The 1,028,585-nt window shown below is 46.0% G+C and overlaps 39 protein-coding genes, 7 long non-coding RNA genes, 2 other non-coding genes and 1 pseudogene across 104 annotated transcripts; 22 read left to right on the forward strand and 27 right to left on the reverse strand.

Annotated features, from left to right (window-relative positions):
- Window positions 1-2,329: 2,329 nt before the first annotated feature.
- plxna4 (plexin A4) lies at window positions 2,330-119,561 on the reverse strand. Of its 3 annotated transcripts, XM_061806458.1 has the most exons (34): window positions 119,427-119,561; window positions 115,670-115,780; window positions 115,451-115,534; window positions 104,156-105,508; window positions 94,533-94,715; window positions 42,402-42,530; window positions 37,914-38,014; window positions 30,279-30,402; window positions 28,057-28,210; window positions 27,341-27,440; window positions 27,134-27,248; window positions 22,702-22,902; window positions 22,170-22,266; window positions 21,141-21,331; window positions 19,063-19,214; window positions 18,862-18,985; window positions 18,532-18,668; window positions 17,584-17,751; window positions 17,370-17,463; window positions 16,501-16,740; window positions 16,273-16,419; window positions 15,550-15,784; window positions 15,326-15,468; window positions 14,158-14,426; window positions 11,576-11,642; window positions 11,010-11,156; window positions 10,738-10,897; window positions 9,701-9,804; window positions 9,010-9,109; window positions 7,838-8,028; window positions 6,090-6,259; window positions 4,476-4,688; window positions 3,023-3,173; window positions 2,330-2,468 (listed from the first exon to the last, which is right to left on the reverse strand). In XM_061806458.1, exons 4-34 carry the CDS (start codon window positions 105,398-105,400, stop codon window positions 2,373-2,375), a joined length of 5,748 nt encoding a protein of 1,915 aa, XP_061662442.1. In that variant the 5' UTR covers window positions 105,401-105,508; window positions 115,451-115,534; window positions 115,670-115,780; window positions 119,427-119,561; the 3' UTR covers window positions 2,330-2,372. The 3 variants fall into 3 exon arrangements, with proteins under 3 accessions (XP_061662442.1, XP_061662443.1, XP_061662444.1); XM_061806459.1 differs by lacking the exons at window positions 115,451-115,534; window positions 115,670-115,780; window positions 119,427-119,561 and adding an exon at window positions 105,626-105,728; XM_061806460.1 differs by lacking the exons at window positions 94,533-94,715; window positions 104,156-105,508; window positions 115,451-115,534; window positions 115,670-115,780; window positions 119,427-119,561 and adding an exon at window positions 90,964-90,987.
- A 9,833-nt stretch (window positions 119,562-129,394) lies between these two features.
- chchd3a (coiled-coil-helix-coiled-coil-helix domain containing 3a) lies at window positions 129,395-171,373 on the reverse strand. Of its 3 annotated transcripts, none has more exons than XM_061807803.1 (9): window positions 171,147-171,373; window positions 170,364-170,630; window positions 170,033-170,123; window positions 164,317-164,410; window positions 157,176-157,356; window positions 147,927-148,010; window positions 143,259-143,329; window positions 133,753-133,888; window positions 129,395-129,898 (listed from the first exon to the last, which is right to left on the reverse strand). In XM_061807803.1, exons 1-9 carry the CDS (start codon window positions 171,363-171,365, stop codon window positions 129,875-129,877), a joined length of 1,167 nt encoding a protein of 388 aa, XP_061663787.1. In that variant the 5' UTR covers window positions 171,366-171,373; the 3' UTR covers window positions 129,395-129,874. The 3 variants fall into 3 exon arrangements, with proteins under 3 accessions (XP_061663787.1, XP_061663788.1, XP_061663786.1); XM_061807804.1 differs by lacking the exon at window positions 129,395-129,898 and adding an exon at window positions 133,534-133,587 and having other exon boundaries at window positions 170,466-170,630; XM_061807802.1 differs by lacking the exon at window positions 129,395-129,898 and adding an exon at window positions 133,534-133,587.
- A 4,422-nt stretch (window positions 171,374-175,795) lies between these two features.
- Window positions 175,796-236,415, forward strand: exoc4 (exocyst complex component 4). Its single transcript, XM_061807332.1, has 20 exons — window positions 175,796-175,927; window positions 176,348-176,537; window positions 176,604-176,798; window positions 178,753-178,946; window positions 179,785-179,894; window positions 181,335-181,435; window positions 181,522-181,676; window positions 184,360-184,540; window positions 187,815-187,960; window positions 188,067-188,155; window positions 196,434-196,530; window positions 213,656-213,758; window positions 213,827-213,943; window positions 222,015-222,151; window positions 222,250-222,405; window positions 222,649-222,827; window positions 227,938-228,082; window positions 230,483-230,661; window positions 231,288-231,447; window positions 235,534-236,415. Exons 1-20 carry the CDS (start codon window positions 175,848-175,850, stop codon window positions 235,769-235,771), a joined length of 2,952 nt encoding a protein of 983 aa, XP_061663316.1. The 5' UTR covers window positions 175,796-175,847; the 3' UTR covers window positions 235,772-236,415.
- On the reverse strand, window positions 178,256-178,374 carry LOC133494021 (5S ribosomal RNA; annotated as a pseudogene).
- A 1,033-nt stretch (window positions 236,416-237,448) lies between the features above and the next one.
- lrguk (leucine-rich repeats and guanylate kinase domain containing) lies at window positions 237,449-245,446 on the forward strand. 2 transcript variants are annotated; one of them, XM_061807334.1, is made up of 19 exons: window positions 237,449-237,502; window positions 238,349-238,447; window positions 238,537-238,618; window positions 238,701-238,801; window positions 238,996-239,077; window positions 239,149-239,273; window positions 239,902-240,045; window positions 240,130-240,210; window positions 240,887-240,973; window positions 241,085-241,191; window positions 241,591-241,710; window positions 241,967-242,063; window positions 242,210-242,323; window positions 242,660-242,861; window positions 243,110-243,184; window positions 243,328-243,470; window positions 243,573-243,661; window positions 244,415-244,455; window positions 244,536-245,446. In XM_061807334.1, exons 4-19 carry the CDS (start codon window positions 238,721-238,723, stop codon window positions 244,670-244,672), a joined length of 1,725 nt encoding a protein of 574 aa, XP_061663318.1. In that variant the 5' UTR covers window positions 237,449-237,502; window positions 238,349-238,447; window positions 238,537-238,618; window positions 238,701-238,720; the 3' UTR covers window positions 244,673-245,446. The 2 variants fall into 2 exon arrangements, with proteins under 2 accessions (XP_061663318.1, XP_061663317.1); XM_061807333.1 differs by lacking the exon at window positions 237,449-237,502 and adding an exon at window positions 237,533-237,937.
- Window positions 245,447-245,579: 133 nt separating this feature from the next.
- col7a1l (collagen type VII alpha 1-like) lies at window positions 245,580-279,438 on the forward strand. Of its 14 annotated transcripts, XM_061807320.1 has the most exons (103): window positions 245,580-246,802; window positions 247,934-247,974; window positions 251,275-251,343; window positions 253,415-253,627; window positions 255,152-255,332; window positions 255,402-255,561; window positions 256,645-256,738; window positions 257,397-257,570; window positions 257,687-257,853; window positions 257,930-258,059; window positions 258,128-258,244; window positions 258,321-258,476; window positions 258,802-258,918; window positions 259,007-259,153; window positions 259,224-259,343; window positions 259,403-259,561; window positions 259,646-259,978; window positions 260,058-260,195; window positions 261,057-261,203; window positions 261,288-261,407; window positions 261,741-261,887; window positions 261,964-262,176; window positions 262,257-262,396; window positions 262,478-262,601; window positions 262,678-262,821; window positions 262,896-263,095; window positions 263,160-263,234; window positions 263,306-263,323; window positions 263,401-263,424; window positions 263,488-263,553; window positions 263,674-263,754; window positions 263,840-263,866; window positions 263,934-263,978; window positions 264,064-264,138; window positions 264,210-264,278; window positions 264,355-264,381; window positions 264,443-264,496; window positions 264,587-264,640; window positions 264,753-264,812; window positions 264,878-264,958; window positions 265,092-265,127; window positions 265,237-265,281; window positions 265,744-265,815; window positions 265,925-265,957; window positions 266,435-266,506; window positions 266,584-266,643; window positions 266,716-266,751; window positions 266,827-266,907; window positions 266,981-267,073; window positions 267,150-267,194; window positions 267,281-267,343; window positions 267,444-267,479; window positions 267,659-267,685; window positions 267,850-267,885; window positions 267,974-268,027; window positions 268,114-268,152; window positions 268,231-268,284; window positions 268,384-268,437; window positions 268,552-268,617; window positions 268,697-268,741; window positions 268,815-268,850; window positions 268,928-268,954; window positions 269,025-269,096; window positions 269,163-269,225; window positions 269,304-269,321; window positions 269,401-269,436; window positions 269,514-269,552; window positions 269,618-269,653; window positions 269,731-269,880; window positions 269,955-270,035; window positions 270,107-270,298; window positions 270,362-270,460; window positions 270,539-270,583; window positions 270,873-270,941; window positions 271,932-271,973; window positions 272,064-272,273; window positions 272,349-272,384; window positions 273,598-273,624; window positions 273,704-273,763; window positions 274,005-274,130; window positions 274,217-274,288; window positions 274,468-274,503; window positions 274,567-274,626; window positions 274,712-274,756; window positions 274,860-274,895; window positions 274,978-275,013; window positions 275,094-275,150; window positions 275,221-275,292; window positions 275,356-275,427; window positions 275,499-275,534; window positions 275,622-275,702; window positions 275,781-275,888; window positions 276,620-276,682; window positions 276,802-276,864; window positions 276,981-277,097; window positions 277,371-277,448; window positions 277,519-277,572; window positions 277,673-277,721; window positions 278,076-278,216; window positions 278,619-278,675; window positions 278,921-279,112; window positions 279,184-279,222; window positions 279,302-279,438. In XM_061807320.1, exons 4-102 carry the CDS (start codon window positions 253,549-253,551, stop codon window positions 279,204-279,206), a joined length of 8,322 nt encoding a protein of 2,773 aa, XP_061663304.1. In that variant the 5' UTR covers window positions 245,580-246,802; window positions 247,934-247,974; window positions 251,275-251,343; window positions 253,415-253,548; the 3' UTR covers window positions 279,207-279,222; window positions 279,302-279,438. The 14 variants fall into 14 exon arrangements, with proteins under 14 accessions (XP_061663304.1, XP_061663303.1, XP_061663306.1 ...); XM_061807319.1 differs by having other exon boundaries at window positions 279,184-279,322; XM_061807322.1 differs by lacking the exons at window positions 279,184-279,222; window positions 279,302-279,438 and having other exon boundaries at window positions 270,362-270,373; window positions 270,404-270,460; window positions 278,921-279,141.
- A 1,375-nt stretch (window positions 279,439-280,813) lies between these two features.
- On the forward strand, window positions 280,814-282,516 carry ucn3l (urocortin 3, like). The gene has a single exon (XM_061807335.1). It carries the CDS (start codon window positions 280,814-280,816, stop codon window positions 281,300-281,302), a length of 489 nt encoding a protein of 162 aa, XP_061663319.1. The 3' UTR covers window positions 281,303-282,516.
- A 2,248-nt stretch (window positions 282,517-284,764) lies between these two features.
- Window positions 284,765-295,055, reverse strand: LOC133493956 (adiponectin receptor protein 2-like). The gene is made up of 10 exons (XM_061807960.1): window positions 295,009-295,055; window positions 294,797-294,923; window positions 294,234-294,374; window positions 291,245-291,526; window positions 288,337-288,504; window positions 288,087-288,258; window positions 287,806-287,992; window positions 286,419-286,606; window positions 286,146-286,339; window positions 284,765-286,055 (listed from the first exon to the last, which is right to left on the reverse strand). The coding sequence occupies exons 1-10, from the start codon at window positions 295,053-295,055 to the stop codon at window positions 285,927-285,929; spliced, it is 1,635 nt and encodes a 544-aa protein (XP_061663944.1). The 3' UTR covers window positions 284,765-285,926.
- Window positions 295,056-299,502: 4,447 nt separating this feature from the next.
- On the reverse strand, window positions 299,503-344,961 carry wnt5b (wingless-type MMTV integration site family, member 5b). Its single transcript, XM_061806966.1, has 7 exons — window positions 344,471-344,961; window positions 308,235-308,390; window positions 307,562-307,649; window positions 307,300-307,459; window positions 304,483-304,775; window positions 299,920-300,078; window positions 299,503-299,840 (listed from the first exon to the last, which is right to left on the reverse strand). Exons 2-7 carry the CDS (start codon window positions 308,354-308,356, stop codon window positions 299,541-299,543), a joined length of 1,122 nt encoding a protein of 373 aa, XP_061662950.1. The 5' UTR covers window positions 308,357-308,390; window positions 344,471-344,961; the 3' UTR covers window positions 299,503-299,540.
- On the forward strand, window positions 321,341-323,725 carry fbxl14b (F-box and leucine-rich repeat protein 14b). The gene is made up of 2 exons (XM_061807581.1): window positions 321,341-322,127; window positions 322,243-323,725. Exon 2 carries the CDS (start codon window positions 322,295-322,297, stop codon window positions 323,489-323,491), a length of 1,197 nt encoding a protein of 398 aa, XP_061663565.1. The 5' UTR covers window positions 321,341-322,127; window positions 322,243-322,294; the 3' UTR covers window positions 323,492-323,725.
- Window positions 344,962-345,049: 88 nt separating the features above from the next.
- trnal-caa (transfer RNA leucine (anticodon CAA)) lies at window positions 345,050-345,165 on the reverse strand. Its single transcript has 2 exons — window positions 345,128-345,165; window positions 345,050-345,095 (listed from the first exon to the last, which is right to left on the reverse strand). It is a non-coding gene; the product is annotated as a tRNA-Leu (tRNA).
- A 975-nt stretch (window positions 345,166-346,140) lies between these two features.
- On the reverse strand, window positions 346,141-346,248 carry trnal-caa (transfer RNA leucine (anticodon CAA)). The gene is made up of 2 exons: window positions 346,211-346,248; window positions 346,141-346,186 (listed from the first exon to the last, which is right to left on the reverse strand). It is a non-coding gene; the product is annotated as a tRNA-Leu (tRNA).
- A 1,392-nt stretch (window positions 346,249-347,640) lies between these two features.
- Window positions 347,641-416,449, reverse strand: LOC133493432 (ELKS/Rab6-interacting/CAST family member 1-like). 3 transcript variants are annotated; one of them, XM_061806783.1, is made up of 22 exons: window positions 416,276-416,449; window positions 409,494-410,296; window positions 408,494-408,571; window positions 408,152-408,307; window positions 400,122-400,378; window positions 399,853-400,024; window positions 398,524-398,598; window positions 398,295-398,450; window positions 398,077-398,169; window positions 396,751-396,918; window positions 396,499-396,666; window positions 393,898-394,035; window positions 393,066-393,206; window positions 390,565-390,705; window positions 389,253-389,446; window positions 381,914-382,049; window positions 380,561-380,692; window positions 376,559-376,719; window positions 365,412-365,559; window positions 361,762-361,869; window positions 357,176-357,364; window positions 347,641-348,278 (listed from the first exon to the last, which is right to left on the reverse strand). In XM_061806783.1, exons 2-22 carry the CDS (start codon window positions 410,001-410,003, stop codon window positions 348,141-348,143), a joined length of 3,459 nt encoding a protein of 1,152 aa, XP_061662767.1. In that variant the 5' UTR covers window positions 410,004-410,296; window positions 416,276-416,449; the 3' UTR covers window positions 347,641-348,140. The 3 variants fall into 3 exon arrangements, with proteins under 3 accessions (XP_061662767.1, XP_061662768.1, XP_061662769.1); XM_061806784.1 differs by lacking the exon at window positions 398,077-398,169 and having other exon boundaries at window positions 416,276-416,448; XM_061806785.1 differs by lacking the exons at window positions 398,077-398,169; window positions 398,295-398,450; window positions 398,524-398,598 and having other exon boundaries at window positions 416,276-416,448.
- Window positions 416,450-418,281: 1,832 nt separating this feature from the next.
- Window positions 418,282-434,181, reverse strand: LOC133493445 (ninjurin-2-like). The gene is made up of 4 exons (XM_061806805.1): window positions 432,354-434,181; window positions 420,022-420,158; window positions 419,792-419,871; window positions 418,282-418,451 (listed from the first exon to the last, which is right to left on the reverse strand). The coding sequence occupies exons 1-4, from the start codon at window positions 432,651-432,653 to the stop codon at window positions 418,282-418,284; spliced, it is 687 nt and encodes a 228-aa protein (XP_061662789.1). The 5' UTR covers window positions 432,654-434,181.
- On the forward strand, window positions 419,905-490,690 carry wnk1b (WNK lysine deficient protein kinase 1b). 3 transcript variants are annotated; one of them, XM_061806774.1, is made up of 36 exons: window positions 419,905-419,916; window positions 420,014-420,140; window positions 442,196-443,575; window positions 463,669-463,841; window positions 466,689-466,909; window positions 466,988-467,145; window positions 469,107-469,195; window positions 469,481-469,620; window positions 470,500-470,579; window positions 470,659-470,826; window positions 471,003-471,069; window positions 471,139-471,329; window positions 473,529-474,914; window positions 476,964-477,047; window positions 477,952-478,022; window positions 478,440-478,587; window positions 478,662-478,778; window positions 478,864-478,974; window positions 479,042-479,093; window positions 479,199-479,318; window positions 479,663-480,239; window positions 480,307-480,608; window positions 480,678-480,739; window positions 481,732-481,785; window positions 482,654-482,737; window positions 482,804-482,840; window positions 482,915-482,988; window positions 483,063-483,359; window positions 483,430-483,704; window positions 483,791-483,866; window positions 483,947-484,076; window positions 484,588-484,791; window positions 486,239-486,280; window positions 486,650-486,807; window positions 487,684-487,740; window positions 487,861-490,690. In XM_061806774.1, exons 3-36 carry the CDS (start codon window positions 442,727-442,729, stop codon window positions 488,263-488,265), a joined length of 7,059 nt encoding a protein of 2,352 aa, XP_061662758.1. In that variant the 5' UTR covers window positions 419,905-419,916; window positions 420,014-420,140; window positions 442,196-442,726; the 3' UTR covers window positions 488,266-490,690. The 3 variants fall into 3 exon arrangements, with proteins under 3 accessions (XP_061662758.1, XP_061662759.1, XP_061662760.1); XM_061806775.1 differs by lacking the exon at window positions 486,239-486,280 and having other exon boundaries at window positions 479,178-479,318; XM_061806776.1 differs by lacking the exons at window positions 484,588-484,791; window positions 486,239-486,280; window positions 486,650-486,807; window positions 487,684-487,740; window positions 487,861-490,690 and adding an exon at window positions 484,428-484,578 and having other exon boundaries at window positions 479,178-479,318.
- An 867-nt stretch (window positions 490,691-491,557) lies between these two features.
- On the forward strand, window positions 491,558-548,586 carry cacna2d4a (calcium channel, voltage-dependent, alpha 2/delta subunit 4a). Its single transcript, XM_061806782.1, has 48 exons — window positions 491,558-491,744; window positions 492,246-492,319; window positions 493,305-493,491; window positions 493,799-493,879; window positions 494,080-494,186; window positions 494,499-494,590; window positions 495,862-496,002; window positions 496,513-496,621; window positions 497,097-497,327; window positions 497,994-498,168; window positions 504,278-504,427; window positions 505,053-505,134; window positions 505,535-505,651; window positions 505,732-505,791; window positions 506,036-506,198; window positions 506,265-506,396; window positions 507,734-507,794; window positions 508,465-508,615; window positions 508,707-508,781; window positions 510,235-510,324; window positions 510,419-510,532; window positions 510,614-510,692; window positions 511,389-511,522; window positions 511,953-512,030; window positions 512,115-512,195; window positions 512,289-512,363; window positions 512,460-512,546; window positions 512,621-512,692; window positions 512,815-512,876; window positions 512,985-513,052; window positions 513,127-513,172; window positions 513,247-513,344; window positions 513,421-513,514; window positions 513,607-513,699; window positions 514,196-514,323; window positions 515,059-515,127; window positions 542,491-542,552; window positions 543,827-543,841; window positions 544,126-544,170; window positions 544,378-544,440; window positions 544,526-544,596; window positions 545,216-545,291; window positions 545,390-545,442; window positions 545,705-545,760; window positions 546,050-546,170; window positions 546,641-546,756; window positions 547,002-547,084; window positions 547,143-548,586. Exons 2-48 carry the CDS (start codon window positions 492,295-492,297, stop codon window positions 547,233-547,235), a joined length of 4,461 nt encoding a protein of 1,486 aa, XP_061662766.1. The 5' UTR covers window positions 491,558-491,744; window positions 492,246-492,294; the 3' UTR covers window positions 547,236-548,586.
- napepld (N-acyl phosphatidylethanolamine phospholipase D) lies at window positions 498,524-502,126 on the reverse strand. Of its 7 annotated transcripts, none has more exons than XM_061806796.1 (10): window positions 502,024-502,126; window positions 501,045-501,120; window positions 500,826-500,945; window positions 500,622-500,762; window positions 500,321-500,545; window positions 500,075-500,178; window positions 499,595-499,760; window positions 499,376-499,524; window positions 499,195-499,309; window positions 498,524-498,993 (listed from the first exon to the last, which is right to left on the reverse strand). In XM_061806796.1, exons 2-10 carry the CDS (start codon window positions 501,102-501,104, stop codon window positions 498,862-498,864), a joined length of 1,212 nt encoding a protein of 403 aa, XP_061662780.1. In that variant the 5' UTR covers window positions 501,105-501,120; window positions 502,024-502,126; the 3' UTR covers window positions 498,524-498,861. The 7 variants fall into 7 exon arrangements, with proteins under 7 accessions (XP_061662780.1, XP_061662781.1, XP_061662784.1 ...); XM_061806797.1 differs by having other exon boundaries at window positions 501,045-501,618; window positions 502,024-502,080; XM_061806800.1 differs by lacking the exon at window positions 502,024-502,126 and adding an exon at window positions 501,874-502,017.
- Window positions 507,846-509,257, reverse strand: LOC133493446 (uncharacterized). The gene is made up of 2 exons (XR_009792979.1): window positions 508,824-509,257; window positions 507,846-508,582 (listed from the first exon to the last, which is right to left on the reverse strand). It is a non-coding gene; the product is annotated as an uncharacterized LOC133493446 (long non-coding RNA).
- LOC133493449 (uncharacterized) lies at window positions 513,464-514,213 on the reverse strand. Its single transcript, XR_009792983.1, has 3 exons — window positions 514,080-514,213; window positions 513,956-513,994; window positions 513,464-513,554 (listed from the first exon to the last, which is right to left on the reverse strand). It is a non-coding gene; the product is annotated as an uncharacterized LOC133493449 (long non-coding RNA).
- Window positions 518,193-531,787, reverse strand: lrtm2a (leucine-rich repeats and transmembrane domains 2a). Its single transcript, XM_061806802.1, has 7 exons — window positions 531,660-531,787; window positions 526,394-526,544; window positions 520,607-520,827; window positions 520,092-520,217; window positions 519,816-519,904; window positions 519,590-519,747; window positions 518,193-518,689 (listed from the first exon to the last, which is right to left on the reverse strand). The coding sequence occupies exons 2-7, from the start codon at window positions 526,446-526,448 to the stop codon at window positions 518,193-518,195; spliced, it is 1,146 nt and encodes a 381-aa protein (XP_061662786.1). The 5' UTR covers window positions 526,449-526,544; window positions 531,660-531,787.
- Window positions 548,587-548,617: 31 nt separating the features above from the next.
- On the forward strand, window positions 548,618-558,090 carry cpsf6 (cleavage and polyadenylation specific factor 6). Of its 4 annotated transcripts, none has more exons than XM_061806790.1 (11): window positions 548,618-548,770; window positions 549,675-549,884; window positions 549,958-550,061; window positions 550,170-550,324; window positions 550,405-550,584; window positions 550,997-551,080; window positions 551,353-551,836; window positions 551,909-552,024; window positions 552,104-552,254; window positions 552,324-552,522; window positions 556,246-558,090. In XM_061806790.1, the coding sequence occupies exons 1-10, from the start codon at window positions 548,711-548,713 to the stop codon at window positions 552,508-552,510; spliced, it is 1,731 nt and encodes a 576-aa protein (XP_061662774.1). In that variant the 5' UTR covers window positions 548,618-548,710; the 3' UTR covers window positions 552,511-552,522; window positions 556,246-558,090. The 4 variants fall into 4 exon arrangements, with proteins under 4 accessions (XP_061662774.1, XP_061662775.1, XP_061662776.1 ...); XM_061806791.1 differs by having other exon boundaries at window positions 550,170-550,315; XM_061806792.1 differs by lacking the exon at window positions 550,997-551,080.
- A 424-nt stretch (window positions 558,091-558,514) lies between these two features.
- On the forward strand, window positions 558,515-560,615 carry yeats4 (YEATS domain containing 4). Its single transcript, XM_061806804.1, has 7 exons — window positions 558,515-558,766; window positions 558,854-558,973; window positions 559,053-559,119; window positions 559,207-559,301; window positions 559,380-559,469; window positions 560,014-560,101; window positions 560,206-560,615. The coding sequence occupies exons 1-7, from the start codon at window positions 558,716-558,718 to the stop codon at window positions 560,373-560,375; spliced, it is 681 nt and encodes a 226-aa protein (XP_061662788.1). The 5' UTR covers window positions 558,515-558,715; the 3' UTR covers window positions 560,376-560,615.
- Window positions 560,616-560,870: 255 nt separating this feature from the next.
- Window positions 560,871-568,830, reverse strand: dcp1b (decapping mRNA 1B). Its single transcript, XM_061806794.1, has 10 exons — window positions 568,104-568,830; window positions 567,732-567,772; window positions 567,512-567,639; window positions 565,130-565,196; window positions 564,881-565,016; window positions 564,505-564,603; window positions 564,022-564,427; window positions 563,229-563,374; window positions 562,138-562,287; window positions 560,871-562,060 (listed from the first exon to the last, which is right to left on the reverse strand). Exons 1-10 carry the CDS (start codon window positions 568,263-568,265, stop codon window positions 562,004-562,006), a joined length of 1,392 nt encoding a protein of 463 aa, XP_061662778.1. The 5' UTR covers window positions 568,266-568,830; the 3' UTR covers window positions 560,871-562,003.
- Window positions 564,878-672,028, forward strand: cacna1c (calcium channel, voltage-dependent, L type, alpha 1C subunit). 5 transcript variants are annotated; one of them, XM_061806781.1, is made up of 51 exons: window positions 564,878-565,010; window positions 600,549-600,975; window positions 604,634-604,739; window positions 635,509-635,648; window positions 639,039-639,178; window positions 639,849-640,001; window positions 640,935-641,134; window positions 641,835-641,938; window positions 645,299-645,386; window positions 645,637-645,721; window positions 647,416-647,506; window positions 649,025-649,051; window positions 649,855-650,015; window positions 650,463-650,536; window positions 650,644-650,795; window positions 650,881-651,082; window positions 651,180-651,300; window positions 652,000-652,114; window positions 652,211-652,328; window positions 652,409-652,478; window positions 652,560-652,692; window positions 652,796-652,925; window positions 653,456-653,515; window positions 653,585-653,691; window positions 656,983-657,070; window positions 657,147-657,254; window positions 657,322-657,374; window positions 657,445-657,591; window positions 657,711-657,912; window positions 658,899-659,057; window positions 659,177-659,287; window positions 659,780-659,863; window positions 663,458-663,535; window positions 665,739-665,876; window positions 665,990-666,055; window positions 666,163-666,254; window positions 666,503-666,665; window positions 666,742-666,869; window positions 666,934-667,030; window positions 667,105-667,207; window positions 667,284-667,385; window positions 667,533-667,660; window positions 667,755-667,889; window positions 668,317-668,681; window positions 669,639-669,767; window positions 670,055-670,182; window positions 670,276-670,373; window positions 670,457-670,553; window positions 670,645-670,753; window positions 671,250-671,418; window positions 671,505-672,028. In XM_061806781.1, the coding sequence occupies exons 2-51, from the start codon at window positions 600,758-600,760 to the stop codon at window positions 671,952-671,954; spliced, it is 6,522 nt and encodes a 2,173-aa protein (XP_061662765.1). In that variant the 5' UTR covers window positions 564,878-565,010; window positions 600,549-600,757; the 3' UTR covers window positions 671,955-672,028. The 5 variants fall into 5 exon arrangements, with proteins under 5 accessions (XP_061662765.1, XP_061662764.1, XP_061662761.1 ...); XM_061806780.1 differs by having other exon boundaries at window positions 670,055-670,373; XM_061806777.1 differs by lacking the exon at window positions 564,878-565,010 and adding an exon at window positions 654,131-654,145 and having other exon boundaries at window positions 600,623-600,975; window positions 652,211-652,334; window positions 670,055-670,373.
- LOC133493447 (uncharacterized) lies at window positions 670,640-671,344 on the reverse strand. The gene is made up of 3 exons (XR_009792980.1): window positions 671,206-671,344; window positions 670,984-671,117; window positions 670,640-670,776 (listed from the first exon to the last, which is right to left on the reverse strand). It is a non-coding gene; the product is annotated as an uncharacterized LOC133493447 (long non-coding RNA).
- A 10,525-nt stretch (window positions 672,029-682,553) lies between the features above and the next one.
- LOC133493448 (uncharacterized) lies at window positions 682,554-696,969 on the reverse strand. 2 transcript variants are annotated; one of them, XR_009792981.1, is made up of 5 exons: window positions 696,887-696,969; window positions 692,713-692,894; window positions 683,960-684,005; window positions 682,739-682,962; window positions 682,554-682,629 (listed from the first exon to the last, which is right to left on the reverse strand). It is a non-coding gene; the product is annotated as an uncharacterized LOC133493448 (long non-coding RNA). The 2 variants fall into 2 exon arrangements; XR_009792982.1 differs by lacking the exon at window positions 683,960-684,005.
- On the forward strand, window positions 682,780-687,594 carry tspan33a (tetraspanin 33a). The gene is made up of 8 exons (XM_061806803.1): window positions 682,780-682,920; window positions 684,528-684,585; window positions 684,675-684,802; window positions 684,877-684,951; window positions 685,493-685,588; window positions 685,681-685,809; window positions 685,881-686,039; window positions 686,111-687,594. Exons 1-8 carry the CDS (start codon window positions 682,813-682,815, stop codon window positions 686,210-686,212), a joined length of 855 nt encoding a protein of 284 aa, XP_061662787.1. The 5' UTR covers window positions 682,780-682,812; the 3' UTR covers window positions 686,213-687,594.
- Window positions 689,092-696,533, forward strand: smo (smoothened, frizzled class receptor). Its single transcript, XM_061806789.1, has 12 exons — window positions 689,092-689,902; window positions 690,549-690,748; window positions 690,823-691,032; window positions 691,308-691,480; window positions 691,548-691,767; window positions 692,656-692,779; window positions 692,851-692,943; window positions 693,024-693,132; window positions 693,346-693,531; window positions 693,609-693,757; window positions 693,879-694,013; window positions 694,596-696,533. The coding sequence occupies exons 1-12, from the start codon at window positions 689,644-689,646 to the stop codon at window positions 695,150-695,152; spliced, it is 2,415 nt and encodes an 804-aa protein (XP_061662773.1). The 5' UTR covers window positions 689,092-689,643; the 3' UTR covers window positions 695,153-696,533.
- A 54-nt stretch (window positions 696,970-697,023) lies between the features above and the next one.
- cax1 (cation/H+ exchanger protein 1) lies at window positions 697,024-703,437 on the forward strand. 3 transcript variants are annotated; one of them, XM_061806786.1, is made up of 21 exons: window positions 697,024-697,239; window positions 697,560-697,616; window positions 698,460-698,633; window positions 698,695-698,834; window positions 698,912-699,020; window positions 699,145-699,261; window positions 699,355-699,416; window positions 699,502-699,690; window positions 699,771-699,956; window positions 700,016-700,115; window positions 700,187-700,328; window positions 700,534-700,717; window positions 700,789-700,888; window positions 700,989-701,107; window positions 701,182-701,219; window positions 702,068-702,327; window positions 702,475-702,608; window positions 702,679-702,773; window positions 702,851-702,929; window positions 703,027-703,135; window positions 703,224-703,437. In XM_061806786.1, the coding sequence occupies exons 1-21, from the start codon at window positions 697,173-697,175 to the stop codon at window positions 703,295-703,297; spliced, it is 2,535 nt and encodes an 844-aa protein (XP_061662770.1). In that variant the 5' UTR covers window positions 697,024-697,172; the 3' UTR covers window positions 703,298-703,437. The 3 variants fall into 3 exon arrangements, with proteins under 3 accessions (XP_061662770.1, XP_061662772.1, XP_061662771.1); XM_061806788.1 differs by having other exon boundaries at window positions 702,068-702,195; XM_061806787.1 differs by lacking the exon at window positions 697,024-697,239 and having other exon boundaries at window positions 697,344-697,616.
- Window positions 703,438-703,883: 446 nt separating this feature from the next.
- klhdc10 (kelch domain containing 10) lies at window positions 703,884-707,138 on the reverse strand. The gene is made up of 9 exons (XM_061807419.1): window positions 706,929-707,138; window positions 706,243-706,464; window positions 705,895-706,049; window positions 705,672-705,820; window positions 705,507-705,591; window positions 705,367-705,433; window positions 705,248-705,295; window positions 705,018-705,157; window positions 703,884-704,785 (listed from the first exon to the last, which is right to left on the reverse strand). The coding sequence occupies exons 1-9, from the start codon at window positions 707,002-707,004 to the stop codon at window positions 704,576-704,578; spliced, it is 1,152 nt and encodes a 383-aa protein (XP_061663403.1). The 5' UTR covers window positions 707,005-707,138; the 3' UTR covers window positions 703,884-704,575.
- Window positions 707,139-707,357: 219 nt separating this feature from the next.
- Window positions 707,358-711,580, forward strand: zc3hc1 (zinc finger, C3HC-type containing 1). Its single transcript, XM_061807418.1, has 10 exons — window positions 707,358-707,684; window positions 707,973-708,075; window positions 708,163-708,313; window positions 708,390-708,473; window positions 708,560-708,687; window positions 708,769-708,905; window positions 710,208-710,463; window positions 710,535-710,699; window positions 710,776-710,985; window positions 711,074-711,580. Exons 1-10 carry the CDS (start codon window positions 707,488-707,490, stop codon window positions 711,143-711,145), a joined length of 1,503 nt encoding a protein of 500 aa, XP_061663402.1. The 5' UTR covers window positions 707,358-707,487; the 3' UTR covers window positions 711,146-711,580.
- Window positions 711,581-711,999: 419 nt separating this feature from the next.
- Window positions 712,000-725,908, forward strand: ube2h (ubiquitin-conjugating enzyme E2H (UBC8 homolog, yeast)). Its single transcript, XM_061807440.1, has 7 exons — window positions 712,000-712,307; window positions 721,221-721,297; window positions 721,560-721,634; window positions 721,715-721,754; window positions 722,309-722,361; window positions 723,411-723,539; window positions 723,637-725,908. Exons 1-7 carry the CDS (start codon window positions 712,255-712,257, stop codon window positions 723,759-723,761), a joined length of 552 nt encoding a protein of 183 aa, XP_061663424.1. The 5' UTR covers window positions 712,000-712,254; the 3' UTR covers window positions 723,762-725,908.
- A 12,769-nt stretch (window positions 725,909-738,677) lies between these two features.
- Window positions 738,678-747,544, reverse strand: nrf1 (nuclear respiratory factor 1). The gene is made up of 11 exons (XM_061807474.1): window positions 747,373-747,544; window positions 745,800-745,903; window positions 745,581-745,725; window positions 745,091-745,205; window positions 744,886-745,012; window positions 744,650-744,790; window positions 742,990-743,148; window positions 742,538-742,849; window positions 742,314-742,471; window positions 741,451-741,572; window positions 738,678-739,371 (listed from the first exon to the last, which is right to left on the reverse strand). The coding sequence occupies exons 2-11, from the start codon at window positions 745,866-745,868 to the stop codon at window positions 739,211-739,213; spliced, it is 1,509 nt and encodes a 502-aa protein (XP_061663458.1). The 5' UTR covers window positions 745,869-745,903; window positions 747,373-747,544; the 3' UTR covers window positions 738,678-739,210.
- Window positions 747,545-751,929: 4,385 nt separating this feature from the next.
- Window positions 751,930-762,705, forward strand: pnpla8 (patatin-like phospholipase domain containing 8). 4 transcript variants are annotated; one of them, XM_061807297.1, is made up of 11 exons: window positions 751,930-752,069; window positions 752,269-752,311; window positions 753,650-754,519; window positions 754,615-754,764; window positions 756,003-756,154; window positions 756,231-756,325; window positions 756,397-756,568; window positions 756,656-756,713; window positions 757,636-757,830; window positions 759,012-759,207; window positions 760,651-762,705. In XM_061807297.1, exons 3-11 carry the CDS (start codon window positions 753,665-753,667, stop codon window positions 760,923-760,925), a joined length of 2,148 nt encoding a protein of 715 aa, XP_061663281.1. In that variant the 5' UTR covers window positions 751,930-752,069; window positions 752,269-752,311; window positions 753,650-753,664; the 3' UTR covers window positions 760,926-762,705. The 4 variants fall into 4 exon arrangements, with proteins under 4 accessions (XP_061663281.1, XP_061663278.1, XP_061663280.1 ...); XM_061807294.1 differs by lacking the exons at window positions 751,930-752,069; window positions 752,269-752,311 and adding an exon at window positions 752,364-752,751 and having other exon boundaries at window positions 753,608-754,519; XM_061807296.1 differs by lacking the exons at window positions 751,930-752,069; window positions 752,269-752,311 and adding an exon at window positions 752,364-752,751 and having other exon boundaries at window positions 753,611-754,519.
- akap14 (A-kinase anchoring protein 14) lies at window positions 752,779-753,593 on the reverse strand. Its single transcript, XM_061807298.1, has one exon. The coding sequence runs from the start codon at window positions 753,441-753,443 to the stop codon at window positions 752,958-752,960; it is 486 nt and encodes a 161-aa protein (XP_061663282.1). The 5' UTR covers window positions 753,444-753,593; the 3' UTR covers window positions 752,779-752,957.
- LOC133493666 (uncharacterized) lies at window positions 756,208-757,422 on the reverse strand. Its single transcript, XR_009793096.1, has 3 exons — window positions 757,351-757,422; window positions 756,367-756,535; window positions 756,208-756,274 (listed from the first exon to the last, which is right to left on the reverse strand). It is a non-coding gene; the product is annotated as an uncharacterized LOC133493666 (long non-coding RNA).
- A 2,976-nt stretch (window positions 762,706-765,681) lies between the features above and the next one.
- Window positions 765,682-809,566, forward strand: nrcama (neuronal cell adhesion molecule a). Of its 4 annotated transcripts, XM_061806976.1 has the most exons (28): window positions 765,682-765,862; window positions 780,989-781,036; window positions 788,295-788,435; window positions 790,850-790,955; window positions 791,206-791,399; window positions 791,474-791,596; window positions 792,911-793,081; window positions 793,559-793,670; window positions 793,742-793,926; window positions 794,494-794,625; window positions 796,119-796,262; window positions 796,338-796,449; window positions 796,542-796,856; window positions 796,927-797,051; window positions 797,453-797,554; window positions 797,637-797,834; window positions 797,906-797,976; window positions 798,360-798,585; window positions 798,668-798,783; window positions 799,122-799,329; window positions 799,407-799,529; window positions 799,604-799,780; window positions 801,908-801,976; window positions 803,846-803,968; window positions 804,053-804,208; window positions 804,452-804,583; window positions 805,356-805,434; window positions 806,697-809,566. In XM_061806976.1, exons 3-28 carry the CDS (start codon window positions 788,312-788,314, stop codon window positions 806,929-806,931), a joined length of 3,858 nt encoding a protein of 1,285 aa, XP_061662960.1. In that variant the 5' UTR covers window positions 765,682-765,862; window positions 780,989-781,036; window positions 788,295-788,311; the 3' UTR covers window positions 806,932-809,566. The 4 variants fall into 4 exon arrangements, 3 of the variants coding, with proteins under 3 accessions (XP_061662960.1, XP_061662961.1, XP_061662962.1); XM_061806977.1 differs by lacking the exons at window positions 801,908-801,976; window positions 803,846-803,968; window positions 804,053-804,208; XM_061806978.1 differs by lacking the exons at window positions 801,908-801,976; window positions 803,846-803,968; window positions 804,053-804,208; window positions 806,697-809,566 and having other exon boundaries at window positions 805,356-805,438.
- Window positions 809,567-813,862: 4,296 nt separating this feature from the next.
- On the forward strand, window positions 813,863-824,136 carry cntn1b (contactin 1b). Its single transcript, XM_061807345.1, is given in 25 exon segments — window positions 813,863-813,923; window positions 815,812-815,873; window positions 816,509-816,544; window positions 816,625-816,751; window positions 816,893-817,074; window positions 817,149-817,244; window positions 817,312-817,524; window positions 818,906-819,005; window positions 819,076-819,260; window positions 819,332-819,456; window positions 819,669-819,786; window positions 819,851-820,001; window positions 820,085-820,212; window positions 820,376-820,548; window positions 821,305-821,428; window positions 821,506-821,673; window positions 821,914-822,063; window positions 822,165-822,235; window positions 822,331-822,583; window positions 822,706-822,827; window positions 822,895-822,955; window positions 822,958-823,083; window positions 823,205-823,326; window positions 823,741-823,897; window positions 823,957-824,136. Coding segments are annotated over 24 exon segments (3,120 nt in total). The 5' UTR covers window positions 813,863-813,923; window positions 815,812-815,818; the 3' UTR covers window positions 824,034-824,136.
- Window positions 824,137-841,921: 17,785 nt separating this feature from the next.
- Window positions 841,922-867,605, forward strand: pdzrn4 (PDZ domain containing ring finger 4). Its single transcript, XM_061807961.1, has 9 exons — window positions 841,922-841,990; window positions 856,798-857,027; window positions 857,110-857,212; window positions 862,968-863,066; window positions 863,245-863,307; window positions 864,844-864,945; window positions 865,016-865,123; window positions 865,191-866,228; window positions 866,637-867,605. The coding sequence occupies exons 1-9, from the start codon at window positions 841,922-841,924 to the stop codon at window positions 867,207-867,209; spliced, it is 2,385 nt and encodes a 794-aa protein (XP_061663945.1). The 3' UTR covers window positions 867,210-867,605.
- Window positions 867,606-869,768: 2,163 nt separating this feature from the next.
- Window positions 869,769-871,149, reverse strand: LOC133493469 (uncharacterized). Its single transcript, XR_009792992.1, has 3 exons — window positions 870,987-871,149; window positions 870,655-870,906; window positions 869,769-870,577 (listed from the first exon to the last, which is right to left on the reverse strand). It is a non-coding gene; the product is annotated as an uncharacterized LOC133493469 (long non-coding RNA).
- A 22,106-nt stretch (window positions 871,150-893,255) lies between these two features.
- On the reverse strand, window positions 893,256-900,520 carry gxylt1b (glucoside xylosyltransferase 1b). Its single transcript, XM_061807962.1, has 3 exons — window positions 900,313-900,520; window positions 899,428-899,507; window positions 893,256-893,775 (listed from the first exon to the last, which is right to left on the reverse strand). The coding sequence occupies exons 1-3, from the start codon at window positions 900,518-900,520 to the stop codon at window positions 893,560-893,562; spliced, it is 504 nt and encodes a 167-aa protein (XP_061663946.1). The 3' UTR covers window positions 893,256-893,559.
- Window positions 900,521-901,782: 1,262 nt separating this feature from the next.
- Window positions 901,783-924,022, reverse strand: yaf2 (YY1 associated factor 2). 2 transcript variants are annotated; one of them, XM_061806628.1, is made up of 5 exons: window positions 923,047-924,022; window positions 922,558-922,683; window positions 904,531-904,650; window positions 904,215-904,370; window positions 901,783-904,134 (listed from the first exon to the last, which is right to left on the reverse strand). In XM_061806628.1, exons 1-5 carry the CDS (start codon window positions 923,070-923,072, stop codon window positions 903,873-903,875), a joined length of 690 nt encoding a protein of 229 aa, XP_061662612.1. In that variant the 5' UTR covers window positions 923,073-924,022; the 3' UTR covers window positions 901,783-903,872. The 2 variants fall into 2 exon arrangements, with proteins under 2 accessions (XP_061662612.1, XP_061662613.1); XM_061806629.1 differs by lacking the exon at window positions 904,531-904,650.
- Window positions 924,023-924,134: 112 nt separating this feature from the next.
- zcrb1 (zinc finger CCHC-type and RNA binding motif 1) lies at window positions 924,135-926,010 on the reverse strand. The gene is made up of 8 exons (XM_061806630.1): window positions 925,859-926,010; window positions 925,641-925,741; window positions 925,531-925,559; window positions 925,319-925,430; window positions 925,132-925,239; window positions 924,943-925,052; window positions 924,788-924,869; window positions 924,135-924,704 (listed from the first exon to the last, which is right to left on the reverse strand). The coding sequence occupies exons 2-8, from the start codon at window positions 925,722-925,724 to the stop codon at window positions 924,555-924,557; spliced, it is 675 nt and encodes a 224-aa protein (XP_061662614.1). The 5' UTR covers window positions 925,725-925,741; window positions 925,859-926,010; the 3' UTR covers window positions 924,135-924,554.
- On the forward strand, window positions 925,989-941,180 carry pphln1 (periphilin 1). 3 transcript variants are annotated; one of them, XM_061806625.1, is made up of 10 exons: window positions 925,989-926,058; window positions 926,495-926,542; window positions 926,715-926,779; window positions 926,871-927,062; window positions 927,158-927,219; window positions 929,324-929,431; window positions 930,779-930,930; window positions 932,405-932,460; window positions 934,756-934,896; window positions 940,348-941,180. In XM_061806625.1, coding segments are annotated over exons 2-10 (1,053 nt in total). In that variant the 5' UTR covers window positions 925,989-926,058; window positions 926,495-926,541; the 3' UTR covers window positions 940,624-941,180. The 3 variants fall into 3 exon arrangements, with proteins under 3 accessions (XP_061662609.1, XP_061662611.1, XP_061662610.1); XM_061806627.1 differs by having other exon boundaries at window positions 925,990-926,058; window positions 930,779-930,924; XM_061806626.1 differs by having other exon boundaries at window positions 926,049-926,186.
- A 609-nt stretch (window positions 941,181-941,789) lies between these two features.
- Window positions 941,790-970,344, reverse strand: prickle1b (prickle homolog 1b). Of its 4 annotated transcripts, none has more exons than XM_061806099.1 (8): window positions 970,319-970,344; window positions 949,439-949,636; window positions 948,991-949,104; window positions 946,270-946,407; window positions 944,360-944,563; window positions 944,092-944,278; window positions 943,024-944,001; window positions 941,790-942,938 (listed from the first exon to the last, which is right to left on the reverse strand). In XM_061806099.1, exons 2-8 carry the CDS (start codon window positions 949,622-949,624, stop codon window positions 942,010-942,012), a joined length of 2,736 nt encoding a protein of 911 aa, XP_061662083.1. In that variant the 5' UTR covers window positions 949,625-949,636; window positions 970,319-970,344; the 3' UTR covers window positions 941,790-942,009. The 4 variants fall into 4 exon arrangements, with proteins under 4 accessions (XP_061662083.1, XP_061662082.1, XP_061662081.1 ...); XM_061806098.1 differs by lacking the exon at window positions 970,319-970,344 and adding an exon at window positions 965,586-965,724; XM_061806097.1 differs by lacking the exon at window positions 970,319-970,344 and adding an exon at window positions 951,755-952,020.
- Window positions 959,020-1,015,622, forward strand: LOC133493147 (uncharacterized). The gene is made up of 9 exons (XR_009792862.1): window positions 959,020-959,101; window positions 961,629-961,743; window positions 981,954-982,299; window positions 982,824-983,079; window positions 988,842-989,183; window positions 1,001,530-1,001,656; window positions 1,002,745-1,002,826; window positions 1,015,174-1,015,390; window positions 1,015,541-1,015,622. It is a non-coding gene; the product is annotated as an uncharacterized LOC133493147 (long non-coding RNA).
- pus7l (pseudouridine synthase 7 like) lies at window positions 1,000,408-1,009,901 on the reverse strand. Of its 2 annotated transcripts, XR_009792861.1 has the most exons (12): window positions 1,009,203-1,009,901; window positions 1,008,746-1,009,124; window positions 1,008,508-1,008,667; window positions 1,008,181-1,008,397; window positions 1,006,817-1,006,915; window positions 1,006,629-1,006,710; window positions 1,006,395-1,006,560; window positions 1,006,178-1,006,301; window positions 1,005,409-1,005,462; window positions 1,003,261-1,005,330; window positions 1,001,539-1,001,635; window positions 1,000,408-1,000,723 (listed from the first exon to the last, which is right to left on the reverse strand). XR_009792861.1 is itself a non-coding variant. In XM_061806101.1 (9 exons), exons 1-9 carry the CDS (start codon window positions 1,009,533-1,009,535, stop codon window positions 1,004,962-1,004,964), a joined length of 2,061 nt encoding a protein of 686 aa, XP_061662085.1. In that variant the 5' UTR covers window positions 1,009,536-1,009,537; the 3' UTR covers window positions 1,003,821-1,004,961. The 2 variants fall into 2 exon arrangements, 1 of the variants encoding a protein (XP_061662085.1); XM_061806101.1 differs by lacking the exons at window positions 1,000,408-1,000,723; window positions 1,001,539-1,001,635 and having other exon boundaries at window positions 1,003,821-1,005,330; window positions 1,008,746-1,009,537.
- LOC133493143 (probable RNA-binding protein 46) lies at window positions 1,011,507-1,019,730 on the reverse strand. 5 transcript variants are annotated; one of them, XM_061806106.1, is made up of 14 exons: window positions 1,019,674-1,019,730; window positions 1,019,305-1,019,584; window positions 1,017,724-1,017,906; window positions 1,017,425-1,017,605; window positions 1,017,196-1,017,352; window positions 1,016,996-1,017,119; window positions 1,016,109-1,016,203; window positions 1,015,453-1,015,798; window positions 1,015,167-1,015,366; window positions 1,014,500-1,014,593; window positions 1,014,039-1,014,149; window positions 1,013,756-1,013,952; window positions 1,012,904-1,013,006; window positions 1,011,510-1,011,842 (listed from the first exon to the last, which is right to left on the reverse strand). In XM_061806106.1, the coding sequence occupies exons 3-14, from the start codon at window positions 1,017,839-1,017,841 to the stop codon at window positions 1,011,793-1,011,795; spliced, it is 1,776 nt and encodes a 591-aa protein (XP_061662090.1). In that variant the 5' UTR covers window positions 1,017,842-1,017,906; window positions 1,019,305-1,019,584; window positions 1,019,674-1,019,730; the 3' UTR covers window positions 1,011,510-1,011,792. The 5 variants fall into 5 exon arrangements, with proteins under 5 accessions (XP_061662091.1, XP_061662089.1, XP_061662090.1 ...); XM_061806107.1 differs by lacking the exons at window positions 1,019,305-1,019,584; window positions 1,019,674-1,019,730 and adding an exon at window positions 1,018,832-1,018,854 and having other exon boundaries at window positions 1,011,507-1,011,842; XM_061806105.1 differs by lacking the exons at window positions 1,019,305-1,019,584; window positions 1,019,674-1,019,730 and adding an exon at window positions 1,018,713-1,018,850 and having other exon boundaries at window positions 1,011,508-1,011,842; window positions 1,017,014-1,017,119.
- A 706-nt stretch (window positions 1,019,731-1,020,436) lies between these two features.
- Window positions 1,020,437-1,026,769, forward strand: LOC133493144 (cyclin-dependent kinase 4-like). 2 transcript variants are annotated; one of them, XM_061806108.1, is made up of 8 exons: window positions 1,020,437-1,020,557; window positions 1,023,294-1,023,542; window positions 1,023,975-1,024,107; window positions 1,024,648-1,024,809; window positions 1,024,876-1,024,985; window positions 1,025,045-1,025,095; window positions 1,025,377-1,025,509; window positions 1,026,500-1,026,769. In XM_061806108.1, the coding sequence occupies exons 1-8, from the start codon at window positions 1,020,529-1,020,531 to the stop codon at window positions 1,026,575-1,026,577; spliced, it is 945 nt and encodes a 314-aa protein (XP_061662092.1). In that variant the 5' UTR covers window positions 1,020,437-1,020,528; the 3' UTR covers window positions 1,026,578-1,026,769. The 2 variants fall into 2 exon arrangements, with proteins under 2 accessions (XP_061662092.1, XP_061662093.1); XM_061806109.1 differs by having other exon boundaries at window positions 1,024,648-1,024,800.
- The last annotated feature ends 1,816 nt before the right edge of the window (window positions 1,026,770-1,028,585 follow it).

Below are 1,028,585 nucleotides of genomic sequence, written 5' to 3' on the forward strand. Positions count from 1 at the left end.
CCCCCCCTGGGCTGTTTTGATCTCTAGATAAGATACTCTTTATCTTTCAAATATGGTCTAGTAAAAGTCTTTTTGTTCTCCCCCCCACCCTGCATGTAACACCTGCTATAATACTGAACTAGGAGGACATCTGCACTTGACTTCCTAGAAAATGTTACAAGGTGGAAACTTTATCTTGGCTGTCACTCGGTGGTGCGTATGTACACATGGCTGGTAGGGCTTCGACACACAGTGTTTATTCAGCTTGGCTACATGAAGGACACGGCTAATTTAGAAGTCTACGCACTTACTCCCACCTGCTCCATCTCCATGTCTTTTGATATGTTTGACAGCCAGCGTGACCAGCGGACACCCTGCGAGCGGCTTCGGGCTGCGGAACGTGACGGCCGGACAGCGTTAACGGGTGCAACGGGACGGGTCCGAACCTGTTCAGAGGCAGCGCCGTTTTCATCGGGATGGGTCAACGTGCGGTAAGCGGCGGCGTCTTGAGATACAAGTGACCGAACGTGCGTGTTTTTTGTGGGATACGAAGAGTCGTTGGGCCGATTCTTTGCTTTGGCTTGCGGGCAAAAAAACCCCAAACGGACTAATTAATGGCATCTTTTTCAGTATATGTCTATTTGCAAAGCAATATAACCATACCCACAGGCATATATGCTTTATCCTCTACGTAGAATGACTACTATTCTTTCTGATGACTCTCGATGTATGTCTTTATTACACTGTCCTCTGGTGGCTGTGCACACCAGAATGAGCAGCACAATGTCCATTGAATTGAGGCAAATTCAGATTCCATTTAATTCTGGCATTATGTGCACATTTTTATACACGAGAGACTTTTTTTTTGTGGTCGCGGAACGAAAGAAACTCGCATCTCGAGGCGCCGCCGTATACTAATGGTCATCAAGGTCTGCAGCGTCAACCGGATAAAGGTTCCACCTTTAACTTCGATAATGCTATTGCGCTTTTTGCCCTCTCTCTCTCTCTCTCTCTCTCTCTCTCTCTCCAGTCTTTCAAGCAAAACAAAGTGAAACAAACACATCATCATCGCAAGGCTTACAGTTCTCTTTTTTTTTTCTCCTTAAATAAGTTTTTCTTAAATGGTTTTACATGCGCTTAAAAAGCCAATAAAGGTGGACCGAGGGCGGCCTTTGCACATTCACATCACCACATGGGGCACGTTGTCAAGGCAAAAAGAAAGGGCAAGAGCTTCACAGGATACAAGAGGCGGCCTCGCTCTCTTTCACTCGCTCACATCCAACAAGTCTTCAGTTCATTGGCGCGCTCCATCATTCTCTTTTGTTTTTTTTTTTTTGTTTGTTTTTACAGAGGCGCGAAGACGACGCCAGCGCCTCAGCAGCTACACTCCAGCCGGCGTCCACCTTGAAGGCTTGTGCAAAACAGGAAAGAAAGGTGTGGAAAAGCCAGGAGCCACACAGCATCTCCACAAACTGAGGTCAGAAAAGTAGCACACAGGTTCCAGTCACAAGTTTTTGTTGTTGTTTTTTTTTTTTTTTAAGTCTATTTAGTGTTTTTTGTTTTGTTTTTTGTCGCTGTTGCAGTTGTCCGTGTTCCTCTGTGGCACTTGACAAATACATCTTTTTGTGTTGAAAATGTCAAGCTCCTTTGGTTTTTAGGCTGACCAACTTTGTATGTCCACACGTCCCAGGATATTGTTGAATGGTGTGTGTGTGTGCGTGCGTGTGTGCGTGCGTGTGTGTGTGCTTTCATACCACATACACAAGTTGTCATCTTTGTGTGCTTCTTACAGAGGAGCCCGCTCGGGTCGCGCGGGGCTTCGTGGAGGAGAAGGTTTTTTGTTTTTTGTTTTTTTTTTTAGCCGGATGGAAGCTAATGCAAGTAAAGGTGTGCTAATGTCGGGGGTTGTGGGAATAGGGGGGGGGGGGGGCTCTGCGGCATCGTCAGCGCCCTCCTCAGCCCTTAACCTCTAAAATCTTATCCGCAAATCCAGCTACAAGGGAGAGAAAACCAAACACAACATTTGCATTGATCCACGTCAGGCGCAGTCTTTTTCACTGGAGAAGAGATCTCGAACCGCCGTCCATTTGTCGTTTCTTCTCCAAGTTTGAAAGAATTTTACCTGTCAGTAAATTCTCGAAGGCAACCTAAAAATGTAATTTTTCTTTTTTTTTCTGTGTCTGTATGCAGCAGTGGATGAGGGACAAAAACATTTTCAATCGAGGAAGCAGGAATGAAAGAAAAACCAAAAGAGGAACAGGTTTTCGCTCAGGCACGGCTCGGTGTCGGACAAGAGTGTGGACGGTGACGGGCGGTCGGTCGGGCCAAGGAAGGAAGGGGGGGGAGGTCGTTGGATGCGTCTTCTTCCCAGTGCACCCTGGGAAATGCGGTCCTCAGCTCTCCAACGTCATGAAGGCCACCACCTGCTCCAGCTTGAAGGCCAGCCTCTGCTTCCTGGCCGCGTCGTCCTGCTCCAGTGCGCAGACAATCTGACACACAAAAAGTGTGAAAAGTGACTCGACTGTTCCTCTGCCTGTCGCCGGTCGCGTCCACGCAACAGTTTGCATTTTTTTGAATCTTCAATTATTCAATATAATCAAGCAGACACACGAAAAACCTTTTTTTTTCGCAGAGGATTGAGAATACATGACTGAGTAAAAGCGGTGAGTGAGTTAGTAGCCCGTCTATGGTAATTCCCATTCTGTGTGAATGAGGGCTCAAACCCTGAAAAACATAATTTTGGCCTCTTATTTGGGGAACTTTACAAAGCGTTTTTTAATGCATGTAAAGCTTGTGGGAGGGAAAAAATCTATAAATGTTTTTTATTTTATTATGGTCATTCTGGGTCGTGAGTTCGTATCTCACTGGGGTCTCTACTCCCCAAGTGGTGTTCCGTCAGGAAGGGCATCCGGCGTAAAAACCGTGCCGAACAAATATGAGCGCTCATCTGAGATGTCACGCGGCGGCCACCACTAACGGGACAAGCCGAAAGAAACTTTCTTTCTCTGTGTCGCGGCGCGTCGGCACGCGAAAGCGCACAAACCTCCTCAGTGTATTTGCCCACGTAGGAGTAGATCTCACTCAGCGAGCTCATGCTGTTGAACTCGTTCATGTGCATGCGCGATTGTTCGGCCAAGTAGGCGTTCATGTCCTGGTCGCTGATGGCTGGCATCTTGCTGATGTCTGAGTAGTACCTGCAAACACACGCACGCAAAACAACATGGAGGCTTTCAACCTTGAACGCCGCAGCGCGCGTTCACACTTGGTTGGAGTCAGCAGCAGCTGTGGTGCATCCATCAGCAATGTTAATTATAACCGCCTATTTGCATATTGAAATCCCGCAGCCCCATCCAACTGGAGGACAAGCGCGGCCCTTTTTTGCAGAGGGGGGCGGGGGGGGGGGGGGGGGGGGGCGCTTCGGGGCTGCGGTGTGCGCCAGACGTCTTGACGGGATGGCGGGTGATGGTCGTTGTGGACATTTTGCACACAACACCCGTGTGTTGTCTGTGTGCACTGCGGCGTGCTTGTGGCGCTAAAATGCTCTTGACAGTGACAGTATTATATGACATATACTATGGCGTGATGAAAAATAAAAGAAGAAGAGGGCCTTCCTCTTCCTTTTCTCCACATTGTTTGTGTTGAAGTGACAATTACGACCCTGCACCCAACAGTACAACCCGTTTTACATACTGAACAACTAATATATTGCGGCAAAAAAACGTTCTATTAGACAACCGACAAGCATTTTTTGTTTTTGTTTTGAGGGTGGGGAGTGGATACGAAACGATTTTACAGCAACGATCCACTTGTAATTCAAACAAAGGGCTGTAAAAAGTACGCTTCGCCAAAGTGCTGACCCATACGCCGGCGCACTTGTAAACAAAAGACTTTAATGGCCGCCGCGGCGTTTACTTCTGGTGGAGGCCATCAAATCGGGCCATCAAATTTGCGGGAAGTGTCGTCGTGTCTGCAACCCACCTCGCGTAATTTCTCCAAATTAATGACGGCAACATCCCGGAGCTACTTGGAACCTTTGCAGCGTCCGACTAGTTCCTGTCTAACGTCTGACCCTCCTCAACTCGTGACCCTTTGGCATCGTGTCTGATGAATCAGCGCCCTCGCACCTGGACGCACGTATCAGTAAATCACTTTCCCGGCAGGCCCCGGGACCGCAACACACGTGACAAACGAGAGCGCCGCCGAACCGCGCACACACACACCCGCCGACGCTGCCGACGCATGAATAACTCACGCTGCGTCGCCATCTTTTATTCACGAGTCTTTCTGAGCGCCCTCAGACAAGTCAATGTAATAGAAGTCTCGTTTGGACAAATGACTGCGAGTATATTCTCTCTCACGCACGCACGCGCTGGAAAGGTTTCAGACCGCAAGGTTCTCACATCATGCCTACAACGTGTTCGGCGCCCCGTAGATTACAATCTCTCAAATTGTCGGATGGAGACGGAATCAAAACGCGGCGTCGGGCCTGAGCTCACCTCTCCACCCAGCTCTTGTAGCTGGGGATGTCCTTGGCATACAGCAGCTTGTTGGAGGGCGAGTCCTTCCCAAGGCGGTGCTCCGAGGTGGAGCAGGAGTCCATGAAGGTCTGGGCCACCACAGACAGGCAGGCGTCGGTGATGCTGCTCTTGTGGATGTCGAACACAAACTGAGGGTTCTTGATCACGTTCACCCAGAAACGCAGAGGTAGGCTGCCGGGGAAAAGGACCAAAAAAATGTTAAAAAATGATGACGCCCCTACATTAGTCCAGCAACTACAGCAGATCGAGGAGCTGCAAGAACACAAGACCGGCCGATGACAATTCATGTAACGGTGAGTTGGATTTGTAATCGCCGTCTCCTATTTTGTGCCTGTCCAGCAATAAGAAAGACATACAACGGCCGTTTGGGGCAAAATGAATCACGAGGGGCCGCGGGCGACTTGGATCACCACATCTTCACAATCGTCCGCACTTTCAGCTGACGTGGCAAAAACCCAAACAGAGCAGCTGATCCAGGAAATGCAATCACGGTGCGGGGGGGGGGGGGGGGGACGACGACACCCACCCCATCCACGCCCACAAAGCTATTAAGATGGACAATCTAGCACAAGAGGATTTGGACCACAGGAAGTAAAAGTCTGCATTATGACTTGAAAATTAATCGAAGCAAAGAATCTAGAGGGATTAGGTGCGGGGGATAAGAGGGATATTTAGGCTGCCGCTAAGCCGGCCCAGCTGCCCCCTTCTACGAGTTCTTTCGAACGATCCCGTTCGCTCAAAAGCAGCGACGTCATAGTGCCCATGCATCATCAATCACAATTTTGTCCGCGGTGATTTCATGCTGGGTAAATTCTCGAGATATTAGATGGCTGTCGTCTGCACACTCCGTTTAAATATCAGCTGCCAGGATCAGATTCCGAACGAGTGAACGAACGTCTCGTAATGTAGACGTCGGCTCAGTCGAATGAACGCAACGCGAGATTAGTATTTGCTTTCTTCCTGGCTGCGGCTTACAATATTATGTAATGTTTAGAGTCGAGAAAATAGCTGCGCAGCAAAAATCGACATAGCTGGAAATGACATTTGTAATACGGTATTGTGACGTACGACAATGTGCTGGAGAATTTGTGATAAGACGATGTACACTGTGTACTATTGTAAGACATCAATTGTAGCTTGATATGACTTTTGATGCGTCGGGAGACATGTCTATGGAAATCTTAATAATGGCGTTACAATAGTGGTTTTGTCATTCATATTCATGTGAGTGAAGCATGCTGGGATCTTTGGCAAAGGGTCAGGAGGCTAATAAGATATTAGTGTGTGTGTTGAACTCCCACTGAGTCCACTTGCCGCTTTTCATTATTTCCCCTCCTTCACAGCTCAGTTAACCCCTCGCCGCCCTCCAGTTCATCAGCGCATTTTACGATTAATCGTACATTTGCGACCGTGGAGATTTCCGCGGGGAGTTCCGGCCCGAAAATGTGTGCCAACGGAGATTGTTGGCAGCTCGCCTCTAAGATGGCCGATGGCTATTAAGCCTTGCGGTGACACCGGCCAAAATTCGGCGACCGCATCCCGGGCAAACCCTGGACGGCCTTTTACGCTCACCAGTTGCTTTTCCATGTGTGCCGCACGTGCGGGTCGTGGATGTTGTGTTTGTCGGCCTGCTCGTCCAGGAAGTCAAACATGTACTTGATGGCGAGCGGCAGGGCGCTTCCTCGGTGCGCCGTGCTGAAGATGGTCTCGAAGAGGTCGTCCACAAACTTCTGCAGCGTGCCCTGTACAGAAAGCGTGCGTGTTGGACAGCTTGCATGACGACGTGTCGATTGACATTTCACAACTTCTCGCGAACGGGCGGGGCACCTCCTAAACCTCCCGCGTGCGCACCACGGTTGACCCTCATTTGATTTAATGTCGGTGACTTGACAGGAAGAGGAAGAAGAGGCGCTGGAATCTAATCCTCTTGTGGAATGAGCGAGTGGGATGCAATGAAAAGACAGAGGTTCCTAATAGAAATGAACATCAAATCCAAATTGGGCTGGAGTGTCGCCGCCAATCGGAGGAAGGAGAGAATCCTGTTTGCCGGCCAAGCACAGAGGTGGGGAGAGACACGCGACTTTTACTCAAGTAACATTTTGGATAAATTGTACATGTCGGCGTACTTTGGATGCACCGCGCTTTTTACATTTGTTTGAGTATTTCTGTGAAGAAGAATCGATATTTCTACTCGGGTACAATGAACAGCAAACAGCTTCTTCATTTAATTTAATAAAAAAATAGTTTCTAAGAGGCCTTATGCTTGTGTTGTTATTTTTTTCCATTTGACATTCATGCTTTGATTTGTTTTACTTAAATCAGAAATGATTCACAAGTTACACTTTACTTACTGAAGTAAATATTTACTCTTTATTTTGACTTGAGTCATATAACGTACTCTAAAGTAACATTACAGTACCCTTACTTGGCTACTCTCCCCGCCTCTGGGCAATCCTAACTGTAATTGTAATCCTCAAGCTTTCTTTTTTTCCCCCGCCCATCATGCGGAGCGAACCGTATCTCGCTGGATCAAGCCCACGGGCCCTTTTTGCCAGACTATTATCTGACAAGCGGACGTGACGTATAGCGGGCGTGCGGCGCCGCGGCAATGACATTTCACGTCCTCCATCTCGAGAGCGCACGTCGGCAGACATCACCGCCGGCTGCTCTTGTTCCCCCGACGGCGGCGAAACGCGCGCTCACCGTTACAGCGGCGGCACCAGGTGCCGTACATGTCGAAAATGAGCCCCGATAAAATAAAAGCTGTCACTCGCTGTCTTCTTTGTTTTTTTTTTCGTGTATGTTTATAGCCTTTGACAAGTATATCACAAGTGTAGCAGGCGCACAAAATACTCCCATAAAAGATCCACTGAGAACTAAAAGTGGGCTCAGTCCATCTCGTCATTTTACAGCTGAGCGCAAACCTGCACTCACTGATGAATCTGGAAACGCGAAAGTTGGGTGTTCAAACATTTCGAGGTGGGCTAAACACCGTATGGTTTCTCGTGCTTAGGCCCGCTCGGAGAGACTCCCATTATTGTCTTTTCTAGTGCAAGAAAAACCTCAAACAGCCTCTAATCTTGAGCTCTTTTGATAGGATGCCTTGTCGACGCTCGAGTCGAGAGAGGAGAAAAACAAACAAAACTACTAAACTATCAACTTTCTCTCTCATCTCGCCTCCTCGAGGGAGGAGAGCAAGAATACATTTGAATAATCCTCTCCAAGGAGATGATTCCCGCAAATGAAGATGCAAATGAGGGCGAGGCTTTTCCGGAGTCACGGGAACGCCGGATGGGGGTCAGGCCGAGCGGAGGGCTCACCTTGGTGGCCAGAAGTCTGGTCAGGTAGATCTCGGAGACCATCTTGCTGCCGCGGTCGCCCTCCTTCTGGTCGCCGTGCTCGTGGTTCTTGACCAGGTGCCACACTTTGATGCCGCTCTCCAGGTCGGGCGTGATCATGGGCGTCCGCGAGCGCAGGCTGTCGGGGCTTCCCGTGTACTTGATCATGTTCTCTGGGAGAGGGCGAACCACCAAATGGAAAGCATTTCAATATTAAAGCATAAAAAGTGTGACCCCCCCCCCTTCCCCACCCACCCTCTAAAAGTGGTTAAATCTTCATCTTTGTGGTGGTGATGAGACAGCGGCTGACACAAAATCGAAGAGGTAAAATACGAGGCGCCCACCCGGCGGACGGAGCGGGCCATGACATTTCCAAAACACACGGCTCACTGAATGTTGACACAGTGTGAGTGGAAATTGATCACCGGCTTTTCGTGCGCAATCAATCGCTCTCGAGAGGCAAAGACGGAGGAGATACCTGCAGAAAGTCTGTGAGAGAAGTTTGGGATGGGAACTATTTGGATCCCGGTTTTATTCTTCTGGTGTTTTCATGCATCCTCATCAAATTTCTCCAGCAACATTTGGAGACAAATTGGATGGCACTCGCCTTTGAAGAACGACCATCACACTCTTCCTGGCTCGCGTTTTTTTGGGCTTTGGCGTCGAGGCCGCACGCGCCAATACTGCACCGCGTCTGATGTGCGCCGAGTTCCCGAGTACGAGCCGAGCAGAGTACACTGCGAAATGCCTGCAACGGTCAGCTAGGAACATCCCGACATAGCTTGAATTTTGCCCATTGAAATGATTTGGAAATTAATTTCACCCCACCTAATAAAGTTTGTTTAATGAGTCTTTCTCCCCTGCCGTGTACTTTGGCCTGTTTTACTGCCACTTCCCCTGTTTTATCGAGTTGTTCCTTGCTTGGATCAAGGGTTCTAGACCAGGGATATTGTTGATTTTCACGAACAGTGGGCCTCTAAAGCCTTTTGAGACTCCGTTGCGATTCTATCTAGATAAATATGACTTGCTTTTAATGAAGGAAAAATAGCACTGTATTGTACTGCTGCCGACTCAAACAACTCATTCGTCAAGGTACAACTGTAATGTGTGTGAGCGCCCCCTGTCGTTTTTGGCCCACGGATGCGGAAACTCACCATATTTGCTTGCAGACGTTCGGGACACAGTGGAGTTGTTCACCGAGTTATAGGCTGTCACTTGCTTGGGAACCAAGGCCATCACGGCATTGTCGGGCACCTACAGAACACAATCGGAAATTTACAGACGCAATTCATGTATAAACACCGTGAATTATTGTCGGAATATGTGATTAAACCTCCGTCCCGCATCCACACTGATGATTGACAGTTTAGCGCAGGCCCATGTGACGTTTCTATTTAATTGTGACGCGCTCCTCTCGGGGATGAGTAAAGTGTGAAGCGAGTATTGCGCGAATGCGCGTGCGTGTGTGTAAACGTGTGACGCCATGTCAGCTCCCAGCTCATCCGAACTGGATTCAATTAACACAACTGGGATCCTGCACAAACATACACACACGCAGCGTGAGAGCGTTGTGAATAATGCGAGTAGCCGCACTGCAGGGTTAATTGAAGTGATCTCTATCATTGTTTGGCTGGATGGGACAGGGAATAAGCACCCGGGGCCTTTTTGTGCGTGCCAGATTATTAAGATACTATCATTATTTCACTCAATCTGCAATGTTGATATCGAGTGAAAGCAGGGGAGGGGAAGCGAGGGAGGCAGATCTTTGTATTCCCGCGTCTCTTCAACCTTCAGACATGCTCCCATTATATAGACGCTCGACGGGGCCACAAAGGGAGGGGTTACCTGATAGTGGGCCAGCATGTTGAGTCTTTTCCAGTCGCCTTCGATCTTGGTGGTGACGTCCTCGTCCTGCAGGATCACACGCTGACCTCGGCCTTGACGCCACTCTGAAAACCCAAATGCGGGACGACGACAAATGAGAACGCGTCCGCTAAATCAACAGGTATGCAAGCTAAACGCCTCGTTCCCCAGTCCATGGCGAGGGAAAAAAATATATATATATACTGCCAATCACCGCGGTCCGTCTGTGGAGGATTGAGCGGATTCAGCAGAATGTCCCGTTGTTGTTGTTCATATTACATTTTGAATCGTCACAGAAGATCTTCCCATCAAGATGGAAATGAGTGCCTGTCAACTGCCAAATCCCAGTGAAGCAAACGTGGGAAGCAAGAAGAATAGATGAAAGAATAAACTCAAACGTGGAGAAAAGTTGGATTACGCCAATTCACGTACGCTGTGTGCAGTTTGTACAATTGAACAAGTAGACTTCTGGGAAAGTATCTTATTCTGCAGTTTGTGCAGCAACATATTCTCACAGTGACAAAAGCCACTGCCTTCTTTTGTTCTCGGCTCTGCAGGCAACTGCATCAAAGGGAGAACACCCCCCCCCCCCCCCGCCAACCCCCAAAAAATTCTTTACAGGCAGTCGGATAACAACATTCATGACCGATCTGTCTCAGGAGAGACTCCCCCACAATCCCATTATCCTTATCACCCCATACGATCGTTGTGTGTGCGCGCACATGTGTAACTCTGCTTCTGTTTGTTCTCGACTAACGTTAAACAACAACTTCATGCCGATTATTGTCGAGCACGCTGGGGCAGCATTTGGTGCGCCAGCGCAAGCTAGCTACAAATGTTCACATGCATGCACAGTTATGGAGCTAATTCTGGAACGATGCTGTGGACTTCCTCTGCAGATGTGCTCTTCAGATCAGACACAAATGTTTTTCGTTTATAACTCCAAGACCACGATTTTAACTAAAGTTTAACTAAGTGATTCTCATCTTCTCGACTAGTCGTCGAGACGCCAGTCGTACCTAGGTCCATGTCAGAGGCTTTGAGGCGGTGCGAGTGCGGCACGTTCTTGTAGATGGCGTCCAGGATCTTCTCCTTCACCTGGCTGATGGTGTCACAGTTGAGCGCCTTCACCTGAATCTCTGGGCTTTTCTCATTCTCCGGGTGAATGCAGTTCACCACCTGAGCCCCCCCCCCCCCCAATGACACGTAGATGGTCAGCTACCAGTCACCAAAATACATACGTAGACCTACAGTGTGTGTGACGTGGGCTTGCTGATCCCTTCCTCCTCACCAGCGTCTTGTAGTCGATCTGCTGTCTTATGAGCTTGTCCTCGCTAAGCGAGTAGCGTGCCTCTCCCGTGATGGAGTCGATCGGGCCTTTCTCCATCTGCTGCTTGATGGCGCAGAAGAGCGAGAAGAGTGGTTCCCCCGCGCACTCCTGCACAAAGTTTGGACTCATCACATCGCTGGAGACAAACTTCCAAACGCGTCGTTCCTCGCAGGCGCGCCGCGCACCTAGCAACGCGGTCGAACCCTCACGAATTCTCGCGCAGGGTGTCGAGGTCATATTTGGAAAAATACATCACGTTTGAGACTACGGGAGAACGGCACATGACCGGAGAGATATGATCACAAGCGCTGGCTTCAAAAGGAAAAATTGTATATGACACTCGATCGGTCTGCGGAGAGCATTTGACTATTTGCCACACATGACTTCAATTCACCAGCATTGATGAGATCAAATGAGGAATGTCTCATTCGAACAACCGACAAAAACTAAATCAAGCAGAAGAGGGGAAACGGTTTCACGTTACATTGACGTAATTCAAATGATGATTCTGAAGTACTTTCCATTACCTTGAGAAACTTGTAGAGGAGAAAGGTGAACCAGTTGGTCAGCATTTTTTCCGCCACAGACTCGGTCCTGCAGAGAGAGACAACGCGTCATAAACAGGACGTATGCCTTCATTAATGTTCAGCATCAACATCATTTATGCCTCTTGGTTACACAAACATAATTGTGGCGACGCAAAATGGAAAAAAAAAAAAAAAAAAAAACACCGGCCAATCCTCGTGTCGGGGATTTGAACGCGATGCAAAGCAATTAAAAGGCTTGATTCGATCCCGCTGGATTGATGCGCTCCCTGTAGGAACACTGGCCTCATTATCGAGCCCCTTTTTTTTTTTTTTCCTCCCTCACTGGACTGACACTCTATCCGCGCACAATGGAAAGCCCATGAATATGTGTTTCCTTCAGTGCCTGGCATCCGTTCTGCGACAGCGCGCCTCGACCCTTTGTGACTGATCCCGTCTGAATGAATGAGTGACGCATGCATAAAAACATCAGTGGCGCTGGCGAGGGCAAATGCGAGGATCGGATATCTTTCTTTTTTTTTTTTTTTAATGTGTGGCCAGCAGCAGGGGACTGCGGGTGCACACGCACATTCAAAGGCATTAATATTTCAGGATTAGCCTACATTGTCGCTATTGTCGTTGAGTTTGGACGGCCACCTGCAGACCACCCGCCCGCCCGCTCGACGCCCACTTGAAGGGGCTCCGTGTAGGAGGAGGGAGGGAGTCCGCCGTGCCACTGGGCCGGGCTGGCACAACACCTGGGGAGGATTAGCTTCCCCGCATCTCGCCGCTACGACCCCTCCGCCGACCCCCACCCTCCTCTCGTCCCGCCACAAGGTCACCGGGGCCACGTTTGATCCTTTCTTTCGTAGGTCCTTGCCGGCCTGTAATCACACACGGCTCCAAATCCTCTCCATTTCCTCACGTTGCCCGTCTATCAAAGGCCTGAAAGGAGTGTGGAGAAAGGAGCGGGGAGGAGTGTGAGGACGGACGCAAGGAAAATGACAATTTCTCTTCCGGGAGGTACGCACTCCCATTTCTGGGAGTGCTTAAAGGGCGGCGTGCAGCAAAACCACAAACGCACCCCGCTCCGTGTGTTTGTGTTGACTGTGTCACACCTCCCTGGCAGCGTTTGCACCGTCGCTTTGCTGATGCATGTTCTCCATCACAGCGTAGTCCGTAGGCTGCAAATGGCAGTGAGATGCTTCGTGTCTAAATGAGATGACCTTCACTGCTTCTCCAAAACACAAACGCAACCTTTGTCTGAAACTTTTCCGGCCCCGAAAACTTCCGGCCCACTTCAAGCTAGTGCCACGCTCTCAGTTTATCTCTTGCCTTTGGAACCATCTTCACTGGACTTGAACTGCACAAGACTAGAATGACAATCGTGGCGTAATTGTTGATCCTTTGGGTAGTTTGACCGAACCGTGGCATACATATTCTGAACACACAAAAGATCTTTGAGGATTTGTGGGGGAAAAAAACTGTAAAACTTGAAGTGTCCGTTAAGCGTGGCTGTCATGATCCTGCCGCTCCAGCCTGGGCTGGGCGGGTGTCCGCGGTTGCGCTGATTGGAAGGTGCACACCTGCGCCTCATGCAGCCTGATTATGCTATGGATTCATATGACCGCGATGACAACTGGCCGGGGCCAGTTCGTATGATCTTCATGTCCCATTCGTGTGCTCCGGTATCCCCGATTGAACCTGTGTGTACCGACCTTCGTCCGTTCTCCGACCATCCCCGTAAGCCTGACTCCTTCGATACTTCTGCCTGCGTTGATTGTTCTCCCGTGTACCGACTCCTGCCTGTCCGCTCATCTGCTCTCTTCGCCCGACGTCCCAACTACCGCTGCTGCACCGGGCTGCCTGCTCGATCCCCTACCTCTGCATATAATAAACGTGTCTCTTCTTGAACTACCTTGCGTCTTCCGAGTTCCTGCATTTGGGTCCTACTCTCGTTTCCGATGGGACGTGACAGTGGCTCGAAGTGAAAATGACGCTTTGGGCGGCAAAACAAGGCTGACGTTAGCATTCAGCAAACAATACACAAAACTAAATTGGCGCGTGTGTGTGCGTGTGTGCGTGTGTGTGTGTGTACATGCAGTGTGTCCAAATGGTGGGATGAAGAGTAGGAGGAGGAAGAGGAAGACGAGATTGCGGCAGAGACTGCGACAGATGGTTGTGGAAGGCTCTCGTTAGTTAGCTTGCCTGGTGCTTGTACTTCAGCACAGGTTGAGATGGGACAGATGGAATGATGTGTGTGTGAGGATCGCACGCACACACACTTCTTGGCCAAGGAATCAGTGGGTAGCCGTGCTCAGATGCTGTGCCAGAGATACGCTGTTCGCACACTTTAAAGCATTGATTTAGTAATCAAGCAAGCAGAAACGGGGAGGAAGGAGAGGGTGGCAGAAATAAAGATGGTGACAGAAGTGGCGCACGCAATCCATGCAGACGGGATGAGGGAAACAATTCAGGATAACAAGAAGAAGAGGCAGTTGGGGCTATTTTCAGCCGACATCGATGGAAGCAGGGGAGAAGGATCGAACCAGACGGACATTTGCGTCGCTTGTTTCTCCACTTACCTGCGGAGGAGGAGCTTAGGGTGGTTCTTGCTCTCCAGGTTGCGGTCAATGAGGTCGGACAGCAGGTGCTTGAGCACGTCGGTGGCGTACTCCAGCTTGCTCTGCAGCACCGTCATGATGAGCGAGGCCACGTTGCCGCGGTCGCGCATGGAGAAGCCGCGCTGCGCCTCCAGCGTGCGAATGAAGCACAGCAGGTAGACCTTGTTGTTGATCAGCTGGCTGAACAGCTTCAGGCCCTTCTCCACCTGCTCCTGTCGGTAGCCTGGCACCTGGATCGCAAAACAAAACGGGTCATGACGGAGTTCTGTTCCTGCGGCGGGATCAAACAGTGTCGGGGTGAACTGCAACTGTGTTGGCGAGCGATATCGCGGGCGGGTTCTTGAGCGGGATTCCAAGTTTTGATGTGTCAAAACGAGGAGCCTCTCGCGAGGGCGTTTAGAGGCTTTGATGACGCCGCGTTGCCATCACCATTTCAAAGCCGCGCCCCCCGCGCCATTTATACGAGCGCGGCGGCGCTCGCTGCACCTTCACATTTCTTTCCCAAACGATTACCTACACAGTTCTGTCTTCCACCGTCTGCCATGTGGTGACTGTCAGCTTGCGTATGACGGGTTTTGCCTCGCGTTTTCACGGGCAAACCCGCTCGCCAAACACAATATTTTCACAGGAGAGCTGGAATATTACTGTATCCTTTGCCTCACCTCGGCTATTTCTGTCACCCCTGTCGACACATCAATAACAATTAGCCGTGCGTCAAACACCTAAGAGCAGCCTTCTGCTTCTTCATTAGGCCGCCTGTGCACATAGCCTCTCCTCGCAGTTTGACATTTATACCAATTAAAGCCCAATTAATATTGCTTATTACTGGCAAATTCTCATCAAGGGACGAAGTGGCCAACCTTGAGGGCAGCGGAATGGGGGTCAATCATCGCCTTAATGGAACAAGACGACTCGCTCAATTACGGCTGTCAATCAACGTCACCGCTGGGGATAAATTACAAGATATCTTTCTTTTACTTTTCGGTGACTGACTGACTTTTAATTTGATTTTAAAAAGTTGTCCCATACTGTGAGAATAGACCAGCAAAGTGGAGGTTCTCAAAAACAACTGCAAATGCATCAGGGCCCTCAAACGTAGCAGATGAAGCTTGCCACAGCTTAAGCTTACCTCCAGGTCTCTGAGCACAGGATGCTCCTCGATTCCCGGGAACAGGACCCTCATGGTGTACATCCTGTAGTCCAGGAAGGGGATCCCCGCGCCATCCAAGTCGCTCGTCAACTCGTGGATGTCCGTCTGCAGCTCTGCAAAAGCTAACGGGGGACGAAGGCATGTCATGACACGATGCCTGTGGATGGCGAGACGTTAAAGCCTTCTGAGAACGAGTTCCATACCCTCCTTGCACTCCAGCGCCACCCGTGACTCGAGGTTGTCCATCTGCATCTGCAGCCGCTTGAGCGTCAGGTCGCTCTCGCGCGACTTGCGCTTGTAGGCAATGAGCACCATGACGATGGCGAGGAGCAGCAGGGCGCCGGCCGCCGCGATGCTGATGATGGCCGTGCTGCTGAGCGGGCTGTCCGAAGTGATGTGGACCACACCGGGCGAGAACTCAATTCCCCCCACGCGAGCCTGAGGTCAGAACACGGGCGACTTACGACTGGCAACAATACCCGGTAAAAATTCTTCATGCGGTTCCCCACTGCCACGAGATTTTGGCCTGTTCCACTGCCGCTTCTCCTCTCTAATGTAAGAAAGGATGCATCTGGGACTTGGGTCTGAAGTCTTGATAAACTATATCGATAAATTTTCTGCTTCATCAGATTTCTCTGATTCTGTCTGAGACAGACATATTGATTCAATTCTATTGTGTGCAAACTTCTGCTTGTCTTATTGCTTCATAGCAGCCTTGCCCAGGTGGAAACAGTCGGAAGCATATGGAGTAAAGTGGCCATAAATGGACTCCTTATTGAGTTTCCCGCGGTCCAAATCCGTACAGACGGCTCATTGGTTTGTCTTGTGGGCACCAATTGCAACCACACGGACAATCAGTCTGTCTGCAGACAAACAGAAGGCAACATTTGTCTGTCGCTGCATGGATTTGCGCTGGTGTCACTCACCAGAACCTTGTGGCGGCCCGTCAGGTTGGGCGACTCGCAGAGCAGCTGGCTGTCGGACACGGTCAGCATGCAGGGCTTCTCCCCGATGAGGACGGTGTAGTTCATCTTTCCATTCCCGCTGCTGGTGGGTGGCAGGAAGTTCCGCCCCTGCAGGGAAGCAAAAAGAAACAAAGAACCTCTCAAGCCCTGAAAGCGAAGCAGATGATGACAGCTTGAGCGTGAATGTACCTTCAGTATGATGGGCGATCCGGGTTTAAGCTCCAAAACGCCCGAGGTGCTGAGAGGCTCGAACTCGGGATTTGGATAGTAGATGAAGTTAGTGTTGTTGAGCGCCATGACCGCCTGCACGTCATCCAGCTTGAAGCCGAACTCATCGGGCGTCTCTGGCGCATCCTGCTGCTGGGCCGGACTGATGGGAAGCTCCGGGGCCTGACACTGCATGGATGTCGGGCTCAGGACCTGGCAAAACTGGAGGCCGCAAGATGGGAAGGACTCTTGACTTTCTCCTTCACTTTCAGCTATTTATAAAATACCGTTTTAAAAACAAGACTGCTTTGTGTGATGTGTCAGGATTGAACCATCAGTCTCACAACAGCAGCCAGCAAAGGCCTCGCACAAAGACGCTAACAATAACCTTCAGCGTGAGGCCGCTCTGACTGGCGCCTGTCGCTTTAATTGGGTCCTTGAACGTTACACTGGACACATGAGGAAAAGGACTGCCAGATGTCCCTGTCATGTGTCCTTGCTCAAAGTTGAATGGATTATTTGCGTGCGTTGGAAGTTTAGACCACAAAGGCACGCTCGTGTAAGTTTGGAGTGGAAGAACTTGACCTCGAACCTTTCAAAAACCCGTAAGGCAAAATCCATAAGCATCTGCTTTTGTTCACTTATCAGCAGTCAATTAAAGAGAGACCTTTGGATAGGGTGAATAAAGGCTACAAAGATTCTGATAAGGGAAAATCTCTGCGGATATCATTGCATCTGCATGGAGATACATTTCATCACCCTCTATGAATTTGAATTCACTGATTGAGCCCTTCTTTTGACCCCGTTTACATCATCACGGCACCAGAGACGAGCAGTTCAAGTTGACTTACGTTGAGTGTTTCATGGCTGTCGTATTTGGCTCTGATGAGCGGCGTCTGGATAATGTCCAGGTTGGTTCCCGTCACTGTCACGGGAGTGTGTCCGCTGCAAGAGGGAGAAAGAAAACACTCATGCATCCCAACGCAACAGCTGGGGCTTGTTGAACCAAATTATTTGCATTCCAGAGCGTCTGAAAAAAGAAGATGTGGTTTTCGCGGTCCGCACCTGTAAATGCTCCATTTGGGTTCTATCTTGGTGATGGTGGGATCCTCCACGTACTCGAAGCGCAGGTCCTTCTGGAGCTGGGCCTTGTCGATGCTCACGGACACAGACACGTTGCCGTAGCCCTCCGACGACGCGTGCGTGCGGCACGTCAGCCACAGGCCCTCGCGCCTGCGGCAAAAGAGCGACGGGTTAGAAACTGTGAAACCGGGCCCCATTTGAGGATTACGTCACAGTTGCTTCAATGATTGAACGGAATTCACGCTGCACTCCAGACAACTGGGACCTTCTACGCATCTCACTTGGAAAAATTGGAGTTGCGCTCCATAACTTGGTGTCATCATGGCAGCACTAAATGTTTATCCAAGAATAACATTCGGCACAACTTAATTCCCATGGAAATTTTTATGCGCATATGCTTTAGCCCCCATACATTCAGAAAAATGTCTAAATAGGCAAGCTTACCACAGTCGACAGCTTTGTTTTTGTCCCTGTAATCTCAAACACCGCATTACAGTCGACTAGACAGAGCCGGTGCGTCAGTTCCCCCGATAAGAGTACGAACGAGGGTCTAGCCATGTTCTTTTCCGACCATATTTAGGGATGAGGGTGGCTCTTAAGGGCACACATCTTGGTGTTGTCAATCACAGCGGAGACACGCCCTCAAGCACAGCCAGTCTTATCAGCTAAACGAGAGCATAACTTACAGAAGGAGCCTGGCGCTGTATTGAAGAAGACATGAAAGCGGTGATGGAGAACGGAAACTCATTAGGAGGATATTTATGGAGATCATAAAGCCGGGGCGGCTCGTTTTGCCAATGACTTGAATATAATCTGATTTCTTGCGGCCCTGGAATGTCTGCGCAGCTCTTTTATATGACGCAGTGTGTGCTTTTAATTGACTGCCTAAGTGGGCAAGGTCAGGAAAGGGGCGCACGGCAGACAACTAACTTGAGAAAGGTGCACGGCTGGTCCTTAAACATGACGGACACGTTGCTGCCGGCGTCCAGGTGGCTCCCTGTGATGCTGACCACCGTTCCCCCGGAGACGGGCCCCCTGCTCGGCTTGATGCTGTGGATCCTCGGAATCTGAAGATAGACCAGAGAGCGGGAGAGGGAGCAGGCAGTTAAAAATAACATCCGCACATCACACCTTTACAGTTTCACACATTAAGTAAAGAACCGTGGCCTGGCTCGCTGCCACGTAGGGTATTAAATCTGATACCGCCAGCACAAAACGAAGACGTCGTGGCAAAAAGCCAAACATTAATTGACCTCTTACCACAAAATAGTAGTATTTGGACGACTTGGCCGTGAATTCCGGCCGGCACTCGCCGACGCCGACGCACACCTTGACGTTGCCCGTGTACTGACTCTTCTCGGCACGGCCCATCTCGCACACGATCCTGCGGACGCAACGTAAGTGACATCTGCCGTTTAAAACGGTCCCGGGGGCGGTCTGTCATCAAAGCTCCCCACTCACTGCTCTGCCGGGATGTAGCCGTCTCGGATGGGCGTGCACTCCACCTCCGCCACCTTCACGTTCCCCTGGATCTCTCGGAACTCCAGGCCCAGGTTGTCGCCGCGAATGGTTACGAGGGTGCCGCCTTCCCTCGGACCCCGCAGGGGAGTAATCTGAACACAGAAAAGAGAGAGTCCCATTTTCCCATCTGAAACCCAGTCACAGGGACCTCCACGTCCATGTACTGCACTGACAGAAGTCTTATTTTCACCCCAAGACAAGGTCTTCAGTGATGAAGTTCTTAAAATCCTTGAAGAGGATAATTATCTAGAGAGTGAATCATCTAGACGCTTTTACTGTAATTGACACTGACAGCAGTGCTACTGCTACCGACAAGAACATCTGGGTCTTGCTGTTCTTGGCTACGCACATTTGTGTCTTGAAGAAAAAGGTTGAAACATTTGGTAGTTTTGAAGTCTTTGCTTTGCTCTCGCCTTCTGCACTCGCTTCAGCGGGGGTCACTCAGCTTCGTTTTCCTCCCAACGCCACCACGTAAAGAGCAGTTGCAACAATCATGATAGATGAAGCATGTTCATGTGTGTTTAAGCGAATGAATGAAGACTAAAACAATTTTTGGGGGCCCCTTGATATCTTGTTTGACAAATGGTAAGTGTGCCCAAGTTGCAATTTTCTGTTCTTGTGTTGTTAGAAGGTGGGATACTTGACAGCTTTGGTGGTCCACAACATCCCACGACTAGAGAAATGGCTGCCTCAGTTCATTAATCATCATATGATTTGGTTGAACGTCTTTAGAACGGACCTTGTTGACTTAGTTTCTAGCTTTGGGCTCATGTAACTCCTCGCACGCATCCTAATGAGCTCCGGCTTTACGGGAGAGAGATCGTCATTGGCACATGCCACGTCCCGGATTAACAGGACCCCCTGCTGATGGCTATTTTTGCGCCCGATGAACCACGGTGTCTTGGCAAACAAAGAACTGAGGCGGCGCAAGTGTCAAAAAGGGGAGTCAATGACGTGTCACTTAAAGCTGGGACGAGATAATTGAGGGTTACATTGTGAGGTCAAGGCTTGATGGCTTTTCTTCTCTCTGCTTGTCTTTCCTTGCCGTCTTTAGAGCGCAACTCTTGATTATGTCTTCTTGTTAGTGATCCGGCTCCTCCATCTTGTTCCGACCGCCGGCATTCATTCCGCCACTGATGTGTAGACACATTCTGATGCATGCCCCAATAAAGGTTTACGCTTCATCGCTTTCACCAAATCTCCACGGAGGTCGCGGGTCAACGCCTCAGTCTTGAATTACATTTCCATTTCAACATCCCCGCCTCCCCTTTCGCTGGACCCGACGTTGCGCACGGGTACGCTTGGAGGGGATTGCTTCCGGGCTTTTCCCCTTATTGCTTCATCAGAGGTTCCCCCTCTGGGATGCCGCCGCCGAGGACATTACCGGGCATTGACTATTCGATCTTCATCCCTTTCCTTCCATTCAGTTTCATCTGGACATCCTTCCATTTATCGTTACTCGTGTCCTCCCCCTCCCTGGTGCTCATGTCTTCTGTGGACCTGATAAGCTGGACGTTTGGTTGCATTAGAGGCAAACGGAGTGTGCTTAGGAGGTGCACCGGAATGATTTGTCGTTGTTTCCAACAGATTGCTTTCCCATTTTCAAACGTAAAATAAAACTAAGTATGACTTTGTAGTCACAAAAGGAGTGAGTCAATCAACTCGTGACTTCACCGAGCAACACACCAAAACCTTCAAATCCTTTACTTCATTCAGTACCGCAATAGATAAAATGAAAACTTTAAGGACTATGTGGCAAAACAAAAAATATCACGACAATAATGATGATGATTGTATTCCTTGGGTCTTGGTGTCCCGGCCTTCCTCTATGTTCTTTGAAGACCAAGTTGTCTAGGTGTGAATATGAATGTGAAATGTTTGTCGATATTGTTCCGTGCAACTGGCTCGCGACCAGTCCAGGCTGGACCCAACTTAAAATTTTCAGTGTTCGGATAGTGTCTAATGGTTTGGACCACATTCCAGACCTCTTGAACTGGGATAAACCAAACAGTTCTGACCTGGGTGATGCGCGGGTGCGTGCACTTGCTGTTGATGCCGTTGTGTTCCAGCCACAGGTGTTCGGGGTGCGGGCAGTGCTGCTTGAGCGTGCAGCGGTTCTCCCCTTTGCACCAGACGCAGCCAAACAGAGGATCCGCCTTCAGGCACAGGCCGCAGCTCCCGCGCTGGGCGTCGCACTTGTACAGATGGACTGCGTGGCGAGCACAGACAAAAAAGGTTAGACAAGGTGAAGAAGAAGAGGCTCATTAAAGTGGGAGAAAAGAACTGCAAACAGATTTTCATCCAAAGTCTGAATCCATGACAAATGAGCGCAAATAGGCAGAGGACAACAAACAGAACAGGTTCTTTGCCTCATTATGCTATTATCTGTACTGCTTAACACCTCCGCATGTTTAACATACTATTACCAAGGCAACGGGCCAGACGTTTTCCTCCTAATTGCGATTAGACGGAGGTGTGATCTGTCCAACTCGTGATGCCCTGGGAGATAATGATGCTTCTTCTTCGACTGCTGCTGCCTGGGAGCTATCACTCCAAACCTAAAAGACCCTAGCGCTAGATAATTCATTGCATGTTTGGTCCTAGAATGGCCATTTACTAGAACAGGCTGTTAAATGTAAGCAAATAATAACGTCTTCATCTTTGGACAAAATTAAGCGGCACGTGGATTTGAGCCCAGGTTATTTCACACCGACCTGTGTAAACAATTGAATTTGCGTCGGTGTGCTATGTAGAGTTTCTCCTCAATGGTAAGATTGCAAATTTGGGATGCATTAGTTTATTCACAGTGATGAAGGCGAGAAAAAGACACGTCGAAGTTAACCACTCCGCGAGGAAACATCAGGCCCGGCTCGCTGCACCTCGGCACACCGCCCGCCTGTTGCCATGGAGACTAACTCTGAGGGCAGGAGTGGCCCTACTGTGCGTGTGTGTTTATAAAAGACTATGCTGACATCACATATGTGTGTGTGTGTGTGTGTGTGTGTGTGAAATGAGCAAATTAACAGCAAGCGTGTTCCATTGCTCACCTTTGTTGTGGGCGGGATTATCGATGCTAAAGTCGCCGTTCCAGATGACGGTCAGCTCCACGGGAAGGCTGCTCATCTCCATCCCGTCGTAGAAGTACTGTCGCCATTGCAACCGGCGGGGAGGAGGGAAGAACACGGAGTCGTGAGGGAGAAAGTGGCCATCGTTATCACCATAGTGCAAAAAAACCGCCCCAAAAAAATACATTTTGCATGCAACAGGTGGCTGCTGTACACATGCTGAAGTAGTCTCTCTCTCTGTCTCACACACACACACACACACACACACACACACCTTTCAAAGACTATTCTTGTGTCAGAATCATCCTTTTCGGGGAGATTACTGTTTCCCTCCTTCAGCGCTCAATCAAAGTACAATATTTGGATTGTGTGATGATTATGCACACTAATCCCACAGACACACAAGTAGTCAGAGTGATGAGGACAGACATAAGGAGGAGATGCTTTTGTATAAACACAAGAGCGGCAAAAAGCCTTTTCCATGCTAATCTGCTGCGAGGGGACGGTTCCTCACCGACGTGTTCTGGCACTGCACAGAAGAGCTGTTGAAGCGCAGGGCAGGGACGCGGTGCTCATTGCCCTGGATGGTCAGCAGGCACTCGTAGCCCCGCTGGCCCGACTGGGGCTGGGGCAGGTTCTTGGCCCACAGCGTGATGGGCTTCACCACGTTCACCGGCACCAGGATGCGCTCGGCCGGCAGCAGCTGGGGACACTCCTGGGAGGGACGAACACCAAAGGTGGTGAGATTGCCGCGCGGTTCTGTGGCAATTCGTCCAAATCGGAGCCCACGCAGCTCAGAAGTGGTAGAAACCAACAAATGCGGTGCGTTCAACGTAAAGACATTTGTTAGAAAGCCGACTTTGACGGCAAAACTCTAAAAACTTAAGACTCTGGGTCTGCCCCTTGGTTTCCTAACATTTGTCAACTTGGTGAAAAAAACAAGAGGATGGGGAAGGTAAACAACTAAAGAAGAGTCCATAGGAATATATGCATTGAAAAAATGGAAGAAACAAGAAAAGAATTTCTGTAAGAAAAACAAACAGAGAATCAGTAAGGATGACGGGTGGCGACCCCATAAAAAAGGTAACTAAAAAGTTTACCGAATTTTTAAGGCGGTTGAACTGAAGAACACGATGAGAGAGAGGGAAGAAAATCCGTGAAGTGACAGGAAGAGCATGGGCATGTCAAAAACAGCGAAAAGGAAGAAGCAGAGCAGATAAGGCGAGCAAACGTGGTGCACGTTCAACCGTGCGATAACGCTCCTGCGGAGTTTATTAAAAGCCACTTGATTGAGTTTGCCTGAGTGACTGACTGGAAGGCTCCTCAGCGAGGGGGGTGGGGGTTGGGGTGACACTATTCACAAAGTCATTATAGATAAATGACACGCGCGCATAGTGTGTTTGCGTTTCATTTTCATACTTTTGGAGAATGAACATAAGTGGTGGGGTGTCGCGCGCACACGGCGAATACGCTTCGACAATGGCCGCCGTTAATGCTATCCACCTGACGTCGGCGAAGGTAGACGAGTGTGACTTAAATCCCGAGGACACAGATCTGGGCTGATAGCGCCGTATGCGGAAGACGAGGTGTCCGAAGGCAACACTTTCTCACAAAGAAAATAAATTGCAGGCAGATAGACGAGAACCTCCTTGAGAAAAACAACAAGGCAGCAGCGCACGCATCATCTGCTGCCATGGCAACATGGAGGAGCACTTCAAAAGGCACCTTTAGTTCAGTCAGGAGGAATATTTACCCAGCTATTACTAAATAAGTCTCACAAAAATATAACACATATTGGTCTTACAAGACTTAAGTATGACTTTGGAGAAAAAGGAAAACAGTAGAGGCTAGAATTTACTTTTCCTAATTTAATATACTTCATAAATGTTAATTTATTGGGTATCATTATTTTTTTATAAAAATAAAGAAAATTGTTTAAAAAATTATTGTATACAAATAGTAATGCATTATCAACAGTAAATATACTTAATCAAAATAATCAAAAATGAAAATTAGAAAACATTTATTTCAGTCGAATTTTGTCCTGAAATTACTTTAGTAGAAAAAGCTAAAACAAACCAAACAAAAATTCAACCAATATAAATAGTATTTTTCAAAATTATTTCTTCATATCGGATTTTGTATGAAAAATACTGGAGTACAAATAGCTCAAAAAAACACACAGAGACAAATCGATATTTTTCTTATTAATTAGTAATATAATGAAGTGTGTGATTAAAAAAAAAAAGTAAAAGTAACTCCAGACAAATTATCTCGAGCAAAAGCATTTTTTGCATTATTTTTTTCTTGGGAAGGTTTCCCCCCCCAACTTAATTCTTAAACTATTCTAATTCATAAATCAGTTGTATATTAAGTAACATTGTCAACAACAATCATGGCACATCATATGTATGTGTGTGTGTGTGTGTGTGTGGTGTGTGTGTGTGTGTGTGTGTGTGTGTGCACTACTGATGCTCGTGGTGATGCCGGCTGCCACCTTCTGCGATTTATGTGGACGTTACGTTGATGTAATGTCAGTTGTGTTTATCGCCAGCCTCACACCCCCTCCCGGACGCCTGGGATGTGATAAATAATATGGGCGGCGCAAGATATGCCCCGCCATACACACCGCAAACACACGCACACAAACGCACGCACACACATCCCCATAAATAAAAACACCATCGGCTTCCGAGCCGCCGAGAGATGAGAGCGGAGAATTGCGATAAAGCGAAATAGACAAACTTTTTGTGCTCCTGGCGTGTTGAGGCAAAATGCGCGCGCACTACGTGAACACGTGCATCCCAGTCAAGCCAATAAATGAAAATGGACCGTCCCGAAGCGCATCTGTTTTAAATCTTTACTGTTACAAAGAAACTAGTTGGACCTGAACTGTGTATCCCACTGGTTTGTGCTCCGAAGTATATGGTTGTGACTTTAGAAAGTTGTTCACGGACTGTTTAAGGCTATTGGTGAGCACATTATGAGCCCAGATGACGGCGGGTCGCAAGTCAGCGCCATCCTTGCGAGTCGACCCCGCGCGCTGACTCCGCGTTGGTGACAACTCCCTTGCTCAGTTCCTTTCTTGTCGGGGAACCTGATGAAATGCGCTAATTGGAGGCTAGTGGGAGGTGTGAAGGGCGGCGACGGCGACCGAAGAGGAAGCGGCGTGGGAGCCGCGAGGCCTCTTTCTCGGCGTACTTTCAAGTCCCGTAATTATAGCCGGCGCGAGGTGTGAAGATGAGGGACATCTCCAGCTTTCGCACCTTCTCTCGCAGGGATCTCGAGCAGAGACGCTGTCTCGTGAGGTCCACTCATCGCCTCGACATTTCCAATATCTCCTCGTTATTCACACCTAGCTTTTCTACTGGAATCGTGCTGCTTATAGAATTCGCTTGTTCCTCACTTTGAGGTCTTTTGCTTATGTCTGCAAACTCTTCCCCGATGGACTCGCTCACCTGCCTTCAGCTTCCCGTTACTGACATTGCCAACCGGCAGCTATTGAAGTTGGCATTTAGCTGTCTTAATAAAATCATCCTGATCAATACAGCTGTGGTAAATAAACTCCTCGGAATTGATCAGTGTGACTCGGAAGCACTTAAATGCTGCTTTCGCGCTGAGCAGTAGTAGCCATTGTTTTGATGAACACGTTAGGATAAACTAGAACAAAGAGGTTAATGAAGAAGTTGGATGGACCTAAAGAAGAGCTCAACACGCAGGTAAACATTGCAAATTGGGTAAACAGTCGCATCTTATTCCCACTGTAACGACGTGACCGGGAATATTTTTGTTGTCAGGCTAATCCCGGGAGCTAAATCCTTGAGACGTGCCAAGGACAAAGTTTGGCAACTGTCTGAGCCGCGTGCCCCGTGCCACCGCCGGCATGAATAAAACAGCGCCAGCTCCATGCCCGGCGCGGGTTTTAATAACGCACCGCCGTGCATACTAACGACAGGCTAAACCAGTGGGGAGGGAGGCGGCACGACTATCATTAGCATAGCGCGGAAGGATTATTCCCAAAGCCGCTCGGAATCTCTTCATTGTATCGGAGGCGGAAAGATCAACGTCGACTTGTTGCGGTTTTGGGAACGGCCTACGCGCATCCAGAAATCCGGAGGCAAGTGCCACGACCTTGGATTGGAGAGGTTAATAAAAAGCAAATTAAAAGTCTTTAAAGCTGCAAAACACCTGCTTTCCTCCAACACGGCTCATCAAAACGGACCGTGTCATTAATGTGCAAATGCGTAATCCCTCCTGCTTTATTTGTGGCTTTTCTTGAAAGTCAGCTACACAATGGGAAGAGGATTGGCACATTATTATCCTCGGTCAATATTGACCAGTAGCGTCTGAGTTAATTGGAAAAGTAAACCGGCAAAGACCGGGCTCTGACTCAGCAGAAGGTTCAAAAGGATAATGGAAGACGTCACGAAGGAGGGAAAATAATATCTTGCGCGCAGGTTGAATGGCTCGGGGGAAATATTGGTGGTATAACACAATGGCGACCAGACTGCTCATCAAAGCAGACGATCTGGCCCGCCGAATCCCTGCGCCCGTCGAGACGGACGCCAGCGCTACTGATCTTCATCATCGCACACCTCAGGCGAGGATTAGACGGCCACCAACTCCCGGCAAGGCCGCCTCCCCCTCGTGCTCCCAAACCTTAACCAAAGTGAGTCATCTCCTGCTTTTGGGGGTAATAGGAACATGCACCCAATCCAATGCGGTTCTCGCCGGCCAAGAGGGAAAGCGGAGGTGGGCGCCAATACAACGGATAATTCACGGCCATTAAAATGTCTCTGGGAATAGGGACGGCCACCCGGAAATAGCTTTTATTAGCTCCAGCCGATCAAGCCAAACCGCTGAAAGGTGTTTCACTCTCCAGAACGACCTCACGCACGCGCCAGCTGCTTCAACTGGCTGCAAAATTGGGCCCAAGGCAAACTCACCCCCGGCTTCTTGACTCGACCCTCCTGAAAGGAGCACGTGCGAGGGTCGTGCGTACAGTCGTGTCTGTATTTGCACCAGTGGCACTGGTATGGGCTGCTCACGCATGACAAGCACCTATAAAAAAAGAGGGTGAAAAAAAAAAAAAAAACGCGGGATGCTCACTTAGCCAGCAAAGTTGGAACCATGCAACACGGTGTAAGACTTACGACTTGTGGACGCTGCAGTTGTAAAATACAAAACTGGTGTTTGCGAATGCCAAGCCGGTCTCCTTGGACTTGAGATAGAGCTGCACGATCTGGTGGTCGCCTGGAGGAAACACAGCACGCGTTACGGTGTGGAATTTTATCACTTGTTCACACGCCAATAAAAGAGCCGCAAGTGTTGCGCTTGTTGCAACGGTATCTTCGGGAGGGGGTGGAGGGGGTTTGTTGAGAAAACCTTGCATGAGACGATAAGGTGGCAACACGTCTCCCTCGGGATGGAAAACGGTCTTTGAGGGAGTCTCAGACAAGCTAAAGTGGGAATGCGATGAAACGCTGTACCTCATCTGTGTCCTTTTGTCTGGCTCTAATGAAGGGCTTCATGTTTAATTCATTCTACACACTCACACACACACACTCACGCTGGCACACAGGTCACCTCGCCACCGTCAACGCGGCCCACTCATTCTCCAAGCCTGGCTAACAAAGAAGGAATCATTCATCAATCAAGGTAAAACACCCCCGACAGTGGATCCGTCCTAATTAGGCCCCCTAAAAGTTACCTTGAAGGCTGCTAAGGCTAACGTCACCTTCCTCCCAGGACCCGCTCTCTCTTTCTGTCAACTGAGAACTAGCTAATTAGTCCCAGGGAAAAAAAAAAATAAAGTAAAATGCCGGAAATAAAAGTTCCGAACGGGAGATCGGCTCGGACGCATCCTTACTTTTGTCGACGACCACGCGTGGCATCTCCTTCTCGGCGGGGGAGAAGCACTTGATGCGGTTGCCCTCCACCAGCCCGTTCATCTCTGCCAGATCCTCAAACGTGCAGTTCACCCCAGCGGAAAGTTCCGGCACGTTGTGGGCTTCCAGGATCAACTTCGGGAGAAACAAAAGAGGGACCAACGTTGTCATCAAAGAAAGTCTTGACCAATAAAAAGAAGCGATATTACACATAGCCGGACAATTCGATCATACTTTTGACACCTTTAGGGAAGCATCTCCAGATGGGGTCAGTTCAACAACACGAACACAATTCAAAATCAAGGTTGCCCCAAATCATTTCCCATAATCCTGTGTTTCGTTCGTTGTTCTTCAGTCTGTTCTGAGAAACGCTCATGAATGTGTTCTCGACCTTGGCGATTAATTTCTTTCTGACTTCAGCCTCTTTTGCCTAGTGGAGCTTGACTTCTTTTCCGCGGGAAGGGACTTAAGAATTGTATAGGTACGATGAAAAATTTTAAAAAAAACACATTGACACACACAAACACAACATAATAAAAACCTATTTTCACCTAACCTCTGGAGTTTGACGAGAGGTGCTGGACACCGACCTCGTCCCTGGCCCTGCCTGGGGTCCCTGCAGCCTGAACTCAGCGGTTTTGTCTACAGCAATCAGGCAGTTCTTTTTTTGTGCAACTTTTATAGCTGTGGTCGTGTTAGTCAGAAGAGCTTGCAGACTGCATTCTGTTCCTCTTACAAGGAAGAAGTCCTTGGTCCCAACACTCTGGATGTGCTTGAGAATTAAAAGGGATGCAGATTTACATTCTTCACTTGAAAATGCGGCATCAGCTCAGAAGACAACGGGGGAAAGCCGCCCTTGAATATAGAAGGCGGGAAGCAGGTGTAACAGGGGTCAAGACTGGAATATACATATTGATAGGATCAGCCCGTCTACGGCGGTCCTCGGTCAAGGCTTTGATTTGCAGCGAGGTCCGCTCGCACGTGGCTAACGCCGCCTCAGCGACAGCGGAAGGGCCGAGCTCAGCTGTTTTGAGTTTGCGCTTTAATGAGGTCGGACGGTGGGGGGTCCGGGCCAAGTCGCATTGCTTCTTTTCAAACGGCAATAATAACAATTCCCATTGTGTTATCTTCCTAATATGAAGTCAAAGAAAGGTGAAGGAGGACGCAGCGTGGCCCGCAGTCATCCACTTGCGAAACATATGGCGTCACCTTAGGGTAAAACTCCACACTGGGAAAAGGTTAAACACTCATGCGACGCCTCCGAATGAGAACACGCACACGCGCATTCTATGAATACCATTAAAGCGGCGCAGAGGTGGAAAGGCAACAATGGTGCTCATGACCCTCGGAGCAACACAGATGGGAAATGATCATTCAGGTCTGACCCCGGAAATCAAATAGTACGGTACGAGGGTGCACATTGGCTATTCGTGCGCGAGCCACATTTAAGGCTCAGAGGGGAAACGGAAATGTGAGCGTCACCGCTGTCTTTGAATTATGAAGTGGTTGCAATAAAAAGGCCACACTGAGTGTATAAAGGCCACATGAGCGTGCAGATGTGTTAAAATCTATACAGTGGTGTCTTGAGATTTGGGATGGATTGTTTATCCTCTGCAAAGAACGCCTAATATTTCAGCAATTTAATGAGGAGTTGAGACAGGTCGCTATGTCAGAAATATCTTGTGCCCAGGAGGCCAAGGTGCACACACCAAAAGGAACAGCACAATGTCCAGTGAACTCGGGCAAAAACTGCTAAATTCTATAAATTTGATTTAATTGACATTACTGTAAAAAGTGTTTGGGGCACTTGCATTCATTTCAATGGGTAAATATTCTCTGAGGGTTTGGAGTTATGGAGAACATCCAAACAAATGAAACTTGCATTTCAAGGCACCATTGTAGTAAAATACTTGTGGAGGGACGGTAATACACTATCCAGGGTGAATGTGTTGCATTTCCTGCCAAGCGTCCAATACAATGCCAAGCAAATACTATGGGATGTTAATGAGTGTTTCACTGGATAGGACAGCACATTTGCTCAGCCGGGATTTGAGTTGTGTTGCTGTTGGCAGGCGTCGCCATCTATGTAAAGAGTGGCCAGTAATCAGAAACGAGCGCGCCATAATCGCGTTGTCCGAGTGTCAATCCGTCTCCCGCGAGTTCTGCTCTCGTAATGAAGTTCGGGATCACGGCGCCGACTCACCGTCACGCTAAACTGGGAGACGGAAATGTTGCTGGGGTGCACGCTGAGGCGCACGCACTGCTTGATGTCGGACGCAAACCGACGAGGCTCCGACGAGCGCTCGCATTTCTCCTTTCTGGTGCACCTGCAAAAGGAAAAAAAATACAAGAGAAGTAGTGTTTATTCCTGAAATGCATACACGCACCTGTTGGCAATGTTGAGAATATTGCTTGTATTTCCTCTGCGGGGGATACTTATTACAGCGCCCTGTGAATTGACCGTCAGAAGACATAGGTGTGTGTTTAAAAACAATGGCGACTCTATACTTGTAAGTGGAGCGGGCCCTTTGGGATGGAGGCAAGTCTTAATGGCGCCCATTCATGGGCAATGCCAAGAGCAGGTGGAGCCTGTGGTTTATATTCCCTTTGAGAGCAGACCAGTTAGTTTGGTCCCATACTGTGCAGCATGCAGGGAAAAAACTGCTTTTATTTTTTTTTTTTTTTACACGTGCAAAGAAAGACTGACCCCCGTCATAACCAGCCAGTTTGAAAACTGCCGCCTTAAATAAAGCTCAAATGACCAAAACCGATATGGGGACATCTCGAGCCTATTGTTCATTCACGCTATAACGCTGTCGCCTTGTCAGCCAGGCTAAACAAACGCAGCACCTTTAAATGATTATCAACAATCCACATCCAAATAGCGGTGTGGATTCAGCAAAATGGCGAACGTCACTGGGGGGCTATTAGGAGAGAACAAACAAGAGAAGGCCACAGATGGCTCTGTTGCCTACGGCCACCGCAGATGATGATGATGATGATGATGCCTGGGTGATATATTTCATCACAAAGCCGTCCTTTGATGAGCTAATTGACTCTCGTGTTGCAGATGAGGTCAGCACGGGCCAGAGTGGTCTCCAATCAAGACGGACCGGGAATTAAAATGTGATTTGATTCGCTCGGCCGTGCAGGATCGATGGTAAATTTCTTCAAAATGTGTTTCCCTCATAATATACAATCAAGAATGTTTTATATCATTTAGACCTCATCCGAAAAAAAAAATGCTCTGTGCACTCCCGGATGGAAGCCAGTCTGCATTATCGCACACATTGTCCATGGGAAAAGCCGCACATACTGTACGGATAGCCAGAGGCTGCGTGTCGCATTCCAAATGACACACTTTTCCACGTGGAAACACACACGGAGCGGTGCTATCATTACGGGTGCTGGTCCACATTGCACAAAAAGGCATGAAGGGTCTGTGGGAGAGTCATCACCCGGTCCACTGGCTGTGACCCCACCGTGGCGTGGACTGTATCCCTCCTCCCATCAGTGAGTGGAAAATTAAACTTGAGCTCAGTGTGAATAATTAATCAGTCTTAGCATTTAAAAAAAATACGTGTAAGAAAGTAACCCCGCGCAACGTCTACACCTTGCCTCTTGGACATCAACTGTGATGCAGTTGTTGTCTGCGCGCTCGTAATGTTGTTATGATGAGGTTTGTGTGGCATAGCACACACGCGATGAATCTGGTGAGGGAGCGACCCAATGGGGGCTTTGGTTTGTGCGGCGCACTTATTAGGCCATTTGTCTGGCATACGTGACGCCACGCCGCCCCTGAAGATGCCATTAGGGCCACGTCCGCTCTATATTACGCACCTCTATCAGCCGGGAAAAGACACTTCAAGGGAAACAATGATACACGTTAAAAATGGGAGAAATAGAAAGGCTAATACAAAGTGTTAAATTATCACCAAAATATGAAATTTGAAAACAAAGGAGCACCATGAATGGACATCAAGAGGATAATTCAAGATGATGCACAGAAATAAACGGCCACTTGCACAAGCCAATGAGAACAATACAATACGGTATATATTTTTGTTCTCATGGGATGTGAATGTTGCACTTTTGTGTGTTTTGCGTGCACAGTACAACACTACACACAAGTATTGATCTCGGGTGGACTCACTGATTACTTCTATGAAAAACAATACGACCACTATACACACTGTATGCAAACACGGTGTGACCTCCGGTATTGATTTTTGCTGTGTAGTTTAGAATGTAATACCAACACACGTGATTAGATACCTACATGTCCGCGATTCGGCATTTAAAAATGGACAGATATTAACACCGTCAATAAAATGCTGTCCATCGGCGTGACGACTTTTATTTACTCCGACACGTTGAGGACTTCTCTGCACCGTCCCGTCCGTTAGTCTAGATGGATGAAACGCATCACATCACTTCGTTTTACTGTCATCCTCACCAAATCCACTGCCCCCCCCCCCCACACACACACACACCGCCACCACCACCTCAAATCTTTTGTGAATTGCTTTCTCATGCAGGTGTCTGGTTCACTGTGAGTGTGTGCGTTTGAGCGCTTCCTAGCAGACACTGAGCGATGGAGGACCTGACTTCAAAGTGTGTGTTAGATTAGGTGTGTGTGTGTGTGTGTGTGTGAGGCAGTGACAGCAGAGATCCAACTTGGAGGTGCACAGCGCCTCGTTCCATCCTGATGCCCCTGTCACTTCGTGCACTTGTTCCCTTCTCTCAACTCACCACTGCACTCGGCAAGAAGGGGAGGCTGAAGTGGGGTCGGGGGGTGAGAGATCGGATGACACCCCCCCCCCCCTCCCGATTTGCCCCCACCCACACCCTGGGGACAGACTTCCTCCCCTGGAGACACACATCACACTGTAAGCATCCTCTGGTCAGACAGACAGAACTTTGAGTCGATGCCTAATATTAGTGCTGAACTGATGATCTCCGGGGAGTCGAACTGGGATACACTGATTCACTCACATTTACACTTAAGGACAATTTGTAGCCTTCAATCACCTAATCCTGCACGTTTTTGGAACCTCCAACCTCAGAACTGTTGGGTGGATCTACTCACGATTAGTCCACCGTACTGCCTGAGCTACAACAAGCCAACCTAAACGATTCTTTGCACTTGTGTGTGTTTCGCTCATGGTTGAGAAATCCCCCTTCAGTGTTTAATTCCAGCCTGACCAAACACAATTAGTCCGTGGTGGTTTTAATTAGCATAAGTCGGTAATGAGCACTGGTAGTGGAGGTAAGAGGTGAGCTTGAGCGGTCAGACGTGGCGGCGATGCCAGCACGGATTTAAACTGAGATGGCGTGGAGAGTAAACATTCCACCAATTAGTTGTTTTGTTTTGTTTTGACTTTTTTCCTGCGGAAAAGGTTACTCATCTGACGGCAGACAAGACGTCCCGGGAATACGTTTTCGATTTGGGAGACAACGAGCACAGCGGCATGACTTGCAAGTTTGATTCTGCCATTTTGTGCGTTTATGGGTCGGTTGCAGCGAGTCTGCACATTTGATATTTGGACCTTTGCTATTTTTTCATTTTTATTTCAAGCACTGTCTGTGTTCCAACCATATTTGCATAAATTCCAGCAACAAAAAATGCCCTTTAAGGGGTCGTAGTGGAATCTTACAACAGCGAAAAATGTTGCATACTTATCTATCGCAACCCATGTAGTTGGCCTTGCAAAAACCAGAGCCAACTGCATGAACTTGAAGGATCTGATGTTGGTAATGACTTGTGCTTTACTTTGAGTGAAAACATTCCTATCTTTAAAATACATCCATCCATTTTCTTTACCGCTTATCCTCACGAGGGTCGCGGGGAGTGCTGGAACCTATCCCAGCTGTCAAAGTGCAGGAGGTGGGGTACACCCTGAACCGGTTGCCAGCCAATCGTAGGGCACATGGAAACAGACAAGAGTCACACTCACAATCACACCTAGGGGCAATCTAGAGTGTTCAGTTCATGTTGCATGTTTTTGGGATGTGGGAGAAAACCGGAGTGCCCAGAGAAAACCCACGCAGGCAGGGCCGGGATGGAAGCCGGGTCCTCAGAACTGTGAGGCCAATGCTTTACCAGCTGATCCACTGTGCCGCCTATCTTTAAAATACAGTAAATGATGTTTTATTTTTTAGCATGGTTGCCCTCTTTTTTGAATGTGGTCCCTGAGGACTGTGCCCCCCCCACTCCACAAGTTGTTTGACTGTCTCTGACACCGGCTAAAGCTTCAAAGCGATTTTAAAGCATTTTCTTATATGTTGCAGTAAAAGTGTACAGTGTATGAAATGGACTCATCTTGTGGTGTGCGAGAAGCACTTCAACAAACGAGGAACACATTAAGTGTCGACGGCCCAATGGTTATCAACATTTATCCTGAAGAAAGATCAGATTTGCTCTTAAAATGTGGGAAGTGGGATTTACATCTTAGCACTGAGGGCAGATAAGGAGAATGCATGGAAATGTATAGACGAGCGTTGGGGGAAGAGTTTTGCCATCCGGGCCAAAGGCAGAAGTCATGATCGCGATTACTAAATCCAAGTCATCGCAGCATTACCAATTTAGAGGACGGCAGACGCGACTCCACATCCATGCTAAATACGACGACAATGCAACTCGGGCGAATGCGGCGGCCAATCTGTTTGCCCGTCACGCTTAACTGCGGATTTGACGGCCTCGTTAGCCGCCGGCGTGACTGACAGCTGACAGACGGAAGTAGAACGGACATTGACGAAACATATGGGCACGGGAGTTGGGACTGCGGATGGACGTCAAGGGCTCGAACAGTATTGTGCTAAAATTAGCACCATAGCATTGATGGATATTTGTCTATAAAGTGGCAGCAATGACTCACAAGGCACCGTGAGAGTTTTATGAAATAAATTCACAAATACCGATCTAGCCAGATGTACAACATTGCTCATGAATGCATTCATAACAATATGGAACTAGTCGAGCCAACAATGAGGAACAAATACAAGTAAAGAGCAACGATAAGCTTGGTTTCTATAACTTGTACTAAAATATATTCCGAGAAACACCAGCAATGACCGAGATGCTCTGTGCTGCCTACAGTGCCGAGACCATCACTAGTACCTGATGGTTTAGCAGCAAGCGGCCCTTCCTTTGGATGTCTGCATGGGTTGACTTTGGTGTCACTCAAATGGAGGACACCCCCACCGACACAATTAACTGCACCTCTCTTTAGTATCAAATATAGTTGTTGAATTGCATATAAAGTATGAAAGGTTGTGCTATGTGGCGTTATGAAAGCGGAGCTGGGAGATGCTAAACAGGTGAAGCTCGAGGTTGAATAGGACCGGAAGGGTGCACTTCGATAGTTAGGGGGGGGGGGGGGGGGGCTATAGTTGCATGCATTCAAAGTCAAAGCAAGAAAGTCGTACTGAGGGCCGTAGCGTACTACATAAACGTCGAGTGCTTGTCAAGGACAATGACTTCACGCATGCACACACAAACACACAAACAGCCACTCCTGTTGATTTCCTTCCTATTGATTGCCTTTCTCTCCTCTTCCCCTCGGCTCTCGCAACTCCCATCGCCAATCTATAGAGTAAATAAAGCCTTTGCTGATCGAGAGTGAAGAAAAGGCTGTTTGCGCTCAAGACCGGAGGGGTGATTTTCAAGGTTGATTGTGAAAACGGCAGCACAGCTATCCGGGAGAACATTGGGAAGCAACTTGGCACTGCCCTTCATCCCCCTGCCCCTGCCCCTGCCCTTGCCCCTTCTTTAACTGATGATGACAACTGGCCAAAAGCCCTCAAAACTCAAGGCTCACACAGCCGACGTCTGAATTATGTACACGCAAACAAACTCTCCCAAACATAACCGATTCAATTTTGCACCCGTATCCTTCCGCGCATTAAGCGTGCACAATGTAGTGTTTTAAACGCTCACATATTTGGCGTGTGTGTGTATGTGTGTGTGTGTGTGAAGTGGCGGCTGAAGAGATGAGCAGATTCTATCAGGCTAAGTGTGACAGGCCAATCTGTGGACAGCCATTTGCTGTGTGGCCGGGAGCATGCCCAGACTGGTAATGGGCTTCTTGCACACACACACACACACACACACACACACACACACACACACACAAGTTCAAAAATTCCCATCACAGACCCAAAAAGCGTAACATGACCAACTTTGCGCCCAATGGCACTCCAAGCCAACAGATGCCAGCGTTGCTCCCACACTGCCCTTAAACCATTCACAACTGTAAACAATACAGCGCAGAAATGTGGAACCTCGCTTTTCGCGACAAATCCATTCAGTGTACATGACGCAAATTTGCGAATTTGTTCGAGACGGCCGAAAAATACTAAAAATATCTTTGAAAGGAAAATTCTGGTGGTTTGGAGTAACAATGTATCCAATTTGTCATGTAATGTGTACTCTATCATGATCATGTGATGTTAAATCCTCTCTCATCTATCGACTATCACGAATTTTCAGGTGCGCCGCCATTTTCACGAGTCACATGACCGACGTGCGCGGATGTGACGTGTTACGTGCCGTTCCAAACGCTTGATTACATGGGACACCATTAGCCCCAGCGCTGATTTCCCGAATTTATCCTCATCTGATGAAGAAATGGGACTATCGCTTGATCGGGAAGACGGGGGAATACTTCCATACAGATTTGAACCTCTCTGTTGAATATTCGGTTGATTCTTCGGGCGGAATGACACAGAGTATGACGAGCGAGAGCCTTCCCCTCGCTCCCTGGCCAGTTTGGAACGGCACGTAACACGTCACGTCCACGCACGTAGGTCATGTGACTCGCAAAAATGGCGGCGCACCTGAAAATTCGTAAATGTCGCTAAAAATCGTCTCAAAACACTATTAAATGAGAGGATTTAACATCACATTATCAAGATAGAGTACATTGAATACATTGTTAATACAAACCACCGGAATTTTCCTTTAACAGCTTCAAATGAATGTGTGGAATGATGTATGAAAACAGAGTGGATGGGCAAAATTTCAACAAAAACAGAACCATATAAAAAAAACTAGGGAATACAAAAAAACGAGGTTCTATTGTATTTGAAACCGGGTTCATTTGTATTACTATTCAAATTTCAGGAAATGCACATATCCTTTGAAATGATGGCATTTTCGGGCCAAACGTGCTGTTTTTTTGTTCCATTTGCTCCTTAATTCTGCTGGTGCTTCTCGCGCGCTTCACACCTCTCACTCCATCTTTCTATTTGTCTATTCTTTGCATCTCGCCCGCCCCGTCTTTCCTCGCACCTCCAGCGTTCGGTCAATATGCTCCTCTCGCCGCCGCGCCGCACATCCTCTGCCCTCGCCGTGTCCTCGCAGCGCCAGCAGGGATGGAGGTGCTAAATGCGGGCCACTGACGCACACGCTCACACACACAGGCAGCCTTCCTATACCCAAGGGCTAGCACTGACACGAGAAAGCCATTTTCAATTTACGGCGGAGTGGGAAATCAAGCACCCCCTCCGTCCCCAACCCCGGTAGACAGACGGGAGTTTGACAGCTGGCGGTGAAGAGTGCGATTGCGTGCGACAGATGGAAAGATGACGGCGGCGGACGGACCGCCTTCGAGCCGACTCGAGGACGGGCTGGAAAGTGAACAGCTTAGTGTACAAATTGGGACGATAACACGCCGCCGCCAGACTCCGGCTTGCAACGTTCCACGACCACGCTACAATCACCTTTTCCCGTAGAAATGAACGGAGACGAAAGTCCGTTATTAACAATAAGATTCCGACCTGCAAGTGAAGATACAAGCACACAAGGAAGTCAAGGCCGGACTGTCGCAGGACTTACATGCTGTGCAGGACGCACCAGCCGCAGTGAGGGTCTCCCGATCCGAGACATTCACGACAGGTGGAGTACTGACCGCAGGCCTCCACCGGCATCCTGGAAAGCTGCAGAGCGGTAAAACATATTAAAAAAAAAAAAAAAAAGTCTTTTTATATGTTGTCTCTCCCGTACACGGTGAATTTTCAACCTTGGCAGGTAGATCTGGCAACAATCAAGTCATCCAAAGAGCGGGATAAGACATGGCTGTGGCTGCGTGTTGGTATCTCCAAAGCACACAGCCTGACGCGGGAGGGTGTCGGGACGCACGCGCCAGCCGTACCTCTTCCTCTAACAGCGGACCGGATCAGTGCCACACATTCGCTCGCTCCGCATGCAAAATTTCAAGGTGTCTGTTGAACGCCTGACACGGCCCGTGTCAGACACCCGACTGTAGAAACAAAAGGATGCACGCCACCGCTTGGCTTTTTCCGTATACGTACGCACGCAGCCAGGTGGATTCTGGATTTGCAGGGGGTGTACCTCCTTGTCAACGTCAAGAGGAATTCTGCGTGTTTTTAGATGAAAAACAATGGGGGCACACCTTAGTATGTGTGCGCGTGTGAATCAACCGGTGTGTTGTCGCTGCTCCTGCTGTGCCGAGGTCTATTTGCATTAGACAGATAAAAGGAATGAGCTTGAGATGGAATCGCGGGGCGAACAAGTGACGCCGACGCTCACTGCACACGAGGGGTCCGACGCTAAGAGGCCATTGTGTCTCTTCGGTGTGTGTCGGCGGTCTTATCACGAGTGGCTACGAAACCCAAATCTCCCCGCACTCTTGTACCCGCTTCACCTCATCCCCGGGCTTTGTTATGCCGAGAGCAGCCAGACAGAACTGCGGCAAACAATAGCGCCGTATCTTTATAATTTAACACTTGGTCGCTGGCAGATGTGCCCACTTGAGGGCACGCGTTCTGATTGCCCCGAAAAGTCGACTGTCGGTTCCAGAGCTTGGCTCTTGATATTATTCGGTCGGCGCTAATGTTCCTATCGCGTGCCATTTCTGGCGTATCGAAAACAGCGGGCGTATTTGTGCCACCGCGTTATCAGATCATAGCGGGCAACACCAAATGGACGGCGGCGCGTGCCGCTCTTAATTCCCTCCTGTTTTTGAGATGAGCAAAATGGCAGCCATTATAGTCCGCACTCTGCCTGCCTCCTTTATGTACGGCAGTCGGAGATGGAATATAATCATGCTTTTAAAAGAAGGGAGGCCAAGATCGCACTTGAAGTGCACTTGATGCCTTAATGTGCCAGGGGAGAGACGTGGGGTAATGCAGAAAAAGTGAGGAACACGGAGACAATTCCACTTCATGTCGCGCGTCTGACACAATATCCCTGACCTGTAGCTCAACCCGCAGAGGGAGACGTGATCATCTATGAAATTGTCTTTATCTCCAACTCGGAATTAAACACATTGCACCTGCAGCAAAGCACCAAATGAACACGCTGAAAGTGATGCCACGCTGCAATTTCCCCTTTGAGCCGGCTTGTTACTGCAGTGCTTGGCGGCAATCGTGCAAAAAATAAGATATAAGGGATTTAAATGTACGCGATGTACCAACAGCCCCCCAGCTGTGCGCATAATGTATGTGTAGCGCTTGTCTCCAATTAAATGTCTCACAGTTATGCTCATTACTGCCGGCGGATCAGCTACAATCACAGCCAAATGATCATTTAGATCAGCGGCGATGGATGGGAATAATAGCGGGCCACTCACCGCTATCGCGACGGCGCGTCGGCACAGGTCGGAATTAATCACTAGCCGCGCTTTGAGCAGCACACGTTTATATTAAACAACTATTATTTTTCACACCACTTCCTCTCAAACTCCAGCATGTTTGCAAATCACTCTCTCGGTTTATTAGTGTATGCGTTCATTTCAGATGTTCTAGTATGCTTTTCCTGACATCTTTGCGTTTGCGGTCTGAGGAGGGCTGACGAGAGCTTTCACAAATGTGCTTCAAGTTCCGTTATTATTACATAACATCATGGCTAGCCCTTAGCCTAGCTTTTTGACTTTAATGTCCGCTCTTCTGCTTTTCTGTCGTTTATTTGTCATCTTGTTTGAAATCTCTCTCTACACATTTTCTCCTTGAATTAAGATTTGATTAGAAAATATATTGTACATTTTATTCCGCTCGTAAAACAAGAGAGACTTTGGACGCGTCACCACAGACAAAATGTTTGGACAATGACCTTCAGCTCAACCATATCAAGCACGGCAGACATTCCGCCGGCTTGGCCTGATAAAGCTCCCGCGTCTGCTGCTGCTTTCAAAGTGTGTTTGAAAGAAGTTTCAGCCAGCGTGTATCCGCAGAGTTGCGGGAGCGCACAATGAGAGGCCATTAAAGGGAGGACAAAAGGTAAAAACGTCCCGCTTTGAGTTAGCCGACTCGAACGTCGTCTCGCTTTGCCGGTTTGACACGCGTCGCCGCCTGTGTTCCGCTTCCTTGTTAGACCGAACTGGGACGCCACATCTAAACACCTTCGCGAGTGGAGTAGAAATTAAAGAATACTGATGCTAAACAGCTTTGGTGCTGCCTCAAATTAGTTGTCGGATTTCTCCGGGGAGGAGGAAGCGGTTGACTTTGAACGATCTCACCCCGGTATCGTACACATTCTCAATAATTCACGCTTACAGATCTGCATTTGTAACACGGAATATCAATAATTGAGCACAGGCAGCGCAGCGGCGAGCACCAGCTTCCACGGCGAATGTGAGGCAGCCCTACAGCTACAAGATAATTCTGCGATGAGGTGCACTCACTTTTGATTTGTGGCTTGCGGGACTCCAAATCTTTGAAGAAAGCTTGTGTGACATCTTCATCTATTCAGTAAGCAACATTTGGTAGAATTGGCTTTTTTTTTATTTGTCCATACACAACCTTTATATAGCTAAGGCAACTGAGATTAATTTGCGATGACATTTTGGTTTGACAAAGGAATTCTGCCAGTTTAGGGTCATCGTTGACATTTCCCAGATGCTCTTCAAAGAGGAACTAGTCCGTGAGCTTTTGCCCGACTGCTACTACATTTGAAGCACGTACACTAGACAGATGGGTGATTCTACATTAGCACAGTTTGATTTGATGTCATTGGATGTGGGCGGAGCATCGTGGCAAAGTTTGATCAATAAAACGGGACATTAATTACTCAGTTCCACAAGGTTAGAGCGTGGGCGAATGACCTTTGCGGTCCCATCCTGGACTTTTGCCACAAATGAACTCAACAGAAGCCAGAGGGGGCCTCGGGAGAACACATCGCCCCTCCCTACAGGCCTGGCATCGCTGAATCTGAAGAGGACGTTCCAAGGGTGCGCTAAGAACAGCGGGGGTGGAGCTCAATCGACCGGCTCTGTTCTCGGCCTCCTGTTGTGGGCTTCTTCTTCTTCTTTCCGTTTTGAGACGCTCTCGCAGCGCCGGGGTCCCAGGCCCTGACGTGGCACGGAGGCTCCTCTTATTGACGGCTTCGGCTGCTTCTGATTCTGTCCGCCACATCAGTGCTGCGAGTCATTGTTTGCATGTACTTTATCGTTGATCATGCTTCTACCTTTTGTGAGTTGGTTCCTCCACTGTTGTGTGAGTATTCCCAAAACACTTCGGAAGGTCTGCACTTTATCAAGGCTAATAGACTAATTACTTGGAAGCCACGCCCACTGCCAAACTGGACAGTCACAATCACTTTTGTGTTTATTTTTCCAATGTGCACTAACTAATTGAAGTGGCTAAATTTGCAACACCATACGGGACAACTGGGAATTGAACACAAAGGGAAGGGATGGAAATTAAGAAATGGTAATCATTTTAATGCGATACAGTGTCTTCTTGTCGGAGCCCAATTATGGATGCTAAATTCCAAGAGAGGAGAGAAGTAAGGAATCTAATTTTGCTGGTTAACAGATTTGCAGAACTGATAATTGGATTCCCTGACAAAACGGAATCTTAAATAGACCTATTCCACTCATTCCCAGTCTCTCCCTCGGCATTCGCTCTATCGTTCTGCCTTGAGGTCTTTATTTGGCTCTTTAACCCAACTCCACTTGTCTAGTTTTTAATGTTATCTTTACTCTGAGCACTTGAAATGCAATAAAGATACCACAGACACGAGCTCCCATGGCCACTCTGTTGTGGACTAATCAGGACCCCTGAGCATAAAATAAAGGGTGAACGGCGGAGTCACATGTTGTGCACACAGCTCGCGTGTCCACAAACTTTGCGTGGTGGTATCTTCGTTCCAATGGAGGTATCTCCAGCCTCTCGGCGCTGGCATCCATTAGGCAGAGTGCTGCCATTTTGCTCCATATTTAACCTTCCAACAGTGTGAACAACACAAACACCTTCCTCTCAGCCTACTATTCAATCTTTTCATTCACTTCACCTCGCATCAAACCCCGCCCACATCCCAAGATGGGTTACTCTGTCCTGCGATATATGACAATCAGTATCTTACCTGGGTCTCGGACATGACGTAGAGGTAGTAGTGATCCGAGGAGAAGGCCATGTCACGGAGGACCGGTCCGCTTTCCACCGTCTGCACCGTCTCGTACTGAAGGGCGCGTGAGGAGCTGTCCACTCGGATCTGCAAGGAAACACGGATGCACATAAGGAACGTATAATCCAGAAACAATGACATTTTACCTTGGATGCAGGCTAAAGTCGAGCAGGTACAGCGACCCTACGATAACAGAGGATCGCCCGAGGGATAATCCTAGGAGGGACTTTTGCAGTGGATTTGGGGATTGGGTCAACACAAACACTTGTTGACTCATGATACATCCAAGGAAAATAAGCCCTCGACACATGGAATGTATGCGATCAGTCAACAAAAAGGAATGCCTCAAAAGTTAATGCAACACAAACTTTCTCGTGTGTGTGTGTGCGGTTGCTTTCTGCTCGGTTTGTTTACCCATCAGAAAATGCTGCCAAGTATTCCAAGTTCAACCCGGTGGCCGTGAACGCGAGTCCCCGACGGACTACGCGGTAGTGGACAAGCGTGAAGCGGAGGCTTATTCAGGTTTTGATGACTGTGCGTCGTTTCTTCTCTGTGGTCTTCGCAGGTAAACAAAGATAACTGCACAGGACGCAGATGGTCGCACAGCCAGTTGAGCCCTTCATTGATTAATTACGTGATAGAAGTGTGAGAAGACTCTCCGACAGTCAGCATAGCCTCACGGCTGCAGTTTTGTGGGCGGCAGGCAATCAGATAATGCGTAGGGAAATCCGTGGTCGAACAGGAAGCTCCTGCATATTATCCCTCAATCTGACCGCCAGGATGCAAATGAGCCACAGGAGAGAGCAGCCTTTCCAGCGACGGCCACACTGGGACGACCGTAGGTAAAAAGATGGAATCAAATGCCAGTGAACTAATAAGTAGCAGGAGAATTTATTTGAAAGCAGTCATAATTTTATAGCAACAAAGCGAGCTGCAAGGTGGGTTCATTTGTCTCTCCTTTAATTCCTCCAAAGCTATCGATCGTGAGCTGCCATCAGTGTTTCAATGCGATAATTAATATATCCTAACAATGTTTCATCAGCCTGCAATCATTAAGGCAGCCACGGTGGTGGTAGCCAACATTATCTGATTCCCTTTCGACGGCAATGAAGGGGATTAGCTGCTCTATGCTAAATGGATTACAATGCTAATCTCTGCTATCACATTAGAACGACACAATAGGCCTCCGCTGCCAGACTGACTTTATTTTCCCTCCGAGTGGTTGGGGAAGGTGAGAGATCCGTTTGGCCCCTGATTGACACCCACTAATGAGCGTAAACATGGATGGAAAACACTGAGAAGTGCAAGTACTGTGCACGCAGACTCTGGCTGGACGATGATGATGCTCACCCAGAGGAGCGCACTCATCCATTGCTCTGTGACCAGACTGTGGGGGAGACACTCTGATCGTGGCCTGTATCCCCCTTGTGGCAGTTGGAATAACTACACAGGCGTCACTCGCACAAACTCAAGACGTTTCTTTCCGGGCCTTCGGAGACTAAAAGTGCAGAACGTGTGACATACTGACAACAGAACAAAAAAAAAAACAAATGACACCACTTGTCCAGATGGTCTTTTTTCAGACTTCAATGGGAATGATAATGTGGCCAGAGTGTTTCATCTCGCTCTCTGCAGGTCTAGTAGCTAGCAGAAGGAGTGATGCAGTCAGTGAAGCCATTCCGTTGCAAAAAGCCGCGGGATTACCCTCTCGCTGCGTCTACATTTTGGCAGTGAACCCCACAAAAGGCACATTGGAAACTTCCTCGGACTCTGCATGGAATCAATTTGCCACGGGCTCCGGCGCGACGCTGAGCCGACAACCAAACAATAACCGTAGAGAGGAATAGTGCGCTTGCTTGGCAATGGAATATGGATTCTGTGGGGCTATAGTCACAGAGTTAAGCAGTGTGCTAAGCGTGGCAGAATGGCGGATAACAGCTCCATGTTTGGACCACGCGCCGGAAAAAGCGCTGAGTAAAGTGTCGTTGTGCTCTGACCTGCTGTCGTGCAACTGCAGAGAGATGCGTGGGCTGGGTGGGAATGTCTTCCAAGGTCATGGCCGGGAATAGGGAGGAATGTGACCCAACGTCCGGAATACAGGTGCACACATGCATGCGTATGCCTTGTGGAAAAGTACACTAAACGTATCCCGGGAAAAGCAGAACCGAAAACTGCCTGATGACCATTCTGAGCATCTTTGTCAAGCAAACACAGCTTGTCAATCAGGTAGACGGTGGGGAGGAACACTGACTGCGAAGGAGAGGGGGAGAAAAAAAACAACACATCGCCGGCGCGACGTGTCTCTTCGCACGCTCCATTCATTCTGACAGCGATATAATAGTGGTGGTCTGATTGCCAGAATTTGTCCGGTTCTATAAAAACACGAGGGGGGGGGGGAACCTGGATCTATTTCACAACGTCAATCATCACTGGAACAAAAACTCTGCTACACTGCCAACGTGCGGCTTCAGGCAAGATGGACACGTGGCTGATTTGACGTTAATCCGAGGGTATTAGCGGCAATGTGTCACGCTATTGCTCGAGAGAAATAAAAACTGTATTTCGCGCTGAAGCCGGGAGCGAGTGCTCCAGGTAATATGTCAATTATTTTGATTTTGGTAATCAATTGTCAATTTTGTTTTCGGTTGTAATACTGGAGTTAGGACAGGACATGACAGGACAGCATGTTTCGATGTCATTGAATAAATTAATGACGCACTGCCAGTGTGGAAGCTTAGAGGTAACTATGACATTTATGGCTAATATTTATGAAAGGCAAAACATTTTAACAGGCCGCTATACTGCATGTGAACCTGTGTTTGCCCACTCGGGTTTCCATCGCTGCTCATGTGGGATCTGACACCACCCCAGCGAGAGCTGTGGGGGAACCCCTGGCTCGTTGACTGACCGCTGTGGCATTCAAGGTGCGCTAGTAGGTCCGCGAGGCCTGCTAATCTAACCTCATCCCCCTGCTGAGAACAGTGGAGAAGGAACCACGGAGTTACCGTGAGGGCTGACGGTGTTGGACGCGAAAGGGGACGAGTGTCTGGAGGCTTCCCAACTGGGTTCTCCTTCTGCCTCACCCTCCCTCAGCTCCAAAGAGGTGAGTGGCAGGTCCGCCTGTTATCGCTGCCTGGGGAGCAAGCGGTTCGTAGCTCTCCTTCTTGTGTCTCTATCTACTTCCAGCACGGGTGTCAGTTTGAGTGGACCACCTGCAGGTGCACAGATTCTTCGCCCTGAAAGAATGATCAACTTTCAAAGTGTTATTCTCCTTTCCATCTTGCTGGCGCATATTTCCCAAAGTCATGAAATGGATGTGTTCCATTGTGCCAAACTCGAAGTTTGGCTTGCTGTTCTTGGAGTTGGCCAAGACACGGGCATTCCGGACAAATTTTATGCTTCCAACTCTGTGGGAAGAGTTTACAGTCTGTTCCAGCTTGACTGTGCCGTGGTCCATAAGTGAGTCTGATGAGGAAAAACTCGAGAACGCTATCAAATACCTTTGAACCGGAACAGAGATAACAAGTCAGACAGATTTCTTACTTTTGGATGGTGAGATCCAAAATTTACAGAAACACTGCAAAACCTCACTCACCAATCTTTCAAAGTGTTTGATCCCCCAGAATTTTTCTGTATAATCTGCACAATTCCATCACTCAGGTATGTCTCATTCTATGCGCTCTCTCAATTTGTCTCCCCAATACCACCCTTTTATAGCCTCATTCGAGCCACCGCAGGATCTTGGAGGTGACAGGCAGCAGCCCTCATTTGATGCTGACAAACATCTGCCCTGGCAGGGAAAAACTCATAGGCATGTTTTCTTTCAACCCAGTTATTTCCTCCGCAGTTCCTCTTTCCTTGGGGCCGATAAGAAGCGCTGCTTGAGGCAGCAGCAGCTACCGGCTGGGCCTACAGGACCCCACGGAGAAAGCAAGGGCATAATTTGAGACGCATATTGCCACCTGTGTCTCGATTAGCGTAGGAACCTGGTGGCCGTTCTGTGAGAATGGCGGGCAGGCCATTATACTTTTGTGACCGCGGGCCACTGTGTGAAAGTTAAAAGGCTTTGGGAGCCATTAAACAAGTCAACACAGTTACCCCCCCTGGACTATCGCAGGGACCAAATCAACCCTTTGTGTAGTATCAGGAGTCTGCCTTTCAGGCCACACAGCAGTCACAGTTTATAGTCGTCATTCCTCCTGTGGCTTGCTTGAGAGGTACTACGGACCTGCTCACTGGAAGGCTGCTTGGGTGTCTTTTCACGTCTATCCATTGAGTTTATGTACTGTAACTTGTTCCAAATGTGATTTGGAATTTTGCACGCAACACAAGCAAGCCCATTGCCACGCACAGATGAACTTTCCACCGGTGGCCTCGGCCAAAATGTTTGAGTTCAGACCAAAAATGCAAATCAAAATACCGTTTTGCTTCCCATGTAAGCAACAATGGAAAGACCACCATTCTTTCACTCTGACTACATCCCGCCTTCTCTGTTGCCACTTTGATGGAACATAATGAGAAGCGGATCAAACTGTCTTTTGAACTCGATTCCATGACCCATGATGACCTGGGGATGCACACAGAGACGAGGAACAGGAATGTTGCATGAATTTGAGCTCTTCTGGTGACGGACTTTGATCTGAAAACACACCCGATGCCCATCTTCGTGTAATGACGTCTTTAAATTGGTTTATCTCCTTCAGAACGTCAATCAGTAGCTCACTCAGACAGGATGCTGAGTCTGTTGTCTCGGCCTGATAATGACCTATTGACATCCTTGCATCAGCTTTAGTCGGAAGGTGAGGGCATGACTTTAGACCCCCCCCCCCCCCCCCCAATTGCTGACAATCTCTGCCTTTAACTGCTTATCGGCCCGGCTTCTTGTCGCTGCTCGATACGAATTTTCGGTGTGTTCGCCAGGACGTCAGTGTGGTTCATTGAGTTCAAAGGTGTGATTGACTTCAGTGAAGATAAACAAACACGCAAAAAAACCCTCACAGAAAATGTTGAGGAAAATACACACTATTCAATGCATGCCGTTGAACAAATTTAGAAGAGAAAGTTTATTGAAGAGTGATCGAAAAGGGGGGAGTCTGTGTGTGTCTGTGTGTGAATAATAGATGGGAAGCCAAAAGCCCAGACGCTGTCTGAGAAACAGCCTGGATCCCGTTACCACACACACTACCATCGGGACAATGCACACACACACACAGACACACAAACATTAACAGTGCTCACACAGGGTCCCAGTGACCTTTGTGCACCAATTTCTAACATTGCCATCACTGAACTTTGTCCTAAATTTAGCATCATCAATAATTAACATTAGGTACTAACTCACGTTCATCATTCAGTAGACAGGACAAGTATTTTGAAAATAATGAGCAAAGTGTCTGCCTATTTCTCCTTTGGAGAGGTCAGATAGAATCATTATCATATCATATGCGTATGTCTCACAGCAAAGCAAAAAACGGTATCAGAAAGAGAGAGGAACAAGGTCTACTTTCTTATCCTCGTACTAAAGCAAAAAATATGACATGATGATCAACATGGAAAAAAAAAATCTCTCTCTACATATATATACATACAGTATATGTCTAAAGTCACATATTACTCATATTTGCTTTGTGGTACAAGTGTAGTTACTGCAGTGGCTTGTAGTCTATGTGCTTTGTCGAAGCTCACACGCAGTCAGTCATTAAGTGCCTCGCTTGTGCAAATTTGCGAGTAGTTTGCCGCCTCCCGCTCGCTGGCCCACGCCGGTGATTTATGGTTTTGCCTCCAAAGTTTCTAATTAAAAAGAGAAGCCCCTTGTAGGCAATTCCTCAGAGAGAAGCAGGTGTGAATTCCTGTGTTCTCTGTGCGTAAATCCCCCCGTCGCCTGCCCTGAGGCCGCTTGATTCTTCTTTGTATTCCTTCCTCAGTTCCTCTTTCTTCCTGTTTTGACTCCGTTATTAAATGGACTGGCACACCGCATCGACTGTTAGAGCCGTTTCCCCCACTGAGGTGCAAAATTGCCTCGCTGCCACAGCGGCGGGTCTGATTCAAAGCGAGGCAGAGAGTGAGGAAATGGAGAAACAACAAGGGGGGGGGGGTGACTGCGGTAAAACCTCCCAAAGGCATGTGTTGATTCACTGCGTGCAATAACAACAGAAAGGGAAGAAAAAAAATCCACAGTGAGGCAAAATAGTTGGGACGCATTCAAGCCTTCAAATATGAATGCCCTTTACTAAAATGAGAAAGTAGTTATCCATCATGCCGTCGCACATCAGAAAAGCACCGTGCACGGCAGCAGAGGCTCGACGGTGTGGCTCCAATGAGCAACCACCTTGTTTCAGCTTGGTTCCTGACCTGATCACAAAGATGAGCCAAAAAAATCAAGGAGCAACCGTGCAAGTGTGCTCCCGATGATACCTCCAACAGCTACATTTGAAGGGTGTTGTCACTTGCTCTACGTATCTAATGTGGTGTCAGCTATACCATTGTAAACGTACATTTCTGCCTTTCCAGCCTCCATATTGTATTCTCACCAAAGACACATGTCAACCAGGTAAACCAGAGGGTACTGTAAGCTTTGCTAACGCTCGAAGACAGATAAAAGTGAATTCTTTCTCCGGGAGAGACACACACACAGGCACAAAGAGGAGCGAAAGAACTCTAAGAGGATATTCCGTGAATGGGGACTGTCAGCTGGCGTTGTGCAGAAATCCTCTTATACCTCCAAATTTCAATTAGGTGGGGAAGCGCTCCACTGGGGTGCGCCGCGCTCATTGCGCTGCCGCGACTACAAGGTGAACGAGGAGGGATTTGTCACACCGGCGACAGGCCCGCTCCACCTACATTATGATTTTAAGAAGAAAAACAGCTCCCTCGACCGACTGCCAACCGCATTCTGAGTGACAACGGCGCCGCGCTGCACGCCACTCCAGTGTTCAGCCAGCGCTGTCGCAATCGGGTTTGTTCCGCTGCGTGGAGTTTGAACTTCACCTGGCGTCTGTGTGACAGCCGCAATTATGCCGTGCGTCAGCCTCTCCGAACCGACGCTGGCTTACTGTAATTACAACACCCCACGCAATCGCAAATTTTCACGCTTTCATTTCATTTGAACCGGGACTCTCACCACTGGCCTTGCAATAGTCGAGCGTGCGTGTGAAAACTTGGATCAAGTGCGAGCTGTCCAATTGCTTGTTGTTGCATGAAGCTGATGACATCCAGATGAAGGCTAAAAGAGACGGGTAAAATCCGGTGCTGAAATGCGACATGAAGCCAAAACTTTTAAAGTTGTGGGCTGAGGCTTTATTATTTGTATTGCATACATTCAAAACCTTCAGTTTTGAATGTGAATTTTACACAAAATGAGCGTGAGAAGAGGCTGCCTCGAGTGACTACTTTTAACTCAACAGTAAGTGAAATTGGCGAGCGCTTGATATTGAAGCCTCCTTTCTCAGTTCCTCCTACTAAAAGTCGGAACGAAAGGTACCACAGACTTTTCACCCTGAGGATCAAGAGCAATGCTGACTTTGCCACACATCTAATGGTGTGAATGCAAGAATGCAAGTCGCACTTTCTGCAACTTCTGTCCAAAAGGGACAGGCGATCAAATATTGACTCTACTATTGAGCCCATGAGCCACAGAAGCTGTACTCTTTCTTATTACATTGACTTTCCATCCTTCCTGTGCCACCACCGACACTCTTCGAAACAATCCCTTCCCTCTCAGACAATCCAGCCCCTCTTTCCCAAAACTTCACACCATTGTTTTCATCCTCTCACCTTACACCACTCGTATAACACCCCCCCCCTTAGCCCACCCCCTTTACTCTGGTCCCAGCTTCCCAGCCGGCTTTCATCCTCCCCAGGTTAGATTACTGCAAAGCACTGCCTGTCTGCCAGCATTCCTGAAAGCTTTTCATCTCTGCTCCGATTCATCTGGGGGGGAGATGGAGTGAGCCAGGGAAAGAGAGAGATTCCAGAACCCTTCAGTGGCGAACCTGCACGATGCACTGCGGTAAGGGGGCTGATGGGAAATATCCGCGGCTCAGAGGGACAAAACACGCACGTGATCCAAAAGGGATGCGCGTGCACAGGAGTCGGAATATAGTCCAAACGTGTGTTTAGTCAAGACACCGCGCTACGCACGGCGTGACACGAGTCAAACACTTTTCCCACAAAAAAAGATTAGGAACGTGGCTGTCTGCCATGTTTCCCACAGACGTGTTTGTCCAAAAAAGCTAAAGTCGGATCGACTCTGGCAGAATACAAACGAGGAAGATTGACGTGAGATCCCTGTGGCAAACTTCCCGAGAATGCAACTTGGAGAAAAGAAGAACTGGAGGCGCTTCGATACAAGGAATAACACCAATTGGCGATTAGTCACCCAGTCTGCAACGCAGATGATGGCACCTCCGAGAGATGCGGCAAGTTGAGCCGTGTGACTCTATTGACGATACAGCGCCCTCAAAATATTGAGGGCATGCGCCCCTAAGGGGATATTTATGGACCTGACAGTTTTTCCTGACCCGGATCACCCTCGCCCTTTCATCTTCGTGCTGTCACTGCTTTATGGATGTACAGCCTCAGCCTTGACGCAGCGTTTGGAAGTGCGATAACGCTCTAACACACGAAACGAACATCCCATTCATTGCCGAGCGCCGCATCTCTTTCATCATCCCGATGCAGAAAGTGTCGGGCATAATGACTAAATCATCTCTCGTGCTATGATGACGTTCACGTTCAGCACCAGTACGACGCCGGGCTGATTTATCTGCTTTCTTAAGCGGCCACTTCAGCCGAACGAGCGGGTTTACGACGTTGTGCAGATGCGCATTGTTGGCCGGTAAGACAAAGAGCGGCCTTCTCCGATAAGAGACCATCGCACAAAGACATTTGCAAAACCCGAGCGCCGTCGCTGCAACGAGGCCGAGGAAGTTATTTAAAAAAAATGAGCCATCAACTGTAAAATCTAGGAAGCGGCACGCAGACTGTCCTCAATTATGAAAACACAGGCTAGTACTATTACATTTGTGTGTGGTGGACTTCGAAGATAGGATGTTTGCATAGTGCGCCACCACAGAAAATTCATTTACACGCTTCGTCGTTGGGATGCTTGAACAATGAAAGAAGTGTGAAGCCAAGGTGCACGTTAACATGAACAATTGAAATGCACATTAGTCATCTTATTAAGTCTTCTCCAGCCAAGTAGGTTGTGTTTTGCATTCTCCTTTCATTCCCTTCACTCTGTTCAAAAATCAAATTTCCACTCGCTGCAATCTGAAAGCGTGTGTGTGTGTCCAGAGTGTCGACGTCCAAAGGAGGTGAGCGCTCCAGGACTGGAACAGGTGTGAGGATTAGCTTTCCTATCCTCCTTCAGCTCTTTAGCATTTTAATGAGGCAGGGGGGTTACAGGGGGTCTTTCATCCACCCCAGCCAAGTGCGTCTGAGTCTGGGGGACAGACTGTGGCCATGGGGGGTTCACGGATGATTCTAATAATAGGTTGCAGCCATTGAACTTTAGCGTAAGCTGAGACAGGTGTTTGCGTGAGAAATCGCTAGTTCCTAAATATCACAAGTGAGTGTGTGTCTCCCTCATCCCAGAATAAAAGAGCAATTTGGGCCTTTCTTACGGGCAATCCTCCAAAGCTGCACCGGTATGCCGCCTGATAACAGAGCGGGTGCATGTGGATTAACTTTCTATTGAAGGAACTGTAATTACCTGCTGATATGAATATTATTATTAGCACTAGTGGGCAAAAACCTCACCAGTTTTCTTTTTGAAAAAGTGGGAGAAGGGTGACCTCAGCACGAGCTCGGTGACCTCACCCTCGCTTCACAAAAGACGACTAATACTGCGGTAGGTAGTACTGGGATCGTATTGTTTCAGGATTAAACGTGGAGTAATTGGCGTAATTGTTAAAATCCTGGCCATTGATTGTTGTCTTGTAGCAGTTAAGGCTACTTGGCTGCAATCAAGTTTGTGGTCCAAAGAGCAACACGGCGTCTGATGCGCGCCATCCAAGTTACGACGGCTGCTTCGGGCAGTATGCCTTGATGTGGAAAACGATGCGTGAAGAGCACACACACACACACACACACACACACACACACACACACACACACAAAAAAAAACCAAAGCCACAGCCGGGTGCCGGAGCGACTCTTCTCCATTGGACAAAAAGCTCTGTCAGTTATCCCAGGGGGGTCAGGAGGGTGGTCAAAACTCAAATAAGGGTGGGGACAATGCTTCTCCGGCATGCATACACTCTGAAAGAATCCATGGCTAATCAACCTTTGGGGGAGAGAGCACATATAAACGTCGAAGCGACAGTCTGTGTGAGTCAGAACGCCACTGACACCTATTCAACGGTCTTAGAATGGAGGAGTCCATGAAGAGGAATCATTGACACACACTGACGTCCAACTTCACGGTGCTTTTTGGCATTGAGCGTGCCAGAACGAGCGCTTGAAAAAAAAACACTCGGGTGTCAGGCTACCAATGCATGTGGAGCGGCGCCGGGGGTTCAAGGCGCTGACCTCGGGGCGTGGAGGGGCAGCGAGCACAATTATGACTGTCACCGGAGCCGTACAATGGCGCCGGCAGCAGCCTCGCTGGTTCTCACGCAGACGTCCGACGACCGACCTGGGACGCAGCCGTCCGGCTGATAAAAATGTAGACATCAGTCGATTCTTACTTGACGGACGTCCCTTAGTCCGAATTATCACATGCGCTACATGCTTCACATATACATGATGCCACCGTGTGACTAATTATTATTCGTCTGGTCGGTCTTGTGTATCCAGAGTGCTTTGCATTGCTCGCTGCCGATGAAAGTGGAAATCGTGTGTGTATTTGTGTGTAATTAATTGGATGTATTAGTAATTAGAGTCGAAGAGCCGCACGCCCGGGCTGCTTTTGTTTTGCCTGTTGTGCCCGACCGACTACGGCACATGAAAAGTAAAAACTGATTAGGCGCGACACTAATTATGACGGTATTATCCAGGCTCTCTCATTTTGTGTTATTATGTGCACGCGTGTTGTCAGACGCCGCACATACTATCCGGCGCGACGCTGCAACACTGCAGCAACTGTTAGCCTGAATGCAGAGCTGCAAATAAAGTGTGTCAAGTGTGAAGAGACAATGGACAAATGACATTGAGCTTTGTTGATGGGGATTTTATTCCAAATAAAATCCTAAATCAATGATTTGAAAATGACCACCAAAGGCAATTACAATTATTTTGTTGAAAAAAAAAAAAAAAAATCCAACAACTCAATTCTCTACTGTGCACTCAAAGTAATGGTGTTTACAAACGAAGGACAAACACATCCTTTGGCGACAATGAGCAAGGGAGCAGCGAGTCAACCAGGCAGCCATTGAAAATTGTTCAATAAGCCACTTAGCTTGGTCTCCAGATTGGAGCGGTGCAAATGAATGAGAGGCAGCGCGGTGAGGGGTGCTTTCACTTATCTTTGCTTCTTGCCTGGCAGGGAGCGTCACTAATGAATCCTTTGTGTGCATGTGTGTGTTTGTGTTTTCTGAAATTTCAAATTCCCACAACCACATGCGTGCACTTCAAACTCTGCCTAAAATTCCATCTGATTAACACCCACCGCCACCCTTGTTGGTGTTAATAAGCTTTGCCTACAGCTGTTTTTATTCAAACAAACATGAGACCAAACATTGTTTTTTTTTTTTTGACAATGCATAGTTAAATACAAAACTTTTCATCCATGTCACGGATTATTTGCTGTCCCCTTTGTGCAATATGAGAAGTTAGGGGGCCGTGGTTGTTTTCCTTTTCAGTTTTTTTCTTCATGTGCTTAATTGGTTCAAAATGCTGCTGCTTGCCTCTTAACTGGAAGATGTAAGAGGGAGCAGATCACTCCTATCCAAATGTTTGTGTACAGCAGCTGAGGTTGTTTTTAAAGTGAGCTATCAATAAAATTGAGCAAATTTCTTCTGTCTGTCTTGAATTCTTTCATGGACGCATGCTCATCTAAATGCTGAGGCAATCAGGGGCAAGTAGGTGAAACATTGCAGATGTATTTTGCTGAAGGGTGACACCCTGGTCCCGCAGCGAAGGAGGAATGGCTCCCTCTGGACCCTTCCCTCTATTCCCGCGACCCTTCTATCGCACGGCTGGGATAACCCTGCGTTGCCATGGCAACAAGGACTTGCTGCCGCCGCGGCATCCGGAAGACGGACAGATGGAGAAGGTAGAGGGTAGAAAAGGAGGGAGGGAGGGAAAGAAGTGCGCGTTTGACGAAGGTGCAAGGAGAGCGGCATCGAGTGCGTACCCAAAATTCATTCGCACTTGAAAAATCAACATCTACTTGTCCTCGTTTTTGCCCCCTTCCCAAAAATTCCCTCACCTGCCTGTTTTTATTCCCTCCGTACTCAGTCCTATTCTCCCCCCCCCTCACTGTCTATCCTTCCTTCGCTCCCCGTGCACAATGAATTAGTAATGACACTCTTGCAAGTCCACAGTGGTGACGGAATGGTAATTATGAAAATGTCAATCCCGCTTACGCCGGGAGAATGAGAGCGCGGCCATTAATGTCGACGACTTCTGCTCTTTGTTGGCCTAATGGGAGGACGAGCGCTAATTCGGCTACTTTCACAAGTTTCACGTTTCAGTAGACTTCGGATCATTTCGGTATGGATTCTTTGGGTTCTCGTTGTACAATCTTGTCAAGTGTACCAGAATAACAGATACGTGCCATTCTAATTTGCATCCTGCTTTATATTAGCATGTAGCACTCAACTCTTTTGCATCTTGCAGTGGACACGTACAACATCAGAATTTACCGGCACAGAGTCGTACCGATCCCATTACATGAACGGAAATCTGTACAGATCAAGTCATTTTCATCTGATTTTTCCCAAATCGCTGAGTAAAAAGAGGCCCAGAGTGAAATGTGAAACAATTTGCTTACACTGTCGACAGTCGGGCCAATTCAAAAAGATAAGACAAACTGAACTAAGTCTGGAAATCCGCACCAAACCACTACAAACTTGGCTGGAAAGTGTGGTTCTTGATGGTCATTTACGTTTCTCCTTTGAGTTGTTGTTGTTTTTTTAATAAAGCTAAAAGCTAATGTGATCTCTCATAAACCCACAATGAAAGGCTAACACGGGAGGGATGCAATGAGGTTGATATTAACAGGATATCTGTGCCGAGATGTTCCCAAGTAAACGCCGGGCTGTCACAATGATGTACCAATCTGACCTGAGCAGGTCCAGCATGCTGAAACTCACATCAGCCTGATAAAGATGCTCATAAAGGGATTTATATTGGCTGTCACGGAGTGTATAGATTCCTATCTGGAACATACAGATGCCAGCGCAATCTGTACGTAAACATGTGCAGGTGCCTGCTCTCATTCGTCTTCACAATTTATGCTTCCAATCCCTGCAGACCCCCCCATCCCGTCCCCCCCACCATCCCGTCTCACTCACTCCCGTGATGTCGCCGGCTGATTCCGGTTGTGATCTTCGGGGTATTGGGTGACAAGAGGAAATCAGGCCGATAGCATCACATTCAGGAATCTTCCCTCACTAACAAACAAGCCCGTCGCCCGCCGAGCCGTCCATGAATGCAACATACACCCGCCACCAGAATCTTGGACGGCTATTATCCAAACAGAAAGACATTTTCTGACGTTGCCAAATGGCAGATTTAATTATGCCATCTATCATACAGTTTTGGTCAGAGTGAAGAGATTCAACACATTGCACAGATGGTTGAAATCTTGGACAGCCAACGTTAGCATGCACTGGATTGAAAGGGCTAACGTGCTCCGACGAAGAATTTCGCTAAAGTAGAAGCTCCTGCGCGTTCACCTTCGCCGCATTACATAACACACGCAGTAATAAAGCGGCTAATTAAAACAAATGCACAGCACTGGAGCAGCTTTTTACGAGAGCCCTTGCCTGAGTGTATATACAATAAACTTTGACACTAAGTGGAGGTGGGAATGAAGAGGCACAGGACCAATTCATTAACAAAATCCATTAGTGTAAAAAAAAAATATATATATGAATGGAAGATAAACAAAAAGGCAAAGGCTTGGCACTCACTTGAGTGTCAAAATGCTTGTGTGTGAGTTTCGGGAGGCTTAGGAAAGTTATCGGCGAGCATTATCGGCCGCCACTCAAGGTCGCCGTGCTCGACTTTAATTAACGCACGCTGCCAGAGGGAGGCTCCACTGATACGGCGAATTCCGAGAGCACTGTTGCAGGCTGGCTGCACGCAAGATGCGCCGGCAATAAATCACACTAACTCTTTGCATGTCGTGGGCTGCATAAATCAGCGAAAGCACAAATTCAGAACGTGCCAAAGTAACAACGACACTCGTATTTGACTCAACCTAGAGGCTATCAATTTTTTTCATTTATATCCGTCCGCCAGATGGAGCTACTTTTCCATTTTGAAAGGAACATTTCGCACCTTTTCCTGTTTTGTGCTAGTTTCTCACAACTCAAATGGCTGAAACGAGGAATCAGCTGCTAGCCTGAGTTGACAACAGGCAACGCTACGCTGTCGTTTGCTGCCTCCCAGGTCACTCACCAGGACAGGCTCCGCCTTTGAAAGCCACACAAATCAAAGTCATATAATATAGCGTGACCCCCCCCCCCCAAAAAAGGAATAACAAGATAACCTGCACCTCACATGCGCATTTTGTTGTAATGAAAAATCTGTTTTTATCCGATTGCTCCATTCATCAAAGGGATCCTCACTAGAATAATCAATCATAATAATAATAATAATAGTTTTTATCTTACCTCGCAAAAAATTATTAAAGTAGATTATTGTATTTCATTTTTTTATACAATAGTCAACATGAAATCTGGTAAGTACAACACCAATAGTCAGTTTGTCAGTACGATTTGTAGCGCGGGGCAAAGTGGGAATCGCGCAAAGGCAATCCAACACGATGTAAAGTAAATAATTCAGACACGAGCCTTTGTACACAGTTGTCAAACACAGTGACGGATCTTAGCATAATCTCCCCTTAACGCCCCTGACCTACACACTGCTGCCTCCTTTGCCTTCTCCTTCTCTCTGTTGTGCAAGTTAAAAGACTATGAAGAAATATAAAAACACAGCCAATTAGAAGTAAACTATGGTGGAAAACTTGCAGTTCAAGCCTCAAGTTAACAAAAAACTGAAGCGGGGGAAGGATTTAAACACGAGGATGGCAAAAATGCAAAACAAAAGGAGAATAAGAGAAGAGCCAAAAGGAACTTGCAGACTCAAAGTGGACGCGGTTTTATCACGCAACTGCACAGCACAAAACGGGACCAGAGGAAGCGGGGAAAAAAGCGACAGAGGGGCGAAGAGAGGTGAGCGTCCGTGACAACCCGCCGGATGATTTATGGCCAACATTGAGTCGTGGTGTAATTGGCCGCCGGCCCACTCGCTATTTCTTCTTCTTCTTGATGTTGGTTGCGCAGGTAGAGCAAAGCTAAAACTATTGAGCCGGCCTGTTATCATCTACCTGTGCCTCATATTCATCCAAATGGCTTTCCGGCCTTGTCGTACATAAAATCCCACCATATACAGAATGACTATAATTACACTAGATGATGATACTGTTATGCATGGAGGGAAATAATGGGACCCTTGCCATTACGCTGACTAAATGCACTTCCGGGGAAAGGGTCGTTATCACAATAAAGTGCCTTCGGTGTCCTCCTCAAAATCGTGAAAAAATATAGCAGAATAATGAAACCTTCAGATCTTATTATAAGTGGCCGAACGTCGGTCTCATCAAGACAATATAGAACAAAGGTGATGGCGATGACGCAGCACTGAGCAAACGTGAGGAACGACTCATCAACGTGCCGTCGGGGTCCGGTGATGTCTCAATTTACTCCCATGTGACATCGCCGCCAGGGTGACGTGAGGTCATCCGGACCTTGTTTGTGAGCATCATTGAAGGACTTTGAGATCACCCTTGACAGACTGAATTCCACCATGAACGGGGGCTTGATGAATGAATTTGGTGAGCGCCGCGGCGGAGGTCCCGAGTGAGATTTTCCTTTCGGGCTGCTAAGTGACACGGCTTTTTGTGAGCGAGAGATGCACTTCAAACGGACGCCTCGTGTCTTTTATCTTCCCATTCATGCAGCGCGCGCGCACACATAAACAGTACAGACAAACACGCACTAGAACGAGATGGAAGGGGAAGATGACAGCAAATTGGGCCATCATCGGCGCATTAAAATGGCAACAATTTGGATTCAAGGGGAGTGTGCCCACCGCTACCTGTTACAAGCGCCACACGCCCTCCAGTGGCCACGTTTGTAATGATCCTGCCTCGTGTACTTATGCTGTGCAAAGCAGGTGTTCCATTCAAAGACAGCGTAGTGTGACTAAACCGGCCCAGTGACTTCTGTTTGACTCATTCCCAAACAAACGGACACATTAAGGCCTCCGGGAAGGGGCCTTGGCTTGTGTCAATGCATGCTGGTTAAACAAAGAAAGAAAGAAAGCAGAGTGGCTCATAACTGAGTGACTGAGAACGAGGGAGACGTGCGCTCCTGCCTTCAGGTGTAGAAAAAAGACAGTTGGAATTCAGCATGTAAAGACTAAAATGAAAATTAGAGCGGCGAAAAGCACACACACAAAACCTCACAAAGAGCCGGGGGCTACAACTGCTCTCCCCGCAAACCGTAACGCCTTTAACCCTCTCCGCATCACAGGGATTTCCAATCATTGCATCAGCGCCCTTGTTGTTTGATGACAACACAGGTTTCGCCCGAGGTAGAGATTGACATCTACTCATCTTGAGAGGAAACCGCCTCAGTTGCGTAATAGATGTTCTATTAGCGCACGAAAACAAATTCTTAGCCGACAAAAGCATGATTCTGACGAGGCGAAGCATTTTATTTTAAAATGAGGTGCGAAATAACCACCAATTAGAGCGAAAACAACTTTCTATATCGTACAGGCAGAATATATTAGACAGTAACAGATGCCGAGGTCAATAAAGGGAAGGAAAACACACACAAAGACAGAAGCGCTCCCATCCAAACTTCTGTCGAAGCAACAATGAAAGCGGCGACAAACTTTGTGCCGGGAAACAGGTGTGGATGAATATTCATGGACGGCGCCTCGCAACCGCAATTGTGCGAGGGAGTGAGTGTTTTGTTGAGCATGTGTCTGGATATCTGTGTCCATGCGTGGGTGGCCCAAATTAAAAAATAAAAATGAAAAATACGGCCATTGGTTAGTGAACGAGGAAAACTGAGTGACTGCGGAAGTAAATATTCATGACTCACAAATAGGGTTAAGTCAATCAAGTGGGGTAGTAGGATAAGAATTGGTGCAGATTTGAGAAAGGAAAAGTCACAAGGCAGGGCCCGCAAAAAAAGGAGAAGAGCAAGGACAGGAAAATAAATGACGGCAAGACATTATTGATGTACTCCTGTTTCTCCCGCTAATCAGCTGTGAATGGCATCTTTCTCCATCAAGTAGGCAGATGGGGACACGTTGCCACGGAAAGGAAATCTGAGACGCCACGCGCTCGCCTGGCTATGATTGCCATTTCAATTCCATACATAAACACATGGGGAGAAAAATACCTGTGGCCATTTTCAGCTACACTGGCCAACTGGTGTGTTACTCCGTGTATGTTGCGCGACCTCGACATGTCACACGCTGTCGGCGGGCCTCGTATGACAGTCGTAAAGGGGAGGCCGAGCGAGAAACCGTGAGTCAGCGGGCACCCGCCTCGCATCGCGATCGCGTTTGCAGCAGCCGCTTCCTGGTCAAGTGAGCGTTTTAATATACACGCAAGTTTAAAGGTGTTAAAAGCGTATAGAAGTCGAGGCCGCGTGCCGTATGGTAGCAAAGCATAAGAATCTCATCAATGGTTGCAGTTTCCAGTTGGCAATCAAATACAAGCAGGAAGTACATTTAATATTGCGTGGATAGCTTTAATAGTACTATGAATTGAATCACAGTGCATGCTGTACATAATAGCATATTAGAGAAAAGTATTTTGCTCAATGTTTCACATACTGTAGTATAATGCAAGTGCAATACGATGTCGTTATGTCATAGTTATGAAATTGTATTGTGCACTGAAGTATAGTAAGACATGATTCATTACGATATAATTTATAGTATGGCATATTAAATATTTTGTAGTGGCACTCTATTGTACGCATAACTCTGTTGTGTTATTTGCTATGGTGTAATATAGTAGATTGTGGCATGTCGTAGTATTTTATGACATTATACTTCTTCGTTCAGCATAGTGCCATAAAGAACGGTACCCTCCCTAGCTAATCCATTGAAATATTGCCAAGGTTTTCCTATTTCCATCAGTGCGTTCAATAATTATTCATCTTCCTTTCACACGACGGCTCCCCATCCACTCATCCGGCCATCCTTCCTTCTTCCCCCAGCTGCCCGGCCCACCGCTCCGCCGCCTCTCCCTCAGGTGAGCGAGCGACGGCACCCGGCCGTGACGCCACGCTGGGCCGTGTGGCACTTGGCGCCGCCGCACATCTCATCTGCCTAAATTAGCATGCGTTAGGCGGCCACATTTACAGCTAAATCGTGTGTGAGGCGAGTGCGCCATAGGTGGCGCTCGGGGAGGGGGAGCGAGAAACCTCAAGAAGTTTCCTGTCTTTTTCCCGCAATTGTGCGCGGGGCTTTGCTCGGAGCCGTTGAAAAGCCACACAGATTTATCACGCGACCGCCGCTGCCTGGGACCGGCCGATTGCTAAGGTGTGTGTCTTGAGCAAGCAACGTGTTATCACTGAACAGCAGCCTCATTGCAATCGTCGCTGAGTAAACACACTTAATAAAACATTGTCTCCACACTGTTCGGAACAACTACCCTTAGTCACACTGTGAGAATGGATTTCATGCATGGTTAAGAAAATCTGATTAAATTATTTTGCCAGTGGAAGACAAAATAGTACGAAGTGAATGGATAACATACCTGATATCGAGGGAATCAATTCAATGGCGCCATCAAAGGGAACATAGAAAGAAAAAAAAAAGATAAGAATTAGATTTTAAAGAATAATTGCAGGGAAACAAAGAGCACGGAACACACTTTGGTGAACACGACAAAACAACCGTAAAATGTTCCAATTGACACCGCATAATAGAAACTCATTTGACTCCATTCTACGGGGGGTTGTTTGTGGAAGCCAAAAACTACGCCCGCAGGCTGAAATGATCAAATTTGTCAGACCACAAATCGAATTCCCTTCTCCTCGCCCGAATCCCCATCCCGTGTTAGCAGCGACGCCGCAACCGCCAGTGCCGCGTTTTGGCATCGTTTATGCTAGTTGAGCCCGAGGTCACAAAGATGTGATTCATTAAGCAACACGTCACGCTGGTGGGGATCGATGCCTCATGCTGGCACGGCCTCCGTTTCTGCCCCCGTGAGGATGCACTGGACGAGTCGCGGCGTGGCAGCTTCCATACATCAGGAAGAGCGCCTGGGTCGCACTTGTAATTAAACACACAAACAAGCGACATCAACATTCAAGCTAGTTTCTCCTCGTCTTTGTCTCACGGGGTTTGACGGGTTTTGGTTCAGGGACTGGGATTCTGATTTGAAAGCAAGGCTGATGTTTTTTCAGAAAGCGGCAGATTTCTACAGTCGCCCTCACTTCACTTTGGTCACTCGTTTAAATCCAAGTCCTGCTTTGGGTTGCGCTACATAATTGATGTAGTTGGAAATGGGTTTTCCGGATGGGTTAGTTTGAAACCAACATTTTTGCCGTTAGTCGTCAATAGTCGTCAAGATTGCTCATGTGGACTCATTTTCTGAGAATATATGCAATATTCCCCAATTCAAACCGGTTCCACTGCTCTTGGGAGATAAATCCTATATTAATTAAGCATTTATTAACAAACGGACAACGGTGTTACATTGCTTAGTGATGTCAAGCGAGGTGACAATCTAACGCTCGCACACATCACTGGAAGAATAAGACCAAGATGCTCATTGTTGCAAGGATTTCGAGGACTATAGAAAACCCCCATAAACACAGAGAAGTGGATGCAAATACCAGATTAGGGTTTTCCTAAATCAAACTACTTACATCAAATTTCACTTTGTACAGTCACTGTGTTGCTGCTTCGAAATGTCACTTCACAAGGAAGCAGTGCAAGCCAAAGATTTCGCAGACAAACATGCCAAGTGGAAAGCTTTGGAAGGATTAGCGATAAAAGGCCATAACAGAGCCACGATTTCGCTCTTTACTGTCAGGCTTGCAAATATTCATTATGGCTCGGCCTTAGCGAGACGTGCCGTGGCGGAATCAGTCACGGTCCGCGCGATCACGATGAGTCATCGCTGAGGTCCCAAAAGTTGTTTCAAAGTACCCTAATTGTCCACCGGGGTGATATCTAAACAAAGCTCCATCTCAGTGCAAACAATGCGTTTATCTCTATCTGACGGGATGCTGTAACGCTTTGTGGTTTTGTTCTCAGTGATGCCGATCACCCTGATTCAGCCAGATGGGTCTCTTTGATGCCACGGACTTGTACAGGAGTCGCAGTCACGGCGGTATTATCGACGTTTTGGTCGGCTGTGACTACCCAAAGGAGAAAAAATAATTTGAATGAGATATTCATTGGAAGTATAGGTTGCTCCGAAAGATGGCGACTGATCAGCAAGACCCGTCCACTTAAGTAAGATCATTGTAGATGGAAGTGAAAATCCATACGAATTCCCCAAAGGACCGGAGGCATCAACAACACACCCGTCTGGATGTGGGCTCCCGTACCACAGCAGGTTGAGACCTCGTGCGTCGGCGGGACCAAGACCGCCTCCCCCGGGAGCCACTTATCATATTTCATTTTTCCTTGCAACATATGTAGCCGCGCCGTGAAAATGCTCCCTCATTCAAATTAGCATTCCTACTCTGCAAAGCAGATCTGAGACAAAGGGAGCGTAGGAAAATAGCAGCGCGCGAAGAGAATTATGGAATTTCTGATTACAGTTTAACAGATGGGTGTCATTTAGATGAGACAACTGACATTTGGGCACGGAGGGGGAAATGGCCGCGTTCAAGTGGCGTCTTCGGAAAGTGAGCAAACACTCAAACGGGGGTACTCCGGTACTTCTGGGGCTTTCACTATATCGCACTTGAATGTTGCTCCAATCAATTACACTGCAGAACTCACGACATTGTTTCACGCCGGCTAATAAGCGTGAGTAATAGGAGTCTAATAACCTGCCAATGGGATCTAATTGGCAGTAATCAAAGCTGGTCAGAGCTCGAGGACAGGGGGTCACAACGTTGAGATTTTTGTATAACTTTGTCATATTTTTAGCAGCGTCATCCCCCCTGATCATTATCACAGTTGATCCCTCACAATATCCGTAGTATTGTAATCATTTTAAGTTCCCCTCAGGATCATTTCCCTCTAAAACAGACCTTATCTTTCTTTCTCGGAGTCATTGGCAGCTCCCAGTTGCCCTGAAACTGCTGCGAGCGTGGCCTCTCTTCTGCTGTAGGATGTGGACACGTCAAACCCCATTATTTATTGATTGGCATATGGGTTGGGAGGTGCAGAACGAAGGGCAGGGCATGGGGTCTGCTTGTGGGGGGCTGAGTGGAATTTCCATAAAAGCTATTTAAGACCAATGGGTCTGCGCATCTCATCCAGCACGGCTGAAAGACATACTGAAGTGTCAAAGGGCATGATGAAAGTACAACCTGGACCTCATGAAATATGGACATCATATAAGAGTGGAAATAAGGGAGGAGGGGTTAAGGGCTTTTGTGTGGGGTTTTAGTGGTAAGATTAGGTGAACATGTTATAAATCTAACATGCATCTGTGGATTTATTCAAGGGAGCCTCCAGTCAAAGGGCCACTCACATGTTCTCCAAATGGTAAAAGCCAAGTGACACCATAAGTCATTAAATTCTGTCCCTCAATATCTGCTGATTCAAAGGCAATGTCACGGAAATAATAGTGAGAGTGTTCTATAATAACAGAGTGAGAGGTCAGGTTTTTCTTGTCAGTATTTCTTTTTTTTTTTTTTTTTTTTTGGACTGCAGGAAAAAGACAACGCTGGTCATATATTTTCATTTGCGTTCCGAATACCGACATCCAAACCCGAGAGAGAGCTCGCACAGCTTTCTGCAAGGTCCTCCTCTGTAGTTACTCTATAAATGATCTATTGGTCATCATTTACCAGGGCTGCGTGTTAATCATTCATCACGGAGAAACCGTCCGAAAAGCAGGAGAGCGTTAGCCAACCGTCGTAAAGACAGAGAGCAGAGGGTTCCCGGTGGGACCTGCCGGAGGAAGAGAAGCGCCATGGATCATACCATGAACATTAATCATGCTAGCCTAGTTTCCCATGCAAAGTGCAAACATGCGGGCATGTCTCGGGAAATGGCGGTGGGGGTGGGGGGAGTGAGGGGGCTAAAGCAAGGCATACGGAACCTTGCGTGAAAATGTGATGAATGAAGGGAAACGCAAGCTTCAGGTGTAACTTAGTTGCTGTTCAGACACTTTCACTTCCCAAATATGCTCCTGGAGCTGAACAGCCGTAAATGGAAGGCGGTGACTTCTAATATGAAACAATGAGTACAGAGGACAGGGAGCATCAGTGCTGACCTCTGAATTTGGTAACTGAGCCATCAATCAAAACTTAATCGACCTCTAAATACCATAGCCATCATGTCGTAACCACAGACATCCACGGAGAAGAGATAACATATCTGAGCGACAGGAACAATGTCTACTTTCTTATGTAGTTAAGAAAAACAACAAACCCACAGCTGATATAGTTTTATTTATATGGGACCGTACGATTGCTTCTGAAGGTCCTTGGCAGATTAGATGGACATGACAGCACACAAAGGCGAAATCTAGGCCAACCCCAAACCCCATTCCCCGTTGAGAATAAATTAATACAATTTCATAGAGTGAATATGAGAATGTAATCTAAATGCAGACGAGCGCTATGTGTTTTGGGTAGCGGAGAAGGCCTTAGTCTGAATGAAATATGGTAAAGAGTGGGAACGTTGTTTTTACTATACATACAGTGGATACCCTGCCGTGCGCAGAGGTGACAGCTGTCTTTGCGCGCCACCACACCAGCAGGATTCCAACATACACACTGCCGACATTCCCCGGGGAAGCCAACTCAAACAAACAGTTGACCCTCACGTGCATCGGTCTCCTCGCGTTTGTCTTCGAAATGTCTGGGTCATAAACAGCAACAGCTGCAGTCGCTTCTAATTAAATACCTGTGCATCTGTCTCGGGTCCCGAGTGGGGCGTCGCGCCAGGTAAGTGCGGCGGGCCTTGTGCGTATTGTGCTTCGGGCGTGCCAAACGTCACGCAGACGTTCCTCGCCAATTCCTACTCTCGAATTGCTATATCAATGTGCAATTAGTTTCGACTCTGCCTGCACGTTTTTAATGCGGTGTCATAAAAGATATGGGCCACGGTGGGTAGGATGAAAGTGAACCCCGTACTGTCATTATTACACTCTATAAAACATGAGGAAATACGGCTGCCTGGACAACCAAAGAGGGGGCGGGGCAAAGGATGGATCACATTTGGAAGCGCATGAAAGAAAGTTTGAGCAGACGCTGTTGTGATGCTGGCAAAGATGGTGAAAGAGCACTTTGTGGTTCATCAATGGCGTCCAATGTCCAATTTTGTACCGCAGCAGTGCGGCGGGCTCCATTCAAGTCATCACCTAGCCTCGGGCAACTTCTGCCTCTAAATTGAGGTCAGATGTCAGCGCGTACGGGTGCCCCAAACGCTTGAGTCAATACATCATACACAGTCGTACGCGCAAAGCCACGCAGGGAGGGTGGCGATGGCGGACACACATCCTTAGCTCATCACGCCTCGAGGCGATTTGGCGGTACTTGACCCTCTTCCATATTTACTGGTTGCTGCTGGTGTCAACAACGAGTCGTCTATCCTCCAAACTTTTGCGCAGCAATATGCTTGGATCTCTTCTATGTCAAGGCGTCTATGTGGGAACACAAGCGGCATTGTCCACTGAGCCAGAAGTCACATTTGCAGTTTCAATGGCATATTAAATAGCCATGACTGTAGTATTCCCATGACTCACTCTTTTTTTTGACTGATTGAAACAGGAGTCCAGTTCCAGGACATCATCACTACTTTATCCAGTCTATTAAACCCCAGTTCAGGTTAGTACTAGGCTAATATAATAATTAGTTAAGGTTGCAAGTCTTTTCCTTGGTACCCATCCAAGGGTTAAGACAATCATTGTACCCCTGCATTGAGTTTAACCTGTGACATCCAGGACTGAGTCCTGAATAGGTCTAGACGACTCGTTGATTGTCGGGCTGTGAAGAACAGAGGCAGCCTCAGGACATTATTGACTAAGACACAAGAACGAAGGAAAAATAAAAGTGAAAGGAGCCCAGGTTTCTGCAATAAAACTGTCAATTTTGTATGTTTTTCCGAGTATATACATCTTATCCGAGCTCGTTTGAATGTGTGTGGCTTTCTGGGAAGTCAATATGAGCTTCGATTCATATTATGATTGCTCTTGGCAGGAATCTATCAATCCATACACTTGATTGGAGTTTTGCTTGTGAGGGTACTCGAAGAAACCAAACCAACGCTTTGGTATTTAAGGTTATTCCCATAGAGAGGTTAATGGGCACTTGTGAATGCTGTGAAAAGGTCCAAGACGATTTGTAACACACACCACATGCTACGTGGGATGAGTCCTCCGAGTTGGCCAGTTTGGTTTAGGGAAGATCTTTGCAGATCTTATTGCATCCTCGGCTCCACTGTGGGCTGTCGTGTATCCTAGACCAGTCGATATCTCCAATCTCTCTCCCAAGAGGTGAACGCTCCTAAAACATGCATGAGTTGAGGAGCTGGGACTGTGCCATCAGAAACCTTTTCAAAGCTGGAGGAATATCTGAAACCTAAGTGAGACCATCTTTCCAGGACTTGATCTGAATTTTTTTTATCCCTTCTAAAACTCCTTTTCTGTTCAGTCTTTTTTTTTTTTTTTGCTCCTTCTCAGACGGATATACAGCTTGTTTCCTTGCATAAATCAGCCCTAGAGCCTCCACCCAATGGGCAGGGTACCCTCACATCCTGCCTGTTCACGGTAATAAATAAAATCCCTGCGCAAAGCTGGACTCTATCACCAGGAATTACCCGGGGAAGAAGCTCTGATCTCATCCCTCTTAATCTTAAATTTTGCTCATTTCAGATTTTAATTTAAATTTTACGATAATCCTGGGATGCCATTTTGAAATTGGCAGGATGAAGGAAATAAGAAGGATTGGGAAATTTCGGGCCTATGAATGTTTGATGAGGCCAAATGGCCCATTGTGTGACCCGGCTGTCAGGAGCCAGGTGCACTTTCAAGGGAAGGAAACCGAACCGGAGTGACAAGGAGGCACCTGACACACGGGCAATATTCTGGGCTGTAGGAAATAGAAATTTGGTGCAAAAGATGAATTTGTTTACCTCCTCGAGTGCGGTCACTCCTTCCGCCTTCCTCTCAGTGAATAAAGTTGAGGATCAATGCACTGTCATGGCTAATGTGCACTGAGGGGCAACCCTTCCGAGTGGAAACTGGGTCTCGGTATCAGAGCATGGCTGACACAAATCACCGTTTGACAGTAAAAGCGGAACGACGAATGGGAAGAGCGAGTGGATGAAGAGTGGGAGGACAGACGGAGTTGATGGAGGAGAAGACCCCATGCTTACGTTCTTCATTAGCACGAGAGAATGCGGGAATTGGCCCAGACAGAACGACCGAGTGAAGGCAATGAAGACGTGGAGAGGATTTGGAGTCGTCCTCCAAACTACTTCTACTTTGTTTTTGTTTCCGCCGGCGTTCCTCTAATCACCTCTTCCTCCTCCTCCTTCCATTATGAACAATGACGCTTAGCGACAATTACAGCCATCCATCCTTCGTTTTAAGTGCCGCCTTTATGGATACCAGATGCACTCTTGGCGTTTTAGGCCCATTGATTTGACCGATCAATATGGCATCCTGGGGAAAGTTTGGAGATGCTACATTAGCGCTCCCAGATGCTCTGAAACCTCTGGGCGCTTGTTTGCGGAGATGGGTGCTAGTTCATTAGGTTAATGGGCGACACCAGTTGGGCTTAGGTGGGATGCTTCCGGATTTTCTTTTCCTCAGGCGTGGGGTTCCTCTCATGAAAGCCATTTATGTCCCCCAAAATCCTACCAATCAATTTCATGCATGACAAATAAAATGCAAACTTTACAATGAAATCCACCACATCCTATTTGTGTCAACACCACGTAGAACAAATAAGTGTTGATTGCTACCCATCTTCCTGCTGGCTGCCGACGAGCTAATCTGCAATGACGGACTCGCAATCGGGCCGGAGCAGGTGACGTGATTGAAAATGGACAATGGGATGCCGCTCGGCCCGCAGATAAGAGAATTAATATTGATTGTGCACAAGTATATCATCACATTGTGTCCTTGAGGAAAACACGTCACTGTGGTGTTTTCTTGATTCTCTGTCAAACTAGCGGTCCCCAACCAAAGTCTGGACCATTACCTCGGTGAGGGCTATTTGGTATTAGGTCGTTCAGAGAGACTGAGGAAAAAAAAACAAAACTTCTTTTTAGTGGCGTGTGAGATGGAGAACCTCCCACCCTTCTCCATTCCTTTCCCATTGGGACCCTCTCCCACACCCCAAACGCAACATCCCTCGCCACCCAGTTCATCAAAAAAAGATCTTCCGCCATCAGTTCATCACTGGCCTGTTTAAACATAGCAAATAATCCCGACACCATTCACAGATGAAAGCCCCATAAAAGCGCACACGGGGGTAAGCGTCACCCAAATATAGACAGCAGCGCGTGAGCACGTGTGTTGCTAACAGGCAGCGAGCGTACTCAAGAACCGTGGGAGTGTTTTACGAGCTCAAAGCAGCTCTGTAACAGCACACTTTTTGAGCGGATCAGCGATCCCGCCGCGACTTCCATCCGCACTCTTTAGGATATTTCCGGCGCACACACAAAAACGCACACTTACACACACATGCACACATTCAGCCACATATTATAAGACTGCAATCATCCTCATTTCTTCCTGCCCTCATGCCTGCTCCACTTCTGGTACATACATGCTCCCTGACAACCTCTGCCTATTTTTCTTTTCCATCCTGCCTGTTCTCTGAAGCCCTGAGCAATTACCTAGCAGGACTCTGGAGAGAGAATACGAGAGATAGGAATGGAGGGAGGGAGTAGCACGAGTGTAAAACTGCTTAAAGGATGGAAAGAATCATTAAAAAGACGACCTAAAAACATTTGTGCAACGGTGCTAAGAACTGGCATGTCATGGATGTTGTGATGCTCCAGAACTGCCCTCAACTCCGCCACCTTTGGCACATAAAGTCAATCTGAACTTAAAACACTAATAATGATCATCAGACATCTGCAGTGCGCTATCCAGTAAACGTGAATACATTCACCGAATGTGTGGAGAGTGCAGAGTCGGTCACCTTCACTAAGACCTCCGACCTCCAGGTTGATCCATTTACAAACACAACGGAGGATTACATTCTCATCTGCAAAAGAGTGCATCATTAATGCAAACTGGGCACATGCTAGCGGGTCTGCAAGTTGTAGCACAACGAAATTGTGCACAACTCGGGCCTGTCAGGTTGGGTGTTGGTGGGATGGGATGGGATGGAGGAGTTGGGGTGGTCTAAGACCCCTCTTCAGTGTGGAGTGCTTGTGAGTGCTTGTGGTTTTGGCTTGGGGCTAAATCTCCTCACAGACACTTTCTTTTCCCGTCTTTTTTCTTCTTCTTCTTCTTCCACTGCATCACATCCAATTCGCACATATCTCAGCCAACTCCTTTGGCCGCGTGGCAGGTGTGGACGTGTGTCTCCCTCGCCGCGGCCGCCGAGTTGGTTTCTAAAACAATGCCCGACCCTCCTCCGATTGACTAAGCCTGCACTCATTCTCCCTTCATTGTCAGACACTGACAGCAAAAATACCGACGTACCCGCCCACCAGCCTCACACAGACACTTGCAATGTGTCTCCCTACTGCATTCAGCCCCGAGATTAAACCTCTGCTTATTGGTAATTCAACACCGTGCTTTTGTGGCAGCATCCAGCTCGGCGCCGCGCTCACGATACGCCACGTCCACTGGCACAGCGCCGAACCTTCCCCCATCCCCCCATCCCGCTCTTTGCCTTTCAGCAGGCCGCAGGTGGTCCAATTGGCAGTAATATGTTCTAATTGTTGGCAACGCTGCCCGGGTGGCTACGTAGCAGGGAGCGGGAGCTTGGCAGCCGTACGAGCAGGAGGAGGAGGAGGAGGAGGAGGAGGAGATGGTGATAGAACTCAAGAAAGGAGGTGCACAAGGCAGCGCAGGATATGAATGGAGCTCTTGGCCGGAATGAACACGTCACCGCAGTATTCCGCAGGAGAGCTTGGCATGAAACAAACTATGGGAAGGAAGAGAGGCCCGCTCCCGTCACGTCCAAATGTTTCCCTCGCTGTTGTTGTTATTTTTTTTCCAGCACAGCCAGAGAGAGAGGCTCCCTAAGGTTGAGATTCTAGCAGAGAGAGAGAGAAAGAGAGAGAGAGAGAGAGAGAGAAAAGTCAAGAGTCCCACTTGAGGATTCCCTTTATTAGAGCAGTTGCTGTACTTCCATCTTCAACCTTCATTTTGAGCAATCCTTTGCTTTGGGGGAACTACCTGTCTACGATTTATTTCTACATTGTCGCATTGGGTGAACCACACTTATAACGCAACGACGCTCACCTCATGACATCTGGATTTTGGCCCGTTTTACGGACATTTCTCCTCTCCACGGCTATCAGTTTGTTTAAATGGGTTTTCTGAGTTTTTCCTTGGTAGGATGTGGGGGGGGGGGGTTTCAACCCGGGAATGTCATTTATTTTTTGTGAGCCTTTCGCGACGAGGAGCAATATAAACAAACTTGACTCGAAAAAGAACTTGACAAAGGTACTCCTGGATGAATCTGATGTTGGAGAACTTCTATCCTCTGCTCTAACTTCAAGGGTGAACCAAATCCTCACTGACGGAATACGCAGCACGACTCCTCACTGCATGTAACAGCTAACAATATGTCAGCCTGAATGTGCAACAATGCAAAGCAACCACACACACAATGACTTAAATTGCAACTCACATATATAGATCCGTGTGTGTGTGTGTGTTACTATCGCCCAAGTCACACAGAGACAGTAGAGAGACGTCGGTGCGTCACGTGGCCATATTGCAAGTCACACACCCAATCGCTGTTATCTATCAGGCTCCACACAGGCAGCCATGTTATGTGCACACGCACACGCACACAATGTTATCGCTTCCACTATTCACAAGATGCTGGGTCATCTCTGTGCAGGTGGGGGAAAAGTCCTCACCGTGAGGTCGCCACGGCAACAGCAAAGAGTGGGACGGAGGCGCCATCTCAAGGTTACTTAATCCGTTCAAGCAGCACCCCTCGTTGGTGTGATGAAAATAGTCCTATCTGATCGCCGAAAAGGTGCAAGGAAGGAAATGAATGACATAGTGTATGTTTGTTTCAGGAAAAAAGATGCCAAGTGGTGAGAGGACACACACGTGGGAATTGTTGTCAGGTGGCAAGGTTTGACTCATGGGAGTCAAACACTTTTGGATACGGAAAATGAGTTTGGAACTTTCCGAACGAGGCCTCCCGAAATGATATTTCCAGAGGTCACAAAGTTACGATTGCATTTATGTACCATCAGCACTTTATGATTGCCCAATCTTGTGACACTTTTATGTCAAAAGTTAAGTTTCCTGTCCACGTGCGTGTCAGCTGAAAGGCGACTCATGATTTCCAACAAAAGGACACTGAAGGATGAAAGGGGGGTGGGACGCTCGTAAAAGGAAGACTTTGGCCCTGTTATGAGAATTCTAATGTGAATACAAAGGCATCTAATGATACCTCTAAAGCCGGGAAAGTGCATTACCTAAGATATCTAATATAAAGAAGTCTATGAACATTGAAGGGGATTTTAAGAGTGTGCCTCCTCAATTATAATGATATCACTGGACTCATTAAAACTGGTGGTTGCGTTGGCTGGCAAGAGACAACTTTGTCCACTTTAAACTATTATTAAATGACTTTCAGGAAGTCTGTTTTAAGAGAGATTACAACGATTGCAACACAAATTGTTTGCAAATGTTTGTGTGCTCTCAATTCCTTTGCTAATTTGTCTAACTTGCATTTGAAATTCCACTCTTTCCCCTTATAAATGATAAATGAGTCCTGCGTGCTTATCATTAGTGTTATGTGTTACATTATTAATGGCGGTACACTACGCTAGCTTTTAAGCGCAACCGTGCCTCGAATGCATATCAGAGTACAAGCTGCATTTACGTCATACTTAAGATGTGTTTATTGGCATTAGGGTGGGGTTTTTCACAATTATCGGTCCGTGTATCCGCTCGGGTCACTTTAATAGACTTGATTTGATTTGCTCCCCGTCACTGCCGTGAATCAGGACGGTCAAAAGGAGGCAGCGAGAGGTAGCAATGTTGACGGAGTGCTGGATGAGGGGGATTCTGCGTTGGAAGAAGAGAATAAAGTGAGAGCTCACTCGGGAGAAGGAGGCGAGACGGAGGGAGGATAAAAGGCCAATATAACCTCCTACACCTGATGATGCGTCACGCCGTCGCTCTGCCGAGGGTTAGCCGGAGAGTATTAGCGCGGGCGGCTATGAGCGAGCCTCGCAATAACGAGGCATCCTCATCCGCGGCCTCCATCATCTATGAGTGGGTGTTGTCTTTACGGGAAGAAAAATCTGTCTCACGTGATCAGGCAGCTCTGTTATTCATCATGGGACCCAGAAATGTGATCTAAACAACGGAAAGAGATTCCCCCCTGGCTGGCAGTGGGGAATATGGCCTCATGTGCTCATGATGTGTTGCCCGTCATCATCCCAACAAGAAGCTGAATTATTCAAGGTGACAAAATAAGGGAACATCCCCGTGAATCCTGAAGACTAAAAAAAAGGCCTTATAAATAATGAACAATTGCATCGTGAGAGGAAGCATTTGTTTTGTTTGACTTCAAAGACATAAGCACAAAGATAGAATTGATGAAAGAAAGAAGAACAATCACAACGATCACTGTCATAACTTTAATCTGAACCTGCAGCGTTGTTAAACAAGGGGGAGGCTCGGTTAAGATCTGGGGCTGCTTTCCTACCACTGGCACTTAACGTCCTGAATTTGAACAGTGAAATCTCATGACAACGAAGCCGTTCATCTTTTGTCATTTATACCGCTTATCTTCATTAGTATAGCAAGGTGAGCTGGAACTTATCCCAGCCGACTTTGGGCTCGATGCTGGGGCGAGGTCAAAGAGTTTGGTCTGAATAGGACAAAGATCTCACAACACACTGAGATCTAGACCCAGATCTAAAACCCATTGAGCATCGATGAAAGGAGCTGAAAGCGAAGGGAACGCATCACAGTTCCCATTTTTTTTTCGGGAAGGGGTGGGGGTGAAATCCCATCCAAATCGTTGTGTTTTTGTAGCAGCAGTGTGGATATTTGGAGATCGTGTGCTCCTGACTGATGGGCAACACGAGTGTGAAATTGGAGGGACGGAAGCAGTGGGAGGAGAGTGGAAATGAAAAGACAAAAAGGCAATAAGGCCAATGCAAACACACACCGAGGCTTGCCGAGACAGCCAAGTTACACGCGCACGCACACAAACATAGACAACATATGTCTCCAGTCGTGCCAGTTGGGAGACATCTGGTGCCAAAACTCCACAGGTCAAAGTGAGTGACACGCTCCACGGAGCGTGGACGCGTCCGTGTGTGCATGTGTTTATTTCCGTGCCAAATAAAGTGAGATGGTTGCTATGGTGACCGTACCCTCCCTCCCATTAGACGGCTTTCTGTAAACACACATTATAAAGAACAAACAAAATGAATTCAAAACATATGTGTTATTATGGGAATGGTTTGCGGTGTGCAGAGTCTTCCAAGTGTTTTGTTTTTTTTCCCTTTCGAGGGGATTTTTTTTTTTTTTTTTTAGAACTGCAGAGTGACCCGAACACACTTGGACCCAAAATATCATGGAGCATTATTGCCCCAAATTCCATTTCATTACAGTTGATAAATAAGTTTGGGGAAAAAAAACAAAGGATGCTTTTGCGCTCGTTATTTTTCTTTGCAACGCGACAGCCAGACAGCAGAGATGAAACACGATATGAATGATTTACTGCAATACAGCCGCAATAATTGTTTGGCCATTAGCAACGGGCTCTGGTGAAACTCACTTAAAACACACACACAGCTGTAATCTGATCTGCACATTATGTGTATCACAGCAATAATGAAAAGATAAAAAGCTTATCTTGTGCAAGGGCTCCAGTTGAGTTTTTTTTGTGTGTTTTGTAAAATTTAGAACATGAGGTTTTTTTTCAGCCCATCGTGTTTCCTCTTTCATCTCACCTAAAAGGACGGGCGGGGAGGACATGAACGCCACATGTTTTGGAAAATTCATTTCGCATGCTCAACAAATGTCGGCAAGATGTGATTGGACTGATCAGTTGTGCAATGCACACAGAGCCTTTTTTTAAAAAAAAAAAAAGAAAAAAAAGAAAATGTCTTTCATCACTGCGAGGGGATATTTTCTTATTTAATGACCGCTGGTGACCTCGGTGCCTTTTCAAGTGCGCACATTTGTCTTGTCGTGATGCCGCTGAGAGTTTAGCGATTGTTTTTGCAAAAAAAAAAAAGATATGATTGTCATACTGAGAGCTTGCGCAGCGTTGCCTGCTCATTAGGCTGAAGAGAAAGCTATAGAGTACGCTGGCACGGCGCACCAATCAAACTGCGTGTGTGTCCGTAAGGGTGTGAGTGTGTGCAGAAGGCTCATTAGACGGCCTGCAGAGAGAACAAGAGCCAGTGGCTGCAATTACATACACAGACAGAGTAACAAGCTGCCTACACGCCGCTCGGAAAGTGACACTCTTAAACTATACTTAACATTTTCATCAACTAGACTCGAAGAAAATAAAAGCTTTCATTGTAAAGTATGTGATTTGACTACACACCGAGAGCCACAAAATCTATTGTTGACAATTAGGTATGCGCCAATACTGTATTTATCACAACTGATACGCCATATACGGAACTATTAACGTAGACAAAATAAAGGCAATTAAACATTGTATGTTTAAACCAAAACATAGATACCTCTTGCCACAGTCCACTAGCTAACTCCTAACATAATGCGAAACTATCGAATATTACCACTACTAATCTTCTTCTTTTCCTTTCGGCTTGTCCCGTTAGGGGTCGCCACAGCGTGTCATCTTTTTCCATCTAAGCCTATGTCGTGCATCTCCTCTAGCACCCACAGTCCTCATGTCCTCCCTCACAACATCCATCAAGCTTTTCTTTGGAAATATTACCACTATTAATAACAAAAAATAACAAGACATAAATAAATTGTTATATTTTTTGAAATTTAGTTCATGTTCAATATATGTCGGGACTGGAAAGCAATTTTATATTTGAGTGATGCTGATGCCATGTTCAATAAGTCTTTTAACAACAGTTCATTGAAATAAAATAGAAATCATATTTTCCACAAAACTGCGAGGCCTAATGACATTTTCAAGTGTCGGTACACGGACTGAAGTGCAAGTACTTGTACTTGGTCTGACAAAAGTGCTATCGCTGCACCCATATTGACGATTGGAAAAAAATCAAGCGCTCTCCAATGGAGACCTGATGAGCTTTGTGCACATAGACGCATGCAATGCAAGCACACACATAGACATATACACACAGATATTGTGACCCGTTCCTCACCACAACGTCCACTTGGGAGTTTTAGAGTATTATGGCTGTTTGCAAACAAAACAATATGCTTTCCTTTTTTGCATACCTCGCTCTTGCAAGCGGGCCAAGTCTGTTTCACTGCGAGACACAGAAAGCAGAGAATTGCAACACACTCCATCGAACAGAAAGCCCCTGAATAATGAGAACCAAAGCGGGACTGTTGCACAACGCCAGCTGCGGAGCAGAACCGACTCCTTTTGTGATAAACTGTAGCAAAAATTCCACGCAGAGAATGAGGATGTACTGGACATACTGCACTTTTTATTTTTATTAATCCTGACGCTACGTGGGAATTTTCACAACAGAGGTGGCTTGCTTCAGTGGCAGCTTCTGGCATATGTTATATGTGAAGCCACACAGGGCGCCAAAGAGGGATGTCGACGAGTAATGCAAAATATCAGATCCATTCCACTGTGTTTTTCATTAGTGCGTGTGTCTGTTGGGGTGGGGGCACCAAAACTACATTTAAAGCTGAACTACTTAGTATTCTGTCAGCGATCGGTTGCCAGTGATTCCACTTTTGCCTTAATTCCTCATTAATTACGACGCCAACTAAGAGTTAGGCTACGACACAGCGAACAGAAGGCAGTGTGTGTGTGTGCCACTTTTAAGGGGAGGAATGCGCCCGCAACCCAAGAGGGACCGAGCCAAAAGTCCCGTCAGCTCAAGGCGTCTCTAAATGCAGTCAGGGTCTAGACGCGGGAGACAAAGCCCATAGGCCTTTCCTCCACATGACACCCGAGGGGGCGTGGACGGGGGGCAGAGGCCTGGGGTGGGGGTGGGGGGTTCGAGGATGTTTGATAAAAGTACTGTATCTTTCTCAAAGAGGGAGTGAGGGGTGGGTGAGGGGGTGTCAGGGGTGTAATTACAGCGGGATACACACACGTCCCACACTGGGAGAATCCCTGGAGAAGGGATGGGTGAGTGGGAGTTCGGGGGGGGGGGGAGAAACAGCTCAATCAGTACGTAGGAAGCGGGTGAGTTTGTGTGCATAACGCAGGTGCTGGTGTACAGCTGCACTTTAACCTTTCACCTCCGACTCGATTCATCCTGACGCCACATTAAAGACGTCCGCCGCTTTGTGTGTTCAATAGCAGCTGCTGCGATGGTGTCGCTTACTAAACAAACGGGGTTCACCCAAAGTCATATTCGAGCACTTTTTACAGTATCTTTGAGTTGCACTAAATGCAATACACAACAACCTCCCCCAAAAAATTGACAAACAAAATGTCAAAGCTAAACCGAGAGGTAATTAAAAATGTATGCTTTTAACTATTTGTTGTGAGGGAAATTGTAAATATGAGCACTTTATACACCTTGAAAAGATTCAAACTAAATAATTCAGATTTGTGCACATGGAGGAATCATCTCGACTTTATCTTATGTCAACAACAAAGATTTAAAAAGCTGTTATTGTTGGGAAATTAACACTTTACCTTGTTATTTTTTCCATTAAAAATCAAGTTGAAAAGTATTTTGCTGAACTCAGGCATCCTCGTGATTAATTTATGCACCGTAGGGAATAGAGCAAACATTTTGGATTCAATCTAAACATTTTGTTGCATTAGCAGCTCATTCCCTCATTATGCTGATTACCCGAGCACGAGTCACACTTCCGACTTAACACGCGCTGCCGATGCAAATGAGTTTGCTGTGGAATACTGTATGGAGGAGATACGCCGGTCTGTAATAAGGAGTCTCTCGTGCATCCGGCTGGGCAGGAAGGGGGAGGGGCTTAGCAGAACAACAGCTGTCGGGATTACCGTTTCCATAAAAGCAGCGTGCCCTCCCCTCGCGGACCCCCTGTGGAGTACGACCGAAGGGCACTGCGGCGCCGAGCCCAGCAACCCTGACGTCCCCTTCCCCGGCGGTGCCGACGCCAGGCCCCGGATGTCCCCGTCAGGCCTGCTGTGCCTCCGGGCTACGTGTGGCAGTTCCGCTTACTACATCCTCACGCATATATTTACATCGCACAAGTCGCCGTCTTCAGAAACAATCTCATCTGATTTTATCTCCTGGCAATGTGATCAATTCTGTGTGTGTATTTGTGTGTAAGTGGGCCTGAGGTGTGTGCATGCACGCATGTGTCTGTCTAAAGAACCGAGGCGGGTAATTTATCAGATAAGCTTGCTCATTTGGGCTTCTTCAGGAGGAGTGAAAGAACCTGTAGGGAGGCTTTCATCTCTCAGACGGCGGTGGGGTGGCCAGGGAGTCAAGATGGAATAAGTGCAAAAAAGGCAACGATGAGGAGGCCGACTATACAAAAAAAAAAAAAAAAAAAAAGAAATGAGGACGAAGTAAAGAATGAAAGCGATAATCCGAGAGGATGTTTACCTTGCTCGTGCTGACACGGGACAAAAGAGGTCGCTAATGCATGCTGCCCCCTGCAGGGAAACGGGATATTGAGCGCTGGAAGTTGGGCGAGGGAAAGCCACGCAGAGGTAGCAGACAAACATGAAACATCAGCCCCTCTGTGTGTGCACGAGTGTGTGCGCATGTAGACCGGCTATTCATCTCATCTTCTTGGAAAGCTCAAGGAGGCCATTTGCAAGTCAAATGTGGCATATAATGACACTGGGAATCATCTGGATTGGAAGCCACCGCGGAGAGGAGAGAAGCTTGATTTGAAAAGAAAATGCATACATTTTTGTTCCAGCGACCAAATCAACATCGCAGGATGTCCTTACCGCTGTAAAAGGTCCTCTAAGAAAAGGTGCCAAAAAGTGGTTCAAACATGGCTAAAACAAATCAGCAAAATACTAATTTGATGGAAAAAAACAAGTCGGTGAAAAATCTCTGCTTCAAAGCTTGACGATGTTCAAGCAAGGTAGTGTTCCAAAGCGGGCTGCATGCATCATGCTAATTGGGAATAAACACGAGGTGCTGTTTGCAGGAAGTTAAATCAACCACTTATCAAGTCACCACAAAAAGGAGGCTGCCGGGCACATTTCCCACAGAAATATCTTTAATGACTTTAAACGAGGATTCCGCGGGGATAATTGTGAGCCGCCTCGGTGTCGAGTCGCCATTGCGCACATTGGAATCCGTTAGCTGCCGGCCTGTGGCGCTCGGTGCGGAGATGCCAATTAACAAAGCATAAATATAGCAACCAAAAAAAAAAAAACTAAACAAAACAGCAGCATCCTGATGAGGTGGAGGTTTGATACGTTTATACTCATCGGGTTATCTCCTGGTATAATTTGCTATCGTATAATTTATCGCCCAATCATTATCTGCACAACACTTTCTATTTATGGCTTGTCGCACGCGGCCAAGCATTAAAAGGGTGGGAAAAAACATCTGCTGGAAGAGAAAGACTGACGTGCAGAGAGGCAAGCGGCGAGATAGCGGCTGAAGGAAAGACGCGGGGCATTGTTGTTGATCTCATTAAGATTAATGCACTCCGACAGGAAAGTAAAGCAAAGGGAAAGAGACAAAACACGAGCACGGAGGTGTAGCTTTAATGGGATCAATAGTCGGGGCATTGGCGCGGGGGTCAGCGGCCGTGTCCATGGCGACTCGCCTGCCTCTCTGCTCCCTCGGTGATGGGATGACTCACATCCATTTTGCACTTTCGTTCCTCGTCGTACCCTCAGTAGAAATCAAGCAAAACGCCTTCGGTCCAGGGGCCAAACCTCGCACACCCACAAGATAAATGTCCAGCGGTTGTCCCATCTGGGTGCAATCCCAGAAGATGAATGGTCTCATTGGATGCCAAAATGTATCAACTGTGTAGAAGCGCATCAAACATTGTACTCCTGCTGCCTCATGATCATTAATGATACCGTGTGTCATCAATCTCTTCTCTCATAAAAGTGCACCGTCACCAGCATCGCACAAATTGGACCGAAGCCTCACTTCTCTTCAGGCACCCCAAGATTTCCGCCAACGACTGTCTGACCATCCAAAACAAAATATATCCAGGAGGCAAGATTGATGACCAAAGAGTCGCTGTGGAACCGGAGTAGCACCGCCAGGAATCAAATTGCACAGTCGCGAATTCCAAGTTCAGTAAAATGATCTGTTATAAACGGGCATCATCGTTGGAGAGTTTGTTGACCCTGACTAAAACTGGGCGGAAAAAAAAAAGCGGCGAGTAAAAGATGCAAGGCAACACACAAGTCCCTCCCTCTGCCTTCATCTTCCATAACAGTCCTTCACTTTCAGTGCCACCACTGCCAGTAACCCGTCCCCGTAACAAAGCCCCCGAAATATCACTGCCAACACATGGCACGTGCATTGACACAACAGTGCGCGTGTGTATGTGTATGCGATAGAGCGCACCATGAATAATTGAACACAGAGATGGGAGAGGGGAAGGAAAGAGTAGGGGGGGGGGGGACGCCAACTGTCAGCCTCCGCTCACTTTGGGAAGAAGGCAAGCCAAAAGGTATGAAAAAAAAGCAATAAAAGATGATGCTGAAAATGAATCAAATTAAACAAGTCATGGCAGCTGTGTGGACTTGCGCATCATGCACAATGATTGCCGGGATTGAAGGTCAAGAGTCGAAGTAGACAGCTGAGGTCAGAAGCATTTGAAAAGCGGCACAATGGACGGACAACAATGCCACCTGGGCTGCATAAACAGACGCTCACCATAATTGATCGTCACACAAAAGCACATGAATAATGTTATTACAGAACACAAGAGTCGCTGCGCTCGCTCGTGCCTTTTCAATATTTTCTATTCAGGATCAATTTGTTGCGGCTCAACTAACGGATGACTGCATTAGGCTGCGTCGCAGGGATACGTGCATGACAAAGGCAAAGAGGTTTCCAAAAACTTAAATCACACAAAAAGAAAACAACATTTGACGCACTTTGTCTTTTCGGGCTTGTTTGTTTGGATGGTCGACCTCGCTAAGAGGCTTGCGGGCCAAAAGCCTTCCCCCGCGGAGGCTTTTGCGGCGTCTAACAGCGATGTAATCGGGTCCGGCCGATACATTTGTAAGGAGTTTAGGGAGAAAGACAAACTGATTTGTGGATTCCAATTGGATTGAGGCCTGTTTGACCATATCTGATGGTTGTAATCTGAGCCGGCTGAGTCTTTACTGAGTTTTTAAGCAACATAATGCGATGCTGAGGATATACGGCGAGTGTTCGTGAAGCTCATTAGTTCCTTTTTTAGTTCCCATCCATGGGCACTTATCTCATACATTGGCTTTACTCTTTTTTTTTTTTTTTTTTTTCTACACGGTAATCCGCCATCCATCCACTCCAGACAAATGACACGTTCCAGATTACATCCCAATTAAAGGCGCTGTCGGTGTTGTGTTTGCGGACGTCTCATCGCGGACACTAGTCCCCCTCCGTTAAATCCCTATTAATGATCCTATTTACACTTGTTGCCAGATTGATCAAAGTTTAGCCGCCGTGTGATCCAGGTCTTTTCATCTCAGCTGGTTCGGCAAGGGAGGGTAAGGCGGGGGGGAGTGGCGCTGTTGGCGAGAGGATGCTCACTGGCACTGGCGCAAGCTGGAGTAAAAAAAATCGTGGATGGTGGTGTTGAAGGTTTTTGGTGAAACAAGACAATGCAATATAAGATGCAAAAGAAAAGTATTTCGAAACTTTTGAAGTCTGTTAACTGTAAAACTGGTTTTGCCGATCAGAAGCTTGAAGAAAGTCATTTCATTGCAACTAGCAAAACTGGATTCACACTGATCAGAGTCAAATATTCGTAAAACATTGTGGAACGTACACCCTTGGCCTTTCACAACCTAAAACTAGAAAAAAGGATCACGTACAAACGTATTTACTCCAATAATAAAGCATACTTGCTTCGTCTTGTCTCGGTTTTTGCCCGCTATTCCGCCTTTACCCTCTCCAACATGTCCATCCTCACTCTGTCCCCTCAGGGACTTTTTGCCTTACTTCAATTTGGGAAACAAACTTTGAAGTCACTGTCCTGTAAAATGATATTGCTCTCATTTGTTTGGAGGATTTTTTTTTTTTTTTTTTTTGTGTGTGTGTAGCCAGAAGCAGCAGAGAGAGTGAGAGAGAGGCGACAAGAGATGGATGACATGAGCGAGTACAGACAAAACACAAGGCAATGGAGGATTGCAAGTGATGAGAAACAGTAAAGATGAAAGGATGGAGAATAAGTGAGGAGGAGGGGAAGGACATTTGACGTGTTTTATGGACACTCTCCTCCACTCAGCCCATTGGACCATTCATCACCTGGACAGATACCATAATAACACACATATGCACTTACATACACGCTTCCATTGTCTTTATAGGAGCTCATTTTGTGTAAAACCTTTACTAGACATGAATCTCGTAAAACCCTGCGTGAAAACCAAAAAAACACGGCCGTGGTTGAATGATACATTCCACCCTTTGATTGATGGCTTACAGAAACTCATTTCCACTTTCAAATCCGTGCATAAAAAATGGTCTTAAGTCTTAATCTTGTGGAGGGAAGAATCTTTGACCTTCACTAAAATGATTGCATTTCCACAAAACGGTCTATTTTTAAAGTCGAAGGTTTTTGTTGGAAATTATCATTATAAAACCAACAGATGCCCATGAAACCCTCCAAGTCACGCAATTAATGTGATTCATAAATCAAGAAAATGGGCCCCCTCTTTCTCCGGCGAGGAAATGACCGACTTTTCAGACCACCGTCCCCATTCACACCCCAATTGGCACTCAAATTTGCCTGGTGATTGGCATCAATCGTCTGCCCGGCGTGTCCAAACGATGTGCAGCATGCTCACTCGAGTGACGTCCTCCTATACGAGATTCCCGTCGAGTGTGACACATTCAATTGGACTGCAATACTTTTAACAGAGGGGACCGGGGATGGTCGGTGAGTCACCTTTGAAGGGGCCGAGAATGAGGGAAGCGATCGATAGCAGGCGTAGAGGACGATTGTTTGTTTGTGCACGCATCCCATTGTGCGAACGTCGAGAGCTCCTGTACAGTGGACGGTGGGTCGTTGTCATATAAATAGCTCTCAACCCGGCACTTCACCTTGACCCTAAATAGCCTCTGTACGTGCCGGAATAAAAACATATTTGACTGTTTCCGACTCGCTGAATGCAGATCCTTTGATTGCGAATAATCTACTGCTGAGTGATAGTTCAGTAACATATCACATATATATATATATATATATATATATATATATATATATATATTTTTTTTTTTTTTCCCCATCATCTACTGAGATTGTGAGTTGAGTGTGAACTCTGTTAGACTCTGGACAAAACAATGACAGCTGCTTTATTTTGTTCTCTTTAGAAGTTACAGGATGTCCTTGTACATATGAGAATGAAAAGATCCACAGTTTTTGCCACGTCTCATCTTATCTAAGCCAGACTGACCTTGCTGCAAACTACTAGCAAACACTACGACTTGATTTCTTAATGTTGCAGCTGTTATTGACAGCCCTTTCGGTGCGACTGGAAATCGTGCACAACACGACTCCGCACATCGTAAAAACAGAAGGCCAGATTGTCAGCGCGAAACTTCCCCATTGAGCAAGCCCGAATCCCATAATAGTAGATATTAGTTGCCTAGCAATGCAGCCTAGCAACAGCAGAGGGTCGAGATATGCTATCGCCGAGGAAGAAACCAGAGAGGAGAAATGCCTCCACTCTCACCAACAGAGGCTTTTATTAAGTGAGGGAGGGGGAAAACAATTGCTGCGAAATGGATCTAATGTGTTGTACACAGAGTTTTTATTACTGTTTGCTAACAAAATAAGACACCAGTGTTCCGTTTGGGATCAGGTTTTTGGGATTAGTTTCTTGCCAAGCTTCTGTCAGTGATGTGGACTTTCATAGTAAACACTATCAAATGAGTGCTCATAACACAGTGTATGTAAATTGACACTATGTGGTGTGTACGGTGTGCTATAAAGCTTGCCAAGAATGCTTTTTTTTTGTACCTTTAAAGCGCCTCAGGGTCCAGACTCTGGGATCACAGTGACAACAATCTTCTTTAAATGTAGCATTTGTTTGCATTTTCTATCTGTAGTTGTAATGATGGCCTTGAGCACTGCTCCTCATTTAGCTCCCAAACACTTTGGCACACTCCAGCCTAGTGAAAAAATTTCAATTTTCTCCATGGAATTATAAGTAATTTCACTCCTCAGTCATAAATCAATTATGTGTAATCCGCCGATACAGAGAATTAGAGGCCATTTAACAGGAAGAAGCGTCGGTGGGCAACCATCAGGGCGCAGGCGTATTGATGGAAACGTTTCTCAATCTTCCTCTTCTAGAAAGGAAGAAGAAGATAATATATCTAAACTGCAGGATGATGCTCAAGCTTCAAACCAATCTCGCAGTGCGACAATAAAGATCGAGAGTTCTAGGGGGATCTGGCAAGTTTGTGGCACTCCTTTAAGACAAATGAAGCTGACACATAATCGCTTCTGAAAGGATGAGAGCAGAACCTCGCTTTCTCTTGCACATCACCCTGTCGAATTTCCCCCAAAACCAGAATCCCTCCACCCCCAAAAACTACAGCGCAACCCAACTGTCACCACAAGCTCATTATTCCAATACTGGTAGACATGTTGGCCCGATATACTAATCACAAACGAAAGGCTTATCCAGCAGCTGCATGCCGGCCCGCCGATCGCAGACAAGGTATTAAGAGCTTGAAGAAGAAGCCATATGAGGTTGCTGGGAGAGAGAGTTCCAATTAAAGAGCGTGACAAACAGATCAGTCAATGTGAGGAATTCTGGAAGAGGGGAAAAACAAGCTCGAGCCGGAGTCAAGCCGGGATAGAGGTGAAGCCCAAGCTTCCATTTCCGAGCGCTGTCTGCGCTCCCTTGTCTTTTGCCGCCAGGTCTTCAGCCCACATTGTGGTAGAAGCGGCGCCTGCCAACGCGTTTCAGCACGCGCAAATGCATCTGTAGTTTGTTCAGATGCCAGGGAATCCCAGTCGAAACTAAAGTGCAGGCTATTGTAGTACAACACCAGATACTTGTGAGACTGAATTGAATGGAGACAGCATCCTTGTAATGCACATGATACAGTACTTCGATTGGATCTCGTTACAAGTGGTGCTGTAATGCAGCAACAAGCTGTGGTTACGACCATGGGCAAAGGGCCAGGTCATAGTCAGGTTAACAGAAGGGGGAAGAGGACAGTGGTTTGGTCTGCCAGTTATCGCTGAGAATAAACCGTGTCGGTCCAACCAAGAGATGCCAAACCAGATGGAACGTCTGCAGTCACGTTCCCGCCTGGCTTCTGCCACAGCTTTGCTAGCCAAACACAAAGGAAACAATGAAAAAGTGATATTTTCCCCTGGTAGGTTTTAATAGCTTTCATATCGGAAGGCAAACTATTTTTTTTTCTAAATGGTGCCACAAAGCTAAACTTTAATGAAAGGGAGGAATTTGATTACATGCGGAAGCAAAAATGAGGCCTCCATCTCTAGAGACTGAGGGGGCGAGGGGGTGTGTGGAGGGAAGGCATGTGGGGGGGGGGGTTTACACATCAGAGTATCCTTGGAAGTCCAATTTCCCAGGGCGCCTGTGTGTCAAGAATCAAGGACGTGAAGAAGGGGGATTAAAAATGTCAACGTTGCTCACTTTTTAGTGGCTTGAGGCAGGGACGTGAGATGGAGAAAACACTCCAAGACACACATAAATACCTCTTTTCATTTTTGGGCTGCAGTGTTGCTGGAAAACCAAACTCAACTAAGGTGGAAAAAAAAACCATCTATGCATCACCTGTGTCTTTGTTATGGAGTCTCAGTGTACGACCGGCGGATGTTTACGCTTGCATTAGCTCAGTCAAGGAATCTGAATTGCACCGTTACCTCCCTCGCACCACGCAGCGTGTTTTTCTACGTGTTACTACGAGATTATGTGTAAGTGAAGCAGTGCAATAACAGAAGATAAATAAAGCAAAGCAAACACATAATGAGGTTCTGGGAGATGCTGCCGGTAAAAAAACGTTATTACTTTACGCCTTCCGCTTTTCTGCGCTCTTGACTTTTCTGGATAGCGACACTTTCACGCAATCTACGGTTAGTGAGTGCGGATTAATTGATCGTTAAAATGTTGACGATGACGGTGAATTTGAGCAATCTTGAGTTTCATGTTAATTGGATTTATAGCCTTAAACTGTAGCCCAAGCCTTCGTACCTGCCTTTGACTGCAGGGGGGAAAAAAGAATGACCCAGTTGCGAGGCTGCAAAGTGAGAGGAAGGAAGATGGGAGCAGTGGAGGATGGAAAAAAAGAAAGGTGAGTGAGGGCACCGGTCGCCCCAAGAGACCCGCCGCGAGCGCTGATTGGCCAGTGCGATGGAGGGAGATGAGGGCGGGGGGGCGCTCACCTGCAGTGGTGTGTCCTCTATATAGCTGCGCACACAGAGGCTGTGAGTGATGCACTGGCACCATTTTAAAAGGGAGAAAAAGGGATCGATCACAACGTCAATTGTTGCCTTCGCTTAGGAACTTCAGGTTATTTTTTATCAGAAGGTTTTTTTGTAAAATTAAAAAGATTAGCGCAAGGGCCGAATGGGAGTATTAAAGAAAATGAGGCTTGAGTGCTACTAATACGAAGAAAAGTAATGGCTCACCTGTTAGTACCCTATAAAAGAACGCTGGTCCCAATTTAGTCCTCCCACAAAGTTGGAAAATGCTTTTATTAACTTAATGCCTAAGCTCCACTACGGTTGGCACTGGCGGAAAATTACAGCACGGGCCCAGCAGGGTTACGGCCAGACAGCCATTCATTTCGGCGGGGAACGCAAAGAACCGGTGTGATTAGCTGCCAGACGTTCTATCGATTCTTTCCACTGGTGGAGCACAAACGAATGGTCCCTGTGCAATTATTCAACACTCCTACGCTGTAGTCATAATACAAAAAACATAAATTGTTAATTTTCTTGCGGTGCTGCTACCGTAAACATTTTATGTAGCATTTAATCAACAACAAAAAGGAAATGACCTTTGGGTATGTTTAATTAAATATGTCACACGAGGCTAGAGCATGCCTTTGCTGTAGCGGCTACAGAAGATGAGAGTCTGAATACAAATCCCCAAGTAAAATGTGTCGATCAATACTGAAAACCCTACAACTCAGAAACAGAATCTTTATGCTCCAAAATCATTTGTCAAATCAAAATATCATTCCTTTTGATACTTTATTCATTCACGCAGTCATGTAAACCATACCCCCATGCATTAAACCATATAACACACCCTACCGGCGTCATCCGTCAATATTATGGAATTGTTGCCGTGCAGAAAACACGCATACAAGTTCAGAGCGTCGACATACTCGGTGATCCGGCAGCTGACGTGTGAAGGCGAGAGAAAGTTGTGCATAATTATCTCTCCGTTTGCTGCCTTGACAATAACAGGCTATGGCTGAGGGCCGTTAATAGCGTGGCTAATTAACTGGCTGACGAGACGCAGGGCTTTTCAAGTGGGTTTAATAGGCGAGATGGAGGGTAAGAACTCAAACAAGCTCTTTGAGGGTGTCATAGACGAGGATTCGAGCATTGTGTGGCTCCTCGCTGTGTGATCAGATCACTTCTAGGATAGGGAGCGAGTAGACATCCTAGCATGTATTCAACGGGATGAATCTTCCACCACCGTGCACTTCGAAATCCGTGCAAAATATTAACAAACGAGTGACTTGGGTGCTTTGATAAACGGACCGAGACGCCGTTGCGTGCCAGCCCTTGAGTTGCTATTAGAGATGCTGTGATGTTCCTCTACAGAGAGTAGCAGCATGTATGTTGAAGCAATGACAGAAAAAGAAAACACAAGGATGTCAACTAGTTTGAGTACAACAGGCAGCCAATGGCAATATTGTAAGATGATACGTCAGATCAAAGAGTTGGTGACGTGTCAGACCTCGCCACGTCCTTTGCTTAACCCGGAGCCTTCAACGCTCAGCAAGTCAACTGCAGTTCAAACCGTCAGGAAACGAAAAAAAAAAAAAGGCCTCAGATGAAAAGTGAGTCATTTTCGCTCTTCACCGTCTCCCTGCCTGTTCTGGCCCTTCAGCCTCCACGCACGCACAGGAGGCGGGAATGGCCTCTCCAAATGTCTCGCCGCCGCTAGACGCGGGTACTTGCCTTAATAGCTGCGCAAAAATGAACATCAGAATCTTTTTTTCCCCCGGTGCACTCGGCCTGGGTCCCATCAGGCTGTCTCCATCCCTGGACCCATTATTCTGGCTCGCCAATTCCGGCCTCTCTGGGCTGCCTCCCGCTTCCCATTCGGGGAATAAAACACATTTCGCTCAGCTTCTGGTCAGAGTACGACTTTGGCTTTTTGGTTGAAGTTAAAGGCAGGCAAATGACGACACTGACCGTGATACATTGTGGCGGAATCACCATTGTATCAAGCTGACACGAGTGCGTGCGTGCGTGCCCTGGAAAGCTTATCAATTATGAAGCAAGACCAGAGAGGAGGGGAAACAGCCTGGCTATAAATAAGCACCTAAATGACACACGGAAGGTGACCGGCTATTCTTACAACACACTTTGCATCTGCTGAGTCAGTCATGCATACGCGCTAACCTGCTAATTGTTAGTGTAGGACGAAACGATATATCCTTCACACCCCGCAGGTCGGCGTAGGCAAATTTTCTGCGCCTGGCCTGCTAACATCTCACTCCATGTTTGCATGTGTCCTGCTGCTGGGCACAAATGGAAAACTGCAGGATGGGTGTGGAGATCCCGCCATCTACAAGATGTTTTTCCACCACTCCCCAGTAGTTCCTTGCTTCCTAAATGCACCCCACTTTGGTTTCCATGTCTCAGTGGATTCGGCAAACCGTCTTTCTCCCCCTCAACGTGAGTCTACAAGCTATATGCATTACTCCATTTGGTTTTCCTCCATTATGCATCTTTCTCCAAGAGAGGGCCTGTCAAACTTGTCCAAATATTCTGTTGAGGAGGCCACACAACCAATTGCTCTTCAACAACAACAAAAAAATAATCGGTGTAGTGATACATTTGGTTTAAATAAGTAGTGATTATTTTAATTGATTCATCTGTCTCCTACTTTTTGAATAATCTATGAATTGGAAAAATCCATTTCCAATTTCCATCCCTTTTATTCAAAATGGGCAACAATGTTGATCGTGTCGTCCAAAGTAAAAGCTGTCTGCTTTCATGGAGGACTACAGAAATAAAGAGAATATTTACTGGTGTACTGAAATGAAATTATGAAATTATCAAAGCTGTTTGTCTACAAATTAAATATTGATTAATCAATTAATTGTTGTGCTCCTACTTATGAAGGCCTCAATTTCTGAGTTTTTTGTTGGTTCAAAAATTCAAATAAATCAGCTGAGTTCCCGTAATGGCCACACTTGCCGATATAGTCACACACATGCACACGCACACACGTAAAATGAGAATATTTGCAAGGAGCTGCTGTAGGCAACAACTCACACCTTGATGCTCACACGCAGAATAGCCAACTTCACCTTCTGATGTTACTAACTTGACCGTGCCCCTTAAATGTGGCCCTTTTCAAAACAGTGATACAACTCATTTTAATTGGGAAAAACGGAGTAACTTGGATTACGACATCAATCGTAGCGCTCCCAAGTTAAGGTACGTCTGTAAAAGTGAGCATTAAAATGCAACATTCAGCTTTGTCATGTCGAACACTCAGCATAACTGTGTAGTGTGAAATGTGTGTTTGTCACCTCCGAGCTAATGCCGTGTATACATTCCAACGTATTCTCGTGGTGGCCGCCTGCTACCATGGCAACACGCTGCTGCAGTAGCTGGTAAGGGAGCAGCAACACACAAGCACACACACACATTGTGGCAAGTCAACTGGGAAGCACCGCTGAGGAATACTTAACAGCGCGGGAACATTAGCATTCTCGCAGTGCTAGCTGCATGCAGCAGCAGTTTGGACACGGGCCGGAATCACACACCGCTCGGTCGGGTTGAGGCGCCTCGCCGTCGACATGTTCTGATAGCGTAAAAAGCGTTGGGGGGGGGGGTTCGAAAGCACAATGCCAACACATCCTCCGGTATATTTCATCATTAGCTCTAAGCAGTTAATCCTCTGCTCCACTGACCGCGACTCAGCTTGGTCCGTTTCAAAATTCTGCACTTGGAGCTAACCGGCCGCATGCTGATGGGGAAGAGCCCAAAAAAACTACAAACACACAACAAGGACGCAATCAACCTATGCAACATATGGGAGCAGTCCAGAGTAATAAACATCTTAAAGAAGAGCTCTGGTGCTGCCACTCACCATCTACGAGCTTGCCAGACGTGGCGCCAGCGAGTGGAACTGAGCATCCATTAACTGTGCCTGTTTTTTTAATACGTTCACGAATGAGTAATTGCATGTTTTTAACTTCTTTTTTGGGACAATGAAGTTTTTTTTCATCACATAGATTCTTGTAAATGGCAACACTTTCCAATACGGTTGAAAAATTGAACTTTCAAGGCTCTCCTCATGCAAAATTTGTAGGATTTAGTACAAAAAGAATGTACTGCAATTAGTTTTGCTGTGGGAGGGATGAAATAGAATAGCAACTATGCAAATTATTGACAGACTCAAGATTCCGATAAATAAATTGAAAAAAACACCCACATAAAAGGTCAGTAGGTTGGGATCCATTATTTTTGTTTCCCAGCAGTATCAGGATAAAAGTAAAAAATGCCAGAGGTTACCTGGAATACAGTAGTTTAACTTACATTTGTCATCCGCAAGGTCACATCGTGCGATAGAGTCCATTCTAAAAATGCTGTTATTGGGGTGAGGATGCAAAGTGTTTCAAAGATTACAGGACTGACAGAAAATTGTGAATCCAGTCAGCGGAAAAAGGAAACGGCAGATAAATGGCATGTTTGCGATGAGGGGGGCAGCGCGAGAACAACAACAAAAAAATTAAAAAATGACTCGGGGCAGGAATGGGAACCGTTTTGCAGAGAGCCAAAGTGGGAAATTGACAAGAAGCTGAGGCAAGATGTTGCCCGTTCCCCCCGCAATAGCTAACATTAACAACCCAATGTCAGGACTAGTTTGGCGCTGTTGCCACGACCTGATATGACCGACATCAACACTGGGAAGATTTCAATTCCCAGCCTTTCTCTCTATGTCTGCGTTTTTACTTCCTCTTTCACATTCGTCATGCATCGTTGCCCGCTCTCCTTTGCTTCTCGTCAGTCTGATTGGTACAGAGTGGAGAACGGCAGCCGTGGTTATAGGTGACTGAACTGTCACAACCTGACACTCGACTCTCGGCCTTTGACCAAATGCTGACAAATGATCTGCATAGATGAGAAAGAGGAAGAAGAGTTGGCCTTTGCTTTTGCATGAACAGACTTTGACAGCTTTCAAATGCTTCATCCCGAGCTTGTTCGAACCGCCATCTTTACCGTGCTGTGCTGCGTTAAGTGTTTCAAGTTCAAGGTTAGCTGCTCATTGTGTCATGCGCGGACCGAGCAGGACGGGTGGGAAATTCATAAGTGGAGCAAGGGTTTGAGTATGTCGGATAGTTCACAGTTTCTATCGAGAGACGGCGGGAAAGATTCAGGTGAGACGATATTTGAGCGTCCTCTTTGTATGCGGGCATCGGAATGAGTTTAGCTCAAGTGTCTCCTTTTCGAGAGGGAACCAATTTAAAGTTGGTCGACCATGAAAGCAAAAAAAAAAAAAAAAAAAAAAAAAAAAAAAAACGAGGAAATGTTGCACTCACTTCTTCAAAGCACTACTCCAGCTCCCAAGACCCCCACTTTCAATTCAGAGACTGCGCTTTCCTGGAATTTTCTGCCACTTCTTCCTCTCTCCCAGTCAACTAAACGGCAAATCAGAAGTGAATCTCATTTCTAAGAAGTTACTTGGAAAAGTGAGTCATTCCCGCAATGACATATTTTTTTTTTTGCAGGCGATCATAAACTCAACAATGGAATGAACCCAGTAGTGCTTTTCGACAGTCGCCAGCCCGTATCGATCCAACCTTGGCAAAGCCTCGTGTTTATTTATTAGTGCTATTTGGCGATAAAGCATCCTTTGATTTACAGAGTGATTCATTACTTGATTGAAAACGCCATTAACGCCCGACATGGATGAGGCAACAGATGCATGTTGATTTTGGCAATCAAGCGAAGAGGTTTGGATCTGGTTGACGTAAGACAACATCAGCCCTTATCTGCAGGATGAGCTTTATGTTTGCCTCTGACTTGTAGCGCTCGTGTTTGTCCAAATCAAACGAGGATATGCCAGAAGCCCGTCTAGCCGTACCTCACATTTGCACATGATGTCTCCTTAATTAAGCCATCAATTACAATAATGCTCGAACGAAGTAGTAAAGTCTGCGGGCCAAACAAAATATCATTCTAACCTGTCAAATAGAAACATTTCACGAGCTCACAAAATTTCATTCGCTAAGGCTTCCCGCCCCACTTAAAATCATGATGTCATAAAAGCAAGCTGGCCCCAAACAGTGGTGCGTTTAGGCCCATCCACTTTTTTACCGTAAGGCTCGTTTTTATTCAGACAGATGTGTCGCTCACAGGACTATAAATAACAGTTAAAAGAAAAATTGAGTGAACGTGGAGTGGGAGGAGCCTTCTGGATAGAGCAAGTTGGGGTTGGCAAGTGTATATAAATCAACACCCATTAGTCAGGAGGGAGCTTATAAAGTCACTGATAGAAGAGGTGAACCCAGGCTCGGACATTTTGTTGTTGTGCTGTTGTCTTTTATTGCTCGTGATGTCATCTAATGGTATACACTTTAATGATCGGGGAGGAGCCCGGCGCGCATGGGAGGGGAGTATTGGCTTGTAATGGCACTACGCCTGCGTGCGTGTGCACTTGTGATGGCGGGATATTGATCACCTTCTGTCCAGCATGTCTCCCATATGGGCACAAGCTGAAAAGAACAACGACCAAATAACAACTATTGTCTTAGAAACAAAACCTACTGGCCAGTGAATTGCGGCCATTGAGTCTCATGGAAAAACATATTGGTAGGCATACTGTATATGATGGTGAGAATTCTCAAGTAAGGACAACATTCAAAACCGCAAGCGTTTCTATTATCCGCAGACACTAAATTTGCTGCTCATTATCATACATGAGCAGCAGGTATAAAATATGATTACATAGTTGCTCTGCAGCGTGATGGTTAGTGCGAGGCAGAACGCCGCCCCAGCCACTCGAGCCCCCGTGCGCAATAAGAGCAGCAAAACAAACACAGGAAGGGGCCGGTAATCAAGCATAACAAACAGTGTCAAAATCACTGCTGGCTTGTGTGTGTTGGCAGCACCTGGTCATATTTCTCTGGTTCATTTCTCGCCCCTGTAACTCTTCATCTTCAAGAAAGTGGCGTCTGTCCTCCAGCTCAACCTTGCCCTGCTTGTAAAGCGGTTTTCTCCAGACCTGTGAGGCTCCCTGGCCCAGAGTTAGTCACAGCCACGGCATTACAAAAAGAGCGAAAAAGAGGTGCACGAGATAGCGCCTGCCGATCACACCCAGCGGCATCGCGTCATCCCATTAGCCCGGAGAAGGGCCGAGGGGGCGCCCGGGGGACAGCGAAGGTACAAGCCACAACACGCTAAAACCTGGCTTAGCCTGGTGATGTTTCGCTTAACAAATCGTGTTTGCCTACAGGTTCTCCGACTGTCATACAGAATGCGATGAGAGGTCCTCAGATGCTATGTGGCGGAAAAGTTTGCTTCAAAGACAGCCAAAACCCTTGCTCACTTACGCAGGCAGCAAACTGTTATTGATACCATACAATGTAAAAAAAAACAAAAAAAAAAAAAACTGTATTTGAACTTGAATGTGCCTGAAGAAACAGATAAGAAGTCCAATCAGCTCTGCAACGTGCTGAGGTGTGCGGTCTAGCAACTTCTGCAACATGCTGACGCGGACTCCCATTTGTGCCCCCCCAGGGGGGGCTGGGATTTAAGTCCAAAGTGGAGAAAAAGCAGACTTGTGATGCAGAGGATGCACAGGAAGCATATGTGTGTGGGTGTGTGCGTAATGGACGTGGAGGATGTAGAGAGACACCAGATACGTTTGGCTGCAGGAATCAAATCCCCCCTTAGGGGCTTTCTTGATCACACCTCCACTTCCTCACAACACACTCAAATTCATCGCACGCATGCACACGCACGCACCTCTCGCTGCAGCAAATACAGTCGACTCAGCGAGTTTGCCTGAAAGTCAATCCGCCTTACTACAACTATCCTTCCTGCCGTACACAGCACACTCCCTTAGAATCTTACGCGGCATTTACGAGAGGTGACTCGCTTACCTTCTTCACACGCCCGCTCTTGGTGCCCACGAAGACCAGCGAGTGGTTCTTGTAGACGTAGGCCACGACGGAGGTCATCTTATCGCTGGCATCGGAGAAGAGAGCCCTGCCATGCACCATCTCCGACACGCCGAGCGGCGCGTTCATGTCCAGGCCGCAGAAGTCATCGTCAATGGTCAGGAGCTGCATGGGAGACACCAAGAACAATGAAAATTATTTATATCCTTTGAATATTTACCACATGGTCAGAAAATGTCTTGGTGAAGCACCATATGGAAACTCCCCCAAGGTGATTTGGCATTCCTTGTTCCATATAACTGCAGTAATTGTACGAGGTGTACTATAAAAGTTCCAGGACAGATGTGACAACAAGAAAAAATTCTCCTGGAGTCTGTCTTGACACACCTTCCCAACGTTTTCTTCATGCACTCATGTATAAGGATTCTTTTGGGATTCTCAGCAGTTCCATCATCACGGCCATTCTGATGTTGTCCACAACTTCAAAATGAGTTGCCTTGATCATCCCCTTGTAGTTCTTTTTAAAGATGAACTTCCAGATGCCTAGAAGTGTTGTCATGGTCCAGCAGCCACAAGTAGTCCTGCTGCAACTTCTGCTTCTTTCGGGCATTAAAGGGTTAGGATCTTCTTTGCAAATGTCCTGGTTGATTGTCTAGACCAAACTCAAACTCAAATTCACACTGGGCCAAAATTATAAATAGAACAAAGCCGCGGGCCAAGGTTGAACAAATGAACCTTTTAATATGGAACCAAACAAGTGTGTAATACTTGTAAAACCGGCGGGCCAGCTCTAATATTAATTTGAAATTGCCTCGCGGGCCAGAGTTTGACACCTATGGTCTAGACCAACTAGTAAAGGAAAACTTTTGCAGTTTGGGTATCCTTGTGATTACATGGTGAGACTACATCTGCCATGTTATCTGCCTGGTTATATTTTAATAACTCCACCTCAAAAGCAAACTTTCTTGTGTAGAGAAACCGTTATAATTTCAGACACTTTGAATTCTAAAAGTGCTCCAATGGGAACCCCGTGTGAATTTTTTTTGCTGTTGTGAAGAGCGAAAAGGAGTGTTGAGGAGATGAAGATGTTGGAGGACCCGCATCGGGCTGCAGTGCTCGAGGCTGAGCTGTCAGGCGTGATTCCCTGCTGACCAACCATTGCCAGCACGCCCAGATATTAAAAATGGGAAGTGATGCAAAGTGCCATGACGCTTTAAAGCAAATCGCAACTTTCAGCAGCCATCTTTGGAAAAGAAAAACTGTTGTGACGCCAATTTCTTGTTTGTGTGTGACATCCCAACCTGCTACCAGACAATATTTATATCAGTCGTGACACTGGGTGGGGTAGAATGACTTATGGGCTGTGATAAGAGAAAAATGGTGCTGGGGATTGGTTATTATTTCGCTTGTGTGTGTGTGGGGTTGGATTTGAAAATGCTTTTTTTCCGGAGGCGAGTGGGCACAGTGTGATGAATGGCTTTGCCGTGTGATTGAATGCCAGGGAATACTTGGCAGGTGCTGACACCTTTGCATTCATTCAAAAAAACGACAGTCCAGATAGAAGACTTGAGTGATGGTCCAGTGATCCCAGAAAGTCCATTATCCAGAGTATAATGGGATGTCTTAGCAAATGCATGACAAACATTAATTAATGCTCAACTAAAAACACACCGTTCATTTGCTTGAAACGCAAAGTGAGAAGTGGTCAGAGGTCAAATGCTCTCGGATTAAATGGATCTTTGGTCCTAGTTTCCATTTCTCACCCTCGAGTAGTGCTTTCCTCGCAACCTTTCACGAGGGGCCATCATGACAACAGAAGAAATATAGGCCCTGGTTTTCATTAGATAAATGGAACACGGCTTATCTCAGTCACAGCTAGCTTTGGGTTCCGAAAGGATTTTAAGAGGTATGAAGGATCGATGAAGATTAGCCGGATGTGAACCAGGATGCCGTCACAGGATGGGAAGGTAAAAGGAGCAAGGGCGAAGGGAGAGGGTAAACAAAGAAATACTGTATATATGTGGGTGCACTTATCAAAATGGGGTATTATCATGTTGTTAGGACGGTTCTGTACAAACCAGCGATTCCAGAAAGTTGCCTCTTCTTAGTATTCCCGCTGTTTGTGACATGCCTCGTCTTCCGAAGGATTAAAAGGCTAACACGAGGTAGCAGATAGAAAACTTTGTACTATTCACTGCCTTCATAATTAAAGGCTTCTTCAGAGAATAACAAAAACGCAAAGACATTCCTGTCAAGAGCAATTGCCTGTTCCGAGCCTGCAAAAGTCATTTTGATAATCCAAAATAAATCACTTGACATTATCTTTGTGTGCATATTTGTGTGTGTGTGTGTGTGTGTGTGTGCGCGCGCGTGCAAAAGGTGTTTTTATCACTTCCCGCAGCCTCGCACCGTGTGATTCGGCGTATTACTTCTGCCGCTTGCCAATCACATCTGCCATCTCGTTGAGTGTGTTTCGTGAGCTCGCCTGCTGCAATCTGGTGAAATATACTTTCTGTCTGTCAAGAAGTAGACACGTTTTCATTACGCCGCTGACGGAACATGACATTGGTACTAGTGGCCCTTCAGACGTCCTGGCTCAAAATGACGAATAATATCAAAGTAATGCTCGACCCTGTGTGCTAATAAGATGGTGATGGGACTGGCGACGTGAGGTTGGCATTGGAAAAACGATGAAATGACAAAGTAACATTTCTAGCCCACCATTGACCGATCACTGCTTGAGTACCTGCCTAAACGTACACCAGAAAATCAGAGCATGTATTGTGTTGAAAAAATACCTCAAAATCTAAAAACCGTTGAAAAATTGTACGGCCCATTTGTTTGATCATCTGTCTTAACAAACTTTTGTTTCCATAGCCCAGCCCTCTTTTTTTTTTTCTTTTTTGGTAGAATCCTGCATACACTCTTGTACCCTTCATTGTTGTGTTTGAGTCTCAGGCCTCTGCGTAAGGATGGATGGATGCAATATAAATGAATCTGACCAGAGATTGAACCCAAAACCGAACAACTAGGTTATTATCTTGATATACTTTATGGACAGATGGATGGTAAGATGAATGGCACAACAGTTACAGCCGACAAGGGATTGAAACTGAATTCTGATAACTAGGTTGTCGGGTTGAAATATTTTTACAGACGGCGAGCTGGACGCATGGAAGAAATGCTGACTTGGCAATGGAGATAAAACTGACCAAAGATTAAATCTGAATGCATACCAGGCTACCTGGGGAGATTATTGTTATCAATCTGATAATCTGAGGATATAAATTGTCATTGTTAACAGAAAAAGAAAATGTTAAGTACTGTATTTTGTTGGGTAAACTCCAGCACAGCCAAATAACAAACAAAGAAGAAGTCGAGTCAGTCCCGACACAGAGGTGACAACACGCGAGCATAGTTCCTATATTTGGACCGTGGCCAGAAGCTGAGGCAGAATCAGGTCACTCTCGGCCGTATCCATTTTTCGGCTTGTGTGCGGCTGCCAGCGCCATGCGCAAAGCGAGTGGGGTCCTGGACAGCATGTGCGGGATGGGGGAACAAATCATCCGATTTATACATACAGTATAAATGAAGAGTTCAGATGCAAAAGCAGATATATCCATTTTTGTTGTTTCTGTACATTCTTTGATTTTTAGATTATATATATATATATATATATTTGCAGAACGGCGAGAAAGAGAAGGGGCCATGCGAAAAAGCGATTAGCGGCAACTGAAAGAGATCCGCTCTTCAATGCTCTCTGATGTATGGCCTAATCTGGGATGGCGCGCCGACGAGGGCCTGTTCCGTTGGCTGCCGGTTCACAGAGTTAATGACACATATTCAACCGCAGAGGAAATTTCATTTTATGTCGCCGCTCTGCTCTTACAGGCTCCAAAGAGTCCATTTTCTTGCACTGGGCTCGTCCCTTTCCCCGACAATTATTGCACACAAATTTGGATGACTACCACGCTCTAATGTGATGATTCCACACTAATACCAAGCCGAGCTGGTTGCGCTTTTCATGCATTATTGGTGATTGAAGGGGAAGTTTTCCCCAGATAGAAAAAAAAGTAGCGCCTGTTAAAGTACATAATTATATAATATACCATTCGCCGAGGCCAAATTGCAGACCTGTCAGAATGATCGGCAAAACTGTCCTGACTAAAAGGATTAGTTGATCTTATTGTAATTATATGATACATTCATAAAACATTTTCAGACTGAATTTGGCTAATGCTTAGCAGTGCTTGTTTGGTTAGCTTGTAATTCCTGGTCGCTTGGTGTCATAATCTTTGGAGGCTAAAAAAAAAAAAGTCATATTGTGTGATATTCTTAGTATGCACTATGCATATAATTGTCTGAATGAATGTGTTTATGTTGCCTTATGATTCACAGCCACTTCTGATGCTCTGTGGAGGCCTTCCGAGACTTTCCTTTTCATTTCTTTAACCAACACAGACTAAGTAGAGCTCAAAATTCTGTTTGAGTCGAGAGCTGTCATGGCATACAGTAGATTTAACTTCTCCTTTGCGTGCCACTGCGGGGACCAGCCAGTGATTAGAACACAAGCGAACAAAGGAAAACATATACATACATGGGCTGCTTTGGTGCTTGCAAGTGATGATGGAGAATGCTAAAAGGCCAAAGAGAGGGTGCTAATTCATAATAAACAGAGCTGAGAATTGGGGCAGAAGTACAAGAGAATGAAAGCTGCACGCCAACGTGTGATATTTTCCCGTATTTTGCACATCCAAATCTTCAAATAAAGCTCATGCCAATGTTCCGAGGATGAGGCTAGCCAGTGGACAACGTTGCCTAATCACTGAATAATGATATTGTGATGAATACTGACCTTTAGCAAGCGACATCATGTATGGAGATTTAATTAGCAGGCCAGCGAGCCAGCCAGCGAGCTGGGTAGCGGATATGTGGATAGATAGACTGGGACGAAGTGGAGCGGGGTGGAGGATGGGGGGGGGGGCAGTCTGGATAGTCCTAATGAATGAACTAGCCTTTCACTTCCTGTGGATGTGGCCGAGACGGACTCTTAAGACAGACAGCCACTCATTAAGCTTCCCATTTCACCTCAGGACGCAAGAAATACGGGTGGAGATACAGTGGTGCCTTGTGATATGAATTTAAATTCTTCTCTGACCAAATCAACTGAAATCATCATTCCCCTGTCAATTGAATGGAAACGTCCTTAACCCCTTCCAACCTCTACAATCGCCGATAAAAAGAAAAAGAAAGAGTCCGCTCCACAACATAAAAAAGGATCGAGGCAGAAAGTTTCTTCCAAGCAAAGAGATGACAAGGGATGGTATGACTGGAAGGAGCAGCCAAGTTGAACAATCTAATTAATCCAAGTGAATCGTGAATGTGAAGCTTAGAGGCACATGACGAATGTGCGAGAAGGGCCCGTGGCATGTTGGTTAATGACATGTAATTAATGATCATTAGCCTCGGCGATGTGCGGACGGCCGCGGTCTGCTCGGGTCTCTTACACGACCTTGTCATTTTCTCACCAGAGTTAAGGGAGTGAGAAAGTCTCTGCAGAGCGGGAAAGAAAATCGCGATGGGAGCGCCTGATGAGGACAGAGAAATGAAGAAGAATGAGGGTAAATTTATTGTGACCCCACGGTTTTGTTGGGTTTTTTTTTTTTCTCCGTTTTTTTTTTTTTGCTGACGGAGTGAACATGTAAGTGCAGGTGGCTGCCTTTATAGGTCACATGCCACTTCCCAATGATCTATGGACGCGGGCCCTTTTGCAGACTTATACTGTTGAGCGGGCATTATGTGGCTCGGCCAAGCGTGGTGGCCATTTGTTGGGGGAAGCATCCACGGCGTCCTTTCCATCATATCCCGTTTTCTCTCTCGCTCTCTCTCTCTCTCTCTCTCTTTCTCTCTCTCTCTCTCTCTCTGACAGATTATGTAAAGCAAGCGAGGATGAACTGATTAAGTCCCGTGCGAAAAACTGTCGCAAAGTCACACAAAGCGTTTTTTTCCTCTTTCATGATCTGATATAAACCCTGGTATTGCTTTAAAAAAAAAAAAAAAAAGAATAATCACGGGACGAAGAATGGCTTCATTGTTAATCTGATTGAGGATTACTTCATGCTGTGAACTTTATCCAATCACTGGAATCCTCTATAATAATCTGGCAGTTTGCACCAGATGACATACTTTGCACTGTATTCATATCGGTCTATCGTCATATGATCGAATGCAAGCGTGAATGTGGTGTCTGATGAAGAACGCAGTGGAAATTTTCAAGTGTGTTTTCACCTTGAACAATGAATCGCAACAATTGTCTTAAAGCACTCAAGAATGACAGCGAGAGTAACTTTGTCTTCAAGTATTTTCTTCAGGTATTCTACATCGGAATGTTTTTTTTTTAATTCCATAACATGCATGAGCTTTTCCTTATGGAAAACAGCCACATGGATAGCAAGAGGCAAACAGTGGGTTGCAGCAGGGAGAAACATGAAAAGGCGGCTGATTCATGAGGATAAATAGCAGTTCCCATCTGTGTGTTGGGCATCTATTTAGTCAGTCTAACCCGTAACTGGGCTACTTTCATGAGGCTGGGGATTTTCACATCTAATTGGAAGAAATAGCACAGCGAGTTTGAAAAGCTTTTTAAAAAAAACACCATCCATCCATCCATTTTCTGAGCTGCTTATACTCACAAGGGGCGCAGGAGTGCTGCAGCCTATCCCAGCTATCAACGGGCAGGAGGCGGGGTACACCCTGAACTGGTTGCCAGCCAATCGCAGGGCACATAGAGACAAACAGTCGCTCTCACAATCACAACTAGGGGCAATATACAGTCTCCAATTAATCCAAATTTTTGGGATGTGGGAGGAAACCGGAGTGCCTGGAGAAAACCCACGCAGAACACGCAAACTCCACAGAGAGGAAGGCTGGGATTTGAACCCCGGTCCTCGGAACTGTGAGGCCAACACTCTAACCAGTTGCACCACCGTGGAAAAAAAACCCCCCCAAAAAACAGGATAACGTAATTAGATGCAGTATCGGACCTGACAAATGATGTGTTATGTATGTCAAAATTGAATTAGAGTAATTGGATTCTATCTTTTACAGCAAGACAGTGATACAAACAGGTTAGATATTAAATATAAGAGGAAGCCTCGAGGTCATGAGCTCACTTACTATATGTGAAGATCCTAAAACGACACACAACATTTCATTTCATATTGCTCTCATCTTCTGATCAATGTGATCTGGTCTCCAACCCTGATTTTATTTTTACGACAGGGCCATCAGCTCCCAGCGTCGCGATTTAATCAAGGTAAACACTACACATTGCCGGACGTAATAGCGCCGCAATCTGGTGGGCAACTTGCAAAATGTAATCGCGAGCCTACGGATTAATCAAAACAAACTCTGCTGCCGTTAGATGGCCAGGGGAGGATTTATTGAAGAGCCACCGGTGCTGCTTTTAAAGACTTGATTGGTATCGCTGCGTTAAAAACATTTTTATGTAGATTGCTTGTAATGTTCAGGGCGACGGTGGTTAGTACAAGTTTATTTGCATTCCCGAGCTCGTTTCAGACATTCGTGTACTGAGTGGGATTTTGATGTCATTGTGGCTTCGTCATTGAAAAGTCTTTGATGAAAGACGTCCTGATAGACATTTACCATCTCTACCAGTGCTCTCTGCCATCTACCAGTCCAGCTTCTAACTAGACTTTCCATCATAAACAAAAACCAGTCCTTGCTAAATAAACAGAGCACATTGGACTTGTTTGAATCAGGAATGAACGCGTCGGTATCGTATCGCTAATGCCTGAAATGCCTGAAATGTTGCAGGCAACATTTAAGTGAAATGGGTGGCAGGACTGCAAAATTGCAGTCAGGGTTAAAATGTCAGCAAGGACAAGTTAATATTAAAAGTGTGATATTTGAATGGAATGCCACATCCAAGAAAAGTATAAATCGATGTTTTTGAACAATATTTGATGAAAATAAAACACTTTCAGCACAATTCCAAGACTTAATTACCAAGTATTGATACTCACTATCGGGGAGTACTCAAATCTAAGTACTTTGATACTTCCAGTGAGTAATTCCTGCCAGCAATGAACAAATAACTCAACGGTCGATAGCGTTCCAGCAAAACCAAGAAAATAAATCAGATCACCTAAAACAAATCAAACAAACAAGTGAAATAATAAACAGCAAAAATGAAAAACATCGATTTTTATTCATGCCTGTGACTCAACTTTACCATTCTGACAGCCTATTATTACTGTACAGTGAGGGCTCGCATCAATAAACTTAAACATTGCATTTGTCTGATTTCAAACCCCAATGGTCCCAGCAAATCTGATCTCCATCTATTATATTATTTGATGAAATATTTCATGAAAATTTCATGAAAGTGTAATGTGTGTGTGTGTGTGTGTGGGTGTGGGTGATTTATCTCCCGCAGAGTCCACCACTTCCTCTTGTTCTAATTCATGCGGCGGCAGCGATGATAGCGTGGCGCGTGGTGAAATGGCATCATTCCACAGTGCTAACCCCAGCGTGGGCCCTCACTCACACACACACAAGTGCAACTTCCTCTTCCCGCTGACAACTCTGCTCTGCGGGCCTGATTTATCCTGCCCTCGAGCGGGCAGACGACAACGGACCAGCACGTGCGCCCCCGCCAAAGACGTTTCCACAGATTTACACCATGATTCCAGAAGCCGACACGGGAAAGGGTCAAATCCTGAGATAGTTGTCGGCTAGGGTCACGAGCGGAGTGAGTCTGAAATATGACCTTGAGCATAAAAGGTACATTTATTTACTGCTGCAGTTTTTGTGGGAATATTCTGTTGGTCGTCCCACTGAATAGAGCTGTGTAAAATAGCTATTTTTTCAGCAGTGCATGTTTTGTTATTCATCTTATAACAGTTACAGACAAATGCTTCATTTCTCTTTGTTTAAGAGTATGTCAACAAACTAGTATTTTGTCCTTTTCATAAAGCACAGACGTACACTTTCCCAGCAGTTACGTACTCTATTTAGTCAGAAGATTGTCTGAAATAATTTCGAGCATGTTCACTGTTGATACGTTTATCCAGTAGTGGTCCATTTAGCATTGCATGCTTGGAAAGCAAACAAATGGGAGATGACGGAAAGGTAATGTTCTCCTTCTTGACGTTGACTGCTTTTATGAGGCAAGAAGAACAAATAAAAAATAGTTTGGGCTTTTGAAAGGAGTCCAAACACTCAGCACTCAATTAAAGCCTGCTTTCTTTGCACGTGCGCGCCTGTGTGTGTGCGTGTGAGAGAGAGATGAACTGAATCACTGAATATGTAATTACAAGGGAATGAAATTATGGCCATTTGGCTGAGCATTGGGCTGCATTGTTTAAAAAGGTGCGTGGATAGTGAACATGACATCATAATGAGACGGAGCATGAACCCTCCCAAGGAAACGGTGCTCATCAAGTGCCCCCACTCCCCGCCAAACACAGAGTTTATCTCCGCTATAATGAGATGACACTGCATCAATGTCTTTGAGAAACACTTACCTGTGGCCGCCTCAAATAAACAATCAGTAAGCAACAATATGTCAAATTGGTACTCACCGCACTGCTGCAGGGGATATCTTTGACCTTGAGCCAGGCTAGGTCGAGCGTGCCCTCGCCCTTGTAGCACGACTGCAGCCTGTCCTTGATCCTCTCATTGATTTTGCGCAGGGAGAAGACACACAGTGCCGAGTCCAGGGACTCCTGCTGAGGACGTCTCTTCTGGCCCTTGGAGAAGACGGCAAACAGGACGTCGTCGTCCGGCGCGACGTCCAGTGAGCGTGCCAAGTTGGCGCCCGCTTTAGACAGGTAGGCCGCCTCCAGCAGTCGGTACTCCACATTGCCACTGACGCATCCGATAGGCACCTCCACGTACGAGTTGAAGGCGGTGTCTGCTTTACATAGGCGGACTATCTTCGAGGTGTAAACCTGTTCTCGCCCCGCGGAAGAGGACCCGGTGGTAGGGCCGCCCCCCATTTCTGGCTGCAACGTAAGGAAGTAGACAAAGCTTCCACTGGCAAAGCCATAAATGTAATAAATGTCAAAGTCTGGTATGACAGTGAAAGTGTCTGAGGGGATCTTAATCATTGAGGCCACAAACTCATCGTGGAAGACGTAGGCAAACATCCCATCCTCCTCAGAGTTCCTGGCCAACTTGCGACTGGAGATGGTGGGGAAGTACTCCGGCTTGCCGTCCACCGCAGTGGCGACAAACAGCATGTCCGGGGAGGCGTTGCCGTAGGAAACAATGACGCCAAACACGGACCCGCTCTCATTGACACCAGAGAGGTAGTGTTCCTTTTTATGGAAAGGCTCTCCAAGCTTGAAGAGGTCATCCAGGCGCAGGAGTTTGCAGATGCCCTGGTAGAGGCTGCCGCACGCCAGCAGGCGGTTTTCTCGGTAGTCCATCAGTAGCATCTTGTTGACATTGTTGGTGAGCGTGAGTGGCTCACTACAAGGCTGCACGATCCGCGGTGGGTAGCACTTGCGGTTGTCCTCGTCTGGGCCGGTTTCGTGAGAGACCTGCAACTCCAAGCCTGGTGACAGTTTATAGATGCGATTGACAGCTCCTAAGTAAATGTTGCCATTGCGATAGTCCACCGCCAAATGGTTGAATGTCCATTCAGGATTTTCTGCGCGAAACGACGCATACTCTTTCTCCTCGACAGATGCCGTGAGAACTTGGGAACCGGAGCCGTGAGACTGTGGCGCTCGTACGGCCATCTTTGACATTACGAGCGGCCCCAATGCTGAGAGGAAGTGGCATAGAAAAAAGCAGGTCCGTATCCTGGCATGGGACGTCATGGCTGTGGGGAAGCCGAGGGGGGCTGCAAGGAATGGGAAGGAGACAAAAGACCACTACTGACGGTCAATCAGGATCAAGGCTCTTCCGAGATGAAGGGCATTCTGCACCTAGAAGGGAACAAGAAAATGATGAGAAAAATTTTGCGAAAAGAATCAATGTATGGATCAAGCGAAAAACATAAGGAGTCGTCTCAAAGGAGGTTATCAACACGACTGTGCACGGACCTCTGTGTGCCACTTTCTCGCCTCCATGCACCTAATTGATTCTCCCCTCAGAGTAGCAATTTGCAACCTTTGGCGATTTCTCTGCTGTCTCCCAACAGGGCACATCACCTGCTGACTCTGCACACTGCGCAGCGTCTTCGCTTTGTCTTTTACAAACTAGCACAAAGGCAAACAATAATTAAGGAAGGAAAATGCTGGTGCTTGCAGAAATACGTTTTCCGATTTGTCATGTGGTCACTCCAAATGATGTTCTGCATGAAGCAACTCGGAATGAGATTAGAAGTTTAACCAAGGAAATGACAGCACATCCTGTAAACAAGGCTCTCCCTTGGTGGTGTCACTTGCTTGTTAGGTGTCCCTGGTGGGAAGTTGGCTATCGGTTTTGGGAAATCCTGGCAAGTATAATCAACCTGAGCAGCCTAGGTTTTGCGTTCTGGATAAAAAGCTGAGTAATTTTACCAAGCATTGCTTCGTAGAATTGGGTAGCAAGGTAATAGCATGGCTACTGGTGACTAGAGGGGACTTAGGCGCCACTCTACGTGTTAATCAGTTGCAGTTTCCGCACTTGAGCTTCAGTTACACACGCCACTCGTGTAACGTGCAATGAAGGTAATGTTGGCACTGTTGATGTTTTTTGCACGTCGACAAAGGACGTAAATGTCGAGTGACTTTCGCCAATCGAGGCCGCCGTGTTTCTCTCTAAATGAAGAGAAGCGCTGCACAATAATCCGAAGCAAGGAGCCGCACCGGTGCTGCCTCTCCTTTCCCAAGAGGCCACGGTCATAACAAAACGCTCCCTCCCTCCCAATCTCAAAGCATTTGCTATGAATAGAAGAGCAAACAAAGGGGGAGGAAGAAACGATTAAGGTGCGAGACGTCAGGAGAGGTGTCGTGGTTGCACTTTCACCTCATCGCAAGGTCAAGTGTAGATGTGATGTTTTTGTTTGGTTGTACACCCAACTCGAGCTAAGGAAATCGATTTCATACAAAAAGTGACATTTAGCACAAAACTGACTGATCTCGAAATTTAATTCTCGTCTGTGCCTCACAAAATAGATCGCTAGTAGTCATTTGCAGAAATCAAAGATCAACTCGCCCAAATTGGCCCCTTTCCAAGAGCATTTAAAAAATCTTTTATGGATCTGTCAGAAGCCCCTTTTAGCTTTAGCGATGATGATGTTGAATGGAGTATCGGGGCGAGATGTGACAATTTGGAAGCGACGGCGCTCAAATGCAAGAGCTTGACAATTTAATCTATTTCTGTTCAAAAACAAGCGCTTATGTGTCAAAAAATATGATGAAGACAGGCAAATGTAAAATCTTTCATAAACCGGTTTAAAACAACAACAACTGAAAGGGGTTAAGAGCACATGGGCGAGAAAGGAGAGTAATTACAAATGGAAACGGTTACGTGTAAAGAAAACCTGATTTTTGTATCATTGTCACAAGTAATCTGATGACAACCCTAATTAATATGACAAAACTCGACCAGTTTAAAGCAGCAGCAAAACGATAACTTGATCGTGTCGATGATACACGGCAACTCGTGATCACCTATTGCTGGAACAACCTGGACACAGCTTGTGTTGATTTGATGCTTGTTTTCCTTCTGAATGGATCTTGGAATGCCACCAAGGCCTGATTTCGTGACTAACTCCAACCTGGACTTCAAAATCAACTTCAGATGATGATTAATAGTCATCATGAACAATGAAATGAAGCTGCACCCTTGAAGTAATCCCACTAGCTACCCTTCCATCCACACGGAGAAATAAATAAAGATTGAGCGATCAGGCCTGACACATGGCTAAACTAATACACTGAACAGATGGCACACTTATTTCTCTCAGGAAGACAGTAGCAACAGAGGAGGAGAAGAGTAAGGGCGGCGAGGATGGAACCACAACGTCCTTGGGTGTTTCCATCGAGATGCGGATTAGCGGCGTGGATTACTGTCACCGGATACCCACGCTGGATCGGTGAGTGGGGAGGGTCTAATCCAACACAGATATCAACAAGATGAACAGAAATTCTAAAACGATGCTAGAATCTAAATGACAGCAAGGATGACCATTTGTTTACGTTTCCTTGACCAAGTGTGCCTATTTTTCCTTTGGCGAAGCCAGATATACATACGTGAACAGGTAGTTATCATCTGCCTCGTGCAATTGGCAAAAATCATCTTGGGTAAAGGGCAAATGGGACAGGAACAAAGTCTCCTTTCTTATCTATGCATTAAACTAAAGATTAGGATTCTAAACAACTTCGGCATCACACATTTCCTCGCCAACCATTTTCCAAACCCTCTGATTTCCATTCCTGGAATGTTTAAAGAAGGAAGTGCAGGCAGACAGGCAACGATCCAACGGCGGACCCCTCTGGATTTTAGACGACATCTGCCCATCTTCTCACCATCTGCGCAATATTTTGCCCCTCCTTCACTTATTAGCACCCATTCAGGAATGGACTACTTACACGAACTCCACCGTGATGACCGTTCAAGATATTGTTGAATCCTGAAAAAATAATGTTTTCCAAAAACCACTGTTTCATAATTCTCTGTATCTAATCATCTTTTCCATGTTAAGATAGCCTCTCCGTCATCCATCCAAGTGCCACACACTTGCTTCCAATCAGCAAGACACAACTAGTCTGCTGAAATTAAACCGACCAAAGCCAAGAATTACTCTCAAATGTTTAAAAGGCCACACTGCTTTTTTCCCCTCTATTCTTTCTATTCCAGGAGCTAATTCAAAGCCTTAAGCAGCCGTTCCTCCCTTTTTCACTTGTCTAATTCCCAGACGCCACATGCTAGCGGGCGGACGAGGGGGATGCGAGGGATGCGGACCTGAGCAGACAAATCAGCTCTGGACTCCATCAGCTGCAGACTGGCATCATCTCCAGTCCCGACACGTCTTCCCTGTGTTCCTCCATCTAGACACTCGTCCACAGTCGCGCTCTCTCTCTCTTGCTTCCAGCTCCCCACAAATGCACCCACACTGAAAATCTGTTTTGAATTTTGTCGCCAATAAAGACTTGGGGTTTACTTCCCACTCATCACACACTAGCCACAATAAAAGACACAGGCCTGAAGTAATAATATCCAAAAGTATGCAAATCCCTTTTGTACAAAAAACATACTGTTATATAAATACCTTCCTTCAAAAATGTGTAGCTGTTATCACAATTTCAATTGTAGAATGACAAGCAAAAAAAAAAAAAAAAAAGTCATTAGGAACAATGTATGACATTTCTACTATTAATACAACTAATAGAGTGTCCTGTGAGTGCATTACTAGTATAAATGAAGACCAAAATTACCGACACAATCAAAATGGGAGAGGATTTTATTTTTGGGCGGCGGGCTAAAAATGAGTCCCTGTGTAAATAATAAGAGTAATCACGGCTGGCTGCGAGCAGGGCCATGCCCAAGACCATGCGTGAGAAACCCCGAAACAGTTTAATGGAACGTGGCCAGACGATTATTGGCGTGGTGAATCACGGCTTTTGAAAGTGGCCTGCCACGACACGCCGCTGCGTCCAATAGGACAGCGCGCAGAAGTGCTGACACACACTTAGGAAGCCTGAGGAAAAGTGTGCGCGGAATCGGATCGCTGTGCTCCATGTTGAGGCATGTTTGGATAGAACGCAGAAGTGAGCTCCCATCCGAATTTGAAGGTAATTTCAGCAGCTACTTCTCTACACTTAACAATTACTTCTATGTGCTTGAATTTGATTAAATCACATGCAAGTCCTGACTTCAAGATTTTGGCCTGTTTTTCTGCCACTTCACCTCTATATCCCTCTCCCTCTCCCTACTCTTCTGCTCAGAGATAGGGCTCGGTGCCAATGAGCAAAGTCAGCACATTGCTGTACGGAACTACTGTATGTCATAAAACTTGATGTTCAACATTTCAATTGAGATGTGAACAATTCTAAATGTCCCTGAACTCACTTTAAGCAGAGGTGAACTGCAACAACAACAACAGCACTTTCTTCCTTTTTGTCAGTCTCCCTTTGCTAGTGACCTATCTGACTCCTAATCTATGCTCCCGAAGAGACTTGACCTCCAGGATTAACCGCTTAGCCACAAAACACTTGATAATTTACAAGGCTTTGTGCTGGTGATTAGACTGAAACATTTAATTCGTCCACCCGCCCACCACACCCAAATGTGACTTTAGCCAGAGAGTCTGCTGCCAACTATTGGACAAAAACATGATTCCAGTCAATCTTATTCACGCACATCTGGACGGCAGGCAGCGTCCGGATTAGGGCCTCCATTCTCATAATCCGGGGGCGATATAAGAAAGAGTCTTAAAGATGTACATCTGGATGCAAGGAAGAGTTGTTTTGTTGCTCACCCATATTTAACTGACCCAAATGTGGCCTACTATCACACTCAAATACATTTATTTCCGCTTCAGGATGTCCCAATGGAGGCGGCGTATCTACAGACCACCTGCACTGATTTGCAAACGTGGAAAAATATCAGTGCATCTGAGTCAAGACGTGTCAAAAGGATCTTCAAAGTCCTTCGGTATGTTAACCACGATCACGTTTTGTTTCACATAGCCCCGAATGTGTATCACATTTGGCAGACGAAGTCAGTGAAGGCAACATGAGATCTTAGTCCAGTGATTCTCGAAGTGTAGTACTAGTACGACAAAAAGAATCACTGAACTTTGCATAATGTTACAGTGGCTTATTTATGTTTTTCATCGAGGATTATATGTTTGCTCATTACAATTCAGTTATAAATTAGCCCGTCTGTGGTTTTTTTGCATTGTTTGTTAGCATTACACTAAACTGTACGAAGCAAGGCTACGTCCGTTTAACGTTTAGTTTGACTGTGAACTTAATAAATAAATGTCCGCCTTTTTATTGAAGAACTTCTGCAATAGCCTGCTTGTTGTCAAGTGAGTTGAGTTCATTGCATTATCTCAATTTTGCTCTCAAGTCAAAGCAAAACGTAAAAAAAAAAAAAAAAAAAAAAACATCCTGAACGACAGCTCTTGTCACAAGGCAACATTACAATTCATTTTGTCAACATTATTAATGCTATTATTTTAAAATATATATTTAGAGGGACATGTAGGAATTAACAGGTGGGTTTTCCCTAAGAATCATTTCGGTAGCATGAAGAGCAGAAGTTAAGTCTGACGCGTGGTTGTTTTTAATTCATACTGCATCTTGTCAGGACTGGATTATCCTCCACTCCAAAATATATGGAGCTATATTTCTGGTTGTGTTTACAAGCCTGTGGGTTTCAAATAAACAGTAGGGCAGGAAAGCGACAGTTAAGCGTGATTTGTAAAGGGCCCCATGTTAATTGCAAGGACTTATTAGTAAGAGTTTTGATTGATACATTTCCTCTAAAGTGGTTTCCCAGCGCTGGGAGGCGTTTCAAGTGAGTGGAAGCAGGTTTACACTCCATTACTGGGCCTTTTGCCTCGCCTTCCCGCTTGTTTGTCTCCCTTCAGATGTTCTCGCCGCGTGTGCAACCGCAGCCCTCAAAAGCCCGTGGCATAAACACATCAGACAAGCTTTCTCCGAGCCAGCCTGCCCGCCCGCCAGCCTGTCGTCCTTCGCAGCTCAGACCGAGAGGATGCAAATTGTTCTCCTTCGCCTTCGCCGCCCGCTACTCTCGTTGCTTCACACGCGGTCACGGCCCGTGTTTCTAGGCCCTGATTTTCCACTGAGCTCTACCCCCTCGTTGCTGCTTTTGCCCCGCAGAGACGAGGCGATGCTCTTACAAACATATAGTCAGCAAGCACGCCTGCCAGATTTGCCGTCGGGGCCCCCGGAACGACAAGAGCAAAGCTCCGCTGGATGAACTAGCGGCGTGACAATGCAAAACAGATGGACACAAAGGAAGGGGAGGAAAAGGCTGAAAAGCTCATTCAGGAGTTGAGAGTTACATATCTGCCAGTTGGGGGGGGGGGGGAGGAGGAGGAAAGTCATTTCAATGCGTGACGTAATACTAAAGGTCACGCATTACTGCATTACAGGGGCACTATACTGAAAAAAAAAACCATTTAACTTACAGTAACTTACAGTGGCTAAAAGTGACAATTTAGTGTCATTTTAGGATGAGATCACATGACTCATTTCACATTATTTTCACTTCCCTGTGAACTGAAAAGAAAAATGCTGCAAAAACATGTTTTGAATGAGTATAAGGGCCACTATGCAAAGAAAAAACAAGATACTACAAGACTGGTCAGAATGCTACGAGAATGAAATGTAATGAGTGGAAATAGCAAGAAAAAAGTGATATTAAAAGAATAAAACTATAATATTTTGAGGGGGAAAAAGATACATTTGGTAATAGTCAAAATATTAAAATTGCACTAAAAAATTTGTAACACTATGACTTTTTTTCTTGAAAATTTGGGAGCTTCTTGTCAAATTAAAACTTATTTTTATAAAATTTAATTTTATGCTAGTTTCCACTGGAAAAGTGGTTTAGGTACTTTCTCTCATAAGTGTACAAATTTTAACTACTTTTTTGTGTTTATTTACAACTATTTAATTTCTTCTAGTAATCTTACAGATTTGTTCTGGGTTTTTTTTTGTAAAATTCCAACATTTAAACGATGACGACTAATAAGTTATATGGAAAAGTTGCACTTTGTCGCACTCATCATTTATCATTTGTGCATTTCCATTGCTGCCATCCAACATTAACGCGTCCACTCATCATTTCTCTTTAGCCGGCCAAGGACAATTTCCGAGAAGTTTGGAGTTGGCAAAGCAGGTTGCCATGGGGACACGTAAAGAATGTTGTGTGTCACAAATCGAGGCTGAGTAAATTACCCTCTACATACACTAAAAATGTGACTCACACTCACCACTAATATATATAAATGTATGAGTCTGCCGCTGCTGCTGCTGTCACGTGTGAGTAAACAAGCGGCCTTAAGAGTAATTCAACATTTAAAATGTAGAAAAATACTTTAGGGCGCATCAGCACAGCAATCAAACCGAGGCAGTCTGGGCCAAGAGAGAACGAGCAATGAAAACATATCATTCCGGGAAAGCTACAAACTTCTCCCCGGCACTTGGCGGGGGAGTGCTGGGGCTGGCTTGGAGTCAATATATGCATTCACACACATTTCCAAATCCTGTCAACAAAAGCATGAGGAAAAAAATCAAGAAATTATCGAAAGAGAAGAAGGGATATGTCACCGTGAAAACATGCAAACCCCAGGGTAAACCTCGTTTAATATCTCATGTAACAACCCCAAAACATAATGCCGCTGTGCTGTCATACATTCTGGGCTGAGTGGGGAGCACAAATTATCAGCCCAAAGACAATAACTACATGTACAGTATATTAGCCCTTTTTGACCATGCTGTAATCTCAATTATAGTTTGATGAACATAACGACCTACTTGACCTCTGATCTTTATCAACCTCCTGATGAAAAAAATGGTTATAAACGCTCGCTGCCATCTGCCTGATTCACATCTGTCATATCTTTCCTGCCTCATTGGTCACGTAAAGTAATCTTTTTCTTTTTTCAAGAGTTTCTCTTTAGAGTGAGGTGCTATCACATGAGAAGGAAGACGTGTGTACAAAGCATTGATCTCCACAACTGTTCGGGGAGCCTCAGGGATCAATATGAAGTCCCGACACATTAGCATATGCTGAAGCTGAAAGTCTTACTTGTGAGCAATTGAGATGCTTGTTCTTGGAATGAAGTGGCAACTGCAAACATGATGCAGTGCACATGAAGGTAACAGACAAGAGAATAATGGTGCTTTAAAATGATTTGGCTGCAAGCCAAACCATTTAAAGCACAGCAAAGTTAATTAAAAAAAATAATTAATTAGATTTTTGTAAATAGTCAAATTAAATATTTCATTTTATTTTCCTTGTTTTATTTTTCATTTTTATTATTAATTTATCCCATTTTTGCTCATCATTAAAAAATTTTTTAGGATTTTCCTTTCCCGTTGCTGTCAAAATAAAATGCTCAATATTTATTTCTTCAGTGGTTTTTGAACAAAAAAAATAAAATCCTTATAGTGTTTATCCTCATGAAAACTTGTGCCAAAGCAACAGGTGGTACTCCAAACCTTAGGGCTGGCCAAGAAGAAACTGAAAAAAAGTCATGTCTGAAAAAGGCACAGCAAAGAAAAATTATTTTTTCAAACCTTAAATGTGTGAGTCAGAGCCACCGAAAAAAAAAACAGCCCTATTCATGTCCGCCGCACCGTCTCATCATTCACCACCGGCGTGTTCATCTCAGCCTCCTCGCGCGCGCACGCTTCATTCACGCACACGCTCGGGCGCGCTTCCACCGAGCCTTCCCAGCTCCACCAAACGTCATCCGGCAAGGTTGCCGGCCAAGATTAAGCATCGGTGAGGCTCAGTATTGACAAGGCCGCGCTCCCTTGTCACCGTACGACCGCGGATGACGGACGGGAGGAGGTCATATGTCAAAGTGACTTGCCTACAAAGGCTAGTGGGCGGCCCGGGACCAGATAGGATTATCAAACTCCTCCTCGGGGACTAAAATGTTTACCCTTCTTCCCTCACCGGGGACCATAAAGCGCACTAATGGGTCATCCCTGTGGACATAAAAAACACAAAAAACAACGCACGGCCAAATGAAAATAGCATCCTTATATTTTATGTGTGGATGAAAATCATTGTCAATCAAACCTGATTGGTGTACAGTATGTAATGATAACCATTAAGTGGTTATCTCCTTATATGGCTGTATAACATTTTTCTTGCACTGAATTAATGTCGCTTGTAACCTCTAGCGATTCTCCAAATGTGCTAATAGCACCCCTAGTGGTACATAAAAGAATCATTGCTCAAGTCTAGTTCTGTTGTATTTACCTTTTTAGTACAGTGTTCCTGTATTCAGGTTGGGTTTTACCGTTCAAATTTTGAAAAATATTGGTGCCTTGCAATAATACAAATTTTAAAAGTTGATCATGATGATGGTATTTAGAGCGCTCAGTATTTATATATTATTATTATCCTCCGTATAAAATTTTTTGCGGACAGCTGATCTACGGTAAACAATTCCATGTCGTGTTATGCACATGAATGTTTTACAGCTGCATTAGAGTCAGATCAATCCCTCTAGGGCTCCCCCCGAGATCTGCGGCAACCCCTCCGGCCATACTTTGAAAACACACAGACTTACACTAAACAACTGCTTAGACAACAGTAAAAAAAAAAAAAAAAAAAAAAAAAACCACACACACACATATATATATATATATATATATATATATATATAATTTTAAAATGTGCTTTTTACATGAGGACGGTGAGAAGAAACCCAATTAAATGACATTTTGGGATGCCCTATCACTTAATGACTTACAACAAACCTGAAAACTTAACTTAGACTTAAACTATGCCAAACAGAAATACAAAAAAAAAAAGTTTTGTAGTACTACACTTTGCGATTGGCTATCAGATGATGACGGGAATCACAGCATACATGAATGCTTGTTGAATTTAGCCTGCCAGGCAACGCTTTAGTTCAAATTCCCAGCACAATGTCTTTTGAATTGAGCATGTGTGAGCTTGACATTTCAAGTTGAGCGCCTCCCAGGCAACTTTGCATGATTAATCACCTTATTAAAAGCAGAAAGTGTGCGCAACCAGCTGCTTGACTGCCAACACAAGAGAGAATAATTCATATGAAAGCATAGGTTTGTTTAGGAAAGCTTCCTGAGACTATAAAATATGCATCACATGCTTTAAAAAAAAAAATCACTAGATCCAAAAAGTGTAGTGAAGCAGGTGCACCCCTCCATCCCATAATGCCCGAGACAGGTCTGCCAGCTTACCTGTACTCTCTGCAGATGTCAATTCGCAGCCGCACTGCGGATGCAAGAGAGGCACGTCCAAAAAAAAAAGCAATCTCCTTCTTCCTATCTCCCACAAGACACACAAAAAAAGAGAGAATCTTCTATTAAATCCTTAGAGGAGGCGAGTCCACTTAAAATCCACACAAACACCCGCACCTAGAAACACACGCACACAAAAAACACAAGCCTTCCACGGACCTCCAAGCAGGAGCAGCATCGCCCGGTCAGCCGGAGCTTAAGACGCCGCTCTGCGCGCACTCGCAGCCGGCCGCCGCACCTGCCATGCCCCGCTGAGGAAGCTCTTCTCGGCTGCAGGGGAGGAAGAGGAGGAGAAGGAGGAGGAGGAGGAGGTTAGTGTGCACGGAGAGTTTGGGATGCGACTCGGTGCGCCGCTCCTGCTCAAGTGACACTGAGGGGTTGCTTGCAGCAGAGTGGGAGAGTGAGGAAGAGGAGGAGTGAGGACGAGGAAGAAGGGAGGAGGAGGAGGAGGAAGAGGGATGCCTCGGAGTTGGCCGCTTTTGCCCTTCACACTTAAAGAGGACGACGACGCATGCACAAGTAACCCAAACAAAATAATAAATCGCCTTTGCACGCGTGAGTGTCGGCATCTTTTTTGGATATGAATTCATTTTAGTTTACTTTAGTTTAGACAATCGTTTCGACGTGGGGAGATGATGATCATACATTTACGTACAAAGACAGCATCGTCGTTTCAGGGGGCGATTAAAATCGGCATTATTTTGGTGTGTTGCTCTTTGATGAGATTTCAGTGCTTCAAGGGTGGGTAGAATTAGTGCAATTAGTATTCATGCAGGCTCATTATGTAATCTGCTTTCAAATATGCGGAGGTGGAGGGGTAAAAGCACCTTTAAATTGGTATAAATGTGATTATAATCTCTTTTTGGGGGTCTGCACCATCCTCCCTCCTTTGCAATTCCCTTCTGCCTGCAAAAACCTCTCGAGGACTCCTCGCTGTTGAAACTCTGCATGAGAGCGCCACCTAAAGGTCGAAGGCGCAGCGTCGGCAGCTCAGCAGCATTGCATGTGCTCACAATGAATGGCCCAACCATTTATTGTGTTGAAGTGCCTAGGTGCAGTATTATTTCTATATTTTTAAAATACTAGCCTCTGATTTATTTTGTCTGTTTTTTTTAGTTTTTGGGTGTTTATTTTGTTACTTTTTTTTAGTATTTGTTTATTTTTAGAAGATATTTTTGGTTGTTTATATTTGACGTATTTATTTTTAACATTGTATTTTGGAATGTTGCTGTGTACCAATTTATTGGTAATTTGTTTTATTTTACATATTTGTACGTTATGAATTATTTATATTGATTTGGTTCCAAATTCTGTAGGTTTTATTTGTATTTATTAATTAGATTTATTTATTTAAGTATTATTATTTATTTAATTATGTTTATATTCATGTTATTTGTATTTTCTTAATTTGAATATATTATTCTTCCATTTGTAATATTATTTAAAAATGCATTTTTTTAAAATTCACAACTTTTTTCATACCACTGTGGTATCAGATGTCTTTGGAATACACGGGACGATATTAGATAAACAATAACCGATATTTAATGGACGTTAAAGGTCAGTGTCACCTCTAAAGAAGACAGAACCTGAAATCAATGCATACAATAAATCACAATTGTTTTGAGGGTCGCTCCCATTTCTGCCCAAATCTTCTTGACAGCGCATTGATTTAAAGAGCCGCGTAATATTTGCGTGGTGGTCTCCTTTGAGGGCATCTCAGCACTCATTTGAAGGCCATAAATGCATCGATATGGACAAAGCCATTAGCTTGGAGCGGGCGAAATCAACAGTCTTGCAGATCTTCATATCAGATAGCTCAGCAAATCAATAACGTCGCCATCCTCTGTGACAGTGGAGGTGTCGGGATCACGTGACCCTACGAAATTAATGTTTGTGTGCGGCAAACAGCAAACCATAAAAGATAAACAACGAGGAGACCCGAGAGGTTTGTTCTCAGATCTGATTAAATTATCGTAGATCAAAGTACTGTACATATCAATTACATGAAAAAAAAGAGATCGCCGCACTTTCTACTAAATCAACGTGTTAACTTGAAAAACTATTGCGTGCTCATGAGAGCACCTAAATGAAAAGTAAATGGAAATTTGATGGAAATCCCACTATTTGCATTTATTTTCCCAATATGTCACAAGGACGCAAAAAGACAAAACCTACAAAATAATTCATATGTTGTACTAAATATTTGCATTTAGCATTGATGAAATCCTATAAAATTATAGTCATGTTGTCAGTGCAATTAAAAAAGAGCAAAAAGGAACAATTACGCTCAGTTTTCGACTACATATGTGCATAAACTTTTTAAAACAACCTACTTAAATATTATGAGGTTTTAGCGGTACAAAAAAAAAAATAACAAATAAGGAGAATATTTGCATGAACTTTGGACAAAATTGTGAGCATGTCAGTGCATAAAAAAAAAAAAAAAACTCAGCAAAAAGTCGCCAAGTGTCTTGCAAATGAGAATTCTGAATGACATCGATGAAGCCACTGCCTCTAATTGAGTCGAGTGGGTTTGGGGGTGGGGGTCCGGGGCGGGCGTTCTGTAGCCAGCTGGCATGGCGTTGTCTCAGCAGTTTGACCACCGTTGCCCCAAGTGCATGGGGGTCCCTATTTGAACGAAGCCACCGAAGCCCTTTAAGCACAGCTGTATGCCTCATCTAAACACTGAACACCCCCCCCGCACACACACGCACACACACACACAAACACCTCCCAATGGAGGTACACCCCTCCCAGGGGTCTTTATGAGAGCCCCTTTTGCAGCCGTCAAACACAAAGACAGATGTCCATCGCACATCTGTTACAGTAGCCCTCCTGTCCCCTCGACAATTGTGTACAAAATCCTACAAAAAAGATGAAGTGCTGTAAAATGTTTATCAAAACCCCATATCGACTTTGGGGGAATACCAATAGGGGAGGATTAAAAAGTATTTTAGATATAATCCAATTGAATTCTTGGGAGGACCTTGGAGCTAAGGGGATTTTTCATTAAAAAACAGAAATTAACACATTTCCAACATACACAAGTCACATTTTGCATTAACTATAGAGGATAAGTGGACCTAGTTTGGTTTTTTTTTTGTAAGAGGTTGTAAGATGATTTTTTTAATGTAATAGAAACACAAAATTCATAATTGATTTGAACCCAAAGTGCATGCCTGTGCCTATTTCAGTAAAATTATCCTCGGCAAAATCCTACTAAATTCTCTAGCCTGCTGCCAGAACTCTACACTGTAGAGTAAAAGGACCTGAATATGTAATTTAAGACTAAAATCTTTTGTAAAAATATCTAACTCAAGGGCATTTTTCACTGAAAATATGTAAATTATTAATGTATTAAATACATTTGTAAGAAATCTCAATAGATTCCCACTCAGTTCATGGAAATAGAAAGCTATTTTTGTTTTAAATTCACCTGAAAAAGTAATTGCTGAAATGAAGAGCCATTACTAGTCATGACAATCAATCACTTTTCGTATGAAATCCGACAAAATTGCTGCAAAAATATGCAGCCCGGTTGCCATCTATAAAGTGCGTGGGGACATTTACGAGCAGTCAATGGTGACGCGCGGTGCCCATTTTAATAGAAATTTTTTTCCACTGGTCTTCCCCACTTTGAAAAGCAACGACGACGGCGGCGACGACGACGACGACGAGGCGGTATGCGATAGCTCATTTCTCTCGCCGTGAGTGACACTCCCAAATTCCATTGATTTGGATAGCAAATAGCTTTTCAATGCGCAGTCAGATGGTAAACGGTATTGACGCTGACATTTGTGTTTATATATCAGCGAGGCTCCGATGGACGTTAATTAGTTAGTTTGCATATTGATGACTTGATTTCTTATTTTTTTTGGGGGGGGGGGCAGTGAGTGCGTGGGTGTTTGTTTACCCATCCATGGATCATCTCTGTCAGCTTCCCTATCAGGCCAGCAGCTCCCCGCCTGCCCGTCCATGTGTGCGTGTGCCAGGTGAGGTCCGCCCGCCGAGTCTCCGGAGATCCGTTCCAAGCCATGCCCCTAAAGAGTTTGAACCCCATGGGCGCCACAGATGGTCCGCGGGTCTGGGGACAGGGGGGCACAAATTAGAAACGCCAAGAGAGAGAAACAAACTGGAATGACAGAGCACAGACCTGTGCTAACGATGTGCCAAGCGCTACTGTACTTCGCCAGTCCTGGAGGTGGCGATGCCGCTCGGTACGAGGTGGGTTCAAACCAGGGCTCCAACTATGAATTGAAGAAAACTCATTTTTATTACATATAGGGCATGAGCAAAACTTTGCAGGGATCCTTCGCTGATACCCACGTCACTCACCGTACAGAACATTGACACTGTCACAGATACAACAGTAGAACGTAAGGATGGCGACTCCAAGTGGACAAAACTAATACATACACCTCACGTGCACACTACTGCATGTATGCAAAATCTAATTTTATCCAATGAATGGGTTAATCGATGATTTCATTGCCACTGTGAAAATATTGGTTAGGCGCAACCAGAGTTCAAAGACAGCACGGTAAGGTATCGTATTTTCCACACTATGAGGCGCACCTCCAATGAATGGCATATTTTAAAACTTTTTCCATATACAAGGCGCACTGCATTATAAGGTGCACCAGATTGGCTAAGGTTAAGTTATACATCCATCAGATGGAGCTGCACTAAAGGCTCAATATTGATCCATATATAAGGCGCACCGGATTATAAAGCGCACCGTCGGCTTTTGAGAAAATTAAAGGCTTTTAGGTGCGCCTTACAGTGCGGAAAATACGGTAAGTTTCTTTCGACCTGTCCGTCAGGGGTCACCGCAGTGTGACATCTCAGATGAACGCTCATATTTGTTTGGCATAGTTTTTACGCCAGATGCCCTTCCTGGCGCAGCGCCTCTCCATCTCTCACTTTGGTAGATTTGGATATCAAAGAACTTTTTGTGTACATACACCTTAACTAACCCAACAAATGGCAATCATAACATAAGGCTTCATGCTTAAGAGTTTCATAGACTGACAGACATTGGCCCATTACCCCAACAAACGTCAATCATAGAACGTTATGCCTCGTGCATCTCTCTGATACTGTACGAATATCAAACAAGGATCCAGCAAAAAAAAATCTTAATTTGCCAAACTTGCTGTGAATGACTGACATATCTTGTAATGTGCGCACTAACACGCAACAGGAAGTGTGTAAATTATTCACGATGGCTGCTGTTGATAGAGGTTCGCGCTTGCCAGGCTTGTAAACACGCGCTCGTTTCAGCGCAACACAAATTAAGACATCATAAAAAAACACAAATTCTAACTTTAATCTACACTAATCTACGCCTCGCAATCTTCCTTTATGTTCTTTTTTTATTCCACTTCTTTGATAAGAATAATTGAGAAATGTGAATGTTCATATTTGAGCATGTAATTTATGATCGATCCATTACTCTTGCCCTTAATGCGGACTTTTTACTTTTACTGAATATCAATATTGCTTTTGTATTGGGTCAATCAGCACCAATGTTTTCAAAAAATTTGTCAAGGCAGGAGACGTTTAAATCACATGTGCGACTTGGGAATTGGGATTTAGATGCAATCAACGGCCTATTTGGCTGCCTTCGTGGGCTCAATTTCATCAAGGCGGTCTCTGGTCTTGAATATCATCTTTTTTTTCTATTTTGAACTTTGCAAACTGATTGGAAATTGGGGTCCTTGTGCCTGAAAGGCAAAAGGGAAATGTACTAAAAAATTATAACAATCTATGGACATTAAACTTTTTTTTTTTTTTTTTTTTAATATTTTAAGCGACCAGTACGGTGACGGAGCTGTAGCGCGTTACCCTCACAGTTCTGAGGATCGGGGTTCAAATCCCAGCCTCCCACAGTGTGGAGCTTGCATCTCTACCCGTGCCTGTGTGGGTTTTCTCCGGGCAGACTGGAGACCCTAAATTGGCCCGTCGCTGTAATTGTGAGTGCGACTGTTGTCTGTCTTTGCGTACCATGCAATTGGCTAGCAACCAGTTCAGGGTGTGCCCCGGCTCCTCCCCGATGACACCCAGGATAGCCTCCAGTACTCCCGTGACCCTTGTAAGGATAAGCGGCTCAGAAAATAGAAGGATGGAGGGATTTTGAAGGTATTTTACCCCTTTTTCATTGTTTACATTTCGTTTCATTTTTCCTTTACTATCGGTATGTTTTGATCATGTCTTTAGGACTTGCAAATTCTACCAATATTTTTGGATTGATTGGACCGAACGGGAAGGACAACGTGCTGCAGTGCGCGCGCTCTGCATGCCAGTCACACAGTGCAAGCGCACGTCAGCAGTGTGCATTTGAAATCGTTGGTACACATCACGCGCAAAGGCTGACGTGGATTTATGCGGCTTCCCGCTGAAGGAGACAAGCTGAGGGAAAAGGGACAAATTCAAGCAAAGGCTGAGAATAGCCATTGTTCCAAACTAACTCGGGCGATGGGCTTATTGACTGTGCTGTGTTTAAAGCAAGGGTTGCTTTGTTTTGTTTGCTCTCCCCATCCCAGCATGCATCTGCACACTGTGTCCTTCATGGACTTTATTGACTTGCAAAACAAAAATAATAAAAACAAAAAATCGTAATAATTCTGATTTGCGCACTGATAAATGTTGATGACTGCAAACTACATTGGCTGTGATGGTCGATAAGAATCCCTTGGATTTTGTCTTATTTGGATGCAAATGAAGCAGAGGATTACGTCTCAGAGCTGAGATGTGTGCGTTTGGGCGAAATGGAATTCGCAAGATGACGGCGAGTACGACGGCGGCGGCGGCGAGGCTTTTAATGAGCACTTGTTTGATTTGGGGAATTGGAAACTGGAAGCTCTTTTCTTCACCACGCAGATTTGGGTCACTTTAGGGATAAAGCAAACACTGTTGATGCGGCGATGAGTTTGTTTTTCGTCTGACCTTTTTCCCCATCTCGCCTTCTGCCTTATTGATGCCAACGTTAATTCAATATTTCTAGCACATCGAGAGAAAGGGCGCGAAAGAGTGGGAGACAAAAAGTAAATTAAAAGGAGACGTAAGCAGAATAAACTCTTAACGTCTTTGTTACTTTATTCCACATACAAAAGGGAATTTCTTTGTTCAATTGCATTCTCAACAACACTGCAATGCTAGTATCGGTAGATATGGACAGAAAACGCCAAACTCTACTAAATTGTCACGAGAACGCAACGTGGCGCGGCTTCGCCATACGCTCCGACGTCGTCTCCGCGTTTTTCAAATTTCAAATGCAAAACGCCAGCACTCAAACATGAAATCTTTTATTCAACGGCGTGATTGCGCGCACGTCTGGGCGCTTCCAAAGCGCCGGCGGTCACTTCCTGACCTGCGTGCGGTGATTACAGCCCGCCCACACTTTTCCACACAAACACACACCTTAGTGACACATGACAAATGAGTACAGTTCCCACACAAACACTGGCGCCGTCCAAATACGACCGGTATTGTTGTTGTTGTGTAAGGTAAAATTTGCTGCTGCAGGTCAATTATCGTGTCATACGTGATGATGCTGTCAATCTGTATCATATTGAGATTGCATCAAGTTGCACAATGCAAAAAAAAAGGACGCGATAAGGTCTGACAAAACTGAAACAACTTTTGGTTTAATTTCAAAGAAAATGGTACAAAATAGGGATAGGCGATATCAACGAATTCACATCAACGTTTAAATGGAATCCTTTCACGGTAACAGGTATTGTACTGTGCTATGAACTTAACTGTAAAAATTAAAGTAAAAGAATGGCAGAATGGGGTTTATACTCAGTTAAGCAATGCTAAAATTATAAAATAAAAAATAACAGCAAAACAAAACTATATCGTGTAATTTTGAGAACATTTAAGCAAGTTAGTTTAGCGCCTAGCGTTCAAACGGTTTCTCTTGAGCAGTCGGGAGAGCACGGAAAACGGGTGACTGTACAACTCCAACAATAACCGCATAGACCGTGCAACGCTAGTAGGAAATGTGAAGCGCTCCTAGATATTTTTCTTGGACTTTCAAGTATCTTACATCTTAAAATGACATCTTCAAACATGAATGCCAAGTGGAAAATAATACATAAATAACATCTAATATATGCAATAAAATAAATGGAAAACGGATTTGTTTTCCTTGAAATGTTTCTGGGGGAAAAATACATCTCTATAATGGATATTGGACACATCTTAGTTACTTCAAATATAATAAATTCATAAGTCAATTGAAAAACAGCAATGTTATGACATAATTGTGCCTATCAAATATTTTCAAAATTTTTAAAAATGGTTGAAAAAAGGTCCAAACACTGCATACCAAACCATCCTGTAGTTTGTTTTCTGTCCAAATAATCCTTGACTGATAATTAGATTAAAGTGGTTTTTTTTTTTTTTTTTGGTACAAAATCCTACTAAATCCCATCAGGAGCATCATCAACTTCCAGAAAAAGGCTCACCTGAGAAAGTAACAAAAAGCCTACACACAAACTATTGAGAAAAACAAGTTTTAGGAAAAGGAGGGGGGGGGGTGAACAATAAATGATTAATGGTTTTCATTAAAGGGCCACACCAGGATCATTTTTGCATCAGTGCTGAGGAATGTGTATCACCCTGAAGCCAATGTCATTAGGCGGGAAGTTCTGGTATCTTTAACACGCAAATTAATTTTGTGGTGCGCAACACAATGGATAACAAGCTGGTATGTGTGGGTGCTGATGGTTCTGATAATGAACCGACGTGACTTATTGTCGAGAATTACCCTGCAAGTACTACACGTGCACAGGGAGTCACTGTATAATGTCTAAAGTAACAATTCTGATGTTTAGTCAAAACTGCTGAGCTGACATCCACCAACCAAAGAGACGCCGCTTGAACCTGCATCGCACACATCGCTGATATTGCCGTTGGACCCTCCGGCTTCTCCAACACACAATGTACACAAATACATAGACATGGCTGAGTGCTGATAAGCCAATGTGACTCACACAAAGCGCCGTGTCCGCTTTATCAAAATCAATAACGGCCCCCGGCAGGGCGAGCGCCGGCGCGGCGTTCAAGAGCAACGGCTGCAATAACAACAACAACATATTAATGAGCGCGGTGGGGAGAAAGGTCAAGGCTAAACAAAAGAATTCCTCCTGATAAATATTTAAGTGTGATTAACATGAGCAGGCCTAATTAAGTCATCAGTCTTTTGGCCCATTAAAAGGCAAGTTCTCAGGATGAGCACCGTGGAAGAGGACTACCAGTGTCGCAGGCCCTGGAGGAAAAAGCTACCAACCATAAGCAGTGGTGTCTCCAGATGCACGTTTCATTCACATCTCAAATCACAAGACTTTCACAACTGCTGACCGAGTGGGGGTTGTAAATATTACTCATTTATCGTGGAGGATAAAGGATATATGACTGTGATGCTATATTGTCAGTCTATAATGTGCTGCTAAACCGCTGGTGTTCAAATAGCAATTGCTGAAAGCGTTGTCACACTGGCACATGGCAACGTGAGTCGGAATTGCCACAAATAGTTAATTTCTGATAGAAACGATAGAAAATGGAAAAAAATTATAGAAATTGTACATTCTGAAAAAAACTAAATACTGATTCTTCTTCTGATTATTAAGAAAATGTATACAGATAACAATATAAACTATTTTATGATAAAGTCAATGGCAATTTCTGGGATTTAGTGAAATTCTAAAAAATAAAAAAATCAAAGTTTAAAATTTGAAAAATTAAACCAATCACAGCAGTATGTCGGTATGATTTACATCAAAAGGCACTTGTAATAACATATGACAAATATGAATCCAAATGTAAAAATTCAGCTAAATAACCTTTGCATTCGGGTGGGTTGGCCATGCTTATGGTTACAAGCCTTTATAGTGGGCTTATCTTAGTAAGTATAATAACAATTGACAGCAGACGTGCATTTGTGTGTGTACTGCAGATTGTACTGCAGCTACTGTAATATCGCTGCAGGACCCCTTCGCACCACATCATATGTGGAGACTCAGCGTGTACGGGAACATAAAGGCCCCCAGGCCTTGTGTCAAGACACCGGGGCCTCAAACACAGCGCGCTATTGTGTGTTTTCATCGTCCAATATCTTCTGTTTGGCCTCCAGCCTTCTGTCCACAACACGCACTAAAGCTTGTTGTAGTGTAAATAATAAATAACTCTTCTTCCCGTCTGTGTGCATCTGCAAAGGTATGAATGTATAGAAACGCAGCGAGCATGTGCAAGCCAAACAAGCGCTTCCACACAAGTTGCATGTGTACAAGTCATTTAAATCCCCTCGCAAAGGCCGAGAAAACATATTTTACAGTGCTGAGGGATTAGTCTAAACTGGCCTCTCAGAGTTCACGGCTGGATGGGCTTAGGCTCAGTCGTGTAACAGGTTTAGCATGGCGTGAAAATGCCATCAAATGCTTAAAGATGTTTGTTTTCTCCCTGGGAATTAACTTAAGAAGACACATCTCTGTTGGGCACACTGACTGCAACCTATCAGTCACTACATATGCTGTGCTAGCCACCTTGAGAATCCATGGAGTGTTGAAAATCAAAGCAATTGAACACCCAAAAAGAAAATGGTCGTAGAGTGAAACCTCGTTTTTTATGGGGGATACGTTCCAGACCAAGCTGTGAAAATCCGCACCGCGGGGGGACCACGTAGGCAACTTTTTATCGGAAAACTAAACTCACCGTGTATTCAAAAGCAACCACTTCGCTTTGCCTTGAGGTTGACAAATGGTTCAAAAAATGACAGACAGGTAAACAAACAAAAAGCGAAAAATAACTATTATTGGAGCTTATTGGGTCAGTTGTGAAATTCTTCTTTTTGTGTGTCCCTATGTCTTTAGTATTCTACCCCCTGGTGGCCATGCTGGACACCAGAAGGAGCACCACAGTGTCCATTGAATTTGATGCAAAAATGGATTAAAATGTTGGCAAAAACTACTAAGAGTGGTTTTATCTTTTTTAAAAAACAAGTTAGATGTTCTTTTTGGGGTGGTGGGGGTAGGCTGGATTAATGGTATTTCCGTTCATTTGAATGGGGAACGTTTATATATGTCACCTTATCGTGGTGGAGGAGTTTGTATCGATCTGTTGTGCTAAAGAGGGAGCTAAGTGTAAGGCGACGCTCTCAATTTACCAGTTGATCTACGTTCCTACCCTCACCTATGGGCATGAGCTGTGGGTCGTGACCGAAAGAACAAGATCCCGTATACAAGTGGCCCAAATGAGTTTCCACCGCAGGGTGTCTGGGCTCTCCCGTTGAGATAGGGTGAGAAGATCGTTCATCCAGGAGGGGCTAAGAGTCGAGCCGCTACTCCTCCGCATTGAGAGGAGCCAGATGAGGTGGCTGGAGGATCTGATTCGGATGCCTCCAGGATGCCTCCCTGGTGAGGTGTTCCGGGCACATCCCACTGGAAAGAGACCCCGAGGACAACCCAGGTACTATGTCTCTCGGCTAGCTTGGGAACGCCTCGGGATCCCTCCGGAAGAGCTGGAAGAAGTGGCTGGGGAAAGGGAAGTCTTGGTATCCCTGCTGAAGCTACTTACCCCACGACCTGACCCGGATGGATGGATGGACGTTTATATGGACAACGTGCAAGGTCAGGCTAATTTTTAAAATTGTATCACGTAACCACAGTACATATATGAAGAATCTGAAAAAATCCTGCAGTGCTACATAAACGTTCCTTGTGCAACATTTTCAAAAGTAAACAAAGAGGGCTAACTGGGAGTCATAAATAAAATCTGGGTAGACTCAAGAAGAAGAACAAATAAGCGTAAAGAGCGAATAGCAAGTGGGTATGAAGCCGTAAATTGTAACCTAGAGCAGAGCTTTCGGGGAGGCGTTGCATGCTGATGAATGTAGCCATCAGGCTGGGCACAGGCAACGGAGCAGCCTGCCATCTGCCTGCCCATTACTACAATGGAGTGTTTGACTCTTTTTCCCCGCGATACTGGCATCCGAGGAAACATTGCTGTTTTTCACCACCGTCCGAATTGAACAGAGTCTCCTTACCAAAATCAAATCCACGCTTTTCAATCTCAGCGGAACGTCGTCTTGATGGGTCGGAGATGCGCGGGAAGATGAAAAGCGAGTCGGGAACGGGCAGAGGCGATACTGGAGCTACACCAAAGAACAAAAACAGCATCAAAAATCAATGTAAAGACATTAAAATGGGAGAGACAGACGGGAAGGTGAATGGTGTTTCGTTCTTCTTTTTTTTTTTTTTTTTTTTTTTTTTTTCAGAAAAGGTCATTAATTCAAAATGAGTTGTCATGGCAATGGATAAGGCTGTAAAAATGAAAAGAATACAAACGTGTCACCGAAAAATCCATCACTTTGATATGCTTAAAAAGAAAAGTATCTTAATAGCTACACTTGCCTTCAGTCAATTTAAGTTATTTTGCAGAGTACAGCAATGTGGGCGGTTATCACGTTTCAAAGTTAATAATATAAAAGAAGATCAGGCAGCAGCAATGTTGTACACAGAAGTCGACAAAAAGGTTCCCCACACGCGATGCCAAAAGCGAAGTTATTTTTAATTTGGTATTGTCAATGAGTCAAGTACGCGTGCACAACTTAATGAGGTTGTAATTTTTTAAAAATTGAACTCCACCCGACAGTGACGACATCATTAGTGAATTGATATTCATTTGAGTTGGCATTGTTGCAGCCTGATCTTTTTGGATTATTCATACAATTCACTATCGGGACTCAATGAAAGTAATTTAGACTCACCTTCACCGCAGGTTTCCGTTCCTGTACTTGATCACGTCCATCACCGTGGAGCCAGCAGCCCCCGCGCCCCCACCCCAGCACACCCTCGTGTTGTCTGATTTGAATTTTAACTCTGCACTTCCACTTCAGCGGATACGACTCAAGGACATAAGGCCAACGCTTGTTTTAACTCCGTTGTACTGTTTGGTTATTGATGCCACCTACATAAAATAACTCTGCATATCATTCCAATTGGCCCGAACCGGCAGTGTGTCTGGCCCTATCATGTAAAAATATCAAACTCAAGAGGCTTGGCGCTGTAAAATCACTTTACGGAGGCATTGTTGAGACTTCCCAGAGAAGGGTTCTGAATTAATAACACAATTGAGATTGGACAGGCTTCCATAAATCCCAGTGCGTTTAGATGGCATGATGCACCCCCATCATTTCTAAATTTGATTCGGGGGCATCTAACCTCATTGCGGGCTTAGCTTGGCCTGAGAAGGCACCGGGTCACTGAGAGAGACGCAACAGAAATTGGCACCTGTCGTGAACCGCGAGAGTCATTATCCCCAACCTTTAGAAAGGCACTCCAACACACACAGTATAATATGAGTCAACCCCTAACCCCTGAGAGAGTCCAGAAGTCAGGCGAGCTGACTGACAGACAGAGGAGGATTAATCACAACAAATCTCATGCTTGCATGCACACAGCCTTCCTCTCGGACTCCTCCGTCCATCACCCACGCTCACTTTCTCCTCATGATTTGGAATTAAGATTGTATCCTCTCAGGCGTCACCTGCCTTTATGTCAAACTCCTCCCAAAAAGACTTGAGTCTAAGAGTGCAGAAAGCATGGAGAAGCTGTCTCCTCTGTCACAACATTAGCCTGGGAGCCTGAGCAGCGACTCCAGGAGAAAAAGGAACAGAAATAATAAAACAGATTATGGAAGTGAAGAACCAGGAAGGCACCGGTTTTCCGCCGCAGCCGCCTCCTGGGCTCATCTTGGCAAAACGTCACTGCGACAAACACGGCGCGGCCGCGCATCCATCAAAGACGCCCGGCTTTATTAGCATAAAACACACCAGATAGACGGCACTCGCTGAATATTAATAAAGGGGAAAATAAGTTCAACAACAGTTGCAGCATCTTTTATTTTCCTCTGATCACATTGTGGTTTGGAGAAATCCATTAATAAGACATAGCACAACACAGATGTGGAAATGTGTAAATGGGTACAAGGTAGTGCATAGAATTATGACATCAAGACAGGACTGTTTTGCAAAAATACTTTCCTATGGGTGATGTAGAACGTGAGGATGGGAGGAGCTCAGGTATGGCTTGTAGCTAGCTTCCATTGTGTGCTTGTGAAGTAGCATCTTTTTCCTACTAAGGCCTCAAATGGGGAAAGTGTAACTGCCTCCATGCTACTTCCACAGGGGAGACACAGGACAGGGCTTTGGATCTGAGTGTCTTTTACAGGTGTGCATCTCAGCGCTGACTCATTCTTCTCTTTCTTGGTCTTTTTGCAGCTTGTCGGTCGGTCAATAATCAATAATCCCACACAATGAACACTTGATTGTGCCGCCATTCGTATTCCCTTTCTTCCTTAACCCCCAGTCCTCAACTTGGTCTGGAGACAAACAAACAAAAAAAAGCTTAAAATGAAAATAGACAAAAACAAGAAGGGGATTATGTCATATGGGTAGACAAGACAAAGAGGAAAGGATGCAAGTGCTATAAAAGTGAACAGGGACGGCGGAGAAAGGAGTGCGGGGGATTGAGCCGTCGAGAGAGCACCCAAGGGCAGTGGATTCCGTGTTTGCGATAAGTGTGACCACAAATCCCGAGCAGTGGCTGTCAATAACCATTTGAACTCGGCTGCTGTAGCTAAAGACACCGGATGAGCACTGCCTTAGAGGAGGGATGAAGGTGGAAAAAAAATGAAGAAGGAGCCGGCCAAAGGAAGACGCTTCAGAGAAAGTGATGTGGTATGACTTGTGGATTTAAAATGTCCAGATCCTCTAAAAGACTCCCTATTATTATTGATCAAGCTATAAAAGTGATGCTTTGGCCAGTCCAGTCTGCACTTGAAAAGTGATTCCATTTTACTGCAAATTGGGCATTTCACGAGTAACGTTGTAGGCCAAACGACAAAGTGTTCAGGAGAACTGGAGTAGTCTGCTTGAAGAGCTATTACATGAATTGTTTTGTGTCTTTTCCACCTTAAAATATGCACTGGTAGAGTTAACGATATATTTTGTACAATTTCCAGAACCAAAAATTTGAGAATACCCAACTTTAACCTTTCCAATGCTATCCAATGTTTCAATGGCCATAGCTTCTTGGTTGGCAGGTCAGGTTTGTTGGTTAGCCTCACACCCTGGGTGCTTGTTTGATGTTTTTTATTGGTCTGGAAGAGGCTAAAAATCAACACCATTGACAAGACCTTGCTTAAAGGTGCCAATATTCTGTGACCAATCGGGACTCTGCAGTGTTTCATTCCACCAATTAGAATCAACTCTCGGCTGCTATGAACCTTGTTCAAGGTCAAACAGAACTTATACTTGTACTTATCAAAACTTCCGTTGCTACTGAAAATTGGAAAAAAAGAAACTGTCTGATTCATGGAGAGATGGAAAGGGTCTATCTGAAGCCCCAATTTATAAATTAATCAAACCAACTAAGCTGTTTGCATTGGCGTCGTTATTCGTCCGAGCTGCTTCTTCTTCATTGTCACACTTGCAAAGCTCTAAGTGCTCAAACGCAGCTCGAGGATGCGAGGCAGAGCAATGGAAGGGTCAGGGGAAGAAATGAAGTGGACAAGGGAAAGATAGAGAGCAGGGGCCACTCATGCGGAGGGAATACACAATGAGGGAGCGCGGCCATGCACACTGCGGAGATCGGGCCGGGTGATAAAACTCGCTGAAAAGGAATGAGAGAGAGAGGAGAAGTGAAGAGAGGGGCTTTATCCTGCTTGCCCTTCGGGTGCCTGCGACTCACTATTTGCTATCTGGACGTGTTAAGTGTTGAATGCATTAGAAATGCGGCGAAGGACGCTGGGAGAAGGGTTGGCGACAAGTGCATTAAAAGGCGGTGGAAGCAGGTCGAAATGTCATCAGTGACTGCAGCCATAAGGGTAATTATCAGTGACAAAAGCCTGCTGTTGTCCGGGTCGGGCTCTTGTTGAAAAGTCAATCATAAAAGTGAGATTTTAGGGTTCTGTTGGTGCAGTTTTTAATTGGGATGATAGAAGGTGAAGGGCGGGGGGGAAAGGGGGGCAAAGAGATCTGATGCATCTTTGGTTGAGTGCCCGCTTGGATTGTCCAGGGAGCCAAAATCCCACATTTTGACATTTGCATGCGTGCGCAGCTTCTGGCTTGGCTCTGATAAAGCAGTGTAAACATCCCAATCGCGGTCATCGCTATCAGCATCATTCTTCTTTCTTTTTTCGTCTTGGCTGTGTCGCTAAGCATATTATTGTTGTGGTGCCTTATCACAAAAGTGTCTTTTTGGCAGCTAATGACTTTAAAAATTCAGATAAAGCCCAGACGAGCTACAGCATATTGTGACTGTCGTGGAGCGATAATCACGGGGCGGGATTACCATATCGTCGGCAGGCTTACTTCAAAACAATTTACAAGATCATTTAACAGAACCCTGACAAGGCTACAGGTAGCTGCTACTAAAATGCAGCGCACCCACACCATGAATAAAACATCCTCGCAATTTACAAAATCGGCCCGCATGTGACTTTCATATCTAATACTAATGCCCGTGAGGGTCCGTGAGAGCAGTCTACCTCGTTTGCTGAAAAAAAAAAAAACAATGGAATTACAAAACGGGAAAAAAATCTAATAAAAAAAGCTCCTTGAATGTAAATAAGTCTTTTTGAGGTCTACTGGTGGTTCTAGATCACATAGTAAGTGCCTGGAAATCAAGTTAGCATCCACCCGAGTGGTTTTTGTGTGGCTGCATTTCAACTTGGTACAAGGGGAATAAACTTGTGTAGAGATGAATGGTGTCCAAGTGTCATGACATTAAAACACACGGAGAGGCGACCGCCAATGTCGGAAAGTATTAGGGAAATACGGTGGGACTTTAGGACTGGTGATCTGCGTTTTAGTCAGGCAGTAGAAGGCACTGGAGATTATATTCTACTGTCTAACAACATTATGTATGTTATATGTTTATTAGAGTGGTGACACATCTATGAAGCTAATAAGCAGATGGAACCTGTTGTGAGGATTAAGCAGCATTTTATACAGTTTAAATGTTATGTTTTTTTAAAGTAAAGCATTTTTAGGGGATATGTGTCAGCTGTATTTGTGGAAGAAGTGTCAATTTTCCGTAGCGTTATACAGTGAAACCTCGTTTTTCATGATCAATCCTTCACAGAATGTCTAAAACCAAACTGAATGAAATCCAAAGCAACATTTCCCATGAGAAATAGGAAATAAGGTAAATCCAATTAATTTCTTCTAGCCACAAAATAAATCTTATAAAAATACATACATTTTACAGAAACTAACAAAATCTTTGGATACAAAAGAGTGTAGAATCAATATAAATGACTAATAAAGTCAAAAAATTCATATTTAACATTACTTTTAATTTAATTGAAGACTCTTGATGGTGTAGACAGCAAAGAGGGGAAATGGGGAGCCAGGAGCCAAGAGTTTTTTTCTTGAACCGTACACTGTTTTGCACTTTCTTTATCATTCTTTTTGAGATTTCAGACAGCAAGGTGAATTCCACAATGCAACTTTTTACTAACAACTCAAGGCAAAGGCAGTCAGTTCTGTAATACTAGTTGGCATACCGTATAACAATGGTATAAGTTTCACCGCACTTTGTTGGTCCGTATGGCGGCTTATGTAGCAACTGTTAAATGAGACACCATCTGGCCCAAGAAAGTGTGGTGAGAGTCTATTATTGTACTGGCTGCTTTTATTTTGAAGCTATGAGTTTTAACACCACCTAGATGTTATTGCAGCAAGGGTTATTGGTTTCAGTTGTTAAAAAGCTTTCTTGCATTGTGGAATAAGCCTTGCCGTCTATTGAACTCCAATACGGAACTTATCGAAAGCTACAGATGAACGTGCATCCATTACAGGAAATGATTACAGGAATAAAAAATTTAGATTCCCCCTGCCCACTCCTTAAATGCAGAAAACTGAATCCTATAAAACTAGAGCATACAAAAAAAAAAGAGGTTCCATTGTAGTGACATTTTGAATGATTCCTTACGAAAGTCTCACATAGAATAAAATGAAAGACAACTTACACGTAGTCTGTCCGTGAGGCTACATGCTTGTTTTTCTTCACAAACAAACCAAGCGAGTTATTTTTAAGCAGCAACCAGCATTTTTTTTTTGACAGTACTAACACATGCAAAGCAGCACTATGAATTTCCACAAGCACGCCCAAAGCAAAATATCCAGTAAAGTAGTAAACATGATGTTAAACCACGTGAACGCTTCACACCTGTTTGGCATTGTTGACACACTGCAGGTACATGGCTGCTATGTTGGAGCAATGGAGGGTTTTGCCAGCATTTTCTCTATAGCACGCAAGGATCTGGCCCTGCAAGTCAGTGCACACCGGATACGTGTCATAGCGCCTGTGAAAGGGAAAAGAAGAAGGTGAAATGAGGCAACATAAGGTGAGAAATAAAATGTGCCAGAGCAGGGAAAAATAACAGCAAAAGTAATGAACATCTGTGGTCCTTATGAGAGACAATGTGGCTCATTGAGCAATACTGCAGTCTATGGTGAGGAGACCCTCTATCCTCCTCCCTTACCACTGTCATTCCGGTCCAAAACACCTGAAGCGAGAATCGGTATGAAAGGAATCGCTGAGGGATGGAAAAAAGCCAATTTAACCACTGTCCAACCTTTGAAAAAAAATGGACAATGCAACACGTCAAATAAACAGCTTCACCCCCAAGGAAAGGAGATCCATCGGTACCGTGGGACCATATGGAATAGGAGTGCAAGAGCAAATCAATGTACTGTAGTACACAATAGAGAGGATTAGTGATGAAGGCACGAAAATACAAGAGTGATAATGCTTTGGTAAAATTAGCCTTAAGCTTGGTTCATCTTCCATGTACTCCGTATAAAACACCTACAAAAAAAAAAGGGATTGCGGAGCAAAGTATTGATCCATCCTCTGGGTGTCTTTATTGATCAGTAATTGCTCCCTGACAGTGCCAGCCAATCATATATTGCATTTTAGCATCCCGAGAAAGGTGTTGTAAAGCTTGAGTGCTTAGCGTCTGTTTGAAGGCAAAGCCATCACTCGCTCGGTGCACTCAGTGTGTCCCCAAGGCCTATTGCAGCTTTAGCACCGCAGTACAACCGGTATTTTCCAGATGCTAGGGCTCTATGTTATGCTTGACTTCAGCGCGCCGGTACTGGAACGCATGCCGCCGTGTCTTGTCCACTCTTTAACTGCTTTTGTCTGACGCTTCCCACACCCCATAAAGATCCATAATGACGACATGTGCGCAAGTGAGGGCTATTATGCTAATGGCGTCGTCATCATTTTGTTCACGCCAGTGCCCGGAAAACTCTGCTGGTCGCACTAAAATGTGGATGAAAGGGTTTTTTCCTTGGCCCGTCAGCGACTTCAAGCCAGGTCCCCCGTCGTCACAATCAGATGTTTGAGTCGCACCCCCAGAGTGAGAAAATATCCTCCTGTTAGATGCAAAGCTGGGGATTGGGGAAACTATGGGTCATTACCCAGAGTGCAATACAGCAGGAAACCAATGCTATTCCCATGTACGTCACCGCATGGTTTTGGAATTCTGCTTGTCTGTGCAGGTCACCAAAAATCGCCGTGTTACATTCAAAGGGTCATGTAGGAATACGAAGGGAAGGCGTTAGAAGTCATTTGTAACATTTTAAAATGGATGCTTTTTGATGCTCTGCGATTAGCTGGCGAACAGTTCAAGGTGTACCCCGCCTCTCGCCCGAAGATAGCTGGGATAGGCTCCAGCTCGCCCGCAACCCTAGTAAGGATAAGCGGAACAGAAAATGGATGAATGAATTCGTGTGATCCTAGTAGACTTTAATCAGAACCTTCACTTCTTTACAACATAATGCACAGAAAGAATAGCCGTTCGAAAAAGAGCCTTCCCTGAAGCGAAGCTAATGAATGCCAAACAGCTGCTCACGTTCTCTTCAATTAATACAACCTAAAACCGCCATGCACGTAAACCTTCATGTTCTGCATTTTGTGTTAGCATTAAGCTAGTGGGTGAAAAAAGTTGTCTGGTTGTTTTAAATACATAACATGTCATTTCTCTTGAATGAGCGTGAGCATGAGGCACTTATACATCTTCAGTGTGGGAATTCTGTCTGTAAAATTCAGAAATGGAATACATCTAGCGTTACACCCTGAGGCTAACAGTGATCGTTCTGTGTTGTGGTACTGAACAAGCTATATCTTGGCCACCCTCCTCATATAGATCCTGGCACTCATTCATTACACCGCCCGTGGGCATCTACCGAGACTAGATGGGCCGCTAATTGGTTTTTTAGGCATCGGCGGTAATGCCAGGTGCATCCCGCTGATACAAAGCGCAGTGTTTATCACCGGTAATGGACTCTTGAGAGAGAGAGAAAAAGGGACAGAGGAAGAGGATTTTTTTTTTTTTTTTTTACTATTTTTGCACTGGCTCTGCAGTAAGGAGGTTGAGACGGTGCTTAAGTTAATCTCTTTGACAAGAGTGCCGCTACACACACAATCCATTATCATTTATCATGAAAATGAACGTAAAAGGTCCAGCAACCACCACAAAACCTCTTCTCATTCTTTAGTTCTACATTGGGTGCCCTCATTACAAAAGCAGGCTGATGATCAGCATTTCATAACACGGAAGCCTAACCATCCTTCATTGTTGCCATATGAATGGTCATTATAACTCGTGATCTCGTCACTGAGAAAATTACAACAATCCAGCAATGTTTCATGAAAAGTGAGAAGAAGTCCTGCTAAATAATAATCGACTCCCCCTATGTGAAATGTGGTGGCAATTTTATGGCTTGACAATCAAGTCACAATGTGGACGAGATGAAAATAAACATATGTTGTCTAATTTTTTAATTTAAACTTGTCAGTCTTCAGGACTCATAGTTTTTTTTCAGGATATTGCTAAAAAAGACACGAATGCCCCACAGATATGTTCCTCTCTTCCATTTTTTACCTTTCTGCCACCATCTCTCCTTCTATTCCATTTGTCCAGAGATTCATGGGACACTTAATAAAATTCCAGGAGCTGGGAGACACAAATGGAGACATCAAGGTAGATACAGTTTGGTTTTTATTGGAAGGCTGTCAATATGAGTGTTGAGATGTTGGTCACCCGGAGATAGTAAATTTAAAGCGGCGGTGGGGGGTTGGGGGGGGGGCTCACCTTGTGCAATCAGTAGCAGTAAAGGTAAAGGCCTTTACAGCCACACACACACACACACACACGCACACGCACACCCAGTCTTTCTTGCTGTGATACACTGATAGAGGGAGTCAAAGAGAGAGAGGAGGAGGAGGAGGCTGGTTTATTGTAGATATCCACATTACAGATTCTCAGAACCGTGTCATAAATCACAAAGCAGGGAGAGCACAGGGGCCAGTGCAAGATGCTGAAGTAGCCAAAAAAAGGGTGCGAGGACACAATGAAAGCTGGGAAAAAAGGAATCCCAAATGAAAAGAAGATCCACTGTGGTCTCCGTTGGAGAAGAAGAGGAAAGGAGGTCAAAAGGAGGAGCAGAGTGATACCGTGTCTCACTTAACATGTAATTAGCTACAGCAGATTACCTGCTCGGTTCCCTTCAAAATGTCTCCTTCCTCAAGGTGTCCTCGACATCATTAAACCAACGTCAGCACATTTACGTGGAGGGAAAATGTTCACGTGCGCTCGCACGGTTACGCGACTTATTGACTGCGAGCTGAGGACATACTACGATCAATATGCATGCGTTACAGCCTATACGGAGAACGACTTCTATAGCTTTGCAATAGCAAGTGGACATATGTGTAAATTGAGAGCAATTATGTTGCATGGGTTTCGATGGAGAGAAAAAAAGGCAAGCACAATATTTTATATACCAGCCTAATAAGTATTACATTTCTGTAAATATCCTAAAAAAGCGGAAACAAACGGTGATGGACATCTTGCATAGAAACCGATGGAACCTACCCATTCATTAATAGGAAAATAAAAGATGAACAAAAACTTAGCTTCCAATGTGTATCCATTTTCTACTTATTTTAATACAATTTATAGCCATGCTACCAAATGCAGAATGCAGCACGGAGCATTGCTGTAGCATTGGCGTGTTTTCTATTATTATTTTCTATTTATACAAATGTTTTGTACCAAATCCGACTAAATTCACTTTTCAATTTGTGATTAAAATAGAGACATTTGCATGATTTATGAAGCAAGTTGTAGAACAACTACATTTTTTATTATTATTATTCCAAAAGAGATTAGTATCATGCGGATATCAGTGCAACGGGATCTATTTTAATAACATGAACTTTATCCAAATGAAAAAAAAGGTGTTTTCTACTTATTATTACATTGCACAGCAAATTGTACGAAATCCAAAATGTTTTTATTATTCCCTTGCACGTACTAGTATTTTTAAGCCATTAATGCATATGGATTGTTTTTAAAAAGAGTGAACGCCGCATTTTATACCAAATCCTATAAAATTCAATATGTGCTACACTAATAAAGATGGACACAAATCAATCTGCCACAAAGACCTGGACAATATGGATCACTTTGATCCGCCTTCAGATTGAGTTCACAATCAGCACGTTGTCTATTCATCATCATTTGGTTCCATTTAGGGGGTTAACAGGGTTAAGGCAAGGGTGCCGGTCGCCCCTTAAATAGCTCTCATGTTCTCTACAGTTAAGGTAAGTGTCACGACTGAAGGGGCTGGATAAAAATAAATGATCCAGTTAGACAGAAAAATGACACGTGCTTAAAAAAAAAAAAGAAGAAAAAAAAAAACAAAGAAAGAAAGAAAAAAAAAGCAGACCCGAGTGACCCCTGCAGTGAATCCATCAGAGTGGATGGGGGCGGGGGGGGTGTTAAGAAAAGCATAAAAAAGGCAAAGGTGTGTAGAATCTATACAAATGAAATGTGTAAGCTTTGACAGCCCCGAGAAGAGCTTTTAAAGCTGTCATTGACTTCTGGCACTATAGGTGGCCACTATCTCCTCGGTTGCCTCGGCGACAAAATTAGGCTAAGCCCTCACCTGACAGCTCGGTCGCCACTGCGCGACACCGGCCAACGACTTCACGACTCCAAACGAACTGTCATCTTGACTAATTAATTTGCTGAGTGAAAGTTTTTGCTTCATTATCAACAACTAATTGCTTCGCTCATTTCGGAGGCATGGCTATTTGTCACCTAAATGACAAAGGAAGTAAAAGCCCTGGCTCAACACCTTATTTGCAATTTAAAGGCTATTTTTTTAATCATTTGGGCGCTTTTGGCTTTGGATTTCTTCTATCTACTTCAACAACGCACAAACAAACAAACTAAAAAGATTAATCGAAGGCCACATAGGAATCGAGATAAATGCTGAGTGGATATAATGCGATGGTGATTATATGTCAGCTTTCTACTAATTAGTGTTCCTTTTTGTAGAAAATCCAACTAAATTAAAGCAATGGATTAGTAAGGATCATGTTATTCTTCTTTTGCCTCGACTAATCAACAATCAGTTCCACCCAATTGACAGAGTTCTTAATGGTCAATTAGTTGATTATTTTGGACCTAGTGAGCACCAACTTTACCATGAGCGAGCTGAAAAAAAAAACCTTTTTTCTAAAATGAAGAATGTGGACGCCTCGGGAACATAACACAAACGCAACAAGCACTTTATATTCACCTTGAGATAACGCGAGGACTGTGGCTATTGTTATTGTCAACAAGATTAAATTAAAAAAGAAGGAAGGAAAGGGAAAAAATCTTTTCAAGGGAGGCATTAAATAAACAATAGACAAAATAACTTTTGTAGAAGGAGGAGACAAGCGACAGTGACGTGACAGACAAAAATGAGCTCCTATTCTTTGCGGCCAACCTGGAAATGTTGCGCACTTACATAATCAGTTGCAAACACAAAGGCCTAACAATGCGGTCTGATCTCCACAAAAATGCATACATCAAGGTAAGACATGGCGGAGGCGTGCGTCTGGCGGAGGCTGACAAAACGCTTCCGCTGCTATTCATTCCCCACCATTCGCGACATCAATTCAACAGGGAGTCGGGTTAAAGTGAGCGAAGAAGCGCCGCCAAAAGGTTAACATTGACAGGAAGCTTAGGACCCCGTTTTCTTTCAGGCGCTTTGCATAATCTCTCATCTTTCACTTTCCTACAAGGCCAGCAGTTGGACCCATTGGGACGCACGTGCCGTATACGCACACTTCCATACGTGCCACGCGGGAAAGGTCACGCATTGAGACGCCGGACAGTGCGATAAAGTATCAGCCGAAGAAAAAAAGCAACTAGCGGCGAACGTGGCGGCATATAAATCAGATGCAGGGGGTGAGACGGCCTCTCTTTCTCCAGGAAGCCAGTGGCGCTTATCTGCCGTCGACCAAACGTAGGAATGGTGTGAAGAACGTACCATCGTGTTACATTATCTCTCCTGTATTGTCTGTGTATATGTAAGATGTGTGCAACAAAGACCAATGAGCGCAAGATGATGCATTAAGGCTTGTTTCTCTAACATTTCAATCGGGTACTAAATCCATTAATAATGAGGTGTGTGTACAGCTTGTTCGCTGTCTACAACAGGTCGTGAACTCAGTAAATGTTTTCATGAAAAACCATTTTATGCCATAAATGTAAAATTATCAAATGCACCATCAAGTACAGTGGCAACTGAGTCTGGTTTCTTTAGCCACGCGTTTTTTGGAACCTGGAACGTTGTAAAACCGAGGACCCTCTGTACACAAATAAAATTAATCCATATCAGGATTGTTCAGCCTTGCGGGAGATGCTGTCTTACTCCGCTGTCGTAATATACAAGGTGATATTATTTTATAAAGCATAGAGGAGCCACATTATGGCAAAACAAAAGAGCTTTTATGGCTACACCAAAGGACGCAAATGTAACGGTACATTGCAACAGTACAGCCTTTCCGAGACTTTTGAGCACCTACAGGAACCCTATATTGCAATTGTGTGTGACTGTAAAAAGTTTTAAAATGACAAAACTTCTTCCCAACAGTCGTTTGAAAGCCAGAGGATGTAATGAGGTCAGAGTGACGCTCATCTCGTTTCAGTTGGGAGAGCGGCATCATACTCTGGCGGGAATAGAAAAATGGCAAGGAGCAGCTACAGCACACACCTAAACAAACAACTTGGTAAGGGCACACGCACATCTATACACACAGCCTTGCTTCCCAGGAGGCCGCACCTCTCACACTTTCATTTATTTTTCAACATCACAGTGGAAAATGACTGCACTGTGCCTCTGCAATGAAAGCTTCTCGTTGGACGCCGCGGGGCACAAACCCAGAACACCTTTGGTACAATGCATATGATGGGTTTTGTTATGGATTGCTGATTGACATGCTTAGATGCATATTCTAGAAGGCATTTTCATTTCTTCCTTCTTTGAGATTGACTTTATTCAATTCACTTTTCGAAAGGACTGGATAACTGTGTCACAATTGTACCTTTTTAGCACTCTAAAACGTGAACGTAGCCACCTTGACATCCATTAATTCACCCTATGACGTGGATTAATGTAGATTAGAGGTCATTACAATAGATAAGAGAGATGTTTCCATATGGAACAGAATAGGTAAGGGACAGGAAGTGGAACAACCTTGCATTCTAAAATTATGTACTGAACCTTGATTTCTGGTGTGCCCGTTACACCCTTATTGTTTCGAGTTGATGAACACCATCAAACCTTTGACACTATCATATTAACAAACACTAATCAATTCTTACAACTCTTGCCGCTGAGTCTCTCCACAGATAAATTCCAATCTCTCCATGGGAGACCCAACAGCCAACGTCGTATTGGGTGCGCACAACCGCAATGTTTGCAGATGATCAGACTGAGGCCAAAGACACCTCGTTATCTCCAATTAACCCTCCACTCTGATCCCCTTGTTGCATCCCATGTACCACCAGACCTTCTCGGTATTTCATTAGCACACAAATATGCACACAGAGGACTCTCCCCCCCCCCCCCCCCCCCCTCGACATTGTAATCCAGTCACAACCGTCCTAATGCAACGACTTTAATCCAATCAGCCAATCGAAAGTCTTTGTACACATGCCTGCATCACATGACTACCCACCCCGTTAGGGCCCACATTTGCTCGCAGTCAGCGCCGTCATTTGGCACTAATGTTATTGCAATGAGTGATCCCCCGCCCTCCACAGCCCCCGCCCCCCACCCCCTCTCGCTTTAATGCGATTTGGGAAGTCTCAGCTCCAGCCCGCGCAAGTCTAGCGCTACACCCCTGGTGGGCCACGCTAATCAGTTTCCAACATTTCTCAGGGAGACAATGATCCCAGTGTTAGCACTGGCTAATGACAAGCTAACACAATAAACTCGGCCTCCCGAGGGCCGGGGCCCAATTTGGCCCCACCACTCGTGGCCTCCTCATCCACTTTTCCTACATTACTATGGAGTCTAATGGCCTCTTATTAAGAAGACGGATGAAACGAGGGCGGGGAGAGATTCTTCAAGTACTTGGGTTACATGCATGTGTTGGATACACGTGACATCCACGATGGCTTGAATGATAGCTTGGTATTACCTCCTCAGCTAATGGCCTCAATACAGCTATCGATCTTTTCACTATCATGAATACTGTTATACTGAATGAAGTACATGTGTGTGGACCATACGGGCTGGGCTGTACAGCCAGTGCCAGAGTTTGGTCTGCATAGCTGGCAGTAAGTCAGATCCATTTCCAGTGAACGACTCTGCCAAGGGCACCCTTTGGCACCGATTCTGTTCACAAACTCTATGAAGGGGTCCACTCGGATTGCTTCAGTGTTGCATCTCTGCTTTTTGCAGATGATGTGGTTCTTTTGGCACCATCAAGCTGCAATCTTAAACTCTTACTGTATTGGAGTGGTATGCAGCCAAGCGTGAAGCAACTAAGATGAGAATCAGCATCTCAGAATATGGACCGATGGTCCTCAGTCAGAAAAGGGCGGCGGGCCATCTCCAGGTCATGAATGTGGAGGGATTCAAGTATATTGAGGTCCTGTTCTTGAATTACGAAAGATCGGGCAGATACTGCATCAGTCTGTCTTGGTGAAAAAGAAGCTGAAATGAAGTAGTTCGGTCATCTGGGAGGGGCTCAAAGTAAAGCCGCTTCTCAGCAATATGTGGAGGGTGTAGCATTTGTTAAACAGTCCTCCTAAATGCCTCCCGAGTGAGGTGTTCCTAGCGTAACCAACTGGGAGGACACAGAGGAAACCCAGGACACACTGAGAGACAATGTCTCTCGGCTGGCCTGGGAACATCTTGGGTTCCCCCTCGAAAATCTGAATGGGGATGGGAAATCGAGCTTCTCTGCCCAGCTTGCTGCCCCCGCACCCCGCAACCAGAACCAAAATAAGCGGAATAAAGAAGAAGGATGGATGCGTGGACCCAAGTGCTGTACTTTGTTAACTCAGTTTGAGGATAAGAAGTTTTGTCCTACCTACAATTAAAGACAGCCCATTAAGCCTTTGTGCACTGCCACTTTAAAATAGCACAAGAGAAGCCCCGTCAGCGATCATCAACAAGCTATCAGGCTTATCACTCAGCTGCATCATCAACATCAGCTAATGGCCCAGACCAATGGTGTCCCTGATTGAAAGCCATGGGTTACAATGTGGCTTGCATAATTCAATTTCAGGCCTGGAATTGTGATAAATGTGTCTTTTTTTTGGACAGCACGATAGCCTTGTGTTGGAGTCGGACTACGAGTAGGGGACTTACTTGAACTTAGCATTGACTTTGTCAGCGGCTTCATGGTAGTTCTCTGTGGTGACCTTGTAGGACTGAGCACTCTGTGAACAAAAACAAACAGATTTAAGAGTCCAAATTACTTTTCCTTAAAATGTGCAAGAAACTAAAAAAAAGTTAAGTCTACTTTTCAGGTAACTGCAACAAAAATAATCAGCAGGCAGGCAGGGTCAAGGGGTTGTAGTAAACAGTGTCCAGACGCCAGGTCAAGTCCCCCCCTACCCGCAGTGGGCCTGTCATAAATAAAGCCGTAGGGTGGCCACTCCATCTGAATTACTTCTTCAAACATGGTCATATAACCTTACTGCAACATTTATACTACTCAAGGAAAGTCTGCTTCCCGTGCCCTAGCTGGCTGTTGTGTATATTCATGACTGAGCAATAGGAAGGTTGTAAAATGCAAGGGATGATGCCTTGATGGAGTAGATGAATACAGAGATTTGAGAGGTTTTACACAAAATAATCCACATTGAGTCTTTTAAACTGCTGACGTACATGGCGACTACAGGGAACAGTACATAACGGATATAAAGCACACGTACGGATCTACAGACGGACAGATGGTTGCATGTAGCGGTACTGGCTCAACCTTCTCGTAAAGGAAGACATTCATCATCATTCAGAAAAGATCAATAGGAATGACCTGCACTGCTTGAAAAAAAAAAAAATCAATAGCCAATGTGAGACGGGACATGACAATTGTGAAAAACGGTCCAACACACGTGGGACACTTGTACCTGATAATTCAAAAAGATGAGGCCCATTTTGCGACATCGATATGTAAATTGAATTTCACATAACCTTTGTACGTGCTTGAGATGTAAGAGTTGTACTGGGTCATTTTTCCCCCTTTTTCTCCATTAAGTGAAATGGATGACTGCTTGTTCTTTAATTAGTCAAACTCAATTGATAACTGATTAATGACTGCATTTTATCACCTAGCCTTAATGCCTGTCATTCTGCTCCTCGTGTAGACCAATAAATGGCCCACAGCCAAGTGTTTAATATTAAAAAAAATATACTATTAGCTGCTGTTTCCGTGCTAAATGTAAATATAGTACAAGCCAAAGTAACAGTTCTCCAGTTTTGTATTTGACGGATGAAAACTAAAACTAAGGAAAGTTAGAAAGAGCTAACTTGTAAGCTCATGCTGTATCTGTGCCCTCTTGGCCTTGAACAGAGTGCTTCTCATTTTATACAAAGAAACTGTCAGGAGCGCGGGAAAAGGGATTTAGAGGGAAGCTTTTTTTTTTTTTTCCAGATAAAAAGCTGATTTTTGGAGTGCTCCCTTAAGTGGAAAGAAAAAAGTATTATCCGAGGTACTGCAGTTGAACCATTGGACAGGAAGAGCTCCGGAATACTAAGTTTAAAGTAGTAAAACCTGCTAAATGGCAGAATTGGCACTAATCAGTGCACTAATTCATCAGGGAAGACAAAAGGCCTCCAGTGACATTGATTGGCACTTTCAAGACACAAATAATGTATGCGCCATCACATACACACCAAGAGGCGGGCAACTGCCATACTCGGTGGCTGGAGAGTAACAGTAATGCACAACACTACTTTACCAGCCAAGAGGGACCCTGGTCATTTTGGATCACAAACAATAATTAATAAATAATAATGATTAAAATAAGCTGATGAAAATGTTTTAGAAAGTCAGGAAAAAACTTTTGAGACTCCTACAAACACTAGAATGTTCAACTTTTCCATGCATTTAGAGCAGGTGGTGTTTCATTCCGCAAGTTATTTGAATGACAATTCCTCGAAAAGTGAAGCTTTTTCAAGTGGTGGTCTGTTTCCGACAACATTAAGATTAAAACGGGCTCCTTTTGAGGGACCGCCGTGGAATTTCATCACCAGTTAAAGAAAATCCTGGGCTGTGTTTACCATGCAAACAAATCAATTGCCATCAACTCCGGAGAAAATAATATATTTGGTCTGGAGGCAGTGGACAGGGTGTTGTAAGACAAATGAAGTCATTACCACTAATGCACTGACGTGATATGGAAAGATAGAAGGTGGATTTAAAAAAAAAAGTATCCTTTAGCTTAATTGTGAGGGGAAGGGGCTATTTTTCAAGAATGGAGACCAAATAATTGCAGGGGCGAATGGCTTCTTCTCGACGCTTATCTCCAGCTAAGCAGGAACCATACCATGTACCACGGTGCACTCCTGCAAGGAGAACTTTTCGTAAGGCTTTCCAGATGTGAATCACAAGGATTATATCTCCTGAGAAATATGACAATAACATTGGTTTTTTTAAAAATACTTTTCTATTCAGTCGTGCACGATCATACCTATGATATGACTCATGCCACTGACGTCTTCCTCCATGGGGGAGCGAAAATAAATCCAATTCCATCAATCCACCAGGTGAAAAAGAAAGCTAAAAAAGATGAAAAATACCTTGTGGAAAAAGATAGAATTAGCATGCGGTGTGGAGAGAAAATGCTGATAAGAGAAAGCCCAGAGAGGCTTTCTGGCAGATGTGCCAGAAAAGAAAGAAAACACAGGCCGGTTGATTGTTAAATATGAGATTGTTTTACAGTGGGCAGGTATTGAGTGAAGATGTAATAAATATATAGATATTGTTTTCAGAAGCTATTTGCTCACTGTGAACCCAATGAGAGGCAGCAACGGAGGCAGCAGGCTGAGCTGTCTGCGAGGGCGCTGATGGCCTGTCACTGGAAGCCTCTCTGATGAATGGCCATGTTGGATTGGAACAGACGTGCAACATATATCAGACTTATATTCTCGCTCTCGGTTGCTCTGTGTTCCTCTGGTACTTTTCCGTGAGAGTGAAATATGTTGGGAGCAGCCTGAGGTAAAAAAAGACAGAGCCCAAAGAATCTTGAGGGGAGATACTGTCGAGAGTTTCAAAACGGCATCTGCTGTATTCTTGCTCGAAGAAAAACAACAAAAAAAAAACGCCACTTCCAAGCAAAACTGGAATTTTGAGAAGCGCAGTGGGCACCTCAGATACTAACTTTTGTCCGAGCCTATGACTGAATTCTCTCGGTTTTTTTTCCCCTTCAAGCCTTATTATTCCCCCTTTCTTGCCTAGCTCTGGCGTGTGAAGGTTATCTGTTGACACTTTGATCCGTGCATTATTGATCAAAGGCCAAGGTGGCTGATGAATGGTTGCTACCTGAACTCGATAAAGCCTCTCTGTTAGTTGAGACTCATCTTTTCAAACACTTTTAAACCAGTGCTTCTATACGGAGCTTTTAAATCGTGGTTTTTTTTTTGTTTGTTTTTTGTTTTTTACGGAACATAAGACGAATGCAGAGCTTCAGGGTCAATATCACTATTAAGTGCCTTTTGGTGCACTCATCAGAATCATTCATGATGAAAATCTAGCAGAAAAATTAAACTCTGAGGTGTGATCATGAGTGGGCAAAAATTTGCATGCATACCATTCTAAGCTAAGTCTCTTAAAATGAATGATTAAAAAAAAGAATGAATGACAACTTTTATTGCCATAATGTTATTCGATAAGACAGCTGATTTTCATTATTCATATTCTGTTTTTATAATCATATTGAAAATTTTGCATGTGTTCCTGAAACTGTTGTTATATTATAGATGAACTGCCCCTTTGAAAAAAAAAAACTATTTTCAGCGACAAGCATTTTGTCTTTATTCCATGGAAGACTGAAATGTATGTAGAGCGAGTTTTCTCATATGGGTGTAATTGGGTGTTGTCAAGCTTAACTTGTCCTCTCAAAGAGAAATCAGTTGATATTAAAAATGAAATGTGAAATGCATTAGTTAAACAGTACTCTGTCAGTTTACTTACAAAAAGTTGCAAAGTGAAGGTCGACCGCATGCCCATTAAATGCTAATACTAGCCAAAAATGTCTACCCTGTCACTGTCTACCCTGTTAGCAAGCTCGCGTTTTGGTGTTTGCATGTATTGCGTTCTTCCAGTCCATTTATAAAAAGAATTATGCGTATCTCTGGAAAATCTCACCTTTTTCAGTTGAAATGGGGAATGATTCTCCAATGATAAAACTGAAACTTGTTTCACATGCCCGTGTATCTGGCTGCGCAATGTTTTTCCACCTTCTACCATGAAGGTGACATTTGATCATATCAACAGGGCACTTTATTGTGGGATTTGAAAGCAGCACGAGTGTGTTCTCTTCTCATTGTTGACCGTGCACCTTGACTTGCAGGTACTGCATCTTTTAGCGGCGCGGTATGGAGCTGCCATTTGCACGTGATAGAGAAACTTGTACCCATCTGCACAGGATTTAGTTTGGAACACGGGGGCAGGGGTGGGAGGTGGAATAGTGTTACTTTCACCAGATAGGAGTGAAAAATTTAAGGGAGGAATAACATTTCACCCTTTGTCCTTGAGGGAGATGCAAAGCGAGGGGACGTTGAAAAAGAAAAGAAAGCTGTGTCGTACATTTAAAAAATGGCCACTAATACAATAAAACTGTTCCTTTTGCTTAACCTTATGTGCAAGCTGCACAATATGGTTAGCCTATAGATTTGTCTATGAAGCCACCTTTCCGACTCGGTAATACTAAAATGTCCTTTCAATCTTTGAGTGCCCCGTTGACTCAATGAAGGCCATTCCGGCTTCCCGGTGCAGTCATTTTCAGCTTAATGTTAATGTTGCAAACTCACCCTCTCTTCCATCCGAGCCACCTGCTCTCTGTAGAAAGCATCCTGCTTGTTTAGGTCGGCCTCTTTAGCCTCCAGCTGCTTAGCCTTCAGACAGACGGACACACACACACATACACGTTTAGTGAAATGTTGAAAAAACATACTAGTCAGCTTCAGATAGAAAAAAAAAAATGCACGTGTCATTACGAGAGAAAGGTGATGACAAAGCACCTATTTGACAGCATACACAAACTAAATTATGATAAACCTTGTCAGGTGATAATGCTTGCGAAAAAAGTCAAAGGGGGCAGAAAGGAAAACAGTATTTGGCACAATCTTTAGGTGTCCGTTCTACTTTTTGGTTGAATCCTCAAGCCAAAGCTTTATAATCCCAAAGGGATAACATCTGTCATCGGTATGAACATGCACTACAGCCGTATACATTTACTGAGCCTATCTTTTGTGACCTTCACTAGTAAACCTACGGCTGATAGTAGAGGACCAAAAAATATCTATAAATATGAATCTCACGCTGGAGAGGGGGAAAAAAAAAACCTGCCATCTAAGTGAAGGTTACTGACTTGAATCTGAACTGACATTTTGAACAATATTTATTATGAAAGGTAAGTGCTGACAGTTTCATATCAGTTTGGCACAGCAGTGACTTTGATTCATCGATTGCTTATTAAGAACACTCAGTTGACTTGCATTTTTGAAGGTACTCTGTCAAAAAATAGAAATTGTGAGTTTCGATTAATGTCCAAATCGTCTTAAAGGGAGAATGTGGTATTCTGAGATACACATTAGGTAGACACAAGCATCAAGTAGTGAGCCTCAAGGCCTCGGTTGAAATAGGCACGCCATTGATGTGCGATGGCCGGCAAAACTCAAATGGAAAAAGTAATGCTTGGCTCTACCATGGAAGAAAAAAAAAAAAAACCCACTCTGATTGGAATATGTCAAAGACTTACCCAAAGTCCAACCTCCTGATTAGCAAGCAAAGAAAATGGGGGAGCAAAGAAGAAAAAGAATATTGAAGTAACGCCTTCTTTTACCATAAACTTTTAGCAACATCGCTCTTGGATAGGTTTCCTATTCTCACTCGAGCCTTTAGAAAAATCTCCAACAAAGTCCTTTCTCTCTCACTCTACACATAATGTCCTTTATATAAGCTATACTCTTCTTCATGTGTATACATTGTCGTATACCTACACAGTGCGGAGGACTGTTCTAGAGGATAACAGCAATGCAAATGAGTCCTTCAAGCCAGCGCTTTTGTTTGAAGGAGACCGAGATAATGACAGAAGTACACCTAATGAAAAAAATGCATTAGCCCATCCAATTTCACTGTGCACTGATAAGCATCTGTGTTCAAATAGTCCATTCACCTGCGGTTGGAGCTGCATGCGTTATGACTCTGATGATGTCACCGAGACGGTGAACTGTCAGCAGACTGGAAAACCGCCACACAAACACATAAAATGGACCGCATTTCAGCACGTCTACCTTAACACATTCGTATAGTTCATTATTTCTTAAGAAAACCACGGTGATTCCATTTTCTGGAGGGTGGAGCGAGATATATGAGTTTCCATTGATTGGTCAACAGAACTGCCCAACTTCAATGTTAATGCAAACAGGCAAATTACGTCGCTTACTGGTATGGCATGATATGAATTGAGTCCCTTTCACACTGCTTTCCTTTCAAATTGGAGCATCAAAGGCACAAAACTGTTTACTCTACTTTGTCTTTCAGAGAGAAGACAGAAATTCTATAGCAGTGTCAACACAGATTCTGCGGCTTCATGATTTCAGATAATTTGATGCGTGGCATTCAAGGGTCAAATTTCAACTCCACATAAGAAATTGGTACCTTACACACATGAAATGGTTAAAAAGCGGCACGAAAACTAAGCAGTATAAAACAGGCCACCCTTTACACCAAATAAAATCAACCACGGACGTAGTTGACGGGGGGGGGGGGGGGGTTAGCAGTCACACGCGTGCTGAAGTTCAATGTTGGGCCTGAAGATGTAGGGCTTTGCAGACAAAAGATGCACTCAGACGGCAGGACACAAACAGAACCTCAGACACTGATCCGAAGCACACACATACAGATTCACACAGCAGCCAGAGCAGCTGTACCCACAGAGGGCGGGCGGGCAGGCGGAGATAAATGTGTGGTGAAGGCGAGACTTAAGGTGCCATTAAAGGAGGAGAGGTTGTGATAGAAAATGAGCACCCTGGGGTTTTTTCTTGTGCGCGTGCATTAAATCTGCTGCCGGGCATGTCGGCCAGCCTCCTTGACGACACATTCGGGCCCCGACGCGCACACTATGTCAGGATTACTTCCAAGTGATCGCCCCCTTTCAGCGGACTTTAAAAGATAATCTAATCACGCTAAAGGCCAAACAATGGCACGGAGCTCGCCCACTGCCCATACACCTTCTGTCCCTGTAATGAAGAGTAGGAAAGGAGTGGAGGTTTGAGGGAAGAAGTATGAGGAGGCAAAAGATGAGACGGGCGGAAGCCCTGGAAGCGAATTTAAGTAGGGGGAGCGACAGATTGGGGACAATAAAAGGTGATTTATCCGGAATGAAGAAGCGCTTGGCATGACCACTTGGCGCCTGGACAAAGCAGGTCTCTACCACAACAAACACAATTTGGATGATGGGGAGGAGCGGAAGGGAGAGATAACCTCTGGAAAGACAAAATTCATAACATGAGTCGCATTCAAGGAGATACAGGACTGCAGTACTTAAACTCAAAGACTGTCACTACCTAGAGAAAACTTTTATGTCTCCCGGAACGTGTGGCCATATTCTCCTGGGTTCTTATTAGGTATAGTTGCACAATGGCTCAGGGTGACAAGGCAATGGAACTGGGATCATGGTGGTCAGATTAAATAGATCATTCAGGCGAGGTGAACGTCTCTGTGAATATCAATTAGCCAGCCGGTGAATAATTAAGGACGATCGTGTTTTTTAATTAGCTGAGTGCCGCAATTTAAGTTGTGAGGCGTGTTGCTGGAGGATGGGAGAATGATGAACGCATTTGGATTGTGCCATGTCAGACAACTTTGGTTCCCCAATGGATTTGTTCTTCCATGACTGTTTAGGTTCTCTCTCACACACACACACACACACACACACACACACACAACACACACACACACACACACACACACACACACACACACACAAAGGTAAACAAAAGAAAAACAGTCTCGGACCTAAGGATCACCAATGACAAGAACCATAATTTGTATGTCAAATTCACCAGTGACTTCAAGGCAATTCTGCATACACTCTTCATTTCACACCTCAGCGATGAAGCCATCTGCACTTTGATATAATGACACGACTCAAAGTTACACTGAGTGGCCACTCGATGAAAACAATCTTACAGGGTGCCAAGATCGATAGGGCACAAATCAAATCTTGTCGGATTAACTAACAACACCTCATCCATAACCTCAGTATACTTTGATGCCCCTCCCCACCCAAGTCCGACTCAGCCCTGTCAGAAAACACATCCCAATCAATGCTCCCCCATGCCGTCCGTACGACTGCTGGAAAACAGCAAGGTCAGGACTGCTCCCATCTATCACAGGGCTTTGCGACAATATGGAAGCAAAGCCACGGGCCTGGGGGTGTCTAGTGTGCGCCAAGAAGCGGGAGAGGGGGATGGGTGGGGTCGGGGGGTCAGAAAGTGGTAAAATGTGAGTGTGCTTAGATATTAATTGGCATGGTTGAGGTGTAGGTGGCACAGGAAAAGTGGGAGAAGAATGAAAGGTTGGGAGAGGAATGCATCACTGTGTAACTAGAAAAAGAATGATCGATTGTGATGACAGATGCCAACAGGGCGAGGGGAGTATTAAAGCTGATTCTGATTTGGCCTTTATATTTAAACTGCAGCATACACGGGAAAAAATGTGATACAAAGTGTGGATGACACCCTTACGCCATCAATGAAAAGCATCAGTTCATTGGAATTTAACAATATTCCCATAAATATGGCCCAAGGGTTGCACAAATCAAGACAGAATAGTTCCTAAAAGCAGTAGCTCTATACATGCTGCTTTGACGTTGGTCATTGTCAATTACTGAGGCAATTATATACTCTCCTGCTTTTAAACGTTAGTGCAGTTTTTCCCTGAGAAGAAGCCCAAAGCCTGAATGAAGGGTTTCCATGTCGGTATTTGTAAACCCCTGAAACAAAAAAGGCCTCCAAGGTGTACTGTGACAAAGGAAGCCATCGCGACCTCAGGCTTTGGACAAAATGATTCTCCCTCGGGATCTCTTTGCACGGTGAATAATGATCCAAAGACCATGGATGGTGACCTGTCCAGGACAGGGACGAGTCCAGGTCAAAGGCCATGGAGCAAAATATGGAGGTGGAGCTCATTGGTGTGTCCATGAATGCGCGTAGATGTGTCAAAATCAAGTGTCCTTGCAGAGTTGTGACCTCACTATTTTTGACCTCAGGTCAAATCAAAGCTTAATGATCCTGAAACAGCTTGCTTATACTTTGTATCTTTTTTGTATTCTCCCCCCAAATTTGTTGAGGTTTCAAAATGTGCTAATTTATTTGGGGAAAGCATGAACAGTAGAGCTTATGGTCATGAATAATCGCATCAGAGATAACGCTGGCTGCTGCCTCTAAGGATATTTTCAGGAAAGGAGGGAGAGCATCTGGGGAAATGATCCTACAGTGAAAATAAATGGGTTGTGAGAGCACAAAGCTTAAAATCCTCATAGAAACATGAAAAATCAATTTCCTTTCTACTCCCTGACACTTCAAGTCCTCCGGCCTTTGTTGAAGACGCCGACTGTGCCACTGCACTGGTGTCTCCTTTTGCTGAGGGGTGGCCACAACATCTGCTGGACCCGCGGATTGATTAATTGGCTGATCAGAAGCTTGCAGTGTAAACTGATTGATTGATTGTCTTGAGGTTGGAGGCTTTGCTATTCTCTTGAGTCCACGGGAGCACAACCTCTGGAGGCCACTGCTCATCTGTCACATCCAACACGCAGGAATAAGATACGAAGCACTGACCCTTTATTACCAAGACATGGGGAGACATATGTAAGGACGTCTCAGCCAAGATGCAAGGTGCAGGGTTCAGATCGAAAGCACCACAGTCACATGGTGGGGAAAGGGCGGAACAGATAAATGTAAGGAGATTGTAGTGAGTTTGAATTGAAAAGGATACTACAGTTGAACTCTACCTAGGTTAAAAAAAAAAAAAAAATCTGAATTTGGATCAGTACCAAATTGTACATAATCAAATATTAGAAATGTACATCTTCGTGAACAGAAGTGGACCCATGACAAATTTTAAATAGACTATTACATGCTTGAAATTGCACCACTCATCAGAGTTCAGTGGAAATTACTTGGGTATGTTTTGCGTAACCACGCTCGCCAAAAAACAGGCAAGAAGGTATGAATCGAATAACTTTGTTTCCAGGACAAATTAAATTTTCTCTAACATGTGAAAGTCCAAATACAGACTAAAAGGATGCAAGTAGAACAAAGTGGCAGAAGTCCAGAAAAAGGTTGCCTGCATAGAGTCCCAGATGGAAAATTCCTCCACAGAACATCGGTAGAGGACGAAGTGAATGACCTGAAAGTGGAGGGGGGTCTACTTGGGTTTGGACAACAAAGCCCACCCTCGGGGGGAACAGAGTGAAAGCTGGAGAGAAGAGGCCAACCTTTGCGGGGTTGGAGCCAAGGCAAGACAGGGCTGTGGAAATGAACGGCAGAGAACAGACAGCGTCAGAATGTGTTGCTGGATAAATGTGCTTTGCCTGCCTTGCACATGTACACCTGCAGCATGGGAATCATCACCCACCTCCATATGTTTGTCTCCTTGCGTGATCATGACATGTTTGCAATGTTTTTTTTCATGCATATTCATCATACGCAGCAGCAGGTGGTCCTTGAGGTCTGAGGATGCTGGGGTGGGAGCTCACAGTCCGCCCCAGCATCTGTCTATCAAGTCCCCGTTAACGGTTCTAGGGTCACCTCTAACCTGTCTCCCATTATATTCACCCTGTTACTTCGCAGAATAAATGCTTGTGGACTCGGTTCTGTGCTTATATTAATCTTCTTTGACATTTGTTAAAAGTTTTGGATTGGTTTGTTTAGTAATTGTAGGTTGTTTTGGAAACAGCCTCTTAAATCAATATCTTTATATTGCTGCTGTTTCCAGGCTCCTCTGTTTATTTCCCATCTTCCCCTGCCACCTACTGCACATATATCACCCAGAAGGTTCAGCTCTTCACAGGCTCCTTGACGCCACTTTGTCTCTGTTCTCTCCATGTCAAAGTTTTCCACACCGTTCAATCAAAATCTGCGCCCCAAGCACCATTAGCTGCACCAAAGCATTCACTTCCCACTAACTGATACAGCTCTCCTGTCAGAACCGAGGGGGAACGCAGTGAACTATTCATAAATGAAAGAGCCAGGAGGTTCCAACGAAAGTCTGCGGCACAAATGTGCACGCAAAGTTCAACTCTTCATTCTTTCAGGTGTTCAGGATGCAAATATCAGACATAATTATGAGGTGAACTTACCATTTTCAGTTTCTATGTAAAATTAAGTGTTATGCACGATAGGGAAACGAGACCCAACATGACAACTCTTAAGGCTGACGGGAGCTCCTGGATTGATGGATTGACGGAATACTGTTTCACAGCCTTGCTGATGCCCACTCGCAGTGCCAATTAGCTGATAGAGTGAGGGCTTGGTCCTGGGGAAGTGCCAGCAATGAGCTTGCCAATTAGGGCTTCACCTCCTGTCTAACCCCAATACAGGCACGGCGTGCGGGCAGCACACCCTGGCCAGGGTGAACGCCAGCCCCGCCAATGGTTGAGTGGACTCCCTTCAAGATAGAGCGTGGGAGAGAAAAAGGAGGGTAAAATAAATGGACATACAAAAGATAACACAGAAGAAGCTTTTTTTCACGCTTAATGTTCCCATCATCTGTTATATGGAGAGAGAGAAAAAAAAAAACGATTCTAAAGGATTTTTTTTAATACCACCAAGGGGCACCAATTCAAAACCCAGCAAGTCTCCTTTAATACAGAGGAAATTAAATTGTCAGCACGTTATCAGCCCAGTCCAGTTCTCTGTATCTGAATCACGACAGCAAGAAAGATGGAGATGCAAAGTGGTGGGGGAGGAGGGAGCATCTGCTGAAGAACACAATTTGTCCGGTGGGGCAGAATTTTGCGTATCTACCAAGGGTAAAATGGAACACTTGAATCTAGGGAAACAAAGTTTGAATTGGTATATTTGAAGTTATGATGTGAATTATGGGGGTGGCAAAAAAAAAAAAATCTGGGAATTTACATTAGCAACTAGTGTGTAGTGAATGTACATCAATAATAAAATAAAGTGTTTCCAAGTGATTTACAATTCCTAAAATGTGATATACGACCCACATTGGAATCCAATGTCAAAAGTGTTTCTATGTCACATGAATATGTTAATCATGGTCATCTGCAACGTGGGATATGACGTAAAGCATGAAGTGAGGGCATTTCGTAACTAACACTGGCAGACCAGGCTATTGGTTGGACAGCAGAAAGATTCATGACTTTGGTTTTGATTGAAAATTCTCCCTTAAGGTTAGAGACGTGTGTGACCACTGATGGATTGTCCAGTATAGGCTCTGGGTGGGCTTAATTTGTTAAAAATCAAAAAGGTAGGGCATGATGGAGGGTCCGTGATTTAATTAATTCTGGTAGGTGAAGAACAGACTATGTCCATGGTAATGTAGAGGTATAACATTATTCGTGATTTCAAAGAAATATTTGTTAGTATTAACCTCCGTTGGCCTTTATTTCTGAATCTGCCAATTAACTTCCGTCCATGAGTGGCAGAATACATGAACCCTGACACTGAACTAGCCGTAACAACAGAACTGCGGGAAGCCGACAAGAGTGACTGACAAGCCGCAACCCTGCCTACGTTCCTGTGACGTTTCAATTACAAGTAGCTGGACCCGCTGGATGGAAAGCGTCGTCTTGTCAGGGAGGAAAGGGAATGACTGGTGGTGGCAGAAAGGCCTGGAGGACGTGTGCGACCACCGAGCCCCAGTTGGGCTAGAGCCACAGTAATGCTAGGTTATCACAGGACCTCCTGGTTTCATACATACGCGATCTTAGATTTGACAATGTGGACAAATAAATGCTTCCAGGTTTGTGAGAATTGTATGAAACAAGCCCATTTCTCTTGCAGCCAGTTCCAAAGGGCATGCAGATTCTAGTGTTCTGTTCTCAGTTCCTCTGAGTGGAATGTTCTCCATAATTGTCCGTTTATTGATTCATTTTTTTTAAGCTGCCTAACAGGCGTGGTACAAATCAGGTGCAATGAGATCCTGACTCAATGAGCTGAATTGAAACCCAACACGCCGCCATTTCAACGCTTGCCTGCGCGGCAACGCACCATCATGCCTACAGTTGTAATTGGCTCAGGCCGTAGCTGCAGAAGTTATGGCTTTTATAGGCGAGCATGGGGAGGCATCACTGTTCACATTGCGGCTCTTGTTGCGCATGAAGTAGAGGAGAGAATGCATGTGGCTGCAGAGCTCGTCATGACCTGTATTTTAATGAGTTTGGTGGTGGTGGTGAGGGGGGAGTAATCGATAGTACAGTCAACAGCAACTACCACCAATGACAAATGTTTTCTGCGACAATGAATGTGGAGAACAGGCTTCAGCTCAATTCACATTCAATTAAAAAAAAAACACAGAAATACAGTAAAAACACTTGATTAAATATTGAACCACCTTGAAAAAAAAGCTTGATTTACGTATTTCCTTAGTGACCCAGAAATGCTTTCTCAGACAAATACTGTAAAAATCCTTAAAACACCTACTGTGCGTCTGACAATGTTTACAGGGACAGCTGAAGAAAAATCAAATACAGACCACCCAAAATGAAAGTGTAACACTATTAGGCAGACAGATGAAGAGGTGCAGACAATGAATATTAGGTTAGACTGGAGAGAGATTTACTTACTCTGTGCTAAATTCTCCACTTTATGCTCTGCCTCTAAAGCTAATTTAAAATTTGTGAGAGTGGTGAGGATCAATGAACTCAGACCTCAGTGATGCTCACACGCCAACAAACCTGACATTTATCCATGAGTCAGGCGTGACCTGTCGATTTCCGCACACAAGATTCACCTCCGCGGCCTGGAACTGGCCCTAAGGTAAAATTTCCCAACGCTTCAAGTCTGTGGGTTGCTTGCACTCACATAGAGCTGAGCGCGGCGCTTTTCCTCTTCGGCAGCGATGCGCTCCCTCATGGCCGCCTGCTGGATGCTCTCCTGGGACACAGCGGATTCCGCTGACAGAATGCGGGAAACCTCGTCCTCCACGTGGCGCTTAGCATCGGCCTGGGCTTGGGCCGATGCGCGGGACTTCTCTGCCTCCAGCCTGTGAGGATAGAAATCCATTTTTACCTTTGCCAACACACTTTTTGAAAACAACTTCCTCAAGCCTCATGTTGCAACATGTCCTGTAATGATTTGGAAAAAGGTCACAAATGCAATTAGGGAGCTAATGAAGCACAGAGGAAGGCTGATACTCACTCATATCGATTTTCAAGATATGTCAGAAGAACCCACCGTACACATGCCCTTGCAACTAAATAGTCAGTGAGCATGTCTCTGAGAATTGAAATGAATTTGTATTGTTTCCAAATCATTTGCACTCGAGTGTGACTGTCAATTTTTAATGGCTGGAAAGCGTTGTTACTTCCACACAAGCATTAAGCTCCGTGCAGACACAAGACCACCATTTGAACCCCCGTCACTGAGCTCTCGTAGTTACCTAGCAACGCACTCCCTGTGCAGCGACAGTGCGCTTGATTAGAGAATAGGAGGAACGTCCCTGAAAACCCCAGAACAGCTTCCTCTGCTAGGAATCAAGTAGCGAGGTAAAATAAACACAGAACAGACAAAGCCAGAGTGCCAGGGTGAATTATGACAGACTGAAAGAAAAGTCGGCAAGGTTCCCAATCAACTTCAAGTCTTAAGAGAATGCAGAGACAGACAGGTAGAAGCAGGTGAATACTGACAGTCTGTGTGGAAAATAGTTTAGTGACAATTTCTTCAACACATTCCACAATCACTGAAGTCATTTTTTATTCATTGTAGAGTACCAACTTCAGATATGTGTTTCAGTTGAAAAATGTCAATAAACCTGGATCTTGATTTATCCTACGTTTATCCTAAAAGTTATTAAATTCAACATCAGATTGCAATCACATGGAATAAAAATCCTAAAAATGCATGGATGAAAAGATGAAAATAATGCTGAAATCAATAGAATAGATGGGTGTGTCTTGATTTCGAGCATCAATATGACCAACATGTACATGTATTGGAGATGCTCTTAAAGATGCTGAAAAGTAAATTCCAAGATTTGTTTCCAAATACATGGTACATGTTTGAAGATGATTGCCCAAAACGTGTGAAAAAGACTGGGTACTTTGCAGTCATGAATTGTGGAGATATCACGTTACAATGTTTTTCGCCATTTCTGTTACTGATTTTTTTGAGTGTGTCAAACTGGAGCGACATATTTGGACATAACTTGAGTGCCTTTGTTCGTATGAGGGGTTATCTGCCACAATGTCAAGTTATTTACGATTAATACCTCAATTTTCTACCACCACAACAAACAGTTAGCTAGGTTGCAATGCAAACACCTCAAAAATCGATGCCGCAATTTCCAGAAAATCTTGGCGTTGTTATTTCGATTCCAAGATGACGAAGTCACACCATGGACAAGCCCACCGCTGAGAGAAGCCTGTTAGCCAGTGAGCTAAATAGTTAGCTTTCCGGTGGGATATATTTCACCAACCATAGGCTTTAAGTGGATTGATTTTCACCGATCAAATACTATATCGAGGTATGTGCAGGCATAAGAAGCTTCATAGATTGTGTAGCTTTTTTTTTTTTTTTTTTCCAATGGAGATCAGACAGGACCACAATGTTTGACAGCAGAGAGAATTGCTTGACTTTTCATGAATTTGAAGCCTCAATTTACATACTTGCCAATTCAAATTTGGCAGGGTTGTTCACAACACTCTTCTCTGTGGTGTGTCGCATGTTCTAAATTTCAAAATGCAATGTATTCAGTCGGAATGTAATATTTTGTACATAATATTAGTTAGTATGCAGATGGACAGACAGGGCTCAGTGATGACCACAACAAGCCAGTTTTTTGCAAGAGGATGACCGCTAGGTCATCTCCGATGCCGTTGATGCACCGTGTGTCCCTCAACTCCACTAAATGTCAGAGCGCAGTGGCAAACAGAAGGTGTTTGGAGGCTCCAAAAACAACAACAGAGGGGACAGAAGGAAGTGAGTAGCGGCGACTTGACGTGTTTGGCCCTTGAGCAAGCAGAGCAGAGATGGAGTGAGGAGTTGGAGAAGGAGATGGAGATAGGCCAGCCATGTCCACTTCCTCAGTCCGCTGGGCCGCGAACGTCAGCACACTCTATCCATCATAGGGCTCAGACTCACTCACACACACACACACACACACACACACACCACACACACACACACACACACACAGGGTACATTTCCTAATATCATTTTACATTCACCACTTCCCCACAACCTGCACCTCGAAGCTGCCTTTACTCAAAAAGTTGATGTGCAAAAGAAAAAAAAAAAAAATTGGAACCAACTGGACCATAAGCGTCATGCACCCCTTCAATCATTGATAAATGTTCAGTATAAATTGACCGAACCTTGTTAGAAATAAATATAGAAAAAAGAAAGCCTGGCAAAAGAAAAGTGGATTTCAACTGAGTTCCTCACAAGTGCTAAGCCAAGCAAAGACCGCTATCACTTGCTGGATGCTATCTGTCTGCCTCGCCTCTATTGCTTTTCAGCCATTATTGCACTCTCCCGGGGATATTGGACACATTTTTCATTTGGCTGTACAGGATTGACACCAGGTGGGGAAGAGAGTGGTGAGAAAGCGGATGCTTCAGTCCAAAAAAAGGGGGCGAAAAAAAACATGCTCCGTGTAATGGAATGATTTTGGAGGACAGGGATGATGTTTGCCCTTGGACTGAAAGTGCGCAAAATAAAGTGATGGCACTTTATTTTCCGCGTGTATCCAGGAATTCAATCAGGAATGTAAGTTTCAAGTGAACAGCTTGGCTGGCTCGGTGTGTTCTGATGGGTTGAATTCATGCTGAGTTATGGATGTAAGCACTCGAGAGGGGGCAGCGCCTAACAGGAAGTCATGCAGTATGCTGATGGTTCCATGACTCCAGTGTTGAGGGAACTGTGTTCGGTGGCAGAGTTGGCACAGAGCGAGGATTCCGGTGGTTCAAAGCATTTGGTGTCCAAGCTCAGGTTGTCGAGCGTGGATGACTGATTACTTCAATGCCCATTGTTGTTCCAGACAAGGGACCAATGTCCAAGGTATGAGGTACACGGTTTTTGGGATTGGCTCCAGAGAAGTTGGACAAAAAACAAGGAAGCCGAGGACTGTTCAGAAGGAGCGCGACTTGTCTCTTCCTCCCTCGCTCCATCACTAGATTTCAACCTGTTTGACTGACGCTTCTCCTCCAGGGGTTTCGGATTATTTAGACCTTCGAGACTCTTTTGTGTTTAAGTGCGATATAAATAAACTTGACTTGATCTGACTTCTTGGGTCAGTGCTTGAAAGTAGAAAAAGTGAAAAGGAAAGGATTGACCAGATTAATTTTTCAAACTGCAGCATTCATTTTAGGACAAAACCCAGGGGTGACTTAAATCCATCATAAAATTCTCTCTCTCTCTTTCTCTCTCTCTCTCGCAACACGAATGTTTACAGTCATCTAACCTATGTTCCATACTAGATTTATCTCGACACACTGAGCCAGGAAGGATGGAGTCCGGCAAGGCATGTTGAAACAAAGGCATTTAGAGGCCCTATGCAATATTGATTTTGGGAATAATGTCGCTGAATGCTGGCCATGAATATTTGATGCACCCGATGCGCTCTTTCCAACACGTGTGCGCTGGCACATAAACACAGTAGACCTGACTGTGAAAGGGAGTTAAAAATTAAGCGAGAACAATGAATGTGGCAGATCAATTTAGAAATGCTGCAACATAAAAGCTGTTTTGTATTCTCACCGCTTTATGATTACGCCACAGCTATAAAAAAAAAAAAAAAAAAAAAAAAAAAACCTGTGATGGTCTGGGAAAGTCTGACTGGGGCTTATCGGACGCATATGGTCAACTCTCATCTGGCCTGCTTGAATATGCAAAGTGGTGTGTAAAACTCCGAAAAAGACAAAATGTATCAAACCAAAATGTAATATAGAGCTTGACTTAAACATTGGGTTTGATTAGTATGTTTCAAAAGTCGTTTTATAATCTATCCATAGAGAACGAAGCGTGTCCGAAAGAATTGTTGACGAAAGGACGGTTATGTGTAACAGTGACAGCAGTTCTGTCCGTCTCATCCTATTTCTTGGGAAGCGTTCTGCTCCGATGGATCCCGGGCAAATCTGCACCCTGCAGCTGCAGCTCCTTGGAAACAAATTATTTAAAGGCCGTGTCCAAATTGACTCCTCGCTGAGCCCTAAACTTCACCTCTTTGCTCGAGCGCGCCATGCGAAATGCAGATCTCGGGACTTCATTTACGGCTTGAAAGCTCCACAGAACAAATAAAGACTTAAAAGTTCTACCTTCAAATTTACTTGATACCAATAGGACTCAATGTGGTGCACAGGGAGTGGTGCTAACCCTTTTGCTCCTCTGCGTCAACCTTTTTTAAAACAATGGTAGAACTTATTTTACAACTCACCGTTGCGCCATCATTTCTTTGGATTGCATTTGATCTACTGTACACGAATGACAAAAAAACTAGCTTGAGTTGAGAGCTAAAAAAGACCATCTTAGTGAGACTCCGATTGACTGAAATGAAGTGATTATAGAGATCCATAGATGTGGAAGGGTAGAGCTCTCAATTCCTTCCTAAAATCTGGGCCAGGTTGTTGTTTTATCTTCAGTTCCTGCCAATGTCGTAAGCCAAGAAACTCCAGTTTATGGCATCTATCTTGCTTTCATGAACGTGTATAAGAGGAGTACAGTATTTGGCTTCTGATTACAAAGGCGTACAGAGCTCCCAAAGTAATTGAGGGTCCTGTTTACACCCGCCCCAAAAAAAAGTCTTCCCTCACAGAACCAAATTTGAACCGTAATGTGTCTTTAAAACAGTGTACATATGGAACTCTCGTTTTGGCCATACTGTTACACCCCTACTGTGTTTCAGTACTATTGAAGACAGTAGCAGACTTGTACAGTGTGTTATTTTCAAGAGCTGCAGTCTAATTTCAGATTGTGGCCTTAGTGCCTTCAAGTCAATTGACAGACCAAAAAGAAAAAGAAAAAAAAACAACACACCCAATACATACTAGTATTACAGGTGGTGATTGCTTGTTTATGGCTGCAATTTCATTTCACTCACACGAGAAACGAGGGCTTCAAAGCCACAATGATGTCCATTAATTGCAAGGAGGGAGCAATTGTGAGGCACTTATTCCTTTGAACGGACTTCGATAAATAACCTGCAGGAAGCAGTTACATTTAAAAAATTTAAAAGTACTGCAAAAAAAAAAAAAAAACATTTGTCTGGGCCACTTTTCTCTTGAGCGAGTGTAAAGATGGAGCTTAATCAATAATCTAACACTACCGCCTCCTGAATGGAGAGAGCTTGGTTTTGTTTAGACACTAATCACAGTCGTCCATTCACCAGGGTCCACTGGACAGTATCCAGGTCTATTAAAGAGGGGGGGAAGTAGTGGGGGGAACGCCATTACTAGGCAGCCCCACGGCAGCCTTGCACCTGCTCGGTCCCTTACCTATGTGCTGAATGTTCCGTGCATCTCCGTCTTTAGCGGGGCTAATGGATCGCCCGACTCTACATGCAGGAAATTACCTCAGGTTTAGTGCCTTCCATTCACAGGCATGATTAATTGATCCGGAGACGACGGCGAGAAGTAAAGTGCTGACGCGCTTCGGAAGGAAGGCCGATAGGAAACGCAGCGGGGATCGGAAGAGACGGATGCCGACTTTTATGACTATTAATAAAAGTGAGGAAATATCGGAAAATATTGGAGACTGGCGAGGCCACGCCAGAACCTTGGTAAGCTTTTTTTACGGAGCCATTCCTTGGTTTTCCTGGCTGTGTGCTTCGGGTCGTTGTCATGTTGAAAGACCCAGCCGCGACCAGTCTTTAATGCTCTGACTGAGGGAAAGAGGTTGTTCCCCAAAATCTCACAATACGTGGCCGTGATCATCCTCTCCTTAATACAGTGCAGTCTTCCTCTCCCATGTGCAGAAAAAACACCCCCAAAGCATGATGCTACCACCCCCATGCTTCACAGTAGGGACGGTGTTCTTGGGATGGAACTCAGCATTCGTCTTCCTCCAAACACAATTAGTGAATTATGACCAAAAAAATTCAATTTTTTTCTCTCATCTGACCACAAAACTTTCTCCAATGACTCCTCTATACCATGCAAATGGTTATTGGCAAACTTTAGACTGGTCTTGACGTGTGCTGGTTTAAGCAGGGGAACCTTCCGTGCCATGCATGATTTCAAACCATGACGTCTTAGTGTATTACCAACAGTCACCTTGGAAACGGTGGTCCCAGTTCTTTTCAGTTCATTGACCAAATCCTGTGGTGTAGTCCCGGGCTGATTCCTCACCTTTCTAAGGATCTGTGAGACCTCACGAGGTGAAATCTTGCATGGGGCTCCACTCCAATTGCGATTTGCAGTCACGTTTAGCTTCTTCCATTTTCTAATGATTACTCCAACAATGGACCTTTTTTCACAAAACTGCTTGGCAATTTCTCCGTAGCCCTTTCCACCCGTGTGGAGTTGTACAATTTTGTCTCTGATTTCTCTGGACAGCTCTTTGGTTTTGGCCATGTTACAAGTTTGAGTCTTACTGATTGTATGGGGTGGACAGGTGTCTTTATGCAGTTAACAACCTCACACGGGTGCATCTAATAAATGGAGTGGAGGTGGACTTTTAAAGGCGGACTAACAAGGTCTTTGGGGGTCCGAATTGTCGCTGATAGACAGATGTTCGAATACTTATTTGCAGCTGTATCAGACAAATAAATTGTACATACATACATTGTGATTTCTGCATTTTTCTTTTTACATGATCTCTCTCACAATGGACATGCAGCTACGATGAAAATGTCAGACCCCTCCATGATTGCAAAGTGGGAGAACTTGCAATATAGCAGGGTGTTCAAATACTTATTTTCTTCACTCTATTTAATAACCACAGACGCAAACGTACAGTGTTGTCACATGAATACATCTTTCTTAATGTTGTGTATAGTTATGCATCTCACCAAGCCTTCAAGTCTTGCTCTGCCTTGACCCTCTGCTTCTCCAAGCCTTCATACAGCTCTTCACTGATCCTTTTCTTCAGGGCTTCTTCATCAACTGAGCAAAAAAGAGATACAAAAAGTTAGAGTCATAGTTTGGAGCATCAGCGATAAGGCAGTGTCTATGTTCAGGACATGAGCAAAGACCTTGTATAGTTCAGTACGCCTCAAAAATGAAATGATTCCCAAGACACAGGTACGGACATCTTCGGCCGTCACATCCCTGCAATCTTATCTAGCCATATTCATGTCAGGGACATCACACGCGAATACCTCTTGTGTCCTCGCAGCTCTATCTTGGCAGGTAATTAAGCATGAAACTAAAGATGGCAGCCAGTGACCGGGCCAAAACGTGCTCAGGAGGCACAAGTGCCACGGCGGTGCCCTGCACAAAATGCATGTGTGTGTGAGTGGAGTCACACTGCATTAGTTAGATGGGATAATCCCTATTGTCAGAGGCTATTATTACCTGGTAAAATGTAATAACAGCAGCAGGACAGTCAAAAGACACACTCACACACAAGCACACAAAGACAATTTCCTTCACGATGGAAAATGTTAATATAGGCACGCTTTTCTCGCAATCAAATGAAGGTGTATTGAATAGCAATAATGGAAACACGGCAGGCGGGAATAGAAAATTTTTGTCCTTCAAATGGAATATCTAATCTTAACTTCAGGGCCCAGAATATCAATTAATGACGGAAAAAAAAATCCTGGATATCTTGATTGTCTCTTGCATGTCAACTCTGTGCGACCAAGTCAGGAACTGGAAAATGACATCTCCTCAACCAAACAACAAAAATATCTTGAATTCAATTTTTTTCCTACTCCTCCAATTTCAGCAGTTTTTTGTTGTTTGTTTGCTTGTTCACTACTTCTCTAGGAACTTAATAGTAATTCACATTTTGTGGAATACTTTAGAATGCTGCTAACCAAGTTTTTTTTTTTTTAATATACTGTAATTGTTGCCCCCAAAACGTAAAATCTAATCACATTAGCATTTATCTCTCCCGCCACCTTCATATAAAAATTTCACACACCTTCGCCAGCAAATTTAATACACCCCCGCGCTTAATAATTTAAAGCACCTGCTTAACCACGACGAAGAGTCGACGGTAAACTTTCTCCCACGCCATAAAGCTTCGGCTAACGAGAGCGGAAAATCTGATCCGCTTGATACAATAAAGAGGTGGCGTGGATCAGGTGGAAAAACCAGCGGAAGCATCCGTTATGCCTCAGCCGTCGTGTTTGACAGCGGCAAGAGGCATCATTGATCAATGGCGTTACTCTATCACTCACTCTATCAGGATCAGTCGTGGGCTATTTGTAGGCTAAAAGTTAGAAATATGAGTCTCCTAGCGATGGGAGGACCATAAATAAAATTAAAAATAAAATGTTTCATGAAATTTCACAGTCAAAGTAAAAACTATTACAATCAAATGAAAGAAACTGTAAATTAAAATTGTGCGACAGTTTAAAATAGTGGTTTCCACTAAAAACAGATTTTATGAAAATTACATTAAATTTAATCCCACTCAAGCAGTTTCATGTTAGTTTAGTACTAATAAATATCCAGAATGAGTGAGTTTTTCCCCCCATTCTAAACCTACTAAAACTTCCCCCATCAATTTGGTCCCCAAATGGCCTCTAGCAATCAATTAACAAGGATTGTTTTTTTTTATTATTGGTTAACTCATCCTCTATTACCAATAACGACCAAACACAATATTGTGACATCATTAAAATAATCATCGTGAGTCGACGAATACGCCCTCTAGGGTATTGCCACTTGTTTGGGTGTCTGCCACAACATTCTCTCAGGCCCGTCGCACACATAGCGACGCAGCCGAACCCGATTGAAGTGGACAGCGGCAAAATTATTACCATTGACAAGTCTCGGCCGAACACCAAGCGTCTGAGCACCGAACATCTACCGATGTGCTGGAAAAGAAAAACAGCAACCCTCTTTTGGGTTTTCAGGCTCCACATATAATCTCGTGTACTGTATTGTTTTTGATTGATCCACCAAAACATGGCGGGATTTTCAAGGAAGCATCAGATGGCTACAAAGAAGGGAAACGGGAGCTTCCGGCAACAGAAACTCTCCATGGTTTGCTTCAAGGCACGTTTACAAACGAAACTAGAAATGCATGCACGAATTTGCGATTTCACCGATTTTTGAGGGGAATCTCCCGCTTACTTGCATTTTTTTGTTTTGTTTCTTAACTCGATCCTCTGCTCATTTGCAATTTTGTTTTCAAGGAACCCATCAAGAGAGGTACAATTATTTGCAGAATTTCACCTCCATATTGAAAGAACTGGCATTTCCACTCGGTCTTTAAGTGATCCTATCTCTTTACACTAAAAATATATACCAATTGGCTGAAGAGAAACGTAACATTAAAAGGGCTCTGAGTTCAGGTGAGCTGGAAAATCTCCCCACTTATCATTGTGTATCCTTTCCTGGAGAACAACCTCCCAATAGCTCAAGGGGGTCAGCGAGCTCCAGATGTGATAAAAATAAAAAAATAAAAAATCTTCAGGGGGGGTGACACCGCTTCGGGCCAGACATAACCCTCGTTTCAATCGCAGAGCAACGCACGTTAATGTTGAAAAGATTAAAAACTTATAATCATCTTCGACGTGTCCCCTGTCCTTCATCGTTTCCTTGCCACCGATCACAGAACCCAGTCAAAAAGCTGACGCGGTGGTGTGGAAAAAAAAAAAAAAAGGGAAAAAAGAGTGGGCCATGTATTGCCAGCAGAGATAATAGATGAAGGCAAATTGCATTTCTCATCAGGGCTTTCATTAACCCCGGGACCTGCGTGGAAGGCCTAATCTGAAACATTAACATTTCTTCACGATTCCTCGGTGGAGTCGCCTCGCACCTTTCGACATGCTCAAATCAGAATGAGAGTAAAAATGCTGAAAAGTTTCAGGCCTGAGCATACAGGTGCCATTTAAATTTTGCGCAGCCATCTCTCACCTGACAGCTCAGGCCCTCACAAGCTAACAAGGAGCTACAAAAAGAAGAAAAAGATGATGAAAAAAAAAAAACGCCACACTTCACAAGTTTCGCACGCTCTTCACTTCATTGCAGTGCATTTGAGAATGGCAGAACAGTGCTGGAGCAGGCGAATACTCCAGTGCGGTTTATGTGGGCACATGAATATTTACAGGGCAACAGACGGAGAAGGTGTCGAGAGGTTCTTCACCTCGACGGAGGTGGAATCCGCACACATTCCGATTACATTTTAACTCGCTGAACTGTTTTCGCTGATGTGAAGGAGTTCTTTTTTTAGGCTGTTAAAACTGGGATTGGGTGTTTATCTTAATTCTTATTCTGATCTATGCTTAATTTTTATAATTTAATAAAGTATTATTTATGGCATTAATTCTCAAAGTGGGATTCAAGTACCAGTAGTGCTATGCACTGTATTAAATGTCTGAACTATGCAGAACTTTACAGTGACAAGCAATTTATTTTTACAATACATTTTGTTTAATACAGTTCAGTTGTATTTAACTTCTCGGTAAAATGCCGTTACATTTAATCTTGAAGAACAGTTTTTTTCAAACATTTATTTAGGTAATTAATAGGAAAAAAAATCTGGTAGTTTTTTTAAGCACATATTTAAGCACAGTGTTCACAGCAGGAGTGTCAACAGTCCATAAAGTTACAACAGCTTGGAATAATTTTACAATTATTTTGAAAGGATGAAGCCCTTGCCTTGTTTTTTTTTTTTTTTTTGTTTGTTTTTGGATGAACACTTAGACCTACTATGATTACACGACTGTTTCTTAATGTTGCTTGATGGTGGTACCTGGAGAGCAAAGAATATTTTCATGTTGGACTTAGTGTCAAATGTTTGAGAACTAATGATCTCCGGGGTCAAGGTGTGTGCCTCATTACAGATTATTTTATTTAATTTCTTTTTAAATAGACTGCTCTTCAATCCCTGATAATAAGTCCTTTTTTTTAAACTGTATTATCTATCTTGTGAAAGGGCGCGCTTTAATCCGCTGTAATTTTATTTTGAAAAAATATGTGCAACCCCTGCCCCTTTGAATCTAACCCAAAGATTGTAAACCTATTAAAATTCAATGTTGTGCGGTGAGATGAAAACAGCCTCCTCGCCTCACCAAAGCCGCTCGACGAGTTTCAACAACACAGCCAGCTATTGTCGTATTTATCTTGAAATCTGAAAAGCAATTAGCGCAAACAATGGAGCCATGCTTTAATTGGATAGTGGCCGGCGAAAACAGCAAATGATGCTTTTGTCGGCTACAAGTGACTGAATTGAATTGTCGGATTGTGATTAAAATGCGCTCAACAAACGGACGAGCGGCTCGGATGAAATTTGGTGTCAAAGAAGGGCAAATTTAAAATGGATTGCACGTACAGATTCGTGTTCACCACAGCCTGCTGGCTGATTGTACCAAACTGCAGAGGTGTTGTTTTAATCACTGGAGTCACTGTGGCGTGGCACAAGTTGGCCTTTTTTAATTGGCATGCTGATTGAGCACAGGGCAGGGCGGCGATGCCTGCCCGCCTGCCCACTGCCCGCTCTGCCCGGACGACCATCTGTCTCTGCTCACTGTGCACCCACAGGCCTGTCTGTGTTTTCAAATTTCCTCGTCCCAACTCGTCAGGAGAGCCAGGGGAAAATGGAGTGCGCGACTTTACTTTGAGAGGGAGAAGTTATTAAAGCATTCAGATGACGCCCTGTTCGGATCGTTATCAGTCATATTCTGTCAACGTATGCGGTTCGTGACAGCAAAAATGGCCGCCGTGCTCAGCAGTAATGAGCAACTAATTTATTAACAGAACTACAGATGAGAATTCATCTTTTTATTGGCAATCGGAGGCTGACAATAAATCACAAGAATGAAGACTAATTACGGAGTTGAAGACAAAAAGCGTGAGGTGGCTTAACGTAAACAGCCACACAATAAACATGATTAAAATTCAAAATGTAGCTGCACGTAAAATTAATCCCCGGACACTTCATCCTCGGAGAACCTCTAATTAACTTTGACGAGGAGCAACTCCATCCCCCATATAACTCATAATGAAATGAGTCATTACTGAGAATTATTCTACTTTTATAATGCATCTATTAACTTTTCATTCTGTGCATGACAACAGGGTGCCGCCCCACCTCCGGAAAAAAAACATACAAGGCTTTATCCACATAGTTATTTAAAACACGACACCGATGCAAAAGGGAGAACTATCACATCTACCGTCAGGATCATTTAGCCAAAAAAAAAAAGCCTGAAGAGAGCGCATGAATTCACAGAAAGGCACGATAATGGAAAACTGAAGAAAGTTAAAAAATTGCAGAAAGTGCAACATTAATAGCCTGTTTTCTTTGTAGTAAAATAAAAACAATGAGGTGTAACAATTTGAACAACAGTTTGAATGATTGTGTTTTAGTTGCTTTTTACGCACTTTCACTGATATTCACGTTTGTGTGACACCATTCCAGATGAGTTAAAAAGTTGTCATCATATTAATATTCTTGACAATCGTTCGATCGTGAGCCAGAGACTGAGCTGCACTGTGTTTGGTTACAGTGGAACATGCGGCTCGAGTTCTGGAGACTTTCTACTCAAGCATGAATACAAGTACCAATGTATCCCTCTGTTTTACCTGGACTGGAATGAAACTTACTTCCCGGTGCAGCAGCAGGAGGTGGCGGTGGTGGTGATGCTACTTGACAGGACTCTGTGACAGGAGCGGAAGATCCCGACTCGGCCACTGACTGGGGAGGAGGAGGAGGAGAGGGAGGAGGAGGAGAAGGAGAGGAGGTCATTTGAGCCTGTGGAGAAGGTGGCATGACGGCGGCAGGCTCAGAAACAGGAAGGGAGGAGGGGAGGTTTGAATCAGGAGGGAGGAAAGCTGGAGAGGAGAGGGGTTCACTTAGTGGAGTTACAGAATCCACCACAGCAGGTAAAGGAGCAAGGACAGGGGATTCAGAAGGAGGAGGGGAGGGTGTGGTTACCGGCTCAACAGCAGGAGCCGGTGCCGGCTCATCAGCAGGAGGCGCAACTGCGGGCAAAGAGGTGGAGGGGAGCACCATGTCAATGACGGTGGGCGCTTCTACCTGCTCGGCTTGAGGAGGAGAAGGAAGCGGTGCTACGGTCTCTGTGGCAAACGGAGCAGGTGGAGGAGCAAAGGCGGGGTCGGGGTGAATAGGAGGAGGAGGAACAGGCTTTGGACGAGAGGCCATAGAAGGTTCTCGCATTCGGTTGATGACGTTCTCCGAGAGCTGCAAAGGAATGTTCAAAATAATTATCGGTTTCTAACGAGGAAAAGTCATCAGTCATCCTTAGTACGGAAGCACAGCGCTGACATGAATGGGATTATGCCTTTGTGACCCATTCTTGCCAACACCTGAAGTCTTATCTGATGGGCTTAAAGCCGCGCTGTCTAAATTTAACTGCGCACATGCTCACATTTGAAGCCTGTTTTCAGTTAGCAACTCTGGTTAGGTGACTGTCGTAGTTGATGAAAAAGTACTCATTGCTGTGAAATGACCTCATATGAACAGATATTTCTCTATTAACAGGTGTCGACATTACGTAATGATGCTAAGATCCATTCATTTATTCATTCAAGTGGTGGTGACGAACATGAGGTCTGTGACGTCAACGTCAACGCTCCAATGACATTTACATGAGAATAACAGAACAGCTAACAATGACAATATCATTCATGCATCTTTTTGTCACCAATTGTTGATATAGTGCAACAGTTTGGGATGCTAATGTGCTGTGAAACTCACCCTGATGCCCTTCACCACTGTTACATTCTCATTCTCGTCAGACTCAAATGACACTCGGCGGGTACTGTTATTGGCCCCCATTGTCACACCGCAGTTCCGAAATGAATTTAAATATCTACATGTATTTATAAACGCGAATGTGGAGTCTGAGCAGTTGCACGAGCTTTCAGAGCTGTCAGCGGTCCACACAGTGCTGTTCCGGCTTCTACAGGGTGACATGGCCAAGAAACGCGGATGGGATTGGACTGTTGATTTCGGGTCTTAGCATTGTTAATTTCTATTGGTTAGTATTTTTTCAAGCGCTCGAACTACAGTACAGTCATATTATTACTATAGTATTATAGATATATATATGTAGAGAGAGAGAGAGAGATAGATAGATAGATAGATAGATAGATAGATAGATAGATAGATAGATAGATAGATAGATAGATAGATAGATAGATAGATAGATAGATAGATAGATAGATAGATAGATAGATAGATAGATAGATAGATAGATAGATAGATGAAATATTTAATTCAATTATCTTTTTCTTTCAGTTTGTCCTTTTAGGGGGTCACCACAGCGTGTCATCTTCTTCCATCTAAGCCTATCTCGTGCATCTTCCTCTCAAACCCTGACTGTCCTCATGTCCTCCCTCACAACATCCATCCACCTTTTCTTTGGTCTTCCTCTCGTTCTTTTGCCTGGCAGCTCCATCCTCAGCACCCTTCGACCAATATACTCACTCTCTCGCCTCCGGACATGTCCAAACCATCAAAGTCTGCTCTCTCGAACCTTGTCTCAAAAACATCCAATTTTGGCTGTCCCTCTAATGAGCTCATTTATATCCTCATCCTAGCGACCACCAGACACCTTCCGCCAACTGTTCCACCCCGCTTGGACCCATTTCTTCACTTCCTGACCACACGCTCCACTGCTCTATATTGTTGACCCCAAGTATTTGAAGTTGTCCACCCTTACTATCTCTTCTCCCAGCATCTTCACTCTTCCCCCTCCGCCACTATCATTCACACACATATATTCTGTTTTACTTCGGCTAATCTTTATTCCTCTCCTTTCCGGTGCGTACCTCCATCTTTCTAATTGTTCCTCCGCCTGCTCCCTGGTTTCACTGCAGATCACAATATCATCTGCCAGCCAAAACATCATGGTCCAAGGGGAATCCAGTCTAACCTCATCTGTCAGCCTATTCATTACTACCGCAAACAGGAAGGGGCTCAGCGCGGAACCCTGATGCAGTCCCACCTCTACCTTAAATTCTTCTGACACACCAACAGCACATGTCACTGCTGTTCCGGCACACCAGACTTGCGCATGCAGTACCACAGTTCCTCTCTTGGTACTCTGTCATCGGCTTTCTCTAGGTCTACAAAGATATAATGCAGTTCCCTCTGACCTTCTCTGTACTTTTCCACGAGCATCCTCAAGGCAAATATTGCAACTGTGGTACTCTTTCTAGGCATGAAACCATACTGTTGCTCGCAGATACTGACTTCTGTCCTGAGTCTAGCCTCCACTACTCTTTCCCATAACTTCATTGTGTTTCTGTAGTTTCCACAGTTCTGAACATCGCCTTTGTTCTTAAAAATGGGGACTAGCATACTTTTCCTCCATTCTTCTGGCACCGTCTCTCCCGCAAGTATTCTCTGGAATAAGTTGGTCAAAAACCACCAAATTGCTTACATACCTCCACTGGTATGTCACTGGGACCTAACCCTTACAAATCAAAGCCACTTCCCAGTCATTCACGCTTGCCTCTTCTACTCTACCTTCTCTCCCATTTTCTTCATTCATTAACTTCCCAAAGTACTCTTTCCATCTCCTTAGTACTCTACTGACACCAGTCAACATATTTCCATCACTATCCTTAATCACCTTTACTTACTGCACATCCTTCCCATCTCTGTCCCTCTGTCTGGGCAACCCGTAGAGCTCCTTTTCTCCTTCTTTCGTATCCAACCTGGAGTACATGTCGTCATACGCCTCTTGTTTAGCCTTCGCCACGTCTAACTTTGCCCTACGACCCATCTCAATGCATTCTCCACGCCTCTCCTCAGTTCTCTCCGTGTCCCACTTCTTCTTCGCTAATCTCGTACCTTGGATGACTTCTTGTATTTTGGGGTTCCACCACCAAGTCTCCTTCTCCCCTTTCCTACCAGAAGGCACCCCAAGTACTCTCCTGCCTGCCTCTCTGAAAACCTTGCCAGTCGTATTCCAGTCTTCTGGGAGCTCTTCCTGTCCATCTAGAGCCTGTCTCACCTTCTTTCTGGAAGGGCACACAACATTCTTCCTTTCTCAACTTCCACAACCTGATTCTCTGCTCTACCTTTGTCTTCTTAATCTTCCTACCCACTACCAGAGTCATCCTGCACACCACCATCCTACGCTGTCGGGCTACACTCTCCCCCACCACAACCTTACAGTGGGTAACCTCCTTCAGATTACACCGTCTCCACAAGATAATATTCAAATGATCTTAATCACTATATATTGGAGTATATTGCCAGTTTATTTTCAGAGGGTTGACTTACCATATAGTTCTTGGGGTGATACATTTTTTTGAGCTGATAACGAGAGATAATGAAAAATAGAAATACATATTGCTGACAAATGTGAGGTAGTTATGGAACAGTGCTGCAGACAGAAGGTGAGGAGGAGGAGGAAGCAGGCAAAGCCTTGCCACAGATGACCTCCTGTAATTCACATTCAACGCAACATATTGCTTGTGGCTTTGGAACCTTGCCCAGATTGTTGTCAGCCTCACTTTCCACAAAGGAGCAGATATTTGGGCACGTTTCACTGGTTTACTTCTTTGCCTTTGTCTTCCAGCACCAGGGGGAAAAAAAAAATCTATATTAGAAGATAGATAAAAGCTTGTACTCTTGCTTTTAAAACAATCAAATATATATATATATATATATATATATTATATATATATATATTAATGTAAGTATTGGAGGCATTTTTACAATTCAATCAAGTTAGATACAATAATTCCAGCTCCAAAATGAAAAATTACATCTTTTGTTTGTCCGAGAAAGTGAGGCTGCCTGGCAATATGTCAAAGTAAACCATAAAATCAGATTTTCCTTGAGTACAGAGGCTATCATTAGTGACGACAGCTCATAAGTCTTGTCCTCGAAACTTGATATATTATAAACAAAGAGTTGTTTCTTTACATTTTGATGCAACACACACCCACAAATTCGATCAACAAGACATTTTCAAGTATTAAGCCCGTTGGATACAGATTATTTTTACTTTTAATTCCACTATGTATGGAATATACTTTATTGGGATTTTATACTGAAGTGACTGCTTGTACTGCCAAAATGTACACTTTTAGATTTTTTTTTTAAACGGTCCGGGGCACGTTTGCATCATTAAATCAGTAAAAGGTGGCAGCACATGATACTTCATATGTCATCCTTTGCTCTTTTGACATTCCATCTAAAAAAGGGTTATTCACCCCCCCCCATGTTACTTCCCCCTGTATCATTCGTCTTTGCTGTACGAATACAAGTTCATCTGTATCGTACGTACCGATCTTCTGTTTGTCTGTTATTAGAGAGAAATTGGGTCTCGTGCATGGCAGTCGAAGCGCATTCCCTTGGGAGGGGGAAGACCCTCATCTCTGAATCTATTATGATCACAGATTACATAATGAATAACTGGCGTATCCACTGATGCCCCAGAGCACTCTTTGACAAGCCTGAAGCTGCATTGAATGTCTAACCCATATGGTAATAACATGACTGAAATACAAGCTAATAAATATTAGTGCCTATAAATTACAAAGGTTACCTGTCCATCTATTTGATATTTGCATCATAGAAACAAACATTGTTCCAGGCAACAATGCACATGATTTGTGTCCAAACCCGCGCGGAGCTCAACTGCATGACCTCGGCCCGCTGTTAATGGGGACGAGAAGGCCGGGAGATTAGTTGGACTGATGGACAGAAGGCTTCAGCGATAAGAACTTCAAAATTAAACCTCTACGAGAAGAACTTGACTCCCTTCTTTTTCAAAAGGAAAATCTTGGCGTCTTCTCTTTTTTTCTTCCTGAGGTAGGTGAGAACAGACATAAAGATGGGCGACAATGTTATCTCGTCATTCCACCGGCACATCAATCACAGTCTAGACTAGTAAGAATCGACCACCTCCACCTCCACAATCAATGTCCTCTACCATTGTCACCGGTACAGCAAAGATTGTCAGAGATAAAACCAAGCAAAGTGCTGCCAAATATACCACTATGGATGCTCTAAATGAAAGTGGCTATTAACTAACTGACAAACACTGCTGGCTTTCCTTCCTTTTTTTTTTTTTTTTTTTTAGTCTCAAGAGATATGGATCAATTGCTTCAATGAAGGTTTCTTACTGCGATCTTTAGATTCCAGTAAAAAAATCAATATTGCATTATAACATGTCTGGCTTTAACGAGGCTCAGCCAACCAAAACATTTTCTTATCAGTTACAAAATAAACTGAAATGTAATGTATGTTATTTGTACTTTTTTATGAAAAAGTATTTTTTAATTTGTTTTGTGTTTTTTTTGTTTTGTTTTGTTTTTGTAAAAAAAAATCCAGCGAAGGAAACTGAAAGTGGTATTTGAACTACATCTCCCAGAGTTCCGTGGTGTACGCAGACGGTTCCGGCTTCCGGTTTGGGTGCCGCTGCAGCTGGAAAAAATGGCTGCTGACACTGGACGTTACAGGGGAGCTATCAACAAAAACAAAGACCCCTCTGGTCTTCTCATCTCTGTAATAAGGTATTGTTTGACATATTTTTGTTTTATCAAGTGAAAATTCGAGGTATTTTGGGGTAATTCGCGTTGACGGAAGATCCTCTATCTTTAGGCTCAAGCTCTCTTTGCGTTGTCTTCCTGTCCTCATTATTTCTAGTTTTAATTCGCATGTAAAACGCTGATATTGACAACATGTATTTTCTGTGGAGTAGAGCATATCTCTGTGTTCCCTGCACAATGAATATATGCATATAATAATGTTTTTGGTCAAGTCACATGTTAAATCCCAGTTGAAGTGTTAAATCTCTCATTGTCACTCTGTTGTACTGCAAAGTTTGCGTTTGCCGCCCGTCACAATAAAGGAGTAAACTATTAACATGAGGATCATCAAGTCACATGGTGTAGAACAGAATGTTAAACCCGTCCAACCATCCGCCCATCTAGGACTCTGTCCCGCAGCGATGATGTCCAGGACAGGGAGACAGAAAAGGGACGTCTCGAGGATGCCTTCGAGACGTGCGATCGCGACGTGGACGAGCTCATAGTGCAGCACTTCGCCGAGCTCACCACCGCCATCCGGACGTACCAGAGCATCACCGAACGGATCACCACCTCCCGCAATAAAATCAAACAGGTAGGACATACATAGAATCTCATGTTGACCACCATGACGCTGCTGACTTTGGTCTTGCGCGTACAGGTGAAGGAGAACCTTCTGTCCTGCAAGATGCTGCTCCACTGCAAGCGTGACGAACTGAGGAAGCTGTGGATCGAGGGAATCGAGCACAAGCATGTCCTGCAGCTCCTGGATGAGATTGAGAGCATCAAGCAGGTGCCGCAACGCTTGGAGGTCTACATGGCCAGTAAGCACTACCTCCACGCCACGGACATGCTGGTGAGTCGGCATCTTTATGGAAAATTCCATGGGAATAGTCAATTTACATACCTCTGCGCCTGTGTTTAGTCACTAACAGTCACTCAAAAATCATAGAAGAAGAAGAAAAAAAGTCTGCATAGTTTTGTCACACACTGCTCTGCATAAATCCATGTTAATCACTTTCTTGAATCTGAAAAAAATAGCACATCTTAGAATGACATATTTATGTAACTACGCATTGGCTGCTCGTTCAGATGCAAACAAGTTTTTTTTTTTTAACCGACTAATGGTTTTTGGAGCTTTTTTTTTTTTTTAAATTTACACCTTGAGGATTTATTCCCTGCATCCTCTCATGCAACTAAAGGAACAATTTGTAGCCTTTAAGAAGATTGTGCTGGTCAGGTGTGCCCGCCTTTGTTTGATGCCCATTTCGACAGCAGGCTGTGGTGTCTCCCTCCCCTCTGTTGCGCTCTCACATCCTTCCCTCCGACTTTGGAAATAATTAGTCTGCCCGAATGGTGTTATCTACACGAGGGGGGATGAAAAAAAAAAAAGAAGTGGAATGGCGGCAGGCACAAAAGAAACGTGAAAATCCTCTTCAACGCAGGCGGAACGAAGCGGAACTTCCTTACAACCTACGCTCGCTCGGCCGTTTTGACGCGTTTTGAAAAGGAGTTCAAAGTCAGTCCGACTTTGATTCCATTGATCTGGGTTTTTTAAAAAGGCTCGGCTGAAAGGTAAAAAGCGTACTTTTTGAAGACCTCCAAACCCAAATATTCATGAGTCACAGATATAATTTTCTTCCTTGGTCTATCCTCGAAAGAGTTGGATTAGCTGCAAATAAAATTGTGTGTGTGTTCGAGTGCGGCTTATCTCCAGTGGTTGACAATTAGAATTCAGGCTGTGTTCTCTCTGCTACTGAACGGCAGTTCTAAGCCCCGTGGTGTCGGATGAAAAAGCTCTCCTCTTTGTCTTACTTTTTTTTTTTTTTTTTTAATCCTTGAATTTCACATGTGTAAACTTTTTTTTTTTAAAGTCAAAGCTCTCCTATTGCCACTGTATTGTACCATCTCCGATAATCATACTGAGATAAACGTGTTCAAAGAAAAGCATTGCAGGTGCTCCCACATGTATCCCACAATTGTATAGATCGTCGCTATTGGATGAAAGACATTTCTACTTTTTCCACAAAGTGATACTATTGGTCTGTCCCCACGTGGTCTCTCTCTCGCCCTCTCTCTTTTCTCAACTTTCTCACAGGTGCTGTAAAACTGCCGACTGCAGTTTATCATGTAAAAAAAAAAAAAATGGCCATTTTATTATGATCAGGATTAAACTAATCTTCTTTTCCTTTTGGCTTGTCCCGTTAGGGGTCACCACGGCGTGTCATCTTAGATGAACGCATATTTGTTTTGCACAGTTTTACGCCGGATGCCCCTCCTGACGCAACCCGTCTGCATTTAGCTGGGGAGAGAAACTTACAGCACCTGGTATTCCCAAGCGGTCTCCCATCCAAGTACTAACCAGGGCCAAACCCGCTGAGCTTCCGAGATCTGACGAGATCGGGCGTTCTCAGGGTAGCGTGGCCGAAAGCCAAGATTACACTAATAACAAACATTACATTGATGATGTTGTTTTGCAATTAGTTTATAACTAATTCCCTGACAACAAACAACAGGATTCTAGGAAACTTACACCTATGTCCAGTAGCCAAGTATTTATTTTAGAGTTACACCAGCTGGGATTTTTGTTCAAAAGTTATTGATTCAAATAGGACTGAATTGTTTTGGATCCCCTCGTTCTAAGTAAACAAAAATCATCTTTGAATCGTGTCGGCAACCAGGATCAACGATGCCAATCAATCTGTTGTTTAAAGAAATGGAGGCACCCCTAATTTTCATGTGTAGCTGCTCCGCGCAGTGGAGAAAGTCCTTTCCTGGAATTTTATTCTGTGTGTCCACGTCCCACTCAGGTGTCTGCCGTGGAGTCTCTGGAGGGCCCCCTGCTGCAGGTGGAGGGCTTGAGCGACCTGCGCCTGGAGCTCCACAGCAAGAAGCTCAACATCCACCTGGTGCTCATCGACGAGCTCCACCGTCACCTTTACATCAAGTCCACCAGTCGCCTGGGACACAAGAACAAGGACAAGAACGTGCCGCGCTTTCCAGGGTGATACAGTCGTCGAAAATGCATTTTTAGTCGTTCTGTTTTTTTCTTTAATCATTTTGTGCAGTTCAGACGGTTCACATATCCATGAGTATACCAGAAAATGTTTCTCCAATTATTATCTTATTTGTCTGATCTGAGGTGTTAAAACTCTTTTTGTGTGTGCGTGTGTGTGTGCCCATTGTGTCAAAAAGTAGCCTTCAAACTGCTGCCTTCATTATAAGTTCAAGCGAATGCCAGTTGCCAATTATTTGCTGTAAGACACCAGGCCAATTACAGAGTTTTTCTATATATTTTCCATGGAACGTCCTCTCACTCCAATGGCTCAATTTTCACAGAGAAACCGCACAGATGTGCAATCATTCCGAGCAACTAAACTAGCACTACAATTCCATACGCGGTGGGAAAACATCTTAGGGCTAATGCAGCGGTGCGACTTTGTTTTGTTTACGCTTTTGTGTTCAGGCAGCGCGCGTGTGGGTGCAGTAATTATGGTGGCGGTGGGTCAGCGAGGTACAGTGATTTATTACGCAGGGTCAGCTGGTGACAGGTGCCGGCCTCCCCTAACAACAAACCCACCCTTCGTACACCCCGCTCACTTAGCATGCCAACATTGTGTTTATGCCGGCTGGACTTTAAAGGGCCTAAATTGATCCCACCTCCAGCTTTTGGTCTGATAAATTGCTCATTGGGAGGCAGTCGCCGGTCCCCACGCAGATGCAAGGCGACGGGGTTAAACAGTAGATTGATACTGTTAGCAGAAGGCGGCCGGGTGGCTTTCTTTTTACCGCTAATGCGCCACTTCCTGTGTGAGACTGATTTGTGTTTTTGTGCTCTTCAGCTCTGCGGGCAAGGACGCGTGTCCCATGCCGGCGCTGGACGTCAGCGGTCTTTCCACCCCGCGTAAACTACTGGATTCGTCAAAATTCAGCACACCCGGATCGAGCAGCGGTAGAGAATATGCATTCAAGCAGACACCACACGCATTATAAAGTGTGATATGTTAAGTGCAGTTTGTGACGAGGCCCATGTTAATGATAATGGCCTCATTAGAAACACCATTTGCATGCCATTATGGGTTTGCGTTGCCAACTCGAGTTCTGTTATACACACATGCAAAGCATAGGAAGTTTGCCTCATTTCACACTCGGCATTTGTCACAACACCCTCAGCCGCCATCGTAGTGTAGGTTTCCCTCACCGACATTATAATCTTCTTGTCCGCCTTTATCTGCGTCGTTTGTCATCTGCCGTCGCTGTCGTCGCAGCAGGCGGTAGCTGCGGCGGCGGCCGTGGTGGCGGCATCGGCGTGAGGGGAGCATTTGTTACGCTCAAACTGGCAACGGGCGCTGTTAATGCACAGGAGCAAAAATGAGAATTTAATGAAAAAGAGAGAGAGAGCAATAAGTTTGTGTCATGTAGGCTTTGCTTTTTATGATTTTCATCATTCATTTTAGTAACAACATTTTGTGCACCTTGATTATAGTTCTGCTGAATCTCCTGCATGCTGATTTGCATAATGAATTTCTTGTTTAATTTGACACTTGACGGGTGGGCAGGCACTCCAGAGACCCAACTATTGTATCCAAGCCTTTCAAAATCTTTCTAGCTGTGCCAGGTTCACACTTTTTCATGTTTGTGCAGCGCATGAGCTCACGTGTGCACTATTGGCCGCTAATAGATAATACATTTTCATTTGGTGCAGCCGCCCCATAGGCCCGAGTGGTAAACACTAAACCGCAGATTTGTCCAAATTATTCAAAGAAGCGGGCAATTAGCAGGCCTGTAAAGTGCTTGTACTCTGGCGCGCTAGCAGCTGTGGTCCGCGACGCGGCAGCCCGCCTGTGTCAGTGGCTTAAGCGTGCCATTTTGCCTAATAGCATTAGAGCACCTCATTTGTAGCTAGAAATTGTCATAATTATTACACAAACTACGTCGGGAACAGGGAGAAGAGGCGAAGGCGACCCAAAGTCCATTAACTTGCCATAAACATTAACTCCCCTAACGTGCTCTGACGGGGAATTGGGACGCCTCTTCTCGTGAAAATTGGAGACTCGCTTGCTCGTAATTGAGCCACTAATTTGGTTAAGTCATATTATGTTTTTATGTATTGGCTTTGGTGCGTTGCTTTATTAAGAGGCTCCCCCTGTGTTTTGTCGAGTCTCTTATTGTAGCACGCCTTTATAAAAGTACCTCGAGATCACCTTTCTCGTGATTGAACATATTGAATATGAACGCTAATACATCTGGGAGGCTCGTATCTTTTATACATCAGTTATAGAGGTGCAAATAAAGAAAGATGAAAAGCAGCACAGGGAGCTTTTCTCTCTTCTTTTGTTTTTTCTGTGTAAAAATAATCATGTGTTAATCCACGCGCATGTTTCCGCTCTAGTGCGTGAGCTTCAACAAGACGTGCGAGAGTCAAACCTATTAGACCTCCCGGAGGTGGACCCGGAGGAGAACAGCGCAGAGTTCATGGGCATCCTCATAAAGGTACACGCAAGGAACATGACAGGAATGCCGTATTTAATTGCTGTTTGAAACACCCCCTGCCCCTGCCTTTTTTTTCCGCTCCTCAGGCTCTGGCCAAGTTGAAGAAGATCCCAGAGACCATCAAAGCCATCATGGAGCGGCTGGAGCCAGAACTCAAGCAGATAGTCAAGAGGTCTACCACGCAGATCGCGGACCATGCTTACCAGAGAGGAGAGAACCTGGCTCAGGAGAGTCAACCAAGGTACGACTGGCTTTCTTTGAAAAATCGTGAGGTACGCTCCCTCGCCAGTAGTTTTTCCGTTGCACTGCGTCGATATGCGCCGCACATTCGCTTGGTGTGAGAGTCGCCAACTGTAATTTTCAGTCGTGTTCAGCCATGTCACTCGGTGCACATCGACTTTAAAACTGAAGTGACACGTTAATCCTGACAAATGCTTTTGCTGTACCAAAAAGCTCAAGAGAAACATGATTTGGGAATGAATATTGCACTTCTTGCTTCCCAAACAGTGGATGGAAATGGTTGGATTGGTAAATGTTTATCATTAATGGCGTAGCGATGACATTTTTTACGATTATGATTTGCTGTTTCTTGTCATACTTTGGCCTCACTGCAGCACGATGAATTTTCTGTCCACTATTTCCGAACCTGTCAAATGGGCAAGCAAACTAAAATGTCCTACCCGGCATGAAGCTTGAAAACGGCTTGTTTAAACTTTGACAAGTCACAGTTCAACATGCCCCATCCAATTTCCCACCTGCAGCAACGGACAACATCTTAAAAGCGCTCACATCTCTCCTCCCTTTGTGCCACCGCGGGTCTCAGTTCAGTGATCCCGGACCGCTAAAGAGCAGCGTCTCCCCCTCCTGTCAGCGGTTGTCTCCGGCCGCCTCCCCTTGTTTTGTGTTCAATCTTATCTGACCTCGCTACTCTGCTTTCGGCCGCAATGTTGCTCCGCTCCCGTCGCGCAAGCGTGTGAGTTTTTAACATCGCATTTCCACGTCTGCCGCTATTTTGTCCGCATTGGGTGCAAACGCATCCAGTAACTCCACACTCTCACTTGCATTTAAAGTCAAGGCGGGTTGCCATGGAAACTCCCTCAAATGTACCTCTCGTTGTGGGGAATTGTGGTGTTGTTATTTCACACAGTATTTTATAGCTATTACTAAGATATGCCATTCAGATTCCAAGGTTTAAGCCAAAACAAACAATTGGGCCACTGAGTGTGTTTTTAATAATCACATGAAATCTTTAATTTGCTGATGCAATGAGGCATAACACTATAGCAGAAAAATTGTCCACTTCACACATAATAGTGTGATTTTCTTTTTTTTTGTTAATTCGGACCCAAGAGCAAAACTTCTTTTACAATCACTGCTTCTTCTTTTTTCACTGAGTGAATCAACAGTAGTTGCCAAAACGCAAGGTAAATAAAATATTAATTTTATGTCGTATACAAGGATACCAGGAGGAAGATTAATAGATGAATGAATCCTATTTTTAGGGCTTCTCAGCATGCTCCAAAACTCACCAGTTTTTGCGAGCATGCATGTTTTAGATGTAAACAGTTCCTCAAAACTCACTCGGTAGATTCCCCTCACCCCCTGGCCAATCCCCTGGAAAATGAGGGGAAAAAAATAGCCCCCAACACCAGTTTCTCCACAAACGTGGGTGGACATAACATGGCGCTTGTGTAAGTCTCAAGGAACCATTCCGGAAAAATCAAAAAGAAAAGTTATCCATGTTGGTTCCAAGCAACCAATTTGGGTGAATTCCAGGGCTTGTATGAGCCTAATTCAGCCAAATGACCTCCGGGTAAACCAGTTTGATGATCATTTTTCGGATTGGCTATAAAAAAAAGGGGGTGCAAAACCCTGCTTGTCAGTGCTTGCAGCTTTAATTCTCATTGGCATCCATATTGATGCCCGTAGTTTGAGCCGTTTCACTGCAAGAAGTATGATTGGTCTGCAAAAAGAAAACAACAAATCAAGTTGACCCATGAAACTTTTTCTTATTTTACATTCTATGGCTGGCCTGATGCCTCATTAGCATTAGCACTGTTTTGCTCAGTAAAATACGACTCTTATAAAGTTTGGTTGACGTCATCCATGTTCCCCTCGGCTTCCTCTTTAAAAGCCTTGACCTTGCACGCAAAGCGAGGATAGCAACATCTTTTTGAAGGCTGGAGCGCTCATGGCTACTTTCTGTTCACGAGTAGAAGGTCACGTTAACAACTAATAACAGCACTTTTAACCCTTACATATTGTTTGAGTCAAATTGGACCCGTTTTGACATTTGACTGCAATTAAAAAAACGGCTTAATGTCATTCTTTTGTCCATGAATTTCATGTTTTTTGCCATTGTTGCAGAATATCTAAATAAAGGGGAATATTTAAAAATGTGAATCTTGCCTTTCTGTGTTTCTTCTGCGAAAGTCGTAGCAGTGCTCAAACGCGAGCTTGAAGCATTCACGACAACTTTCTCGTTTTTTCCACCACATTTGCACAGGTTCCCCCAGAAACATGCGTCTGATGTTCTTGGAAAGGCCCCGGGGGAATCTCGTAAAATAGCATAAGAATGATTAGACCCACTAAAATTAAGGAACTGAAGTCATACGGAGGTCAGAAGATGCCTCGACGCAGGCACGATATCCATTCAATAATGCCAAGACAGGCTATTAACATCTTGAAAAGATCTGTAGTTCATAAATGGGTGTAGTCAGTTATTATAAGCATATACTTCTGACCCTGCGTGCATGGAAAATGAACAGTATGTAAGGGTTCAGCAGATAAATCCATACAGAATGGTAGATGTGTGTGTGAATGGGTCAAACCGGGGCTGGATAATGACTCCATACATCACATCGCTTGCCTTGTTTTAATGACTCATGGAGCTGCTTTCCTCTGCACTCTGCGCACCTCCGCAGGCTTCTGCTGGAGCTGCTGGAGCTCCTCTTTGACAAGTTTAAGGCGGTGGCGCAGGCGCACAGCGTCGTGCTGGCCCACCTGCAGCGCATCGCCGTGCAGTGCCCGGGCAGCGCCCACGAGGAGGGCATCAAGCTGTACGAGCAGGCCGACGTCTCTGCCAAGATCCAGACTGTGCTGCAGGTCAGACTCGACTCGAGAATATTAAAAAGTGTGCAGTGAGGATGCAATATTAAACATTAATGGCAGAGCACTACACCTTTATGAATGTGCCATTAGGTTCTTAAAGTCATTGCATTATACTAAAACTAAAATATTCAAGATGAAATTTTCTCGTTCTGGTTCATGGACGTCACTTTTATCTATGAGCTCTTATTGTGTCTTTTTTTCCCCCTTTTTATAATAATGCTCGACTTCTCTCACATTGCCTGAGGCTTAAATCTTTTTTGTCCACACTGCCGCTGAGATGCATTAATTCACCTTTTGATGAGCACAAGATGAATTGGTTGGAGGGGCAGAGCAGCGGGTGACACTGACACGATGGATGCCTTTCAAATTATGAGCAAGTGGAGCCAAAAAAAAGAATGATATATAATATATATCCATCCATCCAATTTATTTGCCGCTTATCCTCACAAGGTTTGCGGGTAGCGCTGCAACCTCTCCCAGCTGTCATCGGGCAGAAGGCAGGGTACACACAGAACTGCTTGCCAGCCAATCGCAGGGCACATCGAGGCAAGCAGCCACACTCACAATCACACCTAGGGGCAATTAAGAGTTTTGTTTTTGTTTTTTAAATTGGTGGGTATTTATGAGGTACGAGTGGGTTGATCTGTGCTAAGTCTCGAAGGGGAATCATAGCTTTTTAAAATCTTCAATGCGATACCTTTTGGATAGTTGTTGTTCACATATAGTGAAATCTTTCCCCACTGGGGACAATAAGAACACAGCATTGTTTTTCTGCATAAAATGTCACATGAGTGCAGTTCTCATTCGGAGATGCATAAGCCTTTGTCAATTTCTCTGCATTTCTTGTTTGCATTGTCGCAGGAGTATCTCAATTTCCCAACACCTCGCACGCACCTTTGTAATTTCCTCTTTAATCTCTTGACTGCCGAGGTTCACCTAACAGAGCAGAGAGAATTAAAATTCCTTCTGCTTTTTTAAATGCCTCTGTGGAATTTTATTGGACACCGAGACCAATCTTATCGCACAACATATTGGGGATTAGCTGTAAAGAATTTGCTCCGAGGTTCATCGTCTGTTCATCTCTGCTTGCAGTTTTAATTCAATTTACTTTCAGGCCTTTTCTACTCTTTTGCCGCTCCTCAAAGTTGTCTCCGTTTTTGGAGATCACGCCGCAGCATCAAGGCAGAGGTTCTTATGTGTGGACTCCACTTTGGTTAAGTCCTCTCTTTCTCGGCTGCTGTGATATCGTTTTGACACATTGCTCCCATTTATTCCGTCAGAACGTTACTTGCTAATCTCGCTTCCCGATCACGTTTGATTTGATTCCTATTCATATCTCTGTCTGCAAAATGATTCTTTAATTGGTGTGAATTAAATCAACAGTAGGTACTTTGTGCTTGTGTGTAGGGGAAAAACTCATATAAGTACGTCTTTGGGCTAAATATGCGCCGCCTTCGCTCGGCTCATCAGCTGAGTGAAAACGAGGCAAATTGAACTGCCAGCAAGTGAGTGCAGAAGATCACGATCGCTTTTGATTCGATATGAAGATCCATGTCACTACCTTGTTCTTGTCCAACATTTTAATCAATGTGTCACATTTATTCTCCCCGTATTTACATTTTGCCCGATCGTGGGCTACATCACAATCAAGCCCTCCACACCCGAACCCTCCTGCCCACCGACATCTGCTACTACAAACCCACCGAAGACTTCATCTGAAAACAATGTTTTTGTACACATATATATGTGTATATATATATAGAGGATAAACTTTCTCGTTGATGTGTGATGCAATACTGCGGTTAGCATGGATAGCATGAATTGATTATTCATTATCAGGTCTATAATAAATTTTATCTTTAGTCTAAGTCATTTTTAATTGAAATACCAAGGTACTTCCTAATTTTTTGTTTTTTTTAATCCATGTCTGTGTCGATGTAGCTGCCACACTTTGAGAACCAGTGATTATGCTTATTCAATAAAAGGCGAATAACGGGATGAATTGCGGCATTATTTTTAGATGAAAGTGATTTGCGACGTTATAAGTAATTGGTAATCAGCCATCTGTCTTCTTTTCTCTTGATCCCTCCTTGACTTTTCTTCACGTTCTCTCATCAGCAACCTGTTTGGCGCTCATTTCCTGCCCCATAATCACCTCCTGCTCCTCTTTTACACAACATTATCTCCGGCCGTTCTTTTTCTCGTCAGAGCCCTCCGCGTCGCTCTTTTTCGTTGCTGTCCGGTTAATTGCCTCCAAAGTTCATGGTGTCAGCGGGCTAATGCAATTTAAGTAGGGTCGCAGCCCCTCTTCTTCAGAGCGAACGTTGGCATTTCATTAGATTCTGTTGGTTGGGGAGGTGGAGGGGTGCGACACAAGCTCATCATTAGTAATTAATACAGTGATGGGATTAGACCCAGCGTGAGACTCGTAGCAAACAGTACCATGCAGCGACTGCCATGACTTATATGGAGGTTTACGTTTTGAACAAAATCACCATGTTTCCGTTGTGTGTACACTTGAACGGATGCTATCAATGTACCGCCTTCCCCACGCACGGCGGCAGGGTTGCTCCCTTGCAGCATTAATTACATCATTACGGCCGGGATGGATCTCCATCTGCCCGGCCATTAGTCCTGTGCCGTTCCTGGGATGACCCGCACCGCGCCGCTGAATTAGTCACACGCCAGGGTTAAATGGGCCACGCTAAATTATGGAGCCATTTGATACGTTGGTGGCGCTATTTCTGAGCATATGTAACGCACGCCAGGCCGACGAGAGGGACGAAAGAACCAGAAAATAGAACGATTTTGAAAAATGAGAGGTGACCAGAACGAGCGAGGATAGTGTGATGGAGTGGAAGAAGTTAACTTTTCTCTGTCAAGGCAGATTTGCAGTGGGCTCATCCTATTGTTAGAAGTTGATAAGATTTTTATGAAGCATGATAAGACATTGATGGATTTGGCCATGGATCATTGGCTTAATGGAGGACATGGTTCTTCTCCACAGTGGTCATCACCCACGCTCAGCCAGTAGTTTTATTGTGGAGAAAAGTTTGTTTGAGTGCCACTAATTGTGATACATTGCAGTGATATTGAAAGAGACATTGTATTCAATCAGTTATTTAATCCTTTTAGTTCCCTGCGAATCTCATTTTGGACAATTTTATGCCTCCAACTTTGTGAGACTTTTGTTGAACGCCTTGAGGATCAACTTGACGCGCCATTGGGAGCCAAGCGCTGCTGGATATTCATTGTGTCCGCCGTCCAGGTGCTGCTAATGGAGTATCTGGATGTGAAGAACAGCCGCAGCGCTACGGAGCCGTCGGCCCAGCTCGCTTACGCCAGCACGGGAAGCGAGTTTGCCGCCTTCTTTGCCAAGAAGAAACCGCAGCGCGCCAAGCAGTCGCTCTTCAAGTAAGAACTACACTCAGGCGTGTTTGATCCCACTTGACAACTAAACTCCGCAAAGTGCTTAATTTTTGCTTAGCTTTTTTGATGATTATTTCCACGCCTCCTTTAGGTTCGAATCGTCGTCCCATGCCATCAGCATGAGTGCCTACTTGAGAGAGCAAAGACGAGAACTCTACAGCAAGAGTGGAGAGCTACAAGGTGAGGAGGGGGAGGTCAGGAGGGGAAAAAGAATTGATAGAATGGAAAAATGGGAGGGATGGGACTCTCAAGAAAAAGGTTGACCTGAAAGGATGGACAAGCTTGGTGATGAGTTGATAGAGATAAAAGTGGGAAAATGTGACTTCAGTCTGTTTATCAGACAAAATCAGACTCCACTTACAAAAAGTGATGCCAACATTCTCTATAATGGTCCAGGTGGTGGGGCGGGAGTGCAGATACCACCGGGACAAAGCGTGACGACGCGTAACACTTTGGAAAAGACGTGGATAGCAGGGTGACTTTGCAGAAGGCACCCAGAGGGGCAGACCTTCAAAACCTCACACATACGCCCACATGTCCACACTTGCATACACTCAGCAGTGAGTGAGCGAGCTGTACAGTCAGACCCTGGAGAATCAAAGCTGCTCTATTGCTCCTGCCTCTCCTCTCCCGGACTCGCCTTCTCCTTAGCCGTAACCTTGAGGTTTCGCTCTGCGGTCCCGCGTTCGTGCAGTCACTCTTACCTTTACACCGAGACCCCTTGTGGACAATAAATGCAGCAAGAAGGCGAGAGCCAGGCAGGAAAGTGCTTTTCATCTGTTCACCAAATTAGGATGCTTTCTGCATAATAGTACATCAATTAGTTAGCAAGCGCTTGTAAAGTTTCATCAATTTCTGGTGAAATGGAAAAAAAAAAAAAAAAAAAAAGCAATTAATAAATGCACCTCACATTCTCAGTTTGTTTTCAATAAAGCAAAAATGTTATTTTATTTGCTTAATCAGTTTGATACTCACTAAAATGCTTGATTCTAAAAATATTCGATATCTGGAGACGTAGCAAAGTTTGTGCCTTAACAACCTAATTGACGTTGACATGAGTGTCTGGTGTGACTCAAATCTAAATAGCTTTGAAAATGGATTGGATTCAACTTTTATTCTAATTTTTTTACTCTGATTTTGGATAAGATGTTGTGAAAGGGATTTGGAGAAATTTCGAGTGTATTCCCACCTAAATTTAATACCACTTTCTTTAGCAGAAAACCAGATGGCATTTCCCCAGTGAAGAAAATATATGCAGAGATAATGATGTATTAATGTTGAGAGTGGGCCTACTTAGTAAAATTATTATGAAAATCCAGGTTGACAGGAAAATAAGATCTTCAAATAATCCAAATCCTGCCATATTGCATACCATGACAAGCATTTTAGTCATCAACAAGCATTCATTCAAAGCACAATACAAAGATGATGTTGCAGGACTCAGTAGAAGTCATTAATCCAGTTCCTATTCTACTGAGTGAATGCATTCTTTCCATCTCGGGAAGGAGCAAGACTGATCAACTGTGGATAAAGGAGAAACCCCCAAATAGGCTTGAAATAACAGCTCACTTTTTTTTCCCCCCATCTTCCATCTGTCTGCACCTCAGAAAAGAACAGGCGGGATTTGTCTCTCTTTTTTCGAGTGGCTGAATGCCTCGGAGCGTTCATAAGAAGATGAGATTTCTTTGGGCTTTCATTTCACCTGTCACAATGTGCCGCACCGTCCGCAAAGAGCCTGGGCCCCCAGCCTTTTCAACCGCCGAAGCAGTAAGAAATCATTTAGAAAGTGAAATAAGTCCAATGCGATGGTAAGACGGGGTGGAAAGACTAAGGAGGGAAGGTTAAAAGTCATTGTTTTCATCAGGGTCTGCCGATGAAGCCATTAAGACATTTCTGAGGAGGAGAAATTAAGGAAAAAAAAAAACACGCATTGAAGACTTCATCCTGCATCAAATGAAATTGGAATGAGAGGTGGAGTCGATGAGTTCTCGTGGCTGCGGGATTTACTTGCCGCTTCCAGCTCAGTCACGTGTATCCCTATGCTTATTTTAAGTCAGTCCCGGTACACTAACGTTTGAAAATGTGGGCCTGATTGCTCGGAATTCGGTTCGTGCAAGTTTGGCTGTTTAAATCAAAGTTAAAGCTACAATAGTAAGTACACCTAATCTAATTCAAGAGCAAGCTCTAAAAAAAAAAAAAGGCCTTTACAGTACTTAATAATGCTCTGTTTGTTTTTTATTTTGCGCTTCAACTCACATTTGGCTTCTTTTTTACTTTTGTAGCAGTGCAAAATATTATTGTCGTGCAGTTTAATGCTAACTACAACCACAATAATGAATGTTCAATGAATATCTATTTTGATACAGCATGAGTGTTCATTTTATAAGATCTTGTTTCAAGTCACCACTGCGGAATATATAACAGTACCGAGGTGACTTTGGTACTGTCTGCACTAATGATCAAGAATTACCGTCGACTGTTCACACTCCTTTTTTTTCCAGTTTTAAGGGCGCTGTCTTATTTCAGGTAAATGAGCCACTCACCCCCCCTAGAATGATAGCTAGCAACTACTTGTACTCAAGTCCACAGCCTGACGAGAAAAAAAAAATGCACTCAATTGATTGTGTTCTTGCCAAACACAAAGGACGGTCCCTGATTGGCTCAGCGCATGGTCAGCATCCACAAACATCTCATCAGGAGCAATTATGGGCTTCATTTTCTTGTTCAAGGAAAGGCAGTCCCGAGGGGGAGACTCGGTGGGTGGGGAGCGTCACGTCGAGCTTTTAATCAGCATGTGTGACTGTGCAGTAAACGGGAATCAGCAGAGGAGCTATGTTTGTTTTAATATTACTGTTCCTTTGAAAGGAATGTGTAATAAGTGTAATTTATCTGTTGCGCGCCGGCCGTATATCTATGCAACGCATGCAAACACTTGCACGGGAAGCCATAATTGCCTCTTGCACACTCTGCCACATCTCATACGTTTCAATTAACCCGCAAGTCTTTATTACCGCTCCACGTGTAGCCATATGCACTGCTTTTGTGTGTGAGACTGGCTGCCAAAGTGCCGGTGTTTACTTCACACCGCACCACCTCATCCACTTTCAATCACACTTCTGATGAATAAGTGATGAAAGTTGCAATTTTCCGCCCGTAGATATGTTACCGTGCCCCCACCCGTTGTCCGTCCGGGCGGCTGATGACACGGAATCGCCCGTCAGTCATTTTGGGGGTGAAGGAAGAATGTACATTTTATCTATAACTCCCAGTCGGTAATATATTTTAAAAATGCTATTTCGCATCGTTTCGCAGCCGCTCGTATTGTTTTGTGTAATATTGTCTTGCCCTGGGGCATGTTTGTAGAGACAATCATACCACAGCAGTGCCATAAACCCAAGCCCGGCCGCCATATGCATGCAAATAAACAGACGTGTTTGTGACCTTCTGCCTCTGAGATGTTCACGTATCGCACTCCGAATGTATTTCACACATTTCTCCTTTTGCAATTCAAAAATGTAGGGGCAAGCAATCTAATTACAAGCGGCTTTCCCCGCCCCAGCTCTCCGATATGAGAAAATAAGAAATGTTGTACGTTGTTTTTCTATGAAACCACAGCGAATCCTCAAGAGGCGGCAGAACTGGGGGGCAGCCAGAGTGGCGTTCAATGTCAAGCTGCTTTGTACACGGCGAGGGTGGGAGCGGAGGTGCAAATGGAAAAAAGGTCCGCAGGGTTTTGTGGTGATGTGCGATACACTACACACGCTGGGAGTGGCCAACGCTTTGCGTTCTGATGCTGAATAGAACTTTTTCTTGGTCACCTAATTTTCACAATTATTGTTTCATAGTGCACATTCAATTGATATCTGATTACGGTACTCTGAACTAATTAGTCAAATACTTTATTGTAAAAGTAATTTGATTGCAGCTTCCCGGGTATAATCCATTGCACAGTTGACATAATCCATAATATTTGCCCTATGTGTCAGCCGTTCTTCCCCTTGAGTACTTTTCCTCTCCTCCTCTCACAGGAATCAATACACGACTTCCCGTGACCTCGCCATTGTGACTTAACATATTCATAAAGAAAACATCAGATGAGAGTTGAACTTTGTCGGCAGAAAAGTCGATTTATTATTATTATTATTATTATTATGGGATTTTAATGCCGAGGGCGCTCGCCCTAGCCTTGCTCCTTTGAACCCATCTAACGTTCAGACTTTATAGTACTAGCCGATGCTTTCCTTGCATTCCCTGGTCTGGTGTCACAAGGATGACGGAGGAGGGCTTACATCAGCGGCCACAGCACATGTAGGCTTTCCCGTTTTGTCACATGGGACATGTGCGACATCCTGTTTTCGAACTGTATTTCTCGACTCGATGATGTCGCTTATTATACCCCCTGCCTCATGCAAATTACAGGTAATGCTACACAGTCTGTGAGAGACCTGCAGTGTCTGTTCAACATGTACATCGCACATCTTACTGGGATGCAACAGATACCCACAAGCCCCAATCAAGGACATTTGAAATAATAACATTAATCATAATATTTCTATCTATCACTCCAATCTAAATGGAGATTCTATCACTACCGTAGCAATTCATCAATTGTAATTGTGTTGAACACAACTGGACTAGCCAAGACGCCCTTTGTGTGAAGTTTGCACTTATGCCCCTGTTACGTATCTTTTATGACACAGAATAAGTTCAGATTTACAATATTTAGGGCCGTAAGCCTCCAGGTGGAAAAGTGCGACCAAAGTCTTTTCCAAGTTACCCGTTTGACAACAGACGGATTTTACAAGGTCGACTTTGTTTGCCCGGCAATGAAATGTAATCACAGAAAAAGAGCCCGGCGGATTTTCCTCCCCAACCTGAGGCTAATTTCAATTAGCGCGGGAGTTCCTGTCGTTATTGGCAGATTTGAGCTTCTCTGCGGTGTTTACATTTCATCTCGGAGCCGCAGATTCCAGGGAGGAAATGAAGTTGGAATCGTTGGCATCCGCACTCAACCATCTTAAGGTGTTGGCATCACAGTGTGCAGTTAAATAATGCAAGGAAATCAGATCTGACCCCACCACGCACAAAACATGCCTGTGGCAGCGTGCAACTGGTTGCTCAGGTGAAGATGTTTGAAGTTTCATTTTTCTCATTTTCATAACGTCAATTAGAAGTGCGATGCCAGGTGTCACGCAGATGCATTTATGTGGATTCGTATTGGGGTTTTTTTTTTAGCAGCTATTGACACTGTAAAGCCCATTAAGGCGCTACAACGTACTTTAGTGCTCAATGTATTGTGTGAAATTAACACTAAAGTGTGTAGCACATTTTAAAGAACACTTAATATTCAATGTGCAAAATACAAGCTGGTACAATGTTGTCACCGCATCACCGGCGGCCGCTCCCTCAGTCAAATCCACAGAGCCACGCGAAAACACACGTTTAATAATTAATCCTGTTCGTTTCACGCCTGGATATATTTATGCTATTATTTATTTATGCTATTAATTCTCATCAGAGAGTTGGGTTCCTTCGGCTGGCGGAGCAAGGGCTTCAAATTAATTTTAATAATGGAAAGTGCTCATTAAGATCCAATCAGACATGAAGGCAGTCGGATTGTAATAGGATGCCCCTGCACTTGACCAAAAGATTCATGCATTATTTAGGCGCCGGTGTCAACTCTGTGGATTTGCGATTAAATTTTTCGGAACAGGGAGGCGTACCTATAGACGTGCGCGCAGTTTTGCACATGAATGCATAGACGGCAGAGTGCAATTCCCTGAAAAAGTACATTAAATGTTGATGGCAAATGAAATTTCACTGAGGTCTTAATTTGCAGTTTTTAATGGAACAGTACAAAATAATGCTGTTTATCTTTTATGAAAACAGGAACAAGCTTAAAAAGATTTAAAATGAAACTCGCATCTTCTAGCAGTACATCATCCACTAAATGAAGTCTAATTAAGTAAACAACATCATAACTAGTGTACATTTTTTTTTAGGAAATTCTCTCGATTCAAATGACTAAACTGGAGCACGTAAGAGGGAGCACATGATTCCTATTACGGCCTCCCTTCTTATTTTTTGTTACCGGTGCCAAATTTTGGAATTGACATCTTGGAGCACATTGGACAAGCCCCTCTGCTTTTCTTATTTAAAACCTGCCTTAAAACCAATTTTCATTCGCTGGCGTTCAGCACAGCATGAAGTCGATGCTTCTGTTCTTTTATCCTTCGCTGGAAAAAATTGAATATTTTGGCAAATGTTTTGACTGAGAAAAGTAATAGCTGACCCTATGACAAATGTAGAAGAATAGAACAATGACATTAATATGAATGTTGGTAGACCAGCAGTGTAAATAAATTATACTGTGACACACAGCTGTATGGCACACTTGTAAATGAGGGATTATTCCCTATCTTTGCTCATCTCTTTATTCCCCGCTCTCGTAAACATACGCTTGTACATGCATAGTCAAAACACACAACATGCAGATGCCGTCGTGGCATTTGGTATTACACATGCGTTTTTTTTTTCTCGCCCGCTAAATCTGGTCAGGGGCCGGAATTCATCGCAGGATCACACCGACTTTTTCTCATCAAACCCAGGAAAGTGTAGCTAATGCAATTTCACTAAGTCACTGACTGACTTGATTACATGTGGGCTGGGGGAGCGCATGGCAATGCGCCAACGGGGCTGGCGTGCTCGAGGTTTGTGTGGCGTAGGTAAGTGTGCGAGCTACTACAAAGTGTGACATAGAAGTAGTTTGTGTGTTCTCCTCAAGATGCAGCTGCATTAAGATTCATTAGGATTCTACCCTTTCACGCGCTCTTCCACACACCGCTAATCCCGCATGCTCAACAAAGTCCAGACCAACAAAAACATTTTTTCCACAGTAATGCGCCGACGGCTGGTAGCAGTCGGGTGTCATCCTGACCCTGTCACGTCCAGGCAAGTCTGAAGGAGTCCCATGCATATTAATGCTTCCCGCTATTTAATATTCATCGGTGTTATGCCCTGTTGGCAGCTGCTCCCGGACCCGAATGGATCAGCGAGGCTTCCTCCTCGCTTGCCTCGTCTGACACGGGTGCAGATGTTTAGAGCGTGAAATTAAATTGGTCATTGTCATCGGGGTCTGCACGCCGGGGAGTCGCTTGTTTGTGCACGTCCAAGTGGTTCACGTTTGGACAGGTAAAGGAAACTTCCCAGAAGTCAGGGAAGTTGGACATGGGATGCAAGATGAGTGCTCATGTGGCACCTTTGCACCGAGTCCTAATTGAATTGCCGCCAAAGGAAGAAGTCACGCAGGCGGTGGGGCTGTTAGATGACAGCAAATCTAAGTCAGAAACTCGTCACTTCTCACGAGAATTGACCGAGAGCTGTCTCCCGTACTTTTCAAATAAAATTTGTTCGATTAGAAATGCATTATTGAGGCCAGCCCTGAGGAACAATGACTTGATATGCATTTGAATGGACGGCGCCAAGGTAATACGCAAGGCCCTTCGGCACAGCGTGGAGGTGTCTTTGTGTTATATCACACAAGCTTTGCAAGGCCATATTGGAAATGGAAAATGAAGAAAACACAAGGCTGACGCTTTGTTCCAAAAACTCCCTTTTCCTATCACCTATCTCACACCTCTTGAAGTTTTTCCTTACCTCATTTAAAGTCTCCCAAATGCATCCAGGACCTTACATATCGCTAAATCACAATTTACTTTGGAATACTGTTTGCGCGTTCATGCGTGGGGTTGTATTCCTCCAAGACGTGCCTACGTGAACACGTGATCATTCTTTCCGCCGCGCAGTTTTCCGTATCGACGGAAAGCCACAATTCCATCTCCCGTCAATTATATTGATTACTTCAGCTTGAGTGGAGGTAATGAGCTTCAGTGTTCTTTCTCTCCCTTGTGATATCCGGCTTTTTCCCCTTTTCTGCATGAAACCCCAACTCGGATCTCCCGCCCCATTGCACCAGTATAGTAGTGTCGGAGCTTGTTACATGATTTTCTGATTAGCCCCCGTCAGCTGAGGTGGAGCGAAGGTATACATTAGTATTTGTGCTTGTGATTCCTTTATTCCGCTGCTTTATCTACCACCCACATCGTAGTACAGTGGTTAGCACATGAGCCTCACACTCAGAAGATCCTGGTTCAGGTTGTGTACTCCGGTTTCTTCCCACTTCCCAAAAACCTGCTCCAAAAGACTAAATTGCTCCTTGAATGGTTGTTTGTGTGTGTTCTGCCATTGATAACTGGTGACCAGACCAATTTCTTCCTTGAAGTCAACTGGAATAGGCTTCAGTTACCTGTGAGAATAAAATCAAATCTTTTCTTTACCATTTGTACCCTGCTTCTTTCCGGCACTCAAATTAGCAATGTTTTTATCTGACAAATACTGTGCCATTTGTCCATTGTTTTTACTGTACGTATTTTGACCGGGTCATTCCCTGTCTCGGTAGGCGGTGCCGATGACAACCTGATGGAAGGCGGAGAAATGAAGTTTGTGTGTAAGCCGGGAGCGAGGAACATCACTGTCATCTTCCAGCCTCTTCTCAGGTACGCCACTCTCCACGGTGTGTCTAGAAATCTTAAGTGAGGGCATGGACAAACGGAAGTCGCTTTTCAGACTACCAAGACGTTGATGAGCCGGTGTGTGACTCAATACCAGTAAAAATCTGAGTAATTCTATAAGAAGCCTCTTAGTGACCATCCATTGATTTGTGACTTTTTAACCTTGATCGACTTTGGACAAATCGGTCCCGATGTAATGCACTGAACCCCTGGTTCAAAATCATTTGTTGATACCATCCAGCAATTGGAATTGACAGTCGCTTTTACTTCGCATTAGATTCAGGTATTTGGAAGGCCTGATAGTTTTCTACATAACTCCCATGAGATTTGTGCAGATCCAATAATCAAGACGCCTAATTGAATTGTGTTGCTGTGATACATTACCTTCAAGGCTCCATTAAAGCGAGATGGTTCTTATTTCCCCACCACACAATTTGACACCACGCAATGTCTATTTGTAACACACAGGGGTGGGATGATTGTATCATTTTGGCACAAGCAGCGAGCTGAGCAGATGTTTTCAAGCTAAAAGCGTCTCGAATACGGCGCCTGTGGAGAGCCGTGGCGACGCGCCGGCCATCTGGAAGGCGGCTCCGCTAGCTTATAGAGGGTATACGGTGAACAGAGCGCATCAGAAATACTTTCATGACCCTTCCTTTCGATTCATCCAAGCTATGCAGAAACAAACAAACTTCTTGTTTTTGGGTTCTCTGTTGTCGATGACGATTTTGGATCACTCACTTGCAGTTGCAAAACACTCCCCTCCTTGCAACTAGACTGTGAGCCTCGGACCGGCACGCCTTGGCTTGCAGATGGTTTTCTTATGGCGGAGCTCTGCTGATGGATCGCTGAACTTCTCGCAGGCAGCCGCGCAACTCTTGGCGGCTTTGATGACAAGAGCATTTGAGTTGCGCACAGGCTGGCCAATTTCAATCTAAACATCGCGTGCCAATTTGTGTAATTTGTCAAACTCTTGCAAAGATGCATTTCTGTTTCCAAACACCCACAGCCATTTTCTAAGCAGAGTTCCTGAGTTGTTTTAGAGCAACGTTTTGGCGTTTCTCTCCCTTATAATCGACGTGAAAAGATTCACCTCCTGATCTTGTTTGTATTCTACCGTGCTGTGCTGTTCCCAAATCCAAAGCGATGCAACGTCGCCATTTACAGGGATCTGCTAGTCATTACAATTTACAAACATGAATATCACCGACAGGCTGGGCGAGAGCTATTCTATACAGACTCACTGAAAAATGCACTTGACGAATATCTATGTTGGTGGTAGTACACACATTGTTGGATTCCATGAATCTGGATTTCATGAATCTAAACGTCCACGGGGGTGAACGAGTGAATCCAATGCAAATGCACTCTTTGCAAGACGGGTGTCATTCGCATCCCCTCTAAGCCGTGCATCCCCTTGTGTCTTGAATCCACTGCAGCAAATCAGCTTGCGCATTAGGCGCCGCCAAGGCTGCCACTTGTTTACCATTCCGTCTTGGACCGTCTGGCAGCAGAAAAGCTGAGAAGGTACGCTCCGGTGCCTTCAAGGTTGCGTGTGTCTGACCCTGAATATGCTGAAGGGGATTATTTATTCTTCTGGGCCTTGGGTGGGCTCTGAATCCCCCTTGTTGGAAGCCCGGTCCGAGGGCGACATTTTAGTCAGCGATCGCTAATCACCACAGATAGATTGATGTTAATGAGAGAGAGTCAAGTCGGAAAATGTTTTCTGGTGTTATTTATGCATCTCCAGTGTCCATCTCCTGCAGTCAATATGCATGAATCATTATAATAATAAACGCCAGATCTCTGTCAAGCCCAAGAATATGAAGATATCCTCAAAGGTGACTGCCAGGAGTGAATGTATGGCTTTGGGGGCATGTTTGTGCACGTAGTAGCCAATTTAGTTGACTTGTGGGGTCTCTGGTTGACATTTTGCTGGTATTTCCAGCTCTTGCATCGGACGGGCTTGGCATTTTGAAAAGCTTCAGCGAAGGCTACTAATCTCTCCCTGTTCACCCGTTGCACGTGGCCCGGGCGGCAGGATGCTTATGGATGTAAATTAGACAAAAAGACATACATACATTAGCGTGATGTTAAACCAGCAATACAATGTTATTCTATGGATTGGGCTCATTAGAAGCACGGCAGAAGCACGTGTGGACCTTTCAAAGTTGAAGTGAGGGGAAAAACTGCCCACAAGGTCAACGTGTGACAAAGAGAGCTCGGAGGGAGTGGCGAGGGGAAGGACAATTGAACAAGCCATGAAAGTTTTGAGGAGCAGACAGAGAGCTCCATGATAAGAAGAGGACAGAAGGTCCCGGCCACCCGTCGCAGTTGCCTGTGGTGAAAACGACAACACGCCATGACTCTGCAATAATTTGACGCTCTCATTAAAACCCCTTCCTGGGAGCAGACGAGAACCAAAGACCACAAACAGAAAAAGCAAAAGGGGGAAAGGTGAAATTTTTTTTTTTGTTGTTGTTGTTTTTTTTTTAAAACATGAAGGAACAATATTCCCGGATGCTTTCCCACATGATTTATTGGGACTTACGTGGCTTTCACATTTAAGATGACCAAGGTGAAGGACTTCTTAAAAAGTAGTTTAGTTTTTCTCAATAGAAGAACAAATAAAGAAGACACCGTGCCCTTCACAGTCCTTTTTTTCTCTCGATCAACTTGGTTTTACTCCAGTTTCTTCCACACCTGCACCCATCAAATACCAGGAGTGTCATCAGGAAGGAATTTACACTAGAAAAGGTCACGAGCGCGTGCAAGCTGAATAAAGTCGACAAAAGAAAGCAACAACAGTGGCGAGAGCAGATGGCGGCGACGGGAGAAAAAGCACAAAGGGAAAGATGATTAAACAAAAGAAACAAACGGACAGGTGGGTTGAGAGTAGAACAAGATAAGAGTGAAGAAGAAAGAAAGCGAGAAAACCTCTTAAATTGCATCTGTGTTGAATGGCTTGTTAGTCTGCTTTGAATTGGAGTTTGTATGAGCACGCTCACATTGTTGGTGGAAGACAATGTGCCGGCCACGGGGAGAAAATGAAAAAGGCCGACAACAAGAGTGCTTAACTGCTAAGTGCTTAGCATTAAACACTGCAATATACCCCACTGATGTTAGGTGGTACAAAATGTCTACGTTGCTTACAATGCATCATTTGCACCTGCATTACAGAGTCAACAATTCACAGATACAGATACATTTGTACTTACACTTGCACACTGATACTACAACACCCGATACCCTTAACTTACCTGTCGTTTATAGTAGTATACTATTCTGTCTTCTGTGAGCCTCCAGTGTTGCAAATAGCAAACAGTTCCTCAAAAAGAGTTGGTCAAAGTTCATAAAAACAGTTTCACTTTGTACAAACTCCATAGATCAGCCAACAAATAGTATCTATGTCACAATATGAAGTTTTAAATAAATATTCAAACACAAAATGGCAAGGTAATATGTGCAGAAAGTTGAGCTAGCAATATGCAGAGCTATAGGCATATATTTTTTCAACTTTAAAAAAAAAAAGTTTTGCCAAATATCTCCCGGGATTATTTTGTGCATATAAGAACAGAAATCCGCTCAACTCTATTTAAAGAGCATTCTCAAAAAACAACAACAGCAGACGTACCAAAGTGCTGATTTTTGTAATATTTGAGTGATAATTGTGCTGTGATCAAGAAAATGTGTAATTTGGACAATAAGTATTTTTCTCACAATTTCAAGACCTACGTTCATTATCAAGTAACAGCGAATACTTAGGTGTAAGTACTTGTACTTGGACTCGGTCGAGGAAAAAAAGGCTAACGATTTAAATTGTAATGAGTTAAATTAAAGAAATTAGCAATGAATTGTAAGCGAAATATCTTATTTACTTAATTGACCTTTGAACGTTTTCAGAAAACAAGAAAATGCAACGAATCCGACAAACAAGAACAGGCCTCGATTCATCATTTGTTGCTTACAGTGACCTAGATTTCCAATTATCTACGCATACATAGAAGCAATGAGAAAAAGAAAAGAAGAAACACATTTTTTTTTTATATTGTGACAGTAATTTAAAAATTGCTTGGCCAATTATGCTATCAGGCTAGCCAAATTTACGAGAACAACAAAAGCAAACAAACATGAGTAACGGGCAGTCAAAGAGCGAGCGTGACATGAATCATTTTCACGAAGTGCAGCTTGAGCCACAAGCAAACACGAATACAATTCATGTGGTCGGCATGGACACACACGGGCACAATATATTAGATCCGCCGTTGCAGGGTCTTTTCTCCAGCTATAGAAGGCTGGATAAATGCTTTGATTTTGTTTATCCACCCCATAATGGAATCACACTGAGTTCCCGGGGCAACCTGTGCAACACGTGAAGCCAGCAGTCGTCATTCCGGCCATGGAGGGAGGAACGGGGGAACTTAAGGGGGGACCGTCTTGCCTGAACGCTCAGCAGTCGACGTCTTGTGAAGTCGGCTTTGATGGTCCCCCGAGGAAAATGGCGGAAAACGGGAATTGTTGGCTTGTCCGATTAGAGACTGAAATTGTGCTTGGGGACAAGAATTTCTCTCCGTTTATAGCACAGGAAGATCTCCTAATCGCTGTCCCCTGCAATGTCTCCGATTGGTCACATTTGAAAAAGATTAGACTGTATCTTCCAACAATCTTTTGGTCTTGTGTTACCCACTGCAATTTAATGAGGCTAAGCCTCGGCTATTTTGACCGCACAATAATTCAATGGAGCGCTGATATCCGCAGAGCCGTTACCACGGAGGGACAGAGATGGGAGGCGGGAATGCCTCCCAACGCTGGCGAAATTACTCAACCACAATGAGGACACATTGACGACTAGAAATTCAAGACGAGAAATTGTGAGGGCTTTGCAGCTACCAGATGATTTCCCCATTTTCCATTTCCTCTATCTTACCGCCTTCCATACTTCAATCCCCTGACAACATGAGCTGCCAGTCCGCGTTACCGTCACATGAGCGAGCCCACATCACACCGGCCTTTGATTGGGGGCCGGGCCTTTCCAGGTCGGCGAGCTGCTCCCTGATAATAACCTTGTTTGATTGCTGGAGCGGCGATGTAATTGATTGATCTGCAAAGCCTTTTCTGGGGAGCTTTTGAAGGACCCCGTGCAGATGCGGGCGAGGGAATGGATGCGTGTGTGACATACTGTGCAAACCACGACTCAAGACATGTGCTGCAAGTGATTGCTTCTCCCAGGTTTTACAGTTCATATCAGCTCGCCAAGGTGGACTTTAGAATGGTCAGTCGGGACAAAGTAGCCAAATAACAATGAAGGACCTTCAACGTTTCTGATCGTTTCCTCCTTTTCAAACCACTCACTGCAATGTGTCGAGCTCCTCGTTCTTGCTGACATAAAGAGTTGAAAAGGTTTTTGAACACTTAGTTATATATACGTATATATTTTATATTTTTCAGCAAATATTTTTTGAATAGTTTTGTACTTTTAATCCCATATCTTTATTTTTTTGTTTATCTTTCAATATTTATTTTTTTGGCGACACATTTGTATTTTTCCCCTAAAATATCATTGTATTTTCCCCTAGATTATTTTGAATAGAATATAGAATATTTTCGTATGGTATATTTTTGACAAATATTTTTTTCTTTTTTTTCTCCAGATATTTCATATTGTTAATTTACGCAAGCGCACCAAATAATTTATCTTCTGCTACTTCCCTTTGAAAGTGCTTGGTGGAGCTGGATATTTACCTCAAATGGCTCAAAATAATTCCGAGATTGTTTGGGTTTTAAACGGTTCCAAACACAAACAACCGTTTGTGATCTCCTTATTGCGCGTTCTATAAATGAGTCCATGTTTGTGCATAGTTCATTATTCTCCAAAATGGATAGGTCTGCGTTTCATCTAAAGGGAGCCCCCCAGGAGACAACTTTTGTCACTTTGCAAATGCGGCGGGTTCAACCAATTAGCCTGATTTGATATTAGATGACCAATAATGTCAGACCTTATCAAGCCACAAAGAAATGAAGCTCAGGCTCAAGTTTGACTCCTTGTATATTAGGTATATTGGTTGTCCATTAAACCTCCCTCAAACTGCTGGGAAGAGTGCAAAATACATTTGTCAAAGAGATGAATGTTCCCTCCCCGTTCGTCCTTCCTCTGCCATGCCCAAACCAGTGGTGCCAAGCATCCCCCCGCTGACTGCGCGAGAAGTGGAAAAGTCAAAGCGGCTGACTGATTGCACCTCACCTCCCTTTAAAGTTCTCTCAGACAAACTTTCATTCGAGAAACAGTTTAGCTGTAAAACCTTCTGGAGAACTTCACTGAAATTTATCACACGACTAGGGTGTTTAGGGAATTTGAGCCAGAGCCAGGAAGGGCAGACGCAGAGAGTGGTTGGATGGGGGGGTGGTAAGGGGGGGGGGGGGTCCATTACGTTTGATATGAGTCTCTCGCAGCAAAAACCTGGCGAAACAACATTAGCGGATCTTGTAATGCGATTGCGGCTTTGCCAATATGAGCTTTCTAATGCATTTGAGCACATTACAACATTCTTTATTTGTAATATTTATTCCCCCCACTGGTTTCAAATGCTGTTTTGCTAAGTACGACGCCTCCCCTCTGCGTGTGTGAGCAGATTATTCTTATTGTGGATGACACACTAAAGAAATACAGTATCATTTTTCCTTGAAAAAAAATAGATCTATGTAGCCACCTCTGTGCTTCAGACAACGTGGCGCAAGCATGAGTAGTTTTAATGAGTTAGATTAAGAAGGATGCGGAGGAGATTGACACACGTACACACAAACATGCACACCATCCCCGCCGCTTGACGAGATAGGAGATGGAGTTGAGGCCATTATGCAAATGTCAGGTGTCAAGTGTAAATGAGATTGGAAGGATGGGAAACAGAAGTATTGGATATCATCACACCGGCGAGGTGATGAGAGCATCCCGAGACGTGGGGGGGACGGCAGAAAGACTCCTCACGCGGGAAGAAAATGACAGATATTGACGCTCGCGCAATTGGAGATGGCAGATGGGCACTTTTTTTCATTTTTTTTTGCCTGAAATGCAACAATTTCAGTGTAAATTGTGACATATTCACATCATTTCTGCAAAGCTGTCAGCATGGATAAAAAAACTAATTTAAAATCAATGGTCTATAATTTTGTGGTTTAGTGTAAGTTACATTGAAATAAACAAAAGTACTGAAATGACAATACATGCGTAAAATATAAAAATAAAATAATTTGCAACTAAAAAGATGTTAAATACAAAATTAATGTAATTAATAAATCACTAAAATGTTCATTAATCCAAATAATAGAAGGAAGTAAATGTATCATCAATTTAGTAATTCAAACATAATCTAATATTGCATCAAATAAGATTAAAGTACAAAATAATGAAATCTTCTTCCATCTTAAGGCGATGTTGTCATAATCTTCTTTATTGTATTTCTTTCTTTCCTTTTGATGCTCAGCACCCTAACCTTTAGTCACCCTTATTGGTGGCACACTTCATTTTCGGACAAAATATTCCGCCATATGGCTTTGAACATGAAACGGTGTCACATCAGAGCTGAAATGAAAAAGTAAAAGGTCAAGGTTGTCATCTCTCTCAAGTGGACGCTCGCCGAGCAAAACATGACAACAAGCGCCCAAGAATCGATGAATAATTTAACCCCTTACATCATATTCGGCCCTGCGCCTGAGACGTGCACCAAAAGGCCGTCTGCGTGTCACTTTGAGCGGCGTCCACCTTCATTTTGCGCTTCCCCTCCATACCTTCTGACATGCAGCGGTATTCTTAGAGCCTGAGGTATTTGACGAATGCCGAGCCCGGGAGCCGGCTTCCCGTGATTGCATTTTCTGGGCGGGGGCACGCAAACCCAGATTGAGGCGCCACCGCCACTGCGTCTATCTTCCCACCACTTGTACATTTTAAATCCCGCCTTTGCACACTTTGTCTCTTTTTCCTCCTCTTACCTCCCAATCCTTCACCCAACTGTGTCACTTCTCGTGGCTTGGGGAGCCCGAAGGTGCTTTCCGGACTTCTCGCCGCTGGTTGTCTTGACTGTATTTTTCTTTTTGAATTCAATCAGGCTTTCACCGACGCCCCAAGAACTATTTCAATTTACTACCACAGGACGGAAACTCCCATGTTTAACACAAAGAGGATGAGGGCCGAGCATTTGGAGAGATAACAGCGACAGAGCCGAGGCTAAGCAAGTGTTGAAATGAAGGGTGGAAAATGGAGGGATGAGGCATCGTGCCTCGAGTGACGAGGTTATAACGTGGGCTGTGATATCGGAAAGAACGCGATGGGTTTTCTTCAATGGTGGATGGAAGGGAATTCGATTCATTCAGCGTTATTGGTTTGCACCCTCCATTCTCATTTCCAGCTACATGTAACAATAAAGGGGACTAGCTACTGCAGTGCATTCTGGGTCTTGTAGAATTTAATATAATTGTATTGTACATTTTTTTCTCGTTTATTATTTAACAGTCAACTGCAATGAGAAGAAATTTAAAAGGCCATTCATGAATTATATCATCGATCATTTTTCAGCACAATGCAGTGGGTCCCCAACTTGTTTCATTTCAAAACTGAAACTGGCTGATTGAAAGAGAAGACAGTGTATCCGTACGTTATTACTACTATACAGTACTGCCTCCAGGTTCCCAAGCCACCAGAAGGAGCCACACTGTCTGTTAAATTGCAGCAAAAATGTGGGGAGAAATTGATTGACAAATATTACTCTGCTTAAAAAAAATTCTTTCCATTTAGTTACTGTTTGGTTTTATGGAGTAAAATTTGATAGAGTGCTATTTTTTTATTTGTTATTCACAGGGAGGGTCGAACAGATTAATGGCATTTCTATTCGTTCCAATGGGAAAAGACAATTTCAGTGACCGCAATACAAATTTAGCTTCTATCTCGAGGTGCCATTGTGGTTTGTTTTTAGCACACCAAGGACAGTGATTTCTGTACAGCTCTAGCCATTATAGTTTTGTAAAATAATAATAACATTCTTTTGGTTTGTCCCGTTAGGGGTCGCCACAGCGTGTCGCCTCAGATGAACGCTCATATTTATTTGGCACAGTTTTTATGACGGATGCCCTTTCTGACACAACCCCTCTTGGGGATTGGGGCCCCCAGTGAAAAATGAACACACGACCCCTGGTTTACCAAACCAATGCCCTAACCCCTGAGCTATGGGGACCCTGTAGAATAATAATAATCATAATAATAATTAATTAAAACCATTTATACTGAAGCAGTATTACTGCCATCTACTCAGCTCAGCTATCTGCAAGCAGACGTCTTCTTCATTCTTCCCTTACACTGACTTTTTGGTCAAACAAATGTGTCGGTTTTTTTTCCTGACAAAAATTGTTAAGTACGTATATTATAGCATGCGAACATGCAGGAGCCCACTTACGTTTTATCCCACTGGTCAGACTACAGCTGCTCATATCTAATTGGACAATCAAAGTGTTTAGTTCCAAGAACAGTAAGTACACACAGGCGGGCCGCGGAGGAGGCCGTCACCTGTCTGTCTCTATTGAACCGCTTTACACAAAGCGGACAAAAGGCATCGTTCAGAGCCGCCGTAACCTCCCCTTTGTGTCGTGGAGCCAGAGGCATCTTTTGCCCAGTGAAGGGCTTAATTGCTCTGTGGAACATTCAAGAAAGCTCAGCATTTCGTGTGGATTCCATGCAATACGCTAAAACTAATAATTAACATCAATAAAGCAAAAAAAATCAGTTTACCGTCATTATCCTCGTAATAATATGATTTGTCCCCTAAATAACATTATTCAAATAAAGTAAATGAAAATTATGCATTAGTAAAATGCAAATAATTGCTTAATTAACGAGTATTAAATATGTATGAAATGTGAAATACAGTCCTAAAATGAAATATAAAAGGCATGAATACATAAATAGTAATAAATATGATCATGACTAAAATTATTTACAAGACCAAAATTAAAAACTCAATGAATATATATATATATATATATATATATATATAATATATATATATATAGAGATATAGATAGATAGACCGATCGATAGATAGACAGACAGTTCGGTTTGTGGAAAGATTATTAAATAAAATATGCACTGCAAACGTGGCACTTCAAAGAGTTTTTCCGAGTTTGCTAGTTTTTGTTTACCCTCGCAAACTTAACAACTACACAAGAACATCGAAACATCGAAATGTGACCTTTTAGGCAGAGATTTAAAAAAAAAAAAAAAACATTTCATATACTTTCACTTGCTCGTCAGCCTTGGAGAAAGGACTAATGATGAGACCCTCTCGGTTGCAGTCTGAGAGGGTGTTCAATAGATGGAAAGTGAACGCTAGAAAGATGGAGGAGCGGCGGCACGGCTGCGATTTGTCTTTTGAGGTTCCGATGGCGTCAGCTAAACAAAGCCATCTCATTTCCTGTTGTCTGCAGGAAGCAGCTGCCTTGCTAGCATTACCGCCGCTGCCACGTACTGCTTCTTGGGTGCTCATCAATCTCTCACTTTTTAATTGGTCTGCGCCACACTGCGATGAGCCTACACACACACACACACACACACACACACACACACACACACGCATACTTTGAAAATGCGTTTGTTGGAAACATGCAGTAGGGGACTTAGCTGTACGCCTTGCAGTACACCTGTGACCAAAATCACACTGAATCCTGTCTAATTAATGCTTGTAAACATTTAGCTACAAACATGCAATATGTGTGGATAGATAGCCTTGTTGGAGTTCTAGACCAGAATTATCCCAACCATTGGTGGCCCAGCAACCATTTTGTAGTTGTCTGCGGCCCATCTGTTATATATCACCTTTTTTTAAGCAGTTTTCAAAAATAATTGACTATAAATGCTTGATGGGTTGATTTTGGCATGTTTAATAAAGAACATTAAAGTGGCACTTGCATCTTTTAAGTTATTTTTCTGCACCCTTAGGAGAAACGTTTTGGGAATGTGTAGTTCAGGTTTTTATTTTCCCTTTATTATCTTATTTTGATATACCTTGAGCGTATAGTATGTTATACTCTGGTTCATATTTTTTGTTGATAGGGTTAGGGACTCTAATCTGATAAGTGCATCAAGCTTCAAACATCACTATGCAGTAGTCAGCAAGTCAACAAATCAGTTTGATGCCCAATTTATTCCATTTAGCATAAAAAGCTGCATAACTTTCTTGCTGAGCCATCATCTAAAGGAACTGAAGGATGCTCTCTCGGTGGCGATCAATTTTTGTCCTTCTTTATTGGTCCACAAACTCCTTGGTCCTTGGTTTTCTATCCAATTATCTCCACACGTATGCATTTCACCGTATGGGTATGTGTGTGTTCATTCACGGTGTTGGTATATCATCCATCACTGTTCTTTGTTCAGAATCTGGCAGAAGTCTGGAAGCTGACACACTGGCATCTGCTGGTAGAAGTGGAGATTGCACAAGTATTGCATTCGGGTCGTACATTGGACTCATAGTGAAGGGATAAGCTCTTTTGTGGCTTATCTAGGGAGGCGTACTTAATTGCATGTATAAGACATCATCGCGTCCATACACGTGTATATTCCAAATCAAGCATTTATATTGTAATATGCCCTCGCCCAACTTTTTAATTTCCCTGCTTGAAATCTCTAGAGGAACCCTCCGCCCCCAACTCATTAATTCAACGCCACCATAAAGTAAGCAAGCGGCGCCCGATAATCCAAGAGAATCGTTATTAAATGTGCAGTTGAATAACAATTAAAAGGCAAGAAAAAGATTTAGCGGCAGTGTTGGGTGGTACAGCGTGAAAACTCTCCGAGTGTCTCCCATCCATTAGGATCCTTTAATGACTTTGACATTCTTGCTGAAGTGGCTGAGGAGGGCCGCAGGAAGGAATCATTGCAAATAAGATAAGTGCTTTCGAGCGCCGCCGGATGGGCTGTGTTGTGACGCGACGGCTTCTCCCATCTTTATTGTTGTCCAATGGCAAAATTGAAATTCAACCGAGTTTTTACCAAAAAATAAAAAATACGTCTACGTCTTATGGCGAGAAGAGTTTGTTAGCAGAGGTTTGCTTTGCTGTTATAACGACTGATTTTTGAGTTGGCGGCCATCCCACCTCTGAAAGCATCTTCTATTTGCTTTTCCCCAGACACTCGGGTCTCCCAGAAATCACAGCACCCAGTTAACTCATTAGCCCAAATCTCTTCTGGTAAAAATACATAATGCCATTCAAGAGCGCCGTTTTCCCTACTCACGCACGCAGGGCCACGACATGGACAATTATCCGGCTCCCAAGCATAGACTCTGACATCTGTTTGCTAATGACGGATAATTACATGCTGTCAAGCGCAATCACCAGTTGCTGCATGGGAAGTGGATGCGGGTTCTAAATGTGAATGTTGAGAAGGGAGGAAGGTAGATGTTTTATACTTGATTTAGAACTGGTGTTAATGAGATCAATTCCAGTTGGAAATGCAATCCCATCTAAATTGTTGGGAAGATCTTGATGCAATTTTGACCATCTCAACCCAGTTTCTAATGGTTTAGCCCAGAGGTGACCAGACTTTTACTTGATTAATTGTGGGTCAAAAACTATCCAACTGGTGCTGTCTCACAATTATTTCACCAGGCAGCATGCTGTCCAAGGGGGTTCGCATGTCTCCTTCACAGTTCTGAGATTCACGTTTGGATTTCGACTCTGGCCTTCCCGTGTCAGTTTTCCAAGTTTTTCATGTGCTTATGTGGTTTTCTGGTTTAGTCCCATATCCAAACATACTTATCAGAGGGTCATAAGAGACTAAATTGTATAAAAAAAAGGTATAAATGTGAGTGCTTGTTTATCTACCGTCATTTTCAGACTATCAGCCGCGACTTTTGTCACACGCTTTCAGCCCCGCAGCTTACGCAATGATGCGGCTAATTTATTAATTTTATTTCGAACGGCCGCCAGGAGCGCTCGAGCAGAAAAGGTAAGAGTGAGACAGGTGGAATATATGTGTCGAGGAAGACGCAAGTTTCATGTAACTTCGCGCTTTGCGCATGAATAAAATGAGCATGAACAGACCCTCATCATGGAAAATACAAGAAGAAACGCATAGGAGGCAGCTTTCAAGTTGAAAGCAATCGAGCTAGCCGATAAAGAAGGAAACAGAGCTGATGCTGCACGTAAACTTGGCATAAATGAATCGATGGTGAGACGCTGGAAACGGCAGCGGGAAGAACTGGAGCAATGTAAAAAGATGAAAAAACCTTTCAGAGATAATAAAAGCAGGTGGGCCGAACTGGAAAACATTCTTGAAGACTGGGTGAACACACAGAGTTCAGATGGCCGAGGTGTTTTCACTGTGCGGATCAGACTGAAAGCAAAAACAATCGCCAAAGAAAATAATTTTATTGTTGTTATTTATATTATTAAAATTTTGAAAATTCTGTGTACCGTCTTTCTTTGTAAATATCTCATGTTTCAATGTGGGCACATGCGTCTTATAGAAAGGTGCGGCTTATGTATGTCCAAAATGTTTTTTCTTTTAAAAATGTACAGAGTGAGGCTTATAATCAGGTGCGCTCTATAGTATGGATATTACGGTATATGTGCCCTGGCTAGCAACTAAACAAAACAAAAACAACATACACTTTGTCCTTTCCATGACAACTTTCTCAAAACAAGTTCTATTCTTGAGGAACCATCTACTATCACCACTGATGGAAACGTGGAATTCGAGAGCAGACGTTTGTGCGACCCGTTCAAAGTCTTCACTTAAAAGAATATGATGCTTCACAACCTGAATTAATCTGTACTTTGCATTCAATGAGATAAATAAATGAAAACATGAAATGAAATAATTGTAATTCATTGATTTTGAAGAAAGATACCTAAATGCTTGCAATATACAACACAAGACTTGATCATTTGGTATCCTGTGGCCGAAGCTTTGACCTTCCCTGATTTTTTTTTTTTTTTTTTTTTTTTTTTTTTTTTTTTTTGCTTGATCATCTAATGATCATCAGTTGCAATCAGATCTCTTAACCCACCTTTTCCTAGGCCGGCCGAGTAGTATTACAACCTTCACAACATGTCAGCGTTTGTCTGAGCTCACCAGTGAATTATTTAAGGTTATTGAGATATGACACGCCTGGCTGACTTGTCGGTGAACGCCGGCCGTGCCTGCGGTTACTAAGCAACCTGGCTGATGCTTCTGATCCGACCATTTTTTACGTCGTCACCTGTCTCCTCGGTCTCAGTCGCACTGTTGTGTGGTGTGACGTGCCGGCATTTATCCTGATTCCCTCAGTCCAACCCTCCGATTGTCCTGCGGTGTCCACGCTCCTCGTCTCCAGACGGCACGTTTACCACTAGCGGGGGCTCCTCTGCATGACTCACATGTTATCACCTCTGTCTGCGGAAAAATCCATCTGTGCTCACACGCTAAGCGGATGATCCATCATCTTGACTCTCGTCTCGAAACAATGACAGTAATGACAGTCAGGGATGGATCTCGGGGCAACAAGACGCGCCGTTAAAGTGGCAACTTTCTGTTCCCAAAATCGATTTATTTTTTTTTTTTCTTATTTTTGAAGATGAAGTTGTCAGCAGTAATTGTATTTTCGGTGTTTATGTTGTCTCCATATTTATAGAGAGGAGCTGTTTATCTGGCCGGCATTGTCTGACAGCTTTAATTAGGCCACGGAAGAGTTTCTCCTACTTCGCACTGCGGTCGAGTTTGGAGAATCAATGAAGGATTTACAGTGGCTTTCGACTGCACACACGAGGCCTGCAGTCTTGCTGACTAATTGGGTGCAAATGCTGAGTAGTGTGTGAGGGTGCGAGTTTGGGCCGCGGGAATTGTTTTTTTTTTTTTTTTCTTCACCCCAAGGCTCTGAGCTATGTGCCACATATTCAAATGCGACAGACACAATAACTTGTTGAGGGATATGACAACATTGGAAAGTAGCTCAAAACCAGCAAAAAAAAAAAAAGGTACCAAAAATGAGATTTTTCACAATTTAAACCAGGCACTTTAATGATTGCCTGTGGCATGCTTTCGTCAAAGTCGCCCAAGGGTGAAGAAACACCCTCTGATTTGAGTCCCACTGACATCAGCCTGTTTTGAGTGGGCGGCTTTGTGTCCTCTACTGCTGGGCCATAGCTTTCTTCACCACGGCAACTAGAGGCAAAGCTAGGGGATTGTTACGTGATAAAAACAAAATATATATAGACAGTGAAGTGAACATAAGTCTATAAAAATAGCATGGATTGTATTGTCACTTGTGATGGCAGCACTTCATCATCAAACAGCCAAATTATATTTATCATTTAGGCTGTAGATTTGTGTTTCTTGTGCAAGCAGCGGACACATTGCCAAAAAAGTAAAAGTTTAATTTGTTGTGTGACCATGGATGTAAATCAAAACATTGTTGCTTGTCTTGAAATCATCTTTCCCCATTTTAATGAATGGAAATTCGATGAATCCATCCCAGCCTGCCATGAAAAAAATAACTAAATGTTTATAATGTGCTTTTGAAAAGAAAACTAGCACACTGTATTATTTTACTTTATAATCAGAATCAGCTTAAATGATTAAATGTAAAAAATTGTGCTGTTTTTCCACATTTTTTCAATGGACGTATGGATATGCATACATAAGCTCCTTACTAAGCCACAGTAATAGTTGTCATTTTTTAATAGGATAAAGAATATATGCCTGCCTATGAGTTTTGTTATATTTGTCTACTTGAACGCCAAACAAAAGATTAGATTTGCTATAATGCTCCAATTAAATGTTCTTGTTTTATCCGTGCATCCTTATATAACCCTCTCTTTGTTATAGTTATCTCCCCCTGTCTACTGTCCTGTGCAGGTCAGGCGTAGCCACGTGTCCTATAGGTTAAGCAATCTTTTTTTTTTTCCTCGGGGTTTGATTTATTTGTGCATTTGTATGTGCCACGCGCTCGAGGAGGCGCTCGCTCTTGCACAGCGTCGGTCCCGCGCCACGGGCCAGGCGAGGTCAGCGACCAGCGATCCCGACAGACGACGTGCACGTGTGCCTCGGCAAAGCCGTACAGTCGTGTGCGACCCACATCTGGATCACCGGGAGGCGGTTTGCTGAAGTGAATCCAAGTGTATTCTATACACAAGTTGTCACCGGTGGGTGGGAGCGACAAAAGTATTGGACCTCGGATGAGCATGTAGACCATAGGTTGTCAAACTCTGGCCCGTAATTTGTAATTATATTTGGCCCGCGGGGCAATTTCAAATTAATATTAGAGCTGGCCCACCGGTATTACAAGTATTACACACTTGTTTGGTTCCATATTAAAAGGTTCATTTGTGCAACCTTGGCCCGCAGCTTTGTTCAATTTAAAATTTTGGCCCACTGTGAATTTGAGTTTGACAGCCGTGGTCTAGACCAGCTTGTGGTAGTAAGATCAAACTAAGTTGTCCCAAGACTCTTCATATTGAGTCCTTCTGCAGCTTCTTTCGGTGTTGCTAAACTTGGGGTAATTACCCCTTTTGCAGTAGTGCAGTTGAACACATGATGCCACTATTTAATAACTATAAAAAACTTTCTGTTTCCCTTGTCGTTTACTTTGAATTTTGATTCTTTATGCAGCCCGTTTAGGCATTGCTAAAATTGACGACTAGTAACTCGTGCAGTGAAACGCACAATGCCACTTTTTAAATAACCAAACAAACAAATTCACTTGTCGTTTACTCCGCTTTTATGATTCCCAACACAGCCCACTTAGGCGATGCTGAACAGTAATGCACCGTCTGCATTAGTACAGTGAAGCACTTTATATCAACTACAACAAACTTTTATATTCACTTCTTGTTTACTTTGGATTTGAATTCTGGCCACAGCCCATTTGGGCATCAAACTAAAACTGAATTAATTGTGCCTTTTGGGCGATTCTTTTTTTTTTTTTTCTTTTTCATGACTTGACTTCCCTGCCATCGCACATTTAAGCAGCAAACCAGCTGAGCTTCAGTTTGTTCTCTTTGATCGCATGGCAGGTGTCTAAATGTATTTTTGCCCCAGTTACAAACATTTTAATGGCATTGTTCTCATTTTTGTCCCAACTTGTGTGTGCAGGTTCATTCAGGAGATCGAGATGAACATGGGCGCGGGCCAAGCCAAGCAATGCCAACTCCAAACCTTCCTGACGTACTACATCAACGACCTTTTCCTAAACCAGGTTGGTGAACCGATGAAAGAGTCCTCCCAGCAGAAGATACACAGTCGTCTAATTTTTTATCAATTTAGGTGCGCACAGAGATCAACAAAGAAATCGAGGCAGTGAGCAAGGTGGCCGACCCTTTGAAGATCCTCGCCAGTGCTGACACCATGAAGGGTCTGGGTGTGCAGAGACCCATGCTCCAGGTGAGCAGCAACTCGCACGGGGCACCAAATATTCTTGCTCTCCAGGCTGCCAGATTGATTCTTCTCTTTCTGCCAACTGTTCCTCAATCAGAAATGTATCCCAGCAGGTTAATTATTCGAGTGCCAAAGCGGATATCCCAACAATTGCTCATATTCGTCCAGTTGCCAGACATGTTGGCTCAAAAGTGTCCGTTTTCCCGCGTGCATACATTCTAATTGTGTTTGGTTTGTCGAGAAAGACGCTGTCAAATTGTTTGTGTTGCAGCTCTTGAATGTGTACAGTATCCGTGTATGTATGTGCGGTCTCTGCGGCTGCTCATCTCCCATGCAGCAAACATCAGTGGCAGTTCATTACAGAGGTAGCGTGAGGCAGTGGGTGTTCGGAGTTCAGCAGGGTTTGTTTACGGCTTGGGCCCCTCCTTAACGAGAGTAGTGCAGCATCTTGCTAATTATGCTGCTGTGGCTAATGAGCCTTTCTGCTGATAGCGGGGAGCTCGCAATAAAGCACACCCTTTGTTTTGGATTTTTTTTAATTGGGTTGAATAAAACAGCCTCTCACAATTTGGCAGCATATTTTCACTTTTTTTTTTTTTTTTTTTTTTTCATTTTAGAGGCATTGTTTTTCTACCTGTGGACGTGCGGCTTGTCTCCAGTGTCTCCTTCAGCATGAACAAAATTGTGCATTTGGGAAAAACATTTTTTTTAATATTAGCACAATGCTACCTTGAAATTCAACACTCAACATTTCTTTACATAGTCAAACATGAAGTGCCTTGTTTGAAGGTGAAAATGTAATGTAATTGATTGAATAAATCAACAAATAAATAAATAGACAGAAGAATAAATAAAAAGCAAAATGAATGAATGAATTAGTAAACAAACAAACAAATAAATAATAATAAATATAACAGCATGAACAAAATTCTGCATTTGGGGAAAAACATTTTTTTTTATATTAGCACAATCCTACCTTGAAATTTAACACCTAACATTTCTTTACATAGTCGAACATGAAGGTGAAAATGTAATGTAATTTATCAAATAAATAAATAAACAAACAAATAAATAAATAAATGGAAAATAAATAAATGGATGAATGGATGAATAAATAAATAAATGAACAAAAAATTAGATAGATAGATAGATAGATAGATAGATAGATAGATAGATAGATAGATAGATAGATAGATAGATAGATAGATAGATAGATAGATAGATAGATAGATAGATAGATAGATAGATAGATAGATAGATAGATAGATAGATAGATTGGAGACAATATAAAAATGTAGTTTTGCAACCAAAATCTGAATGCTGAAATGGGTTTGGGCACGAATGAAAGTGAGTGAAGTAAATATAAACAAAAGTAAATATAATCAAAAGAAGTTGAGTTGTCACTCGGCTTAGTGATCATATAAATAAAAATAATGAGAATAATTCCTGTTACATTCCATTTAATCAGCACAGTAGCTCAACCTTCTGCTGGAGTGTAATGTAACAAATTATGGCATTGTTGCGTGCAAGAACTACAATGTTTCAACTTCATATGCATTCCAGTCCAACAATTTTTTTGTTCCCACTTTTACATTTTAATTCCTGATGCAGCCCGTTTAGGGGCAAACTCATGACAATGTAAGTCAATTAAGCGACTGCTCTCCTTCGCAGATGCTTACAAAAGTTTTCCACAGAGTAGCCCTGGCACTTTTTCTTCTAAGAAGTACAAACTTAAGTCTGTTGTGAGCTTAAGTTCCTCGCTCGTTGCCTCCGTGACTGCAGTGGATGATTAAAGATTATGGTGACTGTGCCATAAAATGCTTGCGAGGGTTTCCAATCACGTAGCAGATGTCTTTGTGCCAGCGTGGAGAGTGACTTTTTTTTTTTTTTTGCACATATGTGTAAGTGCGCCAGGTGCGTCATGGACCCTCACACACACTGTTAGCATCAGAACCTCAGGGGCTGATGAGAGGAAGAGAAAGAACTCAATATAGTTTCAGCACATTAAACACACTGTGCTGGGCCGCAGTTGCATTTGGGAAACCGTAGGGGTCCATATTTTTATGGACGCATCTGCTCAGTTACCGCTGTTTAAGCACGCTAAGCGACTCATGTGCAACTGGAGAAATATTTTAAGATTCTGCATTGATTCTTCTCATAAAGAATTATTTTAACGTTTTTTGTTTTTAATGTATGTGTATTTTTGTTTGTTTTGTTTTTTGGTATAACACGTGTTTCTGGAACGCGTCCCTCGCAATGTACGGGGGTGGTTTTCTCTGTAATACCTACAGGAGCTGGTCATATTTTTTAAATCCCGACTGCATGAGCATAATATTTATAGCTACATTTTGAAACCTATCGGTTTTTAATAAATCACGTCGCGTTATGAAATATCGGGGACCCCTATGTGTCAGTTGATTGTGCTGCACGGGAGGCAAGGTGAATGAGCGCCTATAAACAAGACCCGTGTGGCGGCAGGTTAATAAGTAATATTGATACGGGGAGATGATTTTCCTATTCCGAGTCCACCGTGGTTTCCAAAGGGGGCTGGCGTGTATCGTGTATGTATATCATACAGTAATAATAAGATTATGATGATGCTGACACGAACTAGCTCTATATGGTCCACAAGGACTAAGAGATAATGTCCACAAAGGTGATTGTCCATTCGCTGCTGATAAGCTTAGAATCCTTTTTTTTTTTTTTTTTTTTTTTTTTGGGAGGTGGGGATGGCGTTTATATTTTCACGTGTGCGTATGTGTGTGGGAATCAGATGTTGAGTCCAACCCACAAGCACGTGAGCACCGAGATGCTATCTGTCCAACTCTGATTGATTCATTTAATTAGAGTTAGATAGAGGCAGAATAGAGGAAGAGCGGAGGCGAGTGAGGGCTACGGTTACACTGCTGGATGGCGCCTCAGATTGGCTCCATTTATCTTGGTCCAAACACCCCCCTGTAAAACAGCGACCTGCCCCCTCCCACGACATCCAACAACGTGCGAGCAATATGTAGACTTTCCCTGATTGATTATAAACTTGACACCAGATCAATTAAATATTTGAAAAAAAAATCCCACAGTGACAACTCTATTTAATTAATTTGACTCAAGGTATATAAAACTAAGCAATTGCCTTTTGATTTGGCAGTATCACTGTATCTCAGGATTATGACCTTTACAAATTGAGAAGAAAAAATGAAAATCGGATCTTGTTCACCTGTCAGTCAGCTGATATTTACGTGATTTTCAATCATGTGAATCTGCTTTGAATTCTTCTACATTCAATTATATCTACTGTTCAATTTTTCAAGTAGAGATATTTTAGGTTTTGTGACATCTTATTTAATCTTCCAATGACATTTAATCATGTTATTTTTGTACACAATGACAATGAAGTCATTTCTTGTATTTCTTAATTTCCTTTGATCTAACTATACTTGATATAATATGAATGATATAATCAATGATAATAAAATAATGAAAAATGAAATAATTAAATAAAATTATAATGGGAATTTCTACTGCAATATTTTCATCCATTCTAAATGATATAAACAATATCTTGAAAAGTAATTTCATTTTTTTGGTATAACATTTTTAAATTTTGTACATGTTTTTTCATGGATAATTTGATAAAACGTAACTAATGTACATGTAAGCAAGACAGGTATACTTTAGTACTAGCACCCACCCAGCTTACCAGATGTTGTTCCCCGTCTGATAACAGGAAACAAAAGTTTTACAACCTAATATTTCATAACTTCATGCTTCAACTCACCTGCTCTTCTACACAACGCATTGATCAACGTTCACCTCCATTCCTCCCCGATTGTTTCCCAAAATTTTCTTTTAAAAAAAAAAAAAAAAGTCACCGTTTTGGGTGTGTGTGTGTGTGTGTGTGTGTGTGTGTGTTTGTATCACAAGCGTCACGCCAGATCTGCTAATGATGTTGACCTTTTTCCATTATGTGTGTTTTGTGACTGTGTATCTCTCTCTCGCTCTCTGTATATATATCTATGTATATATCTATGTATATATATATATATATATATATATATATATATAATATATATATATATATATATATATATATAGTGTGTGAGCGCCCTCCAACCTCCACTTCCCGTAATGACACTGACCTTTATTGTTTGTCATGATGTGTGTAGGCAATACTTATTCGGTTCCTGCTGATTGCCTCCACGCACCAACAGACACGCATGCAGGCACACACACACACTCACACGAACAAACATGCCCGGGTGGAGGGGGAGGGCGACTCTTTTGTAAAGCGGACCCCTAGCAGCCATCAGTGGGTGCGGCAATCACAGCACAATACACCTGTTAGCTTCATCAACCGTGCCCTGTGATTTGGACTCAAGTAGCAGTGGGAAGAAGGAAAGAGGGTGGATGATTTGCGCGCGCACACACAAATTGCTCCCATTTAACTTTAAAGCACCTTAAAAGGGTTTTTCTGCAGCATCACACACACAAACCATGCTAACTTTTTTAGACCAGGTATGCAGCATAAAGTTGTGAGCTGTGATTAATGTGGATAAAAAGCATATAAATAGCATTTCCATGCACTTCAATGGGAAAAGATATGAGCAGTTTGAGTTAAAAGCTCGATCACAAAATGAGTTCGACTTGTATCTCAAAGCTCCCTTCTATAATTATGTCATCAGTTTTTGATTGAGACGAATGCTTGTAAATTGAAGAAGACCTTTTATTCCTACTGAACTGACTCGATCCCACAAACCACCCCCCCAAACTCCCCAGGACGTTGTTTTTCTTGGATGCCTGAGGTGCCACCTACCTTGCCGCGGTTATCTTGCGCCGAACACATTGCACTCCTCGGCTCTCACCCAGACGCGACTCAACGCGCCTCTAGCTCGGCATGACAGCCGCGCTTTGTCTTTGTATGTGTTTACAATTATACACATATTGGGAAAATATAATTGCGCCTGGCTGTTTTCGGAGTTAAAACAGCGTTAAAGAACCAGAAGTCATAATGACCCTGAAAGTAAGTTTGCAATGGAAAGATGTCAGGCACAAATGTGCCCTCTGGTTTGAAAGGTTTTGCTTGATGAAATTTTGAATTTGTACACGACTGCATTGTCTTCCGGATGTATATATGGACAATTCCCCACAGCTGTAATGTACCGGGAAAAAGCCTGGAAATTGATCTCAAAAATGCTTGAATTTAACCTTGAACTCTGACAACTAAGAGCATCCTTTTTATATTGACATTGGCTTAATGAGATGTGACGGTGAATGCGTAGACTTTGTACAATTTTGCTCACATCCATTAGAATAATGAACATCGGGGATGAAAAAAAAAATGGAGATAATTAGTTTAATGGATTTTTGCTCCACTGCAACGACTCAAATTGAACATCTTAACTCTGCGGATTGTTTATGCCAGGACGCCATATGTCATTTTGCGTGTGCGCGTGTGTTTCGGGCGCGAATGGCGGAAGAGTAATATTGCAGTCCATCTGCAAGCAGCCAAGTGTGATATTGCTGCTCATCTTTCAATTAGAACACTCACACGACGCCGCGTCGGAGGCCGTGATGGCGCCCACGAAAGAGACATTGTTTTCTTTTATGAACTCAATCTCATCAGCCCGCCAGCTATGTGATTCTTCCTCCTAAATGGGAATACATTTTTGAAGTTTTTCCTCAAACATGTCACCCATCTTTTACCTCTTTATTTACTTATTATTTCCCTTGCCAAGTGCAGCAAATATCAGACGAGAGATAACGTTTGACTTGTGACTATTTTTGTTTTTAGTTGACTTTGTATTGCATTGTGTCGTCGTTGCGATACGTTGTGTTGTAATATGTAAAGTTGCGATGGTATATTATGATGCCTTCCTTTAATGTTGTGTTATGTTATTGCAGTAAGTTGTTACCTTATATTAACACTTGGTATTTTTAAGTTATGTTGTGTGTACTTTTTGCTTAATTACGGTACGTTGCATTAGATAACACCAGTGTTACCATTCACTACTTTACGTTCCAGTGTTGGGATATGTTGCTGTGTTACATTTTGTTGTTGTGTGAGTACCCTTTTGCTACATTGTGTTACTGTGTACTGTGCTAACGAAGGCTGTGTTACAATACACCATGTTACAGTACTCCATGTTACTGGTACACTATTATGTTATAGTACGTACGCTGCGTTACGGTACATTGTGTGATGGTACGTGTGTTATGTTACCATACACTGTTTTACACTTCACTGTTGTTTTTTCTTCAAGACACCGTCCCATTTGGTAGTGTTATGTTTTGCGTTACGTTGTTGTTTTTTTTGTGCATGACGAAGTTGCGTCATGTTGTTACCTTACTTTTTTAGCTTACGCTGTTACCTTACATTACATTGTAATTAGAACTATCATTATATTATGTGTTCCGCTATTTTGTGTGACGGTATTTAACGGTTCTTTACCATCAGCTGCGTTGTAACCATTTGCACGTGGCGAGTAGCGGGTGGAGCCCCATATTATTTAAATATGGAATTTTTCACTTGCTGGGTGACTTGCTCTGTTGTGTCAACAAACTTTGATGTGGACGCACTTCCCCACACTGATACACACAGAAAAAGCGGTGCCGGCAACAAAAACGCGAGCCATCCGGCGTGTGTCAAGTGGCCAAGTTTTCTATGTGTGACTTTCCCCTGACGTTGATGAATGATGTGTCGAGGACACACGCCCACTGCCCACGTCACCCAAGAGACGGGCGAGCCGTGTGGGTTGCGAGGGGGGGAGATCATCTTGTGTCATGTGTATTATTTTGGCAGCCTTCTGGTGTGGCGTGTAAATGGCACCCAGGGGCCGTTACAGCAGTGAGCAAGGGGTTAAAACGCTGTGACCTACTGGTGACCTTGAGGGGCAACCCTCTGATTCATGTGGGTGGGGCATGGGGGGTTGCCATCCACGCAACACACTAGTTGTCCACTACTGTTGTAGCCACTCTATCCTTTTAATGCATTAATGTAATTCCCAGTTTGTGTGTGTGTGTTTTGTTTTTTTTTCTTTCACACTTTTAGCAACAGCTTCCGGAGCATTAACGATCCTTTTTTCCCCCCGCCGGGAGTGCACAGCCATCATTTTGCTCTTAATGACAGCAGTTTACCCCATCAAACTGCGACATCCATTTACGAAGACAGGGCTTGAATATTCCTCGGTGGCGACGGCGGCGCTTTTAAAGCGGCGGCATGCTAAAAGAGCCGACGCAAAGTGCACGTCGGGCTCGCTTTCAGGGCTGCGTGCGGCAATACTGAAGGGGAAATATGCAGTATGTGTTTTTTCCCCCTCAGTAACACTATGTTGACCTTTAAGCATGAATCATTAAGGAAGTGAGAGATATGTGTGCGCCCGTGTTGACGGTGCATGCCCCCTCCAATGTAATGGTCAACGAAGATGGAGTTAAACACCCTCTTCGCCGGTCGTCCTCTTGATTACTTTTTAATGATTTCTGGTAGCCAAGACAAATCGGCGTGTTAAATGAGCAGAATTAGACAAGAGGAAGCATTTGTTGGAGGAGAAGGCATTGCATTGTTTACCAGTCTTGGACCTCTCTTGAATTTGTCATATTGTTGTTGTTACTAGTCTCACATTTGCTCAATTTTGCACAATGAATCCCCCACGAGCGTGAAAACCTCTGGCGATGCCAACCCAATATTGATTTGGATCAGCACCAAGCACTAAATCCGTGCGGACCTGCACGTCCGGCATGCGCCTTCATTTCATCCTTCAAATTAATGTGTTAGTGACAGATAATTTAAACACAAGTTTCGATCAATGACCGCCACGTTGTTATTGTCGCCACCGTTCCACACAGTCCCCTGTCGTTGTCCTGCAGTGTGTGCACTGCCCGGTTCTCGGCCCTGCTATGGATCATTACATCTCCCACCAGAGAGGCTGCTCTCTTTGTGTTGCCTGCTAGTGACATTATGAGCAAAGGGGAAATTGAAAACAAAAAATATATATGTTCTTGTAACGCATTGGGAGTCATTTGTCACCCCCCCCCAACGGCCCCAACGGCCCCACCCAATGTTGCCTTGGTCTCCCCGCAGAGCACCGTGGTGGTGGAGAAGTCCATCCAGGATCTGATGAATCTCATGCAAGACCTGAGCGCCTACTCTAACCAGTTCCTGGAGATGATCTGCGACAAGCTCAAAGAGTATAAAGATATCTGCAACACAGCCTACAGGTAATGCCTTCAAGTATAATGGATAAAATATATCTATGTATCTATATACTTTCTTTTTTCTGTTTGCATTGAAGGGGTAACATTCTGTGTATTCTCAGGGCAATAGTCCAGTGTGAGGAGAAGCTGACCATCAGCGCTTCCTGGTCCAAAGACGAGGACATCAGCCGCCTGCTCCAGTCGCTCCCCAACTGGGCCAACATGGCCCAGCCCAGACAGACACGGCAGAAGCGAGAGGACGAAGAGGACTTCACCCGGTACACACTAATGGACTTCCGTAACGCGGTGTGACGTTATGTGTGATAATACAGATCCTTCAAAGGAAATTTCAAAGCACACACAACATGATTCGCATTTTATTGACATACTTCTTGTTCAATATAGATGCCACGATTTTAACCAGGATTCAAATAAGAGAAAGCAGGTTGAGGGAAGCCTATGCGGACATGCCCCTCTTGTCCAAATTGACTCGGAGTAATCTTAATCCTCCATTTCCGCAGGGCGGCGTTTGCCAAGGAGTCGGAGGTGCTGACGGGCAACCTCGGCGACAAGCTCATCCCCCAGAACGAGATCCTGCGCGACGTCAGCGACCTCAAATCTCTCGCTAACCTCCACGAGAGCATGGAGTGGCTGTCCGGACGCCTCAAGGCCTTCTTCGCCAGCCTGCCTCAGGGCTCCGGTGAGTACCCCTGACGCGCTTCATCTTTCTTGCAGATCATTAATTCTATTCCCCTCCCTATTAGTCGAGCGGTAGGTTGCGTAGCGGCGCCTGGAGGGGGTGGGCTTGTTTGGCAGGCAAATGTAACTGTTGAGACACGGCCATTTTTTTCTTGCAAAAAAAAAAAAAAAGTCACGCTTGTGAAATCTGCGCTGCGCAGACAAGAGATTTTGTAGTCGAAGTCACCTGCAGCAGCGAAGAGAGCCTCGGCCTGCGCCGGCTGTTGCTCGCTGATAGCGTCGACTTCACTACTTTTACACTAACCAGGACACTCGCGACTGCTGCGAGCTCCTGTTGCTGCCGGAGGAGTCTTCAATACTTGTTTGTTGAATCTCGCATGTTGGGAGCAGAGAATCTGCCTCAGTGTCGTTGAGGCCGACAATCAGGCGTGCCCATCCCAGGAATTTCCTAACGTAATGATCGCGTGAAGAAGAAATGACATTCCGAAGCCCGAGACTCAGAGCGAAATCTTTTCACAGTAAAATATAAAAGCCAGCTATAAAGTTGTCCCAGCTCAGGGATTTTTCATGTAAGATTTCGACTGCAGCCCATTTAGGGAACGAGCTACTTGAATTGGAATTAATTGTGCCCTGTTTGGTTTGAAAGCAACTTTTTAGGAATTCATGAAGTTATCATCCTCAGCGGACAGATTATTATTTATCATTGTTTTTTTTTTTTTTTGCTGCAGCGCTGCTTCTACCTGAGCCCCATTAAGTTTTTGTTTGAGCGTATTATCACACACACCAATTACCTTCCTTCTCTATAAGAGTGGTCGCGCACTAACACACACAAACACACTGTCATTATCCTCCCTCCATTTGCTTGTGCACCTAAATGCCGCCGCCAATCAGAACTCTCGAAACCATATGCGGCGCGTCCGCCTGCTTTGCATCGTTATTCACAGATTAAAATTAGGCACCTGCATTTTTGCGCGTCAGCGTGCGCGTGGGAAGTTTTGTGTTTGCGCTGTCATGTCGCTGTCTTCCCCACTGAAGCCAATTTGGACGTGTCACTTTCTTCGCATTATCTTTTTAAAAACATTCCCAGTCTCACTTCCTCATCATCGATAAGGATTCAATGAAAGTGCAGGAAAGGACCAAACAAAGTCATCCTTATTAATTTCTGTGTGCGTGTGTGGAGGCGAAGGGCGCTTACTTATCATGCCAGGACAGCCCGGGCGTTGTTCATTATTTAGTGTTTGCTGAGCTGATGAAGGACCAAGTGTGTGTGTCATTGGGTCTGTGTTGAGTTGTGTTGTGTGTGTGATGGGAGGGAGGGGGGGACAAGGCTATGGCAGGGGGAAAAAGAGGGCCCACCTTATCTCATCCCGCCCGCCCCTCACGTCCATACCTCTCCAAATTGGATTTTATATTACAGGAGCAGTCAGGTATGAACAACTCATTTTCCTTTCCCTCTTCTTCTTCTTTTTTCCCCACTTTTTTCTTTGTCACCCCCCCCCCCCCCCCCCGATCGAAAACACAAGAGCATTTCTTGTTTTGTTTTGGTCCGACATGCCGATGAATGTTAACTGTGTGCCGCTGAGGCTGTGACTTTGCGCGAACGGAGAGGTCATACGTGGAGGACGGTCAACCGTGGCTGTTTATCAGTCATCCTGTCGCGACACAAATCAACTTTGCGTGTTTACAACAAACACGGGAAGCATTTTAGAATATTTTTACAATATTAATTCAACATAATTATTTTGCCATAATTGTTTATTTTCCCAAAAACACACAACATTAATTGGGAACTTTGGGAAATTGCCCCGTCGGTGTGATTGTCAGGGCGGCTGTTTGTCTCGATGTGCCCTGCTATTGACTGGCAACCAATTCAGGGTGTACCCCGCCTCCTGCCCGTTGACAGCTGGGATAGGCTCCAGCACTCCCTGCGTCCCTTGTGAGGATAAGCGGCAAAGAAAATGGATATGGATGTTTATTTTAATTAGAAAATATTTTGTGCAACTTTTTTGATTGCATTGCCACTATTTTCATTGTCTTGAAAAGCATTGCAATTTGTATTTTATTTTATTGTATTTTCATTATAGTCTGGCTTTTGCCCAACGTTAGCTGGGATAGGCTCCAGCACTCGCGCGACCCTTGTGAGGATAAGCTGCTTGGAAAATGGATGGATGGATGGATATTTTATTTTCCTTTTCTTTTATTGATTTTTTTTTTTTCATCTAGAGGAGCATGAACTTATCAATCTGGGAAAACATTCGATGCAGCCCCTTGTAACCCACCTCGCAGCATTATTTGACAACATTAATCGTATTTCCATGTAACCTTGACTGTGTACTTTCCTCCATGTCCATTTGACTAAAATCTCATTGCTATTCCGAATGGAGGCCGACCTGGAGGCGTGTGTGCAACAGGAGATGATAGTTGTTTGTGCCAGCTAAAAAAAAAAATAATAATACCATCTTTTACTTCATCCTTGTGGAGATGCCTTGTGGATTTATTTTTTCTTTCTTTCTTTCTTTTTGAAATCCCCCAACATTTGAAGACGTACCGCTTTCCCACCTTCTCAGTGGACGCAGCTCAGATGCCGCTCTCATTCTTCCGGGGGCAGCAAAATAATTAATAACACTCCTCCTCCTCCTCTGGCTTACTTACTTCGTCGTCCGTCGCTCATGAATCATTCATGGTGCGCGTCGCCCCTGCAGCGCGCTCTTCTTTGCTCTTATTCCTCCATCTTTCACAAAAGGATGTTTGTCAGCGCTAACTTTCCTGGTGTCCTCGCTGGCAAGCTGCATGTGCGCTTGCCATCTGCATTTGCAACGTTGAACATCCTCAAATGCTATATAAATGAGCAGAGTGAGGTGGAAATGGTAAAAAAAAAAAAAAGTTTGGAGCAATGAGCCTTTTCGCCCATCTGTCCTCGCTAATGGCAGCCCCCATGCTGCGCCGCTACCCTCGCATCATCAAAGCAGTGTGGGAATCCATATGTATACAGTACATGTGCGGACACCCCCGGGAAAAGACCCACGCCGCGTCCGCTGCCGCCGCCGCCGTCTTCCTTTTTTTCGTTCTCTCCAGGCGGCCAAGGTGAGAGTGACATCAGAAAGGTTGCCGCCGTGTCCGTCGCAGCCGGCTTCTTTATCTTCTAATGATCTGATAAGTTGACCGCGGGGAGTAGCCACCTAAATTCAATCACTGGAAGTCAATTAACGGCGTTCCCCGGAGAAATCACGGCGCAGTGGCTCCTGTTATTGGCTGCACTCATTACAGCGGCAGGCAGATTGATAACAAACCGGTGACAGGAGGCGAGCAGATATCTCCGCTTGGGTTTGACGCTACGGCGCACCAGCGGGTTAGATGAACTCAAACAAAGCTGTGCTAGTTAATTAACCAGTAAAGTCCTTCTATGCCAAATGAAAGGATACTAATAGGAAAGGCCTTTATCTTCTCTTGTCTCACACAAGTCGTGTCACATCCAAAACCCCCGACGTGTTTGACTTGTTGATTGGAGCGGACTGACCCGCAAGTGGCCGATGTTTGCCCACGGCGACGCGCTTTTCTTCTTATCTTGAGGGGTGGGAGGGTGGAGGGTTACATTTAAAGTAGTAAGTCTAATGGGGATTGGATGTTCACCAGTACAAACACAAGGCGTAGACTTCACCGGAGTCCTCGCTTAGAAAGGAACTCGGCAATTATGCTGATAAGATTCCCGGTCAAACATGCTAGGAATGGAGATGGAGTATGTATAAGAAGGTTGTGGACTTCTACATACATTGTTGCATACAAATAGGGTCCTGCGCCCTCGCACACTGGACTATAATGCTTCAGGTTCAAGCCATTACTTCTTCTGTTCAAACATCACCATCGCACATGTTTTTGGATATCCAGCAGCGAGTTTTAGATAAATAATGTGAAAAGCGATGATACATGCAAATGAGTTTTTCAAGGAATGATTAGGAGCAAAATGTGTGTCCATAATGTTATTTGGGTTATTTTTCCACAGAATTTTACAAAATGAATGCACACTACTTACGTGAAGGTATGAATTAATGTTTCCCATTTTTTTTTGTTGTTGTTTTGAATGAATATTTTCAGTGGAATAAAACACATGGGACTCATGTTCATTGTTTTTATTTTATGCATATTAGCATATTATTGTATTTTTTGCCCAGAGAAGGATTTCAGATTTTATAATGGAAGTAATCCAGAAATGTAATATATAATAATTAAAGTAAATACTTTTTTTAGCATTAGACATTATATATGAATTGATCTGTAGTCGAAATTCACTGAAAACAAAGATGGATGACAAGCGCAAAATATGAAAAAAAAAAAGCCCTCAGAATGATGCAGTGCACTAAACGATGACAGCCACAATATTACATATTTGGTTAAATCTATACCTGTCAGTCAAAAGTAAGAATTATGATATTGTTGCCAGGTGAGTGCAGGTGAAACATATGAGTGAAAAAAGGGGGAGGATGACAACCAGCTTTTCTCTTTCTGCTGCTGTCCTGAGTTGGGATGGAGGGGCAGTGAAGGTGTGTGTGTGTGTGTGTGTGTGTGGTGTGTGTGTGTGTGTGTGTGTGTTGGCTTGTGTTCAAGTGTGACCTTCGCGAAGGCGTGAAGAGTAGCAGGGGAGTTGGCCGCACGACTGCGGCACATCGATCGCCGACCCCTGCATTCTCCGGCTCAACAGTCACCCTTCATACTGGCGCACGCTCGCTTCATTGACCAAATAGACTTACATATGAGTGACGGGGCCAATTTCACTCCCCCACCCCCTCCACACACACACACACTTTCCTCCCCATTCACCAATTTACGATCATTGATCTACACCGGCCTGAATTTATACACACTCATCATGCTTTCATGCTCTCTGCCCCCATCCCCCCCCCCCCCCAAACGCTTACATCCACATGTCGCTCTTTTGTGCGGCTAACACCGCAGTGCGCTGACAACTGCTCCTGCTGCCTCAGCACAAATGGCCCCAAAAAAGTCCAAAGACGAAGCTGAAGGACGCAGTGCAAAGTTGAACTTGCATCAAAGGTGACAAAGACCTCAACCCGCGCGGGTGCGACGAGTGTGACTCGCTTTTCGTCTCCACGCAGGGTTGTCGCCGTGCTCGTTCGACAGCCAGGCGATGGGCGACGGCGAGCGCAGCCGGGAGCAGATACTGCAGACCCTCGGCGACCTGTGCAGGGGCTTCCAGGAAATCGGCAACCGCTGCCTCCTCACGCTGCACCTGGAAGTCAGGTACGCGTGGACGAAAAGTGCAATCAAGTCACACAAAGTAAATAAGATGCCATATTTTATGCTGGGGCGGTACGGTGGCTCAAAGTCCTGAGGTCCCGGGTTCAATTCCAGACCCACCTGTGTGGAGTTTGCATGTTCTCCCTGTGCCTACGTGGGTTTCCTCCGGGCACTTTGGTTTCCTCCTACATTCCAAAAACAAGCAACATTAATTTGACACTCTAAATTGCCCCTAGTTGTGCTTGTGAATGTGGTTATTTGTCTCGATGTGCCCTGGGATTTGCTGACGACCAGTTCAGGGTGCACCCCGCCTCCTGCCCGTTGACATCTGGGATAGGCTCCAGCACTCCCGCGACCCTCGTGAGGATAAGCAGCTATGAAAATGGATGGATGGATGGATGTCATGCTGGGCTGTGCTGGGCTATAGATCTTAAAAGGAAGAAAGAAGGAATTCATTGGCTTCACTAGTGAATTCAATTTCAAGTTTACTTAATGCCATTGTGTTTTGGTGGGGGGGGAGTGGGGTGCTGAAAAAAATGAAAAAACATTTGACGACATTTTTCTATACATTTTTTGATGACACAAAAAAACACATTGAAAATGTATTAGAGGAATCATTGTTCATCAAAACAACAGAACATTATTAATTTTGGGTAAAGCAAATCAAAATATTATATTTAGTCAGGCTCCAAAATTGCACCGCAAATGTTAAAAAGTATGAAAACATAGTTATAGAGTTTTCCTGTTGTTCAACAACAGCGGTCTAAACTTTGGAGAGGGAGAGAAGAACCAATTCTCGGTTTTCTTCCCTTTCTGTAGGTGTAACCAATTATTCGTCCCATACAGTGTAGGTGTTTTCAATCTCTCACAATATCCGAGTTAATTTACCACACCATAACCCTTTTCCCCCCCTGCAAGCCCTTAATAGCCTCCATCAACCCACTTCTTGCAACTTATGCAACGTTGTTTATGCTTTTCAGTCAGGAAAAGGGAGGGGGAAAAAAGCCCTCCCCGAGGCGTGCGTCCCGCAATACGCTCCACTCCATTGGCTCCCTTCATCCGCAGAATTTCCCCTGATAGTTGTACCAGTTAAATGAAGCCGTGAAGAAGAAAGCGCGCGCGGGGTGGGAGATGAGCGCGGGTCAAAGGAGGGTAAAGCAGTACACTGATTCTCCATGTGGGCATCTATTTAAATCTTTATTATGCGGATTGCTTTTGTTTATTTTTATTTGGCGCAGTGGCATTATTATAAATAACTGACACAAGGAGTCATCTCATTAACCGATGCGGAGTTATATTCGTCAACTGGAATCCAAACGTTTTTGCTGCCACTGATGAATATATTCTTCAAGTCCCATCGTACTGACAAAAAAAAATTCTTGTCTATGGTGTTGTTGCATTATTTCGGATTTGAGATCTGCAGCGCATTTGAGTAGAAGATGAGGATTAGGAGCAAATTTCGGTCGATTGATTATGAGGGAGAGAATTGCCAACATGTTGCAAGTTTTAAATCCTCACACTGGAGTAATTTGAGTATGTATGGTATTAATCTTTGCTGTTTGTTGTTTAATAGATGTCTGATCACCTCGTTGTATTATTACACATACCCCCCAAAAGTGGATGGATGACTGATTTTGAAAGCTGAAGTCAAGGAAAATAGTCTAGCCTGTGGTATAAACATCTCGCGCTAAACGTGAAAAAGTATTGTAATCGTGGGAAGAAAAAAAAAAGATACAGTTTGTGGCGTGAACAAAAATGCAACTGACATTGAGCTCGAGAGATGCGGTGAGTTAACGTCGCTCACTGTGTGTTTCTTAGATGGATTTCTGTAAATAAATGATTATCTTGCCACCCGAAAGCCCTTTCTTAGGCTTTTGATTGATTTATACTCTGTTACAAAATGAATGAGAATGACTTCAAAAGACACGAAACAATATCTATACTCCGCTTGTCCTTGCGTTTCCCTTCGCAAACTGCACATTTCCTCTTAGGTTGTAGTATTTATTCACCCATTTTACCAACTGGAAGTATTACGGTAACAAAAAGTGACCCCCTCGAGCAATGTTGTGCAAGCCGCAGTCGGCTCACTTGAGCTGGGGCAGATCAAATGAATCAGGAAATAAGCCGCATTTGCCGAGCCGAAAGCTTCATTTTGCGCCGCATTCTTCTGCAATTAAATGCTTTTGAACGTAACACTTTGCTTCCGGGCTTGAAAAAGGGGAGCTTTTGTGTTTTAAAAGCTGTGGGCTGTATGTTTACAGGAGTCTTGTAGCGCGCTGTTTTTCACCTCCTAATCATATTTCACCGCTGAATAGCACCCAGCTGTGATGAGCACTGCAATACTGTAATTGCCCGAGAAATATGAGCTGATTTGGAGTTTGAAATAAAGGCCTTTTCACCCAGGGTGCACTGCTTCCACTACTTGATCCCGCTGACCAAACAGGGCAACTACGCCATCGTTGCCAACGTGGAGAGCATGGACTACGACCCGCTGGTGGTCAAGCTCAACAAGGACATCTCGGCCATCGAGGAGGCCATGGGGGCCGCCCTGCAGCAGCACAAGTTCCAGTACATCTTTGAAGGTAAACCAACAGAAGCTGCGTACCAAAAATACAAAAAGTGCTTTTCCATCACACACCCAACCGCTCCTTTTGACGCCAACAACTCCCTTTGAACACTATTCATATCCTGCCACTCCCTTGAAGATATATGAATGAATGTCTCCCTCTTGTGGGTCACCACAAAAATGTGAAATCTAAGCTAGTTTCGAATGATGACAATGAATGACAAGTTTGATTGACAGGTTATTGGACCTTCTGACAGCTAACAGACGAGCATAAAATTGTCCTGCATGTCACTATGCATCACCGGCCAGGATAAAGAAAATATATTGTTTGTAATCGTCCATCCCATCCACTTTCTGAGGCGCTTACCCTCACAAGGGTTGCGGGAGTGCTGGAGCCTAGGAGGGGGGGTACACCCTCAATTGGTTGCCCGCCAATCGGAGATTATTTGTATCAAAGAAACATGAATTCTCACACCAATTAAATGAAATTGGATTTCTCGTGACATACCCGATCAGCTCGACCATGGTTGGGAATTGTTGGGTTTTAATTACAACTGATGCTGCCAAACACACGAGAATTTTGGTGACGAGCGGACTTGAGTCCACCCCCACCAAAAGCGTTTTTGTGGTTCTCCGACAAAGGTCTGGGCCACCTGATCTCCTGCATCCTTATCAACGGCGCCCAATACTTCAAGAGGATCAGCGAGTCCGGCATCAAGAAGATGTGCCGGAACATCTTCGTGCTCCAGCAGAACCTCACCAACATCACCATGTCCCGGGAGGCCGACCTCGACTTTGCCAGGTATTTTTTTTTTTTTTTTTCTGTGGAAAAACTAAAACATCCTGAAATGCGGCCACGGCCAGTGTGATAGAAAAGAGCATTGATTAGCGCCTCGTTTCTCCCCTCTGCCACCTTTGATTACGGCAACGGCCGATGGCTCCTCTGTTCTCTTCCCCACCCCGCAACCCTCCACCCGCCTCTCGGGCTGCTGTGATTGCGAGGCGTGGGCGGCGCAGATGCGTTGATTGGGAATCGGCTTTGTTTACACTTCCTGAGAGAGGCTGGACACACACAAAAGCCCTCTTTTTTATTTATATATATGGATGCTGCACATAATTGTCCAATTGCATCAAAGGAAATGTCTTTTGAAGTCGGATTGAGAAGGGCAGTATCTCTAATCATCTGACCCTTTTCTATGCATGTAATAGTTGTCTTATCAGACCACGTCTGAAACAGAGGCGGTTACTTTTTTTTTTTTTTCCCAGAAAACTGCTCCCATGAGAGGCAGCAGATGCTCGGCTGTGTACACGTGTAATCTGTATGTATGTGTTAAGAATAGGCTGTTTTTCTCCCTCGTTGTGGAGGAAGAGAGAGAGAGAGAGAGAGAGAGAGAGAGAGAGAGAGAGAGAAGTGGACAAGGGCATGGTAATAAGCATTGATCTGAGTTAAAACTAAGCAGAAGCCCAGCAAGCCAGCACTGCACAAGCATGGCGAGCCCGAAAGCCTCCCAACGTGAGATGTTGAAACATTGCTACCATGTGGTTCAGTGGCAAAATTGCAGGGTATTTTCTTGTACCACTAATGGTCAGATACACACTGAGCACCCCCCTCTTCCCCACTCTCCCTTCCCATTTCCCACCACCCCTTTCACGCCTCTGGCAGAAACTCCACGACAAGAAGCCAAAAGAAGTGCAAGAAAAGTTAGTAAGCGTTGCCTAGCGACAAGCCACCCTGGACTCGTCGACTCATTTAGGTCCTCACAACATATGTCAACGCTTTTTAAGAGCAATAAAGTCATATAATTAGCTGTTTTTCCTGTACGCTCGCAGCGGAGCATCAGACGCGCGAAAGTTATTTAAAGCCTTCGCAACTGTTCTCGATTATTTAAATGAGTTTGTGTTTCTCGTGCTCGGGGCGTCGAAATGTATCATAGCAACTAATCAGTGGCTGCTTTTAAATGCAGTTTGAATCGGGCTTTAAAGGGCGGGTACATCTTATTAGCACTAAAGTGGGGTACACACATATTTAACGTGTGAACTGATTTTGAAAACGTGTGACGCGACGAGGAAAAAAAAAAATCTCAATAGTAGCGGAACAAGAGCAGATGAAATCGAACTGACTGAAAAATTGGTCTTTTATTGACAAACTTGATGTGTCATTTGTTAACATCATCTAGTGATCATGACATATATTTTTGCCTGTAAAAATATCACAAAAAAACTTGAATAAGTTGGTGACCTGTACGGTAATGTGCCACAGAAAAATGCACAAACCATATTACCAGTATACGCGTACCCGCTTTCAGTTGTTCCCCGGACCTTCAAATTTGTTCCGGTGCGGCGTCGTAAACACTGCGCGGTGACCCTTCTAGGCCTGGGGTTTGTCACGCGGCGCCTCCAGCTCGACGAACACCCGTCAGACGGGCTGGCTCCCGAACCGTCGGCTTCAGGAAACGAGGACACTCGCGCACGTGCGTCGCCGCGGCAAACGAGCCGAGGTGCCGCGCCGCGGAGAGCCCGTGGTAATAAGTATAGCTGACATCTGTGTCAGAAAGTGGTGGGGTGTCAACAGATAAAACTGTTTGTATTTAGAGGCCCCGGCTGCGGTGCACTGTCACTTCCATCCTTGTCTGCCTCCCCTCCTGTCACCCTTTTCTTTTTGTCGCCCCTCTCCCTTATCTCCCCCCTTTTTCTCACCGTTTTCTTGTCATTGCTCCTCTGTTTGCAAGCAGCCAACTTCAGGCACGAGTTGACAATGCTCATCTTATTTGGTACACATGCGCTAATCCAATGGGTGGCTCATGCGCAGCTAGTCTCATGTCTGTGAGTGTCAAGGCACATATTACGTAGATGACCACGCGGTTGGTGGGAGGTTGTTAGGGTAGCACAAGCTATGTTGGGACTGTGTGAGTGTCTGGGCGTGAGCAGCGGCCCACAGCAGCTCCTGCGAGAGTTTGCTCATTGGGGTTCTTTTACTGTTCTCCCGGAGTTCAATAAATGGCTGAAAAATCCTTCGGCAACCATGTATCGGCGTACAATGAAAAGCCATGACCCATACCATCTGTCAAGACAAAACTCCGCACCAATTTTCCATAGTAAGCTACATAGACAGATAATGTAGCAATACCCAAAGGCAATATTCGGGAGACCCCATAGCTCAGTGGTTAGAACATTGGTTTGGGTCGTGAGTTTGTATCTCACTGGGGCCTCTGCTCCCCAAGTGGGGTTGCGTCAGAAAGGGTATCCGGCATAAAAACTGTGCCAAACAAATGTGAGCGTTCATCTGAGATGTCACGCTGTGGCGACCCCTAACGGGACAAGCCGAAAGAAACTTACTTACTTTACCCAAAGGCAATATTCTTTATCATCTGCGTGGGAGGACTATTGCTGAGGAGTTGTCACTATTTTCCCTTTATGTCTGTATTATACTGACACAAGAAGGAGCAGTACAATGTCCATCGAATGACAGTACAGAATGCCTGTTTACATTCTGTAATTGTCATTCGTTTGTACGTGTAAAGTTCAATATTGCAAAGACAAACACTTTCCTAAAAGAAACCCTTTGCCATTTTAGATTGTACCCTAAAAATACACTTTTATCTTCATATTTGATCATAAACGCGCTTCTTTTGCTTACCCCGTCCGGAGACTCATTTTTCAAAGTCGGCACGGTCGCACCGTGAGGCCGAGAACAAAGCAAACTCATCAGTCCGGTGGGATATTGTGGTCGCGGCTGATGGAGAGGATCACGGCCGGCCACCCCATCCATCGTTCACCCCGAACACCCCCTCTTCCCTCACCCCATCCCTCATCGCCTCCCTCCTTGCCTGCCGGGCTAACTAATGTGTGACACCAAACGTGCTGACAGAGGCAGACTGTAATGGCCTCCTCACTCATTCATTACTACAGCTGGAAATGAATTGTGATCACTCTCAGCTTCTTCTACTTCTTCCTCGCACGGAAGCTGTGCAGCGTCGACGCTTTGTAAATGGACTTAATATTCTTTGTAAACCGGGAAGTGTGTGTTGGGGTGGGGGGCGCTTTAATTGGAACACGATATAAATTACACATCGGGGACACGCGAGCGACTCTCTTGCGGTTTGCGAGGAAACAATAAGCCGACACGTGGATGCAGGTGTTAACAATGCCGCTCTTGCGTTGCTAACATTAGTAATTGTGTTATTTATGCTACCCCTCCTTGCTGTCAAAATTATTGATTTATTGCTACACGTAAGGGTTTTAAAACTTTCATAACACTCATCTGCTTAGTACTTTTCTCCACTTTTGTTGGTCCGTCTTCAGTTTTATTTTTGTACAAAAAAGCTCAAATTTGTTGACGCATTCACATTGCAGTGTCAAAGTGAGCACGCCATTTTGTAAACTTTTTTTTTTTATTGGTCAATAATTGGTAAAAATAACAGACTACCAGACCAAAGGCGGACTGACCAAAAATGATGCTCAAAATTTGTTCCATCAGTCTTAAATTAACGCAGGCAAAAAAGATTTGCCGCCGCCCAAAATGGCCGACTTGCTGTTCAATTTTTTTCCGGGCTTGAGCCCTTTGAGACTTTTTTTCATCAACCCAGTTCTGATCGGGTCAAAGAGTGCCACCGGTTTTCATTGAGACCTTGACGTGCAACGTTTTGGTCGGTCCGATGTCGGAGACCAGTCCCCCCGGAATGCTCGCGATGTCAATAACATTTCATTATATCATCAAACGCAGCGTGTTGATGTTTTTCCACCACGCCGTCAGGAGCCCCTTGAAGTCCTCTTTGCCAAAATTGGGCTCGACGGGAACAGCAGCTGCTTTTGATTGTGCTGCGAAACACGGGAACAAGACGTCTCCCTCGGCGCTTTCATTTTCCCCTCTCCCCTCCCACTTTCTCAGGCAGTACTACGAGATGCTGTACAACACGGCGGACGAGCTGCTCAACCTGGTGGTGGACCAGGGCGTGCGCTACACGGAGCTGGAGTACATCAACGCCCTGTCGCTGGTGCACCGGAGCCAGACGGGCGTGGGCGACCTGAGCACCCAGAACACGCGGCTGCAGCGGCTGAAGGAGATCGTGTGCGAGCAGGCCGCCATCAAGCAGGCCAGCAAGGACAAGAAGATCACCACCGTGTGATCGGACCACCGGCTCATCTCAATTTTTTCTCAATCTCCGGCGAACGGCTGCTTTCCATTACGTCCTTATCTCCCCGGGAAGGCCTCCCACGGGCCCGCTCCGCCCGCCCGCAATCAGACACAGTATGTCAAATGAAAGCCAGTTGGCAACTGTTCCCGCAGCGGACGACGTGTACAGTGGTGCCTTGAGATACAAGTTGAATTTGTTCACGACCCCAAAAAAAAAAATGTCATAACGTAGTTTCCGTTGAAAATGTTAGGTCCATTTCGCCCTTGCCCAAAGGAAAACAATTTTTTAGTGTGCTTTAAATGAGAAAAATAGCATTGATCGATGTGTTCTTTCACCAAAGAGCATAAAGTCGTGGTATAATTGAATAGAATTAAAAAGCAATCAGCACACTTTTTTCCGGTGTGTACATATGTACGGCAATATGTAGCGATAAACTGCTCGGCATTATTTTCTTTTTCCATCTTCCAAACAGCTCTTTGCTGTAAAGTGAGGTCAGTCACTGTCTGCCCAATGACAATTTGTATCTCAAAAAACTTCCAATTCGGGTCACTCGTATGTCACGGGGCCACTCTATATACTGTAGTGCCAAACATAGAGAAATACTGACATATTAAAACAGTAATTGGAACAACCCACGATGATCGTCGTTTAATTTAATCAGATACCGTGACTTAATTTATTCCCCAAAGTAGTTAAAGATTCCGATCATAAAGTCACGTTTCCCTGAAATCTGTTACGAGAATGAAATCATCACTTTGACAAGAAAAAAACTAACGCCCTGAATCGCAGGAAAATAATCAGTGTGGGTGGTCGGCCATTCTTTTTTTTTTTTTTTTTTCAATGACTTTCCAAGTCTTTATGACTTTTTTTTTTTCCAATCCCTGACCAATTGCAAACAGAAACGTTGACTATCCTTGTCATAGTTTGATGTTTTTCTGGAAGAAATTATGTCCCTCATATTCCTTTAATACTACATTGGAAATTCTCTCCCACTGTCGATCTCGGTAAACTGAAGTCCCGGAACAACAACTTCCCCCTCGAGCGGCCCGCCCCGTGTTTTAGTTCATTAACTCGGGCGAGGAGTACTTAAGGAGAGGATGAGGAGGGCTTTGTCAATACCTCAGCGGGCCCCCGCAATCTATCATATTGACACCTTGGCCCAGGATGGATGGGAAAACAGCTGCGGGTCCCCCCCCACCCCACCCCCCGGACGAAACTTGGCGTCAACCCTTAAAAAGCTGCTACTTGCTGCAATCTAATAGAGTAACACGGGAAACTTGAGCAGAATGTTAAGTGACGAGCCCTGTTAGGATGCGCGATGTCAAACATGTCAAGCACTGCTTTCATCTGATTTGTATTCGTTCATCACACTTGAATTTCATCACACTTTTTTTTATGTATCAATAAATAAATAAATTGATAGAAGTCTAGATCCCTCATGATGATCATGCTTTTTTTCTGTGGGGGGGGGGGACTCCTGGTTATGATTCCACAATATACAATTAATATTTTTAAAAAATATTTTGGCGTTTTTGCTCAGCAGCCATTTTCATTTACCTACAAATGAAAAGTAAATAGTTATCTGAATGAAAGATGGACATCAGCATCCTGAGTGATGTTACGAGGAACACATGATTTTGGTAATTATTGTATCATTTTGAAGACGTCACCAGTGTCACGTGACCACACAGGTGTCCTCGATGATTACGTCACGTCCGCCAGGTAAGGTACTCACCAAACGTCGTGTGTTGCAGATGTTCTCTCTTTCTATTGCCAACATAGACATGAACATTGAACTATCATAGGTATTTTTTAAAACGTTTTTGTGCTACTTTCCTTCGGTCCCAACTACATTAGTATTTATTTGAGAATAGGCGCTTACAAGCAATGCGGAAGATTTGGAAGAACTCCATTACCCACAATTCCCGCTCTCTCTCTACGTGCGTCTACGTTGCTAGGTGACACAGCTGAAAGAGCCTTAGTGTGCTAATTGCTAAACAGCTAACTGCATTACGTCACAACGACTGTGTCGGATCCCGTCGTCCCGTGACATTTTTTTTGACGACTTTTCGTATTGTCATAATTATGATAATTGACCAATAGTTAAGCCGAGCGGCTCGAGGAAAGATGACCGGGTGCGTGGACATGGCGGAAAGGGTGAGTGTGACTTTAAATGGAGAAACTTGCATTGCCCAAGTCATAAAAAAAAAAAAAAAATCAACTTGAAGTCACTTCATAAATTGCATTAACTATTCATTACCAGGGAAATATTTGTTTTATTCAAGTTGAATTTATGGTGGCGCAACTTTTAATAAACAGGACATTTCATTAAGAACACCTGCAAGCTCGTGACCTCAAATACAAAAATTCTCCCTTCCTTAACAAAAAAAAAAAAAAAAATAATAATGCTCACTTTTGTTTTGAATCTAACAATCCACGTGCATTTGTCAGTGTCATAATTTCCCATCTTATAATAGTTATCCTGAAGTGTAGAGTTGACTTTAAACAGTATGTGGAGTAATTCCTAATTACTAGAATTGCTCAAGTTAGTTTCTTCTTCTCTTCTAGGACGTCATTTTAAGTGCCAGGTTGGTGTCCAGCTGCGTGACCCGACTCGGACGCTTTGACACTGGACTCCAGCACCCGTACTACCACGTGGCCCTCCCTGTAAGATGCATGTTCACAGCTTATGAACTCTGTAAATGTTCAGTTGGCTTTTATGGGATTTGTATTTATGTGTCTTTTTCGTTAATTAGGACCGCAAGCTTAAGGATATCTCGGTTTTGTGTAATTTTGTTCACCTGCAAAAGCTAGAGCTGTCAAACAATAGAATAACAGGTACAGTAAACCTTTGTTATCTGGGTATTCTTTTTTTTGTTATCAATCTATTTATTAATGTATTTATTTTTCCATTGCCCAGATCTTTCCTGCGTGAGCCACATGCCCTTCCTGGTCATCTTGGACGTCTCCCACAACGAGGTCTCAGAATTCTTTGGCTTCGAGCCCCCGAAGAATCTGAAGGTAACCGGCAAGCGGGACCTTGAGCTGACAGCGGAAGACAAACTTTGACTGGTGGCTGCGTTATTCCCCACGACGGGCCCGCGTGCCATCTGCCGTCACTCCAAACACGTTTAAAAGGCTTTGAACGCCCTTGAATGCTCAGCTAATTGAATGTCCCGGTGGAGTTAGTCGATTTTCGCCTGCTGTTTTCGCAGGAGGTCAACTTCTCGCACAACAGTTTGACACAAATGAAGGACATGTCGGCCTACGAGGCTCTCGTCAAGCTCGATCTGGACCGTATCCTTGTTAATATGCAAAAATTAGACGCAGGCACGGTCGGGCAAAGGCCTTGACGGGCTCCGATTCAGACAACCGCCTGGAGCGCATCCACGGGCTGGAGAAGTGCTGCAAGCTGACTCATCTCAGCGTGGCGCACAACCACGTCGCCGGCATCAGCAGTCTGGACGACGTGCCGCTCGCGGACCTCAACCTGGTACTCGAGTCTGAGATGTGATTTTTTTTTTTTTTTTTTTTTTTTTTTTTTTTCTTTCCAATATGCTCTTAATTTTTTTACATAGCCACACAACGTATTGCCAAATAGTTGGATTGAAACCTGTAGTAGTTTTGAATGTAATTGCAATATTGTTTGCAAGTGCGAGGGATTTGGAAAATGTTATCTCCAAAAGAGGGTTGAACAAAAAAAGTTTGGCAACCACTGATCGAGTAGAATTTCAAAATCCCAGCATATGGCCACAGTGGCCCTTGGTCCTGGCTGGTCCACCCTACACCTGACCCCCTCCCCAGCCCCCCCACTTTTCCTGCCACGCAGCCAAACGTGTCCCCCAACACATCACGTCGAGCGGCCCTCTGCCAGGCGCCGCGCTCGACGAGTGCTTGCCAGGCAACGGTAAAACGACTTCAGTCAAAGCGTGTAAACGGTGCCCGCCAAGGTTTGGCTTTGTGCTGGATGAGCACCTTGCCAGCTGTTTGCCGGGCCCATCTGTCAGAATTTAGCGGGCCCACCGAACCCTGCTGAGTGACCGTGGCTCACTTCTAATTTGAGCAATAGGGAAATATCGAGCGCATTTGTGCTCTGTTAAATGTCGTTTGTGTGTGTCCAGAGGGGCAACCGGCTAAAAAGCACAGAAGGTCTGGAGAACCTGTCGAGGCTACAGAGTCTCGATCTGTCGCTGAACCACATCAGCAGCCTCGCCGGCCTCGACAACCTCTGCATGCTGGGCTCCATCAACTTGGAAAAAAATCAGGTGTTGCCAACAAGGCTGGTGATGGAACCCTAATGAGAAATGGAACAGTTTGACACAACATTTTTTTTTTGTTTCTTGATGTAGATTTCTGAGATTGAGGAGTGTAAATACATTCACAGTCTTCTCCTGCTGAGGGATTTGAATCTTTTAGGGAACCCTGTGCAGGTGACTCAAACTCTGCAAAAATACTAATTTGCATTTACTACTTCTTTTTTTCCTTTCGGCTTGTCCCGACACAGAGTGTCACCTTTTTCCATCTTAGCACATCTCGTGTATCTTCCTCTCGAACCCCAACTGTCCTTATGTCCTCCCTCACAACATCCACCAACCTTTTCTTTGGTCTTCCTCTCATTCTTTTGCCTGGCAGCTCCATCCTCACCACCCTTCCACCAATATACTCACTCTCTCCTCTCGCCTCTGGACACGTCCAAACCATCCAAGTCTGCTCTCTCGGACCTTGTCTCCAAAACCTCAACATCTTAGTTTCTGCTACCTCCATTTCTGCTTCCCGTTGTTTCTTCAGAGCCACCGTCTCATATCCGTATTCCGACTCTTCTGTCACATAGAACACCAGACACCTTCCGCCAACTGTTCCAACCCGCTTGGACCCGTTTCTTCACTTCCTCACTACACTCTCCATTGCTCTGAATTGTTGACCCCAAGTATTTGAAGTCGTCCACCCTCGCTATCTCTTCTCCATGGAGCTTAACTCTTCCTCCTCCGCCCCTCACATTCATGCACGTATATTCTGTTCTATTTCGGCTACAAGTACAAAGAGCGTAATTCTCATTTTTGACTGTCATGTAACAATACGTCTAATATACTGCATGTCGTGTTTTAGGAGCAGCCAGAGTACAGGCTGTCGGTGGTCTTCCTCCTGCAGCATCTGACCATGTTGGACCAAGACAAAGTCACTGTTGAGGAGAAGGTTTGTCATAAATGTTTGTTTTGGCATATTTATGTCGGTACACCCCCCCCCCCCCCCCCCCTTTGACGTCGTGAACCTCCGACTAATCCATTGTGTGTGGCGCCCATTTAGGTTTTTTCAATCAACAAGTACGACCCTCCCATGGAAGTGGTGGCAGCCAGAGATCACATGACCCAGCTGATGTATCAGCTGATGCAGCCTCAGCTTCTCTATGACAGGTTGGTGCAAGCATCCTAAAAAAAAAAAAAAAAATTAAAATCACAAAATTGCCACTTTGTTTCCGTCAGCGAACCCGTTGACGCTCCATTGCTCACCGTATCTAACATCTTTTCAAACAAACACCATCTGCAGTTATTCCTCGAGTGCTGAGCGTCACCCCCCCCCCCCTTTCTGGGTATCTGTAGCGTTTCCTGTTATCGCCTCACGCTGAGACAATAAAAAAAGACAAGTTCATGTCATCACTTGAAAAAAAAAAAAAAACACAGATAACTCACTTGGAATTGTTATTGCAGCCAACGAAAAAAAAGACGCATCTAGTGTGTTCATTAACACTTAAATTTAATTCCACTGTAAAAACTTTTTTTTTTTTTTTTTTTTTTTTTTTTTGGTCCATGCAGCACACTACCCAGCGATGACGCTCCGTATCCGATGCTGGTTCTGACCGGTCCGCAAGCCTGCGGCAAAAGGGAGCTGGCCCACCGCCTGTGTGAGGACTTTCACGAGTACTTTGCTTATGGGTCAGTTTCTTTATTTTCAAAATAAGATCCCAATCCTTATTGTGCCATTTATGGATGACGGTTTGTGGTCCCTTTTAAATTGATGAAATCTAAATCTATAGACAAGTCACATGTATGTAGCTGCAGATAAATTTAATCCAGAGTTATTGCTCTATTCTTTACCGTGCATTGCACTGCCATAGGGTTTTAACCTCGCTGTCAGTCTGGTATTCCCTTTCATGAAATGAATGATTCCTAATCCCCTAATGTCATGCAGGATCTGCCATACCACCAGGGAGCCCTACTTTGGCGAGGAGAATGGCAGAGACTACCATTTTGTCAGCGAAGAAGAGTTTCAGCTGCTTGAGCACAGGGTACGTCATCTTGGAAGCGTCGTTCTCGCGCACCTTCTGTTGTATTAATTCAGATCTTGAGCGTCATAATTGAGGCACACGTGTACGTTAAAGTGCAGTTCTCAAAGGCCCAAGGTGTGGATATATGACCGACTGTCTCATCGCAGGGGGCTTTCCTCCAGACCGTCCAGCACGGCGGCCACAAGTACGGCCTGAGCCGGGACGCCATCGAAGATGTCGCCCGGGAAGGACTGGCGTGCTGCGTGCAGATGGAGCTGGAGGTGAGTAGAGGACGACCCCTAAAAAAACTCTTTCAACCCGAGGACGGACTTTAAATATCCTCTCTTCCCCAAAACTGCTGTATATTCATAATTTGGAAAAAAAATATGGTACGTTGTGGACTTAAAGATTGCATACACAAACATTCAACGTCAGTGGCAATTTATAATTTCAGTAGCGAGGCAGCCTTACAGAAACCAGAAAAATGGGAGAAATTTTGCTGCATGCTTTGAATACGGAAAGGTTATAATCATAGTGAATGGCACAAATGTCCTTATAAATGTGTTCATGTCTGTCTTCTGTTGTCGTTTTTTGTTGGTTTTTTTTTTTCCCCACAGGGTGTGCTGAGCCTGAAGAAGAGCATCTTCGAACCCCGCTACATCCTGTTCCTCCCCACCATAGTGGACAACTACAAGGCCGTACTAAGGAGTCGAGACCGCTACACGGACGCCCAGATCGAGGCGGCGGTGTCGCGCATGGAGCTGTACGCCGACTTCAACAGGGAACAACCCAGCTTCTTCGACAACGTCATCCGCTGCGGTGCGCCTCGCCGCCTCCGAGCTTTCGTTGCGTTACTAGCGTCAAAGGTGATGAGGATGTCTTGTGTGTTGGGTTGCGAGAGACATTTTTTTTTTTTTTCCTGTCACGTTGCCTCGCCGGGACAAAACAAAACCCTCCCTTGTTGCTGATAAGGCCCGTGATAACATCCCAGTACCTTTTTCCTTCGCCGCCACTCGATGGGAGGCGGCACAGCAACCGAGTCCGTGAGCGTTTTGTTGTGCGTGCAGATTACTGGGACAAAGCCTATCAGATGCTGGAGCGGGTCGTCAAGAAATACCTGTTACTCGAGGACCAGGAAGAAGGTAAGAACAACAAAACACCTTCACATAACATCTGAAGTCAACTTCGTACACTTTATCCACTGAATTTTTATTCATTTTTCTCCCCTAAAGTTATTCAACCACATTTTGGTATAATTCCGCTCATAAATATTTCCCTGCCTCAGGAGAGGGTGAAACGACAGAGACCCCCCCGCAGCTCGGGTCAGACTCCCCCACGTCGTCCCACTCAGCCACAGCCCCGGAGCCCTCAGAGCTCCTCTACAGAGACCATTTCACCAAGACCCAGCAATCCCACAAGACCCCTGTTGTGAGTTCCAATTGGGGGGGGGGGTTAACCGGCAACGATGTTTCTCGTCCGCCACTCATCAGTGCCTTTTTTTTTTTTTTTGTCCGTGCGACTCCTCCACAGGAGCTGGCATCCATCCGCAGGCAAGAGCGGCCGGTGAGAGAGGCGGTCACGGGGAAGAGTCCCGGGGTCTACAGTTGGCTCATCAGAAGGTCCAGTCCGAAGCAGCACACACTTGACTGCGCTCTCGCTCCTGCCTAATTCTGAGTGGAGACCCTCCTCTCCTCTCCCTGCCAAGGGGGGCCAAATTGGCTTGATTGGCCCACTTGTCCTAACTGCCTTTTGATGGTTTGTTTGGACTTTTTCGTTTGACCTTGAGGACGAAGCGGCCCCCCGCCGCCGCCGCCGCTCAAACGGGCAGTGGGGCTAATTTGATCAACGTCGTGATTCAAAAAGTAGAAACCAGCACATGCAACAAACGATGCCGGAATCGAGACAATATGGACACTTAAACGATGTGAAGAACAGAAAATGACGCAGCAGCACATGAATTAGATGAATTAATTAATGCAAAACTGCACAAGGTTGCAACCTAAATGTAATTACAAGCAGGCATTTTCTCCCTGTGGCCTCACCTTCGCACACACAGTTGCCGTCATACATTTAAACGTTACTCAGACACCCCCCCCCACCCCCAGTATTTGTACAAAGGATTCCAAACGCGTCTTCTTGTCTGCACTCATCTTAAGCTGGGATCTGTCCCAGCTTGCGTTTCCTTCACGTATTGTCACCGCGCATCACGTAACTGTCGATTAATTGAGTCCCAGGGGCCATCATTTTTGTAACCAGGCAACAGAACAAATTGCAGTTTTCGACTCTGAGACTCCTTTCATCGGGGAACCTGCTCTAACTTCCACTTATCTCGTTTTTTTTTTTTTTTTTTTTTCCCCCTTCCCGTCCAACAGCTCAGATGTATCTCCGGGACACTCGGTGGATACGATCAAAGGTTGTTCCACAGAGAGTACTTTTCATATCTCGCGAGTCGATTTTAATATCTCATTTCTCATCCCGCGTTGTCATTTATAGGTGACAGACGCCCCGGATCGGGCGTCAAACCCGTCCTGCCGCCGATCCCCCCCGGGCGCAAGACCCCGCAAGCTAACAGCCCGCTGGCGTCGCCCGGCCTCCGCCACCGCCAGGTCCAGGCCAGCGCCCAGCGATAGCGTGGAGGTTATTGAAGATGCGCCCTCCCCCCCCAAAAAAGCAAAAAGCCCACAATGATACATTTTAGTATTCACGGAGAACGTAAGCCAGTGACAACAGACCGCGTGTCTGTCAACGGCATCGCTCCAAAGCAAACACGTGTGCTTTGTGCTTCAGCTTGTCTCTTCATGCTGGTCGCGCTCCGACACGTCTGTCGTCTTCTGTTTTCCTGATGACCGACCGCGTTCCGTGTCTTTTTTTTTTTTTTTTTTTTTTTTTTTTTTCAGTTGCGCGTCGGCTCGGTCACCGAGGTTATTGTTTTAACTCGTACGAGCGGCTGCGCTCGCGCACGTCACGTGGGCTTGTAAACATGGCGGCGCACCTGGCCATCCATCACTGTCTGTTCTTGCTCCGGAGGCAGCAGATGTTGAAGGGCCGTCATAATTCTTTGGCACATTTTGTCTGCACCCCCCCCCCCCCCCCGAGGTCTAACCTAGTTACGCTGCGGTATTTGCCGCTTTCTAAAAAAAAAAAAAATTCAGTCGGCAAACTGGCCTTTTTATATATGGGGCAGTGAGCCTTTAAGTATGTACACAAAGTACTACGAGGACTTTTACTCTCACTCCCTGATGGGCCTTTTTTTTTTATGTGTCAGTTGACAAAAAAAAAAAATGTTTCCTTGGCAGTTTAGTTTTGCTGGAAAGGATGGAAAAAAATGGCAAGAACAGAAAAGTTGGAACACCTTCAAATTGTGATTTCACATGAAATAAAATGCATGTGTGAATTTTGACGAACTTTGTTTTGTTTTCTGGTGGCAGACTACCACTTGCCATTACATTTTGTCACAGTCTGAAATGGCTTCACAGGCCCACAAATCTCAAAAACTCAATGAGATCCCTTGGGCCAGACCTCCCATAAGAAGTGAAAGGAAAAAGCTCAGAGAATATCACAGATGGATTAGTTGCATACTAAGGACTCTTTGACCAAATGGTGTAGAAATAAGACGTTAATGCAGTTATGTGAACGGCCGGGACCCATGTTTGCAAATATTTTGCGTGCGTCATACATTTTCTCGGCGTCTTTCCAGCTGAGCTCAGGCCCCCCTTTTCTTTTGAACCCCATTGTGGAGCCTTTGGAGTCTCCGCCGTGGTTGCTTTCAACGACGTTATACGATGCCGAGGCGCTTTCTCTCGCTGCGTGCTTCCTTTTTTTAAAAGCCTCGTCAACACGACGGCAGGGGAGAGGCTTCGCTTGCGAGCCAAAAATGGACCCTGGAAATATTCTGCGAAAGGCCGATAATGTGTTACAGGTGCGGCCGGGCGGCTCGCCCTCCTCGTGTGTTTTAGTACTGAGCAAATACTCGCGCCGTGGATGTTCCACCCGTACTTGACGGCGGCGGCTGCATTAACTTTGCTGCATGATGTGGCGCAATGCTCAGTCGCCATGGCAACAGCTCTGCCTCCCCGGCGGACGTGTAGCTCCTCGCCGCGTCCGCCCTGCGGACACGTTCGTTCGCCGCCAGATTCATTGGCTGTCGACTGGCTGGAAACAAAAAAAAAAAAAAAAGTTTCTGTTTTAATTAGTTTGGTGCAGTGCGTGCATTGTCGCCGCGTCATCCATCTATCTGTGTCGCCGCCACCCTCTCCTCTGCGCTGCCTCGTCTCTATCGCCGCCTCCACGCGCCCCGCTGGCTCTCCGGTGTAATTAAAACCAGCCAGTGCGGATAATAGAAGCGTAATGGTGTGTAATTGTGATAATCAATACACAAGAAAGTCAGCGTTTATAAATTTAGCGCGGAGGAGTTGCCGCTCCGTCCCTATCTCCCACGCCTCATGAAGCTCGAGTGACCTTGGAGGGGACTTTTCAGTCATTAAATCACTTTTAAGCAATAGTTAGCCTGCGCACACTGTTGTGGAATTTAGCTTAGCATTTGCACTCTCCAAGGACAAAAGTCCTGCCGCCAGAGTGCTGCAGACGGCGTTGATGTATCCTTTGCATATCCTTTTTTTATGGCGGTGGTTGAAATAGTGATGCAGCGAGTATTAACCCCTTCCACCCCCTCAGCTTGTATCCGCAGGGCTTCGGCGCAGGTGGGCCGACGCCACCCCCGCGATGTCCTCGGGCGGGGGATCGCCAGCTTGGCCGAGCAGGTGAGGCGACCTCGGGATGACGACTGTTTCAAAACTGGATTGTTGTTGCATGTTTGCGCGCTGCTGTCAGTCACAAGGATGGTATTCCTCTGATTTCATTTTTCACTCAAAATCCCAATTTACATTTCTTGCATGAGGCTCAAGACAAACCGCAATTGATTTGTATAAATGATTCCAAGTACTACTACTTAAACCCATTACGTTCTTGTCCATCAACCTATCAGCTCCCCCACCCCGTCCCTCTGATAATGAATTACTTTCCCCAAATGTCGTCCATTTCGAGCCCCCCCTTGCATTCCACTGCCGTCGCCGTCGGCCGAACGGCCGCCGATCAAACACACCGGCGTCCTTGTACTTGCCTCCGACTGGGCCGTGCATAGCAAAATAAGGTTGAAAGTGTCACTTTTCAAAGGGTGATGGAGCAGCACTGTGGATAAAGGTTTGGGCTGGGGGGGGGGGGGAACCCTCCCAGGTATATCAGTGCTTCCACCTCACCATCTGCTCCGTCTACCCCCTCCTTAATTTCACATTTTTCGGCCATGGTATCAAAACTCCGCACGAGTCGGCTAACAGTCGCATTCACCTCCCTGTGTCGGCAGCCATGTTGATACGCTCGAGCGCCTGTGTGCTCAACGGGAAGCAGCGATACAGTATCAGCACAGCGCCCCTGCTTCCTGCAGCCATTTTCCATTCTAGTGAGTTTTGCCCCTCCACCCCCCCGCCCCAAAAAATAAGAGCAATGACCCGCTTGCAGCAGACTTGTCTCCGCTTGCGCGCTCGTGTCATCCTTCAACCGTGACCGACGTTGCACGATTATACAACACAAGGACCACACATTCCAGTGAGCTATGACTGACTGACAGAAGGAAAAAATGTAAATTACTTGCATTGCATTAATGTTAGAAAGAAAAAAAAAAAAAGCAATTCTGAGGGTCGATTAGTGCAGTAAGTCTCAAGTCTAGAAGGCAAGTTGCTCAGACTTAATTTTGTGTGAAATTTGTGTTGATTCACACAGGTTAATTAATTTAATAATAATCTTATTATTGTGTATGATATCCTACTTGCCACATGATTAGTTTTGAATGAGCACACACATCATTTATACATCATGGCATTGTTTGTGTGTTACAGGCGGACAACCCTCGAGGAGCAAAATGGTGGCGTAATATTTTGTAAGTATTTTGACGTAGAACATTTGGAGTTCAAACTCAAGATTTGTTTAGAGCGCCTCGTTGTCGGCCACGAGTGTCCGCATGTCACGGGCAAAGGGTTTAAGAGCAAGCCGAAATGTATTTTTAAAAAGCGTTTGACAGCCGGCGCGGCCCCTTAGAGCGCCTCGTTGTCGCAGATTTTCCACCATTTTCAAGCCTCATTCGACGTACTTGTTGAATGTTTTAATCGTTCACTTAGTTCAGCGTATTAACAAGGCTTCGCCGGGGTGTGTCGAATTTTCCCCCTCATTTTACGGGAACACTTAAGTGCTATTCACGTTTTGGAGCAGATTGCCGGCCGCGCTCTTTTGTAATGTTCCAGAACATTCTCATGTAAAATCCAACGGTATACATTTTGTTTTGTTTTTCGTCGCGTTGACGGGGTTTACTGAGCCAAAGCGCTTTCGTTCATTATTTGGAGATTCTTTTGTCGGCTCGGGAGCGGTAATTGGACACACGCTTGTGACTAATTCTCTCGGCTGCGTCTCAATCCTCCGCTCGGGTCTAAAACGCGAGCCTCGCCGGCGCGACCTCTCTGTTTTGCCTCCCGTTGCCATGACAGCTCGCGTCACAGTCGCAGACGGCTAATTAAGTGAATTTATCACGGCAGAACCGGGAGGAGAGAAAAACACAAGTTGTACGGCCCGGCTGCACGGTTTACATGTGTTTGGCCGGCACGTTCAGAATCATACGCAGGACCCCGAGCCAACATTCGTCAACTTTGTCGTCACCTCTTGAGGAGCCGCCATTGGGCGGAAAGCCCAGTGACGCTTGCTGCTGCTTAATAGAATTTAAATTGCTTGGACAGGCCGTGGGAAGTTGCACCCTTTTAGGTACTAGACCGCAGTACGGTAATGTTGTACTGAGATGCGTTGACTGGCGTTTTCTGTCCTCATACACGCGGTAGGTCGACACCGCGTCCCAATACTTTTCCCCGTCCTGCATCTTTGGTTGCAGTGTTTTACATTGGTTTCTTCTGTCCGTAACCAATGGCAATCATCTGTTGCCTGCCGTGTGCATTCCCAGCGCACCGCCCACTCTTAAGCCTGCAAACTCTCACACCCTTCATCCTCAACTCCCTGTGGCTTTTCAGATTTATTGCACTTTTTTTTGTTTTTTTGCTCATTTTTGTCCGCCTCCTCCTTTGTCTTTTTTTTGGTTTTTTTGCTCATTTTTGTCCGCCTCCTCCTTTGTCTTTTTTTTGTTTTGTTTTGTTTTGTTTCCCTCGCCTCCCGATGCACACGATTGCGTTCACGTTAGCCCGCAGCGTGAATTTAATCAAAACTGCACCGCCACCTCTTGTCGCCAAGGGACTGAGCGCACTCGCGCGTGTGCTCCGGGGCTTGAACGCGGATCCGCTCGGAGTCAACGGCGCTATTAGTGGTTAATATCCCCCGCCTCCCGTCGTGTGAATATACCCCAACGCCGCAGCTCTCGCATCCGCGCACACCTGCAGCCTCAAGTGCGGCCGCCGATAATTGAGCCAGAGAGAACTTTGTCACGTCGCGACGTGACAAAGTTTTCCCTGCGCTTATTGCATGTTTGTAAGAAGGTTGTGAACGATAATCAGTTTTAAGGTGGTACTCACACGCTCGTTCTGTTTGTGTTGTCCAAGATGGCGGTCAGCATGAATTACTTGCAAGAAGAACGATTTTATGAATGATGTAACACGTGAGCGAGCATCCTGTGGACCTTTTCGAGCAAATGACTTCTACATCTCTGGTATCCCAACTTGGGTGCATAATTGATTCCTTGCCCACCCGTGTAAAAAAAAAAAAAAAAAAAAAAAAAAAAATAGAATATACAGACATTTTTTTAGCCCCACATTGTGCTCCTTCAGTCAACCGGTGCACACTGTAAATGAACTGCTTCACTTTTTTTTTTTTTTTTTTTTGCTGATGATAAAAATACATGCAACATGAATTGGACACTCTAAATTGCCCCCATGTGTGATTGTGAGTACGACTGCTGTCCGTCTCGATGCGCCCGGCGATTGACTGGCAACCAGTTCAGGGTGTACCCCGCCTCCTGCCCGTTGACAGCTGGGAAAGGCTCCAGCACTCTCTCATGAGGATGAGCGGCAAAGAAAATGGCTGGATGGATGCATAAATATTATTTTTAATATTCTTCTGGATTGCTTAATTGGCCGTCTATATGTGTTACTCCACGTTTTCAAATTGCTTAAAGGGTTGTACCACCGTGCCATCTATGGCGTTTTGCACTAAGCTAGCGGCGTTTTCATTTTTCAACACGGCTCGTAATGATCTTTGCTTTCTGTTGACTTTGACAAACTTCAACTGGGAATGCTAATGAACACCTTGAAGCTTCTTCTTTGAAAAATTGTTCACTCCGTGCCAAAGCGTCGCTTCAGCTGGCTTCACTGCCGCAATCTCGCACTTAACGGGCTGCAAACCATCAAAGAACCCGTTGTGACGTCATGACGAAAAAAAGTCTCCATGCTGGTTGTTTTTTCAGTGCCTTTCATTGTTGCTCTTGTCGAGACAAAAGCTCCACAAAGTGTTTGGAGAGACGCTTTTCACGCTGGCTTTAAAAGCCTCATCGCGACTCCCGGGGGGAGGCGAAGACGAACACGCCCCGGAGGCAAACTGCGGCCGCCTGACTTCCCCTTTGACGCTTCGGCGCAAGCGGTCCGGGATGCCTCGCTCGTCCTCTTCGGCCGCTCGTTTGATGTGCGAAAGGTCAGCGGAGGGGCGGCCCGCAGCGCGCGTGCTTACTTCAGACGTCGACCACATTTTGGTTTGCGTACAAAAGTTTTGTTTTCAGAGTTAACGGCGCCCGCTGGGTGTCAACGTATGACGACACGGCAACATACTTGTGGCTCGGCGGCGTCTTTTGAGTCCGAAAAGCATGTGGGCGCTCACAGCTGGCCGGAGAGCCCGTTAAAGTGGTCACCGCATTCCTCCCGACTTGACCTTTTTCCCGACCCCAATAAACCACAAACCAAAAGGCGACGCTTGTAAAATGGGATTTTGATTCCGGCCTTTTTTCCCTCCAAGTGTCGTAAATCAGCCCCGCTTTTTCCTCAGAAGGCAGCAGGTTGCGGCAGCCCCCACCCCGTCTATCCCAAATGTTCTTTGCGTATTAGCCAAGCCCCCCCCCCTCCTCCCCCCCAAAAAATCCAAGTGTCATTCATTCATTCATTCATTCACACGCAGCTACCTCCTCCTCTCAGACACACATTTTGAGCATCCCGAGTGATTTCCCCGACTTGCATTTTATTATTTTATTTTTGTGTTTTAGGGCCCCCCGCACCCCCGCCCTCCCTGTTTGTAAGTCACCTGGATAATTCTGATCAACTTGAGCCGAGCGGTGAGTAGACGGCCCTTCAAAATCCATTAACTTTACAGCGCTTTAATGTCCTGATTTAACAAGCCGAGTGTTAATCTGGTACAACCGGCGCACGGTTCCAGATCGTTCTGTTCTGTTTTTGTGATTATGTACGGGTAGGATGCACGGACACGTCTTGCATGCGTGCACTAATGCAAACAATTATTAGTATTATTATTTTTCTGTTGCCTATGTTGCTCGGCTGCACCCGCAAACTTTCCTTTTGGCTTTAAAAAACCTGAATTACGACGTCTTGTGTGCCATTTTGGGGGGAGGGGGGGGGGTGCGGTAACCGTCTCGCGGGGATAATCCATTCCGAGAGGTGGCGAGGTGGAAAATGCCATTATGTAGAAAGAGCTGACGTGCAGCTACAATTGCAGGGCACGCCGACAGTGAGAAAGAAAGAGAGAGAGAGAGAGCGAGAAAAAAGCAGATAACACCAAGCGAGTCAGTGAAGTTCATTTTGTAATATTGTTTTATCTTCTCGGGGGCGGGGTGGGAGGGTGATAAATGCAAGTGTTGTGCCCGCGTGTTGTTAATATGAGGCATTGCAGTGTTTTTGATTGCGACCGTCTGGGCTCAGGCACTAATAACGCCTGCAAAGAAAAATGATTGCAGCATATTGCTGCATATTTCAGCGTATACTGGCTGTCATTCATAAAAAAAATTTACAAAAAAAAAAAAAAAAAAAAACTCCGCAGCTGACCGGCTTCTCTCGGCGCTTATCAGATACATGCAGAGACATATCTGCATTGGTATGCGAGGAGGCGGTGAAGTGTGTTGCCGCGTGCGCCCAACTGGCCCGTTCGGGCTCGCGTGGGCCGTAAATGTCATCCGGCCTTCAGCCAGGTGGTCAAGACACGGCGAGAAATTTCGCGGAATGCCCCCAACCCCTCCCAGCAATGAGACCCATCGCTTTTTATGGCACTTTTACGCTTATGTTCATTGGCCAATGCAGACCCACAAAGACAGCCACTCGAGTGTTGGGACATGCTTGTTTATTGCCTCCCCCTCTGCAGCCGAAGACATTTTTGGTAATTGCATTCCTTGAGCTTGGACATTTCCTGTTCTCGCCGTAGTTTGTTGTAATTTCACCAAAACACCTTTCAAATGCGCATTTAGAGTCTGTAAACCTGCTGAAGTGTTTTTAACATGACATGTACTACGTTTGTCCCAGCATCGGCGTGAAAACGGATCTTACAAAATTCTGGTTTTGAAAACGATGTATGACTCACAAATCCCTCTAGATGGCAGTGTTGCATCTCTTTGGGTCTTTGCAAATTTTGAATAGATGAACAAAAATGGCTGTCAATGTATGAAATTGCTTTGAAAACAGCTGGCAGTCAATCAGTTAGTTGCAGACGACATCGTCCAGTTGAAAAAAAAAAAAAAATACACGTCGCGCTTTGTTGCCTGTTCTTTTAGATTTGTCATGCTCGCGCGTACGCTTGCCTTCCCCCGAAATAACGAAGCCGTCAGTCGGTCGCAGCCCGGCCGACGCGACGGCGCGCGTCGTCTCGTTTTCATTCGCAACAGAAAAGCCACTTCCTTTAAATATGCATGATTTCCCGAGGAGCGCGTGATCGTCATCGAACGTCCTCATCAGCAAAAGGGGAAACGTCAATTCTGAAGATGGCCCGGCGTGAATCGAAACCACGGCTTGAGTCGAGACGGCCCCGTTTGGATGATCGCCGTCATAAATTCCCACCGTCGTGTTTGTTTAGGCGGCGCTGTAAGCGTCTCTGATAGCTGGCCGAGTATTAGGCAATTTAAAAAAAAAAATGCGTTTTGAGACTTTATACCTTTATGCTAATGTTTGAATGTGCTGTAAAACTATTTACAAGGCAAAACGTGACAGTTGAAACCCGACAAGCAACGTTTGAATATTCCATTCTCGCGGTGATTAGTTCAATTGTGATAAATGGTGAGCGATTTGCATTTGTCGCGTCTAAAAAAAGGTAAAAAAAAAAAAAAAAAAGTCTCAGCACGTTAAACGCTAACCTTAAAAAATGTCTGCTCACGTTTTATCTCTCTTTGACTTTCCCTGTCTCAGATAAGAGAAAAGAGGAGCTGGAATTGATGATCCCGGAGCGCCGTCCTGGAAGGGGATTTGTGAGGCGAGTCGGCAGCGGGAGGAGGAGCGGCTAATCGCCGCGGGCCCAGCGGGACCGCGACCGGGAAAAGCCGATGATGGGTCGCTCTTCCGTTTGCGTCCTTCTCCTGTCGCTTTGCCTCGCATGGCCGAGCGTCGCGGCGCGAGCTGAAGGTATGACGTCGTGCTTCCTGCGTCAGTCGGGTGGCGTTCATTCCACTTGACCACAAGGTGGCGGAATTGTGACGTCGTCCCCTTGCCCTGTCGGAATGGAAAGACGACGGGTGGGATTGTTTGTGCTCCTTCCAAGCGAATGCGTAACGTAGTGATTGTTGCTAATCGAGCGAAATCCGCATCAACAAAAACCTTCCATAAACAACGTGAATTAAAATGGAGGAAAACGTCTCCCCAAACTCTTTGTCGAACATTTTAGAGCCATTGAATGATGCAGTCAACGAAATAAGTGGACGACTTTTATTGTCGGAAATGAATGGAAATTATGTTCCGTCGTTCTAGAATGTACCTAAGCTATTTTCACGTTTTCAAGAAAACTTCTAGACTTTCAATCTTGAGGTGACGCAATGCCGCACGGCTCCCGCGGAGCAAAGTCAGAAGTGCGCTTTTACAATACAGGTGATGCTTGACCCTTCAAGAGGTGTTGTTTTTTTGTCCAGCTATTTTCAATGCTTTAAATGAGTTATTAATGCTAAGAAGTAATGGTGGGGATGGATCGGTAATATCGATTTGTGACTCTATTTAGACATAAGGTTTCTGCTAGACGGCGGCGAAATGTGGGTAATTATAGTCTCCAACGGGTGTCAAAGTCCTGAAAAGGCTTTAATTAGATGCTGAATTATATCTTTCATACACCTGAGAGTTTGCAATCCGCTTAATTGTTTGGTTGTCCAACGCAATGACAACGTTTTGTGAAATTAAAAACATTCCCAACGTGGTGGAACATTGTGCCAGACCGGTGTCTGATTGCAGGATCTGGATTTGCTCAGGGCGCGCGAGGAGGCGGCCTGAGCGCGCGTTCTGCGGGTTGTGTTTACCTTAATATTCCAGGCGTTCCTCATTGCTGTGGTCAGGTTTTTACTGGCGGAGTGCTCAGAATACCGATGCTCGTTCCAGGCCGACTTGTGTCTCATTAAGCATTCATGGGAGTTTGTGGCGCTTGCTGCCGGGACGCCAGCCTGCAAAGCCTGATGAGGCAAGACTGCCATCTAGTGACGAGAGGGAATATTAAGTTATTGGGATATTCAGCAGTTACCCTTTGAATAATACCCCTTCTGACCCCCGGGGACGTTTTATGCCATTGAATTTTTAAAAAAGGCATTTTGTTCTGTTAAATGAATATCGGTTGTATTTTCCCACATTTTGTCGTTTGTTTCGGACGACACAAAATCCCATTTTTGATCAGGCATTTATCTTAACCATGGATGCACTGATACTGATAGCCGTATCTCTATTGTTGTACGTTTGGAGTCAAACTTCTTCTCATCCTTTAAGAAAAATGCTCTGATACTACGACACTGGACACTTTGTGCACTTTAAAAAGTGTTTTTGTAAAACTAATGCAGTGCTTTAATATTTCAATTGGACCATTGGAAATAGTTTCCCTATTCAACGCGTGCTTCGGAATTTCAGTTTCAAAAGTTGTGTTTTTGGTAAGGTCGCTAATTGCCCGACGTACGGCAGCGTGCAGGACGGTGGCGCAGGCAGACGTCGTCTTCCTGGTGGATGCGTCGCGGAGCGTGGGCGCCAGCGGCTTCTCCGCGGTGAAAGACTTCATCTCGGCGATGATCTCCGCCTTCCAGGACGGCCCCGCGGTATCCGAGGGCGTCCGCTTCGGAGTCACCGTCTTCGGGAACGTCCCCAGGTAAAAGGCGACGACGCGCGAGCGCATCTCGGGTTTGCGTCTCCGCCTCACTTCCTGTCGGGCTTCCAGGATGCGCATCGCTTTGACCGACTACGGCTCCCCGGAGGAGGTGCTCGGAGCCGTCAGGGTCCTTCCCTACGAGGGCGGAGCCAGGAAGACGGGCGCCGCCCTCCAGTTTCTCGTGGACCAGGTTTTCAGCGCCGCGATCAGCCGAGACCTCGCACCCAAGGTACCGCCGATACTTTGGTCAGGTGGTGCAAGTGCATGCGCAAAATCACTTTTTTTTTTCCTGGTAAAGGAGGCTTGTGATTGGCCTCTTTTCCAATTTTGTGGAATAAAAATAAAAGTGCATTCCAGTCAGCCACCTGCGCCAGACGACAACTTGTCAAGGGATAAAATGGGAAGTATTTTCCTTCGCTATCAGCGCTAGCGGTTAGCATTCCCATCAGCTCGCTATCTTGCGAGTGTGCGTGTGAATAATTTTGCACTTGCCGTTGGAAGGCAGCGGCGAGAGGATTAGGCTGATCTATTGAATTTGTAGCGGCAGGGCGCATGCGAGCAGCAGCTCCAATCTCATATTGATGCCACCTCCTCTCCCCCCCCACCCCTTTTGTCTTCTTTCATGAACTTTTTGTGAACTTCGCTTAATTTTTATTAATGAGCCGATAGCTAGTCTCGGTCGCAGTCGCGCCTCTCGCTTGTTCTATTTGCTTGATTTATTCAATTATAAATTCAATTATGAATTAAACCATGAACAAATCTGTGTGGGGGGGGCTTTAGTGAGCATGATGCTGTGTTCAAATTATTCTTTTTTTTTTTTAAAGCAAACATAGTCGCGTTCATTATTTAGCTACACAACTGTGCAAATGTTTGAACTGTAGAATGTAGAATCTGAAAATCAAACCTAGTCAGCATGTAACGTCGTCTTTGGAAAGTGCCTGTAGCTTTTTGTTAATAGTGCAAAATCGCCACAATAAGAATCAAGTTTCACCATGTCGTAATGCATCGTTGAACACAAATGGTGGAGCAACACACAGAGGATAGGATAACAATATTCACAGGCACATGTTCTTTATCCTCTGTGACGAAAGACTAATATTACTGAAGGTAAGTGAGGACAAAAAATATGAAAACTGTTCTTGGATTTTGTGACAACTGCACGTTTTCAAGAACTACAATATTATTGAGTGCTATTTCTCTCTTTTCAAAAAATGTTCCATATTGTGTACAGATTTGGTCATGGAATAAACAACACTTTTTTCCTCGGGGCACCACTGTAAACAAGCTTTTCAGCCTTCCGCTTTCTCCTCAGGTGGCCATTTTAATAACAAACGGACCATCGGACGACCCGCTTGACGCCGCGGCCAAAGAAGTCGCCGACAACGGGATTTCGCTCTATGCGGTCGGTGAGTCGCCATTGTGAATTCCTTCAACATCCCCACTGCGGCGGCCTCCCCCTAATTTCATCCGGACGGCCGCTGTGTTCACGCCGGTGCGAGAAACTCGCGTCCTGTGCATTTGCGGGTCATTGAGTTGCGCGATGGTGCGAGATTCTGATTGCCGACGTGTGTAGTTGAAAAAGTCAGGGATTCATTCAAAGGATGGACTCCGCTTGCCTCCCCCAAGTCGCTTTGCACGACCTCGCGCGCATCTGACCCCCCCGCTGTGAACGCTGCAATAATTACTGCTCATTACCCAGTCGCACTCTAATTGCTGCCATTATTCAGCGGACGTTTCGTCCAGATAACAAGCACAGCAATACAAACACGCTCTGCATGTGCACATACATGTTTTGCTTTCAGGAATCAGTGGCACAAGGCAAATGAATCAAAGAAAAGAATTCTGTTAACCTCCAAGTGAAATAATAAACATTTTAAAGCATGTTGCCCGAGTCATCTTGCAGCAACTGCAGTTTCATTGGTATTTCTCGACCAACCAAAGGTCTGGTGCGCAGACAACGGGACAACAGAGAGGCGATTGCAAATGCCACAGCTCCCCCCAGTGGTGCACGGTAGGTAGCGCAAAAAAAAAATATATCTTGACGGCCACGCTTCTTGTGCGCAGGCGTGAGGGGGGCCGACGAGGCCGAGCTGAGGATGACGGTGTCCCATCCGTACGAGGAGCACCTCTTGATGGGCGCCGACTTCCCCCTGCTGGAGGCGGCCCTCCCCAAATTGTCCCGTCGCGTGTGTTTCACCGCCTCCGAACCGCCGCGGCCCGTCAAAAAGCTGCAGCCCGGTGAGTGGGGCATGCGTATTGTCACAAAAAGACTTAATCTCATTGGCCTGTCTAATAAAGTTCAAATTGAATGTTTTTTTTTTTTTTTTTTTTTTAAATCTATTTGATGCGTCCAGTCATCGAGCCCATCACGGGTCCCAAAGACCTGCAGGTGAGCGAGCTGGCCTACGGCTCCCTCAGGCTGACGTGGACGGCGGCCACGGGGGACGTCGCGGGCTACCGACTCCTGGTCGTCCCTCTGGCTGGCTCCGTGGGACGACCCGTTCACCCGCAGCAGAGACAGGTGAGGCGGCTGCAAAAGTTGCACAAATACGGAAAAGGTGATCGCTCACTCTGCCGTCTGCTCTCTTTGCTGCGAGATTGACCTCAAAGCGGACGTGACAACGGTCGTGGTGGCAGAGCTGGACCCCAAAACATCGTATTCCCTGACTGTGTACGCCGTCTATCCCAGTCTCATCGGAGAGTCCGTGACCACCACTGCCCAGACGAGTAAACGCGCTGCGAACAGCCCCCGAACGTCGTTTTACTCCTCTAACCTGAGCACTCTTGTCTTTCAGCGCCGCTTCCTCAAGTGTTAAATTTCCGAGTTATCGAAGAGGGTCTTTTCTCCTTACGTCTGGGCTGGACGCCCCCGCTGAAGAAGCTGGACGGCTTCAAGATCGTCATCCCGAGATGTACGGTACACGCGGACGTCACCGGCGCTCCGTTTTTCGTGTCCCGACGGAAGTTGTCCCGCTTTCTCAAACGCAGCCAACCGACCGGGCTCGGCGTACGAGCAGCTGCTGCCGGGAGACGTCTCCTCTCACGTCATCGACAGCCTGGAGGAGGACAAAACCTACAGCGTCAGTATTTATGCGCTGTACCCGCAGGGGCCCAGTGAACCCGTTTCCATTGAGGGAAGGACATGTAAGTCGATTGACGGGATTATTTTTACAATGTGACTTTTGATGGACACCTGCACAGGCTCATATTCTCCTTTCATATGATCAAAATGTAAAAACTACTGTAACGTTAAATGAGATGTAGTGACTTTGTTTTTAAATGAAGCACACCTCAGTTGTAGTACGCCATCATGTCCACAAGAGGGTAGTGTTGTTCCATAACAGCGCTTTAATTTGTCAGGTTTTTCCAGGTTGTGTGTAGGATTCTTGAAAAGCTCCATGTCACGTGACCATATATTTATTTTTTGCAGATTTTCACATTTTGTTTGGATGTGTTTTGTGCGCGTTAGTAAAGCTGGTCGCAATTGAAGAGCTGCTGGTCCAAAATGCAACCACCGACACCGTGCAGGTCAAGTGGACTCCAGTGAAAGGCGCGACGGGATTTCGTCTCACGTGGGCGTCGCCGGGTAACGCGGCCTTGACCCCGACCGCAAGATGCCGACTTCTATTTGATTTTTTTTTTTTTTTTTTTTCGTCACTTCCCGCGCGTTTCAGACGGCCACATCGAGAACATCAACCTGAGGGATGCCTTCGACTTCTACATGATCCAGGGCCTCCACGCGGGTGCCGAGTACACCGTCGCCATGAACCCCGTCTTTGGAGACGTAGAGGGGCCTGTCACATCCGCCAAAGTCAACACATGTAAGGAAAGAGTCCAGGCGCGATGGATTCTATTTTCTTTTTCGTGACCCGATGTCGTCGTCCGTGTCAGTGGAAAGCAGCGCGGTGCAAACCCTGAAGGTGTCGGCTGTGAGCACCAACAGCGCCGTCATCACGTGGAACAGCGTGTCGGGGGCCACGGGGTACCGGCTGGCCTGGGGACCCACGGCAGGTGCGTCGGAGGTTCTGGTCCCGGCGGGAGCGTCCGCTGACGGTGTCGTCCTTCCTCAGAATTTGCGGGACGGGATCGCCCCAGGCAGTTGGCGCTGAACGGCAGCACCACCGAGTACCAGCTGAAGAACGTCGCTCACGACACGGAGTACGCGCTGACGCTCTACGTGCTCTTTGGATCGGTGGTCGGGCCCGGAATCACCGCCACCTTCCGAACGTGTCAGTAGTCGTCTGTGAGATGGATGCGACGTTACCCGAGTTATAAAAGATGGACGCTGACCTTTTCTTCTCATTCATTCTCAGCTCCTTTAGGTTACGTCTCCAGCTTTGAGGTGACGTCCTACACCGACGCCTCCATCGATGTGCGGTGGAGCCCAATCGTCGGCGCCACTGAGTACAAACTCACCTGGAACGCTGGTAATTTTCACGTTTCCTCTCCTGTTCCTGCCCGGGTTTTGTCACGCATGTGGCCCTCGACGTCCGCAGACCACGGCAGCCCCCAGTCGCGCTACTTGGACCGCAGCGTTCTCGTCTATCGGATCGCCGACCTGAAGCCGCGGTCCGCCTACACGATCACAGTCCGTGCGCTATACGGCAACACGGAGGGACCAGAAATCTCCTTAACTCAAGTCACAGGTGGTGAACAGTCGCATGTTCGTAAGGCTTTCTGTCGCAGTTTGACAAAGTATCGTTTTGTACGTTTCAAATTCCTTAGCCGCTGCCTCGGACTCCGACGCATCTCAGCTGGTGAGGGAAGTCAAGATTGTGGACACCGGCGTCAACTCTGTCACTCTCTCCTGGAAACAAACGCCTGCTGCAACCGGGTACAAGATCTCCTGGATCCACTTCAAGGGTGAGATTCTGCTTCCATTTATGACCCTGGAAAGTGTATTCATGTGGACTGCCTGCTGCCCCCACACACACACACTTTTACAAGGATATGTTGCGGTCCACTGTCATGAAATGCATGATTTTTAGTATGTTATTAATGAAAAAACAGCAGCCAGTATGGACCCAGATTTTGACGTGTATGCCTTTTTGTAACTCCCGACATGAAAATCCTCTCGAGGGTTTTTTTATTTTATTTTATTTTTTTTTCGAGAAGAAGCCGGAAGTGACATACAGAACTCAAGCGGTCTCGTCTGTTTATACTAGTTTTACCTGCTGGAACGTAGCTACTTGTTCCTTTGTGTTAGCCAAAATGCCGGCTTGTCGTATTGCTTGAACACTCGGGAGGATGGATTCGCTCTTCATACTTTTCCAAAAGATCCGCTTCATCGTGAAAAATGGATTGCACAGGTGCAAAGGACGAGCACTTCGGGCGGGGAGGTGGTTTGGCCATGATCCGCATATCATCTAAATATGGCTCGAAACAATAAACTTTACTCTGTTGTGTGATGTTCTCTTCTTCGAAAAGAGCTTCCATGTCAGAAGGGGCGTGTTCGTCTCCCATAGTAGGAGGACCAGCGTGTTTTCAATGGCGAATGTCCAGGGTGACGTCACGGGCAGGAGATGCAGCCAATATGGCGACCACTCGGATGTCGAATGACACTTTGCGCATGGATGACGTGCTCTCCGCTGATTATTTATTTTTTCATACAGACATTGAAGTGAATAATGTTATATGTATTTTTCATGACAATATCTATTTTATAATGTTTATAGGAATGACACTCGTATCTAAAAATGTTTTACTACCTTTTTCCTCCACTAGGGGGAGAAGAAAAGTCCCATGTGGTACCGGCTGGTGTGACAACATTCACTATCAAGAACCTACTCGAGGGCTCGGCCTACAAGGTCCAGGTGTCCCCCATGGCGGGCAGCCGGGAGGGAAGTTCTGTCCTGGTCACTGCACGAACAAGTGGGTCATCCCAGGAGAATATTCTGAATGCGAGCTCACGACCACGACGGCCTTTTGACTTTTCTCTCTGCGATTGGTATTCAGCGGACCTCCCAAAAGTGACGGGATTCACGGCTCGGAACACCACGGACAGCAGCACTGTTCTGAGCTGGAACCGAATGGCGGGTGCCTCCGGGTACCTTCTCAGCTGGCGCCACATCTCAGGTCCGGAGCGCCGATGTCGCGCCCGCATCTGACTTTACTGTACTCTTCCTCGCGTGTTGTTCCTTAATCGTCGTCATCCCGCTTTGTCGCAGTTTACTCTGACTCAATATCCGAATCGTACCCTGGAGTTTGACGCGGCTATGACGAGTGTGTCATGTTATTGTTCTGCACGTTTTGAGTCATAGCGTAAGTGCTCTTAAGTGGTTGAAGGGAAGCGCACTCATATTGTTTTTATTCACATTTCATTGTCTTTGTCTGTATTTGGCCAGAAAAGTCAATGGTAAAGCAATTTGCTCCTGGCAAATGTGAAATTATGTCCGTGTTTTGTTTCAGTGTTTGAGACTAAAAAAGAGCAGCTGGGCCACACTTTCACCTCCTTTAAAGTCGGCGATCTCCTGTACGGCAGAACTTATATTTTCTCCATTCGGCCTTTGTACGGGGAAGTGGAAGGCCCCATCAGCACCGTTTACCAGAGGATCGGTAAGGAGGGCTCACGGCGCCTTTCTCCGAAATCCACGATCCAAACGGTCCATCGTTTTGCTTGCGTTCACCTCAGCGGCGCCGCAACCTGCGAGGCCTCAGCCGGCAACCGCCGCGCCTCACACCACAGTTGGCGGCACCGCCACCCTTCGGACGCCCACGGGAAGCACCAAACGCCCCGTTGTCGTTCCGCCGAATGACACCGGCGAGGAGACCCCGAGTCATCCCGTCGTCGCCTCGCCCCAGTTGACCACACCCAGCGGAGTGACGACAGCTCCGTCACGAGCAGGTGTTTTATTATTTTTTTTTTTCCATTGCAATTCTCCCGTTGCAGACCTTTGCCGACGCGCACGTTTGCGTTTTTGCCAGATTGCAGCCAGAGCAGAGTGGACGTTGTGTTCCTGGTGGACGAGTCGTCCAGCGTGGGCGCCAACAACTTCGAAAAGATGAAGGACTTCATATTTCGGGTGGTCGCCCACTTCCCGGTCATCGGGCCCGAGGGCGCACAAGTGCGCGTCCGGACGCCGTTCGGCCCAGCAGCGGGGAATTATTGGCATAATAAAACCGAAATTCTCTCCCCCGTCTCTCAGATTGCCGTCGTCCATTTCAGCGACGAGCCTCGAATTGAATTCCAACTCAACGATCACAAAGAGCGGAACGCCGTCCTGACGGCGCTGAGGGGCCTGCGCTACGGAGGGGGCAACACCAAGACCGGTTTGTAAGCCGTGAAACGCAACCGCACTTGAGCGGGAATCTCATTTCTTGAACTTTTGTTCCCGTCTAAACCCAGGAAAGGGCCTCAGCTACGTCCTGCGGGAAACCTTCCAGGAGTCTGTGGGGATGAGGCAGGACGTGGCCCATGTTCTGGTGCTGATAACAGACGGCAGGGCTCATGACGATGTGGAGCCACCGTCCAGGATCGCGCGCGCTCTAGGTTGGTCAAAGGTCCGCTAGCGCGGGGTATGGGGGTGATTTCCTCCTCAATTTGAACGCATATGTTTTCCGTAGGCGTCAGCGTCCTGGCGGTGGGCGTCGCCAACGCCGACCTGCAGGAGTTGAGTCGGATCGCGGCCCCCGCCAGGTACAAAAACGTCTTCTACTCGCCGACCTTCGACGACTTTGCGTCCGTCGAGAGAGAGTTCGTCGCGAGCGTGTGCGGCGAGGAGCTCCTCTCCGAGTTCAAGCTGCGCGATTATGAACATGAGGAGGTAAAGGGAGAAATTTGAGCAACTGTGCTGAACTCCACTTTAAACCCTCGCCCTTCATTTTTAGTTGACTCAGATGGACACGCCGACTGACGACCCGAAGGAGGCGGCGGAACCTCAGCCCCCCTGCCGATGCGTCAAGGTAGGCTGACCGCATTTCAAACAAAAGTTATCATCAATGCAATCAAATTGTCTTCCTGTGTCTTTTCTCAGGGACAGAAAGGAGACAGGGTGAGTTTGAATCCGTCGTCGTGTACTTCAACAATAATTGCACGGAATATAATCCACAATGGACGTCACTCTTTCAGGGCCACGGTTCGGACGGAGGGCTGGTAAGTTTGAGTCCAATATTTTATTTTGAGCCATTTTTTTTTAAACAATTGCCGTTTGTGCAGCGATTCCGACAAACTCCCGGACAGTACGATCCCTTCACTTCTTCCAAAGGAGAGAAGGGCGAAAAGGTAAAAAAAAAAAACATGCACACGTTCAGCGGCCAAACGAGATCCGGATGGATTTAGCCGTAACTGTGTTGGGCCACGTCGTTGTGTTGACGCGTTGGCCATTTTGCTTTACTTTGACAGGGACCTCCCGGAACAGACGGTGTTCCCGGACTGCCCGGCCGCCCCGGGAGAACGGGACCGCCGGGTTCCGCTGGCCAGCGGGTCGGTTAATCCCGAAGAGCAGCAACGTAGATTGTATTAACGAGTGTTGCGGGTTTGTATGCGTGACGTCTCCTTTATTTTTCAGGGCGTGCCAGGCGTGGCGGGCGAAACGGTAAAACCGAAATGAGGACAATGAGACGTGTTTATTTCAATCACGACGACTAATTATGTGACGACAGGGTCCTCAAGGCGTTCCCGGTCCCAAAGGCCAGCGAGGGGAGAGAGTACGGTTTCGGATTGCTTTCATGGACATCTGGAAAGATGATGATAAGGAAATAACAACAACGTGTATTCCGTGTGTGCTCGCAGGGAGAACCCGGTTATGTGATAGCAGCCCCGGATGCGAACGTCATCCCCGGGAAAAAAGGAGAACCGGGATCCTTGGTGAGTCCCTGGCTCAGAGGTTTTGGGGGTTTTCCCCCAAACGACGCATGAAATAATGATCACGTCTCCAGGGGCCTCCTGGAGATGTCGGGGTCCCGGGTCTGCCCGGCCCACCGGGACCACCGGGAATCTCGGTCAAGGTAATGAAACGATGACACGTCCTCACTGGATGTTTTCTACGTCCTTATTCATCCCGTCTTGTGGTTTTATTTGAAGGGCGATCGCGGAGAGCCTGGAGAAAAAGTACGTAACAATTCTGCCGTTCCTCTCGCGGGACGCGTTTAACATTTGTCCATCTCGGAAGGGCTTACGTGGGAAGCCGGGGTCGAAGGGGGACACCGGAGCAGATGGGAGTATTGTAAGTGCAGGTAGAATTGGGATTACATTTAAAAAAATATGTATATATAGCATATATAAATATCTTTTTATGGCGCCCACAACCATCAAGGGAATCGCAGGCCTGCCTGGACCAATCGGCGTACCCGGCGTCAAAGGAGAGAAGGTGACTGCATCGATAAAATGATCTTCCCGATCGTCCTCTCAAAATGTCTTTGTAATTAAAAAAAAAAAAAAAAAAATGAAAAAAATCCCTCGCTCAAGGAAGACTCTTGCAGGGTGAAAGCGGACTGGGCTTCCACGGCACTCAAGGACTTCGCGGAGAGCCGGGAGAGAAGGTAAGCCGAGATTTGGTACCTCGTGTCTGCACTTATTATTGTTATTATTATTTTTATTTTAACAGGGAAACGTGGGCGTAGCGGGACCGGTCGGCCCGAAGGGTGAACTTGGAGAACAAGGCGCCCAAGGAGCCATCGGGCCTCGGGTCTGTATGTCTCCATCGACGGCCTCCTTTCATGTTTTACCCACAATAGCGGTGAATGCCAACCAGATTAATTCAATAATTAACCACGGAAGAATTCATTTGTGGCTTTTTTTTTTTTTTTTTTTTTGTGCAGGGGAAAAAGGGATTCAAAGGCGAGCAAGGGGACAAGGTGAGTCCCGACGATGGGAAAAAAACCAAAGTCCTAATCAGTGTTGCCGAGGCAACGTGTCTCAAATGAGCAAACTTTTTTTTTTTTTTTTTTTTTTTTTTTTTTTTAGGGGCAACAAGGAGAAAGGGGACCCGCCGGGCCACAAGGACCAACGGTGAGCGTGATTTGTTTTGTTGCTTCTGCAGACAAATTGCAATTTCCATCTGACTGAAAAGGCCGAGACACGACGGAAACAATTGGAGCGGAAAGTCGTGGCGGACGTTATTGTCACAGCCGTGGACGCCGTCGCTTAAATGAGATGCCGGCGATTGCGCGCGAGGTGTCGGCCAAATCCTCAAAGCTTCAATGGACGCCCGTATTTTGTCCCGCGTCACCGATTTTAATAATTTCACCTCACTCACCTCAACACCCCCCCCCGCCACAAAGATGCTATCTGCCCGTTTGTTTCGACGCGCTCTTTATTTAAAGCTTATTGAAAAAGCGCAGATAAGCAATTGCGTCAGATGAATTGATTTAAACGTGCTTCGCAAAGGTCCAACATTGCTCCTTTTTTTTTTTTTTCCATTTTGTTTTGGGTAAAAAGAAATCAACCCTTGAATTGTGCGACTTCTTGCAGGGACCGACGGGACCAATCGGCTTAAAGGGAGACGAAGGTCCGAGAGGAGCCCCCGGAGACGCTGCCAAGGGTGTAAGCAATTTTTTTCATTTTGGGTGGTGGGGGGGCTGCTCATTAGTCCAGTATCAATGCTATATATTGCTATAATATTTATTTATTTTTTTACATCCCTTTATAACAGGTTATCGGTCCGGCAGGCAAAAAGGGCGTCCGGGTGAGTACTTCGCCGCTATCAAGGCGAAAGCCATCAGTCGACCGGGAAGTGATTATTATTTTGGAAAAATTGTTTTTCCGACAGCACAAGCAAGGAGACAATCTTGTCTTTATTGACTTTTATTACAAAAAGAAAAAAAAAAGAGAGGAAAAGGTACAAGTCTTGCGATCAGAAAGTGAGAGAGACAAAACAAGACAGTTGTTTATGTCCATGAAGGCGGTAGGAACAACATCACGTGCAGCCTGACCGGGAGAACTAGAACCCACAACAAGTTGAAGGCAGAACTAATATTCGGTGTAGAGATGTAAAACATAAGTCAGCCAACGCGCTCTTTCCTCTCCTCTGGGCCCGCCAATCAAACACAATTAAGAGTTTCTCTCATTAGCTTTTTTTTGCACTTGCACTGAATGACTCAGCGAGCGCGACCCTCTCCGGAGCCGCTCGCCGACTCATGCGTCACGTTTGCCGTCCCCGCAGGGAGACGGCGGTCCGACCGGTCCCGCCGGCCCTCCCGGGACGAAGGGCGTGCGAGGAGACAAAGGAGAAAAGGTCGGATAAGTTAAAAAGTACAAAAATGGACACGCTGGGAGCGCTCAGATGGAGTTGAATTGCTTGCGTGTGTTCAGGGAAGTCCGGGTTTTGGGATTCCGGGACAGGGGGGACCAAAGGGAGAAAACGGCGAGCGGGTGAGTCTCGAAATCCTGAATCTAAATCATCCACCAAATTTATACGTATTCATCTTTTGCTGTCATCCCCAGGGAAATGTCGGTTTATCCGGAAAACCGGGACCAAGGGTAACGGAAAAATGGCAACTGCAAAGCTGCGTGCGCTACATCGGAATCATAATCCAAATCGTTTGGATTTCGCAGGGCCAGGACGGCACCAAAGGCGACAAGGGCGACGCGGGCTCACCCGGAAATCCTGGAGAAGCGGGATTAAGAGGTAAAGATGTAAGTAAAGCCGCTTGAGGTTGCCGCAGTCCCCGTACAAGCCCAGCGCCCCCCCCACAACATCCAAATCCAGCACGTCTCTGTCTTCCTTCTTCAACTGCAACGTGACGAGTGTCGACCTCGTGTGCAGGGCGAAGTCGGGCCGAAAGGAGAACCAGGGCTCAAGGTGCCGCCGCGGCCGGCCTGGCGACATTGCGACGCGCTGTCTTGCCGTGTTCAGCGAGTTCTTTTGTCTTTCGCAGGGGGAGCCAGGCTCGCAGGGAGCATCTGGCCAGCAAGGGATACGGGTACGATATTTTACATCCGTCTCTGCTGCAATATGATGCGAATATGAATGTTGCAGTCAAAAAAAATGCTATTATTGTTTGCTCAGGGCCCGCTAGGACTGCCGGGCCAACCCGGGGAGAAAGGAGATCTCGGGACCAGTGGCCTGACTGTAAGATCTTCTGCAGTTCAAATCGGAAAGCCTTTTCTCATTGTCGGTGATTATTTGAAATGATTTTTTTTTTTTTGTTTGTTTGTTTGGGTCCTCGCAGGGGCGTGACGGAGAAAAAGGCGACAAAGGCGAACCGGTGCGTGCGCTCGCATTCACGCCGCGGCCTCCCTTGGCTTTGTCGCCACGATTGCTATTCCGATATCTTTTGTCTTTGCCTCCATTGTGCGACCGCGCCTTCTATTTCCGACGGCCTTTCCATGCGATTGAACGCTTTTTATTTTTTCCTCTCCTCTGCGTCTTCTGTCGTCACCGAAGGGAAAACCTGGACCTCCGGGAACGCAAGTAAACAAACCTTTCATATGTGACAGCTTCTCATCAGTCCACTCATGTTTAACCGGCCCGTTTATTGCGGCAGCGCTCGTAAAAGTCGAGACAATAACGCAACCGACGGCAAATGAACACACTCAATCCATTTTTTTTTTTTTTTTTTTTTTTTTTTTTGCCAGGCAGCAGGAGACAATATCTTCACCAGAGTGATCAAGGTGGCTTTATCAATATCACATTGTATTTTATTTTCCCCAAGGGGATTTTTCCGGTCGCCTGTGCAACCACTGAACTTGTTTCTTTCAGGGCGAGCCCGGTGAGCCGGGTTCAAGAGGAGAAAGCGGCCTTCCCGGACCGAGAGTGAGCCCACTCCCAGCGCTCTTCAGGGGCTCGAGTGAAAATGAGTACGCTCGCCTTCTGACTTCAAATCTTCCATCCTTTCACAGGGTCCTGAGGGTAAACCCGGACTACCAGGATCCTCTCCGGTCGGTGTAAAACTTTCTTAAAACTGGATTGTTCTATGTTTAACTGCCGTTTGCGCTCATGCGTGATTTTGTGTCCAGCCTGGTTCCGGAGAAAACGGGCTCAACTGTACGCCAGGAGAACCCGGCCTAAAGGTTGCGTAAACGTCTTATTCACACACACACACCACACACACACACACACACACACACCACACACACACACACACGCATCCACTTTTCTACCCACTTTAGTCATTTGTGTTGGAGGTGCAGGGGGAGCAGGGACCAAAGGGAGAGGCTGGCTCAGTAAGTGAACCCCACCACCACAACCCCCCCCCCCCCCCCCCAAAAAAAAAAAAAAAAAAAAAAAAACAGAAGAAAAGATTTTGGAGGAATGCTTCGTGTTTGTGCTTTTAATAGAAAGGCGAGAGAGGCGAGCAAGGTCGGATGGGGATCGCCGGCATGCCGGGATTGCCGGGGGCGCCGGTGAAGCCATTATAATAATCCTAGATTTGTCCCCCGGGAATATTGTTTGCGCTCAAACATCCTTCTCTCTGCTTTCCAGGGGCGGGCCGGCGTCGACGGCAAGCGTGGACTCGCGGGCAAAGACGTGAGGAACACGAAGGACGTGCCGGCGCTTGGTTGGTTGTGCCAGCTCGGTTTGATTTGTTTCTTTTTCGCAGGGAGACGGAGGACAAAAAGGCGAAGAAGGCCAAAAGGTCCTAAAATAGATCACAAACAATTTAATTTTGTTGTTCTTGTTGTGTGGTAATTCAAATCTTTTCTCTCATTGCAGGGAGAGAAAGGAGACACGGGGGCAAACGTAAGAGTTTGAAAGTTAAAGATGGAAATGGAGAAAAAAGAAAAAATGGATGCCGTTTGTCGCGTTTCAGGGTAAAGATGGCAGCAAGGGAGAAGCGGGACCTCCGGGTTTGCCCGGCAAGCAGGTCCTCGTCACCGCGGAGGTAAAAAAATAAAATAAAATCACCGCCCGCCGCTTTTTGCAGCGACTTGAGGGTGTTCGTTGACAGGGCGCCACCATCGACGAAATCCGCCGAGCCTTCCCCGTGCCCATGGGACCTCCAGGAGCGACTGTGAGTCTCCCGCTTGGTGCCCGTTCTACCTTCCAATATCGCCCTCCTCTTGTCTCTTACGTGTTTGTGTGTGTTCAGGGCTCTCCGGGAATGAAGGTAACGTGGAAAATGAGGCTTTATTTCAAAGAGTAAATCGATACGGAAGCTAATTTGCGAGCTGGAATTTCGTCTTCAGGGAGACAAAGGAGACGTTGGCGTGAAAGGGGAAAAGGTAGCGTCGGTCGCGGTCTGGTGGAGATTTAATGCGAGTGCACGAGTGCTCATTGACGAAGCCTTTTCCTTCCGCAGGGTGACGCTGGAGCCGCTGGGAAATCACTGCAGATGAAGGTAAATTCCATTTTGTGTTCTTGCCGGTTGTACGGCGACGTGATTGCGCTTTTCTTCTTCTTCAGGACATCGAAGCCATGTTTGAAACTTACGGCATCAAGGTGCGTCCGCGGCCCGGACCGCAGATTCTTCTTCTTGGTCTTTGCCGGGCCCAATATGTGTTTTTCTTGTTTCGCAGCTGCCCCTGTTGAAGGTTTTGATCGACAGGCTGCTGCAGGGCGGCATCGAGGAACTCCTTCACGTGCTCGCGGGCGCCAAGAAAATCCCGCAAAACGCAGACTCGGGAAATGAAGGCACACGAACGTCCAACGCCATAACCCAATACACGGTACGTGCACTCAGCTTGCGGCGTTCCTGTACCGCGGCAGCGGTTCTTTACATCCGCTGGCGTCATCTCCGCAGAGCGCGCTCAAGCTCGAAGTGGCCCCTCAGCCGCGAGCGGACGCCACCGAGGATTTGGAGTTGGATCGACCGACCCGGCCCGTGAGCGACTGTCCGCCCAACGGACGCAAAGTGCACAAACGTGCGCTCACAGTATTTTCCTCCACTTGAAGGACTTTTGGAATGAAACTACAGAGGGTCCAACGTTACGGACACCGCAGGAAAAGAAGCTTGAGGGGACGTCCAAGGAGAAGAAAGTCAATGGAACAACGTTGGACGGAACCAATACGACTCAAGTCAGCAACCTGACTCAAATCAGCAATCTGACTCGAATCGACTCAGCTGTTAGTTCCACTTCAAACCAGGTACGTTGTTCAACAACTGCGAGTTTTTGTTGCAGTATTTTAAGCGTCCATTTGTGTCGTCAGACAATTTACGCCCGTCCGGGCGACGTCGTCCGGCCGGCCGCGCTTTCTCAAGGGAGGAAAAGCGCAGGACAAAAGAAGCACAACAGGGAACGCGGGAAGGTAAATGTCAGAAGTACGCGCGCCAGTTGAAAATTCCGGATGATTGACGACTGAACTTCTCGTGTGCACGTCGAGCAGGGCAGAGGAAATAAAGGCCGGCACGCCAGGGAGACGCATCGGCTGGTAAATGAAACCGAGTATGCTCGCGTCACACTCACAAAAAAAAAAGTATACTCCCCACAATTCCCGTTGTTTAAGTTTAAGTTGCATAAATAAAAAAAAAAAAAATCCCCATCTTTTACTTTTTTTAACCTTGTCAGACTTCATCCATTTTCAATACTTCTTTTCACACACAAAAAAAGTCGAATCTTGGCAAAGGCAACGTCATGAAATTAGAAAACAGACATTTGGACAAATGTCCTCTCTCACTGTCGCTTGTCACCTCCCCAAATGTCCAACGGCGATATCGCAGACGAGCGAGCGGCCAGAGGAGGAGGATGATGAGGAGCAGCACGAGGAGACCCGAGATCACCAGCGAGAGGTAGGCGGCCTCATTCGGAGCTGAGTGACGGCGGGGTGGCACGCGGACGCCTTCTCGTTAACGAGCCCGTCGGGCGCCGCTTTAATGGCGTCGGCCCCGAGGAGCGGCGGATTAATTGCACACCTACGTCCTAAATCATTCTCGGGCAGTCCTCGCAGCCCGCAGACTTAAATCGACTTCACTTTTTAATGATATGATGAATGATGATCGGTGTCTCGCTACAATGAGCAAGCCAAGGTTTTGCTTTTTGTAACTTTATTTTTGTTTTGTTTGATGCCACAAACAGGACGAGGTGTCGCCGCCGTCCCCCCCCATCGTCACGCGGGAAACGGATGAGGTGCACTCCCGATTCGGATTGAGTCAAACCCCGCGCGTACGCGTCGCATGCACGCCGTCGCACGTCTCGGGACGCAGAAAGCTCCAAAAAATTTTCACCAGTGCAACAATTCCCGTCGTTTTAACCTCCGGAATGCTTGAAAGCATGAAACCCCCCCGCAGCATGACGGAACGCTTGCCTGATCGGGAGTGAGCGCGCTTTAATGCGACAACTGCACAAATATATATCTATTTTTTCTCTCTCTCTCTTTCTCTTTATCTTTGAAACAGGACATCTCTTAATCACTGAGCGAGCGAGCGAGCAAGCGTTGTTCACGGTTCTTAAGGGAACACGGCAACAAGAGTGAAAATGCAAATAAGGCGGAGAGGAGAGCCTTGGACGTCACGGCCTGCAACTTATTTATAAAGATAAACCTCAAATAAATGAAAAAAAGAACGTCACTCCTTCTTACTTTTTTGGTGTACTTTTTAATTTATTGAAACATGGATGTCACTTTTGTAAATTACTCCTCGATTGTCACTGGTGAAAATTTTCAATATGAAAAATAGAACCGTAAAAGCCTCCTGCTTCTTTTCTTCTTATCGTTATCGGGTTAGACGTGTGCTCACCAACGTTTGGGGTGGGGTGGTGGTGGTGGTGGGGGCGCTCGGCAGGTACCTCCAGTCGGTAGCGAGTGGAACCGGCCCGACTCAAAGGTAAGGTTTTTGGAATCAGCCAGGTGGTGGCGCTGGCGTACGCGTGCGTGGATGGAAACTGATCCGAGTTTCCATCAATCCCGACTTTAGAGGGGGGACGCCGGAGGGGGACTCCGGCGACGGGTCCAGAGGGCGTCGTCGAGTGCACAAGGAGAGGGTGACGACGACGACGACGATGATGATGGGGAGTGGAGTGGCGACTGGGAGTTGAGGAGGAGGAGGGCTGAAATGGAGAGAGCGGGCGAGGAAGGAGATGGCCGCCGTCACCCGTGCGCCCATGCTGACCTTTTGCCCCTCAAGGTATTGGCAGCCGCACGTGCTCAGATGCTGCGTTCTCCGAAACCCGCTCAATTGTTCTTGTCTTTCTTTTTCAAGGGACAACCAGGAGAGGATGGAAGGCGGGGGCCCAAGGTAAAGAAACTTCAAACTTTTGTGGCGACAAAACTTAATAATTCAACACGATTCGGCTCCGATCTGGCGTGCTTTTGACATCTACACGGCGGGTTTGTTATATAATATGGTTGGGTTGCACGGGACGTCCCCCTTGTTCATCCGGGTACTTGACCGCCATTGTTGCAGTCAGCTGTCCATCGTCATCACGCCAGATTTTTGTGATGTGGAAATCGCGGAAACAGAGACATTGGGAAGCGATTTTTCTGTGTTCCAAAGGTTGGATTGCCTGAAGTAGAAGATGCAATGACGTTATCGAAAAAAACGGCGAGAAAAGTGGCTCGCAAATATACGACACAGCTGAACGGAACTCGAGTAACACAAGGTTATTTGAAAGTCTGTTCTGATCATTTTGTAAGCGGTACGATTTCTAGTGTCCGGATATTCTACTTCAGGGAAGTCAGATCCTTTGAAAGTACGTCGTTTTGGACAGAATACGGATCGATATCTTCACAGAGTTTAATCTTCTGTACATATCTAGTTTTGGCGACATTGAGTGGATTAAAGTAGGCAGAAAACATCCGCCGCTCGCCGCTTACACATGACTCTGTGGACGTTGCCATGGAGATGTCTGCAACGCCTTGCTAGCTAGCTAATGGCGGCGATAATCACGTGATTGCAACCCAAGCGTTGCAAAGTAAGACATCATCCTTGGAAGAATGTACAGTATATCGTTTTGGGATGTCAACTTTGTGTGTCCAAATATGCTTTATCCTCAGTTTCATATTTTTGTCCCAAATACATATGGTCAGGCCCAAAGTCATCTGTTACGTATAAAAATGAGCGTCCCAGCTCCGCCCCAGCCGTGTGGGATTATATCGCCTCAAGATGTTTATTTTAAGGGACCAACAAAAAATTCAATTCATCCTCGCAGTGACAAATGTTGTTGAGCATCCCTAAAAGTTGCACACAAAGTCGCGCGCAAGCGTCCCCAAACGCGTCGTCGACGCCCCTCGCCCACGTTGGCCGCGTTGCGTCAGAGCCGGGGGGAACCGCTGGGCTGCCGTCCGGCCTTCCCGCTCGTTTGATGCCGGCTCGATTTAATGAAGCGCTCGCATGAATAATTCCCCTTGTTGAAGAGCGGCGACGAGTGCGTCCGCTCCCTTCGCGTTGGCCAATTTGAACGACGTCAAGGTGCTGTTTGACTTTCCCGTGCTCGGCTTTCTGCCCGCAGGGGGACGTCGGAGAGAAAGGACAAAAGGTGCGCTCGACACGCTCGTACGGACGCCGTTGACGATTCTATCCGCCCGGCACGATTGTCATTGAAGCGCTGTGCGCAGGGAGAGCCGGGCACCGGCCACCGAGGGCCCGAGGGTCAAGCCGGGCCGCCCGGCAACAAGGTGACAAGCCTCGTTGGGAGGAATGGGGGGATTTTTTTATTTTATTTTTTTACAACATAATCACTTCCACGCTGATTGAATTTGAGTCTCATCTCTATTTTAGTTTTTAATTAGCTGAGGGACTTTGCACATAATTGGAAAGTTGTTATTCTCACGCATTTGGCACCTGAATCATAACCTGTTATGGAAAAACAAGCGTCTGCGTTCCAAGATAAAAGCGAGTTGCTTTTCATCAACTCAGGGCGAACCGGGAGAGGCGGGGCCGCCGGGCGCGCAGGGAATCCAAGGAATCCACGGGAGCCCGGGCGCGGGGGGGTCCCCGGGCGTCAGGGGACCCCGGGGGGACCCCGGCCGGCCCGGCCGAGAGGTAGGACGGCAAGTCGTGTCCCCCCCCCCCCCCCCACCTTTGAAAACGATGCACGAGGTGTTCGCTGTGCGTTTGTGTCGATGCAGGGCGACCGAGGGAAAAGGGGCAAAAATGGAACACCGGGAGGTGCGGGACCCCCGGGGGCGCCGGGACCTGACGTAAGCGCGTCTACGTTTTATGCCCGTTAGGAGCTTAGATTTACACCTTCCGACTTTAATTTGCAACAACCGAGAGAGCCGAGGGTGACTTTTCCAGTTCCCCCGAAAGCCTTTCGGAGCAAAGTGTCGAAGCGTGACTTCCGGCGGACTTCTGATGACGTGATTCTTTTGTGATCCAGGGATCGCCCGGCGGGCCCGGACCAAAAGGCCAAAAGGTAACTCGGTTTCGACGAGGAAGACGTCAACAGCAATCGCTAAAATGCGGGTGTCCGCCCTAGGGTGAGAGCGTCCCGGGAGAGCCGGGCCCTCGGGGGTTGAACGGGTTCCCTGGAAAAACGGTGATTTGGTTTCTCATTTCGTGACTCAACGTCGCCGTCACCGACGATGAGTCGCTGCCGACGTCGCTCACGACTTCAATTGCAGGGCGAGAAAGGGGCCCCGGGTGCGGCGGGAAGCCCGGGACTTGCCGTGAGCGCCTCTTTTTCTTTCTTTTTTTTCCCAGGCTTCTCATTTGCTTGCTTTCCACGAATGTGAAACTTTGAAAATAATCGACACCCTCCGTCGTTTTTAGGGCTCCAAAGGTTTACGTGGCTATAAAGGCGCAAAGGTAAAGGTTCACACATACAATGTTCTCACTGGCATCATCGTGACGTTTGTTTATGATTATTTTCTGTGTGTAACAACACCAGGGTGAACGTGGGTTGCAAGGACTCCGAGGAGAACGGGTATTTTTTTTTTTGGACATTTGCCAGCTATCGGGCAAACAAACGTTTTGTACGCATACCGTTTGTATTCCTCTCTGCAGGGGAGTGACCTTCAAATTCACGGGCCTCGTGGATTTAAGGGCGCCAAAGGCGACGCGGTGAGCGCCCCCTACCGGTTTCCCAGCACCGGACAAATGGCTGAGATGTTCTCTGTTGGGTTTGTTTCAGGGTGAGCGAGGCTCTCCCGGATTTGAAGGCGATAAAGGGGAGAAGGGCGAAGACGGCCCACCTGGTGTTAAGGTACGATGAACCTGATGTTCTCCTACGCCCTAAAATGAGTTGTTTTTTTTTTTTTTTTTTCAGGGCGTCAAGGGTGATGCGGGTACCAAAGGCGCCTTGGGACGCTTTGGCATTCGAGGACCGGGCGGTCAGAAGGTTTGTTGACTCTCCCGTGATGTCACGGTGTTTTGAACGTGATTTCAAATCGTAAAACTGTCTTTCTCCAGGGAGATCCGGGCGAACCGGGCGACCTTGGAGTCATGGTAAAAAAAATTTTTAAAAGAAAACCGACTGAACGCAAACCAAATTACATGTCAGCCTCTGCGCATGATGTCATTTTTTTTCTTAAGGGTCATCCCGGAAGTGACGGGGTGAACGGCACCAAGGGCGACAAAGGAGACCTGGGACTGCAAGGCCAGAAGGGCAGTCAGGTACCTGCGAGACGACGTGCTTGCGATCGTCTCTTCATATCTCGACCGTTTAGCATCTTGTTGTTTTGACGCTTGCAGGGGGATTCGGGAGGGACGGGCTCGCCGGGGGAGAAGGGAGCCAAGGGAGAGAAGGGCTTCCGGGGCACTCCGGGACGCTTTGGCAGTCCCGGGCTCGACGGCGAAAAGGTTTGTCGTGGAGTCCCCCACTCATCAGTGCTGCTCTTCTTCCTCTTTTCCTCTCGGCTTGTCCCGTTAGGGGTTGCCACAGCGTGTGATCTTTTCCAGTGCATCTTCCTCTCTCACCTCAACTGTCCTCATGTCCTCCCTCACAACATCCATCAACCTTTTCTTTGGTCTTCGTCTCGCTCTTTTTTGGTCTTCTACCAGTACACTCACTATCTCTCTCTCTCTTTCTCTCTCTCTGAACATGTCCAAACCATCCAAGTCTGCTCTCTCAAACCTCGTCTCCAAAACATCCAACTTTGGCTGTCCCTCTGATGAGCTCATTTCTAATCCTATCCAACCTGCTCACTCCGAGCGAGAACCTCAACATCTTCATTTCTGCCACCTCCAGTTCTGCTTCCTGTTGTCTCTTCAGTGCCACCATCTCTAATACGAACATCATGGCCGGCCTCACCACTGTTTTATAGACTAGCGGATACTCTTGTCACATAGAACACCAGACACCTTCCGCCAACTGTTCCACGCCGCTTGGACCCGTTTCTTCACTTCCTTACCACACACTCACCATTGCTCTGTGTTGTTGACCCCGAGTATTCGAAGTCGTCCACCCTCGCTATCTCTTCTCCCTGGAGCTTCACTCTTCGTCCTCCGCCCCTCTTATTCACGAACATATTTTCGGTTTTACTTCGGCTCATCAGTGCTCCGAGAGAACTTTTCAAATGGCTTTTCAACAGGGGGACGGCGGCTCACCCGGCGCCCTCGGCGTACCGGGCTTGAACGGACTCACCGGACGGAAAGTGAGAATTGACGTTTTTAACTCAGCATCCATTCAACAGAGCGCTCACAAACAATGCAAAACACCAGATCTGAGCAAACCCTTGAAGTGACGGATGTTTACAAACAAACTTTGCATCAGGGCGACAAAGGCAACTCCGGCGTGAACGGCATCGACGGTGACTCGGGAGGAAAAGGGGAAAAGGTTTGCACGCTACATAAATGTGATGACAGCAACATTAATACGGCAATTAGGGGAGTAGAAGTTAACATGGAAATTATCAGAATGAAAGTTCGAAGTTAGCGTTTTCTGGCCTGTAGGGTGCAGCCGGTTTCCCAGGCTTCCCCGGATTCAAGGGGTCAGCGGGAAGAGCTGGAAAGGATGGAGGCCGAGGACCGCCTGGGGGCCCGGGATCCCGGGGCGACCCAGGAGCCAAGGTACAACAAGGGGATGAAAACATTTGTTTTTCTGCATAATACCACTTAATCATTGTATTTACATACTTGTGTCAAAAGAATCTAATAACAAAAGTTAAGTTTGGGTGTCAAAAGTAGTCCAACAGTCGTCAATTAGCTGCTTCCAGCTACAGTGAGGACGCCCACGGTGTGTCTGAACTCCTCTAATAAGAAGAAAAATTGCCACAATGGCCATAATTGGGCGTGTCACGCTGGGTAAGAGACGTCTTCAGCCTGCGTGTGCTTCCAAATAAGGGCGAGCGAGGCCGGAGAGGAAAAGCGCCGCCGTGTCAACGAGGGGCGCCCGGGACCCCCGGACTCAGAGGCCAGACTGTGAGTGCGCGTCACCACTCGTCGACGCACACATAAACACACGAGCATTTGCACGTGCGTGTCCCTGCAGGGTGCGTTGGGAATCGGAGGAGCCAAAGGCGACAAGGGGGAGCCCGGCCTCTCGGTATGTGCCCCCCACCTCCACCATCACCACCACCCACACGTGCGTGTCATACGCACACATCTCTCGACAATGCACAACGATGACGTTCTTGTGTGTGAAGGCTCATGAAGTGAAGGAGCTCGTCGCCCGGGAGGTGAACGACAAGTGCGGTGAGTGCGCACGCACGTAATGGTGTCACGAGTACACGGTGAACTCCCGTCTCATTTGCCGCGGAGCCAAAACGCGCCCACGTGGGTGTGCGCTGTGCGCATGCGCGCGCACGAGCTCGTGCGGCGGCGACGCGGCACCCGTGTGTGCGCGCCCATCTGTTGTGTTCTGTCAGAGGAACACACGCGCCGCAGCACCATTGTAGACGTTCCAACGCGCACATAAACACACACACACAGGACAGTTAAAGGGGACGCGCGACTCGGGGTGATGAAGTGCTGCATCCACTGGCGAAAATTCAACTGCAGCAAAATAAAAAGTGTTGCGTTGTAAGGCGTTTGCGCGTGTGGCTGCAGGCGTGGCGTACAAGTTGACGGTGAGGTCGGCGGATCCCGACGGGCCGCCCGCGCCCGCTGACATCGACGAGGAAGACTACTACGGCGGCGACGCGGAAGAAAAGACGAAGACGCGGGGAGGGTTCCCGCCGAACGCCACTGGTGAGCGAGCGCCTTGTTGTCAGAAGAAGAGGGAAAAAAAAGTACGCCGAGGGTCGACGTGACGCAAGAAGCGGTGGCACATTTCAGGCCTGCTCATTAGCGAACGCCCCCCCCGCGGCGCACAATCAATCAGCAGCCCAATTTATTGCCATCAAAAGGCTGCCATTGCCCCGCTCAATGACACATCGCTTGAACAAAATTAACTTTTACTTCTAATTACGCTGCCCGTTTAATTGCGCTTACGCAACTCGTGCATGTCAGGAGTTGAGTTGCGTTTCTGGACACCGCGTCCTGAGCTAAAATGGTAAAATTGTTTCAGAACATTTTCCGGGGAGTTCCGCTTGCGTGATTTTTGGAAGAAATAATGTGAAATCTGCAAAACTTCCCTGCTTTTTGTTTTAGATGCCGCGGAGACGCTCCAGAGAGAAAAAAGACGAGTTTTTGGAACGAGCTCCCCTGGTGAGTCTCCCCCGCCCCCCTTCTTCTTACGTTTCTTGTTTACTGTTGTTTCCAAGCCGTCATCTGAGTCATAACTTGATTGAAATCGATCAATAAAAGAGAATCCATGAATGTTTGACGTAACCCAATAATAAGCAGTTAATTTCCAAAAGCAACTGTATATTTAATGAACAGATTTTCGCCCAGAAATGTAACGCAATACCATTCCATACATTTGGTGAACGACTTGCTTTGTGCCCCTCCAGGATCCGAGGCATGCCTGGAGCCCGTGTCGGAGGGCGGGTGCTCCGACTACGCCCTCTTGTGGTACTTCCACGCCGCGGCGGGCGAGTGCCGTCCCTTCGTGTACGGCGGCTGCGGCGGCAACCGCAACCGCTTCCCGTCGCGGCGAGAGTGCCGCAGTCGTTGCGTGATGGCCGGGAGACGCCGCCAAGAAGGTAAGATGTGGGGGGGAAGAAAATGTTAAAAATCCGCTGACTTTTATTAAAACACGATTGCGCTTTCACAGATGACGACGGCGCCTGGACATGACGCAATTTTGTGGACCGTACATATCAGGATTCTTATTTATATACTGTCCATTTGATGAATATTATATGCGTATCACGTGTTCCTTTTGTGTTCAGCATCCCGCGTTCCTGATGGGCGGAGTGGGGGTCGGTGGGGGCTTATGACGTGGGCCCCCGCCCGCTTTGATTCTGATTCGCTCGTCACGCTAAGGAGAGGAGATGCGTCACTCTTCAGGCTTTCTGTTGTTTTACATCCAATTTCATCTTCCAACTTAACTTAAAAAGCACTTTACAAAACAGAACCTGAAAAATACATTGAATATTATTCCTTTTTAGGTAGTCTTTCAAAACAAAACCAGTTGCCGCGGCACCTCACTTGCGTCTTTCCGCTAAACGGTCACAGTCGTGACGCACCCACGGTCGCTTTCGTGATCTGACCGCACGCGGGGAAAGCGCACGTGGCTTGACGTCAAGATGCCGAGTGTTGGACATTCATCGTCACGTGAAACGAAAATCCGCCTTATTTGAGCGGAGCGACTGCGCACGCATTTTCCACTTTCTGACTAAAGCCGTAACGAGTTTGTGATGTCACGAGTAGCCCGAAAACAGCCGCAAAGTGTCCCCGTCATTAAAGTTGAAGAGGAGTAAGTTGTCCCCGACCGCCCAGTTGGCGAGGGAGGACGCCTGTCGCGCCGCCTCGGCGTGTTTATCTACACCGCCGCGCTCGTTTACCTCTCCGCCGACGTGATCGACACCCCCAAAAACCCGCTAATACGTTTAAATAGGGTTGAGTCAACCGTTGGCTCCTCGGCTTGAGGCGCTTCGCGTGCCCTCGAAACTTGAAAAGAACGACGTGCTGAGTCATGCATAAACTGTTGCGTAGACCCCCCGCCAAATCACACAAATTTGTGAGTAATCAACATCCCCCTTAAAAGGCTTCAAAGATGCCGCCAAAGCACAACTTTTGTCAAAGTGAAGCAACTCGACTAACTCCAACATCGTTCCCTGGCACCAAGATTTAAAAAAAAAAATAAATAAAAAATTCTGTAAGGTTAAATGTGTTGAGCTAGAAAGTTAAATATAACTCAACTGTACTTTGGAAGTTTTTTTTTTCCTTGTACTATTCAGAAGTCTTGTTTTGATGTTCAAAATAAAATAATTCTTCTTGTAAATTCAACATTTGTGCAAGCAGCTGATGTGGAGTGATGGCGCTGTCCCTGGTGCTGAATTCAAGCAGCTTGAATGAGGGGACCAAAGACGGTGGGTGTTTCTGAGGGGGGGTTGGGGGGGGGGGCGTGGCAGCCGATTGCGTCAAGTGGACGACGTCACGCCGGCTACTAAATGGGAGGCGGTGGGAAACCAAGGTACAAAGTGCGGCTCGCTCGCGCCGTCGAGATTGTGGAGAGTTTATTTTGGAAAGCCTGCGGCTGCCGTTTGTTTGCTCCGACTGCGGTAAGTTGCAACCGTTTGATGCTTTGACATGTGACGCTGAAATTGAGACTGCATCCCAAAGTCAATATTTATTATTTGGTACACTTAATTAGATTTTTTTTTAAAAAAGCTTCAAAATCATACCAGTTTTAGCAACGTTTGTCATGGTTGCAATTGCATAGACTGCAAGTGTACCTAATGAAGTATCCTGCAACTTGTGCTCCCCCCCAACAGAAACCCCCCCTCACTACCCCCCACGCGATGCTGTCGTCCCTGAAGACCCTGCTGCTGCTCTCAGTCCTGTGCTCGCCCTCCTCCAACCTGTGCCTCCGTCTGGCCCGCGGCCGCTCCGACGTCCTGTGCGAGCGCCGGGCGCCCGGCGGGATCTCCCCGGAGGACGCTTGGGGCTCCCTACCGCAGTCCCCCGCGGACTACCTCGCCGACTCCGCCGCGAGTCGGGAGAAAAGGACTTACGGCGCCGGGGCCAAGGCGCGCTTCCTGAAGAGCCGGGCCAAGCTCCGGGGCGGCGGGGCCGGCCAGGACGAGCGGCGGAGCGGGGTGACGCTGTCCCTGGATGTGCCCACCAACATCATGAACGTCATCTTCGAAATGGTCAAAGCCCGCAAGCAGCGAGAGAAAGCGGCCGAGAACGCGCGTTTGCTCGCCCAGATCGGCCGGAGGAAGTGACGCGGAGGGCGCGCTTTTTTTTTTTTTTTTGTCTCGTCTTTGAAAAGGAACTTTTATGAGTTTTTCCATCGTTTGCAGTGTGTTTCTGTCGGGGGGAGGGGGGTGGGGGGGTGACTTCCGGCCCGGCGCCTCATTGAAGAGCCCGCGCACGGCGTACGCGTACCAATCGGGACTTCAAAGTAAACCCGCCTTTCCGGACATGGCCAATTATCTTTTAAAATGACGTCAACGAAGCCGATTTCCCCAGTTATGCCCAAATGCCTGTGATTATTTTTTTCCGAACTGCCACTTAAGAATTGCTTGACGTGCATCGTGTCTCTCACCCGTCATCCTTTTCAGAGCGGCAAAAGTCCAAAGGCACGACGGCCTCGCTGTAAATTGCATGAGAATGCGTGAATGTACTCATCAGATGTTATTTTTATACGTGAAACGAATATTTTGCCCAAATAAAGCACATGCCACAAACTACTGCCTCTTCCTGCGCACTTTTTTTTTTTTTTTTTTTACGTCCAATTTTGAACCGAAAAGTGGCCAGCTCAAGACATGATACAATGCTGCCACCTTCTGGTACATCAGCGCAACTACAAATGTGCCTCTTGTTCAGGTGAACCTCACTATCTGCTATCCAAATACAAATCCAGGAGAAAGTACAAAAATTGAAAGAGAAAGATGGAAAAAAAAATTGCACCAATTAGATAGGACTGATAAAGAGCACAGAAACTCATATAAAAGAGGCAAGTGGTGTAGAATTTTTGCCTCGGGTTCAGGGGGCCTCGGGTTCGATCCTCACTTCTCTACATGGATGCAGAAATGCAAACATTGAAGGAGAGAAAATGGAGGCTAAAGAGGGAATTGAACCCAAGCCAAGCTAAACACAAGGCAAGTCTGTAGACCACTTGACTATTTCCACCTTGGCTCGTTTGGAGGTTGGATTCCGTATTTTTTCCTTTGTGTAAAAAAAAAAAAAATGGAACAAAAGTCCTCAAAACAACTGAAGAAAGCTGAAACCATCGCCAAAAGAATTTCAGGCTGGCTGCGACATTAAACATCATCACATTTTTAACTCACGTAACACGCCAGGAAAACAAAAGTGTCGCTGATGGTGTAGTGGTACCCTTGCCTGACTTCAGTGCGGGCAGCGTGGGCTCGATTCCCACTCAGTGATGGTGTTGAAACTCACCCGGTGACTCGCTCCGAGTGCCAGCACTCTTGTGACCCTGGTGAGGATAAGCGGGTTGTCAAATGAATAGATTGATTTTAAAATGGGGATCAAAGCGGGATTCAAATCCCAAGTCATTTGAAACCAAATTCAACGTCTGAAGACCGTGAAACCAACCGAACGTTGACCTATTTGTGATCGTCAGATTTATCGGTGCTGTGCGCCTCAGGATTACCCCCAAAAGGGGTCAGCACAGGGGAGAAAATTTTAAAAAAGCAGAGCTGCAAAAAAAAATTCAGATAATAGCAACTTTTTTTCATAATTATATTGAAACTAGAATTATTTTAACAGCTTTAAAAAAAAAAACATTTTGATCCAACTTGGAAAAATAAGGCCATATTTTACCCCCCTACAAAAAAAACATTTGTGCCGTGCCAATGTCATTTCAAAGCAAACGTTCAAAAGCGCTGAATGATGTTTTTAATGCGCGTGAGTGTTGTCCAGCACGAGAAGCAGAGGTCAAAGGTCACACCGAGAAACGGCAGAGTGACATCCCACGCCTCCTCAAGCTAAAAAACATGGCGTCCTCTGCATGAAAACAGGAAGCGCACTTGCCCAAATGCAGGTCGTCCTCGTTGTCATCGTCGCGCAGACCCGTCCGTCCACGTGTGCCGCCACTTTGCGTCTGTCGGACGCGTGTCCGCTTCAAACCGCCTGCATCCTGTCAGGAAAACCAAAAAAAAAAAAAAGTCAGTCACTTTCTTTTGCGGGTCTCACTTCTCATTCAAAAAAAACCCCAAAAAGTTACATGTAAATGAATACAGAAATGAAAGACAAATGAATGACTTCATATTTAATAATCATCTTGGACCATGTGATTTAAACATGCTGTGCAAAACAAGGGGAAAAACCCAAAGCAAGCTTCCCCAAAACTGATACAAAAAGACTCAAAGTCTCCCGATTTTAACTTTCAACGGGACAAAAGAGTGAAAGCAACACACAAGTACGGGGAACTTCCACAAGGGAGTCGGGGGAGGACTTTCTGAAGAACGCCTGATTTCCATTTTAGCGAAAAGGCGGCAAGGTGGCCACTTCCGAGAGAATGTCTGCACGTCCTCGGTTCGTGTTCGAGGCTCAACAGTTCTCGCCTTGGGAGGACTCGCGCTCGCCAACGTACTTCTCCCGAAGGTACCTAATGAAGTGGTCGGCAACTTTGCCCCGCCCCGTATGCATTGCTAATGAAGTGTCTGAAATGGACAAAATATTTGGTGCACCACCGGTCTTGCATTGTCACTGTTATGGCTTTCGTGGGAGTGGTCAATGTCATGAGTTGTGAGTAGAGAACCCCCCCCCCCCCATGCATACTTGGGCTGCACAATATTCCAATACACCATGATATGCCTAACACATCACAGTGTCTGCTGCGATGTTAGTGTACAGTCGACGCCTGCTATATTGCGGTTCACCCTTCCGAGCCCTCCATTTCGTGCACGTGGGTAACTATTTATTTGAAATTATTATTATTTAGGTAATAACTGAAAACATTTTCCCCTTACAGTTAAGGCATCTGTTAGTACAGGTAGTCTCTCAGGGATCCAAACACCCATTTTGTGTTGATGAACTTTTATATTTTCGCCATTTTATGTCATTCACTTTGACATTTTTAACGTAAGAATGTTGCCATGCAATGTTGCCCCCCAGTTAGGTGCATCCCTAGTTTGTGTACAAACTCCAGAGGTCACCAACAAAAGTTAATCGTCTGAAGATAAATGTTAATTTTAAAGATGAAACGTTTTTTGTCAGTGATAAAAAGGTCAGGTCACGATAAAATGTTGGCTGAAATCGCGGCTGACACCTGCTAACTAAAATTAATTGGACTGGACAAGCAAGCCGTGTTAACACTTACCCCGAAACATAAGACGTCTAAAACCAATCCCAGCGTCAAGTGAAGGAAAAGTTATGCTTTTCGAAGTTGTTATTTTGGGAAAAATTGCAAGTTTTGCCTCGACACGTACAGCTGTAAACAGGTTTGCTTTGTGTACGACAACAAAAACCGTCCAGGCCAACGGACGCCAAAATCTTCGTTCCGGATAAAGATTCCGCCCCCCTCCTCACTAGATTGACATTACTGGATAGGTAGCAGTCAGAAGAAAATGATTTTTTTTTTTTTTAAATGGTAATATACTAATACTGTCTTAAAATGTGTTCATCCGTCAAATAAATTTTATACAAATAAATGAGCAAAACTTTACTACGTTTGTGATGTCGTCAGCATCCGCTTCCCAATGAGGCAATGCCACAGCTGGAGAATTAACAAATCATCTTTATTAGAACAATAAAGCAGATGTAAAGGTCTGAAGCAAACACACCTCTCACGATGCAAAGTGCGCATCAGCATACAAATATTCTGCCATCCAAAAATGCAATAAATTAATAGATGGTAAACAATAAAATCCATCGTGAGTCAAGCAAACAGATCATATTGAAGACACTTGCCAATCATCAACAACGTGATGATGTCAAAAACAGACAAAAAAATTATTGCAACAATAGAAGACTTATATGTCATGTGAACAAATCAATTTTCTTTTCAATCATTCGGTCAAATTGTTGGGATGTGTTTTAAATGTGCTGATTTATTAGGTTCCGACTAAAAGGCATTCAAATTAAAAAAAAAAAAAATTGGCAGCAAAGAGACAATGAATGTAAATGCCTAAATATTAAAAATATTCTCTCATTTAATCTTTGATTTGGTTTCAAGCGCAAACATTCGCACGAGGTCTGAGTTGGACGCGCAGCAAAACGTTGAGAAAAGTTCCCGTTTTGCAGGTGGAAAAAAAGTGACGGAGATTTTTTCAACGCATCTCCTTGCATATTCAATGAAATAAGAATAATCGTTCCAACCGCGGCACCCTCGACCTCGCCTTAGTGTTTTTTTTGTTCCTTTTAATATATATATTTTATACAAATCTATAACCCAAATTTAGAAATCTTATTTACATGGAAAAAATCTTTTTATCTAAAAGTGACACCCCGTAGAAGTCCCCATTGCAACCGTCGCAATCAAGGAAGATATTCAAGTACATTTTTTTATATGAATGCTCTTAGGTTTGAATTAGAAAAAACAGCATTCATACAAACACCCCAAAATATATTTTTTTTCTTCAAAAAAAAAAAAAAAAAAAAAGACGCTTCCTCTGCGATATAAATCATGAAAATCTCCAAGAGGAAATGGATGGTTATATTCCAGAGGTCCCAGCTCGTATTTAGTGTAGCTCTCACAAAGTGGCTTGAGAGGAGAAGGTCAGTTTTGAAATGGCGCCCCCTGTCAGGCCCTCCTGCGACACGACAAGCCACATTGTCCTCCGGGGAGGGCGGCAGGTTGACTGTGCGCTTCGTTACAAAACAGAAAAAGAAAAAATAAAGACGGCTCCCTGTAGTAAGGTGGAAGCGACCACCTGCGCGTTAGAGCATTCCGTCGTCGGTGCAACCCGCCCCGGCTGTGTAGCGAAACTCCTGCAGGTTGGAGACGCCGTGGAAATGAACGAAAGCGCCCGCCACCACCAGGATGTGGAACAACTGGTGAGAGTGGAACTGCAACACACAGAGGGGGACGCTGTCAGCGGGGGAAGGGGCTGCCGAAAGAGGAAGGGAAATCGTGCGGCGTTTGTGCGTGACACGCACCCAGATGTCGCACTTGCCGGGGAAAAACCTCTCCGGGATGCGAGCGGCGTACAGGCACGCTCCGGTGATGTAAAGCGTGGCCATGAGTAGGAGCCAGCCCATCTGCCCGATGGTGGTGGCCCGGATCAGGCCCTCGCTGATGACGAAGTGAAGGGTGGGCACCACGCCGCTCAGACCCAAGCCCACGAACACGCCTGGAGCGAGGAAGGACGAAGGTTAAATTCCACCAACAAACAAAAGTCACACCTCAGGGGAGGAAAAGCCGGGCGGTACCTGCGCGGACTCCTCGGTACTGCGGCGTGGCGAAGAAGTCGCACTGGGACACGGTGATGGCGGACAGCCCCAGCACGCACACCACCAGCAGGTAGATGATGCACGGCTGGGGGGAGCAGTAGAAGGAGTAGTAGAGCCACGGCACGAACGAGCCCATGATCAGGAAGGCGATGCCGCTGTAGTCCAGCCTGGTCAAATGTGGGGGGGGTCAGCGCGGCATTATTTTGGAGAATTTTCTCCCGGGTTGAAAAGTTCATCGGCGATTGTTGTGCTTCCCTCCCACACGGACAAAAAAAGTAAAACCTCAAAATCTCAGTATTAGTTCGAAACGAAGAAGACTGCATCCTGCGCATCTGTAACTGAATCTCTCTTGTTCTTTGTTCTTGCTAATTTGTTTGTACCATGTTCTGAATGTCGTACCGGGGCGGCACCGACTACCTGAGACAAATTCCCTGTGCGCTGTTACGTATTTGGCTAAAAACGCTGATTCTGATTCTATCGCGCCACTTTCAAAGCAAAATACAGGATGTTTACGTTCGGTGGAATCCAGCACCATTTTTTTTTTTTTTGTGTATCCTGAATTTCTTTCGTAATTAGAGACAAAAAAAATTTCCGGGGAGGCTTTTCTTAATCTGAATCATTCGTTAGTGGAGACTTTTGTTAGAGGTCAAGGGGGCAAATTTTCAAATGCAATCAATGATTGACCCAAAAAAATTGATGGTGTTGAAAATGATTGACAATTTCATTGTATTGAGCAAAAAATAAGACCATTTGTAGACGAATTATGGATCATGTACAGTCCTTCCCCAGATCAGTTCTGGATTTTTTTTTACTGCTGGCTAAGACCAAGCCAAGTTGTCCTCAGTCACTATCAGTGGCTATCTGTCGCAATTGTGAGTTACTTAGTAATAATAACAGCCCATTTCTACAACTACAGTGTGCAGTTACATAGTTTTACATCAAATATTGCAAACGAGTTTCATTTGAGGGCTTTGTGTTTGTCATTTGTCTTGCAGGTGTCAGTGAAAATCTTCATCCAGAGCGGCCGCAGTCAGTGTCAAATATCTTATTTCTACTCAAAATGAATCTGATTGGATTTAAAGGGCCCATCGTAGGCGAATGTCCGGGGTGTGGTAAATGCAGCCAATATGGCGACCACTTGGATGTCGAATGACACTTCTGCAACTTTGCGCACGGATGACGCCCTCTCCGCTCATATTTATTTTTTTCGTATAAACTTTGAATGGTTATCGGGATGACACTTGACCTTTAAAATGAAGACCCATGGTGTAAAAAGTTCTTTTGCAGCCTATTTCAGGCTAAAAAGTTTTCTTTTTTCTTCAAAAATGTATACTGTATATTGAATTATTTTGTTTTGTTTTTTTACTTGGAGAAGACCCTGGACACGCCCTCCGAGTGGCAGTAGACGGTGTGGAAGAGCCACGAGAAGGACAGGCAGAGGATGGCGCCCAGGAAGAACATGCCGATGGCCACCTTCTCCTGGACCGGCGCCACGAACGACATGTTGGGTCGGAACATGTACATCAGCCCCAGGCAGAGGAAAAAAAGGCAGCCTGGGGGGGGAGACGGACATGAACGGCGTCAGAATCACACCAGCCAAAACTTTTGTTCATCTCTTTCTTTTCTCAACTTGTGTGCATGAGCGACCTAGCAGGTGTGTCCAGATGTTTCCCGTCTCCGTGTGGATCCTGAAGATGCTCCTGAAGCAGGCGCGGAACGAAGGCATGGGCGGCCGGTGGCCGTGGAGCAGGAAGTCGTTGTCCTTCAGCCAGTCGGGGAGCACGTCGTGCGGGATGACGCGCCACCGCCCCTCCCACACCTGGTGACAAAAGCCAGACTGGAACATGACGAAAACCGGACTCGAAAGGCAGGATGACGTGTAGAGGGTGGGGTCGACCTTGTGCACAAACTCCTCCATCTTCTCCATGGCGTGGTGCGCCTGCAGAAGCGGCGTCATCCCCATGAAGCCTTCGTCGCTGCTCCGATCGTCCCGGCCCTCGTCCTCCGCCTCTCCTCGGCCGTCTTCCTCCTTTTTTCTCCTCACCTTGTCGCACGTCGGGAGACCCTGGAACACAAAAGCGGGCGAAGTTCGCAGGTGATCTGCCAGGACAGGCGCGGACGCAAGCGTGTCTCGTCAATCTGCCGCAATAAAGGCGGACGCGTCGTTAATTTGCCGTCTGTGTGGCCACATTCATCGTCGCGTGTGCAATTTCGTGACAGAGGCGCACGCCGCACTCCAGATGCTGCCAGTTGTCAGTGAAGTGCACACGCAGCCGTGCATGGTGACAAGAGGACTGGATGTCCTGGGCAGACACGAGAGGTCTAGTCCAGGAGGACTCGCCATGGTCTGGGATTTAGTGAAAGCTTCCATTAAAAGCAGGACTGCAAGGGTTCATGCGGCTAAATAATAATCATTTGAGACTTGAGGCAAAATCCTTCATTTTCCACAGATTGTCACTGCATTTGCAAACGTCACAAATAAAGTTAAAATGCGAGAATGGCGACCCCAAGTGGACAAAAATACTATCTGCACTTCACATCCACGTTGTGGGTAATAACGCAAAAGTCTTTTTATTTTTAAATCCAAGTAATTAATCAATGGGAAATTCCGAAGAACAATCAGTTCATAAATATTATTTTCATGTAAAAGGCAAGCACAATTTAAAAAAAAAAATGTTTCAAAGCCAGGAGGCCTCGAGGAACCGCGCGCTACACTGGACCAGCGTGTCGCGAGCATGTGCAAAAAAAATCTGGCATCAAAAGTCGCCCACAGCCGGATGTGATGTCAGGCCGCTGCCCGGGTATCAGCTCGGTGAGCGTGGCTGCCAAGGGGGTCGGGGGGGGGGCTCGACTCTGTGGCTGTGCTGAAAAACATCTGCAAAACACGTCTCCTTTTTCTGTTTCCAATGCAATTCTCGAGGCGCACTTTGTTTGACACGCCGCATTTTGTGAGGGGCAGGCCGGACGACAAATATGTTTTGTTTTTTTTTATGGGTCAATTTTACACTTACGCAACGTGAAATTGTCCTTATCTGCTTGAGTTACGGACAATAAACAACTCCTGGGGCTGCAACACGCCACTGCTGCCTCCTTATGCAACCAAAACTGTGTTTTAACCAGCTTGTATAACACGTCTCGAATTCCACCACCGAATGTTGTCCTATTTTATGTATAACCCCGTTAGATACGCGTACGGATGGCACCGTGAGATCAATTACTTTCATTCAGCATCAAGCGTGATTAGGGTGGGCCTAATCAGGTGGACTCCAGAATATAAACATGCACGAGAAACCAAGGAGGAGAGCTGCAAGTGTGCACTTGTTTTTTCTTTGGCTTCCAGACACACCTTCAAAAACACACAAGAGTGCTCGTTGCAGGCGGGCTAACTGCACGCACCCGATCCGGTGTGTGTACACGTGTGATCGGCCAAATTCAACAAAAACAGGCGCTCGCACGCATGTCGAGTGATTTACTTCACATTTGCTGTTTTTGAAGCTTTATGAATTCCGGGCCAATGACGTGACCTTGTCGGGTGACGTCAGCTTGAATCCGATGGCTGAACCTTCTTATTTGTTGACTTTTTTTGGTTTTGCTCTCGTTTTCTGAAAACATTTTTAAAAAATGACCTCAGCAATGATGTTACTCGGCTAACGATTATACAGCTACAGCAGCAGCTGGTGAAATTCGCTTCTTCCTCGACGATCATATGTTCTTTGTAGTTCAATGACAAAAATGATATACCATAAGCGTATATGTGGCGCCTCAAAACGTAACTTGATAATTCTATTTTTCTGTCAATGCTTACAGTATATACTTTTTTTTATGTACTGTCTAGTATACGTGCTTGAATTTTGGTAGTTGTTGAAAGCACTGCTAGAAATGACTCCAAAATGTCTCTTTCAAGCATGCCTTCAGACTTAAAGACTTTTTTTGTGCGTCTACTCACAATCATTTAAAAAAGTATTTTTAAAAAGCCACCATCTCCGGGGAAAGTGGAACTTTAGGAGAAAAAGAATCATGTGACGTGGGTATGGGCCAATGGAGGGCGAGAGTGAGGCAACGCCGCAGCACGGCGCGGGGGGTGGGGGGGAGGTTCACCCTTGTACAGTGTAAACCCCCCTCCTCCTCCTCCGCTCCCCACAACATGTGACTCACACATGCACACGCGTTCTTCAAATGCAAAATAATAAAATGCAGCTGGCGCCTGCTCGATTCTTGCTTTTGACAAAGAAAGAAAGCTTCACATGACAACAATAGTGAACGACTTGCACAATCGATGGAAGTAAATGGAAACTCCAATGCTTGAAAACAACATTTTAAAACAAAGTTTCTCATTAATGAGCGGATGTGCGGACATTGTTTCCAGTTGATGCGCATGTAATACATTACATTTTACGTGTATATATAAATGTGCCATGCCTCAGACTGTAACCTGCGCCTGCAAATGCAAATTTTTTTTTTAAAGGTCACGCCTTGAAGGCCGCTAAACCGGATGCTCTCTGTCGGGCGGGGGCCCCTCGGGCGGCGTCCTCTCAGGTGTCCGTGTCGCGTTACGGCAGGTACCGCCCAAACGCTCACAATGCACGGGCGGCTGCGCTATTGTGTTTCGGCTCAATGGCTCCAAACGTGATGGCTTTTTTTTTTTTTTTTATAAACGCTGAGCGGGGCAGGACGCCAGCCTTTGTATGAGTGCACCAAGCGCACGTGCAAGGACGAATGTGTTTAATGAGTCTTGACTGCACGCACGCGCCTTGCTGAATCCACTTGCAATGGCTCAGAATCGTAGATAAAGAGGCTCAACTCACCCCGTTGTGCGAGTGGCACCGTAGGACGCCGAGGTGTCCGTCTGAAGAACCTGAGGTGGCAAAAGCGCAGCCCTTCTCAGGGGCTCCCGCCGGTGCGCTATCTGCAGTTTGTGCCGCATGGCTGGAAGTTCTGTGTCGCAGCACGAAGGCCGGGCCCCCGGGCGCGCTCTCCTGTCCTTCGTCCAGCTTGGAAACGCCGGACCGGACCTCCGCCCTGCAAAAGCTTGAAGCGAGCGCTGGACGGCGGTGGGGTGCTCGCTTGGGGTGAAGTGCAGGATGGGGCTGGAGAGACACAAACCCATTGAATCCATTTCAAAATCAAAGCTCACTCGGGCTGAAACGATTTCAGAAAAAAAGAAAAAGCAAATAAACGTTCCACTTTGTGAAATTACCCCCAAAATTGCCTGCATTTTTCTGTCAGAATGAAAAGTGTTTTTTTTTTTCTTTCTTATTAGCTGAGGAAATAGAAGACACGAGGCACTTGTGACAAAGTCAAATCAATTCCCAAGATAAGTGCAGCGCAAGAACAGCGCCGACGCACAACGGGAACATCTTGAAGGTTTCGGGCTGCGTCGGGTTGATAAAAACGTCATCCGGTTTGGGCACATCACATTGTTCAAGTGTCAACTTCATTAATGGGCACTTTCAACCTGCCCCGGGGTCCATAGTGAAGCCATTAATAACCACAAAAAATTGTCCCCAAGCCGCTGACGCTGTCGAGCTACTGCATTGATTTGACGCGCGGATCGATAGCGGCAATGCTGAGGATGTACTGGACATTATATTAGGTACACCTGAACAATTCCGTAAGAGTCCACTCAACTGTCCGTCATTGGAGAAAAGGTGAGGGGTTAAAAAAAAAAAAAAAACATTGGGGTTAAAAAAAAAAATTATTGGCGGCCAGCAGAATAGAGAAGAGAAAGTGATTAGCTTGGAGTAATGTTAACGAACGGCTGATTTTTTCTTTTTTTTCCTGCTCCGAGACAGAATTCGGAATCGAGACAACAATAGCATGCTTGCTGAGGGAAGACAGACAGACATGACTCATGAAAGTCAGGTGGCGACACCACGTCGGCGGGTGCTCATTTGGGGAAGGAAGATTTTACTCTCGCTTAAAAAAAAAAAAGTGAAGAAAAAGCAGGTCAAAGGGCAAGTGCAATCTAACGACTCTGTGAACATACTGCGCATGATGAAAACACGACAAATAGTGTACTCTGATGACAAGGGAGCCTAAAGCTACGTTCAGGTCTTGAGCAACGAGTCCGTTATCTGATGCAAACTTGGATAATCGAGAATTGTTGAGATAAAAACGCTCCCTTGTCCCAAAGCATGTCGCACTTTCAACGTTGGACCTGCTGTCACTTCTGCCTCCGTGTCCTGTCTCCACATGACAAAAAAAAAAAAAAAAAAATGGTTGATTTGATTGGCTTTAGCTGCTGAGCAAAAGCCCAATAATGGATCATCTCTTTCTTCTGAAAGAAAAGATTTATAAACAGCCGCAACGTTGCTGCTCGGTGCTTCAACTCGTCTGTGGCATTTTGGTTTAAGCGTTATAACACTGCCACGTAGCTGTTATATGTTACACCGTCTATGGCATTTGCCGTTATGAGTTAGCACTAAGCTAGTGGACTTCGAGTTAGGTGGCTGTTTTAAGTACACAAAGTTCAAATTTTTCTTTGTTTAATGTTTAGTTTGACGGTAAACTTTAACCGTGAGTGGCGACATAGTTTTAATAAATACAGCCGATCTTTTAGAGTCCTAGCAAACACTGATAATTCACTATGATGATGTAGTACGAGAGTTTGACATTATGTTTGTGGTTGTTTCAACCACAATTACTAAGAAAGAGTGCTTTCTCAGAGAAGTTACGTCCTAGAATAATCTGCCACACGAGTAGCAACAAGGTCAACGCGCTGGCACGTCTCCGACGAAATGTTGTTCCCCCCCTCTCAGTCACTCTCTCGCTCCCCTGAGCCACTGGGTGGGAATTCAAAGGTGGTCAGTGGTCACATGGCGATAAAAATAGTGTACTCTGATGACAAGGGAGCCTAAAGCTACGTTCTATATTAAGATATCAGCGCTTTCTTTTTTACAACATGAAACACTCACACATCTGAGCGCGGCTTCGGCTGACACCGCCAATTCCGTCTCATTACAATTATAGAAAAAAAAAGAGCTTTCTGCTTTTCCCTTGAGCATAACAATGGACCTTTGTGCACGTATTGGGCTTCGGGAGGGATTTGTGATGCTGTGGTTGGACTTAAAAGATCTTGAAAGACTTCTGTGTGTCTTTTTTTTCCTCTTTCCCTGTAATGACAGTTCTCAAAGCCAAGTTTAGCGGCATTTCTTTCCCTAGTTGTGGTTCCTGCCAAAATGTACAAATGCATAGCAGGGTGCGACTTGCCCAGAGAATTGCAAATGTATATTTTGTGTGTGTGTAACTCCATCCAATCCACTGAAAAATACAGCCAATTGTAACTCATCCGTCGTGACACATCGATAGCAACGTATTCATTTATCAACCCCCCCCCAAAAAAATGAAACATTGACAATAACGAGACTGGCAGTCCCTCGAAATGAGATCAAAAATGCAAAATGTGTTTGAACACGTCATGAAATATCCATGTGCTAATCTCACGCGAGACAAAACAAGTTGGGTGTTTGTGACAGAAGTTCGAGACAAACGGGCGATCGGCTGGCCAGGTTATTAAATATTGACGGCATGAGTTCATACTTGGCGTACACGCAGAATAGACATTGACAGTGCTGCAAGCCAGTACAAGAAATAGAGCAGCTACACTGCGAATGACCGAAACAGCCCTGTAATTTGCATCCATTTTAATTATCTGTGCTGCTCACAGCCACTGGATGGCATGTGATTAGGGTTTGAGGGAGGGTTGCTCTGATATGATGTGATCAACATCATAGTTAACACATACGTTACGAAGTGCAAAAAAAAAAAAAAAAAAAAAAAAAAAAAGAGACTAACCTTTCCTCTGGAGGTGTGCAAGCAGTCACAGCAGGCGCAAGGGAGACAAAGACAAGCCCAAAAACTCCACACACACTCCTGTTGTTGACAAGCCACACTGCACTTTTCACAGCACACACAAGAGCGTCCCAGTGGGCCTGACGTCACGCCACGTCAAAACATGTCATGCCACGTCGTGCCGTGTTTGTATGTGACGGCATCGGGCGAGTTAAAGGAGAAGAATAAAACGAACACAACACAGGCACAGCGAGGGGCAGCCCGCACGTTTGTTTACACCGAGTTAGCCAGCGCGGCTAGTCCGCTAACACGAGAAAAAACACAACAAACTCTCCAACTAGCCTCCTGTTTCTTCTGACAGCCTCCTTCTGTTAAACGTCTGCCTTGACACAGCACGGTCGGACCCAAACGTGGGGAAAAAAATTGCAATATATTTCTCCAACCCTCTCTTAATCTCCTGATATTGTGCTAACAGCTAGCGCCCATAAAGTACCAAAACCAAGTAAAGTGTCCGAAACTATCCCCAACGCGGCACCGTCAAAACACGGCGTTGTAATTGCGTTTACCTCGTCGGCGTGGTGATGGGAATCTCCGTTGTTCGGTGGCAGCTCGGCAGAGACTCGGAACCGCGAGTCCGCTCCGCTCCGCTCCGCTCTCTGTTGTTCTCTTACGACAGGCAGCACTCGGGGACGTCTGCTGAGCCAGGAGGGGGCGGGGTCAACCTGTGACGTCGCCCTCACGAGAGGCAGCTGGCCAATCACGGGGAGGGTAGTCTCACGGGGGAGTGGACCAATCGTTGTCCACCCGGAAGACACCATTACTCATTTGGTTTTTGTAGTTTTCATTCTTACTTACGGGGAAAACGGAAGTGCAACTTCGAAAATGAAAATTTGAAGTGAGAGGGGGGGAAAAAAAACACGTTTTACATTAAAAGATTTTGTTCAGTTGGTGGATAACACCTGGTACTTGTTTTTCAGTCCTCGTCCTTTTCATCCTTTTTACTCACTTAAAAAGTTGTAAAAAAAAAAAAAAATCTATGAACCTTCCAGATTTGCTGCTCTAATTATAATTTTAAAGCCACTAGTTTAGCACACTAATGACAATTGAAACATGCAACACAAGTATACAATTTTTTTTCATTTTATTCAATTATTAGATAATAGCTGGTTAATTCAAACAAATGTTACTGCTAATTATATATTTTGAAGCCCGAGTTAGGACAATGACAAACAATGGCTGCAACCATCCCCCTCAAATCAAGTGAGGCACGCTTAAAGTTCAAACTATTGGGCAGCATGGTGGAGAGTGGTTAATACATCTGCCTCGCAGGTTTTGGGTTCAAATTTCATTTCTAGCCTTCCTTTGTGGGTTTTTGCTACATTTCTATGCATCCTGGGCACACTGAAGCCTCTAAATTATGTAAACAACTTCTCTTGCCTGAAGTGGGCTGAGATAGGCTCCCGTTCACCTTTGACCCCCAATAAGGGCAAACGATGGAGAAAGTGTTTGGCGATGTCCTAAAATGTTATTTATTGTGTCGATTGACGGTCCAGGTGGGCGCGCACACCCACTGGTGTGTCCACGCAGACTTCACGGGGCAAGCAAGGGCGGCTTGAGTGTGATTTCCTGGTTGCGCAAAGAAATGTTTTTGTGATGATGGTGCAGGTTCGGTTTCGCCAGGCTGGTTCAGCTCGTTCTAACACCAAACAAGTTAAACCACACTTGCGACAGAAATGCTACTTTTATATCCTTGAGTAGAGTTTACACTGTAGAAAAGACAGTTATCGCAGCATGTATCATATAATCTCAAGCGTCCTAGTTTAACTTTTTAACTTTTATCGGCCTTCATTTGTTCGTGTAACACTCATTTCTGATTGCACTGCAACCGATCCAACGCTTCTTTGCGTGTATGAAATGTGTATCCATGGGGGGTGGGGGGGGCAATGCGACCATTTAGCTAATCCGTTTGAATCGTATGATAAATAAATAACGCAGGCCTCGACTGGATGGACGGTGCAGAGATTGTGTGAATAATTAACGCAGGCTCCCAAAAGTGTTCATGGTCTGAAAAACTTTGCTAAATAGATACACTGGAAGAGTTGACGACCCCTTCAATTGTCACGTTTCGCTTGGTATTGAGTACTTGACACCGTATTATGCCTGCAACTGCTTCAGAACTGCCGTCTGCGGTCACTTTTAATGCACTTTTCATGGCGGTTGCCCACATGACAGCTTCATTAATAGATGTAATTGGTAGCGATGGTGCTTAACGTTCATTAATCAGCTTCAGTGAGCTCTACCTTGAACGGTGCTTTTGCCCAAACATGCTGATAGGGTAACACAAAAAAGAGAAGAAAAGGTCAGAAATAATAGACATGATCTTTTGTGTGTGTATGAGAGAGAGAGAAAGAGAGGTGGGGGGTCCGCTTAAATACAACATGGACGTCGAGCAGCCCTGTGCGCCGAATCCGAACAATTACCGTGCGAGAAACATGACAGCTTTAGCGGCTCCAATTAGGGTAAGAAGTGACGTGGACACGGGAATTAACCTTTCGATTCAAAGTTCATCTCGGAAGGTCCGCGCGAGACGTGTCGGACAAAAAAGTCGACCTTGCAGAAAACGTGCAAATGGTTGAGGGGGACACATGAGTGAATTTGCATTAGTCTACAAAAAAAAAAAAAAAAAAAAAAAATCATATGTATGGAAATGTGAAACGAAGATTAGATGGGAGATGTCAAATTTGCATTTCTCCCCCAGTACCTGGCCAATAGTGATTATTTTGGATGGATTTCACCCAGACGAGAGACAAGAAGAGAGTAAATGTTTCAAAGGGGGGGGGGGGGGGTTCTGAATAATAGCAGATGGCAGGCAGAGGAGACAGATTCGACACTTTCACTTGTCTAATCTTGCACTGGAGGGAAGCAGCACCTGCTTGGCAAGTTGCAACCACTGATCTTAAAAAAAAAAAAAAAAAAAAAAAAGACTGGATAGCGCGTACACATCGAGCGGTATGTCGACTGGTTGAAGCCAGTTGGCCGCCACCTTGGTAATCAAAAAACGTGGGGAGGACACGGTTTACAGTTTGGATTATGGTGGGGTTTTTCCTCAAAGTTCGGCACATTGAATTAAAACTGGTCCTGTGAGCTTGACATTTTTTCAGTTCTGGTAACATGAAGGATTTTTGTTAAGCCAAAAAAGTACGTACAAAGGAAAGAGATATAACCACGTGACGACCAAGAAACCTTGCATATTACCTAGGGCCCGACTTCTGTGACGTTAACTTTTCCCAAAATACACTGTGAAGGATTTTTTGTCATAAAAACATTCAATTTGAAGTCAATCAGTTCGATATATTTTTGGAAATAAGGACTCGCAATGGCAAAATACGTGCTAAACGCATTGTTCTTTTGTTGTCTCTGCGACGTCCGATCACAGACAGAAAATTTAAACTTTTTTCCTCGGATTTGAAGATCAAATTCAATTTGCAAAGTTCTGTATTATGAAATTCATCAGAAAATTTCACAGAAAATGTGTTTTCTTGCTGATCCACTGATGAAGTTTGGGAAAATATTGACATCGCTTTTTGGCGTGAACAGGAAACAACAACAACCATCAACAAAACTTTGTTCAAGTGAATTAAGATCATCAGAAAATGAAAAAAAAAAACCTTTACAAACAAACTTTAACAGTGTCAAAGTAAATCTTTCTAATCTACCTGTGGAATTTTTTCTCACAGCCACGAAACTGTTGCTGCACAGGTCGGCATCCTTGTTTTGGGAGTATTAAGATGGCGGATGGCGACTTCAGTTTCGGTGGTCAATGAGCCATCCAGTTTTTTGTATTATTTTTTTTTTTTTAGATCAGTGGTTGCAACAGTTTGTCACAAATACTTGAACACAGAATACCAACGGAGTCCCGAAATCAAAGGGCTCATTCGGGGGGTGGGGGGGGCGGGGGTCAGTGTGGCCACTTGGTGTATAGTTTGGTAAAAGTAATGGGATTTATTAATAGTGAGGTCATTTCACAGACATGCTCAGACGTGCTCCGTTATTTAAAGTTTTTGGGCCATGAGTGGGATGCCGGGAGTGATTTGTCATAATAGTAAATCAAAGCGAATAATATGTGCAAATATTTTGGGGGACTTTTGGCCGTTCAGAGCACTTTGTTCAAACATTGAAAAACGCAACAAAGACTTGCAGAACAAGAAGCCCGGGCATGGCTGTCCAAAGACGGGTTTATCAAAAGAATATGTATAAAACATACAAAACAGGAAAAGAAAACAGTAATAAAATATATACTTTCTCTTATGATCTAATTTTCTTTTAAAGTAGCTCATAATAAATTGCAGTCCGTTCTGTTCTTTTTCTCTCCCCCCCCACACAAGCACATTAATTCTTCCAGTCTTTTGTCATCAGCTGAGCGGACTGAATTATTTTCTACCGATTCCTTTCCGCCACAGCAAGCGCAATCTATTTTGGAAACAAGATGGCGACGGGCCCGAGGGAAGACGTCTGGGTCAGGCCCGCTCAGCTTGTTGCTCATTTGCATGGGCGGGCGCGGAGGAGAGCGTCCAGGCGGGCGCCGCCGACGACGGCGTCTCTCGGCGCGGCTTCATCAATCTCGCTAATGGAGCTTTTTAGCCTCTTGGCGCGGTTCTCTCCAACGAAGGTCACGCCCGGCCCCGGCGCGACGGCCGCAACCGGGCGAGCCTCATTAGCCGCTGTCGCTCGCTCGCTCGTCGGGTCGCGGGAGCGGAGCGCGCGCCGGGAATTGGTCGAGTAACGCGCAGACAAATGGACTGTTTAATGGAGTGTCTCTTTTTTTTTTTTTTGTGTGTGTGTGTGTGTGTGTGTGTAATAGTATTTCTACGCCTAACTGTGCCTTGAAAAACGACTCCCTCCAATCCTCCATGAGCGATTCTTTGGCCTCGCAATGTCGGGATCGCACGTTCAGAACCAAAGAAACGGGATGATGATCCAAAATGTGAGAAACAGAGAGAGAGAGCGAGAGAGAGAGAAAGAGAGAGAGAGAGAGTCTCTTTTACAGAGGCTCTATTATTTAGTTGTATACTTCCCCCCCCCCCACTGGAGTCATGTGCGTCCCTTTTCTTTTTTTAGGATCCTATCGTTCCGCCAGCTTAATTGTTCTCTATCAATCGGTTTTCAGGGTTTGGGTCAGGAAAGCGGGGACGGGATGTTTGAACGGGCGAGTTGTGAGCACATCTGACGCCAGATGAAGGAAGACGTTCGGTGGATCCTGAACCAAATCCTGAACCAAACCCTGAACGGCTTTTTCCTCTCCCGCGGTTGTTATTTACAGACGAACTGGTCGACCAGCGTGGTGCAGTGCTTGCACTTGACGTAGCAGCACCAGTGGAACTTGCAGTTGCAGCGCTCGCGCTTGTACATCTTGAACTGGTCGTAGCCGCGGCCGCAGCACATGAGCTCGCAGCCGTCCATGCCCTCCGACGTCTTGTTGCACAGGCGGCCGTGGGTGCCCAACGAGCCCGTGGTCTCGTTGTGGAGGCAGTAGTCCGGGCTGGGGTCGATGTAGACCAGGTCCTCCAGGGTGGGGGGATTGAAGCGCTTGTCCACTTGCTCCAGCTTGCCCTAAATTGGACAAAGACAGATGACTGCTTCAGTGTCGTAGTTTTTTTTTTTTTTTAAAGCCCCATCCTGGTCCGGTTACCTTGCGTCCGTTGCGCATGGCCGCGGCGCTGTCGTACTTCTCCTTGAGGAACTCGCCCACGCGCCGGAAGTCGGCCAGCTGGAGCCAACACGTCTTGAGGCTGCACGAACCCGACACGCCGTGGCACTTGCAGGCCACGTTGGCGAGGTTGTACACCGCCTAGAAGATTCAGTCAAAGACATCATCGTCACGTACATTCTAATATTCTATTGGACAGGTTTCCAATGATGTCACCACCTCCCTTAAACCGCATAAATTAAGGATAGAAAAAAACTTCACGCTTCACCTATCAACCGTGTTCTCTGACCTCTATCACACACAAGATGGCGTGATGTGAAACCTGTCCATTTCAAAAAAGTCAGCAAAAGTTTTTTTGCTCTGTGTTGGCTGGCACCACACTGCCGTCTTGTGGCGTCAGTGCGTAACTACATTATTCCGGCTCCTGTAAACGTCACTCTCTTTTGTTTGTGGTGTTAAGAGTGCCGATGCAAGCCTTGAAGCGCCCCTAAGAAGGATTTGAACCCACTTTCATTTTGTCTTCTAATAGAAAGTTTTGTCAGAGTCTTACCTGAACAGGTCGTGTGCAGGGTTACATGCACCAAGAGAAAGAGAGGGGAAAAAAAAACAGAACAGGAAATACGAAAGATTTATGGTGCTATCTGCAATGGACTTTAGGGGGGAGTCTGACCAGGCCTCTTGCATTAACCCCCCCAGTGCACCCCAGAAAGGCACACACGCACAAACACGTCATACCAAGGAGATCGCTCATCACGCTTTTTGTCCTTTTGAGCGTTGGCCACATGCATAAAACTTTCTGTGTCCTTTCTACGAGACTCACATCCCTGCATGTCCTCTCCTCGGGTTGCCTGATCCCAATTACCTTTTCCCCTCTGTTAACCTCTTGACCCCTGACCCCCCCTTCACTCCTACCCAGCAGGTATAGCACTCGCCACCCTGCAATCCCGCCATCCAACCCCTCTGACCCCGCTTTTGGACAAACAATGACATTTTGTCCGGCCCGCCGTTTTCTACATTCTCAGCTGTAATTGACGTCGACGGAGGTGAGCCGATGCGTGTTCGGGTCTGAGGTGTCTTCTTAAAAATAGAAGATCTTCTTTGGACGTGACTCTATAAGTAGGTGCCAATGCTTTGCCAAGAACACGTCAGGTATGCTTGGTCGTTATTGGATTCCCCATATATGAGCTCATGCCGTGTGTGTTGTTCTTAGCATCACGCCGCGCACTTTGGCGGGACACGCCTGCTGGGCTCACTGACACGGTCGCTCATCCGTGATGGAGACGCGGTCCCGTCAGGAACAATAGGTCAGGAGCCGTGCGCGGAGGGAGGAAATAGTATACGTTCCTCCTTGCTTTGAGTTCCTAAACGTACCGTGGCGGTATGTTCATGTAAGTAGTTGATGGAAGGATAGTTGCCAACGCGGCTGACAACGAAGCAACCGCCCTCGCGCTTCCTCAGAAGGAATGGCGGATTTTCCAGGTGTAGGTATAGCTGTTTAGAAAACTGCGCGTTCCAATGGACCTTTCCGACCTGTCAGTCACTCGTACGATAACAGCCAATCAGATAGCCGCATTGTCTTCACCCCTGGCTTGACACGCCCCTCTCGCCATATTGTCCCACAAGCAACGCTGGTTGTCAGTAGCGTGCGCTTGGAAAAGTTAATGTTACGAAGAAAATCGCCCTCAGATGCGCTTGGGGAACGTGCAATTCTGATGAAAGATATCCTGCCCTCTTGATTCATTTTCCAAAGCCTAAAACACAGTTGGCAAAGTGTCTATGATGGATTGAGGCTTGCGGAAGAGCGCACGTACAACTAATTGTGGACGCTATCAACAAACACAAGGCTGTATGTTGGAAGGTAAGTGAGGGAGAAGTATCTTCTCTGAGTTTGTCATGCAAGAGAAGTGCCTATTTGCCCATTTGGATCACATCAAACTTTTAAGACAGAGCACTGGGTTCCATTTCAAGCCAAGTCAGATGAATACACCCACTCACTCATACAGACTACAAGGATATTACTCGGGATCTTTCCAAGTAAAAAGTACTCAACCTGCTTTACACGCGCAGTACTATTCCACTATTTTATCCTGTTGGATCTCAATATGAAGTTTGTGAGGTCATTTTGCTATAATTCTGACATTGCGTCCTGCTCCGTCCAAAATCTCAATTCCATGTTCATATCCTTGCGTGAAATAGTTGAGACCTCTCTGCAGAACCCTCTTGGACAAGTCTGGCGCATTTGGCAAAAAACATATCGCAATGTTACTGGGAATACGCGATACAGAATCGACTTCAAACCTGTTGTTGTTCAGTCATTTTGGAAGATTGTGGGAGATGGTAACTGTAGCTAAGGGGGGGGGGGGGGGGGGAGCTGAAGATCGCCAGTCGGAAAGGTCCCTTGCACGGGATAACCGCTGCTGAGAGCGAAGGCGCTCAAGCCCGAGCAGGGGAAATCAAGCCTGCGGCCTGTCGCTCACCCCTGTTCACTTTGAACTCATTGCAACAAGTTGAGCTTTGACTTTATTATAGATTTTCTACATTGCCACGCTTCAAAATGTCTCAGAGGCAAAAAATGCGGATTTATCCCCCCTGCTTGTAAAATTGATTCACTTGCACGCATCAAATCTAATGACTTTTTTTTTTATTCTCTTTTTGTTTACGACTGTTCACCTTTTTTGTTTCTCTTTTCCGTCTCAGACAAAGACGGAGCGCTCTTCTTTTAGCGTTGCCAGTCATCGTTGTTTAAGTTTGCTACAAAAAAAAATCCCGGCGATGAAAGACAAATGTGTTCTCAGGGGAGGTTTTGGGGAGTTTCGGCTGAGAATGTACATGCAGACCGATTGTGTGTGTGTGTGTGTGTGTGTGTGTGAGACAAGTGTTGCCTCATTTGATTTGTGTCAAACAGAGACAGTGAGCCCGTGTGTGTGTGTGTGCACGTCTTTGAGAGTCGGGGGAGTGTGACGGAGGTCCATCCCTCACCCTGCGTCTCCGTCTGCAGATGCTTGTAACACACACATACACGCGCGCACACGCACACCTTGTCTGCCTTTGTGGTCAAGTCAAATGAAGCTAAACGGTCGCACACACACACACAACACACACACACACTGATAGCGGCACGCCCCTGTCACCTCCGCACAAAAGCGCCGTGGTTTGCCTTGTTCAACCGAGCGGGACAAATACCGCTCAGGACAAACCAGTGTGTCGGCCCAAATGGGGGTCGGGGGGGGGCAGTCTCCCTCGCCTCCCCCCCTGTTTCATCTCTCTTCCGTTCGGATGGACAGGAAACAAAGCCAGAGGAAAACCTGCCCATGTGTGTGTGTGTACAGCATCTCTCCGACCGTCTCCTCCAGCCCCAGCGGGACCCTCGCGATCAGAAACACAAGCTCGCCGGGCCGTGACCTTTGGCGTCAGCCGCACACACACAGAAACGGGCCTCTTGTCTTCAAACCAGCGCCGGCAAACACGTCGTCCTCGCGCTCCGTCCGACAGAAAGCGGCAAATGGAGCTTTTACGTGGCCGCGTGTGCGTCGCCTGATCTAAGGTGAAAGGTTCCCTTTAGGGTCCTTTTAGGGTCTTCTCAAACACGGACCCATTGTCCAGAAACGAGTCCGGCATTCTCACCGATGCCTCCGTGCTTACAAAAGTGGACAACGTGCCGTCTCGCTGCACGGGTGTCAGTGATAGGACGATTGGCCATTATTATTTTCGATATTTGGCCTTTTTCTTTAAAAAAAAAGACAAAAAAAAAAGAACAGGGAACTATTTCAATGGTTTTTTTTTCTTTTTCAAGATATGCTGCTATGGGAACTGCCAACACATTTTGTTTTTGTTTGAACTGAAAACAAAGATGAGTGAAAGATTAATATTTCAGTTATTTATAACCTTTGGACAACATTATTTACTGCCCCCCCCCCCTTCAAAAAAAAAACAACCTCAGTGAGCTATTTATTGGAGGGTTTTTTTTTTTCAGGTTTTAAGCTTTATAAGACACGCTGCTGAGCCCAGGAGCTCCTTGCAATTCTTTTTAAAATTTCAAAACAAAGATGTCTTTTCTCTAAGATAAAAACATGTTTGAATCGGGAAAAACTGATCAACTTATATCCTTAAAGGCATTTGTATTATTTAACATTTTGACACCCATGTTTTTCCTTCTACTGCAAATGAATATCAGCTCCAATTATCGGTTTTCGGCCTCCTGGACTACGAAGAATCGGTATCCTCTCAGTAAAAAAAAAAGCAAAAAAAGACAAAAACAAATATCGGTGTATCTCAATCTAGTATGTGTGTTTACTACCCTGCTGGAATGCGCGTTGACCGGGTGACCTAGCCAGACTCCAAGGGCGTTAGCAGTTCGAACCATTTGGACCCTCCCAATAAATAACCTTGACACACACGCACACACACAAATACCGCCAGGTCAGGCGGTCGGGGGCCACCTTGACTCACCCACACATTCCTGACTTCCAAGGAGAGGACACTCCAGATGTCTAAACTTGAGCGCCACGCGTGACCAAATCGCGGGAAACATCATTTTTTCGGTACCTGTCGTCCCGCCTCGTTGTTCTGCAGGTTCATCAGCATGCGCGAGTGCTCGGCCGAGCCGCGGGGGAAGTTCTTCTCGCGCTCCCGGGCGTCCACGAACTCGCGGGCGAAGCGGTAGCCGTAGTGCACGTTGTCGCCGCAGCCGCCCCACAGCCAGTCGCGGGGCAGGTCCTGGGGCCGCCCCGCCCGGCTGCAGCCGCACGTGGACAGCTCGCCCTCGCGGCACGCCCGGCTGACGGCGTTGACCACGCCGGCGGCGCTGATGGCGTAGGTGAAGGCCGTTTCCCTGGAGCCTGGACGAGAACATCAAATCCTCGTAACGTGTCTGATCGTGCGTTTGCGTTGACAAGAAACAGGCGGCTACCTCACACCCCGCAAGAGTCGACAACAGTGTGGTGGAGGTGCAAACATAACTTAAGTTCAAGAACGGTGTCCACCCCCCCCCATCTATAAACAGGGAGGGGGGACACATTTCCAGTTCACGTGCGACAAATGAAGCATGGCTGATATAATACAGACTTTGCAAATATACTGTACATTGAGACAGGCTCAGCCAGTCAGTATTTGTCTCATTCTTTGCAGAGGATAAAGAATATATACATATAGAGATAAATATAGAATATATATATGAATATTGATATATTTTTGTATATATATAATTTTACGGGGTGATTAAAGACAATTTTGATGTATATTTTTTCAAACTATGGCCACATGTTTTGGTTTACACACGCATGGTTTGGAGCTTCAAATAAATGCCTTAAATTTTGAAGAACGATGACCTATTATTCAATTTAAGGATACTTATTTTCATCAATGTCTACAATTTGAATTTCAGTAATCAAAGTCGGTCACTTTTAATGAATAAACTGAACGACTTTGCATAAAAACCTGAGCCAAACTAAAGATGGATTCACTGATGCAAAACTGTCCTCAATCAGCAGAGAAAAAAATATTCTGCAACCTCGATGTTCAAATATTTAAATGTTGTTATTGCTTTGGCCCATGTATAAGTACATTTTTTTCTGGGAATAAAAGGGAATTGGTAAAAAAAAAAAAAATACAAATTTTTATGCATGAAAATGATGTTAAACTGTTTGTTTGATAACGCGGGGACTTCCACACCAAACTTTACGGCCCCTCGCTTTGTTGGTGCTGTAACAGTAAAGGGCGTCCTCCTCCTCCTCGTAGCCTCAGCAGGGCATATTAAAGATTCCCAGACCAGGTTTTGGAATACACAACAGCAGTCCCGCATGCCCCATTCAGCGGATTTAATACACAAACGTGGTTGTGATGGTTAAGCGCTGCGAAAGCGTCCAATTTACATGAGAACAGCAAACAGGCCGTTGCCACTCTTTGGTGAACTTCACACTAACTTCCCTTTTTAGAAGCTGCCCTTAAAAGCTTTCTTGTCATTTATTGTTCATGTGTCATTTTTGAACCAATTGCATGATGGCACTGACGTTCCTGTTGCCAAAGTGGTATGCAAAGTGTAGTTTGTGCTTAAGGATTTTTTTTCTCTCCAATGTAATGTCAGATTTGAACTAATATTATTTAAAGGCATTTGAATGAATATGGTAAATTGTTTATTGTAATAATTATTGTTGGGTTGATTGTTGCCTATCGCCCATGCATTCAATGAGCTCAAACTGTTTGGTGGATTTTGTGCTGCTATCTCCCGATGTTAAAACGAACGATTGTTGTAACTTCTTTTTTTTTCGGGGGGTTGCTGCACGCAAGCGCGACGATGTGGCTCAGTTTCGGCGCTGCGCGCAATCCACCACGCGCACTCGCAGGCATGCGCGCGCGTGGGCGCGGCGGCTTTATTGCGGACTCGAAATGGGCCAGCTCCGGATGTGCCGGCTCGGTGTCAGCTCATCGGCGCATTTGAAAAGAGCGTCGCCGGGGACAATGGAGCGCCTCGCACCTCCGTTTTAGAGGTGGACATAGACGGACTTGTCAATAGACGCAGAGAAGGGACCGAGACGCGACCAGCTTGCACCCCGTCTGCTTGCCCCCCAGCGGATTTGACACGTACTTGTCGATGAGAGCGTTCCCAGGTTCCTTCCCGCTGGGGACCGTTTTGCAACGTCTCCGAAACGCCACGAACATAGATTTTGAATTTATTCATCCCCCCCCCCCCCCCCCCATGTTACTGTCCGGCTTGCAGGTTAATGCATTTTGTTGACTCGACTTACGATGCAATACCAATGCATTGTTTTGGAATATATTCTCCATTGAAGGTCGCTTCTGCAGTTAAGTAATTAGCACTTGGCTCATCAGCAAAGATCATAGTTTAACATGTATGCATTATTAGCTTGTCGGATAGTGAAAACATTTTGAAGTGAGAAACATTTCGTGCATTCCCCTTTGTCTTATTCTGCTCTATGAATGACAACAGATGGTCTTTAATCTTCACTAAAGATGTACTTGTCATTTTAAAAAAGTAATACTTTGGGGGGAAATGTGGTGAGATTGGGGATTTATTATCTCTCATTCCACACTAGTGTGCATTAATGGATGTGTCTGCTTGGTTTAGTCCCTAGCACTAAATTAGGAATATTTCAAAGTAATATATATATATGTTAAAAAAGTGAAAACAGATATTCAACCTCTCATACAGCAACCCTGAATCACGAAAAATATTTGCACTCTCTAAAACTGGAGTAGAGCATTTAGTTAACCCTGAATCCTAACTATTCACTTTAACAAGATAAGCCCTTCAAAATGGGATCTTTTTTTTTTTTTTTTTTTTTTTTTCAACCGATACCGTGATCGGATTGGGACGACTCTCTCCGCCACCACCCCGGTCGTTACCGATTTGCATGACGCGCCCGAAAACGGACGTGTTGTCCACCGTGCTGCAGTTCCACCTCCTGTGCCTGAACTGGTACTGGCACTCCTTGATGCCGGTCTTGGCTCCGTCTCCGATGTACATCATGTGGTCCTGGTACAGCTGGCACAATTTCCTCTGGCCCTGCAGGAAAAAAGACAATTAAAAAAAATACAACTCAGTCACCGAAAGTCGGTCAGAATCAGCCCACGGTGACCCGAGTGATGATCGTATAGAAAAAGTTACCTGGGAGAGTCCAGACAGCTGACTGCAGAGAGGCTGAGCTCCGATGATGTACATGTCCGGCCTCTGGATGGGGGTCAGCGCCATTGACCTGAGACAAGCCCGATAGGGATTATTTCTGGTGCACTTAATGCATCGTTTGGACCATTTTGCGTGCATGAAAGGTCAAGATGAGGTCAAAATTTCGTCGGGCACCTTCTCCACTCGCCAGCTATGCGCTCGGGTTACCCGGTGGCGGGCGTTATTGTTTGCCAGGTGAACTTCACCTGGACATTCCGCCCCGAGGGGGGCTACACGGACCACATTTGCGTTGGAAGTCAAGAACAAGTGTGGACATTTGAAGGGCCAATAGGGGGCCGAGCTGCAGCCCCCTCGCTCGGGCCATTTGGGGCTCCCTGAGGGTAAATATTGTGACAGAGCCCTCACATTTGGTCTGGCGAAAAGTGACCCCCCCCCCCCACACACACACACACCTTAATAAAAACACAAACAGGCAGCACACATTTTGTCATTGAGCCACCAAAGAAAAGTGCGCAAATCGTAGCAAATTGTGCGTCAAACTCGTGCGCAACCTTCTTATTCTAATCCTTACATGACAAGACCTGTTTTCACTCATCAAACACTATTTATTGGAGCTGTAAAAGTGCAATAAAAGACGCACAAAAGACTGACTCACCACCACGAGTTGGCGTCCACCACCGACAACTGCGAGGATCCGACGAGGAGCGCGACCAGCAGCAGGAACAAGTGGCGCACCCCGCCGCCCTGCCGTCTCCGCACCGGCTCGCCGCGGTCCATGGTTCGCCGGCCGCTTTCGCGGAGAAGTGCGCCGCTGTGGAGACACGTGCACGTCTTTGATTCGACTGGCTTCGTTTTGCAAAGAAGTCCGGGCGAGCACAATCGCAAGGTCGTCATTAAAAAAAAAAAAAGTCAAGGGAGACCCTGCAAGCCTAAGAGAGGAGCATCGAGGGGGAGAGGGCGAGGGGCGATACTGAAACAAAACTAAACCCCCCCCCCCCAAAAAAAAGTCCAAACAGGCTGTGCGTAAAATGAAGCTGGTTTTGCGCATTAAACAGGGCGGCCGTCGCCAAAAAAGTGAGCAAAATAAGAACGACATACACAACAAAACTGCAGCAATGTGCCAAGTGTTGTTATCTTGAAAGGAGATTTAAAAAACCAAACAAAACAAAAACAAAAAAAAGCCAAGTGGCCCACGAAGCAACAAAGCGACAGATGCATGCACGTCCGGTCCCTCTGCGGCCACTTGGTTTCTCCCTCTCTCACCACTCTCTCGCCCCCTATTCACCTCTGAACTCACACCCCTCCCCTCTCCGATTACCCCCCCCCCCACCCCTCCCAGTTTTACGACCTGGCGTTGCGCGAGATTGGATGCAAAGTGGAACGCGGGTTTGAACATTTCAAGCTGTTTAGGGGATCGGAATTCCGCTCTTTTCCTGCTCCTAGTTGCATCCTTCACTCCTCCGTTTCGGATTTACATCAAAATCCGAACAACCTTGATCATAAACTGATTGCATAAAACTGGAAATAAGTACAACTCCACGCGCGCACAATGGCCCTAAAGTAAAAAGTGTCAAAGTGCGTCCACGTCCTCCCACATTTGAATTTAATGCGCTCGGGGTGTTCCACTATAAAGCTCATTTCGCATGCACATTTCTCTGTATGATAATAACACACATACGCAGGGCATTGTGGGGAATGGGGATGCGTGCGTTACTATGACAACATCGCCACCACCTGGTGGAGCAACTATTTTGCATTGTGCATTGTGCACACCTCGCACTGTGCTGGCCTTGGATCAACGCTGGTTTGTGACTAATTCAAAGTTCATCAATGAGGATGACGACACGGGCTCCGATTTGAGACGATGCGCTCAAGAAATTAATTTGACTTGACCAATTAGCAGCTGCAATCAGTCCCGCGGTAGAAAACATGACTCATCACTTGGAATTTGGAAAGACAGTTTAAAAATCATAGCTTTAACCCCGGAAGGCTTTTCAATGACGCAGAACCACTTTGGGGGACTTGTGATGGCGTTTTGAAAGCACAAGGGGGGGCAGTCGAGCCACGCTGCTGCAGCCCATCGCAGAACTGCGTTGTGTGTGTGTGTGTGTGTGTGTGGGGGGGGGGGGTCAGGACTCGGGAGAGCAACTTGGGCCACATGTGAGAGAGATATTTAAAAATAAAATAAAATAAAAACAGCAGGAGGGGAAACAAAAGAGAGGATGAGAGACGCCAAGCGAGAGAGAGACGGGACTCGTCCCCGGAGGTTCTGAGCAATCGCCGTGCAATAGGGAGCAATGCCGTGAAGAAGAAGAAGAGGAAAAAAATGGCCAACAGCGGCGCCGTTGTGAAATAAGCTGAAGCATCAGGCATTGAACTCCAGCACTGTGGTGACTCCCGATGACGAGCACCCGCAGAGCGCTTGCAAACGAGGCCTTGGAGTCCAATCCCACCTTTGCCGATTGCATCTGGTCACCGCGTAAACAAAAGATAGGAAAGGACAAACGGATAATCACGGAAGATCAGCCTGGAAACGCCATGTTTTTATTGACGTCTTCCTTGGACTTGGGAACATGCCCCCCACACCACCACAACTCCCACCTCTGTGCCGCTATAAGAGGTGAAAGGTCAGAGTGTGTTGTAAAATGGTGACCCTGGAGATTGTGGCGCATCAGGGATTCTTCCGGAAAGCGTTCGGTTGCGCAGATGTTGGGTGACGGCGCCGCTTCCGATTCTCCGTGGACAGAGGAATAAGGAAAAGAAAGAAAAATGGCTTGAAGCTATTTATTGCCACCCCTAAGTGAAACCTACTGTCAAAGTAAACATCAAACAAAGAGATTTTCATCTTGCCCATTTAAAACAATATAATTATACATTTTACAAATAATGCAAAAACAACATAGAGTGAATAGTAAAGACTAGAAAATCCCACCGCTCCGCTTTTGTGCTCTCATTTTTTAGCAGCTTTTAAACGCAGGCACAGAAAAGCGGCCTTGGGCTTTTGTGTTTTCTTGACGTGCGCTACTCCTCTGCTTCATCACGCATGCTCCCCTCCTCCTCCTCCTCTTCCCTTCTTCCCTCCATCCATCTCCACTCCTCCATCCATCCTTCCTTCTGTCAGCTGGCAGAAGATGAGTCATGCCTCTCGCTCGGAGGCTCAAACTCTCTCCCTCTCTAAATTTATCTCTCTCTCTCTCTTCGCTTTTCTCTGCACCTCCTCTCAGCATCTTCATCGCATGATTCTCTCTCTCTCTCTCTCTCTCTTCTCTCTCTCTCTCTCTCTCTCTCTCACCATCTGTTTCTCTTGCTTCTGCTACAAAGCGATTCCTAGCACACGTTTTTTTTTTCCACTCTCTCCGCCACAGTCGGAAAGTGAGACTGACATTTGTATTTCTTCTAACTGTCCAGCTATCGCTCACAAAGTCTTTAAGACCTCTCCTCGCACGGCCCACGTGTGGCAGCTGCGTGTGCACCCCTCCCTCCTCTTAACTGTGGGAAAATGTAAAACAAGGCCACGAGCTTGTCCAACCCGAGAGCTGAAAGAGAAAGAAATGAAAATAAATACAAATCTGCCCACTGGAAGTGCTTAGTTGTTGGTAGGTGCCGGGAAAGACAATCTTTCCCACAATCAGGCTGTGCTGAGGTGGAATTTTAACATTATTCACCATCTCATCCTGTACTTTCTACTTTGACTTCAGACCAGACCTTTTTTTAAACAAAAAAGAGAAAATCTCACCCAGTTTCACCACTTTTTCTTCTATTATTCACATACCCCACCATTCATTAAAGCAACGGCACATCTTTTTCTTTTCTTTTCTTTTTCTTACCATTATTATCGAGAGTCAACACAAGCAGCATCTCTAACTTTCTTTGCTCTACGTTGCCCAGACTGTGTTGCTAACTGAAGCACTGGTGGTGTTTGTAATTATGAGTGTACCCCTTTAAGGGGCCGGAGTCAGGTAAACCAGCAGGAGACCTGTGCTTCCTGTTGAGAAAAAAAAAATAAGACTTGAGGCTGAAGTTCACTGTGGTGGCGGCTCGGTTTTCATGTGTGGCTGAGAATGTTCGACAAGTGCGCAATTGCACACAAAGTAAGTGACGTCTTTCAATATCTATGTATTTCTACTCATGACAAATTTTACGCGTGATTTTTTTGTGCTGGACTGTGCAGATTTACGAGTTCGATGGCGCTTTTCAAATCACAGTGACTGGTAGCTATGAAACTCTTCTTCGTGTTTGTTGGCATGACTTAATTGTAGTGCCCCCCAGTGGGCAGGTTTTACATACCGGGAGCCACAATAACTTAATTATAATGGACAAACGGTTTTAGAATATGTGCAATTATTATTATTATTAAGATAGGTTTTATGAACTACAGTTCTATTTTTCAAAAGGTAATTCACACACCGCTCCACCGGGTAGCGCTGTAATTTCACCCACTTTACATTTTCTCTTCGTAAATTCCAGGGAGATCGTGCAGGACGGGGCGCACCTAATGAAGCGTCCAACGCTCGACGAAGCCAATAAAAGACGTGACGGCGAACAACTAACGGTCGGCAGCCGAGCCGGCCCGCTTTGGCACGACGGCGGCATCAGTTCCACGCCGGGCCTCGTTTGGCACCTGACTGGCGCCCCGGGAGAGGCCGAATCCCCGAGCAGGAAGCCCCAGCGGGGGGCACCGAGGCTGGGCCAGATTGCCTGATTTCCCCCCGGCTGCCCTGGAGCTCCGCCGGTCAAACTACGCGGGCCTCGTGAGGCCTTCCCTGGAGAAATTAATAATACACACCATTTCCATCCCTTCAGTGGGGATCATATCGAGTTCCCTTCATTTCCTGCGGGATTACCTTATAACAATACTGAACCATAACTTAGGTAACCTTGAATTTCATCCAGCCAAGCCAAAAGCAGCTTTTCCCGCGCTGTGGCACAGCTTTTTGTCCCAAATTGAACAAGCTGTTCCCAATTACCCACTTCTTTAGTCAGATATTTGTCCCGAAAAGGCGACAATAACACAAACAACACTGCAGAAACGCAAAGAACCTGCCAAATCACGAGTTGCTGCTTTCTTTGTTTCTTTCATCGCTTGACTGTTCTTTCTTTTTTTTTTTCCCTGTAATTCTAATTCTCGTGCCACTAATTCAGCGTTGGGACGCGGGACTTCACACGCACCCCGTGTATTTCCTTGGAATCATCCAAACGTTGGCTGCAGTTGTCAGCGGAATAATTCCTTGTCTCACCGCCCAGTAGGCCGACAACAGACACAGGTGGAAATGCCCCAAATAGGGATAATGATTATTCCCCGAAAAACTACGCACAGGAAATTGTTACATTTGTCCCGTGGAACGCTGCAGGAAAATCTGTCGCTAAATGCGACTTCAATAAAAACGTACGCTTTGCTGAATTTGGGACTTTTATGCGATTGACTCATCGCCACGCTTCGCTCTCCCCCGTCCCGATTTTCAGACACGTTGCAATTCACAGCCCGCGCGCCCGCCGCTTTATTAGGTACACCTGCACGCCAAGATAGAAAACCGAAATCTGCCTTGGCACTCTGCACCAACACAGAGAGGAGGTTGCACACAAACACACACACACACACACACACACACAAACATCAATACAGTCTTTTCATGCCAACAGATGACAGAGTGCATTGGGGGGGGGGGGGGAACCACACCAAAATGCTGACTGCTGAGGGTGAGAGCGAGCGACTGAAAAATCTCCCATGTCAGACTGCAGAGCTGGCAGAAACCAAAGGCATTGTTGAGGACACACACACACACACACACACACACACATAGGAGGCCTGCATGTTGTCAAGGCATGTGTAGGAACACACACACACACACACACACACACACAGCCTGTGCGGCGACATAGCGAGACGAGATGTCAGGGCGGGCGCTTGGAAAGACGGCGGCAGGAAAAGCACAGACGCAAGACGGAAATGACCTCACGGTGGCTGCCTTTGCACTCGTTCGTCGCTGGTGGGAAGTACAACTACTTTGTTAGTGTACCTCTTCTTCTTTTCCTTTTGGCTTGTCCCGTTCAGGGTTGCCACAGCGAGTCATCTTTTTCCATCTAAGCCCATCTCGTGCATCTTCCTCTCGAAGCCCGACTGTCCTCATGTCCTCCCTTCACCACATCCATCCACCTTTTCTTTGGTCTTCCTCTCGCTTTTTTTGCCTGGCAGCTCCGTCCTCAGCACCCTTCCACCAATATACTCACTCTCTCGCCTCTGAACGTGTCCAAACCATCAAAGTCTGCTCTCTCGGACCTTGTCTCCAAAACCTCCAATTTTGGCTGTCCCTCTAATGAGTTCATTTATATCCTCATCCTAGCCGAGACTCTTCTGTCACATAGAACACCAGACACCTTCCGGCAACTGTTCCATCCCGCTTGGACCCCTTTTTTCACACCCTTAGCTCACTCTGTATTGCTCTGCATTGTTGACCCCAAGTATTTGAAGTCATCCACCCTCGCTATCTCTTCTCCCTGGAGCCTCTCTCTTCCCCCTCCGCCACTCTCATTCACGCACATATATTCTGTTTTACTTCGGCTGATCGTCATTCCTCTCCTTTCCGGTGCGTACCTCCATTTTTCTAATTGTTCCTCCGCCTGCTCCCTGCTTTCACTGCAGATCACAATATCATCTGCCAACATCATAGTCCAAGAGGGTTCCAATCTAACCTCATCTGTCAGCCTATCCATTACTACCGCAAACGTGAAGGGGCTCAGCGCGGATCCCTGATGCAGTCCCACCTCCACGTTAAATTTTTCTGACACACCAACACCACACCTCACCCCTGTTCTGCTGCCCTCAAACACGTCCTGTACTATTCTAACATATTTGTCCGCCACACCAGACTTGCGCACGCAGAACCACAGTTCCTCTCTTGGTACTCTGTCATAGGCTTTCTCTGGATCCACAAAGACACAATGTAGCTCCTTCTGACCTTCTCTGCACTTTTCCACGAGCATCCTCAAGGCAAATAATGCATCTGTGGTACTCTTTCTAGGCTTGAAACCATACTGTTGCTTGCAGATACTGACTTGTGACCTGGTGTAGCCTCCACTACTCTTTCCATAACTTCATTGTGTGGCTAATCAACTTTATTCCTCGATAATTCCCACAGCTCTGAACATCGCCTTTGTTCTTAAAAATGGGAGCCAGCACACTTTTCCTCCATTCTTCATGCATCTTCTCGCCCACTAGAATTCTGTTGAATAAGTTGGTCAAAAATACTTTTGTTAGTGTACTGATGCTGATATTTCAAGTAAGGTATTTATTTTTCTGATAACTATTGATTGATTTATTTTTATTTTTTTACTATGCCTCCCTACAGAGTCTGCACTTTTTAACTTTTACACAAGAAGGTAAATCGGTACTTCAAACAATGTTTGAAAGGTGCGACGAATAAATGGAAGGGGAAGAAAATACGACGGCAGGTCGGTCGCGATGAGATGCTCCGAAAGAGTGGAAAAGCACTTGAAGGGGAGCCGTTGACTCCGTTGCGCTGAAAGCAAATGAACTTTATGATGAAGTAAGTGTCAGCGAGCGTCTCGTCTCGTCTCTTATTGATGCCGCGCTCCGGGACTGCTGGGAAATATCCCATCAAAACATGGCTGAGGACAGCGATAAGCGGGAATTTGACTTTTGGGTGACAGGTTAAATTTAGATAAGCGGATATATATTTTAAAACACACCTCAGAATACAAATATATAGGTTTTAAATGCAGTAGTCATCAAACCCAAACCCGCTCATCCTCACGAACATATTAAACATTGAGGAAGGCTTGTTTCATTTGGATTGCTTATTCAAAATGTTTTTTTTTTATCTTGACTTGTGAGCAGAAATCTGAGTTAACAGCTCAAAATGAAGGTAGCCAACAAGCAGCGGAGTGGATAATTCAAACAATGTATTTGTGCCATTCCCTGTTTGTCATGTCATTATCCAAGCCGCTTATCCTCACAATGGTTACGGGAAAGCTGGAGCCTATGCCAGCTAGCTTCAGGCGAACGGCAGACTACATCCTGAACTGGTCGCCAGTCAGATAAACACCATCACTGAGCGGAAATCGATCCCACGCTGCTCACACCAAAGGCAGGCGTGTGTACCACTACATCATCGGTGACTCCTTCTCTGATAAGTTTAAACATAAAACGGTAATAATTGCATGTTGTGTATTTGCTAGCTCAATGCTAACACACAATGCAAAACGGGCAGACGAGTGTGATTTTTCTTTGTAAAAAACGGTCACAATTTTTTTAGGGGCTCAAAGGGATGGAAGGTGTTCCAGCGCATTTCATCCTGATGACTTGCAGCGGTTCTCCGCAGCCTCGCATGCGAACACGCTTCACCCTTTTTGAGCAGCATTACTTCCCCCTGCTGGCACGGAGGAACACACGCAGGGAGAAAACGCAGTCTTTTTCGGCCTCGGCGCAAGTGCCGCACCCGACGTTTGAAACGTCTTTTGTGCGTTCTTGCCAGGAGACGTTGGATGGCGGAGCGGTGGGAAAGAGTTGGGGGTAGGGGGGCGTTACACTCCAAAACAGGAGGGGAAAATAATGACCGTAAGCAGGCCTTTGAAAGCGGCCATACTGCGGTCTTCCTTCCATACGTGCGGTCGCTGTGCTGGTGTAGTAAGGAAACACCTCAAAACAACATAAAAGATTCATCGCACACACAAACAGAAGTTTTGGTGCGTCCGCTTTCACTTTCATATCATCCCTGCTTGTGTGTGGCGCATGGAAATATCCGCCCAGGTAGGTGTCAGCTGTCAGGTGTGGGGGGTGGGGGTGGGGGGTTGTTTGGCAAGTTGACGCACGCCTGCGTTGCCCCGGCAACCGTCAGCCGGGCCCGCGTGAAGCAAGGCCGACAATTATCCGCCGAGGATCCTCCCTTGAATCATCAACGCGTCAAATCGCACGTGTACCGGGGGCCGTGCACACATCAGCACTTTACACGCTCGCATGACGTGACATGTCACACTTTGGGGAGGCGCCGCACACACGGACGCTTCTGGCGCCATCATCTCCAGAAACATCTCCATGTGACTGCTTCTCTCTCTCTCTCTCTCTCCACATCCCCACTAAAAATACTCGTCTTCCTCCCTTCGATGCTTATTTCCCCTTCTCTCTCGCACAGTGTGAGTGCGAGCACGGGCCCAGCAGGCAACACACACGCACACACACACTCATGCATGCATGCATGCATGCATGCAGGCAGGCAGCAGGTCATGCAGAGGCTCAGCGCTTGCTGCTCAACACTGAGCCTGTGGCTTTTTTTTGTCCCGCCTCCCTCTGTGTTTTCGCTTCCTCGCTCTTCAATCTTCCAACTTCTTCTGCTCGCCGCCACAGTCGTTGTGTCCGATGACGGTCGATTTCATATTTTTCACAAATCCGTCAACGATTTGTCGTCTGTTCTTTTTAGGCACAGTTGTAATGATTGCGCCTCAAGATTGAATGTTCGGGGTATTTGAAGACAAGCGAAGATACATAAGCTCGTAGATACATTGGAGTAAGCGTGTATTGTTAAGAACGGATCGCTGTAATCTAATTCTGTAATTCCTCTTTTCCTTTCGGCTTGTCCCGTGAGGGGTCGACACGGCGTGTCATCTTTTTCCATCTAAGCCTATCTCGTGCATCTTCCTCTCTAACACTCACAGTCTTCATGTCCTCCCTAATAACATCCATCCACCTTTTCTTTGGTCTTCCTCTCGTTCTTTTGTCTGGCAGCTCCATCTTCAGCACCCTTCTACCAATATACGGACTCTCTCGCCTCTGGACATGGCCAAACTATCCAAGTCTGCTCTCTCGGACCTTGTCTCCAAAACATCAAACTTTGGCTGTCCCTCGAATGAGCTCATTTCTAATCCTATCCAACCTGCGCACTCCGAGCCAGAACCTCAACATCTTCATTTCTGCCACCTCCAGTTTTGCTTCCTGTTGTCTCTTCACTCCCAACGTCTCTAATCCGTACACCATGGCCGGCCTCACCACTGTTTTATCGACTTTGCCCTTCATCCTAGCGGAGACTCTTCTGTCACATAGAACACCAGACACCTTCCGCCAACTGTTGCTTACCACACTCTCTATTGCTCTGTATTGTTGACCAGAAGTATTTGAAGTCGTCCACCATCGCTATCTCCTCTTGCCTGCAGATTCATTACGGCCTATTAAACTCCTCATCCATCCATCCACCCATCCATCCATCCGAGGGTCACGAGGAGTGCAGGAGCCAATCCCACCTGTCAACAGGAAGGAGGAGGGGTACACCCTGAACTGGTTGCCAGCCAATCGCAGGGCACATGGAGACAAACTGCCGCACTCACAATCACACCTAGGGGCAATTTAGAGTGTCCAATTAATGTCGCATGTTTTTGGAATATGGGAAAAAACCGTAGTGCCCTGAGGAAACCCACGCAGGCACGGGGAGAACATGCAAACTCCACACAGGTGGGTCTGGGATTGAACCCGGGAACTCAGAACTGTGAGCCCAGCATTTTACCATCTGATCCACCGTGCCGCTTAAACTCATCATCGTTTTTTTTTGTTTTTGTTTTTTTTTTTAAATTGCCCCTCATGTTGCTGTTAGACCTTTGAAAAAGAGTTTGTGAAGGGGTAAAAAAAAAAAAAAAAAAAAAACCAACAATGTTTAATCTCGATCTGATCCAGACGACAAATCAAACATTCCACATAATATGTTTGGCTGCTTATAGATTAGGTCGTCGTCGGGAGTGTTTTCGCAGATCCCACATTAAAGCTGTTCATAATTTGCAGTTGCCAGGAAGACAAACATTTTGCGTGGCAACAAGAAATCACACGCAAAATTTGCTTCTTGCGCTTGCACGCGCCTCGCTCAAAACCATAGCGGCTGCTTTTCTATTCCCCTTTGAGCCTCACAAATATGGCATTTGAGTACACGGCTGCTGCACAGGAAATGATCAGTCGCGGCATCTAATTGAACCGAGCCCTAGGGTGAGGCTAATCCCATCATAGTTTATGACCACGGCGGCAAAACCCGGTTTGGTCTCTGTGAAAACTTTGCTAATCTGGTGGCACGCACGCCGTCAGTCAGAGCGTTTGAGCTGCCGCGAAGCTTAGTATTCACGTCACACCGACGGGCTTTGAAAATGCACGACACACATACGGCGGATGGCGCGTCCAGGTGCGGCAAGGACGTGCCGGAGACGTCGGCCGCCACCGGGGACTGCTTTGTTTTGCCCTTGATGACGCTTGTGGGATGAAAGGTTGAAAGACATTTACATTTGTCACGCCTGCTTGCTTGATTAGCATGTAGAATAATTGTGCCGAGAGACACGCAATTCAATTCGGGCTAATGCTAAAATGTCGTTTTCGAAAACAAATGTGATTTTGTGATTGAATGACAACAACAGAAGCATTGATTTCATAATTGGAGCTACAGCACGTTCTGGGCGGATGCATTTGTGGCAGAGTCAAAAGAAACCAGCCGAGATATCAGGTGACTTGCAAAAGTCTGCTTCATCCTTGGGTGCAATTTCCAAATGTCTTGCAGGTGCCGCGTTCATCATTAAATAAATGAACCAGCCCGGCGTTACTTAAGCCGCGCTGCAGCACGTAAAACTCCCCGAATTCCAGATTCTTTTGCGCCCCCGTTTTAATCCTCACCTGATCCCTGTTCTCTATTTCACCCGACTTCTACGTTTCCCATCAGCTCTTCCTCTCCCTCGCTTGCTCTCCTCAAGCACTCGGCCACACTCCACTGGCTTCAGCAAACGGCTCCCCTGTCATATTATCGCTCACACACACACACGCACATGCACACAAGTAGTGGGGCAGACGCGAGCATAGAAACAGACGTACGGGACGTTCCTTTGACTGAATAGGCTATACACGTGCACACGCTTGGAGATAACGCGAGCACACACACTCACTCAGAGTCCAAGGTTACATTGGCGGGTGAGAGAGGCCCGTTGCAGGGGAAGAAAGTTGGACTCTGTGGCTTGAAAACAGCTACAGCAAAGCACACACTTTTTACTGAATTAATGATGAATGTCACAACATAACTAAAGCCAGATGCGAGATGACAAACAGCTTCAAAGTAATTATATTGGGTCTCAATGAAAGACACATGAGAAGGGTTTTTTCTTTTTTTTTTTTTTTAAACACTTTGGAGATTAATTTATCGCCCCAGTCAGTCACTTTAGGACACTGCTGCCATTCTTGGTCCAATTTTTATTTCTCATCACAACGCGGACACGCTCGGGTTCGTTTGTGAGCGGAAGGAACACAAAAGCGTATTCCACAACTCACTAGAAGGAAGCAGAAAGGTGATTTGTCCAAGTCACTAAGAAAGACAAGCACGTGGCACTGATGTACCATTATTACGAATGTGATAAGGAAGGTTATTATATATTATAGTGTAATAAATCCAACCGTGCGTATATGTAGGGCAGTGGTTTTTAGCCGTTTGTCACCCGGGACTCAGCTTTTATTCTCGCCAATGTTGCGGCCTCCTTTTCTGGAATTCTTAAAAAAAAGTACATTATATTTTTAAATATAACTACTTTCGCGTTTAAACTCAAAGTGCATCTCAGGGCATGACGTTAAGAAATAAAACAAAAACTCAATATGATATCATAAAAATCTCGACGCACGATTGCACAAAACACTGACACAAAATTTCGCTGATGCCAGGATGTACGTAGACAGAGGCTGAGCCGCGCTGCATTTGTTTGCAGTTCATAAAAATGGCCGCAGCTGAAACAATGTGCTGTACATTAATAATAATGCAATCCGTCCATCCATTTTTTTTTAGCCGCATATCCCCGCTAGGGTCGTGGGAGGTGCTGAAGCCAATCCCAGTTATCAACGGGCACCCTGAATTGGTCGCCAGCCAATCGCAGGGCGCATCGACACAAACAGCCGCACTCACAATCACACCTAGGGGCAATTTAGAGTGTCCAATTATCATTGCATGTTTTTGGGATGTGGGAGGAAACCGGAGTGCCCACCCGGAGGAAACCCACACAGGCACGGGGAGAACATGCAAACTCCACACTGGCGGGTCCGTAATCGAACCCGGGACCTCAGAACTGTGAGGCTAACGCTTTCCATCTGATCCACCGTGCTGCCCAATTATAATCTAATCCATCCATCCATTTTCTTAGCTGCTTATCCTCAAGGGGAGGGGAACAAACAGCCGCACTCACAATCACACCTAGGGGCAATTTAGAGTGTCCAATAAATGTTGCACGTGATCGATCGAACCCGGGACCTCCGAACTGAGGCTCACGCTTTCCAGCTGATCCACCGTGCCGCCTAATGACAATGTAATATAAAAAGACAAAATAATTGCAAAAAAATACATGCATTTTTTTTAATTGACCACTTCTGTAGCACCAGTCAAGGACAATTATAAATGTTAAATTTCTGAGCATTTTAGTCAAATGTACAGGCAGAGGTTCAGTGCTGCGATTGCATGTAGTACATTTTTGTATGAAGTATGTAGTTATTTTTTTATTTGCCACTTTCTGACAGCTATTTAATGCGTGCATCTCTCTCTCCAAGCCCTCGCGGCAGCAAATCCAATCAGTCAACCAATAAACAAATGAGATAAAATACAGACTTGAGCCGAAACCCAAGTAAGAAAAGTGTGCAGACTTCTCCAGTTGACTTTCCAGTTTCCCGTGCGGTCCTCTTAAAGGGTTAAAGCTCAGAGTGAACTGAATTGTAAGAAGTTGGTTTCCAAGGGAAACTGTTCGCACCGTTCCAGCTGAGGCGGGACGAACCAACTGCCCGACACGGGGAGGGGAGCGCAACCTCGGAAAAAACGACCTTATTACGCTTCGCCTCTGTTACAACACGTTAACTCGCCGATTATTAGACACGAGGCGCGCCGGTATACACCCGGGGTGCTGTTGCGTGTGGCGCAAAGCGGAGTTGTGAACGCGTTGCACTTGTAGCGACATGCGGCTTCACCCCTCCCGAGCGTGCAGAGTGCCGGGGTCCCTGCCAAGGCGGTTTGAAAAGAGCAGACAAAGGCTTGGAGTGCAGGACGCCCCTCGCCTCCTTCGCACTCAATCGGCCTCCGGAGTCTATTTTTTTTTTTTTTTCTTTTAATGGTGCTGCTGCTCCGCCTCGCCATGGAACAAGTCCCGGGAGTCGCTCGCGTCGCTCTGACTTCTACTTTCCGCCTCTGAAATGCGCGAGCGTCTGGATCCGCGCTCGGCCCACGGTGGACGCCTTTTTGCGGGCAGAAGACAAGAAGGAAGCGTGGTGTGAGTGAGGGAGGGAGGGAGGGAGACAGAAAGAGAGCGAAAGAGAGGTTTGACGCCGTTTCCTCTTCTCCTCCGCTTCCTCCTCCTTCTTCTTCCTTTCGCCCCCTCTCCTCTTTTTTTTTTTGGCGGAGGCAGGCAGGAATAAACGCTTTTTGGGCTCTTTTTTTTTTGCCTCGCTTCTTTTTCAATGTGACTGCGCCAGCCAGCCTGCCAGCCAGCTCACCGGCTCACGTTGTGCTCGAGAGTTGGATCGAAGGAAAGAAGAAGAAGAGCAGAAAAGAAAGTCAGTTCCTTTCTTTCTTTTGACGTGTGGGGGGGACACTGTTACTTTTTTTTTTTTTTTTGGTAACTGAAAGAAGTGCTTGTTTTTTTTTTTTTGTTTTGTTTTGTTTTTCCAGACGTGGGGGGGTGTGGAGTATTAATTCTTATATGCCTGGGCTTTGAAAAACAATGGAGACGCACATTTCGTGCCTCTTCCCGGAAATTTTGGCCATGATTTTCAGCTATCTGGACGTGAGGGACAAAGGCAGGGTGGCCCAAGTGTGCCTGGCTTGGAGGGACGCATCCTACCACAAGTCGGTGTGGAGGGGGGTGGAGGCAAAGCTGCACCTCCGGCGGGCCAATCCCTCGCTCTTCCCCAGCCTCCAGGCCAGGGGCATCCGGAGGGTCCAGATCCTGTCCCTGCGCCGCAGCCTGAGCTACGTGATCCAGGGAATGCCCAACATCGAGTCCCTCAACCTGTCGGGCTGCTACAACCTCACGGACAACGGGCTGGGCCACGCGCAGGAGATCCCCTCCTTGAGGGTGCTGAACCTGAGCCTGTGCAAGCAGATCACCGACTCCAGCTTGGGCCGGATCGCCCAGTACCTGAAGAACCTGGAGGTTCTGGAGCTGGGCGGCTGCAGCAACATCACCAACACGGGACTGCTGCTGATCGCGTGGGGCCTCCACCGCCTCAAGAGCCTCAACCTGAGGTCCTGCCGCCACGTCTCGGACGTGGGCATCGGGCACCTGGCCGGCATGACCCGCAGCGCCGCCGAGGGCTGCCTGAGCCTCGAGTACCTGACCCTGCAGGACTGCCAGAAACTGACGGACCTGTCCCTCAAGCACATCTCCAAGGGGCTGGCCAAGCTGCGGGTGCTCAACCTGAGCTTCTGCGGCGGCATCTCGGACGCCGGCATGATCCACCTCTCGCACATGACCTCGCTGTGGAGCCTCAACCTGCGCTCCTGCGACAACATCAGCGACACGGGCGCCATGCACTTGGCCATGGGCACGCTGCGCCTGACCGGCCTGGACGTGTCCTTCTGCGACAAGATCGGCGACCAGACGCTGGCGTACATCGCCCAGGGGCTGTACCAGCTCAAGTCGCTGTCGCTTTGCTCGTGCCACATCTCCGACGACGGCATCAACCGCATGGTGCGGCAGATGCACGAGCTGCGGACGCTCAACATCGGCCAGTGCGTGCGCATCACCGACAAGGGGCTGGAGCTCATCGCCGACCACCTGACCCAGCTGGCGGGCATCGACCTGTATGGATGTACCAAGATCACCAAGAGGGGGCTGGAGAGGATCACGCAGCTGCCCTGCCTTAAAGTTCTCAACCTGGGACTCTGGCAGATGACGGAGAGTGAGAAAGTCAGGTGATTGGAGTCGGAGGACACGCTGGTCCTTTTGAGAGAGTGTGTGTGTGTGTGTGTGTGCGGAAAGTGGGGGGGCTTCACCTGCGACCCCCCCCACCCCTCCCCACACACGCCTACTGTCAGCAAAAGTTCACAAATCTCATATTGAGCCCCCCCCCCTTTTTTTTTTTTTCGGAGATGCAATTTGATACATTCGCCCCAAAACTGCGCCACAAAGTCAAACCGGCCCACCCAACCGCCCCCCCCCCCCCCCCCGGTCCCGCCACAGCCTGAAAAAAAACAAAAACAAAAAAAAAAACATTCGGCTACCTCGTATGTGCTTGCTTTTCCAAAAAATAAAAAAGAAAGAAGGAACGCCAGAAAATGGGAGAAAATGTGCCTAGAGGGACCGTGTGTGTGTCGCCCCCCCCCCTTCAGAAAAATCCGACTACCTTTTTTGTTTAATTCCGCTCGTAACTTTCACCACCGAAGAGACGATTTGCAATCTTATGACCATCCGACATTATGCAAACGTGCTCAATGTGTGCGCGATTTCTGTTCTTTTTTATTATTATTTTTAACCCCCCCCCCCCTCCCCCCAAATCAAAACCCGGCGAAAGTTGCCAAGACATGAAGCTTCTTCAGGTATTTCGGTTGAAAGGTGGAGGCGCGCTGGGGGGGGGGACAAATGTCAAGTCAGTGTTGCTTCAAATTGAAGTGATTTAGGTATCGTTTTACCCTCTTTTCTCAATTGAAATGAATCAGGGTTCCATGTTCAATTTTTTTTGGGTATTAAAGGAGGGACGTTCTCTCTCTCCTTCTCTCTCTCTCTCTCTCTCTCTCTCTCTCCTCATTCTCTCCATCCCTCCCCGCAGATAAAAATACCCCGAGCCCATTCGGAGACATGCTTGGAATAAGGAGCAATCGATTATTTTTCTCGCTCTCTCCGCTTCTCGAGTTGCAAGCTCGGCCACATTTCTCTCTCTCTCCCTTTCTCTCTTTTCTCTCTTTCTTTCTCTCTACCTGTTGTTTTCTCGCACACACGTGCACTGGCAATACGTGTGTGTGTGTGTGCGTTTGTTTTGTTCTAATGCAATGACCTGCTTGATACACGGAACACGCGGTTGTGCGTCCTGCTGAAACGGCTGAAGAAGAAGAAAAAGGAAAAAAAAAGATGTTCTGTATATGATGTTTGTAAAGATGTTAAAAAAAAAGAGAGAACATGCAGAATTCCAAACTTAAATTGTTTATATTCTTACAAGTTAAATCAATTAAAGGTATTTATATAAGGAACCCATAGCGCCTTTTGTGTTGCTTTCATTTTCACACGCGAGGATTAGCGTCGTTATTTTTTGCCGTGCTTTTTAAAAATGAAGCGGATCGTCCATCGCCGCCGTCGTCCTCATCGCAAGCGCGCTTGCCTTTCATTCCGGGGGGGGGGGGGGGGTTGCTGAGAAGAGAGGGAAAGGAAATCTGTTGTGTTGTTTTATTATTTATGAGCGCACTCAAAATGGATGCCTTGATTTAGCCGCATTGGCTTTTGTAATTAACGAACACGAGGCGCTGGGACGGCTATCTTTCCATGCTCGCCGGATGCTGATTATTGTTATTATTTTTGGGGGGAACGCGTGACTATTCTTACCGTGCTATTTATTGGGAGGGGAGCCGTTTATCAGATATGAAATGAGATCTTGAGTGTGACACACACACTGGACCACTCGCCATTGTGCGTATTTCAAAGTTAGAAAGGCAGGTTTTGGTGAAGGTGGGGGGGCCGATTTTCCTCTCCTCTTGTTCAGTCACGCATAGCAGCCAGGAGAGACCCCCCACTCGCCTTTCACCCCCACTCGCTTCTTTTTCACATTCCACACCATCATTCACAGCATTTAGGCATTCCCCCTCTGTCCGGGGTGGGGGGATTCGGGGATGTCACCGTGTCAGCGTCCTTTCGCTTCTTCGCGTCCCACCACGACCGTCCAAAGCGACTTTTTTTTTTTTTTTGCTGTGTGTATTATATCTCTCGGCTCCGCCATAGCGTGACTTTTCGGCAGCAAGGCATCGATCGCAGCGACGTCGCCCGGGCCAGGACGTGTAACTCTGCCGGCTAATGACGGCAATGACAGCTTTAACGCCGCCTCCTTTTTTTACGGCTCCTCGTCAACTATTATGTTTGATTACAAGTGCAAATAAAACGGGCGACGGCTGGGTGGTCGGGCCGCCGCGCGCCGAGACGGCGTTACGGCCGTGCGCCGCGTCGCGGGGAAAGCGGTGAGCATCCTGCGGCATTTTAATTAGGAAAATCACTCCTTTTTATACGCGTGGCCGTAAAAGTAAACTGTGCGGTGGACTGACTTCCGAACAGATGCCTTTTATCAAGACAGTCAATCAAAAGTGAGCGTTATTAATTTGTAGATGTACCTAATAATGTGGCCTGCAGGTACAAAAATGCTAAATCTTCACGGAGATTGACATCCCCCCCCCACCCCACTTAAAGACAAACAAGTGAGCATTTTGGGAGGTTTTTCGGCTTCTTGCCTCAGTAGCAAGATAAGCTAATCACCCCCGGGGGCGCCGGGTTCATATTTCACAGGACGAGGCTCGCATCTTCCCCTTTAAAAGGTCACGTAATCTCTTAAAAAGCGCCGATAAGATGATGTATAAAAGTCAACTTCAATTACCGACGGGGTGACAAAATGCCGCAATGCGTGCATTCTTCTTTGGTACCGATTAATGCGACGGGCGAACAAATCGTCTGAATTCAGCCTCTCAGCAGTGAGGAAAGATAAATATGAATATGGAAGACGAGAGAAATCACAATGTGCCGTCACCGGTGAGCTTTTTTTTTGTTGTTTGTTTTTACGTGGGCCCCCCCGGTGACTCCCGGCGACCCCTGATCCACAGCGTGCGGCGCAGTCAGCAAAATGGTCCCATCCAATCACGGGCGTGAAGGATTTGCCGGCGTATTCCAACGGTTGACCTCACTACGGGGCTAACCGTCTGCCTTTGAGGCCTTTAAGCGCATAAACATCCTCCAATTTATCATTCCCCCATCTACTTCTTTTATTGCGCAGTTTGCAGTCATTTCCGGGGGAATGCGCCGCCGCCGCCGCGATCAAAAGCGCGCGGCACAAGAGATTCGCGCTCGCGGAACGAATCGCGCTCTCGGCGTGCGTCTATTTAAAAGACGCACTCGCGGCCTTGTCGGCGTGACTGACACATTTCGATCCAAATGCCGCCAAAGTCCCCAAATTAGACAAAAGGCTAGATGTATGTAGGTTGCTTGGGGGGGGGGGGGGTAATAAAAACTTGTTCATAGTGTAAACGCTGCCGTCTGAACTTTGCGGTTTGTCTGTGTGTGACTGCATCACACTTCCTGTCAGGTGAGGGAAGAAGAGTTTTAGCGCTCATCATTATAGGAACAGGCCGCCATTTCAAAAAAAAAAAAAAGAAAAGAGGAGGGGGGTGGGAATTGGGGCTCCTTGACAACAAAGCTTCAGGGGGGGGGGCATTAGCAGCCTGGTGCGACTGACCCCCCCCCCCCTCCCTCCCCCTTCCCCCACCCCAGAAATTCTCTTGTTTGTGGCTCCAGTGTTCTGTCTGCCTGTGGCACTCTCCCTGCTCCATTTTTAGCTCTCTGCTTGTTTGCTTTTTTTTGTCGTTTTTTTTGTCATCTGCTTCTTTCATTTCTTCATTTTTTATCGCCCACCCCCCGTCCTTTCCCTTTTGTGCTCAGCCCTTTTCGCTGCCTCTCCTTCCTCCTCGCCGGCACCTGGTGCTGAGGTGTCGCCGAGGTACAGTAGACGAGGGGCTTTGAAGTCCCCCGAGACCCCCCTCGGGACAGTGGGGAGTGCGAAAGGGGGAGCGGGGGGGGGGGGGGGGGGCTTGGGAGTGTCTAATGTGTGTCGAGGTCCTTTGGTGTTGCTTTAAATTTATTGGAAAACATAGATAACATTAGACGTCAGATAACTGCCTTGGGTTGAATTGGTTCCATGACCACACTCATGACTAAAAAACATTTGGATGTAAAATTATCTTGCGCCATCAACCTGTTCCAGTTTCCTCCAAAAAACAAAGAAATTGAATATATTTTTAATAAGGAAAATAGCACACTATAACACGGTCGTTTATTATTTTTCCAGAGGATAAAGAAAATATGCCTGTGAGTATTATGTTGTCAGTCAACGTGTTGCTCCACCGTTTGTGTTCAAATATGATCGCTTGCAGGGATCTATACTGCAACTATTTATGCTATCCGTTAGCCCGTCAATGGTGTTTTACATATTGTGTTAGCATTAAGCTAGTGAGGGGGGGGGGGCAGCGATTCTTGGCGGGGGTCTGCTTTCTATTCCGTCCCAGTCGATGTGAAATGAAACTTAGATTTTTTGGTAAAAGTGGTTAAGAGGAACGTTTTTTTTCTTTTTAAATTCATATTAAAGAGGGCGGTGAGCAAAAGACATGGAACACACGAGATGAAAAATAAAGGAAAAGCAAGAGAAAGGAATCTGTGAGTCACTTTGACTGTGAGCTGCTAGAAGTCGGCTAGTCATGTTAAAATACCATAAGGCCACCGACCCACACATAGAGTACACACGCAGCGCTCCAAGATACGCCTAAAATCCAGTAAAGTTTGGCAAGGCACACGTACACACACACATTCACATTAAAACTTTATGTAAAAATTTCCTGCTGCTTCTCTCACGGAGCAAGCTGCCCAGCAGACCAGCTAATTATTTTCAACACACACACACACACACACCTTTGCCGCACATTCCTCAGCAAGGTAATGAGCTGCGTTTCCTCACCGGAGATGGATGGAGGAGGTTGAAAAAATCTATCCCCCCCACCCCACCCCCAACCCCATTCCGAGCATCAAACATTGATGGTGAGGAGCAACAATGACATCACCCCGATTCTAAAGTGACATCACCCCGAATGAAAGATTGAACACCCGGATTCTTCGTTACAACCAGCCAGGATGGAGGCGTCGAGCAGGAGCTCAACCTCCCCCAGTTCGTCCTGGCTTCACAGGCGCTCGGTCACGTAACGGGAGACTGCCGCATACCACCACATCGCGGAAATAGGTACTTTTCATTGACGTCACGCCGACTACGTGTTTTTTGTTGACAACGCCATTTTGGACGGCAATATCGCGTCTCCATATCGTGGCTAGGGAGCGATAAGTGTATACTGTAATGTTTTAGCTACGGTTATCGTTTGAGCTTTTATCTTGAAAGTCCGCTGACAAATGAACACTGTAACCGGAGGCGATTTGAGGCACTTGCGCTGGAGTGAGGAATAAAGAAAGAAGCCACATGTGAAACTCGAGAGCAATTATCGTCTCGTTATTATTAGATTGAGCTATAGTACTTCTCGTATATAGCAAGTTTGGTGTGATTGTGATTGCGGCAACGTCAGCTCGGCGCGACGGGACGATAAGGAAGTGAGCTAGAGAGAATATCACCCACGTTAAAAAGTACAGTTGGACTCACGTCTACGTTATTCAAAACCACGACAGCAAGATCGTAACATGGTGTCAGAGTGACGGTGGTATAACTACGGACTCGCACAGGGAGGCGTTCGGTGTTCCAACTCATCCAATCTACCAGATGCGTGGCGGAGATTCAAGCAACACGCCGAACTCGTGTTCACGGGAATGCTGAAAAACAGAGCTGAAGAGGGAAAGTGCAGTTTCCTCCTGCTGTGGATCGGCGATAAACGACGGGATGTCGGCAATACGTGGACACTGAGCGGAGACCAATATAAGTTGCTAAAAACTCATTTCAAAAAATTCTCTGATGACCTCGCTCCGAAAGCAAACCCCATACATGTATTTGCTAGATATAAGTTTCATGAGAAGGTGCAGAACTCGAGCTGTTGGTTCAAGACTGTAACTACACAAACAGCGATGAGATGATCAGAGACTGCATACTTTTCGCTACCAACTCACCGAGCGTGTGCGAAAAGTTACTCAACTAGGGGCCGGAGTGCACGCTCGAAAAAAATTCGATCAGCATGGCCCGCAAATGTGCAGCTAAAGGCTACGGCTAGCGACAGCTACGAGGTTCGGGTTATCTGTCGCAAACCTGGAGAGTAAAGTTTCACTGCGGGTGGTAGTCGGCATATTGACAGCCCAAAGACCTCCGTAAAAATATGTAACAAGTGCGGGGGATAACATGGTAAATTAGCTGAATGCCCAGCAAAAAGTAAACAACGCCTGACCCCTTTTCCTGTCCGTTCTTACAGCCATAATCCACACAATGAAATACCACGATGAAAAGGCCGTAAAACGCGTATAAGCAAGCCAATATTCACAAAAAGATCACTAAAAAAAAACGCGAGTTGTATTGTAAGGTTTGCTGTCCAGTGGGCGTGGCAAACAAAAATCGTTTGACTCATGACATCACGTGAAAAGTATCTATTAGAGGCTCTGGGTGCTTGCTTCTAGCTGTTTTTGTCACTCACAGTTGAAGTTTACAGTCAAGTTCACTCGTAAAACGAAAGAATTGTGCACGGGATCTCGTTGGGATGCGCTAATGTTGCGTCCGATGTGCGCCGGATTCTAGTTTGCGTCGCGCGCCGAAGCCACTTTTACCCCAAACGGCGGCGGCTCCAGCGGAATTGGACACGAGAGCTGCAGAATAAATCTTTCATTTAAAAACTATAACGCCTTCATTTCCAATCGCACAACAGGCCTCGCTGCTGAATATTTGATTGGGGAAATGGGGGGGGGGGGGTCGGGAGGGGGGGGTGACTGCAGTGGTTACAGTCATCCGAGGAGCTTTAGTGCGATGTTGATGTCGCCGAGCGGCGGCCCCGACGTGTCATTCACGCATCGACAAAGCGAAACTTTCCTTCTTTTTGCCGCTTCAAATGTGTCACATTGTTTCCCAGACGCAGGGGAGACGGCCTGAAAGGGAAACCAACTTTTTTTTTTCTCTCTTTCTTTCTTTTTGACAGGAAATGCTGCATGCGTGAACAAAGGCTACGTCTCAGCCTTTACCATTGCGCATCGCAAATTGATGCTTTAAAGCAAAACAAAACTAAAAAAAAATGAAATCATGACTTGAAATGCAGCTTTACAATTAACGCTAACGGTGGATTCCTTGCACTTTAAATCCTTTATTAGGCAAGTAAGTCGTCCTCGATCACGCGCATGGATATTGGGAGGCAAACGTGAGGAAAAGTGGAGAAATAATAATGTGGGTTTTTTTGCAAGAAACAGAGAAAGAGATATGAAAGAGACGGAGGTGGAGGGGGAGAGGCTGAAGCTGAGTGAGGCTGGAATACAAAGAGGTGTGTGTGTGTGTCTGTGTGTGCGTCGCCCCCACGGTCCTTCTAGCTGTCTTCTCATATTGATCAGCTCTTATTGATCTGGTTTGGCACATAAGCCTTGACGCACACACTCACACATTTTGCGCATTTCACATGATTTGGCTGCTGCTTTGACATCAGACACACACACACACACACACACGAAGATGATGTGCAGCTACTGTGTTGCTTACAGAAAACTAAATATTAGAAAAAATGATCTGCCTTTAAAAACACAACAGTAAGGTGGGGAGCGATAGATTCTGGAAAACATTGCGGCCTTCTGCACGTGTAATTTTGCCTTTCAGAGGCGGATTTGAGCGAGGTGTGCCTAATGTTGTGGCCGTACGTAGGTGCTTGCCGGACGGCAGCGTTTTGATTTTTGGGGAGATTTCAAAATCTCCTCGGAATGAGAAACTTTGGTCTTTTGTGTGAGTGTAGACACGCACACACACACACACACACACACGCGCACACACAGCCCACCTTCTGCTGCTGTCATGGCTGCGAGCTGTCAAAATCACCCTCCTCCTCCTCCCCTCTTGCTGAGCTCGTCCATTCTGTCTATCCAGGCCCCCCTCCCTCCCTCCCTCTCTCTCTCCCTCTCTCTCTCTCTCCTCTCTCTCTCTCTATTCCTCTCCCCGGCTGCACTTTAGTTGTGCGTCTCCTCCACATTTGTGCGTCTTTGCATCTCCATTCTGCCTCCTCAACACGCTCCCCGTGTCCTTTGCCTTCAACCGGGATGAGCATTTACATACAAATGGGGCTCCGACGGAAGGAACGACCCAATGCGGCACGCCCGCCCGTGTTTACACCCACCTGCGTGCATCTCGACATGCTGTTTCCGCGCAAATCTAAACAAACACACGGGGACAAATATACATATATATTAAAAAAAAAAAAAAAAAAACGCTGACGACATGCAAAAGATGGATTTTCCTCCACCGTGCTCGGTCCGCGTTACCCGAGAGTCGGTAACGTCGCCTCTTTTGCGGTGTCACCGCAACCCGGTGGCGTGTCAAAGCGACTCGCGGTCCTTTCATGCCACATGAAAAGGACTCGAGATGTGCGCCGTGGTGCAAGTACGCACGTCGGACACCTCATTAGGTACGCCTGGGTCATCTAGTGAGATCCAAAAACAAGATTTGGATGATAATGAGCTTATTTAGCTGCACGTGAGGTTTAAAAATGGGACAGAGCAGTGGTGCTTTGCTTTGTTTTCTTTTGCTTTTCGTCAAGTTGGGCCTTGAACAACATGTGGGGAATTATCTTCTTTTTCTTTCGGCTTGTCCCGTTAAGGGTTGCCACAGCATGTCATCTTGCTATCCCACCCCAACTGTCCTCATGTCCTCCCTTCACCACATCCATCAACCTTTTCTTTGGTCTTCCTCTCGCTCTTTTGCCTGGCAGCTCCATCCTCAGCACCCTTCGACCAATATACTGACTCTCTCCTCTCGCCTCTGGACGTGTCCAAACCATCCAAGTCTGCTCTCTCTAACCTCGTCTCCAAAACATCCAACTTTGGCTGTCCCTCTAATGAGATCATTTCTAATCCTCTCCAACCTGCTCACTCCGAGCGAGAACCTCAACATCTTCATTTGTTCTGCTTCCTGTTGTCTCTTCAGTGCCACCGTCTCTAATCTGTCCATCACGGCCGGCCTCACCACTGTTTTATAAACCCTGCCCTTCATCCTAATGGAGACTCTTCTGTCACATAGAACACCAGACACCTTCCGCCAACTGTTCCACCCCGCTTGGACCCGTTTCTACACTTCCTTACCACACTCGCCATTGCTCTGTATTGTTGACCCCAAGTATTTCAAGTTATCCACCCTCGCCATCTTTTCTATCTGGGTCTTCACTCTTCCTCCTCCGCCCCTCCCATTCACGCACATATATTCTGTTTTACTTCGGCTAATCTTCATTCCTCTCCTGTGGGGAATTATGAACAGCTCAAAACGGCAGACGGCGTAAGCAACAAAACCTCCCGCTTCTGAGTTGGCTTTTAGACACGTTTTTATCCGCCGCCGTCGTCGTGTGGTTCCTGCATGGCAAAGCAGCATGTTATGAAATCAATTGTTTATGAGCATTTTTTTTTTTTAAAACTTTTGTGTGTTTGGATGGTCGACGTTTTTTTTTTTTTCCATCCCGCTTTCCACAGAAAATCATTTATTCATGCGTGCGTGTGTATGTGTGTTGAGCCATTTGTAAATGTACGCATACACTCCGATGAATACACTTTGCTTACATTCTCGGCGCGGCGAGGTGATCAAGCCTCCCTTTTTCCTCCTGTATCTCTTGCTCCCCCCCCGCCCCCTCCCTTCCCCTTTTCAGACGCCCGTACGAAAACATCTTAGCAATCTTTAAAACCGTGTGCACACTCTCCGCCAAATACGTGCGCGCCTTTCCCCAATAGTGTGGGTGAGTGCGTGCTGTGCGGGCAGGGTTTTAAAAAATGTATATATTCTATAAGAGGGAGGAGGAAACGGAGCATAGTGAATAGAAAAATAAAGCCCCCCGCCCCGCCCTGTGTATGTGTGTGGCGCGGAGGGTGTGTGTGTGTGTGTGTTGTGTCAGTGGAGCTGACATCTGATCTTGCTGAGCATGGTGAAGACTGTGAGTGTGTGTGTGTTTTGTGGCCTGTATCTGTCCTCCTTTCTGTGTGGGTGGTAAGAAGAGGGAGTGTGATGTACGTGTGTGTGTGTGTGTGTGAGTGTGTGAGTGCACTTAGTTTGAGTGTATGCACGCCTTTGTGCATGCATGTGTGGAGTTGACACGGCGAGGCGAGAGGGGCAGAAAAAAAAAAAAGGCAACACGTTTGAAAAGGGATGAAGAAAGGAACGTGACGGGTAATAATAGTGATTTCAACTCGCACCCCGCACGCTCCGATGTGCCATGAAAAGTTTCCGTTTCACTGCGAGGCCGCGGGGAAAAAAATGAAGAGACATCAAGTCGATTATGGGTCGGGGGACCGGTTTGGTCTGTGACGTCCGAACAAAACGTGAAGTAAAAGCACACCTCTTGTTTTGATCAGACAAAAAATAAGATTGTCTGCTCTCAAATCTGACATTTACTGTCAGGAGGCAAAAAATTCTGAACAGTTTTCCTTAAAGCAGTGTCTCTTAACGATTAATCGATTATCACAACAGTTGGTGATTAATTTCATGAAAGATTCATTGACGATTAATTGTCTCCTCATTTCATGTTTAATAGATAAACACAATAAAATCTTAACGATTAATCGATTATCACAATAGTTGGTAATTAATTTCATGAAGGATTAATTGACGATTCATTGTCTACTTATTTCATGTTTAATAGATAAACAAAAAATTTTCAACGATTAAATCGATTATCACAATAGTTTGTGATTGATTTCATGAAGGATTAATTGATGATTCATTGTCTACTCAGATCACGTTTAATAGATAAACAAAAATTATTTAAATTATTTACCTGACAAGTCTCCACTCTCATTGGCTGACACCCACACAATTTACCAAAACCAGGCCCCTCCTTTCAAATCCACAAACACTCAAAGTCACAGATATAGAGTAGGCGTGACAGCACACTCTGTTGTTAAATAATGCAAAATCCATGCATCCATACATTTCCTTTGCCACTTATCCTCACGAGGGTCGTGCTGGAGCCTATCGAGGCTGTCAACGGGCAGGAGGCGGGCTAGACCTTGAACTGGCTTCCAGCCAATCGCAGGGCGCATCGAGACAAACAGACGCATTCACAATCATACCTATGGAGCAATTTAGAGTGTCCAATTAAAGTTGCATGTTTTTGGGATGTGGGAGGAAACCCACGCAGGCACGGTGAGAACATGCAAACTCCACACGGGGTTGAACCCGGGTCCCCAGAACTGTGAGGCCAACGCTTTACCGGCTGAATAATGCAAAATCATCCAATTATTAAAAAAAAAAAAAAAAAAAAAAAAGCATCCAATTTATCGATGGGCTGGTTGGTGGAATAATAATGTTGTAAAAATATTCCCAGATATCCGATAGTATTTTTTTTCCACGTCCTTCTTCGGAGAGATGTCCACACAGTACAAAAGGGTTGCGCCGCACAAACATAGAAAGACAAGCGCACCCCCACACACGTCCGTACACGCAGTACAAGTCATTTGTCTCCCCGGTACTTGCGGGTATTTTATGTTTTGTGTCCTCGGCGCACGCTTCCATCGACTCGCTGAAGGAGCTCTGTCATAAATATTTTATCTGGTAACGACCAAACAAGCAAAAGCGACAAAAAGATGTTTTTATTTGGGGGGGGGGGGGGTGGAGAAGGAGGAAGCTCGCCGACTTCACCTGTGGTTTGCCGTCATGTGACTCAGGGGAGGAGGAAACACAAAAGAGGAAGACACACACACACACACACACACACACACACAAGCGCAGTGATGCTCACACAGACAGCCTCATTGATTTTGTGCGCTAACACTGTCCTGTCATCACATACAGTGTCAATCTGCGTGACCCCCTCCCCTCACCCTTATACGTGTGTAAATGCCACACTTGACACTTGTCCCCCCCCCCCCCTTCCGCGAGCCCCTCCTCTCCTCATTAGAAAGACCCCTCTCCTCCCTTGATAATCCTCCATCTTAGCACCCCCTCCCACGTACACACACGCACAAATCCCCCAATCATCCTCCTCCACCCATTCCGACTGCACATGCATCACGACGGCGCTGCGCACACTGATTAAAAGAAGAATGTCCCCCTCCTCCCCAACATTCATCATGTGACACGATTCGAGCGCACGGTGGAAAAAAAAAATTGTTCGTCCTCACGTCGGTGTTCGATACCCTCGAGGGGTTCAAGGTTGCGAGCCCTCGGGCTCAACAACCCGCACCGGATGCGCCGTTGGTTCCAGAAGATAAACATCTGGACCTGTCAAAAGACTGCAAAACAATTCCAAAGAATTTTGTTTTCTTATCCCACCTCCCCCCACCCCCCAAAAAGTCCCCACACCGCTGCTCACATCAGGGTTTTGTGAAATAATGTTCAGCGGTTCTAGTTGGCCTTTCCTGCTCTTTTGTTGTTTGTTTGTTTACGTGAACACTGACATCGATTTCAAACTGTTCATTCCTCCCTCCATCTTGTCTTTGACTCCCAGTTCCTGCTAAAGAAAACCAGTCCATGTTTGCGCAAAACCTTCAAGCGTCTGCAAGAATGCAAACAAATGTCAGGAAACAAAACATCCATCCATCCATGCTTTTCTTTGCCGCTTATCCTCACGAGGGTCACGGGACGGGATAGACTCGGTCTTTAAGAGATAACCACACAAAAAAGGACCTTCTTTGCACCTGCTATGGCCACAACTAATTATTTAACCTGACAAGTCTACACGTTCATTGGCTGAAACCCACGCAATTTACCAAAACCAGGCCCCTCCTTTCAAATCCACAAACACTCAAAGTCACAGATGTGTGACAGCACATGCACATTTTGTTAAATAATGCAAAATCCATCCATCCATTTTCTTTAGCACCTATCCTCATGAGGGTCACGGGGAGTGCTGGAGCCTATCCCAGCTGTCAACGGGCAGGAAGCGAGGGAAACCCTGAACACGTCGCCAGGGCACATGGAGACAAACAGCCGCACTCACAATCACACCTTGGGGCAATTTAGAGTGTACAATTCATGTTGCATGTTTTTGGGATGTGGGAGGAAACCGGAGCGCCCAGAGGAAACCCACGCAAGCATGGGGAGAACACGCAAACTCCACACAGGCGGTCCAGAATTGAACCGGGGACCTTAGAACTGTGAGGCCAACGCTTTACCAGCTGAGCCGCCTCTCCGAAAACATCTTAAATGTAAATCGTAGTGTGTGCTGCCTTCCATTTGATGGTTGATTGGTTGAACAACATCAAATGCTCAGTTCTAAGAGGGTGTACACACTTTTGGAAGCACATTCTCTCAGTTGTTTGACAAAATCCGAGTTGCACGGCCGGGAAAAGTTCTGCAATGATTTATCGTTGTCTCGTTTTTCTATGGCACACACGGGAAAACGTGGCGTTTGAGGGGTGTGTAGACTTTTCCCATCCGCTGCACGCTGCGATTTTGTCAGCTGCATTTTGTCAAGTTGCTTATGTGCTGTGTTGTGCTGTTTTTGCTTGGTCACTGAGAAGAGATGCAGCCTCCCCCCTTTGGATCTGCTTCTTGGCTCCCGTCTCTGGGCCAAAATTCCCAGCATTCCTCTCCCACTCCCACTCCCACCTCGTCCTCTGGTGCCCACAGTTTGGAGGTCATGACTGCTTCCAGCGTCTACTCTCAACCCCCCCCCGTCACGCCACCGCCTGACCCCACCTCCCCCCTGCCCTATTTCTACCCAGCATGCCAGCGGTGGCGGGGGGCCGGCTCGAGACCTCCACCCCCGGCGGGGGGGCCGCGACCCGGCCCGGCCGGCGCGGCGGGCGTCCTGGAGCGCCTCCAGCGCGGACAAATTCAGGTCCAGAAACGCCGAATATATTTTGTCGTAAAAATAGGAGATGGCGACTGAGCTGCCAAACAGATAATAGACGGGCCAAAAAAATAGAAATGTGTCCCACGGGGAAAGAGAGAGAAAGAGCGAGAAAGAGAGAAAGAAATGGCGGGGGCCTCAGTAATTTGGTATTTCCTTTCTGGACCTGGGAGGAAGGGCCATTGCCCTGGAGTACACACACACACACACACACACACACACAACTCCTTTAATGACCCTTAAATGTGGCCTTGGGCACCGCAGCCCAAGAGCAAAAGCAGAGAAAGGCAAAAGATAGTCGGATGGTCGGATACAAAATGCACTACGGTACAGTACCCCCAAAAGTAAACAAACGGTACAGTACGTCCTCGCGACACGAGGGGTGCACGCAAACACACGCACACCAATGCAAGAGTTCAACTGGAGGTTAGACCTTCAGGCTCCTGGACTCAAAAAAAAAAAAAAAAAAGAGAGACAGAGAGAGAATTCATAAGCAGCCACACTCGCACTACTGGGATTACACACACACACACACACATGCAGGAAAAAGGGAAAATGAAGACTGAAAAGGTTTTTAAAAAAATAAAAAACATCTCAGATAGATTTTGGGGGGGGGGGGAATGTTCGCAAGGTCAACACACAGGTTCCAAACGTTGATGGTCCAATGGTTGGATTCCGGTCTGGTGATTCCTCAAAACAATGAAACGACTGATATGCGTGATTCACTCCAGTATGCCTCTTCCTTAAAGGGCCACTGTCATGAAAAGCTATTAATGGAAAAAAAAAAAAAAACGCAGTCGGAATGGACCCATGCATTTTTTTCCACCGCAAAACATGATTTTGACGGATATGGCTTATTGTAACTCCCCCCGTGAAAATCCTCTCGATGGATTTGTTTTCAAAAAGAAGCAGGAAGTGATGTACAGGGCAGTAGAGCAGTTTTACATGCGGGAAGGTACTTCTTGTTAGCTCGTGTTAGCCAAAATGTCAGCTCGTTGCATTGCTGGATATTGCTCGAACACTCGGGGGGATGGATTCGCTCTTCATACTTTTCAAAAAGATCCGATTCGTTGTAAAAAATGGATTTCACGGGTGCAAAGGAGGAGAGCTACTTGAGTTTAAAATGACAGGTAGGTGTGTATACAGCTACTAAAAAAAAAAAAAAAAAGTGCTAAATGTGTTCGATGTGCCCGTCGGCGCCGTGTCCGCCGATTACGGCTTCAGTCAAGCTGGCTCATACATCCCGTCTGGGAGTCTGCTGTTAATTAGAATTGATCCGCATATCATCTAAATATGGCTGGAAACGATAGGGCAATATTGCCCCGGTAACTTCACTCAGTCGCGAGATGTTCTCTTCTTCGAAAATAGCTTCTGGAAGCAATAACACTCAAACATATGGTAATAATAAAATTCAATAGAAAGTAAAGAAATTACATGGATTTTGCAACAATTTTTGCTTCACTTCAGTGGACATTGGGCTGCTCCTTCTAGTGTGTGTGTATCTTAGCCACCTGGGGGCAGTACAATAATAAAGATAATGTACTGCAGTAATATTAGTCGTTCATCGCAGAGGATAAAGGACGCCCGTGAATAATTGAATATTTTTTTGTTTGTATGCGGTGCTCCACATCGATGATAGTTTTGCGAGGCTGCCGATTCCATTTTGCTCCGTGTTAGCGTGAAGCTAGCGGACATGACGGCTAAGCTTTGTGCTCGTGTGAAATACACAACACAACAGCGCTACTGTACTTGGACGGCCGGACGGATGGGGAGGTGGCAGACAGGTGAAGGATGGATGGTTCGGGGAGGGTGGTGGGAGGTCTCTGGCGGTCTTTGATCGTCCCAGCAGAAATAATCAACAAAGCCCTGGAGCTGGACCTGTGTGTGTGTGTGTGTGTGTGTTTGTGACTGTGATGGGGTTGGGGGGGGGTGATTTAGGCTGCCCGCCAAGACTAACTCCCACTAGGAGCAAGATCAAAGACTCCCCTCTCTCTCTCTCTCTCTCTCTCTATCATATTCCTTCCATCCTGCCGCTCTCGTGTCACCCGAAAACATTTGTGTCGTACAGTCGCAGTCGCACGACGATGGGAGCGTTTCCCCTGGAGAGAGAGAGAAAAAAAAAACAAAAAACAAAAACACGCAAACGGGCACAAAACGACCGGCGTCTTCATCAGCGCGTTGTCATGGGAGCAGGCGCGTGGCCTCAAACCTCACGATGCCACTTGCCTCCACGTACGTACTGTCTCATTGAACGGGAACACGCGCGTACGTTGCGTGGTGACAAATACAGAAATGCACGCTAATTGGAAAGATGAGGCTTCCGTCCCATTGAGACCAACGCCATTTTTTTTGGGGGGGTGGGGGAGGGGCCTTGAAATATGTTAAAATTGGCAAATAAATCCCCAGATTCCAGTTTGTTCCTCCTCCTGCATCATTCACTCCATCGTCATCGCACTCCATTTCTCGACCATGTTTCCACTCCGGCCTACACACAAACACACACACACACTGGAGCAGTAGTCATTCTACTTATAGCCTCGCCATAAATCAACCTGTCATTCTCCGTCATGCTGGCTGCATTTCGCTAGTGAGGCTAGCGGCAAACACACACACACACACACACACACACACACACACACACACACACACACACACAGTGAGGGATGGCGGTGACCGCATCTACAAAAGAACACACAAACACAAAAGTCCGAAAGGTGCTCAAGCGAACGTAGCAACACACAAATGGGTTATGAGTGACGGCAAATGAAAACAAACCAAAAAGTTATTTCATTCACGCGTTCCAAATCTGACATTTGTCACATTTTAGGCTCAAATGAATTAGTGGGGGACCAAAAAAAAAAAAAAAAAAAAAAAAAGTTCTTTCTCCCAAAAACTGCATGACTTAGGTAGGAGCCTTGAGGAATCCCAGCATTTCATTGAGCTTAGTGCGGGAGTGTGCGCGCACTGTGTGTGACGGCAAGACGGCACGCTCCTGCATATGCGACGTCACATGACCTCCCCGATACGCGAGAGTAGCCTTTTATTGTGGGCAGCCAAAAGGACACCTGACAGGTGGAAGAATTTTCGCAGCCTTCGCTCACAAAGTGCCGTGAACAATATTTGAGAAAACCGAGTCTTTTGTGCACACAGAGATCTGATGAACAAAACGAGAGCAAAAACATCAAACGTGTCAGAATTTGATCATTACAGCGAGCAGGTGTACCTAATAAAGTGTCCAATAAGCGGTGGCTTATATATGCGGGCGGGGGAGGGGGGGGTGAGATGATATATTCAGGCTGCCGCTGACTGGTGGGCGCAGCGGCTGATTATATTCCATTATGATGATGGCGATGATGGTCATTTAATGGAGTGCTAACATGCAGAGTCAGTGATTCGGGCGCAAAAAATGACGGTTATTGTTCTGCGCCATTTATTTGAAGTATGCTACGCGTACAGTAAACAAGAGTGATGGATTATCATCATCTTCTGACACCGTGTCACGTCTCATATCGCGTTGAGCATGAGCAGAGATGACAAATTAACTTTTTTTTTTTTTTTGGGAGGGGGTGGGGCTGGTTGGGGGACAACCTTCAGTACAGATTCACTGTCCAATTTATTAGGCACAGGCAAACGCGGTTCGTAACGCGCGTGTTATGCACGTCCAAGGTCGCACATCTCAGGCTTTTGGTATGTATCTTCCAGAAGTCGTCCTCCCTCCTCGCTCTGCTGCTCTCCTCCTCTGCATTCTTCTCTCATCCTCCCTTCACCCCCCCCCCCTGTCTCTCTCATACACACTCCAGACTGTCCATTGCTCTGACCTCTCTCTCTCTTTCTCTCTCTTTGTGTGTGTGTGGAGAGTTGGCCGTCTGCCCGGCTCTTTTCCTCCTTTCCCCGCTCTTTCCTTCCCTCCCTCTTTCCCCTTTGTATCTTTGGTCTTTGTTGGCTCTATCACTCCATCTATTGATCTATCTATTTTTCCAATCTCCTTTTGTCTCGCCTCTCCTGTGCCCCTCCCACCCTCCGATTCTTCCACCCAGCCCTCTTCCTCTGTTGCACGTATTGTGCGCATCCTCTTATCTCTTCATCCTCTCGGTTGTCATCCGCCCACTTATCTCCTCGTCCCCTCTCCCGTTTTTAACCCCCTCCACTTTTGCTCATCTCTGCTTGCTGCTGCTGCTGCTGGTGCTGGTGATGGTGATGGTGTGGCAAAGAAACGCCGCTGGGGCTCGGCAGCCAGCTTGGGCCTCTCTCTCTCTCTCTCTCTCTCTCTCTCTCTCTCTCTCTCTCTCTCTCTCTCTCTCTCTCTCTCTCTCTCTCTCTCTCTCTCTCTCTCTCTCTCTCTCTCTCTCTCTCTCTCTCTCTCTCTCTCTCTCTCTCTCTCTCTCTCTCTCTCTCTCTCTCTCTCTCTCTCTTGGGCACGGTGCCCACAGAGGGTGGGTACGATCGAGCGGGTGGGGGTTGTGTGTGTGTGTTGACCGAACGGAGCATATTTTTGTTGAGTCACACTTGCTAAGACTTCAAACAAAAGCATATGTTTTCAATTTTGCTGGGAAAATGTCACCTCATTTGGAATTTAAAAATGAAGCGACTGCTGTAGAGTGAGCAGCTCTTGTATTTTGTCGACTGTAAAAATTCGCATTTTTGGGGGAGCTCAGCGGAATTCCTCACAAAGGAGGACTCAAAATGCTTATCGCTACTCTCAAGTTGAAGTTTACTGTCAAACTAAACATGAAACAAAGAGAATCACGCTTATTTAAAATGAATTTGCCGTACGAAAGTCTGCTATCTGAACACTATCTCGAGAATAGGAAATGCCATAGATGTGCTAGCAAATCTTTAAGCTACTAATGGAAGTCACAACACATGCAGACAGAGCATAGAAGAATATTCACCAGCATTCCTTCTTTTCATTCTGTGAAAAACATAGTCCAATTGTCGCAGTCTTCTTCTGTTACTCATTGCGTCCTATGTCGGTATGTACCACGCCGCCTCCTGTTGGCCAAGACGTGCACACCAGTAACACTAAACCCATTGAATTATTGCATGAAGGACGCACAAAACGCTCAATTCATGGCCACGGAACAAATTAAACTTTCAGCTCAAGGCAACGCTGTATTGTCATTTGGAGCAGAAAATGACAAATGGCCAAAGACCCCCCCCAAAAAAAACTCCACTTTTGCTTACATGATCCAAAGCTATATTTTTTTTCTTGCATAAATAATACGGATGTATAGATTCCTGCCACCAGATAGGGAGACTAACTTCCTCTCTTGTGGCCTTCACCCTGTTGCCCTCTGGGTTTATGGCCACTACAGTACTAGTAAAGAATCAGTGAGGCAGCGCCATCTGTCGGTGAACTCTTTTACTACAATAACACCGTTTCTCCTGCACTTGACGTCTATCTGGGGTGATAATACGCAGCGCCAGAGGAGGGAGAACTGCGTTAAGTTAAGAAAAAAATTAATAACTATGAAGGCGATCCGTGCAAATCTACATGTTAGCAATTCTATCAAGGCGTTTGTGCTTCATCTAAAACATATTTTATATATTATATCATATTATAACAGTCTTTAATCCTCATTTGGTTCAAGGCAGAAGACACAAAAGTAAGATTGAGTGCCCTAAGTATACTATTATAAAACGTTTTGTGTGTGTGTGTGTGTGTGTGTGTGTGTGTTTATCTCCTGTGTGGGATGTTTCGAGATGTAGTTGCGAGGAGTGACCAGTAGACGGCGGCGTTCCTTCTCATCTGACTTGCAGTTGCAAAAACTACGTTGCTCACTTGAGTTTTGAGTTTGACCCTCTCACGCAAGCATTGAGCTAAATGCTAGAAAAGGTCAGTCTAAAACGAGGATTAATTCCCATTTTTTTTATTAAGCATCTGTACTTGATTTAATTAGGTTTACCCAATAAAGAGACCGGTAGAAGCCAAATGGGAGAAAAATCAAGTGACTGTATGATATTGCACGGCAACGCTGCTCATTAGCACACACAAATGCAGTTTTGTTTCATTTCCGACCCCTGCCGAATATGCTGAAACGGCAAAATGTGTAACCAATTTCATTAAAATGCAGCTTTGAAGGTCAGAGGCGGTTAAGTTGGTGTTGTGGCTTGCAACGATGACCAAATAACGCAGGCTGGCGCCTCGTGGCTCTTATGCAGACAATTATGTGCATAGTAGTGCTCGTGTAAAATCCGCACGCACATGCATACATTGGTGGGGACTTATGCCAAACTACGCCAGGCCTCGCCACCGCCCCTTTGAAAAATCGCATTTGAAGCGCCTCGTTTCTCAAAGAAATAGCGACGTTCGCCTTCAAGCGCGTTAGCATCCTTGACTGATTGGTCCCGAAAGGGTCACGGGCGACGTGTCTTGCCTCACACCGACACACACGCGGGGGGTTAAGCCCCGTTCCCAAATGGAGGAGAATTCCCAGGATGCCCATCAACCAATCAGAGATCATCATTCAGAGAAGCTCTTCAAATGAAGAGGCCCCGGTGTTCAAAAGCACCTCGATATGTCTCTGTAATCGTTATGAGTGTTCCCACTGGGACACACACACACACACACGTGCACACAAACTTTTGGAAACCCCTTAGCATCACTTCAGAGTTTGATTACAGAGTGGAGAGGTACGGGTCAGACACTAAAATTGCATTTCAGACGCACACGATGGAAAAATCCACTGAAATATACTTCACCTGTTTACTTTACTTTACCTACTTGTGCAGGAAAAAAACAGCCATTTTTTTTCCTGATGTATGGGGGTTAAAGGGCACCACAAAACTCGAGCCAGTCTTCAAATCTGTGTCTAAAGTGCCTGAATACTTTCACAGGTTTCCTTGACACATTCCACCCAAAAAAAAAAAAAAATTCCCTACCAGAGCGCTGCAAATTTGAATTACTCCCTAAAAAAAACAAAAAAACAAAAAAAACATGTGCATCATTTCTACCAAAAATAGAAGGCGGGCTGCACCGCGTAGTGAGAGGGCAGCCTTCATTTATGCTAAAAACACACATTGCACTTCATAAATGTCATATACTTGACGTGCAGGCACTTTCCTAAACATATAGACTAAATTTAGCTCGGGAGGAACTTCACATAACTTCACATGGTCACGACATACGTTGTAAGTACCCAAGTACAGGACTGCTCTTTGAATGAAAACAATATATAAAATATTTACACATGTACATTTTATACATTTATCTTCTTACCTTATCCGCTTGAATCCTTTCGTTGCTCCAAGAAGTTTGTCCAAAGTGGAAACGAAAAGGAAAAACTGCTGAAAGTGCGAGAAAGAAACCCAGTTCTTTTCGCCTTTCTATTATGACAGCTGTCACCTTAAGTCCACTTCTTTTTTTTTTTTTTCGCGTCACGCAAAGTCCATTTCACGTGCAGGGGGGAGCGGTCAAAACGGTTGTCCGCCGAGGGAAGGTTGGGAAAGTCCTCCAAAGTCCGATGCAAAGACAGAACCGGTGGCCGCCGAACAACAGGTGTCGGGATTAAATGAAAATGAATCACAAAAGTCAAGTCCTCCAACACACAAGTTGCAGTGTGATTCAAAGAAGCGCAGGAACTTTCTTTTCAGCACAGTGCACCAAACTTTTTTTTTTTTTTTTTTTTTGGAGCGACCGAAAAAGTTGCGGTTCCGACTGCCGAATCTGCTCCTCCGTGCTGTGTGTCAAAATGACGAGTGAGAGGAGGGAGTGGGTGTTTCTATGGGAGGAAGGTGTGTCCGTCACCAAAAAAAAAAATAATAAAATAAAGATTGAAAAAAAAAAAAAAAAAACACATGTCAGGAGTGGGATTTGAACCCACGCCTCCATTCGGAGACCAGAAATCCCACTTGGACAACGTGGAAGGTGACCAACCTTGAGTCTGGCGCCTTAGACCGCTCGGCCATCCTGACACGAAAACTGCACTGAAAAATTCATATTGTGTCCTCACAATTATCTAATAATGCGTCAACACTGTGCGACAATAATAATTTGAGCATGTCAGCCATTTTGCTTGAAATCAGCGTGATGAATCGATGTTGTGTGTAGAAAGAATTCAGTAATTTGAAGAAAATAAATGTAATGAAAACGTTCAAGTTTCAAGTTGTTGTTTTTTTTTTTTTTATGAAATCACAAAACTGTGTCAGGAATGGTATTTGAACCCACACCTACATTAAGAGACCAGAAATCCCACTAGGACTATGTAGTAGGTGACCAACCTGGAGTCTGGTACCTTAGACTGCTTGGCAGTCTTGGCAGGGAAAGTTTTCATGACGCATTCAAATCCATTTTTAACAACTAAACCGCCATTGTGTCCACAAAGTAGTTCGATTACAAAATAATGCGTCAAAACAACATTAAAGAATTTGATCGTGTCAGCTATTTTGCTTGAAAACAGCGTGATAAATCGATGTTGTGTGTAGAAAGAATTCTGTAATTTGAAGAAAATAAATACAATGAAAATGTTCAAGTTTCAAGTTGGTTTTTTTTTGGGAGGGGGGGGTATTAAATCACAAAACTGTGGGATTTGAACCCACACCTCCAATTAGAGATTAGGAAATCCCCCTTGGGACTATGTGGAAAGTGAGGAACCTTGAGCCTGGCGCCTCAGACTGCTTGGCTATCCTGACATGAACAAAAAGTTTTTCATGACGCATTCAAATGTAGTTTTAATAGCTTAACCGCCATTGTCCAAAAAGTAGCTCGATTACAAAATCAATAATGTGTCAAAACAACATTAAAGAATTGGAGCGTGTCAGCCATTTTGCTTCAAAACAGTATGATGAAACAATGTTTTGTGCCAAAACACTTCCGTAATTTCAAAAAAAGAAAATATACATTGAAAAGGTTCAAGTTTCAAGTTTTTCTGGGGGGGGGCATTAAAACTGTGTCAGGAGTGGGATTTGAACCCACGCCTCCATTTGGAGACCAGAATTCCCCATTGAGAAGGTACTGAGCCTTGAGTCTGGCGCCTTAGACCGCTCGGCCATCCTGACATATTGGAAAGTGTTACAATCTGCTATTACCAGAATGAAAGAACCTCTAAACAATTTAACCTTTTTGCGCTGTAAAAATATTTCAAATTGAGAATTCAAAACATTGCATGTATTGATGAGCCCCCCCTTTTCGTTAGCTAACACAAAGTGATCAATTCCCCCCAAATATTCAGTCAAAAAAAAAATTCAGGCCATGTTTGAACTACCTTTTTTTTATTATTATTATTATTATTCAAGGTGAAATCTTAAAAATGTTCTCCGTTTTGAAGAGCAGAATTGCCGGGTTGTGTCGAAGAGCGACGGATCCTTGACCGCGGGACCACACAGGAATGCGGGCATGCCGAGCGCCGCCGTTCCCACCAAGGTCGCAGCAACTCTGAAGGTGAAGAATCTTCTGGATGTTTGGAGTGTCGGCGGCTCACGGCTTATTTTAGCAGCCGGGCTCCTCTCACGTTGTTTGGATTTCCTCTTTTTTCTGTTTTTTTTTTTATTGCACCTTCTTCGATAACGCTCCCCCCGTGTAATATACGGGATTTGTCCAAACGCTCCCACCGCCACGCTATCTCAAGGACATCGGCGTTCCCGCGCAGGGGATCACCCGCTATCGGCGAAAGTTATCGCGAGTGCACAACAGCAGGTAGCGTTAATGCGCGCCTCTCAGTTCCCCTCGCGTTTTTCGATACGGATCTCGTATCGGATTGGGTGGAAACGCGCCCTAATTGTCCCCCCCCCCCTCCCAAATTAATCCCCAAATAATAACACATTGCCGCATTTATCATCATTTGCGCACATGCGAGGCGGAATATTTGTGTGGCATATTTATTTACTGTGATAACAGCCATTAATGTGCGTGATTTAGTGCAGATCCACGAGCGGTTTACTTTGGAGCGCCTCGTTGGCCGCGCTGGATGTCCCCCCCTGAATGCGCCTCTATATGCGTGACCTGAAGCCCGCGCTGCGATACATAAGTCAAAGAGCTCAAATGATTAAATAAATAGCGAGCAAAAAAGAGGGCGGGGGGTTAGAATGGAGCAAAAGTCCGATTAAAAACGGGCTCGTTCTAGCTCGTCCTCGCAGGGGCCGGCTTGATTTTTTTTTTTTTTACGACGGTAGATGGAGAAAGCAGAACGCGATGTGAAGGACAGGTAAACGTGGCTTTTATACATCCTACGGTGGAAAGAATGCAAAGTGCAAAGGGGGAAGAGGCCGTCGCACGGGACAGATAGCGAAGAAGAGCGAGCCCCGGGATGGAAAAAGGAACGGAGGCGAGAGGGGTCCAGATAACTTGACGTACGCCAAACGTACGCGCAGATAGCGGGAACGCCGGAAGGTCCATTTGGGGACATTTGTCTTTACGGCGGCTCCCCCCGAAAAAAAAAACGGCATCAGGTGTGTTAGAAAATGCTCTCCAGCAGCCAGGAACAGAGATGGAGCCGCATTTTATTCCAATTTCATTTCCTCTCGCCGAAGCGACAACAATCAGACCTGCAAACAACGCACGGGGTCACACGAGTGGAATTAAAACGTTAGTCATTTACACGTATATATTAGCAAAAGCAAACATATTTATATTCTCTCCCTCCCCTGCCCTCAAACAAAAAAAACAAAACAAAGCAGATTCCTCCTCCTCCCGGGGTCGTCGTCCGCAGAAAAGTCACCGTAAAGGGATGATTGCGAATGTTTCCCGGCACCGCGGAAGGCTGACTGAAAACCACTGAAGAAGAGGACGTGAAAGAAGAAGAAGACGACGACGAGAAGATAGCAGCGTGTAGTTTCAAGACAAAATGGCGGACGGGGAGAACCGTGTGCGCTGGCGTCCCTCAAAACGTCTTTTGATGACGGCGTCCCTGTTGCTGTTCTGAGGACGCCGCCGAATGTTTCCGTCTACCGCGTCAGCTGCTGTCCTCCAGGGCGTTGACGACCTGCTCCAAAATGTCGGGGCAGCGGTCGGCGATCTGCTGCAGCACCTGGTTGGCGTACTCCTGGAGCTCGGCCGCCTCCCGCTCGCACAGCGCCAACTCCGCCTCCAGCTGCGAAACCAAAGAACGACAACGTTGTCACGCGCTGCTCGCTAGGGTTGCGTTGGCCGTGTCGTCGTTGAGCCGAAGTGGATCGTGAGAGAAATGTTGAGTTAGCCTTTGGGCTAAAATACTGTCATTTCACGAGTATAATACGCACCCCCAAAGTTGACCCAAAACAAAAATCAGGAAAACCCTTCTACCCATGTACAATGGGCACCACCAATTTGTTGCTCCCCATATGCTCAGAATATTAGAAATGATCTATATTTATATTTTGTTAGGTTTTTACTTGTATTGTTTTTCAAAAAACTGTCCGTACAACAATCAGGAATAAAAATAATGTCGGTAATGTAATCTCGGGACAGCCCACAGGACACGCTTGTCCTGGTCCCTGTAATTGTCAGAACAGAATCCCTCAACTGACTAAAATTAATGCTCAAGGATGGCACAACATTTTATGAATATTGTGAACACATATTTCAGTCTTAAAAATATAAACTCTTTAAGATTGTTTATTAAACACTGCATTAAATATTTGTGCATATCGCTTCATCCCATCCCAAAAAGATCCATAGTGGCTACCCTTAGTGCATCGCTGAGGAACTCATCATTGATGACTTGAAATATTTTTTTTTTACCGTTACTGTAATACATATAAATGCGTAACATATGACATCGAATATCATATCGAAATGTACATGTATACATTTTTTTTTACCACGCTATGTACCTGTATACGACTATACATATATCCTGTATTTTTTAATTTTTCATCCACACCTAAATATAATGTGCTCTATTAACTCTGAAAATATTTTTTTAAAATTTTGCGCATTATATTCGAGAAATTACGGTCATTAGAATTTTTACCATGATCGTTTTCGAAATGCGTACAATGTGAAAGTGTCTGGCCGTGAACTTTTCAGGACTAAAACCCCGTCTTGTTTTTTAATCAACACTTGGACCTACTATGCTACTGTATTTGAATATTATTGAATAATATATTGAATACACACACACACACGTCAGACTTCGCAGTACAAAATCCAGCGCGCGGTTCCGAATGCCCCCGCGACGAGCGGAACATTTCTGTGAGAAAGCGCCGGCGCTGTTTGCTTTGGCCGCGAGCGGGCCCGCCGCGTCTAACCTCGAGCGCCTTAATGACCAATACATCTGTATCAATACGAGTGCTGCGCAAGGAGCCGCGTAACGCGAGCTAACATTAGCCGCCGTCTGTAACGCGCGCAAACAGTTTTTAAACATTGCCAAAGTTTTCAAAGGTTAAATCTCGACTCCTTTTCAGCGCTCTCATCTGGCAGCCAGCAAACTCAACGGCACATTAATGCTCATGTGTACAACATCTGGTCGTAATGGCGCCGTTAATGATTCGTGAAAAATGACACGACAAATATTCTCAATCCATATATTGTGTTTTTTTTTTTTTTTTTTTACAGTGGTGGCTTGAGATATGAGTTGCGATTGTTCTGTGGCTATGTTTGTAGCGCAAAACATTTGAAATTGTCATTTGCTGTTAAACGAAATTAAAATGAGATTCATCTTCCTGTAAAAAAAAAAAACAACAAACATTTTTGGGACATGTTATATAAAAAGAAAAAACTCCACTGTATTATCAGAGTTTCACAATTACTGTTCGTGGCTCAGTAAGTCAATGTTTTCATGGGATAAAGCGAGGATTGTCATATTGTCAGTCTATATGTGTTGCGTCACTGTTTGTGTTCAAATATCCGTGACTTACTGTAATTTCCCGAGTATAATACATCCCGAAGTATAATGCGCACCCCAAAATTGACCTAAAAAAAAAAAAAAAAATCAGGAAAACCCTTCTACCAATGAACAATGCGCACCACCAATTTCCCGCTACCCATATACTCAGAATATTCGGAATGATCTGTATTTATATTTTGTTAGGTCTGTACTTGTCATGTTTTTAAAAAAAAAAAACTGTCTGTACAAGAATCGTTAATAATAATGTGCATGTGCTGATGGAGCGGTAATATATGGGGATGAGTATACGACTTTTTATTTTTCATCCATACCTAAGCATAATGCACCCTGAAGTATAATGCGCACCCCCAAAGTTGACCTAAAAAAATCGGGAAAACCCTTCTACCAATACACAATGCGCACCACCAACTTGCCGCTACCCAGATCTGTACCTAAGTATAATGCGGCCGGAAGTATAACGCGCACCCCTAAAGTTGACCTAAAAAAAAAAAAAAAAATTAGGAAAACCCTTCTACTAATGTACAATGCGCACCACCAACTTGCTGCCATCCATATGCTCAGAATATTAGGAATGATCTGTATTTATATTTTGTTACGTTTGTACTTGTATTGTTTTTAAAAAAAAATATCCGTACAAGAATCGCTAATAATAATGTGCATGTGTTGATGTAGTGGTAATATACGGGGATGAGTATACGACTGTATACGACTATACAGTGTGATTGTATTTTTTATCTTTCATCCATACCTAAATATAATGCGCTCTATTAACTTTTTGAAAATACTTATTGGAAAAACGTGCGCATTATTTTCTGAGAAATGACGGTAAGCGTTGTGTGACCTAAATCAAAGTAATCATGTCTGCTCCGGCCACGGACACCTCTTGCGTCAGTAAACCAACGAGACATTTCCCAATTTTTAAGGCGCTCTCAAACGGCTTTAGCCGCAATCCGCCAGAAAAACAGCCGTAAAGATAAGATGGGGCGCAGATACGGGACGGAGAAGGTGTCACCTATCTCCTCCCCCCCCCCCCCCCCGCAACCTTGACCCGGCAAACACTCGAGATTTAGAAATTGCGAGGACGCCGGCGAGACGTGGAGGCGCTGAAACGGATTTTTCTGACGGAGGACGTCCGTCGTGGATGATGCCCTTTTTTTTTTTTTTGTGTTGATTGTTGTTTTATTTTTCCCCCCCAGATTTCTAGCAAAGCTACACAAAGGCAACCACGTTCATCCCCAGAATTTTGTGTCCTTATTATTATTATGAAGGTGACTGCAATGCGCTTCGGCGACGAGCGCGGGTGAAAAGCACAGATAAAGAGCTAAGATATGTGCGCGAGTGGGCGCTAGCTTGTAGACGATTTTTACTACAGCCATTAAAGCTCCATTATCGTGATGGATTATCATCTGCGCGCCCGATATGTATGCGCGCCGACACGCCGGTTATCAGCGTAGGAATGGAGCGAGTTGTGTGTGCGTACCCTGACTCACATTGCAGGCCTTGAACGTCTACACAGTGGGACACAAATGTTGTGTTCCAAAAGACGGCGTGACTCACTGCAGAGACTAAATAATAATATACCACTCACACGATGTTATTCCAATTGGACTGGAGCCACCTAATGGATGAAAATGTTTCTTTTAATTTATTCTTTATTTAATGTCATTTTTATTTTAATCCGATGTATTATTTTGCATTTTTTTATCTTACGTAAGTAAATATGTTTGAATTAAAATCCCACTGAAAATTTTATTTGTTAAATTCCACCCATCCACTTTCTTAGCCGCTTATCCTCACATGGGTCGCGGGGAATGCCGGAGCCTACCCCGGCTGTCAACGGGCAGTGGGCGGGGTACACCCTGAACTGGTTGCCAGCCGATCGCAGGGCGATTTGTCAATTATTTCCAAGTGATCACATTTTCAATAGCTGTATTTCAGTTTAACTTTTCACCGTTAACAAATTCGCCATATAAAAAAAATTCAACCTTCAAAATTCAAACGCAATATTTCCAGTCTCCTGAGAGTCAACTGGCTGAAATTTGCCGTTTGAAATTCACCGTCGAAATTCAGTGTTAAGAAGGCAGGGTTACTTCAGGTCAGAACACCCGGCCAATCCAGTTGAGCTTTCTTAGTCACGTGACGGCACATACTAAAAAAGCATAAGTTTCCTCCCACATCCCAAAAACATGCAACATGAATTGGACACACTAAATTGCCCATAGGTGTGATTGTGAGTGCCAACGTTTGTCTCGATGTGCCCTGCGACTGGCTGGCAACCAGTTCAAGTTGTACCCTGCCTCCTGCCCGTTGAAAGCTCCCCGTGACCCTTGTGAGGATAAGCGGCTAAGAAAATGGATGGATGGATGGATGGGATGGACAGCGATTGAAAATGTGACCACTTTGAAATAACAATGTGAATTTTATATAACATGAAATTTTTGAAATTGAGACTCGGTGATGGTGTAGTGGTACACACGCCTGCCTTTGGTGAGGGGCAGCGTGGGATCGAGTCCTGCTCCGTAATGGTGCCGATATCTGCCCTGTGACTGACTGGCAACCAGTTCAGGATGTAGTCTGCCTTTCACCCAAAGCTAGCTGGGATAGGTTCCAGCTTACCTGTGACCCTTGTGAGGATAAGTGGCTTGGATAATGGATGGATGAATTTTTCATTCAAATCCTGGTGGCACATATTTACTTCCATATTAAATTGTTTGTGTATTCTCGTTGGCGGCATGGAGGGTCAGCTGGTAAAGCGTTGGCCTCAAAGTTCTGAGATCCCGGGTTCAATCCCGGAACCACCCGTGCGGAGTTTCCATGTTCCGCCCGTGCCTGTGTGGGTTTCCTCCCACATCCCAAAAACATGCAACATTAATTGGACACTCTAAATTGCCCCTAGGTGTGATTGTTAGTGCGTCTGTTTGTGTCGATGTGCCTTGCGATTGGCTGGCAACCATTTCGGGGTGTACTCTGCCTCGTGCCCGTTGACAGCTGGGATAGGCTCAGCACTCCCCGCACCCCTTATGAGGATAAGCGGCTAAGAAAATTGATGTATGGATATATTCTACTTGTATTTGACGATTCAGTTCAAACAGTTTGTGCTTCATCCTTTTCAAAAACTATTTATTTTGTTCCAAGTTTCACTGAAGTTTAATGTGTAATGTACATTTTAATCTTCTTATTATTGAAGTATGTTTTTTTTTTTTCCCCCAATTTCTATTCAAGCACATAGTTAATATTATTAGTTCCGGGTTGTACATGGGACAACTACTGAGACTATAATCCGAACTGCCTCCTCCAGTTAACTTGGACGAGCGGCGCCACGGGAGTCGCTTGCAAAACCAGCCGATTTGCAGCAATGCGGCGTCGCGTCGGCAAACGAGAACCGGCGCTGCGTTCGGAGGCTACGTCGCTTCCCAAAGCCCGAAAGTCACACGACTGCGCTTGTGTGTGTGTGTGTGTGTGTTGTGTCCAGTTAACAGGCTACAAAGGGAATAGGAGTGTTGAAAAAAGTAGCCCATGGGGGCAAACCCCCCCCCCCCGAAAAAAAACATCCGCTCCTTTCAGCCATAAAGGCTGAAGACAAACACAATTGTTTACGTGTGTTGAGGGTGATTCGGCTTAATGTGATAATTGCTGCTTAATATCATATCTCCGTGGAAGGAGGCTCGAGAGAGCAGCAAATGAGATGAAGCAAATACAGTAATATTCCGATGAATAATTTAAGGGAGATGTAAACAAACACAAGTTCGGCGCTAAAGTTATTGCGTCGGAGGGAAACTGACAAATGTTCCGTCCCGCATTATCGAAAAAGGTTCCGCCGCCGCCTCCGCCCCGTTCCTGTTTTTCTATCGCCCGTCACTCAAACGCCGCCCGATCGGCGGCTGCGGGCCGCAGACGAAACGCCCACGTTGCCGTCCGCCGGCCTGCGCTGGGGGGGAGGGGGGGGGCATCGCTTTGCCACGGGGTGGAAAAACAAACGTGGCGCCCCGCCGCGATAATAAACAGAATGAGCATTAATAACTTTAAAATAAAGGCAGACGCGGCTCTTGCGTGGCGGCGGCACGCTTGCGCTGTTTTATTTTTGGTTTGTTATATTCGACATGCTTTTTTTTTGTCGGACGTTGAAGGACGTATAAGCCAACAAGTATGCATGCGTGCAAAAACGAAAAAAAAAGCGCTTGTTGCTTTTGGACGGCGGCGTGACAATGACATGCGCACTCTGTAATTGTACGCCATTTTGTATCATTACCACGGCTTGTCCGATTGTAAATAGGAGGAGCCGCATTTTGACGTTGTGACAAAATTAGACCACAATGCACTCGGGATTGCAAAAAGTCAATAAAACACTTCATTAATTCTTTCCAACAACAGCAAAAAAAAAAACACGGGCAGCCCAGCGACCTGCATACTTTCACCTAGGCCAGGAGCGGAGGTCGGGGGTCGGGGGTCTCCGCTGTGCTCATTAGAGGCATCGTTCAGCCATGACGCTTAATATTATTGGCAGAAAAATAGTTCTCACTTTTGGAATGCATTTTTTTTTTCCCTGGGATGGGAGCGTGTGCGCTGCCTCGCGATAATTGCGTGTAAACGCTACAAACGCCAGCGGGAAGCGGCCTCGGCGTCGCGATGCGTCGTTGTGATTAAAAAAGGCGCCACGTTCGTAAAAAAAATAAAAAATAGGGGAAAAAAAGCCGCCGACTGACGCATGGCTGTGGCTATTGTGTTAAAATGAGTTATGTTCCAGACAGGGGTGGGACATTTTTATTTTTTTTTTCCTCCCTGCTCTATGCTAAACAAATGCTTGAGTCTGAAAAGGATGCTTCCATAAGTCATTTTTGGGAGAGAACTACAGGGAATGTAATGAAACATCTCCTTAAAAATGACTGAAATGATCTTTTCAAATGTACAAAACGTGGGGGTGGATGTCGATTAAACTCTGTGTTTTCCTAACTGGGTGGGACAGTCTGGCACAGTTGAGTTAGTTTTCATCTTACTTTAAGAACAGAGATTATTTTTGTGTCAGTAAGCAACTTTCAATATGACCAAAATTAAATGTGGAGTACCCCAAGGGTCCACACTGGGGCCTCTACATGCTTCATTTACACACAAGTGTTGATATGAGGATACTCTGTCATCTCAATATGATGAAAAATGTTTTGAATTTTTGGGAGGGGGGTGGTTGTGTTTCTCTGCTGGAAGTTCGTCAACCATTCAAAAGGAACTGCCGCCAAAATGCGGGGGTGGATGTCGATTAAACTGTGTGTGTTTTCCTAACAGGGTGGGACGGTCTGGGACATTTCATGATTAGTTTTCATCTTACTTTAAAGACAGCGATTATTTTTGTGTCAATAGGCAACTTTAAATATGACCAAAAATTAAACGTGGAGTACCCCAAGGGTCCACACTGGGGCCTCTACATACTTCATTTACACACAACTGTTGGTATAAGGATACTCTAAGTGTCATCTCAATATGGTGAAAAATGTTTGGGTTTTTTTTTTTTTTTTTTGGCAGAGGGTGGTTGTGTTTCTCTGCTGGCAGTTCGTCAACCATTCAAAAGTAACTGCTGCCCAATGTGGGGCTCGAATCGACGACCCTGAGATTAAGAGTCTCATGGTCTACCGAATGAGCTAGCTGGGCTAGACGCACATTAGCAGGGGTACTCAATGCACAAATTACAATCGTGTGTGTTGTGGTAAGCTCTACTGGGGTGAGCACATCAAAAAGTAATTGACGGAACAAGTACGCTGTAAATGCCTTGCTCACGGTAGAGTGTTTGACATGAGTTTATTAGTGAAAAATTAAGCGTGTCACTTGCTAAAATAATACCGCTACTGGAAGTGCTGCGTTTTGTCTTTCAGGATACCAGACTAATACGGGACGTACAAGGTTAAACGTGTACATTTTTCTAACGCAATGTCCCCAAGTGTACTGTTTGATTCTTGTTATTCTTTATGATCCTAGATTTGGGTTCCCTTACCAATCCGTATCTGTATTTCCTCTTCCTCGATATTGTATATAATGACGAAACGGCACAAATGTGCAGCTGAACACACAAATCCCTCCTAAAATAAGAACGCGACGCCCTTTCTCAGGATCCCACAAATCAATTTTAATTGAAAGGGCGTTTTTCTTTTTGCACCTTGAACCAGTGGACCACAGAGGAAGTCTCGTTTTTTTTTTTTTTTTTTTTACAGAAGAAAAACACCTTTGGGAATTGTCTCGCCACGAACGTGAGCTTTTGATGTCCGCAGCCAACTTTTAGTCAAGTTATTTCAAGCTCATCTTTGTGTGAAACGTACTTGTACGACTGCGCGGCAGAAGTGAGGACGCACAATCGCGCATTTCAGGAGGACGGTTAGGAACCGAGTGGCGTGTTTTAATCGTGACGGGCCCTGATACGTTTTCAGCATGGAGAGCTGCAGCGACGGGAGAGGCCGCGAACCGCCGCAAAAATAAACCCGAGCGAGCACTTACCGTGACGGTGCGCTAACGATTTCTTTCCCTATCCTTTTTTTTTTTTTTATGTGACTTACTCCCTTGCCCCTCCCCGATGACAACTTTTCGGCAGTCAAATAAATTCCCCAGTGAACTCGCCAACAATCCTTTTTTGGACGCGTTTACTTCACGCTCAAAAGAAATGATGTGAATATGCGATTGTTCGGCAGCCAGCCGCTTGTCGCCAGGTGACCCCGCCGGGATAAATCTCTTCAATAAAGTCAAAGGCGGCGCCACGAGCATGCCAGGGTGTGCCCTTCGCCCGCCCGCCCGCCCACACACACACACACACACACCACACACACAGATGGTATTTTCAGCAGAATTTTACAGTTCTGCAATAAAGCATTTTTTTGGAGCGGCATGTGGTCTCTGCGTTCACTTTAAAACGACCCAAATGAGCTTGCGAATATGCGAGTTGTGAATTTTACTATCCGTCTACTAAATGCACTTCTCCGCTTCCAGTGAATGAAATCACTCGCGAGCCCGGCCAGGAGACGTTGATGGTGAAAATGTCTAAAAAAATATAAATCTGTCGCTAACGAATGTGCAAACGAGCACTTTATGACATCTGCAGGGGTATTTAAAGTGTCACGGAATGGAAACGGACGTAAAAGCGTCTTTGGGCACTTTTCCCCCCGACGCGGACGCCGGTCGCCCACCTGCTCCTGCGTCATGCCGTGCAGTTGCGCGCGCCAGGAGGCGGCGGAGTCGGCGCGGTGATAGGCGGGCGGCGGGGCAAAATCCTGCAGGATGACCGGGTCTCGCTCCTGGCACAGCGAGGTCAGGTGACCGATGTACAGCTTCAGCTTGCTGCGGTTCTGGTCCACATCCAGGAGAGGAGAGAGAATCTGAAGAGGCACAAGTGTTGCTGTTTGAGGGATTCAAAAAAGTATTTATTATCAAGTATATCTCCTCTTTTGTCTGTACATGTTGTGCCGGTGTGGTTTCCTCCCATTATTGTAAAATGTTTACAAGACAGCTGTATAGTTATGGGAACTCCGTAAAAGCAAGAATACGGCTCTCATCATTTAGCTTGCGTTTCGTCTCCCGTAAAAGGTTTAAGACGGCGCGGTTGCGGTGGGGACCGGGAGGCTAAAACAGCGAACCCTGAAACGATTAATCGAAAACTATTAAATAGTTTGATGATGGGGACGCACTTTTAAACGCATTATTGAACAAACGGTAAGAAATTAGAAATGTAACAAACAATTTGTAAAACGAACTGCTAGGGCCAAAACTCACAACTATATAGCAAAGGCTAAATAGCTAAACAGCTATTCATTAATGCTAATATTTACAGTGAAGAAAATAAGTATTTGAAAACACCGCTGTTGCAAGTTCTCCCAGTTGGAAATCACGGAGGGGTTGGAAATTTTCATCATAAGTGCGTGTCCACTGTGAGAAAGATCTTCGAAAAAGAAAAATCCAGAAATCACAATGTATGATTTTTTTTAAACGATTTGTGAGAAAAAGCTGCAAATTGGTATTTGAACACCTGTCCATCAGCTAGAATTCTGACCCTCAAAGACCTGCTAGTCTGCCTTTAAAAGTAAACTTTCACTCCATGTTGTCCACCCCATACAATCAGTAACATGGCCAAGCCCAAAGCGCTGTCCAAAGACACAAGAAACAAAATTGTACAACGCCACACGGCTGGAAAGGGCTACGGAGAAATTGCCAAGCAGCTTGGTGGAAAAAAGGTCCACTGTCGAAGCAATCACCAGAAAATGGACGAAGCTAAACATGACGGTCAATCTCAATTGGAGTGGAGCCCCATGCAAGATTTCACCTCGTGAGGTCTCACTGATCCTTAGAAAGGTGAGGAATCAGCCCAGGACTACACCACAGGACTTGGTCGATGACCTGAAAAGAGCTGGGACCACCGTTTCCAAGGTGACTGTTGGAAACACACTAAGACGTCATGGTTTGAAATCATGCATGGCACGGAAGGTTCCCCTGCTTAAACCAGCACACGTCAAGACCCGTCTAAAGTTTGCCAATAACCATTTGCATGGTATAGAGGAGTCATTGGAGAAAGTTTTGTGGTCAGATGTGGTCATAATTCACTAATTGTGTTTGGAGGAAGACGAATGCTGAGTTCCATCCCAAGAACACTGTCCCTACTGTGAAGCATGGGGGTGGTAGCGTCATGCTTTGGGGGTGTTTTTCTGCACATGGGACAGGACGACTGTACTGTATTGAGGAGATTATGACCGCGGCCACGTATTGTGAGATTTTGGGGAACGAACCTCTTTCCCTCAGTCAGAGCATTAAAGACTGGTCGCGGCTGGGTCTTTCAACATGACAATGACCCGAAGCACACAGCCAGGAAAACCAAGGAGTGGCCTCCGTAAGAAGCAGATCAAGGTTCTGCCGTGGCCTAGCCAGTCTCCAGACCTAAACCCAATAGAAAATCTTTGGAGGGAGCTGAAATCCCAGAAACCCGTCTGATCTAGAGAAGATCTGTGTGGAGGAGTGAGCCAAAATCCCTCCTGCAGTGTGTACAAACCTGGTCAACAACTCCAGGAAACGTTTGACCTCCGTAATTGCAAACAAAAGCTACTGTACCAAATACTAACATTGTTTTTCTCAGGTGTTCATATACTTAAATCCTAAATTGTTGAAAAAAAAAGATCATACATTGTGATTTCTGGGTTTTTCTTCTTAGATGACAATGAAAATTGAAGACCCCTCCACGATTTCTAAGTGGGAGAACTTGCAATATAGCGGGGTGTTCAAATACTTATTTTCTAAAACAGGTTACGTCTTTGCATTTTGTCGAGAAAAAAAGGGGAGACTATTTGCGTACATCCCAATGGAAGCGGACGGGAAATCAAAGTAGGTGTCACTTCCCATCGGGCGAGAGGGCGTCTTGCTTAGCGCCTGACACCAAAAGCACGCCCGCGCGTCACGGAAGCATCATTTTCCGCAATGAAGCCACCTTCGCCCCCTTTCGAGCGCATGTAGCACAATTCGGGTCGGTGCATAACGAAGCGTGCACAGACAGAAAATACGACTGTCAGAGTCATTAAAAGGGCCACAAATGGCGCTTCAACCGCCAATTAAAGTCCATTAGGAAATGAAGGCCGCATGCAGGAGAAAGGAACCCAGGCGTGACCGTTGCTCCAAGTTTGTCACAGAACGGAATCTCCAGCCTTATTCGCAACAGCTGCTCGCACACGTTTTTGCTTTGCTTGAAAAAAAAAAAAAAAAAAAAAAAGACTGTTGCCGCTTTCCAAGTCTGCAGCGGATCAAATAATTCAAGTCAAATGGGAAACAGACAGTAAGAACCGGAGGAAATTGGGCATTATCGGGTATACGTTTTAATGCAGGTGTTCACATTTTTAGTCAAGGCTAGAGGATATTGTGTGTATGTGTGTGTGTATGTACATGCAGTATATATTACACAGGCACGTATACAGTGTACATGTGTTTTGCTTGTACTACACGCCTGCTATTACAAACAGTGCCGGTTTAACGAGCGCGCCGCGCTATCAAACGAGTGCATTACTGCGCTATGAAACCATCTCGGAGGAGAAATAACTCCACGCCGCCGCGTGTGAGCGTCAGAAGTGTGCGTTTGCGTCCGTGTGTGTTACTGCCTCTTTTTTTTTTTTTTTTTATTAGCCTCCCATGCAGGCCTACCGTACACGGACCGAGTAGTGAAACAACTCCAAGGAGAGACATTTTCCTCACTGACCGCCTGGATGGAAAGACCTAGGGTCACATTATTTATTTACTTTTTCAATATTTATGGTGATTTTTTTTTTGTCTTCTAACCCTACGGACATAGGATACGTACACAGACATGATTTTGACCAGATGTAGATTATATTAGCAGGGTGAGTTCTGGAAGGTCGAGCAAAAATGATGGATGTATATAATCCTGTTAAGCATAGATGGCAGTTATTTGATGTATTAAAAAAAAAAAAAGCACGTGAAGTAATACAGTAATATAATGGGGTGAAAACATTCACATGCTTTTCTTTCTTCGACGAGGCATCAAATCCTACCAGAGGACATTAAAAATGCAAAAATCCATAAAAAAAAATTCCTCAACAAATATGCTTCTGAACGAGGGAGGGGTGGGCTGGCATACGGGCGTGAACACAGGCACTCAGTGTTCAGATGTAATGTGCTATGGCGAATTAGCCGCCTCGCAACAGCGAGAACAGAATGTGCGACCGGAGACGGAAGCCGAAAGAAAGGGGTGAGGCGTCGCTGCCTTCTCTCCGGATCGAGGCGTTAATCAATGTTGGATCGCATGGACGATGCGGCAAATGTGCACAGACTTGATTGAAAGGAATACGGCGGTACAGTATATCTGATGCTCTGTCCACCGATGCCACAGTACAGCGTGGCGAGTCTGCGTTGCCTTTATCCATCCATCCATCCATTTCCTTTGCCGCTTATCCTCATGAGGGTCACGGGGAGTGCTGGAGCCCATCCCAGCTGTCAACGGGCAGGAGGCAGGGTACACCCGGAACTGGTCGGCAGCCAATCGCAGGGCACATGGAGGCAAAAATCCACACTCGCAATCATACCTAGGGGCAATTTAGAGTGTCCGATTAATGTTGCATGTTTTCGGGATGTGGGAGGAAACCGGAGTGCATGGAGAAGACCCACGCAGGCACGGGGAGAACATGCAAACTCCACACCTGCGGGTACGGGATTGAACCCGGGACCTCAGAACTGTGAGGGCAACGCTTTACTTGCTAATCCACCGTGCCGCCTTGCGTCGCCTTTAAAGTGGCCCAATTTGTAGGACTTCATGTGCTGCGCTGACAAAACTGTATTTTGGATCAAGATTTGTGAAAATGAAGTGAATTAATGTGGATTCGCGAGACACACAAGGCCGTGGGACGATTGACGACTGAACAGATGACAAAATTCAACTGAAAAGAATTGAGTCGGCCGACTGAGCGACGTACAACAACATTTGCGCACATGCGGGGGAGAGGAAAGCGACTGCGTGAAATACAGATGAGGAACGCCACAATGACCACCTGACGTGCAGAAGATGCTCACCCTTCTGTACAAAACGGGGAGGGAAAGAGAGAGAGAGAGGAAGAAAAAAAAAAAAAAAAAAACAAAGCAGACATTTTGGAGCTGCTAGGCCCAAATGCCCTCCTCGTCATCCTGAAGCAGCGTTGGGTCCAGAAAAGAGCAGTGCGGGTTAGTTTCGACGAGCAGGAAGTAGCGACCAGGAGGGTTGCTGGCGGTTGACAGGAAATCAACGGGTCACCTGATCTGGGGAGGGCTTGTGGTTGTTGGGCAGCTCGGAGTTGGGAGACGACGCCTTGGGGTGCTCGTCTTCGTAGTTGTCCGCCATCAGCTTCATCCTGTTTTGAGTCTGCGTGTTGAAGATGGCAGAATAAATTAAAAAAAGATATTAAAGACAACCTTCCTAAGTCGAAACTACAGCTCTAAAAGCCGTAAGGAGCCATACGATGTGCATAATACGCGCACGCATTATCTTTTCCACTTCCTCGCTTCCTTCCGAGTCCCTCGCGTCGCGTTCGCCCCGCGAGCGGCCTTCCGCTGGCCCGTATCCTTATTCGGCCGCCGTCGCCTCGGCTGCTCCGCTTCCCAAGTTCCAGCTGTAAATCCGGCTTTGCGGGAAACCTCGGGGGAGCGAGGGAGCGGGACGGCGTGGACGTACGCACGCGGAACGATGCCAAAATACGTGTCAAAATGTTTCTCCAACAGAGCGTCGACTCGAGATTCTATTGTTTACCGCGACATGGACAAAAAACAATTTAGTATACCTAACATATGTGACGCCACAATGAATGATAAGAAGCAATGAAATTTCTCTTCCACCCCTCTGCAGTTTTCCCTTACATCTTCGTCTTCTTTTTAATTAGCAGCCGTGCCGACCTCAGCTCTCCCCGCTCGTTCAAACTAAAATTAATCATCGCGCCGTTATTTCATTCCTACGACTGCCCGTTTCCTTTCTCCCGCTACTTTCCGCCAAACTTGACGGCGGGGGGGGAAATGAAGCGAGGTAAGGGAAAATGCTGGCGTCGTGATAATCGTGCGGGTGAAAAAAAAAAAAAAGAAAGAAAAAAAATATTCGCTGTGATAAGGCCCTGGGGAATCGGAGATGAGATTATTGTATCGTTGCTCGCTTGATAATCTACACAATTATCGTCGTGTGAAGATGCTGAGTCATGCTTGGATGTGAGGGACGGGGAAGGAGGGGGAAGAGAGATTAACCTTCCACTTCTGATTGTCAATGTGAGAAAATATAAAATATAAAAATGATTGGCGTCATCTTCGTACAATAATAAATTGGACTTTCCCACTTTGGTTTGCGAGAGGTCACAAAGGATACAAAGAGTCCATTCAAGAAGTATAAATAAATTTATGACTTTCGCTGCGGCAGCAAATCATCATCTTTTCGACATTTCCCATGAAAATAACAACGGGAATATAACAATATCGCAGCCGGGACTCGACCGCAAAGGTGCGGCACGACGGTGAAGGCCACGCACAAGCTGCAAATCTCAACCACATGGACTTCTGGCGCCGTTTTTTTATGGTGGCCACAATGTCTCGCTCGCGCACACTCACTTCTTTATCTCCCGGAACAGGACCAGAAACCAACATCGGGCCCACGATTTGCTTTGGGAAAGGATAAAATCACGCGTTTGTGCAATTTGGATATTTTCAGCTCATCCAATGGACCTTTCCGACCTGTCAATCACCCGTACAATAACAGCCAATCAGACAGGTGCATTGTCCTAACCCCTGGCTTGACACGCCCCTCTTGCCGCCGTGTTGTCCCACAAGCAATGCTGGTTGTCAGTAGCCTGCGCTTGGAAAAGTTAATTTGACGAAGAAAATGGTCCTCAGATGCAATTCTGATGAAAGATATCCTGCTAGGTTACAAGATTCATTTTCCAAAGTCCAAAATACAGTTGACGAAGTGTCTACGATGGATTAAGGCTTGCACGAGAGCACACGTACAACTAAATGTGGACAATATCAACAAACACTAGGGAGGGAGCAGTATCTTCTCTGAATTTGATTGAATTATTATTAGTGCTTTATAAATTGCAGGAGAACAACTTTCACTTTGTTAGTGTATCACTGACCTTCCGAATGAAGTGTGTAATGTCGGGTTAGTGATACGTAAATGGGCCGTGTCGTGCAAGAGAAATTTGTATCGCGTCGGACTTTTAAGACAGAGCACCGGGTTCCATTACGAGCCAAGTCAAATGAATACACCCACTCACTTCTAAAGACTACAATGGCATTACTTGTGATCTTTCCAAGTAAAAAGTACTCAACCTGCTTTACACGCGCAGTACTATTCCACTATTTTATCCTGTTGGATTTCAATATGAAATTTGTGAGGCGTCAAACTTTTTTTTGCATCGATCGCCAACTTTTCGCCGTAACTCTGACATTGTGTCCTACTTCGTCTAAAATCTCAATTTCTGTGTCCATATCCTTGCGTGAAATAGTTGAGAACTCCCTGTAGAACTCTCATGGGCAAGTCTGACGCATTTTGCAATAAACATACCTCAATATTATCTGGAATATGCGACTTCGAACATGTTCTGTTCAATCGCCATCTTGAAAGCTGGTGGGACATGGCTAAGGGGACGGAGCTTAAGGTCGCCATCGGAAAGATCCATTAGTCGAGGGCTGCAGCAAAATTTGTTCGACTACCGAAATGGTCAAACTATTGAATTATTCGATTTATCGTTTCGGCCCTTCAGTCCACTCATTTGTTGCATATTTTTCTCATCGCAATTAGAGGAATAAAAGTGGTTTGTGTGCTTCAATGATTTGAATTTCACCCACTTGTCATCCTGTTCTACAACCGGGCGGGCACTTTATCCAATCAATGAATCTAATCTTATCAATAACACACACATGGAGCGGGTGGAGGGGATGGACGGAATAGGTGGGAGCTAAAAATACGTCGCGTGTACAGAAACGTACACAAGCGGGAATACTGAGGAAGTCTCGGCTGTGATCCATCATCACTGCGGGACTGAAAATGACGACACCGCAGAGGGAAAGACGGGCAGCGAGACGCACCAGGTGGAGGAGGAGAGGGGGGGGGGGGGGAGAGAGAAAGCGCTCACACCCTTTGGCGCAAACACGCAAACGTTGGTGGAAAAGACAGTTGAGTCTGAGTGTCCTCAGGGACCTCAACGTGTCTTGAAAAAACTTGAAAAAGGACACGGGAAGAGGAGAAAGTCACCCATGTTATCGTGGCTTTCCTCCGACACCCCCTTGGTCATAAAACACGTGAGGGCAAAATTAATTGTGATTGAAAGGCGAGTTCGGACGCCAAATTGCGGGCAATCCAAGCACGGAGCAACCTCACGTACCCGAACCGAACCCTTCGAGTAATCCTCGTCTCCGATTGCTTCCAAATGCCGCCTCTCGTCTCGTCGGCGGAAGACGGAAAGATGGAACGTATATTGAGCATATTTGCGTTGATCCTCGGGTGGCTGCTTTATTCTCTCCGCCCCCGCAGAGCCTAATTGTGCGTGCACGAGAAGCCACAAAGAACTTTGGTCATGTTTATTTCCCCGTTTTTTTATTGCCAGTGCGGCTTCAACTTTGTAAACATCCGCGCGCGCGAGTCTACGTATTCTCGGATAAATCAACACGGCTCGCTGTGGAGGCCTTGTGAGACTTGTCGGTGCGGTGCGGGCGGGACGGGTAGTTGAGTTCGCTCCTAAATTTACCCTCGGCGGTCGGAAGCGCGCGGACACGCGCCGGGCCGCCTTTCTCTCTTGTTTGCTCGTGTCGCCGACGCCTCCCCTGCGCTCCCCCGCCGAGGCTTTTTCCTCCCGTGTAGCATTTTGAATTTGCACGCGTTGCCGTCACTCTCGCCGACCGGATTTAAAGAGCGCGGCGGAATCGTACCTGCTGTTTGAGCTCGTGAACCAGGCCGTCTTTCTCCCTCTTCAGGGCCGCCACCTCTTCCTGGGTTTTCTTCTTCTTGGAGGAGGAAAGCTCCAGCAGGGCGATGTTGGCGTCCTTCTCGCTGATGGCGGCCAGCAGCGCCTCTTGTCTGCGCAGACAAAACACTCGGGTTCAGAACCCGAACAGGGGTCACGGCCGTTGGCGACTTCTGCCGAAGTAAGAGAGTCCACATAACGGAGTGAACTTGTTGTCGGGAGGGTCAGCCAAAACGCTGGATGTGACCAAATGTGCAAAGTCAGAGATGTTTTCTGTGTCCAAATCTAACCAAGCTGTAACTTCTGGACTGATGCGTTCGAGGATGGGGAACAAACACAAAACAAAACAAAACAAAACGGGATATGTTCATTTGAGAGCGACGTAAGGCGATACAAATAAGGGGTCATTCCTCAAAAGCATCAACTGTTAATGACGGTTTAATTGGCTCAAAAGCATCCAAAACGCGCTGTCAACAAGTGAAGCAAACAAAGCTCGGGTTTGGTGATTACAGGCTCCGTTTTGACGATTTCCCCTTTTTTTTTTGCGTCCCCGCAACATATAAATCATAAACATTTGCATGTATGAAGACAAAAGCCTCAAAGCGCAGACGTGCAATTATACGAATCCGCCCACGACTCCCCCTCGCTGCAAAGCCATGCGTGCGTCTATTTCTTCCATCCCTTTTTTTTTTCCCCCCCTCTCCCGTTCCCTTCTTCAATTTGGAACACGCGCCCGAGCGTGCGTCGCTGCGGCAGAGATGGAATGCGGCGATGAGAGCGGCTAAATGAAGACAGATTACACGTTTCGCCTGGGTGAAGGCCCACGGATTCTTCGGTCAACCTCGCTGACCACACTGTCAAGTGTCCCATCATGCATCTGCGCTGCGCAGCTTATTAGCCAGACAGGCGCTGGACGCGATTAAGCCTCGATTGATGGATCAATTCGCCCACGATGATTGCTTTGCTTCCGCTTTTTGAAATTATGAAGTGGATGCATGGGGGCAGCTCTTAAATTTGTCTGCACAAAAACTCCAAAGTCCAAAGATATTTCCTAAAAATGCTCATAATTGCAAATATTGTTTAAATAGGGGCGGCACAGTGCAGCAGCTGGTATAGCGCTGGCCTCACAGTTCTGAGGACCCGGGTTCGATCCCGGCCCCGCCTGTGTGGAGTTTGCATAATCTCCCGCCTGCGCCTGCGTGGGTTTTCTCCGGGTGGGCACTGCGGTTTCCTCTCACACCCCAAAAACATGCAACATTAATTGGATGCGCTAAATTGCCCGTAGGTGTGATTGTGAGTGCGACTGTTTCCATCTGCCCTGCGATTGGCTAACAACCAGTTCAGGGTGTACCCCGCCTCCTGCCCGTTGACAGCTGGGAAAGGCTCCAGCACCCCCGCAACCCTCGTGAGGATAAGCGCAAAAGAAAAATGGACGGATGGATGTTTAAAAAATACCACAAACCGTGATTCCGAAACACATCGATAACATCGGAGATCCTATTTTTTTTTTTAAATAAGATGGGATTCATGTCGAGAAGTAAGATTATCATCTCACCAGCGTGTTGATGTTTATGAAACATCTCATTTTATTCCAAACCTGAGCGTTAACCCGCACTAATAAACCAAAGTGATAAAAATGACATTTATTCCAGATGTCCTCGTGGTGGGCCTCTCTCTATCTCCAAATAGCACACATACACACACATACACACACACACATCCTTTTTTTCCCCCCATCTTTCACCTTCACCGATCCCCCATCACTCGCTCTATCGCTCGCCCTCTCCGCTCGTAAAGGAGACAAGAGGCATTCTTTCCGTCGTTCGGCGCTCGAGCGCCATGATGTCATAGCGGCGGCGACAAGGCGGATAGTAAGCAGGCGCGCACAAGCGCACCAGGCACCTGACCTCCGCCCCCACTCGCACGCAAACGGGCCCTCCTCCTCCCCGAAACCACTTAACGCCCCTCGCCGTATCGGGGACGGCTAATGGCGACCGTTGGATCCCGGACGTTGGCGCGCACGCCGGGGCGGCCTCCAGCGTGCGCCGCCGCTTTATTTATCTCCTCCGACGCCGTCACACCGCGGCAAGAACCGAGTTAACAGTTCAACGTCTGCAGTTATCGTAGCGCGCTTCCCCTGTCGGTGACTTTACATGTCGGCGAGAATGCGCGCGAGTGCACGCGGCGTGACATTGGCCAGTCTCGACGTAAGACAAACACGAGGCTCTGTTAAAAATAATCCTCCTCGCTCTGTGCGACTGTATAACTCGCTGCTATAAAGCAGCGCTCCGTTGTTTTCTACGACAGGCTCGCTTTTAAGACGCCACGGTTTACACTTTAAAAAGCCCCCCTGAGGAATTGTCGTGTTACGAGCTCATTTTCGGAAAAAGGAGGTTTATATCCATGTGGCCGTGTGGAGATACAGTATAAACACCGACGTGGAATGAGAATATCCGTTTCAAACTATATATACCAACCGACGCGCCGTGGGAAATGATCCAATTTCATTTTGGAGCGCTGTAAAGTGAAAATAAATGTCTTCCATGCCTTCATGTCAAGTAGACTTGACTACTGTAATAGTCTTCTGACTGGACTCCCAAGAAAAGAGTATTAAACAGCTCCAGCTCGCGTTGTGACCAAAACAAAGCGGTCAGAGCATATAAACCCAATCCTAAAATCCTTGTACTGGCTTCCAGTCACCTTTAGAATAGATTTTAAAGTTCCGCTACTGGTCTATAAATCACTAAATGATTTAGGTCCTGAATACATGAAAGAAATGCTTACGGAATACAAAAACCCAGTAGAACTCTGAGATGGACTGACTCGGGTCAAATAGTGGAGCGCAGAGTCCAAAGCAAACATGGTGAAGCAGCATTTAGCTGTTATGCTGTGCACAAATGGAAGAAGTTGCCACAGAGGTGAGGTCAGTCCCAATTGGGAATGTTTTTAAATCGTAGTTAAAAACTCTTTGTTTTTCTCGTGATTTTTAGAATATATCCACTTTTTGATCATATTACTTGGACTGTTTGCGGTTTTAATTGTCTTCTTTTCACATTTTGTCATTTTTATCGTTTTTATGCCGTTTTAAATGTTTCATTTCTCTGTTTTCAAATGCCTTTAATCCCGTAAAGCACATTGAGTTACGTCGTGCGTGAAATGCGCTATACAAATAAATTCGCTTTGCTTCTAAATTTGACACACAAGAAAAGAATGTTGTTAACAACCGTCCCATGCTTGAATGATTTTCAGTCTTTTAAAAAAAAAATGAGAAATGGGATTTTTTTTAATGAGGCTCTCGTATTAAAATGCACACCTAATGTTTTGGTGAACATTTTTAGATCGACCCCCCTTGCCTGGAAGCTCCTTTGTCTGCCTAGCCGGCGCTGTTTTTCTTGAAAACGAGCTTTATTGAGACTTCTACTTAACTGTAACCGATCAGCCCAGCAGGACACGAAACAACAACACCGAATCCTCAGGAGGCGTTCACTTTTGGGGCTTGAAAAGTCCCTCACTTCAGTCAAATAACCTTGACGGAATGCGCGGGGATGCGTCGGCGAGGAGCCCCGCGCCGGGTAACGCATCGCAGCTGTGCGCGCTGAGGGACGCGACCACCCGAACGCGAGCCCGAGGTCAGAGCGGCGGCGGCGGCAGCTGGTGGAAAAATGAAAGCGGGGGAACGCCGGGCGACTTTGACGTGAAGCCTGATGACTTTGCGAGAGCACGGGCGAGGGCACAGGTGACGTGCGTGACCGGCGAGGTGTGCGCTTTTCGTGCCGCGGCTAATAAAACACAACTTTCGAAGTAAAGCAAACGCCGCCGCGCTGTCGGCGAGCCAGGAGAAATGTGGGAGATGGAATCGAAACAAAAGAAAGCAGGCGAATGAGATGCAAGACCCGCAGCTGGCTGCCGAGAACAAATCCATACGCACACCTGAGGCACGATCGACTTGCCGTGCAAAGATTTCAATTAAACCCTTTTGCTAATTCCTCCCGGGCGTCTGTAATGTCTCAAAATGTATATGTTTATTATAATGTCAAGTTTTTTCTGATATAAAAAAGTGGAGACAAAGATAAATCATTTCAAAGCTTTCTCAACTTAGTTGAAAAAAAAAAATTGTGATGCGGTTGCACAAGTGTGCACACCCTCATATGACTGGGAAGGTGTGTTTAGAATCAACCGGTCAGTGAGTGTCAGCAGAAAAACCGACTAGAAGTGATGAACTATATTTGGGGTTAATAAAGAGCCGAAGAGAGCTATAACACCCCCGCGACCCTTTTGGGGATAAGCGGCTCAGAAAACGGATGGATGGCTTCACATGTGCGCTGACTCCCGTTTAACCCGAGCTCGAACGCGATTTGACGGCCGCGTCCCAGTCGTCAGAGGAAATGTTTTATAAGGTCACACTAAGGGTGAAAATCTCAATTTTTAACATCACAAGTAGACTTTTTATCGCCACCGTACATCCAGCAAACGGAGAGTTGGAAACACAAAAGGCTGCACACCGAAAGAACAAACGCACGCGACACATTTCGTGCGAGTCTCGCCCGACATTTGTCCGTTCGGCCATATGTGCGCCATCAAAGCGAAGGCAGTCAATAAAGCGAGGGGTGAAAAGGGGGACCGGGGGGGGGGGGGCATTTACTGCTTCCCTCGCGCTCTCTTTTTGAACCGTTAATGCCATTATCGGGAAAACTGATCAACTTCTACAGCTGTGCGTTAAAAAAAAATCCTTTAAATTCCCGCCTGAGGTCCCTTTGAAAGGAGGGCCCGTGGGATCGTTATATGGATATATTAAAAAAAAAAAAAAAAAAAACGTGGGATGTCTGGGATGATCACTATAGATGTGCCGCAGGCTGATATTTACCCTTCAAATGTGTTTAATTGTGCTTATTAAAAGCTTAAGATGTGCGTGAGAAGCACCCACCGAGTCTCAATTTTATACATTTTGCCATCACGTTTCATCTCAGAACGCCGTTTGCGTGGCATGCTGGACGCCGACGGACGAGCGAGAGACGATTGGAGACAACGGGAAAAGGTGAGCGAGCGGAATTAAAAGTGTTGTGTGCATTGAATAAGAGTGTGTGTGGAGGAAAAGCTCGCTCAAAGAGCTGTTGTACATCACAGAGGCTTAAAGAAAAGACGGGGAGGAGGCTCTCACTCACACACACACACACACAAGTGTGCGCATATGCACAACACTGACAGGGAAGGGAATAAACTGCCTGGAGGATTTGCAGGGAAAACAAATCAAAGAGACATGAAGGGGGAGAGAGACGGCGAGCCGGGGAAGCGGCGCAGCGGGGAAGCGGGGTCGAGAGACAATGCCGGCGCGTTGGAGAGAGGGAGAGAGAGCCAGACAAGAGAGGAGGGCAGGTGGGACTGCTGCATGACAGAATGAGGATCTGATCTTGACACATCGCCCCCCCCCAACACCCATTTTCATCTCACTTTTCCCTTCCCCTCTCCCTTTGTTCACTGTTCTCACCCAAGCACACCATTTTCAACACACACACACACACATTTGCAGACACACTGTGACTAATAGGAAAGGTGTAAAACGCATTACCCGGGGTCTGCAGGAGTTGGCGTTTTTTTTTTTTTTTTTTTTTTGATGGGACCACACGTGTGCAAACGCACACACAGACATGCATGCTTGAGGAACAAGTTGGGTCGGGAAAAAAAAACAGAGAAAAGCGAATTTATAAAAAGTGACAAAACTTGTCACGATTGTCACCAAGTTCCAGCTGCAGCACGAGTTTAATTACTACCGCTGCCAAAGGACGTTCTGCTTCCAAAAAAATGAAAATGTAAAAAAAAAAAGGAAAAAAAATGAACTGACGTCTACTGAGATTAGCAGATCAGCCTCACAGTTCTGAGGCGCTTGTGCGCATTTTCCGAAACTTACAAGAGCAGCTCCGGACCACAAATGACGGGCCTGGGACTCTGGGACAGACTGGCTAACGGTTAGCCGCTACCCAGAGCCAAATCTACACTCTTAAAGCGAAGAAAACAAGTATTTGAACACCCGGCTATATTGCAAGTTCTCCCGCTTATTTGCAGCTGCATCGTACAAATAAATCGTTAAAAATCATACATTGTGGTTTCTGGATTTTTCTTTTTAGATTCTCTCTCTCACAGTGGACATGTACCTACGATGAAAATTTCAGACCCCTCCATGATTTCCAAGTGGGAGAATTTGCAATATAGGAGGGTGTTCAAATACTTATTTTCTTCACTTTATACACTGACGCCCACGTCACTCACCAACCCAGACCCCACTTTTTTTTTTTAAACTATGAATAATGCAGGCGGCACGGTGTCTCATCTGCTAAAGCGTTGGCCTCACACTTCTGAGGACACGGGTTCAATCACAGCCCTGCCTGTGTTGAGTTTGCATGTTCTCCCCGTGGCTGCGTGGGTTTTCTCCGGGCACTCCGGTTTCCTCCCACAACCCAAAAACATGCAACATTAATTGGAAATTGAGTAGTTGTGAGTGCGAATGTTTGTCTCGATGAGCCCTGCGATTGGCTGGCGACCAGTTCAGGGCGTACCCCGCCTCCTGCCCGTTGACAGCTGGGATAGGCTCCAGCATCCCCGCGACCCTTGTGAGGATAAGCGGCTAAGAAAATGGATGGATGGATAAATACTGCATCTAAAATTCAGGTACTGAAAATGCAAAAGGTCCGGATGAGGATTCTAACGTGGATCTTCATCTGGTGGAGGTCTGAGCCATACTGCACTGCGAGCCTTTTGAGTTTCCTCATTTCTTTTTGCACAAATCGTCAAAAACAAATAAGCAAGAAAGGCAAGTAAAGAGTGCGCAAGTAGGGGGAAGGCGCCCCGCTTTGAGCTTGTAAAAGCGAGTGTCAAACGGCGCGGCCCCTTTTAGTCCTGCTAAGCTCTCGACAAGCCCGCGTACGCAACACACAACAAACACGCGGACAGCCTCGCTTTGGCGCTCTGCTATAATCTCATTGCCGTCTGAGGGGGATCAAGGCGCTTGTCTTGCTGCCATAATATGTACACGCACGCATGTGTGCGTTTCTCGCAAGCAGTCACGCTGTCTTGTCTGTTTACGCACAGCGCTTTGGCCGCCGGTCTTATTTACGCGGGCGGCGCGCATTGCCACATTGTTACGATAACTTGAGTATTGTGCGCACGCGCGTGTCACAAGTGGAGTCGGGTAGTCTGCAAAAGATGGCATTAAACCGTGAGTCCAAACGGGCACAAAAAAAAGCATTCGACGTAAATAAGAATAGCAACGAGGGGAGCTTTTAGCTCGACTGCTGCCAGGGAAACGTGAGACGCGGAGTCCATGTTTGTCGACGGTGAATAGCAAAAACACATGCACGCGCGACTGAATTCTTTTAGCACGTGGCGACAATAGCGACGGTACCCGCGGAAACGCAGCCGGGTGATAACGACATACGCAGGCAGATGTGCGGGAGTCGCGCAGAAGCTACGGTATGGCGATGGCCCCGAAGATGCATCGGAAGGTGGGAGGGAGACACGAGAGCCACGCGGGGGCGGACTGAAGGGAAGCCCCTGGGGTGCGACGGGACGAGCGCAGGGACGGCGGCGCACAGGACGCGGCCAGAGGAAGCCGAGGAGAGCCATTGGAGGGGTGATGAATGACATTTACAGCGTTAGCCTTGAGGCATCAACAGTCAACATCGGGAAAACGTGAGCGTGAGGGCAGCTGGGAGTTTATTTGACTCCAAACGGTTACTTGTATCGACGGTTCCGCTCAGAGGTTTACACTTCCTGGCAAGATTTGTGAAATATTAGTATTGTGAGGAGGTAAATATACCCGAGAGGGGACCATCTCATCATGTACTTTCGTGCTGTATTTTGCGTCATGATTGCGCTATTCTGAAATCGTGGGAGCTGAAATTGAATCTCAATACACGCATTCCCGTTTTCTTCAAAGATTGCGTTGCATCTTACAAGTCTCACAGTAAAAGAATAACTGCGGATGATGTCAGTCGTGAAATATCGATAACTCTGATGCCACAGTATTGACTAAATAAATAAGTATCGCTACTTTTGATGCGCCAGTCATTCGCAACAGGAATGTACAGTATATTATGAACTGATTAATCTGATGTTTTGTTATCTTAATGAAACTATGAATTTAAATAAGATTACAAAGGTATCGGGCGCCACGGTGGAGCAGCGTTGGCCTCACAGTTCTGAGGTCCCGGTTTCGATCCAGGACCTGCCACTGTGGAGTTTGCATGTCCTCCCCGTGCCTGCGTGGCTTTTCTCTGGGCACTCCGATTTCCTCCCACACCCCACAAACATGCAGCATGAATTGGACACTCTAAATTGCTCCTAGGCGTGATTGTGAGGGCAACTGTTTGTCTCTGTGGACCCTGGGATTGGCTGGCGACCAGTTCAGGGTGTACCCCGCCTCCTGCCCATTGACAGCTGCGATAGGCTCCAGCAATCCACGCGACCCTCGTGAGGATACGCGGCAAATAATATGGATGGATGGACAAAGGTGTCGCATCAAATTGTTTTCGCCGATTATAGCAGTACTGAATTGGAATAGAACATCACAATTCCTTCCCCAAGTCATTTTTAACTCGGTGCACCCAAATCAATAAAAACATCGTGCTGATTTTGCAAAAAAACTAAATCTGAAAATGACTACATTTGACGAGGGCAACAACACGATTAGGCTAACGAAATTCTGCCAGCAATCGTCCAAGCACAACTGTGTTCACCTGGGATGCATTTAACAAAATCATTTCCATGGGGCGCATCTTTTCTTTTTTCAACCGTCATTGTTGGAGTTTAATTGCGGGAAAGTGTGATTTTAAAAATAGCACATAGCCAATATCTGAAAACAACTTCATTATCACGTTTTATTTGCCTGTGAACGCATGCAAAAACATTTTTGCCAAACCGCGCTGCCCGAAAAAAATCATCAAGTGCGCCGTTGTTCCATTTCTTGAACAGCATTCACGGTGATAAAGTGTCCTTTTTAAAATTACAATATCCATAACAACGCTGCAAATAAACAGACGCCGACATCTCGCCGTTTTTAACGCCTCGGAACGTTTGCCTCAGCGCGCAATTTGATATTAGCGCTCGTAAAAATGTTACACGCGCCTTTCGGTAATGGTGAAAAACAATGACCCGTAAATTAAAATTGGGCGCGCAGGATGTAAAACCTCCTCGCACGCGCGAAACATCATCAAGTGTTTATATGTTGAATAGGTGGAGAGCGGCGTTAAAGAGTGATGGATGAACAGAAGGAAGCGGGAAGACGGCGATGGGGGTAATATAATTTCGAGCGCACGCTTTTGTTGGCTGGACCGAGTTGTCTTTGGACAGCTGTCTTTCTCCTCTTTGCTTTCGCTCGTCTTCCGGCTGCCAAGAAACACTCGAATGCTCATTTTCTCTCATTTTTACTATCCCACTTCCCCCCGCTAGGAAAGCTACAACTCACATCCCTTCGCTCACTGATGACTTTTTTTTTTTTGTGCGAGTCCAGTTTGGAAGAAACGTGAGACGGAATGTCACAGATGTGCAGCCCGGTGTTTGTGTGTTAGCAATCGCTCGCGCACGCGCTAATAAATTCGAAGCCTGTCCTAGAACCCGCTGAAAGCTCCGGTGTCGTATATCATGTCTTACTGAAACGTTAAACTTTACACCGGTGTTAAATCGGGCAACAAATCAGGAAATCGACCCTCAAAGAGCTACGGCCGCCTGAGCGCGCCCGTGCTTTGTCACGTGTATTACACGCAGACGCCGTAGCCACCACGTTGTGCGCGTGGGAGGAGCCCAGAGGTGTCATTTGCGTTGAAAAAAGTTTAAAGTGTTGATAGTTGGAAATATTTTGAGTGCCAACATTGGTCAAGGAAAACAGAATTTAAACTCACTGCGATACTGTAAAAGCTTTTTACTGTACAGTATCAATATGTACATGACCTTAATTTTGTTTTTATTACTTCCGTACATCCATTTTCTTTGCCGGCAGCTTAACCTCACGAGGGTCGCGGGTTGTGCTGGAGCCTATCCCAGCTGGCATCAGGCAAGGGGGGGGGGCATGAACTAGTTGTCAGCCAATCGCAGGGCACATGGAGACAGACAACAGTCACGCTCACAATCACACCTAGGGGCAATTTCGAGTGTCCAATTAATGTTGGATGTTTTTCGGGATGTGGGATGATCCCGGAGTGCCCGGAGAAAACCCACGCAGGCACGGGGAGAACATGCAAACTCCACACAGGCGGGGCGGGGATCAAACCCGGGTCCTCAGAACTATGAGGCCAACGCTGTATCAGATGATCCACCATGCCACCGTTTTTATTACTTACATCACATTATTACAATTCCCTTAGTTTAGCAAACATGTTACTTTTTTCCCCCGTTTTTAATATTTAATATACTTTATTAGCATTATACCTAAAAGTGGCGTGACATAGCCACTAAATGCGCATGAGAGACGCCATTAAAGCAACAGTTTGTTTTTTTAATATCTGCATATTTGATGGCGGGAAAAACATAAAGACCGGATGTACAATCATGCTCGTCTTAACATCCATAAATTGGCACGCCGGCGTGTGCGCGTGCATGGTGCCGTGCACGCGCACTTAAAGGCAAGCAAGTGTTATTGGGACTCCAACTATTTTTCCCATGATGCCGCAGTAAAAGTCAGTCCCGCAAGGCTTTTTAAACAGGCAGCACATGGGGTCTTGGCCGCTCTCTCGGGCTTCTGCTTCAAGTATTGTTGCAGGCCACGGAAATCCTCGGCGGCGTAAGTACATTATCAGACCGCTGGACTCCTCTTCGCTTATGCAAGAGCGTCCGTTAATGTTGCATTAAAACGCCGGCCGGGTGCGCGTCCGCGTACGCCGTCAATCATATGGAGAGCTCCGAAGTGCTGCATGCTTACTGCATTAATACGCTCTTTAACTCTTGCGGGTTTAAGGGCCACAGAGGAGATAAGGGAGGGAAGTAAACGACGGGGAGCTGATGAGGTGCTGGGTGAGGACCACCCCCCACCCCCGACACAAAACGGGGGTGCTCATTCTGCGAAGCTGTTGTCGCGTTTTGGTGCCCTCTTTGGGCGCGCGCTCGCCAACCAGATTAAATTCTTACTTCATCTCCAGGACCTCCTCCAGGTGCTTCCGCCGCTCGGCCCGCAGGGCAGTCAGGTGACCTTCCTTCTCGGCCAATGACAGCTGAGTGGATGACAGCTTGGCTTTCATCACCTCCAGCTCCTGTTTCACCTTTTCCATGGCAACCAGCAGGTCCTCCACCTGACGCACACAAACACACACACACGAGTGCAGTATATGCGTTACGCTCTCCGCAGCAATAATTCACTTTGCTCCGTCGCTGAGTTTTTCCACAGAAATGGTCTGTAAATTATTTTTGGATGTCAGTAAGTTTATGACATAGCCCCTTCGCTGTGTGCGTGAGCGCGCATAGAACAACTGCATCGCGGCGACGAGACACATTCAGTAATGTTTTCACATGCAAAGCCGCTCTGAAGGACACCGAAAGTGCCCGAGTTAATATTATGATTCACGTGGGAAAAACTCTGGAAAAACCATCGTAAAAGGCACAACGTCAGGCCCGTTTTTTTTTTTCTTCTCAAACTGGAAACGGCGGCGATGTCTGCGATGCCACTTGGGTTACCTTCGACCACCTAAAGCCAGTCGTGCTGAGCTCAATATGAGAGAGCTGTGTGCATAAGGAGAGGAAACGGGGAAAGATGGAGAGAGAGAGAGAGAGAGAGAGAGGGAGCCAGTGGAGGAAAAGGACAGGGGAAAAAAAAATGTCAAGGCCAAGACGTTAAAACAATAAAAAATAAGGCAAGGAGAGGCGGTAAAGAGGAGAGAGAGAGAAAGAAGACATAAATGCATAAGTGAATACATCCAAAACTGTAAAAATAACAGCAAGATAAAGTAGAAAAAAGTAGAATGACCTCCGCCAAGGTTTAACAACAATCGCCATAATGAATTTTGACATGAAGAATGATCCGGCATTTCTTTTGCAATATTAAAAAGCGGCCATGAAAATTGTGTTTTTGCCACGCCGCATACGTAACGTCCTTGGCGGAAGTAAACAGGAACGCGGGCGGGATGGACGGACGGGAGGAACGGGAGATGTGAATTGCGCTAATGAGCGCTCGGGAACACAGGCTCCATTTTGAATTCCAAGCAGAAGGGAGCGAGGAGGGGGGGGGGAGTGTCGTTTGCGGGATGGCGGGATGAATCCTGGGTGGAAAAAGGAGCAATTGCAGCTGTAGAAAAATGACAAAATCTGACAGATGGGGTGTGTCGCGCGGTCGCCACAAAGCCACACATACACACCTTTCTCCACTGACCATTCATGACTAATGTCTAGCTTTAAATGTCTCCTATATTTTGATGCGGTCAACCGCTTGAGACGGGACGGTTCCCTGTCAATAAATGGCTGTCCAGTCAGGCCGTGTGTCTGTGTGTTCCTGCTTAGGCTACATTAGCAAGTGCGAACACACGCGATGGCAAAAAACGATTGTCTGCCGCGATTTTTATAAAATCGCTACACCAAGGCCTAATTGCGGTGACACGTTTGTAAAAAAAAAAAAAAAAAAAAAAAAAAAAAGAAGATGAAAAGAAAAAAAAACAGAAAAAGATCCAAAGAATCCGGCGCGGAATCCATCTGGCCGCCGCTGAATGCGACGCTGTTTAAAAAGGGCACTGAGCACTTTTTCTGCTGTGTTTATGCGTTGGGAGGAATGCGCGCAGTGTAGATTGAACACAGTTCTGTACGTCGCAGGTCTGGACAGAATGGCTGAAAAGTTGTTGATGTTGGGCGACGTCGTCCGCGCTCGACAGCCGCTGGCCGCGAGTTGACGTTCAGGATGCTCACCGGCGCTACGTCCTGCCTCAGTGGCGTCCAGTCCTCTAATTAAAGAGGCCACTTTTTTTTTTTTTTTTTTTTGTATCATGGCAATACATCAACGCAAAATTAAATGAAAATAAATTTCAGTGAAAACGTCAGGGAGATCGACGTGTTTTTCCTTGCAGTTTTTTTTTTGTGTACCTTTACTTCCATTTAAACTGGATTCAGAGTTTAGGAAGAGGAAAGATATTAATACCGGAGTTGTCCTGATCAATGTTCCCTCGAAGCTGCGCAACTGCGCATTTGCGTACCTGTCGCACACTCTCAGCGCAGAGGAAAATAGATCCAGCGCAGTGAACAACAGGCTGAAGTCTTTTTTTTTTTTTTTAAATACACTGTACTTCCGAGTTTACCTGACACAGCCCCCCTCCGTTTTAAAGGGGTACACTCACATAGTTACAAACACCGGGGTATGTGAATAATAGAAGAAAAAGTGGTGAAACTGGATGACATTTTCTCTTTTTTGAGTAAAAAAGGTCTGGTCTGAAGCCAAAGTAGAGAGTACAGGATAAGATGGTGTATAATGTTAAAATTCCACCTTGGCACATCCTGATTAAGGATGAAAGCACAGGCGATACATTGCCCAAAATGCTAATTCTGTATTTTAAATATAGGAGGCAACATAATATTAACCCTAAAACTGTTTGGGAGCTTTCAACGTGCATTGCGAAAGATATTCTGCAAGCAATAATTCAGTTTTACACCAAGAAAAAAATGCAGGGATGTAATTGTGGGTTAAAACAAAAAAATGAAACAAAGTTGGAAGCGAAGTCAAATTTATAATTAATAGTTGGCTTGGTAAGTATTTGTATTGTAATGTCTTTTTTTGTTTGTTGACATTTTCAGTCTAAGTTTGCAAAAACACGAAATTCTTCTTAACAATATTCTGACGGGAGTGTAATCCGAACCCTTTAATGAGTCATGTAACATCAATGGATGACACTGATCTGACCACAGTGCATACGTCTGATATTGCTCAAAGTGGTCAAAAGGAACGTTCACGGGCTTAGTGTGTTTGCTCAGACACGTCAAAAATTAGAGGGAACATCGGCCCTGATTCGATCACATGATGTGATTTTTAAACTGCTCTTTCTTTTAAACAAGAGGGGGTCAAACTTGGGTTTGAAAGTGATCTTTCACGTTCGTCCGCGGCTTGTGAAAGAAGGCACGGAGCGGGACGTGGAAACATTTGGCTCGCACGGCCGACAGCCACGGCGAGCCGTGCGAACAGGCGGTATTTGTCGGTTCGGCTCTTGCGCAACGGGGTCTAAACGTCCGCTCGATGAGGCTTATGTGTGTCAAAAACCAACAAGCACGGCAGTATCATTACCGATTCTGATTGTGAGTTTGGACGCAGACCCGCCGCTGAATAGAATTGTGCAAATAATCCATATTTACCGTGACGAAGCGCGTCGGCAAAACGCAGCAAAAGCAAAAGGACCCTCTGTGTTTGCGTTAATGTCTGCCTAAGGGACGGCCAACATTTAGAGGCATTAATAACAATGGAGTGCGGACATTTTTGCCAACAGCTACACGGCGCTGTGTTTTCTCAGGGCAGTTTTCATCCTGACGGCCCACGCTGATTTTTTTTTTTTTTTTTTCGTTTTGTTTTTTGTCCAACACTTGTCAAAACCCATCCAGCCTTTTGAGGAACATTTTACATCTCCGAGGCCTTGTTAAGTCACTCGCGGAGCGATGAGCAACCTCCTACGACTCTGCGGTTGCGTCTCCTAAACGCTTCCTCCCGAGAGCGTCCCCGGGTAGCGCCGGAAGCTTTCCTGCCTCCTCGCCGGTGATTAAAAACGGACAACGCGCGGGCGCTCGGCTCCGCACAAAGCCGTTTGTGTGCCGCGGGGACGGACAAAACGCGAGTTGTTCTTTAAATAGGGATGTTATTTACCAAACGAGGAGTGACTGGGCAAACACGCGGCCGCACCTGAATGAGCTCAGTTGGCGCGCGGGGCAAGTGTGCGGGCACTAGCCGCATTTGGCGCGGCCGCGTTGAATATGTCAGCTTTTACGTCAGCCTAAAAACACGTTTTGTGTGCTTCTGATGCTTGGGGGGACACAAAAAGCTAATCCTCAGGGGCGAAGGGGTCGAAGGGTGGGGGGAGGTTTGGGTCACATGATCGATCACTCATCAAGGGGGGGTTCTTTTTAACGCTTGCAAATGTGTGTGCGCGTGTGAGAGAAAGAGCTAGAAAGTACCTGTTTCTCAGCGTGTGTGCGGGCCTGCTCCTCGTGGGCCAGCACCAGCTCCCTCTCCGTTGTGATCTGAACACTTTCCCTCAGGGCTTCCTCCAGCTCCTCGATGCGCTCCTCCTTACAGCGCATGGAGTCCTGCAACACGCACATTTCTGCGATGATCACCATAAGGAAAATGAAAAATGGTGGCTGTCGCGCCGTGCCAGCAGTGTGATCGATGTATTCTCAACCATGGAAAGGTTGGACTTTATTTTGGCGGGTACGCCGCATTTGTAGGTTAAAATGTTTTCGAGTCCACGCCAGCGGAGTCATAAAACAAAAGTATGTACAACGAGTGTCCAAACCACCACGCAAAGCCTCGGGGCACGTTTTGAAATTGCAAAAGCCGAGCGTAGTCACTTTCAAATCGACTTGCTAGCACTTAAAAGTACCTCGCAAAACATGATAGCGTCTCACACAAACTGACAGGCAAAATCAGTTTGCGCGTAATCTGATTAAAGCGATTATCCCTCCACCCTGAGGAGTCTCTGGAATTCACAAATACCCCTCAAGGGTTTTTGAAAAATAAAAATTGATGATACAACGGTAATGTTGGACATCATCTGAGTCCCGGTCCAGATGCAACATGACTCGGGAGTCTAAGTATGCAGACTGAGATTGGCCTAATTTAATTAGACGTCTCTTATTGTACCGAATCAAATTTACGGTCCGAATTAGGCTCGGGTTTCACTCGCCGCCTGACTCCTGGTCAAAGTATGCCGCGGGACGGCTCCGAAATGAAACACACACACACACACACACACACGCGCATCGGTTACGGTTATTTGCCGAGTCCCTAAAGAAGGGCCCGGTCGTGAGGAGAGCGAGAATCGGCGCGGTCTGCGGAGTCACTAAAGTGCAAACTGTCATCTGCCTTTAATCAGAGAGGCCGCTAACAATTCCTGGAATAGGGGGGTGAGAGAGGTGACTGAGAGAGTTCAGGAAAATGAAGGACAGCGCAGTTCAAAATCCCGACTTCAATGCGGAGATGCTGTGGCTGTTGCAGGAAGCAAGCCCCATTTAAAAGCCACAACATTCAGCGCATAGTTATGCGCGGGCCCTTTGCGTTCTCTTGTCACCTCGTTCCGTGTCAATCATCTTCTCCGGATACCCGCCCGCGCGCACTCCCCGAGCTGCATCCAGTGTGTGCGTGTTGCCTGTCTGACATTGCCCAAGGCGGCTCGCTGTCACATTTTGACACGTTGCCGCTGTTGTGATGGCGCCAATATATTCAAGGTATATATGGCCAGTGGAGAGTGAAGAGGGGAGAAACTTTTTCCTCGCTTTCTCTCTTCCCTGCCCTCCCCCACTTCTTACCTTGATCTGTTGGGAGCTCTCGTTCATATTGTCCTCCCTTTTCTTGGCCTCCTCCAACAGCTGGGCGTTCTTGCTCTTCTCGATTTGCTCCTTGTGCTTCAGGTTGGCCACCTTCTTGGATTGATCCTTCATCTGCCTGCGTGCACAAAACAGCTGTCGAATTTTTTTTTTGATTGCACCGTCACTTATTGCAGCATTTGAATAAAAATGAATTTTGGGGGTTGCCAAAGTGGGCTGAGCTTGGTGAGCGATGTGGGGGTCAGTATATTAAGACTGGCTAACTGCTAGCCAGGCTGCGTGTTGAATGATTTGGAGTAAACTTTTTAAAAACTCATTCCTTGCCAATCTTCCCAGTTAACATGGATATTTGACTTCTAAAGCCGTCAACGGCAGTGAATGCGTTCTAAGTTGCGAGGGTAAAGTCGATATTGTCCGTAAGCAAGGAGCAGGCCTGAAGCCGTGTTTTACAAGTTGTGACCGTCTGTCAAGCCGTGAAGGTATCCAAATGTGATTGGGGGAATGAGTCACGGGGCGGGGTGACTGAAGATGGAGGGAAAAGTGAGAGAGCAAGAGAGCGAGGCAAAAGCGCACTTGGCGAGTTGACGACTGGGAAAACTAATGATTTGGAGTGATTTCCGTAATTGACGTCGACAACCAATACCATACACACGACTAAATTGTTGGTATGCCTCAATGGAATAAAAATGACATACTGGAAATGGACAGAATAGCTTGAAGGTCTTGAGATTTAATTGTAACCATCACCAATTCAAGTGCTGGATTATTCTAGCCAAAATTCAACCAGCTTGGAAAAACTGAATTTTTTTTTTTTTTTATTTCGCTCCCCCCTGAAGTCACCTTGTATGTATGTAAGACACCTGCTCAATTTATTCCAAAAAGCAGCACAACAGCTGGTCCGCTCACCAAGTAAACATTCTGCCGCATAATAATGCCTTCTTTGTCTGCAAAGGTATAGAAAGTCAACATTTGTACTTGTTTTTGCAACTAAAAAGATATTGAAAGACTTCGACTAGCTCTACACAATCTGAGGCTAATACCACAACCCCTCTAGGCCCAAAATAGTGCCAGGATCGGGAAGTGAAGTCAGTCAATGGCCAGACAACGCAACGTTCTGAATCATGAACTTCGGAAAGAAGACGAGACGGGAGGGGGGAAAAAAATTGGAGGCGAGCGATTCGTCATGGAGGCAGCGAGCCTGGTGGATGGAGAAAGGGTTTAATCCCCCTCGTCTAAGCTGACTGGAAGCCATTGCGCCTCTGTCACAAGCCTATCGGCTATCACACCAGCTTGTCGTGATCAGGACCTTTAATACCTTTTCCCCCCCTCACACGCACGCACGCACACACTTGCAGAGATCTTGGCGCTAATGCCAGGAAGGTTTAACAGCTTACAGCTAACCACGGCTCGGGATGAAGGATAAGAAACACAAAAGGTCTGGAAGCGAACACACGGAGGTGGGCGTCGGTCAACTCGGCGTTTTGTGCTGAGCAGCGCTGTTTTGTGGATTGTTTTCAAAAACAACGGGTACAGCGACTCATCTCGCAAATGTCTTCATAAGTCCTTTTTTTCACCCTGTAGAAAAATAGATTTCTCACTCCCACCATGGCGCTTGCCAGTAAGCTCTGCTGATGGGAATCCAACGTCATTCTGTAGGAACATTTCGAGGGCTCTGCCTGCTTTTGCATCTTGCAGAATTTCTTTTTTTCCAACTCTCAGATAACTGATATCATCTTTCTTATCCATCTCACCTGTCGCTGCATGACCTAAACGCGAGGCCTTCCGAAAGAGACGTAAAAGAAAAATGCTTAATGTGATCTGCAGCGCCTTCCCACTCCATGTATGTTTTCGGTGTTTTTCAGATTTTGTGAAATACCTTTTCAAGCCTTGTTTGTGCGTAACAGGTCATAAACAGGCAGGAATGTTCCTATTGGAGGATGTCCAGGAAGATCCCGCCTCCACCCCCCCCCCACTTCATGCAACATTTACTGCATGTACAGTCCGCTCAGGGTGTGTGTGTGTGTGTGCGCGCGCATGTGGAGTTGATTTTTCAGTCGGGCGACGTTCCCCCGTTGACCGACCACTCTGGTTTCATCTTGATATTGATCCCGCTAATCACTTGTTTTGCTCGCATCTCGTTTGTTTGCAGCTTGTAGATGATGTGCACGGGCGAGCCCCGCGCGTTCGACGGCACCTCGGCCCTCCTCTCGTTGGCTTTTTTTTTTTTTTTTTGCCCCCCTTTGCTCTTTGGTTCTATCAGCATCCACTTAGCGAAACGTGGACGACAGGCAACCGCAGCTGCCGTCAAACAATCGCCACATTTTTCCCCCCCAGATGTGCCCCTGCCAGACTCTTAAAACTTGATAATTTGACTCCCACGGGCCTATAAAACACGCCCAAACGCTGGACCTGAATCTACATATTTGTGTAATGTTGCCCTCTCATTATAAGCTTTTAGAATGCAAGGAATTTATGACCATGTACTCTTAGATTCCTCCTTAAGTAAGAGCCAACTTATATAGACTCCAAACACAAGCCGCTTTTGTATGGCATCCAGCCTCAGACCACACATGCAAATATTTCGAGAGAGCGCAGCTACACGTGTTCATTTATGCCCATCTAGCCTCACGCAAACACGGCGGCCCCCGTGGCGAACATACGATGTGAGGTGTTAACGTAAATATGAAATGTAAAATCTCGTTGACAGCGCTTTCAACTCGAGTATGCGTTGCAAAAACCTCAAAATTCCCAGATATATGACTAGCACGTGCGCACGTCTCCCAAAAACTTCCCAAATCTAAACTACATGAAAACTTTTCTACCTCCTTCATTAGTATGCGGCTGATATTCGGGGGCCCGCGTGAAGGTAATATTAATATTGCATTTGGAGACCTGCATAAATATTTGATCACAAATACGCCGAGGACTCATGTATGTTTACTGCACCCAGTTCACACAAAATTAACATCAAGGATTTCCTTTTAACCACTTGGAATTTTGCTTTTTCTTTTTGGAGGGAAAAAAATAAAAAAGAAAACAGAGAGCGAACCATAATAGCTTGCATTTGGATGTGTAAATAAGGTTAAAAAGGTAAAGGACAGAATGTAAGCAAGAATGTACAGTACACAATCACTCCGATAACCGTTTAATCCAGCGATCCGTTCGTGTACCACCAGAGGCAGCCTGCACGTCATTAGTGGCAGTCCTCACATGCTTAAAAAAAAAAAAAGAAAAGAAAAGAAAAATCATTGCCACTGGCAACAGAATCCAGTAGATGCAGGAGAAGGGGAGCTATGAGCTATTTTTATTTTTATTTTTTATTTTTTTAGAAAAATGCTACAGGGTCAAAAACTCAGAGAGTACCTCAAAGTCTCGGATCGTGCGAGTTCCAGCTCTTAGTGGTGCGTTTTTGTAAGGCTTAATCCGATGAGATAAAGTAGCTTTGAACATGCTGTTGGAGGGTTTTGTTACTCTTGGTCAAGACCAGAGCAGCTTCATGCTAAGTTACCATAACGGGCCTCTGCTTTCAAGCGCAGCTCGCCCAACACGTTTTTTGCTTATTTCTTCGAGACACAAAGGTCATATTGAATTTGCCAACTTCCGCTTGTTTCTCCGAGATTTCCTCTCAGTATTTTTTCCCCAGTGTGCCGTCAAAAGGTTTGAACTCCTTAGCGCCAGTCGTTCCCTTGGCCGTCTTCACTTTAGTTTTGGGCATTCGACTCGAAGTCTTAATGAGAAACTAGAAAAGGAAAAAGTTGCTTTGCTGGGTAAGCGACAGAAGAGTTGTTCTTTAAGCCCCCCCCCCCCCGCCTTTTTTTGTTTTTCATTTTTCTGCGCATGCTGCATCTCCTGTTTTGATGTGAGGAACTCCTCATCCTCTGCCAAAACGTCTGACATCAATGTTTCCGCGGCTCCCAAACAGAATTGTTTTGTTTCTTTGTTCCTGCGGTTGCTTTGAGGTCCTGCGTGACTTTTACTTAGCGCGGAGGTGCCGCACGGAGGATTTGTGGGCTATCGGGCTGACTCGAGCGCACGCTCGCTCTCTCTTGCACTCTCGCATTAATTGCACGGATGCCGAGAGAACAGCTTTTACAACGACGTTGGGAAAAATGAGTATTATTATGCCTGTTCTTTTGTACCTCAGTAGTTTCTAACTTCCGTTGCAATGGTTTACTTAATGGGTCATGTTGGTCATTATGGTACTTGGAGAGTATTTCGCTCCTTGGTGTTAAAAGTTTGAGAACGTCACATAGATGAGTGCAAGGTGCAACATTTTTTGACACGTTAAGGAAAAATCCAAATATCCTTTATCCGCACTTAAGACAACAATCCACCGGTTCTTAATTGGCCTCTTATCGGCAAATCAAAGTTGGACGAAAATCGTTGAAGCGGCGTCCTTTAGTGGTGGCAATTAAGCATCCACGTTAACGATCGTGTACGATTAAAGTTTGAGCATGAGCAGCATGGTAGAGCGGGATGAGCGTTTCCTCCTCGAGGGAGACAGCGAGGCAACAGACAAAAGCGAGAAGTCGTCAAAGTCAAAAGCCCCGCCAAGACGGCGAAACATGACGTGAATGATTAAAAAGCGCAATTGATGACAAGAGCGAGGACAAGAGAAGATGGGGAGGGGGGGGGGGAGAAGGCATGCCGTGTACTAACCTCGAGGCAAGACTTGGCAGGGGCGGCGTCGGAGATGAGAAGAAAGCGGGAGAGGGGAGAAAAGGTGAGACAGGAAAGTCAGCGCCAGGTGAGATCAGAAAAGTCGAACGACAGATGTGAGCGGAGTGACAGCGAGACAGGTGCACAGACATTTTGCAGGCAGGAGCAGACGAACGGCGAAGGATGCGGACGGACAAACTTTGGAGCGCCGCGTCGGAGGTCCGCTCACCTCCAGCTCGACCTTCAAACATTTCGCGGGACGGGTGCCAGGGAAAGGCCGCGCAAAACTCCCGAAAAGCCCGGCGTAAGATGGGAGTGTCTTCACAACGCGTTAGTTCTTCTTCGATAGTTCGCCTCTCCCTAACAACTTTGTGGAATTGTGAGGATTTAGGCGTTGGTAAGAGAGCTCATTGTGTTTTGACTCGCTCAGCGTCAAGGGTGCCTCCACTTGAGCCCCGCTGACACAATTTGTTCATTAGAAACTCCTCAAAATGACCTCCCGGCATCTTTTTTTTTTTCTATTCTTTCAACGTCTCCATACAGTGCTCTCCATATTGCACTTCTTTCCTTCCTCCCTGTCGCCGCCGCTGCCGCCTCTCTTTTGTTTTCCACTCGGCTGTCCAAATCCCTTATTTTGGCCATCATGGCAGATTTTTCAGCTCCATTTCCCCCCAGTGTGAAGTCACTCAGTCCGCTCCAATTACCATCCTAGTTACTGAAATAAATAGCTCGGCACCGTATTATACAGCTGGATTTACACACGTAGGAGGGTTGACGATGGCTGGCCTCGTTGAACCCGTGCGCGAGCTTTGCGTGGTCGGCGTCGCCGCTGGCGCTGCTCGGTCGTACAGCAGGCTAGCTAGTGGAAAGGTTCCACCTGGGTGACGTCAGTCAGAAAACAACCGATGTCGGAGGGTCATCCGTTACATTTCATCCCGCATTAAGACATTTCCTGCTCGCCCTGTTAGAGATTGAAACACGCTGTACGGAAGGAACTTTTTCCAACATTTCTCAATGGCGAATTCGCCGCGAATGCACCGAATCGGCGTACGATTCGGTGCCGATTCAACTTAGGACCGTTTGCCGTTGCTCTACATTCCACTGAGCGTCATCCCAGTTTGCGTCTGCGACCGCGTTCAGGCAAAATAAATCATTAAACACACACAGCCAAGCCCCAACTAATTGGATGTCGGTGGCTGCTAAATTATAAATAGCAGCGTTTTTTTTTTTTTTTTTTTTTTGTACGTTTTATTTTTTCCAGTCGGCCAGACGTGGACACTTTGAAACGAACGTCCCCGGAATCATTAACAGTCATTAGTTTTACTGCCCTCAAAAAGACATGGAAAGAGCGGGGAAGGTTGCACTGGGACCTAACGACCAAGTCAGGACAGAGATGATGAAAAAGACGCCTGGCCTTTGAATAAACACACTTTTCCTATTTCGGTGCAATGTTTTGAAGCCATATTAAAAGAGGCTGTCGGTGTTACGCAACGCAAAGACACTCAGTACTATTGCCAAAGCTCAGTGGGTACAGTTAATAAGGTGGACACAAAGTCACACAGATGTTAGAAATCATTCCTGTTATTGTCAAGAAAAAATAAAAAAAAAAGTAGTTGGTAGTTAGTAGTTGTGCAAGTCAAGCGTCCCGAACTTGGAAGTGTGAAAGCAGACACACTAAATGAAAGAGTTGCATCAGTGACGGGCGAGAAGAAAGAGCGGCAGGCCGCACGGCACCGACGTTTGGGAGCAAACGAGGCTGTCAGGCCGGGCTTCACAACTCGTGCTGACGCCTCACGTGTGGCGCGATAACGTTCCTCCTGTGGGGGGAACGCTCGCAACATTTAAAATTGGAGAAACTTGGCGGATTTGGGTGCGACGCCGCAGCTCCAACGGAGATCGTTAGTGAGTTCAGCGGCGTCCCATGTGGAAAGAATGCGGCCGTTCGTCTCCCTTCTTTCATTTATATTATTTCAAATGCATCCAATGAATCCGATTCATGCTGTTGACCAGACAGGAAGGATGGGAGTCAACTTTTTCCACATGGGAGGGGACGCTGGCATATCCCGACCTCTGACAGGCAAAGTGAGTAGTGTTTATTTATTTTATTTTTTCCCCCTCGTGCAACTTTTCGATCGATTGACAGGGCTTCCGGCCACTCACGTGCCCAGGTATTCCCACACCAGCCCCCCCATTGGCTGCTGAGAGGCAGACGGGGGAGGGGCCTGCTTTGGCTGCTGCTGAGAACGCCTCGGAGGAGACGCAGAGGGCTTTCTGCCGCGTGTGACGGACGCAGACAGAAACGCACAATATGCGGACACACACACACACACGAATGAGGTTCGATGGTGCAAACAGGAGGAAAAGGGCCGATGACAGATGCAATAAAGCCCACCCCAAAAAAAAAATGAATGGGGGAAGAAAGAGGAGCAGAAGGTGAGAAGAAGCATAATTGAATGAATTAGCAAAAAAAAAAAAGGAAGGTTGTTATTGAATTCAGCAGCTAGAGAGTAAAGGAAAGTGGGAAACAAACTGGGATCTCTTCTTATATTAAATACTGATTTAAATCAGAAAAGACTGGAATTTGATTTGCCCATTTTATTTCCCTCCATTTCTTTCAAGTGGTGATTTGCTTTCTTCTAACGTTGCGCCCTCCCTCGCTCACCTCTCCAGCTCGTGGATCTTTTTCTCCTTGTCGTTCTTCTCGTTCTCCATCTCCCTGAGGATCTCGAGGAGCCGCTCCACCTCGGCCTGAGCCTTGCCAGCGTCTTCCTTGTGACGGCTCACTTCCTGCTCCAGGCCGGCGATGCGCTCCGAGAGTTTGGCGCTGGCCGCGGACTCCGCCGCCGCGCTCTGGGCCTGCGACCGAAAACAATTAAGAGAAAATAAATGGGGTGGTGAGCAGAAACTATTGGGGGGGGAAAAAAAAAATAAGTTCAGTGAGTTCAGACAGACAGGGAATGAGCCAAGAACAACATTTGTGTTGGGGGCCACTTGTATACAGGTTTAACGAGGCAGAAAAAAACAATTGCTCGCACTTGGGTACATGAAAATGATGCATTGTCCTAAGCGAATAACATTCAATTAAGATTCTTCACACTATTACAGACCGCAAAAAAATCATCTAGGAATATTGATTTGATCAAAAAAAAAAAAGAATTGCAATCCTTTCAACAACGCAGGTGAAGTGCACATGCACAGACTGACAACGAGGGCACAGGAGAAGACGTCTTTTCGGGGTGTATGGATAGCTACTGCGCTAACTGCAGGCCGCAATTGTGCCAAATAACTGCTGATCTGAACAATAAGAGTGGAGAAAGGGCAAGTCATGCCATTGCCTCCATAATTAAGTACAACGCAGCTCTCAATCCTTGCATATTTTCTGCAAATGCCATAGAAAAATAGTCCGAGGTATTGGAAACAAATCTCCTGAACTTCATTTGGCGCTTCACGGAATGGTAAGATTTCAAAGATATGTTCGACTATAAACCACAGTAGTTGCATTGTCTTTCCGCACCTCTTCTCTGCCAAAAAGAAGACCCCCACTCCTCAAAAAAAAAAGAAAAATAACCACAAGTTATAACAGCTGTGAGTGTTACTCAGAAGCAAATGTTGCTCTTGGGACACATTTGTGTATGTATATGCACGCGCGCGTGTGTGTGTGTGTGTGTGTGTGCCCACAAATTATAAAGCCTATTAGTTTTGGAAGCATGCAAGCGCTTTTACGGGTCTTTATGTGGAGAGTAAATGTTTGGGAGTCTGACAGTATAATGGGCAGATGTGTGTGAAAGAGAAGACAAATAAGAAAAAAAAAGAGAGAGTGAAAGACACAACACGCAGTCACACGCGCAGTGTCAATCAAAACCAACACACACACAATTTGGAAGTCTGCCTTCCTTCTCCACTAAAGCAAAAAGACAAATGTTGGACGGGAGAAACACCAGAGACGCCATCCATCGCGTACAGCACACGCGGACCTTCTTCAGCTGGTTCTCCAGTTTGAGGCACTCCTCCTTCTTCTGCTCCAGACCGATCTCCAGGCTCTTTAGCCGGTTGTCTTTCTTCAGAGCCGAGGAGGCCAGAGAGGACGCCTTCTCCTTCAGGTCCAAAACCGACGCCTGGGAGGGGAAAAGGGAAAGAAAGGGGAAAAAAAAAGGGAAGGAAATGACCAAATAATTCCGGATAATTACACGTTACAGCAAATGACAACGGCGACAGATGATCCATCATTCGCTTTCAGAAGGGGCAACGTGTTTAGGATTTGAATTCCGCTGTGAATCACCTTTCAACCTCCTTGCCTTGACCTCTTTTTTCCACAAGAACCCGGTCCTGCATCAGAGTCGTAATTGTGGGGGAAAATCAAAACCCCAATCAAAATAAACCGGTATTTTTATCCTTTGAGGTATTCCTTCCCATGTCAAGAGTGTGACTCATCATCACCCCGCTTTTCAGAACTTTTTTTCCCATGACCCGACTACCCCCCCGCCCCCACATCTCACTCTCCCCGCTCGCTCTTTCCATGCGTGCAGTCCATCTCCTTTTTCCTCCCCCTTTTCGGTCTTTGCAGCCATGATAGCGACGCATCCCGCGCACGGGAGAGGGAGGCACCGAGACGTATAATTTTACACTCGAGCGACTCCACTAAAACCCCGAGCGGGGATGATCGTGTTTGGTCAGAGAATACTTGCTGCTTTACTCTCATTACACAGTATTTAGGTATGTCGCTGTTGTCGGGCAAACCCCACACGGGCAGTTCGGAATGCTTATTTTCTCCAGTGTATATCTGGAAATGATACAACTATACATTAACAGCTTTTATGAGCCCTCAACATACTAAAAGTAACCACAAACTACAGCACGGGCCAGAGAAGGTGAAATTACCCCCCCACACACACACTTTTATTTTTATAACAATAACGCGTGCATTTGAGCGTCTTGTTTGGGTGGAGTTCCACTTTTAAAAGAAGGTTATGATTATAACTCGTCAACACGTCTTTCTTAAGGTGCAATAAAGCGCGGTACGAATTTACGGATTTAATTGCGTTGCTGCCATTCCTGTAAGACGGGGGGTGCCCCAAGATCTACTTCTCAAGCAATCGACGGGGAGGGTGTGTGATGTGTTTTTTTTTTTTTTTTTAAGAATGACTAATGATGAAATAGAATGACCAAGTCAAATAGATCTACCAACTACATAAATGCAAAACACATTTATTTTAAAAATGTATTGAGGATTCTTTATGTGTGTGCCTTGCGTAACCGCATGAGCCAATATTGCACAACACAACACAACGTAATTTTTTTTGTAACCATCTGAATTCACGTTGATGATCACCACACACCACTCAAATGAAAATGCACACCTGGGCTGTGTCACTCATGTCAGTGGATTCGTCCAACCGCAGTGAGAAACACTCAAAATCTGCGATGTTCTTCCACACATCAGCCACGGCTTCACAGCGCTTTGCAACTGTACTCCTTTTACAGCTGCACTGATTTTATTGAAGATCATATTTCCGCCTTATTCTTAAAAGATCGCAACAACGAGTCAGCTGTGCCTCTTTTACGTGTGATGCGACCAACCCGGAAACGATGGCGACGGCTTTCGCTGTTGAACTAATATTGTGTGAAAAGTGACTGCTCTGGGGCCAGTTGGGATTTTAGTTGATTCACTTTTCTCATTCTCAGCTGGCTTTTCGGTGGAATGTCGGTGTCGTATTTTCCATGAACAGTTCGAAAACGCCGTTCCACATTTCACGACATTGGCGGAAGAGGCAAACGCACTTTGAAAATGACATCGCAAAAAAAAAAAAAACTCCGCCTCCCATTGAGTATGAAAGTGATACATTTTTGTCTTCTTTACCGCAGCATCCATACTGTTAAGATTTCTTAAGCGAGAGCTTAAAATGGGGCGTGGGGGGGACTCGCTGACTAGGGTGTTTTCCTGTACTGTCGTTGTTTGCACATGCTTGGTGAGCTAAATTTAAAAATATATATATTATAAATAAATAATAAATACATTTTTCTCTTTTTTCCTCGGCACGCCGTCGCGATTCATCCGTTGTGACTGAATCTTTCTGGACCCAGATGACACCTCGAGATGGACGAGCCTCGGCCGAGGTGGCTTTCCTTTAAATTCAGCTTGCGCATTAGCGGCGAGTGCTAGCTTCATTAAGAATGCAAGAAATCGCCCGGTCACTCCTCGCCACACTTTCTTTTCCACCCGCAGACTTGCGCTTTGCGCAAAGGTCAAGAGAAGGTGCGCTTTCCACCGGCTGCGGGTCTTATATTATGTTGTCAAGGGGACGTGACTGTTTTATCATTGCGGTCCTTCAGCACAAGGACCTTGGCAGGATAGGGGATCTGTTCTACGGAGATAGATCAGTCAGGTTCTCCTTGACAGGGAAGGGGAGGCTGGAGAATGTGTGTGTCTGGCTCACAGCTTCTATATTGACGTATGTGTGTGTGTGTGTATCTGTACCTCACGGTCCGCAAGGTCAGCCTGCATCTGGGAAACTTTCTCCCGCAGCTCCTTCAGCTCCTTCTTGGTGGACTCCACCTCGTCTCCCTTTTCCCTTTCCTCTTTCTCCCGCTGTTCTTTCAATCGCTCAATGATGCGTTCCTGGAGAGAGGGAGGGGGGGTTGCGGGGGGTGGAGGATGACAGATGGAAACAACGAAGTACCAAAAAAAAAAAAAAGTCATCCACCTTGAATGCAGATTGAATTTCCACACTCATAACAGTTGCGTTAAACTTTATATGCATGGCGGCTGCGGCATGATAAACAGCCAAGCATGATTTTCGACACATAATACGTTCTGGCGCCGCATTTTATATCAACTGAATGACTATGGGCCCTGGCCGTGCTCGGCCCGAGAGAGTGAACCGGAGGTCACAATCAAGACGCGACAAGAACGTTAGTGTTTGTCTGACATAAGGGGGAAGATCGAGTGAAAAAGAAAGCAAGACAGACACCCAATGCAATAAAAATGAGGAGTGGGGAGGGGGGCAGGGGGGAGCTTGGGAAAGTAGGAAACGACAGTCACCTCCGCCTGCCAATACACACAAAGCCTTGAGTATTAGTGACTAAACAATTAATAGGCGTGCTTCCTGTATATGTGTGTCCTAACGGTGGTGTGAGGGGTCTCGAGCTGAACAAAAGGGACTTTATGCTTCCCATTATGGAGCTCTGCTTCTGTGCACGTAGCTAGCGGTATTCTTTTCTGGACACATGCCGTGAATGTGATTATCCGTTCCCTTCCCGGGGTCCCCCAGCGCGGGTGGTCGGACGGTGGGACGTCCGCCGTCGCGTACCTTCTCGGACAAAGCCTCCTCCAGCGTTCCCAGAGCAGTGTCGGTGTTGGACGTGTCGGTCTGCAGGGACTTGACTCTGCCTTTGAGGCCGCTCAGCTGCTTGTCTTTGTCCTTCAGCTGATCCTGGAGGTTCTCGATCTGCACGGAGACGAAGAACGTACGGAATTCAGATTTGCTGTGTGAGGGAACGTGTCGAAAAAAAAAAAAAAACCGCAGGGGACAAAAGTATTGGCAAAATGGCCGTTGCGCATACGGGAAATGAAAATGGAAGAGAACTTGTGGCCTGGGTCCCAAAGGTGTTTGGCAACTGAAGTTCTCACGCACCAAAATCATCCAAGCGTGCGTTTGTGGACTTGGGGCCTTCCCAAACTGTTCCCATAAAGTTGGAAACACATAATTCCCCAAAATGTCTTTTCAGTCCCAACTAAGGGGTCGATAACATATTAATATATTAAAAGGCAGGGCATCACCCGCGTTTAATTTAAAACCGCATTGAAAATGTCGTTGACCTCATTAATGAATCAACTTCGACTCCACTTTTACAGTCGACTCCCCCAAAAAATCCTCAAGTTCTATTTAAGAAGTTCATCTGAACACTTTTGTCCATACACAACGTTTAATTACCAGCTTCATCGCGTTCTATCTCCCACCGTCCCTTCTATCCCTCTCCCAACTGTTCCCTCCTAAACTCATCTGGGAAAGGATTAACAGTCTGCGAAAAGACAAATCCAGGAAAACACACACACACAACTGAAGAACCGACAAGCAAATGTACACCATGTGTAAGAAAGGAAGATATGAGCTTTAGTGCAGTTGTCGGGGAAAAAAAAAAATGATGAGACAAAAGGTTGAGCATCACGAGGAACCCCCCCTCCCCACCCCTCCACCCCTGACAAATTTAATGGAAGAAGACGAGGAAATGTGCGGATGTAAAGCAGTGGTGAAAATTGAAATAAAACTCGAGCCCCTCCTATTTTCCGTTTCTTTATGGTCCTTTCAAGACGTGAAAATTGATGTCATGAAGTTAGCGAGGGGGGGGGGGTACTCCCACGTACATGGTGTGTGTTGTGTGTGTGCAGTCAAACATCTCCGGCACCTCATTAATCAACTGTTCACTTGACAGCTTGACTGACAGTTCGCTCTCCTCGTACGCACACACACACACACACACACGCTTGACATTGAAAAGCCGCAAGTCTTTGATCCCTCCTGCACTTCTTGAAACTGACAAGTGCTGGATGGGTAGCACACAGACGCGCGCAAAATCGGCGCTGCGCTACCCGATTTTTCCTTTGCTGCAAGTACACGGCAATATTCGCCGCACGAAGCAATATTAACGGACGCAAATCTCGGAAGCAGGCGACAATGGGCGCGATCCGCCCACACAGACAGTCGACTGTATTCTATCTGAAGGCGACAGAGGTCATCTTTTATTGAGCAGGGGCAGCTGATTAGTATTCATCCTCATTTCAAACACACCCCTCGCGCTCTCTCTCCTCCCCTCTGTCTTGCTTCAGAGCTGTCAGCGTGATTGGTAATTATGTCCTTCGTGAACTCCCATCTGTTTATGGGAGACTTTCAAAGAATGCACCACCAGACTAATGACGGCGCACGTGCCTTCCATTTCTTACATGGACATATACTGCGTCCCTGCGGTTCGCCAACTATTTAGTAAGACAGCTTTTTTCTATTAAACAGCAGTTCATCTTGTGACCCTGGGACTTTTGCAGTTTTCCACTACCTTGTATTAGAGCGCCATCTAACGTTTGCGGTTTAAAATTGCAACCAAAATCTATCGATCCTTTCAATTGGTTGAAGTTCATGAAACAAACACCGGCTTCACAACAGAACACTAATTTACAGTACCCAAAAAAAAAAAAAAAAAAAAAAAAGATGCACAAAAATCCAGTGTTCTGCAAGCAAAGATAAGTACCATGAACTATAAAACAGCAAATATGTAAATGATTTCATTTTTAATGTAGTTGGTTTCCCTGTAGTATAAGTAGGATTGTTACCTGCTTGGTTAGTCCTGTGCTATCATTTTGTCTTCACCGTGAGCAAGTTTAGTTTATTATTTAGTGAGTACTCTCACTCTTTTGGCAATGAGAGCAATTGCTTACGTATATATTAACGTGTCAGCATTATTTAGAGATGAAAGTGGACTTTTGTGAAAATTCCTGAAAACACAAATATGCGAGCACTAGAGGCGTTACTGTTACTAGTGTTAGTGCCTCAGCACAACGAACTCAAACGCATGTTCGTTCAATGTTGTCAACTCATATCCGGATTAATTTTAGGCAATTTTTCCTCAATTTTCCGGAGCAATTTCCATGAAAATTGAAAAATCCGAAAATCCGGGAAAATACGGAGGACTTTCATCACTGATTATTAAACTGTGCAGACACATGCAAAAGACTCATTTTTGACCAAGTGTCAGCACTGAGATTCACATTGACTCCACTCCACGTGAATTTGGAGGATGGCTCCACCAGGGGGTGCAAATCCCTCATAAAATTGCCAATGTTTCACAGGTTATGTCTTTAAGCAATATTCTTTTTTTTGCTGTTGATATTGGAGATGCCAATTTGGTGAACGTTTTACCTTCTTCTGAAGCACGACGACCTTGCGCTCCTTGACGTCCAGCATGTCCTTGAGGTCGCTAATTTCTCCGTGCTGTGTGCTCTTCTCGTCCGAGATCTCCGATATCTGCTGGCTCTTTTTGGACAGGAGGGACTCTTTCTCCTCCAGGCGAATGCGCAGGGCATCCACCTGCGGACATCACAACGAGAAAGTCACAATCACCGAATGATTATGATGACATTTTTTTGTTTTTCCAGAAGAGATGAACTGTGCCTCAGTCTGTAATATGGCGGCCCTTTGCTCTTTGGCGGTGAGCGACTCCTTGAGGACGTCCACGTGCTGCTTGCTGTCAGAAAACTGGTTATTCAAAGTGTCCAGTTTGGTCCGGAGAGCCAGCAGCTCGCTGTCCTTACGATTCAGCTCCTGCTTGACCTGATCTATCTGTACAAAAAAAAAAAAAAAAAAAAAGGAAAGAAGAATAAATATTTAGATCCTTGACTGACATGGATATGGTGAGTGTTTTACTCTTGTTGCCAAAACAAGAGTGGGAAAACGTTTTTTAAAGGCACACGTAATGTAAACTTGTAAAGATTTATTGGTTCAAACAGTGTGTTCTGTTTAGTGGTAATATTTACAAGACAAAAGAATTATTTGCAGGGCTCCAGATTGATCATACTTTGGCCCTAAAATTTGAGACATTGAAGTCATTTTTTTTAATCTACGAGTGCGACTGGTAAATCTGGTGATTTTCAAAATGATTATTTTTTGTCGCAGGTAAACGTCTGCTCCAAACTTCAACCCAGTTCTAAATGTGTCGAAATACGGCAGGAAATTGTAGGTAATTGCAAAAACGTACAAATAGTACATACATATACTGTATGCTTTATTGATACAAATGTGATAGACTGTAAACACAGAGGATGCCCAAACATTAGATATTGTCATCTTTGGTCGCTCTGTGGTTACATCTTGTGCTCAAACATCACTAACTGCAGACATATTTAGTCCTTCCGGATGCTTTGTTACGTTCACCCGAGCAAGGAGGAAGTGCTTCCAACTGCTTTGCTGAAAGCTGAACTAAGTTGTGCATATACTGGATCACAGTAATGTTGAAACAGGGAAAAAAAATGTAAAAACAATCAAGCAGCAAAACACTCGTATGTAATAATCGTAGGTGAAATTTAACTTACGGGACTTAACCTATGAGCATATACAAATAACAATGACATCCACCTTCAACCATCCATCAATTTTCTGAGCTGCTTATCCTCACATGGGTCGCAGAAGTGCTGGAGTCTAGCCAAGCTATCGTCGGGCAGAAGGCGGGGTACACCCTGAACTGGTTGCCGGCCAATCGCAGTTTTTATAACTCAAATACAAAGTTTAGCGCACACAGAAATATCCTCTGCTGCATTAGTAAACCTAGCGACTAACCTCACTAAGCTAAAGAGAAAATGTCATGCAGAGAAACGAGCAGGTTAGAGCTGGACACTAGGACAGGAGCGGCAAGAGCGCAGCGTGGGAGGCAAAGCCAAAACCAGCCGGCGAGTGGCAGAGCAGCGGCCAAAAGACGGAGACGGAGGGGCGTTACGCTCTTACTGCGGACGCCTCGCGTTGCAGCTCATTGGCCAGTTCCCTTAGCTCCTCCTTCTCTGATTGGCTGTGACCTAACTCTTCCTTCAGCTGATCGACCTGGTGGAGGGGAGGAAAGTATAGTGTGGCACCCTGAGACACGCGGCGGATGAAAGGAAGCCACTTCCTGCCCTACGTCACCAACTCGTTTGTTGAAGGAATAAGAGGGTATTGAGAGGCGTCACCTTATTCTTCATAAACTTGGAGTGGGATCGGTACACCTCCATCTGCTTGATCTCCTCCTCTCGCTCCTCACTGCTCAGTGCTCCGTTGGACTTGAGCATGTTCACCTCCTCCTCCAGCTCCCTCATGCCGCGCTCCAGCGAGCTGATCTTGGCATCCTGGCGGGAAAATGAACGCGTTGAGAGCGCGGCGACAAAATGGGGAGCGGACCTTTCGCATTTGCGCTTCTACCTTCATTTCGATCACCGTCTGCAGGGCCTTGGTCTTGGTGGACTCGGGAGCTGCTTCGTACCTCCTGTGCAGCTCCTGAGGGACAAAAACAGCGCAACTGTCGGCGGACGACGGCGAACGGGGGTGGAGGGAGGGGCGGGGAGAAGGGGGAGAAGGTCGGGGGACGAGGACCGAAGGGAAGGGCTGACGCGAGGGTTGGGATGAGAGTGTGGGTCGCGTCACAGGGTCAGGGAAGGATGGTGAGCGCAGGAGATGGAGATGGTGCGGGGGAGGAGGAGGGCAGGAGGAGGTGACCATGACGGGATAGTGGCGACGAGGAGGTGGAGAAGGAGCAGGGAAGGAGGGAGAGGGACGGAGATGGGGGTGATGCGAGGGGGGCACGGGGAAAGAGCGAGAAGGCTGGAAGGGGGGAGACACGTGGAAGGGAGGCGGAATGGGGATGGAGGGAGTAATGGGGGCCGAGGAGGAGCCCGGATGGAGAGGTTTCCCCCTCCCCGAGGCGCTGGCTTTGAGTCTCCATGGGTCGATCCGGCCATCCCACATAGCCAAGCTTAAATGCGAATCGAAGAGCCAAACAAAGCTTCAGAAGTGACTTGAAATAAAAACAAAACAAAACAAAAATTCTTGGAGGAATCAAACCACGAGGTCGTCTCTACAAGAGCCTCTTAGTTGAAATGCGCATCTTCGCCCTAATAAATCGCAGACGTGGTCATTTTCGAGCTGTTGCCCCATCGAGTGTCTCGAGCAAAATGAAGTGAGAAGAGAGGAACATAAAAAAAAAGGGAAGAAAACGAGAACGGGAGGGCACAAAAGGAGAGAGGGCAGAATGTCCGCATCGCTGCTCCTCTTTGGGGGGGGGGGGGGGACACTCGGGGGCAATGTAGCAACATTACAAATACACACACACACACACACGTGAAAGCAATGGAGGCTCGGGGGCAATATGCATACATCTACAGAATTAGGTTGATAGCTCATAGTCAAAAGGAATGGAGAAATATGGGGCAATAGGTGTAAAGGGATATTTATAGGATCAACATACGACATACCCACTCGTGCTGTATGTACTGCATCGCTTTAACTGTATGACTTTTATTCTAACACAGTCACTAACAATAGTTAGCCACTAGAGGGGATTGTTGCATTAAACAAGCCGGATGACAGGAAAGAACAGTGAGTGGGCGGAGGATGATTTGCCTGCTTGTTTTAATAAACGAATGTGAAGCTGCCTGAATGTGATGTATGTCATTTGGCTGTGATGCACGAGTACACTTTTTCCTCCTCCTCCTCCGCCGCCGTCGCCGCCAAATGGCTTTTGAGCACACGCACCTCTCTGAGGAGCAGCATCTCTTTGTCCTTCTGCTCCAGCAGGCCCTCCAGCTGGTGAATGGTCATCTCCGCGTCGGCCAGTCGCCTCGTCCGCTCGTGGTCCTCCTCGGTGGCGCGAGACGACAGGCCTTTGCTCTGCAACATTTCCAGAAGCTTCTTGATGGATTCGTCCCTGTCGCGTGAGGGGGGGGGGGGGGGGTAATTAAAAAAAAACTTTACAGGTGAAATATTCACATGCTCATGAGCAAACGAGCAGATTGAAACTCCACCTTGCGTTTAAAGTGTGCTTCTGGGTGTCGATCCTCAGTTCCATCTCTTCCACCGTCTTCCTCAGGAGGTAGAGCTCCTTAACCTGCCGCTCGTATTCGCCGTGGAGACGCAGGAAGTTCTCCTCGGTCATTTCCTGCGGGGAGACGGCCTGGGACCCGAGGCGGCCGCTCTCCGAGTAGTCGGACTGGAAGAGCTGGTTGAGATCCCGCTGGATTCGGAGCTCGTCTTGCAAAGCTTGGATGGTGCACTGGAGATGCTGGTGGCAAAGACGGAAGACGTGGTTTCAGAATCTTGAAATATAAGTCTGTATACAAAGTTACAAATTATGCAAAAAAACAGAGATAAGCTAACGAATAGCATCAGCACAGCGGTGTTATTGAGTAACACTTGAACACAAATGGTGGTGTAACACACATAGAGAGACATGACCACAATACACTCCAATCCGCATGTCCGTACGACAGTATACTGCCCCCAGGTAGCCGAGGCGTGGAAATTAGGACGGAGGAAGATAAAAATGTTCACGTAGCAATTTATCATACGCAATTACAAATTATCACTTTAATTCTCTATTTTATGCATTGAACAAATAAACAATGCGTGAGATAAAAATCAAAAGTTGTTCTTCTCGGCTGAATAACCAACACAAGCAGTGATGAAAACGGCCATTAATTTTAAATAACGCGCGTGGACGTTCATGTTTATAAGTAGAAATCTTTGCAGAACATAACAATTCCTATGCCAGACAATTCCGGCATAAATTAACGGCGCGGCACGCAAACGTGGACTCACAGCCGCTCTCATCAAGCATACAAAAACTACATCAGAGTCGCTCGGGGTAAACAACCGCTCGCGCGCGAACGCAGATCGGGGAAAGCAGTGCCCACTTCGGAAGGTTTCGTGCGAGGGATTTAGTGTGGATAATGGGGACGCACACACGGTCCACGCGGAATGCGGCAGATCTCCCACCGGCAGACGCAGCTGGAACGTGCAGCCGAGAAATGCCAGACCACTTGAGAGAAGGAAGGAGACGCGGGAGAGCAAAATAATTGAGGCGTGCATTAGAAGGCCTTTCAAAACAATGCAGCAGATTCAGCGAGAAAAGGCTACAGCGGCGCAGAGCGTTAAATCGCCAATGAAAAGGGGGCACCACCACAAAAAAAAAAAAAAAAAAATGGAAAATGATATATATTTGTGCCATAACATGCCTGATCCGATGCATATTTGTGGATCAAAACGTAGGTGGGTAATATATGGCCTAGTTAAAAAAAAAACAAAAACAAAAACAATAAATGTTCTATTTTTTTGCAACAAGTGGGATTGAGATTTGCAGGAAAACGACAATTTGGGAATTTTAGTAATTCATCTTTAAAATATGGCATTTAAAAAGAATTACATGCCGTGGGCGACACGTTATCCCAACCGGCCCGCCCGCCTCCGCGTTCCCCGCAGCCGCTGCTCAGCTGTCCTTTAACATGAAGCATCTCTCGGCCGTTACTCCTCCATCTCATCCCTCACTCGCTGTCTGAGTCACGCGTACTCGCCGCCCCTGACTCACAAACACGAGCATATAAACGTACACAAAGACGGACCCACGTACGTACATCACAGCGCGTGGGCAAAATGGCCGCAAGCACCGCGACAAAAACGCCCACTCGCGCACTTTGAGACGGGAGTGTCAAAGTCATTTTTGTCGTGGGCCAAAATGAAGATATGATTTCCCTTGGAGGGCCGTGATTACCGTGTCGAAACGCCTCATCATATTACGACACTTGGCAAATAAGGAGGAGTTTGATTCTGATTACAAAACCAATGTACAGATGTGAAAACAACAACAGAGAAAGATGGATATCTTGTTTTGAAAAACAACAGGGAAACGGTTAAATGTTCAACTTGTCCATCCATTTTCTTAGCCGCTTATCCTCACAAGAGTCGCGGGAGTGCTGCAGCCTATCCCAGCTGTCAACGGGAACACCACACATAGAGACAAACAGCCGCACTCAAAATCACGCCTAGGCGCAATTTAGAGTGTCCAATTCATGTTGCATGTTTTTGGGAGGTGGGAGGAACCCGAAGTGCCCGGAGAAAACCCACGCAGGCACGGGGAAAACATGCAAACTCCACACAGGGAGGGCTGGGATTGAACCCGGGTCGTCAGAACTGTGAGGCCAAAACCCTGCCGCCCTGTTCAACTTGTATTGAATTTATTTTAAAAAGTGATTTAGTAACAAGCCGGCACGGTGGGGCAGCTGGTAAAGCGTTGACCTCACAGTTCCGAGGTCCCGGTTCAATCCCGGACCCGCCTGTTTCCTCTGGGGACTCTGGTTTCCTCCCACATATTGCCCCTAGGTGTGACGGTGAGTGCGGCTGTTTGCCTCTATGTGCCCTGCGATTGGTTGGCAACTAGTTCAAGGCGTACCCCGCCTCTGACAGCTGGGATAGGCTCCAGCACTCCCCTGACCCTTGTGAGGATGAGCGGCAAAGAAAATGGATGGATGGATTTAGTAACAAAAATATGCTTGTAACCTTGCAATATTCTGAAAAGTGAAGACTATTTTGCAATTTTGGAGCAGATTTTGCCAAGAAACATGAAACAACTTTCGCGGGCCACATAAAAGGATGCGGCAGGCCACATCTGGCCCCCTGGTCACGACTTTGACATCTTGGTTTAAGAGGATGCATGGTGGACAGAACACAAAAATAATCCCTGGTTTAAAAGAAGCGGGTAAATGAAAATAGTTTTACATTCCGCTTGTTGCGTGCACAACAAATCAGGGTGGCGAGAATATGTATGGATTGGAGTCCAAACAAATAAACAGCGAATCCAAAACAGCCAAAGGGCGACTCCACAGCAATGTTGACCCCAATCAGTCACATTGAGACGCGGCATCAGGGTCAGCGCTGGGTTCACAGGCAAGGAAAAACGTTAGGAGAGCAGCCAGCTGTCACATGTATTTAACATGAGCGCTTTCACATCACGCCGAGATGCACAGCGAGGGGGGGGGGGGGGTTAGAGCGGGAATGCCTTCGTACAACCGGCTTCATTCCTGTCCAGCGTCGCTCCATATAAGGAGAGCCGTGGCTACCGCCGGCTCCGGCACGCAAACACAGCAACCTCGGGGTGGGGGTGGGGGGTGGAGAAAGTGAGGAGAGAAGGAGGGAGTCACTGTCGGAAAAGTCAAAGTCTCCACCCTGCTAATCTGTCTTTTCCAGTGGAACGCCAACAAAGCGAGGCTGCGTCAAAGCCCAAGACCACTAAGACTCAAATGCGGCTTTTTTTTTTTTTTTTTTTTCGCTTCTCGATTGTTCCTTCTTCCCTGCCCTCTCTCCATCTGCTCTGTTCTCCCCTGCCCATCCCTCCACCTATTAACCTCTCTCGCCCGCTCCCTCCATCTTTCCTAAACAAACACGAGGACCATCTGTTAGGCATGAGCGCTGTGCGGCCATTTTTGAAAGGCTTCCTTCTCGCTGTCAGCGATGAAAAAGAGGTAAAAGGCGCAAGCACGCACGCACGGTTGGGGGAAATAATGAGTCATCGGTTGACGAAAACAGCGCGAGGTCACGGAGGCCGGGCCGAAGTGAGCGATGACACGCAGATGATGGCCGCTGTCTTTTTTGAGGTGCGCATCATGCAGCAAAGGCAGATGTCCCTTCAAGAGATGACTTTTTAATAAACTGCTTAGTCAGCATGCTGTCCTTTCCTGGTCCGACCGGAGCCGTGATCCGGCCGTAAAGGCTTTCAAACTCGCGCACAACCGTGTGTCCGATTACACTGAAATATTTGATTGACTTTTGAGTAAGTGTTGCTAAATGAGTGAGGCGGGTTCCGAAAAAGAAATGTTGTGCTCTGCGTAAAAATATGAACATTTCAGCCTACAAGAACTCCACTTGGAACTCACCAGGTCAACCAACCACAGCACATAACGCAAATTGGACCTCAGTTTCTCGCTGTGGAAAGTCTTTTTACTTGAGTCATATTACCCGAGTCTAAATTGTGGCTTCTCTACCTACCGGGGACATCCACCCATCCATTTTCTTCGCCGCTTATCCTCACGAGACTCGCGGGAGTGCTGGAGCCGATCCCAGCTTTCAACGTGCAGGAGGCGGGGTACACCCTGAACCGGTTGCCAGCCAATCGCAGGGCACACGGAGACAAACAGCCGCACTCGCAATCACACCTATGGGCAATTTTAGAGTGTCCAATTAATGTTGCACGTTTTTGGGATGTGGGAAGAAACCGGAGTGCCCGGAGAAAACCCACGCAGGCACGGGGAGAACATGCAAACTCCACACAGGCGGGTCCGGGATCGAATCCGGGTCCTCAGAACTGTGAGGCCAACGCTTTCCAGCTGAGCCACCGTGCCGCCCTACACGGGGACACGATGTGCCAAAAACGTTGATCACTCATCATCAATATGATCTATTTTCAGCTTATGCCCGGCATCCATTTTTAATGCATAACATTTACACTCTCCCCCTCGTTAGGTCAGTTAATTATTTCTTCTTCTTCTTCTCTTATTTCCATCGGCCGTCGCCTTCTTCATCCATTTCCCACCCACCCCAAATCAGTTTTTATTTGGCACCATTTCCATCTCACGCCCCCCCCTTCTCCGTTCCTCTCCACCGCACTTTTTCGTGTCCACTCCACCGGGAAAAGTCATTTTTTTGGGGGAGGAGGGGAGGCGCAGAACATTTGATTTTGAATATCGAGCGGCGGCCCCCCCCCTGCCGGATTGTGTTGAACGAAACGTCTCGACCGCTAATGAAATTAGAAATACTCAGTTCAAATGTAATAACATTAAGCGGCGGATTATAAGCCTTTAATGAGTCAGCACGCCGCGCGCTCTCTCCTGCGGTGCGTGTGGGCAACACCTTGCCACAACGTAGACGGGTGGAAGCGTGTTCATCCGTAATTTATTCAAAGCAATGCAAGACTGTTTAATTGTCTTGGATGGCAGGAAAAAAATCTGCACTGGTGAGGGAAAGGCTGCAGTGTCAAAAACGCGTCGCGTGCTGCCCTGTCACACCTCCCCCTTCAATGCACATTGCTCATTACGGTGTGTGCCCCTTGGCCACCGGGGGGCAGTGTAAGAAAAATGCAGATGTACTGTACAGTGAATACTCGGTTCTCGAAAGTCTCCGTTCTCGAACAAATTGGCTTTCGTTTTTGGTACTCGAACGCCCCCGCGGCCCGACCAGCTGACCCACAACGCGCTTTGTTGTGAATTCCCACGGTGCCAAAAAAACACGGAAATAAACATAACGTGGGCGGCCCGGTCAGCTGATCCACGACGCGCGTTGTTATTGTGTATAACGCAGTCTCTGCACGCAGACGTGGGAAATATCGATTCGGTTATCGAACAAATTGGTTCTCGAACTGCTTTTTGGAACGGATTGTGGTCAAGAACCGAGGTTGTACAGTACCGGAAACTCAGCTTTTCTCAGATTCTCAGTACGGCAGTAATATTTATCGTGCTTTACAGAGGATGATGAATATAGGACTTTGATATTGTTTCAATATATACAAGTTGCTGCACCATTTGTGTTCATATATCCATTGCTTCAAAGGTAACAACACCGAGATGCTAATAGCTATCCCACGTGCCAAGGGAGTTTCTCATTTTACGTTAGCATTCGGGCAGTGAAGACCGTGTGGTTGTTTTAAATACAGAAATTATCTTTGTTTGATGTGAAGTTTGACAGTAACTTTATGCTGAAAGCGACAGTTTGAAGCCTCTTTTTTTGAAGGATACTTACTAATTATGTCTGCCAAATTCATATGCAATAAAAAAAGACATGTACAAATGCAACATCGTCCATGTACAGAGAGCCCGACACTACACAACGAGCTCAATTGTACTGAGCCACACTAACACAAAGTGACACAGAAACACAAGTTGGCACACACCCCAACAAACAAGAGAACAGACAACACCCCCCCACACACACACACAGAAATACACAAAGATAGCATGCAAAACAACCCTTTAACAAGATGCGTGAGACCCCTTCTTTCGCCCTGTATCTCTCGCTTTAGTCTACATTGGCAAACACACACCCCGCCTTTGACGTCACGCGGCTCCGAGTACAGCCGGTAGTTTTTAGCGGCCCCCGAGAAGGAAGGACAGTGCAGTTATTGTTTAGTTCGCCACTGGCGCACGGAGAAAATGATGGCTACCATTTGAGTGTGAGCTTTGTTGGACGGGCCCCTGCGGAGAGGATTCAATGTAGGAGAATTAAACGAAGAGAAGGAAGCCATAACGTTGCAGCATTCCAGGCATTCCTTGCTCCTTTTTTTCCCTTCCCCGCGTTTCCCTGTTTTTCCCTCCCTCCTCTTGCAGCGATGAAACGACTACAGCGAAAACGATCACACGTAACAGAAAGGCACTGTGGCGTGAGTGACCAAAAACAGAAAAAAAAAAAAAAAGGTCAAAATGGAGTGCACGCTCAGCGGTCAGAAGAACCCATATGGTCACGCCGGGGTGTTTTTTTTCCGATTCTGTTTGTTTAAGCTCAACGGTCAGCCTGCTCCACAGGGCAGAATGGACAGAAGGTTGTGAAAGACAGGCGGAAAACAAGAACTGTCTACACTCAAACAGAAACTCTTGCCATTTTTGAGCAAAATTGAACCCTGTGAACAACTTATTGCTATAGTGGCTCCCAAAAATTATTTTTTTTTTTTTTTTTTTTTTTTTAATAAGAAATAGCTTCTTGGATCCAAACTGTTAAAATGTACGTTTGGTAGCATCCGTGTTGCCACGGAGAAGAATGACTGTTGGGCGACTTTGATTTGCGGGGAAGAGAATAATGTAGATGGAAGGTGTGGCGGACGAAGGAAGCTTGGGAGGGTGGAGCCGAGGTGAACATTCCGAAACGAGGAGTATGAGGGGTGGTGGGGTTCGCGGGGAGGCGTGACCGGGCATGCCTGCGGGCACGCGCTACGTATAGCCGTAAAATTAGGCAGGGCGCTTCGTTTCTAACGTGGCGATCGGGTGGCGAGGGCAGGAGAGAGAGCTGACTCACCGCGGGAGAACTGAAATAGAAAGTGTGTGTGTGTGTGGGGGGGGAGGGGGGGTGTCAAGGAAGGAGAAAAAAAGGGACTTGAAAAGGAATTTGGGGGTTAGATGGGTACGAGAGGAAGAATGAAAGTGAAATGAGGAGCTCACATTAACACACGAGAGAAGACGCTTTTCATGTCTTAACATGTGTTCCCTCCAAATACGATTAAGTTTACACACTGCTCTCTAATTCATTTTTTTTTTTGTGATTGAAAAAAATTAAACTAGCACAAATCATTTCCAAACTTTTTATACCATGAATGGAACCTGTGAATTGTACAAATCAAAATATTTTTTGACTTCAGTTATACAGGTTATAGGTCACACTGATGGTGGGGAAAATGTGGGAATAATCTAATATATTTATTTAGAAATAACAAATGTGGGGCGCAGTGGATCAGCTGGGCTCACAGTTCTGAGGATCCGGGTTCGAATCCGGCCCCGCCTGTGTGGAGTTTGCATGTTCTCCTCGTTTTCTCCGGGCACTCTAGTTTGCTCCCACATCCCCAAAATCATGCAACATTAAGTGGACACTCTAAAATTGCTCGTAGGTGTGATTGTGAGTGCGGCTGTTTGTCTCCATGTGGCCTGCGATTGGCTGGCAACTCCTTGCGACGCCCGTGAGGATAAGCGGCAAAGAAAATGGATGGATTGATAAATAAACTGCTCAGGACGCCGGCATGACTGAAGAGTGTGTGTGTGGGTCAGTTTCACAGCACCACAGTGTTATTTTTTTCTTTTCAAGTGAAGATGCACAGACAACACTTGTGCATGACTCACGATGCGGCCGTAAGTGACAACGACTGTTCTCTCTCGAACAAATTTTCAACCTCCTGCCGGCCGAGCTGAGTTTCATCCCTACCCGGTGTTTGTTCATCCTTGATCTTCATGTTTATACTTTTTGGATTGAATGAATTATGAGTACTATGGGTTATTCCTAAACATTTCCAAGGTTTGTTTTTATTTGGTACCTGCGTTTCCTCCTGCACCACCCTGTACTGCTCCTTCCACACGGTCATCTTTGTCGCTTCGTCCTTCCTCAGAGCGCGCTCCTTCTTCAGCTCCGGACTCCAGAATGTCTTGATGGAGTTCATGGACGAGCTCAATTTGGACTCCTTCGCATCCAACTAGAATACAATGTTGTCATTCAAGTGATGCATCCATTATTTGTTGGTGAGCAGGCATACAACAATGTCTATAAAAATGAGTGAAAAAGTGTTGCAAAGGCAAAGAAAAAAATGCGTACAATGTTGCTGAAGACGCGATTTCAGTTTTTTTACATGTTGTATGCCTGTGTGAACAAATGGCCTTACATCTCTGCGCAGAAGCTCGTTTTCTCTCAGCACTTCCCTCAGTTGGCTCTGCAGGTCTGTCATGGCACCCTCGCGCACCTGCGACATGCACAGCATTTTAATAAACTGCCCTCATTACATTGAGGAACGGGTACGGGTTGGAATGGGGTTCCTTACACTTTAAACGTAAGTACTAAGTGAGAGCCGGCTGGCCGCCGCCGAGCCGTCCCGGCAGCATATTCATTATGTTGTTCTTTTAAAATAGTAATCAACTTTCTTCTTTCCTTAACCCATTCATGGGCAGGGTGGCAATTTTTGCCTTATTGAGATAAAAGTCTCCTAACAGGGCACAATCAAGGTAACAACACTTCTTTTTCGTTCATGGTTAAATTATATGATAACTTTACTAATTTATAATCTCATCCCAAAAATGGGACGCTGCCCGCGAGAGGGTACTTGGGTTTTCTTAGTAGAAAAAAACAGAATCTGCTTAAAACACTTAAATATTTTGATATGCTAAAGGGATATGATGCGTGAAAATCATGATGTCCCAAAAATGGGACGCTGCCCACGAATGGGTTAATCTTTATTTCTTGTCTGTTTCCGCTTTTTGTCTTATTGTAATACAGCTACAATCGGTTTCTTGTACTTGTTGGTGCTTCAATAAAAACTAATACAGAACAGTGCAGTATATGTGAAGCCCAAAATATGATCTGGATAAGAATAACAGGGGTCGCATTTTTTCGGATGTGTGCAAGGGTCGACCGGCAGGTGGTGTGTGCACCGTGCGCGTTGGCGACTGCAATTTGTTCACGTTTGGCCGCGTTACAGCACAGAGTTGAGATTTCAGGCGATGACGAACGTTGCAGAGGTAGTGGGAGGCTCGATCTTCTCTTTTTTTTGAAACCGACTGCCGCTTATTCTGGTTTTAATTAGACGGCATTTTCCACAAGCCAATTATAAGTTCAACTGATTGAACTGATTGAATTTTAGTGCATAAGGAAGGCAGGATAATCCTCACCTGTCTCATGGAGTGAGGCACAGTGGAAGCCTGCGTGGGCTGACTTTGCCCCTCCCCGCCAAACGCGATGGCATCACTGGATATGACCCCACCGGCGCCCCCTCCTCCAGAGTTGACATTTGGGCTGCTCCCCACAAAAGGGGTCCGCACCCCGTAGGCCACCCTCACTCCGGCCCTGCCCAGCGTCATTGTGCTTTTGGGCAGAGAAGGGTTCAGCCCGCTGCCCAGGCTCCCGAGTCCCACCGGGTCTTCGGTCCCTTCGGCGAAATACACCGGACCCCCTGTGGCATACGCAGCGTTGAGTGACTGGATATTCTCCATGGATAGGGTTTTCCCAGAACCGGTGAGGCCGCCGGTAGAGCCGGCGCTGCTGTTGCTGCCGTTTCGGCGGTGCGCCAAGCGTGGGGAGCGGGGAAGTCGGGGGGAGCGTCCGGGGCTGCCTGACGCTGACCCGTTACCGTTGGATCCCACGACATCCAGCTTGGACACGGAACGAGAACTTCCATACATGATGACGGATTCTTGGGGTTTTGGTGTCCAAAATAAAAGACTAAGTGAGAGCACCAGAGAGGAAGGACGTAACAATCCAAGGAGACAACTCGTGTCCCGATGAAAACATGAGTCACAGGGATGCTTGCAACGTCCTCAAAAAGCGAGAAACAGAACAAACCGATTCCTGTTCCTCGTCATCCGCTGGAGTTCTTCTTGACCTCGTGGTGCAGTGCTGACACCCCTGTGATCACTATAATCCTTTCGAACGGAGGCTGCCTGCCGCTCCACAAAGGCGGCAATCACTGAGTCACCTATGGAGGAGGAGGACAAATGAGAGAGGATCTTGTGAGCAAAACGTGCACATTTTCACCAGCTTCTGGTTTGAATTTGCTTATTTCGCACATTAGTTTGCATTTATAACAGAATAACTTGTATGTGAGGTGAAAGTAATATTTTTGTTCACTCGATGTCACCATTCTCACATTCTACTGTAGTATCTGGGACTTTGTAAGGCTTTAAAAAGGTGGGATGCAGCCTGGTGAGTGACATGAGTGCCAGAGAATGAGAGTGTAAAGTTGCCAGGAGAATGCGCTTATTACGTGTGTGTTTTTTTTTACAGTTCGTTCAATAAAGCAAATAAAAATTTCTATCCTTGACCACTTGTGTAGCCATTACAATATAGCTAGCAATGGTAGGCTATAATAAATGAGCTAACGTCGATTTGTTCCCTTTTGACAGCAATTCCAATACTTTGATTTACAGGGAGTCCTCCGTCTACGACTGAGATCCGTTCCTCGAGTGGCGACTTAACTCGAATTTCGACTTAAGTCGGATTCCACCATTAAGGTCAGAATTTACATCAAAATACTTTGTAAAAAAAAAAAAATACATTGAAATAAACAAGATGATGTACTGTACTTCGCATTACTGCTGAGAGGTGGGAGGCTGTGCTGAGTTATTGCGAAGGAAGCTGGTCCTCAATCCTCTCCATTTCGATAAGTGTCAAAGAACCTTTTTTGTGATCATTGTATCCGACAGAGGAACGGTACCCTTCATCACATGCGCTAAAATACAGGCTTTGTCTTGAGTAATTGTCACCACGGTCGACCAACTGAAGCCTTGGTGGTGTGTTTTTCGTCTCTCCTTCCTCCAATTTTTTTATGATCTTGAGCTTCGTTTCCATGGTAATGGATTTTCTTTTGGCTGCAGAAGCATTGCTAAAAGACACGGCTTTCTTATTAGGGGTGATAATGTCTAAAAACAAAAAGAGGGCAAAAAATGCAAAGATACTCCCGGCGCGCAAACACGGACATGCATTAGCCAGACAAAATGGCGGACAGGGACGGGCGTTGTAAAGTCGAAACGTCTTAGGTCGAGACCGTCTTGACCTGAGGACTTCCTGCATATGATTAACCAGCACAGTCCTAAAAGCACACCTTTATAGTCTAATATGTCGAGGGCTAACATAAAATATGGCTTCATTTTCTCCTGAGTGTCAAAACAAGAGAGACCGCCTTTCCAAAGATGATAATGCCGAGTTGTGACTGACACATGGATGGATTTCATCTTCATTTCACGTTTGAGTGCACACCCCATGAGTTGGCCTGTCCGTAATTTTCCACAACCCTCGCAGCGGTGTGAGCAACGCAGGCTTCCGACTGCAGCGATCTTTGGCCGGCGCCGCGCAAACTTGCAGCCAGTCCGTGGCGGCCACGTGTGCCCGACAGAAGCGGGGAAAAACCATCTGCGCCGCTCGCCCCCCTCGGGGCCGCAAACACACACCTGGACGAGGGCAGACAGGCGCGCACACATATACTCTGTACTGGGCCAATCAAGTGAAAACACGCAGACGGTTTCGCTCTACGGAGAGAAAGGTATCAACTTGACAGATGCACATACATGAACAGCTCATTGGCCATGTTAGTAAGAACACACACCATTTTTTTCAAGTGTGTGGGGTTCCTACTGAAATGTAGATGATGTTGCTAACATGTACCGTACACTTTATAACCTCGTAGATAACACTAGCCACATTAGTCAATGTCCAGATCAGATATCGGGGAGAATTTGACATAAAAGAGGAATACAACAGGCATTGCAGGTTTGGAGGCAAAAACTTGTGACGCATCACAAGACGGCGGAAAAGCTCACATGCCCGACGCATCTGCTCAAAGGCGAGGCAATCATGTGAAAAACCAAAAGCAGGGCTGCAAAGTGAAACATCTGCAAAACATTCCGAGGCTGACTGCACCACATTCTTCCGAATTTGCAATGTAGAACTTTTTGAGAGCACGTGCAATGGAGGCATAGACACATGGAAACGCATGTCACCGTGAGCGAAAAACATTACGCTCTCATTCTATTTTCCAGTCACTTCGGTAGCTTTGCGGCGAGGGAGCCTGCAGTGGCATTCGTGGAGACTGAAAGCCAAGAGTCAGAAATAGAGGCAAACGGATACATCAGGCTTTGCGCAACCTCACTCTGTGACTCAACACTTAAGCAAAGTATCGGGGGCGGGGGGACGACAACAACTTTTATTTACTTTAGTTCATTTAAATCCTCATTTTTCTCAGCTGCTCACTGTCGCTTGTATTTTATTAATATACTTTTTTTTAATAACGATTTAATGTCTCGTCTTCTCGCCGCACCCTACATATTGCCGCAGACCTCATAAACTCTTCGAATAGGACACTAGCCCACGAGGATTCTCCGCGCCCGACTGCCAAGTGCGTGGATTAACGCGGCTGTGTCGTCGACTTCCTCCGCCTTCCCATCCTTCTTTCCCCCGGCATTCCCGAGGTGTCGAGCGCGTTCTATTTGTGTGGCAGCCACTCCACAGCCGATCACTCCACACACTGGGGCAAAATACCACACAAATGCACTCGTCCTATACTTAAGACACCCGACTGCTTATGAGATGCTTGCATTCGACGAAATGCAATGCAGGCAGGCTGCTCGGTGATGATGATGATGATGATGATGTGTCCGGAAAGGACTCCCTGGAAGCCATCGAGACCGTGCTGCTGAGAATGTTCTACTCAAGACGAGAAGACCGACAGAGATGACAGTCATCTGATTAGAAGATACAGTATATGAAATAAAGCAGCTTTTATATTCACATAATGTATGTTATTTCATTTATATCCAGGGGGAAACAAAAAGCAAAATAAACGCTTGGTTTTAAGTTATTAAGAATGCAATTTCTCACTTTGTCACAATGTATTTCAGCACGTTTGGAAACGTTTTCCATTGCTGCGACAATTCATGTACTGTACTTTGGTGCCGTACTGCTGTATTACACAAACATTAAGTACTGTCACACAGTACTGTGACAGAATTTGTCAACTTTTTTTTTTTTAATATTCGCTAGGACTGAAACAACTCATCAAATAAGTTGAATAATTCAAAAACAAAAAGGTCAAAAGGAAAATCTCTGCTTTGAAGCTTTGCATCTGATGGTTTTAATAGTTTTGTTTTAATATTGTTCTTGCAAAATCCTTTTAAAAAAAATCAAATTACATGATTCATTGATAATAGGTGCAACACTATGTTAGAAAAATATTCAATGGCTGCAGCTCTAGTTTTAATAGTTGGGGTCATATCTCAGTCCACACCATTTTTTTTAACATTACTGAAAACAAAAATTTATTTTGCATGTCAGACCCCAAAACAACAGAAGAAGAATCACTGTTTTCATCAGTCGTCTCAAAAAAATATTTAATTGAAAAAAAAAAAAAAGACTTAAAAAGGATCTCAAAAAAAAGAAAATGTGGATTTACTCCAAGAATTGGCTTCACAGGATCAAAGTGATGACATTTTCTCCTACTCTCACCAGAGTACAACCAAACAGAATGACACTGTGTGCGAGGGAGAATAACGCGTTTAGCGCGAGATGCCGACGCGAGATAGCATGACGACTTCTAACTTCACCCTCAAGACGTGCAGATAAGTCGCATACAACATGGATCAAGGACCGGGAAGCGCAACGCGGATAAACGGCAGATAGCGTCGCCTCCGGTTTGGAAAATAACCTGCGATGGAGGCTACAGTGATACAAAAAAAAAAATAACCCACAAAATCAAATAGAAAGATGGAACGCTGAACTTTCAACGTCAATGAACATAAAATGGGATCTGTAGTTCCCCGCAGGTTCAAAGGGGAGTGTGATGAGAATTGGACAGGCTAAAAGAGGCTGATGTGAAACGTGGTTTGGTCACAAATAAATCCCTCTCCTGGCAAAGCAATCAAAAGTTTGTGATGAATAAAACACAAGGTGCAAAAAAGGTGAGCGTGGAGGTCAAACGAAGCTTTGAGATGTGATTTGTCAAGGCCAAGTGAGGAGAATGGAAGTTTGAAAAAAAGAGCTTTTTCTCAGATTCAATCATTCAAGCAGAGGACAGCAGAGAGTGTTTGCAGTAATCTGCGGGAGGAAGCAGGTTCCCTGGCTCAGTGTTCCTGTAGGAGGGGCAAAGACGTGGAGCTGTGGGAGGAAATCACACCGTCCTTTTCCTCTCATTCTCGCGTTCTCTCCCACTGAGCGTTGCACAACAAACACAAGCAGCAGACTTCGCCAACCCGCCTCCATTGACACGGCCATATCAGATTCACAGTCCATTTGGTTTGCAAATGTGTTATTATCTGGACAGAGGACGAGCGTTTGCGCTGGTGCGGCTTTGTGCAGATACACAGATCGCTGACAACTGTTTTGAGAGCAAAGCAAAGATTTGGAAAGTCCTCAACTTCGGTGATCCTACTGAATTCGCTACTAAAAAAATGTTGTTACTGAGCTAGAGAGTCAAAAAAAGAAGATAATACAGTACTTGGGATACATAACAGTCACGAGAGAACTGTAATATTTAATCATTTAAAACTCAGACGCTGAATTGGGGATGACATCTGTCCATTATTGCTATCTTGAACACTACCTGCCCCCCAAAAAACAAGAATAGTCATCATGTTTTATGTATAATCATTTTTAGGACGAATATTTTTTGAATAAACTGTTCTATCGATTATCCTATCGATTCTCCATTGTTAATACAACAATACAAATGCAAAAAAAATGCATGTACAGGTATTGTTTTTGCCCACTCGGGTATTGTTTTTGCCCACTCTGGGTCACCATCATCACACTGAGGGCTGGGAACTGTTTATCTGCGCCCCCGGAACCCCTGTTTCGCACGGACATTTGTTGCAGACGCACGCCATAATTGGACCAGAGAAAATATTGCAAAAAACGACAGAGGAGCGTCTGTAAGTTACATTTTTATTTGGGACAATGTTAACCGTCTATTTAATGCACATATAACATTATATACGAGTGATGATTGCGGTAGTTAGCGATTTGTTCCTTTGTTTTTTACCCAAAATGCTAATCGCGATTGCCAACCATTAGCATTTTAGTGCTAATGTAAACAAAAGTTTTACAATAAGTGTAAGCATTCAAGTCCATCCCTCATAAATAAAAATATAATGCATGATACTAGTGAAGATGATATTCAATGATTTGACCAACAATCAATAGAATCAATTCTAAGAAGATTCTGTAGTTTGCTCATGCTTGGCTTCTCAAGGCCGGTCTGGTGAGTGACATGGGAGTCAACGACGCCAAATACAAAAGTTTGTCAAACATGGCACTGAACACTTTTTAAGAGTAAAAAGACTTAATTATTGATACGCTAACATTCAACTACATAATGTGGTAATTGTCTTTGTGAAATGTAACTCAAGGAATTTCAGTCTGAACACTACGGCCTAAGAAACCTCCATTACCACACAAAAAAGGTTAAAATTCAAATTTTCAGAGCATATTTGCAGTCGCCTAAAAAAAAAAAAAAAAAAAAAAACCCACATACCGCCACATACCTATTATACGTTAATCTGGTCAAGTCATCGTTGTCATAATATCGGAGCATTTTTTTCTGAGTACATTATGGACTGTTTATAAAACAGATTTGGAGACGTAGTGCACAGACAATTTACGTCTGTTACAGTTATGATTGTGATGACTTGAGCGTTCCACCTACGTGCATGCTAGCCTAAGGTGACAAGACTGGAAGTCAAGCCAAAGTGTCCCCAAACACGGCTGCCCGAGCTGAAAGTGCTTTTTCTCACTCGCCATCAAATTTTAATTATGTTATTGCTGATGTTGCTGCCGGCGAAGGGGAGCACGCAGACACGCGTGCAGTGCACACGACGTTGTTTAAAAACTACACTCGAACCGTAGCAATGTGCAAAAACAACGTTAAAGATCGAGGACTCCAAACTGACAGTTAACTTCCAATACTCACGATTGTGAAAGAAGATCCAAAATGGACCGTTGCAAAGGCTCCCCAAGATAATCCCGCGACTCGCGGAGCTCCCCGTGGACGAGCCGAGACGTGGTCCGCCCTGCGCCCTCTTTCTGCTCGCTGGCCCCGGTCTGAAGCAGTCTTTCCCGGCCCCCTCGCGTCTCCCCCTACCCCACCCACCCCCAAAAACGCTGCCAGATCCTCTCCTGGCGGCTATGTGGCTTCCCCGCTGCGCGCCGCGGTCGCTCCCATGACGTCACGACGCAGGAGCGCGTCCCCGCGACGCAGCCCCGCCCCTCCAAACTGCCAGCGTTGTAAAATCTCCATTTATGGCTGTGGTCACCATTATATGGCTCAATTTCATAGAATTTGAGAAGTAAGAATGAAGACACTTGTCAAAAAAATATTTATATTTACTTAGCATTTTTTTATGCCCCATGCACGTTTTTGGTAAATGTTTTGTTTTCCAATGTGGAATCGAAAGTACAAAAAAAAATGTGCTGTAGAAAATAAATACTCAACTGAAGTATGCTTTAGTACAGTACCAAATTATTTGTATTTTCTTAGTTACCACCACTGTAATTACTGCCATTTTCGTTATTGTATTATCAGCTGCACACTCATCTCTTTCCCAGACAGCTCCACGTCATTCAAACAAATCTTTTCAACTTTGACACCCACTGACCTTATACACACACACACACAGACATAGACAAACACGTGTCCCAGTTCCCTGGGCGCCAGTCCGTCAGACAGCTGCAGTATATATAGTCTGCCCGCTAAAGTTTGCCACACAAAAATATTTGCATCCAGAGCTCCTCTGTGCACTGCAATGTGCGTTTGACCTACTTTTTTTAAAAACTCAACACAATCCCGATGAGTCATTATTTTATTCATTAAGTCTGACAATTCGTGATTGCTTCACAGTTGGTTTAATTTGAAAATGCAATACAATGTGTTATTGTTATGTTATTTTAATAAGTGTATGAACAGTATCAGTAGTGTGTGACTGCAACTTTATACCCCTGAAGTTAATAGTGAGTAATTCTTATTTGTGACGGGAGTAGTACTTCCGACATCTCCCTTTCTCTATTGTACGTTGGTGAGACTGTCAGTGAATTCGCATCATCAGCCACGGGAAGTGTCCGGTGCGCTGCATGCCAAAAGTGCTGATGAATAAGTTGAGCACCGTGGTGATGAATACAATGACGGTGGTTACATTGTTCAAGTAGTCCAGGCGCTTTTGCAGGGTGGAGTTATTCACGTCCCGCCGCCCTGTGACACACACGTACAACAAAGACACACGCAGAAAGCGCACATCTGTTTTATCGGCATACAATATTTATTGCTCAGATTTGCCAATAAATGAATCTGAAAATGTTTTGACCGGGATAAAAAGGGGGAAACACTTGGGAAAGAGTCCAAAATACACCCGATAGAACACATTTTCATGAAATTAGTAAAATGCAAATATGCTACCAGCTGGTTAAAGAAATTTAGCTGCGTTAATATGATTACACTCGAGCGCATAACATCAAACAAAAACAATTTATGCATCCAATGTGTCTTTCAGAAGTGCAGCCGAGCGAGCAGCCAGCGGAAAAAACCCGTCCTCTTCGACCCGAAGAAGCTGATGAAGAAGTTGATCACGGTGGTGACAAAGATGACGCCCGTCGCAATGTTGTTCAGGTAGTCCAGCCGCCTCTGATTGGACACCACGTTCAGGTCCCTGCGTGCTGCAGTGCACACATGCAGGGACAGACACACAAGCACACGTATTTCAAACATCTCACGCACGGGAGTGCAGGTGCAGGGTACGTGCAGACACACGTTCGCAGCCCATTGTTTTGCATGTGTGGTTCTAAAGAAGCTACACCTTAGACATGTCCTGATATAAAAAGACCTGCGCTAATTATAATTGAAATTACATTTGGTGCTGTGGCGCCCTCTAGTGCATTCAAGAATGCAAGCGTACCTCCGCAAGCACCTTTTTTTTCAACCCGTATTTACAGTACAAAACGCTGAAACATCCATCGCAGTAGGCAGCTGCGTTGTGTGCCGAAAGCGGACTTGATGATGTTGACGAGCAGGGTGAGGAAGATGACGCCTGTGGTCAGATTGTTGAGGAAGTTTAAGAGTCGCTGGTATGAGGGGAGCAGGGTGAGCTCGACACGAGCTGGACACACACACACACACACACACATAGAGTACATGTGGTTGATCTACTGCAATGGTTCGCAAACTTTTTACATTGATTCCCACCTCAAAAAATATGAAGCTCTTCAAATGCCACCATTATGGCCAACATTAAAATACAGTAGATTGGAGCACTAAGTGTTCATCAAAAAGGGGTTTATTCGAAAAAGTGTATTTGATGCTACTGAAAGCTGCTGTAACACACAATTTGTGCACAATTTGAACATTACCCCTGGGTTTGAATCCAGGCAAATAAAAAAAACAAAACTCTACTAAATATGTTGATTCAATTCCGATGTACAGTGTTGCCTTGCAATACGACTGACCCGAAATTAGTTTTTCAAGATATTAGTCGTTGTTGGGACGATATTTTGCATTTATTTGCTAGCAATAAAAGTATGATATAATTGAACACAAATGGTGGCGCAACACATGTAGACAGAAAATATAACACTCGCAGGCATATGCTCTTTATCATCTGTGAAAAATGACATATATCCCTGCAGGTAACTTTAGCTATGACCGTGTCAATGTGTTTGTCTGTGTGATACTGCCCCCAGGTGACCAAGGCACACACGCCTTTGAATTGAAGCAAATACTGTTTGCATTTTATTTATGTCATGACTTTGTTTTTATTATTATATTATAGCTTAATTTTCCTATGAAAACATTGCAATTTTTTTGCTATTTTGGGGGGAGGCTGAAACAGATTAAAATTTGTTTCATCTCTTTCAATGGGGAAAGTTTGAGGTGACAAGCTTAGTGGGAATAAAAAGCTATATTGTGCACACCGGTAGGTTAAAAAAAATGCACTAAATAAATGTTTGAAAGCAAAGTGTTCTAAAGATGAAATGCAGCACCGCAGGAAGCTTGGTTACCACTGTTGGTACCGCACTTTGAGAATCCCGCGCCTGTTGGTGCAGTCTTGCCAAACTCAAAACAATGACAACGTAGCACGACTCGTGATTAGTGCATTAGATTCCCCCCCCCCCCCCAAAAGAGGGTATCTCTGGGGGTCAAAAGTGCATCCTGGGAAAAAGGCCTGTGCGCTCCATCCCAAAGACGGAGATGAAGATGTTGGTAACGAAGACGAGGAAGATGACGACGGTGGCGCTGTTGTTGAGGCTGTCCAGACGCTTGTGGTTGGCCTCGTCGTTGAGGTCCCTCCGAGCTACAGCAAGATGCAGACATCTCTAAATAGCGTCGCCGTCGGTTTAAGAGTCGTTCTTTCCATTTTCACCGCGCGTTACAGCTGGTGTCGGCGTTTTAGTGTGTTAATGCGGCAGATGCGTTTGGTCTGATCAATGATGTTGGTCTCACCGATGATGATGATCAGGATCCCGGCGATGATCTGAAGTGCCAGCGAGAAGGAGATGAGAGTCAGGACGGCCGCGTAGTACCTGAGAAGGGGAGCCAAAGAACCGACCGTACCTGTTTTCAGAAGAGTACGTAGCGGGAAACGTCGGAACTGCGAGGCAGACGTGCTAACCAGTATGCAATGTCCTGCCGCATTTCTATTTAATCAAAGCCAATTCTTTCTAGGTCCGTACCTGTATCCCGCCCCCTGCTCGATGACCGTCTTCATGTGTGTGATGTTGGCCAGGAACAGAGCGATGTCCAGCATGCCCTCGGCCGCCGTCTTCTTGGTTGCGTACAGGTTCATGTTCAGGTTAGAGGCCGTGCTACCCTAAGAGTCCCGAAAAATATGCACATAATTAGGTTTAACAAAAAAAAAAAAAACAACGACACCTATTTACCTTTGATTTAGTGATATGTATTCTGTCATATAAAAACAAACAGCTGAGGGCAGCACTGATACAGATGAACGAGATTGCAAGGTTGATGGAGTATAAAAAGCACCCAAAAGAGGGTTGCATTAATAGACGCAGACTATCAGACTATTAAGTCATTTCAAAAAAGGGAAACAAATGTGTACGCTAAAGGGAAATAAATTACAGTTGAACATAATGTTTTTGCAGATTTTCCTTGCAATGGCAAGATATAATTGCGCGTATCGGTATTTTATATCGGCAGTACTACGCTTAATCTGAAACAAAAAAAAACATTGGTCCATTTCTAATTATTAGATATTTTCCAATGTGACCATAGTTGAATGTGTTCAAGTCGGGAAATACTATCCAAGGATCACAACGTGCATTAATTGAAAAACATGACATGTTACTATTACATAATCACATCGACGGGGCCCATTTTTTTTCTTTGTATTTTGTCTGTCAAAGCACATATTGAATTACTCCGCATTTTGGCCGCAGAACCCAAAATCCTCTCCACAAACGGATCGTTTTACGCGGGACCTGTGTCGTCCTGTGCACAAGTAGAGATGTGTTTAACGTAATCGCTAAACGATGCTTCCCCATGCGCAAGAAGACATCCAGTAAATGGCATGCAAAGCATCAGCCTTACGAGAGGCACATTTTATTTCTTTACGATCTCGCAGCACCGTCATGTCCTCTGAAAATCCAGAATAAACACAGCACTCGGATAGTAATCATTCACAGCACCGATGCCTGTAAAAAAAAAATTGGGAATAGTCGCATTTTGATGGGGAAAGTGTCACTTTTCATGCTAGTAAAAAAAACGCTTTTTTATGAGTTGACAGTGCAAGTGTTTGGACGAACCAGGCCCGATTACTAACGTCTCACTTGCTTCCTTTTTTACCTAAGTAGAGCTGACACATTTCCTTCTAGACAGGACAGGTCAGTCCTATTTTCTCGGAAATATGTTGTCAATGGCCGTTGTGTGAAAAAAAAAAAATGCTGAAGCCTTATTTTCGTCCCCCTTACGAGTCTGACTCACAGTCCAGTTTGAACTAGATCCAGAAGAAATCCAGCAATTCCAAGAATTGCTGGTCCAATATGAGAAACGTGTAGTTTGCTTTGTAAGCCCCTTTTTGCCGTGTTTTTATGATACAGATGAAATATGGAGAATGGTACTAGGGGGATGGAAAGCAGCAAATGGCACGTTTATGTATAGAATGTAAATGTGCTGGCCCTCTTCTCAGAAGTCTTGTGGTCTCACTCGATCAACATGTGCCTTGGACGGCCCGCAAACACACACACAGAACCAAAACACTGGAATTTCTCACAATGGCTGCATAGAGGCTACGCGCACATATGCGTTCACTTAAGAATTTAAATGTGAACCCAATGTGCCTTCATCCTGATTCTGTTAAATGGTTTCCAGGATTTATTATTCTACCCCGAGTTTGACACGCCAGGTATAGAAGGACTCACAGATCTTTATTTACGGCCGTGGCAGGTGCGAGTTGCGGGTCAACACCCCGTCTCTCACACTTAAGCACAAAAAGTTCTTTGGATTTCGGAAAAAGACTGCTTGAGGCGTGACTGTATGTTCTAACTAGCAGCGGTATCAGTTCTCATAATTGTGCATAATATGGCAATAACATCTTACATCTACATGCATACAATACTCATAGAAAAATGTCTGTCATTTGATCTCCCATTTAATGTCTGCAGATGTTTAGTCAGTCTAGCAGCAAAAAGACAAAAAAAAAAAAGGGTCCGGACTGCTTTGGAGTGGAAAGTATCTTTACAAGTGAGCCCAGTGGGTGTGTTTATGCACCAAAGTCTTCCTAGAAATCCAGAGTCCTCGTAAAAGCCGCACATCCCTAAAAAGCAGCAATCTGCAAATACAAGCCCACATAACACAGCCAAGGGGGACTACACACACACACACGCACGTTACTCACGTTCAAAACAACACACCCGACTTATTACTTGCAAAAGGACACTTGGCATGACATGTGCTAGCTTTTACACTTTAGATTGCGACACACACACGCGCGTATATAAAAAAAACTACATCGGACCACGTGCGAGGCCTCCCCCTCGTCTCACAGGAAGTCTTCCTCCCCTGCGCCCGTATTGGCTGCTATATCAGCCAATAGTGGGGGACCTCCAGCAAGGAGTGGAGCTCTGCTTTTCCTTGAGCAACTTTGATTTGGACTCGCCGTTTTTCCTTCCATCGCGCACGCCACTACAGTCATTTTTATGTCACCCGACCGGTGTGAAATCCGAACGCCCTGCGTTTGACTCACAAGTGCCGCAGCCAAGACGTGGATTACCCTTTTGCCGCTTTCCCCCGAGGCCAACTGTCACCGTGCTGTTTAATTAGCAGAAAACGCATGCGAAGACACGCTTGAAGGGCCACGCGTGCTTGTGACGCTTTGAATGTGCTTCCTGTGACCAAAGAGCACAAATAAGGAATCTCGCCAATCTTTTGACGTGCCAACTGAGTGAAACCGGATTCAACCTTTATAACATACTTAAGCTGCTTTTAACCTTCAAGTCGATGTTGTCTCTTATCCCCCTAATGAGCCTCTTCCAGTAAGATTACAGATGAAAGGAGACTGTTTTCGAGAAATTTTGTGTTTGATGTAAAACATTACCATGATGAATATAATGCCTTGCCTTGATGAATGGCGAGGTGTGCCAACTGTGCCCGTCAGAACATGACACACTAGTTACTGGTTTTGTTCCACAGGTTTGGAAGGAAGCCGTGGTGTTTTTTTTTTTTGTTTTTGTTTTTTTCGAGGTGACCCAGTTTGATGAGTGACTTTACGATTCAATTGAATGAATTCCGTCCAGATCCTCATCGAGTAGGCATTACCTCAAAGCGAGCTGCGGGCTGATCGCTTGTCCAGATGCTCGGGGAGGTACTTAGTGGAAGTCGAGGCTATTTTGGAGCGTATCTGTGTATGAATATACAGTGAAGAAATAAAGTATTTCAACACCCTGCTATATTGCAAGTTCTCCCGCTTAGAAATCATGGAGGGGTCCGAAATTGTCATCATTGGTGCATGTCCACTGTGAAAGAGATAGTCTAAAAAGAAAAATCCAGAAATCACAATGCATGATTTTTTTTAGCAATTTATTTGTATGATAAAGCTGCAAATAAGTATTTGAACACCTGAGAAAACCAATGTTAATATTTGGTACAGTAGCCTTTGTTTGCAATTACAGAGGTCAAGCGTTTCCCGTCAGAATTGTAGTTGATAGACAGGTGTTCAAATACTTATTTGCAGCTGTATCACACACACAAATCATTAAAATAAAACATAAATTTTGAGTTCTGGATTTTTCTTTTTAGATGATCTCTCTCACAGTGGACGTGCACCTACGGTGAAAATGTCAGACCCCTCCATGATTTCAAAGTGGAAGAACTTGCAATATAGCAGGGTGTTCAAATACTTTTTTTCGTCACTGTATGTCTGTGTGGTTCGGACCATGTGGAAGAAACACATTTTGTGTGACTGTCATGGCACAGAATTGCAATTCTAACGTTACCAGCCAGGTCAGGCAACATGGAAATCCATCGCAAATGTCATCTCAAACTAGTATGATGCGGTCATTGTCATTTTTTCGCTATTAAAAAGACTACTGCTTCAGTATCAGTACCAATACCGTTCCTTTGTACTCGTACTGATAAAAATGCTTTGATACTCTGATCCTGACACAACTTTGTGAGCCTGACCTGCAGTATTGCGCCCTCCCTGGGCATTTGTGTGCAGTTTGGCAAATAGCGAACATTTCTCAAGACTCGAATAGCAGCGCATTTTCTTTTTTTATGGATGTCTGTATGTGTCCAGACACCAAACTCCTAGTTCTCCTCCACTGTCAGGACGTCGAGTGTGTTGCGTAAGTAAGTGACGTCAGCGCCAGGCTGCAATAGCATCTCCCACCATGGCTGCCTGATGCCCCTGTACATGTGCGGCACACGTGTGTCTGGACGTGTGTGGGTTCGTGCCAAGTGCACGGGGCCAAGAGGCATTCATCCATCCATGCTTGCGCCATACACAGTCAATAGTAACATAACAATAATGGACGTACATACTATACATGTACGACAAGAATGTCCTGACTCTAAGAGAAGCGATGAGTTGTACAGAATGACAAATATGCATGCCGCTAGTTTATAATTGGCTTCAATCCCAGTTGACACTGCGTTCGAGGTGATTCCCATAGAATTCGGTTTACCTCCACAATCAGAGGATTGTAGTATACATTGATGTTGAACTACGCTACTGGATCAGATTTATAGCTGTTTATGATATTTTGACCCATGTTAAGCAAGGGAAAGGAGAGTTTATTTGTCGAGCACAAGTCATACACGTGCAAGTTAAGGCCCAAAACAATGACTTCTGTCTTACCTCAATTGAGGAAGATTCACTTCAGTCACGTGATGACACTGAAATGTAAAGCTGCACCTCAGTTGCATAAGTAATCAGCGACGTCATCGTAGTATTCCACAATCTAAGCGGGGGTCAGCATGTAGTTATTAAATAAAAGTGGTCAAAGAATGGAGCCTTGCGGAACCCCACATGCAATTCTAATCTTTGTTTGCATGGACTCGTAACTGTCTACTAAAGCAAAGTAGTTGACGTATCGTAAATACTGAAATAGTATTTGAACAAATTTAAGACTGTGCCGTAAGTCCCACCCACTGTTCTGTTCTGTTGAGTAGGATGTTATGATCGATTATATTATATGCAGAACTGACCACTAACAGTACCAGGCATTAGTTAAATAAACTAAGTTTTTAAAAACAATTCCAACTATCTTTCCCTCTCGTGTCAAAGTCATGTAAATTACAGTACAATACTATGCAATATTATACATAGTACACAGTAGTTTTATTCATGTATAGTTAATCCACGTCTGAAAGTACTGCTTGCACTGTATGTAGACATTTATGCGATACATATGATGCTGCTGAGTATTCTTGCTCCTTTTCACATTCAATTCTCTAGCTGCAGTATCTATTAATTCATGTACAGTTTTACACGACCGTAAGCCTTTAATTCAATATATTCAGTGAGCAATAGTAAAAAGTAGCTATTTAGTATTGCCATTTTGCACATCTTCCTTCTATTAAACGAGTCTAAATACAGATTTATTACATCCAAGCACACGCACGACAGAGCACATCACGCAGCGCACTTATCCAAGGAACTAGACGTTCGCTCCACAACGGCATGTTCGACAGAAAGCCCTGCATCGCCTGCGGCGTGATTGGCAGCTCTGTAAAAATTATACTAGTCATTGTTGAGCATTTGCTGGAAGTTTTTATTACGGCAGAAGCATGTTTACAGAGCAGATGCACGGATTTCAAGCACGCCCTTTGTCAGCGCAATAGCTGGAATTCCTCCTACTTCTTTAGGCTGCTGTTAAATTTGGAAAATGCAGCGGTCGGTGAACCACAACTTGGCAAATATAATTGTAAAACACAGCAAAATTCACATAGAGTTTGTGTTTAATGAGTACCGTGCTTGCAAAACTGACATATACTTTACTCCAGGGGTGTCAAACTAGTTTTTGTCATTGTTGTCATTTTCCCTCATAGGGCCGTTATAACTGGAAGAAAAATCTTTAATCGCCTCATTATATTTCAACATGCAATTTCTGCACTCATTTTGGTATCACAAATCAAGGTTGATGTTTTTTTTCAGCTCTTGTTCATGTTTGGTAACACAAAAATACTAGTTATCGTTTATGATATGACAATTTGAAATCTTTGGTACAGATTTGAACAAGAATGATGGACGTTGACACACATGATTTGCCATTCGGGCGACAAAAAGCCATACGACGGGCCGGATCTGCCCCCCGGGCCTCAAGTTTGAGACCTGTGCTTGACTCATGTTGTGCTTCTGCGTTCTACTGTAGTTAGTGCATTTTGTTCAGCAGTGGAAACCAATTTAAATAAATTCCATTATAATGTTGAGTTTAGTTATTTTTGGGCAGTGACTAACTAAACACGAGTTTTCATGCAACTTGATGCCAGTTAGTCACGTTCACGTGTATCCAAAGCAAACAAGACCAAAGATAATTCCTGGAAGAGGGAGGGAGGCAAATTCAACTTCTGCATGAGGCGTACACGTGCGTGCGGAGATATGTTCTAATTAGCAGAACACCGGATCTACTTTAATGCCCTCAATGTGGCGGCGTGGTGTCTGAACAGGTTTCCTGAAAGAAAAGAACATCACGCTCAACACTTTCGGCTCACTTTCTCTTTCGGGATGTTTTTTTTTTTTTTTTTTTCCACGCCGGCCAAAAAGTTGCATGCGATGTGTAAACGGGTGAGGTGTCACATCCCCCTACCTTGGCTTAATTGGCACGCCCAGTTGAATCTTATTGCAATAAGAAACAGAACAAGATCATTTTCATAATGCATAATGCAAAGAAAAGGTTGATGGATGTTGTGAGGGGAGGACATGAGAGAGGAGGATGCACGAGATGGGCTTAGATGGAAAAACATGACCCGCTGTGGCGACCCCGAACGGGACAAGCCGAAAGAAAAAAAAAGAATGCTAACGGATAAAATGAAATTCCACAGCCAAGGTAATAAATTCATGTCAAAAATAGTTAAATAACTATTCCAGCGCAAGTTATGTTGCTGTAGTCTTCTTTGTGTCTTAAGTGAAACTTGGGCCATGTTTAGTAACATTTTGTGTTTTTGAAGAATATTTGATTAAAATAAAACACATTTTCTTTGTCATCACAAGACCTGATGACATGACATTGTCACCTATCAGTACTTGGTGTCTGTGAGTAGCTGTTCTTGTGTAGAAAATATACAACATATACGTGGGTGCGTCTTCTTTTTTTTTTATCACGTGTTGTCCTTTAGTTTACGACGAGCGTAAACGTCACTCGTGGACGTGTTGCTGAAACTCTTGGCATCTTATGTCGTGTGCATTTGTGCGAGGTGATGTTTTGACCAAACAAACATTTGTGCGCGCAACGCCTTTGTCATCATGGGACATGTGACTCGGTGACGCAATTTTCTGCTCCGTGATACGGAGAAAAGCCCGTTTCATTACCGCACAATCTGATGAGAGCCACCGCAACAGCTGAACTTTATATATTGAGCCTCGCCAATCACGCGGAGAGAGGTTTCTATTATTCTGCCTTTAATTCATCAGATATCTTGAATAAGCCGATTCCGAAAAAGCTTGGTGCGTTATTGAACAAACGGTTTGCACCCTGCCTCCGGCCTGAAGATAATTGGGATAGGCTCCAGCACTCCCGCAACCCCTGTGAGGATATGCGGCCCAGAAAATGTATGTATTGATGGTTTAAAAAAAATCGAATTAACAGGAGAGACCATCCAGGCAACCTTACAATATAATTTCCTGACATCCATGGGGGGGGGGGGGGGGGTCTCTCTCATCTATGTCAATAACATAATCCAGTTATTGGAAACTGCTCTGTGCCAGGCAAACAAAAGAACCGAAACATCAAAATGTGACTCTCTGGTTACCGTACAACTTTGTCTTAGCTCAAATTCGTCGCAAACCTTGCAGGCCAGCGTTAAGTTCCATTGACATTATCTGTGATCGCGGTAAAAAGTCCCTGGACGCAATTAGATCGTCCCGCACGCAGATTGAATCAATAACAAAGTGCACGACGTAGTGCAGACATGTCGGTCTTGTCAGCACCACTTTGGAGCCCGTTCGGTTTTGGCTCAAATAAACTCCGCAGTGTGCTTTCGACCAATTCCTCCCCGGATTCCAGGAATGAGGTGCACTTTGGCCCACGCGCGCAGCAAATACATCTCGCTAAATGCATCACCTCGTTTTTCTTTATGAGTCGGTGTGGAACTATGTTTGTTTTGGTTAAGGAGGTCAAAGGACACACGGATCGTTCTGAATGACTGACGCTGAGGCCCTCCCGGGGGGGGCCTTCTAAATATGTTCTATATATATATATAGTATGTATGCAGGGAGGGAAGGGGGGGGGGGCTCATGGGAACTCATAACTTGAGAAATGTGTTTAGTAACTGTACGTGTGCAGAGTCCATGTGTGTCTTTATGTGCATCTTTATGTTTATACCACGGATATGTGGCCATGTTTGTTTGACAAAGCAGCTGTTAAAAGATATGATAAGCGTGTCTATATCTGATGTGTGGTTTTATGAGTTGTGAGAAAAGAGAAGCATTATGGGAAGGGGCGATTGGATTTGAAAAATCTGGTGTTTGTATTTGGAAGCAAGCGCACCCCACAGTGAGCTCGCCCGTGCACGTTTTTGTTCGATACTCCAAGGCAGCTTCTTTCCCATTAAGCTTTTGGAGATTCAACTTAAATCTGTTGTCATTTCCCCTCCAGAAATGAAAAGAAAACACTCCGGGGAGGGACGAAGCCGAAAAAAGGCGCTAGAAAGGCAAAGGAATAAAAAGCAATGTAAATAAAACGATTAGAACGACTCACTGGACACGCTATTGGGTGCACTTGCACAACACGGTAAGAGCAACACGCACAAATTCAGATTTACGATAGTTTGCTGTCAGAACAGTGGAGCCGGGAAGGTTTGGGAAATTTATGGACTATTTGCCGCAGCCGCGAAGGAGGAAGCTAGTAGAAATGTCAACATGCGGATTAAGTGTTCGTTGTGTGCATTACATAAGATGGCACATCACCGACTTTGTGGTCCAACAGTGACAATAGAGGCTACGAAAGCGGCCTGATATCTGCGCAAAGCCACGGGGGGTCTATTTACATTGCATCTAGGGGTTACTTTGATATGTTATGATGCATAAATGACTGAACACAGTAACCGGATCAGGATATCGTTTACAACAGGAGTGTTGCCACGACAACAGTTATGTCACTATTTCAATGACAGGCCAGCCATAAAAGACACATCTCTTACATAACAAGCGCACCCTGAACCACGTGAGGATTGAACCGCTCTTTGGGGTGTATTAAATACCGCACAAAAGGGCCCACCACAGTATCTGATGGACACACACGCTTTCCGGGTCCATCACGTGCGCGCTCAGAATGCGGCGGTTGCCGCGCCGGCGACACACAATCCGTAAACGGAAATGCACGACGCGATAAGAAGGCCGCCGTTTATCCTGCGAGGTGAGACAAGTGGGAAGGAGATGACAGAGGAGGTGACAGTCATGAAGATTAATAAAATAAATATAGCCAGCTATTCATCCGCAGCACCAATATTACCAGTACACATGCAACAGTTATTGGGTACTCGCCGGCGAGTATAACAATGCAGGTGATGTAGTACGGCTCGGTTTTGAGTTCTAAACATGAGTGATGGGATATTGTGATTTCCTAGTCGCAGAAGTGATCATGTAAAAATGTAAACACTTTATTGATAGAAATAAGACTATTGTTGTCGTGAATACGGCTGCTGTTGTTTCCGTTGTTCTCTCGTCCCTTTGGACTTGACTGAAAATGTCGCATTTTGGTATTTTTCCTACTTTCAACATTGATAATTATCCATCCATATATTTTCTTTTGCCGCTTGTCCTCACGAGGGTCGCGGGGAGTGCTGGAGCCTATCCCAGGTGTCAAGGGGCAGGAGGCGGGGTACGCCCTGAACTGGTTGTCAGCCAGTCGCAGGGCAAATAGAGACAAAGAGCCGCACTCACAATCACACCTTGGGGCAATTTAGAGTGTGCAATTAATGTTGCATGTTTTGGGGGATGTGGGAGGAAACCGCAGTAAACCCACGCTGGCACGGGAAGAACATGCAAACTCCACACAAAAGGGGCCGGGATCGTACCCGGGTCCCCGGAAGTGTGAGGCCAACGCTTTACCAGCTGATCCACCGTGCCGCCTATTGATAATTATTGTGAGAAATATTAACATGATGAATGTCATTAAATGTTAATAAAGACACACTGAATCGTATTTTTAGCAAATTTAGCATTTCAAAAGTATGTATGAAACTTCCTGGAGCTACCGTGCACATCCATAGCATGGATGAATAGCGACCTGCTTTAGAAGGTCAAAACATCCAAAAATTCCAACAAAACCATCCCAGTTATCTTTGTAAGGAACATATTTTTGATCGAGTTCCAGTATTCGATTGCAACAGCTTAGTGTAACTAAGTAACCGGTCCTCCCTTGCAACACCTCTTTACTTTGAAACGTAGCTGCCATGCTTGGAAAAGGCTGTGTAAGTCCTCCTTATTCCGCGTCAGCGCATGACGCCCCGCTGCCGGGTCACTATACATAGAAAGTGAGAAACAGGTGCAAAGCCTTCACACCTTGGAAATAGATTCATCACACCGCCGCGCGCTCACGAAAGCCGCAACCATATTAAGAGGATCACTTTCATTTGTTTTGTAAACGATGTTGTGCAGTCGTAACGCACCTGACATTTGCCCGGCTACCTTGCGAGCTAAATGTGCTCCCACAAAACACTTGGGAAAAAGATTGACATTTTTTTTTTCGTACACGACCGCGTATGTGTGGAGTGTGTGTCTCTGTGTGAGCCAGGGCAATACTTACAGTAAAAAAAAAAAAAAAAAAAGAAATATGATGAATGAACAGGAGCAGCATTCGTGGCTGCTAAAAGGAGGGTGATGCGATACAGATTCTCAATGCACAAGTTGCAGCTACATTTCCCGTCCAGTTGATGGATAAAATGAGAGTTTGGCTTATTTTTTATACTAAAGCGGCACGGTGGAACAGCTGGAAAGCGTTGGTCTCACGGTTCTGAGGACCGGGTTCAATCCCAGACCCGCCTGTGTGGAGTTTGCATGTTCTCCCCGTGCCTGGACTCTTGGTTTCCTCCCACATCCCCAAAAACATGCAACATTAATTGGACGCTCTAAATTGCCTCTAGGTGTGATTGTGAGTGTGGCTGTTTGTCTCCATGTGCCCTGCGATTGGCTGGCGACCAGTTCAGGGTGTAGCCTGCCTCCTGCCCGTTGACAGCTGGGATAGCACTCCCCACGACTCTTGTGAGGATAAGCAGCAAAAAAAATGGATGGATGGATGGATGTTTATACTCAGTCATCATCTGATTGACATGAAAATTCACATACATTGAATCAGCCTGCAAGCTAATTTTTGCGTCCATTCATTAATATTTGCATTTTCCTTGAGCATCCGGGACTGGTTGTCCCAGTATTTTTGTACATCCACATCGAAATGTCTACTCAGCGTTTTATTACTTATATGGACTCCACTCTCTGTCCTCCCATCACTCATCTCACCCACACATAGAGCTGTTGAGTAACAGCACTTTGTTCACCGGGCGGCTAAATATACCAGTAACTGATAGGCCTGCTGCATGATGGGAGTGAGCGACGCTGATACAGAATATGGGACGTTGACGGACACGAGGGACTAAGCGGGCGCATGCGCGTGCGTAAGCCGTCGGCTCGGTCACGTATCGGAACGCTGCACAAGTGTGAGTTGGTGACATATGTGCAAGCCGTCGGGAACGAGTCTCAAGTGTAATCTTTCAACCTACAGTGGGAAACATCAAGCCAATCACGGCCAGTCATTATTTTGGTTAAGCAAGTCCCAAATCAAGTCATGTGATCTTGCGCAATCACTACTTGTATTTGCACATCCGCCTCGCCGTACTTTCCAGGTGGCAGCGTTGCGTTTCTTTGAGATCAGCACAGCTTTTGAGTAGACATTAGCAACTGAATCTCGGCTTCTCGGCTTATGGATTCTAACACCTTGAACTAAATTCCTCTGGATCAAACCCAAGTAAACATGTTTGCTTTGTGCCATGGTGCCTTCTCCAAACAGTTTCCGAAAGGGATGTAAGTGTAAAAATGTACAAAACGAGTCAACACCTGACAAAAGCCTCGTCTCAAAGAAGCCAACCCCACCTTGAGCAGCTGTTCTGTTGACCTGTCGCTACATTAGTGTGCATTATTAGCCTTGCCACCTGAGCCCTAATTGATATTTGATTGATGTCGCTGGCACGGCTTTTGTCTTAAAATAGTCCGCGTAGCGCTGTTGCCGGCCCTCCCTCCCGGGAGCCGCTCGGCGGCCCTTGTCATCCCCCAGCTCTCACGTAGGCCGGACATACCGCGGCTCGGCGGGAAAGCCGCGACGACCCGGTAACTGACCTGCAGGGCACCGCCGGCCGGCATGGTGGATCTCAGCGACGTCAGGTCCATGTCTCGGCCTTGGTCGGCACGCTCCGTCTTCCCGAGTCCCTGCATGATGAGGCCTGTCGTGGGCAAGCGCGCACACTGAAAATACGACGGCGGCAGAGGTCCGTATGAGAGAAAATTGCCCCAAGCTGGAGAAAACGCAGAGGCACAAACAAACGGCTTATTCACATCATCCCAGTTCTCCCCCTCTACCTCCCTTCTCTCTCTTCTTAGACACTTGTTGCATGTCTCTGTCGTCCATCTTCTTGTCATCTGCAATAAATACAAGGGTACCTAAGACGCAGCCCTGGATACACCAGGTAAACATTACCCCGTACTGTTCAAGGTATTATTGGTCTTTGCTTGACAAATTGCATTCTTGTGCCACGTTGGAGTTGACATTCTATCCCGCCCCAGGCCGCTGATGCTAATTCCAAATACGTTTGTGGCACTTCTGCGGGGCTCAGAAAGCTCACATTTCTACGCCACCATCCTTTTTTTTTTTTTTTTGGTAACGACATTCTTGGCGCTTTCCCGTTTTACTTTGGCCGCTCCACAAATTGCATTTTATTTTACGGCATTCCGGACTTGGCATGTCAGCGCACAATGGAGTATTTGACTTGGCTCGTTTTTGGGGACCATAATAGCAGCAGATTCCAAGATAACCCCGAAATGAGAAGCTGTTACAACAAGCCCGCCCGCCCACTGTTTTCTATAATCGTTCCTAGAAACCTGAAGAGTTGAGCCACTCTCCCTTGTTGTGTTGTCATTTTTTTGAAAGAAATGAGTCTATAATAGTTAAGGGAATGTCTCTTTGCTGCGCTGCAGGCTCTAAAGGGATTTCATTCTCGATGTTTTTGACAGCTCATTCTCTAATTCCCTCTTTAGATGGACTCTGTGTGTACTTTAGGAGTTTTTGTGTTTTGTTTTTTTCCCCCCCGCGGAAGGATTGAATCTCCTCGGTGTAGCAACGCTGCGGATATGTAAACAGTTGCCAAATACTGGCACGACCTGCCACACGGGCTTCTTTCATTCACGGCATCCTCCAGTCGGGTGAAAGGAAAGGACTTTTCTTGGTGCCTACAAGTTATTTTTGGCACGGCCCTCCGTTGCAAAACTGATATCGGCGAGCCCGTGCTAGCGGACATCGGAAATCATCCGAGTCCCGAAAAGGTGATTCTACCCTTTGGCTGCGTTTTACGCCGTTTCCTCACACGACGCGTAGTCGTGACACCAAGACTGAGGCGACAATCGGTGAAGTCTCATCAGATGTTTGGTTTGCTGAAAAGGGGATTCAAACACGCAGTTTGGCAAGATGAGATTTCGGATGAGCTGCAGTGACATGTGACGCGTCGTGCACAAGCACAATCCGTCCCTCTGTGTTTGTCAGTGTGTGTCATTGTTGTGTTAACACTCTTTTGTCTCCTTGGTTGTTCGTTTGTTCAGTGCCAGGCTCTGCTGTTCTCCGTCACAAACGCACGCGTGCACAAACAGACGCACTAACCAGCCGGTCGGTGCCAGTCGCTTCACTTCGCTCTCACTGAACGAGGAGCCTTTCACAAGCACATCATGTGTGCACAAAAAAAAAAACCAACAACAACAAAAACAGAGTAGGTCACATGACACATGTTCATACTACATATGATTATTCATACTTGCGTAGATCCTGCCTCTCTGTTGTGAGTAAAAAGCTTCGTTTGTACTGCTAACTTGACATAAAAAACATAACCCTATTGTCTTCAAACACATCATCCATCCATCCTTTGCTGCTTATCCTCACAAGGGTCGCAGGGAGTGCTGGAGCCTATCCCAGCTGTCAACGGGCCGGGGGGGGGGGGGGTACACCCTGAACTGGTTGCCAGCCAATCGCAGGGCATATAGAGACAAACAGTCGCACTCACAATCAGACCTTGGGGCAATTTAGAGTGTCCAATTAATGTTGCATGTTTTTGGGATGTGGGAGGAAACCGGATTGCCCGGAGAAAACCCACACGGGCGAACATGCAAACTCCGCACAAGCAGGGCTGGGATTGAACCCGAATCCTAAGAACTGTGTGGCCATCGCTTTCGTAGCTGAGCCATCGTGCTGCCCAAATTATATCATGCAATATGTAGTCAACAGCACTCACACACACTGCTCAGAAAATGGATGGATGGACGGACGGACAGACGGATGGACCGATGTTTCAAAATAATTCTGAGCCTCAACGTGTTCCTTTGTTTCTGTTGATTCATTGTAGGAAGGAATTTTAATAGTGGAAAAACTCATCACATAAAACTATTTACACAGTAGAATCCGAATATTAGTTGAGAAAAAAAAAGTTGTTGATCATTACATTGCATGTAACCAAAAAGCGACTTCCTTCTGGGCAGCCTCACCTTGGTTGTAATTATAGGTAATTAATATTATTCGGTGGCCGTTGTTTTTGTTTTTTTTTTTTTTTTTGGGGGGGGGGGTTGACGCAAAGTTTACACGCACTGAATTTTGCGTTCCATCAGACTTTCTAAATTAAGATGGGAACATTCCACGTTTACTGCATCACTTCTTATCTCCGCGGCAGTATTAATAGAGAAAAACTGACGCGTCAATGCGGACGGCGTGTTCATTATGAAAGATAAAGCTCAAGCTTAGGGGGCTGAATCCATACTGAGACACTGCCAGTCGCTGTTGTGAGCTGTGTGCAAAAAAATGGGTCAGTCATCATATTTGCTATTTAAAACCGTTCAAAAAATGTACTTTTGTGCCGTGGGCGCCTGCTGTGCCCCCGTTGCACTGTCCCAACACATAACAGTGTTTTCGATTTACGTTATTCAGGGCAGAAATGGCTTTTGAGCACCAAATTGCACCAAAATATATATTTTTACACCATGAAAAACATTTTCATATTGACTAAAACGTGCCGTAAAACTCTAATCTAGGTGGCATTGTAAGAAGGCGGCCACATTACCCAATTTAGCAGTCATTGTGCTTAAAATGTTTCTATTTAGAGGCGAAGCAAAACACACTGGTGCAGACGGGCTGCCATAGTTCCTGCAACTGTTGCTGTCGTTGAGACGGGGACGACTTTAAAGATGACATGCAAGTCATCTTTTGTGTTGCCACCCACCATTTAGCGAGACACCCCACAAGCCAATAAAAGATGGTGATTATCGCCGAGGTGAATGCCGATTCTACCACGCACCGTCCGCCCTGCTGACACTCCCAACGCGTAATTACAACCAAACCACAATGTTATGTATTATATTTAAAATTCTACCGAGCCCCCAGAGCTAATTTACTTTAATTGTCTGCAAATTGGACGTTCACTGGGGTGGGGTTGATAAAATATGTAGTTGACGAGTGTGGTGGACTGTCGTTTGAAAAAGACATTTTGATATCAAGAGAAAACAAGATTGGGCTCTTTAGTGACACATTCTGGTGGAAGGATTTACTGCAGACAGTATGCCTGCAAGAACTATTGGGTTCAAAGTTCAACACGCTTTTTTTGCATGTTATAACAAGACGGACTGTGGTTGTAGTAATGTTTTTAAAAAGAAGGTCACTAGAACATTTGAAAGAGCGCTCCAAACAATTTAGTGCGCTTCTGTACACACTCAACTCCAACCATGAAAAGTACAAATATTGTTCAACTGCATTCAATATGTGTTTTTATGGTTGTTAACTCACAGGGGATCGGTACCGTGAAAGGTTCTGCGAATAATTAATGTGCCATCATTATTTTGGTGACCGCCCCCTGTCCCCCCCAAAAAAAAATGAGTAGGAAGGAGGTCAGTTTTAAAAAAGTACAAATGAGCTCAGCTCGCAAATAAATGGGGGGTTTCCAAAACAAAAGAGGGGATGGGTTCCCCCCAAAATTCCACAAATAGTTGGTTTCGCAAATCCCAAACCACAAATGTGTGCGGGTCCACCGACTGCCAAGTCCGTCTCGCACGTCTGCCGCCGCAATGGCAGGACGATACCAGGCGTATGGAAATAAAGGACGCGGGTCAGCGTGATGAAAAAAAGGTTGAGGTCATATGAACTGAACACTTCACACATGAGAACTTTATTCTTTGTTTCAGTCAGAATGAAAAGAGTATTTTCTCCCCAAGGACAAAGAAAAGAGGAATCGGGCAGTGGAAGATGTGATGAGAAAGTCGAACAACCAACTCAAAGCGAGAATGAAAGAGCACTGGATCAGCCCGAGTTGGTCGGTTATCGGCAACCTCGACGACTTGGGGTCACGCCGCCCCCGCGGTTGCGGTGCGCCGACAGCTGGTCAGCTGGTCGACTTCTGTCGGCTGTCATGCAAACACAACTTTATTGCTGCAGCGCCTGACATCCGACTGCCAATCGGTGACGATGTGGCCTACGTGCACTTTGACATTCTGGACGACTCTTCTTCATTGTAAAATATATCGTATCATATACACTTTGCAGCTTCCTGTTTTGCTTATTTGTCTACATGCAAAAAGACGCATGCAGTTACACACGGGTTCCTGGATCACAACAAAGCAGTGTATCTGCATTTTGTCAAAATGGCACATTTAGTTAGCGCTGTGTGTCTGGTAGCGAGTACATATGGCCCAATTCTGGATAACCAACAGCTTGAAATAAAATAATAATCGCGTGCTTTTGGTCACAAAAAAATTATTGATCAGCCCATTGAATTAGATGGAAAATGATCAGTGGACACGAGCTGAACTGGCAGTTATTAAAATTAGAATATTACAAAGGTGTGATTGGCTGGCGACCGGTTCAGAATACTCTGCCTTTGGTCTGAAGATAGCTGGGATAGGCCCCGGCACGCCCGCCACCCTAATGAGGGTAAGCGGATCGGAAAATGAATGAGTGACAAAAGTGATGTCGGGCGATTGTGACACATGAAGCCATTGCCAAAAAGCATGTGTCACAATCGTATGAATTCCATCTGTTTGAGCTTCCATTCATCGCTCCGGCTGCCTTGAACATGGGACGTTCCCCTTTCACTTTGCAAAAGGAGTTTTCTCTCTTACGAAAGGTTGAAAACAAGGCCACAAAAAAAAACAACTACTAATTGGTGTAGATAAGCAGAATGTTCATAACAACAGTCAATATTGAAGATTTGAACCAGACAACTTGGTTGGAGGTTTCGCACCCCCCTCGGGGTGCAACTGCTGTTTACGACATAATCCCCATCTCTGGAATATGTGTCACTCTTGTATGCAGGCGTATGCCCTGCAGTTAAACCGTGCTGCGTGACAGAGTTACGAGAGAGAGAGAGAGAGTGCATAAATCATGCAGACTGACAAAGTAATTCGTAGTGAGGAGCTTTGGTGGATAGTTGAAAAACTGAAACTTTAAAATAGCTTTTTTTTTGGTTTGTTTTTTTGGTCTTGGAATATAAGCGGTTGGGGGTTTGAATGCAGGATTCGGGCCTCCTGTGTGGAACTTGCATGTTCTCCCTGGGGTGGTGTGGGTTTTTCTGCAGGTACTCTGCTTTCCTCCCGCATTCCAAAAAGATGCATGATAGATTTATGGAAAACGAAATTCTCCTTAGTCAGCTGGGGTAGACTCCGGCTCATCTGTGACCCAAAAGAAAATTGACTATTAAGCAGATACGAAGATTTAAATCCCCTTTTGTCAAATGCATGAAATTGCATTTTACAGTATTTTTACTTCCAACAAAAATTCCAAACATAATTATGCCAATTCAACACCATGAATACATTATTGTTATTACTTACATCGTTCTAGTACATAAAATGTGACAAAAGCTGCACGCACACAAAAAAAAACTAAATGCATTTTGCTTGACTTCTTTGGTAAAACACAGGTTGGGGTTTCCGGTGAGGTCTAACAAAATAAAATGAAGCCTGCTGCAATGTACTGGTGAGCTAAATCATGGATTATGAATGCATTAATGTTGTAAGATTAACATTATTCAGGTTGGGCTTCTTGCTGACCGCAATGGGCGATAACCATGTAAAGAAGACAAGGTTGCTTTATTTTGAAAGACAAGCATCGACATTAGCGTGCTGTTTCCGCTCACATCGTTGTACTTGCCACAGTGGCTTCTCAAATCATGCTGTTGAGCAGCTCAGAACGCAACTAGACTCTCTTCTGGAGTTTTAACACAGGAGACTCAACGAGGACTTTCGTCACTGAACATGGCACGCAGTGTACATGTTGTGGATGCATATCAAGAAATGGCGTGCAACTTTTGAGCGAAAGCAGACGGAGGAAAAAAAAGAAAGAAAAGAAAACAAGCACCAGAGCCGCCGCGACATCAGCGGGACGAACTTGGGCTTTTCTGCCCGGTGGGAGGTGTCTGGCTGGCGGCTCGCAGCTGCTGCGCGTCGGGCAAATTGCGCTGCAGCTCCGGAGCTCATTTCTCCGTCTATCGGCGGGGCGAGTCGAAGTGATGGCCGAGCCGTGCTGTTGTCGGCTTTATCTCTGCCTGTCTGGGCTTTTTCGCCGAGCATCTGCGGGTTTGATGTGACGCACTGTCGTGACGCCGTGTGCGCCGTTTCTGCAGCGGACCCCCAGCAGGAGAAGAGGAGGGGGGGGGGGCCTCTTCATCAACTTTGTGGCTCACATATCAGCTGCAGGTAACAGCCGTGCTCGTTTTGGTTTTTTTTTTTTTTTTTTTTGGGGGGGGGGGGCATTCAAAGTTGCAAGATGCTCAAAAGGAAATTTTCTCTCACAGCCTGCAAGATATTTATAAAGTCACCCAAACTTAATTGTTTCCCAGAACCGTTGCTGGAGTCCAAACATGACAGGCATCATTTTGTCTCACGAGACTGAGATTAATCTGATTGTTTCTCGCATGCTGATGGAACTGGTGACAAATGAAGAGTTTATAAAAAGTCAAAACAGCACGCAAGTAGATGGTCCAAAATTGAATCAAATTGCAATTTCCTCTGTGTTATTAGACTTTTTTTTTTTTCATAACATGGATGCTAATTGTTTTCTTCCTTCCTGTTAATAGCACAGTTCATGTCACTTTAACCTCGCTTGAGTGTTCTCATGGACAGCAAAAGGATGTGACGCGTTCCCCCGTATTAAAAAACAGAAGTGACGGCTTTTTTTTTTTTTTTTTTTTTTGCATAGAAAACTAGGCTGTGATTGGCCAACGCAGTTCACCGGTGATAAGAATAACATTGACATCGCGTGTTCTAGTTTGAAAGCTGCCGGTCACCGAGAGAGGCTGCACTTTCCTTGACAACCCCGACCTGTTGGGAAATCAAGAGTGAAAGCACACCGCGTGGCTCATTTCCTATGACTGTTGCGCGTCATCCTCCCAAAGTGTCATTGTTCCACCTCACTTTGGATCATTCGAGCTACCCCAACACCATATTTATGGTTCCAGCGAAGGTGCGGTCCACATAGTCAGCGGGAATGTGGCACGCAGCTGCTGCACATCCCACAAATGCCTTTTGGCCACGGATGAGACAAACAGCTGTGTGGCTTATTCGTCATCAGTCGACATCACCTATTGTCTCACGCGTCACCGAGTCTGTCTGCAGGGGGGACAGCAGGTTGGGACATGGTTGCGACTTCCTCGAGGCCTGCAGGGCATCCGTCTCCTTCTGCAAGCGGAGGCTGAAGGCTCGGTCCGACACATTAAAGAAGGGGCCGAGCTTACATTTGGATGCGCTGGTGTAGAAAGTTGTTACAGGCTTTGTTTGAATTCCTTCAAGCCACTGTAAGATTGAATTTTTGTAAGATTGGTGGAGTGCCGAGATAACGGCTTGACAACACTAAAGTCATTGTATTCATGTTAAGTGGCTGCACATTTATTTGCTGAACTAAAGCAGTTGTTTTTTTTGGGGGGGGGGGATAAGGCATTTTTGGGGGGTAATTTGAACATCATAACCGACAGCCATTTTAAAATCAGTTCCCCATAATAGCAGTCAGTTTAGAATAAAGTCTTTTTACCAGAAAAAAAAAAGTTTGTCGCTTTTGCCGTTCTTTAGTAATCGGAAGTACTTCACCAAAAACGCCGCTCTGTCTAAAAAGTGGAGAAAGCGAGCTTTATGGTGAAAAGCAACATGTCAAGCAGGAACGTTTTGTGATGCCTCAAAATATGAAAAAAATATACATGAGAGAGGGCATTGCATGGCAAAATAATAATGTAGTCACAGATTTGCAACTAAGAATCACGCCGTGAACGTTGCTTACGCATCACGTGGCTCAAGTGTGGCATTTTTGTATGGCGTTCGACATTCACGCCATAATCCTCCTCTCGTGCACGCTTTCCACGAACATTCGTACCATCCATCTACATACCGGTACGCCGTTCAAGTGTTTGGTCCCTAAACCTGCCCTGCTTTCTCTCAAGCCAAGATTCACCTGCTAATCTTTTTCTTCCATTCAAAAGCTGTGCTAAGCTCACATCCGAAGGGATGCGAAGCCGCCACCTGCAGGCATCTGTTCGCCATAACGTAGATATTTCTAACCTGGTTTGAAAAACGTACTTGACGGCTATACACGTCAGGGGCACTAAACTGTTGGAAAACATCTAGAGCAGAAATTAATTTGATGTTATTTCAATGAAAAATAAATGTAAAAATCCAATAAAATATTTAAACCATATTCAATATGAATGTATTTTAATTTACATAAAAGTATTGAATTATTTATCTTGAAAAAAAAAACAAGTAAAAGTTTAAAATATATATTTTTAACAATGCAGGAGTGTATTTTTCAACATTATCCTTAATTTCTCAGTGATTAACGCGCAAATGCTGCCGGCGCATCCAGGAGGAAGGCATTTCCGAAGGTGGACAATGCGGCGTTGATCCAAATTGGGATTGTTCGACCTTGGCGTAGGTGCCCACCGCTGCCTTTCATAGAGCTGAGCAAATTTACTTTACTGATAAACATACTTTACGCGGTTTCCAGACGTGCCCGGAGTCGCTGTGCAGCCATTCTATCCCTGTCACTCTGATTGACCTCTTCCCTAAGCTGTTAACTGGCCGGCGAGCAGACTAACCTTGAGGTTAGCCAGGCTGCGGCGACTTTGGGATAAATTGGGAGCACTGAGCAATAACGGGCCCGAGCTTCTGCATCACGCCACTGCATTTATTAAAAAAAAATAAATAAATAAAAAATACACATGGAGTGATTCAACAGGAATTTTCAATTTTTCATGCATCAATGATAGAGAGAAGCTACACGAGCTGGCATTCACGAGTGCAAGTGATAGTTTTTTGTTTTCTTCATTCCCAAATCTCGGACTCGTCTCGGACTTTCCATTGTGATGTATCTTTTTGGCTAACTCGTAACCTCATACAAGTTTTAATATATTCTTCTGCAGTTCGTTTGATGTACAAGCTACTCTTGTTGACGAGCCAGCGTTCCAAATGCCCTAATCTAATCAGCCACGTCTTGGCTTGTAGGGGTTACTCATAGGTCATGACATTCCTTCAAAGTTTAAGGTGGAATTAATTCATCACTTGCGCCGATTACTTTGTATAATTATAAGCCATTCTTATTGCACTCGAAAATCTGCAATAGTTTTTCCTACCGTGCCGTGGCTCTCCCTTGAGGAATCATCAAAGAGGCCTGGGCATTGTTGCCACTTCTCAACAAACATTTCCTCCCGTTTCATTGTTCCACTTCACCGCAGTCACAGCAGCATCCATCTTCCCCCTTTTGCCATGTTTACTTACCGCTGCGCAATCCAGGGACAACACGGTCGTCTTATTGATCAATGACAAGAAACACATCCGAGCAGACGGACAATAAGTCACACGTTTGTTTGTAGACGAGTGACTTTCTTGTTAGATCCTGGACATTAGTTCCGTACTCATCCAAACAATAATTCAATGTTTATTTCTTCTCATTCCAGTGACAAGGAGAGAATCGGACCAAAGTGGGGCAGGTTAGGCCAGGCTAGGCCTACTTAACCAGCAACCCCTTTCAGAGGCCCACAAAGGTCAACCTCCACAGACGGCTCAGTGGACCGTGGATTCCCTTCATAGTTTTCTCTTATCAGGCGTCAGGAGGCCCAGACAACATAATTTGGCTGTCCATGCCTTGGTGGATCCCCACTGGATGTTGGCACCAGGATGGATTTGGGTGTTGATCTCACAGGCGTCACCTCCTCGCAGTACTTGCACCTCCTCTGCTTAGATTGCCTGTTGATCTCTCCCTCCCTGGTTTTCAAAGGAAAGCCCCCCACTATCTCCTGGGGCTTCCCCCAGCCCTCCGTAGGGACTTGCAAGAATGTTGTTGTCTTAGGTTGAACCACTTTGGATCACAGAACATTGTTTGGATGATGCTCCATTGCTGTTCCCCGTTAGTTTACTTTTTTATGAGTGGTTGAGGAGGTGAAACCTGAAAAGAATTCCTCCTTGGTGGTATACAACAAAGGGGAAGGATGTCAGACAGTAAAAGCACCAATAAAGCGGTGAAATTCATCGCCCCAGCCCCTCCGTCGCCGTCACCTCAGAACCCCCGCAAAAATTTGAACGGGTCCGCCAGTTCCGACACGCATGTGGTCGAGAAGCTGGAGGGGGACCCGGAGGGCCACCAGGAAGTCCAACGGCGGCAGCGGCGGCACACGATGGATAGAGACTCCAAGACGGCCGAGCATCGATTCTTCCGCCGGAGTGTCATTTGCGACTCCAACGCGACCGCCTTGGACCTGCCCAGCAAGGCGGCTGTGATCCTCATGTCGCCGCCGGACTGCGGGGGGACACCCATATCGTTTGCTTCTCAGCTCTTGGGGCCTGGGCCCGCAGAGACAGATCCCCGGGAGGGTCTCCAGGGGCCCTCTATTGAAAGTGCCACCCCTCAGCCTTCTTTAGGGCTTAGCGTAGGATCTGGAGAGGGGCCAAACCATGATGTAGGCAGGGACAGACTGGCACATGCTAGTCCCTCCAGTAGTGGTGTTGTACTTAGTGCAGAACGGGTAAAAGATCCCAGCGCGACGGTGTTCGATGTCAATAACAAAACGGGAGACAAACAAGACGAAGCCGCAAAAGATGGAAAGTCAGCCGAGGAAAAGGAGAGGGAAACGGAGCTGGCCAAAGCGCGCGCCGAGCAGCGGGAGGCCGAGAAGCGAGTGCAGGAGGATATCGAGGAAGCCGAGACCAAAGCGGTCGGGACGTCACCGGACGGACGCTTCCTGAAGTTTGACATCGAGATCGGGAGAGGCTCCTTCAAGACGGTGTACAAGGGGCTCGATACGGAAACTACGGTGGAAGTGGCGTGGTGCGAACTGCAGGTATGGCTTCATTCTTAAATTAACAGTGGCTCAATGAACAAGTGTTTCCCAACCTAACTTTGGCGAGGCAGATATTTTACTTTTGGAAAATTTCACAGTTCACCGTCAAATAAAATAGAGAAGCACTGCGGGGCAAAATCCATGACCGGTGTAGTAGTGTGGAAACCAGTCTTGCAAGTCGCGATTTAAACATTTTTACAAGGGTAGCCGTTCCTATATCCCCAGGTAGAGCACTCCAGAGTAGAAAATGCCCTCTCTCAACTTTGTTTATTGCTCTCAATGTAAGACCAGCATGTTTCGAGTGTATGACTGAAGTCTCGAGACCGACTATCACGCTAATTCGCTGTGAAGAACAGCAGTGCGAAACGGGACAAATCGGGGCGCGAGCCTCCACAGGATGCTCTTGCTGCATTGTTGTGCACTGATGCAATGCTGAGGATGTGTCGAGCGGCAAGCGTGAGACCTAATCGTCGTATCCTGGATGCATCTGGGCAGGGAAGAGGGCAAGGCAAAGAGAAGTCCATTTCAAGGAGCTCCGTAAGCGTCCGATGTACTTCTCGCAAGTCAAAATGACGTTTACGGCTGAGCTGAAAGAAAACACATGGAAGTGCTTGCAGTCGGTGGATTGCCAAAGAAACATAAACATTCATCCTCTGCGATGGTCGATGATGTCATTAAATGCACTTCGACACTTTGCAATGCGTCACAAACGCGTCGTAAACCTGAAAGGAATTAATGTGGAGGGATGCCAAATAAGGAAATGAACTAACCCCGGGGTTGCACTGTAACCCACAGTCTCAGAAGTCCTGCGAACTGAGTGGGAATGACATCACAGGATTCTGATTGGACACTTTTCAAATGCTTTGAAGCAACGGGACGAAAAGCAGGCATTCGCTCATCTCCTTTGAGTTGCTTTCAAGTCTAAAAAGTAATGGTCTCAGCATTTACGCATTAAACGAGCATATTTGTTTAGGTGCTCAGAGTTAAACTAGATCAGGTGAGGCTTCTCCATCTGTGGGCGCGAAGAGGATTCTTCCCCGTGGCTTTCTCCCCTCCTCTTTTCCCTCTCATACATCGTGTCACAAGATGCTGCTCGGGGCTTCCGATGTTCCAGGAGCCGCACGCCTTAGAAATGCCACTTTGTTTACCCAGAAACCAAACATTCAGCTCCCGTCGCGCCCTCCCCTCGTCGTCTGCCGCCGCGCCCAGCAGGTGGGTACCGGTTCGACTTTAAACGGGAGATGCCTCGTTCTGTCGAGTATATCCTGGATTAGCGGAGTGCAACGCTTCATTTAAAACTTGATCTATGGGGTGCGTTATGTAAGAGTGTCGGGCCCTGTGGGGATGCCTGCAGAGACGTGTTGCTTCCTACAGATTTTCGCTACAATCCCACATGTGTGTGTCAACGTGGGCTGAGCAACCGCTGACATGTTGCTGGAGTAAAGTTACATACATGCACACACGCATACATGTCCACTCAGTGTGGGGCCAGGGCAACTGGAGATGTGTGGGAGTCCCTTATCTACATGTCCTATCTATATATAATGATAGAAAAGACCACCAGCTCGTTTTCATGCAAGAATTATTTAACAATTTCCATTGTGAATGTCGACTGTAAAAAGGTCAAAGGAATTCTAAAAGTTGGCAGATGAAAAGCAGGCGCTGCAAGATGGGGGAGGGATGATGGAGGTCGGCGCGAGTGGTGGGCCCTGTCAGTGTCAAGTGAGCGTGTCCAGCGCTCACCCACCATTTTTTTTTTTTTTTTTTTTGGTGGGGGGGGGGGGTCGTGATTTGAGCTACCATGCAAAGTCTTGAATGGCGTAAAAGGTTTGTTTGAATGGAGCAAGATATGAGGGATAATGGTGGAGGAAGGGAGAAGACAAAGGGGTGCATGGGGGGGAGAGGCAAAACTGGAGACCTGAAGACTGAGGGGGAATTTGTGTGTGTGCGCGTGTGTGACCTTGAGGCTCTTAGCTCCATTGGAACACGGAGACCTTGAAATTTCTCTCAACGGTAGCACAAGGCAGAGCGCCCCCTCCCCTCACTGACACACACAGACTACCATTACGTCCACACTTTTGGGGGGATTACAGAAGGGGGTGGGGGGTTGAGAGTCTCTCTCTCTCGCTCTCTCTCTCTCTCTCTCGCTCTCTCTCTCTCTCGCTCTCTCTCTCTCTCTCTCTCTCTCTCTCTCTCTCTCTCTCTCTCTCTCTGTGCGTGTAATTACGGTCACTCAGTCAACATCAATGAGAAAAATCTTCTGTATGTGAAAAATTTAATTTTAGTTTCACTCTGAAAGACCCAGTGAAGTGTTTTTTTTTTTTTTTTTTCTTTTAGTTTTCCTCATGTGATTGTGGTTAAAACAGGGCCCAGTGACCCAGTTGGTCCCCAGCTTGATTGACGCCACCCTAGCTATATAAGAACTCGAGCATCTTTTTTCATATTCGGTGGTTATCAGACACAATGATGAGGTGCAGTTACAGTAGCTAGCTTTGCCTACAAACTGAAAATACATCTTCCCTTTGTATATATTTTTTTTACATTTTTTAGGCTGTATGGTTAAACCTGCCGCTGGCTACTAGTGTAGACTGATTGTGTGGCAACAATGGGGAAATACTAGTATTTTGGGAATAATAGCCCATCAGCAACATATTGAAAAGAGAACTATAAACTAGTGGCTAAGACCACGGTGCAGAGAAAACACATAATTTGTAATGATTTTTAAAGCATGATTTTTTTTCTAACCCCACTCCCTCAAAAACTTAATACATTAATAAAAATCATACTATTGGAGTAAAAAGCACAAACCAGTTTAAAAAAAAAAAAAGGAAAAACCAGTCTGTCTGCACAGATGAACCATAGTGCGCATTAAGAAACGTAAAAGTGGTGTCGGAGATCTCAGAGAAAAATAAATACGAGCAGGGTCCTTCCGGGGATAGGCAGGGTGACGTGAGGCGCTCAGACTGAAGGTTTGGATTTCCTTTGCAAAACAGCAAAGGGCAGTTGGGTCTGACTGATCGATGTTGACATATATGCCATAGACCATATACGCAGACTTACAGTTGTTGAGTGAGTTTTAATGTAGGCTACAAATGATCAACCCGATTGTCAATCAACTTGCAAAAATGCAATTCTAGAAACGGTATGTATGACTTGTGCAAATGTGTCTTAATCATGTATTGAAAACTATACCCTGATGCCAGTCAGTTAGGAGTATCGTGAGTGTAGTTGATTTGGTGTATCAATTATATTTTGCAAAAATATTTTTTCATCGATCATTTTACCATGTTTGAGTGGACATGTTAAGCATGACAACATCCACCTGCACACGGACGATAAACCTTACAATATAAGTGTATTTAATTTGAACCCTTTCAACCTCCATCACGACAAGACAAAATTCTGGTTGGAATATCAGTGAAAATATTAGAGGGTTTCTTGACGATGCATGATGTCAGCATGGTGATACGAGCGTGGTGAAGTAACCAAGTCCAAAACACCGAACCCCTGGAAAGGTTTGAAAGGATTTTAAAAATCAGTTTAAGATCACGTGTGACAGGTCAATTAAAATCCAGGATCTAAAACTGTTCACTTCACAGTCGAGAGGGTCAGGCTTTGAAGGCAAGAAAGTTCGGCCAAATGAATGCAATGTTCAGTCATCCAACAGAGACCAGGTCGGAGAGTGCTCAGATTTCATGTTGTCTTAAGCTACGATTCACAGAGAGCAAAAACTGTGAAACGTCCACCTTGTTGGCCTTGCAGCAGAATCCCCACCAACCAGAGACACACACGGACCAGTGTGCAGAACAGGTCAAAATCATGTACATCCAATGGAAAAAAAAAAAAAAGGCATAGAATGAAGGGAACACATTTCAAGAGACTTAAAATTAGACTAGTATGTGTGCAAAAGTTTATTGTGCTTAATTTTGAATGAATTACTGTGTACATATCAAGCAAATTGGAGCAGTGATGAATTTCTCAAATTAGCACTCAGAGTGCAGTAATCCTCTAATAGCTCCCTAAACTACATTCCAACAGATTGATCACCTACACATAAAAACGCCCGTGGCCAAAGGCCCGGAACCAAGGCCTGGGTGGATTTATGGGCGGTAAAAGCGTGAAGTGCTTCAGGCCCCGAGGTTCGTAGCCAATTGCCGACTCTGGAAATGTGAGACTTTCACAAAAAGCCGTGCGTCCAGTCCAGGAATCTTTGTTATTGTTGCCGGTACCAACTGAAGCATTCCTAAAGTTTGAATTGGCTGCCTCGATTTCAAAAGTGTAGCGTAACGTTCAGGTCAGGCTGATTCGGTCATTTGTTTTCACGCGACAAGATAGGTTTGGGTTTCCGGCGCTGTGTGTTTCGCCATCACCTTCTTTACCTCTATCGCAACCAGACGTGACTAACAAAGGAAAGCGTAGCGTCTGATGCTTCCTCATGTACAAAGCATCCTCTCAGCCCTTCCTGTCACGCAGCGTGTGTTTGTGCTTGTGTGTGTGTTGTATGGCGAGGTCGGGCCGTTCCGGCTTGAAGAATTTCATTAATGTCGATTCCAGTGGTAGCTCAATGTGGGGTGAAACTGCTGTTAGTATTGAGGGAGGGTTGTGGGATGAACTCGATAACGTCCTTAAACTGTCTTAGATTTCTGCGCTGTAATTGCAAATTGTGCATACGCGTGCTTGGGTTAGCATGTAGCGTTAATGCGTTTTAGAATGATTACAATCATTTGAAAATGAGCGTGTGTGTGTTTCTGGGTTCTGGCTTATAGTAATGCATGCATCTGTGTGGGTGTTTTTTTTTTTTTTTTTTACAATGTGAAATCGGGACAGTGAATGCATCAGGCAGATGTTAGATGACTTGTACAGTGAAACCTGATGACAGGGCTCAACCTCTCCCCCCCAACCCCCTTGCATCAGCTTTTCTCTTTCCAATCAGATTTGTCATTTAGTTCTGCTCATCTCATTATTTCCCTTTTACTCATCTGCTTGTCGCGCCATTTTAATCCCACCAGCAGCACTGCGCGCCCTCCCACTTACCCTTGACATCACTCCAACTCGCTACTTTCGCATCAAACATGAGGCATTTTTCCCGATTCTTTTTCTGTCCTGAAGATCATCACATTACCTTGTACGTCATCCTTTCTTTATTTGTAAGGAAGAAATGTTTTTATTTCGTGCCAGTTCACAACAGAAGTCCCTTCCAGGCAGTTTACACATTTAGCAGATTGTGAACCACACTGATCCGTCTTTTGTCATTTTTGTCTATTGTTGTCTATGAGTGTAGCACAGTTGACGTAAAAACCAAATAGCAGAAATCTGTATCCTAGCAATTGGCTGCATTCACCACTTTGGATTATTATTATTATTTTTTTTTTTTAACCATGTGTCAAGCCTAACTTTTGCAGGAAGACTTGTCGCCATAGCGATGACATCATCTCTTCTCCCCCGTTGGTGGAGAGTTGGTGACTGTGCATATGTGCGCTGCCCCCAGTCTGAAATCAGCGTAAAATGACCCGAGTTAGGTGCACAGCCAAGGTTGCTTGCTTTTTAAGTGCCGCCTCGTGTCTCGTAAAATCCTGGCCTTGGCCGCTTTTGTCCTGCTCTTGTGTGTTTAGGGGGTTGGTGTGTGTGTGTGTGTGTGTGGGGGGGGGGGGTTCTCCCTGTGAGATTCCCCACATTCCTTTGGTGTGATGTCATTGAGGAGGTTGGGGCGTGGTAACTCGGTATTGTGTGTTGTCATTTTTCTTTGTGCCTGTGTGTTTTCATGTGGCATTTCAATTCTGAAGATAGAGACAGGAAACGCACGAAAGGCTATGCAAGCCAGATGGACGGGAATTGTTGCGTCGTTATACTCCCGCGGCTCCAGAGGCTCAACACTAAAATTTCATCGAGAATCGCAATCAACGGCTGCATCAGCCAAAATTGACGGATGATATTTATAGCAGAATAAATTACAAATGCAGAAGTTTATTAGTTGGTCTGAAAATAGAACGAGACGGAGAAAGCAGTCTGATATTGAGGCGCATCGACCTGGCTCTGTCATTGTCTTGTCGGCTTTGTTTGGGTCTCTCCCTCCATGTCCCCCCCCCCCCCTCCTCATTCGAGGCGGATGGCGAGAGACATCTACAGCAACATAATGAGAAAGAGGGGGGACAAAGAGATTCTTCCTAGCGTCTGTCCTAAAAATAGCAGCACAACGGTGGAATGGCATCTTTGAGACACTACTTGACTGAATGGGTTGAAGTACAGTGCGCACAATGTCACTGAGTGTTCTGTGCTTGCTAATGTGCTTAGTGGATGACACCGTGACCCCTTGTGTGAATTCTGAGACAAGCAACTGATATTTAGCACTTTAAAAAATTGCATGGCGTAAAATCTGCCCAGTTTTGGACGATTGGATAAGATTGTCAGGAGAAAAGCACGATATGAGGTACTGGCAGTGTTTGGGCCACCGTGATATGTTATAGTCACCCATCCCTCAACAAAAAGCACTCTTTGTGAAATCATTGGAAGTTCCCAACAGATTCATAGGTGACAATCCCTCGTAAAGCGGCCTGTGTGACGAGGTCACACGCCTGCCGCTGTTTTGAACTCGAACCACGGGAGGCGGCGGGAGAAAGTCCCGTCTATTTCTCTTTTAGTACGTCCGAGCAGCTGGGTGATTTGGAGCCGCCCTCATCCAAATCATCATCATTTTCCTCTTGCCAGAAGCACTTCTTTGGATTCCAAGCATTCCGTCAAACCTCACTCGTCAATGTATGAAACGCGGCCAAAAGTCCATGTCGGCGACTCGGGCCGGGCTGACCCCAATATCAGGCTTTGCGTTAACCCCTGCGGTGGCATTTCACTTGTTGCAGAAATTAGCGAAGATAAAAACAGGAAGTGGCAACATTGCTTAACAACTTCCTTGGGGGCGCAAAAAAAATCCTCACCTACAAATGGAGACTGGAAGGCAATAAAACAAATATAATAATGGATAATAAATCTCTGATGTGATAGTACATTTGATCACATAATTGTGAAATCCCTGCATGAGCCGTCATTTTTTCTTTAGTAGAAAAAGAACATTATTCCAAGAATAAAGTCTCCCAAACGACAAAGCAGCACAATGTCTAGTGAATTCAAGCAAAAACTGTTTATTTTAAATTCTATTTCATTTTCATTCCTGTAAAAGCATTTTTCTTTAACTCCTATTGAGTTTTGAGAGAAATTATGAAACTTTCTTTCTCAAGGCGTAAAAACCAGAAAGTTGTATTTTTAACATATTTAAATAATGAATTTCTTCCAAAAATTTGAATTGCCCAAATTGTTATGGGGAGGTCCTTGGGGAAAAAAAAAATTCTCGGGACTAAAAAGCTTTTCAGTGACTTATTTAGTCCTACACAGTTGCCGTACAGCTCACATCAATTATTACAAAGCAGGGTCGACAGACGGCTCGCTTATGTTTGTTTACCATCCTCAGTACTTTTATGTGCAATGGACGCACGCGGGCAGCTTTGTCATGTCATTTTCATTGAGTCGTCGGGTGATCAACAGCTCAACCCCGTCGCCCTGTTGTTGACCCGCTCCGGGGGGGGGGGAGGACACAGCGCCAAGTGTGTGGCGACCAAAACAGTGGGAGGAGAGAGTAGGGAAATAAAATAAAAGACATTCGAGTCAGACATGCATCGTGTGGGAGTCTCGTTTTTTTTTTTTTTTTTTTGATGGGTGTTTGTGCGCTCATTTTAAAAGCCTGCTTCCATTCCCCACTGCATGAATATTTGATCGGGAATACCTCTGGTGCTGAGTTTGCACATGTGCAGACTCCAGATAATGAAATGACGACGTAAATACAAGCACATGTGCACAATGGTTGCATATTTATTCATCACTTTGGACTGTAAATGAATGACATGCATGGTAGCAGGCCATAAACATTTTAAAACCAGATTACCGTTTGCATCTAATCACAGATATAAGATGACATGCGAGCGGTGCAATCGAGGTGAGGCACTGTAGCGGCACAGACGAGGAGGCGCAGGCTTAATGGCAACGTGAGGAACTAATGGACTGTAGATCCCCTGTGGTCTGATGTTTGGCCCATTTAACAACCTGCGCACTTGAGGAACGGTCTACCATCCCCCTCTTTGTGCTCTATTCCAGATGCTCTCCAACACCCTCCGGGGGGGACATTGCACAAAACTGCTTGCGTAGCCTTCCATTGTAGTGTTGCATGGCCCAACAATTTCGTCCTACATGTATTACATTTGAATGCAATCCAAAAAGCCCATCTACATGCTTGTATAATGGGCAAGGAACTGTGTTTACTGACGTCTTCTGTATTTGCCGTAGAGCAGGTTTTTCATGGTTATCTTTGAACGCCAAAAAAAGCTTGTATGTTTGTGCCTTAAGATACCAATTTTACCTCAAGTCATCTTTCCCAATTGAAATAAATGGAAATGCCATTTATCTGTTCAAGCCTCCTCACAAAAATGAAAATATAACAAACGTTTTGTAGATCAATATAATCGATATAAGATGAGACGATTTTCTACTTTATGGAAACATAAAGTCATGCTATCACAATTAATTGATTGTGGACTACCTTCTGGTGCGTGCACCTTGGCTCCCTGGGATCAGCACAACAGAGACGGAGATACGTAGAGACGGCCAAAACTCCTCAGTAATATTAGTTTTCACTGTGGATAAAGAGCATATGCCCATGAGAATTGGTACATCTGTGTACCTGTATTGCCACGCTGTTTGTGTTCAAGTATCTGTTATAACGCCATGACATGGAACTTATTCGTTAGCACGTATATGGCGTTTTGCATTTTGTCTGTTAGCATTGTGAGGGCTTTCCTAAGTAAAGTGGTGTGGTTGATCACTGTATTTAATAATCATGACCCCAAAAGATATGTGATGGCACATGATGTGTTTGGTTGGGAGCATGTTTTTTTTTTGTGACTATTTAGGGTATCAGCTTTGTGGTTAAAGTAGCAGGTGCCGTCGACAGCACATCCGTGCTTTGCGGTTACTGCGCTATACATTGCAAGAGAGCTGTAATTTACACATCTAGGGCGAATGTGTCTGGATGGTATACCTACAGAAACTCTGAACGATCATCTTGCACACATACAAATGCAAATAAGTTCTGTGGGAAAGATTTTTGCAGGGTACCTAACGCCTGACAATATGTAGCATGCAAGGGTGCAAACCTAACAAAGCGCGGTATCATGTTGTACAAACGCCACCTACGCGATTTGTGTCATGCAACACTGCCACTTTGTAAACCCGCTGTGTTGTTAGCCTGTCAGCACATCAAGCAAATCCAGAAGATCATTTAATAAACGTCAGTCACGTCTGGTGGCGTGATGAAATCGCTTGGAACAAACTGGGCGAACTGGAGTCGAGCGCTATGCGATGTATTTACTGTCACGGGCTTATGGCAGCCTGCGCACGGCTGTCGGTATTTGTGAGCCAACAGAAACTGGGAACGCCTGACATTTCTTTACAGGATTAAAGCTTATTTGTGAGAAGGTTTTCCTTTTTCCCGAAATCTGCTTCCAGTGCTCTGCCGTGGAGGCCAATGTCCTTAATTAGCCCAAACATTAGCTACGTTTCAGATCACTAGCTTGAATCGGATAAGAGGGATGATTTAAAAAAAAAAAAAAAAAGGGGGGGGGGGTGAGGCTGTGCTTGAAAACTACCATAAATCGCCATGAATGTGAATATTGAACAATAGCCAAAAGTCCCACTTGTTGGAATTTGGAGTGGGGATCTTACATGAAAGTCATAGCTTCATAGCTAATACTAGCCTAGCCTAGTAGTATAGTCTTAATCTAAATTGAATTATTTTGCATAAACCCTCCTACATTTTGACCATGTGACATCCTATCCTCTGTTGCCTAAAGTCAGCTTGTTAGCTGCTCTTTGCTATGTCTTAGCAACTGTTGGCGCACTTGAAGGAAAAGGTTTAGTCAGTCGCTCTCCTTCCTTTGTTTATACTCCTCGCTGCTCATCTCTGGTTCAGTCTTGTCTTTGTACGTCTAAAAATAGCCACCATCGTGGGCTGAAGGTGTAAGCGACAGCAACGGTGTAACAATACATATATTTTCAGCTTTTGCTTTTTCATTAGGATTCTGAATTTAGAGGATTGAAACACGGAGAGCTTTGTCATGTAAACTCATTTATACTGACTGCAACTAAGCAAATGCTAAACAATCAGCTCACATCACTGTTAAACCCAGCGTGCAAAATGTTAAAATGTATCATAGTGTGCGCCAAACAGTGAGTACAGTTCCGCACATGTCCGTGATGCACACTGACCTACACAGAAAGACACAAGGCAAGGCATTGAGGGTCTTGTTGTGTAGGAAGGTCACGTTCTGGGTCAGCGTGAGGATGTTCCATCCTGTAGTCAGTTGAACTAGTATCTCCTAAGCTTTATAGACCCAAGGCGCATACTTTACATTAGAAAAAATCTCACGGAAGCACACCGTGAAACTAAAAATGTCACAATAAGTCTGTACTGAAATAATTGCGCCCGCTGCTGTAAATAAACCTTTGCTCATTGAACCATCTGTTTTGCTGTTTACTTTGCAGTATCTTTTGTAGTATCTTGCCCTGATTGTCGGCCGTGTAAACAAAATGATTCCTCATCTCGCTCCGTGCCTGTTTTTTCCTAAACAAGCTGTGAAGGAGGCCGGAAGCCTGCGGCCGTTCAGACTTTTCGTGCGATAGGGATCAGCTGAAAATTACGTGATCGCCCTCAATTTCTGAAAATGTCATTGGCCCGGGACAAGTCTGTTACTCTAAGCTATTATGTGGTTGTATGATTGGCGACAGGTGCCTTTTACCATCCAGGTGAAGAGTATTTAATTGTTCTGGAGATTTCTATACTGTACGTTGCTGGCATAGGTAGATGGACAAAGATACAATATGTAGTAAAGAAAATAATTTTGGGACCATTCAAGTCAAATTGGCACGCGTAGTTTCCCGCTGTATACCTGACACAGTAGTCAGGAATGGGAACTATTTTGGAACTAATAATCCTCCAGTAGCCATAAAAGTAGTTTATGATTCACTTGAATGAGACTGTCGCTACATACGGGCGTGGTCGTCGCAGCAGGTGAAATGTCACCAGGGAGCTCCTGCGACGAGGCGGACCTTGTCAACAACTTCCCGTGTCGCCGTGCAGTCAGAAGTTCTGTTTCCGCGCCGCTATTTCTGAGCTGCGGCGTCGTTATCGTGTAATAAGTCCATCAAAAAGCACGGGCGATTGCGTGAGTTATTTGCTCGAGCAAAACAAGGGTTCACAGTGGAATTCCAAACATAAGTGTTTATACTCACTGATGCTGCTGTGTGTGTGTTGGCACGCTCCGGCGTGTAGACAGGTGCACCTCTGATCCTTATTTTCTCCCCTCGCAGGCGCTTTGCACCTGTATAAATTCGACTAGCTGTCAATAGTCGATGTGGACTAGCAACGAGTGTCCACAGACGTTATGATTTTTATGTTAAATTGATGGGCAATTTGGACGTTCAGCCCCCAGAATTGCTTGCACTGCACGACCGTTTTGAATAGCTGTCAAGGGAAATGATTGATCTGCTACTTTTATTTTGTCATTTGCAAGTCTACTGAGCAGTGGTAAAAATAATATTCATAAAATACAAAAATAAAGCAGCGCAAATGCTAAATAAGGAAAGCATGACAAGCTCCTGTAAACACATTCCTGTCATCCTCAAACGGAAATGCGACAAATGTCCATTTTCCGCCCAAATATGATGAACTGTACAGTCTGGTTCACAGGATTGTGGGAAATGCAGTCCTCGTCATGTGAGACGTCGGATAATTGGCCATTCAAATATATCTTTCGCCTGTCAGCTCGCACTTTTAACTGCAAGGAAAGAAAAGAATAAAACCGTTCCAATAGTCTTCCTTCCCTGACATCATCCCATTCTTCATTGTATGGATATTTTAAGCAGCTATTAATAAGAAATTGTATTGTTGGCTTCTTCTCTCGCTGTCCTATTTGAAAGGGAAACGTGTTGGCTCTTGTGCAGCTTGCGCGCACAGTGAGCTCACCTATTGTGCTTGTCTTTGTAAAGCTAATCGTAGCCAGATGTACTTTGTGATTAATTACAGCTTGTCCGTTCCGAGGCGACCGAGTTGTACATTGTTGTAATTATCCACTGAAAGTCTGCCAGCCATTAAATGGAACTCGGGCAGCTGAAATAGCAGGCGTTTTGGGACTTGAGTCAATGGGCAAACCCTGGTGGGGAGTCTGTTGGGTTTAAAGTTCACGAAATGAGCTCTTCTAGGTGTGGAACAGGTGAGGAGTGATGCCGTGATACCACTATTTTTCAGAGTACTTAAATTTTGGTCCAGTCCTCAGTGATATCAAGTACCACTACTCGATAATGCCATTACATATTGAAATTGAAAGTATGTTACCCTTAAGGCCATTTTAGCCCATTGAGGACAACTGAAATGGAATGGACCTTTCCGACTGGCGATCTTCAGCTCTGCCCCCCTTTGCTACAGTTGACAGAACAGAACAGTTTTGAAGTCTATTCTCTATCGCGTATTCCAGATAATATTGCGGTATATTTTTCGCCAAATACGTCAGACTTGCTCAAGAGAGTTCTGCAGAGAGGTCTCAACTATTTCACGCAAGGATATGTACACGGAATTAAGATTTTGGACGGAGCAGGACGCAATGTCTAGATACAGACATCCTAAATGGCGCGTACATGTCGGAGGCTCTCAATGATGTCTTCATAGACAACTTCCAGAAGGATCCCACGCTCACCTGGCAGTACTTTGGCAGCTCCTCCGGCTTCTTCTTCAGGCTCTACCCAGGTACCACAACCACAATTTTTGTGCATTTAGACGCGAACACGTCAAAGTCATTCAGTGGCGAGATGCCTTTAGCGATCCAAGAGGAAACATGGAACTCCTAGCAAGGAATGGACCTTTCCGATGCCGATCTTAAGTTCCGCCCCCTTAGCCATGTCGCACAAGCTTGCAAAATGGCGATTAAACAGAACAGTCAATTCTCAAGTCAATTCTCTATCGTGTATTCCAGATACTATTGGTCTTTTTTTCTTTTTTTTTTTGCCAAATTACTAATCCAAGAGAGTTCTACAGAAATGTCTCAACTATTTCACGCAAGGATATGTACACGGAATTAAGATTTTGGACGGAGCAGGACGTAATGTCAGACTTACAGCGAAGTGTTGGCGATCAATGGAAAAAAGTTTGACGCCTCACAATCTTTATATTAAAATCCAACAGGATAAAATAGTGGAAAGGTACTGCGCATGTAAAGCAGGGTGAGTACTTTTGTACTTGGAAAGATCACGAGTAATATCGTAGCCAAAGAGGGGCGTGTCAAGCCAGGGGTTAAGACAATGCGGCTATCTGATTGACAGGTCAGAAAAGTCCATTACTACTCAATTCTCCACTTCTCAAATTGGTTTAAAAAAAAAAAAAAAAAGCAAGAATACTTATTGTCACCCTCAAGGTGCTTGTGAAACCGCCATTATGCTCAACAAAGCCCGTGTATTCTTTTTAGCTGACGTAAGTTTGACACTGACTCATTGCGACGCGGACATCTTGGTCGCTCTCAGCTTTGCTGAGACACGGGGGCTCCTCTGCAGTAACCCGACCCCCTCTGAGTGCATCTCTGTGGGCTATTGCGTCACTCGTGTCCCTCTTCACCTTTTCCCTACCTCGTTCTCCATCAAAATGTGTATTCATGCAAGCACCGGAGCCATCTAATGACGTCCGGTGGATAGATAATGTCAAAAGAGGTATTACCATAACAATATTATTTTTTTTGTCGGCGTTTGTATTTTGCCCCTCTTGTGTGTGTGAATGCGGTGAACTGTGACCTCATGAGTGAGCGTGTACAACATGTCCTGCCCCCCGTGTAAACTCGGCAGGAAAGTCGACTCAGAGCGAGTTTGCTCATTTCCTCACCCCTCAATCTCACATCCGTCCTTCCTTGCGTGATTTTCAACACCGTTTCCCGGAGCCACTATGACATTGTCGTGTTTGTTCAATTTACTGCCTTGGATGATGATAAAGCTGCCAAATAAATAAATCTGGATCGCGTTAACCCATAAAGAACTGGATGGTATCAACCCGTCGAGTCATCGAAACGATTATTCATGTGAAGCAACTGCAGGAAGTCGCGCGTAGTGTCTGCGCCGGCCACACCGTCCCAGATGACTTCACTTTGCGGCGGCCGGCCGTATCAGTAGCCTGTGTCTGTATAACTTCTCGGCTTTCCCCCAAATCGGTTCCTCTCCCGTCGCCGTCTCGGCTAATCAGTCGCCGCACCGACGTGGGCCCCAGCTAGGGAGGAAACGGGCAGAGAAATCTAATGAGGGACAAGGTCGAGGCGATATAGTATCGGAGTGGAAAGTGGCTTATATAATGTGGTTTGTTGTGTTGTATGATATGCAAAAACCCCTTTTGGTGCTCATCTAATGTCGGCCTTGGTGGATGGAGGCCAGGATTTTATTATATTGGAATTCCTTTTCCAATAAAAATGTCATCCTGTACGACTTCCTCTTTTTGCACTCTCCTTTGTTTTCGGTTGTTTATTAGAGAAGTCGTGAAGTCGCACGTGTGCGTTTGGCATAAAGCGCGTACTGTATCCCTACAGCGTGGTTATCGATTTCCTTTCGGTGCATTTGCATGCGTTGTGTTCATCTTTTGACAACCTCTACCCCGTGACGCCCGTTACTCAGAGGAAATGGAGAGTGAACGCTGCGATGAGTTGCAAAAATACGCAGATAAAGCTCGTCAATAGTGTCATCTTGCTTTCGAGCTTAAATAACACACTGACACTGGCGATAGCACGTGGCCAAACAATATTTTTATGATTGTATTACCCATCCACCAATTATCTGAGGCGCTTATTCTCACAAGGGTCGGTCACTGGAGGGGGAAAAAAAAAAAATTTTGGTGTAAGGACCTTGCTGAAACTAGTGTGCATTGACAGGTTTTGTTTCACGCTTCCGTCTACAAATAACTTTCTTCTACTTTTTGATTAGACTCAAATGACCTAGAATTTAGGATTGATAGGGCAGCCTGTCATGACCCCGCGAGTGAGGATAACCACACATAAACACGGCCGTCCTCACTGCCTCCTTCCCCGTCAGTAAGTAAACAGGAATAAAAGGTGAAGTACTATTATTACAATTCTTTTTCCTTCGCGGCCACGGCGAGCTGCTGAAAACGAAACCCGAGACGAGCTAAAGTTCACGTTGGGCGTCAAAAGCGGAGGGCCCACACGTTTAATGGCGTGCAAAAGGATCCTCCTGCCAGATTATGTAATCGTTTTATCTGGAACGGCCCGCCGTCCACTCGCTGACACTCCTAACCCTGCGTTAGATCATTCGTTAGTGTAACAGAGTCGGGAATGGCCCAGAGATTTAAGTTACACGCTGAGGGATTCAAGGTCACACACGTACACACGCGTCTTGGCGACGCACGGAATGTTAAATCTTTCTTGTTTATGGAGGCTCGGTTGCGGGCTCTGCTTGCGCGGCCTGGCATATTTGGCCTCCGCTGTTTTTGGAAGCGTCAACGGAAGAAGTTCGCTGAACGGATCATGTGCATCTGCGCGGCCCGCTTGTTTATGAAGTGCGAACACGGCGGCCGGGCCGACGTGCGCTATACTTAGACGACAACCTTTTCACGCGCTGGCCAGTGCAAAGGTCTGTCAAGACAGACTTGCTTGAATTTGACTGTGGAAAAACGTCATCTCGCCAGAAATGCCACACAAATCATGCCGCTGTGCACTTGTTTGCGCACATGACACACATGCGCGCTATTATTAAAAGTGCGCTTTGAGGTGAAACGCATCAAAGTTCAAAGACGTGCCCTGCATACCTTCGGGGCAGTTACTTACGCCTGAACGTCGCCTGTTTCAAACAAATCTTCGTCATGGCTCTCTCTAATCGGTCAAGTCATAGAAATTTTTTTTTTTTTTTTTTTTACTAGCTTGGAATAAATTCTACAACGGTATCATGTATTTAGAGTGGAAAATAAAAGCCTTCTACCTACCTGCTATATTTTAATGAATTAGAACATATCAAATAAGGCTTCAAAACTGCGAAAATCAAGACATTTTCTCTGCTCTCAGACACTAAATGCACTGCAACCGCGCCCACAAAAAATGGAATGGTATCAAGGAAAAAAATCTCTGAATTCATTTTACAGGGTGTTTTAAGAGATTTAAGATATCTGTTGAAGTTACATGATGCAGTAATGAAAAATTGCCCTTTTGACCCATTGGCTGCGTGTTTCCTTCACATGATTTAATTGGACGGTTGTTTCCCGAGTGTGGGACAAAGGAGCCCCTTGTTGGTTGCTAATTTCAGTTTAAAAAAAAATAAAATAAAATCGTAGCCCTTCATCTGGATGGTTTGACATTTTGAAGATTATTCTGATGTAATGCTGTACCCAATATCACGCCGATTACACACCAAATTTTTCCCAAGGTATTAAATGATATTCTATGGGTCTTTGCGAGCTTGCCTTGCTTTCATGTTTTACACACTGGCCTCAATTCGTAAATGACTGCAGGTATAACACGCAGGAATCCGTGTGTGTGTCGTCATGTCGAGGATTACGACAAACTTTGGGGTTGCTGTACCTTTGTCGGGCAGCCAGACGCAGATCAATCGAACAATGCGTGTCGGGCTGCAACAGCACCCATTGTTAAGCACACGAGTGGGTGCTGGAGTTGCGATTGAAACCCAAATCATCCTGACATTAGTGGGGCTTCATTTAAAGTGTTCAAAGCTCAAGGTTTGGCGCTCGTGTGATTTATAGGTCACATCTCAAGGAAGAGGAGGTGCCCCACAAAGAAATGGCCATTTATCATCTTTTTAAACACAAGGAAGCCCGGAATGCCATCGCCTGGCCACATTTTCAACAGGCAAGACTCCTTTTTCAGCCACAACTAGGTCAGATTTCAGTTCTACGAGTCAGACACATGGCCCTGGTTACTGCAATATGTAGAGTGGTGACTGATGGGGAAACCAAAAACCAGCTAAGTAGGAGGAAGGAATGAGTGAGGTGGGGGGGGGGGAGGGGGGGGAGAGAGTGGAAAGAGAAACACAAAGGGGAAGAGAGAGTGGACAAAAAGCTCGAGCAAACACATTTGGAATATAGCAGCAGAGTGGCAACAAGTCAACTCAAATCTCCATGTTTGCCTTCGGGGCTTTAGCACCCGCACTTGAAATGTCTTGAAGGTCCTCAGTGTGCCGATATGAGGGCTCACTCTGTGCCCCCCCCACCCCCACCCCCATCCCGCACTTACTGGAAGTCATTCATCCCTCTTTCAATCACTCTTATTCACAACAGATGCGCCCCCTCTCGGACACGCCGGTGGGGCCTAAACCATAACAAACTGTGTTAAAGGTCTCGCAATGGTTTTGCTGTACATTAGCAGTGTGCAGGTTTAGGAGCTTCCTCGTAGGGGAGCGACTCACGGGCCTGTGTGTGGCGTTTAGGAGACGTCGGGTCCATCGTAATGATGTACAAAGTTCCAGGTCCAGCAGGGAAATGAAGCTGATTGCGTTTGCATCTTAAAGAAGATGGGTTGCATCATTGCTGCTCAAAAAGTTTCTTTTTCCTCCGAGTCAACGACCCTGGCACTAGTTTTCAAAGTAAATATGATTCACCCTCTTTGCTTCCCGAAAAACACACCCTTGCCTCACAAATTAGCCGTTAAATGCCTCCTTAGCGTGGAATTGGAACGGATCGGTGTGTGCGAGATGTGGCTTCTTCTCAGGTTAGCTTCATGTGAACACACGTTTGCAGCCCGCCGAGAGCGCTGCAAAGCAACGTGAGATGCCCTAACCACTGGTATAGAATCCCGTAATTTAGACACTCAAATCTTATACAGCGGGGTGCATTGGTATAGGAACCAATCCCTGCCGTGAAAAGCACATATCTGCGAATAAAATGTCATCAAACGTAACAACCCCGCAGTTTGGGTTCCTGATTAGATAATACGATGTTTTCTTTGGGACTCTGTTTTGCCAAGCGCGGTTGCTTGTGACCTCCAAGAATATCTTTTTCATCAGTTTGGTTTGCTTGTGTGCAACTTTCTGGTTCGCCGCCGAGTGCTGTGTTTTGCGACCTTCATATCCCTCCCCAGTCTGATCACGGCGCATCCAAGCGGCGTGGGTCGATCAGAGGGGCTCAGGTTCCGCTTTAACTTCCCCCCGGGGCTGCGGGTGACGGGACCGGGTGGCTGGCAGCCTTCTCGCGCGTGGGCGCGCGTTTCTACGCGTCCTCGTGCAGAAATAGGCGAGTTGACTCAGACGTGACATTCTCACAAGGGGGATGTGTCGGTGGCTCATTTTGTTGGAGAACGCAGAGCTTACTGGCAGGGTGATGTGTGAGTGGCAGATGAGAGAGTGCAGATGTGAACGTGCGGGTTCGCCACGTTGAGGTGCGCGTTGGCTTGCTTGTGACATGGAAAGAGCGAGAGGGTATTTTTGAATCTGACAAACACAAGTCTCATGATGTTTTGAAGCTCGCAGGGGAGAGATGGAAAACAACCGACTTAACAAGACTGCTGGTGTTCTGCAAATTCAATTATGAAAAAGAAAAAAAACCCTCACTGGGATGATCTATATTTTGTTAGGGTTTGTTTTCATAATAGGCTGGATCCAAACATCAACACCCATTCACATCCTATAGCTGCATGAGAACTCATTCACTTAAAAAAAAAAAAAAATGGTTCTGCTGGTTAATTAATGAGAGAGGCTCTTTTGCACATGCTCACACGAAAGAAAGAGGGAGAAGCTTCCAGCACTCTGAGGTGAGGCGTCAATGCGGGTGGTTAGGCTGCTCTTTTTTTTTTTTTAAGTGCTGCTGGGAAATCCGAATGTTGACTTCCATCTCATCTATCATCATGTGACCACAGGGTCAGCCGATGGAGAGATGATGAGGATGTTTGTGTGTCAGCTGTTCGTAGATGATATCAGCGGCAGGCATGGCGCATATTTCAGGTAGAAACCACGACGCACACAATCGTGGTGAAGATGATGATGATTTTGAAGTCTTCTGATCGTAGACGAGGCTCCCAGATCATTACATCCTCATCTCTGTGTGTTTATACTGGATGGGAAACATAGGAGCAGCGTTACCAGTCATAAACAAGGACAAAAAAATTGAGTTTTTTTTTTTCAAGTTTATTTCTTTATTTTTTATTCCCTTACTATGTTAGAAAAAGAAGCAAATGTCAAAAGATTTGCAGGGGGAAAAACGCAAAATATCGCCACTAATTTGATTTGTCTACCTATTATCCCACCGGTTAATCGAGTCTTCCGATGAAGTTTGACTTTGAGTGTGTACGGTTTAAAAGTAGTCAACATGTCTGAACTTATCCATATTGTATATTCAAACTTTTAATCAATGGATACAGCACCGCATTATCATTTTAGATTGAGTTTGAGTCATTTATTTATCATTTATTAGTCATTTCCTCCCATTTTTACAAATGGCAAATACACTTTATTTTGGGGGTCATTGATGGAGCAGTCCAGCTCATCAATATGCAAACACTTTCTTTGACGCACGTCGACGAGTACGTGGACTACACGCGTCCTTCCAAGGCCTGCGTGGCCTTTGAGCCGTTTTGCATTTTACGAGGGGCATCGAGCGGAGCTGGAATGCCCGTTAAACGGCGTCATGTCGGTGCACAACTCGCTTAAGAAGCATCCAAGACATGAACTGTAATTAACTGGAAGACGTCCTTTCATACGCTTCAAACAACAAACGTTGGGCTGGCTGGTCACAGCAGGCGTCTATTTTTGATAAAAGCAGAAAAGATCAAACTATATCAGATTGCTGCGTTGCCTTTGAGTGGGAGATGAAAGGACAATGAGCAGTTTTAGCCGCAGCCTTCTCCCGAGTGCGCAGCTCCCGGTTCAGTGTGATAAGACGCCATCCTCATCCTCAGATTTCAATCGCCACTTCTCGCATCGCATCCTCTTATCACGCGCGTCCACTCCATCCATCCTGCCGTCCTACTTCCTGTTTTGTCCTCAGCCTCTCTCCTCCTTTCGCTCTCGGTTTGCAGGACCGGAAGCTGTCCAAGTCGGAGCGGCAGCGCTTCAAGGAGGAGGCCGGGATGCTGAAGGGCCTCCAGCATCCCAACATCGTCCGCTTCTACGACTCGTGGGAGGGGCCGTGCAAGGGGAAGAAGTGCATCGTGCTGGTCACCGAGCTCATGACTTCGGGCACCCTCAAGACGTGAGTTTTTGTCTGACGTACAGTCGATGACCGCCACTAAAAACGATCGTAATCATTGTCTGTAGATGCCACAATGTGGTGGAAAAGCTCTACTTTTGTCAATATGAAACTCCTCAAATCACTTCAACGTTGTTCCTTGGCAAGAAGATGGCACCAAAGTAATTCTTCTTAGTGATGGTTCTCAAACTGACCTCAAACACTTGCATTCAAGCACTGATGGGTCTTGCAGTTGTGATGAAAATGTTTTTATTCCAATAAACTCAAATATAAGACTTGTCAGAGTAATTAGAGGCCCCATAGCTCAGTGGTTGGAGCGTTGGTTTGGTAAACCAGGGGTCGTGAGTTCGTATCTCACTGGGGTTGGGTCAGGAAGGGCATCCGGAGTAAAAACTGTGCCAAACAAATATGAGCGTTCATCTGAGATGTCACGCTGTGGCGACCCCTGACGGGGCACGCTGAAAGAAACTTACTTTTACAAGAGTAACAATCATTCAGTCATTAGTGATATTTTAATCTCTTTTAACCTGCAACAAAAGATATTTCAGTTATTTGGGGTCTCGGACTGTAACCTAGAGCAGAGGACAGGGTTTGAGAAACTGTTGCCGGAACTTGCAGGGTAGTGGCGAGCGTTGTAGCCCGAGAGGGATTCATCATCCATTTTTCAGAACATTATTTGCAGTCGACTATCAAAGTCTTGTCATCCGTGTTTACCTTAAAATATTTCCACACACGCTGTGACGGCTCATACTCTGTCTGCCGGTAACTTGTGACATGCTGGTAAAGTGGAATCTTTGTTGTGGTATCGAAGCAAATTTGCGTATGAGTAGAGGTGTACAGTATTTGCATCAATACTGGTAGTGACAATAGAGGATACGTTGCCCCCCCCCCAAAAAAAAAATCTGCGAATAGCTTGAACTGTCATGTGATGGTTCATTGCACACTTCACAAGTGCTCCCTGCAAAAATGGCGGGGTAACAATGCAGAGTGTCTGTCCAACTGTTTCTGCACCATGCGCCTCCCCACCCAAATGAAAAAAAAATAATAATTCAGCGTGGAGAATCAATGTCTGCGGTCGTCATTGTCCACGCGGCGAGCACGTCTATTGAAGCATGCGGTCTATTCAATGTGATTCCACAATAAGAGGCAAAAACGTGGGGCGAGCTGGCGAGCGAGCGCCGTGGCCCCCCGCCTCCCCGCCGCGGTGCATGGCGGGACACGGGCCCACCTGCCAGCTGCTTGCTTCTGCTGCAGATTCCTCTCATTCCTGTCAACCAGACAGACAGACAGCGGCAGGGACCAAGTGAAGCGTGCCGAGGGGGGGGGGGGGGGGGGGACAACGCCACGACGAGACGCATGGATGAGCATGCTGACGGTTTCCGTTCAAACGGGGCGCGAGAGCGGAACACTCTAAAGAGGCATGAAAACACTTGAATTTTATTAGGGAAGCGGTTCTAAGTAGGAAAGTGTCTCTGCCTGACCCCAAAATGAGCCACCTGTGACCGGAGTAACAAGCGTGACAAAGCTTATTAAGGCGACACTGCCATCTGCTGCACGCTGGAGGATCTCCATTCAATTTTGACTTCATAAATCCAAAATTGTATTGTACAGTACAGTAGAAGCAATTCCCCACCCGTCTCAAAATGCCATCACCAGAGGTTATCCTTAAGGAAATAATGCAAATATGTGTGAATTAATGTTACATTGTGCAGGAGCCAGTGAAGAAGAATGTAAATCAGTGTCACAATGTTGAGTGGCTGCCTGTACGCATGTACTGGACTGTACCACCGTATGTTATGTTGGCTTTAGTCCAGATGAGCGCTCTACAAGGAGGAGGAAAGCTTTCAGTGTTGGGAATGATGAGTGGGACAATAGATACGGGGGCATGGGACTATCGACTGCGAGCCCTCTTATCTGTGCGTGTATAACTCTTGCGAAACAAGGGAACTTACCTCACTTCACAACAAGCAGCAGTATGTCAGATACTGAGCCATTCTTCAAAAAAAGAGGCATCAAGATGTTAATCCTTAATCCCACTTGAAGATTACGCTCAAACTAAACAAATGGAATGACACAATGATTTAAAACAACAACATAGCTTTGCTCTACGTAAATCTAACTAGCTTCATCCTAAGAAAGAATGTCAAATGCCATAGATGGGCTAATACATTTTCACGTGTTATAACAGATAGATGAACACAATGATGTCGCAACATGGATTATAACAATACTGAGAGGCATATTTTTTGTTTTATCTGCAGAGAACAAGTAATATTACTGTTTTAGTGAGGCATTTATTAATCATTTACATTCATTCTATTATAATGTCATTGCTGCGAGTTTGTATAAAGAATTATACAAGTGCGAGTCCTTACACATTCAAATCAAACAACATATTACATTTATGGAACGAATTAGTCATTTACATGATTGCAAAAGGAATTTCAACTTTCTTCTCAAACCCACCACACTGAACTGCACGCACGTACTACAGTTTTCAGCGGCTCTCGTGAGATTCTGCACTTTTATTCAATTCCGAATTAGATCAAGGTTTTGGCTCTCAGATCTGAGAGGACTTGCATAAGGGGGGGGGGGGGGAATGTGATTATTCTGCTGTGATGTAGTCAATCTAAAATTAAGACAAGATCATCTTCCGACCCCGCATCTGATCCAGAGTGACGAAATTAATCCCCTTTTTTTATCCAACTAGACTTCAAAACAAATGTTTGATATCGGATGAAGAATTCTTCCCGGAAATGCGACAAAGTTCATGTTTATTCCCGCCGCGACCTTTTGGTTGTCCCAGATGGATGACTGAAGTCATTTCCGGACTTTTTGATTTTTCGGCAGCTACCTGAAACGCTTCAAGGTGATGAAGATCAAGGTGCTGCGTTCGTGGTGCCGGCAGATCCTCAAGGGTCTCCACTTCCTGCACACCAGAGCGCCGCCCATCATTCACCGCGACCTCAAGTGCGACAACATCTTCATCACCGGGCCCACCGGCTCGGTCAAAATCGGTGACCTGGGCTTAGCCACGCTGAAACGGGCCTCGTTTGCCAAGAGCGTCATTGGTAGGATGCCTCAAACTACTATCGCGGTGACGACGTAGTGTATCTTGAACGTGCGGTCTTCCTGGTTTCCGTGGTCAGGCACTCCTGAGTTTATGGCTCCAGAAATGTACGAGGAGAAGTACGATGAATCTGTGGACGTTTACGCCTTCGGGATGTGCATGCTCGAGATGGCCACGTCGGAGTACCCCTACTCGGAATGCCAGAACGCCGCCCAGATCTACAGACGAGTCACCAGCGTGAGTATTTTTGCACCGCATGAGATCCACTCATGTTTAGTCATTTTTTTGTTCGTTTATTCTGGATAACTTTCCACATGATTGGAAAATAAGACATCAGATATCATCGTTATCAAAATCAGTTGCCGTGTTTACTACTTTACTTTTATATGGCATGAAATTTGTTTCGAACCACTTGGGCCCGAATAAAAGAGGCAGTCATCGTTCTGCCCAGTCTCACTTTCTTTCTTTTTTTTTTTTTTTTTTTTAACGACTGCATTACATTTACATTTTAGTCTGTATGACTTCCGCGCACACCTGCCTGATTTAATTTCTCCCTATTAAAAATCGCATTACTTCACCCTCAGGGTCCTGATTTAAAATCCGGTGCGCAGCCCTAACAACATCCCCTTTCCTCCCACCTCATGACGTCCAGCCTGACGTTTTTTTTTTTTTTTTTTTTTTTTTTTTTTTTTTGCCAAAACAACCAGTCGACCGCCTGCGTTATTTTCCGACACACCCCAGGTAGCTCCTCTCTCTTCGCCGGCTAATTGATCCCCGCGGCCGGCGTGTCCCGACGAGGTCGGTCACCAAAATTAACTTCTTACGTAGTCACGAAAAAAAGAAAGGTCGGAAAGTTCAATTTACTAGGAAGTCGGGAAGTAATGATGTTACGAATACCAGTTTGTGTGTGTGTGTGTGTGTGAGGGGGGGACACTTAACCAATTTACAGGAATTGATGTTGGAGGTATTACGCATGGGTGAAGGAAACCGCTATTAAAGATGCCAGGATGCAGGATGGTTCACGTTACTATCTCAGTGAACGCTGCGTGAATCCTATTGTGAGCTGGGATATTGATCTATAAATGTGTTATAAGGCCCGTGTCGTCGCCCGGTCCTTTAATCCTGTCCGGGAACGGCTTCCCCTTCCTCCTGAGCATTCCTTACCTCCAGTCAGGCCCACAAAGGCCGCTTTCTCTCCCCGTCATCTGTCAGCCCTAATAGCATTACTCCCCCCGTGAGTCCCAAATCTGTTTGGCACTGGAATCTCAGTGTGTGTATTTGTGGGTGACTGTGAAATACGGAGAGGGAGCTTGAGAGTTGGTGGTAGGGCGTGGAAGGAGAGGAGGGAGCCAATGACGGAAAAGATGGGAGGTGGTCATTTGCGCTCGCTGGTAAACAATCTTCAGTCACTTTGGACTAAAAGCGAAGCCTTTTCTCTGGCTCCACTCAAGGTAAGTCACTCACCTTCTATTGCTGTATGTCTTGACCCATCCCTTTAGGAGTATGATTAAGATATAGATTATATTACACTTGACATACTAGTCTCTACAAGTCATGCATCTGCAAGTAAAGTTTTTAAAAGTGTAACAACTGAACGCATTTGTTCTGTTTTTTTTTTTTCCCTCATTTTCATTTGATTGTAATTAAAAATTAAACTACATTTAGATCACTCGACCAAGAATCGTGCAAATTGTAGTCTAGGGAGAGTTAATTTGGGCCTTTTACATCAGCATCAAGTCCTGTACATCCACTCAAAGAGGATCTTGGGAGTTGAATTGCAAAATACTTTGTAATTAATTCCCGATTTGGGCCCACCCGTACGTGCTTATGCTTGATAAATTTGAATACAGTCCTGACAAACACACTACTCTGTTCAACCGCCGTCATTTTAAATGACAAGACGCCACTGACGTGAACGTCTATGATTCCGTGTTATGTAATTAGGATGTGACTTTAATGCCACATGTTTTCAAATGTATTTACATTTCAGAATGTTCTCTTGCCTCTGTCTTGATTCAAGTCACGCACGTCACGTGACTCTGAAAGTAAACAGCAGCATTAATTCAATTTTGTTTTATAATTGCACTGTATGAACATTAGAGCGTCATCCCAAGTAAGCTGAAGGGTCATTTGTCCAGAGTACACTTGATTGAGTTAACTTTTTTTTTTTTTTCTTTTTTTTTTTAACCGTCACGCAGGGAGTGAAGCCCGGCAGTTTCGACAAGGTGGCCATTCCAGAAGTGAAGGAAATCATCGAGGGCTGCATCAGAACCAACAAAGATGAACGGTACGACATCCACAAACACACGCTAACCAAGCAGTGTGCAATTTTTTGAAGCAATGATCCCATCCAGTAGTCTTATTGTTTTTCTGACCCCTTTGTTGATGAAAATTCAATTATCTCAGCCCAAATAATAGTCAGCCACTGGTAGCTCTGAAGTTGAGAAAATAATAATTCATCTCAAGATGAATGTTGTTGATCCGCTTTAAGTGAATGCCATGTCTAACATCTTAGTCCATCACAAAGTCGGTCTTAATTGCGCCTTCAAACTTAGCTGTCTTGCCCCTGTAGATACGCCATCAAGATCCTGTTGAACCACGCCTTCTTCCAGGAGGACACGGGGGTCCGGGTTGAGCTGGCGGAGGAGGATGACGGGGAAATGATCGCCATCAAGCTGTGGCTCAGAATAGAAGACGTCAAGAAGCTCAAAGGCAAGAAAAAGAAGACAAACGATCAAATTTTATAGTATTATTCAATGAATCGATGGGGTAATTGGGAGAATACAGTAAAGCCTCGGTTCTCAAACGTCCCCGTTTTCAAATAATTTTTTTACTTCTGTTTTCGAACGAAAATCGGTACCCGAACGCCCCAGACAAAACCCGGAAATAACAAATTGTGCGCGGCCAGACCAGCTGACCCACCCGCGACGCCTTTTGTTTTTGTCTATTGGAACGCCCCCCCCCCAAAAAAAAAAAAAACCATAAATGACATAATGCGCGCGGTGCAACCAGCGCACTTTTGTTATTCTGTATAACGCAGCCTCTGTACACAGACGTGTCCTGGTAGTGACTGTTTTTTTTTTTTTTCTTCTTATGGAGGACTACCGTATTAACCCCCAAGCAAGGCTCCAAAGAAGACAAGTTGCTTGTTTAAACTTATTCTGCACTTTTGTTAATTAAAAAAAAAGTTTACAAGGCTGGGGGCCGAATTGCTACAGATACGGCAATGCACTCCCAGCCTAGCATACTCTACTGCTAAAACATACATTTTAGGCAAAAAATAAATGTATCTCTTATCTCAAACTATACATGTATTCCTGACATGCAGGTTATTATCAGGAAAAGCTTTTAAAAAGCCACATTTTTTTAGGCTTGGAACGCATTATTTCTTTTTCATTCATTGTAATGGGAAACGTCGATTCGGTTTTTGAACAAATCACTTCTCGAACCGGTTTCTGGAACAGATTGTGGTCAAGAACCGAGGCATCACTGTACTTGATTCTAAAAAGTTGCCGTAGCTGCTTTTCTCCTTACCTTCTATGGGTTGAAATACATTTGTAACAACTGCCTACTGTGTTGTTGCGTTTCCAGGAAAATACAAAGACAACGAAGCCATCGAGTTCTCATTCGACCTCGTCAAGGACGTTCCCGAAGATGTGGCCCAGGAAATGGTATAAACCGCAGGCGCTCTGGGTTCAGTAAAAGGAAATCACGAGCGCAACGAGGCTTGTCACGTCGTCCCACTTTTAGGTTGAGTCTGGCTATGTGGCCGAGGGCGACCACAAGACTATGGCCAAAGCCATCAAGGATCGCGTGTCACTGATCCGGAGGAAGCGAGAGCAGAGGCAGCTCGTGCGAGAAGAGCAGGCGAAGAGGAAATTTGAGGCGGAACAACAACAGGCACTCAAAGCGTCTCAGGTTTTTAAATCTTTACGTTCTAGTGCGAGACAAGTTCATTTCCATTGATTCTGATGGTGCAAGATTATTTCAGGAGAGTTCGGAAGCGTGGTCGCAGAACAAACGGATCTCAAGGCAGCACTTTATTCACTTTTGGTTCTTTTTTTCTACCAATTTTTTTTTATTTTTGGTGCCAGCCGGAGGTTGAGGAGACGGAGGCGGAGCAACAGCATCGCTATCAGCAGCTGGGCACCTCACACGCAAGTAAGACACGTGACGTTGATTTGTCGAAACGTCAAAATATTCCCGCACCAGACGTTCCGTTCATCACAGCTGAAGGCGCGGACAGCGGTCAGGGCTCCTCGCTTTTCTCCGGCGACTGCCCCCAGCTGGGTCAGCTGACCATGTCCTACAGCTGCCCGCCCGCCACCCAGCCTCAGTCGCAGAGCCCCTACCCCTCCACAGCCGGAGGCGCCGCCACTGCGCAGCAGCACCCGGCCTACGCCCAGCCTCCGCAGCCAGTGGTGAGTGGCGTTCAAAGGCGTTTTATCGCGCCAAATGTGCTCTCGGCCTTGTTGCGTGGTGCGTTTGGAGTGGGATCATTGCAGTGCCTGCGAGTGGGCTTGCGGTGATGAGTTGCGCATGTTTGTCTCGACATATCAAAAGTCACGAGAGCAGTAGCGGAAGATTTATAATTCCTGGCCGTCCCACATTATTATATAATTTCTTCTCTCCTCCATCCAAGCTCCTCTTTTTCGGTTATTAGATGACTGTAGTCCAACATTTTTCCTTCCTTTTTTGTTTTCTTGACCCACTCTTAAGTTGTATTTAAATGTTGTGTGAATTTTGTTTGTATCAAGTGATGACATAACTAGATTTTCACTCACAGAACTCTGGGTTGATTTTTAAAAACGAGTAAAATAAAAAAGAAAAATGAACGTATACACATTTAGAAGAACAACTCTCCAAATGAAGATAATTCATTTTGGAAGCTTCTTGAAAGTTGGAGATACTTCTTGTTATGAATGACACTGGACATTAATTTCTCACACAATATGATTTCATTATCAACAATGACTAAATAAGGTAGAAAACAGATTTAAATATGAATGTGCAACACCGTAGTCAAGTCAAAAGGAGCTAGAGAACAATGTGGACAACAACAAACGTAAAAGTAATAGACGTATTTATATCATCTCCAGTGAATCTCAAAAGTGTTTTCCTTTTCAAATGATCACCTCTGCAGCATTCCTAGGAAATCACAATGTTTCATCACTGCTGAGCGACTGTTTATTGACGATAGCTGGGGTCACCTTGTAAGTGACCCCTGGCTTGGTGTGATTGTTTTCTTATGTTGACATTTTGTTGCCGTTGTCTATTTTTCTTTGGGTCTTCACTTGTGTTTCTTTTCCCTTTCGGTCCCAACCTCCTCCCACCCCGCAGCCTGCGTCCCGCCGCCGTCGAAGCCGTAGCATGTCCGTTTGCGTCCCCCCCTCCTCCTACTCCCTCGCCCCCATCCCCCTGGCGCCGCCCTCCACCCCTCCGCCAGTCCCGTCCCCCCACGCCGGCACCTCCCCTCGCGCACCTCGCTCTGCCGAGAGGGACACGTTCGCCGTGCGCCTCTCCCAAGCCCTGGAGACGGTGCTTCCTCTTCACTCGGCCCCGTCGCTGCCCGGGGCCAGGCGGCGGAGGGCCAGCCTGCCCGCCCTCTTCTCCAGCCCTGTAGGTTCAAAGCTCCTCGTCTCGCTGCGCTACGTTTTGGAGGTGGGAAGCAGAGAGTTTAGTAAAAGGAGAAGATGAGCGACCATGTGCCACACTGGTATCTGATCCATCTCTTTTTCTGCCTCTCTTCTTCTGGTGGACCACCAAGGGATTATGTTCATTTCGGGTTGACTGGCTGTCCAAAGTCTATGCAGATGTACTAATATCACATGCATCTAGCACCATGAAAGCCCATTCACATACACTTTATAAGAAATTAAAGAAGCAATAACTATCTATGTGTCCCTAAAGACAGACTTTTTTTTTTTTTTTTAAACAAGGATCTACAGTGGTGCAGATTGACATCCAAATTTAATTTGTTCTGTGGCCACGTGCTTGTATCTAAAAATCATCTTTCACCACTGAAGTAAAAGGAACACCATTAATCCATTTCAGCCTCCCCCACAAAAAACACATTTCTAAAAAGGAAAAATAGCCCTCTATAATATTCTACTTTATAATACAAAAACAGTAAGCATCATTATTATATAAATTATAACATTAGATGTTTTCTTCATCATGATTTCTAGTCCTACATGGCATTTTGTTCTCAATACACAATGTGAGATGCCCAAAAACAGGTTGTATCTCGCAAAGGTTGGATCATTGGATTTTAAGGCATCATTGGACTAGCATGCCATCAAAAATCAGTAGATGCTTTAAACAAAACAAAACAAAAAAATGGAGTGAAGATGCATCGTCAGATTGAAGTTCCAGCGAATATTTCACCTTCCAGCTTTATCCCTCCCTAACTTTATGTTGCTGTACCTCTTTTTCACCCACATGCTTTCCTCAATCTCTTTTTTTTTTTTTTTTTAATTATTTTTCGTTTAATTATTCTTTGGAATTACCCCATTTGTCCTCACCCCCTCTTTTTGCTTCTGGGGATATGTTGTTCAGAAACAATGCTCTTTGTCTTGCCTTCCTGTAATTCTTAAACCCGCTGTATCTCATTGTCGCAGCAGCATTCAATGGCGCACCCCTACAGTGGAGGAGCGAGCACAGGAGGAGGAGCAGGGGGGAGCGCCCCTCTTCCTACGCTACCAGACCCCCCTACTATTTTCTTCCCCTCCATCCCCGAACGGCCCATTTCCTTCTCGCCTCCTCCGACCGCCCCCCCGAAGGCCTACAACACGCAGCGGCGCAAGAGCACGTCTATTCTGGAGGCTCACACCCGCCACTTTCAGCCGGCGTACCCCCGATACGGGAGCAGCTTGCACCCCTTCTCCGGCATGGAGGGCGTGGACCCTCCCGCTCTTTTCATGGCCAACCCCAGTTTCGCCACAGCCGCTCAGAGGCTTGGAGTCGGGGAGCACCTGCATCTCCCGGGACAATCGGAACCGACGTTCTACGGCTACAAGGACAGGAGGGCGGAACACGAGGAAGTTGTGAGGAGACTGAGTTTAAATCAAGCGGCCTTACTGGACCATTATGAAGCCATAGCGTACGGCGGCTACCCGATCACCGCGCATCAGCTCGGCCTCTTGAGTTTCCATCAGCAGAGGCAAGCGGCTGCAGCGGCTGCGGGTTTGGGCTACGATTCTGGTCCTCAGCCAGGTTTCCTGCACCCTCACATCATGCAAAGACTGAGCGCCCACAGTCCAATCCCTGCGCCGTTACCGCCGATGAACCAACCCAGCGGTTGCCCCGTTTCTTGTTCATCCACTGACGCGCAACACCACGCGCCGCCTTCCACCTACCCGATGTCAGCGCCGCCCGTCATGGCTGAAGCGCCGCCGCCTACGGGAAGCGTTTTCGACTACCATTTAGCTGCCGCGGCAGCTGCCGCCGCTAGTGACCCGAGCCTGCTGGCCTCCAGACTGTACCGAGGCCGGAGGAGTTCTATGGATCTCCCTCTGGAGGAAAACACCTCAACGGGGTCAGGCGGCTCCGGCTCGTACGTTCGACTCCAGCCGGTAACGGAGGAGATGGGTTCCTACATCAGTCCCGAGCTGCCCTTACCGCCAGGAAGTCTCCTCCTCCATCACGCGGTCCTGAGCGCCAAAGACCGAAGTCCTGAACCATCCAGCGATTCTCTGCAGTCCTCCGATGCAGGAGAGTTCCAGTCGCCTCCTCCCTCGTCCCGCCATTTCGACTCCTCCGCCGCTCGGTCCATCCCGCGGTCGTCGTCCGCTGTATTCTGTGATTCAACGGAAAGCCAGGCGCATCCGCCCTCCATGCAGAGTTTTCTCCCTCCCACGCCGTCCTCCAACCCGGAAGCGTCGGCGGCCCAACAGGAATCAGTCGTTCAGAGCGTTTGGGCCCGACAAGGAGGGGTGGTTCCCTCCCAGCCCGACATGACGTACCATGAGTCATTACTGGCCATGCAGGCCAATAACCCCGCACTGGTACACGTTCACGTTTTCAACATTCTCGAAGGCCTGAACCCATGGGTCCAATTACATTTTTGCAACGTTGTTGCTTTAGTTGTATGTATTGCCTTACAGATTGGCGTTATCACGGTACCAGATGCGGCATAGTATTGCTTTTGGTGGCGAGGTACCGCGGTACCTTGATCATAACTGTACATCATACAACTATTAGACATTTCAGCTTTTCAAAATAGAAACCAGTGATTGTTTTTTGAACAACTTAGTAGTAGTAACTTTTTACGTAGACGAGTGGTAAGGTAATTTGACCCATGGGGCACTCCTGTTGTACCCTACCAACCTGACACCCCCGATCGTATTTTTTTTTTTTTTTTTTTTGCCAATGTAGTAAAGTTGTGAATTTAACCCCTTCCAGTTGCTTGAATGCTGCAGAGCACGTCTCAAATGTTCTTTTCCAAATACAGTGAATAAAATAAGTATTTGAACTGCTATATTGCAAGTTCCCCTACTTAGAAATCTGAGAGGGGTCTGAAATTTTCATCGTAGGCGCGTGTTCACTGTGAGAGATCAAAAAAGAAAAATCCAGAAATCACAATGTATGATTTTTTTTTTTTTTTTTTTTTTTTAACGATTGACGACGTTTGACCTATGTAATTACAGACAATGGCTACTGTACCAAATATTAACATTGGTTTTCATAGGTGTTCAAATACTTATTTGCAGCTGTATCACACAAATAAATTGTTAAAAAATCATCCATTATGATTTCTGGATTTTACTTTTTGGATTATCTCTCCCACAGTGGACACGCACCGTCGATGAAAATTTCAGACGCCTCTCTGATTTCTAAGTAGGGGAACTTGCAATATAGCAGTGTGTTCAAATACTTATTTTATTCACTGCATGTCACTTTTTTTTTTTTGGATTGATAAAAATGATTAAAAAAATTTGTTGGGATATTCAGATTTGCTTGAGACTTGCCCTGTTGTACCAGCTTTGTAAACAGTCTAAGCCTCCTATTTTTTTTTTTTACATTGTGTACTAAGTAAGTAATATTTTGTATGTATGTTCATGTACATCTGTATATGGAAACATGTGTTTGTACAAGTATGCTATACACGTGGTATACTTGAATTTTACACTTGTCCAAATCCAAAGTCGCTTTCCATAGTAATATTGTCATTGCTTCATGAAATACATTTAATATTAATGAAATGTAAATTAAGTAATAATTTAATTCGTTGTATTCTATTGGCTTGAAGGCTTCGTAAAGCCGCGAGACTTTGTTGATTTGTGCAGGCAAACACACCAAAACATACAACAAATCCACAGAGGCTTAGATTCAATAAAGCAATGTGCAGACATTATTTTTATGTATTTTTTGTAGCTTTGATTCAGTTATTTGTTTTTGCTTTTTGTGTGTGTTATCACTTGTTTTGCAGGGATTAAAGGTTACAGCTGCAACGCGTCAAACCCTTAGAAAGCCGATAAGATCGGTGTCATATTTGTCATTGTTTTCATTTTGCGTCCCTTGTAGCTTTTCTGTCATGACATTATCATTTTTATTCCTGCGCTTTTTATTTGTCCGTTTAGCTGATTTGTTGCAACTATACTTGTTTAAGTTCCTGTCTTGACAAGTATAATGTTGTATGCGGCCTTCTAAGGGTTCATTTTGGGTTGATGGTCCCAATTTGAAGGTTATTGTTATGTTTGGTCCAGGATTGAAGGTTAAGAATAGGAAGCAATAGGACTCCCCAAACGAGTATAATTGTTTGGTTTCATTTGTGACTGTGTAACATGCACTTACCTTTCATTTACGACCACGCATGAGAACCAAGCCCAATCTAATGAGCCTAACCCCAGTATTTGGAACGCTACAAGCTGTCTACATTGTGTGTGTGTGTTTTATACGTGTTGTACTCTGACAATTTGTCTGTGTGCATGTGTGCATACGCAAGAATGAAACCTAGACTAGTCGAAGTACCTTGCGTTTGCGCTCATGCAGTCTTCCCATCAGCAGGACGTAGTACATCAATTTTGATTCTTTCCCGTTTTCTTCAAAAGCAGATTTCAAGCTGCCAGCCTGCCCCAGGTTCCCCGATTTTAGGACCAGTGGCCCCGCAAGCGACCTCTCAAGGGACCCCGCAGCAGGTGACAAAAATAAGCCAATTTCTTTGTTTTTAAATGCTCCAAGCCTTGCAAATTGTTTGAATTCCTCTTTATAGGTGGGTGCATCTGTCCAGTTTGTTGCTTCATCACGCACAACTCCTTGCTTCGGGCCTCTCTCTGTACAAACAGTCATGTGTCACCAATATTACATAAATGAAATTTTTCCAATGATGCCACACACTTATCAGCTCAGTTGGCTTCTCTTTGCTTTTTTTTTCCCCCCCTCTGCGCTCGTCGGCATGCCGCCTCTGTCGGGTTTGTCTCTCGCTCTCTCATGTGTGCTTAGTCATGTGACTTCAGCCCGTTTCCCAGTATCAACCACTCGTTTTTTCTATACCAATCTCAGCGAGCGCTGACTCAGGTAACGTCAGCGATGTCGTGCATGTGCGTAAGCTGCACCCTTTCCCAGATTCTTCCCGAGTCCATCCCCTCGCTGACTTACCTTTCCTTTTCTGTCTCCTCTTCCTCATTTGATCGGCTCCTCCGCTTCCTCACCCCAGCCAGGCGCCAGCGCGGCCACCTGTACCGCAACCCCGGCGAGCCTCGTTCCTTCTCCTTCGCCGCCCCCTCCCGTCACCTTGCCGACAGCGGCCGTGGCGCTCCCTCCTTGCCCTCAGCCGCTTCCTGTTTCCCCTCTCCCCGCGCCCGTCTCCCAGCCATTGGCCACCATGGTGCCAATCATCAGTGTAGTGCCCGCCCCGCTCGATACTGTCACAGATGCCTCTCCGCAGGTACTGGTCGTGGCATGTCACGAACGTCCCTCCTCTCTGATGTTCAGAGGAGAACCCAAACCTTTGTCAATTGAGTCATAAATCCAGTCTTTGTTGATTCTCCCAAATGTTGGCATTGTGTTTTCTCTGTTTTGACTCTACTGTGTGCATTTCAGTCTGTGTCTCAGCCCTCCGACCTGTCCCACTTCCAGCTGCAGCCACCCCTGGTACAAGCATCAATAGAGAGGTAATAATAAATAATACATCTTGATTGGCGGTTTTTGGGATGTGAAATATGTGCGGCTGCACGAGGCGACAACACGCGGGAATCCATTGCAGTTGGACTGTTCAGATTTAGTTTTCCTAAAATGGAACAAAAGAAATTTAGCAAATAAAGCACTGTAATGGTCTGGCGTGTGGGCAAGGAGAGAAATTTAATTTGCGTGGATGTTTGCTTCTTACAAAAAAAATGGTCTGAAAAGATGATACCTCTCTATTTAATTGACCTTTATTCCCAGGTAACTCGCATAGATTCCATTAGTTCCCATGGATAGCTGCCATTTTTAAATATTTCCAAAATTCTGCAGTTTAACTTGTGATGGAAGGTCATACGAATTCCACCCCACATTATTATTTTTTTTGCTCTTTTTAACGACCATTTCAGCGGCCACTCTGAGGGCCTGAGCGATGGCAACGAGGGAGGAGGGGGAGGCCGCCACGAGGGCCGCTCCACCAAGCGGCACCAGAGACGTTCTGTGCGCAGCCGGTCGCGGCACGAGAAGATCGCCAGAGCCAAACTCAACGTCCTCAATGTAATGGGAGCAAACACCAGACTTCCGAGACACTCCTCACGCCAATGTCTTCATGTGTTTGTGTCTGTGTGAAGATTTCCAACCGAGGGGACCGAGTAGCAGAGTGTCAACTGGAGACGCACAACAGGAAGATGGTCACCTTCAGGTTTGACCTGGATGGTGACAACCCTGAAGAGATCGCCCAGATCATGGTACACGTTACATTGCTGCGTTTCATTTTTTTATTTTTTTACCATCCCCTTGCGATGATTTAAAAGTTGATTTCATGCCGTCCAGGTGCAGAGCGAGTTCATCCTGGAGAGCGAGAGGGAGTCGTTCATCGAGCAGGTCCGGGAGGTGATCGAGAACGCCGATGAAAAGGGCTTGGAGAGAGACGCTGGCGGGCAGGTGAGTGCAAAACCGCTGCATCGAGCTGCCGATTGTCGACAAGTAATTATATTTGATTGGCTTCCAGATGACCAGTGACGCGGCACAGCCGAATCTTGCGATATCAGTCCCCGCGCCAGGTGATCTGCTTGAACTAAATGTTCCATTCCGTTTAGATATACAAACCAGCCGGAGCAAAATAAACAACCATTGTGTTTATCTAGACACGCCCCCTTCCGCAACAGGACAAGTGGTCCACTCCGCGGGTCGCAAGTTCATCGTCAGCCCCGTACCCGAGGTCAGGCTCAAGGAATTGGGCCTTCCCGCATCTCCCTTACCATCCACTGCATCTTCTGTCGAAACGGGTAAGCATTTTACCTGAGCTTTCTAAAGCAGTATAAACAAATTCATCCACATGCTGAGTCATTCCAATGATATTAAACTTCATATCTGTACTATAATTTTCACGAGGGATTATTCCCGTTAAGTCACAGCGTGTGGCTTTTTATCCAATAAGATACGGTTTATCAAACATTACAGAAGCGTGACATGTAGGCCCCACGGCTGAATAATATAACTGGATATAAGTGGCCCTAAAAAATGATTAAAATTGGATAATCCCTTTTTTTTTTTTTTTTTTTTTTGGCATGGCTCACAGGCCGAACTCATTGTTTATACATTTTGAATCTATGTGCTTTCTTTTCTGCAGTTCCGACTCAAGGGTTGGGGTTGTCGAAATCAGCAGGAGCAGTCAGCTTACACCAAGCCTTCTCGGAGCTACGACAGAACACAAGCCAGTTGGATCCGGGACCGAGCACCGCCCCGGCCTCCGTGCCCTCCACCCATCCTCTCGCCTCCCAGGCATTCACTCCTGCAGTTGAAGCTTTAACTGGCAGCGGCATTTCTAGTTCAAACCAGGAGGTCTCTGATGCCTCCCCCACTCCTTCCTCCTCTGCTCCTCCTGCTTCAGTGCCTTCCACCTTACCCCTCACCAGTGTCTCCAACGTTCTCCCGACGATGCTCACATCCCCTCCCCTCTCCCTGGTGACCTCACCCTCGTCGACACTCCCGGCCAGTGAAACTCCGCTCGATTATCGTCCGCTCTCTCCCGTATCATCGACTTCGTACACCTCTTCCTGCGTCGCCTCCGCCACGCCCGTTTCCGGCCCTCAGTTCGCTTCTTCCTCCGGTGTTTCTTCAGTCCAACCGACGCCCGTGCACTCGCAGCCACAGATATCCGCCCTGCCCGGACAGACACACGCTCACTGTAGTGAATGTGACTCGAGGTGTGTTTTAATGGCGCCGCACCAATCAAAAAGTCAATTTGTCATGGAATTGCGTGACATTTCCCAGGTGCGACGCATCCATGGAGTGCCAAAGCAAGCCGGATGACATCCAAGCTCTGGAGAAGAAGCTACGCTCGCTCTTCATGGACCTCGGGGGTGGGGCGGTTTCCCCCCAGGGCGACCTGCTGCCGACCGACACTACCTCCGGCGCCTCGGTGGGGGGGACGTCGTCCCCGCTGGGCACCTCCGCCGCAGCCGTCGGCCCCGGCCAGACTGCTAGTCCTCCTCAGCCCCCGACCACCCTGGCGCTGGGCTCGCCCAGCCCCGTGCAGGGCCCCAGCACTCCTATCTCCACTTCTTCACCATCTGGTACATCCTTGAAATGGCTGTCCTTGAACTTCCACTTATTCAATGGTGTCATTTTTGTTATTTCCTCAGTCAACGCTGCCACCACCTTTGGCCAGAACACTCCATCCAAAACTCCCTTATCCAGGGTACCGGTGAGTACCTTTGCCGTGCATTTGATTTTAATTGTACCGGGTGTCTTAAGGTGTCACATTAAACCTTCCCTGATCACAAAAGGGTTCGACCACCGCAACACAATGCTATTCAATAGCCTGTCTATGGTGTTTTCCATTTTGTTACTATTAAGCTTAATGGAGATGTTCGCCAAAACTGAAGCTATATGCGGGATAAAATACGAGTGAAATTTTCTTTTTATGTTAAAGGGGAAATCCACTGGTTTGCATTTATCAGTGAATCCAATAGGTCATGTAATATGTACTCTATTTTGACAATGTGAGGTTAAATCCTCTCTCATTTAATAGTGTTTTGTGAAGATTTTTATCGACAAGTACAAATTTTCAGGGGCGCTGCCATTTTCGCGAGTCACATGAACTACCTGCGCTGATGTGACGTGTTACGTGCCACAACAAAGGCTTGATTACATGGGACACCATTTATGCCCAGCGCTGATTTCTCGGATTTATCCTCATCTGATGAAGAAATAGCAGTATCGGTTGATCGGGAAGACTCAGGAATACTTCCATACACCAACGTTAGCAGCACCGCTCACACTATTAAGTGAGAGAGGATTTAACATCACATTGTCAAAATGGAGTACATATTACGTGACCTATTGGATACATTGTTAATGCAAACCAGTGAATTTCCCTTTTAAGATTGACGGTGAACGTGTTGTGAAGTGAATTGAACTCACTGGCACCACACAGTCGTCGTTTCTAAAAAGTGTTCAAGTCACTGCAAAAAAAAAAAAAAAATCGGTCAGCTTGTATCTTGAAGTCAAGGTCATTCGTATCTCAAGGCGCCACGTTATTGTAAAAGATCGCTAGTTGTTCTTGAATCTGTGTAAGAAAAGGTTCATCGTGTATAAACGGATTTGTTTTCCTCACAAGCCATCTTGCATGCCAGTTCACTGACTATTTTTTCCTCTCCAAATCTCATCCCCTCCTGCTTTCCTGTCCGAAATTAGGCCACTTCTCCTTCAGAACTTCCACCCTCCCTCCCTGGACTCTCTCTCACTCAGGTGTTGTTATTTTTGCTGCTATTTACGAGTGTCGTACCTCTTCGTTATGGCTTCTCGCTTTTACTCGCGTTGAATGCTTTGCGGTGTCTGGGTAGAGGATCCCAACCAGTAATCACGGAGGCAGTGAAGTGCGCATAAATCGTTTCAATTTGACAGATAAAGTGCAAAAGAGGCTCTTGCGGAGACAATTAATAGAATTTTCTTTTATAGCCCAGACTTTTTTTTTGTCTGTGTGTGTCTGTGTGCGTGTGTGTGTTGTCTGTGTGTCTGCAAGGGCCGAACTCTGTCTAAAAATAGTTTTCCATTCAAGCGCGAGAAGGACACTCAATAAAAATGCGGGAGTCAGACATTCATTCCCTGCTCCTTGCGCAGCTCGCGTGGGCGAGACGAGTCGTCTTGTATTGGAATGATTTTCACTGCAGTTAAACCTCACCACGCTTTGATTAATTTATGCTCTACATAATCAGAGGAAAAAACGTTACCTTTGGCTTACCCGGCTTATGTGTGCAGCTGTGTTTGCATAATCGTCTATGTGGTGTATTTATCCCACCGACATTTATTGTCTGTTTGTCATGACATCATTAAATAGAGGTTTTTGCTCATATTCAATAGGCGTTGTACCACACCTTGTATCTGTGCCTTGGCCAACAGGAGGCAGTATAAAATAAACATGTGAATATATATGAAGGAGACGGTCACAATCCTCAGTCAGCTGCAGTAATATTCGTCCTTCTTTGCAGAGGACAAAAAACAAACATCCTGCATGTATGTGAAATTTGTGAGGGGAAAAAAAAAAAAAAAAACAAGCTGGTGGGATACTAAGTGGTCGTTTACAAACATAAATGTAATTCTCTTTTTGCCCCTGCAGTCCCAGCAGCCTCTAGAGGACCTGGACGCTCAACTGAGACGAGCCCTGAGCCCCGAGACGGTTTCTCTTGGCACACCCGCACAGGTACAAGTAAAGATTCACACATTTTATCGGCACTGTGCTAATTTGTTTCCTCCATGTTTCCTTCAGGCTTCCCATGGCGCCACTCCTCTGGCGGGACAACCAAGTATGTAGAGTGACTTAACTCTTTGCACATCTTATGCGACGAGCAGCTTCTTTGACGTGTTGTTTTCCTTTGAGCTCCCTCGTCTCTGGAGGAAGACGTCTCTACAAATGCTGCTCCTCAAGCTGGAATCAAACTTGGGAGATTTCAGGTATGGACGCCTCGAAGAAATGATTTCATCTGTCTTTCCCGCTGTTCTTTTTCAAACTTCTCTCCATTGCTTAGGTGTCGCTGGCCGCTGAAGGGCCTCGTCGGCAGCCTCCAGCCTGCACGGAATCCTCCTCCACCACTTCTTCTTCTTCATCTTCCTCCACAACTTCATCGTCGTCGTCCTCCAGTCTCTCCAGCCCAGAAAACACTTTGCATAAGGACTCCTTGTCCCCGCTCAGAGCGGGAGGAACAAAGGGTGGAGATGTGGTGGATGGACTTCCGCGGAAAATGCTCGGCGTGTCCCAACGCCCTTCGCCTTTCTCCTCGCCGTGCCCCTCGCCAAAGCCCGCCGCAATGATCGGACGCTTCCAGGTAGAAACATCTTCATGCCTTTGTTATTTTGATGTTGATATTTTATTTTTTTGTGTGCGTTCTAACACAGGTGAGCACCAATTCTGACGCCCAGGTAGGCAGGTTTTCCGTCAGTCTGACCCAAGAGCAGAGCACTGAACCCAGGCCGTGGTCGCCACCCCTTGCCCGGGCTGCGAACGGCCCCGCCGAGCCGGGCCACTCCCCGGTTCCGGACGCTGCCCACAAAACCTCCCTGCCCGGTCTGAACAGCAGCAACTCCTTCAACAACTCCTACATAAGCAGCGACAACGACTCGGAATTTGAGGACGAAGACTTCAAGCGGGAGATCAACCGCCTCCGGGAAAAGTGAGGCGGCGCTCGCCCGCTTCCTCTTCCTCAGCGTCCCCGCAAGGACTCCACTTCTTAAATTGTTGTCCTGTTTATTCCACCAGACACTTGAGCGAGATTCAAGCCCTCCACACGCGTCAGAAGGAAGAAATAGACGGTCTCTTCACGCGGCTGGGAAAGGTAATGGGCAATTAACCGAACCGCACCGGGCAGAAACGGGAGTTGAAAGACCCAAACGGCATCTTTGTTGACGGGTGTAGGTTCCTCCAGCCGCTGTACTTCCTCCGGTCATCGCCTTGGCCGGGAGGCGGAGACGACCCACCAAGAGCAAATCTTCCAAATCGTCCAGAACCAGCTCCTCGCACGGTAGCAAGAGTCCGCCTCAGCTAGGTTGGTTTTCCTGCTCTTAAACTGTCAGATCAGACAAGCTCCAGTGGATTACATCCCTGTTTGAATGCTAAGGTATGAAAAACGTGATTTCAAAACTTATGCCATCTTTTTTTTTTTTTTTTTTTAATCTTTTTGAGGGGAAGTAAAAATAAAGCACTTGAATTAAGGTGGCCACACAACCTTCAATTGAGATATCTTGAGTCTTACACCTGGCATTTGAACAGGGGTGTGGAGACTTTTGACATCCACTGTATTAATACATTTTGCAATGGCTGCAAAAATTTAACGCTGTACACTGTATGTGTTTACGTGTGTCTGCTTGGTTCCACGTGCGGGTGGCTGCTGCCGCAGGCTCCAAGCTTGAACATTTCTGACTGCCTTCCCTGTCTGTTTTCCCGTGTGTTTGTGTGTGTGTGTGTGTCTGTTTTGGACAACCGCCGTCTGTGTGCGCACGCTCCCCCCCCCCGCCGCTCGCCCTGCCTCCTCGCTGCCCACCCCCCGCTGTTTCCAGGCAGCGCCTCGTCGGCCCAGAGCGTCCCGTCGTCGTGCCCCGGCCGGCTGGCCCGGTCGACGCCGGGAGGACTCGCGGACGCAGGCGCCGGCCGCCGCGGCGGCGAGCGGCCCCTCGACGCGGCCCCCTCCGCCGACATCCTGTGTTCGGCCTACGCGAGCTCGGCGGCTCTCTCCGTGCCCAGCTTGTGCGCTACCACCCCAGGTAGGCTCGACGACATCAAGACCCCGTATAGGGGTTTTACCGTCTGTCACATCTTTGCTTGTCAACAAACGGACGCATGTTTGTGTGTCGTTACTCACATCAACACACTGCTCACTTCTTTCCTGTATTTCTCTCTGTTACGTTTTCTGTGTCCCGTCTCTTTGTGTTGGGCTCTTCCCCCTCCCATCATCTCCTCACTCAGGCTGCGTAAAGTTGAGCTGGGGTTCTGAGCGTTTGGCCTTCAAGCCTGGCGCCAGGAGGACGCGCTTTCTGAGTACGCCCTGCTTGGCTCTTTGTGTGTAACGCTTTCATTTCTTTGCCCTTCTTTCTGCCTGTTGTACTCGGTTCTTTCCCCCTTTAATCCTTCTTTTACAACCATCACGTTAGAAGTTATCTTCCTTAAAGGAGAATTCCGGTGGATTGCATTAACAATGTATCCAATAGGTCATGTAATATGTACTCTATCTTGACAATGTGATGTTAAATCCTCTCATTTGATCATATTTTGTGAAGATTTTTAAGGACGATTACGAATTTTCAGGTGCGCTGCCATTTTCGCGAGTCACATGACCTACGTGCACGGATGTGACGGGTTACGTGCCGTGTTAAAGGCTCAATTACATGGGACACCATTTACGCGCAGCGCTGATTTCTCGGATTTATCCTCCTCTGACGAAGAAATAGTATCAGTTGATCGGGAAGACGGAGGAATACTTCCATACGCAGCCGTGAGCTGTGCTCTGCCGTCTTCCCGATCAATTGAGCGGCTGAGCCACATGTCACAACTCACATGACCGCGCACCTAGGTCATGTGACTCGTGAAAATGGCAGTGCCCCTGAAAATTTGTACTCGTCGATGGATAATCTTCTCAAAACACTATTAAATGAGAGAGGAGTTAACATCACATTGTCAAGATGGAGTACATATTACATGACCTATTGGATAACTTGTTAATGCAAACCAGTAGATTCCCCCTTTGGGAATTGGAAATCCCATTAAATTATGTTAAATCATGATAAAAACATATTTATGCATGTTTGGAAATGGTTAACTTTAGGTGACCTACTTGTAATCTAGACTTCACTTGTAACGGATTGTCTACCCAAGTTATTTATCCTCGGTTTGCTGTTTTTGTTGTTATTATTAGAAACATTTATTTTTTGGGGGGGTGTGATTGGCTAAAATTGAATTTAAGCTAGGTTACAAGTCTGTTCTTGGTAAAATGCCCACACAGCCAAAAAAACAGATTTTTGTCATTTAATTGGGACAGACATTTCTCTCTGGAATGGTTGCTGGGATTTAACGCTCTCTTTCTCTCTCTCTCTCTCCTCTCTCTCTCTCTCTCTCTCTCTCTCTCTCTCTCTTTCTCCCTCCCTCCCGCTCTCTCTCTTTTTATTTCTTTATCTCTCTATCCCCTCCCTTTCTCGCCTTCTGGGTGCCGTGCAGGGAAGATGGTGAAAAAAGTCTGCCCCTGCAACCAGCTCTGTAGTAACTATCTCAATTATTTATTTATTTATTTTTTGCTCCTTCCTTCATTTTTGCATCTTCCCTTGCGCTCGCTTTCCATTCAGTTATTTCAGCGTGTTTAAAGGTCTCCATTGCCGCTGGTGGATAGTAAGACAAAAGGCTGACGTACTTGAGTTGACATAATACGCATGTACATGTAGGCGAAGCACTCGTGCACTTAAATAACCCCCCGTTCCCTGCTGCTACCCTTGTCAATGCTGCATTTTCAATGTCATCTAAAGTGATCTTCAAATGTGTCTTGATGTGCCTGTGATCGAAACGAATGCACTAATGAGTTTTTCTTTGCCGTGAGGTGCCAATGGGACGTCTAACTCTTGTATCTTGTCACAGGGACCAACAGCACCAACGCAGTGAGCGGTTCCGGCCCTCTTTGTCAGAGCCAGGGGGGCTCCCAGTGTCTCAACATATCAGCCCCTCACCAGCGCAAAGGAACCTTCACCGATGACCTCCATAAACTGGTGGACAACTGGGCCAGAGACCTCTCACAGGTTGTTTTTTTTTTTTTTTTTTTTTTAACCCTACAACAGTGGTGGTCAATGCCTCTATCGCGAGGAAGTCTTGGTCGATCGGGGGACAGCATGCCAAAAAAAAAAAAAAAAGTCAGCCAATGCTCCCTCTAAACTGCGCGCATCCGCAATTGTGCACCTCTGATGCAGTCTCTTTGCAGATATTCTGCGTTTGCAAATTGGAAGCATAACATATACAACTATTCAGTTTGTGGCATTTTGCAATGTGATTCAACGAGTGAGGGATGACCGGTTGTTACATCCAATGGCACAATTCACATACGTACTGTAAAAGATGAAAAGAAGAAGCCACTGGTTTCTTTTAGGCTGCACACGGAACTTTCTCTAACGACGGCTGCTCCATCAAACTCTTTTTCCTAGTTTACACCCGTCCCCCACCTTAAAGACGTACACTCATAATTACAAATGTTACAGTACTTACGCAGCCCATCAATGTGTCATCAATGACAGCCTCCACCACCGCGGCTTTACTTAGCAACACAGTCTGGGCAAAGTAGAGCAAAGACGAGCTAGACATGCTGTTTATATTTACTTTCGATATTAACAGAGAAAGTTAAAAAAGAAATGCTGTTGTTTTAAGATGCAGTGACCGTCAGAGTATGTGAATAATCAAAGAAAAAGTGGTTAAACTGGACGAGATTTTCTCTTTTCCGAGTGGGAAAGGTCTGGTCTCAAGCCAAAGTAGAAAGTGCAGGATGAGATGGTGTGTCATTTTAAAATTCTAGCTTGGCCCCTGGAGAGGCTGGCTGCTAAAAAGTAGATCTTGGGCTAAAAAGGTCTGGGCACCCCTGCCCAAGAATGTAACTAAGCGAGTTGTCTTTTGTGATTTATTCCAAGGGTAAGAAGAGCACCAAACAGCTGCAACAGGCAACAACACAAGGGCACAGCTACGAGGTAGCGCCCAAAATCCACGACACAACAAGCCCCGCAGCAAATAGCAGAACTGAATTCAGGCCCATATAGGCTGCAGTTTTGATCCATAAACGTAGTTCTACGTGATCTCATCATCTTTAGGTGATCCAGTCCGCCAGTCTGGGCAGGAAGTTCTCCGCCCCGAGCCAGCTGTGCCCGAGCAGCGTCGCCGCGTCCGCCCACCTGCCCTGCAACCCGACTACCTCTCTGGCTTCCCGCAAGGGCTCGCTGTGCCAGCCCCTTACCTCCCCTGCGCCACCCCACCCTCACCTGCCCCCGCCGCACTTCATCCCGTACGCGCCGGCCCCGGCCTACACCGCGCAGTGGTCCGGGCCCGCTCATGGGGTCTCGGCGCCGCACGCGGGGCCCCTGCTGGTCAGCGCTTCTCAGACGCTGGGCCCTTACGCCGCCTCGATGAGCGGCCAGATCCCGGGTCAGGGGCCCTTGCACGCGTTCATGCACAAGTCGGTCAGCAACCCCGGAGGACCCAACACGAGGACCACGTAGGGGTTAGCGGAGGGACTCGTCGGAACGCCGGCCCGACTGGACTCGGGGATCGATGGGTTAAAGAAGAGGACGTTTGCCAAAGAGGGTCGATCTTAGGTGAAACTCGGGAGAGCACAACAACACTGAAGAGCGCCTCCATTTTGCTCAGTCTTTGCTTTTAGCTCTTCTAGCTAACATGTGCAATGTGTGTATAAAATCGAGGAGGTACTTTTTTTTTTTTTAAAGCATTCACTTGGATGCAAATCAGAGGTCTTTGAGTACGATTGGTAGCCCCCCCACCCCTCCTGCGTCAAAGCAATAACACGACAAACATTGAAAAAGGCAGACAACAAAGCGAAGTGACCTTCAGAACAAGATCTTGAGTTTAGATTTTCTTTCTTGATTTGATTTGGCTTCGTTTCGCGTTGCGCACACGGACACGCGCGCCTCTTCGTTGGCTTTTCTTGAGATGAATATTTCCCTTCGTGAATGTCATCGATAATAGTTATTCTATTTAAAAAAAAGAGAGGGGAAAAAAAAATACAAAAAAAAAAATCTGGTGTGGCCGGACCTGTTACACGCACACACTTTTTGGTGTGGTGGGACAACAACACTGTGATTAAAATTGTTTGTTAGGAGTCATAACAACAATTTGGGGGAGCATCCTTTCACTGCTGTGCTCCATTTTTTTTCCCCAACTAAAAAAAAAAGAAAAAATGCCTTAATCGATAATTCAGCCACCATTTGACCTCCAATTGAAATATGGAATGCTAGCTACTTTTTGTTTTTTTTCTCCTTCCACAGTACTTAAATACGACACTTTAAACGCTCCCCTTTTTGCCCTGTTAGGTAAATGTGAATGTACAAAGCAGCAAGTTTTTAGTTCGCTTTCTAGTGCCTTGCTCGACCCGCCGAGGACTCGCTCCTCCCCGTAGAAACACTGGAGAGCGCACGAGGACCACATGGGAGTGCCGTCGTTTTTCTCCGAGTCTAGGGAGGACGTACCGTATATAAGACAAGGATTGTATTATTAGAAAGAAAGCCATGTTTGTGTTTCGTTGTCTTTTGTGACTTGCGTCCGTTGCTCGCACCCACGTGCTCAAAAACAGCCACTTGAGTTTAGCGTAACGTCGCCATTAGCTGAGAAGCCTCAAATTTACGAACGAATGAACGCAGCGTTTTGAAATACCGAGCTGTAACTAACAAAAGTCCTCATGCCCTCTTTTTGATAAATTCCTTTAAATTGCCCCCCCCCCTTTTTTATGTGGTCATGGGTAATTTAGCGCTGTAAAAAGTCTACACACCTGTGTGATATTTAAAAAAAAAAAAAAAAACATTGAAACTTTGACCATTGTGATCAAAAACAAAAACTTTTTTTTTTATGTTAAATTTTTCACGCCGGCCATCATTTAAAGTGCCTCTCTGTCGCCCTAAATAAATGTCAGATGTTCTAGTAGGCTTTTCTTTACTTTTTTGGGGGGAGCCATTTAGCACAAAAAGTAACTTGTGCTCGTTTGCTGTTTTAAGACGTTCATAATTCCTTCCACGGCTCTGTGATAGTAGCGTGCACACTTGTGCACCCAGATTATTTTCTCCCAAAATGACTAAAAAGTTATATGACAATAATGGTGGAAATGGTTTATTCTTGAATACTGATTCTCTTGGTCTTATTTTTTAATGCATTTCAACAGGGGAGTGTGTAGACTTTTTCCATCCACCAATGTTCCCCAAGGGCCACACACGGGCACAACCATTTTGAGCCCATGTTGCCATCGATGTAAAATATTCGTCAATTACAATGTAACGCTGAATTTCTTTGGGCAGATTCAACACTAAAGGTTTTCTCCACCCAAGCGGCAGCGCTCGATAGCAACAGGTGGACTTGACTGTGAAGTTCTACTGGGGGACTTGAACTGTGAAACGCTGGTGGTGGTTGTTGTGAATGTTCTTGCATTAAAAGCGGGGTGAATCACAGTCTTTGTCACAGGAGTAGCATTCGCTCTTAGCTCATATTTAGATGATGCTGTTGGTGTGCCATCACAGTACTCACTTCTTTTTTTTTTTTTTTTAAATCTTACTAGAGAAGTGAGCATTTCCTTTTTCCAGCTCTGCCATGTCCAGTATCGAGCACATCATACTTCAATTTTTTTTTTTAATATTTTCATTTGCTTCCCCAGGAAAAAAAATATCCTCACTTGTTTTATCTGCTGTTTTATTGTGTGTAGCAGCACCTGCCTAACTCAGTGGTTTCTTTTCTTTCTATTTGACAAAAAAAAAAACATGTTTGGATGTGAAAAATAAATCAAAGACATGGGGAGTCATCAGCAGCCTTTAACGGTATGTTTTGCACTAAGTAGAGAGTGTTAAAGCTTCATATTAAGACAAATACAATGACATTTGTTACTTTATTTGTAAAGACTTAATAAATAAATGTTGTTGAAATGGATGGCGGTGAATGGGGTTTATGTCATGTGCTTTTCTACGTGTTAAAATATATTCCTTGTCTCAAAAAAGTTTGGAAAGTTGAATCGCTGCAATACTTTTCTTGTCCACACAACGGCAGCAAAACCTTAATTTCGTAGACGTTAGTTTTATTCCATCGTGATTAAAATGTTTTGTAAATGGATATACAAGTCTTTGAAATAGAGAAATCCAATGCTTATATAAACGTGCTGCCCCGAAAAGGGCTCGCGGGTGTGTATGAACTCGAGTTAACTGTACAAATCTAAAAATGTTTTTCACAAAGACTTACATTGTAGATTCGAGCTGAATGACACAGGTTTAGTTGTGTAATGTTTTTTTCTTTTGTTTTTTTTTCATAATTTGCTCTCTCTTATTGTCATCATTATCACTTATCAACCCAACCAGGTCAATGGAAAATTTAGAGCCTGATTAAAATAATTTTCTAACAATAAAGGGACACGTTTTGGGCAAATTGGAGGACAGATTATGTAACTTTGTGGTGGGGGGAGTGGACACCCCAGCAAATTTACGTGTCCTCCAGTCACCCGCATGTTCTCAAGTCACATTGTTTGTGTACATTTACTGTGTTTTGTGTTCAGCTATGCTCTTTTGCACTTACTTGAGCACATTCAGACCATTTAAATGAGGGAAACCGCTGCGGTTGTTTTCAGTTTCACTGCACTTTTGATCCTAAACGTAGCCTGAGGCGGCAGACCTTGCTGCTAATATGCAGTAATTTATCACATGTATCTGCATTTTTCCCATTTTCGTTGTATTTATGCACAGTATTCATTGAACCGAACCTCCAAAGTGTGCCCAAGACGAAGCCACGCCCATGAAAAACGTTTCCACGGCGACCACCTCTTCCGGTTTCCTCTCGCGGCCACGCGCACGCTTCACCCTCCCGCCTAACGCACGCGCTCACGTTGACTAATGCACTTTTGATGGAAGGAGCGACCGAGCGAGAGCGCCCGACACTTTTCACCAATTCCATGTTATTTATGAGTTTAAAAGACAACGGGAAGACTTCTGGAAAGGTAAATGGATTGTTTGCCAGTACAAAACATGCGATAATATAGTTAAATAATATTTTAGAGTTCCTAAAATTCCCTTTTATTCCATTTATGTAGTTATGCTATCTGAAGTCGACGAATTAGCACGATAGTTAGCCACATTTTGGTTTTTATTTGTTTTGTTTTTTTTGTCATTAAAGTGGACAAAACTGCTACTAAAATGTTTGTTTGGTCATATAAGTGTGTTTTAGAATTTGTAGCTATTATTGTGGTGTTATTTTGTCATTTTAAGCACGTAAATCGCAATCAATTTCAAAGTCATTTTTGTGAGAATATATACGTATGTGTGTGTGTGTGTATAAGTCTTGACCTTATTGGTTTGTTCAGATTTACCTATTGAGGAGGCCATAATTTCTATGTATGTGAGTGGTAGGGAGGACTATGTGGTTTCAAATCTCTCTCTTTGCCATTTTCCGACGAATTAGCACAGTGTTAGCAGTTATCGCACATAATGTTTGTCTTCAGATGCTGACTGGTCGTGCCCAGCGCTTTTCTCATCACTGAGACACCGGACATGGAACGCGAGAGCTCGTTGAGGAGGTGAGAACTACGGTGACATTTCCTCATTTCGTGTCGATGCAGACCTGCGACTTCACCTCTCTGCGGAACTTCACTACATTGACTTTCCGTTCCCAGTATTGGAACGGCATTTAAAGGACTTTCGTTGATGTATTATTTCAAAATTCCTGAAATGTCAACAACAACAAAAAAGCCTCGTCTGGTTTGATAAACAAAAGTAGTAAGGCTTCATTGTTTGGAGATAAATGGCCAGAAACAAATGAAATTGTCACGCTCAACTCTATAGCGCATGCTTCACTCTGACCACAGTTTGTCCTTGTTTGTCCGCACACAAATTCCCGAATGACCTCATCGGTTCTTTCTTTCATGTAAAATCCTCCTCCTCCTCATCATCATCCTTTGTTTACTAAATAGACCAAACAAATTCCCTCAACTCACAGGCATTCCAGCTCTATGGTTGTGATTTTTCCACAAATGTATTATTGCCATCAGTAGAGCGATGACAATTCCAGTCCTGTGTTTTTCTCCACAAGGCCGAGATACTAAAAGAGATTTTTGTCACTTTGAATTTCTTCCCTCCATCTTGGCTGCACTTGAACCTCAAAGGCTTCCTTTGTCGGGTGTGTACAAAAGCTCACATGGCCGCTGACCGCGACTGACTGTTGAAGGGAAAGTAGCGAGCCAGAGAGGGGGGGCCAAACCAGTGCACTCGCCACCTTTCCCATCTTCTACATAATACATATTTCAAGACAATTGCTGCAAGCGTGTGAAAAATATGTTGAGTCATTTATGGAGCTGTCGCGTTGAACTGTTTTTCGGCCGGTGTAGTTAAAACTTTCATTTATTTTTTGTCAATAATTTGATTTTGGCAGCGTTTTTCCACAACGCTCTTCTCCTTGGAGTGTCAAATTTAGAAGATATTTAGATCAATCAAAGAGCCTTTTTTATTGCGCACCATTCCAGTGTGTAGTTGTATCTATCATCCTTGTCTCTTTCCTCCGTTCTGGATTTCGAGGAGTCTCCACAGCAGGTTGAAGCTGGGCAGCGGCTCGTCCTCCAGCTTGACCGACCTCTCGCAGGCCAGGACTCCATCAGCAGGAGGAGGAGCGGAGAAGGTGGCGCTGGTGGACGAGGGCAGCAGGGACAAAGGGACCCAGCAGAGAAGAGCAGGGGCCAACGCCACCTGGAACAGGTCAGAAGTGGCGCTCTGCCTCTTTAACTTGATCCCTTTCCGTACGCTGCCTTGCCTGCCTAAGGCACATCGCGAGGAAAGTGCCGTTTTGTGTGCTCCCGCCGCACGTGACATGAAAAGGAACACAAATCGAGGCACCACATTATTCGTCCTCTTTTCCTCATCGCTCCATGCATATAGATCTTTTGCGCTGGACTCTTTTTATTATCAATCCGGCATGTACGACTTGAGATGTGCAAACCGAATTTAGCAACACAACTGCAAAGACCACACAAATGCTGACTGACTGTCATTTTTGTCTTCTTAGCATCCACAATGCGGTCATCTCCGTGTTCCAGAGGAAGGACTTGGGAGAAAATGAGCTCTTCACTCTGAACGAAGGTGTCAGGTGTGCTGTATTTTGTTTTTTTAACCTCCTTTTGTGCGTGCAGTGCTGGCGGTGAGGAGCACTCGGTCGTTGCTGCAGCATTTGAGCTCGTTGTTTCCTGAACCTGCCGCTGTTCAAACAGTGCGCCGCACTCAACACCGTTTGCTCGACCGCACACACACACAAGTGTCATTATTGTGCTTGTCCATACACTTTTACAGGCAGCTGCTAAAGACAGAACTCGGCTCCTTTGTCACCGAGTACCTTCAGAATCAACTGCTCACCAAAGGCATGGTCATACTGCGAGACAAGATGCGATTTTATGAAGGTAAAACATCTCTAGCAAGCATCCAGCTACATTCATTCCTACAGCAGACTTCACGTCGTAAGTAATTGACTAAAGTTTTCGATTAACAAGCTTTATTGCCCAGCATGACAATCGCAGAGAAATGCTCTTGAGTTTTATCTCAGCGCATAGGGGGAAAAGTAATAATTGACTAAACTCCCTGATGTCAAGTTAATGCTTGAGCTGTGAGATCTTTTCGTCCCTTGTACGGTTGCCGTTGTTGTGGCAAACGGCTGACAGTTCACAGGAAGTGATGCCTTCACTGACATTGACATTTTGGTTTGTTTTCTACAGGCCAAAAGTTGTTGGACTCTCTGGCTGACACCTGGGACTTCTTCTTTTGTGATGTTCTGTCCATGCTTCAAGCCATCTTCTGCCCCGTGCAGGTCGGACAACACAAGCACGTTTTCTTTATCTTCTCACTCGTCTGTCAACTTTTAATTGTTGGTAGCTCAGGTATCATATTTGGCGTTATGCCATGTCTAAATGGTGTGTGCTGAATTATGAAGTATTTGAAATAGCAGTCTGTGTTAATACAAAACCTGCAGTCTTCTGCTAGAAAGAAAAAACAAATGTTGCTGAAAATGACTTGTGATTAAAGGTCGACTGTCATGAAATGGATGATTTTTAGTATGTTATTCATGAAAAAACTGCAGCCGGTATGGACCCGTCCGTTTTTTCACCACAAAACATGATTTTGACGTATCTGGCTTTTTGTAACTGCTGCCATGAAAATCGTCACGAGGGATTTGTTTTCGAGAAGAAGCAGGAAGTGACGTACAGGGCAGAAGCGCACTCCCACTTCCACGTCCAAATGACGCGGAGCTACTAAAAAAAAAAATAATAGTTGGGGGGGGGCGTAATCTGTAAATCGGGTGCTAAATGTGTCGATGTGCCACCCCGGCTGAAGCCGTGATCGGCGGACGCGACGGCAGGCCGCAGAGGTGGATCGGACGGGGAGGCGGTTTGGCCGCACGCGGTTTGGCTGTGATCCGCATATCATCTAAATATGGCTGGAAACGATAGGGTAATATTGCCCCGGTCACTTCACTCGGTTGTGAGATTTTTTTCTTCTTCGAAAAGAGCTTCCGTGTCAGAAGGGGCATGTTCGTCTCCCATGGTAGGTGGCGCAGCGTGTTTTCAATGGCGAATGTCCCAGTGTGACGTCACGGACAGAAGATGCGGCCAATATGGCGACCACATTAATGGCGAATGAGACTTCTGCAACTTTGCGCATGGATGACGCGCTCTCTGCTCGTATTAATTTTTTGGTACAGACATTGAAGTGAATAATGTTTTATGTATTTTTCATTAAAATATCTATTTTAGAATATTTATAGGGATGACACTTGAGCTTTAATCACAAGCCCTCTCCAGGGTGGCACGTGTGTGCTGAGTCCCATTTAGGATGATTTTGAACGTGATTGGTTCATTTTGAACACAGCCACAGACAGCCCAGTTAGAAGAGACATTTTCTCAGTTGTTGATTTTTAAGTTCCTCTTCAATATATCTATTTTTGTTGTTTCACACGCTTGAGGTCACAGTAACCGTCGGAAAAGGTTTAAGTTGATTTGGCTCGGTCTCATGTTCTGTCACAAAAACCTGGCATTTGAACACGGGTCTGTAGACATATCCTCTGTACGTGTCTCTTGTTAGGGAAAGGAGCCATCAGTACGTCAGCTGGCTCTGCTCCACTTCCGGAATATCATCACCCTCAACCTGAAGCTGGACGAAGCTCTGTCGCGGCCCCGAGCCCGAGTGCCGCCCTCCATCATACAGATGCTGCTCATACTTCAGGTCAGCGCACACACACACGCGTGGTCTCAAAGGAAGCGGTTCAGTGTGAATGCGGCCATCTTCCCATGACCTCCGAGTCAGCCTGAGCAAACGGCACATGTTTATGCGGAGAAATGTACACTGACAGTAGTTACGTGGGAAAAGTTTAGGTTCCTTTGACCAAAAGTGCGAAAAAGCTCACAAAGCGCAAGACTTGTCACCTGAGCAGATGTATTGATTCTTTGATCTGTGCGTTATTCCCCTTTGTTGAGACGGCGCGACGCCACTTTGTGTTCATGCGGTTTGCTGTTCTCACGCGGGTTTGACGCCCACCACTTCGACCTTCACTACTCGTGAAGGCGAGTTCTGTGTCATTGTGCCTCCTGGGAGCTATTACAACACTGGAAAGAATGACAATTTAAAAAAAAAAAAAAAAAGAAAGTAGATGGACTTATTGGTTTTTCAGAGAGCCGAAATGGAAACAAAAATACACAAATGACTGTGGATATTTTGTGTGTGTGTTTGGTGCAGGGCGTCCACGAGTCCAAAAATGTCACGGATGACTACTTGCGTCTGGAGTGTCTCATCCAGAAGGTGGTCTCTCCTTACCTCAGCACCCACGGGTTATATTCGCAAAATGGTTCGTCTAATCAGTACTGTTCCTCCCGTCTGTTAGGCGTGTGCTTGATATACATTCAAAATGATTGAAAAAAAAAATTGCCAACTGTATAAAACGAGGCTTCAAAATCATACAAAATAAAGCTGCTGTCTCTGCCCTCAAGATGCTTTTGGCTGACTGTGCTGAAACTGCTGCCGTTCTCGTCCCTCCCCAGTGTAACAAGTGTTACGCAGTGTTTATTACACTTAAGTGTTTGTCACTTTTTCAATGCGACATGCACGCACTCACAGCTGACAGCGAGGCGCTCTAAAGCAGGCACACTGGCTGTCAAGTTAGACTTTTTACCCTGAAGTGGTACAAATGCCACATCTTCAAAATTGAGTACAGTGTAGGTCTCAGTCATATTTTCATCTTCAATTATTTCATCATGTATTTAGAAAGAACTTTCTGAATGCACTCTGTAAGCTCTTTAAGTCCATTTCCTTGTCCACGCTAGAGAAGCCTCTCCAACCCTCCGCGCCATCCAATTGGGGAAATCCCCCCACGGTCAAGAACCCTGTGGTACGTTCTAAGAGCTACAATGTTCCCGTGCTGAGCCCTGTGGAGGAGTACGACGTGGACTCATCTGTCGGAGGAGGCCCCGGTATCAGACGCCACTCTGTGTCGGAGATGACTTCCTGCACGGAGGAGTGCGTCTCAGTGGCAGAATCCAGCACCGAGCACTCAGGCAGGACAACGCTGACATCCGTAATAGTGGTTAAACTTGCTAATCCTGTCCTCCACACATAGATACTCAGTGATGAAAGTACTCTGGATTTTCCCGGAATTCTGGATGTTTAAATTTTCATGAAAATTCCTCTGGAAAATTGAGGAAAAATGACCTAAAATTAGTCCGGATATTAGTTGACGACATTGAACAAACACGCGGTTGAGTTCGTTGTTTTGCTTTCATGAGCGTAGCTAAATTAAGGCACTAACGCTCGGAACAATAATGCCCCTCACCTCACATTCTCATGACTTCGCCATATCTTGGAGATTTCAAAATATCGGCGAGAACAGTAGCCACAAAGGGTGCACATGTGCACACAAAAGGCAGATTAATCATTGAATGACAAGTACAATGGTGCCTTGGTTCTCGAACACAATCCGTTCCAGGAGGCTGGTTGAAAACCAAAACGTTCGAAAACCAAGGCACGTTTTCCCATTACAATGAATGGAAAATGAAATAATGCGTTCAAAGCCTAAAAAATAGTTTCTTTATCAATTTTTTTTAGCCTAGCATTCGGTGCTCGCTTTTGTATTTTCAGGAATGTCCACTTTCATCTCTAGGTACTACAAGTCAGAACCCCGAAGTCCTGAGGTCTCTGGTGTCTGACTCGCCCGTCTCCTGCAGAGGTCTGGCCCAGGACACCAGTTCCGATCACAGCCTGCCATCCAGTCCGGACATCAGCGCGGACCGCGTCCCGGAATCTCTGGATTCAGAGCCCGACGCGATGTTTCTGGAGTTCTCAGTTGCTCATTCTGGAGGAGCAACACGCAGCTGCAGCGGACAAAGTGTGGCCTGACAGGTGACTTAGTGGGACATCTTCTTATCTTATTTAGGAAGAGGAATCAATTATTTTTTTAGAGATTATTTTATGAATCGTGAACAAATCTCACTGGAACAGGTGAGTCTAATATCAAGAAACTTGCAAGTAGCCGAAAATCAATTTGCATTTTGGATTAACTGCTGATTGAGAGTCATTCCATGTAAAATGTCTATTGTTGGAGGACAAGACTCGGTGGCTTTAGCGTAATTAAAGTAATTCGTATTTATTTCAATGTGGGGATTTTTTTTTCCTGTTCAAAAGCTGCACTACACCGCCACGTAGTGGCCACCTCTATGCCTGCATAGTTCTTAATTCAGTCAAGTGAAAATAGAAACAGCGTTAAAGCAGTTTATTGTACATACACAACCAAATAATTTACTGGAAAGCATGCAAATGACATTCAGATCAGAGTACAATCAAATCACGGTAAAAGTCTAAATAGTGATGGCAGACCGTCGTGGATGTCACTGTATTCTGAGATGGCTGAAAAGCAGGAATGATGAAGAACATTTGTGTGAAGCTGAAGCCAGCTCAGCTTTAACTGCCATCAGCTTTAAGTTGACATTTTGTTACATGTTCAGGCCACAACAACAGGAGAGGTGTTCAATCCCCCCACCTACCCACAGACAGCATAATGCGTTTGCATTTCCGTCACTAAATGCCGGTCAGGCGTCAGGGAGAGACCTCGCCGTTGCCAGATCTCAGGAGGCGAGACTCTCCGTGGTGCAGCGTGAAGAAAGATTCGGGTTCCAAGCCGTTCCTCTTCAACGCTTCCTTGAGACGACGCGGTGGATCCAGATAGTGCTGCGTAGACACAAGCGGCTTGAAAACAGGTTCGGTTTGAAGCTCGGTGCTGCATGTCTATGAGCTCTTCTCCATCTTTCTCATTGAGTGCGCAAATAGTCCCACAGCTTCAATAACAAAGGCCCTTTTGTTTGGCCTGTGTGAGGGGACCATAATGGTGCTTTACCTCTCTAACGCTCTGAAACCAACATTTTAGATTACCTCACAGGCTAAAGCAAAGGTTCCCCAGTGGATGGCCAACGAGCGTTTGGCCTGAAGGTCCATGTGAATCTGAACCGCCTCCTCCGGGTCCACGTGTTGCCCTTTCATCACATCCCTGCAAAGACGCAAGTGTAGTGAACACGCCCGAACATTTGGGACACGTGAAGAGAGAGACGAACACCTCGGCAGGTATGCGCCGATGGGGATCGCCGCGAGGTCAAACGGCCCGAAGCGTCGCCCAATCTCCCTGAAGACTGAGCAGTAGCCGGTGTCACCAGCGAAGAAGAACCGGTGGTCTGGACCTAAAACAGCCCAGCTGGCCCATAATGACTACAAAATGGAGAACACGTCGATGACAATGCTCCGTTTAAAGATGTGTGAGCAAAGATTGGCAGAGCACCTTGTTGCCGTCCAACGCGGTGCGTTTGCTCCAGTGCTGAGAAGGTGTGCATACAAACGCGACGTCGTCATGAGTCGGGACGCAGTTCTCCTCCCACCAGTCCAACTCTATCACGTTCTCGCAGCCCGCCTTGGCCAGCCAGTCCATCAAGCCGAGGGGCACAAACCTGCGGGACGCGGCCACGATGAGTCATTCAGCGCCATGCAAATTGACGGTACCAAAGATGTTGGGAAATGATGAGCTCAGGCCGGATGGGCCGAATGAAATCCGGGTCATGTCCTTTGTGTTTACCACCATCAAAACTGAGAAATTGTCCAACAAAAGACAACTCGTCTTAGCTCCAGGGGTATGAACACTTTGCTTTGGCAGGCACAGAGACCAAAATTATTATTTAATGCAGACCGCTACAAATCCAAAAGTTGGAGGATGAATATATGGATATTAAAAAAAAACAACAACACACAAATATGGCACACCTACCAACGTAACTCCGCTCCAAAGCGCGTGTTGAGGCCAGCCACTGTTCCGGCATCAAGGTGGTCGTAGTGCGAATGACTAATGACCACAGCGTCGATCCGGGGCAACTGCAGAACCAAGACCAGTTCAAAAGAAGCACACAGATACGATTCCCCAGTCACAGAAGTGTGCTGTGTCATTTTTTTCCCACGACGTTCCACCAGAGTCGCATTCAGCCTCGGTGTTCAATTCTCTTCAAAATTTGCATACCTGTTGCACGCTACAAGGGGGCCCTCTGTATCGTTTGGGACCCACGAACTGAATCGCCGACGCCCTCTGGCTGAAAATGGGATCCGTCAGAATGTTCAACCCATCTATTTCCACCAAGACCGAGGCGTGCCCAAGCCAGGTGACCCTCAGACCCGGACCGGAGGGGGAGAGGTCCGGCTTGCGGACAAAGTACGGCTCCAGCACCGGCAGCTCTTTATCGAGGGCCTGGAAGGAGGAATAAGGCGTCACATAAGGAAGGAGATTTTCCCCCACCAGGAAGTACTGGCCAGTGACGCAGTACCTCTTTACTAGACGGGATATTGCTGTGGTTCTCGTCCAGAAAGAAGAAGCGGAGCAGCCTGGGGTAAGAGGGGAACCGCCACGTGGACCACGGATTCATAAAACGGCCACGTCTGTCACGACAGGACTTTGTGACTTCTTCCTGCCGTGAACAATAATTCATTTTAGCATTCATTCATGAACAACACCGTTTACAACTGACGACCTCCATGCGGTAGTCCAGGCGGAAGCTTTTGCGGGAGGAACGGGACGAGCTGCACCTCCTTTGGGCTTCGGGATGTGGAACCCCCTTCCCGCCCTGAGCCCCTCTCAGCACGACACGACCCTGCCAGCGTAAATCAACAACGGTGTCCTTTTTTTTTGGGGGGGGGGGGGGGAGAACAGCATCCTCACGTTTGATACACGGCGGTTCGTTCGGTCCTACCTCCACGAAGCCTTCTCGCTCCCCTGGGACCTTTACGTCTGACGATGACTGCTTTTCCATGGGCTCACCTCCACATCTGACGTGGACACAAGCTCACTTTCGAGATACTCATTTAAACAAATTCAAAATACGGCGGGACTTTTCCACCAGAGAAACTGCAGGCAGAAAGGTTGAGAACAGCAGCGCATTGTTGACAGTAGTTTGCGTGCCAGGTATGATAACGCGGCGTTGTCACGCTGAGGTTCAAGCGCAATGTATGCAAATGAATGGAGCGTTGTAAAAGCGAAAGCTAAGCAAGATGTTAAAGGGCAGGAAGCGCATGCCGCTCTTCCTCGATGCTTTACTTCAAGGACAATCGGGCGAAAAGGTGTCTTAAGTGTTTTGCAGCATTGATTGAGAGGAGAGGTGGTCCATTCATTTTGATGAGGGGCATCCTCTTTACTGCCGGCGCGTTCACTAGCCACTGTGTATTTGCGCGTCTCTCACAGACGCTGCGACAACAATGGAGGCTTGTGGTTGAGAACCAAAACAAATGTGCGTGTGGAGCGCAGGCTGCCGTTCTGGGCCAAAGTGGCTGAAATAAACAAATCCACATGAGTTTATAAATAGTCTCAATCACATGCTGTTGTCGTTTCTCTGCGACCACTATCGTGTTAAGATGAAGTTTATAAATAGCAATTGACTCGGGCGTGACATTACCAAATGTAAGGTTCAAAACTAGAAGGAATTAGCACATATTACCACAAGGCTTATGACACTACCCCGTTGAGTAATGAGGATTGAGCATTCCACGTATCACGACAGGCAACACAAGTGTCGTACTAGTTACCTGAACCTTGAACGCAACAGCTAGCGAGCAAACGCATTAGTCACAAAACCGTGCGACGACCATCTTAAAGCGACGTCTACTGCTTTTTTGACCGTTTGAAAAGCAAACTGCAAAAGTTAAACGAGTTAAGGGATAGGTGAGAGGAAATACCGTCAACGATGTCGCTCAAAGATGAAGTACCGCTTTGAGTCCAGTGGAACCGGAAAGTCAAACGCATTGGTCCGCGGGGCGGGTTAGTGACGCCCACTGTGACGTCATTGGATCACATGACCCCGGTCTGTCAATCAGCAAATTCATTCATTGCAAAAGTAATTATTGGCACATTTATGGGAAAGCAATATCCGTCAGTGCGGTGCATGTAAATATTACATAAATATATCATACTAATTCAGATTGGTCTTTTTTCCCGACAATATAAGTCATTAATTTAAACTGCTGTATCTTGAAGGTGGAATATTTTTTGGGAAAGTGGTAATTAACATTAATGATTAAAAAAAAAAAAAAAAATATCTCCCCCCCCCCCCCCCCGATAGAAAAAGGAAGAGTTCATCTCCATGATGAGAGATTTGGGTCAGTGGGGGAGCAAGAATACTCCACAGCTGTTCCATACTACTGGTGTGTATATTTTTAGTGCGTGTGTGTGTGTCTGTGCACGGTTGTGTCCTGCATTGTATTTGTGAGCAGATGTGTGCACAGATACGAACAAAATGCATTCATCCTGCACTTTATGTGCAGATTCATTTTAGTTTGTTTGGATTGGACTGTTATTCAGATTTCAGATGTATCCATCCATCCATTTTCTGTGCCGCTTATCCTCATGAGGGCCACGGGATTGCTGGAGCCTATCCCAGCAACGAACCGGAGGCAGGGTACACCCTGAACTGGTTGCCAGACAATCGCAGGGCACATAGAGACAGACAACAGTCGCACTGACAATCACACCTAGGGGCAGTTTAGAATGTCCAATTAATGTTGCGTGTTTTTGGGAAGTAGGAGGAAACCGGAGTGCCCGGATCAAACCCACGCAGGCACGGGGAGAACAACTCCGCACAGGGAGGGCTAGGATTTGAACCCCGGTCCTCAGAAGTGTGAGGCCAACGCTCTACAGCCTGCACCACTGTGCCGCCCAGTCAGATTTAATTTATCAGGGGAAAAAAATGATCTGAATTGAACTCTGGTGGTTCAGAGGTACCAGCAGGTTCATTCATAAAAGACCAAATAACCATAATTATGAGATTTCTGAATGGTTAGACTCTTGATTTATCTGATTAAGGTCAGTAGATTAGTTTTGGACACAAATCCGGGACTGCGTTTGGATGAATGTGGGGATTGGCGCTGCAGTACTGAATCAGGTCACTAGACGTCCCTGTTTGTTTAAATTTTAGGTTCGTATCAGCCAAACCTCCTTAAAGCACATGATGGCACACTACTAGTCCCTATGTACCAAAGTAGACCGCATGATCCACATAAATGTGAAATGCCATTATGTCCACCGTTTATTTTGATATCAAATAGTCAGGGAAATCAGGGAATGTCATGGAAGTGAGAGAGGGAAATAAGACAGTGCTTTGAAGAAAAAGAAAGGCGATAGCGTTTGAGTGAGATGGGGAGAGGGAAAAGAGGCATAGATGGAGGGAGGAGGGGTTTAATCCTGCCTGGATTATGGTGGTGATGGTATAAACTGGTTGTGGAGAGCAAGACAGAGAGAGAGAGAGAGAGAGGAAGTTCCAAAACACTCCCTCCATCCCTCCACTCATCCACCATTCCCTCCTAGACTGTTTTCATCTCTCTACTGAGTGATTTATTTTTATTTTTTTTTTTTTGGGGGGGGGGGTGGGATCCATGAGGACGTTGGGTTAAAACCCAGCACAAATTAGAATCTTCCTTGGAAAAGATCAGGGGTGATCCAGTGATGGGAAGAGCAGGACATGGAGATGGCGGTTGAGACTGCTCGTGTGGAGATGTGACCTCGCCAAGTGCATTTTGTGATTTTATTTTATTTTATTTTATTTATTTATTTTATGGGGGATGATGATGATGTCATGGACAGCTCCTTTGCATCTCCTGAGCAGGTTCGGGATCTTTGGCGGTCATCTGCGCGTCACACAGTGGGTTATTTTCTGTTCTTGAACATCACAGCATGCCTCGGCTGTCTCCCCGGACTTGAACAGAACTGATGTTTTGAATCAGGACTCTCTTGTTGAGGACTTCTTAAAGAAGGCAAGATTGCGACTTTTGTGTGTGTGTGTGTGTGTTTTTTTTAACAAACGTGTTTGTAAGGGGAAGTTTTGAATTGTCATCTTTGCTCCTAACCTATCAAGGAAGTTGTTTGTGTCTGTGAGTGACCAGGATGTGGAGAGCTGTATAATGATGCTGACCTCAAACATTTGTCATCTGACTGGAGATCTGCAGAGATGGACGCAAACGCCGGCGACGCTGGACGGCGGCGCAGAAATGGGCCACGGCCAGAGAGGCTGACGATGCTCCCGTGGATTTTCCTGTGCAGTTCGCTGTGGCTGATTGTCGACGGCCAGATGAAGATCTCACCAGAGACGTGAGTACACGCGCGGCGCAATGAGCTTGGGCTCACTCAAACTCACTTTCTGTAAATATACATTTCAATGGTCTTCATCAAATCGCAAGTCTAAGAGGTTTTAAAATGGCGAAAATCAACATCTGCCCCCCTCTAAATCCTTTGTGGCCCAGCTACTACCGCCCGACTCATTCCCACATTTCTGATGAATCCGTGTGACCGCGTGTGCTCGATTGATTCTTATTTTGGAAGAAACAGATCACCCCAAAATGATGCCAGCGGGCCGAGAAGTGACAAACCTTTAGCGGCGCGCGGCCCAACTCCCCATTGGCCCAACCATCTGTCGCATCCTGTCTGGTCCTCACACGGAGGATTTGTTAGTCAGAATTACTACACATGCTCCCTCAAAGAGAAAAAAAAAAAAAAACAATTTGACGGAGCAACGAATAAGTCAGCGAACTGACTGTTAGTTGTCACCTTGAACTGTAATCCCTTTTAATCTATCTGTGGAGCGTGACCTCCAACACAAAAGGCCACAACCTTTAATATTCCGCCACATTTAGAGCCAAGGAAAAAGCCACAAAAGCAAAACCACAACCACAGTATGTGACTTCGTTGTACATTGTGTGTTTTACGGTGTATTCAGTGTACAGAAGTGGGCCGAGTCTTTCGGCAAAGATATCGAGTCCCTCTCCACCAAATACTCCGGATCGCAATTGCTCCAAAAAGTAAGACTACTACTTCCTTTCTTCCACATTTAATCATTGTAAATATGAATCTGAGTGTTATATACTGTGTATATATATATACCACACAAGACCACATGACGAAGCACCAGCAGTGGAGTGATTACATGAATATGCAAATAACTTCTTTAGAAATGGTGTTTATTATCGTGAAGTTCATTTTAGTGCAGTGTAAAGTTGTACTAATTTACTCCAAAGACCTAGAAAATCATCACTTTGCTTAGGTTTTGGTCCACGCGTGCTAGCAATTAGGCTGCGGCAGTGCATGGCACCTTTCAGAAGCCCTCGCAGCCCCGGCGCTCACCATCTGCCACCCACTCTCGACTCATCATCATCGTTGTTCGCCCTCGTCTTATTGTTCACAATCTTTGCGTGTTTCAAGAAATACAAGGACGTGGAGGGTGTGTTGAAGATCGAGGAGGTTGACGGGGAGGAGCTGGTCAAGAAGTTTGCAGAGGAGATGGAGAAGATGCTCGGAAGGAAGATGAAGTCCGTCAAGGTACTGTGCGTCTGTAAAATGCACTGAATAAAATGAAATAATGCAGTGTATTACAATCTCATCATGTTTTTCAATGGCAGAGATTAGCAGAAGCAGCCGAGGATGCGGATCTTTACCACGTGTACAATGAAACGCTGGAGGTATGTAAAGTTTACATACCTCTCACTCATATCACTTATTATATTATTATGACCCCGATAGAGCCGCTTTACACACCACCATATATTAGTCTGACACATTTTATTTCTGAACTGTTTTTTTTTTTCTTAATTATTGTCATCTCGTTCAATATTGTTGCAGTTGAATTCGTATCAGATGTCATTATCCTCTAATGGCGTCTCTCTCGAGTGCACTTCCCCACGTAACGCTGCGGTCCTTTTCCAGTTTGAGTACTACAACTCCATGCTGATCAACACGGTGGACGAGGACGGCAACCCTTTGCCCCTGGGAGGAGAATTCCCGCTGGAAAAGAACGAACACTTCAGCAGGCTGCCGGTCAACACGCAGCAGAGTAACATCCAAGTGCCCACGAACGTCTACAACAGAGGCATGCGTGAGCGCGCACACATCCGCAAAGTAGATCCGCGTCGCTGACTTTTGTTGGTTCTTCTAGATACAGACATCCTAAATGGCGCGTACATGTCGGAGGCTCTCAATGATGTCTTCATAGACAACTTCCAGAAGGATCCCACGCTCACCTGGCAGTACTTTGGCAGCTCCTCCGGCTTCTTCAGGCTCTACCCAGGTACCACAACCGCAATTTTTGTGCATTTAGACGCGAACACGTCAAAGTCATTCAGTGGCGAGATGCCTTCAGCGATCCAAGATGAAACATGGAACTCTTAGCAGGGAATGGACCTTTCCGATGCCGATCTTAAGCTCCGCCCCCTTAGCCGTGTCGCACAAGCTTGCAAAATGGCGATTGAACAGAACATGTTTGAAGTCGATTCTCTATCACATATTCCAGACAATATTGGGCTAAATGCGTCTGACTTGTCCAAGAGAGTTCTACAGAGACGTCTCAACTATTTCATGCAAGGATATGGACACGGAATTGAGAATTTGGACGGAGCAGGACGCAATGTCAGATTTACTGCGAAATGTTGGCGATCGATGCAAAAAAAGTTTGACGCCTCACAAATTTCATATTGAAATCCAACAGGATAAAATAGTGGAAAGGTACTGCGCATGTAAAGCAGGGTGAGTACTTTTGTACTTGGAAAGATCACGAGTAATACCAATGTAGTCTTTATAAGTGAGTGGGTGCATTCATTTGACTTGGCTCGTAATGACACCCGCTGCTCTGTCTTAAAAGTCCGATGTCCGATAGGCAAATAGACATTTCTCTTTCATCACATCGTGCATTTATGTATCCCTAACCCGACTCTTCGGCATAAAACACGACACACTTCATTCAGCAGGTCAGTGAGATGCTAACAAAGAGAACGTTGTTCTTCTGAAATGTATAAAGCACTGGTAATAATTCAATCAAACTCAGAGAAAATACTTCTCCCTCACTTATCTTCGAACATACAACCTTGTGTTTGTTTATATTGTTCACATTTAGTTGTACATGCGCTCTTCCGCGAGCCTTAATCCATCGTAGACACTTTGTCAACTGTGTTTTAGGCTTTGCAAAATGAATCAAGCGGGCCCCTTGTAACCTAGCCGGATATCTTTCATCAAGAATTGCACGTTCCCCAAGCACATCTGAGGACCATTTTCTTTATAACATTAACTTTTCCAAGCGCACGCTACTGACAACCAGTATTGCTTGTGGGAAAAGACGGCGAGAGGGGCGTGTCAAGGCAGGGGTGAAGACATTGCGGCTATCTGATTGGCTATTAATGTACGAGTGATTGACTGGCCGGAAAGGTCCATTGTAGGATGCGTGGTGATGATTCATTGTGCAACTGTTTGTGCGAATGTAATTAGTTGGGGATTTGTGAGGCATGCACTTCCTCATCCATCACTCCTTCATTTTCACACTCAACCATCCATAAATCCAGCCGTCCACCGTCTGACCAAAACAGCGAGTTTCCCTGAGTTTGCTGACAGCTTTGCTCTCTTTTCGGTCCCCAGGGATCCAGTGGATCCCCGACGAAAATGGGGTCGTCACATTTGATTGCAGAAACAGGAACTGGTGAGACTAACTATGATATGTTGATATTCATCAAAATGAAGACACAGATCATGCTAGTAATTGATCCATATAATTGTAAGCAATGGGTTAACAAAGCTGGAGACAAATAATTACGCAACACTTTAAAGCAAATCAAAAGGAATGACGGAACAAAGTGAAAGCTCCATTTCTCTAAAAACCTGCGATTGTTTACATTCCCAAATGATGACTTGGAAATCACAATGTACCTTCACACATGAGATACACCTTGTTGGTGAACCATGGTCGAGACACATGCATTTATTTTACTCCAATTTTGATAACATCGAGGGAGCGTGGGGCTTTAGGTCGAGCACATTCAGTCCGTCTGTTGTTTTGAAGTCCGACTGAGGTGAAACGCTGTTCATGATCCGTAAGAGAAATTCAAGTCAATTCCAGGAACGCCGTCTGGTCCCTGGGGGAGAACCTCCACGAAGTCGGAAGTCCGACAAACAGATTATGGATCTGGAATGCCGGCTGTGGCAGCTGCTGCCCCAAACGGGAAATCGCATTCATGTCTACGAGCTTGTAATTAAAGAGGATGGGAGTAAAGAGATCAAGGGGGGGAAATGAGTGGATGAACTTTGTCTGCCCGTCTCTGTTTATGCTCTTGTGTATGTTTTATTCTTTTCTCTCTCTGCTGCTTCCTCAGGTACATCCAGGCAGCCACCTCCCCCAAAGATGTGGTCATTGTGGTGGACGTGAGCGGCAGCATGAAGGGGCTCAGACTCACCATCGCCAAGCACACCATCAACACGATACTGGACACGCTGGGGGAGAACGACTTTGTCAACATCATAGCTGTAAAGGAGTCTGCAACTTGGCAATAACAATTGAAAAAAAAAAAAAAAAAAAAAAACATTTAATAAATGAACTAATATGTTTCATCTACAGTACAGCGACTACGTTCGATACTTGGAACCTTGCTTCAAGGGAATTTTAGTCCAAGCCGATCTGGATAACAGAGAGGTAAGAGGGAGGAAAGTACATACAGCTAATTAATTTACTTACCGTGAATGGTAAGCTGTTGTTTTGTGATGACTTCCTGTCTCTGAGAACAACTTCCTCTCTGGCATGAGCCTCCATCTCTTGTTTGCTGTGTACTTGTTTTACACCGCTACAGCTCATTGCATTCTTGTTCCGCTCATCTGCTCTGCTGTTGTTATCATGCCACAAAGCCTGACCGTGTGTGTGCGTGTGTGTGTGTTACGCGCTGGATGCATGCCCTACTTTCTACTGCCACGACACACAACATAAGAGATCAGGTGAGGTCGAAGGGCTGCTGACAATTTCAAGCACGTCACGTGACCCGGCCAGGCCGACGCCTGATTGGCTGGATTCCTTATTGTGTGCGGACCACTTAAAAGCACGGCAAAACAGATGACATACTTACACATCAACGCACGCACAATGAAGCTACAAAATATTTTCCAAAGTAAATGTGAATTATATAGACGGTATACATGAGTTTTATACAGATAAAATGTGTGTGTATTATATATATATATATATATAATACACACACATATATATTCTATGGTGGAACGGTGGATCATGTGGTAAAGCGTTGGCCTCACAGTTCTGAGATCCCGGGTTCAATCCTGGACCCGCCTGTGTGGAGTTTGCATGTTCTCCCTGTGCTTGTCTGGGTTTCCTCCCACATCCCAAAAACGTGCAACATTACTTGGACACTCTAAATTGCCCCTAGGTGTGATTGTGAGTGCAGCTGTTTGTCTCTATGTGTCCTGCGATTGGCTGGCAACCAGTTCAGAGTGTACTCCGCCTCCTGCCCATTGACACCTGGGCTAGGCTCCAGCACTCCCCGCGACCCTCGTGAGGATAAGCGGTGGAGAAAATGGATGGATGGATATATATTCTATAATGGGAAAATGAAATTATTCCAATTTTAGGGCCTTAAGACAACTTCATTTATACAGAAAATTTCATGTGCAATGGTAGTTAAATGTGACAATAAAAGAGCAAAATGAGAAATAAATACTGCATTAAATTACATTTAATGAAATGATTTCGCTAAATGCTCACTGCCAATTATGTGCCATAACATCAGGAAAACTGGGAAAATAGAAAATTGCTTTTGGTTTAACACAGTGCCGCTATAACCCCGTTAATCAACATTATTTTTAAAATCTCCTATATTTTGGTATTTGGGGTTTTACAGTGTTTAATCCAGATTATCTGTGGTAGTGTTGTAGTGGTCATGTTGTAATTAGTCTGGGTGCCAGGGAGCCATGCAAATCCCTCCTGTGTCCCCTTTTCCACTTCGCACTCGCACTGGCACGCAAACACACACACACACACACACACACACGCACACACTCAAAGTCTTTCTGTTTGTCGTCACTGGTTCACCTGCAAATTGTCATTACCGGGAACGCAACGGCGGTCGACGTTCTCTGCGCAGCACTTCAAGCTTCTGATTAACGAAATGCACGTCAAAGGAGAGGGCAAAGTAAAGAATGCAATGAAAGAGTCATTCAGGATCCTCAATGAGGTTAGCGGTGCACACACAAAGGGAACAACGATTGAAACATTGCATGCGTCCAGGATGAAAATGTGTGTGTGTGTGTGTGTGTGCGCGCCGCCAGGCCGCTGCGCTGGGCCAGGGCAGCCTGTGCAACCAGGCCATCATGCTGATAACAGACGGTGCCATGGAGGACTTCCAGGATGTTTTTGAAGAATTCAACTGGCCCGAACGGCGGGTATGACGCACGTAATAAAGCATGCATCATATAACAAATTGCTGTTTGCACGCATCCAACTTCAATTCACTGTCGACGCAGGTTCGGGTGTTCACTTACCTCATAGGACGTGAAATGACGTTTGCTGAAAATGTCAAATGGATCGCCTGCAATAACAAGGGTAAGCAAAATTAATTGACAATTTTAAAGGTGACTTGCGTGTCGGCCACTCTGATATTTATTCATTTTGAGTGAAAACTTGTAGTATAACTAGAAACAGTCACGAGTTTGCCAAAAAATAAAATCATACTAGACGGTTGGCTCTCACGAATTAAATTGGCTTCATTAATATGATCATACAGACTTCTCGGAAGTTTGAGGCTGTGACTTTGGGGAGGGAAAGTAGGAAAGAAGGCCATTTAACAAGTGCTGCCTTCTTCTGAATGCCATGGGATTATGTGGCAGAAAATAATAATAATCACTTTATTCCCTCCTGGCAATACCGGAAAAATCTCTGATTAAATCGCAGATTATCAGAGCAGTTATACTGTAAACACACGACCGGGCCAACACGGGCAAACAGATGTGCTCCCTTCTGCCACATAGGAAAAAGTAACAACCCTGAATTGAGGCTTAGCTCCCAATTGTGCCAGCATTGGACCCTGTCAGCGCTTCAAAAAATAGCTCTTATCAACATCACCGCAGGTATCCCATTGACGTCATTGTCTTTCATCAGAATAAGCCAAGAACGGCTCAGCCTTTCGGGGATTACAATGTTCTGATGTCTGATTAATACATCGAACACGATGCCAAAAACAAAACAGAGCAATAGATGTGAAAATATTCCATCTGAATGTGTGTGTTGAATGTGTTACAGGTTATTACACGCACATTTCGACGCTGGCAGACGTCCAAGAAAACGTGATGGAATACCTGCACGTTCTCAGTCGGCCCATGGTCATCAACCACGACCATGACATCATCTGGACGGAGGCCTACATGGACAGTGTGGTGCGTTACGGCCATTTTGGTCGCGATCCATACCTTGGAAACATGTGGAGAACATTGAGTTATGACTTGAAATCTATACTACGGATTCAAGCTTTTTAGCTATTTCAATGGCACTTTACCACATTTGCGGTTGTCTTTTCACCCCCAGTTCCCCACCACTAAAGAGGTAATCAAACATATTTGAATAGTTTTTTTAAAGTGTGAAATATTTCCTTTAGTTTTGCATATACTGTAGCCTTTTGGTTAGCAGCACCTTCCCATAATCTAGATGGTTTTTAGTGTAGACTACATCTGATCTCTTTTTAGTAGCAAAAACAACAAAATGTTGCGCTGCTATCCGATGGGTTATTTTCTTTGCTCAACTCTGGGGATTTGGAGCCTCTCTTATTATTATTATTATTATTATTATCTCTTTTACGTACGTTCACAGCTGTTCAACAGTCAAGCCCAAAGTTTGCTTCTGATGACCTCGGTTGCAATGCCTGTGTTCAGCAAGAAAAAAGAGACGGTGAGGCTGACTATTACGATTTTAATGACACTAATAAACACAACAAAGTGTGAATGTAATTTTTTTTTTTTTTATGTGTCGTAGTTGTCTCATGGAATTTTGCTGGGGGTCGTCGGAACTGACGTGTCTCTAAAAGAACTAATGAGATTAGCTCTGAGATACAAGGTTAAATCCTCCTAATTTGCTCCATCGTTCCTCTTATTAGGAAAATTGCAAAAAAAAAAAAAAAAAAAAATTCTTTGATTTGTGTCGTTCTAGCTGGGTGTCCACGGTTACGCTTATCTCATCACAAACAATGGGTACATCTTATCTCATCCTGACCTCCGTCCTCTGGTAAACAATGAGTCACACAACCCAAAGAATCATTTTTGGGGTGATTGCAATCTTTTGTTCAGCCCTCCAACTGAACACTGTGTGTGCATGTGACAGTACAAGGAAGGTAAGAAGCTGAAGCCCAAACCCAACTATAACAGCGTCGACTTGTCGGAGGTGGAATGGGAAGACACCGAGGAGAAGGTGAGCCACGCACATTCCAATATTTTTCACTCTTCTTCTCTATGTTGGTATGTGTCATCAATGTCATATTTCAGCTCAGGACGGCCATGGTCAAGGGAGAAACCGGTACATTGTCCTTAGACGTGAGGACCTCAGTTGATAAGGGCGTGAGTAAGATGAAGGTGTAATTTACCAACTTCCCCGCTAGGTGAAGCCATTCCACTCCTAAATGCACGTGAAGGAAAACATTGTGGTCCTCTACAGAAGATCTTGTTCTGCCTCTCAATAGAAACGAGTGATGTTCCTCAAGAATGATTACTTCTACACCAACATCAATGAGACACCGTTCAGGTACGATTGCATACAGTACGCCTTAATACAGTGAAAATATTGCGGCTTTTCTCTTTGGTTTGGTTTGGTTTGCAATCAATGGCTTTGATTTGTCTTTCTGTCCGTAAGTCTTGGCATCGTGTTGACAAGAGGATATGGGCAATATATATTCATTGGAAATGTCTCTGTGGAGGAAGGTAGGTTCTTTTTTTATTTTTACATGTAATTATTCTGTTTTTACTCAATGTCAGATGAAATCATTATTGCCCAGGTCTCCATGATTTACTGGCTCCCGATTTGACCATTGCCAGTGAATGGTGAGTCAAACATCATTTTTTTTTTTTTTTTTTTACCCTTCCTGCTCTTTTTAACGCTATCGACAACCTTCCAGGACCTACTGCGAGACCGACATCGACCCAGCACATCGTAAACTAAGCCAGCTGCAGGCCGTAGTCGGATACCTGACTGGTAAAGAACCCGATCTGGAGTGTAAGTCTGGACTTTGTCGCTTGCTATCCACGTGCGCTCTGGAAAAAAGTCAAATTGCATCCTTGTTGCTTCGCAGGTGATGTGCAGCTCATGCAGCAAACCTTATTTGACGCAGTGGTGACGGCTCCGCTGGAAGCTTACTGGACTGCCCTCATGCTCAACCCATCAGGGTGAATAATCACCGACCAGCACATCGTCTCTTCGGAGTCTCTTTTTTGAAATGCAAATGAAATGAGTTCCCATTAATCTTTTGATCTTACAGTATGGACGACGGCATTGAAACGGCTTTCCTGGGCACACGTTCCGGCTTGATGAGATTCCAACGTTACACGGGCATTGAGAACCGAGTTGGCATGTGAGTCGGAGTTTTAACGCAGGGGGTTGTTTTAGGTATTCAGACAATATTACTAGTTGACACCGGAACAGTGTTTAAAAAAAAACAAGTTATGTTAGTAGGCTATTTTGATATACTTGCCATGGATGGCAGAAATTGTACTAGAGCTTCACAAATTGGCGCTGAACTTCAATCAGAGACCAAAAAACAATGTTGGAGCGCTGCTCCAGTGTCAATTTGCAAGAAAAATGATATGCCTATTGCAAATGTTACAAACCTTAAGCTGTCATATGGTGATGGCTTGTTCAAAGGATAGCTGTAACGAAATAGAAAAAAAGAAGCGCTTAGTGACTTTGGACCCATTGTCTATATATATCTGATCAAAAATTGGACTAGCCTACTTTCAGGTGAACGGTAAGAAGGGCACAATTTTTCTTCATCACAGATATTGGACACAGATATGATACTCTACATTAGCAAAGTATGACAGTTTGCGTCTTTGTCATGCTGCTGCCAGGTCGTTCCTGACATCCGCGGATAAAGAAAACATGTTCACGCTGGACCACTTCCCACTGTGGTTCCGCAGGGCGGCCGAGTACCCCGCCGGACAGTTCCTGTACTACATGCCCCGACAGGAGACCCGAGGTAGCTCATACGTCGTTTGCATTCTCAATGCGCTTGTTGTCGTTGTGAAATACAATCATGACTACTGCAGGAGAGTCTCTCTTTTTTTTTTTTTTTTTTTTTTTTTTGCAATCAAAGTATCCTTCTTAGGAGCAGGGCTGTCGTCACATGCCGTTTGTTTTGTTCAGACGTGTTCAGGGACTATGAGGCCGACTATAGCGCCACCATGAGCGCAGAGGAGGCGGAGCAGCCAGCTGAGGAGGGAGGGGGAAAACAGGGGGAGGTGGAGGAGGATGATGATGAGGAGGAGGGTAGAAGAAAACTGTTACTTGGCATGCTGCCGCTTGGATGTCCTCAACCATTCCCAAGCATCCTTTATGTTTCATCACAATTTCCATTTTTTTTCCCCCTCCAGCTCTTTCATGTATGGCATGACTGGGGATATATTGTAACACACAGCAACTTCCTCTCCTCGATTAGGAATTATGTTATGGTTATCACTTATAAGAAGTACATGACATCTTCCACAATAGTACTGGGTGAATTTCTGCATGCTTGAAATTCAAAAACCCTTCTGTAGTGCCGTGTGCATGTGTAACCTATTATTATATGTGGTACACCTTGAGCACAATATTAGCTATTTGTAGTTGAAGATGTTTTTCCTGAATTGGATCTCACTGGACTGTACAGGTGTACCTGATGATGTGGCAATTGTGGTTTTGAGCGCTCTCTCATTTTGCGCTGCTCTTTTTCCAGCGGGGAGAATCGTGATCGCCACCACTGCCATTACAGTGACCGTAGGCAAGAAGACCGCCATCGCTGGAGGTAGGACACAAAATACTTTTTAAGTCATGAATTGCCAAGGCGATCTCTGCATTATTGAGTGAATTTATTTCGAGGGCCATTCCACCAAATCAGTGCCACTGGTTGGTTGTAACACTTAAAATAAACTTGTATTTCTGTCTTTTTTAAACTATACAGCCAATAATGCTGTGCAGACATTGGCCCATGTCATTGTTTTATTTGAATAACAACTGAAAGTAAAAGAAGTGACGTTTAATTAGCAAATTTATGAAATATAGCCACATACCCTCTAGCTAATTGTATGTATGTTGACGCAAAGCACATTGCAGTGATTGAACAACAACAACAAAAACGAAAAAAATATGAGAGAATATATACTGTACTGTAGGTAACACGAATAAGATCCCATTTTAACACCCAAGTTGTCGTTAAAATGTAATCGAATATCAAGAAAAATAAATGAGTCAAGTTACTCTTGATGCCTTGAATCTGATCTCAGTGTTGCCACCATGTGATTTTGTGGAATTGTCCAAATATTTCTAGTGGAGTAATTTATCACAGGACTGAGCGAAAACTTGGGGTCATGACTAAAGTGGAACTTGAAACAGTTTTTTTTTTTTCTTGAAGAAAGCAAACTTAAAGTATAGTTGGGAGAAGGGTTAACACAAATATATGTAAAAAAAAAAAATACACAACATATATATCGAATTTATTTTATGGTAAGGTGTCATTTTTGAAAGCAGGGTCACGCAACAAATGCTATTTTCCCAGTGTTCAAGGTTTTAGAAATTATAGGAGAAAAGGTAAACGGTTACCTGGAGATGCAATGTCATCTGACACCGCTAGAGAGCAGTGTGTCTACATACAAACGTCTATTTATGATTCATGAGGACGATTATGAATTCTTTGTTGTCATTTTTCATGCACTCGTGATCATGCTCATTCACCCATAAACACGGGACCTGTCTATCCATGTATCTATCTAATCCATCTACAATAACTGACACTCTGCCACCTGCAAACTAAAGAAGGAAGGATGAGGAAAAGAGGAGAATGAAGGTTAGCCATTGTAAACAGTAAGCGGGGAGGACAATGAGGGGGAGCAGACAAAAAAGGTGGACGGTGGTGGGAGAAACAGCAAGGTGAAAAACACTCCAAGCGATGAGAAAAGATGTGTCAGGAAGATAAATGGACGCCAGATAAGCGCGAGAGGAGATGAGAAGGACAGAGTTGATGAGAAAGGAAAAAAGTGTTGGAAGGGATTGAGGCGTAAAGAACAAGATAAGGATTAGTACGCACACGGAGGAGCTGCCATGGCCACTGATTCATTCTCTGCTTTGACCCTTTGTGTGTCTGCGTGTGCGTCATCTTACTTGATTTGACTTTTTGACCCTCTGCTGGAAATCTTGTTTGTGTGCTCAAACGGACTGGAAATGGAAATAGACTTAGTCGAACCTTGTCAATAGAGTGTGATATGTTTTTATTTCAGTCAATGCATATGTACCAGGAAATGCTTCTTTATCGTCATTGCCTAAAACACAATCATCGTCATAACACAACACACCACCGAATGCCGGCCAGTATATTTTTCGAGGCCCTCAGTCATTATGTTGTAAGTAGCAAACTATATTTTATTATTATGTACACACACACGGGTTATAAGAACAGGATTGAGCCACCAACAGCTCGAGACCTCCAGGCCGGGAAATGGAAAGTTTCAATTTTCCCAGACAGCCTTACTTTCGTGTCGTTTTGAGAAGATCTCCAGTACGATTTTTCGACTATTTCACCGTTTATTGGAGAAACTTGACTCAGTACAATTAAATGAACACGACTGATGAGCAAACGTTACAGTGATATCCCAAACAAAACATACAAGCGTTATAGACACGAGAAAATACAAACATTATGGATTGATAATATTTTTGGAGGCGTCCCCATATGCACAGAGACAGCCTACAGGCTAGGCTAATGTAAGAATATGTATCTGCATCATAATACACTTATTATAGGTTTCCTTAAAGCCAATTTGTATCAGGAGGGAATATATCCAAAAAGAGCAATATGCACTAAAAGTTCAGGGTTTGTTTTTTTTTTTTTTTCTACTCAGCCGAAATGCAAATCAAATTCTCTTTGGAAGTGTCAATTTCGAGTCACGCTGACGCAACTTCCATCGCATATTGCTGACGGATGTGAGCAAAGAAACGAGGTGGAAGTCTTGCAGGAGGACTTTCCATTTATAGCAACTGGATGGAGAGATGAAGGGATGGGAGCTAGTGGGGGGAAATAGCAGCATCTTTTAGTTTAATCCCTCGTTAGCTTTAATCCCTCTGGGAAAGATCATTTTATAAAGAAGGGAAGGAAAGGGAAAGCATGGTGGCTAACCGATTAGGGCGATAAAGTGCTGGAAAGTTTGAAAGTTCTTGGACGGAGCTTGTCGGGAGACTCGTGGTCTGAGAAATATCAAGAATATTGGAAGCTTCCCCCCCCCCCAGGATAAACGGGCAATACCTCAAATGTGTGCTTTTTGAGCTGGTCAGCACGACCCTCTCATGAGCGTATATGCACACCTCCTGAGACGGACCAGGGAGAACCTGGAACCTGGTCCTGGTGTTTTTTTTGTTTTTTTTTTCTGAGACAATGCAGTAAAAGTGTTGGCTAAATAGAATACCCATCCACTGAAGTCTCCTTCTGAGCCAGCGTAAGGTTTTTGGAAGAGGTTCAAAACCGGGGCATACCGAGCCCGTTCGTATGCGTTGTCTCACATGTGAACTTTGGTCCGATCCAGAGCGCAGTGAAGAGTCCCTGAAAATTTCACCATCCGCTCTCCGATGAGTCGATTCGTTGCATATGAGATGAAACGTTCTTGTTCTCTCTGGTGCTAAGTTCAGCAGCCAACGGCATCAGTAGGTGGTTAGTAGGCGAGATGAAGGGATGGAAGATAAATGCAGGGAGAAAGGCTTTGAAAGAAGAAAAAGGAGACCGGTTGGTGACGTTTGGAGTCCTAGGTGGTGAGCATTGCTTTCTTGTTCAAAACCGTTCTCCTCTTTGAGCCCTTGTGCACAACCCCCCTTTCCGAGGCTCCTCTACGCCACCGAAGAGATCTGTTTCTCATCCCTGTCATCCGCGTCCACCTCGCCGTCTCCCATGAGCGGCTGCCTCTTCTTCAGCTCCCGCTGATATTTGGCCATGAGCGAGGCGTAGATGCAACCGTACGCAGCGGCGGCCACCATCATGATGCAGACGATGCCGCACACCACGCCGGCGATCACCACCGTGCCGATGGCGCGCCGCACGCTCACGGGCCGGTAGCGGGCGCGCACGCATTCTGCCGGGGCCTCGCCACCTCCCCTTCCTCCTGTGTTTGAAGAGGAGTCATCACCACCAGAAATTGGCGGCACACCGCTGGGGTTAAGAGCGCCCCTGCTGCAGGGAGGCCCTCCTCGGGATCCTTCGCCTCCTCCTCCCCCGTTCTCATCCTCGAGCTGCAGGCAGTAGTTGAACATTTCCACGGGAACGCCACGGATGTCTCGCCCCCGCAGATCTTTCGGTAGCGTGCACTCCACTGCATCCACCTTTCCGCCTGAAGGAGAGCGACGGACAGGAGGACAAGAGGGGGGTCATTTAGGAAACACCTCGTGCCTGTGAAGCCCATTAATTGAGAGTAAACGGAAAAGACAGCAAGTGAGGACGAAGGGGGGTGGAATACCGACACCGAAATGAGTCATACATCACTAAACACACACGGATTGCCTGTGCTCTCAACACTAACTTGGAGATAGACTCAACGGAGGCCTTCTATAATTCACAAGATGGCATGCTTCACTTTCGCAGCGCCGATCTTGTGTGCAGAAGAAAAAATTCAGAGTGACTAATTCCCACCGCGAGCTAACGCTTACAGGCTCTGGACAAACATGATTCAAACGAAGTCAGGAGGCCGTCGACTTGAAAACAATATGAGGAGGTGGTATTCGGCTCTGTGACCAAACATTCCCAGAGAGAAATTTATGTCTGCAAACATCCCAGCAGGGTGCCGTGAAGTTGTCGAAAACAGATTGGAGTCACCCGAGTCGCTTTGTCTCCGGAGTGCATATCATCTGCCCTTTTCAGCAGTTACTCCCAAGGTTTCGCATTCAATCTGGACAAGCCTCTTCGTCGAACGCCGCGAGATGACCGGGCCGGGCCAGAGCAGAGCGGAGCGGACCGGAGCAGTGAGGATAATGGAGCGGAGAGGAGATGTCGCTTCATTAGCGGGGCAGCCGAGGCCCGAGGCACTGAGGTACTGAGGTGAATGCAGATTTTCACACATGAGGGGATAGCACGGAGCAACTGTGCTTATGCGATGGGCCGACATGGACGACACACAGTCGAGGGGAGGCACGAATGAGATGTGCCTTCTCACAGAGATGATTTGCTTTCGTCTCATTACTGCCAGTCACGAACCCCCTGCTTGGAGCGGCTGTGACATGAATCAGATGCTCACCTCTGTACAATAGCCACTCCATCCAGTGTTTGAACTCCCGTAGGTTGCAGTCACATTCCCAGGGGTTGTGTCCCAGTTCCAGGTGTTGGAGGTGGGCGAGAGGCTCAAACGCCGCCCTCTCCAATCCGCGAAGCCTGTTACCAGCCAGAGACAGCCACCTATATGGGGACATTTTGGAATCAATTAAGAGGAACTGACCAACTATGTCTGCACTGATTTTGATTACCTGAGCCCCTCGACTTCATCCAAAAGCCCCAAAGGAACAGATGCCAGGCCGTTGAGTGAAAGATCCAGACTCTGGAGACCCCCCAGACCCTATAAAAACGGCAGATTTACTTTCGCAGTCCAGTCTTGGATCAATAATGGTCGATTTTAGTGATACTTAAAAGCCAAGAGTTGATTGATGACAGGTCCCAAATGGGTTCAGTTCAGTTGAAAAAAAATCGCAACTGGACAGGAGCCAGTCACCCAAAACATTTTTTGTGGGGTGTAAATTGTTTACCTGGAAGAGCTCTCTGTCCATTCCTGTAAGAGAGTTGTTGTTCAGGCTCAGTTTGGTCAGATTGCTCATGTCTCGGAATAATCCAGCCGGTAAATTGTCAAGGTAGTTGTTCGAGAGGTCCAGTTCCTGTAACGCACAATGTGACACCACGACGTCAGATGTGGCTCGGAATTTCCTTGCAAAAATATTTCAGAATCACTAAGTGCTTGGATGGCGCCAAGTAACTGACCGAAACGTTTATATTGACTCATTTGAAAAATATTGAACGATTTTTCAACGCTTGTCTCTGAACATTTCCAAGAGGGGAAAAAACTTTTCTGTTGCAGCTACAACACCAACTTGACTGTACGCATCCTGTATGCTAATGGAAGTGTGGCCTTGCAAATAACAGAGCCACTTCACTTGACTTTGTGGCCCCGAGAGTACAAGTTTGCTGCAATTTGTGCTACACATATCCAAGCGCAATTCTGATTATCAGTAAAGTAAACAGCAACAACAGGATGGACGGATCCGACCTCCAGAGAGGAGAGGTTAGCGAAGGCCGAGGCTCCCAGCGAAGCCAGCTTGTTGTTGGCCAGCAGGAGCGAGCGACTCCCCGCTGGCAGAAGGTGCAGGGGAGGGGGCGAGGAGAGGCCGCGGCCCCCGCAGTCCACCAGCCGGCCGTCTGAAGAGCAGAGACAGGGCGGGGGGCAAAGGGAGGCCGGCTGGAGCAGCGCCACCAGCAGGCAGAGGAAGACTGTAGGAGAGAGAGAATTTCCCAATGTAATCCATCTTCTCCGCTTGGATTCACACACCTCTTTAAAACAAGATTGTCTGAGCTTGTGTCAGAACCTATCCTCCATCACTGAATATCTTTTTTTTAGAAATAAGTATTAGTTTTTCACCATACGGTGGAGTCTTGGTTTTGTTCGGTTCAATTCGATGACAGCTTTCGAGAAATCAAGTTTTGTTGCTCGTGTTAAGGTGGTTTGTTTGTGTTGAATAATTTAACTACCCGGTTCTATTCTGTATGTAACATTGGTTTTGTGACTGTGTACGGTCCCGTTGTGCTTTGCCGGCATTTTGTAACCCCTCTATACTATTAGAACCCCGTTTTGGGTGGATTTTTGTCGTTGATGACAGGGCTCAGTCCCATCGGGAATTGCCGTCAGGGCTTTGCTGCTTTCGTCTGCCTGTGTCACTCTTTCTCACATTTCCTGGGCCTGCGTTTACATCTATCCTCAATTCACTTCATCTGCAACCAGCAGCTTTCCTCCACCTATTTAGTCCTTCGGTTGCATCCCAGCCCGACATTCCTTCTCTCCCCCGTGATTGCCTTTATCCTCCTCATTCTCTATCATTTTGATCTGTGGTCCCCCGATGGCTCGGCCATCCACTTTCTTATCGGCCAACGTTTGGCGTGTGCCTGCGTGTCCGTATGCGTATCGGGCGCATATGCTGCTGTGTGACTCTCGAGTGCTGACAAAGTGTGATATCAAGACAGTGACTCCAGACACAGACGTCACACTTTTTAACTGGCCGACGGCAGAATTCATCAGTTGCATCATATGCATATAATTAGCATTAGCGCCAGACATTTTTTCTTGCATTACGTCTGAAGTGTGGAGGAGGTTTGCAGCTTCATTAATGACCTGAAAGAGGGACTGGCTCGCTATCGCTGATGTAGTTCATCCAAGAGGTGTTTTAAGGTCGAGTTCTTCCACAGCAAGCATACATGCTGGATCTTGCTCCGTGTGCTCGTGATGGAAAACACTCGTCTCCAAGCTGACCATGCCCTGATTGGTTAATTCATTTCCCCCACTGAAATGCTTTAGAAGGTCATTAATATGTCAAATTTGATTGGCTTTCATCTTCTTTTCTTTTCTCATGTTTTCTTTCTCGCTCTCTCTCCTTCTCACTCAGCATTCCCCTTTCAATGCACACTGGAGGCACTGACTAACGTCATACATTGATAGATAAAAATCTGGAGATAACTGTCTCTTCTTCAGACGGGTTTTCGGGCCACCAGACACAAGCCGAGTGTGAACTGTAACCATGCAGAATGTGACTAAACGCCTCCAAAAAGGGACTCACTTGGCTTGGCAAATGGACGACAGGAGCGATAAGCGGTTTTGCTGAAATCCTTCTGTGCGAACCTTAGAAGGATTTCTGCCGTGCAGTGGCTTTGAATTTGCCGTCGCAGGTTAGAAACGTTGCAGGAGATTTAAGCTGACAGCTGAGCTCAGAGGTAGAGGAGCGCCGTTATGCAACGAGAGGCGGCGGAACCGAACGAGGGACCTTTCTGTATGGGATGGAACGTTTCCTCACAATGTAACATGAAATTATGAACAAGTCGTATTTTTCCTGGGGTATTTTTCCACACCTACCGTCTATCCAGCCATGCGTTCCTCCCTCCCTCGCCTCTTCTCCTCGTGTTGCTCCCTCCCACCCTGCCTCCCTAACTTTCAACATTTATGAGAGGTTTGAGCTGCTCTCGTGGAGGAAGAAAAGGAGGAGGTGGTGGTGGTTGTTTTGGCTTATTTTAGCTGCTGCAAATCCTCTGCTCTGCTTTGGAAGGGCTTTTCCTTAGTTTACATTTCCACTGTTCCTGGCACCCATGGCAGCCTCGTTTTAGGCCCCCCGTGAGCCAAACGGGATGGCCGCGAAACGTGACGGGTTGTGATTGCCGCGCGTTGTGCGTTAGGCTAACCCGTCCTCCCCGTGGTCCATCACTGATGTAGTGATAGACCGTGACAAAACTGAGAAAGCGTTGAATGTGGGAAAAAATTAATAGCCCAAATCCCATGGCAAGCTATGCTGAGTGTAGTCCAACCGTTGTTTGATTTATTAATTAATGCGAGTGCTTGTAATGGTGTCACGCCAAAGATTTACTACTTACTGGAATCAAATTTTGGTGCAAACACAAGAATGTTTGTCTGCGTTGTCTTAACAACGCAGCTGTCCGACATGTTACATCTCACGAGGGCCCCCGGGTGATGCCGGACCCCGTGATGATGTCACCCGATCGCACGATACCCAGAGGCTGAGCTGTTTTCCAACGCCGAGCAATATACACTCGCCAAGATCTGATTACAGGCTCCAGCAGCTGTCCCCACTCTTATCTCAACTCCTTAATTTACTAGCGGGCTGTCTGTCGTCATAAATGTCCCACAACTTAACGAACGTGGTTTTGATTGGACTCCTGAAACTACTATTTAACCCCCCAGCAAGACACTACTTGTCCATAGGTGGTGCATAGACCATTTTTTTTTTACTTATTACAAATCAACATTTTTGAACAGGAAACAGTAAATAGTTGCGTCATGGCTCTGATAATGTCCAAACCGAACACATTTGTTAAGTCTGTTATTCAGCTTTCTGGCAATTTTTATTTTTGTTTTTGTTGATTTGTCATCAGAAATTCCAACAATATCACAGATTTATCGAAGCCCCCCAAATTTTTAGTACCAATTTTTTTTCAGAATGTTCCTTGATTTGTCAGTGAGGAATTTGAAGTGGAGTGTAGATGAAAGTTTAAAATGTGGTCCTCACCCACTTTAAGGTTGTTTTAGCTTTAATGGAGATCTGCATTTGGAATAATTACGTCAGCAGGTTCCCCTTCGGGATTTGAGGTGAAAGGTCAGACTGCTGGTTCCGTGCTCCTTGTCAGCGCCCTTTACACCACCACAATTTACGGCCGTGCTCCTCCATGCTCGCGTCACGTCCGAGTACGTACATTCCATTTAAACAAAATGGAGTGACGAGTGGAGCCCGCTTTCATCAATGGCGCTTCTTCATGTGCGAGTGTTGAACTGTGCTGATGAAACGTGTTGACGTCGGGGAAAATGTTTTCATCGCGCCACCTCTTTATTCTAAAGCTATTGTGCCTGTGTAATTTGTCAAAGGCTGATACATGTCAGATCTCCTCTACTCAAACATCATTTATTCAGCATATGGATAACAGCCAGCGAGCCTGTGCGCGCGTGTGTGTGTGTGTGCGCGCATGTGTGTGTGCGTGCTACACTTCTTCTACTTGCTTTTTGTTTCCACGCCGGGGGCTGAGCTTGAAAGGTATAAAACACAAAGTAGCACACACATGCATATAAAATACTATTAAGGGCCCGGCTGCTCTGCCACATGACTTCAACTCTGACGAGGTGCGTTGCCGTAGCAACCAGGGTACTGTCGACTGATGCTTAAAGACAAGCGAGAACGGCGGCGTGAGACAAGTTTGTGGCTGCGCCGTTTAACCCGCATCATCTCTTGCCAGACCTCTGGAATAATCGCTTACTCACACTCGCACACACGTGTCATGGCCGCATACGCACACAAATGCACAAAAAAATATGGATAAGCCTGAACAAGGTGTCTGGGTTTAGGCTGCACTTGCTGACATTGGGATGAGAGAGGAATGGATTAGCATTGCTCTGAAATCCAATGAAAATCCCGCTTTTTGTCAATTCTTCTTCTTCCTCCCGACTTCCAAATTAGTTCTGTTACATGCTTCTTGACTCTTTAGTTTTAGATGAACTGTATTGTTCGGCACACACACAATGTTTTGGAGACGAGGTTAGAGAGAGCAGTCTTCGATGGTTTGGACATGTCCAGAGGTGTGAGAGTGAGGATATTGCTAGAAGGGTGCTGAGGATGGAGCTGCCAGGCAAAAAGAGCAAAAGGAAGACCAAAGAAAAGGTGGTTGGATGTTGTGAGGGGGGACATGAGGACAGTGAGCGTTAGAGAAGAAAATGCACGAGACAACAGGACAAGCCGAAAGAAAAAGAATTGTTCAGCACTCAGTGACCACTTCAGTAGGTACACTGCATCAGAAAATTTGCCCTTTTCAACAGTAATTGCACCACATTTGCTTTATTACATTTTTTTTCCCTAAGACAAATGCCACTAATGGCCTTTAGCTGAGGTTGGGGGCGCTGACTTGGCAGCTTCCTCAGTGTGCTCAAGATGCTAAGCAGCTTGTTAGCTGGGTGATGGCTAGTTTGTTGGGTTTCCTCAGCCAGCTTCAGACGCTGGCAATCTCACTTTCTTTCTCTACCAGCCGAGTTGACCGTCATCAAACATTTCTCGTTGGCTGCTCATGTAAAAATATTGTTATCGGAACAAAATGCTGTCAGATGCAGCATTCTTAGTGCAGTTCTCCTTCCCTCCCCAAGCACTTTAACATTCCTTATTTCATCCTCCGGGCGTCATTTTTCAATAACGTTTTGAGTTGTACAAAAAAAAAGCATCATCGTTATTTTCACCATCTGCCAAATTCTCTCATTAGTGCTCAGGGAATGCAATTAGAAAAATAAAAAAAAACAGCATCCTTGATGGCAGGAGCACTCAGCACTGGAGTAGCGGAACATATTGGCACACTCGAGCCCTTTGATAGGATGAGATGCTTGCAACGTTCCTCTCTGGCAAGGTGTCTCATTCAGAGACTGCGCCCGTGCGCCGGATTGTTCACGCAAATCCCAGGCACAGCTCATTTGCGGCATTTCTGTAGCGTGTCAAAGACGACGAGATCGAAAAACCACCCGTGTCAATGAAGCTTATTAAAGTGACGGAAGAGAGATTTGGCAAGACAATAATCTCGGTGTTACTGTCTTGCCAGCGACTTAAATTGCATGGTCGAGGCCCTCATACTGCTGAAAGGCTCTCACGATGGATTTAATACAATACGAAGCTATGACAAGAACCATTTTTTTTAATCCTCAAAAACAAAGTCAGAAAGAATAAGGCATATCAATTATTTAGATGTAAAAATTGGAGCCAAAACGCATGTTACTACTAAGCGGACTGCGTCACGTTCAGTACAAAATTCTGCTGAATTCTCAAGCGAACAGGCAATAAGATGAAATAGAGGGAAGGGTACCTTTTGTATAAAATCATACAACTATATCATTGCAGTGATGTGTTGGAAGGGCAAGTTTTTACTCATTGCAGTACGTCATGTTTTGTTTCGAACCAAATGCGACTCAGTTCTTGCGGGAACAGGCTCAGTAAAATTAAAAGAGCACATGGTCGGACCTTCAACGTCCATTTTGTCACATTAGATGCCAAAACAGTTGCACTAAAAGGAGAAACAACCTTTTGCCCACTTTCTCCCTGCTGCATGTGGAGCCTCACCCACACTGTGGACTAACATGGCATTTCATAAAAGGCTTGTGCTCACGGCCACTGCGTATTCAATGGCGTGATCCTTTGTGTGTGTGTGTGTGTGTGTGTGTGTGTGCGTGCTGGGCATACTAACGTCGACCGCCGTCAAAATAGACTGTTCCACGTGTATCGTCGGGAGTTTATTAGATGGGATGAATTCCACTCACCGGGTCCGGACGTGGGCAGCCCGATGCCCCCTGGGAAGCGGCTGTGGGGGGGCATGACGCGCGACTTCCTCAGTGGCGGCGGTGGCGGGAGGCCTCAGGCGGCCATGCCTGCAGCTTCTACGAGGCCTGCGAATGCAGAGAGCGTAAACACCTGAAGAAAGAAAGGAACACAGCGTTAATCGCAGTCGGAATATCAGCCGTCCGCTAACCTGTGCTCACAACACTTAACTCGACTTTCATTCGCTGACAACCACATCACTCACCACGCCAGGCCCCGGCTTTTAAAAACCAAACACACTCAAAGTCACAGATACTATCAAGGAGAACGTGAGGTGGCAACCCCAACTGCATAATTATAATACCTGCACATTAAAGGAACATTGTATTGTTTAATAATGGAAAATAAAATTTTATCCGATGAGTTGATGGTATAACCGGTAGACTAATCGATATAGAATATTTGATAGCTGCAAGAAGATCACAGAATCCCTTCCAAGGGGGCATTTATGCTCCTTGTAAAGCATTCAAATTTAAAAGACACGTATCACAATAAATGTTGGCATCGTCTGATGAAGTTATATTTAGAGGCAACTAAACCTTCGTACAAAGTCGGTTGGGATAGGATTCGTGCTTTCCGTGACCCAGAAGGGGATCACTGCTATAGAAAGTGGATGATAAATGATAAATAGAAGAAGCGCACAAACCAAAACAGTTGTTGGAGATTGTAACAGAAGTGCATAAATGACATTTCTAAAAATGTACAGAAAATAGCCTCCTGGAGCCTGAGCAGCCAATGGCGAGCTGGTCTAGCCTGCAATTACAGCACCACTCTGAAAACGATGGCGTGATGCTACGAGATGCCTCCTTTTCGCCAGAGTGTCATCCGTAGCCAATTAGCCGCGTGTGAAATACCGACATTCATCAGATTAGTCTGTAGTACAATAATTAGACATTTTTTTTCCCCCGACCTCTTTTCCGCTACCACACCCCACCCCCCCCTTTCTCATTCGGAGGTCTGCGCGAGGATGCGTGTCGAGTGATTACGGGAATTTGCATTTTAACCATCCCGGCCAAATGATCAGATCCGCATCGACTTAACGGGAGAGTCGGATCAAGAAGTAGACGGGAGACGTATCGGGGATGCAAATTAGCTCAACATCCAATTAAAAAAAAAGTGTGACAACGTGAAAAACTCCTTGACCGAAGATCTTTTGTGCGCGTGCTAATTAATCTTGAAATCACAATCTCAAATAACTTCAAATGGTTCTCTCCAACACTTTTTTTCAGCGTTCCCTTCCCGTCTTACTGCCGAGCGTTGATTCTTATCGCGGAGCGATGAGGATATTCAAGCAGCAGCCCTGCATGTGATTAAAAAGTCACATTAGCCGGGCTCCTCCTCTTCCTCCTCTGGGAAATCTGACTTGTTCTTCTTGAATCGCAAGCGCACAAAAGCGTCGTTTAAAAATTCACAAGCGAGAGAAACAAACGAGCGGGCCCGGTCACTTTTCTTTTTTCCCCCTTGCAACATTATTTCATTAATATACAACACCATAGCCCGCCCGCTTATTGAATAAGTCATTTTTTTGCAGGTACATTTCTGACACTGTCTACGCTGACATGCATCTGTTGGTTTGTTATCGTTGTGGCATCACCGTTTGTCAATCAAATGAAGCGTAATTATCTTGGTAAAGGCAGAAAGGTTCCCTGCCCTTTACTCAACTCAACTTTGAAAACAACCACTGCTGAAACAAAGTGCTGTGCGCAAATAAAAAAAAAAAAATCATACATAATATCTGAAATAATTTAAACAACTCAATTACAGCAACAAAACAAGTCACAGACAGTAATAATAAAATAGTTGCGCAGTCTCATCATTTGAATCGAAAGATGGATTCGACTAGACCCGGTTTGCTCGTGGAGATGTTTGAGGCTCGCGGACTCGAACTTAAAGTGCATTACAGTCAGTCAAACCCAGATAAAAATAAAGACATGGATTACTAAGTGCTGTCCTGCAAGAAAGAGTGAAAGAAGCTAAGACTTGACTACTGCATCGATATATTGACCCAATTTAAGTGTTTTTGTGATTTTTTTTTTTTTTTTTAATTCCGTTTGGCTTTATTACTAGTTAAAACCGAGATCACAATTTCAATATAAAATTTTATTGGATGATTTGTTTTGTCCAGACACAATAGAACAGTAACAATTTGCTCCTTACACTATCTTCTTATTAAGAAATCACATAATTAATCCATTGATATATTCTTAATATTATAAACAAAGTGCACTAAGTGATCACCGGGTAACAAATACAAATCCATGCATTGACCTTCTTTTCTGTATTGGAAAGAATAATTCAAATTAAAAAAGCATGAGAGGAAATGCAATAAATAAAAGTGTGTAGTGTTAAGGTCCCTTTAAATGTTAAAAACCATTTGGCATCACATTAAGCAGGCGACATGGTTGCTATTCCCAGAAAGCTTTTTTTACTAATTTGACCCGCACCCCCCATGTCGCGCCCACACGCCGATACCTGCCAGTCAAAAGGGTCGGCTTGGGGGGGGGGGGTGGCGGGGAATCGAATGACGCCTCCTACCCGACCCCGGGCTCCTCTTATGTCCTCTCGTCTTCCCTCGCCGCTCACTGCGCACGGCGCTCATGCCGCTCGCTGTCCACATTTGGATTTATCGCGTCGTGCGCTGCCTTCATGTGCACTTGGGTTGTACGTTACACATCACATGAGCGCATCTTTGCCCTCATTTGCCTAATTGATCACATTTTCAAAGGTATTTCATCTTTTCATCAGCGGCGTGACTAATAGTCGTCAGTGCAGTTTTACGCCCCATTTGCGACCAAAGTGTGTTCCACCTGTGCAACGGGGCGTGGCCTGGTGTGACTTTGACACACGGTCACACTTTAAAGGCTTTGTCGATAAAATATTGTATCGTACAGCTTGCATGTTTTACGCGGTAGACGATTTTAACGTTTTGACTACAATATAGAATCTATAGATTCTCTACCGACCAATCACAGTGACGCTCTTTGATGACATCGTCCTATCTGCATCAATGTGAAAATGGCTTGAAGCACAATTGACCGTGGAGCTGGAAGAACTGCCAGCTGTACATGAATCTACGTTGAACAATCACTCCTCCTTTTTGCTCTTCTGCCTGCTACCGGGGGAATGCTAGGCGATAAGCTACATTGCACCGCACCAGCGGCAAGCTCCGACTGGTTTGCTAGTGCGGCTAGTCGTCTCTTGTCCTTGCCACTATGGTGGCAAATAAGATGCACTTCGGACCATCCATCCATCCATCCATTATCTACCGTTTTTCCGGGTCGGGTCGCAGGGGAAGTAGCTTCAGCAAAGATACCCAGACTTCCCTTTCCCTAGCCACTTCTCCCAGCTCTTCCGGAGTGATCCCGAGGCGTTCCCAAGCCAGCCGAGAAACATAGTCTCTCCAGCGTGTCCTGGGTCGTCTTTGGCGTCTCTTTCCGGTGGGACATGCCCGGAACACCTCACCAGGGAGGCGTCTGGGAGGCGTCGGAATCAGATGCCCCGGCCACCTCATCAAGAGGAGTAGCGGCTCGACACTGAGCCCCTCCCGGATGACCGAGCTTCTCACCCTATCTCTAAGGGAGAGCCCGGCCACTTCGGTTCAGTTATCGTTAGAATTAAAAGAAGGGTGAGGAGTAGCCGATCATTCGACAGACTGATCAAGAAGGGAGAACAGGAGAAGACTGAAAAGCTACGCTAACCCCTGTGTTAACCTGAAATGTAGAACGCCGAAACACAAAAAGTAATGCAGTCCTTAGCTGCTACAGTACTTGTATAAGAGAAGTCAGTCTTGTACTGCGCTCCCAGTAGTGAGTAATCAAGTTTGCACAGCTAATTAGCACCTAAGTGTAACGGGTGTACGCGGTAAGCACACAAGCTCAAAAACCAGAAAGAAATCATTGTTACCGCACCCGTGAGCCAGGATGAGCAGCCCAAGATCAAAGGTATATTAATCTATAGTATAAATGTTTATGATATCGGCAAGTTTACCTGCCCTATTTTGCACGATTGTGCACTGTAGAGCGCCAACTTTTAATTTTGACTTTTGAGAGCCGTACAAATCAATTTTCTAAAATTTACTTGACACCTTTTTGTTGTTTTTAATTTTTACCTTCTTTTTTTGTCAGTTTGGCTGTGCGAATGTAAACCCGTTCAGAAGTACTTCCATGACGACTTTTACGCTGATAAACTTTATAATCGCGGGAAGGGATTCATATTTTCAGGCATATCGCCCAGCCCTCGGGGAAACTTTGTTGTTGTTTTTGTTCCCCCTTGCGCAGCAGTGCAGCTCACCGACAAAAGCAGAGACGTGCAGCCAAGCGCTAAATCAAATTTTAATGCCTTTTTTTTTTTTTTTTTTTGGTAATACCCTGGAAACGACACATACATGCACGGATGTCTGCATACATGACTCTAAGCTTAACACATGCAGAGGCGCGTGTTGCTCCAAACCAAAATATGCGCACGTGGCCAAAGACACGTAACGGCCAAATGGCACACGGATGGTGACAAAAAGTGAAGGTCAAACTTAAACCCAACCTTGATGGATCGAGGGCAATACTATGAATTGCATAAAAGCGTATCATAGCTATGGCAAGAGGCAGAAGAACTTTGGGTGGGGGGCAGCATATTAAGTCTTGTATTTCACAGTCACACACTTATTTGTCTCACGGCGGCAAGTGGACACCTTTAACCATGTGTCAGTCGCACCAAAGACTAGTATTGCTAGAACTGAACACGCATCAGCGACTTGCGTGACATTTGGACACCGAGCCAGTAGCTGTAAGGTCGATGACGTGAGGGTTGAATCAAGTTGCAACGTGCTAATAAGAAGCTATCGTGAGGGAGGGCTAGCAAAATCAATAAGAACGAAAAAAGTAATCACATTTAACTTCAGCGGTATTAGATTTTTGTTATTCTCATATTCCAAAATGTGTATGTGCCTGATACGGTGCCACCGCTAGAGCCACAATAATCAACATATTGACAATGTCAGTCAAAGCGAGCATTTTTGGAGTATGTTTATGCAGCTGTGGCATAATAATAACCCATAAACTTGTTTCAAGTGTGACGAGCTCTCCGCTGGTAAATTGGGGTAAATCGTACACCTTGTAAACTTTATTTTCATTTTCAAACTATTTGTGCTCTCAGTAATCTGGCTTTAGTCTTTTGAGCTTTCAAGATGTTATTTATAGATGTACAAAGACTCACCTTTTGGCTAAATATTTCAGCGTGTACCAGCGTCACTGCTCTCGCCTTTCACACATCCCTTCCCGCAACATCCCTGTTTAATTTTTTGGGAAGATTCTGGAACGCGGGATGCTATAGGGGGAAAAAAAAATAGATCCATACGTTGAAAAATCCCGGCGAAGTGATGCGGCCGAAAAACGAGAATAATCCTTCTTTATGTGTAGAGACAATCCCCTGCTTGTATTCACAGCACTTGGAGGACAGGGATGGGTGGGGGGGGGGGGGGAGACGAGGGATTGTGTGAGGAAATAGGAGGAATTTTATATCGTGCAGGGAAGAGAGGATGGAGATGGTTAATCCTCGTCTTCACATCCAGCCCTTTTTTGAATGACACGTCCGGCAGCGTCCTCCTCGCTGGCTCGGAAGCATCTGAGGTGTGTGTGAGCTCGAGAGCGACGGCCGTGTGTGTGTGTCACAGACAGAACGAGAAGGTGCTGTCGTCACGCTCGCCCTCCCGTGTGCCGCTATGTTTGTGATTTCTGCACCCGGCGCACACATCCCGGGGTGTGCGTGTGTGCATCCGTGCTACACTTGAGGGCTGTTTTTCCAGCGTGCGCCCGCCTTCTTTCGCTTGCTCTCCGTATGCCTGTGCAGTCGTGCATGTGTCAGGAAAGTGTGTGTGTGTGTGTTGTCAAATATAGCAAGTGTAAATGCCGCCTCTGTCTGCCCCTCAGCTCTCCCACGGTGAGCGGATGAGGGAGCCGGAATGCTTGGAGGTGGAGAAAGTGGGGATAAAGATCAAGTCAGAGGGGAGATGGGGTGGAGGGTGGGGGGGGGGGCACAAGGAGAAGGGGGCGGGGGATCTCATCAGCTGATTCCACTGAAGATGAGAATCTCCCTTTCAGCCACATGGGCTTTTCTCCTCCCTCCATTCACCCCCCCCCCCACACCACCACCACCCCCTCCCCGCTCACGTCTCTCATTATTTTCCTTCCATTGCCCGTGGCAGCTGTCATAATACTGGCTTCTCGTTTGTGTGTGTGCGTGCCCACGGGTTTGTGTTCGTCTGAGCCACCTTTTGTTTTGGTATTTCCCTCCTTGCGGAACAATAATGTGATCATTTTAGTGTCCAAATAAATAGTAGGCAGGTATACACAAGCACAGTGAGACCCAACACAAATCTGTACTGCATCCAATGCACTTTTATTGATGCTGTCGAAGAGGTATTGAATAATATTGTTCGCAATTATTGAAGTTTGTACTGCATCGGTCTGAGGGGAGTCCTTAAAGGCGAAATCCAGTGGTTTGCATTAACAATGTATCCAATAGCTCATGTCATATGTACTCTATCTTGACAATGTGAGGTTAAATCCTCCTTTTGAGAAGATTTTTATGGACAATTGCGAATTTTCAGCTCACTCCGCTGCTCGGCTGTAAATAATGTCGAATATTCGGATGGTTCTTTGGGCGGAATGACGCGGAGTCTGACGAGCTCGCTCTGTATGGAAGTATTCCTCCGTCTTTCCAATCAACCGATACTGCTATTTCTTCGTCAGAGGAGGATAAATCCGAGAAATCAGCGCTGGGCATAAATGGTGTCCCATGTAATTGAGCCTTTAATGCGGCACTTAACACGCCACATCCGTGCGCGGAGGTCATCTGACTCGCAAAATGTCATGTGATAGCGCCCCTGAAAATTCGGAATTGTCGATAAAAATCTTCTCAAAACATGATTAAATGAGAGAGGATTTAACGTCACATTGTCAAGCTAGAGCACATATTACATGACCTATTGGATACATTGTTAATGCAAACCACTGGATTTCCCCTTTATCAAGATTTTGGTTCTTTGGCTACGCAAGAGGTGGAAAAAAGGCAGACTTTTGATTTGTACAGTCCGTCAAACTTTCATATGAGAGTGAACATATTTTACAAGCAGTGGCATCTCTAGGCTGCCAGGCTGAAGCCCCGCCATAATGATTTGTTATCATGTGCCAAAGTTGAAGTTTTATTGTCTTTGTCCCCCAAAGTTTTCCCGAGAATGCTGCCTCCGCGTCGGCCATTACATTTTGGGTTACAAAAATGCCTCGTCAGCATTTTGGCATATGAAAACCTAGCGACGGCCCTCATCACATCCACTAAAACGAAAACTCCGTTTTTGTTGTTGCTATTTGAGGTTGCAGCTTTTATTTATTTGCGTGGACGACCCTCCTGGCTGTTAATTGTGGCAGAAGCCACGATTTGAAGAAATACGTTTGGCATATCTGTTCTTTTTTTTTTTTTTTTTTTTTAGAGGTAAAATTTTTGTCTTGCCCGTTATTGAATTGCATAGTTACACCTAATTTCTTTGAAAGCCTACGTGGCATTTCCTGCTTCATGGTAGCAATTGATGGCTGGAAAGGGGAACGGATCTCACACAGCACATAATCACTTGGCTGCTTCCTTCCTTGTTCACACTCAGTCACATTTATTGCCTCTGTAATGAGCACGAGAATCATTTGGCACTCTCTGCGGTGCTTAAATGTCACCGAAGGTAAAGAAACCGCGTCTTCCAACGGCGCCACTTGTTTGTTTTTGTCTCCCTTTGGATGATTTGGTCGGCAAACGCGCGCCGCCGCAGCCTGCGCGACCTTGAGCGCTTCATCACTGGCTGGCAGCTCCAAGGCGAGCAATACAGAGCGCCGCCGTAACACGCGACCTTCTCGGAACGGGCGGCGTGAAAACCTTTCGAGGCTCTGATGCAATGGCGCGCCGTCGCCTTGAAGCGGGGAAAAGTCAATAGTTTCATGTCACTTGTCACTCTGTGTGTGTGATGGCACACTTGTGACGCTCATTAAGCCTTCGGGAATAAAGAACGAGTTCCCTGTTTCGCTATTTTTTTCTTCTTCCGGGTTTTGTGAGACCGAGATAATCATTTCATAACTCCAGCTCAGACTACAACATCTCAAAAGATTTTTCAAGAGTAGTAAAAAGAAACATCTGAAATAATGTGGTTGCATAAATGTGCACACCCTCACATAACTGTGATGTGTTTGTGGTCAGAATTATTAAACTGTGATAAAAAAAGGTCACCGCATCTGCCACAATCAAAAGTGTTTCGATCAACTGCAAATACAGCTCAGTGATTTTTTTTTTTTTTTTTTTTTTTTTTACTGTATGAGGCTTTTCCTGACATGATTTCTATTTTGAACTGTTCCTAATTCCCTCCATCTTGTCCGAAGCCCCAGTTCCAGCACAGGAAAACCAGCCCCCAGAGCATGACGCTACCATTGATATACTTCGGTTAGATATTTTTTTTGTTTCGAGTATAGAGCAGTATTTTGCAGTAAAAATTAATTTTGAAATCATAGCCAAAAAGGGCGGCACGGTAGGTCAGCTGGTGAAGCGTTGGCCTCAGAGTTCTGAGGACCTGAGTTCGATCCCGGGCCCGCCTGTGTGGAGTTTGCATGTTCTCCCGGTGCCTGCGTGGGTTTTCTCCGGGCACTCCAGGATCATCCCACATCTCAAAAACATGCACCATTAATTGGACACTCTAAATTGCCCCTAGGTGTGATTGTGAGTGCGGCTGTTTGTCTCAATGTGCCCTGCAATTGGCTGGCAACCAGTTCAGGGTGTACCCTGCCTGTTGTTGACAGCTGGGATTGGCTGCAGCACTCCCCGTGACCCTTGTGAGGATAAGTGGCTAAGAAAATGGAAGGATGGCTATTTGGAAGATTTTCTGTTCAGTGGTTAGGACTCAATGCCTCAGATTGTGCTAGAGAACCATTTTTCCCCCCATTGCTAAATAGTTTAAAAAAGGTCTAAGCAAACAATCTAGAAACTACGTTTCTCCCGCATATATTAAGATGATTCGATTTTAGCCTGGTTTCTATTTCCGGCCACCCACCCCTGCGGCTTCCAGAGCCGACGCCTCGCGAAAAGACCCGCGCCGGTCATCTGGCCAACGCACGCATAAACAAGCAAAGCGGAACACGAATTGTGGGTGTTGGCACCTGTGCCGTGCGTGTATTCCTGGAAAACCTCGGTCTATTTTGGCTGCAGCTAAATAGGCCGCTGTCGTCCAAAGGTGGTTGCGAGGGATCGGCTGACTTGAAGAATGAAGATGTGTTGCATTGTGTCAGTCTTTGGCCTCCCCTAAGCTACTTTGCAGGCACGCCGCCCCCTCCGGCCAACATCCATCTTTTCAAAATTGGATCGGATTTTCCCAGCTTCCTATTATCCACTCGGCATCTGGGCCAAGGACTATTGAGACCACTTCACTTTGTCACACTGCTGCGACTGCAGCATCCAATCAAGGCCGGTGTCACGGACACTGGCCGCATCTAAACGGCATCTCAACCCCCCCCCCCCCCCCCCGCCCCCGCTATTTATAGACCGCTATCTCATTGACCTTATCTAATCGAAGAGGTCAACGCCGTCGTCTTTATCCAGGGAAAATTGTCCCTCGTCGTTGCTTCTTTTGGGTAAAATCCAAACGAATTTCCGCTCTGTCATTTTGGAAAGTAGGAAAAAAAGTACACAGCATTCGGGTTATTGATTCTTTAATAAATTAGGAGTTCAGTTAGACACCTGTAATATTCCTCTTCATTCGCGAGCAACTTCGAAGGCAGAATTAGCATCCTCATTAGCGTAAAAATTACAGTATTTTTGTCCGGCATTTATTTGACACGTGACCTGAGGGACAAAGCACAGCACACAAGGTTAAAATGAATAACAGCGGGAGTAAAAGTTAATAAATACCATAAATATAATCATCTGAAGAGCATGACCAGACCAAACTCCCTTTCCTCGCCGCTTCCGAGCATCTCGTCCAATACTCGGTTGCCTGATTAAGATGGCGGCGGAAACATTTTTACCACGAGGTTGGTGAGTTTGATTAATTCTGCTTTCCGGGGAAAGAAGTTGGACGTGTCCACATTTCCTGGCAGCGTTTATTTGTCTAGCAAAGAGGAGGCATACACAGCAGGCAATACTGTCACTCGTATGGACAAAAGTATTTGGACTACAGCAAAAAATGGGTTATTTTTCTGCAAGAGGGGAAGACTTTCTACAAGACTTTAGATTGTGTTTGTGTCTCGAATATCTCTTGCCTGCAGTCCCCCTGAACGCGCAGAACTATTGTACCAGTGTCAGCCAAGATGAATGGTCGCAGGTCTTGATATTAACACCAGGCTTGGCTGCAGTGGAACCTTCTGCTCCTGCCGCGATCCATCTTAGCACACACACACGCATTGTATATGAAGAGTTTGTTTTCGAAACGAGACATAGGCATTTTTTTCAGATTCACGAAACTCGCGCCAAAATTATCCGTTCGGAGCTGGACAATTTTGGCGCGAGTTTCGTAAATCTGAAAAAAAATGCCTATGTCTCGTTTTGAAAACAAACTCTTCATATGCTCATCCGGGAAGGCGAGCGGGGAGTCGACCTGCACTCGCCACACAACATCTGCGATTCGGCATCACACTCATGAAACACTTTTGTGAGCATGGGGTCAATGCGGGTGTCGCCGGTTGCGGTTTGAATCAATTTATCCTTAATACATGGCTTTTTTCACACACTCAGGATGCAGTAGAGGACTTTGGTTTTTTTTGTATCAGCGCACCGTAGCGAGGAACCGCTGCAATGACCTTCAGTATGTAACAGTGCAAGTAGTAAAAGCCAACATTCATATTTTGATGCCAGTGACTTAATAAAAGATGCTTTTATGATTTCATCATCCTCAATAGCAGATATTTGAACTGCTTCTACATCAGTTTTCACTGTGCTCTCAGTCACAAATCACACTTTTTTAAATAGGCATGCCTTTTTTATGGTTTCTACCTTTAATCTGACAACCTGCATGATATATGACACTTACATCCATTTTTTTTTTTTTTTAGCTTTCATGAACATATTGTGACCCTGATGATGATGATGAAAAAAAAACACATTGGTTTAAGATTCTTCCTCAGTCACGCTAGCTGTCACCGCCGGATGAATTAAGCGCTTGGAGTTCACGGGATTATGAAGCATTTCAAAAGCACAAAATCCCTCTTCCACTCCACCGCTCCAAGACTTTCATTAATTTGGCTGCAGTTGAGTTGTTGTGGAAAAAGCTGGCGCGTTCATCGCACAGCAGGGAGGGATTTCCTTCAGCGGGGCGATGGCGGCCTTGAGCCAGCTGCCCCCGTGGCAAAGTGGAGCGCGGGAGGTTAAGAAGGGGTCAACGAGGAACGGAATAAAAACGGTGGGTCATACCCAGAGGGTTTTTGAACACTTCGCCCTTCTTCTCAAGCACAACGATTGTTCGGAATCGATGCAGCGCATTTGTACGTAGACGTTATTAAGGAGTAATTATTACTGTAAAGTCAGAATATTGGTTTGGCAGCCAGCGTTTGCTATCGCTGATCGGTGTGGGTTGCCTGGCAACATCAGTTTATTGAGCACTGACTGAAAGTCAGCTGAGGCTGTGCTTGAACAGCGCGACTATTTTTGGGAACGCGTCTTGGTTGCAGGTTTTAGGAGCTCGGCGATTAATGCCATATCTTTTTGTGAGCTTTACATGTACCGATTGGTTAAATTCTGAGCACAGCCATGTCCCCAGTTATAAGAGGGTGTGCACACTTGTGCAAACCACATTATCAGTTGGGTTTTACAGATTATATCTCACAACAACAACAAATCAAATGATTTGTAAAGGTGTACTTGTTTTATTTACGGAAAAGAAAAATGCCCTTTTGACAGGGATGTGTGGATTTATTTTAGATCCGCCATATATTTCATATCATGCCTCAGTATATTAGTGTAGTATACATGGGTGCAAAGTTGTTGTGCACATCCACGGCTACATATTATTTGCTATACTTGTTTCGCTCCTTGTAAATTCCTCTGTGAAGCAAAAGGGTGTGATCAAGTACCGTACAGTACTTTATTTAGCAAGACTATCCGCTTGTTGTCTGTTGGTGTGAAATGTAAATGAAGAGCTTGCATGTTCACAAGCTGTCCGCGGCTTCCCACCTCCTCTCGATTCGCCTTTGAGCGCACGCAAGCGCGGGGACACGTGAAAGACCGAGAAGTACGCGCGCGCCGGTGGCTCCGTTATGCTCGGCTATGAAATGAAAAGGGCTTACCATCTCATAACGTAATTAAAAATCAATTTATCCGCTCTCATACTTTGCCGTTCTTCACTTCCTGTCCGCCGCCCCCACCTGTGTCATCCGACTCCGTGATATCAATTAATCTGCTCTTTTGATTACACAGAGCTCTCTTTGTGTGTGTTTCATTAGCGATGCCTCACACGTCCTGTTGACATTGTTCTCACGCTCTCGCTTTGAAGAACAGCGGCCACGTTGAGTTAGCCCCTTCTCAAAGTCGTGGTGACGAGCGATATATGAAGGATGTGTCTTCCCAAAATAGAAGCACAAACGTGTGCGTCTTTCCGTTTTTAGCCTGCACTCCGGGGAAGCGTTGACACGGGCGCAGCTCGCCGGCCATTTAGCACACGCTGACCTTCTGCGCCGCACGCTGGCACATTGGCACGGCAGCAGGCTTAATGGGGAAAACGTGTGCGAAGGCACGGAGTGAGCCTTTTCGCAGATGGGCTAAATGGTGTGGATTGAAGGGATCCACTTACGTGGCCCGGCGGATTCCGTCGCAGCCACTCGACATTTAGCAGCGTTAAAGGGTCGCCGAAGGTCGTCTAATTCTCAAACACGCGAATTACGAAGGAGGATTGTTGACAGAAAGTCACAAAGTTACAGCAAAAAGCCACAATCTTCTTCTTTTCCTTTCGGTTTATCCCGTTTGGGGTCGCCACAGAGTGTCATCTTTTTCCATCCAAGCCTATCTCGTGCATCTTCCTCTCGAAGCCCGACTGTCCTCATGTCCTCCCTCACAACATCCATCCACCTTTTCTTTGGTATTCCTCTCACTCTTTTGCCTGCCACCTCCATCCTCAGCAGCCTTCTACCAAAATCTCACTTTCTCGCCTCTGAACACGTCCAAACCATCGAAGTCTGCTCTCTCTAACCTTGTCTCCAAAACATCCAACTATGGCTGCCCCTCTAATGAGCTCAATTCTAATCCTATCCAACCTGTTCGAGAACCTCAACATCTTAATTTCCGCCACCTCCAGTTCTGCTTCCTGTTGTTTCTTCAGTGCCACCGTCTCTAATCGCTACATCATGGCCGGCCTCACCACTGTTTCATACACTTTGCCCTTCATCCTAGTGGAGACTCTTCTGTCACGTAGAACACCAGACACCTTCCGCCAACTGTTCCTGACCACACTCTCCATTGCTCTGTATTGTTAACCCCAAGTATTTAAAGTCGTCCACCCTCGCTATCTCTTCTCCCTGGAGCTTCACTCTTCCCCCTCCGCCCCTCTCATTCACGCACATATTTTGTTTTACTTCGGCTCATCTTCATTCCTCTCCTTTCCAGTGCTTACCTCCATCTTTCTAATAGTTCCTCTGGCTGCTCCCTGCTTTCACTGCAGATCACAATATCATCTTCCAACATCATAATCCAAGAGGGTTCCAATCTAACCTCATCTGTCAGCCTATCCATTACTACCGCAAACAGGAAGGGGCTCAGCGTGGATCCCTGATGCAGTCCCGCCTCCACCTTAAATTCTTCTGACGCACCTATGGCACATCTCACCGCTGTCCTGCCTGTCCTCATACACGTCCTGGGCTATTCTAACATATTTGTCCGCCACACCAGACTTCCGCATGCAGAACCACAGTTCCTCTCTTGGTACTCTGTCATCGGCTTTCTCTCGGTCGACAAAGATATAATGCAGTTCCTTCTGACCTTCTCTGTACTTTTCCACGAGCATCCTCAAGGCAAATATTGCAACTGTGGTACTCTTTCTAGGCATGAATCCTTACTGTTGCTCGCAGATACTTCTGTCCTGAGTCTAGCCTCCACTGCTCTTTCCCCATAACTTCATTTTTGGCTCATCATCTTTATTCCTCTCTAGTTTCCACAGCTCTGAACATCGCCTTTGTTCTTAAAAATGAGGACTAACACACTTTTCCTCCAAAAAGCCACAATACGTTTTCCCTAAACCCTTCCGTCTCATTCTTCCCTCTGATCATGGTAATGAGCAATTAAGTGCATCCATCATTCCTTATTTATTTCACTTCACTAGTTCATTTCCTGTCGAAGGCACGTCGCGGCGTGATTGGCAGCTTGCGCTGATTACAAATCTCCCCGAGAGCCCGCCGTGCCGCCTCACAACCTCGTTGTCGCCGCACGACGCGAGCGACCGAACGACGGCTCGCCGGAAAAACAAAGTTTTGCAAGAAATGCTTTGAGAATGGGAGGTGTCTGAGGAGTTTTAGAATCTGGACCAGTGGGCTGGAGTGACTCAGAACCGAGATTACAATTGATCGATTAACTCCATCCCTCCCGGCCGTTTTGTAAACAGTATTGTCAGCCAACTGAGAGCATTTTGACGGACCTTTCAAGACCCACACAGTATTGTGTTCTGTTCAAATATCTCTTCTTTCTCACAATTGCAACAATCTCTTTGAGATTGACGCTCCGGAATAACCCGGCCAGGTAACTCGTTGTCATGGTTACAGAAATAACTACTAGCAATACCCCTAATGACTTCCACAGTGATGAGTAAAACACCCGTTGGACTGGTGATTTATTTTGTATTTTTGCTCATGTGTGTCCTCGTATGAGAATAGCAGAGGCTTCCCCCAGAGTGCTTGCGCAAAGCATGCTGGGAGAAAGAGGAGGGGAGAAAAGTGCTGACTCTTTGACGCTAATATGAAGCGTCATCCTCCCTCGCCCTGCTGTGTGTGTGTGTGTGTGTGTGTGCGTGTTGTTTGTGGGTGTATACAGTACGTATGCATCTGCTTCGAAGAGAATTTGTGCAATTACGGTTTTGTACGTGCCAGTGTGCCTTCCGAGATTAGGTAGGGACCAAAAAAAAAACAAAAAAAACCCCACAAAAGTGCATATGAATCCTCAGTCTTGCATTCACGTGTGTACCTAAACACACCCATGAACGCCGCCGTTACAGTGTCCTACAAAAGAGGCTCAGCGCTGCCGTTGCGAAAAGGACAATTATTGCACGAATGCAGACCGAGTCAAGCATTACCTTTGATGCGCGTCATTTTTTTAAAAATCCTCATTCTTCTGCTCACAGCCACTAGAGGGCATGCTTGCTTGGTAGCAGGCGGTTGCTATGATTTGCGTGGATTTTAGCGTCGTAGCTATTACAAGTGTCTACTGTTACCGCTGCAAGTTTGTGACTTCTAACTTGTCAGTTTCCAAAATGATTTATTCAATGCCAGTCCCAGTTGAAGTTCAGTTTAAAACTAAAACTAAAATTTCACATTTAACATCGTAGAAGGGGCTCAGTTGGAAAGCGTCGGCCTCACAGTTCTGAGGTCCCGGGTTCGATCCCGGCCCCGTCTGTGTGGAGTATGCATGTTCTCCGCGTGCCTGTGTGGGTTTTCTCTGAGCTCTCTGGTTTCCTTCCACATACCAAAAAGATGCAACATTAATTGTACACTCTAAATTGCCCCTCGGCGTGATTGGGAATGCGGCTGTTTGTCTCCATGTGCCCTGCGATTGGCTGGCAACCAGTTCAGGGTGTACCCCGCCTCCTGCCCCTCGACAGCCGGGATAGGCTCCAGCACTACCCGCGACCCTCATGAGGATAAGTGTCAAAGAAAATGGATTGATGGAACACTGTATGAATGTTGTTGTTCTTATTTAAGAAAAGATGTTATTCAAATTTTAGATGCTGTTTTGTTGGGTTGGAATGGATTAATGACATTTCCATTGTTTTAAATGGGGAGATGTGATTTGAGACAGTAAAATAACATTTTCTTCTCTGTCTGCGTTCCAGCCATTGGTGTCCAAATGACTCTGGAGGTGATGGAATCCAGATTTTGGGCCATTGCCTCACAGGTTTGTGCCTCCACAAAAAAAAAAAAAAACCTCTTGTCTTGAATTTCACTATGCACATGGACATGAACATCATGCAGCCAAGTCTGGAATTACAAGGAGTGACAGTGCGTGACGACTTCTCCCGTTCACGCTGCATATCTCTTTTTAACCCACTTCTGACACCAATTTAATATTGCGTGTGACCAAAGTGTCTCTTAAGTTATCTCGTAATGAGAAACGAAATGTGTGTCCTACGTGTTATATTAGGACTTGTTTCATCGCTGAAGCGGCAGTAAAAATAGTCTTCACGCTAGCTGTACGTAAAAGGCTGCCGTAAGGTGTCCTTCCACACCTCCCAGGCGACATTTTTATTTGTGGCAGGTGTTTGAAAACTCTGCCACCTCGACTCCGCCACAGTGGCAAAGATAGCGATTAAAACGACATTAAGGCCTGTGGCTGGCTGTTAAATGATCGATGGCTCAAGCACCAGCCATTGTGTGTGCTTGTGTGCGTCGCCGCCACATAGTATACTATATTCAGCATATGTATCTGGAAGTGCTGTTGCGTCCTGTGTAGATGGGGAACTTCTGCACGGCCTTGTGCGCTAAAGTGTCCATATTCATCAGCGACAAGCTTGTTAGTGTCATTTTCAGTCGTAATTCGGGATTGTGCATGAATAATTTACTGTTTTGTCTCACGGCGTGCTCACAAATAAACTCCAGGTTAGAAAGAAGTAAAGGTCTCGGGTGACTTACGTAATGTCGATGTCATGTATTTTTTTCATGGGGTTCGTGTATGTGCATACGCTCGGGGTATGATCCATTTGTGTGTATTTTTTTTTTCTTATACGCTTCCTCTCTGCACTCTACCTTAAGTTTTCTGCCCCCCTCGGGGGGTTAGCGAATGAAAAAGCAGCAGGAAGTGCAACAATGGCTGCCGTGGAAGCGACTTCATTAGGTACACCGACGCAATCCGGCGGCATCCAATGCACGGATTTTTTTTTTCCTTCCGGAAATAAGCATTTGCCAATTTGATAATGCGATTATTTCTGCCAAAGTAGCTCTCACGTTGGGTCGGTTGCGGGTGTCCCTAATGCTGTGATCATGTTTTCATATTCATATTTGTATGTGGTCTTGGGATGTGAGGTCTAAATATCCTTGGATTTTTCTGTCAGTCAAAACCTTGCTTTAGCTCACATGTAATACTGTAATACTATTTCATAACATCTGCCTCACTTACATGATCATTATTAATCAAGTGATATGTATTTCTCTGCTCTGTTTGTGTCTTTGCAGCCAAACGACACTGATGTAAGTGATTTTCTCACTCCACTCGCGGCGTCGAACCTAATTTTAACATCTCCCGCACCTGCCGAGCTCCGTCAAATCCTCGTCACACACTCCACTTAACCGGATTACACACACATAGGCTGCTACAAATGAAAGGAATGACATCAAAAGAGGCCCCAGTTAAGTCGTGTCGCGCTCAAATCAGCACCTCCTGGCGTCATACGAACTCACCTGTCTTTTGCGCCTCAGCTGAACTGTCCCGAAACATTTTCAGCACTTTTTCTGTTTTCCATTTTGTCCCGCAGTGCTCTGACGCGGAAGGAATTTGTCCTCTTCGCTGTGACAGCTTTGTGAGTGCAACCCCGCCGCCCCTCCCGCCCGCTCCGCCCCTCCCTGCCTTCTCAGTCGCCAACTGGAAGATCTCAACCTCCCGCAACGCGCATCACGGCCCGAGTTGAAAGCGCTTATTCGTCTGTTGTGTATAATTTCAGTGTAATGGCATCTCATCACGGCAGTCGTAATTGTGTTTTCTGTCTCGTCTCTGTCTTTCCTCGCAGGATCTGGAGTGCTACGTGATTGACAACAATGGCTTTGTCCTCATTTCCAAACAGCGCGCTGACGTCAGTTTCACACACGGTCAACTGACGTGTTACTCTCGTGAGTGTGCGATTCCCGCTTCAGCCTTCGTTGTGCTTTTGCCGACAGGCCGGAAGGTTCTTTGGCGAGGTCGACGGCCCCGTCATGACGACGCTCATCAGAATGGGAATGTTCAAAAGGTAACGTCCTCCAATTCCAGCCGAATAAAATCAACGGGAAAGCAGGCAACTTTTAAATGCACCAAGAGTTGTTCAAATAGTGATACAAGTATGTAAGGATTTGTAGATTATATGGACCAGATTTCCATCTTTTTTGGCATTATTGTTTCCCTTATCCGCTCCACTCCAAGTAGGTTTCGGGTTTACGTCTAATATTTATCTGCGCAGGCATTGAACAAAGTGAGTGTGTACTCTATAGCCTCCATCATACTTGTCTTCGAGGCCTCGTGCTATAGATTCTGTACTTAAAATCCCCTTCGAGCCTCTTCCCCGTCCCCACCCGCCATCCTTCTTTCTGCCCGTGTTTTGTGCCTGACGTCTCATGAATGACGTGCTATTTTTGAAGCAGCTCAAAGATTTTATCACGCCTCATTTGCTGCAGGACATTGCGTAAGCGTACGCATCTGCAAATATGCCTGCTTTGTTTTTTTCCTCTTTTTTTTTTTCCTTCTTTTAAATCATGACTCCACGCTTGTGCGTCCCATCTCACCGGGTTATGCTTTTGCGAAATGTACAGTAGCCGCTACAGAAGTGTCAAATCGACCCGAACAAATCTGATTTCACTTTTGTGCTTCTTCAGGGTGCCTCTGTTTGACTACCAGGCGATGTGCAAGATGAGCGTACACTCCGTCAGCAGCGCCCGTCCAATTCTCAGCGTATAAAAATCCCATTTATCTATCTAGGGATAGAGATCTACACTCTCTGTGTGATGAAGTCAATTTATCATCTTGTTTTTTTTTCCTCCCTCCTTTAGTCGTTCTACGCATTGGCATCCACCCTCAAGTGGTTCCTATCCAACTTCCTACTGTAAGGTTGCTACTAGCAACAAGCAACGCAGGTCTTTAGTTGGCATATCACCAAATCAATAATCTAAGAAAATGATTTTCTTTTATTTGTCAGTCATTTGTATTCAACTCATCAATTCATATTATCCCGCAGCTAAAGCAGCCAGTTGAGTGCTTTTTTCGCCCCAGATAGAACTTTGGGTCGGGGCCAGTTTTTTGCCAAAGTCTGTCGTGATGGAGCAGCTAATTGTCCACTCTCCTCTTTTTTTCCCTCACTTCTCGAGGTTTCTCCTTGAGTTTAATGTCTGCGGATTCTGGCACGCGGAGCACTTTGCAGATGGTGAGTCCACAGGGGGGGGGGGGGGAATTGTTCTATGTAATCTGTATACTCTCAGAAGCACCACGATGGACCTTTGTTATTGCACAGTGTTGCACATATGGTTTGCTCTAGTAATATAGATAGCGTTGCCCTGAGGGAACTCGCTTTAGAATGATGCAAAAAGCGCAACGCTGTATTTTTGCCTCTCTAGCGACGACATTGTAAATGTAGCTTAGCGTGACCGAGGCTGTAAATCAAAACACCGTGCTTGGGTGGCAATACCTTGACCTTTCTTTTTATTCTCCTGCAGCCTACGCGCACAAGAAAAAGGGGGACATCCTGCAGCCGTGCGACACCGAGTACCCCAGCTTCGTCTACGAGCCGTCGGTCAAAGAGACCAACAGCATCATTAAGTGTGGACACTGCCAGAAGTACGAGCGCGCACACACGCACACACACACACACACACACACAACACACACACACACACACACACACACACACAGATATAATCCTGCGTTGCAGCTCTCTCCTAAACCCACGTCCAGTCATACATACATATATATTCTGTATCCCACTGAAATCCATTTTCAATCCTTTTGCGTGCATTTATATAACCGCCAACGGGGGAAATAAGTGGGAAGAAACAGGATTAGATGAGGGTGCATGAGGCTTATACAAAGCACCTGGTGATTGGTGAGGAAAGTATTAAAAAAAAAAAAGGTAAATAGAGCAGAGGAGGCGTGCCTGTGTGTCAAAACAAGTGAGTGAAAGGGAAAACTTTAAAAGGAGTGGTTTTGAGTGTGGTGAGCACCCTCTTGTGTGCACCAGTGGCATTACAATAACATCTTAGTGACGGAAATATTAACCATACTGTGGAAAACTGACACGTGTGTTACAGGATGTTTGTGGTGCAACAGATCCCGCAGAGCAACCTCCTGATGTTGGTCGTCCAGGCTGACTGCGACTGCGCCAGGCAGTACTCGCCCATCACCATGGAACCCAAGGAAGTCAAATATATCTTTTGTCACTCGTCGGACACGTTCCGTCCACCCCCTTTTTTTTTTTTTTAATTTTTTTTTTTTTTATAGCGCTTGACGTGGTCGAGCCGGACAAAGTATGAAACTCCCAAACTGTACATAAGCAATTTGTTTGAATGTTGATTTGATATCTGACTGTTTGTGTTCTGATCACGGTGAGGGATCAAATGAAAGCCACCCCGCGATGTATTCCCGGATATCCTCTTTAACCCCGCAGTGAACATAACTCCTCAGTCAAGTGCGAGCGGATGCGCTCCCAGAAGATCCGCAGACGTCCGGAGTCGTGCCACGCTTACCACCCTCAGGTGTAATAAAAGCTCTTTGGGTGTTTTGAAGCTCCGAATGACACGATTTTCCTTTCAGGAGAATGCAAACGACTGCGGGGGAGCCTCGACCGCTTCTGTCTCTGCCTTCCTCTTCCTCCTTTCTCCCTCCATCGCCTCATTTCTCTCCTGATGGTGACCCCGACGGTGCCACAAGTGAATTTATTTTTGATACATAGCAGAACTCAAAGTCGCTTTTTTTTTTTTTTTTTGGTCCAGACAACCCGGAGAACTCTTCCCTCCTTTTGTCAAGTGCTGAAGATTGGCGGTTGTTGCCATGGCTACCACGCTATTAGTGACTTTCTCCTCCACCACCTTGTATCTCCAAATGAATGGGGGAATAAAGAGAGGCAGGTGGCCGCTGTGACTCACGCGGATGAATTATGAATCATGCGAGCGAACGTAATGGAGTCCGTGGGGGAGAAAATGAGTTTCTGATTTACCTTCCCGGCGAGTTGTACGTGGTCACGCATATCACGTTGTGTAGCCTATGCTACACATACGACATACGAATTGGAGACACACGGATATTATTAGTTATTACGTCTTATCGTGTCTGACTGGAATCATTTTTCGTTATACATTTCCACATATATCACTCTCGAGTGGATTCCACATCTGCCACGCGGTTCCGAGGATGAGGGTTCAATTATTGGCTTGCAAGAATCTGTCCACAAAGTAGCTCTGGCTTTCACAAAGGTTGGTGACCTTTGACCTACATTATAAGTAAATATTGAACAGACAAATCCATCTGGTCAAATCTGCATCTGCTTAACGAGTCAAATTGAGTTGAGTTAATCAATTGTTCACCTTTCCTGCTCCGGTCTCCTGACCGCAGTCGGGAGACGCTGGGGAGATGTCTCCTCCTGGGCCGAGGTTGTCCTCCTCGGGGTTAACTCCCTTCTCGCATCGCAACTCCAAGGCACAATGGCGGGGCAGTAATAACACAGAGCATCAACATGCTGTTATACTTATGGTTTATGTGCTGTTCACACGCGACAGTTCCCGATCGCCGTCAATCAACTTTTCTTTTTTCTTCTCACCCTGGCGCCTCAGCCTCACGCATGCGCAGTCCGTCTCTCTCTCTCACATCAACACACCCACACACCTGCACGAAACCCGTAGCATCATTGATGATCCAACAAATGGACAAAAAAAAAACCCGACATCATGGGTATTTTCATATTTGTTTAGCTTTTCGGAAACCAAGCATGTTGACAATAAATTGCCTGACCTCTTAGACTCATTCACTCATTCATTGTCTGTGTACTTGGAACTGAAAGAAAGCTGAATTTCTCTGTTTTGAATTATACAATACAATATCGACCATGTGCTTTATGATTGTGTCCATATTACACGTTGATGAACAAAGCCATGACTCGGACATTGCAGTGTCCATTATGCTTTTGTACTGCTCTTGTGGTCTACTGATATTTTTGCCCCTGTTGTAAAATAAATACTACAAAAACGAAAAAAAAAAATAAAAATAAACTTCAACCAAATTATTACGTCTTGTAATGCTTGTAACGGTCAGATGGCGGCGCTGCTCACCACTCTTATTGTTTCCGCCTCCCGTGCGGCGCAAGGGAAGCCAAGCGCCAGCGGAAAATGGCGGACGGTGTTGATCATATCGACATCTACGCCGACGTAGAGGAAGAATTTAGCCAGGTAAGGAGTTTGAATCTACACTCCTTTTCCATCACCTGCCGTTCTTTATTAGCATCGCTCTACCGTCCGCGCTGCCTGTTATGACCTCGAAACGCCAAATTGTTGCTCAGCCATTTCCCCTCCTGCGCACACGGCCTTGTTCGTCGTGCTATTAACTACAAGTCCGCAGTTTCCTGTTGTGTCAATGGCTGAAAAAAAAAAAACTCATTCAAGAAACGTTGCTCCGTTTGCTACACTGTACTTAGTATGCAAGCCCCAAACCTACCTCTTTTTACTAGTTTTTTTTTTTTAAATATCCTTGATACGTCTTGAACAAAGCCAGCCGCCTTCGTTGTGTTCATTGTGAAAACAGTCGCGGCCTCAGCATGGCCGCTAATGGAGGGCTAACAAAGCCAAACAAATGCGCTTTTATTAGCCGCCTAGCTTCGCGTTGTTTCACAAAAACGGCAAACCGGCGGGACCCTAGTGTCGCGTTTTGTACGTCGTTTGGAACACGATAAACCGTTTTACATCGTCTTTAAGTGGAGAACGGTTTTTTAGAAACTGTTTTGAATTGCTGCTTAAGTGCTAATTTTGTTAGCATGGAAAGTTGTGTAACATTTATCGAAAGCCTAAAGTTAAAACATGGAGAGGGGGGGGGCGACGACAAACTATAAGTTTGACAAAGATGCTATGTGGTCTGGTTGCTGTGGAAGATGTCTCCATTCATCAATTTTTTTTGTTAATATCGTTCATCCTCATGAGGGGCTTATGCTAGTGAACATGATAGACGGGACAATGTAGTTTTCACTGAAACTGATAAGCCTGTTTATGGAATGTGGGTGAAAACCACATTGCTGAGACCAAGACGCAAGACTTCAGAGACAGCGCGTCAATTTTTAACCAAACTATCCGCGGATTCCAGGAACCCGACTACCCCGTCCACGAACAGATCGACCTCTACGACGATGTGATATCCCCGTCAGCCAATAATGGCGACGCGCCAGAGGACCGCGACTACCTGGACGCGCTGCCTGCGCAGGGGGGCTCTGATGGAGGCAAGGCCGCCCCTCCCAATGTGGTGTACACCTACTCCGGGAAGAGAATCGCCCTGTACATTGGGAACCTGACATGGGTGAGTGAACGCACAGGAGAGAGCATTTTGATTTTTTTTTTTTTCCAATGATTGTCATCCCTTTCACAAACAGTGGACAACCGATGAGGATCTCACAGAAGCAATCCGCTCAATTGGGGTCACAGATGTGTTGGAAATCAAGTTTTTTGAAAACAGAGCAAATGGGCAATCCAAAGGGTAACGCTTCTTCAAATCTTGTTTTTTTTTTATTTGTATCTTTTGCTTTTTACCACAACATCATCGATGAACTGTGGTCTCTGCGATTTTTTTTTTTTGTCTTGTCAGGTTTGCCCTGGTGTGTGTGGGCTCAGAGGGGTCATCCAGGAAGCTCATGGATCTTTTGTCCAAGCGAGAGCTGCACGGTCAGAATCCCATTGTGGCGCCGTGCAACAAGCAGTCTCTCAGCCAGTTCGAGATGCAGTCCCGTAAAAGTAAGCACAGTAAGTCCAATTTGTCAGTCATCGTGCACAGAATGGAAATGTAGCTTTAAAAAGGAACAACGGAATTTTCCCTTCCCCAGGCACACAGTCGGGGCAGATGTCCGGCGAAGGGAAAGCCGGTCCTCCGGGCGGCGGGCGTGCCGGTTTTCCCATGGGCAGTCGAGGAAGCCGCGGCAGGTTCCCCGGGCCCCCGAGCGGACCTGGTGGAGACCGCTTCCCGGGCGGCGTTGGCCCTGGCGGACCGCCCCCACACTTCACTGGTTAGTTTATTCCAAGCGCGCCCACTTATTGACGCTTTGCTTGGCCGTTGTGCTCGATCAAGCTTGATTGTTTACCTTTGCCGTCAACTCTGCTCTGACGAAGCTTTGGGTATTTTTCTGTGCGCTCGAGATTGAACACGAGATTTTAAAATGAAATTTTCTGCTTCTCCTCTTTTTATTTTTGACGCTTCAACTCCAGCAAATTACTAAATAACCCCTTCACCAGCCGCTCTAAAGCATCCCTGGGCTTGATCTGCCGATCTTAAACGCCATCTTAAACTTCCAATCTTGTCCGGCTTCCTGTGGGGGGGGAGGGATCGTGCAGTCCCATTTTTGCTTCCAAGTGGCCGGTTTGTAGGCGACGAATGAAGGGAAACGTTGAGTGATTAGTTTACTTTCTCCTCCCCATTAGGCTCGGGGATGAGACCTGATTTGATCAGGCACCAAGATGGCCACCTGGATATGAATTTCAATCCTGGGAGCTGGCGCGACAGAGGTGAAACGCCTCGCTTTGATCCGACCGAGTTCTTCCATTTTGCCTGAAATAGAGTTCGAGCCGTGCGTCAAAGCCCTGAATGCAATTTTTAGTTCGAGTGCAGTTACTCTTTGCATTAATGTCTTTGGGCCAGTCATCAGATCAAATCATTATTTGTATTTTTTTTTTTTTTTTTCTTAAGACAGTAGTTACTTTCCCAATGGAAGGGTGTGTGCGTTCATCAGAACTCATCATGTTGTTTTCTTTTGCTTTGTGCTCCGTATTGTTTATAGGTGGGATCCAGGGACCCCCACGTCCTCCTCCAGGTCCCCCCGGCCCACCGGGACCACCTCCCGGCCAAGGCCTACCCCCACCCCTTGGTCCTCCAAATCGCGGCGACAGGCCACCTCCCCCTGTTCTCTTTCCCGGCCAGTTCGGGCAGCTACCTTTAGGGCCCCTGCCGCCCGGCCCCCCTCCGCCGGGTTACGGTCCACCTCCCGGACCCCCGCCCCCCCAGCAAGGCCCCCCTCCCCCAGGACCGTTCCCGCCGCGTCCCCCGGGCCCGATCGGGCCCCCGTTGGCATTGGCTCCACCTCCTCACTTAGGTGGTCCCCCACCCGGCGGGCCGCCGCCTGCTCCCCATGTCAATCCCGCCTTCTTCCCACCACCTGGTGGCAACAACATGCCCCCCAACGACAGCAGGGGCCCCCCAGGACCAAATGACCCATACGGACGCCCGCCACCTTATGAACGAGGAGACTATGGTCCCGGAGGCCGGTGAGCAAAGCAATCTTTCACATCAGCGATTGTTCAAGCGCCTTGAATGATTTGATTATGAAACCTTCCCAGGGACATGGAGTCATCACGGACCCCTCTGAGCGAGGCCGAGTTTGAGGAGATCATGAACCGGAACCGAGCCATCTCCTCCAGCGCCATCTCCAGAGCGGTTTCCGATGCCAGCGCAGGTAGGGAGCACGACGCTACGCAGAAAGCGCCGCCTCTTTGATTGCAAGCCTGACGTCGGCGTTCGTCTCTCGCGTTCAGCTGACTACGGCAGCGCCATTGAGACGTTGGTCACCGCCATCAGTCTCATTAAGCAGTCCAAAGTTTCGGCGGATGACCGCTGCAAGGTGCTCATAAGCTCACTTCAGGACTGCCTCCACGGAATTGAGTCCAAAAGTTACGGGTCCACCAGGTCAGGATCACAATTACTGTGATATTTTACATATTTGAACGTACGGTCAAACGTTTTTGTACGCTGCAGGCGAGAACGTTCCAGAGAGCGCGACCACAGCCGCTCGAGGGAAAAGAGCAGACGCCACAAGTCCCGCAGTCGCGAGCGGCACGAGGACTACTACCGCGAACGGAGCCGTGAGCGGGACCGCCACCGCGAGAGGGACCGCGACCGAGACCGCGAGCGGGAGAGGGAGCGCGAGTATCGGCACCGCTAGTGGACAAGTGAGGTGGGTGCAACCACAATCTATTGAAAAAAAAAAAAAAAAAAAAAATAGTAATTACAAAAATCCATCATGCAGTTATGGTTGTCATAAAATGTATTTGAACTTTGATGTCCTTGAAGAAGAAAGAAGCTTTGACATAAATAGGTAAGTGCAAGCAAGGTAAGTGTCTTTTTGAAACTAGATCCACTGTTTGATCGCGTGCATTTTCCCCACAGGAAAATCTCATTCATGTGCATATATGGTCACTGTCACTTTTGTAACTGTACGATTGCTTCAAAAAAAAACCAAAGTATCTGAAAATATCCTGGCAGCTGTTTTTGGTCTTCAGGCATTTCTGATTTTAATTGGTATAATAGTTAAAAAAAAAAAAAAAAAAAAGGTCAAGGATCAATCAAGGCAGCAGATGATGTCAGCAGACCAAACAGCGTATTGAACAGTCTTATAAAAAGTTATTTACTGCCACGTGTATCAACTGTGTGTGGAAATGCTTCATCAAATACATTTGCACAAACATATGTGGTTGTCTTGTTTTGATGAAAAATGACGCGCTCCCTTTTTGAAGTGACACATTACTGCTTAAAACTGTCCGCCCTTTTGATTTGTCCTCATTTACATATGGTTTTATGTATGTTACCGGAATTCCCGGCCTACAGAGAGTCCACCTGGTTGTAAACCACTGTACACAATTTAATGCTAGCGCGGCGCTAACGTTAGCACGGGGGTAGTGTTAGTGCAGCGTTACCGTGGTGCTCGCATTAAACTCTTTGTATATCGCGCCGCATCACAGCATAAACCGCAGGGTTGAAAGCGTGTGAAAAAAGTCACGGCTTGTAGGGCGTAAATTACGGTATACATAGTCAAGTAGATGCGCCCCAGCTGTATTTCACTGGGCTTTGTGTTTATGACAGCGTATCTTTTTTTTTTTTTTTTTTTTTTTTTTTAAATTCCTTGTAGCCAGAACCTTGAGTTCCAAACAGGCCTCTAATCTGTCACAATTAATGTACAAAATTATCTGAATATTCCTCAGTTATTCAATTCAGGGGTGATTTTCTGTATTTATAGTTTTTGAATTACATTAGCAATTGATCAATTGATTGTAGGCTTGCAAAAAAAATGTTGAACCCTAACAAATTGACCCAGTGGTACATTTAGATGTACTTTTTTTTTGTTTTTCTTTTGTTTGTTTTTGTCATAAATTCCCATGATTGGCTATCATTGATTAACCTGTCCTGTGAAATATTGTCATGTGATGTAACATTGGAATCTCCCATTTTTGTAGCTTTTTGCCCCAAAATAATTGTAAGAACGTATGTATATTCATGAACCGTGTTGATTATGGAGAGTTTTTCAACGGGGTTTCTCAACTGGAACCCGTTAAATGTCAAAAGCATGTAATGGAGTCACAAAAGCTGCTAAATTTTTTTTTTCTTTTAATATGTGCCCTGAACATAGCTTTGAAGTTGCCGGTTTTAACTTCAATAATTCACATAAAATCTGCCATTCCTGCACGATGCTTTTGCTTGGAAAAATACGACTTTGTGTCCACTGAGGAGAACTTTAAAAAAATAAAGAAAAAAAATTGATTCAGAATGAAAATGCAAAGTTTTTTTTTTTTTTTTTGGGGAGGGGGGGGGTATTAACATTCAAACGGAGTCAAAAGTGGGGAGCAGCACTGTTGCTCCACCGCTCGGCTCACTTGCTGAGATCCGCAGTGGGCACAAGGTCTTACGCGTACTTTTGCAATGTATTTTAGGTCTGGTGTTGGTGGATATATGTAGCAGGTCCTCAAATTTACAGATTTATAAACAGGTCAAAAATGTGATATCAATCTGTCGCTGATGAACTTTGCTCATAAGGTTGCCATAAATTTAAATGTCCACTTGTATGCTCGCCTGAAATGTAGTCCCTGTGACGCAATCACCGATAGGGTCCAGTCTGGCTTTTGACGCCAAAATACCTTACTTTAACATAAGGACTTTTTTTTGTTTTTGTTTTTAAGTCAACTTCCCAAAATTTTAAAAAAAAATCTCATAGTGCTTATATTGTAGAACAAATTCCCTGAAAGTGTTCGACTAACTGCAGATTGAGTCTGTTGCCTCACAGGGATTACAGTACAACAAAATGTATGCATTCATCTTTTCGGTAGTTTTCTAATGTGAGTGATGTGACAAGCGTGTAAAGTTGCCACGTTAGGTCAATTTGATGTCGCTTTGGTCCAGATTTGTGTAAAACGGATTCATCGGCGCCACGCAGTCGTGTAAATGTTTAGCCATTGTACATTGTGTCCATTTTGGAAGGATTACCCGAACCGGAGTCAAATGTGTGTAATTTTTTTTGTATTTGCAACCAAACATTTTTAGTGATTGAGGGGAACAATGAAAACGACAAATATTCCATTCATTTTGATCTCATACACTAAATCCAAAAAATGTTTTTGACACGTTTGTATTGATTGTATGTTGCTAAGCGGCGTCTTTGGTGTCTTTAGCCAACAAATTGTTAGCATGAACTTTGTTGCGTGCTAGCTCCTGGTGCTGGTGTATTAGCTAACTATTAAATCTTCAGTGTGTTCCATTCATGTGAATATGAGCACAATTTGCTAGTACAGTGGTGCCTCGTTTCTTGAACACAATCCGTTCCAAAAGGCCGGTTGAAAACCAAAGCGTTCGAAAACCGAAGCGTGTTTGCTCATTACAATGAATGGAAAATGAAATAATGTGTTCCAAGCCTAAAAAGTAGGTGTTTTTAAATAGCTTTTCCTGATAATAAACTGAATAGTAGAAATACATGTATACTTAAATAGAAATTAATTAATTAAATAGAAAACAGACATTTGAAAACCGAGGTACCACTGTAGGTTGCAAGAAGTAACAAAATAATTGAATTTTCACTAATGAGGGACTTTTGTTTCTGCTGCTTATTAATTGATTCTACTTAAGTACGAGTACAACTTATTTCCAGAAAGTCAAACCAGGCTTAGAGTGTTTCAGTCCAATTCAGGTCGTGGAGATCGTAACGTGTATGTTGTTTGACTCTCATCACAATGCTGTGTTTGGTTTTATCAAAAGAGTAATAATAATCATATGCATTGTGTGTGTGTGTGTGTGTGTGTGTGTGTGTGTGTGTGTGTGTGTGTGTGTGTGTGTGTGTGAAGTGTTTAAAATGGCGATACACTTGTCCATTTTTAAGGATGATGATGATTGTCATAATGGAGCAAAATGTTAATTATTGTGGTTATAGTCCGAGTTATGTCCAAAATTTGAACCACGGCAACCTACAACCACAGTACTACACATTTGTACCTTTCACAATGGAACATATCACCTTTGTGAAAGTATTTTTTTTCTTTTTCGTTTTGCTACATTTGATCATGCAAGTGGATCTAAAGTTGTGGGTGGTGGTTAAATAGAATGTCAAGTATTTAAGATCATGCATTCATTCCTGACCAAAACAAGCTTGAATGATGTTGTTTGCACGCTAACGTTGGGGCTGCGGAGATGGCTGCAGCTCAGGGTTTTTACTTTGTATAAATTTTCCCACTTTTGTTAACCATTCGCGGTCAGTCAGATTTTGCGTCCAGTCCCGCCCGGTTTCGTGTGTCCTGTCTATTCCAAATATGTCATGTGTGTAGTATTGGAGCTGTATGGTGAGGGGGAGAGAGAGAGAGTGTTGACTATTGCGCTACCTCGAGACCAAACTCCACCCTCCATTTTGACACCTTTTCAGCTCGCTACCTAACACCAACGGACGGACGGACACAAGGACGGACGGACTTCGATCCCACCCACCGCCACCGCCTGCATGACTGGACACGCGACGCCCCCGCCGCCTCCTCCTCCTCCTCTTCTTCTTCCTCCCCCCGCTCCCCCTCACCATCCTTCCATCTCCTCTGCCCATACTTCTCTCTCATCTTGTGTGCAGAGTGGATGGTAGGTGGCGCCCACGGTGCGCAAGGCTTTTCAAACCTCTTAAGTCATGGTAATATGAATTGCTACCATTCAACTGGTTTATTTTTATGGCGTTTTTATTTTCCTCTCGTCCCCTCACAAAACAGCGAGAAGGCCGACCTTTCCTCTTGATAGAAGATATTAGCTTTGTCTTGTGGTTTTTCCACACACTATACTATAGTTTTTAAATAGGGTACATGATGGCCGACGCAAAAACCCGACCCACCACCACCCCCGCCCGCCCCTCTTTCATTATTTCTTTTCGTGCTCTGTGTTTGTGAATGTCTGCTCTCGATGAATTATAGCAGTGTAATAAAACATGTTTACTGAGGTACACTGTCGGAATCCACTCATTTATATTAAATGTATTGTAAAAAATGTTCGCCATATGAAGTATGGTAAATAGAGTAGTTAATGGATGCCTTTATTTACAAGGTAAGACTGTGCAAGTTTTGCAACGGCAAATCTGTTCACTTGCATCGACATGGTCATTTCAAGCAGAAGTCAAATGCGTCTTTTTATTTTTATTTTTAGCTGTCTTGAATGTTGATGTGTGTACTTGCACTGAAGAGGCACCACCGTTGGCAGTCTTTTGGAGTTTTGTTTATCACAACGCGTTACCTCAAGTCCACCCCCGTTCAATGTATCGTGTATATATTACGCCATAGACGAGCTTTAAGGTGTGGAATCCAAATGTTTGGTGTTTAAAAAGAAGTTCTGACTGTCCGTCTTCGGTAAAGTGAAAGAGGCAGTCTAACACGTCCCCCTTTGCGAATGTCCTCTTGGTCTCCCTGTATTGTTAAATTGTAAGACTTCCTTTGTTGTCATTTTTCCATGTGCCTTTTTTTTTCGGTTTGTCCAATTCATTTTTGTTCTTTTAATTCCAACATGCATGTTTTTTTTTTGGGGTAGGTTAAATGCCCACTAACGTCATCTTTTAAATCTTTTCCACTGTGCACAGAATGTCATCCCGACACGCTGTAATCCGGGACCACTGCTGTAGTTTCTCAAATTGTAACCGAACATTTTAAATATTTGGTACTCTTAATTTGTACTGTATTGTCCTGGCAGTGTCTCATGTTCACATGTTGATCGTGTCGTGACTCTGTAAAGAGAGCTCAATAAGTTCAGCACTTTTGCCCAAGATGGGGGGGGGGGGGGGATTGTTCTACACAGTGCACATCCTCATTTGTGCTTGAAAGTTCTGCAGTGTATGTTTAGATTGTGTGTGCGCATGCGCAAGGTGGCTTGTTGTGACTTTTTCCCTCCACAGTCCTCAAGGTAAGTGTTTGCAGGTTTACACTACTAGAAGACTGCGGCCAGAAGCATACAGGTGCAAATGTCAGGGTCTTTTTTTTTTTTTTTTTTTTGCAACATCACACTTGAATCTTAAAATGGAGAGTTGATTGTAACATTTCCAAAGCAATAATATCAGATGTATTTTTACTTCATGCAAAGCAGCATTTGACTGATTTGAATAGTTTAATAAAAGCTAGAGGAGCACTGTATTTAATATAACAATGCATGAACCATTCTAACTACAGTATTACAACGAGTGACCTGTAAAGTTGCTAATCTGGGAGGTTACAGGCTATTTTAAACAATAAAACTGGCTAAATTTTGACTGGCTTTTCCTTGTTTTTTTTTATGGTTAATTGTATTTGGAGTGTGTGGATTTGGTGTCTTGGAAGAATGCGTAACTAGAGGTTAAAATGTTTAAAAACCAAAACATGTAGCACAATGTATGCTCGCTGCCAAGTAAAACTTTTTGTTTATTCCTTGGGAAAGGAGAGGAATAGTCACGGTTTCCGGGCATAAAATTAGGTTACACTTCCGTTTCGTCCGGAAGTGCATCCTGTCAAGCATGTTTTTAAAATGGTACACACCACAGTATTTTTTTTTTTTTTTGTATTTTCAACTCGTATTATTGTGTCTATGATTACGGGAATATTTAGCGTTTGCTCCTCACTGACTCGGCCGAAGAAAGCGGATTGCACTTCTTTCTCCCAAAGTAGTAGATTGATACATGTTTTCCCTCTCGTGAATCCGGAACTCTGTCGAAGGTCCCCTAGTTTACGCCGGGCTTGGAAACAAGTTGCACCAGCAGAAGACCGGAAGCTATCCTCGCCGTTTTGTTGACATGAGCTGAATCAATGGCGGTCACAAAAAATGTGCAACTGCTCCGGAGAACCATAAGAACAACTTAAATTGTTTCCAGGGTGTCCGCTTAGCGTCACGCCCTGTATAATATGTTTAAAAAGATGACAGAATTTGGTCCAGATTCCGGTGGGCGCGTTAAGGTAAACAAAGAAGCAGCGAGCCCCCCCCCCCCCCACCTTATTCATTCCGGACAGACTTGATCGTTTCGTGTTTTTGTGTTTGTGCAGGGAATCACTATTGTGAAGCCGATCGTGTTCGGAAACGTCGCTCGCTATTTCGGGAAGAAGCGAGAGGAAGATGGGCACACTCATCAGTGGTCCGTCTATGTGAAACCTTACAGGAACGAGGCGAGAAAAACATAGCGTCAGCACGGATACGGGCCATATTTGTGTTGCTTAAACATTTTCACGTGTTTTTAATATACAGGATATGTCAGCTTATGTGAAGAAGATCCAATTCAAGCTTCACGAAAGCTACGGTAACCCACTCAGAGGTTAGTCGTATTTCCAATTGACGTCTCGGGTCAGAGTTGGTCGGATTTTAGACGATTGACGTATTTCCTCCTGGGTTTTCCCTGCAGTGGTGACCAAGCCGCCTTATGAGATTACAGAGACGGGCTGGGGGGAGTTTGAAATCACCATCAAGATCGTCTTCATTGACCCCAACGAGAGATCCGTGAGGACCAACGATACACGCGCAGAAATGATACACGACGGAGGCTGCAGGGGGGGTTTTCAACGTTTTCTTCTGCAGGTGACTCTCTACCATCTGCTGAAGCTCTTCCAGTCCGACTCCAGCGCCATGCCGAAGAAAACGGTCGTCTCCGAATTCTACGACGAAATGGTGAGTCTAAAACTGTCTGGAGTACAGCACGGGTTTCATCCATCCATCTATTTTCGACCGCTTTTCCGGGTCGTGTCGCGGGGGATACCCAGACTTCCCTTTCGCCGGCCACTTCTTCCAGCTCTTCCGGAGGGATCCCGAGGCGTTCCCGGGGCCAGCCGAGAGACGTAGTCTCTCCAACGTGTCCTGGGTCGTCCCCGGGGGAAGGCGGGGATCAGATCGCCACCGCACAGGTCACATTGCACCTGCCCCCTCTGGTATCACAGGTGGTGAGCCCGTGGGAAGGGGGACCCATGTCACTCTTTTGGGGCGTGCCCGGCCGAGCCCCATGGGCGCAGGCCCGGCCACCAGGCGCTCGCCTTCGAGCCCCACCTGCAGGGGGGCCCCGGTGATCAAAGGGGGCGCTCACGGGTTCAAATATGTCAAAAATTAGAGGGGAACATGGGCTCCTCGGATCATCAGGACACACAAACCCCTCCACCACGATAAGGATTTACAGATTTGTTTTTGTATTCTGCCCCCACCCCCCCCCGCCCCCAATCAGATTTTCCAGGATCCGACCGCCATGATGCAGCAGCTCCTGACCACGTCGAGGCAGCTCACGCTCGGGGCTTACAAACACGAGACCGAGTGTACGTCCCCCACCGACAAATGGGCACCCGTCACGCTTATACGGTGTTTATTGTTGTGCACGTGCGTGTACTGCGTCTGTTTGTGCGCGATGTCGCCCCCTCAGTCGGCGAGCTGGAGCTGAGGACCAAGGAGAAAATGGAGGCGGCCAAGAAGAGAACGAGTCAGGAGATCATGGAGCTGAAAGACAAGCTGAAGGCCAGCCGGGAGAACATCAACCACCTCAAGATGGAGATCAGGAGGCTGGAGGAAGATGGAGACCACAAGGACCACTGACTCAATAGCGAATATTTTGACCATGCTTATTTGTTGTAGTCTTTTTTGACATTTTCTTTTTTTATTTTAAAGTTGGTCACACTGTTCTTTTTAAGCCTTAAATTTATCAAAGGTTGTTGTTCAGGGAAATGGGAGGAGTTTGTATTGATATTGTATTTTTTTAACGTACTTTTTAGTATATGAACCTTAAATTCTGTATCCCGTTGTTTAAAAAAATAATAGTAAAATCGTCGCTATTGGGATGCTTCGTTTTTTTTTTTTTTTTAAAGGCAAATATTTGAGAACCTAAAGAAATTCCCGCAGTCCTCCAACGCAGCACGACGACAGGAAGTTCCCGTCGCGTTTCCACCTTCATCAGCGTCCACCTGGACAAAAAGTTTTGGCCGAGTCCAACACGCCGAAGCACTCAAAACGACTTAAAAAGTGCACATTTGTTCGTCGCAATTGACGTCAAGTGGCGACGTTTGCAGTGAGGACTCGATCAAGGTACGTTTTTCGCATGTGTTGGCTGAGCCTTGACTCGTTTGTGTATTTGGTTACAATTATTATTTTTTTTTAATTGTGTTGATAAAATTCTTATTAAAATGAAATGGAATGATCGACCGTAAGTGGAAAATTAATAGCTTTTTGCAACGCCAAAAGAAAAAAAAATAGACCGGAATCAATTAGGCTCAACTGCGGCCATTGCATTCTCAACAAATATGGACAGCAGTGACAAATATGTAAATCTAAAAACCATTTATTTTCAAATTCCAATATACTCGTCATAACTAAACATACCTGTCCAAAAACCCTGTGTAAAATATATCTCTTGACAATGAACCCCCCCCCCCACCCCCCGTCCAGCGAATATTCCGACACAACGGAATCTTAATTAGGCTCACCTGCACCATCTTGTGGTCGCCAATGTAACAGCGGGGAGAAAAGACAACAGTGACAAATATGTAACTCTGAAAACATTTGCCAATTCCACTACACAGGTCATAACTCAACATACCTGACAAAACCGTGTGTAAAATATATCTCATGACAATTAACAATTCCCTCGCTAGATGGATTTCCACTGGAAAATATTTAAATGCAAAAGGAATATCAATTGATGAAAAAATATTTCTTTGATTTCTTTACTCAACACTAATTCAAATGAGTGCATCCTGGAATGTTATTTTGTTATTGCTTATTTTTAATGGAATGGTAGAAGTTGAATGTTTATATGTCGGGACAGCTCATTTACATTTCTGTGGGGGGGTGTTTACACGCAGCCCTGCGACATGGCGCTGCTTTTTCGAGATGGATGATGCTCTTGAAAATGAAAATTCTATTACAAAAATACAATCATTAGATGGCATATAAAATCAAATTTTCCTAAAGATGTTTTGAAAATATATAAAAAAAATAACCATGGGCTTTCTGATGTGCTCAATTGTACATTTTCAGTGTAATATTCAAAACAGTTAATTGCTACATCGAGTCAAATAAACTTTTCCCTTGTCCAAAATGTGTGCTTCATTCCACCATAACCCCCCCAAAAATTAAAAAATATCCCAAGACCGCTTTTGTGGCGCTAGTTTGGGTTTGTGCGCGGCGTCCGGATGAAGTCGATCCAAGTTGACTTGCTGCTGCGCTGGTCATGCAAAATGGCCCACGTAGGCCTCGTAGATGCTGTCCAGGAAGTTGTCGTCCGTCTGGAAGGAAATCAAAACGCCGTCGCGCGTCAAACGAGCGCCCCAGGTTTTATTGTTATCATTTTCCTCTGCCGTACCTGGATCAGGTGCAGCAAGGCTGCCTGGAGCCGGCGTTTGGACAGAGCTCGGCCCGAGGAGGGGTCTTGCGGCGACGCCTGGGAGAAGACGCCGGGCGAGAGGAGCAGCGTCGGGGCCGCGGTGGCGGCCATCCTCTGTGGAGAAGGCGCCTCAACGCGGCAGCACGCAGGTATTGGGCAGATTGAATTTGAATTCTCATGTCATGGACACCAGGACTTATTTTTTTTTTTATACATGCAAATGATGAATGCTGAAAATACATACTTGTTAATCTGGTTCAGTAATACAAAGTACACATTTTTCAAACTTTATTTGCTTTCGCGGGCCGCATAAAATAACCTACATGATTAGCGGCCAGGGCAATGCGGGATCAAAATTTGTAGCTCATCATACTTACATTTTTAAAAGATGGTAACTCAGTTTATGCAAGACATTTTGTGTGTGTGTGTGTGTGGGGGGGGGGTGAATTATAATCGACGTCCTCATGGTGGTGGTGCCCTCTAGTGGTACGTGGAAAGTAGCACATTTGCAAACGTGTACGATACATTTGAATGAAGTCATTAGTTTTTTTTTTTGCCGCTTATCCTCACGAGGGTCGCGGGGAGTGCTGGAGCCTATCCCGACTGTCGAGGGGCAGGAGGCGGGGTACACCCTGAACTGGTTGCCAGCCAATCGCAGGGCGCATTGAGACAAACAGCCGCACTCACAATCACACCTCGGGGCAATTTAGAGTGTCCAATTAATGTTGCATGTTTTGGGGATGTGGGAGGAAACCGGAGTGCCCACCCGGAGAAAACGCACGCAGGCACGGGGAGAACATGCAAACTCCACACAGGCGGGGACGGGATCAAACCCGGTTCCTCAGAACTGTGAGGCCAACACTTTACCAGGCTCCCGAACTCATTTATTTTATTTTATTTCAATCCCGATGTTCAAACTGTGCATAAGGTTACAGCGGCTTGCAATAATATGAAATATAACTTTTTAAGTTAGCCCAGGGTTATTACAGATGGGCGGACTTTTGACGTATTATTCGTGCGTGTTTGGCGTACCTAATGAGGTGTCCAGTGTGTGTGTATCCACCACTAACCTGAAAGTCCAGACCCGCCTTTGGAGCTGCGGGACCCTGGAAGCATGGGGCCAGGGGGGGGCGTGGCGGTTCCGGGGCGGCCCGACTCTGCTCCTGCTGCACCAGATGCAGCTTCTGGACCAGCATGTGGGGGGAAAGCCCGGCGGCTGGGGAAGAGACGACGATTGCCTTGTTTCATTTTTTTTTTTTTTTTCCCGCCCTTTCCTGCAACTTTTTCCATCACATACAGATGACAATTTTCTGGCAGTTTAGAACAATGACTTGTTGTCCTTTTTATAAAATATCCATTCATTAATTCACTTGTTTGCACAATGCTCAGGTAGGAAAGAAGTTCAAAAATGTATTTTCGTGTATAATGCTTGTAAAGCTAATAGTGCAGTTATTTTCTACGGCCAGCAGAGGGAGCTTTCACTTCTTTAAAGGGAAATTCCGGTGGTTTGGTTTAACAATGTATGCAACAGGTCATGTAATTTGGACTATTTTGACAATGCGATGTTAAATTTTCTCTCATTTAATAGTATTTTGAGAAGATTTTTAATCGACAATTGCGAATTTCCAGGTGCGGCGCCCTTTTCGCGAGTCACATGGCTACTGACATGACACGATGTGCTACGTGCCGTTCCAAACGCTCGATTACACGGGACGCCATTTATCCCCAGCAGGTTCTTTGGAACGACGCGTAACGCGTCACATCCGTGCACTTGGGTCATGATGGGTGAATCAAGCCCCTTTGGGACCTTTCAATACATTTGCATTAACAAGCTCAAGTGCCCCCCCCCCCCACTGGACCCACCTGTATGCGTCGGCTGCTTGGAGTGGCTGAAAAAGCTGTGCTGGTGAGAATGTGGCGGCGTGCAACAAGGGGCAGCGACGTGAGGCGGGGGCTGGTCTTGGAACAGTTTCTTGATCGGGTCTAGCTGGCGGTGGTGCTGGTGGTCCAGCGGCACGCCGTTGTTGCACAGCCGGTTCTCCGGTGACTCGGACAGCGTGTGAAGGACCCCCCCGGGGGCGGCCCTCTGCCCCTGCGGGAGCTTCTGCGCGGCCGGGGCGGGGGCCGAAGGGGTTTCGTAGGTTAGGGTTCGGGCGACGGGAGGGCGAGACGCTTTTCTTGTGACGGGCGGCGCGGAGTCGAGTTTGGGCGAGCCCTGTTGCCGAGAGCCAAAAAGCAAGGCCAGGGGGAGCGGCTTGGGCTCGTTGTCCTGGCGACAGGAGATAACACGAATGAGTGGATTCGGGGAGGAAGTGCAGATGGAAAGGGGGAGTGGGGGGGCCGTACCGGACTGCTGGGCTTGAAGGGGATGGGTTTGATGAGGTTAGGCTTCCCGAAAAGAACTCCGCTGCCGCCGATCTCTTTGGGTTCCGAAGTCGACTTCTCCTGTCACGGCACACAAGCGAAGATCAAGTTTTTTTTTTTTTTTTTTTAACAATTATCAACACAATTATCGCAACAGTCCCGCTGAGGAAAGCATTCACGTAAATCTTTATTGTGCGTGACGTTTTCATTCATTCCATTTTTTTTTTTTTTTTTTTTTTTTTCTTCAACTCGTGTATTTTATTTTTTTCTTCCGGTTGTTCATTTTGTTTCCTGATCAATTGTACTTTTTTTTTTTTTTTTTTAACTTGCTATGTGACTTTTTCCCCAGGGGCGCTACCTTGTCGTACTGGCTGTGAGCTTTGGTCAGCATCTGGATGATGTCCACCGCCTGCCCTTCGCCTCGCACGCCGCCCGCACTTCCGTCCGGGGGCGGCCAAGCATCCTGCCCCGCCGCCTGCTCCTGCTGGGTCAGACTACACACACACACACACACACACACACACACACACACACACGTCTCATTTTCTGTAATTCGGTTACATTTGAGCGAGTTTGCGCCGGAGCCAAGAAATACGCACGCGCTTACGTTTTCATCCTCTGGGCGACGCGTCGGCAGTCGGCCTTGTCGTAGAACCAAATGCCGTGGATGACCACTGGGGAGAGGGAGAGGCCCGCTTTTCAATCGGCGTCATAAACGGCAACAAAAAAAACCGGCCCCGCGAACAATCGAGTTAGGCGGCGGGATAACAAAAAAGCGGCCGCTCGTCCGACGGCGAGCGCGAAGGTCAGCGGACGGCGGAATGAGATTGCCGGCGTCGGTCTCGGTGATGACTCATTTCAGCCCGGGTGATGTCGGGCAAAAAAAAAAAATAATAATAATTCACCTACGGTCGGGCTTGAGCCATCTTTGTTTGGAGTGTTTTTCATTTTTTTTTTTTTTTTTTTTTTCTTGCCAAATAATCAATGATCTTTTTTTTTTTTAGCCAGTTTTTCTGTAAATTGGTGAACCGGAAAGCGAGAAAAAGATCAAAAGTATTGATCTTAGATTAGTCATATCCTCGGAATTTCAAATTAAATATTTGCGTACGATCAAAATAACACATTTGCAAATGTCTCCTTTTACTTTGGAAACCAAAGATCAGCATTTTTGCCCATTTTCTTACATGATGTAAAACCATAACTGAATTGTAATCAATTGTGTGCATTTCTGTAGGCTGTCAATTATGTTTTTCTTATTTTTGAAGAGTGGAATGGCTTTTTATTCGGTACATCAATTAATAAACGATCAAGTTCAAATTAATATTAATCGTTTGATGGAACCCTAAAGTGATTCGTTGACTTTGACTTGACGATTAATCAGTTCAACTCCTAGTAAAAGGAAAAAATAAAAAAAAAACATTTTTTTGGGGACCCGCACACATTGGAGCACAGGATCGCATCCCTCCACGTGACGCTAATGTTTACACACGAGACAAAGTTGGCTACCGAGGTCGCCCCCGCCGAGCCTGGGAAAAGAGTCAGCCCAGCACCAAATAAGTCACAGCGGTGGGAGACGGCGACGGGGCTCGCTTGGGCGGACCGACGGCAAATGTAGCCCAGAGCACAAAGAACTTTTCCCGCGGCCGTCCAGAAGAGGGAAGAGCGAGGGTGGGGCGCCGGCCCCCGATCAAACGTGCCGGACTGGAAGGAGGCCACCGCGTGACTCCCATCAAAGTGGAATTTCACGAGCCGCGCTGCGATTTTTAAGGAGCCGTCTTGACGAAGTTGTGGGGGGGGGGGGGGAGGCGCGTCGCATCACTTCCTGCTCGGACGAATGGCGCCGAGGACTTTGCGGGCGCTCCTGCTTTAGTCGCAGGAAGACCTCCGCGCACACGTCCACTACTACTAGTAAGCCAGACCGAAGGGATTCCGACTCGGACCCGCGGCGGCGCCATGTTGAGGGGGCTTTTTACCCGGAGACCGAAACACGAAAGGCTGCAGGAGGAGCCCGAGGTGCGGTTTAAAGGCCAGCTGGTGTCGGAGGCTGACCTGGGCTACACGTACGTGAGACCCGGAGGTGAGCCCGCGTCGCTGAAACCGCTAGAAAAACCACCCAGCGATACCAGGACCGCCGACGAGGCGGATGATGACATCCCCTTTGTCCTTGAAATACTGTATGTAATCTTTCACGTGGTGCCCCCTAGTGTTGGGACTGAGATACTACATAACTGAAATACCTTGTTCCAGGGTAATAAGCAGCAAGTTACCATATTTATGACTTACTTTAATGACAAAGTGTTTTATTTTAAAAATCAGTGACTTGTACCCAGTGCTCTGTCCCTTGGGGGGTACTTGTGACTCGATTTAGCTTTCTCATCCCCCCCTGCGTCTGTATCTCTACGGTCTATTTTCAGCCCGGGGCGCCACTCAGCGCTGTCGGCCATTCCCGGACGTCACGGCATCGCCGAGCGCGACGTGTTTGCTTAATGATAAGATTCGGAGGCCTCGGTCGCGGCGCACGCCGGGGGCAGCGTCGCCGGACCCTAAACAGTCCGCGGGGCTCAGACGTTAGTTAGCCGGCGCAAAATAAACACGGCCGAGATAAATTAACGCGCTCCTGGGATGTCTTTTACGGCCGGAGCCTCTCCATCATGCTCATAAATGTCCTCCTGGCTTGTCCCTTTAGACACCCCCCCCCCAAAAAAAAAAAAAAAAAAAAAGTGAACGAGTCTGGAAGGAAGGCGTGCACGTGTTTGCGTTATCAGCGACGGACGGCCGCAATGCGTGTAATCTCTGCCGGACGACGCCGGAGCACTGACAGGCCCTTGACTCGCCGCTCGGGGGTCCCGGACGATAAAGACCGTCGCTCCTAAAATGGAGGCGCGCTTCGTCCGCAGCCGTCCGTTTCCCTACTTTTCGAGCGGCAACGTCGCGCAAAATGCCCCGTCGGGGCTGAACATTCGCGCCGGCGTGTTTGTGTCGCTCTTACGCCGTGCGTTGCGGTAGAGCAGGAAGGGGTCCTGGAGTTGGAAGTCCAGGTCTTTGCTGATGAGCTCGGTCAGGTTCTCCATACTGAGTCTGTTCATGATGGTGAAGCCGTGCGTGGGGGGAGCCAGCCTAGGGGGAAAAGTAATTCCATAATCTCTTTAGAAATTGCTCAGGGGGAACACTTTCTGTAAATACCAAGATGAATTTGTATTTGTTGGTACCTCGTGTAGATGAATAGAGTTCCTTCCACCTCCGTCTTCTCCTGAGGAGGGGAAAAAGACTTTATGTACCGAGGACATAACAGATCTGATCATGTTGGCGAGTTCTCGCAATTATTGCAGGAAGTAGTGAAGAGGAACGACAAAAGAACAAATGCAGCCTCATTTTTCAAATTTGTTTCTAAAGTTCCGCCTGTTTACAATTTCAAATGATCCCAGGAAATCACAATATCCTCCGCTCATGTGACCCCTAATCATGAGTCAGCCAAGATGTGACTCGACATACAAATCAGGCTCCATCCATCCGTTTTCTGAGCCGCTCATCCTCACAAGAGTCGCAGGCTCCGTTCTTTTGCACGTCGTCGCGCGGCTTACCCACTCGTTGGCCCGGTTGTTGTAGGTGTAGAGGGCCACCTGGCTGGCCACGTCCACGATGCTCTTAATGTACGGGTCGTGTCTCTGCAAGGCGGCCAGGCTGATGTCCAGCCCCTTAGCGCCCAGACCGCCGGCGCCGCCGTCGGCGCAGGTCGCCGTCATTGTTCCCGACCGAGACCAGCTAGCTCGCCAGCTAGCATCGGCCGCTAAAACCGGACGCGGAAAAAAAATAGACAGAAGGCTCGAAGAAAAAACAAACAAAAAAGGCACCCGATGCGAGTTGTTCGGCCAAACAATCGTAGGCGAGATCCAAATTCGGAGCGTTTTTTTTTTTTTTGTTTGCCACGAGCGGCTTTAACGTCAACAGAAATTGTAAACAAGCAGACGAGAGTTGTCGATCGCCAGCACGCTCGATGTCAGGCTCTTCAATCGAGTCGGAAATATCGATCGTAAAGCTTGCTAATTAATACGTTTTTTTTTTTTTTCCCAAATGCCCAAACCTCCTTATTGATTGCGGCAGACCTGCTGTTTCCTTACTTCAAAACAAATTAACACATGCAATAAATCCAGTTGTCACTGCAGTGGTATGCATAAACTCATATTACTAATTCATAACCAATTAACAAAGAACGCAAGAGCCGCATGATTTTAAATTCTATCCAAGCAATAACAAGAAAACCAAAACATAATTTAGAGGATTCCGGTTGCACAGGATCAGTATACATACAGTAGTCCCATACAATACACTACAGTAACACTAGGGGGCGTCCTGGGACGTATTTCTTTGAATTTTATGGGATAAATACAGATGCAGTCTAGATGCAACTGTATGGCTGACTTTTTTTGTTTTTTGTTTTTTTTTTTTTTGGCCTTAAAGTTTGATGATTTCAGCTTTTAAGAGTGTGCTTCTTTTTATTTTTAAAGATGTGAATAAATGAAGTTTTTAGTGCTTTTTTTTGTTTTGTTTAGTTCATGGACATTGTCAACACGTACTCCTGACCGCAGAAGCTCAAATTAAAAAAAATGCAAACAATCTTCAGTGCTTTCCGTAACTTTTGAGGAGCTCGTCTGACGTGTTCCTCACAATCAGCCCGCAAATAATTGCTGTGTTGCGCCGCGCGGGCCCATTTGCAGGCGTCCGTCTGTTTGTCGTGTTTTCCGATGATGAGACTAATGAGGCGTCCGTCGGCGACTTGTACCGTCGATACTTTGCGATTGGCCGGAGGTAACCACGGCGACGGGAGCAGGGTGACTCGTAACGGTCGGACTCCGCCGCGACACTTGCATCATATTAATAGGTGGCGTCTCCCGGAACGGCGCGGTCGATGGCGGCTATTATGGAATTTGTTGATTCCGTTCGGAGAGAAGTGATGGGCGGCCCGACCACCATTTTCAAACGAGACGGTCGTGGTCAAGGAGGGCGGGGATCGAGGAATCCTCCTCGTTCGCTCCCCACCTTTGGCAGAGTTGGACATTATTGCGCCACCCCCGCATGGGATTGTGGCATTTCACTGTTTGTCTGCGGCCGTTCTTCCCAGAGAGCAAATCCGTCTTGAGCAAAAAGTACAAATATAGAGCGCTCCTAAATAGAAGGGCTGGGATTTCGGAGGATGGCCGTGCGTGCGTTCGATTCCCTCGGGTGCGAGTGTCTGTTCCCACGAGCTGCCCCCGCTGTCCGGGGCCGCTCCCTCCCTCCCTCCCTCCTCCTCCTCCTCCTCAGTCCTCCTGGATGTAAAATGCGTATAAAAAGTCTGCACACCCCTGTTCAACACAATAGGTTATAGGCCACGTTCATGGGGGACAAAAATTTTACTTTGCTCTCTTTAATTAAATCACAAAACATTTCAACAGGGGTGTGTAGACTTTCTATTTCCAATTTGCCTGGCTGTGCCTTTTACAGTGTGACTTTTTCTTTTTTTTTCAAGCGTGCGCCTGGCGCCTCCTGTTGGCGCTCCAGGCGCTCGACGGACCCCGGGAGTGCTTAACAAAGACCCGTTTTGGCATTCAAAGCACTGCGTGAATATTTTTTTTTTTTGCGCATATCGATTTAGTCGTCCGTCTGTTCCTACGCTGACAAAAATCTTTAGCCTATTACGGCTCGGTGGGAGCGTATCGTGCACTTTGACACCGAGCCAAATGAATACATGGCGAGCGCGGCGCTTGGATTCACCTGTGGATCGCGCCATGTCGCTTCTGCATCAGCACGTCAAAGGCAACAATAATAATAATAATAATTATAGTTTTAATAATAGACGGTGGCCGGCGTGGTAATTGTAATTCGAACTTGGCGCCGTTCCACAGCACGTTTGAATGCACTGGACTGATTTCTTGCTTGCTTGTCTTGCCTCTCGCAGGTGCTTGAGAGCCTTGAGAGGAAGGGAGCGGGACGGGGGTGGGGGTGTGAAAAAGTACATATTAGATTTGAGTGGATTTGACACAACCAATTTTATCCAGTTAAGAGCTGATGACTTCACTTCATTAATGTATTAGCGCAAATATGGAGCCGTGTCACCAGAAAATGACTTTGGGGCGCCTCGGGGGAGGCAGGACGCATTTGTTCCTGGCCTCGGAGGAAAAATGACGAAACTCTGCACGATCCAGAGAGGAGAAAAATAATAATTAAAAAAAAAAAAAAAAAAGCACATAATTGTCAGGAATTTTAACCGTTATTTATTATTCTAGTGGTGCATTTGGCAGATCAATACAACAGTCAGTGATGGTATTGACGGCAATGTCGGGATATTGATCATGAGAGCAGTATTTTTTTTTTTTTTTTTTGTCCTATACATTTATGTCAGATGTTTTAGTAAAATGACATTGACAGAAATGTAAGCGTATGTGCTATGACTCAGATGTCACTGAATCTACTTTTGTGATAACAGTCAAAGGCATGACTATCCATATTTATACTATAGCAAAAAAATCTTTGACTATGAAAATGGGTACAGTGCCGCCTTGAGATGTGAGTGACCTCACCTTTTTTTTTTTCTTTAATGACTTTTAAAGCAACGGCTAGTTGAACATAAACAGTGCAGCAGCACACTTAGACAGATGTGTTGACGCTCACGTGCATGTATTCCTTGTCCTCTGACTAATACTGCAGCTTACTTAGTCACAGCAGTGGTGAGGCTCTTCTTTGTTTGTGTCTGTATGATTTTTATACTGCCCCCTAGTGCTCAAGTCAAACAGAAGGCCCTCAGTGAATTGATAATACACAAACAGTTTAGTTTGCTATCGATTACAAACGTTTCTTGGGTTGGCAGAAACTTTGCACAAATCCTCTCCTGGTTTTTGACCAAAAGAATAAAACAATTCAGCTGTTTTGTGACAAAATCCAAATAATTATTACGTTTTGGGCGTTTATCATGGAGAGCCATCTGGTATCGGCTCGATGGCCCAATCTCGCAAGTGTGGCCCGCGACTTGTTTCTACCTCGGACAATTTGTGCTCGCGGGGGAAAAGTGCTTCCTCGTGTTTGCGCCGCGCCGCGCCGCAAAGGGCAGACTCGCAGGGAAGACGTAAACACGGACACGCTCGCGGGGACAGAGTGAAGCTTTCGGCCGGCCACCTGGCTCGGAGCTTTGGACATCCAGTCCTTCCCGCGCTCGTCGGGGTTCCGCCACGACTCGCGGATGCGCGTCGCGGTTCTGAAATATGACACATCCAAAACAATCCCTTTTTGCCCAGTTGAATTTTTTTTTTTTTTTAAACACACACACATCTGGAAACAGTCAAAGTGTGGGGGTGGGGGGGGGGCGTGTGTGTGTGTGTGTGTGCATCTCTCTCTCTCTCTCCCCCTCGGTCTCTCTCTCTCTCTCTCGCCCCCTCCCCCCCTCTTTCCGAGTGTGTTTGACTGCAGAGCTGCAGGGGCAGCAGAGGCAGACGCGAGAGCCCAAACTCTGCCTCACTCGCGCGCACAAACGCACGCACGCTCGTAGGGGAGCGCGAGCTAGAGAGCGCGGAGACCACCATGGACCGGATCGGGAAGCGAGACGAGCGCTGATGAGGATAGGACAGCCTGGTTTTGTTTCGGGTTTTTAGGAGCCCCCCCCCTCCCCCCTTCTCGTGGATTCTAAGCCATTGGGAGATTTAACCCCGCGATGGAATATGTGCACTCTTGTCATTTTCCCATCTTCCTCCTCTTCCTCCTCCTCCTCCTCCTCCTCCAGCAGCAGCAGCAGGGAGGATGCCAAGCAGCGCTGCGTCTTTTGCGCACTTCCACTGACAGCGCCCGTGCTCCGCGAGCTCTTTTAAAGCCTTGAGAACGGGGGGAGAGGAAAAAAAAAACGGAAGAGAAAAGAAAAGGAGAGCGAGGGGAGGCGTGAATCGGCTTGAACGCGGTGCCGCCGCCGCTGCTTTTATGCTCGTCGCCTAGGGCCCGGATGTACCGAGGGATGCACCGGTGCGTCTTCCCGACCGGTTCCGCCGACAGATCCCTCTTTTTTCTCGCCTTCACCTCCATCATGGGGATTAGGTAATATTCACTCCATCCGAAGACACCCCCTCCCCGCTGAGAGAGCAACGGGAATATCCACAAGCTGTCAGACTCATTACCCCCCCTCCCCCCTGTTTTTGTTTTTATTTCATTTCTTTTTTTTTTTTTTGTTTGGAGGGGGGCCACCCCCCCCTTTCAATCATTCTTATATAGGGAGAACGCTGGACTACATTTATGGTAAATGAAAGCAAAAACATGTACATCCCGGAGGACACCCTTGAGAACCATCAAGGTAGGTGTGCTGCCCATTTTTATTTATCCAGCCCAACTGTCATGAGTGTCGATGCGAGGAGGGGACGAGGGGTTTTGGGGTGGGGGTGGGGGGGTTGCGGGGGTGCAGTTGATGAGCCGGAAGATGGACGCCCTCTTCCTGAGAACTTGTGGATCAGGAAGAGGCCTTTTCGGTCACGTTTGCACATGTGGCATTGTGGTGGTCAGTCAACAGGCTTTTGCAGAATCACCCCCCCCACCCCCCACCTTAAAAAAAAAAAAAAACAGACCACAAGTGGTGCAGACTTGATATTTACAAGGTGGACATGTTCTTGTTTGTTGTGGACCTTTTTGTGTCCGTGTTGTTTTCGCCTTGAGAGGCCGGCACGATGTTGGGTGGCGAGGAAAGGGTCTGTTTGCATTGCGCAGTATTCACGCGGCGCCTCCTTCCACCCACGTTGCAGAGAGCAAAAAAAAAAAAAAAAACACCCACCGTGCTCTCCACTTCCACCCCTGAACGATTCCGAACGTGATCTTCTTTTTCTTCCCCGCGGTCACATCCTCGCATTGATCCAGCACTGCCCCGTCACTTCCCCCCGGCGGAGGGCTAGCGCCCGGCCTTGCATGGCGACAGGTTCCATAGCAACAGGGGGATGAGGAGCGCTAGCGCGCGTGCATCTGTGTCGCAGTGAGACGCTGGACGGCTCGTCATGCGTGAGCCGTCCCGTGGATTTCCGCAGTGGCGTGCGCGGGCCCCGCTCCTGCCGTTTTTCGGCGTGACCCCGGGCGACTTTTCCCGGCCGCGAGTTGACTCGAAAAAGTTGATTTCTCGACTGAGGCCGCTAACTTTTTAACCCGTGCTGTGAAAATGATGCGGTAGAATTTGTCGAGAATTGCTTGTAGCAAATTGCTGATAATTTAATCTGCAGTCTTTAAAAACCCAATTTTTGTGTTTGCTCCCGTTTTTCATGGGCAGAACTTTTTCAGTGCACATGAGGGGCTTGTTGCGATCAAATATTGCTCACGCAACAGTCGAAATCCCCGTTGGTGAGCACTTCTCCTTTGCAGAGATAACATATTGCAGAAGAACTGCACATTCTAAGGAAGCTTTCTATTGTGGACAGCCAAAGGCACCACCCGTGCAATAATCAAGCTGTCTATTCAGAATTTTATGTGCAGTTTTTTTTTTTATTGTAAGGTCAGAATTTGTGCAGGTGTTCATCTTTGCGGCATATCACAATTGCTGCTTTGAGAGCATGATTATTGCACAGGTGTGCCTTTGGCTGCCCACAATAGAAGGCCATGGGGAAATATGCAGCGTGACTCTATTTAGAATCATGCCGTCCAGTAAAGGTGGTGACGTGGGCCGCCCTCGAAGGGTCTGGATTATCTCCGCAAAGAAGTGCTCACCAGCAGATTTGTGTACCGTACTTGAGCAAAATATTCCTTTTGTGGACAGAGGGGAAAAGTTTGAGTTCATCTTATTGACAAATGGGAGCCAAAACAAAAGTGTGGTGTTCATATTTTTGTTCAGTGTGTTTTGCTGTTATTAATTCAGACATCGTTGGGCCTGCTTACGCGAGATTATGTCATGGGCCAGGCTTGGCCACTGCCAAGCGGGGCATTTAAATTGAGTTTTTTTCCACTGGCATTTGCCAGTTCGTTGCTTTTGTTAGTGAGTTGCATTCACTACCTGTGGGACTCTCCGCTTTTGCGCGTAAGTTAGAGTAACCCTAGTCACAGCGATTCTGTGCCCTTTTGTTTGATCCTGTCCTATTGAGTTTTTTAGTTTGCCCCAGAGTCATCGGACCTTGCTGTATGTCTTTTGGATCCCGCCTAGCCTAGCGTTTCTGTGCCTTTGCCTTGTCGGACTGCTACACCGTGTGTGTCCCAGTTTTCGGAATAAACCACATTTGAGCATTATGCCTCTGGCTCGAAGTCCTTCATTTGGGTCTGCCCCCGTAGCAGAGGTTAGTGACAGATTGAAGTGATTAGAGATATACTCCAAACACAGACAATCAATAGCCTGCATTAGATCTTTTAAAGTTTTTCATTGCTTGGTACCTATTTGAGCAAGAAACACTACGACTGCATATTTATATTTTAAAAAGTCTCCCCTGGCCTCTGCGCGTACTTGTTGCTTTTGGACATGAACGCACATTCCCTCCGCAAAGTCTTAAATAGTCAATATTCCCATTCGCTTTGCGAGCCTCGTGACAAAATGTTGAGATTTGACTTCTCCACGTCGATGTACACGCCTGTCATCACAAATGCCGTAATCCCCGTGTAATCCTCCCAGGTGGACGTAATTCACAGGAAATTGTTGGGGATTGCGGTGATCGACCGAGATTAAATTCTACTCTCCAATGTTGCCGACACTTCAGTTGAGCCTCAAGGGTTGAGTGGCATCAAGACTTTTTAGTGCTATGCTCGCCACGATTTGGGGGAAACTTACGTACGCTTGGATCTATTTGATCAATTGGCTTTGCGATCAGCAAGACCCGATCGCTCAAAGTGAGCCCCTGGGCTGCTGTCACTTGTAAGGTCGAAGTCAGTGGGCTCCCTACCAACTGGCGTCACCTTTTGAGGACGGGTGGCTGTGGCGCTTGGAGTCTATTGGCGTGATGGTTTTCAGCACCACGGACAGTTCATTCATTAATACCGCTTGATTGACAGCTCCGTGGCACCGGTCATATCTAAGATTTATACTTTTGCTTCTCTTACTTAGCATAGCGTGGAACTAGAAAGATCTGCGACATGAAGAAATGGAGGTTTACCGTCAAATTCAATGTAAAATTAAAAAAAATCCACATTGTCATTGGTGTAACTCTGCTTTAACATCTGCTTGTTTAATGCTAACACATAAGGGGACTGACTACAGATGGGCTAACAAACTTAGCATCTGTTGTAACGGCTATTTGAACGCAAACGATCTAGCATCACAAGTAGACGGATCATTTAACAACACTCACAGGCGCGTATTCTTTATCCTCTGCAAAGAACGACAAATTTCACTTGCGCTGTTTCAAGGACAGTATTTTCATACGTCTCCGTTATGCAGCCCAAAGGTGGCCGAAGCACAAACACCAGAAGGAACGGCACAATGTCCATTAAATTGGAACAAAAATGTGCCAATTTTTTTTTTTCTTACTGCAAATGTGCTCCACACTTATTGGGGGGGAGAACAGATACATGGCATTTCCATTCATTTCAATTGGGAATGACGATACCAGGAGATTTTTTTTTTCTTCTGCAAATTGCCCATTTTGCGCAATTCAGTGCTTCTCACTTTGTGGTAAAAATTTTGAAAAGGCCCCTTTTGTTCCCTCGGCCCCCGCAAAAAAATAGTTTTGCAACAGCAAGCCATGGATTGTACTTGCAAAGTGTTGATTGTTGCTGTTTCGCTCTGTTTTTCCCCTCCTGTTTGTCGCTCACTTTATGCACGCGACACAAACACATTTGGAATAGATGACAGATGGAGTCCCCCACCCCTCAATTTTTTTTTTTTTTTTTTTGCGTGCACGTGCATCAGCCTCGATACATTTGATTCTTCACGAGGCCACTCCTCTCCACTTGACAGTGTTCATAAAAATGGAATAATCGCTGTAATTGAGTGGCGAGCGTCAATGGAGAGAAATGGCCGATGTTTTGTATTAGGAAGCGCGCGTGTGTGTAACAAGCGATTAAAGGCCAATCAGCGTTAAAGGCGCTTGTCGCGCCTCGGAGGGTCGTCACGGCTTCAACTTAAGAGCGGGACTGAACAACAGCTGCTCTTAATGCAAGACGCTGGGCCAAGGTGACGCCGGCATGGGGGGTGGGGGTTGGGGGGTAAGGATTATCTGTGACTCTCTTAAGCCTCCGGCGTGCTATCGGAAATCCATCCCGAGGCTGTCCTCTGCTCTTTGCACCTCCGTCTTCATTCCCCGTGTTGTGCGATTCCGGCCTCTTTGTACGCGTGTGCGACTATGATTTGCTGCGTCTTTTACACGCACGCTCGCCTCCCGTATTGATCCGCCAGAAGGAAATGATGACTCGCTATCTCATATGTTTATTTATTATCCCCCCCCCAACACCATCACCACTTCTTTTGGGTACGCTCGTGTTGGGTCACCTGAAGCGGACAGCCAATAACAAACGCGTGTCTCTTTTATCAAAGACTGTTAAAATGCATTCCGAGGAGCGTTTGCCTATTTCTCCTCCGGCGAGGTCATAGTTCACCGTGAACGGGCACTTGTCACCTGTCTTATGCAACTGGCGCCCACCAGCCGCGGACATTTTGCTTTGTCTCGCTCGCGGCGAAGTGATAAAACAACATCGGAGCGAGGAAAAAGGGACAAGGTCTACTTTCTAAAGAAAAACATTTTCAAAGGTTGCATTGCAAGGGCATATGTTTTTGTTTTTTGTTTTTTCCGCTCACAAGTGTAGCTAACAAAGTGTCTTGAGCTTTTCCTGCAGAAAATGTCAAATATTTGCAATTACCGGACACAAAGCAGTACGAAAACAATGTTTGGGATGAAATACGACGTTCGCCTGTCTAATCTCCGTCAATTCCGACACGTCCGCGCATGGAAATGATAAATATTTCAGCCTTGGTACATATGCTTCGCATGTCATACTGCTTGTCAGCCTCCAGAGGCGCCGCCGCGTGTGTTGCTGGCTGTGCACTTTTTTTTTTTTTTTTTTTTTTTTTGTCGCCGCCGCATTCCAGCACGAAGCAAGCGTGAGTGCGATCGGTTTGCGTGCGTTTGTTGGTCGTGCGTCGCAGGGCTGAGGGATGAGGGAAGGCAGCCGTCTATATTATTCATGGCCAGCCGTGCTCCCCCCCCACTTCTTTGCCTCCATCTCATCTGTGCCCTCGCCACCCTTCTTCCTCTCTCATCTCGCAAAGCGTCTTCAGTCCGTCTCCTCTCTGTGGACCGTTTGCTTTGTTTTCCACCTTTTCACCCATCTTCTTTCTCGTCTTTTTTTTTTTTGGCATTGCGTCTCCATCTCTAATCTGCCGCAGTTCATTGCGGGTTTATCGTTTGGTGAGACGGCTGTTTGTCTTTTTTTCTTTCCCTGTGAAAAGGATCAGTCACTCCGTTTTCGTAGACCAAGTGCGCTCGAAACGGCAATTTATCGTCCCGTTGAGGATCAGGAAGTTGCACCACCTCGGCAAACAATAGCCCGTCTTCCCATTTTCATTTTTAAAGGTCAAGTGTCATGCCTATAAACATTCTAAATGGATATTGTTATGAAAAATACATATGACATCATTCACTTCAATGTCCATACGAAAAAATAAATATGAGCGGTGAGCGCGTCATCCGTGCGCAAAGTTGCGGAAGTCTCATTCGACATCCGAGTGGTCGCCATATCGCCTGCAACGTCTGTCCATTACGTCACACCAGGGCATTCGCCATTAAAATCACGTTGTGCCACCGACTATGGGACACGGAAGCTCTTTTCAAAGAAGAGAACATCTCAGAATTGAGTGAAGTGACCGGGGCAAAAATTAACCTATCATTTTGAGCCATATTTAGATGATATGCGGATCACTTCTAACTAACAACAGACTCCCAGACAGGATGTATGAGCCAGCCCGGACGATGCCGCACTACCTTCCAGAAGGTAAAACTAGTACAAACATACGAGACCGCCTGAGTGGGTGTCTGCTACTAAGGTCACTTCCTGCTTCTTCTTGAAAACAAATCACTCGAGCAGATTTTCATGGCGGGAGTGACAAAAAGCCATATACGTCAAAATCATGTTGTGTGGTGGAGAAGGGAAAAAAAAAAGACAAACAAAACGGATGGGTCCACTCCGGCTGCCTTTTCCCCCCCCATTAATAACGTACTAAAAATCACGCATTTCATGACACCGGAGCTTTTAAGCACAAAAAGAAACACAAGTTGGGTCAATTTGCGTTTACACTCACTGGCCACTCGGGTACAGTACTGCAATGACTATTTAAACACAACGGGTGAAGCAGGACATGTAGACTGTGTTGAAATGCTCAGGCATATATTCTTAAACCCTTTTTCAAACCTTACTAATATGACTGAGGTCTACTGAGAAGTTGTTGCCGTCTTCTTCTTTACTATCCATATGTATGCGTTATACTGCCCTCTGTTGGGCCACGAGTTAGTGCCGCAACAGATAGACACCATTTATGTGCACGTCAATGTGGAAAATATGCTTTGTTTTCAGTCACAAGCATGGTCATGTTACCACTGTGTGTGCGCAATATTTTTTTGTGACGAGTGAATTTTTGTCCTGACTTGTTGGAATTTCCTACAAGTAACACCATAAATCAAGCGTGGATGCGGCGCTTTTCAATCTGACGGAGCCCATGATGGAAAGAGGCGAGTTGTAGCATCTTTGGGGATCCGATGCGCAGGCGCGAGCCATCAAATATGCAACCGGGTGCCTCGTTGGTGCAGATGATCCAACATGCTTTGCGTGGGCTCCTCCCTCCGCATAGTTGCGATGGAAATGCGACAACTGAGCACAGAATTTAATCAAACCGCCTTTCAAGACATTTTGGGCTACTTTTGGGGTGTTCCAGCGTGAGCGTGCGGCTTTGACGAGGAGCATTTGAAGCAACTTTTGGTTGTAAAAGCATCCTAAAAGTTTAATTTGGACTTGTAGTGAAGTCGGAGCTGTGCGAAAAAGATATGACGAGCCCCCTGTCCTCATTAATAACTGCTCTCCACACTCCAACGCTCCACAAGCTACCTGCTCGCCCCGAGACGCTCATCTTATTAAAATGTATTTTTCATCAGGCTAACGGGAAAGTGTGACGACGGACGAGTGTTTAAAAGCGAAGCGGGGAACGTCCTCACGACAATGCGCCATGACCAAAACTCTTTTTGAAAAGCGTTACTTGCGCAAACGATCCCAGATCATGCAAAATGTTGTGGTGTAATATGCACTCCAGGCCACTAGTTGGCCACGCCACTGCACGATCTCGTATATGCTTTGTCGAGATCTGCGCAATTTAAAACTGAGCTAGCTTGCCGATTTGGCAAAAGATACAAAGAAGGACTACGTTGCTTACAGCAAGGTCCTACAAAATTCATTTGCAGTACGACTAATCGGACCGTTTTCTTGGATAGGTTTGAAAACGAAGTGGGCCGTGTGCTTCCCAGCATGCATTGCACCATGCAATGTTGAATCATTCTAAAAATAAGGGCATTAATTTCTTATCTGAGTGATTTTTTTTTTCCAAGCTTGGTGCACGTTCGAGCCATGCACTTTGACTCCCATGGCACCATTTTCAGGCTCCGAAATCCCAACGTCGTGACAAAATGTCTCCTTGGCAACTCGGTTGAAGTGGGAGGCGGAGCAAGCGATCTGATGGGGTAGTGCGGGTTATGACGATGGGGTCTTGTGAACTTCTCATCAATGGAAAGCATCACCGGGTGCCCCCCCCCAAAAAAGGCCCACAGACGTATTCCTCGACGAGTGACACCTTGCTGGGGGACAGTTCTGAAGCAAGGCGGATTAAACCTGGAGTGCTCGATTGCGTGTGCGTTTTCTTGCCTCCGGCCGCGTTGCGATGATGCTCAATTTAGCGGCACCTCCTCGCCGCCGCGCATCTGCTGCTGCCGGTGTCGCCGGTCGGCTTCTCGGGGCAGAGAATCGCGGCTAGCGAAAGTGTTGTTTGGCCTCCAGTTCCCAGCGCTCGCTGTCATTTTCCTCACCCGGAGGGAGAAGCTCAAGGAACGCTTCAAGGAAGCGACAATTTTAGCCACAAAAAGAAGTGGGAGGGGAGGGGGGTACTTTAGATTGGATAAAGGGATTTATTTTGGGTATTCAGAGCAGTGTGTTTTTTTGTCATTGTTGTAGCTTAATTTACTTAATTTTCATAAAACCATTGTTGCCCCCCCCCAGTCACTCACCAACAATATTTTCATATGAAGTGGAGAGCCATATGTTCTATCGAGGTTGTGACGATCTCCGGATACAAACTTTACCTTTGAGACGCTTCCCGGGCTCGCAAACGGCACCAGTGTTGCGCATCGACTGTTTGAACATATATAAGTGGCCCAACACACGTAGACAGACAATGGAACAATAAGTCTCTGAAAAATGAGCATTGTCGCAGCAGTGTACTAAGTCGTGAAACTCTTCGTATGTATTATGCGGACCAAGGAGAAGCACAATGTCCATTGAAATGAAGCAAACGTGGTCTAATTCTTTACACTCTACTGTATTTGATTGTGGTTACTGTTTTTCTTAAATGTTATTGCATCCAAAAATTTAATCGCATGTTAATGAGATTTCAAGGCACCCCTGTCTCAGTCTCTTAAAGACTAAACCTCTTCTAAAACGTTTTTTTTTTTTTTTAAATAGAATTTTGACTAAAAGCTGTTTTTAACATTTTTTGAATAAATAAGGGAGAAGCCAACCAGCGTTAAAGAGTACAACGAAGTGGAAAAGTTGGACGTTTGGACCCGAAAGCACACGAGCAAATGTCACCGAGCGCTCCGACTTATCATTAACGCAATTAGGGCCGCTTTGGGCTATCGTGCGGAATGGTCGCCATGGCGACAAAAAGCCATTAAGGCGCCTCCGCCTTGGCGCTCGCTTTGAACACCGGCCGACTTAACGAGCGACACGCAATTTTTTTTTTTTTTTTTTTTTTTAAAACCGGCCGGGTTGTGCCGGTTGGCCTCTGGGTCGCAAGCGCGCTCTGCTGCGGCAGCACTTTTACGGCATCCTGTCCCGATCTGGGGCCCGCCGGGCGGTCGAACCGCTAAGGTTAAACGAAAGGACGGCCAAACGGCGTCACATCCTCGCCTTTCCTCTTTTCCGGCCTTCCCCCCTTTTCGGTTTCGTCGTCCACGTGAGGCGAGGCGCTCCGCTCGAGAGCGACTCCGCTATGTAGGCCGGCGCGGTGTCCTTGAGTGTGTAGAGGGGGGAAAAAAAAGACAAGTGTGCGTGTCCCATGCCAGGCCATCTATCTGGGCCAGTCTGGATGTGAGTACTCAACAGACCGTTTCCCAGCAGACCACGCGCCACATACGTGAGTGTGTGTGCATAGCGGTCCACTTCCCAAAAGACCGGGCTCACTTTCACACTCTGGAGTCATAATGGCTAAAACAGGCGTGTTACTGGACTCCTTTTGCAGTGTGTGTGTTTGCAGAGGAGGGACCAATTCAAAGAGACGTTTTAACCATTAACAGGGGCAGCAAATACCGCCGACGTCCTTCCGCACACTTGTGGAATACAAAATGTTCTCCTTGCAATAAAATTGATGTGTGTGTGTGTGTGTGTGTGTGTGTTACAGCAAAGTCACCCAGCATGGAAGTGAGTTTGGGGCGGGGGGGCGGGGGAGGAGTGTGGGCGTGGCCTCCCCCCCCCCCTCTTTCATTGTTGCGACTGTACGTTATTTGTATTCCACGTCAATATACGCCAGCGAGGAGGAAACGTTATCGTCCGGGGTGGCGCTGGCCCGCCGCCCGCGGTCACGTCGGGAACGGCGACGACGCAACAATCGGCCGTCTGTTGTCATGTCAACCGAAAAAGAGAGGGAGTGGGGGGGAGAAGAAGGCGAGAGCGAGGAGACTTTTTTTTTTTCCCCTCCTTCTTTCTCTTCTCCTCCTATCCGCAGTGTGATAAAAGTGATGATTAACGACGTTACCTCAGGGTGGCGGGCGGCGTTACCGTGGATACGCCACATTAAATAAACACCTTGTTCCGACGAGAGGAAGCAGGAGAGGGGAGCAAATGCAAGGTTGGGCGTCTGCCCGTCTATTTAGCGATCTCGACTCTCGATGCTTCGTCACATCGCAATTAATCCCGTGCCCGTGAGCCGCATCGGGATAACATCAGACGATCCGATACCGGCCCCGCCGATACTCTCGTTTTCCCCGTTAGAAAATGTTGAGAACAGAACGGCCACACACAATTTTGCGCGCAATATGCATTAAAACGATTGCTTTGGCTCCGTCAGGTAATGACAATATTTTATATCGGTATTTTTTTAATATGCGCCCTTTGGGTGATGTCAGGAAATCCTTTTTCTGTTCATGACCTCTTGCAGAAGGGGGGTAAAAAAAACATTTTCCAAATATTGAACTTTGCTGGAGTCGACGCGGCTTCCTGTGAAATTCATTGCGGTCGCCGTTAGTCTCTGCCTGTTGCTTTTCTGCGGCCACTTAAACGCCGCCGCTGATGCTGATGGCGGATGTTACAAACCCACTTATCCTACAAAGCTTCCTTTTTTTTTTTTTTTTTAATAAAAGCAATTCAAGCCTGCTTAAGAAGCCGCTGATGAATTTCTCGCTATTGTTTGTACACGGAGAGAATCCCCTCCCTCTCTGTGGTGTTTCAAAAGTCTTGACCCCTCTCATTTGGGCTCGTACACGATGACGATGATGTTGTTTTTCTTCAGCTCAGCTAGGTCCTGAAATGAGGTGGAGGAAATCAGGAACAGGTTTACATCCCCAGGTACTTGAGGGTGTGCACACCTGTACTGCCATCTCTCTATTATTTTTTTTTTTTAATAATTTTAATTAAACACAGGTCAGAGGCCTAATTTTTGACATGATTTACTTTGTCTTCTTTTTTTCGGGTGTCATAGAAATATGAGCAGTGGTGTGTAGATTTTTGACGTAGTCAGTATATCACGATTAAGCAGCTTTGTCACTTTCAGCAAATTGATGCTAATGTGTTTTTTTTTTTTTTTTTTAAACTTGCTCCAGTGCTAATTTCGGCTAATGGCTGAGCAAGCGTTAACGATCCATGAAGTGAACACGCGTGGCGTCACTGCTGACGGGCGCCGCCAAATGCTTCATCAAGCAAAAAAAAAAAAAACAAGACGAATCGCTTTATAATATTTTCTTCCAAATGCGGCCTCATTTGGGCAAGCGTTCCTCGCTGTGGGATGGGAACGGACCTCTTGGTGTCGTTTGGATACGGCTTGTTAACTTTTGAAGAGTTTTTAGTCAGCATTTGCTCAGATGTTGCTATGTACATGTTTGTCTTGGTTGTTTATATTTCTTTGAGCAGTCGGACAAAGTTAAAGTGGCTTTGATGGCTGCCCGTTTGGACTAATGGCGACTAAATATGATGGAGTTGCATTCCTGCTCTTAGCATTTAGCCTACGATTTCCATCGGAGCTAAATATAACCCCATATCTTTGGGATTATTATATATGAGTTGATAGCTGATTTTCGTTTTTGGCAGCGCCTCCTTCGGTCTGAGCCGGTTCCGCCGCCGCAATCTGATTGGCCGCCTGATCGGAAGCTTCCAAGAACATTGGGAACACGCATACAGATTTGCGCGACGATAACTTGGAGGCAGAGACACGTGCAGCAGCGTGTCTACTGTAATTTTTATTTTTTTTTCCTGCACTGTTGCTTCCACTCAGTCACTGTCTTTGCGTCGCATCTGTGTGTTTGTGTGCGTGTGTGAGTGAGGCGGTTAAAGGAAGCCTGGGTGATTAACTCTGATGGCCACCAGATGCCCGACACACACGCTGCGGGGTTGGCGCTGAAGGCAGCGCTTAGGCAAACTGTGAAATGTTTGCACGTTTAGCTTCGTATTCTGATATAAGATGGTGCCTTGAAGTACCCGCGACCCGCAGTTACAAGTTTTTCGGGATACAAGTCGTCGCTCTGACACATTTTTTTTTTTTTTTTTGACTTGCAAGTGCAAACTTGAAATTCTCTCCAATGAGATGCATCTTACGATCAAATTAAACATAAAGAGAATTCCACGTGGTGAATGGAAATTTCTAGCTTAATATAAATGGAGAATGCCATTGACAGGCTAATACTTAGCATCAGTAGTTGCTGCTGTTTTCACCCTTTCAGTAACTATTTGAACACCAGTGGTCAAGCATCATACGTAGACAGTCCTTATCTCAGTACTCGCAAGCATACATTCTTTATCCTCTATGAGGAATATCTATTACAGAAGCTTAGTGAATCAAAGCAGTCGTAAAATGTGTTTTTGTTATCAAAAACCGCCTTCCAAATGTGTTTGTTTTTTGGGGGTTAGGGAAGCAGGAACAGTGACATTTCTATTCATTTCAAAGGTGACGGCAGGCATTTATTAGCTACACGAAGAAGGAGAAGAAGGCCATGTGCAGGAAAAGAGCGAGCGAGGCTTGTGATGGTGTCACAATGTGTGAAATGGGCCCGTCACACATTCGGGCTCTCAAGAATAGACAGACTCGATAAGGACGCGGCTGTCCCATTTAAATGCGACGTGAACAGCGGTGGTGTTAAATGCTGCAGGCGGGGAGGAAATAGGAAAAAAAAAAAAAGCTTGCGCTGCTTTTATGCGGCGCGCGGTCGCGTATATCTATAGGCTGAGGTCACGCTGGGCCTGGGAGGTTAGGCAGTAATTTGCGGGGCTGAGTCAAGGCAGCCCGGCGTTGTAAATAAATCAGCTCCTCCCTCTCTCTTCTCGTCTTCCCTCTGCAACAACACCTCACCTTTTATGGTCTTTACACCCGTGACTGCCGCTGATGGTGATGATGATGGGGTAGTAAAGTGGTTCGCTCAGCTGCAATGGCATCATTTTTTTTTGCCTAGCTACAGGAACTAGTAAAGCTTTTTGCATTTTTTTTTTTTTTGTGGCATCTTGCTGCGTGGCAGATTTCATAGGGCTCAATTGTCGCTGCGCAATTGGACAGTGAATCAAAAAATGTATTTTCGTGGTATGCGCTCAAATCATCTTTGCGCATTGAAATGAATATAAATCTCATCAATCTTTTCCAAACACCCAAAAGACGTTTTTTTTTTTTTTTTTAATAATTAAAAAAGCAGTGTACAGTATCGTTCTTCATGAAAACTTGAACAGAGAGACGAACAGAACGTAAATTATTTAACAGTTGCCATATCACGAATTCATGTGTATACGCCCGTTGATATTGTGTAGTTTCCTCTGGTGTGCCACCAGGGGCCACTATAAAACTGTTTGAAATATATGAAGAAACCAGTTGTATTTTTGGCAGAGGATAAAGACTATATGCCTGTATTGTTATATTCTCTGTCATGATTCTTTAATGCATTGTTACACGACAACACCGATGCTATCAGTCCAGCCGCTTTGGGTGTTTGGCATTGTTTGTTAGCATTAAGCTAAACAGAAAAGGCAAAGCGATGTGCTTGTTTTAAATGCACAACGCGTGTCTTTATTATGTCATAATAAAAGCGGCAGGTTGATGCCTTTGCTGCAAGTCTGGTGCATTGTCATAAATTCTCTAACATCGATTGTTTGATCAGACCCTGCGAGTTTCCGATGCAATTCAGCCTTCGCCGTCTTCCCATTTCTGCGTGTTTCATCATTAGCTCGTCTGGCTTCCCCTTAAATCAAAACCCCTCGCCGGGCTGCCAGCTTAGTTAGCGCTCCCAATTTCCCGTATCGATCGGCGCCACTCGGCTGCGACTTTGTTCTCGCCGCGAGAGGGGATTATCGCGCGCGGCGTCGCCAGCTGCACTCCGTCCAGCTTGTTTACCGTCAAGGAGACAAGGTCACGCGTCACGCACGGTTACGCTCGGCGAGGCCCCTTCCTCCGGCTCGCCTCGGCTATCGCCGCCTTTTCGCTCCCTAATTGAGGATGGTTTTCGGCGACTCGACTACTTTCGCCGCCGTGCCGTCCGGGGCTCGGCCGTCCACGCGGCAATAATGAATGTCAAGGAAGGGTCTCCCGCTGGGACCTCAGAGCCAGATGCTGCGGGTCACCGAAGCAACCAGTTGATTGTTCAGTCGCCAAACGCTTGTTTTGTTTCTTTATTTCTAAATATTGACCCCACTCCAAAAAAAAAAAAAAAAAAAAAATCCTGGTGCAAGAGTCTTCACCTTGTTCGAAGCTAATCAGCCTGCGGACGGGTAATTGAGAAAGCATCTTATCTTGCATATGTCCAGTGCAAAGAGGAAGATGAGATAATGTTTATATATAGCCAGATGATCAAATTAAAGCAAGCGTGCGATAAGGCGAGGCCACCTTGAGCAAACAGCAGCTCGCAAACCCCCGCGGAATATATTTAACAAGCCGGTGAACCAAACCCGACTCACTTCCACCTTTGACTTTACGCACTATAAAACAAATAAAGGCTATAACAAAGATACAAAGATGCTAATGCTCATCTTTATGGATCGAAAATGTGAATTTAAAAAAAAAAAAAAGCTGTCCGAACGACACCTTGAGCACGGGGCAGGCCAGCTGCCGAGTTTTGCGACGCACGCCGAGTTGTGCCCGCGTGGCCGTAAATTGCATCCACTCTGGACTCGTAATGAATTCACCGCGAAAAGATGAATCGGTGAACTTCACGCGCAGGCAAACGCACGGTTCTGCTGTTTGGTGGCAATCAGGCGTTCCTCCTAATGGACGTCCTCATCAAGGACTAATGAACGTGGAGTGGCGCCACACGGTGCTGATGAACGCGTGTGATGGAGGGCACCGGCGGGAACTCGGAGAAAACTCACCGTGTCTGATTGTTTGTGGGGGGGGGGGGGGGGAACCTGTGTAGCAATTTGTCGCCGAGCAGTGTGTGTGTGTGTAATTATGTAACAACTTCCTATTGCTCATTCGCGCATTCATCCGCGAATTGGCCGTCGCCACGATCGTCATACTTGTACGGCTTATCGAGCACCCGGTTTGATAAATTCTCTTTTTGTGGTAGGCGCAATAGTAGGTTCGGGTTTGGTTATTCATGCAAAATGACTACCAGTTTGAGACACACGGGTTTGTGGAAAACAGCTTTAATTTTATATCATTATTATATGCGAAGAATAAATACATTCAGACAATTATCAGACATTTACACCAGCAAGGGTGTAAGTCAAAAGGGAGAACAATGGGCACAACAACAGCCGCGTCGACGACGGCAATTGCCGTATTTCTCGAAAAGCCACAGCAGCTCCCCCCAGCGTGCATACGTGACCCCCCTCGGCTCCGGGTCGGGTGGGGGTGAGGGTGGGGTGGCTCGCATGCTATATCAGCAGGCTTGCTGCATTGAAAGCGAGCTAAATCCGATGACAAAAAGCAGCCTCGGCCGCTCTTGTACATTTCTACTGTCTTCTCATCTTGTCACCTCGCCGCCTGTATATCTACAATGCAGTATTTTTCTATCATCTTTTTTGCCCCCCCCCCCCCACGAGGTGTTATTTTTGGGAGCGGCTGGTTAATTTCAGCAGCGAGTCAAGCGGCTTGGCAAAGCAAAGCGGGAACGCGCACAAAGAATGTCAGGAGACGTCGCAATTCTTTCATGGAAGCGATACCTTGAAAGGTGTTTGAAGCCAAATGGTCGCAATAAAGACGCCGTTACGTTAAAAATGGACAAGATGCTAGAAAAGGTACAGTTTAAAAATTCATTTGAAATGAACGCAATTTCTTTCGGGGGTCGGGAAGGCCACTCCAATGTTTAACACCTTTAAAAATGCTTTTTATTTTAGAACAAACTTGAGTTTGCCTCTCCTCGTCCAAATTTCGGCAAACTTTTGACACAACTGTGGCGAAGTTTGTTGAGTTTTCACAAAATCAACTTGTAATCTGTGCATTTTGATGCGCTTGCACACGGGGGGGGGGGCTTCGAGCCCAGCGGAAGAATCAATCACCGAGATTTACTTTTTTTTGCATATTTTTACAACAGAGCGCCTCAAGCCGACTTGACTGATTCAACTGGAGTGCAAACTCGTAGATGTACTTACTGGAAATGATGACTACGCTTGTGGTTTCCTCGGTAACGCCACCCAGCATCGCGTGCTTGTGAGTGACAGCCACGTGTTGCACTTCAAGATGGTGCGCTGATTTTCTGTCTCGCTCTCTCTCGGAGGTCGATCACCCTCGGGTGTCGTGGCTGCAGATGAATTATTCACCCGGAGGACCTTTTCACAGCCGCCCCTCCCTCACTCGTTCACCCCCTTTTGTGTAATTAGTGTCCGTGTGTGTGTTAGGGGAAGTGCAAGCATGTGTTGTATTAAATCAGCGTAAAGGTGAAATGTAAGTGCAAAAAAAAAAAAATTTAAAAATTGTGAGGCCGCCTGGGGTTTGGATCACACCCCCCCCCTCCTTTCCTGCCATTATTGTCCAAAAATACCTTTTAAACCAATTAGTGGAATTAATTTCACTTATAGCATGTTAATTATTTTGTGATGGATGGAGACGAGGAGGACAATGAAGAGAGCCAAGGAACCTGAGAGGAGGCCTCAGGGGAGAGCTAAACTTGGACTCGTTCTTTTTCCCTTCCGTCTCTCCATCACTCTTCTTCTTGTTCTCCATCTCTTCTTTTTTCCCCCACGTCTTCTATCGGTTGCTTTGCGATCGTTTTCCAATTATGTACTTTTCATTTATTAATTCTAATCACGCGACCGCGTCCACCTTGACACCAGGCGGTCGCACAAAACCTCGCGTTTGGAGAGCGGGTCTGCTAGCTTGTGAGTTGTCCTCCGCTAGCGTTGCCCGTGCAGGAGAAGAATCTACGTCAGCACGTTGAACCCGATGCCCTAAAAAAGACTTATGGAGCCGTTTGTTCTGGAACCATTTCAAACTTTATCTTCCCCGTCGCGCCGGTGAAATATTTCGTGCACTGTTTTACTTCTGTTGACTTGATCTCTCCTCTCCTGCTGTCGTAGTAGTCGTACTTTGAAGATGCAGTGGCTCCCATTTTTTTTTTTTTTTTTTTTTTTTTTTTTGTTCTGGGGGTGGCGGGGGAGTTGCCACGTGGTCTCCCAGGCTTGCAGCCTTTTACTAGACGGTACACAAACACGTCCAATTCCAGGCTTGTGCTTTTGCCTCTTTTTGAGCAGGAATTCTTTGCATAAACGCTTCCACCTGTGACATGAGAAGGGGGGGGGGGGGGAACGAGGTGGCGAACGCTCGGCACGTCTGCAAGCAATGAGCTGACGCTTCCCCAGTCTAAATGTTTACAGCGAGACCCTTTGCTGGAATCCATTGGCTGCTATTTATGACTCAAAGATCCTTCCAGAACAATTGTTCCTCGCGTGTGTGTGTGTGTGTGTGTGTGTGTGTGTGCGTGCGTGTGTGTGCGTGCGTGTGCGTGCGTGCGTGCGTGCATTACAGTCAAGGCTCACACATGAGCGAGCGGTAAACGGCAAGTCAGTTTTGTTTGTTACTCATCGGCCACACCGTTAGGTACAGCTGCACAATTTAACGGGACGGAGTGTCATGCGCGCTGTCGGGAAGATGACCTTGCAAATTTGCCCGGTTACAATAGCAAGTTGCGCTGTTGAAAGTGTAATGGCAGTTTTCCTCAGTAGTAGAGTACATTAAATGTATATACCTTTGAGTACTGTATTGCGTTATGTCTACATGTGTTGCTCCGCTGTTTGTATTTTATGTTTGAATGTGACACTGATGCCATTTGTTACCAGCAAGCGATAGAGCTTTTGTTTACGTCTTCATATTGCCGGTCAAGCTAAGCATTGCTCAATGCTAAGTCGGTTGGAGACGACTTGGAAATATGTCTTGCTTTAGAAGGTGAAAATAAACGACGGTACGTGGAAAAATTAGATCAACTCGGCATAGAGGACCTGTAATAAAAAAAAAAAATGGATGTTTTCACCGATAAGAAATTGGACCGTTAATTCACTAACGCTTGTCTTGGACAACTGGATCTACACATGGATCTGGTGAGTAAGTCGTTGAGATTTACATGGAAAAGTTAGAAAGCCTATAAAAGTCTGGACGCTTACCAATACTTTGTTGCTGGATATGTTCGACGATTTTGACGGCTCGTGAACGCGGAAGTGTGTTCGGCGACACGTTAACCTTTGCCGGAATCCATCAATCTTTTCAGCTAGTCTTCAATACAAATACCAATATTTAAATAAATGACAAATGGTTTTACACAAACGCTCACTCATTCAGGACAAGCGAGTCGGCTCCTCCGTAGCGTTTCCCAAGAAGTACTTCAAATGCCAAGTTGGCTCATTTGAGAACAATGCGTTAAAAAAAATAAGACTGAGTCGACTCCTCCGTACACGAAGCGTGTTGTGGCCACACGTTAACCTACGTAAACCTCTGTGTGACCGACAGTTTTTCTTTTTTTAAACATGCACTGGACTCCTTTGAGAACAATTCCTATTAAAAAAAATCTGTCAGGGAGAGGTTGCCGCAACACGCTTCCGTGTATGTTGGAGACTACTCCCTGTCTTTTTTTTTTTTTTTTTTAAATTCTTAATACGCATTGTCCTCAAATGAGCCAACTTGGCATTATGAATACTTCTTGAGAATTTGAGATTTGAGAAGAATAATTCCTACCTGAAGTGAAGTGATCGCTACACAGCCGTGTGTGTATTTTTTTTTAATTGCCGAAATTCTGAAAAAAAGTGTCAGGAGTGGTTTACCAAAGATTAACGTACGGCCACAATACGCTTGCGTGTACGTTGGAGACGTCTCCCTGTCGTGTTTTTTTTAACGCATTGTTCTCAAATGAGCCAACTTGGCATTACAAATACTTCTTGGGAATTTGAGGTTGAGAAGAATAATTCCAACCTGAAAAGAAGTGATCGCTACACAGGCGTGTGTGTATTTTGGTTGGGCACCATCCATCACGTTTAATTGCCGAAATTCATCAATCTTTTCTGGTCTTTTCAGCTGCTATTCCATAGAATGACCTCTTTGAATATCTGTTTCGTCTGCTGTGACAACCAACAGCGCAACTGCTCTCGGGTATTGCAAATATTCTCCTCGGGTTCAAAGTCCCCCACACTGTCGAGCAGCTCTTTTTGACCGTCAATATGGCGTCGTGAAAACGGTGACGTCACTTGCTCGAGCTCTACAGTGACTTGTTAGCTGAAGCTGAAATACGCAGTCGGGTCATGTATGTCGAGGCACCATTGTGTTGTATGCTCTTCATTACATAGAGCAGATAAGGGTCAAACGTGATGTGTAAGTGCTCCACAAACATGTTGTTACTTTACGGCACGGCTCCTCCCCGCTCTTCCCTCTTGGTTTTTGTAGGCCCACGCCGCCCGGGGGATGTGTTTGTCTGGGCAACAGGCATCAAACGCCCTTTGATGCGAGTTTGGCGGCACGGCGCAAAAAAAAAAAAAAGGCAGCGTGAAGCGTTTTGCTTTTTGGCGTCGAAATATGATCAGGATGAGGGAAGGGAGGAGGTGTTGAAGAGGGCGCGCTCGGCCACACCCACGTGCACGACCCCTGAGCGGCACCATCACGGCAGTGGAGCATAACTGGGACATATGTTGAGTGGGTGGACAAGCAGAGAGGGCAGGGCAAAGGGGTACCAGTGTCCAAAATCGCAAACGCCATCTGTAGCACGCGCCGCATCGCCAGTCGTCCAATCGCAACAGTCGTATTGTGTGTGTGTGTGTGTGTGTCGCCTGAGCGTGCTGGGACCTCTCCCGGCCACCGCCAGCTAATGAGCTCCATTTAAATCCGGCCCTTGCGATCCTTCCTCTCGCCCCGTTTCTCCGCCCCTGGGGCCGCCGGCTTCACTGGCCTGGAAACGGCGGCGTGGCAGCGGCCATTTTGGCTCATTAGGAACAAGCCGGCGGAGCGGCGCGCGAGCGTCTCCGGGAATCAGGATCAGCCGAACGCACGGCTGGCGACTGTTGAGCTGTGTGTAAATAACTACAGCGAGCATTCACGAGCGCGCGTGCGTACGACGCCGACTTATGGATGAGTCATCCTCCAGTACCATCATCTTCTCCTCAGTCGCACTTCCAACTCCCTCTTCACCATCATCTCCTTTCCTTCTTATTCATATCCGTCCCCCATCTTCATTTCCACAATTACAACCCAACGGAGACCCTCACGCCGACAAATGAACTGAAATCACAATTGGCTCTGGAGGACGTCATATGGAAAGTTCCGCCGCCATGAAAAATGTTCATATGCGCGCTTGAATTTTGACATGCGCCGCTGAATTGACGCCGTTGTTTGACTAATGAGACCCGCGTGTGAATGGAAGCGGCGGCATCTTCGTTATCCCAGATGCAAATTCCCAGACGGCGTCTTACTCAGCTTATTTCTCTGCATCAACTGGAGTCAGATGTCGATGTTCTTTTTCAATCAGTAAAGTGCTGACTTGACGTACGAGTGACCTGACTTAGGCAAGTTATTTGATACGACCTGTTTTTTTTTTTCATTTTTTTTTTTTGCTTTGACTTTGGCAGTGAACACATTTCTTCCAGACGGATGCTTTAAACTGTTAATTGACACTAATTGTTCAAATACTAAATACTAAAGGTAAAACAGAATTAAATTGAAAACAAACGCGTCGGTTTGTCTAAATAGCTACTTTCGCTTCATGCAAACAAACAATGCTAAATGTGACGTGCAGTGTTGTAAACCTTTAGGTAGTGGATATTTGAACACAAATGTTGGCGCAACACGTGTAGACATCAAAGCTGTCACAGGCATATATTCTTTATCCTCTGCGAAGAATGGAATGGAGTAGATTTTTGACCGACAGTATGCTTGTAATATACAGCCCCCAGGGGGCAGCGCAATATCCAGTGAAATTCTCTGCATTCCATTTAATTATTTCAGTACAATTTTATAGGATTTTTGAAACCGCTCTTCAATTTGATCGGGTTTGTGGCCTGCTGCGCACTTTGGTCCAAGGACCCTTTTTCAAACGCACCATCCGAGCGCGCCCTGTAGTCGTTCCCATGGGCCTGCGCGCAACTCCTGATGTGTTGAGTCATAAACCAAACGCACCTTCGTGGAGCGAGCCTCCGCTGAGTGCGCATTCATGAGCAGCTGTATGGCGCTGCAGACCCCTGGCTTTGTCACAACCTTCGGCGTGCACGTGCACCTTTTGGCGGCCCCCGGCGTGCACGTGTGAGCGCACAAGCAGAGACGTGGACGTCGGGCGGCTCCCGTGTGTGTCGTTGCGCCCTCTGGAGATCGCCGGCTCCGTCCGTACTGTACGTGTGACTCGGTGGCAAAATGGCGTCGCCTTGACTCCTCCTCGCTCCTGGCCTGCAGGTGACCATTTTGTTCACCAGCTCTTGTCTTTTTGGGAATATTTCCTTCCCGCCGCAGCGTTGTGTCCGTGCGTAGCGCAGTCGTCCCCGTGCGCAGGCGAGGCCGAGTGTACATCTGTTTCCTCTTTTCCAGCGCGAGGAAACACTGTGGTGGCTCCGCTGCACTTGAATGCAACGCCAGTCTTTCCCCTCCTGGCTCGGTCCGATGGAGACGCGAGCCGGGGCCAAGTTTCAATCTGAAATCCTCGTCTTGACATTTTAACTGTGTTGCGTCCAAGAAACGACACATCGGCACATGGATTTACTGGTTATATGATTCTTTTTTTAACCCCTTTAACCCTTGATAAAATAAACTTTGAAATTCTTGTCCTAATCCCTACAGACAAGTATGTACAATATGAGATTTGTTCACCTCTGCCAAAATGAGTTATTTGATTGTGGCCATCTGCATTTGTTGACACAGTAATCCAATAAATAAGGGAATTAACAATTTGAAAAAAGTCAAATAAAAAAGAAAGCAAGCAACTACTACACTTAAAACTACTTAGCTATAAAATTCTGGGCATTTTGAGTACATAAGTCAGAGAGGAACCCTTGAAATGTTTAAATATCAGGGTTGAAACAATTCATTGAATAACGTTAATGCAATTACCCCCCCAAAAAAAAAGAAATCCTCATGAAGTAATGTTACTGCGGACTCGCTCACCACTTCATATAGAACTAAAATTAGGAAGGCCTGCCTAAAAGAATGTCCGAGGTTTCGCTTCACTTCCCGCAAATGCAGCCCAATTCTAAACCGGCTTCTAAAACTTCCAATTCAGACGTCACAGAGGAGGTGAAGGTTTAGCGCAGTTCTCCAGAGTGCCCTTTTCAAAACCATTTTATGATGATCAGGGTCATTTCAAGTCCGAATGGCGCCGTCGCATTGTAAATGTGTGCGGCGGCGCACGTTATGAGGTCGCCTAACTCGGGCGACACCCGACGCGCCCCGGGACGTAGCGAACGCGTTGGCTTAAGCCGGGGGACGAGCTGGCAACGGGGCGCCGGGAAAGCCCCACGCTCGGTTTCCGGCCCTCCGTCATCTGCACCGGTAGTTGTTAACTAACCGTGGAAGCGACACACACGTCGCTCATCTTTGGTGACGACCTTGACGAGGTCGTTGTACGTGGAGAGAATGTGCGCAATTACTTTTGTGGAGGAGGAATGGCGTGCGAGTGGCGCAAGGGTGGACGGGAAGATAGAATGGACGGAACTCGGGCTCGTGGCGCTTTGCTAGCGTGCGAGATCCAGGATTTGAAACATTTCCCACTCCAAGTCTGTTTTAGCAGTTGTCTTACGGACCCTTGCCAACGGCGACCTGAAAACTGCTGGAATGTGGTGTGCGGGTGGTGGTGTGCATGGTGAGCAGCTCGCAACGGTAGGGTGACGTCTTGCCATCAAAGTAAAAAGTCAGTTAACGTGCACGAGTGAATTGAACGCAATGAAATTGACATTCAAGGAACCGGCACCAAACCAGAGACAAAATAGGAAGTTGCTTTTCCGGCTCTCGGTATTGGGACACGGGTCCCGATCGTCACTTTTTGCGTCGTCGTCGATTGGAATCAGGTGGCCAGCAGCCCTGACGCGCACGCCGAGCGAGACGGCTGCTATCTGGGTTACTCTGCCCACCCCCCCCCCCAATCCCGCCGCTGCAGATGAATATTAATAAGCAGTTATTAATATCTGGCGCCCGTGTGTGCGGGAGGCCGCGTCGTGTCGTCCTCCTCTTCTTCCTTCTTCCTCCTTCCTTCAGTTTGGACTTTCTCGTGACTTCTTTGTGGTTCTCTTCTCGGCTTTGTTTCGCCTCCACCTGCCTTCTGCTTGTAAATGGCTTCTATACTGTGCACTAGTACACACTGTATGTCCGAGCGCCTTAGTCGTGGTATTGGGATTGTGCGCGTGCGTGCGGGAAATTGACAATAGGCCTCCACTTGATGTCCGTGAGGAACAAATGCTCACCTAGTTTACGCACATTTCGTTTGAATTGCACACGTGTTTGCGGTTGTGTACTGAATGGGTGATTGTGTGTGTACGCGGGAACATTCCAAAGAGCCCAGGTGACTTCTTTTGTCCTGAAAATGGGGGCGCAGAGCATATATTGATTTATGTGTCCACAAGAGCATTCTGAGCGGTGTTTACGCGGACTGTAATGAATCGGAAGGTTGCAAAAGTTGCTTTCTTGTCCCATAATCCGGCTCTCCACCAAGATTTATGATTATCACCCGGGTCGTGGATGTGCAATCCTCGGAAATAGCCGGGCAGCTCCAGTGTGACACAATACATCACAGCCAAACGACGTTTTAAGCACCGTGAATATCTTTTGGCTTGACTTGAAAATGTGCAATATTAGCACGGTTTGGTGGCACTGATCTCGCGAAGCTCCAAAAAAAAGTCCTCAATTTGTTCGTTGCCACTCCCAGTTCAAGTTTACTGTCAAACTGAGCAAAACAAGATTGACAGTCAATTTAAAACAATCACATAAAGCAATGCTCACAAGGGACTGATATTTGTACACGAACTACATGTAGACAAAATAATAATAATTACATGCATGTATTCTTTATCCACCGCAAAAAAAAAACTTAATATGACTGCGGCTTACTGAGTCGTTCACAGTGTGAAACTTCTTCGTTTTTGTCTCTATGGTTGTATTATACTGCCCCTGGTGGCCAAGTAGCACACATCAGACTGTTTCTTTACCGTAATTTCCAGCCTGCGGAGCGCACCGGGTTATTAGCCTCACCCACTACATTAGTAAAAGAAATACCATTTGGAACATACATAAGCCGCTTGTGTGTAAAAGTGCCCACATTGAAACACGAGATATTTACAAAGAAAGATGGTACACAGAGTTTTCAAAGTTTAAATCCCTTAGTTTAGTTTAACATAGCAACAACATGGTAGCACGAACAGGGCTGATTTAAAAAAAAAAAAAAAAAAAGAAGAAAAAACAGCCACGGCAACTACACAGCACTAACACAAGAAAAACATACCTAAATCACTGACATGCAACAGTAACACAGCAGAAACATGCTAGCGCCGCGCTAACAGGGCCGGTTAAAAAAAGAACAACGAAAAAAATATATCGGTAAAAGTCACTGAGATGCGGCAGTAACACAGCATCAACACGCTAGCACACCGCTAACAGGGCCGGTTAAAAAAAAAAAGAAAAACATGTCGGTAAAAGTCACTTCCTCGGCACATATATTCCACTGGTCTCGCTTACATTTTCCACTTGAGTGCTCCCTTGCGACCGTTAGAAAACATGCACAAATTAGCTGCATCACCGCATAAATCCACTGGGTTGAAAGCGTGTGGAAAAAAGTCGCAGTTTATAGGCCGGAAATTACGGTACATTCCATGTGAAATGTAATTATGATTTTTTTTTTTTGTGTGTGTGTGTGTGTGTGTGTTGTGGGCTGGAACTCAAGGCACCCCTTTATTTTCTTTTTTTAAAGAATTTTGACACTCCAAAGAAAGCGTCTGAATATACGAATGTGCTCGATCGCATCCGAACAGCCGGGCGCCGCCCATGTGAGGGTTTTGTCGTCCGCGTCAGACGTCGAAGGAGATTAATCGACGCGGTGCGGATCGAGAACAGGCGCTTTTCATTGTGCCCGCGCGAGATGGCACATGAATTGGATAAAAATAGTATCGGCTTTAAAAGCAGTGTTGGCGGTGACAGCGATAATGACGGCGTGTCATGCGAAGAACTGAGGAAATGACAATCACACTTTGCTCGCCAAAAGGCTGAGAGAACTCCATTATGCCCCCTCAGGCTTATCATTATTGTTGTTATATTTTATTTGCGCTCGAAACAGACTGCTTCCTCGGCAGTGCTGACAGTCAATCACAAGACAGAAGTCGAGAAATGGCAACGACGACAAAAAAAAAAAAAAAAAAAACACGGAAAATTAGAAAAGAAATGAGGCTGTGACGGACGGGATGGAGAGGAGTGAAGGAGATGAAAGATCCACTGTCATGAAATTGATTTTTAGCATGTTATTAATGAAAAAACAGCAGCCGGAATGGACCCATCCGTTTTTTTTCCCCCAGCACAAAACATGATTTTGACGTATGTGGCTTTTTGTAACTCCCGCCATGAAAATCCTCTCGAGGGATTTGTTTTCGAGAAGAAGCAGGAAGTGACGTACAGACCAGTAGCGCACTCAAGCAGTCTCGTTTGTTTATACTAGTTTTACCTGGTGGAAGGTGGCTCGTTGTTCCTTCGTGTTAGCCAAAATCCCGGCATGTCGTATTGCTGGATGTTGCTCGAACACTCTGGAGGATGGATTCGCTTTTCACACTTTTCCAAAAGACCCGGTTTGTCGTGAAAAATGGATTGCACAGGTGCAAAGGACGACAGCTTTGTGGGTTCCAAATGACAGCTACTAAAATAAACAACAGTTGGTAGTGGGGGGGGGTGGCAAAATCGGTAAACCAGGGGTGCTAAATGTGTCGATGTGCGCATCGGAAGGCTTCCGCGCAGCAGCCGCTGAAGGACAGCCTCCGCTGGCCCTGTGGTTCAGCAGGGGAGGTGGTTTGGCCGTGATCCGCATATCATCTAAATGTGAATCAATACGATAGGGTAATGTTTCCCCGGTCACTTCACTTTGTTGTGAGATGTTCTCTTTTTCGAAAAGAGCGTCCGTGTCAGAAGGGGCGTGTTCGTCTCCCATAGTAGGGGCCTCGGCGCGTTTTCAATGGCGAATGTCCAGAGTGATGTCACGGGCAGAAGATGCAGCCAATATGGCGACCACTTGGATGTCGAATGAGACTTCTGCAACTTTGCGCATGGATGACACGATCTCCGCTCGTTTTTATTTTTTCATATAGACATTGAAGTGAATAATGTTATGTATATTTTTTCGTTACAATATCTATTTTAGAATGTTTATAGGGATGGCACTTGGGCTTTAAGAATATGGTGGAAGTAAAGTTTTGATCGGGCATCGGTGAGTGGTCCGATAGTGACATCATCGCCGTCAGCAGATGGAGGCGGACACACGTCAACGATTTAAGGAGGGATCATCTGATCGGAGCCTTTGAGTTTTCGGTTTCGAACGCCGTTCTGGCTCGACATTAAATGGCCGACCGGCTGCCGGTCATGCCTGAATGTTGTCGTTACGGATCGCTAAAAAAAAAAAGGCCCATCTTGTCGCTGCGGGAAAAAAAAAGTTTCCCAGCAGAATTTAAAGCGCCCGTCCCTGGCGACCGTCGACAAAGTTTTGTGGAAATCGTCTTTTGCGCCATCCCGCGAACAAACAGCAACGTAATGTTGTGAGAGTGTGCGTGTGTACGCGTGTGTCATTTGCAAGTGCTCAGCGGTGAAGTGATAGCATCTGTCTGCAGTCTTTATCGTTAAAAAGATAACAGCTCCACTGACTGTTTTTATTTTTTCCCCCCTCTCTGTTGGCTTTACTTCCACTTTGGAATACGATTTCTTATCCACTACTACCACACTGTAACGGCTGCTAATGTGGCATTTTCGTATCGAGTTTTAACATTTAAACGATGACGTTAAATCGGAATATTCCGTGGAAAGGTTAAACATTTTTTTTTTTTTTTTAAAAACGTGAGTCATGTGCATAATCTGCTGCAGGATGAGCGTTTTTGTGCAATCCTCGTTGGGGTGTCACAGAGTGGGTGGAGAGTGGGGGGGGGGGGAGGATATTATACGTCTTTAATCTGGCTAAGCAGGCGGCTCGAAGGATCCGCTCTCTCGTTTTTATTCACCGCGTCGCTTTGCGCAAGTGTAATCTGCTCGAGATTATTGTAATGCCGTCTCGTACTCTGCGGCGAGCGTTCCGCAATCCGCCGCACTTGTTGGAGCGCCGCTGCCGTCGCGAACGGGTTGGGTGCAGATGTCGCCGCGATTAGAACCCGACAAGCAGCTGCTACTTTACACGCACGGCGCGGCAACACGTACAAGATGAGCGCACGGCAGCACTCAGTTTCGTGCTCTCGGTTACGCAGCAACTCTAAATTTGAACTTGAAAGTACAGTAAAGCCTCGGTTCTCGAACGTCCCTGTTTTCGAACGAAAATTGGTACTCGAACTGCCCCGAAAAAACCCGGAAATGACACAATGCGCGCGGCGCAAGCAGCTGACCCACCAACGACGTGTTTTGTTGTTGTCAAAGCGAAGCCCCCCCCCCCAAAAAAAGCCGGAAATGACATTTTGTTATTCTGTACAAAGCACCCTCTGTACATAGATGTGTCCTGGTACTGTACTGTATTAACCCCCAATCATGGCTCCAAAGAAGGCAAGTTGCTTGTTAAAAGTTATTCTGCACTTTTTTTTAATAAAAAAAAAAAGTTTACAAGGCTAGGGGGCCGAGTGGCTCCAGATACGGCAATGCACTCCCAGCCTAGCGTACTATACCACTACAGCGTACATTTTAAGCAAATAATAAATGTATTTCTTAAATTATTTGATTATATAAAATATTTAAACTATTCATGTATTTCTACGATGCAGTTTATGGTCAGGTAAAGCTAAAAAGAATGATTTTAAAAAGTCAAATTTCTAGGCTTGGAATGGATTATTTCTTTTTCCATTCATTGTAACGGGAAACATCGATTCGGTTTTCGAACAAATCACTTCTCGAGCCGTTTTCTGGAAGGGATTGTAGTCGAGAACCGAGGCATCACTGCACAAGAAAAATGTTTAACTGTCTTTTTCGGGTCAACGTATGTGAAAAATCAGCAATGTGAAACTTTGTACACGTCAAGATGCAGTCAGGATCGTCTTGTAACATTTTCTCCCCCGTTTCTGCGTTCCAGGCTCCGACTACTCTCCCCCTCACCCTCTTCCTCGGCCCCCTGCCCCCGGCCTGACCAACGAGCACCCGGGCGTCGGCGACCGCGATGGAAGCGGGGGCGGAGTCAACCACGGCGTGGTGGGAGTGGTGGGCCTGGCCCCGGAGCACATCGCCACGCCGGGCGCCGCCCTGAGCTGGCAGGCCGCCATCGACGCCGCCCGCCAGGCCAAGATGATGGGCAACGCGGCCTCGGGCGGCGCGGCGGGGCTGGCGGCGGGAGGGGGCGGCCCCATCTCCACGGCCAGCTCCACGCAGCGCAAGAGGCAGCACTACAGCTCCAAGCCCAAGAAGCAGACGGCCACCACGGCCACGCGGCCCCCTCGAGCGCTGCTCTGCCTCACGCTCAAGAACCCCATTCGCCGGGCCTGCATCAGCATCGTGGAGTGGAAGTATCCTTCGGTGATGCCATTTCGGATGTGGAGTTTACTGCCCGACGTCGTTGTTTAAAATTCATCTTTTGGGCATCTCCTCTTCTACTCAGCTAAATATTACAGACAATTCCGTCCTTTAGCGATGAATCTACTAAGTTCGTTTCCTGCAGTTATGGACCAGACTGAAGCTCTTGATTAAACCTAAATTCCCAACCAGATTTTCACCCAAATCTAATTATTATTTTTTGGATTGTTTTTGACTAATACAAATTGCCTTTTGTAATCTTGGAATGAATCCTTCACAACAAACTATATTTGGAGTCGTCCCCGCAATGTAACGCATTGTCTCTCTGCATCTAAATTGGTTGATTAGTTTGAATGTAATCCCGCTCGGACGCAAACAAGCGAAAAGACACCTTGGCGGATGTAGTACATGATTGTTTAAAAAAAAAAAAAAAAATGTAATAATAATAATTAAATGCAGTGACAGTAGGAAAAGACTTGAAGTATACGGAAGAGTGACTCTGGAGCGTCTCCTCCTCCTCCACGCCATCAACTCGCCGGCTTAATCAATCCGTGCGCCCTCTGGCTTTGAAAACACGTGAGCCCTCCTCTTCCTCCTTTCTGCTTCCTCTCCCTTTCATCCTGCCGGCCTCTTTTTTTTTTTTTTTCTTTTTTCTTTTTTTTTTTTTGTTTACTCGCATGCGGATTAAAAAGCCGCTTCATTCCTCCCGTTTCTCCGTCACACTTCTCTCCCTTCTGGTTCTGGCAGCATTCATCCTTTCTCCCCAGGGTCCCTCCTCCTACGCTCCATCCATCCATCCTGCACCCCCTCAATTTACTATCCCTCTGTCTGTGCGCTCGCCTTTCTTCACCTCCCGCTTTTCTTTTAGAGCTCCGTCGTTTGCTTCGTTTTCCCTCCCGGATTAGCGTCGCATCCGAGCGGGTCCGATTGTTGCGAGGGAGCTGGGAAAGGTAAACTTGAGGGATGACAAAGAGAAGCAAGGGCGGCGGAACCAAGTCCAGAGCGCATCCGTTCCCCCCAAGGTTATCGTCTATTTAAATGAGTGCGATTTTTTTTTTTTTTCATTTTTTTTTTTTTTGCCATCCCGTTTTGGGAAAAGGGCGGCCTCTCGTGATTGACGTGGCTAATTTCCCCGATTATTTTTGTCATTTATTTTTATTCCCCATATCTTAGCAGTTATAGTAAATTGCAGCAAACAGCAGGCGGTGATGAGCTCGCAGATGATTACCCACAATTCCCGGCATTAATCATGCAAACAACTCGGAAGGAGAAGGAGTTGAACAAATAGGATGCGAGAAGCAATAAATCTCCAAATTACACTCAATTTGGAGGTCAATTTGAATTGGACGCCCTTCAAAAGCCGGGCCTCGAGAGACGGCCCATTCGCACGTCTCCCTCGCCGCATCCTGCTGTTACCCTGACAACCGGCGCCCCTCTCGGCGGGTCGATGAGGCTTGTCCGAGCTCGCGCGCGGATGCACACGTTCTCGCGTGACAAAATCCAAACGTAGAACTCGACGGTACTTACAGGTAAATGACAGACACTCACCGGCCTCAAAATTAATTACAACTGCAGTTTAGTTCCGTGAAGGAGAAAGGATTCTCAAAACTCTCGACTGTAATAAACGGTACAAAAACCACAGTATTTCCTCCCATAGGAAGTTATGCAAATTCAATTAATCCGTTCCAGACATCCCAAACTATGACTAATGAACATTTACAAATCTCCAAAAATCCATCTTAAAAAAAAAGGTGAACACTCAGAACTCTTGTGTATACGAGGGTTCAACAGTCGACAAGGCAAACTCCCCAATGTGCGCTTTAACTAACAACTCAAGGCAACAACAACCCCGTGGGTCTGCTCGGCAAAAATCAGGCAAGATAGGCCAACGTTGGCGTAACACATGGTCAATGCCCCGGCCTTCAAAGTAAAAGCATGCAATAAAAGAGTTTCCCTGGTCTCATGGGGGCTTATTTAGCAGCCGCTCATGAAGAATTTTATGCATTTTTGTCAAGTTTGACTACAGAACTGAATCGTATGAAATCCAAAAACCGAAGTACTGCTGTACAGTCATGCAGCATGCAGCGCCTGCAGTTCTACCTAACGAAGTGTCCCGTGGGTGTACGCTGCAGCGTTGTGCTGAAATAGTTTCATAGCGCTGTTGTGAGCGTCGTGAGCTGAATATGACACACAATTGCAGTATGCAATCTGGTTATCACCCTAAAATTGATGTTAAATCCCCAAATGTACAGTGCAGTAGCTGAGTCAGTACAGATTAGCAGAAAGCCTCGACGCTCGACGGGCGCTGCTATTTTCCTGGTTTGCGATTTCAGCCGCAGTTCAGCTGATAAATCTATTCAATTTTTATTTAAGAAAAAAAAAAAAAAAAAAAAAGATTTTTCTCCTGCATATTTTTCTTTACCCTCCACCCAAAACATTTCAGTAGCGAAAAAATGATTGTGTTGATAGAAGCTGACCTCACGCCTCCCCCCAAAAACATTTACAGGTCAGGTTCCAGGAGCGAGACGGCCAGTTAGCGTCTGGGCCGTGTTCTAATGAGGCCCCGCCGCAAGGGCCAGTGATGAAGTTTGATGCATTTTACTCGCTTGTGACTTAAGGTCAAGCCTTAATCCAAACATAAACAGAACTCTGGTGGAGACATATCCGTCTCTGTCGGCAAGCCACTACGAAAACTCTCGAAAATGGGCCGCCCTCTCGCTTCATTCAACAATTTACTATTAATTCTGTCCTCGGCCCGTCCACTTTTGGGGCGAAAACCGTTAGTTGAGTTTTCGTGGATACAGTAGCCGCAAGGTGAGCCGTCACTGAGCTCACAAAACCAACAAAACCATTTTTTTTTTATGCACACCAAAAAGTATCTGTGGGCATTCAGTGGCTCATATTTCTTCATTTTTTACCCTCAGAGCATATACTTACTACACACAGTACACACATGTACATGTTTTTTTTTTTTTTTTTTATCCACTTCAACTCGCAACAAGCATCCGTATGACAGATCGCGACCCAACCGGCTTCAACTCGCTTTATTTTCACACCCATTTTTGAAGTTCACCGCTAAACAAACAAAACGCCAAAGACGGACGACTGCACGTTGTGTGCTTAAAAGAACCGCACAACTTTGCCTCCGATAAATCGGAGCGGTGGTGGAGGGAGAAATTGCGCTGATGAAAAGCAGGCCTCCGTCTCTCCTTCACGTGCTCTCGCTCGCTCGCCCGGCCAAAAATACTGAGGTCACGCCCCTCTCAAGGACCTTCTCCCCCCCCCCCAAAAAAAAGTGTCTTTCCCTGTTTGGTTCAGCCGCATCCTGTCTTCCATGCGACGGCGGCGCCCATATTTGGGCATGTGGGCTCACACACACACCCCCCCCCCCGGCGGTCTCCATCCATCTTATTGTTAGCGGCTTTAATGTCCTTCCTTGTGAGCCCAAAATGATGTTTTCACAGTTCAGATTCAAGCATTGATCACAGTGACAAATCCCACCCGTTAGAAAACGGGGGGACGCCGGCGCTTAAGAGCGAGTCCGCCCCGGGATCGATGGCGATCTAAGTAAGACGAATGCGGCCGCCGAGGCCGCCGCGTTGCACTGCGTCGGCGTGTGTTCCTTAATCCGCATCCTCCTCCTCCTCTCAGACCCTTCGAGATCATCATCCTGATGACCATTTTCGCTAACTGTGTGGCCTTAGCCGTCTACATCCCCTTCCCCGAAGACGACTCCAACGCCACCAACTCCAATTTGGTGAGTAGCGCTCCCGGTCGCGTCGGAATGTTTGTCGGAGAAATGTGAACGCGACACGTTTGCGGTGAATAGGCATCATTTTGTTGTGTTTGCCGTTAAACGCGGGAAGTTGTGTTGTTGCGAGCGCGTGCGAATGAATTGGGACAGAAATTAAGCGGCTGTCTTCTGAATGAACGCTCATCATTAGGCGGCGGAAACCGAGGCTTTATGATTGTGTTTTAAAACGGAAATCCCGCAATCAAAGTGAAAGATTCACTCATCGGAAGACGTCCCGACCTCCTTTTTGGCTCGTTTGGACTGAGAATGGCTTCTGCGCTCGTCAGACGGTCGTTTACTCTGATGACGTCCTGAAAGTATCTTGTATAACAAAACTTGACTGCTGGCCACCGCTTGACTGGAGCGTGTGTGCGTGTGTGTATGCGTGTGTTTGCATTTGTGCGTCACAGCTTGTGTGTGTGTGTGCTGCTAATCCCTGCGAGGCCGCGTAACATCTGTCACACTGTCGTCCTTCCATTCTGTCGAAGAACGCTGTTGTCGCGGTGGACGTGAGACATTTTCCGCCCTAGGAAAACAAACCATTTTCTTGAAATCACTTCATTGTCTGACGGTTACGACGTAGAACTCTTCGAGGCCATCTTGTCGGGCAGAGCAGTCTATTTGTAAAAGTTGGCGATGCGGGGATCGATAATGAAATGTCGGTACCGCAGATGCCGGAGCTGTTTGCACTTATAATCCATTGCCGAATCAAAATATTGATACTTTTTTGTATATGTGTGGTAAAGAAGTGAAGAAACTGGTCCAGGCGGGTGGAACAGTTGGGGGAAGGTGTCTGGTGTTCTATGTGACGGAAGAGAGCAGGTGGAAAGGTTGTAAGGCTAGAAGTTTAGGAGCAGGATTTAAATCATTTTTCCATAGAGTACATGGGAAGAAAAATGGAGTAGGGGCTCAGAATGTCTTGGAGGTGAAAAGAGGATCAGATCAAGTGATGAGGCTGAAATTTAAAATTGAGGGTGTTATTTGCAATGTGATTAGTGGCTATGACCCACGGGTTGGATGTAAGTTAGAGTTGAAGGAGACGAGATGAAGTAGTTCCGAGCATCCCAGACAGAGAGAGAGTTGTGATCGGTGCAGTTTGTCATGGACATGTTGGTGAAGGAAACGGGGGCGCTGAAGAAGTGGTTGGTAAGTACGGCATCCAGAGTGTGGTAAGAAAGTGAAGAAACGGGTCCAAGTAGGGTGGAACAGCTGGCGGAAGGTGTCTGGTGTGTTATGTGACAGAAGAGTCTCCGCTAGGATGAAGGGCAAAGTTTACAAAACAGTGGTGAGGCCGGCCATGATGTACGGATTAGAGACGGTGCCACTGAAGAAACAACAGGAAGCAGAACTTTAGGTAGCAAAAATGAAGATTCTGAGGTTCTCGCTCGGAGTGAACAGGTTGGATAGGATTAGAAATGAGCTCATTAGAGGGGCAGCCAAAGTTGGATGTTTTGGAGACGAGGTGAGAGAGAGCAGACTTGGATGGTTTGGACGTGTCCAGAGGCGAGAGGAGAGAGTGAGCATATTGGTCGAAGGGTGCTGAGGATGGAGCTGCCGGGCAAAAGAGTGAGAGAGAGGAAGACCAACAAAAAAGGTGGACGGATGTTGTGAGGGAGGACATGAGGACAGTCGGGCTTCGAGAGGAAGATGCACGAGATAGGCTTAGATGGAAAAAGATGACATGCTGTGGCGACCCCTAAAGGGACAAGCCGAAAGGCAAAGAAGAAGAAGCGGTAATGTATATCATTAACAGTAACACAGCGGAGAGGAACTTAACGACTGAGATCTGGTCTAAGTCCTCCTTGGCTACATGGGGCTACTTTTTTCTTCCTCCGGGATACGTGCTCAGTTAGTCAGTCACATGCAGTAATACACACATACAGTACACTAACTGCATGAATTCCGCTTGGAGTTATCATTTCTCTCATTGAGATAATTTCACACAGCCCGCCCCAAAAATAATAATTGGTGTTGGACCGGAAAGGAAAAGGGTTGCCATCGAGGTACAAAAATGTGCGGCAATAGCGCCGCGAAACGCTCTGGGGGGGGGGGGGGTTTGATGATCTGCAACGTTCAGCATACGATGGAATTGCCAGATACTACGCAAACGCCGCCTGTCCCCTGTGAACCGCATAGGGGCTGACATCATAGCCATCTGATTGGAAGCGCGACGAGGCCACGCCGTGAATTCGTCATCAGCTTTTCCGTCCAGCTTTGAGTTTTTCGGCTGTTGGCAATCGCGTTTGCGGCCGCAGGGGCATATCTGTTTTTTTTTTTTTTTGACACTTTTAGCATAAATGAATGATGATTATTGACGTAAGGAGCGGACAGACGGCGTGAGTCAGTGGAAAAGTAAATTCGGCTCAAGTCGGACAGCTGTTGTCTGCCTGCCCCTCGTTACAATGCACACGTACATTAATCGTGTTGGTTTGACGCCCTCTCGTCCCATTTGGGAGCTTTGACCGCGCGAGGCAGTCGTTGGCTTCTGCGACCGTTTCAATTCTTTCCATGTGTATTTTCCCACCTCTGAGTGGAGTCATAATGTATACGTGTAATATGATGCGTGGATTCAAATTATATGCACTACGATACTGGGAGGGGAGAAAAAAAAATCACGTTTTCATTACTGCTGCTCAATTGCATTATGTTGTACTGTGAAGTTATTATAGTGTACGTACAGTACCTGTTCAGAAAAGTTGAACGCGCACGCAGCGAGTTTACATAACTTACGCAATCCCGCAGATCCGTCGTATCGCTTCCAGTGCCGGCTTTCTATTTCCGTCACGCATCCCATAATGAGCCGGCCCGTCTCCTTGACGACGCGGCCAATAATAGCAGCGAGAGGAGAGGGAAGGTTGTCATGGATATGGTAACCAAAGCGATGCGCCTGGCACGTCCTCGCTTTGCAGAGACAGAGGAGACGCAAATGTGCAAAAAGTCTCTCCCCGCTCGCTCTTATTGGTGGCAATTATTGTTTTAATTAAAACTTCAGCGCGCGCACGGACGTTAACGACGGCCCGACCGGTACCCGGCGATAAATAGCGTCGGAGTTCACGCATCGGCGAACAAACGTGTCGCTCGTTAAATGGGAAACTTTAATCGAGTGATATAATATGAGGCCGTAAAACGTTTACTGCCGCCAAAGTATTTATTTGTATGCATTAGCAAAACACACACGCGTGTGCAAAGGCGCCACGCCCTTTGGAGGTGACAAAGGGGTTTGGGGGCGGGTGGGCGGAGCTAAGCAATTCTGCGTCACGCTGCATGGATGACTCACTGATAGCTCAAGCACACGAAATAGCAATAAGTCCATTTAGAAATGCGTGTGAGTTGACACACACACACACATTCTGGGCTGTTGTTCAAAGCTTAGCGGGATTAGCCACTTGACGAAACAAAATAGATCATTTCATATTTTTAGAATCTGCAGGCAAAGCGCCCCATCCTTCAAGCGGCGAAAGTACACTTTTGTGTTACAACTGACGGATTACTATTTGTTTGAAGCGCCGCTAAGCTGCCGCCTTTTTACGTTTGTTTGCGCGCGTAAACAATCCCAATCGCGCGGCTCGAGGTCATGTTGTCGATTTATGATCGAATGTAAAAAGTGCTGGAACTCCTGAGTCACGAGGGGTTCCCGTATTTAGTGACTGAGGGGCAAGGATAATAAAAGCATGGAACTGTGTTCCGGCTCGATTCCCGTGATCTCCTCGCAGAAGTGAATTTTAATGTCCCTCATTTGAGAATGATCCTGCCTTTTGTTTTTTTTTTTCCCGCCTCCCCGGAGCGTTGTCATTTTTCGCCGCTTTTTTTTCGTCCTCGCTCCTTTGCATCTTGAAGCCATCAGCGTCTTGGCGGCCGGGCAACGCGTGCGGGGAAAACGGGCCCGCAATCCCCGTTGCCAAGGCGACAATTTCGATGACATGGGGCTGTACGCCAGTATTTCAAGAAATGGGTGAGAGGTGGGTCAAGATATGATGCGCAAACAGGAAATCCTCTGTATCGCGGTGGAGTGTTGGAGACAGCTTGATGAGGACAATACCCAAAAGTGGAGCTTGTAGTTTTTCCGCTCTGTGGCTTCGGCGCAGGAAGGCCCTCATTTGCATGTCTAGGAAAACTTGCGGGTCAGGGCGCACTTCACCAAACCAGCTGCGAGCTGCAAAATGGGATGTGACACAACTCCGTCGGCCTCCGACTTGCCAGCAAGTTACTTGCGACAAAGTCGGCGGAGGGCAGCGACAAACTCTTCCGGCAATGGGTTGAACACAAACTGTGCAGCAGCGCGAGTAGAAAGACACGATGGCTGTACTCACTGTCAAATATATTCAATATCTTCTGCAAAGAATGACTAATATTAGTGCAGTGCTGTGGAGTTGGAGGAGTTAGGATGTGCCCTCTCCTGCCCCACGAGACCAAGGCGGGCACACCTGAATGAGCAACTCTACGGCCATTGTCATTTCTGTACTGTATTTTCCGCACTATAAGGCGCACGTTCAATGAGTAGCCTATTTCAAAAAAAAAAAAAAAAAATCATATATAAGGCGCACTGGATTATAAGGCGCATAGAATAGAGGTTACAGTAGAGGCTGGGGTTATGTTATGCATCCATGAGATGGAGCTGCACTAAAGGCTCAATATTGATCCATATATAAGGTGCACTGGATTATAAGGCGCAGAGTCATCTTTTGAGAAAATTAAAGACTTTTAGGTGTGCCTAATAGGGTGAAAAATACGGTATGCTACACCAGGGCTCAGCAACCTTTTTGAGGCTGTGGGCTACTTCGTGAGCACCGATCGTATGAAGGGCTACGTGACCTGTTTGTGCCAAATTTCAGACTCAGTTCATTACACGTACATAAAATATTTTTGTTTTAATTTATTGTAGTAAATGTCATTACAGGTATTTTAAAATTTGAATTCACGCAAGCAAGTCAGATTCAGAATTTAACGCACAAATAATAGTAACAATTTGTGGCCTATGGTATTTTTAGAACATACCTCGCGGGCGCCTTATATGATCCTCGCGGGCTACCATTCGCCCGCGGGCACCGCGTTGGTGACCCCTGAGCTACACTATTATCAAATGCTATTTTTCCTTCTTGAAATACAGGTTTTTTTTTTTTCCCGGGATGGGGGGGGGGTGACTTGGCATTTCCATGGATTTTTATGAGGAAAGAAGATTTGAGATACATGCTAGGCCCATCTTTGTTGCAGCTCCGTTGCTCTCATTTGATTGTGCTGTTGTACCTAATGTTGTAGCTTCTATCACTTCTGTACATATCGACCCAGAGTCAACAACAATAATGATAATAATAATAATAATAATGGACGTGAGGGAATAAGAGGCTCATGAGCTAAAATAGTCCTCGCTAAACCCGTTACTAAATTTGTTTTTTCCCCTGCCTGCAAACCCGTAGTTTGATTTATCAGGCCTACAAGAGGCTCCGACACGCCGGGAACGGCGCGTGCCATCGTGCTGAATAATTACAAATCCGATAGCGGAAGCGAGATGAGAACACCGCCGGGTTCCACTTTCGCATCTGTGAAAACGATGCAACTTATATTTTGAAACCTGGCAGCTGGCCGGAATTTCAGAAATGTTCACGCAAGTTTCTCGCGTGTCGCTCCAGTAATTAAAGTCACTGTGCTCTGACAAGGCGGAACTAGTAGCGGCAGAGGCGGACGGCGCAAGATGATGAAAGAGCGGGGTTGGGGGTGGGGGGGGGGGCGTCACTAATGTTTCCTGCTAAAATATTTAAACGAGTGCTGCATGATGCGTCACCCTGTCCCACGCGGGCACGGAGTAGCGCCCGCCCCAAAATCCCCACCGAAGGAGGCACGCAGGAGCCGGCGGCCATATTTTCGCAGGCTGAACTTCCTGTTCACGCACTCCCCTCACTCAGAATAACTTAATAATTTATGGGAAGCAATTGCAGGCGGGAGAGTGCATCGGTTAATCTGAAAATCGAGCGTGTTTGGGGTGGGAAAATATGCCGCCCATAAGTGACCAGGTCAACTCGAACCCAACGAGTGCACTGACCTGAAGACGCTGCTATAGAGCTTGTGCACGTGGCATCACCATTTTCGCGGCGACATAATGCCGGTCAAAAAGAGCTGCTCGACAGTGTGGGGGACATCAAACCGGAGCAGAATATACACAATGCCCGAGACTTGTTGTGCTGTTGGTTGTTACAACAGACGAGACGGATATTATTGATAGTTTCGGGTTTGATTTCGAGTCGAGCGGAGGGACGACGGCCGCTGACAACGAGGGGCTAAACGCTCGCGCGCGGCTGTAAATTCCACAAGCCGATCCAGCTCGAGAGCGTCGGGGAAACATCTGCGGCAGAAAAAAAAAAAAAAAAGGGATTTCAAAAGCGGTTATTCATTTAAAGAAGGGGAAATGCATCTGTTTTTTTGGGGTTCTTTTTTTTTTTTTTGCAAACGCCGTGTCCGTACAGTGCAGGCAAAATGAACTGGAAAAATAAAAACACCTACATGCCAAAAAAGATTGCTGGCAATGAAAATGCACCGTGGGCTTCGAGTTGACTTATGACTCATCTACAACCATTTGTTTCACTTTAACTCTTTTATTTCTAGGTAACTGTGTCTATCGCATCCGTAAAAAAAAAAAAAAAAAAAAAAAAAATTGCTGTACAGGTTTGCGTCAAGCTTGACAGAAAATGTGCAAGGTGTGTGTTGGAGTGTGTGTGTGTTTGCGCGTGTGTGACGAGGCAGAAAGTAAGTCGGACTATGAAGTAAAGTCCCGTCTTTTGGGGAAAGTATTTATGACCCCCGGCCTGACAGGAGATGTGTCAAGGGGGGCTGACAGTAAATGGAACCTGATGGAGCAACACACAAACACACAATAAGTAAAAACACAAGTCAATGCACATCCGAGAGAGAGGCAGGCAGGCAAGCGGCAAGCCGTCACACACAACTGAGTACTCGGACGCTCCTGTACATGTGATGTCCGAGGAACTACCTGACGGGTGCATGTGAGTGTGTGTGTGTAAATGGCTTATTACAGTTGGGGGGGGGTCGTGTCATTGCAAAGTGAAGACTGGGGCTCATCAGTTTGGCTCACTTGAATAAATACAAATAATCAGTTGAGATAATGTTGCAGGAATGAGTTTTTTCCGGCATTATCCCTAAAATCCAGTGTAAGAAAAATCACACTTTCGGGTTCACTCATCACAATCCCCGAATTTTAGTCGTGTCCACGTTGGTCTTGACTATTTTGTAAAATTTCCTGCTTAATTCGTATCAAAAGCATCAATAGTGAAGTGTTAAAATGTATCCCGAGCAGAGAATTTCAGTCAGTCGGCATGTCTTCTTCTGCAGTGTCGTGGCTTGCATTTCTGCCCGGCTCGCTGTCATTTCTGCGACTGTTTGTCAGTCTACATGTCAATCATGAGCGCAGAAAAGATGACTATTTCCGCCCCACACAGAATCCCCAACCCCCACCAAACTCCTACCGGAACCACCGTGTCCATCTGCACATGGTTTCAACTGAGCCGAGTGGATAAATGTTGGCGCTAAACGCGCCATCGACAGGAGTAGAACCTCACTCAAGTGGGCTGCTTTCAATTAACCGGGTGGGTTTCCCACCGGAGGGCTTTAACGTCGCTATCAGACTCATTGAACAGACATCGTGGCGGCGGCGTCAGAGACCGCGCAGAGAAGCGCCGTTTGGACGGCGGCCCGGACAGATTCCGGGATCGAGCGATAATAGCGTAGCCCGGAGGACGCGACGGACGAGATGCGCGCGTGCGACACGTACACGGCGGGGAGTTGAACAGCCGTGCTGCCAAGTACAATATCAATAACCAAAAACAAAAACTTATTCAGTCAGAAGTGCTTTTTTTTTTTTTTACCCAGTGCTTGGAGAAGTGTCAGCTCATTACCAATGAAGGGGGGAGAGCCCTCCGGTGCGTAGCTAGCATCTCGTTAAGACTCGTTGAGCTAATTCCTCTTCAATTAGCCTAAATGTGACATGAGGACCAGTGAAGGAGGCTGCGGTCCAAGATGAGACCACTTGGCGCCCACCCAACCCCCCCCCCCCCCCCAACGCCAACCTCAGCCCTTACGTCACCAACAATTCTGACAGAATATGCCCATTAGCATGAGCACGAAGGTCTTTGAGAATTACTCATTAGTTGTGAGAGGACTCGGACATTTTTGGAAGCTCATTTGAGGATGTTAAGTCTGTCGAAGATTGTGGTTTTCTAGACGCCATCACGTGGCAGTGTTAGGATTTAGTGAAAAGTTTATTGTATATTTCACGAGCGTCAAACTTCATTTATGACTTCTTATGGGAGTTAGTGCACGAGATGGACGGTGGTTTAGCGAGGGAACTCAAACCGGCACGTGACCAAATTGCTAAATGCGTGTTAGCTAGCTAGCATCTAACATCAGCATGTAATATTAGCGCAATCTATTTAGTTCTACATCCCAAATAACCGCAGGGAGCCAAGCAGCTCACCGATGCCAAAAGCATCTCGTTGCCGTCTTTGTAAGACACAAGTATTTGGACCGGGTACAAAAATTTCGCCTGGATATTAGATGTTGTGCCGCTGTCTTCCCGTCCTCCCCGCCATTAAAATGTCAAGTCAACGCCGAGGATGCCGCCTCCGCCGTCCTCGCTCAGCTTTTTTTTTTTTTTGTCCAAACATGGTCAACGGTGCCGCGCGTGATAAACATCTCTCTGGCTCGCTCTCGCTCGGCGGACACAAAGTAACCAAACGCCGTCTTCTGTCACCACTCCAGAACTGGAGCGTGAAACTCTCTGCGGGAGATCAGTTATCTTGGCTCTTTTATGCGCTGACTAACCACTTATACGCGGCGTGGCGCACCGCTCAAGCACGCGTTCCGGCCGGAGGTTGAGACGTGCGCCGAGCTCGTGTGTGCATCGGAGGAGTAAAGACGGAACGCCAGTGGCCGTGACCCCCGACCCTCCTATTCCTGGAAAAGGTGAAAACGGATCCCTTAGAGTACAGCAATTAGTCCTGAGAAAATATGACCTCTCGAGGGATTTCAATTAAGCTCTTATTTCTGACTGTCGAGGCACGAAAACCCCCAAGTACATCATCTTTCTTTTCCTTTCCTTTCATCAAGTGCCAGTTAAAAGCCTGGTCTGCACTTTGAAACCAAGCCGCAGGCCTTTATCCCGACCTCAAGTGCGACTTTTAACACGGAATTTAAAAAGTGTGCATCCCTGCATGCGAATGCTCAATTACAAGCACGCCCTCCCAACACACACGGCCAGCGCGCCGCCCGTGGCAGTGAATGTGAAGCTGTTAAACTCGGTCGCCAGGGCAACCAGCTTGTTGCCAGGTAGCAACTGAGAGAGAGAGAGAGAGAGAGAGAGAGAGAGAGAGAGGACGCAGAGGAAGAATTAGTGAGATCGGAAGGATAAAATTAGACTTACAAGTGACAGACGGCGTCTTTGATTTTGTGTGTAAAACACTCGACATTTTCAGTCTTGTGTCAGTCTTGCTGCAATATGTGACAACCAAGCCTCCTTTTGTATTTCAATGAAATAGTATTTTTGCTCACATATGCCCACTGGCGGTTTATGTTATGCGCAATATGTGGGGCCGCACGTTTTCTCATTGTCGTGTAAATAATAATGAGTTTGCGCCCCCTTGTGGAGCCATTCTTACACCCCTGCAAGGACTTTGCTCATCGACGACGAGCGTTTGATGGCAAGAAAGATCTGTGTCTGGGAGAAGAGGTAAGGTTAGTTCGTTGGTAGTAAACGCAAGCTAACCAGGTTTTTCCTCTAACTTTTTCAGTTCAACTCTTCCTCTTTTCCTTTCGGCTTGTCCCGTGAGGGGTCGCCACGGCGTGTCATCTTTTTCCATCTAAGCCTATCTCGTGCATCTTCCTCTCTAACACTCACAGTCTTCATGTCCTCCCTAATAACATCCAATCAAGCTTTTCTTTGGTCTTCCTCTCGATCGTTTGCCTGGCAGCTCCATCCTCAGCACCCTTCGACCAACGTACACACTCTCTCACCTCTGGACGTGTCCAAACCATCCAAGTCTGCTCTCTCGGACCTTGTCTCCAAAACATCCAACTTTGGCTGTCCTTCTACTGAGCTCATTTCTAATCCTATCCAACCTGCTCACACCAAGCGAGAACCTCAGCATCTTCATTTGTTCTGCTTCCTGTTGTCTCTTCAGCGCCACCGTCTCTAATCCGTACTTCATGGCCAGCCTCGTCTAACCCTAGCGGAGACTCTTGTGTCACAGAGAACACCAGACACCTTCCGCCAACTGTTCCACCTCTTTTTCTGTTCAAATGAATTGACAAATCAAAGTCCGAGTGGCAAAATGTTGGTGTTCGTGTTTTTAGGCTTACTGAAACTAAAGTCAGTTACTGGAACAACTAATGGGGGAGAGCCCAACTGAGGGTCAAGCCAGGCTCGCCACTGTCTTAATGTCAGCCTGAATTATTTGAATAGTTTGTCAAATAAATGCTTCCTGTAAGTTGTTTAGGCAAGCACAATGAATTCAATTTTGATCTAATCTGCTGTGAGTGACATGCTCAAAGAAACTCGTATACTTTGGCGTAGTGTTGATACAGGAGGTTCCTCCTTTCATCAATATCTGGTTTGCATTTATCTTTCTAATGTTTCCTTCCTTTGCTAGTTCTTAACTGTTAAAATTTGTATTAATCTTTTGTCCGGACCAAAGTGGAAGTCAAACGTTTTTGTCGTCGCGATCAAAAGAACAACCCGATAAGCTCGCGCGAATTCGGATGTTTGTGCCGCCGCTGTAGCGACAATGGGCGGCATCGTGAGTCGAGTAAAGTCTCTGCGCTCGGAAAAATCTTTTTCCAATCCAAATCATTTCAACTCCATTAAACCCCCAAATGAAAAGCTTTGTGAGAGTCGCGGCACGCCGGCGTCAAGTCGACATGCTGCAGTGCACAACCTTGTAAAATGATGACACAACTCAATCTGTCGTCGAACGGACTGATAAGTGATTTTTTTCTTTTTTTTTTTTTTGCCCTACGCCAATCGGTTTTCCTGCGTCTACATTCATTCGTTTCATTAAACGGGACTTGATTGAAGATTATGACGCCCGCTCGCCCACGTGCGGATGAGGTTACGTCACGAGCGGGCCAATCTGCTCTGTCAGCCTTTCGTTTCCTGGCGGCACCTCCGCGTTATCGGACCGTGCCATCAAATATTCGTGTAATCGGGGAGGGAAAACGGGAGTCTTTGGCTGCGTCATCGTCGGCCGCCTGCCTCCATTTTGGAAATCCGCTCCGTTTGAAGCCTTCCGGAAGAAATTCCAGAGAGGCAATCAGGGCCCCCGAGGCGCGCGTTGCCCCCCCCCCCCCTCGCGTAATCCCGAAATTCGCGGCCGCTGAGCATCCCAATCATGACACGGCGGATTGTGACTTTTTTTTTTTTTTTATAACATGACACAGTGTGTTTACACTGCAGCAGAGCAGGAGGGATGCTATTTGGTCTGTGTGTGTGTTGGGTTGGATCGCAAGTGAATTGAAGATGGCAACCTAATTAGATGAGGGATCCAGAAAGGATGGCAAAGGAGAGAGAGAGAGAGAGAGGAGAGAGAGAGAGAGAGAGAGAGAGAGAGAGAGAGAGAGGAGAGAGAGAGAGAGAGAGAGACGAGAGAGAGAGAGAGAGAGAGGAGAGAGAGAGAGAGACGAGAGAGAGAGAGAGACGAGAGAGAGAGAGAGGAGAGAGAGAGAGAGACGAGAGAGAGAGAGAGGAGAGAGAGAGAGAGAGAGAGAGAGACGTCATATGAGGGGAAAAGGGAGTTAAAAAAGGACAAGCGCATACTCCTAGCCTGTTAGCACAAGATTCCCCATTTACGAAATTCATGCAGTCATAATAACTCATTGCCAGGAAACAAAATATTAAATACACATTCCACGGCGGAAAGTGGCGAGACAGAAGCATTTAGGGGTAGAATTCCCAAATACACCATTTTGCGCTCCTTTGCGACTTAAAAACAACTCCGCATGATAGTTTTGGCCCGAGCTCGGATTAGTGGCAAGTGGAATTTGGTCCAAAAACAGTAAAAGCAGGCACCGGCTTATGAGTATTTTCCTTTATTATATGCGCGCGCACACACACACACACATCGATTTATTTGATGCACTGTAAGAAAAAGGAGAATTTACGGGAAGAGTCCTATGAGGGTGGGGGGACAGGAAGTCCAAGCTAAAAAAAAAAATCCAAATATGGTTGCAGGTGGCGTCAGGTTTCCTGGCAACCTCTACGTGCGCCTCTGCATCGTTTCATAACTGCGGTCAAGTCGGACGGGGGACGCGCGTCAACACGCGCGCGGGCATAACGCAACTTTGGAAAGCAGCTCATTAAAAACAGACACACACGGTCTGCACACACATCAAAGATCCTTCTGTTTTAACGTTGCGTCGACATCATTAGCGGGAGCCGACTATCTCTTTACTTCACTACGGACAGAAATAATCACGGGGTGGGCAAGAAACAAGCACCCCCACCCCCCCCCACACACACACACACCCCCTCACACCCCTCAAGAGGATCAGTGCATGCGCCAGTCATTGTGTGCGTTTGCATTCAAGTTCTTGCAAGTAAATGTTGCGACCGGCGATGGCTGTAAAAAAAAAAAACTTTGGCGTTTGTGTGATGTTTTTCGGCTAATGTTTTTTTTTCCACGTCAACTTACAATTCGCATCACAGCACACAGCCGAGGGCCACGTAGGAACATTGACAGGAGTGAATGGGGGCAAGGCCGCTGGCTCCATCTTTCATTTGATTTGTGCGCGGCAAAACGTGTGCTGCGTGGGCACTTTTGAGCCTTTCGCGTGGAGGGAAATATTTTATTCACGGTGACCAATGTGGATTTTTTTTTTTGTGTGTGCGCGCGCACGTTCGTATGGTCAGTCCGTGGGGTCTTGCTCGACGACTTCAGTTGATTTATAGCTTTTGATTGCGACGGGAGCTGCGGCGAGTGGCGCTTTGTGTACTTTGTCCACGGGCACGCTTAAAGTGCTTTCAACAGGTGTGTGCTGCAGTCAGCGTTGAGACACATTTGTTGGCAGCCGTGCAAAAACACTCGCACGAAAACACACACGCAGTGTGTGCGTGTTACCCCCAAAAGGCGTCGTTAGATGTCTCATTCGGCGAGCGTGCTCAGTGACCTCTCCGACCCGTCCCGTCTGTCCGTCGGCTCCGATGAAGTCAACCTGGGTCGCCTGTGAGGCCCAGCTTGTCATGTCCGCAAAAGAAAAGCTGCAGCAGCAGACGGAGACCGACATTCGGACTTATTGGCTAACAGTTATCAAAATGCATTTATTAGTCAATACTTGGAGGCGTCAGTGAATATAAAAAGTCGAGGCAGGGATGGTTTTGTTGCGGCCTAACGATGGATTTGGGTTGAGATTGTGGATATGTTTTGCACTGCGAGAGGTTATAGGTCACATTTTCCACGTAATGGTAGGGAAAAGGTTTGAATTGACTTATCTTGGACTTCTCTTTTTTTTTTTTATTATTATCACAAAAACCTGGCATTTAATTAGGACTTTTTTTCCCCCTCATCTTATATAGGATTGTTCACGCTGGCATATTTTTAACACTTTCATTATATACTAATGATGGGATTTTTTTTTTTTAAGAGAACTTTCCAAAGGAATGAATGGTCATTTGATATTAACAGGAAATGTGCAAAATTGCATAAAGGTTTTCATAATTGAAATGCAAACATCACCTTGCAGCATATTCTTGATTTAAAAATATATATATATTTTTATTTCAGTTGATTTTTGTAGTATGGCCTTAAATGCAGTAGGGAGAATAAAAAATATGATTTAGTAATTGTTCAAATCATTTGCGCTACGAGAGGCTATAGCTCACATTTAATGGTGGGGAAAAGGTTAGAATTGACTTATCTTGGACTTCAATATTTTTTTTCTCATCACAAAAACCTGGCATTTAATTAATAATTTTTTCGCCCTCATTTTATGTAGGATTGTTCACTCGGGCATATTTTTAACTGTTTAATTATACAGTATATTAATGATGGATTTTTTTTTACTTTCCACTGGAATGAATGGTAATTGGATATTAACAGAAAAGGTTAACATAATTGAAATGCAAACATCAACTTGGAGCATATTCTTGATTTAAAAAAAAAATAAAATAAAATAATTGAATTCAGTTGATTTTGTAGCATGCCCTTAAATGCAGTGGGGAGAATCAAATTATGATTTAGTAATTGTTCAAATGGAGTCTGCATTGGAATGCTTAAAACAAAATTGCTTTGCAAATCTCAGTTTATTGTTGATTTAAGGAATACATTCAGACATATTGAGCGTGCCATTTACTGTATCTGCAAATTCTACGACTTTTACATGTAAATTTTTCGGCGAAGTTACATATTTACAACCACATGAAGAGGCGGCATATTGCCGTGGAAAAACCAAGTACTTCCACCTGTCATCCCCTCCTCGTCGTCTCTCTTCCCGATACTTTGTCACTCTCCCCATCCATTATTCATGGCGCAGTCACAGCCGCCATTAAAGGGGCCCGGCAAAATCGCTACGGCAACGACGCAGCGGCGGCAGTCGCGGTAGGCAGAGGCGGGCGGCGGCCCGCATTGGATCCTGGGAAACTGGGTCACCTCCCAGGAGCGGGAGAGTGCAGGGGTGCAGAAGAGGGAGGTCGCTGAGGCATGCGCACACACACACACACACACACACACACACACACACACACCTGACGGTTGTCCTACAAAAGTCGGGAAAGGAGACGAAACAGCAGGCGATCATCCGATTTCAGAGCTGCGTCGACCGCTTGAGTTGCACAACAAGGGCAACGTACTCTCGGTGTGTGATAACGTGGATGTTTTATGACTCGGTTTCCTGTTTGAAACGTGCTCCCTCTTACGTGTTCCAGTCAAGAGGTGAGCGGATGCAATACTGCAATTTGGAATTCGTATTTTGACCTTTGTTTTGGGGTACAATGCGGTCCCACCAATCGGTCTAAAATTTTTAGGGGTGTCGCTGAACGCTGCGCGGAATATCTGGCTGCGGACACGCGCATTTACATGTGAGGCCCACGTTACGCTTTTATTGATCCTGACCATCGTGCCTCCCACCGCTCGATACTGCAGCATGCATGAATCATCACGGGAATTAAAAAAAAAAAAAAAAAAAAACTCGATGTCAAGTGGGCCTAAACGGCGAATTCATTAGAGTGAGAAAAATTGAGCACCGTTGCCCGCTTTGCACAATTCACATCTCAATTATCTCAAAGCTGTAAAATCCTTTCGGAGGAGCCTCTTATCTACGCTCCTTTGAGGAGGCTATGGATTTAATGAGGGAGATCAATATAGGAATATGGGCCTTCACCGGGACTCACTTCATTACTTTATCTAATTAAAAAGATGCATTCAGGCTCTACATCGCACCTTTCTTCCGTGGCACGTCGCCACCGCTTGAACATCCAGTGATTCAGCGCGGACGCACCGTCACTGAACACAAGCGAGCAGATGGTTAAATGTCAGTGTACGCTTCGGCGGCACGACTTTGCGTCACGCTATCGCGAAAGTTTGCGCTGCGATGACGCCAGCGGCGGCCCGACATCAGAAGCGCTTTTGTGGAGGCCCACCAAATAAGGCCTGTAAAACGGGTCGTCTCCGTTGCGTTGAGAACGCCGTGGACCGACGTGTTCCTTTCCTCTTCTTCCTCGTCCTCCTCCTCCTCCTCCTCTGTAGGAGCTGGAATGTGGGTCGATGTGAGGCAGAGGTGGGACAATTTTAGATAACTTTATTAAAAATATCCCACTCTGTATCCCTTTACTCTTCCTCCTCTCTTGGCAGCGGGAGCATCTCTCCTCTGCACGGTGTTGGCGCGTTATACATTATGCATTACTTTTAATGCATTATACAACTGAGACTAAAACAAGCGGAAAGATGCATTGTATGTTTAAAAAAAAAAAAAAAAAAATTGCCTTGAGGTCCATTAGCTTAATGCTAATACAGAATGAGAATCTCCATAGAGGCGCTCATGTTGTTTGGCCGAGCTCTCCCTCTCACCTGTAGCCAAGTACGATGCTCATTATTCCGTATCAAGGTCCCGAAAATGAGCCTCACCGGCCGGGGCGTTCCTCAGGTGTTCCACCGTCAGCATGGTCAGTTTTTGAGCACAGCTGAAGAGATGACGTGTGTTGTGGGGGGGGGGGGGGGTGACGTCACACAACGGGCATTTATTGGCAATGTTGTTGTCGAGTTGATCCTGATGGTTGTTGAGCTTGTGACACCAGCCCGAACGGAGTCTCGATAGCGTCGATCTCACGGGCCGCAGGACTTGTCTTTCGGATTCGGCTACCGGAGGCGGGTAGCCGCCCAGCACGATGTTGGGGTTGTAAGCGGCGATCCCGTCAACTGCGGCGGTTCGATGGATCGCCGAGAGGCCACACCTGCCGTCCTCTGTGTCGACGGCCAGCCGATGAATGTACCTCTCGATCGATGGCTCGATATCTCGGACGGTTTTGCTCAATGCTCTGGGGCAGGCTTCTTGCCTTGTCATCTCCTGATTGGGATGTCTGACGAGGTAGCACTGAAGCGCGTGTTGCTTAGTGAGCATCACATTGTGCTCGCGTACCGGAAGGAGTTTCGACTCGACGTTTTCGTGATCAATGGAAGCATTTTTGTGGCGGTCCGAAAGGCAGTGTTTTGAGCTGCCTTGAGGGAGTCCCAGTGAGTTGGCTTCAGTTGGGAGTCCACCAGGGCGCCGCGTAATTCTGGATCGATCTTCCGATGGTCTCCTTGGTCTGGTCTAGAGGGGGCTCATGAAAAGCATCAGTGTTGCGGTGTTAGAACTCTCTCGAGCGACGGACCTTTGAACAGAAAGAGTGGAGTGACATATTTAGGCAGATAACATATTCTTTATCCCCTACGTAGAACGACCAATATTGCCGTGACTTACAGAGGAGTTTTGAACGTCTCTGCACACATTATGAGGAATTCAATGCCCAGTGAACAAAATCAACAACAAAAAGGGGCAAAAGTTGTTCTGAGTTCTTCACGTTCTGTTAAAATATCTCCTTAGTGTGGGTGTTTATAAACTACAGTATTATAGTGTCGTATTTCTCATTTTGAAGAAAACATTACAAGGACTTTTGTATTAAAAATGTATAGTAGTACAGGACATATGCAAATACATGAGAATGCTTTTGTTGTAACTCTTCCACAATTGCCATTGATACAGCAAGACAAGAGGAAGAGGAAGCAAGGCTGCTAATAAATAGCAGCTTTTGTTTTTGACTCTTTTACCAGTGAAAGAAAAACGATGGTACCCAAATGTAAAAAGGGATTTTTCAAGACTAATAGGGTCATGTGAGATGCTGTGCAGTTAAAAATAGAAATTGCAAAGTTATCTTTTTTTTTTTTTTTTTTTTTTTCCGGGTTCACGTTGAGTTCCGCCGGAGCCTGGCGGCAGTCGGGGGGATTAGTCCATTGTGGCGGACCTGCGAAACAAGTGCGTGTGTGACGCAGACGCAAACTTTCAAGTTGGCGAGCGCCCGCGTCTCGGGGCGCGTCTGCTAACTCGGGTATTTCTCCTTTCCTGGGGGAGCTGGATGAGGGAGCAGTACGCCATTTCTAATTTTTAATAATGACTCCCCAGGCTACAGCTCGTCGCCCGTCAGAGAGAGATTTGAAGCGCGCCATCTGTGTGCAAAAAAAACCAAAAAAAAACCACTCGCACAATTAAGTAAACCATCAGAAAATAGCCGAATGCCTTATTTATTGAGTTATCTGACACACCGGCGGCATATTGAGAGGATAAGCAAACACAGCGAGCGCCACGCACGTTTATTCTATGTCTATTCTAAGGTACACACCGCACTAGCTTCAACAGATCGCAGGCCTCCATTGTTTAGATACGGCGGCGCATAGATGGATCAGGCACGCTCCTTTCGGTCTATAAATAGACAATCCGCAAAGTTCACACGGGCCGCAGCTTGAGTTGCGCAACTTGAGGGTAAGATCCAGTGCAACAGTTGAGCTTTTGCAATGCAGTCAATGTGTAGAACCGCGTCAACTCACCCAGAACCCTTTTTTTCCGCCACGTAGCAGAGGTACGCACTGGAAAGGAGAGGAATGAAGATTAGCTGAAGTAAAACAGAATATATGTGAGGGGTAGAGGAGGAAGAGTGAAGAGATAGCGAGGGTGGATGACTTCAAATACTTGGGGTCAACAATACAGAGCAATGAGTGTGGTAAGAAAGGGAAGAAACGGGTCCAAGCGGGGTGGAACAGTTGGCAGAAGGTGTCTGGTGTTCTATGTGACACAAGAGTCTCCGCTAGGATGAAGGGCAAAATCTATAAAACAGTGGTGAGGCCGGCCATGATGTACGGATTAGAGACGGTGGAACAACAGGAAGCAGAACTGGAGGTAGCAGAAATGAAGATGTTGAGGTTCTCGCTTGGTGTGAGCAGGTTGGATAGGATTAGAAATGAACTCATTAGAGGGACAGCCAAAGTTGCATGTTTTGGAGACAAGGTTAGAGAGAGCAGACTTGGATGGTTTGGACACGTCCAGAGGCGAGAGAGTGTGTACGTTGGTAGAAGGGTGCTGAGGATGGCGCTGCCAGGCAAAAGAGCGAGAAGAAGACCAAAGAAAAGGTGGATGGATGTTGTGAGGGAGGACATGAGGACTGTGGGTGTTAGAGAAGAAAATGCACGAGATAGGCTTAGATGGAAAAAGATGACACGCTGTGGCAACCCTGAACGGGACAAGCCGAAAGGAAAAGAAGAAGAAGAAGAAGTGGGAGTTTTGCGTAAAGACTCATTTGGATGGAGCGGCACAGAAAGAAACAAAAAGGTCTGTGGCGTGGTGTGGTTTCTTTTCTGGCAAGTTGCTTCCACCGGCCGCGAGCACGCGTGTCTTCGTGCGATAAGTCACGACAAGAGGCGGACCGAGGGTGTGTGTCGTTTGCGTTGTATGACAAGCGCGCAACATAAAACGAAAGACGCAGATGGATGTGTACCGCGACGGGCTCCATTACCTCCTCAAGGATGATTAATTGACGCCACGGTGTTCATTGATCAAACCCCCATCGGCGTGTTCGGCGCGCCCCCGCGCAGCCCGTCGCCTAGCACAAACACCCCTCGTCCGACGTGAAGTCCGCGAAACGGACGGCTATAATGCATACGCAAAAGAGCGCAGATCCCAGAAAAGTGATGGAAAAACAATGAGATCAAGCGAAAAAAGCTACACATGCACCGTAGTTGTTTTCCCCCTCCCTCGTCGCCCTGCACTTGCAATCAAACGCACGATATATTGATCAGCTAATTGTGCGGGGATGAAAAGATTATCTGCGTGTTGCACGTCGTTCAGATGGATGAGAGCCGGCCTAAAAAGAGACAGACGCCGGAGCGGCTGTTTATGCACTCACATTGATCTGGAAAATGACTAATGCGCTTCTTTTAAATGCTGTCCAAAGTGTTGTGTGAAATGGTGTCATGGTGAAAGACATTTAAGGAGAAGCATGAGCCTCTCGTCGCTCTCCAGCCTGCGGATGAACCGCTCCCGTCGCACATATTGAATAAAGAGCAACGTTAAGCCGTAATGCGTGGATTTCGCGAGACACAAATCAAAGAAAGCAGTCGTTTTGCTGCTGAATCTCTCCTCCTCTGCTCTAGTGAAATGTTTCCTCAAGGAAAGGAGTGCTGAAAGGGGGTCGGGGGGGGGGGTGAGTTTTATGGAGGCAAGTCAAGGTTGTGGCAAAATGAGTAAAACTGTTGGTTGTCACTCAAAGACTGTTAGGTCCTGCAGGTGTTGAAGTGGGTCTATGACAAAAAAAAAAACCTGCTTAAAATAACGTCTGACTTTTCTTTCTGCTGTGTGGTCCCCGGAGACTGATCAAAGGTTTTTAATTTAGTACTGAGCTTGGGACGGTAAAGGATTCTGATCATAAATGCCGTGTGAAATCAGCAACATGCGAATTGATTTCTGGAGTTAGTTGTGTGCGCACTCGGCCTGGATTGTGAAAGGCCACGTTTTGCTGTTTGTGTGTTCAAACATGTTTGGGGGTGGGGGGTGGGGGGTTAAATGTCGTACTCTAAATCCAGAATGCTTATTACCATCGGTGCCCTTTACTGTGCCCTAGCGTGAAATCTCCTTTTGGCTAAACTGCCGCGTCGCACCGACGCTCTCATCCCTCGCTTAAGCCGGCCGCATTTTGCCCCGTTCTTCTTCTTGCCCCGATGTCAGCCATTTTGGTCACGATCGCGGATCGCTCCTCGAGGTCGGTTTTGTCTGCCGGCAGCCTGGAGATTGATGAGGCTCCGGCTGAGTCTCCGAGGGGCCCGGCGTGGCGGGACAGGCTCCATCGGAGGCCGAACAAGCAGAACTAATGTGCACGCTCCAGAGGGAAGGAAGGCGGAGAGATAGCGGGGGAAAGGGGGGGGGGGGGGGAGACTTTACAATATGCTCGCATTTAAGACCAGATGAAGAGATTGAGCATCTGGAGACATTGTGGATCCGGCTCAGCCTTCCTCCCTCGAGTCCTTGCGTACATTCTCCGATTAATTTCACCCATCTTTCACTTATTTGTTGCCGTCATTGGCGTGTCCTCACGAGGGGGCGCGATGAAGGACGGGCCCGATACTGAACCGAGTTTGTATTGCCCTTGCACGTTTGTCATATTTGAACGTCTTTTTTTTTTTTTTTTTTTTTTTTGCATGTGCGTGCCGCGACGACGAGTACAGTTTGTCCTCGCTTACGAAACAAGCCATTAGCGCACATCTGTGCTCCCCACGCTCCAAAACGGCCGCTTGCCGTCTTTTCTTCTTACGTTCAATGCAAATGTCTGATGTGCGTTTTGTAACCGAAGGGGTGACGTTGGTGGGGTGGGGTGGGGTGGGGTGGGTGGTATCTTGTGATTATTAGACGCCAAACAGAAGACAAGCGGTGTTACAAACAAAAGCGAGATAATGATGCGAGGGATGGGCCGCGAGGATGGCTAGCACGCCAGACTCGGCGGGGGGGGTCACCACAACGCGGGGTGGGAAGTTAATGAGAGGCCAACACACAAGCAAGCACAAACACACACAAGCACTGCCAGACTTCCTTCTGCTTGTACCTGTGTCACAAGAAAGTTAGTAAAAGGGAAAAAAAATATCTGATGGTCACGGTAACTAAATTTAGCGCTACAGTACCCAATGAGCAGAGAGTGAGACCAAGAACTATCAAGCCCGTGCACGTGACGTCACCATTTTCACGGCGCCAAAAAGAGCTGCTCGACAGTGTGGGGGAAACTGAACCGGAGCAAAATATTCACAACGCCCGAGACTTGTTGTGCTGTTGGTTGTTGCAACAGACGAGACAGATATTCAAAGAGGTCATTCTGGAGAATACCAGCTGAAAAGACCAGAAAATATCGATGGATTTTGATGGATGGTGCCCAACCAAAATACACACACTCCTGTGTAGCGATCACTTCATTTCAGGTCGGAATTATTCTTCTCAACCTCAAATACCCAAGAAGTATTTGTAATGCTGAGTTGGCTCATTTGAGAACAATGCGTTAAAAAAAAAAAAAACACAACAGAGGCAGACGTCTCCAACATAAACGGAAATGTGTTGTGGCCGTACGTTAATCTTTGGTCAACCACTCCTGACACTTTTTTTTTTTTTTAAATATGCATCGTTCTCAAATCAGTCCATTGCGTGTTTAAAAAAAAAAAATAAAATAAACCGTCGGTCACAGTGATGTTTACGTAGGTTAACGTGTGGCCGCAACACGCTTCGGTGTACGGGCTGAAGCCTATCCCAGCGGTTTATTATCTTTTTTTTAATACACATTGGACTCATTTGAGAACAATGCATATTTAAAAAAATAAAATAAAAAAAACACATGTCACAGAGAGTTTTACGGAAGTTTAACATGTGGCTCCAACACTCTTTCGTGTACGGAGGAGCCGACTTTTTTTTTTTTTTTTTTTTTTCTAATCATAGTGAATGAATGCGAGTTTGTGTAAAACCGGCGGTCGTTTATTTAAATATTGGTATTTGTATTGAAAAAATCTGAGTGGCTCCATCACTATGTGGGGATTTATTCTTTATTGAGAATAGATCCAGCAACAAAGTATTTGTACACGTCCAGACTTTTCTACGCTTTCAAACTCTTCCGTGTAAATCTCGACGACTTACTCACCAGATCCATTTGTAGATCCAGTTGTCCAAGACAAGCGGAAGCGGGTTGACAGTCCAATTTCTTATCGGCGAAAACATCGACTTCGGCATTAAATACGAGTCCTCAATGCAAAGTTTACCTAATTTTTCCACGTACCTTTGTTTATTATCACCTTACAAATGTTTAATGGTATCGAACAAAACTCTGGGCGTCGTGCTACAAGACATATTTTCGTGCCGTCTCCAGCCGATTTAGCATTGAAAAATGCTCTGTTCGACCGTCGATATGCCCAGTCACGTGACTTCGGTGACGTAGGTGCACGAGATCTGTAGAAATAAGAGCTAGTGATCCACTATCCACTTGTTGACATTTACCAATTCACTTCGTATTCATTGTATGACGATATTATGCCGTTACAAATTAAAATTGTGTTTTGTTTTTTTTTTGTTTGTTTTGTTTTTTTGGCAAGCAGAAATGAAGTGCGAGCACGTGATGTCGCTGACAGGGCGGAGAACAATTTTAGGGACGCGAGCAAAAATGTTCAATATGATTCTGAAAAATTGGCCGATAAACAATCAAAATGACGCGAAATTGTTGCGGATAATAAAAGCATGTACACACAAATACTGCAAGGAAAGCTGGAGGCGGAACCCTCACAAATTCGCTTCCCTCTTCCCCCTTTTTCTTATCTGTCCACGTTCACCCCTCGCAGTGTGTGTGTTTATGCTCCGTTTATGTCACGTTAAAGCATGAATCATAACGCTCAGCGTATCATTGCGCGGGAAGACAGGGGGGGACTGCAGATGCGCGCGTGCCAAGGGGTCTTCATTCCTCGCCTTTCATTTTAACAAACGTTCAGTCGCGCTCGCTCCGTGGCGGCGCGGCGCCGAGGGCGCTAAAAGCCCGGTGAACGCAACTAAGCTAAAAGCCGAGGCGAAGAAACAGGTGGACAACAAACTGCCGAGTGGCACACGGGGGAGGGCGATGGTGCTGACGGAGACAGATGTGCGGCAGAAGGAAATGATCGGCCAAACGGCTTCGGAGGCGCACCTCGGAGACGCGAGGGCAGAGGGTGCAACTTAAGAGCCCCCACGCTGCGGGAAAGGGGGGAAAGATCTAATTAGCCAGCGCAGGGGGGGTCAGAGTAGCTTATCTGCTCCCTCTTACGTGTTCCAGTTAAGACTCGAGTGGCACAATTGATTTAATTTTTCTTTTGTCAGTCTTTTAAGTTTTTGTCGTTTTGCCATCTAAACTGATGGTCTCAATTTAATTGAATAAAGTTTTAGTCATCTAAAATATCGTTCCGGTTGGATCTTTAGTCGTTGACTAACGGCAATATGATTCGTCGTTAGCTTAGTCCTCGCACATGCAATTTTATTCAGTTGTTAAATGTCGTTATTCTATGACAAAATGCCCCAAAAATGTCACAAATTTGATACCGACTTAGGTAAGAACCTGATTGGACAACAGTAAACGCATTGCAAAAGTCGGACAAGATCATTAACCTGCCGGCGCTCTCGTACTGGATCTCGTTAGAGCGTGCAGGCATCGCTAATGACCCGTCAACAATGCCATAATGACCTGTGGGTGTGGACGTATAGCGCGCCGCGCCGCGTCTTTCCCGCGCTTAATGATGAGCGGCGCCGGTCTCGACCTCCAGCCACGCGCCGCAACGCCCACCGAGTCCGAGGGCGAGCCTGGAGGCGGCTGTCGTCTTTCATCTGAGGAATGAGCACAAACGGCGACTCTGATCTCTCGGATTGCAATTTACATGACTTTCCCGGAGACCACAAAGGCCACGGGCTGAAAACACGTCGGGAGAGCCCGAAACGGACGCCTTTTTTTCCCTCAACGTGTCCGATAAACTTCTGGCTTTCTGGAAGTTGGGAAGGTCTTTTTATAGCGCGTGGGTCGCCGCTTTGAACGGCGCTACTATGGCAACGGCGGGGGGGCGGGTGGTGGGGTTTGTGGGCGTTTGCAGTTAATCCTGTTTGGGTGTCACGGTGCCATCGCTAGGGGAGCAGCACACGCGCACCTCCGTGCTATTCCATCAAACCGAGTGCACGCGACAATTCATTGTTTGACACCACAGTCAGTGATTACATCAGTCACACGGTTCGTCAAGCTATAGGGATTGGCAGCGCGCACACGCACACATGCACAGCGCTACGGTTGTGTTTCTCGTTCTCGTTCGCTATTTTCGCCGTGCCGGGCTTTGGTTTCGCTTCACTGGATATCAACTAGAAGGAATGATGGAGTCATTCTCAAAACACACACACACACTTTCGCGTGGCTTTTCCGGGCCTCTCGGAGGAGATAGAGGGGGTATGTTCGGCTGTGATAGCGGCAAAACAACAAATTTGCCGTGTAGTGGGAGAAAAGGAGGATTTCTTTGGCTTTAAACAGCAGTTGTCTCTCTTTTGACATGTAACCTTTTTTTTTTCCTGTTTGTTCTCTATTTGAAGAGCTTCTCAAAAAGAGAACAATGTCGCACTTTTCGCCTTTTCAAAACACGCGCATGGATGTTATTGTCCCGGTACCTTTTAGCTGTGTTTGGCTGCCGGGTGAGGGCAGCAAATGACTCATATCGTGTGGGTATATGTCATAATTACGAAGACTTGTTGCTCAAATCATCTTTCCCCATTGAAAGGAATGGCAATGCCATGAATCCGTTCCAGCCGCAGTTATTATAATAGACGTTCTTTGCACAGGAGCGAGAAAATATGCCTTTGAGCTTTGTTTTGTTGTCTCTCTACATGTTTGTTTCATTATATGTTGCTTGAAGAATTATACCTTTTATTGTTAGCATTCCCCATTGTTTGTTAGCATTAAGCAAGCAGACTTCAAAATAAATTTCTATGGTCGTTGTCAGTAAATCTTTCTTCTGCTAAGCTTGGAGCCTCTTTTTCAAAGATTTTTCTTTTTTATCTACCACCAAACTGCTGCTTGTTGTGCAGGAAGTTCACAGCACTTGTATATCAAATTCTTGCTCTTAAGTCAAGACAAAAAAATCAGACGGCCGACTCACATCTCTGAACACTTGTAATGCGCCGCTCTATTTGGTGTCTCCATTAGTTTTTCTAACGGAATGCCAATCCTGGTTTCGACTCGGATTTTGGAGCTCAGTGACAACTTTGTTCCTTTTGTGTCCTTACAAGTCATTGTCGTGCATCTTCGAGATTGAATGGCAGCAAAAAGCGCAAGAGGGTTGAAAATGGACAAAAATAGGGAGAGGGCGCGTCTGAGTAATGGATTTGAACCGTTGGGAGATGGAGTGAGACTGCCTTCAAATCCCTATGATTATGTTTTATCTATATAGTAGTTGTGGTTTTGCGGAATGCACTTAGCTACTGTAAGCATGCAAAAAAAACATTATACTAAAACTGTACAAAAATTACGAGTGAATGGTTGTAGGTTGATAATAGTTGAGTCTGGGTTCAAAAGCACTACTCTTATATGCTAGATTTTTTTATTTTTTTTATTTTCCCTAACAGAGCAATATGGCTCTCACACGCACAAAGTCACAAATGGCGATTTAGTAATCAATCTTCCGCCGCCAGTTGGCCCGAGCAGCGTCTTGATGCGCCGCAGCGTCCGCGTGGCGCTCGGCTTTGTCTTGATTTTGCGGCCGCCGCGCCCAAACGTCACGTAAGGAAAGCGCTCGTTCACCTTCAGTGTTTCATTATCTTCCGAGCTTTCTTTTACTGCCTTCATCCCCTTTCCCGTCTCTCAATGTCCGCTCGCACATAGACAAGCGCGCTATAGGAGATGATTTATGCTCCTGTTCTTTTATTTTTAGACCAATTACTCTGTTTTGCCCTCCCTCGCTCGCCTCTCTGCTTATATCGCTGCTTCTCCGCACACTTGTAAATACGATCCCTCCCTTTTTGACACCTTTGCCTGTATTTACAGGCACTTTTTAAATGTTTACTTTACCTCCAGCCTTCTTTTTGTATTTTTTACAGCCTCTCTCCCCCGCTAAAAGCGAGCGGGTCAGGTCGCATAAAGCTCACTTCTGCGGCTGCGGGACCGTATTCGTCCCTGTTGTACATCGGCGCTCCAGGCGCCCCAACCCGGAACAAGAGAAGGAAAAGAAAAAGTGCATAAAGACAGTGACTTGATGAATAATTAATCCCAGACAATAAAAGCTTAATGGTAATGCATTAACAGGCTGCTTGCTCGGAGGCGGAGCCAGCGTGAGGCCCACTTTGTGTGCTTGGGTGCAAGCGTGCGACTTGTTCGAAAGTGACGTGATAAATAAGTGAAAGAACACGTGAATAATACGCTAATGTGTGTGTGGGGGGGGGCTGCTGACGCTTTGGTCTATTGTCACTTTCCATCCATCTATTTTCTTTGCTGTTTATCAACATGAGGGTCGCGGGGAATGCTGGAGCCTATCCCGGCTGTCAACGGGCAGGATTCCGAGTACACCCTGGACTGGTCGGCAGCCAATCGCAGCGTACATGGAGACAAACAGCCGCATTCACAATCACACCTAGGGGCAATTTAGAATGTGCAATTAATGTTAATTAATGTTTTTGGGAGTGCCCGGAGAAAACCCACCCAGGCACGGGGAGGTCATGCAAACTCCACACAGGCGGCGCCGGGATTGAACCCGGATCCTCAGAACTGTGAGGCCAACGTTTTACCAGCTGATCCACCACGCCGCCCGATTGTGAATTTTTCCAGTAAAACCACATTTCTATCGGGTATATTGCCTGATGAAACTGTCTTTTCCGAGCGATGCCAGCTGAATCGGAAGATCGCGTCTATGCAATCAGGGGTGCGTTTGTGATCTATCAAAGGTCAAGGGTCGCGGGCAGTGGTCCTCCCAGCGTACACGTGCACACGAGAGCGCACGAGTTTAACCTCCGTAATCCTTTCCAGATCATGGAGATGGTGGCAAAAGTATGATGCTGCTGGCACGTTTCTATGTTGCATGTGTCCAATTGGATGAAAAGCAACAGGTGGAATTCCGCCGCAGACCCCTGGAGAGGGTTTTCAAAAACGTGTATTCATTGGCCACTCTAAATTGCCCCTTGTGAGTGCAGCTGTTTGTCTCAATGTGCCCCGCGATCGGCTGGCAACCAGTTCTGGGTGTACCCCGACCCCTACCCGTTGGCAGCTGGGATATGCTCCAATGCCCCTCTGATCATTGTGAGGATTAGCGGCTTAGATAACGGATGGATGGACAGCGACGGAAAAGTACACGTGATGCGGGTGTTCCGGCTGCGGCGCCGATCAGCGTCATCTGCGCGCGTGCAAGCGCAGCTGCCGCTGCGGCCCGCAGTTTCCATGGCAACGCGGGAACCCGTCTCGGTCTCTATGGTAACTTGCGGTTGGCACCCAGGAAGAAAGATGGAGCGAGAGAGTGGGAGTGAAACAAGGAAGGAAAGAAAGCAAAAAGATGAGGTGGGAACATCGGGGGAGGAAGGTGGTGGTGGTGGTGGGGGGGGGTGATGACCAATAGAAAGCAAGGGCAGGGGACAAAAAGTCCTTAAATGTAAGAAATAACGAGAAAACTTTCAGAACTGCAATGTTCACCTGTTACATGTAGAAAAAAAAAAAATTCTATTCATTTGAGTGAAGTGGGGAAAAAAATGAAGGCCCTCCTCGCACGTGGGTGGAGAGAGACAATGTTGCTGTTGCGTGTTTGGCCGTCAAACACACAAACACGAAATGAAAACGCGCGCGAGGAGCTGTCGGAGGCCACAACTTTCATTGCGCCTCGCAGTTTGTGTGACCTGCCAACCAGGCGCAAGTTTAGCCTCAAAACGCATGAAAGTGTGTCGGTAAAAAGCAGCAATGGATTTTCTTTGTAGAGGATCAAGAATATATATCGTATTGTCTGTCCACGTGCGTTGTTGCACCGATTGTGTTCACATGCGTCAAAATAAAAACGTCATTTCTTGCAAAATTTGAAAGCCATGTCGCTCGTATGTCAAGGCAGCGCTGTGCTTCTATTTTTGTCATGTATACGTTGCATTCTATAGGGCGGGGGCCGTTCGGAGTCACAACACGCATCCACAACTTTAGAGCGGTTCATCTCCGTTTTGTACGCGCGCACGCAGAAGGTCAAGGTGGATGGGGAGGCGCGCTCCGGCGCGCCGTCGAATGTCGATCCTGTAATCCGATTGGCCGCGCTGACGGATCGGCGGTTGAGTTGACCTATTACAGTTAACCGAATCATTGCGGCGACGCGCTCACCTTTCCGCCATCCGCTCTGCCTGCTTTTCTCCCTCTTCCATCCCTCTGTCCATCTATCTTCTCCTCTTTTGCCCTCTCATTCCTTTCCCATCACTAACCAGATTAGTTGCCCCCCCCCCCCCCCCCCTTATTGATTTTGCCCTTTCCGAGGCCGCACGAACGGAAGGAAGGAAAGTGTGGGCGTGCATCCATGTGTGTTTGTGTGCGATACTTTGCTGTTCGGACCAGATGTTGTTCTGCGCCGACAAAGCCCCCCCCCCCCCCCCAACTCCCCCAACGTCTGAGCGCCACACAGGCTGCCTGTCAGCGGCAGATTCGCAACACGTGTGTCATTAATTACACTGCTCGCTGCGTGGCCGAGAGTGATGAATATAAAAACTATTAATTATTGAACCCTTCTGCAAGTGACATGCATTTAAAAAATAATAATAATTAAAAAAGTGAAATAAATAAAGGCGTTTCATGTAAATTACTCACCTGGATAATGACTGGAAGCCATTATGGCGTTAAACTAATTGCTTTTCAGTGAGAGTAATATATTCATGTAATAAATACTTTCAAGATTCACTCTCTCTAATTATTCAGTATTTTGACATAAAGTCCCCCCCAGTTGGTGTCTGGGTTTTTTTTATCCGCTCTTTGTTGACATGGTTAAATGTATCAAAGAACTGGAGAAGTCTTGATGTGCAATTCCCAAGAGACGGCTGGTCCCGGTCCAAGCGCATATTTGTGCATTTCGTGCGTCGTCTGACACGAGATGCTTGAAGGAGCCGAGGTCAAGGTTCAGCCAGCTCGGAGCTCCAGCGTCAGGTTCCCCGAGTTCCTCCCACAGCGGTCTGCTGAGATCCGTTTGACCTCGCGGCCCGGCGCTCTGGCCGGGCGCGAGCGTGCGACCATGGGAAAGCACCGGGATGCGCAACAGCAGACATTTTGCCGCTTTTAAAAATGGATCGGGGAGGGAACGGGCGTCAACGGCTTCTTGTCGATTCGGTTTCCTGGTTCCGCCTCGTCATATTGCTTAGATAACGTGACGGATGAAAGGGAGTAGGAGAAGGAAAGTGCTTAGGACGCACGTGAGGTTTTATAATCGCCGTCGTTTTTTGTCTAGGCCGTTTCTGGCCATTTCCCAGGACCCCCCTCTCAGTCGGGGGTCATCGCGGCGCTAGTAAAAGTTGTGTTTGTCCGTTGCGACAGGAAGTGCGAGTCCTTGTTTAAATAATCCACATACTTTGTGTACTCAATTATTCGTCATGTCAGTGCTTTTTCAAGCTTTTTACGCAAACAAACACCTAAAAAGAAAAAAAATACAATCCAAAATAGTCTCCAAGTGCCACCATCATGAGCAATATTAGAATGCGGTCTTGTGTAGTCATCAAAAAAAAGAGACAGAGGCTTAAAAAAAAAGAATTAAAATTCAAATATGTTGCGTACAAAAACGGTACCTGGATCAATGTTTCACACCAAGCTTAAGGTTACAATCAATGCATATGTATTGTACTTAAAGTTAAATACAATTGAACTGTGCTAAATAAATGTACTGTACTATGACATGTACATTTTGACACTGGCATAAAGTATGGGAACATGAAAAAATGCATTGGGCAGCTGCAATATGTGCGCAGTTTCAACATTTAATTTATCATTCTTTCACGTACCACTGGAGGGAGTCGCCACGCCACACAAAAATACCGTAATTCAAACGTAAAGAGTGCACCTGCTTATAAGCCTCACCCAGTACATTTTGTAAAGGAAATACCATTTGGTACACACATAGGCCGCAGCCGTGTAAAAGCCGTGAGTGCCCACATTGAAAGCGACATTGAAACATGAGATATTTACAAAGAAAGACGGTACACAGAGAGTTTAACGCTGGTGCCGCCGTGCTAACACTACTGCTAGCGCTGCGCTAACAGGGCCGGTTTAAAAAAAAAAAAAATTACGGGTAAAAATCACTGAGACACGGCAGTTACACGCTAGCGCAGCGCAAACAGGACCGTACTGGTAAAAGCCACTTCCTCGGCACATATATTCCACTGGTCTCACGCTTACTTACCTTTTCCGCTCGAGTGTCCACTTGCGGCCGTTAGAAACAATGCACAAATTAGCCGCATCACCGCATAAAACCGCAGGGGTGAAAACGTATGGGGAAAAAAGTCGCGGGTTACAGGCCCGAAATTACGGTACATGGACGCAAATAATATTGACGCACAAATAATTGCAAGAAGAAGGGAGCGGCTGTCGGCCACACGAGGACAAATTTCAATCGGCGATGCGCACGTGAGCGCTGAACCCTCGAAGAAAGAAATTCGACTTATGTAATAGAAGACGCTGAAATAAATGTTTGGGCGTGCTCGTCTGCAGGAGCGTGTGGAGTACTTGTTCCTCATCATCTTCACCGTGGAGGCGTTCCTGAAGGTGATAGCCTACGGCCTGCTCTTCCACCCGAATGCCTACCTGAGGAACGGCTGGAATCTGCTCGACTTCATCATCGTCGTCGTCGGGTGAGTCAGCGGAGATTGTTTTTTTTTTTTTTTAACCCGTTTTTTTTACACGTCAATTCCTCAAGGAGACACTCGTGACCGCTCCAACAATGAAGTATTTTCTTTCCCAGTGTGCCTTTTTTTTTTTTTTTTTTTTTCCTCCTCCCGCCCGCGACGGCAGCGCTAGTGAGTCACAAAGGCCCCGCTTGGCCGCAACCGTAAATTCGTCTTTCAGGGTGACTCGAGTTTTAAAGCCGCAACTAAACCTCGGCCTGCAGTGGATTGGTGAGCCTTAAACTGATTAGCTTGTTAGATGCTGATAGCAGAGCCGCGCTCTGTTTTTCTTTATCCGCCACTCAGCAACTATCGCCCATCTGCTAAGCCCGTGTGCGTGCGTGCGTGTATTGGCGGGCATCACGGTGCCAGCGCCTGTGGCATAAACACAACCTGTACCACTCTTAGACTGTTATCTGGCCTTTCTGTTTGCTTGTCTGGGGCTTTTTCCGTCGGCGTCTGTCCGGGCGGAGGCTTTTTATGATGACGCGCTGCGGAAACGAGAGGCGCCACGCCGCTCGCTTTCAACTGCGCGAGTGATGAGTTCTCGCGGCGACCTTGGCTAAGCGCGGATCAGGAAAAATTGAAAACTGCGCTGCGTTGTTTTTGGGGGTCACCTTTCGACAACGGAGCCGCTCGCTCCAATTTGGCCCCCGTGAGCAAACATCAATAACACCAATTAGCGTTTCCTACCAGCAGATTGTCCCTTGAAAGTGACAATGAAGCCTTAATGGACTCATGATTAGCTAGTAGGAGTAATTGGTTTTTTTTTTTGTGAATGTATCTGAATGAAGGTTGAGTTGATGTCAAGTCATCGATGACATCACTGATATTGATTTTTAAGCACAATCCAGACGGTCTCAACCTTTGCCTGCGCCACGGACAGAAAAACAAATTACCGTATTTTCCGCACTACAAGACGCACCCTCAATGAATGGCCTATTTTAAAACTTTTTTTCATATATAAGGCGCACCGCATTATAAGGCGCATATAATACATGCTACAGTAGAGGCTGGAGTTACGTTATGCATCCATGAGGCTAAAGGCTCAATATTGATCCATATATAAGGCGCACCGGATTACAAGGCGCACTGTCAGTTTTTGGGAACATTAAAGACTTTTGGGTGCACCTTATAGTGCGGAAAATACAGTAAGTTTGTGTGGCTAGCCGGTAATTTCGTCCAAAAGGAGCTGAATTTTGTAGCCCTCACGTGCAAGTCACGATCAACAGTAAATTACCGTAATTTCTCAAGTATAACGCGTCCTGACGTGTATTGCGCACGCCCAAAGTTGACCTAAAACAGATTACCGTATTTTCCACACTATAAGGCGCACCGCATTAGAAGGCACATAGAATAGACGCTACAGTAGAGGCTGGGGTTACGTTACGCATCCATACGATGGAGCTGCACTAAAGGCTCAATACTGATCTATATTTTTCTATTTTGTAGACCTCGTGCGCAAGTCACGGTCAACAGCAAATTACCGTAATTTCTCGAGTATAAAGCGTCCTGAAGTATAATGCGCACCCCTAAAGTTGACCTAAAAAAATCAGGAAAACCCTTCTACCAATGAACAATGCGCACCACCAATTTGCTGCAATCCAAATGCTCAAAATATCGGGAATTATCTGTATTTCTAGTTTTTCTAGGTTTGTACTTTTATTCTTGCTATCAAAACGAGAGCTCAAACTACGTACAAATCGGGCACTTTTAAAAACGCAAGCATTTCAACTGTGTGTGCTATTTTTTTAAATGATCTTACGCTCGTACGATGTCGCTTCAGCTCACGTTGTTTTGCTTCCGGATTGATCGCGTCATCGGCTAGAGTGAGGTCACATTTCTTTTAAAAGCGGCTGCAAAACTAGCCGTCGTAGTCGACATTTTTTTATTTTGTCTTTGTTTAAGTTAAAACAAACACACGGGCAGTTGTTTCTGATGTTTGGTGCAATAGCAACAAATATACTATGCTAACGTTTGTAAAATGCAAAGCTTCCCGGGAGATCAGAGTTCAGGTTGGTGGCGCACATTACCGTAATATATATAAATGTCTGACATAAAACATCGAATATCATATCTAAATTTATATGTATACCTTTTTTTTTTACCACTTTATGTACCTGTATGCGACTGTACAATGTGATTGTATTTTTTATTTTTCATCTATACCTAAATAAAATGTGCTCTATTGAGTTTTTAAGTAACAGTAGTAAGTAACACTTTTGGGGAAAAAATTGCGCATTCTTTTGGAGAAATTACGGTAACACACGGGAGGGGGAATGTCCGTCGCAACAGTAGCGCACAAATGCGCGCACCCTGCAATTGTCACACAGCACTTAAGCGCGTGTGAGCGGCGTTAGCATCGCCGCACCGCGTGTGCACGAACGCAATCACGGGTGTGCCCATTTTATTTTATTTTTTATTTTTTTAAGCATCTGTGTAAAAGGCAGGTGCGAGTCTAACCGGAAGGCGGGTGGAGTGACATGCAGATGCGTCCCAAGTGCTCTTTTCAAGTGGCCATTTCATCTGTGCTAATTGATAATTGCCCATGACTAATGTGCACCGAGTGGCCTTTGAGGCACAGATGAGGGTGGGGGGGCGGTGGTGGTGGGGGGTGGTGGTATTGTATGATCATTTTTAGACATGGAGCGATAAGAGCCAAGGATATTAGCACCACTTATCTGGTTAATGTAGACAATCTCAATCCTAGAGCCTTTATTTACATTTGGAGATTAATGATCACCAGCTAGCCGGCTATTTTATTTTATTTAATTTTTTTATTCACAGCACTTATTTCCCCACAAAGCTAAGCCCCAAAAATGTGAGCGTCTGCGTCGAGGCTCGTCATAAAATATTTCGACCCGAGTGCGAATATGGATATTTCCCCGCGTGGGGATGAAACACCTTTCCGAGTTGTGATGCCAGAACGAAAAACAACCATAGCTGCTGATATTCCTCCAAGAAGCACATTTAACTGATGTTTCCAGCCATGACTTCAAAAAATAAAACGAAAGAAAACTTCCAAGCTAGGTTAACGTCCCTGTTTACCAAACTTAGATTATTAATAAACTGAGAGGTAGTTCAGATACGGAGTTGGTCAATTCAATTTTGCTGCGCCTGGAGTCAGAATGAAAATTAAAAGCAGGTTAGACAAAGCCTGCATTTTTTTTTTTTTGTTTTGTTTTTTTGGTTATGTTTATTTTACTATACAACTTTGGCAGTTGTTTATTTGCTCATGAACAGTTTGAGTCGGATGTCACAATGTGCTTTAAATCCCACGCTAAATGGTCGCTCCAGTAACTCTCGGAAGGAAGCGGAAGGATTTGAAAATGGCAAGTATTGCCATTTGTCTTTCAGGTTGTTCAGTGCCATCCTGGAGCAGGCGACCAAGGGCGACGGCGCCGCTCCCATCGGAGGAAAGGCGGCGGGCTTCGACGTCAAGGCCCTGAGGGCCTTCCGAGTGCTCCGACCCCTCCGACTGGTCTCCGGAGTACCCAGTAAGTACACATTAGGGGCGGCGCGAGGACGGAACGGCGCAAGCGAAGGGGAAGCGGGTGCGGATGAAGCCGAGCAGGGGGCTTCTATCGACGCTCGCTGCAATAACACAATAACCAACATGCGCTTTTGTCTACCTGCGCTTTATCTGATCTCCTCCTGTTTGCTACCCCGCCTGATTATTGATTTTTCCGGCCACTAGCGCAGATGGGCTCACAGACAACTTATCTGCTGCTTGTAATGTGCGTGTGCGCGCAATTGTTTCCATCCCCCCCGTCGTGACCCCTGCCACTTGGCATTAAATTGGTGTCATGGTGACCCTGTTCTCAGGAGAATTGACACTGATTTCGTACACAGACGAGCCCCGTGGGTAGGACAGTTGGATTGTTGGTGTGTTGTGGTGGGGGAAAAAAATTCAGATGCCCACGAATGGTGCAAATCCAGTGAGCTCAAACGGTTGAGCAACACATGCAGACACGCAGTATAAAGATTCTCATAGCATATATCTTGTGTGAAGAACAACTAATATTACTGAGGAGTCCATGTACTCTATATCTGTATGTCTGTGTTATCTTGCCCCCAGGTGGCAAAGATGCGCACACCCGAAGGAGCAGCGCCATGTCCACTGAATTGAAGTTTTTAAAAAAGTCTAATAATCATCTCGTCTCGCAGGTTTACAGGTGGTGTTGAACTCCATCATCAAGGCCATGGTCCCCCTGCTCCACATCGCCCTGCTGGTCCTCTTCGTCATCATCATCTACGCCATCATCGGCCTGGAGCTCTTCATGGGCAAGATGCACAAGACGTGCTTTCACGAGCACGCAGGTACGCGCGCGTCCGCCTGATTCAGCGCCATTGATTAGCTTGTTATTAATACTGCCCGAGTATCTGACTGCAGCAAGAAGCCAACGGAGCGTGGAGAAAACGGCAGGCGCACTTAAAGCAATCGCATCCATTAAATATTGAAAGCGTCGTTCGTGGCTCGTGAGCATGAAGGATTTTAGCAATAATTGCCGCGGCCGCTCGCCGTAAATGATTGAAGCAATTTTCAATAAAGGCCCCCCAGGTATAAATGGATTTGAACGTCGCCACGGTGGTGGTATAGGTCCCCGGAGACGCATTAGCGCTCCTCTGGGTACGTGCCAGCGGAATACTCTGCCGTCGTATGCGTCGACCCACCCCCACCCCCACCCGAGAGCGCCCGTTTTCTAAAATTAGCACGGCGACGTTTGGCAGTTTTTACGATCGCCGCAATTGATTATATACATTTCAACTCGATATCTGTCTTTTTGCACTGATTAGTTCGCATGCGGCGTGAGGAAAGCGGGACGGATTTGCGCATCTGGCGTCGTTTCCCGACTTGTAGGCCCGCTTTCATTTCTCCCAAGTGGCGACGCTCTGGAGTTTGAGAGCATTTTTTTTTATTGCATGATGTCGAGCATTAGAAAGAACAACCGTATTAAATCATAATATAAACAAACAGGAAGCTTCATTTTGTTCGGCTCTCGTTAGATTGTTGTTTCTCGATAAATTTAATCCCATCCCGTACAATGACTTGAAAGAAGATCAAACATTCCCCAGCGTTTGACAAGTGTAACTGCCAAACATCAGATGTTAACGGCGCTATCTTTATTTTACGGCAAAGATGTTAGCTTTACCGCCCCGGCGTCCCCCTTTCAGCGCATGAAACTTGTGAAACATTTGGCGCAACGAGTCGTAAATCAGGGTCGCAGACTCAAAGCGCGACGCTCCTCTCAGGCACGATAGCGGAGGAAAGACCGGCGCCGTGCGCGCCCGACATGGCGTACGGCCGACACTGCAACCACAACGGGACCAAGTGCAAAATGGGCTGGGAGGGCCCCAACGACGGCATCACCAACTTCGACAACTTCGCCTTCGCCATGCTGACCGTGTTCCAGTGCATCACCATGGAGGGCTGGACCGACGTGCTGTACTGGGTGAGCCGGCCGCCGCGGCGGGGCGCCGCTCCAGTCCATCGGGCGCCTTTTGGATTTCATCCAAAGCGGAATGTCCTATTCGTCGTATCAAGTAGATGTTGTGCATATTGGTCAAGATTCCATTCATTCTCCGCCAGCCGTTTTAAAACTATTTTGACTGATTTTATATTGGCTTGCCTACGCCGCCATCTAGAGTGACCTGTCAGTCATCGCAGCGGTACGGGTAGAAAAACCTCGCCGCGTATTTGCGTACGTCGGCGGCAGGATTCCACGGAAAAGAGTTGGCGTCGACGTGATATTCAGTCATTTGTGTTATTGTTCACGTTAAGGTGTGCGTGTAATAGCGTGTGTTGGTGTGTACATGTAACGGGGAGCTTCCCATCTCTTCACCCCCTCTGTTAGCACACTGTTTGCTTCCATCTTGTGCACACACACACTGGACAGTAATTATATTTGTCTTTTTTTTTTTTTTTTTTTTTAACAAGCACCTCTTTAATGCCTCATGCTGATTGCATCTCTGTATCTGGAACACACCCCCCCCCCCCCCCGCTCCTGTCACATTTTCACATCCACGCTCACCTTAACACGGCAGATATTTCGATTAACCCGCTCGTCTTGCCTTCTCCTCCTCCTCTTGTCGTTCTCTCTCTCTCTCTCTCTCTCCTCTCTCTCTCTCTCCATCCGTCTGTCCGTCTCTCAGATGCAGGACGCTATGGGCTATGAGCTGCCGTGGGTCTATTTTGTCTCTCTCGTCATCTTCGGCTCCTTTTTCGTCCTCAATCTCGTTCTGGGGGTGTTGAGTGGGTAAGAGCTTCTGCTTTGTTGGTTTTGTGTGTGTGTGTTGTTGAAGTTGCGTGCAGCGCAGCCAGACTCCCACCGCCAAACATTTTTGAGATTATCGCCTCCTTTATCTAAGAGGGAACATTTTCCGCGCCCGTGAAACTGCTCCACTTCCTGTACGTGTACCGTCCCAATACTTCTGTCCACGTAATGTGTCCGTATAAATTTTACCAAATAACGTGTCAAAACTGCGTCATTTCTATTGTGGGGGGAAGCCAAACAAGTGTAATTGTTACCATCAATCATAAAAGAACATGACGCTGCCCCTCTTACCCCCCCCCCCCCCCCAAAAAAATGGACATTCCAATCAAAGGAAGTTTTATGACATGCACAGGCTACATATGAAACAATCACTAGCGTAGCCATCCGTCACGTTCATGTTCATGTCATTTGAGCACAAGAGGCCGTCGCGGCCTTTTTGGAACGACCAGACGGGCACGCGCACGCTGCCATCCAAGCGTTTTTGACCAGCTCCGTACCTGCGAAAGTGCGACTCCAGGGTTCCAGTCTCGAGTCAGCGCGGGTCTGCGGGGTTCACGTCAGGTTACTCGCGAGGGTAAAAGCGGCAAAAAAACAAAACAAAACAAAACATGTGTTCCGAATAAGTGCTCGTCCGGCTGGGGTTGCTTCGGCGAGTACAAGAACCACCCGGCCCGTGGGGACACGCCGAGGTATAAATAATTCACCCCTCAGGGTGGAGCGCAGAAAACTTGCAATCGCCAAAGAAGCTCAAATCTTATAACGAGTCTCGAATGTTATTTTCTCCTTTCATGTCCAAACCTTAAACTACAAAACAGATGACGGCTGTAAACCAAGTAAACATGACGGGGCAGCATAAGTGTTAAAAACTAACTTGTGACTAATAAGTCGGCGCCGAGGCCTGCTTTTAACCCTTAAAACAATCTGATTTAAACAAAAAGACTAGCGCAACATGTGTAAACCTGCCTAGCACTCACAGGGATGTATTCTTTATCCCCTGCGAAGAACCACCAATACTACTCTGCCTTGCTCTGCTTGTATTATGAGGCAACGCTCAAGTGGCCGAGGTGCACAGCGTCTATTGAAAAATGCTTTAATTTCTCGTCATTTTATTTAATGATATGTTTTAATGAAACACAACATTACACAGTGCTTTTTTTTCCATATTACAATTTAGGGAAAAGAGAATTGCAGTAATGTTGTGTCCACGGGAGTCTTGGCTGCACTGGACTGCCTCCTCTCCTCTCCGATTTGAGGTTGAACCCGCAGCGTTACGTCCGATTTCCAGAAAGCTCACCTGCTCCGAAACGAGCGGTTTTGTGTATTCATGAGTTCACAAAGTGCAGCTGGCCCGACGCCGAGGATCCTGCTCGAGTGGCACGTCCCGAACAATCACTGAGGCTCGAAGCAGTTTCCTAACACCTTCCTTCCCCTTTTCCTTCCGTCTCTCCACCAGGTGAACGACGCAGTAGGGTACAAGTGGCCGTGGGTGTATTTTGTCACCTTAATCATCATCGGATCCTTCTTTGTGCTTAACTTGGTTCTGGGGGTGTTGAGCGGGTAAGGTCAGGGTCCGAGCTGACTCCAGACTAACATCTCCTTTTCATTCCTCGGGACAACTCTTGGGAGCCTTCCTCCTGCCAGCTTTTTCTATCCCGACGGTAGACGCCTTGCTTGTTTTTATAGGTACACGGCGCAGTTCCTAGTCCATCTGGTGACGTTTAATTCCAAAGTCCCCGGAATTGTGCTTGCGCACGTCCGTTTCAGTCATTATCCTCGCAGCCGACTGCGGCGAAATGACACTTAAGCAACTGGCGCTCGAAGCCGGGCAAGACGGACAAGTTTACGGATATTAACTCTCCGGCGCCGATGTCGCCGAGCTGCGTCGACGGAATAACATGACACGGTCGTTGGGCAGCTCTGTTTGGACCCTGCAAAACTGTCACAGTCATTTTAAATAAATAGATACATAAGCCAAGCGAGTGATGAACATTTGGACTCCCAAAGGACTCGCTGGGAAGATGAGCGGCAATCGCTGTTAATAACGTCTTATGGGATTTGAAAAACAATTTATCTGAATGCTTTCCACCATTTTGAGGTTTCGCTGAGAAATAAGCGCTAACAGGTAAAGTACGTTTTTTTTTTTTGTTTTGTTTTGTACACTGCGAGGGATTGAGCGGAGGAGACGTTTTGGATACGATTTGCTCGCTGATACTCAGCAAAAGCTGTCATTCATTTATAATCCGAACCAGCCAACTAAATCACTTTGAATGAATTCATGTGAAACGGTGACAAATGAAGGCCTCCGACCGATCCTCCTCCGAGGCGTGATACCCGGGATGATACGCCGGCAGCGTTGTCGGGGGGGAGAAAAAAAAAATAAAAGTCTATTTGGCGCAAACAGCTCGGGGTGGCTTGGCTGTCGGAGTCTTTGTCTGGCTTGTGACTAATGATGCCGTTAACGCACTACACGGCCTGACCTTTTACCAAATTCGCAGTGTGTTCGAGGGGGGAGGGTGGGGGGTTTTGGGCAGCCTCAGACTGACGCGATAATTTATGGCTAACCAGGAACAGTGAGCCGGCAACATAGAAAGGGAAGAGAAGCCGGGACCAAGCCGCGTGTTCGTACACAGCCCGGCCGGTTAGTGACCCGCGCAACGAAGCCGGCAAACACATTCCAACGAGCTCGCCGATGCGTGCCGACCTCGGGCCGGAGCGCCGGTGGGGGGTCGCCTGGAGATAAATGAGCAACATTCACCCAGACGGCAACAAGATGAGCATCATTGGACCCCGACGCTCATCAGTCACGCGACGTCCAGCCACGTGCCTTTTATTCACCGCGCTAAATCAATTCACATGTTTCAATGCCGGCCTGGCAGCGGACAGCAAAGCAGAAAATTGAAAACGACCGACTCAGTGGTCCCCAGAATTTGGGAAGAAGCAGGTTAATAAAACTGCTGTGACAGAGAGCGCGGGTGGTGGTATGCACGGTGAGCAGAGGGCGGAGAAAGGAAGGTTCTTGAGTGTTTTATAGATCGACGAGGCCCATGCAAGTCCAAAATGAACATTTATCGTCGGTTATTTGGGGTGTAAAGTCATATATGATGATTGTAATCCACGTCTGTGTGTCAGGATCTGGGCTTTTCATCTGGTATGTGCACACTAACACTCTTTAAGCTCTTTTTCTTGGCAGGTTTTCCCTCCTTCCACCTTTCAGAGGCTCATCATCAAAATGCGTGTTTATTTGAGCGAGGCTTTCACCTTTGATTTGTTTTTGCCGCTTCTCTCCCTCTCTCGGGTTCCTGGATCTGCATCCCTCGCCCCCCCCCCCCTCCACCCTCCCAGAGAGTTTTCCAAGGAAAGGGAGAAGGCCAAGGCACGAGGCGACTTCCAGAAACTGCGAGAAAAACAGCAGCTGGAGGAGGATCTCAAGGTGGGCTGGACAAAAGTCTTGGGACACTTAAGTGGCAAGTGGCTGGACTAGAACCAAAGAGTTCCCCATGAAACTTCATTTTTGATTCATCCTTTAATAAATAGCGACGCTCCGACGCATCTTATTTCTTTAGACTGAAGTCATTACATTTAAGTGCTAGTCCTTTGGGTGTCATAGTTAGTACTGGAGCATTTTTGGGCATTCCTGGTCATAAATGTATTTTTTTGTTTTGTTTTGTTTTGTTTTGTAGGGCTACTTAGACTGGATCACTCAGGCTGAAGACATCGACCCGGAGAACGAGGAGGAGGGTCTGGATGACGACAAACCCAGAAACCGTGAGTCCTGCAGCACCCTTTCCTCTTCTTCTTCTTCTCCGTCATCCTCCCATCTTGGCCGTCCTTCCATCCTCCTCCTGTGCTCTGCGGCTCAGGTCTGTGGGGCTTACGCCAACAATAGGTATTAAACTAGTTCAGAGCGCCGCTGAGGCGGAGGCGCCGCATTTGAAAGGCTTTCGGCCTCGGGAGGGACCGCGGGGGCCCCGGGCGCTGGAAAGCGCCGAGCGCTCGACACGTGTAGCGGCCTTGTGCGGAACGGATCCTCATCTGAGCCTCGCCGTCTAATCAAGGCAACTCGGCGTTTATTATTACAAGAAACTCTGAAGCGCTTTTGTTGTCGGGAGTCCAGTCAGATTCCAGGACGGCTGCCGGGGGGTTGTGCTCCTTTTCAAGCTGAACGTAACGTCTTATTTTGTGCACGCGCGGCGTCTGAGTCCAGAGGGTTTTACAATAAGCGTTTGAGGTGACAGCGAAGGCAGCTGCGGCTCCGACTGACAGAAGCAATAAGAAGCAATGCGTCGCTTGATAACGGTTACATCCCGGGGCTCGCCACCCCCCCCCCCCCCCCCCCCCCCATCCCCCAGTCTCCATCAACCCCTCACCTTCCGCCGCCACCGTGGAAGCGTCCTTCACGAGCCCTCCCACCTCTCCCGCTCTCTCTCCGACGCCACTCAAGTATCCCAATTTTTTCCCCCTCCCCTCTCCGGTTGGCTGCCGCCCCGTTCCTCCCCATCACTTACGCCCGAAAGCACTTGAGTTCCTTTCGCCACGCCACGTTTCCTTTCTCGGAAGTGAAATGACCGATATCTGCCGTGCAACTTTTTTTTTTTGGCAGCTAGCGACAACACCCAAAAAAAACGAACTGATTTGTTCTGGAAGCGAAGATGAAAGCTCATTTTAAAGGCCTCGCTCCAAGCCAATGTACCTGCAATCTTTGCGCACAAAAGTCTGCAATTTGCAGCTTTTACGATCCCTGCGAGCTGTGAAATTTAAAACAAAAAATACAATTTAAAAAAAAAAAAAAAGGGGTTTCTGGTCTGCTTCGCAGTCTGCCCTATTAGCTGTTGCGTCGCTCGTGTCCCTCGAGCTCCGCAGCGGTAAACAGCACAAGTGTGTCAACATTGTAAGGCGTGATTACTTTAGGCACCCGTCGTGCAAATTGGGGATGCTTTTATTTGCTCGGGGATGCCTGTCGAGGAGTGTCGTTGCTAAAATGTTTGGCTGATTTGTTTTTGCTTTGAGCAAAAAAATTCGTCAAATTCCCAACCGATGGCACGCTACTCAGAGATCACCGGCTGGGCCGTGGAAAACTTCGGTCTGAAAATCACAATCGCCTTGTTCTCCAATTGAGCAAATAATTGAAGAACAAAAACCTGACTTGATCTGCACAGTTGATTATCTTTGCAAAAAGGTTCAATGTGGACGGATGCAGCAGCGAGAAGAAGGTCCTGGATGTTCTTGAGCAGGTGTCACTTGATGTGAATTTTTGCCACTCGCTATTGAAAGTACTAAAATATACTGAAACCGGTTCTAAAATAGCAAACGTGAAACCCCCCATCCCCCTCCCCCGGGTACATCATTAACATCTCCCCGTTTGTGACACATTTGTTTCTGGGGAAATGCTTTCATTTTTGAAAGAGGCGGCGTTAAGTGACTTGTGGTTATTTTTTTTTTTTTGCGCCCGTGTCATCCAGTGAGCATGCCGGCCAGCGAGAACGAATCGGTCAACACGGACAATGCGCCCGGAGGCGACGTGGAGGGCGAGACCTGCTGTACCCGGCTAGCGTAAGTACGCCGACGCTACTCGGACCGCGTCGGGATCTTCCCTGTAACCGTGCCAGCAAACTGTCGAAAAGGAGCAATCGCCACAAGAATCTCATCGGGAGCGAGGACAACGATTCCGATTCCAGGTGTGCCCAAGCGTTAAACGAGCAGGGCATCAATCGTGATCATCTCGTAGTAGCGGAGCCTTTACTGCTCGGTCGCCCTCTGGTTCTGACGGGCCGTCTTTTGCTTGGCCCCCTCGCCGGCGGCTGACTCACTCGCTCGCCGTCGGTTATACGACGGGACGCGACGCGACCGCTTTCTCGCTTCAGCCCGCCCACGCCTCACGCACGCCATGGCCGAGTTGCCGCACGCTGTTGGTTATTCATTCTCTTCTCTGTCCATCTGTTACTTTGTCTTTGTTTGGCTGTTTGTGGGTACTTGTCTGAGCCAAAAAATGACAAACGGGGAAAAAAAAACAACAACAAAAAAGAGAAACGATGTCGTAATCTGTGCCAGGAACCCAACTCGTAACGGTTTTCGTGGCAACGCCACGAGTGAAGCATTTCAGCGCTCGTCGCCTATAAAAGAAATAATCGAAGAAACATGAAGAGAAAACCTCGCGGCTATTGGGAATTGGAACCCTCACCTTCTCTTTTGTGAGAGTGCCCGGCGCTATTATGGAGATAAGCCTCGGAGTATTTATCCTTCTTGTCGCCATGGAGACGGACCTCAGGCCAGCTCCCGCTGATCTCTTAATCGAGACGGTCGCGTCCGGAGGAGAGACTTGCACCAGTTGATACTCGGGATACATACAAAGTTCTTTGCTCGCGAATCATCCATCCATCCATTTTCTTAGCCACTTATCCTCACAAGAGGCGCGGGGGGTGCTTGAGCCTAACCCAGATGTCAACGGGCAAGAGGCGGGGTACGCCCTCAACTGGTCGCCGGCCAATCGCAGGGCACATCGAGACAAACAGCTGCACTCGCAATCGCACCTCGGGGCAATTTAGAGTGTCCAATTAATGGGGATGTGGGAGGAAACCGGAGTGCCCACCCGGAGGAAACCCACGCAGGCACGGGGAGAACATGCAATCTCCACACAGGCAGAACTGTGAGGCCAATGCTTTACCAGTTGATCCACCGTCCCGCCCCTCGTGAATCAATGAGGGGTTTTTATTCAAACATTCCTAAACACACCTGAACCCTGGCAGTGCAAAAAAAAAAAAAAAAAAAGATGGCATTTATTCCGATATATAAATGCATTTCTTTGTCCTCCGTCATATGTTAATGTTACTGTTCCGGTGGCAAACAATCAAAGCATATTTGACCGAAATATACTTCACAATGTTGGAAAATTTACCAACATAATCTCATTGACTGCTTGCCACCTCATACGTGTTCCGGCGGGGTGATTTGACCAAACGACGAATGAGCAAGCGCTGTCAAATCGCCCTCCATGTTGTGTCTATACCTGTATATCTATGTGTGCGTGTGTGCGTCTGTGTGTATAATCCATTCTTGTTCTCTGTGTTCCAGAAATAGGATCTCCAAATCCAAGTTCAGGTTAGTAGCTGTTGTTTGCCATTGTGTCGACTCCGCTCACCCGCTCCCAACTTAACTCCTCGACGTGCGCGTGTCATCATCGCCTAATTGCAGTGTTTTTGATGCTTGATCATAGAATCTGCTGGGTGAAAAAAAAAAAAAAAAAAAAATGGTACATGGTGGCGCAAGCGCAGCACCGCTTTTGTTGTCAAGCCGCAGCTCACAAACAGGCCGAGGAATGAATGCGTGATATCAAATGACGCCTCAGAGCCAGGGGAAGAAGGTCAAACACAAATAATCACAATCGTAAAAAAAAGAAAAGGATGCCGGTTGTCACTATTATGAACTTTTGGTTTATTTGAGTGAAAAATAGTTGTTGGCGCACCTCTCCAATGTGTATATGAGTGGAGCAAAATATTACGACAGCAATAAATGTCTTGTGGCGCCGGTTCAAACGGAGCTTTTTTTTTTTTTTTTTTTTTTGTGGTAACCGCAGGATTTTGTTTTGGTTGTCATTAGGCGTTGAATCACCACTAAGTGTTTTTTTTTTCCTTGCCCAATTTCATGTTCAATTGTCTGCAGAACAAAATAAATCGTTTGCACAATGAGATGAAAGACTTCTGTTGGAGTGCAAATAACAATCAGACACTTGAAATTTCAACCCTCAATCGCGTCGGCGCTGGCTTTTTTTTCTTGGGTGCAAAGGATGCAAATTTTGTTTTCCAACAGCTCCGCCGAGCATGGAGCGAGATTCCTGACCATGCGTCTGTTCTATTCTCTCTATTCTGTGCGTTTTCCCTCTTTTCCCGCCCCCCTGCCTGCAGTCGCTACTCTCGCAGGTGGAACCGGCTGTGCAGGCGCAAATGTCGAGCGGCGGTCAAGTCGCAGGTTTTCTACTGGCTGGTCATCTTCCTGGTTTTCCTCAACACGCTGACCATCGCTTCGGAGCATCACCACCAGCCGCAGTGGTTGACCGACATACAAGGTACGGCCGTAAAACCTCAAAATTCACTGCGCGCGTCCTCCCTTTGCGTAGACGTGCTGCGTTTCACATCCTGCTTGAACAGCGTGGATTTCATTTTGCGTTCTCGAAGTAGGAAAGAAAAATGTCATGCGAAGGGAATGATAAGACCATAAAAAGCTTCAAATCCCAATTGCCGTCACCATCATACTTGAAACGTAATATAGATTTTAAGAAGTGTGTAGTAGCTTTTAGGACGCTGTGTATTTATTATCAGGGTTCCCACCCGTCCTGGAAAACCTGGAAAATGATTTCTCCAAAGCTTGGTGGGGGGGTTACCAGTGTATGTTGCACTGTAGCAGCTGAAAATGTCCTGGAAAATAATTTCAAGAAAAGAGTGGGAACCCTGAATAACAGGTATTGGTTGCAAATTGATTTCACTGGCCTCTTTTTTTTTTTTTTTCCGAACAGACATCGCCAACAAGGTGTTACTCGCGCTCTTCACCGGCGAGATGCTGTTGAAGATGTACAGTCTGGGCCTTCAGGTGCGACAGCAAACGTAGCCGCGCAGTCGACGTCGACCGCTACGAGTTGCACACCGACGGGCGTGTCCTTTTGCTTTTTTTTTTTTTTTTTTTTTTTTCCCCCTCAGGCGTACTTCGTGTCGCTCTTCAACCGCTTCGACAGCTTCGTGGTCTGCGGCGGGATTCTGGAGACCATCCTGGTGGAAACCAAGATCATGTCGCCGCTCGGCATCTCCGTGCTGCGTTGCGTACGCTTGCTGCGAATCTTCAAAATAACCAGGTGCGGTTTGACAAATGCGTTCACGCCGCGTCGGCTTTTCAACGCACAACTTGACGGAATGCGTCGTTGCCTTTGTCGGGTCCAGATACTGGAACTCGCTGTCCAACTTGGTGGCGTCCTTGCTGAACTCGGTCCGCTCCATCGCCTCCCTGCTGCTCCTGCTCTTCCTCTTCATCATCATCTTCTCCCTGCTGGGCATGCAGCTCTTCGGCGGCAAGTTTAACTTCGAGGAGACCCGGCGGAGCACCTTCGACAACTTCCCCCAGTCGCTGCTGACCGTCTTCCAGGCGAGACAATCTCGACTTTGTCCTTGAGCGCGTTCGTCCTGCTCAAATGGATGTCGTTCATCTGCTTTGATTCACTTTTATGTTGTGATTTTGTCAGATCTTAACCGGAGAAGACTGGAACTCGGTGATGTACGACGGGATCATGGCGTACGGCGGGCCCTCCTTCCCCGGCATGCTGGTCTGCATCTACTTCATCATCCTCTTCATCTGCGGGAACTGTATCCTGTCGGCAAAATGAGTCACCGTTGGAGGGGGGGGGGGGGGAATAAAGTGCGCCCTACAAGTTTCCTTACGGGCCAATCACGTTGGAAAAATGGATTGTAATTTTCATCCAGTGTGTTCCATCAAAGCAATGCCCTGAATGTTTTTCAAAGTGAGTCGGAGGTTTTCACGTAGGGCCGCACCGAGCTGCCCGTTGTGACGGTCTGAGCGCTCCCCCGTGCTGAAAAGTCTCCTTGTGATGAATGTGCATGCGTTACTAACAGGGGAACTCTGGCTACGTAGCAGTCCCGGTCTCATAGTTTCCCTTCTTCTACATAGAGGGAGCTAAAATATGTTATAACTTAACCCAAACCCTCACCTTAAAACAAAAGTTATATATCTATAAGATATACATTTATATGTACGGTCACTCTGTTCGTTTTTCTGAGACATCCATAGCGAAAATGAACACTCGACTACAAGTTGTCGAATGGCACATGGCACGGATGGGGATGTTTGAGACTGGCCGGAAGTTTACAAAATATACGCGCGTGGGCATTACTCACAAAGAGACTTTGCAGCAGCGGGAGAACTCAGACCGTCACACCGTACAAATTTAGCTGGACGTCCTTCGGGCAGCGACGTTCGAGGCGGCGCCCACGGGGATTGAGGATGTGACGGGGTCAGCAACATCCTTAACGTCGCCCCGTGACCAGATATCCTACTCAACGTCTTCTTGGCCATCGCTGTGGACAATCTGGCTGACGCGGAGAGCCTGACTTCGGCCCAGAAGGAGGAAGAGGAGGAGAAGGAGAGGAAGAAACTGGCCAGGTACCGTACGGCGCAGAACTGGCATCGGTCGCGCTTGTCGGGGTTGCGCAAAGGTTGGCATCCTTTGTTGTTTTTTTTTTTTTTTTCTTTCTCCAGGCTGGGCACTCCTGACAAGCGGCACAACAACGAGAAGCCTCCACTGGAGGAGGAGAAGAGAGAGAAGATTGAGCTGAAGTCCATCACCTCTGATGGCGAGACCAACACTGCCACCAAAGTAAATGTGCGCAAAAGACCTCAGAATTCGACCATTTTGCTCCATTGACGTGTGACGAGGGCGCCTCTTCTCCCGCGCAGATCAACATGGACGATTACTGCGGCGACGAAAGCGAAGAGAAGAATCCCTACCCCGCCAACGACTACATAGGTAACGCACTCGGCCCCGCGTGATTTTTGCCGCTCCCGGGAAACCGCCGCCTCTCGTCTTGAGCGGGCTCCTCTCCGCCAGGCGACGACGACGACGAGGAGCCGGACGTGCCGGTGGGCCCGAGGCCGCGGCCGCTGTCCGACATCCAGCTCAAGGAGAAGGCGGTTCCCATGCCCAAGGCCCGGGCCTTCTTCGTCTTCAGCCACACCAACAAGTGACGCGTGCCTTCCGTCTTCTTCCCTCACGCTGAACACAAAAACTTTCTAAATGCGCTCTTATTTTGTCTTTTTTTTTTTTTTCATTTTTATGTCGTTTAGGTTCAGGGTTCTGTGCCATAAAATCGTCAACCACAACATCTTCACCAACCTCATCCTCTTCTTCATCCTGCTCAGCAGCATCAGTCTGGCGGCGGAGGACCCGGTCAAGAACGACTCCTTCAGAAACGAGGTTCGTCGAGGAAAAACAAAATATTCTTCATAGCGCTAAAAGCCTAACGGCCAATGGAGGAGGAGGGGGTTTTATTTTGTCTACTCATTCCTTCCGAGTCCTGTACGACTGTGTTAACTTCTAACTTGTAAAAGGCCTGTTAAGCTTTATTAGTTCCATTTCCTTGTTTTTTTAACACCAGACTGCAAAATGGAGTCAATTGTTTGCTCTTCTAGTAAATACAATATGGTCGCGGTAGCTCGGGGGGGGGGGGGGGGTTTGTTGTTCCCCACGGCAACATCGCTCTGCTGTTCGATTGCGAACATTTGCAAGCTGTGCTCAAAATGTAAAGAAGCGGCGAGGCGTGCGCTGGTTCCGCCTGCGCTCCGCGATCATGAACATCTCTTTTACGATCTTTTCTTTGGCCACTCTCCCTCTCCTTCCATTTCGGCTGTGCTTTTTTTGAACGACGGCGCGAGCTTTTCGATGCCCTAAACGTGCGTGGCGTCACCTCCCGTCCGAAACGATGACCCTCTCGGTTGCTTCCGCAGATCCTGGGCTACGCGGACCACGTCTTCACGGGGCTTTTCACCATCGAGATTATCCTCAAGGTGCGCGGACGCCGGCTTTTGCTGTTTAACGGTTGAAAAATTTACGAGCTGGTCCCTCGCCCGCCACAGATGACGGCCTACGGAGCCTTCCTCCACAAAGGTTCTTTCTGCAGGAACTATTTCAACATTCTGGACCTGGTGGTCGTGAGCGTTTCCCTCATCTCCTCCGGGATACAGTGAGTCCACCGTTTCTATTGTTGCACGGCGCAAATGCTTTTGTTGTCAAAAAATTGATCTGCTGTCACCTTCAGCAATTATCCCTTTTTTTTTTTTTTGCTCCGGACGGACGTCGCCGAGCCTCCGCGGCGTCTTTGCCTTCACGGGCCGTTTAGTCGGCCCCGCGGCGACGCAAATCAACTTGTCACGTCGCTAAGTAGGCAAATGTTTTGCCTGCTAAATTGGCCCATGCGTCACACGGCCTCACTCTTCTCTCCGACAACTTTACACTCCATCGCTCACCCCTGACAACCCCCCCCCCAATTCCCCCCGTCGTGCTGTTTTTGTTATTAATAAAGATGTCCTCTCCTTCTTGCAGCTAATAACTCATTGGAATGTTGTGATGTTTCTCATGTTTAATACGCTATGCTGCGCTCTCTGTTTCTAACTCTTTAATAGATTAGACTTCTCGACGTAAGTCCATATTAGTGCTTATTAATATGACCCCCCTCAACACGTTAAATGTGTCAAGCTGTCACTCCCTTGATTTGGTGTTTCTATAGTTTGGGAGAGTTTAGCTGGAGCAAAAAAAAACAAACAAAAAAACGTTCATTTATTATGCTCTCACGTCGAATGCCCTTTAACAATGACAATCATTTCTAACTAAAGTGAATTATCATTATTGAATTTGTGAACCCTCAAAATTGAACTCTCCTGGGCAATAGAAATGGCAGCGGAATGTTAACAAGTGGTTTTTTGTTTTGTTTTCTGTTATTGTTGTTTTTGGGCTTGTTAAAGGTAAAAAAAAAAAAAAAAAAGTGTGTGGGATGTTGCTGGACAGTCACAGTCAATTTGAGCCCGTTCGGAATTTCAAATTGACAAAATGTCACGACGGCGCTGGACAAACGTGAAAATGCATCGTGCGTGTAGAAGGGGGAGATTAAAAAATAGATGAAGGCCTCGTGTCGTTGATGAAGTCGAGGAAATATGGCCGAGAATTACCGGTCAGCTGCTTAATGGTGGCACCCACGGCTTTCTCGTTGTATAGCATCCTCGGCGGTGTCTTTATTTACGCAACGCTGCCAGTACACCGCGGCTACTTTTGACTGCGACGCGTCAGCGGCATCATCCCACACCGGATCGGCTACCTGAAGTCACCGTTAAACTTCCCGTTTCGAAGGCGTCACACACTGCTTTCTTTCCTTTCTGGGCCACGCGGACGCTCCCTTCTGGGTGACGCCTTGGCATTTTTGGTGGTGACGTGTGAAGAAAAACGTCTTCTGTAGCTTCTGTCAGCACCTTTTGCGGCGAAAGGTCGTTTTTCTCCTCACACGTTAACTAAAAATCAAAATGTCACCGTGTTCATCTCATCGTAGCTGTGGGACTTTTGTTGTCGTTTTGAGCACAACCCGTGAACGGACGCTTTCCTTACAGCACACTTTGCTTGCCCTCGTTGGTCTGTCTTTTGTTTTTTGGTTTTTTTTTTCAATGTGTGTCGTGTGAGTGTGTGATTAATTGTGACACGAGGATGTGTTACTGTGGTGCTCCTATGAGTCCCTCCCCCCCCAAAAAAAAACACCCCCCCTCCCCTGTGAATTACCAGAGGAGGACAAATAGAATTGTTCATGTGCTTCTTCTTTGTGATTTATGGTCTTATGGAATTATATATTTTTTTCCTCTCAAAATACCAGTTGAGTATACTTACTTGCAAGTTGAAGTCCTGCGCGGTTTACAACCGCTATGGGCCATATTTTTACATATGAGGGGCTTTCTACGATATGCAGTTTTTTACATATGAGGGGGCTTGCTATGATATGCAATTATGCATAAGGCAGCATTATTGCGACGTCACGTTTAAGACAAAATGGCACAAGGCCAGCCAGCCTATCACAAGCGTCGGTTTTAGGAGGAGGAAGTGAAAGGGGGGAAAAAAATAAAATAAAAAAGACTGGATAGCGCATACACATCGAGCGGGATGTCGATTGGTTGAATTCAGTTGGCCACCATCTTTATACTCCCAAAACGTGTGGAGGGCACGGTTTACAGGTTGGATTACGGTGGGGGTTTTCCTCAAATTTTCGCATGTAGAATTGAAACTGGTCGTGTGAGCTTGACGTTTTTTCAGTTCTTGTAACATGAAAGATTTTTGGTTAGCCAAAATAGGCTAATTGCAAAGGAAAGACATAGAACACTGTGACTACCAAGAAACCGTGACATGTTAACTTTTCCCAAAATACGCTGTGCAGCACTATCTTTTTAACATAGCAAAAAAAAACTAAGCATTTTTTTGTCCTAAAAACATTACATTTTAAGTCAGTTCGATATATTTTTGGAAAATAAGGACTCGCAATGGGAAAATACATGCTAAACGCATTGTTAGTTTGTTGTCTCTGCAATGTCCAATTTCAACTTGTTTCCTCGCATTTGAAAATCAAATTCAATTTGCAGAGTTCTGTATTCTGAAATTCATCACAAATTTCACAGAAAATGTGTTTTCTTGCTTATCCACAGATGAAGTTTGGGAAAATATTGACATCGCTTTTTGGCGAAAAACCGTCACCCTATAAAAGGTGTGAAGCAGAGAGCGAACAGTGAACAACAGCAACTGTAAACAAAACTTTGTTCAAGTGAATTATGCTCATCAGAAAATAAAATAAAAAACCCTTTACAAACAAACTTTAACAGTAAATCTTTCTAACTTACCTGTGGAATGTTTTCTCACAGCCATGAAACTGGCGATTAACGCGAGAGAGGTCGGGATGCTTGTTTTGGGAGTATCAAGATGGCGGATGATGACTCCAGTTTGAGTGGCCAATGAGCCATCCGAGTCTTTTTTTTTTTTTTTTTTTTTTTTAAGATCAGTGGTGAGGGGGAAAAAAATGATTTTGCGACTATTTTTTTTTTGAATGGAACTAAAACTGAAAAAATATGGAAATATACCTGTTGTAACTGTAATTGAATTGTGCCTTTTCTCCCGTTAAATGAGATTAAACTACATCAACACTGAGTATGTTATACCCTTTGAGGATGTTTTTAGTGTTTTTAAGTGTCGCACGTTCTTACCTTCTCTGAGGAGACCGAGAAGAGTCGTGTCACAATTGTGTGTTTGAAAGTCTTGAACACACAATGCCGGCCTCAATCTGCAGCGTCGAAGACGCACAGTGCACAAAAGTCAGTGTTGCGACAAAATCCGCAGTCCATCGTAGTGTCATTTCCCAAAAAAATGAACAGAACTGGTCACAGTTGCTCCACCCACTTTCTGTGAATGTGTGTTTGCGAAATATTTTGCAAAGCCCCGTCCGGCGTTTCAGGTCCAGCGCAATCAACGTGGTGAAGATCCTGCGGGTTCTCCGAGTGCTTCGACCTCTGCGGGCCATCAACAGAGCCAAGGGTCTAAAGGTCAGCGCGTCATCCCGGGCACATGAGGTTGCAAAAGTGAAGCGCCGTGACCGTGACCGTTTCCTGCCTTCCTCAGCACGTGGTGCAGTGCGTGTTCGTGGCCATCAGGACCATCGGCAACATCGTCATCGTCACCACTTTGCTCCAGTTCATGTTCGCTTGCATCGGAGTGCAGCTCTTCAAGGTAGAGCGCCAATTTTAGGCCTTTTCCCCACCAGCCGGAATGCCAACACGTCTCTGTCGGCCTCTAGGGCAAGTTCTTCTCCTGCACGGACAGCTCGAAACAGACCAAGGCGGAGTGCAGGTAAGACGTGGCCGCGCCGATGAGTTGCTCGCATCCGCCGCACAATGGCGGGCGTTGTGTTTCTGGTCAGAGGCTCCTACATCAAGTACAAGGACGGCGACGTGGCCAAGCCCGAAAGAGCCCTGAGGGTGTGGGAGAACAGCGAGTTTAACTTTGACGACGTGCTGCAAGGCATGATGGCTCTGTTTGCGGTGTCCACCTTTGAGGGCTGGCCGGGGTGTGTGTCGGCATGCTAGAACACACACACACAGACACACACACACTCATCAGGTACATGTGCCGCATTGCCCGTTTCGGTTCATCAACTCCCCCCCCCCCCCCATCCCACCCCCGCAGGCTCCTGTACCGGGCCATCGACTCTCACACCGAGGACGTGGGTCCCATCTACAACTACCGCGTGGTCATCTCCATCTTCTTCATCATCTACATCATCATCATCGCCTTCTTCATGATGAACATCTTCGTCGGTTTCGTCATCGTCACGTTCCAGGAGCAAGGCGAGCAGGAGTATAAGAACTGCGAGCTGGACAAGAACCAGGTAATGCGCCATTTTCATTTTTTTTACACCCATTTTCTCGAAACGACAGGGAGTTGTCTCCAACGTACACGGAAGCGTGTTACGGCCACACCTTAAATTTCGGTAAACCTCTCCCTGACGGACTTTTTTTTTTTTTTTTTAATATGCCTTGGTCTCAAATGAGTCCGATGCGTATTTTAAAAAAATTAATAAATAAAATAAACAGTCATTCACAGTGATGTTTACATAGGTTAACATGTGGCCGCAGTACGCTTCCGTGTGCGGGGGCTGAAGCTGCATATTTAAAAAAAGTTTACCAAAGCTTAACGTGTGGCCGCAACAGCCTTCCGTGTATGAAGGAGCCGACTTGCTGTCTTTTATGTTTTTTTTTTTTTTTTGTGGAAAACCAGGCTTCATTTATTTAAATATTGGTATTTATATTGATAAAAAATCTGAGTGGCTCCATCGCTATGTGGGATTTATTCTTGATTGAGAACAGATCCAGCAACGAAGTATTTGTACACGTCCAGACTTTTCTACGCTTTCAAACTCTTCGGTGTAAATCTCGACGACTTACTCACCAGATCCATTTGTAGATCCAGTTGTCCAAGACAAGCGGAAGTGGGTTAACGGTCCACTTTCTTATTGGCGAAAACATCGACTTCAGCATTAAATGTGGGTCCTCTATGCCAAGCGCCTCTCATTTTTCACGCACCTTTGTTTATTTGAATCTTCTAAATGTTTCACGGTACCGGACAAAACTCTGGGCGACGTATTTTCGCGTCGTCTCCAACCGACTTAGCATTGAAAAATGCTTTGCTAGACCGACACTTCCGGCCAGTGACGTGATTTGATGACTCAGGTGCACGAGCTCTATACCATCCTGCAGCGATCATTTGTTCATCATAATAATTGCAGCAAATTTGTATGACGGGTAGCCTCTCACATTTATCAGCAGTAGCTTCGTTTCATTTGACCTTTTGTATCTTTTGCGCGTTTTTCCGCAGCGTCAATGTGTTGAGTACGCGCTGAAGGCCCGCCCCCTCCGCCGGTACATCCCCAAGAACCCGTACCAGTACAAGGTGTGGTACGTGGTCAACTCCACCTACTTTGAATACCTGATGTTCACGCTCATCCTCCTCAACACCATCTGTCTGGCCATGCAGGTGAACCAGACGCACGCGGATACAATTTTATTTTATTTTATTTTTTTTTTTTTTTGGGGGGGGGGGGGGTTCTTTTCATTTTTTCGTGATGACAGCGGTTTGCACGTGTCGGTTTGCAGCACCACGGTCAGACGAAGAACTTCAACGACGCCATGAACATCCTCAACATGCTCTTCACCGGCCTCTTCACGGTGGAGATGATCCTCAAGTTGATCGCCTTCAAACCGAGGGTGAGGCAGCGCACTTGCTTTTCGTTTTGTCGCAGAATTACAACGATCGTATGTCTCATTGGGGAAAGTTATTAAAAACTACTGACCCCACTGAGTGAACCCATCCGATTGTGTTCCTTTCCCCCCTTCGTTTTGTTTCAACCGAAGAACCTTCCCTTAACCCTCCACGTACACGCCGCATTGGTTCGGGGCGGCCATGTTGAATTTGTCTGCCTTTGCAATATGTTAAACAAGGAAGTCCAAATCTTGGGGCTCTTCGAACCTCATTTGATTTTGATGAGACTTTCGTGCCCGTTTAGCATAATTGCATATTCATGACGGCCCACGCCGACACCGGTATGGCCGCCGCGATGGCGATATGGCGTGTCGCGTTTTGTTAACATAATTGTTTTTACAAAGTGTCTGATCCCGCCTTAACCGCGCTGGGAGGTGTCGGCAGATGCTTTCCCTTCTAACCTTCCTCCTCCTCGTCCTCCTCCCGGTCCTGTGTAGGGTTACTTTAGTGATCCCTGGAATGTGTTTGATTTCCTCATCGTAATTGGCAGCATAATCGACGTCATTCTCAGTGAGATCAACGTAAGTACTCGCCTCTCCCTCTCTTTCCTTCACCCATCTTGTGTTCTCTCTTTCCTCCTTTCCTCCTCCTGCTCTTTTTTTCCCCTCTCCCTCCATCCTCGAGTCCCAGAAGTCCACCCGTCGGGCCGCGTCCGTGTACAGAAAGAAAGTAAGGCGGGCACTAACTGACCCGCTTGACCGGCCTCACCGCTCACAACTTGAACGTTCGCTTTTCCTCTTCCAGCATTTCATTTTTATCCCCATTTTATTGCCGTTGCCATCGTATCAAATGTGCGAGCGTGCGTTGCGTTTTTATATTTTTTAAAGGCTTCTTTTCTGCTTTTTTTTCCTCCCCCTCCTCCCTTATTCTGTCATCTTTCTGTTCTGTTCTTTTCCTCGGCACGCAGCATTATTTTGTCGATGCATGGAACACATTTGATGCCCTGATAGTTGTGGGTAGCGTTGTTGACATAGCGATCACTGAGGTTAACGTAAGTAGCACCGCTCCCTCCCTCCCTCCCTCCATCCTCGCCTGCCAACATGGTGTGCCCCCCCCCCCCCGCCCTACACACACACACACACACTCACAAGCCGAGCGATACCCATCTCGCATGCCTTCAAATGATTAGCAAACCTCGGCTGCACCGCATTTGATCCCGCGATGGCCGAATTGGGTCAAGTGAGTCAAAAGAGCCAGATGTCGCGGCGCTGCAGCGCCCTGGCGATGCATTTCTTCTCTAATTCGAAACACATGAAATGCGCCCTCACAGCGCCTTCGCTGCCCCGAAGCGCACCCGCCGCAACGTTCGGAACCAGCTGCACGATCCACTCTGTGGAGTTCAGAAAATAATGCCTTTTGCAGAGCTCATTCTGGCTGCGCTGTTTTATATCATTTGAACTTGTGGCAGGTTGGTGTCAGGTCAGCATTTTTTTTTTATTATTACCACATTCCGTTCGCATGACCCATGACAAGATGCAACGTCCGGGCCTGGTGTCATTCAAAGCACATCTTTGCAACGGCGAAATAAGAGAAGACAGCGAGAGCTGAAGTCGAATTGTGCCTTTGCAAAATCTTGCTGTACTCTGGAAAATTTTAATCCGCAAATGGTTTTTACTCAGCCTGCCAAATGTATGTAAATGTATGGATGGATTCATTTATTCTCCACGTAGAGGCCCGGCGGTCAACAACGGAGTGGCATAACATTGCACAATGTCAAATGTGGAGTGTATATTGTGTTTAGACTTCAGGGATGCTGGCTGGTCTATTCGTGTGATGTTGGAGGCGGGGGGAGTGGAGTGGAGTGGGGAGGGGAGGGGGGGGCTCGTTAGCATGCGAAAGCGGAACTCCACATCATTTAGTCATAGAGGAAGAATAAGTTCTGCTGGCAGGCCTCGATTTCCAGGGAAGCAAATCATGTTGAACAACGACGTAGCTTGCAGGCTGGTCAAATAGATGGATGTCACATTAAAAATTCATCTTGGAAAGTGCAGTTTTTATGACCCGAACAATTCCGCCTTCACGTGGGCCGGCACTTCGTTAGGCGCACCTGCGCAATCTAATTGATTTAGATGGAGGGGAATCTCAACGATAACGAATGGCATTCGGGCCTTTTAAGACGGCATGAAACAAAGCGCGGGCGTGTGGAAGGGCAGCACCGCGAGCGCCCCGATGCCGCCCAAAAAAGTGGGCATCGCCCCAGACGGCACCGGCCGGCCGTCCCAAGAAGCGACACAACGGGAATCCGGGCGTCCCTCCTTGTGAGGGCGGTGCACCGGGCCCCCTGTGAACAACACGCAGTACAATACGTTTCTTTCACTTTGGTCGGACAGTTTTTCAAGTTACACGCACTCGGACCGAGAAATGCACCTTTGCCATCTGTTAAAGTCACCTTGCAATATGATTTGCTTTTTAACTTTGCTTATGTTTTGCGCAATCACTCCCACTAAATACTAAAAAGACGGCAACCCAAATGTACTGTTCCAATGTGGTAACATATTAAGTAGTAACAATGTCATCTAACATTGCATAAACTAATATAACAAATGTGCCATATGTACATTGAGTACTTGAGGACAAAAAGATACTCAATACTATGGAGACAAAGTAAAATATTATTTCGTTGGCACCTCAACTCTAGTCAGCATTTTCCAAAACATATTTCAGTCCGCCGCCGCTTGCGCTCAGCCAATCGGCGGCTGCCGTTTACCGTCGCGATGTGAGACAATTAGGACGTAATTGCAGCTTGTCAGTGTTGCCGTGATAGATGTCGCCACTTAGCCTTTTGCAAATATGAAATGGCTTCTGATTGGCGTCTTTTTCTTCCTCTAGTAATTCGGCATTACAGTGCAGTAGTAAATGTAAATTCAAACGCTTACGTAAGAGCCTCAAGATCAATACAAGGGCAGAAAAGACATTACACCTCCCTCCTTCCCTTCCTTCTCTCCTTCCCTCCCTTCTTCTTATCAATGTTGTGTGTTATCTTTTTGTCCACGTGTCATTCAGCCACTGTCACTACTAGCAAATGCTCCGAAATGTTTACTGAACTACTCAATTTGACCTGGAAAGAGGCGGCCCTGTTAAAATCCCAGCAAAAAGCATCTTTCCTCTCTTCCTTCTGCCATCTTGAACGTCCTCTTCATCCCTCTTTTTCTCTTTCTTCTCACCTCTTCTGCCTTCTGTCATAATTCCTCCATCCAGTGCCAGTGCCTCTGCGTCGACTTTTGTCGCGGGAGAAGCAGTTTGAACGTGATATTCTGGTGCCCGTTTTGGCTCGAAAGGTCTCGTGGGTGTTTGGAGCTCAAAACGAGGCCCGGAATAGCACGCGGGGTGTTTTCCGCCGGTCCTGCCGATGCGGTAAACACAGCTTTGAACGTTGCGTAGCGTCAACGACGTTCCGCGACTGCGTTGAAGCTGCAGCTGGCCGCAAGATAAACAAGATGGCTCCGGAGGCAGGCCTCCATCCATCACCGCGCGCATAAAGCCACGGGCACCTGCACATAAATGTCGCAGGCGCATCATCAGCTCCTTCGCCTCCTCTCCGTTCCGGGCCGGGCCGGACCATTATTCACGATTTCATCCCTGCAGCCTGAAGCAGGCTTTCCAATATCCTGCACTCCCAACATGGGTCAGTCAAGCGTGATGCCACCAATCGACACGCTGTGATATCTTCTGAATTGTCCCTCCTGGCCCAGATGAAATTATGCTCCTTTATTTTATTTTTTTTTTTTTTTGGGGGGGTGTATATATATATATATATATATATATATATATACACACACACATCCATCCACTTCTCAGTTGTTGAATCATCAAATTGCTTGGAATGGCGAGATAAAAATCCTTGCTTCGCAGACAGCGGTCGCATTTGGAGCAAAACAGTATTTTGGTTAAGTCCTCAGAGTCCCGACCGAAAGGGATTGAAAAGAAGCAAGTCCCGTTTTATTTACGTTGCCCCAATTCGCAGCGGAAGCCCCGCATGAGCGGGTACTTAACGAATTCCCGGCTGGGACGGAGAATACCTGAACTAAATACTTGACGAGGTCACAGAACAGCCACCGGCGGCGACACTGACGACGCGCTGCTCTGTTGCTGATCTTTGTTGCCTTTCCTTAAAGCCAGCTGACTCCTCCTCGTCCTCCTCCTCTTCGTCCTCCTCCTCTTCCTCCTCTCACCCCCCTGTGGTAAGGCCAATGGTACGATCCGACGGTAACGACGCCCGCCTCCCTCTACCTCCTGCGCCCATCCATCCCGCCGCCCTCCGCATGCCCCCCGCCCCACCACCGCCACCGCCGCCGCTCTGCCGATCTTCCATATTTGCGTGTGGGCACAGTTTGGTGCAGGTGTACAGCTGCAGTTGTGACTTTCCAAGTGGCGTTGCGCCCGCTTCCCTTTTTGAGTGTGATGTCCGGTGCATCGTCATCCGTGCAAACCATCCCGCTGACACTTTCTCTCTCTTTCCCATGATGATTTCTTCCACTTGATGTCACCTCAGCTTTCTGCCCCCACACTCTCTTTTGATGCAATGACGTCGTCTGTGGGCCGTTTTTGGTACTTGTGTGCAGTGAACTTTTGGAACCGTGCGATGCCATTTTCCACACATTAGCACTGTGGTAATGTCACATATTGATCCTCAATTAAATGTGCTGGCAATGTGTGGAGAATGGCAGCTTTTCTGAAGCACATGACATGGCAACAAACAGATGTGTAGATGGACTAAGTCCGGGGTGCCCAGACTTTTTTACCCCAAGAACTACTTTTCAAGCAGCCAGCTTCTCGCGAGCTACTGACGGCGGGGTTGGGGAGATGACGATGCTCCCAATTTTATGTTATTAATGTTATGTTATGTAATATAATATATCTATATGTATTTAAAATAGATAATTAGCTTTTTGTGCAGTGTATTGTCTGTGCTTTCATCCTGGATCAAGCTGTGCCAAGGTGGAATTTTCAAATGACACACCATGTCGTCCTGCACTTCCTACTTTCTCTTCAGACCAGACCTTTCCCACTCGGAAAAGAGGAAAATCTTAAACACTTTTTCTTCAATTATTCACATACTCCGACAGTCATTGCATCGTAAAACAACAGCATTTCTTTAACTTTCTCCATAATATTGAAAGTAAACATAAGCAGCATGTCTAGGTCGTCTTTGCTCTACGTTGCCCAGACTGTGTTGCGAACTAAAGCAGCGGTGGTGGACGCTGTCATTGATGGGCTGCATAAGTACTGTAACATTTGTAATTATGAGTGTACGTCTTTAAGAGCAGGGATGGGGGGCGTGTGAAAGGTAAACTAGGAAAAAGAAAGTGTGGCGGAGCAGCGGTCGTTGTTAGAGAGAGTTCCGTGCGTTGCCTAAAAGAAACCAGTGGCTTCCTCTTTTCATTTTTTACAGTACGCATGTGAATTGTGCCATTGGATGTAACAACCAGTCGTCCCTCACTCGTTGAATCACATCGCAAAATGCCTCAAACTGAATAGCTGTGTGCCTTTCTGGTGAATCTGCATCAGCGGTGCACAACTGCGCACGCGCGCAGTTTAGAGGGAACATTGGCTGACTTTTTTTTTTTTTCCACGATCGACCAAAACTGCCTCGCGATCGACACATTGAGCACCCCTGGACTAAGTGTGTTTAATATTTTGTGGTTGCAGGGATGCGAAATCATTCAAAGTACTGTACATCAAAATCTTGTGTTGCTTTTGTTGTTGGGGCCTTAAGAAGGAGAGCAGCAGTAGCATAAATAAATGAATGTGTATTAGAATAGCACTCGGCGAGATGGCTGAATATTTCATCATTGACTGCTGGGACGCGAAAGAAAGCCACTGTTGTTGCCGCCGCTAAAACCTTTGTCAACTGCCAAATTTCCACCCAAAAATACAAAAACCCGCCTAAAAATAGCGCGTGAGGCGGTCACAAGAGGTTTTGACGAGAAAAGCAAACCACTAGAAAGGCTGAGAATGAGATTTGCCAACCGTGATGATGGGAATTTATACCGGGAGATAAAATATCTTCACCCATGTGAAGCTTTCCAGTTTTTTCCTCACACCGGGGAGTGATTTATCCAAACGTGAACCTCCCTGCGGCCTGAGACATCTGATGAAATTGTTTTCCTCGATTTATGGACGAGCTTACCGTCGACTGCAATCTCTGAGGACGGGCTCGGCTGTCGAACGGGTGCACAATAGCGACGGTGTGGAAGCAAATTAGTGACGCGCAAACTGCAGCGGGCCGCGAGCTCTCGATCTGTTTGTTGCCTTGTGAATTCCTTCCGATGCCGCTCATATGAACAAATCCTCGACCAGACCTCTGTTGTCTAATTTTTATATTAACTTGTGCATATATGTGTGTGTTTGTGCAATTAATTCCTCCCCAACCCAAACAATGAATAAATAAACAAGGGCCTGCAAAACTCTGAAGAGAACGCCCGGATCTCCATCACCTTCTTCCGGCTGTTCCGTGTGATGCGGCTGGTGAAGCTGCTCTCTCGCGGGGAAGGGATCCGGACGCTTTTGTGGACCTTCATCAAATCCTTCCAGGTGAGCAGAGAAGCAAACGGTGATAGACTGCCCAAAAGGTATTGGGACGTGAGGATTACGCATCCAGCGAGTGACTTTTGGAAAGCGTAGATGGCCCTGTTTCTCCTCTGCAGGCTCTTCCTTACGTCGCCTTGCTGATCGTGATGCTCTTCTTCATATACGCAGTCATCGGCATGCAGGTGAGCCGCCTCCTGCGTTCCCTCCCCGTTGGAATTAATTGGCCTTTCCTAATTGACCAAAAGGACTTGTGTGTGTTGTGCTTCGCCCCCCGCCGCCCCACGCGCAGATGTTTGGCAAGATTGCGCTGCGGGACCACACGCAGATCAACAGGAACAACAATTTCCAGACGTTCCCCCAGGCGGTCTTGCTTCTCTTCAGGTGAGGACGGCGTCAACGCTCCTCGATGGTCTCCTTCGCCACGCTCGGCGCTTCCGTGTCAAAAAAGATTTTCTTTTGTTCCGCGCATTTTTTGGGGGGCTTAATTAAAAGAGAGAATAGGTGTGAATGTCAAATCGAGACTTTTAAAGTGGATTAGGTATGGGAGGAAAACTCCAAAAGGTGGGAGTTGACGCAGCTGTGCTGGAGCACTGGTTGAAAAATGACAAGAACCAACGGTTGTGCGCCAGATGTGCGACGGGCGAGGCGTGGCAGGAGATCATGCTGGCGTGCGCGGCCAACCGGCTGTGCGAGAAAGGATCCGCCAACGAGAACGTCACCGTCCACGAGGACTGCGGGAGCCAGTTTGCCATCATCTACTTTGTCAGCTTCTACATGCTCTGTGCCTTTCTGGTGAGCAGGCGCTCCGAGACCTCCAGCTGGCTTTTTAAGAAATGAGACCGGTATTTGTGTCAAACGCTTCCCGTAGATCATCAATCTCTTCGTGGCTGTCATCATGGACAACTTTGACTACCTGACACGGGATTGGTCCATCCTGGGGCCGCATCATCTTGACGAGTTCAAGAGGATCTGGGCCGAGTACGACCCGGAAGCGAAGTGAGTGAACAAAACGACGCCTGACCCGAACAGTGACTAAGAAGGGTTATTGTTTTGTTTCCAGGGGGCGGATCAAGCACCTGGATGTGGTGACTCTGCTACGAAGAATCCAGCCCCCGCTGGGTTTTGGGAAACTATGTCCTCACCGGGTCGCCTGCAAGGTGAGCAAAGCGGTCCGGACGTGGACTCGAAGCTAGCAGAAGAACATTGAGCATTGTGTTTTTTGTCCGAGCAGCGTCTGGTATCCATGAACATGCCGCTGAACAGCGACGGAACCGTCATGTTCAATGCAACGCTGTTCGCGCTGGTCAGAACTGCACTGAGGATCAAGACGGAAGGTAAAGCACACACACTCGCAACGCTCGCCGTCAGGTTAGGTTGTTTTCTCTTGGATAAAGGTTTGTGTGTTTCTAGGTAATCTGGAGCAGGCCAACGAGGAACTGAGGGCCATCGTAAAGAAGATCTGGAAGAGAACCAGCATGAAACTGCTGGATCAAGTCGTGCCTCCTGCTGGCGGTTTGTATTCAGTTTTGGAAAACAGAGCACTGGAGACAAGACAAGAACAGATTAGTTGTACTTCTGTTCAGATGATTTGAATTACAAAGGTGCTCAAGAAATTTCATGTATAAAATGTATTTTGTTTTGCTTCGTTGGCACCTTCAGACGACGAAGTGACGGTCGGAAAGTTCTACGCCACCTTCCTCATTCAGGAGTATTTCCGCAAGTTCAAGAAGAGGAAAGAACAAGGGCTGGTGGCCAAGGTGCCGCCCAAAACTGCCCTTTCTCTGCAGGTACTCGCATCACGCACTAACACTGAACTAAATTCCTGCAAAACAAACCCATGATTTTATTTTTTTTTTTTTTTTTTCTTTCCCACGTCTTTAGGCGGGCCTGCGGACATTGCACGACATCGGTCCGGAGATTAGGAGGGCCATCTCCGGAGACCTGACGGTGGAGGAAGAGGTGGACAAAGGCCCGAAGGAGCCGGTGTCGGCCGCATCCGAGGACGATATCTTCAGGGTAAAGGTCGGATACGCGCGCCCTCGCTCGCTCGTCGAAGTGAGAGAAAGAACGATGCTTCGCCTCCAGCTTTAACTTCTCCATGTAGATATGCCCAATCCTCATGCATGTGCTCGAGTACGTACAAATATAAAATCTCATATTTAAGCTTATATTTATCCAGCCTGCCATTGGTGTCATCATTTCCATGAGGCGCTAAGCAAACATTAGTGTTTGATACAGAGGACAGGTCAAAAAGAGTCTGTGACCTGGCTTAAGCTTGTCGACTGACTGCAACACCAGAACACGACAAGAGGGTGTCGTCGTAATTGTGTTGCTTTGCTTTTACGTCCTGGCTGGAATGAATGTGCCTAACAGTGTTTAGCATAGCACACCGATTTTTCTTCCTGCTCTTCTATTAACGTCTTCCATTTTTTTCCCTGCGCAGCGGTCAGGCGGATTGTTCGGCAACCACGTCAACTACTACAACCAGAGCGACGGCCGCGCCTCCTTCCCGCAGTCCTTCACTACCCAGCGTCCCTTGCACATCAGCCAGAAGGGCTCGCCGTGCGAAGGCGAGAGCCCGTCGCACGAGAAGCTCATGGACTCCACCACGTTCACGCCGTCCTCGTATTCGTCGTCGGGATCCAACGCCAACATCAACAACGCCAACAACACCGGCGTGACGGGCGTGGCCCCGCAGGGCGTGGGCCGCTTGCCGAGCCCGTCCATCAGCACGGTGGACGGGCACACGGGACAGCCGTTGACGCCCATCCTGCTGCCCAGGTCGGCCTGGTGCTTCCCTCCAAAGAGGTGAGCGGCCAGTCGTCCATCACGTGTAGAAGGACAGCGTCTCTTCCTCTTTGTCCAAACTTTTCATCCCTTTCTTCTCATTCCTATCTTGTGTGCGGTGCCAAGCAGGACGTGCTTCTTTGACAACCTCATTCGGTATGTTGCCAGGGCACAGATGCGCAGTGTGTGTTTGCCGGCTTTGGCGGTCGACGTTTGCTCGGATCTCATTGCGCGACACGAGCGCGTGGATGAGAAAGTGCCATAGAGACGACGCCAGTTGCTATGCGCACTTGCTCGAGCACAACGGAGCCGACTCCCCGCTGCCAAGGAAAGCCACAGATGGAGCGTTTGGTGCCGCAACGCCAAACCTCTCCTATCCGAGGCTTTTACCGCTGCTCTTTTCTGATTTGTCAGTCGCGCTTCTGGGTTAGATTAGCTGAAACCTTTTTGACAGGCTGACTGAAGCGCACTTCTAACCCACAGATTGCTTCGGTGCCCTTTAATCGGCATCGAAACCAGTTGCAGGACTTCAGTGAGGACTGAAACCACCTTATAGTTCCAAAAGTGCAGTATAACGGCACGTAACTCTGCCATTCAGATAATTTGGAGCATTTTTTTTTTTTAATAAGTACGTACAGTCACAACAGGTGTCTTTTGCTAGTCGAGCAAGTTTTGCTTTGACATGGCGTTGAGGCTGAAATGTAATTGGATGAAAAAAAGCTGCAGCCAAGAGACGCTAGGCTATGAAGTGACTCATGCAACAAATATTTGAAGCTAGTTTGCAAATGTAGTTCCTGATTGCCCAGCACTGATTGAAACGAAGACAGTTGTTTTTTTTTAATTTCTCGGTATTAGCTTGCACGCTAACCCTCGCTGCTGCTTCTTTCTTTTTCGCTTTGACCGACCTTAAAAAAAAAAAACTAAACAAGCTCGTTTGAGCGTTTTGTGTTCACTTTGTGTCTGCGCGTCGGTCCACAGCTCCGACTCGAGTGACAGCCACCTGCCGATCATCCGCAGGGGCGAAGGGTCGACGGAGGAAACGTACGACGAGAGCTACGCCGACGAGCGGGATTTCCACGAGGACGACCACTCGCTCTCCTCAGACATGTACGACTCTCATTTCGGCAGCATGTCGGAGATTCTTTTTTTAAAAAATTCTGCTTAGCAAAGATGGATGGACAATGGAGGGCTCTTGGGGGCCGCCCCCTCAAATCCAGTAGAATTAAAAAAATATTAAATCTGTTTTACATGAGCAAGAGGAAGAGGAAATCGTAAATAGTTTTTCGGTGACGCAAATCCATTTGGGGCACACACAAAAAAAAAAAGTCCTCTACAGTGCAGTAAAATAGTGGGGAGTTTTATTGAACTTATAAAGTCAACTTTTCTGGCATCAGGCTGGTGTACCACGACGACACCTGCAAACAGTTGACTCCCATGGAGGAAGGAGACGACGTGGAGGAGAGAAGTGGAGGAGGCGGGTGGCAGTCTCCCAGAAGAGTCTTCTTCTGTCCCACCTCTTTGGGTACCCACATGACTACATTTCATCCTTTTGGATTTGGAGTTGGTTTTTGTTGGGTTTTTTTTTTTAACCTTCAAATTCTTTCTGTCTCATCAGGGCGGAGATCTTCTTTCCATTTAGAGTGTCTGAGGAGGCAGTCGAGGCCAGACGTCTCGCAGAAGACGGCCGTCCCGCTGCACCTCGTCCATCATCAGGTAGAAGTCGGTTTAGTCGCCCGGGGGCTTGTTGTTGGGTTCCGACCATCTCGCTCCAACTCGCCCGCCGCTCTTCCCCGAAGGCACTAGCGGTGGCCGGGCTGAGTCCCTTGATAAGGAGGAGCCACTCGCCCACCCTCTTCAGCCGCCTATGCTCAACGCCTCCGGCCAGCCCCACAGGTGCTCGTCCTCCTCCTCCTCGTGATCAACATCATCACACAATGTCTGCGACACGGGTGACTTTTTTTTTTTTCCTTTTCTCCTTCTGCAGGGCAAAGCGGCGATGCCTCATATCAGCGGGTACCCTCGCTGAGGTTAGAGGGCTCCAACTCCCACGAAAAACTCAACACCAGCTTGCCCTCAGTCAACTGCGGGCCCTGGTAAAACTAAACATTTGCCGCTACTGTAAAAAAAAAAAAAAAAAAAGGAGTATCATTACGCTGTTTCATGTATCTTTTAAACTGTCAGGGGCTGGGTTAGTCCAGAACGTTAGTACTCAAGGTATCGTAATTCCCGGTCTACAGAGCGCACCTGGTTATAAGCCTCACCCAGTATATTTGTAGAGCCCCGCGCTAACCGGGCCAGTTAAAAAAAAAAAAAAAACACATACCGGTAAAAATCAGACACGGCAGTAACCTGCGAGCACAGCGCGAACAGGGCCGGACCGGTAAAAGTCACTTCCTCGGCACGTATATTCCACTGGTCTCACTCTTATCTTTTCCGCTCGAGTGCCCCCTTGCGGCCCTTAGACAAAAAAATGCACAAATTAGCCGCATCACCGCATAAATCGCAGGGTTGAAAGCGTGTGAAAAAAGAAATTACGGTACTTTACCTTTATAGAGTTCACACTTTGAAGACCGGTCTTGGGTTTTGTAGGTATAGCGACAGTAACGGGAACAGTCGGGTACCCAGTCCTAGCCCCGCCTCCGGGATGCCTACGGCCAATCAGAGAGCAGCGCGGCCGGTGTCGCTCACGGTGCCCTCGCTATTGGGCCACGACTCCAGTTCGCTGTCTCACGGCAGCGCAGGAAGTCTGGTAGAGGCGGTGAGTTCGAGTGTCCGTGCACGAGTGCCCATGTACGCGTTTGTGTGTGCACCACCGATTTACCGACTCGCCCTTTCCGGTCCCAGGTGCTAATATCTGAAGGTTTGGGCCAGTTTGCGCAGGACCCCTCCTTCATCGAAGCCACCAAGGCCGAGCTGGCCGACGCCTGCGACATGACCATCGAGGAGATGGAGCACGCCGCCAGCAACATCCTCAACGGCAACACTGCCGCCGGCGCGTCGGAGGCCGCCGCGCCCTCCGCCGCCTCCCGGCACAGCCCCAACGGTAACCTCCGGCGCTTCCACAGGGACCGAGAGGCGGAGGACGGCGGGGAGACCGGCGGGAGCCGAGGCTCCGCCCTCCACGGCCCGTCCTCTGTGGAAGAGCGGCAGGAGCTGCTGGCGGGGGTACGGGGGCAGGAAGAGGAGGAGGAAGAGGAAGGACACCACAGAAGCTCAGTGGGGGTGGGAGGAGCGCGGCAGAGGACCAGCGGGCTGCTGGAGGACGAGGACATGGAGTGTGTGACCAGTTTGTAGGACCTGCACCGGACAGCTCGTGATTGCTGGCTCTGTTAGTCCCCGCCCCCTTAACACACACACACACACACACACACACCACACACACACACACACACACACACACACACACAACCTCTCCTCTGCCAGAGGAAACGGCTGCAAACACTCGCGGCCACGACGCGACCTGAAGCGCCACAAATGCTTTATACGTCTGAATGTTTGTAGTAAAAGTATATCACATATACTCTATATTATCAGAGTGTACGCTTGTGTGTGTGTGTGTGTTTTTCCCCTCTTTGTACGCACATCTGTGTGTATGTGTGTGTGTGTGTGTGTATGTCTCTAAAGTGCCTCAGTTTTCTCACGTCCTCAAAGTGTGACGCGCAAAGGCGACAAAGGGAAGGAAAAGATGTGTAATCCTTTTCTTCTTTCGTCTTTTGTGCGCTCGCCTGTCCGGCCGCCGCTGCCGCCGCCGTGGAATCGGGTGACAGTGAGTGCCAAGACGGAGCTCCTCCTCCTCCTCCTCAGTTCACTCGGGATGAAGCGCTGTATCGTCAAAAAGAAAAAAAAAAAAAATGGGGGAAAATTACGTCCTGTTCCAAAGGAACGCCTCCTCCACCGGCAAAATGGCTGACAAACTCCTCCGCTGCTTTTATTTCGCCACAACAGGAAACGTAAGGAGGAGTCACACCTCGCCGTCTCACCGTTTTCTTTTTCGGCTTCTCGAGGTCGCAGTGAGCGAATGGCGAGAAGTTGAACAGGACTCTGGGCAAGCGCTTCCTCTTCTTCCTTTCCCCACGCTGTATTCAAACTGGCTCGCCATTTTGTTTGCTCCTCGTGCTGTTTAATTTATCCTTGATTTTGTTTGCACAATCGGGGTGCTGGCCTTTTCTCAACGTACTTATAGGCGAATTTTAAGCGGTTTTAAGTCACGAAGCAGAGCGTGGGCGTGCATTTTTTTTTTTTTTTTTTGGTGGCGCGCGTCTGCGTCGGTACGATGGCGCGCTTTTGCGTGAGACGGGGGGGCTCTTTCGATCAGTATGCACCTTTTGACAGATTGTATCTATTTATTTATTTATTTTTCCCAGACTACGGAAGCGAGTGCGTGCGCGTTTCGAGCGGTTGCTTACGTACTCTTAAAAGAAAAAGCTGATTTTTAAGCCTAGACGATAATTTAAGGTAGCATTACAACTATGTTTGTGTGTTTGTGCGAGTGTGTGTGGTAATGGGCCTCCTTTAGACACGGTTACCACGGACAGGCATGCTTCCAAAGCGTTTCGTTAGCAACATGGCTACAAAAGAACTATTTTTCGCATATTAATGATCTTTTTTTTTTTTTTTTCGCTCCAAGGTAGACAGCTTTTTCTTGTCGGGAATGCCGTCACACACTGTTATCGCGGGAACGTCGTCATTCTCTTCAAATGAAATCTTAGGGCTGAGTTAAAGATGCTGCAAGAACTTTTCGACCTTTTGTGAAACGTCGTCAAGGAAACGCTTCCGTTTATCCCGCGTTTTGTTCATCTCAAATTTGTAGCAAGAAATGCGCGGCGCTGACACAGAGCATCAAATCTTTGTTTTTTGAAAATGTCGATTTACGAGCGTTAAGTTATAGTTTCGACTGGTTTCGGCGCTCATACTCGGACACGAGAATTGGATATCGCGACGCCGTCCCCACGTGTACCGTTGGCCCGAAATGTGTGTGTGCATGCTGTATGACTCACCGTTGCCTCTCGAGATAGAAATAAAGATCCTATTTGACACATTTTTCTCAAAAACAACACTGCCATGCGTCTCTTTCCCCCCCCCTGGCTGAAGAGTGATGCAGTATTCAGTACCACTTTCGGCTCACTCTAACCTGTACTTGTGAGGACCCGACGTGTGTGTGGCAGGAAACTCTTGTGACATGAGAATTATGCAAACTAAATGTGAATGTGACGTGGCTCGAGAGCACTGTCGGTGTTTTGAATTGTCCCTCGCTAACTTGCGCTAACGGGTTTGAGTTGCCGCTTTTTTTCTTTTGGGAATGAAGGTCAGTTGCATATTAAAAGAAAAGAAACCAATCCTGTCATTTTAAGTGATTTAACCGAAGGCCCCATTGAGCGTTCCCCACATTTGAACCCAAATAACCCTGTCCAGTAACGGCAAGATATGCAAAAGCAATGCAATAACTTTCTGTGAGGTTCCCCCAGTGTAAGCGTGACATGAGAAAAGTCGGCTGAGGTGTGTTTTTGCGTGTGCGCGCGTGTCCCCCCCCCCCCCCCCCCCCGCCATGCTCCAGAAACCGAACATACTTGAAATCAGGAGAGATGCAGTTTAGTCTAGCGATGTGTTGACTCACCTGAAATTATGATTTTTTTTTTTTTTTTCCCTCCCCCGATGAGTGCTCGATTATTTTCTGCTGCGACTGTGTGACTGACCGGCACTTGTTACCATGACGTCGTCACCGTGGCTGCTTGACGATTCCTGGAAACACAATATACGATATGAGGGGTGATTTTGCATATCTTGAACAGGACAGGTTGGGGTTTTCTTTTGTTTTTTTTTTTAAATGATTCTTCTTGAAAATAAGGGCTGCTCAGAATTCGGTGGTGAGCTCATTTAAAGCCCCCTCCCCTGCCTCTATTTTCTGATCCTGACTTGATATTTGCGAGCGGGTTTTTCCAGACAAAAGTGAGCCGTGTCAGATCTTGGGTCAGTTTGCCAGATTAGCAGATTAGTTGCGTTTGCAATCATTTCAATGAATGATGACTGGAGATGCGTTTAAAAGGGATATCGACGATTAATACTGCCTCACTACAGGTTGTCGATAGTATATTTTGATACCATAATGAATATATATGAGCAGGAGGGGTGTGTTTGAGGAATTTAGAGTTTGGGAATGTATTTATGGCCTACTGACCGTAGCGTCAGCACGAATATATCGGCAACTCCCACTTGAAATAGCTTATTTTCTGACCCAGAAGAAATATTGTATTTATCGCGGAAACGTTTACGAGGATATTTTCATGAGGTCATTGAAGTATCACGTGTGAAGGTGGCACTTACACAGCGTTTTGGTGAGAGGGGACGTGAGTCGTTTCATCGCGTTTGTGGGAAGCGTGCTGGCAATTCTCCTGTTCTGTAGCAGCACTTAGCTGACCTCTTTGCAACTGTCATATTTGGATTTGAGTGACCAAAACAATTTAGAAAGGAGGGAACTCTCGTAGCCTTTTTGCTTTGGATGAACGTTTTGTCAAAACGCACCATGCGCTCCTCCACGGACGCAACGAGAATGGAAATGCCAGTATTCCCCCCCGGACCAAGCATATTTTACATATTTCCCTCAAACGTTGCCTCCAATCAATTGAAACCGACAATGAGGAACGAGTGTACAGATATTTTGTGGCAGAGGCTGGGAAAGTATATTCTAGAATGCTAGTTTCTATGGCAACTTTATTCTATTTTCGATATGAAATGCTATACGTTGTGTTGACGAAAAGACACAAAGATGGAAAGAGTGCAATTACCAAACGGGTTCGCGGGCCTTGATGGAATATTCCCTCACGAGTTTCCTTTCTATGAGCAAGTCTTGACCGATGTGACCAAAGTAAAAGTATTTCTTTCAAGCAAACACACCTTATCAGCGGTCTTGAAATTGTTTCGTAGCAGCTGAGGCTTTCTTCTTACGACTATCAAACTTCCTGGCGTCTAAAAAAAATTTTAGTCCACACACGCGCGAGTCAACTTTTTTTTTTTTTTTTATCTCACAGTGCGTGCATGTATTAGTCTGTGTGCGCGCGCGCGGGCAGCTTTAACGAGCCTTTATTTTGCTGATAGGAATGTTCACGTTTTGATTTCGTTCCAAATCCCGGCAGAGGGCTCGCATGTGTGCATTTGTGTTTTCGGGCTAATCGGGACCCTGTGCAAAGTTTTACAAGCAGAGTTGCTTTTGTCTCCTCCGCAGCTGGGAATTGTGCCGAGAGGCGTTCAAAGACCAATTAGTTAGCTCCCCTCACGTGTAGGGTTGGGTAACATCGCCGTGTTTTACCGTCACAAACGCAATGAGAGGAATGACACAAGCCACACCCCCCGTCGTCTGCGTGAAGGCTTTTCATTGGCCGACATCACTTGGTCGCCTCGGTTACGGCTGCATGGTCTCACACTTTGACCCCAACCTTTTTCTTCTTTTTCTAACGTTTCTTTCCTTTCTTCATTCATTTAATTTTAGACTTTAGAAAAAGGGAAAGAATATACAAATTCAATCAGAATATTAATTCAATCACTTTTTCTACTCCTATTTTCCAAGAAAATGACACTGAAAAAAACAAAAAAGAAAAAAGTTGATTTGTAAATAAGTGGTGTACAGTTTGTATCTGTAAGTTATCAGTCTGTCATTAGTGACAGAATCTGTCTTGCCTATAACGCACGCTACCAGTAAATAAAGAAAAAAAAAAAAAGGAAAAAGTATATTTAGACTGTATGGTCCCTTGGAAGCAAGTTTTAAATTAATATCTGATGTATATTCCTGTAACATTGCATTTTTATCCGAGGAATGATGTTATTAAAAAATTGCAAATAAATTGCATTTCCTACACTCGTCGTCTTCATGCCCTCTCGTTTCTTCTTCCGAGTGTCATTGGTGCACCGTATTACGCTGTACTTTTCAATTTTTTCAATGTTTGCTTCAAGACATTTCATCTAATAATGATTTATAACGTTTCTCTGTAAAACACAGAAGGTTCCGTCGCATTTGAAATCTTGTGAGGTGATGACGCGTCCCCCGTCGGAAGTGTTCAGGTGAGATGCTTTGTGTGTCATCACTTTTCTGTCATCTGATGTGATAACAAAACACGATTATGTCGAGGTGTTTAAGGCCTATTATGAATGCTTATTTTGTCTTTTCCAAAGAATTATTTTTCACCTTTACTGGCTCCTTCGAAGCTTGTGCATCTTTTGGGCTCTTCCTCCAGCCAAGTGAGTGATTTCCACATGGTGGATAATATGGATGGAAGTTTCCCTTGCCTGGACGCGGGTCACCAGGGCCCCCCTCTGGAGCTAGGCCTGGTGGCCCGGCCAGCCACGGCCCAAAAGGGTAATTGTGAGTCCCTCTTCCCATGGGCTAACCATCTGGTTTAGGGGCCAAAGGTGTCGGGTGCAGTGCCGAAAGCAGGGACCTTGGCTGTCCGATCCCCGGCTCCAAAATCTGGCTCTAGGGACGTGGAAGGAGCCAGATCTGGTGCGTGAAGTTCTGAATGGGTATGGTTGGAATGTCCTCCACACACCGCTTGGGCTCTGGTACCAGCCCTCTTGATGGGGGTTGGACTCTCTTCCATTCTGGAGTTGCCCACGGTGAGAGGTGCCGAGAAGGTGTTGGCCATGACCCCGCCTCGGTGCCTGTACATAGGGGTTAACCCCGGTGGACAAGAGGGTAGCCTCCCTCCACCTTCGGGCGGTGAGAATGGGTCCTGACTGTGGTTTATGCCTCTGAGCCAAACAGCAGTTCAGAGTACCCATCCTTTTTGGAGTCTTTAGAGGATGGCTAGAGAGCCGCTCCCACTGAGGACTCCATCGATCAGTGGGGTACATCAATGCTCACGTGGGCAATGACAATGAAACCTAACAAATCAGGGATTGTCCATACTATGTTCAAGCAGTAGGGTGTCCAAAACTGCACTTGGCACCAGGACACCCTAGGACGCAGTTCGATGATCGAGTTTGTGATTGTATCTTTGGACTTGCAGCTGCATGTCTGGGATACTCGGTGAAGAGAGGAGCGTAGCCGTCAACCGTCACCACCTGGTGCTGAGTTGACTCCAATGGTGGGGGAAGATGCCGGTCCGATGTGGCAGGTCCAGATTGTACGTGAGGGTCTGTTAGGAAAGACCGGCATAATCCTGTCAGAAGGACTTTCATCTCCCACTAGATGTGATTCGGATGGCTTCATCAAGCAGTGATCTCCAACTGTCACTGGAACAGTTCGCAGCAGAGAGCGGCTGGGATGACAATCAGTACCTCCAAATTTCAGACCATGGCGTGGCCTCTCCAGGTCAAAAAATGAGATCCTGCTCCAAGGGGAGGAGTTCAAGTATCTTGGGGTCTCGTTCACGAGTCAGGGAAGGATGAAACACAAGATTGACAGGCGGATCAGTGCAGCGTCTGCAGAGATGCAGACTTCGTAATGAGCTCTCTCTTAGAGAAAAGGTGAGAAGCTCAGTTATCTGGGAGGAGCTCAGAGAAGAGCCTGATGAGATGGCTGGTGGCATCTGATTCAGATGCCTCGCCAATGCCTTCCTTGTGAGCCTACGTCTCCGGGCTGGCCTAGGAACGCCTCGGGATCCCTCCAGAACAGCTGGAAGAAGTGGCTGTGGAGAGCGAAGTCTGGCCGTCACTGCCAAAGTGACCTGACCTTGGATAAGCGGTAGAAAATGGAATGGATGGCTGGATGGTGCCTCATTGAGAAGAACCCACAGGAAACTGTTTTGCATGCTAAATGTCTGGCCAAATCATGATCGTTAAATTATTTTGGGAATTGTTTGTGATTATGCGGGTCCACGTTATAAGTTTTCTTTTCCCATGAATTGTATGTTTGGTCCAAATACAGCAAAGAACACTGCCTTAGTATACATAGTCGTTTTTTCACAAAAAAAACACCTTAGTATACATGGTCGTTTTTTTTCGCCAAAAAATGACCTTGTATACTAAGGCTTACTATACATGGACATTTTTTTTCACCAAAAAAAACACCTTAATATACGTGCTAATTTTTTTGGCAAAAAACCCACCTTACTATACATTGGGGGGGGGGGTTCGCAAAAAAAGACCTTAGTATACAGAGTCGTGTTTTGGCAAAAAAAATGCCTTAGTATACATGGTTGTTTTTTTTCGCCAAAAAACGCCTTCGTATACGTGGTCATTTTTTGGGCAAAAAAAAACACCTTACTATACATTATTTTTGGGCAAAAAAACACCTTACAATACATTGTCACTTTTTTGAGAAAAAAAAAAATCGCCGGGTTTTTTTTCGCCAAAAAACGCATTAGTATACACGGTCGTTTTGGGGCAGTACAGCATGTATGGTCATATTAAGTCAGGAGAGAAATGTCTTGGAATGTCGGATAAACGGGAGAATTGCTACCATCTTGCGGTTTATCTGTGGAACTAAATCCAGGTTGTGGGGGAAAAGAATAACAATGCTGCCGTCTAGTGGCTCATTGGAGTATCTACATGAAATTGTAGGGAAAAGAAATTAGCGTCGCTGGCGACTGTGAACTTTGTCAAAATGCAAAAAAGTTTTTTTTTTTTCCGTTTCCTGAGAGGTTTCAGAGCACAACAGGTTCCGCAACTACTGTCGACTGAGCAGGAGCGGGTTCCTCCCGAAAGGCTACTTTTACTACAATTAAAGGTTTTTTGAAATGACGGCTGCTAACGTTTGGGTATTTTTTGTAATGCTCTTTGTTCATTCAGACAAGACGGGACTGGTGAAATGGAAAAAGTGTTTTGATCATATAAAATAACATTTTGAAATAATGAAGACAAGGACTCTGATTCCGACGCGCACAGGTTCAATCAACACACTTGTGTTTTAAGAAATACAAATGAATTTAAAAAAATGACACTGGAACAGACTAAGACTAAATGCAAGCAGCGCTGCCCAAAAAAAAAAAAAAAAAAAAAACAACTTGACAACCTGACACTAACACGTTGTGGTATTTTCAATACGAATATCAAGCAGGAAAGCCGAATGGTTTAAGCCTTTACCTTTGCCACAGGTGACCCGGATTCAATCCTTTGTTGAAGGTCTGTTTCTTCGAATTGCAGCAAAAATTGAACCTTTCAACATCACAGGGGATCCAAACCCAGAATACTTCAGACCAGAAATAACAAACCACTCCGCCAGCCAATCTGTCCACAAACAATCGGATGTACTTTATACTTCACATGTATGAAAGTACACAATAAATGGGACCAAAAACTCGTACAGAAACTGTGGTAAAATAGCTGATGGTTGAAAGCTTTGTCTTGGGTGCAGGTGGTCCCGGGTTTGAGCCCCAGATGGACGCATAAATCCAAATATTGAAGGACAGCAAATGGATGAGAAGAAGGAATTGAATCTGGCCCGAGCCAAGCAGAAGGCAAAGTCCGAGACCACTTGACCATTTTGTCTTGTCCAAACAACATTTGGAGGTCGTATTTATCCTTTGCGTGCATGAAAGAACAAAATAAATATGACCAAGAAATTGTACACAACCTCAGATAAAATAGTCGAGAGGTGTAAAACTTAGCTTCTGGTTTTGCGGTTCTTGGGTTTGAACCTCACCTACACCTCTAAATGCAACTATAGAAGAACGAAGATGGAATCAAACCCATGTCAATGCAAACACAGAATTAAAGGTAATTTATAGAATTGTGAATTATTTAATCCATTTAACAATTTAAGTTTGCTTTAAACATGCACTACAGAACAGGAAAAAACAATATAAATATCCCATCCTGAAATACCATCTACTGCTCGTCCAAAAAGGAGTAGGAATAAGTTAAAACATATTTTTTTCCTACTGCATCACTATTGTCGGTGAGTGAGAGTGGTGAAGAGTAAATACATACCGGTACATCTCAAATTAGAATATGGTAGAAAATGTAATTTATTTCAGTACTTATAATGTAAATTCATTTAACACTGGGCAAAATACTTTACTAATGTGGAAATTCCTGCCCAATTTCAATATTAAAAATAATTTTCTTAGTTTCTGGAAACCGTGAATTGTGTGTTTTCGTACACTGTCAGCATCACAACTGTACTTTTTTTTTTTTTTTTATCATAATTTATTTCTCTTTGGGTGCAGTTTCACTTTTTGACCTTGATGCCTAACATAATTAAGCTTTTCACACTATGCTAATTCATTGAGATGTACCTGTATGTACAGTTTACAGTTCATGTTACAGAGCCCTCTTCACCAAATGCATACATTTGTATTTTTAGACATGTTTTCGTTTTTATGACAGGTCATCTAATCAATACATTTTAATTGGAATATAGTCCTCCATTAATGAGTCTCGTTAGATTGTGAAGGATCACTTACAAGATCATAAGAAGATGGTTCTTTTCAAAGAACACTTTAAATTTAGAGGAGCATGCAGTGCAAAGGTGAAAAACTTGATCATGTCTTTCATGTCCTTGACGTCATGTCTTCACTTCGTCCACGCCTGGCGTGTTAACCGTACAGGTGATGAGTCCAACAGCAGCCGACGCGGACAAAATACTTTTTTCTTTGCCTACGTGCATGCCTCTGTTCGTGCAAACAATCAAACGTATCTCGTCGCTAACGTGACGTAAATAACTTCGCCTGTATGTGCAACACACGAAATTACGTTTGAGACAAACCACGCGCAAAGCCCCGTTTCCTGTTTTGTTCGGTGTTTAACTTCCGGGTCGCAGGTCATTCGACGGAATGTAAAATTTGGAAACAAAATTAACAGATGACAAAAATCGTGAGTATGCAAAAGTTTTACACTTTTTAAAATAGTAATGTAAAAACGTCGCACAATCCAACGGCAACAATTTTTCACAGTGACGAGCGGTGCGGTGGCCTAGATGGCGGATCGATCGTAGTGAATTTAGAATTATGTGAATGTTGCAATAAAACAATTCAAAACAAGGCTGTCCCTCGCTATTTTGGGACACTCTTGATATTTTACCTGGCGTCCCACAACATTAACGAAATACAAACGCTGACAAAAGAGGGTTTTTTTTATATTGTTTTGAATTTAGAAGAACACCACACTTATCAAAATATAAAATAGAACATTTCCTCTATGAGATTGCTGTGATGTTTTGGGGCAGTTTTGTTCATTTTGATACGTCACCAAAGTCCTCTGAAGTCACGTCAATGCATTTGCCCCTCCCTGACAGAAAGCAAGTACTGTAGTACACTAAGCAGCCACAGGAGGGAGTTGTTGCTATTGCCGTTTGTAATCAAATGATTTAAAACCGTTGTCAAGTAATTGGATTATTACCCTGAGACTGATTCCGCGACTGACGATCTCTGCGAGATTTTACTCAATGGCCAAGCAACATTTAACACTTTTTTTTTTATTCTAGCATTCAGTACTTTGACAGTTCATCAAGATGTTTCTCCTTACATTTGTCTCTCACACTGAGGGGTTTAAAGTACATTGGCATCCGCATTTTAATTATACTTGGGGTTGAGGGAGAAATAGCCGCAAAAAAAATAGGAGAAAATATGTCATTGTGAATAACTGAAGAGTAAGAAATACCATCATACACAAATTTGCAATTTCTTTAAGATCAAGCCTTAGCCTTGGCTTAACTCATTTTTCATTTTGTCCACAAGAAATGAGCCTGTCACTGTTGTTTCAACTTGTAAATTTAACATGAAGTAATTCCTGTATTTCCACGTTATTATTGCTCCTTAATATTGTAACCAAACTGTTACGTGTGTTTATTGCTGTGTGTTGCTGTTGGGTGAGGTTGTTCCTAATGTGTTTATATCCACGTGAACATTGCAAATTTCATGATGTGAAAAGTTGGTTACCCCTTTGTGACACTTGTCCATCACTTTTAATACTACTATTTACCACATAGCCAAGAAAGAAAAAACAAGTGTGCTGTACCTCATATTTTGGCCTTTTGGGACATAGTATTGTGTACGTTTGGGTGGAGGGGTGGAGTTGATCACCTCGTCCATACTCATACCTGTGGGAGAGAGGAGAGAAACGTGACTTTGCCGACTCACCCCTTCTGTGTCAAGAGAGTTTGCGTGCACTTTTCCCAGCAGATGAAAGAGAGCGAGAGAGCGTCCCACCGGGAGCCAAAAGGACACTCCGCGCCTTCATGGAGGAACTTGTACCCCTAGGCGGCTGATGTTTGCGTGACAGGATGTGCGGGAGCCGTGGAAGAGGCGCGTTTGGGCGTTACGATGAGGACTTTTCCTTTGTCAGCCCTGTGGTCAAATATCTGCTCTTCATATTCAATTTCATCTTCTGGGTGAGTCCGGCGGTGTTCGGATACTTTGGTGAACCCATTTGCCTGCAAGAGTGTTAAATATTAGAGATGGCAAACTTCTATAAGACTAATGCACCTAATGCACATATTGTTAAATGGTTCATGAGTAGTAACAGAAGAACTACATTGTGGACGCACGTTTAATGAACTCCCTGAACTGATTTTTTTTTTTCCCCATCAGACAGCTATAAGGACAATTTAGTTGCCTATGGGCTCAAGCTTTGACTTAGGGTGCTGCACAAAATCGCAGCAGTGCAGCGGCTCAAAGTAAATAAGTGTGTTGAAAGTGAAATGAGGCTGCACTGTTCTACACAAAGCAAAGTCCAAGTCCATGTTTGTTCACTTTAAGAAGATTTGGATTGCAGATTAAAGTCAAGAGGGAGACTCCCACCCAAAAGTGCACACAATACGAACACGGCCGCTGGTTTTGGAATGAGACATTTATTTAACGCCCTGCGTGAGTGTGCGTGGGGCTCTCATGCACGGACAGGACGAGAATGTGTAAAAACTTGAAGCGCTTCCTGGTGGAATGTGCTGCTGTTGTTCGTCTCGCCCCCGCCACTCCCAAATATTGCCAAATGGCAATTGACTGCCATCGCAATCCATCCCAATTGGATAGCGAGTCGAACAAATACAGCATAATCCATCAATCCAGCCTTGAAAGATGACTTTTTTTTTTTGTTTGTTTTATGATCAACATCAATCTTTGTTGGCCTAAGTAATCTTCCGGCATTCTTTCAACAAGTCCAATATAATATTAAGAATAACAATAATGATGATGAGCTGGAGGGCAGTGGTGGTGCTATCTTGAATCACAAAAGCACACGACGACACCCCCCATCCCCCCAAAAAAACACCCACATTGGAGTGGATTTCATATTTTCTTTAAAACACATCACATTATCAGCAAAATTAATGAGACAGAAATGAATAATCAATTTAAGGAAAAGGAACTTTTTTGTTTTAATCCTGCATTGCACAAATGACATTTCACATTATTCCTCAAGACTCCCATCCCCACCTTTCATCTCTTCTCCAGAGCGTAACGCCACAAGTGGGTGCAAATTCTGCACAAAAACAAAAGATGATTGACATGTCATGCAACCACATAATAGAAAAACATTTCATTTCCTTTTTTTTTTTGTAATTATATTACAATGCATTATTGTATCGCCAGGCAATGCCTCCCTTTGGGGCTTCACATCGCGCACACGTCAGAAAGCGCCACTGTTGCGCAGAACCAGCGCTAAATGTTGGACTCTCTCAGCACTGACACAATCAAGCGTTCGGGTTTGTTCAGGATGTTCAGGAACAAAGAGTGCCAGCCAGTCTTCAGTGAATTAGTACAGTACTGTAACTGGATCTGCATCATTCAGAATGGAGACTTTTATAGAATTCGTTTTTATGGGCGTTGTGCTCTGCAGTAAATCAAACGCTGCTGTTATTCTTAAGTGTTTTCGTCAATGGGACCGCTCCCAGGACAAGTATGAACACATCCTGCTCGCTGTCACCTTTCTCCTTATATGGAGTTGTACAGTATTTGTATCTCACCAAGGTTCTCATCAGCTCCCTTTCCTTCCCACATATAGATCATCGCCATGGCGATGATAGGAATTGGGGTGTACGCTCGCGTCGTCAAGCATGCAGGTAAATATGCATGCACTCCCTCACTTCCCACTATTAAATCCAATATGAATAAATTGATACCCCCGTATCCTCATCTTCTCGGCCCCCAGAGACAGCACTGGCGTGTCTCGCCGTGGATCCGGCCATGATGCTGCTGGTGGTCGGCGTCCTGATGTTTATCATCACTTTCTGCGGCTGCGTGGGTTCGCTGCGGGAGAACATTTGCCTGCTGCAGTTTGTAGGTGGTCGCATTTTGTGGACTCTCGTTGAGGAAGAGCACATCTTCACTCCCCTCCCTTCCGCCATCCTTAGTTCTGCATCAGTCTGACAGTCATCTTCCTGCTCCAGTTGGCTGCTGGTGTGCTGGGTTTCATCTTCTCAGATAAGGTAACACTAGAGATGTTCGGGGGGGGGACTCTAAATCCTCTGTTTTATTGGTTTCTTACCGTGGCTTACAAAGAAGCCGTGATCAAGGTGTACACATCAGGAGGAGCAGCACAATGTCCATTGAATTGAAGCACAGAAATGTGGCCGTTTAGTTTTTCATTCTACTCAATGATGTCTTTACTGTAGGGTTTTATACAGAACAACATTGTAGGGTGCTGTTTGAATTATAAACCACATTAGAACAGTGTTTGCTGTGCTTTTGGAGACGCTGGAACAGAACACGTGTTTTCAGTTGCCAATATCTCAAATACTGTATGTACTGTAAATCAAGCCACCATTAAGGAGAATCAAGAAATGTCGCCCTCTGTTGTTCATGTATGTAACCTCATCGCCACTCAAGTGGTAAATATCTTTTTCAATTACTCTTGATTCTATAAAGTACTTTTTACGTATTGATTTCCTTAACCCCGCTCTCCGTGTTCTTTTGCTATGTTTACATTTTTTGACAGCAAAATAACACCCCCCCTCCCCTCCCCCACAGGCCCGAAACAAAGTGACTGAAATGGTCAACAACGCCATCGTGCACTACAGAGACGACATCGACTTGCAGAACCTCATCGATTTTGGCCAGAAAGAAGTTGGTCACAACCTCACACGCATCATCAAATGTGTTAACTCGGGGGGGAAAAAAAAAAAAAAAAAAAAAAAACGGTAATGATATCTTCTCAGTTTGGCTGCTGCGGAGCTGTGACGTACACTGACTGGTCCAAAAACATGTACTTCAACTGCACCGACAACAATCCCAGTCGGGAACGCTGCTCTGTCCCTTTCTCCTGTTGCATCAGCACCAATGACAAGGTCTCATCTATTTTTACTCCATCTTCTACAGCATATTTTACAACCGCGCGTGTGTTTCTGTGTGTGCATAGGTGATTAACACTATGTGCGGTCAAGGAGTGCAATTACTGGAATACATCGAAGCCTCCAACGTCATCCACACCAACGGTTGCATCGACAAAGTGGTGGACTGGATCCACAGTAACCTGTTCCTGCTGGGAGGCATCGCACTGGGGTTGGCCATCCCTCAGGTGGGACTGCGCATGCACACACACACACGCACACACTGGTAGAGCAGATTTACAAAGTCCGCCTCTTGCAGCTGGTGGGCATCCTGCTGTCCCAGATTCTCATCAACCAGATTAAAGATCAAATCGAGCTGCAGAACTACAACCTCAGGCACCGCGCCGACCCCTGGAGATGACCAATCGGAGCGACTTGTCATGCACATGTGACACCAGCAAGATTTTGTGCCCCTAAATGTAACCCCTACCCCCCAAAAGGAAGCATATGCAAATCCAGGTTGTCCAACAAGTCAGAATAAGAATCAGCTTTAATGGCCAAGTATGTAACAACGCACACGGAATTTGTCTTCGACAATCGGTGCCGCCCTGGCCAATATACTTCATAAGGTCATCAGGACTTGACAGTTTAACTCCAGCACTTTTTCTTTTCATCGGCAGTTTGAGAAGGTACAATTTACCCTTTCTATGGATAAAAACGCCGTACCTGCATTAGTGCAACATCTCTCCAAAGGGTTGCGTCCACAAAAGCTAAATTCAGCGGATGCTTTAGACGGTTATAAAGCTTCGCCCGTCTGACTTCAGTGGATAGCGTAAATTTGATAAATGGGATAAAACTTCACAATGTGAACTGCATTTAAGGACAAAAAAAAAAAAATTAAATTGCTCAGGAATTATTATGCTATTCCGCTGCTCCAATGGCAAATATGACGAGCCATGGACAAATAAATGATGTGCTTACTAAAACTGCAAAGCCTAAAGTGTCAAATGCTGATGGCCTGACATCTGTTTGTGTTACTAAAGACAAAATTCAAAACTGCCAGAGTATTTAGTGACATTTGGGACATGACAATTCAAGAAAAACTAGAATACTCTAAATCTATCATGTGGCTTTTTCAATATCAAATGTGTTTTCTGCAATCCAGCACAACAGATCGATACAAATGATTGTTTTCCTCGCAGCGTCACATGTTTACTCCGCTGCTTTAAATTTAAAATGGCTCACACTGAAAGTTTTTTTTTCCCCCCCCTACCACAGCGCGATCTTCTGGAATTGTTCGGTCACGAGCCCACTTGCCTTTGACCCAAAATCGCCACTGCGGTTTGTGAAAGTAAGGAAAAAATGTAATTTTTTCATACTTTCATCCGTCTCGGGATCCATCCAAGTTTTTATGCGTATGTGTTGCAAGTCTATGGGAATTGATTTTATGTGGGTGCAGTATTAGCAGTGATGCACTAGCAAGCACATGTGCATGTGTGTTATGTTGGCATCCATAATGTTGCACATGTGCACAAAGGGACTGAGTTATTTTTTTGTTTGATAGAAATTATCTTTTGCCAACGGCGACGTTACCTAGTCAAGATTTGAGTTGCAGCTGCTGCTTTTTATTTCATGTTACGTGAGTATTTTTAGACTTAGTATTCTACCCTCTCTTACAATTCTAAATAAGTATATTTAAGTCTTTTACTGTGCCGTGTGACCGCCAAAAAATTGCCTTGGAGTGACGGAAAGCCACCAAAAAGACCTGCGCGTTTCTTGACTGAATAAACTTGGTTCACTTTACTGACGTCTCGCTCCGTCATTATAATTGCAAACATTGTGTCTTAAAGTCTAGTTGAGGGTGGAAGTGACGTAGATGGCAGAAAAACGACAGGGAACGCCTCCGAACTCTCCAGCGAGCCAATGAAAACATTTGCAACGCTATCAAAACATGACGACTGTGTTACGTCTCCGCTGCATCGGCACTCAAGCAGTATGTGCAAGAAAGTTGGCCCGAGTTACACTTTGTGTGTGGTCCTTTTTTTTTTTTTCTTCTGCGTCTGACACAAGCGGTGGTTGCGAGGAGGCACACACACACACACACACACACATTCCCTCCCAGCTCACTACTATAGAAACAAAAGTGGTGTGCGTCCATTCCTATCCAAATGAATGACGCAACAGCCCAACCGCAGTACAGGTTGAAGTTGTCATCAGCCCCCTTTTGTGTTTTCACTGCAACAGTTTACACAGACCTTGTACTAAATACTATTAAATATATTCAAGTCTGATTATTCATGTCCACAAATGGGAGGAAAGTACAGTTGTATTTAACATTGAAGGAAATGTACATTTGCATTTAATTTTTGTGATAGGTCAAAATTTTATGCAGTACATAACTGTTAATTGAAAATTTATAAACTCATTTTTTTCCCTTTTATCTAAGCACAGTGTTAATTTTTAAACTGCATAACATTACAGTATAGTTTTTAAAGTCTTAGAACCATTATTAACTTATCCTAAAATATACTTTTTTCAACTACTTGTGGCTGCTAGTTCATTTAAAGATATTGTCTTACAGTAAAATATCTATAAAATAGCGAGACCAAAAAAAAAAAAGTTGAATAGTTTTGGTTGATCCTAGTATTTTGGTACTCTTATTTAGAAGACCATTATTTTAATAAAATAGTTTTTTCCCCCCATTTTTTATTATATATATATTACAGGTATGTATTTTTTTAATTAAATTATAATAGAAATTTAATGCATATTCTAAAACATTCCAAGCTTTTTAGTGAATGTTTTGAATACATACATACATACAATCCATTATTTTTATTCGTATGATTTATTTAACCTTTATTTACCCAGAAAATACCACAGATAGATTTTCATTTATTAACTTAACATAAAACATTCCAAGCTTTTTAGTGAATGTTTTGAATACGGTTGCATACAATCCATTATTTTTATTCGTATGATTTATTTAACCTTTATTTACCCAGAAAATACCACAGATAGATTTTCATTTATTAACTTAACATGAGTTTATAGCTTTTTATGTCATTTATTTTGTGATGATTGTTGTTTCTGTCTTGATTAAAATCTTTGATTTGTATGTACTTTTTATATACGAAAACATGTCTTGAGGTCATGCATTAATCCTTTTATTTTGTTTTTCAAAGAGTCCTTCTATGTGGCACACTTCTTTTGAGCAGATGGGGGATGGGAGGGAAAGGGACCGGACCGGAGGTGTCGTTGCTCCTTTCAAAGTTCCACGGAGGAGGAAAACTGACCGAGGAGGTCGCGGTGCAATAGCACCGCAACCTCGGAATAAGCAAAGAGCATTTTGTATTTTTGCCGCAACTTAAAAAGGAAGCAGGGATGAGGAGGAGGTGGGGCAGGATAAGAAGTGGGCGGCGCGTGCGCAGAGCACTCGGAGCTCCAGTTACACTTTTTCACGGCAAGATTTTTGGGATGTGGGGGGAGGGCGAATCCGCAACTTTCCCAACATTTTCCTCCTGAATAAATCCCAACTATTGACTTTTTCTTTCCCCAAATTGTCGAGTTTCATCATTTCGAAGGCCCCCCCCCCCCACTCTCCCGCTAACGATGGAATCCGGAGACGAAGCAAAGGGGAAAAACTACGGAGGATTTCGGAGAGGAAAAACTTTGGATCGTCCTTAAAAGTTGGGTTCATCTTTTCGAATCTGCACTGGTAACACGCAAAGGAAACATGCCTTTCGGTCCTGTGCGCCAATCTCGCGAGTAAAACGGCCGGATTCAGCTTTATCGTCATTTTTGCACGATTCGGTCTTCCCCCTCCGTGTACCCCCTCCCCTCGATCCCAAGATGTCCTCCCAAGTTTGGAGCGCCTTTGTTGACTTGTGCGGGATGCTGTGCGTGCTGGCCTGCTGCAGCCGCGGCGCCCTGCTGCTGTCCCCCAACGCGACCATCTTCGAGGACAAATGCAAGACGACGACGACGTGCGAGGCGCTCAAGTACAACACGTGCCTGGGCTCACCTCTGCCGTACACGCACACGTCCCTGGTGCTGGCAGAAGACTCCAGCTCTCAGGAGGAGGCTTTTGAGAAGCTGACCATGTGGTCTGGTGAGTTTGAAAGACACCAATTAAAGCCAGGGGAAGGCTAAAGAATAGAGTCTGACGGGTCAATGTTTGGATTTATCAAGAAAAAAAAAAAACAAAACAGTGGGAATTCCATTTGGAAAATGTCAAATGTATCTCACTACACTGCACAGATGTCGCGCACTTACGCCCTCTAGCGGCTGCATGCAGCACAGAGGACGTCGTCAATATTTTGCTCTGTCTGATGTGCTTAATTAAATCTGAATATACAGAATATATATATTTTTTGGATCAATGTTGAAAGCATGCTAAAGCACTCTGTGTGATTCTCAAAGTGTGATACTGTACATGTAGCAGTAGTAGTGCACGGGCTCCCAACATTGGAAATGTTCAAAGTATGCATAATGTTGGTTTTTCAAACTCAGCAGAGTCCATTTGTTCAGAACAGTTAGGTTGTGTTGAACCTTTAAGGACAATACATTTGCATTTAATCATTTGTTGGTTATCAATCATAACATACATTATAAAACTAAGTGTGGTCCGCAAAAGTTTAGCTGTATTGGCTTTTATGTTAATGCCGGGGATGATTGATGGAACCACGAGAACTAAGTCCGGTATTTTTCACACGGTCCTGAACCTTAAAAGGAGATGCCGTGTGCTCATTTTCCAGGTTTGCGAAACGCTCCTCGCTGTTGGTCCGTCATCCAGCCGCTGCTGTGCGCCGTCTACATGCCCAAGTGTGACAACGGCAGAGTGGAGCTGCCCAGCCAGAGTTTGTGTCTGGCCACGCGTCGGCCCTGCAGCATCGTGGACCAGGAGCGCGGATGGCCCAACTTCCTCAAATGCGAGAAATTCCCCGTGGGCTGCTCGGTAATTCCAACCCGTGGCAAAACCTCAATTTTGCCATCTGGATCCTGCTTTGAAAGGGTGTCTTTGCGCCGCAGAACGAGGTCCAAAAGCTGAAGTTCAACACGTCGGGCCAGTGCGAGGCGCCTCTGGTGAAGACGGACATCCAGTCAAGCTGGTACAAGGACGTGGAGGGCTGCGGCATCCAGTGCGACAACCCGCTGTTCACAGAAGAGGAGCACGACGACATGCACGCTTACATCGCCTACTTTGGGACCGTCACCCTCCTCTGCACGTTTTTCACCCTGGTACTCTTTTCCTTCTCCTTCCATTGCTCCATACCATCCGAACAGGGCTTGACATATGTTTTTGCTCACCAGCCACTTTGACTGCTGGTTTCCCAGAGTTACTAAGCACTCAGCATTTTTAGTAGCCACCATTTGGTTGTTGGATACTAGTGACTCAATCCGTGTGCAATTATTTTGTCACTTACACACAGTGCTCAGAGTTGAATGATTTTTCTGCATTTTATTCACAAGACTGGGAGATTCTGATGAGGGCACCAAAAGCACTTTGTTTTCAGGCCACATTTCTGGCCGACTGGAAGAACTCCAACCGCTACCCCGCCGTCATCCTCTTCTACATCAACGCCTGCTTCTTCGTGGGCAGCATCGGTTGGCTGGCACAGTTTCTGGACGGCGCACGGGACGAGATCGTGTGCAAGAGCGACAACACCATGAGACTCGGGGAGCCCTCGTAGGTCTCCTTCAGATCATCCGCTAAGAACGTCCGCGACTTCATGCATGATTTGTTTCCCCCGCAGATCATCTGAGACCTTGTCATGCGTGACCATCTTCATCATCGTGTACTACTCGCTCATGTCCGGAGTGATTTGGTTCGTGATGCTGACCTACGCCTGGCACACCTCCTTCAAGGCGCTCGGCACTACCCAGCAGCCGCTCACCGGGCGCACTTCCTACTTCCACATGGTCGCGTGGTCCATCCCCTTTGTCCTCACCGTCGCCATTTTGGCTATTGCCGAGGTACGTTGACAACATTCTTCTTTAGGAGACTATTTCAGAGTTGTACGTCATACTCGGGCGGCACCAACTACCCAAGACAAATTCCTTGTGTAGTGTTACATACTTGGCCAATAACTCACTCTAGGTGTACTCATACATAATTACATTAATGTTCAAACTGAAATGAACGTTAGGTTATGTGGCTCAAAATTTGTTTTAGCAAGTACACAGTATTACGTCTGTCATGTGCAGTTTAGTTTTATTAAACTTTAAAAATATATATATATAAATATGTGTATATATTTTCATTTGACGTTTAACAAGTGTCTTTACAGACATTAGTGTAGGTGTGATTATGAACTTTTATGTGCAATAATAAAATCATTATTTGAGTTCACTGTTCACTGTTTTGCTTTTCTACATTTAAGCGCAGTGTTAATATTCAGACTGTACATGATTTCATGTTCGTTCGTAAAGCGGAAATATATTTTTTTTTTTCCAATCCCATACAATACATTTCTTGATTACAGTTCAGTTGTATTTAACTTTTAAGTGGAAGACATTTCCATTTTATTTTAAAACTGCTTGTTTGCTAGCATTTAATGATGTGCAATTTTTATTCCATGTGGTATACAAGGTTCATCGATCGAATACATATGGATTAATTATATTCACATTTTTAAATGTATTTAAATTGTTATATTTCATTCATTATTTCAAGATATTCTCTAAGTTAGAGTAAAATTTATTCATCGTGTATACTTCTGATATTCTGTTGATTCTCTTTGATGTACTATTTCTTCCTTTTTAAAAATGAACTATCCCTCCATTTTCTAAGCCGCTTATTATTCAGTTGTAATTGTATTTTTTGTGTGTGTGGACCTTTTATGCACTTTCTATTTGTCTCAGGTGGACGGCGACTCAGTGAGCGGGATCTGCTTTGTAGGCTACAAAAACTACAGGTACCGTGCTGGCTTCGTGCTGGCGCCCATCGGCGTGGTGCTGGTGATCGGCGGCTACTTTCTCATCCGAGGTCAGTCCCATCAAGTCCCGCCGGACGCCGAGCGCAGTCATCCAGCGCTCTGAGCACATTTGTCCATGTAGGTGTCATGACGCTGTTCTCCATCAAGAGCAACCACCCGGGACTGCTGAGCGAGAAAGCGGCAAGCAAAATCAATGAGACAATGCTGAGACTTGGTATTTCCCATTTAGCTAACATGTTTGTTTGGGGGTACAAAACCCTCTAAAACTCCATCTTGTGCTTGTGTTCCTGTCAGGTATATTTGGGTTCTTAGCTTTCGGCTTCGTCTTCATCACCTTTGGCTGCCACTTCTACGACTTCTTCAACCAGGCGGAATGGGAGAGAAGTTTCAGGGAATACGTGCTGTATGTTTCTAGTCTAGTGGTTTTCAAACTTTTGAACACCAAATACCACCTTTTGCTCACACCTTTTAACGTCACGCATACTTTAAGTTTTTAAAAACTGTTTTGATTAATTGATAGGATAATGGGTAGAATATTCAATGGCGGTAGTTCTGTACCACGCTTTGCTAATCACTGTAATGTGTATGACAACAAGCACTCTGATATACCCGAAAGGTGCGAAGCCAACGTCACCATCGCCTCCCAGACTAACAAGCCGATCCCAGAGTGCACCATTAAAAACCGACCCAGTCTGATGGTGGAGAAAATCAACCTGTTCTCCATGTTTGGCACCGGCATCGCCATGAGTACATGGGTGTGGACCAAAGCCACCATCCTCATCTGGAAGCGTACCTGGTGCAAGTAAGCACATTACCTAAAATCTCCTGTCTTCTCCATGACAGTACCTCAAGACGTTTTTTTACTTTCTCCTCCTTTAGGATCATCGGGCGCAGCGACAACGAACCCAAGAGGCTCAAGAAGAGCAAAATGATCGCCAAGGCCTTCGCCATGCGGAAGGAGCTGCACCAGGACCCGGAGAAGGAGCTGTCATTCAGCATGCACACCATGTCACACGACTGTCCCGTTGGTAAAGATGCAATTCACGCTACAAACTATCCAGACATCCCATCTTGGTGTCAAGTATCAATCACTAAGCGGTAGCTCATTAGCAACAAGGGAAATGTAATCATCATCTTTCATCACTCCAGCCGGGATCAACTTCGACATCAACGAGCCGTCCAATGACATGTCGTCGGCTTGGGCGCAGCACGTGACCAAGATGGTGGCCCGGCGAGGCGCCATCTTGCCTCAGGACATCTCCGTCACTCCCACGGGAACGCCGGGTGGGAACTGGTGGCACTGTTTGATTGTCCCTTAGCAGACGTAGCTAAAGCACTCAACACTTTTATTGGAAATACAGATACTGAAAAGAATACTTTGGTCAAAGTAGAAGTACTGTTACAACACCTTTATTCTGACTCTGAATTAGCATTTTTCATTTGTCCACAAATACTTATTTATTTATATTTTTGCGTGGGGAAAGCTATCCTCTTTTAAACCTGCCACGGCTGGAATATATCATGTTGTGTTGTCGTGAGGATTTATCCCACCATGACAACAAGGTGCTCTAAAGCGGCCGTGCCAGCCCCAAGCCCTGGTTTGAACGTTGCCTGTGAACTTGAACCTTTCCGAATAATTCAACCCTCCTGGCACTTCCATCTTCTCTCTTTGATTGCATGCAACTGAGTACTAAGTAGTTGTCAGTTTTTGCAAAGGTTTTCAGTGTTTATCTTCAAGCATGTATCATGTATTTTGAATTCACGTTACAGGGTCTTTACGTTAAGTTACCAAGTATTTACACTTTGTTACATTCCACTACTGTTCCTGAATTCTCACTGACTTATTTGGGGTTATCTCTCCTTTAGTTCCTCCCCCCGAGGAGAGGAACAGGCTGTGGATGGTGGAGGCCGAAATCTCCCCGGAGATGATAAAGCGGAAGAAGAAGAAAAAGAAGAGGAGGAAGGAGACGCACGCAGCAGCAGAGGAGGCAGCGATGGAGCATCAGGCTTATCCCCGGCGGGAGTTTGGCCGCAGCTCGGTCCCCCGTCTCCCCAAGCTGCCCTGCCACCCCAGCCTGGTGGCCAACCTGCGCGAGCAGCAGCGGCAACAGCAGATGCTGGAGGACGACATTCTTCCGGGATCCTTCCCTGATTTTTCGCCCGGCGAGGAGCGGTGCCGCCTCCCCCCCTATCAGAGCGTTCGGGGCAATTACGGCCGCGGGATCTTCTCGGACCGCCCGGAGGACTTGGGCCTGGGCCCCCGTGGCCCGCCCAGCACCTCTTTCTGCCTCCAGGAGGGGCTATCAGAGAGGATGGCGCACGTGGCGAGGGTGCCCGCAGGCCGGCGGGTCGGCTACGGCCCCGTCCACTCGCGAACTAACCTGATGGAGGCGGAGCTTATGGACGCTGAATCGGACTTCTAAGTTGCACTGGCAGTAAGCTAAAGAAAAAGTGCTGGATACTTTCAAAACTCCTCAGTGCACCTATGTCTATTTTTTACATTGAACAAAGCTTTTTTTTTTTTTTGTATTATTAAGGAAAGGGATAAAGAGAAAATGCATATTTTTGTAAAGCTAAGTCCAATGCAACTTCATTGGCAACTGTATGATGGAACACAAATGAGGCAGCTAAAAATGTCTTGAAAGAGTATACTGTAGATTATTCTGAAGAAAATAAAAAACAGCATCATTCCGTTTTCTTGTGACATGGCAGTCAACAATTAAAGTAGGCTAAACTATTTTTAAATAATGACTGTTTGCTCCACACCCACTTTTTAGACAAAAAAAAAACACAAAATGTTTATTGTAGTAAATTTAATCTATAGTGCTTTTTACGATACGTTTAATAATAGAAGGAAAGAATACACTATTGTTTATGAAGTATCAAACTGCCTTGTTGTAGTCTTCTTATAATTAACAAAATAACTTTTAAAAATGACGGATAGAGCAATGTTTCACTTTCTCTAAATTATTTATAAACAAGTAATCCATGAACTGCATTGCCTATTTCACAGTGTCTGGCTTGTGACCATGTATATACTAGTTGTGTGTAAATGTCACACAAAGGGTATTATTTGTAACAAAAAAAAAATATATATATATATATATATATATATATATATATATATATGTATGTATGTATATATAAAACTGTTTGATATGAAAGGGATGAGTAACGGCAATTCTGTCACTCTACGCTATAACCAAAATGTTGTTTCTATTCACGTCACAGTGGGCAAATAACACTGAAGTCATAGTTCACTTTTTTTAGACACAATTCTACGACATTATTAGCCATTCTTGCAAGACGTTTACAAAAGTATTTATATTTGTAGCCGCATTAAAGTGAATGCCTCATAAACTATCAACTAAAATGACAAATCATTTGAATGGTAATTGTTTTCCGGCCCTTTTAAAAGCACCAAGTTCTTTTTTTGTGCGCTTTGAAAAGATTTAAAAGCTGTCGTTTTTGTCTATTTGTCCGTGTTGCCTCACGACTGTCAAAGAAGCAAAAATCACTTTTATGATGCTGTACCTGTTTTTACATGTGAATAAACGTAATCTTTCACTTTTCTCGATTTACCTTCCTTAAACTATACTTGCTACGTAAGGACAGAAATAAAGTTTGTGGTTGGTACTTTAAGCCAATGTTTTGCATATTTTGCATATACATTAATTGATGTATTTTAATACTTTGCTTTTTTTGGATGAAAATTGGTGTAGGGGGTTAGGGTTTTTGGTGCTATATTTACCAAATTTTGCACAGTATATTACCAGTTGAGATACGTGGGGGGAATCAAGCTTTTCTGCTCATTTTAATTTGTAACCACTTTGATTTCACATTATGGTTTGCTCTATATCACGTCAAACGTTTTATTAATTACTTGTTTCAGATGTCATTTTATGACGGCTAATTAAAATGGCTTTTTTAAAAAATCAATTACGGTGTAAGAAAAAGAGAAAAATAGCTTTTATTCCATTTAGAGTAACGATTGCCATGCCCACCGAGGAAAAGACCGGGGTTAGCCCCAACGACGTCACCCCTCAAAAGATTTTTTGGTTCACTGTAATTTAATCGCGAAAAGACACATTTTAAACACATAAGTGAATACTGTTTTGGTAAATTACCTAATTTAATTTTAAAGTCTGTGCACTTACCATTTAAGACTTCCGTGAAGACGATTGTAATGATGGCGACGACGATTATGATAATGATGATGATGCTCAGCTGCGCATTTCGATGAAGATGATTTATTCACTAGGGGCGGAGCCAAAGTTAAGAATATAAAGTACAACTCAAGCATATGTCGTAATCGTTTTTAGATAGCCTACTTTAAAATCATGTGAACCTTTAGAAATGTTTTTTTCTTCTGATACAGTACCACAAAAAAGATTCCTTTCGTTTTCATTTTTTTTTTTATAACTCAAATGTACTTTTAAAAAAATGTATTTTTTTAAACGAAATATTAAGACTCCAAACGACTCCTATAAGCACGTAAGGAAACACGAAGGTCGATGAACATTTTTTTAATTTGAATTTATTTTCCAAAATTTTCACAGCTTTCGTAGTTAGCGTCACATCTGCATTTGTTAGCATAGCCCCCCCCCCCTTTCCTCTTCCTCCCCCCCCCCTCCTCCTCCTCCTCCTCCTCCTCCCCGGCTCTTCATCATCAGTTTTGTTGCTTCTAATAGTAGTAAAACGCAGCGTGTTGTGGTCAAGCAAGCACCGGGCAGGGGGGAGAGAGAAGAAATCAAAAGTGATTAAGTTGGACGGATGACTGGCGGCTGAAGGTGGACATGTCCCTAACCAAGTCCATGCCTGTGTCTTTAGCAACAGCAGGCGACCACGAGAGCCCGAGGAGAAGGAGATCCACGCTGGACTCCGCAGGTGACACGACAAACCTTTAATATTTGTTTTGTTTGCTCCTAACCTTCACAAGGTATTACGTTAGTAGTTATTATAGAGGATTTTGTGATTATTTGGATTGTTTCTCTGGTGATCTTCATTGTCGTGTTTGCTAGTGTGTAATCAAATTCACCTGTGGGACAAATCTGGACTGAAATGTGCAACAATGTCACGAGACTTCATTTGTTAAGGTTTGAAATTGGTGTGCCATGTCTGGTCTGACATGTTCATTTTCGTGTGAACATCTTCACAAACTTCATTTGGTGTATACTGTATTGTCATACAGGATCTCTTACTGAGTGTGGGCCAGAAATGATACATTTCAGATGAAAGAGCAAAACATTTAATCTTAAATGTTGGCAAGTTTTTGGATGTGACTTGAGCCCAATAGCAGCTCTCCTATGAATCTGCATTCAGTGTATCAGCGGCTGTGACATTCTTTACCACATATCAGGGTGTTAAAATAAAACGTTACCACTCAGACAGACAGGAAACTCCCAAAATTAAGCAGCAGCAGCTAGCTGTCATCGCTATTATTTATTTGCATGGATTATAATATATGAGTCAAGTTTGTGAAGTAACTATTGACATTTTTAGATTTAATAGCCAAAATGTTGTATTAGTGTCTTCATATTCTGCCGTTTTTAGCTATTTATTCATTTTATGTGTCGCAACAATGCATTGAAAATGTGATCGATCGTCTTGCCAAGTTCTGCGTGTCATGCATGACTCTCAGGAGGTTGTTGTTAGTCACACCCATTTGTATGTGACAACCACGCCCCTTTGCGACCTTTCCGGCCTTTCATATTTCCTCTCTCCATCCAGAGAACTACGATCCAGAGCCGAATCACCGCTTTCCACAGGCGCTGCCCCACACCGAGTGCATCTGCTCGGGGCCGCAGCACCCGGAGCTCATCGTCGCCGAGACCCCCTTGGCTGATGCGTCCTCCGACCACTTCTGTCACTACACGCCCAAGTGTTTCCTCGCTGTGCAAAGAGGTGAGGCCTCGCGCTCTCACCTGGCATTAGGACGAGTCGTGACGAAATTATTTTCACGCAGCTTTCACAGGAGCGCACGGCATCTCTGCACGCTCCACGTCGTCGCGATACGCTGAGGATGGTTGGCGTGAAAGCACCTCCAAGACCACCATCAGGGCTGAGAATGAGGTGGAGGCACACAGGGAGGCCAACAATTACAAGGTAAACAGTCCATTATTTTACCTTTTACATTAAAGGCAACCTTTTTAATACAAAGATTTTTTTTTTTTTTTTGGTAGTTTGGCTTCCGAAAATGGAAAGGGAGCGTCACAGAGAGGCCCATTGAAGACCGATCCGACGTGGTCAAGGAGCTCTACTCGGACCTGAGCATCGTCAAGCCCCAAGAAGGTTGTATGAATTCATTCAGCACAATAACTTTTTGAATTTATACTGACTGGTGTTCTAAATCATTGTTACGTAGCAACAGATTTGCTAATATTTATATATATACACACACGTTGGTATCTTCCAGGCTCCTTGGTGACCTTTGGGAACATTATTTATGTGATTTTATTCGGATGGTGGATGTCGTTGACTTATGTCCTTATTTGTTCCGTGATGTTTCTGACGATCATCGGCGCACCATATGGTTGGTATTGTCTGCTCTGCACCGCTTAGTGTCTTTTGAAGCGCAATCATCATTTCTCTTTTTTTTTTTTTTTTTTTTTTTCCCCATTACAAGGAAAATTGTGTTTAAAGTTGGCCTGGTACTTTATTTGGCCATTCGGGAAGTCCGTGGAGAAGGTAAGATGGTCAGAATTCCCCCTAAATTTCCACATGGGCTGACATGCATTAACCAAATTAGGTGCCGCATATTTCTTAATCCCAGGATGCTGACTTGATAAAAAGATCCATAATGAAGCCCGCAAGGTGTGAGGTCATTCCCGAAGAGGGGGACACCGAGGACGGAGACGACATTGTCACGGAAAAGGACTCAAGGCCTCTTCTGATGTCCTCCCCTTTACCCATTGAGATTCCTTTGCCACAACTACCAGTTAGGACTCGGCGTAAACATTGGGTGAGGAAATAGAACTTGTATTAGGATTTACACAATTCTGAAATATTCACAAGCTGCAGCCCTAATTTGAACCCGCGCAGTGCCGGGTTAGTACCTACGTGTGGCTGCTCCTGGGCTATCCCGTCCTGGCGGTGGTGCACGCCGTGGCCTGCGTCATCTCTTGGTTGCTGGTGTTCACCATCCCCGTCTCGAAGATGAACGCCCGCACGCTAGCCATCGTCCTATTCATGCCACCCGAGGATGTGCACATACACTCTCCGGAAAAGGTAACGAGGAATTTTCGGGAATCGGGAGAAGTTCGTTCTAATGACTTTGTCTTTTTCAGACTCTCCGGTGCGAGGCAAAAGTCATCTTGTGCTGCTACCGTGCCATCAACGTCTATTACTACAAATACACTGTACAGGGGATCAACATCTTTGCACTAAGTATTGTTGGAGACGGTCTGAGCAAAGTTGGTGTTCTATTTTATTCTTCTTACGCCGGTGCTGCCTTACAGATTTTCTCCCCTTGGTGATTATCGCATTGATTATCGGCTACGCTGACTATAACCACAAGTACTTCAGTTCAGAGACCAAGTTTGCCACAGCCATCACTTCCATCATTCCGCTGTCCTACTACATCGGCATGGGCATCGCCAGGTAACTGTTGTGTTTATGTTTTGCGGTCAGTTGAGCATGTAGGAGGAGTAATGCATATTTCAAAAGTAAGCTGCCACTCAATAGATCCCGAAGTTCCCTGGCTCATGGAATAACCTTGTTATTCTGTTACACAAAAAAAAAAAGTGATTTTCAATTCTTTACCCCGCAGAGCACAATATTAAGATTATGCTCGGGATTTCTGCAGCATTTCGGCTCAGAGCAACTTCGCCGTGGGCGCGGTCGTGAACGCCACATTTGGCTCCATCACCGAGATGACCTTCTACATCACGGCGCTCTTGCAGGGTCACCGCGCCGCCTCCAAGTGCTACGAGGAGGTCGTCAAGGCCGCCCTCACTGGCACACTGCTGGGCTGCATCCTCTTTATACCCGTAAGCACCTTTGACTGGAGTCTGGATGGTCTCAAAGTCACGTGAATGAACGCATCGTATCACCCGAACAGGGAATCTGCATGATTATTGGCGGCATTAAACACAGAGAGCAGCGATTCAACAGCCGCTCAGCCGGTGTGAGCTCATCTTTGCTCTTCATATCCATTGGAGGTATGTGTGGAATATTGCCATGTTATACCATTTCGTTTTACGTTTATTTCAAGGGCAAAAGTAATTTCTTTTTTTTTTTTTTTTTTTTTAATATCTTCAGGCGTTTTTGCTCCCACTCTGTTCTCCAAAACGTTTGGCAGCCTGGTGTGCAAGAGCTGCTCCAACGTTCCTGGGAACGCCAGCGTGCCCTTCGTGTGCCAAGACTGTCACTACAACATGGTCGGCTGCTGGTGATTTCATAAAATGAATACTTCTTCACACCCTGATGCCTTACATTTTGTCTTTTCTTGTAGAGTAAAATGGACACCCAGTTGATTAAGACGCATATAGAGTAAGTCCAGATATTGACGTTGCAAAAAGAAGAATGAGAACACTTTGGTATTACCTGATTTCTGCATACATTGTCGTAGACGTGCAGTCTGCTTAAACTAAAACCACATAAAAAAAATGGATTTTAATGAGGCACCATGTAAACATTCACAGAGCAAGGCGGAAAATGTACAGTATGTGAACCCTTCTGCAAGAGCTAATCAGAGTCAGGCGTCACCCAACCATGAAGCCAATCAACGTGACAAGGTTAGAGGTGTTGGTTAAAGCTGTTTAAGACTCACTGAAATTTCTGGCACGTGTTAACATCTCTGTTGACACATCGACGATCGCTAAAACCTTGAAAAAGAATGGATGTCACTGCTGGCTGCTAAACACTGCTACAGGTTTAATGTTTGCATAGAGCGCTGGAATGTTCTACAGCTCTACTGGCAGATGAAAGTGAAGTTGTGTTTTTTGGAAGGAAGTCAGAAAAATTGGATATAAAAGTGGGGTTGGCACAGCAGACCACCATCAAAACCTCCTTATGTGGTGTATGGTAGAGTAGGGATCATTGTTTAGGATAGCTTTGGTACCTCACGGCCTGGACACATTGGTTATTAAAATAATAATTCTTAAATTCCCAGCAACTTAAGAAGAAAAAAAAAATAAATCATTCTGTGTGGCCCAATCAGTCTAGACCTCTACCAGATTGTGAACAATGTTACTTAGATCAAGATCAGATGTAATTTTATGACCAATGTGTGCAGAAATCCTACTAATTCCAAAGGATTCACAGACTTTCTTCCATAACTGTATTTTTCAACTGTTGTTGGAAATAACAAACGCTGATGAATGTCAACGTGATCCCAGGCCTCTGGTGTACACCATCTCTGTACTGCTGCCTGCCGCCTACCTCATCGGCCTGGTCTTCACGCTAAAAACCCACTCGCACATCTACGACATCCACGTCAGTGACGGCCAAGGCGGCCACGCCCACGGTCAGTACGCGATCCACGAGGGCGCCGCCGCATCCGCCCTGCCCCGCGCCGGCGAGGGCGCCGCTGGCCCGCTCCTTGCCATCAACTCGTGCATTAATGCCAGCATTGTTTCCCCCAGCCACGTTCCAACAGGTGTGTTGTGCATGCTGGGTTTTTTTTTTTTTTTTATGCATGTGGGTCACAAAAAAGTACGCAAGTATTAAAGCATGCAAGTAAGACAGAAAGCAGGTAAGTGCCAAATGTGGAGGCCTCAGATCCCAACGTCCATGCATCACACAGGTCACCATGTGATCCACTGGTCGCGGTGGAGGGCGCTCGCCGTGCTTATCGCCGCCACGGTGCTGATGGCCTGCTGCGCTGACCTCAGCACAAACAACATTCAGCCCATGCTGACCAAGTCCTCTGTCTCCCAGGTGCTAAAATCTCCGCCATTTTTACCAGCTTCTTTATTTGACACGGCAAATTCCGCTGTGCTTTATTCAGTACTTCATCGGGGTGACGGTGTTGGCGATGGTTCCAGAGCTTCCTGAGATTGTCAACGGGATTCAGTTTGCGCTGCAGAATAATATCAGTTTAAGGTACTTTGCACAAGCAGTTATGTCCCATAAACACGTTTTGATAATTTTGTTTTTTTTGGGGGTGGGCTTCATGTCAGTCTGGAAGTGGGAAGCTGTATTGCAGTGCAGGTGTGCATGATTCAAATCCCACTACTCATCCTCTTCAATGCATTCTATGTAAGTAAATTCACTCGTGAATGATCTTCAGTCCAAGTGTTGTATTGTTCGGTAGTGCTGATATGATTATCATAGTGGCTGTGTGTTTTGTATACAGGATGTGGGATTTGTGCTGCTATTCAGTGACATCCATCTCTGGGCGAGCATCTTCAGTGTCATTCTGGTCAATTATATCTTCATGGATGGAAAGTGTGACTACTTTCAGGGTAAGTCCATGAGTTTATTAAAAAAAAAAAAAAAAAAAAAACAAATGGAGTGGAGTAATATTACATTTTTTTTGTTGTTTGTTTGTAGGCACTGCTCTGGTGGTGGTCTACCTCATTCTTTTGGCTCTTTATTTCTTTGCTCCTTCCCCACGCTCTTGTTAATCTGCTAGCTAAAAAAAAAGTGTGCGCACATCATATGCAGGAACTATGAAGGTGCTACATCTTGCCTTTGCATTTAAATGTGGGTTTTTGCTATTTATTCTTTTTGTAAAATGTACTCAATAAAATCGATTCAGAATTCATCTGCTACGCGTACAATATATTCATTTGGCCAAGCCAAGTATGACTTCTACACTCGACTTTATTTTATTGACAACTCAACGCAATAGTCAGGAGCCTTTTAATGTACATAATTACAATGCTCGCTGTTGAGTGAAGTAAAAGTCGGATGCAAGTACAGTTTTTCAGAATAACCCTAGAAAAAAAGACGTGCATCAAACCACTTTAATTTAGTCAACAGATCCTACCCTGAATTTAATGGCTTGTAGGGTATATTGCATATTATATCAGTACAGTGCACCATTATAACTAAAAGATTTGTAAAACTTCTACACCAAACAAATGTAAGAACTTACAACTATGCTCTTATTACACTGCTGTAACAATTAAGCCGCTATAATATTTCAAGGCACTGCATGTTTGTGTGCTACAGGCGAAAACCCCCCATGCAAAGTCAACAATTACAACGTCGGAGAGACCAATAAACTTTATTCAGATAAAAGCATTTAAAATGGTTTTCTGATACAGAACCAAATTCACAGTGACATGTGACTGAAAACAGATGCGTGTTGCAAATATGCTCCAAATACCACATCTTGACTGTTCGCTAATGCATTTTTAAATCCCCTCAAAGACGAGACTTGGGGGGGGGGGGGGAGATTAAAATCGACTCCCCTTCAATAATTACATATCTTCCGAAAGAGGAAGAAACTTCTGCTTGAATTACATGTAATACGAGTGATGGTTAATAAGCTCATGAGCCCAAAAAAAGGCCACTTTGAAAATTTTAAAATCTATGCAGGATGGTGTGTGCAAGTTCTTCCAATAAATATACATGACCCATCCTTTTCACACACAAGTGTAAAACTACTAGTGTAAGCTTTTTTTTTTTTTTTTCCCCCAATGTTGAGAACCATGTCAGAATTTGGCAAAGTAGAGTAATTCCAATTGATGACAAAATTACACCCCCTTCCAAAAAAAAAAAAAAAAAAAAAAGCACTATGTCCTGTGCAGAATGGCAAGGGGAGGATATCCATAGTTTTCAGTATGAACACATTTAGTGCAAAAAAAAAAAAAATGAAAAATGGGGCAAAAGAAGGCCTCCCATAGTTTTTGGCAGAGAAGGAAAGACTCCTTTCACTCCTTGGCGGTCCAAGTTTGTTATTTCAAGCGCTCAATCAGTTCCTGTGTGAGGCCCAGGTTGAGCAACTGCATGGTTGACAAGTTGGCGAGGTGGGGGAAGGCCTGGAGGAGCCTCTCCCAGCACCTCTCCAGCAGGCTGGGCACAGCCAGCCAGATCTTGAAAAGGGATGCGGTCCTCTTGTTCTCGTGGATGTTCACCACGCCGCCGTGGATGTACATACAGCCCGTCTGCCCAGAAGGATGGGGGGGGAAAAAAAAAGTATCATTTCATTGTTATATTTCTGCTACATGTCAGCATAGTTTTTAGCGTAGGATAGCGTAGCGTAGCACTTTGTTACTGTGCTTGGCAACTAGTTGAGATTTTAGTAGTTTTCAAGTGGGTCTTATATACAGTAGCTAATTGTCATTTAGTTTTTTTTATGTTTTATGGCTCAAGAGATTACCCTTGCGTCATACCTACCGGCGTGATGGCGGCACAATGGAAGTAGGCCGGTTCAGGCATGACGGCGGGCAGCCTGCTCCACTGGAACGTGTGCAGGTTGATCTTCCACAAGTCCGCCAATATCAACTCGCCATTGTAGCCGCCACAAATAAACACATCTAGAAGGAAGTGTAATGGTTACCTAAAATGATCTCTGGGTTTATATTGATAGCGCTGATTTTTGTGCGCGCGCACGCGCTTGCACTTACCATTTCGTATTTGGACACAACTGTGACATCTTCTAGGTGCGGGAAACCCTGTCAGAGGATAAATATATGGTTGAATACACAATCCCTGCAGTGAAATGATGTTCCAATAGGACACAAACCTATTTTGTCATGAGGTTTTGTTGCGATCTCCTCCCATGAATTTGTCTCCAGATTATACGCGTGAATCTGCCACAAAGAGCAAAAATAATACGTTCAGCTCAGTAGTTAAAATGATCAAATGTCGGTGTTTTCTAAGTACCTTGTCCAGAGGATAAGACGTCCAGGAGGTCCCTCCTCCCAAGATGTAGATCCTCTGTCCGTCCTGTGCTATTTCGTGTCTGTACCTGTGACAGCAAGTCAACCGTTGTAGATCGCTGACAAGACTTGTGGCAAAATGACACCGAAAGGAAATTCAACACCATACCGTTCCTCGGGAAGGTCATCTGGGGGGTTGTTGGGCTTGAGATGCATCCACTCCCTGGTGGTCAAATCCAGCCTGTGCAGGTCTGTGCTGTATACGTATCCCGTCGTGCCCCCAAACACGTAAAGAAAGCCATTTATGATGACCATGGCCTGGATCAGGGATGACAGACTGATTAATCTTGATCATTTAGCCTTGCACGTGAGCTTGTAATATTGGTAAGTACCTGGCCGTAGATTCTATTGGGCTTCTTCCCGCGACAGTTGAGCAACGACCACCGCTTGTACTTGACATTGCAAACGTGGACGTCGTTGCCATTGTTCTCGCCGAAGGGGATCCCGGTGCCGCCGAACACCAGCAGATTGTTCCCGTGTAACACAGCTGCAGTGAGGAAATGGTGCCAAACTTTAAAAGTGAAATAAAATGAGGCACTCACTCATACCGGTTAGGCCCCCATGCAACTTTTTACAGATAGAATCCAAATACGTAGATTTGAATTCTCGCTAAGACAGAAGTCTGATACTTGAGCCCGGTTATTATATCATTGTACTACTGATATTTTCTTTTGTTTCACCTGACATGGAGGCCAGCTCTGTGGGCACGTAGCCCTCCGTTTGAATCTGCTGCCATCGGCCCGTGGCAAAGTGGTACCTCCACAGCTCCCGGAAGAGCGGGTAGTCCTCGTTCTCTGAGCCGCCCGACTCGTCGTAGTCCGGGTTGTAACCCCCGAACACGTAGAGGTTGGTGTTGTCGGCAACACAGCGGTGGCCACTGCGGGCGGGGGGAGTACGGCGGCCTAATGAGTACAGAAATAAACGTACAGAGTGTACCTTTTTACAAGGATGATGATGATGATGATGCTGCTGATGGTCAAAGGCAAATGCACCTAGTCTCCGGGAGTGTGCAGTTCCCTTTAAACCTGGAAATGCTATTTTGCTCCAGGAATGACTTGCGTCATTAACTACTCTAACACTCCAATAACGATATCTTGTCTATTACAAAGTTAGCCGTGTCACTTTAAAAATAAATCAACGGGTAAAAATCAAGCTGGTTAATCGGAGATGCTATCTTAGCTTTAGCCCTATCTTAAATAAAACTGGTAGACTAATGAATAACAGTGACCTACATACCTCACCCCCTCCCCACCGTGTATTTTGTTTATTTTATTTTATTTTGTAAGACAACCGGTGACAGCGGTGAGGTAGCCGTCATTAGCATGCAAGCTAATGTTGCTGATCGGATCCACTGGCGTCTGCTCACCGTGCAGCGGCCTGCCCGTCAGCTTCTCGAATTTATTCAACTGGTCCGGACAGCGATCGCCTGGGGCGTGCGTCATGTTGTCCCAGTTCGAGCGCGGCCTCCCTCACAACATCTCACCGAGAAAAAAACAGCTGCTCCTCAAGCGGCCGGGAGACATGTTGATAAACGATAGCAGTGCAGCCCCCAGTAGGTTTGAAGCCGTACACTCATTTCAAGCGAGCGTCTCGGCCAATCGGAGGACGCGTTCTTTGAATGCTGCGTCATTGGGAGGCGGGTCGATGGCCTCCAAAACAAGTTTTTCCTTCCTTGTCCTAACTTGCAAAAGATTTTTGTACTCACTAATGAGAAATTCATAAGCGCTAGTAGAACGACTGTGTCTCACGAGTGCATTATTTTTGTCCGCTACTAGTACCACCTTTGTCCTACTAACCTAAATTACCGATATGTATTAGTAAGACTCCAAACATATGTCATGCACTAGTAACCTTCTGCACTCTTACTCGCGGTCCCAAAATGTCCCATGAGATGTGATGGCAGTGGCTGTTGCTAGGTGGCGCTAATGCGCCCCAAAGCTGTGTGCCAAACTCCATTGAAAGCTCCGAAGAAGAAGACGAAGCCCAACATGGCGGCCCTCGGTAGCAATCGCTGGGACCGCCTCGGCAACGCGAATCAAAACAAATCTTTCATCACGTCCCCGGAGAAAATACGCGAACTCCTCAATGAAGGGGTCTCGCCAGTTGGTACCGGTACCCACAGGTGCGTTTAAAATTAACATTGACCTTGTTTCACGACTTAGTTGTGCAGCATTCTGGCTAATCTTCTGAGCTAAGTGGAAGCATGGCAGCTCTGTAAGAGAGGAGTCTTCTGTGTTGCTAAGCTCCTGTTATCTCTCCCGTCCATGTTAGTTATGAGGGGTTGGAGACAAATAAACACAAGAGCTGACAAGTGCATCTCTTTTCAAGGGCTGCATCAAGCATTCCTTCACTATTAGTTTACATTTCTAAAATTGCGCATTCATTGCATCTTGTGTCATTGTCATTGTAGTGGGCAAGGAGATGCAAAAGATCCAGAAGTCACTAGCAGCTCTCCATCACCTTGTGAGGCAACCAACAAAGAGGCCTTTTTCAGTAGAGTGCAGTCGTACTCGATATCCTTTTGTGATCCAAAAATAAATGTTGTATACATTATAACAGTAATTCAATGTACCAGAGTAAGTTTTCCTGAGCTTTAGTACTGTTTGAAATGGGCAGCAAAGCCCCGCACGCTGTCGCCTCTCATGTGCGCCCGCTACGGCTGGATCAACGTCGCCCACGACATGCTCAAGTGCGCCAGCTGCCAGGCCTTCCTCTGCACGTCTCTTCAGCTCACATTAGACTTTGAAAAATGTAAACCGAGTGACTCTGAGGTCAAACGTGCTTTTGATTTATGGCTTGGAGGTGACGCTTTTATCGCTTTGATTAGATGAATCTCGCATTGCGGAGCTGTCTGTGCAGCTTCAAACGAAACATGAGAAGTTTTGTCCCTGGCCTGACTTTCCTTGTCCAGGTGAGAACGCCAGACTTACACAAATGTTGAGCACACCATTTTAGCAATACACTTGGTGTTAATGTAGGTGTCATCTTGTATTTCAGAGAGGTTGTGGATTGTGACAGCCGGGGAGCCCTCAGCGCTTCTGGCCTCTTTAACGGAGCGTTTTGAGAGCGCGTGCATGCTCGGACAGCAGCTTCCATCTCTGAAGCCTGAGCTGCTGAAATCAATGGTGAAGAAACGCCGACCCAGACGGGAATAATCACCTGGAATTGCCTGATGTGAATGGTTCACGTCTTGTGCTTCTTTGCAGTCTTTAACCGAGGACGTTGTAAGTGTTACCCTGCAGTTGATAGAGGCGGAACAAAAAAGAAAGGGAACCACGTGCTCGGAACCTTTTGCAGTCCAAGTGGCCGCGTGCATCGTCTCTCTCTGCGGCTGGGCTGCAAAGTGAGTTGCCAAACCCAACCTCACTTACGATGGAATAGAACAGACGGGATTGTTCCCTTTATAGGCGGAATTCCGTCTTTTTAAATTGCATTGATTAAATAAAAAAATATATATATGCTCAGTTTTTCTGCAAAATTCCGACCGTAACCCATGCCAGAATGCACACTCGTTCATATTCCGGTCCGACTTTTGCAAGCGAGGTGAAAGATTAGATACACATCTGTTGATTAGTCGAATGTGTTCCTCCTGACCCATGAAAACATTTGTTGGATACGAGCCAGTTTATTGGGCCGTTTCCAAGTAAACAATGGCGGTGCTCGAGTGAAAGAAATGAATACATATGTCAAAAATTAGTACCGAGTTACCACTCTGTTAAGCGACTTAATTCGCAAAATCGGTCGAGCTGGTAAAGCATCGTGCACATGGGGTCAGGATACTATTGACTATAGATCAAGATGTTTCAAGGCATTGGAAGTTCACCCGAAATGACAAAAACACGTCAACAACTGGAAGCAAGGAAAACAAACTTTTCCATAGCTGGCACATTAAGATGTCAACCCAAGGCCAACAACCAACCCCAGTTGCAGACGATGAGTGTTCAGAAGCAATTATTTGTAAAAATGTCTATTATTTACTGATAACGACACGTGACATTAATAATTGTTGTCAAATTCAGGCGTTTCAATCATTGACTAAAACGAGAAATTAAAACGCTTTTGAAAGGATACGATATACATGTTATGAAAGGGCGCTTGCATGCCATGATGCGAATCTGAATTCAATTTAGTAGTTTACTTAGTTGAATTTGTTTATGAATTTGTAATTTTTTGGGGTAAAGGGATGCGCCTAAATAATGAATGATGGTACTGTGTACATTTTGAAAACAGAATCCTGTTTATTTATTGATGTACTCGATATATTTCATTCATAATACAATTTATAGAACTTGCACGTTAAAATTGGTGATCATCCTCCGATCATGCTTGCAGCCCCCAAACCCCCCCCGGCAATTTTTCAATCTTTCCATGAAAGGGAATTTGTAAACACAATGACATGCTTATTTTTTTTGTCCACCGGTATGAAAAGATCCAAACTTTGTATATTATCTTATATTTTACGCACAATTTACTCATGGCTCACCGCCGTTGTTGTTGCTTATTTCTACACAAAGTTGGGTTTGAATCTGTGGTGGGTGTGAAACTTTGAGGCAGACATCTTGCAGAAACTTTGTTTTGAGCAATTAATCATTCCCTGGTTTACAATGGCTGGATTGAACGTGACTGTCTCTTTTGTTTTCCTCAGCCCGGGCATGCACATCGCCACGCTGCCCATCCTCAGCTGTTCCTACTGTATGCGTAAAGTCGGCCTGTGGAATTTCCACCAAATGGAAGCCGTGGGCGGTGATGCAGATGCCGGGGTAGAAGCTACGAGCACTCCTGCCGCCTCGACTCCCACACAGGAGGGCTCTGGGGAACAGTCAACCCCTCCCTCGCCCACACCTCCTTCCACTCCAAGTCGCATGAAGCTGAGGAGCCAGGACTCTTCCCGTTCTGACCAGGCGAGTTTTGATCGAAGTTCAACGACGAACGCGCCATGCAGACCGTCAACACTTTGTAAACCGTTCCGCAGGGTGAGGGCCCTCCAGTAGCGTTGCGAGCCCGAAGCAGAGACTCGCCCAGTCCCGTTGAGGAGCCACCAAGTCCCTCGATGAGGGGCAAGAGGCCTGCAACTCGTAGCCGGGGGCAAGGCGACTGTCTGTCCCTTCCTTCTAAACGCCTGTGCCTCTCATTAGCTGTAAGTGCTTCCCTCTTGCCACCTCTCTGCGTCAAAGTCCCCAGACTGCATTTAAGTGACTCGTTGGCTCTTTCAGGACGAGTTTCTGCACAAGTGCGCGTTCGACCCGCTGGCTCAGCACAGAGACTGGTGTCCCTGGGTGGCCGTTGGGAAGGAGAATGTGGATCCGCAGGCCACGCCTCTTTCAGACACTGTGCCAGCGCCTCATCAGCAGGGCTGGAAGGCTGCCCTTGACCTCCTGATGCCCGCAAAGAACACAGACGCGGTGGCTGGCAGTGCAGCACAGGCAAGTCCAGTGCTGGGTTTGTGTAGTTTGTCCCAAGATGACTCTGCACATTATCTTACGTTCTCCTCTTTCTGTCTTGTCCTCCCAGGGCCTACCCGATCGATCCAAAAGGGTGTTTGCTATATTCCGTCAGTGGCAGATACCCGCTCCATCGCAGTGAAAGCCCATTGATCAAAACATCGCACCACTGGACAGAAAAGATGAGCAGTTGTATCATGTCATAACAATTTATATCACGCTCTGGATACGAGCGCAACATATTTGTTAGTAATCTGTGATGTATGTGAAAATCTGTGGAAGGCAAGAAATCCCTGGCCATGAGAAAGAGCCGCAGGGGCTCGACACTGGATAGGCAACGTTTACTTTTGTGTGTTAAGACAGTGTTCAAATATCACCTCAAATTTGCAACTATCATGACTGTGTGTGTATGGGAGATTGTACTTGACTCCTGATAATTGCAGGCAGGTATGACCTGTGTGCCATGAACTTTGAACATAGTGTATTTGGACTTAGCTGCCTTGACTTTATATTTGCCTTATTGTGCCATCTCATTGCTGATCTAGTTTTCATTACCCTGCATGTGTTGGAAAAATAAAATGCTTTTCTGAAATATCGTGTAATGTTTAAATTTCCTATAAAGCTGTAAGGTAGATTGGAATCAGATTGCTATAAATGCAATTAACATAAGGAATGCTCTGTGACTATTTTAGATCCTAAATTGTATTTTGCTTGACACTGAGGGACCTTTACAGATGTGTATTTGATATGGATAACTACTGCCCTTAGAAGTTTTCAAAGAACAATTGTTTTCAAAGCTTTATTTTATAATCTACTTTGGTGTTTGATCCAAGCAATAATTGAAGTTACGATGAGGCTAAGACATCACTGACGGTCTTTGAACGGGTTGCAACAAAGTAATACGTTTCATCCCGCGCCGTTCTCACGTTGTCCTCTTTGCTCTACATTAAAACTACAAATATGTCCGTCGACGGTGACGCCAAGTCGCGCATTTGTGACGTACGCGCGGAGGGATCCCAGCTTGTCAGAACCATGGCCAGAGCGCTGAGAGCCAGTGAACGCCAGTCGTCTGTTGAACGTTAGTTCGGCCGCAGAGTAGGACGGAGACGCTCAAGAGAAGAAGTGTTTGCGGCCAACATTTCCCCAAGCCAATGTTAACTTTCGGATAGTGCCGTTTGCTAGACTCTCTAGCGTGTCGGGGGCTAGCTTTCCGTTGACCTGCCTGTGTTCTACAGTGGAAATAGCAAAAAAATGTCGTCTCCAAGTCCGGGCAAAAGGCGAATGGACACCGACGTGGTGAAACTGTATCCTTTTTGCAACATAAACAAGCCTCATTTGTCTCCTTGCCACTCTTGTGTGTGGAGTTATGAGCCGAGTTAACGTTCTATTGACGTTTGTCCCGATGTCTTAACACACATAGAGCCTCCATTGTCGCTGACTAGTGTTTGTGTCAACAACATTTTGTTATCCAAGCATAGTGTATTTGTAACCTGTGTACCATTTAGGTCGTTCAGTTGACAAATCAACTTGACGAGCCTCCGTCGTCCACCTTGCGTCATTTTGTACCTTCAAACTATCGCAGTGTTCGAGTTTATTGTTTAGCTCGCTCTTCTTGTGTTCAAAAATAACTGCAGCAGCTCGAGCAGATGCTAAACGTTGCTCAGCCCTTTACAGGAATGTCTTTCATTTTGCGGATGACACATTTCACGTTGCACGGCTCGAATAAAACAACCGAACTCCAACGGCTTCGCTCTGCCTGCTGTCAAGAGGATTTGTGTCGAATTTCGCCTCTTTTTACACGTTGGCACACCAGCTTGTTTACATAATGCACAGCGGACGTCAACTGAGAATGCCTGCCTGTTTTGTCTTTTGTTCCAACACTCCTTCGGCAAATCCCTGTCTGATGTGCGTTTAGAAGAGATGTAACGAACGTATTTTTTTTCAAAGTGTCGTTTTCGAAGAGCCCTCGCGCAGCTGTCACTTGAAATGCTAGCTCCTAGCTTGTGTGCTAGCTTAGCGAGCTAGCGACAAGTCTTGTTGGTTCGGTGTTTCAACATCAAAATGGCCACCTGATCTCCCGAGGCTCACCGTACTGTACTTTTGGGCCGCCTGGCAACAAAAGCCAGCGTTGTACCTTTTAGATGTATCGACATTTATTGAAATATTTGTTGGGAATGGAAGTGACCCGTGGCAGGCAGGTGAAGGTGCACTGCAGGTGTCGCGAGGCCAACTGTTCACACATCTTGCCTGTTTGTTGACAAGTCGTTATGTCAATGTTTATTCGTGTTTATTTTTATTTTGTTGTCTTTTATTTGAGTACTGACAGCTGGAACTGCTTATTTAACCCACCATATTCATCCTGTATACTGTTCTCGAAGCACAGTATTTTTCTTTTTTTTTGTTGTTTTTGTCCCAGCACAGTGAATGCAGCCTAATCATTGGGTGGGCTGTTACCAGACAGAAAGCACATGAGGGAGGTGCTTAGAACAGCTGATGGGATGGCAGCAAAGCTTAGTCTGATGTGGGCCTTCACAGCGGGTTGTTACTAATAAGAGGAAGTTGTCCACAACTTGTCCGTATGTAATGAAGCAAGGTCATTTTGTGTTATATGTCAATGTCCATTTGTTTGTGCACAAAGTTAGACAGTGCGCCCCCAGTCTTCCCATAAGGGGCCATAAACAGGCTACCGGCCTGTGTCGTACTTATTTGCAGATTGTGCCATCTTGTCCTTGCATCACCCGCTTTACTGCGTAACCAAACCCAGAAAGTAATAGCGCACTTTTAATTTGCCACGGCAGCCACCAGAGAGCCGGTGAATGTGGAGCGAGGACCGCGAGGGAATACCTGAAAATGAGCGTCGGGCCGACCTCGGTGTGTTGTTTGGCCAGATTTAGGCGCTGAGATTTGTTCCAAAAGCCGGGCCTATCGATATTGTAGCGACCTGCCTTCTTGTCTGCTGACATTCCAGTCACATGACATCTTGGTACTATTTTAATAAGATGATCATGGTGTACACTGACGCCACCTCCTGTGTAACATTGAGTTCAACATTGTTTTGTTTTGTGCTACACATATTTTGAACATTTTACCTAGTCTTGTAGCAAGTATTTCTAGCAGGGCTTGATTGTATGGTTGTGTGTTGATTATTACAGGCATCTTTTTTTTTTATTATTTTTTTTTAATTACTCATCTGCATTCACCTCATCGTATGGGACTGAGGTCGCTCACTTAGTAGGTTTGCCTTGCTATTATTCGCACGTATTCATTGACCGCTCGCTTTACACGCGCTTTCTAGCAGTGAGCCGCTGGAATTCGAGCATAGGTTGACCACAAAGGACATAAGCCGATGGTCAATGCAAGCTCTTGTGGTGTCTGGATGGTGGAATTTGGCAGTAGTGAATGGGGTGGAACGGATCGGCTTCCGACTGCGATTCATGCAAAGTTAGGATTATTCCTAGGGATGTTCCGTTAAAGGTTGACATTGTTACATTGGTGAAAAAACGTAAAACATTGACACCCATCAAGGAGCAGATTCTTTTTAGGTGTGTAAACTGCACTTTTCTGGTTTATTCTCAGGAAATAGAATTTGTTGAAATGTCATTATCGCATAGTGGCTGCATCGTCATTGTATTCTACCTTTCAGTCACCGCTGGAAGGTCTTGAAAATGATTCTCTAGCAGTTCTGTGAAGCATGGCGACTTGCAATTTATATTCAGCACAGTGGGGTGTTGTGGTCTGTGTCTGAGTACTTCCTCCGGTCTCCCTCGTGACATGTTTTGGGTCTTTTTTTTTTTAGTTATTTGTGTGTCCCTACAGGTGAGTCCAACCGTTCCGAAGTGCTCCCTTTATCCTTGACGTCAAGTGTCCGTGCAGCGTTTTGCCCTCGAGCATCTGATGTATTCTCAGTCAGGGGTCGGTTTCAACATTATTGTTTAAATGTCTCCCCCCGCCACGCCGCACAGCTTTCTCGCCCGCCTCCCTCCTGAGGCTGAATGCCAAATCAGTGTTTTATCCACTCTCCACTTGGTCATTCAGCCCCCATTGTTGCGCTCCTGAAACACGACATCCGGATAGCATCAGCGGCCCCGAGTCCTTTTGTTGTTCATGCAACCTCAGCCTCCTGCCACCGGCTAAGTCCGAGCCACAGGCGCTAAAGCTGGACACGACCAAAAGAAGCGGTGGGGGGGGGGGGGAAGGTGTTTTCTGACTCCGATTGACTGGGCAGGAACATGATGAACACGTGACCTCAGCTTGTGGGAAAACTCTGCTTGCTTAATCTTGATTTTCAGTACGTGTACAGACGTGAAAGCAGGCCCTCTGGATTCGCCCGACTTTTTCGGTTTTAAAGTTACACCAGGGATTAACTGGTTTGCGGCGGCCAAAAATTAATAGCGACATCTCTTTCTGATCTTTTGATGTCGGTGCTTCATATCATTGTGTGAAGAAAAATTCACAAAGTGTTGGATTGTTCACCCATGTAAGGGATTGCGCTTGTTTTACACAGTAATGAGACGGGTTACTTTTAACCTACTTGATATTGCGTTGTCGCTGTGGTAATCCTCAAAATCAAGATCAAGCGAGTGTTTGCCTTTATAGTTGTAGTTGGTATGAAAGGCTACCTCGATATTATCAAAGAACATAGAAGAAAGTTGACTCGGTGCTTGGTAGAGCGGTTGCACGAGTAGAGGTCCACCCTTTTTGTTGATTGTTCATTCATTATTAGCATGAATACATCATCAGGATACGCTGCCAAAACCAAGTGAACCGTCACGTGGTGTGTGAAGTTTGACAACGAGTTCTTGTGAGTAGTTGATGTCACCGTTTAATGTAGTGATGTTGCAGAAGGTTACAGTATATACACTTCAGATTGATAGTACTTTATAGTAATATTCAACTATATTCATTATGATACTTACCCGTGGCTAGGAAGCAAAACGTGGCGCGTTTATGTTACCGAAATTGACAGGTGGAGTGGGGTGGGGTGATGAATCATTGCAAACAACGGTTCACAATATTCTCACTTTTTTAATCACTTGTTTCCTGGCAGTTTGCTTTTTCTTTGACAATTGTGCCATGTTTTTGTGGTTTAAAAAAATAAAAAATGGAAAAAAAAAGTGAACAGTGCAGTACACTGTATGCGGAGCCTCAAAACCCAATACAGGGTTTAATTTTTAAAGGTTGTTTTTTTTCGGCTACGTCGCTCGGTCGCTCTGTTTTTTCATCGGGCAGCCTGATTGGCAGTTCAGTATTTCTGGTCAAGGAGCAAGGCATCTGAAGCCAGTTGGAGGTATGAGGCCCTTTTATATGCACCAACAGTGACGCTGGTTGGAAGCATGGCTGAGTTCTCTCACAGAAACAGTTCCTTTCTTCGTTTTGTTTTGTCAGTCGGCCTCTTCAATTCAAGAGAGTCAAGATAAATAAGCACATTGGATCATTAATATAGCATACAAGCCCTGTTACGGCATTGATGTGAACTGTGTTGGTGAGGCATTTGTGTCAAAGGACCTCATCAACCTTTGTCTGTTTTATCTGTATGTGATAAAATCATCTCTGTCTTTCTAGAATTTAGGCACGTCAGCACTTTCGCCGACGTGTCTGTGTTGAAATTCCAGCTTGTTCTTTAGTCCGTGTCATCATGGCGTCTTGTCTGTGAGCTCATTAGACAGTTGCCTCCCATCCAAACAGGAAGTTCTCCTGAGCTGCGATAACTAACCACGCCATTGTTTGTTTGTTTGACTTGCCAGACCGTGCTCCTTTTTGCCGTAAATAGACTGTTGATTCAGCGAAAGGATCGAGAGGAGCCGCGGCAGAGGGAAACCGCGTTTGATTGCAGTGGGTGGGCTTTCATTTCTCACCCGACAAGACAAAGACGCGAGCCCTCGCGTTGCCGCGCTCCTGCAGCTCGCATACAGGGAGGGATCAGCCAGGCCTGTTCTAATAGAGACTGAATTTGCATGGTAATGCTATTAAAATAGCTCGGGTTTTCCATGAAGCGTTGAGCGCAGAGCTGTTGTTTTGTTCAGATTTACAGTCGCAGCTGGATTCTTTCCCCTTAAAAGTAAAAAATGCCCCTTCTGCATCCAGTGCGTCTCTTAATTGCTGCAAAACATCAGTGTTGGTCCATTGCGCTACATTGCCATTGATATGTAAAACCCAAAGCTAGGTTCTGTTTTGTGGACCACACATGCTGTTACCAAATGGGTTGATTTTATCGGAGTTGGAAGTGTAGAGGACTGACACTAGGGGGGGGGGGGGGGGGGTGGTACAATTAATGAAATCAAATGAAACTAAGTTGATTACTGGCTGTTATCAGTATTACTCAAGTAACGGTAATTCCACGTCATTTGTGGTATTTTTCTGTGAGCGCTTGAGGGAATTAATCGCTTCAGGTGCTTGCAGATAGCGCGAGCATCACTGCGAGGTTTGGTTGGGAGAAAAAGTGAGGACAGCTGGGTGCAGACTCGGGCCTCTCGCCGCGCATAGCGGCTGCCCGGGCGACGGCAGGCGGCCGAGTGAGCTGAGAACAGACGGAATACGCGGCGGCAGTGATAAAACTATCGGCTGTTGCGCAAACCCGTCCATTTCCCATTCGGGAGTCAGAATAACCGTCAGCGTGTCGCTAAAGAGCACAATTTGATTCCATGGCCGCAATGGATAGCTGTGTCCTTCAAGCAGACCCTCCAGCTTAGTGGGCTTAGCAGATGGTCTTGGGTTTGACAATTGCGCCCCCTTTCCACCAAGACGGACAGTTCTTAGTATACCAATCTGTGTCACTTCCGAGTAGGAGAGCCAGATACTAGGGTTTGCCGGCCTGCCCGCTTTTCCGAACACCGATTGAAGGGCAGCGCGGGGCACGAAGTAATCTGTTTAGCTCGCTCTGTGTAGCATTCCAAAGATGTGCTGCTTGCGTTTGCATGTGAGCTAATTGAATTCTCCTCAGGGGGGCAGATTGAGCGTTGAGTCAATTTCGCCAGGGAAGTTGACGGCGCCACTGTGTCCATTACTCTGCATTTGCTTAAACTTTAGTTTCAGTTCATCACAAGTTTTTCATAGCACGGCAGGCTTTAGAGGTGTCTCTCATTATTGTTATATAAGTTTATAGGTAACAGGGCGGCAGACGTGAAATATTTTCAAATCGATTAACGATTATCCAATTGAAGAATGAGTATGGAGATAAAAAGTTATTTAGCCTTTTTAAATTAAGTGGATGTGGTGGAGTTAATGTCGTCCACTTGGGGTCGGACTCTCACATTTGTTGCTTTAATAAGGGCGGGGCCTGGCCTGGTGAGTAATGTGTGTCCAGTGGATCAAAATGTCCAGTTGCCCCCTTATGGTAAATTCTACTCAAATGTGCCCCACTTGGGTACAAGTAAGGTTACATGTACCCAAAATGTTTATAAACAGTATTTACCTCTTCAAGTCCTTGTACCCCTTAAGGAAGGCTGATGCTTATCCTGAGCGTATTCTGTATATATATCTGTGTTGGTTGCTTGCTTGTATGTAACATGTTAGCTTCCACTTTTCTTTTTAGTCGACATGTCGCTGCTCTCTTTTTCTGGAAGAGGATGCAATACTTCCTGCCTTTCATGCGGATTGTATGTTGTTGCCCTAACCCGCAAAGTCTGCACAAGCTTGAATAGTCAACTCTGCAGACACTTCAGTATTCTTAAGCCCAATATTTAGGTCAGGTAGTACACGATATGTATTCAGAGAGCTGCAAAAGGTTGCTTATATGGAAACACCCGTCAGTCTATTTTCCCTTTGCTTGGCGACCGCCGCTTTTGTTTGGACTTTCCGTTGTGTTGTCGGGGTTCAGTTTGGTGTTTCTAAAAATATCACGCCGATCATGCCCTCGCACATGCAAACGCTGTGGCTGAACAATTTCCGAAACACGACAGAATATTTGAAATCTTTTCACAGCAGTATATAATTTTGCCATTGACGGTGTAGTGGCGCGCGGGCAGCGTGGCATCGATTCCCGCTCAGTGATGCTGTCGCTATATGACTGACTGGCGACCAGTTCAGGGTCTAGTCTGCCTTTTGCCCACTGTTAGCTGGGACGGGCGCCGGCTCTGCCGTGACCCTTGTGAGGATAAGGAGCTTGGACATGGATATGACTTTATTTGTGTACCGTAAGCTTTATAATTGGGGCCACTGGTTCTGTAATACTTGAGTTATTAGCAGGATCCTCTCTAAAACTGTCATGACACAGCGCAGTATGCAGTGGAAACTTTTTCCGCGTTTGACTCGTGTTGAAATGGTCGACTCGTCATCCATAGGCTGCATAGTAAACCGATGACATCGTTCACCCTTCAAGCGAAGACGTCTTTCTTCGTCCATTTGCTTTGCCGTCGCTCTTTCACCGTCTCTTCGTTTCCAGTTTGTAGCTTTGTTGGCTGACCTTATTCCACCCTCTTATTTATTCCATGTTGCTTTTGGAGGACTGCAGTCTATTAGCTTCATCTTAGATTTCAACTCAAGTGCGTCCGGGTACGGTCGGGTGGCGGTGCATAATGTGCGACGGCTTTACATGCTCGGTTTCGGCCATCACGTGGCGCGTTCTTCAGTCGCTTGGGGGACGTCAAGCAGTCCTTTGTTATTCACTAAGCTTTCATTTGCTGCCTTTTTCCTGCTTGAGCAGAATCTCGGTTGTGGATTTCATTCCATGTGTGCTGCGGGTCACAGTAATAGATTGTTGGTTTAAAAAGGACTTTTGTAAACTGATTTTTTTGCTTTCTGTGGTAATAAATATTTATAGGGATGTAGTGTGATTGAAATGTGCTGTGTCACTGTGATTGGGACAATAATGCAACTTGGGTATTCCTCATTTTGAAACCAAGATGACAAGCTTTGAGGTGGTTTTGAAGAAATATAATTTGCTTTTTGACACACTGCCTGTCTGCCGTGTTTGCTTTCCATACTCGGAAAGATGTTGGTCAAGATGGGATATTTTTAAGGAATGAAAATAAGACATGTCTACACCGCACGCATAAACACTATTTGCAGCACATTTATAACCTCGGACCTCTTTGAAAAGTTAAACTGTGGTCGGCAAGAGATAAATGTTTAATTGTAGTCGAGAAAATAGTTTGTCGGGCTTTTTTTTTTTTTTTTGTTGTTGTTGTTTTTAGCTGGTGCGCCACATGTTTTTCAGAGGCTTATATGACGTTCGGTACATACATTTTAGATTAGGAATTGCTTTTGTTTTGGTCATGACGGTGTGTGTATGTGTGTTTGGATGAAAAGATAATTACATTCGGTGCAAGACACAGATTACGATTTATCTATACTTATCTTGGGTAAGGGCGATTGAGGGTGCAGCACAGCGTAAAATTCGTGGTCGTAGCTTTCAAACAATAATGAATATATCTTATGTAAAGAAGCTATTTTTAAGTACTTTAACTTGTCACTCTTGAGCCTCTTTAATACTCAGATCTTATACAGAATCCAGCGTATGTGCCACAACCGTGTGTACCTTCGCACAGATGCATGGCATCCAGCGTTGAGCTTCACACCCAAGTGCCCCAGCGTTGGACAATATTGTCGATACAGAACATAGAGCTGCAGAAAATGGCTGCCTCCACGGGCAGCGTAAAGGACTTTTGCCGTCCCGTTAATTTGCTTTCAGTCTGGTTGACGAAAAACTTCCTGACTGCTAAGTTTATATGGTCTGGCTACATGGATGAGGATCTGTCAGCTGAGAGTAAGAAGTGTTTGCCAAGTCCCGCTGATGGTGTAAACCACACCTCACCTCCCGTCCCATCCCATCCCCCAACTTCAGGGTGTCACATACTAGTGATTTCACAAGTGGCAAAACATTACCGTGCTAACATGTCCCCATCTCTTTGACTCCCTTAGAAAGTCGCAGCCTGCCGTCTCGACCCGGTCCAAGCGGTGGCACGTTAGCTGGCTAGAGTCAAGGATTTTGTTTGCTTTTGCCAAAGCTTAAAATAACCTCTCAGTTTGATTTGACCCATCGGGAGGGGGCGGGGGGGGGGGGGGGGGGGGGGGTCAGTGCTTGAAGCTAATGGGATACACACTCAACCAGGACTGACAACCCAGCTGTTACTGTGTGTGCTGCTGAAGGGTCTTTATGGCCTATTGCATGTTAATACTTTTATTAATTACTAAAAACTGGGGGGGGGGGGGACACATGGATTCATGATTGCAGTGCAGCGGCTCTTCATTGTGAATTGTCGTCCTTGACAGTCCATCAGCATCGAAAGCAAACATGAAGTCACCATCCTCAGCGGACTCAACGAATTTGTAGTGAAGTTTTTCGGACCACAGGGCAGTAAGTATTTGTCTTTTGTCTGCTTTCACATCAATATTGTTTTGCTTATTAATCGGCCCAGTCTCCACGATCGTAAACACGAGGAGACCTTTCCCTGACATCTGACATGCATCGAGTCATTAACTGCTCCACGTGGAGCACAAAGCAGTTCAACTTGGTTCTGCAGAGCCCCTGCTTGACTGTATTGAGGATGACTGCCAGGCTTTGAGGGGAGTTTGGATGGAAAAGGCAGGGAATCAAAAAGTTCTCTTCACTGTTTCAGCGCCGTACGAGGGCGGCGTGTGGAAGGTGCGAGTGGATCTGCCCGACAAATACCCGTTCAAATCGCCGTCAATAGGTAAAGACGGTCGCCGCCAGTGTTCATGTTGTTGTTGTTTTTTATTTTAAGATTTTCCCCTCTCTGATCACCTTTTTCAGGATTCATGAACAAGATCTTTCATCCCAACATCGACGAAGCGTAAGTGTACACGCAAGTGCCAATGACCGCAATGAATGAAGGAAGTAGGAAAACTTGGCCTAGTGGGTTGTTTTTCATGGCCTCATTAATCCAGCGGGTCCGATCCGGTGAAGGATCCCCCGTGCGCCACGACGCCAGGTCCTTTTCACAACCCCACTGACCTACTTGTTTAGCTCAACCATTTGTTGGGACAAAAAATGATTGATTGCAAGGAAAGTGATGAGTTAATGTATACGTAATAGGATCCAAGTAAACAATTGAGATTGAAACGAGATGATTGCGTGTGAAACATAAAAAATGTTTTTCAGTGTGGACACTCCTCTTCAAAAGGCAGCTTTTTATGCAATCTAAAACATGATGAATCATTTCAAACTTTTTTTTATACCATTAAAGTGTCCTACAACCTATAAAACCTTTTTTTTTTTTTTAAATGACAGGGAAAATAAAAATAACCTGAGCTCAAGTGGTTCCACGAGTGTGTATACGTTTTATAGCCAGTCTATAAAGAAAGCCACATGCTTTCTAACAACATCCCTTGTCCTGCTCCAACCCAGGTCGGGAACGGTGTGTTTAGATGTCATCAACCAGACGTGGACAGCCCTTTACGGTGAGTATACGTGTGTGTGTGTGTGTGTGTGTGTGTGTGTGTGTGTGTGTTGTGTGTGTGTGTGTGTGTGTGTGTGTGGTGTGTGTGTGTGTGTGTGTGTGGTGTGTGTGTGTGTGTGTGTGTGTGTGTGTGTGTGCGTGTGCGTGCGTGTGTTTTGCCACTTTGCCTTAATCTTCTTACCAAGGGGAGAGGTGAATACTAATAAGGTAACACCCGCGCCAATAAAGGTCGGAGCCCCGTTGTGGTCGAGATGATTTAATGGCGGTCAACTTCTCGAGGCTCTCCTTTCCTCCGCCGCCTGCCATCTTTCTTGATACAGTTGCAAAAAGTTGTGCAGATGTTGTAGGACAATGCCACACAAGAGGCTTGACTGAGGAAGTGCTTGTTTTTCCCACAGCTCACAAAAGGGCATCAGTGGCGACCTCTAGTAGACGAGAGCAGAATTGCAAGAGATATTCACCATAAGGGGCTCATATTTTTAAATGTTAGTTTTGTAGTTAAGAGGACGTGAAATAAACATGAGTCCAGTTGAACGCTCAAACTTATTACGAAGTAGTATATAATATCCATAAAATGTAGGGAAAATTGTGTATTTTGTTAGTGTCATGGCACAGTGGCCGAAGTCATTTTCGAAGGCTTTTAAACAAACAAGTTGCTGTGATTACATTTTTGTGGATTATCATGACCTGTATTATAGACAGACGACAAAACCTTTTTTTTTTTTAATCAAGATCTTTGAGATTTTTAATTGATATTGTGACGGTAAGATAAAAATGACTTGGGTGATTGTGCTATAAAGACACCTGCTAATGTACGTACTAGCATGCAGTTTGAAAGCAGAGTAGATAAATGATGAGCAGGAAACTGAGCAGAGAAGCAACAAACCACATTTTCTCAGGTGCCTCCCACGGGTGAGTAATTCTCGTTTTACATTGGATAACCTCTCATGTATGACACTCGGGAACTGAACTATGACCTTAAAATCTGCTTCAAATTCAACTTTGGAGGTTCCCGTGTATTGACGTGGTTGCGTCTCCCGTGCTCGCCAGACCTCACCAACATCTTTGAGTCGTTCCTGCCCCAGCTGCTGGCCTACCCCAACCCCATCGACCCCTTGAATGGAGACGCGGCCGCCATGTATCTACACAGGCCAGAAGAGTACAAGCAGAAAATCAAAGGTTTGCGAAAAGCGGCTGGGGGGAAAAAAAAAAAAAAAAAAAAAGCCCTCTTTTAGTAACTCGTTATGATGCGTTATTTGTGTGTTGCTGCACGCAGAGTACATCCAGAAATATGCAACAGAGGAGGCGCTAAAGGAGCAAGAGGAGGGCGCGGGCGACTCTTCGTCCGAAAGCTCCATGTCCGACTTCTCCGAGGACGAGGCCCAGGACATGGAGTTGTAGTGGTGGATGTCCTCCTCGTCCTCCTGCACTCCCCCCCCCCGCCCCCACCCCCACCCCACACACAGAGACTATATTTGATTTCCTAACCCATGACAAAGCAGACTTATAATATTCATATTTACACACCTTGATTTTTTTATTATTATTATTATTACTAAACAAGGATTTTTATGAATATCTAGCCTCCTCCTCTCCCCTCCCGACATCGCTTCATCCTCCTCCCCCCCTTCATTTTTTTTCTCGTGTGTGTGTCAAAGGGGTGTTGGCGCCGCCCGCTACGAGCAAAGACAGTATTTGAACAAGAGACGCACAAACACGCACAGGGTATGTCGCCATGCGCACGGGCGGATCTGGTCCCGCTTTTGGATGCCGGTTCAGCAGTTACTCACTTTTTTTTTTTTTTTTTTTTTTAAGAGGGGAGGGTGTCCAAACAACCCATTTTGTCACTGATCTGAGCGCAATTTGGATTTGCACTTCACCACTGATGATCCGTTTTCTCCTCTTTAATTTCCCCCCCTCCCTCGCTTTCATCCCAACGTAGGAGGGAAGGAGACGAGATGTTTGGATTGTTTTTGTTTTCTTCCCCTCCCTCTCTCTTCCTCCGCATTTACGTGTCCACAGTACCAAACACGGCAGTCCAAGTGCTCGGAGAGGACCTCGCAATGTATTCCCCTCCCGAGAATGCAGTAGTGTGGATCCCGGCTCAGCTTCCCCTTCTCTGTGCCTCGTCGACAACAAAAGGAAGGCGATCAAGGAGAAAAAAGAAAAAAAAAAAAGCACATTTGGTATTTCTCTTCCTCTCTGGACAATCTACACGTAGATGGATGCTAACATATAGCTAGTTCTGGGTTGCAAGTCATGCAAATAGGTCGCATTCATATGGCTTTAGTCTATTTTTTTTAGTTGGCGTTTGTCGTGTGATATGTATAAGATGCTTCATTTGTACAGATGTTTCCTAGCGTAGTTCATCTGAAACGAGAGCCAAATGGAAAGCAGGCACCACGTTTTTTGGGTTTGTGTTGTATCTCCAGTACATTGGGTTCAGTGTAGCAGGATGCAAGCTTTTTTTTTTTAACCTTAAATTTTGGATCCGCGCCCACTCAGGATAACCCAAAAAGGTCGTTTGCAGATTCTCTGCTTTCTAATTCACTCTTGAAGCTGCCACCAAATGTTCTTTGCCCCCAACCTGTCTCCCCCCCCCCCTCGCATTCTTAATCCTAATCACCAAGCAGCAATGTTGTGAATTTAATAATAATAATCCCCTTCTCCTTGAAGAGTTTTTTTTTTCTTTTTGTTTGTTGGTTCATTTTAAAATAAATCCAGATTGGAATTCTTGGTTTTACCTTTGTGCAGTATTGTGCTGGACCTCTGTAACCTCACATAAAGGGTGTTGGAAGAGGGGGGTGGGAAGTGGCCAAAAAAAAAAAAATGGTATCCTCTTAAAAGAAAGAAAGAAAAAAAAAAAAGGCAAACAGGTTTGTTTCTGTTAAAGTACTACTTTTGTTTTTTTAAAACTCATTGTACACCTGCTGGGTAATAAAGTGATCATATGCTCAGCCAACTGTTGCTGTTAAAAAGTCAACTCACAAATGCCTTTGTACTGTAAATTAATTGGAATCAATTCACTAGCGGGGAGTCTTCATTTTCAAATTGAATTAGCTTTTCATGACTTAGCCAAATAAGTAAAATATCTTGAGTGGCCCTGGTTGAAAATTGCACCTGGACAGATGACAAGGAGTTGACGCGTGTTGCATCCGGAGCTGTTGTGTTTTCAGCACAGTGTCTACCTATTGTGCACTTGCATGCACACACCCACCCCATTCCCGTTATTTCTTGTGCCACCACTTTTGGACATGTCAATGCCCACACATACACACAGCATGTACTCTTTGCTACCTAGTGTTGTTTTCTTTTTATTTTCCCCCCCAAAAGTGCATCCTTGGTCTGATTCACACCACCCCCTTCACTTGGCCTCCCCTCCTTTTCCCCTTTTTATATTTTTATGTTTTTGACATTGTGAAGTGGGCATGCTTGTCAAAAAAAAAAAAAAGACAAAAGGACAAATGCTCTCCATTAAATAGGCATATAACCTCATAAATAGTGGTGTAAAAAAATATACTGTTATAACTTCTCTTTTTTAATAAAAAGTTCAATGTGTACAAAAAACATGGATTTTTTTTTATTTATCTTATGTACATAATTAGATATTTAATCTACATTCTTGACCAACATGGTCGTCCTAATTTGACACTCATCTTGAAATGTGTATTTTTTTGTAATCAAAATTTAATATTTTTGTATGATATTGTTTTTCTAAGTACTTGTAATTGCATTTTATATTTTTTTCCGTTTCGTTTGTACCCTTGGCCTAAAAGGTGTTATAGTTGTTCAACTTTATTTCTTTTTCTTTCTTTTTTTTTTTTTTTTTTTTACCTAAGAGTATTTATAAACGTAAAATGCAAGATTCCCCTGAAGGAAGACGCTGAAGTACCAAGCTCGGCCACAAGATGTCAACGTATGTACTCAATTCCCCACTTCTTCTTCGGCCCTTCATTGGTCACACAGGTTTGCTAATGTTTTAATATACTGATATTGCATATTTAGTCAACGTCATATGACTTTTATGGTCGTGGTAGCATGTTGTTCGATCATTTTGTTGCAAACCAGGTGGGGTTTTTTTGTATTTTTAACTTGGCTTTATCGCCAGAGGGTGGCGCTTGTTGTCTATGCTCCACCTTGAACATGGCGTGGCCGAGTGACACTAATGGCTGATGGAGGAGGACAAATGTGGTGACATAAGGCGCTTTAATACCTCCGAGGCAACAAAAAAAATGTATTCTGTCACGCATGAATCTGCTCCATTTCTGGTATATGACTTACAACTGCTCGCTATCATTTAAAGGTCATTTTCCTGTGTTCTTTTTTTTTTTTAAATCGAATCTGTTGTCTTGAATTTAGCTATACGGAAAATGACAGCCCTACGTAGTTATGTATCTATTACTTATCCAACTTCAAAATATTCACCTCATTCGAAACATCATGGGAGCCGTTTTCCTCATAAGCCAAATTCATACTTTTCCCACAATTCCATATTTACCGTGGGGGAAAAAAAATCCATTGCCATGTAAGGAGTTACAGTACAGTAGTCCAAATTTAGCTCACCCTGCGGTATTTTGCAATTTAATTTAATTCAAATCATTCCAAATTAAAACTGTTCGACTCATTCAACACATTTATAGATGAATGTGATATTACCAATATGCTCTCTTTTAAAACTTGGAGATTATTTAATGAGACAGATCAAACCATTTCAGCTAAAATGTTAACCTGATTTATGACAATTACAGTGCTATTCATCATATAAATTTTAATTCCGCTGCGTTTCTGTTTAGCATGAGGTCTGTACACACATTTCCAATCAAATAATTGCATTCCTTATATTTAAAGTCTTATTTATGCCTTTATTTTATTTTTTGATGATGATTTAGGTCTTTTTCCCCCCCTTCTCATTCGTGGTGAATCTGCTCACCACATACAAAAGTAGGTAGAGCATGAGGCCCAAAACAAGTGATACATATCTGCTATGTCAGAATGTTTTTGCATCGTTTGAAGTGTTATTTTTTTCAGTCAGCTAATAGCTAAAACAGTTAGCACTTGATTATGAGTACAGAATTGAAAATTATGTTTCTATATGTGATCAATACTGTACTGCACGTTCCACAGTGCTGCCTGTTATGTGGGGTTTTTTTTTTTTAGCTAGTTTATTTAGTTAGCCAGGCTCCAGCACTCCCTGCAACCCTCATAAGGATAAGTGACAAAGAAAATGGATGGATGGATGGATGGATGGATTGATTGATTTAGTTCGCCTAAAGGGTCAATGTATTTCTAAACTCCCTCAACATATAGTGTTTGGTGCAAACTGTGAAGTATCCACATCATATCCCTGAGGAACACCAGTGAGGCACTTTTGGATGGTTACTTCAAACATGCTCATACATTTTGTATGTTATATATGAATTATTATTCTATTTTAATGTATTTGTTGGGGGGGGGGGGCTCCTTAAAATCTTTCAGGATGAAGATGAGGAGGGAGGAGCTCTGACCTCCAGAGGTGCAGCAACCCGACACGCTCAATGAAATATTTAAAGCGCCCCGTTTTCTCCGCAGTGCAGGACAAAGCCATGACGCAATGCCAGAGCCTCCTCGGGCCATTCCCATTGGTCCGCTTCACGACGCTGGTGGTCACGTGACCCACGCTACTGCTGATGCTACCGCCGCGGCGACGGCGGCCTTTTAAGGTAGGAGCCCATGCGTGCCCTTGGCAAGTTGGAATCAATCGCAAGGCTTTTCTGTGGAACATTTGGACACGGTTAGAATAGAGGCTCAAGTCTACCGTGGCTTTTGTTTGATTGACGAGTCACTTTGAATAGTGCTGAGTCACTTCAGTGGCTTGATTAGGGCTCCATTTACTTGCAGAGTGGAATTAGCTCAAGGATGCTTTTGACTAATTGATGACCCACTGACTGACTGAATATAGTATACTGCGTTCTGTGTGTCACCGCAAACATGGACATGTAGTCACTTCAAATATAACTTGAAATTATTTCTACAGATACTGTATAAATAGGTGCGTTGAATGAAAACAAAAAATAACAAACTCACAAAATGTGTTTTCCAAACATTAATTGGCATTATGTAGTATGAAATCATCATGTAGGACACATCTTAAAGTAGCTTTAATGGGGAAAATGTCCCATATCGGTCATACTAGGAGTAGTATTGATTTTCTTATTATCCCATTATACATATAACAAAAACGACATTATTACCTAATGGACAATTTGTTTGATACACTTTTTGTATTTGAATTTTCCGTGTGCCTAATGGGCAAATGGATACTTTCAAAGTGTGGTGCGAGGACCAATAGTAGTATGGCAAAAAAAACCACCAAAAAAAACGACTCGAATACATTCAAAACATGTAATACGATCAGACATACGGTATTACACATGACATGTAAAAATGTTTTTTTTTTTTTAAATCCAGTACACTCATTTTTTTTTCTTTCCTAATATTTATTTAGGTACAGCGCAGAGTCCAAAGCAAACATGGTGAAGCAGCATTTAGCTATTATGCTGCACACAATTGGAAGAAGTAGCCAACAAAGCTCTGGTCAGCCCCAAGTGGGAATGTTTTGAAATCTCAGTAGAAAACTCTCATTTTTTTTCTCATGCTTTTTGAAATATATCCACTTTTTGATCATATTACTTGCACTGTATGCGGTTTTAACTGTCCTTTTTTTTTTTTTTTAAATATTATGTTTGCCATTTTTATTGTTTTTGTCCCGTTTTAGATGTGTTATCTCTTTATTTTCAAATGCCTTTAATCATGTAAAGCACATTGAGTTACCTCGTGTTGCTTTGGTTTTCTTTGCACATTTGTATTTACCTTTTCGGGCAATAATTGAAACATTCTGTGCGGTTTTACTTTTTTTTTTTTGTTATTTTTTGAATATTCTTGAACCGCGTTCATTGGGTTGATGAGGCCTGCGTGTGCCTCATCCGACTTGATAGCATGATAAATATGATTATTTAATGGCGGCTCCTGTGTCCCATCATCTGATCCTCACCTGGTCCACGCACGATCCCGTTAAATATTCATACCCCTCCAACAGGTGATCCCAGGCTCGAGTGTCTCCCTCCCTGTGTGCAGGCAGGCCGGATGTCAGCGTGGCTATTCAGCCGCTTTGGTAACCCCAAACCCCGCTCCCATCACCTTTTGAATATTACATAAACCTCCGCTGCTTCCTTCTGTGCAGGTATCCGACTAATTAAAAGCAGCAGGTAAGTGGAGGACGAGGAAGAAGAGGAGGAAGAGGAAGAGGAGCGCCTCCATATAGGAGGCGTCCCGGCCGCATCGGAGCCATTCCGCCGGAGGACAAGCAAGCGGACGGGGCCTCGGCCGCGGGCTGCACGTCTTTCCGCATCTTTCTCTCCGTCGTGAGGCTGCCGCGAGCCATCTGGACGTCATCCGATCCCGCAGCATCTCGGGCCCGACAAGCCTCAGCACCATCTAATCCTGACGTGAGGGAGGAGGGGCGCCGGGGTCCGGTAAGTGGTGATAAATGTCGCCCGCTACGCGTAATTGTTTGCTCGAGGATGCGCTCGTTATTGTGTTTTCATGCGCTGCATCATATTTTTCAAACGTTTGGGGATGGAGGCTGCATGGAGGCCCTGCCTGCCTGCATGCATGCTGCTCAAAGGCCTTTACTAAGGCCTCTGTTCAACATTTAGTTATTATCTCGTAGGCATCAACTTTGTATTTATTCATTTTTTCAAATGAGAGCTGCTTAATGAAATATTATTTTGGGGGTAGATCATGACCTCAACGTCTGCCTTGTACATTACCTCAGAGGTCACAAAAATAGCGATTTGTCAGATTACGTTTCATGTAATCTCATTTTTCCCCCCTCTCCAGAAAGCAACATTTTTAATAAATGGACAAGGGCCATTTATACCCTAATTAAAAAAAAAAACATGGGCATCAGTTGCACAAGATGAAAGCGTGCTCCTATATTATTTGATTGTTTTTGAAGAAAATAGGGGGAGTTTTTGTTTTGCAACATTTTATGTGCAACCTAATTTCTAATACATTTTTCATTGTTGCATTACAATATAGAAATATTATACTGTAGATGAAATACAACCCTGAAACTGTTTTATTTGCTTGCAGTTTTAGCTGAAAACATCAGAAATGATGTGTGTTTATGTAGTAGACTTACAAAAACGGAGACAAATGATTTTTTGGGGGGCGGGGGCAGTGAACAAATGGATAAAAAATATGGAAAAAAGAGGCGATGCAATGTCCGCTAGAGTTGGGACAAACCAAACAAGTAAATAAACGGGGGTGCTTCTAATTTTAAAAGGCCATAAATCGCTCAATCCTCAAATGGTGCGGGAGGGGCTGAATCGTGTCACGCCGCCGGTTTTAAATTAAATTATCAGCACATCGCACGGGTAATTTTTTTTTTTTTTTTTAATATCAAACCACCTGCAAAAGTGGTTCGCTCCGTTCAATGCGCATGCGCATTAAAAGAAAGGTGCACGCCAGGTAGAGGCGAGGGGGGAGGGGGAGGTGGGGGTGTGGGTAAAGCGGGGTAGGAGGGTTATGGGGTGGGGGCGGAGGAGTTGGAGCCGGAGCCGCAGCTCCTCCAATTGACATTTGATACTCAGGAAGTTGACGACGCCGCTCGGATTCTTCTTTTGTCTCATTGGAATTGTGCGCCGCCGCTCGCGAGCACGCACAGCACGCACGCACGCACGCAGGCAATTTTTCGCCTTAAAAAAAAAAAAAAAAACAAACAAAACAATAGTTTGAACGAAAACCATCAACTGCAGTTCAGCCAACATTCGAGTTGGCAGCCCCCCCCCCTCACGTCACCGTCCCCGACGACGCACCACCATTTGGGGAGCCAAGCAGGTATGAACTACATTTTGGATTTGTCACTGTTAGATTTCACCGGCACCGTTAATCTTCCTTTTCTTTTTATTTTATTTTTTTTTTTTTAAATCAGTGAAAGAGGCTGCAAGCATTTAAAAAAAAGAAAAGAAAAAGAAGAAATACGGTATCGCATTTCACGAAATACATGATTGAAATGGAAAAAAAAATCGTCAAAATAGTCAAACAATTACAACGGCGTGGCTATAAATATAATTGTGGATGTTTTATCCTTATTTTTCTTGTATGATCCACGTTTGAATTGCGTTGCACCTGCTATTGCACCTGCACTGGAGTACATCTTATTAACGCTAACGTCATTTTTACATTTGCGCGAAATTAATGTTGGCGATTAAAAAGTACGGAAGGATTTTTATTTTTTTTTTATTTCGCACAGCAAATTTGAATGCGTGGTTAATTGAAGGGGGCAATGTGGCGGGGAGGGCGATTTAAAGGCCCCGGTTGTTGTTTTGTTTTTGTTTTTTTTTTTTTTGTAGTTTCGCCTTTAAATGCAAGGTCGCATGACACGAGCGTTAAATCCTTCGCAAATACGCGTTGAAGTTGTGGGGGGACAAATGCGATTAAGGGAAGAAGGGGCTTTGGAGCTGCTCCAATTAATGATGGCACGTAAAAAAAAAATATATATATATATACATACATCTCGAAATAAATTGCAAAAGAACTTGCTGCTCCACAGGACCGACTAAAAGATTAATCGTGTGTTTTATTTTTTCAATGTTGATCAGCAAACGTATTGAGGTCGAATGGAGAAAAAGTTAAAAAAAAAAATCAGGTATTACGTTTTCTTTTGTGATGTAATTTGAGGCAAAAACCATATTCCCTGAGACTATTATGACGTCATAAGCGTAGGACAATACTTAATCATGCATATTTATTTTTGCTCAATTCTTTTCATGATTGACATCGCAGTTCAAAGAAACCTGATGTCAGAGTCAGCCCCTTAAAACAAGTTTTAAAGCACAGGCGCTTCTTTTTTTGGGGGGGGGCTTCTTTTTAGTGCTATTGATTAGTCTGTGCAGGAAATGGCGAAGGGAGCCATTTGGGGCGTCTGAGGAATCACTTAGCGCACAGTTTTGGATGGCAGGGATCAATGGGCTGGGTGAGCCAGATAATGGCCGCGCGCAAAGGGGTGGGGCGTCCGCGGCATCCGGCCCCCCCCCCCCCCGCTCCCTTGGATCGGCGGCACGAAGTCGGGAGACCGGTGTCACTGGAGGGCTCGCGTAGCGGAAAACGGGAAGGTTGGCTCCGTGAGCGGTCGCCATTTTATTTTTTTTGCCGTAGACTTGCCGCAGTGTCCTCGATCGACCTCGGCCGCGGCGGCCATTTTCTGGGATCGGTCGCTCGCCGCTAAGCCGTAACGGAAAACGATCGAATCTTTGATGACTTGATTTGATTTAACGGATCATACGCAATCAACAAAAACGTTGATTTCCGCATTTCTGAAGTCATGTTCCCTTTTCTCATAGCCACAAGGGGGCGCAACATTTGTTTTGACTTTGCTGTGACCTCTATCAGAGATTCTATTTGTTCTTTTTGCCTTTTATTTTTGACATTATTATTTCATAAACCTTAAAGCATAATCGCCTAAATCAATCATTTTCAAAGTGTGGTCCGGGTACCATGAGTAGTACGGCGGCTCCTTCTAGTGGCAAGCGAAAGAACCACTGACCAAGTCCAGTTCGGTTGTATTTAACTTTTTAAGTTCCATACATGTGCATTTCATCTCCAAGAACTTATAAACATTTTGGTCCTTTTTTAAAACTTGTACGTGCTATCTAGTAAATCCTTATTCATCATTATTTATTCTGTGTAGTGGTGGTGCTTGGTGGAAATCGTTTGCGAACCACTGGCCAATGTCATTTTTAACTGACTGCTGTAATATCAATGAAACCAAAACCCAGAATACGTTTAGTTCAAGTACGCGTCTAATTTTTTTTTGTAGCCACCGTTACTGAATCTCAGTCAAGATTTGTTTTGAGTCATTTCCAGTTTGGTTGTTTGGATTTTCAGCCAGTCTTGCCAAACATTGCGTTTCAAACCGACGTCGTTCCTGACTTTTTCAATCCAAAGCGGTGTCGGGTCTGCTTGCCGGACTTTCTGGTTCCGCCTGCATTGACGTCGTCTTGTCTTCTCTTTTCTCGCAGGTTTTCCCCGGCGGTCTTGACAATGACTCCTGTTCTGTGTATGGCACTGGTAGAATTCACTGTGAGAGCTCACTATCAGTGAATTACCATAGGGCCATAAACAGAGCAGAGAAAGAACCACTCAGGCGGGCATCACGTCTCCGTCACAACAGCGCCAATCTCGCCTCCTCCTTCTTCTTCTTCTTCTTGCGCCCGTTTTGGCACTAGCACATTTTTGCTTTCGTATACATGCTTTGAGCAATTATGTGTAGTGCCAATATGGGAAAAGACAGATACGCGTCGGCGGACTCGCCGGGCTGATTCCGTCCGTCTCCGGGCAGCTCTCTGGCGGTGTTTGGCAATGGTAGAACTCACACTGGTGAGCTAGAAGGATCCGGTGGTTCTAGACTTGCCAACTACTGCCCGAGGGCCTCCACCCGCAGGAGGGAAAAAGAAAACCGAGACCCCCCCCACCCCCACCCCCGCCTCCTCCATCCCACCCTGTGCTGCGTCCTCCCTTCGGTCCCGGGTCAATGAGTGAGTGGCTGATGGTGGTGAAGGGCGGGGTGACGCTGTGTTCTCCCCCTGCACACCACAGCCTCATAGCTCCTCCGTTTCCAGGATGACGGCGAACGCAACACGGCACTAACACGACCCATCCAGGTAAACCACTTTTTTTTTTTGGGGGGGGGTGTTTCTCAGATGGAATTGCTGATGGACAGGCAAATGAAATTGTGTATTCTAAATCTTTTGTTTATTTCTTACTGATGGAAAAACTCAGATGTACACACACAAAAATCACACTTGTTTCAGTTAACGTTCACCTAAAAAAAAAAAATATATATATATATATATATATATATATATATATAGGAAAAATAATGGGCAAACAAGGTTAGGTTAATCATTTCAAAAGCGATGAAATAAAACAACCAAATAGTTACCTTTAATTGTATGATTTGTATTTCAAATAATTCACTTTTATATAATATACAGTAGTGCCTTGAGATGCGAGTGACCCAAGCCGACGGCGACCAATCCTTCCACAAAAGGGAGCGTCGAGCTATTTTTGCCCAGTTGAAGTTTACTGTCAAACAAAACATCAAACAAAGAGAATTGCAGCAAACACACAACTTTGCACTTCGTTAGTGTAATACTAACATTAATAATGCTACTCTTCTTTATCGTCTTTGATAAATTACTCATATCATGGCACGGTATAATAATTTTAGAATAGCATTTTGGTCATGTTGCCACATGAGCTCACTAAAATATCAGAAACAGGTCTTGATGTACCTAATGAAGTGTCCTACACGTGTTTTTTGCAAAAGCACGGTCAGATATTTGGAAATGTTTCCAATTGTCAAAATTTTGCTCCAATTGTAACGCGCACTTGCGATGACAACTGTCAGGCGTGCGACATTGGTGTGTAGATGGTTTCCACGGCGACACGGGATAAGCGGAGGGTAGGAAATTGAAGCCATTTAATGAGTTTTGGAGAGCCGATGAAGCTTCTCCCCTCTGTTAGCTCAGTGGCATCACCGGCAAAGGGCACGGTGTCATCTTACCCTTCCCCTTTCATTGCGGCCTTCCCCGCTCCCCCCCCCCCCCCCCCACCAAAAGAAAAACGCGGCCTTCCCAAAACACCAAAAGCAAAGCGCGGCGGTCAGCGGCGTGAACATTTCAAGTCGCATTTGCATTTCTGGGTCAGGCTCTGTTAATGTAGGTGACGGCGGGATGCGGGGGGGGGGGGGGGGGGATTAAGCCCTCCTTTATCTGCCTGCGCATAAATCCCGAGCTTTACCGTCTCCACTTCCTATTCAGCTAATATTATTTGCATTGTCGTCCGGCGACGTCGCCGCGACAACATTTCTCGCAATAACGCGGGCGCTTTGCACCGTGTGCCGAGCGTGCTTTGCGCAATAAACGCTTGCAAAGACTGATTCATTGTATCCCTCTCTGCACCCGAGTGCATTGTGGGCCATTACTCCAGATGGGCCGCTCAGCTCGGGTTACAGCGCATTTTTTCACCCCCCCCCCCCCACCCCCCCTTTGTCGTCCCCCTTCCTCCGTATCTCTCACACACATTTATCCGCACTGGCTGGCGGGGAGACAGTGCGCCGCCTGTTCTACCGGCATTAGTGCAATGAGATTATGGTTACGCACTGTCTGGACGGGCGCGTTGGGAAAGGTGAGGATGCCATTATTAGGCCTGGCCGGGGACGAGGGCATTTTGCAGACAAAAGTATCGGGACACACCTGAGCATCCCGCGGCCTCGGCCGTTCGTCACTCCTCAGCTAAAGCTAAAGCTAGCGTGCGCGCAAAACTGAAGTTTTGGATCGCAAAATGCAGGGAATGATTTGGGATACACTGGAAATGCGCAGGCCAGACCGTAAGAAGCAGAATCATTGTCATTGTGGGAAAAAAAAATTCATATTTTCCGTAACGTTGTGTTGTCATAGTGGAAGATCCCTTCTCTATAAAATCCTTTTCGAAATTACAAACACATTTGTTAAGCAGCTTGCTGTGCCATGTCATAAAATTCAAACATTAGGCAAGGCGTGATCACCAGCTCTCACTGGAGCCATTCGCAGCCAGTTGTGAAGCGGCTCGGGTGAGAATCGGCGCCTCCAAATCCGAGGCGACGGTCCTCAGTCGGATAAGGGTGGCGTGTGCTCTCTGGGTCGGGGATGAGAACCTGCCCCAGGCGGAGGAGTTCACGAGTGAGGGCCAGAATGGAGCGGATTGGTGCAGCGTCTGCAGTGATCCGGACTTCGTATCGGTCCGTTGTGGTGAAGAGGGAGCAAAGTCGAAAGGCCAAGCTCTCAATTTACCGGTCCATCTACGTTCCTATCCTCACTTATGGGCATGAGCTGTGGGTTGTGACCGAAAGAACACGATCACGGATACAAAATGAGTTTCCTCCGCAGCGTGTCCGGCCTCTCCCTTAGACATCGGGTGAGAAGCTCGGTCATCCGGGAGGGGCTCAGTGTGGAGCCGCTGCTCCTCCGCATTGAGAGGAGCCAGATGAGGTGGCTGGGGCATCTCATTCGGGTGCCTCCCTGGTGAGGTGTTACGGGCGTGTCCCACCGGAAAAAGACCCCGAGGACGACCCAGGACACGCTGGAGAGACCATGTCTCTCGGCTAGCATGGGAAAGGCTCAGGATCCCTCCGGAAGAGCTGGAAGAAGTGGCTGGGGAAAGGGAAGTCTGGGTATCCTTGCTGAAGCTACAGGAGAAGCGGTAGATAATGGATGGATATTTGACATATTTTGCTCTTTGCTATGTACATTATTTGCCAAATAATAATAATAAAAAAAAAAAAGCGACTGCCACAATTGATCACGTCCATAGATTCTTATTTCATTTCCTGAATGGCTCCACAGGCATGTCCCAGACCTTCTGAAAGGGCTTCCTTCACTCATAAAAAGGCTTTTGATGGCCATACGATGGTTTGATTGATCCAAAAACCAAGTTTATTGCGTATTAGGGCGAAAGCTGCAGGAGATGGCCTATCCTCCTCTCCTGGGCTTGGCTCGCCACCGGTTTGTGTTCCTCCCTGCGTGCAGGGATGCACGTATTAAGAAACGATTAGCGAAGATTAAAGCTCCGCTCTGGAGTGCGCCGGCGTGCCCGGCGATCAATAGCTTCTTCCCTGTAGATGCGCTAATCCTACGTCCAGCACCTTTCCTGTGCAGATTGGATGTCTTTTTTTTTTTTTTTTTTTTGAAAGATGACATCTACAGTGAAGAAAATAAGTATTTGAACACTCGGTTATATTGCAAGTTCTCCCATTTAGAAATCATGGAGGGGTCTGAAATTTCCATCGTAAAAAGAAAAATCCAGAAATCACAATGTATGATTTGTGAACGATTTATTTGTGTGATACAGCTGCAAATAAGTATTTGACAACCTGAGAAAACCAATGTTAATATTTGTTTGCAATTACGGAGGTCAAACGTTTCCTGAAGTCGTTCATCAGGTACGCACACACTGCAGGAGGGATTTTGGCCCAGTCCTCCACACAGATCTCCTCTAGATCAGACAGGTTTCTGGGCTGTCGCTGAGAAACACGGAGTTTCAGCTCCCTCCGAAGATTTTCTATTGGGTTTGGGTCTGGAGACTGGCGAGGCCACGCCAGAACCTTGGTAAGCTTTTTTTACGGAGCCATTCCTTGGTTTTCCTGGCTGTGTGCTTCGGGTCGTTGTCGTGTTGAAAAACCCGGCCACGACCCGTCTTCAATGCTCTGACTAAGGGAAAGAGGCTGTTCCCCAAAATCTCACAATACGCGGTCGCGGTCATCCTCGTATCCTAAATACAGCGCAGTCGTCCTGTCCCATGTGCAGAAAAACGCCCCCAAAGCATGACGCTACCACCCCCATGCTGAAGGCCACGGGCAGATTACACTGACACGGCAACACGTATGATGATTTCTGATTGGGCAGAAAATGGAAGAGAATAGACAACATCGTACAATCCGGTGGAACAAATACCAGAATTCAGCCTGTAAATGTATGTACTGCATGTCGGGGTCAGTTTGCAGGTGCTGTTACGTCCTTCGTTGGAAAACGTTGTAATGGTGCAGCACTTAGCTAAGTGGCGGGAGAAGCCCCAAGAGGTGTGAGGCCTATTTCCAAGAAAGCACCCCCCCCCCCCCCAAAAAAAAAGGCCTCCCGTCAACTGTTAGATTCCACTGGACGCTACGTAAAGTACGAGCGGCGAGGCGGGGAAACGGTTTCATCAGCGCATGCACGACATGGCCGGCCGGGGTTTTAATCTGGAGGACGCGGGATGTAGGCTGATGCCTGATAGATTAAGGCCCGTGCGCCTCTCTCGCTTCGCTCTCCGTCTCTATGTGTGTGTGTGCAGCAGAAGCCCCCCCCCCCCCCCCCGCCCCCAACAAATCCCAGGCTTTAAAGCCGAGGAGGTTGGGGCGGCTTATGATGTAATCACGGCCCCGTCTGTCACGGCAGGGAGGCGCGACGCCGAGGTGCGAGGAGAAGGCCAATAGCAAGGATGGAATACTGGGAAAAAAAAAAAAAGTTATGTAAAGTTCTTAACATTATTTTACACTTCGTAGGCCTCAAAATGAGGTTGACCTGACACAATGACAGAGATAAAAATGGATTCCGCGTTGATATAATTTATTTTGCAAAATAGGATGTAACATCTAAATTCAAACAAATGAAACTTAGACAGAAAAGTGATCGCTTTCATCGAATTAGCTTTTAGTCGCGTCTTAGCGATAACAAATCAACAAATAAGAGACGATAAGTTACAAGTCACTTTTATTCATCTTGTCCATGATCACAAATCCCTGTCAAGAGTTATTACACAATCTGTACAACATGGTACACAGTCTATCCTCACAAAACCAATTTTACACACGGATGGCGAAAGAAATACATAATTTCAAAACTGAAGATGGCACAGTTGTGGGGGTGCAATGCGTTTACAAAAACAAACAAATGTTCTTTCAGAGTCATCGAGATCGTCTTGAGGAAAATTCATCACAGCCTTCCGACGTAAAAAATAGATACCTGATGCACTTCCTGAGTACGGTGATGTGATAAAAAGTATGGTCATCAAGTGCAGTTGTGACGAGTGCAGTTACCGGGGAAGCCTTTTGGTACATTTTCAGTGAGATTCCATGAGCAAATAAATACCTAAACAAACAAAAAAAACTCAACATTTACAAAGTAAACAAAGGCTGCATCACGCGTACTCCCCCGCCTGCAAACGTAGACTTAAAAATGCATTTTTACAAATTTCAGAACTGTAGGCTACGGCTCGCCGCCCCGGGCGGATCATTGCTCCAGCGTCACCACCTCCACCGCTTGGCCGTCCAGCGTCACGGTGCTGTCGATCCGCGTGGCCACCGGCGCCATGGCCACCTGCACGGGCCTGTTGCCCTGCGCCAGGCTGGTCACCACCGTCTGGTACATGCTGACGGGGATCTGGACCAGACCTGAAAGCCGAATTGGTTTTTGAAACGCTAGCTTATCAAGATGAGAGACGTGGGGAAATCGTCTGAAAATGATTTATATCACAGGTGTCAAACTCGAGGCCCGGGGGCCAGATCCGGCCTGCTGCACGATTTTATGTGGCCCGCGAAGGCAAATTGAGCATGAATTCCCGTGATTTTTTTTTTTTTTTGTGAAAATTTGTACCAAAATATCAATTTGCCATATCATAAATGAGAATTTTGAGATCTTGCAAGCATTATCGCATACCCAAGCATCAGCAATACCTTAAAAACACATTAACCTTGATTTCGAATTCCAAAAATAGCTCGTAAATATGATTGGGCAAAAGATTTCACAGTCATAACGGCCTTCTGAGGGAAAGCGCGACAAAAATGAGTTTGACACCCCAGACTTACATACGACAGATAACGTCTCTTTGTACACATTTATCTATGCAAGCAACGTATAGAAAAATGGTCGTTTCACTTTGGGAGTTGTGTCCATGCGGTGGCAAACGCCGATCTCGTCTTTCAGAACAATGGCCCGATTGAACATCCTCAGCCGACACAGCTGTGTGCGCCTGCAGGGATTACCGCAGCCGTCACGTGGGCCCCCGAACCCACCCGCCAATCTGTCCGTGTCACCAGCCAAAGCGCGCACAGCCGTCCGCCGGCGTCAGTCGTCGTCTTTTTTTTAAAGTTAAAAAGCTCAAATCACGAGGGCCAATTGTCGGCCTGACTCTGGCTAAGCCCACTCGCCGGTGATTGTTGAGGAGGCCTTATCGGGGCGTTCGGCCCGGCCCGATGACGTCCACGCGCTGCGGGGCCCGAGCCGAGTGGCCACTTCACGACACGCTCGCTAAGACGTTAAAAGAGGCGCGCACGCGCGCGTGAACCAATCAGCGGGCGGCGCACTTCAAACGGCGCCCTCCGCTCGAGCGATTAGCTCAATAAGGTCAATAGCGGGCAGAAGGACCGGCCGTGGCCGCTCTTAGCCGACAGTCACTTTGCAAGGAAAGGGGCTTATTCTCGCTGCCATCTTGGATCAAATCAGACGTGACGTCACAAAACGAGGTCAAAGTGTGCGTACGACTCACAGTGAACATTTTACAACGTTTACGTGTATAAGTTCGGATTGACAGCTGCTCCCCGTAATAGGACGAGGACCCGTAATGGACTGAATCAAAGGTCTTGGAGGGAGGAGGGGGGACAAGGGCAGGCCCTCGAGGGAACCGGTGACAGCTTTACTTTGATTGACTTGAGTGTGGAAAGCTCATTTGTTTGCATTGATTGATGAGCAATTGAAATATAAAGATAACGTAATGTAAGGTGAAAGATAATTGCTGAAACATGTGCTGAGCCGGCGCATTTATGACGTCAAATTTAATTATGTAGCTATCCCTGCATCCACTTGTGCCGGAAAGCGCGTGTGTGTTGGGGGGGGCAATCTCAGGGGGATCCGACGTGACGGACAGTATGTGGACAAATTCAGTTCAATTCCCCCTTAATCCAAATTCTTCAACATATTTCCCTGTATTTATATATATATATACATATTTTTTTTTTTTTACCAGGATGCATGTGACGGATAACGTTAAGAGAAGCACGGGAGTGACGCAACAAGTCGTGCGCCCAACCTGCACCATCTGTCGCGTCAGCACGGAGTAGATTAGGAGGAGCCGCGGAAGAGGGCTTAAACTTTGCGACGCTAATTGGCTGGCACGTACGAGCGGGCGTGAAAATATGAGAAATGACAGTGTTGCCGGTCATCTGTGGCGCATCCATTTTATAGTTACTAGTTGTTGTTCCTTCGGAGGAGAGAGGATGCAGTAGTTTTCGTTTTAAAATCACCAGAATCAGCGCTAATTTCTTTTGGCTGTCCAAGTGGTTTTGCATTATATGTTGTTAGCATTAAGCTAAGTTTGCGAGGGCTAAAACTTGCGGCTGGCACATAACCCCTGCGATAAACACTGTTCACTGTGTGCTAGTGTGCTTTTCCGATGACTGCCACCTACTGGTGTGGAGGTTTGTTGTCTAACATGCAAAAAAAAAAAAGCTAGCTAAAAAAAAAAAAAAAAGTACCTGTAGCGTCCTGCACCCCTGCTAGCGCCCCGACGGCGGCCGCCGTCTCAGCCAGCACGATCTGGCCCCCGCCTTGAAGCGTGGCCTCGGCCAGCGTCGCCACGGCGTGGGCGGCTGCCTCGCTGCACAAGGAACACAAAACGGACGAGGAGTTAAAAACGTATTGTAGCGCTTTGATCAGTTAATGTACAATGAGCACATGTAAGGCTTAAGTGTGCAAAATTGGAGGTGCGCAGTCTTGTTGGGGGGGTTATTACAGAGATGGGGGGGGGGGGGGGGAAGACACAGGAGTATAAGAGGCTTTTCCAGTCTGGACTTAGAATCTGTCAGAGCTCTCTGAAGGTGGCAGGTGCAGCGGCGTCAAACAAAGCCGTTTTATTAACCAGATCACCGCCGGGCCGAATTAGCGCAAGCCGGCTATGGATATGATGAATTGTTTAAGAAGGGGAGGGGAAAAAAAAAAAAGTATGAAAACAAAATGTTCCGCGGGCTACAGCGAGTCGAGGGGTAGAAGGACTCAGGTGGATCCCGGTAACAAGCCCCACCGGGACAAAGCCACTTGTGGCAGCGTCGCCTTGACAGCGGGAAACCTGCTGACATTGCCGGCATCTTCGCTTAGCGACGCACGCCGCGCCCAAAACTACAAAAGTCTCGGAAACAATTAGGAGAATCTTAGGACAATTTATTTGGGTTTGAAATAATTTCCTTTGCGCGGAACGAAGGCTTCAAATTGCCACTTGCGGGTGTGTGACGTGATTTTTGTCTGTGTCTGGAATGTCCACTCCGTAGCGCTCGACACTTTGTCGGACGTTTTCTCGAGCCGGCTGAGAAAATCCTTGGAAATGACAACTTTTGTGAGCTACCTGTTGAGCGCCATGGTGACGGTGGCCCCCGGCTGCATCTCGTGGCTGGCGGCGACGGCGGCCTCAGCCAGCGACGCCACCGCCTGCGTGGCCTCGGAGGCCTGCGTGGTTTGGATTGTCATTTCCCCGGCTTGAAGGGTGGCCCAGTTTTGCTCCACCTAGGCGGTCGGTTCCATCAGAACAGCTTGACGTGGAAAAGAGAGTCCGGTGCGCTTGCAACTCACCTCGCCGTCCGCCACCGTGGAGTAGTTCACCTGCGCCACCGTCACGCCGGGCAGCTCCGAGGCGTTGGCCAGCGTGGCGACCGTGTGTCCCGTCCCGACCTGGATGAGCGACACGGTGCCGTCCGGGTTGTTGATGGTCTGCACCACCGTCTGCGAGGGCACCAGGTGGGCGATGCTCTGCGCGGTGGCCAAGTGGTGCTGCGCCGTCGTGGTGCCGATCTGCTGCTCCTCGAACGCGTACAGCAGATCCTCGCGGCCGTGCTGCTTGTAGCAGTTTTTCACGATGGTCCTCAGCGCCTGCGTCCAGGACACCTTGGGTGGGGTACACCCGGTCCAGGGACCAAAAGACAGACCGATGGATGGCTCATTTTCATGCGAAGATTGAGGTTACTTGACTTTACTTTCGAAGATACTGTAATTATCTGGAGGAGGAATCCACTGTCGTCTCTCACCCTCTGTTTCTGGTCCTCAGAACGCACGTCGCTGCGAACGTTGGCCCAGGGGATGTCCTCGGGCCACCAGAGGGGCTTGCAGCTCTCCTTGCCCCAGCCGGGTTTGCCTCGGCCCGTCGAGTACTTCAGCATCTCCGGGATGAAGGCCCGCAGCTGGGCCTGCAGCGGAGGAGGGCAACGGGACGGGTGAGGATGACACGAACGTGCCCTTGAGGGGGGGAAGGAAGCGAGGCGAGTATTGATCGGGGTGGTGACGGCCCGCAAATAGCAGCGGACTCTCTAAAAAGGGGAACGCGCCGCAGACTGATCTATTGATGTGGCACCAGGCTGACGTGTCGGACAGACCTTGGCGGCTCGTAAAACAGAACGTAGATTCAAGTGTTTTCAACGTCTTGGAGGACGGACTCGAGTTCAGGTGGAGGTGCAGATTTTTGTCTTCGTTGTTACGTTTATCTCAAAGTGAATAATGCACGACTCTCCAAAAGAAAACTCAAGAGAGACGTTTCTCTCGGCCTTCGTGCACAGATTGCATCGCGCTCGCCGGCTCCGCTAAGCCGCCTGTCGTCACGTCATCACTTCTCTAGCTCGGCGGGCCCGGGGGTGCGGTTTAGTGCCCGCGTCCTCGGTGTCCTGGTAATATGGGAGCATCGCCGCGGGGGGATTATATCGCTGCAGCATCTGCCCTCCCTTGACATCACCGGCTAAATTTGGTCGTGTCAGAATTAAATCCCCTGTTCGCCACGAACCAAGTCCATATTTTCTTCAGTGGAACAAACGTGCCCTGATACCGGCGAGTGCCAGATGGCCTAATTACAGCGGCGGGTGAGTTAAGTGGCACAGTGTCCCGGCCTTCCCGACACCCCACCCACCTTAATCCTCGACCCTCATCCTTTCCCGAGGCTTCTAGAATGTTGCCGCTTCCCCTTGTTAACATGGCACGGGGTGTAATTATGGGCTCACCTGCTGCAGACGCGTGGCACTAAAGCGAAGATGAGCGAGGCAACGGGTTACCGCTGCTAATCTCATCCTTCCCGCAGAAAAAAAAAACCCACACCTGCCCGGAAGGCTCACGCGGGCGCCGCGACGGGGCGGAGGCGACGTCAGCGGCCCTGGGAGTGCCGCGTAAACAAGATGGGCTCCCGCGGGAGGGCGGGGTGGGCACATTAACGCACAGGGGTGACTTTTCAACCTCACTGAATCTAACTGGTGCTCACTGACATGCTGGAAACGATGATATGTTTAAAAAAAACATGACGGAATTATTTCCACGTCTGTGATGTCGCCAACTGCTGCCCTCTGCGGGTTCGGACTGAATTTTGCATTATTAAGCACAATAATGCGCGTGGGACGCACAGCTATGACTTTTGTTGACTTGGGGTTGCCGTCGTCACGTTCTACTGTAGTATCTGTGACTTTTGATTGAAAACGGTGAGTGCCGTGGGCATCGGCGACTGAGACTGGAGAGTTGGCTGGCTGTTAACAGGTTTCACCTTTTTAAGTGGCATTGAAAGTGTTCCTCTCATCATATTTTATTTTTCTTTGCATCCAGGTACTTTATGGGACCTTTTGTACTCCACTTTAGTAATAATTAATTGTCATTAAAGTTTTTTTTTTTTTTTTTTGCAGTCCGAGGTGACCAAACGGGCATGCGGAGCCTGACCTGGGTCATCTTGTCCACCGACACGGGGATGCCGTCGATGGTGAGGGGGGGCAGATCGGACGCCAGCTCCCCCCCAGCGGGGGCGTGTTCGGCCAGGGCGTTCTCCAGGTCCTCCAGCATCATGCCCTTATACTTTCTCACCTGGACGACGGGCACAAAAAATTGCTCATATCACATCGAAGTGCATCGGGGGGGGGGGGGGGGGGGGGGTATGCGCGGTCCTCTAAAGCACTCACCACATTCTCCAATGGAGCAGCGCCAAAGACCTTGAAGACCGGGTTGGGTTTGTTGGGCGACATGCACAGCACGATGGCCTGTTGGCCCACGCGGGTGGTGTACTCGTCCAGCGTGGCCCTCAGCTTCCTGTCAACAAACCTCTCACTTATTTCCCGCGCACCGATGCGACGAACCTGCGTCCTCCGTCAGGAGTTCGCCGCTGACCTGAGGAGACGGGTCTGCTGCCTCTTGCGGATGGAGGGGTTGGATTCGAAGATGTGAGGCCGCTTCCGTTTCTTGCCCGTCGCCACGGCGGCGGCGGCGGCCATGCCGACGGGCCCTGTGAGAAAACGGCGGACGATAATGTAAGTCCAAATCCGGTTTGGAAGTTTTGCTAAAGCGGTCATGCTGCAGAAAATGTATGAAATTTGAACTCAAGTGAATTGCAGCAGTGGCAAGCTGACATTAAGGCAATAGCTCCGCCTACTGGTCACTAGAGAACATTACAGCAAATTCTGGCTCTAGATTCCATTGCCCAGTCCTAATTTTCTCACATAATTGAATGAAAAAGTGTTTCAAAACCTTTGACTGTTTTATTTTACTGAGTGTGAAACTTGTGTTTGTTTTTTTTTTTTTTAAATACAAACTTAAGACGATGCAATCATTTCTTCAATTTGAATCCGCACTTCGATTAAAAGCAAATCACGAAGACAACCTGCGGCGGCCAGGTGGGCAGTGACCTCGTCGTTGCCGGCCGAGTTGAGGATATCCGCGTCGTCGTAGGGATCGTCGTCGGGCGAAGAGCTGGAGTCCTCGTCGGCCGTCATCATGGACGCGTCGGCAAAGGTGGTCACGTGCACCTGCATCGTAACCAAAATGAGACATTGTAGATGTTCGACTTGACTGACTTTCTTCTTCTTTCGAAGCACAAAACCTGTTGACTGACGGCGCTGGGCTCGATGGTGGTCATGTGTTCCGTCTGGTGAACCGTGTGGTCGTCCATGACTGAGGCCTTTGTCGGAACCCGGGGTACAGCTGCTGAGGACGGACATGGAACCGTGATGTTCATGAATAATAGATGAGCCAACAAGTAACGTTTATTTTATTAAAGTTCATCCACGGAACGAGCCGAGGTTTCTGTTTCAAGACAGAGGAGACTGGTTTTACTACGCTACTAAAGTATTTTTGCTCATGGTTACAAGATCGTCAGTATAATACGAGAAAATGCCGACAAAGGCAATAATCCAAATAAACTTGAAAAGATTTGCACGTGGACTTTGGGGAATACATTTAAAATGGGAATATTATGATTCCACAGTCAGTGTTTTGCCTCCAGGCAAGTGGATTATGCTGCATTACCAGAGAGAATAATTCCAATAAAAACAAAAGTTTGAGTTGTCAGAAAAGTTTCAGTTGTATGAGAAAAGATTTCAATCAATATCCTCACTCTTGGGCTGAAACCTTCTTTGTCCAAATGTGGTCCGTTTTATTATTTTTCACAAATCGATACTCATGCTCAGTCAGGTTTTGGGTATGTAAGGATTCTGCCAGATGCCAGCGATATCTTTTGCAACATCAGGACTGGGACTTTATTTGTTTTTTTGGGCACTCATTTTTAAGGGCATGGACTTATTGTGGACACCTCCAATTTATCATGAATGCATCCATTACGAGGAGTGGGGGGGGGGTAGTACATCATGAAGTGTTTCAGGCTGCAACTTGCATAATGCTGCTCTTCTTGTGTATCTAATAAGGCAACATTTTCTGTCTAATGCAGTGCAATTTTTCAGACAATAAACAGAGACTCTAATAATGAGTACCTCATCATAGCACTTTCCCAGATCTTGTTTTGGTTCTCACGAAGTGCACTTAATGTGATGTTTTGAAACGAACGCGCTTGATGAGCCTCGAAAACAATTCCAAACCCGAGCAGCCTAACGTTTGCTTTTCCAAACTTCAGCTTTGCACAAAATACAAACCGACCGTCCGTAACGTCTTGTGATCGAGTTGCCATTTGGCTGATAAGTACTCTTTGGAGCTAAGCTAACCATGCTAAGCGCTGTCCTACATTTAGCAGACAGGCTAGCGTGCTAACCATTTGGCGGTGCACTTTCGTCGTGTAAATAAATGCAAAAGGCCCGCGTCGTAATAACGTTGTTATTCCGTAAGTACGATCGTGCTCTGCAAGGACGCAAGTTCAAGCCACCGTGCCGAGAAAGCAACGCGAGCGTGTTGGAAGAAGAAGAAGAATTATCAAAATGGAATTAAACCGCAGCTAAAAGCTAGCAGCGGCCTGCCGCCTGTCAACAGCTCTTCTCGTCTTTCAGCTTTTTTTTGTGTTACTGCGTTAAAAACATTGCAAAATAACGAGCCCGGCGGCTTTTCCAGCCACGCCGGCCGCCGACATCCCGACCGCAGCATCTTTGGCCCCCAACGCTGCCGGGTTCGCGATGCGGCTGCGCCGGCCGGGGCTGAAATAGATGGAGATTGCGCGGTAGGGTACTAACCTCAGAGCGGCTGCGCTACTTCGGGCCTGCGCGGTACAGCAGCTGGGATGGAGCCGAGCAACAATGGACGACGCGGACTCGAACACGCACGCACGCACACAAACACGTACGTACACGCACGCGCTCACACAAGCGGCCCACAGTGTGCTGCATACGAGTGCCCCCACCCCACCCGCAGACCACTCAGTGGAAAAATTGAAATTAAAAAAAAAAAAAAACATCTATATATATATATATATATTTTTTTTATTTTGGCGGGGTTTGCTTCATTATTTATTATTCCGTCAAAAGAATACAGTTTGAAAAAATCACGTGTTTTTTTCAGACCCAATAAAAAAAAAAAATCCGTTTTTTTTCCCGTTTGTTTGATTTTTAACACTAAAGGCTAAAACAAACACGTGGTTTACCTGACAGACTTTACCCTTTGAAAAAAAAAATTTGCATTCGTAAAATTATTGTTTATGCTTTGAAAAAAAAAATCCTGGCTGCTTTTCGTGGAATTATAACGAGGTTTTATGTTGTTCAACTTGAGCTCAAGTTTTGTTTTGTTTTTTTAATACATGGACACATGGGTCAGGTCAAGTGCAAATGACAATTTTGATGATAATATCATTAGCGTTTTCATGTTTCGGAATTCAAAATCAATTTGTGAATATTGATTGACCAAATATGGAACAAAATACCTTTTAATATTGTTAAATGTATATTAAATATTTTATTTTAAAAACTTGTTTGCAATGACTCAATGAGCCATTTATTTAGATAGATTCGTTTAAAATGAAGATAAAAATACATTTACTGAATCAAAATTTAGCGAAGGTTTGGTTTAAAAATGAAAGTAGATATGTGCCAATTATTTATACAGTTATCTTAATTTCATTCACCAAAGCCATTAACAATGGTTTAATTAGATACATTATTGCAATTGGATGAATACAATAAATTTACGATAATTTCAGGTAGAAAAACAATTCAAAAGTTTCCCAGCAGATCAATCGATTGCGACATATTTTTTCATGGTTTCTTATTGACTTGTATATTTCTCTTCCGCGACAGGCACCGTTTGAAAATTTGAGACCACGCCCTATTCATGTTGTCATCAATTGAAAGTCATACCGGACGTGACGCAATTTTCCCGCGACTGCAAAACACACCAGGGCTGACTTTCCAATTACAGAACAAGAGAAATTTGTGTGAACAACAACTACATTATACAAACAATTCCTGGGACAAATTCTATATTTTTTGTGTGTTTGCTAACATTTACCTTTTAAATAACGAATTTACACGTCTAATGCCTTACTTTGGTTTTGTGTACAGTACACACAAAACAGTAGTTGCATTTACTTGTCAAGCTAGGTTTTCACATTCATGGTTAAATCTCATTTATAGCTTTGTGAACGTGACAGTTTCGTTATGCTTGTGACTCGTAATGATTTGGTAAACAGTATTAATAATGTCCTTCATTGCACAGGGCAAAGGGGGACGACCCCGGCGCGGGGGGAGGGCCAACCCCAAAGGCTGGGCAATGTCCAGGTGCGCGGGTTTGACCCTGTCCACGGAAACAGTCTCGGGTCTGCCGCCAATGTCCACGAGCAGGCTCTTATCCCCGTGCTCCTGGACCCTGAACGGCCCGTCGTATGGGGGGCGGAGAGGTCCACGGTGGGCGTCGTGACGAACAAACACAAAATCCGCAGAGCGCAGGTGACGGGGCAGCCGGGCAGCTGGGGTGCCATGTTGCGACGTGGGAACCGGCGCGAACCCTTTTGCGGCCTCCAGCAGGGATGACCGTTGCCTGGCTGCGGACCAGGGCGCTGTGGCGTCCGGGATGAATTCGCCGGAGACGAGTTCGGCGGATGAGGACAACAGGTCCTCCTTGGGGGCGCACCCGAGGCCGAGCATGACCAACGGGAGCTTATCCAACCAGATGCCGTCCGTCAAGCCGGCACGCAGGGCTGCTTTCATGGAGCGGTGGAACCGCTCGCAAAGACCGTTCGCCTGGGGGTGACCCCCAAACTCTCAGCGACTGCGTTCCAGAGTTCAGAGGTAAACTGAGGGGCACGATCTGAGGAAAGGTCGCACGGAGTCCCGAAACGCGCAGCCCACGTGCCGATGAACGCCCGGGCCAGGTCTGACGACGTTGTCGAGGAGAGGGGAACGGCCTCGGGCCAGCGGGTCGTCCTGTCCACCATGGTGAGCAAGTAGGTGAATCCGTGCGAGGGAGGAAGTGGACCTACCAAGTCGACGTTGACGTGGTCAAACCTCCTCTCGGGGGCAGCGAAGGGCTCCGAGGGGGCTTTTGTGTGGCGATGCACCTTAGCCCGCTGACAGGCCATACTATACGTGGTCATTTTTTCGCAGAAAAACGACTTACTATACATGGTCGTTTTTTGCAAAAAAACGCCTTAGTATATATGGTCGTTTTTTTGCAAAAAAGCGCCTGACTATACATGGTCGTTTTTTTCGCAAAAAAACGCCTTAGTACACATGGTCGTTTTTTCGCAAAAAACGCCTGACTATACATGGTCGTTTTTTGCAAAAAAACGCCTTCCTCTACATTGCCGTTTTTTCCACAAAAAAACACCTTAGTATACGTGGTCGTTTTTTTGCAAAAAAAACGCCTTACTATACAGGGTCGTTTTTTCCGCAAAAAAACGACGTACTATACGTGGTCGTTTTTTGCCAAAAAAAAAAAAACGCCTTCCTGTACATGGTCGTTTTTTTGCAAAAAAAAAAAAACGCCTTCCTACACATGGTCGTTTTTTCCGCAAAAAACGCCTTAGTATATGTGGTCGTGTTTTTTTCGCAAAAAAACGCCTTACTATATATGGTCGTTTTTTCCACAAAAAAACACCTTAGTATATGTGGTCGTTTTTTTGCAACAAAAAAAAAAACGCCTTACTATACGTGGTCGTTTTTTTGCAAAAAAAATAAAACGCCTTACTAGATATGGTTGTTTTTCCGCAAAAAAAAAAAAACGCCTTACTATACGTGGTCATTTTTTCGCAGAAAAACGACTTACTATACATGGTCGTTTTTTCGCAAAAAACGCCTTACGATACATGGTCTTTTTTTTTCGCAAAAAAACGCCTTACGATACATGGTCGTGTTTTTTTCCGCAAAAAACGCCTTACTATACGTGGCCGTTTTTTTCGCAAAAAAACGTCTTACTATATGTGGTCTTTTTTTCGCAAAAAAATGCCTTACTATACATAGTCGTTTTTTTCCAAAAAAAAAACACCTTACTATATATTGTCGTTTTTTCGCAAAAAAACGCCTTCCTATACATGGTCGTTTTTTTTCGCAAAAAAACGCCTTACGATACATGGTCGTGTTTTTTTTCGCAAAAAAACGCCTTACTATACATGGTCGTTTTTTCGCAAAAAAACGCCTTACTATACATAGTCGTTTTTTTCCCCAAAAAAACACCTTACTATACATTGTCGTTTTTTCGCAAAAAAACACCTTCCTATATATGGTCGTTTTTTTCCACAAAAAAACACCTTAGTATACGTGGTCGTTTTTTTAAAAAAAAAAAAAAAAACGCCTTCCTATACGTGGTCGTTTTTTCGCAAAAAAACACCTTACTATACATGGTCGGTTTTTTTTCCACCAAAAAACGCCTTACTATACATGGTTTTTTTTTCCGCAAAAAAAAAACGCCTTTCTATATATGGGGTTAGTTTTCCGCAAAAAAAAAAAAAAACGCCTTTCTATATATGGGGTTATTTTTCCGCAAAAAAAAAACGCCTTACTATACATGGTCTTTTTTTTTTCGCAGAAAAACGCCTTGGTTTTTGCGAAAAAAAAAAAAAAAAAACGACCATGTATAGTAAGGCGTTTTTTTGCGAAAAAAAGGACCATGTAATCGTGTCCAAAATCGTCCTTTTGAGGAAATTCACTCTTCTGCACATCTTGATTCCAACCAATCAGAGGGCTTACATGGCTGAACCACTCACAGGACGGGGAAAAAAAAAATCAACACAGGCTCGACAAAGAAAATGATTGGTCAGATCATTTCAAGTGTTTTGTTTACCTTTTGACACGACACAAACAACCTCGTTTGAAGATAATTTGCTTTTTAATAATAATAAAAAAACCATGCATTATAAATTCAAAATCACCTTTTGAAAACATAGAAACAGTGTTGATTATGTCAGAATCTGCTAGCATAGTTATACTTCTACACTTGATCCCAACAAGGAGTCCCCTGAAATGAATATATTCTGGTTTCAACAGACACTTTAATAAGCTCCCTTGGACAGATCCAAGTCCAGAACTTGCTCCAAAGAATGCTTTTGAAAGACCTCGTTTACTTCGAGGCGAGAGAATACCCTCAAGATAATTTTCGCATCGCTTCACTGGTCGCAATCTTGCTTTCGATGATGTCCAGCAGCCACTTCTCCGTGAACTCGGTCTTCCCAGGCGTGTGCATCAGCCTGTTGGACTCGACGATGAAGTGGACGTCGATGGGCTCGCTTTGCCCTGCAACTTTGGAGACGTCCATTACGAAGTAGACCCCGGCCGCGGTCGGAATGGGCTGCTGCGGGGACGGGCTGCTGAAGTTGGCCAAGTAATGGTAGGACGTCTGGTCCTCCTCTTCGGTCCAGTAGAGGAAGTCCAGACTGTAAATCCAGGAGGGATTTAGCTGCCATGTTCGGATAAACTCGGCGATCTGCTCTTTTCCGATTTCCACGGTGAAGTCTTTGGCAGCCACCCAAAGCATATTATTGTTATTATTATTATGACTCTCCCCACTGTGTAAAAACTTTGATAGATTTTTTTCTTTAGCATTTTTTTATTATCACTGACACCACTGTGTAAGAATCTTAATGGACTTTTTCTTTACCTTCGTCGTTGTCGATGACATAATAATTTGGCGTTTTTGTTTTAAAGGGTCAACAAGTGACGTAATGGTCTGAACATCAGCTTCGTTAAGGTAAAATCATCTGTTGTTACGAATCTGCTTGTTCGGCTTGGTGATTTATCGAGAGATGCTGCGGAAATTTCTTGTTAAAAACCGGATTGAAGAAAGCATATTTGAATCATTTCAACGTCCGGGAAATTTTCCAATTAAATGTGATTTGCAGTCTTTATCGTATTATGATTCAAATTTCCTTTTTGTATAGCACTTTCAATTGAAAAAAAAAATCCCACTTTACACCTTATTGCGCAAACATTACTGTGCTAAATGTATGTAATTTATATATTAACATGTAGATGTGTAGCTATTTTCAAATTTGTAAAACTATTTTGACTTTTACAAAGCAAAGGATGCGGTTTACGTCATTTCCGGCAACTTCCTCTGTTTTTGATCTGGTGCTAAAGCTGCTAGCAGCACGGCACCGAACAAATGTTTTATTTTTCCTGTTTTATCAGGTAAATACAGAGTTTCCTGTGGGGTTTTGTAAACTTGTGTGTAATTACGGAACGGGGTGTCGATGGTCTAGTCACGACTCAACATCTAAGTAGCTTTTGCCGATGCGTTTTCGCTCCATTTTGACAGTTTCCATTCACTGGTGAGCGCCGTAGATGTCTGCCTCGAGTGTTCTGACGGGTTCCAAAAAAATCGATACACTGTATTGTCACAATAGAATTGCTTCCCTGAGAGCATTTTTCTTCTCAATAATATCCACCAGCCACTTGTCAGTGAAGCGGGTCCAACCTGGCGTGTGTACCAGCCTGTTCGACTCCACTACGAAGTGCACCCCGACAGGGTCGGTTTGTGCTCCAGCTTTCGATACTTCGACGGCGAAGTAGACGCTCGCCGTGCCCTGAATTGGCCTCTGCGCCGACGGACTGCTGAAGCGTGCCCGGTAGTGGTAGTGGGTTTGGTGGTCGTCTTCAGTCGAGCAGAAGCAGTCCAGGCTGTAAATCCAGCGGGGTTGCAGCTTCCACGTTCGAATATACTTCCCAATTTGCTCTTTGCCGACTTCCACGGTGAAGTCCTGGGCTGCGACCCACTTGATGCGGTTTTCGGGCTGGTCGTAGTCTCTCCTGCGCATGTTTTTGACAAGTTCACACGATTCTGGCGGTAAATTAAGACGAGATGGAGGGCGATGATCTTCCATTATTGCCCGAAGTATTAATCTGTTCAAAGAAAGCAACCGTGTTCATTTGCTGGGTCTGTTTCCATGGCTACCAAGATAAGGAAAAGCGTGAGAGAGCCCCCTATTGGTCTCCCTTTGATTGCAAGAACAACTTCCATTACTGATTGAATACTTTCTCATCCCAGCAGACAATTATTAACACGCGTCCTCTCCGCTCTTGGTCTCAGTGAGCCGGCAGACGCATGTCGCGGATCAGGACCACACTAGACAGCGTCACCAAAGCGGTCGGAAGCACGGATCTCATCTCCAAGTTCTCGCGCCTCAAGCCCGGCTCATCCGTGGCGGACGGCGCCCACGCGGAAAAGGTCCTGGTCCGAGCCGAGAGGGTCGCGTCGAAGGAGCGGGAGGCTCCGCTCCCTCCCGGAGCCGCCGTAGGAGATGCGGATGGTGGAAAAGGTGGATCGGAAGATGACCAAAAAGGAGAACCAGTTTCAGAAAATCCCTTTGTTGCCACCAAGAATCCTGAGGCGTCTGCACCCGTCTCATCCTTCAATCAAACGCCGCAGGTCTACCACCCAACCAACATGGACGAGACCTACAAGACTTTAGCTCAGCACATCAACAGTTACTTTGGCATGGGCACCACGCAGGGGGGAGGAGGCGATTGCAACCCCCGGCCCGACAGTAACATAATCCCTCGCAAAAGTCCAGACCGCATTCCAGTTTTGTCTCCAGCGGCAGCGTCCGAGAGCGTCGATACACCTGCTTCCTCTCATCCATCGGTAGACCTCAGTCCCCCTGAAGCGAAAGCACCACCTGACACTCCTGCAACAGAAAGCACCACTGCGGCTGTCCCGGTTCTGACCGCCTCCCCGAAAAAAGGCTTCACGCACTACCTATCCTACCCTCGTCCAAGCGTTCAAGCTTTTGTCGGAAACTACATCGCTCCGTTGGTGCCCAAATTCCGAGGGGACGCCCAAAGCGTTGAGAGGGACAAACTCCCCGCTGAAAATGGAGCGGAGGCTTCCGTGGAGAAGATTGAAAGCGAAGATCATGTTGATGAGAGCAAGCAGCAGCTTTTGGCTCAAAGGGAGAAGGTAATCGAGATAATCCTGTACTTTTTGATAGCCGAGGACACTTGTTGATATGTTTATGACGTTATCGTCACGTTGCATTGTGTGCCGCTCCGCAGATAATAGCCAGGGTGAGCGTTGACAACAGGACCAGAGCCCTTGTGAAAGGCCTCCACAGGGTCAACGACGTCCAGCTGCTCACCAGTCGAGTGGAGGAACTCAGCTGCCACCTGCTGGAGTTCCCGGAGACGCGCGGCGTGGCCGTCAAGGTGAGCGGGAATCATTTTTAGTGCAAATCCTCGCTTATTCCAGTTGATATAAAGAACATTTAAAATAGTTTTACCCCTCCCACATGCTTTAAATTTGGACTCGCTAAAGTTTGTAAAATTATTTTAACTAATACAAAAGTGTTCCGATAGTCACATGTTCATAAGATGAATGTTAATAACCACTGATATACTGGTAGCTATGGCGCCAGCAGTAATTATATCCATGCATTCATTTTCTTAGCCGTTTATCCTCACGAGACCTTTTTCATAAAACTCGAGGTGGCGGTGACACATTGGAATGAAAGTGGACACCATTCTTATAACCTCTAGGTGGTGTTGGGGAGGGGGGATGATCCATCGATCCACACATTTTCTTAGCCGCTTATCCTCACAGGGGTCGTGGGGAGGTCTGGAGCCAATCGCTTACCAGCCAATCACAAGGCTCACAGAGACGAACAACAGTCACAGTCACAATCCCATCCATCCATCAATTTTCTTAGGTGCTTATCCTCACAAGAGTCACGGGAGTGCTGGAGCGATCCCACCTCTCATTGGGCAGCAGGGTACGGCTTGAACTGGTTGCCAATCACAGGACTCATAGAGACGAACAACAGTCGCATTCACAATCACATCCATCCATTTTCTTCGCCGCTAATCCTCACAAGGGTCGCAGGGAGTGCTGGAGCCAATCCCAGCCATCAACGGGCAGGAGGCGGGGTACACCCTGAACTGGTTGCCAGCCAATCGCAGGGCACACGGAGACAAACAGTTGCACTCACTACAACTTTTTCATAAACTCCAGGTGGCGGTGACACATTGGAATGAAAGTGGACACCATTCTCATAACCTCTGGGTGGCAGTGGCATAATCCGTCGATTCATCCATTTTCTTAGCTGCGTATCCTCACAAGGATCGCGAGTTAGTGCTGGAGCCTATCCCAGCTGTCAACTGGCAGGAGGCGGGGTACACCCGGAACTGGTCGCCAGCCAATCGCAGGGCACATGGAGACAAACAGCCACACTCACAATCACACCTAAAAGCAATTTAGAGTGTTCAGTTAATGTTGCATGTTTTTGGGACGCGGGAGGAAACCGGAGTGTCCGGAGGAAACCTACGCAGGCACGGGGGGGACGTGCAAACGCCACACAGGGAGGGTTGGAATTGAACCCGGGTGCTTAGAACTGTGAGGCCAACACTGTTTTTTTTAACTGACATAATAAATGGTTTTTTTTTTACAGGAAAAAGCTATACCATGCCTGCTCCGTTTACGTCAGGCCACGGACCTCCGCCTTCAGGCCGCCGTGAGAGAGTCACTGGCTCTGGTCGGCTACACGGAACCGGTAAAAGGGAGAGGAATCCGGGTCCTGGCTATAGATGGGGGAGGGACAAGGTATACAAAATTGAAATCTTAAAAAAATAAATGAAAAAAAACTCACATTTGTTGATTGGTTGCTGTTTCTACACAGAGGACTTCTGGCCCTGCAGACTCTCCTCAAACTGGAGAACCTGACTGGAAAACGAGTCCACCAGCTGTTTGACTACATCTGCGGCGTCAGCACAGGTATTGCGGGGACCATTCCGGCGTGTAAAATATAATCTTACCTCGGCAAGCTCCTCTTTCTCGGATTTTAGGTGCCATCCTGGCTTTCATGCTGGGGATTTTTCAGATCCCCTTAGAAGAATGCGAGCAGATGTACAGGAAGTTGGGCTCGGACGTCTTCAAGCAGAACGTCATCGTCGGTGCCGTCAAGATGGGCTGGAGCCACGCTTTCTACGACAGTGAAATTTGGGAAAGCATCCTCAAGTTAGCGCTTAGTAGCTTGCGTTGCTCGATTGTTAACTTTACTCCAATCCTAAACCGGGTTGTCCTCCATCAATCCACTTTCTTTAGGGAACGGATGGGCGAGGGGTGCATGATAGAAAGTTCCAGAGATCCAAACTGTCCCAAAGTAAGTCACGCGCAAATGACATTATTATGGAAGTCAGCGTTCAACTTTTAAAGCTCATGTTTGGGGTCATTGTGGGGTCAGCATACAAAATCGGTATAAGACACAGCCGTTAAACTAGTGCACCGTAGTCATGTCAAAACATGCACCTTCAGCTGGATATGGCTTTCTAAACAGTACCGTAATTCCGGGCCTACACAGCGCACCTGGTTATAAGGCTCACCCAGTACATTAGGAAAGGAAATACCGTTTGGTACATACATACGCCGCTGTAAAAGCCGCAAGTGCCCACTTTAAAACGGGAGATATTTATAAAGAAAGACAGTACACAGAAAGAATTTAATGCTATTGTTCACGCTAAGACTAACAGGACCGGTTAAAATAAAACTTACCGATAAACATCACTGACACACACCAGTAACACAGCAGCAACAAGATAGCGCCACCACGGTAACACTAGCGCTGCCATGCTAACGCTAGTGCCGCAGCACTAAACGCTAGCGCTGCCACACTAACGCTGGTGCCGCCACGCTAAACACTAGTGCTGTTGTGCTAATGCTAACATTAGCACCACCGCACGAGGGCCACCGTGCTAACGCTAGCGCTAGGAGGGCTGGTTAAAAAAAAAAAAAAAACATACCGGTAAAAATCGCTGAGACACGGCAGTAACACAGTAGCGCAGCGCTAACAGGGCCGGACCGATAAAAGTCACTTCCTCTGCACATGTATTCCACCAGTCTCAGTCTTACCTTTTCTGCTCTAGTGCCCCCTTGCGGCCGTTAGGAAAAAATGCACAAATTAGCCACATCACCGCATAAACCGCAGGGTTGAAAGCGTGTGAATAAAAGTCGGGTCATACTGGTCGGAAATTACGGTACCTGATGGGCATTTTTTTTTATGTGCAGTAATCCTGTTTGTCCACCAGGTGTCGGCAGTGAGCACTCTGGTGAACAGAGGCCTGCCCCTGAAGGCCTTCGTGTTCAGGAACTACAGACTCCTGCCAGGGGTGAGGTCGCACTACCTCGGAGACTGCAAGTACAAGATGTGGCAAGCCATCAGGGCGTCGTCGGCGGCGCCGGGCTACTTCCCGGAATACGTCCTCGGGAAAGATCTCCATCAGGTACGACAAGCGGATCGGGCGGTGGTATCATATTCACAAATGTACTTGGTGTTGTTGATCACAACGCTGAATTTGCAATAAGCCAGTACTTATTGTATGGATGGCAACAGGGAGTTGTAAAAGTTTACATCATATTTTCTGCCATCTAATTGAAGGTCATTTGCCTGTCCCAACATGTTCCTGGCAAAGATGCAGTACATTTATGATGATACATCATTTAAGTGAAATTGGTTTATTATCTGATGGAAAACTTTCACATAAATATATTCATGTATTCCTGCATACTTACAGTGAAGAAAATAAGTATTTGAACACCCTGCTATGTTGCACTTGGAAATCATGGAGGGGTCTGAAATTTTCATCGTAGGTGCATGTCCACTGTGAGAGAGATCATCGAAAAAGAAAAATCCAGAAATCAACGTATCATTTTTTTTTTAACGATTTATTTGTGTGATACAGCAATGGATATGTACCTACGATGAAAATTTCAGACCCCTCTATGATTTCTAAGTGGGAGAACTTGCAACATAGCAGGGTGTTCAAATACTTATTTTCTTCACTGTAATAGTCATTTTACGTAAGTTTACGTATGTATCATACATTAGTTAAAATATTCCAATATATCTTGCCTTTTTGGTCTGTTTCATGATTTGTTTTGTAACTAGGCCAATTTTTTTTTTTTTTTTGCTTAGCATGCACTCCAGGCTTCATTTTGACAACCCAATTAAGTAAAATTAGTCTTCCCCCGATTTTCTCTCCCCTGACATCTTCCCTTCAGACAGAATGTCTTACCCTCTGAAACTTAAAAGACACGTCTAAGAAAATGATAATAACATTTATAGCTAGATAGATCAAAACATGGATGGGTGAAGGGTGATCTGGTCATAAAGCCCGGTAGGACGAAGAGTGGAATGCCGAAAATGTGGAAAAAGACCTTTGACCCTGGTCCGCATAGCATGGCACTCTGTCCGTCTTTATCTGAGAAAGGAAAAACAAAAAAAATCAAACACTTGGAGAGGAACCAGACGGCCTCGGGGACAGCCTGACAAATAGCCGAAGCACGAAACCGGAAGACGGCGTCCATTGAATTCGCTCGTCTGGTTTTGCCTCGGACTGTTGGCGACTTGATTTGCGACGAGCTTTTAAAAAGCACAACCTGAACGGTTTTCTTCTTCCTCTAGGACGGAGGCCTCCTGATCAACAACCCCACGGCGCTGGCCATCCACGAGTGCAAGTGCCTCTGGCCCAACACGCCGCTGCAGTGCGTGCTGTCGCTTGGCACCGGGCGGCACGAGGTGGCGGGCAAAAACGGGACCACCTACACCAGCCTCAAAGACAAGCTCACCAACGTCATCAGCAGTGCCACAGATACGGAAGGTCGGTTGTCCAATTTCATTTGTATTCATGTCTATGAAAATGATTTACAAACGTATTGACATATATTGTGTATCCCAGTGACATAGAGTGAACTCATTTACTATCTTAAAGGTCCACTGTCATGAATTACATAATAACTAGTATGTTATTAATGGAAAAAAATGGCAGCTGGTGGTTTCACCACAAAACATGATTTTGACGTATATGGCTTTTTGTAACTCCCGCCATGAAAATCCTCTCAAGGGATTTGTTTTCGAGAAGAAGCAGGAAGTGACGTACAGGGCAGTCGCGCACTCAGGCGGGCTCGTATGTTTCCATTAGTTTTACCTGCGGGAAGGTAGCTCGTTGTTCCTTCGTGTTAGCCAAAATGCCGGCTCGTTTTATTGCTGGACATTGCTCGAACATTCGGGAGGATGGATTTACCCTTCATAAGTTTGCAAGAGACCCGGTTCGTGGTGAAAAATGGATTGCACGGGTGCAAAGGACGAGAGCTTCGTGGGTTCTAAATGATAGGTAGGTGTGTGTATACAGCTACTAAAAAAAAACAAAAGTTGGGGGAAGGGGGTGTAATCTGTAAATCAGGGGTGCTAAATGTGTGGATGTGCCACCCCGGCCAAAGCCGTGATCGGCGCCGCGGTGGCTCATCGAACGGGGAGGCGGTTTTGCCACGGCATCGTCGTCGCTCGTGGTCGGCATTGTTTATCACCGCCATGGAGGTGGATCGGACGGGGAGGCGGTTTGGCTGCGCCGTCGTCGTCGCTTGGGGCCGGCGTTGTTTATCGCAGCCATGGAGGTGGATGGGACGGGGAGGCAGTTTGGCCACCGCATCGTCGTCGCTCGTGGGCGGGTTGTTTATCACGGCCGTGGAGGTGGATCAGACGGGTAAGCGGTTTGGCCGTGTCGTCGTCGTCGCTTACGGGCGGCGTTAAGACGGCCGCTCAGGTGGATCGGACAAGGAGTCGGTTTGGGCGCGGCGTCGTCGTTGCTCACGGCCAGCGTTGTTTATCACCGCCGTGGAGGTGGATCGGACAGGGAGGCGGTTTTGCCGCGTTGTTTATCACCGCCACAGAAGTGGATCGGAAGGGGAGGCGGTTTGGTGTTGTCATCGCTCGCGGCGGCGAGCGCTGTTATTCATCGCCGCCGCGGAGGTGGCTCGGGCGGATGGCGAATGTCCCAGTGTGATGTCACGGACAGAAGATGCAGCCAATATGGCTACCACTTGAATGATGAATGAGACTTCCGCAACTTTGCGCATGGATGACGCGCTCGCCCCTCATATTTATGTTTTTGTATGGACATCGAAGTAAATAATGTTGTATTTTTTATTACAATATATATATTTTAGAATGTTTATTGGCATGACACTTGACCTTTAATGAACGTCGTCCTGTAAAGTAAAACGTTGACGCCTGAGCGCCCTCTGCGTCCATTCCCCGGCTTCAGAGGTGCACACCATGTTGGACGCCCTCCTCCCGCCAGACGCTTACTTCCGCTTCAACCCTTATTTGAGCGAGGACGTGCCGCTGAACGAGAGCCGCGTGGACAAGCTGAACTTCCTGATGGGCGAGGGCGAGCGCTACCTGGAGCGCAACGACGCCAAGCTCCGTAAGGCCGCCGGCGTGCTGAGTCAGGAGAAGGGCGCCATCCAGAGACTGGCCGAGTGGGCCAAACTTAAGGCCGAGATGTATGAGGGGCCCCCCTTCACATCCAAACTGTAGCTAGTCAGGTAAGGTAAATAGTTCCTTTAAGAGTAAATTGTGCCTTTCATTTACTGTAATTCCCGGCCTATAAACCGGGACTTTTTTCCACACGCTTTCAACCCTGCAGTTTATGTGGCGATGCAGCTAATTTGTGCATTTTTTCTAACGGTCCCAAGGGGGCACTCGAGCGGAAACAGTTAGAGTGAGACTGGTGGAATAGATGTGCCGAGGAAGTTACTTTTATCCGTCCGGCCCTGTTAGCGCAGTGGAGCTAGCGTTAGCGCGGCGGCACTAGTGTTTAGCGTGGCAGTGCTAGCGTTAGCAGTCGCACGGCACCGCGAGCATTAATTTATTTTTTTTATTTTAACCGGCCCTGTTAGCGTAGCATTGGTGTTCGTGCGGCGCTAGCCTTAGCGTGGCGGCACTAACGTTGGCGCGGCGGCGCTAGCGTGAAACTCTCTGTTGAACGCAGTGTCTTGCAGCGGGAGCTTTTGTAACAGTTCCTTGAGAACTTCTTATATTTAGCTCTATCTAGCCGCGTTTATTTTCGATTAGGAAAATAACGTTTGCGCTCGCGCCCCACCTTGCTTAACAACAACTCTTTCTTCACCGAACCGGAAACCGGAAACAACAGGTGAGCAATACAAGTACAGTAACAGGATAATACTGCCCTCTGTAGGGCACAATGAGTAAGGGCGCCCGTAACAATAACATTAAACACTCTCTGTGAGACCGTCTTACTTTGTAAATATTTTGTGTTTCAATGTGGGCACTTGCGGCTTTTGCACAGCCGCGGCATATGTATGTACCAAATGGTATTTCCTTTACAAATTTACCGGGTGAGATTTATAACCAGGTGCGCTCCGTAGGCCGGGAATTACGGTCGTTGGCACCTGGACACGCTGCAAATGAATTGCCATATGATGTTTACATTCTTTCGCAATGATCTACTTGAAAATCTATTTGAACATGGACAATATGACAAGTAGTGGCATGCATTGACCTTCCGTTTTTCCACATTTATGATGAGACGTGTGTAGCTGGAAGCTGCAATCGCTCTGTGTTGCGAACGTGTTCTGATCAATTTAGAGTTTTATAAACCTGTAAATGTTTGATGAGTGACTAACATGTAACTATGTGTTATTATTGCACATTAAGAACATCTCTTTAATTTTTTTCATTTTCAACATCGCACAGAAAAGAAAATGACCTCACGTACTTGGGAATTGTTCTTTTCTCAGTGATGGATGATGTGCTGTTGATTTAAATCATACTTGCACTTTTAGGGTTTTTCATATTTTGTGGTCATATGAACCATTTCATCATGTTAAATATAATCCCAAGTTTTACGTAAAAAGCACATTTTTTACCGTCTGCGCGTCATGAAGCATCGTTTGCGTTCAGAAACCTGCAAAAATGTGCTCATTTAAGATAAACGTGAGGCTGCTTTTGTGCAAATTTTGTTGATTTTGAACTATGAATGCAGAGTTTTAAATCTTGCACTGGAGGAGACTTTTTTTTTTTTTTTTTTTTTTTTTTTAAATAAGACTGAATTGCTCAATTGTGCATGATTTCACAACCCTTCGATCCACTGTCAAACCTCACTGAATAATTAAAAAAAAAAAAAAAATTCATAACCTGTGGAACTCCAGTTCAGTCATTCTGGACTTGTTGCTCTTTTTCTCACCATGTCAACAAGTTTATATGCCAAGATGCTTTGATGCCAAAGATGCCGTAAGAACTATATCCAAAACAAACTACAAACACATTAAAATTCATACTCCACAAATAAATGACAAAACACAATCAATAAACATGCCTCATTGACCTTTCTGACCTGAGTTACTCCCGTTGAATCTTTGCCACTGAAATACTGTTTGTGCAGGAAGCGCCCCAAAATAAGCGTCCTGATGCCAACAACACGGGTGAGCAAGGTTCCGCTATATAAACGTGAACTCACAGAACGAAAATGCTTTCTCTCCATAACATAGATTCTTATTTACTTTAATTTTCTCTTGAATTTATGTAAATAAATGAACTAAATTAATTTTGACTATTATAACTGACACTTGTGGCAGCTCCAACCTGGGGAAAATGTTTATCTTTGCGCACTAAAATGTAAGAAACTGCCTTTATTTGAATTGGTTCATCTGCTTGCTGTCGTTTTCATCCTGATGGATAGTTTCCACCACCTTTAAACCAATCGGATAATTTAACGACAGAAAAAAAAACCTTCACGCTTCACCTATGACCTGTGTGCTTTGACCTCGGTGACACGCAAGATGGCGTCATCAGAAACCTATCCGTTGACGATCCGCTGGCGATGGTAAACAACTGCGAGTTGACGTGACGAGGCGTGACAAAGTTGCGTGTCCACGCATTCCTCCTCCGTAGTTGTGCGGAGTGGCAGGAGTTGTCTGTCTACCTCCCACGCTTTTTGCCGGAGTGAGGAAAAAAAATGGCAGGATTGTCTTACGACGTACCCTAGCAACTGCTCCACTTTTTTTTTTTTTTTTTAATGTGAAATACAACTTTGTTTATTTAGCTGCAAAAAATGACGTAGTGCATTTTAAAAGGGGGGAATCCACTGGTTTGCATTTATCAGTGCATCCAATAGTTCATGTAATATGTCCTCTATCTTGACAACGTGATGTTAAATCCACTCTCATTTAATAGTATTTTTGAGAAGATTTTTGTCGACAATTACGAATTTTCAGGGGCGCTGCCATTTTCGCGAGTCACATGACCTCCGTGCGCGGATGTGACGTGTACCGTGCCGCATTAAAGGCTCGATTACATGGGACACCATTTATGCCCAGCGCCGATTTCTCGGATTTATCCTCATCTGAAGAAGAAATAGCAGTGTCGGTTGATCGGGAAGACGGAGGAATACTTCCGTACAGATTTGAACCTGTGGCTGGAATTAATGTTTAATATTCGGTTGTCTGACTACTCGGAGGCCTACGCGCGCGACATAAATGCAGAAACAAAGGCCCCCCCCCCGGAGCTCTGGGCCGGCAGCCGCGGGTGGTTCTTCGAACGGGATTGACACAGAGTCTGACGAGCGAGCTCGGCGGCGGGCCGCGAGCCGAGCTTTCAGGCGGCGGAGGCCTTTAGCTGAGCTTCAGTGGTGGCGGAGGCATTTAGCCTAGCTTGGGCGTCGGGGCCAACGGCCTCCGCCGCCTGGAAGCTCGCTCGCGGCCGCCGCCGGAGCTTGTGGCCCACCCTCGGTGGTGGCGGAGGCCTTTAGCACAGCTTCGGCGTCCGGGGCTAACGGCCTCCGCCGCCTGGAAGCTCACTCGCACCCGCCGCCGGAGCCTTTGGCCCGCCTTCGGTGGTGGCGGAAGCCTTTAGCGTGGCTTGGGCGTCAGGGACTAACGAACGCCCAAGCTAGGCTAAAGGCCTCCGCCACCACTGAAGCGCAGCTAAAGAAGAACCATCCGGATATTCAACATTTATTCCAGCCACAGGTTCAAATCCGTATGGAAGTATTCCTCCGTCTTCCCGATCAAGCGAAACTACTATGTCTTGAGAGAAATCAGCGCTGGGCACGAATGGTGTCCCATGTAATCGAGCCTCTGTTGCGGCACGGTACACGTCACATCCGTGCACGTAGGTCATGTGACTCACGAAAATGGCAGCGCCCCTGAAAATTCATAATTGTCGATAAAAATCTTCTCCAAAATACTATTAAGTGAGATAGCATCACATTGACAAAATAGGGTACAAATTACATGACCTATTGGATACACTGTCCATGCTGAGAACTGGATTTCCCCTTTAAATACAGTTTTTTTTGTTTTTTTTTCAAGGAATTTGTGCAATTTGATATGATTAAATTTGCTGCTGCGTTGATGCAAGCCACCAAACGAGGTGCCAAAGAGCAGTCAGGAGGAATTCGTTTGCTCACGAGGGAAGCCCGCAGTGTAAACACAGAACCATTCAAGGGCACGTGTCTGGTTCTTGTCGCAGTTGGCTTACCCTAATACAGTCTAACACGCAGACTGGTTCTAGAGTACACCGTCGCGGGTTACTCAAGTCATGTGAAACTTTTACGTCTGCTAGCAGAGAAGTTTTGCACGCTCGCGTTGCCCAACACATTTCGACCGGAGTCTTCTCGCCCAAAGTCAACAGTGTCTGCGGGCGTCTGGGTGTCAAACTTCGTCGAGGTGCCGAATGTGTCAGCAGCCGGCCGGTGAGTGCACATACTCCAAAACTTCAGCGTCTGCTCAGGGTTAGCCTGATTAATATTTACGCTAATGTTGAGATGAGTGTGATGGTAACTCTTGGGAATATTTCATTTATTTAAGGGGGGTATCAAGACCAGTTTTTGGCACGATTAATTTTTTTTTTTGGGGGGGGGGTCATCTCCCCTAAAACAGCCCTAGCCACAGCACTGATCCTCACCCTTTTCCAAAAATGTCACCGTGTCATTGTACGTGTGGTTATTGCTGCAGTACCCCACTTCTGCCGCACATTTCAACAAAGTCGCTCAAGCAGCCAAAGCCCGCAAACGCAGTCGAAAAAACAGATGCGCACGCTGGTAAGATTTCTCTCTACACCACAAATGCAATCCGTAATTATGGAAAGGCGCATTTGTTTATTAGAATTAAAAGCGCTGTGCAGGATATTTTAGATACACACTGATAATCCAGTCCAGCGATGGCTCTCAACACCCGACATTTCTCCTACAGCGGCTTTCTTCGCTTCATAGACGATCTTTGTCGCGGCTGGTTTTGGTGCGGGGGGGGACCAGTAGAGGTGAGAACCACAGTCTGGTGCTGCAGCGGCCGAGAGGGACGCGCACCCGAGACTCGCCGGACGCGCTCATCATCATCATCATTATCATCACCGCCGCCGCCGCCATAATTTTTTTTTTTTATGATCGTAACCATCGCCGTTGACATCACGGACCCATTTGGGGGCGACGGGGGGGACGCGGTTTCGAGCGCACGGTGAGTATGCTTACCATTTTTTTTTTTTTAATTTAAAAGGAGGTGGAAGGGTGGCGTTTTATGGGGATGATAATTGATTAGGGTTCTCGTTCTAACGAGAAGGTTTCTGCAATATGGAGGAAGATTGACGTGTAAATTTCAATCAGTGGTGGATTGTTGTGAGCACCGCTGCATCTTCAGGGATGAAAGGCATTGCGTGGTTCTCCCTGCACTGTGGGGGGGGGGGGTTGCTTTTGTAGTGCAAATGGGTTTGCGGTGGTTCGTAGTAGCGGCACTTCTGCAGCGGCGCAATTCCGGCTCATTGTTGCATCCCGGCCCGGGGGTGCAGACATGAGCCATACGGGCCTCCGTCGTCTTGAGGAAATAACGCGCATGACGTCTGGTTCAGGTAGAAGCAGATTTTATGCCTTTTTTGTTGTTGTTGTTGTTGTTGTTGAGCTAACTAAATGGGATATTAATTATGAAATCAATATAAGAGGCAAATGTCATTATGATCAGGAGTGACGGGAGAGCTTTGGAGTGTAGGGAAAATGCGACCAATCATCCAGCAGAATGAAATCCATCCGAAGCCGTAATATCATTCTTTTAATTTTTTTAAAATATGAATGCATCCCGGTAATGCCCCTGAATGGTTGGATTGGGTTTATGCACGCACATGCTCTACGAAAAGATTTATAATGACAATATAAAAAAACAACCTTTCATTGTGGTTGATTATCAGCCGCACGTGTCGACTTGTACAGCGAATCCTTTGCGCTGGATTTTTATTTTTAATTGTCGAATTAATACAATTAGCACCCGGATGATTGTGTGTACTTTTTGGCTTCATAGCGTCAGCGCCCTGCGGCGATGATGGCGAGCTCGAGCCAGGGAGGGAGAGAGAAGGGCATTAACACCCGCCCGGGTACGCCCTCCGGTATAAAAACTGCGCTGGCTTCACAGCTGGGCCCCGCCTTTGGGTGGCTGTTTGTCTTGAATTCGAAGGTTAAGTTGTGAGGATTTGGAAGCGCAGCAAAAGATGCTCTGGGTGCCGCCAAGGACACGTTTCGGTGCCGAACTCAAATCGGTGGACACACAAGGAAATAAGTATTAGAACACCTGAGAAAACCAACGTTAACATTTGGTACAGTCGCCTTTGTTTGCAATGACAGAGGTCAAACGTTTCCTGTAGTTGTTCACCAGGTTTGCGCACACTGCAGGAGGGATTTCGGCCCACTGCTCCACACAGATCTTCTCTTGATCAGAAAGGTTTCTGGGCTGTCGCTGAGAACCACGGAGTTTCAGCTCCCTTCTAAGATTTTCTATCGGGTTTAAGTCTGGGGAATGGCTAGGCCACACCAGAACCTTGATCTGCTTCTTACGGAGGCCACTCCTTGGTTTTCCTGGCTGTGTGCTTCGGGTCATTGTCATGTTGAAAGATCCAGCCAAGACCCATCTTCAATGCTCTGACCGAGGGGAAGAGGTTGTTCCCCAAAATCTCACAATACCACAACATCTACCACTCCCATGCTTCACAGTAGGGACGGTGTTCTTGGGATGGAACTCATCATTGGTCTTCCTCCAAACACGCTTAGTGGAATTATGACCAAAAAGTTCCATTTTGGTCTCATCTGACCACAAAACGTTCTCCCGTGACTCCTCTGTATCATCCAAAAGGTCATTGGCAAACTTAAGACGGGTCTTGACGTGTGCTGGTTTTCGCAAGGGAACCTTCCGTGCCGTGCATGACTTCAGACCATGACGTCTCAGCGCGTTACTAACGGTCACCTTGGAATCGGTGGTCCCAGCACTTTTCAGGTCGTCGATCAAGTCCTGTCGTGTAGTCCTGGTCTGATTTCTCACCTTTCTCCGGATCATTCAGACCCCACGAGGTGATACCTTGCATGGGGCTCCACTCCGACTGAGATTGACCGTCACGTTTAGCTTCGTCCATTTTCTAATGATTGCTCCAACGATGGACCTTTTCGCACCAAGCTGCTTGGGAATTTCTTCGTCGCCCTTTCCAGCCGTGTGAAGTTGAACAATTTCGTCTCTGGTGTCTTTGGACAGCTCTTTGGTCTTGGCCACGTTACAAGTTTGAGTCTTACCAATTGTACGGGGTGGACAGGTGTCTTTATGCCGCTGACGACCTCACACAGGTGCATCTGATTCAGGATAATACATGGAGTGGGGGTGGACTTTTAAAGGCGGACTAACAGGTCTTTGAGGGTCAGAATTCTCGCTGATAGACAGGTGGTCAAATACTTATTTGCAGCTGTATCACACAAATAAATCATTTGAAAAAAAACATACATTGGGATTTCTGGATTTTTCTTTTTAGATGATCTCTCTCACGGTGGACAATTTCAGACCCCTCCAAGATTTCTAAGTGGGAGAACTCGCAATATAGCAGAGTGTTCAAATACTTATTTTCGTCACTGTAGGGCCAATAATTTTCTACCTGCTGCGTTCCAAAACTGTAAAAGTCAAGTGTTTCAAATGTTTACCGTTTTAGGGTGCAGTACCACGCAGTGACAAGCCGTGACAACAACAGGCGGGTGAGAAATACGACAGAGAGGACAGAATAGTAAACAAAGCGGTGGGGGAGGGCGGGGGAGTTAAAGCCAGTGAAGAGAAGTAAGCCAAGACCAATGGACCGCACTGGACTGGTTACAAGATGTTTCTGAAGTACAACTGGAGGTCGGTGGGTGGTGGGGGGTTACAGCAATGAGACACCCAGACTCAGTGTACTCTTAATATTTTGTGCAACAACTACTGCACTTCAGTGTCGGTATCTGGTTAAGGCAGGATCGGACTTCCGAGGCCTCGGATGTTTTCTGGGGACTGAACAGGGGCAGGTTGGGCGAAATCAGGTGACTGGCCAGATTGCCGGTCTAGCAAAGAATTATTCAATGCTAAGTCGGTTGGAGACGAGACGAAAATACGTCTGATAGCACGACGGCCAGAATCTTGCCCGATACCGTTGGACATTAAGAAGGTGAAAATTAGATAAACGCGGCGTTTTCGCCAATAAGAAATTGGACCGTTAACCCGCTTCCGCTTGTCTTGGACAACTGGATCTACACACGGATCTGGTGAGTCAGTCGTCGAGATTTGCACGGAAGAGTTTGAAAGCGTAGAAAGGTCTGAACGCGTACAAATACTTTGTTTCTGGATCTGTTCTCATCAGGAATAAATCCGACAGAGTGACGGTTTCGACGGCTCGTGGAACGCGGAAGCGTGTTCGGCCACACGTTAACCTTTGCCGGAATCCGTCGGTCTTTTCGGCCAGCGTTCAGCATTCCATACGGTCGCGCTTGTCACCGGTGGAGAACAAGAACGACTTGGGGGTAGGGTTCAGTTATCGCCGTAGAACCCAAAAACAAAAACCCAGTCTTTACATTTAAAGAGAGGTTGAAATGGAATCTGCCACTGTTAGTTTTGAATCTATCCATCCATAAATTTAGGTTATGTGTCTCCTCGCGTTCATTCGTGTTCAGCAATGAGGCGCCGGGGAATCAAACCAATTCAACGGTTGGGGGGGGGGGGTCTTAATTGATTTTACAGTCCGCTAAAAATAACATTTTCACATTTTCACTTTGTCACAATTTGAAAATGATTAGCGAGGATTTAGGTCAACGAAGCCATTAAAGAGCGCCCGCCGGTCACGTGACCCGTGCGAGCCAATCGGTCTTGACGATCTTTGTGCTTAATTTAATTTATAGGCCATTACTGTTCTGGTTTCGCGATTTTATCCAACCTCTGCTGGGAACATTAGTTTCGGCTAATTTCAGCGATGTTTCAGATCTTTTTAATCTCTTGGGAGTTTAAAAAAATGATTTTTTTCTGCTGATGATCTGTCACCAGAGATATTTCATTGCCCTGATAATCTATTTTTTTTTATAGAAAATAATTTAAAGTCCAATGGGAGGAAGGTAATAAGAACAGTCTGTTAATAGGTAATCAAATTAAAATATGGTTTGAATCATTTTTTTAAAAACTCTATTTTCACCACAGAAGCGCGGTGACGACCGTCGCCGGCTTACGTGCACGTGAAATATGTTGTGCGTATGAAAATGGGCCGCGGCGCGTCATTGTATAACGCGTAAATCCTCAGCTAAAGCAAACACACGTCATCGGTCGTGTGTGAAGGAATTCGCCCGGAGAGCGATCCGGAACGAAGGTTCACCTGGAAATATGGATTCATAGGCAGCGGATGAGATTTTAGGAGGGGTTGTGGGCGGGCGGGGGGGGGCAAAAAGTGTTTTCACCGGGGGAGGGGGAAATTTTTGCACATTGCTTTTGCATGACATTTCCCTGCATGTTTGCATGCGTGTGACGGCAACTCCGAGGAGTCAAATTATTGCCATGGTAACTGTATAGAAATCATTTCTTGTATGTTGCTATGACACGTCACGTTTTCGGGATTTTAGGTGTTGGTCTCTTTTCGCCATAAATCCTCGGTGTCACATACACACTGAGTCCTATCGTATCGGCTCTTATATGCTCACTTTTCGTAATTTTTTGCTTGACAACATATGCATTCATCCATCCATTTTCCAAACCGCTTATCCTCACAAGGGTGACGGGAGCACTGGAGCCCATCCCAGCTGTCATCGGGCAGATGGCGGGGTACACCGTGAACTGGTTGTCATCCAATCACAGGACTCGTAGGGACAAAAAAAACTGTCGCACTCACAATCACATTCATCCGTCCATTTTCTTAGCTGCTTATCCTCACAAGGGTGGCAGGAAATGCTGGAGCGATCCCAGCTGTCATTGACCAGGCAGCAGGTCTACGCCTTGAACTGGTTGTCAGCCAATCATAGGACTCAGAGACGAACAACAGGCACACTCACAATCACATCCATCCATCCATCCATCCATTTTCTTAGCCGCTTATCCTCACAAGGGCCGCTGTCAATGGCCAGGAGGCAGGGTACACCCAGAACTGGTTGTCAGCCAATCACAGGGCTCATAGAGATGAACAATAGTCGGGCTCACAATCACATCCATCCATCCATTTTCTTAGCTGCTTATCCTCACAAGGGTCACAGGAATGCTGGAGCCACCCGCTTGCCAGCCAATCACAAGGCTCGTAGAGACAACAGTCACAATCACACCCATCCATCCATCCATCCATTTTCTTAGCCGCTTATCCTCACAAGGGTCGGTGTCAATGGCCAGGAGGCAGGGTACACCCTGAACTGGTTGCCAGCTAATCACAGGGCTCTTAGAGACAGACAACATTCACACTCACAATCACACCTTGGGGCAATTTAGAATGTGGGAGGAAACCGGAGTGCCCATGGAAAACCCACACCGGCACTCTGGGGGACGGGATTCGGACTTTGGCCCTCAGAACCGTGAAACCGACGTTCTCCAGCTGCACCGCCGTGCCGCCCGTATTTATTCACAGATGCTAAAAAAGACTCGTGTGGGCTCTTTTTTTTTTGTGTGTGTGATGGCGGCTGAAAATAGAAGTGCCTTTGATCACGAAACCGCAGCATTTCCACTCAGCCACTTTGCGCTCGCGTCGGAGAAATCGTTTATCGCGACATTAAATGCGGTAATGGCGGCTCGGAATGTCGCCCGAACCAACCCGAACGAGTTTTTTTCTCGTCATTTGAAGACGACAGCTGTTTTACATCTTTTTGAGCAAACAAGACCATCATTAACTTTTTTCATGACTCTTGCTGGCAACTGGAGATGCTTTGGCGATACAGACGTACTATATACTTAGTTCCCTCACATACTATATGGAACATCATTTCTAAGCTTTTTTTTTTTTTGGGGGGGGGGGGGCGGGATCCACATTGCATTGCGTGCGCCGAAACCGTTTAGCTACAAAATACTGACTGTTCAGTTTTTATACGCACCTCCTTTGTTCATAGTATTAGTGATTGTTGATTCTAGTATCAGAAATAATGATAAAAGTAGATACCCGTGTAGATTATTGCTTTTCTTTATTGTGTGAATAAAGTTGGCGACGGGTGTCGGGGCTCGAGCACCTGCCTCTCTGAAGCTTCTGTGCACGTGCCTGCTTCCAGGAGTGTGTGGAAGAGAATGCTGGGAAAATATGTTGGATTCCTGGTGGATTAGATCAAAGAGAAAAGATTAACGACAGTCCTGGAACTTTTTTGACAATAATAATAGTGCCTCGTAATAATATATGATATACGATATTCTCTTCAGGTAATTCCATAAAAAAGACCCATTTGAAAGTAACTTTTAAAAAAATTGTCACGTTATTTTATTCCCTTTCCAAAATTATTTATTTATATTTTCAATAAGCTGCTACATTGTGGTAAAATGTCTCCATATTGTTGCTTTAAAGGAAAAAGCATAATTTTTTTGTATGTTTTTAATTTAATTTAAAAAAAAGGCACCAGTGTCAAACTCAGGTCCCGGGGGCCAGATCTGGCCCGCCATATGATTTTATGTGGCCCGGGATGCCAAATCTACTGTCAATTTCCGTGATTCTTGTAAAAATCTGGACTGAAATTTCAAATTGTCATATAAAATAAATGATAAAGTTGAGATATCACAACCATTTTTTTTGTGTTACCAAACGTGAATAGTTGGAAAAACACATTGCCATTTATTTCTGATTCCAAAACTAGTTGATAGATTGATTATGTAAATATGATGAGATGATTCAATATTTTTGTTCCACAGTCAGAACGGCCCTCCGAGGGATATATGTGGCCCACGAGAAAAATGAGTTTGACACCCCTTCCATATATATATATATATATATATATATATATATATGTGATTTTTTTTTTATATATATATGTGATTTTTTTTTTTTTTTTTACATTTGCAGATGTTCTGAGGTGGTGCAATAAATTGTTTCTTTCAATTGGATGTTGAGCGATGGTGGCGATCACGTAGCGGCAATCCATACTTGTCAGCGTGTGAGGTTGCATTGACAACGAGGTTATTGATCCGCCGATTAGAGTTGGGGATCCTGAAGGCATCGGTGAAGGTGAAAGCAATCGCCCCCCCCCCTCGACCACCCCCCACCCCCAACCTTTTGTTCATTTCAAACAGGGTGATCCTTTATCCTGCTCATTAACTGGGGGTCAAATCCACTTTAGGAGACATACTCAGTTACTTAATCTTAATTACCCAGAATCCCCCTGGGAACAATTGGTAATGACGCGTCATCCTGTCATTTTGGAGCCCGGGCTAAAAAAAAAAAAAAAAAGCAAACCAAAGAGTTGTTTTGGTTGCCACGTGAATATTCACGCTATTATACTTTTCAGTACAATTATTCCAAAGCTGCTACACTATGGTAAGATGTCTATATACTGTTGCTTTAAAGGTCCACTGACATGTAAAGCATGAGTTTTAGTATGTTTTTAATTAAAAAAAAAAAAAAGGTAGCCGGAATGAACCATCCGGTTTTTTTTTTCCACCACAAAACATGATTTTGACGTATATGCTTTTTGTAACTCCCGCCATGAAAATCCTCTGATGGGATTTGTTTTGGAGAAGAAGCAGGAAGTGACATTATAAACAGACACCCAATCAGGCGGGTTCGTGTGTTTATAGCAGTTTTACCTGCGGGAAGGAAGCTCGCTGTTCCTCCGTGTTAGCCAAAATGCCGGCTCGTCGCATTGCTGGACATTGCTCGAACACTCGGGAGGACGGATTTACCCTTCAGAAGTTTGCAAGAGACCCGGTTCGCGGTGAAAAATGGATTGCACGGGTGCAAAGGACGAGAGCTTTGTGGGTTGCAAATGCCAGGTAGGCGTGTATACAGCTACAAAAAAAATAATAATGGGGGGCGGGGACACGTAATCCTCTCAGAATGTAACAAAAGGTCCACGTACCTGAACAGTCTGCAATAGACCATCAGGACCGCAGAGACTGTTGATATTTTTAAAAGCATGCGCAAGACTCACCCCTTTGGTTTAGCCTTTAACTGCTATCTAAAATATTCATTTCGACATGTATTCATTACATATTACTCATCTTTATCCTGTTTGATGGTATTTTTTATTTTCTATTATTTTTTTAAAATCCTGTCATTGTATTTTGTGTGCGTCGGCACGCCGCACGGCCGGGGTGGCTCATCGCAGTGCCGAGGTGGCTCGTCCGGGGGCCAGGCCAGGCCGTTTTACGCCGTTGTCGCTTGCGGTTGAGTACGCAACATACTGTCGTGGCGGCTGTTGTTAGTTAGAAGTGATCCGCATATCATCTATTCGCTACATTATCTATTTTAGAATATTTATAGGCATGTCACTTGGGCTTTAAACGCTGAATTGATTCATCTTTTATTTTCAGTGTTCACGGCGCCATCCATTTTTTTTCAAGACCAGCGGGCACCTTTTCACCTGCCCCGGGGTACGACCCAGGTCGCTCACGCTCATTAGTGCGGACGGGATGCTTCAGAGCTGCAAAGCGCTGAGCGAGGGCCTTTTGTGTCAGTTTTCAGTGACATGCGGCCTGTCAGCACAGATTTGCTAAGACTTGCGGCCTCACAGCAGAGCTCGTGAAAGGAATGCAAGCCCAAAATGATAATCCATGCATCCATTTTCCCGATTAAAAGTATCAGATCCAGTGAAATCATACCCTCGCCGCGCCGGATGCACGGCTGCACGCGGGAGATAATCAGACACGTGCGTGCGGTATTTTCTCACCGTGATTAAAACGTGCAAACCGGCGTCACCTTTCCCGCTGCGCCTTTGTCCGAGTATTAAGGAAATAAACCAATTTGCGGTCGTACTACTCGGTCGCCGCGGAATTTAACACGGCCTGCGGATCAGCGGCTGCGCTATTCTAATACCGTCTTTGTGTCCGCGTTATTACGAGGACAGCGAACCACTGTTTCCAAATCTGCAATTTTTACACAGTTTTTGCTCCTCCCACACACTGTAAAGACATTAAAATGCGTAATAACACTTTTAAAGTATTCCCTAGCGCCCGTTTTTTAATCTCTCAATGTCAGAAAATCGGAGCCCATTCTAAAACTTCACTTTGAGGGAGTAAAAAAAGAAAACGGCAGATTTACTCACACATTGATACAAAGAAGAGGCGAGGCGTGCTTGCCTCAGGCTGTTTATTTGTTTGTCTTTTTATTTGTTTACTTCTGAACAGCCTGCAAGACACCGTCGGGACCGCAGAGACTGTTGATATTTTTAAAACGAGGCGCAAGACTCACCTGTTTGGTTTAGCCTTTAACTGATATCTCAAATATTCATTTCGACATGTATTCGTTCCATATTGGATCACGGCTGAGAAGGGCGTGGCCTGGCCCGTCGCCGGTCACAGCTGTGTCACATGACGCACTGTGATTAGACCAGCGGAACAAATGCAGGACTCCCGGGCAAAGGCATGATGTTCAGTGGGCTTTACTATTAACTAAAGTTGTGCACGACAACACAGCCCAAGAAGGCAGGACCCCCCCCCCCCCAAAAAAAACAAGCCAAGACAAAAAACGAGGTCCGATAACTAACTCAAGGCAACGAACTGGCAAATGCCAGTGACAAAACCTTGTCTTAAATACTTGGTCTAATCACAGTGCCTCATGGGAAACAGCTGTGACCGTTGACAGGTGTCAGAGATGAGACTGCCCAGAGCGATGGCGGTGGTCCGTTCGTGCTCATGACAAAATATAAAAAAAAATTAAACATTCCGATATTTAAACACCAACATTTTCATCCAAACTATGTAATTTCATCTAGTAAAAGTCTTGCTAGTTTAATCCCAGAATATTTTACCAGTGCAAGGCTTCAAAGCCAACATGGACATTTGACATCTATAGCCGTCATTGGCATTCAACGTATAGGAAGTTTTCAACCACATGACCTCATCCGGCCACTGCTTACAATCGCCGCCATGTTGGATGGGTTCACTATCGCTTTTGCACACACAAATGTTCGTACGACTGTTAAAAGTGGCGCATGATGGCTAAAAAAGACTTTGGAAAGTTATCGGGGCTCCTTAGACGTTGTTTCAAGAAATTGTTACGACGGGAATTGCGCTTTGATCGACAATATCGACCCACATGCCTTGGAGAGACATAAGCGGAGCGAGAATTTCGAACTGTGGGCGTCGTTAACCTATCCAGACATCGTCCACTCGACAAGCGCTGATACCATCGACCAACTAAAGAATTACTAAGGTCTGGAGGCCTACAACCAATTTATCAATGGCTTGTATCCAATACTTCCCAAGAACTCTGACATAAGGGAATGGTTTGGCTTCTAGATCGACTCTGCTGATACGAGACAGCCACGTTGGGTTGCTAACTGCTCCGTTCTCTCGCACTGGTTCTTGATCGCGGCCGGCTGTCGGAACAAAAACTCTCGACGACGCCCGCTTTCGTTTGAGCCGCCGATAACGTAGCGGTGCGTCCCCTTTCAAATTCACCCATCCGAAATGCCGACCGTCTTCTAAACCGGACGTCGGGCGACGTCGGACGAAAGCAGCCCGTTACAGAACTGGACTTCGCTGTAAAGACTTACAACATGTGAGTGTCTAAGAACTCGGGGAATGCGCAACCATTTTTTTTTTTCAATTCATTTCTAACGTCTCATAGTGAGAGCACAAATATTAGCCCCCCCCTCCCCCGGGTTGAAGCCCCCCGCTACACACACACACACACACGCAAACACGGACTTTTTCCTATAGACAGTCAATATTGATCGTCTCGCATGCAGTATTTACCCACCCTGATCCACATCGGTTTGCCCCCCCCCCCCATCTTTGTCGGTCTCCAAGGGATACAAGCGATGCTTTACCGACACGTCTCGTCACTGACGGCCCGGCTTTGCTTGTTGAGGCCCTCTCGACGGGCTCAAAACCCCCCGGAATCTCCCGGGGAGGGTTTGGTGGGGGGGGGGGGGGGGTACAGTTTCGGAAGCGCTGTCGGACGTTCTCTGGTCTGGTTTTGAGAGACGCCGGCGCAGTGCGCTGCATATTAAATACGCGAGGCCTCCTTGTTCACCCTTGTCATCTGCTCTATCGCGATACAGACATTGTGCAAAAATTGACACGCCGCGAGAAAAGCAAGACTTCAAATTGGATCCGTTCTCGAGGGGTGGGGGTGGGGGTGGGGGTGGGGGTATTTTCGACAATCACCACACAATCAAGCGTCCAGGAACGCCGCTTCCCGCTTTGCTTGATCCGCGCCATCTCCACGTGACGTTTCTGATGAATCCATCGTGCGCCCCGAGGGAGGTCAAGGGTGGGAACTGCAGAAACCGGCAGATCTGTCCTTTTAACCCCGTTGGGAGGGAGGAACCGGGGGGGGGGGGGGTTGGAAATAACGTCCATGGGGGTAGTAAATCTCTCTGATTAAACTGCTCTCCCCTGCGCTTTTATTGCGGGGTGTCACGGGACTGTGTGCGTTCCGTCCCGTCTGAAGGGTGTTCTCGGACTGTTAAAATTAAAATGGCACTCGGAGAGTCACGGCAACCGCCGTGCCTGCCTCGGTTCCGCACTTAAAGACGGACCACAAGGGGCACTTAGTGGAGTGCAGACCTCCATCGAGGCTGAAGGACACCACCTGGATTTTTCCGGAATCCGCCTTGATGAGTGAACATTATCTACAAAGCGTAATTTCGCACGCCGTGCTTTAAAGGTCTAATATGAGGGGGGGAAAGTACTTCTAGGCCTATTTTTATCGTTTGGTAATTTTTTTTTTTTAAATCTGTCACTATTTGAAAAAAAAATAAAAACATTAATAGGTACTACTCATATCACGCTTAAATACCTTTGTTCTTATACAGTATAACACTGAAAGAACAACGTTGCATCTTATTTTTAAAAAAAAGTTTACATTTCTTCACTGTGAAAGCAAAGCTACAGTTTAAAATAAAAAAAATACCTTCAAATATACAGTATATGTATTAAAATAAAACAAAAATAGAGCACAAACGAGCATTAGAGCCAATCAACTGGCGAAAACGACAGCTGTGCTGTATGCCGAAAGCTGATTGGCTGACAGAAGTATCCAGGTGAAACTCATGAGGCTAGTGAGCATAAGGGCGGAGGCTAATGCTAACTACAAAAGGCGACGTCTCCAGAAAGTAAGTCAACTTTAACGGTCAAGTGTCATCTCTATAAACATTCTAAAATAGATATGGTCATGAAAAATGCATGGAACGTTATTCACTTCAATGTCTATATGAAAAAATAAATATGAGCAGAGAGCGCAAAGTTGCGGAATTCTCATTCGACATTCAAGTGGTCGCCATATTGGCTGCGTCTCCTGCCCGTGACGTCACACTGGGACATCCGCCATTGAAAACACGCCGTGGCCCCGACTGTGGGAGACGAACACGCCCCTTCCGATACGAAAGACGAGTGACGTGACCGGGGCAATACCATATCATATTTAGATGATATGCGGATCACTTTTAACTAACAACAGACTCCCCGAGAGTATGCGTGACAGTGTGTAGCGTGCTCATCCGCGAGCGACGACAATACCGTAAAGGGGCCCGGCTCGGCGTCACCATGGGCCACCCCAGCCGAAGCCGTGATCGGCGGCTGTGGCGCCGACGCGCACATTGACACATTTAGCACCCCTGACTTACGTACGCGTATCTTTTGTTACGTTCTGAGAGAAGGATTACGTCCCCCTACCCCGATTATTATCGTTTGGTTTTTTTTAGTAGCTCTGTACCAGTGATTCCCAAACTGTGTGCCATGGGAAGTTGTCCAATTTTATGTAATTGCTAAAAAAAAAAAACATTTATTTCCAAGAAATAATGTATCTTTATTCATTTATTTATGCCACTGAGGCACACTGACAGACAGAACAAAAAAAATCAACAATTGGACTCTCTAAATTGTCCCCAGGTGTGATTGTGAGTGCGGCTGTTCATCTCGATGTGCCCTGCGATTGGCCGGCAACCAGTTCAGGGTGTACCCCGCCTCCTGCCCGTTGACAGCTGGGATAAGCTCCAGCACTCCCCGTGACCCTCGTGAGGATAAGCGGTGAAGAAAATGGATGGATGGATGGATTAAATGTTCTATTTTATAACAGGATAATAATGCTGAATATTTCTTTAAATCCCCACCACCAGAGTGGCCGTGTTGTACCCCTTCGCGGGCCGCTTTCGCCCCACAGGCTGTATGTTTGACACCAATTTTTCAACTTGTACTGTTATTATAAAGATGCTGGAGATTTGAGGCAATTTGGCGCATTATTATTATTATTTTTTTTTTTTTTTAGCAAAATGACACACAATTTCCTGAATTAGGTCATTTGTCACGTTTACGGGGAGGCTGAGGAAAACTTTGCGACAGATGTTCTCTGATTGGCCCGAGGTCCCCCCCATCCCCCCCCCCGCTCAATCACACAGATGCCGCGTGATGATGGGTTGCAGGTGCTGCACATTTTTTCCCAAATGTTTTCTTTCCATAACTTTTTTTTTTTGGGGGGGGGGGGAGAGGATTGCGATAAACACACTGATGACGCACAGGCGAAGGTGCACACCGGCACAAAACTATTCGCACCCAGGGTCAATTTTCCTTATCACAAAGTCCTTTGCCCCCGTGTCACACGCGCAACGCGAAAGTATTCGTCGCGTGCCCCGACGTACGGTCCCGGCGGGTCCATAAAAAGTCACTTAGACGGCTAATTCATTCACAGACCGTAAATCCAACGACGCCTGCCTCCCCCCGGGGGTTGGGGGGGGGATATTTCAATATTCGTCGCAATCACAACGTTGCCATGTCATCTATGAATACATCTGTCGCCTTGCACTCTTTAGTGATGGACACATTAAATATGATTTTGAATTATTTCAATCAAAACAATTCAATCGAGCTCAACCTCTCACTTCACTTCCCTTCTTTGGAAATGGTGTTGTGCCATCTTCCCTCTCGCTTTCTCTATATGCTTTTTGTTTCCACGGCAACGTGTCACAGCTTGGGGCCGGCTCGCCGCTCTCCTTCCAATCTGTCGCTCTGTGCGACGGGGGCTCGGTTCAATGAAAAGACCCCCCAGTCTCCCACACGAGCCGATCAGTCAGAACGCCGTTTGCCTTGTTGCCCGGGCCGAGCCGAAAGCATCTTTTGATGGACCGGCCCTGTGTTTATTTCTTTGTCACATTTTCTAGCTCTTCCTCTTCTTTTCCTTTCGGTTTGTCCCAATTAGGGGTCTTTTTCCATCCAACCCACAGTCTTCATGTCCTCCCTCCCTGTCCAAGCTGCTCATTCCAAGCGAGAACCTCAGCATCTTCATTTTTGCCACCTCCAGTTCTGCTTCCTGTTGTTTCTTCAGGGCCACCGTCTCAAGTCCGTACGTCATGGCCGCCCTCACCACTGTTTTATAAACTTTGCCCCTCATCTTAGCAGAGACTCTTCTGCCACATAGAACACCAGCCACCTTCCGCCAACTGTTCCACCCCGCTTGGACAGTTTCACCACTTCCTTCCGTCGCTCTCCGTCGCGCTGTATTGTTGACCCCAAGTATTTGAAGTCATCCACCCTCGCCATCTCTTCTCCTCACGTTCACGCACATATATTCTGTTTTACTTCGACTCATCTTCATTCCTCTCCTCCATCTTTCCAATTGTTCCTCCGCCTGCTCCCTTCTTTCACTGCAGATCACAATATCATCTGCGGACGTCATGGTCCAAGGGGAATCCAGTCTAACCTCATGCGTCAGCCTATCCATTACTGCCGCAAACAGGAAGGGGCTCAGGGCGGATCCCTGATGCACTCCCACCTGCACCTTCAATTCTTCTGGCCGCCGTTCTGCTGTCCTCGTGCATGGCCTGTACTATTCTAACATATTTCTCCGCCACCACGGCCTTGCGCATGCAGTACCACAGTGCGATAAACGGGGGTCTCTTTGGGGGGGGGGGGTCATTACGCATTCACGGTAACAGAGTGGGTGGGGGGGGGGACCCTTCGGGGTGTATTTGTGTGCGTTCATGTGTGTCCCTTGCACCTGGCGTTGGTCAACGCAATCAAAATGGCAGGAGACGGTTGCGGTTATTGATGTTGTTCACCAAGATCCGATCGTTACCGGGCATTCCGCAGAGGCCCCGTAGGAACTCGATCAAGCAGCTTCGACCGAGGTCACCGTCCCGTGTTGATAACGCACAAATGTCGCCGAGCTCTTTCCGTTTATCATTAACCGATCAACTCATGACTCGCGATATGACCTTGTTTCAGATCTGGACCATTTCCTTGAAGACGAGGGCTGAGGCGACATCCTCGCAGGTAAGGAAGTCCTCGTGTCGTCTTATTAACGTGCGAGCGGAACGTCTGGCTTCATATCTTTCACGCTTATCGTGTTCCACCGCGGCGGATCGGGTTCGCATGTCGAGAATCACCGCACGCGGCAGAATATTGCGTAACACGGCGCCTCCCGTTAGTGTCACCGCTACCTGAACGGTCGCCGCTTTGTGTCACCTTGACCTCCTATAGCGAGTCCTCGCTGTGTTTTGAATACCAAAATGTTTGTCTGTGCTCCGCTCTGCGAGTAATCCCGATGAACAGATGGGTGGATGAGGAAAAAGTGGAGGGGGGGGGGGCATGATTGGGGGGGGGGGCAGCAAGCTTGTTGCGCCGCTAAATCGACTCCACCCCCCATCATGCCCTTCCATCTTTGGTTTACATTGCAGAGTGCATCGACCGACCCGACCGACCCCCCCAGCCTTGTTCTAATGGTTTGATACCATCTGTTTAATAAACTAGATCACCAACATAAATTAACCTCCTTTGTTCCTTCTATTTGGATGTACACAGCGGCTTTTCCGCCATTTTGGAGGAGCGTTACGCAACGGCGCGGCCTAATTTGAGCCCGGAATAGCAGCTTTGGGAATCGCGGGAATAGTACAGTGGCTTACGTCATGACCCTGTAGCGGTCTATGACGCCGCTACCGCATTGTCGTCACACTCCGATCCGCATTTTCTGATAGTTGATTCATCACAACGCTTTTGTGTAGAAATTGTAAGGAATCAATAAACCACAATGAACAGCCCACTCGACTATTCCACTTTGGGGAAGTGGTGAGGGGTGGGGAGCTGGACCATTATTGCAGGACAAACTACAGGTGTATACAATGCGTGTCGCTTAAACTAATGCACTCAAATATATACTGTAAAAATACTAGTGCAAATTATGCTAACACATGCCATTGATTAAAAACAAATGAATCGTGTTAGGAATGTATCAACGACTACACACTGGGCATGGAAAGGAACGTTTTTGACTACTATTAACTGGTCAATACTACAATAGATGTCATACTATATACTTTGAGCTGGTGGCACAATGGCTCACCTGGTAAAACGTTGGGTTTACAGTTCTGAGGTTCCGGGTTTACTTGGTTTTTTTTGTTGTTTTTTTTTACATTTTTTTTTACAGTTTTAATGTTTTTAGTGTTTATTCTATCACAAACTCGTACAAACTCCTGCAATATGGCAAAATACATGAAAAAAATATATATATTAATATATATTATGTATAAAGTATATATAGTATATATATATATATATATATATATATATATATAAGATAAAATTAGACATGGTATGAAATTGAACAAAAATCTGAAATTGCGAAGTAGAGAAGACCATATTAAAACATCAAAATGTTATAATTTTGTCTCGGCTAGCTAGCTGAATGCTAACATAATGTGAAATGCCATAGATGGGCTAAAGGAAATTAGCCTTGATGGAACTCAACCAGGCGGCATGGGGGATCAGCTGGTAAAGCACTGGCCTCACAGTTCTGAAGACCCGGGTTCGATCCGGGCCAAGCCTGTGTGGCGTTTGCATGTTCTCCCCGTGCCTGCACGTTTTTTTCTCCGGGCACTCTGATTTCCTCCCACGTCCAAAAAACATCCAACATTAATTGGGCACACTCAATTGCCCGAGGTGTGATTGTGAGGGCGGCTGTTTGTCTCCATTTGTCCTGCGATTGGCTGGCAACCAGTTCCGGGTGTAACCCCGCCTCCTGGCCGTTGACAGCTGGGATAGGCTCCAGCCCTCCCCGCGACCCTTGTGAGGATAAGCGGCTAAGAAAATGGATGGATCGATGGATTATGCCACTGCCGCCGAGAGGTTATGAAAATGATGTCCACTTTCATTCCAATGTGTCACCGCCACCTGGAGTTTATGAAAAAGGTGTAGTGAGTGCAACTGTTTGTCACCGTGTGCCCTGCGATTGGCTGGCAACCAGTTCAGGGCGTACCCCGCCTCCTGCCCGTTGACAGCTGGGATTGGCCCCAGCACGCCCCATGACCCTTGTGAGGATAAACGGCTAACAAAATGGATGGATCGATGGATTATGCCACTGCCACCTAGAGGTTATGAGAATGGTGTCCACTTTCATTCCAATGTGTCACCGTCACCTAGAGTTTGTGAAAAAGCTGTCGCGAGGATAAGCGGCTGAGAAAATGGATGGATGGATGGACGGATGGACGGTCGGACATAATTACTACTGGTGCCATAGCTACGAGTATATCAGTGGTTACTAACATTCACCTGATGAACATCTGACTATAGGAACACTTTTGTTTTCGGGTTATCCCCGCGACCCTTGTGAGGATAAGCGGCTAAGAAAATGGATGGATGAATATAATGAAAGTGTTCATCCATACAAGAACCGGTCTAGCAACTTGGAAGAATCTGCAATTTGCTCATAGGACCAGTTGCTGTATTTATGGATTAGCTTAGTTCTGCAATAAAATGTAAAGTTTCGAGAGGTGTACAGTATTCTATTGTATTTAATCAACATATGATTATGAGGATATCTTCGTCACGTTATGCCCCGGAGTAGCCCTGCCGTTTCAGCGCTCTGCCGGCCGGTAAACAACACGGGGGGGACAATAGGTCGGATGTAAGGGAGACGCGGCCCCCATCTCGCTGACCATCAGCACTTCGCAAAGCCGGCAGGGATTGTGCGGACGGTGCGAGAATGCCTAACCGCCCCCCCCCCCCCCCACCGGAAAAAACGTGGGGAGGGTCCGCCGGTTCGCCGCTTTGTTGTCGTTGCGCGTGATCCCCGGGGCAACTCCGAATCTGGTTCCCGACGGGGTCAGCGGTCCCTGGCGGGTTTTAAGAGTCCCGTCGGTCTCTGATGAAATGAAACCTCACGACCGCGTGATTCGCCGGGATCGGACAGTGTTTGCGTAACAATTCGTACGCTGTCCCAGACAGGGTGGGAAAACTGCAACATTATCCAGGGACTGTCCGCGGTATGAATGTACTGCGGCTTCAAACAAAGCGCTTCACCTTGACTCGGTGTCTGATATCTTTTTTTTTTTTTTTAATCTTAAGGAGTCGGGCTATTTTCTCACCTTACGACTGCTTTATGGGGTTTACAAGGTTTCTTCTTCTTCTTCTCTTTATACAGAGGAGTGCGATTGGTTTCATTCAACAGCTGCATGATGTCAGCTCGGTGCTACGCTCGTGCTAGTGATGCGGCTAATTTGTGCGTTTTTTCCAACGGCCGCAAGGGGGCACTCGAAAAGATAAGAGTGAAACCGGTGGAATCCATGTGCCGAGGAAGTGACTTTTACCGGTTCCGGCCCTGTTAGCGCTAGCGCTAGCGTGTTACTGCAGCGTCTCAGTGATGTTTACCAGTATGTTTCTTTTTTTTTTTAACTGGCCCTGTTAGCGTGGCGCAAGCAGGGGGTCACCGACCTTTTTGAGGCTGAGGGCTACTTTGTGAACACCGATCATATGAAGGGCTACATGATCTGTTTGCGGCAAACTTCCAAATATAACAAAATTCCTCATACGTTACTAATTCCATAAATACTTTTCACTTAAAGTTTCAAGCAAGTCAGATACAAAATTTAAAACACTAATAATAGTTGTAATAACAATTTGTGATCTTTGCTATTTTGACAACATGCTTGCAAGTGGTCCTCGGAGGCAACCATGCGCTAGCATTAGCATTAGCATTAGCACAGCGGCGCTGATTGTGTACCATATTTCTTTGGAAATATCTAGTGTTTTAATGTTGGTTTCAATGTGGGCACTTGCGGCTTTATGCGGTGATGCGGCTAATTTGTGCAGTTTTTTTAACGGCCACAAGGGGACACTCGAGCGGAACAAGTAAGAGTGAGAGTGGTGGAATATATGTGCCAAGGAAGTGACATTTACCGGTCTGGCCCTGTTAGCGCTGCGCTAGCGTGTTACTGCAGCGTCTCAGTGATTTTTACCAGTATGTTTGGGTTTTTTTTTTCGGCCCTGTTAGCGTGGCGCTAGCGCTAGCACAGGGGTTCACCAACCTTTTTGAAGCTAAACGTGAACACCGATCGTATGAAGGGCTACATGATCTGTTTGCGGCAAACTTCCCAAAATAACAAAACTCCTTATACGTTTCTAATTTTATAAATACTTTATACTTTAATTTTTTCATTAACGTAACCAAGTCAGATACAAAATTTAAAACACTAATAATAGTTATAATAATTTGTGATCTTTGCTATTTTTAGAACATGCTTCGCAGGCTCCTTAAGTGGTCCTCACGGGCAACCATGTCCCCGTGGGCACCATGTCGGTGTCCCCTGCGTTAGCATTAGCACAGCGGCGCTAGCGTTAAACTCTTTGTGTACCATTTTTCTTTGTAAATATCTAGTGTTTTAATGTCGGTTTCAATGTCAGCACTTGCGGCTTTTACACGGCTGCGACCTATGTATGTACCAAATGGTATTTCCTTTACAAATGTACTGGGCGAGGCTTAGAACCAGGTGCGCTCTGCTCTCCGGGAATTACGGCAACTACAGCTGCGATTGGCTGGCAACCAGTTCAGGGTGTACCCTTCCTCCTGGTCATTGACAGCTAGGATAGGCTCCAGCACTCCCTGCGCCCCTTGTCAGGATAAGCGGCTTAAAAAATGGATGGATGGAAATAACTACAGAAGCCACGAGATAGCGGCAAAGCACTACTTTTGTCTAATTGTAGCTCCTCAGCACACTTAGACATAGGAACACACAACACACCAAGGTGCCTCAAGAAGGAAGCAAACAAATCAGGCATTTTCCTAGATAAATAATATTTTATAACTGAATATGTAAAATACATCCATCCATTTTCTTTGCCGCTTATCCTCACGAGGGTCGTAGGAAGTGCTGGAGCCCATCCCAGCTGTCAACGGGCAGGAGGCGGGGCACATCCTGAACTGGTTGCCAGCCAATCGCAGGGATATATGTAAAATATTACAAATTGTTTAAATTGAGACGGATTTTTGCTGATGTGACAGCCAATGAGCGTTTGCATGCCTCCCTCCCCCTGATCTCGGCCTCATTATCTGCCTCGTCAGGCTGCCAGCCTTCAGCTTGTCTGTGTGACAAGGCTGTGCACTGACCAACTTAGAATTTTGCTTTAGGATCCAATCAAAAAAAAAAAAAAAAAAAGAAGAAGAAGAAGCCCATGGGTTTCCTGTCAAGAGAGCTTTGTGTTCGGACTCGCATCCTCCAATTTAGTCTTATTGCGCGTCCAATAATAACGTTGTGGTGAAGCGGTGAGGGGAATGGAAGGGACAAGGATGAAGTGACCGAGGCGATGTCAGTGCTGCGGGGCTCCTCTTCGACCTTTGATTCTCGCCCGTGAGTCAGAGGATGAGCGATGAGGTGCCCACGAGCCAAACACGTCTCCTCTCGGTGTTGGTCATTAGCAATGTAGCTCGAGAATCTTCCGGGATTCTTTTTGTGTTCAGCTTTCAAAAATAATTCCTGCTACCAGAAAAAAAAAAAAAAAACTTTCCACAATGCGATGGAAAAGCTGCAATGCATTGTGGGATGTGGTGATGGTCATTCAGGGCTAGCAGTGACCACAGTACCCAAAAAGGTTAAGACACTAATTAGCTAGCTAATAATAAATACGGTTTTTACCTTCGTCTATATTGTGCGGCATTTGTTTTTAAACACAAAACATCGTAACGGAAATATAACTTTTTTTGCGGCTGGAACCGATTCATCGCATTTCCATTCATTTCAAGGCAAAACATCTCCTCGGTTTGCAAGCATCAAATTCAAAACAGATGCGTGAAAATTTGTAACTCGATGTTCCCCTGTGTCTGTTTGTATTTATCATTTGAAAAGTGCATTTGATCTGCTTAAATATGGTAGGAATTTTGAGGATCAGGTCATTTCTGGCCTGCAGAGTGCAGCGGATTATAAGGCTCACCCAGTACATTTGTAAAGGAAATACCGTTTGGTACATACATAAGCCGCAGCTGTTTAAAAGCTGCAAGTGCCCACATTGAAACCCACATTGAAGCATGTGGTATTTACAAAGAAAGATGGTACACAGAAAGAGTTTTCAAAGTTTTAATACCTTAATTAGCTTAGCGTAACATAGCAACAACACAGTAGCACAAAAAGGGCTGGTTAAAAAAGCAAAACATACTGGAAAAAAAAAAAACACACACCTAAATCAGCAATAACACAGCTAGCGTGGTGCTAAGGCCAGCACGGTGCTAACACTAGCGCGGCGGTAACGCTAGCGCAGCGCTAACAGGGCTGATTAAAAAAACATACTGTTAAAAATCACTCAGACACGGTAGTAACACAGCAGCAGCATGCTAGTACAATGCTAACGCTAGCGCAGCGGTAACAGGGCCAGTTAAAATAAAACATACCGGTAAAAATCACTGAGGCACGGCAGTAACACAGCAGCAACCCGCTAGCACAGCGCTAACAGGGCCAGTTAAAACAAAACATACCGGTAAAAGTCACTTCTTCGGCACATATATTCCACCGGTCTCATGCCTACTTTGCCGCTCGAGTGCCCCCTTGCGGCCGTTAGGAAAAAATGCACAAATTAGCCGCATCACCGCATAAACCGCGGGGTTTGAAGCGTGTGAAAAAAAGTCGTGGCTAATAGGCCGGAAATTATGATATGTTCTATTACTTAACATATAATAATGATCAATTTTGCAACACTATTTCTCGAACTAGAATCATTTTTTTTCCCACTTATCGCAGTCATTGATCCCATACCACATTACTGTAATTAAGCTTTGTAATTTGAGCCTGGCAACCATATTTGAAGATTTTAATGTTGACGTTGGCGTCGGTTTGGTGGCAGTAAACCGAGAACGCAGTTTGGACGTGTGAGCGTGATTAGCTTTAGCCCGAGGCTCAATTAGCTTCCACCAGCTTAGCTTGAGAAAATTGAGCATCTAAAAATTTTTTTGTTTTGTTTTGTTTTTGATGAAGATGAAGTTTGCCAAAGACAATTAAAAATCAACATGCTTCTGTTTGCTTGTACATATCCGCGTGTATCTTTACGGAAAACCCGAGATGCCCGCGGGTCCTCGCTAGCCTTGGCGGTTCCGCTCGAGTGTCCTCGCGTGGCGCAAGTTTACCGGCGGATATCGTAATCGGCACTTGTTTTTTTTTTACCTCGAGGGTCGCAGCGATGCCGTGTGAGTGACGCAAAAATGACAGTCGCAAATGCGTTGGCTAATGATTGTTGGACCTCATTTTCAAATATTGTACCCTTCACACGACTGCAGGGTCCAGCCGGGGCGATATGGACTTCGCCGTGGTCCGCCTGAAGGTGGGGGAGAATACGATGAGGTCCTCGGGTTCGGGAGCTGTCCTGCTCATGATCCTGCTGAGTCACGTGACATCGGCGCTCGAAGTGCCCCTTGATCGTAAGGATCATCTACGTCATTGATATGAAATTTCATGAAATGCTCATAACGTGAGGTCCAAAAGAAGAGATGGAAAAAAATACAGTGAAGAAAATAAGTATTTGAACACCCTGGTAGATTGCAAATTCTCCCACTTGGAAATTATGGAGGGGTGTGAAATTTTCATCGTAGGTGCATGCCCATTGTGAGATAATCTAAAATGAAAAATACAGATTTTTTAAAATGATTTATTTGTGTGATACAGCTGCAAATAAGTATTTGAACACCTGAGAAAAACAATGTTAATATTTGGTACAGTAGCCTTTGTTTGCAATGACAGAGGTCAAACGTTTCCTGTCGTTGTTCACCAGGTTTGCGCACACTGCAGGAGGGATTTTGGCCCACTGCTCCACACAGATCTTCTCTAGATCAGAAAGGTTTCTGGGCTGTCGCTGAGAAACACGGAGTTTCAGCTCCCTCCAAAGATTTTCTATTGGGTTTAGGTCTGGAGACTGGCTAGGCCACGGCAGAACCTTGATCTGCTTCTTACGGAGGCCACTCCTTGGTTTTCCTGGCTGTGTGCTTCGGGTCATTGTCATGTTGAAAGACCCAGCCGCGACCAGTCTTTAATGCTCTGACTGAGGGAAAGAGGTTCGTTCCCCAAAATCTCACAATATGTGGCCGCGGTCATAATCTCCTCAATACAGTACAGTCGTCCTGTCCCATGTGCAGAAAAACACCCCCAAAGCATGACGCTACCACCCCCATGCTTCACAGTAGGGACGGTGTTCTTGGGCTGGAACTCAGCATTCGTCTTCCTCCAAACACAATTAGTGAATTATGACCAAAAAAATTCAATTTTTTTCTCTCATCTGACCACAAAACTTTCTCCAATGACTCCTCTATACCATGCAAATGGTTATTGGCAAACTTTAGACGGGTCTTGACGTGTGCTGGTTTAAGCAGGGGAACCTTCCGTGCCATGCATGATTTCAAACCATGACGTCTTAGTGTATTACCAACAGTCACCTTGGAAACGGTGGTCCCAGTTCTTTTCAGTTCATTGACCAAATCCTGTGGTGTAGTCCTGGGCTGATTCCTCACCTTTCTAAGGATCAGTGAGACCTCACGAGGTGAAATCTTGCATGGGGCTCCACTCCAATTGAGATTGACCGTCATGTTTAGCTTCGTCCATTTTCTGGTGATTGCTTCGACAGTGGACCTTTTTTCCACCAAGCTGCTTGGCAATTTCTCCGCAGCCCTTTCCAGCCGTGTGAAGTTGAACAATTTCGTCTCTGGTGTCTTTGGACAGCTCTTTGGTTTCGGCCATGTTACAAGTTTGAGTCTTACTGATCGTACGGGGTGGACAGGTGTCTTTATGCCGCTAACGACCTCACACAGGTGCATCTGATTCAGGATAATACATGGAGTGGGAATGGACTTTTAAAGGGAGACTAACAGGCCTTTGAGGATCGGAATTCTCGCCGATAGACAGGTGGTCAAATACTTATTTGCAGCTTATCACACAAATCGTTACAAAATCATACATTGTGATTTCTTTTTCGATGATCTCTCTCCCAGTGGACTTGCACCTACGATGAAAATTTCAGACCCCTCCATGATTTCCAAGTGGGAGAACTTGCAACATAGCAGGGTGTTCAAATACTTATTTTCTTCACTGTATAACTTCATATTGGAGTTCATTATGCAATGGAGGTGTACCTAATGTACAGGATGATTGAAAAGTAACTCTTTCAAAATACTTATAAACTGCTTATTATCCTATGTTTTGTTTGTACTTTGTTCCAAAGTAAAAAAAAATAAATAAAAATACAGTAAATAAAGTATTTTAAAATAGGGAGTTATTTTTCAACCAGTCTGTTTATATTTGTGATTTATTTTTTTTTTTCACATTAATTGCCCCTATTGTGCATTTGAGCAGACCGATAGCTCCATAAAAAGCTCTATTTCACTTGACGATGTGATTTTTCGTTTTTTGTTTTGTTTGTTTTTGGCTCACTGTAAAACCTAACACCTCTCCGTAATATTCTGCCGCTGTGCATCTGCGTTCCCCTGGCGGACAAAAAGCTAAGGTCCTGGAAGGATGTAAGTTTGCACCGATTGTGACGTCTAGTGTGGGCTTTTTTTAAATATATATATATATATGTACTTTTATTTGCATTATTGTATGCAGTGGCGATGTGTTAAAAATATTTCTTTTGGAACGCTTATAAGTTGCTATAACAAAAGTTTCGGGACACAACGTCATTATTTGGTCAATCGGTCGCAGTTGTCCCGATACTTTTGTCCTTTTCAGTGTCGCTTGCTGTGATGTGCCCTGTTGCACGCCGTTTTTTTTTTTTTTTGTTGTTGCATACAACATTGTCGCATGTACATTACGTGTACGTTAATGTGTAATATGCTAACTCTCGCAGTGCCCCAGCCCCCGACTATTACGCTCCAGTCGCCGAACGATTACATCTTCGACCCGCGGGAGAACGTCGTCATCCACTGCGAGGCCAAGGGGAAGCCTCACCCCAAGTGAGAAACGGCACCCGGCATCGTTCTTCCCACCGATCGATCCGTTCTCGAGACGATCAAAGATTTATTTTTTATTTTTTTGAAAAAGCGTTGCCGCAGCAACGGCGGTCAAGGAAAGCAATCGACAAGCGGAACGCGCACACACAATCCTGTCAGACTGAATTAGTTGCATTCCGCAACTCAATTAATGATTCATAACAAAAAAAAATAAAAAATTGAAATGAGAGGTTTGTGCTTTTTTTCGTATTAGCTTTTCTTGGACGAGGAACGGGAGCCATTTTGATGTGGAGCAAGACTCTAAAGTTCTAATGAAGCCCGGCTCGGGAACGCTGGTCATCGACATCAGCGGGGAAAAAGCCGAGGCCTACGAGGGGACTTACCAGTGCACGGCCCACAACGACCACGGCACGGCCGTCTCCAACAACATTGTCATCAGACAGTCCAGTAAGAAATTATATGTTCATATTTGACGTGGATATGCTCGACGTGAATATTTAGATGATGCCGGTGACTCCCAGGGTCCCCCTTGTGGTCGAAAGAAAGGCTTGAGGCCATCACAGTGCAGAAGGGGGTCTCCTTGGTGCTGCAGTGCCGACCCCCGGCGGGGCTGCCCCCACCGGTCATATTTTGGATGGATAACAGTAAGTGTCATCCATGATTACTGTAATTTCCGCCGCATAGAGCGCACCTGATTATAAGACTCACCTGGTAAATTTTTAAAGCAAATACTATTTGGTATCTACATAAACTGCGTGTGTGTAAAACCCACATTGAAACACGAGCTATTTGCAAAGAAAGACAGTACACAAAAAGAGTTTTCAAAGTTTTAATACCTTAGCTTAGCTTAAAATAGCAACAACACGGTAGCACGAGCAGGGCTGGTTAAAAAAAAAAAAAAAAACAGCCGTGGAAGCTACACAGTAGCAACATGTTAGCAAGGCACAAAAAAAAAACACACCTAAATCAGCAGTAACACAGCAACAACACGCTAGCACAGTGCTAACAAAAAAAAAACATCCCGGTAAAAAAAAAAAAAAAAAAAAAAAACAGCCGTGGCAGCTACACAGTAGCAACATGGTCACACAGCACTAAAAAAAAACCATACCTAAATCAGCAGCAACACGCTAGCGTTGCGCTAACACTAGCACAGCGCTAGTAGGGCCGGTTTTAAAAAAAAAACATACCGGTAAAAGTCACTTCCTCAGCACATATATTCCGCTGGTCTCACTCTCCTTTTCCATTCGAGTGCCCCCTTGCACTACCGGTGGGGGAAAAAAAAAAACAGCCGCGGCAGCTAGACAGTAGCATCACGGTAGGACTGCACTAACAGGGGCGTTAAAAAAAAACGTACCTAAATCACAGAGATTCAGCAGTAACACAGCAGCAATGCGCTAGCGTGGCGCTAACACTAGCACGGCGCTAACAGGGCCGGTTAAAAAAAAAACATACCAGTAAAAATCACCGAGATGTGGCCTTAACACAGCAGCAACATGCTAGCAGAGCGCTAATACGGGTAGTTAAAAAAAAAAAAAAACCTAAATCACTTAGATGCGGCAGTAACGCAGCAGCAACACGCTCGCGCGGCGCTAACGCTAGCCCAGCGCTAACAGGACCACTTAAAAAAAAAAACATCCTGATAAAAATCACTGAGCACGGGATTAACATAGCAGCGACAGGCTAGCACAGCGCTAACATTGCCGGTTAAAAAAAACATACCGGGAAAAGTCACTTCCCCGGCACATATATTCCACCGGTCTCACTCTTCCCTTTTCCGTTCGAGTGCCCCCTTGTGGCCGTTAGAAAAAATGCACAAATTAGCTGCATCACCGCATAAACGTGTGAAAAAAAAAGTCACGGGTTATCAGTCAGAAGTTACAATAAACTTCATTTTTGGATTGTGGGATTTTTTTTATTATTTTATTTATTATTAATGAAGGGGGGGGGGGGTGTCTCAGTTTTCCAGAGGCTGCCGCTGGACAACCGAGTATCGCAGGCCTTGAATGGGGACTTGTACTTTTCCAATGTCCTCCCAGAGGACAACAGGAACGACTACATCTGCTACGCCCGCTTCCCTTACACCCAGACCATCCAGCAGAAGCAGCCCATCTCCGTCACAGTCCTGGAGAGTAAGTCCTAAGTCCTGACCCGGCAGATTTGACACCGCCTGTTAGTTTGTTATCGACGAAAAAGAAGCTCGTGCGAAATGAAATATTTCTGCCCGTTTTGCATGCTTTGTGATTTTTTTTTTTCTGTTGCAGTGGATACAATGAATGACACCTCTTTATACAATGTCACTAACTTTAGTGGTGAGTGTTGCTGGTTCAAATCCGGCATTCTGGTGTCACTCCTGTCCAAGCCCAACCATGTGACATGAACCTACAAAACCCCCCGCATACATTGTGATGTGTATGAAAGCTCAAAGGCACCAACCACATATGTCAACAAGCCAAGAAACCCATCTTGGTCCTGAACGTGTTCTGTTCGGTTTTACCCTCGTTGTCTGCTCCCGCTACCAATCTCGGTGCCCTCAAAGAGCTGTCGGTACTTCTCAAACTTGTCTCGCAGTGTCAAAAATCAATTACTCTCTCTCCTCCTGCAATTAGCCAACCCGACCGGGGAGCGCCGTCCTGGTTTTATGCTGCCTTTGGGCCCCTCCAGCACCAAGATGGTCCTGCGGGGGGAGACTCTCGAGCTGGAATGCATCGCCGAAGGCTTGTAGGTATCCGTATCGTTGTACCGATAATGCGTCCGCGACAGAACGAGGTGAATAACGATTACCGTGGCAGGCCCACTCCGGAGATGTCTTGGCAGAAAGACGGAGGAGAGCTGCCGACCAGCAGGGTTTCGTTCCTCAACTACAAGAAAACCCTGAAGGTTTTGGACGTCAGCGAAGCCGACGCCGGCGACTACACCTGCTCGGCGACCAACCGCCTGGGCTCGGTGCACCACAACATCAAGGTCACTGTCAGAGGTAGGAACAACTTTCCTCCAACTAGTGCACCAAAGATGTCGTGAGCAAGGCTGGACCACAGCTAAGAGGGGCGTGGCCTGGCCACCGCTCTGGGCGCTCTCACCTCTGACACCTGTTTTTTGGAGGTGGACTCTTAATTAGACCACGTTTTTACATTTTGGAGTTTTGTCACTGGCATTGCCAGTTCGTTCCCTTGTATCAATGCGTTGCATTCACTGCCAGTTGGATTCTCCACCACGTCCAGTTATGTTCATTAGTTTGCCCCATAGTCATCGGACCTTGCTTTACGTCTTTTGGATCCTGCCTAGCCTAGCGTATCTGTACCTCTGCCTTGTTTCGGACCACAAAAACCACAGCAAACATTATGCCTCTGCCCGAGAGTCCTGCATTTGGGTCCGCCCCCACACCGTTGGCTCGTGATAAAAAAAAAGCCTCAAAATCCTACAGACTAGCCATCCATGAGTTATCTGAGCAGCTTATCCGCACAAGGGTCGGACTAGAAAGTATTTATTCCATGCTCTCTCTCTCATGTTTCTCTCTAGTTCTCATTTCCGTCTTCTTTAACAGCTGCTCCATTCTGGATCAGCGCTCCCAGGAACCTGATCCTCGCCCCTAATGAGACCGGCATCCTGACTTGCAGAGTCAACGGAGACCCCAAGCCTGATATAACTTGGTTCGTCAATGGCGTGCCCATAGAAAGTGAGTGCAGAGCTTATAGCTCGTTTTCATATTTCATCAGTGGAACGGTAATCTGAACAACAGGATTTGTTCATCTTTAGAAAAATCCAAAAATGATGATAACGTCCTAAAATTTGTCAAAGCTTTGTTGAGAGAAGCCAAACCCCCTCCCTGTCCGCTCCACTTCCGCGGCGGAGATGAGCCATCGCGGTCTGAAGAACGCTGCCGACAATGGCGCACTCAGCCGCGCGCAACGACAACGCCGTAAAGCCCCCCGGCTCGGCGGTGTTGTTCATCGCGGACGGCGGCGGCGATGAACAGCGCTGTGAAGCGGCCAGGTCAGCGCCGTGATAAGCCACCTCGGTGCTGAAAATGAGCCACCCCGGCGGGCTCCGACGAACCACCCCGACCGACAAGAGCGGCGGCCGGCTGCAACGAGCTACCTCGGCCAACAAGGGTTTTCGCAGCCGGCTGGGGTGGCTCATTTTCAGCACCAAGGTGGCTTATCATGGTGCCAAGCCGGGCCGCTTTACAGCGTTGTTCATCGCCGCCGCCGTCCACGATGAACAACACCGCCGAGCCGGGGCGCTTTACGGCGTTGTGGTCGCACGCGGCTGAGTGCGCCATTGTCGGCAGCGTTGTTCCTAGCCGCCGCCATCCGTGACCCGACGCGGCGGGGCAACGCCGTCTGACGCGCACATCGAGAGATTTAGCACCCCTATCATACGTATGGCGATCTTTTGTTATGTTGTGAGAGACGGATTAGATGGTCGGCCCCGAACTATTATTTTTTTTAGTAGCTGTATACACACCTACCTGTCATTTGGAACCCAGGAAGCTCTCGTCGTTTGCACCTGTGCAGTCCATTTTTCACGACGCGGAAGCCTTCGCCGGCGAGCCCGACGCGGAAGCCGTCCGACGCGCACATCGGCACATTTAACATCCCTGTCATGTGTACGCAGATCTTTTGTTACGTTATGAGAGACGAATTACGTGGTCCCCCCCAAAACTATTATTTTTTTTTAGTAGCTGTATAGCGAACCCACGAAGCTCTCGTCCTTTGCACCCGTGCAATCCATTTTTCACGACGAACCGGGTCTCTTGGAAACTTCTGAAGGGTCAATCCATCCTAGCAACATCCGGCAATGCAACGAGCCTGCATTTTGGCTAACACGAAGGAACAAGGAGCTAGCTTCCCGCAGGTAAAACTAATAGAAACAAATGAGTCCATTTGCGGGCGGTCCCGCCCTGTACGTCACTTCCTGCTTCTTCTCGAAAACAAATCCCTCGAGAGGATTTTCATGGCGGGAGTGACAAAAAGCCATATACGTTAAAATCATGTTTTGTGGTGGAGAAAACGCATGGGTCCATGTCGGCTGCCGTTTTTTCATTAATAACATCCTAAAAATTATGCATTTCTTGACAGTGGCCCTTTAAAGTCCATGTACAAAAATGCACATAAACGAAATACAGTCGGGTACAGCTTTCCTGTTCTTGGGTCTTTAATTTGCCAGATGCTCCCGAAGACCACACCCGCAAGGTGGACGGCGACACGGTGATTCTGAGCCGTGTGCAGTCCGGGTCCAGTGCCGTTTACCAGTGCAACGCCTCCAATGAATTTGGCTACCTGATGGCCAACGCGTTTGTCAGCGTGCTCGGTAAGTCGGAAAAACTTCACTGTTGACGTGGACTTTCACAAAAACCTGATGGGCCTTTTGACTTCGGTCCTGTAGCTGAGCCCCCAAGGGTGCTCACTCCCCCCAACCAAGTGTACCAGGTCATCACCAACAGCCCCGCTTTACTCCACTGCGCCACTTTCGGCTCACCGATACCAACCATTACATGGTAAAAAAAACAAACCAAACCCAAAAACACACTCCGGACTGCCCTGAACTACCCAGAACAGTTCCAGTTCTTCATTGTATTTTTCTTTGCAGGTTTAAAGACAGTCAGATCAGCATCAAGAGTGGCGACCCCTACGTGATCCACGAGAACGGCACTCTGGAGATCAACGTGGCCCAGTCGCAAAACAGCGGCAAGTACACGTGCATCGCCACCAACAACCTGGGCATCAAGGAGAACCATGTCTTCCTGGAGGTGAAGGAACCCACCCGCATCCTGAAGCAGCCGGAGTACAAGGTGGTACAGCGGGGCATGAGCGCCGTCTTCGAATGCAAAGTCAAACACGACCCGTCCCTCGTCCCCACCGTGACCTGGCTCAAGAACAGCGGCGAGCTGCCCGACGACGAGAGGTGCGCCGATCGCGCCGTCTCTCCGGGGGGTGTGCGCACTTCGGTGAGGTGACGTCGCTCTGCTCGCCAGGTTCGAGGTGGACGCCGACAGTCTGACCATCAAAGACGTGACGGACGACGACGCGGGCACCTACACGTGCATCATGAACACCACCCTAGACCAGGACTCCGCCAGCGCCACGCTAACCGTCGTCGGTACTGCCGCGCTTTCTGTTCTTGCGCCCGCTACTCGATAATTGACGACTTTTCCTGCTTTTTCCTCTTCTTCTTCACTTATACTAACTTTGTGTACTCTACTCTTGATCCTTACTCTCTCAGAGGCTACTCCTACTCCAGCTATTGTCTACGGTAAAGAAAAACTGTCTACCGTGTAGTCATGAGACATCGTTTCAGACCCTTGAACTCTCATCCGCACATCACAATTTTTTATTGGGACGTGACTGTGCATGTGTGTCTAATAATTTTCATTTTACTTCATTTATTTATTTTTTAAAATTCTCATTCCTCACAGATAACTACCGGTACTCAATAAAAATTAAAAAAGCATCGTATATTCATCCCCCCGAGTAGTTCTAAGGAGTATCTGGTTTTTGCAGATATACCTGACCCGCCCATTGATCTGGAACTTAGTGACCAAACCGAGCGGAGTGTTCGGCTCACTTGGATCCCCGGCGATGAACACAACAGTCCCACACAAAGCATGTTTTGTTTTTTTCCAAAATTTTGATATTTAACTGTTTCACGTCGTAATATTACAACATGGTCATTTTCTTTCTCAAGAGTTTTTGATTCAGTTCGAGGATTTGCTGCACCGGCCCGGCGTCTGGGTCAACTTGACCGAGGTTGCCGGGACGAGCACCACGGCGCAACTCGACCTCTCGCCGCACGTCTACTACTCCTTCCGGGTTCTGGCGAAGAATCACGTGGGTTACAGCCAACCCAGCCAACCGTCACGCCAGTACAGAACCAACCCGGCGGGTAGGTACTGAACACAAATTTATTATTTAAAAGCTGCTTATGAATGGAGTCCGCTTTCTTTGGCGTTCCAGCCCCTGATGAGAATCCTTCAGATGTTCGTGGAGAAGGAACAGAACCCGGCAACCTTGTCATCTCCTGGAAAGTAAGCAAGGGGCTAAGGGGATTAGCAGGGTGGATGAAGTGGACTTGAGGATTTGGGGGTTAGTACATAGTACAAATGGCGACATCTGGTGGCAATGTAAAGTCAGGACAGACCCGAAGTACCTTCTTACGTAAATGCTACTCAAGCTGGATTGAGCTACGGAACCAACAATGAGTTCCATGAGGAAAACCTCATGACACACCACCAAACTATTGTAAATTGAAATAACAATGACCTCGCCTCGATCTAATCGCAAATATACAAACTGCGCACCATCGGCTGTCGAGTAGTGCATTCAGTATACGTGCCTGCAATGGATGGATGACCAAAAATATATTATTTAAGAATCATTTTCAGAGTAACAAAATAAAATGTCTGATTAGTCACTGACAGGATTCCAGTCAAACGGGCCCGGTTTGGAGTACAAGGTGCTGTGGAGACAGAGGGACGTGGATCAAGATTGGTCCTCCAAGACGGTGGCCAACGCGTCCCATTTCGTCGTGTCCGGAGTTCCCGTCTACGCCCCCTTCGAGATTAAAGTTCAGGCGTTGAACGACTACGGCAACGGGCCGGAGCCCGAAGTCGCGGTCGGATACTCCGGGGAAGACCGTGAGTGACCGGTTTCGGTTGTAATTTCTCACAAAATCGACAAAATCTCGGCTAACTGATTCCAACGTCGGCTGCTCTCCAGTGCCCTTGTCCGCCCCTGACGGCGTCCTGGTCATGGTCCACAACGGCACCGCGGCGGAAGTGCACTGGGAGCCGGTGTCTTCTAACTCGGTCCGCGGGAAACTGAAGGGCTACAAGGTACGTTTGGGACCTTGCCGGGAGGCCTTGAGCGGAGGAAGGCCGCCTGACGTGTGCCATCGCGCCGTAAACTTGACAGGTGGAGAGTCGTTCAAGGATTAACTGTCGCGCTCGACCCTGACACCCGAGGCTAAAATGTTTTTTCCAAGAGCGCACAGCGGGGTGTTTACGCAATGATGGGTGGCTTGCAGACACAAATGTCACGGGCAGGCTAACAAAGCACGGACAGACAAATTATAGTCATAACCTCGCAGAAACATTTAACGCTCTGCTAGATCTTGCACTCAAGCCACTGAGTCCTGAGAACCGGAATAGCCTCAAAATATCGTTTCACGCAGGTGTACTACCGTCGCGAACGAGGCTTGGATGAGACTGAGCGGGATCAAAACGCGCAAGAGCAAGTTCTGACCATCAGCGGGAACCAGACCGGGGGACGTCTGCCGGTCCTGCAACCGTACAGCCTCTACAACGTCTTCATCAGGGTCCTGAACAGCAAAGGGGAAAGTCCTCAGAGTCAGGAGAAGCAGTTTGAAACACCCGAGGGAGGTGCGTACGCACTATTTAGACTTTTTAAAAACATGTATTTAGCATTAATATAAGCAAACTGTCCTCTTCGGATTTAGTTCCAGGACCACCCTCGTTTCTTAACATCTTGAATCCCGGTTTGGACTCGCTTACTCTGGAATGGGGCCCACCGCTGAACAAAAACGGACGCCTGATCGGATACACGCTGAAATACCGGCCAGGTACGAGCAGCCAGTTAGCGTGTATGCAAATCATCAAAATATGTCCGTTCTTGATTTTCTCGCATCTTTCTCAGTCAGCAATACCACCGAAGCGGGTCCGGTCAAGGTCATGGAGTTTCTGGTCAACGAGACCACCGTGACGCTGGACAATTTGAACTCCAGCGTGCTGTACAAGTTCGACCTGAGCGCAAAGACCATCAAGGGCCCCGGTGCCGAGGTCACCAAAGAGGCCTCCCCCCTTGTGGAAACCAGTGAGTGCGCTCAGAACCTTAGCGTCGCAATTACACGAGCCTAATTACGAAATCCGAGTAGTACGACGTCCTGCAGCACTCGAGATCCGTTCTCGCCCCCTCTGAAGCTCATACATGGCTTTTTGTAACTCCCGCCATGAAAATCCTCTCGAGGGATTTGTTTTCGAGAGGAAACAGGAAGTGACGTACCGGGCAAGTAGCGCGCTCAAGTGGACTCGTTTGTTCCTGTTAGTTTTACCTGCGGGAAGCTAGCTCGTTGTTCCTTCGTGTTAGCCAAAATGCAGGCTCGTTGCATTGCCGGTTGTTGCTCGAACGCTCGTGAGGATGGATTTACCCTTCAGAAGTTTCCAAGAGACCCGGTTCGTCGTGAAAAATGGATTGCACGGGTGCAAAGGACGAGAGCTTCGTGGGTTCGCTATACAGCGACAAAAAAAAAAAAAAAAGAATAGTTTTGGGGGGGACCGCGTAATTCGTCTCTCATAACGTAACAAAAAGATCTGCGTACACACGACAGGGATGTTAAATGTGCCCATGTGCGCGTCGGACGGCTTCCGGGTCGGGCTCGCCGGCGAAGGCTGCCGCGTCGTGCCTCGCAGACGAGCACGGCTTGGCCGGGACGGCTCCTTCATACTGTCTGAGAGTCTGTCGTTAGTTAGAAGTGAGCCGCATATCATCTAAATATGGCTCGAAACAACAGGGTAATCTTGCTCGGTTGTGAGATGTTCTCTTCTTCGGAAAGAGCTTTCGTGTCTGAAGGGGCGTGTTCGTCTCCCATAGCAGGGGCCACAGCGTGTTTTCATTGGCGGATGTCCAGGATGACGTCACGGGCAGGAGATGCAGCCAATACGGCGACCGCTTGGATGTCGAATGAGGCTTTCGCAACTTTGCGCAGGGATGACGCGCTCTCCGCTCACATTTATTTTTCCATATGGATATTGAAGTGAATAATGTTCTATGTATTTTTCATTTCACGATCTATTTTAGAATGTTTATAGGGATGACACTTGACCTTTAAAATCAGATAGAAATAGAGGAGAGTGTTGTATGATCTTTGAAGAAATTAATACCGTGAAAAGAATAAGCCATAATCGTATTGGGTTTAAATGTGTGGCAAAATGTATTACGTGGCTAAGTATTGCATTTCTGTTTCATATTCACGCGTGAGCTTCAATAACTCAAATATACTTGCTAATATACTGCTAAATTTCTGTACGCTTCATGCTATGTAGTTTTGTGGCTTTTATTCTCACACTAATAAATACATGCATGTACCGTAATTTCCGGCCTACAAGCCGCAACTTTTTTCACACGCTTTCAACCCTGCGGTTTATGTGGTGATGCGGTGCTAGCGTTAGCGCAGTGCTAGTATGAGTACGGCGCCAGCATTAGCGCACCTGGTTATTAACACACCTCCTTATTAGCCTCGGTACACAGAAAGAGTTTAACGCTAGCGCCGCGCTAACGCTAGCCTGCGCTAATGCTAGCCGGCGCTAATGCTAGCTAGCGTTAAACTCTTTCTGTGTACCGAGGGTTATAAATCGGTGCGCTCTGAAGGCCGGGAATTGCGGTAGATGCGTTGCCGCACTAACAGCGCTTCAGAACAGAGGTGAGCAAAATAGGACCTGCGGGCCGCATGCGGCCCCGCTAATTCTTTTGGAGAGTCCTGAATTTACTGGATTCAGAATCCACTGCATCTAACCCCAAAATTGGTGAATTCAGATGTATATCTCCTTTTTTTGTATTTAAATGTTGAGAGTGAATTCCATATATGGAGTCATAAAATTCATCACTTCTTACAAGAAGTCACTTGCGATGGGCTCCAGCTCATCGATTACCTTTGTAAGGATAAGCCGCAAAGAAAATAGATTCGCCGATGCACAATTTGAAATATTTAACATTCACTTTTTTTTTTTTTATCCACATTGACAAATGACTCGACGCATCTGTTTGTTATATATAATCAAATTTGGCCCTTGAGCGCAAAAGTTTGCACACCCCTGCAAAATGAAACCGTGACACTTTCCGTCCGGCGCTGACCGCGTGCCCGAGTGCCCGAGTGCTCTCGAACCTCAGCATGTCGACGGTGGCTTTCTTTGTGTTGTCTCACTCTTTTCCGTGTCCTTTCAGGCCCCACCGAGCCCCCTCCTCACCCAACCTCCCCCGCCACTCAGTCTGCGCACCCCCCGCTTCACAAGGGTACACGGCGTTCCCTATTTATCCTTTTGTCACATCAGATGAAATAATTTGTTTTGTGGCTCTTTGGAATTCAAATCCACCAACTTTAATTGACAATAATCAAAACTACACTAATCATAAAAAAAATATGGATATTGGACTTTTGAGTGAAATTTCAGGATGAACTTGAAATTGCTTTTTTACCTTTTCGGGTGAACGTTATCGGACCGTCTTTCAACTATTGACCAACTTTTAAATATTTCAGTAATTTTTGGTCAAATTGCTGTTTTCCAACAAGGAGCTCAACGGCAAAATTCACAATTTCACAATGTCTCGTTCTTTCATTTTAATAATTAATTAATAACTATAATAAAAATTAGAATTATTACATTGTTATACCGTATCGTTCGTTTTCTTTCAGCTTCTCCAGTTAGGGGTCGCCACAGAGTGTCATCTTTTTCTGTCTATTTAGTTTTATTGTTATATATGATTAAAATTAATTACTTAAGAACCATAATAATTATTATAATTATTACATTGTTATATCATTTGTTTTCTTTCGGTTTGTCCCATTAGGGGTCGCCACAGCGTGTCAGCTTTTTCCATCTATTTAGTATTATTGTTATGTATTATTGAAATTAATTAATTAATAGCCATAACAATAATTATAATTATTGTATTGTGATATCGTTTGTTTTCTTTTGGCTTGTCCCGTAAGGGGTCGCCACAGCGTGTCATCTTTTTCCATTTATTATTTATAATGTTATATATTATAAAAATTAATTAATTAATAACCATAATAATTATTATAACGATTACATTGTTATATCATTTGTTTTCTTCCGGCTTGTCCCATTAGGGGTCGCCACAGCGTGTCATTTTTCCATCTATTTAGTTTTATTGTTATATATTATTAAAATTAATTAATTAAAAGCCATAACAATAATTATAATTATTGTATTGTTATATCTTTCGTTTTCTTTCGGCTTGTCCCGTTTGGGGTCGCCACAGCGTGTCATCTTTTTATATAAATATGAAGTAATGTGTAAAGGTCCTGAAATTTCACCTTTGAGCTGAATATTCATTCAACTTTCGAGATGTGTGGGTCACCTCCACAAATTTCTGATCCTGCGGCGAGAAGTGAGTTTTCAAAAATAATTTGGATGCGAAGCGTTGGCCTCGCAGTTCCGAGGTCCCGGGTTGGATCCCGGACCCGCCCGTGTGGTATTTGCATGTTCTCCCCGTGCCTGCGTGGGTTTTCTCCGGGCACACCGGTTTCCTTCCACGTTCCAAAAACATGCAACATTAATTGGACCCTCTAAATTGCCCCTAGGTGGGATTGTGCTCTGCGATTGGCTGGCAACCAGTTCAGGGTGTACCCCGCCTCCTGCCCAAGGACAGCCGAGATAGGCTCCAGCGCTCCCTGCGACCCTCGTGAGGATAAGCGGCTAAAAAAATGGACAGATGGATGGAATTTGGACTCGTCACGAACAAGTCGTGTTTTTACTCAAGTGTATTTGTAAACATTGTCTAATGCTAGCCGAATAATTACCAACATGGTTTTATTATGTTATTATAGTATTATGATACAATATTTTATTCTCCCACGAATAAAATACATGTACGTACCGTAATTTCTGGCCGGCAACCTTTTTTTTTTTTCCACACGCTTTCAACCTTGAGGTTCATGCGGTGATGCGGCGCTAGCGTTAGCGCGGCGCTAGCGCCAGCGCACCTGGTTGTTTTTATTGGCGTGAGCAGAGAGGTTTGGGGGTGACTCTACACTGCACACGTAGACTCTTGGAACTTTTTTCGAGAAGAAGTATACAGTAACAGCATTTTGGAATAAAAGTGTATATTTTTTTCCCCCTCTTCCTGTGATGTACTTAGCGCCCTCCGTAGCCCCCGTCTTCGGCATAGTGAACACATCCGTGTCGGAGGAATGCGCGCTGATCACGTGGGAATACTTTGGACACCATAAGAATATTTACGTGGAGTACACGGTCGAAAACAGTAAGGCTCACGCCGGTGCGATTTCCAACGCGAGTGCCGGGAAGTCAACGTCTCTCCTCTCCGCCCAACAATTCTCGATTTCAGGTAAAGAGGACTGGAAAAAGGAGTCGGTAAACGGCTCTCGCTCGCATATTTTGAAAGGGTTAAAGCCGGGGACGGCCTATAGGGTGCGCGTGGTAGCTCGAGACCCCGCCGGGCCGACGCTCCACAGCACGAGCGAAGAGGTGGTGACGGTGCCAGGTGAGGCGGCATGCCTCGGCGTCGTACTCCTTCCTCTCATTTAGTCCCATCAATCATTTCAGAACTTTGCTTCTCACTCGTGTACCCGCATGTCAAGTCGCACGAAAGCGAGTTTCACCTTCCCGCTCTTGCTCCCTCTCATTTCCTTTATTTCTGTTGGTCATCCACATCAGCGCCGACGAGTACTTCAAAGATTGCCGTGTGCGGTATTCCCGACCGGGTTCATCTTTCGTGCGTTTGCAGCCGTGGCCAGTCGGGACGTGGACATCGCCACCCAAGGCTGGTTCATCGGGCTGATGTGCGCCATCGCTCTCCTCATCCTGGTGCTCCTCATCGTCTGCTTCATCAAGAGGAACAAGGGGGGGAAATACCCAGGTACTCACATACACGTCATTTATCTACCCCGAGTATATGCTCCAATGGACCTTTCCGATGGCGATCTTGAGCTCCGCCCCCTTAGCCATGTCCAAATAGCTTCGAACAGAACATGTTTGAATGTTCGCTTCTCTGTCGCGTATTCCAGATAATATCGGGGTGTGTTTTTTGCCAAATGCGTCAGACTTGTCCAAAAGAGTTCGACAGAGAGGTCTCAAGTATTTCACGCAAGGATATGTGCAACGGAATTAAGATTTTGGACGGAGCAGGAAGCAATGTCAGAGTTGCAGCGAAACGTTGCCGCCTCACAAACTTTATATTGAAATCCAACAGGATAAAATAGTGGAATCGTACTGCGCATGTAAAGCAGGGTGAGTACTTTTTACTTGCCTAGTGTTTGTTGATATTGTCCATATTTAGTTGTACGTGCGCTCTTCCGCTAGCCTTAATCCATCGTAGACACTTCGTCAACTGCGTTTTAGGCTTTGGAAATTGAATCAACCGAGCAGGATATCTTTCATCAGAATTGCACGTTCCCCAAACGCATCTGAGGACCATTTCCTTCATAACATCAACTTTTCCAAGCGCACACTACTGACAACCAGCATTGCTTGTGGGGCAATACGGCGAGAGGGGGTTGAGACAATCTGATTGGCTATTATTGCCCGAGTGATTGACAGCTCAGAAAGGTCCATTGACAGGAATAAAACGCAAAAGCGCTCTAAAACGCAATCGCAATGCCATTGATTTGAATCGCGTGCGCGATCCATAGTGAAAGAGAAAGAAGAAGCCCACCAAGACCCGGAGATCCAACCCATGAAGGAGGACGACGGCACGTTCGGAGAGTACAGGTGAGAGGAGTTCTTCTTCTTCTTTCCCGTTGGTAACGTCCTCGCCTAACGCGATTATTTGCACATAGAACGTTCGGTGACGCGACCGAGACGCTCTCGTCGCCGGACTCCGATGCCAAACAGAACGCGGGAGGCAAGACCAAATCCAAACCAAACCTAACAAACATCTTATGAACACATTTTTAAAAAGCACATTATTTGTCCACTCAAACACATTTAACGCCATTAACTCCCATCTATTTTATTAGTTAGTTGTCTTTCCTGGCTCTTTCTCATCCTTGCGCTAAAACACTGGTGTCAAACTCGAGGTCCGGGGGCCAAATCTGGTCCGCCGTATGTTTCCATGTGGCCCCCGAAGGCAAATCATGTGCGACGACTTCTGTGATTCTTTTTCAAATCTGTACCAAAATTTAATACCGCCATATCCAATGAGATACTGGAAGCAGTTTTGTGCTGCCAAACATGAACAATGGTTGAAAAACAAATTAACTTTGATTTCTGATTCCAAAACTACCGATATTCGCGGCCTACAGAGCGCACCTGGTTATAAGCCTCGGTGCACAGAAAGAGTTTAACGTTAGCGTGGCGCACCTGGTAAAACGCCGCGGTACACAGAAAGAGTTTAATGAGTTGAATGTTAGCTAGCTGAATGCTAACATCGTGTGAAATGCCATAGATGGGCTAGAGGAAATTAGCCGTGATTGGACTAGACCAGGCGTTGGCCTCACAGTTCCAAGGACCCGGGTTCGATCCCGGCCCCGTCTGTGTGGAGTTTGCATGTTCTCCCCGTGCCTGCCTGGCTTTTCTCCGGGCAGTCTGGTTTCCTAACTAAACCATCAGGCAACTCCTAGTTTCACGTTTAATCATAGCATGCAATTTTGTCTCAGCTAGCTAGCTGAATGCTAACATAATGTGAAATGCCATAGATGGGCTAAAGGAAATGAGCCTTGATGGAACTAAACCATCAGACGACTCCTCGTTTCATGTTTGATCATAGCATGTCATTTTGTCTCAGCTAGCTAGCTGAATGCTAACATAATGTGAAATGCCATAGATGGGCTAAAGGAAATGAGCCTTGATGGAACTAAACCATCAGACGACTCCTAGTTTCATGTTTAATCATAGCACGTAATTTTGTCTCAGCTAGCTAGCTAGCTGAATGCTAACATAATGTGAAATGCCATAGATGGGCTAAAAGAAATTAGCCTCGATGGAACTCCTCCTAGTTTCACGCACATTTCCCAACCGTTGTCGGCTCACAGTGACACGGAGGACCACAAGCCGCTGAAGGGCAGCCGGACGCCGTCCAACGGCACGGTGCGGCGCGACGAGAGCGACGACAGCCTGGTGGACTACGGGGAGGGCGGGGACGGCCAGTTCAACGAGGACGGCTCCTTCATCGGCCAGTACAGCGGCAAGAAGGAGAAGGACACGCACGAGGGCAACGAGAGCTCCGAGGCGCCGTCGCCCGTCAACGCCATGAACTCCTTCGTCTAACGAACCCCGTCGTCCGCGGGCACCTTAACTTTGACCGCAGCGGTTGATCACCACGGCAACCTGTCACCGAGGACGCCCCCCCCCCCCCCGTCATCCCCTTCCGCCCCGACACCGTCGCACCTCCTGAGCAAACTCGCCGACGACGGACACCGACCCGCAGAAGGTGCCGGAGGAACGACTTTTCGAGAGAAGCAATACAGAGAAAGGAAGGCTTCAGGAGCTTTGGCCGTACGCGTGTGTGTGTGGGGGGGGATGGGTTCACGGTTTGATATCCTTTGCTAACCATTTCTGCACAACCGCAACGCATCCGCACGTGCGCCGAATCACACATTAACTGCATGGAGTCGACGGCGACCACGGGAAGCCGGCTGAGGTTGGACCTCCCGAAGCGGACAAATGCGACGGCGGAAAAAACAAAAATATTTAGTGTACAGCTATAGCGAGTCCCTGTGAAGTGAAAATACACGTTTGTATATCTGAAGCGCCGCAAAGATGAATGTTGTCCGCGACCTCGCCGAACATGAATAATCGGCGGCGTGTAAAATGAGGCTTCGAAGTAGTGAGAAATCAAACTAGCCGTTCGCTCCGCTACGCCGTACGCGCCGTTAGCGCACCCTAGCTAACTCGCTCTAGTAGATTTCCGACGGCTTGTAAAATGCTACATCAGCTAGCATTTCGCTTATGTCTGCACAGTGAAAATCGTTGGACTTTAGGTTCGCCTTCTCGACGTGATACGAATGCGTTAGCGGGCAACAACGAGGCACTCGAAAAAGGTTCCGCACCGACACGGAGCACTGGACGGGGAAGTGTCCACATGCAGACTTTTATAAACTCAAAAAAACTCCCCCTTACTAGCTAAACCGCCTTCCTATGCATGACGTGCACGCACTCGTGGCGTACAACGAGGCACTCGTATATTACCCGTAAGATTGATGCGTTTTTGCGAAGTAGGCGTAGCTAGCTAGCTAATTGCTAATGTGAATCATATACGGCGCGTCACGCGGTGCCATTTTAGCCAAGCCCAAAACTTATTTTAAAAAAGTCATTGACTCTATATTTCCATAATTCAGGAATACATTTTTCCCGGTATTTGGACATTTTCAAAAATTAATCTTCAAACTTGTATGATCTATTTGAAGCAAATCACCAAATTCACTTTACAGGGTCGACTATTGTTAATTCGTGTGAAATATGGATTATGTATACTCGCAGGGAGCTCCGACTTCTTTTTTTTTTTAATGATTGAATAGGTGAACATACATATTTGTTGTACCTTCTGAGATCTAGTGCACTGGTGTCAAACTCAAGGCCCGGGGGCCCAGAATCGGCCCGGCACGTGATTTTACGTGGCCCGCGGAGCCAAATCTAGAGTGTCAATTTACATGATTCTTGCAAAATGTGTACCAAAATTTCAAATTGGCAATGTCATAAATGATGATGTTGAGATGTTACAAGCATTTTTGCTAGTTGAAAAACACATTGATTCCAAAACTAGTTCATAAATTGAAAATGTAAATGTGATTCAACATTTTTATGGTTTCACAGTCTCAACGGCTCCTGATGAGGGAAGCCGGAATGTCAATGCGGCCCGCGAGGAAAATTGAGTTTGACGCCCCGGATCTAGTGGAAGGGCTTTGTGGAATTGTTCTGCCTCTCAACATACGTCACTGGCATAAAACATAATTGGTCATTTTCATGTAATATGATCAATAGCAGTAAAAATGTTTGAAAAAAACAGATTTGTAAAAATCTCCTTTGCTGAAACAGCCACACTTAAATTACTATTATTACAGTTATCGATGATGTAAAATTGTAAGGTGCCCATTGGTGCCCGACTGAAATATATTTTTATAAAGACAAAAATACATAATGGTAAAGAGGATACAAGTTCATACTTGATCATAACTACTCATTAAACCCGCCGCACTCTTGTTTTTGTGCAACTGTAATAACGGTAAAGACAAATTGATGCATTTTTCATATCATTTCATGGCTGCCTCGTGCCTCATCCTGCTGCGTCGGCGCACAGAACCCTCTGGTGCATTGCAACACTTCACGGTAAAGACAGCTTTACAAAGGGGGAGTATTTGTAAAATAAGCAATAAATTAATAAAAGCAACTCTGAAGACATTAAAACGCCCTCGTTAGTTTTCATGGGGGGGGGGCATACCTTAGAGCACAGGTATCAAACTCAAGGCCCGGGGGCCGGATGCGGCACGCCACGTGATTTTATGTGGCCCGCGACGGCAACTCCTGTGAATCAACTTCCGTGATTTTTGTCAAATCTGGACCAAAATTTTTAAATTGTCCTATCAAAAAATGATGATGTTGAGATATTGCAAGCATTTTTGTGTTACCAAACATCAACAATAGTTGAAAAACACATTATCCTTGATTTCTGGTTCCAAAACTAGTTGATCAATTTTAATGCGTAAATATGATAATAACTACAACGTGGCCCGTGATAGGAATGACTTTGACACCCCTGCTTTACAGTATATTCATTAATGTAATTGGCATCTTCCAAAAACTTTGCAAATTATGAAATATCTATCGGACACCTAGTAAACTTTATTTCAAGACAATTACGAGTGATGCATAAGTGTCTTTACCGTTATTAATCAAATTATATGAAAATGACCCCCCACCACCCAAAAATCTGTTTTTTTTTGGGGGGGGGGCAGTGAGGTTAAATCATATGGAGCCCCTAAAGGGACATTGAAGAAAAAAAACTTACTGGATTCTCATTGTAATGAGTAAGTTATTCATTATAATGAGTAACTTACTCATTACAATGAGAAAGATTCTCATTGTAATGAGTAACTTTGTCATTGTAATGAGTAACTTACATTACAATGAGTAAGTTACTCATTTTAACTCATGAGTAAGTTACTCATTACAATGAGAGTGTCGAAAAATGGCTACCGATGGGTCCTAGCTTATTTACCTGATAGCGGTAGCTTCCTACGGAGCCCCTAAAGGGACATTGAAAAAAAAAATGGTTTCTCATTGTAATGAGTAAGTTACTCATTGTAATGAGTAACTTTCTCATTGCAATGAGTAACTTACCGCTTGCAGGTAACACAATGCTCGATTTTACGAAGTCCTTAAAGGGACATTGAAAAAAAAAAAAAAACAAATTGGTTTCTCATTGTAATGGGTAACTTTGTCGTTGCAACGAGTAACTTACTCATTACAATGACAATTGTAATGAGTAAGTTACTCATTGTAACTCATGAGTAAGTTACTCATTACAATGAAAGTCGAAAACCAGCTGCCTGTGTCCTATCTTATTTACCTGCTAGCGGTAGCTTCCTGCGTTCAGGTAATCGTAGCTTATTTACCTGCTCGCGGTAGCTTCCGAGATAAGGATTAAGGGTCTTTTATAGATGCACACATGCAATGAACTAATTACTCATTACAATGAGAAGGTTTCTCATTACAATGAGAAACTTACTCATTAGTAAGTTAGTCATTACAATGGGAGTGTTGAAAAACGGCTACCGAGGCGTCATAGCTTATTTACTACCTGCTAGCGATAGGGTCCTGCCTTCAGGTAGTCGGAGCTTATTTACCTGCTCGCGGCAGCTTCCCTGAATAAGGGTCTTTTTGCAATGGACAAGTTACTCATTACAATGAGAAACTTGCTCATTACAATGAGAGTGTCGAAAACCGGCTGCCAATGGGTCATAGCCCTTTTACCTGCTAGCAGTAGCTTCCTGTGTTCAGGTAGTCGTAGCTTATTTACCTGCTAGCGGTAGATTCTTGGATAAGGAATTAGGGTCTTTCATACACGCACACATGCAATGGACAAGTTACTCATTACAATAAGAAAGTTTCTCATTACAATGAGAAACCAGTTTTTTTCAATGTCCCTCATGAGTTACAATGAGTAACTTACACATAAATAAGTTACTTGTAAAAGTTTCAATGTCCCTTTAGTAGGCTCCGTACATGAGGGACATTGGAAAAAAAAATACGAGCTGGTTTCTCATTGTAATGAGAAACTAGTCCATTGCACGTGTGCATGTATTAAAGACCCTTATTCCTTACTCAGGAAGCTACCGCGAGCAAATAAATAAGCTACGACTACCTGAACGCAGGAAGGATGTTACTCATTACAATGAATAACTTACTCATTACAATGAGAAACCAGGTTTTTTTTCAATGTCCCTTTAGGGGCTCCGTAGGAAGCTACGGCTTGCAGGTAAATACGCTAGGACCCATAGGTAGCCGTTTTTCGACACTCTCATTGTAATGAGTAACTTACTCATGAGTTACAATAAGTAAGTTACTTATTACAACGACTAACTTACTTTTTACAATGGCAAAGTTACTCATTAAAATGAGAAAGCTTCTCATTACAATGAGTAACCAGTTAGTGGGTTTATTTCAATGTCCCTTTAGGAGGCTCCATACTCATGAGTTAACAATGAGTAACTTACTCATGAGTAATGAGTCATTGTAATAAGTAACTTACTCATGATTTACAATGAGTAAGTTACTCATTACAACGACTAACTTACTTTTTACAATGGCAAAGTTACTCATTAAAATGAGAAAGCTTCTCATTGCAATGAGTAACCAGTTAGTGTTTTTTTTTCAATGTCCCTTTCGGGGGCTCCATACTCATGAGTTAACAATGAGTAACTTACTCATGAGTAATGAGTCATTGTAATGAGTAACTTACTCATGATTTACAATGAGTAAGTTACTCATTACAACGACTAACTTACTCTTTACAATAGCAAAGTTACTCATTAAAATGAGAAAGCTTCTCATTGCAATGAGTAACCAGTTAGTGTTTTTTTTTCAATGTCCCTTTCGGGGGCTCCATACTCATGAGTTACAATGAGTAACTTACTCATGAGTAATGGGTCATTGTAATGAGTAACTTACTCATTACAATGAGAAACCAGTTAGTTGTTTTTTTTTTTTTTTTTTTTTCAATGTCCCTTTAGGGGCTCCGTAAAATGGAGTACCGCGTTACGGCAACCATTACATGAGATCGTGCAGCTGTACCTAATGTTATGACTGGTGATGTACATTTATTGATCACTTTAAAATATACACTATATCTATATATTCTTGTGGAATGTGAATTTCAAGGTCAAAGTTGTTGGTTTTTTTTTTTTTTGCTTCATATGAGCACTTATAACCCGAGGGTCAAACGTTCCGGATGACGCCGAATGTGGGAAAGGAATTTTTGTTGTTGTTTTTGTTTTATTATTTTTTTTAACAGTTGTCCCTGCTGGTGCATTTATGGAAAAAAAAAAAAAGCGGTATTGTTTACAAACAAACGCGGGTGCATGTGTGCCAATGTGTGTCGTGCGTGCGTGCACATGCATGTGTTAAACGTGCGTTTCCCCCCCCCCCCCCACCCGACCCCCCCCCAGGACTGTCGTCTGCTCGTCCCGCCACCCTCAAAACAATCCCCCCCCCCTGCTGTGTCATTTATCATAACTTGCATCAAGTTTTCAAGGTCCGCGTCAACTTCCAAGTGTTTTATTTTGTAAATAACCGGTTTGACCCGAGTGTTGACAAACAACAGCCCAGATGCATTGTGGGTAGTGTGACACGGGACTATTGAGTTTGTTTTTTATTTTATTTGCTGTGACTTTTTATTTTATTGAATTCACAAACTCTAAATGAGATTATTTTTTGCTTGTGGCCGAGCTCACGGTGGCACCCGTCTTCTTCATTCACCGTTTGTGTTTTTATTTTGATTTTTTAAATATATTCAATGCACACACGTTCACAGGATGCATCATTTCAAACTATATAGACAATAATAGGCCCAAGTGGACGCTACCATTTTCAGCGACATGATTATGGAAATTATTACACGTGAGAAGCACGAGAGGCTGTTCAACGGTGTACTCTGCGACGAAAACGAGACAACAAATATTTTGTATTTTATGAAATTAAAAAAGAGGGGGGGGGGCGGAGTCTAATAAATGCTGGCTTCACAAGATTTCATATTGCCACCAAGTGTTTTGTCAAAGGGGAACTCAGCCACTTCATTAGGCACACCAGGAGATTTAATATTCATTTTGTTTATGGTCGACATTAGCTTGGAGGTATTTCGTAATATATAACCAAAATATTACAAACGGCACTGTATGTGACATTTAATACCGCTTATGTATTTATTATTTGTATTTACAGTGGCTGAGATATGCCGCATGATTCCGACCCACTTATACACACACTTAAATATATGCGCGTGCAGTGTTTCCTTGCAATGTCAGTTATTATGTTTTCATATTCATATCGCGTACATTTCTGCAAGATACCCAGCACAAGAACCGCATCAAAAAGTCATAATTTTGAAATATCATGCTGGGCTTTTTTTTCAGTGTATCTTGCAAAATGTCTCTATAACATTAATTGATCATAATGAGAAATTAGGTGGCACGGTGGAGCAGCTGGTAAAGCGTTGGCCTCACAGTTCTGAGGACCTGGGTTCGATCCCGGCCCCGCCTGTGTGGAGTTTGCATGTTCTCCAGTTTTTCTCCGGGCGCTCCGGTTTCCTCCCACATCCCCCCCAAAAAACATGCAACATTAATTGGACACTCTAAATTGCCCATAGGTGTGATTGTGAATGTGACTGTTTGTCTCGATGTGCCCTGTGATTGGCTGGCGTAACCCCGCCTCCTGCCCGTTGACAGCTGGGATAGGGTATTGCACTCCCCGCGACCCTCGTGAGCATGAGCTGCAAAAGAAAACGGATGGAGATTTTCACCTCAGTCCTGGTTCAGATCGTCTGGTCTCCATCCCCCGCTCTCCGATTGGCCGACAGCGGTCACGTGACGCCCCTGGCCCTCTCCTCCAATGAGAAAAGTTGCCTCTGCACCGCACACGGCGGATCTGTGTGCGGGCCGATCCCGTTCGCGTCCTGGTCCCCCCCCCACCCGCCCCGCCCAAAAAAAAAAAACCCACACTTGGATTTTAATACTCATCGTTATCAAAAAAAAAAAAGAGAAGAGAAGGTAAGATTGATATTTTTTTATGGGAGTTTTGTGCGGGATTGTGTTGCGTTTTGACTGTCGATGCGGGACCCGCTGGCGGCACCGGATCACCACTGCAATGCAGAGCAGCCGATGCCCATCATTCGTCATCGGGGTGTGCACTTTTTTACTCTTTTTGATTTCGGGTCGGTGGGGGGGGGGGCTATTTTTAGGGACCGACACTGCGACAAAAAAAAGTCACTGCAGAGGCTCCGCATGCACGCAGAATGATGCGGGAAATGCATAAAGTAACGCGTGATTATTATTATTTGTTGATTGTATTTTGCAGTTATGAGATAATAGTTATGATAGCCTTGCTTTTGTGGTACAAAAATACAACATGCACAAAGGGGATTAATCGTCATTTTTTTTCCACGTCCACCCCCCCCCCCTCACTAATACATCAGGCATTGACCTAAATTTGTGATAGTCGGTCCTAAAGAGGATGGGACGCGATTACATCGTGATGATTAGAGCAGATTGCACTGACTATATATCATCTACAAATATTGCCATCTGCAAAAAAAAAAAAAAAAAGACAGAATCAAACTCGAACGGATGTGCGCCGCTGCAGAATTGCGTTTTAGCCCCTCACAAGGAGGATATTTGTGGATGCGGACGGTGAAGTGGAAGTTTTTGCCGAGTCATCGGTAGGGAGATGCAATGACATCAGGTACAAATGTGTAAAGATAAATAAATACCCTTAAAGGTCAAGGGTCATCGAAAAATACATGTAAGATTATTCACTTCAATGTCCATACGAAAAAAAATTAATATGAGCGGAGAGCGCGTCGTCCTTGCGCAAAGTTGCGGAAGAGTCGTTCGATGACATCCAAGCGGTCGCCATTTTGGCTGCATCCCCTGCCCGTGACATCATCCCGGACATTCGCCGTTGAAAAGACGCGGTGGACCCGACTGTGGCAGACCAACACGCCCCTTCTGACACGGAAGCTCTTTTCGAACATCTCACAACCGAGTGAAGTGACCTGGCCAATATGACCCTATCGTTTCGAGCCATATTTCGATGACATGCGGATCATGGACAAGCCACCTTCCTGCCTGATCCACCTCCGCACGGCGGTGATGAAAATAACACTGCCCGCGAGCGACAACGATGCCGCGGCCAAACCGCCTCCCCGTCCGATCCGCCTCTGAATGAGCCACCCCGAAGCCGTGCCCCGTCAGCCGCGATCACGGCTTCGGCGGCGGCTCGTCCGAAGCCGTGTCCGGTGCCAACGGGCGCATTACCACGTATAGCACCCCTGATTTAGCTGCGCAGATCTTTTGTTTCATTCTGAGAGGATTGTGTCCCCCCCCCCAAAACCATTTTTTCACGAGGAACCGTGTCTTTTTGAAAAGTATGAAGAATGGATCCATCCTTCCGAGTGTTCGAGCAACATCCAGCAATACAACGAGCCGGCATTTTGGCTAACGCGAAGGAACAACAAGCTACATTCCCGCGGCTAAAACTAGCATAAACAGACGAGACCGCTTGAGTGCGCTGCTGCTAACGTCACTTCCTGCTTCTTGTCGAAAACAAATCCCTCGAGAGGATTTTCATGGGGGGAGTTACAAAAAGCGTCAAAATCATGTTTTGTGGTGGAAAAAACGCATGTGGTGGAAAAAACGCATGGGTCGGCTGCCGTTTTTTCATTTATAAGATACTAAAAATTATGCATTTCTTGACCGTGGCCCTTTAAAATTGTTTAAAAGCCTGACGCGGTGTAGAAATTTGTAGGCCATACACACCCGCCTGATACATTATTAGTTACACCTAAATTGTGAATTGGAATGCAGCACACTTGAGTCCATGATGAAATATCAAGTTGTTGTCGATGTATTAATATGACACATATTTCGTTTGTGTCAGAATCGCGATGATTTCCACCGCTTTGCTGCTACTGGCCCTCCTCTCCTCGGCCCCTGTCACAGGTGAATCTACGTTTCTATATATGGATCATTTTCATATAATTTGAGTAATAACAGTCAAGATACTTTAAAGTTACTTAGCTTTTTATCATTGTGAAGAGATACAAATATTCATAAAAATTATGTGAGACGCACAATTTACATGTCGCCTCAGACTCGGCAGCTACAGGTACTCGTCACAGCTGTTGCGCATCCGGAACGTTAACAGTTTTCGTCACGGGCATTTGCCATCGGGTCACCGGGTGCGGATACCGCTCCTGAATTAAAACCCACTGGACATTATGCCTTTGCCTCGGAGTCCTGCATCTGGGTCCTCCCCTGCACCGATGGCTCCTAACAGTACAATCATAACAACGGCGAAGACATGCAACAGTTACGACACGTTCACAAATGTCATCTGAGCTGCTTATCCACACAAGGGTCGTGGGAGTGCTAGAGCCGATCCCAGCCACGTTTGGCGAGGAGTGGGGAGTACATCCTGAGCTGGTTGGAGTACACATCAAAGACTGTTATTAGTTGCAAATCAAGACAACTAACAGTGGAAACATAATGGCATTAACATTTTTTTTATTATTATTTCGAAACATAAAGGGTGTAATAATTTTCACAATTGATTCATGATGTCTGTTTTTCCCCAGTGGCGATCCTATTCGGGGAGCCCAGGATATTTGGAGGTGAGGTTGTTGTTTTTTTCCTCCTAAATTCGCACATATCCATGTTTATAATATTGCAATATTTGTTATGTAATATTTAGAGGATGCTACTGGCTACGGTCCAATTTTTGAGGAGGAGCCGGTGGATGTGGTCTACACCGAGGACTCCCCCGATGGAAGGATCTCGATGAACTGCAGGGCACGGGCCAACCCGCCGGCCTCATACAGGTAGTCCGACTCTATGTGCTTGTCGTGGTGTGCCTCAAGGTTCCATTCTTTGACCTCTTATTTTCGTCATAATTTCTTCCTCCTGGGAGAATCCTCCAAAAACGAAGACACAATAAAAGCACTTGAGTTTGCCCCTGCTAGATGGCGCCGTGACAACTGGGAGATCAAGCTGATGGAGCAGCCGGATGAACACTACAGCCTCGTGGGGGGCAACCTGGTCATCACCAACCCGAAGCAGAAGAAACACGCCGGCACGTACATTTGCGTGGCTTGGAACATCTACGGCACGCTCATCAGCAAGGAGGGACGGGTCAAGTTTGGATGTGAGAACCTACGAACCAAAAACTAGAAGAGGAAATTAACGTGATTAAATGAGTGGGCGGTTTCTGTGTTGAAGTTCTGGAGGACTTTCCTCAAGAAGACCGAGATCCCGTCACCGTAAAAGAAGGCCAGGGTGCAGTTCTGCTGTGCGTGCCCCCCAAAGCGTGGCCAGGTTTGTATCTCGCGCCGTCACGACGCCGCCGGCCCCACAACTGGTCAAACTTGTCTTCTTCCTCCAGAGGAGGTGTCCTACCGCTGGATCTTCAACGAGTTCCCGGTTTTCCTCAACATGGACCGCCGGCGCTTTGTCTCGCAGAGGACCGGCAACCTTTACATCTCCAAGGTGGAGGCTCAGGACGCCGGGAACTACTCGTGCTTCGTCTCCAGCCCCGTCCTGGGGAAGAGCGTCTTCTCTAAGTTCATTCCCCTCATCCCGTTGCCGCCAGAAGACGGTCAGTCCTTGTCTGTGTTTTACAGGTTTTCCCGACCTTTATGGAGACGAGGCAAATCTTTCAAATTCTAAAAATCTCTCAAGATCCAACAGATCTCTTAAATAAACCCACAAATGAGATCTAGATATCCCAATCGGTTTCCATCATGGTTAATCCTCTCTGCATTCTTCCGATTTTGGTGTCCCCCCAGGGGTCTGTGCTACGACCACAACTTATTTTGTACTATCCCTGTGTGAACGTAAATATTTTTGAAAGTATCTCAATCACTAAAACTGATACTCTTTACAGATAAATATATTCTACAGTAGTGAAAATTATGAGCGGATAAATACCATGAACAAGAAACAAAATTAAATAAAAGAATGGATGAGAAATTCATTTTTTTTAACTAAAATAAAATTGGCGGCACGGAGCCTCAGCTGGTAAAGCGTTGGCCTCACAGTTTTGAGGACCCAGGTTCGATCCAGCCCACGCCTGTGTGGAGTTTGCATGTTCTCCCCGTGCCTGCGTGGGTTTTCTCCGGGCACTCCGGTTTCCTCCCGCATCTCAAAAACATGAAATATTAATTGGACACTCTAAATTGTCCCTCAGTGTGATTGTGAGTGTGGCTGTCTCGATGTGCCCTGCGATTGGCCGGCAACCAGTTCAGGCTCTACCCCGCCTCTTCCCTGTTGACAGCTGGGATAGGCTCCAGCACTCCCCGCGACCCTCGTGAGGATAAGCGGTGAAGAAAATGGATGGAAATGGATGGTATGAAATTGAACAAAAATCTGCAATTGGTGAACTGCGAAATGGAAAAGCCCATATTCAAACACCAAAATGTTGAATGATACCATGTAATTTTGTCTCGGATAGCTAGCTGAATGCTAACATAAATGTGAAATGCCATAGATGGGCTAAAGGAAATTAGCCTTTATGGAACTAAACCATCAGACAACTCCGAGTTTCATGTTTAATTATACCATGTCATTTTATCTCAGCTAGCTAGCTGAATGCTAACATAATGTGAAATGCCATAGATGGGCTAAAACAAAAACATGCAATTTTAATTGGACACTCTCAATTGTCCCCCGGTGTGATTGTGAGTGCGGCTGCTTGTCTCCATGTGCCCTGCGATTGGCTGGCAACCAGCTCAGGGTGCACCCCACTTCCTGCCCGTCGACAGCTGGGATAGGCTCCAGCACTCCCTCGTGAGGATAAGTGGCAAAAGAAAGTGGATGGATGAATGGATAAAATAAAATGAAAGTATTTTTGTCCGTCAAAAACTAGCTTCGAACTGCCAATAACTCTCGATGGCCTCTAAATTGAAATTCGGACTTGTTAAACAGTCGTGGGCAAATTTTTCAAAATTTCCCTTGAAAAACTTGTTGTTGCGCATTAGGTGAAGAGAGAAAATACCCAGCAGACATCAGAGTGAAGTTCCCGGATACGACAGCACTGCTGGCGTCCAACATCACGCTGGAATGCTTTGCTCTGGGGAAGTACGTTTGATTGTCGCTCGGGGTGTTGTCGGCCATTTCATACCGCGTCATGCCTCCCTGACCTCCGCAGTCCCATCCCTCACATCGTGTGGCGGAAAGTGGACGCCACCGACCTGCCCGCGAACCACGAGATCGGCGAATCGGGCGCGGTGCTGCACCTCTACAACGTCCAGTACGAAGACGTGGGGGGTTACGAGTGCGAGGCCATCAACACCAAAGGGAAGGACTGGCACAAGGCCTGGCTCTACGTGGAGTGTGAGCGCCAGCGGCTCGGAAAGCGCGATGCGGCGGAACGCGGCGGACTGACGTCTGCTTCTGTTGTCCAGCTGCCCCGGAGTGGGCCGAGACCATCAACAACACCCAAGCGGACATCGGCTCGGAGCACACCATGCGCTGCGTCGCATCGGGGAAGCCGTTCCCGTTCATCCGCTGGTACAAAGACGGCTACATGGTGAGCGTCCAAATGAGCGACGTTGAGAATCACTCGTCCGCTATATGAGTGAATTTCTTTCGGCTTGTCCCGTTAACATCTCAGATGAGCGCTCATATTTGTTTGGCGCGGTTTTTACGCCGGATGTCCTTCCTGAACCAATGCCCTAGTGAATATTGGTTATCGCCTCAAAGTCTCCCAGAATCTAAAGAGAAACTTGGCCGTTTTCCCAGTCAGGAAAAGGCGAGCTGAAGTTCTCCAGCCTGACCTTTGCCGACTCCGGGATGTACCAGTGCATCGCCGAGAACTACTGGGGCATCAAATATGCCAACGCCGAGCTGCGGGTGATCGGTGAGCCCGAGTGAAAGACGGTGAGTCGGCTTTCTCACCAGACTTTGGAACTTCTCCCCTCCAGCCTTCGCCCCGACGTTCGACTTCGACCCCCTGAAGAAGCAGCTTCTGGGCGCCCGAGACGGCCGCGTGCTGATCGAGTGCAGACCTCGGGCGGCGCCCAGGCCTCGTTTCGCCTGGACCAAGGGCAAAGAGTTGCTGTTCAACAGTTCACGGTCGGCGCGATGCGTCGCGGCTTTGAACCCCCGAACGCGCTCTCTCTCATCTCGGCTGACTCCGACTTTTGCGCTCTTGGCAGCATCTCCGTCATGTCTGACGGCACTCTGGAGATCCTCAACGCCACCAAGAACGATGAAGGCTTCTACACGTGCTTTGCTGAGAACGACAGCGGGAAAGCCAACAGCTCGGGTTACCTCTCGATCACCGGTTAGTGTGCGCTGTTAGTTGACAGACAGACACGCCTGCGGACAGACAGACAGACGGACAGACAGACAGACAGATAGATAGATAGATAGATAGATAGACAGACAGACCCATTTTCTGTACCAGTTGAGCAGCAGCAGTACGAATGTGTATTTCTTTGGACCAGAGGCGACCAGAATCACGGCGGCTCCCGAGGACACGGAGGTGAAGGTGGGCGACGAGGTGGTCCTGCCCTGCGCGGCCTCCTATGACCCCACACTGGATATCACCTTCATCTGGGCCATCGACTTCCGGGTCATCGACTTTGACGCCGAGTGGCAACACTATGAGCGCAACATGGTAGCGTCTTGATTGAATTGAACAGAATGACCAGAGGGAAAACTTTGGTGTTACTGCGTAGCGGACAATAGAGAGAGTACAGTTTGACCACTTCCATTCCCTTTAAAAAAACATTTAAAACTCACGTCAAGGGAAATTCCGGTGTTTTGGATTAACGACGTATCCAAAAGGTCATGTCATATGTACGGTATCTTGAAAATGTGATGATAATCCTCGCTCATTTAATGGCGTTTTGAGAAGATTTTTATCGAGAAATACGAATTTTCAGGGGCGCCGCTATTTTGGCGAGTCACATGGCCTACGTGTGCGGATGTGACGTATTACATGCCGCACCGTGGCCTCGTTTACGATGGGACACAATTATGGCCGCTGCTGATTTCTCGGAAATAGCAGTATCGGTTGATCGGGAAGACGGAGGAATACTTCCAAACAGTTTTCAACCGGTGGCTGTAAATAATGTAGAATTTTCGGATGGTTCTTCGGACAGGAATGACGCGGATTCGGACGAGCGAGCTCCGGTGGCGACCCAAACCACCGGAATTTCCCTTCAAACCTATTGAAACTTACTTTTCCCAATCGAAGAGACGAGTTGGAGTGGTGCCGTTACCCGCCACAGCTGAAATTCACCCGCATTTGGCGAGTTGGCGGGTGTTGGAAGCCCTGCGCGAGTCCTAAAAATCCGCAGAGGTCGGAGGATGAACTGCGATGTATCGGGTAACCGCTGTATTAATGGTTTCCCCGTGCGTCCTACCGAAGAACGAAGAGGGCAGCGGCAACCTGCGGATCAAGAACACCCAGATCTGGCACGAGGGTCGCTACACGTGCACGGCTCAGACCGTGGTGGACAGCGACACAGCGTTTGCGGACCTGAAAGTCGTCGGTCAGTCCGATTACCTCTTATTCCGTGCAAATAACAGAAAGGCAAATCGGGTAGAAAAAACTGTACGTGTTTCCTAGGTGTCCCGGGACCTCCTGGTGTGATCCGAGTGGAGGACATCGGCGACACATGGGTGAAACTGTTGTGGACTAAAGGAGCTGAACACAACAGCCCCATTCTCTACTACAGCATTCAGACCAGGCACTACTGGGCTCTACACGAGGACGACTGGAGGAACGCCAGCACCTGTGAGTCCCATGACCCCCCCCCCCCCATTGAATTTGTGCTGGTCCTGCTGGTCTGTGCATCTTGACCACCAGGGGGCGGTCTCTTTTAAGCCCAGTAAACTACAGCAACATGAAACTGTCACATTAAAAACTGTATTACTTAAATGGGCATCAACACCGAGGCAGAAACCTGAACTGTAAAACAGGAAACTCAAGGGACACCACGCTCCGCCGGTTTGTCTTAAATTGAGGTTCTTTCAGTGCCAGCATTGCTCGACGGGACCCTGGAGCAGGCCAAAGTCACCGACCTGTACCCCTGGATGGAGTATCAGTTCCGGATCATCGCCACCAACGAGTATGGCTCCGGCGAGGCCAGCATTCCCTCCCTCAAGATCAAGACTTGGGACGCTCGTAAGTCGACGCGCACTTGTGTCAAATTCTTTTTGGGGCTGCGGGGGTTGGGTTGTTCATTGTATTTGTACTCAACCTCAACATTTTTGTTTCTCGCCTAGGCCCGGTGGTGCCTCCCACCGACGTGCAAGGTTACGGCAGTCGGAACGGCGAGATCATTATCACGTGGACGGTAAATAAGCTCGGTCTACGCAACAGTTGGTATAAATCAGTTCATAAAAACCAGTCCAGGGCTCAGTCTGTTCCTGATGTGGTTTCTCCCAACAGCCCGTGCAGCCGTGGTATTTCTACGGCAAGAAGTTTGGCTACGTCGTGGCCTTCAAGCCTCACAACGGATACCAGTGGTGGTACGAGACCATCTCCGACCCCGAGACCAGGCGTTACGTTCACAAGGACCCCTTCTTCCTCCCCGGCGACGCAGACCTCCTGGTGCGAGAGTTCCAGGTGAAGGTCAAGACTGTCAACGTGAAGGGAGACGGGCCGTACAGCCCCATCACGGTCATCTTCTACCCTCGGGACAGTAAGGACGCTCTAGCGGGTCGAGTCTTCAGTCCCGACGCGCACGTTTCGATCCACATTCTGAATCTACCCGGTTCGAGGACCACCGTTTTGGTCTCTAATGAGTATTTCTGTTTTCGCCAGTACCCATAGAGTCTCCGACAGACGTCTATGCTCGCCCGGTGTCGTCCACCGAAGCGTTGGTGTGGTGGCTCCCGGTGGTCGACACGGGAACGGGCCTCCAGCAGTACATCGAGGGCTACCAGGTAAAACCTCGCGCAAAGAGCTTGGTACAAGAAGCACTGCCGCTTACCGACTCCGATTTCACGCCAGGTTAAATACTGGAGGAAGTACGACGACGCGGAGCAAGGAGCCAACCGCATCTTCGTCAACGCTCGGCGAGCCACACCAGGCTTGAAAACATGCTGCCCGACTCGCATTACCTCATCGAGGTGCGCGCCTTTAACGGAGCAGGCCTGGGCCCGCCCGGCGAACACTGCGAGATGTTCACCAAAAGACCGCGTAAGACTACCGGCAACCGGAAAATAACAGCGAACCTTCACCCTCATCAACGTACCGTCTTTGGTTTGGCGCACGTCCACGTCCACATTTCGGATGGGGTCAAAATATATTGTCTCCACAGCGCCGGCGGAGCCCCCGAGGATGTGGCGCTTCATCTCCTGGACCGGAAAGTGGTTGTACGTGTGGTGGGATCACATCACGTACGACTGGTTTGGCAACGTGTCCTTCCCTCTCTATTACAAGGTCAGCTCCACGGACCTAGCAAAAAAAAAAAAGTACCGTATTTTCCCATGTATAAGGCGCACCTTAGTATAAGGCGCATAGAATAGACGCCAGAGTAGAGGCTGGGGTTACGTTATGCATCCATGAGATGGCGCTGCACTAAAGGCTCAATATTGATCTATGTATAACGCGCACCTGATTATAAGGCGCACCGTCGGCTTTTGAAAAAATGAATGGCTTATGGCGCGGAAAATACAGTAGTTCAAAATTAGCTCAGGGGGCCGGATTTCAGATTTAAAAACAGAACAGATGGGCCACATCCTCCATAGATATGATATAGATATGAAACTCAAAACTGTGGCATTACTTGGGCGTGACTTTTAAACGGCAAAACTAATAAATCAATTCTGGCACGGTTTCCACGAATGTTTTCAGGTCATGTTCCGGAAGACGGGCTACATCTACGGGAAGGTCTACGTGACCGGCTGGCACTTCATGGACTTCCCCATGCCGCAGTTCGGAGACTACGAGCTGATGGTCCGCGGGCGCTACGAGGGCGGCGACGGCCCCATCAGGACCATTGAACTCCTGGGTAAGAGCGCCGGTTGCAATCCGACCCCTCGCCGGGCGTTGACTCTCGTTCCTCCTCAGGTAAGGCCTCCACGAGCGCGCCTTCGCTCGGCCTCGTCGCCGCAGTGTCGCTGGCGCTGTGCATTGCGCGAGTGTAGCGTCGAGCTAAGAGATTCCAGCTTCGTTTCTGTAGTGCAAAAGACGATCTGCCTCGCGCAAATGTCGCAAACGCTTTTTTTTGATTTGACCGGTTTGGAGTCAATACATAATGGAACAAATATTAGTAATCATTATTTATAAAAAGCACGATAGCGAGCGATCAAACTTGAAGAATTGTGTAGCGGTGACTGCTCGCTTGTTGTTGAACAAAGGACAATGGCCAACTTATACGATGTATTGTACACTTCCGTTATTTATTAAAACACCTACTCCACAATTTTTTTGTCATTTTTCAAAAAGCTTTTTCGTCTTTGTTTATTAAGTGTAAAAGTATTTTCCATCGTTGTCAAATAAAAAAATATTTTCTTTATTTGGGTTGAATTAAAAACAGCAAATTTGCTTCTCATTGGCCATTTTTTATTTTTATTTACATTTTGAAAATTATAATATATATAATAATTTAAATATCTTATATTTATAAAATAATGGGGTCTATTGTAGAGACCCTATTTATTTATGCTAATTTGCCAGGAAAAAAAAACTCTAAAAACACACGTGATGTAAAGTTTTAAACAGCAGATGGCGCCATAATCATGTACAGTACAATACAAGCCAGTTTCAAACTTTTTTTCGACTGATAATACTTAAAATAATCATCATAATAAATATGGCTCGCTGCTAACACCGAGCTGTTTTTTTGTCACTGCACAAAAAATGATGTAATTTATTCAATGAGACAAAACAACTGAAAAATGTTAAGTAATAATAACTCGCTCAATAAATTAAACAAAAGAAATATTTACCAGACGTCAGTGTAGCATTTGAATTCATTTGTTTGGGATTATATGTTCAATTTTTGTGCTTGGCAAACTTAAATGTCCCATTGAGTCTGACATCATCACGAAAAACAACTATTCATAGTTCTGTTCATATTCGATCGCCTTGAGCCTCTTTTGTTGTGTGAAGTGAAAGAAGGCGTGCATATTAAAGGTCAAATGTCATGAAATGGATGTTTTTTAGTATGTTATTAATGAAAAAATGGCAGCCGGTACGGACCCATCAATTTTTTCACCACAAAACATGATTTTGACATATACAGTTTTTTGTAAGTCCCGCTATGAAAATCCTCTCGAGGGATTTGTTTTCGACAAGACCCAGGAAGTGACGTACATGGCAAGTGGACTCGTTTGTTTCTATTAGTTTTACCTGCTGGAAGCTAGCTCGTTGTTCCTTGGTGTTAGCCAAAATGCGGGCTCGTCGCATTGCTGGACATTGCTCGAACACTCGTGAGGATGGATTTACCCTTCCTAAGTTTGCAAGAGACCAGGTTCGTCGTGAAAAATGGATTTCACGGGTGCAAAGGACGAGAGCTTCGTGGGTTCCAAATGACAGGTATGTGTGTATACAACTCCTAAAAAAAAAAAAATAATAGTTTGGGGCGGACCACGTAATCCGTCTCTCATAATGTAGCAAAAGATCCGCGTACATATGACAGGGGTGCTAAATGTGTCGATGTGCGCGTCGGACGGCTTCCGCACAGGCTCGCCACCGAAGCCTTCGCCGGTCACGGCTTCGGCTGGGGTGGCTCAACTTCGGCGCCGAGGTGGCTTATCACGGTCATCGCACGCGGCTGAGTGCGCCATTGCCGACAGGGTTGTTCGTAGCCGCCGCCGTCATCCACGATGAACAACACCACCGATGGCGGTAGCGATAAACAATTGTTTATGGCGCACTCGGCTGCGAGCGATGACAACGCCGTAAAGCGGTTTTCAATGGCGGATGTCCCAGTGTGACGTCACGGGAAGGAGACGCAACCAATATGGCGACCACTTGGATGTCGAATGAGAATTCCGCAACTTTGCGCTCTCTGCTCATATTTATTTTTTCATATAGACATTGAAGTGAATAACGTTCCATGCATTTTTCATGACCATATCTATTTTAAAATGTTTATAGAGATGACACTTGACCGTTAAAGTTGACTTACTTTCTGGAGACGTCGCCTTTTGTAGTTAGCATTAGCCTCCGCCCTTATGCTCACTAGCCTCATGAGTTTCACCTGGATACTTCTGTCAGCCAATCAGCTTTCGGCATACAGCACAGCTGTCGTTTTCGCCAGTTGATTGGCTCTAATGCTTGTTTGTGCTTTATTTTTGTTTGTTTTTTAATACATATACTGTATATTTGAAGCTATTTTTTAAATTTTGAACTGTCGCTTTGCTTTTACGGTGAAGAAATTTATACTTTTTTTTTCAATAAGATGCAATGTTGTTCTTTCAGCGTTATACTGTATAATAACTAATTCAGTGGGTCATAGATATGGGTGATACCTGTTGTTTTTTTTTGTTTTTGTTTTTTTCAAATAGTAACAGATTTTTTTTTTTTTAAAAAAACAGCCAAATTACCGAACGATAACACCTTACGTGGGGTAAAAAAAAAAAAAAAAAATAGGCCTAGATGTACTTTTCCCCTTATATTAGACAGAAATATGTTTCTGGATGTTTTTTTTTGGGGGGGGGGCGGATTACATTAGTTATTGAACTAAAATGCTTTTTTTTTGTAAATCCGTGCTGATTTTATGGGGTGGTAAATATGAGTTATATGTTTCCACAACATTCTGTACAAATGTTTGTGTACAATGTGATCCCGAGTTGTATATTGTCACAATCTTTATAACTATGTTATTACTTTTCCTCCCTGTAACAAATGGGGTCAACGTACCCACTTCATGTTTTATCACCTAAATTGACGCGTATGCATTTTTAACGACTTGTTTCCAGCTCAGAGCATCAAATAATGCTGCATAAGTGAAAAAATGCTAATGCGCAGGAAAAGCCCCAACTTTGCATGTTTTTAATGTCTTCTCCCTGCAGTTAAAAAAAAAAAAAAAACAAAAGTCGTTCCGCTCCCAATCACCTCGATGACGTCGCCGGAGTTCTTCGATGGAAGCGGACTTGCTCGAGCTTCTCCGGATGCCCGGGCCCAACCTTTAAAATATTAACTGTCAAAGTGATCCCTAATGTGGAAAGAATATGTAAAGGAGGGATTAAGAAGTTTTGCTCAAGGACGCTTCACGGGGATACACTAGAAATATGCTCTTTTTTTTTGGGGGGGGGGGTTCAGTTAAAACAGGAATTGAATGCGTGGCATGAAACCCAACCGATGTGGACGTACTAAAAACTATTCGGCAATGTTCTTTCCCAGTGACAGCGACACATAGAATCGGGAAACTTGTGAATGCTTCCCAGAATTTTTCACACCGCTCTTTTTTAACCCCAAGTTGTAGAAAATCAAGCTAAACATTGCTCTTTACTTTACCCCAACAAGTCCAGGGTGGTATTTATTAAGGGTTACATAAATGGAAGGTTAATAAGCCGCCTTTTGTTGACCGTTTCGGACAGAGGGCACGTCGCTCGGGTAAATGTTAGGACGAGTTCAGAGGTCAGAGGTCTTTGGCCTGACACGCTCAGACAACGATAGATCACCAGAAGCCGAGAAACCCGGAGGAGAGCTAATATTTTCTTACAGGATAAATGTCAAAAGATGCGTCGTTCCGCGCAAACGTTCCTTGAGGGATTGCGCTAACCTTTTCATTGGATGAACTTTGCGTACTTGGCGCAATGGAGACTTTGAGCATCTTTTTGGGCTCCTGCTGTAAAATATAATTACATTTTTATATTTATACTCATTTTCTTATTATTTCATCAATAACTGTAAAGACATAATATATAATATATTAAAATTAAATGTATGTGTTGGAATACAAATGCCAGAGGGTTAAATTGTATACATACACATTTTTATACACAGTCGAGCACAGGTGTCAAACTCAAGGCCTGGGGGCCAGATCCGGCCCGCCACATGATTTTATGTGGCCCGCGAAGCCAAATCCAGAGTGTTCATTTGTAAAAATCTGTACCAAATTGTCATCTATCATAATAGATAATGTTGAGATATTACAAGCATTTTTGCGTGACCAAACGTGAATAGTTGGAACAACACATCACCTTTGATTTCTGATTCCAAAACTGGTTCATAAATTGATGATGTAAATATGATAAGATGGCTCAATATTTTTCAATATTTTTGTTCCACAGTCATAACGGCCCTCTGAGGGAAACCAGAACAACAATGCGAGAAAAATGAGTTTGACATCCCTGCAGTGGAGCCTCGGTTCTCGACCGCAATCCGTTCTAGAAGGCGGTTCGAAAACCGAATCAACCACTGCGTGAGTTGTGTTATTTCCGTTTTTTTTTTTCTTTTCTTTTTTTCGGGGGTTCGTTCGAATTGGCAATAACAAAGCGTGTCGTGGGTGGGTCAACTGGTCTGGCCGTTATTTCCGGGTTTTGTTGGGGGCGTCCGAGTACCGATTTTTGTTTGAAAACAGAAGCAAAAAAAATCTCAAAATATTTTCGTTCGAAAACGGATTTGTTCCAGAACGTGGACGTTCGAGAACTGAAGCTGTACATATAGAATACACAGAGAAGCTCCAGGTGAGGTCCTCAGAAAGGTGGACTCCAGGGTACTTGTAGCTGCTGGGTCGTCTGCAAACTTGACTGTATGACAGCTCGGGAATTTTGGATAAGGAATTGTTGGTTCAGGAGTGAGAACAAGAGGGGACTCGGCGTGGAGCCCTGTACCCGAGTACCGATTTTCGTTCGAAAACAGAAGCTAAAAAACCTTGAAAAAAAAATTCTCGTTTGAAAACCGATCTGTTCGAGAACGGGGACGTTTGAGAACCGAAGCTGTGCTGTATGTACATATAGAATACACGTAGACGCTCCAGGTGAAGTCCTCAGTAAGGTGGACTCTTTGGTACTTGTAGCTGCTGGGTCTGCTGGGTCATCTGCAAACTTCACTGTATGACAGCACGGGAATCTTGGATAAGCAATCACGGGTCAGGAGTGAGAACAAGAGGGGACTCGGCACGGAGCCCTGTGGGGTGTCAGTGTTTGGGGATGGACCATTTGACCGCTGTGAAGGAAACACACTCAAGAAAATGGAACCCTGAAGACACAAAGAATCATCTCCAGGACGGAGCCGAACACACAACCGGAGCAAGGTTACCTTCAAAGCTACCCAACCCTATCAGTGTTATCGACCTATACGGGGCTATTACCAACCCACTAAAAGCGTGCAGATGATTTTTTTTTTTTAGTTGTTTTATCGCTGGAAATGTACAGTAAATGTACACGTGTGTGCCGGTAAGGAGTCCTTCACCGTCTCCCCCCCGTTGTATACATTAACTCAAATGTATGCAACCTAATAAAATTCCTCCTACGATTTTTATTTGCCCAGTAAAAGCTGTAATTTTAAACCTGTAAAATCGTGATAAATAATACAGCGCGCTGTTTTAATGTACGGTTTGATTCGAGTCCTCTGAAACGCTTAGTGGAAATGTCCGTTTTGAACGTCAGCACGCAGCGCAGGTGTCCCGAATATATTGGCGGGTCGAGGTGACCTCATGCTTCATTTGACCCCGTGACACCGGCTTTATGACCCCGTGACGCTAATTGAAAGGCAACAAAGGCTTCGAACCAGTAACATAAATCCCTATTAGGTATTGCCGCGAGGTATAATCGGATCGGACCATTATTTGTTATTGGAGGAACGACATCGAATTCGCCTCGCGGGAGGAACGGATAGCGGTGGATGTTTATGTACGAGTAGCAGCGTACCATTTATTTTCATTTCATTTTTTTTTCTGTGTGCGTGTCACTTCTCACGAATACGACAGTTGACTGTATTTCATTCCAATTCTGAACGGGTAAAGAAAGTGATACGCGGGTTAACGGTGTTGCAAGGTCGCTGAGGCCGATTGTACCACCTAGCGGAATAGCGAGTTTATAGCGCCGCGATAAATCAAAATGCATCGTCACACGCCACCGTGTGTGTGCAGTAGCGCCTCCTTTATCGCGGCAGTTGCCTTCCAGAAATATCCGGTCGGAGATGAAATACAAAAAGCAGCAACCGATTATAGTGCATATTTATTTCATACACAAGCCTATAAAAGGCAGGTGTGCTCTGTGACATGAAAATCAACCGATGTGGATGCAAGAAAAACTATTCGGCAATGTTCTTTACAGTGACACCAACGCATAGGATCATGAAACTTGCTAACACTTCCCAGGATTTTCAACACTGCTCTTTTTAACTACAAGTTGTAGAAAATCATGCTGAACATTGCTCTTTACCTTACGCCAACAAGTTTTTGACAGTGACAGCAACGTATAGAATCATGAAACTTGCGAATGTTTCCCAGAATTTTTCACACTGCTCTTTTTAACTCCAAGTTGTAGAAAATCAAGCTGAACGTTGCTCTTTACTCTACCTAACAAGTTCCATATTGTTTTGAATGTGTGCATTAGCTGTCCTTCCCCAAGTGGGCGAGTTCAAGTATCTTCGGGTCTTGTTCACGAGTGAGGGAAGAACAGAGCGGGAGATCGACAGACAGATGGGTTGCGGCAGTCTGCGGTGGTGCGGACTTCGTATCGGTCCCTTGTGGTAAAGAGGGAGCTAAGTCGAAAGGCGAAGCTCTCAATTTACCGGTCGATCTAAGTTCCGACCCTCACTGATGGGCATGAGCTGTGGGTCGTGACCGAAAGAACAAGATCCCGGATACAAGCGGACGAAGTGAGTTCCCTCCGCAGGGTGGAGGTATCTCAGGTATCTCTCCTTTAGAGATAGGGTTGAGATGCTCGGTCATCAGGGAGGGGCTAAGTGTCGAGGCGCTGCTCCTCCGCGTTGAGCTCCCCCGCGACCCGACCCGGAAAAGCGGCTGATAACGGATGGATGGAAAAAAACAAAAAACTTATGCGACTTATTGCTGCCATGTTATAGTCCAGTTTTTGGGAATCGGCTCATTGTGACCGGGTCGGATGAAATCCGTCCAAAACAGGAGTGTAAAACTGATCCTGATTCGAAATCCTCGTTCTGCTTGTGCCGTTTATTTGTTCTCCTTTGGGTTTCCGAACATCCGTTCCTGCTTGTTTTCTTTTCAGCAGGGAGGCATTTGTCCGTGGAGGTGTGCCATTTGGTCCTCATCCAAAACGGTGATCCGGGCCCGTTTGCGCTTCACCGGGTGCCGTTCTTGCATTTCACGCCGCATAAATGTCAACATTCGCCGTTCGGGATGCATAGCGCTGCGCAAAGTTTGAGCAACAGTGGCGCGGATTTTGTTTGTTTGTTTGTGTTTGCTGATGGGGCGCGTGCACGCCCGCTGGGGGGCGGGGAGGGGGTCAATAACGGCGAAAGCGAGTAAATAGTAAATAGACGAGGAGAGAGGCCATCTGTACTGCGACGCCGATTCTGTCAGCGCCCGTCTTTCTCCCCGAAGAAATCGTGTCGTTTGCAGTTTTCGAGGGCGCGGAGGTGTACCCAACGAAGTGCCCGCCGCGCACGCATCATTAGAGCTTGTCGCCGGCGTATTTCACTGACAGATCTCCTCTTAGAGGCCCTCTGTCATCGGTTCAGTCATGTTGCAGGGTTGCCATGACAACATACGTCCCCTGCCAACACCCCCGGAAAAAAAAAAAAATCCGCCTGCAAAGAGTGATTTGATTAAAAGCTACAGCGCAGGGGCTGTGGATGACAAGTCCAATCCGATCTGACAGGCTCGCGTCTCCTTTACAAGCATTTAAGTGGTTTAAAAATGCTTGTGTGAGTTGATATGTGCCAAGCATTTGTACCTTTTCAAAAAATAATAAACATAAATTGGCTTTACGGGGGGGATAAATATTGGGTTGCTAATCAGTGAGGGGCCGTGTGTAAAAATGAATTTTGCTGAAGAAGAAATGGAATTTTGACCCTCAGCGACGTACTTTCTGTCCGATCCGCTCCGTCACAATTCTCATTTAGCGCCGTAATGACGAGCATCACCTGATCCATTTGACCTCCCGGGTCATCGTGCGCCAAATCATCAGCGGGGAGGCCGGCACGAGAAACAGATGCTCGGGAAAATAAATGCAATTTGGGTTGCTACGCTAATGTTTTTTGTTTTTTTTTTTAAAGCAGGAAACAACATCAGATAACATGCTAGTCAGTCGATTAATCAAATACATTTCATAATTCCCGGCCCACTGAGCGCACCTGGTAATAAGCCTCACCCAGGACATTTGTTAAGGAAATATAATTTGGTACGTACATACGTCGCAGCTGTGTGCCCACATTGAAACACGAGATAGTGACAAAAAAAAGACAGGAAACAGAAAGAGTTTAATGCTAAATGCTAGCGCCACGCTAGTGCTAGCGCTAAAGCTAGCACTAACGTAAACAGGGCCGGTTGAAATAAAACTTACCGGTAAATATCACTAACACGCCAGTAACACAGCAGCAAGATGCAAGCACAGCGCTAACGCCAGCGCAGCGCTAACAGTCGCTTCATCGTCATGTATATTCCATACGTACGCCGCAGCTGTGTAAAAGCCGCAAGTGCTCACATTGAAACCCACATTCAAACACGAGGTATTTACAAAAAAAGTCAGTACACAGAAAAGAGTTTAATCCTGGCGCTAATGCTAGCACCGCGCTGCAACTAATGCTAACAGGGCCGGTTAAAATAAAACTTACCTGTAAATATCACTGGGACACATGAGTAACACAGCAGCAAAACGTTAGCACAGCGCTAGTGCTAGCACAGTGCTAACGCTAGCGCAGCGCTAACAGGGCCGTTAAAAGTCACTTCATCGTCACATATATTCCATACATACGCCGCAGCTGTGTAAAAGCCCCAAGCTAGCTCGCGCCTGATTCAGAAATGTATGCGACATGCAGTATTATTTCTTTGTCTTATTTATTTCTTTTAGTATGAGCACTACACAGAGGCCCTGTAGCTCAGTGGTTAGAGCACTGGTTTGATAAACCAGGGGTTGTGGGTTCGTATCCCACTGGGGCCTCCACTCCCTGAGAAGGGTTGCGTCAGGAAGGGCATCCGGCGTAAAAATTGTGCCAAACATATGTGCGTTCATCTGAGATGACACGCTGTGGCGACCCCGAAAGGGACAAGCCGAAAGAAAACTTACTTACAGTATGAGCACTACACAAGTTAATAAAAAATTAAAACATGTGTGCAGATTTTGATTTTGATTTAGGCTCCACTCGTGAGGATAAGCGGCAAAGAAAATGGATGGATGGATGGAGTTAACTAAGAATTTAAAATAACAAAATTATGGGAACACACATTGATATGACATATGATACACTTGCATAAACATACTGCCAGTGCTAACTAGCTAGCTAGCGCCTGATTCAGAAAAGGATGCGACATGCAATATTACTTCTTTATCTTGTTTCTTTTCGTATGAGCACTACACAAATTGATAAAAAAATAAAAAATGTGTGCAGATTTTGATCACCACTCCCCTCGTGAGGATCAGCGGCAAAGAAAATGGATGTATAATGAAACATATTGGGAAGGTTTTTACAGTGACAGCAACGCATAGAATCATGAGACTTGTGAATGCTTCCTAGAATTTTTCACACTGCTCTTTTTAACCCCAAGTTGTAGAAAACCAAGCTGAACATTGCTCTTTACTTTACCCCGACAGCAAGAAAAAATCATATCGACGTTATTTACTTTAGCGGGCCGCATGCAGTGAAACATTTTGGGACGTTTTTTACAGTGACAGCAACGCATAGAATCATGAAACTTGTGAATGTTTCCTAGAATTTTTCACGCTGCTCTTTTTAATCCCAAGTTGTAGAAAACCAAGCTGAACATTGCTCTTTACTTTACCCCGACAGCAAGAAAAAAATGATATTGAGTGCATGCAGTGAGCCCGTGGGCCGAACCCAGCCCCCGCCCCTTAAGTTTGACACCCATTTGCACGTTCAACTACCTTCTTACTTTTTTTTTTCGTCATCACGGGAATCGTAAATATTTTTATTAGCCACTTTGAGCGCGGATCCAGCAGGAGGTTTGGAGCGGTGCCCACCCAATCAAGCGATCAATCGCACGTATGCGCGTGACTTCCTTCCCCCCGTGAGAACAGAAAACGGAAAAACGCTCGTCAAAATATCTGTCGGCGTTAAGAGGAACGGGCGGCACTCGTCGCGCCAGTTATGAAAATGTACTTAAGTCTTGGGGATTTAATTGGCAATTGTCCCCCCCCCCCCCCCCCTCGTGGATGTCAAGATCAAGCACGTCGGGTTATTACAAATATTGACCGCAGGTCGCAAAATGGCCGGCGATCGATGGTTCCGCACTTACTCGCGCTCTCACGTTCTTGTTCCCGCAAAAGCGTCAAGTGTTTTTATTGCCGCGCAGATGAAGGATTTCCCAAAAATGTCGGCTTTTCCACCCCTGTTGGGATCGGGCGGGAAGGGGAACACCGGGGGGAGCCGGAACCAGGAAGTGAGACGGCATTGCTCGGAGTTCGGCGGAATATGACTAATCCTGCGCCCTCTGACCCCAAGCGGCGGTACAGTTTCATTTTTTTTTTTAAATACCCTCGTCTTTATCGCAGACTGCAGGACACCAGATTAAGCCCGCTTTAATTCACAGCCGGTTTGGAAATTGAAGGCAATCCCGCGCGTCAAGTTGTATAATTTTTCAGGGCTGATTGGTTTGAAAGTCTTTCCTGAGTGGCGTCCGTGAAACCGGAGAGGGATGAGTCCATCTGCGTTTTAAATCGGGGGTGAACACTTTGTGTCAAAGTGTGTGTTGGCCTTGTGCCCCCCCCCCCTCCCCTAATCCAATTAAACACCTGGACAATGGAGGAACAGCTGGCTCGGCCTTCTTGAGCTCATCCGAAGGACCGGATGACGGCCACGCCACCCCACGAGAACCCCTAAAACGGCGCCACGGTCTCCAATTTAGCCTGTGCGGCTAAGCTAATTAATCAAACGCAAATGGAGCTAACATTTGTTTATGTCGTAAAGTTCAAGCGTCAAAGGTACAAACGTGGCTCAGGTGAGGATCTCGCCACAACTACGGCGGCCATTTTAGATCTCCTAGCAAGCAAAGTGAAATTTTCATTATTTGTTTAAAAATTGCTGACAATAGCAGAAAGACAAAAGAAAACACAAATCCAGTATTTCACAAAATACTTGAATCTTTCACGTGACTAGCAAAAAACGATCTTAACCGCAATGTTAGCCTTCTGGAAAGAGTATCGATTAAGCTTGTTAGCTTAGCTCGGCGGCATATTAGCACGACGGAGGTTGAGACCGGGTGGCGGGATAGCGGCGTCGGGCAATCGTCCACAAAGCAAAGTCTCAGTAAATGCTCTTAACCGTAATGTTAGCCTTCTGGAAAGAGTATTAGTTAAGCTCGTTAGCTTAGCTAGGATGCATATTAGCATGATGGAGGTTCAGACCGGGCGGCAGGATAGCAGCGTCGGGCAATCGTCCACACAGCCAAGTCTCCGTAAATGATCGTAAACCGTAATGTTAGCCTTCTGGAAAGAATATTGATTAAGCTCGTTAGCTTAGCTCAGCGGCATATTAGCATGATGAAGGTTGAGACCGAGCGGCGGGATAGTGGCGTTGGGCAATCGTCCACAAAGGCGAGTCTCCGCGAAGCACAGAACAGCAGAACGTCCAAAGTAATTCGTTGGAAGCGTGAGACGGTGTCCCCGCTACGCAGCCGGACTCGTGTAGCAGATAGCGAGGCTTTGAATAGCGCGCCGACTAGCAACTCCGGAAAAAGCTTCGGCGAATTAGCGAGAGTTGTGAAAAAAACTTCAGAAGAAGGCTCTCTGATAGTTAGCAAGTCCTCTCTTGTGTACTTGAGTCCCAAGATGCCCGTGAAAAGCAAAAACACAAACAGTTAACCGCGAGTATTCCGTAGACGTCCGCACTGGGTACGCGTTCGGTAGAGAGGTTAAATGAAAACTCTTAAGCAACTCCAGCCCAAAAAAAACCAAGTTCCAGTCTCTTCCTCCCTAGTCCTACTGTGGCGCTTCCTTTCAGATCAGGGGTGCTTGGTTCAATACCGGCACAGATGCGATCGGGGGTTTAAGAGGCCCGCTTGTGCCATTAGCGCGGCGGAGGGACGGCTTTCCGCGGCGGTTTTTATTGGAGTCCCGCCACTGGGTTAACACAATGGCGGCGTGCCATCAACCCGCTGAAGGCGCCGGCGTAGAGTGTTTGTGTTCAAGCCGGAGTGTGTCCGCCAAGCATATCCAAGAACTGTAATTAGAAGCGAAGCCGACTCCAGCAGAGTGTATTCAAAATTGCGACCTGGAGGTGGTTGGACCACAAAAGAAGAAATTGGTCTCTTGGGACACGAGCGGTCAGGAAAGTGAAGAATGACGGTTTACCACTGTAACCATCAGGTATCCATTGTTGTCTGTGTAATATCATTGGGGATACCGATTATTGTAGTTCTAAAGGTACTTGCGACTGCAATTTCATCATACATTTTCTCCCAGTCATGTAATTACTCAGTAATTACACAAATTTACAAATAACATTAGGCTAATTTTCAAATATAGATCAAATTGCAATCTTGGAAATTTCCAAACGCGACTGCCATTTCATTACACATTTTCTCCCAGCCATGTGATTACTAGGTTATTACACAAATTTACAGTAATTATGTACATACATACATTACATATGTAATTACACACGTTTACAAAATGACGTGGCTAATTTTTATACATAACTCAAATCGTAATCTTGGAAATTTCCAAACATGATTGCAGTTTCATTACACATTTCTCCCAGTCATGTAATTACTAAGTAATTACACAAGTTTACAAATTAAATGAGGCTAATTCTCAGATATAGCTTAAATTGTAATCTTGGAAATTTCCAAATGTGACTGCGTGGCGGGCGGTCTCCCATCCAAGTCCTAAACAGGGCCAAACCCGCTTAGCTTCCGAGATCTGACGAGAACGGCCGCAAAAGAAGGGCATCCAACAATAATGTCAATAACATACTTTTTCTTACATATATTTATCAACTGGTTGAACTTTTTCCATGCATGTTTTTCGCCTCGAACGGTAAAGTCTCAAAAGTTAGAAAGTATTCTTGGTATCACAATGACTTTGTGCACAAGGAGATATTTTATTTTTGGGCGTCCAGGCTACTCGAGTGATCTCCTCGGATGACACTTCGGCCACCCGTTTGCCACCTCAACAGATTCCGTGTCGGTCAGGTGTCAGCGCCGTGCGAAAAAAAACAAAACCAAAAAAACTGCTGCCTTGCATCATGAAGCGGAAGTGACCCGGGCCCAAAAGGGTGTCAGGTGGCACCCCTTTTGAAACGTGGGCATTTTTTTCTGCGGTTTTGCTCATCCAACGAAACAAGCGGCTGGGGGGTTTTGAGCCATGCGATTGTCTTAAAACACAAAGCGTGGCCGTCTCCGCGTGAATGATTTTTGCACAATTGGCACATTTCGGACCCGAAAAATGTTTCCACCCGAATCCAACCCTGCTCAATCTTTATCTCCTCGTCTTTTGTGTCTTTAATTTGATAGCAAAATGACATTTTTAATGTCATTTCTTTTGAACGAGAGAATGTGAGAATCACATCTCGGCATTAGTCTATAATTAATAGCTAAAGGTCCGCTGTCATGAAATGGATGATTTTTATGTTTCGTCTTATTCATGAAAAAACGGGTAAAAAAGCCGGTATGGACCCATCCATTTTTTTCACCACAAAATACGATTTTGACGTATGTGGCTTTTTGTAACCCCGGCCATGCAAATCCTTTCGAGGGGTTTGTTTTCCGGAAGAAACAGGAAGTGACGTACGGGGCAGGAGCGCCCTCAAGCGGACTCGTTTGTTTCTATTAGTTTCACTTGTGGGAAGCTAGCTCGTTCTTCCTTCGCGTTAGCTAAAATGACGACTCGTTGCGTTGTTGGATGTTGCTCAAACACTCGGGAGGATGGATTTAACCTTCATGGGTTTCCAAGAGACCCGGTTCGTCGTGAAAAATGGACGAGAGCTTCGTGGGTTCCGCATGACCTGCGCTAAGATCCGGTTCCAGGAACTGCAGTCCTTGTGCGACTCGCCAAAACCTGCCTTGAGTGTCCAGTCGCAACGGAGGTGTTTCTCAGCAGACTCGACGGCCTTGGGTGTCTTGTCACATCAGTTCGATCCCGTTTTGAGACTTGTCCGCCAACGGCAGGTTTCTAACATTGCCGACACAATCTTTGTTCTCAGACTAAGTCGGCACAAGTCGATTAAACTTCGAAGTGTTTGTCACGTTTTGTACGCCTCTGGAGTCCAGTTATTGACCGAACCTGGAATTGGACGAATACGCGGAAGGACCCCCAAAAGGACCGCCTTCCAACAACAGCTACTAAAAAAAAAAACAATAGTTGGGGGACGGCGTAATCCGTACATCGGAGGTGGTAACTGTGTCGATGTGCGCATCGGAAGGCTTCCGCGCGGCAACGGCTGAAGGACGGCCTCCGCAGGCCTTGTGGATCGCCACGGGCCTTGTCGAGAAGGCCACCTCGGCTAGCGCGGCCTTCCCGCCCGGCCTTGTCGACGAGGCCGAGCCGGCTGCCGGGGTGGCTCGTCGCGGCGCCGGGCCGCGGTGGCTAATTTCCGCCGCGGAAGTTGATCGGACGGGGAGGTGATTTGGCCGCGATCCGCATATCATCTAAATATGCCTCGACCTTTAAAATGTAATTCAACGGGAGAGGAGGGTAAACAACACCGGGAAAATTAATTCTTGCTCTGCCTCTCGCTTTGTTTGGCGAGTATTGTCTGATTGTGTTTTTAGACCAGATCAACGGCTAACGGTGGTCTGGCTAGCGAGACGCGTGATGGAGGCGCCCTCGGACTTTTCTCGTGCTCCGAGACTCGCTGCAGTCCAGGATGAACCGAACTGCGCCAAGATTTTCCCTTATTAACCGACCATTCAGAGAATCCCTAAGGACGCAGTCGGTATTTCCACTCGAATCCGTCCAATAATATTCCGATTTTTCCGGAAAGTCGGCGCCGCGGTCCCCCTTTGAAGTGCGACGCGCCGGCGCCGCCGCAAAGTTATTTTCGGTTAACCTTTGACTGAGTTGCAAATGACGGCGCATTTGAACTTTCCCTCGTAGGGACAGGAAGAGTCCCCAATGCAGACCTTGAGCGGTTTTTGTCGTTTCAAGTTTTACAAGAGTCTGAGGCAGATGTGTGCGTGTGGTGCAATATGCGATGATAAAACTGAAGGAGAGATGATAGAAAGAGGGCAACATGAACAATAAAAGGAGATGGCGCGGGTCATAAATGAGCATAACGATGATATCACCTTCCGATGAAATGTCACAGCCGTACCGGTTTACGACCCCTGCGGCGAGAGAATCGGGGGATGTTCTCGAGGCGTCCATCGGGTTTTGGGGCGGAGATAACGGAGGAGACGGCTCGGTGACGTCGCCTTCCGGGAGGGGTCACCTTTGGGGTGTCGGGCGGTGACCTCGCGCGAAAGCGAGCGGGCGAGGGGGGTGAAGAGTTATCTCGCGCCGACGCCCTTGACCGCCCCGCTGCGGCGCTCGGACCTGCGCGGCGGGCGAGAAGCAGGATGACGCATGGGCGCCTTCCGACGGCTATTGGTCACCATTTCATTGGGGGGCTAAATCAACGTGACGCTTATTGGCCATTTTAAAGTCAGCTTTCACTTTCATGATTCAGTGCGTTCAATATTTTTTTTTTTTTTTTGTCAAACACTCTAACGCTATAACACGGTTTGAGCATTCAAGCGCCGAATAAACACAGCCGAAGAAAATTCAAATATTGCACTTAAAGTGCCACTGAGACCAGAATATACATTTTAAAACAGGTGCTGCGCTAGTGTTAGCGCTGTGCTAGCATGCTGCTGCTGCGTTACTGCCGCGTCTCGGTGATTTTTACCGGTATGTCTTTTGTAAACAGGCCCTGTGAGCACTGCGCTAGTGTTAGCGCCGCGCTAGCGTGCTGCTGCTGTGTTACTGTTGTACCTCAGTGATTTTTACCGATATGTTTTTTTTTAACCGGCCCTATTAGCGCCACGCTAGCGTGTTTCTGCTGCGTTATTGCCGCGTCTCAGTGATTTATGTATGTTTTTTTTTTAACCGGCTGTGTTAGTGTTGTGCTACCGCGTTGCTACTGTGTTACTGCCGCATCTCAGTGATTTTTGCCAGTATGTTTTTTTTTTTTTTTTTTTTTAACTGGCCATCTTAGCACCGGGCTAGCGTGTTTCTGCTGTGTTACTGCTGCGTCTCAGTGATTTTTACCGGTATGTTTTTTTAACCGGTAAAAATCACCTGTAGCGCCGCTCTGGCGTTAGCGCCACGCTAGGGTTAGCGCCACACGGGCGTTAGCACCGCACTAGCGTGTTTCTGTTGTGTTACTGCCACATCTCAGTGATTTGGGTTTGGGTTTTTTTAATCGGCTCTGTTAATGCTTTGCTACCTTGTCGCTACTGTGTAGCTGCCCCTGTTTTTTTTATTTTTTTTTTTACCGGTATGTTTAGTTAACAACCCTGTTCATCCTACCGTTTTGTTGCTATGTTAAGCTAAGCTGAGGTATCAAAACTTTGAAAACTCTTTCTGTGTACCGTCTTTCTTATATCTGTGCCGAGGAAGTGACTTTTACCGGTCCTGCCCTATTAGCCCTGCGCTAGCGTGTTACTGCCGTGTTTCAGTGATTTTTACCAGTATGTTTTTTTAACGGGCGCGGCGCTAGTGTTAGTGCGGCTAGCGTTAAACCGTCTGTGTAGCATCTTTGTAAACATCTCGTGTTTCAATGGGGGCGCTTGTGGTTTTTACACAGGTGCGGCCTATCTATGTACCCAATGGTATTTCCTTTACAAATGTACTGGGTGAGGCTTCTAACCAGGTGCGCTCTGTCGGCCGGAAATTACGGTAATCGTAATCACTTTGATGACGATACAAGTCGGAAAAATTGAGCTGGGAGCGCAAAGTTGCAAAAGTAGGAGTCGACATCCCAGTGGCGGCCATGTCGTCTGTGACGTCATGTCCTAGCCCTGGCTGTGCAGGTCCCCCGACACACCTGCAGTACTTATAGGACCCACCGACTTTTCCAGATCGTCGCCAGTGACGCCTCGTTCCGGCACTTTCTCCACCCCCGCCCGTCTCCCGACCTACCCCGTAAGACCGTCTCCCGGACTCCCTGCCCGGTTTTACCGACCCTGGACTGAATAAAGATATTTCCCCGAACCGCCTCCAGGTTTCCCGAGTTTTTCCCGAGTTCCATTTGGGTCCGGCTCCGAGTTCTGGTGATGACATGGGCTTAGATGGAAACCCCAAGCCGAAAGGAAAAGAAGAAGAAGAAGAAGAAGAAGAAGAAGAAGAAGATATTTGTCCGCTTTCAATAACAGACGACATTGAATCCAGATCTATTAAAAATGCAAACCAGCGAGCTAATTTGACGGCGATCGATGTGAAGTTTCTTCCGGCGCCGCCTGTCAAAGTGTCGCGGCGGCATCACTTTGGGCGAGACGGCGCCTGATTGAACGGGAACCAGATTGATTTCCACTTGTGTGGCTCGCGGCACAAGTCGATTAAACAGTATCGGACACTTGTTAGGGTTAACAAAGAGGCTCCCACCTGCAGACCCGTCGACGCCGACGTTCGGGCGCTCCCGCCCCTCCCGCCCGTCTCCCAGCCAATGAGCGGGAAGCCCACCCGCACGCCGGCGCGGGGGCGGCCCGCCGCGAGAGGAGGTGTGTCCGCCTCGCCGCCCGAGCCAAAATGCGTGCGCGCGCGAGTGCGAGCTCGCACACCGAAAGAGGCGGAGGAGGAGGAGGCGAAAACAAGTCGGGCGCCTTCACTCATCCTCACAAGCGCACGGCCACGAAAGTGATTCGCGGAGGGGGGATCCTCTGAGGGATGCGAGAGGGGGGCCGAGGAGGACCAGCGCGTTTCGGCCCCGCGGGGGAGCGCAGGCGCGCCGGCGAGCGGCGCGCGCCGACGGACGGCGCGCCGTCTCCCTGGCAACCGCGATGGGCTGCAATTTGTGCACCTTGCAGAAGCGGGAGGAGCACTACAAGCTGCTGTACGAGATCGCGCAGGTGAGCCGAGAAGACGAACGCTCCGTATTTCATCTGTTACTCGAAAGTTACACACACAAAAAAAAAAAACAAAACAGGGTCGACTCGTGAGGATAAGCGGTAGAGAAAATGCATTGATGGAGGGGCTTGTTTCAAACTCATTTTGATTTAAAATTAGGAGGGCGGCGGAGTCGAGGAATGAATGAAAAAAAAAAACTCAACACTATCATTTATGTTTTTCATTATTTAACATTATTAATATTTATTATTATTTATCACATGTAAAAATGAGCTTGAAACAAGTCAAAAAATGTAAAAACAAGTAACTTTTTCACGTGATGAGTCTTTTTGAAGTCACCATTTAAAAAAAATTGAATAAAAAATAAGAAATATTCTTGGTAAGAGTTGAAGTTTTTGCAGTGGGAAGGAACAAAGAAATAATAATAAATAGATCAGATAAAAATATCCCTGATTAAACATAACAACCGCTACGATTTTTTACAAACTAGCCAAAGTTTAACGGGGGGGGGGGGGGGTTCAGAAGCACCACTGTGAAAAGTCACAATCATATCAGAGACATTTTGTTTTTTAAATGATCGAATTATTATGACAGAAAGCTACACTTGAACGCATCTGACGGAACTTCTGCTGTTTTGACCTTTAGGGCACGTTTTAATCAGATCCTCAAAAACAGGAGACATGTTTTATTTTCCCGGCCGCGCGTCTTCAAACGCGTCATCGGCACGGGCAGAAAAATTCCGTTTTCGCGAGGTTCGGGACGTGTTGATTAGACGGGAAGCACCGGTAAAGTGTGAATTTCCACAAGCGTGGGGGACACATGGTAAGCCCGCTATTCATTCATCATTTAACGGCGTGCTCCGTTACTGAGCAGCGGCAGATTTGGATACGAGGATGAGCCTAGTAGTGTATTTCTTGGTAAGCGGGATTGTGTAATTACTATGTAATTACTAGGTAATTACAGGTGAATTTTAATTTCAAGTGTATGCATATTGCTTGGGTGCAATGCTAGAAAAAAAAAAAAAAGCTAAACTAGTTTAACATTCTAAGAAATGTGGACGCCAGAATATGGATTTTTTTTGTGGGGAAAGGTATGCAAACACCAAGTACTTGAAATTCACAAGAAGCTACTTCATGCGGGTACTCTGCAAAAAATGAAAGTGAAAAAGACTTGCCTCGAGCAATTTTTTTTTTCTTATTTTTAGCCTAATGATAAGCTTGATGACTTTATGAGTCACACCAATTAAAGTGTAATTTGCCACTTGGCCAATTACATTAACGACATGCAGTAAATACAAACAACACATTAAGAAGAAAAACAAGAGCAGCATAAATGTTATGTGGGAAATACTAAATATAGTCTAAATGTGCTAAAGAGTTATTGTTGCAAGGGTCATGCTACTTTCCAGCATAATTTGCAGCATTTTTTGGAAATACTTGTACTAAATCAAGTTACATATTGCTCTTTGCTCACGTTTGTCCAGATACTCGTATGTGCTTTAACTTACATTGTATAATGTTGACTTGTGGGGATTTTATATCATGAACCTCTGACCGTGGGTTGTGTGGTAAATATTGGTCGTCACAATACCGAGGTCCCGGGTTCAATCCCGGACCCGCCTGTGTGGAGTTTGCACGTTCTCCCCCCGTGCCTGCGTGGGTTTTTCTCCGGGCACTCCGGTTTCCTCCCACATCCCAAAAACTCGTAGCATTAATTGGACAGTCTAAATTGCCCCAAGGTGTGATCGTGAGCGCGGCTGTTTGTTTCCAAGTGCCCTGCGATCGGCTGGCAACCAGTTCAGGGTGTACCCCGCCTCCTGCCCATTGACGGCTGGGATAGGCTCCAGCACTCCCCGCGCCCCTCGTGAGGATAAGCGGCAAAGAAAATGGATGGATATTCGTATTCATGGTTTCCCAGAGTGACTAGCCACTCAGCATTTTATCTTGCGACAATGTTGTATTATATACACGTTTTTCCAAAAAGTTACTTACTAATATTATGCAATATTTTTCAATGTGACCAACTTACAAATATGGCCAACATGTGCAGCTTTCTAAATTTTACTTTTATTTAAATAACTGTTTTTCCGTGGGGGGGGGGGGGGGGGGGTCAAAAAATTTCATTTTAACAGCATTACTTGTTACTTATTGTACAATAAAAAATATATATTTTGACCTAATTACTGTTTTGTTTACATATCCATCCATCGATTTTGTTTGCCGCTTATCCTGACTGGAGCCTATCCCAGCCAATCGCAGGGCACGTAGAGACAATCACAATCACACCTATGGTCAATTTAGAGTGTCCAATTAATGTCGCATGGGATGTGGGAGGAAACCGGAGTACCCGGAGAAAACCCACGCACGCAGGCACGGGGGGAGAACATGCAAACTCCACACAGGCGGGTCCGGGGATTGAACCCGGGACCTCAGAACCGCGAGACCAACGCTTTTCCAGCTGATCCACTGTGCCGCCCGATCCCTATCAAATCCCCGAGTACGTCTGAAAAACTAAGTGTCTACTTGTTTGGAGCCCCCTGCTGGTTCGGAGTGTGGCTTTGGCGTTTTTTTTTTTTTTTATCCGTGCCGACCCGGTTTTGACGTCGTCCTCTGCAGTTTTTGAATCCCACCGGGAGGCGCGGTTCTCGTTAGCGCTGCCAAGGCGAGAAAAGAGAGGCAAGAGTTGAGTTTCTCGTGAGCAAGAAGTGTGTCACGCCGTGACTTTTTTTTTTTTTTTTTTCTTGTCCTCGAATCCTCGAGCGCTGATGAGGGAGTGAGAGACTTTCCCCGGCGAATCCCCCTCATCGCGTTTCCTTTTCATCATTCCACGTTTCTCAAGTCTTCCCCTCCTCCAGCCCGATCCGCTCGCTGTTGTTCTCCCACCGAGCATCTTTTTGTTTTTTTTTTGGGGGGGGGGGTACAGTTTGTGTTACCACGGATACCACCTGCTTGGAATCACAGATGAAAGCTTACGGATGGTGACGATTTGAGCGGAAAACAAGATTGCCACGAGGCTGTCGGATTACAAATTGACCACTTTCTTCCCTTTTATTCTTACATTTTTATATCGCTGAGCAAAATTACTCCAGTAATTTTTTTTTTATTTATGCCGTGCCAGTCAAGGTCACCTTGGCAACCAAAGTAATCTGCGTAGGAAAAATATAGATTGATTTCTGCAATTGGATCATGAGGAACATACTCTATATTGCGAATTGAGAGGGGGAGGGGGGGGGTCATTTTTGCCACAGCGCCATCTGCTGGATCTGGTAGGGATTTCCCCCGCTTTGCCAGTGCTAATTTATCAATAATGAATCTCGCAATTTGTTAATTTCACTATTATTTTAATCATGATAATTGTACCGAATGTTGTTGTTGCGACTCCATTGTGGAACACGACCGCGGGACAGATGCTCAGCCACATGTCCAGCCTGTTAGGCAGCACCGCGGGGGAGCTCAGACGGAGACCCCCGTCTCCGGTCCGGTCTAGTCCGGGCGCAGGCGGCCTCCCCATATGGCCTCTGCGGACCGGTGCCATCACGTCATCCGGATCAGGTTTGGTTGCATCGGTCATCTTACAACACGCTTTCGCCATTGTGTTCTATTTTCGGAGGGGGTCAGCAAGTGAACCTTTTCACAGTAATTTTTTTTTTTTTTTATACACTTTCATTTCATTTACTTATTTCTTCTTTGTCTTTCGGCTTGTCCCGTGAGGGATCGCCACAGCGTGTCATCTATTTCCATCTCGCCCATCCTCCTCTGGAACACCCACCGTCCTCACGTCCTCCCCCGTCTGTCAGCCTATCCATTACTACCGCAAACAGGAAGGGGCTTAGGGCGGATCCCTGATGCAGTCCCACCTCCAACTACGGCACATCTCACCGCTGTTCTGCGGCCCTCATACGTGTCCTGGGCTATTCTGACATATTTCTCCGCCACACCAGACTTGCGCATGCCACAGTACCACAGTTCTGTTCTTGGTACTCTGGCAAAGGATTTCTCTAGGTCTACAAAGACACAAACTAGCTCCTTCTAACCTCCTCTGTACTTTTCCACTAGCATCCTCAAGGCAAATAATGCATCTGTGGTACTCTTTCTAGGCATGAAACCATACTGTTGCTCGCAGATACTGACTTCTGTCCCGAGTCTAGCCTCCACTACTCTTTCCCGTAACTTCATCATCTTTAGTTCTCCGTAGTTTCCACAGTTCTGAACATCACTTTTGTTCTTAAAAAATGGGGACTAGCACACTTTTCCTCCATTCTTTTGGTATCTTCTCTCCCGCTAGTATTCAATTAAATAAGTTGGTCAAAAACTCCACGGCCACCTCACCAAATTGCTTCCACACCTCCACCGGTATGCCATCGGGACCGACTGTCTTTCCATTTTACATGCCGTTCTAACTTGCCCCTTCCTAATCATCGCCACTTTCATTTCATTTCATTTATTTGGGAAGAGTTAACCCTAGCCAATAACCACCTCCCACCCCCACCCCGTGCTAGCTCTGCTAAACCCGTCCCCCCGGGCCCCCATGCAGACAAAGCCAAAAGCCGCACACCCGCATTTAAAAAGTGGCTCCACGCATATTTACGCAGGCACCATAAAGATCGCAAACACGTTTATTGCGCATTCTGTCTTTTATTTTTACGACCGCGCTCAAAACGTCACCTGTGGTCTCCCCCCCCGTGACGAGAGGACTTATCACTCGTTATCAGCGTCGGCCAATTAGCCAGACCGAGATGATAAGGACAGGAAGGTGAGAGAGAGAGAGAGAGAGAGAGAGAAGAGAGAGAGAGAGAGAGACGGATAAAGAAAGAGAGAGGAAAGCATCCATTCTTCCTGAAAAAAAAGAAGAATTCTCTCGTTCCTTATCAGTCGCCAGGCACCGTTTGAACTTTGTTCAACCCCCACTGCCTTTGCCTGTTTTTCACAAAAGCACTTACTAATGCACTTAAGTGTAACTCCGCCCCCTTAAAGGAGTCTTTTTTTTTTGTTGTTGTTTTTTGTTTTAACCTACACAAGGAAAGAAGAGAGACTAATTCAATAAGTTGCGGGCGTGTGACACCGAAGTGGCTGCAAGCCAAGCGCGATAACCCAATAACACACCTTATGGTCGCGTCTGCAGCTTTTTGTCATGTCAAGTCGGAAGCGTCTTAAAAGTCGACCATCTGGAGCTTGTAGACGTGCGGTGGGGTTTATTGGAAAGGCGTTTTTCGGGGGGCGGGGGGTGGATTCGTGTTCATTTATGTTGCAAAAGAATATTCTGACGGCTTGGTTCAGGTTTTGCGCAGATTTGTCTGTGTTTTTTTCGTGTGGCGTATATTGACAAATGGGAATGACATCCGGGATTTATTTAAAATCTTTTGAGGTTTTTAACAGTTTTTCCTGTTCAAATAATATATGTATATTTTTTTGCAAATTTTTAAAGGATTCGCCCTCCCCTATCTGACATTGAAATGGACAAAAAAAACAAAACAAAACAGTTAACTGGGCAAAAAAAAAAGGCATTTTTTTTTCAACACAACACATTATCACATAGTGATAAGTAATTAAACAACAATTCCAAATTTTTAGCAGTCTCAGAAATCAATTATATATGACATATTTTTAAAAATTAATCCATTGATCGGTTATCTGCATTTTATTCTGCCAAGTATGGGGATTTACATTTGTCTAGAAAAAATAATAATATTGGTAAAGCCCTTTTTAAAACATAAAAGTCATAAAAAATATTTACAATTACAGTATTTATGTTCTAAAATATTTATTTTAAATATTAATATAAAACTAATATTCTGACTGCTTGGTTCAGGTTGTGTGCAGATTTTTTTTTTCACGTGATGTAAATTGACCAATGGGAATGACATCTGCGATTTATTTAAGTTTTTTTCAGGTTTTTAACACCATGGCCGGTTGATATTGATCCCTTTTCAAATCAAAAAATGTTTTGCTAATATTTTAAGGATTTTTTCCCCCCCAATCTGAACAACAACAAAAAAAAAAAACAGTAAACTGGGAAGAAATGGAGATTTGTATTTTTAAACACAACACATTATCACATCATTATAGGAATCAAACAATACCAATTTTTTACAAAGTATCAGAAATCAATTATATGTTATACATTTTTTTAAATTAATCAATTGATCGGTCATCTGCATTTTATTCTGCCAAGTATGGGAATTTACATTTGTCTAGAAAAAAAATAATATTGGTAAAGCCCATTTTAAAACATAAAAAAGTCACACAAATGACTTACAATTATTTATGTTTGAAAATATATTTTTAATTATATATTAATATAAAATTAATATTCTGACTGCTTGGTTTAGGTTGTGCGCACATGATTTTTTTTCATGTGGCGTAAATTGACCAATGGGAATGACATCTGACATTTAGGCTCTTTTAAGCTCTTTAACACTAGGGCCTGTTGATATTGATCCCTTTTCAAATCAACATTTTTTATTTTGCTAATTTTTTGAATGATTTGTTTCCCCTCAATCTGACATTGAAATAAACACAAAAAAAATTGGCTAACCCGTCAAAAATGGTGATTTGGATTTACATTGTCACAAATCATGATATGCAATGAAACAATGTAAAATTTTTAGAAAAGTCCAAGAAATCAATTATATATTACACTTTTTTAATTAATCAATTGATCATTTATGTGCATTTTATTCTGCCAAATATGGGAATTTGCATTGGTTGAAAAAAAAAAAACCCTTGGTTAAGCCCTATTTAAAACGTAAAAAAAGTCATAAAATTACTTACAATTATTTATGTTTTAAAATATCTACATTTATTTTATTTTTGCCCATTATTCATGGACATTTTTCATTTTTTTCCCCCCACATAGTAGCTATAGCTCTTTTCAGGTGTTGAAAACTAGAGTCTATTAATATTGATTCCTTTTCAGAACAACATTTTTTTTTACAATTTTTTAAAATGATTTTCCCCCCCAAATCTGACATTGAAATGAAAAAAAAATTTGTAAACTGGCAAAAAAATGTCACTTTGTATTTTTTTTAACACAACACAACACAACACATGATCACATAATGATATGCAATTAAACAATATCAATTTTTTAGCAAAGTCTCATAAATAAATTATATATTACATACTTTTTAATTAATGAATTGATCGGTTATCTGCATTTTATTCCGCCAAATATGGGAATTTGCAATGATCTAGAAAAAAATAAAAATAAATAAGTAAAAATAAATAACAAAATAATAATAAAATTGGTAAAGCCTTATTGAAAACATTAAAAATTGGTAAAATTACTTCCGATTATTTATGTTTGAAAATATCTGCATGTAACATTTGATTAGATTTTTTTTCCCAATATTCTTAGACATTTTTTAATTTTTTTCCCTCACATCGTCAATTTTGGGGGGATTTTTCCTTTCAAAGCAATAAAATGCCAACATCCTGCACGACACAAAAACTCCAAAGCGGAACTTACGTCCACTCTTTCTGTCTCCACGGCACGTCCGGTCCATTTCGGAAAGCGTCGGTAAGGACGCGGGTGGTCCCAGGGGGTTGGATGAGGTTACGGCGGCACGACCGGTGTTGAATTTCCACTTAACTAAGACGAGTTCGGAAGCCAATTAGGCCTGCTCAGACGCGGCCGTCGAGTCCAGTTACGGATAGAATAGCGCGAAGCCATCTGCATACTCCGGGGCTATGATTACACGCTGGGCCACGCTGTGTAACTATAACACATTCGTGCCCTTGGGGGCCCGTTTTGTGGGGAGGTGTGGAAAATGTCTCTGTTGACGTTTAAGCTAATGCATTTTTTTTCCCCCACCTTCCCCGCAGATCCATTTCGAGGGATTTGCGCTCGCCGTATTGAGTCGACTTTATATTGCAATTAAATCACCCTCTCTAAACGGAGTCACAGTTAAGCAGTTTACAAAGCATAGGTTTGAGTTATATTGGAAAATGAACATGTCATTTGTAAATGTATGTAATTACTTAGTAATTACATGACTGGGAGAAAATGTGTAATGACATTGCAGTCGTGTTTGGAAATGTCCAAGATTACAATTTGAGCTATATTTGAAAATTAACCACATATAATTTGTAAATTTCTGGAATTACTTCATAACGTTGGCCTCACAATTCTGAGGTCCCGGGTTCAATCCCGGACTCGCCTGTGTGGAGTTTGCATGTTCTCCCCGTTCCTGCGTTGGTTTCCTCCGGGCACTCCGGTTTCCTCCCACATCCCAAAAACATGCAACATTAAATTGCCCCTAGGTGTGATTGTGAGTGTGGCTGTTTGTCTCAATGTGCCCTGCGACTGGCTGGCAACCAGTTCAGGGTGTACCCCGCCTCCTGCCCGTTGTCAGCTGGGATAGGCTCCGGCACTCTCTGCTACCCTCGTGAGGATAAGCGGAAAAGAAAATGAATGGATAGATGTAATTAGATAGTAATTACATGACTGGGAGAAATGTGTCATGAAATTGCAGTCGCGTTTGGACATTTCCAAGATTACAATTTTAGCTATATTTGAAATTTAGCCACATATAATTTGTAAATTTCTGTAATTACTTTGTGATGTTGGCCTCAAAGTTCTGAGGTCCGGGGTGTGTGGAGTTTGCATGTTCTGTTGCCTGCGTGGGTTTTCTCCAGGCACTCCGGTTTCCTCCCACAAACCAAAAACATGCAACATTAATTGGCTTTGGCACTCTCTGTGACCCGCATGAGGATAAGCGGCAAAGAAAATGGATGGATGGATGTAATTACATAGTAAATGTGTAATGAAATTGCAGTCGTGTTTGGAAATGTCCAAGATTACAATTTGAGCTATATGTGAAAATTAGCCACATACAATTTGTAAATTTGCGTAATTACTTAGTAATTACATGACTGGGAGAAATGTTTAATGAAATTGCAGTCGCGTTTGGAAATTTCCAAGATTAAAATTGGAGTTATATTTGCTTACGGCCATGCTACTCTGAGATCTCGGAAGTTAAGCGGGTTTGGCCCTGGTTAATACTTGGTGCTGTAAGATGCTAAAATGCAGAGGGGTTGCGGCAGGAAAGGCGTCCGGTGTAAAACTGTGCCAAAAAAATATGCGTTCATATCAAATGACACGCTGTGGCGACCCCTAACGGGACAAGCCGAAAGTAAAAAAGATTGTTTATCCTCGTCCCAAAGAAGTAGTTTCAAGTTTTCTCCTCCACCAAAGGGCAAACTTCACGTTATGAATAATGCTAATGAGCGAGATGTTCCATAATCCCGCATCGCTGAAATTAATTTCCAAAAAGTTTGATGATCGCGAGCGATGGAAAAATAAAAGGTTTCACACTCCAGGCTTTTTTTTTTCTTTTTTGGGTGGGGGTGGGGGAGGGGGGTTAATGTTATGCAAAAAGCTACCGCATTAATTTTTAATTTTTCTGGCTCTCCAGGAAAATGTTTCACTTTACAAGTGTTTTATGAAAACACTTTTTTTTTTTTTTTTTTTTTGCCTTCAGCCAAAATTTAAGATGAATAAATTCATTAGCAGGCAATCAAAAGGCCTCCTTTTCGGTGGCTTATTTTGGTTGCAAATGGGGGGAAATTAAACCTCCTTTAAAACGGGGGGGGGGTGCGTTTTGTCTTTTGAGTACTTTGTAGTCTTAATACAAACAAAGCGAGACTAAAAAGGATGTTCGAGTCCCACCAAAACCCAACCGATTTTGTCTTAATTCTTTTAAAATGACGATTTGTGAAATGCCACAGACGGGCGAAGAACCCATAACCTCCTTGTGGATAAGCGTTGTGTGCGACTTGTGACCCCGTCCGGTGTCGCGTTAAGAGATAAATGACGATGCATGCAGAACTTCACCCCCACCCCCGGCTAATTAACACGGAGGAGAAACGGCGTGCACGTGCGGCTCGACGCTCGCTAATTGTTATTTGCTTGGCAGGATGTTGAGGGTAATGAAAGTCTTGCGGGCGCACTCCGTCAAGCCATGCCGACCGTGTCCCCGAGCCTATTAGTATCCGTCATTTTATTTCTCGCCGCGTGCGCTTACGGTGCGACTGCCGCAGAATTTGTGCTCATATAATATTTGAGCGGTGGTAGTTGAGACTCTCCAAAGAGGTCCAAACAAAACTGTAGACATGAAAAGATACTCGTTACAATAAAGTTTGCATTTGATATCAGACAGAGCGTGAAAAAGTCCGATTTTAAATGAATAAAAGCAGAAATTGCTAACAAATTAATGACTAGCATTTATATTCCATATTCCATTCATATTGTTGAGTTATTTAGTTTGCCCCATAGTCATCTGACCTCGCTGCATGTCTTTTGGATCGCGCCTAGCCTAGCTTGTCCGTGTATGACCCAGTTTCTGGAATAAACCACATTGAACATTATGCCTCTGCCTCGAAGTGCTGCATTTGCGTCGGCCCCTGTACCGGAGGTTCGTGGTGGAAGGAATTGCGCTATTAACGGGAAGCTCGCATTTGACACGGTCTTGGCTTGGCTTAGCGTGCAACGGAACCGACGACAAGGTTACTGTATTATTCTAATCACAGTCAAGGTTTCAGGAAAGCGAAGTTCGGTGTCGCATTTGGGCCAAAATTCAGCATTTCATGGCGCAATGTATGCTGGGAACTGATGTTGGATGCAAAAAGGACATGGGTTAGTAGTACCGAGACAACATAGATTGTTTTATCTACAGAACAACCGTCGACAGCTCGTTACTTTCTGTCAGTTAGCTGTTAAGTGCTTTTTTTGGGGGGGGGCGGGGGGGCATCTTTGAAAATTTTTAGATAAAAGAGTCCTTTGAGGGACTTGAACGCAGCGTGACCGGTTGAAGGACGTTACAGGCAAGCCCAGAAATCCGCCGCTCTAGAAGAAGAAACAAATCAAAAGAATATGGATTTATTTGGAATTTTGACTCGGCTGACGTTACTTTGCTTAATCCGTTTCATGGTGGTGCAAAGACTCGACGGAGAACTAATTGGCCGTTTTTGTGCACGAGTCCGTGTCTGCAAAACAGTGAAGGACACTCATTGCCACTTGACGGCGAAACTCTCCAGCGTCTCCTCAAACCCGCCACTGACGTCCGCCGGCGGCCATCTTTGCCTCCTGCTTCCCATTTGATTTGCATTTTCACCTAATTGTCTCCCATTAAATGCCTCGTCACGTAAAAATCACTGAGACGTGGCAGTAACAAAGCAGCAACACGCTAGCACAGCGCTAACAGGACGGTTAAAGAAAAACATTCTGGTAAAAATCACTGAGACGCGGCAGAAACACAGCAGAAACCTATTAGCACGGTGCTAATGCTAACGCGGTGCTAACAGGGCTTGTTAAAAAAAAGACATACCGGTAAAAATCCCTGAGACGCGCAGTAACACAGCAGCAACACGCTAGCACAGCGCTAACAGGGCCGGTTTAAAAAAAAAAAAAAACATACCGGTAAAAATCGCCGAGATGTGGCAGTAACACAGCAGCAACACGCTAGCGCAGTGCTAACGCTAACCTTAGCACAGCGCTAACAAGGCCTGTGAAAAAAAGAGGCCGGTAAAAATCCCTGAGACGTGCAGTAAGACAGCAGCAACACGCTAGTACAGCGCTAACAGGGCCGTTTTAAAAAAAAACAAAACATCCCGGTAAAAATCGCCGAGATGCGGCAGTAACAGAGCAGCAACACGCTAACCCTTTTTTTTAGAGTAGTTCCGTGTTGTAAAAGCGCACCTGGTTATAAGCCTCACCCAGTACATTTGTAAAGGAAATACCATTAGGTACGTAGATAAGCCGCAGCCGTGTAAAAGCAGCAAGTGGCCACATTGAAACACACTATGTACAAAGACAGTACACAGAGTTTAACACTAACGCTGCCGCGCTAACGCTAGTGGCCCCGCGCTAATGCTGACATTAGTGCTGCAGTGGTAACGCTTATGCTAGTGGTGTCGCCCTAATGCTAATGCTAGTGCCGCCGCGCTAACACTAGCGCCACCACGCTAATAACAACGCTGGCGCCACAGCGCTAACACTAATACTAACACTCGTGCCACCATGCTAGTGCTGCCGCTGCGCTAACACTAACGCTAGCGCCGGCACATATATTCGGTCTCACTCTTACCCTTTCCGCTCGATTGCCCCCTCGCGGCCGTTACAAAAAATTGCACAAATTAAGCCGCATCACCGCATAAACCGCAGGGTCGAAAGCGTGCGGACAAAAGTCGCGGCTCGTAGGCCGGAAATTACGGTACTGCGTTCTCTATGATTCTCACGCAGACAGCCGATGTAGGCCACAGGGTATTCATCCAATTCTTTGAGATCTAATTAAACACTCGGATGGTTCCAAGTCCACCGCTGGTACACAAACGGCGCCGAGCCTCTCGAAATTGGGGTTAAAACTCGCACGGTGAAGGTCAGCCCCCGAGGCCTCCAATATGCTCAAGAGTCAGTCAGACCCCTTTAAAATGTGTCACCGGCTTTTTATCTTTTACCACTTTTCTTTCTTTTTTTTTTTTTTTTAATCCAAACGAGAGGGATCCAGATAAGAGACGGCGTTTTATTTGTGTTTGCCGCGCGGCGATAAGCGCGTGATGGAAAACGTCGGGTCTCATCGGAGAATCTGTCAGATAGGGGGTCACTGGGAGCAAAAAAAGACATTTTTCATACACGACATCATCTCGCAAAAGGCTACATTGTGTCCGCCGCGTTAACCGCACTGATCACGCCGGCGTCGTTGAATAAGCGCCGCGACGGCCCCCGCGGGACAAATAGCTTCTGGCTGATCTGGCGCCAAATCCCCTTCCTTCGGATCCGCGATTGTCGTGAACTTCAATCCGACGCGGGCGCCATTGTTATTCCGTCGGAATTGGCGTATTGTGACAGGAGGGAGGAGCGCAGGTGGCGGCGGCCGCCCGCAATCTGCCGCAATCTCGCTCGAGACGAGCCGAGCCGTCATAAATGTCTCATTTCAATAATAAAAGTGGAAGGAAGACTTTTTGAGTGACGGGCTCCGGTGAATCGCGTTGACCCTTGCCTTGCTGCGCCATTGATGTACGTCCACGTTTTTCTGGGAGGGAATGCGCATTGGGAAGTACTCGGGCAATTACCGTAATTTCCGGCCTGTAAAACGCGATTTTTTTACCCGCTTTCAATCCTGCGGATTATGCGCTGATGCGGCTAATTTGTGCATTTTTTTGCTAACGGCCGCAAGGGGGGGGGCGCTCGAGCAGAAAAGGGAAGAGTGAGACCGAATATATGTGCCGAGGTGGCAGCGCTAGCGTTAGTGCGGCAACGCTAGCGATAGTGTTACCACAGTGGCACTAGCGCTAGCATTAGCGTTAGCCCGATGGCGCTCGTGTTAGAGCGAGACCGGTAGAATATACAGTGTGTGGCGAGGAAGTGACTCCTGTTAGCGCTGCGCTAGCGTCTTGCCACTGTGTTACTGACGTGTCTCAGTGACGTCTACCGGTAAGTTTGATTTTAAGATTACGATGGTTTCATAACAGCCCGACGAGTGAAACGGGAACTCCAATGTGGCCCGTGACAAAAATGAGTTTGACACCCGTGTAACTGCGACTTCCTGCTACTTCCTGTTTTGAGCTATCCTGCTTGCGTCTTGCCGGCAAACTAGTTCTGTTCTCCGCTGGTTGGATCCAAATAGTGAAATTACAATGCGATGCCTACAAATGATTTTTGTAGGGTATCTATGCGTGTGTCATCTACATTTACCAGTTTGTCGTGTTACTGCGTATTGGATACACCACTATTGTGCGTAAGCTCGCGAGCTTTGCGTCGCGCACCCCTTCGTCACAGCGAGCCCGTGCCACTTCATTCTCGTTACGTCTCGTTCAAGTTTTTAAGCTTTGCCTCAAAGTCGTCGGACCTTATTGCGAGTTTTGGGATCATGCCTGTAGCCTCGCGTTTTTGTGCTGCCGACCGCTTACTTGTGTACGACCTCAGCTTGGAATAAAACCACCCTCGATATCATGCCCTCGCCTCTGAGTCCTGCAATTGGGTCCAGTCCCTTGCGAGTCGAATACTGCAATACTCGAGTTTGAAGTCGTCACCAAACAGTGCATTTTGTTTACTTCCTGTTGTGACGTTTCCATTTTATTCTTTGCTGGTTTCCGTTACACCTCCAGTTTGTTGTTTTATTTTCCGTTGTGTGCATGTAATAAGTACGGTCTTATTATTGTCATCAAAATATAAAGACATTTTTACAGCACTGTCAGGGTAGGTAAATTTGTGGTAGTATTTTTAAGCATTTCCAATCATTTTACGGCCCCGTTTGCGGTTTAATTTGGCGATACAGCATATGTGACGGAAACGGTAAAACACGCCCGTTCTGAACCGCTAGGCCCGCGCCGCCATCTGGACCAGATCGTAACTTTTGTAAACATTTGTAGTTAGATTGTAAACGAACGAAAGCGCAAACGTGTCATCGGGACATGGAGTAAGCGGCTTAAATGATGTGTCGGTGCATGGAATTCATATATTTGCATGCAGTTGAGCTGACAGGACAGGACAGGACAGGACAGACCTGTCAGTCACTTTGACGGCTCAGGCGGTCACGTTCGCACCACATTCCCTCTGCGCTTTTTAAAATCTTACAGGGGATGGTTAAAGTAGATCCCTGCTGCTGCATGAAATCTGTTTTATGATTATGATTTATCCAGAAGGCTCACTGCGCTTAATTAGTCGAGCTAGGCGTTATTTCAGACGGAGTCAGGACAGGAATACGGCGACACAATTCGCATTTGCAAATTCCTGCGGGACTCGTATTTTAGAAGGATTTGGTTTTGGCGCCAAGTTACGGGGTCCAGTAACAGCAGTTTTCTACACGTAGGTGAACAGGCGTAACTTCTCCAAAGTGGAGCAGGATGAGGCCGCGGACCCCGTCGTCGTGCAGGTCATCCGGCCCGTCGCGGTGCGCCAAGGCGGCGCGTCGCGGGAGGCGCGCGTGGCCGACGTGTGCACGCAAACCGACATCACCTTCGAGCACATCACGGCGCTGGCCAAGCTCAGAGCGCCGACGCCGCCCGTGCCCGACGTCTGTCCCTTCCTTTTGTCCGACAGGTCCGTGCCGCCATTTTGTTCCCCCCATTTGGTTTCACAGGAAATGTATGGAACGTTTTTGCCTCTGGTCCTTCCTTTCCAGCTGCCATTCTATCCAAACTATGGAACCCGAGTTCTACGAATGCCCAGAGTACCCGTCCAACGTGCCGGCCGAAGTGGAGCGGACCGAAGAGTATGTTTACGAGGTACGATAGCGGTTCATGAATTGATTTAGCCATAAAAAAAAAGTATTGGGAGCACTCCATGCTAGTGGTTACAGCGCACATGCCTCACCGTTCTGAGGTTCAGTGTTCAGAACTCGGCTCCGGCGTGTTCTAACCGGGCTTTTGTGGGTTTTTGTTGTACTTCACTAAATGATGATGCGATTGAGTCGCCCGGTTCCGGTTGAGTTTCAAGGTCATGAACCTGCTTGAGAGCAATAATACACGATACAAGAGAAAATGTGCGACGGCTGAGAATTATGGCATCGAAGCCCCTTTTACTTTTTCAGTTGTCTCGAATATCGGGCCAAGGCTAAAATGACGCACGACGACGCAACCAGGCCGCAATATGATTCGTAAGTACTTCCAATTGTAAACAATTTAATTGCTTAAAGGGGAAATCCAGTGGTTTGCATTAACAATGTATCAAAAAGGTCACGCAATATGTACTCTATCTTGACAACGTGATGTTAAATCCACTCTCATTTAATAGTATTTTTGAGAAGATTTTTGTCGACAATTGGGAATTTTCAGGGGCGCTGACATTTTCGCGAGTCACATAACCTCCGTGCGCGGATGTGACGTGTACCGTGCCGCAACAAAGGCTCGATTACATGGGACACCATTTGCGCCCAGCGCCGATTTCTCGGATTTATCCTCATCTGATGAAGAAATAGCCGCTCGGTTGATCGGGAAGACGGAGGAATACTTCCGTAGACAGCCGTGACCGGCACAGCCGTGAGCGGCTCGGCCGCTCAATTGATCGGGAAGACGGAGGAATACTTCCATACAGATTTGAAGCTGTGGCTGTAAATAATGCCGCCGAGCGGCGGAGCCGTGAGCTGAGGTCGCTCCCCCGCAAGCGAGCTCCGCCGCTCGGCTGTAAATTTTCTTCATCAGATGAGGATAAATCAGACAAATCAGCGCTGGGCATAAATGGTGTCCCATGTAACAGAGCGTTTGGAACGGCACGTATCACGTCACAAATGCCGACGTAGGTCACGTGACTCGCAAAAATGGCAGCACCCCTGCTTGACCAGGCCGGCGGTTAGGGTTGTTCATAGCCGCCGCCGTCCGCGATGAACAACACCTCCGAGCCGGGCCGCTGTCGTCGCACGCGGCTGAGTGCGCTACTGCCGGCAGCGTTGTTCATAGCCGCCACCGCCCGCGAGCCCGACGCAGCAGCCGTCGCCGGAGCCGTGACTGGCGGACGCGGCGGCTCGGCCGGGGTGGCTCATTTTTGGCGCCGAGGTGGCTATCACAGCGCCAATCCGGGCTGCGTTACGCGTTAAGAGTGCACCATTGTCTGCAGCGTTGTTCATAGCCGCCGGCGTCCGCGAGCCCGACGCATAAGCGGACGCGGCGCCTCGGCTGGGGCGGCTCATTTTTGGCACCGAGGTGGTTTATCACGGTGTCGATCCGGGCTGCGTTACGAGTGCGCCATTGCCGGCAGCGTTGTTCATAGCCACCGCCGTCCGCGAGTCCAACTCAGCAGCCTTCGCCAGCGAGACGACACGGCAGCCGTCCGACGCGCACATCGACACATTTAGCACCCCTCTCATACGTATGTGGATCTTTTGTTACGTTATGAGAGACGGATTATGTGGTCCGCCCAAAACTATTATTTTTTTTTTAGTTGCTGTATACACACCTCCCTGTCGTTTGGGACCCACGAAGCTCTCATCCTTTGCACCCGTGCAATCCATTTTTCACAACGAACCGGGTCTCTTGGAAACTTCTGAAGGGTAAATCCATCCTCCCGAGTGTTCGAGAAATGTCCAGCAATGCGACGAGCCCGCATTTTGGCTAACACGAAGGAACAACGAGCTACCTTCCAGCTGGTAAAACTGATCGAAACAAATGATCGGGGGCGGTCCTGCCAACGTACGTCACTTCCTGCTTCTTGTTGAAAACAAATCCCTTGAGAGGATTTTCATAGCGGGAGTTCCAAAAAGTCCAAATTTTGTGGGGAAAAAACGGATGGGTCCATACCGGCTGCCGTTTTTTCATTCATGACATACTAAAAATCATCCATTCACGGTGTCAAATTTAAAATGATTATTTTTGTCGTTTTTAGCAAAATCGGCTAGCATTGGAGTGTCAAAGCGTGACTTTAACGAGCACACGAGAACATGTGTCGGTTGGCCGTGTGCGCGCCACGTAACATATGCGGTGGCGCGATCCAAAAGAGGACCGGCAGGCGTCCGTGACAGTGACGAGACGCTGTCGGCCTCGGCCGGTTTAATGGGCACTTCCTGGTTCAGCGAACGGCATTGTGGGTCATTAGGGCTCCCTCGCTGCCAGCTGAGTCCCGTCTTCTTGAGTGGTTTGGATGAGATTGTTCGCGCAACCACAGCAAGGTCAGCCCGGCAGCCGCGCAGCACATCCCAACAACCCTCGCTTAGCTCCCTCTATTTGTACGGATCTAACCGAATCGCGGAGGGCTTTGTGACTGGATTGCTGCTGATTGACAGATCAGGAATTTGGTGCCAGAATACTCACAAATTAACACGAAGGCGGGTGAAAATTATTGGAACATAAAAAGTAGGTGACGGTAGTTTTTAAGAGGATTGTGGCTTGTCAATAGGATGGTACCCCCTGAAAAATAATTTAAAAAGTAGATTTCAGTGTAATTATTAGCCAGACGGGGTGCTGAAAATAAACCATGCAGCAGGAATATGTTCTTTATCCTCTGCAAAGAATGACTAATATTAATGCCGTACTGAGAAGCTAAGTGATGAGCTCTTTGCAGTACGCAAGTGTGTAACTTCCCGCAGTTAGCAAAGGCACACGCACAAAATGAGCAGCACAAGGTGTATTAAAGAAGAAGGTGTGACAAAAACTGTCTTTTTAATTCTAGTATACTATAGCCATCCATCCATTTTCTTTGCCTCTTATCCTCACGAGGCTTTGCATTATCACCTATCACCTATCCCCCTATCCCAGCTGTCAACGGGCAGGAGGCGGGGTACACGCTGAACTGGTCGCCAGCCAATCGCAGGGCACATAGAGACAAACAGCCCCGCTCACAATCACACCGAGGGGCAATTTAGTTTTTGGGATGTGGGAGGAAACCGGAGTGCCCGGAGAAAACCCACTCAGGCACGGGGGGAACATGCAAACTCCACACAGGCAGGTACGGGATTGAACCCGTGACCTCAGAACTGCGAGGCCAACGATTTACCGTGCCGCCTAGTATTGTCTATATACTTATAAAATATATGGTATGTTTTTAGTATATATTTCATTATGTCATTACTGTATAGTTTTATAAAGTATAATATTGCAGAATCCAACTGTATTTCCCTCATTGGAACGGATTAAAGTATTTGCATTCATTTCAATGGGGAAACATGATTTGATATCTTTTGTGGCAATGGAAAAAATTCATGTCGTACTTCATGTCACACAAATGTATTCAAAACCAAAACTGTTCAATGTCATGGTTGGGATGATACGTGTCAAACTCTGTCCCCCGGGCTAAATTTTGCCCGCAGTGTAATTATATTCGGCCCGCGAGGCAATTTCAAATTGATTTATTCATTGTTAGGTTTTTTTATTTTCAAATTTATTAGCCTCTGTAAGAAGCTAATTTTGAGATTTATCTCAGAAGGCTGCAAACAGAAAGGAGTCATGCATTTTTTTATTTAAATTTTGTTTAATATGCCATTGATATGTTTTTATTTATTATTATTTTTATTACTACTAGTATTGTTATTATTTAGCAACTCGATTTTGCACCCCTGTACTTTTATGTGATATAAACCTTCCTAATTCAATATTCATTGTGAAATCAAAACTCGTTTGATTCCATTTTAAAAGGTTCATTTATTCAACTTTGGCCCGCCCCTTTATTCAATTTTAAAATTTTGGCCCACTGCGAATTTGAGTTTGACACCCCTGGCTTAGATCCTTAATGCTTGCGCATATTAAATATTTGCTTCTTTTAATTAAAAGGTCGAGGTAAAGGTGTCAAGTTACAAGAAATGACCTCTTTGATCATGTGGATTTGGACCATAGTTTGTATAAAAAATAATTGTTACATTGAAATGAAAATGAATTTCGCCACGATGCGCAACAGTTCAGACTCGATAACAACACACGCAGGCTTATCGAGTACAACGTAGCTAAAACGGTACTAGATAGACTATTTCGACATAGGTATGCGCAAACAAAAATGAAAAATATTGTTCGATAACCGAGACAATAGACGCGCAGTCGGCTCGTGCATCACACGGTGTGCAAACAATGAACATTCGCCGCAGAAATCATTTCTTTTCAATTAGACATAATTCAAATGTTAAGTGGCAATTAAGCGGAAATGTGGCAAACAGATGTTGCAGACAAAACGAAACGGAGATGGCAAAGACACACGACGGCCTCGTCGGCAGCGGAAACGAGTTTTGACATCGCGGCTGTCGCGACACAAATTAGACCTAAACGTGTCCCCTTGAGCCTCTTTGCCCAACGTCTTTACCGCCATGATGACATCACGCCTTTGCCTGCCGCGCAATGTTGAACGAGAGCAGCTGCGAAAGCGGCGAGGTTCGGGAGTTATCGTGCATTAGCATAAATGGCTTCCGTAGTGCAACCTTTGAAGGTCAGTTTTGCACCCGAGGTTCAGTGGCAAAGAAATTAATTACTTCTGCTGTCAATCTCGGCTGGCCCACTTACATATGTTATATACCTTGTAGGATTAATAACCGAAACCCCATCCTGTTGGTTGATTTAACAAGCATATTTTTGAGTTCAGGTCTCTTCAAAAGTGCTGTGAACAAATTGTTCGGGAATACATCGACATTTACGAGCAAATGATCATCCTGTCCGTAGTAGACAAAGGAACAAAAGCAGACAGATATTTTAAGACACTCATGTGTCGTACTTTGGTTTCAGAAAATTAGTCAATCTTTTTGGTTCTTCGGACGGGATTGACGCGGAGTCAGACGACCGAGCTCCGGCGGCGGGCCGCGAGCCGAGCTTCCGGGCGGCGGAGGCCTTTAGCCTAGCTTCGGCATCCGGAGCTAGCGGCCTACGCCACCGCCGAAGCTTGGCCAAAGGCCTCTGCCGCTAACGGCCTCCCCGGACGTCAAAGCTCGGTTCGCGGCTCGCCTTCGGCGGCGGCAAAGGCCTTTAGTCGAGCTTTGGTGTCGGCGGAGGCCTTAGCCTAGCTTCGGCGTCCAGGGCTAACGGCCTCCGCTGCCTGGAAGCTCGGCTCGGGGCCCACCGCCGGAGCTCGCTCGTCAGACTCCGCGTCATTCCCCTCCGAAGAACCATTCGCGGCTGCCGTCCCAGAGCTCCCGGGGGCATTTCTTTACGTACTTACGTCGCGCGTCGGCCTCAGAGTAAGTCAGACATTCCGCCTGAAGAACCATCCGAATATTCAACATTAATTCGCGCCACAGTTTCAAATCTGTATGGAAGTATTCCTCGGTCTTGTTCATGTTTTCAAGTTGTGCCTCATAGTCATCGGACCTCGTTTCACGTTTTTGGACCTTGCCTCCTAGCCTCGTTTTTTTGTGCCTCTGCCTATTTTTGACTGCTTACGTGTGTATGACCTTAGCGTGGAATAAAACCACCCTCAACACCATTCCTTTGCCTGGGAGTCCTGCATTTGGGTTCAGACCCGTGCTTCGTGCTCATTACAGGTTTTGGTTTGAAAGAAAACGTGTTACGGCATGTTGAAAAGGAATCGGATTGTTTTAATGGCTGTAAAACTGATCATTATTTATTCCTCCGATAGGAAGTGGAGTTACGCAAGCAGGACACTCAAGAGAAGCTGGGCCTAACGTTGTGCTACAGGACAGACGAAGAGGAGGACGTCGCCATTTATGTCAGTAAGGTACTGCCATGCTTAACGCTGTACTGCTACACGCAATATATATATATATATATATATATATATAAAACTTTACACAAGCACACATTTTTGTCTGTGGTCCATTGCTCCGCTTTCCATACTCTTTTGAAATATTCCTTGTTTCAATTATTGTCTGGTTTCACCGCGTCGTTTTGTGCAGGTGGAGCCGAACAGCTTAGCCGCAAGAGACGGGCGCATTAAAAACGGAGATCGTATTCTACAAGTAAGTTCTTCGACCGGTGGCGTTTATTTGGTGGAAAAGTACGTTTGAGAGAGATGCAAGACATTTCGGGCTGCGTTGTCCTCGGGTCCAGGGAGGACCACATCGCTTGTCACAGCTCCAAAAAGGCACTGAATCGAAAACTAAGTACGTCTCGCCACTAGTTTTGGTCCCGGTCTTCTTTGGATTCTCATTAAATGGAAACAGCAACAAGGTATAGCATTATGTGCACCTGAAGTTGCAGAAACGGATGCTTAAAGGGGAAATCCACTGGTTTGCATTTATCAGTGAATCCAAAAGGTCATGTAATATGTCCTCTATTTTGACAATATGATGTTAAATCTTCTCTCATTTAATAGTGTTTCGAGAAGATTTTTAATCGACAATTACGAATTTTCGGGGGCGCTGCCATTTTCGCGAGTCACATGACTTACTTGCGCGGATGTGACGTGTAAGGTGCCGCACCAAAGGCTCGATTACATTTTGCCCTGCGCTGATTTATCCTCATCTGATGAAGAAATAGCAGTATCGGTTGAAGACGGAGGAATACTTCCGTACACAGCCGTGAGCGGCTCGGTTGATCGGGAAGACGGAGGAATACTTCCATACCGATTTGAAACTGTGGCTGTAAATAATGCCACGGAGCAGTGAGCTGAGCACCGCTGAGTGGCCGAGCGGCAGAGCCGTGAGCTCGGCTGTAAATAATATTAAATATTCGGATGGTTCTTCGGGCGGAATGACGTCCCCGGCCGAGCGAGCTCCTGGCTCCGCCACTCTGTATGGAAGTGTTCCTCCGTCTTCCCGATCAACCGGTACTGCTATTTCTTCACCAGATGAGGACAAATCCGAGAAATCAGCGCTGGGCAAAACGTAATCGAGCATTGGGAACGGCACGCAACACGTCGCATACGCCCACGTAGGTCACGTGACTCGCGAAAATGGCGGCGCCCCTGAAAATTCGTAAAAATCTTCTCAAAACACGATTAAATGAGAGAGGATTTGACATCACATTGTCAAGATGGAGTAAATATTACGTGACATATTGGATATATCGTTAATGCAAACCACTGGATTTCCCCTTTAACGTTTATGTAGTTTAGTTCATACCGTATAAGCTTTACCTTGCGGTGTAAAGACTACGGGACCCAACACTTGTGCCCTTATGGTGTACAAACAAAGACCAGCAAAAACCACTCACATTTCAGCGAGGAATTCTCTCGATGTAGTGTTTCCATTTGCCGCGAAAGATCATACGCCGCGCTGTCCGCTGTCGTCGCGGCCCCATTATCCTCTTACGGCAGCCCCATTACTCTCGAGGAGAAAAGATGAACACCACCTGTCAAAGGAAGAGTTAATTGTGGTGGCGAGTCAAGACTCTGGAGAGGTTGAACGGTGCGCTAGAGACGGCGGTACCTGGAAGCGCAAGAGACGGTGCAAGCCGGAACAGAACATGGAGATCCGAGGGGTACAAAGTGTCTGGGATTGGTAGACAAGCACGCAAAACCTAATTTTATGCATGTGTCGTGATTTTGTGTGCAGATAAATGGCCACGCAGTGCAAGATAGAGAGAAGGCGGTTTCCTTGCTGTCAGGGGAAAATGCAAAGAGCGTCGTCCTGCTGGTGACAAGGCCAGAGACACAGGTAGCCGACACGGGGTTCTCGAGAACGTGTCGAGGTTTCTTGTTTTTGAGATGTTTGGTTTGCTTCTTAGATGGAGGATGATGTGTGGCTAGATGATGAGCAACAGGAGCTGGTGAAGGAATTGAAGATGGAGATTCTGGCGGGAGGGAAGAAGGATCGTCAACTCATGCAAGACGAGGTGAGAAAGGAGGGAAATCCGGAAGCTTGCCACGAAGTCCGCTGAGTTTTTCATTCTTTACCCACAGCCTCAAGAGGAAAGGACAACCGACACAGCGACCTATTCATCCAACAGCCAAGACAAAGACAGCGGGTTTGGGTTCAGTACAGACAGTCCTGAGCACCAGCCGTTGTTGGCCAGACTCTACAGGAGGAGTCCAGCTCATTGCTTGAGGGAACAATGGCGAACCCAGAATCCGCACGGCAGGCCGGGTGCCGTGCTGTCACAGGACAACCAGAGACAAAGGACAGTTACCAAAGTCCAAGATTGTGAAGGGTTGGTGAGCATTCAGAACGGTGGAGGTGGAATTTTGGGCTCGGAAAATCACTTCCAGCAACTTCTGGAAGTCAAGTGTCAAATCCGGAAAGGGGTGGAGTGCGGGGTGTACTCCATTCGACACAGTATTGAGTGCAGCCTCACAGAGCAGGGAGGAGGGGACGGAGACAGCGCTGATGAGGATGAGGAAAGCGAAGGTGTGGCGCAAGAGCTGAGGATGTTAAATGAAGAACTGCGCAGCATTGAGCTGGAGTGTCAGAACATCATGCAGGCCCATCAGCTCCGCCAGGCCCAGGAGGCAAATGGATCACCGCCGCCCCCGGTTTCCTCACCAGGTTGGAGGCTCAAGGGCCACGGCAGGCTGGCGGACATCCACGAGCACCCTCAAAGTGATAAGACCCGAGAGAAAGACAGCTCCAGTGCTTATAACACAGCGGAGAGTGCACGGTCCACTCCGCTGGGTACGGAACAGTCTCCCGAGCACTCCCTGCAGAGACGGATCAGCATCGCCAATCAGAAGAACATCCAAATAGCCTCGTCAAAGCTCTCCGGCCCCATTCCCAAGTCTCAGGGCTCACCGGTCCGAGGCGTACAGGGAGATCCTTGCCCCGTTTTCTCCAGCAGCCCGGACCAGAGTAACCCCTCCCGGTCCGAGTCCGACCCGGCGCTTCCTGCGGACGACGAACGCTGCGAGAAAAATGGGAAAACCAAAGACCTAAAAAGAAAACCACCATTCGCCTCATACCAAACCAGCCCTTACCACGGCTCGCTCGGATCCCGGCAACTTCAGGTTGGTGTGATGACGACGACGTGCCAGTCGCGTAAACCCTTACGCCCAAAAGTGTCATCGGCAAAATCACAGCAACTTGGAAGGACCGAAGGCTTGAATTTACTTAAGTTGATTATTACTACTACCCGTTTTGATAACTTGGCTTAATGTTCCCTCATGGCACCGCTGTCCCAAGCTAACCAATCAAAATCTAGACCGTGGTCCACATTACCTTTCGATTGAAGTGTTAAGCTATGTTTTCTTCACAGAGCTACAAAAAGTAACCATTGTCAATTTTGACAAAGCAAGAACTACAAAGTGTAGTCCTCTTGTTCTGCAGTGCACTCAGTCCAAGTAAAAACTGAAGTACAAATTCATTCACTGCCAGACAAGTTTTTTTGGCACTAACTGGAGTTTTTGCTGTTGCAGAGTTACATGCAGCTACTACAACAGCATTCTTCCTTGGAGTATTCCCAGAGCCAGCTGAGTCTCCTCAGCGTCTGCCGGGATCCGCTGAACCGGAACGGTCGCCCCGGGGAACCGCGGCTCGAGTGGAAGGTCAAAGTGCGGGCGGACGGCTCTCGCTACGTGGCCCGGAGGCCCGCCCGCGACCGCATCCTGAGGGAGCGGGCGCTCAGGATCCGAGAGGAGCGCAGCGGCGGCATGACCACGGACGACGACGCCATGAGCGAGATGAAGATGGGGCGCTACTGGAGCAAAGAGGAGAGGAAGCAGCACCTGGCGCGAGCGAGGGAGCAGAGGAAGCGGCGGGAGTTCATGCAGAAAAGCCGCTTCGAGTGCCTGAGGGAGGGTCTGGCCGGCGGGGCCGAGGGCCACAAGGAGATCAACATCCTGGAGCTCAGTCACAAGAAGATGATGAAAAAGCGAAACAAAAAGATTCTCGACAACTGGATGACCATCCAGGAACTGATGAGCCACGGGGTGCGAGTCCCCGACGACTCCAAAGTCCACAACGCCTTCTTGTCTGTTACCACTGTGTAGGACTCGTTTCCTTTGCAATTTTTTTTTTACATTGAATAATAACCTGTTGTTTGTGAAATGTAAAACAATTTTTGCTTAGGTCACGTAGCGTTCCTTCACTTGAACGATCTTTTGCAACGTCAGCATATTTCCTGTTTATCTGGAGTTTCCTTACAGTACGTTATTGTGACTCCGTGTGAAGCGAATTGCCTCATTCGAGACGAGATTTTGTAATACCGGGGTGGAAATGGGATATTTTTCACGATTTTGTAATCTCGCTATGAAACTTTTTTATGGACTTTTTTTTTTTTTTTTTTTTTACACTGAATGTAAATAAGTTGTTGTACTGTAAATGAATTTACCAAAACTGCAGAGGTCAGAAATGATTGTAGACCAGGCAAAAAAAAAAAAAAAAAAAAAAAAACAGAAACTGAACAGAATTTCCAGGATTTATTTTTTTTTGACAGGTTACTCCAGAATGAATTCCAAATTCCCCAAATAATTGCTTGCAAAATCACACAAAAAAAAAAATATGTATGACATCTCAAACACCTGGAAGGAGTTTTCGGGCTTACCTCTATTGTGACCAAGACCTGAAGACTTTCTGAGCAAGCCTTTAAAAAACAAACCAAAAAAATAATCATTCATGGGATTAATATAAAATGTTCAACACTGGTATTTATATTGGTTGCTATTATTTATATTTATTGTAAAGTATTATTCTTAATTATTATGATTACGTGGCTACCTTTGGAAACGTTTACATTTGTCAATAAATGTCTCGTTTGTAGCCTTGCTAAAAAAAAAAAAAAAAAAATATGGCTTTGACTCATTTGTTGCTTAGTAAGGACATTTTTTGATGAAAAACATGAGTTATTAGGGAACATTTTCAAGAACGCTCTACTGTGTGTCAAACTACTAAGTTTGATATTGATAATTTTCGGTACTATCTCAACATTCACGAAAACACGACATATTGAAAAAGGTACCGTAATTTACGTCGTACAAGCCGTGACTTTTTTCACACGCTTTCAATAGTTTATGCGGTGATGCGGCTAATTTGTGCATCTTTGCTAATGGCCGGATGGGGGCACTAGAGCGGAAAAGGGAAGAAAAACACCGGTGGAATATATGTGCCGAGGAAGTGACTTTTACCGGCCCTGTTAGCGCTGTTTACAAAATATGCGAAGTATACAAAATGTGTTTATAAAACATGCGCATTAATCACAAGAAGACTTCACCACCAGGAGCGCTCAGACTGTCACACCGGCCCTGTTAGCGTTAGCGCCAGCTTTGAAAAGGTAAGAATGAGACCGGTGGAATATATGTGCCGAGGAAGTGACTTTTACCGGCTCTGTTAGCGCTGTGCTAGCGTGTTGCCGCTGTGTTACTGGCGTGTCTCAGTGATATTTACCGGTAAGTTTTATTTTAACCAGCCCTGTTAGCGTTAGCACCAGCGCGGCACTAGCATTAGTGCAGTTGTTCCCAAAGTCAACTTGGGCCCGGACCCCCAGTGAGTCGTTCAAAAAGCTCCCGGACCCCCAACCTCAACTTTCGCCAATAATGTCGTGGTGGACACAGCGATGCCATTCTGGTACAAAGAAATACTCCATTTTCGTGGCTCACGTGCTGTTGCTTTTTATTTTTGCGCAATAAATCAAAACGTGGTTCAACACTGGAAAGGGCAATTCTCACTTCACGATTAGCTTCCGGACGATTTCGTTTTTTCGTCTTCACATCGCGGACCCCCTGGAAAGACGTTTTTCACGCCACTTTGGGAGCCACTGCGTTAGTGCTAGCTTTAGCGCAGCACTAGCATTAAGCACTAGCGTTAAACTCTTTCTTTGTGTTTCAATGTGGGCACTTGCGGCTTTTACACGGCTTCGGCGTGTGTCTGTACCAAATGGTATTTCCTTTACAAACGTACTCGGTGAGGCTTGAGAATTACTGTACTTTGTCGCTTCCGTGTCAAACGTTACTGCTAACTGGGGCTAAAAGAAGAGCATCCGAGTTCTCCTCGTTACACATTTTATCCGAGCTAATCGATACTGCGCATTCAGTTGCAGCGCAGAGCATAAAGCGAGCATATTTGACGGGTGATTACGACGCGTGATCATTTCTAACTGAGCACACGGGAGCATAAAAGGGGAGCTTCCCTGATAGCGCCACCTGGGTTATTAGCTACCACCCTCCCCCCCGCACAGCCCTGCCGAATCCTGATCTCCATATTACTGCTTGCGGGGAATCCAAGAAGCATTTTTATTATCACGTTTTCGGACTTGACAAGGCATCGTCGTGTCACTGCAGTTTGCAAGATTAATGCAGTTGCGGTGGGGAGACTGACTGTTTGTCGTACACAAAGGGGGCGGGGGCGCGGGGGGGGCATTCCATCTAGCGCTCGGGGACATCCTCACTAAACTATACTTCCATTTCAAAGCGTCGGGAAGACGACGGGGAAGTGGCCGTCCGCAGCCCGCTGAGTTGAAGAATTAATGAGACACATCAGAGTGGCGCCGTTGTGCGTCAAATTAAGTCAGGTGCACGCCCCCCTCCACAACCCGTCTCCATGTGTGTGATCATCCAAGGACAGAAGGACAACTCTTTGGAATCAAGTCCGTACTTAGCTTGATTAATCTCCCGCTGATTAGCGTTCATATTTTTGGACACAAACTAGCCAGCATATCCATATCTAGTGTATGCGTCTCATTCATATTCTAACAGCGACGGCGGGAGGGTGGCGCCGCTGTTGAAAATCGCGGCAACCCCGGCGCTCTTTTAATCTAACGACGGCTTTGAAGTGCGCGAGCGAGTATTCGGGCAACTCCGGACGGAGCGTGTGAGACTTTGTGTGTATATTTTGTGGACTGTTATATTTTTGCGGTTTTACCATGCCTTCAAAGTAAAACGTCTCGCGGTGAGCGTTAGCTATACATCGCAGTCGTCGCTAGCAAAACTCTATCCTGGCCGCTGCCGTGGGCGGTGCTTCCGGCGAGGGGCAGGGCCGAATCGCTGCCGTGGCCGGCGCCACCTCTGGCAGCTGTCACGCAGCTGCTGTTCATATGACTGTAATTAGACCAGGCATTTAAAGGGCAAGTGTCGTGAAATGTTATTAATGAAAAAAAACGGTGAAGCGACGTACATGGCAGGACCACCCTCAAGTGGACTTTGTTTCTATTAGTTTTACCTGCTGGAAGGTAGCTCGTTGTTCCTTCGTGTTAGCTAAAATGCCGGCTCGTTGCATTGCTGGATATTGCTCGAACACTCGTGAGGATGGATTTACCCTTCAGAAGTTTGCAAGAGACCAGGTTCGTCGTGAAAAATGGATTGCACGGGTGCAAAGGACGAGATCTTCGTGGGTTCCAAATGACAGGTAGGTGTGTGTAGAGCTACTAAAAAAAAAAAAAAAAAATAGTTTGGGACGGACCACGTAATCCGTCTCTCATAATGTAACAAAAGATCTGCGTACGTATGACAGGGAGGCTGAATGTGTCGATGTGGGCATCGGATGGCTTCGGCGTTGGGCTCGCCGGCGAAGGCTGCCGCGTGCTACGACAACGCCGTAAAGCGGCCCGGCTCAGTGCCGTGATCAGCCACCTCGGCGGCGAAAATGAGCCACCCTGGCCGAGCCGGCCTTCTTGTCGACGAGAGTATACTAGTTCATATGTTCGCCAAAGAAAAGACCACAGGTAAGTTGTATCTTTGTAGACCTAGAGAAAGCCTATGACAGAGAACCATGAGAGGAACCGTGGTACTGCATGCGCAAGTTTGGTGTGGCGGAGAAATATGTTAGCATAGTACAGGAGATGTGATGAGGGCAGCAGAACAGCGGTGAGATGTTCCGTTGGTGTGTCAGAAGAATTTAAGGTGGAGGTGGGACTGCATCAGGGTTCCGCGCTGAGCCCCTTCCTGTTTGCGGTACTCATGGATAGGCTGACAGACGAGGTTAGACTGGAATCCCCTTGGACTACGATGGTCGCAGATGATCTGCAGTGAAAGGAGGGAGCAGGCGGAGGAAGTGAGAAAGATGGAGGTACACACTGGAGAGGAGAGGAATAGGAATATGAAAAGAACTACGTCGACCAAGGATTTGTTTCAGGGTCCGCAATCCAAAACCATCGCAGGGGTAAATAGTACCCCCAATCTGTTTTGATATTTAATAGGACTACATGATTGGTTGATAGTCATCAAAATTCCCAAGATGACAAGCTTCTAAGCAAGAACCCTTCCAAGTTTGATCTGAATCAAAGGAGATCAGATTCAAACCGAGCGAGGTCCGGGTTAGGATGGGTGTCTTTGACCCTGCCCCAAAGATAACTACTAATATGTCCTGTCAGTCCTGAACAGAAAAGATGTTCAAAACCGCTTGCCATCGTGACGTCACGCAGTTTCGGACCGGTCCTAGCGCCACCTCGGTGTTTGAGGTCCGCTCGGACATTCAGTCCGATCTCCCATCGGGGCCAGACCGCGGCACCCAGAGACCACTTTCCTGTAACTTTACTAATCAACATGTTGGCTATTGTCAGTACGTCCGCCATTTTGATCGAGTCAGTTTTACTTGTATTGAGCGGCAGACACACACTAACGACGCTTTGCGTTCGCGAAGGTTCCGGTAAATTCCAAAACGAATCCGATGTTGTGCGTTCGTTTTGTGTCGGTCCAATTATATGTTTCGTACAATATCTGTATGTACAGTATATCTGTTTCGCGAGTACGCAGTGTTGTGTTCGCTCGCAGCCACTAACTTCTATCAATATAGAGCTGAAATGCAAACTAGGTCATGAATAAAAGATGCTTCTATTTAATTATGTATCCTGTTTCATCTAATCGGGTTGAACGTAACCTAAAGGTTGGTTTGGCGCCATTTTGCATTCCAGCCCCTTTTGCGCTCAATGAGGAATGCAAAATGGTATGCGCCGCGACTGGCGTGCCCTTGAGCGTCGGAACCCCCAAGTGTCGATCTGCTGACTTTGCTCGCACTTTGCCAAGTGAATGTCTGCCGTCAAACTCGAGGCCCGCGGGCCAGATGCGGCCCGCCACATCATTATATGTGGCCCGGGAAAGCAAATCATGTTCGCCAACTTCTGTGATTTTTGCTAAAATCGGTATCCAAATTTCAGATTGTCATAATGAAAAGCAATAATTGTAAGAATCACTGTTCTTACGGCTCTCTGAGGGAAATCATAACTACCGTAATTTTCGCCCTATAAACTGCGACTTTTTTCACACACTTACCCGCGTCACAGCTTATGCGGTGAGGCGGGTAATTTTCAATTTTTTTTCTAACGGCCGCAAGGGGGCACTCAAGTGGAAAAGGTAAGAGTGAGACTGGTGGTATCTACGTTATGCGCGGTGGAAGTGACTTTTACCGGCTCTGTTAGCGTTGCGCTACTGTTAGTGCTGTGCTAGCGTGTTGCCTTTGTGTTAGTCTCAGTGATATTTACCAGTAAATTTTATTTTAACCGGCCCTGTTAGCGCTAGCACCGCATTAGCGTTAACAGTGGCATTAGCGAGGCGCTAACATTAGCACCAGCATTAGCGCCGTTAAACTCTTCCTGTGTACCATCTTTCTTCGTAAATATCTCGTGTTTCAATGTGGGCACTTTTACCGGTCCCGCCTGTTAGCTGCGCTAGCGAGTAACCCGGCCGTACACCGGCGCCCCGTCTCTAGTAATTACGTCCCAGTTATATAGAAGCACACGTACGGTCTGGCCTACGCCAGATCGTTGCTTCACGCCTCGTTCCTGCACTCTCGTAATCCTGTTCCTGATCTCTCGTGTACCGACTCCTGCCACCCGCCTCCTACGCCCGACGTTCTTGTTACTGCTGCCCCCGTTGACTGCCCCGCCTGATCCCCGACACTGGACCGAATAAATACCTCACCCGAACTGTCTCCCGAGTCACGGATTTTGGGTCCAAACCCGTGTTCTGGTCGTGACAGCGTCTAAAACAACCTCAAACAATTTGGTTTATGAACTAAATTTAAAAATTGACCTTGGGTTACGCACTTTTTTCGGGGTTTACAAACAGTCTTCGCGTGTTGTTTAGTTTTTTCTCAAGCTATTTAAAATTAAAAAAAAAAAAAAAAAAATCAATGGCGCCGCGTTTTACAACTAGCAGGCATCTTTGTTTTGTTTTAAATTGGCTCGGTGTGGTTCCAAGAAAAGCGAAAATCGCCGGCGAGAGCCTTCTCCGGGAGCCTCGACGCGTCGCTGGGGACAAAAAGGAAATAATTACTAAACACGAGAATGGCGTTCGTGAGCTTGCCGCGCGATTTAAAAAAAAAAAATTACGAGTCAAATTTATACAGCGCTTTACTCGACACCCAAAGATACTTCATGAAAGTGCAGACAAGTACGGAAGTCAAGTCGATCCACTCACGTCGAGGTACAAAGCGAAGCGATTTAATGGAGGAGGTGAAAACATTTCCATTAAACGTGAAAATTTTGTTTCACGACGCGACGCAATCGAGCGCGGGACGGGAGGCAGCTTTAAATGGACTCGGATGAAATATTGTCCTGCTTTTAGAGTTGTTTACTAATTTGGAAGGGGAGAATCATAATTGTAATTGTGATGATGATCATTTGTATGACAATACTCGGTCGCCAGGACGAATACAAAATTGGCAGTAATGACTGAAGTAGTACAAAGGTAGAAGCGCATAGTGTGTTATTAGCGAGGAGATGGAAATGGTAAATATCTGTAGTGGTACAGTTATCGTAGTTTTGAATTTATGAGTATTTTATTTGGTAAGTATTAAAAAAAAAAGATCACTGGGCTTTTTAAATCCTTTTCAAGACATTTTTATTATTTCTTACGAAGGATTTAGCAGCATTTACAGCGCAAAATGTATTTCCTCTAATTGGCTTTTCCTTTCCATTACCGCAAATTATGGAATAGATTTTTCAATGTTCGTAAACAATCTAAATGAAATAAACAGACATGTTGTTACTTGGAATACTATATTTTCCATTAATGGTTGCACTCCATTACTCGCTTGTCCCTCTCCAACAATAACATTTGTGAGCTTGAATATAGTTCTGTCTCTTACTTGAGATTATTTAGATTTTTTTTTTTTGTGGGGGGGGGGGGCACGAACAAAGCTCTTACCCGAAGTAAAAGGTGCATTCATTATATTCTGCATCTTTGATCCTATTAGGGAAGAATATTGACCGTTCCCCGGTAAAGCTGAAGTGTTGTCATCGCATCAGTTCAGGGACGGGGGTGGGAGTGGGGGTGGGGTGTCACCTAGGCCTGATGAAAGCAAATTGATTTTAATGGAAAGAGGATTTCCAGGAAAAGAAAAAAAAATAATAATAAGAGCCTCCTTGAGATTATCTTTATAGAGTGAGAGTGGGTTTTTTGTTGTTGTTGTCAGGCAGCAGATGGTGCGTTCGGGTTCTGCTGTCATCGCAGAACTGTAAACACCAGGAAATGTAAAACAGCGATTTGGACAAAGTCAGAGTAAATTATGGTCAAAGATGACATATACCGTCATTTCCGGCCTACGGAGCGCACCTGGTTACAAGCCTCACCTACATTTGTAAAGGAAATACCATTTGGTACACACATACGCCGCACCTGTGTAAAAGCCGCAAGTGCCCAGATTGAAATACGAGATAATTACAAAGACGGTACGCAGAAAGAGTATTCAAAGTTTTCATATCTTAGCTTAACATAGTAACAACACGGTGGCACGAATTGGGTGGTTAAAAAAAACAACAACGGCAGCTACATAGTGGCAACACGGTAGCGCAGCACTCAGAGGGCCGGTTAAAAAAAAAACAAACAAAAAAAAAAAAAAACATACGTAAATCACTAAGACGTGGCAGCAACGCGCTGACGCTAGCACGCCGCTAACAGGGCACGGAGACACGGCAATAACACAGCAGGAACACGCGAGCGCAGCACTAACAGTAAAAGTAAAAACAGGAATAGTAAAAAAAATATACTGGTAAAAGTCACTTCTTCAGGCACATACATTCCACCAGTCTCACTCTTACCTTTTCTGCTCTAGTGCCCCCTTGCGGCCGTTGGGAAAAAAAAAATGCACAAATTAGCCGCATCACCGCATAAGTCGCAGGGTTGAAAGCGTGTGAAAAAAAAGTTGCGGTTTATAGGCCGGAAATTACGGTAGTTGCAAAATTAGGTAATGTAAGACCATATTTATATAAAATTTTCCCTAGCAGGGTTCGGGATTGGGGTTAGGTATGGGTTTAAGTATTTAATCGTACGAATATTCCGTCTTCCCAAACGCAATAATGCGCCATTTCAATCGTCGGGTTTGATGAGGCGACTTTTATTTCAATCAATGAACGTCAGCCGAGCACGGAGAAGGAAATGAAATCAATGGGAACGGCTTCGAAGCAAACGTAGCAAGTCCGGAATTATTCCCCGCTCATTTATTGGACGGCGCTAATTAAGCGTATCGCGCTGAGCAACCGGTCGATGAAGACGATTGGTTCTGTGAGCGCCGACCATTGACGGAAGTCGGGTGGCGGAGCTCGCGCTGGAGGAATTTGGGCGTATCGCGAGACATCAAGTCGCCACTGCGATATTTTTATGATGACAATAATGACGGCTAATGCATCACCGCGGTCGCGATATGTCATGTCGTTATCCAAGCCGCTTATCCTCACATGGGTTGTGGGAAAGCTGGAGCCTATCCCAGCCAGCTCCGGGCGAAAGGCGGTCTACGCCCTGAACTGGTCGCCTGTCAGTCGCCGGGCGGATATCCACCCCGTCACTGAGCGGGAATCGATCCCACGCTGCTGGTATATGAAGTACTTTTTAAAAGTACATTTAATATTTTTCATTTATTTATATTTATTTTTTTAATTACATCTGCGTTGCATGAAAAAAAATTAAAATATGGACATTTTGTTGAGTAATGGAGTTACATGGGTAATTTGGCTACGGATTCAAAACAGCGAAGATTAAAATGTCTACTGAATCAATTTTCTATAATAAAACATACATTGTAATCTTCATGTATTTTTTGCTATTGTAATATTTTTACATTTGAGATTTAAAAAAAATATTTTAGAAGTGCTTGAGGTTGATTAAAAAATAACGGCGAGGCATTTTGCCCTATAAATGAACGATTTGAGTAGCAAATTTCCTTTTGTATGGAACAAAAATGATTAGAATAATAACGATTCTGAATTGCATTTCTCGCAGAAAAAAAATATAATCTTTATTTAATATATTTTTTAGAATTTTCTATTCATATTGTTAAAGTGTTTGAACTTAATAAAAAAACCATTTTTGTGTAACTGAGTTAGTTTGGCAATTGGCTACAATTGATGGGATCAATTTAGTTTCTTATAATGGACAGCAGACATTTTTCTTTTTGTCTATATATATATAAAATTATATATTTTGGACGCATGATCGAGGATAAGAGTGTATTTTAAACATTTTTATATAAAATGTATTGTATGCCCCATCCCGTCGCCGCTTTGCCGCAATCGCATAATGCATCTATTCACTCCACAGAATCTCCTTGTACTTAAACGCCGCGTTCTCCCCGGGGGGTGTCGAGACATCCGCTAATAAGCAACGCGTTCCGTTCGCGACAGAAGGAATGCCGCAATTCTTCAGGTTGCTTTTTTTAGGGACGGGGTAAACGCCACCGGGGGCGGGGGGGAGGCGTCAGAAAGTCACATGACCAACCGACTTCATAAAAGCGAAACCCAACTACGACCCGGAGTTTTTTTTTTTTTTTTTTAGAAACTACAGGGAGTCCTCGGGTCAAAACTGTCTCGACCTCCAACGTTTCGACTTTACAACGCACATCGCCCGTCCGCCATTTTACCTAATGTGCAGAAAGCTGTGCCACTTACCGATGCATTTGCAGCCAACAGAAAATCCATTACCATGGAAACAAAATCGTACAAAGGAGAAACAACGAAGAAAACTGGTAAAGAGCTAAGCTAGGTGGTGACAAATATTAAAGACAAAGCCCGTATTTTAGCGCACGTGTGTCACGGACCTCCGGTACGGGTGGGGGGGGGGGGGGCGACACAAGTGCAGGACTTCGAGGCAGAGGCATAATGTTTAATGTGGTTTATTCCAGAAACTGGGTCATCGAAACTGGGTGTAGCAGTCCGACAAGGCAGAGGTACAGAAACGCTAGGCTAGGCGGGATCCAAAAGACAGAAACTAGCAAGTGAACAGGACAGGATCAAAACAAAAGGGCAGAGAATCGCTGTGACTAGGGTTACTCTAACTTACGCATAGAAGCGGAGCGTCCCACAGGCATTGAATGCAACTCACTAACGCAAGGCAACGAACTGGCAAACGCTCGTGACAAAAAGTCCAATTTAAATGCCTGTCTAATTACAGTCCCAATGGGAAACAGCTGTGAGGGGTGACAGGTGCCACCGCCCAGAGCAGTGGCCTGGCCACGCCCCTCTCAAAGTATTTTGACATAAATTCTGACTTTAATGGTGAAATCTGACCTACAACCAAATTCGGGTTACATTACCACCATAGGAACGGAACTTGTTCGGAACCTGATGGACCACCAGTATCTGGACCCAGCCGCCAAAAGCGCTAGTTGTAGCGCTTAACTGTTTGTTTAATATTGCGATGGTTGTTGTGTGTTTTCAATTTAAATGCAAATGACTTCCGCGTTTACTTGGAAAAATATGCCCCCCCCCCCAAATGATTTTATTAGTCGAGCACGGAACCCGTCGTCGGTACAATTCGACTTTCCCCAAAGTAGCCAAAGAGAATGTTGTGTAACGGTCTTCCTCGTGTCCAAGGACTCCAGATACAGCACGCAGATCATATTTGAGTTTATTACCCCCGTTCCCCCAACTGCTCCCCCACCACTCCAAAAGCTTAATTACATTGTAATGACAGTGAAACCGTTTAACCTTCCCTGACACCGATACATTAGCTCCTCGCGTTGTTCCGCGCTAGCACCGGGGAATAGACACACGGAGCAATTACGGCTGGGTAGTTTGGAGAGGAGAGACAAGAACGTGATGCCAGGCTGTCGTGCTAATTGGGGGGGGGGGTGTACAGCAGCCATAGGGGGTGTTAATGCTGAAATTTGAGGGGGGGGTGTTACTTTGAAAAAAAATCTAAAAGTTGTTTTTTGACATAAAAAAATACAGTGAAGAAAATAAGTATTTGAACACTTGAGAAAACCAATGCTAATATTTTGTACAGTCAAACGTTTCCTGTAGTTGTTCACCAGGTTTGCACACACTGCAGGAGGGATTTTGGCCCACTTCTCCACACAGATCTTCTCTAGATCAGACAGGTTTCTGGGGTGTCGCTGAGAAACATGGAGTGTCAGCTTCCTCCAAAGATTTTCTATTTGGTTTTTGGTCTGGAGACTGGCTAGGCCACGGCAGAACCTTGATGTGCTTCTTACGGACCCACTCCTTGGTTTTCCTGGCTGTGTGCTTCGGGTCATTGTCATGTTGAAAGACCCAGCCGCGACCAGTCTTCAATCCTCTGACTGTGGGAAAGAGGTTCGTTCCCCAAAATCTCACAATACGTGGCCGCGGTCATCCTCTCCTCAATACAGTGCAGTCTTCCTCTCCCATGTGCAGAAAAACACCCCCAAAGCATGACGCTACCACCCCCGTGCTTCACAGTAGGGACGGTGTTCTTGGGATGGAACTCATCAATCGTCTTTTTCCAAACACGGTTAGTGGTATTAGGACCAAAAAGGTCCATTTTAGTCTCATCTGACCACAAAACTTTCTCCCTTGACTCCTCCGAACGGCCATTGGCAAACTTAAGACGGGTCTTGACGTGTGCTGGTTTAAGCAGGGGAACCTTCCGTGCCATGCATGATTTCAAACCATGATGTCTTAGTGTATTACCAACAGTCAACGGTGGTCCCAGGTCTTTTCAGGTCATTGACCAAGTCCTGTCGTGTAGTCCTGGGCTGATTCCTCACCTTTCTAAGGATCATTGAGACCTGCCACTCCAGCCCTGGCTGTGCGGCACAGCTGAACTGATTAGGAGGCGCACGCCTTGTAACCCTTGTATATATAGGACCCAGTGGACGGTCTTGCTTGGCCAGATCGTCGCCACCCATGCCCCGTTCCTGCACTCCCGTATTCTTGATCGTGAACCCTGGCGTACCGACCTCCGCCTGTCCTCCGACCGACCCCGTAGGATTGACGTCTTTGATACTCTTGCTATCTCTGATCGATCTCCCGTGTACCGACCCCTGCTTGCCCGCCGACCTGCTCTCTACGCCTGAAGTCTTCCGTTACCGCTGCTCTACTTGACTGTCTGCTTGATCCCCGACCTTGGAACGAATAAACACTTTTCCCAAACTGCCTCTGCGTCTCCGGAGTCCCGCATTTGGGTCCTTCGTGCTGATGGGTCGTGACAATATCTAGCATGGAGCTCCACTCCGATTGAGATACACCGTCATGTTTCGCTTCGTCCATTTTCTAATGATTGCTCCGACAGTGGAAATTTTTTCACCAAGCTGCTTGGCAATTTCTCCGCAACCCTTTCCAGCCGTGTGGAGTTGTACAATTTTCTCTCTGGTGTCTTTGGACAGCTCATGGCCACGTTACAAGTTTGAGTCTTACCGATTCTACAAGGTGGACAGGTGTTTTTATGCCGCTAACGACCTCACACAGGTGCTTCTGATTCAGGATAATACATGGAGTGGGGGCCTAACGGGTCCTTGAGAGTCACGATTCGAGCCGATGGACAGGTGTTCAAATACTTATTTTCTTCAGTGTAATTAGTCATCCATATTCACTAAATCTGCCATGTATACTGCATATTAGCGGTCTGTTACTACGTCTGATACTCGGTGCAAAACATCTCAACCCCCCCCCCCCCCTCCAGTAAGACACGTCCATACAAGGACAAATCAATTAAATGTGAACGACAGGCAGATGGTCGCGAAGGGCATCGGCGTCTGCGCTTCAGGTGATGAGAGGCGTCACGCGGCGGCGGACGACTGTCAAGACCCATCCTCATCTGATTCCCCCGAGGTCTCGAGGACTCTCGCCAAAAATCGCGCGTGAAGACGGCCGCCGGCAGCTCAGCGCGCGGAGACGTCGTGTGAATATTTCATGTCGGCGCTATCAAACCGAATCGCAGATTAGCATCCTCCGCAGTTACCCCAGGTGACGCTCACGAGGGTCCGCCTTGCGAAAAATGTGCAGTTTTCAAGTTGTGGGTGGGTGGTTGGGGGGGGGGGGGGCGTACTGCACTTTTCCCGCAGCAGATTAATCAAGCATCAAAGTGCCTCATTTGCCCACTTCCGCGCTCGACTCGGGAGATAGCGAGTTAACTCAATTACGCTAGCGTTCTTATCAGCAGGTAACCAGGACGACCGTTGGGGTTTGTTGATAGCACGGACAGAGTGGAGGAAACCACGTTTTGAAGAGGATCTGGCATCGTCGTCTTTGTTGAGCGCAGACAAAGGCCCATTGTCTCACATTTGGCCGTAATTAAGTGTCGACAAAGGCACAAACATACAATGACAGCCAAAACAAGAAAGTATTCATTTCCTGTCATGAACCAACAGGGCTGGACCCAAATGCAGGACTCCGAGACGAGGGCATGATGTTAGCCGTAGTTTCATCCAAAGCTGAGGTCATACACGGTGTAAGCAGTCCGAGAAGGCGGAGGGACAACCACGCTAGGCTAGGCGGGGTCCGAAAGACATGCAGCGAGGTCTGATGACCAGGAAGTGAACTTGGAGACATGAACCAAGACGAGACGAAACAACGATGGCACAGAATCGCCGTGACGAGGATAGCTCACGCTACACTTTCTATCGGTGGTGGAGATTCCTGGTGGCAGTGAATGCAACTCACTAACTCAAGGCAAAGAACTGGCAAATGACGACACGGCGGCCAAACCACCTTCCCGTCCGATCCACTTCCCCTGCGGAGATGCGCCAACCGTGGCCCGGCTCCGCGACGAGCCACCCTGGCTGACAAGGCCGGCGGCCAGCTCAGCCTTGTTGACAAGGCCGGTAATGGCGGAGGCTGTCCTTCAGCTGCTGCTGCTGCACGGAAGCCTCCCAATGCGCACTTCGACACATTTAGCACCCCTGATTTACGGATTATACCCCCCAACTTTTGTTTTTTATTCGTAGCTGTATACACACCTCCCTGTCACTTGGAACCCACGAAGCTCTCGTCCTTTGCAGCCGTGCAATCCATTTTTCACGACGAACCGGTTCTCTTGGAAACTTATGAAAGCTAAATCCATCCAGTGTTCGAGCAATGTCCGGCAATCCATATTTTGGCTAACACGAAGGAACAACGATCTAGCTTCCCGCAGGTGAAACTAAGAGAAACAAACGAGTCCGCCTGAGTGCGCTCCTGCCCCGTACGTCACTTCCTGCACCTTCTCGAAAACAAATCCCTCGAGAGGATTTTCATAGCGGGAGTTACAAAAAGCCATATACGTCAAAATCATGTTTTGTGGTGAAAAAACGCATTGGTCCACGCCGGCTGCCGTTTTTTTTCATTAATAACATGCTAAAAATCATGCATTTCATGACAGTGGCCCTTTAAATACATTACACACTCTCTCCTTCAACACACAATGCGGTTCTCCTTCTTATTTCCATATATAACATATGGGTGTGAGTGTCAACATGTGCTGCAGCACCGTTTTTGTTCAGATACCCATTGCCGAAAAGGTAACAACACAGATGCTAGTTGTTAGCCCGTACGCCTGGGGTGTTTCCTGTCATATGTTGGTATTAAGCTGGCCGAGGCGATGTAATTGATTTAATACTGTAATTTTCATGTTTTATGTTTAGTTTGACAGTAAGATTCAGCGGCGAGTGGCAACAAAGAACTTAAGAGGCTCGTTTTGAATAATATTTATATCTAATTTTATCTGTTGCTTGTTGTGACTTGCGTTGCGTCACCTGCTACCCTCGAGTCAATGCTAAAAATCGACAAAGAGGGTTCAATTCTCCATCTATCCCTTTTTTTATGAAAACGTGTGCCATAAGATTTGCTTGATGTAAAAGGCATGCCTTGGTTGGCTCAGTAATAATTATAATAATAATAACAGGAAACCGTGGATTAAATCACATGCGATCATTTCCAAATATTAGCGCAGGATGTTGGTTGACAGGACCTCAGGTCCAATCGTGGAAACGGATGCTCCAGAACCGACAAAACACGAGCGAATTGAGATTCACAGCTCCAGATAGCAATCAGATGAAGTGATTACGCTTTGCTTGCCCACATCTTCAAACCGGGCCGCCTTGCAGCCCGCCCGCCCGACAGACCGACCCATCCTCCCTCCGAGGGTCCGTCGTACACCCTATTAATCTTTCTTTGTTTTGGAGCCGCGCGGCTCCGGCGGGACCGCCGTCTTGACGCAATTAGGAGATATAATTATTCCTCGACAGGGCTGTAAATCCAAACAATCTATACGGTACGCGTGGCCACCGTCGTTGCTGCGATGTGCCTCGTCGGGGCCGCCGCGACATTCAAACACGGACGCTCGTTTGGACACCCCGAGCCAAGCGCGTCGCAGAATTCCTGGAGCGTTCCCGATAATCCAGTATGAAATGGGAAAACTTGAGCTTTTTACTCTGTTGTAGCTATATTGCATCCATCCATCCATTTTCTTTGCAGCTTATCCTCACTGCACCTTTTTCGAGGTGGCGGTGACACGTTGGAATGAAAGTGGACGCCATTCTCGTGACCTCGAGGTGGCAGTGGCATAATCCATCGATCCATCCATTTTCTTAGCTGCTTATCCTCACGAGGGTCATGGGGAGTGCTGGAGCCTATCCCAGCTGTCAACGGGCAGGAGGCGAGGTACACCCTGAACTGGATGCCAGCCAATCGCAGAGCGCATCGAGACAAACAATCGCATTCACAATCACCCCGAGGGCCAATTTAGAGTGTCCAATTAATGTCGCATGTTTTTGTGATGTGGGAGGAAACCGGAGTGCCCACCTGGAGGAAACCCACGCAGAAACAGGGAGAACATGAAAACTCCACACAAGCGGGGCCAGGGTTGAACCCGGCCGGGTCCTCAGAACAGTGAGGCCAACGCTTTACGAGGTGAGGCACGGTGTTGCCTTGCTCAAATTGTAATCTTGGAAATTCCCAAACGGGACTCGAATGTCATTACACATTTTCTTCCAGTCCTGTAACTACTAAGTAATTCCAGAAATTTACAAATTACGTGAGGCTAATTTTCAAATAGAACTCAAATCGTACTCTTGGAAATTTCCAAACGCGACTGCTATTTCATTACACATTTTCTCACAGTCATTTACATGACGCGGCTAATTTTCAAACATAACTCAAATCCTAATCTTGGTAATTTCCAAACGCGACTGCAATTTCATGACACATTTCTCCCAGTCATGTAATTACTAAGTAATTACAAAAATTTACAAATTACATGAGGCTAATTTTCAAATGTAGCTCAAATTGTAATCCTGGAAATTTCCAAACGTGACATTACACATTTTCTCCCAGTCATTTAATACTAATTTACTAAGTAATTACAAACATTTACATGACGCGGCTAATTTTCAAACATAACTCAAATCGTAATCTTGGAAATTTCCAAACGCGACTGCTATTTCATTACACATTTTCTCACAGTCCAAAACAAGAAAATTCCAACTTGTGTTTTGGACCCCAGAAGGCCAACCCTTCGTCAGCCACAGTATCGATATTGAAAACGGATGACTTCCGTCCATCGAAAATATCGCATGCTCAAGTGCCCTTTTGCCTAATTAGATATTGAAAATATGTCCCCCAAAAAAGGAAACATGACAAGAAAGCATAAAGGATAACATCCAGGCGGCGAGACAATTACCGAGAGCTTCAGTCTGCGGCAGTAAAAACTGTAAAGCTTTAATCAGCGTTGGCCAATATAACATTAACAGTAGCCGCACCGGACAGATGAAATACGGCGCTTGCCTGCGTAGAAAGAGAACCGATCGATCACCGTTGCACCGGTTTGCGAACACAACGCGGTCATAATGCATTATTTTATTGGTGCACGTAAAAAAAAAAAAAAAAAGCAGCAATCATTTTAAGCAACCGGAATTGACTCATCTGGGTAATTGAACAGATTCATGGTTGTTTCATTCATTTCACAATTCAGCTCATGAAGCCCCCCCCCCCCCCCCCAACGAATGTAACTGAGAAATTGGACTTATTGAAGTGCCGTAATTCCAGGCTTCACTGAGTACATTTGTAAAGGAAATACCATTTGGTATATACGTACACCGCAGCTGTGCAAAAGCCGAAAGTGCCCACGTTGAAACCCACGTTGGAACACGAGATATTTACAAAGACGGTTTAAGGCTAGTGCGATGCTGGCGCTAACGCTAGTGCTAACACGGCTGTGTAAAATTAAACTTACCGGTAAATACCACCAAGACACGCCAGTAACAGAGCAGCAACACGCTAGCATAGTGCTAACACTAGCAGGGCGCTAACGCTAGTGCTAACATGGCTGTGTAAAATTAAACTTACCGGTAAATATCACCAAGACACGCCAGTAACAGAGCAGCAACACGCTAGCACAGCGCCAATGCTAGCAGGGCCCTAACGCTAGTGCTAACGATAGCGCCGCGCTAACGCTATCAGGGCCGGTTAAATAAATAAAACTTACTGGTAAATATCACGGGTGGAACGGTGGATCAGCTGGTAAAGCGTTGGCCTCACAGTTCAGAGCTCCCGGGTTCGATCCCGGACCCGCCTGGGTGGAGTTTGCATGTTCTCCCCGTGCCTGCGTGGGTTTCCTCCGGGCACTCCAGTTTCCTCCCAAATCCCAAAAACATGCGACATTAATTGGACACTCTAAATTGCTCCGAGGTGTGATTGTGAGTGCGACTGGTTGTTTGTCTCCATCTGCGCTGAGATTGGCTGGCAACCAGTTCAGTGTACCCCGCCTCCTGCCCGTTGACAGCTGGGATAGGCTCCAGCACTCTCCACGACCCTCGTGAGGATAAGCGGCAAAGAATATGGATGGATGGATGGATGGGTAAATATCACTGAGACACGCCAGTAAAACAGCAGCAACACGCTAGGACAGTGCTAATGCTAGCGCGGTGCTAACGCTAGCACTAACGCTAACAGGGCCGGTTAAAATAAAACTTACCAGTAGATATCACTGAGACACGCCAGTTACACAGAAGCAACACGCTAGCACAGCGCTAACAGTAGCGCAGTGCTAACGCTAGTGCTAATGTTAGCACCGCGCTAACAGGGCCGGTTAAAATTAAACTTACCGGTAAATATCACTGACACACGCCAGTAACACAGCAGCAACACACTAGTGCAGCACCGGAAATATATTCCACCGATCTCACGCTTCCCTTTTCCGCTCGAGTGACCCCTTGTGGCCGTCAGGAAGAAAACGCACAAATTATCCGCATCACCGCATAAACCGCAGGGTTGAAAGCGCGTGAAAAAAGTCGCAGCTCGTAGGCCGTAAATGACGGTGATTCTAAAGCCGCGCAGTGGCTGAACCCTCGATTTTCGTTAGTGTATTTTAATATCAAAATGGCATCAATCACTTCCTGTCTTGCTTTTGCCAACTCGCCAGCCAGTTATTCGACTATAACCCAGACAGATATATTTGCCAGTAAAAATGGAATAAATATTAATTAGAAAAGTAACTTAATTGTACAGTATAAAAACATTTAAAAAACCAATTGATTAAAACGATGAAGCGCGACAGCCCGTACGGATATAAATATTGCTCCGTCCAGTCACAAATGTCATTTTTTTTCTATATTGACTTTTTTTTCCCCCCCCTCCACCTCACGACCGCCACTCCCCTCCCGAGACAGTCCAAAATCCATCTTTTGACGCGAGATAATCATGAATTCCCCCCCCCCCCCCAATTATACGCTTTCGCCGGGTTCCCTCGTTAGGAGACCTCGTTAGTCGCCCTGCTCCAGACTCGATCTGTGATTGATTTGCTTTTTAAAAATAAAAAATAAATCCCCCAATCCCCCCCCCTCCCACCGCCAACGGAACATCGGGGGCCTCGATAAACAGGACCGAAAAGCTCTCGGAATGCATTTGATTACGCCGACTCGGCACGCCACCCGAGATGCTTAACGATGCGTTTAATCACTGACAGTCATGTTTAAACTCATCTTTATATATGGCTGCTTTTGTTTTTATATTCATAATTATTAATCTCCAGGTCGATTTGTTTTATATTCTTGCCCTGACGGCAACCTTAACATTTTACCCCCCGTCCGTCACTCGGCATAACAACAACTTAAAAGCTTTTAATTAACACAGTGGATCCTTATCGTCATGGCAACGCATAGCGGGTGTGTGTTTTTTCGCTACCTTTAGGGCTCGAACAATTACAGTACATGTGTGACTCGCTTTTGTCAATTTGCGGTCGGCATTTCATCTCGTTTTAACGGATTTTCGGACCCTTACATGCGCAGATCAATAAAATGGACCAAGGGGCATAAATTGACACCTGGGGGAGCTTCTGGTGGAGATAAGACGCCCGCAAAAAGCAAGGCTGTAATTTGTAGGGGGGTGGTTGGGGGGGGGGGGTGCTTTGACTTAAAATGCAACATAAACAGTGGAATGTTTACGCCGGTGATTTACAAGCAATTTCCCTTAATTGCGTCGTAAATGAGTTATTACATGTATCTTTGTTCATCCGTCCACGCCACAGGTGTCAAACTCAAGGGGCTGGGTGCCAGATCTGGCCCGCCGCGTGATTTTATGACGCAAGTCACGTGTATCAACTTGTGTGATTTTTTTTTTTTTTGTTCAAATCTGTACCAAAATTTCAAATTGTTATATCATAAATGATAACGTTGAGCATTTTTGTGTTACCAAACAACGATATGCCAAACTCATTTTTAGCGCGGGCCACATTGTCGTTACGGTTTCCTTCAAAAGGGCTGTTATGACTGTGAAATGATAAAAATCTTTAACCACCTCATCATATTTCCATCCATCCATTTTCTTCATTGCTTATCCTCACGAGGGTATCCTAACCCTTTTTCTTTTTAATAACTTATATAGTGCTCATACTTGGGGAAAAAAAAAACACTTTTCTGAACCAGGCGCTAGCTAGCTTGTTAGCGCTGGCTGAACGTTTATACCAGTGTATCAAATATCATATCAACGTAACATAATTTTATTTTATTTTAATTTCTTAGTTAACTCCATCCATCCATCCATCCATCCATCCATTTTCTTAGCCGCTTATCTTCATTGCACCTTTTTCATAAACTCTAGGTGGCGGTGACACATTGGAATGAAAGTGGACATCATTTTTATATCCTCTAGGCGGCAGTGGCATAATCCATCGATCCATCCATTTTCTTAGCCGCTTATCCTCGCAAGGGTCGCGGGGAGTGCTGGAGCCTATCCCAGCTGTCAACGGGCAAGAGGCGGGGTACACCCCGAACTGGTTGCCAGCCAATCGCAGGGCACATGGAGACAAACAGCCGCCCTCACAATCACACCTCGGGCAATTGAGAGCGCCCAATTAATGTTGCATGTTTTTGGGCCGCGGGAGGAAACCGGAGGGCCCAGAACAAACCCATGTAGGCACGGGAAGAACACGCTACCAGCTACCCGCGCACCCGTGCCATCAGGTGTCAAACAAACCACCTCAACCACACTTCCTTCGCCATGATGTCCATAAATACCGTCAAGACATCGACGAACAAGCCTACCAAGACAGGCTACGTAGGCTCCATCAAACGGCGGTTGAAGACGCGGTGGTCGGCGACAAACCGGCAGTCATCCTCAATGACTACCCTACCCCCGTGTTAGACAAAACCGAACTCGATCTCCCGCGGGCCACCAGATCCAAAATATCGCAACGCCGCTCGGGACGAAGCCGCGTTCTCAATAACTATATGGCTCGTGTCGACAATACTTTCGTCAACCTCTGCCCGAAATGCGGACAGGGCCCTCACGACCGCAACGGACCTGTGGAACCGCCCTTCCGAGAACTTGAAGTCGACCGAACAATGCGATTCCCTGGCTACGACCACAACAACTATACGCATACACACATTGAGACAATTGCCTGGAACTCCCCCACCCCCTCTCCCGGCCGGGTCATTTCTGTCTACAAGGGGGACAGGTGCTTCTACAATAGAGCGCCAGTGTCCACGCAGGCTCTATTCGCCGCCGCTGTAATTACCTAATTGAAAAGCTCGCAGGGGTAAATACGAGTCTGCGGATTTTTATTTATTTATTTTTTTTTTTTTTTGGGGGGGGGGGCGCAAATCAGCCGCACGCACGTACAAAAACATTTCAAACCGCTCCGGCTTTGGTTGAAGGCTTTTCTTTATGTATTCATCATTGCCCAATGCAAATGCGCTCTCTGAGGCACTTCTGTCCTATTTTGCAGCCTCTTGGGTGTCTTTTGTGCGCCAAAACCTTATTTTGGCTCTCGAGACCAGTTCCAGACCAGAAGAGGCTAAACAAAACCCGCCGTGGACGGACGACAACGTTTCCGTCGCGGGTAATTTCAGATCGCATTTTGTCAAACTCGATGACTCATTTTAACACCGATGTTCGCGCTCGGCAGAAAAACAGTTTTTTCCCTCCGAGCTGGATCCTTAGCGATGTAAAAGTGTCCAGAAATCCTCCCGTCTTTGGCCAACACTTACAAGCCGCAAAGTAAATAAAGCAATCCGGGCCGTCTCGACGTGACCGAGCCGAGCGACGATGTCACATTCCATCTCGCCGGACATCAAACGTGCTAATATTTGAAATGGGGGGCGGGGGGTGGTGGTGGGGGGGGGGTGCAACATGACACGTACAGTTATGATATATGGACTCTATTACAGCATGTAAATGCCTCCCTGCCGCGCGGCAAGATCAAACGCGCAAAAAATAGCACGCAGGGGTGGAGATAGCGGCTGCGTTCATAAGAGGGGAGTTCCGACGGAGTATATAAAAGCCAATAAATGTTTTCTGGCATAATTTATACAAATATACATACACAAATACTGTACTGAACTTGAAAGTTGGAAGTTTTTTTTTTTTTTTTTAACATCAATCCATTTTGTGATCTAAAAGAAAGCGCACACAAGATCTCGTAATTGCTGTTCTGGCTGTGACAGACCTTGCCCCCCCCCCCCCCCCAACCACCTACACCCCGCCCCTCCCCCCTCCCCCCATCAAAAAATGGCCTTTCACCATCCTTCTGAAATGCACTCATCCCGTCAAGCCTTTTCAACGTATTATTTATTTTTTAACTGTCACAACATGGGGGGATGCTGCAGCTCACCTTGAGATACGTCATTTTTTTTTTTTTTTGTAATCTTCCATCCAAGTACTAACCAGGGCCATACCCGCTTAGCTCCCGAGATCTGAAGAGATTGGGCGTAGCATGACTGTAAGCAAATATCACACACAAACACAACCGCAATTTCATTACACATTTCTCCCAGTTGTGTAATTACTAAGTAATTACACAAATTTACAAATCATACGTGGCTAATTTTCAAATATGATTCAAATTGTAATCTTGGAAATTTCCAAACGCGACCGCAGTTTCATTACACATTTCGCCCAGTCATGTGATTACTTAGTAATTACACAAATTTACAAATTTTATGTGTCTAATTTGTCAAATATAGCTCAAATTGTAATCCTGGAAATTTCCAAATCCGACTGCAATTTCATTACACATTTTCTCCCTGTCATGTAATTACACAAATTAACAAATTATATGTGGCTAATTTTCAAATATAACTCAAATTGTAATCTTGGAAATTTCCAAACGTGACTGCAATTTCATTACACATTGCTCTCACTCATGTAATTACACAAATTTAAAAATTATATGTGGTTAATTTTCAAACATAGCTCAAATGGAAATTTTGGAAATTTCCAAACACGACTGCAATTTCATTTTACATTTCTCCCAGTCATGTAATTACTTAGTACTAAGTAAATACTAAGTAATTACACAAATTAAATTATATGTGGCTAATTTTCAAATATAGCTCAAATTGTAATCTTGGAAATTTCCAAACGCAACTGCAACTTCATTACACATTTCTCACAGTCGTGTAATTACACAAATTTACAAATTATATGTGGTTAATTTTCAAATATAGCTCAAATGGAAATTTGGGAAATTATCAAACACAACCGCAATTTCATTACACATTGCCTCCCAGCCATGTAATTACTAAGTAATTACACGTATTTACAAATTACATGTGGCTAATTTTCAAATAGAGCTGAAGTTGTAATCTTGGAAATTTCCAAACGCGACTGCAATTTCATTACACATTTTCTCCCAGTCATGCAATTACTAAGTAATTACACAGATTTACAAATTACATGTAGCCAATTTCCAAATACAACTCAAATCGTAATCTTGAAAATTTCCAAACGAGACTTCAATTTTATTACACATTTTGTCCCAGTAAAAAAAAAAAAAAAGTTCCAATTTGTGTTTTGACTGCGATATAAAGCATAGTTTGACAAAAAAGAAGCAATGGGAGATAATGTGGAATTTTACAACGTGTAGCTCAATTTGGGCCATTGCGTGTCTCCCTGCGGGGTGCCTTTCGTCTGCTGCGTGTTGCATCCAAGCACGGGTCAATAAAGGTAATTGATAAATTCTCATATAGATACATCGTGATGAACGACACCTAATTCTGATGCAAAGTATCAACGCGCCCGGGGGGAGCCGTACCTAGACGCCGGTATCAGCCGCCTAATGGGGGAAACGTAAAGTCACCACCCCCCCCCCCCCCCCAGTCAATACTGTACAGTATCCCAGCTATAGTCCTCGGTTATTGGTCCATCATTTACACTTTATGAGCACCTCCGAGCTCAGGCGCACGCGGCGAAGCACCTCCGGTGGGCTGCTTTTAGATTATCGACAAGCGCATCGATCTGTTGCAGAAGCGCCGCATCTGTCTCCATTAGGCGTTCGTCGAGAAAAGTCAAACTCTTGTTTGTGGTTAGGCTTGTCAAGGAAGACGCGAGTAGTTCTGAAACATGTGTTTATTTGTGGTTTCTGGTCACTTTTCTTGAATTGCTAACTACTTACCGTAATTTCCGACCTACAGAGCGCACCTGATTATAAGCCTCACCCAGTACATTTGTCAAGGAAATACCGTTTGGTGCATCCATAAGCCGCACCTGCGTAAAAGCCACAAGTGCCCACATTGAAACACGAGATATTTACAAAGAAAGACGGTACACAGTAAAAGTTTTGATACCTTAGCTTAGCTTAACATAGCAACCACGTGGTAGCATGAACAGTGCTGGTTTGAAAAAAAAAAACATACCGGTTTAAAAAAAACAACAGCCGCGGCATCTATACAGTAGCGATGGGGTTGCACAGCACTCACACGGCCGGATAAAAAAAAAAACATACCTAAATCACTGAGACGCGGCAGTAACACAGCAGCAACACGCTAGGGCGGCGCTAACAGGGCTGATTGAAAATTAAAAACATCCCGGTAAAAATCACTTTGACACAGCAGTAACATGCTAGCACAGCGCTAACAGGGCTGGTTAAAAAAAAAAAACATACCTAAATCACTGAGACGCGGCAGTAACACAGCAGCAACACGCTAGGGCGGCGCTAACAGGGCTGATTGAAAATTAAAAACATCCCGGTAAAAATCACTTTGACACAGCAGTAACATGCTAGCACAGCGCTAACAGGGCTGGTTAAAAAAAAAAAAAAACAACATACCGGTAAAAGTCAGTTCGACTTGGCAGTAACATTCAGTAACAGACTAGCACGGCGCTAACAGGGACAGGTAAAAAAAAAAAAAAAAAAAAAAACATACCGGTAAAAGTCACTTTCTCGGCACATGTATTCCACATGTCTCACTCTTACCTTTTCTGCTTGAGTGCCCCCTTGCGGCCGTTAGAAAAATGCAAAAATTAATCAAACCGCAGCGTTGAAAGCGTGTTAAAAAAGTCGAGGCTTACAGGCCAGAAATTATGGTAAATTACATACATTGATCAATTTCTGGACAAGGGAGCAATTTCAAGCATTCTTTGTTTCCATGAATAATGTTTAATATCTAGCCATACTTGAATGGAGCCAATAAATGACACAAATTTGATTTCATAAAGCGGTGATAGCTTCTGCTGAAGATTTACATTTCAATTTAGGAAGTGGAAGCGTAGCGCGTCTGCAATGAAAAAATGGAATTTACTGTAATTTCTTTTTCACACGCTTTCAACCCTGTGGTTTATGCGGTGATGCTGCGCTAGCGTTAGCGCATCTGGTTATAAGCCTCGGTACACAGAAAGAATGTAACACTAGTGCCGTGCTAATGTTAGCACGGCACTAGTGTTAGCGCCCCTGGTTATAACCTTTGATAAGCATTCTTTGTTTCCATGAATGACGTTTAATATCTAGCTATACTTCTATGGAGCCGATAAATGTCACTTCTTTGAAATTAATAAAGCGGTGATAGCTTCTGATAAAGATTTTAATTTAGGAAGTGGAAGGGTAGGGCATCTACGATGAAAAAAAGGAATTTACCGTAATTTCCGGCCTACAAGTCACACACTTTCAACCCTGCGCTTTATGCGGCGATGCGGCACTAGCGTTAGCGCACCTGGTTATAAGCCTCAGTACACAGAAAGAATTTAACACTAGTGCCGCGCTAACGTTAGGGTGGCGCAAGCATTAGTGCATCTGGTTATAAGCCTCGGTACATAGAAAGAATTTAATACTAGTGTTGCGGTAACGTTTACCAGGCGCTAGCGTTAGCACATCTGGTTATAAGCGTCAGTACACAGAAATAATTTAACACGAGTGCCGCGCTAACGTTAATGTGGTGCTAGCATTAGCGCACCTGGTTATAAGCCTCGGTACATAGAAAGAGATTAATGCTAGTGCCGCGGTAACGCTAGCGCCACGCTAACATTAAAGTCCTGTGTACCGAGGCTAATAACCAGGTGCGCTCTGTTGGCCGGGAATGACTGTCGGTTCAAAATGAGAATGAACAAATATTTCATACCAATCGGCAAAAACATGTAGGAAAAAAATATTTTCATAAATACCTTAATAGAGATCTGGTTGAACGCGTGGTAAAATCAATTAATAATAATAATAATGAAAATGTGCTGAAAAAGTACAGAACACAAGCAATCCCCCCCGCCCCCACCACAAGAGAAATAATGCTGCATATAACGCCATGGCAACCACAACACTATGGCTGTAAAAGAACAGCGTTTAAGCCCTGATACATTCAATGACGCTGTAATAAACATGTACTATGGTTTGGTAAAAAAAAAACAAAAAAAAAAAAACACTTGAGTGGAGTGACATCATTTAAAAAATGCAGAAACGATTCATTTTCTGATACAGTTTGATCATTTCTCCAATATGGAAAGTGAAGGGTTTTCTCTTCTGGGTATTTTGCAGTTAGTCACCAAAAAAACAACATGCAAACTACAACAATAGAAGAGAAATTCAAATGATTTAAAAAATGACAAAGTGGGTATGTCCAATGTCGCCGCAAGGGCGGCGCTCTCATGTCGACGCCGACCAGGCCGTGCGCTGGCGCCTTGGTGAACAGCGCCTGGGATTTCCCGCAGTAGGTCTCAGCCAACAGGGACGCCGCCGGGTCGGCGCCGAACGTGTACTACGATCAAACGGATCGTCAGTATAGCGTCCTGGCGCTGCTCAAACTGGCGAATTATTGTTCCATCATATTTTTTTTTTTTTTTTTTTAAAGGTGTGGGTGATTTCTTACCATATGGAAAACAACAAATATTCTGATTGTCACTCGAGCGAAAAGTTCTATAAAAGTCCAAAAGTTTTCAAAGCCCTGTACTAGCAGACACTGTGTTTACATTTTTCACACATTTCCACCTTTGCGGGGACACTTTAGCGACGGACCCTTTTACCTTTGCAGCACGCACGAATCAAGATCCACGAGCGCGTCCTGAAAAGACTCGAACCCGAGGCAACTTCTTCGGCCCCACGGGTGACCTCGGAACGCCCGACCGCCCGCCCCAAAGCAACGTTAAACGGCGCTTCGGGCGGCTTTGGCGCGGCTGGTAGCGCTCGGGCGGATAAATTCAAAAGTTAATCCGCGAGGCCTGGGCGGCGCGATTCCCGCTCGCTCGCTCGCTCGCTCTCGCGCCTCGGGCTCTCCGTCCGGCGATAACCGGGAATGACGAGAGAAAGTTCACCGTAATGAAGGAGCTTTTACAATGCTCAGAGGAAATCAAAGAGGAATTATCACCCCCCCCCCCTCACACGCACGCGCCCCCCCCCATTTTTTTTTTTTTACGCCGTCTCATTTGCTTGCTGTGCCTGACACCGGGTCACAAAGAAAAGCGTCCTTTTTTTTTTTTTTTTTTATGAGCACACGCGCGTGAGACGCCGGCCCGTCATAAAGTCCCGTTTACAGTTTGCTGTTATTGATTTCGGGGCGAGGATGACGGGGCGCTTGCCGGCGAGGCCGCTCCCGCTTCCGCGCTTTCGCATTACCGCGCCGGCGGCTGTAAAGTTTTAATGAAAGTTCGAGACCCAGACGGACGGGGCGGAGCGCCGCCGTTATCGCGTTCCATTTTCTTTGTGCGGCGGTCCTCGCGTTACGCGTGTATATCCATCCATCCGTTTGCTTAGCCGCTTATCCTCACAAGGGTCGCTGGAGACTAACGCGGCCGTCAGCGAGCAGGACGCGGGGTACACCCTGAACTGGTCACTCACAATCACACCTACGGGCAATTTAGTGTCTCCAATTAATTTTTCATGTTTTTGGGATGTGGGAGGAAACTGGAGAACACGCAAACTCTACACAGGTGGGTCCGGGATCGAACCCGGATCCTCAGAACTGTGAGGCCAATACTTTTCAATTGAGCCCGTGTGTATATATTCAGAACAATCATGTGACTATTTCACAGTCAAACATCGGAAAAGTGGCAGCTCACACATCCATCCATCCATTTTCTTTGCCGCTTATCCTCACGAGGGTCACGGGGAGTGCTGGAGCCTATAACAGCTGTCAATGTAATCATAACAATCATGTGACAATATCATTTTGAAAACAAAATCAGAATCATCACAGTGATACATTCATGAAGCGGCAGCTCACACATCCATCTATCCATTTTTTTAGCCGCTTATCCTCACGAGGGTCGCGGGGAGTGCTGGAGCCTAACCCAGCTGCCAACGGGCAGGAGGCGGGGTACACCCTGAACCGGTCGCCAGCCAATCGCAGGTCGCGTCGAGACAAACAGTCGCACTCACAATCACACCTGGGGGCAATTTAGAGTGTCCAATTCATGTTGCGTGTTTTGGGGACGTGGGAGGAAACCGGAGAACACGCAAACTCCACACAGGCAGGTGCAGGATCGAACCCGGGTCCTCAGAACTGTGAGGCCAACACTTTCCAGTTGATCCACCGTGCGTATGTGTATATAGTCATAACGAACATGTGACTATTTTATTTTGAAAACAAAATCATCGCAGTGATACATTCGAAAATGTAGCAGGTCACACATTAAAAATGAATTAAGTGTTTTGTTTTTATTTTGACCAAATATAAAATTAATATAGCGTGAGAAAATGGGGGGGGGGCTCTCGGTCTTGGGCGCTGAGTAACACCTGGAGCTACACAGCTATCAGTGTTAGTATATACTAGATGATCGTATATACTAGATCACATGTGTCAAACACGAGGCCTGGGGGCCACATCTGGGCCACCAAATGTTTTTATGTGGCCCGCGAAGCCAAATCTGGAGTTTGGATTTCCATGATCCTTGCAAAAATCTGTACAAAAAAAATTCAAATAAATGATAAAGTTGAGATAGTGCAAGCGTTTTTGCGTTACTACACGTGAATAGTGGAAAAACATAGCACCCTTGATTTCTGACTACAAAAGTAGTTCATCAATTTATGAACTACTTTTTTTTGTAAATATAAAAAGTCGGCGGCACGGTGGATCAATAGAAAAGCTTCTGGGGTCCCGGGTTCAATCCCGGACCCGCCTGTGTGGAGCTTGCATGTTCTCGCCGTGCCTGCGTGGGTTTCCTCCGGGCAGTCCGCTTTCCTCCCACATCCCAAAAACGTGCAACATAAATTGCGGCCGTTTGTCTCAATGTGCCCTGCGACTGGCTGGCAACCAGTTCAGGGTTTACCCCGCCTCCTGCCCGTTGACAGCCGAGATAGGCTCCAGCAATCTCCGCGACCCTCGTGAGGATATGCGGCAACGAAAATGGATGGATGGATGCTCCACAGTCATAACGGCCCTCTGAGGGGAAACCGGAACAACAATGCGGCCCGCGAGAAAAATGATTTTGGCACCCGTGTACGAAAATCTTTCATTTCTTGAGACTCGAGACAGCCCCCCCCCCGGCATAAACCTCGATTGGCGTTTGCACTATTCGGAACGGCCTCTTTGCTGTTTTACGCCCGTGCCCGGATGGGAACCGTCAAGGAAATAACAACGCCTTAATTAGGTCTTGTGCGGTTCATTCACATAATCCAGCGGTGAGCGATTAATTTTTTGAAAGGACCCGGGTGACAGAATGAAACAGTTGTTCATTTAATGAACGGGTGCCCAAACAGTGACCCGGGGGCCATTTGCGGCCCGCCGTCCGTTTTCTAGTAGCCGGCTGCAGAAGGTAAAATTGACCTTCAACATGGTGTGGAACACAATTTTATTTTTTATTTTTTTGAAGTTGTGCGGGGCTGCATGAAAAGTGTGAACGTCGAAAAAGAAGTGCAGTGTTTGTGTGTGGGGTTGTGGGGGGGGGGGGTAGTCGCACCCCTGATTGCCACTAATAAGTAATCGTTTTCATATCGAGCTCTTCTAGATATGAAAACACGGAAATAGATTACATTATGTTTTAATTACATAGGTAAACTACTTTTTAATCCAAACTTACGATTTTTTTTTCAATACGTTTCAAGTGTACAGACATTATGAGCGCAAACCACGCGCTAACATTAGCCGTTCTTAGTTGGGACTGATTTCTCGGTGCATAAATCCTTCGCGGAATTTTCCACACACGCTCAGAAACTGTTCTACAAAATGTTCTATGTACGTATTGTAACTCCCGCCCTACGGAACGCACCTGGTTCTAAGCCTCGCCCAGTACATTTGTAAAGGAAATACCATTTGGTACATACATCGGCCGCAGACGTGTTAAAAGCCGCAAGTGCCTACATTGAAGCACGAGATAGTTACGAAGAAAGATGGTACACAGGAAGAGTTTAACGCGAGCACGACGTTGATGCAGGCGCTAACGCTAGTGCCGCGCTAGCAGGGCCGTTTAAAATAAAACTTACTGGTAAGTGTCACTGAGACTAACACAAAGGCAACATGCTAGCACAGCGCTAACAGTAGCGCAGCTCCAACAGGGTTGGTAAAAGTCACTTACTCGGCACATATATTCCACCGGTCTCACTCTTACCTTTTCCGCTCGAGTGCCCCCTTCCCGCCGTTAGAAAAACTGCACAAATTAGCCGCATCACCGCGTGAACCGTAGGGTTGCAAGCATGTGAAAAAAAGTTCAATTGAAATCGACATTTAACACGAGATATTTACAAAGACGGTACATAGAGACTTTAGCGTTAGCGCGGCAGTAGTGCCGCGCTAACAGGCCCGATTCCAAAAAAAACATACTGGTAAAAATCATTAGGACATGGCAGTAACACGCAAGTGCAGCGCTAACAGGGCCGGACCGGTAAAAGTCACTTCCTCGGCACATATATTCGCTCTCACTCTTACCTTTTCCGCTCGAGTGCCCCCTTGCGGCCGTTCGAAGAAAAAAATGCACAAATTAGCCGCATCACCGCATAAACCGCGGGGTTGCAAGTGAAAAATGTCGCATTGAAATCGACATTGAAACGCGAGATATTTACAAAGATGGTACACAGAGTTTAACCCTAGCGCTAACAGGGTGGGTTAAAATTAAACTTACTGGTAAATAGCACTAAAACACGCCAGTAAGACAGCAGCAACATGCGAGCACAGCGCTAACACTAGCGCTAATGCTAACGCTATTGCTAACGCTAGCAGGGCTGGTTAAAATTAAACATACCGGTAAATTTCACTGAGACACGCCAGTAACACAGCAGCAACACGCTACCACACCCCTAACAGAGCCGGTAAAAGTCACTTCCTCTGCACATATATTCCACCGGCCACACTCCGCCCGAGTGTCCCCCTTGCGGCCGTTAGAAAAAAAACGCACAAATTAGCCGCATCACCGCATAAAGCGCGGGGTTGCAAGCGTGTGAAAAATGTCGCGTTGAAATCGACATTGAAATACACAGAGAGTTTAACGCGAGCGCCGACAGGTGCTTATGCTAACACTAACGCTAACGCTAGCATCACGCTAACCGGGCCAGTTAAAAAAAACAACACACCAGTAAAAATCACTGAGACACGGCAGTGACGTGCTAGCGCAGCGCTAACAAGGCCGTACCGGTAAAAGCCACTTCCTCGGCACATGTATTCCACCGGTCTCAATTCTTACCTTTTCCGCCCGAGTGTCCTCCTTGCGGCCGTTAGAAAAAAAACGCACAAATTAGCCGCATCACCGCATAAAGCGCGGGGTTGCAAGCGTGTGAAAAATGTCGCGTTGAAATCGACATTGAAATACACAGAGAGTTTAACGCGAGCGCCGACAGGTGCTTATGCTAACACTAACGCTAACGCTAGCATCACGCTAACCGGGCCAGTTAAAAATACCAGTAAAAATCACTGAGACACGGCAGTGACGTGCTAGTGCAGCGCTAACAAGGCCGTACCGGTAAAAGCCACTTCCTCGGCACATGTATTCCACCGGTCTCAATTCTTACCTTTTCCGCTTGAGTGCCCCCTTGGCGCCATTAGAGAAAAAAAATGCACAAATCAGCCGCATCATCCCATAATGCGCAGGATTGAAAGCGTGTTGACAAAAAAGCGGCGGCCCAGAGGCCGGCAATTACGCTCGTATCATTTCACTTTGTTTTCGTTTGTCCAAGCAACTGCTCGGCCCGTTGTCGTGATATTTTCAAGAGGTGCGAACTCAAACGAACGCTGAGGTGATTTTTGCAGATAATTGGCTATGGATCCAGCATTTCCCCTGATCTATGCGAAACGGGATGAGATTTGCCCCGATGGCGTCATTAAGTAAATGCCATCCCTCGCGTCAATATTATTACAGTACCAGTAAACACCCCATAAAAGTCCCCCGGCGGGAGGGAAATTAGCTTCCCGGTCGTGCGACGCTTCCCCGATCCGAATTGTTTAGCTGGAAGGAGAACAAATCGTGAAACTCGGGCAGAATTTCACCTTTCGGATGGCCTCGTAGACCGATCTGAAGGCGGGCTGCTTGCGGCCTGGGTTGCCGTGCGGGACGTGGCGGAGGCGCGCTTGCCGCCGTAGATGCGGTCATCCGGACGGTAATTCCACTGACACGGAAACTCCAGCGAGACTTCGAGATAGACAAGCACAAAAATCTTTACAAAGTAGCAAAAAAGATGATTTTTTTTTTTTTTCCTCCACACATGTGGCTGAAAGTAATTTGTAGTTGCGGTGCCATCTAGTGGACACTTGTTCAAATTACAACCATGTACATCACTTAAGTTCTCCCACTTAGAAATCATGAAAGGGGTCTGAAATTTTCATCAGAGCTGCATGTGCACTGTGAGAGAGATCATCTAAAAAGAAAATTCCATAAATCACAATGTAGGATTTTTTTTTAACGATTGATTTGTGTGATACGGCTGCAGATAAGTATTTGAACACCTGTCTCTCAGCGAGAATCCGCACTCTCAAAGACCCGTTCGTCCGCCTTTAAAAGTCAACCTGCACTCCGTGTACGGTCCTGAATCAGATGCAGCTGTCTGAGGTCGTTAACGCGAACCCGGACCCTTTTTTTCCTATTCGCACAATTTAAAAAAAAAAACGCAAAACACACTAATTGAAAACAACTATTTATGCTCATTGTGGTCTTCCTCTTTATATCGAAACGCGCGAGCACAGTTTTAAGATGCTGCTTTGGTCCACTTTCTACAACGTCACTGAACGCAACATCGCCCAAGTCTCGTGTGAATCCCGTTGATGACCCACACCGTGACGCATTAAGCTAGCGACAGCTTCATTTCTTCACATTACCCTTAATTTACATCTTCAACCGCAGGTTAATTGCCAAAATGAATAAAAAGTGAAGACTACGTGTGTCCATTAACCTTGCCTGTTGTGTCGGTGTGAGTTTTGTGGCCCTGCTTTTTCTGGGTCCCCCCGATAACTCTCGGGGGGCGAAAATCCTGTTGGCTCCGTTTCTCCCGACCACCACATTCCCCTCAAATATTATGTAAACGTACAACCCTAATAAGGCAGCAAACACCGTGCACATGAACAGTACACGAATGTAACGCCGCATTATATAATTATAAGATGAAATTCGGTGCTAAAGTCATGACACAAAACGTCAAAGTTTGATTAGCAATGCCGGTACTTCCGGTTCAAGTTACGATAATAAACATTAGTCGCTTGAGAATACTCCACTGCCATTATAACATGAACACGCTACATGGTTTTTATACCGTAGAAACTATATGGTGTAAATGGTACACTACACTAGAAAATATATAAAACACAAATATTTATGACACATATGTTTGTATGCTTTTATTTCTTAAGGTAACCAATTTCCTGTGTCTTGCCACTGCCTCGCTTGATGGTGGTCCCCAACAGATGAGGAGGTCGAGACCCTAAAAGGGCGAAGGGTGGAACCCCCAAATAAATTTATTCCTACCCCTCAGCCAACTTTTAATCGATTTCACCTCTAAAAAGAACCATTCAAGACTGTGGTTCTGTTTGGACCGGGGTGGCGGCTTGAAAAAAACCTCTCATCCACTTGGTGTGGACCAAATTGGGTTGTTTATTGACATCAGGGGAGATTAGTATGTTTAAAAATGGCTGCTAATCAATAAGTAGCACTCATAACTGCAATATCACTACCTACTAGTACCGTATTTATCGGGGTAAATGAATTATTATCCCATACGTGTTCAGCAGGAGTTACTGAATGATTCACCAGGTGGTGCTGAAGGGTGGGAAAAAAAAAAATCTGTATCAATGCGCTGTCTTTGTTTGACGTACTGAAGGGCAGTTCAATAGAATAAAAAGGGGGTGGGGGATGCATAAATAGTTTTGGTTTGCATTTTGTTATGCTCTAATATAGACATGTGATAAACATGTAATAAGCACTTCAAAACAACAGAAAAGAAAAGGGAAATGGTACCAATGAATTAAAAAAAAAAAAAAATCATTCCACCGTTGCACACGACCAAGTAGTATCTCTAAGCAGTTCTCGCTGGCCCACGCACATAGTCCCAGCTAGTGTTGTGAACCTTACCTCTAAACAATACTAACATAGCTTGTCCCATAATTATAACATTTTATCATGCTGTTCTCTGAATCTCTTGCTTAAAATATTTAACACCCCCCCCCCAAAAAAAAAAAGTTGCAATAACACTGATATGATAGATAATACAGCCACATTAAAACATGGTAGTACAATATGTCGTAAATATCCATTTATCTGTGCGAATCTAAAGGTTTGGAAAAGTAATTGTGTCGTTATAATAACTAGTCATTGCTCAGCTGGAAGTTTAGTACATCTAAAGCCCCCCCCCCCCCCCCCCCCAACAATTGGCTACATGAAAACAATTGGAGGATAAAGTTTTGGAAAATCGGCCCAGTCCCGGTGTGAGCCGGAATGTCTGGAAGTCTTTAAATGTGATGTTTGGCGCCTTATCTGCAGAACAGGATCCACGTCACCTTGGCTGAGATTTAACGGGGGGGGTAGTCATGTAAAAATGTGTGTTCAGTTTGAAAATATCTTCAACCTGATTTGAAATGTGCCAGTTTGCAAAATTACAGGGAAGAATTATTAAGGATCTGCCGAATTATTATTATTTTTTATTATTATTTCATTCCGCGGGCGTCAATCCTAAATTCCGTCCGAGCTGGCTTGCGTTTGAACCCGTTGACATTAACGCAACAGAAATCCGTTGCTATTATTGCAATTTAAGTCCAACAAAACCCAATTTGTACAATTAGCTCCAAGACTCCACTACTGGCACACGATCAAAATAACCCCCAAAAACCCAAAAATATACTGGTATTATTACCCTTAAAGGTCAAGTGTCATCCCTATAAACATTCTAAATAGATATTGTAATGAAAAATACATATAACGTTATTCACTTCAATGTTAATACGCGATGATCAACACCACCGAGCCGGGGCGCTTTACGGCGTTGTCGTCACACGCGGCCGAGTGCGCCATTGCCGGCAGCGCTGTTCATAACATCTGCAAGCCCGACGCGGCAGCCTTCGCCGGCGAGCCAGACGCAGCAGCCTTTGCTGAAGCCGTGACCGGCGGACGCGGCGCCTTGGCCGGGGGGTGGGTCATTTTTGGCCGGGCTGCGTTACGGTATTGTCGTCCCTCGCAGCTTCGTGCGCCATTGTCGGCAGAGCCGCTGCCATTCGCGAGCGCGACGCGGCAGCCTTCGCTGAAGCCGTGACCAGCAGACGCGGCGCACCGGCCGGGTTGGCTCATTATTGGAGCCGAGCCGGGCTGCTTTACGGCGTTGTCGTCGCACGGGGCTGAGCGGGCCGTTGTCGGGAGCGTCGTTCATAGCCGCTGCCGACGCGGCAGCCTTCGCCGGCAAGCCCGACATGGAAGCTGTCTGACACGCACATGACACATTTAGCATGCCTGTCATACGTACGCCGATCTTTTATGTTATGAGAGACCGCTTACATGGTCTGCCCCAAACTATTATTTTTTTTAGTCGCCGTTTCCACACCTACCTGTCGTTTGGAACCCACGAAGCCCTCGTCCTCTGCACCCGTGCAATCCATTTTTCCCGACGACGCGGGTCTCTTGCAAACTCATGAAGGCTAAATCCATCCTCCCAAGCGTTCGAGCGATATCCAGCAATGCAACGAGCCGGCATTTCGGCTAACGCGAAGGAACGACGAGCTAGCTTCCCGCAGGTAAAACTAACAGAAACAAACGAGTCCACTTGAGGGCGGTCCTGTCATGTATGTCACTTCCTGCTTCTTCTCGAAAACAAATCCCTCGAGAGAGACAAAAAGCCATATGTCAAAATCCCGTTTTGTGGTGAAAAAAAACGATGGGTCCATACCAGCCGCCGTTTTTTTCATTAATAACATACTAAAAATCATCCATTTCATGACACTTGACCTTTAATAATATACTAAACCTTCCCTAAATGTTGGCTTTAATGGAAAAAAAAAAAAAAAACATGCGAACAAACAAGCATAACCTTATTAAACAATAGCCCAGAGTCTGAATGGATGTGTCCAAAAACATCTTCCTACAGAAGTTCGTAAGGAGTTTCGGAGTAGTGAGTTTGAGGTTGCAGGGTGTCATAGATGGGCCCTGGAAGCCCACTCCACCCCGACCCCCACCCTCAAAAAAAAACAAAAAAAAAAACAAGGTGCATCCCTGCAGCACTTCATACTGTCCAAAACTTGTCTCAGCATGTAAATCACAGTCCTGAAAAACAAAAAGTGGGATCATCTCAACTGCACCAAAACTGTCATAATGAAAATGCAATTAGTGTTACGTGGAACGCTTCCTAAATGAAAGTCGCGATCGGGGCGGGGGGGGGGTCCCCGGTTCCCGTCGAAAAACCAAAGAATCCGTTTGAGAAAATCAGCCAGGTAGGAAGTAGGGTGACGTGTGGAGGGCGAGCTCAGTGGGACTCCCCGTTAACCGAGCCGCCGTCCCCCCGGGGCGAGGACGAGCGCGAGAGGCCCTTCTCCGTGGTTTCCGAGCTGGAGCCGTTCTGGCCGTGGTGGTCGGCGGACGACGCGGCGCCGGAGGACGACGACGACGCCGCCGAGGCGGACGGGGGCCTGGCCTTCTCCTTAAAGTCCGTGATGGTGACCGTGAGGTCGCCCACCGTCACTTCCAGGTGCTGGGCGCTGCTGCGGTCAATGTTTCTTAACCTGGGCCTGAATAACGGCAAAAAAAAAAATGAAAACTCCGACAAACTCCCCCCGCAGCCCGTCCACCTGATGCTAACCCCGCTCACCTCATCTTCTTGTGACTGTTCTTCTTGAGCGCCGGCTCTTTGTCGCTTTTCTCTCGCTCGACGCGCTCCTTCCTCTCCTTCTTGGGCTGCGAGGGTAACACAAACTGCTGAGTGGCCTGCTGCTGCGAGACAAGCTGGGAGACTGGGCGTGGCTTCCTGGCGGGTCGGGGTTTGAGGGGACCAAGGGGGGGGGGGGGGGGGGATTGCGGCAGATTAATGAGAGGTAAAATCGCGCCGAGCACATTGCGCTGTGCTAGCGCGCCGCCGTGATCAAGAGTCAATAATGGCTGCCGGGGTGGGTTAAGTGGGGGTGCACCTGAAGTGGTCTTCAAAGTGGCGCTCGGTGACACTCGGCGCATGCAGGATAAAGATTCGGCCGTTCGAAAGCCATTTTCGCGGTGACACTGTCACAGTCAACGCTGCATTTGTACGTGAACTGGACACATCATTAGGCACAATCGAAAAGCAGGGTGGATCAAATGGTGCGGGTGTAAAAATATGTTGAAATTATAGTCGGCACCAGATTTGACTCATCCTTTCATAGTGGTAGTCTAGTACAGGGTTGTCAAAACCCATTTGTTGTTCGGGTCATCTCATCATGTTGACGTCATAGTTTCGGAATCAGAAATCAAGGGGAATGTGTTTTGCAGCTACCGTAACGGACGGGTCACCAATGTCCTTGGACCAATCGGATAAATTCAAGAGTCACATGACCCACGAGCGCGGATCTGACGCCGGATTACGTGGGACGCCATTACGGCCAGCGCCGATTTCTCGGACTTATCCTCATCTGACGAAGAAATAGCAGTATCGGTTGATAGCGCCACAGGTTCAAATCTTTATGGAAGTGTTCCTCCGTCTTCCCCATCAACCGATATTGCCGTTTCTTCACCAGATGAGGATAAATCCGAGAAATCAGCGCTGGGCAAAATGTAATCGAGCCTTTGGTGCGGCGCCTTACACGTCACATCCGCGCACGTAAGTCACGTGCCTTGCGAAAATGGCAGCGCCCCTGAAAATTCATAATTGTCGATAAAAATCTTCTCAAACCACTATTAAACGAGAGAGGATTTCACATCATATTGTCAAAATAGAGGACATATTCCATGAATTATTGGATACACTGTTCATGCAGAGCACTGGATTCCCCCTTTAACTGGACACCTCATTAGGCACAATTGAATGCAAGATGGATCAAATTGTGCAGATGAAAAAATATGTTGAAATTAGAGTTGGCACCAGATATGGATTTTTACTCATCCTTTCATAGTTGCAAGTTGTTGAAATCATAGTCTGGGTGTCAAAACTCATTTGTTGTTCCAGTTTCCCTCAAGAGGGCCATTATGACATTTTCACCTCATCATATTGACGACATCACTTTATGAAATCGTTTTTGGAATCAGAAATCAAGAGGAATGTGTTTCGCAACTAGCGTAATGGATAGGTTTCCAATTACGCCATCTTGTGTGTCATAGAGGTCAAAGAACACAGGTGAGAGGTGAAGGGTGTACTTTTTTTCTATCGTCATTTTTGTCCCATTGGTCAAAGGGTGGTGGTGACACAAGATGGCGCCATTTGAAACCTATCCATTCCCGGCCTACAGAGCGCACCTGGTGACGAGCCTCTCACCCACCGAGGACATTTTGTAAAGGAAATACCATTTCGTACATGCATAGGCCGCAGCTGTGTAAAAGCCGCGAGATATTTACAAAGAAAGATGGTAGACAGAACGAGTTTAACTTTACCGCACCGTTAGCGCGGCGCTAGCACCGTAAGTGCGGCGTTAGCACAGTTAGCGCGGCGCTAGCAGGGCCGGTTAAAATAAAACTTATCGGTAAACAATGTAACCTAACTTTGCAAACTCTCAGAGCAGATGAAAACAGAGCCAACTCAGCTGTAGCATGAGTCTTTTTTTTTTTTTTTTTTTTTTTTTAAAAAAAACAGGCAGCAGGTTTTTCCCGCTCACGACGAGCTGTTGCTCAGCCACACCTGGACACACACTCTACTTCCTACTTTACCTGACCCCGCCCACCTCCACTCTTAAAGGGGTACACTCATAATTGCAAACACGGTTTACCACCAGCGCTTTAGTTAGCAACACAGTCTGGTCAGCGGAGAGCAAAGAGAATTAGACACGCTGCTTACATTTTCGCTCGGTAATAATGGTAAAAGTTTGAAAAAAAAAATTGATGAAACAAAGTTGGAAGCGACATTTCAAATTTATAGTTCCTAGTTGGCTTGGTTTGGCTAGCGATGTATTTTTTAACGGTGTAAGTTTGCAAAAACACAAAATTGTTCTTAAAAATGTTCTGATGGGAATATAATCTGAACCTTTTAATGAGGGATGTAACTTCAATGGATAATACTGATTGGCCATACGTCTAATGTTGCTCAAAGTGGTCAAAGGGGGCGCTCATGGCCTTTTTTTAAATGAGAGGGAACAGTGCTGGTAACACAGCAGCTACACGCTAGCACAGCGCTAACAGGGCCTGTAAAAGTCACTTCCTCGGCACATATAGTCCACCGGTCTCACTCTCACCTTTTCCGCTCGAGTGCCCCCTTGTGGCCGTTAGAAAAAATGCACAAATTAGCAGCATCCCCGTATAAAGGGTTGAAAACGTGTGAAAAAAGTCCCGGCTTGCGGGCCGAAAATTACGGTATTCATTTTTGGTAACACAAAAATGCTTGTAATAATTCAACTTTATCATTTATGATTATCCATCCATCCATTTTCTTCTTATCCTGACGAGGGTCGTGGGGAGTGCTGGAGCCTATCCCGGCTGTCGACAGGCAGGAGGCGGGGTACACCACTCGCATGGCACATAGAGACAAACAGCCGCACTCAAAATCACACCTATGGGCAATTTAGAGTGTCCAATTAATGTTTGCATGTTTTTGGAATGTGGGAGGAAACCAGAGTGTCCGGAGGAAACTCATGCAGGCACGGGGAGAACATGCAAACTCCACAGAGCCGGGTCCGGGATTGAACCCGGGACCTCAGAACTGTGAGGCCAACGCTTTACCAGCTGGACCACCGTGCTGCCTATTTGTGATTATGATCATTTTAAATTTTGGTCCAGATTTTTAAAAGAATCATGGAAATTCACACTCTAGATTTGTCTTTGCGGGCAACATAAAATCATGTGGCGGTCCAGATCTGGCCCCCAGGCCTTGAGTTTGACACCTGCGGTCTCGTAGCTAAGGATTATGGGAAACTTGTTAAATGAGAATTTCTCTTTGGCTCTTTGGATAAAATCATGGAAGTTACGATATCAAACAGCCGTAAAATTGGCTCGTGACCAGTTCATTGAGTCCCCCACCTGCGGGCTAAAAAGGCAGCTGGGGGGCTCCAGGCCCCCACCCCCCCCCACCCCCTCCCAGGAACATAAAATGGTATTTATTAATGAAAAAACATATTCACAGCTCCCTGGCCCTGTGCAAAAACATAATTGCCCCCCTGGTTGGACCACCCTCAGCAGCAACAAATGAAATCTTAGTTTTTTTGCCCACAATTTCTCCCATAATTATTTTAATGCAGTAACACTGGAGGGTTTTCGGCACAAATGGTCTTTCAATACAAGTCCGGACTTAAAAAGGCCCTCCTTTTATTAAGCTTGAGGTCACAAACTGATGGCAGAACATTCGACGACTGGGTTTTGCACGAAAGAGCAGACTTCACGGGTCCATCAATCACAACAAGTCATCCAGGCCCTTCAGTGGTAAAGCAGACAACGACCGCCGCGTTTGACTGTTTGTACCATGTTCTTTTTCTGCAACTCTATGTTACATTTATGCAAAATGGAACGAGACAAAAAGTTCAACTTTTGTCTCATCAGTCCATAGAACATTTTCCCCAAATTTAATACAGATGGGCAGGTGGGGGGGTTTGTTCTTTGTGGTCAGCAGTGGTTTTCGCCTTGGAGCTCTTTCCCGGCTGCTATTTTTGTCCAGTCTCTTCCTTATTCTTGAGTCATAAACCGTAGCCTTAACTGAAGCAGTTCTTCAAATGTTGCCCCGGGTTCTTTTGTGACCTCCCGGATGAGTCGTCGCTGTCCTCTTGGGAGTGAATTTATGTTGGGCGGCTCCTTCTGGGACGGGATCTCAAGCTTTTGAAATGGCTTCGTAATCCTTTGCAGCAGGGGTGTCGAGCTAATTTTTTGTCGCGTGCCGCATCGTACTCGCGGTTTCCCTCAGAGGGCCGTTATGACTGTGAAACCATAAAAATCTTTAACCGCCTCATCACATTTACACACAAAATTTATGAACTCGTTTTGGAATCGGAAATCAAGGGTAATGGGTTTTTTCAACTATTGCTGTTTGGTGACACAAAAATGCTTGCAATATCTTAATGTTATCATTTATGATATGACAATTCTGGTACTTATTTTTAACAAAAATCATGGAAAGATAACATGATTTTCCTCCGCAGGCCACATAAAATTCTGCGGCGGGCCGGATCTGGCCCCCAAGCCTTGAGTTTGACACCCGTGTTTTACAGACTGACTGATGTCAGCTACTTTATTTCTCATCTGTTTTCACCTCTCTTTGGTTTTATAGCAGTTTTTGACATCTTTTGGCCAGTTTGATTTTGTCATATTTAAAGGCCCACTGACGTGCCGATAACGATTCTAAAATAGATATTGTAATGAAAAGTAACATTCAATGTCAATACGAAAAAACAAATATGAGCGGAGAGGGCGTCACCCATGCGCAAAGATGCAGAAGTCTCACTCGACATCCAAGTTGTAGCCATATTGCTTGCAACGTCATCTGCAGAGGTCAGGCTAATGCTAACGCTAGCGCCACACTAAAGCTAGCGCCGTGCTAGCATTAACGCTAACAGGGCCGGTTAAAATAAAACCTACGGGTAAATATCACTGGGACACGCCAGTAACAAAGCAGCAACACTCTAGCACAGCACGAACGCTAGCGCAGCGCTAACAGGGCCAGTGTGACGGTCTGTGCACTCCCAGTGCTGCAAAGTCTCTTTGTGAGTAATGCGCATGCGCAAGCCTCACCGAGTACATTTGTAAAGGAAATACCATTTGGTACATACATGAGCCACAGTTGTGTAAAACCCGCAAGTGCCCACGTTGAAACAAGAGATATTTTCAAAGAAAGACGGAACACAGAAAGAGTTTAACGCTGGCGCCGCGCTAACGCTAACACTGTGATAACAGGGCCAGTTAAAAAATAACGTACAGGTACAAATCTAAGTGCCGTGCTAAAGCTAGTGCTAACATTATTGCTAACGCTAGCGCCGAGCTAACGCGAGCACTAACACTAATGCTAACAGGGCCGGTTAAAATAAAATTTACCGGTAAATACTGTATCACTGAGACACGCCAGTAAGACAGCAGCAACATGCTAGCATAGCGCTAACAGGGCCGGTAAAAGTTAAACGCTAGCGCTGTGCTAGCGTGATACTGCCGTGACTCAGTGATTTTTACCAGTATGTTTTTTTTTAACTGTTAGCACAGTGTCACCGTTAGCGCGGGGCTGGTCGGTAAGTTTTATTTTAACTGTCCCTGTTAGTGCTAACGGTAGCCCCGCGCTAAAGCTAGTGCTAACGCTAGTGCTAACACTGGCGCCGAGCTAAAGCCAGTGTTAGCACAGCGCTAATGCTACAAGGCTGGTAAAAGTCACTTCCTCTGCACATATATTCCACCGGATATTTACAAAGAAAGATGGTACACAGAGAGTTTAATCCTAGCGCCACCGTGCTAAAGCCAACACAAGCGCAGTCGTGCTAATGCCATGCTAACGGGGCCGGTTGAAAAAAAAAAATACCGGTAAAAATCACTGAGACGTGGCAGTAACACGCTAGCGCAGCGCTAACAGGGCCGGACCGGTAAAAGTCACATCCTCGGCGCATACATTCCACCGGTCTCACTCCTCACGAGTGCCCCCTAGCGGCCGTTAGGAAAAAAAAATGCACAAATTAGCCGCGTCACCGCGTTTTGAAGGGTTGAAAGCGTGTAGAAAAAGTCGCTGCTTGTCGGCCGGAAATTACGGTACTTGTTCACAGCGCGAGCAATATTGAACAGACTCTCGTATCAGCGCCGACTGCCAAACATTCCTCTCGGATCACCTGATCCGCGGCAGTTGTTGGTGCGTGCACAAAGGCTGAAACTGTATTGCTTTGATGGAGTGTGTGTGTGTGTGTGTGTGTTTTGAAGGCTGGCAGCAGCCCAAGCCGAGAGGCAAGTGTGCTGAAAAGGCCATCTGTTGAGAGTGCCCGCTTGTGTGCACACAAACCCCCATGAACTGGCATGTTAAATAATAATCATCATCGTAAAAAAAGCAACGCTGCATCTACCTGCAGTCCACGCGTTTTAAAAATGAACGCCAAATACACGACTCTCCGAGGCACCTTTGGCAGATGGCTGCGCGAACGCACAGACGGCGCGCGTGGGTGAGGCAACGGGGGCACGGCGGGGATGCGCTGACGAGCGCAGCGCTCATTAATTTTTGATATTGTTCACTCGACGGTAGCCTGATACGACATCAGGACCGAGACGTAAAATTGACTGCATTAAGCTTTGGGTGAACTCTGCTGATTGATTGCAGAAATGTGACTCGCGCATGTCAGGGTTATTAGTTAGGGGGGGCATGAATGTTGTTTAATGATTCAATGGTGACCCAATTTGATGCTCGGCTTAAAGGTCCACTGTCATGAAATGCATGATTTTTAGTACGTTATTAATGAGAAGAAAAAAAACGGCAGCCGACATGGACGCATCCGTTTTTTATGGCTTTTTGTAACTCCCGCCACGTAAATCCTAGAAGCAGGAAGTGACGTACATGGCAGGACCGCCCTCAAGTGGACTCGTTTGTTTCTGTTAGTTTTACCCGCGGGAAGGTAGCTCGTTGTTCCTTCGTGTTAGCCAAAATGCCGGCTCGTTGCATCGCTGGACATCGCTCGAACCCTCGGGAGGAAGGATTCGCTCTTCATACTTTTCAGACCCGGTTCGTCGTGAAAAATGGATTTCACGGGTGCAAAGGACGAGAGCTTCGTGGGTTCCAAATGACAGGTAGGTGTGTGTATATAGCTACTAAAAAAACTAATACTGCTACTAATAGTTTGGGGCGGACCACGTAATTCATCTCTCATAATGTAACAAAAGATCCGCATACATATGACAGGGGTGCTAAATGTGTCGATGTCTGCGTCAGACGGCTGCCGTGTTGGCTCGCCGGCGAAGGCTTGCGGATGGCGGCGGCTTTGAACAACGCTGCCGACAATGGCGCACTCAGCCCCGTGCGACGACAACGCCGTAAAGCAGCTCGGCTCGGCTGCGTGATAAGACACCTCTGCGCCGATAATGAGCCACCCCGGCCGAGGCGCCGGTCACGGCTTCAGCGAAGGCTGCCGCGTCGGGCTCGCAGATGGCCACGGCTATGAACAGCGCCGCCGGCAGCGGCGCATTCAGCCACGTGCGACGACAACCCCCGTAAAGCACCCCGGCTCGGCGACGATGATCATCGTGGACGGCGGCGGCTATGAACAACGCCGTAAAGCGGCCCAGCTCGGCGCCGTGATAAGCCACCTCGGCGCTGGAAACTTGTCGGCCGGGGTGGCACTTCCGCAACTTTGCGCATGGATGACGCGCTCTCCGCTCATATTTATTGTTTTGTATGGACATTGAAGTGCATAATGTTATATGTATTTTTAATTACAATATCTATATTAGGATGACACTTGACCATTAAAAAGCTCTCCCTGTCATTTTGTTTGCCGTGTCGCCCCCCTTTCACGCCGCCTTAAATCCTCTCGCAGTTGTGGTTGGGAGCAATTTGCCGCTCCCCTTGAAAAACCTGATCCTCCTCCTTAAGCAACAAAGCTTGTTTTGTGGGGGCCGCCATAACCGCCGAGCGCTCACAAAACACCCGTTGTCTTTCTCGCCCTTGGGCCAAACGGCGCGGGCTCGCGGAACTCCAAATCTCCCAACTCCTGAAAAGGCAACAAAAGCTTCTATTTGATGACGCTGCGCCAGAGTGAAATATGACAAACATCGTGCGTTCGATTCGCCTCATTATATCGCGTATTACTATGAAACAGAATCTTGCCCATTTGGCCGGTTCAATAACCTCGAAGCGAGGGAGGAGACAATCTAATATTAGCACAGCGCATCAAAACAGAGGGAGGTCTGTTCGCCATATCGAACGGTTATCATCGTTGCACTTAAACCTTGGAATCATGTGGGCGAAGAGTATATAGATTTATGCATGTGGGAAAAAAAAAAAAAAAAAATCAATGGTACGATCAACAGTTTATATCACTGGTGTCAAACTCAAGGCCCGGGGGCCAGATCTGGCCCACCACATGATTTTGTCTGGCCCGTGAAGGCAAATCTAGAATGTCGATTTCCATGATTCTGTACCAACATTTCAAATTCTCATATATCATAAATGCTAAAGTTGAGATATTACAAGCATTTTTTTTGGTGTGACCAAATGTGAATAGTTGAAAAACACATTACCCTTGATTTATGATTCCAAAACTAGTTCATAAATTGACGATGCGATTACGATGAGATGGCTACCGTAATTCCCGGCCTGCAGAGCGCACCTGGTTATAAGCCTCACCCAGTACATTTGTAAAGGAAATACCATTTGGTACATACATACGCCGCACCTGTGTAAAAGCCCACATTGAAACACGAGATATTTATAAAGAAAGACGGTACACAGAGAGTTTAACGCTAGCGCCACCGCGCTAACGCCATGCTAACAGGGCCTGTTGAAAAAAAAAACATACCGGTAAAAATCACTGACACATGGCAGTAACACGCTAGCGCACGGCTAACAGGGCCGGTAAAAAAAAAAACATACCGGTAAAAATCACTGAGACGCGGCAGTAACACGCTAGCGCAGCGCTAACAGGGCCGAACCGGTAAAAGTCACTTCCTCGGCACATATATTCCACCGGTCTCACTCTTACCTTTTCCGCTCGAGTGCCCCCTTGCGGCAGTGAGGAAAAAATGGACAAATTAGCCGCATCACCGCATAAACCGCAGGGTTGAAAGCGTGTGAAAACGGTCGCGGCTTAAAGGCCGGAAATGACGGTAAATATTTTTGTTTCACACTCATAATGGCCTTCTGAGGGAAACCGGAACAACAATTTGTGGCCCGCGAGAAAAATGAGTTTGACACCCCTGATTTGCGCGATGAATAATTTATAGTATACGTGTATGCGTGTTTCATGGTTCATAAGTCTAATCAGTGTAATTCTCCATAGCAACCGTCATTCACACCTCCAAATCCACCTGGAACTTCTTCCGTCCTGCAGTCATCAGAGTACATCTGTGACCGCAGATCCCTTAAACTCGCTTTCCTGACGGGGGGAAAAACTCTGGTCAACCCCAATCCCAAATATGTCCCAAACACATATTTGCGTGCGCACACACACACACACACACAGACACGAACGCCACTGAGCATTTGGCGCTATCACGCTCCTCGAGCTCCCCTCCTCGACGACCTCCCCCCCCCCTCCCGCTGACCTTGCACATTTCCAACATCTGGCCGGACCAAAAAATTAAAAAAAAAAAAAAAAAACGACCACAGACACACACCAGAGTTTGTGCAAAAGGGGGGGGGGGAACTCCACACTTCCAGTTAATGAAAGAATAATAACAGCCTATTACTCATTTTGGCCATCGACAGCAGGGTGTGCACACTTATGGTGCCGTATAGCGATTTTTGATAGCCGAGGGGAAGGCTCTTAAACGGTGAAACGCTTTGGCTCGCTTGGGTATAATCTATGAAATTGTTTTATTGATTGCGAGAAATCGTGTCTAACCGAATGTTGACCATTTGAGACGTTAGCAAAACCACTTGGACGACGTGGCCACCACCGGCAGATGTAATCCCGATTAGTATGTTCAACTCTGCGGCTCGGTAAGCAATGGCCCGGCCGGGTTCCTTGGATCCAACCATCCATCAGAACTCCGTCCTCGCCACCGATTGCAGGGTCGAAACGGGCATGAGGGCCACCCGTTACGGAGGAGCAGTTGGAACGTTCCAGCTCGGCAATCCGGGGAGTCCTCGGTCTACGACCGAGATCCGTTCCCACAGTAGCGGCTTAACTCGAATTTCGACTCGCTGCGAGCCGGATTCCGCCATTAAAGTCGGAATTTGCATCAAAATACCAGCAAATAATAAACAAGATGATGTATTTAGGATTACTGCTGAGAGGCGGATGGAGAAGAAGAAGAAGAAGAAGGGGAGGCTGTGCTCAGCTATTGCGAAGGGACCTGGTCCTCGAGCCAGGCCGCGAGCCGCGCTTCGACGTCCGGGGAGGCCTTTGGCCGAGCTTCGGAGGCGGCGGAGGCCTTTAGCCTAGCTTCGGCGTCCCAGGCTAATGAAGCGGGCGGCGGCGGACCCCGAGCCGAGCTTCCAGGCGGCGGAGGCCGTTAGCCCCAAACGCCGAAGCTAGGCTAAAGCCCTCCGCGGCCACCGAAGCTCGGCTAAAGGCCTCTGCCGCCTGGAAGCTCGGCTCGCGGTCCGCCTCCGCGTCATTCCTGTCCGAAGAACCATCCGCGGCTGCCGGGGGCATTTGTTAACGCACTTATGTCGCGCGTAGGCCTACAAGTAGTCAGACTCAATCGGCCCGAAGAACCATCCGAATATTCAACATTAATTACAGCCACAGGTTCACATCCGTATGGAAGTATTCCTCCGTCTTCCCGATCAACCGATACTGCTATTTTTTCATCGGAGGAGGATGCAAGACTTCATAGTCTACGGCGGGAGCTAAAGTTAAGTTTTCAAATTAAGCTAACGGTTGAAGTCCTCAACCATAGTTTTATTTCAATTTTGAGTTCCTCCCAGCTACCGTTGACCACACCAATCTGCACATCGTGGTATGATATTTATGATCATCAATCCATCGACAATAAAGTGGCCGTTAAAGAGTCTGCGGCCAATTTCATTGTGCGCTAAAAAGGGGCTTTGCGCGGCGAACAAACAACCCGCGTGATTGATACTACGACAGCGGTCTCGGCTCCCGTGATGATTGTTGCGAAATAGCTTATTTTATGCTCCGCCGCGCATTCTTGGCGCGGGCGTGGGCGTCCGTGTGTCAGGACCCGCTCGCGCATTTTTGATCAGCAGGTAGCGAGGCTAGCTCCTGGGAGCTCATCCAACCTGATGATTAATGTCTCCTCCTCGCCTCGACATGCTAACGTCGCGCGCGTGCGATTGCGCACGTGTGTACGTGTGTGGAAAGGGGGTCGGGGGGGGGGGGACAGATGGCTTGTCGCATCCTGTGGTTTATGACACCTTTTAGACAGCCCGCTAGCCACATCGCCACATTCTCCCCCTCCAGACTCCCGCTCAGAGCCGAATGTCATGCATCAGTGTCAGCGCCGTAATTACAGGCTTATCACGTAGCCGTAATCTTGAGCCGCGGTGACGTGGCTACGGCACGCTTCATTTCCCGCCCCCCTCCCCTGTCAACCCCTCGTTGTACACTCGCTATTCGTATGCGGCGTGGCCACCGGAAGCTTTAACCTCGTCAGAACAAACACGGCTCTGTCGTACGAAGAACAAACACATCCTTACGTTCCGAATTCCGGGAGCCCCCGACATTTGCATGGAGACCGGCACGGCGTTAACCCCCGTTAGGCATCGGTAATGATTAATCGCCGTCTATCCGCGGTCGCTACGCTGCCGTCGGACCCGGTTCTGCGCCCGCAGGGATGACGCGCTTTCCAAATGCTGACAGAGAAGGTTGCGGCTTGTTTATGCAGCAGTGATGAAAGCTGTGCATCAGTCCGCCTGTCCGTGCAGGGCGCCCTGGGTTGAGTTCAACTCCGGCGAGGGAGGAAATGCAGAAAGGGGATGTTAGCGGGGGGGCTGTTGGAGAAAAGGGGGGGGGGGACAGATTGGTGTGGAAAATAATGGAATGTGCTTAGCTATCGACATTTAAAAGGAAATGCCGTGACTTTTTTCACGAGCTTTCAACCCTGCGATTTATGCGGTCACGCGGCGAATTTGTGCGTTTTTTCCTAACGGCCGCGAAGGGACACTCGAGCGGAAAAGTTAAGAATGAGACCGGTGGCATGTATGTGCAAAGGAAGTGACGTTTACAGGCCCTGTTAGCGCTGCGCTAGCGTGTTGCTGCTGTGCTACTGGCATGTTTCAGTGATATTTAACCGGTAAGTTTTATTTTAACCGGCCCTGTTAGCGTTAGCGCTAGCTTTAGCTCTGTGCCAGTGTTAGCACTAGCGTTAGCATTAGCGTTAGTGCTAACAGGCCCGGGTAAAATAAAACTTACCGGCCAGCCCCGCGCTAATGCTAACACTGTGCTAACAAGGCCAGTTAAAAAAAACATACTGGTGAAAATCACTGAGTCACGGCAGTAACACGTTAGCACAGCGCTAGTGTTTAGCGTTTACCGGTCCTGTTAGCGTGATGCTAGCGTGTTGCCGGTGTGTTACTGGCGTTTCTCAGTGATATTTACTGGTAAGTTTTATTTTAACCGGCCCTGTTAGTGTTAGCGCTAGCTTTGGCTTGGCGCTAGCGTTAGCACTAGCGCGAGCACGGCGCTTAGATTTTTACCAGTATGTTTTTTTAACCGGCCCTGTTAGCATTAGCACTAGCGTTAGCACTAACAGGGCCGGTTAAAATAAAACTGACCGACCAGCCCCGCGCTAATGCTAACACTGTGGTAACGAGGCCAGTTAGTAAAAAACGGCAGTAACACGCTAGCACAGCGCTAGCGTTTAACTTTTACCGCGCCAGTTAGCGCTATGCCAGCGTGTTGCTGCTGTGTTACTGGCGGGTCTCACTGATATTTACCGGTAAGTTTTATTTTAACCGGCCCTGTTAGCATTAGTGCTACCTTTAGCTCGGCGCTAGCGTTAGCACTAGAGTTAGTACTAGCTTTAGTAGGGCGCTTAGATTTTTACCAGTATGTTTTTTTTTTTTCTGGCCCTGTTAGCACAGTGTTAGCGCGGTGCTGGCGTTAGCGCGGCGCTAGCGTTAAACTCTCTGTGTATCGTCTTTCTTGATCAATATCTCGTGTTTCAAGTGGGCTTTTACACAGCTGCAGCTTATGTGTGTACTAAATGGTATTTCCTTTACAGATGTAGTCGGTGAGGCTTGTAACCAGGTGCGCTCTGTAGGGCAGGAATTACGGTATGTAAAACGGAGGTATCAAACCCGAGTCCCACCGGCTAGATCCAGCCCATTTTTCCTTAACTTCTATCCATAGCCCATCCTAAAAATGATGATTGCTACATGCAGAGGCAAATTACGAAATATGATAGGGTGATGATGAGGGTTGGCATATTCGGTCAAGGACAAAGATATGAAACTGCCTTGCGTTTAAACACAAACACAATGCAGCTCGGCAAATGTAATGCCAAGATATTAAAAATAATAAATAAATACAACTTCAGCGGCGTTAAAAAAAAAAAAAATGCCTCAGGCTTTTAGCGTGGTGCCAAAGCGATAACAAATGCTGCTGCTGATGTTTTTATAGCGCAATAAATCACTTTTTACTGTCTGGAATTGCAGATTTCAGAAAAAAAAGACAATTTATGCCGCCTTTTTGTGAACATAAAAGATTGAAGCTGTTTATGTTTTATTTTAAATAAAGTTACACAAACCATACGCGGTTTGTTTACCATTTTGTTCCCTAACTACTTTATATGAACTGTCTGAAAACCAAAGAATGAGGAACGAAGGGAGTCCTGATTTTTGTTGAAAGTACACAAAGGATAGTACACTCCAAAGAATTATAGGTCACAGTAAACCCCAGCTATGAAAAGTCTACACACCCCAGTTCCAACGGCATGTTTTCGTGATATAAAGGCATGAGACCAAGACCAATTTCAGTCCTCTCACCACTAAATTCCCTTTACAACTCCATCCATTCATCTATCCATCCCTTTTCTTTGCGGCTTATCCTCACAAGGGTCACGGGGAGTGCTGGAGCCTATCCCAGCTGTCAACGGGCAGGCGGCGGAGGAAACCGGAGTACCCGGAGGAAACCCACGCAGGCAAGGGGAGAACATGCAAACTCCTCACAGGCGGGTCAGGGATCGAACCTGGGACCTCAGAACTGTGAGGCCAACGCTTGACCAGCTGATCCACCGTGCCGCCCCTTTACAACTCAAATGGAAAAAAAATAAAACGACTCCAATAATCTGGTTGGACAAGTCTGCACACCCTGCTACAACTGGGGATGTGTTTAGAATTCATGAATAACATTCAAAATAATGTTAAATAGCTGGCAATGGCGGCACGGTGGCGCAGCTGGAGAGCATTGGCCTCACAGTTCTGTGGACCCGGGTTCAATCTGAGCCCTCCCTGTGTGGAGTTTGCATGTTCTCCCCGTGCTGCGTGGGTTTTCTCTGGGCACACCAGTTTCCTCCCAGATCCCTAAAACGTGCAATTGGACACTCAAAAAAACTGCCCCATCGGTGTGATTGTGAGTGCGGCTGTTTGTCTCCGTGCGCCCTGCGTTTGGCTGGCACTCCCCCTTGTGAGGATAAGCGGCAAAGAAAATGGACGGATGGCTGGCAATGCACACGACCGACTATTTAAAGGGCTTTTCGTTAACCCTAAATGAAGTTCAGCGGTTCTGGGAGGCCATTCCTGACATTTTTTTTTTTTTTCAAACCGCACCGCATCAAACTGAGAAGCGATTCCGAGAGTTTTTGTCACCACGTTTTTGCTAGTTCCAGCTTTGTCACCCTTGCTTAGTAACCAGCGAGGGAGCCCGTCTCCATCTTGCATCTTGCATTTGTATGCTCCGTGTTGTTTGCCCTTTAGCACGGCGCCCAGAAAAGCCGCTTGTCTATTTTGTACGTTCATTAACAGCGGCGACCACCTGTGTGACCGTCTCTGCCGCAGTGTTGGCAAGCCAAGGCGACAACGTTTCGCCGGCCAACGCGTACGGGGTACGATTTAGTGACCCCCGCCTCCTCCTTTAAGTTCCCAGCGGTGTCCACAAGAGCATGTGTTTGTCCTCTACGAGTCAAAACTGTCTCATCGTGTGTGTCGGTGTGTATTCATCAAAACTCGGGAACATAGATCGGTTTCCACGGTCGCTCACGGGGGAACCTTTTGCAGTGCGGGGGGAGAAAATCAGATCCCCGTTAGGAATTTATTTTGAAATTAATCCAGCATCTATTTTTGTGCAGACTGTGTCCGCCTACATGTAATCATCACACACTCCTATCTGTCCTTCCTACGGTTAATTATCAGTCTTGATGAAGATGCATTCCGAAGACGTAGACGAAGGCTGTACAGTCAAGCGATTTATTTTGACGTTTTACCTGCTATTCTATGAACATATAGCACACAAAAACAATGTGTAGCAAGAGACATTTCTGCTTGCTTCGCTCCGGACATCATGCAAATTTGGCTCCCCGCTGACAACGTATACATACGGACCAATTTTATGCCGCTTGAGCATTCAGCTTTTCCCAACGGCCGCAGGCGTGCCAAGTGGTTCGAACACATTTTCCCCACGGGGGGGATTTTGTACATTATTCCGGGGACACGGAGGAAGAAAATGCTGAACAGGTTATATTTAAACAGCCGAGAAATGGAATAACCGTGTCCCATCCGTTATATACATTCCTACGGCCGTAGACGTCCGACATATTGTCCCGGAAGAAAATTAGATTTGAACGCTAGAGCTCGGCAAACATTAAAACATTACAGACAACATAACCCGCAGGCGGAAAATAGAGCCACTGATAATAACGTTAAAATATGCTCGACATAAAAAACAGCGATCAATCCAATAAAATATGAAACGGGCACTAAATAAAATAGTTCAATACAGTAGCACAGTCAAACTAAGTCATGAATAACAGATATTTGATAGATTCTGATTCCCAAGTAATTTGTTACTATCGAGATGAATAGAAAACGGTGGATTAGAGGGGGAGTCTGAGCCCAAATTCCAACGAACAAAACTGGGCATGGCCCGGTTCAAGCAAACAAGCAATCTGTTGAAAGAGCTCGGGGCGCAATCAGACCCAGCAGCGACCACGAGGAAATGTGGAGTGAGTCGAGAAATGAGGAACATCTGAAATCCTCGGGGGAATTTGTCCACCGTGGTGCTATTCATCCAGAAAACAGACTGGTACTGCAACTTGTACTTGGAATTGCTTCCACGGGAAAGGCTATTGACGCTAGTGATGAAGAATATGGGACCTGAATGGCTGCTCATTCGGTCCCCAAACCATCGTTGTGGCGACATTGGACAACGGAAAAGCTGAAGCTAAAAGTAGTCTCCGTGTCGAGGTTGTCCACTGGACTATGAAGTTGATGGAGCCGAGACAGCTGGCAAGCCACTACCGTCGCCACCACCGCACAAATGGAAAAAAACTGGATCAGGCCGCATAGAATTGCACCGCGTGAATAAGCATGTTTCATCAACCTCTCGCATTGCGCAAGAAAACCGCGAGTCCGTAATGCCGACTGTTCGAACCAGACGTTGTCGAGGCCCGGGACCGGAAGTGTTCAGTTCTATGTTTCCGACTGCAATACAGGAAGGAAACGGGAAAAGCAATCTGTGTGACAATAAAATGTCCACTCAATGCAAGTTCAGGGAGTATTTTCTCTTTCTGCGTGTGTGGTCACGCTGGCCAAGGCACCAAAGCCTCCCGAGAAAAGAGGCCCGGCCGGGTCTTCGCGGCGACCACATCCGGCAATGATTCACCCGGAACGAGCCAAAGCGTCGCTGAAACGTGGTCGCCAACGCGAAGGGTGATGAAAAAAAAAAATTGCGACGCGCCAGCCGTCGACCGCTAGCGTGCCGAGAAGACCCGTCGGTCCCCTCCGCACATGTAAACCGGAACGTGTGTGCGCGCGGGCGTGCAGCCGAGTGCGAAATGCGCACGTCGAGTGCATCTGCGCATGAGTGTGTGTCTGATGACAGCAGGCTGATTAAGCTGTTGCATAGTAATAAGCTATGGCTGTCTGTCTAGCAGCTGTGGTGACAACCTCTTTTCACAAAAAGCCCTCCTACACACACACACACACACGGATTGTCGTTGTTGTGCCAAAGTTGCGTTTCCTGCCGCGCAGCCCTTTGTTGCGGATTCATCCTGTTACCGAGTGTCCGGCAGGAATACACTCATTTCCTGGATCACTTCACTCACATCGGTGACGGCACATTGGGGGTGGGGAGGCGGGGCGGGGTGGGGTGGGGTGGGGGGGGGCATAGTGTGATAGCTTCCACCCCCACCTCCCCCGCCGCCGTCGCTATCATCGAGTACAGAAAGATGGATGGGTGTGTGCGCGTGTGCGCGCGCGTTCATCTCACTAAGGTCAGTGTCAACACCACGGAATGAGCGCTGATTAAACAATAAACAACCGGTTTACGGAGGACGCAGGGGATCGGGACCACCGGTACTGCTGTATTTGAAAATATGTAAGCCTGAAATGTTCAAATATACAGAAATACACAAAGATATGCAGAAATAAGCATTTCCAGGCTTTGTTTTCTATGTTGAAAAAAGATTTTAAAAAATAAATAAATGAATAAAGTAGAAAAAAATACTTGTTTTAATCAAAAAAAAAAAAAAATTAAAAGATGAATCATCAGATGCTGAACTGTGAGTATATGAGGGAGTGGGGGGATCTACGACATATAAAAGAAAATGTTATATTTTGACATCAGTGCATGCCAAATGCTTGTGTAATGTGTAATAACACATCATCATCATGCATATTATGAGAATAAAATGAAGGGCAGTGCCCCCCCCCCAACTACTGTGATGTGTGGTATGGGAAATAATCAAATTTCACTTAATTGGTTGATATTCATAATGAGCGAAGGGCCAATGTTGGCCTTATTTCAATGTATTGGGCACTCTCGAAGGCTAACGATACTACCTACAGATACTTAAAGGCAAAAAAATGATTTTGCGTAAGTCCTCCTCGCCACTAGTTGGCGCCACACAAGCCAGTGAATTATCACGGCATCATTGTGAATGTTGATATTCAGAAATGAAAAGTACAAACCCGTCAATCTGAAAACAACAAATACAAAAACTACAAATAACACGTTTATAAATTCCAGGAACGTATAGCGACAGAAATTAACAATTAAATGTTCTTCCACTAGATGGCAGAAGGTAGATAATTGTGACATTTTTGTGAGACTTTCATGTTTTTAAAAAAAAGCTGTCATGACATCACTGCAATTAAGAAAGTCCCAATATTTTCTTATGAAAAGTGCTATCACTCACTGCCAAGACGAGAGACGTGCAAAACTACGATGTCGTAAATTATAACCGGAAAGGTAGTTACAGAGCTACAGCGCAGATGAAAGAAATATGAATAAAAAGAAATCAAATGAAGGACTTACCTTGTTGATGTCCCTTTCCTGACATCACACATCATGCACTTAAAAGCCTCCGCCGTGTTCTTGTACGTGCACACGCTGCAGTCCCAAAACCCCTCGTCGGAGGAGGGCTTGGGTTGACGCTTCGGCCTTGAGGGGGGGGGGGGGGGGGGAGAACAACAACACGAGCGAATGAGCGAAGGGGGGGGTGGGAACGCAGCATGAAGACGGAGAGGAGCCGAGGAACGGCTATCGATGGCACACATCTGGCTCGGGGATTTACTGAAGGAAATCGTGTGGACGCGCCCCGCAATGAGGTTTTAAACAGCCGCGCGCGCGCGCACGCACGCCAAAATGGGGAAGAAGAAGAAACCATGGAGAAAAGGCTTCTTTTTTTTTTTTTTTTTGTCCTTGCCCCCACCCACCCCCGCGCGCTCGCTGCTGTCTCCCCCCCCCCACCCCCACCCCACCACACGGCTTCATTTCACTCGCCTAGGCCGCCGCCGTCGTTACCTTGTGGGACTCCTCTTGTCGCCCATGCCAGACCAGGGTGTCTCTAGGGGAGGGGGGGGGGGTTGCCGAGACGAGCAGGAGCTTGTTTTCCTCGCTCGCTCGCTCGCTCTCTCTTTCTCTCTCTCTCTTTCTCTCGTCCCGATTCTTTTCGAGAGAAGAAGAAGCGACGATGCGCCCGTTGCAGTTTCGGCTTCCAGCTGTCGTGGAAACTCCGCTTGGGGAGCCAGTCACGTGACCGGGCCTCGGCCAATCGGGGGCGGCGACGCTTCCGGAGGCTGACGTTCCTCACGATGGCTCCACAGCGCCGTCGTGTTTGCCCTGAATTCTCACATGTAGGACGCCGCGTTCCTGATGCTCAAGCACCAGAGATGATTTATTTTTCTTCTATGTGTCCTATGCCTTAAAAAAAAAAAAAAAAAAAACATTACCCTAGGTGTGCGATGTGCCCGTTTTCCTAAAGGGAAAATTCCCCGACTGACAACCAAAGTCTACAGAATTATGAATTTATGTTTTAAATGTGTAAAAAAATTTTTTTATAAAACATCAATTTTGGGTATTTTTAGTACTCATTATGTAGGGAGCTGATTTACTCCAGTGTAGGGGGGGGAGGGGGTCATACTGCTCTTTCCTCACAACACTAGAAGTTGTATGACAGGGCTCTTAGGACATACCTGTCAACTCATACGGTTTAGACGTAGTTCATACAGATTTTGTGGTGAATCTTACGTATACGACCGTATAACACAAATCATACGGATTCTGAACATTTCCGTTTCAATGCAAAGCCAGCACGGATGGATGCTGTAATTTCAAGCCGAAGGGTCAGCATTTAGAGTTGCTGAAGAAAGTTACACGTGAATACAACTCTGAACACAGTAATGCCACTAAATAGACATTAACTTCAGATATTATCATTATGGAGAGCTACAATAAAAAATCACTGAAAAACTTTGTGGTTTTTTACCCTCCGTTATTTTGACATATAATTTGCTTCGGTATGTTATAAAGGATTTTTTTTTTTTTTATACAGGTTGGCGCTCCGAAAAAGTTGACAGGTATGTAAGGATGTGTAACAGAAATACACGGAACACCCAAAAAACAATTTAATTATAACAAATTCAACTTAAGAGTATGTACAATGTTGCCAAATACTGAGCTTGACTAGAGGTGATCAGGTCCAAGCATCAATCTAAAATAAAAAAAAAGAAAAAGACTGCATGGCTCATTAGCCACCAAAGATGAAGTCGCCATCCGCCATCTTCATACTCCCAAAACAACCGCGGCAACTGCGATTCGTGGATGTGAGAAAACATTCCACAGGTAAATTAGAAAAATTTACTTTGACACTGTTAACGTTTGTTTCATTTTCTGATGATCTTAATTCACTTGAACAAAGTTTTGTTTACAGTTTACAAAATGGATGGATACAGAATAATATTCCATATGTACTCTATTTTAAAAGAATACATTATAAAAAAATAATAATAATTGTAACCCAACAGTGACCGTTAGTCACTCAGCTCTTCCTCATCACTAAAGTATGCGCTCTTTTTGATCCGTAGCTTTCTAGAGTCTGCGGATGTCGAAGGGTCCCCGCTATCATCCTGGGGCAAGACTACATTTTTTCTTTGCTTCTCCTCTTCGTCGATACGTGCTTGCTGTGAGGATGCAGAAGAAAAAAAGTCTGCCATTCATTTTACTACCTTGGATTTAAAAATAATCCACCATATCTGCACATTACCTGAAAAGCTATAGCTTGACTAAGACTATCGAGGGCCGGATCCTCTCCTTCTTCACTTTCCAGCTCTTCTTCTTCTTCTTCCCTGTGAGAGAAATATAAAGGTGTCAGGCATTCAGAGAAAATTCATTTTTTGTTCAGAAACGTTTGTTACTCACAGATGTTCTGTTTGCTGATTTTTTTTCTTGTTTTTCTTTTCCTTCTTCTTTGGTGGCTCTCTCTCCCCCAGCATATTTTTGGGGCATGCATAGCTCATATGTCCAATATCCTGTTAAATAGCTGTTAAATGACCCAAATGCACGCAACAACAAAAAGTTGGGGGGGGGGGGAATGACACTTGCACTAACCCCGCATTCGTAACACCTGCTCTTGTCCGTGTAGTTGCGCCTCCTGATAAACTCGGTCGCTCGTCCGTTGTCGATTGCAATACTGGCTTTGACGGTTCTGCCAAACAACTGGAAGGCAAGCACATCTGTAACTCACATGCGATTGAAAAAGAAAACGCTAATAAACGTGTGTGAAACTGTCACCCACCTGCTTGTTGTTCACTGCTCTTGCACAGTTATGAGCCGACTCTCTGTCCAGGAATAGAACAAATGCCACTCCTTTGCTTTTGTGGGTGTCTTTATCCTTCACAATTGTCACCCTGAGAAATGGACAACCATTACAGCATCATTGGTGGGTTTATCTGTTTAATAAAATGATTTGTCAAAGTGAACACACAAAAAAAGAGCAACGGTACTCACTTAACCACTTTTCCATATTTGGTAAACAGCTGAAATTATTATAAGCTTTTGTTATTTGGTTGTTTTTGCCCGTTTAAATGAAAATTTGAACCTTACAGGTGCTACATTACCTTGTGGAGATCGTTATTGGTGAGAGAGAATGGCAAATTCGACACATAAACAGTGCTTTTGCTTGGTGCTAAGCCTCCGCTCATGGTGAATTCATTCGAATCTTGGAGAGAAAAATACACAATTTTTTAGGAACGTGGAGTTCGTTAGCCACGGACATGCACATTATACAGCCGTATCAAACCACACCAATGCACAACTCGATATCAAAATTACCTACCAGTAGAGCGTTAACTGTTAGAAAACACTGAAATATATCGATGTATTGCAAAAAAGTATTAATCGTCTCTGGGGTCTCTTCGTGGGGGACGGTGAGGTAAATATAAACAGCGTTTCCACGTCGCATGCTGATGACGTTACTCTCTCCCGTCCAATAAGAAAACAGTTGTCGAAACTGTAGCATTTTCGAGAAAGGCTAACGTGAGTCTAATTTACCGAACGTGAAGCTGTTTTTTTACAACCTGCATGTCGTCCAATACGCTGACAAGCCGTTCTGTGGTCGTGTTGTCTTTTCTTGGTCGGAAACAATGATATAACTTTCACAAAAGGTGCACATTTTGTCCTTGGACGTGCAGGCTAATGCTAGCTAACGTGTAATGCTCGTACAAGTTCATCTTTACGCGCCTAAAACGGATTTATTGTTACGTTGTTGTTTTTTTTAAAATGCAGCGTTTCTGCTTTTGTGATGTTGTGGAATCTGATAAATTGGCATAGACGCGTAAAGGTCTGCTGAAAGTACAGCACGCTTTTCGACTGTTCCTTTTTGTTTGATTGATTCCTTTGACTGGCTAACGGCCGTCCAGCTTTCCTTACGTGGAGTGTAAATGTTCGTTTTCAAACTCTCTCCACATTTTAGTGAACGACTCCCCGCGCACACACAGCCAGAAAGCTCCCGGATCAGAAAGTGAGTTGATGATTGACAATATATGTTTGAATGCGTGTATTTTCACTTTAATGTTCCTCTACTGTGCTTATTATAATGATTTCATGAATTGGATTTGCTCTGTATATTTTGCTAGAGATGGTGAGTGAAATGAGACGGTGAAAAATTGTATAACTTTTTGTTTTCCTGGCAGTGAGTTACAGGAGGGACAGGAGTATACGAGATGCGTACGAAGAGCGTTTTGACAGGCCAGGGAGAGTAAGAGTCTGTCCAATCATCACTTCTCCTACCGCTCCTTTTCTCAAAGTGTGGCAAGTCCTGATCGCTGCATATCAACCATCCATTACAGGGTCAGTACTCTCGAGGAGGGGAGAGGCGAGGACACTTTGGCAGGCCTGACGGTTATGAATACGAAGGCGGTCCTCGCTTTTTCCCGAATGGCGGCGGACCGCGGAATTACCATGGAGAAGATCAGCGCGGCTACCACGGAGATGGCGGTCATTTCCCGCCAGAACGCAGACCTGGTCCCCATTCGCGAAGGGTGAAAGCATAAATACCATCTGAGTCATTTAAGCCAATTATGAAGTTAAAAATCTAAAAAAAAAAAAAAAAGTAACTTTCCTGTGTCTCTTTTAGGATGATTATTCTTACAGAGGACCCAGGGATGAGCAACACTCAGGCCGGCCTATGGAATATAAGTAAATGCTCACTACACATTCCGGTTATAGGCGACTCTGCACTAGACACTTCCGCGTTTGGTTTAAGTTGGCATGGCAGGTGAACGGCTAGTAACGACAATGACAGCTTTCAGTTTTCTCGACCCCCCCACGATGGGAGCTTTTTAACGGGAACCGCTGGCTCGGCCGGCCAGAACCAAGTGGCGGATGCGGCAGGCAGACAGCTTCAATCGTCACCGACTCTTGTTGTTTCGATGTTGGAATAGTCTAAGCCGAGCTCGTGCACCTACATCATAAAATCACGTGACTTTTGTTTACCTCATCATATTGCCGGTCAAGCTAAGCACTGCTCAATGCTAAGTCGGTTGGAGGCGACACGGAAATATGTCTTGTAGCGCGACCCCCAGTGTCTTGTCCGATCCCGTCAGACATTTAAAATAAACGACGGTACGTGGCAAAAATTAAATAAAAGACCCGTGTTTAATGCCGAAATCGATGTTTTCGCCGATAAGAAAATGGACTGTTAATTCCGCTTGTCTTGGACAAGCGGATCTACACACGGATCTGGTGAGTAAGTCATTGAGATTTACACGGAAAAGTTTGAAAGCGTATAAAAGTCCGGACGCATACGAACGCTTTGTTGCTGGATCTGTTCTCATGAGGAATAAATTGCAGATTGTGACTGTTTTGATTGGTCGTGAACGCGGAAGCATGTTCGGCCACACCTTTGCCGGAATTCATCGATCTTTTCAGCTAGTGTTCAGTACAAATACCAATATTTAAATAAATGACCCCCGGTTTTACACAAACTCGCATTCATTAACTATGATTGAAAAAAAAACGGCGGAAGTGTGTTCGGCCACACGTTAACCTTTGCTGGAATCCATCGATCTTTTCAAGTAGGATTCAATACAAATACCAATATTTAAATAAATGACCCCTGGTTTTACACAAACTCACATTCATTAACTATGATTGGGGGAAAAAAAAAATAAAGACGGAGTCGTCTCCATGGAACGTACACGGAAGCGATTGCGGTCACACTTCACCTCCGTAAACCTCTGCGACAGTTATTTTTAACATGCATTGTTCTCAAATGAGCCAACTTGGCATTATAAATACTTTTTAATTATGAGAATAATAATTCCTACCTCAAATGAAGTGATCACTACACAGTCGCGTGTCTATTTTGGTGGGGCACCATCCATCATGTTTAATTGCCGAAATCCATTGATATTTTCTGGTCTTTTCAGCATCAATTGATCTCTTTAAATATCTGTCTCGTCTGTTGTGACAACCAAACAGCACAACAGGGTCTCGGGTATTGTAAACATTCTCCTCCGGTTCAATTATCCCTCGCAGTGTCGAGCAGCTCCGTTTGACCGGCAATATGGCGCCGTGAAAATGGTGACGTCACGTGCACGAGCTCTATAGAGGTCACTGCAGTTTTTGGGCCCAAGATTTGGACCCTCCCATCCAATTGCCATAATGTTTGTTGATGATGTCAACACAGTTTTCATCTGTTTAAAAAAAAAAAAAAAAAAAAATGGTTCCTAGTCTGATTGTGATGTGGGCAGCTCCTTGACTTGGCTAGCGAGCTAGTTGTGGCTAACACATCTCTCTAAATCACTCATCGTCACCTCCATAAGATATAGTTCTGACAAGTATTATGAAGAAAGGAGGACAAGGACTAATTAATAGCGAAACCGGCACTTTGCTATAGTTAAATGTAGTCATGGAAATAATAAGTGAAAAATAAATCTAGTGAAAGTGAAAAGTAAATCTAGACGAAAAAATATAGCACACAGCCACACACAGGACAGTCAAAAAACTGGAAATGGATTAATATGGCATGTCACCTAAAAGGAGGGCACTCTAAGATTAATATTTAGCATTAAATATTTATGTTAGCAGTTTTTTGTTGAATAGATGGATGTTTTTTTTTTTTTTCATATTTGTATAGTTGTTTTAGCAGATCTTTTTGAGTATATTTTTTTCCACATCACTACAAATTAACACATACTTAGTGCATATTTTCATCACTCAACAAAGTGATATCGTGCGACTACTCGCGTGCAAACCTCATGTTTGGACTGCAATTATTTCTGTTTCCTTCTGCCCTCAGTAACCGAGCACCACCACCACGCAACCAAGGCATTTACCCAGCGCCCCGATCGTTACCAGAGAGCGGAGCCGACACGCTCGTGCAAGCCATCCTCAACCTGGACCGGGGGTATGAATAAGAAAAAAAAAAAATGTATTCCTAAAGGTCCACTGTCATGAAATGCATGATTTGTCGTATGTTATTAATGAAAAAAACGGCAGCTGACATGGACACATGCGTTTTTTTTTCACCACAAAACATGATTTTGACGTATGTGGCTTTTTGTAACTCCCGCCATGAAAATCCTCTTGAGGGATTTGTTTTCGACAAGAAGCAGGAAGTGACGTACGGGGCAGTCGCGCACTCAAGCGGTCTCGTCTGTTTATACTAGTTTTACCTGCTGGAAGGTAGCTCGTTGTTCCTCCGTGTTAGCCAAAATGCCGGCTCGTTACTTTGCTCGAACACTCGGGAGGAAGGATTCGCTCTTCATACTTTTCAGGTTCAGAAGGTTGGCCTCCGCAGGCCTTGTGGACCGCCACCGGCCTTGTCGACAAGGCTTCGGCTGGGGTGGCTCGTCGCGGCGCCGGGTCGCAATGGCTCATCTCCGCTGCGGAAGTGAATTGGACGGGGAGGTGGTTTGGCCGCGATGTCATCGCTCGCAGACCGGGAAGGGGGTTTGGCCACGGTGTTGTTGTCGTCACTCGCGGGCGGCGTTTTTAATCACCGCCACGGGGAGATGGCTCGGGCGGCGACGTGGTTTGGCCATGATCCGCATATCATCCAAACGTGGCTCGAAACGATAGGGTAATATTCCCCGGTCACTTCACTCGGTTTTGAGATGATCTCTTCTTCGAAAATAGCGTGTTCGTCTCCCATAGTAGGTGGCAAAGCGTGTTTTCAATGGCGAATGTCCAGTGTGACGTCGCGGGCAGGGGACGCAGCCAATATTGCGACCGCTCGGATGTCGAGTGAGACTTCCGCAACTTTACGCACGGATGACGTGCTCTCTGCTCATATCTATTTTTTCGCATAGACATTGAAGTGAATAATGTTATATGTATTTTTCATTACAATATCTATTTTAGAATGTTTATGGGGATGACACTTGACCTTTAAGGCTTGTCTGTTTGTCTGACATGTAAGTCAAAGTAGTCTGCAAATGCACATTGTGGAAACTAAGGCCGGACGATTATGTAAAAAAAAAAAAAAAAAAAATCACTTACCCACACTTCAGCACATTAATTATTTGTATTCCATTATAATAATTTTGATTGTGAGAGGACACAATCTAGATGAAATAAATTTAGATTGCCTCGCCCTGATGATAACTATTGAAGGCTTGACTCAATAAAAGCGCTACAAGCATGCTGATGCTGCAGAGAATGCTAGATGGCAGTGTTGTACTTTATTGGTAACAGTATTCAGAAGATAATAAATGTGTCCATTTTTTTTTTTTTACTATTCCTACTGTCTCAGAGACGACAGACAGGACTACCGGAGGAAGGCGCCGGCGTTCCCGCCCCCCAGAGACCGTTCCCCCCACAGCCGGTCAGGTTCGAGCGTGAGCAGCAGGAGCTACTCGCCGGACCGCGCCAAAAACCTCCCGTTTCCCTCACAGCAAGGCAAGAGTATGTCGGATTCCTGACGCTTTCCTGGTCTTTGCCGCACCGCTCAGCCCTTTTTTTTTTCGCCAGGTTGTGCGAAAATATGATAAAGATGATAGGGTGAGAGTCACGCAGGTCCCAGTGAGCACCACTGGGGGGCGCTCTTTCCTCACAGTGGATAGGAGTCTACTGGTCTGTACATGAGTCTTGAAAACAAGTTTGGGTCTGAGTGACAGTTGCCGGTTCAGCATCATGTCAAGTAAATTCATTCTTACTTGAAGACAATTTGGTTGTGAATTTAGTCCTGCAATCACCTTTCAAGATATACCGGTTTTTCTTTACCAAATTAAAACAATAGAAATGGATCTATAACGATACTACAGTGATGCTTATTCTATCTATCACACAAGTCTTTTTTTGGAGAACAGGTTGTGTCACAAATACAAGATTTTGTTATGCAGGTTAGTACATATTTATTTGGACGCCAATTGACTTATTATAAAAAATTGAAATTCTAAAGTATCTCATTTTCATGGTCACCATCTTTAAACATAACTTGAGGATGGGGAGCCTTCAATTTCTTTTTCTTTATTTAATTTATTAAATTATTATTGTAAATATATATTCATAATAAATATTTAATTGTATATAATATATCTTTAGTGTTATTTTATTTTTATTTATTCACGCAATTTCAACCTGCAATTTCAGTTTAACTTTTCAATGTTAACAAATTCGCCATAAAAAAAAAAAAATCAACCTTCAAAATTCAAATGCAGTATTTTCAGTCTCCTGTGATTCAACTGGTTCCAAGAAGTCAGGGTTACATCAGGTCAGAACCAACACCCAGCCAATCAAGTTACACTTTCTTAGTCTCGAGATGTCACATGACTAAGTAAGCGGAACTGGATTGGCTGGGGGTTGGGTTCTGACCGGAAGTAACCCCGCCTTCTTAACAATGAATTTAAACAGTGAATTTAAAACAGCGAATTGTAGCCAGTTGAATCTCAGGAGACTGAAAATATTGCATTTGAATTTTTTGTCAATATTGAAAAATTAAACTGAAATACAGCTATTGAAAATGTGATCACTTTGAAATAACAATGTGAATTTTACAACATAAAATTTTCAGATGCATTTTTTTTTTTTAATTAAAATCCCGGCGGCACGAATTTACTTCCATAGGGAAAGAACAGAAATGAAATGAAATTAAAAGCCTCCACAAGATTGATGTCCTTCCCGTTTGCTTGGTGGCAAGAACGCGTTAAGTGGAGGGACGCGGTGTCCAGTTTGACGAAAATCTTTGTACGGGTTGATGTGAATTCCAGGAAAGTCGGGGTTTGCAGCGCCAACTTCATCACTTTCCGGATGCTCCTTTTGTCATGCTCCATTTACTCTCCTTCCTCGAATCCTCATCTTTTCCCTTTTCCATGTTTGCTTTCTTGCTTTTTCAATCATTGCCTTTTTTTTTTTTTTTTTTTTTTTAATTATTTCCCAGAAAAGATCCCGGGTCTGTCAAGAGAAGGCTCGCCGAGCAGCGCAACCTCAAACAAGGTGAGGTCGTAGGGATATGGGGGGGGGGGGTCTGAAAGCAAACTGCATCCGGACCTTCCTAAATTCTTTCTAATAAGTCAAGGGTGTCAAATTCTTTTTTGTCGCGGGCCACATTGTAGTTACGGTTTCCCACAGAGGGCCGTTATGGGGGTGCGATATCGCAACGTTATCATTTGATTTGAACAAAAATCATGAAAGTTGATAAACATTATTTGCCTGTCCGTGCCACATAAAATCATGTGGTGTGCCGGATCTGGCCCCCGTGCCTTGAGTTTGACACCCGTGGTTACAATATGACAATTTGAAATTTTGGTGCAGATTTTAACAAATATCGTGGAAGTTGACACGTGATTTTTAACAAAAATCGTGGAAGTTGACACACGTGATTTGCCTTTGCGGGCCAAATAAAATCATGTAGCGGGCTGGATCTGGGCCTCAGGCCTAGAGTTTGACACCTGTGATTTCTGATATGACAATTTGAACTTTTGGTACAGATTTGAACAAGAATCCTGGAAGTTGACACGTGATTTGCCGTCGCGGGTCCCATAAAATCATGCGGTGGGTCGGATCTGGCCCCTGGGCCTCGTGTTTGACAGCGGTGTAATAAGTGTTTTCGCCCTCTTGAAATATGTTAATGGAATTTAAAGTGGCCCTCACGCAGCGCATGAAAATCCATGCGCCCCGGTGCTTTTGTTTACCTGCCGTGTAAGCAGACTTCAGTCTTGTAATGACGGCTGCGCGTGGGGGGGCTGAAGTGTCGCCATGAGTCAAAGTCACGTTTCTTTATTTGTCTTTCAGTTATGACATCGACCGCTCTTTACCGCCGCGCGTATTGACGAAAGCGAGCTTTGTAAATAATAAGTTTCGCCGATCTCGCCCAACTCGCGTCGTTGCAAGCTGCAGGTTAAATCGAGTCAGATGCGGGGGCCCACCCAGAAGTGAAAAGGCTAAACGCATTAAGCCAGAGTCATAATTTTATCATAGGATCTTAGCCACAAAGCTTAGAGGGACTCCCCACGGAACGTAACTTGGACCACTATTTAAAGTGAACAACTGTTTCCTCTCGCTCACGGAGGCCGCCAATTGGCAGTTTGATAGCCCCCCCCAAGTGATAGAACATTAAGATCTGGGGCCCTGCATTAAGATTTCAAAGATTGAACACGGAAGCCGAGTGCGTTCCCGCTCAAGGCGCTATCAACTCCTGTGATGAAAGTTTCAAGTGGTCCACCCTTGGAAACACACCGGCGCTTACTTGTAGTGTTTGATCTCGGGCCCGTGCATTGTTTTACTCTTGTTTTGGGGGGCCAGAAACCCATAACCTCTTCCGAGATAAAAGGCCTGCTCAGTGCCCCCCGAAAAGGCTGCGCTAATGGCCTCCGACCGCTCCCTGCTGTGGAGAGTCAACAAAGCCAAAACAGGATTTCGGGAGCCATCTTGAGAGTGTAAACACCCAAAAAAAAAAAAAAAAATTGTAAAAGTTGACTCTTGTCAGTGTGCCAGGGTGGATTCTAGAGCGGACCTTAAACGTGCCGTAATTCTCGGCCTACAGAGCGCACTTGGTTACAAGCCTCACCGAGTACATTTGTAAAGGAAATACTATTTGGTACATATATAAGCTGCAAGTGTCCACATTGAAACACGACATTTTTACAGAGCTAGACGGTACACAGAGTATAAAGCTGCGCTTGCACCAAAGCTAGCGGTAATGTAGGTTCTGCCGTAACGCGCTAAAGCTAGCGCTAACAGGGCAGCGGATGCGCGTATATTTGTAAACTGCCGGCCATTCTGAAACATCCCCAGGCAGCCATCTTGAGTCGGGAAGGAAAGGGAAATAACTCCGTGCTAACGTTGACCGATGAGTTAGCCTCTCCTGATACCAAATTATGGTTTCAGATTAAAACACTTAAATATTTTGATATACTGAAGGATATAAAGCGTAAAAATCAGGATGTCGCTTTCGTCATAAACTGCGCACGCCATTGTAATGTGGCATCCAGCCATCCTTCCAGTTTCTGAACTGCTCATCCTCACAAGGGTCGCCCAGCAATGTTTTCCTATTTGCTCTTTCTCTTGGCTTCCGTCGCTGCTCTTTTATATGGAAACACGAGTTGCCAGCATACCCAGTGGATTCAAGACAAATGTTTTTAGTCCCCTAATGCCGTTGTTTTTCTTTCCTTTTTTTAATGGCGCTGTGAATTTGCTCGGCGGGAAAAGCTTGCTCACCCAGTCACTTATAGTCCAAAATGAAATGTAGCCATGTGGATGGTTAAATGACATGCTTGCCTCTCCTTTTAGGAGGAGAGCAATCCACCTGAAGCAGAAAAGGAGGAACCGTTGCCGGCTCCTGTCGCCGAGGAGAGTCCGAAGACAACCACAGACAACTTTAAGGAGCGCCGAGAGCTGGCGATTGCGGCGAAAGCCCGGGAGATTGAAAAGGTGCACCTTTTATTACCATTTCAAACTGTACTGTGTTATTAATTATGACTTTTATCAATTCTGATTTGATTGCCGGAATTTCCGATCTATAAGCCGCGGCTTTTTTCACACGCTTTCAGCCCTGCGGTTTAAACAGTGATGCGGCTAATTTGTGCATTTTTTTTTTCCTCACGACCGCAAGGGGGCACTCGAGCGGAAAAGCTAAGATTGAGACTGGTGGAATATATGTGCCAAGGAAGTGACTTGTACCGTTGCGACCCCGTTAGCGCTGCGCTAGCATGTTACTGCCGTGTCTCAGTGATTTTTATTAGTACGTTTTTTTTGTTTTACCGGCCCGGTTATTGCGATGCTAGCGTTAGCGCAGAACTTGCTTTGTGTACGTTTTTTTTTTTTTTGTTTGTTTTTTTTTGGGAATATTTCATTTCAATGTATCATTGTATATAATTGCTGTTATCGTCAGTGTCATTAAATGTCAATATACACAATCTCAAAATTGTATATATTATCATATGACATGATGATAAAATCTATATTGTCATGATAATGCTACATAATGGTGTGTGACATGGACAAAATTTTTCCTGATGGTTTCATAACCCTACCCCCTAACGATTTTTTTTTTACATTGAAAACAGTAAAAGCCGCAAGTGCCCACATTGAAACACGAGATATTTACAAAGAAAGACGGTCCACAGAAAGAGTTTTCAAAGTTCTAATACCTTAGCTTAGCTTAACATAGCAACAACATGGTAGCACAAAAAAACAGCCGCGGCAGCTACACAGTAGCAACACGGTAGCACGGCACTAACAGGACCGGTTAAAAAAAACAACATACTTAAATCACTGAGATGTGGCAGTGACACATCAGCAACACGCTAGTGCATTGCTAATGCTTGCGCGTCACTAATACTAGCGCAATGCTAACGGGGCCGGTTAAAAACAAGACAATACTGGTAAAAATCACTGATACACTGCAGTAGCACAGCGCTAACGCTAGCGCAGTAGCGTTAACAGGGCCGGTTTGGGGGGGGGGGGGGGGGGACGGGTAAAAAGTCACTTCCCCGTCACATATATTCCACCGGTCTCATGCTTACATTTTCTGCTCAAGTGCCCCCTTACGGCCGTTAGAAATAATGCACAAATTAGCTGCATCACCGCATAAAATGTCGCGGCTTATAGGCCGGAAATCACCTTTTATCTATTAGTAGGACACGATTTTACTGTAGCAACAGCGCTAACGCAATACCCCGCATATCAAAATAACGATACAGAGTTATATCACGTAGTCAGGCCTCGTTGGAGAAGTTTCGAACCAAAAATGCAGCACAGTGTGACGTCCTCATTGATTTGCGACGCGAGAGGAATCAATTAGCTGAATGGTCTGGCAAGCAGGCTCACAATTCCTAGAAATGAAATTGGGAACCGCTCCTTTAAAAAGTGTAATAAAATACGATGAGTCAAAATCATCTTAAGACTAACGCAAGATCTCGGTCCCGTGCGTAATTTTTTCCACCAAGGCAGAGAATTTGCATGTATGTCAATGAAATTGGTTTAGGCACACACGACCATCTGTCACGACACTTAGAAATCACAGCTGTAGATGATAAATGTGATATTTTTTTTTCCATCTTTGACAAATGTAATGGGTTGAGTATGATTATTTTCTTTAACATTTCTGAACAACACAAAAGTAATGATCCCTTACAACACAGGTGTCAAACTCAAGGCCCGGGGGCCAGATCCGGCCCGCCACAGGACTTTAGGTGGCCCGTGAAGCCACATCTAGTGTCGATTTCAATTATTCTTGTAAAAATTTGCACAAAAATTTCAAATCGTCACGCATCATAAATGATCAAGTTGAGATATTACAAGAGTTTTTGTGTTACCAGACATGGATAGTTGGAAAAACCACATTGCCCTTGATTTCTGATTCCAAAAGTAGATCATAAATTGATAATGTAAACATGATGAGATAATTAAATATTTGTATTGTTTCACTGTCATAACGGCCCTCTGAGGGGAAACCGGAACCACAATGTGGCCCGCGAGAAAAATGAGTCACCAATTACGCGCCATGGATGGAATAATGAATGTAAATAAATGGTCATTCTAAATCGGTGGTCTCAAACTCGCGGCCCGTGGGCCATATTATGTGGCCCCCCCACCTTAATATGATACTATAATGTTAGTGCGGCCCTCGAGTTTTATATGGATGGCACGTCTACAGTGTTGTGTGCGGAGCAGACCAATCACGGTGGGGTAGATGGCTATCGGGCGTGTGACCTCGACCAAGCCTGATGCAGGCACATAAGAAATTTTCAATGAGAAAGTTGCCAAGGAGAGATTTGCCGGGAGCATTGTTCATAGCCGCTGCCATCAGGCGAGCTCGACGCGGCAGCCATCCGACGCGCACATGCGTACGTCTGTCATACGCGTGCGGATCTTTTGTGACGTTATGAGAGACGGCTTACGTGGTCCGCCCCAAACTCATTTTTTTTAGGAGCTACCTACCTGTCATTTGGAACCCACAAAGCTCTCGTCCTTTGCACCCGTGGAATCCATTTTTCTCTTGGAAACTTCTGAAGGGTAAATCCATCCTCCCGAGTGTTCGAGCAATATTCAGCAATGCAACAGGCCGGCATTTTGAAGGGACAACGAGCTACCTTCCCGCAGGCAAAACTAATAGAAACAAACAAGTCCACTGGAGGGTGCTCCTGCCCCGTATGTCACTTCCTGATTCTTCTCGAAAACAAATCCCTCGAGAGGATTTTCATGGCGGGAGTTACAAAAAGCCATATACGTCAAAATCATGTTTTGTGGTGGGGAAAAAAACGGCTGCATTTTTTTCATGAATAACATACTAAAAGTCGTCTATTTCATCACACTTGACCTTTTTCGGTGGGGGCCACAAAGTATAACCTTGGGGGGGGCCGCAATTGGCCCGCGGGCCGCAAGTTTGAGACCTCTAATCTTATTTTGTGTTTAAAAAAAAAAAAAAAAAAAAGGTTTGAGAAGATAGGATTGTTTTTAATTTCTAATTGAAATTCCACGTAAGTCCATGTGCGCTGAGGCTGCGTCCCAGACTCCGCCTCCAGCGGCCCGAAGGTCAATTGAGTTTGAGCCCCGTGTTCGAAATGCTCAAACGATATCACAATGCTCCACTTCGCCTTCTCCATTTTTCTCGAAATACTTAACCGATGTCCATAAACGTGTAGAAGTAGACCAGGATATAGGTCGGTGCGTTTAACCCCCCCCATGCAACGCTGTGCTACCGCTGCTTTACTGGGACCATTAAACCAACCCGAAGCGGCTCTGCCTCGACGCGTACGATTCCGCGTGAGAGAATCCCGCAAGCGCTTGTAACGCGTTTGCTGACGCCGCAGATTCGGGCCCGTTTTATAGCCCCGTCGTCTTTCTAGGCCATCTGTGTGGAGCCCTCTTACCACAAGTTTATTGGAAAAATGCTCATTTTGGAAAGTGATTAACAGTGTTTGTGTAGAACCCACACACACACACACACACACCTATTTACATTTAATGCGACCCCCCCCCCGCCCCCCTAGCTTGAAAATTCCTTTCCCATCATTCAAAGATTATTTACCTGTAGTCATCTTTCTTCTTCTTCTTCTGAAATATTTGGATCCGTGGTCCACTAACAGCAGGCAATCAATTCACGTGCGCCGCAATTGTTTGGCCCTCCGCGTCCAATCTGGTCTAGCCATCTCGCCCGAATCGAGCCGCTCCTGTAAAAAAAAAAAAAAAAAAAAAAGCCCAAGGACTTAAAACTCGTCACGCAGTTTACAAACTGACTTTTCCGTCATCAACTCGACGTCACGCTGGGCCGAGTCCTCTTCTGTGTATTTACGTAGCTTGTTGAAATTTGCTCCGCTGAAATTCTACCCGGGCCCTTTTTTTTTTCCCCCCTCTTTGTCGGGAGTTGACTTTGGCCGCGGTACAAACTAGTCGGTTACGGTGAACGACAAGGCATGAAAGGGCAATAAACTCGATCATGTTTTACTCCTCGCATTCCAGGCTGTGACACAAAGTGCGTTTCATTTCGTTTGGTGAGGGGATCGAAATATGTTTGACAAGCGGGCAGAAGTACAGACATTTTGGACCCTCTTTTCTTTTGGCTTCAAAGGTGCCAGCGCTCGACTGAGGGTTGCCGCTTAGTTGGTTTTTCGTCTCTCCCTGCCCGTCCCAAACCGAGCCATCAAAACAAGTTGGACGCCCAGACACGGGCGGCTTCATTTAAGCTTTGCCCTCCCCGCCCAGAGTCGAGCACAGTTCTGTTCCTTCCTGTTTGGATAAGAGGGGAAGTTGTTAATAATCCAGGAAGTATATTCTGAGCACATTGTTTGAGATGCAGCCTTGCCTGGGTTCACAAGTGTTGGCTTCACGTACTTGATTGGATATTTCCGACGCTACTGTGATCTTTCGCGTAACACCAGGAATAAACCGTAATTCCCGGCCTGCAGAGTGCACCTAGTTAGACGCCTCACCCGGTACATTTTGTAAAGGAAATACCATTTGGTACATGCAAACGCCGCAGTTGTGTAAAAGTCGCAAGTGCCCACACTGAAACTCACATTGAAATATTTACGAAGAAAGACGATACTCAGAGTTTTCAAAGTTTTAATACCTTAGCTTAGTTTAATGTAGCAGCAACACTGTAGCATGAGCAGGGCTGGTTAAAAAAAAAAAAAAAAAGAATAAGAATAACATACTGGTAAAAAAAAAAAAACAGCTGCGACAGCTACACAGTAGCAACAGGGTAGCGCAGCACTAACGGGGCCGGTTAAAAAATAATAATAAACATACCTAAATCGCTGACACAGCAGCAACACGCTAGCGTGGTCCTAACACTAGCAGCGCGGCGCTAGGGCTGCGCTAACAGTGCCAGTTAAAAAAAAAAACATACTGGTAAAACTCAGACATGGCAGTAACACAGAAGCAACACGCTAACACAGCGCTAGCGCGGCGCTAACAGAGCAGGTGAAAGAAACATAGCGGTAAAAATCACTGAGATAAGGCAGCAACAAGCTAACACAGCGCTAGCGCGGCGCTAACAATCCCAGTTAAAAAAAAAAACCATACTGGTAAAAATCACTGAGACACGGCAGTAGCACAGCAGCAACATGCTAACACGGCGTTAGTGCAGCGCAAACTGGACCGGTTAAAAAAAAAAAAACGTACCAGTAATCACTGAGACACGGCAGTATCACAGCACCAACACAGTGCTAGCGTGGTGCTAACACGGCTGGTTAAAGAAAAAAACATACTGGTAAAAATCACCGAGACACGGCAGCAACACGCTAACACGGCGCTAATAGGGCCGGTTAAGAAAAACTTAGCGGCAGTAATTTCCTTGAGGCGGCACCTATGCCACCTTTTGGATGTCCACCCGCAAGATTGTGAACGACTCAAAGTAGCAGTTTTGTCCACTCTCAGGTTTACCGCCAGGACTGCGAAACGTTCGGCATGGTGGTGAAGATGCTGGTCGCCAAAGATCCCAATCTGGAGAAGCAGCTCCAAGTCCCCCTCAGGGAGAACCTCGGGGAGCTCCGCGAGCGGTGCCTCGAGGACCTCAAGCACTTCATCGGCGAAATGGACGAGGCAGTACGACAGCCGGAGGCCCCCACTTGTGACTCGACCACCTCGGGCAGCCACAAGGCGCCAAAGACGGCGATCAACAACGGCTCTCAGCTGTCTGACAAATTGGCCTGATGGAACATTTTAGGAGTCACGTCCGACCGACCGCAGCAGATCAGATTTGGATTCCGGCTGACTGGGGACATCTTGGATTTTCTGGATTCTGACTCTTTTTCCGACACGTTGGGTAAGGGTTCATCAGTGTTAACTTTGAACTTTTTTTTTTTTTTTTTTACCCATTTGGTGTTCTCTGGAAAGCGTTGGCCTCACAGTTCCGGGCGCCCGTGTTCAAACCCGTCCCGTGCCTGTGTGGATTTTCTCCCGGGACTCCGGTTTCCTCCCGCCTCCCAAAAACACGCAACGTTAATTGGACACTCTAAATTGCCCCTCGGTGGGATTGCGAGTGCGATTGTTTTGTCTCTGTGCCCTGCGATTGGCTGGCAACCAGTTCAGGGCGTACCCTACCTCCTGCTCCGTTGACAGCTGGGATAGGCTCCGGCACACCCTTGTGAGGATAAGCAGCGAGAAAAATTGGACCGATGGATGAAGTTCAAGATCAAATCTACTGGTGCTGTGTCACCATGGTAATGTCGCGAAAAAACATTTTTCAAATAAACATACATTTTTGGTTATTTTTGTTTCTATTTGAAATTATTGTGCTTTCCTCCGACGTTATGGATAAGCAGTCAAATATCAAAAATGTTTTCAAAAAGTGTACAGTTTTGATACTGAAAATTAGCCAAAGCAAGTAGAAACTTTTTCTGCAGCGTTGCAAAAACATTTTATTCCAAGCATTTTTACAAGCTCAGGCATATAACTGGTTATGACACAACTGATGACGTGAATATTTTGGCTCATTATAGACATTACATATTGCGGTAAATGTTACAATACACTGCGTTTTATGGCACTTAACTCAAGAACAATTTGTCAAACGGCACCTTCTTGGTTCCTTATAAAATGTGGTCTGTGTTTACATTTTACAGTTAGCATTTTTTCCACTTTAATCACACTTTAAAAGTATTTAAGCCACCAATATAAAGACACAGTATTCAAATCTTAACTTAGTATTTACAGTAGAATTTTTACTATCTTCCATTTAAATTATGTCGTTTCTTTATCTACTTGTCATCCACACTTTCTGTAGTTTACCTTTCGACTGTACACATGTAGCTGCAAAACCCAGATCGATATTTAAAAAAAAAAAAAATTAAGCTTTTTTTTTTTTTTTTTTTGTCGGAAAAAGGATACCCTTGAGCCAGTTTACACACATCTGGCTATAATTTAGTTTTTTTTTTTGGCATTGCACCCGACTCATTCCTTCCATATCTGGTAGCCTAATTACAACTCAGCCTATATCTAAAGCTCTTAAACACCTGTACAAAATGTTTGTGGTTTTACAAAAAACAAAGAAAAAAAAAAAAAACACTTTCAGGTCTTAGTCTTGATGCAGACTGAGCTTTACGAGATAATACAGTTTTTGGAGCGGTGGCGCTTTCTGCGACCAGTCTTTGAGCCGTGGCTTTGCGACGAGAGGGGGACGACCCTCGGGTAGTCCTCGGCGTAGAAGCGCCCGCTGGGTCGAGGCTGCGGGATAGGCTGGCCCAGGAAGTATCCCTCCTCTTCGGAGTCCGACGATGACGAGGAGCAAGTGGAACACCACTCATCCTCACCTTTGTAGAGACCCATAAAACGCTCGACCCGAGGGTCCGCCTTACATGGTCCCTGAATCATGTAGTCTGATCGGGTTTGAGAATACGGCAACGGTTGACTTGGAGACCTTTGGCGTGGGTTGGCGAGATTCTGTCGGTGATGTCGATACGGTCTCTGTGCCTTTTCCGAAGGCGTCACGTTCAGAGCAATATCCGAATGGGTTTTGCGGCTCCTGTGGTGTCTTGTGTGGTGGGTCTGCTGTCTGTTGCGGCCGTGGTGACTTGATGGACGGCTTCTTTCCCTGCCCACCTGATCGTGGGCGTAGACCCTCCTCTGTGGCCTCTCACTCATCGGATGCTTTCTGATATTGACCTCAAATCCATCATTATATCCATTATCCACAGTGTCTTCTGTGAACTTGACCATCTGAGGCGGCCTGGACTGTGACTTGGTCCTCCTCAGAGCCGGTCCGTGGACAAATGCAGATGATGGTGTTTCTGAACGGGAGTACGAAGAGAGGAGTCCTCCCCTCGTTGCAATCTCCCCGTCTTGTGCCGCCTCCTGTTCCCCCTTCTCCGAGATAAGGTTGAGGGAGTTGTTGCTGCGGTGAAGATGAGACGAGTTAAACGTCCCCATGTTGCTCATTTTCTCACAGCCGTCCACCACCAAAGAGTCCGGCATTGCATGAAGGGAGTACACCGTAGGCCTATCCCTGCAATCACCATCAACTGACGCACCTGAGGAACCAGAAAATGAAAGAATTTTTTTTTTTTTTGTGGGATGCAGTAAACATTAAAGACGAACAAGCATCAGCTTCCTTACCAGTGATGTTTGACAGTGCCAGGGAGTCCATGGAGTCTCCGACACCCTGCCCCGCTTTCCTCAGTTCATCCGCTATACATTCGAGCGTATCTTGGTACCACTGTCGGTTCTCTGGCCATAGGGCGTGTTTGCCGGCACTAGAGTGGTCCTGGTCTTGGTCGAACTCGAGCTCTTGGATCTTTCTGGCACTGGCAGGTCCTGGATGACTTCCGTAGGCCGAGTCGCCCAGTCCGTCCTGAGATTGGGCCCAGTACATTTCCGGAAGATGCTTCTTGTTCATGAGTCCAGGGCTAAGGCTGTTGGCTCGGGATTGATTGGAAGCTTGGCTCTGGGTAGGACTGGTAGGGGTAGGTGAAGCGGCAGTGATTCCGAGGGTGTCTGGCTTTAGCCAAGGGTCAGAAACACTTTGGCGGTTTCTGTCATTGCCGGTACTGGGAGACTTTAGGGATGGCTGCTGAATTTGATGCATCATTCCTTGATCACCAAACTTGAGCAAAAGCTGGGTCATATAGTCTTCGTGCTGGGCCCATTCCTCGGGGTCCTCCTCTCCCCCAGCATCCTGCTCCTCACGATCCCGCCAGAACCTTTCCTCATCCAGGCCTAGATGTGAAAGTTTCTGCCCAATGATCTCAACATCCCCATCAACTCCGCCCTCAACAAACTTGTACTCGCACCCAGAAACCAAGGTCGAGGGATTTAAGACTTGGGACTGTCTCCACTGTTCAGCGGGCCTGCTGCTCTTACCCATGCGGACGCTGCGGCGGGATTCGCGAGAGCGAGCAGACTGGAAGGCGGAGTCTGAAGAATCCGAGGTGTGGGTGTCCTCTCCTTGACTGCAGGCCTTTGAACAGTAGATCCGACCTTGTTTCGGCAGGAATGGACAACCCAGCAAGGACATCTTACAGTGAGCACAACTGAAGCACTCATCCGTCGCATGCCAATGTCCACCTTCGTAGGTCATTTGAGCATGGTCCACTCCTTGAGGACAATCGGATGGAGGACTCATTATCAAAAGGAAGCGCAACGTGAACTTGGGTACTCGAAGTTCAATCGAAATGTTTGCCTTACCGATATTTTCACCACAGGCCTCGCAGTACTCCGCATACAGCGACTCGAAGCATCCGCAGCAGTAGGGCCGGCCCTCTTTCATGATGTAGCGCTGCCCCCCTAATATTGTCCCGCACTCAAAACAGGCAAAATGCTTCATGTGCCAATGACGTCCCTCCGCCTCTGTGCACTCATCCGCGAAGATAATCTTAAAGAGAAACGCACATAATTTTTGAAGTGTTATCAACCTCAACGTAGATAATACCCGACACCGTTGGCTGCTAGATACCTCGTCGCACGAGGAGCATCTTGGTTTCATAAGCTCCGCGTGGTGCCTTCCACAGAGGATCTTGCCGTTTTGGTAGAAATAGATCAAATCCACGAGCAGCTCTTGGCACGTAGCACACGCAAAGCATGCCGGGTGCCAGCAGGGGTTCGGTCCAGCCCTCGAGGCAAAGATCGCCATCTCCCCTCCGCTGATGCCGCCTCCACACTGCCCAAATATATATCAAAGTCATATTTTAAGCATCTCGTTAATGCAGCGGCTCTGGTGATGATCTCCTGATAAGTATCTTTAAATCGCAAGTGTTTTGTTTTTGTTTTGAAGATACAGATCGGTTCCCAAGAGTTGAGAGATAATCTCGTGTGTCTCCCAGAGGTGCTAAAACCGAAAAATGCTAGCCAATCAAAGCAGATCCGTGAAACCGGAACTGCTGCTCAAGCTAACGTTCTCACAGATGCAAAAGCGCGTTAATCTTTCAAAACAAAACCCACAGATTGTTTCACGTCTCTCAGTCGACGTTCACTAATTTAAGTAAGAATTGACTTTTTGGAACTGAATTTATTCACACGGTTGAAGAGGTTAGCTTGACCAGAGCTCAGCGTCCTTGATCCGGAGTCGCCAGAGATCGTATGACCGCCGCAGAGTTTGTCACCGTGTGCCTGAAAGGTCCAATCACGAGTCTTTATTTAACCCGCAAGAGCGAGGGGACGCCAATGGACTGCGATAGGATAGCTTGCTCAGCTGTTTGCTATTATTGCGAGAGGGCGACAGACTGGGCCTTGGCGCTTGTTTGACGGAAACCGGAGACCCGTAAATTGCCCGTGAACATATGCGCGTTCGTAGGCGTACACAGCTGTGCTTGTGTGACATTTGGCTTTGGATCGACGGGAATGTGAGTTATGAACCACGTGAATATGTGACAGGGTGGCATTTCCTTTATGGATTAGTGTGCGTGTCGCCCGTCGGCAACACGTGTGTATTAGCATCTATGTTTGAGCTAGCATAGCCAAGCAGAGGATGTGGTTTCCTCACTGGTCAGGGCTTTTAATTCGTTCGGTTCCACCGAATGTTGAAAGGAGGTTTTCCCGTGAGCTCGATCAAGGACGTCTTGGAAACCATTGACGCGTTCAAGACCCGGACGGTTTCGGGGATTCTTGTGTTGGTCGAGGGCTCCAAGTTAAGAGGGTTGCATTTGCAACTCATTTGCAGAATGAGTGTTATTTTCTGGACTTAACATCCGGGAATGGTTTTCAGTTGTTCAGGGGGGTGTGAGCACGATTTCACAATAAGTACTTTAGTTTTTCCCACAAGAACTTTTGGGGGGTAACTTTTGTTCCCGTTTCCTTCAATTTTAGTGAATCGGTAGCGAATCTTTTGACTGTAGGTGGTAAAGCATTGGCCTCACAGTTCTGGAGTCCCGGGTTCAATCTCTGCCCCACCTGTGTGGAGTTTGCACGTTCTCCCCGTGCCTGCGTGGGTTTTCTCCTCCCACATCCCCCCCCCCAAAAAAAAAAAAAAAAAAAACATTTAACATTAATTGGACCCTCTAAATTGCCCATAGGTGTGATTGTGAGTGGGATTCTGTCCGTCTCTTTGTGTGCCCTGCGATTGGCTGGCAACCAGTTCAGGGTGTACCCCGCCTCCTGCCCGTTGACATGCCGTATGATCTGGTTTGGCGAACATGCAAATTACGCGTAATTATAATCCGCACACCGTGACTGATTTTGGAAAGTTTGGAAAAGTTTGGAAACTTGCATTAAGAATTTGTCGTGCCGAGATGGAGATTGTTGGCAGGAAATTGGTAGACTTCCTCTTGGGGGGGCTGACTTGACCTCTCAGCTGGAGCGTAAGATCCCCCCCCCCCCCCCCCGACGTGACCGTTGTGATTGCTCGTCGGCATGCTTCCCGCTACCTACGTTTTCGCAGCGAGTGTGTTGCAGCGCCCGGGGCAGGATCTTGGGCGTTCCCCTCCCGAGTGCCTCCCTCTTCCGCTGGGCGCTGAACATGTGGAGCTCCCGGTTCTCTTCCTCCGTTAGAGACTGGCAGTAACGAACCTAGTCGGGACAAAGTGGTTTCAGTAGGGGCGGGGGCGGGGGGTGCGGGGTGCCAAAAAGAAGAAAAACCGAAGCGGCGCGTCGATCTCAAAAAGCGGTTTATTTTCAAACTCATCTGCTCATGGAGATGAATTCCCAGATAAAAGGCCGCGGCTTATCCTAACAACGGCGCACTTTCTCCCTCCCTAACCGCAGAAACGCGAGGAATTCTTGCTCGTCAATCAACCAACAAACATTATAAAACCGCCCCATCAAACGCGGTCCGTGTTGACTGGACTTATTGTGTATCCGCCGTGTGTTTACACAGAGACCACCTTAGTCAGACGGAGCAGCCCTCGGGTGGGTAGATAAAGCTCCTGATGTAAACGCTTATCAGCGCAGATGTGGAAAAGGAGGGCTGGTTGATTGAGGGAATGTGCCAATTGCGCTGTTTGTGTCAGTCCGGGCTTTAATCAGCCATTTTTTTTTTTATTTTTATTTTTTTTTTTAATATTCGCAACTGGATTCAGAACTTTCTCTGTCGTCACGATCAAATTTTGATTAAAATTGAGGGACGCGAACAAACTGTTAGCTGTGGTTGAAACTCGGAGTTAGCCGTTGATTCAGTCTACTTAGATTAAATGTATAGTTTACATACCTGAGAAAATATGTTTTGTCTACCATCTCAGTGGACGAGTCATTAAATCTAGTGTTCTTTGGGTTTGAATGGGTAGTTTTCACCAATCAGAGAGCCGTATCGTCTTAACCCCTGGCTTGACACGCCCCTCTCGCCGTATCGTCCCACCAGCGATGCTCGTGGTCAGTCGCGTGCGCTTGGAAAAGTTAACGTTACGAAGAAAATGGTCCTCAGATGCGCTTGGGGAACGTGCGATTCTGATGAAAGATATCCTGCTAGGTTGCAAGGGGCCCGCTTGATTCAGTGTCCCAAAATCTAAACCGCAGTTGACGAAGTGTCCACGATGGATTAAGGCTCGCGGAAGAGCGCGCGTACAATTAAATGTATGTTCGAAGGTAAGTGAGTAAGTAAATTATTATCAGTGCTTTATACATTGCAGGAGAGCAACTTTCACTTTGTTAGCGTATCACTGATGCGCGAAACAAAGTTTGGAATGTTTTATGCCGAAGTGTCGGGTTAGGGATACGTAAACGCGCCATCTCATGCGAGAGAATTGTAGATTTTTTTTTTTTTTTTCCGATTTGTATCATATCAGACTTTTAAGACAAACCACTGGATTCCATAACGAGCTAAGTCAAATGAATAGACCCACTCACTTCTCAAGACTACAATGATATTAGTTCCAAGTTAAAAGATGCTTTACATGCGCAGTACGATTCCACTATTTTATCGTGTTGCATTTCAATATGAAGTCTGTGAGGCGTCAAACCTTTTTGCAAGGATCTGACGGCCAGCGTCAGTGTTCTATAGCGTTTGAGGAAACGTCGGTAGTCGCCCGCGATCGCCGGGATAGCGCCAGAAGAGCCGTTGTTTGAACGTCAATGATGGCTGGGCATCGGCGGAGAACGCCGGTCCGGAAAAAAAGTTTTGACCAGCGTTCATCAACGTTTAATTTTAAACGCTGCAGAACGTTCGTGGAACGTTTTACTAAGGTTCGCCGAGCGTTGCACGCGTTTGGCTATCGTTGGTCGGTCGTTACTGTAGCGTTACTCGGTTGTTACTTAATCGTTTGCTTTGGAGTGAACGACTCACCGGCGACCTGTCAACGACCACTGACCAATCCCCGTAGCGCACACAGCGTGTAACTCAAGTCAAACGAACGTCCTTTGGCGTCCATTGAGCGTCATTCGTGCGTTTCCCGAACGTCCGCGCGTGTGGGTATAGAAACCGATGCTTTGCATTCTTACCTGCAGCGCTAGCTGCTGAAGTCCGCACCCCGCTTTTTTTTCGTCTATGCGACATGATGCTGACTGTTCAAACTCACAAAGTGAGTCTGAAATTTCCAACGTTTTCGTTCCCGTTCCACTGTTAAAATTCCACGCCGGCAAAACGCTATCCTGTCGTTATTCACCCGTTTAGCCACGCGCTCAACACGCTCGTCTAACGTTGACAAATCGCTCGTCGCGCGCCAGTGGCACGTTAGCGCATGCTAATGGTTTTTAGGGGCGTCTTATTCGGTCGCTGTTACGCGCTTCTCGTGCGTTAGACACACGTTAATCACACGCCAGATCTGTCATCCTCATTTGAGAACGCTGAAAAATAGAACGATTGAAATGTTCAGAGAACGTGGACCAGAACGTCATGGTGTGACGGGGCCATAACTCTGACATTGGGTCCTGCGCCGTCCAAAATCTGAATTCCGTTGTACATATCCTTGCGTGAAACAGTTGAGACCTCTCTGTAGGACTGTCCTGGACAAGTCTGACGCATTTGTCAAAAAAAAAAAAAAAAAAAACCACACCCCAATATTATCTGGAATACGCGATAGAGAATCCACTTGAAACCTGTCCTGTTCAATCGCCATTTTGTAAGCTTGTGGGAAGTGGCTGAGTGGGCGGAGCTTAAGGTCGCCGTCGGAAAGGTCCATTCCCTTAGAAAGTTGACGGGGATATTTTTGGCCTCGTTACCTCATTGTCGTGGGGGGGCAGCTGGTAGAGGAGCTGCCTGATGCGGTGTTTCTCCCCGGAGCTGTTGACGTACGGCACTTTGTCCTCCGGCAGGCAGGAGAAATACATCTGGACCTGGAAGTGAAAACCAATGCCTTTTAGATTTTAGTTAAATAAGCCAACAGTTTGGTATGAATGGGGGTATGAAGTGTAAATATATGTAATCAATAGTGAACAGCTGCGAGTGTGTGTCTATGGCATATTTTTTTCGGATTCATTAAGCCAACATGTCAATCTCAATCCTGTCACAGGCAAGCGACTGTGAAGACTCGAGATGCGAGAGTCATGTTTGTTTAACCCATTTCCCTCTAAAAGTTGCAAATGTTTATGTTGTGCATTTCATGGTTGGGGAGGGGGGGGAGGGGGCATGAAAATTCACGACAAACAACATAGATAAACTTGTGTGTACCTGCTCGGGTCTAAGTCCTGGTGGCACCCAGGAGTACTCCTCCAGCGCGCAGCCAGAGTCGTCGTCCGAGGTGGAGCTCCTCTGGAAGCTCGTGGACACCTTGGCCTTCTTCCCCCCAGGAATAGGCTCCATCTCTGGGCCTCGGTGCGAAGAACGCTCCCCTCGTTCGCCGCGCTCCGGGTTCATCGTGCTCGGTCGCTGCAGGGCATTAAATCGCAGAGACGTGTCGTGTTTTTTTTTTTTTGTTTGTTTTTTTTTTTTGCGTCGGTACCCCATTAGGCGCTTGAGTCCTTTCCGTGCTTGTCGAGAAATCAAAACATAGAACTTAAGAGGCTCTCCAGATGATGTGTAATGGAAAAATCCGAGCGAGCGTTTCCATTAAATCTAAAAAAAAAAAAGTTAGACATTAGCGGCGTGCCCTCAAATGTCTGAAACTGAAGAGATTTTGTGACCGGGCTTTGTACAGTTCTTTTAATTCTGCATTCGGCGTGCTCGGACAACAGATGTTTGGATCCAGTAAACATCTGTTGCTTTCCAAGTTGTGTACGAACATACGGAAGCCTACCGCGACCCGGACGGCTGGTACTGCTTTAAATATGCATGAGACCAGAACTGACGATTGCAGAACTGGAGCAGGGAAAATGAAGCTGAGAAAAGCTTGTGATGACCATTTGAAAGAACTTTTGAAGCACATTAAGAAGACTTGAAGAGGTCCATCATCTTCTACCCTGTACACGCAAATCAGAACTTGTTTTGGGGCAAACAGACCTCGCGTAGGTGCGATCTTTTACGTGCACGAGGGCGGCACTGTCGGGGTCATTCGGATCTTGATAGCCTCCATTGGCAAAACAATAGCGCGCTTGATTGCGCTAACTGTTAGGCTAAGTATGCACGACATTATTGTAGCTTTTAGATAAGATCTTGTGAATTGGGGAAAATACGGATTTGTAATTGACTTCAGACGGAATGGACGACCGTCCCCGCTTCCGTGCATTGCAAATGTCTGTCACCCTTCGGGCTTTTAAGGAAAGAAGGACGGACGAGTATTAGCATTTTCCCCATTAGCATACAGTTCCATCAAAGGAAGCCCAGGGCCTCAAAACACCAAATTTGCACCTTTAAAAAAAATGCTGTTAAAAGCCAAAGCGACGCTGCTGTATTTAGACAAAGGGCTATTTGAATGTCGCTTTGTTCTCTCGTTCCTAATCTATCAGGTTTTATGGTCTGATAGATAATGTTATCACTCTGGGAATTCTTTTTGCACCCACTATGCACTACTATCTCACGTAGCCGAGTTGGGACCAGTTAGGACCTGGATGGATAAATACTCCTCTGAGTGTTTTTACACTTGCTCATTTACACTTAAGATGATCGTATTTTAATTGCGGGCTCTGGAAGATACCATCGTGTAAATCAAAGATTATCAATTGTATCGAAAACTCTCTCTGGATTATGTCTGGACTAGGAAAAAAAAAAAAAATAGTTTCCACAGTACTTTACATCCTCCTGCATCGTTTCGCATCCTCAAGACGTTGCAGATTCTTCTACCGTCAACTCACGTAACCCCTTTGCAATAAAATGGTTGTCTTTGTGGGGGGGGGGGGGGCAAACAGAAATCGCCACCCGGTCCTCCTCCTCGATGGGACCCGACGACAGGGACAAGGTTGGCGCACTTTAAAAAAAAAAAACTGAAAGCAATTAAAGACTCACAACATCCCGGCCTGTGTAAACACGAGCCAGATGTAGTCGGCTAACGGTTAACTGCGTGCTCCCTCCTCCCCCGCTTGACTGACACTTTTGGGGGGGGGGGGGGCTTCTCCTTCGCCCGGTGCTGCTGGAGCGAGAGGGTCAAAAAGTTACTTCAAGCACAACTCCTGATTTAGTGAAAACAATGCCGACTGCAACGGGAGGCGTTATTATGACTAACTTTGTCCTCGAGATGGAGGAGGCGCTTGAGTGCTTTGATGTCACTGACTTGCGTTCTGAGAGATTTAACAATATTTTCTTTTGCTTCAGCTGTTGAAGTTGAGTACTTATTAGTCACCTCACTGGGAGAAAGCATATGACTGGGTTTATAAGCTGAGGAGAGCAAATTTGGAGGCAAATGCCGACGCCGGAAAGCAAATGTTCCTCACCGGTTGAATAGTGGAGTTCAAAGGGCGAGGTCATCACTTCTTCCCCGCTTAAGTGTGTTGTTTTAGGGCCAAATGGGTGTCACGGGGTGCAACGGGGCACTCGGCGCAGCTGGAGCGAGGCCACTTGCGGGCAATAATGCGATATGAGACGTGGATCGACGTCTTAATATTTCGTCCTTACCTCCAGGAAAAGCATCTTTCAATCCGCCGGATCGGAACGTTCACTCACTCCCTCGGCCGCACCGCGCACACGCGACGTATCTGCGGCATCAAGGCCGACCGACGCGTCTATTGCGCTAATCGGGTCCAGATTCAAGTCTCTCCTCTCCACGCCGCCTCCAAATGTCTCAGAAAGTTAGCAAGGAGTCCCTTTGCAGCTGCGGCGCACCTCATTCAGGCATCCCGAAATCCTCGAGGTGCTCGAGTGAGGCGACGGTTCTATCTGGAGTGTCTCCAGATCCCGTGGGGAGGCAGTTCTGGCTCGCTCGCCGGCCCCTCCCTCCATCCCTCCCCTCACCAGCAAATAGCTCGCCACTGTTTCTTCAGTGACACCCTGCCCTCCCTCGCACACTAACCTGCAAAGGTTTCCTGGTTCTGGGTGACACGTCCACTTTTGTTGATAAAAATCCACTTTATCTGTCACTCCGTTGCAGAGAAACACGACTGCTAAAGGAATTGAAAGTAAAATGTAGCTTGTTCTGAAAAGAATCCAACAAAAGTGGGCACTTGTGACTCCTTGTCACGCCGCAGCAGCTCTGAGGTGACTTATTTGGACGAGGTCGCAGCCATCTGTCATCGCAAAGGCCTGAAAAGCGAGAATCGTTTCAAAACCCGCTCCGGGATGAAAAATGAGTTTACTCAATTGTCCGGCGGGGACAAAGGCGACCCCTCTGCCCCCTGACGACCGCGGGCTAAGTCACTTAACGTCGGGGACGACGGGGACTGTTTGTCACATGCCGAATTAGCCGCCGCCAATGAGGAATGGCTCGGTTTGCTAACTCAATTGCGGACGGAGATTTTGGCAAAGCGAGACCGCTTTCTCAGATTCTCGACTTAAGTACCGAATGTGAAACTTTAGTTGGCGCCGGGAACCAAACTATGAAGACGAAGACGAAACTTCTGTTCTTTCCGTGACATTTTCCCACATAAAGCTTGCATTAAAAATGTAAAAATGACACATCATCACCGATATAGATCAAATCCATATATAAATGTTCTCAGAATCCAATTATAATTTAATAGGCGGCCTATTATTTCTCCCGTGTATCCGACATAGTAAATAATATCTGGAGGTTAAACGTTCCAAGTATTTCCATGTGTGCTCGGTGAAGCGCGCCGATAATAGAACGGAGACAATGAGTTTTTGGGGTGAACAGAGCGTGAGTGGCCTCGTCCCACACAATGGGTACATATCTGTCTTTCACACCGGGCACGGACTTGTGGTTCTTTTGTGGGGGGGGGGGGGGGGGGGGGCAAAATGGGGAGCATTGACCTTGTCGTCTCCTTCCTCTTCTCAAGCGGCTAAAGCTTGAAACAAATTCTCGACTGCATCGTCCGTCCACGGTGCAGCTGATTATTAGATCATCGGTTTACAGGATATTGTTATTGGAATCGGGGGGGGGGGGGGGGGGGTAGTTCCTCCCCGGAGCAGAAGAGTGTTATTGCAAAAGCGCCGACATCATATAGCGGCCCTTTCGCCGAGTCATTAGACATGTGCCGAATGGATTATACTCCGCTTCAGTTCACATGTCCGGCGACCGTGAGCGCAAACGTAACTAATGGGGGGTTTATTCAATTACCTCTGACCCCCGAGCGTTTGCCAGTACAAACACGCCAGGCTTGTGAAAACGGATGATTGTTTCCTTTGGATTCATTTGTTATTCTTTAGTTTCCTCCTTTTTGACTGCGCGACTATTTGCGAAGCTAAAAGTGCCGCATTTCCATCAGTAATCGTCATTCTCACTTGCACTCAACAACCGCCACCGTTTCATCCCCGAGAGGGACGACTGTAGTTAACTGAGGCCTTAGAATGTAAATATCGCAAACCCCCCAGCCCCCCTCCCCCGCACCACCTTGCTCTGAACTAGAAATCATACGATGAGGAGTCTCAACTTGTTGCGGGGTCATAAAAAGCAAATGGGTAGCAGCCAGTCCTGATGCTACACTAGCGTAAAACGCAAAGACCTAGCATGCTAGATTTTGATCAGGCTGGCGTTTCTACCCCAAATACATTTTTTTTCAATATCAGCACATTTAGCGATCACACCCTACGAGAAAGTCCTAAATACGGGAGCCCGAATCATTTTTACCCATCAATTGTTGTTGCGAACGGAGCTGCCCTCCGTAAAACTTTACACACGTACCCCGTCACCTCTAAATCGGAATGCTTTGCGATTTACGACGCGGATTAGCATAGCTAAGAATAGCCGCTGTATCTATTTCAGATTTTAATAAGCCTTGACCCGGGGCCACGCGCGCAGCTGCGGTCCATTCACTTCGCATCCCCTCGGTTTGTCGCAGTTAACCCCCAAAGCCAGTCCTCGCTGACAGCTTGGCGCAGGTCTTGGCTCGGGATCCTTTCCATTTCAGTGTCACCCTTCAACTACGGGTGATTTCTTCTCCTCGTCACAAAAACCCAACGCTGAGATATGCTAACCCCACCGCGGGGGTGTTACTTAAGCGCCTTTGGGACAATGCGAGGCGGCAGTAAAAGCGCCGTAAAATGCAGGAAATGATCACGTTAAACGGCAAAGGGAGCTTCAGAAGCGGTTGTGAAGTACCGGCATTAGCGTTCCACTTGAGCCAATTAGTTGCACGAGGAATCAGTTTTTTAGGCCCAGGGTTTCCCCACATCTGTGTGGGTTTTTTTTTTTTTTTTTAAAGGCTCCGTCTTTCAAAATGACTTCTTTAGAGCGTACCGAAACTTCTCCTTAGTAGTCTTCAAACACCTGAATTCACCCCTTAGGTCTTCCTTTATACCCACAAACATCCTGAGTAATTGTAATGTGAAGATACAGTTCTACATCGTGACACTAAATTGGGCATTGCAGGTGAGGTCAAAGACCGACACACACCAGTTTCGGGACCAAATTTACACGGAGAGGGTGTTTTTCACACGTGCTTGCCACTTCGTTGAGGAACTGCAGTACAAGTGAGAAACTATCACAAAACTGTTAATCCCCGTTTAGGAAACAAAGGAGTCCTGCTGTGTGAGTGTTGTGCATCTGATCCCGTCTTGATTTGATGTGGTTAAATGATTGCCACGTTCATAAAGTTAACGGGCCACTGTCGCGTTTCAGTCTGTTTTGAATTTTATTCTACGAAGGCCCAAGGCTGCCCTTTTGTCACGGATTTTGTTAATAACTTTTATGGACAGAATTTGTAGGCGTTCGAGGGTGTCCGGTTCCGTGGCCTCGGGATCGCATCTCTGCTCTTTGCAGATGATGCGGTTCTGTTGGCTTCATCAAGTCGAGATCTTCAACTCTCGCTGGGGCGATTCGAGAATCAGCACTTCCAAATCCGAGACTATGGTCCTCGGTCGGAAAAGGGCGGTGTGCCCTCTCCAAGTCGGGGATGAGATCCTGCCCCAAGTGGAGGAGTTAAAGTATCTTGTTCAAGAGTGAGGGAAGAATGGAGCGTGAGATCGCCAGACTGATTGGTACTTTGTATCGGTCCGTTGTGGCGAAGGACGAAAGGTGAAGCTCTCAATTTACCAGTTGATCTACGTTCCTACCCTTATCTCTGGGCATGAGCTGTGGATCGTGACCGGAAGAACAAGATCCCGGATACAAGCGGCCGAAATGAGTTTCCTCCGCAGGGTGTCCGGGCTCTCCCTTAGAGATAGGGAGAGAAACTCGGTCATCGGGGAGGGGCTCAGTGTGGGGCCGCTGCTCCTCCGCATTGGGAGGAGCCACATGAGGTGGCTGGGGGCATCTGATTCGGACACCTCCCTAGTGAGCTGTTCCGGGCATGTCCCACCGGAGACCCCGAGGTTGACCCAGGACACTTTGGAGAGACTATGTGTCTCGGCTGGCTTGGGGACGCCTCGGGATCCCTCCGGAAGATCTGGAAGAAGTGGCTGGGGAACGGGAAGCCTGGGTATCCCTGCCCAAGCTACTCCCGGAAAAGCGGGAGATAATGGATGGATGGTTGGAATGCCATAAATCAGTTTTTCTTCAGATTTTTAAACATTGTAGCCACCTCCATCACACACACACACAACGAATTAGTGTCATCGATGTAGGCCAGGGATTGAGGGTGTGTACACAAAGGCTTAATGACAAGTTTCTGTAGGGGTGGTACTTCAGTCGAGCGTCACAGATCCACACAAGTGGGACCATCTTTTTGCCACATTGTGCTACTTCAAACGCAAGAAGAGCCGGCGATGACAGGTCTGACCCAATTTGCCCGCCTCGGCCTGGCACGGTTCTCGAGTGTCGGAGGAAAAACCGCGTCGGCGTCTGACTCACGGCAGATCCTGCCGACGGTTACGAAACTCGCAGTGCCTTAAAGGCAGCTGAGAGGTATCAGCTGAGTTCAGCACGGAGGATTTTTACTGCCAGTTTTGGGTGCCATGTGACAATTGCTTTCGACAAAGTGATTTTTGTCTTTCTTGTCCTTGGTTCTATCTTGGATGAAGCTGGCCTGAGGTTCACAGGACAATCCCACACCCCTCCTCCTCATTCCCTACCCGCCTGTCGTTTCCCAGCCGGGCTTATCCTTAGATGGCCTCCCCGTTAATTCGGACCAACGTGATTGTTCTGACTAAAACCCTCCTCCGGGTTTCCTCTCAGTCTCGCACGGCCGCGGTCTCGGCTCACTCAACGCGCCGAAGACTAATCTGCAACAGATGGACGAGGCAACATTTGAGAGGAAGTGGTTTTAAAAGGCTCTACAACATATTTGTATCCTTTGGAACTAAATTATAGGGTCGCAGGGGACCCGAGTCAATTGATGGCTGCCGCAGTTCACCGAGGGGGCTCGCGCTGGACATATTTGGACTTCCAAGGTGTCCAGATGTCTGAAAACACCTCGAAGGGCATTCCACGAGAGCTTTCCACTCCTTCATATTTTCCAAAAGTTGCAAATCAATCCAAATATCTCCGCGACGCATCAAAAGCCATGCACTGTACGCGCACGTAGAGCGTGTCGGATTTCGCGCTTGGCCGGTCGGGGATAATGAACGCCTCCGTCGCGGCTTAGTGTCTGGTTTTCGAGGTCAATAGCCGAAACGCGACGGGCACTTTTAAGTACCTCATTAATGCAAAGCGCAATCAAAAGCTCGCTTTCACGAAGACGAGCGAGGGCCAAATGGAGGCCAGACGACGGTTGAATTGGCGTTTCTACCGCCGAGCCGCCTGTGTTGATGATTCTTCCTCACTCGAGGAAGAAGAAACATTGCGACGTAAGGACATCAACTTACACAATCAGGGTTCACGTACGAGATCACTGTTCAAAACCCGCCACTTTGTTTTTGAGCTCCAAAATATGGACGGAAGGTAAACATGTTCAAGCATCGGCTGGTAAAGGTTCTGAGGACCCGGGTTCAATTCCGACTCGCCTGTGTAGCGTTTGCGTGTTCTCCCCGTGCCTCCGGGCACACACATCCCAAAAACATCCAAACTTAATTGCCCGTAGGTGTGATTGTGAGCGTGATTGGTCGTTTGTCTCTCTGTGGCCTGCGATTGGCTGGCATCCAGTTCAGGGTGTACCCCGCCTCCTGCCCAATGACAGCTGGGATAGGCTCCAGCACTCCCCGCGACCCTCATGAGGATAAGCGGCAAAGAAAGTGGATGGCTGGATTAAATGGACACTCTAAATTGCCCCTAGGCGTGATCGTGAGTGCGGCTGTTTGTCTCCATGTGCCCTGTGATTGGCTGATAACAAGTTCAGGGTGTACCCCGACTCCTGCCCGTTGACGGCTGGGATGGGCTCCGGCACTCCTCGCGACTCTCGTGAGGATGAGCGGCAAAGAAAGTGGATGGATAGATTAATTGGACGCTCTAAATTGCTCCTAGGTGTGATTGTGACTTCGGGTGTTGTCTGTCTCCATGTGCCCTGCGATTGTCTGGCAACCAGTTCAGGGTGTACCCTGCCTCCTGCCTGTTGTCAGCTGGGATAGGCCCCAGCACTCCTCGTGAGGATAAGCTTAGAAGAAAATGGATGGATGGGTGGATTAATTGGACACTCTAAATTGCCCCGAGGTACGATCGTGAGTGCAGCTGTTTGTCTCCATGTGCCCTGCGATTGGCTGGCAACCAGTTCAGGCTGTACCTCGCCCGCCTCCTGCCCGTTGACAGCTGGGACAGGCTGCAGCACTCCCCGCGACCCTCGTGAGTATAAGCGGCAAAAGAAAACGGCTAGATGGATGGATTATTCGACAGACAATTGGCATTTGATTTCCATCAAATGATCAAAAAGAGCAAAATGTGAATATTTTTCAATCGCAATGCCAAAATATAGACACAAAAGTTTTAATTCTTTTACCATGAATGCCACTGAAGAGTGCCTCATTATCTTGTTGCAATACACCAGAGGGATCTGTGAACTGAAGCGTTGGAATGAGGCAGCCATTTTCCATTCGCGCAATAATAGCAGACAGCAAAATGAGCGGTGTCGTGGCTTAGATGTGACTGCGAAGGATTTTTCTGAAAATGTCTGAACTGCTTTAATTATTGCGACTGGATAAAGATGAGTGTGATGCGTTAAATTCAATATTTGTGGACTTGGGGACTTGTATCTGTGGCGTTTGAGGGGTTACACATCTCTTGCACAGCTCACAGTCGTCACGAAGATCAAGAACATCAAAGAACAGCCGAACGCACGCAGCTGTTGAACAAACAGTCCGAAAAGTGACTCCGCACCCTCGTTTTTTTTTGGGAGCGAGAGATTCCACTCGCTTCCTGACTCCGGAGTGCCATCAGATTTGGACGAGAGCATTTCCCCTCTGGATGGAATCCCGGGGGCCGATCGTGAGGGGGCAAAGAGATAAGTCGGTCTCGAGACTGTGGTGACCACCCAGGGGGAAAGATGCGATGTTGATTTTGCGTTTTATGATTTCGTTAGTCATCCTGCTCTCTGGAAAGAAAATAAAAAATGAAAAAAAAACCTACACGGAGCCCGAAGTAAACCGAAGACCAGAATATCAAATAGATGAGAGCAAATATTCAGTATCATCCTGGTCTCTTGTACCTTGGCGGACTCGTACTGTTTCTTATTGCCGTTTATCAAGTTCTGATCAGCCGCGCTCCCCAAACCATAAATATTGCCAAATGTCATCTTTTCCCCTCACAACACGGCGATTGTTATTGCTTCCACGGCGACGCGCCCCTGACGTCACGCGCCGCTCGCCAGGTTTGGAGCCTCACCGTCGCTTTTATCCTTTCATCCGCGCATGCGGTCCCTGCAGCCTGACGCGAAAACATAAATAAATATGACTTGTGCTGTATTTCAATATAGCAACCGCCAAACTCCCCCGAAATCCGTCATCGGTGTTGCTTTGCCGCGTTTCTGGGTGGTCCCGAAACTGGTAATAATTACGAGCTTGTTGCAGCGACATCTTAAATGGGGCGCTATCTGTACTATTAGACCAGCAAGGCTTCTAATTATTATCATCTAATAATCATCGGCGTTTTATGTCTGCGTGGATGGAGACTGGCGTGTCTGGGAAGGTTTCGGAGCGTGTGTGTGTGTGTGAGGGCTTTAATCATCATCAAATAGAGCGCGTGTGTGTGTGTGTGTGTGTGTGTACAGGTAATTAAGTCGGTGCCGAAGCGACTCACCCCGCAACCCCCCCCCGGCCGGGAGTCTTCGCACCGCCGCGGTCTCACAATTCATGTTAAGGGCATTTATTCGAAATCTGGCGGACTCGCACCCGCCGCCGCCGCCGCAAGCTGACCATAATACGGGCCTTGTGCAGCCAGCGCGGCCCGCCGGGTTCGATGTGTAACCGCTTGAGTTTAAAAAAAAAAAAAAAAAAAAAAAAAGATCCATATTCATGGTGAAAAGATGGAGTGGTGACAACCCCCCACCACGACCAACCCCCCCCCCCACCCCACATACTTCCCAACGGTATGCTAACAATTTGTGCGTGCGTCGTTGTGCTTGAGACTCTGAATCGTTTTAGCGATCGAAAGGAACTTTTCCCGTCGTCGGAGCTCGGAACAGGTTTTAGAATTTTTTTTTTGGGTGTGTACGTTGGCGCCGTCAAAGGCATTTAAAGTATCATCAACTTTAAAATGTTTCAAAAATTTTTTTTTATGACTTTAAGTTGCGAGTTCAGACTTGAGCTTGTGTGGTGAGTGAACGCAACTTCACAATAAAGTTGAACTCTGGAAAATTGGGGCTAATTCTTCAAAAAAGAAGTTTTAAGTTGTCAATTCCCATCCATTACTGTCAAACTAAACATCAAATAATTACATGTTGTATGGTAAAAACATGGCGGCACGGTGGATCAGCTGGTAAAGCGTTGGCCTCACAGTTCTGAGGTCCCGGGTTCGATCACGCACCGACCTGTGTAGACGTTGCATGTTCTCCCAGTGCCTGCCTGGGTTTTCTCCGGGTGGGCACTCCGGTTTCCTCCCACATCCCAAAAACATTCGATATTAATTGGACACTCTAAATTGCCCCAAGGTGTGATTGTGAGTGCGGCTGTTTGTCTCCAAGTGCCCTGCGATTGGCTGGCAACCAGCTCATGGTGTACCCCGCCTCCTGCCCGTTGACAGCTGGCATAGGCTCCAGCACTCCCCGCGACCCTCGTGAGGATAAGCAGTGAAGACAATGGATGGATGGATAGATTAATTAGACACGCTAAATTGCCCCTAGGTGTGATCGTTGAGTGCGTCTGTTTGTCTGTCTCCATGCGCCCTGCGATTGGCTGGCAACCAGTTCAGGGTGTACCCCGCCTCCTGCCCGTTGACAGCCGCGATAGGCTCCAGCACTGGTGAGGATAAGCGGCGAAGAAAATGAATGAATGGATATTCAATACAAACACATAGCTATTGTGCAGTCCGTGAGCCTAATGCTTACACTCAGGCATGGAATAAAAAATAATTCTTATTTCTTGTTGATTTTCAGTGCCTGGTGCAATATATATATTATATATTATATTTGACCTATGAGAACAAAAATGGCGCATAAGAGTTGAGCTAGCCATTTTTCGTGATAATAACCTATAATAATCACAAGGAATGCAATTATGCTGAAGCTCAAACTTACATCTTAAAGAGTCAGCTATGTTTTTTTTAAATATTTATTGTATTATTTCAGTAATAAACATTTTTGTGGGACTAGGCATTAAAATGAATAATGAATCATTTTAATAATAACAATAATTGAATATTTTTTTGTTACACATGTATACAGACAACACAACAGTACTCAAAGTCATACGTCCTCTGCAAAGAACGGCCAATATTAGTGCCGCACTGACGAGCTCGGGGTTGTGATTTCTTAATGAACTGCAGTTTTACACTGACTGGCACAGCAGAAACCGCAAAATCAAAACTGTGTTATTCTTTTCAATTTTATCGATTTGCATCACCGCTGCTATTGAAAACTAAAATATAATAAACGGCTGTCTTTATTTTATTCAAATGAATTATTTGTGAAGCGGGTATATTTTGGCAATTAAGGCGTTTCACATTGTCGTCGACTAGTATTGCGGTGGATTTTTACTCGTTTCAAAAAGAAGCTGTTGCTCGTTTTTAAAAGACCTGGTTTTGGTTCTGGTGGCTTCTGTTCCTCATTATTAGCTGTTTTTCTTTTGCATATTAGCGCACACACGCACACGAATACCCGGAGGGCTCAGTACTTGGCGCGTGCGCGCGTTACGACGCTCGCGATGATTTACGCAACCCCCGGCGCTCGAGTCATTCCGCCGCGCGCCTGCACAAATACGGGGCAGTGTGCGCACACGTCGGTCTGGGGTACGAGACCGACAGGCGGGTGCGCAGTTGGGACGGCGTTGCGGGGCGGCGGCGGGGGTCTGGCGCACGTATAGCTTCAGAGTCATGTTTGTGTTTCTGATTAGCGCAATTTGTTTGATCGAATTCCAGGCTGTGCTGGGCGCATGGAAACGTCCGACCGCCTCGTCCCTGAAATCACCGGTGTCCAAGGCGAGGCCCGGGGGCCAGACCCGGCCCGCCGCATGATTTTATGTGGCCCGCAAAGGTAAATCATACCTGTCAACTTCCATGATTCTGCTGACAATCTGTACCGAAATTGTCATACGGTGAAGAAAATAAGTATTTGAACACCTGTGTATCAACTCGAATTCTGACCCTCAAAGACGTGTTAGTCCGCCTTTAAAGGTCAACTTCCACTCCATGAATTATCCTGAATCATTTCCCCCCTGGTGAGGTCGTTAGCTGCATAAACGCACCTGTCCCCCCCCATACAATCAGTAGGACTCAAACTTGTAACATGGTCGAGACCAAAGAGCTGTCCAAAGACACCAGAGACAAAATTGTACAAGTCCACATGGCTGGAAAGATCCACTGTTGGAGCAATCATTAGAAAGTGGCAGAAGCTAAACGGTCAATCTCAGTAGGAGTGGAACCCCATGCGAGGTATCACCTGGTGGGGTCTCAATGATCCTGAGAAAGGGGAGGAATCAGTCCAGGACTACACCACAGGACTTGGTCGATGGCCTGAAAAGAGCTGGGACCACCGGTTCCGAGGTGACTCTTGGTCATAAGACTAAGACGTCATGCATGGTACGGAAGGTTCCTTTTCCTTCCCCTGCTTAAACCAGCACATGTCAAGGCCCGTCTTCAGTTTTCCAATGACCATTTGGATGAGTCATGGCTGAAGGTTTTGATACCAAAATGGAACTTTTTGGTCATAATTCCACTAAGCGTGTTTGGAGGAAGACGAATGCTGAGTTCCATCCCAAGAACACCGTCCCTACTGTGAAGCATGGGGGTGGTAGCGTCATGCTTTAGGGGTGTTTTTCTGCACATGCGATAGGTTAGATTCTGCCGTGGCCTAGCCAGTCTCCAGACCTAAACCCAATAGAAAATCTTTGGAGGGAGCCGAAACGACAGCCCAGAAACCTTTCTGATCTCGAGAAGTTCTGTGTGGAGGAGTGGGCCAAAATCCCTCCTGCAGTGTGCGCAAACCTGGTGAACAACGACAGGAAACGTTTGACCTCTGGAATTGCAAGCAAAGGCGACTGTACCAAATATTCACATTGGTTTTCTCAGGTGTTCAAATACTTATTTGCAGCTGGATCACACAGAGAAATCGGCAAAAAAAATCTATAATTATCTCTCTCCCAGTGGACATGCACCTATGACGAAAATTTCAAACCCCTCCATGATTTCTAAGTGGGAGAACTTGCAACATAGCAGGGCGTTCAAATACTTCTTTTCTTCACTGTTTATCAAAAATGATTTTTTTTTTTTTTTTTTTTTTTGTATGACCAGACATGAACAACAGTTGGAAAACCCATTCCCCATTTTTATGGTTTCAGTCATAACGCCCCCACCCCCCCGAGGGTAACTGCGACGAGTCGGACGAGGCTGCAAGACCCCTGAAAATTAATAACTAATATTCCGTACTGTGCTGTAAAACAACACCCACTCAAGCATTTAAGCCGCTTTCCCTGTCAAATATGTATTTGCGGATTCTCGTTTGTGCTCCTTCATTCCGAACGAAGCTCAGTTTTATACGGTTTTAGTATTAAAAAAAATCCTTTGGGTTTTTTTTTTTTTTTTTTTTTTTTTTTGGGGGGGGGGGGGGGGGAGTGTCGTTTCCAGGACAGTGTCCAACAGTACCAAAACAATCTCTCGGGCTGGATTTCCTTTCTGGCACCGGAACGACGGCCCGAGAAGGGAGAATCTGGGTCGCATATGACGGAACAAAAACTTGACAAAAACGTGCATCAGAGACGAGTTTTGAGCCTTTTCCGGATTTTTTCACATATTTTTTTTCCTTCCGATTGGCTCTGAAGGCACAAGAACGGTTCTGAAGGTGTTTTGCAGGAAACACCGAAATGTTTGAGACTATATCCTAAAAAGTGTATTTCATTTCATGATACGCATAATTTGAAATGTAGTTCAATAATATTTCAATCAAAATGCCTTTCACGTCAACGTAAAAATATGACACGGAAGCTCTTTTCGAAGAACAGAACATCTCTCAGTCGAGGGAAGTGACCGACCGGGGCAATGCGACCCCATCGTTTCGAGCCATATTTAGATGATATGCGGATCACTTCGAACTAACAACAGACTCCCCGACAGTATGTATGACAGCATGTAACGTACTCAGCCGCAAGCGACGAGCCTTTGCCACGACGAGCGAAATATGAAAATAATAGTTGGTCAACGCCGCCATCGTCCCCCCCCCAACTATTATTTTTTTTTTTTTAAGAGCTCTATACGCACCTACCTGTCATTCGGAACCCACGAACCTCTCGTCCTTTGCAGCTGTGCAATCAATTTTTTCACGTCTTTTGGAAACATATGAAGAGTCAATCCATCCTCACGAGTGTTGGAGCAATATCCAGCAATACAACGAGCCGGCGTTTTGGCTAACACGAAGGAACAACGAGCTAACTTCCCGCAGGTAAAACGGACGAGACCACTTGAGTGTGCTACAGCCCCGTACGTCACTTCCTGCTTCTTCTCAAAAACAAATCCCTCGAGAGGATTATCATGGCGGGAGTTACATAAAAACATATCCGTCAAAATCATATTTTGCGGTGAAAAAATGGACAGGTATATTCCAGCTGCCTTTTTTTCTTTGAATTCAAAAGATACAAAAAAATCATGCTTTTCGTGTCAGTGGGACTTTAGGAAAACGGCAACAATATGTACGCAGTGATTCTTTCACGTGCCACTAGAGGGAGCTCGCGTACACTTTGCGACTCGCCGCCTGGCGACGTTTATGGGTTGTAGCGCCACCTGCTGCTACGTTGCCGCGCCGCGCTGGCACGCTCGACTTGACCGCCCCCCCCCCCCCCCCCACACGTCGCATCGAAAATGGCTGACCAATTAACCGGAGCTCGACTCCCAACTGGATCCAAGCGCCTTGCGAGCAGGAAGAGGCCCAGACACGCTCGCGTGGAGCTCACAAGTGACCCCCCCCCCCCCCACGTAGACAAGGAAACGCACGCTTCCCCGCAACATGTCGATACGTATTCATTAACAAAGGCTTAGCATTGCTTCGCGTACCTCCCCGGCAAAGAACGGCCCCCCCACGGAGGGAGGGTACACACCTCGCTCGTCACCTGATCCTCACCCCCTTGACTGCTCTGATCCTGAATCAGCGACGAAAACCCTGCCTGAGGTATCAGCTTGGATCAGCCCCCACCCCCACCCCCACCCCCTAAAAAAACTTGCACAGGGTCTGGTCTGTCCCAACTTAAAGTAATTCTTTTTAACAACCCGCCACTAGAGGCCGCTACCGGCCTCAGCCGGTCCGGACTGCGGAGGCGTTTATCAGCACAGCTCCTGCGGGCTCGTTTTCCCGGATGAATCGCACTCAGTTGATCAAAAACTCTCAGAAAGAATTCAAGCACAGCCTGACATTTTTTGAAAGGTCACTAGGACGGGATTCGGGATCGGGTTTATCTGTTGCCGTTTGTCTTGTGACTCGACTTCCGCGGTTTTGTACCCGCTGACGCGTTTAACGGCCGAGTCCGGGAGGCGAGGAGAGCGGGACGGACCAGAGAAAGGCGGCGGGACCGCCTGAGTGACAGGCAACGGCTGAGTCCACACATCTGGAAAGCAAAACTCGGACCCCCCTCCGGACCCCCACCCTGAGCCCTGCTCAGTCCATCTTGACACTTTCCAAGCTGAAAATCCCACACAGTTTCGCTCCTCGACCGCATCCATCCATTTTCTGACCCGCTTATCCTCACGAGGTACCGGAGCCAACCCCAGCCATCTTCAAGTAGGATTCAGGGAAGGGGGGTGGGATCCACCCTGAACTGATTCCCCAAATCCACAAACTTGACGAAAAACTACCTCCCGTGAAAATTCTGTTTAAAAGAGGAGAAAACTCACCTGAATTTCGGAGGGGGGCTCGGGGTGGAATATTCCCTTAGAGTGAAATCTCTGCGGGGGGGAACCCGTGCAGGGAAACCAACTGCGGGGTCATCTCTGAGTCGAGTCCGAGCGAGAAGGACCAGGCGTGAGCTGTGTGCGCAGCTCTGGCGCCGACTTACGCAGTCGAGCAACGATATTAGCGGTCCTGGATGTCTATTGGCTAACAACAAATACCCCCGTGCCGCCTCCTCCTCCTCTTCAACCTCCTCCTCCTCCTCCTCCTCTCCTCACTCCGGACGGACAGCATGCGGTATCGTGTACTGCGCCCAACAACCAACCGATACTTTGAAGAATAGTAATAGTCCTGCTCGCGATGAGTGCAATCTTATGCGTAATAACACGTGTAATAACACGTGTAATAACAAAATATGACAAGCTCGGCTTGTCTTGAACGCAGCATTGCGCACTGCGCCCAATAAGCAGGTGATACTTTGAAGAATAATAATAGTCCTGCCCGCTATGAGCGCAATCTTACTTGTAATAACGTGTAACAACATGTAATAACAAAATATGACAGGCTTGGCTCATCTTGAACGCAGTATTGCGTACTGCGTCCAATAAGCAACTGATACTTTGAAGAGTAGTGATAGTTCTGCCCGCTATGAGCGCAATATTACGTGTAATAACAAAATGTGACAAGCTCTGTTTGTCTTGAATGCAGTATTGTGCACTGCGTCCAATAAGCAACCGATGCTTTGAAGAATCGTAATAGTTCTGCCTGCTATCGGCGCAATCTTACATGTAATAACAAGTGTAATAACATGTAGTAACAAAATATGACAAGCTCGGCTTGTCTTGAACGCAGTATTCTGCGCTGCGCCCAATAAGGAACCGATACTTTGAAGAATAGCAATAGTCCTGCCCACTATGAGCGCAATCTTATGTGTAATAACACATGTAATAACAAAATATGGTAGAACGAACAGGGCTAAAAAAAAAAAAACAGTCGCGCCAGTTACACTCTAGCAACACGGTAGCGCAGCACTAACAGAATCTGTTAAAAAAAAAAATCACTGCGATGCGGCAGAAACACGCTAGTGCGGCGCGAATGCTAATATGCCACTAACTGAGCTGGTTAAAAAAAAAAAAAAACATCCAAAAATCACTGAGACGCGGACCTAACACAGCAGAAACACGCTAGCGCGGCGCTAACAGGGCAGGTTAAAATAAAACATACCAGTAAAAATCACTGCGACGCGGCAGTAACACAGCAACACGCTAGCAGAGCGCTAACTCTAGCGCGGCACTAACAGGGCCAGTTAAAAAAAAAAAAACTAATGGTAAAAATCACCGAGACACAGCGAGAGCACAGCGCTAACGCTGGCGCAGCACTAACAGGACCGGTTAAAAAAAACACACGGTAAAAGACCCTTCCTCGGCACACATATTCCACTGTTCTCACTCTTACCTTTTCTGCTCAAGTGCCCCCTTGTGGCCGATAGGAAAAAAAATTGCACAAATTAGCCGCATCGCCGCATAAACCGCAGGGTTGAAATAAGTCGCGGCTTATAGGCCGGAAATTATGGTCCGTTTGAAAAAATTATCTGAAGAAAAAATTATTCAAATTTAATCCAAAAAAAAAGCGTTTTCCTATTTATGGATCGCATGAAAACTGATAACACGCAAACTGCTTGACGATTCTCGTCGCATTTCACGTCAAATGTGATATTTCTCCGCACGGCCGCCATCTTGTTTGTTTTTTGTTTTGTGTCAATATTGCTGGGATCACGACCGAAAGCCGCCCACATTGCTCCAAAGCGGTCTGGGTTATTTTTTTTTTTTTATTGTTTGCAGTGCTGACACTATTCAACAGCTTCCCCTATAGATAGTGATCTTTTATAATAATAATAATAATAATAAAAAGACAAGTCTAATTTGATCCTCTTTTGTGTCACCGTATCTCTTATTTCCCATAGAAACGGTAACATTAAGCCTATTTACAGCAGACAGAGAGGGAAAGGGATAGAAAAGGTAAGCCCTGTAGGCCTAAGCACGCGGCCGGAGAGGAAGTGAGGATCAGCGTGGGGATGGGCAGCACAAAACGTGGGGGGGGGGGGGCTGTGAGAGGGCCCGGCTTAGCCGTTAGCGTTCTGTATCGCTTTATTATTATTATTATTATTATTTGATTGACTTTGATTTGAAAAGAGCCGGCGCAGACGCAAGCCGATCTTTTCTCCGAGCCACGCCGGGCTCGTCTGTCACGCCGCTCGGCCCGGGCTGTCGACGTCATTCGTGGGATGAGACGCGTGAACTTTGGAGATTCGTCTGTATTAAATTTTGCCGTGTTTTTTTTTTTTTTTTTTTTTTTTTAAATCTGTAAACTGACATCAATATCAAAAAATAGACAAACGGGAGTGAGATTCGCAAGACGGGTTCGGATAGTCGTGCTGCAAATGGTGTTTTTGTTCTGCTTTAATGGGGGTTGTTTTGACATCGCTGTCTGTACGTGAGCCGTTTCCAAGCTTTTATGTTATGTAACCAAAGATAAATGTAGCATAGCGTTTTCGGAGGGGGCCTGAAAGATCACGTAGTCAGCGGTGTCCATTTTTTTTTTTTCCCTCCTGAGGAGTTATGCAAAAAAAAAAATCCAAGGATGCAGTTTGAAATTTTAATGTATCGGATTTTTTGGGGGTGGCCGGCGGCCCCGTGGCCCACTTGTATAGCGCTGCCCCTGCACTAAACAACGCAACCTTCTAAAAGTGAATTAGCGTAATTTTTTTTTTAAAATTTTTCACACGCCGTCAACTCTGCGCTTTATGCGGTGATGCGGATAATTTGTGCATTTTTTTTTCTAACGGCCGCAGAGGGGGCACTTGAGCGGAGAAGGTAAGAATGAGACAGGTGGAAGTGACCTTTAGCGGCCCTGTTAGCGCTGCGCTAGCATTAGCGCTGTGCTAGCGTGTTGCTGCTGTGTTACTGGCTTGTATTTTGTATTTTAACCGGCCCTGTTAGCGTTAGTGCAAGCGCAGCGCTGGCCTTAGTGCTAGCTTTAGCGCAGCTCTAGCATTAGTGAGGTGCTAGCGTTAGTGCTAGTGTTAAACTCTTTCTGTGTACTAGTTAGCTCTTGTGTTACTGCCGCGTCTCAGTGATCTAGGTATGTTTTTTAACCAGCTCTGTTAGTGCCATACTAGCATTAGTGCCGTGCTAGCGTGTTTCTTCCGCATCTCAGTGATTATGTGAGTATGATTTATTTTTTTTTTAAGCGGCTCTGTTAGTGCGGTGCTACTGTGTTGCTAATGTGTAGCTGTCACGGCTGGTTTTTTTTTTTTTATACCAGTATGTTTTTTTTTTCACCCGGCCCTGTTAGCCCGCGCTAGCGTTAGTGCTGCACTAGCATGTTTCTGCTGTGTTACTGCCACATCTCAGTGATTTTGGTATGTTTTTTTTTTAACCGGCTCTGTTAGTGCCATAGTAGCATTCGTGCTATGCTAGCGTGTTTCTGCCGCGTCTCAGTGATTTTGGTATGTTTTTTTTTTTTAACCGGCTCTGTTAGTGCCATAGTAGCATTCGCGCTATGCTAGCGTGTTTCTGCCGCGTCTCAGTGACTTTGGTATGTTTTTTTTTTTTAACCGGCTCTGTTAGTGCCGTGCTACTGTGTTATCACAGTGTAGCTGCCGCGGCTGTTTTTTTTTTTTTTCTCACACCGGTATGTTTTTTTTTTTTTTAACCGTTCCTGTTAGCGCCGGGCTAGCGTTAGTGCTGCACGAGCATGATTCTGCTGTGTTACTGCCGTGTCTCAGTGATTTGGGTATGTTTTTGTAAATATCTCGTGCGTCAATGTGGGTGCTTGCGGCTTTTACACAGGTGCGGCTTGTGTATGTACCAAATGGTATTTCCTTTACAAATGTACTGGGTGACGCCTATAATCCGGTGCGCTCTGTCGGCCGGAAATTAGGGTATATTATTCGCCGGTGTGATGAAATGTAACTGTTTTACTTTTGGAAATTCATTTCAGGGGCAGGGTGCATAAAATGGCGGCACTAGCAGGTTGCCAAATGGGAACGTTACTCTCTCTTCCCACTGCTTTTCATCATGGTGTGACCACTCTTACTTACAAGATACTAAGTGTCTGGACCATGTCAAATTTCATTTTTATCATATGCCGCGGACCGCCGAAAACGGACTCGGGGCAAGCAATAGCCCCCCGGGCCGCAGTTTGAACACCGCCCCACTCATATGTTACAGGTGACAGTTGATACTTTGAAAAATGCCGATAAATTGCAATAATAGCCGCGAGCCGAGCACCGCAAAACCCAGTTTGAGCCTTGGACTTATTTGCCGATACTCTTACATTTAGATAGCTGCGAAATCAGTCGGCGTGAGTCAACCCGCCTCCGCGGGGGAGACATTAGTTTCCGTTTCTGACCGTGACCCCCCCAAGGGGGTCGGATTTATGCCTCTTTCTTTATCCGTGACCCTGAAGAACCCGGCTTCAGACTCACCTAAACCCCCTCAGTGAGCATGAGGTAAGTGGCTCCAGACACGGCCCCCGAGGAGAACTGTCAATCACCCTGTTTGGAATCACGTGGGTCGGAAACCGGGCCAGATAGGGAACCGGAATTCCGCCGGAATCGTCATCCGACTAATCGTAGACTTTCACAATAGTCCTTTCTACGTACTAGATGGGTGTTTTTAAAAAGTACATTTGCAGGAGTAAGATACCCCCGCCGTCACTCGTCAGGTCTACTTACCTGCGATCGCACGTCTTTCTGCCTGTGTCATCACCGCCGTCGCCACGGGGGGGGACGAGCAGTACTCTTGAAAGGGGTCGTGTGCGGTGGGTGGGGAACGGTTTTCCTTGCGCTGTCATCGGCACGCTCGAGTCAAGACAGATTCAGTTACACCAAGCGGAAGACCAAAAAACTGGCAGTCGTACGGATGCGACAGTCGAGGTCAAGTTGCTTACCACGCGAAATGTGCCTAAGTAAAAGTAATGGATACAAGAGGATCAGTTCTCGCTGAGGGGATTAAAATGCAACTATGATTTGTGTAGTACGGCGTCGTCGTTATCTTATTGCGGAATTTTCAGTTGTAATAACACAGTAGTAAAGTTGTAATAACTTAATAAGTTTCATTGTGGTGACAGTCAGTTGGACGGGTGTTATTAGACTTAAACTGCAAACAAAATGTTCCATGATGTATTTTATGCTTGGATTTATTATGATTTTTTTGTGATTAAATACATTTGCAAAGTTTTTGTGAAGGGGATTTTCTAGCTGTAGTTGAGTAGCGTGCAGCTGAGCCGTTCCTCATTTTTGGAATTCTTACCACCTCTGAGAGGTAATCGGTGAATGAGGTAAATCAACAGTCGGCGTCTCGACCCCCCCCCCCCCCCCAGAGGGACTCTCGCATGCGCGCACACATTCGTGGTTTTTTTTGTTTTTTTTTTAATGGCAGGGGTGTGACACACAGCGAGTTGAAAATGTTCATGTTGTATAATGTGATAAAGTTCACGTTTGAAGTTTTAACCCAAGACAAAATGACGTAATTCCTTTTGGGTTCAGGTCACTTTTTTTTTTTGTCTTAGCAATCAAAGTACAAATAGTTGTGCAGTACTGTCAATTTGTGTAATAGCTATTTTTGCACATCGATAAATGGCAAATGTTTCTTTAATTAATTTGCATAATGCTCGTGTGAAGCGCTGTGGACCTTGTAAGATGTGACACCAAAAACGTGAGGAAAAGCCCACAAGAACATCAGAACTTTATTAGGGGTTAATCGAAGGCGACTTAAATGTTGGCTTGTGTGTGTTGACTTACATTTTTGTATGTGATCTGTTAATCCTGAACAGTTCAGTGGGTGTGCACACTTTTGCAACCACAGTATCTCGTTTGTGTATTTTTATTTTGCCTTGCTAAAAACTTATTTTTAATTCCACTGTGCACGTTGGAAATTTCATTACAGCCAGAAAATGGTTTTCTTTGTTTTCGTTTTGTTGTTTGTTTTTGATCACGAAAAATGTAGCACTCGAAGAGGGGGTGTGTAGACTTTTCATAGCCACTGTATGAGCAGTAATGTCAAGTGTTTTTCATTCATTTGCTGTCTATTTTTTAGGCGTGATGTCTTCAAATGTAGGGATTAAAAGTAAAAAGTCAAAAGTAAACGACAAAAATATGTAAAAAATATAAAATTATTGGCCTTGACTTTGATGTCAACGCTCGGGAAAAATTGTAGCGCAAAGCAATTACATTCCCATCTGTGTGCGAGGGGAGTTTCCCGCCTCGGGGTTGCGCCGCAAAATGGTGAAATCCCAAAAGGTCGCTCTCTCGTAACTGAAGGATCCGTCTCGTATTTCCGTGACGCTCGGACCAAACTGGTACGGTCGGATTTCGGAACTAGCGTCGCGTTAGCAGAGGGGAGCTAACAAGCACACGCACAAAGAACAAACAGATAAAATGACAATCGACGTCGTCAAATAATTTGTCATGCTTATATGTATACACATTATATACCATATAAATACCAAGTACCACCATAATGAGCATAAAATACAGTTGCGTAATCGGCGTGAGGTATTAAAAACAACAAAGAGGTTTTATTCCTGAAAGCGTCATATTATTAGATACGGTTTGCGCATTTACGCTGAAATGAAAAAGATTGCATTTAAATGTATCACGCATAAAGATTAGTTGTAAATTGTACCTATGAATAAATATCTACAATGAAAATACCATAATTCCCATCTTACAGAGCGCACCTGGTTACAAGTCTCACCGAGTACATTTGTAAAGGAAATACCGTTTGGTACGTACATCGGCCGTAGCCGTGTAAAAGCTGCAAGTGCCTACATTGAAACACGAGATATTTACAAAGAAAGACGGCACACAGAAAGAGTTTAATGCTAAAGCTAGCGCTAACGCTAGCGCCGTGCTAAAGCTAACGCTAACAGGGCCGGTTAAAATAAATATCACTGAGACACGCCGGTACCACAGCAGCAACACACTGGCACAGCGCTAACGCTAGCACAGCGCGACTGAAATTTTGGTCCGAATTTTAGCAAATATCATAGAAGTTGATGCAGATGATTTGCCTCCGCGGGCCACATAACATCATGCGGCGGGCCGGATCTGGCCCCCGGGGCCTTGTGTTTGACACCTGTGATTTATCGTGTGATAATTTGAAATTTTGGTGTGGATTTTGACAAAAATCATGGAAGTTGATACACCTAATTTACCTCCGCGGGCCGGAGCTGGCCTCCAGGCCTTGAGTTTGACACCTGTGATTTATGATTTGATCATTTGAAAAGTTGCTACGGATTTTAACAAAAATCATGGAAGATGATACACGTGATTTGCCGCCATGGGCCACATAACATAATGCGGTAGGCGGGATCTGGCCCCCGAGCCTTGAGTTTGACATCCATGATTTATCATGATAATTTGAAATTTTGGAATGGATTTTAGCAAAAATCAGGGAAGTTGACACACGTGATTTGCCTCCGCAGGCCACATGATATCACGCGGCTGGCCAGATGTGGCCCCTGGGCCTTGCGTTTGACACCTGTGATTTATCGTGTGATAAATTGAAATTTTGGTGCAGATTTGAACGAAATCGTGGAACTTGATACACGTGATTTGTCTCCACGGGCCACATAAAATTATGCGGTGGGCCTGATCTGGCCCCCAGGCCTTGAGTTTGACACCTGTGATTTATGATCTGACAAGTTGAAATTTTGGGGCCGATTCTAACAGAAATGGTGGAAGTTGATACACGTGATTTGCCTTTGCAGGCCACATAATATCATTTGGCAGGCCCAGATCTGGCCCCCAGGCCTTGAGTTTGACACCTGTGATTTATGATCTGACAATTTGAAATTTTGGTACAGATTTGATCAAAAATTGTGGAAGGTGATACACATGATTTGCCTCTCTGGGCCACATAAAATCGTGTGGCGGGCCAGGTCTGGCCCCCTAGCCTACAGTTTGACACCTGTGATTTATTTTGACAATTTGACATTTTGGTGCAGATGTGAACAAAAATTATGGAAGTTGATGCACGTGATTTGCCTTCGCGGGCCACATAACGTAATGCGGTGGGCCGGATCTGGCCCCCGAGCCTTGAGTTTGACATCGATGCTTTATCATGATAATTTGAAATTTTGGTATGGATTTGAACAAAAATCATGGAAGTTGGTACAAGTGATGTGCCCTCCACGGGCCACATAATGTCACGCGGCAGGCCAGAGCTGGCCCCCGAGCCTTGGGTTTGACTCCCGTGTTGTAGCACATCAGCCCAGGAGGGTCCCGAGGTGGGAACCCGTCCTCCGATGTTCTTCTCAAAATGGACCACTCGGTTCTGATAACGCCGACGACGGAGGACTTTCTTGCCACGAGAATTTGTCTGGCGCGTATCATATCAAAGTATTCAAAACGCGTTTCTGGGGTCGGGCGGCGATTTTATGACAAGGACGACGTGTGATCCGCAGGTTCGACGCATCTATTATTAGGAGCTTGTCTGTGTTTTTGAAGCATGGTCGCGAGACGAAAAGCAGAGCGAGGGATATCAAAGAGGTTTGAAGTCCGGGGGTCTTTATCGCTTTCTGTATTTTATGCGGCGGCAATTTTTGACGATTTGAAAAGGGCGACTAACGGCCGAAAAGATCTCTTAATATTTGGTTTATGATATAATAGCTTGCGTGTCTAAAGGGGGAAATGTTTAGTGTCTTGGACTGAAACCGACCCATTGAGCAGTTGACCCGGGTCGCCGTTCCACCGCGCTAAAGCTTTAATCGGACGGGTTTGAATTGAATGGCATCGTTTGTCAGCGATGGAACCCGACACCTGTCGGAGGCTGCCGTTGCCGCGAGGCGTCGAATTGCACACACGCACTTTACCTGATCGGTGGTTCTCAGGTGTGTTGGTGACATTTTTGCCGCTGTGTGCATTCCAAACACCCTCAGGATGCCTTACGCCAGGGTTGTTAAACGCCAAGTTGCTAAACATTATTTGCCTCTTGCGGGCCACATAAAATTAGGCGGCGGGCCGGATCTGGGCCCCGGGCCTTGACTTTGACACCTGTGATTTATGATGTGACAATTTGACATTTTGGTGCAGATTTGAACAAAAATCATGGAAGATGATACATGTGATTTGCCTTCACGGGCCACATAAAATTATGCAGCAGGCCGAATCTGGGCCCCGGGCCTTGAGTTTGACACCTTTGATTTATGATATGACGATTTGACATTTTGGTGCAGATTTGAACAAAATCGTGGAAGTTGATACACGTGATTTGCCTCCATGTGGCACAAAAGATCATGCGGTTGGCCGGATCTGGACCCCGGGCCTTGACCTAGAAACCTGTGATTCATGATGTGACAATTTGGAATTTTTTTCCAATACTTAAAAATCATTTTAATGCAAAATATGTATGCGTAAAAAAAATCAAATGGAAAATGATGTAAGTTGATCCACGTGATTTGCCTTCGCGGACCACATAAGATCATGCGGCGGGCCAGATCTGACCCCCGGCCCTTGACTTATGATCTGACAATTTGAAATTTTGACGGCCGGATCTGGCCCCCTGGCCTTGAGTTTGACACCTTCGATTTATGACATGACAATTTGAAATTTTGGTGCAAATTTGAACCAAAATAATGGAAGTTGATGCACGTGATTTGCCTCCACGGGCCTCATAAAATCATGCGGCGGGCCAGATCTGACCCCCAGGCCTTGACTTATGATATGACAATTTGAAATTTTGTCCGATCATTTTAATGCAAAATATGTACGCTTCCAGAGGTAAACAGCGCGCGTTTGTATATTTTCGCGCCACAATCGACCTGCACGTTTTTGTGCCAACGTCGGACGCTTCCGACGGGTTTTGCGGGGGAAAGACGGAGACGCGCCAAGTGCGCCGACGGATATTTCCGAAAACTATTCCGCAAAATATTTCTACGATTTGTGTTCTTGCGCGACGGACGGCGTCTCGCTATGTTCTCGTTCCGGCCTCGCCAGGCTGCAGCCTCGGCGTCGCTCGGCCAACTCCGACCGGATTACGGCAAATAAAAGCGGGGAAAAAAATCAAAGCGTGTTCTTTCGCTGCGGTACGATTTCCCCCCCCCCCCCCTCACTTTTACAAAGGTATTTTTTTTTTTTTTTTTTCCTCCAGGAAGCTTTCATGCTGCTTGACGGAGCGCAACCATCTGTGCGGAGCGGCAGGGGACACCGGAATGGGAGATAAAAACCTTCCTCTGACTTTAGCGCACTCCCCGGGGAACAAAGATATCACAAGATGCCCTCGCGGATGCTTTCTTAATTTAGTCCCAAATGCAATTCGAGCCTCTTCGCTGACTCGAAAGTCATCTGGTGCGGTTTGACCTTCAGTGAACGGTGATGCTTATCGGAAAAGCTACGTAGCTCTACCCCTAAAACCTAGATTTTGTGTTACAAATGGAGAGAACGCAGAACATCTCAAGTCACAGACATTGGTCTGGAGCAATACCACCCGTGATTAATTCATCCGCAGATGATAACTATGTAAGATATACATAGACTGAAGGAGGTTACGGAGCCCATAGAATCACATAGACAATGTCGTTCAGTTGCTTGGCTAAGACCATCAATAAAGTATAGATACAAACAGGGTAAAATAAAGTATCGTATACGTTGATTGAATAATGTTATAGAACCCATAGAATCACATAGACAATGTCGTTCAGTTGCTTGGCCGCTTGACAAAGACTATCAAAGTATAGATACAAACAGGGTAAAACAAAGTATCGTATACGTAGATTGAATAAGAATATAGAGCCCATAGAATCACATAGACAATGACTCTTGACAAAGTCCATCAATAGAGTATAGATACAAACAGGGTAAAATAAAGTATCGCATACGTAGATTGAATAATGTTATAGAGCCCATAGAATCACATAGACAATGTCGTTCAGTTGCTTGGCTAAGACCATCAATAAAGTATAGATACAAATAGGGTAAAATAAAGTATCGTATACGTTGATTGAATAATGTTATAGAACCCATAGAATCACATAGACAATGTCGTTCAGTTGCTTGGCCGCTTGACAAAGACTATCAAAGTATAGATACAAACAGGGTAAAACAAAGTATCGTATACGTAGATTGAATAAGAATATAGAGCCCATAGAATCACATAGACAATGACTCTTGACAAAGTCCATCAATAGAGTATAGATACAAACAGGGTAAAATAAAGTATCGCATACGTAGATTGAATAATGTTATAGAGCCCATAGAATCACATAGACAATGCGTTCAGTTGCTTGGCTAAGACCATCAATAAAGTATAGATACAAATAGGGTAAATAAAGTATCGTATACGTTGATTGAATAATGTTATAGAACCCATAGAATCACATAGACAATGTCGTTCAGTTTTGCTTGGCCGCTTGACAAAGACTATCAAAGTATAGATACAAACAGGGTAAAACAAAGTATCGTATACGTAGATTGAATAAGAATATAGAGCCCATAGAATCACATAGACAATGACTCTTGACAAAGTCCATCAATAGAGTATAGATACAAACAGGGTAAAATAAAGTATCGCATACGTAGATTGAATAATGTTATAGAGCCCATAGAATCACATAGACAATGTCGTTCAGTTGCTTGGCCGCTTGACAAAGACCACCAATAGAGTATAGATACAAACAGGGTAAAATAAAGTATCGTATACGTAGATTGAATAATGTTATAGAGCCCATAGAATCACATAGACAATGTCGTTCAGTTGCTTGGCCGCTTGACAAAGACCACCAATAGAGTATAGATACAAACAGGGTAAAACAAAGTATCGTATACGTAGATTGAATAATGTTATAGAACCCATAGAATCACATAGACAATGTCGTTCAGTTGCTTGGCCGCTTGACAAAGACCACCAATAGAGTATAGATACAAACAGGGTAAAATAAAGTATCGTGTACGTAAATTGAATAATGTTATAGAACCCATAGAATCACATAGACAATGTCGTTCAGTTGCTTGGCCGCTTGACAAAGACCATCCATAAAGTATAGATACAAACAGGGTAAAACAAAGTATCGTATACGTAGATTGAATAAGAATATAGAGCCCATAGAATCACATAGACAATGTCGTTCAGTTGCTTGGCTAAGACCATCAATAAAGTATAGATACAAACAGGGTAAAATAAAGTATTGTATATGTAGATTGAATAAGAATATAGAGCCCATAGAATCACATAGACAATGTCGTTCAGTTGCTTGGCTGCTTGACAAAGACCATCAATAAAGTATAGATACAAACAGGGTAAAACAAAGTATCGTGTACGTAGATTGAATAATGTTATAGAACCCATAAATAGACATCAACATAGACTTCCAGTTGTTGCTGGCCGCTTGACAAAGACCATCCATAAAGTATAGATACAAACAGGGTAAAACAAAGTATCGTCGCTCCTGTGAGAGTCTTTTGTTCTGGGACCAGCAGCGTGGTCGGTCGCCAGAACTGCATTGTCCGTTTGTGTCAACAACAATTAGACGTAACGTCCGCCTCCCGCCGTGCCAAAAGTAAGCTTCAAGTCCGCATTTTGAACAGCGTGCCCATCTTTCTATACAAAGAGTCCATAACCGAAGTGGGGGGGTTAAGGTCGGGACTGGCTCCAACAAACAGCGCTAAGGCAAACTTTTGTTGTCCAAACAACAAAACAAAGGCTTGATTGCAGGCCGCAATGTTTTCCAGATCCCGAGGACATTTTAAAGCTAACGCGGGATTTGAACGGCAACCTAAAAACCCGTCATTTTGCGTCCCCCTTGGGTCCGATAATTCTGAGGTCTGAAGTCTCCACGATTGTGGCCACTTATTTATGTGAAAATCAGTTGTATTGTTACCTTGGCAAGGGAGGTTGTTGTGGGGTGGGGGTTTCTGTCGCCAGTTATTTAGTTCTTAGCCAGATTACGCAAAAACCTGATGTGGGCCAGGAAAGAACCCACAGATCCGAGGGGGATATTCCATCATTCCTAATTGGATGCGAGGCAGCTTGATGCATCTACTTGGTTTTTGCTAATAGATGAGAAACGTTTTTTCGGTTTTGAGGTCTGGATCATTGTCCTGCAGCAGAACTCAAGTCCGCTTCAGCTTGAGTTCAATCTCCTTCAGGATTTTCTGGTAAATCGCGGAATTCATGGTTCCCGCAATCACGGCACGTCATCCAGATCCTGGATAAGTGGTCACTGTGCTCTTGTGGTCATTCTCGTTGGTCACGACAGTCCTGGGAAGGTTCACCACTGTCCCCGGGCTTCTCCATTGATGGATAATGGCTCTTACGGTGGTTCGCTGAAGTCCTAAAGCTTTGGAAATGGCTCTGTATCACTTTTGTTGTAAATGACTGTCGCCCTCTAGACTTGGCGAGACTTCAGAGAACAGGATTCAGAGTCAATCTTGGAGTCTTGGAGACTTGGTACACTGTCAGGGCTACTGTACGCGTCCATTTCAGTCCCTTAAGGTTCAGTCGAAACAACCCCTTAGGGCAGAGGTGTCCAACTCCTTTTTGTCCTGACCCTCATTGTAGTTCCTGCATGGTTTTTCTCCGGGTTGTCCAGTTTCCTCCCACATCCCCAAAACATGCAACATTAATTGGATACACTACATTGCCCCGAGGTGTGATTGTGAGTGCGGCCGTTTGTCTCTATTTGCCCTGCGATTGGCCGGCAACCAGTTCAGGGTGTACCCCACCTCCTTCCTGTTCACGGCTGGGATAGCCTCCGGCCCTCCCTGTGACCCTTGTGAGGATAAGCGGCCAAGAAAATGGATGGATGGATGGAGGAGTAGGTGATTGGTTAGAGCATTGGCCTCACAGTTCTGAGGATTGAGGCTCAAATCCCGCCCTCGCCTGTGGGGTGTTTGCATGTTCTCCCCGTGCCTTTGTGGTTTTTCTCCGGGTAGTCCAGTTTTCCCCCACATCCCAAAAACCTGCAACGTTAATTGGAGACTCTAAAACTGCCCCTAGGTGTGATTGTGAGTGCGGCTGTTTGTCTCCATGTGCCCTGCCATCGGCCGGCAACCAGTTCAGGGTGTACCCCACCTCCTGCCTGTTCACGGCTGGGATAGGCTCCAGCACTCGCTGTGACCCTTGTGAGGATAAGCGGCCAAGAAAATGGACGGATGGATATTCACAGGAATCATGAAAGTTGACACATTTCCCTTCGCGGGGCGCATAAAATCACGCGGCGGCCCGGATCTGGCCCACGGGACTTTAATTTGACACCTAATTGTTGGACTCCTACCCGGCTGTTTTCCCAGAGGTTCTCCAAACTGTAGAACCCAAGGATTACCACCACGGGGATGATACGCCGTACCCCTGAAGGGACGGTGTTTTGGAATTGGGGTTCCTGCTTACCGGTACCTTTGTGCCTGCCCAGGTCAAGGACCAGGTCCTTGACCTGGGCAGGCACAAAGGTACCGGTAAGCAAGACCGGGTTTTATAGGTCATGTACCCGAAAGAAAGAGCGAAGTCGTGGACATTTCTTCATTGCTTCACATGCATTAATGACGCAATTGTGCGACGAACTGTCGGTCGCGGAAAGAAAAAACCAAGACCAGTTTGTATAGTTTGGGACGACCTTGAAACAAAACAGAGGGACGCTTGTGTGCAAATTCAATTACAGGCGCCATTTCAAACGCAAACAAATAGCCAGCTCGTTAGTTTGATGGATGGGAACGTGGCAATCAATGGGCGGCCATACATCATGTGCGATTACGTCCCCGTCTGCAGCTCCGAAGCGTCTCCGGCGTGCATCTGCGGCTTTTCAAGTCCCGTCGCGGCGTCGAGCAGCCATTTGCTAATCACATTAGGGGACTACTAATGTTGTCAATGCCCCCCCCCCACCCCCCCCCCCCACACACATTTCATTTTTTAACTTCATAAAAAGCGTAGCTCCTTTTCCGACGCATAAATAATTTGGTCGTTCGCTTTTTCACGTCGCCCTGACTTTAAAAACGAGACCACTGTGGCGGATGTGTTTTTCAAGTTGCTCTGCTGCGGTCTCGGGTTATTGTGGGGCAGCAGTGGTTGTTGTTCGGAAAGTCCTGGGAAGGTTCACCACTGTTCCCGGGTTTCTCCATTTTTGGATAATGGCTCTTACAGTGGTTCGCTGAAGTCCTAAAGCTTTGTATCACTTTCCAGCCGGATAGATGTCAATTATTTGGTTTCGCATTTTTGGATTATGGCAATTTTTTTGCATACTTTTGAAACAAAACAGAGGGACGCTCCTTTTCTGATAAATAATTTGGTCGTTCCCTTTGCACGTCAGCCTGACCTTAAAAACAAGACCACTATGGCGGATGTGTTTTTCAAGTTGCTCCGCTGCGGTTTCGGGTTTTGATTTTTAAGCCTTTGTTATTTTGGGACAGCACTGGTCGGCGGTTTCAAACTCTGCCGTGGATTAAATATTTGCCCAGTTCCTTATTGCTGAATCAGGATCACTGACCTTAACCGAGGGAAAAGTTCTTTAGACGTCGTGCTGGTGTCCTTGGTGACCTCCTGGATAAGAGGTCACTGTGCTCCTGTGGTCTTTCTTGTCGTCCGTGACAGTCCTGGGAAGGTTCACCACTGTTCCCGGGTTTCTCCATTCGTGGATAATGGCTCTTACAGTGCTTCGCTGGAGTCCTAAAGCTTTGGAAATGGCTCTGTGTGACTTTCCAGCCAGATAGATGTCAATTATTTGGTTTTGCATCTTTGGATTTGCAATTTTTTGCATATTTTTGAGACAAAACAGACAGACACTCCTTTTCCGATGCATAAATAATCTGGTCGTTCCCTTTTCGCATTGGCCTGACCTAAAAAACGAGACCACCGGGGCGGACATGTTTTTCAAGTTGCAGCCGTCGGAATTGAATAAAGACACTATTCATCGAATCACTGGCACGAAAACTGTTGGCTCAGGCATAAGTCGGGTGGGGGTGTGGGGACATGAACACATACAGTATCATGACTTGGACAGTTTCAGGACCTGAATGAAAGTAAATATTGCGAAAAACCGATGCAGTGGCGGAGCTAGTTCGATCATTTTTGCTCTGTGTCGCGCAAACTTCCAGTGTGTGACGCCTCCGTTTGTCCCTCGCGCCCTCCCGTCTTTTGTTTACCGCCAGATCGTTCTGCGCGACGCCCCATGCCCGTTATTCACAGCCCATTGACTCGCAATGGAACCTGATTGCGGGCCAAGGCACCGCGGCAGCGGCTCCCGGCCCAGCGGCCGAACGCACGCCGGTGTTGTTTTCGTCGGCCATGATGAAATGATTTCGTTGATGCCCCCCAACCCCCCCCCCCCCCCTTTTTTTTTTTTTTAAACAAAAGTCTCATGTTGTTTGTATTTTTGTGCAGGCAATGTTCGGGCAGCTATTCCTCGTCTCCTTCCTGGCTCGTGACTTCAGTGTTGCGCGAGTGATTGAAGAGAGCGACTCCATCCGTCCATTTTCTGAGCTGCTTATCCTCACGAGCCTCGCGGGAGTGCTGGAGCCAATCCCAGCTCCAGGTTTTGGGGATGTGGGAGGAAACCGGAGCACCCAGAGAAAACCCACGCAGGCACGGACGGGGAGAACGTCCAAACTCCATGCGGGCGGGGCCGGGATTTGAACCCCGGTCCTCGAAAACTACGTACAACAATGACTGACAAGATCAGATCCAAAATCTGGGTGAAAACTCAATGAAGACCTTTACAATAGGAAAGGTGAGACCATAATTTGTATGAAGTGTTAGGGAGTAATTAATTCCATAATTACAAAATGTATGTCATGTAAAAATGTATAATTCATATTGCAGTTGTTTTGGAATATTTCCATATTTACAATTTTATATGCCAAAGTTTGGATTGATTAATTTTTTTCTGTATAAATTCGTCCTTCTAAAGCCGACTCCTGTGATTGGCTCTCCCTGGTCACGCGCCATTCTGCTGTAGTCCCAAACGTGACATATTTGATCAAATATGACCTCATAATGCCACCCTCGGGAGTAATCCATTACTTTTGTCAGTGATTTGGAAAAGCCTGGTAATTTTGAATTTTTATATGTAATGTTCTCTGAATAGTGAATATTTGCCGTTAGGTCGAGATGTTATGATATTTTGTTTTTTCCACATGCTGTGCATGCTATTGCAACAAATGCATTTTTTTCAGAGTAATTCATATACAGTACTTTGTGTTTGTGTTATAACACTTTTATAGCACTAAATTCTCTAAACTGGTTTTATCTAAGTGTCATTTTTCATGAAAGCGAGGCCAAGGTTGACGCCCACCCCGCCGCCGTCGTTTTATCTCACCAACGCCGGAGCTCATCGGGGCCGTCGCCTCCTCGGCGTCGCCATGGAGACGGATCAATTATGTATGTGGGCTGCGTATTATTGACACAGCGGCACAGGACGACGAGGCCCGCGGCGTCGGTCGCTGACTATCGTGATCAAGTCATCATTGTGTGAAGTGGACAGGAAGCGGTCCATATATGGACTGGACGGGTGAGTTCGTGGCTGTTTCCGTTTTACGGGCGGAGGGACGCATTTCTGCGAGCCTCATGAGTTTTGCTCGGGACAATAGAGTAAATTCATGGGGGGGGGGGGGCGGGGGTTGTGATGTACATTGAAAAAAATGGAAACCATAAAGCTGTCACGTTGAGTAGAAATTCATCCTTGTCATAGTCATGAAACAAAGATGTCTGACTTATTGTGAAGCTGATTACTGTAATCACCCCCCCCCCCCACCCGCAACCCCATTAAATGAGGCTGGATGCATGTTATAGACTACACCGGGGGTGTCAAATTCATTTTTCTCACGGGCCACGTTGTTGTTCCGGTTTCCCTCAGAGGGTTGTTATGACTGAGGAACAAAAATCATGTATCATCTCATCTTATTTACGTAATCAATTTATGATCTACTTTTGGAATCAGAAATCAAGGTTTAATGTGTTTTTCAACTATTCACGTTTGGTAACGCAAACATGCTTGTAATATCTCAACTTTTATCATTTATGATATATGACAACTTGAAATTCTGGTCCAGATTTTTACTAGAATCGTGACACTCTAGATTTGGCTTTGCGGGCCACATAAAATCCTGTGGCGGGCCGGATCTGGCCCCCGGGCCTTGAGTTTGACCCCCATAGACTACGCATAGGAACACCTTTATCTCCTGCCCCCACACCCACACCCTGTGACCGCTACATTATTATCTTCCTGCATCCTATATATATATATATAATTTGTGAGGATAAGCGGCTAGGAAAATAGATGGATGCATATATTGGGGGGTATTACAGAAATAGTCATGATTTTTTTCCAAGAAAAATTTATTTTTATGAGAATATAGTAATATTTTTTTTGGGGAAAATAAAAGGTGTTACTTGAAAAAAGTTATATTTTTTTTAATAATTTTTAATGAAATTATTTTAATATATATTTCCTGATTAAATTTTGAGTTTAATATCAAAATATTACAATATTGGGCCGGGGGGAGTCCTCTAATAACGTGGATTCTGACTTTTTAGTCTGACAAACTACATTTGATTGTGAATATATTACTTATTTAAATCTTGTACTTCATTGATGGTATACTTTTAATATTATAACACTGTGATTTTGGAAAACAAATTGCTAAAAGTTTTGTTTTCTCAACAAAAAATTGAGCATAAAATTACTACAACTATACCGTAATTCCCAGCCTACAGAGCGCACCTGGCTATAAGCCTCGGTACACAGAAAGGCTTTAACACCACACGGGGCTAGCATTAGCACGGAGCTAGCGTGAGCTCAGCACTAGCATTAGCACGCATGGTTATAAGCCTCGGTACACAGAAAGGCTTTAACACCACACGGGGCTAGCATTAGCACGGAGCTAGCGTTAGCTCAGCACTAGCATTAGCACGCATGGTTATAAGCCTCGGTACACAGAAAGGCTTTAACACCAGCGCGGCGCTAGCATTAGCACGGAGCTAGCGTTAGCTCAGCACTAGCATTAGTACGCATGGTTATAAGCCTCGGTACACAGAAAGAGTTTAATGCTAGCGCTGCGCTAATACTAGCCCCAAGCTAACACTACTGCCATGCTAACGCTAGCCCGGCGCAAGCGATAGCGCCGGGCTAGCGTTAAACTCTTTCTGTCTACCGAGGCTCATAACCAGGTGTCCTAACGCTAGCCCCGCGCTAACGCCAGTGCCGCCTCACCGCAAAAACCTCAGGGTTGAAAGCGTGCGGAAAAAGTCGTGGGTTGTAGGCCGGAATGTTTTCTCGACTATAGGCGCCATTTTAATTCCTACGGCATATAGAACTATATGACCATAATGTTTCTTGGATGTTATGATTATAGGAGTGGGGGGGGGGGTTCCTCGAAAAAAAAAAAATCATCCCTTGTAAAAGGTCCCTGGACCCAAAACTTTGAACACTGGACTTGCGTGTCAACGTTCCACCTAGTGGAGAAATTGGTGAACTACAACAGCATACACAACTTTAATCGAATGTATATTATATACTTGCGGGGTACAATAACAAGCAGCAGCAGGAGGAACGAGTACTTAGCTGCTCCACATGTACACGTTCTGTATACGTAAGCGAATATGTACACAGGAACGGACGTGTTTGTGTGTGTTTGTCCGCTAAGTGCTCGCATACAGAGAAGCAGTTCTTCGTCTCCCGTGCCCCCCCCCCCACTACCCCGCCAACCCCCCACCCTTTTAAAAAAAAAACCTCCCATCCCTCCTCGCCATTCCGCTACAAGCCCACATGTGTTTTATTAGCGGGCAGGCCCATCGGATTGTAAATTCCGACGGCGGACAAGCAACATCAAGAGGCAAGAGGAGGGAGGGCCACTCGGTGGGAAAAAAGTCGGCGAATAAGAAATCCGCACGCACCCTTTCGGAGTCGGGGGGTCCTCCGCCGCGGTCTCGGGTTTTAATCTCATGCAGGTTCTCGCTAGGATCCCGACGCTGACAATGGCTGCCTCGATTGCCTCGGGACGGAGTCACAAACCCATCCAAAAACGCAACGGCCGGACGCGGCACAAACGGCTCGGCAGTGTGCTCGCTAATTGCTAATCGCGCAATAAGCCCAGCCCGATTACCTCCAGACCCGTTCAAGCTAGACGTCGCTTCAACAGAACCTGCCTCAGAATATGAAGGCGGCCAAAAGAGCACAAAGAACTGCGAGAAAATCCACCGAAAATACCAGAACCCATGAGAAGAAAAGCAGTCTAGAAAGGGTTGCAAATCCATTGGACTATCGTGAACCAGATTAAGAGTCTTTCCATCTATTATCCAAGATGCTTATCCTCACAAGGGTCACAGGAAAGCTGGACTACACCCTGAACTGGGCGCTGATCAGACTTCGACACCTTCACTGAGCGGGGAATCGATCCCGGACTGCCCGCGCCAAAGGCAGGCGTGTGTAACCGCTACACCATCGGTGACAGATTAAGAGTCATTATCCGCAAATGGGGGTGAAACAGTTTTGAACCTTCCCGGGAGTGGCCGGCCTACAAACACCCCCCCCCCAAAAAAAAAAAAAAACCTACAACTCATGCCCCGTTCCTGCACTCCCGTATCTCTGAAGGTATTCCTGTGTGTACCGACCTCCGCCTGTTCTCGTAATCCTCACTCCTTTGACACTCCTGCCTTCTTTGATCGATCTCCCCTGTACCGACTCCTGCCTGCCCGAGGACTCGCTCTCCACGCCCGACGTCCCGACTACCGCTGCTGCACCTGACTGCCTGCCCGATCCCCGACCTTGGAACAATAAACGTTTTTCCCGAATTACCTCTGCGTCTCCCGACTCCTGCATTCGGGTCCTACCTCCGTCTCGATGGGTCGTGACAGCCTCGAGATCCTTCTGGAAGAGCCGGAAGGAGTCGCTGGGGACGGGGAAGTCTGGATATGCCGGCTGAAGGTACTTCCCCCCGTGACCCGACGAGGAAGAAGATAGATAGATGGATAGCAAGGGCCTCCAATGATGAAGCTCGATATAATATTTTAGTCCGCATCCAGATGCTAAATGGGGAACCGATTAAAGAGGCTCGAGCGTCCCTTGAAGAGTTTTACAGCTGATGACGACACGCCAGCCGCGTTCGCGCTAGCTAAGGACAAACAGATTTCGGGTTTGAGTACATTTAAGCCGACGGGATTCGATGACAAGGCTGCGGGTGGCTCCGTATTAATCCGTGCGACATGATCAGCGACACTTGGAACGCCGCACGCCGATCCCGTTTGCCGAGCATGATGCAGCAGGCTGGGAATGCGCGCCGCAAAATACACAGCGGAAAAAAACGGGAAAAAAAAGAAAGGGGTTGAATAGTTTTGCATTGTTCTCGTGTGACGTTCAACCACAGCTGTCGTTGCCGCCGGTTCGTTTGATTTACACATGAACTGAAAGGATGAAAAGATTCTGGGAGGCGGGGGTGATGGTTCAATCTCACATGCGAGACGATGGAAAACGGGAAATTAGCTTGCGGCGTGTGAGCAAAAGCTTGCAACTTATTTTTCTTTTCGTAGACCATATTTTAAGTTTTCAAATGTACTGACAGTCTTGGGAATGTAGCGTTGTGGAGACCCAGAATTCATTACTGGGTTGTTTTTAGCTACAATGCTATAGTAGTAGAAAACCAAGCTAAATATTGCTCTTTACTTGCATTTGTTTTCTTTTTCTGCTGAGATTTCGAGCGCAGTTGACCTTTTGTGAGTCGCTGCTGCCACATTAAAATGATATAGCCGATAAAGCCAACCGTATGAAGGATCTGCAGGTGAGTAACGGCACCACACTGACCCTGAATCCGCGAGAAGTGAGTTGCGATACAGCGAGGATGGGGGGGGGGGGGGGTTGGCGTACTGTACGCCCTGCATCCGGAAATCTTAAATCACAAGCACGCAGTTATCAAAGTGGCGGCTCCAAGGACAACTCTGCGAAAGTCCTTGAGTGGCCCAGCCAGAGTCCAGACTGGAATCCGATCAGACAGCTCTGGGGAGATCTGAAAATGGCCGTGGAGCGTCAGAGGGTCAAAACCAGGACGCTCGAGATTTAGAAATATTCTTTTTAGTCTGCCGACACGGTAGATCCGCCCCACCGTTGAGCAATACAAAAAAAAAAAAATGCAATCAGTCACCAAGAGTGTGATCCATATTTTTTTCCCCTTCTCTGCAGCCCAACTTGTTAATTGTCGGCACACCGATTCAGTTTCCTAAGCCTTTGCCGGATTTCCGCCGACGCCCCGGAGTTGTCGCGCGCTCTTGTGAACTGGTCCGGCCTCCTTTCTTTAGCGTTTTCGGCGGCCGTCGTGCGCCCCGCGGGGAAGACGACATCACGTTGTTCGGGCGGCTTTTCCGAGGATGCGTTTGGCGGGAGGCCGCCCCGCTCGAGTCAGGATGAAGAGAGGACGCAGTTCTGCAAAATGAAAATCCGAGCTGCCGTGCGACTTTTATTGACGGATGGAAGGACAGTAAAAAAAATTTTTAAAAAAAGACGATAAAGATGAAGGCCATAGAGTGGACTTTTTAAGAGGTTTTATTTAAAAGGTACTGATATAACAAAACAACCCTACGCAAATTTATCCCCCCCCCAAAAAAAATAAGTCCCAACTTTCATAGGTGATCGTTCTGTTCTGGACTAAATGCGGGTGGTCCCAAATCCACCCAAAAACTTCTGAAAACAAGAACTATGTCGCGAGCCATCGGTGCAGGGGCCGACCCAAATGCAGGACTCCGAGACGACAGCATAATGTTCTTTTGGGTTTTGTTGCAGAAGTAGTGTCCGCACACGGGAGCACAACATAAACATATTCCAACATAAATAGGTGGTTAATTAACATGCCAAACGCGCAACAGCTGTGACGAGTGCCGGAGGCGGCGCCGCCCAGAGCGGTGACCAAACCCCGCCCTCCTGGCAGTGCTCCAGCCCTGCTCGTGTCAAGCTAGGATTTTGATTCTGCAGCTATAATTTTTGGGTTTATTTTATTTATTTATTTTGCGTAAAGAGAAAGTGTACCATGCAGTGCATCTCACAGGTGTGAAACCCAAGGCCCCAGGGCACAAAGCTGGCCCTCCACATCATTTTATGCGGCCCGCAAAACCAAATCACGAGAATCAACTTCCGTGATTATTGCACAAATGTGTGTCAAAATTCTGAAGGGTTTGTGGTTTAATGGTATTTAAATGGTTTGATTTTAAATGTTTAAATTTCTTTTGCATATGTAATATTGTAATAATAATGTAATAATATGTAATAGTTGGGAGTTTCCTCCACAGGATGTCCGGGCTCTCCCATAGAGATAGGGCGAGAAGCTCAGTCATCAGGGAGGGGCTCAGTGTCGAACCGCTGCTCCTCCGCATTGAGAGGAGCCAGATGAGGTGGCTGGGGCATCTGATTCGGATGCCTCTCAGATCCCCCCCTGGTGAGGTGTTCCGGGCACGTCCCACCGGAAAGAAACCCCGAGGACGACCCAGGACACGCTGGAGAGACTATGTCTCTCGGCTGGCTTGGGAACGCCTCGGGATCCCGCCGAAAGAGATGGAAGAAGTGGCTGGAGCAAGTGATGTCTGGGGATCCCTGCTGAAGCTACTTCCCCCGCGAACCGACCCGGACAAGAGGTAGATAATGGATGGATGGATAATGTAATAATAATGTAATAACAATGTAATGACAATGTAATAACGGCTTACCCTGGCTTATCCAAAGCCAACCCGTCAACCTCCAGTTGAAACCCCCCTCCGACTGCCTCCCTTCCTGGTCTGCGTGATGGTCTGGTATGGCAGGAATGTCACACATCACACGCGCAGACGCAAGCAGCCAAGGCGGCGACCACACAACTCTTGAGTTTACGGTCACTTGACAAGCGGATTATCGGGCCTTGAGGAACACGTATCTGCGGAATATACATCCACCCACACATATGCGCACACTGTACCTTTTTTGTTGTTGTTGTTGTTGTTGTTGGGGTAAAGGTCAGGAATTGTTGAATACAGCGTTCCCTTGCACCTATTCCAGATTCGGTGCGCAACAAATTTTGTTTTCATATTCATATTGCGGATAATTTGGGGTTTCGTGTGGATGCAGTAATTCATTTTTGGGTTCTGCATTCTTGCCCGTGACGCTTTCATGTTCTCCCGGGTTTCGGTCGACTACAGCGGGGCCTTGAGGTAAAAAAAAGAAGTAAAAAAATCAAGTTTTTCAAGATATGAGCTGTCATTTTTTTTTTTTTTAGCGCAAAGTTCATATGTGAGTCGTAAACTCAACTCACGTCGCAATAAGCAGCGCTTTGGCGAAGAGCGCGAACGGATCTTCTAAACCAGGGGTCTCAAACTCAAGTGAACTTGGGGCCGCTGGAGGCGGAGTCTGGCTGAGGCTGGGCCGCACAAAATAAAATTAGAAATTAAAAACAATCCCATTTTCTCAAACGTATTTTTTTAAACACAAAAGATGAAGGATGCTGGTGTTTACAACTTGTGTGTAAAACGTCTGAAAAATACAACATAACACTGCGAAAGTGCCATCCATATGAAACTGTATGGATGGATAATGTAATAACAATGCTTTCAAATGAAGGCGGGGGCTGCAAAATATCACCTCGCGGGCCGCAAATGGCCCGGGGGGCGCATGTTTGAGACCCTTGTTTCAAACTGTTAAACGACACCCAGTTGGGTGTATTTACTTGTATTTATTTATTTATTTTTACTTGTATTTACTTTATTTGTATACCAGTGTATTTTTAAACAAACAAACAAAATGGCTTCGCGCTAACATGCAACGGGCAACAGCGTGCTGACACAAACGGTGGCGCAACACATGTTGACAATCACGACGTATAAGTCATTTTCAGATAATTTGATGGATAAATGATAAAGACACCGAACATGTCATTGCAACTTAATGTGGAATGGAAAAAATATTGCTACAGTTGTTTTTAGTAGTACTAGAGGGGGTGGAAAAAAAACTGCATTGCCCCCCATTTAAGATGAAGATACTTGCATCGGGGCCACGCAAAGTTGAAAGTACAAAGCAAAAGTCAAGTAATGTTATGCAGATGAATAAGGAAACAAAAGAAAGCAAAGCGCTTGATATGTTGACAAAACGCAGCTGGGGTTGCAATATTATGACACCCCCCCCCCGCCCCCCTCATCGGGCCTTACGACGTGCATATTTATTCCATTACTTTAAAGCACGAGTCAACAATTTGTGACGATTCCCGAGCGGGGGTGAAAAAAACGCTTCCACGTTCCACACCAGCCGAGGCGTTTTTTTTTTTTTTTGCTTTGCGATCGTTGTGACATTTTAGGTGGGCGTCTCGGCTCAAACTTTAATCAAACCCCCCCCAAAAAAAGATAAACGGCGCCGTTATCCCGCCTCCGTACACGTTACCCGGCGCTATTCGCAATTACTGCGTTTTTTTTTTTTGTTTTTTTTTTCCACTCGTTTATCATTTACCGACTTAGGAAAGGGAAGAAAAATGCCATTTGAAACAGACATCAATAACTGAAACGATAACAGCGATCATACCCGAACGCCGCGCAGTTTGGCGATAATAGTACCACGTCTCAGCGCCTGTCAGATTTATGAACCTGCAAAGAAAACATTTTCAGACTCATTTCGAAGTGGGGTGGAAACAGGGCATCGTTTATCCAGGCACACTCAGCGGAGGCCTCTTTTGAGTTGAGCCGAAAATGAAATAATATGTGATATGTTAGTACATTAGCTGAGGGGCACTAGCGCTCGCACTTGAAAGATGAGACTCGGAGGGGCTCGCTAATACCAACCAGCTGGTCCGCTTGCAGTTGATTACAATGGCCGTCGCCCTCGTTCATCCGTCCCTCCGTTCCAGCCCCGACGGTAAAAGACAGCGTGAGCTTGTTTTATCAAGTGCGATCACTACACCCGCTGTAGTATCCGTAAGTCGGATGTCTTTAAAATGCGTGACCTCGTGAGTGATGGCAAAGGCGAGAATCGTGTGTTCAAAAATGTTATAGGCTCTCTCGGTACAGAGGGAGCGAAGTCGAAAGGCGAAGCTCTCAATTTACCAGTCGGTCTACGTTCCTACCCACACTTATGGGCATGAGCTGTGGGTCGTGACCGAAAGAACAAGATCCCGGATCCAAGCGGCCGAAATGAGTTTCCTCCGCAGGGTGTCCGGGCTCTCCCTTCGAGATGGGGTGAGAAGTCCGGTCATCAGGGAGGGGCTCAGTGTCGAGCCGCTGCTCCTCCGCATTGAGAGGAGCCAGATGAGGTGGCTGGGGCATCTGATCCGGACGCCTCCCTGGTGAGGTGTTCCGGGTATGTCCCATCCGGAAAGAGACCCCGAGGACGACCCCAGGACACGCCGGAGAGACCGGAAGAGCTGGAAGAAGTGGCTGGGGAAAGGGAAGTCTGGGTATCCTTGCTGAAGCTACTTCCCCCGCGACCTGACGCAGCTGGAAAGCGTTGGCCTCAGTTCTGAGGTCCTGGATTCAATCCCGGACCCGCCTGTGTGGAGTTTGCATGTCCTCCCCGTGTCTGCGTGGGTTTTCCCCGGGCACTCCGGTTTCTTCCCACATCCCAAAAACATGCAACATTAATTGGTGCGACTCTTTGTCTGTCTCCATGTGCCCTGCGATTGGCCGGCGACCAGTTCAGGGTGTACCCCGCCTCCTGCCGGTTGATACCTGGGATAGGCTCCAGCACTCCCCGTGACCCTTGTGAGGATAAGCGGCACAGAAAATGGATGGATAGTCTCTCTGTGCCGCAGATTTTCGTGGGTCTGGCACGTATCAACCACAGAGGACGACACCGAGTAAGGCGCTCGACACGCGTGCCAGTCAAAACCGAACACCCTGGGGGAGATCTCGCAACAAGCGGTCTTAAAACCCGGAGTGGTTGAAGGAGGAAGAGACGGGAGGCGTGGCGGCGCTCGGTGTAGAGGTCGCAGTCTTGAGGTTTAGGGATCAGGGTCGGGACGACGGGGTGACGGGAAGAAGCCGTCGGGATCCTTGAATCAGATGGAAGGTTCTGGGAACTGCTGCCAGCCCCGCGACTCTCACAGACCTTTTTTCCAGCTCCGTGTGCCGAACGTAAACATCCACTTCTTCCCCGGATGTTCTTAACGTGAGAACGGCAAGACTTTGAGTTTTTATTTCGGAGGGCTGGCGATGCTTTTTTTGTGAAAGACAACTCCACGCAAACAGGCCCCGAGCTAAGATTGGAACCTTGAACCTTTGAACACTGAGACAGACGAATATCAGTCCGTCATCCTGTTTGAAAGTCCGACACCATCAGCTGTCTTCAACGCATATAAAATCAATCAAACAAATGAGCCTTCGCGGATGGACGGATGCGGTGGCAAATATGAAAATTGTCAAGGGATCGCGGACGTTTACAGGCGGGACGCCACTTTCTATTGCGGCTGACACGAAGCAGGCCTGTCGTCTCGCCATCTGCACATCGGACCGTCTTGACTTTCCCGAGGCGGCCTTCGCTTGCATGCAACCAACCACAACAACTAAACGCACCCCTGGCGTACCCCTCCGCCGTACTTTCCAGTACATTCTACACCGGCCCTCGCCTCCACGTGCGCGCAGCGCCGAAATTGCTGCCACATGTCGCAGGAGGGGGGTTCAAACGCACACCTTGAGCACGGACTATTATCCATAATTGGCTTCAAAGACGAGATGGAACAATCAGTCAGGGAGGGAGACGCTTGAAACCGAAAGACAGAAGACGCTAGAACGTTGATCTCTCAATGCGGTTTCTTGCCCCCCGCCCCACGTGTTCGCAGTCCCCCCCCCCCCCGCAGTCGCTCGTCTGAATTTTCGTAAAGATTGATTGCCTCCCGAGGGTAATCTCTCCCAGGCTCCCGTATCCCCGTCCAATTCCCGCATCGCCCCCCCCCAAGCCGCCCTCGTCCGGCATCTCTGCCCTTAGCACTCCGTCGCCATCCCGTCTGGACATTTTGTCACCTTCTTCAGTGCCAGTTTATACCGCCGAAGGAAATCTGTCGCCCATTTTCGATGAACCAAAGACCTCCTCGCACTTGTTGACCGTCCGGTACCCCCCCCCCCCCCCCCCCCCGCCAGAGTCCTTTCCCCGAGAACTTGTTTGGCCGCCCGCGGAACGAAGCGCTTCCATCTGGCTTCAAGCTGCGAAATGAATAAAACATCTGACGGCAAGAAAGGAAGTGAGGGTTTTCTCCTCGTCCTTAACCTACCGCCGATTAAAGGAAGGTGCAGTAAGTCAAGGTGTCGGCTTGAAGACTCAATACAAAAACTGTACCGTGCGACTTTGAGCTCGATGCTAATTTACACAACCAGTTGTCAAGGAAACGAATCATCCGGACATTCCTCAAAAACTGATTTTATGAGCATTAAGATATTAGCAAATTTTGCTTCTCCCATTTTTCACACACGTAGTCCCTCTCGCTCTTGCGCCAACGTCGCCAAAAGTCGCCAAAGTCTCAATCGTGGCGAGGTCTGTGGCTTCCCCTGAACTCCCCGTGAACTCGCCGGCCCTGTAGCGAACGCCGACCCCGGCGTTTTAAGTCCGACCTCTGCGAGGAAACAGCCTTTTTTCAGTTTTCCGCCGGAAGATTACAAGGGTATGAACGGCGCGGCGCTAGCTAGCTGGGAGCACGTGAGGGGGGGGGGGGGCAGATTGTTGCTATTAGAACGGGACTCTTTTGATTTGTTGTGACACGTTCTTCCGCTGCGTGGTGGACTCATCCAGTCGGTTTGGAGATGTGCTGACCGCGAGGATTTCGTGAGGCAAGGATTTCTGTTACCTCTGGTTTTGTTCCCAAAGCTCCCGAAAATCCGCTATCCTGTACAGAACGTGGGTTTTACCCCAGAACCGAAAACTCCTGAAGGACCACCGTGTGTTTTGATTGAGGGACTCCAGAGTAATTTATCTAGCGCTGCTGGGGATTGGGTGATATTAAAAATCCATACCCTGAACCAAAACTCCCTGAAGCTAAATTATTAGCTACAATAATTCAAAGGTGACTAAAAAAATAAATAAAACTGTATTTCATTCGGCGTCCCGACTGAATGAGCGTAGTGTTACGTAAGTGGGACAACCAACCAGTGATCCCGTGAGGAATTTTGGCACAGGTTTTCGAATGTGCACGGGCAGAGCAGAGTGCCCTGTGGGACTCTCTCACATGTCTCCAGGCCCACTAAGTATTTTGGAGAGTGGGTGTCACTTTTCAGATGGGAGATGGATCATATCAAGCTTTGCTCTAACCTGCATTTTGTCTGAGGTGGCCGCTTTGAGCCAAGGCTTCTTGGATTCCAAGATAAAGGTTTTGTTTTGGCCTCCCTCGGAAAACCGCAAGAGTCTAAATAGACGGTTTCAAAAAACGCATCTGTGACGGATGTGCGCGCGATTGTTCGTCGACCTTTATTCTATTTATAACCCCCAAGTCTGTTTAACGCAGGATTTGTTGTTAAAGCAGCTCGAAGAAGAGCTACGGAGTTGAACTTTCACCATTTATAGAAAGTTTTTACAACTGATGGGTGATGTACGGTGAAGAAAATAAGTATTTGAACACCCTGCTATATTGCAAGTTCTCCCGCTTAGAAATCTTGGAGGGGTCTGAAATTGTCCACTGTGAGAGAGAGAATCTAAAAAGAAAAATCCAGAAATCCCAATGTATGGTTTTTTTCAATGATTTATTTGTGTGATACAGCTGTAAATATGTATTTGAACACCTGTCTGTCAGCTAGAATTCTGACCCTCAGAAACCTGTTAGTCCGCCTTTAAAAGTCCATTCCCACTCCATGTATTATCCTGAATCAGGTGACCCTGTGTGAGGTCGTTAGCGGCATAAAGACACCTGTCCACCCCGTACAATCGGTAAGACTCAAACTTGTAACGTGGCCAAGACCAAAGAGCTGTCCAAAGACACCAGAGAGAAAATTGTACAAGTCCACACGGCTGGAAAGGGCGACGAAGAAATTCCCAAGCAGCTTGGTGCGAAAAGGTCCATCGTTGGAGCAATCATTAGAAAATGGACGAAGCTAAACGTGACGGTCAATCTCAGTCTGAGTGGAGCCCCATGCAAGATTTCACCTCGTAGGGTCTCAATGATCCCGAGAAAGGACAGAACCTCAGGACTACACGACAGGACTTGATCGACGACCTGAAAAGTGCTGGGACCACCGATTCCAAGGTGACCGTTAGTAACGCGCTGAGACGTCATGGTCTGAAGTCATGCACGGCACGGAAGGTTCCCTTGCGAAAACCAGCACATGTCAAGACCCGTCTTAAGTTTGCCAATGACCTTTTGGATGATACAGAGGAGTCACGGGAGAACGTTTTGTGGTCAAATGAGACCAAAATGGAACTGTTTGGTCATAATTCCACTAACCGTGTTTGGAGGAAGACGAATGCCGAGTTCCATCCCAAGAACACCGTCCCTACTGTGAAGCATGGGAGTGGTAGCTGTTGTGGTATTGTGAGATTTTGGGGAACAACCTCTTGCCCTCGGTCAGAGCATTGAAGATGGGTCTTGGCTGGATCTTTCAACATGACAATGACCCGAAGCACACAGCCAGGAAAACCAAGGAGTGGCCTCCGTAAGAAGCAGATCAAGGTTCTGGTGTGGTCTAGCCATTCCCCAGACTTAAACCCGATAGAAAATCTTAGAAGGGAGCTGAAACTCCGTGGTTCTCAGCGACAGCCCAGAAACCTTTCTGATCTAGAGAAGATCTGTGTGGAGCAGTGGGCCGAAATCCCTCCTGCAGTGTGCGCAAACCTGGTGAACAACTACAGGAAACGTTTGACCTCTGTCATTGCAAACAAAGGCGACTGTACCAAATATTAACATTGGTTTTCTCAGGTGTTCAAATACTTGTTTGCAGCTGTATCACACAAAAAAATCGTTAAAAAAATCATACATTGTGATTTCTGAATTTTTGTTTTTAGATGATCTCTCTCGCAGTGGACAATTTCAGACCCCTCCATGATTTCTAAGTGGGAGAACTTGCAATATAGCAGGGCGTTCAAATACTTTTTTTCTTCACTGTACAGAAAATGTTCTTGTTTTCCGGACAGCCAGATTGGACCAGATCAATTCTCACTCCGATATATTACCAATGAGAATACGACCAGTAAAAGTATTTCAGTCCAGGACAAGCGTACAGCGCGGACCTTTCCGATCTACGCCGCCGGCCCGGCTTTGATCCAGACGGCGAGTCCCGGCGGTGAATCCTCACATTACTCAACAATAACATCCATTGGTGACGCAACCGTTCACCCGATCCAGTTTGGATCGGCCGGCCGAGTCGCTCACACGGCCAAAATGACAATGTAAGAAATATAAGCCCGGGGGTATTGAGGCGCTATCGCACGGTAATTTAGAGGTTTTTCGCAAAATCCCATCAGCCGGACTTTGGTCTGGTGCATTGCTCAGCCTCTTTCAGGGTACTTAATCCGAGCAGAAGGTGATGGCCTGTGACACTAATGACCAGCCACCCAGCAACGTGAACCAGCACTTTTTTTTCCGTCCGGTTTTGGGTTGGCACAGATCTCCCGAAATCTGGATCCCCCCCCAACCACAAACACATCCCCTTAACGTCTCTTGCGAAGCCAGATGGATTCCACGCCTGAGGACTTGCACAACTCAATCAGCCGCATATCAGCGACGCGCATCCCAAGCAGCCCCTCGACTCCGCTTAGTCCGACGCGGGCCAAAAAACTTCGGCGCTATTTTAACATCCGTCTGCTTTCCAGTCTATTGTTTCGAGCAGATCTGCGCGTAATCAGTGAATCTGGTTCTCGGGGCGTTTTAGGAGGAAAACTGCATGCTCGGTAGCGGCTAGCCAACGAGTACATCGTGTCCCTGACGCGCTAATGCTCATAAGGCTTTGGATAAGTTATAGATTTGGTGTAAATCTCGCTATTTTGACTCTACCTGTCTGTTTTTGCCGCTATCGATCACATGATATGAAAATGACCCATATACGGGCGTAGACGGACACGTCACTGTCCGATATCTGTGGCCCAATCCCGACAGAGGCCGGCGGTGGCATGTGCGAGGTCTTGCCCAACTCCAAGTGTGGGAAGGCGTTATCTGCCCCGGGACCAGTTTGGGCACGGAGAAGCTAATCCAGGAGAAAACCGTGAGTGTCCTGACCTCATCCCGACGAGATGAGATACACAAACGCCCGCACGGGCGACGTTTCTTACGAGGACATTGAAAGCTAGCTGTGAAGCAGAATCAACTTCAATTCCTTGAAAAAGGCTAAAACTGCGACCTTCAGTTGAAACCTCTGGAACGCAACACCAATAACACACTTTGTGTAAGAGCAAGTTTTTTCATTACATTCTGGAAATTGCACCCAAGGATGAACCAGATTTGTGCACGTCCAGAATTCACTTCGTCTGATTCCTGTCGACTTTCCTACGATGTTACGCAATCAAGCTGTGTAAAAATAATGCGGTCATCTTGCAGTTTCTTTTATGTACAGATTTTAAATGCTAGTTGCTGCAAAATAATTATGCTAATGCTAAGAGGCGCGCATTAGCGCTAATGCTCCCGCACCTTGCACATAATCGAATCCAGCGAGCCGACGTACATTGCGCGATAGCGTGCTTCCCGCGTATTATCTAATGGTCTGAGCGCGTCGAGACGGAGCTAATTTGGTACCGGCGGGGCCATATGCTAAGGTTAGCGAGTTCCCTCCGAGCTCCTTTTCGAAAGGTCTCGCGACGGCAGGAAGTGGCTCCATCAATCAGCGCGAGGGGGACAGCTCTGCTCTCCTCCCGGGGGTCGCCGCGGACCCCTCGGCGCAGCTGCTCCCGAAAAGAGGCCTGCTTCCCATTTTCATTCCGATCCGTCCGTGAGCGCGCGGCCGTCGCGCAGCTGAGCTCTCGTCAACAAAGCAATTAGAGGACCGCAGTTCCGACTCCAAACCAGATTTAGCTTCAGGATAGTTGATGGATGTGAGGCAGGAAGGACGGACGATGTCAAAGCGGCTTTCCATTCCGACGTCAATGCCGTGTGACGGGCGGCCATAGTGGTTTCGGTCAATAGCCGGGCTGCGGCGGCGGGGCCCACGTGCGGCCCCCGCGCCGACACGCTTTGACAGGGGGGGCTCCGAAACCGCCGCCGAAGCACGGTAAATATCTTTCGTTACCCTCAACTTCCGTCTGCTCCTGCTTTAAGGCGAGCAACTGAACGCGTCACCCGTGGAAGTGGGTCAATATTTATCCGCGGTCGCCTCGAGTCGGAAACGGCTCGGCCAGACAATTTCTCCTGAATTCGGTCGTAAAACAAGCGGAAGAGGCCATTTGCTCGTCATTTCCGAGCCTTCTGGTGTGGTTCGGATTTCTAAACGTTTTCAAAAGGTTGCGAAATGCGGACCAGGAAGAGGCAACGTGCTACAGCACAGCCCCACTGGTCCGGGATCAAAGCCAAAGAACGAGAACCTGGTCCGGGTGATCTCCCTGACTGGCAAAGCAGAACCAGATTATATCTTAAAGGGGAAATCCAGTGCTTTGCATTTATCAGTGAATCCGATAGTTCATGTAATATGTCCTCTATTTTGACAATGTGATGTTAAATCCTCTCTCGTTTGATAGTGTTCTGAGAAGATTATTATCAACAATTACGGATTTTCAGGGGTGCTGCCATTTTTGCAAGTCACGTGATTTACGTGCGCGGATGTGACGTGTACCGTGCCGCAACAAAGGCTGGATTACATGGGACACCATTTACGCCCAGCGCCGATTTCTCAGATTTATCCTCATCTGGTGAAGAAATAGCAGTATCGGTTGATCGGGAAGACGGAGGAATACTTCCGTACAGATTTGAACCTGTGGCTGTAAATAATGTCGAATATTCGGATGGTTCGTCGGGCGGAATTACGCCGGAGTCTGATCACTTGGAGGCCTACGCGCGGGACGTAAGTGCGTAAACAAAGGGCCGGGGAGTTCCGGGCCGGCAGCTGCGGATGGTTTTTCGGACGGGAATGTCTGACGAGCGAGCTCCGGCGGCGGGCCGCAAGCCGAGTTTCGGCGGCGGAGGCCGTTAGCCGAGCTTCGTCGGCTCGCTCGTCAGACTCCACTTCATTCCCGTCTGAAGAACCATTCACGGCTGCCTGCCCGGAGCTCCGGGGACCTTTGTTGCCGAGCTTCGGCTCGCGGACGCCGAAGCTCGGCTAACGGCCTCCGCCGCCGGAGCTCGGCTTGCGGCCCGCCGCCCGAGCTCGCTCGTCGGACTCCGCGTCATTCCCGTCTGAAGAACCATTCACGGCTGCCTGCCCGGAGCTCCGGGGACCTTTGTTGCCGAGCTTCGGCTCGCGGACGCCGAAGCTCGGCTAACGGCCTCCGCCGCCGGAGCTCGGCTTGCGGCCCGCCGCCCGAGCTCGCTCGTCGGACTCCGCGTCATTCCCGTCCGAAGAACCATTCACGGCCGCCTGCCCGGAGCTCCGGGGACCTTTGTTGCCGAGCTTCGGCTCGCGGACGCCGAAGCTCGGCTAACGGCCTCCGCCGCCGGAGCTCGGCTTGCGGCCCGCCGCCCGAGCTCGCTCGTCGGACTCCGCGTCATTCCCGTCTGAAGAACCATTCACGGCCGCCTGCCCGGAGCTCCGGGGACCTTTGTTGCCGAGCTTCAGCTCGCGGCCTCCGCCGGACTCCAACGCTCAGCTAACGGCCTCCGCCGCCGAAACTCGGCTCTGCATCCGCACTCGTAGGTCATGTGACTTGCGAAAATGGCAGCACCCCTGAAAATCCGTAATTGTCGATAAAAATCTTTTCAAAAGAGATAGGATTTAACATCACGTTGTCAAAATAGAAGACATATTACATGAAGTATTGGATACATTTTTCATGCAAACCACTGGATTTCCCCTTCAACCTTGGGAATAGTTCTAGGCTCTTGTTCTTCGCCTTTGATCCTGGACACCCACTTTTTGGGGGGCTCTAGTCCGTAGTCCCTCCCGCCGCCGACCACATTTCAGAGAGAATTTTTCTGATCTGTGGGTACTAAACTTGACCCAAAAAAGCGCCATGTTGTTCCCCGTCGTCTCCTCGCAGTTCTCCAGTTTTTACGTCAGTTGCAAGTTGAGGAAAAGTCCAGACATCTGGAAGCGATGTTCGCCGAAAAGGGTGTAATGAGATTGTCGAGAGGCTCGAGATTCACGATTATTTCCTGCCTTCACGCCACCTGGGGGGGGGGGGAGGCAAACTATTGAGCCAGCACTTGTCTGAACATTAAAAAAAAAAAAAATACACATTTCACCTGCCAAGATCCTCGTTTGACTCCTCGAGCAAAGATTTTATTATTATTATTTTTTTTTTTAAGAGCTTAATTTAGACCGCAGCATCCAGGTCGGGAAGTGTGAAAAGTCTTTGAGTTCTTCTGTCCTCTTTCTTGTGGTATTTTAGTATCAATCGGGCTGGAAATGAATTTTTTTTTTTTTAATCTCGCGCGTGTTCGAACCCCAAAACATCCATCAAGGCCTTCCGCTAGCAGAAATTAAATATAGACTTGAATGAGGGGGATTTTTTTCATTTTTAATCACTTCACACACTCATCAAAATTCCACAAATTAGTCACAGGAGAGGGTGAGTTTTTGATCGAGTGCGGCCTCCCCGGGTGCGATCTCAGCATGGGGCATCATTAGAACTCGTACCGCCGCTTTAAATGTCTTCAAGGGTGGAGTCACCTTTAGGGACAAGACGCCCCCTAGTGTACATCCAAATCATTGCAGCCATATTTCAGATTTCAAAGATTTGTATGGATATTGTAGCGAGAGTATTCTTGTAAAACGATTGTAGGATCTACTGACAGTAGTCAGGAACAGGAACTGTTGTTGTTTTCCACGACTAGCATGCTAGTTGCTGCACTAGTAACACTGCTAACTCAAGCTAGTATGTTTCATTTTCCTCTCACGGTCTTTTGAAATCAGTTCCAAATATTTGATACATACTTTCTGTATATTATTGGTTGTTTGTCACTATGCCCAGTAGGGGTCTCACCTCTAACTATCCGGATCCACGCCACCAAAACTGAAGTCGCCATCTTGATACTCCCAAAACAACCACGCCGACCTGTGCGGCGACAGCGATTTCGTGGCTGTGAGAAAATATTCCACAGGTAAGTTGGAAAATAAGTTACATGGACACTGTTAAAGTGTGTTTGTAAATGTTTATTTTTAATGTTCTGATGATCTTAATTCACTTGAACAAAGTTTTGTTGACATTTGTTATTGTTCACTGTTCAGGCTCTGCTTCACCTTTACAGGCCGACAGTTTTCTCGCGAAAAAAGTGATGTCAATATTTTCCCAAACTTCATCAGTGGATAAACAAGAAAACGCATTTTCTGTGAAATTTTTCATTTAATTTTTTCTGCAAATTGAATTTTATTTTCAAATGTAAGGATATAAGTTTAAATTTTCTGTCTGAAATAGGACGTCGCAGAGACAACACATGAACGATGCGTTTAGCATGTTTTTTCCAACTGCGAGTCCTTATTTTAAAAAAAAATTGAACTGATTGACATAAAATTTAATGTTTTTATGACAAAAAAATGCTTAATTTTTTGCTACGTTATGATGATGTTGCTTCACAGCGTATTCTAGGAAAAGTTAACATGTCACCAAAATCGGGCCCAAGGTAATATGCAAGATTTCTTGGCATTCACGGTGTTATATGTCTTTCCTTTGCACTTAGCCTTTTTTGGCTTCCATCCATCCATTTTCTTCACCGCTTATCCTCACAAGGGTCGCGGGGCGTGCTGGAGCCTATCGCAGCTGTCAACGGGCGGGAGGCGGGGTACACCTTGAACTGGTTGCCAGCCAATCACAGGGCAGACAGACAACAACCGCACTCACAATCATACCTAGGGGCAATTTTGAGTGTCCAATCGATGTTGCATGTTTTTGGAATGTGGGAGGAAACCGGAGTGCCCGGAGGAATCCCACGCAGGCACGGGGAGAATACGAAAACTCCACACATGCGAGACCGGGATTGAACCCGGGACTTCAGAACTGTGAGGCCAACGCGTTACCAGCTGCCCTCCTTTTTTGGCTTATCAAGTGGAATTAAAAATCCTTCATGTTACCAGAATTGGAAAAAAATGTCAAGCTCACATGACCAGATTTAATTCTACATGGCAAACTTTGAGAGAAAAAATAACCCCACCATAATTCAACCTGTAAACTTTGTCCTTCATTCGTTTTTAGGAGTACCAAGATGGCGGCCAACTGGCTTCACCCAATCAACATACCGCTCGATGTGTATGCGCTATCCGGTCTGGGTCAGTTGGTGAGTCCCTCATCACTTCTCTGTGTTATCTATGTTGTTCTATTATGTTACCTGCGGCGGTCTACAGTGGCCGCTCACATTGCTCAATGTCCTCGGAGTTTAATCAACACTCGTTACAGAAAGAAAAAAAAATCTCACTGTATTGTGTTTATGAATGATTAAAATTAGTATTTGTTCGATGAAGTAGTGGTAATTGATTGGTCACACCATCTATGTTCATTTTCTTCAAATTCATCCTGACCGCATTATCCTGAAGATATGTTTGTCTTTATGTATGAGGGTTTATTTTCAGTCAGAGGTACTATGAGAGCTATTGCAAAAGTGTTAGTTATAAAAATAATGTTTTATAGTGCTCTACTTACCAAGTGCTTTTTGTGTATGTTCGGGGATGTCGATTATTGGTTGTTTGTTACTATACCCGGTAGGGGTCTCACCTCTCCCCGGTGTTATGGGATGGTTCCCTTGTCTGTGTTATCTATGTTGTCCTCTATAGTAGCCGCTCACTGTATTCCTTGTCCTCGGATTTCAATCAAAAAAAAAACCAACTCATTATTACAGAAACCTGTAACAAGAAGCCAGTTGTAGCGCCGGAGAAAAGGAGTCGGAGGCGGAGTGTCGGACACAGAAACAGAACTTGCTTTATTGTTCGACATCACCAAAAAAACTCGCATAACGGCGGGAACTCTGTTAACCTTTTCCTCCGGAAGCGCAACAACAAAAACAATCCGTGCGGAACCCCGCACCCCAACTCGAGGTCCCGCGGGTGAATTATGTAAACACCACACAGTAACATTTACACATTCCCAATGTCCGCTTGAATATTTATCACCAAATATCAACTAATAACCGTGAATATGAGAGAATTCTATTTCCTGAGCTAGATTATGGCATGAAAATCATTCATGAGCATTATTATTCGACAAGAAAATCATCCCAATATTTGTACTGGAATTAATCTCAATAGAATATCGATTGTGATTAATTTAATACTCGTATTCATGATGAAAAGTATCGCTGGTGTCAGTCTCCACGGCACTCTTTCGACTGACACTGACAGCAGCGCTACGGATAATAGCGTCCGCCTTTAGCTAAGGTCGGCTACGCTTATTGGTCACCATGAAAAGTTTTTTTTTTATATTATTTAAAAAAAACTGTGCTATCCTCTTCCTCAACCCTGCCAATAATTTTATCACGCTGCCGTCGTTGTGAATCAAGTCTCCACGAGACCAAGTCATGCATTTTGCATTTTTGAGTTTGAGTTTGTTTGTTTCGGGGATGAGATCCCGCCCCAGGTTGAGGAGTTCCAGTATCTCGGCGTCTTGTTCACGAGTGAGGGAAGAATGGAGCGGGAGATCGACGGACGAATCGGTGCAGCGGACTTTGTATCGGTCCGTTGTGGTAAAGAAGGCGCTAAGTCGAAAGGTGGAGCTCTCAATTTACTAGTTGTTCTACGTTCCTACCCTCACTTATGGGCACGGGCTGTTGGTCGACACCGAAAGAACAAGATCCCGGATACAAGCGGCCGAAATGAGTTTCCGCCGCAGGGTGTCCAGGATCTCCCTTAGACATCGGGAGAGAAGCTCGGTCATCAGGGAGGGGCTCAGTGTCGAGCTGCTGCTACTCCGCTTTGAGAGGAGCCAGATGAGGTAGGCGGGACATCTGATCCGGATGCCTCGCTGGTGAGGTGTTCTGGGCATGTCCCACCAGAAAGAGACCCCGAGGACGACCCAGGACACGCTGGGGAGACTAAGTCTCCCGACTGGCTTGGGAACGCCTCGGGATCCCTCCGGAAAAGCTGGAAGGAAGTGGCTGGGGAAAGGGAAGTCTGGGTATCACTGCTGAAGCTACTTCCCCCGCGACCTGACCCGAGAAGCGGAAGAAAATTGATGGATGGAAGTTTGTAAATTAATTAAGACCCGAGTTACTGTAACCCAAGGAAAGTCTTCAACCTCTGGCCCCCGTTGCGATTAAATCCGCACTTGCCTCTGAATGAAAAGGCATCTTTTTCAAGTCTATATTTGATCATTTATGCCACAAAGTACAAACACGAGCTAAGCACACTACTAACCAAAATACTGACTGACGAGTACAAACGATGCCATTTGGGGAGAGGGGTTGGGGTCGTGTACAAACATTTAGGGATCACACTTCATGATCTCTCTGAGGCAGATGGTGGCATAACACGAGGAGTCCAGGTCGAAGTTTAAGGTCAGCGTGAGCGATTCCTGCTTGGCGTGCTCCGCCGAGACCTTCGAGTGTCCGTCGCTCTTCCTGCTGCAGTTTCCCGTTGCCTCTCCTCCTCCTTCCTCATTGGTCAGGAGCTGGTAGCTAAGGTTGCACAGGTTGGCCAGTAACGGGCGGTAGCAGCCCGGCAGGTTCAGCTTGAGGCCGCCCACTCGGAAGCGGCAGTCGCCCAGACCGTCTCTGGCCAGTCTCTCGCGGTACCACGTGCCCGTGGCGTTCTCGGGGTACTTGACCGTGTTTCCCGGCATCGGCAGCAACACCTGAAGACAAGAGTCGGCTTCAAATTCGGATTCAAACGAATTCGGGTTCAAACCTACGAAAATGTCTCGACGACGTGCCTGGGTCAGAGCGTAGACTCCCTGTCGTTCTTCTTGTTCCGTCACCACGTGGATCTGAGGAAAAAGCAGAAGAATCACATTCAAACACAAAATGTACTTATTTCGATTGAAAACAAAAATATGAGCACGCCAAAACCGTATTTATGATGCAACGAACATGAGTGGAAAGCCCCAGTTGAACCCACAAACCAGAATCTGATTAAATAAATTCAAATTCATAAATGACACCGGCCTGCAGTGTGGTTAACGCACATACTCGTTACAATATGGAAGACGTCTCAAGTAAAGAGCAATGTTTAACTTGATTTTTTACAACCTGTATTTCAAAATGGCCCCGCAAAGATTTATAGAGTAGTGCTTGTGGATAGTGACATGAAGTGGATGAATAAAATACCTCCACCGGTATGTTTTTTTTTTTTTAACTGTTAGCATTACATTAGCGTTAGCTAGGGCTACCGTCGCGATATTGTCACACCGGCGTTAGCGTCACGATAGCGTTACGCTACCGTTAGCATTGCGCGAGCATGTTGCTGCTGTGTTACTGCCACGTCTCAATGATTGATTTTTTTTAACCGACCCTGTTAGCGCTGCGCTAGCAATAACGCTGTGCTCGCGTGTTGCTGCTGTGTCTCAGTGATTTTTTTTTTAACCAGCCCCGTTAGCACTGCACTAGCTAGTGTTAGCGTCGCGCTAGCATTAGCATCGCGCTAGCATGTTGCTGCTGTGTTACTGCCACGTCTTAGTGATTTAGTTTTTTTTTTTTTTTGACCTGAGCTGGTCTGGATTCTCCACAGCCATCCATTTTTTCCGCTTCCTGCATCCACACGAGGTCTCCCTTTCGTACGTCGTGACCCAGGGTGACCAATCTGTGTGCGACCGCCTCGTTCCAAATTCTGCATATTTGCAATAAAATCAAATAAGAAGACGTATTAACAGAGCGCTCCGCGGGTCAAGAGGATCCCAGCCGGGCCCGCGTCGCGGACGACCTGCTGCAGTAGGCGTGTGGGTAGAAGACTCTCATGCCGTGCGGAAGGCTGAGCCAGGCCTTGGCGCAGCCGTCCGGGCCGGTGCCGTAACGGTTCAGGGCGCGCAGCATGAGCCGTTCCCTGGCTTTGGACGCGGGCATTAACGCCAAGGACTCCTTCGCGTTATCTGGAGGGATAAGTTGCACTTTTTAGCTCACTTATTGAGACCCCTTTCCAAGTGAAGTGTCCAATCACCCGTCTGAAGGAAGTGTCGCTTGGCCTGGCTCGGAGGATCATCGCCGTCCTCGGGACTGAAGAACAAACGGACGGCGTTCACCTGAACGCAAAAGAAAAAGAGCTGATCGTTTTTTATTTTATATTTTTGCATTTGCGGGTACTTTAAAGCAGCTTCGCGCACAAATTTTAAAAATAAAAACACTCACCATGTCTTCTTTGAGTAAAGCCAGCCCAACTTGGTCAGACTGAACACTCTGGCCAATTCCGAAGCGCTGCGGCCCGTAGTAGTTGACAAAACCTCGCACCTTTGCGCACAAAAAACAACAACCACGGTAAAAAAAAAAGTATCGTAATTTCCAGCCTACAAGCCGCAACTTTTTGCCGCACGCTTTCAACCCTGCGGTTTATGCGGTGATGCGGTTAAATTGTTTTTTTTTTTTTTTTTTTTTTTCCCCTAACGGCCGCAACGAGCGGAAAAGGTAAGAATGAGACGGGTGGAATATGTGTGGTCACAACCCACAAGCACTACTCTATAAATTTTTGCGGGGCTCTTTTGAAATACAGGTTGTAGAAAATCAAGTTGAACGTTGCTCTTTACTTGAGACGTCTTAGATACTGTAATGAGTATGCGCATTAGCTACACTGGAGGCCTGGTTATTTATGAACTTATTTCATCAAATTCTGGCTTGTGGGTTCAACTGGGGCTTTCCGGTCATGTTCTCTGCATGCTAAATACTGTTTTGGCATGCTCATATTTTTGTTTTCAATCATAATCAGTACATTTGTACTTGAATGTGAATTAACCTCCAGCTTTTTCTCAGATCCACGTGGTGACAGAACAGGAACGACAGGGAGTCTACGCTCTGACTCAGGCATGTTGTCGAGACCCCATTTTTGTAGGTTTGAATCCGACTCCTGTCTTCAGGTGTTGCTGCCGATGCCGGGGAAACACGGTCAAGTACCCCGAGAACGCCACGGTCACGTGGTACCGCGAGAGACTGGCCAGAGACGGTCTGGGCGACCGCCGCTTCCGAGTGGGCGGCCTCAAGCTGAACCTGCCGGGCTGCTACTGGCCAACCTGTGCAACCTTAGCGACCAGCTCCTGACCAATGAGGAAGGAGGAGGAGAGGCAACGGGAAACAGCAGCAGGAAGAGCGACGGACACTCGAAGGTCTCGGCGGAGGACGCCAAGACAGAATCGCTCACGCTTACCTTAAACTTCGACCTGGACTCCTCATGTCATGCAACCATCTGCCTCACAGAGATCACGGAGTGTTATCCCTAGATGTTTGCACACTGCGCTAGCTTTAGTGCGGCGCTAGCGTTAGCGCTCGCTTGAGCACAGCGCTAGCGCAGCGTTAAACTCTTTCTGTGTACCGTCTTTCTTTGTAAATATCTCGTGTTTCAATGTGGGTTTCAATGCCTGCGACTTTTACACAGCTGCGGCGTATGTATGTACCAAATGGTATTTCCTTTACAAATGTACTGGGTGGCGCTTGTAACCAGGTGCGCTCTGTCGACCGGGAATTACGGGACATAAGTGGAAGGTTCCGGTCAAAAATGCTCATACCTTGACGTTCTCCAGCGCTTCCTCCACTAATCCGGCGAGTCGATGTTTCGTCTCAGCGCCCGAGCGCACGTCGCCGGCGCCGTGCGACCTCAGGTTGCGGACCACCAGGTCGAAGTGGTTTCCTTGTAGGCGGCCCAGCTTCAGCGGCTCGGCCGCGGGGCGGATGTGGGAGAGGCGCATCCCTCGCTTCTCAAACGCTGCCCTTTTCTCCATCAAACTAGAGAGAAAACACGATTGGGACCGTTTCAGTTCCGGGGTGTACTGAAACCAGTTGGGATAGACTAGCACAATCGGGACCCTGAAGCGCACGTGTACGAAAGTTTTTACCGTTGTGGCGAGACCTTCTTGACCACCATGGACTGGTAGGTGACCGCCCGCTTGTCCTTGATCCCGGCATAGGTGAAGTCCGACGGCAAGACTCCGAGCGTCGCTGCCATGTAGCTGATGGCCTCCAGAGTCTCCAAGTTCTCCTTACACAGCGTGAAAGCTGCAAGAAACAAAACAAAAAAAAAAAAAAGAGTGACAAAACAACAAATATGTGCTATATTTTTTCCTGTTGGTCCACCTGTGTAGACGTCCTCCTCCCTGCGCTCCTCGGCGCTCCTTTTCTTGGGTCTGCCCCTCTCCCTCAGTCGCACCGAGATGGCCGTCCTCTCCTGTTCGGTGAAGCTCTTGGTCTCGACCAGTTTCCCGAACCGGCGGTTGAGGAAATGGTGCACGGCCGTGCGGTGCTCCTTGCTGTCCTCGGGGTGGAACGTGTAGGACGAGTCTTGGACTTTGGCGTCGATGAACCTGAAGAAGTCCTCCGCCTCCTCCTCGGTGACCAACTGGGAGAGCTCCCTGTAGTCCGGGTCCTCCCTCACCCTGATCTCGGGCTGGATGGTGACGGTCATGAGGAAGGGGAAGCGGTGTCGCACGGCCCGGTGGACGTTGGCTCGCTGGTACTTGTCGGTAAAAGAACCCAAAGAGAGCTCCTTGTGGCCCGACTTTTCACCCTCCTCCGCCTCGTCCCGGAGACTCACCACAAACTGCTCGAGCTGTTCGCTCACCGCCTGACCCAAAACCATACTCAGGTCTAAGCTGTCTGGACTCGACACGGTGAAATCGAACCGACAGTCGGCGGAGAAGTCCCCGTCCTCCGACCCCGGGAGGTTCTGATCCTGCTTACATCTCCCACCGGAGTTCTCCGAGGAGTGAGGAGCCTGCGTGGGTGCTCCTGAATTCACTCGCCGTCCATTGACGTCGATTTCCGTCACCACGAAGTCTCGGATGAACTTTTTAATGTTTCCGAGAAAACCCTCGTGGTCAGATATGAAGCACGCTGGGACACTGGCGGCGTCGCCGTCCTGCTTCATTGTAATTTAGATATTTTCGACAAATATCCCGCGGCAGAAATCAACTAACATAAACGATAGAACACGAACTTTTGGGCGGAAGTGATGTTACGAAGCTAGTAAAAACAGACGCTTCATATCTGGCACAAAAGACTGCTCCTACGACGAAATGTAGCAAATACACAATAGTCCACCTCCAATTACACGCCGGGGGGGAAACCGCGTAGTTATTAATACATACTGCAATCATACGGCTGAGAAAAAATGACAAAATAAACACTCAACGTAAATGAAGTGAGCGGCGTGTGTTTTCGAGTAGCCCGCTTGAGGCACGTAAACACAACAACACTGCACAATCTCCTACTTCCGCAGCATGTGACTCGTCACGTGACTTCCTTTTCTTAAAGGGGTAATCACGCGTCATCGCCGGCACTACTAAAATAAACACGCAAAGTGTGCCAAAAATGTGCATACACTTTATAAATTACGGGTCGTTTTTTTTTTGTTTTTTTTTTTTTTTTACAAGTAATGATTCTATCCATCCATTTTCTTTTGCCGCTTATCCTCACGAGAGTCGCGGGGCAAGTAACAATTATCAATATATACATTTTCTTAGATACAGAGGTCATGTTGGCCTTTTGTCTTTGTAAACAAACGTTAAAATGAAAGTCTGTTTGTGTGGCCGTTTTTTTTTTAATTTTAATAAATGGCAATTATTTTGTTGCGTGCGGTGCTCACAAACCTACCGATCACGGTGGAGTAAAGGGAGGTGGAATGGGGTTTTAAAATAAAATAATAATAAATAAAATTTAAAATGGAGATTTAGCAGTAGTTTTGCACACAACGTGTTTACACCAGTATCCTTGTTTATCTTATTTTGTGTTTTAAAAAAAAATATTTTTATACACAGAGAAAGAAAGAAAAGAAGAAAAGAAAAAAGGGAGAGAAAATAATAATAATTTACATTCATTAAACAGTGGGATAATAATACCTTTATAAATGACTGAGTAGGAGGGTTTCTCTCATCTCCAATTATGTAATCTGGCAGGTCATCCTCAACCAAATTCATACCACGAAGTGACAAAAATTAAAATAAAAAAATAAAAATGACCTGAAAGGGAAAACAAAAATAATCATAGTAAAAAAAAAAGAAAAATTATACCACCTCTGAGCACCTTACAACAAATGTTCCAAAAATAATTGTACAATGATTTACATATTCGCTTCATGTAAAAAAAAAAGTAAATTTCAAATTTTTTTGGTAACCCTTGGGTGATACCTGTTATGACAACAAGACAAGATGCAATACTTGTGAGTTAAAAGAAAAAAAGTAAACAGCACAACGCATAATAATAATAATAATAATGACAACAACAAAAGGAATAAGTGGTGGAACCAACAAACAAAATTAAGATAAATTTGATTTCACATTATGTAGTAACATCTTTCAATGTTATGGCATATTTTGTCCAGTTTTCCCAAACCTGTCTCGTTCTTGCTTCAAGATGACTTTTTTTTTTTTAATTTCTAAATTAAATTGCACGGGGAGGCACGGTGGATCACCTTGCAAACCGTTGGCCTCACAGTTCTGAGGACATGGGTTCGATCCCGGGCCCCGCCTTTGTGGATTTTGCATGTTCTTCCCGTGCCTGCGTGGGTTTCCTCCCACATCCCAAAAACATGCAACATTAATTGGACTCTCTAAATTGCCCATAGGTGTGATTGCGAGTGCAACTGTTCGTCTTGATGTGCCTGCGATTGGCTGGCAACCAGTTCAGGGTCTACCCTGCTTATTTCTCGTTGACAGCTGGGATAGGGTCCAGCACTCCCCGCGACCCTCGTGAGGATAAGCGGCAAAGAAAATGGATGGATGGAAATTGCACAGGTGTGGATGTGCATGTGCATCTTTGAGTTTGATCCCCCCGGTTTTCGCTCATTCCTTGAATGAACAGGTGTGGAGGTCTTCCGTCTCGGGTGTGATTGGTGAAAATTCAGCAAAAAAAAAAAGAAAAACAGCAGTTTCAGTCAAATAAGGTTTTGCAGATTTAGAAAAAACATTTATTTACAAAACAGTGCAACACAATAATGCAAATTTACCCCAACATAATAACAAGAATGGAAAAATAGCCTGAGTGCACCGCAACTCAACGGAACTCCTGAGATTCAACTGGGCCACCTTCGGTTGAACGTGTGCGAACGAAAAGGCAACCAAGACTCGAATTGTCGCCTACGGAGTGTGAAAACAGGCGCAGAGCAGGTCTGGACTGGCGGTAGCAGACTACACAGGGGACAGGTTTCTGGTCAAGTCAGTCGGGGAGGACCGCGACACTGTGGGTTGGGAGGACACGATCCATGAATGAATGAAGGAAACGTGATTTTACTGACATCATCATGTCCATTAAAGGAAGACTCTCCCCAAATTTCATATGTACAATAAACCCTCCAAGGTGAAGTAATAATATTATTACATATATTCTGGACATTAATTGAAAAAAAAAAAAGAAAATAAAGAACATTTTTTTTAAATCCAAGCAAAATCTGGATGTGTGCCAGCTTTCACAGCCAAACGCTGAAGAAACATCCGTGACTCCGCAGCATTACGACCATTCCCTTCGAGCTGAGCCAAGATGCCGACGAAAACGGAGAAAACGCGCCCAAACGTCTCCTTCTTTAAAGTCCCGTGGGGTTAACCTGACAGAATAAAGCTGCGGCTGTCACAGTTGAGGCTCGTTCACCAGCAGGGGAAATTTGCATGCGTCTAATCGATACTGGTTGTCAGCTGCTTAGTTGTATAGCCTCTCGTACTGGTACTGCAGAAGCAACAACATATTTTAGGAGGCCGCACGATGGCGCAAGCTGTCCAATCCCGGACTTCCGTGTGTAGAGTTTGCATGCCGGTTGTTTGCGAGAGGTTGACTGCTTGAAAAGTACAATATGGGGGGGGGGGGGGTCTGGCCACGCCTGCTGTATATTCTCCACATCAAAACCAACTCCTCAGAAAAGCATCAAATCTCCGCGGTCCATATAATTATTTTTCACAAAAATCATCCACAAAATGCCAGATAGTGGACGTTCTCTGTTTGGTGAAACATATCCGCGAGCAATTTGGGGGTCAGAACAGGAAGCACTGCAGGCGTGGGAAACGCTGATTGGCTGTCAGTTTTCCGGCGCGGCTCACTGGAATGTCTGAGCGAGAGAGGAATTTCGAGAATACTTTTCCAATTTAGAGATGTTTCTCGGTGAAATCTGTGGATAACTCTGGCATTCAAAGAAACACTGAACCCTCATCTACTAACTTTTAACGTGTGCTCCCATTCCTATGAATCTCGACAAAGTCTTCCTTTAAGGGAAGCAATCTGTCTGTGTGTGTGTGTGTGTGTGTGTTTTACCAAGATTCCACAGTGCGTGTTCTGCCGCTAGCTCTTTAGCGACATCCAGCTGCACACACGCTACGTCCGGTATGTAGACTTCTCGTGTCAGCAGCATCACCACCTATGTACACAAACACAAACATTGAATGTAACAAAGCAGTATGTTGATTGGTGAAAAATGGCTCAACAATGACTTTGATTTTGAATCTTTTTTTTTATTTGATCTCTGCCAGTCGTAAAATATGTTAAAGTGACTCATCCCCGGTCCGTGCAACAAGCGTTTGGAAGACATCATTGAGATAGAACAGCAGATACTCTTTACTCTTGACTTCTCAACGAGTATTCAGTCATAAGCACAGTATTCGGATGAAACGACTTTTATTGGGTTTATTTCATACAAAATTTTAAAAATGCACGAGCTCCTTCAAAGTGGAGCACATTACGCAGAGTGATCCGCACGTCTCACTGGCGACAACACGTCCGCGACATAAAATATTTTCCTATTTGAAATGTGCTCTGTGAAGGTGTAGTGGTACACACGCCTTACTATGGTGTGGGCAGCGTGGGATCGATTCCTGCTCAGTGACGGTGTTGATGTCTGCCCTGCGGCTGACTGCCGACCAGTTAAGGGCGTAGTCCGCCTTTCACCCGAAGCTAGCTGGAATAGGCTCCGTCTCTCCTGTGACCCTTGTGGGGATAAGTGGCTGGATGGATGAATGTGCTATATTTTGCAAATAGATTTCTATGCCATTCACAGTTCTTGCAAGGAAAAATGAGTCAACATGATAGGGGTTGTACGGAGAATGCGTGTCGCTGGAATGTGCCGCAAGCTAGGTGCATTTAATGGATGAATGCTAATGTTATCATCACCTTGTAGACCAGCAGGGAGGCCCCTTCTGGAGCCAGCTGAGACAGCTCGTAATGTGGAGGTGGCAAGTTGTTCACGCAGCAATACAACTCCAGCAGACTGACAGCGGAGCAGAACTGATCGCGTTGGAGCAGCTGCAAGTTGGTGGGGTACAGCTGAGCGCCAGGATTGAGCGGGAACACACCGTGGGCAGCTAGAACTGAACAAATAAGGAATGACAAAGGTGAAACAAAACAGTGCCCACTGTCTTGGTTCTGAAGGGAATGAAGTGGTCTGATCGCATACATGATGCTCCGGGAGTCTGAGAGCTCCACTGGACATGAGGGTTCATGGACTCCACAGCATGGTGCTCATTTGTGCCACCGTGCTGCGGGTTGACCACCCCCGTAGCTCCACCTAGTGACAGACAACAATTAAATGCTATTTTAGGAAATGGCGCAGGGTACAATCAACTCTGTATGTGTCTATGTGTCCACCTGTTGCAATTACCAGTAAATAGTTTGGAAAATAATTTAACAGGTAAATTGAGACCAAACTATAATTATTTCGCCAAATATGTTAAGGGTTACATTTGATTATTGGTGGCCGGTTACAATTGTGTGATTCAAAATATGTCCCCACGCTAGGGGAAAAGCTGTTTTTGAAGACATCCAATAATCGGGGCACTTTAAGGGAAAAATGGGGAAACTCTGCCTGATTATCGCTTAAGGGACACAATCTGTGTGTGTGTGCGTGACCAAGATTACACAAGGCGTGTTCTGCCGCCAGCTCTTTAGCGGCATCCAGCTGCATACATAACATGTCTGGCATGAAGACTTCTTGTGTCAGCAGCATCATCACCTAAATACACAAAAACATGCAGTGAATGTCACAAAGCAGTATGCTGATTGGTGAAAAATGCTGAAAAATGCCTCAACAATTGACTCAGATTTTGAATCTTATTTTTTTATCTGATCTCTGTCCGTCGTAAAATATGTTGAAGTGGCTCATCCGCGCTCTGTGCTGCAGGCGTTTGGAGGACACCATTGATATAGAACGACAGATATTCTTTACCAGTCATAAGCGAAGTATTCTGATGAAATTAGTTTTGTTGGATTTATTTCATGCAAAATTAAAAAAAATGCATGTGCTCCTTGAAAGTGTAGCACGTTATGCAGTGTGATGTGCACGTCTCACTGGCAATGACACATCTGCTACAGAAATGATTTTCCTTTTTGAAATGTGCTATATTTTCCAAATAGATTTCTATTCCATTCACAGGTCTTACAAGGAAAAATGAGATTATGCATGATGGGTGTGCCAGAGGTCTGGATGGGAAAATGTGCGTGGCGAGAATCTACCGCAAGCTCGATGCGTTTAATAAAAAAAAGATTTGTGTGCAAATGGATGAATGAATGCTCATGTCATCATCACCTTGTAGACCAGCAGGAAGCCCCCATCTGGACCCAGCAGAGAGAAGAGCTCGTAACGCGGGGGCGGCAGCTTGTTCACGCAGCAATACAACTCCAGCAGACTCACGGCGGAGCCGAACTGACCAGGTTGGAGCAGCTGCAAGTCGGTGGGGTACAGCTGAGAGCCAGGATTGAGCGGGAACACACCCTGGGCAGCTCGAACTGGACAAATCAGGAATGACAAAGGTGAAACTAAACAGTGCCCACTGTCTTGGTTCTGAAGGGAATGAAGTGGTCTGATCGCATACATGATGGTCCAGGAGTCCAAGGGCTCCACTGCACACGAGGGTTCGTGGATTCCACAGCATGGCTCTCATCAGTGCCACCATTTTGCAGGTTGATTACCCCACTGGCTCCACCTCCTTGTGGCTGCCTTTGCTGCCATCTGTAGATATTCAGGGTCACTGCTACGGGGTTTCCGTCGACGATGGCGCCGTTCATCATCCTGGCGGCAACGACGGCATCCTCGTGGCAGCCGAAGTGAATGTAGGCGTGGCGGATGAACTTCTTCACTCGCGCCACTGCGCCTGGTTTGAAGCGCTCAAACTCGCGCCGCAGGGTTGCCGCTGTGGTGCTCGGCGAGAGGTTGCACACCTGAAAGGTACATCAGACTACCACAATAAAAGAATGCTTTGCGGTATGGACGTGTTATTGTTTTATTTTGACAAACGTGCTTGTGTGCGTGCTTTCGCACGATACTACAATTCCAGACTTAGTAGACTTAAAAGACGGAGGATAGCGAACAGAATATGAGAATATGATTCTGAGGGGTATGGAATGGTAAGGGAGGTACCATATCTTTTTTGCTGACGAGGTATCATGGTTTGGTTTCGGTTCCGGTACACACCGTGACGAATCAAATTGTTTAGATCGCAATCATTCATCAGATCAAGACTTGACTAACGTGGACTGTTTTGATGGAATGCAGGTTGGCTCCCTTCCTGTCCTTTTCCAGCTGGGCCCAGTCTATCCAGATGTTCTTGCCCCACAACTTCTTCCCTGCGGTGAGAAGATAACAGTCATGAATCTCACAAATATGATATTCAAAAAGGTCGTCGGTTCGTCGCGTCTTCATTCTTAGCGCTGCCGCACGCTGTCTTTGTTAGGAAAGCCTACGTTTCCCTTTGCGTGTGGTGTTATGTGTTCAGATTATTTGAGGCACCAGGCACAATCCAACCAAAACCGTTAAATCCCTGAATTTGTATCTTTATCCGTGGGGTCTGTCACGAATTTGAAAAAAAAAAAAAAAAAATGGATCAATAAAAACATTAATTGGACACTCTATACAGCCCATAGGTGTGATTGTGAGTGCTGCTGTTTGTCTCTGTGTGCCATGCAATTGGCTGGCAACCAGTTCAGGGTGTCAGCTGGGATAGGCTCCAGCACTCCCCCCAACCCTTGTGAGGATAAGCGACAAAAGAAAATGGATGAATAGTACAAGACATATGGGGGGAACAGAACAGTGGTGAGGTGTGCCGTAGGTGTGACAGAGGAATTTAAAGTGGAGGTGGGACTGCATCGGGGATCAGCTCTGAGCCCCTTTCTGTTAGCTGTAGTAATGGATAGGCTGACAGATGAGGTTAGACTGGAATCCCCTTGGACCATGTTCGCAGATGATAATAGTGATTTTCAACCAGTTCAGGGAGTACCCCGTCTCCTGCCCATTGACAGCTGGTATAGGCTCCAGAACCCTTGTGAGGATAAGCGGCTAAGAAAAAGGATGGATTTGATTGAAAACATTCAAGGAAAACGCGACTGTAACTGGTTATGCTGGCTGGGACAAAAACTTACTTGCCATCAATGCCTTACGAGCAAGAGCAGCTGCCTTGTGGGTCTCGTACTCCAGAAAAGCGAAGCCTTGGTTTTCACCTGTGTGGCTTGGAAACACGGAGACTTCTAGAAGGCCCTCCGTTACCTAGGAGGGTCAACGTGATTTTGATGTGAAGACCACGCGACAACTCATCCACAGACAAAGACGTCCTTGTGTGTACCTCTTTGACCGCCTCCGTGATCTCCTCCTTACTCTTATTTTTGGAAATGGAGGCAAGGAAGAGGCTGCATTTTTGCAGAGAGAGGCAAACACCGACGAACCTTCCTCGGCGAACCTCATGGTTATTCAGGTTCCGGACAGCTTTTTCGGCCGCCTCACTGGAACACATTCATAGTCGTTCTGATCATTCTGATCAAAGCTTTCGACACATGAATAAGTCGGGCATTAACCGGTCGGTGTACAGGACAAAGCCGTAGCCGCGGTTTTGTCCATTTAACTCGAGCATCAGCCTCATCTCGTAAATGGTGCCAGCGGTCTCGAAGAGAGGGACGAGCTCATCTTCATATATGTACGCCGGAATCTTGCCGACAAAGACCTCGCAGTCAATGCATGGCATGGGACCCACCCAGTCTGCAGATAGAGACATCACTCAGTTCTTAAGTCTTCAAGAAATCCATCACATGAGTAAAAGTATAAAATATGGATGCAAATAGGGAGCTCAGAACATCTGTTTTGCATTTCTACTCACTTGGTGGCGGTCCGCCATACTTTCTCTGCCCATTCTCCTGAATCATATTATACCCCGTTCTGTCCATCAGTTTCACCAAGGCCAAGTGAATGGACTGTTCCTTCCTGAGGTGTTCCATGTCAGTCAGAGGGTTGAACCGCCCTGAGGATGCTTCACCGTCTTCACCCAACTCTCGGTCATCACCTATAAAGTGTTTGGAGATCTTTTTAATCATCAGATTTTGTGTTGCTGTAGATTAGTGATAAAATATGGCTCGTTCTCATTTAGCTACAAATTTGGGTTAATTAGGTTAGTAGAACTCTATCGTAAACTCGGAGCCAACTGTCTGGTGAGATATGGAAAGTTGTTTGAATTAAATTTATTGTAAAATCCTTTGAAAGATAATGTAAGCATGGGTAGGTATGTTTTCAAAATATAATATGGATATTTTTCAACACCTGTTTTTTTTAACAATACATTTAATTAATAGTTCTTTAATTCTATTAAACGGGGGGGGGTTGACTTGGTGACAATAAGGAAGTTTTTATCCACTTAGTTAGTTTAAAATTATGACTCAACATTATTACATAGTATTTACATCCAGTTGAACATTCCTAACAGCTAAATAATTAATGTTTTCACAATCTAAAGTTTCAATCATCATCGGATGTTGCATATTTACTAACATGTCGTTGAAACAATGATGGGAAGGAGTGGGGGATTTACACTTTTTCTTTTTCTTTATAGCTTCGTACTTCCATAATTATGCTAATATTCTTCTGTACTCCGGAGTACAGCAAAAAAGGTAGAAAACAACTATCATGAAGTTAATAGCAAGGAGGGGGGCGTGATATCAATTATGTATTACAATAAGATATTATACATAAAATATACGATTTCGATTCTGGAAGCGTCAGGTTAAATTAGGCAACGTTAGCCTTCATGCTAACTGCCGTCTTTTGCTAACCAGTTTCTCAACGATATTTATGAAAACTAACTTAAACACTTACGATATCTAGCTTCCGCCATTTAGTCCAGAGTATTTTGTCAAATTATAAAACGAATTTAAGATCAAAAAGTTGATATTTTGGGAATATTTTTCGGGACAACTCGGTGGTCGAGCGCACACCTGTTGCGACCGGATCAACTGTTTTGATTGACGTGAATGTCAGCGAATCAGCGATGCCCAATTAAGGATGGCCGTCGTCGCAATGGACAGTCCAAAATGCTACATTACAAATAAACACAATACGCGAAAAGAATAGTAATATATATCGCGAATACCATTTCAGGGATTGTCCAACTCATAAATGTAAAAAACAAAATGGGGTAAAAATGACCAACTTGTTTGAACTTCACAAGTAAAGATGCAAAGTTTCCTAACTTCCCAAGATTGAACAAATATTTAATTTTATCATGAAAATGTTTTTTTAAAAAACTGTGGTTGTTGTTCTGTCCTGCTCTTCAAAACCGAGCGGCACCAGAATGTGCATGGCAGCCATTGAAAGGGGATAGCTCACCCACATCAATATTACCGCTAGATAGCAACATTGTAATATTTATTTCTCTCCTGACATTATGGCAAGAAAGAGATAAGAGTACCGTCGTTGGGACTTTATATCTATCAATATATCAATATTGTACGCAGAAAACCGGCTGGCGCCATCCTCCTCTTCCAGGCGTTGCCTTGGAGACGAACGACACCAGATAAGGTGCGGAAAGTTACCATCCCGGCCCAGGATCTGACTGCTGGGGGGGCAGCCACTTCTACCATGGACCCATACAGATCAAAACCTTGTTTATTGGGCAGCTTTTGTCTTCTTCTTTGGCTATCCTGCCAGAAGACTGCGGCAGATACCTAGATAAGACCCAGACGTCTGTACTGTAAAAAAAAAAATGCATGTTAACAAGGCTGTGTAGACTTTATGGGTGAGGTTCTGGAGGATTAGTGGATGGCTACTATTTACTAACATGAGTATCGTAGAGTACTGTACATATGATTCCAGAGCCACTTGATGACAAAACATAAAGTGTCTGTGGGAGAGGCGAATTTGACGCCTTCAATGACAAACGGAAAAGAGCAGCGCGATTCAAAACACGACGCTTTTGAACAGCATCGATTAACTTATCCGCCTTATATGTCCCGATTTGAACCAAAATCTGTGTATCAAATTGACTTTAACTTTTACACGAAGGGTAACGTCAGAACAACAGCGGGTTATTCCCCCCTAACCTGGCAATTGTGTGTCAAGTAGTTGAATGTACGAGCTGGAACTCTGCCCGGGAAGGCCACATCGACACAGACAACGCCCCCTTATGGCGCATGCGCATGGCGTTGTTACCAAATTCCACCCACTCGCCAATGTTTTTTTTTTTTTAATTCAGTTTTTATACTGCATATATAATGAACAACATTGCATTAACATGACAATATTTAACATACATTTTTACCAATAATAAATTGAGTTGTATACATATAACATATACATACAACCAGGTTTTTAAGAGGTGACAAAAGGGAGAATAAATCAAATTAAAAATAAACAATAAACGTTTATTTAGGAAAGTAAAAAAGCAGAATAATTTGAGATATTAAACTCACAAAGTATATTGCACATAGGTAGTTTTACAGCTCTGTTATTTTTAAGAACCCAACAGTTGCTGGAATCGCAAATGTGTTGCATTTTCAAAAATATTTTTTTCCTTCATCAATTTAAAAAAAAAAAAAAAAAAGCAGTAGTCCGCTTTTCGCCCCGAGGCTAGCTGGAATAGCCTCCAGCACTTCCGCGATTGTGAGGATAAGCGGTCCAGAGAATTGCTGGATGGATGGATGAGAACTACGAGGTCATCTTCAGGTGCGTGATGACCTTTTATTTTTCGCCTCTTGCACGGATGTTGCATAGAAACATACGCATATGAACGTAGTCTTACTTTTGTATTTTGGGGTTTTTTATATTTTTATTCTCGGACTGCACTTTTGCTCGCTCGTGTTATCTCCCGCATCTTTTTGACAACGGCCACAATTTTTCAACGTAATATTAATGATTTTAGGATTCTTTGAAAGTAAAAAAGAAGTTGATAAATATGTCTTCGTGCCCTAAGTTGGTTGTGAAATTTCACATCACACGGTTTTACAGTGATGGCAGCCAGTTTGTCATTCTGTCCACCCTGCTCAAAGCGTTATTTTACTATCATTTTTTTTTACACAGTTAAAAAAAAATACACTAAAATGTTATTCAGGATGCATTTTAAATTGGTAATGTTTTTTTTACATACTTTAACCCGTAGCAATACTTCATATTTTTACACGCTTGTTGAATTTGCACAATATCCGGAATGCTTGTGAACGCAGCCTTCGTGAACTGGACGTGACCCTCGAACTTTCACCTGCGCATTTCGATTTCGGTGCCCACTTCATGTGTTCTAGTGTGCCAGGCTACCACATTTTCATGGGCCACCAAACTACGGGAGCAAGATATTTTTTCTTGTAATCATCCTTCTAAGGTAAAACAAACGAAATATTGGTTTTATATTGGCGTTGTTATAATGAAAACGGGGGTCGCGGCCTGCACGCTAAATAGCTAACAAGCTAAATAGCTAACACGCGAATTAGTTACGTTTCTTATTCGATTTTTCACCTGAAAAACTTAGAGTAAGTTGGTCCCAAATGAAAATTTTCGTTACGTAACAAATGTTTATCTCTGTAGAACAAATACCGGGTTATTCCCCCCTCCCCCCACCGTAGTGGCGCGCTATTGCATTTGCGTCACACTTTTCACTACTTTTGGTTCAGCCATGAGGCTCACGCCATTTTGAATACGGCAAGGACCGCGTATCGAACGCGAAAGAAAGGAAGTCACTTTCTCAGGTGCGGCCTTTCCTTCCTACTACTTTCTCAGCTCTTTGGGAAACTTATTTAGTGAGCAAAAAGTAGAGAATTCACGGTCTTACATGCTGGTATCTGTGTGGAAGTCCCACAGTTCAGCGGTTAGAGCATTGGTTTGGTATACCAGCGGTTGTGAGTTCGTATCCCACGAGGGTATGTGTCAGGAAAGGCAAACAAATATGAGCATTCAACGCTGTAGCGTCCTATAACGGGACAAGGCAAAAATTATCTTTTTTTTACATGCTGGACTTTATGTACCAATAACATACAGAACACGTCACCAAATTCTGAATGCAAAATTATGATACAGTATTCATAATTAATTACATGAAATCGACAGGCCTCAATGTAAGGCCCGCTGCTGGTAACCTTCTTTTGGGTTCCGTGTAAATTTGTGATTGTAACCTCTAGGTTACGGAATAATGTTCTCTAAAATACAATACTATAATTTCTTGATTGTTAAACAATTTTAAATATCTTTCATATGTTATTTTACCCATTATCTTTGTTTGATGCCTAATATATGAAATAAAGTTTTACTTTCTTTCAAATTCCCTTCAGAACCTACAAATGAAAAGATAATTTCCCGTTTATTTTTCACAAATTATATGTACTCAATGAATTATGACATCCATTTTCATTAAACTGAAATGAGATCTCACAAATATTTATGTTACATAAATAATCCCTCAAATGTCAATGCGGTAAAAAGAAACAGAAAACTGTCAAATAATTATCAAATGGATTGGAAATTTACGAAACTATTAAAATTATATCATTAAATCAGTACACTTATAACAATATACTCTATAATCTAATAATAGTCAGACAGCAATTATTATTGATTCTTGAATAGATTATATCTACTTAAAATCAATGTAATTAAAAATGATATAACAACCAGCCCTTTTAATTTCATGTTTTATTTGACAGTTGATAATATTAAACATTTTAGCCGTCGCACTTGTACTTTAAAATGAAAAAACGAAACATGTCTATGTCACGCTCGGAATCAGATTCACGTACCTGACCAGACAATCCTCTCATTTTGACTTGTTTTCATATTTCCATAACTTGATTGGAACATATTTTACACTGAAGTAGTTTTAATCGACCCTGTTCATTATCTGCCTCATACACAAAATCTTCGTGAAAGTCCCATGATTGAAACGTTTTAACAGTAACAGTTTCCCCGTGTACAACATTTTCAAACCGCGCCTTCTTACTGGGAGCTGCCATGTTTGTTTGATAAACAAGAAGTATCGCGATATGGGCCGCGTGATCTAGCGTGTCTTGAAACAACACGACATCAACCTGTTAATAACCATTTGTGAGTCGTCTGGCGAAAGCCAGCAGTAAATTTCTATATAGATATATAAATTATTCGTTTTCGTTTGTCTACTGTCCACACAAATTTTCTTTGCGATTTTTTTTTTTTTTTTTTTTTTTTTTTTTTTTTTTTTGCTATTGCGTAACCGATGCGTAACCTACACGATCATTCACGGTTTACGGTGAGGCCTGAGATCTAGCTTTGACTGAAAATGGTTGGTTCAGAAAGTATTTACAGTAGTAACGTGTTTTTAAATACCTCTAAAATGGAATGGATTACTTCAGTACATGACCTAATCTTCACGTCTAATGTTCGAATCTTCTCCAACCACTTTGCTTTTCCACAAGTAACTATGGTGCACGTCTCTCCGATTAGAACTCCAGAGAAGATGGAGGTTTCCGCGAGTCCGTTGCCCTACGAACTGCTGTCCCTGATACGCCAGGGCTCCTTCGGGAAGGTGTTCAAGGCCAGGGAGATCGGCGGGACTGGGCGCCTCTTGGCGGTGAAGAAGTTCCGCAACCAGTTGGAGCCGTCGTCGGCCGGGCGCGGCGTCCCTCCGTTCATCCTCCGCGAAGTGGCGCTGCTGGGGAGGATGAAGTTCTTTGACCACCCCAACATCGTCAAGTAAGACATTTTTTTTTTTCCATCCTATTGCCTCACTTTTTACTTCCTAATCATAGGGCTGAGCCATTTGTTGATTTTTACGATTGATTCTTATTATTTACCACCTGTGTTTTCAAATGGATACGCACCGATGTGCACTGCTTACACAAACAACATGGCTGCCGACGACAACATAGTAGTATACAAAGAGCGACATTTTCGGCCCCTCTACTGATTAGTTTTTCCAAAAGCAACGGAGGACTTTAATTCCCGCTAGTACAGTGTGTGTAGAATTATTAGTCCAGTCTCAAGTCTGAAACCAGGGAAAGACCCCACTTATCCAGGTAATCACGGCCCGCTGTCAGAAATGACTACGGACACCAAAGACCCCGATAATAGACAAACACAACGACGCTGATATTTGCTATAAAATCCTCTTACTGGACTGCGCAGGTTGTTGGATGTGAAGGCCACGTTGGAGGGGAACGCGTTGGACTTGACGGTGATTTTGGAGTACATTGATCAGGACCTGTCCACTTACATGTCCAAGGCCCCCCCCTCTGGCCTCAGCTTGGACGACATTAAGGTAAAAGCCGCAACGTGGTCGATCTTCAGTTCCATTTTTGTTTTTCTTGACTGCCATGCCCATGTATTATTTGGTAGGCTTTTATTTTGAAGGTGCCCCCCCAAGCGCTTTGGCGGCGTGCTTCCGTAACATTACGTTCCGTTACTCAACAAATTGTCTCCTGGGTTGCAAATGAGCGTATGAGTTGAGGGACATGACCCAATTTGTTCCGCTGGGTCGCGATAGGTCGAAATACTAAGCGTGGATTTCAGGTCGGCAGATCCATTGGCGCCGATCCAGCGGAGAGAGAAATGAGATGACCCCAGAACCCCCTGATACTTTATTTGTGCGGAATATTCACATCGCAGTTCTGGAATGTCATATGCAATGATTCAAGTTTAGTATTAAAATTGACGTTCGAGGCCTTCATGTCAACAACATTGTGAGGAAATCGCAATGTCCCACCACTGCTATTTTCAGAGTATGAATGCACAGCACGCTACTGAAATGCAGTTACAGCATCCATCAGCAGAGGGGGCTGTTCTCCTTGTTTGCGTCCAGGGCATTATGCTGCAGCTGATGCGCGGCCTGGACTTCATGCACGCCAACATGGTGGTGCGCCACGAAATCAAGCCGGAAAATATCCTAATCAGCAGCAGCGGCCTGGTCAAGATCGTCGACTTCGAACTGGCTCGCTTGTACAGCGCCTTTCCGGTCATTGTGGTATTCGCGGAAAGTGTGTTTGCGGGGGAAAAAAAACCCATCTAATATGTATTTTGCTCTCCGCAGGTTGTCAACATTTGCTACCGAGCTCCAGAAGTACTACTCAACACTTGGTACGAGTCGGCTGTGGACGTGTGGAGCGCGGGATGCATCTTCGCCGAGCTCTTCCTGCTCAAGTAAGAACCGCACTCGTCGCTGGTAACGCGAAGACGCTGACGCGACCTTCGTCCCGCAGGCCGCTCTTCCGAGGAACCTCCGAAGCGCAACAGCTGAAACTGATCTTTGAGTGAGTATTTTGTCCTTCGCCGGTTCTGCGATGTTACCGAAGCCCCGCGAGACGTTCGACAAGAGCCAAAATGTATCTGCCTTTGATTTTTTTTTACACACCACCCAGCGCAAAAATTGAAATGCATCGGAACATGACATCAAATCCGGAATCCATCCTCCTATACACAGAACCCAGCGAGCCTGATTTTTACACAACTTTTCAGACAGGTTCAATTTAAAAATGGTATTTTGCAGTTTTAACGGCAGGCTTGTTGTTCTTGCCGCCGTCAACCACTCCAGGTTCATCGGTTTGCCCAGTGAGGATGAGTGGCCCCTCACCAGCTGCATTGCCTACTCGCATTCCCTCGGGCCCAGGGACCCCAACCCTCCGGTGCTGGACTTGCTGAACCCCCACGCGAAAGACCTCCTTTTGGTGAGTCGATAAATGCATAAAACGGTGGCACCTCGATTTATGAAATGAATTCGTTCAAGAAGTTGTTGCGTGACGTGAATTTTTTGTAAGTAGAAGCGCATTTTACATGTAAATAGCCTAATCCGTTCCAAGCTCCTCAAACCCTCGCCAAAAATAAGCATTCAAAGTACATAACGTAAAGAATATTTTTTTTTTTTTTTCATTTGCTTTTGGCTTGGGTGACTACGCAAAGAGAAGCAAAAGCCATCGTGGGGGACGGAGGAGGAAGCAAACGTTTGACAGCCGAGACGAAATGGACGTACGCTCACTATTTAACTCCATGAAAATTTCTTGGGGCCCACGGTGAAGAAAAATGAATAAACTTGCAAAAAACTCACAAAAAAGTTATATTTTTCCTACGTGTGCTTGCGTGATTCGGTGACAGTCGAATGTCCAAGGGAAACGAAAAGCATCATGGGTAAAGATTGCCGTCCCTCCTAGCCAATGAGATGCCAGGAAGATGCTACGGTTGTAGCCAATGGAAGAGCAGCTTTATCGCGCCACACAAACCAAGTTGGAGGATATTTACGTTCGGCGGAATTTCGGCAATGCGCCGCCTATTTATTCCTTTCAAATCCTGCATTTTCCTTCTTAACTAGAGGCAATATTTTTTCCGAGCAGGCGTTTCAGAACCTGAATTTTTCGATACTAGAGACGTTTGTAAGTGGAGGTAGCACCATAATAAGAAAATCGTTTTGGTTAATTGACTCCTTCACTGTTTTCAAAGTAATTTCCCGTATTGGCAGCCATTTTGTCGCAAGACAGACAGACAATAAATTGACTCAAGTTGAATGTCAGTGGTTTTTTTTTTTTTACACGATGTTCGGCTGTGTTATATAAACTCATTTTGGAGGGTGGGAAAAAAACAAAATTCTAACGTAAGACCATCTCGCCGCGCCCTAAAGGAAGTGAGCGCTAAATCTCTTTTTTTTTTTTTTTGTTCATCCGCAGGAATGTTTGACTTTCGCGCCAGGCAGACGCATCTCGCCCGCTGGGGCCCTGGCCCACCCCTTCTTCACCCAGGAATGAAGGGAAGTACGCGCCCAGTTAGATGTTCTTGCTCCAGTTGATAAAGCGACCACAAGCACTTTAAAATGGACACTTTTTGTTGTTAGTTTTGTCCAAGTTTCGTGTTAAAAGACATCACTTTGTTGTTGCAAGTTACGGCTTTGGAGCCTGATCGCTGAATTCCGTCAGTGCAATAAAAAAAACATTCCACAATTTGTCGTTTTTTTTCCAAGCGTCTTTATAAAATGAAGACTCGTGCCAACCTTCCTGAAGTTTAACTCCATTTGGTCATTTGATATATCCTGAAGTTCGACGAAGACTTAAATTTGAATGTCGATACTAGCAGGGGTGTCAAACACATTTTTGTGTCGGGCCACGTTGTACTTGCGGTTTCCCCTCCGAGGGCCGTTATGGCTGCGAAATGATAAAAATCTTTAACCGCGTCATCATATTTACACGTGAAATTTATGAACTAGTTTTGGAATCAGAAATCAAGGGTAATGGGTTTTTCCCAACTATTGTTTGGTAACACAAAAATGCTTGTAATAACTCAACGTTTATGATAAGACCATTTCAAATGTTGTTACAGATTTGAACAAAAAAATCATGGAAGTTGATACACATGATTTGCCTCCGCTAAGTGGTCACATCATAAATGATAACATTGAGCTATTACAGGGCCAGCAAGGTCTGGTTTATTGAGGCCCAAGGAGAGGAGCAGCACGGAAGGAAGGAAGGATTTGGTCGGCCACGGCCTCCGGCGGCGCTGGACAGCTGGGGAGCTCCATCAGCACGGTCGGCCCAATGATGCACAACTGACGGTCGTGCAGTCTGTGATTCAATCAAAGGTGCAAATGGCAGCAATAGCTGTAATATACAAGATGAAAAAAATAATAATAAAATACTGGTGTCAAACTCGAGGCTTGGGGGCCAGATCCGGCACGCCGCATGATTTTATGTGGCCCTTGAAGGCAAATCATCCGCATCAAGTTCCTTGATATAAGTTAAAATCTGAATCAAAATTCCAATTTGTCACGTCATATAAATGATAACATTGAGATATTACAAGCGTTTTTTGTGTTACAACACAACAGTTGGAAAAACCCATTACTCTTGATTTCTGATTACAAAACGAGCTCATAAATTTCAAATGAAAATATGATGAAGCGGTCAAAGATTTTTTTATGGTTGAACAGTCATAACCGGCCTCTGAGGGCAATTGTAGGTAAAATTTGGCCTGGGACAAAAATGAGTTTGACGCCCCTGATTGAGACCAAAGTAAATGTGGACTACTTCATCAAGATCGCATATTTCAGTTGAGTCTGTCCACTGCGACACTCAAAATCTGAAGATTACAACTGATAAAAATTGTTATTGACAGAAGAAGAAATTAAAGATGATCTGGACCTAAGTAGGAGCTAAGACCAGCCAGATTGGCTTGGCAAAAATCAAGATCCAGATGTACAATACTTACAACACTACCAAGTGCTCCACGATATTTTTCAAATCCAATCTTCAAATTTCACAAATTGCTGCACAATATTTTTCCAAGTCATTTCAAAGATGCCGTTATCAGAATGATTATTAATAATGCCAGGCCATCTTCTCAACAGGTCTGACTGCCACCTGGTAGCTTGAAGGTAGCTGCGAATGGTTTTTGAGTGGAACTGAACGGAGTTAGCATGCTGTCATCGGTTGAAGAAAGTCATCAGGCTGCGGGTGGTGGGCGTGGCCAATGAGTTTGTAAGTTTTTGTCACAATGTGTGTGTTGTTGTGTGTCTGCTAAAAAGATTGTCTTCGGCAGTGGAACAAACTTGATGGTGGAAAAAAGTAGGATTTTTTTTTAATGAATATTTTTGCTAATATTTTTCATCACTTCTCACATATTTACTTCTCTTTCTGTGTTTTATTCTTGGATTATCCCGCTGCTTTTTTGGGGGGGGTTGTGTATCCCATCTCAGTATATGGCAACACGTTGTGTTTGTTGATATGATTTTTGTTTATGCAAACATGGAGGAATATGCTTTAT

The sequence above is a fragment of the Syngnathoides biaculeatus genome, chromosome 20 (genome assembly GCF_019802595.1).
Source record: "Syngnathoides biaculeatus isolate LvHL_M chromosome 20, ASM1980259v1, whole genome shotgun sequence".
NCBI classification, from domain to species: domain Eukaryota; kingdom Metazoa; phylum Chordata; class Actinopteri; order Syngnathiformes; family Syngnathidae; genus Syngnathoides; species Syngnathoides biaculeatus.

Bases quoted from the DNA above. Each gene is read 5' to 3' on its own strand.
- plxna4 (XM_061806458.1), bottom strand. From the start codon at position 105,400: ATGACGTCCCATGCCAGGATACGGACCTGCTTTTTTCTATGCCACTTC. The intron at 42,531-94,532 runs GTAAGCGAGTCA...GTTTCCTTGCAG, and splicing joins AGAGCGGGCGTGTGAAGAAG to ATCCGAGTGGACAGCTCCTC. The intron at 3,174-4,475 runs GTGAGCTCAGGC...GTGTGTTTGCAG, and splicing joins TACAAGAGCTGGGTGGAGAG to GTACTACTCAGACATCAGCA.
- chchd3a (XM_061807802.1), bottom strand. From the start codon at position 171,365: ATGTCACCCTGTAGAAGCCGGAACAGCACTGTGTGGACCGCTGACAGC. The intron at 157,357-164,316 runs GTGAGATGCATA...CTATCCTCACAG, and splicing joins GAGCAAGACTTGAAGGCTTG to GCTGGAGGCAGAGAAGTCCC. The intron at 148,011-157,175 runs GTGAGTGCAAGC...GTCTGTCTGAAG, and splicing joins AGCGCCGCGCTCAGCTCTAT to GCTAAGCAGCTGGAGGCTAA.
- exoc4 (XM_061807332.1), top strand. From the start codon at position 175,848: ATGGCTGCTGACACTGGACGTTACAGGGGAGCTATCAACAAAAACAAA. The intron at 178,947-179,784 runs GTGATACAGTCG...TGTGCTCTTCAG, and splicing joins AACGTGCCGCGCTTTCCAGG to CTCTGCGGGCAAGGACGCGT. The intron at 187,961-188,066 runs GTAAGAACTACA...CGCCTCCTTTAG, and splicing joins GCCAAGCAGTCGCTCTTCAA to GTTCGAATCGTCGTCCCATG.
- lrguk (XM_061807333.1), top strand. From the start codon at position 237,908: ATGACCGGGTGCGTGGACATGGCGGAAAGG. The intron at 238,619-238,700 runs GTACAGTAAACC...TCCATTGCCCAG, and splicing joins GTCAAACAATAGAATAACAG to ATCTTTCCTGCGTGAGCCAC. The intron at 240,974-241,084 runs GTTTGTCATAAA...GCGCCCATTTAG, and splicing joins AAGTCACTGTTGAGGAGAAG to GTTTTTTCAATCAACAAGTA.
- col7a1l (XM_061807317.1), top strand. From the start codon at position 253,549: ATGATGGGTCGCTCTTCCGTTTGCGTCCTTCTCCTGTCGCTTTGCCTC. The intron at 258,919-259,006 runs GTAACGCGGCCT...CGCGCGTTTCAG, and splicing joins TCTCACGTGGGCGTCGCCGG to ACGGCCACATCGAGAACATC. The intron at 274,757-274,859 runs GTGAGCGCCTCT...CGTCGTTTTTAG, and splicing joins CGGGAAGCCCGGGACTTGCC to GGCTCCAAAGGTTTACGTGG.
- ucn3l (XM_061807335.1), top strand. From the start codon at position 280,814: ATGAAGTATCCTGCAACTTGTGCTCCCCCCCAACAGAAACCCCCCCTC.
- LOC133493956 (XM_061807960.1), bottom strand. From the start codon at position 295,055: ATGAGTAATGGTGTCTTCCGGGTGGACAACGATTGGTCCACTCCCCC. The intron at 287,993-288,086 runs GTCGCTCATGCA...CTCCCCCCCCAG, and splicing joins CATCTGGACACACCTGCTAG to GCTGCCTTTTTTTCCTCTGC. The intron at 286,340-286,418 runs GTACCGCCCGGC...TCCTCGCTCCAG, and splicing joins GTACCGAGGAGTCCGCGCAG to GCGTGTTCGTGGGCTTGGGT.
- wnt5b (XM_061806966.1), bottom strand. From the start codon at position 308,356: ATGGACCGCGGCGAGCCGGTGCGGAGACGGCAGGGCGGCGGGGTGCGC. The intron at 307,650-308,234 runs GTGAGTCAGTCT...GGCTTGTCTCAG, and splicing joins GTGGACGCCAACTCGTGGTG to GTCAATGGCGCTGACCCCCA. The intron at 304,776-307,299 runs GTAACGACCGGG...GTTCTCGTCCAG, and splicing joins CGGGCGCGTCATGCAAATCG to GCTCCAGGGAAACGGCCTTC.
- fbxl14b (XM_061807581.1), top strand. From the start codon at position 322,295: ATGGAGACGCACATTTCGTGCCTCTTCCCGGAAATTTTGGCCATGATT.
- LOC133493432 (XM_061806783.1), bottom strand. From the start codon at position 410,003: ATGTATGGAAGTTCTCGTTCCGTGTCCAAGCTGGATGTCGTGGGATCC. The intron at 400,025-400,121 runs GTGGAGTTTCAA...CTCACGCGACAG, and splicing joins AAGCACACTTTAAACGCAAG to GGACGAATCCATCAAGAAGC. The intron at 348,279-357,175 runs GTGGGCGACCGG...TTGGTTTCGCAG, and splicing joins ACGGCATGACGCAGGAGCAG to CTGGAGGCGGAGTTGGCGCT.
- LOC133493445 (XM_061806805.1), bottom strand. From the start codon at position 432,653: ATGACAAGAAGATGGACGACAGAGACATGCAACAAGTGTCTAAGAAGA. The intron at 420,159-432,353 runs GTCAGTTACCGG...CGGGACTCTTAG, and splicing joins CGGCCGGCGGTGCCCTGCAG to GGTAGCACGGCCTCTAACCT. The intron at 419,872-420,021 runs GTACGGACCTAG...TCCCCTTCTCAG, and splicing joins GAGCAGGGGGCGGGATACAG to GTACTACGCGGCCGTCCTGA.
- wnk1b (XM_061806774.1), top strand. From the start codon at position 442,727: ATGTCAGACAGTAAAAGCACCAATAAAGCGGTGAAATTCATCGCCCCA. The intron at 478,779-478,863 runs GTACACGTTACA...CATGCCGTCCAG, and splicing joins AAGAGATCGCCCAGATCATG to GTGCAGAGCGAGTTCATCCT. The intron at 487,741-487,860 runs GTAGCGCCCAAA...CATCATCTTTAG, and splicing joins CACAAGGGCACAGCTACGAG to GTGATCCAGTCCGCCAGTCT.
- cacna2d4a (XM_061806782.1), top strand. From the start codon at position 492,295: ATGGAACGCGAGAGCTCGTTGAGGA. The intron at 545,761-546,049 runs GTGAGTCCACAG...ATTCTCCTGCAG, and splicing joins CGCGGAGCACTTTGCAGATG to CCTACGCGCACAAGAAAAAG. The intron at 546,757-547,001 runs ATATCTTTTGTC...CCCGCAGTGAAC, and splicing joins GGAACCCAAGGAAGTCAAAT to ATAACTCCTCAGTCAAGTGC.
- napepld (XM_061806801.1), bottom strand. From the start codon at position 501,639: ATGTGGATTTGTTTATTTCAGCCACTTTGGCCCAGAACGGCAGCCTGC. The intron at 501,121-501,388 runs GTAAAGCATCGA...TGTCCACGTCAG, and splicing joins TTCGCCCGATTGTCCTTGAA to ATGTGGAGGTGAGCCCATGG. The intron at 499,310-499,375 runs GTGTTCGTCTCT...GCGTCTTTGCAG, and splicing joins ATCGGCGCATACCTGCCGAG to GGATGTGATGAAAGGGCAAC.
- lrtm2a (XM_061806802.1), bottom strand. From the start codon at position 526,448: ATGCCCCCCCACAGCCGCTTCCCAGGGGGCATCGGGCTGCCCACGTCC. The intron at 520,828-526,393 runs GTGAGTGGAATT...TCTCTCCTACAG, and splicing joins GCTGCCCACGTCCGGACCCG to TCTTCCTCTGCCTGCTGGTG. The intron at 520,218-520,606 runs GTCGGATCCGTC...TGTGCGTTACAG, and splicing joins CTAACCTCTCCTCTCTGGAG to GAACTGGACCTCTCGAACAA.
- cpsf6 (XM_061806790.1), top strand. From the start codon at position 548,711: ATGGCGGACGGTGTTGATCATATCGACATCTACGCCGACGTAGAGGAA. The intron at 549,885-549,957 runs GTGAGTGAACGC...TTTCACAAACAG, and splicing joins ACATTGGGAACCTGACATGG to TGGACAACCGATGAGGATCT. The intron at 552,255-552,323 runs GTCAGGATCACA...TGTACGCTGCAG, and splicing joins AAAAGTTACGGGTCCACCAG to GCGAGAACGTTCCAGAGAGC.
- yeats4 (XM_061806804.1), top strand. From the start codon at position 558,716: ATGTTTAAAAAGATGACAGAATTTGGTCCAGATTCCGGTGGGCGCGTT. The intron at 558,767-558,853 runs GTAAACAAAGAA...GTGTTTGTGCAG, and splicing joins ATTCCGGTGGGCGCGTTAAG to GGAATCACTATTGTGAAGCC. The intron at 559,302-559,379 runs GTGAGGACCAAC...TTTCTTCTGCAG, and splicing joins TTGACCCCAACGAGAGATCC to GTGACTCTCTACCATCTGCT.
- dcp1b (XM_061806794.1), bottom strand. From the start codon at position 568,265: ATGACGGCGACCTGCGCCGACGGCGGCGCCGGCGGTCTGGGCGCTAAG. The intron at 567,640-567,731 runs GTACCAACAAAT...TTTTCCCCCTAG, and splicing joins ACTCTATTCATCTACACGAG to GCTGGCTCCCCCCACGCACG. The intron at 565,197-567,511 runs GTAAGAGCGACA...CCCTCTCCCCAG, and splicing joins GCTCTACCGCAACGCACGGC to TGGTCATCCACGGCATTTGG.
- cacna1c (XM_061806777.1), top strand. From the start codon at position 600,758: ATGATGGGCAACGCGGCCTCGGGCGGCGCGGCGGGGCTGGCGGCGGGA. The intron at 635,649-639,038 runs GTGAGTCAGCGG...TTTGTCTTTCAG, and splicing joins TTCATCATCGTCGTCGTCGG to GTTGTTCAGTGCCATCCTGG. The intron at 667,661-667,754 runs GTACTCGCATCA...CCACGTCTTTAG, and splicing joins AAACTGCCCTTTCTCTGCAG to GCGGGCCTGCGGACATTGCA.
- tspan33a (XM_061806803.1), top strand. From the start codon at position 682,813: ATGTGCGGGAGCCGTGGAAGAGGCGCGTTTGGGCGTTACGATGAGGAC. The intron at 682,921-684,527 runs GTGAGTCCGGCG...TCCCACATATAG, and splicing joins TATTCAATTTCATCTTCTGG to ATCATCGCCATGGCGATGAT. The intron at 686,040-686,110 runs GTGGGACTGCGC...CGCCTCTTGCAG, and splicing joins TGGGGTTGGCCATCCCTCAG to CTGGTGGGCATCCTGCTGTC.
- smo (XM_061806789.1), top strand. From the start codon at position 689,644: ATGTCCTCCCAAGTTTGGAGCGCCTTTGTTGACTTGTGCGGGATGCTG. The intron at 690,749-690,822 runs GTAATTCCAACC...TTTGCGCCGCAG, and splicing joins AATTCCCCGTGGGCTGCTCG to AACGAGGTCCAAAAGCTGAA. The intron at 692,780-692,850 runs GTCAGTCCCATC...TTGTCCATGTAG, and splicing joins CGGCTACTTTCTCATCCGAG to GTGTCATGACGCTGTTCTCC.
- cax1 (XM_061806786.1), top strand. From the start codon at position 697,173: ATGTATTTTTTTAAACGAAATATTAAGACTCCAAACGACTCCTATAAG. The intron at 700,329-700,533 runs GTAACTGTTGTG...GGATTTCTGCAG, and splicing joins ATCGGCATGGGCATCGCCAG to CATTTCGGCTCAGAGCAACT. The intron at 700,718-700,788 runs GTAAGCACCTTT...TCACCCGAACAG, and splicing joins GCTGCATCCTCTTTATACCC to GGAATCTGCATGATTATTGG.
- klhdc10 (XM_061807419.1), bottom strand. From the start codon at position 707,004: ATGACGCACGCCCCAGGCGATCGCTGTCCGGACCAGTTGAATAAATTC. The intron at 706,465-706,928 runs GTGAGCAGACGC...TGTACTCATTAG, and splicing joins GACGGGCAGGCCGCTGCACG to GCCGCCGTACTCCCCCCGCC. The intron at 705,434-705,506 runs GTACTTAGAAAA...TCTTTGTGGCAG, and splicing joins CGTCTTATCCTCTGGACAAG to ATTCACGCGTATAATCTGGA.
- zc3hc1 (XM_061807418.1), top strand. From the start codon at position 707,488: ATGCGCCCCAAAGCTGTGTGCCAAACTCCATTGAAAGCTCCGAAGAAG. The intron at 707,685-707,972 runs GTGCGTTTAAAA...TTGTCATTGTAG, and splicing joins GTTGGTACCGGTACCCACAG to TGGGCAAGGAGATGCAAAAG. The intron at 710,464-710,534 runs GCGAGTTTTGAT...ACCGTTCCGCAG, and splicing joins ACTCTTCCCGTTCTGACCAG to GGTGAGGGCCCTCCAGTAGC.
- ube2h (XM_061807440.1), top strand. From the start codon at position 712,255: ATGTCGTCTCCAAGTCCGGGCAAAAGGCGAATGGACACCGACGTGGTG. The intron at 721,755-722,308 runs GTAAGTGTACAC...GCTCCAACCCAG, and splicing joins CATCCCAACATCGACGAAGC to GTCGGGAACGGTGTGTTTAG. The intron at 723,540-723,636 runs GTTTGCGAAAAG...TGCTGCACGCAG, and splicing joins GTACAAGCAGAAAATCAAAG to AGTACATCCAGAAATATGCA.
- nrf1 (XM_061807474.1), bottom strand. From the start codon at position 745,868: ATGGACGACCACACGGTTCACCAGACGGAACACATGACCACCATCGAG. The intron at 745,726-745,799 runs GTTTTGTGCTTC...GTTACGATGCAG, and splicing joins CCAGCGCCGTCAGTCAACAG to GTGCACGTGACCACCTTTGC. The intron at 739,372-741,450 runs GTACTTTTTTTT...TTCGGCTTTCAG, and splicing joins AGGGGTGCAGGACGCTACAG to GTCTGGTCCAGATCCCCGTC.
- akap14 (XM_061807298.1), bottom strand. From the start codon at position 753,443: ATGGAAGATCATCGCCCTCCATCTCGTCTTAATTTACCGCCAGAATCG.
- pnpla8 (XM_061807297.1), top strand. From the start codon at position 753,665: ATGTCGCGGATCAGGACCACACTAGACAGCGTCACCAAAGCGGTCGGA. The intron at 756,326-756,396 runs GTATTGCGGGGA...CTCGGATTTTAG, and splicing joins CATCTGCGGCGTCAGCACAG to GTGCCATCCTGGCTTTCATG. The intron at 759,208-760,650 runs GTCGGTTGTCCA...CCCCGGCTTCAG, and splicing joins CAGTGCCACAGATACGGAAG to AGGTGCACACCATGTTGGAC.
- nrcama (XM_061806976.1), top strand. From the start codon at position 788,312: ATGGACTTCGCCGTGGTCCGCCTGAAGGTGGGGGAGAATACGATGAGG. The intron at 797,977-798,359 runs GTAAGCAAGGGG...ATGTCTGATTAG, and splicing joins ACCTTGTCATCTCCTGGAAA to TCACTGACAGGATTCCAGTC. The intron at 798,784-799,121 runs GTACGTTTGGGA...CGTTTCACGCAG, and splicing joins GGAAACTGAAGGGCTACAAG to GTGTACTACCGTCGCGAACG.
- pdzrn4 (XM_061807961.1), top strand. From the start codon at position 841,922: ATGGGCTGCAATTTGTGCACCTTGCAGAAGCGGGAGGAGCACTACAAG. The intron at 864,946-865,015 runs GTAGCCGACACG...TTTGCTTCTTAG, and splicing joins TGACAAGGCCAGAGACACAG to ATGGAGGATGATGTGTGGCT. The intron at 865,124-865,190 runs GTGAGAAAGGAG...CTTTACCCACAG, and splicing joins GTCAACTCATGCAAGACGAG to CCTCAAGAGGAAAGGACAAC.
- gxylt1b (XM_061807962.1), bottom strand. From the start codon at position 900,520: ATGCGGCGTTACATTCGTGTACTGTTCATGTGCACGGTGTTTGCTGCC. The intron at 899,508-900,312 runs GTAGTCTTCACT...TACGGCGGCAAG, and splicing joins GGCAAGGTTAATGGACACAC to CGCGCCTCCGCCACGTCCCG. The intron at 893,776-899,427 runs GTGAAATTCTGC...GTTTGATCGTAG, and splicing joins TCTACGAGGCCATCCGAAAG to TACACGTTCGGCGCCGACCC.
- yaf2 (XM_061806628.1), bottom strand. From the start codon at position 923,072: ATGGGCGACAAGAGGAGTCCCACAAG. The intron at 922,684-923,046 runs GTAACGACGGCG...CCCCCCCTCAAG, and splicing joins GACAAGAGGAGTCCCACAAG to GCCGAAGCGTCAACCCAAGC. The intron at 904,651-922,557 runs GTAAGTCCTTCA...TGATGTGTCCAG, and splicing joins AGGAAAGGGACATCAACAAG to TTCACGTACAAATGCAGCGT.
- zcrb1 (XM_061806630.1), bottom strand. From the start codon at position 925,724: ATGAGCGGAGGCTTAGCACCAAGCAAAAGCACTGTTTATGTGTCGAAT. The intron at 925,560-925,640 runs GTAATGTAGCAC...TAATAATTTCAG, and splicing joins CCAATAACGATCTCCACAAG to CTGTTTACCAAATATGGAAA. The intron at 924,870-924,942 runs GTGAGTAACAAA...TTTCTCTCACAG, and splicing joins AATCAGCAAACAGAACATCT to GGAAGAAGAAGAAGAAGAGC.
- pphln1 (XM_061806625.1), top strand. The intron at 929,432-930,778 runs GTATGAATAAGA...CTACTGTCTCAG, and splicing joins ATCCTCAACCTGGACCGGGG to AGACGACAGACAGGACTACC. The intron at 930,931-932,404 runs GTATGTCGGATT...ATTATTTCCCAG, and splicing joins TCCCTCACAGCAAGGCAAGA to AAAAGATCCCGGGTCTGTCA.
- prickle1b (XM_061806097.1), bottom strand. The intron at 949,105-949,438 runs GTACACACAAGT...TTTCACTTCCAG, and splicing joins CAGGACTTAGACCCGAGCAG to GTCCAGATGTATTTCTCCTG. The intron at 944,564-946,269 runs GTAGGTAGCGGG...ATATTTGGGCAG, and splicing joins AACACACTCGCTGCGAAAAC to TGTGGAGGCGGCATCAGCGG.
- pus7l (XM_061806101.1), bottom strand. From the start codon at position 1,009,535: ATGAAGCAGGACGGCGACGCCGCCAGTGTCCCAGCGTGCTTCATATCT. The intron at 1,008,398-1,008,507 runs GTAAAAACTTTC...TTTTCTCTCTAG, and splicing joins AAGAAGGTCTCGCCACAACG to TTTGATGGAGAAAAGGGCAG. The intron at 1,006,302-1,006,394 runs GTCGTCCGCGAC...GCAAATATGCAG, and splicing joins CCACACGCCTACTGCAGCAG to AATTTGGAACGAGGCGGTCG.
- LOC133493143 (XM_061806103.1), bottom strand. The intron at 1,017,120-1,017,195 runs GTACACACAAGG...TGACCCTCCTAG, and splicing joins TCACGGAGGCGGTCAAAGAG to GTAACGGAGGGCCTTCTAGA. The intron at 1,013,953-1,014,038 runs GTATGCGATCAG...TTATTTGTTCAG, and splicing joins TCAGACTCCCGGAGCATCAT to TTCTAGCTGCCCACGGTGTG.
- LOC133493144 (XM_061806108.1), top strand. From the start codon at position 1,020,529: ATGGATGAGAACTACGAGGTCATCTTCAG. The intron at 1,023,543-1,023,974 runs GTAAGACATTTT...TGGACTGCGCAG, and splicing joins GACCACCCCAACATCGTCAA to GTTGTTGGATGTGAAGGCCA. The intron at 1,025,510-1,026,499 runs GTGAGTCGATAA...GTTCATCCGCAG, and splicing joins ACGCGAAAGACCTCCTTTTG to GAATGTTTGACTTTCGCGCC.